The sequence below is a fragment of the Mustela lutreola genome, chromosome 3 (genome assembly GCF_030435805.1).
Source record: "Mustela lutreola isolate mMusLut2 chromosome 3, mMusLut2.pri, whole genome shotgun sequence".
NCBI lineage: Eukaryota > Metazoa > Chordata > Mammalia > Carnivora > Mustelidae > Mustela > Mustela lutreola.
Window position 1 is genome coordinate 33,255,406 of NC_081292.1, and position 1,111,000 is coordinate 34,366,405.

Consider the following 1,111,000-nt stretch of genomic DNA (forward strand, 5'->3'; position numbering starts at 1 on the left):
AGAGAAAGGTCATTGAACTCACAGCTACAGTCGTCTATTTGGTAGGTTTGCCAAATAGCAACTGGTAAGTTACACATAGATTTTGCTCTAAGAAAATTTTGCTCTTAGTCAATGGGTGGTCTTCATCGTAATCATGACAAACCTATTATTACGCAGAACTAAAAAGAGAAATATGCATACAGAATAACATAATTCCAAAAAGTCAGGATGCTAACTTCTGGTTGGCCTAGTCTGACATGCTAGGCTAGGATAGAGATTATATAGTGAGATACCCAGTCCTCTTTGCCATAGTAAAGTTGGTGGAATAAGACCTCACTTTAGAAATGGCCCATCAGGAGCACTTGGGTGGCTCATTCGGTTAGCATCTGCCTTCAGCTCAGGTCGTGATCCCAGCGTCATGGGATCAAGCCCCATGTCGGGCTCCCCATTCAATGGGGAGTCTGCTTTCCCTTCTGTACCTTTGCCCCCACCTGTGTTCCCTCTGTCCCTTTCAAGTAAATAAATAAAATCTTAAAAAAAAAAAAAGAAAGAAAGAAAAATAAATGTCCCATCAATCAGTGCATGATAGAATTCATGGTGATATAGAAAAACTGCTCATGATCATTACCATTATTGCTATTATTGAAATCAAATGCCCAGTATTCACATGACGCTTGTCACATGACACTTTTCTAAGGCAAATTTTATATTTTAAAAACAGTTAGTAGGGAAAATACAAAAATACATATTCAATAAAAATAAACATAAAGGATTATTTTGTTCTATTCCATGGGACATATATCTTATTGAATGTTTTATAGTTGAAAAGACATGAGATAAAGTGCTCCATGAGGTAAGTATATCTAGTATATTGGCCAGAATGTCAATGACCACAGCGGTCATGCCCTAACTGGCTCTAACATTTGAAGACCGTGGGATGCCTACCTCCTGGGTTACCATGATTCCCGATTCTAGACCCAGTCCCATTCTTATGGAGACAGTAAAACTCTCTTGTTAAGTAGCTAATTGAGCCAGCACTGAGACAAACTGAAAGTTGCATGGGTGTCCTCCTTGTTCCCCATGGCTGCCTCCATACCATTTGTCCTCTCCCCTCCACTCCCTGTCCTTGGCACACTGATTCTTATCTCTTCAGACTACCACTGTGATGGCTAATTTGGTAAATATGGTTTATCAGGGATGGTTAATTTTGTTAATTCAGACTATACTACTGTGATATGTCAACTTGGTTAGGCGTGGTATCCAGATATTTGGTCTAACACCAGTCTAGACATTGCTGTGAAGGTATTTTTTAGATAAAATTAACATTTAAAACAGCAGAATTTGAGTAAAGCAGATTTTACTCTTCATAATGTGAGTGGGCCTCATCTAATCAGTTGAAGGCCTTAAGAACAATGATGAAGTTCCCCTAGGATGAGGGAATTCTGCCTCTGGACTGTCTTTGGACTCAAGTCACAATATCAACTCTCCTTGGATCCCTAGCCAGCCAGCCCACCTTGTAGATTGATTCTCAAACATGCCAGTCCCCATAATCACATGAACCATTGCTTAAAATCTCTCTTTCTCTCCCTCTGTGTGAGAGGGGAGAGTGGTGATATGATTTTATATACATATACATATATTTATGTATATATAACAGATACACATGTAACAGAATATTAGAACATATAACAGAATACATATATATAACAGATATACATATAACAGAATATATATCTATATATATCTGGGTTATACATATATATATATATATATATATTCCGTTACTCTGGAGAACCAGGACTAATATGCCCTGCCAGGGGCCTATGATTAGGTCACATGTAATTCTGTTTAAAACCAATCAATTCAGATCCTTATCTCCGCTTATCTCAATAACACATTTACTTCAATAGAAAGCCTCTTCCTCACTCCCTGCCACAAAATAAGTCAAGAGCTCCAGTAGGCTGGAGAATGTGTCCTCCCTCAGCTGAGGACTTTGTTTCCTATTTCACTGAGAAAATAGAAGCAACAAGAAGAGAAGTTCTCAAACTCCTACCCCCACAACCTACCCATCTATCTGCTATGGGCCCACATTCCCCGCTTTCCTTCCAGTGTACTCCGGTGTGAGAGCAACCCCTCCACTTACCCCCTCTTTTGCCTCATCAAGTTTCCCTCATCCCTTTAGGCTCAATGACATCAGCATAGAAGTATGCTGTCACTTTTCCCATCTTAAAAAATGAGTTTTAAAAACCTTTCTAATTCCGCATCCCTTTTACCTCATATCTCGAACATCTCGATTCTCTGTTCCCCCTCACAACAATGTTCCTCAAAAGAGTTTCTGCACTCACGGTCTCCCATTCCTCTCTTTCTATTCTTTTTAGATCCACTCCCTTCTGCTTTTCATCCCTACCATGCCTTTGAATCTAATCCTGTCAGGGTCACCAAAGACCTTCCTGTTACAACTCTAATGGTCAAAGCTCAATCATCATTTTTCCTGACTTACTAGCAGCTTTTGTCAGTTCACTGTTTTCTTCAACTTGAAACTCTTTCTCTTGGTTTTCAGGATACTGACGTCTTCATGGTCTTCTTCCATTGGCTGCTCCTTCTCAATTTCCTGTTGTTGATTCCTCTTCCTTTCCAAAATGAGAAGGACCCCAAGACCCAAAGGCCCTCTCTTCCTTATTTTTCCGACTTCCTTTGTAATTTCATTGAGCCTCGGGACCTGGCCCACTTCACTCTTCCCTCAGACATCCATGTGCCTCACTCTCACCTCTTTTCAGTCTTGGCTGAAATGTTGTCACCTTCTCAGTAGGACTTTCACTGTATAAAGTGGAGCCTTCCTTTCCCTCACTCTTAGATCTGATAATCTGTTGTCTTGAGACCTCAAGAGCTTCCTGGGTAAAATCTGAAATGAGGCCCCTGTACATGGAGGTCAAGGAGAGATCAAAGTGAGAAACATCACTCTTGATAGTGGGTGACATGGGAACTTATATATGAGGCTTGTCTTGGGCAGCAGCAAGACAAAGAAGTTTATATAGAGGCCTTAACTGGGTCCAGTCATATATTCAGGCCAGATGGTCTGAATACAACTTACTCTTTCAAGACTGTGTCCTTGAAAGGGCCACTAGTGTGGCAATAGTAAACAGAATGTATTTTCCAAGGATGAGGAAGGGGAACGGGTGAGGAGCCTCTGAATGCCCAGATCCAGCTCTCTGGTCAACCATCATGTCCTCATGATGACCTGCTCCAACACAGTCTTTATCTCACCTTTTCTTCCTATTTATTATTCTTTATAACATATATCATGATGTCAAATATCACATTAGCTCATCTGTTTTATTTGATGTTCTCTTCCACTAAAATCTGCATTTCATAAGAACAAGAACTGGGGCCTTCTTTGTTTATTGCTTTGTGCCCAGAGCCTAAAACATTTGTCACATCACAGGTGCTCAGTATGCTTGCTGAATGAATGATCTTGTCTAGCTTTGTTAGATAGAGAAACTAAGATTCCTTGTTCGGTTTTCCTACAAATTGAGGTCTTCAAAATCTGTTGCTAGACTTCCCTCATTCTGAACATGCTCCTGCCACCTCCTTAATTGCCTGCCATCTGGATTATACTAAAAATGTACACCTTTTCTGCATGAACAGGCTCTTCTGAACATTTTACTAACAGTGCTCATCTCTGTCCTGAAGTGGGAGAGTCATTGGTCTGTTCAAGGAACATCAACGTGGCCAGTGTAACTGGTTGGAACAAACTGAGCCAGGAAGACGGTAGAAGGTGATGAGGTCAAAGTGGGAACCAAGGAGCGTAGAGGGAAGATAGAGATCAAGTAGTGGCTTGGATAACTTGGAAAGACTTGAGCTTTTTCTCAGAGTGAGTCGAGAAGTCCTCACACATTATTGAGTAGGTGTAACGTGATCTGATGTGTTTTTAAAAATTCACTCCAGCTGCTGGTTGAAAATAAATCACTATCAAAGTTTGCTTAATGTTTCTGTACCTCATTTGCAAAACCAGCAAGCTGCATTAGAGATTCTTTTAGGTGGCTTCAACTTTTAAGAAATCATACAAATATGAGTGAAAAAGGATTTTTTAAAAAATCCTTAGCTTAATTAAATATTTTGTGATTGGTGGCAAATAATTAAATCAGTGGCATAACTTGACACTACTTTTTAAAATAAGTGCTTGGCAACAGTTAATTCATGGTGAACTAGGCTGCTCACCAAAGTGCCCTTCAAATTCTCAGACTCTCCTATTTGCCATGACCTCACAGATATTTTCACATATCCCCACTGAAACTTGGCTTGGAGAGTGCCTAAAAGGAAAAATGGCAGAGATTCATCAGATGCAAGATTTATGGTGAGTCAAATTTGGACAAAACTAATCAAGTCTTGGCATAGGAATGTGAAGTACAAAGATGTGTTGTTTTCCTGATAATACTTTTTAAAAAATGCAAATGCTGCTTGACTAACCAGACCAAACTACCTCAGATATTCAAGATTTTTCTGCATTTGATTGACTCTCAGTTTAAGAAAGGGCCATGTGTATTAGTGAAGGTTCTCCAGAGAAAGTGAATTAATAGGATAGCTGGCTAGGTAGCCCAATATTTATTTAAAGCAATTGTCTCATGATTGTGGGGGCTGAAAATCCAGAATCTGTAGAGCAGGCCTATGGGCTAAAAATTCAGGCAAGAACTGTTATCCAAATTCCACAGGGCAGCAGGATGAAACTCAGGCAGGGTTTCTAAGTTGCAATCTTGAGGAAAATTCCTTTCTCAAGAAATCTCAGTCTTTCTCCTAAAACCTTCAATTGATTGGACAAGGCTCTCCAACTTTACAGAGGAAAATCTGCTCTAGTCCAAGTTTACTGATTTAAATATTAATTACATACAAAACAAATACCCTCGTGGCAACATCTAGGCTTGTGTTTGACCAAATATTTGGCACCATAGCCTACCCAAGTTGACATATAACATTAACTATTACACCATGTTAATCTTTAGTTCAAGGCTCTTTTACATAGTAAGAACTCAGTAAATGCTGAACTAAGTAATACTAATTCTTAGCCAACACAGATTATCCAACTTACTTGAAATTTTGCCTGCTATTCCAATTATATAGTCCTTCACTTCTCTCTTTTTGCTGGAAACAAAAGAAAGAGCCATGATTCAAAGTTCTATTATTAAATTTATACATGAGAACGATCAGTATTATTATTGAGGAAGGAAAGGGCAAATTTTCTTCTATTTCTCCATCCCTATGTTGTTAATAATATCAGTTATATTTGAGAATTGCTAAGGTAAAATCCCTAGACTGGGTTCATCGAATAAACGGGAAAAACAACCTGATAATGCCCAAAAGTGTTCTAAATGAAGTTGAACTTTCAATGTTAGAAGTGATTAAATGTATTTTCATGGGACTTGAAGCCTTCTTCTCCTCACAGCTGGAACCATAGATTTCTACATACCAGAGTTTCTTAGAAAAATATTTTCCTTAAGAGGAACTTAAGGGGGGGTTGGAACACACCATTGGAAACACAACCATTTCATCTCAGAATACACCATTTGCCTACATTGCTTTTGTCAGCTCTTACCCTGTGCCCTGGTACTAGGAATACCTGCAAAATACCCTTCTTGAACATCCAGTCTAACTCAAAGCTGATTATATATTTTTAGCCTAACTGGCACCCTAGTTAGGTATTCTTGTGATATTGGAGCCCTGTTTTGTTCTTGTTAGACTTCCCTTCCTTCCAGGGCAGAGATGGGACACCTGCTTCTGGATAACTAAGGCTGGAGTTGCCCGCTTGGATTTTCCAGTCCCCAACTGCTGGACTCCTGGTTCCAGTTGTGTGCTACACACCTTCCGGAATATTCCTCCTGGCCCAGCCCTTCCAGCTGAGGCTACTTGTCCAGGATAAGACCTTCTCCCAGCTGCCATATGTTTCACATGCCATGCTTTTCCCATGAGATTGGACTTCCTTTTTGGAAACCAGTCCCTCTTTCGTCCCCCACCTCCACCCAAGTGTGAGGTCTAATTCTAGGTCCCCATTGCTCCCAGAAGGCCTGTCCTCCACAAGAATTCACAGAGTATTAGTACCCCGTACAATTGGGCCTGAGTTTTCTCACCTGTAAAATTAGGAGATTGGACTAGAAACGACCCTTTCAGCTCCGACAGTCTTATGATTCTATAAATGCCTTTCCTATTTAATGGTCCTTGACAGCACCTCAGAGAAAATAAAATCACACTAGGTCCTGAGTAGATTATTTTTATTCTGACATTTCTATGCCTAGCTCTCTTTTCTGGTGATAAGTTTCTCATCTTTGAATAATGCTTCTATTTCTCAGAGAGTACTTTTCCTTAAATACTATAGTTATTATTCGTTCACCCAATTTATTCTAGTCAGACCATTCAGGAATGTGATAAAGACTTTCCTTCTGTGTTTCTTACACAACACAAATTGAATCTACATGGAAGACATTGCTAATCTCCTGCTTCTGGTCCCTGGGACCTTGCCATGGAACTTCCTGCCCAGGATCCACACATGCCTCTGGTACTGGGCCTTTGCTGGGGAGAATATGTTTTGGCTGGTCCACTTCTTTCTCTCTTTTGCAAAAGGAATACTTTAACACGATGTGTTTATTAGGAACCTTGTTCCCTAAGGCTTAAGTGTAAATAGAGGATTAAGAGCATAACTAATTTACATGAGATACAAACATATCCATGAAAGCATAACACATTTTAAATGATACACTGAGAAAATGTTAATCTGGCTTCCCACTGCATATCAGAATAGGCAAATCCTGTTGTCATTTACCTTCGCTTTTAGAAACAAAGTTCAGAACAATAAAATTTTTCACTCTCTGAGCTATTCCTTATTCCCAAGCAAAGAACTTGAGCAGAGACTGTTGTAAGAAATGCAGTATCTGTGCCACATGCATAAACTGAACCTCAAAGAATGATTAATGGGATTGTTTCCCTTTCCCTAACAACTGAATTAAATTAAAAGCATGATCAAGCTACTTGGCTGTACAAAAGTCAGTCATTAATATTGCTTTTAAAAAAATTCAACAGGAAACAGCGGATTCAGTGGACATGGACACATGGCCTCTGTAGAGCTGAACTTGTCTGTCCCAAACCACATTTGAAGTTATTCCAATAGCTCTGAGCAAAATAGTGACAGGGTAATTGGCATTAAACAAGATAAAGGATATGTGTTCTTTGGCTATTATGTTAGCAACTAAGTACATTGAAATAGTATCAGCCAAAAATATAATTTCCAAAAAGAACATTACTGATATAATAAATGTTTGTGACCTTTATACCTTCTAAAGGTTTAGTATGGCTCCAGGAGGAAAAATGAGGCATTCTTGCACAGCCATATCTTCTACCTCAGGCAAGGATTGCCTTGTGGTAAGAGGTCACCTGAGATGGGCATTGGGAAAACTTCCCTGGCCCCAAATCTCTCCCCCATCCACTGACACTCCACCCTGAAATGTCTGCTTCAGATGTTTAACATTTTCTCCCATGTACTCCTGGCAGAGAAACCATTTTTGGCTTCAAGATGGGTTCGCTTATGAAGGTGTTTCCTGAGAGTCATTTCTGATGCAAAAGATGAGGGTCAGAAAGCAGGAATCTGAGGTCAGAGGAAGAGAATGTGAGTAAGGCTGGAAAGGAAGAGGGGAAATAATGAGGAAATATTGGGTGAGGAAGAGAAACTCTGTCCCTTCAACACTGGGGCCCAAGCTGGACTTGGAAATTAAGTTGAAATTCAAAATGGATAATACTGTGACATAACGGTCTGAGGCAGGGAAATGCTAAAATACTTGATGAAGTAAGAAAAGAATATATGGGTCACCAAAAATTCATCTTGGATCTAAATTAAAGGCCTGTGGAAGCCTTCGGATATGTATGTTAGACTTTCTTGCAGCCTTTGGATATGTATGTTAGACTTTCTTGCAGCCAATTCTATTCGTTTCTCTTCACATCTTGACCTTTTATTACTTGCTCTCTTTGACATTGGCACTCTTTGTCTTGCCTTTATCCTTTTTTTTTTTTTTTAAGATTTTATGTATTTGACACACAGAGAGAGAGAAAGAGAAAGCACAAGTAGGCAGAGAGGCAGGTGGGAGGGGGGGGGAGAAGCAGGCTCCCTGCTGAGCAGAGAGCCTGATTCGGGACTCCATCCCAGGACCCTGAGATCATGACTTGAGTCCAAGGCAGATGCTTACCCCACTGAGCCACCCGGGCGCTCCCTCCTTTATCCCTAACATATTCTTTGCTTGGTTTCTGTGACATTAGGCTTTTCTGCACCTCCTCCTACCCTCTGGCCATTTGTTTTCCCTCTACTACCTCTATTCCCTGAAATACTGATACTTTTCATATTCTCTACAGGAAAACTCATCCTCTCCAAAAGCAATCCTATCGATGCTGTTAGTTTTCTATCTTGAGCCCATTTTTCTCCTCTGGGATATATGGCATATCCAACTGTGCATTGGACTTCTCTACCCGAATGTGCTGGCCCAAAGTTATACTCCCCTGATTCTTTGTCCTCTTTTCCCCATCTCACTCCCTCTCCCATATTTCCTGTCGCAGGGAAAGATGCTACCATCCAGGTGCTTAAACTTCAAATCTGGGAGTCATAGATGTTCATCTTCCAAACAACTATTGATTGCATTGATTAACTCCTTTCCATTCCTATGGCCAGTAAACACTCACCAGTCCATCTCATTCCTCAATGCTCTAATATCCTCCTGACTTGTCTCCAAATTCCCTCCCCAGCCCATTCCAGGCTCCATCAGAAGGGGAACGTGACTCCTCTGCTCACAATTCTTTCAAGACTCCCCATCTCTTGCATTTTACAGAATAAAACCTACACATACAGGCATGTCATTTAAGACCTCCTATGATATAATTTATGATTATATGTTTATTTCTTGCCTATCCCCAACACACACACACACACACACACACACACACACACACACACAGTTTTATGTGAACAACACCAAACTATTTACATTCCCATATCACACCTTACTTTCCTCTCCCATTTTTACTTGATATTTTTTGTCTGGAACCTTTTTCTGTCACCCCTGGCCTACCTCCTTTTTTACTGTCAATCTGTTGCTAATGCTTCCTTCCTCAAATCAAGTACTTTTCTCTGTGAGGAAAAAATACTTCTCCAACTCTCCCTTGTGGTATATCTTCTGCATGTGTACCTCTCCATGGCAGGTACCATGTTTGTGCCCATGTTTCCAGTCCCAGCACCTGGAAAAATGACTGGCACATATTAGGTGCTCAGTAAATATTTATTTAATAAATATTGTTACTTAATGTAAGTGTTTACTTATATTTATTGATATATATATTGGTAGATATATAAGCGTTACTTATGTTTATTGGTTTATCTGTTTCTCCCCTAGATTATAAGCTCCTTTGTATCTACAATGACTAGCCTGACAGAGTAGAAGCTCCCCCATTAAATAATTGAGCTAGGTAATGTGAACTTCCACATTTCACAATCTTTTGAATATTTTAAGTATTCAGAAATATGAAGTGAATTATTATGAAAATCCCAACAATATTCTAGTTAATTCTTAAAGAATTGATTTTAATTTGCTGAATAATCAATTTCAGCAAATTCATATTAATGCAGAGAACATTGAAAATAGCAAATGATAAATAATAAAAATAACTTACTTTGGAATCCGGAAGTTGCAAAGTGCTCTTTGTACTTACATTTTAAGGATTTTATTTTATTTCTCTAAGTAATCTCAACACTCAGTGTGGAGCTTGAGCTCACAACCTTGGGATCAAGAGTCAAAACTCTATCCACTGAGCCAGCCAGGCACCACTGTACTTGCATTTTAATATGGGAGGGACGGAGGACCCAGACATTCATGATCTCTTTAACAAATCTTGAATTCATACTGTGAAGTTCTCACCATCTGGGTTTCCTTCTCTGCCCTCTCTGATCCTGACTTCATGCTGGGCACTGATTTCATCACTTAGACTAACTCAGCTTAACTTCATAGATAATAGAATTGGAATCCAGGTGTTAGCTTGCAGTTTCCTAAAGAAGAAAGTTTTGAAAAGCCTTCTTTTCTGAGGGTTTCTGCTGAGATGGAGAACAAAGGTCCTGTTTAATAATAAAATAAGTAGTGCCCAATTTACAGATATTACAAGGCTGGTTGAGGCCATTAACTACCCATTTAACCTGTGGTATACCAGAAATATTAAACATTGGCAATAAAATTGTACAAAACTATGGCCTCAACACCAGAATAGTTTTCCAAAACCTTACTGAGTAGTAGCTTGAACATGGGCACACAAGGTGATATGGTCTTCATCCTGCAGAGAGGGTTATTGGCTCTTCCTAGAAGATGAAGAATTAATGGTTCGCTCTATTTGTGTGTGGGCTCCGACACAAGCAGCCTTCTCTGCAGACCACATAGGCACTAATGTCACAGCAATTATTGGTTCTCTGTATTGCCCTGACAGCTTTGCTTCTTCTTTTCCCTGGGAATCTGTTTCATTCTTCAACTCCCTTATTCATTCACTCAATACATATTTACTGAGCATCTACCGGGGGCTGGAACTTCTTCTAGGGGCTAAGGATACAGCAGTGAACAAAACAGACAAAAGTCCCTGTCCCGCTGGACCTTTCTCTTCTTTTCTTTATCCACCTCCTTCAATGAAAAAGGGAGCAACCGAATATGCTAGTTTACTCTTCTGGTTAGCAAATGCACAGCAGTCCCTAGGCCATAGATGGCATGAGCAAATTCAAAGTAGCTCCCCCATCTTCAGAGATGGGTCTGTGTGTCTCAATTCTTAATATGCTTTCCCTGAGTTAATGAGGAGTGCCCCTGAGGCGGCTTGCCAAAACCGGTTTAAAGCCTGGACTAAAGGGAACAGATTAACTGCTCTGATGAGGGTGAAAAACACTGAGAACAGACTTTCTGGAAGACATCATCCACTGAATAGAGAGAAAGGAAGAGATTGGGAAAGAATAAATGGGCATGGCAGGCGGCCTGATTCTCTCTACTCTGCCTGTGTGAGGCCACAAGGAAAAAAAAAAAAAAAGGGGGCAAAATGTCCTAAGGAGCCTGACGCCTACATATCCTCCTAGCCCCAGGAGTACTGCAGGTTAGCGCTGCTGGGACTCTCATCCAGAGACAGCAAAGTCAGCACAGCCTGCTGTGGGACTGTGTCCTCTTTCTCATTCACAGGCCAGCAGAAGCAGCTTCCGTGGAACTAGTTCGCTATCTGCTAATTGCCAGTAATGGCCCGTAAGTCCCACATTGAAAGGGCTAAAAGTATCTTATAAAAATTTGCACAGATGAGAATGTATAAATTGGTGTCTCCCCCTCCATCTGCACTTAAGCAGAGCTAATAATAAACCGGGAAAAAAAAGTTTTGGTGACCGGAGTTAAGTGACCTGGTGACCAGAACCAACGGACATAATGTTCCAAGATGCTTAACTCTTCTTCAGTTACTTAATTCATTTCATTGAGTACGAGAATACGATTTTTATACTGAAATGCTTTTTGACACTATTTCTCTCACGTCCCCTGCTGTGCAAGCGAGGCAGTAGACCACAGGAATCGAAAGGATTAGACTGTTCTTTACCATCACAGCAAGTACATATTCAAAATGCAAACCCACCTGGGTATTTCCAAGGAGAATATTCTTTTCATGATGAAGCTGGAGTAATCTATTCTTTAGTAGAAACGACCTCTGTTTTCATGGCCTGATAACTGAGCAGTTTCATATGATTTGATGTATTCTTCGGTATCAGAAAAATCTGTCATAGATCTTTTCTAAAGATTAGGACAATAAGCAACCTAAGGTTCTCTGATCTTCAAAGGAAACTGTAAATAATGATTACAAGGTCACTGAAAAAAAAAATTAGTACAAGCATAAAAAAGCCAGGCTTATGCTTTATCTAACTGATACTCACTTGAGGTTTTCTAAAATTCAAGGAAATAAAACTTTAAAAAAGTGACTTTTCTTTTTAAAAAGAAATGAAGAGGCTTATATCTAACTTAAACTAAAGGTAGTATCAGCTACTTTCAAGAAATAAAAGGAAGAGAGAGACTAACTCTATAGACTTTATTTTAAATTGTATGATATGAGAAAATAAGCATTTTCTTTTGTTATGTCAGTTATAGTTTTAATATCAGTAGCTGCCATTTCTGAGTACTGACTAAGAGCCAGACATTGTATTAAGTGCTTTACCTAGAATATGGTAGAATGATTAAGAGTGTGTGCTCTGGAGTTAGATGGTCTGAGGTTTTTTTTTTTAAATTTTTTAAAGATTTTATTATTTATTTGTCAGAGAGAGAGGAGCAAGAGTGAGCACAGGCAGACAGAGTGGCAGGCAGAGGCAGGCTCCCTGCCAAGCAAGGAGCCCGATGTGGGACTCGATCCCAGAACCCTGGGATCATAACCTGAGCTGAAGGCAGCTGCTTAACCAACTGAGCCACCCAGGTGTCCCATGATGGTCTGAGTTTAAATGCTGATCACTTACTACCGGTGTGATCTCTGAGAACACTACTGAACTTCTCTGTGACTGTTTACTCATTGGGGAAAAAAAGGATAATACAGTCTCAACATCACAGGATTCCCTGAGGACCAAATGCAGAGCATAAAACGTATATTGTGTGTAAGCCCTCAATATATATGAGCAACTATTATTATCCTGTCTAAGGCATATCATAATTTAATGACACCCCATTTCCCCCCTGATTTTGTAGGTGGGAATAAGAGACATTAAAAGGCTAGGTTACTCGACCAAAGTTAAGTCAGCTCTGTTAAACTCTTAAGACATAAATTTTAGCAACTACAGTCTACTACAAATACACTGGGAGACTGAAAATCCTTTTTGGACTTGGGCAAAATTTAAACAAATAAGTTATATATGTCTGAAATTAAGCAATAAAGAGCCATTGGGTTGCTAACACAATTGCCAAATTCACTTCTGGGGGCGCCTAGAGGTTAAGATTCCATTCCATGTGCATTTCCAGTTCACGACCTCAATCAGTCATAGGTAGAACTTAACACATGGAAGTACATTTGGAAATCTAGCAGTTAAACAGCAACAAAAATGCTCTGAGCATTTATAAGTTCCAGCGTCTGTAGTTAATTCCCCCTTCGCTCTCTTTTTCTTGATAGGGACAACTGTTACATATGCCTACAAGAGATAGATGTTGTTAGTACTAGAAATTCATGCATGCTCTACAGTTGTTTGCAATTAAGAAGTTGGGTTTATGACGGCAAAACTAAATCTGTGTGGAATGGGGCTCTTTAATTCGGAGCCAAGATTACGTCTTTGACTACTTGGTACAATGCTGGGTATGCTGTCAGAGCAAGGAACATAATAAATAATAACCACAATAAATGTGCTTGAGAACTGGTAGAGAAGTTGCCTAGATTGATGGATCTCATTTGCTATCCTATATTACACAACTCCAATGGAAATTACAATTTGCTTGTAAAGATATCTCATTTATTTAACTTCAAGTTGAAAAATTTTTCTTTCCCTTTTAGTTATATGTGTTCATCAAGTTTGTTTTTCTTTTTTAAACATAATATTCCTTTGAGGAGGAGTTAAAAGATTTAGCTTTGCTGGCGACACGCCAAGCAGAAAAACCATGATAATAAATTTTCTTTCCAATAAAAGATGATGCTCAGAGTGGTAGACTTAAATCCCCAGTCTAACCTCACGGTGTTGATGAGATTTTCAAATGCTACTAAATGCAGCAGGGTCTACACCAGGAAGGAAGGAGTTTTTATTGGTGACAAGAGTGAAAATTAAACCATCATATATGGTGTTAACCAAACAAGGGGGAAAAGGAAGATTAAAATCAAAACGAAAGGATTATTTAAAGGTGTGTCTCCATAAAACGAAGAATTGTGGCCCTTTTCAGAATATGACGGGAAAAAGAAACGGTCCATGTACTTCTCCACTCCTGAGGGCATGCCTTGAGTTTGAGAACCATTGGGAAAGCAATTAAGAGGCAACTCAAATAGCTGTTTCATTCAATTTGTCTTAAACTTTTTGTAGTGGTTGACACAGCCCTTTAAGAATCTCCCGAATATAAGGAAACTTCTGCCTATAAAAAGACATGAGCACAACATTTTAGTACAATTTTAGGAGGGTTAAGAGACCCCTTGAAGCCCACCTGTGGATGCAGGGACCCAGGTTAAGAACCATATCTCAGGAGCATGCTGTATGCTCTATGGGATGCAGATCAGAACCCTGGCCAAGCCAAGCCAGCAGTCCAACTGCAAAAGAACTGTTACCAATACTTACCACTTTATACAGTGTTTATAGATTTTTTTTTAAGATTTTATTTATTCAGCATAGAGAGAGATCACAAGTAGGCAGAGAGGCAGGCAGAGAGAGAGGGGGAAGCAGACTCCCCACTGTGCAGAGAGCCTAACACAGTGCTGGATCCCAGGGCCCTGAAATCATGACTTGAGCCCAAGGCAGAGGCTCAACCCACTGAGCCATCCAGGTGCCCTTGTTTATAGATTTGTAAATGCTTTTTTTGTATATGAGTTATTTGACATATTAGCCCAGTAGACATTTAGATGCCTGGTTAGATAGATTAGGTAAGAAAAGGTAATTTTGAATAACTTTCTGCCCTGTGTTGCTTACCAAATGTCTGATATTCTATCAGAATTAGATTCTGTACAAATAAAAATGTTCCTTCTTGAAACATAAATATCTTTGGCTGGTGATTATTGAAGCACGCAGCCTCTAATATCTCAGAATGGGTATTTATTAATTCTTTGCAATGAGAAACAAAATACTTAGGTTTTGAAGCTATTAAGATAGACACCTAGATCAACATTCTCAAAGCTTTATCTGAGAACCCTGGAAAGGTACATGAGATTCTCCCTTTGCCAATTATGTATCTGTGTGAGTCTGAATCTTCCTCATATACTTCAACCAAAACAACATATTGTAACAGATTGGATGCAGAAGCAGATATGAAAATCCAGCTGTCCTCTGTTAAGCCAGACAACAAGGAGATTTACAAAGATGGAAACAATGCCACACTTTTCACCAATTTTTTGTTTTGTTTTGGAAAACAGAGCTAACTTATGATGAATTTTTTAATTTTAAATCAATTCACAAATATTTTAAACTTTTGCTTTAATTTGTAAATGGTAAATATCCCTAGATACGATCTATGTAAACCAAAGCTCTTTGGATTTCTCGCCAAATATTAAGTGTTTTCAAATGGACCCTAAGACCAGTTTGAGAACTTGGCAAGTCCCAGAAGACAGGTTTGGGTGGATGAGCAAGTGTAGGGGTGGGAGGGGTATGAGTGCATCTGTGAAGGGACTGGTGACACTGTATGTTGCATCTTGGGGATATTGCTCCTTGACTGGTACTTCAAAGTGGAGAGGAGAGGTTGCAGTCTAGTCTCTCTTCATGGTGTTTGTGGCCCATCCTAAGCATAGTCATCATGACAACACAATTTCTAGAAAAAGATCTGAAGAAACAAGAAAATAGAGTCTAGAATCCTAAAACTAGGTAAAACAACTGCAGGTTGTTTAATGAGAAAGTGAAGCTGCTCCTTTTTCTCCAATGAGAACGGAAAACATTGTTTTGGAGTTTGGTCGTTCTTTGTTTTTTCTTTATGTCAGCTGATACAAAATTTATTAATTATTGGATATCCTATTGTTTGCTAATAAACTCTCCATCTTTTGAAATACTATTTCCTATAAAAAATTAAAAAATTTAAAAAAGAAAAAAAAGAAAAAGAAATACTATTTCCTGGGGGAAAAATCTTAAAGGGGACAATTCGGTAGGGGATAGAGGCAAAGCCTAAATGTACCTACCAAAAGGTGTATCTTAAAATTTATCATTTACCTGTATTACGCATTAAGCATTGTGCTACAGAGTTTGTGATATAGAGGAAACAGTCTTGAATTTGGAATAAGAAAAATGGTTTCAAACCACTTATTTGCTATATTGTTATGGGTAATTTAACCTGAGTCTCATTTTCTTATTTATAAAATGTGGATAATAATGTTTATCTCACAAGGTTGTTAGGGATTACAAAGAGATAACCTGTCGATGGGACAGCATAGTGCATTGTAGGTCTTCAGTGAATAGCCAGGAGGGTGCACGTAAAACCCAGTAAGGGAGATAAGATGTGTAGACACACACTTTAAAAATAGACGGCGGAAGGTCAGGCGTGCCAGTATCACTACAAAAGTATTTAGAAAGTGCTTCGGAGTGCTAAAGGAAGGAGGCGTTTCACTTGCGGAGATGGGGGAAGGTGCTTAGCGAAATTAGGAAGCGCAGAAAGACGTGCCCCCTCTCCAGCCGCGCCCCCAGGCCGATTTCCCACAGCCCTTCCGCTCCCTGCCCGCCCCCGGCATGTCAAACTGCCTCCCGCGGCTTCTGGAGGAGCACCGCACTCTAGCCTTTCTGGACTCACGCCAGGCACCTTGACCGTGGGTGTCCAGCACCAGAACGGCGGCACGCGTGCACACTGGCCGGGCGGACGGCGGCAGCACTAACTGGCACCTACCCCCCAACCCCCCAGTTCCGTGCCGATTTTAAGCGGAGGCACGCAGGGGTAAAGGAGAGGATGTCCCAAGTTCCTAGACTCCGCTCACTCTCTCTCCCCGCAAGCACAGCCGCCCTCAGCCTCCCAACTAGTCCTCACACCACCCGCAGGGGATAGCAAGGAGGCCTCGGACTGCAGCGGAGCTCCGCTGCGGGCCCCCGCTCCCCCAGCTCTCGGGAACCTCGCAGCCGGCGTTTGCGTGCTCGCTCATCGATTGGCACTGCCTTACTCCTCCGGCTCCAGTCGCGGGGAAACGGGCCCCGAAACTGGGAAAGTCCGGAGGAGCGCGGGGCGGGAACCAAGGCAGGCGGGCCAGGTGATTACCGATCGCATGGATGAGCGCGGGTCCAGGCTGGCGCTCCGTCTGGCGGGTGGCGGCGCCGGCTAGCCTGTGCGGTGCGAGGCCGGAGTCGCGCTTCCGCCGCCCCCCTCGCCTCGCGCCGGTGTGCGCTCAACCAGCCCCTGCCCCCGGGAAGGCCGCCCGGCGCAGGGCTCTCGCGCCGCCCGGGGTGGGAGCTGGCGCGCTGCTGAGGGAGGGCCGGAGGGAGGGAGCGCGGGCGGGCGGGCGGCGGCGGCGGCGGCAGCGGCCCCTCCCCTCCCCCTCCCGCCGCCGCGGAGCGCGCAGGGAGCAGCCGGGGGCTCGGTGGCGGCGGCGTCTGGCCCCAGCTCCTCCTCCTCCTCCATCTCCTCCTCGCTCCCTCCATCTGCCGTGGTTATGGCCAGTCGCTGGAGCACAAAAGAGTCTCCGCGGTGGAGGTCTGCGTTGGTCTTGCTTTTCCTCGCCGGAGTGTACGGTAAGTGTCCGCGTCCCTGCGCCCCGCTGACCGAACAAAGCTGGGGCGACCCTGGGCCCCGAGGCCTCCAGGGCAAGGGGTTCCCCGCGAGAACCGGGGAGAGACTCCGGCCGCCGGCGGGACAAAGACCCGGCGAGGGCTGGATGCCCCGAGGGGTGTCCACAAGGGAAGATGCTTTCGTCCACTCACCATCTCCGGACCCTAGGGGTTGTCTGAGAGGGGTTTGGGCGTCCCGGCCGGAGCGAGTCCCGGTGGAGCGAGGGGGTGGCGGGCGCACTTTCCCGACCTGGGCTGGAGGGCCCCTTGCACAATCCAAACACACAAAGATGTATGACTGTGTGAGAAGGAAGAGGAGGTCGCCCTCGCCGTGGTCGGGACGGTCCTGCCGCCCCCGACCCTGCCGGCGTCGGGAAGTTCTCTCCCCAGAGAAATTCCCACCGTACCCAATCCCCCATCTTCTCCACTCCCTGCAAAAGCAGCCCGCTGCTCTCTTCCCACTCCTGCCCCTCGGAGGCCGAGGCTCCGTGGATCCCGGGCGTGCTGGATCCTGTCCCTTCCCCAGAAGCAGCACGCGGGAGAAGGCCAGAAAATAGTTTCCAGCCCCACCTCAGTCTCTCCCTTAGGGTGTAGATGTCTGCCGTGACTTCGAGTTCATTTGTCATTTCATCCATCATTGGCCGCTAATGTTGTCCCTGTTGCTTCGTACCAGTCTGTGGATTGCGTTGCATGTACTCCTTCGAGGTTCAGAGACGGCTGAAGCCTGTCTGCGAGGACTAAGCTTTCCATTACCACAGGGTCTGTACTAGAGCTAAATGGAATTAATTAGCAAGAGCATTCATTGTTTTGAGACTTGAGTTCCACTTCTGACTTCACCGATCTTAGTTTTTGAGCGAAACACGTTGAAAAGGTGTCTCAGTGAACACAGTTAACCTTTACTTTTTAGAATGGGGTTTTGATATCTTCAGAAGGAAATAATTAGAAGTTACCCTTTTCACTTAGAAAACGTCTAAGTCCTTTGCCACAAACCCTCCATCCACTCATGGTGTGGTGATGGGAATTAAGTCAGCACGTGATTCACCAGCAAGCATTACTTCTTTTGAAAGAATTTATCTGTGGAACTGAATGATGGTAACTTTGAAAACCTGAGAAATTACAGTCAATGTATTTAATGAACATAAATTAACACTTACTGACAACCAAAAAATAGTTTTTCAGTGTGATTCAAAATTGTACTGCTTGCTGCCTGACCTGATTAACATATTATTATTTTTGTTTGTTCAGGGTAGAGAAAGGTTTAGTCCACATTCAGTGTGATCATTGCCAGTGGTATGCTTGTGTGTGATCAGAAAACCCTGTGCATGACTTTTGAGTGTTAGTTGCATCAAGTGGCTGGGATCCCTACTTGCCTGATGACTTGTGGGTTTGGGTCTACACCAGAGATCAATAAGCTATTATGTTGTTTAGTCTAGCCTGAAGGTGGGTATAATTCTGCTCTAGGTTTGGTGTAATGGCCCAGAAGAGAGAAGAAGGCAAGAAGGCATCTTTAATCTAGGGTGATTCGAAGTGTCCTGCTTTGTCCTGTGCTACAGTCAAAATTGAATCTTATGATGTCTGATCAGAATGAATAAGTAAATGAGCTCTTTTAGCTCTTTCATTAAAACCTGTGTCATTAGTGTTTGAACTAGAAGTCTTTTTGCCTCCAGGGATAAGAAGCTGTGAACCCCGTAATTTGTCTTGGTACCTTTTTTTGTACTTGTACACAAAATGACTTTCTGCTAGGTACTTACCAAAGATTTATCTTTTTGGAATTTGTGTTCAGTGAGGAATTGTTAGGAGGCAAAGAATGAAACTTCTCTTCCAGCCCTGGGGGGACTTTGTAATAAAACTAGCAAGTAATTGTGCCAGGGTTGATGTCTGAAGCCACAGCAAGTTTCAAAGTATAAGAAAAAAGGAGGTAGTGAGGCAGGCAGAACATTAAACTATGTGAGCAGAGATAAAAGGTACCCTTCACCCTGCAACCAGAGAAATTCTCTTTATAGCTGCACTTTTGTCCTCTTCTGTCTCTCCAGCCAAATGTGGGTTTATATGAGAGAGGGGAAAAAACCTATAACAATGTAGGAGATGTGCTTCTATAACAGTAGTGGGGTTTCTTTAACTGGAATATGCACTAGTTGTGAGGACTGGTAGATGTGTCCTGACAAATATTCATTACCTTAGACCTTTAGAACAGATACTAGCTATAATTTATGAAACTGTCCCTTATGCACCAAAAAGTGTTATTCTTTTTAAATGGCCTCAAAAATAATTAGAAATCTTCGTTAAACAACTTAGTATTCAAGGGTGCCTGGGTGGGTCAGTCAGTTAGGCTTTAGATTCTCGATTTCAGGTCAGGTTATGATGTCAGGACCAGGGAATCAAGCCCCACATTGGGCTCTGTGCTTAGTACAGAGTTTGCTTGTCCCTCGCCCTCTGCTCCCAGTCCCCACGTTTGGGCTTGCGTGTATGCACTCTCTCTCCCTCAAATAAAACTAAGGAACAACAGCCAAGTGTTCATAGTAACACTTAACATAGACTGAGTGAAAAAATGCAGGTTGGCCAATATTTAGGCACTTCCAATCCTAACTTCACAGAATGACTCTTAATTCATTAATGGCAATATTAAATGGCAACAAGTTCTGTCTTGAATCTTGGAATCTTTCATACATCTTTTTAAAAGATTCTGTTTATTCTGATGTTCATGTTCTTCACATGGCCATTTCAGTGGTCTATGTATGTGACTATTAAATGTGATCATTTTAGTAAAATAGTGTGACTTTCACACTTCCACATTGCTGAATGTCAAAGCTGTATGTGAAATCAAATTGTGATATGAAATATAGTTAATATTTTTTAGAAGTTGTTGTTCAAGAACCAATAATTACCTTTCAAGAGCTGCTGTATCTTAGCTCCTGTGACTTAACTATTGTGCCTAAGAGTTAGTAGAAAGTAGAAGTTGACCTCTGCTTTTGAAAGTTTGAAAGGATAAAAACATTAGTGGGAGGATCTATGAACTCGCTTGGGCATTGTTTTAGGCCTCCTGTAAGAGAAGGTGTTTCTTCCCATCTCACATGGGGGTGTCTGGCTTTTGCAAGTGCATGGAGATTTCCAAAATAGTCTCCTGGTCAACAGAAGGTGTTGGTTGGTTGGCTCATCTCCGAGCCCATAAGTTGGTGATCGTAACAGTTCCAGTTGCTTATCCTTTTCCACTTCCGTTTGTCCTTTTGTCTCCCAGTTCATTGCTTTCTGACTTTCTTTTTTTTTTTTTGGCTGAAACCCACCCTTAAAATACATTTTATGTTACTCCCAGTATACAGAACAAAACAAAGATTATGAAATAATACTCTTACTACCTGTGATGAACTCCAACATTTTATGTTCTATTTATCCCTCCTTCTCACCCTTCCTTTCTTCATTTGCTGGTTAAACTCATTAGTTTTGGACCCACTAATAGATTGCAGTTCTTAGTTTGAAAAACACTGCCCCAGATGAGACCTTCAAATGTAATTTGAAATGTTTGTGGTATTGAAATGTTTGTGGTATATATATATATGTGTGTATATATATGCACACACACACACATATACCACATATATATATGCACACACACACACATATATATATATGTGATCATTTTACAATAGCCTTGGAGAGTTGCAGATGGTTAAGTTTCTGGCCACTTGGTGCCAGAGCATTTGATAGCAGTTAAGAACTCTTCCTGGCATGCACTGACTGGACTGTGATAAAATTCTTCTTTAAACTGGTATTCAGCTAATTATAGTCAAAAGTCTTTGCTATACACAGTACTGTTCTAGAGGTTGTGATAACATAAAATACTCTTTTTATTCTTGCATTTTATATCTAATACTGAAGCCTTTCCCCATGAATTTTATGGAACATTCAGCAGCATTTTATAAATTTCCAGTTTAAGGATAGACTAGAAGTTCCAATTTTAGAAAGGTTGTAGAAATAACTGGAACATGAGAAAAAAATCTAAACCAGATTCCAATTACTTCTAAAAAAGTCAAGCTTGATTACATAAAATATGTTGAATAAAACTGAATTAATTGCTTAACATAAACCCTTCTTTGGGTTTAGAATCTAAATTATATCCATATCCTGATGACACTATGAAGGTACACAGCACATTCTATAAAATTCTAAGCGGTTATCAGGCAGAAAATATTAAATGTCCGCTTTCACAGGGCTAGCTACATTCTAGGAAGAATATGGAGGAGATTTGAATGATGTCTGATAAATGATTTAGAAGGTTCCTAGAAAGTAAAATCTCTGACAAACACATAAAAGTGATGTCAGGCTGAAAAGTGAGCAGCAGTTAAAGAGAATGGAAAGAAAGGACTGACTTTTGTGGTTAGACAATTTAAAGCTTATCAAGAAATTAAGGGAACAGTGAAACCTTTTTGTGTTTCTGATCTGAGGTGTTTTTGTAGTTGAAATTTTTCTTTTTTTTTTTTTTCCTTACCTTTTATCAGTGCTGTTACAGTTTAAAGAATGAAAGGTAAAAGAGGGGGTAAATAGATATAGAGGAGATTTACATAGATTTAAGCAAACAGAAAATGTTTTTATTCTAGAATGAGTTTTAATCTTGTTCTTGCTGCTAGTCTTTATAAGTAAATGATGGTTGTTCTGAATTTGGGAGTTGAAGTTGAGTAATGACCTATAATTTCCAAGGTTACCTTTCCCTCCTGTTTCTTCTGTTTTTCTCCTCACCCTCCCCTACCACCACTGTTTTTGGGGGGAAGAGTGAGTGATAGATATACACTATTTTTTCCCATTTTCTAAAGCACAGGATTAAATTCTGTTACCAATCTATCTGCTCAGTTACATGTCATTATGCTTTCTAGCTATATGTAACAATAGGTGTATATATAGACCTATCTCTATATTTTTAGTTTCAATACTGAATTACCCTAAGGAATTCTCACTGTCTAAGCTATAGAAGGAAGGGAAGAAAACTAACATCTATTAAATTAAGTGCAGATACTGTGCTTGGTCTGTATTCATTGCCAGTTAATCTTTAGTGGGTCCCATTTGGCAATCTTATAAGGTATTTGTCCCTTTTCTATAGAAGAAAAAATCTGAAGCTCAGAAAGGTTGTGACTTATCTAAGATCAAACCACTAGGAAGCAGTAGAACCAGGATTGCAACCTAATCCTGTCTCTTCACTCATTCTGTTCGCAGATGTTCATTGAGCACTTGATTTTATCTGGCACTCTGTAAGGCACAATAACCTGATGAACGTCATAAGGTTGACAGTCTAGTGAGTAAGTTATAATAATAAGAAACCGATAAGGGGCACAGATAGTGAATAACAGACACAGGGTGATTAGAGGAAGACTTCTTTGTAGAGTCATTTGTAAGACCTAAGTGATGGCTAACCATATTATGATTGGGAAAAGAGAGCCTTGCCCTTGGGAACCATGGAAACATGTGAAAGACCCAGAATCAGGAAAGTGTTGATGTGGAAGAGCTGGTGTGTCACAGGTAAATGAATAGACCAGTGCAGCTGGAGCACAGTGGTCATACAGGAGAGTGGCAAGATGAGCCATGTTAGGCGGGAAGGAGCTCAGGGCTTTGGAAACCATGGAAAAGAGTTTGGATTTATTTGAGTGTAACTATACAGGGAATTTAAGTGCTCACAATAGGATTTATGGGTTGAAAACAGTCACTTTTGCCCACTGTGTGGAGGATTGTTGTGAAGTAGACAAGAATAGATATGGGATGATCAGGTTTGGGCTGTGATCCAGGTGAGAGACACGGGAACTTGGACCAAGGTAGTAGTCATAGTGTGGACAGAAGAGTATGGATTGCCTTTTTGATAGAAAAGAAAGGGATGTTTCCTCTCGTCACAACAGGGAAGGGAGAAAATACTGGTGCCAGTGTACTTAGGTCTATTAAGTTTCAGGGTGGGAAGCTGGAGCTTTCCCAAAGTACTACGGCATGGAATCAGGGGAGAGTGATGAGAAGGGAGGAGAGGTAGAGGGTGATTTGCTTCTATAATTCAGTGGAGGACTTTAGACCCTTAGGAATGTAAGTTTCTGTTATTTAAGCTAGAAAAGGGAAAGCCAAGAACACTCAATGCAAGAAGGAATATTGTGTTGAACAGCTGTACAACGCGTGACAAGAATGAGGATTTCGGTTATAAGGGGAGAGACTTAACGAGAGTTCTGTGGAGAACTCGGTTCTAAGGACTGTCATTTTTGTCGGTGAAATAAGTATAGAATGTAACTTTCTACAGTGTTCTAAGAGTATTTCAGGCAAAAGGAACAGGTAGAATAGACGTTAGATGCTTTATATTAAGTAGTCAATTAAAATGCTTTATATCTTAGAAGCGACAAGGGTGTATTGGTAGATTAGAAAGTTTCTGAAAAGTTTAGAAAAAGCAAGTGACCTTTTTACCTTTATTCCCCTGGATTGCATAGTTTATTTACAGAAGATACAACTTTAGAAGGTCCTGAAACCTCAAAATAAATGAAGCTGACAGAAGAGTTATCTAGTTGACTCTTAAATATTTGATAACTGACTGCCCTACTAGTATCAATTTAATGAAGAATTGAAATTGTTTTACACTCACATCCATTCCACTCAATGAGAGTAACTTGATATCTACCTTTAATTCACTTATATTTCCATTTCTAGAGAAATGGGGAATGGTGCTAATCTTTTAATATTGAATTGATTAAATGGAGCACAGTACCATGTTTAGTAGTTGGGATTTACCTTTTATTTTTTTTTTTTTTTTTTTTTTTTTAAAGATTTTATTTATTTATCAGAGAGGGGGGTTGGAGAGAGAGCACAGGCAGACAGAATAGCAGGCAGAGGCAGAGGGAGAAGCAGGCTCCCTGCCAAGCAAGGAGCCCGACGTGGGACTCGATCCCAGGACGCTGGGATCATGACCTGAGCCGAAGGCAGCTGCTTAACCAACTGAGCCACCCAGGCGTCCCGGATTTACCTTTTAAACATAAGTAAGAAAGTAAGCCTTTTCTTATCTGACTTAATTTCATTGATTATTAAAGCATTATTTAGGTTTTAGGTTAGTAAGTTGGGGAAGGTGAATCTTTGTATCCAGTATATTCTAAAATAGAATTCAATTCCTTGAATTAATACCTGTTCTAGTGACACTAGAATCTTTTACCAAGACTAAGAATACAGAACACCTTTACAGAAAAATGCCTTGCTTAAATCCTCAGAATATCTGTGAAGTAAGTGTAGTGGAAGCTGCATTTGAGAAGTGATTTTGCCTAAGGCTCACATCTCTCTACTGCTGTTCTCTTTATATAGAGCCCCATCATTTTTTTGTTGTTGTTGTGTTTTGTTTACATTGTTGTAACAGCTCCCAACTAATCTTCACTCTAGTCTTGTCCAGATTCAGTTACATATATGACAGCAGTCAGAGTGGCTTTTCTAAAGTACAGGTATAAATATGTAATTTTTTCGCTTAAAACCCAACAGTAGTGCCCTGTTCCTAAAACACAGGCATAACTCACTAGGCCCATTATGATCTGACTAGTTTTTCCTTTGTCTCGTTACTTCCCTTTACCACTCCCCTACCCTCTACTATGTGTCTGCTATACTAAACATATTTCTCTTATCTCCTGGCCTTTGCACACACTGTATCTTCTGCCTGGCTTTACCTTCCTTTTTGTATCACTTTCTTTGTTAGGCTAACTGCTGTCTGTCCTTTGGCCTTCCTTTAGTTGTTACCTCCTTTGGGCAGTCTTCCTTAAAAGGTGCCCCCTCAGGAGCATCTCAGACTTCCTTTTTTTTTTTTTTTTTTTTTTTTTTAAGATTTTATTATTTATTTATTTATTTGACAGAAAAAGAGAGAGAGAGAGAGATCACAGGTAGGCAGAGAGACAGGCAGAGAGAGAGGAGGAAGCAGGCTCCCCGCTGAGCAGAGAGCCCGATGCAGGGGCTCCATCCCAAGACCCTGGGATCATGACCCAAACGAACCAAAGGCAGAGGCTTTAATCTACTGAGCCACCCACGTGACTCGCATCTCAGACTTCTTATATACAGTATTGGTATTGGTCTGTTTTACTTCTATTTCCCCATGTAGCAGCACTGTCCAAAATACATAATGTGAGCTTCAAATGGAAGTCATGTACATAGTTTCAAGTTTTCTAGTAGCCATATTTTAAAAAAAAGAGACAAGTGTCATTAATGTAAATTTTTTAACTCACTAGTGTATATCTAAAATACTGTCATTTTGACATGTAATCAATAGAAAATAATTACTGAGATATTCTGCAGTGTTTTTATATTAAGTCTTCAAAATCCAGTATAAACTTTATACCTATAGCCCATCTTAGTTAGACTCACCACATCTCAAATGCTTAATAGCCACTTTGGAAAACAGTATCTGTTAAAAGTTGAATGTAAACATGCCCTGTGATCTAGCGGTTCTACTCCAAGGTATAAACTCAACAGAAGTGGGGACATAATGTGTACCAAAAGACATGTACAAGATTATTCATAGCATCCTTATTTGTTATTGTCCGAGATGAAAAACAGCCCCTCTGTCCATCCCCAGTAGAAATGGATGAATTGATTATGGCGTATTAGCATAAGGGAACACTGCGCAGCTGTAGTCTTCAAACTTTGAGGTCTCAGGTCACCACAATGAAATTTAAAATGACAGTAGGAAAGCCATTATGTGTTACCATAAATAACATACATTAAATAAAAATATGTAAAATGATAACTATATTTTCCCAGACAAAAATTAGTGAGAAGAGTGGCACTACTATGCACTTTTGCAAATTAATGTCTGGTTTCATAGAAGACCACTGATTTCTCATGTCTGTATCTGCAGTGTCTGTTGTGACATGTTCTGCTTGAAGTATAGGAAGAGATCTTGCCTCACGTAAATGGGTTACTGTAAAAGGACAGTATTTTAATAGCCTTTTCAGATAAATGTGAATATTCTTTGATTCTGCACCAGAACTTGACAGGTACTTGTTGTTGTTGTTTTTAAGTTTAGTTGCAACATGGAATCTGAAACCATATCCCAGTGAACTTTATTCTGTTAAACCCTGAAAGGGTCTTGGAGATTCCCAGAAATCAACTGACCACATTTTGAGAATAACTTGCTTATAAAGTAATGAAAAAGAACCAATGACTTGTATCGTGGTAACATGGGTGGATTTCACATGTTGAGCAAAAGAAGTCAGACACAAAATTATAAGGTACTGTATGGTTACAATCCAAGAAGTTAGAATACAAGGTGAGTTGTTACCTATTGGCAAGAAGCAGGGGACGTTGTGATTGAGAGGATTGTTTAGTAGGGTAGCTTCTGGGCTGCTGGTCATGTGCTATTTATTGACATTAGTGGTAATTTACACGGATAAAGTGAGTTTTCTGGTGATGGCTCATTGAACTGTAAACTTTCAATTAGTGCAATTATGTATATGTCTCAATTAAAAGTTAAGTAATAAAATTCTTTAAAAGTAAAACAGTATTCCCTAGTAATATCTATGGAAGATTTTCTGATCATTTATATTCTCTCTTGTGTTCAGCTTTTTGCTTTTGTTTGATTTTTTTTTTCCTTTGGGTTTGATAGTTAAAAACTGTTTTATAACTTTGTACTTTGGAAAATTCCAAACATATCCGAAAGTAGAGAAACTAATGTAATTAACTTGATATACCCAATATCCAGATTCATCAAATTATCATTAAATGTCCAGCCTTGTTTTATTTAGACTTGTACTCACTCCCTAAACACGAATGATTCTGAAGCAAATCCAGACATCTAATTTATTCATATTTTACTGTGTATCTTTAAGATGTAAGGACTTAAAAAACCTCAATACCATTATCGTACTTAGAACATTAATAATTCCTAATTACCATCAAATATCTATCTGTGTACATATGGCCCTGGTTGTCATATAAACATGAATTTTTAGACACTGAATCAGGATCCAGATAAGGTCTATACTCTGCAGTTGTTGATATTTATTAGATCTTTAATTTAATGGTTCCTGAACTCCATTTTTCTTTTTCTTTTTTTTTAAAGTGTGATATTTGCTATAGGTTTCTGTTATTTTTAATCAAATTAGATATTTTCAATTCCTATATTAATAAGTTTTTGAGAATAAGTATTTAATTTTGTCACATAAGTTTTTTCATTTCCAGGGTGATCATAAGGTATTTATGAGAGCAAGAGGTATGCAAGTGAAACCTACCTAGCACAGGGCCAGAAAATACCTAAATATGTGAGTTCCTTTATCCATGAATGGAATAAATTACATTCATGTGATTCCTAATGTTCAGCTATTTTTACATTTATGTAATAAGCCATAGCAAGTTGGTATGATGTATTTTATTTTAATCTGCTGGACTACATTTAGTAATTTTTTTAGACTTTGTGTTTATATTTATGAAATCAATACATTGTCCTAAATTTTTTCCTCCCTCCACTTCTTTTTTTTCTCTCTGCTATAAACTAACCTCCCCTCTCTTCCTGTCTGATTATCAGATCTAATCCCTAATCTGTTAGTACTTTAAGATGTACTTGTAAACTTTTTTGTTTTTGTTGATTTCAGTGGTCAGTGTAAAAGATTTTATTATTTTAGTTCTTATTATTTCACTTTTTAAGATTAGGAGAGTGTTTGTGAACTGTATAACAGGAAAGCAACAGTGAATAGCTTTGTCCTGCTGACAGGAGAAATGTTTCATTCCTAGTGTGGTTAAACTTTATCTCACTTAGCAAGATAATAGAGATGAGCCTATAAGAAGTAAATCCCTTCTTATGAAAGGACCTTAAATAAGCCAATTAGATACCATAGTAGAGATGGATTCACATCTGAAGGATAGGAGGCAAAGCAAAAGTTTTTAATTGGTGAAATTGAATTTCTCAGTTTTTTATTTATTAATTTTGCTTTTGGTGTCATTTCTAAAACTCTTCATCTAATCCCAGGTCATGAAGATTTTCTCTTATTTTTTTCCTAGAAGTTTTATTTTTATTTTATACATTTAGATGTAAGATCCATTTGAGTTTTGTTTTTTGTAAAGTACAAATTTTAAGAAGAAGCTCCATTTTTATGTAGGAAAACCAGTTCCAACAGCATTCGTTTAAAAGACTGTCCTTTTTCTATTGAACTACCTTTGCACTTTTGTCAAAGATTAAGTGTTTATATTTGCATGGGTCTATTTTTTTTAATAACAATTTTACATAATGAAGTCCAACCTTTTTAAGTGTATAATTCAGTTTTTTTATATGTTCACAGAGTTATCCCAAGTATTACCACTATCTAATTCTAGAATATTTTCACCAGAAGAAAACCCTGTGTATTAACAATCACCACCACTTTTCCCTTAACCCTGCACCCCCATTTGGCAACCACTGATTAACTTTATTTACATCACTAACAATTTGCCTATTCTGGACATTTCATGTAAGTGGAATCATACAATATATGATCTTATATGCCTGGCTTCTTTCATCTAGTTTGTTTTCATGATTCAGTCCATGTTCTACCACGAGTCAATACTTCATTCCTTTTTATAGTCAAATAGTATTTCATTGTGTGGACAAACCACATTTTGTTTATCTACTCATCAGTTGACAAAAATTTAGATTGTTTCCACTTTTTATGAATGATGCAGCTATTAATATTTGTGTACATGTTTTACCATGGACATTTTCCAGTTCTCCTGTGTATATGCATAGAGTGGAATTGCTGGGACTTTTGGTAATTCTGCATTTACCTTTCCAAGGAAATGCCATATTGTTTTCCAAATGGATGTACAACTTTACAATCCTACCAGCAATGTGTAAGAGTTCCAGTTTCTCTACATCTTCACCAATGCTTGTTATTGGCCATCTTTTTTTTTTTTTTTTTTTTTAGGATTTTATTTATTTATTTGACAGAGAGCGAGAGATCACAAGTAGGCAGAGAGACAGGCGGGGGGGGGGGGAACAGGCTCCCTGCTGAGCAGAGAGCCCAATGCGGGGCTCGATCCCAGGACCCTGGGACCCTGACCTGAGCTGAAGGCAGAGTCTTTAACCCACTGAGACATGCAGGCACCTCTGGCCATCTTTTTCTTACAGGCATCTCTATAGGTATGAAGTGATATTTTATTGGTATTTTATTGTGACTTTTTTTGGGCATTTTTCTAATGTTGCAGGGCTTTTTGTTGGTTGCCCCCCCCCCCACTATTAGCCGTTTGTGAATGTTTATTCAAATCATTTGCCATTTCTTTTTTTTTTTTCTTTTAAGATTCTATTTATTTATTTGACAGACAGAGATCACAAGTAGGCAGAGAGGCAGGCAGAGAGAGAGGGGAAAGCAGGCTCCCTGCTGAGCAGAGAGCCCCATGCAGGGCTTGATCCCAGGACCCTGGGATCATGACCTGAGCCTAAGGCAGAGGCTTTAACCCACTGAGCCACCCAGGTGCCCCCCTTTGCCATTTCTTAATTGGTTGAATTATCTTTCTATTGTTGAGTTGTAAGACTTCTTTATATATTATGGATATTAACCCCTTATCAGATATATGGAAGGATAACACATGAGAACGTACTATTCTATTTTGTGCATGTTTGAAATTTTACAGAATAAAGCAAAAAAAGGAGGTATTAAAATACTTTGCCAAATTAATTACATTAAAATTTGCATCACCATTCTTAACAATTATTTTGATTTCTTGTTTTCTTTTCCCTCTCCCTTACCATTTTCTTTGTCCCATATTATTTTTCTTTAAGTCTTTAGTTAGTTTGATTTTTTAAATTTTGCTAAAGTACTTTCTTGAGTTGTATTCTCTGTCTTCCCAAGAAACATGTGTTGGTGTGTGTGTGTATTTAGGTGTACACAGCTGGAAATTTTCTTTTTTTTTTGTCTTCATACTGAAATACGGTTTGACAGGGGGAAGAGGGCATTCACGTTCCAGTGTTTTCTGTTCAGAACTCTATCTAGAATTACTTTATCATCTTTTAACTTTAAGTTGCCATTTTGATTCTCATTCCTTTGTTCCTTTGGAAGTATGTAATAATTTCCTTTTGGAGTTTACAGTTTTCACGAGTATGTGTTTAGGTGTGTATCTTCAGTCATTACCACTGTTTGGTATTGGTAGTGATTTTATCTGAACATATCTAGTTGTGTTGGAAAGGTATTTTAAGAATAAGTTGTATATGTTATATATATGTATGCATATGTATGTATGTGTATTTTAACTCCATTATCCTGTAAATTCTCTTTTAGAACTCCTCTTAACTGAATATTACATATCTTGGCCTTATCTTTTTTATTTCTTAGAGTTTTATATCCCTGTGTTTTTGTTCTTGAATTTAAAGATTGTTCAGTTTAATCTTCTAAGTTATAATTGCCTACAATATAATTGTCTATAATTTAGAATGGTTTGTGATTCTTCATATAGTCTTCTAAGTGATAATTGTTGTATAAAATATAAAATATTTGTCTTTACAAATAATTTCCCTTTTTTGTAATCACAATTTTGGGGTTTTTCCGATTAGCTCTGGAACTGACATTTGTCTCTCCTGTGAATTCTCTTACTCTCTACCTGCCCTTTCCCCTACTCACACCCCCACCTCTGAGATTATGATAGGAATTGTGGGTCCTTTTCTCAGAAAATAATCCACAGAACCACATTCACAGAAAATTTTGTATATGATAACCTGTGATTCCAGATCTCCTTAAAGCTCATTCATGACCCCAATAGTGCCGTTCTTGAACCGGCTGCATTGGTAACACCTGGGAACTTCTTAGAAACTCAGTATCTCAGGCCCTGCCCCAGATACTCAGTTAGAATCTCCATTTTAACAAGTTCACATAATCAGTAAGTGGAAGAGCTGGGAATTGAACCCAAATAGTTTGGCTTTATAATCTATGCTCTTAATCATTATGCTCTACTGCTTCTTTGTAGTTTTACTTAACAGACCTCCCTAAACTCAATGTTGCTTATATGCAAACTGATTAATTTATGATACATTTGCTCTTTTAAATTCATTACTGGAGCTCATCTGCTTGCAGTGCTGATAGATGAGCTACACATACCAGATCATTAGTGTTTTCTGAATTAATTTTGGTTTGCTATTAATTGAGATTTCTAAATGGCAAGATGCTGGATTATTGGTTTTATGCTGCCTACCCTCAAAGTTTGCTATGAGCCTATTAAATAACTTCAACAAATACTTTCCACATAAAATGTTCATTTTCTTCCTTCCTCAGTAGATGGATAGAAGAGAGCTTATAGAAATGATGATTGGACAACTAATAAAATTAGAAACAAAAAATTAATTTTAATTTTACAAAGAAATCCCAAATAAATATCACATACTAATTTAATAGTAAGTGAAAATCAACTTCTGTTATGTTCAGTAAAGACAGAAAAATCAACATGTAGTTAGGGTGCAATGAAAAGAGCATTCATACCTGACTGGTAGAAATGGTACTCCTTGGCTGATAATTTTATTGGTATTACTTGACATGGATTTGGGGCATTTTTCCATATCACTTTTCCTCATAAACTGTTCCCATAATGTTGAACCCAAGATTGTCTGCAGTTTTGTCCACACTTATCTATACCTTAATAGTCACGCTTTTATAATATTTATCTTAATTTTTTATTGTTTTCCTTGTGGTTAAGTCATAAAAATAGAATTACTGGGTCAAAGGTTGGAGTATTTTCAAATCTGTTCAAAAATAAAAATAATACCCAATTTAATTGAGTGCTTATCATATGCTAATCATGGCTTTAAATGCTATATGTATATATTATATGCTATATATATTAATGACTACATGTATTTTATTTTTCTGTGTAAATTATGTTTCAAAGTGAGCAAATAACATTTGTTGAGAAAATTTTTGCAGAATTTCAGGTAATGAATGTATAAAGAATATTTAGTCTATAATCATTAGTGTCTGTTGACAAAACTATGAAATTATTAGACAGGCGGTTAAATGGGAACCCTACAATGGAGGAATCAGGTTGCCCTATCTATACGTATTGATTAATCTCAGTCTCGTGAGAAGTAGGGCAAGCAGATAGTGTGTGCCTCCTAATGTGATACCTATAAAGGATACATACAGCAGAAGGTCTGAAGTACTCCAGCCAAAAACACACTGAACCTGTGTCAAATCAGCCGTCTACAGCAAGGGTTGGGAACCGTGGCCTTGGAGCTAAAACCAGCCTGCTGCCTGTTTTTTGTTTTGTCTTGTTTTGTTTTCTCATAATGTTCAAATGCAACCAGTCTGGTGCATTTAAGTATTGTCTGTGGCTGCTTTCATGCTACGGTGTCAGAGTTGAGTAGTTGCAGCAGACACTGTGTGACCCACAAAGCCCAAAATATTTACTATCTGGCCCTTTTACAGAAAAAGTTTGCCAGTCCTTGCGCTAGATGAGCAAAGTTAAGTGACACCAAAAGGAAGTGTCATCGCAGAATAGCAGCCTCTTAAAGGACAACTGATCTAGTTTCTGAATCCAGTCCACTATGGAAAGTAAGGGAGTATCACTCTAGATTAAGAGAGACTTAAACATACCCAATGAAACATTGAGGCTTTGGTTGGATCCTGCTTCAGCTGTAAAAAAAACATTTGTGAGACAATCAGAAAATCTGATTATGGCCTGGCTAGATTAAATGATACAAGAGTTATTAATTTTGTTAAAGGAAAGTATTGAAGTTGGGTGAGAGAGTATCTGTCTGCATCTTTAGAGATGCGTATTGAAGATGCATATAGAGGTGAAATGATACGTGGCATGTATTTTAACATACTCCACACAAACATACAAAAGGAAATGGGTAGCAAACGTAGAAAAGTCAAACTCAAGATTCTGATATCAAGGCTTATATACTTTGCACTGTATCATCATGACATTGTATTCTAGCTCTGGTAGAATTTAGTATTTCCTTCTCTGTTGCTTTTAACCATTACTGACCTATCGTTTTAGAATTCCCTCATCTCTTGGAATCCATGTCAGTGTGTGCACATCCTTGGCCTTCCCCTGTTCCACTGTATTTAAGCATCATTAACAGAGGAGCATCTATCAAGGATGAATCTACATCTTCTGGCCTTAGTGGGAGAAGAGCCCGGTATTCCATACATCATTCTGCTCCTCAGTAGCTCTGAGATTTTATTCCTGTCACTTAAATGCTGAATCTCAACTTCCTGGGCCATAAAATGGGATTGTTTTAAAATTAAAGGATGTATATTAGGAAAGTGCTTTGTACATGATGAAATTATTACCCAAAATATGACCCATTTATATTTTGGAAAATACAGTGGGGAAGTTAAATGCATGATCTTTACAATAGGACAGACCTTGGTTTGTGTACAATTTCATAACTGTATCACCTTAAGTGAGTTATTTATTCTTTCTAAAATTTAGTTTCTTAATTTGTAAACTAGGGGTAATACCTCAAATATTTGTTCTGATGATTAAGTAAATTAAAATTTGTGGAAGTACATAGTATAGCACTAATACATACTAAGTAGATAAATACTTTTTTCTCTTTGTTCACTTGGAGAAACATACCAGTATATCAGAGATAGGTATGTGTATGCTGCATAATATTTTATGGTTATGTAAAAAGGATAATCCTCAACTTCGTTTATGATACTTCTATAGGGAAATGCCGCATTGACAGAATACATGGCAAGGCACTATATTAAGATTCTGTGAAAGAATAAGTTTTGAGATGAGCTTTTGTAAAGTAAAGAACCAGCCATTTGCTCAAAGACAAAAGAATTCTTTAAACACATTCATTAGATTGATGAGCTATAAGCTATTAAGAACTCAGGAGTCACTGATGATCAGAAATGTAAAAGCATCAAAGGCTTTGGTTTGGCGTCTCCCCTAACACCCCCCTCCCCCCCAGCAAGTTACTAAAGCTAATGCAGAGTAGAATCCCTTGCAGTCTGTAGACTGAAGCTGCTCATGAGCTTTGAACAGTCGTTTACCAAATATTTTACATATTGAAGGACAGTGATAAGGAATAGCTCTCTCTAAAGCCCACAATCAGATCTGAAATCTTGCTTCCCCCTTAATAGCTGTCTTCCTATTTATATTCCTCCATCTTCTTTCCTGTTAGCGCCGGAGCAAACTATAACGTGAAACCAGATTATTAATTATACGAGGGTATTTCATGCTTAATTTCAAAATCTGATAATTTTGATTCATTAAACCAACAAACATTTACTGAGGTCTAACTCTGTCAGAATCTGGAAGATAGTTGTTGGGGAATAAGAAGGCAGGGAGAAAGAGTGAAAATGAGAAAAAGAGGGGAGAAGAAAGAGGGGAAGATTTTCTTTGCTATAAAGACACTCAGAATTTGATGTGGAAGATGCCCAGTTAATAACCCAAAACAAGATGATAAGGACTGTGGTGGTAATGTGCTCATAACTCAGTGCTGACACGGTGTACTGTGGGGACATCAGGAGTGACTCTTAACTCACTCCACAATTGATAGAGATCTGTTTCCCAAGCCCAGCTGAAGGAGTTAGGCAAGGAACTGGTGATGGCGCAGTGGACTGTTTCAGGGAGAGAGAACATCATGTTCAGAAATACCACAGTTTCAGAGACTGTACTTTGGCAGTGTGTCAAAACCAGAATATGTATGTATGAAGTAAAAGTAGACAAGGAGTAGTAAAAGTTAAGGGTCAAGAGATCGAGAAGAGCCAGATTCCAGTAGGCCCTGGAGGCTCTTACTACATATAAGGAGTTGAACCAGTTACAGTTTTATAAGCTGAAGATTAATATCAGATATGCCTTTAAAAAGGGTCTCTAGTAGCGCTGTGAAGAATGGATCAGAGAACTACAAGACCAAAAGTAGAAAGTTTGCAAGCTAAGTCACTTATTCATACATTCAGCAAATACACTTGACCCTTGAACAATGAAGAAGTTAGGGTTGCCGACCCCTCCCACACACACAGCCAAAAATCCATATATTGGGGCGCCTGGTGGCTCAGTGGGTTAAAGCCTTTGCCTTCAGCTCAGGTCATGATCCCAGGGTCCTGGGATGGAGTGTATCGGGCTCTCCGCTCAGCAGGGAGTTTGCCTCTCTCTCTCCTCTCTGCCTGCTTGTGATCTCTGCCTGCTTGTGATCTCTGTCTGTCAATAAATAAATAAATAAAAAGCTTTAAAAAAATCCATGTATAACTTTTGACTCCCCCAATATATTAACCACTAATAGCCCATTGTTGACTGGAAGCCTTGCTGATAACATAGTTGATTAACTTATTTTGTACATCATATGTATCATATACGGTATTCTCACAATCAAGTAAGCTATAGAAAAGAAAACTTAGAAAATCACAAGAGAAAATACAGGTACAATACTATACTGTATTTACCCCCTCTCCCCCCACCAATCCATGTATAGATGCACCTGTGCAGTTCAAGGTTTTTGATCTGCAACCACTATTGTCCAAGAGTCAGTTGCACTTATCAAAGTCTGCTGCGGACTAGTCACTCCTCTGTGTTTCTGTCCTTGTGGAGCTTATTATTTGATGCAATAAAATAGGAAAGAAATATCAGTAACACGAAGGAAGGATAGAGCAAGTTAGGGAAGAATCGAACTTAATATATAATGCATGAGCAGAAGAAGGGGATGGCGAAGAAGAAATCTGAAATGGTTTTTATGTGGACAACTGAGAGATGCTGGCGTCATTCACCAAGGTAGAGAGTATAGGCAGAGGAGCAGACTGAGAGTTGATAAAAGGAATTCAGTTTCGGACATGAGTCTGAAATACCTAGGTAATATTAAGGTAATACTTAATTCCTGTTCAATAGGAAGTTAAAAGACAATTTTTAATATGGAAATAATAATAGCAGCTCCTTTATAGGGTGATTTTGAAGATTACATGTACTGAAGCATGGAAATGGCTTAGACCATCATCTGGCAAATTGTACTCCTCCTATTAGTTGTTCTGTCGTTATTTCAGGAGTATGGGCTTTGAGCTAGACAGATCTGCCTAAATCCTGGCAATGCCACCTCGAGCAATTCTCTTAACCTCTTTAATTTTGTTTCTCTGCATGTGAAATGGGGATAGTATCTATTTTATGAGGATCTGCAAGAATTAGTAATCGTGTAAAACACTATTACTAGTGAAAAACACCAACCACTGTGACAGGCATAAGGGGAATGTTGGGGAGGGGATGAGTATCAGGGTAAAAATTTGCAGCTCAAGAGAAGACTCTGATTAGGAGTAGAAATTGAGATTTATCAGCATGGAGAACTTCAACCTTTAAACATATATGCTAAAAAGAAGCAGTTTCTAGAAAGAGAGAAGATAATATGCCAAAAAAGACCTCTGAATGGTTGGCAGGGGAGATGACTTACTGAGAGAACTGGTTGAGTAAGTTGTTTGGAGAATAACGAATAATGATGGACTCATTTAGTTTTTGAGGGAATTGAAGGTAGAGATGGATAAGGCTTTATTAAAAGATTTTGCTCCTTGATGAATTGAAACCATGAATTTTTAGTGACGCTGTCGTTCCTCCTAGTTATGTGATTTTTTTCCCAGCTATCAGAAAACTGGATTCAGAGTTCGTATTCCTGAGGATGAAGTGTTTGATGGGTGGGTCGTTGGTAATCTTTGCTTGAGTTTCAGAGATGTGCTGGAGTAAAAGCTAGATTGAGGAAGGGCTTGAGCAGAGGGTAAGTAGGGAAGCTCCGTTAGTGAGTGTAAATTCTTTCAAAAGGTTTGGCTGAGAAAGGAAAGAGTATGAAAAGAAATGGAGAGGTGCACTAACAAGAAAAAGGTTTTCTTTTATGAATGAGGAGGATCTGAATACATATGTTATCAAGAGAAGACAAAGGAACCAGAAGAGAGGAAAGATCAGAAGGGAAGGGAAAGAGGGGGACTAATGAATGACTCCAGGACCCAGAGTGATTTTAGACACTGTCCTCAACTCCTACTAGGGAGCCTCTGATAAACTTGAGAATTATCTTCCCACTCAATGAAAAACTATTCATAATGTCATGTTCTCTGGTCATTGATATTACCAGAAGTAGAAGCAAAATACTCACTGTCTCATCTTGCATAAATAATAAAGGTAAGTAAAAAACAGCAGTATGGATATTTGATACAAAAAGAAAAGAAAAGAAAAGAAAATATGGAGCTGATGTCAAGAAAAACTTAAATTTATAAAAGATACTATGATTTTAACAATTTAGTAATTTCTTTTAAGCTTTGTCAAAAGTATACTTTAAAAATGTAAATGGTTACTGATTTTTAAATTCTGCTTTCTTTATATTTCTACCTGTACAGGGGTATTTTCCTATAGCCTGACACATTAAAAATCATTTATCTTTATTGTTATTATCTGCAAACACTGTTTCTATGTGTTTGCTTTGCTCTGTTGGTAAATAACATAGTGTTATCCATGAAGTCAGCAAAAATAGGAAAGCTGCAGCCATACATTACTCTTCTCATTACTGAGTCTCATGTATAAGAACATTTTTGAAAGTGACCCATTGCTATAGGGGAGGGTAATGTATATACTTTAGTATTTATATTAAGTGATAGTTCTTGTACCATTTTGTCAATAATATTAAAAAAGGCATCACCTTTATAATTTCTTAATAAAGAAATTAATTTCTTTAATTCTTAATAAAGAATTAATTTCTTTAATAAAGCCTTTATAATGTTACAACATTATAAAGAAAAACTTGAAACTAAGTAGCTATGTAGTTTTATGTAGTGTTAATTTTTGTCAGAAGGTAGTATTCTAGTACTTAATATTCAGTCCACATGAATTAACTTGCAAAAGTAATATATGCTGTAATGAGTCAGACAAAGAAATGTGTCAGCAACAAAAGCTTATCATTTCTGTCTTCCTTTCTGTCTTGGAGATGGGGGTAAGTAGGTAGGGTAACAGTGGTAGCAGTTTATTTTGTATCCTTCCATTCATTTTTCTATACTGTAACTTGGATTCACAAAATAACACCAGAGGTCACAAATTCAAATTCTAACCAAGACCAAGAAAATAATACAAATGAACTAAGAGGGTGGGGTATCAGTGTCAGAATGACAATAGAAAGTCATGGGCACTTGGTCACCTAAGAAAAAATATGTCCTTATTCTAAAACAGATCAGTTCAGTAGGTTTGCATGCACGAATACATTTAGACAGATATTCAAGGGAAGCCAAGATATTTATTGTTTTTGAGTGAAAACTCGATTTTTAATGTTGGAGTTAAGATCTTGATTTGAGCATATCCCTCCCACTTAACTAGCTGAAGAATCTTGCACATTTTACTTAATCTGAGTCAGTTTCCTCATCCATAACGTGGGGGATAACAATATCTATTCTTAGGAAGAAGATTAAAATAATACTTCATGAGTTCAGTGCAGTGGATAATGCCTTGTAAATGTTGACTGTCTGTGAGCAGTAGTTCTCTGACTTTAGGAGTGTGGAAAGGGAATTGACTGCACAGGGTCCCAGGGAGCTTATTTGGGGATGAAATATGTGTCTTGATTGTAGTGGTTGTTGCAGAACTGTGTGCATTTGTTAGAACTCATCAAACCGTATACTTGGAATTAATGAACTTTTTGCATGTAAATTAAACCTCAACAAAGCCAATTTTTTAAAAAAGACTGCCTTTCCCTTCTATCTGTACTTCAGTTATGTCAGCTATTAAAAACAGAGCTGACATCAGAGTTTTCCAGCATGTTTATCTCCAGTATCCCTTTGCAACCCTGGTCACAGGCTCCCATATTGCAGAAGATTTTGCCTGTTGAGAAACAAGAAAGAAAGAACTTCCTTTATTTGTCAGTTTCACTTTTCTGTTGTACTAAGCTTACCATGTACCGGGTTATCTGTTTGGGTACTATGCCTGGTACCTTAAGTAAAGCAGCCACTAGTCACTTTTCAGGAATGTTATAATGTAATCAACAAGCTAATTACCTACTGTTGAGTAATAAGCTATGATATCTAATAAACACAAAAAATTAGAAGCAAAAACAATATATTGGTGTTTCCTTAAATGAGAATACTAGTAGCACCCAGTGTGTGTGCATATGTGTATACACACATCCCAACTTGTTCTGTGAGGCCAGTATTACCTAAATACGAGAGAAAGAAAACTACTAATTTCCCTTACTGTATAAATGCAGAAGTCCTCTACCAAATACTAGCAAACCAAATCCAACAATATGTAAATAGGATTATAAACTATGACCAGATGGGATCCTTCCCAGGAATGTGAGGTTCAACACAGGAAAATCAGTCAGTGTGCTATAGCATATTGATAGAATAAGTGACAAAATCACAGAGAAATCTCAGTAGACACGGGGAAGACATTTGACAATAGCCAACACCATTTCATAATAAAAATGCTGAAGAAACTAGGAATAGGAGGAAGCTTCCTCAGCCTAATAAAGGGCATCTATGAAAAATGCACAGCTGACATCATACTTAATGGTGAAAGACTGAAAGCTCTCTATGATCAGGAGCAAGATAAGGATGTCCACTCTCACTTCTTTAATCAGCATCATATTAGAGGTTCTAGGCAGGGCAGTTAGGCAAGGAAAAAAGGCATCTTAATTGGAAGAGAGGAATTAATCTTAGCTCATGGATTTGACATGCTTGTACATTAAAAAAAAGTTTCAGGGAATTCACAAAAAGTTTATCAGAGCTAATAAACAAGTTCAGCAAGGTTGCAAGATATAAGAAAAATATGTATTACTATATACTAACAATGAAGAGCTGAAAAATCTAGTTAAGAAATTAGTTCCATTAACAATAGAATGAGAAGCTCCTGGCTGGCTCAGTTGGTAGAGCATGCAACTCTTGATCTCAGGATTTGAGTTCGAGCGCCACATTAGGTGTAGAGATTACTTAAAAATCTTTTAAAAGTAGCATGAAAAATAATAAAATATTTGATAGACTTAACAGTGCAAATCTTAAACTCTGAAACTGCAAAATATTGTGGCTGGAAATTAAAGATGTCCTAAAAATGGAAAGACATCCCCATATGTATGTATTTGACATAATATTTGTTGAAGATTGGTATTAATACTCCCCAAGTTGATCTGTAGATTTAACACAGTCCCTATCAAAATCTCAATTCTCTTTGAAGGAATTGACAAGCTGATCCTTAAATTCATATAGAAATTCAATGAATCAGAGTAACAAAAAGAATCTTAATGAAGAACAAATTTAGAGGAATCATGTTTCCTGACTTCAAAACATATTGCAAAGTTTCCAGAGGAAGACAGCATGATACTGGTATAGGAATAGACAGATCCATGAAATAGAATTGAGTGTCCATAAAAGCTTACATCCGTAGTCAGTTGATTTTTGGCAAGAGTGCCAAAATAATTCAGTAGGGAAAGAGTAATCTTTTAAGTTGTAATGAGACAACTGGTTAAGCCATATGCAAAAAAGTGGAATTTGACCCCTTCCTCAACCGCATACAATACTTAACTCCAAATGGACTAAAGGCAAAATATAAGTGCTAAAACTATAAAATTCTTAGAAGAAAACATAGGAGTAAATCTTTGTGACCTTGGATTAGGAAATGGATGCTTAGCCATGACAGCAAAGCACAAGTAATAAAATTAAAAGTGGGTGAATTGGACTGGTTCAAATGAAAAAAAAAACAACACTGTGCTTCAAAGGATGCCATCAAAAAAGGGAAAAGTCAAACTACGGAATGGGAGAAAATATTTGCAAATCATATATCTGATAAGAAGTTAATATCCACACTATGTAAAGAATACTTACAACTCAACAAAAACAAAAGACAAATCCAGTCAACTGTGAAATAGACATTTCTCCAAAGAATATACAAAGCCATCAAACACACGAAAAGAACTTCACCATCATTACTCTGAATTAAGGAAATGCAAATCAAAACCACAGGGATACCATGTCATACCCATAAGGATACCTAAGATAAAAAGGGACTATAACAAGTGTTGGTGAAGTTGTAAAGATATTGGAACTCTTACACATTGCTGATGGGAGTGTACAGCCATTTGCAAAACAATTTGGCATTTCCTCATCAAGGTAAATGTGGTGTTACTAAAAGACCAGGCACTTCCACTCTGTATATACTCAAGAACTGAAAACATATGTCCACACAAAAACTTGTACACAAGTATTTATAGCTGCATTTTTCACAAAAAGTGGAAACAACCCAAATGTTTGTCAGCTGATAAGTAGCTAAGCAATGTGTAGTTTATCCCTACAATGACCATAAAATGGTCATCCCTACTTGACCATAAAATGGAGTGCAGTAGTGATTAATGGAACAATATGAATGAACCATAAAAACATTAAGCTGAGTGAAAGAAGCCAAACTCATAAGATCACATATTGTATGATTCTGTTTATATTAAATGTCCAGAATAAGCAAACCCATAGAGATAGAGCCAGAAACTAGTTGTTGTTAGGGGCTAGAGGAGGACAGAAAGACAAGTAACTGCTAATAGGTATAAGCTGCTTTGTGGGGGTGAGGAGAACAGTCAGTCATGTGATATTGGTAATGGTTGCATAGCTTTTGAACATACTAAAAACCACTTTTAAAAGTTGAATTTTGTGGTGTATGAAGTATATCAATCTCTTATAAGAAGTATAGGTGTATAATTTCTTCTGCTTTTTCTCCTGAGTTCTGAATCCCTTCAAATTTTCTTGACTCTTGTGAACCATAGGAGTCACAGGTAGGAACCTTTGAACTTATATAATCTTTATGGTTCCTTTCTAGTATATTTTGTGAGTTCCTACATCAGTGGTTTAAGCTATTTTAGAATAAAGAAAAATTTTTCCATTTGTATGAACAGTGTCGCTGAGGTTCTCAACAGTAGGATTCATATCTATCTTGCATGTTCTTTAAGGGATTGATTCATTCACTGAATATTAAGAACTTGGGTTTGTTTGGCATTTGTACTTTGACTAATAGTTTATTGTTATTATACCCTTATTTGAAAACCTTTCAAACATAAAACCTTATTAACATAATACTACAGGAATTCTAAACATACAGAAACATTGAACTCACAAATGTCTGTTAAGACTGGTTTGAAAATTTAAAAGTATGTTTTTCTAAAATGTAATGCTATAAATGATTATTACTCTTATTTTAAGGGGTGGGTAGGTTCAGGCCAGTTCATAAAAGATTATTAAATACATAAAGAATGGCTGCAACTAAAATGATTAAAACAATACTTTCAAAATACAACTAATTAAAGAAAGCAGGAAAATATCTCAGTCTTCCAGGAGTTTCTTGATCTTTTTTTCCATGAAACATCTCATTATAGGTATTTGTTAGATACTACAGAGCCTCTCTTGAGAAGAATATACTGAATTTTTCATATACTTTGAAGGTATCTTGGTCTAGTAAACATTTGGGGAAAGTGTGTGTATTAGTTTCCTCGGGCTGCCATAATGAAATACCCCAGACTGGGGGGTAGGGGTGGTGGAGGAGGGTAGAACAACACAAATTTATTTTCTGAAAGTTCTGGAAACTTACAGTCCAAGATCAAGGTGCCATCAGTGTTGGTTTCTGATGAGGTTTTTCTTCCTGGTTTTTGGTGTCTTTTTCATTGTGTCCTCACATGACCTCTTTCCTGCACAGATGGGGAGAGAGATTCTTTATAGCTCTTAAGGAAATTAGTCTTATTAGATTAGGCTCCCCACTTTATGACTTCTTTTAACCATAATTATCAGCCCACATTGGGGTTGGGGTTAATATATGAATTTTGGGTGACACAATTCAGTTTTAAAACAGTGTGCGAGTCTTTACCTTACTTTAACCAGACCAAAAGAAGTGACTATGTTCAGTGTTCTAACTGGAGGAAAAAAAAAAAAAAAAAAAGTGCCTGGCTGGCTCAGTTGGTAAAACATGCAACTCTTGATCTTGGGGTCATGAATTTGTGCCCCACGTTAACAGTAGAGTTTACTTAAAAAAAAAAAAAAAAAGATGAAATTGGACACTATCAGAGCTTAATACCTACAGATTTAAAAGCAATTTAGAAAAATATTACTATGACTTCACAACATGAAAATCTGGAAAGAAAGATAGTCCAGGGAGGTTATTAAGATCTCAAAAATAATTTCTGGTTATTAAAATTCTAAACAATCCCAAAAGGATTGAATGGAGAAGAAATTAAGTGGTTGTTCAATGACTTCAGACTAAGGAAGAACATATTCCTAAGATAGGATATTTAACCAATAATAGATTATAAATATTACTAATGTAGAGAAAATTCAGGATTGAGCAAAAATGCCAAGAAAAATAAAATGATCTTTGAAACACTTATCTGTAGGATAAAGAATTAGCAGAAGGGCATATAGAGATATTGCTTGGGCAGATACTAATACTGGTATGTTCACGTCTCCTCTATCAACATAAGAAGCTCTTCAGACCAAAAGGAGGAGTAGCCATTTTTGAAAAGCTTCTTGAAGGACACAGTTGCAAAGATTATAGGAGTTCATTCAGGCATTCTAAACAACTTTAAGAGTTCTGATTTGGATACTAAAATATTCGCAAGGAATGAGAGAAGGAAAGGAAGGTCAGAAGAGTGGAAACAAAATGCAGCTTTGGTTTTCCAAACCAGGATGGGAGAGGATGAGAATTCCTTAAGTCAGCAGCTACTCATGGTGCCCTGGGGAAGATTATAAATAGAGAATAGAAGATAGGAGAATACAGAAGAATATACAGGAGAGGAAATAAATCTTTAAGTTATATGGATTTGGTAACAAGGTTAGAGGAACTATTTCCTTCTCTGATTGATAAACTAGTAGAAATGTTGGAGACAAATGCTTGTTATCTTCTACGAGGGTCAACAAGTTGTCTTATACCCTTTACGCAATTTAGAAAAATTTGGTCTGGATACTAGAACAATGAATTTAGGCTCTCCTGAAATGTAGCAGTGTTCAGAAAATCTCCAGGAGAAAGCTAGTGCAATAATAGGGCTCCTCTTCATTTGCTTACCTTTTCTCAGAAATCATAGTCTTATACTGCCTATTGTCCAGTGTCTGAATTTTTTCCCACATTTTTTTTCAATTTTTTAAGTTGTTCATAGCAGAATTACTGACCCATTACCAATTACTCTGTCAGGAACAACAGCAGGATTTCTGTGTCAGGGTTTTGAAATATCATATTTTATTGCTACTAAAACTGGTCTCTATCTTCTGACTCTTGTTTGTATTTACAAAGGCTTTTGACTTCTGTATGCTATATTTTATATCCTGCTACTTTACTAACTTTATATTGCCTAAATTATTTTTCTGTTGACTGTTTTCAGTTTTCCAAGTAGATACACAATTATATCATCTACAGGAAGATGTGGTTTTACCTCCTTTTTTCCAATTCTTATGTTTATAATTGGTCTATTTGCATTAGCTAATAGTAGTAACTGCAGTGGATACCCCTGTTTCCTGTTCCTATTTTTAGTAGAAAAGTCTCTAGGGCTTCCCACCTGAATAAGAAGCTTGCTAATTTTACTTTGTATCTTTGTTTCTATTTCATATATTTTTTATTATTTTCTCAATAGATTGTCAACTCTTTGGGACAAGGACTATGCCTATTACTTACGTACTGACCTACCATTCGTTTATTTGAGCAGATGTGAACGAAGTATCTCCTAATATGTATTATGTTCTGTGCTAGTCACTCATCAGCAAAACAAAACAAACCCAAGTTGTGTCCCATCACCACATCACACAACCCCCCAACCCTGCTGCCAGCATTAAGATTTGGTGGGAAATACAGACATTACACAGATAACACAAGTGTGTTAAATTTTAATACTATAGGAGCCTATAACAGAAAGATCTAACCTAGTACAGGGAGATCAGGAGATAACCTCTCTAAATAAATAGTATTAATAAATAGTATTAAATAGTATTAAAGCAAAGTCTAAAGACAAGAAAGATAGCTGACACTTTTGTAAGAGAAATCCAGTGTTTCTGGAAAGAAGAAATAGAGTAGAAAAGTGGATCATAAGAGATGAAGCCTTTGAAGTAGTTAGGAAGAGCCAAGAGTGTGGAGAGTCTGGAAAGCCCTGTTAGGTTTTGGGACTTTTCCCTTCAGTATAGTAGCAAAATAGGAATGATGTTTGCTTTTGTGTGTAGCTATGTATTTATGTTTGATAACTGTTCTCATGACACATAGAAAATGAGATTGCAGGATGCTGAGTACATAAGTTACTTGTAAGTGATGCTCATTAACTTTTAAACCAATGACTTTCCCACTTATAAAATGTAATCGCTGTGGCAGTGGGCTTTAATTCTGAGAGCTAAGTACTATTTCTTTTGTAAACAAGAAATATATTCATTCCGAATTCTTTTTAAAAAGTAAGGAACACAAACTTCTTATTGTCTGTGGATTTGAATTTTCAGTTCATCCAATTACTAGCTTTTTGGAAAAAAATCACTAATTGCCAGAAGTTTTTGTTTTCTTATCTCTAAAATGAACTGTTGTTACAAGGAATAGCTGAGGGAGGGGTAGTAAAGCATTTAGGATTTGAGCGACACATATTTATCAAATCTTAGCTGTATTTATTTAAGAACTTCCGTTCTCAAAAAGAATAAACACACAGAATGTTACCAAGTAATAGGGATGCAGACCATGAACTTGGGCAATCTCTTAATGATGACATCTGATTATTCAGGTGAGTAAACCATGTCTGAGGAGAAGTAGTTTAATTAAGGTTCGTGACTGAATAAATAGTAGAGCTGGGGATGATTCCAGAGTGTCTGGTCCCAGAGCTCAGACTCACTCATGCTAAATAGCCGCTTTTCTAAAACAGTATCTCTTTTGGAAGATTCTTTCTCTCTCATTTGATTGCAGCCAAAACCTGAAAACTATCGTGCATTTTGGAAAGAAAAAATGATAAATGGGGGAGCTTGATCATCTTTGTAATTTGGTTACTGGGACTAAAAAATTTTAAGCCATAATACATTATTTCCTGATTTAGGTGATAATAAAACTTTTTCTTACTTGATCACTGTTTCTTTAGGAGTTCTAATTAATTTGCTGATCCATTAGTGAGCTACTAATGTTATAAAGAAGTAATGTTTTATCAGACTGTGTGTTTTTCCAGTGCATGTTACTCTAAAGGGGACTCCTGCGAGGATATCTAGTATGACCTGCATTTGAACCCTGTCGTTTTAATAAGGAGATGGTGTGTCTGCATCCTCACATGTGGGGTTTTCTTCGGTTGGGAGCCCAAGGAAGGGCATTTGGGAGAATGTAATTTGATTTGGGAGCAGTTTGCTTATAATATCGAAATAATTGTGCTACATAACTGCCATCTTTGTAAAAATACTTTCAAGAGTGGTAGTGTACATAAAGTAACTCACTTCATGTGATACTTATTATAAGAAATGGGATAGTTTGTTTGATGTTAACAGAAATTATCACTGATTTTTTTAACCTCTAAATAGGGTTTGTTTTTTGTTTTTTTTTTTAAGGTAGAATACATGTATGGGAAACTACCAGTATCGTGTTTTATGTTTTTAGGTATTTATCAGTTTTTAAAATACTTAATAATACATTTATGAAATTGTAATATTTGATATTATTTCACACTCTATCAGACTAATGTTTATTTAGAATGGTGGGGGGAAGAATGGTGGGAAATGAACTATCTTTTCTCCAACTATTTTTTTGATCATATTAATAAAATTTATGAAGCAGTCTACACCTGTTGTGCAGAAACCAGGTCTTCCTCTCTAATTCCCATTCCAGAGGTTTTCTTCCACAATTTGTCTATATCCTTAGACTCTTTACATATATAGAGAGTATATCTATCTATATATATATATATATATCTCATGTGCTTATAGAAACATATGCATTTAACTATGCATACATCATTTTAAAGTTAAAATTAGTTCATAGTTCTAATCAGATCATATTTTAATGTTACTCTGAAACATATAACTTACTGTGCAAATCTTTCCAAGCTAATATATATAGAATTAATTCAGTTTATTGGATATTTTACTACAAGGCTATATTAGCTTATTCATTTGCATGCTGATGGAGATTTAGATTAAATTCTGTTTTTCTTTCTATTTTAGAGAATTTTACTAAGCACTACAAAATAGATAGTCTCCATTTTAGAGGGGAAACTAAGACACAGAGAGGTTAGTAAACTTGACCTGAGTTGCATAGCAAGTAAGTGGTAGAGCTGGTATTAGAATCCTGGCAATCCAGTCCAGGGTTCAGTCTTAAATACTACATTATGTTATTCTTTTCCTTCTGCCTATCTTTAGTCTATCTGCTGAATTTAAAAAAAAAAAAAAATCAATGTATGAAATGTATTTAATATTAAAAACTTTCCTGAGGATAATTTAGTATGCTACCTTAAGGATGTTGGGAAAAACCTTGGGGTCACAGACTACACAGCTGTAATTTATGGTTATAATATAGGAGTAGAAGATTCAAGCCAGTGTTACTCAAATGTTAATTGTGCATACAAATCTCTGGGAGTAGGAGAAGCATCTTTTTAAAATGTACATTCTGATTCAGTAATCCGAGACTGCATTTGTAATAAGTTCCTTATGATGCCAGTACTGCCGATCTGCTTGTTGAGTAGCAACTCTTCGGGCAGTTTATACCGCCCTTTGGCAAATCTTGTTAGTTGTTTTATTGAATCAGTTTTTATGTCATTTTATTTATGCTACCAATTATTATAAGTTGTATGTGTTGAAGAAATAGGTGGGAGTTTCTTGTTTCAGTTCTATGTCTGTATAGCATTTAACATTGCTGGGAAAATTAATCATGGCTTCTGTAGTATTAATGCACAATACTTAAATAACAACAATCAGATTCATTTTTGTACTAAATACAGCTAACACACCTATGTCACCATTTCCGCTGTATCATTTATGATGGAGGGATACACATTTTCATTATGAAGGCTATTGCTGTGGTTGAACTGAAAGGCTGTTTGATGGCTATTTTTGTTTTGGTAATAACATATTTTACACAGTTACAAAAATGAATACCTTTTCAGTGCTATGTCACGCACTCTATCAATTGGCGTGATTTGACGTCATGATCATGACCTCCCTCATTTATTCATTCATCAGCTCTTTGAGCACCTGCTCTGTTCTAGGAACTGTGCGTGCAAGGGTGAGCCAAATAAACACAGTCTGCCTTCTTAGGGCCTAGTGCATTGCGGGGGGTGCTGTACAATATTCAAGCAATCGTGGAAGTGTGATGGTTGTAAAAGATAAGTTGTTACCTGCTGTGCTTGCTCTTGTCTCTACTCTTTCAACCATCAAAGAGAATCCCGCCATAGCTCTCTAAGCTTCTCCCACTCAGCTTCCTCCCTTGCCCCACTGCAAGAATTCTTTCTCTGCCAGATGGATTCCTGAGCTGTTGTAGTGCCAAACCTACCTCATAACTGGAGGGAGACTTTACAAGATGAAGGGACACCATTATTATTGGAGTAAATATCCTCGGCACTTTAAATGGGAGTTTGAGGTGATCCTTAGTAACTTATTTCAGTTATTTTCATGTTTCCAGGTGCCCAACTTTGTAGGAAGAGGTATAGGAAATTGGCAGATATGAAAATAGAGTATAATTCTGTCCCTGCTCTTAAGACTATTCGAGTTGTTGATGAGAAGAAGTTGAAAGATTTAGAAGACAGTGCAAGACTTTATTATTTGTTTTAAGTACCAACAGGTAGAATCCTTAAGCAGTAGCCACATTGTGGACTGACTGAACATGCTACTAGTGGAATGTTGTTTTTAAGAAGGATGTGATTCTTGGGGCCCTGGGTGACTTAGTTGGTTAAGCATCTGACTATGATTTAGGCTCAGGGCATGATTTCAGGGTCTTGAGATCAAGCCCCACCTCAGGCCTTCTTCTAAGCGAGGAGCCTGCTTGAGATTCCCACTTCCTCTCTCTTTCCGCCCCACCCCCTTCTCACACACGCATTCCCTCCCTCTAAAAACAAAAAAATAAGAGATTCTCTCTTTTCTAATAGTAGTTCCGAGTTTTCTTCTGAAACAGTTTTTTTTTTATAGTAATTACATCTGTATATTTGATCTTCATGTATATTACACTGCATGGTTGTGATTTCCAAAATGTTATCCCTGATACTACTGTAATTTGGGGCTTCGTTGTATTGTTTTGAAGGTTATTGTAAGAGAATTTAGTTTCGGAATATTACAAAGCAGTTCTGTGTAGTTTTTCTTTTAAAGGTAGAATCTGAAAAACTTTTATAAATTTTATCTTGGAAATTAGTTTATTATTATGTTTAATTTTAGGAAATGGTGCTCTTGCAGAACATTCTGAAAATGTGCATATTTCAGGAGTGTCAACTGGTAAGTCATTTTTTTGTAATGTTTAAATTTCATGCATGACTTATATGGTAAATATTGAAAGCCACCTGGTATCTTACAAAGTGATATTTGGCTATAAAAATTATTACTGCTTTTTGCAGCATGTAATAAGGAATGAAGTAACTGGAACATGGAGAAATTCTCATAAGATAAAATTGATACTTGCATGCCCGTGGATTGATTATACTCTTCCAAACAGACGGCATAATTATTTTTTCATACAAACATTGAGCCAAAAAAAAATTAACTCAAGTTGAATTAGTATTTTCTTTCCTTACGAAGTTATATGAAATGAAATTTATGAAAATGTAATTTTGAATGCTATTTCTAGTATTAGAGCCTTAGAAGTTAAACATTTTGCTTGATTTTTATATTTGAGTACAACTATATATAAAATTGTTGGTCTGGAGTACACAACTTATATGTTATTTATTAAAAAAAAAAACAACCAAACAACATATCTGTACCATGAAATTCAGAAACCTTGTTGAGGTAAATGCATTTTTTCCACTCATCTAAACCTTTATAACTTAATAATTATGTAAAAGCCTGTAACTATTATAATTTTCCTTCTTAACATGCCTTTCACAGCTTTGTTTCCATTTGTGCTCTATCAACCCTAATTACTTAAGGGAGCAAAATCTTTTATTTTTGCATATACTGAAATAGAGTTTCTTACCATTATGTTATTATTTCCCTTTAGTCTTGATAAGTTTTATGTAGGTAAAAAAAAAATTACACTTTGTGTATTTATCAAACTACTGATTGACTTTTTTCATGGCATTTTGTACTTTGGTTATTTTTTCCTCACATGAAGCAAAACAGAGTTTCCTCTTTTTGTTTTATGCCTGATTTTATATTCACAAAGTTAATAGACTTAACAAAACTTCTAAGCGATAGTTTGCACAGCCAAACACATTGACAAGTGTGATTTTCTGAAACTGGAAGCAAGTGCCTTTGTAGCCCACCTAGACCCTTTCACAGTTTGTCTCTCTGTTCTCTTATCTTTTACTTGTGTGATTTTACACATCAAGCAAAAATAAGCTTATTTGAAAGATAACCTTAATTTTCTCCCTTTTCTATTTTGAATACTAATGAAAATTAGGATTATCTTTCCAAGTTGTCACTATGAAATAAGATTGTATGCAAACATTTTAACTTATACAATCAAATGATATTGTCTAATTCAGTGATTTTTTAAAATGTTAGTCTAAGGACCCCTTTTAAGCTTTTAAAATACTGAGGACCATGTTAATCTACTTGGGTTTCCATAACAAAATACATTAGGCTGAGTGGCATACATAACGGATATATTTATTTTCTCATAGTTCAAGAGGCCAGAAGTTCAAGACCAAGGTGTTAGCAGGGCTAGCTTCTGGTGAGCTCTCTCTTCCTAGGTTGCAAATGGACACTGTCTTGCCGTGCCCTTACATGGCCTTCCATCTGTGTGCAGAGAGATTCCTGGTGTCTTGCTCCTATAAGGACCCTAAGTCTTATAGGATTTGATCCTACCCTTAGGACCTCATTTAACTTAATTTTCCTCCTGAAAGGCTCTATTTCCCAATATAATGACATTGGGCTTCAACAAATGAGTTTGAAAGAGGGCCCAATTCAGTCCATAACATGGACTTCAAAGAATTTTTTTATGTAGGTTATAGCTACTGATATTCACTGTATTTGAAATTAAAACTGAGAATTTGTTTTAAAATGCATTATTTGCAAATAACAGTAATGAATCTATTGCATGTTTACATCAATAAAATAATGTTATAAAAATGAATTTTCCAAAACAAAAACATCAATAAGAAGAATGGCATTGTTTTATAATTTTGCAGTCTCAAAGAATGGCTTAAAACAATATAGCTGGATTCTCACATCTGTTTCTGCATTCAGTCTTTGGGTAATATGTTATTCTGTTTGAAATATATGAAAACAATTTAGTCTCACACTTATGTGTAATTGAAAAAAGGAGGAATATTTTAATAGCCTTTGCAGATAATTGTGAGTGTTCTTCTTTACTACCATACCAAAATTCAATAATTTGTACTTCAAAGTTAATTTTGAGTAGAATCTGAAACCATTTTAGTGAACTTTTTGTTCTTTGTTACATAAAATCCCAGTTGGCCTTTCTTGCCCTTGGGATGAATTTTTTTTCTTACCATCCATCATTTTATTTTTTAATGCCTTAATAATTTACAAAATAATGGTGTTCTGAGTTATGCAGATTTATATGGAGCACGAGAGTTATAGCAATTTGGACAGATAACAGTATTTGGAATTTTGCTTCAACTCATCAAGATTAGATTCTACTTCTTAATTTTTATGTTTGCTTGAAATTAGACTAAAAACTACTAAGCTTTGATGTTTGTTGAATGTCAGAATTACCATTATATAGATTCCTGTTTGAAAAAAATTCAGTTTAAAAATTTAGCACTTAGAATATGTAGAGTGTGTTTTTCATATATTAATCCTGTTTATTTTATTTTTTAAAAGGATTTTATTTATTCATTCATTCATTCATTCATTCATTTATCAGAGGGAGAGAGAGTGAGAATGCCCACAAGCAGGCAGAGGCAGAGAGAGAAGCAGGCTCCCCGCTGAGCAAGTAGCCTCATGCGGGACTGGATCCCAGGACCCTGGGATCATGACCCAAGCTGAAGGCGGTGGCGTAACTGACTGAGCCACCGAGGTGTCCCTGTTTATTTTCTTTACTGTTGATTATTCTACTTCTGCATTTCAGACATATATTTAGAAATGTGCATTCATTTGATAGGGTTGCCATAACAAAGGACCATAAACCAGGTGACTTAATAAAGGTTTGTTTTCTCACAAGTCTGGAGGGTAAAATCTGAGATCAGTGTGTTGATAGAGCTGATTTCTTCTGAGATCGCTCTTTGGCTTGCAGGTGGCAGTCTTCTCCCTGTATCTTCACAGGTCTTTGTTATGTGTCTCTGTGTGCTAATCTCTTCTTAAAAGGACACCAGTCCTATTGGATCAGTCAGTATGGTCTACCCGTATGACCTCATTTTAATTTAATTACCTCTTTTATGACTCTGACCCCAAATCCAGTCACATACATCCATACAAAAGGTTAGGACTTTAACATAGGAGTTTTGGGAGTGAACAATTCAGCACATAACAAACTGTATATTTTAATTAAATGTTTATGCATCAATAAAATGCTTAATTTCAGAGGTCAGTGAACCTTATTACGGCTCATTGTTTATCCTGAAAGTTATTCTTATAAAATCTTTCTTCTGTGGAAGGAGAATAGTATGAAATCCAATTATTATGGGTAATATGGAAGGGGAAGAATAATATGAAACCCATTAAAAAATAAGTTGAGGGGCACCTAAGTGGCTCATTGGGTTAAAGCCTTTGCCTTCAGCTCAGGTCATGATCCCAGGGTCTTGGGATCTAGCCCTGCATCAGGCTCTCTGCTCAGCGGGAGCCTGCTTCCTTCTCTTTCTCTGCCTGCTTCTCTGCCTACTTGTGACCTCTGTCTGTCAAATAAATAAATAAAATCATTTATAAAAAAAAAAAAAGGAAGTTGATACAGTCTCAAAATGTGCTTTCAGATATACAGACTCATTGTGGTTTTGCTGTCTATCCATCTGTAGAACATGTAATGCTTCGCACAGTCTAAGCCGTCTGATTTCTGTGCATCCCCACATGAAATGAGAGTGCCTTGGGGGCTGGTCTAAATGAACTAGCTTTTGGAAGAATCTCTAAATGTAGGACTTGCTTTCTCTTGAGACCAGCAAGCAGCAGAAGTGGCTTCTACTCCTCACCTGTTCTCTTTACCTCTGCTGCTGTCTCTGACGGTGCTCAGTGCTCTTGTCCCGTCATTCTGTGCATTTTGGAGATCGTACTGACAATTTTAGAAATAACTCTAACTTGTCTACAGTTAGTGTTTCCAAGTTGTTTATTGTCCACATCAGGCCACTTTCAAATTGAAAGGCTACACTACTTGTAATTATTCTGGCACTACAGACAGAACCAGAACAGTCCTGGACAGTACAGGATATATAGACACACTGTCTGTAATGAATTAAATTCACTTAGCGTGTGTTGAGCACCTGATGTGGACCTTACGCCAAGAAGGGTGGGAGTGAGCAACGAGTAAAATATTCTTGTCTCAAGGAACTTATTTAATGGAGAAAATAGACATGTGCAAACCATACCTCTAATGTTGTCTTCAAGTGGTAAATCCTATGATGAATAATAAGCATATTAAGTAAGATAGATGAATTTATAAAAGGCCTATTTATAGTATCTCTTAAGTAGTAAATGACAGTATTCATTTTTCTTATTTTATCATGAATAACACCAAGTACTGAGTTTTATTTATTCATATGAATTTTGAGAATTCATGTGAACTGTGAGAATTATTTCTGATTTGGTTCTTATGCTTGGGAAAATTTATTTCTCTTTCTAATCTGTTCAATTTTGTCTTCCTCCTCCTCAAATCTCTACTGAGAGAGTTAAGTGTTAATCCTTTTGCTTGTTCTTACACCACAGAGTTTGGCATAAGAAAATGTAAAGTATCAAAGAGTATTTACTAGATGATTTTAAATGAGGGAAAATTATTGGATACAATTTTATTTCCTATATGTTTTTTATTTAGAACTTCCCATTGTCCAGAATTTTATATATATGATTATGATAAAGGAGAAAAGACAAATAGTATTTTTGTAAATCTAATAGTATGTGAAAATTGTGAAATTACATCCTAGAAACTGCCAAGTAATTTAATTGTCTATGTCGTGAGAGTAGGAAGGCAATTTTAACGTTCTTTTTAAAAATGTCTAGATCAAATGTCTCATGTTCTTTAAATGTCTAAACTTTTCAAACATCTAAGTTACAGCTCATCTGCTGCATAGAATGAGACATTTTTTAGGTTAGATTGATTTATAACAAGACCTTTGCATAAATTAAATCTATCTGACTTTTTAAATTTATCTACTTCAAGCTGAATTTTACTCTATCATCTGTGATATTTATTTAAATCAATAATTCTAGAAATAATTTGATTATGCCCTCCCTATTAATTAATTCCAAATCAGGATTTTTATTTGTTTCACAGATTTTATTTATTTATTATACAAGGCTCATTAAACATTTAGAAAACATGGGAAAAGAGCAATAAAATTAAGAAAGCTACCCATTTAACCCTGCATTAGTATAATCCATAATATTTTAATTTGTCCTTTTTCTATGTATACCTTAAAAATAATTGCATATCCATTAAAATTATAACTAATTTTGTCTTCTGCACTCTCTATTTAACATTTTACAGACTACATTTTTTTTCATAACCACTGTTTTAATGCCTGTATAAAGTTTCCATTCAGTATCTATGTTGTAGTGTTCTTAAACATATCAATGGATTGTTCTCAACTGGGTTTTCCCTAGTCTCAGCCATGTTACAAGGGATATATTAATTTATATCTTGTCTTTTATTTCTAAGACTTTTCTCACAAAGATTTCTAGAAGTGGAAATTACTTTATCAAAGATGATAAATAATTTAGAAACCTTTTCCTAGATAGCTTTGAAAAAGGATTGTATCAGTTTACATAGCTATCTGCAATGAGTGAGAACACTTCCTTGGGTATGATCATGTTTTTCTATAATTTAACTTTTCTTTTAGTATGTTTCCATTGAAGTCCAACCTTTCATTTTCCCCAGACTGTTCAGAAATGTAATTGTTTACTTCTCTTTTTTGATTTTTTGATTCATGGCCTAGAGTTGTGACATTACAAAGAATAAAAGAATGAAATTGGCTTTCTTACATATACGTTAGGCAAAACTACCTTGAAATTGAAAGGCTTTTCTCGTTGCTAATAGGAACAGATGTTGGAGCTTGCTGCTTTCTCAAATAGAAAGCTTTTACATATGAGGATTAACATGTTATTCCCAATTCATCCGTGACACAGCTTCAGAATGTTCCTACCTTAAAACATCTGTACCGAGGTTAGCTTATCTTGAGACTACTTTATATTTAACATGGACTTCTTTGTCAGGCAAAGACATATTTCTGGGAGCAGAGAAAGAGAATATCAATTAGGAAAGTTTCTTTCTTAATCCTTGTTTATATTAACTGAATTAGCAGAGTATATAAAATAGACTTCAAGTAGTTTTTAAGTATTATTTGCACTTTGTTTTGTCAGAATTTTTATTCTATGAAAGTCATCATCATGGCAGCTGGGTGGCTCAGTCAGTTAAGCTTCTGACTCTTGGTTTCAGCTCAGGTTGTGATCTCAGGGTCATGATCTCATGGGTGCTGGGATCATGCCCCAGGTGGGACTCCCTGCTCAGCTGGGAGTCTGCTTGAGATTCTCATCCTCTGCCCCTCTGTCCACTCACCCATGCACTTGGTCTGTCGCTCTCTAAAATAAATAATTAAAGAAAGTCATCAGAACACCTGGATGGCTCAGTTAGTTAAGAATCTACCTTCAGCTCAGGCCATGATCCAGGGTCTTGGGATCGAGCCCTATATCGGGCTCCCTGCTCAGTGGAGAGCCTGCTTTTCCTCCTCCTCTGCTGTTCCCTCTAGTTTTGTGTGCTCTCTCTCTCTCTCTCTCTCTCTCTGTGTCAAATAAATAAATCTTTTTTGAAAAGTCGTCATCTTTGTGTTTGTGTATTTGCATTTTACAGTTTGTATTTTAGTACTCAGAGACCTAGCACACTGCTGATCCTATAAGCCTTTAAAGTAAATATTAGTTGTGGCCTTTTTAATTAGGATATATTATTTTCTAAATTGCAATTATTTTGCTTACAATTTAATTAGTAATATTTTGCATTAGTGTGGAGCACTATAGTAAAGTGTCTTTTGTTTTTAGCCACTATTTTAGGCTTAAATACTATAATGTGGTATTTTGAAGTATCCCTGGAAGATCATCCAGTTTGATAATACTTTTATTATCCTAGAATTTTCAGATCTTCTGAAAAGAAATAAATCCTATACTATAATTATTTAATAGCAGTTTACAATTATTTTTTAAATATAGAGAAGTTGCATGAATAAAACAGCAAGTATAAGTGTTCCTTTATACCTTTCCTATGTGATTTTAATATTATTTTCAATTACTCAGTCAAATACTGGACCTCCTACTAAACTTACTAAAAAGAATTTCACCAGTTCTTTTGACTGGTATTAAGTGGTATGTCTTTTACCCGTGTTTTAAATGAAGAAAGGGAAGAAAGTTTATTATATTTTAGGTGATACTGACCCCATTAGGGTGTTTAGGATTTCAGAATATGAAAAAATAGAACATAACGTGAGGCCAAGAAACTGTCCTTCAAATGAAAAAGTGAGTAGAGAATACAAGACGAAGCACATTTTATAAAAAATAATACACATACTTAGGACACTATTAATTTTTAAGGCATTGCCTATATTGGGAGAGTTTATTTATGAGACGCTTAAGCTTCTGGAGTAGAGCGCTCCCTGAAACTTTTAGAAAAGAAAGTAATGCTAGCATCATAATTGACTGTATTGTACTTTTATAAGTAACATTACATAGGATATAATTAAGTATTACTTACAGTGTTTTATTATACAATAATATATTTTATATGAAGCATAGGTCTAGGTTATATAATCATAGTATTTCATGTATTATCAAGTCTGTTGAACAACTGCTTATTTATAGCAAGATTATTATATGGTATAATTTTATATTATTATAAGAAGCAGTAAATAAATTCAGTGTCAGAACAGTAAGTATGAGCACCCGGACCATGGGCAGAACAGGTGGTAATGTGACAGCCACGTGTGAGGCTTAGATGGTGGAGGTGAAACTCACCCACTCGAGTGCGTAGGCCAGATCCAGCGAAGGTATAACACATTGCATTCAGACGTTTGACATTTTCTTTTCTACTCTGTAACTCTGAGGATAATTCTTCCTACTTTGAGAATAATTCTTCCAAGTGTGATAGCATGTTAATTATTTGTGATTTTGCTAAGGCCTGACTTTGGATTGGATGTACTACGCAGCTTTTGTGCAAAAGCCAGTCACTTGGTGGAGGAGCAGAGTGGACTTTGGATTCCAGGGGACTAATAGCTCCGTGTCTGTTAGAGCTCATTTGTCTTAAACTACAGTGCTGGAAATCTAGTATCCAGAACAAAGTAGATGGAATTTGTTATTCTTCTTCTTTTCAAGATTTTACTTACTTGAGAAAGAGCACAAGTGGAGGGAGGTGCAAAGGGAGAGGGAGAAACAGGAAACCTGGTAGGGGGCTTGATCCAGACCCCAGGATCGTGACCTGAGCCGGAGGCAGACCCTTGAGTTCTTCTTTACTCCTCTTTTAAACACTCTCTGGACAGTATGTTTATTTCTGGGTATCACTCTTGACAAGACACTAAGACAAGAGTTCACCTGGAAAAAGATGCAACGTATACTAAAAGAACTATGTCAAAGGTGGTTTTAAAAAATGGCTTAGAAAATCATGAGCGTCAAGACGAATTTACGTTTGCTCAGGTGCTGATTTTTGCTTTGCCTCTTCTATTTTCCCACAAGAATCACAGTTAACTTCAAAATTAACATTTTTTCCCATTCAGGAAATAGAAGTAGTAGCTTGCTTAGCATTTTAGTCTTCTGTAGTGCTTAAAATTGGGAAATAGAGGTACCATTATCAATAGTTTCTATGCCCTTACAGGAAAATAATTGCCATTTCAGGCCCTTAGGAAAAGGTATAAAAAGGTTGAATCTTCCACCATTTACCTTATCTTGTGCTTTGCTGGCAAAATTCAGAATTACTCTTACTACTTAGAAATTTTAGGATAAAGCTGTTTGGATCGTTCTATTAAGGGCACCCTCCTTATCTTAGTCATATTGTGCTATGACTGTTTCGGAAGTGGAAAAACTGTGGGGTTTTCTTTTTTTCTGTTTTTCCTTCTTTTTCTATATTTTGTGCCTCTTTTAACTTTTTAAAAATATATATTCTATTTTACTGCCATGTCACCCTTGATCATTGTTTGTTCTGAACTTTAGTGGCCCTCAAGAAACTAAGGGGTTACCTGCCTTGATTAGAGTCAAAGACCACATGAAATATTTTGGTCCTCAAAAAACATTTTTTAAAACAATAGGAATAAATAGATTGCTGCATTCATTCTTAAGTATCTGTGCTAATGCAAATGAATATTCATTTAATTATAAGCAGCTAGATGTAGGATTTCCTGCTTAAAGTAGAAATATGTGACTTCTAGTAACAGGTTTGAAAATACTGAGAGTCCTGAGTGTGAGTGATAGATTTAATATAAATTTTCCTGCTTGTACTGATCTTACCTTTAAAAAAAAAAAAAAGATTTTATTTATTTGTTTATTGGAGAAAGAGAGCCAAAATGGGAAAGAGAGAGCATGAGAGGGAAGAAGTCAAGGAAGAAGTCCTTGCCGATCTGCATGCCTCACGTGGGACTCGATCCCGGGGGTCCGGGATCATGACCTGAGCCAAAGGCAGTTGCCTAACCCAACTGAGCCACCCAGGAGTTCCTGATCTTACCTTTTAAATAACAATTAAAAACCTTCCCATCTTAGACTAGTAAATATTGCTATTAGAGTGTCAGTAATTGGTTCCATAAAAGGGGAAGTTCAGTTTTCAGACTTTCTGAAAACGTTGGAATGAAATGTGGAGTAAATCTAAGGGATCACCACCCATGTCCAGTCGCCTTCTCCTTCCAATGCTGTCCACCCTCAGCGTGCTGACGGTTCTGGCACTTACACTGTGTGAGAGCTCGGCTCGGACACCAGGTGTTCAAGGAGTCTGGGCAATAAAAGGTCAAAGAAATTAGGACACTGGGACGAGCGACAAACCCAGTCAAGTTGCAAGAAGAGAACTTTCAAACTGAAGTTGTTTCTTCCTAATGGTTGACTTCTTGTTTTCTGTGGAAGTTGCTGGGGCTTAGCTGTGTCGTAGAGGACAGCCTGACAGAGGACCAGTCTTGCTCTTCATTCATCTTTGGATTCTGTTGCTCTCTTGAGACTTGCCCATTGTTCTCAGTGGCCCGTAGACTTCATACTCCACACGCTTGCTTTCTACACTCTGTCTTAACATTAAGAATACTACCATCTTCTGGGGCACCTGTGTGGCTCAGTGGATTAAAGCCTCTGCTCTCGCTCAGGTCATGATACGATCCCAGGGTCCTGGGATCGAGCCCCACATCAGGTTCTCTGCTCAGCAGGGAGCCTGCTTCCCTTCCTCTCTCTCTGCCTGCGTCTCTGCCTACTTGTGATCTCCTTCTGTCAAATAAATAAATAAAATCTTTAAAAAAAACAAAAAAAGAATACTACCATCTTCAGTTAGTCCTCTAGCCTTTCCTGCTTTTCCCCTTCTCTGTTCCTCCTTCCTTTGAAATACCTCCTTCAGCCTTCACTGCCTCCCCTTGTTGCTGCTGTTCTTCCCCGTGCCCCAGATATCTTGCCTATAATTAAGTCCTGTCTGTACATTTTTCTTATTAAAGTTGGGTCCTGAAACACTCTTCCAAAGAAACCAAGAAGCAGATTAGTCCTGTCTTCAGTCACTACATAGATTTGTAGCAAATAAGAATCAGTCTTGACAAGTTTTAAAATCTTTTCTCTTTGTGTTAATACAGGACCAAGAGAACGTTTTTACAAAATAAACTACTTTTATCTTCCCTGAAATTCTGTTGAGGCAGCTCCTGCTGTCTTCCTGATAATTATTCCAAATGTCATAGGGAATTCGCTAGGGCAGTAGTGTGTCTTAGTGACTAGGACTGCAGACCCTGGAGCCTGTTGCCTGGGTTCAAATCCCAGTTGTGACACTTCACTAGCTTTTTTGTGATCTTGGGAAAATTCAGTTCTCTGTGCCTCCATTTTTTTTTTCTTCTCTGTTAAATAGGAATAAGAAGAGAATTAAATAGTACTAAGAATTAAATAATATTAAGAATTAAATACTAAGAATTTAAAGAAAGTACCTGAGAGGTGCCAGGGTGGCTCAGTCAGGTAAGCATCCGACTCTTGATTTCACCTCAGATCATGACCTCAGGGTCATGAAGTTGAGCCCCACATTAGGCTCTGTGCTCCACAAGGAGTGTGCTTGAGATACCCTCTCTCCCTCTGCCCCTTTCCCCTACCCCTCTAAATAAGTAAACATTTAAAAAAGAAAAAAAAAGGAAGTACCTGACACATTATCATTATTAGTGATTATCATTATTACTAATGCATTATCATTAACATTATTAGTAATGAGACCCACAAGCCTGACCACACACTCTTCCCTTTGATTGTGTGCACAGTCCTTCAGCTCATGAACCATAAACCTCTGACTTGCAACAAGTCAGTCTGTGCACCATACTTAACCTTTAAGTTTCAAAGTGCTTCCCTTCTCCTACACTAACTGGACCAGTAGGTGTCGGGTTTTCATGCTAATCATCTGTCTGCATATCCTAATTTTCCATGTCTCAGTGCCTGACATTTCTCCTTCAGGCACAGTCTTTTCCATATATCATGTGATTTCCTCGTCAGCCTTCAGAATCTTCCTTCTCGAATCCTAAGTCCCATTCGGTAGGCACCCTTTGCTGCTGCTTTATCTAAGAGATGGCACTTTTTTTAAGTACCTCTATTTCCATTGGAATTAATTTCTTCTTGCAAGTGTTTTCAGAATTGCTTTTGTATTATCAGCCATAATGGAGTTAATATTTATAAAACACCATACTCTGAAAAACAAGACAGTCAAATGATGGTGACCACCACTGATTATAAAGCTGTCCTTTGCTTATGAACAGACGGAGCATGCTCTTGCTCATGTTAGATAGTGGAACTTAGGTGAAGGAAAAGTTTACAGTTTAGAGGAGCTTCTTAGCTGACCTCTGTGCCTCACCAGTTTCTTTCTTTGCATCACATCACTTCTTTTCATAGTAGCCTACGTTGGCTTGACTGGTTTCTACAGAACTGGGTCATTAAATTTTTCTGATTTGGAATGTGCTCTTTCTTTACTCTGGCTCTGCCTACTTCCGTTTTGTGAAAAAATGCTGTGTTAATAGTCAAGTAAGCCCTCCCTGTTCTATACTTATATAAAGCAGGTTTTTTGTAAGTGTAGCTCTTTGTGTCTGTTTAATAAGACCATATGCCCATATGATGCATTGTTTATAATGACTTTAAAGTATACTGTATCATTCAGGACCATATTGTTTTGTATGTTCTCATAACTATTTATAAATTTCTTGGATTAAATGAATAAGCATATCTCATTCCAAAACTGCAATTTCCATGAGAGCATCAATTCCCTACATGCTCTTTTCATGTGTCTTTCATATGTATTTTATGTACTTCAGTGGTCAGTACAGCATAGTTGATTTTTCTTTGCATTTCAGTTTTGTGGCTTATTAAAACCAAAGGCAAAAGGTACCATGTCACTTTCAGTCTAGGCTACTTATAGTCATAAAGTGTCAGCTCTTGTCAGTTTTGAAAAGAAACCCAGTTCTTCATCTTTAGAACAGGAAATTGTCATTTTGTTTCCTTTTACAGGTAGTTCGGTTCTAATCATAAATTTCCTTGCCTGCTTCTTTTTTTCCTTGGGCTTTAAAACCATGAAATCTCAAATTGAAGGGCAGTTTCTTTAACATTATTTTGAAGTCATTCTCTCCTCTCCTCTGCCATGTGTCCTGTGAAATAGCAGTTGTTTGCACACTTCCTATTTTTTAAATGATTTCTTTAAATTTGATAGTTATAGTCATTAATCTAGCTTAAAACCGTAGCTCTTTGCTTTTCTTTGAGATTAAGAAATAGTATCAGGTTAAACCTGAAGAAGTCTTGAGTATTTCTCAGTTTTGCCATTTTCTGAATTATGCAATGAGATCTTTGTATTCTAAACCTGAAAACTAATATCAAAATCTTATTGAGAGCACCATCAGAGAATCTCTACCTATTCATTCCTCAGTTAATTCTCCCTTTCTTAATTGATAACAAACAGGCTAAGTTAAAAGCTGTATATATTTAGTGTAGCTTTTGAGTATAGCTTAACCACTAGCATTATAATAATTTCAATTTTGCATTCCAGTTGTCCTCTTAGAACCACTATGAATTAAATAGGCTTTTTAAAGCTAATCAGATAACCTAATCACTACATAATTTTATGGAGAAGATGCTGTCCAAGTGGAAAGTTGCTGTCTTTTGAATTGGAACCTCCTTAACTTGGGAGTTTCTGTTTCTAGAGTTACAAGAAATTTATCAAAGGTAGATATAATGGATTATCATCATCCAAAATACTTGAATGCTTCTTTACGTCTAAAGAGCAAATTAGATAGATATGTTTTTTGTAGATATTTCTATTCCGAGAACCAAAAGTTGATACTGGTTGTTAAGAGGTCTATTAAGGAAGCAAAATGAACAAAGACTAAAATATAATCATTTCTGGAAAATCTGACAATCTTCAAAATTAAACACTAAACTAACAGGGCTTATGAGAAAAGTAGTGTTGGTGCACATCACTTACAACTCTGTAGCTTTGTAAGGATAACCCTGACAAAATAGCAATCAAAATGCTAACAACAGTCAGTTATCCCTGACACTTATACCTAGAATCAGTCCAGACTTTGCATCCATATCCTCTGGGCTTCACACTTACTCCTTGAAGACATTTGCTTCTCTAATGGGGAACAATTTAATCAAAAATAAAAATATAATTCAGGACACCTCACTGACCCAGTTGGTAGAGCATGCCACTCTCGATCTCAGGATTATAAATTCAAGCCCCACATTGGGTGTAGAGATTACTTTCAAAGGAAAAAAAAATAATAATATTTTATTTTTTAAGACTTATTTATGTATTTTAGAGAGTTTGTGTTTTGGTGAGCTGGGGTGGGTGGTGGGAGATAAAGGGAGAGAATCTTAAACGAACTCCCCGCTGAGCATGGAGCCCTGTGCGTGGGCTCCCAACCCTGAGATCATGACCCACGCTGATACCAAGAGTCAGACACATAATCAAATGAGCCACCCAGGCACCCCTAAAAATAAAATCTTTAAAAAAAAAAATATGTAGGGCATCTAGGTGGCTCAGTGGATTAAGCCTCTGCCTTCAGCTCAGGTTGTGATCAAGGGTCCTGGGATCGAGCCCTGCATTGAGCTCTCTGCTCAGCGGGGAGCCTGCTTCCCCCTCTCTCTCTGCCTGCCTCTCTGCCTACTTGTGATCTGTCCCTTTCTCCATCAAATAAATAAATAAAACGTGTGTGTATATGTACATACTTATATAGAGATTTATAGATATGATTATGTATAAGCATTAGAGAAGGAATGGGTAGAATAAATGTAGGTAAAAGAATGTCAGGTTTGGTATATCCCAAATTGGGAGTATAGTCAGTCTGGAAGGATGACATTCAGACTAGTAGGATTATAGAAACAGTTTTGTTGCAAAACAAAAAAAGATTCACTTTCTAAAGCACTGTTTTGTGGGTATATATCCCAACCTTATCCTTACCCTACCTTCTGCCCATGTCATCAGATAACCAGTTAATTGGTGGCATAATTTCTCATTCTTTCCTGAGCATGATGGTGCCCAGTACGTATTAAATGAATAGTCACTGCCTCTTTCCACTTAATCTGAACACATCTCACTACAGCATTCCAGGCCTTACTACCAACCAGTCTGACTAGGGATCATGTGCTGTTATTTACTGACACTTTATTATAATCCAAGCAGTGTGCTAAGTCCTTTACCATAATAGTTGTATTTAACCTTAGTAACACTAGGTGGTAGGTATAGTGTTTTAATCCCTATTTACAAGTGAGGGGATCGAGGCTTAAGTATTGTCAAAGTGAATATCTCACCACATATCTTTCATATAAAATATAAAATGAATAACATTAATGTAAATATAACAAACTAAGAAAAATTGAAATTACAGTTGATGGTATGTACTTGAGCTGAAGGGTTATGGTGAGTTAGGAATGGGGAATCATTAGAAGACACTGAAATAATGAAAAAATAGAGGACTCAGAAAAAGTTAATTGGAAGATTGGGGTAGATGTTAGGAGATAAAGCAGGCCTAAGAGGTGAGGAAGGCAGTATCAGTGTTTAATTTGGAAATTTCTCATTTTAGTTGCTCTTAAGGCCTGAGTTACTTACTATGCTTGGAAGTCCTTAAAATTGCCTGTAATTTTTTTTTTTTAAGATTTTATTTATTTATTTGACAGACAGAGATCACAAGTAGAGAGGCAGGCAAAGAGAGAGTAAGGGACGCTGAGCAGAGAGCCTGACACGGGGCTCAATCCCAGGACCCCAGGATCACAACCCAAGCCAAAGTCAGAGGCTTTAACCCACCCAGCCACCCATGCGCCCCAAAATTGCCTGTAATATTAAAGTAAATTTCCCTTTTATTCGAAGAAAGTAAAGTGACTATTCCTTTAACCAACTGATGCCTACGATAATAAGGTTTCAGAATATACGATAAAAAGAAAGATTTGGGAAATACATTGTTCTGATCATGTTGAATTTGAGGTTGGAATGTCCAGTGGGCGTTTGATTATGTAAACTCTTTGGACTAGAGATCTTCAACCCATGAACTGTAGAGCATAGTTGAAATTGTAGGAGGGAATGAGACCTTCCGTGGAGAGCGAGAAGAGCAGAAGGCTTGGGAATGAACTGCAAACACCAGCCTGCCAGAAGCTGGTCAAAGAGGATGATCTAGAGCTAGAGAGCTAACACAGAACAGTCAGGGGTAGGAGGTAAGCCAGAAGAAGTGATGTCAGCAAAGTCAAAGTACAAGAGTATCAAGAAAAAACAAATCCCTCTTAGATACACCAGAGGGATCAAATAGGATGGGAATGAGCATCCCTTTGATTCAGCAGTAAGGTCAGTGATGGTTTTGCCTGCTAGCAAGGCTTTTATGGAGTGAAGAATTGAAAGTCTGGTTTCAGTAGGCCAGAGAGAAAATGAAAAGTAAGAAAACAAGGCAAAATTTATTAGTACATCCTGATAAGCCATCAGAAATGTAGTAGAAATATATCTTGATGATGGGAGATGGGGATGGGCACAATTTAGGGCCAAAACAGACTTTAGAGGTATTCAAGTAGCAACTTCTTATTTTAACACACAAGGAAGCCAAGACCCAAAGAGGTTTCATAGCTTACACTATGACAAAGCCAGTAAATGACAGGTTGAACAGATAGCATCTAGATTTTATGATTCCAAATCTACCTATATATAGATAGATCGATAGATACCTATCTATAGAGGCCAAAGAGTATGGCCTATCTCTTTGAGGATCTAGAGGATCTATCTATCTATAGATAGGTATCTATCGATCTATTGATCTATCGATCTATCTATATATGATAGACCTTAAACCAAATTTTTAACCCAAAGGGACAGAAACTTTTTAATGGTTTCTAATGTTAATCTTACTCTTTTGGCATTTGAATTTACTCTTTCTTAAATAGAGAAAGGAAGAAGTTATGGTTGTTCTACAGTATATTTATCTACATGCCCAATGTGTAACAAGCACATGGAAAAATGTGTTGATAAAAAACCACCGGCTGGTTTGGAAACGAAATGCCAAACTCAGTCACGTCACATGTTGCAAATGTGCAAAGTTAAGTCAAAATATGTGTTCATAACCAATTAAAGGAGCAACATGATACTATCATTTTGTTTTTAAAGTACTTACTGAATTAGAAATGTGAAATACTAAATCTTAAAATATCCATTCTTATTTATGGCTGGTGTATCTTATTCTTGGGCCGTTGTATGAAAATAAAATAATCACAATAGTATTTTTGAGCATCCATATCAGAACATAACATACTTAGCTTTTGGTATAAGAGCACCACCTATGGGTTTCTCAATATTCAGGGGGTAGAAATTTAAAACAAAACCTAATGAAATTCTTCCTGGCTTTTCCCCTGAAGGTACTCTATTCATTTATTTAAAGGCTAACAAATTGTCTGCTTTGCCATAAGTTATTACTTCCTGGTTTTTTGTTTAGTATACTACTCCCAAATGCTTTGGCAAGAGATAATGAAGAAAGGAAAAGTTCTGACAAATGACTTAGGATATCTTTTCTTTATTATCATGATAATTCATTAAATTTAAAAGCAAACCTCTGGCACGTCATTGTCAATAAGCTCACATTTAGATAAATTTAGTCTTTTCTCCAAAGTATCATCAAAATTTTTAAAAAATTGTAAGGGAAATTTTACTCTTAATGAAAGCTAACCAAAAATAATTGGAAGTTTCAACTCTGAGTGGGCAATAAGATGTGTAATAGGCTTTTGATATATTATATCCTTGAAATATTTTGTGTTATGGGTCTGTTCTCTAAAAGTGATTGAAAACAAGATCCTTTTGGGGCTATGTACCCTAATTCTAGGGTAGATGCATTTTAAGCATGAACAGTTTTTCTTCAGTAAAGTATACTTTCAAAACCTAGATTGCACTGTTTCTTCAGGGAATGGGTTATTCTATGGAAATAAGGATTGACTCCTTCAGCAATAAAGCTTGCTTTATTTTGATCATTATAGATAAATCTTTTTAAAATTGCATAATATGCTTCTTAGCATTCTAACCTTAATTGAGTGGATTGTAACCTCTGTTACAAAAAAAAATGCCATTTTTACAAATTGTAGTTATAATTATACTTGTCTATCTGTTAATGGGGTGAACTAATTTTTAAACTAACAGCAGAACTCCAAAAGTATGGAAGTTCCAGCCACATACTACACTTTGCGTGCAAGGATTCCTGTACTCACTCAGTAACTCTTTTAGCTAGGTATGACTACTAAGTATTATGAAAGGAGAGTCTTCTCTCAGCTTCTGGAAGATAGGCAGTATTATACATGTTCTGAGCCGTCATGGTTATTCACTTCAGCACATACTTTTTTTTTGTTCTGAAAATTGCCCACATTACTTCTGGTAACTGTTTTTGGACCCCGAGCAGCTATTTTCCTTACTTCTAATTTGCTGCTTCTAATCTCCTGCTATTTTAAAAATCAAATAATCTAATATGTTGAAATTACATCAAATAAGAGGTTCTAAGGTTTTAAATTTTACTGAAAGCTTACAACATTCATCATGTATTTTTTTGGACTCCAATGACTATCTTCTAAATTGAGGGAGAATGAATTGTCACATTATCTGCTGACCTCTGGATAGGTAAGATGTGAATTATATCACTCTGAGAGTTCAAGATCATGCAAGGAGAATAAACCAGGAAAGTGCTGGTAGGAGTTTAAGCTTGTTACTGTATTTCTTCATGATATTCAGATATCTAATCACATAATGATATTTTAGTCACCTTTTCAAGCCTTTATTTTTAAAATAATTTAGGATTCATTTATCACCCTGTAATAAAATTTAGAAATATTAACAGAATAAATTAAAGAACTGCTATGTAGTACTTTTGAGGTATAGTGCTTTGCGGTCTTGATCCAGTCACCCACTATCTTTGTAACAATCCGGCATCTTGCTATCATGTTTATATGTGCTTTTCGTTTTTTATTTTGCTCAGAAGACTCTTTATATAATAGTTTTTTAATTTAAAGTGTCCAAAAACCAAAGTGGTACTCTTAAACAACAGTAATTCAGTAAACATTGAACTTTATAGTTAGTTTGTAATAAAGTAAATGAATTTAAAAGGTGAGTTTTGAAAAAAGATAGATGAATCAGATGATCAATAGCCATGGCTAAAGCTAATAATCCTGACTTTTAAACTGTTATTCAAAGGCCCAATTTGAAAACTTTCATGCCTCCCCAAAATGTGTACTTAATTAGAATGAAATACTTTGACTAAAAGGGAAGAAAATAAAATATCTTATAAATAATAAAAGATATTTAAGGTTGATGATGGCATATTTTATTGCGTATGATTTGATGTCTGATGTGTGGGCTGTTTGGGTTTGTTTTTTTTTTTTTTTTTTAATAAACACTGATTTACTTAGTGCTTTGTTTTAAAGTATAATAATTAGCTAAGATTGCTTTGGCTTCTTCCAGCTTGTGGAGAGACTCCAGAACAAATTCGAGCACCAAGTGGTATAATCACAAGCCCAGGCTGGCCTTCTGAATATCCTGCCAGAATCAACTGCAGCTGGTTCATACGGGCAAACCCAGGGGAAATCATTACCATAAGGTAATTCTGATAACCCTTCTGAATTACTATATAATACTACAAAATATAAATTCAGTTTCCAAGTATCCATCACTCAGCATGCAGTTATATAAAAGATAATTTTCTAAAAAATGTAATAAACTATAGTTACTAGTACCATATCAAGGGTCGGAATAATGGTCCATCCTTCCGGTACTATAAGGGTATGTGTTCTGAATATTTTTCTGATGGTTGTAATGGATTTCCACTGAGCCATCCATATTCTTGTAGATTACCTTTTAATAAAAGGTGCATATTTGTAAAATGGCTTATTAGGATCAAGAGTGTAATCTTTGGCTGTGGGACAAATAAACAGAACGCACCAATCCACTTGGAAATCTAGCCCATAACCTTAGTCTTATTAGTAGAGTCCTCTGTCTTAACAAGCTAAAACATGATTGTAGTGTTTACCTGTGTATATGTATGTAGATAAGACTTGAAACAAGCTGATAATGTGTCTAGAAAAATCTCTTTTATAACTTCGAAACTCAAGAACTTTTGAAAGGTATGCCTAGGAGAAATAAACAAAAGTTTAAGATTCTAATAAATATAAATAAAGATTAAGATTCATTTTAAAAAGATTTAAAATTGCAGAAAAACAGTATGGGGATAAGATACTAAGGAGAGAAGATTCAGTGGAAGTAGATAACGCTCGCTTAAGGAAATTATATCAAGGCTATTAGGAAAAAAATTTGCCCAAGGGGAGAAAAAGAAAAAATTACTGTGCCTTAATAAATAACTGTGGTTAGAACTGAAACACAAATCAGAAAGTCATGCCTGTCACAAAGGCAGTGTCTGCAACAGCTGAAAGGCATCTTCAACATTGTTTCATTAGTAATATTTTTATAGGTAGTAGGTATGGGATTTTAGATTTAGAAGAGACTTGGCAGATCACAGATTGAAATCCCTTCTTACATTTTTAAAAAGTAAGATTATAAGTTTAGCTTACTTTTGCAGGGGTTTTTGAAATATATTTAATGAATGTACAATGTTATATTAGTTCAAGTGTACAACATAGTGATCAACAATTCTCTACATTATTCAGTACTCACCATGGTAAGGTAGTCACCATCTGGCACCTTACCAGTGTTACTATAATATATTGACTACATTCCCTATGTTGTACTTTTCATCCTGTGACTTATTTATTTTACAACTGGAAGTTTGTACCTCTTAATCCCCTTTGTCTATTTCATCCATCTTCCTTATTTATATCCCTTAACTAATGAGACAACCAGTGTCTCTTGAGGAACACAACTGTGTTCAATCCCCCTTTTTCTGTGGAAGCCATAAAACAGGGGCCATCTGGTTTGTTTTCCTCTGGTCCCTTCTGCCCCAAGCCACATCTTCTGCAACACTGAAGCTGAGCTTGTATAGAAACTGTTCTCTGAGAAGTGTGATTCTCTTGCTTGATGGATTGTTAGTATGTGCCACTAAGATGATCCTTGTGCAGTAGTGCCAGTGTTGGAACCCGGACAAGAGGCCTATTTTCTGTTGCTTATGACTGAGTATAAATATGTTTACAAAATAGCATTTTAACCATAGGGATTCCTTGTATTGGATTTCTTTCAACATAAAACTAGAGTTTTTAGAGATTCTTATCTTTTAACTAAAAATCCAACCCCAAAATTAAATTTGCCGCCTACCAGCTCAGTTCCATAAGACTTGGAAATTCTTGCCATCACGGAGGAGGCGACCTGGAGTACTGCCATTTGGTTCTGAGCATGTGTTGGACCCTTCAGATTTTACAAAGAAACACTAAAACCAAGCACAATACTAAAATGCAGAACAAAATTAGACATAGGCTATACTTCTAAAAGAAAATTTCCTAAATTCCAGAAGAAGTTAATGAATTTGGATTTACACAGCCCAATGAGATCAGAAGGTGATTTTAGTAATTGTCCTAGTTCTTACTGAAATCATTATCATTAAAAATACCAAACTTTAAAAAGATCACACACACACACACACACACAAGGACAGTCAAGTTTTACTTGTGAATATTGGTGTAATCTTAAATTGTTCAAAAGCAATTTGTACCATGATCAAATGCAGCTCATTTGGACAGAAAAGTAAATCTATTAGAAAATTCTAAATTAATTTACTATATTGATAAGTCAAAGAAAGTGTATGATTATCTAGAGTAGACAGATGTTTTAAAGCATTTTGATAGGGGCACCTGGGTGTCTAAATCAGTTAAGCATCTGCCTTTGGCTCAGGTCATGATCCCAAGGTTCTGGGATCGAGTCCCACATCACGCTCTCTGCTCCTTCCCTCTGCCTGCCACTCTGCCTATTTGTGTTCTCTCGCTCTCTCTTTCAAATAAATAAAAATAATTTTAAAAATAAAGCATTTTTGATAAAAAGAAAACATCCATTTCTGAGTTTAGATAAAATTAAAATCCAGATAAAAGAGAGAGACTAAAATTATATGAATGATGTATAAGCAATACTTAGAGCTCTCCTTATAAAACTGGTTAAAAATGGTAACATGAAGACATTTTTACCTTATTCCTCTCCCTTGAAACTTACCAAAATCAACAAAAGCCATCTTAACAAGAGGAGATAGAGGATTGGATTTTAATTCCCTGCTTGAAGCCAAGAATTGGAGTCAGGGTGTTTTGCTCAAGAAAGAAGCCTTAAGGGGGTAGAGGGATGGGGTAACTGGTGATGGACATTAAGGAGGCACATGATGTAATGAGCACTGGGTGTTATATAAGACTGAGGAATCACTGAACTCTCTCTCTGAAACTAATAATAAGCTATATGTTAGCTAAATTTAAATAAAAATTAAATTTTGGGGGGGACGCCTGGATGGCTCAGTTGGTTAATCAGCTGCCTTCGGCTCAGGTCATGATCCCAGCATCTTGGGATCGAGTCCCACATCGGGCTCCTTGCTCGGCAGGGAGCCTGTTTCTCCCTCTGCCTCTGCCTGCCATTCTGTCTGCCTGTGCTCGCTCTCTCTCCCTCTCTCTCTCTCTGACAAATAAATAAAATTTTAAAAAAAAAAGTTTAAAAATTAATTAAAAAAAAATTTTTTTTTTAAAAATGCTGAAACAAACCTGCATTAATCACTGTCCACTGCCTGAACTTGAATGGGACTGAAAGCTTAGAGAGATGGAGGACATACCCTTATACATCAGAATTTAACCAGGGTACCTGCTGACTCCACGACAGGCTCTGTAATGCTCTGAACCACCTCTGGAATGGAGGCCCAGGTGAACGTAGCTACAGCACGTAGGACAACACAGATGAGGGAGAACAGAAAGAGAGTGGATGAAAAGGAGCAAGAGAGAACCAGAAGAGCTTCTACAGAATGAGCCCTATTTCCAGAATGTATGGAAAATATTAATACTAACAAAAAGCCAACAAAACCCAAATACAGATTTACTCCAGATGTGATAAACTTTATTATTTTGTTTTTATTTATTGTAATTCCAGTACAATTAGCACACAGTGTTATATTAGTTTCAGGTGTGTAATACAGTGACTCAGCCATTCTTCACATCACCCACTGCTCATCACAAGTGCACCAGAGTTTTTTTTCCTTAATTTTTTTTTAAATATTTTATTTATTTATTTGAGAGGGAGGGAGGGGCAGAGAGAGAGAGAGAGCATGAGAGAAGAGAGGTCAGAGGAAGAAGCAGACTCCCCACCGAGTAGGGAGGCTGATGTGGGGCTCAGTCCCGGGACTCCAGGATCATGACCTGAGCAGAAAGGCAGTTGCTTAACTGACTGAGCCACCCAGGTGCCCCTTGCTTAATTTTTTTTATGCTGTGAACACTTTAGTAGTAGATCCTTTCCTAGAATGTTTTTAAACTCACAAATCAGAATACATATTATCACAAATGGAGCCAATTATATCAAAGTATCGCTATGAGATATTTTTACCTGTTTGTATTATAGTAATATATGCTTATTAACATATTAGGAAGTGATGGTTCTAATAGCTACTGTAGTTTCAAGGTGATTTTTGACTGTAAATAGTTATTCTAGATATCTATTAAAGCTGAAATGTAATGTGTAATTATCTATGATCTGTGCTAGTGACATGTACTGTAAATACTATCGTGGTTTGTTGTTTATATTCATAAGTGGAATGCAAAATTTCAGTTAGAGATTGGTGAAAGTAAAGTTGTAAATTTTTCCACCAAACTGAGAATTTGAGAGGCAAATAGAAACACAGAATACTCCCACTTGGGCTTTATTAGAACAGAAGTTCGTTTTAGTATTTGAATTACATCGAAAAGATAACTACTGAAAAAATAGAGCAATCTTGAGTATCTGGTAAAGTAAAAGAAACTTGAAGAAAACCAAAAACAAAGCCTGTGAATACAAAAGAACACAGGAAAGGAGGAAAATGAAGAATCTCCCCCAATAGAAGAGTGTTCAATAAAAAACTCATTTAACCTTTAAAAGACAGTCTGATCAGGTTTATTGGTTCGTTGATTGGTATGACCCTCCTATAAAGGGCTTCTAAGAACATACCTAAAATAAACGCAGTTTGGAGACGGATAATAGAAAAAGATTAGCTTTGGATATACTGATAAAGAGAAAGCTAGTGTAGGAAGATTAACATTAGGTGTAATTGAGCTTAAGACACAAAATACTAGTAACAATCCACTAGGGAATGGAATCATGATAAACTTTGTATACCTCATAACATAGCCTAAAATACGTGCAAAACAGAAAAATATGGAGAATTACCAAGTTTGATCCAGTTAGTGGAAGTTAATAAACATATCTTTAATCAGAATTCCTTAGATTAAACAAAAATAGTAAAGACAGAATATTTGATAAACAAAAATTAACAAGCTTGATCTATTAGGAACATGTATTTTACATATGTGTATGTTTATATTTATTTCCGTGAATAGAGAATATACATTTTTTTTCAAAAACATAGGGAACATTTATTAAAAAATTGATTATGTGTTAAACCACAAAGGAATTCTGAATTCCATTTCCCAGACTTTGCATCATTCAGATTGTGTTCCCTGACCACAATGCAGTTATATAAGAAGCCACAATAAAAAACTAGGGGGAAGTAACAACAAAACACATTATGTTTGAAAGCATATTCCTAAATAACTCCTGCACTAATGCTGAAAATCACAGTAGAACTCATAAAATATTTTGAAAATAGCCATAATGAAAGTATTACATATTAAAACTGTTGGAACACATTGATAGAGTACTTAGTGAAAAATCTACAGCTTGAATGCATTGACTTAAAAATAAGCAGAATGGAAAATAAATGAGCTCAGAATTTACATAAGCATATAGAAGGAAACTATAGGGTGAATCTTAAGTAGAAAAAGTAGTAAGAGAAGACCAGAAAATAATTAAACAGAAAGAATAAACAGGGGCGCCTGGGTAGCTCAGTGGGTTAAAGCCACTGCCTTCAGCTCAGGTCATGATCCCAGACTCCTGGGATGGAGCCCCTCATGGGGCTCTCTGCTTGGCGGGGAGCCTGCTTCCCTCTGCCTCTCTGCCTGCTTGTGATCTCTGTCTATCAAAAAAATAAATTTAAAAATCTTAAAAAAAAAAAAAAGAATAAACAATATGATTCAATAAAATAAAAAAACTGGCTTTCTGGAAACCTTGGGAAAATAAATCTCAAGGCAAGACTGAAGAGAAAAGAGAAAAGGTACTAGTAAGAATGAGCAAAAATGCCTATAAATTATAAATATAATAATAGAGACTTCTGAAGTCATAAGGTAATATTAGGGTATTATGAATGGTTTGTGGTAACTCTGTCATATAATTTGATGAATTGGACCATTTTCTAGAAAATGTAAATTACCAAAAATGATTTAAGAATTGATTTCACTAAAGAAATTGAATCAGCATTCAGAAAAAGATGCTAAACCTAAGTAGTTTTCCAGGTGGTTGTTACTAAATGAATAGATAAGGAATTCTTTAACCTGATAAAAGGTATTTGTTAAAACAATTTTTAATCAAATTTAATATTGAAGTTAATTTTAGTACCAAGGGCCAGGAAGACAATGCTTGCTTTCACTGCTTATACTAGAACACCGAGTCTCCATGCAACAGGACAATAAATAGAAAGGAACAATATGAAAAATAGGAAGGAAGAGATGAAACTCTCCTTGTTTGCCACTACTGTGCTTATCTCCATAGAAAATCCAAGCAAATATAAAGCCCACAGATACGGGGGAAAAAAGATTTTAATATAAGAAAATGCCATTTGCAGCTTTGTAATGAATTTTACTATCAAGATAAAATGATTTCTACAGAAATTTAAATTCTCAAAAGTGACTCAAAAGGTTAGGGAAAGCTGATTAAGGCAAAAAACAAAGAAATTGAAAATTTCCACCTTAGAGCTATTCTTTAAACAGGCACAGGGCATGGGTATGTGATCATTGTCTTTGTTATATAAACCTATGAAGTATTAAAAAAAAGAAAACCTGAAAATTAATTTTACTTTTAAATGTATTTTAACAGTCCTAAAGGAAATATTAGCAAACCAAATCCAAGAGTGTATATGTGAATAGGTATTCATTGATCCTTTCTTTTGTTCTGGGCAAGGATCCTGCTTTCCTCAATCTTAAACATTTTAGTGGATAAAAGTGTATTAAGGGATTCCTTAGGCTTAAAACTGACTAGCCCACTCATAAACCATTATCAACTTTGGATAAAAGTTTTTTAAAAACTACTCATAAGTCCTGGAAAATAATCAGAAGCTGACAGAAACCAGAGGGAATTAAGCCCTTGAAAGAAGGGATCCACGGTAGTGAGCTACGTTTTCTTCCTGTTAGCTCCCCAGGCAGAATGGAGTAACTAGAACTCAGTCTTGTGTGCTTGAGGTGGTGGTATCACAGGTTGGAGTTGAGGCTATCAGAGTAGCTGGAAATTGAAAAGGCAAATCCCAGAAAGGAGAGAGCCCCAGTGTAGGAAGCCCTTATATCTACGTATAAATTCTCCTCAGATTTTTTTCTCTTTTCTGAGCTGTGCATGCTTAAGAGACGCTAAGGAACCTGGTAGAAAAAGCTGCTCCAAGATTTCAGCAGCTGTGCACTGCTGCTGAGGCAGAGTTTGGAGTCTGGAGCCTGCTGAGTTTCAGGACCTTGGTAAATACCTTGGGATTTTATTGAAACCATGGAAATGTCATACATTATCAGGAAAGACAACGTCCTAAAATTAAGAATTCACCTAAGACTTAAGGGCAAACCTGAACCAAACCTCCACAAGTGCGTGGTGACCAGACCAGGATGTTCCCTGCATGATAAAATGAAGTAAGTGTAGAAATCTTGACCCATCCCTGAGAACACACAAAAATGAATTCAAGATAAATCCTAGATAGGAACGTAAAAGCTAAAACTCTAAAATACTGGAAGAATGGAAGAAAACATTATTGAGTATCTTGGCTCAGGCAAAGGTATTTTAGAGAGGACACTAAAAATACTAAACATAAAGGGAAAAATAAATTAGGCTTCATCAAAACTAAAATTAAAAACCTCTGTTTTAATGATACCATTAAGAAAATGAAAAGGCCATCCATAGAAACCAGAAGAAAATATTAGCAATATACATATCTAACAAAAAACTTGAGTCCAGAATATAAAATTCATTTTTATAACTTGAGAAAACAACCCAGTTTTTTTTTTTTTAATGGGCTAAATGCTTGAACAGACACTTCACAGAAGATGTAAGAATGGCCAATAAGCACATGAAAAGATGTTAACATTAGTCTTCAGGGAAGTGCACGTAAAACCAGTGAGAGAGGTCAGTTCACACGACTAATGGCTGAGGTTAAAAGGACTGACATCACCACCTACTGGAGAGAATGTGGGGTAGATATCTGTACATATATCTTGCATTATAGACATGCCCCCTAATAGGTACATGTTTATACCACATAGAGAATTTTTAAGTAAATAAGAAAAATTTCTAATAGATGAAGGATGATATAACAAAGCAATTCATAGGAAAAGAAATAGTAAACATAGGAAAAAGTGTTTCAATATCAGTAAATAAGGAAAAGCAAAATAATTGGCAGTTTTTTAAAAAGAATATCCCAGTTTTCCAGAATCATGGAGTATAAGGTTCTTTCATAAAACTCAATGGAAATTAGTTGGTATAAATATTTCTGTCAGTGTCTGTCAGATTTAAAGTGGAATTTTGTCTTTGACCTAGCAATTCTACTTCTAGAAAAATTTGTCTGAGAGAATTATTTGCTCGTGTAGAGATACCTGTATAAGGATTCTTTAAAGCATTGTTCATAATAAAAACTAGAAACAGTCAAATTATCTGTCAATCTTTGTTATAGTTACTCAGACTATTTAAAGAGGAAATATCCTGATGTAAAAATCCTTGGAAAATTAATTTCATTATCACAGTTTAAGACAGAGGCAAGAAAATAAATTCACATATTCCTTTCTTGATGGAGACATGTTATTGGAGAATAGTATTTTAGTTTCTCTTTTTTCATAGCAGTAGCTAAATTTGTATGTGCTTTTGACTTCTTTTGCATGCCCATATTTTGTGAACTACAAGTCAATCTTTGACTTTTACAGAACTTCTGAAAAAAAATATATTCACAAACTTGGAGATTTTTTTCTCTGATAAAGATTGATTGTTCATTTTTACTTTTTTTACTTTCCTCGTGCTATTTGCTCTCCTGAAAATGAAAGCTGTAAACTTTTTACTAAGCAAGCAAATGAACCAGTCTAATCTAAGAAGAAGCTGACTTTCTCTGTGTATACTTCAGTTTATCAGAATACGGAGTGGCATTTCTAGTTCAAATACAGGACAATTAGGATATTCTGAATTAGAAGTGATCCTTCCTAAACACAAACAGAAGAAAAAGAAACAAGGTGCCAACTATTTTACCTGAGGGGTTTTTTTAGCATTATTTTGGAATCGGGTATTACTTATGAAGAAGTATTCTTTGAGAATCTGGTAAAGAGATATAAACATGAGGAACATAGAAACAGTGTTATTGTTTGCTGATGATATGGTTGTATGCCCGCAAAACCCAGGAGAATCAATCAATATGGAGGCTTATAGTAAAGTCCTCAGTAATACTGTATTATTATAAAATTTTTTCCAAAATTGCCCTTATTAATAGCCTTTTCTGACTTTTTATTTCTAGTTTTCAGGATTTTGATATTCAGGGGTCCAGAAGATGCAGTTTGGACTGGTTGACGATAGAAACCTACAAGAACATTGAAAGTTACAGAGCTTGTGGTTCCACAGTTCCACCACCGTATATTTCTTCCCAAGACCACGTCTGGATCAGGTTCCATTCCGATGATAGTATCTCTAGAAAGGGTTTCAGACTGGCATATTTTTCAGGTGTGTTTTTAAAAAAGAACGATAATGAACAGAATTCCGTTTTATTAAGTACTGAGTCACTTTGGGGCCAGTCTTCTAAAACAATATCCATTTAATTGTGACTAAGCCTCAAGGCTATTGACATTGAAGAAGGTTCAGATGCCCTAGAGCACAGTCTTAGAAGAGTGTTTTGTATATTCTAATAAAATGATCAATTTTATAATCTGAGGTCAACTTTCTTTTTAAATATTTAAATGCACTTATTTTAAAAGTAACTTTTTTTCCCTTAAGTGTTTACTGATACTCTGAAAATTACTTCAGAATGTATTTTTGTGTCTGACCATTGTCTTTACAGCTTCACAGGAAAGACATTTCATCTCACTTCTGTGACTTATAGTATCAGAAGTCTTCCTATACTACTCTGAATCTCTGAATCTTTTCTTTCAAAAAGTGTGGCCAGATCATACATATGTGTATAAATCAGAGTATTAGAATTATATATACTTTTTGCTGAAAATCATTTTACATCTTCTAAAATTTGTAATCGTCTTTCACCAAATATGCAGCTTTTTCTCTTTTTTCTTAAAAACCCACTCTTTGTAATACATAACTTCTGAAGCACATTTTCTGTCACCTCTTTACCAATAAGTAAATTGTTAATGGAGAAGTAAGTATTATCTTAAACATTGTTAGTTTTGGGGACCATAAGTACATAATGTTTGATTTTCTTCCCCTACCTCGTTATTGGTGTATGTTTAGGATGGGACACTTCAATAATTAGAATTTTATAGGCATTTCAAGTTTTTTTCTCTTTCCCCTTACTATTTTGATGATAAATTTTTATCTTTATCTGGGATTCATGCAGCATTTATGTAAAACAAGAGAATTATAAAATGGAAGTGTTGTGTTATGATACATGAAACATTACCAACCATATATAAAGTTAATCTTAGGATAATCTTAGCAGAAATTTGGGTCTAAATAATAGGATTGAAAACTAGTATATGCTGTATGATACATAGCAAAATATTGTATACATATAATAACTAGAAAAGAATATGAAAAATGAAAAAATTGATTTGGAAAGGTGATTATTGTGGGTGAATTTTTCTCTATTTCAATATGTCTACCATTCTAATGCTGTTTATACAATAAATTATTTTAAAATTTTAGGCAGTATAGTCTATTGGCTCATGTATCTTAGATTACTAAGTGTTCTACAATAAAATAACTGTCTGTAAAAGCAAAATTGTTCTCCTCCCCTTTGTTTTCCCAAGTTTTTATTTCAATTCCAGTTTAACATGTTAACACAGCATAAAGTTGATTTCAGGAGGAGAATTTAGTGAGTCGTCACTTATATACAACACGGGGTGCTCTTGTCACAGCAAGTGCCCCCTTACTCCCCACCACCCAGTTAAGCCATCCCTCTACCCACCTCCCTCCAGCAACCCCTGGTTTGTGTGCTCTTCACTTGAAGTCAAAACACAGAGGTCTTCATGGAACAAACAATAGGTGTTTAATAAATTGAATTAAGCCAATATTAATTGTTGAGCTGATATTAATTTGCCATTAGAACCTATTTTTTAAAATAAGATTTTTTTTAAACCCCAATCATTGGGACTTAGTTAATGTTTATTATAAAAATACCACTTGCTGTTCGTATCTTTTAAAGAGTGGTTTTTCCCCCTTTCCCTGTCCATCTCCGTCCTCCCCATGCCCTCCCAGGGAAATCCGAAGAACCCAGCTGTGCTTGCGATCAGTTCCGCTGTGGCAACGGCAAGTGTATCCCCGAAACCTGGAAATGCAACAGCATGGACGAGTGCGGAGATGGGTCTGACGAGCAGGTCTGCGCGCGGGAGGCCGACACCCCGACGGCCGCTTCCTTTCAGCCCTGTGCCTACAACCAGTTCCAGTGTCTGTCTCGGTTCACCAAGGTTTACACTTGCCTCCCCGAATCTTTAAAATGCGACGGCAACATTGACTGTCTGGACCTCGGAGACGAGATCGACTGTGACATGCCAACCTGTGGGCAGTGGCTCAAATATTTCTACGGTACTTTCAATTCTCCCAATTATCCAGATTTCTACCCTCCTGGAAGCAACTGCACCTGGTTAATAGACACGGGTGATCATCGTAAAGTCATTTTACGCTTCACCGACTTTAAACTCGATGGGACTGGGTATGGCGATTATGTCAAAATATACGATGGATTAGAGGAGAATCCACACAAGCTTTTGCGAGTCTTAACGGCTTTTGATTCTCATGCACCTCTTACAGTTGTGTCTTCTTCCGGACAGATCAGGGTCCATTTTTGTGCCGACAAAGTGAATGCTGCAAGGGGATTTAATGCCACTTACCAAGTAGATGGCTTCTGTTTGCCTTGGGAAATACCCTGTGGGGGTAACTGGGGGTGTTACACAGAACCGCAGCGCTGTGATGGGTATTGGCATTGCCCAAACGGAAGGGATGAAATAAATTGCACCATGTGCCAAAAGGAAGAATTCCCATGTTCCCGAAACGGTGTCTGTTACCCTCGTTCTGATCGCTGCAACTACCAGAATCATTGCCCAAATGGCTCAGATGAAAAAAACTGCTTTTTTTGCCAGCCAGGAAATTTTCACTGTAAAAACAACCGTTGTGTGTTTGAAAGCTGGGTGTGTGATTCCCAGGATGACTGCGGTGATGGCAGCGATGAGGAGAATTGCCCGGTGATTGTGCCTACCAGAGTCATAACTGCAGCCGTCATAGGGAGCCTTATCTGCGGCCTGTTACTGGTCATTGCGTTGGGATGTACCTGTAAGCTCTATTCTCTGAGAATGTTTGAACGAAGGTCAGTATCGAGACGAAACTGTAGTGGTTGTGCCTGCTACAGTAAACATGGTCCCAGTGTTTGCAACAGAACTTTAATGTGATCAGCAATAGACTTTGGTTTTATACTATTTTTGAAAATAATTATCTTTCATGATTTATGAAATGACTATGAAAAGATTAGGACTCAAGAGGCTAAACACATTTTAAAAACTAGTAAATAGGGCGCCTGGGTGGCTCAGTGGGTTAAGCCGCTGCCTTCCGCTCAGGTCATGATCTCAGGGTCCTGGGATCGAGTCCCGCATCAGGCTCTCTGCTCAGCAGGGAGCCTGCTTCCCTTCCTCTCTCTTTGCCTGCCTCTTTGCCTACTTGTGATCTCTCTCTGTCAAATAAATAAATGAAATCTTTAAAAAAAAAAAAAAACAACTAGTAAATACTTTGAGTTACAAGGAGAGAAAAGCCAATCTGTAATTACCAGTTTCTATTTTCAGATTAATCTGTTTTATAGAAACTTTGCAAGCTGCAGTTCTCAGTTTGAAGGTTTTACCCTGAGTTTTTATACATATGAAATCAGCAATTGCAAACATTTGAGAACCTATTATGTTCAAAGCACTATACAGATGAGTAGAAAAATGGACAAGGCATAATCTCACAGGCACTTTACTGTTAGCAGAAAGTCACTGGCGGGTGGAATAAGATGACAAAAACATAAATGATGTAAGAGCTATAAAACAAAGTGGTAAAAAAGGCGAAAGATACTCAATTTGATGAGAGGATTTGGAAAGGCTTTTATTGAAGAAGCGCCATTTGAAATCTGTAAGTAGAACGTAGATAGGGAGAAGGTATTGTAGTTGAAAAAAATTCGCCTGGGAAAATGCGTAGAAGTCGGGATCCCCAACATTGCTTGAGAAAGTTGCACATAGTTCAGTGTGTCTGGAGCCAAAGCTACATATGAAGGGCTAAAAGGTAAAACTTGGAACACGGGGCCAGTGTCATGTTGTGGGCAACCGTAAGAGCCATGTGTCAGAGTTCTCAGTTAAGTAAGAAATGGTCAAGTATTAAAGGGTGACCTTCAGGGAAGGTTTTCTTCCGTGTAGTACAGGATAGACTGGACGTAGGAGAAGCTGATGGTGGAGAAAGAGGTCCCTTAGGAGGCTATTATGGAGACAGTGACCCTATGTTCCAGGAGAATTACAAATGTAAAAAATATTGTAAATTTGTAAATATTGTAAAATTGTAAAAAAAAAAAAAATTCATGTCCCAGGCAGCTAAGCAAATAGATGCACAGAATCAAAGTAATCATGCTGACTCTTTTCTTTGGACAAGTATAAGTGGTCAGAAGACTTCTTACTACGTTGCAGCATAAGAGCTCAGAGAAGAATCTGAGATCTTGAGTTTAAGAACAAGCTGTGCCAGAAAGTGTATTAGTGACTCCTTTCACTCTTTTCCTCATCTGTAAACTAAATGTATTGAATTTGATAATTACTTTCACCAAAATCCAACGCCCCTTTATGTTCTTAGGGGTTTAAAGATCTAAATACCTTTACCGTTTGTGGGGATTCCTAATTCATTAAAACTTAGTGATTCAGGCTCCTGGTATAAAGCCCCATGAGGATAGACTGTCTTCTTTATCTTTGTATTTTCAGTGTAGAAACTGCATAGTCAATAAATGTTGGTGGACTAAGCTTAAAAAATGGCCAGAATACTAAGGTTCAGATTATCTTCATCGTTGATTAAAAAATTATTAGTTTAACTTGCCTTTTTTTTAACCCTTTTTATCCCCCTGTTTTCTCTCAAAGGTCATTTGAAACACAGTTGTCAAGAGTGGAAGCAGAATTGCTAAGAAGAGAAGCTCCTCCCTCCTATGGACAACTGATCGCTCAGGGTTTAATTCCACCAGTTGAAGATTTTCCTGTTTGTTCACCTAATCAAGTATGTTGCAATTTATGATTTCTGTTTCATAAAATGAATTCTTTATTTGTGTATATAATAAAGGACTTTTGTCTTAATATTTGCAGTAAAATCAAGGATTAAATATATGGAGAACTTGAAATTTTATTTGTTTCATTGTATTTTAACAAATGCTACAAAATCAGTTTTTTATTCTTCTGATTTAGTTATGCAATTCTTTTTTTTTAAGATTTTATTTATTTGACAGAGAGAGAGATCACAAGTAGGCATAGAGGCAGGCAGAGAGAGAGAGAGGAGGAAGCAGGCTCCCTGCCGAGCAGAGAGCCCGATGCGGGACTTGATCCCAGGACCCTGAGATCATGACCTGAGCCGAAGGCAGCGGCTTAACCCACTGAGCCACCCAGGCGCCCTAGTTATGCAATTCTTAAGCATTTTACTGTTTAGGATGATTTGGTGCATTAAAATTCAGAAGTAAAGTTTGGTAAGTTATTTTCTTGAACTAAACATCTAGAAGATTAAGAATGAATATTAAAATCAGGATGCTAGTAATATATTAGTAACATGCTAGATTAACCAGTTAATAAATACAAGTAGTTGCAATTAAGTAACATTTCCACCTGACTTGAGGGAAAACTTCACAGCTAGATCTTATAGTGTTTAAGAATTCATTTCCTTTTCTTTAAATAGTCACTTATTCTTTATTAATGTTTCTAAATTTTTTAAATTTCTATTAGCACTTTGTAAAAAATTTCTTTTTCAGGAATGACTGGGTGGGTGGCCCAGTCCAGTTAAATGTCCGAGTCTTGATCGCAGTTCAGGTCTTGATCTCAGGGTCTTAAGTTTGAGCCCCAGAATGTGCTCCATGCAGAGCTTGGAGCCTATAATCAATCAATCAGTCAGTATAATTGTTTCTTCCTTTCTTTCCTGTCTTTCCCTTCTTTTTCAATGCTTCAGTTATACCAGGGCTCATAAGAGCATAAGAATGGGGTGCCTGGGTGGCTCAGTTGGTGAAGTGTCTGACTCTCAGTTTCAGATCAGGTCATTATCTCAGGGTCATGGAATCAGTCTCCACTTCCAGCTCCTTGCTCAGTGCGGAAGTCCCCTGGTGATTTTCTCCCTCCGTCTCCCACTGTACCCCACCCCCCTGTAGCCAGTTGTGGAGTTAGAGGAAGCACAGTCTACACAAGGCAGGTCTCATCTTTGTAGAAATTACAAGTTCAGGGGTTCCCAAAATGATTTTCAGTTTTGACAATCACTGCATGGACTTAAAACACACAAAAAGCTGTTATACTCACGGTTATGGTTTATTACAGGGAAGGACCTAGATTAAATCAGCCAAAGGAAAAGACACATAGAACAGGGTTCAGGAGGGTACCAAACATGGATCTACCAGTTCTCCTCTCCCCATAAAGACAGTGTTACTCTCTCAACGCAGGGGTATGACGGTTGTGCACAGAATATTGCCACAAGGGAAGCTCACCCAAGACTGGGCCTCCAGAGTTTTTGCTGGGGCTCCATCACATAGGTACGATTAACTGCACAGGTGGCTGATCTGCTGACCCAGCGCACCAACCCTGCCTCACATTGCTGGTGTGGCTTTGAACCTCCCCCTCAGAGCATTCTCTGTATCTGGCTGGCCCAGGACCCTTGGCAAGGACATCCCGTTAGAGATGACATTATAAGGGCTTAGAGATCCTGTCCCAGAAGTAGAGGGCAAAAGTCAGACCTCATCTGGGGTAAGGTTTAATTCTTTACTACATACTACACCATTCTTTAGGTTTATAATTTACCCTTATGAGGGAATTCTTCAACAAAGTTTTAAAATAAAGTACATTTGTGAATAGTAAGCTAGATTTTATTCAGTTTATGAGGTTAAACTTTCAAGTTTAAAACTTTTGGTAACAAATTCTCAAATTTTCTTAAGATTTTAAAAAGAAAAATATTCTCAATTACTATCCCATTCAAAAATAGAAATGCTTTGTTTTTCTTTTTCTTTTTTAAGATTTTATTCATTTACTTGACACAGAGAGAGACAGGGAGAGGGGAACACAAGCAAGGGGAGTGAGAGGGAGCAAGCGATCAGGGAACCCAGTGTGGGGCTTGGTGCGGAGCTTGATCCCAGGACTCTGAGATCATGACCTGAGCGGAAGGCATACGCTTAACGACTGAGCCACCCAGGCACCCCTAGAAATGCTTTCTAAAGAAGGCTTTCTTCTGCATCATAAACTGAAGAAGGATAAAAAATTATTCTTAAAACATTCACGATATCCCCATATAGAATCTGTTAAATTAATTTTAATTAAGCAGACTTGTAAGTAAGTAAACTTCACCTCGCTGTGACAGACTGTAATGTGAAAGTCAGCATTGTTGATCTTGATGGGACATAGTTGCATAGAAGGCCAGCTTGTCTGCAGAGCCTTCTGTTCATTGCTGGGTGTAACAGTGCTCACACAAAAGCCTCAGAACTTGAATACTGAATGGTGAGGACCACATGTATGAAGAAGTTCCTTAGGGATGTGAACCTTTTTTTTTTTTTTAATTTATAATTAGGTACTTCTTAATTTGAGGAAAATCTCAATTTGTTTAGCAAATCTATGTATGCTAATATTCAAACTTCTTACTGACGATTTGTGGTTTACTAAGGCTAGATTATTAAATATTCCTATGAAAGTAGTTTCTTTGCTTTCTCTAAATTATATTCCTGAGTTTATGTTTTACAAGTAAATTTAATAACCATCTTGAAGAGGTGAAGAGCACATGCTGTCATATCTTTCCTTTCCCTCTTTTCTTCTGTGAAAGTAAAGACAAAAGCTATTCATTTTGGCAGAGGGAAATTATATCACCATTGAAATGGGAGCACATCAACTCACCATTCTTACCCGGAAATACTGTGTGTTAAATACCAAATGCCACTAAAACTGTCTGTTCCAAGTTTGAATACTCCTTTTAATAACCACTAGATGGAGCTTAAAAACTGTTTTAAATAAATGTTGCATGTCTTTAAAATAATCCATAAATGTATTCATCTAGGAAAAAGCAAATTTTCAAAGAATAAAGATATAATTTATGCATAATGCTAAGCTGTAGAAAATAAAACTTAATCTTTAAAGACTCAAAAGAGTCCACATGTCTCAAATACCATTGTGTAGTGCTATAAGCAAATTGTGTTTTTTAGTTTATTTCCTGTGCTGTATAAATTAATTCTTTTATTATGATAGTAAAAATCAATCTTCAATGTTCATTCATTCAACAGATCCTTGAGAACCAACTGTGAAATGTCACTTTCATTTATTTTAGAAAGTTTCAGTCTTGTAAATCAAATCTAACTTGTTCTGTGTTTAAAAAAAAAAAGTTGGGGGACGCCTGGGTGGCTCAGTTGGTTAAGCAACTGCCTTCCGCTCAGATCAAAATCGCAGGGTCCTGGGACCTGGCTGCATCGGGCTCCCTGCTCAGCCGGGATCCTGCTTCTCCCTCTCCCCTACTTATGCACTCCTGCTTTCTCTCTGCCAAATAAATAAATAAAATCTTTAAAAAATTTAAAAAAAAAATTTTAAAGTTGTAGAATAGATAAAGGGCCTAGTTTACCTTCCTAGCTAGAGTATCAAATAATTTTGTTTTTCAACTTTGGTACACTTTTAGAATTGGATTACAATGTACAGTTTTAAAATAAAACAGTTGTAATTGGTATTAAACATCACTTTAAAAGTCGCATATATAAAGTGGAGTGTCAAGAAATTCTAAACCAAGTCATCAGTGGTAACAAGTTATAGATTAGATTCTGTAGTAAGATGAACCTGTATAGTTGAGAGAATTTAATTCATCTTTCATAGACCCTAGCAATCAATAATAGCATTTTTAACCATAACACATTCTTACTCAAAGGGTGTTTTTTATTTTCACACTTCATCGTTAGCTATCTTAAGATCTTTTCTCTTTTTTTGTAGGCTTCTGTTTTGGAAAACTTGAGGCTAGCAGTACGATCTCAGCTTGGATTTACTTCAATCAGGCTTCCAATGGCAGGCAGATCCAGCAACATTTGGAATCGTATTTTTAATTTTGCAAGATCACGTCATTCAGGGTCATTGGCTTTGGTCTCAGCAGATGGAGATGAGGTCGTCCCTAGTCAAAGTAACAGCAGAGAACCTGAAAGAAGTCACACTCACAGAAGTCTGTTTTCCGTGGAGTCCGACGACACAGACACAGAAAATGAGAGAAGAGATATGGCCGGAGCATCTGGTGGGGTTGCCGCTCCTTTGCCCCAGAAAGTCCCTCCCACAACAGCAGTCGAAGCAACAGTGGGAGCGAGTGGAAGCTCCTCGACTCAGAGTACCCGAGGCGGTCACACAGAGAACGGAAGGGATGTGACAAGTGTGGAGCCCCCGGGTGTGAGTCCGGCACGTCACCAGCTCACAAGTGCACTCAGTCGTATGACTCAGGGGCTGCGCTGGGTACGTTTTACGTTAGGGAGATCCAGCTCCGTAAATCAGAACCAGAGTCCTTTGAGACAGCTTGACAATGGGGCACATGGCAGAGAAGATGATGATGATGTCGAAATGCTGATCCCAGTTTCTGATGGAGCTTCAGACTTGGATGTGAACGACTGCTCCAGACCTCTTCTCGATCTTGCCTCAGAGCAAGGACAAGGGTTTAGACAGCCGTACAGCGCGACAAACCCTGGAGGAAGGCCAAGTAATCGAGACGGCCCCTGTGAGCGCTGTGGCATCGTCCACACTGCCCAGATCCCGGACACTTGCTTGGAAGCAACGCTGAAACAGGAGACGAGTGATGATGAGGCTTTGTTACTTTGTTAGGTACGAATCGCAGCCAGGGGGGTTGTGTACAAGGGGGGGATTGCTCCGTTCGTTGTTTTGTAACTTTACAATTAAACTGGTTTTAATTTAAAAACAAAAAAAGATGCAGGGTGATTTCTTATTACCATATGTTAGCCTGCATGGTTAAATTAAACAACTTGTAACTCTATGAACTTTAGAGTTTACTATTTTAGCAGCTAAAATTGCATTATGTATTCATATTGTTCAGCAATGTTCTTCCATTTGTTCCTAATTGTTTCTATCCTGGTACTGTAGTCCACAGTAGAAGTATGGCTGCTGAAACTCATCCGACTGTCAGTCTCTCTCTCCTGTGTTAAAACATTTGTTTGTACAAAATAATACCTTCTTTTCATTGAACTCTTTATGCTTTTTGCCAATACATCTTACAACTTAATATACCAGATGTTAAGGTTGTTAATGTACAAAAAAAGGCCCCTTATATTCACCTATGTTTTTATTTGTGTAACACTGGTCCAAATATTAATGGATTTCATCATAATAGGAGCTTGTCAAAGGGAAAAACCCTGTCTAAAAATTTTTCTCTTACATTTAACATTCAGTGATGTGAAATTTAGATAGAGCTAGACAAATTAATGGCAAAAACAAAACTTTTATAGATTTTCTAATGTTGACTTTAATACTCAAATATGGTACAAGCCAAATGGTAAAATCCCATCATTTCTTTTTTCATTTCTATTTAGGGACAGAATTAAACAGATGAAGATATTCTACTATGCATTAAATCTTGAACTTTATAAAATATGTACAAAAATTGTACAAGAGAAGTTCCAACTGGTAATGTCCTTCCCTGGTACAGGGTTATGCTTGTATTGGACCCTAGGGATTTGCACTAAAATCATATCAAGGTCACAGATGAGTTTAGTGCACAAGCACTATCACTTTAAATACTGTCATTTGCTATCACAATGACTATATATTTCCATAGCTTTGGGGGGGGGGGCATTTTTATTACAACTTGAAATTGCTTTGCTGGTTTCATATTTATTTGTTGTATTTAAAGACTACATTATTGTAAGAGTGGTTTTCAATATATTTTATTCATGGGGGGTCATGCTACATGTCGAAAAGCAAATTAAGAAATCATTCGGATCGACCCCCCCTTCTTTTAAGTAGAATGAATTGCAAACCCCGCATATTTTTTTATTGTCAATTCTTGTTTATTTATTCTTTAGCTGTCTGTTTTAGTAGCTTAATGATTGAGTATGGAAAATGTATTTGTGTGTGATTATTGCTATTTATTAAATTTTCAATACTTTGCTGAATGTCATTTTAAAGCATGTTTGAGGTCTTGTGTATCTGTCGTGTTATGCTGTCAGGAAGAACTGACTGAAATGTTTTAATATGTATCAGAAATTAAAATCATTTTTTTTTGTATTGCCTCAAGGTACTTTTTAAATCAGAGTTGCTCTTTATTTTTCTTGCAATATTTGGGTACAGATACAGCTGCAGGCTGTAAGATACGCAGTGTGTCTAGAAGAAAACTCGGAGGGTAGATAGTCTTCCTTAACCACTTTATAGTAAAGTAGCAGGTTGTACCAGCACTCGAGGGTCAAAATTCCTAAGGAACTGAATAAATTGGCCTTTGAGAACACTGTTTCTTAATTAATATTTCTTTAAAGATACAAGAACTCAATCAGGTCTCTTTTTTTATGATTCTCAGATGCATTTCAGACCCCTAGAGAATATTGTCCTGGCCCAATTTACATTACCTAATTAATCTTGTTTAGGACCTGCTAATTAATATACTATATTATATAGGCTTCTTGGTTTTAATTTCTGGCATGTGTCTTAATTTCTTTTTTTAATTAACTAATACATCTTCCTGGTTCAAACAATAAAAAGTAAGTCTCTCCCCTATCCCTGACACCCACCCTTTAGTTCCTTTCCAAAGAGATCAGTACCAACCCAGATTCTGTATACCCGAGATAGATACTGTGTTGCTATATAAATGTATCCATACAGATAAATGCCATATATGGTAATACAAATTGTATCATACTATGCATACTTTTTCTGCACCTTTTTTTAAGGGAAAAATATATCTACTTGAGTTTAAATATTAAAGTTGGCTATTTCTGTTACTTGATTTTTCTCATGTAAATCATGAACTGTCCTGAATTCAAGGCTCCATTTTTTTCCCCAGTTACTTTTATCCTGAAGCTCTTTACTAAACAATGCATTCTTTCCTTACTATTTGAAATGACCCTTTTAGCATATGATAATTTACATATTGCTTGGATATATTTCTGGACTCTTATTCTCTTCAATTGATCTACCTTTTTTTTTTTTTTTTTTAAGATTTTATTCATTTATTTGACAGAGAGAGAGACAGCAAGAGAGGGAACACAAGCAGGGGGAGCGGGAGAGGGAGAAGCAGGCTTCCCGCCAAGCAGGGAGCCTGTTGATGCAGGGCTTGATCCCAGGACCCTGAGATCATGACCTGAGCCAAAGGCAGACAAGACAGATGCTTAACCACTGAGCCACCCAGGTGCCCCTACCCTTCTTTCTTTACATATTAGCCCTACACTGTTTCAATAATTGATGTTTACATATTTCAAATATTCTTGCTTATTTTTCTGTTTCAACTTTAGAATCAACCTACTGAGTTTCACAAAACAAATGCATTAATAATTGGGGGGGACAGTTTTAATTTTATAGATCAACCTAGGAAATTTTAACATCACATTAAAGCTCCTGTCTTAATCATGGTACTTATCTAAAAATGGTGCCCATTCTTTCAAGGCTTTTTTTATTGTTTCCTTCAGACATGTTTCACATCTTACTTTATGGAGCTCTTATATATTCTTAAGAGTTTAATCTTTGGAATCTCATCAGTTTTGATACCAATATTAAGGAAGTCATTTCTGTTTATGAATTTTCTACCTAGTTACCAGACTGCCATTTTCTTATGGTTAGTAATACTATTTAATTCTTTTGTGTTTTCCAGTTACACAATTATCTCCCAGTTTGCATTATCTCTTTACATTTTAATTGCATTGTAATGCAATTCAAGAATCATGTTAAATATAGTACTTCTAGAATCATGTTAAATATAACCATGTTATATTAAGGAGTTAACCATGTTAAGGAGTATCCATTGATCCCTATGGTTTAAAAAAAAAAAAACACGAATGAAGGTTGAATTTTATCACACTCCTTATCACTACAGAGATGATCATATGATTTTTCTCCTTTGATCTCTTAATATGAACTTCATTAATATATTTTGTAATTTTGAACCATTCTTGCATTCCTGAAATAAACTACTTGGCCATGTGTATTATTTTAATATATTGCTAGATTATATTTTATTTCAGATATTTGCAACTGTATTCATCAATGAGATTAGTCTATAGTTTGTGTGCGTGTGCTGTCTTTACAAGGTCTGGTTATTAATTTTATGCTGGAGAATTTACAAACTTTCTTTCTTTTCCTTTGCTCTGGAACAGTTTAAATTGCACTGGAACAAATGTTCCTTAAAATTTCAGTGAAATTATCTGGGTCTGATGGATGTTTGGCAAGTAGCTCTTTGACAGCTTTGTCGGTATCTTTGGTAATTGGTCTGTGTAGTTCTTCTATCTTAGCCGAGATCATAAGTCATCCATTTCACCCAGGTTTTCAAATTTAATTGCCTAGAGTTGAGCAGTTATCTCTCTTTTGTGCATATGGCTCTCCCTTGTGTATTAGGTTTGCTCCTTTGTTTTCTTAATTAAGATAGCTTACATTTGACCTTTTAAAACACTCTTTGTTTCTCTCAGAGTGGTATGTTTTGAATGTCTATATTCTATAATTTTTCTGTTTTCCAATTAACTGACTTTCACTTGAATAAATTTCCTACTTTTTGCTTTTCTTAGTTCATTTGCTGTTTTATTCCCTAACTCTTTGAGTTAGAACTTCATTCATTCTTTCTTCCTAATTATTAACATGAGATTTAAGGTGTAGACTTAATTCTGAGCACGGCTTAAGATGAATCACTTGGATGTATTGGTGTTGGTTTTTATCCTAGGTGTTGTGAAGTTTCAGTATTTATTTCCTCTTTAATCTAAAAGTTGTTTTACAGAGGAAAGTTTGTTCCTTTTTTCTTTGCTTTGCTCTTTTTTTCCCTCAGATAATAGGATTTTTGGTGTGAGCAGTAATCTTGTTTTCTGATTCTTGCATTAATTTTCATTTTTATGGTATCAAGATCAGAAAATGTAATGTGCATTATTTGGGAATATATGGGGAGTTTATTATCCTTTCTCATTTTTTTTAAATGTTCCAGGAACACTTTTTTAAAAAGTACATTCTCTGTTTACAAGATACAGATCTTAGTAGATTTCACTCAGATTTACCATGTTGTTTAGATGTTCTCCACAGTACTTCATCTTGTCTCAGTCTGTCCGAGCTCCAGGATTAGTTTGGACGAGACTAGAAACCAAAGAGGCTGCGTTAGGGTTCCATGGGCCCCAGCCCTGCCTTGGGCACCAGTCCTTATGTTATCAGCCAGGACTGAGAACATAAGCTTAGGATGAAGGGAGATCTTTCTAGAAGCTCTTGAGGTTTTAATCTCTACTGCTGTTTACCACCATCATCCACTGTTAAGCTGGAAAGAAATGGGCAAGACAGGTTAAAAAGAGTACTGTACATTCGGTATACTAGGTATTCGTTGAGTACCTACCACAAACCCAGTGATGTGTACCTGCTTGCTTGTCCCCTCACACCCTTGCTCCTGACCTTCAAGGGAGAAGATGACAGCACCTTCATAGGACCTGTTTTCCTCACCCTGTTGAAAAAGTACTAGAAGCAGGCAGTAGAGAGAAAGGCTGGGTTCTCAGAGTAACTACACCTTCCTTCAGAAATAGCATACAAATTACAAATTGTGGATATTGGCATGGGTTGGATGTTGGTTGATTACATTTTTTTCTAAGGTCCTCGACATTCAAAGTAGAATGAGGCAAAGTAAAATTCACAAGAGTTTTAGAACTGGAAGGAATCTTTAAAAAGGGAATAACTAAAATAAATTAAATAAGAAAAATAAAATGAAAGTAACAGACAGAGCTGACTAATCAAAGTTTTCAACTTCAATGAAATATGTATTTATATCTTATAAACCATCTATGCATACATGGTTTTAACATTATGTGATGTTATAGATTAAAAAAAAAATTTTGACACATACCTGACCTAAATGAGTATATCCCATGTTCACATTATCGAAGACCATTTTTTTTAAATTTTTTAAATTAAAATTCAATTAAGTAACATACAATGTATTACTGGTTTCAGAGGTAGAGGTCAGTGATTGTTCAGTCTTACATAATGATGCTCATTACATCATCGTGAGCCCTCCTTAATGTCCATCACCCAGTTACCCCATCACCCCCCTTCCCCTCCAGCAACCCTGTTTGTTTCCTATGATTGAGTCTCTTACAGTTTGTCTCCCTCTCTGATTTAGTCTTGTTTTATTTTTCCTCTCTTCCCCTACTTTGTTAGCAAAGACCATTTCTAAGTCCTTTACCACCAGCTGCTTTTTCATCATAGGGAAGAATTCTCAAAGCATGTATTCACCCATTTTTTGAGTGCCTACTGTTTGCCAAGTCTTTTATATGTATCTTTGGATCTTTATAGTCCTCTGTGATGTAAACTACATATTACTTCTAGCTACCCAAGGACACAACTAGTAAGGACAAAACTAAGAATGGACCTTACTCAGTCTTATCTGACTCAACAGTCCTCTTGAGAATGAGATGAATCATAAAATGAAGTAATATCAGTAAAGAAAAATACCCATCTTCCAAGTGGAGCCAAAAGACCTGGATTACTTGCAAAGTCACTGACCCTCAGCATCCTTGATTTAAAATAAGGACAATCATAAGATGATTGGGAGAAATAAATTAAGGTAATATTTGTAAAAGCTGTGTAACAAACTTTATGCTTAGAGCAGCCACAAGTTACTCAGTTTGCTCACAAATCAATAACAGGCAGTGCTCAGGGGAACTGGTTCGCCCTGCTCTTGGCATCCATCAGGGCTCCAGGACATCCTCCTGGGGCTCACCTATGATTGACAAGTCTGTGCTGCCTGTGGGCTGGGAGTTCAGCCAGGGCCACCAACCAGGAGGCTTGGATCCTCTCCATGTGGCCTCTCCAAGAGCTGCTTGTGTTTCCTTTCAATATGGAAACTGGGATCCAAGAATGAGTGTTCCGAGCACCTGCAGAAACTCCAAGCCTTCTTACGACCTAGTCCCAGAAGGTCCAGGATGTCACCTCCTGTCAGTCAAACAAATCCCTGAGGCCAATCCAGATCCAACAGAAAGTAATAGACTTCACTCTCAGTAGTGGACATAGCAAAGAGTTTGTGTAATCTTTCTGTATCTACCACAGCACAGTAGCTGAGACATAAGAAACATTAACTTGCCAGGGAATATTTTACGATAAACAGTGTTACAGTCCCAGTAAGAAGCTCATTTGCCAAAAGGACATTGAATCAACTTGGCTCAATATGTCAAGTACATCAGTTGTGCTTATGTTGATTACAAATACCAAGTTAAAACAATCAGTGCAAATTTAAATGGGTACCTAGGCAGATGATAAATGGTAATGAATTGTTTTTCAGCTATATCTAAAATAACTTCTATTTCGACATGATATGTTATCATAACCTATATAATCTGTATTTTTTAATTTATTAGAGGTGACATAGTGGGTAAAAGCCAGAGCGGCTGGATTTTAATCTTGCCCTGTGATCTCTAGCAAGCCCCTCGATCGCTCCGCACCTCAGTTCTCCGTCTGTAAATGGAGGTAGCAAGACTCTTGGTGAATTCAATAAATTAATATATGTAAAGCTCTTGGAGCAGTTCCTGACTCATGGTAAGCACTGTGTGTTTGCTATTCTTTGTTCAACAGAGACACCTCTGAAGCTTCAATTAAGAAATTGCGTGTGAAACGTCGTGAAAGGGTCGTGGTTTCTGAAGACGACGGAAGTGTGCTAACCCCAATGCTTCTGAGCACAGCCACTTCCCCTGGAATCGTGGAAGTGAGTTGCAACCAAGAATAAAAGTCAAAACGAGAGCAAGAAAAGGGAGAAGAAACTACGGCGCCTCTCTAGGGATGAGTTGAAGGGAATTTCCAGATGGAGGAGGCAAAGGACCCTGCTGAGGCAATCGCCTTAGTGACTAAATCTGGAGCTACCGGTTACGAGACGCCTAGAACCTGGCGATTTTCAGACCACTTCGTTCCCTCCTTGTAGCAAACATTGCTGTCTGCGGACCCAACACGGCCCAGCAGAGGAGCCTCATTCTATGGGTGTGGGGAGAGGACAAGAAGTAGCCTCATATCCCTTAGCAACTGAACAAGCCTCGGCTTGGCTCCCTCAACTGCCAGTTACGTGAAACACCTGTAGTAAGCTTCTCAGTTACCCACTGAGTAATCCATTCCGAACTTGGAGACAGGCTCTTTCCCCCCGCCCCAATTTTGTTTGTTTGTTTATTTATTTATTTATTGGACGGAAAGAGAGAGCACAAGCAGAGGGAGACGGAGAGGGAGAAGCAGGCTCCCCACCAGGCAGGGAGCCTAGCACCCTGGGATAATGACCTGAGCTGAAGGCAGACGCCCAACTGACTGAGCCACCCAGGCACCCCCGTCAACTAGTTCTTAAATTGGGAACAATAGCTGTGGGCTGGAGGATTAACTGAGATAACATATACAAACAAGTTAGAACAGGGACGGTTAAATGCGGTGTCAGGCTCGAGAAACATTGCTTCTCAAGAAGCATTGCTCCGGCTGGTGGTCGAGTTATCAATAAACCACTGGCTCCGTTCTCTGCCAAAGTCACCGTTTATGACTAAGATCTCATTTGAACAAAAGGCTTTCAGGATTAATTATTGTGGAAACCAATTGTCCTCTGAAACCTCCAGCAGCAGCTGGAACATCGTAGAACCAAGTCACCCGGTGCTAACTGACAGCACACATGGTGAACTGACATGGAAATAAATATATTTTGAAAAGAATTTACTAAGAGTGATTTCAAGGAAAAGATACTGAGATGTCAACTAGGGCAGACCTTCCCATGTGTGGGACGGAGGCTCAAGCCCGAAGAAGCTTAATATTTTCCTAAAAATGAAAATATTTTTTCACACGGGAGCTTCTTCATTAAGGGCAAATACAGTGAGCGGCAAAAACCTGGGCTTCAAAGTCAGACCCACCACAGCTGGAATCCCGGCTCTGCTGCTGAAGAGTTCTAGAACTGAATAAATTACTTGCATCTCACCAAGGCTTGCTGTCTCCTCTGGAACATGGGATAATCCCTACCATTAAGGGTTATTACCATAAGGATTAAACAAAAGAAAAAGGAAAAAAAGAGATTATGCAGAAGACTTTCCCAGAGCATAAGAAGTTGAAAATAAATTTTAATTGCCAATATTACATTTTCCAAATTAAAACAAACTTTTTTCTTGTTGTTCTCCCCTCCAAGGCGTATTATACACTTTGTGTATTAGTAGAGCTTCCTGAAAGAGCAGATTTCCTACAGCAGCCATTGTCCCATTTTTTGATTACAGGACAACTTATGTCTGTATGTCAATGAAAAGTGGTTCTCTTGGCGCAGACATCTATTTTATTTTACAAAGGCCAAAATAAAGGATTTTCATAGAGCTCCAAACGAAAGATGTGACCACATGCTACGGACTTAGGAACATGTGTTGAGCTCATATAAACACCAGACTTTCAGGGAAGTTATTTCTATCCAGAAACTATGATCATAAGCAACTTGTAAATAATATTCAAAAACTTTTTTCCACTTCACTGCACTTACTACTGTAAGATCATGTCTATTTCTTAGCGGCCGAGCTCTGATTTCAAAGAACACAAAAATTCTTAGCTAGTTTGGCTTTGAGATTTAGTTTTTCAAAGTCTGACTTAAATGCACTTTGTATTAGTTATCGTGCATTGATGAATTAAAACTTTAGAGAAATTTTACTTTATATTTAAGATTTTATTACAGTCACATAGTAAGGATTTCTTACTTGGCACCATGTTTGTTTTATTAAAAATTAAAAAAGGTTTAAAAACAGCCACTTCACAGTCTAGGATGGCTATAATCACACAGACTGGAAATAAGAATGTAGAGCAATCGTAATCCTCATGCCTTATTGGTGGGGATGTAACAACGGTACAGCCACTCTGGAAAGCAGTTTGGCAATAGTTCAAAAGTTAAATATAGAGCTACCATACGACCCTGAAATCCCTCTCCTAGGTACATACCCAAAGAAATGAAAACACACGTCCCCATACAAAACTTGTTTGTCAACGTTTATGGTAGCATTACTCATAATAACAGAAGTGGAAATAACCCAAGTGTACATCATTTGACAAGTGGATAGAAGTGTGATATACCCAGAAAATGAAATAGCACTTGGCAATAAAAAGGAATGAAGTGGAAAAACACTCTAGAGCATAAACAAACTGGAAACCATTATGCTAAATGAAAGAAGTCAGTCACAACAGACCACAAATTATATGACCCTATTTATACAAAATGTTTTGAAATCTGTAGAGACAAAAAAGTAGATTATTGGTTTCCTAGGGCGAGAAACTGGAGGGTTGGAGGAGTTAGGGTTGGTGACTTCTCATGGGTAGAAGTTTTTTTCAGGGTTGATTAAAAATATTCTTAAGATACGTTAGGTGAATGTTGCAAAACATCGTAAGTATATTAAAAACCATTGACTGCAACACTTCAGATGGGTGAGCTTCGTGATATGTAATTTATCTCAATAAAACTGTTAATGATTAAAGAACAAAAACACAAACAATATTCCTTTTCTCCTTTTTCTTTTAGAATCAGGTCTAAGCTCTTCCTGTATAAATAACGTTGCTTATTCCGCAGGATAAAAGTAAGTGTTTTATCAAATTAAAGACAGAAAATACTGTCTTCAGGGCCGCCTGAGTGGCTCAGTGAGTTGAGCCTCTGCCTTCGGCTAAGGTCATGATCTTGGGGTTCTGGGATCTCTCTTTCTCTGTGTCAAGTAAATAAATAAAATCTTAAAAAAGAAAAAGAAAATACTGTCTTCCTCTATCTACCAGTATAATATAGTAGTTGTCAGTTCCATTGGCTTTGAAATCCCATCAACTAACTGTGTTACTCTGCCAATTAAGCTCTTTTAACCATAGTTTTTACATCTGTAAAGTAAAAGGAAGGCTTCCTACTTCCTGGAGTTCCTGTCGAGATGAGAGAACATATATGAAGGCCTGAGCCTATGTCCTATTGGATTCAAATTCAACAATTAATTATTCCATAAATATTTATGGAAGGACTATATTTGCTTGATCGATATGCTCTTGAGGTCATAATGTAAAAACTTGGTTTAGTGTGAAGAATAGGGGCACCTGGGTGGCTCAGTGGGTTAAAGCCTCTGTCTTCGGCTCAGGTCATGGTCCCAGGGTCCTGGGATCGAGCCCCAGTATTGGGCTCGGTCCCAGGGTCCTGGGATCGAGCCCCAGTATTGGGCTCTCTGCTCAGCAGGGAGCCTGCTTCCTCCTCTCTCTCTGCCTGCCTCTCTGCCTACTTGTGATCGCTGTCAAATAAATTTTTTAAAAATCTAAAAAAATAAAAAAAATGTAAAGAATATATTTTGCAAATCTAGAAAGTCATAATTTTATAACCTGAAATTACCCTTGAATATTAACACGCCCACAAAATGATGCATTACTTATATTCAAGGGAACAAAGATTTTATTTTCCTTTCCAACTTTAAAGGAAAGGTTTTATAACCTATATGATATAAACTGAGATACAAGGTCACCAGGAGAGGTGTTATCTGTTACTTAACCCAAGTTGTTGACAAACCAGATGAATAGTTGGCCTTTTCAAGAAGCCATCTAGTGCTTTATTCTGGCATTTACAGTTACTTATTTTGCAGTAGGATTTGTTGATTGTTTTTCTTATCACTTGAACTTCTTTGAAGGCAAATGTGTGAATGGAGAAGGAAATAAGGCTGGCACTCAGTCTGGAGCTCCAAAAAATTCTAAAAGAATTTTAGAATTTTCTAAAAAAATTCTAAAAGAATTTTTTTAAAGATTTTATTTATTTGACAGAGAGAGAGAGATCACAAGTAGGCAGAGAGGCAGGCAGAGAGAGAGGGGGAAGCAGGCTCCCCACTGAGCAGCGAGCCCAATGCGGAGCTCGATCCCAGGACCCTGGGACCATGACCTGAGCAGAGAGCTGGATGTGGGGCTGGGTCCCAGGACCCTTAGATCATGACGTGAGCCGAAGGCAGTGTCTTAAGCCACTGAGCGACCCAGGCGCCCCTCATCAAGAGTCTCTGATGGCTTGTTTCGCTCTCTGCTTTTTTTCTTTTCCCCCTTCCTGTATGTTCATCTGTTTTCTTTCTTAAATTCCACTTATGAGTGAAATCATATGGTATTTCTCTTTCTCTGACTGACTTATTTCACTTAGTCTAATACCCTCTAGCTCCATTCACATCATAGCAAATGGCAAAATTTCATTTTCAGATGGCTGAGTAATATTCCATCGTGTACGTACACCCCGTGAAGATGACTTTCAGAATGAAAGTAGGGGAACTCTTCTGCAGATACTTTGTGGCTCACTTTGTAATCGAGTCAAAAGTCAACAAAATGCAAAGGACAGAAAAGAGATAGTGGTTGCCCAGAGCCATGGCTGGGAGCAGAGATGATTGGCTGTACAGGGACGTAAGGTAACTTTGGCGGATGATGGAAATACTCTGTCTTGATTGTGGTGGTAGCTGCATGAGAAAAGATTGCATGTCTTTGTCAAAATTCATAGTGCTATATGCCCAAACAAGATGAATTTTACTTTCTCTATTTTACAATGTTTTTATTAAAAACTTTTAAAATATAAAATATAATATTCATACCCTATTTTGGTCTGTGCAACAAAAAGTCTAAATAGTATTTTTTAAGTGCTTTTCTCTTGCTTAGAACGGTTAAAAAGCTTAACCAAGAATCCACAGATGGTCGGTGATAAGCCAGAACTCAAAGGCAGATCAGTTGGGCTCCAAAGTGCAAGCCGATTCTTCCTTCCTTCCTTCCTTCCTTCCTTCCTTCCTTCCTTCCTTCCTTCCTCTTTCTTTCTCTCTCTCTCTCTTTCTTTCTTTCTTTCTTTTTTTTTTCTTAGACGCTTTGTAATCCATGGAGCACTTTCATTATTTCCTTAAGTATTATTATATTGTTGGAATAAATTTGGCTAAAAAAGACCAAAATAACTTGGAAACTGGCATATTCTGAGTGAGTTACAGCAGCAGGAGAGTTTCTGGAAGTGCAGGTTAGTGCTGTTGGCTGATGGGCAGAGGAAAGCTCCGAGCAGAGCCCAGTGTTCCTAGGTCACCACTTGAGAAGGCAGTGTCTTTTTGTTCAAGGGAACAACGACAGGCACTAGCAGAGGCTGAATTAAGGGCCCCAAAGATACCCGGTATCTCTCTAGACCATGGAAATTGTGAATGTTGCCTTCTAGGGCAAAAGGGACTTTGCAGATGTGAAGTTGAGGATTTTGAAAAGGGGAGACTATCCTGGGTTACCTCAGTGGGCCCTGACTAGAATCACAGTGTCTTTTAAAAGGAAGGTCAAGGAAGATCTGACACAGAAGAGAAGGCAATTATAATCATGGAGGCAAAGATGGGAGTGATGGGGCCACAGCTAATGAGTATTGCCCCCCCCCCAAAAAAAAAGCTGGAAGAGGCTAGGAAGCAAATTCTCCCCTTGGAGGCCCCAGAAGGAACACCACTGCGCAGTCTGACTCTGGTCCAGTGGAAACTGACTGGGCTCTATGACCAAAAAATGCTAAATCTGTGCTCACTCAAGCTGCCTCCTTTGTGGTGCTTTGTTGCAGCACCTGTAGGAAAACGCAGACGCGCTGCTAGAGCCCGCTTTCCCAGAGCGTGCCTAAAACTGGCAGCTTCGCATCAGAATATTGTGACAAACAAAAAACAAGCCAAAAAAAAGTTTTTTTTTCCTTGAGTTTCTTGGACTCAGACAATAACATGTCTGCAAGTTTTTCCCCAACACAGGTCAATGTGGGTGTGTTGGATATGATGCATGAGACTTGTTAATTTGTTACCAAAAAGTCCACTTTATAATATTACTTATTTATTTATTTATTTTCCCACTCATGACCTTGGTTACATGAGCAAGAGCACAAAATGGCTCTGCCATAGAGTCATCACCGTTGAGGGAACTATGGGCAGCTCTGACGCAGCCCACCACGGGGGCTAGAGGTGTGAAGTCAGTGTCAGGGATGTAGGATTTCACTCCTGGATTCTCGTTTACCCGTTCATGCCATCTGAGGCCCCAGTGCAGCCAGGAGATGAATATAGCTTTGGAACCTGGATTCACATTATGGGTAAATTGCAGGTTCCAGAATGGCGTACTTCCAGAATTTATTGCTGTGTGACTTTGGGCAAACCGTATGACCTCAAAAGGCTCATCTATTAAAGGAACAAACAGCGTTCAGGTCACAGACTTGTTATGGGGGTGAAGTGAAATAAGGCATATCGAGTATTTGGCCCAGTCCCGACCTGATGTGAGTGCCTGATAAATGTTCGTGGCCGAAGCTGGTATCGTTATTCAGGTCAGCTATCTTCTCCTTCTACCCAGGACTGGTGCTTCAAGGAAGAATACCTTGTGGAGCTGTGAAATGACCAGCGCTCGCTCTCTCTCTCTCTCTCTCTCTCTACCTCTCCAGAGTCAGGGGGCCATTCCCACCCACCAAGCAGGTCATTGCTGAGCAGTGAAAAAATGTCATCCTTGCTCATCAGCACCCAGACTCCCAGATCAGCCCCACCCAGCATTGTCCCTAGAGGACTGCAGCTTATGCATTCTGTATGCACCCTTTCCACGCAGAGCCCCTCTGCTTCAGTGGAGGGACCAGAAATAAAATAATCCTGAATCTCAAAGGCAAGTCCCGCTCGGTCTCCAAGTCACACACCTTGACCCGAGAAGGACTGAACTCTAGGGCTCTGCAGGGCCCTCTGCAGGTGAGCTTCTGTCCCTGTTCACAGAATCACAAAACTCTAAAAGCACAGAGGGTGGGTCCTGTTAACCTAGCTCCTTGGTTTTTAGTTGAAGAAACAGAAGCCTGGAGAGTAAGTGACTCAACCAAGATTATCATCATCATCAGTGCCAGGATTAGACTCCTAATTCCAATTCCCTAGTTGGTTTTCTTCTATTTTGACCTGTCTATGCCACCTCCTCACCTCTTCGATCACTGAGCTATCACCTCATTCTCCTGCCAGGGACTTGGATCCCAGGGTGGGACAGGGAACTGGGGACTCCTGCAGACCCTGGCTAGGGCACGCTTTCTGGAAACGCCCAGTCCTGTCCTGTCCTGTCCTTGGTGTTGCTGGCACACCCTCACCATCCCTTCCCTCTGCCTGTGGACAATGGCTTAAGACCCTCTAAAGGCCACGGGGGGCTAGAGCAGGAGCCGGACAGGTTAGAAGAATAGGGAAAGCAAACTCCTGGACCTCAGGCGAGCTGAGGACTTAGATTCCACTAGGCCAAGTGGATTTGTTTCCCCATAAACACAAGGACTCAGTGAAGGAACTCGTGATTTTCTCCTCTACCTTGCTGCCTCTTTAAACCATAAGTCAGGGAGGCTTTCCGTGGTGAAGCATCAATCTTTGAAATCCTTTGAATGTCAGTTCATCCTGTGAGGAGTAATTTGCTCTCAGACACACTTTGTTCTGTGAGTCAGTCAACCTGAGTCTTCCCCAGCAGGAGGAATGCAAAATGGCAGTCTTGCTTCCCACCAGCATCCTGTCTGTCTCCCAAATCCTTGTCCACTGCAGACCTCTGAAGAAGGAGGCAGGTGAACAGGACGAAGCCAAGAAAGGCAGGGCTACTCCGAGGACATGCTCTCTCCAAGGAGAATGCTTGCCCGGGCTCCTCCTGCCCAGTGAGCTGGTGTGGGACACGGATGTCCCACCAGAAAGGGAGCTAACTCTTTCTACAAGCTAACAATGCTTCTCCTTAAGTTTCCCCACTCTCTCTTGTGTTGAGCTCAGTGAATCCCAACGAGCCATATATCCTCCTGCTTCAGTGACATTCTACAAACCTCTTTTCTGACGAAAGTTTGAGTTCATGGCAAGTTTGTTTTGGATTGTGTTGCAAGGCATTTCATGATCTCATGCATCTAAAATAAAGAAACCTTTTGAAATCATTCACCCGGACAATTTCAGAAAGGACATCATAACCGCCCTCACATCGCATCCTATTTTCCTAGCATGGTGTGTTGTTTGAAAGGCTTGTAGGCGTTTCATTACGTTTATAATAATTCCTTCCACCCTTACCCAACACCCTTTTGATAATAATCGTATTACGTTCTTGGATTTCTTGTTCCTGGCTTGATGGCCAAATCCGGAATTTGAAATTACTGAGGCTTTCTAATTTTTAATCATTTCGATATGTGTGTGTAATCTGAGAGCTGAGGAAATTTGGCGATATCTTGCATTTCATGATTGAAAATGACATCCCTGAATTCACATGGGACCGCCTCGTCTCCAGACTCAAAGCTGTCTTCCCAGCCTCTGTCAGCTATTAAAAGTAACAGAAGACCCAAAGTAAACCCGCTTCCACAAACAGGGGAAAGTCTAGACGAGAGGACTTGAGGCATGGGTAGTTTCAGAAGCTTCAAGAATGTGAGAACCCAGCCTCTCTCCATCTCTCCTTCATGTCCTCCATGTTGGCTCTGTTCACTTAAGAGCCATGTGGTTTGCATGGCTCCCAGAAGCCTCTTGTTTATAATCTTTCAGGTTCAAGTCCAGCAAGAAGAAACAAGCTCCCCATCTGTTCCACCTAACAGAAGATCTGCTCTCACTGGGCACAGTCAGTCAGCTTGGGACACGTGCCTATCCCTGAACCCATCACCAGTTCTATCAGACTTCATTTGCCATCACCTCCCCAAGGCTTTCCATACTCTGTTCCTACGACCTAGAATGCCTTTCCTCTTCCCACCCCTCATCTATTTATGTCCGTGTCCTCTCTGCCCTGGTTCAAATATCACTTTGGGAATCTTTGATATCTAATTTTCTTCAAGACAAAGTCCACTTTCCCTTTCCTCTAAACTCTTTATCCTCTCTCAAAGGTAGAATTTTGTTTTATATATTTTGTCATATACTGAAATGTGTCACCGTCGGCTCTTGACTCCTGAGGATAAGAATGTCATTTTTCTTTAACACTTAACCCTCTATCTAACCACCCCTCCACCCCAATGGTCAGTCCTTACAAAGCCAGTATTTGTTAAATAAGTTTGTATTGTATTTCCCATTTTATTAAGGTACATGCACAACCATCACCTTATCTGCTCCTCGAAGAGGATCTGGGGAGGGGAGAAGTATTATCTCAGATTTATGTCTGAGAAAACAGAGGACCCCAGATGGTGAGCGATTTAACTGAAGATCTCCAAGCCAGTCAAAAAAAGAAAAAGGAAAAACCTGAGGAAAAACCCAGATCTTTAGAATTACATTACCTGCTGTTTTCCATGAAGACCTTGCTGGTCTGCATTGCATCATTAAAACCTGGAAAAGAGTTGGTATCAAACCGCTTTAGTTTCAAATAGATTCAATGTTTTCACTCTGAACTTTCACACTGTGTCTGCCGATGACTGATTTGTGGGGTGATTTGCTCCTCATATAAAGAATATTTTTACAAGGAAATCCACATCTGGGGCACCTGGTGGCTCAGTGGGTTAAGCCTCTGCCTTCGGCCCAGATCATGATCCCAGGGTCCTGGGATCGAGCCCCGCGTCGGGCTCTCTGCTCAGCAGAGAGCTTCCTCTCTCTCTACCTGCCTCTCTGCCTACTTGTGATCTCTGTCAAATAAATAAATAAAATCTTAAAAAAACAAAACAACAACAACAAAAAACAAAAACAAGGAAATCCAGATCAAGTGGTTCTTTCTTCCGTGGGTATTATCATTGTTGCTGTAGGGGTTTCTGTGTGTGTGTAAGTGTGTGTGTGTGTGTGTGTGTGTGTGTGTGTGTGTGTGTGTGTGTGTGTGTGTCTTGGGACTGACACGTTCGTCTTCAAGGGAAGGGATAAGGTAGATTTCCTCCCCTACAAAGCGGCTTTTCTTATGAAGGAAAACAGACGTTTACACTCCAAGACTTTGGCTTCTGACGGCTCAGACCCCCAGGCTCCGGGCGCAGCACCCCGAGGCGGGAGCGGTGCGGGCCCGGCCCGTCCCAGCCCGCGGGCGCCAGCCCAGCCCTCCCGGGGTGGAGTCCGCCAGCGCCAGTCTATAAACCCGCGAGGGCGCGGGGGCTCCGCGCTCGTCCGCGCTTCGGAGCCGGAGCCCAGGGTGCCGAGCGTCCTCCGGGACCGTGAGGGAGCACCTACCCCGCAACCCCCCGCCATGGCGGCGCCGTCGCGGCTCCTGATCCGCGGGGGGCGCGTGGTCAACGACGACCTCTCGCAGGTGGCCGACGTGCTGGTGGAGGACGGCGCGGTGCGGGCGATCGGGCGCGACCTGCTGCCCCCCGGGGGCGCGCCCGCCGGCCTGCGGGTCCTCGACGCGGCGGGCAAGCTGGTCCTGCCCGGCGGCATCGACACGCACACGCACATGCAGTTCCCCTTCATGGGCTCGCGGTCCGTGGACGACTTCCACCAGGGCACCAAGGTACCCGCGCCGCCGCGCCCGCCTCTCCGCACACCGCCCCCCCCCCCAACCAACCCCGCTGCCGCCGCGCTCCTGGGGCGCCGCCTGTGCCGCGCGGAGGAGCCGGGGGGTGGGGTGGGGGGGCCTGGAGCGATCCCGGCCGCAGCGACCGACGTCTGGGGACCCGGTCTTGACCTCCCCTCCGCGCGCGCGCCCTTCCAGGCGCCTTCTCGCGGCCATCAGCCCAGCTCAGGCCGCGCCAGACGCCCTTGGCTTCTCCCTTTGGGTCATTGACAAGTTTAAGGCTATCCGGCTTCTCCCCCTCATTGCTGCGCGCTCTGGGCTCCACCGCACTCCCCTCCCCACTGTCACTATTCTGTGGAAGTCCACAAGTCTTTCGTAATACCTGTAGAATCTTTTGGTTTTGTGGGCGCTCCCAGCCATTTTCTCCCCGTGTCCCATCCCCGGCCAAAACCAAAGGAAAAACCCATTCACCCAGTGCTTACTGCCCTGACTTCCAAGTTCACAGCGTGCGCTGGATCGCGGTAAGTCTGGGCAGACTGGAAGCCCACCGTGACCACAATCTTTGCCTCCACCCTCCAGTAGAAAAGACACAGCCGTGACCAGAATTTGGAAGAGAAATCTTCCAGCATGGTCTCGGAGTACTCACACTGGCCCCAAGGCAACCTGGCCCCATCTCTTAACGGGCTTGCCCAGGGGCCATCAAATAGGGATCGGATTCCCGCTGCTTGAGCCCCCCCCCCCCCCCCCCCCCCGCAGCTGGGCTGATGGTGCGGGAGTGTCAGTTACCAAACCCAAGGGGGAGAGGCTTGGGTTTCTCTAGACACAAAGGCCTAGAGGCTCTGGTCTATGAAAAGAACCTTAAACGATTCTCCAGAGCTCCTGAAAACAAGATCTGGAGATGAACCTGACTGCCTTACAGCTCCATAAAGTTAAAGCCCCACTCAGCACTTTGGCTGAAGCCCGAGGCTTGCGTTTTGGAGCTGCAGGGAGGAAAGGGCCTCTTCCCAGAGTGAAAGTACTGCTCTCCTTAAAGCCTTAACACTTGGGTGCGAAACAGATGAGGCTCCTTAGTCGTGCAGGCTTTCACGGCGGTTTGGACCGTAGTGCCTTTGCTTTACTAACTTCTCTCAAATAGTTTTATTCTCTTCACACACACCCCCCTCCACATTTCTCAGTCATCTCTGATTGACAAGTATGTTGAATAGAAGAACCATTTGACCCAGAGAGAGGGGTCTGGGGCGGGCTGCTCACATCAAGATTTGGAAAGCTTACTCCTAGTTACTAATTATTAACCTTTCCCATCAGGGCAGTGGTCAAAGTCTTTTGTAGGATGTATCAACATCTGTTGTGAAAATCGAATATGCGTGTTGCCCTTTTGTTAAAAAGTAAAATTTGCTAAAATTCGGTGAACTTATTTTTTACATTTTAAATAAAATTTTCAGAGATAAAAGCAATACATGATTGTACAAAATTGGAAAAAAATATTATCTGTAATCTCAACACCATGACAGTTGTTTTGGTGTATTGCTTTTATGCTTTCTAATATGCCTTATTTTACCTAATTGAGATTGTATTATGCATGTATGTATGATTGTGTGTGTATGTGTGTATACCTGTGTATAAAATTTTGTGACCTGTTGTTTGCAGTTACAGTAGACACACTTTCTGTTATCAAGGCTCATCCTTAACAAAGTGCTTTGCTGATGGAGGAGCACTCCTATGATGCCTCTATTTGCCAGGTGCAAAGCTGCTCCTTCTGGCTATCAGTTGCCAGGCCACTAGCATCACTTCCCTTCATCATCTCCCTTTTTCTCCTCTGGGTTCTAAAGATGCAGCCAGGAAGCTGGTTTGAATGTTCTAGAGGAAGAATATTTCCTTCGCTTTCTCAAGATTATCTGTGTGTGCCCCCAAGGCCCTGAAAGGTGGTTCTTAGTCTTCTATCTGCTGTTCTTTGGCCATTCAGGGATTCCTAGCATGGAGATTTACAATTCTAGGCAGGTCTTTGAAGCTTCTTATCGTAGTGTAGTCATCAGCATTTGAAAGAACTTAACCACCAGCTGATTCTCTAGGTATTTCCAGACTTAAAGGTTGTGGAACGATTAAAAAACATGTTCTTCAGGAGCTTTTGGTCTTAATTAAACAATATACTCAAAGATGTTAAGGTCAAAGATTTAGGAAAGGCTAAATTCATGTTGAACATTAAACAGTACTCACAAAGACACTGATACAAAAGTCTACTTCAATCCTGGTTGGATCCCAGGAGATAACCTTTCCTGCACCCAGAAACAGAGGAGACTCCGTAAAAGGGAACTGGATGGGTAAGTACAGATAAACATGATCATTAAAGTATTGGCCTGAGTTCTGAAAGGGGACTATTTTGGAGTCACCTTGTCCTCTTTTATAGAATCTTTGCAGTAATCCCCAAGGCAATGTTGGTCGAGTTTCTAGGTCATGGAAATAGAAACAAAGAAGACTTTTGTACATGCTAATGGTGCCGTAGATTACACTTGAAAAGTCACATTTATTTTATCCAGGCTCACCACTGCTAGGCCCTGGGCTAAACTGTTCATCTGCCAACACTCTCAGGGGCCATTATCTCCTTTTGCAGTTGAGGAAACTGAAATGTAAGTCACCTGCCTAAGGTCACACACCAGTAAGTGACCAAGTGGCTCTTCAAATTCCTTACTGCCCACTATTGGTACAGCTCCTACCTGTCAGGCTCTCTTCCTTTCTGAAACCATTGGGAAAACATGTGATGTTTCGATTTGTCTGAGTGGTAGATGCTGGGATGAAAATACTGGGTAAGTTGCAAAATTGAGCAGTCAGTCATCCTTAAGGAATGCAGTAGCCCTTCCCCTTCCTAAAGCTAGAGGCAGTTAAGGTTATCAAAACAAACACACATCTCAGGTGTTAGGTTTGTGAGGCATTTGTACATACATTTATGGCCACATCATCTCTAAGGATACAGAAATGGGTCCCTTACGTAAAGAAAGCTGTAAAGGAAAAATGATATATGATGCTTTCAGGAGATGGGCTCTAAGTGTTGGCTTTCTGCATGCCTCAGGCTGATCATCTGTAACATCTGACATGTAGAAAGGATAGCGTTTGTGATATTCTATTTATTGATCACCAGATTGTGATGTCGTCCAGTTTAAGAAATGAAATACACGGGTCAACCTAAGGTTAACATATTTTGTAAATCTCATTTATGGCAGAGGTTGGGTTAAAGCCTGTAATTGATTTACTTAATTATAGGCAAAAGCTTTCTCTCTGATTTAACTAATAGAAATAATTTCTGCTTTAAGGAAATCATATTTCATCTTGTTGGTCTATACTAGATGTACAGTCGTCTTCCAATAATTCAATATCCCTGAGGAAAAACAATGAGTTTTTTTATTCAAATGGAAATTGCGAATTAGATATAGTTGAAGGAATTATGACTTTGCTTTTGCTACATCCTGTGATAAGAGACTAAAGCTCAGCTAGTTTTCAAATATATATTTATTGATATTCAGAATATGTGCAGCTTGGAGTAGATGGGCTCACATTAAAAATCTGGCAGCATCAGTCTGGCAGAAGGATCTTTTTTTTTTTTAATTGGGAAAACACACAGTATACTTTTTTGTGTATAAGACAAAAAGTCTTCAAAATTATCAAGAAAGGAAATTACACTTTACTCTGGAGCTTTTTGGTAAAGTGCCATCAAGATGATTACTTATAATAAGGCAGTGGAAGGTATGTGATTAAGCATGCATTTGTGGCATATTTATAGAATTTCTTCACCTTGTAGGAGAACTGCACTTGTGAAAACTTGATCGCAAGCCAAATCCCTTTCTCTGTTGCTTGCAGGAGCTCTGAGCTGGGCTTCAGAGGCTCTGTGGGCTGACTGTGTGACCTTGGACAAGTCACTTCTTTTCTCGGGGTTAACATTATCTTGTCTATATAATGACGCATCTGTCAGAAGAACAACTTCAATTAATGTTGGCAGTCATGGAAACATACTATTCATTATCCAGTCCTATAGGAAAATGCTGGAGCATTACAATTGCTCAATATATATTCGTTTCCTTTTTTAAAAAAGGAAAAGCCAGTTGCATGTAAAGAAAATAATATTTAAATCATATATTTTAACATTCTTAAACATTTTAACATTTTGCTTCCTGTATTTTCATGCTTTTCTTTCTGGGGGGCATATAAACATTTTCTGCTAAATTTTGCCTACTCTTCAGAGATAGCCTTGTTCATCACACATTTGTCCAGGACCTTGACTATCATTGGAGAATGGGATTTCCATGGCCCCATTATCCTCGCCGAGGTTGAGTCTCAGAGATTTCTCTCTGGTTTTGGTGTCTCTGTGCATCAGGCTACTATTTCTGCCTGTCTGAGGATATCACAACCTGGTTGTGATATCCCACAAGCACTTTGAACTCAGGATTTTCCAAACGATTCGTTCTTCCTTCCTTCCTTCCTAATGTGCTACTCATTTTTTCATCTGGTTTCACAAACTGTTGATAGCTCCCCTCCCATCTTCTCAGTGGTGGACATTTTGGTGGTTTCCAGGTTTTTTTGGGTTTTTTTTGTTTGTTTGTTTTATTTTGTTTTGTTTGTTTGTATAACAATGTTGGGACAAAAATTATTGCATAGATTCTTGATAATTGACTTAGAAATCACCCCTTAGGGTGAAATGATGGGACCGAAGAGTATTAGATCAGTCTTAAAAGAGTTTAATACATACATGCAGATTCTTCCGTTTGTGCTCCCATGGGCAATACATTATAATCCTCATTTCATTGAATCCTAGCTAATTGTAGCTACTGCCTTAAAAAAAATCAGTGCCAATTTAATTGGAAAAACATAGAATTTCTTAATGTTTTTAAACAAGCATTTCTTTCCTTATTGGTGAAGCTGAGTTTTGAATGTTCTTGTTGTGCTAATAGTTTGCCTGTTCCAGCTCGAAGAGTTTATAATTCTATGATTGCCTTGAGTGGCTCTTTACTGATTACAGAGTTAATCTTTGTACTCATCAGAGGAAGAAAAAAAAAAACCCTCCAAGGTTAATTCGAAACAATTTGATATTAAATAGGGTCCTACTGAGGACGTTGTGTGCTAGGAATTCTCTCACGGAACTTTACAAAATCTGGGGCGTCTTCTTCCAGTTTTCATACTTGAGTTCTCTGTGTTTTTCAGTTCCACTGCTTGTTCCCTCCCTCATTTGCCTGGGCCAGGTGTTTTTAATGTCCAAAAAAGGAGGTGTAGAAATCAAGGTTTTCATGATGCTACTCTTGGGAGGAAAAAAATTTTCCTCTAGCCTCTTGGGTGTGGTTACTAAGGCATGCAAATTAACAGACAAAAGACAGATTAACAAGAGAAAAGACAGGTCTTTAAATTTCACACACCTGTGAGTTCACAGAAAAATGTGACTCAAGGGACAATAAAAATTTGGGGTTTATATGCTACCCTAACAGGGAAAGGAAGGGGGAGAAGGGCACTTATGGGAAAACAAATGGCTTTTAGGAAAGACCCATCAGATCCTAAGAGAATAGGTGGGAGACTTGAGAGTTTGTGACAAGATCTGTTGAGGCACGGTACAGGTTTCTAGTCTCAGGTGTTAAGAGCCAATCTTCCATGGTGGCGAAACTTCCAGAAGGGGATTTATTACAGTTGAATTTTTTGGGGAGGCTTTGCTTTTAGGCAGATAAGGAAGTTCACAAACACACACACACACACACACGTGGCTATTCTTAAATACCTTCAGCTCAAAAAGATTTTTATGCCACAATGGCGTACTCTGGACCTTGTCACTGCCATCTAATATGGAACGGTTCTAAACTAAGTATTGTTCAAGTTGATGGTTGGGTGATATTATTTCAGTCAACAAATATTTCTTGGTAACCTACTAAGTGGCAGACATTGTGATTGGGCTCTTAGAGTTGAAAAACTTGGTGTCAAAACTTGGTTTCAAAACTCAAACAAAACTTTGTTTGGTGGTCTTTGTTCCCAATGGCAGACAGGCTAGAGACACATGGGGCTCTAATTTATGTTGGCTTTAATAATAAAGTATATACAGTAGACTTTTGGACTTGTGGGCTTAATTTAGATGACTGTGAAAACTTAAGGTCTGGCATTTTCCCTTTTGCAAGGTCCCCTGTCCTGATGGCTTGCTGCAACTCAGGCTGTTTCTGAGCACGTTATGTGGGTGATAAGTGAGCAACTACCCAGAGTCTACTGCTCACTTCCACTTTGTGCTTTTCCTATCACATGTCAAGTAACAAACTGAGGGAGGGCTCTTCAAGTCTTCAGTTATGTTTTGTTGCATCCAGTAGAGAAGTTGTTTTCATGGTGGTCATGAGTTCCCAAATTCTAGGGATCTGTTCACATATAAAAACAAAGACATTAAAAGTTGTTTAAAGTAAAACAAACTGCAATCTGGGAAAAAAAAATCATTTGAGACAAATATGGATTCCAATCTGTTCTATTACCAATCCTGGCTAACGCTGATTAGGTAATAGGCTTTGGACAAAACTGAGTACTTGGTTTTCCTATGCTCTTGGAGTATATATTACACATTAACCTTTTCCTAGAAGGAACCAGGAAATTACATGGCCAGGGCTAGCAATATTTTGAAGAAATGACATGTCACATTAACATGCAAGTTACACTGCTTTCTTATTTTCTGTTGGAAAAGTGAAGCATCAGAATCACTCCAGCTTATAGCTATTGGGGGAAATGAATTGATCCCTCCCTTTCTTTCTCCCCATAAGAACAAAAATTCAGTTGAGTAAACTTGAAGATCTTGTTGTCTTTATTAAGTGATTCTGAAACCAGGCGACATCCCTTCTGGCAAGTAGAAAGAAGCTCCAAGGAGTTTACAAAACGGAAGGTTTTTATAAGAAGGAGAGTGGGGCAGGAAAGTCACTAGCAAAAGAGAAGAAAGGATTGTTCCATGAATGGTCAGTTTTCCCGAGGGGGAGGGACATGGGGTCTTATCATGCAGATGATCTCATCTTACTTTGGGGGATGGAGAGGGCCCATGTGACGGATTACCTCATTGGTGCTGACCAGAAAAATTTCTGACTACATTTCTGAGGGAGGTTGAAGCTACAGTTTGATTAGGTATTAAGCCCTGTTTCGATGACTTGGCCTAGCATAAGTGATTCCATCTTGGGACTGTGATTTTTTTTTTTTTTTTTTAACATTCCCTTAAACATTTAAAGAACCTTTATGTACCAGGCACTGTAGTGGGCACAAGACAGACAGAGATGAAACTATATCCATCCAATCAAGATCTCTGAGGAATGGGATAAATTTCCCTAGACGATGCTGGTGTGCAGCCAAGGTTAAGGTCACTGAACTCAGGTAGAAGAGAGACTGGGTAGGGAAGAACAGAAGTAAGCTCCTTCCTATATCTCTAAGTGAGGTAGAAAGGAGCTGAGAGCTCTCCAAGGAGAGGGAGGGATGACGTCACTGGAGTGGGGTGAATGGGTTGGGAGGGAGGTGACGTAAGAGCCATTGGAAGGGCCAGCTGAAGTTTAGCCTTATGGGATGTGTAATAATTGACTCTTCTCCATCCTAAGAGCAAAGGGAAATCAGTGTAAGATTGGCAGTGGCGAGCATGGCCGGGGACAAGGTGACAGTGAAGAAGCTACTGCCTTAGTCCAGTTGGGGGACATAGATGGCACTGGGCAGCAGAGGTGAAGACACAGGAAGGAGAAAGATTCCTGGAATATGTAGAAGGCAGCCCACGGGGGTGGGGGGAGAGCTGGGCTTCCCAGTGGGTTGGATCTGGGGATGTCGAGAAAAGAGAGAAATGTCAAGGGTGACTCCTCAGTCTGGTTTGAAGAGTTGGATGGACGATGGTGTGGCTAATATGTCAGAGTCGAGGTGGAGGAGGGCACAAGGAGACAGGCAAATGCGGAGACCATCTTTTACAAAGCTGAATGTGCTTCCAGAGTTGGAACATAAACTGAGATCATGAAGTTTGTTTCCATAAGTCTTAGCAACTATGAGAAAGCTGAGAATTCAGTCCTGGGGTTCTCCCTAAGGCTCAAATATCCTCTTGGATTTCTTTCTGCTTCACTTGGGTTCACTGATCAGGTCCCATGATTGATTATAAGAAGACCAAGTCACTTGTTTAAGGATGAGCTTAGAAATGAAAACTTGGTGACCCCATCAAAAGGAAGACGATGCTTGAGCTGCTTTCCGTAATGATTTACAACCTAATACATTCTTAAGTAGAATCTTGTGTTATATAATATTGTGACCCTGCTGTTGGTTGGAGTTTATCTCGATTTATGTTCTATCCCATTTGCACCTGATACAGCACTTGCTCTCCTCCTCCCCCCAAAGGAAAGCTTTAGATAAATTGGAAGGTTTTTCAAGGGAGAGCAGCCAAAGTAATTAGGAGCTGAAAGAATTGATTTATGAGCCAAGATTAGATAAGGTAAATACATTTTATTTGGCTATCCGACAAATAAAAGTGGAATGAAGTCAGTCAGCCATAAAAAAACAAAGGAAACAATCCAGGTTCACCCAGAAATATGAGAGAAATTTTCAGCCTTTACTGGTTCTCCCTCCCCTACCTAACTCTCCTCATTCCTCAAATGTTAGGTAAGACCTGAAGATCGTTTGTGAAGTGAACCCCAAAGGGCCCTTCCTTGTGAATCTTCTAGGGCCACATTATTCCAGTAGTGATTGTCAGAGATGGACAACAACCGAGCCGTATGAGACTGTGTTTCGTTTGTGACTTTCCAGTTGACGGTCTGGTGGGATTTGTTTGGTTTTGGAAGGCATTTGATGTCCCGAGTGCCTCATTCACTTTATCAACCTCTGCATTTCTCAGAGGAGTGATTCACCCCTGACCTGGGGCAACTGGCTGGAAATGAGATCCCAGACATGGCAGAGGGGCAGAGGGTTGAGGCCCAGAGTAGGTGAAGGTAAGACTTAGCCCCTCAGAGCTGCACACTCCTCCGTGTCACCTGGGGGTCATTCGACATCTCTGAGCCCCAACATCTTCAGCTGTGAAGTAAAAACCATCCTTACCTCACCAGACTGCAGCAAGGCTTGGTTAAATGATGTAATGGGTAGAGCATGCTTAATTCAGGCCTGGGCACTTACAGGCTCTTCTTTGAAGAGGTCAGTACCTCCTGGGAAGAACACGTCTTCTTGACATTGTCTTTGGGATTACAGATCCGTTGCTCTGGCGTGTGGCTCCCCGGATCCCGTGGGAGGAAGGGGATGTCTTAGGTCTCGAAATAATATCCGGGGATTTGAGATAACTTTGGGGAGTGAATGGACCCTGGGTAACTAAAGGGACCAGGAGAAGAGGGGGAGGAAGGAGGCTCAGAGGAGGCTGGGGTGCAGACCGTGGCCGGCAGCTGGTCCCTGGTGATGAGTAGCTCATGCCCCCCTGGCTGGTTTTCCGTGCATCTGCCCACGCCCTCTCCCATTCAGTAGAGCTTCTGTGTTCCGGTGTTGAGCAGAGCAGAGGGACAAAGGGCATGGAGGAGAAACAGGACAAAAAGAAACAAAGGAGAGGTGAGTGGCAGTTCTCCTGTCCCTTTCCTGCTCCCAGGGAATTAGGGAGGCGGAGCAGGTGTGATAAATCCTGATTTGGGAGCTTGCAAATTGTAGCCCCAGGAATTTCGATCTGCTATCGTTTTGGAAGATGGCCCTTTGACTATGACATCTGCAGTCTGGCGAGAAGACCAGCAGCAGTCCATACCCTCAGGACCCCTCTGGCATCCTCTCCAAGGTGACTGCCCTAACCTTCTCCTGCCCTTGATGGCTCCTTAGTGTCAGGTCTGTGTTTGTCTCTGTGCACAGGCACCACACACGCAGGGTGTTCCACACCACACTCCTGCTGCCTCTCCACGCCAGAGCTGCTGCCTCCTCTGTCCCCTCGTCTGCCACCGTCAGTCATCACAGTTAGAATCTGTTCATAGAGTCCTGCCGCCCAGGCGGATGGTGCAGCCTTCTTCTTGTTGGAACCAGTGCTTTGAATCAGCCCTAGTCTAGGTCTAAGTTCTGCCCTTTCCCACCTTCTGCCAAGCTGCTGGCTTTTCCTCATGGGCCCTTCCTCAAAGTGACTCTGTGCTGTTAGCTGTTCCTCAGAGCACAGGGCTCTGGAACTTGATGACCTGGTTCTGGTCCCGCTTTGGTCAAGTTATGTAAGAGTGCTCTGCTGGATCTCCTCAGCTCCCAAATGGGGCTAATCATATTCCCTACTGCAGATCTGATGATATGAGTCCAAAAGTTAGAGCATCTGGAACATCAGAATTGTTCCCGGCACATAGTAAGTGCTCATTGCATGTTAGATAGCGTTATGCTGTTGGCCACTTCATGTGTGTGTCCATATGCTAATTTCAATCTATACTTAGTCTGGTCTGTTTATTCTTCCCTCCTCTGAATTCCCAATGGTCTTTCCTGGGGACCTCATCTAAGGAGCTTAGCAATTTTTACTTCCCCTTGGCAATTTCTATACCACCGGTTCTTGTAGGAGTATGCTTGCCGTCCGTTACTACAAACTGATTATTTTACTATAATGATTCATTCATATTTCCATCTCCAATTCCAGACTACAGACCTAACTACAGACCTACGTGGAGAGCTTTTGTCTGATTATTTGTGGCCCTTCCTACCCCCTCTCACTCCATGTCGTGGCTTACATGTGGCAGACCTTTTTTTTTTTTTTATTATTGGTAACCGTTTCATGAAGATATAATTCATATATAACACAATTCAGCCATTTAAGCTATATTTTAGTAGTGGTTTTTGGTATATTCCTGGAATTGGACAACCATCACCACAATCAATGTTAGGACATTTTATTCAAAAAGAAAGTAGGTTCGCCATTAGCTATTGTCTCAACTCAACCCTTCCAAGGCCCAAGGCCACCACTGCCCTACTTATGGTCTCTGTGGATTTGCCGCTTCTGGAGGTTTCATACAAGTGGAATCAGCATGTGATCCTCTGTGACTGGCTTCTTGCACTCAGTGTAACATGTTCCAGTTTCATCCACAGCCTGTGCCAATGTTTCCTTCTTATGGCCGAATAAGATTCCGTAGCGTTCCTCTACCGCATTTTGTTATCCAGGCAACAGTTCATGGGCATTTGAGTTGTTTCTACTTTCGGTCTATAATGAATAATGCTGCTTCTGAATATTGGTGTACAGGTTTCTGTGTGGAAATGTTTTTCATTTCTTTGGATTACATGCCTAGGATTGGACTTCCTGGCTCAGGTAACTGAGGTTGGGTAACTCCATGTTTTAACTTTCTGAAAAACTGCTTTCCAAAGTGGTTGTGCCATCTTTTTTCTTTTAATTTCCATCAGCAGTGTATCTGGTTTGCCCACCTCCTGCATGTGGAAGACTTTTAATATGGAAAGAATGGAAAGAATAGTTCTCTCAGCTTGATTTTATAGTTCAGTAGACACTAAAAAAGTACTTTCTTCTAACTCTTTAATTAACAGCACGTGCTATTAGAAAAATGCCCTTCATCCTCAAGGGACGTCTGTGATGTACTGGGTAGACACTTTAAGACAGAAGAAGGCAAGAAGATTAATTTGCATTCAAATAAAAATATAGAGCCTGAGGGTTTGTTTTTTTTTTTCCTAGTATTGTCTTTACTGTAGTGAACCAATAGGGATTTCTTAAGAAACGTAGAAAGGTATTGTTTGCCAGGAATGAGGCAATGTTATCTAAAGGTAGAGACAAAGCATGTGATCTTATATAAAGAAATTTTTGAGAGCAAAAAGAACTGGAGTGGGGCCAAGTGACTTAGAAAAAATAAAAATCCATTGAAGTAAGCAAGAATAGAGCTAGTAAACCAGGTGGGACATGGGATCTCTCCGTGTATCTGGGCAGCTTCGCAGGGAGGGTGATGGGTGTACAGACAGAGGGACCTAGGAGAGGGGCTGGTGGGCTTCTCAGCTGGTAAGCATGGACTCTGAGCTTCCAGGCCTGGAATCAGTCAGCCTCCTTGGTCAGTGACCAGCATGAGCATCCCTCTCTGCTCTGTTTTCCTCACCTACCTTGTTTGACCACAACAATTAAAAGCACATTAATACCTCGTGATTTTAGTTTAAGTAAAATCAATTTCAGTAATTCATCAAGGACACTTAATTAAGAACTTACTTAGCTTACTTTTAAAATTAATTGTAAGTTAACATTTACGATAATATACCAAGGAAAATAAAAGTTGAGCCAGATCACATGGGGCCTTGTAGACCATGTTAAGAAGACTCAACTTCATTCCAAGGGGTGGTACGAAGCATTCAGTGTTAACCTTTGGAGTCAAGTGGTCACGTTTGTGCTTTGGAATGTGCTTCTACTTGCCTTGAGGATTTCATATTGGATGGAGTGGAAGCAAAACTTGAGATACAAAGATCAAGGAGAAGAATGATATGAGGTTGAAGGAAGACCAGAGCCGTGGAGACAAATTACAGGGACCAGTCAGGAGTTAAGGAAAGACAAAGGTCACCAGTTGACTGTGAGGAATGAAGGTGACACCGACACTATGTGAGTCTGTGTGGAGCACGGGGCCACTAGAGAAGCAATTCACTAAGACCGATGAAAAGAGACTTCACAATAATGAATATAATTTTCTAGAGAAGAAGAAGTTTTGTATCTTCCCCGTTTTTTTTTTAAAGATTTTATTTATTTGACAGAGATCACAAGTAGACAGAGAGGCAGGCAGAGAGAGAGGAGGAAGCAGGCTTCCTCCTGAGCAGAGAGCCCAATATGAAGCTCGATCCCAGGACACTGAGATCATGACCTGAGCGGAAGGCAGAGGCTTTAACCCACTGAGCCACCCAGGTGCCCCATGTCCCTTTGGGTCTTCTAAACAGACAGCATCTGTGCAACTTCCTGGACCCCTCAAGCTTTCCCTGGGGCTTGCAAATGCATAGCGATCCAGGAGATAAATGACTCAGCTAGAAAATTGATACTAACCTGTTGAAACCCTCTTTTGATTCCAGGCTGCCCTGGCGGGAGGCACCACCATGATCATTGATTTCGCCATTCCTCAGAAGGGCGCTTCCCTCCTCCAGGCCTTTGAGACCTGGCGGAGCTGGGCTGACCCCAAAGTGTGCTGCGACTACAGCCTTCACGTGGCGGTGACATGGTGGAGTGACCAGGTGAACCACAGCGTGATGGTGGAGGGGGGTGGCTGAGGGAGGGGGCGTCCCTGAGGGGGAGGGGGCGGGGACAACACTTCTTCCTTTTAGTTCCCTAGCCCTTGCTCTGTGCCAGATCAAGAAACTGGTCATGTCAAAACAGAAGAAGTTGGTGATAATCAGTTGCTTCCTGGGTGACTGGAAGTCAGAATTAGAGGGATGGCTTTTCCTTGCATATTCTTTTTGTACCTTTTGAATTTGGATCCTGTGAAGTATTATCAACTTGAAAAACTAAAAAAAAAAAAAAAAAATTAAAGCATATAAAGATGATAGGCTACATCCTTTATACTCATTCACAATAGCCTTTCCTCATAGGTAATCCATGAATTGTAAAATCTTCAGCTGTAATTTTTAAAAGTACTGAACTTCTCAATTTTTAACACCTCCAGGCTCTTTTAAGCAGTATTTTCCCACAGAGTAGAACTTTTATTAGAAATGCTTAATATCTGGAGAAAGAACAAAGAAGGGACAGACCGGGCATGTTTTGAAGGCTAACCCCCAGCTGTGTGCTAACCTGGTGCCTTTCCTGCTCTGTTCTCTAATATGAACATGGGATCGGATGGTTTCATGGCAGAGCTGAGACCAGCCCTCCGTATCTGCTAACCATTTAGGCCGTGGCAGAAAGGACAACAGAATTCAGAAAGAACAGATAATTTTGAGGGATGTTAAAATACATTTATTTCTGCTCATAAAAAACACGCATGTGTACTTTGGAAGAAATTTTTACTTGAATTTCGATCGCCAGCAGGTGTTTCCATGTTGGACTTAATTCAGAAATCCTTTTACCAGAAAGGGTTCACAAGGGTGACTTTATCTGAAGTTACCATGTAACTTGTGTCCGCACTTACCCCCAGAAGTTGGGCTTCAGGCACCAAATTAATGTAAAACAAATAATTAATCTTTAACTGATAGTTTCTCAAACATAATAGCAAGGTTTAGAGTCCACAGCAAAAGTTACTTTTTCTCCCAAAACACCATTCTAAGTAATGCATCTAATCTCTTTTCCGTTTTTAGGGTCTTTTGTTTTTCCTCTTTCTCCCTGTCTTCCTCCTGCTCTCCTCACCTCCCTGCCACTCTTACTTTATAACATAGAGCAAAGTTGAAGATGTTGCCTTTTCCAGTGTTTCTCACACTTCAAAACACAAATGGTTACCTGGTGAAATTGGTAAGACCCGGGTTATGTTCCGTTAATATATCCGTTTGCCAGGGCTGTTGTACAGCCTGAGAGGCTTCAACAACAGAAACCTAGTGTCTCGCCATTCTGGAGACTCAAAGTTTGAGGTCAGGCTGTTGGAAGGGTTGTTTCCTACTGGGGCCTGTGAGGGAGAGTCCCATGCAGGCCTTTGCCTGGCTTCTCGTGGTTGGCAGGTAATCTTGGGTGTTCCGTGATTTGTAGAAGCGCCGCCCCAGCCCCTGCCCTCGTCCTCACCTGGCATTCTCCTGTGTGCCTGTCTGTGTCCAATGTCCCCTTTTTAATGTGTCTTGGATTGGCTCCCCCCCCCCACAACCTCATCGTCACCGATGTGATCTGCGACGCCTCCCTTTCCAAATAAGGTCCCATTTTGAGGCACTAGGGGTTAGGTCTTCAACATATGAATTTTAGAGGGTGCACAAATCAACCCATAGCAGCAGGTCTGGGGCAGGACCTGAGAATCTGCATTTCCATCCAACTCCCAGACGATGCCCATGTTGCTGGTTCAGGTACCACACTTTTAGAGTAGCAAGGCCTCAGCCACAGTACCTACATGTGCTAACAGTGTTTAAGGCTTTTTTTTTTTTTTCTTTTTTGACTATAAAAATAATAGACTCATGGGAGAAAACTTGAAACTATAGAAAAGTTAAAAAAACAAAAAACCACCAAAAAACCCACAACACAGTATATCATGGTGCTTCGGGTGGCCACTCTGCAGCCGGCGTTGTTCTCAAACTTGGCTGTGGACAAGGTCTGCAAAGCCCTTGCTCTCATGGGGCTGAAATTCTAGTGGGGGAAGCCATGAAAAAGTAGATATGTAATATGTCGGGTGATAAAGCACCACAGAGAAAAGTAAGAGGAATAGGAAGGGGGTAAATAGTGACAGAAGTGAGTACTCTGACGGAATAGAATCATCTGCCAGGGTGCCTGGGTGGCTCAGTGGGTTAAGCCTCTGCCTGTGGCTCAGGTCATGGGCTCAGGGTCCTGGGATCAAGCCCTACATCGGGCTCTCTGCTCAGCAGGGAGCCTGCTTCCCCCTCTCTCTGCCTCTCTGCCTACTTGTGATCTCTCTCTGTGTCAAATAAATAAATAAAATCTTAAAAAAAAAGAAAAGAGTCGTCCACTAACATCACTGATTCATTAGAAAAAGATTGCATTGTTTTATTTTGCACCTTTTTTTTTTCAGAGTTTATTTATTTATTTGACAGAGAGATCACAAGTAGGCAGAGAGGCAGGCAGAGAGAGGAGGAAGCAGGCTCCCTGCTGAGCAGAGAGCCCAATGTGGGGCTCGATCCCAGGACCCTGAGATCATGACCTGAGCCAAAGGCGCACCCAGGCGCCCCTTATTTTGCACTTCTTAATCAGCAGAAAGGTTAACATTTTTTTCATGCTTATTCGTCATTTGTGTTTTCTGTTTGAACTGCTGGTAGTATTTTTCACCTGGAACGTTCAAGACTTTTTCTTAGTAAATTGACAGACAACAACTAAGAGTAATCGTCCTATGCCTAGAACATGTGTTGGGTGTGTGTGTGTGTGTGTGTGAACATATAGAAATTAAAACAACTCTCTTTGGTCAAATCTACCAATTTTTTTCTTTGAAGTTTTAAATTTTCATTGAGACTTGAATTGGACCTGTAAAGGTAATGACTTGACCTTGTTTGAGTCTTACCTTGGGCACACCTGAAGGCTCCTGAGGATCCCAACCCCTTCAGAGTCTCTCACCTGCCGCGAGCTTCGGTTGGCTCAGTGGCATCCTTCTCTCCTCCCACATAACGCCCATCCTGAGGCTTTCAGATCTGAGCCCAAAGCCCCACCTCACTTTAGCTTTGAGTCCTCCTCGAGACTTGATTGCTCCTGTGGCTGCCAAGTGACTTTGTTTTCATTTTCTAAAATAATTTCTTCCCATCAGGAGCTAGATGCCAAGAACTCTATGTCCAAGTGAAGAAATGAAGTACTTTGGGGGGAAACTGAACTCTTTAATGATTTAAGATTATCTTACCAACAGCACCAGTTGAATAGAGGTCTAGCCTGCGGGAAGGATCAGGGCTTTAACTGCATTTTTTTTTTTTTTAAGAATTTAACTCTTGTCCTTATTTTACTGAATTCTCTTCTGAATGCAACATTTTGAAGGTTGAAGAGAATACTGACATTGTTATGTAAATTAAAGCATGGCATATTGTGTGTGTGTGTGTGTGTGTGTGTGTGTGTGCACGTGCGCGCGTGTGTCTGTCATTCCCTTCTAGGTGAAAGAAGAAATGAAAATCCTTGCCCAAGACAAAGGTGTGAACTCCTTCAAGATGTTTATGGCCTATAAAGACCTGTACATGGTGAGGGATGAGGAGCTGTATGCTGCCTTCTCGCAGTGCAAGGAAATCGGAGCGATTGCTCAGGTCCATGCAGAAAATGGAGACCTGATTGCTGAGGTGAGCATTTGCCCCCCAGAGCTTTGCCATGAATGAAAGGGCCGTAGCTTGATCTAAAGACAACGGGGCCCCAGTAGGTGAACTCATTCCGTGCCCCTGGGAGAATGGACATATTCAGGTGGTATAGACATTGGAGTGAAGATTTCCCTTTTTCAAATCAGCTATCAGATCTCAAACATGGTTCTCAAACAAATACTTTTCTTTGTGTATCCCAGCACTTTTTTTCTTTTTTTTTTTTTTTTTTAGTAGCTCCGCCTGCTGGTTCAGAATGCCAAAGTGCGGACATGAGTGGGATCTGATGACATAAGCAGTGTGGTGTTAAGGGCTGCTTAAAGCCCCACTCTTTTCAGAAACTGGGTATTAAAATGTGCTCTGGAGGAATCTAGATGGTATTTATTTCTCATAGGAGTTCCATTATTAATGCCCAAAGGATACACTATCTGCAAGATTTAAAGAGCTGTCTCTTACCCTTTATATTAGCTGATTTTTTTCCCCTCTCCCTAGGCTTAGCTCCCATTAAAGTCAGGGGGAGTGAGGCTGGGTGGCCAGAAGGCAATCAGGATCCTGGGAAGCGAGCAAGAGCTGTAAACTCAAGCAGACCAGACTTTAAGTGGACTTCTCCACTTCCTAGCTAGGCGACACCCAGCAGGCCATTTTCCCACTCCAAGTGTTGACTTCCTACTTCTTTTGTAAGGAAGAAATAACATTCCGGAGTAGGAAAATGTCTCTTCTGATATCATTCAGTGGGTGGGACAGAGGACAGTGAAGACTATGATTCAGTAAAAAGCACAGCTGCTTGCATAATGTCATATGAGTCACTTCAACAATATTGGGAATTCAAATATTTGGTTTTATTTTATTTTGTACTGAACCAGTAGTACGAATGTGATCCGAATTAACCTCCTATCTTTTCTAGCTTTTCAATCAAAATCATTTAATTATGAAATATGTGACTGAAAAACTAACATACACCAAGTATTATGTTTATGTGTTAAATTTATGTTTGCCAGGGTGCATGGGTGGCTCGGTGGGTTAAAGCCTCGGCCTTCAGCTCAGGTCATGGTCCCAGGGTCCTGGGATCCAGCCCCACATGGGGCTCGCTGCTCAGCAAGGAGCCTGCTTCTCCCACCTGCCCACTCCCCCCCCACCGCCACCTGCCTCTCTGCCTACTTGTGATCTCTGTCTGTCAAATAAATAAGTAAAATCTTTGAAAAAAATTATGTTTGCCAAATACACACACTGTATATACACACACACACAGACCTCTACACCTAACAGGTCTGAAAGCCTGGCTGTGTATTTAATTCACAGTAAGGTAATAGTACATGTCATTAGTAGACCTTCCTTGCATATATGTGTCTGTTCCCACTGTCTTTTTAGGGAGCAAAGAAGATGCTGGCCTTGGGAATAACAGGGCCCGAAGGCCATGAGCTGTGTCGCCCGGAAGCAGTGGAGGCGGAGGCCACGCTGAGAGCCATCACCATCGCCAGTGCGGTGAACTGCCCTCTCTACATCGTGCACGTGATGAGCAAGTCTGCAGCCAAGGTCATAGCGGACGCAAGGAGAGATGGTAATTCCTGAGCGAGAAGCTCGCCTGTAACTCAGTAGTAGCTAAAGAGGGAAGTAAATCGCCTACAGTCCCTGCTTGGCTTATGAGAAAGTTGCATGGGGGTGAGGTTGGAGGGGAGGGAGTGCCTGGGTGGCTCAGTCGGTTAAGTGTCTGCCTTCTGCTCAGGTCATAATCCCAGGGTCCTAGGAGCTGAGTTGGGCCCTCTGCTCAGCAGGAAGTCTGTTTCTTCCTCTCCCTCTTCCTGCTGCTCCCCCAGATTGTGCTGTCTCTCTTTCTGTCTGTCAAATATATGAATAAAATCTTTAAAAATAAATAAATAAATAAATATCACAAGAAGTTACCTTTATTACAAAAAAAAAACATTGGTGCGCCTGGGTGGCTCAGTGGGTTGAAGCCTCTGCCTTCGGCTCAGGTCATGATCTCGGGGTCCTGGGATCGAGCCCCACATCGGGCTCTCTGCTCAGCGGGGGAGCCTGCTTCCTCCTCTCTCTCTCTGCCTGCCTCTCTGCCTACTTGTGATCTCTCTCTGTCAAATAAATAAATAAAATCTTAAAAAAAAAAAAAACAAGTTGTACTTGCATTTCTGTAGCTTGTCTTCCTTCCTTCTTTCTCATTAGCATCCTTTCTGTTTTCTCGCACATTATGCATGTCTAGTTGTGCCCTCCTTTCTGCTTGTCTCTTAGGCATCTCCACTCTCCTCTTAGTACCTGAATCAGGATGGCGCAGGGTACACAGGGGGTGCTCAACCAATTTCTTTCAAATTGAGTTGATTTGTCCCATAGCTTCTTGGGTATTAGAGCTATTCAAGCAATTATCCAGATAGTATTTTTATGACAATTAGTTTAAGATTTTAAAACCAAAGTCCCCGCCCTCCTCCCACCCATAAAAATATAATAGACCCTCCTAGAATGCGCTAATATCATCGCACTTTTAAAGATCAGGAAATCAGAAATAGTCTTATAAATCACCCTGGCTCCTTGTTTTCTTTTTAAACTGAAACTGATTGAACTTCTAAAATATGGATTATAAAAATGATGAAATTAGATTTGGCATGTCTTTAAGATTAATTTTGTCAAAATCGCTTCTTCTTGCGTGAAGTTTCAAGAAGAATTTTGTGCAAGTCAAATGCATTTTTAAAACATAATCCATCGCTATCTCGTGTTCAGAGTAAACTCAGTTTTATACAGGAGCCAAGAAGGGCTTACTACCAACCATCTCTGGTTACTTCTCCCCTCTCCCTTTCCCCAATAATATAATTTCAGTATAAGAGAGCACGGCGGTTCAAAAAGAAAATACTGCAATTTTAAAGTTGCAGTATTCATTTCAGCCACCAGGTGGCGCTGTTGCAAACACTGTGGAATGGGTTGTATAATTATTTGCTTTGTAAATCATGTCCCGTGTCCTACAGCCTGTCAGTCAGGTCCATAATGTCAGAATATGATTTAAGAAATAGCAAAGTCAGCAGAAATGGGCAGTCTTAACCCACATCAAGCTACTATTTTGACAGTCCTGTCAGGAAACAGTTTGTTGATCTTAAATATTAAATTTTTACTGGGATAGAATTCCATTAGGTACAGAGTAAAAGTCTAGAGAAGGTTTTGGAATAAATCATGGGCAGAAAACTATTAAACATGAGTATGGACATTTTAATTTTATTTTAAATTTTAAATTAAAATTTTTTTCAAGATTTTATTTATTTATTTGACAGAGAGAGATCACAAGTAGGCAGAGAGACAAGCGGGGTGGGGGGGGGGGAAGCAGGCTCCCTGCTGAGCAGAGAGCCTGTTGCGGAGCTGGATCCCAGGATGGTGAGATCATGACCTGAGCCAAAGGCAGAGACTTTTACTCACTGAGCCATGCAGGCGCCCCTTAATTTTATTTTTTGAATATGTAAAGAATTTACATGGTCCAAAAGTCAAAATTATATATTAAGAAAAAAGGTTTCTCAGAAAAGTCTTACTTCCTTCCCTAGCAACTTCTTCCTGTACCCCATTAGTAATTATTTTTATTCACTTATTTCTGACCTATCTTTATAAAGTTTCTCTTTATGAAAAAATACATGCATATTCTTATTTCTCTTTCTTTACTGCTTGAAAGATAAAATAGTGTATCTCATGGTCTGTATTTGGCTTTTCTTTCTACTTGAAAATACATCTTAAAGTCAGTTCATGTTAGTTTCTCCATTGTTTCCTACGGGTGCGGTGGGCCTCTGTATTTGTTCAGCTGGTCCCCTAGTGATGGACACTTGGGCTGTTTCAGTCTCTAGCTCTTATGTACAAAGCCACAGTGATGGCCTTGAACCTGTGCTGTTTTATGTGAAACGTGTATTCGTTTTCGATCACTACTGTAAACATTGCCACAAATTTAGTAGTTTAAGACAACACAAATGTATTCTCTTACAGTTCTGGATGTCAGAGGGTTAACCCACATCTTACTGGGCTAAAACCAAGTTATTGTTCTTTTCCTGGAGGCTCTAGGGGGAGAATCCCTTTCCTTGCCTTTCTGAGCTTCTAGAGACCACCTACATTCTTTGGTTCACATTTCCCTTGCTCTGTCTCCAAAGCTGCAGGGGTGGGTGGAGAAAATTGCATTATTCTGCTCTCCCCTCTCTTCTGCTTTAAGGACCGTTGGGTTACACTGAGCCCTCCCAGTTAATCCAGGATAAAGCCCCTATCTCAAGGTTCTTAATTTAATCACTGTAAAGTCCTTTTTGCCACGTAAGAGCACGTGGCTACAGCTTGTGGGGATGAAGACGTGGCCGTCTTTGGGGCACCGTTATTCTGTCTGCCATGGAAGAGGATCCTCGGGGTAGAATCCTCAAAGTGGGACTGCTGGTTCAAAGGGTAAATGCATACAGACTTTTTGGATATTGCCAAATCCCTTTCCAAAGGGACTGTAAATAGGAAATATTTAAAATGTCAACCCAGATCTTCCAGTCGATTCAGACTTACTGTGGTGACTTGTGAAAATGCTCCAAGGGGCCATGTCAGAGGCCGCAGAGGTCCAGGGTAAATTGGCACAAGAGCTTTCCCACGCCTGGCATGGGAACTCTCACACGTGATAAAGCAGGAACCTAAAGGGAGTAGGAGATGGGTTGGGCATAAACGGTGCCAGACTGTTCCCATGGTGACTGTATCCGCCAACCCAGGGGCAGATCCCTGGAGAGTGTAGAGTGAAAAGAGCTGGGGGACCACATTGACCTTTTTGCTCATTCATTATCTAACATGACTTCTGAACATGAACAAGCAATACACCTCTATTCATCGTTACCATGTTTAAATAAGAAACAGTTCAGCTTTACAGGTTTGTGATGTGCACACGTCCTATCTATAAATCCTTTGCCAGCCCATTCTATCATCAGAGCCTTTGATGACCAGAGTGTGGTCCCTAGAGTGTGGTGTCAGCATCCCGTGACAGCTCGTTAGAAATGCAGAACCTTGGACCCCATCCCAGACCCACTGACTCAGAAGGTGCACTTAAACTAGAACCCCAGGTGATTCATATGAATATTAAAGCTTGAGAATCTCTGCTCAGGGAAGCACAAAAGGGATCCAATTATTAATTCTTTAGTGTAGTAGCCTAGCAATACAATGCTATTAAGTTCGATATTATTGTTGAATTGAGAACCATCTACTCAAAAGAGAGCAGCATCGTCGTTGATGATTATGTAACAACCAACATTATTTGTTGAGTACTTAATGTGTGCCTGGCACATATTTTTATAGGTCTTATATCATTTCCTGTTTTACTATATATAAAGTTTTTAGTGCATTTTAATATATGTTAAATTTTTAAATTGTCATAACAATGCTCAAGTCAAGTTTTACCAGTTTGGGGACTGATGAAATGGAGACTTGGAAAAGTTTGGTTAATTAAGCCCAAGATCACTTACTGCTGGTGCTAAACCTGGAATTCAAGCCCAAATCTGTGTGGTCCCCAAATTCCAATTTTTTCCATTACTCTCCACTCTGTTCAAGAAGAAATTGGTTTACAGAGTTAGGAAATGCAGATATCAAGTTTGTATTTAATTGGCTTTGGTCTTTAGCCTTACATTTTAAATTTTTCTTAAAGCATTATCAACATTTTGTTATTTTTTATTATTCTTGAAAGAGAAACACAGGGTTGGAGTGATGTCACCAAGATGGCGACTTAGGTCTGTCCTGACTTTGCTCCTCCTCACAGGAGCAGCTTAACATCTTCAAGTGTAAGATACCACTGAGAGAATCCCAGAACCCAGGGCTGAGGCTGAGGCACCCCCTGCACCTCAGAGACCAAGACAGACTAGATTAGGAGGGTAAGAGAAGTGACTACACAGTGACCACATTGCCCCTCCCCCAGGCCAGTGCAGCGCCACCAGTAGAGGTCTCCCTTGAGGCTCTGGTTCCTCCTGTGGGAAGAGAGAACCCAGGGGGAGAGCCAGCCTCCCTCAGCATTGTGAGTCACTTTGGGGAGCCTCGGCTCTGATCTGACATCATGAGGAATTCAGGGGAACCCACAGAGCTTAACCACCGGGCCTCTGACTGTGGGGAAGAAGGGAAGGGCGCAACAACCAGCACACAGATCTTGACAGAGAGTTCACACCTGCAGTGCCCAAGTAGTAATCCCAGACAGCAGCTTTGACTCCCTGTGGAACCAAGCTGGGGGCACATTCTGACCAGAGGACTCTGTCGGGGGGCAGGTCGGCCCAGTTCAGGTCCCTAAACCGGGAGTTTTGCTGACCCTCGAGTCTGGTTTGCTCACGCACAGGCAAGGAGCTGAGTCAGGGCCCCACCTGCTGCGGGAGTGCCTTCCGACTCCATCGGTCAGGAAGCATTGGCGATGATTCCAGAAGCTCTGTGGCCCAGCAGTGCTCACGCACAGAGATAGACAGCTAGAGCCAATCACACAGAGCACAGCCAGCAGTAGGCACAGAGGCCTCCATGCTGTGCAGAGGCAGGGGATTTATTCATAGCCAAGGCTGACCGTTACTCCTGGCCCCTGCCAACCCGAGAGCCTGTTTGGGAACCTGAGAAGAGCCCGGAGCCTCACTTCGGTAAGGAACCAAACCAGCCATCCCTCTGCCCCGGTCCCTGTCCTCAGACCTCAAACAATTGCCTCAGTCAAAAATAGACCATAACAGCAGGTCCCACCTGCCCAAAGACATCACCAGCAGACACACTTAGAGACCCAAACTGAGCCAACTGGTGAATGTTTCTGCCAAATTACCCAAACGTGAAGACACAAACCTAAGAAATCAAGGATCGCAAAAACAATCAGGTAAATACGATTCCACCAGAGGAAGCTAATCAAGCTCCAGTAACCGACCTATGCACTGCCCATGGACAGTTCGGAATAATCCCCCGTAAGGGAGTTTAGTGATCGACCAGCAAGAGACAACCACATGAAATTAGGAACAAGAGGCATGAACAAAACGAGAAGTTTGACAAGGAAGTAGTAACCATCAAATAGTAACCAGTCAAAACCCTAGAAGGCTCAGAGTTCAAAAAATACTGTAACTGAACTGAAAAATTCCGTAGAGAGTTTCAAAAGTAGACTCAGCTACACAGAGGAAAGACTCAGTGACTGGAAGGACCCAGTCAGACGACTAAAATGGGGAAAGAATGGGAAGAGTGACAAAAGCCTACAAGAATAATGGAATACAACAACAACAAAGACCAACCAAATATTCACATAGGGAATTCCAGAAGAAGAGAAAGAAAAAGGGACAAAAAGTATATTTAAAGCAAGAACAGCTGAGAGTTCCCCAAACCTTGGGAAAGAAATGGACATCCACATTGTTTCTTGCTGAGTCAATGTTCCTTTTTTTTTTTTTTTTTTTGCATCTTGGTTGCGATCCTGGACTATCTATGCTTATGACTGTCCTTCATAAGCTATTGCGATCCCTCTGCTTTCTCGTCTTTCTAAAATCGAGGCAAACTTCTGGTTAGCTGTGGTCCCTGTTTCCTTCTCAGAGCACGCGTGGGGCTTGCCTATCTCTCCAACATCTTGGTGTGAGCTGAGAAGAAAGAGACGGAAATGTACATTGCATCCCCAACTTTAAATTGAAGCCTGAGCATTCCCTTTGTACCTACCTTGATGTTTTCTTTCAGCACTTGCAATAAAAAACAAAAAGCAGGTTCCAGGAAAAAAAGAATAAACACATCCTGTTGTAAGCCCTTGAAATCAGAATCGCTTTGGACAGTTTGCAAGGAATTTAAATGTCATGCTTATTTCTGGTCTTAGTTCATCTAAATTGAGTAACTAGAACTAGGTTAGCTCTCATCCTTCGTGTGAGAAGCCACTTTTGCAAACATGAAGTATGAGAACCAGAAGGCTGCCCCTAGAATGCTATCCTTTTTTCTTCCAGAAGCAGAATCTGACTCCCTTGCTCCATACCCCTCGTGTAAAGTTGGACAAACCAGCTGTATTGGTGTCATCTATAGAAGTTCCCATCTGCCTGGCCCCAGACCGCGTTCACTTACCAGTCATGCCTTTGTCCAAATAGTATACGTGTTGACATGTGTCATCAGCTTCGGTGACACTTTTTATTTTGGTTTGTGTAGCTTTGGCTATCCATGCCCCTTTTTTCCACATATTGTCCTCTGGAATTATCAATGGCCTCACGTGCGTTTGCAGTCGCTGTGTTTCTGGTACTCTATTTCGAATGATGGGGCCCTCTCTCAGAACCTACTCGATGCTCTACTTGATGTATATCTGTTATAATTTGTTTTCCAGCTATGACTGAAATTATTAATGCTTTTTTTAAGTTTCTAGTTTAACTTGTCTTAACAAAGTTCAACTTGACTTTATATCCGTATTCCTGTCTTTAGGGTATAAATAAGAGTTTCATCTGAACTTATTAATAAAACCCCAAATTTATTGGACACCAAATATATGCCAGGTGCTGTGCTATGGGCATTGGATTTGCAGAAGGGATTATGTTTATTTGCATCCTTCAGTAACTTAGAGTGACCCAAGCTACATTGTGGTTAAAGGTGTTTTTTGTTTGTTTGTTGGATGTGGTTTGGGTTGGGTTGGGTTGTACTTATTATCAAAGCTTTTCTCTTTAGGCTTATCACTATAAAATGTAAACTTGTATTATAGAGAGGTTTTCGATGTCTTCCTTTCCACTTTATAAGAAGCTTTTAAGCTCTGCCCGCCCCCCCCCACCCTCTGCCATGTTCCTCTTATGTTTTAGAAGATGGGCAGAAAGGTCCACGCAGGGACTGCTCTCCCTTTCTCTGGTTGCCATTTCTTGTGGAAGCTGAACAAGAATAAATCGAATCTTATTATCACAGGCGCCATTAGCTGATGCTTAGGAACCAGCGCTTCTCCTAAGAAACACGTGGAGATGAGTCAAGGTGACTCTGAATCTCAGACTTCCTTTTTCTGTACATGAACACCCAAACACTCCCTGGTCCTTAAAATTGAGAAAAAGATGATTTACCTTATGCCCAAGTGCAAAGCAGTTGAAGACCAGCCATTCTAAATCATTTTTTTTTTTTTAAGAGTTGTGTTTAAAAAAAAAAAAAAATGAGCTGTGCAACCATAAGGAAACTAATGTTTCTGGAAGTTACTTGCTGCTATAACAAAGTACCATAGACTGGGCAGTTTAAATGACAGAAATGAATATTCTCATAATATTGGATACTAGAAGACCAAAGTATTGGCAGAGTTGGTTTCTTTTTAAATTATTTTTTATTATTTTTTATTTTTTTTATTTTTTAAGAGTTTATTTATCTCAAGTAGGATGAGAGGCAGGCAGAGAGAGAGGGGGGGAAGCAGGCTCCCCGCTGAGCAGGGAGCCCATTGTGGGGCTCGATTCCAGGACCCTGGGATCATGACCTGAACTGAAGGCAGAGGCTTTAACCCACTGAGCCACCCAGGCACCCCAGTTCCTTTTTAAAAAAAAAAATTATTTATTTATTTGAGAGAGAGAGAGAGCGAGAGCGCACAAGCTGGGGGGGGGGTCAACAGGCAGAGGGAGAGGGAGAAGCAGGCTCCCCACTAAACAGGAAGCCCCATGTGGGGCTCAATCCCAGGACCCCAGGATCATGACCTGAGCCAAAGACAAATGCTTAACTGATCCAGCCACCCAGGTACCCCGAGTTGGTTCTTTCTGAGGACAGTGATGGAAGGATGTATTCTAGATCTCTCTCCTTGCTTTGTAGACGACTGTCTTCCCCCTCTGTCTTCACATTGTCTTCCTTCTGTATGTGTCTGTGTCTAAATTTCCTCTTCTTAGGAGGACTCCACTCATATGGGATTAGGGCTTATCCTAGTGACCTCATTTTAACTTAATTACTTTTACAAAGGACCCTTCCAAATACAGTCACATTTGGAGATACCAGGGGTTAGGACTTTAACATTTGAATTTTGGCAAGGGGCACAGTTCAGCCCATAACTGAACCCAGAATTCCAAGATGCTAGGTACTTTCATATGCAGTAATTTATTTGATCCTCATAAAATTGCCACTCTTTCTTAGAGACACACTGTGACCCCACTTCACAGATTAGACAAACTAAGGCTAAGAGCAATGACTCATCTTACACAAGTCACTAACTGAAAAGTATCACAATCAGGATTTGAACCTGAATCTGAGTGATCTCCATTATGCTGTTTCTCTGGATTTTCTTTGTTAGTTGGAGATTTCCTTTCTTTGTAAATGTAATATTTTTTGAACCAAACAGAGCCCAGGAAGGTTCTGCTCTATCCTTCTAGCTGGGAAAAATTATTTTTATAGATGTGGTTGGCTTTCTGTTGGTAGCCAGTGCTTCCACTCCTGGGTACTTGTGCCAGCTTCTCTGCATTGTTCAACCTTTTGTAACAGATCTTGGGACTTGTTAAGCACTACTCGCAAATTTAGACAAAGTGTGAACACCTGCTCTATCACTTTCATCTCATGAATGGGTTGTCTGGTCAGAGGGGAGTTTAGATTGGCTTGACAGGTTTCATGATTTGGAAATCTTTAGATTTTCTTAATCTTTAGTTTTTCTTAATGGAAAAACTCCTTTAAGTGGGAGATAGCATCATAAGTGCAGAGTGTCTTTTGACTTCAGGCCAAACACTGGAGAGACGCGGAGAGGCCCTGGATGGTCGCACTGGACAGGGTACAGTGCAGACCTTGCTGAGACAGTGGGAGGAGATTAATGACGAAGATGTTCTATCTCCCAAGAGCTGTTGAAACCATCTGGTCTCAAGTGCAATCAGGAGAGTACCCGACTAGGACAGATACAGCTCTTTTCATTACCAACCTACTAAGCAGAGTAAATGAAACCAGTAAGTGAAATTGGAAAATTGCTCAGCCACATCCACAAATGGCTTGTGGTTGACTTAAACATTTCAGAATACATACTCGTTACCAAGAAATGAAGAATGACACTTCACCTAGTAACGTAATGTGTATGTATGATATGATACCGAAATACTAGGGTTCTAATTCTGTGCACTGCTTACTACCTGTGTGACTTGGGCAAATTAGTTCATTCCATTGAGTGTCAGTTCCTTTATCTGTCAAACCAGCATGAGGGTTGCCATGAAGGTCAAATGAGATACGTGACATTCAAACTCTATTTGCCAACTATAGAGTGCTATACATATGTTAGATATTTTTATTATTACTTTATTTCTGAACCAAATCTAATAAAACTCTCAATTATGCTGAATTATCCAGTTTGATTCTCCAATTTATGGTTTACCCAGGACCCAGGACCCTTGTTTAACTTCTCCTTTTTCCTTCTTGAATACTGGGAGTTTTTTTGAAGATGCCTTAGAACTATTGTAAAATAGGGGAAAGAGTAATTGGGAATGTCTACCTTTTATTTAAAAATTTTAAAGTATATTTGTAGATGCTTAATGGGGAAACCATTGGAAATAGCCTCATTCACCTGGGTGGCTTAGTCATTAAGCGTCTGCCTCTGGCTCAGGTCACGATTCCAGCGTCCTGAGATAGAGCCCCACATCAGGCTCCCTGCTCAGTGGGAGGCCTGCTTTTCCCTCTCCTGCTCCCCTTGCTTGTGTTCCCTCTCTTGCCGTGTCTGTCTCTGTCAAATAAGTAAATAAAATCTTTTAAAAAAAAAAAAAAGGAAGAAAGAAAATAGCCCCATTAATGAAGAGCTTGTTGTGTATACCAAAACCATGGCCTATCACATTTTAAAGGGACTAAAACCTTCCGAGGAGATTACATGTCATCTGGTTTCAAAACGGTCCTGGCAGACTCCTGGTAGATGCTGACACTTTTAATTTTTCCCAAGAGCTATTAAAATTGTAGAACTTTGGAACTGTATCCCCATCTCACCTTGATGGCCAAAAGATTGAATAGAGCATGTGATAAGAATCTTTGCTGTATGATGAAGCACTGTGGAAAATCCTGAGTTGGCAGCTTGTAAAGTGGTTACAGATCAAGTCTCTGAGTTTTTCATTGTCTGAGCATCAATCTGTATGTTCTCTGAGGATAGGAAGTTCTCTCCCTACCCGCTAATCAGATATGGGGTCCCTCCTGCTCACTCTACTGCAAACAGTATGTTACCTCTTAGTTCACATTGAAAAAGAATTGTTCCTTGTCCTGCACACAGCATAACGAGAGACTAATGGTATTTCCTCTTTCCTGGGAGAAAGGCAGTAAGAAACAGAAGGGGGATCTGATTCAGTGTGTGTGTGTGTGTGTGCACAAGCGCGTGCACACGTGCACGTGAGAGAGAAAGAGAAGCATGAAAGTGAGAGATCTTAGCAGTGTCTGTGTTCTTGGAGGTAAGTGTTACTGACCATGATACTTGGTTACTTAAGAAGCAGGTTTGTTAGGCTTCAGTAAGCCTTGTTTTGTGGTTTGCAAGAGGAAAATGGCTAGTTTAGGAAAATAAATGATCTATGAGAGGGTACTACATTCCAGTTGAATCTGACGCAGGCAGGTGATGGCCATCCACGGTCAGTATCCGCCGCCGAAGTTAGTTAATGTCAGTTTTCTATCAGGATTTGCGCTGAAATCTGCTGTCTGACCAGCCACAGTGAAGTTCACAGAGTTCTGTGGGCAGGCATCCCTTAATCTGTGTTCACCTGTGTGACTGCTTGGGGACGATCAGCTCAATGCCGGTGCATCTATTATCCCAACAAACACTCATCAGAGATAGGATTCTGATTTTAAATTCAAATTCACTAGGCACTATTAGCTTTTCTAACATTGTGTGCTCTTGATGGCCTAATTTGCATGATTTTTTAAAATATGCATGTCTGGCTACAATTTTATTATCTGAGTGTTCTTTTATTTAACATAAGTTTTTGGAGGAGTTTTGTTTGTTTTTTGGTTGGTTGTTGTTATGGTTGTTTGTCTTTTTGTTTTTGTTTTTGTTTTTATCCTTTAAGGGATATAAAGAGATTCTCAATTGAGTTGTAACAGAGCTATACCATGGTTGAACTCCATATGACCACGTGATAATTGTCACCAGGGTAGTATTTGCATAGAAGTTAAGACTAGAGTCCAAAACGCCTGGATTCAGATCCTACCTCCTCAACACCATCCATGTTAAGTTGGGCGCATGTAATACACCTGTACAGAAGTTATTTATTTTCATCTTTCAATGGGGATAATAATAGCATTTTCCCCGTAGGGTTTTTGAGATAAAGTCATTAGAATGGTACACATACCAGTCAGCATTTGCTAGATTAGGCTGCAATAACAGCTGAATCGGAAATGTCAACAGTCTCCCAACTACTGAGATTTATTTCTCCTTTGGACTCATGTCCATCATGGGTTGGCACTAACTGTGTTCCATATTCTCTTCATTCTGAGACACAACTGAAGAAGCAACCTGTGGTAGTCTAAGGACAGAAGGAAGACTAGCATGTGTTACTTCCTTTCGTATTTAATTGGTCAAAGTAGGCTATGGGGTCAAGCCTTGTGTCGGGGAGTGGGTCTAATCATCTACCACAGCGTGCACTGCACCTGGGCAGAACATAGTAAATGCTCATGAAGCAGTAGTTTTCCTTTTTAAAAAATCCTGTCCATGAAAGGTGACTTGTGGTCTGGGATTCCTATTATCCTTTGCTAGCACAGAGAAGACACATATTTATGTGTTTTTCAGGTGGTTCTCTTGAGAGCAAATGAAGGGACTGAATGCTTCCTTTGACATTTCCAGGGAAAGTGGTCTATGGAGAGCCCATAGCAGCAAGTCTGGGCACAGACGGCACGCATTACTGGCACAGAGAGTGGCACCATGCAGCCCACCATGTTATGGGGCCGCCCCTGCGACCGGACCCCTCAACGCCTCACTTCCTCATGAATCTATTGGCTAAGTAATAATTTAACAAATGATTGTGAAGGGTTCTGCCAAAATAAGGTATCATAAGAGTCTTGGGTTTGAGCGGAGGACATCGTGTCTTATCATTTGATCTTCGTTGACCTCCATGCAGTATTCTGTTCTACTTGACGTGATGGGCTGTGAGGAGTCCCTCACCTGGGACCAAAAAAGCAGTGGCTTAATTATGATATGGTGTCAAAATCTCTCCCAGACACAGAGAAATCAGATAATTTTTATACTAAAATTTTACTCTCTTCTAACTTTTTCCTCGTCTTTTCTATCACCTACTGCCTGGAACCTAGTCTCTTCATAATGCTTAGTTTTTAATCATTCACATATTCTTGAATATTCTTCTATGGTGATATAACCCAAGAAGCAGATGTGCCTGTGTACATCTGATAGGTTATGATCTAGGGCAGAGCCACCGGAGGGGTGAAAGGCAAAATCCTGCCCTCAGAGAGGTTATCCCCATGAAGGTCATCCAAATTATTTTCAGAGATGCTACTTTCTGAGAAGTTATGATTACTTTTCTTGGAGACCCCAACACTCCCTATTCAGATACTAGACCCAAGTTAACAAAGGGTTTTTCACAACAAAAGTTCAAGAGTTCATTTACCTTTTTCTTTCAGCCTACTTCCTCCTTCACATGTCTACATCTCCAATATTGTTCACAATTCAAAGCAGGGCTCTCTGTCTCTGGTGATATGAACATCCTCATCCAGTGTCCCATCTCTGCTCACCTCAATGTTGCCATTTGGCCAGGAGCTGCCTCTGTCCATGTGGGTCACGGAGGTTCATCTTTGTGTAGTGCTCTACTCACAAAGAATTTTCCCTTACGTTATTGCCAGTGATCCTAAAATAATTATCATTGAGTGCACATCATCATCATCATCATCATCATCATCAATTTCTAGATAAGACTGAGCATTTGAAGGGTGTCTGGGTGGCTCAGTCGGTTAAGCGTCTGCCTTCAGCTCAGGTCATGATCCCACAGTCCTGGGATCAAGTTCTGCATTGGACTCCCTGCTCTGCAGGGAGTCTGCTTCTCCCACTGTCTCTGCCTATCTCTCTCTCTCTCTGTCTTTCATGAATAAATAAATAAAATCCTTAAAAAAATAAATAACTGAGCATTGGACAAACTCATAATCACAGAACTAGCATGTGATGGAGTCTAGAACCAGTTTTTCTGACCTGAGCATGATCTGGCTTCACATTTCTTCTAAGAGTATTATTTTCCAAAAGTGCTTCTAAAATAGAGATGGGTGTGGCCGAAATATGTGCTTGAAAAAGTCACTCATTGTCCATTGCAGCTTTCTGACTTTTAGTTGAGAAGGGCATCAGAAGAACAGGAAAGGTTCTGGTAGTTTTCTTCTGATGTCTTTTATCTACTCATCCCACACTCTTGTGTGTTCTTCTTTTTCAGTGGTGATCTAACCACAACAGGAACTGACCACTGCACTTTCAACACTTGCCAGAAAGCTCTGGGGAAGGATGATTTCACGAAGATTCCCAATGGAGTGAACGGTGTTGAGGACCGGATGTCAGTAATATGGGAAAAAGGCGTGGTGAGTTTTATAGGATCCAGTTTGTTTTGTTGAACTCTTTAGCCAAGATCTGGCTCATTTCAGGACCAAAGTGCCACAAACCTTCATAGAAAAGCTTTGTGATTGTTTTTATTAGAGCAGAGACTGGGAACGCAGCACCGTGACCATCGCCACCCCATCTTCCAGGACAATAATAAAAAATCATTTTCATCTCTGCATAATTGAGTTTAGATGATGCGTTGCATCATTATGCAGACATTAGGGGGTAAATTTAGATTGGGTACCAGGAGGATTCCTCTCTAAGTCTATGTTATAGCCCTTCTACTTGATTTCTTGTTTTTGAATCCCAGTTCCTCATGTATCACTGCTGTAAATACTTGGAATGATTGAAAATACATGAAGGATTTTTATTATGTTCGTATCTCCTTCTCATGAAATTTTTGTAGATGTCCCCTTTTAAGGATCTTTGTATATCATATTTTTGGAAACTGCTGTATAAAGTCACATAAATAAAAATCCAAAGTTTAGAAGAAGAAATTTTTTAAATGTCCATGATTTTAAAATGTCTCCTGGAGCATGGAGAAGAATCAGGTAGCTAAATGTTCATATGTTCACCTGTCCATCCACTTGACACGTGTAGTTGTACGGATCAGTGGGGAGGCTTGCCTGGTTATACCTGGGCCGCCATTTTCATGTCATTCTCACCCATTTTTCAGAAGCCTTCCCTTAGATGACATTATCTCACACCTCAGAATCCCCTCCACATACCATTCTTCCTAACTCTAATTATTTACCAGTTATTGTCAATTGGATTCCTAACATGTCTCCTTATTTACATCTTCATGTTGACTACTCTAGTTTGAAGTCTGTCTCGGTTGGATCGTTGCAGTAGTCTCAAAGCTGGTGCCCCTCTGCCAGGCTCTTGCTTGCTTATACTACATTGCCATGTTATCCTCTAGTACCAGTGCTGCCTTCCAAAAACAAAGGACTATTCATGCTATTTTCTTCTTTAAAACCCTTTAACATTTTCCATTACTTATAGGATGACATTTGAATGATCAGTTTACATGTAAAGATCTCCAAAACATCTCCATAGCCCTTTCTTCTACTAATCATCTTTCAGACCTTGGTACCACTACCCTAACTCTAATCATCCCACATGACTCTTCCTCTCTTTCTCTTTGCTTAGATTTTCTTGCTAAAAGTTCAGTCTTTTTCTCTGAACTTGTGCTATTAAAATGAGTATGTTCGTTAAAGTAAATTTCCATAATATAGCAAGTGTGTAAAAGACTTTTAAAAAATTGAATATTTCTTAATAATATACAGAAACTGTATTATTTTATGAAACATGAAGATGGTTGACTCATGGGAATATTACTCTCAGGTTGTGGTTCTTAATCATTTTGTGAGACATGGACACATTGGTAATTAAATAAACCTTATTAAGGATGCTCCTAACCAGATAAATGTACATAGGGATAAGCTCTCAACATTTAAAAAAACAAATCAGGGGCGTCTGGGTGGCTCAGTGCGTTAAAGCCTCTGCCTTCCGCTTAGGTCATGATCCCAGGGTCCTGGAATCGAGCCCCGCATCTCATCAGGCTCTGTGCTCAGTGGGGAGCCTGCTTCCCTTCCTCTCTCTCTGCCTGCCTCTCTGCCTACTTGTGATCTCTGTCAAATAAATAAATAAAATCTTAAAAAACAAAACAAAACAAAATCATATGGTTTTAGAAAGACCACATTAATCCACAGTATGTCCATATTAAAATCCCTTATAATAGACTCCATGATTATTGGTTCAAGTACATTTCAGTAGCACAAAATTTAATCTCTTGAGTTGATTTTTCCCCTTTCTAAAAGTCTTGTCATCTGATTTAAAGGTCTGTCTTATTTTAACTTTATAATATTTTACCTGTTATCTACATGACCATCTCATCATTCTTAGGTCTACAGTAAATAAGCCAGATCATAAATGCAGGAGGGAGTGTTAGTCAACTCTAAACAAAAATTGAAAATACTATTGCCAACATCCAGCTGTTGTCTGTGTGATTCTGGGAAGGATGGAGAAAATTAGTGAAGGGTGGGAGTTAAGCTTAGGTTTGTGAAAAGTTATCTTCAGGCTTGTGTTCACCCATCATCCCCATCATTATGATTATGATAGTTTAAGGCTCACCAGCATCCCCAGAGGCATTTGGCTCCACAGTGTAAGAAATTAGGTGCAGTTCTGTTGGGTTCTAAGAGATACAAGTCTTGCACTTTTATTGATAGGAGATGTTTAAGTACGTGGTCATTAAAACACATGCATTTTCTTTCTTGAACTGTTTTTACAGCATAGTGGTAAAATGGACGAAAACCGGTTTGTGGCAGTTACCAGCACAAATGCAGCGAAGGTCTTCAATCTCTATCCGAGAAAGGGAAGGATAGCTGTGGGATCAGATGCAGACATTGTGATTTGGGACCCAAAAGCCACGAGGTAAGCCTGTGTCCTTGTATTTTTTGGCTTCTCCATGGAAAAAAAAGCACTAACTTGCAAAGAAATTATTTATTGACCTCAATAAGATACTTCTTATTAGGTGATTTATTTACCCTTTGTTTTGAGCTTGTGCACAAGATTAAGTGTGTGTGTGTGTGTGTGTGTGTGTTTGTGTTTAGAGATTTCATCTATTTATTTGAGACACACAGGGAGAGAGAGAGAGAGAATAACGAGTAAGGAGGGAGCAGAGGCAGAAGGAGAAGCAGACCCTCTGCTGAGCAGGGAGCCTGACACAGGCTTGATCCCAGGACCTTGTGATCATGACCTGAGCCAAAGACAGACTCTTAACGGACTGAGCCACCAAGGCGCCCCATGATAAGAGTCCTGATGTACAAATATTCCTTTGTTTTCCTTGGCATAAAGGATGCAAAAGTTGTGTTCCTTCCCATTCCCTGGAGATGCGTGTGTGTGTGTGTATAACCAATATGAATTTACCACTTCAGTGGTAAGCTTGGCAAGCTCCCCAGTTCACATGGAGGAACGGTATAGAGAGCAATGAAGAAAAGAGGAGGCTTAGTTTGAAAAGGGCTGACTTGAAAACTCAAAATAATTATAGCCTTTTTAAAGCTTTCAGATAGAAAAATTCCAGCACAAAGGATGTCACTTTTAGTTAGCCAGATTTTCCGGTTGATTTCATTTTGAGCTTATCATTCCCAGTAGACTCCAGCTTTTTGTTTCCGATTTCCATAATTCTATGTTAATATTGCGGATTTGGCAATTTCCACCAACTCAGGAAAGCATTGAATAGAGAGGCTGAAGCCCTAATTTCTCCTTCTAAGATATTAGCAGAGACAACACCTGCATCCGAATTTGTATCTTCCATAACCTTCACATTTATATTGGAGAAAATCCCACATACTATAATGTTATCTTCGCATGTGTGCGTGCGTGTGTCGAGGGGGATACATGAGGCCTTCTACCTTCACTGAATAGGCATTTATTCAAGGTCTACTAGGTTAATTACTGTACGAAGCAAAAATCTCTAGTTTCTTGGAGGTGCTATTTTTCACAAGGGCCCAACTTTGATTGAAATGCTCCTGGGTTCCTCTGGGGAAGAGAAGATGGAAAAGCACTAGGGCTACCACGGCTCTGAGCTTAAAAATAAGCCCCTGATATTTCTGTAGAAAATGCTTGTCTTTTGTAGTTAAGCACTCCCTGGGCATCCATTGTCCCAACTCGGGCAGCAGTTCACAGGGTGGGCAGTCCCACAGCCATCACAAGCATTAGTGACCGTGTACCAGCCTGTTGCCGGCTTACGGTCTCGCAGCACAGTACACGGTGATATGAACATCTTATTTACGTAAATGTCCTAAGATACCAGCAAGGCAGAGCTCAGGGTCTTTGTTATGATGCTAACAAGGAACTATTGCTTATTTAAGGATTAAATATCTGGTGGTTACATCCTCAGGCCCCTGTCCCTGCAGAAGAAATGAAGACAGATAAAATTAAATTGGGGGCAGCTTCTCCACGAGACTAGAGAAACTGTCCTTGGGAAGACAAAGGGGGAAAAAAATTTGCTTGGATTTGGATTGGTGTGCGGATGAATTGAGCATGCTGTGTTTAGAGAGCTCCTGATATTTTAAAGATCACTCTACTCACGCTATTGTACACCCGGCAGGAGCCCGCCCAGCATCATTTCTGCTGTAATTCTAACGATTTAGTCTGCCCCGAGTACTGGGACAGATAGAGCTTTTGAAATGATTTGTGGCTTAAGGAGATGATGATTCTTAATCGGGAAGCCTCAAAAATTTTGAAAGGGAGAAAATGATCACACAGAAGAAATATTTATGAAAAATGGTGTTTTTGAAGCATTGCATCTGGGAGAGTCCAAATAATGATAATAATTAGCAACCATTTGCATTTGCAGAGTCCTCAGTGGTTTTAAAAAATGCTCTGCTAGGGACACCTGCGTGACTCAGTTGGTTAGGCTGCTGCCTTCGGCTCAAGTCAGGATCCCAGCATCCTGGGATCGAGTCCCACATGGGGCCCCTTGCTCAGCAGGGAGCCTGCTTCTCCCTCTGCCTCTGCCTGGCTCTCTGTCTGCCTGTGCTCGCTCTCTCTCTCTCTCTGACAAATAAAATCTTTTAAAAAAAAAATGCTCTGCTATCTGAAACGTGACTTACGAGGTAAGGCAGATAGGACTCTTCCTTTCGGCAGTGGCAAAACTGTAACACAATGGCGTCTGTGAACAGTGGCTTTGACTTTGCAGACTTCGATGTGTTTCACGAGATTTGGCACCATGCGATCTCCCGACACCAAAGCAGAGCACTTCCTCCTGGATGCGCCTGTTCATGGTCTGTGGTTTTCTTACAGTCAAGTGGGCCAGTCACAGAAAGAGTTTTTGAATTTAATTCTATTCTCTATTATTCCTTTTCAAGGTGAGGGAGAAATAAAAAAGTAGTCAATGGAGTGATCCAACCCCATTCCTAATAGCATCAAGAGCCACGGCAGGCTGTTCCCCGCAGCTCCCCTTTTTAACCCGACACCTGGCATCTGCAGCAGGACCCACCTGAAGAACCTCTTTGGCTATTTCCATTTGTGAGGGTGACCCCAGCTCAGGGGTAAAGCATGGTCTTCCTTACACAACCGGACAAAGAGAAATGACCCACACCTACGGGTGTGAATAATTCACTTACTTTATTTCCACATATATTGTTGCTTGGGGGATATTTATAGGCTGTGATTGTGTCTCTTTGAGTCACGTTTTTAGACAATATAAATTTAGAGCACTTTCACACAAGTTTGACTTGCCGATTTCTGTAACTTTGTCTGGCCCTTCCTTTCCCGTTGTTGCCGAAGAGCGCCTAACGATCCAGAAGAGTTTACTTCTTATTTTTTTTAGATCTGTCTATTACCTGCTTCATGGCCTTTGTTTTTTCATCCAAGAACTAACTAACTGAAGGTCAAACTAAAAAGTTTCTGTGCTCTTAGGTTTTTTTTTTTCTCTCTCTATGTTATCAATTCTCTGGTATTTCTTAAAGGAGACTTGTCCTTCACCTGACGGCAGTCATGGTAGCAGAAAATGAAATATTTGCATTTTCATGTATGTGTCTGTGGGATAAAGATACCCACTGACATTTAATTACCAGCACTATGACTTCCTCGCCTACATCTGCTGATCACATCCACCTAGGCACGAGGCTAAATGAAAACACCACGGCCTGAGCACCTGTGGTGTGGGTTCTGGGTCCCGGCTCCATCCGTGCCAAGCGGGGAACCAAGGCATATCAGTTACTGTCTCTGAGTAGCCCCTCTCTCTTAGGTAAAGTGAGATTATTAATAATGGTTATGCCAACCTCATCAGATTTTTATTAGAATCACAGGCAACAATGTGTGTGAAAATGTGTCTAAAGTAAGAAAGTGTTCCCTGGGTCAAGGTATGCACTGTCCTGGTTACTTCCTGTTTATCTAGCTGGGCTGGGGTCACTCTCTCCTGCCCGTCTCCCTTTCAAGGTGTTCTCAGGTATCTGCCTGAAGTGTCCAGGAGGCCAGGGAACCAGAAGCTTCTATTTGTCTGACCTTCAGATTCTTTTACAAAAAAACTGGAGTCCTCTTTGTTTTTCTTTTCTTTTTTACTGTCCTTTTGAAAAATGGAGAAATATACATCTTTCCTTGGCAGGATATACTGAAAGGATCCAGCCCCCTTTGGGTTGCTTTAAATTTCGTCCTCATCTTGCTTCTTCAACCCTTTAATTTAAGAATTTTCTCTAAGCCACCCTCAAAATGGTTTGCAATCTCATGATTCATCCTTTTCAACGTGAAAATTGCAGAATGTGGGAAACCGGAGAGAAGGGGCAGTTAGAGAGGAAGCTTCAGAGAATAATGAATCTGGAAGGATATTTGAACAAGAAGAAAGTGCATTTATAGGTGCTTCCTATCAAAAGAGAGAATTTTGGGGACACGGTCTGCGGATTCCTTATCTGGGTCGATCATAGCTTCAGCTTTCTCTATTCTTGGCCCGCCTGTTAGGAGAAAGTTGCTCATCTGGGCTGGCTGTTCCTGACCAAAATTTATACTGATGACCTCAACGAGGACCTTTCTGAGGCATGACAATATTTTTAACTTTTTCTAACTGCCCATCCGCCCCCTGGAGCTTCCCCCAACCTTCGCCACCGGCCCGTCGCTGCGGGAGTCTGCCTCTTCCTACCTTGCAGACTGAGCTCTGCTGTCCACTGCTCATCTGCTCCCCAGACCCGACTGTGGTCTTTAGTCACTGCCTTCCTCCCTCGTTAACAGTCTTGACGACAAATCCAGTTTTTAAAATAAATCTTTCCTTTCAGAATACTTTTGGATTTATAGGAAAATTGCAAAGATAGTATAGAGAGTTCCCATATAATCCACAGTCAGTTTCCATGATTATTCCCATGATAGGTTTTTTATAATTAATAAACCAATACTGATATGTTATTATTAACTAGGGTCCATGCTTTAAAGAGATTTCCTTAAGGTTATTTTATTTTACTTTAGAGAAAGGGAGAGAAAGTGCAAGCACCCACAGGGGGAGGCGCGGAGGGGAAGGAGAAGGGGGAGGGGGAGGGAATCTCGAGCCGACCCTGTGCTGAGCATGAACCCAGTCCCAGGGGCTGGGTCTCACGACCCTGAGGTCATGACCTGAGCTGAAACCAAGAGCCGGTGGCTTAACTGACTGAGCCCCCAAGGCGACCCAAGTTTTCCTTAGTTTTTACCTAATATTCTTTTTCCTGATCGGGAGCCATCCAGGACACCACATGGCATTCCGCCGTCATGTCACTCTAGGCTCCAGTGGTTTGTCAGTTTCTCTGACTTTCTCTGTTTGTGATGACCTTGGAAGTTTGGAGGAGTCCTGATCAGGCATGTTGTGGAATGTCTCTCTGTTATGATTCTTCTCGTGTTTTCCTCATGACTAGCTTGGGGTTATGGGTTTGGAGAGGCAGACCAGAGAGGTAGTGCTGTTCTCCTTCCAACCTCTCAAGGAAACATGGTCTCTATCAACAAGACTAAACACGAAGGCGAAAGAAACCAAAGGCCTGGGAGGAAGAAGCTAAGGCCGGAGGAGATTATGTGCGAGAACAGGTTCAGGCCGTGGGAGGAAGCAGGAAGGTGAGGAGGTCATGGGCTGCCTCTCTCCAGGTTTAATTTTATTACAGACAGAGATGATTTTAAACAGAGCTCCTCTAGTGGAAAAGCATCATTTAATCTAACGAATACAATGAACATATCTATAAGTTTTTTTTTTTTTTCCTTGAATGACACTGCATTTTATTTTACCTACCTAGTTTTGATACTAGCTGAAGGCTGGTGATGTAAGGGCTTCCCACCCAACCACACCAACACAGGTGGGCCACAAGGTTCCTTTGAAATTTCCGGAAAGATTTTAGCAAAAACAATCGCCCCACTGACCAGGTAGTATCTCAAAGGAGAGCCGCATGCATCTCTCCCCAGAGCCTGAAGGGGGCACCCACAGCCCACACTGAGACCCAAACAGGCCGTTTGAGGTGCTGGTTATGCAAGGAGCCAGCCTCTGGAGAATGAATGTGTTTGCTAATGATTTTTGGCTTTGTGGTACCTAGATGTTTCCCTCTTTTTCTAAATTCTCATTATTTATTAATGGCATGTAGAAATAAGTCTTCTGGAAACACAATCTGTAATCTTAAAAATGGGCTGCATTCTAGTTACCGAGAGCTACCAGAGCAGAGAAAAGGGATGGAGCATGCCTTTAGAAAAAAAAAAACCAAAAACCCAAAACTAAAAACCTGTGAAAAGCCGGATGATTCCAGAATGAGAAATCTGACATGTGGGATGAATGGTGAGAGAGAATTGGGAGTGGGAGTCTGTAGAGAAGGTTTGGCCATCCTAATGAGAGATCACCTACGACGTTACCAGCCTGCAAAAAGTTCCTGCAAAAATCAGCTGCAGAAGCTCTTCTGTGTCATTGCACAATAAAAACAACCTGCCTTTGGTGCATGCGGAGCCTCCACCTTTTTCACAAGTAAAGAGTCTGCTGCATTCAGCTCGATGGCTCCTCGACCCCATGTGTCTGTTGGTTGTGACAGAGATGCGTGTCCTAATGCTTGGCTCCTTGGGTCAAAGATTCAAATTTAAGGCCACATTCCTTATCTAAATGTTTGGTTCATTTCTGTAAAATATTGTGGTGCTTAGAGTCAAGGGGAAGAAATCAGGCATAGGATTTTTCATGGAGTGTCAAGAGAGAATCTTGTGGCCTCATGTAGTCAAGACGGAGACCCATCAAACTGGCCAACTTGTTAAAAATCGTATTGGAGAGGATGGCACGTAAGTTACTTGCCAGCTCCTGGCAGCGGCCATAACTCACGTTCTGGCAATTTAAGACTATCCTATGAGCTTCAGCTCTTCGGTATTCATTAACTAGCACTTAGTTACCATGGCAACTGTCCCTTTTCAGTATTTATGAGCTACAGGATCTCTCGCAGCATCCCTAGCACGCGAACACACAGCTAACACGTTGTGTGCCACGGAGCATTTATTTTATTTTATTTATTTATTTATTTATTTTTTAAAGAAGAACATTTAATGAAGACTTCTAGCTAGACTGTATTCTGCCAGGCATGCATGTTTTGCTCACAGCTATTTTCATTTATTATTTTTTAACTCCATTATAGCAGGCTTTGACCTTGAATATACCATTCTTAAAGGCATCGTGCCGTCTCCCTACTTAATTTCCTTCGCTTTCTCATCGAAGATAGAGACAAATGAATTTTACTTTATATTCAATGAGGAGTGATGACTTGCTGCCTATCCAAGGGCCCCTCTAGATTTCTGGGAGGGGGGGACTTGCGTGTGCACGAAAGCCAGGGAAGAATGACTACTTCACCCTTGGGTAATGAGGGTTGTGGAGCGCGGGAACAAAGAAGAGGTAAGGGAGAAAGTGTGCTTTGGCCAGGAGTGATGGCTTCTGCTTATAGCTGTTTTATCAGCGACTATTTCATGGAAGCTCCAGGCCTTTTCCCCTGAGGGGGCACACCAGGCATCGTTGGACTAACTGGTACCCTACACTGTTCCGCCACCTCCAAGGAAGCACATGTGCACGCACATATCAGCTCACACTCACGCCCACGCACGTAAACGCAGCAACTGCATTTCTGCTTATCAAAGTCAGCCAGCCTAAAGACTCTGCTTATGATGCTTATTTCTAAGCGGGTTTATAATTCCTCCCCCAGTTCCCAAAGGCACACCGTGGCGGTCCGTATGTGTGGAAGGAGAGAGTGAGAGGCCCAGGCCTCATACCCGGTACGTGGGTGGAAATGACAGTTCACTGTGTTGCCTCACGTCCATTCCTGGAGGCCACAACGGGTGAGGATAGGGTTGTCCCGACTGTGCGTTGTACAACTACAGGGGCACCCTTCCCATGGTGGTGACTATAGGTACAGACAGTAATTATGACTGGTTTTTGGCAGATGATAGCAATGTATCTTTTTATTTTTGAAGATTTTATTTATTTATTTGAGAGTGAGTGAGCAAGAGAGACAGAGAGCACAAGAAGTGGGAGCAGCAGGCAGAGGGAGAGGGAGAAGCAGGCTTCCCGCTGAGCAGGGAGCCCAACGTGGGGACTTGATCCCAGGACCCTGAGATCCTGACCCGAGCCCAGACACACGCTTACCAGACACCCCTGACAGCAAAGGATCTTGAGGAATAAGTGTTTTTTGCTAATCCACTCAAAATCCTGCCCATCACCCTGGTTCCTGGGGTCAGGAAGAGAACCACAGTGTAAAGCAAATGGCTTCAGGGTTTAATTCCTTTCACTAACTAGATGTGAAATGTTACTTAATTTTTCTGAACTTAGGTTTCTTTATTTGTAAAACAGGGATGATGGTAATGATGGCATTTATTTCATAGCATGACCATGAGTATTTAAGATAGTATGATGAAAAAGCCCAAAATAACTGAAGTGCTAGGTACAGAGTTAATGTTAAGCAGTGCGTGGCACACAGTAGATGCTCAGTTAGTAGTAGTAGGTGGTAGTGGCAGTAGGTAGTCAACTTACTGAATAAGTGGGAGCTATTATTAACTATGGCTGTGATTCAGAAGCCCTTGCGGTAATGCCTTAATTCAGACATGACCAAAAGATACTAGAATTCTATTTAATCTAAAAGTTCCATCTCCTTTGTGTCTTGCACACATTCAGTTTTTACCAGGAATGAATAAAATGGGGAAGCTTGGATGGATTCTTTTGGCTGAGATAACTTGATTCAAAGAGGACTCTTACGTGCCCCCACAGCTGACTCTTTGAAAAATTGTTTGCTGTGAAACTGTTCCAACCAACCACCTAGGATTTATTTTCTGGCCTTCAAAAGACGTTTGCTTTTTTTAAAAAGTTTTTGGCTATGCAGGCAGAAAGCTAGTTTTGCTGATTACAGATGGGTAAAATTTTAACCACTATTTATTTCAGCTTGTTTATTTAAGCATGTTCTTATGCAACTGAACCTTTCAAGTGAGCTAGAAAATGATTTCCAGGGACTTCACTACTAATAGTGGCATTTTTTTTTAATTATAAAAGAAAAGCAGCTTAGGAACAGAGTGATCATTTGATCATTGATTATTTGCCTTGGCCAGAGTAAGCACAGTTTATTTTAACCATTAGGGTAAAAAAATAAGCACAAAGGGGAGGTGGTTGTGTAAAAAGCATATAGGATTTCTAACCAAGAACTACTGTATTTTTCTTCCTACTCAACATACATTGTCTATTTTTCTGTCTCGGCATTTGCCTAACTTATTAACAGCTGCATCCCTAGGTTTCAAAACAGTGCTGGTACATCGCATAGAGGAGCTCAATAGTTATTTATTGAATGAATAAACCAGATACTAATAGTCTTGGGCCAGTGAGCCAATGCGTGATTTAAACATTTTGTTTGGGCTTTGTTTACCTTTTCCCTGAACTGGTTTAAGATCGGTTTTACATTACTTCTTTTTGAGTTAAAGAAAAAAAAAAATAGTAATTCTTGGCACTTCTTGCCTTCCTTCTTCCCCAAAGCAGTGGCTGGCAAGGATGTGTTCCAGAGTCAGTGGACAGTAGCATTGACAGAACTGGCCAGGAATGTGGCTTAAGCCAGGTTGGATCCTTCAGTGGGTCAGACAGTTCTGATTTTTGCCCAGACTCACTCTTAATTCTGGCCACTTATCGTAAAAAACACGGGAACCTTGGTTATAGAGGAAACAAGAAAACAAAGCAAAAATGGATCAAAAGAAATTTAATATCCGTACCTGGAAAGAATCCCAGGGTCCTTATGGTCTTAAAGCACAGCAAAGAGCCATGGCTTTTTACAAAGGCCTTTGGGGAAGGCATCAGTAAAACTGCACCCTTGCTGTCAGAAGAAGATCACAGTGGAAGTCTGTTTGAAGGCAGTGAGTGATGTAGGAAGGGCACTCTTTTCTAACGGCCTGATAAAAACACCTAAAAACTTAATTGAAGCTGATCTGCCTTCTCTTTTTAAGAGCACAGGTTCTCAAAGTATGGTCCCTGGGCCGGCAACATCATCATCATTTGGGAATTTATTAGAAGTGCAAATTCTCAGGCAGGGCCCCAGGCCTACTGCCTTGGAAACTCTGTGGGGAGGGCCCAGTGCTCTGAGTAAATTAACAAGGATTCTAGGGGATTCTGGCTCATATCCAAGTTTGAGAACCCCTGGTTCTCATAGAATTGGAGAAGGCTTTGGGATTCATAAAGTCCAATTAACTCTAGGCCGTGCTTGATTACTACCAGTTTTAAGGAAGTTACTACCTAAGCAAACCGTTCAGTCTTGCCTGGGATGGTTGTAATTGTTAGGATGTTTTTTCCTTTTTTGCATTAAAAATGACCCTCTTTCGAGCTCCTAAAATGTTTGCCTCTGGAGCCATGCACAATCTATCTATGTTCTCCTAAGGTCGTTCCTTCATTCACGCATCCATTCAAATATTTGAAGAACGTCATTGGCCCCCGATAAGCTATGCCATCCCCAAATAAGCATTCTGAGATCCTTCAGTAGATCCTTAGGCCCATGACGAGCAGAATCCCAATGTCCTGATCTAGTTCTGTTCACCCCTCTCTTGACATGCGCTTGTCCATGTCCTACAAAGATTTAAGTCTGAGATCTGCACATGATTCTGCCTAGAACACCACTGGAGCAGGAACATGCGAGGCGGGTTAGTTTTATACTAAATGTTTTCCATTTTCTTTATTACATTTTTTAGGATGCATCTTATGTGATTGCCATTTGCAGGTTAAAAACAGTAAAATGGGGACACCTGGGTGGCTCAGGCATTAAGCATCTGCCTTTGGCTCAGGTCATGATCCCAGAGTCCTGAAATCGAGCCCCGCATCAGGCTTCCTGCTCGGTGGGGAGCCTGCTTCTCCCTCTCCCACTCCCCCTGCTTATGTTCCCCTCTCTCGCTGTGTCTCTGTCAAATAAATAAAATCTTAAACAAAACAAAACAAAAAAACAGTGACATGTCACCAGGTGCAAGAGTATCTTACCGCATTTCTTCAGTTGACAATTTAAAAACTGGTTTTGGGCCTTCCTCTCGGATGTTTATGCTGAAAGGGCTAGGATTCTACTCAGTGACCACTTTCTGTATTACACTTTAAGTCCACTTGAGCAGAGAGTAATTTATAATGTCTAACATAATTTATAATGTGTAACATTATAATTTATTATAACGCTCAGTTTTGTAATAATTTTTAAAAGATGCAGTATTTAATATAAATACAAAGTGCAAAAAATAATGCCTTGTGTATTCACCCCCCCAACAACTACCTTAGATCGGGGATTTGATGTTTCCCGTGTGTTTCTATTTGTCCTATATGGGGATGCAGTCCTAGACCGTTATGTATATATACATATATATAATTTTGTGTATCTTTAGCTTTATATGAAGTGTCTTGTACTGCATATATTATTGTGTGACTTTCTCAGTACTATCCTTTTGGGACTTAGCCATTTTGAAATATGCAGGTTCTTTCATTCATGTGCATGGCTATATAATATTCTGTTTTGTGAACATTGCATAACTGATTACACGTTCTTTGCTCAGGAAGTTTAGGACATTTACGGTCTCACTATTTCAGACACTGTGGACATCCTTGTATACATGTGTGAGGGTTTTTCTAGCACATCCATCTGGCCCCTGATTTCTTTGATATCAAATAGTGTCCAATTTAGTCAGTAGAAGCATATAAAATCCTTGATTTTTGAAACTAAATGCAGATCTTCCCGTTTGTCCCCATCACATTTTATCTTGTCCTACCTTTGTTTACTCGGTTATTTAAAAAACCAGATATGGGGCCCTGCCATGACCCAGAGGCCACAGGAAGTAGCTGAAGACAAAGTGAATGAGGCATAATATCACTTTTTACCCAACGTGACAAGGGCAGGGTCCATGGAGAGGCAGTGGCCTTCCTTTTTGCTATAGTCATTGATTCTCGAGTTGAGAGTCTTACATTTCAGTATTAGCTCTCACTGCGGGAGAGATGTCCTCACTCTTACCCTATATCATCGGAGATGAAGGCCCGTGTGTGTGTGTGTGTGTGTGTGTGTGTGTGTGTGTGTATTCTCACAGAGCAATGAGCTGGGAGTGCTGAGTGAGCTGCCCGTCTGCCTGTGAATCCAAGGTCAGAGCTCCCTCACAGTTCTGCAGGGCAGCAGATGGCATGCTCTGTCCTTGGTGACAAGCATGTACTTGGCTGGCATGGGGCATGGGTCCTTGCAAATCTGCCAATGCTCCTGGACGTCACTCCCCAGCACAGTCTGGCTGGCAGTGGGGTCCCCTGGACATGAGATGACCATTGTCTTGTTTGTTTAAGAGACATCATGGGCCTATGAACATCTACTCAGCACCCTCCTGGCCGAGCGGCCTTTGCGCATCGGGGCGAGCAGGGGAGGGAGAGTCAGGAACGTCAGGTTTACTCTGCAGCTGCAGTCGGAATCCTAGGAAACCGCTTGCCTAATTTCCTTTGTCTAACTTGATTTCTTTTTGGCAGGGAGGCAAATGGATCAATATTGTTTTTTATGTCGAGATTCTGTTGCCCGAAGGAAATTTCCCGTCAGTTCAATGTGCCTGCCGTGAGTCCTGTAATTGGGGCTGTGTGCTGTCTGGGCAATGAGGGGCGTCCCCGGATAGGCGCGCGAAGCCAGCCATCTGTGCGGAGCCCGCCCAGAGCGCTCTTCTGGACGGGGTCAGACGGGCTGCCCCTGTCGGGTGGAGCTTGGCATTTGTGCTGGGCCCTTCTGCTCATGTTTCTCTGGCCACAGTCTCGTATGGACAGCTTTATTTTATTTTATTTTATTTTTTAATGTTCTGCAAAGCCATTTCTCCCTACCTTTCTTTGTATCTTTTTCTATATGTGGCGTGTTCTCTCCCTCTCCAAAAGTTCTTCAAGGTCGTTTCTTTACGTTTCTGTTATATTTTCTTCCCATCTTACTTCTCCCCCCCCCACCCACCCCCCAAACTGTGGTTCTGCCCCTTTCTTATCACCCGCAGAAGGAAATGCTCCTACTTTGCTCTCAGTTTCTTTCTCTTATCAGGCATTTAAGGAAAGCTAGGATTGTGGAGACAGAATCATGAGAAGACATTAGCCACATGAAAAAAAAAAAAAATGGAGCATTTATCTGTGTGGAAGGGCTGTTGAGTTCCTCATGTGGCAGGGGGAAGAAAGACAGTACTCATCAGTTGTCTATGAACAAAAATTTATTGCGTGCTCGCTCTGTGTCTAAGAGATGGCACTGCTCAGTGCTGTGGGGGGCATAAGTAAGGGTGTGACATTGGCCACCAAAGAGGCTGCATTCTGGTTGGACAGACAGCATATACACGTGAGAAAGGATAAATAACTCTTGGAAGAGGAAAATAAGAGCAACTCCACAGAGCAGTTCAAGAAGTGGGAAGGGTCCCATGTGCTTCACGCCCCAGCAAATTTGTGGTCTTAATAACTCTCCTTGAGTTGAGGTCATCAAGACCTCACCAAAGCTGGGTTGGGCTTGTGAAAAGGCTTTGAATCAACTGCATCCTCTGGGTGGTTCTGGTCCTGGCCGGATTGTCAAGGGCTTTGCTTGTTAGCTTGAGTAGAGGTTTTCTGAGGCAGCACGTGTCATTGGATGGTTTTGAGTGAGAATTTGGCTTGATTGGAATCTGTGCTTCCTGATTTATATGTGGCACAAGTAGAAACTGTTATTTGTAGGGTGCGTGGTAGTGTAGAGAATTTGGAGACCAAGAGGAGAATGTAACATTATCAGCTGGTCTTGGTTTGGCCAGAACTTTCCCAATTTTAGCACTGGAAGTCCCATATCCCAACAAATCCTTCAACTTAAGCCTACACCAAAATGCTTGTCTGTCATCTGGGAGGGTGTTTTGTGTCACAGGTGATGAGCCTAGGAGCTCTGCCCACACCTAGTCACCATGGGATCTGAGCGTGTCAATCCTGCATCTAGGCTCATAGGTCAGGAAAGCCTTATGACCCAGAACTTTAGGGTAATGATGCGCGGGACTGGTTGGAATCTGAGAGAATGGTCAGGAGGCTGGTGGACTCTGGCTTGAGGGGATGAGACCTCAGACAAGATGATGGCAACAGAAGTTGGGAGGGAGAGGAATTGACTTAAGATATTCTCCCCCCGGGAGTAAAACTCTTCCCCAACGATTCAATGAAAGACTGGAAATTGAATGAAGTAGGCAAGTCAACAACGGCTTCATTAATTTATGACCCAAGCGTGTATTGAGTGCCAGCTGAGTGCTATACCCTGTACTCAACGCTGAGTGAGAAATGACTTCCCCCTAATGTAACTCAGGACCTAACTGGACTAGAAAAAAAAATATTGTATATAACTATCGTATAGAGTAATAGATCAGGGTGTATGGCCCAGGGGTTGAGGGGCATGGGATCTAGAGCAGAACCAGATCACTGGATTCACATCCCAGCTATGCCCAATACTATCTGCATGACCCTGGATGGGTTCCTCACCTCTCTGAGGTCAGTTTCCTACCCGTAAATGTAGGTAGGCTGACAATAATACCAGCGTCTGGGGGTTGTTGGAAGGAGATAATACCTTCAATTTGTTGTGTTGGCATACGGTAAAACTTGAAGAGACATTAATATCATTATTATCATACAGAATTATAAGACAGGAGAGATTTATAAACTAGCAGGCAGGTATCAGAGTAAATGACGTTTGTAATATGGGAATCTAGAGGGACAAATGCTTAGAGGAGTCCACAGTAGTCCCAGAATTCCAGTCTGTCTCGTCAGTCACAGTTTCACTCCTATTTATATTTATAGATATATCCTCTTCTGCACATTTAGGGTGTAACTGGCAGGTCAATGAGGCACCGTTGTCGCTGCAACTTGCACAGGAAGCTCTAGACATCAGGTTGCACAGGACTGTTTGAACATTTTTGAATGTCTGACTTTTCCAGGAAGGGCTCTCCAGATAATGATCTTGTGTTAGCACCACCCCCCCCCATTTTTTTTTTTCTTAAAATTTTATTTATTTGACAGAGAGAGCACACAAACAAGGGGAGCAACAGGCAGACGGAGAGGGAGAAATAGTTTCCCGCTGAGCAGAGAGCCCAATACAGGGCTCGATCCTAGGACCCTGGGATCATGACCTGAGCTGAAGGCAGATACCCAGATGCCCTACGGATTGGGCCACCCAGGTGCCCCTGTGTTAGGCCATTTATCCAGGTTTCATATACTTGGATAATTTTATAGTTTTAATTTTTTTTGTTTTTGCTATTTTATTCCAGATTTGGGATTATTTCCATTGGACAAATTATTGAAATCGGAATTCCTGTATCAAAGTGTGTGCAGGTTTAAGGGCTCTCTGCATACGTGGTTTCCACCCCCAGGGCTCTTCAACAGCTTTGGACACAATCCTTTCTTTTCCCTTTGCTTTTTGTTATTTTTGCAAGTAAAAATTTTTACCTTCAGCTACAATATATTTGAGCACTAGGGAAGTTGAATTCTTTTTCATGTTTATTAGTCATTGGGTTTTTTGTTTTTTTTTTTCCCTATAGAGAAATAATCTGTTCATGCCCTTTGTTCTTTTTGCTTTTGGTAACATATTACTTGTCTCTTTATTTAAATAGTCTGTCGTATTTCTTGCGAACTCCCCGGAGTTCTTTTGCGGAATAAATGCCATCGTCATGTGAAAGTACTTCACGGAAACCGTAAAGCACTCTCTCTTTATTATTGTTATTAAAAAGTTGAACTTGTTCATATATTAGTATCAAGTTCATGACAAACAGGGACTTGCAAATTCAGAAATAGGCATGATGGGAATGTGAGCTTCTTTCAGGAGGGGCTTTCTATCAGTTTTATTCCTTGCTGCAACCCCGGGGCCTAGAACAGTGCGTGGCATGGAATCAGTCAGTCAGCTAGTAATCAACAGATGTATGTTGGTAACGAATGGTAAATTAATTGGTAGGTTGGCAAGCAATAAATGGATGTTAAATCAATGAGTATAAGATAAACACATTGATGGAAAGGGATTTCCTACAACATTCCACCAGGATGACGTCTTCAGTTCACTTTCTTTTTTGCCTCAAGCCAGAAGTGAGTAGACAGCCTGGGGATCGGAGCTTGGAAATAGTGGTCTCACGATTCTGGGCTTAGGAAGCTCGTTTCTTAGAACCCAGCTTTCTATGTGGTAACATTGTAAGCCTAATTAGCAATTCTTACCTCATTTATTGAAGTGATAAACCAGAGACAAGAAGAGTTTAATGACCCAAGTATGGCTTTCAGCATTATGATAAAAGACCCAGGTTGTGGTTTTGTTTTTCCTATGAGAGCATTAGTTCCTAAATACAGCACCTCTGAGTCCCCACATCCCTCATTTATTGTTTTCTGGCACCTGTGAGAATAGACTGTGCACAAAGTCTAAAAGAAAACATGATGGCATTCCTTAAAACTGATTCATTCTTTGGTTGCCTATTTTTGGGGAAAGGTTTTGCACAGAGATTTATGCTGCTGAGTATAATCTCATGTACAGACTTATCTTCTACTACCCCACCACCCAGGGGCCTGGTACCATGTGCTTTTCTACAGTGGTTCCATTGTGTTTTTATCTTTAATTATCCTACCTCACATTGTGTTTTCCTTTCAAAGTGCTTTCGTATTTCTGGAAGAAGAAGCTGTAAGTTTTCATATAAACGCACATTTCATTCAAGACCCGTGTCCTGGATGGATCTCTTCTAGTGGGAGGTGCTCTGTAGTGGTTAAACACTTAGTCCTGAACTCTGATGTTTGCTGTTAGGTGAGTTACTCAGTTTCCTTGAGCCTCAATGTCCTCATTTATAAAATAGGTATTTAAAAGCAACCTGCTTCCATAGAGCTGTCAGGAGGATTACAAAAAATAATGCAGGAAAAGAAGCTAGCATGTGGTTTGGCGTACAAGCGTGCAGTAGATAGAAACTGCCGCTGAATGCTCCTTGCTTGTCGTCATCGTGTTCACACTGGGGACTTGGCCATGGCTCCTAGTCCCTGAGGAGCTGTTAGGAAATGTAAGAAAAGCAAGTGACCACGTCAGAGGCGAATACTTTGGGATAGCAAAAGAGAAGGAAAGAGAGCTCCCCGCCAGAGTTATCCCAGAAGTAAGCCACCGCACATCTATCAATCAGGGCTCAGGTGGGGAAGGAGAACCACCTGGAGATAGATCTAGATACAGACACTTAGAGACACACTTGCACATAGACGCATGTGTATCTAAGCATGTGTGTGTGTATGTGTACACATATGCACATGTCTATACAGATGGATATAGACAGGCAGGCACACACACAATGTATATATAATTTGCCCTCCCACAACGGTAGGAGCTGCACGGTGTCCGCAAGGCTGCGGTCTTTGTGTCTCAGGCTGGAGTCTGAAGTCCAGAGGGTGGGCGGTTGTGAGGGCAAGATGGGGTAAAGCGATAAGGACCAGGCGGATCCGTAGCACAAGCTGGGCCCCGAGGGCAAGGTGGAGTGAAACCGGTGCCTGTCCTTGTTGCCTCTGCCCTGGGCGGTAAGGTGCACCGGCCTGCCTTTGGTCCCAGGATGGAACACACCCCTGCCCCGGAGTCTGATGGGCTAAAGGAGGCGGGGCCGGGGAGGTGGGGTCCGCTCGCACGTGGAGAGGAGCCCGCAGATCACGTGAGCTGCAGGTGCTTTCTGCTTCCTTCCCACCCTCCACCCTTTGAGGCATAGATGCTGTTTCCAGTGTGGGTATCTGCTTCGAGGTCGAGACACCGGGGGTCAGAGGGGTTAGTCATTCGCCCCAAATCACACAGCAGAGCTGGGCTTCAGAGCAGACCTCTTGACTTCTAATCCCTTAAACACGGCAAAGTTACAGGTTCCCAAAGTGCAGGGAGGAAAGGGGCCCCTGCAGCACAGAGGCAAGCAGACTCTCCCTGTGCAGAGGGGTGTCGGGGGTCAGGCCTCCTGGGTTCATAATGGGGCTTCTCCTCAGAAGCACAGTGTGACCTGGGGCGAGTGGCTTATCCTCGGTTTGCTTCAAGTTCCTCCTCTGACCCTGGGAAGGTTAGCAGTTACGGTCAAGTGTGCCACTGGCTGCCCGGCCCCAGCTTCTCAGCATCCTCCTGTCCGTGGGGTGCGGAGATGCCCTTGTAGTGATGACGTCACCCCCGGAGCCGGCCCCTGTGACCCGACAGTGCTCCTAGAAACAGGTGCCTTTTGGGCTGGGTCACATCTGAACTGTATGACCTTAAGGCTAACTGGGGCTCTGGGGCTGTGCTTCCCCCTCGGACAGAGCCTCTGAAGCGCTCTCTTCGCGGAGGGTCCGTGAACTGCCCACGTGCGCCATAGCTGAACCAGGTGGTTAGCCGCCCAGTTCTTGCCCAGATGGAAGGTAGATTGTTTCTATTAAAATCCCAAGGGTTCTGATAAATTTTAATGAGTGAAGAATGTAGTGCTTTCATCCTCTGAGCAGGGGGGTGGGGGTGGTCACTGCTGGCCTGGGGTGTGGTGGGGAGAGGGTGGAGGGGGGGTTCAGCCTGCTTGTGTCTTATTTCTGGCCTCACCCCTTCTCAGTCATGTCACTGCTTTCTCAGTCTCCACTTCCTCATCCGGTCAACAGAAATCATTGTATGGCCTGTTGGGAGGTTAAGTGAGGCCATGCTCACGGAAGTACCTCGAATATGGCAGATGCTGCTTAGTGGGCAGTGAGGAAATCTGGAACTCGCTGGGATGGGCAGCGCGGTCCCTGTGCCCCGCAACCTTTTGGTCATCTTTCTTGCCTTCTTTGCACTCTTTTTATTATTTCTTTATTTTTGTTTTTCTCCTCCTTCTGTCTCTCTCCCTCTCTTGCGTTTCTGGCCTTTTGTTCTTCTCTTTTTGCAGCTGTTCCCATCTCCCCAACCCCCAGCACCCCCCCCCCCAGTCAAGGGTATATGTCTTCCAAATCTCTCAAGGGGCTGGGGTTTTGTTTTGGGGGTTTTGTTGTTGTTGTTGTTGTTGTTTTGTTGTCACGGGAGGCATTTAGAGCAGGAGTCCCCAAACTCCTTCTGTAAAGGAGAAGAGAGTATTTTAGGCTTTATGGGCCTGAAGGTCTCCGTTGCTACTATTCAACTCTGCCATTGTCGTACAAAAGCAGCCATAGAGGGGCGTCTGGGTGGCTCCTATGGGCGTCTGGGTGGCTCAGTGCGTTAAAGCCTCTGCCTTCGGCTCATGTCATGATCCCAGAGTCCTGGGATTGAGCCCTGCATCCTGGAATGGAGCCCCGCATCGGGCAGTCTGTTCAGCGGGAAGCCTGCTTCCCTTCCTCTCTCTCTTGTGATCGCTGTCAAAAGCAGCCATAGAGAATATACAAAGGAACAAGCAAGGCTGTGTTCCAGTAAAACTTTATTTATAAAAACAGGCTGCAGATCTGATTTGACCTGCCAGCTATATAGTTTTCCAACCCATGATTTAAAGTTTTGCAGATTAAGACTCCTCTCACTGAATGCTGACGGACATTCTGGACCTCCAGTTCATGCACGGGCACTGAGGAAGCCTTTGGTACTTCCTTGGCTCTCCGTCCTGTTTGTTCACAGCACAGTCTTTAGGCAGTGAATCAAGAAATGATGGAAAGGATTACTTTGTTATTCACAACTGAATACCATTCAAGTCTAGAACGCTCTAAAAAAATTCCAGGCAGACAGTTGGATCACAGGTGGCTTGATCAGTTCAAAGGTAGGTGAGTGATGAACCTTGAACCCTCAGGATTCAGCAAAACTCCCTAGCCACAGCAGAAAAAGAGGAGCACAGTGCTGGTCGCTGGTCCCTGTTCTTTGCATAGCTATCTACTGATCCTCTCAGAAAGAGCTTGTTGACCCAGCATTGTGATTAAAATGAGCTGCTTTTCATCATTAAAGGGAAGTCTTTGAACTCACAGACCTGAGTTCAAGTTCTGACTGTGCCACAAGCAATCTGTGTCCTAGGCAATTTAAACTCTTTGAACCTCAGTTTTCTCATCCATAAAATAGGGATAATAATAATAATAATACAGCAATATTCCAGGCTTCCTATGAGGGTTGAAGGAGGTAGTGCTGTCCATGCCTTTCACTATCACAGAGTAAAAAGCCATACGTATTTGTTATGATTATGAGAAGAGGTTTCTGATGATTTTGGAATTTCTCAGAGCCCCTCATTGAGATGACTCGGGAACAGAATCTTGCAACATTATGCTTGCCTCATCACCTTCCCAGGAATTCTGGAGGCCAGGCCTCCCTTCCTCAGGTGGAAGAAGAGGAATTCTTTCAGACTCTCGCCGGCGCGCTATGACCCAGCGTCGAGGGCGTCGCCCAGGTTCCCCAGCAGCCCGCCTTCCCAGTGCTTTCTCTCACCTGGCCACAGCCTTTGCCTCTCCCCTCCACTGGCACCCCTCTCAGCTGTCAAGCAGTGATTTTCCAGTGTCAAACTACATTTCATCTGCCAGTATTTATGCTTACTACCTCTTTTTATTCTCCTCAGTAGGGATGGAGGGAAAATAGGTCATCTTCCTTAAAAAAAAAAAAAAAAGAGTAAGTATAGAAGTCCCCCAGACATTCATTTCTGGTGCCCAGCTTTCACTTTTCTATCCCTTTAAAGAACTCAACTGTCTTCCCTTTATATTCCAGGCATTCCTTTCTCTCCCTAAAATATAACATCACAGGTGACCATCCGAAGGACCTGGCCCACTCTCACTTTTCAGGAAAGATACTGTGTGACTCTTAGCCTGTGTGTTTCTGCATAGAGAACCGACATCTTGTTTCTGCTGCAGCTGTGCCCCTACATAGTCTGTCAAACAATGTCATCAGTCAAGGGCAAGGCAACTTCCCAGCATGGGGAAATGTCATTACAACACAAAGTCCACACACCGCCCCAGAAAGTTATTTTTAACTCTGACCAATATGTTAGGCCAACAGCCTCGCCTGGTACAAGCTAATAATCGTACCTCACCTACACACACGCCCCTGTTCAGTATTCCTAAGACATACATCCTAGAATCATGCTAGCTTTTGCTGATTCACATTCAGTTCCTGTTCCTTTAAGACACTAAATTATTTTTAGTTCCCCACTTTCTGAAAATTAGTATAGGAACATGAAATATTTATGTTAAGTAATAACGCAGACATTTACTAATAAGTTATTTTCAGAGAAGCAAATATGTATATATAATGCCTTCTATTTCTCAGGCTTGTGTTAGGCGTGGGAGGTGAAGGAGTGATACTTGCTTCCAAGGTCAAGTCGTTATACTCATTTTCTCTGACCATGATCGACACCACCAATCGTGACCTAATGATATAACTTCAAGGACAAAATAGGAGGGCTATACTTGATCCTTTAAGTCAATGTTGGGGAGCATTTTTATGAACCTGCATTAAATATCTCATCATGCACTGAGCACCAATAGAGTTCCAAGTTATTGTCCAATTTAGATTTAATAACATGGCTGAAGCAATTCCCATTTTCTCTTCTGTGGGAGGCAGGTTGAAAAGTCTGAAGAGAGGGTAGAAGATTGATGGGTGCAGTGAGCAGCAATTTTGCTTAATAATGACAATGTACTTGAAGTAGCACCGCTTAGCATTTCCAGAGATGTGGCTGCTGTGCCCCCCATTTACAGGACTTGTCAGCTCCCAGAAATTGACAGAAGAGGTAGTTTGAAATAGACAGTTGGAACACATGTTTGAAAAGAAGTACCTTCCATCGTGATCACATTGAGAATGACTGGTCAATTTCGGTTTAGGAAATTTGTAATAGCACACTAAATCCCTTGCTGCTAAATAGAAAACAAACTCAGAAACATCAAGAAGCATGGAATCGGCTGCTTCCCATTTGTTTTCTGGTTGATAAAGAATGCTTTCGTGGACTGAATGCTGTCTAGGTGGCTTCCCACGGAGCATTCAAGGGCAGCCTTGTCCAGGGGTTCAGACCCCAGCCTCTGATCTCCCCTGACCTACAGGAACTGTGCTATGTAGGGTGAGTTATAAACCTCTTTGTGTCCCATCTCATCCTCATTTATTGCATGGGAATAAGGACGGCCCCTACTCCACAGAATGATGATTAATATTTTTTCCTATGAGTAGATAAGATATCCTATAACCCCATTCAGAGAGATGAGGTCGAGTTTTAAAGAAGCCACTAACAGACCTGACATGATTTTTAAAAACGTTTTTGGGTTCTCCTGGCAACCCGATTCAGAATCGACCCGTGCCATGGACAAAGTGGCCGAGCTGGAGAAAATAGAACTAAATCCCATAACAAGCCGTTTCTCTGGGGCCGAGAAGACGCACGTGGCTCTCAGAAATCCTCTTGCTACCCACTGGGGTTCTCCCCGAATGCTTGGAGGCGGTGTGGCGGTCTCCTGCAGGCTTCGCTTTGGTGACTTTCTCATCCAGAAGAGAGCACCACTCTTTGATAGAAAGCTATTTGCAAAGGGACAGAATGTTTCTCTGCAGCTGTGATGTGAGTGCTATCAAAGTCATTGACTGACTTGGAAACGAGCTTAATATTATCTTCAGGGTTCCTGCTGCCCTGTCAGCTTGAGCCTTAGAGATTTGTGTAACTGGGACTCAGGAAGACAACCTTGACGCCCTGGCTGCAGGGAGATGAGCCCTTTGATACAGGTTCAAAGCAAGCTTGACAAAGAGCAGCTTTCCCCTGGGGCAGACTGACCACTGAGAACCCCTTCCTGCAGATCTGCTAATGAAGAGGCAGTCCACGAACACCAGCCTCCCTTAGCCCCTGGGAAGGCTTTCATTATTCCTGCCCTTCCTTGTCACCACCCCTCTCCTGCCTCTGCACCCCCTCCCCCAATCAGGCCAACAGCTTTGCCACCCAAGCCATCCAAACCGTCATTTGTCATTAGAGACAAGGGCTCTCTCAAAATGCTAATCTCCTGAGCTAGCTAGCATACTGTTAAATTTGAAAAAGATTCGGTGACAAATCTCGCAGCTCTTGGGTCTGGCTTACAGCTGGAATCAGGGCATCGCCGCCCCACCCCCCACCCCTTTGCATCTGTTCTGCAGACACATTTGATCGAACATAGTTTCTAGGTCCCTTTTGACCTAGAACTTTGCCTCAGAGTTACTATCCATGGGCTCTTCATTAGAGGAATTACTCTCTAAGGGACAAAGTGTTTATCAGTCAGGGTCTTGGGCTCCAAACCAGAGCAACCAGCTTGCTCGCCCTTAAGCAAAAGCTCACCCTGTGGTATGGCCTTGGGGAGCTCACCAATCAAAGGGGCAGCCAGTGCGGCAGGCTTGGGAAGGGCAGAGCCCGGGGTAGCTTGGAGCAGGAGCTGGTTTGCACTCAGGAATACACCTGTCAATCACTCCCCCCACCCAACTCTGCCAAAGATTCACATTGCTGGGGAACAAAAGGCAATTGCTCAGCCCTTGGCTAGGTAAGAAAGGGCACCATGCCTAACTGTCTTACCAAATTCTCTCCAATGGGGGAGAGAAAGGTCTTCAAGAAAAATGGGGGTTGCTGACACCAGAGGAAGGGCGAATGAAAGCCAAGGGACAAAACTCCGGTGCTTGCTGAGCTGCATTTCTCAGAAACTGTGTGTGTGGCTCATCTCAGAACCAAGATGGCACTGCAGGTGTCCATGACCCCTGCTCCCATGTATCTCAGGGGGTTGCTGAACCTTATAGTGATCACGTGTGAGGGTGTTGACTCCATCTTTCTTTTAGTCAGAGTCTATGTACGAGCGTTCTTGCTTTCTTCCAACATGGCCTCTCCGTGTTCAAGGGCACCAGCAGCTCACCAGGGGACGTGGCGTTCACCGGTTCTGCAGGGGGCTGTTATGTGAGTCTGACTTTGTCTTTCATACCTGGGCCTGGGCTGCATCCGAGGGAGCCCCTTTGAGTAACTTAGGAAAACCTGGAGGATGTTTCATTATTTTTCCATGAAGTTCTGAGAAGGATGGGTCCAGTCCTATGTCCTGCTTGAACAGTGGCCTAAGCCAGGGACCGAAGAGACAGTGCTTAACCCTTCCTTCTGCTTAGGACCTGACACTGGTACTGGCACAGGCCTGAGGGGCTGTTGGCCTTAGGCTTCATGCTCAAGAAAGGCCTCAATTTTAGACTTTTGAGATGATCACAAAAGGTTTTTCTAAATGTCCCAGAGACACACTGCAAATATTGAAAGAAAAAGATGTATCAGGTAGGGGGTCTCAGCTGCAACCAAGAGTAGTTAAATAAAAGGGGAACATGTTAAAGGACACTGAGAGGCTCAGAGAATCTCCAGAAGGAGCAGAGGACCAGGCTGAGCGGCTATACATCTGGAACCAATGCCTTCAGCCTAGCACAGGGCAGCGGGGAGACACAGTGCAATCCCTGTGCACAATGACCATGGAGGAGACCAGCTCCCATTCCTGGGCCAGCTGCAGAGGAGGGTAGAAAGCATGGTCTTGGCTCTTGCCTTAACAGAAGGCCTCTGCCTTCACGGCTGCGTGTTCAAAGGAACAACAGGTATCTGTACAAAGGCAATTGTGTGACCTTGAACTTGTGCTCATTCCATTAATGGACCATATACCCCACATGGCACTAGTAATGAATAGATTTGAAATACATTTTATAGCAATTTTAGGAATCTCGTGATGATATTGCATTCTGTGTTTCTTTAAAACAATTACATATCGAAATGTACCACAATTATTTTTCTATCTTCTTATGGCAGGGTTACAAATATACCAGGGTTCTCAAGGGAAAGTTACTCTGACCTCTCAGAGGTTCGTTCATTATCAGACTGTGTGATCCTTGGGCACACACAGAGCTCTCCACAGCTCTATTTCAGCAGCATCAGCGGGGACACGGGTGATAATACTTACCTACGTATTCGTTAGTGTTAATCAAATTGGCATTGCTAACTATCGCTAGGCATTGATGAACAAGCATTTCCTATAACTTATAAGATGCAATGAATAATGGTAATTATAACAATTTCCTTTACTTATTTCTGTATGTCTGTATTAGTAATGAGCTTGTACAGCTCTCCAGAAGTGTTAGGTATGTGACAGAACTCTGGGATTAGATGTTTACCTCTCCTTTAATTTAGTGCTCTATTTCCAAAACACAGTCACGTCCTAGAGGACAGGGGAGGCAGGAAATAAAACATACAGAAGGAAAATCATGCAATTCTCTTTGTTCATTTCCTACATATTTATTAAGCACCTACTGTGTGCCGGGGATGAAACAACATGATCTCAGTCTTAATGTGTGCACCCAGTAGGAAAAGAGGGACTTATCAGGAGATCGTTAGCTGACTTAGCATTCAGATGGTCTAAACCACAGAAGAAAGAGGGCCATCGGGGTCAGCTTCTCAGCGCCAGGATTCTCTTTTTCCCCCAGCTTTATTGAGAGGTCATATAGGAGGCCCCAGGACTCTTGAATGGGGCTTAGGGAAGGTGGATGTGAGCAGTGAGGAGGGATCTGGAGTGAAGAAAACGGCATGCACCAAGATCCAGAAGTGTGAAAGTTCCAAGATCCGGAAGTGGGGAAGCTTCTACAGAACTGGAGGATTGCAGCTTGGGCTAGAAGGCAAGGGTGGGAGGGGCGCCGTGTCTGCACCTCCCCACGGGAAAGTGCACGCCTGTTCTTTTTGCTGCTGCTGATACTGCTGGGAATTTACATTTTGTGCTAATTGGACCTCATTTACATAATGCCTTATTATAAAGAGTCACTTAGATGTTGCCTAATTGTCTTCTCTCTCCTGCAACCCGAAGGCAGGGGAAAAAGTCAAGGTCATGACCTCTATTTGGCTGAGGCAGAGAAATCTGATTTGACATTTTGCTGTCAGAGATCTTTAGCTTTCTTATTTGGGTCTTTTTGCATATCGGTTTATTCCTAGCCCACAACAACTTCGCTGTGTATCCTTCAGTTTATTTTTGTCAGCCCGCATATGTATTTTCCCTGTAGATATAATACACAAATTTATATGTAATGTTTTTCCATGTATTATTATCCAATTTTCATTTTCTTTGCTTCCCCAGCATATTCAGGAATTCTAGTCTTTCACAGATGCCCAATATCCCGTTGAACAGTAACTTAAACAATATCATGGTGATGGTCTTGGTGTATAGAACTTAATTCTTCTGTTAGACCATTTCCCTAAGAGCATCAGTAATTCTTTTTTTTTTTTTTCTTTTTTTTTTTTTATAATTTTTTTATTTTTTATAAACATATATTTTTATCCCCAGGGGTACAGGTCTGTGAATCACCAGGTTTACACACTTCACAGCACTCACCAAATCACATGCCCTCCCCAATGTCCATAATCCCAACCCCTTCTCCCAAACCCCCTCCCCCCGGCAACCCTCAGTTTGTTTTGTGAGATTAAGAGTCACTTATGGTTTGTCTCCCTCCCAATCCCATCTTGTTTCCTTTATTCTTCTTCTACCCACTTAAGCCTCCATGTTGCATCACCACTTCCTCATATCAGGGAGATCATATGATAGTTGTCTTTCTCTGCTTGACTTATTTCGCTAAGCATGATACGCTCTAGTTCCATCCATGTTGTCGCAAATGGCAAGATTTCATTTCTTTTGATGGCTGCATAGTATTCCATTGTGTATATATACCACATCTTCTTGATCCATTCATCTGTTGATGGACATCTAGGTTCTTTCCATAGTTTGGCTATTGTGGACATTGCTGCTATAAACATTCGGGTGCATGTGCCCCTTTGGATCACTACATTTGTATCTTTAGGGTAAATACCCAATAGTGCAATTGCTGGGTCATAGGGCAGTTCTATTTTCAACATTTTGAGGAACCTCCATGCTGTTTTCCAGAGTGGCTGCACCAGCTTGCATTCCCACCAACAGTGTAGGAGGGTTCCCCTTTCTCCGCATCCTCGCCAGCATCTGTCATTTCCTGACTTGTTGATTTTAGCCATTCTGACTGGTGTGAGGTGATATCTCATTGTGGTTTTGATTTGTATTTCCCTGATGCCGAGTGATATGGAGCACTTTTTCATGTGTCTGTTCGCCATCTGGATGTCTTCTTTGCAGAAATGTCTGTTCATGTCCTCTGCCCATTTCTTGATTGGATTATTTGTTCTTTGGGTGTTGAGTTTGCTAAGTTCTTTATAGATTCTGGACACTAGTCCTTTATCTGATATGTCGTTTGCAAATATCTTCTCCCATTCTGTCAGTTGTCTTTTGATTTTGTTAACTGTTTCCTTTGCTGTGCAAAAGCTTTTGATCTTGATGAAATCCCAGTAGTTCATTTTTTCCCTTGCTTCCCTTGCCTTTTGCGTTGTTCCTAGGAAGATGTTGCTGTGGCAGAGGTCGAAGAGGTTGCTGCCCGTGTTCTCCTCAAGGATTTTGATGGATTCCTTTCGTACATTGAGGTCCTTCATCCATTTTGAGTCTATTTTTGTGTGTGGTGTAAGGAAATGGTCCAATTTCATTTTTCTGCATGTGGCTGTCCAATTTTCCCAGCACCATTTATTGAAAAGGCTGTCTTTTTTCCATTGGACATTCTTTCCTGCTTTGTCGAAGATTAGTTGACCATAGATTTGAGGGTCTATTTCTGGGCTCTCTATTCTGTTCCATTGATCTATGTGTCTGTTTTTGTGCCAGTACCATGCTGTCTTGATGATGACAGCTTTGTAATAGAGCTTGAAGTCCGGAATTGTGATGCCACCAACGTTGGCTTTCTTTTTCAATATCCCTTTGGCTATTCGAGGTCTTTTCTGGTTCCATATAAATTTTAGCATTATTTGTTCCATTTCTTTGAAAAAGATGGATGGTACTTTGATAGGAATTGCATTAAATGTGTAGATTGCTTTAGGTAGCATAGACATTTTCACAATATTTATTCTTCCAATCCAGGAGCATGGAACATTTTTCCATTTCTTTGTGTCTTCCTCAATTTCTTTCATGAGTACTTTATAGTTTTCTGAGTATAGATTCTGTGTCTCTTTGGTTAGGTTTATTCCTAGGTATCTTATGGTTTTGGATGCAATTGTAAATGGGATTGACTCCTTAATATCTCTTTCTTCTGTCTTGCTGTTGGTGTAGAGAAATGCAACTGATTTCTGTGCATTGATTTTATATCCTGACACTTTACTGAATTCCTGTATAAGTTCTAGCAGTTTTGGAGTGGAGTCTTTTGGGTTTTCCACATATAGTATCATATCATCTGCGAAGAGTGATAATTTGACTTCTTCTTTGCTGATTTGGATGCCTTTAATTTCCTTTTGTTGTCTGATTGCTGAGGCTAGGACCTCTAGTACGATGTTGAATAGCAGTGGTGATAATGGACATCCCTGCCGTGTTCCTGACCTTAGCGGAAAAGCTTTCAGTTTTTCTCCATTGAGAATGATATTTGCGGTGGGTTTTTCATAGATGGCTTTGATGATATTGAGGTATGTGCCCTCTATCCCTACACTTTGAAGAGTTTTGATCAGGAAGGGATGTTGTACTTTGTCAAATGCTTTTTCAGCATCTATTGAGAGTATCATATGGTTCTTGTTCTTTCTTTTATTGATGTGTTGTATCACATTGACTGATTTGCGAATGTTGAACCAACCTTGCAGCCCTGGAATAAATCCCACTTGGTCGTGGTGAATAATCTTTTTAATGTACTGTTGAATCCTATTGGCTAGTATTTTGTTGAGTATTTTTGCATCTGTGTTCATCAAGGATATCGGTCTATAGCTCTCTTTTTTGGTGGGATCCTTGTCTGGTTTTGGGATCAAGGTGATGCTGGCTTCATAAAATGAGTTTGGAAGTTTTCCTTCCATTTCTATTTTTTGGAACAGTTTCAGGAGAATAGGAATTAGTTCTTCTTTAAATGTTTGGTAGAATTCCCCCGGGAAGCCGTCTGGCCCTGGGCTTTTGTTTGTTTGGAGATTTTTAATGACTGTTTCAATCTCCTTACTGGTTATGGGTCTGTTCAGGCTTTCTATTTCTTCCTGGTTCAGTTGTGGTAGTTTATATGTTTCTAGGAATGCATCCATTTCTTCCAGATTGTCAAATTTATTGCCGTAGAGTTGCTCATAGTATGTTCTTATAATAGTTTGTATTTCTTTGGTGTTAGTTGTGATCTCTCCTCTTTCATTCATGATTTTATTTATTTGGGTCCTTTCTCTTTTCTTTTTGATAAGTCGGGCCAGGGGTTTATCAATTTTATTAATTCTTTCAAAGAACCAGCTCCTAGTTTCGTTGATTTGTTCTATTGTTTTTTTGGTTTCTATTTCATTGATTTCTGCTCTGATCTTTATGATTTCTCTTCTCCTGCTGGGCTTAGGGTTTCTTTCTTGTTCTTTCTCCAGCTCCTTTAGGTGTAGGGTTAGGTTGTGTACCTGAGACCTTTCTTGTTTCTTGAGAAAGGCTTGTACCGCTATATATTTTCCTCTCAGGACTGCCTTTGTTGTGTCCCACAGATTTTGAACCGTTGTATTTTCATTATCATTTGTTTCCATGATTTTTTTCAACTCTTCTTTAATTTCCCGGTTGACCCATTCATTCTTTAGAAGGATACTGTTTAGTCTCCATGTATTTGGGTTCTTTCCAAACTTCCTTTTGTGGTTGAGTTCTAGCTTTAGAGCATTGTGGTCTGAAAATATGCAGGGAATGATCCCAATCTTTTGATACCGGTTGAGTCCTGATTTAGGACCGAGGATGTGATCTATTCTGGAGAATGTTCCATGTGCACTAGAGAAGAATGTGTATTCTGTTGCTTTGGGATGAAATGTTCTGAATATATCTGTGATGTCCATCTGGTCCAGTGTGTCGTTTAAGGCCTTTATTTCCTTGCTGATCTTTTGCTTGGATGACCTGTCCATTTCAGTGAGGGGAGTGTTAAAGTCCCCTACTATTATTGTATTATTGTTGATGTGTTTCTTTGATTTTGTTATTAATTGGTTTATATAGTTGGCTGCTCCCACATTGGGGGCATAGATATTTAAAATTGTTAAATCTTCTTGTTGGACAGACCCTTTGAGTATGATATAGTGTCCTTCCTCATCTCTTATTATAGTCTTTGGCTTAAAATCTAATTGATCTGATATAAGGATTGCCACTCCTGCTTTCTTCTGATGTCCATTAGCATGGTAAATTCTTTTCCACCCCCTCACTTTAAATCTGGAGGTGTCTTCGGGCTTAAAATGTGTTTCTTGGAGGCAACATATAGATGGGTTTTGTTTTTTTATCCATTCTGATACCCTGTGTCTTTTGACAGGGGCATTTAGCCCATTCACATTCAGGGTAAGTATTGAGAGATATGAATTTAGTGCCATTGTATTGCCTGTAAGGTGACTGTTACTGTATATGGTCTCTGTTCCTTTCTGATCTACCACTTGTAGGCTCTCTCTTTGCTTAGAGGACCCCTTTCAATATTTCCTGTAGAGCTGGTTTGGTATTTGCAAATTCTTTCAGTTGTTGTTTGTCCTGGAAGCTTTTAATCTCTCCTTCTATTTTCAATGATAGCCTAGCTGGATATAGTATTCTTGGCTGCATGTTTTTCTCGTTTAGTGCTCTGAAAATATCATGCCAGCTCTTTCTGGCCTGCCAGGTCTCTGTGGATAAGTCAGCTGCCAATCTAATATTTTTACCATTGTATGTTACAGACTTCTTTTCCCGGGCTGCTTTCAGGATTTTCTCTTTGTCATTGAGACTTGTAAATTTTACTATTAGGTGACGGGGTGTGGGCCTATTCTTATTGATTTTGAGGGGCGTTCTCTGAACCTCCTGAATTTTGATGCTCGTTCCCTTTGCCATATTGGGGAAATTCTCCCCAATAATTCTCTCCAGTATACCTTCTGCTCCCCTCTCACTTTCTTCTTCTTCTGGAATCCCAATTATTCTAATGTTGTTTCATCTTATGGTGTCACTTATCTCTCGAATTCTCCCCTCGTGGTCCAGTAGCTGTTTGTCCCTCTTTTGCTCAGCTTCTTTATTCTCTGTCATTTGGTCTTCTATATCACTAATTCTTTCTTCTGCCTCATTTATCCTAGCAGTTAGAGCCTCCATTTTTGATTGCACCTCATTAATAGCTTTTTTGATTTCACCTTGGTTAGATTTTAGTTCTTTTATTTCTCCAGAAAGGGCTTTTATATCTCTCGAGAGGGTTTCTCTAATATCTTCCATGCCTTTTTCGAGCCCGGCTAGAACCTTGAGAATTGTCATTCTGAACTCTAGATCTGACATATTACCGATGTCTGTATTGATTAGGTCCCTAGCCTTCGGTACTGCCTCTTGTTCTTTTTTTTGTGTTGAATTTTTATGTCTTGTCATTTTGTCCAGATAAGAGTAAATGAAGGGGCAAGTAAAATACTAAAAGGGTGGCAACAACCCCAGGAAAATATGCTTTAACCAAATTAGAAGAGATCCAAAATCGTGAGTGGGGAGAAAGGGGATAAAAAGAGGTTCAAAAAGGAAGAAAGAAAAAAAAAAAACAAAAAGAAAAGAAAAAAAAAAGAAAAGAAAAGAAAAGAATTTTTAAAAAAAGAAAACACCTAAGAAAAATGTAAAAAAGAAAAAATATATATGTTAGATAAACTAGTAAAAAATCGTTAAAAAAGAAAAAGGTAACAGTTAAAAAAAAATTTTACCCGAAGGCGAGAAAAAAAAAAATGAAAAAGAAAAAATTAAATTAACTGCAAGACTAAAAAAAATCACAGGAAAAAAGCCATGAGTTCCGTGTTTGGCTTTCTCCTCCTCTGGAATTCTGCTGCTCTCCTTGGTATTGAAACCGCACTCCTTGGTAGGTGAACTTGGTCTCGGCTGGATTTCTTGTTGATCTTCTGGGGGAGGGGCCTGGTGTAGTGATTCTCAAGTGTCTTTGCCCCAGGCGGAATTACACCGCCCTTACCCGGGGCCGGGGTGAGTAATCCGCTCGGGTTTGCTTTCAGGAGCTTTTGTTACCTGAGCGCTTTCCGTAGAGTTCCGGAGGACGGGAATACAAATGGCGGCCTCCTGGTCTCCGGCCCGGAGGAGCCGAGAGCCCAGGGCCCCACTCCTCAGTGCGTCCTCAGAGAACCGCGCCCAGTTACTCCCGTCTGCCTGACCTCCGGCCGCGCTCCGAGCTCACCGAGCCTGCGACCGGTTCAAGGTAACACGGAGCTGCGAGCTTACGGTCAGCTCTGTCTCTGTAGCCGGCTTTCCCGTTCCAATACCCGCAAGCTCTGCGACACTCAGACACCCCCGATCCTTCGGTGACCCTGCGGGACCTGAGGCCACGCTGACCCCGCGTGGGCTTCGCCCCGGTTTAGCCTCTGGAGCGATGTCCCTCAGCGGAACAGACTTTTAAAAGTCCTGATTTTGTGCACGGTGAGCATCAGTAATTCTTAACTTCCCATCAGGAAAAAATAGAATTTTATGATTCAGGGTTTCCCCTTCATTGCCTCTTGTATCTAGTAACCACTTAGGCACGAATTTTTATGCATTTTGCGTTCTCTATCTGATGGCCTTACTGATCTGAGGCCTTACTGATGCATCGGCCCAGTCATATTTATGTCACAGTTTACAAAACGAGCCCAGGGGTTTCTGCTGTCAGTGTAATTGTGATAGGTAGGAAAGCAGCAGCCCAGACTACGGAAGTATCAGAGACTGGGGTGGTCATAGAAAGCCACTTTAATCTGCGGGTCTGAATCTCCTCTATATTTTTCCCTAAGTTTATTTTCTCCAAATTGGTACCTCTTGTCACATCATAACTCATTCTACTCTTTGTAAATACTTACTAGGAGTAAGTATCTACTCCTTTAAATATTTTATTCATGTTCCTACTTTAGTGACATTACTTACTATTTGATCGGTAGGTAGCCTTCCCTCCTCCTTAGTCTTTGGAATTATTGTTGCTGTATTTGTATCTACCTCTGATTCATTTGATCTTTTCAACTTTTCTTTGTTTAGTTTTTGCTTTTTTTTTTTTTTTTTAGATTCATTTATTTATTCGAGGTGGCACAGGGGTCCAGAGGGAGAGAGAGAGAGAGTCTCAAGCAGACTCTTGAGCACGGAGCCTGACGCAGGGCTCCATCTCATGATTCTGAGATCATGACCTGAGCCCAAACCAAGAGTCTGACACTTAACCCACTGTACCACTCAGGTGCCCCTTTACAACTTTTCTTTGTATCATTAAGTTGATTACATGTGTCAGATTTGAGCTGGTGATGACCTGAGGTAGGGGTCTTTGTGGACAGTGGTAAGAAGCGTAGGAAGGTAAGAAGGGAAACACAGAGGCCAATAAGAGGTGTTGGGCTCACTCAGATGACAGATGATGGTGGCGTGGACAATGATGGAGAGCAACAGAAATGGGATTATATTATTATAATTTATATTATATTATTATAATGAATCCCATTCATTATAATAATAATGAATTATATATAATGAATGGGATTCATTATAATAATAATTTTATATTTTTTGAGATAGAACTAACAGTCTTGATGATAACTTGATGGGGACATGGAAAAGTAGAGAGGGGTATCATTTATTGAGTTGGGGAACTCAAGGGAGGAACAAATTCAAGTGGGGGGAGTTATGGGAGGCATTCAAAATCAAGAATTCTGTTTGGACAGAAATCCAATGAGGACTGGAAACCAAGTAGGTAGTTTGGTGGAGGACTTCAAGATCCAGGCCAGCATCGTCTCCTTCATTTCTAGAATGGCAGCGCACAAAATCTCTGCCTCTGTCCCAGCTCCATCCTTCCAAGTCAGGGTGGAGGGAGTTTGGGGGAGCTCTTCCTTTGACTCAGACTCAGCCTTGGGGTTTTTACCAAAACCATTCCTGAGAGAGCTTATAGGAACCACACCAGATTATGCCCATATTATCATCCACTGCTGCCCAATCACTCCCTCCCTGCCCCTTTCCATTAAATGAGATTTAGGGCAAGAAGACATCCAACATTTCCAAGTACCTAGCCTGGAAGTCATCAATTATATTGTGTAAGATTGAAAGCATTGATAAACTGCTGAGAAGGATGATTAATATGCAGATAAACTGCTGAGAAGGATGATTAAGATGCAAATGGGTGACCTAGAGCCTGCTAAGGAATTGTATTCTAAGTATTTTGTTATATTATGATTCTCAAACTTTCAGTTTTGCTGCAGACAAGGGAAAGAAATTCAAGGGACAATTTTCCTTGGTAACAACCAAATTCAATTTGATAACTACCAATTAGGAAATCCCTCTGGGAAAGGAGGGACAGGAATTTGGGATTTGGGCAGAGGTAATGAAGAAGCCTGGCACGCATCTAAAAAAAAAAAGAAAAAAATTCTGTAGAGCTGAGTACCGGGTCAGTGTGCTCATCAGACTCATACATGTTGTAAAAATTAATTTAAAAATCTAAACGTGAAAGGCAATACCTTCCTTTCACCCACTTCATCCTCATTAATCATCATAAGAAGTGATCTATTGGGTTATTTTCTCAGAAAATGTAATTACTTTGTAATGAAATGTTAATGCTATGTTCTATTCTTAAAGTCCCTTGCTCAGATGATAAAGCTTAATATGGCTTAATAGAGTTGCTAAATTTTCTTCTTTAAAGTTGTTCTTTTAATATCTTCTATTTGTCAGATGAGCTGGTTGATGACCTGGGGTGGGGGTCTTCGTTTTTACAAACAGGACTATTTCGGCAAAAACTCACCATCAGGCTGTTAACTTCAACATCTTCGAGGACATGGTTTGCCACGGGGTGCCCCTTGTGACTATTTCCAGAGGCAAAGTGGTATATGAAACTGGAGTTTTCAGTGTCTCGGCAGGAGATGGGAAGTTTATTCCTCGAAAACCATTTGCTGAGTATGTTTACAAACGGATCAAGCAGCGGGACCAGGTGAGTTGTGCAGAAGTGGGCTGTTACCTGCGGCTGGACTGTCACCTGTTCCTGGCTGTTGGGGATGTTGTCACATACGCTAGGTTTAACACATTCTTGGGCTATAAGGATTGATAGGGGAGGTTCCAGAAAAATACCAGTTTTCAAAGAAGGAGTCGTTATTGGATGGATGTGTTTTCCTTTGTAACTGGTGTGTCTGTTGAGGGTTTCCTCATGACCAAGTCAGGTTTCCCCAGGCAAGTTCAGGGTCCCTGGGAACATTTGGCCATTGGGTTAGTCAGTGTCCTCTGGGAAGCAGACATTTATGTTTTCATTAGGGGAAACCCCTGTATGAAAAGATGGGAGGGAGCCCGAAAAGGCTGGGGGAGCCTTCAGATGGCAAGTCAAGTCTCCCCTGGTGAAGGAGAAAGAGAAAGGAGTGGAAGCCTCCTGGTCTGCCGTATAGTCTAAGATAGACTGACCAGGGCCTTGGGGCAGCCCTTGAGCCAAGTCTCCAGTTGGTCAGCTACATGGCATGCTGTCATTGTCTGCGAACAGCTGTGGGAGGTGTGGTCTCTGTGCAGAAAGAGAGGTAGAGCTCAGAGCTTAGCAATGAATGGCTCCTTGAATGTCTGAAGGTTCATTCTAACGGCATGAGAACATTGGTGGAGTTTGGGGTTCAAGTAGATCTAAATATGAACCCTACCTTGCCCTTCCATGTCCTAGCTGTGTGGCCAAGAGCAAGATCTCTCCTCCTTGGGCTCAGCTGGTTCATCTTCTTAACAAACTCTAAGACTCAAATGAGAGTTTTAAATAGACGGGCCATAGTAGGAGTCAGACGTTAGTTTTGTCTTTTTGCTCTCCTCTTTTGATGACTAAATCCATAACAAAGTTCCCCCAAGACTTTGTAATAAATGTTATTATAAAAGAGATACTTGTTCTTAATCTATCTTGATCTTTCACAACTTTATTTACTTTACACTGAATTTTAAAAATTCATCTTACTAATATACTGACTTGTCAGAAAGTTTCAGATTAAAGCCATTTAGATTGCTGGATTTGGGGTGGGCGGAGGCAGCCTGTGCCCTTAAGCCCACATGGGGACAATAGGCCAGGACTGGATGACCGAGACCTTCCACAGCTGCCTTTCTGATTTTTACTCGGCAGGCTTCACTCACTGTGTTCCTCATCGGACCATAGAGGCAATAGAATTTAGAACACTTGGATTTGTTCTAAGGCTTCTCTCTCTACTTTCCATTTTAAAATATACTTCTATTTTTCCAAAGTCCTCTGGCTGTTTTTCAATGCATCCCATTTGGATCTTGTAGTCTGTCTGGTTTTTGCTCTTAACCCTTGTGAGAAATTTTTACTTGTGGATTCTCGGAGTCCGTTATACAAGATTCATCCTGGTGATGAATTGTTGTTTTGAACTCTTCTAAAGCTTTGATTAAGTTGACAAGCTCTCCAGAATGTTTTAAATTCTCAGGGTGCTGTAATTTTATATAGTATATTTCAGCCAAAATGTTTAAGATTACAGTTCATTTTGCTAGGGTTAATTTGTAAATGTTGACACTGACAGGGGACAGGTAGATGGCGACTAGAAGAATCCTATGTGTTTCTGACCATTTATGTGATAGATAACAGCACTACTGACATTTACCGACTGCTAACTGGATGCAAATCAGGGCATGGGAGCTGTCACTGTAACAGCTCTGTGAAGGAGAGAAGTATTATTTTGCCCATTTTAAACATTAGAAAACAAGCTTCGAGAAATTAAGACACTGACGCAGGTCACACAGCTAGTATATAGCAGGGCCAAAACATAAACTCTGGTTATTTGGCTCCAAAAACTGTATACATGAGCAGTAAATGATATTGTAGGTCATAGAGACTGAGTTAAATGAGTTCATGGGAGATCAATGATTCAGCAGTGTGAAAAACAATAGTCTCTCAAAAAAATATTTAATCTGGATTGGAGGTATTGCTAGCAGCAAATTCATGCCTGAAACCACGGGAGTAGTATAAGGGATGAGCTGAAAGAGTGCGTCAGGAGGGAGAATCAACAGAACTGAGTGATAGGTTAAGTGACCCTTGAAGTGGGTTCAAGAAGGCGCCGCTCCTGGCGTCAGTTCCGGTTGCTCACCAGCAGGGGCGCTAGACTAACGGGATGCCTGACAGTCTGTATTTCAATGGCTAACCTTACCGAAGTCTTCCTCTTGTAGAGAAAATGTTTGAGGCAGCAGAGATCCCACCAAATGACTGTCTCCATCAATTCTCCTTTCCAAATGATCATTTTATGTTTTGTTGGCAAAATTCATGTCAACGTCCTTTTCAAGAGTTTACTATCAATTTTGTGAGGTTTTTTGGTTTCTTAGTATTTTCTTATGACATGAGCAGCTTTTAAGGCATCCAGGTGCATTATTGTTTTTCGCAATAACAGTAAGTGATAGTTGTTATCATTACTGTCATGTGTTGTTCTGAGCATTTACTATCTGCCAGACACTGTACCAGGCAGTTCCTATTCATTATTTTACTAAATCTGCATCACAAGCCATATGGTAGATATTATCTTCCTCATTTTACAGACTAAAAAGCCGAGTCTCAGCAAGATTAAATAACTTTCCCTGGGATAAGCTGTAAGTAAACATTAGAGCCAGGATTTGTAATATGGTTTCTGACTCTCACCGTATCATGGGACCTCCATAAAGCAAGAAAGGAAAAGAAAATGATTGTGAAATTCAAAGCTTAGGGAAATTCATTATTTTGCAAACCACTGGTGTGGGAAAAGTATCAAATAAAATGGATAAAATGAGGTTTGGAGGTTGCCTGGAACCATTTCAAACATTTTTTTTTCCTCTCCATTAAGCAAAGATAATTTTAATAGAAGAAAAATACCACACTAAGGTTAAGAAAGGGAGTTGTTAGGCATTCAGATTTTAAACTCACATTAGGTTATTAGAGCTCTTGCTTTGATTTTCACTTAAAACATTCGGGTTATTGTGGGAGTGGGGCTAAGTGTTGGAAGGCAAGCAGAAACAACCCATACCATTTCTCCCATTCACTTGTTATTCAGCCCAGGAAAATTAATCACTTAAGGTTCTGCACTCCCAAAGAACAGGTGGTAAAGACACAACTCCTGCTCCAGAACTCAGCTGATCTGGCTGGAGCGTTGGTGTCTTGAGGACAGCATCTCATACTTTCATGCCCAGTGCTTGGTACATAGTAGGAATTTGACAAACATACTGCAAATGGAAGGAGCAAAGACTATAGTTTCAGAGGTCATCGAAAGAAATTTAAATCAAGTTACCCAGAAGATTGCCCCCTGACTCTGCCCACATAGTGGAGTTGTCTGTGAGCCTGATTCTTGCCCATAATTTTATTACTTAATAAAACTTACCATCATCATACCATGCAGCTATCACTGTTATTAGATATAGTGGGGAATTTCGATGGAAACAGCATTTTTTATCCAATTTGACAGCTTTAGGGAATTGTCATTTTATTTATTTTAACATGTAAGCAGCTGACCCTTAAGGGAAAAAATTTAAATCAGAAGATGAGGCATCAAACTATCTGATAAACATAATAAAATATGTATTTCAATCTTTTATAAAAAGGCACTTAAGGGAGAGTTGTGGGGGAGATGAAGGAAGGGGAAGAAAAAAAAAGTAACAGCAACTTACATATTCAGGAGCATCTTGAAAAAACAAAATCAACTTACACACTGTTCATTCTTTACCCCCCAAAATATAGTTCTTGAGATTCAAATAGATCCTTTTTTTCTAGAATTTTTGTGTTTAGACTTGTAATTCTCACCAGCTCTTTAAGTCGTCTCTTTTTCTCTCTTTTTCAGTATTAAGCAACCCAGTCTATTCTGGGACATCAGGGTCACATTGCATTTTATAGAGAAACAGGAATAGCAGGGCCTGGTTTCAGAGCGTGGCTGCCAAAGCTTTTAAACTTTTAAAGCTTTGCAACAATAAGCATAATTTGCCTTTTAGATAAGACACAATGGGAGGGATGGCTGATCGGGTCCTTGAAATGAGTGTTCTCCACTTCTGAGGTAACCGTTTGTCAATGTCTTTCTCAATGTGGGAGCTCAGAGAAAATAATTTAAGAGAAGCCAGTAACTGCCATGTATCCTGATTTCCTCAGACTGGTGGCTAATGATTCTAAATGGGGAGACCTCTGGGGGAGTCAGCTCCTTGTGGCTCCCGAGAGACACCTGTGTGTGCCTCCTCCCAACTCCTCGTTCTGTGAGGTCACATGAGTAGCTTGAAATCCACTGTGGTGGGAGTATGGACACCCCAGAAATAGGCAAGTGCTACAAACCAGGGCTATTGGGGTGGTGAGTAAAGGGAAGACAGAGATGCTTGGTAACATTGACCAGCACAGCACTGTACATGGGGACCCGGTGTCCCAGCATAGCGCTGTACACGAGGATCCAGTGTCCCGGCATAGCACTGTACACAGGGAACTTGTGCACTAGCATAGCACTGTACACGGGGACCCTGTGTCCCAGCATACCACTGTACACGGGGTCTCTGTGTCCCAGCATACCACTGTACACAGTGGCTCTCTAAGTACTCTCCCTTTGGGCTTTAGCCACTCAGCATTCATGCAGTAAATATTTATTGATAACCAATCATGTGCCTGGCCCAGCTTAATCCTTACCACAACCTTCTGAAGCAAAGAGTGGCTCCCAATCTCATAAATTAAGAAATCGAGGCTTAAGGAGGTCACGTCGTGACTCAGTGGCCGCATCAGAAGTCAGACCCTGATTTTCTGACCTTCAGAGCGAATCTTTTCATCCTCTTCTGCTGCAGCATACCGATCACGACATTTAATCCCCACTCACACACGTGGCCACCTGCCCCCGTGCTCAGGATGTCCCCCCACCAGCCTCCCCTCCTGCACATGGGGTTCTCTTATCCTCGCAGCGGCAAACTCACCCAAAGAACAATCCCTGAAATGAGAGGGCCCAGCTTTGTCACATGGTCCTTGAGAAATAGCTCGGCAGATGTGTTGGAGGTTAAATGGAAACATTTGGTGGATTGCAAACTATTACCGAAATGCGAGGTTTCTCTGTTATGGGTCACCTCCATTGAACCTAGGGCTTACTCATGTGCAGGGTTGGGGTGGGGGGGTGTTCACCGTTCCTGAAGAGCTCGGTTCCGTGTGTGTTGGTTGCCTCTTAGCTCACCAGACAGGCATGGATTTCATTGGCTGCTCGTTTGGACTGTGTAGTGTTGGACCAATGTCCGCTGCTTGGAATCTGGAAGTTCTGTTTTTATTGCTATTTTATTTCTTAGCCTCCAAGGGTGGGTTGGCATCAGAACTTCCTTTTCGGCCCCAGATTCTTCTCTGTCGGTCTTCCTGTTCTCAGAAAAGCTAGCATCCCAGCATTCCACTCTCCGTGTCTCCCAGTTTGTGGCGCTGAAGTTCCAGGTCTGTTGGAGACACTTACTATATCTCCATGTGATGAGGTCAGTTAGCCACTGGAATAAAGGAATCTAGAGAATGGAAGAGATCAGAGCTGGACCTAAAATTTGAGAATTGTGGCGTGTAAATTTGAAATCATAAGTCTAGGGCTACCTAGGAGACTGTAGGCAGAGAAGGAAGGGGGCTTGAGATGGAGCTCGGGGGCTGCCAGCCTCCAGAGGCCAAGGAGCAGAGGAGCCAGGAAAGGAGCCTGAGAAAGCTTCCCGGTGAGGTAGGAAGAAAACCAGGAGAACATGGAGAAGAGAAGGCAAGCCGAGAAGAGACCTGCTCTCTTTGTTCAGCCCAGAGCCCTCTGCTTCTTGGTCGTCCTGCTCTTTGAGAAATGTTCTCTGAGAGTTAGGTATGGGTTTAGCTGGGGCACTTGAGTTGGAGTCCACGTGAAGCACTGTACTCGTTTGGGATCCTAGGGAACGAAGCCTGCTTTACTTCAGCCCCAACCACTTAGGGATAGCCCAAGAGCACCACATACTGGTCTCCCCAGATGCTGGGGCCGTATCAGGACTGGGCACTTCACACTTCAGGGGGAGACTTGTCGTGGTCACTGGAGAGAAGTCACAGGAGTTGTAGGTCAGGCCTATTCAGAAAACAGAGGTGCCCCTCAGCTTCTGCATAACACAGCGACAGCTTGAGAGTTTGCAGAATGAGCACCGTCAGCCTTCCGTTTTATCCCGGTGAACATCTACTGAGGTTCTGAAATACACGTCGAGGGCAATGCCAGGGGTAGGAGGCAGTACAAAGACGAACAAGGTGTGGGTTCAGCATTGAAGAGTTTATGTAATGCACCTCTAAGGATAAGAAGATACTAAAAGGTGAAAAGTGCTAGGAGAGTTGGGACCTGAACTTAAATTGTCTTTGATTCCTGTCCAGTCGTCTATCAAAGGGGAAGGCTGTGGAGCAGCAAAGCCTCCCCAGAGTGTGTGTGAGGGGTGTGTTCCTGAGGCAGGAGTACAGGCAGGAGTGGTTCTGGCGGGAAATAGTGCCCTGCCTCCCCAGAGCCTCAGAGGCAGGTGCAGAGTGGGACCATGGGCAGATCGGACTGGCCGGTCAGGCCAGAGGGACATAGTGGCTCCTGTGCCCAGAGTGGCCAGCCAGGCTCCGAGTGCTGTGACAGCATAGCCAGAAAGTGGGTCCTAGACAGCCAGGTGAGCTGAGACCTGCCCGCAGGTATCAGAGGGCCACCGGCCAGAGGAAGTGCAGCCCTGAGAACAGAGAAATGGTGAACCACCATGAGGGAGTATGAGGGAAACGGAGTCAGCCCAGGCTGGGACAACCCATCCAAAGAGGCGACAAAGCTTGGAAGGGGAGCTTCTTCCCATCATACCCTCGGTAGAAAGCCATCAACTGTGTAGTATTTCTCATGGAAAAACAGAGCAGGTACCCCAGGCCCGAATCTACAGGAAGAGAGGGGCAGGTGAGCAGATGATGACAGAAAACTGGCGAGCAGGTTGGAGGGCTTGTCAGGGAGGGCTAAGGCTTCCTGGACTGAGGATTGTCTAGGCTGAGTTAAAGACGAGGAATCTGAGGTATTTAGGCCCCAGGGAGGGCGGCAATGCCAGCAAGGGCAAGGGCAGAGCCCTGGCAGGAGCTCCAGGGAAGGACACGTGCTACCCCCGAGCCTGCCCCGGGGTGGGGGAGGGATCCTCCAGGGGACTGAGCCTGACTGAGGAGGGCAGCGCCCGGCCTGAGGGCCACGCCCACGTCCCTGCGTCAGCCCCTACCTCCCACAAAGGAGTCTGGGAGCAACGGAAAAAAACAAGAGCTGAAAACCACCAGCAGTGAAGTTTCAAAGGAACTGCTGGATGAAGAGGGAGACAGAGTGGGGCTGAGGAGAGACAAGGCAGCATGGCAGGGGACACAAAGGCCTGCCCATTTATGTCCCTGGAGGTTGATCTGAAACACACCACAGGTGTGGCAGAGTGCCAATGCTGAACGGAAATGAGAAAGGCAAGACCCCTCGGCTTGTAGGCAACACCCGGAAATGAATCTTGGCTGCCTTAGCTGGTTCTGATGATGCCTGTTAATTGTGTTTGGTCCCTGTAACAGCCTCAGACGCGTCCCAGGGTGCATCCGTTCTGTGGTCACCCGAGGCTTAAGTGACAGATAGTACAGTCTGGCTGGAAGAGTAAACCAGGGGAAGAAAAAACACGAAGACTTCCCTGAGAATGTGGTCAGAGAGTGGGGTGTTAAGTGGGTGTAAAGTTTCAGGTGTGGTTGGCTCCAGGTGACCACAGGGTCCAGGGACTGGAAGGCAGAAATAGGAAGCTGGTCCTCCATTTCCCGGTGTGGGTGTTCCTCAAGACAACAAGAGCGTCCAGGGTGAAGAAAAGCACAGAGTCGACAGTGAGCCAAAATGGAAGTCCAGCAAAGCCTCTAACCAGACCCAGAAAGTGGACGGAGACCAGGGCTGCTGAGCGGAGGAGGGCGGGGCGCCTCCCAGCTGCCAAGGGCTCCCCGTGCTCCCGACGCTTTACTTCAAACCTCAGAGCAGAAGGGACAGGCTCTGTGTTGTTCTTTGTTTTGTCCTCTGTGCCTGCAGAGTATCTGGGGCGCTCTGTGTTCAATAAATATTGAATGAAGGAAGGCAGTGCTTTGTATCTAGGAGATGGCTTGCCTTCCCTCCGTTTCCTAGATGAGTGAGTAGATTCGGGGGGTCTGGTAGCTTGCCGGCTTCCTACAGCTAGTGAACCAAAAAGCCAGCGCATCCTATGCCCAAGCCCACGTTGCCAATCACTACGGTGTATTCGTTTTGGTGGTCCAAACAAGACAAACATTATTTGTGTGTGTGTACATATTTATGGCTACACACACATTTATTAAGAGCTTATTCTGTGCTAGGCATTATTCTAAATGATTTACTTATTTGTCACCCTCTCACGATCACCCCATAAAGTAGGTTCTGTGATGACTCCCAGTGTAAATCGAGGCAAAGGAAACACGGTGATAAGTAATGTGCCCAGACAGTCTGGTGTCAGAGACCAGGTCCTTCATCCCTGTATCTTGCTGCCTCTTGACGTGTCCGTGGATTTGTATCCATATTTACAAACAGCATGCTTTCGTTACTGCTGGTGAACTCCGTTGTTTATAAAATCCAGATTGCTCAACTCTGAGCAAGCCCTGAATTCAGTCAAGCCAAATCCAGTCCCAGCAGGGAAGGAGGGGTTGGTTGGGTTCTGCTGCTCAGCCGGCCACCCAAGAGGTGGAGTTAGAGACGTGAGATTGTGTGGACGGCCGATGACACACAGCAGCAGGTGAGAAAATGAGAAAACCCACACACAGATTGCTAGAATCTGAAAAACAGGCTCTGAGTCTTAGGAGAGGTACAACAAAGCAGTCTAGGGACACCGGCGTCTCACTGAAACTAGAAGGAAAGGTAGGAGCAGGTCGGGAGGACTCCAAGGTGGAAGTAGAATGAGACAGTCATGAGGGTGTGACAGAGGCTAATCTGTAAGTTTCAGTGAAAAGAACAATCGCTAGAGAGTGCTCCCTGGGCCTTTGTCAGACAGGGCAAAGAGCGGGCCATAGCATGTCCGAGCTGGCCAAGAATGTCTGGGAAAGGGCGAGTGGTGGGAGGCAAGTGACATGTGAATTTGCAAGGTTCAATTTTGTTCTCACACTTCATCAAGGGAGCTGCATTCCGCTTTGAATTCCCGAAGTCAGTAAACCCTAAGAGAAAAATGAACTGTTCTGTTTCAGACTTGCACACCTACTCCTGTGAAGCGCGAACCCTACAAGGGAGAAGTGGTCACAGTGAAATCTACAGAGACTAAGAAGACTCCTTAGCGGGGATCAGGACACTGCCCTCCCCCGCTGAGCTAGGTGCTGTGGTAAGAGACGGTGATCCAAGAAAGTAGTCCTTCATGACAACGTAGGAAATCAGCCTTTCTGTTTTCATAAGCCTTTGAAGAGTCCAAGGCCAAGGTCAAAGCCTTCAAAGTGACTTAAGTCTCTAGGACAGATTAGCTAAGGGGAGACTGATAAAAGACCTCTTAACGCAAAACACTCAGATGAGCCTCCAGATTGAAGAAGGCCTTGGTCTGGTTAGAGATTTATTCTCTGAGATGTTAGGAAACAGTCAGCAAAGGCTTGAAGTATCAAATATGAGCGAGAGGCAAGTAGGCCAGTAGCATGCCGAGGGACCTGTGACTGAGGAATTTGACGCATCTCAAGACAGAGATTATAATTTTGTGGCCAGAATTTATAAACTGTTCAATTGGGGCTTTATCTGAGAAAATAAATCTTTGTCTTGTAAATGCAACTTATGTTCCAGAACTTAGAATGAAAGAAAAATGAATCAAATGTTGCTTTGGGGGGTATAATTTTTCAGGAAAATTATTTGGTAGGATTTGATGTACTTGATCATACACTTCATTTTTGGAATAATATTGTAGATATGGTCAATTTGAAAAAATATTTCAGTACTTCCTCAGTTTTGTGTATTGACATCCAGATCTTTCTCTTTTTAAGCGTCTATTATCATCTTTCTTATCAATTTCCTCCCTTCCTTCCTTCCTTTTTTTCTTTTTTAATCAGTTATTTTCTGAGCCTGCACTGTAGATGTCTTTTCAGGAGTGGCTGTGCCAACACCACTGAATTTATGAAATGTACATGCTTTGCCAGTTTTACAATGTCACTCAACTCTAAATTCTTAAAATTTAATGATGTTTTCAAATGTTTCAACACATCGCAGTCTGCAAAACACTTACACAAGGGGTCGACATAATGAACAGGGGTAGGTGTTTGTGTTAATTAGGGACATTGCCAAAGGACTACATTTGTTTTTGTTTTTGTTTTTTAAGATTTTATTTATTTATTTGACAGAGAGAAAGAGATCACAAGTAGGCAGAGAGGCAGGCAGAGGGGGAGGGGGACGCAGGCTCCCCACAGAGCAGAGAGCCTGATATGGGGCTCTATCCCAGGACCCCAAGATCATGACCCCAGCAGAAGTCAGAGGCTTAACCCACTGAGCCACCCACGTGCCCCCCAAAGGACTAGTTTTACACACACCCACTTAGTAGTTGCACGTTTTCACATTAGGACAACCGAAGCTTCCCTAAACCCCGTGACTTGAAAAGTGAGGTGCTGTGACTATGTTATGTTCTCTTTATTATGGAATGTTGCCTTTAACCATGCTAGGCAGCCAAAAGTTTCAAGGTTTGTTTTTGTTTGTTTGTTTGTTTGTCATTTCCTTCCTATTGGAGTCCTTTTTCCAATCCAGGAAGGTTGTATTAAAAATTCAGAGGAAGAAAAAAAATAAAAATAAATAAATAACAATTCAGAGGAAGATTAGCAAGAAGGAGACATTCTAATGAATGCTACAACATGCTATTAACAGAATTTATAGGGTCTGGATTAGTGTTTTCTTTGATGATAGCATTTCTTGGGGGTGAGGCTTGAGTTCTGCATCTCTTCGTGAGGGAGAATGTTACACTGAGTTCCTTTTATTCTGTTCAAAGGTGAAATCAGAGAAAAGGATTCTGCTGTCCCATCTCTGTTGAGCGTCGTCAGCCCGTGGAGAAGCAGGCCTTATTTCAACTCCCCAAGATCCTTTTGAAAAAATAATCGCTCCAGGCCTCTTTGATTTCCTTTCAGAAGCAATTGCTGTCTTTCTCACTGTGACTTTGTTGCTGCGTAAGACTGAAGATATAAATGAGTATTATTGTGATGGGAAGTCGAGGTGAAAATCCATTGATGATACTTTAAAATGTCATCCTCGCTTGCGCTGGATCTCTTACTTTGAAATTTTAAAAATCACTTTCTTGTGTAAGGGTTGTTTTAACGGCTACGTTTGTTTAAAAGAGCGAACTCTGTGGTTTTACATCCAATTAGAATTAATAAACACTCAGATCTTCACTTTATATCCCATTTTCTGGGTTATGTGTATCTTCCTCTAACTTGTAGGATTGGGACTCTGGGGAGGTTGGTTTTGATTCAAAATCGTAATTTGGTATGTGACATCTGTTTCAGCAACTTCTGGAAAGCGGGTCCCTGAGCAAACCTCATGTAATTAAACTGGATACTCAACCTTAGATTATGTCTAAGGCAAATTATCCAGTCACCTAGATGAGTGCAGGACTTGGGGGAATTAAAGGGAACTAGCATGGCTGGAAGATGCTACAGTGAAACCTTCCCTCTCCGGGGCTTCCGGGTCTGTCCTGTGATCCTTCTGTGTCCGCAGAGAAGTTGGGCTTCCATGTTTTCCCCTAGGTAACTAGGTCAAGAGGAATTTTTAAAACATGGAGGAAAATCAGGGCAATTATGCTCATATTACAGATGCACTTGCCCCTGGCTTACTCCCTTAGATCAGGAGCGCATCTGCACCTTTGACCAAGGGCGATAGGAGTCCAGTTCGCTCCATTATCACTGGTTCCGAACACACAGAAGAAAGGACAGTGAACTACACCTAAAGAAGACTCACAGGTCTTCTTTTTGTCAGGTAAGAGATACTTTAAAAATTTTATTAGTATTCTCCCCTGGTTGGCTGATAGAAATTCTGCAATCAAATGTCTGAAACCTCTGAAATCATTAAATTTCTTTCTTACAGAAAAGCCAGTTCCCATCATCCTTTCCTATTCAGCTTAAATATCAGCCCTTCTCCGAGGCGTTCCCAGATCCAACATGGAAGGTCATGTTAGGTCGTGTTCCTCTTTACCAGGGCCCGGCCTACGCCCCATCACGGCACCTGTCTTATTGCGCTGTAATCACGGCTTTAGGCGTCTGTCTTCTCCAGGCGACTGAGTGCTCATTCAGAGCGTGACCTGTCTGGGTCACTGTCATTTTCCCAGCATCTAGCAGAGTGCACCTGGAAATTGATGGGCGTTCAATGCATATTTATTAATTTTTAAATAAGGGAGGAAAAGAAGGAGCTCCTGCTAAGTTCCTAAGTTGATAGAGATGAAATGAGTGAGAAGTCTGAACAAAATAGGGACGAAACTGGTGGAGTATGTGAGTGTGAGGGCACTTTAGATGCAGAACGAGGATTCGTCACCTGGTTGATAGATCCATTCTGGAGAAGGAAATAGCTATAGGATTCTGTGTCACCGAAGCCACTTGAGACAAATGTGGGGATCCCTTCCTTGCTTGTGTTAGGCTTGTCATGAATATTTTTGTAGGCACCTCATTCTAAAGAACACTATAAAACTATAGGAGGACAGGATTTAATCTATTAATACGTAATACCATGTTTTTCAGGATTGCCTTCCATATACAAAGTGAGATCCCTTTGATTGCATTTTCAAGGTCTGTGCAAAGAACAAATGGAAGGAGTAGCATTCCTTCATGGTCACCTCCCATTGCTTGCTTCCTGCAGTGGTCCGTATGACGTACTGGAAAGCAAAAAAAAATGTGGGTTCTAACACTTCCGTTTACTAACTGTGAGGTCTTTTAGTAATTTTTAAAATAAAAATTTGAGTATATATATATATATATATATATATCTCATATATCATATATCTATATATCTATCATCCCATGTAAGAAATACAACATCACCAATACAGTTGAGATGCCCTGGATTCCCCTCCACTCCCAGTCCCCTTCCTCCTCCATGGGAACCAGAGTTCTGGCTAAGTCTGGTGTTTTACTCCCATGCACATCTTTTAATACCCTTGCTACACATACACAGATCTCTAAGCATTGTGTTGTATGTAAACACATACAACATCTTACAGAATCTTACAGAAACATCATACAGTGAGTGTGCCTTGGGGTTTGGTTTTTTTGTTTGTTTGTTTGTTTGTTTTTAGTGCATCTGGTTTTGATTCCCGCCTTTTTTGCAGTCAAGGTGTTTGGGAGTTCTTTGTTTTGATCAGTCTAACTCTCATTCCATTTTATTGCCACATCACATTTCACTGCATAAAGCACACCACAATCTGTTGACCCATTTTCCTATTGATAGGCACTTAGGTTGTTTCCGTCGTCTTGTTCTATCACGCGCGATGCTGCTCTAAGCAGCACAGTCTCCTGTGCCGCAGTGAGAACTCCTCCAGGGGACGTGCCTGCCATGCAGGAGAGTGGGGCTGGTGGGTCCTAAAGTGTGCACATTCTCCCCTTAGATTCTGGAAAATTGTTCTCTAAGTGGAAAGTTTTGCTAATGGGCCTCCTGTTCACTGAGCAGTGTTGTTGATCTAAGCCTCGGTGTCTTTTAAAAGATGAGACTGGTGGTAGGATTAACCTAACACACGAGGCTGCTGGGAGCGTTAGGAAGCCCATCCTGTAGGTCTGCACAAGGTAGCTAGGATTACTGTGCGGGGGGGGGGGGGGTGGAATTGCTATAAGGCCACCCAGAGATCGCCCAAGTCTTGCCTCTGCTCTGTGCGTGGGGAAAGAAGCTCCCTGGGCTTGGGGGTGCCGGCCCCTTCCGCGGCCTCAGGAGCGTGGAAGCCTAGACTAGAAGGCAGAGTGAGAGCGGGCACCGGGTGAGAACACAGCCCCAGTCTGCAGAGGGCATGGGAGCTCCCAGCAGGTGCCCGTGAGCGGCGGCTACAGGGCTACAAGCTGAAACACGGGGATGGGTGGAGCCTGGCTCTCGAGCGCCACCTGCAGGTCTAGCGGGTGCGACTGCTCTACTATCTTCTCCCAATGTTTTCTCTCCCTTCACCTGCCCACCAGAAAGGAGAGGCATTCTGTGGGGGAAGGATCGTGGCCTTAAACTCACAACAGCTGGATTTGTTCCATTCTCTCCCTTTCCTTCTTTTTGCATAATATCTGTAGGCAAGTTTAAAAAAAAAAGCAATGAATCTATCATTTATTAAATATCTACTGCTTATAGAACCCTAAAGGAAACCCCTCGGTGTGGGCTGCCACTGTTCCCCAAAGGCACAGTGAGTGGCACACTGAGGTGCTCAGTGAATTTGTCTCAGGAATAAGAGAAGAAAACGATGGTAATGACAAAGGAAGAGGAGAGGAATATTCACGAGCGAAAATTCGCACTCCAGCAAATTATTATTTGTGTTCAGGGGTCAGGACTGCATCTCTAGCCTGTTGGGCAGTTTCTACAAATATAAATGGCCAATTTTGACCTACATTTGCCTATGTTTTATTTCAGCCTGTATGATAACCTAGTATAAAATGCTTACGTTATACATATTGTGCTAAATATTTGCGTCTGCAAATTATTCACTGTAAGCTCCTTGAGGACGGGGGCCATTTCTTAACAGCTCATGCCTCGGAAACACCAGCACGTTGATTTACACAGGGTAGACCTGGACGACGGGCTTGGTGAGTGGAAATTCATGTATCACAGCTAAGGGGATTTAGGGGAAAATGTCTGAATTTGGAAAGGCTTTCTGAAGAACAGGATTTTAAATCCTGCTTTTTGAAGGCACTCATGTCTGTCAGAAAGAGAGAGAGAAAGAGAGAAATACATTATAGAAGGGGAGCAGAAGGGCACCTGGGTGGCTCAGTGGGTTAAGCCTCTGCCTTCAGAGTCCTGGGATCGAGCCCCACATCAGGCTCCCTGCCTAAGTGGAGAGCCTGCTTCTCCCTCTCTCTCTGCCTGCCGCTCTGCCTTCTTGTGCTCTCTCTCAATCTCTCTGTCCAATAAATAAGTAAATCTTAAAAAAAAAAAAAAATGAAAGAGGAGCAGAGTACAACAAATGCACAGGAGAGCCCAGCGGCCAACCATGGAGATCGACCTGGGGCTGGCCCTGGCAGCCCCGTGGGGATCCACAGGGGTTACACGACAAGCTGCTAGAGTAGGGGAGCATCAGCGGGGCTTTTTAAAGACTGCTTTTTGCCTAAAAATAGAATGTAGTCTCCACAGGAATACAGGACCTTTGGCTTTTTCTGTAATGAATCCTATAAATATGCTCAGTAGATTCTTAACATAACACCTTATGAGGTGTCTGGCCCAGTGCTAAGCTCTGTGTAGACACCACCATTTCATGCTCCCTGCAGTCCTGTGAGGTAGATGCTATTATTAGCATCTAGATTGAACAGATGAGACAACAAAGCCTCAGGGAATTTAAGGAATTATCCAAAGGCATTCAGCTGGTCAATGGGTGACCCAGGATGGGAATCCCAGGCTAGTTGACTGCACATGACCATAATAGTGTATTCCTTAGTCAGGATTTTCAAAAGAACCCACTCCTGGATGATGTACAGTTGCCCAAACCTCATTAAAGCCAGAAAACATCATTGCTGCTAACAGTCACTAAAAGTCTACCTATTGTAGGGAGTTGATGGAAATTGGAAGGGGAGGTGAACCATGAGAGACTATGGACTCTGAAATACAATCTGAGGGTTTTGAAGGGGCGGGGGGTGGGAGGTTGGGGGAACAAGGTGGTGGGTATTAGAGAGGGCACGGATTGCATGGAGCACTGGGTGTGGTGCAAAAACAATGAATACTGTTACGCTGAAAAGAAATTTAAAAAAAAAATTACCAAACAGTTCAAAAAATAAAAAACCAAAACCAAACCAAAGCAAAACAAAAAAGTCTACCTATTAAAGCCTGATAGGGGCGCCTGGGTGGCTCAGTGGGTTAAGCCTCTGCCTTTGGCTCAAGTCATGATCTCAGGGTCCTGGGATGGAGCCCTGCATCAGGCTCTTTGCTCAGCGGGGAGTCTGCATTCCCCCCATAATGCCCCCCGCTCCACCTGCTTCTCTGCCTACTTGTGATCTCTATCAAATAAACAAATAAAAACTTAAAAAAAAAAAAGAAAGCCCAATAGACTTCGCAAGCATTAGTTTACACCATCCTCTGGCATCACTCCGAGAAGGGGACTGCGGTTGACGCCATTGTACACATGGTGAAACTGAGGTTATAACCGGTCAGACCCTAGATACGCCACAGGATGACCCGGAAGGGGGTTTCCAAGGTGTATTAAGTCTTCCGGATAAGCAGTTTCTGAACCACACCTAGGACAGGGCTGGGGTAAGGCGTAAGCGGTTAACACTAGAGGGGGCACCAAGTAAATCCCCAGTCAGCGTTGGCTACTGTTATTTCTTTGAACTTAACTGCTTTATTGTTCTCCATCGAGGGAGCATGAAGCCATCTGATGCCATTTGAGGAGCCTACAGTCTCTGAGTCACACTTCATGACCATGGTTGTTCAATACCCAAGTCACACAACTAAAGCTGAAAGATGAAACAAACCCTGGTAAAAAAAAACTCCGCAGTGAGTGATGGACTATAATCTTCCTATTTACTTTCTCGTTGGCTCGCGGACTGAGAAGTGATTACATTATTAGCCGCGAGGGGCAGGGAAGCACTCCTCTTGCCTCAGTAATTTATGAAGCCACTCGAGAAATAAACCTTGCTGTTCTCAAATTTTCTCATGAGCCAACTAAACATAACGTCTTTTGGTCTCATAAAATTTATTATTTGAGGTAATTATTGGGGCATGAGATGTCAACAATGCACAAAATTAATACAATTCTGGAATTCTTCCAAAGTCATAAATGTTTTGAAATTTTATTTTCACAACAACCAAACCTAAACTCTGGATGTTTATGCCTCAAGACGTGTATTAGAGTAGAAAGAGAGAGGGGTACTTGGGTGGCTCAGTTGGTTAAGCAGCTGCCTTTGACCCAGGTCATGATCCCAGGGTCCTGGGACTGAGGCCCCTAAGTGGGGCTCCCCGTTCAGTGGAAAGTCTGCTTCTCCCTCTCCCTATGCCTCTTGCCGTCTCTCTCTCTCTCTCTCTCTCTCTCAATCTCTCTCCAATAAATGAAGAAACAAAATCTTTAAAAATAAATTAAAATTTTTTTAGAAAGAAAAGAGAGAGCGAGCTGTTTCCCGGAAGAACTCTTCATTACATTCAAACACAGATGAGACAAACTTCACTTGGGCAGAAAATGAAAGCAGCATGGAAATTAAAGCCAGAAAGATCTTCTCATCCCACATTAGAGAGATGAGCAAACAGAGCCCCACAGGCGACATTGCCCTGGGGTCCACTCCTGGCTCATGCCCTTGGGCAACTAATATTTACTGAGTATTCATCACGTGCCAGGTATTGGCACCAGAGATAAAATTGTGAGCAAAAGCACATACGGCCCCTGTCCTGAAAAAAAAAAAGAAAAACAGAGATGGATCCAGTAATCATAAACCAGCCTAAGTCTGTCACTGTTCAAATCACGACAAAGCAGAGGTATACCAGGAAATGAGAACCTGAGGGAAAAGAGATGATGATTTGGAGACTGATCAGGGCGGGCTTCCCAGAGAGGGTGACGAAGGACCTGCGGCCTGAAGTAGGTATAACCAGGCAAAGCAGGGCAGGAAGAGTCTTCCTGCAGAGAACAGTGTGTGCGGTTGGGGGTGAGGAGGGCCAGGGCCTGGAAGGAAGAGGAAGGGAACAAAGGCTGGAGTATCTGGTGGGAGAGAGAGAGGGAGAGACAGACAGACAGACACAGAGAGGGAAGCGGGGAGTCGGGATAGCTGATGGTCATCCCACGAGCAACAGGAACCTTTGAAGGGTCTTCAGCAGAAATGCGACCTCAAGAGCTTTGAGGGGCAGACCCGGGCTGAGCTTTGGTCATGTTACAATGGAGATGCCTGTGAGCAAATCAGAGGTCTCTGGTAGAAGTCAGCTCTGCTCAGGACTATTACCAAGGAACTTCTTTCCTGGCATCTATAGCTGGTCAGTCATGCGAGAGGAAGGGCCCCTTCAGGCAATTACGAGATTCCTGGGTTTCAACAGCTCCACAGCGGCCAACGCCAAACTCGCTGTGCTAACGAAATGGGGAGGCCCATTCTCTGAGGTAGAAACCCCAGGATCTGAGCAGTACAGCAGACCCTCTAGATGTGACCCCCTGTAAAAAGACCTCAAATCTCCAATGCCTCAAGATAATCCAGAGTCCTGAGTCCCTGCTGGTGCCTCGGTTCTGTGATCTGGAAGTACACGTTATTAATACTCCTGACATCAAGCAATGAGATGGGGATGAAGTCAGAGCATTTCTTCACATCTTTTCTGAAATGAGGTGGATATAGAGAACCAAATACATTTTTCTGTGTGATATGGTGGGTGTGAAGCCCTGGCATCACTTCCAGCATGCAGAAGGCTCTGGGCCCTTCCCTGGGATGTGACTGCACCCTCCCTCCTATGCTTAACACATCACTCACTCATCTCAGAGGAAAATGATCGCTTTTGCTCTGTGCCAGGCAATGTGCTAGACTCCAGGCATACAAAATCCCCCCTTTATGAAGGAGCTGGGCTTGGTGGGGTGCGGGCATAAAAGAACTCTATTCTTCTGTGGTCTGAATTCAGTCTCTCCTCTCCCTTGGGTGACATTTCGGCAGATGCCGTAGGTCTAATGATTCTGCTTAGATACCAAGCGAACGGGAGTCTCGTTTCAGCATTAGAAAATCATGTCCAGCTGAGTGATCACAAAACTTCAGTCCAGTCTTGGATATCACTGAACTTCTGAAGCTGGGGAATCCATGGAATCTTCTCACCAGCCATGCCTGTTTTCCTCTCTCACCTGTGGCCCCTTCTCCCCACTCACCGGATGCAGTTTCTTGACCATCCCATCATCTATACGGTGGCATCAGGCAAGTCACTGAAACTCTGTGCCACAGTGTCATCAACGCTAAAATGCTGAAAGTATTTTGTCTCCCTCACAGGATCATCGGGGGCTTAATGAAAATATTTCAGTGTCTAATACATGATAAATATGCAGTGAATGTAGAAAGTACTATTATTATTATTAGTGCCTTCTCTTTGTCTATAAGTATGCTTAAGTTTCTCCTACCCTAAAAGAGATTCCTTGACCTTATTTTTGACTCAAATTATTTTGGCTCTTCTTGTCCTTCCTTCCCAGCCCGTATTTACTCCCCTGTCAATTCACTTCTCAGAACCTTGCCTTCTTGGATCCACTCACAACAACAACTGCACTTGTCCCAATGTTCACCAGTCACCAAGTCCCATGACAGCCCACTCACCCTACTAGTCGACACAAATGTTCTCTTGTTGAAACTTACATTTCCTTTGACTTCGACAACATTATAGGGATTAATTCCCTAATTAATTTAAGAAACAAGGAGCCTTAAGGAACTTGGTAAGGCTCCCATTGTTGAACCTCACCAGAAAGGAGCTCAATCATCTTTTATTCAAGTAGGGAAAATGAGGAACGGAGAACGGAGAAGAAATCAACTCCAGGCTTAACAGTGACGGGAAGGGCAAACTGAACGCCAGCCTCTGGGCACGTGGTCCAGAGCTCTACCCTGTGGCTTGAGTTATAGGAGAGAAGGTGCTGACTCTCCTTGCTGCAGAAAGCTTTGGTATTTTTGGTACTTTGGTATTTTGGTATTTTTCGACGATAGCTACCAGACACTGAACTAGGTGCCAGGACTTAACAATGAAGACCCCGAGCCTGAAGAGGAAGCAAATCAGCAGCTCCAGCACAGTGTGGGAAGGGCTGTGGCAGCCGTAGGATGCTTTCAGAGCAAAGGAAGAGGGCGCCAACCAAAGATCCTTCTGCAGCCCCTGTAACCCCTTCTCAATCTTCTCCATCTTCTATCTCTGCCTTTCTTCCTCCATCCTCCTTCTCTGCCGCAAACCTTGCGCCACACCGCAGTTCAATTCAGCCACGCCCAGGAGGAACCAAGAGCCAGATCTTTGGCTTCCCTTGTACCCCTCAAGGCAAGCAGCACCTCATTGGGCAAATTCATCGCTGTTCCCAAGTGTCCAACACAGCATGTGGCACATAGTAGGACAGAAAAGGCTTGTTGAATAAACATCTGTTACCCATAAATCATAATGAAACAATTGGTGTAATTAACAGAATATTTGGAGACTTCTTGAGGATAGAATCAACCCTTCCTTCTCAGAGACTGAGGATCCTTCTAGGTCTCGTTATGTTTGGGGGGTGGGAAGGATGGTATGTGTGTGTGGTGGGGGGAAGAGTGGGGGCAATAAATCTATGGTAAGTGCCTGCTGTGGATACATCATTCCAAGCCCCTAGGCAATTCCTGACTTGTCTGCTCTCTGAGTTTCTAAGGCATGTGGTATACAGTTCTGACAACCCTCAGCCATATATATTCTGGAAGAGTTTGGAGTTCTACTGTCCCATAGCACTGTCCCCATCAAAGTCCTTATCTTGAGAGAACCTCTGAAAGGTTTGAATTCGAGTGAACAAAATCATCAAAATCATCAGTTACACACTCTTGTGACTGCCCCTACCGGATGCGTAACAGGAGTATGTTAATGGTGATTTGTTTGCTTGAACTCACCCTTTCAGAAGATGGCTTAATAGGTATGGGATTTCTTCGGAAGGAGGATAAAAATGTTCTGAAATTAGAAAGCTGTATTGGTTGCACAACCTTATGAGTGTACAAAAAGCCACCAAATTGTGCAACTTTAAAATGGTTACAGTGGTCAATTTTATGTTGTATGTATTTACCACAATATAACACTAAAAAAAGAGCACACATAACCATTTTAAAATAATCGATTTAATATAACTGAGGGATTGGGGAGTTTCGGTGGTTGGAAAGTTGGGAGGAAAGAGAGAGAGCGGAATGAAAGGGCAGGTGTCCTAATGACACTGACATACTTTGAAGAGCTCCCACATCCTCAGCTGTCTCCCCAGAGGTAAAAAACCAAATCTTGCCAATGAGCCAAGATAATGAAATGAGCATAGATCAGGACTCAGCAATAGTCACTGCGCAAACACCATTAAAACCAGAGCTAGTTACGTTAAAATTTTTGTTATGCTAAAATTGTAACGAGCATTTTTCCGGATCAATTCATGTGTTAATTCAAAAAGCTTCTGTGCCTGGGTGGCTCAGTGGGTTAAAGCCTCTGCCTTCAGCTCAGGTCAAGATCTCAGGGTCCTGGAATAGAGCCCCGCAGAGGGCTCTCTGCTCAGCGGGGAGCCTGCTTCCTCCTCTCTGCCTGCCTCTCAGCCTACTTGTGATCTCTGTCTGTCCAATAAATAAATAAAATCTTTAAAAACAAACAAACAAACAAAACCAAAAAGCTTCTGCATCCACGCAAAAGTATGCCCCTTGCTGGCCTTGCTGTCTCTCCGGTGGTCTACACTCCGCCCACTCCCCAGGCTCTAAGTCTGTGGGTGAAAGCTCCATGTGACTTTGCTCAAGGTCATGAGACATGGCCACAGGGTCCCATGAGCTCTGAAAGGGCTCCTGAGATGGGTGTCCAGGGGCCTGTGTTCTCAGCCCTCTTCTGCCCCTTTCTAGCTATGGGCTCGGGGTAGAATCCCCCAGCCTCTCTGAGGTCCCCTAGGCCACACACGAGATAAAATCTAAAATTCTCGAAACCTAGCAGAGGCCCGGTCAGAGCGCCTTTTTAGGAGTAGGTGAAGGCCGCAGGTTGGGGAGTCAGACCACCAGCATTCACCAGCGGGAAGACCATGGATGAGACCCTTCACGGGTCTGAGCCTCAGTTTCCTCCTAGATCATGGAGGCCGCAGCACCGTGGGGAGTCTGCTGTATGGGTCAGCTAGGCCCGGGCACACACCGAGCTGGGAGGGCGGCGGCCATCGGTAAAGGAGAGCGGCTGCAGATGGTCCAGGCAGCGCCGCTTCCCTGAGTCACGCAGGCCCTGCACGGGGGATGCAGAAAAGCCAGGGGGGACCGCGCCGCCTCCCACACCGCGGGGCTCGTGCTGTCCCGGGGGTGGGGGTGGGGTGCGGCCCCCGCGGGGAGCGGCTGGGGGCGCGCGGGCGGGTGGACGCGGCGAAGCTAGCTCCCCGCTGCCCGCTCCCGGCTGCCGGCGCGCCCGAGCTTTCCAGAATCTCCGCGCGCTGGACGGCCGGCTTGGGACTCATTTACTCTCCGACTCCTCTCTGTTCTGTGTTCTGTTCTTAAGTGGTTTACAATACCCCGAGTTGCTTGACACCTTAGGGCCAATCTCGCCGTAAATAATTCTCTTGTCTTGGGAATTCTGGTAACAAGACGGCTTGCTTGCTTTCTGCAGGAACACGCCGCGCTCCCCCACCCCCTCCCACCCCCAATCAATATTGATTTACTGGCTCTGCACAGGTGTGCGGAGAGGCCGAGAGCTTGACAGCACGTTAGGGAGATGTCGAGGCAGCCCCGGGGGGGCTAAAAGCGGGCCTTTTGTGATAAAAGCGTGCCTGGGAGAGGAGTCGGAGCATCCCGCGGCTTCCCGGGAGCCCCACGGAAGCTACGTGCACGCAGTGCTGGCATTTCAAGAGTTCCCGAGAAAAGGGTTTTCATGTTGTAGGTTTTGGGTTGGTTTGGACTTTTTCCCTTTTTTGTACGCAACCAGGGGAAAATGGAGCTTCATGAAGCTTGAGGTGGGATCCTAGAATCTACAGTTACGCCACCAAATCTAAAGGGAAATGGGGAAATGAAGACGCAAGTCGCTGGTTCTGTTTGTTTAGATTCTTTGAAGGACCCCGTTTTAACACAGGAGGAGGCCCCCTTAGGATCACCGTGAGGCACGGTGCGGGCAAAGACTCTGAGGCCCCAAGGGCAGTGCCAGGGCTGGGCGTGCGGCGCACGCTTTCAGCCCTTGTCCTTGTGTGGCCTGGGCAAAGTCTCCGATTTCTAGATCCACGGAATGGGAATGATGACCATGGCTGCACGGCTTATGTTCCCGCGTTGGCAGAAGAACTTCATGAAATGAAGGTTGCGAACAATGGAACTGTATATGCGTGTGATGAGTAAAACAGGATGAGAATTTCAGTGTCCTGCTCAAGAAGCCAGTCACTCTGGAGAGCTGGTTTGGGATCAGAAATGCTTCAGACGGAGAGAGATGGTGAAGGCCGTGGAGATTTACAAATAGACTGGTGAGATCACAGCCATCACAGAAGAGCACTTTTGGGGAGATGCCAAGAAATGGCGAAACCAAACGGGAAGCTTAGCAGCAGCGCCAGAAGGGAAGGTGTTGCTGGAGCCCACTGGAGGAAGCTGGGGGTTTTGTTCTCTGACATGCTGGGGATATGGAGCTGGGGTAACAGCTCATGATGTGAACTTATGATTCCGTGAGTCACTGTACCATTCGCACCGAGGGTCACACGCAAAAGACAGAGCCAGGAATAAGTACGCGGTGCCTGGCTGATGTCTGTTCCGGGATCTGTAGAATAGACACGCAGGGCTGGGAGGTGCGGGAGGTGAAATGAGGTGGACAGGCCAGGCAGGTTGTGAGAAAGCCCAGCCAGAGGCCGTGGGAGGAGGTCAGAATGAGCGACCGCTGTCTGGGCAGAGGAGGCTGACAGCAGGTGTACAGACCTGCCACGGGAATACAGAGGAGGCCAAGCTGACCAGCTGAAGGAACTGGAATTCTAGGCAGGGTGGTCAGGAGGCCACTGGGCAGGATGGAAAGATGGCAGACACCTGGAACAGGACCAGAGCTGCAGGGCTTCGAGAGGCTGGATTTCCAGGAGAGACACAGAGAACTGTGTTTAGGTTTTGCTCCTCCAGAAAGCACTGAGGGACAGCAGGATTCCTGAGAGTTGGGACATCTCCTTTCTTTTGGTAGCCTTGCTGCCTAGCCCAGTGCCTGGCAGACAGAAGGTGCTCAGTCAGTGTTCGTTGGAATGAACCAACCGATGAATGGCAAATGAATAAGGCCAAATTCAAGATACTCAACAAGCTTGGAGTTTCTATTCCGCCTTTTGGTGGCTTTTGACAGCCTTCGGTTTTCTTTCTAATGCCGTATAGCTAATGCCAAGAGGACCCTCGCTGTCTCTCCTGAGAACTCTTGGCCAGCCGGCATGTCTCCAGTCTCCTTCCCTTCTCTTTATAAGTTGTATGCATGCAAGACGGTTGTGGTCCAGTCAGTGGCTTGTTTCCATGGCAACTTGCTTCTTCATTATGCCATGCCCAACCTGTCTGCAGTTACCAGCCATTGCTGTGCCTTATTCATTTCTCAGCCATCTTTATATCTTGTCCTGATCCAGAATGTCTTTCATTAAGGGAACATTGTCTTCTTACAATTAATTTTTTTAATTGTATTTTATTTTATTTCTTTTTTCAGTGTTCCAAAATTCATTTCATAATTAATTTTAAAAACATACTGAAACACATTATGGCATGACTTCTTTTTTCAACTAGAAATATAAAATTTCTCCACAACCTCCTTGCCAAAAGAATAAGTTTCCTTGTCATTGACTCTTCAAAACTGTTTCCTCCACACATAGTGTATGCCAGCCCTGGAAAGAGTCTCCAGGAGAAGGATTTGGCTCCCCAAATAAAGTCTGGCTGTCAAATTTTCACCTACATCTGGGGACTCTACCCACCCCCCCTTGCTGGTCACTGTCCTGATTGTATCGCCAGCAGTCTTACCGTCAGTACTGAGGAATGTGAACACTAACTCCAGAAAATAGAGGAACAAGAGTCGCAGTGTACGTTTAATTTTATTTTACAGTGTCATTTTTATTAGGCCCATCCATTTCTGTTTCTAAGGCTCCTGGTGTGGTTTTCAACACTTAAATGAAAAAGGATCTATCTGACCCATTCTTGGCATCCATCTTGCCCCACTCACAGAGAGTGCCTTGACCACAGTCTCTTTCTCAGCTGTAAACTTGTGAGACTTAGGAAGCACTCAGAAGGCGCCCACTAACACCAGTTCAGGATCACCTTATCTTTTCCTTTTGACGTGCATTTTCACACCCCCTGGCAAAACGGTCTGCCATGCAGTCACCACTTGAAGCCAGCGTGAATAGGCTCGCCCCTGGCCCACCAGCTAGTCCTTTTCCTCACTGGGGCCCCTTTACCACCATTCCTTGCCTTCCCATAAGGTGCCATATTGGTTCCCACATTTGGTATCTTCCACTTACAAGGCTTCTGATGGCTCAACTCAGTGTATTGCAGAGGCCTTCCATCTAGATCCTTTCCACAAAGCTCAGCCAGGCTCTACACAGCGGGCCATTCATTGCTGGTGGCTAAGGTATAATTCCACGTTCCTTAGAACAACATTCCTCTGTGCATTAAAAATCCAGTTTTGATTTCTCCTGCTCTTTCCATGCTTGCATTTAGAGATGAAGAGCACCAGAGAATATACAAAAGTCATCCTAACCATGCAGTTGTGCTGTGACCAATTTGTGAAAAATACTTTCTAAAGAGGTGGTTCTATATAGCGTATGTGGGGTCATTGTGGTAGGGAAGTCTTTCCTGTATTGGGTTGAACGGTGTCACCTTCAAAAATACATTCTGGTTCTTATCCCTAATTCCCCAAATATGACCTTATTTGGAAATACAGTGTCTGATGATAAATCAAATTATAATGAGATCATGCCGGATCATGGTGGGCCCTAGCCCAATGACTGCTGGTCTTCTCCTAAGAGAGAATATGGGTCACAGAAGGAAAGCTGTCAGTGCAAAGACAGGAGAAATCAGAGTTCTGCTGCACTAGCCAAGGAATGCAAATTCTTGCCAGCAGCCAGCCAGAAGGTTGGAGAGACAAGGAAGGATTCTTCCTTCGAGCCTTTATTCAGCTTCTAGCTGTGGGAGCGTAAATTTCTGTTGTTTTAAGGCACTCCATTTGTAATCATTTGTTTTAGCAGCCCTAGAAAAGAATGCATTCACCAGCTAGAAAGCTAGGTAGAGGTGAGAGGTTTGACTCTCTTCAATTTTGTCCCGCCTCCAGTGTTCAGCTCTCTCCCAGGGATCAATGGGAATGTGCCCAGTTTGTTTCTGGGATGAGGCTACCTTCTTTACTTTGAGATGTGAGAAAACAAATACAGAGCTTTCCTCCTCCCCCGACACTGGTAACATTATTACCCACAAGGCATTAGACACTTGTGTTTGAGATACTACCGAAATATTTACAGCTCCTACTGGAGTATGAATGCCTGATATTCCCATGTGAGGCTACTTGTGAACCACCCCTGACCATGCTACACACCACTGGACCCTCCCCTCACGCCCAGCTAATGAATTCAATATGGCTGCCCGAGTGGACTCATTAGCCTACAAGTTCAGAAAGGCAAATTGAAGGCTGGATGTGACAAGTAGTGCAGATTATAAATGGCCATTGTACATTTTCTTCCAAGGAAAACTTCTAATGCTTTTAAATTTTAAAATGCTTTTAAAATTGTTTGTTTGTTTGTTTGTTTTTGTTGGGGACACAGCCCTAGAGCTGGGAGTAATGGAGAGATGGAAACAAATCTCCTGGTTTGGTAGGAAAGCAATGGTAGCAGTAAACACTGGTCAAAAGGGAAATTGAAGAAATGTTGCAGCAATAGAATTGGTTCGATGTTGCCTAGAAGCAGAGTTACAAATAAAGCTGACTCCCAAGCTGAGAAAGTCCGGAAAATGTTTGGGTTACTGACTGTGGTAGGAAATTGGTTTTTTGAGATCAAGAAGGGCAAGAAAGAGGGGATGAAGAGGAGGATGTATCAGACTCACAGGCTCATAGAGCTTGGCAGAGCCCTCAAGGTCATTGACTCCAGGGGCCACATTCTACAGGTGCACAGCTAGGGACCGAAGAGAGGAATCTGTCAACCAAAGTTCTGCAGCTAGTAAAGTGTAGAGCCAAAATCAGAATCCAGGACTCCTCTCCTAGTCCAAATTAGAGATCAGAAACTGGAGATAGTGGGAGGATTTAGACCTATGGATGTAAATTTTGGAGACCCCCCACTTTATAGCTGGTAATACACGAAGGAGAATATATGGAACAGAGGTTACAAACCACAAACTCATGGTTCGACCTTTACCCTATTAAAAAAAAAATTTAAGTTCTTTTCTTTCTAACATTTAAAGATCAAATAAGTTCTGATAAAACTCGGGGTTTCTAGCCACTCCGGGAAAAGTCAGTCGATCTGTGAAAAACTGAGGAAGAGCTCCTTCCTCTCAGACGGGCGGGGCCCAGGCTGGTTTACCCTGCCCACCTGTCTGGCTTCACAGCTGACACTCCCGGTCTGGCCCCTGTGGGCCCTGGAGTTTACAAGCCCTGGGAGCGGGGCAGATCGGCACAAGTCCTGAGCCCGAGGCTCACCGCTTGACTGGAAATGGCAGAGGGTGAAGCGAAGCCAGCAAAGGAACGTGGAGACAAGAATGTCCAGGGAGCCTAGGTCACGGAGGCAAAGGTCTTGTCCAGCAATCCAGAGACGGAGTTTTCATCTATTTTTAGATAAAGTAACAGGATGTGGAAACCAAAAAAAGTGGACACTTCTCTGATCCTGCACAATGGCGATGACTTATGCAAAACATCCTCTTTCCTATTTTTAACTAGATCACAGAAGCTGCGTCAGAGGGCGTGTTGCTGACTAATCCTGTGCGGTGCCTTTCTCTGAATTGCATAAATGCCATCTACATAAGCTGAAAACCATTTGAGAAGGGAGAAAAAAGTCTGTAAAGACTACCGCACACAGGGCATTCTTATAAATAGTGTTCAGAGTGAGATCGGGGTGTTCTGGGCCACTGCTTTCTGGATATTGTCTGGGACTTCATGGTTGAATGAAGCAGACATTAAAAAAAAAAAAATTCATTTCCTTAGGCTGAATTAACTGATCCCATGATTGGTTTGTACTCTATAGTGACAACTCATTTTTAGTAGGTAACATGGAGAATGGTGCTGATTTCTCAGCAAAATTATTTCCTAGTTGGGTGAATACCCCCGCTCCTGGGTCAGGCATGTTGTGGGAGGAAAAGACTCAGGAATGAGAGCCCAAGGTTCTCCAGGGCAAGAACGACATCATGACAATGACAGAGCTTCAGGGTCAGCAGAGACCTGGGTGACGGCAGAAGGCAGCCCTTTCCCATTTTACTGAGATGGAGCTGCTGCAGGTGCTGGGTGGGGGGCAGGGGCTCTTCTCCCCCCTCCCCCCCCCCCAGCTGCTTCCATGCACTCCAGCTGACTGCCAGCTGCCAGGCTGTGGGTCCCTTGTCCTGGGGGCTTTTTTCATAATGGAGGGGAGTCAGAGAGGAATAAAAACCACCCAAAAGCAGCAGCAGCAGCAGCCCCAACCAGCAGCTGGCGGGAGCTGGTATATAAATACCCCAGTCCTTCACCCCTGGGCGGAATAACCCTAGCATGGGCTCTGCGAGCTATTTAACGGAATAAGTAGGCTCTTGGCTTGGGTGGCCAAATACCTCATTAGATTAATGCCGAAATAATGTTGTTTTCAATGCATGTGTGTATGTGTGTGTGTGTGTCTGTGTCTGTGTGGTATGCACGGTTTATATATGTATATATAAAATGTACATACTGTGTGTATAATGCATCTGTGCATAGTCTGTGTCTATAACAAATAAGGTACATATGATGTGTGCGTGCGTGTGTGCGCGCGTGCATGTAAGCTACTTTCTATTTACAGAAGGTGATACTGTTTTTCCATTTGCAATGATATTATAAAGCTTCCCTGTTTTGAATGAACTTATTTAAGGAAGAATGCTGAGTTGATTTAAAGAACATGTAAGTAAATGGCAGAGGACTTCTGCCAATATGCTACAGACTCGTGGTGGTTGGGCCTGAATGACTAAAGCCACCCCTGCGTCTTCTGCTCTGGTCTGCAGATCCCTCCGGTGTCTCCGAAACTGCCCGTGGACAGCAGCAGAGAGAGTGGCTTCCGGCCAGCCGCCTCTGCCTAGAGCAGGGCGCGTGTGTCCACCAGCCAGGGATTTGGTGACCCACAAAGTGAACTAGAGGAAGGGGTCTCTACCCCTTCAAACAGGAGTCCACGAGTTTGAAAAAGTGCAAACAGGGTCGGACCCTCAAGTGATCAAGAAATTGAGGCCAGGAGGGTTTAAAGGATGACTCCCAGCTCCCACACGGAGTTTGCGTTTGAGGACATGGCCCCGTTCACCTGTCCCAGATCCGTGCTCTGCCCCCTGTGCTCGCTCCCTGGGAGGTGGGACTCAGGTAGAGCCTGGAAGGCAGGAGAAAGCAGGGAAGGAAATGAGGGGAAGGAATCCAGGAGAGCCCAGCTCTGAAGGGGAACGCAGGTGACTCTTTCAGGGGGCCAGTCAAAAAGAGGGTTTTTTTTGTGTTTGTTTGTTTGTTTTAAATTTTCAAAAAGAGCTTTTTAATAAAGGAAGAGCTCAGACAGAGGAAGAATGAGAAATGTGGTGGGGGCTGGGACCAGATGGGAGGGAGCTTGAATGCCTGGTGGGGGTGGATATGAACTCCCAGCATGTGCAGATCTGGGTCTCAAAGCTGGGAAAGGACACAGGAAAGCCATGCTTTGGGAGGCAGCACAGTAGAGTAACTGTGTTCAAATCCTGCTTCCAGAACCTTTACTCTTTGCCTCAGTTTCTTCAGCTGTACAGTAGCAGTAGCATCAGGACTTCCCTTATGAGATTTTGGTGAGGATTAATGGGAATAACACACCAAAAACAGTATCTGGCACCTCAGTCATAGTTACGATGTTTTCTATGAAGGACTGAGTTGTGTCAAGAGAGGAAAGCCCCCTGGCCAAAGCTGGCTAGTAGCAGAGACCCAAATTCAAAATCAGTTCTGACTTCCAACTCAACATTCTTCTGCTTTGACTGCATCTTGCTTTTAAATGATGTCTTATTTATTTTCTTGTATTAGCATTCACACTTGTAAGACACAGCGCCCTTATTTCGTGCAAACATACCTCCACAACAGTTTCATTTTGGAAAAACAGTTCTGATCGATTTCTTTCACTCCCTAATTAATATGTCACAGTTAGAGCAAGTGCACTGCTCCCTTTTGAAAAACAAGGCTTTCAATTTTCAGGTCTTCAGCTACTGACATCGTAGTCTGGACTTGAAACCGTGTGAAATTACATATGACATTTAAATTTAATAACTGTTCTGATTGCTTCTTTGTGTCTGTGGAGAGAAGAATATTTATTTTGACCAAATGCTACCTTTTCCTTTTCTCATCAGATAAATCATACTTAGGACCCGAGAGCTTCTGTTGCTCTTTATGATTCACTGGTCAACCATGAAAGAACAAAACAAATGGTGAAATTTCAGACAACAGTGCATTGGTGATTCTTTCCAGGAGACTGTGGTCTCTCAGAGAATCAGAGACAAGGGATGGCAGCTTCTGCAGAGATTCTGTAGCCCAGCTCCTTCCTCTTTACAGATGAGAAAATTCAACTCAGAAAGGTGAAGTGAATTTTGCAAAGTCATCTGGCTAGTGGGTGGTAAGAGGAACTTTGAGCCCATGTGTGTTTTCTGACTTTGAGTCTCCATTGCATCGTGTCCGGCATCAACCTATGCATTTCTTAAAAGTCTTTCTGCATTATCAGGCAGGCAAATCCAGCTTGCCGCTTGGTTTTGTAAATAAAGTTTTATTGAAACACAGTCATACTCACGCATTCATGTTTTGTCTGCCCTTTGCTTTCTCACTTCCCCGGCAGAGGTGAGAAGGTTTGCAGTGAAGACCCTGTGGCTGCAAAGCCTGACATATTTACTATCCGTCACTTCACCAAAAAAGTTTGCTGATTCCTGTTGTATACCAAGCCTGGTTGACACTATTTTTTGTTGTTCCTTTGCTTCTGTTTTAATCTTTTTGCATCAGACCTTACTTTCAAAAGTTGAAAAAAGTAACATTGAGCAGGGAACAATGGGAAAGGAGAAAGAAGACAAACATTTATTTTTCTAATTTGAGGAGACTTTATATGTGTCATTTCATTTAATTCTCAAAAAGATGCTGTCGATTCCTATTTTAAGGAATTGATAAAATTTGGGGGTTGAATCCAGCCTTCCCTGTTCTAAAACCTGTTTTTTCTACTGTATCATGTGACTGTCATTGTTGAGATGACTTTCATTTTTTTAGAAATGTGATCTACACATCACGTAGATCACAATGTGAACTTTGTGAACTATCTAAATTGGGATAGTTTAATTAAAAAATAGTATTGGGTACCTAACTATGTTTGATAGTTAACTACTCTTTACGATTATTTAATGTATGATACCATCATCAGTTCTGTTTTTGTTTGGATAGGGAGTGGGGCTGCAGAAAATAAATACGATTCACGTTTGGACAATTTGCATTTTGCACTATTGAAAAGTCTTGATGGATTAATAGCCTTCTTCAGCAACAGATAGAACAGAAGTTCTACATGTATGTCCACACAACCAATCACGTCGATACCATGTAGACATGTTTTTATTTAATCAGCAACCCATCCTCTCCAAATCTTGCTTCAGTCCTCTAAGCAGCAGTTCCCAGATTGGCCCAATCATATGAACACCTGCTCCATCCCAGGAAGTCCCGCAGAATACAGACTCCTGGGACCCTCCCTCAACTCTCCAGTCCGTGGATCTGAATTTAGGTTTGGGAATCTGTAATTTTATTATTTTTTTTCTTTAACCTCTGGAGGCAATTCTGATGTTCAGCCAGCTTTGAGAACCTCCACTCTGGGTAATGAGTGAATGGACGCCTGTATTTTTGTCACAGTCCTTCCTGGTTCTCCTGTGTGTCTTCTAAGCTCATCCTCTTCCTGAGCCCCACACTGTGGGCAGGAGGCACATTGTTGCTCATCTTTGTTGAATGAGACTTGGGGTGGGGGCACCTTACACAGCACACTGTGTGTTTCCTCAGTATCCAGGAAAGTAGTGCTCATACTTCTGTCCTCGTTGTAGTGAGCTGGCTGGTTATACTTTCCTTTCTGTCATTGCCTTTTTCACTTTTCCTTTGCATTTGCATGAAATTCCTCAAAGGACAAATCCAACTCTGATATCTTCTGTTTTCTGGTTATACAAGGGAAGTTCATAGACACCCAGGATTTAGATATGATAAAAAGCTCGTATCCCCTGTACTCTGTTATCCATCTTTCCTTTCCTGCTTTAAAAAATGTCACTACAACCATGAAAGATTAAAACCAAAGAAAACTTTGAACCCTGAAAGTTTGTTGGTCTCAGCCATCCATTAATTGAAACCTTTAATCCTGGCTGTTGTGGGGTTACATTAGCCTAATAAAATAGACTTTTAAAATATATATATATATATATATATATATATATATATATATATATATACATTCAGCCCATATTCACTTTTTTTTAACCAGTTCCTTTTTCTTCCATAGTATAAGTTAATTAAAATAATTGACCTCAACGGTCTTTTCACTATGAATGACTTTGGATGAGAAAATTAGTTCTTACTTTCATAGAATGAGATATGTTTATTTCTCTTAGGTGAATTAAGACAAAAATACATGGTGTGTGGCGACTTCAATATATCCCATATTATAATTAGGATTGATAAGGTCCTCATCAAGAAAGCAGCAGATTGGGGGTGCCTGGGTGGCTCAGTGGGTTAAGCCTCTGCCTCCAGTTCAGGTCATTATCCCAGGATCCTGGGATCAAGCCCCGCATCGGGCTCTCTGCTCAGCAGGGAGCCTGGTTCCTCCTCTCTCTCTCTCTCTCTCCTTACTTGTGATCTCTGTATGTCAAATAAATAAAATCTTTTAAAAAATTTTATAAAAAAAAAAGAAAGTGGCAGATATCAAATTGAAAGAAGAATAACGATGTTTCACATGCCAAGTCGAACAACAAATTAGATCTGTTACTGTGAAGTTTTTTAGAACTAGTGTATCTCACCGTTGGAGAGACACAACTGACAACAGGTGCGAAACTGACATGGACGTCAGACTGATACTTGAAAGACCGGAACGAATATGGTGCCAAGTGGGGATTCATGAGATGAGAAATAGTGACTTCGACTGCAATAATGCAATATCTTTTATAAGCCATTAAAATTAGAAGTGAAAAAGGAAGCATATTAAATTACTTTGAGCGGTATCTTTCCACTGCCACAAGATCAACAGAGCATGTTTCACAATAGATGTCTCAAGAAATTTAACTATCCGTTCATTTCAATTTAAAGTGGATAAGCTGTAATTAAATAAGCATTTTATATCCCAGTTAGACTGGCCCTAATGAGCAAGTCTAAATCTTGTTTTCAAAGGATCAAATTGCATTTTGTGCCATCCCCTCCTTGCCAGCCTGTCCTTCCGATAGGGACAAGCACTTGAAAGTGAGGACAGACATGCCTAACAGGGACAGCATGACACTCTCCAGGAGACTTGTGAACTGTTCAAAGTCACAGTGCATTAGAAATAATAGAGATTATGCTACTTCAGAAAAGTAATTTTGGTTTCAAGGGAATTAAGACCCTTGACTAATGTCTCCAATGCCCTTCTCATAGAGAACAGGGGTAAACTAGGCATTCATAATAGACCAGGACAGAGAACACAGCCACAGTGTCCTAGAGGCACCCCCTTCCCTGTGCTCTTGACACTTTCCAAAACCTAGTGTATATTGTTATTTATGGTCCAAGCACGTGTCTGTCTTCCTTACTAGACTGAAAGCATCCCAAAGGCAGAGACCAAGGTGAACTCTCTGGGTATGGTTAGTATCTTCTATGTGGCCTGTCCCAAGAGTTTATTCTAGCCGTTGGCGATGCTCTTAGGTAGATAAGTAAGTTAGTTAATTAACAGAATTTAGAAACACAAAAGCATCCAATTCCTTCTAAAAATTTGGCAGTTCATGCTTTGCCTTTATTAATATGGAACAGATCCCTTCTCCATAGGAGGAGTAAAGGCAAAACGAATACAGACATTCACATGTTGGATCCATGTATTAATATATGCATTTGTTTATTTAGGAAACACAATGACGTATGAAATCATGGGACTGCTTTGATTTAAATAAACCAATACTACAAATCCATCTTCATCTTCTCAAATCCTTCTTTGGTTGGAAGTCATGCAAATTCCACCAGCATTTGCCTGAGTACAGACTGCAGAAGTGGCCCTATGCGATGCTCATTGACCTTGCAGGTAAAATTATTCCAGGGTTGAAGAATTTGGGGGTGAAATAAGATTTAAAGAGATTTCTTTGTTACAGGGTTTCTCAAGTGCTGTGCTGACATGCTTTATGAATCTTCCAAGTTAGAAGGCAGATGGTTTGCATTTACTAACTCTGTAACTCTTTTTATGAACAGCTGGGAGACTGGTGTGGTCTGAGGAACACACTTTGGGAAATACTGAATCAGACATTTTTAATGGAGGCTCCTTCTGTTAGGAAGAGTTCACCGTTGAATACCTGAGTTGAAAGACCTTCAATTCTATGAAACTTTTCTGGACTGGTGGTTCTCGATCCTGGCTGCCCATTAAAATCATCTGGGAGGGGTGTGGTGGGTCAGTGGGTTAAAGCCTCTGCCTTTGGCTCAGGTCATGATCCCAGGGTTCTGGGATCGAGCCCTGCATCGGGCTCTCTGCTCAGCAGGGAGCCTGCTTCCCTTCCTCTTTCTGCTTGCCTCTCTGCCTACTTGTAATTTCTGACTGTCAAATAAATAAATAAAATATTTTTAAAATAAATAAATAAATAAAATCACCTGGGAGCTTTAAATAGCAGGTGCCAAGCCCCACCCCCAGCCAGCTGGGTCAGGGCGCCCCTCTGTCGGATGGAGAAAATACCTACTTCACAGAATCCTTGTGGAACCTAAAGGAGATCTTTAATGTAAGAAACGTCTGCTCTGGTGCCTGAAACAAAGTTTGGTCTTTGGAACCATATTTCCTTCTGGGGAGAGTGTAGCATTCCAATGAAGAAATGCAGATGATATTATGTAACTAGAAAATCACTCTTTGGCCACGCATGAGATTCTGCATGGACAGATGCTAACAATTGGCGATGAGAAATGGGATGTTTACGTCACCTAAATATTTCCCCACAATACACTTAGTAATTATAAAGCAAGAAACAGTTACTTTACCATGGAAAACCCTGGCAGTCCCCATCTGAACTAAACGATGGAAGCTAACCCTACCAGTAATGAGACATGTTCACACCCCGTGCCCCCTGGCCCAAGGGGACACCAAGATGACCACATCATCTTGGCTTCTGTAGTATTCTAGCCAAAAGTACGTTATCTGGGGGAATTACACCAGGAAACATCAGGCAAACCCGAGTCAAAGGACATTTTACAAAATGACTAGCCAGTACTTTTCAAAAGCATCAAAGTCGTAAAAGAAAAAGAAAGGCTGAAGAACTGTCCCTGGTTGGAGGAGACTGAAACTAAACATGTCGTGGGAGCCTGGTCTGACTCAGGAACCAGAAAGGGGGTATTAGTGGGACAACTGGCATAAATTCAGTAAACTCTGTACATGAGACATCTTTTCAGGGTTGTTTTCTCGGGTTTCGATAATTATACTATGGTTCTTAGGGATGACAGATGAAGAGTAAGTGGAACTCGGTACTATTTTACAGCTCTTGGGTAAGTCTGAAAAGTTTTCAAAATGAATAGTTAAAATATTAGAAAATTTTAATGATGCTTTATTTCTGTCTCACTCAGGGACTTTGGAGATAATGGAATCAATATTTGGGGAGGTTTTTCTTCCTCTTGGGTATTTGGAGTTTAGGGGAAATTAGGCCCCTATACTGTGTTGTCTCTACTGAGCATCGTAGAAAGCGACCCAAGAAGGTCCTTTTAACAAACACTTCCTGTGGTTTGGATATTTATTGTTCTAAATATCTGATAAGAGGGTTGGATAGAAGTGCTCCAGGAAAGAAGAGGCTTGACCAGAGGTGGTGGTGAAGAGAAATTAGGAGCTGCTAGATAAGGGTTTCAGAAAAAGTCTTTGTTGTTTGAATAAGGACAGGGGGAGAGCAGACAGTGCTGGGGGTAGGGAATTGCTGTGAATGGTATTTCAAAGGGCAGGGAAAGGACAGAAGAGTTTAAAGATATTTTCCTGGCATTAAACGTGTATATTCTCCTTGACATTTGCTTATAAGCCTGCCGTAGTGATTTTGATTTTTTCCTAATTTTTGTTCTTTTTTTTCCCCTTGAATATTACTCTATGCTGAGACTTCTCTACTACACTATGACACAGTCCGGATCCTGTGCCTTGTTTGGAAGACAGATGACAATGCCATTTACCTGGTAGCCCTTTGACCTTATGAAGAAAAGTGGCTTGGCTTTGGCACAAACCCCAGCAGGTGCACAGAGCGCAGTTCTCTGCTGTGGGGCATGGGGCATGGGGACCTTCGGGGGCAGAGCCCAGGAGAACGGACACAGCCGTATGGCCGTGGAGCTCCTCGGAGTCTCTCACGGAGTGCCTTCAACTGCTAGGTCTGTTCGTTTCTTCCTAATCATTTTCAGGACTGGAAACCAGAAGTGAATCTGAAGAAACAAAAAAGATGGATGAACGAGCATTAGAGTCATTTCAAGTGCCTCTGACATAAACTTTTCATCATGCGACAGCTGGCGTCAGGAAAAATGCAGAAAAACACTTCAGAATGAGCAGAAACTGATCCTTGTGGGTTATCTTAGTCTTTCATGGCTTATGAGCTATTTTCCAACTCTGTAAGTTGTCGGGAGCCGAGAACAACAGTGCAAATGATTCTCGTCCATGGACGTGAAAATGACTTTCTCCCCGTGGAGTGCAATTAATCAATCCTCCCACCCACCTTGGGGAAGAAGCCAGTTTTGCATCTAGTAAGCTCATTCATTTTGGTGCTCCTGATGGCTTACATACGTGTGCTTTGAATTGTTCTTTGAGTTGGTCAGACCAGAATTTCTTTCTGTTCTCTCATTAATTAATTAGTTAAACGAAATCTTTGACCAGTATTCATTTTATCTGTAGGAAGTCATGAGGTTACCATATTCATAATATGCATAAGTGTCATATACATAAAATCATCATCATCCCCTATATACACAAACATATATTTTAATGCTAGAGAATGAACACATTCTTGGCAGTTTACTAGTTCCCTCTGTTATGCTGTTATGTTATCCCTGGCGTGATAAATAACTTGAATTGAGATTTGTCCATTAATAATCACCACAGAGGGTCTTCCCACCAGTCTCTCTACCTCATGACTGCATGTGCCCACTTAAAATCAGTGTTTTGAAAAATAGCTTGTAGAATCACCTGGACATCATCAAGAAGCTAAGAGCCTTAGACACGCACATCTGGTAACTTCCCCCCTCCCCCACCCCGCAATGTCCCATCTGTTACTGGGAATGTGAGCCCTAATGTGAAGCGGAAGAGGGCTTTGAAAACCCACTTGCCCTTCAAACTCAAAATCTCCTTCACGACAGGTCATGCCCCCATCTTGGCCTTGCCTTAGTGAAGTAGGGACGCTGTTGACTGCTTCCTCCTCCCACTGCCTGCTTTGATCTTTTCTTCAGTAGCTTCCCATGCAGATAACGGATGCGGGCGGCCTGCACGCTGGGGTAGAAGGAGGCCAACACCAGGATTTTGAGTTGCGTCAAGATGGAAGACAGCAAGCCCAGTACCACTAGAATCACAAGAATGATGCTGAGAGGAATCCAGGTCTTAGACAGAAGGAGCTTTGGTTCAGGGATGCAGGTGGTTTCGAACAGAGATATAGGAAAGGAACAATCATAGATGATGTCTTGAGTTCCTTGCTCCTAGAAGGAAAGAAGAAAATCCTTAAGATTCATGCCATGGGGATGGTGGGGGTAGTCCCTGGGTAGTTTAGCGGGTTAAGCCTCTGCCTTTGGCTCAGGTCATGATCTCAGGGTCCTGGGACTGACCCCCGCATCAGGCTCTCTGCTCAACAGGGAGCCTGCTTCCCCCTCTCTCTCTCTGCCTGCCTCTCTGCCTACTTGTGATCTCCATCTGTCAGATAAATAAATAAAATCTTAAAAAAAAAAAAAGATTCATGCCATGGTTGTCCTTAGTCCTGGTCTTTCTCAATCCTGCCTTGCGATGGACAGTGTTTATCTTACAACGTGAGGGAGCTCTGGCTGGACCGCCATGGTAGCTCCCCCCGAGGGCTAGTATCAGAGTAAAGAGAAGGGCTGAGCCTTATTTGAAACTATCACAGGCTTTTTCCAAAGTGGGTTTGTGGAAATAGAGATTTCCTTGAGAGAAGGGTATCAGATGAGTTTGTGTACTCTGTCCTTTCTTTGCAGAGTCAGGACGCCCCTGAGACTACTGAAGTCTCTGGGAAGAAGACAAAGAAACCCATTTAACATCAGCCAGTGGTTCTCCTGACAAATTTGACCACGTAACCCGGTTTTACAGAACACCTACCCTGTAGGACATGTGGGACTGAGAAAGATGGTTTTAGCTCCCCTGGAGGAGATTTTTGGAACACAGACCAGTCGTATCCTCCATCTTGACCAATACCTTGACGGCAGACCACAACGTCACAAAGATGTAGAAGCATTAAATTATGTTCTAAATCAACCTTCTAGACTTTGGGGGGTGGAGAATTATTCTTAGTGTAAGCATACTAAAAACAGCATTTCCTGAAAGTGGCTTTAAATCTTATCTGGAGAGGTCTCAAACAGGATATTTTCTCATTTTTCCTGGATGTTCAGGTAGAATGTATTCCTTTCTGCTTGAAGGCAAGAGTGCAAACCAGTTGCCCTCAGCAGACCAACACAGAGGGCAAAGATGACATTGAACCACGCAGCCAAACCACCAGCAAGAGAAGTGTGTGCTGATTCAGGACTTTGTTTCTCCTGACCTGAGAAAGTCATTTCATCTCTCGGTGGATTTGTTTTCTAATTTGGTAAAACAGGAATTAATGGACCAGATCCTGCCCATGAATAAACGACTCCCAGTGTAAATGAAGCACCTTGGGATGGAGCATTAACCTTACAGACAGGAGTGCTTAGTAAGTTATTATCACCGCTGCACCCCAGAGCCCTGGGGCCAGGGAGAAGGAAATGACTTCTCCAAAAGAACGCAACCACACCAAGAGAACGGAGTGCATTCTGATCTAGCCCAGTTCCTGTGAACAGTCTGGACACTTCAAATCTGGAAACTTCCAGAAAAAATAAAAATTTTTAAAAGGGAAAAAAGATGTGGGATCTCTCTACAAACGTCAGGTAGCTTCTGTAATTTCCCCAGCGCTGTGCCTAAGCAATGAAAAGCATTGGTGCTGCCTCTCCTTTTCTCTTATTAAAAAGACAGTTCACCTACAATTAAATAGAGAGATTTCAGTCCCCAGAGCGAAGGCCTACACTCTTTTTAATACTATTGAAGAAACGAGCACATCGACTGAGTCAGTGATGAGAAATCCTGCAATAAGAAAGCAGCGGGTGTCCGGTCTGGGAAGGAGTTACTTAGTCTAGGAGTCCAACTGGGGATTGCGCAATTGGGAGTCAGGGCTTCATAAAGATTGAGTCAACATTTTCGTATGGGGTTGGTGGAGGGTAATGTGGAAGAGAAATGAATTCTCTCAAAATGCTGAGCAATATACTCCATGGTACCCTGATGTTTTAAAATGTGTTTACCTCTCTTAAGTAAACAATTTGCCCAGACAGTGCTGAGTATGGACCGAGGACCTGCTCTGGTATCAGACTGTCCTGAGAAGTCGATGCAGACAAATTCTGTGCACAAGTAGGGGCTTGATAAGTAACAGCACTGGCTATTTTCTCTTTCCATGTCCACCCATCCAACTAGCTCACTTTGGGTCATTTCCCTTCTTTCTTCTTTACTGAAAATATTTATGTAAAATCCTATGAGGGTGGGAAAGGAATCCTGGCAAAACCTTGAGGGGATGGTTCTCTCCCCTGCTGGACGTCTCCTTTGCGATCCTGCCACAACGGAGGAACCAGGAGCCTCCAAGGGCATCCTGGGATAAGGGCAGCCCCATGGCGGGTCCCAGGAGGCTAGGCACGGCAGGAGAGAGTCTGAGAGGAGCCCCCATGGCACGCAGTCTCTTAGGCACGTCTGCCCCAGCGCCCACTGCCCCGCTGCTGTCTCTGTGTGAGATCGCGTGGCGGCCTCCCCCACCAGGATGGGAGTCCGCCAGGGTAGCAGCGGAAAGCTTAGACATCTTTGCATCCCCGCTCCCCAGTGATGCGCAAAAATGTGTTTGTCAGGACATTGTCATTGGAAAGCTTCTGGGCGTTTTTTTGTTTGTTTGTTTGTTTTTTTGAAAGGCAGAACTTGCTTTTCTCTCCTTCTGTCTAAAATGGTGAGAATTCACAAAGCAGGCAAGGGTATTGTCTGTGGGAGAAATAAATGTGAGAGAAAGAAACAGGGAAGAGAGGAGAGGAAGAACCCAGCAAGGAAGAAAGACAAAGGAGAATGCATTGGGGGAGGGGTGGGAAGAGGCCCTTTAACCTGCCAGCCCCGCCCTCCCACATCAAGCATGTCTGGAAATCTAGTTTGGATTTCACTTGAAACCCCGATCCCCTAGGCCCCTGCTCCAGATATCTGCGAGCAACAGGGATCTGGGAATTCACTGAATTCTTTAGGGGCAGTAGAGTGCTGGGGGTCATCAACTCTGAGAAACAGCCCAGAACTAGAAGGGGCGGAGCCAGAAGAAGCACGGAGGGAGAGTGTGGACGCTACAGGAGGACCCCAAGCCCAGAGATAGAGAGAGCCATGGAAAACGGGGCTTCCAAGGAAGGCTTGCAGACGCGTTTTCTGCCATTTCCTTCTAAGAGTTCCCCTACCGTAGCTGACAAAAGCAAGCAAGGGGAAATCAGACATGTGGAGACAGCTGTCGGGGTTTTCACCATCCCCGGCTAGCGCACTCCGCCCCAGCACGCGCAACACTCCCATACCCACTCACACACCATGCACACACCCAGACACGCGCACGCACACATCCCACCTAGCTCAGCTTCACAGCCTCTGCGTTTAAAAGAAATCAAGGCAATATCCGACGATATCCACATCCTCTGAAATGCCCACATAATCACACACTTCCCCAGGGAAAAGAGAAAATTGGGATGCGCGAAAACCATGGTCTTCTTGGCTGGGGACACAGCTGCTAAGAGGAGCGAGAACAAAGGAGAGAAAGGCAGATTCTCTGAGACTCAAGGGGCACCGGTTTAGGGAAACACTGTCTTCACTGATCAAGATTATCATCCATCCACCCAGTGACCTCTGGCTCCATTCTTTTGGGTGGAGTTTAGAACAGTGGTTCTCAATCTTGGCCATATAGCCCAATTACTCCGAGAGTTTTTAAAAATCCCCCACCCCAGCCTCAACCGGATCCACTGAAATCTGATTTTGGGGGTGTTCATCTGCTTGCTCAGATCCACAGTAATGACACCATGCAGCCACAGGAGATATACACGGGTTTAGAAAGCCCCTGCTTTTGGGTGTCTGAGCCAAAGTGTCTCAAAGTTATGGACCACCTACTTTGAAGTCATATGCAGTGCTTATTAAAGTTATTCTCTTTTTGAAAACAGATTCTCTGTAAGTTAAAGCCTGAGACTCTGCATCCATCCCAGGAAATACTTAAAACATACTTAAGGTTGAGAACCACTGACCTAAAAAAAAAAAACCAAGGGAGTTGTTTTCATTGTTCTAGAGGCTATTACCGCCTTCTAGCACCAGCAGTAACATTTGGTTACCTAGGAGCCCTTTTTTTTTCAGTGACCATCCTCTGTGACACATCCTTAAATGCTATCTGCACGCTTTGGGAGGCCTCTTGTGTTGTAGAAGGGCTCAAGACTCAAAGAAGGGAAGCTCTCATTCACAAAAGGTGCTCAAAGTCTACTTGCACAGGTCTGACAGAGAGAGGAAGAAGGACCCTTGGTTCATGCCAGGTACTCTCGCTTGAGAACCAACTTCATGTTCCATATCAGAAACACTGATTCCTACATTTCAGGGTTTGCTGACTATAGAAAGCAAAAAATGCACCCCCCCATGATATAAGATTCTAAGGCCCTAAATCTATAAATGTTACTTTATTTGGAAAAAAGGGACTTGGCAGAAGTGACCAAGTCAAGGATCTTGAGCTGGAGAATTTACCCTGATTAGCCTAGTGAGCTCTAATGTAATCCTTTAAGAGAGAAGCAGAGATTTTATATACACGGAGGAGGAGATGAAGCAAAGACAGAAATGAAGGTGGAGAGCTGACCCACCAGCCATGGAAAGCAACAAACCACCAGAAGTTGAGAGCAGCCTCTCGTGGATTCTCCCCCAGAGTCACAAGTGAGTGTGGCGTTGCCAACACTTGATTTCAGCCCAGTGATACTGATTTTGGACTTCTTACTCCCAGAACTATAAGAGAATCCATTTTGGTTGTTTCGAACCACCCATTTTGTGTCCGTTTGTTACAGCGGCCCTGGGAAACTAACACAGTGACCTGACCTGAGATGCTCAGACTGATATCATACTGGAACAGTATGACGTTGAATCAATTTCACCAACAATTATTGGGCGTCAGTAACACCAACATGCCAGGCACTGTGCCGTCATGGGGATCCAAAGGTGAGGAAGACACTGCCCTGCTCTGGGAAGGTCACGGTCCTTCTTAAGACACCCCAGCAAATGGCCAGGACACGCCGCCAGCCTGCGCCTACCTCTCTGTGCTGTTTCAAGTGAACCTCAAGCCTGGGCAAGCTTCGGAAACGGTCGCTCACTGAGAGAATGAGCCGATACAGCAGATAATCGATGGCTGCGAACAGCACCCAGATGTAGAGGTGGATGAGTATGGGGAGGAAAAACAGCCCCAGGTTTCTCCTTTCTTTCGGAGACAACCAGAAAGACGGGATGGTGACGTATTTCTTCCTTTCCTCCTTATTCAGCGGGAGGACGCCGGGCCTCTGTAGATGCCTCTCTCTTTCATCGAAATGAACAAATTGTTTGGTGATGAAGATGTTTTCAAACTTCCAACTGCTGGGGTCCAAAAATCGCTTCATGAAGAGGCCGGTGCCAAAAAGCACCAGGAGAAGCCCTGTAAGGGCAAGCAGCTGCCGACCCAGCAAGGACAATGCCTCCGTCGCCGTCACCATCTGGTACAAGACGCCCAGGGCTTGGCCTTTGGTGTCATTTAACTGTGCCTCCAGGGCTTGAGTGGGACTGAAGAGAGAGACCGCTAGAGTCTGGTTCCAAGAAATAAGGTCATCAAATAGATTCAGGTGAGTGGCAAGGCCATACATCCACCGAATTGCTTCAATATATCTTTGCAAAAGTGGAAAATGTATGGAAAAGCTCTTTGCCCTTAGGTTGCAAGTCATACCATCCAGGAGACCTTTGAAGTTGTGAAAAATATTTTCCACGTGTCCAAAGATTACTATCCCCGTGCCGGCGGCCATCAAGGCGCTCTTGCCTTCCCGCAGGCCACAAGAGAGGAAGAAGAGAAGAATGAAACATCGCGCGTGCTTGGAGCAGCAGAGCAGAGCGCCGGTGATCACCCAGGAGGTGCTGAAGACTGTGAGTGAGGACAGAAGCCAGGAGGAGGCCACAGAGAGAAGCCCCACTGAAATGAAAGCCACAAAACAGCAGACTCCGCAGTGTTGGATAAAGGCCGTCCAGCCAGGGCTTCTGGGAGACACATACATCCCCCAAAGACTTAGGAAGACAGCAGCGCCTGAGTTCCAGACACCCATGCTGCCTGCGTCCCTGGAAATAAAAAAGAACACCAGGGTCAGACGTTGCTTTTGAATGTTTCCTGTCACTGTGTAAAGCACATGGTGGTAGACTGGAGGCCATAACTGTGTAAAGCACATGGTGGTAGACTGGAGGTCATAACTCTTTACCTGTCTGTGGCTCTGCACCCCTTCCAATGGGACTTTACGGCTTCTCCCATCAAGAGGCGAGAGAAAGAGACTAATCCATCAAGAGGTGAGTCTAGTTCTCCAGCCCTTGACTTCAGAATGGCTTTGTGAGATCTTTGGTACGTAGAATGGGGCAGAAGTGGCAGAGTGCCAATCCTGAGTCTGTGATTCACCCTTGCTTCTCTCTCGGAACCCTCCTCCTAACTTCTTATCATATCCCCGTGTGTTAGTCTCCCACTGCTACTGTAGCAAACAGCCACAGGCCTAGAGGCTGATAGAAACACCTACTGATTCTCTTATAGTTCTGGAGATCAGGTCTAAAATGGGTCCAGAGAGCTATGTTCCTTCTGGAGGTTCTAGGGGAGAATCCATTTCGTCACTTTTTGCAGCTTCTGGAAGCTCATGGACTCTTCCTCCATCTCAAAGCCAGCAATGCTGCATGTTTTTCTTTCTCTTGGACCTCTGCTTCCATCCTTATCTCTTCTAGGACTCTGATCCTGGACTGCTATGATCATATTAGGCTCACCCCGATAATCCAGGAGCATCTCCCCATCTCAACCACCTTAATTTAATCCTGAATGTAGAGCCTCTATCATTGTGCAGACTAACATAGTCATGGGTTTTGGGCGTCAGGACATGGGCATCTTGGGGTGGGGGTGGGGGGGTACATTATTCAGCCTATCATACCAGGTTGGGCTGCTGGAGGACAAAGACTACAGGGTCAGTCAGTTCCATCAACCAAGAGCCAGCCGAGTGCCAGGCAGCTGAAGGAGGCCCTCCTGACCAACTTCTAAGCCATTGAATTCCATGTGCTTTATTAAGCCATGATTGTTAACTGATACAAGCAGCAATACTGTATCACGGATCTTCATAATTCCAGCAAAACTTCAGCTGATGGACAGGCTGAAATTTCCATGCATGGAGTTCCGTAAGATCACTTTTTGATAGTCATCTCTTTTCTTGTGCTCTAATTTTGCAGACCAGAAAGCATGCCGAGGGCATCCAAATTTAAACGTGGCTCAGGACTGGGGCCAGCGTGTCTCTGCTGTGTGACGCTGGCTCACCCACCCCCTTCCCACCCACCCCTACCCTCTGAGGGAAGTTCTGCCCCAAGGATCTCGCAAGGAAAATTAGAATATTTTGTCACTGAGTTAATCATCATTTCTCTTTTCCCAGATGTGGCATCATTCAAACATAGGTGCTATGGGGCTGCTGCCACCCAGTCAGCCACACTTATTTAGTTCTGTGATGCCCTCAGAGTCTTGGGTTCATTGGGAACCACACAAAATCAATTCGGGACGTTTCTCTCCTGATTAGCAGGAAAATATCTAATGAGCATTATAACATATTCATGGGATTTAAATAAAGACATGAATCGGATTTTAAACACGGTCACATACACCCTTCGTCATATCAGATTTCCATCAGGAGCTGGATTTCTGGAGTAGCCGGACACGGTTTGAGTCCGTGGATTACACCCAGGGTGGCAGACCTCTCCGGGCATTGGCTCGTAGGCAGGCACTGAGCAGCTCGAGGTGGGGAAGCAAGTCTTTCTGTGTTCGGGATGAACGAGGTGAATGAAGGGCAAAAAGGAGATGCGGAAACAGGCAGGTGAGAAACAAACCTATGGAAGTTTCTCCTGCAATAATACAGAGGGTTTGCAGTTCCTGTCTCATGAAGGGAGATGCTCTGTACGGAAAAGAGATCTGGAGAGAAAGTAACTGTTGAGGAAGGGTCATTAATGACCATGTGGGACCGGCCTTATCAGCGATTCAGAATTCAGCCTAAGAGGATGTTCTCACTCTATCTAGAGGGGAACTGGAGTTACCACTAGAACGGGCACCAGCAGAAGGACCTAATTCTTTTCTCCTGCACGCTTGCCTCCTTTTGGCATCTGGGATTGGTTTAGAGGTTGGCAGTGCTCCTGTGCAGTGACCCCATTCTGCTCCACTCTGATCCCTGGAAATCTCCAAAGGACTTTTGTGCTCCTGAGCTTTCCCCAGCACTGCCACCCTGAGTCGAGCTGTCCCGCGGCTGGGACAGGGGGACAGCAGCCATCAGTGGAGCGGGTGGGCCATGGTCAGGATACCTTGCATCAGAGTGGGTCCCAAGTGCTGCCTCCCTTCTTGGGCGTGGCCCTCTTTGCTTTTTTGGTCACAGCTTTGGATTTGACCCCAAACCATTATTAGACTAGACGATCCACTAAAAGGGACTCACTGCCTCTTCTGCTCGCTTTCCGGAAAGCATCTCCCTCCATCCGAAGGACCCTTTGCCTTTCACACAGAAACTGAGGCTTCAGGGGCTCGCTGAGATCTGTCAGCAGTCCTACAGACAGTTGGTGGTACAGTGGAACTCAGATCTGGTCTTCCTGCCTCCTGGGGCAGCCTCCTGGGGCAGAATCTGGCACCATGGCCCAGATTCCCTGACTCCGGGGTATGTGACCGGAACTCAGCTCGGTGGTCTCTGCTGGAAACATGTTACATTTTCTGCCAGTAACCGCTTAAGAGCTGACCTGTAGATCACAAACTCATTGCTATCTGATCATTTCCCCCCGCTCTCACCCCGCATCAGGATAGTTGGCCCTAGAAAGCTGTGTCTCCGATCAGCAGATTTTTCTTTAAAGTAAATCAGAAATCCCAGCTGTTTTTTCCCCACTAATATCCTTTATGAGGCACCATTTTGCTTGCATCCTAAAAAATTAATAATATGTATTTTGGATTCATATTTCCCTTCTCTTGCCTTCATTCTTGCACAGGGTGTTCTTAATACAGATACTTCTCTGAAAGTAAGAAACAGATTCATGGGCACATTAAAACTGCAACATTGGACAATAAAAACTAATATCAATTAAATAAGATATATGACTGCAATTTTGTCCTGTAAGAGGCACATGTTTTCTTAATGAGCAACAGATCTAATATTATCCTCCTTGTTATTATACTGAAAACAGCACGTCACCAAAAGACACCAAAACTTTCTGCAAGGAGAGCACCGAATGCATTCTCTATTTCATTTATTTATTTTCTTTTTTCCCAGAGGTAGAGTTCAGTGAGTCATCAGTTGCAAATAACACCCAGTGCTCGTTACATCATGTGCCCTCCTTAAAGCCCATCCCCCAATTATCTCTTCCTCCCACCCACTCCCCACCAGCAGCCCTCAGTGTGTTTCCTATAGTTAAGAGTCTCGTATGGCTTTTCTCCCTCTCTGATCTCCTCTTAGTTTATGTTTCCTTCCCTTCCCCTCTGTTCATCTGTTTTGTTTCTTAATTTCCACATATGAGTGAAATCACATGATAATTGTCTTTCTCTGACTTACTTTGCTCAGCGTAATACCCTCTGGTCCATCTGCAAATTTGCAAATGGCAAAAAAAAATTTCGTTCTTTTTGATGGCTGCATAATATTCCATTTTACTATGTGCCACCTCCTCTTTATCCATTCGTCTACCGATGGACATCTGGGCCCTTTCCATAGTTTGGCTGTTGTGGACATTGCTGCTATAAACACTGGGGTGCACGTGCCCCTTCAGATCACTACATTTGTATCATTGTGGTAAATACCAGTAATGCAATTGCTGGGACATAGGGTAGCTCTATTTTCAACCTTTTGAGGTACCTCCATACCATTTTCCAGAGTGTACATTCCAGTTGTACATTCTCTGTTTTACAGTTCAAGCCACAGACCTGGGTTTGGACCACGTGCCCAGAAGCTTGTTTAGTCTGCCCTTACTGTAACTGTTGAACGTGGCCTTGATTTCTTCTCCAATCTGTTTCTCATTTGCCCTACTTGAATGTAAGATCTGCCTGAGTTCCTTCCTGGTGAGGTTTGACAAGGGGAGCTTTAGCGAGCCCATTAGGAAGACCCGGCCAGAACATGCTGCCCATTTCTATTTTTTTTGTTTTTATTTTTGTTTTTGTTTTTGTTTTTTGCCACCACAAAAAAAATGAGAATGTCCCTTCTCTGGAAGTCTTCAGGAAAGGACTGAATGCCCCAGGATGATGGGAGGCATAGTGATGAGAGCTGGATTTGCCGCCTTCCCAGCCCTGATGTTCCCGGGTCTCCTTTAGAGGGCTGCTGAGTTCCTTCCTCTTCTCCCGCAGGGGTGCAGGTGTCCTGCTGAACTTCCATCACAAGACCTCAATTCTTTCCTTTGAGGTAATTCAATGAATGAATCAGAATTTGGACAAGCCGGTAGCTTCTTTCTTTCCCCAAGACTTTGCAAAGCAGATACCCAGATTCCCGAATTTTATTTTTAGAGCCAAAACAAATCTTATAGATCAGAGCTTCTTAAACTTGAGCCTGTGATCACTGGGGAACCTTGTTAAAATGCATATTTTGCTTCTAAGGGTGTAGAATGGCACCTGAGATTCTGCCTTTCTGACAAGTTCCCAGGTGGCCGATGACGCTCAGAGGACGACCAGACACTGGGTAGCAAGCTCACGGGTTCAGCCCTGTCTTATAGCACTTCCTGTGATGATGGAAATGTTCTATATCTGTGCTGTCACGCTAGCCATATGTGGTGATCGAGCACTGGAAATAGAGCCAATGTGACGGAAGAGTTGAATTTTTAATGTTATTTAATTTTAATTAATTTCAATTTAAATAGTCACATGTGGCTGGTGTCGTTGAGTTGAGCAATGCAGCTCGAGAGGACTGACACTAGCCAGTGGTTTCCACAGCTGAGGAAACAAAAATCCAACCAAACAGGGGACTCACGGAGGCTGTCCTGGCTTTAGAGACGGAGCTGGGGGTGAGACCCCAGTTCCCTCCGTTTTACCTGTCACGTCAGCATCTCATCTGTGACTTTTCGTGAACCCTGTTTTAAAATCCTCACCAGTGTTCCTGGATAATAGAGTTAAAATTTCCCACAGACCACATTTACCTTCAGGCAAACACGTAATTAGAAAAGTGGACAAACCAGAGTCTATGCCTCCGAGACTAGCCAACTAATAGCAATGCTAGGTAATAGCTACCCATTTGTTAACCGAGCACCTGGCCACTATTAGCATCTGATGTACATTATTTCTAATCTTCACAGCTCTAGATATTACAGCTTTTCTTATATCTCTATATTTTAGATGAGGGAACTGAAGCTCAGAGAGGTCAAGTAATATGCCCAAGGTCACACAGCTAAGAAGTGGAAAAGCCAGGATTCTAACCCTCATTCCAGTGGCCCTCAGGGTTCAGGATGGGCAGCTTTTTAGACCTTCTTAAAATGATCTTCAAAGAGCAGCTTCTAAATTTGCTTGGAATATGTGCCCAGAATTGCAATCTTGCACGCAAGCTGGAACGTGGCTTTAACGATGCGGGCATACGCTCTCCTTGCACTGCCTTCTGCGTGCGGGGTCTCGCACCTCCACTGCCAGCGGGTGCCCACGGAACCCTCCAGAAGTGACTGTGGAGCTCCTCTCCCTGGGCTGACCCCTGTGCACAGTTGTGGCCTGTTCCATGCTCTCCTTAGAGACCGTTCCAGCCAGCCTGAGGCTCAGACTTACTCTTCCCTTAAACCAGCCCATTTGGCAAAGGCCTCCCTGGTCTGAGGTCTGGGACCCAGGGCCCCGCATTACCAACTCAAAAAGCCCTCTCTCCCAGGGTCAGTGCTGGTGCCCACTCTCTGTTGCGCCAGAAAATCAGGGTGGGGTGGGGAGTACTTGGCATTTTAAACAATATAAGGGTCAGACAAGCACCAGAAAGGATGAAGGAAATCAGGAGGTACAGCTACTTCTCAGGGTTCAGGGTGCAGAGCAGCAGCTGGTGGGTCTCGGGGCTGGAGAGCCCAGATCTCAGAGTTCTAGTGACAGCAGCTCTGTCCCAGCTGATGGTCTTCAAGGCTATATGGAGACCCAGTTTGGCCAAATTTTCTGATTTTTTTTTCCCCAAAGAAGCCAGAAATCTAGATTTTGGGGAGGCGGCATCTCCTGACTTAAAAAACAAACTTGGCTCAAATGGTTTTTAAATACTCTGACTGGCTGGGCTTGGTCCACTGACGGTGCTTTTGCAAACCTTGGTCTTTGGGGAATCCGCATTCTTCCTTCTCTCCTCAGTCCCCTCCCTCCCTTATTCTTCGTCTTTTCCACTCATCAGAATTGCCTTTCCTTCCTTTTCTCCCCTGGGACATTTTAAAATCATCCTGTAGGCCAGTTTCCAGTCTCATGCATAAATGTTGTTCTCTGTGCCTTGGGAATATTTATTTTTGCCCAAAGCTCTTTAACTCTGTTCTCTTCTCTGTGCTCCTGGCTCGAGCCCCTCCCTCTCTTTCTCCATTCCTTCTTCTGGGAGCCCAAGAAAGGCAAACCCCATCCCTTTTCCCTGCAGTTCCTCTTTGTTGGCCTCCATTATCGATAACGTTTATTTTCGGACTCAACATCGCCTCCCCAGGACAGCGTACCTGCTTCTTGCTTTTTTTTTTTTTCTTTTAAAGATTTTATTTATTTATTTGACACACACACACACAGAGATCACAAGTAGGCAGAGAGGCAGGCAGAGAGAGAGGAGGAAGCAGGCTCCCCACCGAGCAGAGAGCCCGATGCGGGACTCGATCCCAGGACCTCGGGATCATGACCTGAGCCGAAAGCAGAGGCCCTAACCCACTGAGCCACCCAGGTGCCGCCCCCCACTTCTTGCTTTTACCCACAGTAATATTCCAAGACTAATTACCACTTTCCTTCCTTTACCCCTAAACTATTGTTTGCACCACAGTCCGGGAAGGGGTGGTGGGGCACGACAGCTGGAGTGCACAGCAGAGAATCACTGAGGAAGCCCCATCTCCCCTCCATGGGTTAAAGTAATTTGGGGGTGGCTGGATGGGAGGGAGCAAGGCGGGAAATGGGGCTAGTGATAAGGAGCCTCTGGTCCTTAGTGAGAGCCACACAGCCTGCTTTCACACAGAGCTGAGCTGTTGCCATGGGAAACAGCAGCCACCGGGCTTTTCCATCAACCCTGCAGAGCACTAGCAGATACCTGCTGTGAGGGGCATACACAGTGGCCTCCGCTGTTTTTCCCGGGAGGGGGTTACATGTCAGAGGCAGCAGCGAAGTCCCCCAGTCCCCACCCCAGAGCCCTACTGGTCCACTGTGTGGGGGAGTCAGGGGGTTCAACGTTTCTGGGCACCATTCTTTGGGCACAGATCCCTTCTCAAAGTGTAACACATTCTTGCTTCACATATAAGGCCCAGGAAGCAGCCAGGACACATGCAGCCACGAAGTCATAACGAGAGCCTCCAAACAAATAGCCTATCCCAGGAACTTTCTAGATTAGGGGATATTGGAAACTCACGTCCCCAGTGCCGCTCCGGGGCTGTCAGACAGAAACCTCAGTGCAAATGCGGGAGAAATCAAGGTGGACTTCCTTGTGGAGGGCCCTAGAGATCAGGATCTCGGGACTGTCTTATGACTCCCCTCTTTCCCGACTTGTGGAACACTCACCTTGTCTGACATCCCAACATTTCCATTAAGTGAGATCAGCTTCTGCCCCTGCTTTCCATGAAGAAGCCAATGGCTTATGCTCTGCAGGCCCAGATGCGGTTTGTGGACACCCCAGGGGGCCTGGGGGGGGTGCAGTAAACCCAGAGAGCGGGTTCTTTCTGTGCTCCCCCAGCCAGCTCTGCTAACCGCCAGCGGGAACCTACCTACCCAGTCCCTCTCTCACCACCTGCAGGACTTGATGGGACTCTCTCATTTGAGAGGAAATTGGGACAGAGGTCAGAGTGGACTGAGAAAAGAGCACCCAGCAGGGAGATGGGAGACCTGTGGTCTAGCCTGCTTCTACCCAGAAGGAGCGTGTGACCTTGGGTGGGTCACGTCACCTCTCAGAACTACGGCTCCCTTGGGCTAGATGAGTTCTAAAGTTCCTGCTTGCTCAGCGGTCTGAAATGAAAGGCACAGGAGAGCCGCAGATCAGAGCTCTACATGCCGGCATTTCCCGGCTCCGTACTTTTAAGAGGAACAAAGGAAGAAGAGGGTTTCTTGGCTTGCCCTTCCTTCCTTTTTCCTTCCTTCCTTCTTTTTTCTTTCCTCTTGCAAACTTCTAGTTTGCCTGGGAACACACTGTTCTCTCCGGAGGCCAAAACAGCTTGAGCAGTCGCAGAGGCCTCCTTTTTTTTTTTTTTTTTTAAGATTTTTTTATGTATTTATTTGACAGAGAGAAATCACAAGTAGATGGAGAGGCAGGCAGAGAGAGAGAGAGGGAAGCAGGCTCCCTGCTGAGCAGAGAGCCCGATGCGGGACTCCATCCCAGGACCCTGAGATCATGACCCAAGCCGAAGGCAGCGGCTTAACCCACTGAGCCACCCAGGCGCCCCGCGGCCTCCTTTTGAGGTGAAATAAATATCCTCATTACTTTTCATCGTTCTTGCCTTGGGAAAGCCAGCAAATGCCTCCCCCCACCCTCTCGTGAAAGCAACCTCCACACACAAGAACAGAATGATTAATGAAAGCTACCAGGTAAACAGAAGAGCATCTCGGGAACAGTTCAGTCTGTCATTGTGCAGGGCACTGTCCGTGAAGCCGGGCAGCCTTCCACGGTGGGCCGGGCCCGCCAGCCCCGCACCTCCCCACCGCCCGGAGGCTCGGCCAACAGACATGGGTTCTTCAAAAGCTGGGAAATGGGCAAGTTAAGCCAAGCTGTTCTGTGAGAAGGAGAGTCATGATCTGAGATGACGTTATTCAGATCCCTCGGACCAGCATCCGCCAAGACTTTTTTTCTAGTGTTTCTGTACACAGATAAGCTGTCTGAGCTGAGAGTATCCTCAGGTCTCAACTGTTTATTCCAACTGACTTTTTTTCCTCCATTAAAAAAAAGCCATTCCAAGAACAAAATATTTGAAAATTTACTTACAGGTTCCTCTCAGGTTCTTCTGTGAGTGCAAAAGTGCGCTTCCCGTGGACTCTGAGTTTTGATATACAACAGGAAAAAAGGAACTAGAAGTGACGAGATGGTCACATCGCCCTGAGTCAGCATCTTTATTTCCCCCACAAAGTGACTAAGTCATAATATTGACAAGGGGAATGATTGACACAAAGGAAATCCGTGTTTCTTTCCAGTGTTTTCCTCAGAATGGATGTTCCAGAAATCAGTACCAGAAAACAACGAAATAAGACATTTTCAATCACAGGAGAGGGAGTTAGGAACATTTGGAGGGTTTCTTCCCTCTGTCCTCTTCTTCCCTCCCTCTTATTGTCCCTACCCTACCCCCAGCAAGGGGACAGCGACAATCTTTACCATCCCCACTGCCATCCACAGTCCCAGAGGCATGAAGGGGCCATCTCTGCACTCATGACCCAAGACAGGTGTCCTTGTCTGTGTAACGTGTCTCAATCTTACCATCTTGGAAATTCAGCTTCCAAGTCAAGAGGATCAGCTTGTACGGTTTGAGGGAGTTAGGGGAGCCTCAAAACCCTCCTACAAAATTGTTCTTCTCCTTTCGATTTAGACCCATAATATAACTGGAGGAGATTTTATCTTAAAATTCGTGGATTCCTGCCAAAACGCAGAAGGGCTGATAAAAAGAAAAATCTAAAATAAACAAGTGGATCGATGAATCACTGCAAACTTCGGTAAAAAAGAAAAAGAAAACTCAGGTCAAACATCATGGCTCCCCTGGGAATAAAAATATATTATATGTTTATAAAAAATTAAAATTAAAAAAAAAAACATCATGGCGAAGATAGCCAAATGTATGATGTCTGGGAGACACAGCTTTGAACAGCACGAACAACAGGTATCCAGCAAATGTTGTAAGCAAATTAATATTACCAAAAAAAAAAAAAAAATCAGTGAGTATCAGTGGAGTAGCTTGGAGGGGAGTGGGTACAGGGGGCAGGGAGCTCAGTCAGGAGGTAGGACCAGTGTATTAGTCAGTGTTCTCCAGAGAAATGAAACCAATAAGGGGAATGTGTGTATGGAGAAATAGGTTTATTTTAAGGAATTGACCCACATAGTTGTGGGGCCTGACAAGACCAAACTGGCAGAGTGAGCCAGCCGCCAAGAGTCCCAAGTAAGAGGTGATTTTGTAACAAGTCCAAAGGTGAATTGCAGGCCAAATTCCCTCTTTCTTGGAGAACCTCAGGCTTTAACCCTCTTAAGGCCTTCAACTGATTGGATGAGGCCCACCTACAGTATAGAGGATAACTACTCAATGCGTACTGATTTAAGAGTTAATATCATCTAAAAAATACCCTCACAGTGCTGTGAAGTGTGTAAACCTGGCGATTCATAGACCTGTACCCCTGGGGATAAAAAACATATGTTTATAAAAAATAAAAAATTAAAAAAGAATACCCTCACATCAACATCCATATTAGTATTTGAACAAATATCTGCACAGTAGCCAAACTTCCCCAGAACATTAACCATCACAACCAGATCTGAGTAATGGAAAGGAAGGACAAAATAGAGGATGGTTTTACTTGCATATTTAGGCTGTGGAGATTGAATGGACAGAACTGGTAGCTGGGGTGGGGGTTGGGGGAAGAAAGGAAAGGAATCAGTGATGATCAAAATTTTCCACCTAAACCACATAGAGCATGGAGGTTCTTAGGGAACGTGGCCAGAAAAATAAGGTCCCAGATAGATGTCCAGATGGAAATATCCATCCTGTGAACAGTCAGGAACTGGGCTTAGGAGAAGACACGAGGGATAAAGATAGAGAGCTGAGAAGTAGCCAGGAGAGTGCTTGGGGCTTCCCATCCAGAGCATTTCTGTTGAACTGAGTTGCAAATTGAAGCTCTTGAGGCCACATGAATTTTCAGAGGGAGACGGTGGAAAGAAACAAGAGCAGCAGTGAAGGGCTGGGTTGATGGGTCTTGGGCTACAGGATGCCGACCTGGGACTCAAAGGGCCAGAGCTTCTGTGGACTCATCAAACTCACCAAACACATGCGGAGAAGGCTTCAGGAGCACGGCTGCCTCCAGGGAGTTCGAGAGGCAAGTCTTAACCTAGGGAAGGGTGGTGGGGGGGAAGGGCAGCTTCTGGACAGAACAAAAATGGCACAGGCAAATAAATGCATGGAGATACATGAAAGAGTTGCAAAAATCCGTAGGTGACTGAGGTAAGGGCTAGAAACAGGCGGTCACAAATGAGGCAGGCAAGCCTACCGGAGATACACAGCCTTGACAGCCCTGGCATCAGGCGGTGACTCCGTCCCGCAGGTAAAGAGCGCCACTGAAGCAAGATGTTTTCATTTGAATAAGAAGGTCCAGACTACAGTGAGGGGGCCTGATGGGGGTAATCCAGAAGCAACTTTGGGGACCCCAAGAAAGGGATGGGTCAGGGAATGGAGAACCAAAGGCAGGCTGGAGATCAGTAAGGTGGGAAGAAGAATGAAGCCCCAGAAATGGCCCTAGACTTTGGTGATGAGGAGGTCACTTCCAGAGCCTGGCTGGTAGAGGGCTGGGGGTGAACCAGAGGTGAGAAGAGAGGCAAACCCATGTTACTTTCTAATAGTGTTGGGGGTAGAAATGGAGAGGGGAGAAGATAATAGTCCAGAAGCAGGGGTTTTATGGGTTTTTTAAAAAATTAATTTATTTTTTAAAAAGGATTTTATTTATTTATTTGGGAGAGAGAGCTGAGCATGAGGTGGGGAGAGAGGCAAAAGGAGAGAGAGAATCTCAAGCAGATTCTGCACTGAGAGTAGAGCCTGACACAGGGCCTGATCTCACCATCTTGGGATCAGGACCTGAGCCAAAATCAAGAGTCAGATGCATAACCAACTGTGCCATCCAGGAGAAGTTTTTGAAGAATAGAGAAAATTTAGCCTATCAACCTTACAAAGGAGAACCAAGCTAGGAGGAGGTGAGATTAGGAGAAAAGAAGGAAAACCACTGAGGATGGGCTCATCCCCTTGGGGAGGGTGGGGGGCCTTCTGTCCAGAGAGTTGGGAGGGGAGATGGGTCGCCAGCTTGTGAAGAGGGCATCTGGGAGCAGCTGCTAGAAGCAGCACCAGGAGGAGGAAAACGAATGCACCCCCAGTCTCCCAGGGGCCAGCAAGGGGAAGCAGTGAGCCCCCCAGCAGCACCCAAGCTTTGGAATGATAGTGGCCAGTTGGGTTCAGACCTCGGAGGCTCCCAAAAGTGGGTGTCACTTAAGGTTAAGGGGCTGGGTTACTGACATTCAGAGGTTGCTGCCAAGGTTTCTTTCCTGGGCTTCCAGGGAACTCAGACCATGGAAAGGAAATCTAGGCTCAGCTGGGAATTTTACCCTGAATCAGCTTCACCGTTCCTTAATGACTTTGAAAGTCTGCAATTCGCAGGGGACTGGAGAATTTGAGAGTCTCTGTACTCCTGAGATAAACAGTTTCAGAACAGCCATGGTGGACCAGGCCCATCCTGACTCCAAGGCCAGAGCCTGGTGACCACGGGCGTGTCTAGGATTCCGCCTGCTGTGGGGGAGGGGGCAGACAAGGAGCAGTTAGTCACTGCTGAAATTCCAGTAAGGGTCAGGAGCATCTAACACTCTTTCTCCTGCCATCGGGAATCTCTGTCCCGGAGGTGATGTTGATGTTGATGAGTCAGGAAACATGAAAAATACGAGGTTCACTTCAGACTTGTGTTTCATCCGGGCCAGGGATCTCTAGAGAACAAGACAGGAGGTGGGTGTTTTGTGAGACTACAAGGTCTGGCATAGACAAGTGTGGTCATTTTGGCCACTTAGTAGCTTTTAGCCCCTTAAAAATGGCTGTAGTCTTTCCTGAGCAACTCTAAGAGGTAGGAAGTTTCATGTGTCAAATGAGAAACGAGAGAATTCTGTCCCATGAGTCCACTTGTGTGGTTTCTGCTCCAAAACTCTTTCCTTTTAATCTCAGAGTGATATCTCCAAGTGTTTCTCTGAGGTCATCCAAGGGATATCCTTTGCAGTTAAAGATCTGGATCATTCCTACTATCTCCATACGGAAGCCTTGCTGTATTTTACACTCAATTCTGCACTGAACCTGCTCCCCCTCCTCCAGCCCAGGTCCCTGATAAATGAGACAACAACTATTTCAATTGTTCAAGGCACTTCTTTTTTTTAACAAACTTTATCTTACAGAGCGTATTAGGTTCACAGAAAAAATTGAACTGAAGAAGGTACAGAGATTTCTCATATACTCGTTGTCCCCACACATGCACTACCTCCCTCCTTATCAACATCTCCCACCAGAGTGGAAAATTTGTTACAACAAATCTACATGGAGCCCTCATAATCACCCAAAATCCCATATTACAAATTGCTCTTGGTGTCATATATTCACTGGGTATGGACACGCATGTAATGACCTGTGCCCACAATTACAGTGGCTATTCAGTCCCACAGAATTGTTCCATTGCCCCCCAAATCCTCATGCTTCTACCTCCTGATCCCTCTTTCTCCCTAACCCTTGACAACCACCAATCTTTTCAAGAACTCCATAGTTTTACTGTTTCCAGAATGTCAGAGTAAGAATCATCTAGTACATAGCTTTCTCAGACTGGTTTCTTTCACTCAACGATAGACACTTGGGTTTCTTCCATCTATTTCAAGGTCAAGCCACTTTATTCAGATATAATAGACATACAACAAACTACACATATTCAAAATGTGTAATGTGATAGACTTCAACATACACGTAGACCCACAATCACCATCACAATCAAGACAGTGAACATATCTGTCACCCCTAGGGTTCCCTGGTACTGCTCTCTGCCCTGTCCCTCAGAAAGCCACCGCTCTGTCACTATGGATTCATTTGTATTTTCTGGAATTTTATAGATGGAACCATACAGCATGTACTCATTCCTTCCTTCTGGTCTGTCTTTTTCATGCAGTGTCACCATTTTGATATTTTCCCACATTGTTACGTGTATCATTCCTCTTGATTGCTGAGTAATGATCCTACATTATGGATGTATTCTCGTTTGTTTCTCCTTGAACATGCTGGTGGTAACTGGGATTGTTTCCACTGTGGGGCTGTTAAAAATAAAACCACTATAAGCATTTGAATATAAGTCTCTGTATTGACACACGATTTCATTCCTTTGCAGAAAATACCTAGGAATGGCTAGATTATATGGTAGGTGTATAGGTGATTCATTTTTAAGAAATGGTCAAAGTTTTCTGAAGTCACTGTGCAATTTTACATTCCGTCCAGCAGAGCGTGAGAGTTCCAGCTGCTCTAGGTGCTTGTCAACATTTGGGATAGTCAGTCTGTTTAATTTAGCCCACTCTAATCACTGTGCAGTGGTATTTCATTCTACCTTTAACTTGCATTTGTCTAGCGACTAGTGATGCAGAACAGTTTTTCATGTATTAATTTGCCATCCCTGTATCTTCTTTGGTGAAGTGCCTGTACTTGTCTCCAATTCATTTTTAATGCAACTGCCACAGTAACAGAATTTCTGTGAAAATATGTATCTTCTTTACAAAATAAGAATACACACTCATTGCGGAAAATCACCCTTAACTTTACCATTGAATGATAATTCTCTGTCCATTTTATCCACTTTGAATAATTTTACACTTTGTAATTTGCATTTTAATTTGATTTTTAGGGTTTTGGTGGTTTTTTTTTGTTTTGTTTTGTTTTGTTTTGTTTTTGTATAGAGAGGCTTTTTAAAAATGCTATCACTCTATCACTCTCTGCCTTTGAAGAAAGAAGTCTACTCTCCTCACTAGTTTTGGGGTGTGTGTGTGTGTGTGTGTGTTTAAATAGTTGTCCTATTTAAATATTTAATCTATCTAATATGCACTTGGTAAATTATAAGCTAGCAGTCTGCCTTCTACTGATGCTGTGACAACTTGCAAACTTGGTAAACTTAGTGACTTAAAAACAACGCGAATGTATTCTCACAGCTCTGAAGGTCAAGAGTCTAAAACGGGTGTAACAGGGTGAAAATAAAGGTGTCAGCAGGGCTGTTGTTCTTTCCGGACGGAGGCTGGAGGCAAGAACCTGTGTCCTTACTTTTTGCAGCTTCTAAAGGCCGCCCCCCACCCGGCCGCCCCTCTGTCACTCCTCCTGTCTTCAACACCTGTCATTAACGCCCCGCCCACCTCTGCTGCCATGCTCACATTTCCGGCTCTGAATTTGACCCTCCTGATTCCCCCCATAACCCTTGTGACTGCATTGGGCCCAGTTGGATAAACCAGGCTAATTTTCCAGCCTCCGAACCCTGAATTTGACCCTACTTGCTTGCCTGTAAAAAAACCCATTCACAGGTTCTGGGGACTAAGATGTGGCCCTCTGTGGAGGTGTGGGTGGTGGAGAGGGGAGGGGGCGTTATTCTGCCCACACCTGGAGCTATCACCGCATTATAGTGGCTCACCAGTTAGCCAGTATTCTTATTAGATTATCCATCCATAATTACTCTACTAACTGGAGATGTCAGCTTCTGCATATAAAAACTTCATGTGGGATGTATATTTATTCCAGAACTTTCTATTCTGTTCCTCCAGTGGGGAGGACAGACTTCCTAACATGCATGGCTGGTCCCCATTGCTACAGGTCCCAGGTCAGACCCCTTCCCATGACTCTTGGAACTTCCGTGCCCGGCTCCTGTCTCTCTTCTCGGCCTCATCACCCACATGCCTGGCAGGCCCACAAGGCTCCATCCAGCGCCCCGGGGAATCTAGGGACATGATGACTTGTTGAATTGCTGGTGACACAACTGTGTAAACGTAGCACTTGTTAAAGGGACACTGAAGTGAAAATATAAGACCTATATGGAGCGCGGCAGAGGACGGCCGCCTCACTCTCCGTGAACAATAACGAGCTGTATTTTGATGCTTCCAAGTTTCAGCCCCACAGATGTTCGTTGGGAGCAAATAACGCACCAAATGCCAAGCCTGTCACTAGCGCTATAGAAGGAACAAGCCACCACCTCTAACTTCGAGGCATTCCTAATCTGATGCAGAATTCTGATGCATACCATGAAAATTTTGGTACAGATAGCTGTTGGGACAGAGGCGCATTGCGGTTCACCCACCAGAGCTGTATCCTTATCTTTCTCGATGTTTCCATTATGTTAGTAGTCCTTGAGAACTGCTATGTCATTCCTTTTATCAAATAGCAGAATCTGTTAAAATTTCAGAGACTGTCTGTACCCACGTTTGACGGCCATGACCATCATACAGCTGTCATTGGTAAAATTGCTATAAATAGCCTGAACTCATGTCAAGAGGTTTCCTGGTATTTGCTTCCTCAGCCACGTGGGCTGCCCGATGGCATTGTGTCCAGCAGCCAGGAGAGGAAATGCTACAGTGCTTTTGCTCGTCTTCACAGACGTCTCCACCATTGACTATCAAGCTGCGCGTTCTCAAGCAAGTCGCTGAACTGCTCTGTGCTTTTGTTTTTTTTGTTTGCAATATAGTGAGGTAAAATCAGATGACCTCTAGAGCCATTTCTAGCTTTAAAAGTCTATTATACCAACTCTCATTGTTGATGGCAGGAATGCTACATGGTGCAGACACTTTGGAAGACAGTTTGGAGGTTCCTCACAATACTAACATTCTCTTACCATAAAGTCCAACAACTGGTACACCAATATCCTTGGTATTTACCCAAAGGAGTTAAAAACTTATGTTCACAGAAACACCTGCATGCAGATGTTACCAGCAGCTTTATTCATAATTGCTAAAACCTGAAAGCAACCAAGATGTCCTCCAGTAGGGGAACGGATCAGTAAAGTGTGGCTCACCTAGATGGTGGGCCATTACTATGAGCTCAAAAAAAAAAAAAAAAGCAATCAAACTATGAAAAGACATGGAGGAGACTTAAAGGCATATTGCTAAGTGAAAGAAACCAATCTGACATTTCCAACAATACAACATTCTGCAAAAGGCAGAACTACGTAAACCGTGAAAAGATCAGTGGTTTCCAGGAATCGAGGGGGAGGAGGAGGCATGACTAAGCAGGTCATGGAGGATTTCCAGCGTAGTGAGACTACTCTGGTGAGACTACATTGGTGGATACAGGCCACATGGACACATTTGTCCAAACCTATAAAAGGTCCAACCCCAAGAGTCTAAAACTGCTTTGAAAAATAAAACCAATTTTTTTAAATTCTATGATCCCATAATCCCCATGACTGAAAAATCATCAAATTTACAGCTCACAGTGACATCCAGAGTGATAGCATTTCCCAATATCTTCTCCCTAAATTCCTAAGATTTATCATCTAGAACCTTAACCTAGTCCTGAGAACATGGGCTGTACACGTGGCGGGATAACCTGGGAAATGCTTCATCCCAGATGCTGGAGGTGATGGAGTCTTCCCTGCAGGCAGCCGGGATCCCAGGGTGTGGAGTGAGCCGGTCCGAGGCGGCACAGAGAGCCCGCCCGGCATCTGGCTGTGATGTCGACCACGCTCTCCACCGCCCGCCCATCTCTGGTTATTCTACTGCAGGGACCGACCTGCTCCGGGACCCTGAAAATTTACTCCAGACCAGACGATCTAGGTTCAAAGTGGAAAGTTCAGTTAGATAAAAGATGGAACTTTTAAAATAAATGCATAAAGCAGTAGAGTACAAAAGAGTTTGCCTCTTGAGATTAATACATAATTTAATCCAGTGTCTTCAGATCATGGAGCTATAAATAGAAGGGACCCGGTTCTTTATACACTCAAGTGGAATGATCTCTAAGAAGTGCTGATCCGAAATGAAGATCAGAAGCAGAATGATATATGCTGTATGCACCGTATGTATAAAAAGAGGTAAAAGAATATATAGACATATTATTTTATCTGTATCATTATTTTTAAAAGGCTATACAACACACTAAGGGTAGGTTTTTACTGCGTTCCTTGGGTATATCTTGAATTTTGAATTGTATGCACTATGGCCTATTCAAAAAGGAAATAACCTAAAATTCCCGAAATAATAAAATACCTACTAAATTATAACTCAGTATATAATTTTATAAATACAGTTCTATTTATAAATATAGTGAATTTAATGAATATGTTTATGTAAATAGATAAGCCAATAATTTTCTATAATATAACTATTGGGAAGCGAATAAGTAAATAATATAAAGCAGTCGGACCTGCATTTTACACCAGTTCCTAGCTGTGTGGTCTTGGCCAAGTCACTTACCCCTTCTGAGCTTGCTTTGCTCTCAGCTCAAGGATCTTTATTATTGTTCTGCAAATGGGGGTGGGTCCAGAGAAGGGGGTAAACTGCCTGCAGGGCTGGCAGGGTGGGTGCCTGGGAAGCAGGTGGCTGGTGTGTGTATCAGCTCTGGGATGGGCCACGGGGTTGGGGGAGGGTAATGAGGAGACAGGTCAAGGACCACAGAACAAGGGCCCTCCTGGGGCAAGTGAAAGACCTTGGGACACGAATCCCTCCCTTTGGGAAAGTTCTGTTCCAAACCCGGAGGCAACTTTGTAACTCTGGCTGGAAAGCCTGAGGCGCCCATCTGCTCTGGGGCTTTCTTGGTCCCTGGCCTCGTCTTGGCCCCTGTTCCTCTTGGCCATCAACAGCATAAACACTTTGAATTTATACAGCCCCAGACGCCTGCCCAGGCCGAGTCCCTCTTGGCTTGCTGGCTCGGGCCGACGACTGAGAAGCCAGAAGGGCTGCCTGGCCCTTATTCCTCCCTGGCAGGCGCCTCCCGCCAGCCCTCGGCGTTCTCCCCACGGCTCTTCATTCTCAAGGTGGAGCCAGGATATGAATCAGTCGTGGCTCAGGAGATAGAGAAATGGCTTCTTCTTCCCCGGCTTCTGGTTGTGGCTAAAACTGAGGCCCCATAAGCCTGAGCCACAGGCACAGGGCAGAGAAGCTAGGCCTCGGGGAGCCCGCCCGGTGCAGCCTGCCTGCTGGCCTCCCTCTTTTCATCTCTCCCTCAGTTTATAAAGGCACATTCTGGAAAGGGAAAGAAAAGATGACTTGTTTTTCATCTAGTCTCTGTAGGTGTCCACTCCCCCCTCCCAACCCCACACAGTTATTCACTTGAAACCACTCAATTATTTTTTTTTTATTTTTTATTTTTTTTGCAGGGGGAAAAATGGAAATGTCTTAATTTAATTGTCCTTTCTCTGTAGGCATCACTGGCTCCCTCCGACAGGCCTGCCTTAGTGCCTTGAAGAGAGCCAGATTTAGAAGAAATATTATTTCAGTTCTCGAGATGGAAAAAGACTTAGCCAGGAGGCACAGACTCTGGAAAATCGCTAATAAATTGTCACTGCCTGCTATTAAAAGGATCGATAAGATAAGGCCCTATACAAAGGCCAAGGCCGGGAGGGAGCTGTGCTTTGAGTCTCAATGCCGGAAGCGGCGCCAGTCGGCTCTGGGGGGTCTCTGGCTGGGGCGGCCGCTTGTCCATCCCCTTCCTTCAGCAGAACCCGAGCCAGCTTCATTCACTGCCCTGGAGTTCAGGAGTTATTGACGGTGGTTATGAATAATTAAATCAAATGGCATCTGGGGGAGTTGAGGTATCAGGGAAATCTCCTGATTTATTGTGTCTGTAGCCCTGAAAATGCACCCACGTGGATCTTCTGGGATACTGTGTGCGATGGTGCCTCCGCCGCCGTCCAGCCCAGCTTGGCTTATCGGTGCGGTTCCTTCTGGCCTTCCCTCCCTTCTGCGGGTGGCCCTGAGGGAGGCCGCAGGACCGGCCAGCCAGATGGTCGTGTGAGAGACCAGGCTCGTCTGTGGGACCAGCCCATCTTCAGCCCGCAGATCCTCCCAAATCCAAGAGGGTGAATCTGTGTCTCCAACAGCCAGACCTTTCAGCCACACGCATCTCTGTCCATCTTCTCCCTTTTCTTCTCTGGTCGTCAGCCCTACCTCTGAGAGGGCTGTGGTGGGATTCCAAGGGAGCCCTGTGAGCTAAAAGTCTCGTTCTTGCCCAGGGTTCCTAATCCTTCGACTCTCGGGAATACCTTGAACAGACCAGACCTTTCCACCAGCAGATGGAAGTGCCCGTGCTCTCAGGGACCAGCACGGGGCGTCAGCGGCCTCGGCAAAGGGCAAGCCCATGAGGCGATGGGATGTGAGCGGGCTGCAAAGTGTAGGGCCGGGGGCGGAGGGCGGCTGGTAGGAAACTGGGCAGGAAACTCCAGGATGGGCGCTTTGGCTGACCATGAGCCACCTTTAGGCAAAATGGCAAAACAGGCCAGTCATGGTGGCAGTTTTGCCATCTCCTCTTTATTTTCTTTCCCAAATGTCCCTCAGTGACTCCCTCTTTTGCTCTTTAGCTCAGAGGAGCCCTGGATTTCGTGGCCATCCTTGTCAGGCCACGGTCTTCCATTTCGCCCAGCCTCCTTCCAGCGGGGCCTCCTGGCCAACCAGTGGCCCCAGAGGCCGGGGCTTACCAGGGAACCCTTCAACGGGTGGCTGGGTGTGCAGGGTCCCTGGCTGTGGGCCCGGCTGCGGGTCCGCCTGCGTTATCACTGGCTCACACGAGGACAGCTGGCCAAGTGACCATTCTCCCTACTGTGGGGGAGCTTCCTGAGAAACGGAGTTATCCCTTGTCCCTGGGGTACACAGCACCCACATTGTGGAGCCCAGATCTGACCCTCAAGCTAGGCTCTGCCCTCGACATCTCACCTACCGTCTTCTGTAGGGGCCCCGGGAAGATGGATCTCTTAGCTCCGGAATGGCAGGGAATGCTATAGGGGCCCACATCCTTGACATCTGCCGAGACTGGCAGGCGAGGACTGCAGGAAAGCCAGGACCCAAGGAGACTGGTTGGGAAGTGACTGCCACCAAGACTCTGGCACCTTTTCAGATCAACACGGGACTGTCTCGTCTGCCAGGAACAGCATTGTTGTACCCTTGACCTAGGGAAATGCAGCCTAAAACAGGTGACATAACCAGAGCCTGAGCAGAGGAAGGACAACGGTGAAGGTTGCGGCCTCTTCCATGGGGGAGTCTGGAGCACAGGAGGTACCAGGAGGGCTTGGATGTCAGGTTGCAGACGTGGAGGTCTGTCTACCCCACAGCCTGAGTCCAGCCCTCAGGACACCCTACTCGTAGGATTCACCGGACACTGCCCCGCTAGTCAGAGGCCAAGTACAGCCCAGAGCCCTAGAACACCCACAGATTCTGGTCGGCGTTTCTACGCTGTGGCGCAGTCACTACCTTGCGCGGCTGGCCGTGTGCCACAAAGCCAGTTAGGAAAACTCACAGGGGTGGCTGTGAGGGACAGCGTGTGTCCTCGTGCCCAGGACCCAAGTGGTGAAAGCAGAGGGTTTATTCACACCAGCCCAGAAGTGGGGCCACTTCCGTATGGGGCACAGACTGTGGTTTGCTCCTGGGGTCCCCTATCTGGGGGAGGGGCTCAGATACGTGAGGTGTTGCATCCAATGAGGGTCTAACTGACAGCTGAGCATTGTAGGAAGAGGCTCGGTCATCCACACTTGGCCTGAAGATGGCAGCCCGTCCTGTGTCTGGAGGGAGCTGGGACTTTCCTTCTCTCAAGCCTTTAAAGTAGGCCAGCTTCCCTTTCTTGGACCGTCTCCAGCCGCTGGTGGTTATAAAACAGCCTCACTGCTGTTTCCCAAGATTTGTTGCTGGAATCATCTGTACCAGTCACCAGTACACACCGTGGAAAGGCACAGAACAGCCCCTGGCAAAAGGGCCATCACCCCCAAGGAGCCTCATAGGGAAGTGTGTCCTTGGGAATCGATCAAGGTGGGTGTGACTCCGGTCAATGCCACATGCTGGTCGAGTGGGCGTGGCCCAGTGACCGAACCTCTCTGAGGATGAGAATCTGAATTCCAGTGATTTCCGTCCTGCCCGTCTGCCCTCCTCAGACAAGTCGTTCCAGGTCAGGTGAGCTGGAGGAAGAGGGATGGAAGAGATGGAAGCAGCACTCATTGGTCTGGCAGCACCCAGTACGTGGGTACCAGGACGTTAGCCTGTGGTAAACGAGGCACTGATGGCCACCAGCTCCCTGCAAGGTGCCACTGAGATGCGGGGCGCCCTCTTCTGGGCACACTGGGAACCGCAACTCCTGTGTCCGCATCCAGGCCTGACCAGGAGCAACTAACGACAGTAATAATTACAGCCACCACTTTCTGATGAGGACTGTGTCCCCTGCCCTCTTTCAGGCAGTTTATATCTATTAACTCCTTTCATGCTAACAATGGCCCTGTACTGCTGGTCCCTAATTTTATAGATGATGAAACTGAGGCACCCAGAAGTTAAAGAAATAACCCAAGATCACAGACTTGCCCCGTTAAGGGGCAGTTCTGAGATCCACACCCAAGGCAATCTGGCTCAGCTCTAGGGAATGCTTTCAAAAAGGCTAACCTGCTGTTGGCAGAGGACAGGTGCAGAATCATGAAGAAGGAGCTTTCAGGGACCCGAGTCTGTTTCATGCACAGAGCACTGGGCTCTGTCGCTTGGCCACCAGTGTAGAAAGAATGTTCCAGAACCCAGGTGGTGGGCAGCAGAGCTATAGTCCTGCCTACCGCTAGGGCCGAGGGAGAGGGGATGCAGCCACGGAGAGCTCATTTCTAGGATGTTGGGTCCCCTGCTGAGGCCTCTCCATCAATACCCGAGCTCTGTCATTATGCTCCAACCCCTGAAACAGAGCAGCACGGGCCCCTGATGAGACTGCAGACCCTGGGGAGAGTAACAGTGGAATTAGAATAACAAATACTGAACACCAACATGGGAGCTCCAGAAACATTAGAACGGAAATTAAGTTGGAGAAGAGACACCACGAATGGACTTTGGGGGCTGGCTTTTTTTTTTTTTTTTTTTTTTTTTTTTGCAGTCCATAGATTGCCTTTCAAAGAGAAAGTTAAATCCTAAACAGAAAGCAAATGTACAAGGGAAGAGGGATTCTGCTTTCTCACCAGTAGCCTGGGTGTCCCAGGCTAGGCCTACCTCAAAGGTTCCCATCAGTCCCGAAGCCCCGTGCCACAGCCGGGCTGCTCCGGGCCATGTTCTGCAGACCCTGGGAGTGGGGGGTGACGAGGAGTATTTCTACACACCTAGCCTTCAGCAAAGGGTCTGTGCACATGGTGCACTCAGGGCGGGGGTGGGAGCAGCCACAACTCCTCGCTGAACCGATTACAGCCGCTAATTGCTGCCTGGGCCGATCTAAGCTCTAACTGGGGCTTTTATGAGCCTGCAGAATTCCCAGGGAGCCCGCTGGGCTGCAGCTTCCCGGCGTCCTCTCGCACAGAGCCAGCAGCCATTGCACTAATCACAATGTCCTCAGCCTGCTGTCCCTTCCCTCCCCAACCCCAGTCCAGTTCCCAGCAATGTGCAGCTTAGTTATTCCTGGGGTGGGGGGTGGGGGGGGTGTTGGTGCACGCCGAGGTTGGACTCTCATAATTATATTAAAAGCTTTTGACAGGATCAACCTTTCTGACTTCTATTTCGGTCTTGTTGAAATTCTACTATGCCACGTAGGGGCTGAAATAAATGTGAGGGGAAGGATCCATCAACCTTTTCTGGAATCAGGGGAGACAGCTGAGTGTGTTGTGTGCCCAGCCAGCACTCGCGTCCAGAGGGAGATTTATGTTCTGTTCTCTTGGCTAATAGGAAAACTGCCCAGACTTGGGAGGGTTGGGGGTGGTAGAGAATCTATGTTATCTCACTTAGAGCTAAATTTACGCCACTCAATTTTATGCCAATATCAAATCATAAGGCCGGAAGGGGCCCCCAGAGGGTATCCAGCTTACTCCCATTCCTATCTTATGGGCTGGCTCTCTCCTTGCACCCCTACCCTGGTCTTGACCTGACCCAAGGTTGGATGAAAAGATAGCACTGGAAAAGTCAAGGTCACTGACCAGGTCCTTCAACTGGCAAGCTGGCCAGCGTACGTCCTGACTACCCTCCATACCCAGTCACTTGCTTCTCTGACCTCAAGGGGTGTTAATAGTGGAAGAGCATAATGGCCGACACAGCAAGATTTCTGCAAAGAAGAGTGGAGTTGGAGGCAAGATGGCCCTTTCTGTGTGATAAAGGTCAAGAAAAGCACCATGAATAACGACCCACCTGTTCTTGCAGAAGATTCTAACAGTAACATGATCAACATCTAGCATTTTCAGTTATACACCATAGGCCAGGCCCTGAGGTATGTATATAGCATGGCGTATCTAATTTCAGCCTTACGACAAAGCTATGCAATAAGCACTGTTAGCCCATTTTGTAGATGAAGAAGTAGAGGCACAGAGAGTTTACATGTCCTATGGAGAGCAAGCTTCGTGACTGGAATTATATTCATAACTGAGATTTTAACATAGACACTCTGAACTCTTAGCGCCCACATTAAATTGCCGATCATACACCCAAATGAGAGAGAGTGTGGGAGCAAGGGCGACGTCAGGCAGAGTGACCAAGTGTTCCCACATTTCTTGGTCTTTCCTGGGAAATGTCTTTCAGGGTCTCCAAGTTTGACTTCTACCATCATCAGCTGTTCTTCCTTCCGTCCTCCTCAGGAAGTTTTCCGCCAGTGTCTGACAGACTTTCTAGGGGTCATGGAGAGGAACCACATCCCCTGAGAACTTTGCTCCCTGAAGTCCATCCATTTTAGTTCATGTTCTCTGCTTACCTATTGATCTGCCCTTCACACATGGTAGCCTGGGGAAATGAAACACCATTTTCTCATGAGTCTGGTCATTCCCAGATGTCATCATCACATCCAAGAGCTCCATTCCTGGTGAGTGCATGAATTACTATCTCAGGCCTTACTCATCAGAAGACGCAGTGGGACCACGATCATGAGACATGTAACTGCTTCATTCTTGGCCTCTGAGAACCCATATCAATCAAGAGGGTGCTGGGCTGCGAGTGACAGAAAATCAGATTTATAGGGGTTTACACCCAAAAGGATGTATTTGTTGCAAAAACCAGGAAGTCTTTGGTTAGGCGGCTGGTCCCATTGGTGCAGGGCTCGGGGATGTCAGGGCCCCTTGCTCTTGGCCTTTCAAACAAAGCTGTAGGATGGTTGGGGCCACTCAAGACACATGGCCTCATTATACCAAGCAGAAGATGGGAAGGGGTGAAGCAAAAACAACATCCCTTTTCATCAGAAAGAGCAAGGACCTTCCTAGAAGCTCCCACTGGACTTCTGGGGACATTCCATTGGCCAGAACTGTGTCATGTGACCATACCAGGGGCGTAAGAAAGGCAACAACTGCCCTTTATAACCGAGGTACCAAGGCTAAGGAAGTGAGTTAATTTCAAGTCAATTAACAAGTAGCATCTGCCAAAGGAACGCTTCCTCCAAGTCTGTCTAGAGCCTAGAGCCGGGATTACCGCTGGGCCCTTGTCACTCACTAGCTACATGACCACAGGAGAATCACTTAATCTAGTGAGACTTTGTTTCCTCCTTTGTAAAATGGAGATCATCGCACCTACTCAATGAAGTTGTTCTGAGAGTTAAACTGCTGCGAACGCGAGCACACCACCAGCCAGGCGCCCGGCACATGCTGTCGCAACTGGACCCCAGTCAAACTGCTAGGGACAGACGGCAGGACTCAGACACAAGCTGGCCTTGCCCATATGTCTTGCCCTGCTCCCGCCTGTCTTTGAGCTCTCCTGCCTGCCAGGTGGGGCACCGCAGGCTTGATGAGCACCTACGGGGACAGCTGGGAAAACACCTGACCTGGTAAGGGAGCTTACTGACTCCGAGCTAGGGCCTCCTGGTCAGACAGGCCTGGGTGTGAATCCTTACAACGGTGGCCTCGGCTTGAATTACTGAGGTTCTCAGAGCCCTCACTCCCTAACATGGGGAGCACATCGGTCCCATACTATTGGTCGTTATGAAAATTAGTGCATTCGCGCTGGTAAACCACAGGGTCCGCCATACAGCAAGAGTCTGAGACAGAGGGTAACTGTTATTACTGGGGATGTGGACTGGACGGCCCTGGTGCCAGGCCACTCTGGGGCACCAATAAATCCCAGTCCCAGCCTTGCTGCACTGGAGACAAGTTTAACAGAAAGAGCCCGCCCAAGTTTAAACCCTGGCCTGTCCAATTTGGCTGTCCTTTACTTCTTTGGGCCCAAATTCATTTCCTTGTACCATCAAGATAGAGTCTTTCCTGCTGGCTCCACAGGAGGACAGGGGGAGAGCACGGGAAAAGCACCAAGCACAGAGCCAGGTGCAGAGGAAAGACTCGGTGCCCAGTACCCTACTGCTGGCACATGGATAGGAGCTGCCAGGCTGTGATGAGCATAGCTGGAGGCACAGACGGGCTTAATATCTCTTCCAAAGGACAGCTTAGAGATTTCTTTGGAATTCTTTGACAGGGTGCCTGCTCTATGAAAGTCGGCAATGCCTTGGCTCCTGGAGCTCAGCCATGGTCACAGGTCAGTTAAGCAGGGAGGAACAGACACGGTCGGTTCCTGTGGGGTCCTCCAGGATCCTCGCTGGCAAGAGAAGTGAGGTTGAGGGCGTCGAGGGTCACTGGTGGGCCCATGAGCTCGGAAGCCTCAGGAATTCCCTCTCTGCGGTGGCCTGGGACCTTGGTCGGGAGGAGAGGCAAGCAAGCCGGATGTCTCAGGAAGTCTGCATGGCTCTCCTACCATACCCGGAGGAACTTTGTTACATGGGTCCAGAATCTCTCGTCATTGCTCCCAGGGATATAAGAAGGGAAATGATGGCAGGGGGACAGAGCTTTCGTCCAGCTAGCCAGAAATAGCTGCTCCATTGCTGAGCTCTGTGAAAGGATTCTGCTGGGAGTTCACAGACTTGCTCGGCTTCCCGCAGAACCAGCCGCAGAGGACCAAGGAGCCCCCCGAGTCAGCGGATGAGATGCACATTTTCTCTGTATCTTCACAGGACACAGAGGTCAGAGCTGATGCCCTTTTATACCACCTCCCAGAAGCATCATTTCTCAATGGCTTTTCTTGTAAAACAGGTCTGGCCTCAGCACTAGTTACAATAGACACTTTTGTCCTTAGGATACTTACCCAAACTGGGAGGACTTATCAAAGACCTTCCACTGTGTTTCCTCGTCTGGTGCTCCCGAGGGTCACTTGGTTTGAAGACCGGAGAAATGAAGAAACTGAGGCACAAAGTGCTATTTTACAGTGTTCTAGAGTCACAGAAAGGAAATTGCAGAAAGAGCTCAAAGTCAGTTCTCAGACTCCACATCTTAGATGATGCTGTTTTGCTTTCCACGTGAACACAGTTTGCGGGTGTGAGTCCCATCACCGATGCCGGTTTCCTCATCGGGGGTGACAGGAGCGCCACATCTAGACTCAGACCTGTGGCCTCACCACTCCTCACTCTGTGTCCTTGGCACTTCCCAGAGTCTGCGGCTCTGCCAGCAGAACGAGGATGGCCCTTCCCATGCAACATTGTTGCCAGCCACATAACAGGTGCTTGGTAAATGGTGTCATTACTGTTACTCTTAATATTCTCTAGTTCAGTCTTATTTAATAGTCATGCTCTAACAACAGAGATGGCCGTCTTTATGTATTTAAACTGCTCTATCTGAGGGGCACCTGTGTGGCACCTGTGTGGCTCAGTGGATTAAGCATCTGCCTTCGACTCAGGCCATGGGTTCAAGTCCTGCATTGGGCTCCCTGCTTCTCCCTCTCCCTCTTCTGCTGTCACTGCTTGTGCTCTCTTGCTTGCTCTCTCTTTGTCAAATAAATAAATAAATAAATAAATAAAATCTTAGAAAAATAAATAAACTGGTCTGTTTGAACATGGGATGCTTACTTAATCTGAATGCAGGCCTGTATAGTTCAGAGACCTCCATAATGGGACGCCAAACCTTTCCTCTTTCCTTGTTGGACGTCTTATTAACTGGACTCCAGTAGGTGGAGGAAGGTGGAAACTACTGGTGTGTGTGTGTGTGTGTGTGTGTATTCATGCAGTCAACACAAACAAATACCCACAAGAAAACCCACAAAAAGCTAGGCAAATTTGATTCCAGCAACTTTTGAGAAAGTGAAGAAGGGGCTGGAAAGCCTACACCCCGTGGCTTTGACTAAATATTTCACTTTGGCCTGGATGTTTTGCCTTCAGTTCTGGTCGATTGTCTGGGCCTCCTGGGTTCTGTAGTCGTGTCCTCTGAAGCGGAAAAGACATCCAATAGCCTCCTCCCCACGGCCCTACTTGGAGAATAAGAGGCAGGTAACCCTTTAAGCAGAAGAGAAGAAGATAAGCAAAAATGGAAAAGTTCCTCTTTAAAGTGAATGATGTCATTACAGCTCCTAGAAAATCAAAACCAGGTATTTGGAAGAATCTTCGTTCCGGCACAGATGGTCCGGCCTGAAGGTCCCAGCCAACCTTTGCAGTAAGAGTTGAGACAACCCCAAAGTAGCAGAGACTTGCCACCAAGGTGAGTAAAAGGTATTTAAAGGGGAAAAGATGCTTTAAACCTGAACATTCATACTCAAATCATTGGGCTCCCTTTGTCTTTCTTTTTTTCTTCTATTAGATTCATTTTCCTAAGATCTAAAGCAGTTTTCTCAAAAGAGAACTTTTGGAAACACTGTAATGGGACAGTGATTTTTTTTTCCCTAAATTGAACCACTTTTTATTATTATTTATTTATTATTATATTTATTTATTATGTTCATCCCTCCTGCCTCCTGCCTCCCAGACAGGTCACTCTGGGACAAGCCTCCTGCCTCCTGGACAGGTCACTCTTGGACAGGCTCAGGGGAGGAGCTCAGCCCCTCGAGGAGCCCTCTTTGGATCAGAATCACTAGCTCCGTCCCTTTCTCATCCTTCCAGGTCAGTGATGGTGGGAGGATCTCAGGGCTGATACCCAAAACCTGCAAGGCAGGGGGAGTGCCCTAAGATGCCTGGGTTTTTGTATCCTGAGTCCCCACTTACAGCCCTATGAGCTGTGTGATCTTGGACAAGGTACTTAACCTCTCTGAGCTTCAGCTTCCTCACCGGTAAAATGGTGCGACCTCATAAAGTCGGAATGAGAATTAGAAGAAATAAGAGAAGCAAAGCAAGCTTCCCATAGTGCCTGCACATGAGATGTACTAGGTGAGTGGAATCTATTATTAATAACCCCTGATGAGGCATAGATTCCAAGGTAATCTCAAAGATCTTCCTACTCCTATCATCCTAGACCCTGAGGTGTGACCAGTCTCTGGTCATTTGTGATTGTGTCTTTCGGGCACAGAAACCAGGCATTGCACACCCCGGAATCGTACAGAGGGGTTCACTGAGGCCCTGAGAGGGCCTTTGCTTAGGACTGGAAGTCAGGTAGCCTCATTCTCAGACACAGACCCTATAGGCACCTTAAGATTTTAAAATTTTGGCAGAGGAAAAGGCACCATCAAGACCCAGATCACATGAAACTGAGTCTGGGTACGTGTGTTGTGCTGAAATGAAGCAGCTTATGACGTGGGTATTCAATTACTGTAATCTGTTCTAAATTTAAGCATGCAAAATGTCAAGTTATCTCACTATTTTGCTTGGGTTAAAAAAAAAAAAAGATTTAGATTTATGGCTGGATGTTAATAAGAACTGCTGCTTCACTTCAAACCCTGGCAGGCCCCTCAAAAGCAGCGATGGACCAAGAAGTCACTTCCTGACCTGAAGGTCAGTGTGTTGGCCTTGGAACGCACATCAGCCACGATGAAAGCCAAGGCTTCTCTCCTGCCCTTTCGGGGCTAGTGGTGGAGGGGGCTGGATCTTGACTACCTAGGCTCCCCATATCTCCTCAAACACCCTCCCCTGAGCCCCTCCCACCAAGTGCCACCCCAAGATTTGGGGGGCTGCATTCTCTTCACCCTTGGCACCTGGCCCAAGTATGCCTCCCCACACCCACAAAGGGCTCCCCTGGACTTGGTGCTGGGGTCCACGGGACAGAGTCTGGCTTTGGGATCCCAGGTCACTTCCAACTGTCCTTGCAGGTCGGGGACTTAAAGGAGTTACCAGGATGGGTTGAATGTGTATCTCCTGGTTTTTGTTTTCTTAGGTAACAGCTTTTCATAACACCCCCTTTCCTTATCAAATCCCTATAAGAAAGCTCTCTAAAGAGACAAATGAAATGAGACCTGGGAGCAATTGTTATTCACATTCTAATCAGGTCTGGTTACCACCACCCCCCTGCCCCGGCTCCAATCTAGAGAAGCAAACTTATTTCCTGTTTTGTAATTTAGAGCAGACATGGCAAAACTCTGGTGTATCTGGTGTATCAGCCAGATTAATACGTGCTGTAGATCCTACACCACCACTTCCCCCCTACCCCCAAGGACTGCACCAAAAGTGCACCCTGACCTAAAGCTGTCCATTGCAATCTTTTCTCTCAGTTTTAATCCTTGGTACACGATGCCCTGAGAATTTTCCTGTTTGCTAGTTTGCATCCAGTCTCCAGAACTCAAGAATATAAGCTGCTCGCTGAAGTCAATCTCAGTCACCTACCCCTGGGCCCGCAAAGCCCGGAATGGTGAGTTAACCAGCCATGGCTCTTGGCAGCCTTAAGTCCTGTTTTGGAGGGAAGGCCAGGAGAGGGGAGGGAAAGCATCGTGGGGCAGGGGGACATCTGGAGAGCGGGGGAGACCTGGGGACGGTGCTCAGGAGCTGGCCAAAGGCAGAGGGGAAGGGCTTTGAGCAGAGGATTCGTGGGATCCCTTTGCCACCACAAAATGCCACACTCAGTGGATTAGCAACGGACCTTTATTTTCTCCCACGTCTGCAGGCTACAAGGCCAAGGTCACATGTCAGCAGGTTTGGTTTCTCGTGAGCCCTCTGTCCTGCGCTTGTGAATGGCTACCTTCCGTCTGTGCCCTCACAAAGTCTTTCCTCGGTGCAGGTCGTTAAGAAGAAACCCACAGCCCCCGAAGGGCATCACTTACGCCAAGTCACCGATCTGCATTTAACACCTCACCCAAATGCGGTTTCCATTTCCCCCAGAAATGTCGTCTCAACCGCTCAGTCAGGAATTTTCCCATCAGCCTCAGCGAAGAATCTTACCGCAGAGGCTCTGTGGTAAGAAGATGAGATAAGCCAAGGAGACACCTTGACCTTTCTCCTAAGCAAAAGTGACCTCGCTGAAACAATCCTTCCTTTCCTTTTGCTTATAACTTCTTGTCCCACCGCCCTTCCTCCACAACCCCTCCATTTTGCACAACTCCTGGGAATTCCCCTCGACTTGCTAGATGGGATGCTGCTGCCCGATTCGTGAATTGATTAACAAAGCCAATTAGATCTTTAAAATCTATTTGGTTGAATTTTTGTTATTCAACAGCGTGCATTCCTGGTGTCTCTCCAAGTGTCCAGATTTCCTTATTTCAGGAGGACATCCGTCATATCTGATTACAGCCCACACTGACAGTTTCATTTTAACTTACTCACTTCTTTTAGGGCCCTATCTCCAAAAACAGGCACATCCTAAAGTACTGGGGCTTTAGGCTTCAGCATATGGACTTGGGGAGGAAACAGTTCAGCCCATAACCAGCTGTGTGGAAGGATGGAAGGAACTACAGACACCATTGGTTTGGGAACTTTGAAAGGATGGAAAATGGAGAGAAAGATGCGGTAGCAGCTGGAACCCAGGGCAGGGTCCAGAGTTTAAAACCATCAGTTTGGGTTGAGATGATGTTGTGGGTTGACTTGCGTTCCGCAACCCTCCTCCAAGAAGATATGTTGAAATTGTAACTTCCAGGACCTCAGAATATGACTTTACTTAGAAATAGAGTCCTTGGGGCGCCTGGGTGGCTCAGTGGGTTAAGCCTCTGCCATTGGCTCCGGTGATGATCTCAGGGTCCTGGGATCAAGCCCCGCATGGGGCTCTCTGCTCAGCAGGGGGCCTGCTTCTTGTCCCCTCTGTCTGCCTCTCTGCCTACTTGTGATCTCTCTCTGTGTCAAATAAATACTTAAAAAAAAAAAATAGAGTCTTTACAGAGGTAATCAAGTTAAAATGAGGTGATTAGAGGGGACCCTAATCCTATCTGACTGGTGTTCTCATAAAAGGGAAATGCAGATACAGAGAGACTCACAGAAAAGGAACGTGAGGAGAACATGGAAGGCTGGAGGGATGGATCTAGGGGCCAAGGAATGCCAAAGACAGCCAGGAAACCGCCAGAAGCTGCAAGGAAGGCTTCCACTACAGTTTTCAGAAGGAACATTCGCTCCTTTCTTGACCTCACTATTTAGATACTATTTTTATCACTTCAATGTTCGTGAGATCCAGAATTTTTTTTTAATTTTGAATGTAGAATTTTTTAAAAATGAACTTCTCTCAGATCTATCTTCTGATCTTCTGGGATCCTCTCTCTCTCTCTCTGTCTCTCTCTCTCTTTCACTCTCTAGTACATCCTTTAGAATTTCCACTCGTGAGAGGTTAGCAGTCAACCTGATCAGTGTTTATTTGAAAATGTCTTTATTTTGCCCTTGTTCTCGAGAAGCCGTCCTGATAAGTATACCCATCTAGGTGGACAGTTATCTTATCTCAGCATTTGAAGCTCTTTTCTTACTGTTTTCTGACTTCATTGCTGCTGCGAAGTCAACTGTCAACACCTTGACAAGGTGTCGCTTGTGGTTATCTCTCCTTGTCACGAAAGATGCCTTTGCCTCTGATACCTGCAGTTTCGCTGTGATGTGTCCAGGTACATTCTCTTGTCTACCTTCTTTTCATTCTGCTGAGAAGTCGTCGCTTTTTTTTCCCTAGCCCAAGGTTCACCTTTACCTTTCCAGCTAATTATCTGCAGTCTGGTTGTCCCTGTTTCTTCTCAAAGTAACTCTCTGATTTCGCGGACTCGATTCCCAGCTCCCGGCAGCCCTCCTCATAGACCCGTAAATGTAGTTAGACTCCCATCGCCCCCTGGGAGAAGGAGACTTCTCATTCTCTCGCTCTGCCGTAGGTCCAGACAATCAAGGCAGCCCTGGATCGGGACGTGGCAGCTGACCCCTGAAATGGGGTCTGGCGAAGAGAAAGCAGCTAACGGGATTAAGTGTTTAGACATCTAATGCCTGGGGATCCAATGGCATCATATCCTTATGTGTGGAGAAAATAATGTCAGCTCGCCTTTGACAGAGCAACGTGGGGAACATTGCTGGTACTGAAATAAACGCTTTGTTTAGCCTCAGCCACCACGGAATACACATTTAGCTCCTCGTTGCTGAGGATGCTAGATCCCTGCGAACAGGAGCCTGTACCGTGGCGACAATGATCCAGGACTTTTATCCCCCATTGATGGCTCCCAAAGCTGAGACCTCGATGATCTTTCCCTCTTGCTACCGGCTTTGAACAGGGAAAGCCCGAGTCTAGAGCACACAGCCAAAGGATGAAATTCTTTTCTTCTTTCTCAACGGTTTTAACCAGAGAATGGTGCCTTATTTTATGAAATCACATAACAAGATGAATTTTGTTCGATGGAGACAAAGACACCAATGGCAGTGAAAACACAAGCTAACATTAGAGAAAAAATTAAAGGTATACATTGTCGACCATTTATATTCGTAAATGTTGTGTTTATGTTGTTTTTAAAATCCTTACTCAGGGTGCCTGGGTGGCTCAGTGGGTTAAAGCCTCTGCCTTCGGCTTAGGTAATGATCCCAGCGTCCTGGGATTGAGCTCCTCATCGAGCTCTCTGCTCAGCAGGGAGCCTGCTTCCTCTCTCTCTGCCGGCCTCTCTGCCTGCTTGTGATTTCTGTCAAATAAATAAATAAAATCTTTAAAAAAAAAAATCCTTACTCTCTTTTAGATTAGCTTTAAAAAATCACCTTTCCTGCTAATCTCCATCTTTTTTCTTTTCTTTTCTTTTCTTTTTAAAAAGATTTTATTTAGTTAGTTATTTAGTTATTTGACAGAGAGAGAGAGCAAAAAAGGGGACACAAGCAGGGGGAGTGGGAGAGGGAGAAGCAGGCTTCTCGCTGAGCAGGGAGCCCAGTGTGGGGCTCTATCCCAGGACCCTGGGATCATGACCTGAGCCAAAGGCAGATGCTTAACTCAACTGAGCCACCCAGGCACCCTACCAATCTCTAATATGAATACTATTCTACTTAGTGACTTTAAAAATAAATACTTCTATCTTAAAAGAAGTTTTTAATTTTATTGCTCAAATCTGTCAGTCTAGGGGCACCTGGGTGGCTCAGTCGGCTAAGCATCTGCCTTCAGCTCAGGTCATGATCCCAGGGTCCTAGGATTGATTCCCAGTCCCTCTGCCACTCCCCTCTGTTTGTGCTCTCACTCTCTCAAATAAATAAATAAAATCTTAAAAAAAAAAATCTGGGGCGCCTGGGTGGCTTAGTGGGTTGGGGCCTCTGCCTTCAGCTTGGGTGGTGATCACGGGGTCCTGGGATCGAGCCCCGTCTCATCGGGCTCTCTGCTTGGCGGGGAGTCTGCTTCCTCCTCTCTCTCTCTCTGCCTGCCTCTCTGCCTACTTGTGTTCTCTGTCTGTCAAATAAATAAATAAATAAATCTTTAAAAAAAAAAAGTCTGTCAATCTTTTACTTTATGTATGCCCTCTGAGTTTTTTTGCTTTAGGTTTTGTCTCATTTTGGAAGTTTTTAATTACAAGATTTCGAAAAGATATTCTAATTATCTAGGTTTTGTTTTTATATCTCAGTCTTTAATGCATTTAAAATTTATTTTTGTATATGGTATGCAATAGGAATCCAACTTAATTATTTTCCCTTTATGATTATGCTTCATTGCTTCTTACTGGCTTATTTGGCTGCCTTGAAAGCCTATGCCTGGAAGTTATCAGCCCACAACGTATTCCTGGGGTCAGCAGTAGGATTCTGTGCTGTTCTAGCTGTGTTTAAGTGCTGGGGTTTATTTCAAGTGGGAAAAGTGCAGGTGAAATCAACTGCCAATGCTTAGTTACAACAAACATGAACGACTTACTGTTTTTCTTCCAGAAGATGCTCGGACTGCCATATTCTACCACCCTAAAATCATTTTCTTTCAATTTCGAAAGTCATTATTACACATGACTTTATACTCTGCACGCAGTGAATATATCTTATGAGATATAGCTTTGTTCTCAAAACGCTTATAGTCTTAGGGGAAAACCAATATTTATACACACATGTGTAATATATGTAATTAATATGTACATATGCATATGCCGATGAGATGCAAAGCAGTATATATGAATGCATCATGAGTTCTTTAACAAGTGCCTGTCTTCCTCCAAGTCCCTAAGAGGATTAAGATGGTGTCATTGTCCTTTTCATTTGCCTGGAACAAAGTAGGGGATTGGTAAATGTTGGCTGGACGAAAGTGAGATGACAGGTAGCACTGGGACTGACAGGAGGGAGAAATCATAGTTGAGAAAGTTCAGAGGATGTTTCCAAGAGACCGCACTGCGCCAGCGCCGAGGATTAGGAGAGACGGAAAACAGCAGGGAAGGATCATCAGGTCATCTGCCCGGAAGTACTGGCTCCCTGGGAACCCATTTTCTCTGTTTTCTCATATTAGTTCAGGTTGTCCAGGACAGAATTGAAAAGCTGCAAACACGATATAGATCTCCCTCAATCATTAGTCTTCAGATGCTCCCAGGGCCCGTAGCTTTTCAAACCAGTGGAAATAAATTCTTTGGGCGCGCTTTCCCTGCTGAGTCTCCTCTCTGCGGGAGCCACCAGCCAAGCGTGAGGCGAGGGCCCAGAAGCCATCTGTCACAGGGCATTAGCTCGGCGAGAGCTCACCGTGGTTACGGGGCAGAAGGTGCAAAATACCCTGGGCAGTCTCCTCGTGGGGGTGTGACTGCCCGGTCCTCCCAGACCCAGCCCAGGTGTCAGTCAACAGACAGCCACAGGTTTGCTGGCCAAGCCCAGGACTGATGCAAATGGCTCTGAAGTGGCTGACCCATCAAGCTAGGGCTGAGAGGGACAAAGAGAGGGTGCCGGAGATGTAAGAGTGGACCCCAGCCTGCATCCTGAGTCAGACCCCCCTGAATTTGCCTGGCACGTTTCTGGGGCCTCGGGGACCTGAGGACCTTGGGAGGAGGAGTGTGTCTGTAGCATTGGTGGCAGGAGCATGGACCCACGCAGAGCAGGCTCCCCTGGGGTTCCTCCCAGCCTGCTGGCAGGCAGTGAGGTGGAAAATCCGAAACCGGGGGGGGGGGGGGGGGGGGGGTTGGGAGAGGCTGCTGGGAGGGGCCTGGAGAGAAGGAGTTTTTCCTCCCGCAGGTTGTGTTCTTGGCCCGACTCGGCCCTGCAGGGAAGGGGTCTCATTTCCAAAATGACCACAGGTGATTTTTGTTTGTTTGTTTTAGGTTAGATTTTGTGAAAAGGCTTTGAGCATTTTTTTTTTTTTTAACAGTCTTCTGTTTTCCTTTCTCTCTAATTGGAAATTTGGGGCCGAATGGAGGGCGTGAACCGGGATATGGCTTCCCACACCCATGCCCACACCTTCCCGTCCTAGGGCAGAGTTCTGCTCCGAGCCGGTTTCCCCTCCCTCAACACGGGTCCTGGAAGCTGGATTTGCCTTCCCAATCTTCCTGGCCCAAGATTTGCCCATATCGCTGGTGTATTAATAAACACCAAGCTTCCATATGAAATACAAGGGGGCCCCACAGCCTAGACCAAGTTCACCAGCCCCTGCTCTGGTCTCTCAAAGCCAGGCCCTCTGCGGCCCCCACTTGTTACTGCTGGCCATCCTTTCTGCCCCGGCGGGGGGTAGGGGAGGTGAGTCTCCACAGCCCTGGTGACCCTGTGCCTCACCCCTCACCAACCCAGGGTTCCCCTATCTCTGTGGCTCTAGCTGGTCGTCTCCAGGCCACGCTAGTCACCACCATCCTCCCAACCACTGTCAGCCCTGTGGTAAATGAGGACGCCATTCCCTTGTAGGATGGTCTGCAGACCTTGGTGACAGAAGGACCATAAAGCATTTACGTTTGGACCACACGAGGCACGCTGGCGGTGGCCACATTCCCGACCTTGACATCCCCTTTTGACCTTTAAGATACTTTTTGGGGGCGCCTGGGTGTTTCAGTGGGTTAAGTCGCTGCCTTCGGCTCAGGTCATGATCTCAGGGTCCTGGGATCGAGTCCCGCATCAGGCTCTCTGCTCAGCAGGGAGCCTGCTTCCTCCTCTCTCTCTGCCTGCCTCTCTGCCTACTTGTGGTCTCTCTCTGTCAAATAAATAAATAAAATCTTTAAAAAAAAAAAGATACTTTTTGGAACGTTTAAATTGATGGAAATCAGAATAATATATTCTGACCTTCTCGTCTCAGAATGTGTGGAACTCTTCCTCCTTGGCACTGTCCCAGAGCCATCCCTCTGTCCCTGGGGCTCAGAGGACTCGGGGAGGGCTCCTCCCCATACCCCGGGCCTCCATGGTCCCTGGTCGGCTTCCCTGAGCACAGGCGTCTCTCGGGATGTCAGGCTTGGGCTTTCCAACCCCAGCAGGACAGGCTTTAATGAGTTGCGAGGCAGGCACTCCCAGCGCACACAGGAACTGGGCTGCCTTTCGAATTCTGGCCTGAAACAAAGCCTGCCTTTCTGCCAGGGTCCCACAACAGGGGGAAAAGAAAAAAACAGTGATTCACTCAGGATTTGCAGATTGCCTCCCCCGTGTGGGGCAGTGTTCTAGCAACTGGGGATCCATCAGCACGCAAAAACGATACTCCTGTCCTCGTGACGCTTAGGTTCCACAGGGTGGGCAGTGGGGACAACGGACAAAGAATATGAAAAGGTAGAAATAAGTTCACACAAATTCATCTTTCAGTCTGCTGAAATTAAAATGTGTGCATTTAGGGGCTCCTGGGTGGCTCAGTCGGTTAAGCATCTTCCTTCAGCTCAGGTCATGATCCCGGGGTCCTGGGATCGAGCCCCGCCTCGGGCTCCTCATTCAGTGGGGAGCCTACTTCTCCCTCTGCCCTCTGCCCTGCTCATTCTCTCTCTTTCTCTCTCAAATAAATAAAATCTTAAGTGTCTGCATTTATTCCCAGTGCAGTTTCATTCAGACCGTAATGGCCGTGGTGACTGCTGTCATCTTCAGAGGCCACAGGCGCTGGTCACAGAGCTCTGTGGGGCTTTGTTCAAGTTTCTTTTTTCAAAATCCACACGACTACAAGAGAGGACCCAGGAAGATGCGCCCTATGCCCACTGGGACGTGTGAGAAGAGTCCCACTGACACAAATGTTTGACTATGTTCTGCAAGCCTGAAACCAGGAAGAATACAAGTGGAAGAGGCACTTTGCCTTAAGCCGGTGAGGGTTGGTTCCAAAACTCTGAAAATAAAGTCTGCACAATATACGAACACTGAGGAACGAAATCATGTCTGTGGATCTGTACCCTACAGCAACCTTTCCCAAGCAATGGATAGAGGGTCTGTGGCAGAGAAGGTTCCTGAAGGAGAAGCAAATGCTTCTAAATGAACAAAACCTGGGCCTTGAGAAGTAAATGCCTTCTAGAATCTTCATTTTTTTTAGATATTCACACAGACAGCAATTTTTTAAAAGATTTTATTTATTTATTAGAGAGAGAGTGTGTGAGAGAACATTGGGGGACGCAATTCTTTTTGGGGGGTGGGGGAGGACAACATTTATTTATTTTCCACATGTTACAGTAAAAGCAGGGGGGAAAAGGTCAGAGGGAGAAGCAGACTCCTCACGTAGCTGGGAGCCCGATGCTGGACTCGATCCTGGGACTCTGGGATTCTGACCTGAGCTGAAGGCATTGGCTTAACCAACTGAGCCACCCAGGCGCCCACACGGACAAGAATTTTTAATTGTCCCTCTAATCTATTCTCTATGAGAACTTTCCATCGGAGCTTCTGTCCGCCATGAAAAACTCCAGCTCCAAATCCTTGCTTAGCCAATATTTCTTGCCCTTCAGGAGTGGGCACATATGTTACCAGGTCCTGAGAAAGCTTTCCTGAGTAGTTGAGCACATACCCTCCCGCCCACACTCTCCACCTACCCGATCACTTCCTTTAAAGGAAGAACTAAATATAATTAATTCAGTTTTATCAGAACTAAATAAACTGGAAACTCTCTTTTTCACTCATTCATTTCTCTGCTTGCTTGTTTATTGTATGTCTGCTTCCACTGGAAGATAAGCTCCATGGGAACAGAAAACTTATCTTGCTCTGTCTCTCCCTGGCTCTTAAAGCAGTGCTTGGCAAGAGGAAATGCCCAATAAAGATCTGCTAAATGAATGAATGAAAACCTGTCAGATTTAGCATAGCAAATCGGCTTTGATTTGGCTGCTACCTCAAACAACCTATTTCCCTTCTTTTTTTCACAGTCCCATGTTTTACCTCCACTTCAGATCACTCCTTCCTTGGTTTGGCCCCACAGCCTCCCTGAAGCAGCTCTTTGGAAGGTCAGCCACGTCTCCTTCAAGGTCAGACCTCATGGTCTTTCCTCAGCCTCAGCTTCTTTGACTTATCTCCAGATCTGGCAGTCATGAACCTTCCTGACTAAACTGAGCCCTTTTCTTTTCTGTATCTTATTATTTTGCTCCCCCAATCTGTGTTCTTCCTACTGCCCTGTAAGTAAGAACATTCCCTGAAATTCTCAGCTTAAAGCTTTGCTCCATCTTCATCATTTGTCACCCAGAGGACGGTCATGGGAGCCAAGGCAGCAGAGCACCAGATGCAATTCTTTTTGGGGGGTGGGGGAGGACAACATTTATTTCTTTTCCACATGTTACAGTAAAAGCAGGTGGAAGAGAATAGTTTTAGCAGTTATCGGGGGGGGGGGAGTACAAATCTGGGATTTGGCCATTAAAAGTTATTGACGACAATGGGAGGGAGAAAAAAAGACAAGCTGTTTCACATTTCAGACGTCCCCTCCCCGCAAAGCCTAATGCTTGTTGAAGATATTTATGAACACCTAGACAGGAGCAGTGTCCCTCCAGCCCAGGTGCCCTTAGGCACAGCACAAGAGACTAAAAACTCAACAGAGGTGGGAAGCTAGACACCTGAGGTTTGCAGGGATGGGCACCCCACCTCTGGCTCAGGGACCGGGGGAGTGGCGTAAACAAAGACCTACCTGGAACAGAATTGGGGAAGAAAAGCAGCAGGTGCCTCCCGCAGGGGTGGGGCCGGAGAGGGATGGCCAGTGGCAGCAGCATGTCCCATCCCTAACCTAACTCTGGAAACTGCGAGGGACCATCTTCAGCCAGCCTTGAGAGGAATGCCAGATGGATGACAGGAGAATCCATAGCGGAGGAAAAGGACAGGGAACATGGCTGGGAGAGGGCAACAGTCCCTTCCTTTCTGGGCCCAGGAAGCCAGCCAGGACACCCGGTCCGAGCAGCGACCTCACAAGGACGGCACAGAGTTTGCGGCTTTGAGATCACCCACCTGCTCCCACCCAGCTAGTCATTCTGCTCGCGGACCAGGCAGGGTCCATCCCGGGGAAGTGGACGGCTCTGCAGCCTGGGGCCCTGACTCGTGTCTTCTGTGTCTCCTCCCCTGGAGGCAGTGCTAGCTCCTGCCCACTTGGCTGATGACCTCTGGCTCTCAGGAGTGGCAACAACCTTCCCCTCCTGGGCTGTGCCTTCCTCCCTCCACGGTCCTTTTGCTGGAGGCGCATGTAGGATCATTCTTTTGTGTTCACTCGGTCTGAGGAATGACTGATCACATGACTTACTTCTGTCAATGAAATGTGAGAAAGAGGGTCATGTGTCCCTTCAGGGAAGCACTTGGTTTGCCTTTCCCAGGCCCTGTCACTGCTGAGAATGTGTTGAGATGGAGCCTTCAAAGCACCTGAGTCGCTGAGTAACTGGGATGGATGTGGAGGATGGGTTACAAACAAGCACCATTGTTTCAAGCCCCTCAGATTTTAGCACCGCTCGTTACAGTAGCTCAGTCTGCTGACTGATACAGCAGCTCAGTCTGACTTGTCCTCCGAATCTGGCTCTACTTCTCCAACTGCCTTCGAGATTTCTATCTGACTTAAAGAAGTGTAAGGCCAACACATCTACACCTGGGCTCATCCTTTAACTCCCCAGCCCTAAAACACCCTTCTCTCTTGGGCTTTCCTGTTATGCTTAGAGGTACCAACAGACTTCTAAAAACATAAACATTATATAACGAGTGACCTCATTTTGTCCCTGCTTTATTGTTCCCCTGAGTGCCTCCTGGTCCAGTCGTGGTCCCTCCATTCCTGGTTTATTCCCCCTCTGGAGTCATCTCATGGCTTCTATTCCCTTCACTTGACAATCAATTATTCTTTCTTAGTCACTGGCCATTCATTAATGTGCTGAAGGTAAATATCTAGATCATATGATTCCTTGGCTCAACAATGTCAGTGTGTCCCCACTGTCTGGGGAATAAACTCTCAATTCTTGATTTGGCATTTGAGACCTTGTTCTTCTTACCTCGACCCCCTTCTCCCAGGACTTCTTCTTCTTCTTCTTCTTCTTCTTCTTCTTTTTTTTTTTAAGATTTTATTTATTTATTTGAGAGAGACATAGAGAATGCACACAAGCAGGGGTAGGGCAGAGGGAGAGGCAGGCTTCCCACTGAGAGGGGAGCCCGATGCAGGACTCGATCCCAGGACACCGAGATCATGACCTGAGCTGAAGGCAGACGCTTAATGACTAAGCCATCTAGGCATCCCTCCCATGACTTCTTTGTACGGATTGTACATGAGCGCTAGGCCATGTAGCTCACTATAAATGGGACACAGCCTGAGTGGTTTACCTCGGGTGCTCTTACAATTAATTCCCTGTCTTTGCGTTTCTTCCCACATATGACAGTCAAAACCCAAGTCGACTTTCAAAAATTCTACTGGGAGGCTACGTTCTTCTCAGAACCTTCTCTTGATCCCTCCGGCCAACGACGGCTCTTCTCTGACCTCTCTTACTCTTGCCTTCCTCTACTTCTTGCTGTCACTCGAATATCGGCAGAAGTCTCTTCTCCCCTACAAGGACAGTAGGGTTTTCTCCCTAAGTCACCATATCCTGAACATCTGTGGCTTCTCCACAGAGTACAGCTCTTAAGTTTTGGTGTTTTTTTTAATAAACTCTTTTTAAGTGAAGCAGCACCAGGGTACCGCCTCAACTCACAGAAAATTTGTGGGACTAAGAGACTGCATTTGGGCAGTTCACATTACGATAAAACAGAGAACAAAGCCTAGGCAGTAATGAGGGTCGTTATTGTTGTTTTTTCAGTATTATAACTAATAAGAAAATGGACCATCACTGGGTTATGAAATTTCATTTTATGTGAATTAGAGATATACCACGGGTGCTAATAATGGCCTAAATATTAGAAACATCATTAGTGTTTCCCATATAGTATCTTGAAGAGACACCGTCAGACTTCAGCTGTATATTTATGGCTATTTGTTCATGGCACAGTCAGTACGGGAAATACTCAAATCTCCATGCCGTCATTTCTTCCAATTAAAAAAAAAATCATTGTTAATGAAATGACTGCTTCATAACCCTCTCCTTGCTCTTGGATATCGGCTTCCACCCTTACCCATCACCCCCTGGGACTGTGGATGACATCATGTTGCAAAGTAATGAGTGACAGGGCCTGGTGACTCTCTACATGAGGGAAGCATAACACAGACAAACAAAGACATGAACTTGCTCTGAGAACTCTCCCTATCAGTGGTCCCCTGACTAACCACACGTGGACACTTGTTAGAAATGCACATTCTTGGGGCACCTGGGTGGCTCAGTGGGTTAAAGCCTCTGCTTTCAGCTCAGGTCATGATCCCAGGGTCCTAGGATCGAGCCCTACATCGGGCTCTCTGCTCAGTGGGGAGCCTGCTTCCTCCTCTCTCTCTGCCTGCCTCACTGCCTACTTGTGATCTCTGTCAAATAAAATAAAATCTTAAAAAAAAAAAAAAGAAATGCACATTTTTAAGTCCTTTCTTAGACCTACTGAATCAAAAACACTAGCAATGGGTCTTAAACACTTACATGTTAACAAGGCCTTCTTGGTGATTGTGATACACACTCAAGTTTGAGAACCACTGTTTTATATCATCTGTTATGACTGAAGCCAAGAGAACTGAGGAATTTTCCAGTATGACCAGAAAATACCTCTGTGCTTTGGGTTGCTACTCTCTTCTTAGTATATTAGGTTTCTTCTTGCAGTGACAGAATGCTCAGATTTGATGAAAGGATTGGTGTCATAGCTTACCAAATATTCTGAACGATAGGTGTGTTACAGTTTCAGCTTGAGTCTTTGATTAAATAAACAGTTTTTTACTGAGACCTTGAGACGCACTCAAGGTAGCTTAAGTTAAGGGGGTGGGGTTAAAGCCCATATTACATAAAAAGATTAAGAGAATCCCTTGGACATCTAAGAAGAGGAGAACAAAAATAAGACAGGACCTTGGGCAGTCTGGAGCTGAAGGATGGTTCTGAATTCAAGATCTAGCAAAACATCCTGGCAGAGCGTTATTTTTATTTTCATTCTTTTGAAGTAGACTCATCAGGTGGAGCCTGACATGGGGTGCAGAGCGAAACGCTGGGCTTCAACTCACACTTTGAGATCAAGGCAGAGCAGATGTCAAGAGTCAGACACTTAACCGACTGAGCCACCAGGCACTCAGCCACCAGATGGGGCTTCAGGGCACTGAGCCACCATAGTGCCCCATAACACTACACCATGACCGCGACGCAGTTACAGCCTTAAATGCCTGCTTTTTAAGATCCTCCTACCCATGGGCCTCCTCTTGCTTCTGATCCTCCATTATTTTGGCTTGCAGGGATAATTCTCATTCTGGGTGTTCTAATGGTGGAAGATGTTGGACTTCTAGATCAGCCAGAGTGGAGACACTTGCCGCCTACTTCACTTTCAGCTGTGACTTCAGAAAGACCATGCCTTGGGAATGAGGGCCGTGCTTGAAGACAAAGTTCAAAACAGAGCAAGACCGGCCCTAACAAAGAATGAAACAAGTCTACCCGTAAACTTAATAGTAGTTTAAATACAAAGAGAATACAAACGGAGGCACATCTATGTAAAATGTAGGCAACTGCTAAAAACCAAATGTGAAGAGGAAAATCTTAAAAGCAGTCGTACTTTTTTATTTTTTAAGATTTTATTTTTTTGTGGGGGCCCGGATGGCTCAGTGGGTTAAAAGCCTCTGCTTTTGGCTCCAGTCATAATCTCAGGGTCCTGGGATCGAGCCCCACATCAGGCTCTTTGCTTGACGGGGAACCTGCTTCCTCCTTTCTCTCTCTCTGCCTCTCTGCCTACTTGTAATTTCTGTCTGTCAAAGAAATAAATAAAATCTTAAAAAAAAAAAAAGATTTTATTTATTTATGTGTCAGAGAGAGAGAGCACAAGCAGGGGGAGCAGCAGCAGAGGGAGAAGCAGGCTCCCTGATGAGCAAGGAGCCTTATGCAGGGCTTGATCCCAGGACCCTGGGATCATGACCTGAGCTGAAGGCAGACCTTAACAACTGAGCCACCCAGGCACCTGCCTTATTGTTTTTTTGAAAGAAGTTACAAAAAGGGGAAAAGCATGAATTATGACTGACTTTTCATCATAAAGAATGGAGGTCAGACAAGAATGAGATGACAACATTAACATTCTGTAACAGAAGGAAAGAAACTGAGCTATCCAGTAAAAGTATACTTCAAAAATTAAGGTGAAATAAAGCTACTTTCAGAATAACAAAAGCTTGTTGACAGCAGACCTGTGTTGTAAGAAATGTTAAGGGAAATCCAACACTAAGTAGAAAGTTGAATCTACGACAGATTGAGAAAACCAGGAATAGGAAATATTATAAAAAAATATGAAAGAATATCTTTTTCCTGCTCTTAATTTGTTTGAAAGACAACTGATTATCTAAAGCAAAACTAAGGGGCACCTGGGTGGCTCAGCGGGTTAAGCCTCTGTCTTCATCTCAGGTCCTGATCTCAGGGTCCTGGGATCGAGCCCCACATAGGGTTCTCTGCTCAGCAGGGAGCCTGTTTCCCCCTCCTCTCTCTGCCTACTTGTGATCTCTACCTCTGTGTCAAGTAAATAAATAAAATTTTAAAAAATATTTTTTAAAAAAGCAAAATTAATACCTTGTGTTGTGGTGTTTCATTGCTTAGACTAATAACAATAGCAAAAAAGATAGGCAAGATAAACAGAATTTTGCTGCTTTAAGGTCCTTATATTTTAAGTGAACTAGTAAAATATTAACTCTCAGTGGACAGTAATAAGTTAAGAATTCATTTGTCATCTACCTAGAAGCAGCCAGAAAAAAAAAAAATCAATGTGGAGCAAACAGAGAGATTAAAATTGAATTAAAAAAAATACATTAATCCAAACAATAGGACAAGAAAAGATAAAAGCAGATAGGATAAGTTGGCAAGAAATATCGAGAGGGTACACTTAAACCCAGCCATATTAACAGTGGGACTAAATATCAAGGAATTAAACTTTCCAAGAAAAGGAAGAAACTATCAGAATAGATTGCAAAGCAAAAGCCAGTCATGAAGGAGACAGGGACTCAATTGCATGAACTCGCATGTGTAGGTGAAGGGTAGAAGCCGGGAGTGCCAGAAGGCTGGTAACAATATTTCAACACAAAGTAAAATTCCAGACGAGGGATCGGTTGTACAAGGATACTGTGTAATAAAAACGATGCGATTCATCGGGAAGACAACAATCATACACGTTATGCCATTCGTAACAGAGGCTCAGTAAACATGAGGGAAAAAAACTGAAAGAGTGAAAGGGGGAAATTGACTCACCTGAAGGCAGTTGCAGATTTCATTACCTCTCGCAGTGACTGATGGAAGATATTGAAGATTCTCGCAATAATATCAACTAACTCCACCTAATTAACATTTACAGAACGCGAACACCACACCCAGCAACTGCAGAAAGAACATTCTTTTAAGTGCACCAGGATTGTTTGCCAAGATAAACAATATCCCGGACAATAAAATATGTCCCCATAGACACCAAACAATCAAAATCTTGCAGAATTTGTTTTCTGGTCCAATTAGAATTAACGAAGACATCAATAACAAGATAACCTAGAAAATGCTCAAATCCTTGGAACTGGACTGTACACTATGGATGCAAATAGCAATTGCAGAGTATGATAAAGTCTTTTACCTGAATGACAGCGAAAATGCTGGTCAATTTTTGAGCGTTGCGGTTACAGCAATGTGGAAAAGGGTATGTATAACTAGAAGGATATTAGAAAAGAAGAAAGGTTTCAAGTCGGTGATCCAAGCTTCTACCTTAGGAAACGAGAAAAATCGAACTTGAAGTAGAAGGTAGGAAATAATGAATCAGTGAAAAAGAGAACAATATAGAATATAGAAATATAACAAAGCCAAAAATTGGCATGTTGACAAGAGTAACAAAACTGATAAACTGTTAGCAAGTCTGATTAAGAAAAAGAGAAAATTATCACTATCAAGAGCAAGGGAGGGACCATTATTTTAAATTCTATGGAAATTTAAAGGAAGGCAAAAAATAGTTCAAATATCTTTATAATGACAAAATTCAGCCACTTACATGAAGTCAACAAATGGTTGGAAATCATAGCCAACGCTGAAAGATACTTTAGCAGCCTTTAATTTATTAACAAATTTCATTTGTAATAAAAAGTTTCCCACAAATAAAATTCCAGACCTAGCTGGTTTCACTGGTGAAGTCTGACAAATATTTAAGAAAGAAATAATACCAGCTTTACACAAATCTATTCAGAAAATAGAGGAGAAACCACTTGCCAACTAGTTTTTTCTCATGGGGCCATTGTAGCCCAGATAACAGGCCTGACAAATATTACAAAGAGAGAACATTAAAGACCAATATCTGAACACAGAAGTAAGAATCCTTAACAAAACATTATTAAATCGAGTCCAGCAATATGTAGAGAAGATAATACCTCATAATCAAGCTGCATTTCTTTCCAGATTTTTAAATGGCTTAACACTAGAAAAATCAATCCACGTAATTCATATAGTATTGGATATGGCTGAAAACCCATATAAGCAGCTCAATAAAGGGAGAAAAGGCTTTGACAAAGTTTAACAGCTCTTTCTCTCAGTGATTTGAGAATATAAGGTAACTTTCTCAGTATGATAGAGAATCTGCAAAAATCCTACAGCTAGCACAATACTTGATGGTCAAATATCGAATCTTTCCCCTCTAAGTGTCGAAGTGTTGGGCAGAACTTCTTAGAAAGCATTCAAGCTATTTCCCCACCTGTCTGGTGGCTATTCCCTCTCCCTCCTTTTTCTCTCCTGAGACTATCGATGTGATGGCAGGAGCTACAGCTGCCATCTTCTAACCAGGAAGGAACCTTAGAAGAACAAGCTACTTTCACTGTAGACTCTCTTACCTATGCTGAACACAGTTCCTAGTTAATACAAGAAATAACTTCAGTTGAGTACTTATTATATACTCAGTTGTATTGGAAGTGATCATTTCTTTTGTCATTTCAACCCCCGCAACTCTTTGAAGTGGCCATTACGTACCTCTGTGGCAGATGAGTAATTGAGCTCAAATAGAGTAAGTCAGCAGTAAACAGAAAATCTCACCTCCTTCAGGCAACCTTCCTAAAGAATATTAACCAATTCTTCCTCTGTGTTCCTGTCTAGCGTATATCGTATCTCACAACAGATTTATTTTAGATATGGAAGCACACACTCTGGTCATATTCAGGGAAGTCGTTTTGGAGTCTGGAATGATGTCTTACTCACCATGACATTACTAGTGCTTGAGCAGAATTTTTTAAAATATATAGATATAAAGCCCATTTAAAAGAGAAATAAAATATAGAGAATGTACTGTCCCGCAGTGTATTCTTCAGGGTTTCCTTTATTAAGAAGACCAACTATACAGGGGAGACTAGAGCAAGTGGCAACCAGCCCTTTAAGCACTGGGATGCTAAGACCTGAATAATTCTTGCCATCTGCCGTCTCTGGCCAAGTGATTTCTGGTGCCTTCACGTTCTAAGACCCCTGAGACCCACCTTGTTTCATAACCTGGGATTGCAAAATGCTGTGTTTGAAAGGCATCTGATAAAATGACTGGAGCTGCAGATAAGAAAAAGTATCTGGGGGTACCTAGGTAGCTCTGTTGGTTAAGCAGCTGCCTTCAGCTCAGATCCTGCATCCAGAGTCTTGGAACTGAGCCCTGCGTCTGGCTCCGGACTCAGAGGAGAGCCTGCTTCTCCCTCTCCCTCCACCCCTGAGCCCATACTTAGGCTCTCTCTCAAGCATGCAAGCACGCGTTCTCTTGCTCTCTATCTCGAATAAATAAATAAAATCTTAAAAAAGAAAAAAGAAAAAGAAAAAGACATCCAGGTGGGTATTCCATATTAAAGGAAGAGAAAGGAAAAATAACGCACATATTGTAGCAGCCTTGAGGTATTCCCACTGCTGCTTACTGTGTTCTAAGAGGAGGACCTTTCCATCTCCCAGCCCCTGTGGTCCTGCTCTCTGTGCGTGTGGTTCATGTCCCTTAAACTTAACTCCAGCCCATTGGAGGGGCTCTCTCTTTTCTGAGTGTCCGCTTAAAAGCCATGACCCTTCTCCTTCACATTCAAGGCACACTTAGCTCTCCAGCAAGACCCTGGATATAAGTCTTATCATTAAAAGAAGCCTCCAAGTGTTTATTTCTGTTCCTATTTTGTCCCTGGGGCTCATTTGCATTCACACAGTCACCTGTGTGACTCACTCCAACCAGATGTGAGAAAACGGACCACATTCTAGACAGTTGGAAAACAGACCAAATCTCATTAAGGACTATGTTGTTCAGGGGCCTTTTCTTTCCCAGTCCCCTCCTTTCCCATGCTCTTCTTTTCCTCTTTAATCCTCCCAACCCCCATTTCCTCTTTGGTATTGTGAAAAATGAGTGATAGTGTTTGAGGCACAGCTTCGAATGAAAAGTCACAGTATTTACACCTAGGAACGGAAATGTGATTTGTTATGACCCTAGAAAAGATAGAAGACAGAAAAGATGTCCCTATTGGTATCCAGAGATTGAGGACCCGTCCACTTGGAAGAGAAATGATTCCTGGATATTTGAAGAGCCTGTCTCTTAGATCATTTTAAGACCTGAGACTAGGGTGCCTGGGTGGCTCAGTGGGTTAAGCCGCTGCCTTCGGCTCAGGTCATGATCTCAGGGTCCTGGGATCGAGTCCCACATCGGGCTCTCTGCTCAGCAGAGAGCCTGCTTCCTCCTCTCTCTCTGCCTGCCTCTCTGCCTACTTGTGATCTCTGTCTGTCAAATAAATAAATAAAATCTAAAAAAAAAAAAAAAAAAAAGACCCGAGACTAGGTTATACCCTATCGCTTTTTCTGAGAAAGGCTGAAGAACTAGAGTTTTGATTTTGTGAGCTTGGGATTATTTCTCTAAGTCTTCAGGCACCAAGTTTGTACCTAGAGACTAGATTATCAACTTCGAGTGCTCAGCACTGGTCAGAACTCAGAATATTCAGGATGAGTCAGCCCGTGTCCTGTTCCCCCTTACCACCAAAACATTGTTTTGTTTTTTGTTTTTTGTTTTATCTGTCAGCACACAAAGTTCTTGGCTATAATAAGTCAAGAATGAACTAGGCAACACATACACTTTCTCACAATTTCCAAAATTTCTCCATCAAGAGCTTGAAATTTGCTAAGAAAGGCTTAGGATGATCGAACACACAATTTCTTGCTGTCATGCTGTTCATTACTCCCAGATAGCGCTTAGGTCATCAGCATCAGGGTTTGGGTATGTTAGTATATCACCAGTCCCCCGTGTAGTCTGTAGGGGTTCTCATTGCCTTTGCTTGGACACCCAGAAAGTCTGTTGTCCTCAGCATCCCACCAGCCAGACTAATGACAAAAGGGGAGCCCAGACTCTGGAGGTGAGAAGCAGAGAATAGCCTGACCGATCTCTTGCCTAGGAAACGATCAGAGAAGATGCATGATAAGGAGCTCAGGGCTGTCTCAGGATTCTGAGGTCACCCTGCTCCCATGTCATGTGATCTCTCAGGACCTGGGGCTTCTGTTGCCATCACTGACTTTCCAGGACAGAGAGCCAGCCCAAGTGCAGTGACCTCTACCAGGGTATTTTTAAGGTCCCATCTTTTGGATGATTGCCCAACCCTGTCTGCTAAGTGCTCCTTTCTGAGGAGGTCCTGAGCTGACTTGCTGAGATTTCTTCCTGGAGTCTTTCTTTTATGGAGCCCTGATGATAGATTGTCTGAACCCACTGGGGGCACGTTCTTCTTCAGGGAAGATCAGACGTGGTCTGCAGGGAGCCCAGCACAGCTACCTTCCAATCCAGTGCGGCCCTGAGTGTCCAGAGAAAATAACATGTCTCCTTAGGAAGACTTGTGCCTTCGATGAGACAGACCAGCAAAGAAAGAGTTGGTTTTTAAGACCTCCTAATCAATTACTTATGCTCTTAATAGTTAACAGTCTCGGTGCTGTGTTCTTTATACGGTATTTTGTTTAATCCCTGTGACAGCCCAACGTACTGGGTAGCTTTACTTGCAGCTGTGGGTAGTGAGACTCAGAATATAAGTGACGTTGTCAAAGGAGAATGTAAGTAACTGGCAGAGTCAGGAACCAGTCCTTAGAGTCCTTAAAGTCTAATTTAAAAGGAAAAAACCCAAACTGGTTTGTGATGTAGAAGTCAGTCGCTTATACTCTTGGGAGTCAGACAGTATGGGCAGACAGCTTCGGTAATGTTTTGACCATTCCTCTGTCAGCCCCTGCAAGAGTGACCCCCACATCCTTTACTGCTGCTTGTGGTGCCTCGACTGGCAGTTCCTGGGAAAGTGAAGGTGTTGGCATCAACAGCAGTCTTGTTGCTGGGGTTCAGTCAGGAAGAGCTCCAGAGGAGCTCCGTCCTGAGCTAGGGGTTGCAGGGAGGGACCAGCGTGGATCGGTTTTGAGGAGGTAGAAGGGCTTTTCAGGAGAGGACATAGAAAGAAGGCAAGGGGGTGTTATAACAGGAGTTAGAATAGAAGAATGGAATGGAATAATGAAAAGTAATCTGGGATAGGCATGGAGGACTGAGCTGAAATGGAGTCCTTGGAAATGGAAGAAATGGTGATTTCCAAGAACAGAGAGAGAACTAGGTTTGGATTTGTAATAATTAAGCTCCCTTCTAAATTTACAGCCAGGGAAAACTTCCATCAGAGCTCTGCTGGAGTTTTTTCTTCCAGTTTGAGGAACTGCCTCCATCTTAGGAGATGGAGAAACCTTCCCACCCGGAGCCACAGGAGAGAAGCTGGTCTCTGGACAGGTTGTTCCCCACCATGTTAGCAAAGGTGTCTCCCCAGCAGAGAAAGCGCCCCCCACCCCAACAAAGCTTAACTGACACAGTGGCGGAAAACCCACTGTCACTCCTGTCACCTTCGCCCAGAAAACGGCAGCGTCTGCGTGGGGTTCTCTAGTAGGACTCTGCTCTCCGTGGAGGGGGGAGGACACTGACTCAGAAATCTCACTCAGTTTGCTCTGAGACTCTGTGAGCTGCTGAGTCACTTAACAGAAAGCACCTCAATCCAGAACACCAATCTGTCTCTACCCCACACAGAATAACCACTTTTTTGAAAAGCAGCAACTTCTACTGGTGTAGTTCGAGATCCTTTGGCACTCTGAAAACACGCTCTACCGAGGGCTGTTTGCTAAAACCAACCAGCTGCTTCTGTCATGGAGAAGTAAGAAAAGATAATTTTGTTGTATTGAAACAACGCGTGTGTTCAGGGAAAAGCGGCAGCAGGCTTGAGATGGGGAGAAGAGAAGTCAGAGAAAGCCATGCATACAACGTCTGTAAAGAAAATGTTTTATTTAAAGTGTTAAATACCATCACCAGAATGAATGTGATTTACATTAGTTGGTGTTCGTTACAGGACTAATCTGCCCTTTTTTTTTTTTTTTTTTCCAACTGGAATTCCCTTTACTTTTAAAACATACTATGTACAGGGCAGCAATGGTCACTGGAGTAGTGCTATTTACACGACTAAACCACAAGTCGAGGTGCAGACATGTGAAAATTAAAAAAAAATACACCCACTTTTTAAATAAATACTGCATAATGACAAGTATGTACAAATATTCCATACAGTCATGTCCTTCTTATTAAAATTAGAAATAATTTTTATAGGAATATGCACAAAAAATTATGTGACTGCATCTTCGTATCAGGAAAATGGTAAACGTTTATTCTAAGGGAAAGTATAGACACTACAGGTCTATTAAATTAATTGCTGCTGGTACATAAGTGTCTAAATTATTTCCATAGAGTTTTATTCGTTCTTTTGACAACTTTACCTGGGGCCATCGTAGATCACACAAGGTCAAGACACAGTCTCGGTGTATTTCATATTGCACCACATAAAGAGAAGGCATTTTTAGTGATACTCATTTTAACTTTTGCACCATATCAAGCATGATGGTTTTTAATGGCCAGCATGGAATTTAAAAAGGAAAAAAAAAAAAAAGAAAAAGAAAGAAAGAAGAAAGCAATTTTTGTGCATGGCCTTAAGTGGTATGTATGTGAATTTCAAAAGTTTCTGCAAGAAATTAAAATCAACCTGTAGGAATGTGTTATCAAAGTGTACGTAAAGAAACAGAAAGTATGGGTGGCTTCATTATATTAATCAGTGACTCTTCCTCTCAAGAGGGGAACTTAAGAGAAACTTGACCTTGCAGCACCACCCAATGGTAATGACTGTCTGTAAAACCAAAGGCAGGGGTTTGACCTTGGGGGACTCGGGGTGTAGACTTTTGGTGATGGCATCAAAGAACTATTAATAGGCAGACTGACTTTCTTTGAGTCACCTAAAAATTGGAGCTTTAAAATTATTTGTTGCATATTTATGTTTACTATATTTCTTTAGAAATATAATTTGTGAAAAATTGTATTTTACTACAGAAAAATGAATTAATAAACAGCCCTGTGTTTCAGGCTCCAAATTTTTAGCAGTGTTTTTCTATTCACATAGTAAATGGAAATTGGCTAAAGAAATTGCTTTAATTAATTAAAAAACAAAACCTAAGACCTTCTAGAAATAATATTTTAACCCCTGTATGAATAATGCTGGTGCTAAAAACAAATTTATTAGACATTACAATGGGCATATGATTTTAGGGTTTTCCTGTAAACTGAACTTTGAAGGTGAAAAGAAAAGTCCCATGCACTGTACAATAAATTGCAAAAGTTCAAATATCTTCTTTATCAAATACATGCTGACTTACTTGAATGTACTCCCAAGTCATGTTGCAAAATCCTTTTCAACATGCTTGAAATAAAGAAAGCTCTTAGTTTTTGGTGTTTTTTTTTTTTTCTCTTGAGAAATTCATAAATTCAGAAGCATCTACAGCTCTGAATCAAACAGGGGGTATAAGGAGTATCAGGTCAAAAACTTGTGATCTTTTAGTATAATGTTCACTCTGGTAGGGAGAAAGAAAATGAAAGATTAAAAGAGAAGAGAGGAAAAGTGAGACAGAAGAGGAAGAAAGATGTGAACAATTTGCACATATTGAACTTTATAAGATTTGTATATTTAACATGGAAATAAATTGAATATAGTATGCTTATTTGTCACATAAAGAGAATTTTAAGTATCTTCTAGAAAGTATTCTCATTTGTAATGTCTGCCAAAACACAGACTATGATTAAAGAATAAACATGGTGTGTCTTTGTGCCACCCTGTTGCATTCTCTTCCCCTTTTAAAACCATGCAATAGTGAAATTTATTTTTAAAAATAATATAAATTGTTGAAAATGGCTGATTTTTATTCTTTTTTTTTTTTTTTTTTTTGCAAGTTGCAGCCCCAAGAAAATAATTTAAGTATTCAGCTAATCTGTGTCCATGCAAAAAAAGTTTCTTTAATTTCATTCAGTACAGTGGAGCCACAGAATTTTGTTTTTCAGAGTCCAACACATCGTGGCCTTAGGGAGTGGCGTGCCTGCTGGAGCTCTGAAGTTGGCCACGGCTTACGCTGGACGGGCTGCTCCTGGTCCCTGTGCAGAGGAGGGCGGATGTCTGTTCCGGACCACTTCTTTGGTCTCCCGCTTTTCACCTGATGCTTCCGAGGACTTCACTCTTTGACTTGTAACATGGCTTCATGACTGTATAGCTCCATTTCTGTGGCATAATAGGGCTTTGGGGTCAGAGAAATGAAGAAAAAGGAACGATAAAAATAGAAAGGTGCCATTGAAAAGGGCTTTTGTTGCATGAAACTGACTGATTCTTTGAGATTAATCCATGGCTTCAGATTGGACCCAAACTCAAGTGTTCTTGAACTCCAAGCCTGATAGTTCTTCATAACTCTGCTCTTTGACCTGAGGACCATCTTTAGGGCACAATGTGTGCAACTTCCTCTGAGAACACAGGATCGCTTTGTATCCCTAGAAACAGGCTCAGAAGACACAACATTAAGCATGCAGTGTTACCAGGGTTTGCGACCTGTGGGTTGTTTTTTATTTTTTATTTATTTATTTATTTTTTTTTGTAACGCTGGTTGCTATGACAACAGTTTTACAGCTGCTATGAACGAGAGTAAGAAGGTCCGGTTGAACTTTCCAGAGAGGATTGGGAAGCTCTTCTTGTCAGAGGGGCCAAAGTTGGATCTACTAGGGAAGAAGGGGGAAAAAGTTTGAACCATCCAATCACCATATTGGATAGCTCCAGTTCATCTAAAAGTATCTGGGCCACTCCCATAAAGGATTTGTGATCCATGCGACCATAATCTCCCCAGACAATGATCTGTTGGCGAAAGAAAAAGGAGAGTGAAGTCAGCATCATTATGCACATGGAAACTTGCAAAATAAAATACATTTGGTCAACATGTATCATCAAACATCAAACTCCACAGTTGTGTTTTAATTGCTGGGATAGTGCTGGGATAAAGGCACATGAGGAAAAGTGTACTAGAGTGTTCACATCCTAAGGAGTCTGGGGAAACTGGAGTTTGTGTCTGATAGGGGCTGGCAAGTCTCTAGCTCACTGGAAAGGAAACCACAGCGTCCACGGCTTAATAACATGGGTCACTGCTTTGCCATTTCCCAAGAATTTCAGCTGAGAGCAATGGAAGGGAATGCGGTAAGACATGTGGGTCTAAGGTCTGAGTCCATTTCCTATATAAGGGAGAAATCATTCAGTAAATACCTGTAAAACCTTCCCCTGGGGACTTTCTTCGAAAGATAATAGCTGTTGGTAAAGGGGTTCCAGTGTTTTTCTCGCCACCTTTGTTTTCTTTTTGGCTATGCAGACTCCATTATCCAAAAGATACACCTTCACATATGGTGCTTGGGAAAGAACACACAGAGGGGAGGATTAAGTGACACGGCGCCGTTACGCAACACCCAACTTGGAGATGACATCTGCAATGGCCTAGTTTTACGCCAAAAGAACCGGCAATCAAAAGTCATCCGTCTTTCCACATAATGTAAAAATCATTAGCTAAATACGAAGTCCCTATCAGCCACTGAAAGAGTTTAGGCAGCTTTAACCCAGAGGCTACTCTGAGTTGATCACTATTTCGCCATCCAATGGTTTTATAGATTTCAACAATGCATTAAATAAGGTGAAATGCTTCCAGCCCCTAACAATGTTCAAGAGAGAAGTCTTCGTCAGTCTTTCATCTGTCAGTACTTAAACCTAAGTAAACATGCTTGAGATGATGTCTTTTCATAAATAAATTATAACATAAATAATATAATCTCTATAATAAATGCTTACATAATATAATTATATAATATAAATAGTAAATATAAATTTTTTCTAAATAACAGTCATTTACTAATCAAAAGGGCTTATTTGTTGATGGTGGCGTGGGTACAAGGCAGGGGGCTTTGATGTAATACGTTCACATAAGCCGGGAAGAGGCAGCTAATTATGAATTGTTTGGCTTGAAATGTACTTGACTCTCCATAAAAGCATTTTCATGCATGTACAAATTACGGTATTCTTTACGGCACAGTGGGCTAACTAGCTCCAAGACCTTTGTAAATACAATTGACTTAACCACCCTGCAAGGTTGTACACATTATCATTTAGAATTTCTGCAAGGACAGGGAAGTTACAAAATTTAAAACTATTCTTCAGTCACTGGAGGTGCCGGGGTGAGAACCGAATTTCAGAATCCTCACTAATTGTTCCACATATCGGATCTCATGTTCTACATCACTGTACAGTGGGCCTGTGTCATTTTCCATGGTTCCGGGCACCTTAGATTATGACATTACAGTAGGACATGTGTGACCTCGTAATATAAAATGCTAATGATGCCTCTCTTTCCTTGCACATTACAGGAAGTAAAAGTTAGTCTAATTAGAATGTCCTAGATACAAAAGCTTATGCTGCTTTGGAAACCTATATCTATCTTTATTCTATTTTTTTTTTTAAATCTATCTTTATTCTAATGCAGAGCTCTAAAAATTCCCAAGGAGAATTTTGAAGACCCAGATAAAGTAAAGAAGAACACAAAATACCAGCTAATAAGAAAAAGAAATTCTTATGTACATGTTTATTTTGCAATGGTTTCTACTACATACACACCTACTTAAATTAGGTTAACTCGAATTATTTAACTTAACTTATCCTTACCAGACCACCCTCACTGCATGCTCACTTGGGATAATCACACAAACTACTACAGGTAACAGACTCCCTGATTAATATCTTTAATGATTCAACAACTAAGTTTTCAGCATCTAATCAAAAACAAAGCCTCTGAATTGAAAAGTGGGCACTGCAAATCATAGAAAAATCCCTTCTGTTCTTACCTGGCAGTGTCTTGGAACCTGGTTTTACAACAAGGCCACGAGCCCGAATGATTTCCACCTCCAACTGTCCCTTTTTGTCCATCATTCCTACCTGAATGTCACCTAAAAGTGCGTGAGGAAGAAACAGACAAGCCTTAGTGTTTAGTGTACAAACGCAGTAAGAAGCAGGCTTGTGCCAAAGACCTTTGTTTTATAGCACTTCCTCATTTCCCATATATTTTCATAAATTTAAATATATTTAAAATTCTACCAATGATCTTTTACTTTAGCAAGCTTATCAATTAACTTGGGGGAAAAATCGGTTCAAATTCTTTTATTGGTACAAATAAAAACGCTTATTCCTGCAGACAATACTATTAAAGATCCCATGAAACAAGAGAATGTAATTTTCAATACTCTAAAGGAGGAACAACGAAATCAGATGACAAAAAATTCTTACCCATTGCAGGTGTAGCCAGAGTCTGGCGCCCCACTAGCTGGGCAGGGCCAAGGCCATCCAGGAAATCGCTGAACTGGCTATCGGAGGCCAGGCGGACACCAGGGAAAATCAGACTAAAAGCAAAATAACACATGGGATTAAACCTTCAACCCATTGACTCTCAGGCAGCTCGGGTTTCCCTCTTGCCCCTACTCAGGGGCAGGAACAGTTACCACCATGTTTTTGTCACTTGTATTAATGGACCCCAATCACTGTGTTCCACCACCCGTGGCTCACCCTTTCTCGTTCTCTAGCAGCCCATGTATGTCACCAGAAGCACCTGTCACGCCAGACTGCAGGCTGCTGTGTACGAGTCTTTCTCCTCCTTGTCTGGAGGGTCTGGCCTGTGATTTCTATCAACAGCGCTGGCTACCTACTGAGCCCTTACTCCACGAATAGGCATTCACGGATTTAATCCTCTTAGCTGCACTGGGAGATAGATTCTATTATCCTGTTTTACAAATGAAGAAACTCTTCTAGATCATTCCCATCAGTACACAAAAACCTGCTGTTACTCTTCCACCCTAAAAAAAAAAACAAAAAACAAACAAAAAAAACAAAACTTCTACCTTAAAAAAAAATCCCTTTCCTAACTCCCCTTCTTACTCTAGCTCCCACCCCATTTCTCTACTCAAAGCTCCTTGAAAGAGTTTACTCTATGGGCTGTCTTCAGTTTCTTTTTTCTTGTTCTCCCTTGAAACTGTATTCAGTTTTTCCTTGCTCTCTTGCTTGCTTGATTTTTCTCCACCCACCAAGGTCACCAAGGGTCCACACGGGTAACCCAACTGTTCATACTCAGCACTTGTCTGATTTAACACATTAGTATCAGCGGACACAATGGAGCCCTCCCTCTCCATTGAAACACTTGGTTCACTGTGGTTCCTAGACCCTCTGGTTCCCTGATTTTCCTCTTTGGCCACTCTACCTCAGTCTCCCTTACTGGTTCTACCATTAACCTTTGAGAGACCAATACTTGGACTTCTTATTTTTCCTGCATGCCCCAGTGTCCTTGGTGATCTGATGCAGTTTCACGGTTTTAAAGGCCATCTATGCTGACATGGCCTAGACTGCCATCTCCGGCTTGGACCACAGACCTGCTATTAGTATTAGATCTGCTTTGCCTACCTGTCTGCTTGGATGTCTAACAGGCAACTGATACTCAATTTGTCCCACACTGACTCCCAACCTCAAAACAAACAAAAAGGCAAAGTCTGTTCCTCTCAAGGGCTTCTCATCTTAAATGGCAACTTCATTCTTTTGACTGTCCAGCCTTGGGTTAGCCTTTCCTCTTTGTTACGGACTGAACCTTGTCCCCCACCGAAGCATATGCTGAAGCCTTAATCCCCAGTATGACCCGAACATGGACATAGGGCCTTTAAAGAGTTAATTATGGTTAAATGAGCTCATAAGGGTGGGGCCCTACTCTAATCTAACCTCATCTGATGGTTTCCTTTCCTTTTTTTTTTTTTTTTAAAAGATTTTATTTATTTATTTGACAGACAGAGATCACAAGTAGGCAGAGAGGCAGGCAGAGAGAGTGGAGGAAGCAGGCTCCCTGCTGAGCAGAGAGGCGGACGAGGGGCTCGATCCCAGGACACTGGGATCATCCACTGAGCCACCCAGTTGCCCCTGATGGTTTCCTTTTAAGAAGAACAAGAGATTTCAGGGGTTTGCTTGCACAGGAGAAACACCATGTGAGCACACACTGAGAGGAGGCCATCTGCAAGCCAAGGAGATACCCCAGGAAAAACCAAGCCGGATAACACCTTGATCTTGGACTTCTGGTCTCCAGAACTATGAGAAACTAAATTTCTGTTGTTTAAGCTACCCAATCTTCGGTATTTTGTTAGGGCAGCCCTAGCAAACGGATACACCCCCTTTCTCTCCTTACTTACATCAGAGGTACCAATAAATCTTATAGGCTCTACTGTAAAAATGCATCTAGAATGTGACCTCGCATTATAATGCTTCCACTGTGGTCCCAGCCTTTATCTTCTGCCTGCAGTCTTACCGAACAGTCCTCTGGATGGTCCCTCTGTGGCCAAATTTACTTTCCACCCCCGCAGCAATCAGAGCGGTCTGTTAAAATTCAAGTCAGGGAACATCAGGACTCTGCTCAAATCTGCCATTGGTTTCTCGTCCCTCTCAGAGGAAAAGCAAAGTCCTCACACTGCTATTACAAAGTCGATGCAAGCTGTCTACTCCTTGCCCCCCATGTTAATGTCTACTCCCGCCCTTCCAGCACAGTCCCGCCTTCCCCACCGCTGATGCCGGCAAACTGCTTCCTCCAACTCTCAGAATGGGTTCGGGCTGGAATGTTCTTCCCTCGAATGTCCACATTCTTCAAATCTTTACCCAGATACATTTTTCTCCCTGTCCCTACATGATAGCCACCCCTGCCCTCTCTCATCTCTATTCCTTTCTTTTTCTCTTTGGCACTCGCACTACCTAATCTACTATATATTTTATGAATTTTCCTTATATCTACGTATTAACAACTTTTCTTATTTATTGTCCATCTTATCTTTTAGACCATAAGTTTGGTGAGGGTAGGGTTTTTTGTTCGTTTGTTTCTATTTTGTTCACTGATATAACTCTAGCCCCTAGAACCGTGTCTGGAATATTGTAAGCACTTAATAAATACTTATTAATTAAAAGTTAAATAATTATCCAAGTTTCTACAGTACCAAAAAACAGAGGAGAACTTAAGCCTATATGATTTTAAAAAGCCAATGGTCTTAACCACTAATGGATTTTGGTCCCCTTGTATGACTTATATACCAACTGAGCACAGTGCCTAGAACGCTGGAAGGCGTGGAAAATATTTGTTAAATGAATACGCATATTCAACCCATTTCTCCCATAAAATATAAACATCTGGGGTGCCAGGGGCCACAGCTGGGACATTTTTGTATCCCTAACAGCATCTACCATAGCATTCTGCAACGAGGAAAGCTTGGTGCACATTCATTTTTTAATCGCTTCTCTATCCCTTTTAAGACTTCCTTGATGAACATCAAATCTGTTTCTTCTCCCAACCTAAATCCCCAAATACATAGTTAATCCAAGCATTTTAACTGGTATCCCACACAATCTTACTGATACATGTATGGAAACCATGTTCCTCTCCCATATTTATATAGTCCTGCTAGACAAACGTTCCTCTTTGCCTCACATCTGGCCACATCTTTGTTGTCTAAACGTCTGATGCTTCCATGCTGACGATTATCCTCCTCTGGCCACCATCTATAGATCTGTGGTTGCTGATTATTGTCAATCTGTCGGTCATGGGGCTACATTATCTCGACAAATGCTCTGAAAATGTCCGGGCTACAGCTGATTCAAGGAAGAGGTACTGCTGACTACATAAAAGAAGGGCTCACTACCTTCCTTTGTGGCATTATGTCTATCTGAACTGTCTGCTACTTCTAGGAATGAAGTATGTGTCAGGTATTCTAGAATTTTTAGGAATCCATCTTAAGAGCCAAGATTAGGGGGCACCTGGGTGGCTCAGTGGGTTGGGCCTCTGCCTTTGGCTCGGGTCATGATCTCAGGGTCTTGGGATCGAGCCCCGCATTGGACTCTCTGCCCGGCAGGGAGCCTGCTTCCTCCTCTCTCTCTCTGCCTACTTGTGATCTCTCTGTATAAAATCTTAAAAAAAAAAAAAAAAAAGGTGCCAAGATTAGAGCAATTAGCATTGTTCACGTGGTACAGCTGGAGAGCTAACTCTTTTCTGGGTGTCTCTATATTACTTGAAACCAGGCAAACTTTTATGTGCATGTATTGTGACAGTCATATTTCAGTGCCTTGCTGTTAAAGCAAAACGCTTTATCCTCAAACCTATTTCCCTTGATAGAAAAAGCCAGCTAGGTCCCTCTTCTCGGGGGTAGGCGAGCCAAAGTTCTCTTCACAGCACATCCACCAGTGGAAATGAAAATGGAGCTCTCAAGATGTGAGTTTGCTTCTGGGAAAGCACAGAGAGAGAGAGAGAGAGAGAGGAAGGAGAGGGTCCCGGTAAAGGCACAGAGGAGACGCGCACCACGGCGGGCCTCACTCACTTTCCTTCCGAGCTGTAGCTGTTCATGCTGCCGTCGGTCGATTCTCGGCTTGCCTGGCGGGTCATCCAGTTCCTCATCTCCACAGCCAGGCCCGTTTCCGTGCTCCTCTGGACAGTGCTCCGTAGCTTTTTACCTCCTGCTTCTGCACAGACGGAAAACAAGAGACATGATAGCTTTTGTCATCACCATCCGCTAACGAAAAATACTCAGCCAGCGTGGGGAAGCTCCTCAGATGGAAAGAACTGCAGAAAGACAAAGTGCTCTTATTCAGGAGACACACCGAAAAGGTATTTCCCACCATGTCTTGTTGTGTGGGATGAAAATATTCTTAAAAAATCTTCAAGAAGCAAAGTACCATTGTTTTTTTTTTTTTTTTTCCCATTTAAAGCAGTGTTTGAGTTGGTTATGAAAGGAACAAAAAGGTTCAAACTAAAGGAAAACAACATAAGCTTTGTTTTCACTGTAATATTTAAATATGCTAATTTATGCCTGTCTTTTTCTTTTTTCCTTTCTTTTGATCATAATGAAATGATTAGGCCTTGACTCTGTTTCCAAAGAACAGGTGATGAGTAACCTCAATTCTAGCCTTAACTCTCACACAAAAACCTGATATTGGAGGGTGATCGATATTAGAAGACAAAGAAAGCCATACAAGGGAGATAACCTGTCTGATATAGTTTTATATCTGTTGGTAACTTTCAGAGAGACTGTCAAAAGGAATGTAAAAACCCAGCAATGCCATGTGAGAAGAGCTTTCTAATTTGGGATCATGAGTAGTCATGTCCTTTCATAGCTTGAATATGAGATTTACTTACAGGAGCCAATGAGAAGACCAGATGGGAAACTGAGTCAGAGACCACAGATGTGACAGAGTGTAAGAAGCAGAAGTGATTTGGACAGGTCAGGAAGGAAGGCGCTTGACAGAGGGAGTGGGATTTTAGCTGGGTTTGAGAAATGGGTACACTGGGACCTGAGAGGCAAGAAGGAAGTGTTTGGGGTCAAGGGAAGGGCCTAGGCAAAGGCACGAAGGCAGGAAAAACCATGTGCTGCTGAGGGATGATGGAAGTAACCAGGTGAAGAGTAATGGTGGGGGAGTGTCAGACAAGAACCTGAGCCCCCAACACAGAGGGCCTTGCGTGTCAGAATGTGGAGCAGAGAGACCACTGAAGCTGGAGGGACAGGGGATGGTCCTATTTAAATTATTATTAAATTAAAATTATTATTAATTATTTAAATTAAGACAGTAACTATTTGTCTTAATTTACTTCTTGTGGGGCCTAAATATGTATCTACATTGACCACGCATACCATTAGCTTTTGGGGTTGTGGTAATCTCTTTTAATGCCTGATACTAATAATTTCATTTTAGATCAATAAACATTTGCTGACATTGACCTTGACTTCTTGAAATTCCTCCAGCAACAATGTATAATATTTGCTCACCCTTTTGAAACACTGCTTTAAATGTCATCTATTGTCTACTTCCAATCTCCACGTCTATCGAAATGCTCTAAAGTTTATATCAAATATAAGCTATGACTGATCTACCACTCAGTTCCATAATAAGAGGCTGATATTTTAGAAAATTGATAGCAGACATGTTGTACTGATATGAACTGTAAGAGAATCTAAAGCATCTGTGATTGATGAGGGAAGGCTCTTCTTTACCAAGAAATATTAGTTATATTTAGTATATAATTAATACACTTAATAAGTGTCAAAGGAATGATAAAAATTTAAAATGACCAATTTGCAACCACCAATGGAATAAATAGTTCAGATAAGGCACATCAATGGATGCTAACAGCATTAGATAAAAGGATATTCACACAAACCCCACCCCCCCAAAACAAAACAAAACAAAACAAAACAAAACCCATTCCACAATTTAGTTTTGTTTGTTAAAGGTAAACACAGACTTTAACTCTGGGAGAGCAGCCAGCTATCACCATCTTAATCAAGTCATCAAACTTAGTAGCACTGATAGTGGGACAATCACAGGTACCTCCTGATAGAAAATACACAGTACCACTGATCAAGTCAGTCCAGACAAAAATATACAAACTGTTTCTAATTAGGTCTTTGGAACCAGCTTCTAGGTTTCTAAAAACCAGAGGACCAAGTAAACGATAAATCTCACCCACATACACACACACAGTAAACAAACACAGAACATGGGGTGTTGTTCAAGAGAATTGGCTTAGTCTCTTTAAAAAGTTAATATCATGAAAACAAACAAATAAACTAGCAAGGTAGGGGAATCGGTCCAGATTTTAAAACATCACAGAGACGTAACCATTAAACTCTATGAGTATACTCTGGCTTCTTTTGGGGGGAGAAAACAAAACAAGAAACCCTAAAAACAAAACACTCTAAAAGCAATTTTAGGACAAAGAAGGAAAATCTGAACATGGACTGGATATTAGGATAAGAAAATTGTTAATTTTCCTACATAGACAGTGGCATGTATTATAAAATATACCCTTCTCACTAGAAATCAATGCTGAAGAACTTAGACCTGAAATGTTATAGTGTCTGCAACTTCCTTTCAAATACTAGAGCAGAAAATACATATAATACAGAAAAAAGAGAAAACATTTTTAGAAAAAGGATGGGGATGAAGAGACGCTTGTACTCAAAAATTTAATATTCATGATTATTTCACAGTGCTCTCCCAGCGGCCACATCCAAAAGTCATACAGTTCTGTTCCGTTGTACACCAGAATCAGGGAAGGTACCAGGCTGCTGTGAGGAGCCTGCCCAACGGCTAGGTCCTGGGCTTTCCACGTGGCTGTACCGCTCTCTTCCCATGAAGAACGCCCATGCGGAAAATCACCTCCAAGTGAGCTGTACCACTGCGGGAGCTGAAAAATGGGGAATGAGGCGATCTCCAGGAGCCATAGGACCTTCAAAGGAAACGAGATTCCTAAAAGTGTCAGGATATAACATCTGACTCCACCATAGCAAGAATAATATGAAAACCTGCTGTTCCAGGGTGATGAGAACAAGCTACCACGTGTCAAAGAGTAACAATACAATGAACGTGTCATCCTTGGGTTTACAGACCCCCCTTTACCTACATTCTGTTCTCCAACTACTCCAACAATCCCTGTTTACAGATACAGTGTCCATGGGCCCTGGCAGCTTATACAGAAAGTGACACAGCTGAAGTTGATACACAGTTCCCTGATCCAAATTCTCCGCTATTTGCTGACTTATTGTCAGAATACAGCCAGTGGGGAGATGGTGCAGCGAGCTCTGTGACTGCACACGGAAGGCCCCGTGAGCAGTGGCCGGTGGCGTGGGAAGGGCAGGGCCCTGGTGTTGGACTGTTTCTCTGTGAAACAGGCTGGGTGACACTGAACCCATTACTTAGTCCCCCGGTGACTCAGTTTTCTCAAAACTGTGAAATGGCAAAGACAGTAATGCCCACCTCATAGGATTTTTGTGAGGATGAGAAAAACACTATATTTCAAGTGATTAAGAGAGTGCCTGATACATAGAGACTCTTCAATTAAGGGTACTGTCCTTACTATTACTATCAGGTAGGGAATCAGAAAACATATTCCAGGCCCATCTCTACCCCTGACCAGCGGACTCTGTGGCCTCTCTGAGTTAGACCCTGAGTCTCTGCTTCCTCGTTTATGAAAAAGTCAGGGAATGGGGGAGGGGGTGGTAACAAACGATCTCTGCTGTCTTTTAGCTACAACGTCTATGACTTTGTGTCATTAGTGTAGGAACAAGATCATGATTAATGGCAGACACAGAGGAGATAAAACTACTCATTGTCATCTGATGCAATCAGAGAATTGTAAGCAACATGCTGCATGTTTATAATAGGTCTTTATGTCTTTTAAATGTACTTTGATCTAATGCACACGCAGGCTTTTTTAAAAAGTAAATGTATTTTTCAGTACTACAAACCCTTTTGCATGACATTCACAATAAAAGTAATTTTGTCTAAATACAATGGATCATGGTGATTCATATTTAATGCTCCAAATGCTTTGTCATGTCACCCACCCTGAACACTAGATTTGGAGAACAGTGGATGTGGGCGTCTACATAAGGTAAGGGTAGTAGGCAGAATTCTAAGATGGCCCCATGGTTATGTTACCTTACATGGCAAAAGGGATTTGACCAATGTAATTAAGGTTACTAATCGGTTGACCTAAAGATAGGGAGATTATCCAAATAGGCCTGATAAAGCCACATGGGCCTTTTTTTTTTTTTAATTTTTTTAAAAGATCTTATTTATTTATTTGACAGAGAGAGAGAGAGATCACAAGTAGGCAGAGAGGCAGGCAGAGAGAGAGGGAGGAGGAAGCAGGATCCCTGCTGAGTAGAGAGCCCGATGTGGGGCTCAATCCCAGGACCCTGAGATTATAACCTGCGCGGAAGGCAGAAGCTTAACCCACTGAGCCACCCAGGCGTCCCTACATGGGCCTATTAAAGCCAGAATGCTTTCTCCAGCTAATTCTAGAAGGGTCACTGAGGGAGATCTGACACCCATGAGCCATTCAGTGTACCTCTGCTGGTTGAAGATGGAGGAACCACGTCGAAAGGACCCGCGAACAGCCTCTGGCCGCTGAGAGACAGCAAGTAACATGGGGGCATCAGCCTACAACTTCAAGGAACTAGAACCTGCCGATGACCTGGAAGCAGTTTTCCCCCAGAGCCTCCAGACAAGAACTCCGCCCTTCCAACACCGGGTTTCCGCCACGTCACACCCTCAGCAGAAAACCTAGCCACACCACACCATTCCAGACATGTGGCTTACAGAACTACAAACTAATAAATGAGTATTTTATGCTGCTAAATTTGTGAAAATCGTTAAGCAGCAATAGATAATCTTTTAGATACATGTTCTTTTAAATAGCAAAATCTACAAAAAAAATCGATGGGGACCATAGGAGTGGCCCAAATGAAATTATTAAGGACTCAATAGCCATGATTAAAAAATACATTATTTTTAAAAAGTTTTACATACATATACTACATACATATCCATAAACATCTAAAATATAGGTGCCTGTGTGAGAATCTACAGATGTTTTAAAATACACAGTAGCGAACTATAGAACTAAGGCTCAGATTATGTTTTGTAGAGAGCTTAAAATCACTCTGGTATTAGGTATTTTAAAACATAATGTATTTGGAGAAGGTGCCTGCAGGTAAAAATCAAGTTCCTGAATTGCCAAACATCACAGGCAGAAAGCAAAACACAGGAGGTGTCCTTGTTATTCTGCTCTGCTTACTCTGATGACTCATTTAACTTGGCACCTTCTGTATTCAAAGAAAACCACTTGATTAAAATAAACAACCATAAACAACCGGTCAGTTTCCTCTCACAATATCTAAAAACCCCTTGAGTGACTTGACAACAACAATCAAAAGGTCCTGGACCTTTTCTGTTATTGGGTTTAGAAACTTTCCTAAATCCCAAGATGAAGCTCCAAATGAAATGCCAAACTTCACAGTATGGTGACTTCTTTCTCAATCTTGTTCCCACAGAACCCATTCTTGCTTGCTCTCACGTGGATGGTCTCATCCCCACTTTGCAGGCAGACTTACTGATGGGTCAGGATTTTCAGGCTGGTGGATTCTGAAAACTATCTTTAATTTGTAGTTTGCGCCCCAGTTTGTGTGCCTTGAATTAATAAGGCACTGAATTTGCATATTATTGAAAATTACCATTTTCCATAGTCAGTATAATTTAGAGAAGCCATGTGCATTACACTGAAAGAATTTAAAAATGCATTAAAATGAGAATTTCTAAAATGACTGATCCATAGAATTTCAGATGCTACCTCAGGGATCCATTGTGCCTTTGTGCTCGATGTATATTCCCTTATTGTAGCAATGAACAAGTTGAGGTCCAGAAGTAGCTAGCTCCCCTTTAGTAGAAGACTTTCAAATGGAACTTTATTTCACCTAACTCCTCTCAATTCTTCAAACTTTCAAGTATAAGAAATGCTTTCAGCCCTTTATCCCACCTCAATGGTGGCCCCTGTGGACATACGTTTTCATCTGTGGATTATGTATCAATAGGGGATATTCCACGAGTTGAATGCTATAATTGCATATAAAAACTTGTGTACTTAGGTTTCCCGGGGCTTCTTACTGTAATAAATACACTTACTAAATACTTATTATAATAAATATAATTCAACCTCCTGAAAGTCTAAACAAAATAGGGACAAGCACCTGATAATTTCTTCTGAGTTAAACCAGGATCTGCATTAACAATTACAATAAAATAGAAATTAACAGAAGTGAGCAGTTGATCTCTAAAAATTGTTTCAGAGCTTAACACAAATCCATTTGTTCCAACAGCTCTGTCAAAACTATTATGAAAGTTACGTAGTTAACAGCTACAATACAGTGAACTATAAGCAGAAGTCACAATCATGACAGACATTGGGTCTGTTTGAATGTAGTCACCTGTCCCCCAACCTCTGAAGTTAGGCTTGCTCCATCAATGAACCCTGCAACTTCCGGGAGAAGCTTCCACAGCGGGAAGTGTGAGTCACCATGTCCCGCCCCTTTTATGTGGAAGCAGTTAGCCACAGGTACCTCCACCAGCCTGGGGCGGAGGACAGCCACAAGCATGACTCTTAATGCACATGCAGAAGGAGTGAGACAAGAATTCTTTGAGTTAAGCCACGAATAATTTAAGTCCTTTGTTATTACAGCATAACCTAACCTATTCTGGCAGATCCACAGACAACTGCTGGAAGACACAGTTCCATTCCCTTGTAACTAAGAGGTTCTAAATTTTTGACACTTTTTCCTTTTTCCAGCATCATTTAAATATTGACCACTTTGAATACAGTTCTGTTCATAAATCTCGGCATTTGTTCCTTTTTCCAGCATCATTTAAATATTGACCACTTTGAATACAGTTCTGTTCATAAAATCTCGGCATTTGATGTCTTATTTTGTAACTGCTTTCCTTGCTTTTCTATTAGTATGCTTAAAGAGATTTTAACCATTGTTCTTAAACCTTAGGCTCATGTTTTAAAAATATTAAAATAACTTTTAATAAGCTTTTAATTTTAGAATAGCTTTAGATTTACAGGAAGATTGTTATGACCGTACGGAAAATTCCAGTGTACTCCACACCCCATTTCCCCTCTTATTAACATCTTACATGGCTATAGTACATTTGTCACAGTTAATGAACAAATAGTGATACATGACTGTCGACTAAAGTCTATGCTTTATTTATTTATTTATTTTTTAATCTGAAATTTTTTTTCTGATCCATGATGTCACATTACATTTTGTCATCAACATATCTCCTTAGACTTCCCTTGGAGACAGATTTTTTAAGTCTCTAATTCCTGACATTCGTTTACATTTATTACTCCTTTTAGTCTACTCTTTGTATGTGAAATTAACATGCTGTATTAAAATTTACCATCGTATAAGTATACCCATTAATGAAAACGCTAATTTGAATTAAAAACAATATATAAGTTGAAAATACTCAAGAGAAAAATAGAAAAATATGTCATGTTATAAATAATACTGAATGTATGAAAATAAATGATCAATACTAAATTAATTTATACTGCATGGTATAAGGTAGAGTTTTTATTTTTTTATTTTTAAAGATTTTATTTGACAGAGCGAGGCACAGCGAGAGAGGGAACACAAGCAGGGGGAGTGGGAGAGAGAGAAGCAGGCTTCCTGCCAAACAGGGAGCCTGATGCTGGGGCTCAATTCCACGACTCTGGAATCATGTACTGAGCTGAAGGCAGACAGTTAACGACTGATACCCAGGCACTCCAGGGACAGAGTTTTAAGCTTATTAAAATAAGTTCAATTATGTTTCAGATAAAATTTAGATTAAAATCACTATTCCCAATGTAATGATTCAGGTAAACATCAGCATTGGATGTTAAAAATCATTTGATGAGAGATTTTTGGGAAAAAGGATATTCACATGGTACTAAAGTATCACCTCAGAGGTTACTTAGTAATTATAAAGGGAAAGATACATCTCCTCCATAGAAGGACACTGGTAGTCACCTCTAAACCAACTGACCAAACTTAGCATCCCTTAGAATGAGAGAACTTGACATTGTCGTTACTGATGGATGTATGAAGTTTACATCACCTGTAATTTAAACTGAAATTAACCACATTTCTAGACCTAATGTCCAGTTTACAGGAAACACAGGAAATAGAGAAAACAATCAGACAAATCCAGATTGTTAGATATCCTATAAGACAACTTTGTCTGGATTTTTTGAAAGTCAGTATCATGAAAAGAAAAGGTGAAAGTACTGTTTTAGATTATGTGTTACCAACCAAGAGTTATGAATGAGCCTTGACTAGATCCTGGATTGAGGAAAAAAATATGTAACAAAATTTTTGCCTTCATAAGAAACAATTTTGGGATAACTAAAAAAATTGAGTACGAAGGAATATTAGATAGGCATTTTTATAAATTTTATGTAGTTTTTTTTTTTATTAGGAGATGCATGCTGCAATTTAACTTACACTCAAATGTTCAGCAAGAATACATACTATGTGTGTGTGTGAGAGAGAGAGAGAATACATGTCTCTCAGGGGAGAGACAGGAAAGATAAAGTCCACTAAAAATTGGTCAATCTGTATAGTGGATGCTCACTGTACTACCTTTTTTTGTATGTTTAAAATAAAAGTTGGGGAAAATTCAATTATTAAATTCAAAACAAAGAAGGGAAAGAAAGAGCTCTTGTGTCTTGACTTACTACCATGTGGAGATAATTTGGATATAAAATCTACCTGCCTCTAGTCTTCATACGAGTGTTGTACAGTGGCTCTTATTACCACTTTCTGTTTGAGGAAACTGCTTGAAGGTGAAACTTGAAACAAAACCCTAGCAATGCCAACACCAGTGCTTATTTCTCAAAGAGGCTGGCTTCCATCTTTAGTATTTGGGACACTATTTTCTGCTTCCAGTGTAATTAGTGACTTGAAACCTCATCTCATGATCTTACTGCATGTCCATAAACTTAAATCATTTTATGAACATATTTAAGATTTTAGATCATTTATGCTTTCTTGTCTTATCATGAATGGGGAAATGTTAATTTTATTACTAAATTCTGACTTCAAGAATGAGATGGCAAAAAAGAAAGAGCCTCTTAACTATAGAGAACAAACTATTGGTAACCAGAGTGGCGGTGGGGGCGGGGGATAGTGATGAGGATGAAAAAGTACACTTATGATGAGCACTGAGTAATGTATAGAATTGTTGAATCATTGTATGGTACACTTGAAACTAATATAACACTGTATGCTAACTATACTGGAATTAAAATGTAAAACTTTAAAAAATTACCATAAAGATGAAAAAATATATGATAAAATTCAAACAAATGTGCCAGAAAGAGCTATTCCTTATTATATACATATGCATTTCTATCTCTCAGTAAGTTATTTTGGATTTAACCACACCAAAAAATGGAGATTTCATCAAATGATGCCATGGCAGTCAAACAGTTTTTTTTTTTTTTTTTTTTTTTTTTTAAATCTTTTTTTTTTTTTTTTAATTTTATTTATTTTATTTGACAGAGAGAGAGATCACAAGTAGGCAGAGAGGCAAGCAGAGACAGAGGGGGAAGCAGGCTCCCTGCTGAGCAGAAAGCCCGATGCGGGGCTCGATCCCAGGACCCTGAGATCATGACCTGAGCCGAAGGCAGCAGCTTAATCCACTGAGCCACCCAGGCGCCCCGGCAGTCAAACAGTTTTAAATACATAGTGAAAAACTATGGATTTGTTAGTGTGTGAGGTTAAAAAAGACCTTGATCCTTTTGTGTCTTGATCCTCGTCTGTAAAACAAAGGGGCTATTACAGGAACAGAAAACTGGAGACCAGTATCTCCTATGAAAACAGCTCAAAATCCTCAACAAAATATTAGCAAATCAAATCCAACAATGTATAAAAAGAGTTATACACCATGATGAAGTGGGATTTATCCCAGCTATGCAATGCTGGTTCAATATTCACAAATTAATGAGTGTGATGCATCACATCAATAAGCTAGAAAATAAAAATCACACGGTCATATCAATATATCCAGAAAAAGCATTTGACAAAATCCAACACCTATTCATGGTAAAAACTCAGTAAACTAGGAATAGAGGATAGCTTTCCCAACTTGATAAAAAAAAAATCTATTAAAAAACTTAAAGCCAACATTACATTTAATAGTGAGAAACTCAAGACTCTCCTACCAAGATTCAATACAAAGCAAATATGTTCCTTCTCATAATTCCTTTCAACAGCTTACTGGAAATTTTAGCTAACGCACTAAACCCAAAAAAGGCAATTAAATTATACAGATTGAGAAGGAAGAAATAAAACTTTTTTGCTCATGGGTGATATGAGTGCTTATGTAGAAAATAAAAAAAAAAAACAAAAACACAAAAACCCCAGGTATAAAAACTCCTGGAAATAATAAATGATTATAGCAAGGTTGTAGGATACAAGGTTAGTATACAAAATTCAATTTTTTCCCTATATACTAGCATCGAACAAATGGAATTTGAAATGAAAAGACAAAACAAAACAAAACCCAGAACAATATCATTTATATTAGCATATAAAAAAATGAAAGAATGTTAGGTATGAGAAAAACTACAAAACTCTGATGAATGAAATCAAATAATTAAATAAATGGAGAGATAGTCCATGTTCATGAATGTGAAACCTTAATATTGTTGAGACAGTAGTTCTCAACCTGATCTACAGACTCAATGCAAATCCAATCAAAATCCCAGCAATTATTTTGTAGATATTGACAAACTGATTCTGAAGTTTATTAGGGAGAGGCAAAAGACCTAGGATAGTCAACACAAAATTGAAGGCAAAGAATAAAGTTGGAGGGCTGTCAGCTATGAACACTTGAAATTTGACACTATCGAATTTCAAGACTTACTTAAAGCTACAGTAATCAAGACAATATCGCACTGGTGAAACAATAGATAAACAGATCAACAAAACAGAACAGAGAGCCCAGAAATAGGCCCAGATAGTGATGAATAGAGACCTGACACTATAATCTATGCGAAATAGTTTTGAAAACTGTAAAATGCCATACAAATCCATCTCTGAATAATGACTGCAGTCATGTGAAATTATCCAAAACTTGCAGCAAGAAACTTGCAGGAATAAATAAGTGGAGCCTTGACATTCAAAAGGGGAGAGAGAAAAGAGACTGCTGACCAAAAAAGCTTAAGGGGTTTCCTTCCCACACAAACCCATGGTTTTCAGATGATACCAAGGTGGATGCCGTTAAGTTGAGAGAAAAGAAGTGGGCAGGGCACAGAAGCTACAAACTAAAAGAACAAAATCTTCAGGCTAAAAAATCTTTGTCACATGAGGTGTTTGGCGGAGTTACTCATACTTGAAACTGACTGGAAATAAATAGACTGTATGACTACTGAATTTTTGAAGGACGAAGCCCACTTAGAAAAGTCTGTTCAGGGAAGCCTGGGTGGCTCAGTGGGTTAAGCCTCTGCCTTCAGCTCAGATCATGATCTCAGGGTCCTGGGATCTCTGCTCAGCAGGGAGCCTACTTCCTCGGCTCTCTCTGCCTCCTTGTGATCTCTGTCTGTCAAATAAATAAACAAAATCTTAAAAAAAAAAAGTCTGTTCAACTCTTAAGGTACCAACGGAATTTCCTAATATGTACTAGAAGAAACAGGCTATTAATACTACATAGTCTCTTCTTCAAAGCAAATCTTTGTGGCCAATGAAGAATAAAGGCAAAGACATATTTACATATTTTCCAAAAAGTATGTTAGAACGAGGTTGCCAGGTGAGTAAACCAAGGAATGTACTCTGTCAATCTTTGCAATTCCTTCCAGGTGAGATTTGAGAATTCTTGTGGATAATAATTGTTTTGTGTTTCCTACTCTCCTTTCTTTTTTTTTTTTTAAACACCATTCTTTTTTTTTTTTTTTTTAAAGATTTTCTTTATGTGAGAGAGAGAGAAAGAGAGCATGAGCTGGGGGGAGGGGCAAAGAGAGAGGGAGGAAGCAGAATCCTCTCTGAGCTGAGATTTCCAGGACCCTGACAGCATGACCTGACTCACTTGACTGACTGAGCCACCCAGTCATCTCCCTATTTTCTCCTTTCTAAATGAGAATTTTAATTTTCTTTATCCTGTTGCTACTTACTATTTAAATTGAATAGTCTATAAACAAACAACTTATCTCTAGGTTTGCTGATAGATACATAGATAGATAGAGGATAGATAGATATTATATATCCCTAGTTTATATGGAGCTGCAAGGTTGGATACAGTTACTTAAAAAATTTGGTCCCTTCCAGCTCTAGAAGCTTCCTTCCACTCCATGATATGAACATAGAAACCAACTGGATATTTGTTCATTTATTCATTCACTACATATTTGCTAAGTTCTTACTTGGTGAAAGGCATTGTGGCAGATAAATATATGTCACGCTTGATCACAGAGTTCCCTATTATATAATTTTACAATTTAGTAGGTGAGGTAAGATAATAAATAATGACAATCTAAGGCAATATATTCAAAGTGCTATATGAGTACCATTAGGTATCTGAAGCCACACTGTCCAATACAAATAGCTTTGTGTGAAGGTTGAAACTGTTCTATAGTTCCGCCCTGTCCAATAAGGTAGTCACCATTCATGTGTAGCTACTGAGCGCTCGGGGGATGGCGGGATGGGGGAGCCTGGTGGTGGGTATTTAGGAGGGCACCTATTGCATGGAGCACTGGGTGTGGTGCATAAACAATGAATCTTTGACACTGAAAAAAAAATGTGGCTAATGTGACTCTGGAAATAATTTTCAATTTAATTTGGTTTCGATCTATTTAAATTTAAATAGCCAAATAACTAGTGCTTCCTGTATTGGAGAGCACAAATCTAGTTCAGAAAAAGGTAAACATATTTTGATATGGGATCATTAAGGGAATAATAACCATGACAATGCAGTTCACACACCTCTCTCCAAAGTAAGTATTACTACAAACATTTCACATAAAAGGAGGAAACTAAAGCTCATTAAGTATCTTGCTTAGTTCTAGGAAAAGATGGAGCTAATATTTCAAAGCCAGGCATATGCCCATTCACCTTTTCCTCTGCCTACAGAAGTTTCTATGGTTTCTGAAAACTTCGTGGATAAGATATGAGTTGAGCTTTGAAGGGTAATTAGATATGATGCATATGCAGTGGTAGAAAAAGAATAGAAAGAAAAGCATGAACAAAAATTTGGAGGCAAAGAGCAAGAAGGTCTAGTTTTATTGAATGACTGGGTTCCCAAAGGGTCTTAGAAGATATGCTGTATAGAAGCACCTGATTGTTAAAGACTCTGAAGGTCAGGCCAAAGGACACTACCTACTGGGAGATGGGAATCTACTGAAGTTTCTGGAGGAAGACCAGTATCAACATTAAGATGATATTTAAGGGAACTGACACAGAGGCAATGGAGGTAGGTTGGAGGGGAGACCCAGCAGGTGGAGAGCAGACTGGGAGACTCTCAGAAGATTCTGAAGGGGAGCAAACGTGGCCCTAAACTATCCAGGTGACAATAAGAATGGGAAGGAAGAAAGCAGTTCCTCGGCTGAGGCTACCAACTGGTGGCACACATTTGGTCAACAGGTTATGTTTCGTTTGGCTCAAATAATGTTTATAATTTTTCATTTAGCTGCCAACATTGTAAAAGTTAAAGATTTGAAGTAAACATTCAGATTTACAGCTTTTCTCTTATGGAAAAAAGAGTAAGTTTGCCAACCCTGGGCTGATATTCAATTGGCATCAACTAACTAGAACAGAGTGTTCGCCATTCCTTTTTGGATGGATAGGATTTCTCAAGCTTTTCAGAGTGCTTGCTTTTCCCATCTGTATGACATCTGGTCTACCTCACTGATGTATGTTACCTGCCTAGCCCCGAGGCACAGGATAGTAAGGGAGCAATTGATCATGAAAATTGCTAAAATAAACAGTCCTTTCATTGTAGTCTCCTTAGGTAAAATCTAATTCTTAAGAAATAGTACTTCAAAACTTACACTGACACTATCATTTTTTGTTTGTTTGTTTGTTTTTGTTTTTGTTTTTTTTTTAAAGATTTTATTTATTTATTCGACAGAGAGAGATTACAAGTAGGCAGAGAAGACACTATCATTTTTATAATAGCTTTTTTCTTCAGTTGTTCAAATAATATTATATACACAGAGCACTAGGTAAGTCCCTCTCCTCATAAGTGTATACTTAAGAACAACAGAGGGTACTTATATTAAACCACAGACCTTGGCAGCAATGAGATGCTGCCATTACCACCTTCTAGTGGGTTTCTTTTGTAAGTCGTAATAATACACAAGGATGTCTCCATAGGGAAACTCATCCCCATTACTAGCTCTGAATTTAGTGAACTTATTGAAGGATGAAAGCAAACTGGGGTTAAACGTTACTTTTGTATTAGAGTTATAAGCTGTTTTAAAGATCCTGTTCGGACACCTACCAGTGAAAAATTCGGACTCTCAGATAACAAGGTAGTATTTAATAAGCACTCCAAATGGAACTGTTCTTTTGTTTATCTTTAATTTCAAAATCGTTTGCTGCACTTATCTGCCTAGAATGTAAACCTAATATTAAAATATTGTGCTATTTTAAAATATGGCATAGACTCATTTATGAAATGATTTATTATATAATTATATACAATCAATTCAAAAAATCACATAAAAATACATAATCAATCATCTAGGAAAAAAAATATCTCCTAAGGAAAGATACAAATTCAGACTAAAACTGTCATTGTGAGGATGTGCAAAAACTATGATCACTGAATTTTAAAAAGTCTAGATCACATGTTAAATTTAAAATTAACATAAATAAAATAAATAACAATAGCAGCCAATTAAAATGGTATCTACTGGGGTGCCTGGGTGGCTCAGTGGGTTAAAGCCTCTGTCTTTGGCTTGGGTCATGATCTCAGGGTCCTGGGATTGATCCCCGCATCGGGCTCTCTGCTCAGCGGGGAGCCTGCTTCCTCCTCTCTTTCTCTGCCTGCTTTCTGTCTACTTGTGATCTCTGTCTGTCAAATAAATAAATAAAATCTTAAAAAAAAATAAAATAAATAAAATGGTATCTACTTCGAAAAGAATGGTAGAACTATATACTATTATTACTAGACATTAAGTGGATACTTTGCTAGCCATGATGTCTGTACTTGGGAGGATTACATTTAAGTGTATGGAGATTTTTTTATTCCAGTGGAACATGGACAAAGTCCCATAATCAAATAGGACTACTTATTAAGAATTAAGTGTATCATTTACCATATACAAAGATTAGACTAAGATAGTACTTTTTATACTCTTCTTATCAGTTGCATGACCTCTTAAAGAGTGGGGGTGAATTAAATAGATCTTTTCTATTAGTCTCTTTAGTTCCTTTTATATTCATTCCTCATAGCTTCACTATTGTATGCAAAAAACCTTTCCCCAATTTTTCTGGTGATTTAAAATTATTCCTGTTTCTTGGATGGTTTTCCTGTAATTTAATTTTCAACCTAGTGCATGTAAAAGAAATTAAATGAATTAATTTATTCAGTTAAATAGCATTAAGTCAATAAGCTCTCTTCTGTAAGATCACCAAGCCATATTTTAACCAAAGAAGGCAGGCCATAAAATCAAGTAAACCAAATTCATCACATCATTATATGTACCTAACTGAACAAGAATCACTAGCCCCGAACCACAGGTCACAACATTAAAATAGCCTCTGAGAAACCAGATCTACCAAGTGTTAGAAAATGTGCCATTTTCTTACATTATAAAACCATAACCACTTACCATTGACTCTATGGGTGGGAAGTTGTGGGGCTGCTTCTCCTATTAAGAATGTTAAGTTTTCCTTGAAATGATGCCTTCTTTGTTAGAATTACCTGTAATGTTTAAAAATTCTACATACAATAATATTCCACATTAGGGAGGCAGACTCACAGAATCAATGCTGACGGCAAGTAATTTATATATCTCGTAGGATTCAATGATAAAATAAGTAGACATAATTCATACACTGTTAAGTAACATGTAAGGGGCTACTATTATTACTTAAAAAAATGCTGGGGTGCCTGGGTGGCTCAGTTGGTTAGGCATCTGCCTTCAGCTCAGGTCATGTTTCTGGGTCCTGGGATCGAGCCCCACGTCGGGCTCTGTGCTGAGCACAGAGTCGGCTTGTCCTTCTCCCTCAGCCCCTGTCCCGCCCGGTTCATGCTTGTTCTCTCTCAAATAAATAAATAAAATCTTAAAAAAAAAAAAAAAAAGCTATTCAGAGATTGGAGAATTGTTATTTGGTATATATCCAGTGACAAAGAAGCACAAACAAAATAACATAACAAAGAACTATAAGCATACAAAAAAGCTGCTATAAAGACCAATCAGGAATCTTATTTTGCTTACAGGAATGTTCCTTTCATCCTCAATGCAGTCAGCCCCACTGAAATTTATAATCCATGGCCAAGTTGCTTAATGTCTCTGAGTCTCAGTGTTCACATGTGTAAAATGTTGAAAATAATAATCCCTTTGGAGAATCATGAAACCAAAAGAATGTGGCATACAGGTGTTCAATAAATGCCAACTACTAATAATATACTGTACATGGCCATCAACTCCACAGCATATTACTAGAAAATGTAATATAATAAGGAAGAAACAATACACAGAGTAGTTAGGATTATAAACTCCAGAGCCAAATTATGGATTTAGATCCCAGTTTAGCAACTTCCTAGCTGTGGGCTCTGAGCAAATTGCTTTCACAGGTGTGCAGGAGGGCCTGACCCCCCAGGTGAGGGACGGGGAGCTGTCACTGAGGCCGAAATCCAAGTTTCACTCTCACTTTCTTAGGACACCCTTCCCTAACTCCTAAATTTTCTTATAATTCTTACTGTACTCAGTACTTCACCTTCCTAACACTGGTCAGTTCTAACTACATAGTTGTTCCTATTAATACGTCTCCATTAGATTGGAAGATCTAAAAGTGTGGGGAGCATATCCAACTATTTCAAGGACTACTGACGCTAACACATCAAATAGCCACACTAAATATGTTTGAATGAACGAATGAATAAAGAAGAATATAGTTTCTCAATAAACTTTTTGGTACTTCTTGTGCGGAATGATGATGTCCAGATGTGCAGAATAAGAACAAATTGCGACTATGGAACTAGAAGGCAGAGGACATTTGAATTAGTTATTGCACTATGTCTGATAAGACCAAAGGGGTGGGGGGAGATGAGCTTTAAAATCAGGCTAATTTAAAATCAGCTGCACAAGAAAAAATAAAAAAATAAAAAATAAAATCAGTTGCACTCGTCAAATTACACGGGTTAGTAGACCCCTTATCTCTTTAGACAAATTGTTCTCAGCCAGTGTGAAAATCATGTTATGATGGATTTACCTTTCTTAATACATTAGAATGGGCCTCACAGTTATGACTATAATAACATATTCCTGAACAAGCTTAAGAGAGTATGTTACCTGCCTGAACTTCATATGTCCCTTGTGGGTGACTCAATAGTGGGGGGAAAAAAAGTAAGGAAGCACTGCTCCAGGCAGTGATTTCTAACTTTTACAACTCTTGCAACTCTGCAGAGTACAGTAGAATACCCGAAAACACCTCAGGGTGTTTTTCAGGGTTGGTAGAAATACTACAAGACAAAGAAAGTCAGGATCTCTTCTCTTGGCTGCATAAGTGACCGCACAGCCCAGTAGAAAGACCGTTCATTTACAGGGAGCACTCCCTCTCTAGTTACCTGTAGAGAACTATATGCTTAATTTTAAAACACTTCCTTATGAGACATTTTGTCTTGGCCAACTCAGTGAGCCATATTGTGGGACAGAAATCTTTTCCAACTTCCCATGTGTAGATATAGGATTTTCCTTTGGGATAGGTCTGTGTAAGCCAAGGTTGAATGACTGTACTTTAAATTTTGAAAATTCTCATGTTTATATAAGCTTTGCCTGTCTTTTAAGGATGGTATTTTATAAATTCAACAATTCTGGTTATAACTTAGGGAGGAATGATGGTAGTTTATCTGAAGCAAACTCAAGACTGAAGACTTGGTGTAAAAATGAAAAACTGAGTGTCTACAATAATTTGTTTTTATTTAAATATAGATTTTTCAGACACAGCTGGGTTTGAGTTCTAGCTTCACCGCTTGCAGGGTATGTGACTGCGACCAAGTATATGCAAATAATAATCTAGTATAGCCCAGAGCTGGTGTGTAGGTTGTGTTGTTCACATGCAACTCTATGGCCTACTATGCCTGCCAAGTTGACCATGGGCAAGTTTCTGAACTTCCCCCTGCCTCAGTTTCCTCTTTGTGAAATACAAATAAAAATACTGCCTCATAACGTTGTTGTCGGCCTAAAAGAGTAAATACAGCTAAGTTCTTTGAACAGTGCCTGGCTCACAATTAACACTGAAAGTTTTAGCTACAATTGTGATCATTCAGTTACCCAATGGGATTTTCTAATTCCTTGACTTGTTTACACTCTCTGAGATTTTAAACATTTAATTACAGAAAACACATGAAATGTAAATGTACAAACAAAACCAGCAAAGCATTAGTATGAAAATTCAAAGTTGTGTTTGTACAGGGCATTATCCTACTACTCAACCTTTAGTGATCTATAGCAAAGTGAGATTGCAAACTGAGATTTCAACAATAAGCTAGAAGAAACCTGGATAGCTCTAACCGGTGAATTCTTTTGAAGACCATGTGCCTGTTCATCCTCCCAACTTCCAGCTCCCTGTGGCCCCACTGGGAAAAAGAGGGGGGAAAGCATCTATCTCTACCTCTTCTCCCAGCAGGTAGTTTCTTCTAAATCAGGGCTCAGGGCAGATATCCTGATAAGAGGTCATAGACTGTCACAGAATAAAAGCAGAATAAACTCTATTACCATACATAGAGTTAACATGATAATAACCTGCTCTGCATTTATGAGTAAAGATGAACTTGGTTTGCAACTAGCATATCAACAAATTAATGAACAGTATTTCAAATGTTGGGATGCCATTCTTTAGCAGCCAATTTTTACTTTGATATACAAAGTACATTTTTTGGTGTGTGGGGGTTAGTTGTTAAATCTTATGAAAAGTTCTCCGTGAGGAAAACCTTTGTTGTGTTATTCAAAACTTTATGAAGGTCTTGAAACCACTTGGTGAGAAGTTTAAAACAATGAGTTATCTTCCTCGCTTTTTCTCTTTAGCTTAATTATTATAATGGGATCTCCTAACACCGGAGATAGACAACCAATGGTCAGGTTGACAGCACTGTGCCCTGTGACCAGTGTCCAGTGTCCAGAGTACAGACCCACCCGCCTTCAGCATGGTCAGCCTCTGACCTGTCCATTTCATCACCCCTTCTCCTCATCTGGATCTTGAATTTACCCAAGCGGGGATTTCTGTTTCAAACTTTCGCTGCTGCCTCCCCCTTTAATTTTTGAATACTTCTGTCCCCGAGGCCAAATGTTAATACTGAAGACTGCGGGAGTGAACCAAAACATAGTGGGGTGCCCCCCAGACGGCTGCTGCCTTGCCTCCCACCAGACCACATCCTTATTCCACTTTCAAGCACCCGATCATGAACTTCATCAGGAAAGCGGCTTCCCAAGCCGGCGCTGGTGGAGCTCTCGGGATAACCAATAAACGACTTGGCAGCTCGGCCAGCGCGCCTGGGGGTCTCTCGCCCCAGCGCAGTGCCCGAGAGCGGAGCGGAGCAGGGGCACAGCTACGGGCAGCGCTCCCTCCCCTGCCATCCCTCCACCCACCGAGACGCGAGAGGCGAACAGGCAGAAACGGCAACTACAGACGGCCTCACCTCCTTCTTCCTCCTCCAAGGAGTTCATGCAGGGAAAGTAGCCGGCCAGCGCCTCGAAGGAGGCGGAGAGGCTGCTCCGGCTCTGGGAGCGCTGCATGGAGCGCCCCGCGGCGCCGGCGCCCCCCAAGCCCTGCCGGCCCATCTTGGACGAAGACCCACTCTTCCCGCGGTACAAGATACGAGGCGTCTTGGCGGCTGGGGCGCGGCGACCGCAGCGCTACGAGGGCCGGGACGGTGCGGCGGGACCCTGCGGGGTCTGGCCCCGGCCTCGCCGACCCCGTCCGGACCGGCCCGGACGCGGCTGTCCCGGCTGCCGGGTGCCTCCACTTTGTTGGGGAGGGGTCGGGAGGAGGGGGTCGCGACGGTGACGGGCGGAGACGCGGCTGCCCGCGGCGAAAAGTCCGAGGTCTCGCCGGGAGGGAGCTGAGGATCCCGGAGGCAGTGGCTGCCGGAGTCTCGCCGCCCTCCCCTCGCCGGGAGATGCTGCTGATGCTGTGGTCCCCGCCAATCAGCAGTCGCAGGAGGGAGGTGGTGGCGGTGGGCTGGCGGCTTCGGAGCGCGCGCTGCAGCTTCTGGGCACCTGCGACCCAGAGCAGCCCCTGCTAGCTCCTTCGCTCCACACCCCGCGCGCGTGCTTAGGGCCGGACAGTGTTAATTACAAGCACTACGTCAGGCATCGCAGGGGGTAACGCATCGGGCAAATTTTTGGTTAGTCACTTTCCCTTTCCTCAGTTTCACTTAAACCATTTGGTAACGCTCCTCAAGCATAGGCAGGAAATACTGAAATTTTCTCCAAATCCCAACACAAGCCTCCCCAATTTTTAATAGATTCCACGGAAGCCTAGAATTAAAGCTTTGTCTTTTACCGTCTGTCTTAAAAAAAAAAAAGAAGAAGAAAAAGAAAAGGAAAAGAAAAAAGAATAATCAGGAAAAAAGGTTATAAAGAAACCAAGAACCGAAAAAGCACCGACATTAAGAAAGTACTTTCTCTTGCTTATCAACTCTGCTTTAATTTCAGGAATGTTTAATGCTTTCTTTCTCTAAATTAAATAATCTGTTACTTAATGCTACTAAGGATGACAATAAACACTGGAAGGCTCTAAACATCTAAATAAAAGATAGCTTCCTCTTAAGTTGGACACAGTACAAATACAAGAAACAAAACAGTTTATAAGTAACATAACATGTCGCATTCTGGAAACTGCAAATCCCTATTCCAGGATATGAAACAACCATAATTCCATTTTATTATTTTTATTTTTTTTAGATTTTATTTATTTATTTGACAGAGAGAAATCACAAGAGTTGGAGAGGCAGGCAGAGAGAGAGAGAGGGAAGCAGGCTCCCCGCTGAGCAGAGAGCCCGATGCGGGACTCGATCCCAGGACCCTGAGATCATGACCTGAGCCGAAGGCAGCGGCTTAACCCACTGAGCCACCCACGCGCCCCCATAATTCCATTTTAATAGGAGCTGGAAGACTGCCCCACTTTTTGTGGCTTACACAAGCCACTCAACCTCTCACTCTCTTTATCTAGGGGGGTGGGAAGGTAGAGTACAATGATTCCAGTCCTAACCATGTCACAGCTTGATTCTTGGGTACATGTAAGGGAGCTCTATTCCTTCATACAATACATGTTTCCTCAGTAGTATATCTGTACAAGTTCTTTGCTTGACCTGCTGGTAGATTCAAACACTTGTTCAGTTAATCTTACTTGAACTCCTCATATATGCTACATACTTTTGCAAACACAGGATACAATAATGATCAGAGCAGGTAAAAAAATCCCTACTCTCATGGAGCTTACATGCTAGCAGTGTGACAGACACAATAAATGTTAGGATAAATGCAAATGGGAGAATATTAAGAGGGATGGGCCAGGCTGCAATTAAAAAAAAAAAAAAAAAAAAGTCTGTTGGAGTGGGCCTCACTGCCCAGGTGACATTTCAGACATTTCAGAGGTTGAGGAAGTTAGCCATTCCAGTATGTGAGGAGGAGAGTGAGTTAGAGGCAAAGAGAACCTCCAGCAGGAAGGTTCGCCGCCATGTGTCCTGGGCCCGGAGAAGGGGCCGGCACGGCTGGGCCGCAGCGGGATGAGTGAGAGGGAAGGTAAGAAGGTTAGGAGAGAGAAGAGGCAGAGGAAGAAACAGATTACCAGGGCCTTCTAGGTATGTTAATGATTCTGGCCATTGGTCACTGAAATTTAGAAGGTATTAAAAATGCATTCAGGCAAATAATCCTTTCAAATCTTTCTGGAAATTGGGAAACTTTTAGTTTCCCAATTTCCAGTCTCACATAACAACTTTTGGTTGCTTGGATGTAGGATTATTCAGGTTTCTTGCTTCAGTTTTTCCGATAGGCTGTAGTCCTTTCTCATTATTATTCCTACAGCTCCTTCTTAGTTCAATTTCCTGTTCTTTATTCACTTTCCTAAAATATCAGCATTTCAATAGAACATTGATAAGGCCAGGATCCCCAAGAGCAATTTTTCATCCTGTATTGCTTTTTGTTCAGAGAACAGATACCTTTTAAGTGAAATTTTCACCATAAGAATAAAGGCAATCATAAAATTTTGCAAACTGAAAACACTACTGAAAGTCATCTAATATATTTTTTTAAACTATGGGTCACAAATTTCTAGTGGGTCCTGAAAATCAGTTATTAAATTTTGATCAACATTCTAAAAACTAAAATGAAATAAATTATTAGAGGCTAGCCCCTGTACTTACTGCATCGATTGTAGTATTATTTTAGGAATATGTCTGTGTGCATGTGTATGTGCGTGTGTGTAGTATTATTTTAGGAATATGTCTGTGTGCATGTGTATGTGCGTGTGTGTGTGTGTACACACACGCAGGTGTGTATTGTACTGTGGTCAAGAGGGTAGTATCAAGGAAGAAGGGACTGAGTGGAGAAATCCTAGGAAAGTAAGTTGGCCAGGAGTGGAAACTTTTGTATTGGCATCCAAGGACATCAGAAGGATAGCTGAAAGTCCCTTTGGAAGGGAATAGCTGGGTTTTTTTACTGGTGATCACAGGGGGATAGGGAATAGAAAACCTGAAATGGTGGTAATGACCGAGATGCTTGGGCCCTGCCTTCTCTGTGTTAATGACCCGGCTTTCTTCACCATGAAGAAGTTAGTCTAGAATCGTCCAGATGCTTCTATTTCTATAGGAGAATCATTTCTCTCTTGTGATTTTAGAACATGGTTGTCCTGGGAAGCCTTCTGATACTTTTCCTTATAGTTTGAATCTTAGAGATATAGATAAGTGATGGAAGAATGGCATAAGGAGAAGTAGGGGCACTGAAGAGGAAACAAGAAAATCACCTTATTTCAAGGCAGAAAGCTGTAAGGAAAAAGCAGAATGCTGGCACATGGGCATTCAAAAGACAAGGCACAAAGGTAGCAAGAGACCTCCAGTCTTGAATGATAGCTTGTGGCATACAATGAACTTATTGAGAACATTATAATTCTACTTCTTCTTGTCCTATGTGCAATTGCTTGCCTATGTATTAAAAAAAGTTACATAAATAATATTTCTGGTTTATATATTTTCAGCAAGTTGATTATTTCTTATTCCATTCTGATAGAAGTACTACTACCCCCAAAGTAATTGAAAAATGCACATAAAAAAGCAAGCCACTGATAAAAGATGACACACGTCATTCCTCCATACCAAATTCTACATATTCAAATAGCTTAGGATGGGATTTCAAATGATGGGTCATTAGGTAGTTTCATTGTATAAAACTAAGCGTAACTCCAGAATCATCATAATCCAGAATCTGAATTATTTGTAACTTTCTTATTCATCCAAAGATAATCAGGGGAAAACGTGAGTCACAAATATACACAATAAATTACCTTCTGAAAGCACAATGTGGTCTTGAAAATATTCTACCACTAAATATGAAAATTATCTTTTTGAAGAAAAGTTATATAAATACAGCTTGCATAGACTATTATAGCATTCTATTTGTTGAATATGAAACGTATCACACTGGTCATGCCCCTTAATTCTTATGTCAACCCTAAGAATGCCATCATTAGCTCTTCTTTATGGATGACCTAGTAAAGACTCAATAATGTTAAATCATTTGCCTAATTAGAAAGTGGCAGAACAAGACTCCCTTCAGAGGCTCAGATTTCAGGTTCAATGCCCTGTATACTACATCATGGGTGTCTCATACCATGTATACTTACACAAAAGCAGACAATTGATAGAATATAAATTGTACAGTAAATTATTTGATACATGAGAAAGTAAATATTGAAAACATCCTTAAAACCCTAATGTTTATTCTAATTGTATACCAATTTTAAACTTATATTTGCACCTTTTTTTTAAAATCATATCATAGCCATCAATTATAATGGGTCTAGAATACAGGTGACTTTTGTTTCTGTTTTTTTAAACAGTTTCTAAAAAAAAGAAAAATCACCAAAATTTTAAAGTATGTTACATTAGTTTGTTCCTGAAATAGAGACTTGGTCACTTAAGTAGATATATAAAACGGTTATTATGTGACATAGTTATATGGTGTCTAGACCATAGATGAGTTCAGTCAGGAACACAGCTGTGCCTTTTAGCAGCCTTGCCCTTCCCTACACTAGAGATGATGTAGGTGAGGATGATGAGAATGTAAATTATCTGACAAAGGGAAGGGAGGAAAAGGAAGGAATCCCTAAGAGAAGCAGTGGAGAAGACAAGTAGCAAGGTCCAGTGGTGGATATGCTAAAAAGAAATAGAAAAAGTTCTCCTCTGGCTACTCTGTCACCATATAATGTTTTCCAGACACTATCCAGACACACTAACCAACCAAAAATGGCTGGTTGCTAGAAGAAACAGGAATTGCTCAGAATAGGTCATAGACTCATGCTGTAGACTGAACTAACCTCCTGATACACATTTGCTTTCGATGACGTGGAAATTCACTTCTCTCTCGGTCTTTACAATTGATGTCAATTACTCTTGCTACCGTGAACCAATCCTCCTTACAGCAGTGAGTCTATGCTAAATAAAAATATTCATGGATATATTTTGTTTTTTCCTGATTCAAAACCAACTCTCAGAATCCGAAAATATATACTTTTTTTTGCTGTCACAAAAAAACTTTGCATTTAAGTCATGAGAGATCAAATCCATGTAGTCAACATTTTCTACTGACTTCACATTGCTAAAAGTATTTAATAGTCTTGGGCAATTAGCCTTGACTTGCATATGAAATCTCAAGTATACAGCCTTTTCTCCCATCTGCAGCTTCATGTCAATATAGTACAAATAAGTTGTAAGCTTTTGTGATTTTCAGTTTTCCAACATAATTTTGGTGTCTACTCAGCAGATTTACAAAGTGAATAGCAGATGGTGCACTTGAGCAGATGGTCAACCTGAAACTTTCACAAAAGTTTAATGAAGTCAAAGGATGTTTAGAGTACGAGAAGATAAAAAAGAAATATTAAATGATCAGCATTTTCATTATTCTGTAATGAGATTTAGGATAGTATTTGCCTTCATCTTATGACAGAAAATGTCTATGAAAGTAGGCAAATTAATTTCTTCAACTCTAAAGATCGAAGTTATGAGTCATAAAAGCAGAATAGCTAGATGATATAGGGTAAGAACAAATATTTATATTCTAATATAACTTATGGCCCTTTACATATAGTAATAATGATGATAATAGTGTTATGTTTCTTCATAAGCATTACCTCCTTTAACGCTCATAAACGCTCTATAAAGAAGCCCATCTCATTATTCTCATTTCATAGACAAGAGAAGCAATGTACACTAATTCAATAAATATGAGTTAAATGCCTACTACATGCCAGACACTATTCTAGCTATAGGCGATATAGCAGTGAACAAAAATGGACAATGAGCTTCTCATGCAGCTGGCATTGTAGTGGAATAACGTAACATTATATCCCACTTACAATACGGCAGGCCTTTTTCTCAACAACGTTATAGAACCAGTACATCAACCCACTTAGTAAACACGATTTTATGAAAGATACAAGATTATTAATATCTTCATTTTATAAGTGAGAAAACTGAAAAAAAAAAATGAGAAAACTGAGAGATGCTGAGAGTAAATTTCTTGCCCAAGGTCACACAGGGTATTAAGAAATGAAACCAGAATTAAAGCCCATGAGGTTTGATGCACACTCATGAGTTCTACGGTGTCACAAAGTAGCAAATCTAGGATTTGAACCTAGGTCTTATGACTCCATAATCCACACTATTTAAAAAAAAAATTATTTATTTTAAAGAGGGAGAGGAATAAGTAGGGTGAGGGGCAGAGGGAGAGAATTTCAAGCAGACTACTTGCTGAGCATGGAGTCCCATGAAGGGCTTGATCTCAGGGCTTGACCTCAACAAGTTTTGGTAAATGTCACTCTTTGTAGTCTACCTATCAGTCATGAGATCACATGAGATCACAACCTGAGCCAAGAGTCCACATTCAACCAACTGTGCCACCCAGGTGCCCCTATAATTTGCACTATTAACAGCTAAGTAACATGGGTTGAGAGGATCTTCTTATATCTCTATCCGACAATGGTGCTGCCAATAAGAACTGTTTTTCCACTCATAACAAAGAAATTTTAGCATGGTAATTCTGTCTCATTATATGACATATTTACGCAAATTTTCATTTAGCTATCACCAGGAATCCAAACTCTTCCTAAATGTCCTCAACAATTTTAGGAGTCAGTGTACTGGGATGACTTCAGATAGAACTCAGCCTCAGAGAAAACAGGAAATAGACTCTCATAAGAATCGTGACTTACTGGTGTTTGGCCACCCCTCAAAGCATACTTCCCAAAATAAAATGGAGTCAATCATAAGCTAAGCATTTTGGATAGATAATATCAAAATTTAGAAAAAGAATGCTCATGCCTTCCATACACTTTCTATAGACCTTCTATACAAGTTCTAAAACAGTCATGAGAAATGCCATTTTCAAAGAAAAACTAAAATATTCGTATCACAAGGAAACACTTTATCTCCCTGATAAGGCCACGCATGATCCAATGATAAGTTAAAGACTGATAGGTAGACTACAAAGAGTGACATTTACCAAAACTTGTTGAGGGCCAGGAAAAAGAGAGGCACATGAACTATCATTACGTTTCAATCACTCAGACAGCTTCTTTCTAATGTGTGATGGCCTTCACGCTTCCCTTCATTTCCTCATTCATTCAGATATTTACTAGGCGCCATATGTAAGACTCTTTTCTAGGACCTTTGGGTAAGAATTATACCAAACATGCGTTTGCCTCATAAGATGCTCAGAGTCTGGTCATAGGGGACAGAGAGGATAACAGAGTCAAGAAGGGTAAGTAAATGCAATGCAGTGGAATACAGAGTATATTTATGATGGGTTCTAGGCACTCTGGTGCCATACAACAGGGACATTTTGAAGGCTGTTTGGTAGGCAGAAAATGGGGTGAACAGCATTGAAGACAGAAGTCTCTCTACCCTGACCACAATAGCTACTATACACGCCTCTTTTGGATCTTTGAAAATGGGTAAGAGTTAGGGTCTCTCTTTGTCTAGTCCTTTATGGTGGTGGTAGTGGCAAGGATGGTTTCCATGTTTGAAAAACTCCCTGATCTCGTATTCTGTCCTACAATTTCGCCCCATGCTCTGGCTTTGTGAGAAATTTACACCAAGTCTTTATAGTACTGTTAGAAAAGATTTTCAAACAGTTGGGAGAAGAGAGAAGTATTTCTTCTACTCTAACTCCCTTGGAATTCTAGATGAACATTACCCGGCAATGTCTCGTATCATTATGAAATTAAAAGCACTGTAAGGTTCTGTGAGTATTAACATTTGCATAAATATACAGCACGATCAAAAAATGTTATGTAAGTTTTAGGTACCAATGCTCCAAACTATGCAGTGTTTATTAAAAGTATGTGCATTTAAGCTGTCTTATTCATTCATCACTAATTTATTTATTCACTATTCTTTTACTAATTATTCATTTCCTCCTTACTCACATCAGTGTGATGCGAGTAATACAACCTACGCCTGGAAAACAGAGGTATTTCCTTAATCACAAGCAAATCCGGTTCCTACTTGTTCCTCTTGATTCTGTTTCTTCACTGGCTAAGCTTCATGTATTCACTTCAACACACATGGCAGTAAAGACTTCTCCAATTAGCATTTAGTTTAACTGTCATATATTGGTTAGATATACGGGGTCTACATTTTTGTATGGCTTGATACTATGCTGACAGAAAAATGGAGAATTTAACAGTTTTCACAGATGTTTTGACCTAGCCATCCAGTTGACCCATTCATTGTAGTCACCTTAATTATTTTTCATCATATATGAAGGCAGAAGATTTGCAATGAAGTCATTTATTTGTAAAAAACCAAAGGCAGTAGAAAAGAATGAAGGTTCTGTCCAAGCACTAAAGATTGCATATTCAATAGCATATTGGGGAGGGAAAAAAAAAAGCCTATGGAAAACCATCAGATTCTACAGATCCAGGTCAAACATCACCTAGATTAGGTATAAGTGAACTGCTGCCTGAAGGTAGGTCTCTGCGCAGCTCAGTACATTTGGTAAACAGTCCAGACCGTGTGCCACGCAGCGAACTTAGAAACCCAACTAGGCAAGTGATCATCAGCGGACTCCCATCTCAGACACTCTGTGTCAGAGGTTTCTGGAAGTAACACTTTGTCTCTCTTGTTGATTTGAAACTTCATAATAGGAAATAACAATCCAGATTAAAGTGTTTCCTTCCTAAAATTCAATTCAAGCTGATTCCACCTCCCATGCATCTGTATAGTCCCACGATCAAGTGAAAAGCTCAGGTCTAACAAGACAGGACTATTCCCCAGGGAAAACAGTCTCGGTAAGAGGGAAATTTGTAGTGTCATACAGAAACTCTCATTAAAAACAAGTACTTATAAACAGAAGCAAATCTATGTGTTCTAGTTAAGGGAATATTCTAGAATGCTTTTCCTAGAACACTGCGATATAACTTGGATCCTTCTGCTTGGCAACTCCAGCCATTCGACCCCTTAATAGAGCAATGTTTCAAATCCCAACTTCCTTTCCCATACTTGACAATAAATTGGGAAAAGGTATTTGGGGAGGAGCCACAAGTCTTGATGCATGATTTACAGTCTAAAAAACATCTAAATATATATATTTAAAATTTGGCGACACCATTCAAAAAGCTTTTCCAAAAATATTTATAGTCTAGCCACTACTTATCAGCATTTGGACATAGAAAAACTGTGGTATAGAATATCTGAGCTCTCCATCTCTCTTTGTTGCTCTGATTCTGGGCTCACCTGGGGTCCATCAAACCAAGTTTCCTCTGCTTCCTTGCCTTGTGGATGATCGTTTGACCTGAATGACCAGAGGGAAGAGCTCCCCAAAACTGAAGTTCCCCTTGTCTCCACACATTCCATCACTTTTAATACAACTTTTCATCTTAACAGAGAAAGATTGTATATTTTTCCACAATGGAATTTATTAAGAAAAATGTAAAACATTGGAAACGAAATAATCCAATAAGAATCAACATGTATTTCTTAATATAATGACCACAATGACTATAAGACAAAATTCTTCCAATTATGTAGGCTTTCTATAATATTCTCTGTACATGCCAATTTTAAGAAATTTATGCCAATGATGCAGTTATTAGCAGCATGTCAACAATAGTGTAACATAGGGATTAAAATCTTTTCTAGCACCTGCACTAGGCATTTCTCATAGTTTAATTTTTCTCACGTTTTAGATACTGGATCTGTCTAATGCATAATAATTGCTTTATATAGTAACTGTCTCCTAAGTACTTTTGAAAAACCTATATATTCATCTCTAAAACATCTCTAAAACATGAAATCCATTAATTTAGGCCCCATTTTATATGTGCTAACATATAAAGAAGATAAAAGGTTACACATCATTAGTAGGAGATCTGGTGAAATTGAGATATCCTGTGGGTTTAAGACCTTTTTGTGGGTGTTATATACAACTAATGAATCACTGAACACTATGTCAGAAAGTAATGATGTACTATATGCTGGCTAACTGAACATTATAATAAAAAAAAACCCACCTTTTTTGCATTTCTGTATATTGAATAATTACATGCAAAAATATCTGTGAAGGGCCAATGAATATAAACCCGTGAAAAGGTAATCTATTAAAAGTGTTTAACAGGGGCGCCTGGGTGGCTCAGTGGGTTGGGCCACTGCCTTCGGCTCAGGTCATGATCTCAGGGTCCTGGGATCGAGTCCCGCATCGGGCTCTCTGCTCAGCGGGGAGCCTGCTTCCTCCTCTCTCTCTGCCTGTCTCTATGCCTACTTGTAATCTCTCTCTGTCAAATAAATAAATAAAATATTTTTAAAAAAGTGTTTAACAAAGAGAACGGATTGTTAGCTTATTAGAATATTCCATTCAACCATTGTTTATTAAACAATTTAAGTAAATAATAATTGAATGCCATCATGTCCATGTACAAGGCTAAGCAGAAGTAGTATATCATGGGGCACCTAGGTGGTTCAGTGGGTTGGGTGTCTGCTTTCAGCATGGGTCATGATCCCAGGGTCCTGGGATCGAACCCCGCATTAGACTCCCTGCTTCTTGCTTCTTCCTCTCCCTCTGCTGCTACTCCTATTTGTGCTCTCTCTCTCTCTCTTTCAAATACTAAATAAATCTTTTTTTTAAAAAGGGGAAAAAAAGTATTATATAGTATCATTTATTAAGTAACTGACCATTAGTTAAATCTGTTACTTTCATTCAATTATTATTTGAACTGATAAATGTAGAAAAGCTAAGGAAACAATCAAGTAATGCTACGTAATTAAAAATAAAGATATAATAATAGACCAGAATGTATCCGACACATGTGTATGAAGCTCAAACGCATTTAAGATATCAGCACCAAAGCAAACCAAGAGAGCTAAGTATTCCTACTTTGACCATAATAATGCCACACTTTCAGATCGTGGGACATTAATTTTAAAAATTTTAAGACCATCTCACATTCTAACACATAATTTTGTAAAGGTCCAGTATTCAAGAGGAAAATAGAACCAACAGGGAAAATCAGGAGATAAATAACTTTGGTTATCACACACACACAAACAGTACATCGCACAGTACAGTAAGGGAGTAAAGGCACCAAGAGTGTGGAAGGGGACAGGGGACCGTTAGGGTGCTCCTCGCAAGACCGTGGTATTTGAACAAAGCCTTGCGGATAGTTCTCTTCTCCTTCTGAGCCTATTGCTTTCCTCTTCCTTTATTAAAATACCACTTTCCTCCTACAGATTTATTTAGTAACTATAATACAGTAACTGTAATGTATACTAACTATAACTATAACCATAACAGGTTCTGGATACTCTAAGGTCCAGGAGAGACTATGTCCATGACTAGCTCACAATCTAGTGGGAGCAGAACCATGAAACAGACATCCCTAGATGCTGAGTGTTATAACCAACGTGTGGATACAAATCAGAATTGTAAGCTGGCTGTTTTTGAACCCTAAGAAAACACGGCCTCATTCTCCCAGGATTCTGGCTCTTCCTCATAGTTCTTTATTGTCCAAATGTGGAGTCTAAAAGGATAGTTATCCTAATTCTCTTGAAAAGACTTCTACAAATGTTCAGATATTTGAATCTTTCTAACCATGCCGTTTTGTTTCTGTAATAGTTTTACGGTCTGTTTTTAAGAAAGCATCTTGTCCTCTATACTAAATCTGAAAACTATTATTTTTCTTTTCAGTTTCACTTAAATGTTCTGTGCTTAGCTTGTCTTATCAAGTTCATGGAATTTCAGGTCCATTTAAATATCTTTTAATCAGACAGCATTTTTTCCTCATTTTTTCTTTCTATCATATCTGTTTATATGGAGAAAGATACATTATTTCCTGATATTCCAGTCCCAAATATGATCCTCCTAGGTCCTGGTTTTCCCTCTGGAATTATATTTACCTCTTTCCATTCAAACTTCAGAGGTTTTCCTTGCCTGTGGTACCCAGTTTCTGTTAGTTTCTCCAAGAGATCACTAAGTGCCTTTCTCCATGGTGGTCTTCCTTATTACAAAACACTGATATCCACCACAGAAACTGTTCTTTATTTTTAAATAGACCTTTTTTCCTCCTTACTTCTCGTATTTCAGCTTAAACATAACTATATAAAGGTCAGTCAATTCCTACTACACATATTTTCTGAAGTTTCATGAAATACATGGTCTCTCTGGCCAGGAATTCTTCATAGCAGTATCATAATTCGTATTATTTAATTTGCTCAACAAGGCTTTCAAACTTACACCTGCCTCCCTGAAGAACCTGTGACTCATTTATGCAGTGAGCTGCTATTACTGGTGAGAACACATCATATCACTATGTGGAAAACAGTGGGGGTGGACGTCGAACCTCACCATCATGATACTGGAAGTCAAACACTGTCATCATTACTTAGTATTTAACAATCTAATAATAGTATTTGATTACATCTACATAGCCATTAGGAATACATTAGATTGGATTTTATAATTTAAAAATTTATTTTTAATTTCATCTCGCTGGTCCCCTCCAATCAAACCTGTTCGGTCCCCTCTGCTAGCTGTGGAGCTGGACAAAGTGCTTGGTTATCCATGAGGGAAAGACGGGCTGGGTCCAGTGGAAATGGCCAGGCAGGCTCAGCCCTGCTTCGTCTTCAGACAGGAGAAACTACAGAACATTAAGCCCCATCTCCTCTTTTGGGGCCTTGGCAGACATTTCAAGTCTTGTATGTCCAAAAGGAAGTCTGTTTTTAATTCTGAGGCTATCATTAACTAGATATCTTTGGAACAGATGTGTGATTTCAGGCAAGTTCCTTAATCTCTCTGTTTCTTGATTTCTTTCCTAAAAAGCCGTCAGATAGCTTCCCTCTACTGTCTACACAGAGTCACTGAGCTCCTTCCAGCTTTGCCAGTTTGTAGTTTGAAGCTTTCTGCCTGGTTCCCAACCGCTCTGAGACAGTTCCCGCTCTGCATCCCCTCCATGGAAAGGGACAGGGACACATGTAACAGCAGGAAGCCAGGTCTCCTTATTTCTTGGAGCATCCTTCAAACAACCTGGTTGGATGCTTGCTTATCCTTAAGGAGACACGAAGACACGGGGGCTAATGGTGTTAACTCTGGAATTAGGCTGGAGTATATACCTCCCAGCCCTTCTACTTCACAGCTGTAGGACCTTGGGCAACTGCTTAAATTCTCTACGCCTCAGATTTCTTATCTGGAAATGGGAGGGAAAGGGCAGTAATGGCCTCATGGGATGTTGTGGGAATGATCTCCTTTAATAGTGAATAAAAAGCTCACAATTTCTAAATCATCAGCTCCCTATCCTCCTTTCTCCAATTAAAATACTACTGTCCAAGTAAGTATTGCTAATCTCTGGCCAGTGTGAGGACAGAGACAGACTGGTGAAGTGGACTTGTCTTTTAGAGATATTTTTATTTTCAAACACTATCCTTAAATTAATTGGTGGAATTTGGGGGAGTCTTAAAATGATTTTTAAAAATTTGTAGGTACATTTATGGAGGCTTTATAATTTGGGACTGGAAAATTTTCACACACACACACACACACACACACACACACACACACACACACGCCTTTCCTGAGATTCTTCTCTGGGCTCAGTTCTTCTGACTTCAAGCTTTGGTATAGCTGTCTTTTCCCAAAAACTGAACACAGATTTGTTAAAATGGCCAAGTACCTTTTTTTTTTTTTTTTTTTCCAAAATTGGGTGCTCTAGAAGCAAACATTGAGGGGTTGAAGACAATTTTTCAGTCAGTATGTTAGAGAACTATTTACATCTTAATATATTAAAATTTAATTAATACTCCCCAGAGAAATTTAACATCAGTCTTTGTGCAACACTCCTCTGATACAGATGAAGAACTCTATACACAAATATTAGACTCTATAATATTTATATAACACTATCATGTTAAACAAGACAAGTCCTTGATTAAATAAAACAAAGCTTAACAAAGCAGCCATCTCAAGGTGATTAATTCCAGTTTTAGGATAAAAGTTTATCACCTAGTTATATTACTTCATGACTATAATGTGAATATTATGAAGATTACTAAAATGTAATAGGTATTTACAAAAGTTCAGAATTTTCCCATAATGTTGCATGTATAGGCAAATTTACGATATAAGATACTGTATACTATATTTATGTATTTTTTGTTTTATTTAAATTCAAGTTCATTTATAGTGTATTACTAATGTGGGGGTCGAATTTAGACATTCAGCAGTTGCATATAACACCCAGTGCTCCTTATGTCAGGTGCTCTCTTTAATGCCCATCACCCAACTATGTGAGAGGCTGCCCAAAGGTTTTATTTTATTCAAGTGGCCAGATGGACCACAGACAAATTTATGTCTCCAAATTATTTCACTGTTTTACATAGAATTTTCTTGTGGGTTGAATGGGGGGCAGTTGATATCCCTCTATATCAACTACTTCTGCCATATTGACTATGGAACATAGTCAAGGAGAGAGAATGTCTAGCTTCCAGAACTGTAAGACAATAACGTCTGTTGTTTAAGCCCCTTCATTCTGTAGCATTTTATTATGGTAGCCCTAGCAAAGTCGTATACTATACTTTGAGATAAATTAAGTCTCCTATAATCTTCATCATTTACAGTGCTTTCACAAGCTGTTAACTGTCTTTTTTTCTACAAGTTTAAGTAATTTACTTAGGATTACTTACATCTATTCTAAATTTTTTAATATCTTGTTACAATTTTGCTGTTCCAACAGACCATATCTCTTTGTATAATAAAAATCAAAACTATAAAGTGAATCAAACTATAAAGTGAATCTCCATGAATCAAATGGTATTTTCTAATTACTTCTATTGTTTTAAAAACTGGTGTTTCTACACCAATGGTGGATAGGATATGTCCAGTTTAAACAAAGGTAAAATTTTTATACAGTCTCTTTTTTAAAAAAAATATTTTATTTATTTATTTGACAGACAGAGATCACAATTAGGCAAAGAGGCAGGCAGAGAGAGAGGAAAGCGAGCAGGCTCCCCACTGAGCAGAGAGCTTGATGCAGGGCTCAATCCCAGGATCCTGGGATCATGACCCGAGCCGAAGGCAGAGGCTTTAACCCACTGAGCCACCCAGGCGCTCCTTTATATAGCCTCTTAAAAGCACACTTGTCACTACCGTTTTATGCAGTAAGATGTCACTTTTCTTAAGGGCAGAAACTGTATTTTATTTATGATATTTCAATTCACAGGGTCTACCTGTCACAATAACCAGGGCTTAGCTCACTGATTTTCTTCTAAGGACACTAATTTATCTAAATAAATTCTAATAAAGGAGTTGTTCATTACCAATAGCCACACTCTAGTTCTTATTTCGTTCATCCTTTTAAATATTTCAAAATTAAAATTGATAATACCAGCTTATGTGCTGAATGTAAATGATTCATCTGATGACTATTACTGTGAATTGTGGCTTTTAAAATTGATTTTTCTTCCTTCACATCCTAAATCTTTACTTACAAATCACATTTTTTTGATATTTAAAAAACGCTACAAAATGCAAGGATAAGTTATCCAATTCACTAAAGTAAATGGATGCCATGAACACATCTTTTATGCCTCTACTTATTAGAAAGCAAATCAAAGTTGAACATATATTTCTCACTTTTATCATTTGAGGTGTTCAGTAATTTTTAAAGCACTGAATACATTAAAAATTGTGTCATTTTCTAGCTACTTAATTAAATATAGTAGAAATGTAAAATCTTGCATTTCTAAATGTCCCATCCAATGTCACCCATTTAAACCTGTGATATTGAATTCTTTGTATTTTTCAATTGTTCATTTGCTTTCATGACCATCTTTTCCCCCAGACATTGTGACATATGTTGAATTGAAGTGACATATATTAAATTGATGTAAGTTAAAGTTTATTTTGAGACCCTTTTGAGAATTTTTGATAGCTCTGGAAGAATATGGAAACCCTAAGAGTTGTTACTACGTTTGTGTTGGGAGACATTCATCTACATAGCAACTTAAAATTCCCATAAATCTATTCATGCCTTCTTTCTATTTTTTATTAGATCATTTGTTTGTTTTGGTGGTGATTTGTGCAAGTTCTTTATATATTTTGGATATTAAGCCCTTATTGAATATATCACTTGTAAATATCCTCCCAAAGACATACAGATGACCAACGGACACATGAAAAGGTGCTCAACCTCACTCATCACCACGGAAATGGAAATCATAACCACAATGAGATACCACCTCACACCTGTAAGAATGGCTAAAACAAAAAGCACAAGAAATAACAGATGTTGTTGAGGATATGGAGAAAAAGGAGCCCTTGTACACAGCTGGTGGGAATGCAAGCTCATGTAGCCATTATGAAAAACAGTACGGAGTTTCCTCAAAATATTAAAAGGAGAATTCTCACATGATCCATTAATTCTCCTACTGGATATTTACCCAAAGAAAATAAAAACACTAATTCAAAAAGATATATGCATCCTTATGTTTACTGCAGCATTATTTACAAAAGCCAAGATATGCAAGCAACCCAACTGACCATCCATACATGAATGGATATATAGATAGATAGATAATGAGATATTACCTAGCCATAAAAAACTAATGAAATCTTGCCATTTGCAACAATATGGATCGGTCTTTAGAGTACACTGTGAAATAAGTGAAATAAGTCAGTTAAGAGAAAGACAGATACCATATGATTTCACTCATAGGTGGAATTTAAGAAACAAAACAAATGGCCATAGGAAAAAGAGACCAAAAACCCAGACTCTTAAATCCAGAGAACAAACTGATGGTTATCAGAGAGGAAGTGGGTGGGAGGTGGGTGAAATAGGTAAAAGGGATAAAAGTATACTTATTGTGATGAGCACTGAGTAATGTACAGAGTTGTCAAATCATTATTCTGTACACCTGAAACTAATCTAGCACTATATGTTAATTTTACCTGAAATAAAAAATGAAACAACAAAAAATTCCCATAAATCTAAGTAGATATTTATGATCTGAACCTATGTCATATATAAAGGAAAAAAACAAAGCTAAAATATCTCATTACGTTCTAGAAATTATTTCAGAAATCGACTTTTTGCATTAGAATTACAACTTTGTTTCATTACGCATTGATAAAGTTTTTAGATAAAAATAACTACTGAGGGGTGCCTGGGTGGCTCAGTGGGTTAAAGCCTCTGCTTTCCACTCAGGTCATGATCCCAGGGTTCTGGGATCAAGCCCCACAATGGACTCTCTGCTCAGCAAGAAGCCTGCTTCCTCCTCTCTCTCTGACTGCCTCTCTGCCTATTTGTGATCTCGGTCTGTCAAATAAATAAATAAAAATCTTAAAAAAAACACAAACAACTACTGATGCTGGTGCCAATTCAGATTTACAAATATGTATGGTACATACTTCTTTTTTTCAAGCTTTCTTGACCTTATGTCTGGATTCTTTCACAATGTGCTCATAGGCATTTCTGCCTCCAGTTCCTCCCCCTTTCAGTCCATCCTGGACATTTTTGCCAGATTCATTTTCCTAGAATAAATTATTTTTTACCAAGTCTTTTTCTAAGGAAAACAACAAACTCTCAGTGGTTGATAAGACAAAATACAATCCACCAATCTTGGAATTCAGAGCTTCCAACCCAAAGACATTCCCAATATTATTCCCGCTTTTCAAAAACATCCAGCTTTAATCAAGCTTTGCTACCCTGTTCTCTGTTACTCAGCACACCTCTTTGCTTCTCATTTTTTATTTCCTTTTGTTTGAGTCCATTAGGAGGGTGTGGAATGCATCTTCTTGTCCAAAGTCTTTTGTCTGATGTGCCAGAGCTAACTCCTACCCTGAATATTCCTTTATCCTGTGGCTGGAAGGTATTGATATCCCATACCCTCAGCCTGAAGCCTCAGAATCATGATATACTAGTCAGACTATCAATATTGCCATTTCTATGTGATCTCTTGTCATTTCTTCCTACATTCTTTGACCTGGTAGGACCCACATTCATCACACCCCTATAGCACATTTTAAACTGCAAGTTAGGATGTCTTAACAAAAGGGCCCAGTTCTATAGCATCTTCAGAACTACCCCGTTCAAGTTTCCATCCTTCCAGCCCTAGGTTTGTGAATTCAAGGACCCAGTAGCCTTGCATATACAGAGCCTGTTAAAGTCTCTGTGCTGGTCACAGAATGCTCTCCCAGATCTTTGCTCACTGATATGCTGCCCAGCCTCCAAGGTTCAGCTTCAATTCCACCAACTTCCTGAATCCACTATCATCATGCCTTCCTCTTTCTGAAATACCTTTATCTCCTTCATGCTTTGGGCACTTGTGATTATTACACATTATTATTGAACTTTTCTTTTTCGGTTGCCTACTGTACATCTTTACTTGAAAGTTCCAGATGTATCAAATCCTCAATGCCTTATTCTTTGCCAAACTTGCTCCAAATTCTATACTCCCTCTCCAATGCCTTCATTCACTCAGCCCCCCAAGGTAGCAAACTGTGAGTCATCTTTAACTTCTCTCTTTTTTTTATTCTCATTCATATCCAGTTAATCATCAAGCCCTAATTCCTACCTTCTTAAATATCTACCAGACAGATTCTACTTCATCTCTAGTTCAGGACCTCATCATCTCTCATTTCCATCATTTAAAACATTCCTGATTTGTTGCTATTTTCAGCCCAAGTGCTTTCCAACCTATCCTTCATGAAACCAGATGATCATTTAGAAAGCAAGTCAGTCCGTGTCACTGCTTAAAAAACTTTTCAGTAGCTTCCCTTCCCTTGGCATAAAGGGCATGCCTGCTGTCCATCTCTATCTCTTGCTTCTTCCTGTCTCTTGCTCCAAGCTCCAGCAACACCGGATTTTGTGAGCTGCCCTGCGTATTTCAGGCTACTTCTTACCACCCACGTTTGTGAAAGTGGGGTACCTGGAACGCCTTCTTCTTGGTCTCTTCACCTACACATTTTCTACATACAGGGAACAACTTCTAATCTTAGGTTGGAGTGGATGCTCCTTCTTTAAGATTCCATGGTATCTGGAGTCTGTCTCTCCTAGATAGTATTAAAAACTGTGTTCACTGTGTTGTAATTACGTTCATTCACTGATCTTTAACTATTCATCAACCATCTATGATAGGGCCAAAGACTTTTTGTGCCATGTACTGAATGTTCAATAAATGAGTTTTGCTAATTAATGTGTGAAAATGCCCAACTGAACTTTAAGAGAAACACTATTCTGTTTTATTTCATTGAATTTAATTTCATTCACCCTCATGTCTCCACCTTAAGTCTAGTACAGTATTATCTATGCAGTAATAGCTCCAAAACATTCATTTTATTTCTACAGTCTTGACATAAGGATGTTTTTGAGAAAAAAATGAACATTGATTATAAATCACCTTGAAGATTTTGTTAAGTTGTATAATCATATAGTGTAAATAATGCCCAATATTTGTAAACTCTGAAATCTTATCAGCTCATTAATTTTGGTAAACTATTTGCAAAAGCTTGCTCCAGAAAATGAATTTTGGAGTCAGGATGTCTGAAGGTTAAAGAAGAATCATACACAGTAAAGATTCTAATATAAAAGTGGAATACAGGAGCCTTCTGACAGCTTGAAAAAAAGAGAAAACTCTCATAAGATTGATATTTGATACAAGAATTCATTCTAAGCAGGCTAGAAAATAACACAGCCATTGTGAAATCTTAAAAATCTTCACAGGGTGTAAGTACTATGTCAACACCGCTTAATAGGTTAGAGTCTTGCTTTGGGGTATTCTGGATTCTTCTAGATGTTATCCCCAGCACATTCATAATGGGAAAAAACCCTTCCACATGACAGGGAGAGTTTTGTAATCTTTCAAACTGAAGAAGGAAATAATGTCAGAAACTTCTGAAAACCAAAACAATAAAGATAGAAACCTCAACAAAAAAACAAGTAAGGGTTAGGACCAGTCAGTTCACATAAGAGCAAGCAAAAAGATTGATGGGTATAAAAAGATTTTCAAACTCATTACTTATTAGAGAAACAAATTAATAGAACAATGAGCAATCACTCATTGCTAATCATCACTCACGCTAATCATCACTCATATTGATACTAGCAGATTAAAGATCAGGAGGCCATGCTAACTGTCAACATGGATATGGGGATTTAGAGACGCTTACATGCTTTGGTGGGAAAGTAGGCTAGAGTAGGCAATCTGGTGAGGCAGCTGGCAGAAAGAAGCTGGCCAGACTGATTAGAGGCACACCGAACAACTCGACAAACCTAGTTCTGGGTAAATATAGATAGACATTAGAAATTCTCACCCAGGCTCCTAAGGAGAGATACAGGAGGACAATCATGTCAGCGTTATTTGGGGTGGCAGGAGCTGGAAGAGGTCTAGATGTCCAGCATCAGAAGAACAGAGAGGACAAAGGTGGTGAAGGCCTAACATGTAGAACTAAGCAGCAGGTAGAAACACACAACTGAATGCACACATATATGGTCTGAAAATGACAATGCTCAATGAGAAAAGGAAAAGGAGAATGGAAATTAAAATGCATATGTAAATTACATATATACATATATACATATATACATATAAAACAACAAACTGCACATTTTAGAAGAGCATTTATATGTACACACTGAAGGTACACATTAAACATGGTAAAATAACCATTCTAACAGATGGAGGAGGAAAATGATAAAACGGGATTAAAGAAGAGAGGGAAAGCTGACGAGAGGGTGTGAGGAAGGGAGGTGGGGGAGAGAGAGAGACAGAGGAGAGGAGATCTTTTCTCTTCGTGGACCCGTGTGACTCCCTTCACCCTGTTTCTCTAAGTGCTTCCTTGCACCGCCCCCTTTCAACCACTCCACAGTGTGATTACACACTCAGTGTCTCTCCAGCTCGGTCATAATCCACATGATGGTGGGTCCCATGTTTTGGTCTTATTCACTGCTGTATCCTCAGTACCCGGTACCGTGCTTGCACACACTAGGTATTCAAGGAATATTTATCGAAGGAATGAATAAATGCACATTTTCATATAGGGCTGACTCATAAAAGAGAGGAAAACCAAAAACTGAATTTAAGATCTTTGAAAAAGTTTTCACATGGCTCTTTCCAGTGTTGAGTTCTAGGTTTCGTCACAAGAGACGTTAAGTTCTTATATTTCATTCAGGTGAAGCAGATAGAGCAGAAATTTTATTTTTCACGATACTCCTATGTGGCACGAGCTGGACCACTTTTGTCTCAGAGAATACATTGAAAACAGAGACATGAATGAAGATGTTTATCTTCAGATTTTTTTATAACAGAAAGACAAAGAAGTACTACTGTTCAAAAGGGCAAGAAATATTTCTCTCTTTCAAAATATAAAGTCTGCATATTAGAATTTTCCTTATGCCTCTTGTATTGGAACTTCTTAGAAATTCTATCAGGACTTTTCCTTCAGCTTGTAATGTAAGATCACAAAACCATTTGGAATGGGACTTTACCTATCATTTTCCTAAAGCGTGCACTTGCGCAGTATTTCCCTTAGCACTAAACAACGTCCTGCCTGAGAGGTATTCCGCTGCACAGAAGGCGGAACAAGTGCCCCTGTCCTCACAGGGCAGAGACCACCATTCCTGGATTTCCCGCCAGAATCCATGATGGCCATTGACTCCTGCCTGCAAGTGCGAGAACTCTAACCAACCAAGTAACTTACCAAAGAAGGAATCTTTAACTTCATCATAGCTTCTCTCTGACAGTAAAACTACACATTTTTTTTGGTTGTTGTTCACACGTATTAGGGTGAGCATTTTCACTAGAACATTTAATTCTTCTGGGAATGAACATTTTCCTGGGATAGCTTCTCTTCTTGAGAAACGAATGTATTTTCTAGGACATAAGCTAATTTCCTAAAGGGGGACTTTGCCAGAGGGCTATGCCTATCAGCTCTAAACCAACAAATCCTCATTGCACCATTTGGCTGCTGATTATTTACAGATTAGAAACAGTGGAAGATTACAAGGTTAAAGATTGGGCAATGCTAGATTATTTACAGATTATTTATTGACAGTTTCTTTGAAACTGCTAAATAATTTCTTGTGGCTCTTACGTCATGTGTTATTTTCAATAGACTTCCTTCTAAACCTCTTTATCTTTTGGTCTTAAACTCAGCTGGTTTCCCAAAAAGCACAGATCTCACTGTAGTACTCATGGTGCCTCACTTCACTAAATCTGGTCTGACAAAACAAGGTCCCCAAGACCCACATACACTAAATAGGCGAATTAGAAGAAGTTTAATTTCACCACAAAAATACTTATTAGGTCGAGTATGGTGATTCATAAAAGTGGGAATTTACAAACAGCTGTATTTTTTTTTTTTTTGCAAAGTCTATTCATTTCACAGTCAGAAGCTATGGCAAAATCTTTTAAAAAATAAGAGTTGAAATGACAGGCTTACTTTTCCCTCTCTTGAGAAGTCCACCATAAATCTCATAGAAATAGAGACTACATTTCAATTTATAGGTTAAATTATTTTTTAGAGCAAATAATGAAAATTAGATCCTGCTAAAAGAACTTCACTCACCTCCCCAAAAAAGCAGAGCATTTTAGGTAATAAACTCTTTGTGTCCTTCAGTACTACTTCTTCTTTTTTTTTAAATTTAAGATCTTATTTATTTATTTGACAGAGAGAGAGAGAGATTGCAAGTAGGCAGAGAGAGAGGGGAAGCAGGCTCCCCGCTGAGCAGAGAGCCCGATGCCCATGCAGGGCTCAATCCCAGGACCTTGAGATTATGACCAGAGCCAAAGTTTATAACCCACTGAACCACCCAGGCACCCCCTTCAGTACTTCTTAAGAAATGCCTACATATCTTTGCTTATTCCTACGTGTGACCACCTTTCCCATCTCTTTCCCACCCCAGAAAAGAAAGAGTTTAAAACAAACTCACAAAAAGAAAAGAGGAAGATTAAATCTAACATTCCTCAAATGTTTAAGGAAGCAACAGGCCTTCATATTAGTTGCAGCCCACTACAACTCAAAACCCGACTACGGCAACTGCATCTTTATTTTTGATGGTTTGATACAATCTGTGAAATGACTGGGCTGTTAAGGAGTTACCCAAAGGAGTCCACATGCTCTGATCTACCAAAATAGATGCACACTCTCAGATCTACAAGAAAGGGGGTGATAGTCCATTCTGCACCGAAGCAGTCCCGTATGCTCAGGACCCCACTCCACCCCACTCAATCAAGTGGGGAGCACTCCATGCTCCCCACTTGATTCCAGAGGAATCAAGGTATTTGGAAACTTGAACAGGAAAGACAAAAAGGGCAAAGACTAAAAAGGAAAACTGCCAGGCAGGACATCAAAACTTTCTTTAAAAATAGGAAAATCTATATATGAAGAGTTACATGAGCCCAAAGAGGACAACTAACCGATGGACGAAGTGGCAGTGAGCCAGACAGGAATCATAATCAAAGCTCTTGGAAAGATGGAGTATCTTTATCCTTAAGAAGTGAATTCCCTGTCCCTAGAGGTGTCTAGCATAGGTCAAATACCCTGAAAGATGATATGAGAAGATTCAAGAAACAAATGGGTAGCTGCATTAGATGGTCCCTTTCAGTTCTGGTATTCTGTGATCCCTGGAGCAAAGCCATTAATGAGTTTTTTTCTTTGTCTTCAGAGTTTTTTATTAAAATTGGCTTGTTTCATAATTCAATAATTAATAAAATATATAACTACCTCAAGTTTTAATTCTGTGGCCATTATTCAGCACTTTGGGGAAAATACGCAAAATCTAAATGTGTATATATATATATATATATATATATATATATATATACTTGAAGTACATACACATTTGGAATGTATATTTAAAATATATATTTGGAATACATTCAGAATATATATATATATATATGTGTGTGTGTATACACACACACACACACATATGTATTTCTTGGTTTCCATGTTGACATCTAGCCAGAACTTTCCAGAGTTTATGCTAGGATCGTCTGGTGTTCTGGTGATTTCATTCTTCTGGGCCTCTAGAGAAATAATGGACCCAGTCCAATGGCAAGAGGTAAAAGGAAGTACCTAAGGCAGTGCAGTCTTGTGTCATCTCCTGGTCAGGAAGACAGATGAGTGACCTGATGACCAAACCTTAACGATTTATCCATCGTCAGAGACCTAAGCATTTGGTGCTGGAATGTTTTTCTAATGTCAAAAGCTTTAAACAGTATCAAGAGAGAGAAGATGCTTGTTTCCAGGGCCTTCTTTCCATTTTCTCTTTGAAAACTAACTTGAGGCTTCTCTTTCTTTGATTCTCCTAGAAACAGCTATTCTATAGGATAACTTACAAAGAAGTCTGTGGTTAACTGTTCTTAAAATAAGTAATCATTAAAAATCCAATTCACAGTTTATGTTTTAAAAGACAAAAAACACAATTTAATTTACAAAAAGCAAAGTGAATGAAGAATGAGGAATCTGTCGGCATGGGCAAACCAGTGGAGGGTACTTATGAAAGGTCAGTGTTTGTAATTCACAAGAGCACTCGTGCACTAGGTAAGCCTAGTCCCTTCAACTGCTGTTTTTTTCTTTAAGAATGTAACATAATGTATATTTATTTATTGGAGAGAGAGAGAGAGAGCACCCAAGTAGGGAGACAGAGAAGGACAAGCAGACTCCGTGCGAGTGCAGAGCCCAAAGCGGGGCTCAATCTCTTGACTTCAAGATCATGACCTGAGCTGAAATCAAGAGTCGGAGGCTTAACTGACTGAGTCACACAGCTGCCCCAAGAATGTATAATTTTAAAACATGATATACTTATTGTAGAAAACTAGTAGGAAAATATTAAAAAATCTAATAAAAAAAAACCCTCATAGTTTCATACCTAAATGAAGGAACCTATATTTTGGTATATTTACTATCTGTAATTAAGTTATAATGAAAATTGAATCTTACTCTGTAATTTTGTGCCCTTTTTAAAAAAAAAACGTACATATTGTGAGCCTTTTCCCCATGTACATATAGTAAACTCTCATTTGTATACCACAACCCTCCAGTGCCTACGAAAAATGTTAATCATTTCACACCTCTCAGATCGGGCACACATTCTACCTGCCTTGCCTCGTAGATTTTGAGTATTTCATGCATAGTGAATTATAAATCTTACTTATATGACTACCTAGGATTTCTATCATGTCTGGCATGTAATGGACACTAGATATGTCTATTATTTACTCTTTGTGAATTGAATACATAGCAATTAAAATTAACCTACTGATTAAAAGAAAAATCTTGAAATGGATCCTGGGAATCTTGAAGAATTTTTAGCTCAAGATATCTCTAGATAAAAACCTAGATAGATCGCCTCTATACTTAGATGATTTTATACATACATAGACATACACACTCTACCTAAATAAACAACTCAAAGTCCTACTTCTTTAATGAAATCTTTCTTCATCCATGGGGGTACCCAAGCTGAGTGCTCCTTTCTATAATTTCCATTACCAACCAGGAACTATTCTATTGAACAGATATGTTAAGTTCCATCAATTCCCATCCTATAGACACTCTCATTTTTTTATGACTCCTAGATCTCCTATTTCCTATCTGTAGCTCGACCCAAACCCCTAAACTTTAGACTGGTGTGTCAGCTGCCTCCTACCTATCTCCACAGGCATTTCACAAGTCATCATTCCCAAGATGGAAATGGCATTTCTCTCCTCACCTACGTTCCCTATTTTGATAAATGCTTCCACTCTGGAATAAATTGTATCTTCATACAAATTCACATGTTGAAGCATTAAGCCCCCAAGGTGATAATATTTGGGGATAGGGCCTTCAGGAGGTCACTAGGTTTTCACGAGTGGGGACCTCATGATGGGATTTGTGCCTTCTAAGAGGAAATACTAGAAATATTGCTTCATCTCTTTACCCCCTTCACCACCTGAGGCATTAAAGGACATACTGAGAAGGCATTATCTGAAAACCAGGAAAAGAGCTCTTAGGAGAGAACCAAATTGACTGGCACCTTGATCTCAGACTCCCCGGTCTCCAGAACTGTGAGAAATAAATTACAATTGTTTAAGCCACCTACACTGTGGAATTTTGATTCAGCAGCCCAAGTAAACTAAGGCAACCACTAAATACATCATATAAGTCTCGAATATGGAAAACTTTCTAGATTCTTCCTCACATTCACTCATCACACCTAAGATGCACAGTCTAGTTAAAACAGTTGTACCAATTTAGATTTCCTGGTTTTGATAGTATACGATATTTATAAACTATATTACCATCACTGGGAGAAGTTGGATGAAGGAAACATGAGACATTCTGTATTACTTTTGCAGGTTCCTGTGAGTCTGTAATTATTTCACAATTAAAAGTTTTTTTAAAAACCTGCTCTGTATCATTTCAACCTCTAGTAAGAAGAATTTCAGACAAAGAATTATCTGTGATGTTAGAAGGTATTTGCTGTTAAGAGATGCATTTTGTATTCAAACCTGATAACTTTTATAAAAATGAAAATGACCCTCTATTAGAGAGTCTGACTGGTCTACTTCTACAGAATCTCGTGATTTCTAAATAATAAATTCTATACCTAAAGCACAATTACATTTTACTTCCTTAATTACTCATAAAATAGTTTTATCTAATTCAATAAAGATTCAGGAATAAAAGAAAAACTTTAGCCAAATAAAATGGACATGATGTCCCCAAATAAAACTTTAAGAACTATACAATGTATTGCTTTTGATAAGGAAGGCAAGAGATCAAGTTTTCAAGTAGGTACATATCTAAATGAAAAGAGTAACATTTCTTTGCTAGATCTGAACACAGTGATAGAATAAAAGACTCCAGCTTTGAAATATTTCAGTTGCACCTACAGATTCATTTTCTAAGGTTATTTTAACTCGGCATTGATATTTCACTAGCAGCAGGAAACAATTTGCCTGACACATCATTATGTTCCCTGAGACTTACTCATAAACACACTATAGATTATCATCATTATTTTGTTCACATTATAAGCACTGAATAGAAATTCTCACGGTGAAGAGGACCTAATCCCAAACAACAAATCAAAGGACTAAGTGCCTACACTGAATTCTTCTGGAATTTACAAGAACAACATATTTTCCACTATTTCTTTTCATCCTTTGCTTTTCCCCAGACCTCCTTGTGGAAATAGCTTTTTTCCCTCTATTTTCCTTCACATATTTTCCTTTGAAATAATGTCCTTTCCTGCACTTTGTGGACACCAGCAGATTGCTGGAATCACGCTGGGGGTGTGACCTTTTCTGGCTACGAGGGATTTTTTTGGATCCTGATTTGGTCCCAGACTAGATAAAAGGCAAAAGAGATGGAGTAGCAAATATTCTTTAATGTAGATAAGGGAAACAATCCGGCCTTATGTGGAGAACATTTCTGCGCTACAATTTAGCAGCCCACAAGTAGATGAGGCTTAAAAGAACAAAAGGAGGTCAGTGGGGGAAGGCATTAACACAGAAGGCCACATGACTTGAATATTAACATGAAGGGCCAAGGAGAACCCTTAAATTTCCAAAAATGAAGGAACACGGGCTATCAACCCTATGGATAAAGAGAATCACTAATTTCTCCCAATTTTTTCTTTATCCCTACTCTCCACCCTGGCAATGTAAGAAGTCAGACCCTGGTGAGTAAAGAATGGTAGAAAAAATGATAACTAAGGAGATATTTATTGAGGAAAGAATGCAATTGAACTTTGAGCTGTTGATTATACATACCATTTGAAGTTTCAATGACGAATTTCTCTAATTTCTATTTGTATCTCCAAAGCTGAAGGCTCTCTTTAAGTGTAATGTTCACTACTTGCCTCAGTGTCTTTGTCAGGATTTGGGGCTACAGGTAATACTGATCCAGGTAAACCCAGAAAAGATGAATGGCCTTTGGCCCTTTGGCAATAACATGGAGACATGGGGAATGGCTCTTCATTCTAATCAGGAAATAAATGAAGACTTAAAATAACAGCTTTGAAGGCTACAGAGATCAAGGATACTTAAAAATTTATACATAACCCGCTATTACCAGCAAGGAAAACCATAAAAGTTTAATGAGTTATTTTTGTTTACTATGAAATGTAACTAATTACTGGCTTAAGCAAGATTTTATGCTTTATTCTCAGGGGTTATTGAGTTGAAATTAGGTTCCTGGTGTGAAATGTAAATGTAACTGGAGATATTTAAACACATTTTCATTTATTCATATGCATAAAAATATATAATGAAGGCAATTATGCTTCACACAAACCAGGGTTAACACTGAAAATATTTTACAATCCACCAGTCAGAACAGATGCTAGCTAGTACTACTAGTATACCCCAAATAATAGAAGTAAAACAAAAAACTATTCCATAGATCACGACGTTGCTGGGTTTTTTCCTTTTTTCCTTTAAAGTTTTACTAGAATCTGACTTTTTACCATGAGGTGTATGTATGTACATATATACCAAAAGGTTGCCTAAACATAGTACTTTTTAAAAGGGGTAGATGAGTCTCAATTGACTTGTTCTTCCTTATTTCCATGAATCAATCTCTTATTTCCTGGGATTTCTAGGAAGTACATCATGTTATCTTAATTATTTTACTCAATCTTTTAGAAATAACCAAAGTATAATAAAAAGTCATTTAATAGCAACTGTTCATAACCACTAAATATTTCATTTATCTGTTTGAAAACAGTTCCATACCCAGATATTGAAAGAGAAATCATAGAGACTGAGGAATTTAGCCAGAGAGAGCTTTTGTCCAGATACTATCAGAGTATTTACATCAACCAAGAAATATCTTTCACACAATGCAATAAATATACTGTTTTCGATATAATGAAGTAGGTAAAAGAATTATAATAAATGGCACTTTCTCTCTAGTCGTTTTTAATGGAGCTGGGTGACTAGTAACTCAAATTACACAAAAAGTAATTAATGTGAGGTTGAATGTAGATGTTTTAAGCATAATAGTTTATGGAGAATATAAAGTCTTTGAACTTGAGAAGCATATAACAACGCAGTATGAGCAATCTAAGGTGAATGTAGACATGATGTCCTTGAGAGAACACAGGGCACCAGGAACTCTGTGCCTAAGCTTCATGTCATAGTATTGTACACTGTCTCTTGTGTAGAGATGAGCTGTTTAAAAAAAAAAAAAACTACATCATATAGCTTTTCTACATAATTGAGGTAGGATACAAGTTATGACATAGATAGCACATGACTTCCTTTTTTTTTTTTTTTAGAAATTTCCCAAATTTTCATAATCTTTATAGATCATGTCCATACCAAAAAAAAAAAAAAAAGAAAAAGAAAAGGTACTTCAGTGCCAATTAAAGAAACCGTTTTCTCCTTGTAGATTTCCATCATGTAAGACTGTATTGAATGTTATAGGAAGTTTTACCAAAAGTATATTGATTTCACAATTTTTAACGCTAGTCTAGACTTTTCAAAATATCTATTCTTTTATATCTGTATCTGCTTACTGTTTTCCCCAATAGTCCTCTAATGGTAAAAATACATATAATTAATGAGACTATCAAATATAGACCACAAATTTAATTCTATTATACCTCAAAAGTTAGTTGTGGTAAAAATTATGGATCTCACAAGCAAAATCATACTCTTTTATATTCTCATGAGCTGTTCAGAATTCAATTTGGTTAAAGGAATAATGCAGCATTTTCTAACAATATCAGTTCCATATTCTTTGATAACTAATCTTTTTTTTCCTTAAATAAAGTCAGAGGTTATTTGCAAAATAATGTTCATTTTTTCATGGTATCTGGAACTTCTGCCTTCTGGTGTGAATGATATTTCAGAATTTTCTAACTTGAATGTCAATCTTATTAATCTTAAAAATCTGTAAAATAGCTCAACCTTCGGTTTTATTTTTTCTCATTTTTTTTGTTTTATTTATATGAATGGTTTTACAAAATATGAGTTTATAAAAGAAGAATAAATGGAAAATGGTGAAATAAAGCAGAAAAAAAGAATGAAAAATAATAAAATGTAAATGAGTAGACATATACAACTTGAAGTCCAACTAAATTGTTCCAGTTGAATTTCAAACTTAAGTTTGAATTGCTTGGCAGCCAAAATCATAACTGGTACAGAATTAAATAATTAGACAAAAAAAATGTATCAACTCTTCCACGAAAACAATCATTTTGATAATTTAATTCTTTGGGAAGGTAGTATGTGAAAGCGTTTATCTTGTTTAGTTGTACTTCATCAGACAGAACAGAAAGTAGAACAGCAAAACAGCTTTCAATATAGGGTAAAAATTGTAGTTACTTCTATCTTTTCATGGATTCTTTGCTAAGGAGTCATTTATTTCATTTTTTCTGAGGCTTAAGGAAAAATGGACTTCCAGCTGCATCTTTAGAACAGCTGCAACCATTCTATGACTTGCAAGTAAAAACTCATCATTATTTGTAAATAATTTACAAAGTACCTTCACATACATTTGATATTTTGAACCCTAGAGTAGCCCATTGAAATGGATGTTACCTTCATGTAGAGAAAACGACACCAAGGCTCAAGACGTTGTCGATCTGCAGAGTGGCAGGGACTGAAGCTATGCTGTCCCCATGGCAAACACAAGCCACAACGTGCTGAGCACTTAATATGTGGCCATGAATCGAAATGCACTACAAATATAAAATGCACACCAGCATTCAAAACTGAATATAAAGTATGTCATTAATAATTTTTATTGTTTAAATGGAAACAATATTTTGAATAGAGCAGATTAAATAAAATATATTACTACAACTAATTTCACCTATTTCTTTTTACTGTCTAAATAGGGTTGCTGGAGAATTTAAATTTATAGATGTGGCTTACATTTCTTTTGGCTAGTCTTGTCTAAACTAAATCTCAGAGCCCTATTTGACTCTTTCCCAATATTGTTTACCCCTCATATGTGTATTAATAATTTTATTTTTTACATCAGCGGTCCTTTTTGTAAAATGTTCTCAACTGCTGTCTTTGGTAGCCGCAGCCTTCATTTTCTGTGGCATAAATCTTCCTCTGTGTCCTTTGAGTTAACCCGAAGGTTCTAGATAAACAACATCTGGGACATTTGAAAATAACCACAGCATACTATGTTTTACCATCACAATGTGTTCGAAATCTCCAAGCCCCATTTATGCCACAGGTTAGATTAAACCAACTTGTCTTGGGCTAGATCACTGCACCTTTATCCCACCTGACTCCTTTTCTCCATCACTGCATCTTCCTTCTTCCTACCACAACTCTTAACTCACCAGCGACCCAGTTCTACAGTGTGTCTTCATGATTCAGTGACCGAATGGAGCAGGGATACATAACATGGCTAAGAAGGCCACATCAGTCCTTTGTCACCCATTTAATGAGAAATGCAACTAGAGAGATGCAACCAAATAGAGAAAATTTTTTTGTCTATTTCTTCTAACCCTGTTTTCTTAAAAACAGATGCTGCCATTTAAGTGTGAGGATGTTTAGCTGTTTTCTAAAGTAGTCCAAGGAATACTGATTTCGAGATACGCTTCACAGACAAAGGGTTATCACTGGGTCAAAGTGAACTGGAGGGAAGTTACACATTCTGTTTTTTGTTTGAAAAGTCACAAAGCACATAAACATAACAAAGAACTTTGTGAAGCCCTGCAATTACCAAAAAACCCCACACAGTCAAGGATATTTTCTTGACACTGTATGGTGTCAGAGGGAAACTACACTTGGGATGAGAGCAGCGTAACAGAGAGATGCTGACTCACGACATCGTGCACCTGTAACTAATGTAACATTGTGTGTCAACTCTACTCCGACATTAAAACAAAAAACTGTTTAGCCCACATTTTCTTTACTTATCTGACTATGAAATCCTGTTTTTCTGCTTAACATCTGTTGACATCCAAAGGTCTATTGCTCTGTGGGATGCACTTTGGGAAATGCTCCTTTTGGTGAAACAATTTCCTATCTTCATGGTGTCTGATATTGTCCATTTTTAACCAGGGACACTTGTACAGAAGCAAAGTGGGAATGCCAGAGTCCTAGAAGCTCTTACTAATATTGCTTCTGATTATTTTTGCCCTTGTTCCTGTCACTCTGTTAATTCATTCTTAAAATGTACTTTTGCATGCTTTTGAAAATATTGATAGCTAGAGATAGATCTTCGATTGGCAACGGCCCCAATGTCATATTGATACATTAAATAGTGCAGGGACCTTAAAAAGCACTGACTCATAGATGAAAGTTTATGCTTCAAAGAACTACAGAGGAAACAGTACGAATGAAAACTTAATTTTGCTTTCTTATTTGACAACATGACTTATATACGACTTGGAGTTAGCAAGTAGAAAAATATTGCTTCTTCTCCCTCCGTTTTTGAAAAAGCAGAGTTTGTGGTGAGCCATTTTCTAGAACAGCAAGGAACAAATGTAATAACATTTCTGAACATATCTCAAGCCACTGCTCCAATTAATCTGTGATAAATCTCAACGGATGCGCCTTGAAAGTACACATAGAAGGAGAGCGTAAAGCACTATTTTCAGAAGATCTAGGGAGGTATCTAGAAAAACTAAAGGGAAAACTAGTGTAATTAATGAGAAAAAAATTAGTACCAATCAGAGTTTAATAAGGTGGACTGACAGAATATTTAAAACACAATTTAAATTAATAATTTTAGTAAATAAGTACCAAAAATAACCACTTAGAAAATGTAATTCAAAAAAAGATGGTACTTACTATAGTAATATAGGTTCCAAAATACCTAGGAATAAAATTAACAAATGATGTCTAGAAGATATAGGATGAAAATTACAAAACATAACTGAAGCACAGAAAAGAAGGCCTAAATGGGGGGACCTACTAGGAATCTGAATAGGAAGAGTCAATATTATAAAGAAGCCAATTCTCCCCAAATTAGTCCACAGTTTGATGCAATTTTAACTTTAGATTTTACCAAGAAAAAAGAATTCTAGAAGAAAACACAGACAATAATCCCTCTGACATCAGCTGTAGCGACATTTTCCTAGATATGTCTCCTAAGGCAAGGGAAACAAAATCCGTTATAAACTACTGGTACTCCATCAAAATAAAAAACTTCTGCACAGCAGAGGAAACCATCAATAAAACAAAAAAGGCAACCAACTAAATGGGAGAAGATGTTTGCAAATGATATATCCAATAAGGGGTCAATATCCAAAATACATAAGGAATTTATACAACTCAACAGCAACAAAACCCAAATAATCCAATTAAAAATGGGTAGAGAACCTGAATAAACACTTTTCCAAAGGAGACATACAGATGGCCAACAGACACACAAAAAGATGTTCAACATCACCCATCTTCAGGGAAATGAAAATCAAAACTATAATGAGTTATCATCTCACATCTGTCGAATGGCTATTATAGAAAAGACAAGAATTGACAAATGTGGATGAGGATGTGGAGAAGGAAGAAAAAAAGGAAGCCTCACGCACTATTGGTGGGATTGAGAATGAGTACAGCCACCATGAAAACCAGTATGGAGTTTCCTCAAAAAATTAAAAATAGATCTCCTGTATAATCCAGTAGTTCCACTACTGGATATTTGCCCAAAGAAAATAAAAACACTAATTTGAAAAGATATACGTTACCCTGTGTTTACTGTAATATTATTTACAATAGTCAAGATATGGAAGCAAAGCTCAGTGTCCATTGACAGATGAGTGGATAAAAAATGATGTGGTATGTATATGCAATAGAATATTATTCAGCCATAAAAAAAGAATGAGATCTTCTCATTTGCAACAACATGAATGGGCCTAGAGGGTATTATGCTAAGTGAAACAGGCAGACAAAGAAAGGCAAATACCATATGACTTCAATTATATATGGAATCTAAAAAACAAAATGAACAAAAAGCAGAAACAGACTTATCAATACAAAGAACAAACTGGTGGTTGCCAGAGAGGATAACAGTTGGGGGGAGGGGCAAATGAATAATGGGGAACGGGAGGTACAGGCTTTCAGTTATGGAATAAGTAAGCCACAGGATGAAAGGTACAGCCTAGAGAATTTAGTCCATGGTATTGTAATAGCACTGAATGAGGACAGAGGGTAGTTAGACTTGTGGTGAGCATAGTGTGACATAGCAATGTTGAGTCACTACGTTGTACTCCTGAAACTCATGTAACATTGTGTGTCAACCATACTTCAAAAAAAGAAATGAGACTTTAGCTGATAACATCTTGAAGATGAATAATGAGTTCCAAGTAGAAATGAATTATGGAGGGGCACCTGGGTGGCTCAGTGGGTTAAAGACTCTGCCTTCGGCTCAGGTCATGATCTCAGGGTGCTGGGATCGAGCCTCACACTGGGCTCTCTGCTTAGCAGGGAGCCTGCTTCCTCCTCTCTCTCTCTCTCTGGCTGCCTCTCTGCCTACTTGTGATCTCTGTCTTCAAATAAATAAATAAAATCTTTTAAAAAAAAAGGCACATGGAGACACTAGTACCACTTGCTGCAGTCTGTTACTACCTTATGTCTGTCATTAGAACTCCTACCTATGGCTTCGATATCTTCCTTTAAGCCTAGAACCAAGAAAGTGAGGCCCCAAAAGAAGTGCATTATGGAGACATTATTACTAAATGCCACTTTGCCTTGGTCTGTTACTACTTTATATCTACGCGCACAATGTGTGATTCTCCCTTCTTGGCCTGTGTGGTCAATTTGAAGAGACTGCCTTCAAGCGCGTGCATTTATTTTACTTTTATAATCACTTGTTTTAGGAAAATTTCCAGTAGCATTTCCTCTGGACTGACATATAAAAGCTAGAAATTATTAAGCATATGTTTGTGAGATTTTACTAAGCAAGGAGTCCACTTCGTTCTGAAAAAAGTAAAAATGTTATATATGAGGTATATAACATTTCTATCCTCATGTATTCTCTATGAAAACAGCTACTATATAGAATATAGCTATAAATTCAAAAAGAAAATTTCTGGGGCTCCTGGCTGGGTCAGTTAGTGAAGCATGCAACTCTTGATCTCAGGGTTTATAAATTTAAGCCTCATATTGGGTTTAGATTACTTAAAAATAAAATCTTTAAAAAATAAATGAGCGCCGGTCCCCCCCGCCGGGTCCGCCCCCGGGCCGCGGTTCCGCGCGGCGCCTCGCCTCGGCCGGCGCCTAGCAGCCGACTTAGAACTGGTGCGGACCAGGGGAATCCGACTGTTTAATTAAAAAATAAATGAAAAAATAAATAAATAAAAAGAAACTTCCTAGTACAAAGGCAGCACAATCACATTAATTAAGCAATGAATTAAACTGTACCTTTGTTCATTATTAATATTACTATGAGACTTCAAGAAAGTCACCTTATATTTCTTGCTTTGATTTCACATTCATGAAATGATCTTATACCTGTCTTATTCTTTTAATGAGACAAGTAATTCAAGTTTTCAAAAATGTTACCTCCTTTAAATGCCAATGATAGTATATTATTAACCAAATGTAAATTATAGTATATTATTAATCATGATTATAGTAAATTATATTTAAATACATTATAGTCGAGTCACTTAATAGAACTGTTCCACGCATATGTGTATATTGGCCTTCCATAGTTCAGTATAGTTTCACTTTTTGAATTCATCACATTTCTAACATATGTCAAACATGCTGCTTTTAGTAAGCAAATATTTTAAAGGTTGCTAATGATAAAATGAGAGCAATGCATAACCATGTACTATCTGTCCTCTTCAGGTATAAATTGAAAGGTATACATAACCTCCACATAGTACAGAAATACTGAGAAAGCTTGGGGGGAAGTAATATGATGGTCATTCAATTATTTCTATTTAATCTTTTTCTTTAAAAAGAAAACAATTATATAATGTCTGTCTGTTTTCTTTTTTATTATGGAAAGGCTTGTCTCTCTAGAGCTATGGAGATACTGTTTCCATGAAAACAGGGTCTATAATTTCACGACAAGGAAGAGAGAATAAGTAAAACAATAGCTTCAAGCACCAGGATTAAAGCCTAAGAGAAGAACCCTGCCCACTATGATCTAAAGCCAGACTGGGCCTAATGACAGAGAAAGAAACTGGCAAGAACGATGATGGTGCTGGTGGTAGTACTGGTGGTGATAGGTGGTCAAGGTTATATTACAATCAGGGAAGTTTTCTCCATTGTTCTTGATTCAGTGTGCTACTACACCTGGAGAAGAAACATTTAGGGAATCTACCCATAACTTTAGTTTTCTGGATGGTTTAGAACGGAAGCCAGGAAAAGAAGCCAGAGTTGGAGAGCTGAAAGTAAGAGTCAAGGCCACGAATCACTACCAGCCAAGAAGCCAAAAATAAGGGCATACATGTTGCCAGGGGCCAATTCAAGATAGCATAGATGTAGGCAAGTTAGACTAGCAGATATGAACCAATGGGGCCAAGAACTCTCAAGATTCGTATAATTCCTGCCTCAGATGGAACTGTAGCTTGAACAGTAACAGACAAAGAGCAACACAAAGAGACACAGAGAGAGAATCAATTTGCTGTCCTGAGAAGCTGGGCTGGTTTTGGAACATAGCTCCAGATTTTATGCCTCTTCTGGAATAAAGAGGAGTGCGCAGCTTGGCTTGGTTCCTTTGCTCTTTGGGGGAAAGAAGAGAACAGCCACCAGTGACTGCCCACCTTTAGAAGTCACGCCACAGACCTCTAGAGATTACTGAGACTGCTCAGTATGCTTCCAATGCTGGTATTCCTTCAAGCATTCCAGTAAGAATTCTCCTTGCTATGAGTGCTTTATATGATGACTGATGGTGCACTTTTCTCTTCTGGTTCTTTCTCCTAGTATTTCTGCTCTTCAAAACCATCTTTCATGGAAAACAGGTTTCTCTGTATTTTTTTTGGGGGGGGGGAATCAATTTCCAATAATGTGAAGACAGAAGTCTCTGTGTTTGTTCTATAACTTAAAAAGTTACGTCATTATGTTAAAACAATGATATCTTAACCAACAACGCATCTTTTAGCTTAACAAAAATGGCAGCCCTCCAGAAGTGCCCTTGGGTATGGAAAGGAGATTAAAGAGTTCCCTTATGGGAATGATACTGGAGAGAGAAGAAGACCCTCTGCCTCTCCCAACGTTGCTCTGTACTTACCGATCCCTAAAATCCCACCTTGACAGCTTCACCCCTGAGGTCTAAAACTTTCCAGTTCCGAAGATACAAATACTTGTTGAGGGTTTACGCATTTCCAACGATTCTTTATCTTACTAGGAATGAGTTAAATAATTATTTCCTAAGAACAGAAAAGGGAGAAAGAGCCTGAAAATACTCCCAGAGGATCAGCAATAGAACGGAAGGGAGCACAAAGGGGAGGCGACTGGAGGCGATTCCCCAGCTTCGCAACTCTGAGTAGGACTTGCTCAAAGCATTTGTCTTCTCTCCTTCTTCTTCCCCCATCACCCTTCTTTCTATTATTTCCTTCAGTTTCCCTATGAAATAAATGAAGAGTAGGGATCACATCCCTTCTTCAAAGAGCAAATATGGGGATTGCGCAGTTAATAAAATGGTTGGCCCTCTGGGAAATGTCCATTACTCTCTTGTTGCAACTCCTGTCTATTTCACTTGGCTGAAGGAAAAAAAGCACTTTCTCCTCAATGATTATGACAGTAAATAAAAAGATATCAAGAAAATATATATCATTTTAGCCATGTGTGACTTTCTAAGCCCAGAAACTCTTAACTTGCCATTTAACCTTCCTCCCCACAAAAGGATTTCAAGGAAACCTATTATCCACTAATCCAAGAGCCTGGGCTTAGAACATGTTGCACACCTGAAACTAATATAACACTGGATGGTAACTATACTGCAATTAAAATTAAAAACGTTTTTTAAAAAAAGGAATATTTTAGCCATAGCTAAAAAGTTTAGAAAAAAGGAATGGTGTTATATTAGTTTCAGGTGTACAACATATTCTTTTGATGTCACCCGATGTTTCTAGACCATGAGACTCCAAGTCCTAGAATTAGATTCAGTTTAAAAAATCAGAAAAGCTACAGTAGTAAAGATCTTAAGAAAGCAATAGTTTGTACTTTTTTCTTTTGTTTCATAACATTATAGAAACTCTTGTGACTAAACCACAATAAAAAAAACTCAAATATTACTTTACTAATATAACCTGCTATTCATTAAAATAAACAGAAGCATTCAACATTAACTTAAAATTATCCACAAAGAACAGCACTGTCCAAAATGTACATATCTAGAAGAAGCATGGCCTAACCAGTGGGACCATGTCATTTTTCTCAAAGACTGCTAAAATCTCAAAGACAAACCAAAACCCCGGCTACAGGGTAAGGAACAGGTCTTCCAACAGCATTGTAGATAAAGTGGACAAATGATCATGAACATTGACTGCAAATAATTTTTCTTTTAATGTATAAATATTAAGTTTGTTACACTTGTTTTACAAACTTAAATGGTTATGTCATATTAATCAAAAATAAAACAAGAAAACCAAAAGTGACAGCAAGCATTGTTCAGGCAACCCAAAGCAGAGGTGGTCAACAGGACAGCTGTCATTTTATACAGAGCACAATCAACGTGCTTGGTAGCCAACAGATGGACACTGATAAAATTTCAAGGCTATTTTGATAGAAAATCCCAGTCTCTCACAACAGTGGAGCAAAACTTCCTGACTAGCTAATCTTGATGGGATCCGCTTAGCTAGATTTGAGAGCTCCTTTTGGAGTTTAGAAAGAACGGAAAATTAAGCATGAGGTAAAAGGCGGGCTGGACTAAGTGACATTTAATCTTTTGATATCTAGAAATTATCCTATAAAACATTTGGGTTCCTATTTTTACACTTACTCATTTCCTCTCTCATATATTCAATCACTTCTCTCCTTTACGTCCAAACAAAAAGATTTTTCTTATCTTGGAGGGTAAAATCATGTTTGGATCCCCACCTGAATCAAGCTTGAGTAGGGCTTGGCAAAGTTTGTGTGTAAAGGGCCAGATGGTGAATATATTAGGCTTTGTGGGTCATAAGGTTTTCTCTGGCAACCTCTCAGCTGAGCCACTATAGCATGAAAGTAACCACAGACAAAACATAAACAAATGAATTTGGGTGTGTTCCAATAAAATTTTATCAAATAAAAAATATATTTATCAAAAAAAAAAAAAAAAATAGCAGCCCGCTGCATTTTGTCTGTGGTCTATGGTTTTCCAGTCCCTAAACTAGAGTTTTTTTCCCTTTGCTTCCCTGGTTGGTACCTCCAACTTCTACCAATTATGTCCTCCTGAAGCCCTGATGATCTTGTCTTCTTCACATCTTAAAAGCTAGTATTTAATAAGAATTAAATTAGGCAATGCACTGAAAATGATTAGTAGATAATGCACTAAAGATAACACATATAAACCACTTGTCATAGTACCTGGCACATAGGAAGTACTAACACATATTTGTGTTCATCAAAGTAACCCTGTGCTTCTCATTGCTCCTCTCCCTATCTCTGTAAATAACAAAACACTTATCCACTTAGTTGCTCAAGCCAGGCTTTCAGAAATTCACTTTGATTCGTCTCTCCCCTTCCCCTCCTACCAACCATCTAGTCCAATCAGATTCACCCTCATTTATCCCTCCCCATTACTAACTGGTGGTCCAGACCACTACTTCTCCCTTTTGAAAGATCACCACAAAGCTCTGCAGATTCTTCCTGCCTCTAATCTTTCTCCTTTTGGCACCACTGTCAATAATCTTAGGATAAAATCCAATTTCCTAGACATAACTTTTGAGATGCCATGATTTGTCCTCAGGCCAACTCTCTAGCTTTACATCTCAAGTCTATCTGTTCTTCTCTATGCTTCAGGCACAAGGACATAGCTCAGTTTCTTCTACATGCCATACTCCCCCCAAATATACTTACAGATTGTATTGTCTGACTCTTCCAAATATGAAAAGGGTCCCAAATTGCTTAGAAACAAGTTTTGGAAACCAATTCTTTACTCAAATTGGATCTTTGATCTTTCTTTGACTCATACTTTGTTTTCTTGAACTCATCCTATAGTACTAAAGTTTCCTATGCTTGACATGGATGCCTCTTTGAGTTCACTGAAATACTACTAAGTCTTCAAATTGTGATTCAAATTGAATCACAAATCTCCCACGAAACCATTCCAAAATCCCATTCCCACCAGAAGGAACTTTCAGAAATCTTGCAGCACTGTGTACTTCTGATATGTTATCTAACATATCTGCTCTAATAGATCATCAGCTTTTGAGACTGGGTCTATGATTTGCATAATTTTTCAATAGTCCATAAGTCCATAGTGCCTGCCCAACACATTTTCTTTATTGGAAGCACAGTTAACCATACTGAGTGAGTATCTTAAATTTATAATTTTTTAAAAATTGTTCAGTGCTAGTCTGATAGTCTATTTAAATTTTTAAGCAATATTTAAGTACAATGGAATTTTAACTGATCGTATTATCGTATTATATTAAAATGTTTTATTGGAAATAGACCGAGACTCAATGGGTACTATTTTAAGAACAAAAAGCAAATCGCACCAAAAACACATGAAGAATGAGCAACCAAAAGACCAAGAAGATAAGGCAGATTAAAACTAACTGGCCTTACCTAGTTCTCTCTTTTTTAAAAAAGATTTATTTATTTATTTTAAAGAGTGAGAGCTCAAGCAGGGGAGAGGCAAAAGGAGAGGGAGAGAGACAATTCTCAAGCCAACTCCCCCTCTGATAGCAGGACTCGACACCAGGACCCTGAGTTCATGACCTGATCAGAAATCAAGAGTCAGCCATTTAACTAACAGAGCCTCCTAGGCTCTCCTTACCTAGTTTTCTTATTCAAAATGAAGGAAAGACAGATAAGATTTTACTGATACACATAATATTCCATGTTTTAAAAGGTCAGCAAAAAATAGGTATCTTTATATGACATCCTTATATTTTTTCCAGTATAAATTTCTACACATTAAGATAAATGTAAAATAAATACACATCCAAGGAATACTATATATGATTGAAAGGATTAAAAAGAGGAATAATTCAATATGCAAAATCTGTAAGGAAATTTTATTGAAGCTGAGATTGTACAACTCAGAAAAGAGGATTCATATCTAAATATATGAAAGATTATTTGAATATACAAAGAATGTGAACCACTTGGTCTTCAACACTATAAAATATAAATCAAAAAAGATCTGACTGTAAGTAGTATTAAATTCTAGAACACAACTCAAAAGAGGACCCTGTATATTTTTAGAACTGTCCATAGTGCTGTATGATTTGGAAAACAGAATTATTATACTTCCTTGAGGAAGCAAAAAATTTTAGTCTTCCATTTTGGTTAGAAATAAGAAATAGACTTTCAATCATAGAGTAGTATGTATTTAGTTATACAGTATGCCATGTTTCTTATTGTTAATTTCATCTACCATTTTGTTTGCGAAACACAGGTATTTTCATTTGTGTAAAACTATTTTTTAAAGATTTATTTATTTATTTGGGGGGGCGTGCAAAAGCTGAGGGAGGAGTAAAGGGAAAGGAAAAGAATCTCCAGCAGACTTCTCGCAGAGAGTGGAACCTACTGAAAGGCTCCATCTCACGACCCTGAGATCATGACCTGAGCTGCAGGAGTCAAATGCTTAACCCACTGAGCCACCCAGGAGCCCCTAAAACTATTCTTATTGTCCTAATCTGGGGGAGAAAACTTGCCAACTAAGCCAAATGAACATAGATTCTTAAGTAGTCTGTTTTTTTTTTTTAAAGATTTTATTTATTTATTTGACAGAGAGAAATCACAAGTAGACGGAGAGGCAGGAAGAGAGAGAGAGAGAGGGAAGCAGGCTCCCCGCTGAGCAGAGAGCCCGAGGCGGGACTCGATCCCAGGAGCCTGAGATCATGACCTGAGCCGAAGGCAGCGGCTTAACCCACTGAGCCACCCAGGCGCCCCCCCCCTTTTTTTTTTTAAGAAATCTATTTCAACCAAGTCAGAACTCGACCCAACTGTCATTTCCATTAAGAAAATTTCACAACTGACTGGTGAGATGAAGAAAAACTCAGTCTGGCTGAGAGCAAGTCAGAAACCTTTGGTCATCCATCTTCCCTTTGACATAGATATCTCTAATTCCAGTATAAAATGACTGCTGGCAGAAGGAGGAAGAAAACAAAAGGGGACAAGCAATTGAGGTATTTCAAATATCAATGGGACTGGAAGGCATGTGAGAAGAGGTTGGAGGCTGGTGGCCACTGACTTCCCACCTCTGGCCACATCCAAGGAATACCATATATGATTGAAAGGATTAAAAAGAGGAATAAGTCAGTTTGCAAAATCTTTCCTTTGGAAAGAAGGTTTTGGTTGGAAGGTGTTACAGAAATGTCTGTTATGAGCACAGCCTCCTGGGGTTCTCTGTGGTTTTCTACGATTATTTCTTTGTCTTTCCACCTTTCTCTGCATTTCATGCTGCCTTACCATCAACCTCCTCCTCAGAATAGGTCCCCACCTCATCTCAGACTTCTCAGCTCTTGTCCCACTCTGATTTTCCTAAGCGATTATGAAGCTTCCAGTAAAAAGCAATGAATCCTCAGATATCCGGAGAAAAGCAAAATCAAAGAAATTACATTTTTCTGTGAATGCAAAACTTTTTTGCCTAAGAGCATACCAGATCTGTTTTTCCACTATTTCAACATCAAGCACACTTCTAAATTATACTAGAATCTATTGTTTCTGTCCCCCATGGCATTTATAGTATATAAATTCAGAACCTATATACATGGTTTTTAAATCTCTTTTCCAAAGGCCATTTGGCTTTCAATTGTTTTTAACAGAAAACACAAACACACATACACTGACCCCCTTTGGGAGATTTGTGGCCCATACTCACAAAATGCAGAGATTGCCGAACAAACCGAACACAAAGACAGAAGGGCAGTGTGACATTTTCTACTAATAACGTGCAACATTTTATGCCATTCGACCACCATTTGTTGAAACTCTATGGTGTGGGAAATATTTGGTAAGAGCTGGAATGGGCAGAAAGATGAAGCAGACTAGTTTAGTTATCTACTGTGATATACTTTCACGCCACTTGGTACTTTTCCATCAAGGCCAGCTTTGGAATTTTGACTAATTATTATTTTATGTTTTTTTTTAAGGTCTGTCTCTACCACTGGAGCATAAATATCCTCCAAAGAGGATCCTATTTACTACACGCCATGGAGTAGAAATTCAATAAATATTTACTGAATAAAAATATAATAGTAACATGTTCTAACTAGTGGGTAAGAGTGTCAATTTTGAAAAAAATCTTTTAATAAAAAGGATTTTTCCATCTAGAGCAGCATCGGAGAAGAAAGATGGATTCTGCCTCACTGTTTTTTCATTCCACAAAGTCTGCAATACAAAATAGCTTTCAAAGCCCAAGGGGACAATGAGCCAACACGTCTACGTTTTTTTTTTTTTTTCTAAGTTGGAAAAATGAGCTGATGTTACTCCTAGTAGAATCTTACACTGTTTACCTAGGGCTCTATTAAATTTCCGACAAATACCTGCAACTGCCTCTGTAAATTTTCCTAGTAGGTAAAAGGAATGGGACTTGCTTGAAAAAAAAAAAAAACCCTACTAGCCCCATACATTTGCAGAATGTATGTTTCTACTCTCACGCTCAAAAATCTTAAAACATTTACTTTTAATGAAACTAAAAGACTTCTTTTCCTTAGTATGTACTTCTCAGCTTACCATTAAACTCTTAATGGTTTCGTTATTTAGATTTACTAAGCCTTTACTGATTACTAGACTGTACAATGCCTTTGGCTAGTCATATCTTAAAATTATGTCCAATTAAATTAAGTAAAACCTATGGTAAATTAAAAGGAGTTCCCTGAGAATTTTTATTTTGAAGGGAAAGTTTTTTTCCCCCTAATGATATGAAAAGGACTAATTTATAAAGACGTACTTTTAGCAATAGTGATGTCACATAGAGAGTACCATCTTTGGAGTGGATTCATCTACTATGAAACTTCTGAGTCTCAGTTTTCTGATATGTAAAATGGGAATGATGATGCAAATATCTAAGGTTGTGAAAATTAAAATGAACAAATTCATGCTACTGTTAATGATGTCTTTAGTAATGGTAAATTATTTTCTGAATTTTATATTTTAAAAAGTTTATATTCTTATAACTGATATGCATTCTGGTCTGATAGTGTAAACTGTGAAGATTAACATTTATGTCTATTTTACTTTACTCCCAGGAAGTATATAATAGGATGGATGTCCATGATAATTTTTATAAAACATATCTACAATATTTCCTGAATCTCCCCATCCTTTCCATCTCCTTCTACGATTATCATTTGTGGTAGGCATAATGGTCCCCCCCAAAGATGTCCATACACTATTTTCTGGTATCTCAAAATATGTTATGTTACATGGCAAAAGGTACATTTGCAGATGTAAGGTTAGGTTAAGGTACCTTGTGAATGTAAGATGTAAAGTTAAGGACCTTAAAACAGGGATATTTATTCTGGATCATCTGAGTGGGCCCAACATAATGATATGAGCTGTTAAAAGCAGAGACCTTTCTCTAGCTGGAGAGGGGAGGAAACACAGCAAAATGTTTACTTGGAGAGATGAGAAACACAAGAAATATTCACATGCTACTGTTTGCTGGAGGATGACAGGGGTCATGTGTCAAAGAAGGGACTTCAGTCCTACGAAGGTCAAGTATTGAAACCTGAATGAACTTGGAAATGGAGTCTTCCCTTCAGCCTTTAGATAAATGCCCAGCCTTGATGACACTTTGGTTTTGGTCTTGTGAGAAACAGAGAAGAAAAACTAGCCAAGATCACCCAAATTTCTGACAGAATGGTAAAGCTGCACGAAGTTGTTAAGTTTGTTGTAACTTGTTATGGCAGCAATAGAACATAATACATCACTGATCAGCCCCTCATCCTCTCTGTTCTAAACTGTCTTACTGAATTTGTCTCCTACTATTGATCTCTAGACTTACTTACTGACAACACCTTTCTAGCTCTGATTGTCATGACCATTTCCAAATCCTGCAGTAGCGTCCTACTGCCAATTCTATGTCTCTGACTCTCTCGCCTGACATTAAGTTACTTATCTGGCCCCAACCTCCATTGCCAGTCTCACCTCCCACTACGGAGGTGATCTTGCTCTGCTCCTACGTAAACAACATTTCCGTATCTCTGGGTCTACTATCACCCATGTCTGAAACGTCCATTCCTGTCATCATCATCCTCACAGTTTAAACATTATCCATAATTTAAGGCTTAGATCAACTCTTCCCTTTGCATCAGGGTTGGAAGTGGTCATTTCCATGGCTACACTAACAGCAATATAATAATATTAACATCTAAACTGATGTTAGTAATGATATTAACAGTAGTCGCTGCCATTTATAAAGAACTTACATCTACTGGGCACTGTTTAAGTTCTTTCATGGTGCTCATGAAATAGGAAGACAGAGTCCATTATTTTCACAGCCAAGGAAAGGGAGGTTTAGAGACATTAGATATCTTGTGCATATAGCAGAGGTGGGATTAGAACTCTAAAACTCTCATATCTGTTTTCTCCACTCTGCTGCACTTCCTTATAGGATATTTTTTGTTTCTCTTGCTTGTTTTTATCATGTTCCACCTTGTTTTATATTTCCTCCAGCCTAAAACTCCTTTCTTCTAATAGATATATGTATTTTACAGATTTTATTTATTTATTTGACAGAGAGAGAGAGATCACAAGTTGGCAGAGAGGCAGGCAGAGAGAGAGAAGAGGGGGAAGCAGGCTCCCCGCTGAGCAGAGAGCTCGATGCGGGACTGGATCCCAGGACCCTGAGATCATGACCTGAGCCGAAGGCAGAGGCTTAACCCATTGAGCCACCCAGGTGCCTCTTCTAATAGATATTAAGATCCTCCAGTATAAGACCTAGGAGAGTAAGGACTATGTTTTGTCAAGTTTTGCCTTTGATAGCACCTACCAGAATGCCTTCCTTGCAAACAGTGTAGTTGATAAAAAAAAAATGTGTACTTTGTGAGATGAATAAATGTAGGGTGATGATTAAAATACCATAAGAATTCATTAGTAAATTTTTAATAATTTGATTATGAGTGTAATCTCTAGTTTTAGTAAAGGATACTGCAAGATAATTTGCTTTTGTAGATGTAAATGGATAGTTCCTTAACAATCGCTTTCAAGTGTTCTATTTCTTCTTTCTATAAATAATAAAAACAAAACACTAGAATATGAGATGTTAAGAAATATTTGACATATATTTATGTGATCATTTATTTAAAACCTCACTGTGCCAGTTTAACATACTGAGGAACACATTTTTTTTTTAAGATTTTATTTATTTATTTGACACAGAGAGAGAGAGAGATTGCAAGAAAGCAGAGCAGCAGGTGGTGGGGGTGGTTAGCAGGCTCCCTGCTGAGCAGAGAGCCCAATGGGGGGCTTGATCCCAGGATCCTGAGATCATGACCTGAGCCAAAGGCAGTGGCTTAACCCACTGAGCCACCGAGGCACCCCTGAGGAACACATTTTTAAGTTACCTTGTCTATAACAAAGATGAGTTGTACATTCATTCATTGTAGCAAATCCTGAGTACTTAGCAGACATCAACTATAACTATATGTACCACAGATATGAAAATGAATGAGCTATAGTTCCTCCCCTCAAGGAATTTATAGGCCTAATGGGATTCAGAAAAATACAAATATGCAATAATAACAATACATACAGAGGTAACCCTTAAAAATTTGAAAAAGAGGCTGATATGTTTCTATTATAAAAAGTATTTTTCAACTCAACAACAACAACAACACAAAATAGCCCAGTTAGGAAATGGATTTCAAAAGACTTGAATAGACATTTCTCCAAAGAAGATATACAATGCCCTATGCAAGATGAAAAGCTTTCTGTAGATGGATGTGACGGTAGTTACTGTCACTGCACTGTCCAATTGGAAATGGTTGAGGAAGGGGTGCCTGAGTGGCTTTGTTCGTTAAGCAACTGCCTTTGACTCAGGTCATGATCCTGGAGTCCCAGGATCGAGTCCCACATCAGGCTCCCTGCTTGTTGGGGAGTCTGCTTCTCCCTCTGACCCTCCCCCCGTTCATGCTCTCTCTCTCTCTCTTTCTCTCTCAAATAAATAAATAAAATCTTAAAAAAAAGAAAGAAAATGGTTAAGATAGTAAATTTTATGTTTTGTACATTTTATCACAATTACAGAAATAAAAATAAAAGTCTTCTTTTTAGAACAAACTATAAAATTCAATCCAAATCTAAGAAATGTTAAATTAATTTCCATTACCAGTAAAGCTATTGTTCTTAGCTACTTGCTGATCCCAGTTTGCTATAGAAATGGTTTACTACAATTCATAATATGTGGTGACTAATATAACATAATTTTAAAAATCCATAATATGTTTATAATAGTTTTCACTTACGCAAAATATTTGTCTACCTTATCTGTTATATTTAAACCACTTGAACTTAGTACAAATAGTGGCATGACTATCAATACTTTTAATTAATTGTGGCTGATAGTATTGTAACTGCTAAAACATTATTTCGAAAGTGAGAAACAGACCTGCACGTAGGGTTCAATGCATATTCTTTGTGAGAATCCTTAACATGCTATATCCTGTAGCGTTGATTTGAGATTTCTTTAAAATTTATTTATGTGCTTGTATGCCGTTGTCTACAACTCCGTCACAAAACTGATGCTGGAAAACAGAGGCTGGGGAGTACGGGCTAGGAAGTGCTCAGGAGAAAGGAGAAGCGAGTTTGGTGGGCATACCAATACTTTGGAAAATTATAATGTACATCACTTCAGACATTCTTACTGAGAATATAAAGTCTTACTTTATCATTAGGAATAATGATTTGCATTAATAATGATTTGCACTCTAACTACTTTGTCAGTGGCTGATGAAAAGCTAAAATAGGAAAAGAAGTTTCAGGTCTACCTTGTTTGTCCTCATTGCAATATTAGAATTACACTCAATCCACAGTTTTACTGCAGTGATCTTTTCAAGCCACTTGGCCACTTTCTAGTGGTTCACTAAACTAATGGCTCCAGAAAAGCACACGGCATTGACCATCTGACAACCAGACCAACCAAGAACACAAGGGGGTAAATATGTCCTAAATATTAACAATGCTTAATTTCTTCTACATCTTTTAGGTTAAAAAATAAAAATAAGTTCTATCAGTTTCTTTTCTTTTTCCCAGGGAACTTAATCATGCATCCCAAAAAGTACATGAGCTTCTCATTGAAGAGTACTACATCTGAAACTATACCAGACATGGAGAAAGACACATAACATATGAAAAAACAGGCTAGCCAGAAAACAGAGAAATAAATAAATGATGGTAGTTACTAAGTGTTATCATTAGAGTCAATATAAAGTCCTGTGTCAGCTTAGAAATCACAAGATGAAAAGAAGATGAAAATCACTCATAGGTTCCTGAGTGACCACAGGTCATAACAACTGATCTCCACTTTAAGCTCTGAATCCAACATCTTCAACCTGCTCAGTCATTCCCACAAGGATCCCGTCTGTCATCAGAAGAGCAAAACTCTTTTTTTACTTCATTTCCCCCAAGCTACAGTCCTATTTCTTTTTTTTTTTTCCTAAGATTTTTATGTGTTTATTAGACAGAGAGAGCAGGAGAGCACAAGTCGGGGGAGACGCAGAGGGAGAGGGAGAAAGCAGGCTCCCTGTGAGCAGGGAGTTCGATGCAGGACTCAATCCCCTGACCCCGAGACCATGACCTGAGCTGAAAGCAGATGCTTAACCAACTGAGCCACCCAAACACCCTGCTATAGTCCTATTTCTATATTTCCTTTTTAATCAAAACCCTGGAAAGAGGGGCACCTGGGTAGCTCAGTGGGTTAAAGCCTCTGCCTTCGGCTCAGGTCGTGATCCCAGCATCCTGGGATCGAGCCCTGCATCGGGCTCTCTGCTCAGCGGGGAGCCTGCTTTCTCCTCTCTCTCTGCCTGCCTCTCTGTCTACTTGTGATCTCTGTCAAATAAATAAATAAAATCCTTAAAAAAAAAAAATCCTGGAAAGAGCTGTTTCCATCTATCCTGTCCAACTCCATAGTCACTAGTCACATGCACCTATTTACATTGATGCTAATTAAATCAAAATTGCAAAAAAAAAAAAAAAAAGGAAAATCAGTTCCTCCATCATAGTAGCACATTTCAAATGCTCAGTAGCTATGTGAGGCTATTGCTACCATACCATATTGGGTAGCACAGGTACAGAAAATTGCCCACATTGCCAAGAATTCTACTGGACAGTGCTGGTCTAGACCACACTAGAGTAAGAGTGAAGTCTCCCAAATCCATAGCGCCTGGATCCAAATCGCAACGTGTACCCTCACTACTTGAGTAAACTTGGGACAGTTAATTCCCCACTGCTCACTTTGGTTTTCTCATCTGTAAAATGAGGATAGTAGTAATTATTTCCTGCTTCAAGCACATTATTGTGAGGTTTAAATGATTTACATGTGAAGCGCTGTATCTAATTCCTTTGCCTGCACACAAAAGTGTTCAATAAGTATTATTCTTATTTTTATTCTTGATATTCTTCTCACTGACTCTACCTTACCTCCCATTTCCCTCCTGCACCAATAAGGTCTTGTCCACCACTGCAAGGTTTGTCAAGGTTTACCAAACTCCCCATCTTGCCAAGTCCATGGTCAGTTCTCTGTCTTCCATCTTACTTGACCTTCCATCTTACTTGTCAGAAGCACCTGACACACTGATAATCTTTCTTAAAATATTTCCTTCATCTGGTGACCAAGATCCCATATTCTTTCCTTCTCTTCTCATTCTCTCTCTCTCTTTTTAATGGCTGCTCTTCCTTGAGCCTTCTTTGATGAATTGTCTTCTGATTTTCCAATGTTGGAGTATCCCTGAGCTCACCCTTTAGTTTTCTTCTTGACTAAAGTTACCTTAAGTAATCGTATCTTGTGCTGTGGCTTTAAATACTACCTGTGATCACTCCCACATTACATGCTTAGTCTTGACCTACTAGGCTCTGGGACTCATACTAACCGGACTCATACTAACTGGACTCCAACTGACCATGTAACAACTTGCTTACATGTCTAGACAGGCATCTCAAAGTCAACATGTCTAAACTAGAGTTCTTGATGCCCCTGTGAGGCTGAATTGACTATTGATAGCTTAAACCTACAAAATGATTTTAACTTTTCAAAGCATATTATTATGCATTTTAAAATATTATCTTTAAAAAAATCCTTGTTAGATTTGTCAGATGAACATTCTATGGCTCAGATACGTCAGGTAGGTTTTTAAAGAGGTTATAGTAGATTATCTCATATAACTCAAAGTTAGCAATGGAATCCAAGTGTCCTTGTTATTTCCATGTGTTTTCTGCTGAGTAATAATGTCTAGCAAGTCACATCTAATCTTTAGAAATGGTGACATTAAAGGTGAGTTTCCAATTAACAGGCAAAGCAGCCCACCAAGTAGCATGGCAGAAGACAGCTATGACTTAGCAGCATATGTACTGGACAACATACCTTCAAATAAATGGTTTCTCTTTTGACAGTTATTGTTTACATATGATTGTGATGATATCATATGCAATAATTTCACTATCTTTTAGAAAGATCCCATTTTGCTGAGTATTCTACTCTTTAGAAGGCAAGTAAGCAGTCTTGTCTGAAAACCCATTCTGGTTACAGTGGTATTTATTTTTACGATGATAAATACCATCTTTCTCCATGTGTTCGGCACATAGTAGGTGCTCAATATTTATCCCAAAACCCTGAACCAGTGGAAACAATTATTTAGTTTAACACCATGTATTCTTTAACTTATATAAAGTTATGAATATCTGTTTTAGGTTAGGTTCTGTATTTTTTTTCACTTATAGGCTTTATTTTTAGAACAGTTTTCAGGTTATAGGTATCTATAAGTTTTAAGGGAAAAAAATGCAATGAAGTTCTAACTGCTAGAGATATATAAAAAAGACTTCAATTTCAAAAGGCCACCATCTATCATGTAATGTAACTAATTATGTATAAATATTAGCAATTTTAAAAATCATTGAAATATATTCTCTATGTCCATAAATTAAATTTTTATTTGTACATTAAAATGAAAAATAACATTTTAAAACACCAAGTGAAAAATACCTGTCAATAGCCACATTGAACATAGTGACTTACAACCACAATATAAGGAAAACCATCAAATAACTATTTCAATATGATATTATTATATAAGGCTCAGATTCCAGAATGCTATTATAGTTATATAAAATCAAGAGTAGCCGGGTCCAGGAACTTAATGTATCCTTAAATTCTTTTGGATTGCAGATTTTTGTCCTGATTTCTGTGTATAAGAACCCTAGTAATTCAAACACAAATGAGATTTTATCCATTTGCCTATAATTTATTTGCTGTAAGAGAAACACCATATTACATGCTTTTGTTTGTTTGTTAAGTAGAAGATATGTTATTATTTCCAAGATACCAGGGATTTAATGTTTAATTATCAACAACCATTTGAAAAGCCATTGCTTTGACTCACAAATTTCTTAATTGCTAGCTGTGGCTTTTCTGAGCAGGAGTAGGAGCGCTGTATCTAATTTATTTTTGCAGATGTGATTTAGAAACTGAATTTTAAAGTAGCAAAGCTCTGAATATCTTCACTATCAGCAGAAAATTCCTCCATCCCTGCTGCTGGAGAATATTGCTGCCTTGAAGTTTTCCCAGGGAAATAAGTACTGCAGTAAGAAAATTGATACTACTGGTAAATGCTCCTTACAACCTGAAAAAAAGTTAGGTCATCAGCAATAAAAGATCTATATGATTCACACAAAAGATGAGGTGTCATCTTCATCACGGTAACTTGCTGAGAATGAAAATTGATTTGGCTGGTTCCCTCTTGAGGAACCTAAGAAAAGCAAGTATTTCACAGAGCAGATCATCTTTGCAAAGGGCCAGCCGCTGGTAATCCAGCTCCCACAGCTCAACTCCTCCCTGAGGAGGAAAGACATTTTGTGCCTCTCAAGAACAGGGGCCAGGGTTCGCTTCAAAGAAGGCTCATTCGTCACTGAAAAACAAAGTTACTGCTTTATTTTCAGGAAGGTTAACAGGTTTCAAAGGCCCCCTATCTCTCTGGAACGTGTCATCTTCCACTAATGACTGCAAGATAACGAGCAGGAGAAAAGAATATGTACTTTAATGACAACTCACATACGAAGTCAAAAGTAACAAAAATGCCTACCCGTTTGGCTGAGCTGAGAAGCACTGCGACTTTTCCGGGAGAGGCCAACAATAGCTACCATTTTGGCCCCAATGCTAGAGCGCCGCTTTTTGCCGCCGGTGCCCAACGCCCCCACCGCCGTGTCCGACTGGCTGCCGTCCGTCTTCTCCAGCGAGCACATGTCTCCACTGATGCTGGTGCTTTTGGTCATGTTCTTGCCGGAGATGCCCATTTGTCTGCTTTGCATTTTGGATGTAAAGACACTGTAGGCCGATGGATCGTTAAAAGGGACGGCAAGAGTGAAAAGGAAAAGACAGAAAATGTATTTTAGATGAAACGTCTGGAGTCTAACGAAATGATATCATTTATGGGATCTATTTTTAGGGTTTAACCATTTGCAAGTACCACGGTCTTGAATGGGCTTTACGATTCAGGGTCAAGCTCACGCAACTATGGAAACTAATAATCATGATTTCATTTCCGCTGTCACAGAAGGCACCGGTTTGCGTGGCCACAGAGGGAAAAATAAATGTTCACAAAAAATCAGAGGGCTTATTTAAGATAATATACTGTCCAGCAAGGGCAAGTATGCTGCAGAGAAAGCTGTACAGCAAAGGAAAACGTTTCCAAAAGCGTTCTCCTCCAGTCTGCTTTCCTATGGCCTTCAAAAAGAAATTACACGAGTGGTAAAATTCTTCGAAAAAATAACGAAAATAACAGCGTCCACTGCTAAGAGTGGCCCTTCAACATAAGTTCTTCTCTGTCTCCTAAGCTTTAAGAGTTATCTAATAATGGTTAAATTTTCTAACAGAGATTGATGTTTTCATTAGTTTTGAATTAAAAATAAGTTATTTCACCTCACAGAATTTCATATTTATTGCTTTCTATTCTCCAAAAATAAAGAAAAGGAAGATTTCCCTCTTGCATTCATTTGAAAGAAGGAAACCGCATTATCAGATCTCTAGGCAATGTGGTCAGAAAGCAATCAATGTCTCAATGAAGCATGTGAGCTGATTAACGATTACTGATTACTGGTGACGATTACTGATTAGCTGATTACTCCCATTGGCTGTGTTAGCACTGATTACTGATTACTCCATTGGCGGTAGTCAGTAGACTAACACTGCCAATGGGAGTAACTAAAGACAGGACCCTTGATTTTTCTGTGATCATTGGAGTGTGGCGGGAAATAGTAGAGGTTGAAGAATCTCGAAGCAGGCTATCCAGCTGGCCCCCCAAACCTGAGAGAACGTGAAGGAAGTGGTCTGTGTTGCAGGAATGGGAAGACTTAATCGCATATCATTCTGACTCAGGATTAGAGTAATGACTTCTGCTTTAATTTGGTTTTGATAGTATGAGTGAATAACATAATTATAGCAGCAGAAGAAAAGAAAAAAATCAAGAAACATTAGAAATATATTTTTTTCATAAAGATTTTATGTATTTATTTGAGAGAGAGAGAGAGAGAGAGAGAGCCTGGGCAGGAAGGAGGTGAGGCAGAGGCAGAAGCAGACTTCCCGCTCAGCAGGGAGCCCTAATGTGAGGCTCCATCTCAGGACCCTGAGATCAGGACGAAAGCGTCTGCAGACACTTAACTGACTGAGCCGCACAGGAGCCCTAGAAATATCTTTAGATGTCATTTAAAGAATGGGAATTAGAAAACGGATCTATTGAGATAAGCTCTTATTTCTAATTTAATTTCTTGGTCTCCCTAAAAAAAAAAAAAATTGTTTTTACTTCATCTTAGAGTAAAACCTCCTAAAAGGCCAGGACCACATGTTAATTTTATGTTTATTTTCTTCAAGTATTTCAGAGGGGAAAGTCCTAGTGTAACACTGTTTTAAAAATATAGTAAACTAGGGGCACCTGGGTGGCTCAGTCAGTTAAACCTTCTACTCAGGTCACTATCTCAGGGTCCTGGAATCAAGCCCTGCATTGGGCTCCCTGCTCAATGGGAAGCCAGCTTCTCTGCCCTCCCCCTTCTGCTCCCCCAACTTGTGCTTTCACAAACTCTCTTTCTCTGTCAAATAAATTAAAAAGGAAATCTTTAAAAAAATACAGTAAACTGTACTATTTTACTGCTCACATTAGTTTAAGAAGAAATGAGGCATAAATTAGCCAAAAGAGAGAACAGTGTATATGTTTCTATAATACCCCAAATTAATCATTTTCAAGCTTGTTTGATTTTGCTATTCTTTAATAAACAACAATAGAATAAAAGAGAAAGAGTTTGGGAAGCGAAAAGATACGGGCTGGACTCCCAGTTTTGCTGTTACTTAACAGACTTCCTTGAAAGAGTTAATTGCTCTACTCTGAGCCTCAGATTCCTCATTTGTAACATAAGAATACTCTATTTTCCCTTCTTCTTTTAAAGAATAGGGATAATATCTCTAAAGTAAAAATTTAATAAATTGAAATCACAATACTTTTATTAAGTAATATGGGCAACAGATAGAATAAGGCTACAGCCCTTCATCATATAAATACCTAACAACACCAGTAGAAATGATATTTATAGTTATAAATTTATAAACTTTCGAAATTAAAATGTCTATAATCTCTTTAGGATAGCCACCATTAACACAATGGATAGCAGACATCACGGAGAGTCGGGAAATCTGGGTTTGATCTTTGGCTAACTCATTCGGGAGAGTTAAGCCTTTTCTGATAATTAATTTTCTCAGTAAATGAGAAGATGTTAAGTAAAGCACTAAACAGAATGCCAGCCACATAAAATCTCCAAGAATTAGTCTCCCCTACCTTCTCCTCATTATCACCACCATCACCACCACTGCTGCCATTTCCATTCAGCAGTCATTAAACATCTTAAACTGGAGTTTCTGCAAGGTCCCCTCTAACTATGATATGCTTTGCTGCCCTGTGATATTTCTTATCCCATGGATTCTGGGCAAATAAACACGGAAATGCAACATACAATTTTCACTGTATGTTTTCATCAGAAAAGCCTAGAAAAGCTAAAGTTTAGCTGAAACTAAGGTTTTTCAAAAGAATAATGTGCTCCATATAACACGTCAGAAAACCCCAGTACTCCTGTCATGGAGGCATCTTTCCCTCAAATAAATACTTTTCGAAAACAGCCTCTTGCGGCATCTGGGTGGCTCAATGGGCTAAAGCCTCTGCCTTCAGCTCAGGTCATGATCCCAAGGTGCTGGGATGGAGCCCTGCAATGGGCTCTCTGCTCAGCAGGGAGCCTGCTTCCCTTCTTCTCTCTCTCTGCCTGCCTCTCTGCCTACATGTGATCTCTATCAAATAAATAAATAAAAACTTAAAAAAAATAAAATAAAACAACCTCTTAAGTCATTCCCACCCAAGGAAGTGAAAGACATACTCACAAAATATTATTTAATGTACCTTGTGATTTTTGCATCTTAATTTTCATGGTTGGCTATTAAAGCCATAAAGAACTCACCCCAAATTAAGCAGGATACAATAAAATACTAACTATAACTGATAAATCAGTTTTTAGATAAATTTAATGACATTTTGGTTTCACAGAAGTATATTCTCTTCAGCCTAACAACTTGGATAATGCATTATCTGCATTAAAAGTTTTGGGGCACCTGGGTGGCTCAGTGGGTTAAGCCTCTGCCTTCAGCCCAGGTCATGATCCCAGGGTCCTGGGATAGAGCCCCTCATCAGGTTCTCTGCTCAGTGGGGAGCTGCTTCTCCCTCGCTCTCTGCCTCTCTGCCTACTTGTCTGTCTGTCAAATAAATTAAAAAAAAAAAAAAAGTTTTGTAAGATGGATCGACTCTTCATCTTCTAGAACCGTCGAGATCACTAGGGATGAGTTTTGAATAGCTACCCTCCAGTGCTGTGTTTTGACAAGAGGGAGACTGAGGCTAGAGTATTGCTACAGGTTTCCTTGACTTTTCCTGCTCGTCATCACTTAAAACTATAAGCAAACAATGCTGTAAGCAAACAAGCTATTAACCAAAATTTTTAAAGCTTTATGACTCTGGATTCATGAAATACTTTGCAGTAAAATAAATCTGTAAACATGGGTGATCATTTGGAATGCTCAAGGTGATTAAGAAAACACAGATCCATTACACTATCAATTGCAAAAGAGAGTGTTTCTAAGGGTCTGGTAAATTTCCAGTGCAGCTGTGGGGGGGGTGGTCTCAGTGATGGACTTCTGAAGGGTGATCTGGCAATATGTATCAAAAGCCTTTAAAAAAGCCCAAAGGAGCTTTTAACCTCTCTATTCTACTTTTAGGTATATCCTAAAGGAAAATTTAGCAACGTGTACAAATTTAGCAATAGCATTTACCGCAGAATTGATTATAATAACAATACACTCATACACACAAGAGAAAACCTCATAAATGTCCAATAGTTGAGGGTGTTTAAATCAGTTATGTTCATCAATAAAGTAGACTATACCTTTGAAAATGATATTATAAATAAGTATTTATTGACATAAAAATGTCCTTGACATGGGGGGGGGCAGAAGCAGATATTTGCAGCCTAATTTTGGCTGGCTCTCATACCAGATATGGATTTACCTTATTGATAGGGGACACACATAAATTCAAACCCTGGAGGCTATCCGTTCTTTAATCCATCTGTCTATCTATCCATAGCTATCTATCACCTATTCTTGCTCAACTAGGTAGTTGGAGAAACCTGGATTTGTGAAATGATATACCATTTCCCTGCACAAGGGGCATATAAATAGAATATGAAAAAATAAAAGTATATGTTCAGAATGTTTCTGTTCTTATGGGGAAAAAGTATAAATGTACACAGCAAAAGATCTAGAAGGACAGTGTACTAAAAATAGCTTTAATTTTCTCTGATTGGTAATTATAGTTTTAAAAGTGTTCTTTTTTTCAATTTCCCCCCAGCATACACGGCACTAAGAAAAAAAAATGTAAAACAAATGAAAAGAGCAATCAAGGACCAACATACCTTTTTCTTTTAGATAGTTCAAGTTATTCAATCCACATAGTTCATTCTGAGGGCTAAAGGTATAGCATGGCTTTCAAGCTAATCCCAAGAGATTACCATACAATAATACTGGATATTGACATAGGATGCTCAGTTCTAGAAAGAGATACAGCCATTTCTACATATCTGAATATCATTTTCATCTTTTCTAATTTTTGACTTCAGAAAAACAATGAAAAACTTTATACATTTAGTACTCTCACAGTAATACATGTGAAATTGCCCATGCAAGTGATCTATTTTAGGACATAATTATAAATGTTGAAATTGTATCTTGAAAGATTTTTTTTAAAAGGGAAATTTAGTATTGTCAATCATTGGGAGAAAGATAATGAACGGCAAGTGAAATATTTGTAGATATTCCTCAAAGACTTAAATAGCCTATCAGGGGTTATGGCAGTATGTGATTAAATTAAATGAAGATTATAGGCCAAGGGGCCAAAAGTGTTAATTCATAGTTTGAATGAATAGAGCTAAGTGGTTTGGGTTAAAGTAATAAATAGCAAACATAGGACAAAGGCAAAGTCTGTGTGTATGAGAATATGGGCACAACAGTAACATTGTAAATAAAAAATACAGTCTTGCCGAAACAAATACTTCACCATACTGAGAACCAGGAAGGTGGTTAGGAGGGACTTAGCCAAAGTGTTAGAGACTGGGGTGATTTCAGAACCTTGTGGTCTTAACTGCAGCTCAGCCCAACAGCTGTTACAGTAGAGTGTGCAGTTCAGAAACAGAACAGATACTTCTGGATAGGAAGTAGGCAGAGAGAATTCCAGGGGTGGAAGTATTTATAACATCTGGGGCTAGGAAGTGGTGCTAGAGAGGGCCTGCAGGGCTCAAAAGGAAGGAGACAGTAGTAATAATGGTAGACTGGGAAAAAGGCACCCAGTGAGACTGGCCAAGCTCTCCTTGAAGGGTTTGATTCCTTTTCCTTCCCATTGTTGTGTTTCTGGAGGCAGGTGACAATGGCTAACCATGTACCTATCACAGTGAAAACTCATACTTGATTGCACCAGTTGTCAGTCATTGGGCAGATGCCTGAATCACAGTGTCTTTTCTTAAATTCTGGCATGTTCTTGGGTGTGGGAAAGAGGGGTAACAAACTCTGCTCCTGTCTTAATTCCTCTTTATTAAAATTTTTCTCTGTATTAAATACTATGGCTTTCCTAAAATGTGGAACTTAAAATTATTAATACCCTAATTTATGATTTAATAAGTTTTATTTCACTTACTCAAGTGACCATCTGCAATTTTAGGCTTGGAAAGTAGTAATCATGTATTCAACAAATGTTTATTTAACATCAATCACCACAAGGATATATATAAACTATATGCCATAGTTTCTTTTCATTAATTTACTGGCAAATATCAGCATGAGAAATGCAAATATAGCTACATAATGACAGGGTCTTGTTCTATAACTGAAATTCCAGTGACCAACTCTAACATCAAGAAACCTTAATTAAGTTAACAATTCAAACAAAATCTCTCTCTGAGGAGCATGTAAAAACTGAGTTTCCTATACTAATTCTTTCATTTCTGGAAATGACACAAATTTAAAATTTAGTATTTTTAGTATTACTGAAGTTGATTTATAAATGCATTCAACTAATATACCATAATTTATTAGTATAGTATCTGAATGTATTGGAGGGGATATGTGTGTTTGTCTACTCCACAAAATTGATATCCAGAGTTAGGGAGGGATAACGACCTAATTAATGAAGTATTTTTAGCCAAAAATATCTGCCTTGATGAGAGCCATTAGTCACAGAGCTGTGTTTATGGTCCAGATCTTGGGTCTCAGGGAAGGAAGAGGTCTCAAGGCCTCAGTGTCGACAGAGCAGATCGTCGCTTAGTTATAATAGTTTAAGGAGTCCCAGGAAGTCCTGTAAGCTCCCCAATTCCCCTGCCAACTTCTTGTTCATGCCCAAAGTTCTGCTTGATTAGATTTCTTTATTAAAAAAAAAAAAGATTTTATTTATTTATTTGACAGAGAGAGATAGTGATTGCAGGTACACAAGCAGGGGCAGGGGGAGAGGGAGAAGCAGCCTCCCGCTGAGCAGGGAGCCCAATGTGGGGCTTGATCCCAGGACCCTGGGATCATGACCTGAGCCAAAGGCAGACGCTTAATGACTGAGCCACCCAGGCGCCCCTAAAGATTTCTTAAAAACAAAACAAAACAAAACAAAATATTCTTTAAGGAAAAAAAAAAGATTTCTTAGTTTGAGGCTTGATCCTTTTTCATATGCCACTACCACTAGGATTTTGATCATTCATTTAAAAGATATTTATTTTATACCCACTACGTGGCAGTTCTTGGAGTCAAAAGTACAGCAGAGAAGGAGAGAATGTCCCTGTTTTCATGGAGCTTTCATTCAGATCATCATAGGGAAAGGCAATAAACAAGTTAATAAAGGCCAATTTCAGATGGTGATATGTGATCTGAAGAAAATAAGGTAGAATAAAATGATTATGGGGACTGGAAAGTTTGGAGGAAGGGCAACATTAGCATGGTCAAGGAATGCCTCTCTGAAGAGGAGACAACTGAGCTGAGTCCTGAATGATGAAGTCAGTCATGCTAAGGAAGGGCACCAAGAGGGGAGCAAGTGCAAATATCCTGAGGCCAAAACAAGCTGGTTGTTAGAGGGAACTTATGAAACCAGTGTTAATTGAATGAGGTGAAGGTGGGGATACTGACAGAAGATGAGGTCAAGAGAGAAGAGGACCTGGAATTGTTGGGATCAATGTACGTCCTGTCCTACCGACCCTTATTGAACTGTCTGTTCAGGTATTAGATCAGAGTGACCCTAAGTCTGTGCGGACATACACTGCACAGGTGGTGGCGCCAAGAAACCTGGGCTCCAGACCAATATTTTGTCTCTAAATATACCATTAAAGGCCATTTTGAAGAGAACATGACTGTCTTCTATAAATAGTGACAAATTTATGAAGGCTTAGATCATCAAAGGTATCAGATCAGGAATATTCATTTACTAACTGAAAATTCCTAAATTTACTTAAACTCTAAAGTCTACCTATATATTAATCCTTCACAGTTCCTTAATTTTATAAGTTCTCCATCAAATATAAGTTCACCACCACCACTTTGAGAATGAAGAAACTTACTTTAAGAAAAAAATTTAAATGTAATACTTTACAAATCTAAGTCTATGTTTCTCTCTGTCACACAGTGATCCTGGTTTCTAATAATTTATTTTGCCCATCCTTATATGATCATTTTTCAATATCTTTTATTAAGTTAGCTGTGTTCTGTCTTCCTTAAAAAATTAAACACAAAAACTACACTTAGAGTACATATATTTCCATCATGCCACTTGCTTTCACTATTGATTAAGAAAACAATTTGTAAAGAAACTTTATACAAGAATTAAGATTTTAAAATGTTTTCGTTATAACATGTATCTTATAAAACCTACTCCTTTTCTCTGACTTCAGCTTCTTCTTTATAATGGTCCTCAGTGCCAAGAGCCAATTTATATTTTGTTTCTTTTTCTCCTTAAATTTTTAGGCTTGCACACATTTCTGGATTCAGCTAATTTACATACAGTGCACGTTCTTGCCACTAACTAATTGATTCCATTAGCAAATATTTACTGTGTTACACCCACTTGGTGTTAGGTCCTAAAGGAGCAAGTTGGGGCTGGAAGAGTGTCTGAGCTCCATCTTCATGCTCCGTGGGGCCCGAACTGATGGGAAGAGAACTTTTTACTCTGTACACAACAGGAGAATTTTCTCTTGCTCAAAACAAGTGTCTTTCAAACAATCTAACCAGGGGAACACCTTTTTCCAATTAGTGCCAAGGCTCCATTTAGCCTACAGTACAGTTGGCATGGCAGTGAATAAAAACAATGAATGAGATACAGTCATTATTTAAGAAGCATATAGTTTAAAATGCAAGTAAGATGAGAAATGCTTATGCAAATTAGTTTTTTAAAATGTTATAAGTATTAGAGAAAATCTTGCAGTACTATGAGATTTCATTAGAGGGAAAGAGACCATTAAAATTCAGAGTTCTGGGGTGCCTGGGTGGCTCAGTGGGTTAAGCCTCTGCCTTCAGCTCAGATTATGATCCCAGGGTCCTGGGATCGAGTCTTGCATCGGGCTCTCTGCTAGGCAGGGAGCCTGCTTCCTGCTCTCTCTCTCTCTCTCTCTCTGCCTGCCTCTCTGCCTACTTCTGATCTGTCAAATAAATTAAAAAAAAAAAAATTAAAAAAAAATCAGAGTTCTGGAAAGTTTCATGAACCTGGGTCTTGAATACTGGGTAAAAGCGATTACATGTAGAGAGAAAGAAAAATACTAAAGAGAAGAGAATATTATGCATTAAATGCAGAAAGAACATGCCATGTTTTGGGGATGAGTAGTGCAGTTTGGCTGAAGTAGAAGATGTTATAGGCTAAGAGTAGCAGAAGTTAAGTTCCGAAAAGCAGATCAGACTCACGTTGTTATATGGATTCCTGTAAAAAGAGTCATTGAAGCTGATGGTGCTAGAGAGTAACACACAAATGATAAATAAGGAAGATTACGTAACCTAGTGGGGGGGTCATTAGGCTGTTTACAATATTCTGTTCTCCTCCTTACAGGTAGGGGCAAGGTAGGGTTATCTTGCCTTACTCCATGGAGGCTAGAAGTGATCTTTTGACTTGTTTTGACAAGTGAAATGTTAGTGGAAATGAGTCATGTTGCTTCTGGGAGGATGCATTTAATTGATGGTGATGAACTCCAACTTGTCTTTCCCTCTATCAGACCCTGAGTGACTACAATGGGAAGAAGCAATTTGTCTTGGTTAATGTCACTAGGAATCAGGGTTGTTTATCACAACAGCATAATCTCACCTTTGTTAGTTTTTGACTAACAAAGAGGATGGAATAAAGGAGACTGGCTACAGGAAAATCAGTTAAGAGTTTATAGGAATAATCTGGGGGAAGGATAGAAAAACCCAGGCTCCTATATTGCTCTAACTAATAAAAAGCAAAGACTAATGACAAAGTTATTTGGAAAGAACCATCTGTATAGCTTAGTATCTGTATCTGGGAATAAGATATAATAAGAACTCAAATTAGTAAGCATTTACCATACGCCAATGGGTACTCTAAGTGCTTTATATAAATTCACTCACAACTTTTTTGTTAGAGGAAACTAACACCCTTAAAGAGCTTAATGTTTGCCTGGGTAGTGATGGTTTAGGAAGGGATCACCACAGAACCAATGGAATTTTCGGATGGAGAGGTTCAATGGGAGGAAGCCACACACTTAGGACAAGGGCCCAAGGGAAAAGTCAGGGCTAAAAAGATGGAGTAAATAAATATTAGTTGAACAGGAGAGGAGAGAAGTTAGGAGGTAGCCCACATAGGGAAGCCAAATGTATAAGACAGGAATGACAATGTTTGAGAAGATACTCTGCAGAATACTTATAAAGGTTTGGAAGAAAAGGAGTGACAGAGAAATAGAGATACATTCTCAGAAATAAGAAAAACAGAATAGGGTTAAATCCCACAGAAGACAAGAGAAGGATGAGTTCACAAATGTTGAGGTGGTCAAGTGATGCAAAGAATTCATTAGTAGGAACGTTAAGAAAGCTCTAGATTTGGAATTTCGAGGACACACAACTGGCCTTTAAGAAAGCAGCTACTGAAAGAGAGATCAAATTCAGTTTCCAAGAAGTTGACAAAGGAACTTGATGGAATGGAGAGGAAGCTGTTAAGGAGGAGACTAAGTTGGACAGATTTGCAATTGAAGAGAAAGAAAGAAATGGTAAACTCACGGGAGTATCCAAATAGCACAGTTCCGAAAACAAGGATTACTAGTATATTACTTTTTTTTAAAGGCAAAATCAGAAGAACTTGAGGAGAGAGAAAGATTAAAAAGTCAAAAATTGATACAAAATATTTCTTCAAAATGGAGAAATATAGGAGTTTAAGAACTCAAGTGAAAAAGTTTGATTTAGCACGTTGAATTTCTTTGTTTTTTTGCTCAGGGGCCTCCTTTTCCTAACCCAGTCCGTGAGGAGGCTAGAGATCATTAATAGACTTTAAACTCCATATTTTTATGACTTTAATACCTCTGTTAATCTGGTTTTAAAAATTAATTCCTTTCAAATTTTCATGGTTCCTTTACTCTTTCTTTTTAATTCAGCTATTGTTCCTCCCAATTATCCTTAGTATATGATTTTTAAGCAATAACATCTTCTTCTTCATAGGTGTTCGGGATAAACTCCACAATTCTAACCCAGCAATTCATTGTGTATATCATCCCCTTAAATTGTTCTATTGTTTCTTCTCTACTTTTCAGCTAACACAATTACTTCTATATGTAAATATTTCAGGCAGGGATAGACTTCCCCCTATTTCATTTTCATTTCAGCTTCTTTTGATTTTTATAGATTTTTCCCCATCTATAAAAAGGTCCATGACAAATATCAGAAGGTATCCTCACTGGCCTATAACTCCAAGCATCAATTTACATTTTTCACCATCTTATCAGTATCAAAGGAACAATAGTAGTTAAGGTTTTGTGAAAATTAAAAAAATGGGCTGAGGGCTTTGATTTATTCTTGCTAATTGTCCAGCTCTATAAGTGCACTAACTTTAAAGAGTATTTAACAAATGATGACTATTCCACACTCGTGAAATGATTATACTACATAAAAACTCACATGATGTTTCTAAAATTAATATTGAAAGCTAAGCCATAATATGAAAATATTCTTGGACTATAACTTACCCACATCAAATCATACATTATGAAAATATTCCTGGACATTAGTTTTAACCCATATAAAATGACTAGACATTGTACTTCAAAATGTATACAAATGTATGAATGGCTATATATTAAGAATATTAATTCCCCAGACTATAAAGTACAAAACATATTAGTCCCATATTTTGAAAAATATTGGATACTTTAATTGTTTGAAAACTTGATTACAAACCAAATCCAAATTTTAACTATTTCTCTACTTTGTATAATCACGTTGCATGCATCATTTCAGAGAGTGAGAACATGCTTTAAACTTACATATCTTGATGAAATCTAATTACTCATTATCTATATAACTTCCATAGCTAATCAAATCAATCTTTCAAATTCACAGAAGATTCTACCAGAATTTCTGGAGTCCTATGGGATTAAAAAAACCCCAAACCCATTCTAGAATATTTTTCCAAGACGCCAAATACATATGCCCATACATTATTCTTTCATATTTGGGAACAGTGATGCTCTTATTCAAGTTGTGTATGTTTTCCTTATATTTGGTCGACAATGACCTTGAAAAGACAAGTAGTTTCTTGCCCTTTTACCTTTCTTAGTAACAGTTAGAGTCAGATAAAATGATTTGTAGGGCACCACTATTCCATGTTCCTGGAACTGGCAGCTTTCTGTCACATTATTTTTCTTAATGAGCTCTGAATTATTGCTTTTTTATCATTATTAGCCATTTTTTATCATCTATCTTCTTTACAGCAGGGCTCAGGAGCCTGGGCCACAGGATTTGGAAATGTCAGGGAAGAGAAGAACTTTGGCACATTATGCTCTCTGAGACAGTTTTGTTAACAGTTATCTGGTCCCTTGCTCCCATAGGAGAAAATTAGGGCTCTAGGCTTAGGAAAAAAAGACCAAGAAGGAGTCTTTCCTTCAAAAGTACCCACTAACAGGCCACAGTGACGGATATTTAAAAATATCTAAACAACAAAGCTCCAAGTGAGAATTTTTTTATAGTTCTTAATTTAATTTTAGTGGGGATTAAAAATCATCTAAAGATTATATGTGTGATATATGTGCATATATACATATGTATGTGTACTGTTTACTTTTTTTATTTTCAGTGTATTATGATGTTTTAACCTTTAAAAATCTTCCTGGATGGGAAGAAATTGCCCTTTCTGGAGCTAGCCAATTGTTAGAGACAGGGAAGGGATCAGCCCAGGGCATGTCTTTGATATGCAAATTAGAAAATTCGGAGCCACACCTCCTCTGTTTGACTTATTCACACCAAACGCCTACTTTCCCTGCCCTACATCATTCCAGGACCTGGTACCAGGCAGTAGAAGACCCCTCCAAAAACCCAAAGTCCAGCTGGAAGGAATGACTTAAATCTGCTTGTCTTAAACTGTTTACTCTGCCTGATCCTGGCTTTCTAACTCCCCCAAAAGGATCTGGCCTTAACTCCTCCCTTATTCCAGCCCCTTCTGCCTTCTGAACCTACAATGCTGCTTTCCCATGTGGTCCTGCAAGGCGTGGCACGCCTCCTTGGTTCCTAGGACCTGTTACCGTTGACTTCATGTTCCTGAGCTCCTCCAGTGTCTCCTCTTGGGGCCACTCCTGACTGACCTTGGCACGGAACACTGGAGACTATGAATGTATATACGGATAAAATGACCATACTTCCTGTCAAAGACCATGGTCTTTTGCCTTAGTCAATAAGTTTAGAAAAACAAGGTAATAAATTAGAAGAGTTAGGAAACAAAATTCCCAGGTAGCTTTAATGTGTAAATTATTTTGTGCAGTAAAAAGCACTGTATCTAGGTTAAGACTTAAACTTGCATATTTTAAGTTCACTTTAGACATTTCATGTGGAAAACATACTTATGTGACAGGTGACCCCTTACTACTTTTTGTTAAACTATACTTTTCTTGCCTAATTAGATGAATACTGGTAATTTCTCTTTGACTAAATCCAGTGTTAATAAGACACACTATATTAAAATTCCTTTATTCACCACTAAAGAGCATTTTGTTACTTTTTCATGTAAAGGCATGTGGATATCTGATTTAACTTAGAATATTGCTTAGCTTGTATTTGTGCCTGTAGACAATGTTACTCAAGTATAAGTTTGTTTTATATGTCGCTCAGAAATCACCATGAACAGAAAGATTGTCATCTACTTTAATGATTAAAATGACAGAAATATTTTGACTAGATGTGCTTGGTCATACATACTGAATCTTCTTTGGAACTTTTTAAAGAAAGGCTTTCAGCTGATTAGAAATCTAAACTTATTTTTTTCCTTCCTGAATTCTGAGTCAATCAGTCCCTCAAGGATTGGGAGTTTCTGCTCTGGAATCATGTCTCTGAGCAGGCACAGCGCTAGTCTTTGAAGGTTAGGAAATTCACTGGAATTGGAGTTAACATAGGAAAGGAAGTTAGTAAGCTATTTTTTAGTCTAGTATACAGTGTTTGAAGTTTTCCTACTATTATTATAAATCTGAAAGATATAAAGAATAACATGATAAAACTATTTGGTATACAAAACAAACAAACAAACAAAAATCAGAACACGGCCAGATTTTTCTGGAGCCAAAGTGATTTAGTCAAGTCAACAAAATCTGGCAATTTGTTAAGAAGTGAGACCTAAACTTAGCTTCTGAGGCAGTCACACATGGTTTCCTCTCCTGTTTCTATCAATTAATAGTTCATGAGCTTAAGCATATTTTTTTAACCTGTTCTGAGCTTTTAGGTTTCTCATGATTTTATTATATACCTTTCTACTTGAATGGAAGCTAACTGCATGGGGCACACTACCTCTTCTGTTCACTGCTCTATCCCAGGTTTTAAAATAATGCCTGTTGCCTGGTAAATATTCAGTAAATATTTATTGAATAAATGAATTAATTCATCTAATAAAAATGATAATATTCTCACAAGTTTGTGATGAGGTTAATGAAATAAAATACAGCATTTAGCACAACGTCTAGAATATGGTTAAGATACGTTAGCTCTAAATTTTATATGTTTACAATTAAATAGGGACATCGAGGCTTTAATAAGCACAGAAACTTAAACTTGCTAGATTTATTTGAAGAAGCAGCTAAGTTCTGTGGTCTCATAGAAACGGTCCCTCAGAATTCATGAAGGTAAACAATGCCCATACCTTCAGTCATTTCCAATTTAAAAGACTGTGTTTCAATGAAAATATTTATAAGATGACCTTGATATACAGATATTAAATTAATAATGCATTTACAAGTAAATTCAATTTAACAGTCATTTACTGAGTAACTATCATGTGTCATATACTGTGGTTGGTAGTGAATGAAAAATGATACACCTTGTGCACTCAATGAAATGGTACACACAATCTATGTGAATAAATGTACTCTTCTATTTGGTTCGTAAATAATGATTACAATGGGAAATTCTCTTTATTCTACTTACAGATTATCCTCCTGAAAACACTCTGAAACTCCAAAACTCAGACTTTACCTTTTTTGCCTGGAAAGAATGCCAATTTAAGTGCTATTTTATTGTTTTTAGCTAACTGTTATTAAGATTGGATAAAAATGCTCAGTGAGCATGTCAGTGAAACATGTCAGTGAAACATAGTGAAAGACAAGGAAGAGGTCATCAAAAAGGGGTCACCACTTAACTGGTGGCAGAAGAGTTCCCAAGAAACATTATTTTCTCAAGTTTGTTTTGAAAACTAACAGCCAAAACTTAAGTCAAGGATATTATTCTTTCTGTTATAGAAACTAATATAGTGGCATTTTCAAATGAATTTTTTGACGTCAAAGGCTAGAAAATAATGAATAATAATGAAAATAAATATCTATTCATCATAATGGAATAAGGAAGATAAAGAGAATTTAAGCAAATTGTAAATGTCATGTCTCAAACATTTCACTCTTTTACATTTATAAGCTACTTTTGCTTTCATGGATATTTCTCAAAGTTGTTTTTGTTAATGAATATAACCTGCCACTTAAACTCATGTTTGAATGAGTAAATAATGAACTGCATGTACAAAAAGATAAATACAAGGTATTCCTCACCTTGACATTTCTTACAGAATTCAATTACAAGCATAAAATAAGCATATATTGTTATTATATCTTATATTGTACTGAATACCTGTTTTATAGTAGAATTCTGATTTAAAATACTGAAACCAAGAATGTTAATTAACATTAAATGGAGACCCTAAATTTTTAATTTAAATATGTAAATTGCTTATTAAATTTGTATTTATTAAATGTTTATTAAATTCTACATGATTAAATTCTTACATTCAGAAGTTCTTATGTTCCAAAAATGGAAATTATAAATCCTCAGAAATTTCTTAATGAGTACGTTTTAGATTATTACACAATGGAGCCATCAAACTGCCCAAGATTTACCATGAGTCATTTAAAGTCAGATTTATATAAATAAACACAATTATAACATTTTTTCAAGTAGTCACCTATAAAAGTTCAATACAAAAAAACTATGGCTCTAAAAGAAGGATTACCAATCAAACTGTTGTACTATACAAAGACCAGGCTGTGTACTAACTTGACTGCTAGTCTATTTCCTTTAAAAACAACAACAACTAACTACTACTACTATCTTTCCGTTCTTCTTTCCAGCAAATACATATCTTTTCTAACCAAGATTTCTTAAACTATGCCTCTCTCTCGAGAAATCACAGAGCAAAACTTTGAGTATTTTATTTTGTTGAATTATACTTCATGAAGGTTTCACATCTGCACTGTCCAGTGCTACAGACACTAGCAACATGTGGCTAATGAACACATGGAATGAGCTTCATCCAAACTGAGACGTGTTGCAAGTGTAATACACACACTGGTTTAGAAGTCTTAGTATACATACCCCTCCCCAAAATAAAATATACCATTCATTTTTTATACAGATTAAAATTTGAAATGAGACAATCTGACTATATTTGATTAAATAAAAGATATTATTAAATTAATTTTACCTGTTTCCTTTATTTTAATGTACCTACTAAAATTATTAAACTTAGCTATGTGGCTCATATTATATTTATTAGATAATGCTGTTGATAAATGGTTTAAAATGGCATAAATTCCAGCAGGAATATTTGATATAAAATGTATTCTCCTATGTAAGTGATGCTTTCCCTTTGACATTAATTATGGAATTAGTGTCATGAGAATAAAATGGACTAAAACAAAAAATTTTATAAAGGCAACCAAATGATATCACTGACAAAACATTAAGCTTAATGCAAAATATTAAGACTATACTGCAATTAATATTCAAAATAAAACATAAAGAAAGTACATTGAAAGGAAAAACAGAAAGCAGAAGAATATTTAGCAAAAAAAAAAAATTATAAAGACAAGGCAGACATAGGCTCTAAAACAAATACTCCATTTTTCCATTTTAATACTTATTTGGACATTTGTACTTCATTTCTGTTAAAGGCAATGATTCCTAATCTTAGAATATCTATAAGTTGCATATCTAGTAAGAAAAATAATTATCTCGTGGGAAGCCAGGTGACTTTAATCAAGAGCCTCATATTCAGGATGTAGCTGTACTACTCATGCTATAACTGAGTAAACAACAGAGCTTGTGCCTCAGTTGCCCTCTTATATAAAAGGAGGATAATAACATCTCAGTCTTATTCAGAACGTTGCTGCAAGCCTTTCTGTCTCCCTTCTTTCTAGCTCATTTAATCAGGCATTCTTACTTTTCAGTATTATGAGAACTCTGATTTTCTCAATTTTTCTCCAACTATCTTTTCATATCTAAGGCTCGCTCCATAGCCCAACATTTCAATCACTCTTTTGCAAGTACCTTCACCTTTTTTTAGTATCCCTCCTCATACAGCATCCAGCTAGCAGAATCACAGCACCCCCCCCCTTTTAAAGATTTACTTATTTATTTGAAAGAAAGAGAGAAAAGGAAGAGAACACATGAGTGGGGCAGGGCAGAGGGAGAGAATCTTCAAGCAGATTCCCCGCTGAGCTTGGATCCCGACACAGGACCCCATCTCAAGACCCATGAAATCATGACCTTAGCTGACACTAAGTTGGACACTTAACCAACTGAGCCACCTAGGTGCTCCTTGGCAGAACCTTTTGATGAATCCCTACCATGAGCTTCTTCTGTGCCTATATCTCAACATTTGAGGATTGTTGAAAACAGAAATTCAATAGGACACATTGGGTCCACTATAATTCACCGTCGTGAGCCTCAACAGTTAGGCTACGCATGTGCTCCCCTCTCTCCCCACATTAACCACCGGATCCCTTCTTCATGGTACTCAAACCTTCTACCTTTTGCTATTTTCCCTATATTTCATAGAAAAAATGGAAGATATCAGAAGCAGTTAATTCTCTTACCTTAAAAGTAGTATATATGTGCTAATATTTATACCCATAGGTATATACACATACATAAATATCCCAATCATCTCTAAATTTAAGTTAGCTGAGTAGCTTCTTTTCCAAACTCCATAATGGTTTATCCTATTGCCTACTTGTAATAAGCAATCAGATGTCACACAGGATGTTACAAATTCACAAACTGAAATTAACCTTTTTTTCCTCAAATATATTCCTCTCTCAGCCTTTCCTGTTTCAGTAAAGAGTGTAACTACTTAGCAAGTTGCCTACGTTGGAGACCCAAGAGACTCCCTTGATCTCTCTCCCTTTCCTTCAGCTCCACACCTAATCTGTCACTAAGTCTTATAGATCTTACCTCTAAGATATACTCAGACCTTCCGTTTCTTGCTGTCCTGACTTCTACTGCTCAAGTCCATGCCACTCTCGTGCACTTTCCCACAATAGCATCCTAGCTGTTCACACTCCATTTTCTACACAAGCAGTCAGAGCGATTTTTTTTTTCTAAAAACATATATTAGGTTAGTCACTCATATGCTAAAATTCTTCATTGTTTTCTCATCATTTTGGGGAAAAATCCAAAACCCATAAAATAGAAGCTGTCAGAAGAAATTCTCTTATCTTCCAGCAGAGAGTCTATAAACCTAATTGCTTTTCTACACTACTATTTCTGCCCTCACAACAACAACAAGTTTTCTCCTCGAAAACACCAATTCCTCCAAGTAGCAGTGGAACCCCCCCCCCCCCCACTTCTTCTCCGAGGTCCTACAAGACTGTGTGTGATTGACCTTCTCTTTCCCCTCATCTCCTTTTTCTTTATACTTTACAGCCACAGAAGCCTGTTTTAAATTTCTGACAAATGCCAAGAACCTCTCCACCTCAGGACTTTCTCATATATTATACTCCACTTGAAAGATTCCTCCAAATAATTTATGACATAGAAATAGTATAAGTACACAAAAAGAATATGAAGCGCAGAAAGGTTATGAGGTTTGCCCAGGTTCTCATTGCTAGGAAGCCATAAGGCTGGAATTTGACCTCAGCAGTCGGATTTTCCAACCCATGTTCTTAACCACCATACTTGGCCAATACTTCAAGAAGGTGAAAGCAAATTCCACTAAGCTTAGAGAATAGGTGGCCAAACTTCAGCCTGCATCAGAGTAATCTGGAGGGCTTATTAAAACAGATTACTCTCAGGGGCGCCTGGATGGCTCAGTGGGTTAAGCTTCTGCCTTCATGTCAGGTCATGATCTTGGGGTCCTGGGATCGAGCCCCGCATTGGGCTCTCTGCTCAGCATGGAGCCTGTTTCCCACCCCCCTGCCTGCCTCTCTGCCTACTTGTGATCTCTCTCTGTCAGATAAATAAAATCCTAAAAACAAAAACCAAAAAACAGATTACTCTCTTTTCCACTCAAACTGGAGCAGTGCCTGAAAATTTGCATCTCTAACAAGTTCCCAGGAGATGCTGATGCTACCGAACCAGCAACCATATTTTGAGACTCACTGGCTAGGATTTATACAGCACAACTCTATCTTATGTGAAAAGTCAGCAAGCCTTCATTTGCTGTTCTGTAAACACCACTCAGGTCACTCTTTTTGTTTTGCTCAGTCAAAAGACTTACATTTACTATACACTTAGAAGTAGCCCCAATCAGAGGTTGACTTTATTTCTACTTACCCAAGCAACATTTTTGCTTTAATGTTCTCCTATAGTAGTAGGGTAGAAATTCAAGTATTCCACTCATAAAAAGATAGTTCTATGTTTTAAAATTATTAGCAAAATTAGGTTAATAAGTAAGGACATAGGCTTCTGAAACCGGAGTTCTGACTTCAGGACCATATAGCATCTGTCTTGAGACAAATAACTTGATCTTTCTGGTCTCAGTTCTTCGACTATAAACTTAAGGGGATGAATATTATAGAAGGTAATAAAATTCAATTATGGAAGACAGAAATTCTAAAATGACCCAAAGAGAAAGTTGCAGAGCAGAGGTTTTTATTAAGGCCAATAAGCTTAGAGTAATGTAGAATGCGATTATTCTATCTAAGAAAATAATAAATATATTAAAATGCATTTAGCTTCATTCTAATTATATTAATTTAAGAAACAGAAAAGGAGGGGCGCCTGGGTGGCTCAGTGGTTTAAGCCTCTGCCTTCGGCTTGGGTCATGATCTCAGGGTCCTGGGATCGAGCCCCACATCGGGCTCTCTGCTCAGCGGGGAGCCTGCTTCCCCCTCTCTCTCTCTCTGCCTGCCTCTCTGCCTACTTGTGATCTCTCTCTGTCTATCAAATAAATAAATAAACTCTTAAAAAAAAAAGAAACAGAAAAGGAAAATGAATAATTTTCAAAACTATTTGAATGTATTTATGAATTGGTCACCCAAATAGAAAATGTTTAAGAATTTAGAAAACTATTAGCTATGAGCCTGGAGCCTTTCCCCTCCAATCATTCATGATAGTAACATTAATACTAATACTAATACTAATACTAATACTAATAGCTACTGTTTATCTAATACTTACTTCACACTGGACTTTATGCAAAAGACTTCACATGTTTTCTCTCTAAATCCATACAACCCTATGAAATGAGTGTAATTATCTCTTATTTCACAGATGAGAAAACTGGGTCTTATAGTTATGTTTTACAAAAAAAAAAATTTCTGAAAAAATTTCTTTTTCTTAAAAAATTTTATTTATTTATTTGACAGAGAGATCACAAGTAGACAGAGAGGCAGGTAGAGGAAGAGGGGGAAACAGGCTCCCCGCTGAGCAGAGAGCCCAATGTGGGGCTCGATCCCAGGACCCTGAGATCATGACCTGAGCCAAAGGCAGAGGCTTAACCCGCTGAGCCACCCAGGCACCCCTGAAAAAAATTTCCTTACTGGTGCCTCTGTTTATTGAACAAGACAAAAATCGTTGCATGGCTTACATAGGAGTCATGGTCTGACCCATGCCTAACATTTCATCTGTTTCTTTCTCCCTTAGCTTTCAAATTTTACGCTCTAGAAATAATATCATTTTCTGAAATACCTACATCCTTTCAGCTTTCTGCACCTTGACATCTGCTTTTTCCTCTCAAGCCACCACATTTCTTTTAAATCACTGCCAGAACAAGAACTCTTCCGTGAAAACTTCCCCAATCTCTTACCCACCAGCTTGGGTAACTTCGACGTGCTCTCCCTAGGTCAACTGTATACACGGTAAGACTCTGCAATAACATATTCCACACTAACGTGAAATTAGATAGAACATGATTGTTAGTTTGTCCCATCTTCCGCCTAGCACCTGCTAGCAAATGGATGGGCTCAAATTCTCTCCTGTGGGGGGTTGGTGGTGGTACACTCGAGGACGGCCAGGCTCAGGAGCCCATGTGGAGAAACAGGGTAGTTCTCCCGATCCTCTGCCATGGGCTGGAAAAACCACCACAGACACTTGGACTCTGCCACTATTCGAAAAGTCTCTGTCAGCCACAGAATTCAGAATCCTTCATTTTTGGTGTTTTCACTAAACAACTGTGGCCAGGGGGCGCCAAAATGTAACTGGAATCTGGGCATTTGGGCTCAGGTGGCACGACTGCTGGCTGTCCCAGGTTTACCCAGGTCATCCAGTGAGCCTAACGACATGGCAACATTCCACTAGACACCACAAATTTTTGGATTGAATCTATAGTGTTTGCTCAGGGTTTTATTAGATCTCCATTACAGAAATTCTATTACAATCACGTGCTCTCTTCTCAAGGAACTTGGAGAGCTCATTTTGTCGTTTTGTCAGGGTCCTTCAGCAGCCTAGCGCCTCAGATTTGGCACTAAATAGCTCTAAAGAAATAGTTTACTGAATAAGTGAATTCAGTAAATTCATTATATGGATGAATGCTTCCAGTAACACAGGGATAATCCAATAGTAACGTGTAAGCTGCATCTAGTAAGTTTCATAAGTCATTTTGATACTGAATAAATATTTGCTGATGATAAAACAGCAGTTCCCTGCGGCGCCTGGGTGGCTCAGTGGGTTAAAGCCTCTGCCTTCAGCTCAGGTCATGGTCTCAGGGTCCTGGGATCGAGCCCTGCATTGGGCTCTCTGCTCTGCAGGGAGCCTGCTTCCCCCTCTCCCTCTGCTTGCCTCTCTGCCTACTTGTGATCTCTCTCTCTCTGTCAAATAAATAAATAAAATCTTAAAAAAAAAAAAAGCAGTTCCTAATACCTGTTTTGGAACTCTATAGATGCCAATCAAGTCACAAATATTTATTTGTATACCTACTGTGTACAAGACATTGGAGTCAATGCTACGCCAACTCTAAAGAAACAGAAGACAAGGTATTTGTTCTAAAACCACTTGTAACTCAGTTCTGCTAAATGAAACATAGAGACAAAACAGAACCTGAGGCAACAGCTGCTTAAGTGTCAAGTAAACACTGAAGACATCAACTAGTTAAGAATTTCAGAAAATAAATTCAGGAATGCCACTAGTCTCCTCCGTCCATTGGTACACATTGCAATAGGTCTCCATCCCTTGTGGCTACAAGGCGGCCTATTGTGGCACTCATATCTGCTTCTGTGCTCGCACAGAAAGCATCGCATGGATTTGCAGCAGCTTCCTTCTTCCTTCCACTTAAGCTAACCCTTGCACCTTCCAGGGCCCACATGGGATATTTAGGTTCTATCTTCAATCATGCACAGATAGTTAAAGCCTATAGGGAGATGTCAACTCATAACATTTTTCTTTTTCAGATTTTATTTATTTACTTGACAGAGAGAGATCACAAGTAGGCAGAGACACAGGCAGAGACAAAGAGAGGAGGAAGCAGGCTCCCTGCTGAGCACAGAGCCCAATGCTGGGATCATGACCTGAGCTGAGGGCGGAGGCTTTAACCCACTGAGCTACCCAGGCGCCCTCAACTAATATCTTAATTGATTTGTTATAAAATCTCATTATGTCTCAGTTCTGTCCCTATATAAAAAAACATCTAGTCCAGAATATATCACTTTGCTGTTCGGTTGCTTTTAAAGTAGGGATGTAAGGCACAATTTAAGAAAGAACTTAGATTTTATTCCAGCATGGAGTTGGGAATTCTGAGGTGGGAAACGTTCGGGAATTGCTAAATCAGTTTCCATTTTTTCTCATGTAACCCAAGATTCTGTAGACAATAAATATTTTTTTCTCTTGTAAATTGAAGACATTTAGCCACTCCAAGAAAGGTGAAACTATATTTTTAAAATTTAGTCTAGCGTATCAAAGAAATAAAAATTTTAATGAAATAGAGCACAGCTGACTAACGGTATTTCTTATTCTGTTACGTAAGAGATTATTTTTATATATTTTTAAAATTTTATTTATTTCTTTATTTTGACAGAGAGAGATCACAAGTAGGCAGAGAGTCAGGCAGAGAGAGAAGGGGAAGCACGCTCCCCGCTGAGCAGAGAGCCCGATGTGGGGCCCAATTCCAGGACCCTGAGACCATGACCTGAGCTGAAGGCAGAGGCTTTAACCCACGGAGCCACCCAGGCACCCCTATTTTTATATCTTAATTTTTCAAAGATTAGAAGATAAAATGACTGATTATTTGAGTATCTAAAACGTACTTTTTAAAAGATTTATTTATTTTAGAGAGAGAGAGTGAGATAGAGAGGGAGTGAGAAAGCATGGGGAGGGGCAGAAGGAGAGGGAGGGAGAGAGACTCTCAAGCAGACTCTCCACTGAACACAGAGCCTAACAGGGGTCTCCATTCTACAATCCCAGTATCATGACCTGAGCTGAAGCTAAGGGTTAGACGCTCAACTGACTGAACCACCCAGGTGCCCTTAAATTGTAGTCTTTTAATAACATTTTGAAAAATCATTGGTCTTGGAGACACCCTTGGAAATTGTTTGATACTCAAATATCCAACCAAACAGCCTAGAGGAACTTTTAAATACCCTCCACGAAATTGGACTAACGTATTCTTGACCATATTAGTACGACCCTGCTGATCAGATAGTAACTGGGGGAGAACACAAATTTAGGGCTAGATCATTCCTACTCCATAAACTGGCACATCTGGGGATCTCCCCAGGTATGACCAGTAAGAATCCTTTCATTAAACTTAAAAGAACCTCCCTTTTTCACCTGTTGGAAATAAGGTGACTCAATAGCTCTTACATTTGTTAGAGAAAAATATTTATTTGTCACTTATGGAATCTTGGGCTAGATGGGTTAAGACATGATCTCCTGTAGCAAAATGCCTGAGGGTTACTCCAGACTAGATTCAAATTCCCTTCCCCGTTTCCCAAGACACCAACCAATGAGAGAAAGTCCTGCAAATGAGAAACATGGACCTGGTCAGTATCAGTTGACTGCGGTTGACTTACCAACACCCCCTTCATTCCTGGCAATTTTAAGTTAGTGGTGCATGACTTTGTAAGTGTTGGTGTTTCACATATACATTTTGCCTTTAAAGCTGTAGTTAGTATTTCTTTTTCATTGTGTTTATTTTAGCAAATATTTACCAGTACATGTCACTGTTACACATACTTGGCTAGTTTTAATTTTATTTAATCCTCAAACAATCCAATGAGGAAACTATTATTATCATTGCAATTCTGTAGATGAGAACACTGGGCACAGAGAGGCAAAGTAACTTTCCCAAAAGCAAACACACACATAAGCTAGTAAGTGGGAGAGCCAGGATTCAAACCCTGGAACTCTGGTTTCAGAGTCTGTACTCTTCAGCATAATACTATATGCGACACACATTATTCTTTCATTTATTTATTACCCATCCATTCTTTCTAACACCTAGTAAGCATTTACTGTATATACCAGCTCTGGGCTGAACACTGGCATTAGGCAGAGACAAGTAAGAGACTCAGAAAATGTTTGTTGAATTAATTGCTTTACTTCAACTTTATTCTACTTTAATGAATACTTAGGTTACTTTTTTTTTTTTTAATTTATTTATTTATTTTAGAGGGCAGGGAGGGGCAGAGGGAAAGGATCTTAAGCAGACTCCTTGCTCCTGCAGGCCTGCATGAGGCTCAATCTCATAAACCCTGAGATCATGAACTGAGCTGAAATCAAGAGTTTGATGCTTAACCAACTGAGCCACCTAGGCACTCCCCGCCTTAGGTTATTTCTGAAGTAACTCTATATTAAAATAAGTACAACCTAAAAGGCAATATTTTAGGATAGCCAAAAGTAGACACATTTATAGAAAAAATTAACTTGAAATAAGGGAATGTTCTAGAGAGCTAACATTTAACAAAATTAAATACATGTGGTATTATAAATTTTTCTACTTTTTGACAGCCACTAAAATACTTTTTTTTTTCTTGATGACCAAGATAAGAACTGTAAATATCCCTTGCTATTCTGAGTTTTAGATAATTTGTATCTCAGGGCTGAATGGACACTAGCTTGAGAGTGGCCATAATGAAAACTGGCTTGAAAACTTACACTTCCTCTTTGATCCAATATTTCTGGAGACAAATGTAGATTAGGTTTTCATATCTTGAAACTTATTGAGAAAATCAAAGACCAAAGCAGCATTATTGAAGGATATTTATCTTTAAAAAATAATTTTGGGGGTGCCTGGGTGACTCAGTGGGTTAAAGCCTCTACCTTCGGCTCAGGTCATGATCTCAGAGTCCTCTGTCTACTTGCGATCTCTGACTGTCAAATAAATAAAATCTTTTTAAAAAAATTAAAAGAAAATAATTTTCATGTATTTATTGCCAGGGCCTGGCAATTAATAAGCACTCATATATGAATGAAGTAATTCAATCATCAAACATTATTTGATTCATTCTTTATAATAGTTTTGAACTTTTCCCTTACTTGTCCTTTTTTGCTACTTCTTTAGTGTAGCACATCATTAAAACCAAACAAAAATAACTTCATTTTTCAGATTAATTGGAATAGTTAGTAACACTCTGAGGAAATATGTCAAATGCTGGAATATGGTCGAACTGGGAATGTGAATTAGAGCCTCAGAACTTGACTGGTATCACCCAAAACTGTTCCCAACACACTTACTTCCTTACATGAGGCAAATACAGAATCATTGGTTATTTAATATGTGTAACTCTCTATTCAATATATGTAACTTTGAAATACTCAATGATGGAATATATCATTATGGTAGCAGTTATTATATTGTATTGTAATTATTTAAACGTCCATGTCCTCCTCCATCTTTGACTTCCTCAAGATAAGAACTATTTTCAGACCTCTCACTCAGTATCTTTCTAGAAATTACCACAATGGATAATTGCGACTGGAAAAATGCTTAGAGGCAAGAACAGAGGTAGAGAGGAGGGAGAGGACAGGAAGTGGGAAGAAAGAAGGAAAGTAGGAAGCTAATTAGCTCATCGCCTATCAAACACTGCTAAGGAAAGGCCACTTAGTTAATCTACAGGTTCATTTCTTTCTATATTTCAGTGGTGACTAGGGAAGAAGTCTGAATCTTTTACATACCCATATATGGTGCTATTTCCACCACAGTGCAATTGAATTAATTATGTCTTGACATTGAAAAATGAGACTTTTGCAGTTCTTTTCCTTTTTTCCCAGCTTTTATATTTTAGTTTTATATTACTGTTGCTGTCTGTTGGAAGACTGATATCCCAACATTTTTCCTAGAAAACTTGTTTAAAAAGTCTTACTAATCACTGCTTGATTATATGCTGTATGCTATAAAATGAGCCAAACAGTGAATATGAATCGCCTAGAACTTTTTAAGCTAATGAATTATTTATTTAATCTAAGGCAACACATAGTTCTCAGTGAGAAGAATTACTGCTTTTGGGTAATGGATAGAAAATGGCTAACACATTGTCTTTACATGTGTTACTCATGAAGACTGCAGTCCAGAAATACCTCAAGGTTATCCCAAGGAGGAAGAAAACACAGATGAAAAGATTACTAGATGCTCTTTCAAGAAATTGTCAATAACTGATTAAGGAATTAAGTAGCTCATTCAAATAACAATATAAATGTGCTTTATATGGTTGGGTAAAAAACAAGAAATATTAAGCATTCATTTTTCAAAGTTATAAATTATGATCTAGTTCATGTTCTTTGGAGTTTAGATTAAATGTTAAGAGTTTACATTACTTAAATGTTAAAATGAGAATTTAAACCTGAATTGCATAGAGACAAGAGACTTGAAGACCCTCTCACTCTCTTTATGAATGATAAAACTGAAGAATGATAATACTCGCCCCAGGTCTCAGAGTATTAATAGCCAAATGGAATTAAAATATATCCAACCAAGTGCTAGTTCTACCATAACATATGGAAATATGCTAGCAAAATCTTTGGACATTAACTCCGCTTGTCATATTGTGTTCTACTTTTCTCTAAAAATACAAGAGCTTTATTATGCTTTAAGTAAAAATAGAGTTCCGAAATAATCTTTTCTTATACATAAAGACTAAATCTTAATCAAAATTTCCATCCCTATATGCATTTGCTTTTGCTGTTCAAGCAACAAATAAGAGTATGACTTGGGCAGGCTCCAGGACGCTGATTGTTCAGTCTCCACTGGCTTTATTTTGAGGAAGACTGCAGCAATAGGACAGGCAAGAATAATAGTTAAATGGTCTCTTTCAGCTCCAACCTGGGAACGTTGATCCTTAGGCACCAATCAGATGGAAAATGACTGACAGAACAGCATCCTGGGGCGCCTGGATAGCTCAGCTGCTTAAGCAACTGCCTTCAGCTCAGGTCATTATCTGCAGTCCAGGGATCAAGTCCCAAGATCAAGTCCCAGAACCCAGTTTCACATCAGGCCCCTTGCTCAGCAGGGAGTCTGCTTCTCCCTCTGACCCTCCCCATACATCTCATGCTCTCTCTCCCTCTATCAAATAAATAAAATCTTAAAAAAAAAAAAAAAAAGAACAGCATGCTTTATCTTTATTGCAAATTTTGTTTCAGAGAGAATATTGAGAAGTCAAATTTAGAATTAAACAAAAGTGAGTAACACATCATAATCTTTTTAACTTAAAAATAATTCTTTGTATTAATATGTAGACAAATTTATTTTCTCTGATGAAGGAGTTAACATTGGGACATCTTAAACTTATTTGCAAAGTTTATTCTTCAAAGTTATGAGCAAAGTGTATTTTGCCAATCATTTTCCTTTAACTGCCGTATGTATATATGGGCATTTCTAAAGTACTATAATCGCATATGAAGTTCTGCTCTATACAATAATTAAAAAGAATATGTATTATGAACACCGTGAAACCTCAACCTAAAAATTTATAATAATCAACTTGAAAGACTGAATCTCTTTATTACATTTTCTTCCCTATGAATTCTCATAAATGTCTTTTAAATTCTTCCTTTATCTCACGCTACATAAGAAATTCCAGAATTTTTGTATTTCTTATTATTGTAATAAACAGGTAAAATGGGGTTTAAAAAGGACACGCCTCTATCATTGAGATGACTTTCTTAGTTACTATAAGTATTTTTACTTCTTTCTTTTTTTTAAAAAAGATTTAATTTATTTATTGGGCAGAGAGAGACACAGCAAGAGAGAGAACACAAGCAGGGGGAGTGGGAGAAGGAGAAGCAGGCTTCCGGCTGAGCAGGGAGCCCGATGGGGGGCCCCATCCCAGGACCCCGCAATCATGACCTGAGCTGAAGGCAGACGCTCAAGGCCGCTCAATGCCTGAGCCACCCAGGTGCTCCTTTTTACTTCTTTCTAGTAATTTATTTCCTCTGCTGAAATTTTCAGTAGCCAGTGCCAATGGAAGTTCAGAGCATACTGTCCATTTGTATTTATTGTGTCCTTAATATGATTCTAAACAATATTTGTAACCATATCATAAATGCTCTGGTAAGGAATCAAGTTAGCAGCTTAAGAATTTCCTTAAATTACACATTTAAATATATAAATGTATACAGATATTCAGCAGCCCAAGGAAAATCAGAAATTTGATAAGCCTCTGCAGATATCTCAGAAACTTAGCCCAAGAAAGAAGATCTCCCAAATACTTATCTTGAGATATTGGGTTTTGCAGTTTTGTTGATTAAAGCAGAAGACAATATTCCACATAACCTAATCAGCACAAAATGTAAAATTATTTTGCTCATAAATACAATCTCTAGAAATTCTATATCCTCTCCTGGATCCTTAAATCCATCACAGCACTTTTTTTTTTTTTTCCTGTTAAAGGCTTTATAGTATTCTTTACAACAATCCATATAACATCCTATTCTTTTTTTTTTTTTTTTTTAAAGATTTTATTTATTTGACAGACAGAAATCACAAGTAGACAGAGAGGCAGGCAGAGAGAGAGGAGGAAGCAGGCTCCCCGCTGAGCAGAGAGCCTGATGCGGGACTCGATCCCAGGACGCTGGGATCATGACCTGAGCCGAAGGCAGCGGCTCAACCCACTGAGCCACCCAGGCGCCCTAACATCCTATTCTTATGAATGTTTCTGCCATCTATCCACCGATCAATTTATTTACGTCTATCTCCCTGCCTATCTAGTTAATCATTAAGAATACTTTAGAAATGCAATATTCTGATTAATCTGTTTGTACTTACTAAAGAATGTTCTAAAACATATGAATAGTTTTCTGGCTTAGAATGATATGAAGAATATGACATTCATTTTTTTAATCCTTTGGAACTTTTAGTAACTCAGGGTCATTATTCTGAAGAATAATTCCTATTTCAGATGCAAACCAGTACCACCCCTGCCCCCAAGTGAATCTGGTCCACTGATATACTTTCTTTAGCCAGAAGAATTGCTTACAAAGTTAACACAAGGATTAGGGACTTGGGTCTCCAGAAACACCCCATCTGGCAATATTGCCTGCCGTCCAGTCTGGCATGGACTAGCTGGCGCCGAGCAGCACTTGCCCCATTGAAAAGGAACACGTGCTCTCCAGTGGGCCACAGCTCACATACTACTTGGTCCTCAAACCTGATTTTAATCATTTATATTACCTGCTTAGTCTCTGTAAGACTTTGAATTTGAGATCCCCAGACTAGTATTAGAACACCATTACTGTGGGAGTTATACACATTAAACTAAATGAATCTGGAGAAAATTCTGTCAAAGTTGCCTTTAAAAGAATCTCAGGGATCTTAGTGTAGGCCGTTTCTATGATCACTTTCCTATTTCTCATAAAGCATGGGAGTAAAATATAGTTAATAACAAATCCAGTTAATATCTAATTGGTCAACACCAGATATACTGAGCAATTGTGTCTATATTATCAGGAGGAACGATAAAAATTTTTGTTCTAATAAAATTAAAAATCCTAGCCTCCTTACTGAACCATATAAAAGATCATTAAGGCATTTTTTGCATGTGATTTTCATTATAACTATGCAAATATTGAAACCAGAACTATTTAATGGCTCAGTAGAGACATCAAGGGTGATACTGTCAATCTAGCACTGAAGAAACTTAGTTCTTGACTTAATGAACAGAATACCTTCTTGAGCAGACAACTTTTTTTTTAAGTAAAAAGAAATGAGGGCAGCTGTTATTCCTATGCAATTTAGGTTGCTAAAAGCTTAAGAATTAAAACACCATTATTAACATTAAATTTTAAGGTTTATAATAAATTGAATGCAAATTTAAATATATTTATAGTCTTAGCTTCAGAGCACTGCTATTACCTTTTGTCATGCAGAATAATTATTTTAAACTATTATGTAGCAATATTCTGAGACCACGCATCTAGTTATTTTCAATTCAAAAAGAAATACTGACTCACAGGTGTTCTCAAAGTTATTAGAGTTTGAAATTTGCAATCCTTCAATAGAAACTTAAAAAGCTATTGGGGCTTAAATATTTTTCTTACAATTTATGTAAATGAGAATTTTAAATGATAAAAAAGAGGAAAGTTTGAACAATAAAAGCACAGTAAGAATATTGAGTTTTTAGTCTATCATTCTTCACAGCAACTCTGTTGATGATTAGGGCGTGGATAGCTAATCCATCAATTCAGAAAAATGGAACGCTAAGATTTTTCAAAATAAATGATGTGGTCTTAGAGTCTTAACTTTGGCTCACAGAAATATTAGCTATTAACACTTATGAGCAAATTTCTAAGGGGCTTAAATACTACTAGTGACTACAGTTGATTTTATACAACAGATTAATAAAAATGCTTACTTATAGCACCACTTATCTATTTCTTAAAGAAAATATATTAATCCTTTCAATACTTTTCTGTTCTTCAACTTTCATCTTCTCTTTCTCTCTTTTATTCTGGTATTTCATTGTTATACACATAATGTTTTTAAATTGTGCTAAAGAGGTAAAATTTTGCTCTTTTGAAGCTATTTGCATCCTTTCAACACAAGACGCATGCTATATTGATTTACTATCAAATTGCAGAATAACTTCAAATGGGTAAAACAGTTCGTACACAACAAGTGAAATGCAAATATTAATGTAGTAGAGATCGGTGAAACACGACAAACCTTTAATTTGGATCAATATTATTTAAAGATAAAGTTCTTCTTAGGTATGTGTTGTTTTATCTTAAAGGCACATAATAATTATAAAATTAATAAACATTAATTAAAGTAATTAAAATAAAAAAATTTAAAAATACATTTTACACCCCTTCCCACTTGGGTGGGGCCCCCCACACAGTGGGTCCAACATAACTTGGTTTAATTCTGAGATGATAGTCCCTGATACAACTCTCCCTTCCAATTTGATTTTCATGTTTTGTGAAATATATCACAAAGGACTATGTAAGACATATGTTCAATTATAGGATAATTAGAAAGTGAATAACTTTATAAACACTCTCCAAGTTAAGACAGTGAACTTTTTTTTTTTTTTTTTTTAAGTTATAGGCAGGTAGGGTTTGGCTCCATTTAAAAAAGTGAAATAGTTACAAATGTCCAAAAATATAGTGGACTGCCTCATAAGGTAGCGAGGTCTGAATTCTTTTTTAAGATTTAACAATCAACTATCAGTGATATTGTATAGGGTTACTGATTAACACATCTAGATATACTGGAACAGAATTCTCATGTTAAGGTCAGAGAATTGATATTTTTAAAACACTCCCCTAAAAGTTTGTTTATGAGCTTGGTTTGGGAACCACTGATAATAGGAGTCTAACTTTAGTTCAGATCACAGTTCTAATAACGATCTGTGGCTTTCTGTATATAATAGTTAAACTATAAGAGAGAAGCACTACAACTACTGGTATTTACCCAAAGAATACAAAAATACTGATTCAAAGGAATACATGTACCCTGATGTGTATAAGGGAATATTACTCAGCCATAAAAAAGAATGACATCTTGACATTTGCAATGACATGGATGGAGCCGGAGAGTATTTTGCTAAGTGAAATAAGTCAGTCAGAGAAAGACAAATACCATATGATTTCACTCATATGTGAAATTTAAGAAACAAATTAGATGAACATGGCGGGGCGGAAATTAAAAAGAGAAAGGCAAACCATAAAGGTGCTTCTTAGCTCTAGAGAACAAACTGATGGTTACAGGAGGGAGGGTGGGTGAAATAGGTGATGGGGATTAAGGAACGCATTTGTTGTGATGAGCAACGGGGGTTGTATGTAAGTGATGAATCACTAAATCCTATACCTGAAACTAATATTATATTCTATGTTAACTAACTGGAATTTAAATAAAATCTCGGAAGAAAAAAAAGAGAGAAGCACTACATTAAGATTTTAAGAATGAATCATTAACAAGGAAAATTGTAATCAAGAAGAGGTAATATGGTGATTAAATATTTCATAACAGTTCAAGAATTCGTGGGAAGAGGCACTCAATTTAATCTAATTACTTGGTATTTAAAAACCTTTAATTTTTAAAATTATCGCTCTCATTCATGATCTAAGTTCAATTGTTTTCGTGAACAACCACATTTTTAAAAATTACTGAAATAGGCATTCAATTTATCCATTTATTATTCAACAAATATGTGTTGAGGACCTGCACTAAGCTAGGAAGTGTTCTAGGCAGTGTCAAGACAGATGAAGACTCTGTTCCCGTGAAGTCAAGATTTTAGTATTCCCTAAACATCATTATTCTGAGAGAAGTATGCCTAAATCACAGATTCTATTTTTTATAGTGGTAACCACTTATACGAATTGAACCTAAATTCTAAGCTTATTTCATTAGAGCAGCATTAGAATCCTAAACCAGGAGAATTCTCACCTCAAAATGGAAATAATAAAACCTGCTCTCAATCTCTCAAGCCTCCTGTTAATATCTCATGATAGACACATATACATATGCACACAGAGCTAAATGTAACATACATATGATGTATGGATATACCATATTATATATTAAGATGTACATATATTTGTATGTGTTATATATAAAACTAGTTTTTAACCGGTAAAGTCCTCTGTAAATATATTAACATTATTTATTTATTTATTTATTTATTTGTTGTTAAAATATCTTATTTATTTACTTATTTGAGAGAAAAAGAGAGAGAGAGATATCAGGGGGGAGGAGCAAAGGGAGAGGGACAAGCACACTCTGTGTTCAGCATGCAGGGCTCGATCCCATGACCCTGATGAGATCATGACCTGAGCTGAAATCAAGAGTCAGATGCTTGACTGAGTGAACCACCTAGGCTCCCCTTACCATTATTATTTACTAAAAGAATGATAACAATAAAGTGGTGAAGCCTTTGAAAATATAATTAGACAATGAAGTAGCTAATGTTGAATTCAAAAATGAGTCTATAAATATCTCTTATAATATTCACTCATTTTTATGTTGATAGGCCTTGATGAATATTTTATATATCCTTCAACATAATAGAATTTTCATGTTTGTCCTATATAATATGTATAATTAATTCTTTTAATGAAGAGGGTGTATTCTAATGATAGTAGAAATAGTAAAGTTTAATGATGTGTTAAAATACTAGCTGTGGGAGTCATGGACTACATTAAATAACAATGGAAAACCAACTCTGGAAGTCTAGAAAATCAGACATAAGAAGGCTTCAAGTTCAGAACAGGATAGAGGACTTCTTAAAGAGGGAAATTGGGAAAGCGAGAGTTCCCTTAGGCATGTACTAGAGTGTGGCGCCCACATGCACGCACATACATATGTACACACGTGCATCTGTGACATCAGTGAAGATCCAGAACTATCATCTCCTTTGATCTCAGTAACTAAAAGTCCAAGCAAATAGAAAAGGTAGAAATGGGCTACCCATCAACCCCATCTCTACAAGGAGACTCAACGGCTTTGTTTGAAGTGATTTCGTAAGCAGGAGACAGGATGAATTAAAATTGAAAATATATGTGAATAGTCAGCAAATATTATAAATGTTCGTGATATTTGTTGAATTATGTAAGCTATTTTTATGCATCCTTTTGTCAGTGTCATTATTTGGAAGATAAATCTTATCTCATATTCTTTGGATACCACTTTTCCGGTTTGTCAGATTTGTGAATTTGTAGTTGATTTTACAATTCTTCTCCTAGCCCCACCTGTCTGCTTCTTTAGGGACAAAATCAATCCCTATAAATAGGTTTTCTCAGCTCCAAGAAGCTCTTCTGGGAAACCCCAAATTTTGCACCATAATTCTGTGCTCAAGCTCAGCAAGAATAAAAATGTGTATTTAACTGAGGGAATGCGAGGCAAAGTTAGGGATGAAAAATAAATGTATGTTGTTGAGTTTAAAGCATATTTCTCAGAATAAAATGTGAATGTATTATACTAAAATAATCTATCATAAAGTTTAGGAAATACTTGTTTAAACATAACTTTATTACAGAACTCTCCGAATGCTAATGTAGACTATGAATCTTAAAAAGGACTGTAGGTATACTGGTTTCCCATATGTGTTGACCTTAAAACCATTTATTTTAAAGCATTAGTTAGTTCATGGGGTTAATTTTCCAGAAATATACTTGGAAAGCACCAATTTAAAAGATTTGATTTTATATTTCTAAATGTTTTTTTTTTAAAGATTTTATTTATTTATCAGAGAGAGAGGGGGGGAGAGAGAGAGCACAGGCAGACAGAATGGCAGGCAGAGGCAGAGGGAGAAGCAGGCTCCCTGCTGAGCAAGGAGCCTGATGTGGGACTCGATCCCAGGACGCTGGGATCATGACCTGAGCCGAAGGCAGCTGCTTAACCCACTGAGCCACCCAGGCATCCCATATATTTCTAAATGTTTATACTTTTTAAAATCTTTCCTTACTGACTGAGTTTTAGCTACAGATCCTTTCAGATTTACATGGTGGGAAGATTAAAAACAACAAACAAACAAACAAAAATACATAGGAGAACCCAGACGTCCCAAGTACCAAACAGTGTGTAATGTTTTAATTATAGTATTTTTTTAGATTTTAAAAGCCTTGTGTTTAGTTTGCATCAGAGCTAAGAACAATTGTTTAATAAAGGTTTTCAAATATGTTCTTAAGCTATTAATTCAGACTTTTTAAATGATGAGACGCTTATAAGAAATAATGGATTTTCTTCTGATGATCCTAGCTTATATAATGTTGAAAGAGTCAGCCGTGTCTGCTTCAGTTTAAACAATTTAATATTGGGCAATTTAGATAACGCTTTTATAACCTCCATTTTCCATACACTTTTATTTCAAAGTTAGTAGGAAGCTTGAAATGAGATAAGTGGGTTGTTAAAATGACGTACAAAGGGGAAGTATTATCAATTCACATGTTAGAATTACTTTTTATACTTTTACTTATTGTAATTACTTCTTGTAATCATTTAGTTACTTCTAATTACTCTATCTCCCCTCTACACTTTATACTCTTTGAGGGAAGGGACTAGGTCATGTCAACTGGTATGTCCCCCATATGTCCCTTCCATGTGGAAGATGCTCAAAAATGTTTGCTGAATAAATGAAGGCGATTTATGGAATAAAACCACTTCAACTCCAAGACTGTTAAAGGTCAACCATATCAAACTATGAAACAAACCTAATAAGACATTTTTTAGAAACTCTACCATATTACTTTGTGAAATTATCTTATCATGAAATCCCTTTGGTACTTTGGAAATTGCTTTCTCTTGTACAAAATGTAAGATTGACTTGTCTTATTCTGAATTATCTGTCAAAGTGTTACAGGAAAGTTTCTATGAAATACACAGTCAAAAAGGCCAAAAAACAGAGAATTTTATATTTATTTTTCCTCTCCTTTCTTTTCCTTTTTTTTCAATTAAAGATTTTACTTGTTATTTGAGAGAGAGAGTGAGAGAGAATGAGACCCTGAATAGGGGTGGGGAGAAGTAGAGGGAGAGGGAGAAGCAGACTCCCCACTGAGCAGGGAGCCCAATACAGGGCTCAATTCCAGGACCCTGATATGATGACCTGTGAAAGGCAGAGGTTTAATCGACTGAACCACACAGGCACTTCCTTTTTTTTCTTTAGTCATCTCTACTATTTATCAAATGTTCATCATGTGCCAGGAATGCCAGGAATGGTGTTAAAGGCTTTAAGGATATAATTATATTGAATTTTCATGACAACTCTGTGAAAAAGTTATTTTTATTGTCCCTGTTACATAGATGAAAAAAGTGGTTATTTGCTTACACTTATATTGTTAGGTATTGACAGAACCAGGATTCAATCCAGTTCTGTCAAGTTTTAATTATCATGATACATTATCTCTCATGTATATTTTTGGAGGACTTATGTGTTATTTATTATAATACTAAAATAAATTTTGGGATGACGGTAAGTGATATTATCCTTATTATGAGTTAGTGTAACATGGCATCGAGTTCTCATTCACAACTTTGCAAAGCAAGCCAGCTAAGTCCTCTGTGAGTCTCTACAGATGACAGGTAAACCATGCAAAGAAGTAATTCATAATCTATGATAAACAGAAATAGTAAAGTAAGTTGGTTAATTCACAGATTGTTCTGAGAATATGCAGTTCTTCTTCAGACAAGTTCAACATGAAGTCCTATCACTTATTCAAAATACCTTGTTAGAAAGTCTCAGAAGACTAATTTATGAGTTTCCTTATTTTTGCAGTCTTAATGATAATCACTATTTTTTTTTAAAGATTTATTTATTTATTTGACAGACAGAGATTACAAGTAGGCAGAGAGGCAGGCAGAGAGAGAGGGGGAAGCAGGCTCCCTGCTGAGCAGTGAGCCCGATTCGGGGCTTGATCCCAGGACCCTGAGATCATGACCTGAGCCAAAGGCAGAGGCTTTAACCCACTGAGCCACCAAGGATCCCCGATAATCACTATTTTATGTGTAAAAATCCTACATGAGGTCTGACAAGTCTGACAATCCTTGTAGGGATTCTTATAGTCTTTTTTTTTTTTTTTTAAAGATTTTATTTATTTATTTGACACAGAGATCATGAGTAGGCAGAGAGGCAGATGGGGGGATGGGAGGCAGGCTCCCCGCTGAGCAGAGAGCCCAATGTGGGGCTTGATCCCAGGACCCCAGGATCACAACCCAAGCCAAAGGCAGAGGCTTTAACCCACTGAGCCACCCAGGTGCTCCAACATATATATTCTTCTATGACATATATATTCTTATATGTCAAGTCTGACATATAAGAAAAAAATCACAAAAGTGTTCCCTAAGATAGTTTTTAAAGATTAGACAAATGAATGCCAGTCTAATGCACCAAAAGAACAGTGTAAAATGAATTCTAAAATCCTATCAAAAAGTATAAAGATGATGGAATTAGAAGCTGGTGCAGCCACTCTGGAAAACAGTATGGAAACCCCTCAAAAAGTTGAAATAAAGCTATCCTATGACCCAGCAATAGTACTACTGGGTATTTACCCTAAAGATATAAATGTAGTGATCTGAAGGGGCACGTGCACCCAATATTTATAGCAGCAGTGTCCACAATAGTTAAACTATGTAAAGAGCATAGATGTCCATCAACAGATAAATGGATAAAGAATATATGGTGTGTGTGTGTATATATATACACACACACATACACACATACATACATACATACATACATACATACACAAGGGAATACTATGCAACCATCAAAAGAATTGAAATCTTGCCATTTGCAACGAAATGGATGGAACTAGAGGGTATTGTGCTAAGCAAAATAAATCAATCAGAGACAGACAATTATCTTATGACCTCTCTGTTAAGAGGAATTTGAGAGGCAGGGCAGAGGGTCATAGTGGGTAAGGAGGGAAAAAATGAAACAAGATGGGATAGGAGGGAAACAAACCATAAGAGACTCAATCTCTGGAAACAAACTGAGGGCTGCTAGGGGGTTGGGGAAGATAGGGTGGCTGGGTGATGGACATTGGGGAGGGTGGGTATGTGCTATGGTGAAAGCTGTGACTTGTGTAAGACTGATGATTCACAGACCGTACCCTGAAGCAAATAATACATTATATGTTAATAAAATAAAATAAAAAAGTATAAGATGAGAGAGAGAACTAGTCTCATATATTAAATCAGTAAACCAACAGATCAACCAACTGAAACTTTCCTAAATGCAATACAAATGACCTCTTGGCCTATTTAAAAACTTTCATCTAAGAAGCCTGAGATGAGTGTATTGAATATTGCACGATGTCGGAAGCCAGAAGCACTATGTTCGAAGCTTTTCACACCTCTAAATTTTCACTGCTTTTTTGCGATCTTACTTATTCATATATTTACATACCAACTTTTACCAGTGCCTACTTTGTATGATATACTGGAGATCCTGGGAGATAAGAGAATAAAAAATAAAAATGATAGATAACCTTCAGAGGGTTAACTAATGGTCAACCATGGTTGATGAAATGGATATATAATTAACTATATTCAGAGGAGAAAAATGAGGGCCACAAGAGAAACTGTTATTGTAAAAGAATATTAGATACATTGTGAAGAAAGAGAAGAGATGGTATTTCTTAGATGAATTTATATTTGAGTTGGGTATTAAAGGATGGGTAGGTACTTTACTCATAAACAGAAATGAAGAAACCACAAATGGTCAGAAGAATCGATGTGAGCATATATACAAGAGTATAAAAGCAAGAGCCTGCAAGGAGAGAGATCAGTAAGTGTGAAAGACTGAAGTAGAATAAAGCTAAAATATAAAGACTAAACTGTGTCATTAAGGTTCTAAAGTCTCAGGACAGGTATTTGTGGATTTTTTTTCCGATGGCTTTTGCTTCCTTAATATTAGATCCCATTTTTCTACATGGAGAATCAGAAGTTGAAAATGAAGCCATACTATATAGTACCACATTACACTGATGTACTCCCATATAATCCCAATATTCATGCATGAAAATTCTTTGACTCTGAATTTGATCTTATTTTATTATTTCTATAAAAATCAAACTTTTTACATGAAGTTTGTTCATCCTGAGGGATACCTGTAGTTCTGTGAGGAGTCACTAGCTCCAAATATTGCATTTAGTTTAAACTATAGCTGTAGATTAATTGTCCTTATTGGCTTGTAAAAACAAATATGAAATATGATGGAAACTACTATAGTAGTTTTTTATGCTATTATTTTGTATATATATATTTGTATATATATATGTTTGTATATATATTTGTATATATTTTGAAAGTCAATCCAATTTAACTGTTTCTCTACTTTCATACTAAATTTATCTTACTCTCTAACATGCAGCTAGTGGGGAAAATGTTAGAAATAAATGTAAAAAAAGAGCAATTAATTTTATCTTTATAGGAAACAAGTCTATAGAAACACTATTTACTTACAGCTTAACAATGGTAGTAATACCAGAAAACAAAAGTTCAGTATATAGATGAAGGCTAATGGACATTTTAAATGTATATAACCCTCAATTGCTATTCTAACTATAGTGAAATTGATCCATCAGTAAAAATGAATCTGTATAGCCATCTCTGGATAGGATTTTCAAGTGGTAACAAGATAGAATAACCAGTCACCAGAGAAATACAAATTAGCAGAATTGCTAATAATGATTATATTACAAAGTCCATTAAATTTTATAAGTCTCTTAAAATTTATGTAGGATGTGGGAATAAATTTTAATTAACACTGATCTCCAATTTCATATAAAAAATACAGATGTGGTATTGAAGTATAAATACCAAGACTCAGCTGAAAAGAATACCCTGAAAATGTAGTGACACTAACAGCAGAGGAAAGGCCAGGTGGCACTATTACAAACCTATATTGTCACTTATTCCAAACCTTTCTCATTATGATCAACAAAATGATGTATATCTTGTCTTAACTAAAACCTGGTGCTTCTTTGAACACATTGCTTCTCCTGAAGTCCTCCCCAGTGACAAGTACTTATCCTTCTTCATAGGCTGCAATATTTCTAACTACTGGCGCCTTTTTTTTTGGACTAGTTCTCTTCTGTTTTTACTTAAAAGTTTAAATTATTTATTATAACTATTATTATTATTTTTGCAGCTTCCGACTTCTGGCTATGCCAACATATACTTCTCCTTTTTTTTTTTTTCCCTTTCCTCTTATCATCTGGTGACTTCATGGCCATTGACTTATTCACTGAAGTCTTTAGGAGCTGGCTTTGTCTTATTTTCAATTCTTGATTTTACTGTAATCTGATGAGACTTACATATTCATTAAGAAGACCTAACCAACTGCTTCATAACTCCAAAATGTGCATATCTCCAACTACCCTCATATTTATTCTTTTCATCCATTCTATTGTACTTGCTCCAATGGTTAGGTCTTCAAATTTGCTGATAGTGAAATAGCCCCACCTCACAATCTTGAGTTTCAATGTCATACTGTGACATTGAAACCTCTCACCCTTCCAACTCCCTAAATATGCTTTTGGACAACGTGATATAGTTTTCCAATTTTTGAATTTTTTCTACATTCTCCTAGTCTATCAGTTCCTGTCTGGATGTCTCTTCCTTCTTCTCTAGCATTGATATTTACATAAGCATCCTTAATTTCTTTCTACTGTTATTTTCCTAACAGCCTCTCCCATGGAAATTCCCATCCTCCACAAATGCTACAATCTGACTTCTGTAACTATGCTTGGATTGGCTCAGTGCTGCTAGAAAAGATCACACTACTGTCCCATGCAGGTGTCTCTTGGAATTGTCCCTCCATTGGATCTCCTGAACTATTCATCAGCCCTTTAATTTGTTCTTGGTCGGCTACTTTTCTGATTCTCTTCAGCAATTATTCCAAATCTTCGAATCAAGTCTCTAATTCAATTTCCAAACTCTTATATTCTGTCTCTTATGTGTTTGAGAAAATTAAGGCCATTAGGTAGTGACAACTTCCCAACTCCCAGTCTCATCCATTTTAGGAGAATCTATGCAAAACTTTCTTTTAAAATTCTATGAGTATTTCTCCTAAACAATTGATGTATCTGCTTCACAGGAAACAAAACGTTGTCGCTTATTGTATGTTCTCTTTACCTACCTTATAAAGAAAAGTTCATAGTCAAAACCTATTCATTCCATTCAATTTCTTGAACTACAGGATATGAAAATTATGTTACATATAATGATTGACATTTTCAGTTTTGCTTCTTTTTTAAGAATTTCTTTTTCTACGTCTATTTTACTATAATTTTGAGTTCTGTAACTTTTTGTTAAAATTCCTCCAAATTATATATGCTGCTAAGTCTTAACATAGTTTTCATATTTTATTGTGCAGACTTTTAGAATTTGACCCCATTGCTCTCTTCTTCTTGAAATGCCTTTTCCTCTGAGCTTTTGTGATTGTATACTCCTTTAATTTTCTATGCATCTCTCTGGTCACCTCCGTTTTTTTCTGTGAGCTTTCTGTATGCCTCTTTTATGTTGGTATTTTCCAGGATCCCATCCTAACCAACCCCACCCCTGGCCTTTTTTTTTTTTTTTTTAACACTGTTTTGTTGGTGCATTTTAATTTCATGGCTTCAAGAAGCATCAGTATATTAATGACTTCCAAATCTGTATTTCCAGTCCAGATCTTTTTCTTAATCATCTGCCGGATCTAGCCATTCCTGTTCTGTCCAACTTCTTGTCCATCCTGGAGACACACTAAGCTCAATACATAAAATTAAGGGGCCCTTTGGTGGTTCAGTTGATTAAGCATCTGCCTTCAGCTCTGCTCATTCTAAAATGAATGCATCTGAAAATGAAGGCATATGAAAAAAACATCCTCAAAAATGCTTTAACAGCTAATGCAGAGTAATTCTATATAGCTGTTTCTTTTAAGAACTTTCTATGAGTCCCTTCTCTTTAACATTGTGGTGATGGTTTTAGCCAGGTCAATTAGACAAGAAAAGGAAATAAAAGGCATTCAGATTGGAAGGAATGTTATTCACCGATGATCTCTTATATAGGATATCCTAAGGAATTAACAAAAAGACCTTTTAAACTAATAAATGAAACACAATAAGGCTATAGGAAACAAGATCAACATATTCATATAAATCGTATTTCTATATAGTAGCAAAGAACAGCACTGAAAGGAAATTAATAAAATAGTTCCATTTATAATAGCACCCAAAAACACTTAGAATAAATGTAACAAAAGAGGGGTAAGATGTGTACACTGAAAACAATAAAATATCATTGAAAGAAAGTTAAGAAAATAAATGGAACAGCTCATGTTCATAGATTAGAATACAATATTTTAAAAATGATAACAGTTCTGAAATTGATCTAATTAAACAAATCCCTGTCAAAATCCTGGCTATTCCCAGCCTCCTCCCCCCCCCCCAAAAAAACTGACAAGCTGACCATAAAATCCATTAGGAAATATAAGCAACCCCAAAGAAAGGATAGATTGCATCATAACCAGCTGGGCTATTTGTTGTAAAAACACAAATTCCTGGGCTCACCCCAAAATTGCCAAATCAAAGTTCTAAGAGTGTTGTTTACATATTTTTTCTAAAGTTCCCTTTTCATGCACAATCATAAAACAGGAGAAATTACTCATTCTTGTACGATTTCAGTAGTACTAACTAGAAGATAGCCTAATGAGAAAGAAAAAGCAGAAGAGAACACAGCAATACAAGAGTGGTAAAGCATAGTCAATCAGTATGCCCGATGGGAGGAGTTTGCCCTGAAACAGACTTCCAGAAGACTGAAAGACTCAGTTTGATCTACGGAGTACTGATATTAGTCACCTCAAGTTTGGAAACATCTGCAAAATGATAGAAATTTATGTTGAGCTGTTTGTTCTGCTAGTGGTTAATTGCAGAACCAGTGATTTCTTGAGCTCACGATAATAAAGACAAATCATCAGTGTACTAGAAGATGCTTATTTTCCTGTTGGCTACATACTATGGGAAGGAGTATGAATTACCCCTTCCTCCAACTGGCTAGCAAAAAAGCCCAGACAAAGTCAGCAGGTAGATGTGACAGAACCAGGGTGAGAGGCCAGATATTTCATATGTCTCATCCACAATTACTTTTATGAGACATGCTATTTCTCCTTTAAAAGTCTGCGACATGGGCATAAATATGCTGTATGCATCAAATTACATTATATAATCATGAAGTGTTCCACTCCGGTCTATAACTCTGATCTACATGTTAGTAGCAATAAATATTTCATTAACAATTATTCTGCTTGCCATTCTAAAGATTATAAGAACTTTTATCTATACAATTTAGATGGTGGAAGTTTCTTAAGATGTTTTTCATGAATTTTTAAATAGATGCCAAACTTCTCCTCTTAAAAAATGTCCCTACCTCAAGAATACTCTCTTGAAAAAGATATTCTAATTCTCTAGCATTTAGAGACATGCCTGAGAACTAAAAATTTATAGAGAACAAATTTCTTGAATTTTTTCTTTTGTCTTATAGTCCTAGAACAAAACCTAGAGAAAAAGAGGAGTCTACCAATATTGTTAGTTTTGATAATATTACATTTTTCAGTATTTGTTTTTTCTATCTTCTTTCATTGCAGATTTATTTAAGATCCCCTCCTCTCTGTGTCCAATTCCTTCCTCAAATGTGCTTGTGAATTTGTTTAGTATATTGATAACATTTTTTGGGTATGAAGCTATCCTTAAATGTCCACTCACACGAGGCTAAGACACTGCTTCACTCTCAGGCTTAGATAATTAGAAATGCTTAATTTCATTTCTACCCCCAGTTTTTATTACAGTGCTTGAGAAATTTTCTAAATAAGTATTGGCTGAATAAATGATTTCTCCTTACCTTTGAACTCTGAACATTTTTTTTTTCTGAGCCAGCTTACCATATGTACACAGTATATAATTGGCAAATGTAAATAGATATAAAATTTAGAACATGCACACATATATGCAGACTAAAAAAAATATTTTAAATGATTAATATAATTTTGGATTTTCTAGGTTACAAAAAAACCCATTAATGATATAGGGACATTAACCTGACATATTCATGTATGTAAATGTAAATATCTAAATATGAATATATTACTTATTAATTTTGAAAAAATATTATATTCAAAAATTTAATGAACCATTTTTTGAATTTACATTTTCCTACTCATTTTTTACTTGTATGTTCAGAAGACTTACTCTAATGTGACTACTACCCCAAAACAGCATAATTCTGTATCATGCAATGAAATTCAATTACTGTAATGAAAACAGCAACTATAATGGATTTGATACATTGGAGTCACTGTATTAGTTTTACGTTCCAGCATTGCTAGAAGTAAAAAAATTTTTTCCTTTATAAAACTTGGATTACTAGTAAAAGGAATACACTGTCAATGGTGTATTATAAAATAAGATTATTTCCAATAATTTTGTATAAGCGCATAAGCTGTTTTCAGTATTTAAACAATCTATGATTGTGTTCATTAACTACCAAAACAAAATATTACTGGGCATACTCAGACACATTTCCTCTAATAAAGACTGTTCATTTCATTCTAATGGAAGCAATTTCAAGATCTTATGTTGCAGTAATTAGTGACACCAAAAGTTTCCTACCAAGTAATTGCAGTTGATACCTCCCGTCATCTGATAGAATCTATATTCCCGAGAGACCTCTACCTGGCCCCCTTTAGAGTTTCAGAAGGATTATATAGTTACTTAAGCAGACTACAGTGCCTTGATTACTCAGATTGCTAGGAATATACCATATTTCTTTTTCCCTTGCAAAATAATATACTCTTTCCCTAAAGGAAATGATGAAGAAAGTAATAAATTAAAAACTGAGAACTTAAAGTTATAATCTTCTCCAAACCTTTGCCCACCAAGCCAGGTCTGTTAGACTTTTGGCTCCATGCAAACACCAATGGGCTCGGGTGTTCTCTATACAGTATACAGAAAGACAACAGTAGAGACCTGGAATTTGCTCTGCTTTTGAAAGAAAGGAAGCTCTTCCAAGGAAACCCCAAAAAGCTTTTTTCTGTGAATTAATGATGAAATTACTCTATGCCAACAAATCAGAAAAATGGTCTTTATTGCAGAATCACTGTAATTACTGAAAGTTAGATAAGTGATGAAGATAGATTTGCAATTACTAGTTTAGACTCAAATCACATAACATGCCAAAACCTGAGATGCCTTTTAGGTTTACTATCTGTTATACAGAAACTTTCACAGATCACAGATATAGTAATATACCAATCTGAGACTAAAAGTGATATGTCATAGTCTAAACCACTGAATTGTATACTGACGGGGTAAACATCTGCCCCAATTATCTTTCTCATTAGTTATGAATAAGTACACACTGAGATTGGGGTTAGATATAATAAAGCAAAGTCTGGCTTATACTAGGGTATGCTTATCAAGCCAGCTATGTACTAACACAAAATCAAATTCTGGATTGACTAGAAATCCAAATTCCTCCCAAATGGACATGATGGGTAATTCTGTCTCTGAGAAATATAAAGAAACCTCATCTCCTCAGGCGGAAAGATGAAGTCTACTGCACACTTGGGCCGATGTGCCTTTCAGTATAGAGCTATAAAGAAAGAAGCTTCATGCTTACTTGGTGCCTGTGTTATGAAAATGAAAACATAGTTATTTTTATACTTTGCTGTTTATGTTTTTACCGTTTCTTTCCCATTCTAAGTTCCTTCTCTGGCAGTTTCTCTAGGTGACTGAATTTTTCAAGGGAACTAACCTGACGGGTTTGCATTCTAACGAACCCTGGGGCATCTATCCTTTTCTGAGTAACAGAGTACTACTGCCCCTGATTCGCAATCTTCCTCAGTACTCAAAACTGGGCGAGAACCCACCAAAAACTAAGAGACAGAATAAATAAAGCTTACTGCCAACAAATCAGAAAAATGGTCTTTATTGCAGAATCACTGTAATTACTGAAAGTTAGATAAGTGATGAAGATAGATTTGCAATTATTCATACACAGACTGAATAAAGCTTACTTTTTGCTAGCTATTTTGCCACTCATTTTAAGAGTAAATCTCCAGTGTATAATATTTTTTATGAAGTAGGTTAAATTTTCTCAGGCTCTTCAGAAGCTCATTTTAAAAATTTTGACTCTACAAATGGAGAAGTTAGGCAGCAATTAACACTAAGGGGACTGAGAAAAATTTACATTGGATTCAGTGAGTCATAATGAAAATCAAACAAATCAGGCCCTCAGAGCTAGTGGACATAAATTAAAGACTGTTTCATAAGTCAATCAGGTTGATGGTACTTTGCCAATATATGAACTAGTTGTATTAGAAGCTAAATAGAAAAAAAATACAAGAAAATAAACCAAATGTAAATGGCAAAATAGTTTTTAGGATTAAGAAAAAGGACTACATGACTAATGGGAAATGTCTACACAAATGAGCAAATTTTACCTGTCATCATCTTGTGAAAATCGTCCTTGCAAATCCTCTTTATTCCACTGTTCTTTTTCTTTCCCTTGCTCAGGTATATCTTGTGCTTTTTCCTCGTCTCCTGATTCTCTGTTTTTCTCCTGATCACATGTTTTTGTGATCTCTGTCCCTTTCTCATTCTCATTAAGTTTTTCTTCCTTTACCTCTTCCTTCTCATGAACTATCTCTTCGTGCTTATCCCCTTCTTGCCCTCCCTCTTCTATTCCCTTTGGCCTTTTGAAAGCAACACAGATCGAAGGCATGCAAATAAACACAAACAAGAAAGAAAAAGTCAAGAAAAAAATGCACATGAAATTAAACAGAAATGTAATGAAAACTCCTAAAACAAAAATTCTATCTCTTAAATGTTGACTACTTTTTTCCCCAGTGTATAGCAGAAGAAGCACCATACAAGCAATAATTGGCATTGTTTTCAGATCACATTTTCCTGTCACAAAGTTGCATGGAAAAAACTTATAGTCTCCATTACATATGTTTTCTGATGTAATGGGAAGTAAAAAAAAAAAAAAAAGTTTAGGTGCCCATAAAATCTACAAGTCAGATGATGAGTGAAAATTATACTAACATATATTACATTTATACATTTTTTTGAAAAGCTGAGGACTTTTTTCATGCATTTCTAAAAGTTTTGGGAGAATGGACGAGCATTAATATTTTTATGTATTCTCAATCACTGAAGTGTATTACGCTAGGGAAAAAAAACCCCTTCAAACTATTATTTTTCATATTTCTTGGAACATTAACAAATTCAAGTCTTCACTTAGCCATCACTTTAATTTCAGATAAGACAGAATAATAACAGAATTACTTTTTAAAGTAGCAAACATGAAAAAATAACCCATGATAGGATTTCAAGTAGTCTAGTAAGAAAATTTTGTTCTATGGAACTTTTCTGTGCAAGTAGTTTGAATACAGATGAAAGTATAATAAAAAATGATATGTTCAGAACTTCTTATTGTCTTAACAACACGTATTAACTATTTCAAAATCCAGGATTTTAGGTTTATCCAAAGAAAAATCAAAGACCTCCTAAAATATGTTTAGAAGAATTTCCTGCAAAAGTCCCTTTACTCACCTGATTTTCTTGTTTCCTCTTGGCCGTTCTGATTGGACAGACATGTAGCTCGTGCTGCTGAAACGAGAAGCACTACTAGTCCTTGAAACCGCAGATATATCACTTACATCACTGTCCGAAGATTTAGTGGAAATATTATCTGCCCCTCTATGAGGATCCCATCCTGATCGATACTGTTAACACAGATTGACAAACATGCAGAGGTTGTCAGTATTACCACACAAAACAATCATTAGCTTCTCCTATTTCAGCACTTTAATTGTCCACAGAGGATACTGCAAAACCCCACTCAGTGGCATATAAAACAAAAGTGAATGGCAATTATCCTAAAAGAAAAATTCAATTTATATGAAACCCTTGTTTTTAGCAAAGGCAATTAGAACATTTTCACCACACCCCAGTGAAGGCCATTACAACAGTTTCACAATAGCAATGGCCCCAGGGAAGAACATTCAGGTAAAATCTGGGAAATGAACATAATATAAGGCAGTAGAATTGTTTGATTTCTGTATAGGATTTGAGAAAAAAAAAGTACGATAAGGTTGCCATTTTAACTTATAAAGACCATTTTAGTAGCCATCAATGCTCTCCTGTAATCCATTATGCTTCACTGAAAACCTAGAGATAATATAAAATCTAATTATTAAAACACTAACTCTTTTAAAGAAAAGTCAAGAAAAAAGAGAGTTTAATTTTTGCATGGTTCCTGGAATTTTGATGAATCCTAGAAATACTAGAAAAAGTCATTATTATTTAAAATAGTTCAAATTTCCTGGAATTGAAGTAATCAAATAGTTATCTGGCACAGCCAGCCTGCAGGATGTTCTGGGTGGTCAAATATTCTGATAAATTGCAAACCATCATGAATGTTTTAAGCTCATGACACGTGGGATGTAAAAATGAAGAGATTTTGGAGTCTGGAAAACCTGGAGTAAGAAAAACTCCTCCTAGCTGGGTAAACTTTAGCAAATTATTTGACCTGTTTATAAAATAATAGGGATAATAATATCTTCCTTGCAGGGTTGTTTTGAAAATTAGAAATAATACGTATCTGCTATCTAATACTATACATAAATAATTATGATTGTATCATTACTACCTGATGGCTACTTGTGGGCTAAGAGAATATCTGCTAATAGATATTTCTTTATTTATATGCATTTTGAACATAATGTTGAAGCATTCTTATTTGGTCGATTTTGCAATGATGATTTTTCTAATCACACATACTACCAAATTTCACAAAGCCCTAGAAAGATGATTATCTTATACAAACAACTTACTGTGACTTGAAGAATCTTTACCTAATAAACCATCCTGTAAGAATAACAATTCACTGCAAATATTAGGTAGATATAAACATTCTGGCTAAGATAATTTGAATAGCATTAGAGTACAGTGTAAACATTAAATCAGATTAAAATATCTGTCCCCTCCTCCCCAGTATCTTTCAGTGTCTAGTTATATATTTTTGAGTTAATGACTGATTCTTTTCTTCAAATATAAAATAAAGGGTTTTTTTTTAAGGCTTCATAAATGTTGATAATCAAATCCTTAATCTAGAAATATACATTCAAATTAGGTGAGGAATTGGTCTTTCTTACTTCATTTTAACTTTCCACTTTGTTGGATAAATCCAATCATCAAAAAGAATACATTTAAGTTCTACAAAAACTGCTGCCTTTTTTAAAGGAAATACCTAAATTAATAGACCCTTCATGTTGATTTTAAAGGTAAATTATTTATTTACCGTGAATTTATTGACAGCATTTAGTTCGTGATATTCTTTTTCAAACTGAAGTCACTTTGAAATATTAAAAACAACTTAAAGTGACTTATGTCTTCAGCCATTGTGTAGAACAACATTTCAATGGGTGGATCCAACATTATCTAACTCAGCCAGGATATGAAAAATGTCCTTAAAGCAAATGAAAAACCCTAAGTTTTAACTGTAAGAGGTAGTAAGAAATAATAATGTAACCAGAGTACATGCTTTGGGGAGAGATGAATTGTTGGTCAGAATCCTTGCTACATAAAATTATTAGGTTTGTAATCTCAGGCCAATTGTTTCCTTACGTCCCAGTTTTCTATCTGTTAAAACATGGATAACAACCGTACCCATCTCCTAGGTTTGCTGCAAGGATTAAATAAGATAATGTACGCAACAAAGCACTTAGCACAACATCGACATATAACAAGTGTTTAATAAATGACAAATGACAATGACAATGACGATGATGATGATCCCATAGTAGTTGAACACTGGTTTAGTATCAATTCCAGGTAGATCTTTACCAAAAAAAAATACTAGGTAGAAATACCCCAAAATAAATACATTATTTTAAGACTGTTCTAAGCTACAAGAAAAAGAAAACAATTTTTACATATCTCCAAGAGATTCATTTCAGAAAATGTGTTTATAAAGCAAACTTAATAATATTAAACCAAACTTTTCCACTGACTCCTTCTCTGTCCTCAGGTCTCACTCTCCCCATTTGACCAGGTTCCTCCACATCCTGTTATTTTATGGAGAACTACTGACTATTTATTTTACTATTTTTACTATTTTACTATTTATTTTATGGAGAACTACTGACTGCCAGCCACAGAGTGAGAAGTAGCTTTATCTCATCAGGAAATATAGGATCCTTCTTAGCTGACACAGAATATGCCACATTTTTAATATCTGTCTCTGGTACTTTATTTCAATATCCAAAGCCAGCTGGTTATCTGTATATCCCGTGTTACCCTGATTGGTTCTTGTTTGATTGCTATGCCTTCATTTCTGGGTCCTAAATCTTACTTGACTTTTATATTTCACTAGTTAGGATTCTGACTTTATCTTTGTCTTTTTGCATTGTTGTGACTTTTAATCCTATTGCTGTGACTCATAGTATATACAGGCCAATTTAAGGCTTAAGATTTTTTTTAAACACACAAAATGTACATTGCACATATCTTTGGCTAAGACTTCTTAGATAATTGAGTTTGCGGAGCTAAAATTTTGGTTTTGCAAAATTTAGGGAAAGATAAGATTCCACATATATAGTTTTATAGAATTCAAGACATACTATCTCTTGTTAAAGGATGTGTGTGTGTGTGTGTGTGTGTGTGTGTGTGTGTGTGTAAGTTTGTTCATGTTTATTTGTCAAACCCTCTACTAGCATATAAGCTCCTAAAGGCCAGGACAATATCTTCCTTAATTTTGTAACTCTCTTAGCACCTAAGAGTCAAAGATTTAATTTGATTTCACTTAAACTCTGAGGCTTAGTATTTTTGTACCAGTAAGATAAGGATAAATCACACTGTAAGGATTCTTGCAAGGAGTAAGAGACATGATACATTTAAAATACCCAGTAGTGTGCTTAGTTCACAGCAACTGCTCATTTCTAGTGCCTAAAGCAGAAAGTCATTAAATAAAAAGACACTGAGTGGAAAAGTTTATATAAAGAAAGACTACAAATAAGCTAACAGCTCAAGTTTGATGATGATTCTAGTGCCTTCTCAAGGTTTGTATTAAGAACATTTCTCTGTCTCCTCCTAAGTAACTAAGTATGTTTACCTTTAGGGTATAGCTTGGGTTTCCATTACAACTTTACACATGATACACAGAATGAGAAATATAGAAAGTGAGAAATAATAGAAAAACATCTTTTTATAAATGGAACTTCAAAAGAACATATTTTGAATATACTTAGAATATAACATCTTCATATACACAACTGCAAAAAAAACCCCAAAATCAAAGTAATGAATGACCTAATATTAGAGTTTACTTTTAAAACAATTCATTTTTAAAGAATTTCTTAAATGTATTTTTTTTCTTTTCCTAAATTATGGTAAACAAAAGTTTCTAGTTTAACAGTGAGATAGCAGCCACTAAATTATTATGGTACGAAGGTAGTTATGAATGCAAATAAGCTCATTTATTTAAAAATGGTTGATGCTGTCTTGGCACCATAAGTAAAAAACATTTTCAACAATTAGCATGTATTAGTTTACAGCTGACAGATCAACAATGGATGATATCCTCACCATTCTCTTTAATGGAACAAAAACAAAGAAGATTTATTGCATAGGATTATATGATCTCAGCTGAAAATTGGGCCCTGATTGGAGATCATTAAAATCTTGGAAGAGAGTAAGGAAGCCTTTCCCGACAGCATTTTGATGTTTTGTACATTACTATTAAGTAGATCATGAACTAGAAAAATTTACAGGAAATTATTATTCTTCAGGATGTTCCAGACTCTAAAGAGTTCTTAAGTGGCCTAGAAAAGTTAATGTTGTCTCTGTTCATCTGACAATAGTGGAAAGTAACAGCATATCATCAAGGCTCTATTAAAAGGAGAGTTATTATTAAAATTTTGGAACAATATTCCTGAGAAAAAAGTAAATTCAAATTTCTAAAATAAGATTTTCATTTCTCTAGCATACTCATTTGAAGCTCTCAGATTAGGCAATTTCCCTGCTTGATTTCTCTACCAGCATTTCAGCAACTCAGGTTGTTTGAGTTTTGTACATGAACTTCCAAAACAAGACATGGGAATGGGATTATGAGTTCCCTTGAACATTGCTATCTTTGACATTAAATTTCACCAGAAAACTGCAATTTGGCAATCTAGGTCAAAACTTGGTTATTGCAAAGTACCAGGCAGGGGAAAAGTCCAAGTTTGAAGAAAAATAAGTTTTATGTGACTGAGAAATACTTGCAGGAATATTCATGTCACATTCAGAGAGAAAACACAATGAATAGATCATAAGATTGGGAAAAACATAGGGCAAACATAATGATGGTAAAGGAGAAGCTGAAGTTCTGGACAGGGCTCTGGACATCAGTCGAGGGGTGTGGAGGACATAGGGCAGAGAAGGGGGACTCTTGTCACTGTGGTCAATGAAGATCGCTCTCATTTTTGCTAACCTATTTTTACAGTATTTCAGATCATAATTTGAAGAGTCCTGTTGTCTTTTGATAGTACCACAAGTGCAGACTCTCCCTTTGAGGAGCTACTTTCCGATGACTTCCCCTCTGTCCTAGCCAAGGTTCTTATCAGGGCTTGATAGGAATGTTGCACTGTGTGAAAATTTGTTAGAGATCATTTTGTTTAGGTAGGATCCTAAAGAGGTTATTGTGTGATAAGGTCTCTACCTGAGAGGGAGAAGAGAGTGAGAAAAGCTACAGAAAACTGAGGGCTAATTTAGGATTTAGTCTTAAAAACAATATTCTGCAAATGAAATCCCTACTAGAAAACTCTTTCTTAATTACCTCAAGAAGAGTTAGTCACTGCCCAGAGTCTTCCTAAACTACTTTATTCATGCCTTTCTTACAATTTTACCATGTATCTCTTTCTCACATCCATCCATCTATCTATCTATCTATCTATCTATCTATCTATCTATCTATCCTGCCTAGATTATAAATTCCCTGAGAATAATGTCTGTCTTATTTATTTTAGTATGTATTCCCATTATCTAGACCCTTGTCTGGTAGGTAATAGGAACTCAGTAAATGTTTAATGAGTTGAAACGCAGGGAATGGTTGTTTTATCTGGACTTTATATGGTAGTATTATCTCTAGGATGAAGCATTAAGTCAGAGGATAAAATACTGTGCAGATAGCCGAATAGTTTAGTCATGTAATTCTTTTATTCCCCATGGTGGGTATAGGCAGTAGTGTGATGATATGTTTAACAAATAGTGCCCAAGGGGAAAAAGTTCTGATTTACAGAGTTTGCTAATTTCTGAGGAATAAATACTCCCCTCATGGCTGATTTCAAGTTACCAGATGGTCACCCAATGCAGACATGGTATATACTACCAAGCACAGGGTTTAGAAATATGTGCACTGCTTGTAGGATTCACTGAGATTCATCAGGAGACAATGAGTGAAGGACAATAAGATGCCAGATCTGTAAGTTATTCAACCAGGGAAACCTTGTGAAAGATAGAATATCAAGAACAGCGTAAGGGCAAAAAACAACAACAACAACAACAACAAAAAACTGTTAATAATAGAAATGGTAGCCATTACCCTATTGGCCAAGACTTACTAAAGAGCCAACTGTCTTTTGGTTTGAGGGAAACTTGTAAGATTAAAAATTTTTCCTGGAGAATTTGTAAGGGAGAAATCATTGCTAGTAATCAATTCTGACTCTCACAAAGGCTTGGCTCTGTGGAACCTCCATGTCTATGAGCAATCAGCAGCTCTCATCATCTGTTACTTATTTTCACCAAAGTCTCACAATTTTTAGAAAGGGAAATGCCAGTTCTGTGATGAAATTCCAGATCTGCTGATCTCAGGTCGCGACAGAACTCATTCTTTTGCTCTTAGCAAATGCTCTTAACCACTTTCTCCTCAGAATCCAGAACTCTTCACCCATTCTAGTCTATTGTTTACTGAAACTGTTCTCAAAAACAAACAGAAAACACCAAGAATATCCTAATTTACCAGCCGGTAGTGTCTTCAGTTCTTTCTTGATGTTGATGTTCCATCTAATATTGAAGTCCTCTCTCCTTCTGAAACGTTTCCATGAATAGCTTCTCAGATAATGTCACCCGTGGTTTCTCCTCTGGCTCTCTCACTGTCCCTTCTTAAACTCTTCTGCCAGTTTCACCTTCTCTGACCTGATTTTAAATTATATTTTCCCCAAATTTCAATCAATAGTCCACTTTTCTTTTCACTACGCATATCCCTCCCCCCCACCCCGGGATGATCTGATCCTTCATTTGTCCATTTCCACTGCTATGTAATGACAAATAAATCCTTATCATCTGCTCTCACCAACCCCCAACATCAAACTTGGATTACCAGGTGTTCACAGGGCATGTACCACATGTGGTTTTTCAGGTATATCACATTCAACATGGCCAAAACCAAATTTATTCTCTTTCACCCCAAACCAGCTATTCTTATGACTCGTATATTCCCTGAATTATTTAATAGGCTCAGTATTGAACTAAAACATAGAAAATTTGTGTTACCTTTGACTTTCTCCTTCTTCAATATTCTCCACTCTAATTAGTCAAGAAATATTACTTACTCATTTAATGGTAACAAATATCTAGGTATTTGGCTACAAGGGGTGTAGGAATAGGTCTTTGGTCTTTCCTGTTGGTAATTCAAGCCTACGACTCCTATTCCTTGGTCACAGGTGCGGCTGAATGCCTACCCTATTCTTTCTCCTTTTTTGTTCTTTACTCAAAGACTTTAGAATCCGGAGTTATTTTAGGAGTCTAACAATGACAACAAACAAGAACAAAACAAAATGACTTCATTTTCCATTTTTCATTTTCCATTTTCCATTTAGCCAGGGTGATCAACTGACCTGAGTGTGATCTCTGTGACGTAACAGGAACCGGGGAGGTGGGGGTTGGTGAGAGCAATTACTCCCAGCTGACTCAGCTGGGATGGCCATTTGCCTCCCCTCTTTGTTTTTCTTTCTAACTGGCATTAAAACATGGGCCTACGGGTGCAGTCATCATTCTGTGACAATAAGCATGAGTGTCCTACTCTAAGAACAGGGAGCAGGAAGAGAAGCTCTAAGAATAGGAAGCTTGGTTCCTTAAACAGCAGGAGCAGCCCTGAGCTGCTCTTTGGATTTCTTATTTGTGGGGAAAAAAAATGTTTTTATTCAGATAATTTTGCTAGGTTTTTTTTTTTCTTTTAATACCATGAACATGTGAATACAAACCTGAATGATATACCACTTATCCTAATCTGGGTCAGAAAAAATTTTTTCTGACTTCATGGTATAAAGGCACATTCTTTAACTAACAATATTGATAACCTCTATAATGCGGTCATCTAATTTTGATGGTGAGGGGCCATGTATCATAGTGACCCTGGGCTACAGAGTTAAAATACATGGATGTGTACTGCTTTCCCTCCTACTGGAGCAGTGCAAACTGGCGCAAGCCTCTTAACTTCTCTGAGCCTGAGGTGAGCTTTAAATGAGGTCGCAGGTCTTGACACATAGTAAGTATTTATAATAACAATTAGGCATAGTCTGTGATGAAATGAAAGAAGCTCCAGACTGGGTTACTCAGATTTCATCAGCATTCAGCTATCATCTCAAACATTTTCTCTTGGCTAAAAAAAAACTTGGAAAGAGCTATGAAAACTTTATAAGTAAGTTCCTAATTCCATATCTCACTAAAATAAAAAGGCATTGTTCTTGGACACCTATTTACTTAGGAGTAGGATAACACCAAACTTGACTTGGAAATCCATGTTTTTTATTCTCAAACCTATTAATCTGGGTTTTACTTTTCATAACTATGCTTATACTTGGCATCAAAGAAAGTTAAACCAATTCATGACTGTAACATTAATAATTATTAAAATGTGGATGTTCCAACAAACATCCAAATATTTTATATATTGTTTTCTTTTCACAATGCCTAAGACAGCTATTATTTTCTAAATTTATAGATAATATGTGTTAACACTTAGCTATCTCTTGATTTAGATGTATTCACATAAGGTAATTTCTTTTTCTTTTCCAAAAGCCTTAATGAGTCTTACATTTATTTTTATGGTGTTATTATTCAGTAATATCTCAAACAAATGTCATTTGAAATTTCTGCCTCAATGAAGAAGTATTCTCAAAGTCTGTTCTTCCCAGACCATTAAATATATTAATGGCAATATCTCATTGTGATACACACATTTCATTTATAGCCAAGCTGACAGAGGAGAGAACAGAATGCCTGCTGCCAGTGCAAAGCAACACACCAAAACTTCTCCAAAAGACAGGAGAGTCAGTGTTAAAGCACAGGTACCATTATTGTGACCAAATGCTTCTCCAAACCCTCAGAGAGGAAACCTGAAAGATCTAGCTAGAATTCAGTAATATCACAAAGAAGCTCTCCTTGGCCACAGGAACCCCTTATACTTGACCCCTTGTGAACATCTTTAAATATTCCATGGTTTATTACATGACTTTTGTATTTTTGAGGGGATATTTATAACTTGTATTAGGACATGGGGTAGGGACAATACAGATACTAAGAGGCAAGCTAGCATTTTAAAAGCTGCAGCAGAAATAAAATATGAGAACACAGCATCAGGACTGAGGTCCTAGGAATGTGAAGCTGGCAGAAACACAATAGCATTTAATGGACTCGGGATATGGAGAGGGCTCCTTTTCAAATCTTAGTACCTTAGGAAGCACTAGAGTAACTCAAAGTACTTGGATTTAAGAGAATTGGGGCTAAATCACAGTCCAAATAACCACGAAGTATTATAAACTTGAAAGGGTCTGAGAATTGCCACAATCCATTAAATTCAGGAATAGGGCAGAGGTAACTACGTTCTGTTGAAAATCTGGAAGTGGCCCACTGCTCTCATTCGTCATGTGACAAGACAGAGCAGCATCAGTTGGGTGTGCATTAAGACCATTTTGGATGGAGGCAACCGTCAAAACGCGGCAAGGCATTACATTTACTTCTTGTTTAGACTATAGCAGTAGCCTCTGAATAGGACGTCTTGTCTTTAATCTCCCTTTCAAAGTTTACCACTAGAATTAATGTGTGTTCATAGTGGCGACTTCTTCAAAGATCTTCAAAGCCCATGGTTATAATGAAGAACATTCTGGATTTTAAACCAAGTGATTCAAAGCCCTGTGTTATCTGGCCCAAGCCAACTTTTCTATTCCTATATCCTAATATGTAACCTGATCTGTTGTGTATTTCCATTCTCAAGAACGACTTGCTGTTCCTTAAATATACGGCTTTTGCTCTCATGCTTCTGCAACTCTGCTTAAGCTCCTCCTCTGCATGATATGTTCTTCCCCTCATGTATTATTCTATGACATGGTTCCAGATTTCTCCAAGCCAAATGAATATTTCTCTTAGGTTTCCTTTGCATGGTTCAGTTTTATTACATCAGTTAACACAGCCTATTTTGTAAGAGTAGCACTGATGTACCTGTTGTGTCCCTGATTAACTTATGAACTCCTAGACTGGAAGGAATTTTGCCTGCCTGCCTGTCTCCCTTCTTCCATCCCTCCTTCCTTCTTCTGCTTTCAAACTCTCTTTCCTTATCCCCTCTTTTTCTCCCTTCCTTCCTGCATTCACTTAGTCTTTCATTTTATTGCTCCTCATTTGATTGCTCCCCTGGAAATTTTTTGGTCTTTTAATGTTGCAACCAGAAACCAGAATTACAGCTGATCAACTTCAGAGACACACCAGGCATGCAGTTCTGAGTTGCAGAAAAGAAAAAGCTACTAATTGTCCCCTGAGATTATGTTCAGACACACAGAAGAGGACTCATTTATAACCATCCTTGGTTTAAGAAAAAAGTCCAGGATGTGATATGGTGAGTGCCGTGAAATGTGTAAGCCTCACGATTCACAGACCTGTACCCTTGGAGCAAATAATACTTTATATATTAATAAAAATAATTAATAAAAAAAAGAAAAGTCCAGGAAAGTTATTTGGTGCTGAAACTTACTTATTGTTATTCACTCATCACTGAGTCATTAAAAAGAAATCACAGTATTTTAAAGCTGAAAGTGATCTCAGAGAGAATAGAGTCTAGCTTCTTAATTTTATAGATGAGAAACTTAAGAAACAGAGAAGTGAATTGACTAAGCTTGTATGATTCATTAATATTGAAGTCTTTCAATTTCTTTTCATTAAAAAAGTGTTTCATTAAAAAATAATTTCATGTTTAATGGGAGATTAGGCAAGCATATGTAAAACCTAAGTCATTTCTTTTTAAAAATTCATATTTTTAAGTATACTTCAGAATAAAGATTTTCTTCCTTTTCTGAATTTTAAAACTCTACCTAAAACAACCTGCATAATCAGAATACAAAAACTACAACTGGATGTATCTTAAACAAATAAAGCTTGAAAGTAATTAAAAAAAACAGTATCTTGCAAACTAACTTGAATAAAAATATAAAGATGTTTTATGTCCCATTGAAATAACTCTTTTATATTCCATTTAAAATTCAGGTCAGCTTTTTTGGAGGGGGTTTGGGGGTAGACAGAAAATGGTAATGGGTTTAAGAAGTAACATATTCTTACATGATTCTACCTTGAAGACTAAGCTTTGCTATAAATATGCCTGGTCATGAAAAGGGCCAATCAGAAAAATCACAGCCATTTTCTTTGTTAGTTAGGAAGTTATATTGAACTAGTGTATTTTGGTTCATCCATGACAATGAAGTTCAAATGTAAGGTTTTTCTTTTATTACTCCGTGTCACATACATAATAGATAATAAAAATAAATGTTATTATTGGGCATATCCATGAGCCAAGTCAAGTTCTAGACCCTCTAAAACAACATTTCTACCTCTCGAAGTTATCAACAGCCAAAAGTTCCACTTCTTATAGGTTATATTATTTCCAGACTAGAGTATTACTTGGCAATCTTCAAAACCGATGAAATAGAAATATTCAAAGTTCCATATTTAGGAAAACAGAAAATTTATTTTGCTAATAATATCTGTAATTCTTCCAATTGAGGAAAAATGACAACAACAATTTTTATGCTCATGAACAAGCTGTTACCTAATAAAATTGTAAACATGTTCAAATTCTAATTGGCCAAATTAGATTGAAAGTACAGGTACAGACAGCTCCATGCTGCTTTACTTGACTGACTGCCTAATGGACTAAAGGTTTTGAATTATGTGTCAATTCTAACCTAGTTATCAATTATTTCATGTGAAGTAATAGGCTAAAATATTATACCTATAAATTTATTCATTAAATCATAATTAATATGCCATCAATTAATGTTAACGTACATAGATTCAATCCTTTTTAAGAATATATCTAATAGAGAGCCTGGCCCTGATCAGAGATTGCTGAATCACTTAGATGAAGAAAAGGAAATATTGAAAATCTACTTCAAACTTCATTTAAATAGTAGGCCATGAGATTAAATGATTTGCTTAATTAATGATGAGGTTGCCCAAAACCCAACTGTTAATGCATAGTGGGTTTTTCTTTTCCCAGTGCAGCCTTCGAAGTACCATGTATTTGTATAATACTTAATAGATTACCAGGTTCCCTCAAAGCTGGGTTGTGAAGAACTAACAACTGGGCAGTTTTTCCAAAGTCTTATCACATAAATGGTAGAATAAAAGTTAAAGCCCAAATCTTCTAATTTTTTCTCATTATCCTTTCTACTGTGAGTAACTTTTAGACACAAACCAATAATCACATGCCTGTTACAAAATTTGCTTGTGACTCTCACGCAATAATTTAGCCATACCCCATCCTGGGGTTAATATCCTGTCCATACCTTGGTACAAAATACTTGACATTCACCTCCTCTAAAGCCTTTTCCAAACATATACCATTCCTGACACTCTAGCTTCTTCTCATATGGATGCCCATAATCTAGAAAAATATCCCATTGAGTGCTTATTATAGCGAAAGCAAAGGCTTCTGACCCATATCATTCATCTCCTGTCCTCCTTATAAGGTATACTAGTTGTCAGCAAGCCAGCAACTCTGGAGGCCTGATGAAAGCAAAGGTGAATGAATGAGTTTATTTTGGGGGGGGGGGGGAGGTAAAAGAGAAATGTTTTTCCTTTGTATTCTTAGGCAGTATACTAAAAGAAATTATGATCTTGGCAATGGCACCTGTCATTCATAGACTGACCTGTTTAGCAGCAAGTTGTTGAATACAAATTACTTAAAATTCTTTTGTCAGTTTTTAGCAACATTAGAATTACTAAAAAGGGAGAAATTACAGTTTCTTCTGTAATTTTATCGTGTTCTATAATATATAAATTGCTCTCAGTAATCTCAAATGATTTCTTCATAATTAAAAAATATTCTCTTCATATTTCTTGGCCTGACATGTGGTTAGATAGTATTAGGTAGCAATTCACAAATATATGTAAAGAAAACAGACCCATAGATTGAATGTCAGAATAAAATTATGACTAAGAAAACCATATTGAATTTTAAATGTGGTTTTATCACTAAGAAAAATAATTTAAAAAATGAACTTGTTGTCACAAAAACAAAATATCTCATCTCCGAGGATGTGATACTGTAGTTGATGAAATAGAAAAAAAATGATGAAAATTTTAAAAAATCATAAAGCTTGAAACAAAATAGCTATATTTAGTTACTTGTCTTAAAATTTCTATTTGTATTATAATCAAGTATGATTTTATAAGGCAGCAAAGTTATTTTAAAAGGCCGCTGATTATTTTGATTATTGAACCATTTGATTATTTGAACCGTTAAATACTATTTAATGGTTCAACTGTATATCCCCCAAATTCATATATTGTAGTCCTAATTCCTAGTAACTCAGAATACGACTGTATTTGTGGGCTTTTAAAGAAATAAGGTAAAATGAGCTCATATGGCCAGGCTCTAATCCAATATATAGGGGGATGACCATGTAAACACATAGCAAGAAAGTAGCCATCTGCAGCCAAGGAAAGGGGTCTCAAAATAATTTCATTTTGGACCTCAGGCCTCCAGAACTTTGAGAAAGTTAATTTCTTTTTTATTTTTTTTAAGTTACCTAGTCTGTGGCATTTGTTATGACAATCCTACACAACTAATACAAGATGTTAAGGAAAAAAGGAACCTCAAGTTAGAAACTTTTGAATTCAAAGATTAACCACACATAAAAATATCACATTTCTAAAATTATTTACCATTAAGTTTTAACTGTAGATCTTTTACATAAAGTGAGTTATATTTGTATCTATGGGATAAGCAAGAAATGAATAGTTGTTGTTTCTATCAGCTAAAATTTGGAAAAGAGAAATTCTATTTTGGCTCAGAGTTCTAGGGTGTGTGCATGTGTGTGTACATGTGTACAGATAATTTTATGTGCAAAATTATTTATCTCTCTCTCTCTCTTTAAACTAAAACTGAATTACAACCAACTTACTAGGGAGTAGAAATTGTAAGAAAAATAATTTTGGGTAGATAAAGATTTGACTAAACTAGTAAAAATAATACAACCTTAATCAATTTTTAGACTTTTAACATTATCATTAATTTTTATATTTTTCCTCCTTTTCCACCCACATATTTTTAGGATTACCTTAAAGATATGCTTATCTCTATCTGGTATATTACCAAAGGCAACAAATACAGACCTGAACGCCCAAGAACTTTGCTAAGAACAAGTAATCTGTTGGAAATGATTCTTCTTTTTCTTCTTCCCCATCATTACCAATATCATATCACAGCTAACATGTATGTATTTCTTACTATATTCCAAACTCTGTTTAAGAGTTCTACGTGTATATAAATAGAATTAATCTTGAAAACAGTCCTATGAGTTAGGTACTATTATTAGCACATCTTCTGGAACAAGAAACCTAGGCACAAGGATGTTAACGAAGTTGCCCAAGGTAATACAAATAATGACAGGTAGGATTGGAGTCCAGGCAATTTGGTTTTGGAGTTCAAACTTTTAATACACTCCGCAGCCTATATGTAATCATAATCGCTAAAAAATAAAAATAAAATTAAAATTAAAATTAAATTTAAAAAATAAAAATAAATAAAATAAAAATAAAAAATAATTGAAAAGTGACTAACAAAACTGGCTTTATCTCTCCATTACAGCAATCAAGACTTCACACATTGTGCTGTGATCATGGCTGCTATTATAGTTCTAGGCAATGCACCCCATTAGCATGAAGGTATACTTCCAATAACCCCTTCTCCCTCGATGATGCATTGATCATCCCTTTACTTATTTCAAAGGTAAAGGAAGAAATATATATAGAAATTGTTCAGTTACTTTTAAATTCTAGTTTGGTGGACATTTAATATAATATAAGTGAGAAATCTATCCCCACAGACATGAATAAGAAACTCACAGACATGAATAAGAAATAGAAGAGGGAAAAATAGGACATGAAGTCTTTTACAATATGATTTTATCTGGTTCCTTTTTCATTTCAATCTCCAACTTTCTTTTCATTAGGTTTATATATTTATATATATATATAATTTGTCAATTTTGTAGGTGAGGTGGAAATTTTTTTTGTTCAAGCCTTGGTAAGATTACCACTAATATCTCTTGTATTTGTAGCGCCATATTAAATGGTTGCTCTTACTTACTAGCTTAATAATCTATATTTTTAAATCTTGTTTTATTTCTCTCTGTAAATATACTTGGAAAAGGAAAAACCAGAGAGTGATTGTAAAAAAGTACATAGCAGGTGACTACTAAGAGGCTTGGAGGCTTGGAGGCTAGTCTGGACTGGGCAAGCAGCCAGACAGTCCAGAAGGGTGTGGTCTGGTTTGGGGCCAGGAAGCAAACTACAGTGCGGGTACTTGGACAAAATGTATTCTCAAGAGGTGGAGGAGAGGGAGAGCAGCACCCAGGACTCAGCACACTTTCTCAGAGACTTGGTGACTAAGTTTGGCAGTTAAGAATGCTTCTAGGTACGTTGGCTAATCGAATTTAAATTTAAAAAAAAAAAAAAAAAGAATGCTTCTGGGTAAAGTAACTTGTCCGTTTTTCTTCCTAGGCTTGCATATTAGCCACTTTCAGTCAATTCCTTAAGTTTCTCTTGGGATTTCGCTACACACCTTGAAGCTAGGTCTAACCAGAAGGTTAGAGAGGGTTAGAGAAATAGTGTGCTTCAATGAAGAAATCTAAGTGCAGCCACTGGCATTCTTGATATGGCCTCTTCATCAGGAGGTGGTAAGATTTCCTAACCAAGCTTGGGATGGAAACCACAGGTAAGTAATCTTAATTCTGATTTTTACAAATGAAATCATTCTGTTCCATATTTGGCCAGACGAAGCCTTGCAGGAATTTTCTAAACATCCGAATCCTCCCTCTGTTCAAGAAACAATAAACTGCTTCTTCCAAGAAAGGACGCTTTATTACGCCTGTTGGGACATTTTAACTTATTCCTGGAGGGCTTTGCAGGGTAGAGACTGAGTTACTGAGATCACGCCTATTAGAATTCTCCTGCTCTATTTATTAGATGATTCCATCTGACTAACACTGGCACGATGGGGTCTGTTTCATGTGAATACCGGGTTCTCCTGGGAGCTTGAGAAGGGATTCTGCAGCCGCATTTCCTCCAGTAGGCACAAAGCCGAGCTCAACTGTTCTGTTGCTGGACTGTGTTATATGCTGCCAGCAAATCAACCTGTCTGCTCAGGCCAACAAAATTTGAGCATTTTATTTCAATCACTGCTATAAAATTAAAACAGATCCTTCATTTCTTCACTTCTGCTAAACGCATGTATTTTCATAGTAATTTGTACAAGGCCACTTATCCATGGTTTAAATTTTACTTTTTATAAATTTCATCTTTCAGTGTTCAGATCCTTATACATCACCGCTATTAAGGAGCATTTCCTGTTAAATGCCCATGCACTTTCCAAAGGCCAGCCCCATTTAACATCAGCCTTGGTAACATAATTTCTTAATTTCAGGAATTTAGTTTGTAATTTCCCATCACCCACTATGTTCCAGTCTCTCATTTTTAATTTCCATATCCCTTGAAGATTCATAAATTCTTTCCCCTTAAGTCTTATTTTTCCTTTTAAATCTCTGATGCTTGAATTCTCTGAGAACCTAGAAACCATTCCATGATATTTGAGTTACCCTGAAATCCTTCTCATTAGCTCCCTGATCGCTTTACTATTTCTTTTCAACCTTGTCATTTTAATTTCTGGTATCTATGACTACATCAGCCCTCATTATTCCAAAAATAAAAACCAATCTTATGGGCACCGCGTATTCAACATTTAATCTCTAACGGCTAAGCCATTCGTATACATCATCTCGTTTTACCCTACCACCACCCTAGGGAGCAGGTCTCAAAGCCCAGTGTAATAGATAAAGAAACTGAAAATAAAGGGTCAACCTACCCAAAGTCACCCAGGGGGGTGTTGCCTGACTCCCGGCTGGGTGTCCATTTACTACACTACCCGACATTGATGGACTAGTCACACTGTGAAGCCACTGGAGTCTTCAAGCGCTCCTGTTCACAAACAGCAAACTTATAAACAGCCAATAGGCAGCAACTCCGAACCTGCCCCAGCCTGTCTCCCTCTCCTGGTTCCCCTTTTGGCCTATGTCTTGGAAATCAATTTAAAACACCATAGGCTGGCCTTGACAGTGTATCCTCAGTGTGGAGAAGAGAATAAGCTCTAATAAAGGGAACAGCTTAGTTAACAGTGGGGACCTAGTTGTCAAAAATACTTTAAGTGTGAAATTGTTTTCATTGATATTGTTTGCAATTCCATCAGTGTGAGTTTTAGTTGTATTTACAGATTTAAAAAACTGAAATTATTTCTGTGTGTTTATGTTATTCATATTATAATTTAAATTACTTGAGTTAGTTTGTTTTCCTCTTTGAAATTGGTGAATGGATCCCTAGAGGATAAAAAGCCTGGGAACAAAGTGACAAGAAGTGGGATCAACTGTGCACAATGAATGGAGAAAGACCCTTTTACTCATTTTTACTACACTGTCCTCTGCTCCCTGAACACTAAGTCAGTCTACTGGATTAAGGGTTAAATGCATTAATAGTCTTTTGGTTCACATTTGAAAAGTTCTGGGCACTTACAGGCTTTCCTACTTAATTCTAGGGAGATAAATAAGAAAACAAAATTATGATATTTATATATAACAGTTATAATAAGAGTAAATTATTTTTGTGGGAACACAAAATTACTTAATTTAAAAAACAGCATTATTTCTACAGAGATAAAAGCTTTGATTTCCAAGTAAATGCTGTAACAATTAACTGTATAGCATTCTTTATGGAAATATTATGGACTACCCTTTTAAAAATATATCTTCCAGGATCATTATAAAATAATAAACATGGCTAAGTAAAAAAAAAAAATTATTTATTTAAATAAACATTATCAAATTCTCCATATTAATTTTCAGGTATAGTTACACATCAACATTCAATTACTGCTAATTCTTTTAATTAGCAAAGCAGGGTAGTTGTTCTTTGCCGAATTATATTTTGCACTGTTAAATTTAATAGACAAATCACTTTTCCTCTGAACCAATGAAGAGCAGAAAATATTGATTTTATAGGAAAAATCAATGTTGCTCCTTAAATTTCTGTTGAGAATAGAATAGATGAGTTAAGCTGGGATAAGGAGAGGCATGGGGGTATACCAGCTACATAGTTAAATACTTCTTTGAGGGAAAACCCCTTAAGAAATCATCCATTGGTTAAATAGGAATCATGTCTGCACATGTTTTTTTATGGCTCTTCTTTGATACAAATTTTCTATCTTCAAATTTCCTAGTATACTTAAAATATTCTTAGAGAGTAACCTGGTAGTTACTGTTTCTACAGATGCTTTCAAAGTCAGTTACTAAGGAGAGTTTTAAAAACTTAGTAAGAATTGTTTACAACTATCGGTACGGAAAGCTTGAAAAATTCAGGGATATAATGCCATTTAAAATGTGGCTTGTGGGGACGCCTGGGTGGCTCAGTTGGTTGGACGACTGCCTTCGGCTCAGGTCATGATCCTGGAGTCCCGGGATCGAGTCCCGCATCGGATTCCCAGCTCCATGGGGAGTCTGCTTCTCTCTCTGACCTTCTCCTCATTCATGCTCTCTCTCACTGTCTCTCTCTCAAGTAAATAAATAAAATGTGGCTTGTGTAATTAAAAAAAACCCACTTCCCTAACACTAAATTAGATTCCACCAAAGCTTCTTAATAGCCTTTCTGAAATTTCAGGGAGATAGCTTGGAAGTAGAGTAGAGGCTCCGTATGTTTGAGGTTTGGGATTTGGTCTTAGTTATTTTAAAATTGAGAATCAGATCATCTATGAATGATAATTTCCAGGACTCAGTGGCCATGTGAACTTGGGCAGATTACTTAACTTTTCTATATCTTAGTTCTCTCATCTGTAAATGATTTTGGTTAAGAATTAGACCTAATGTATTAAAGCACATGACTCAAGAGCAAGCCTTAAATTAATACTTGTTTTTAAAATATAGAAGAATGAGAATATAAGCTATATTTATATTGAATTATTTATGGATAATTAAAAGGACAGATGTCAAAAATTTTAATCTAAGAAATTATTAGTATGAAAATGAATAATAACTAAATCTATATATACTCTTGACTGAAAAAGTATCTTCTGTAATTTTCTTTTTGATCCAGGACAGAGAAGATCTAGTTAGGGATGATGGGGACATAGATGACCCAGCAGAGATAGTTCCACATCAGTAAATAATTTGTGGGGTAATGAAATAGAGTTGTATTTTGGACCCTTTCAAGAAGTTGTACCTTAATGGCTTAAGTATATTTTTAGTTAAGCTGAATGCATAACCTCAGTAACAGAAAACATAATGGTGTTTGATACTCAAGTGATAGGATGTTAATAAATTATGAGCACCTTGTGAAGGTGTCAGATCATCTGACCTCAAAGTCTCCATTTTTTAATGATGTCATTCATTATGGCTTCCAGCTAAGACCCTAATAAAAGAAGTCAATTTTGCAAGCAGCTCACCTTAGAGCAGTAGTTCTCAAACTTTGGTGTACATCAGAATCCCCTGGCAGGTTTGCTAAAATAGAGGGACTCTACCCCCAGAGTTTTTATTAAGTATGTGGACCAGAGAATTGCACTTCCAGAATTTCTCAGGTGATGATGTCACTGGTCTGGGACTATACCTAGAAAACCACTTCCTTACAGAATACCAATGAAATTATATTGCTTAGTATAATTAGTCCTTTGCCAAGATTTAAATCTTCTCCAGCCCAAAATAATTGGCATCAAAGTTATAAAACTTTGAAGATTCAAGAATTAATTTATTTATGAATTGGAATGGAATCAAAACTTGTTTTTTGTTTTTTTTAAATAATCTGGAGCCATGCCTCTTGTATTCCATTGGTCCATTCTCCTAGAGCAAATTTCTGTCAGGTATCTATAACAAGAATCATTGGTATTGCATCTAAGGGACTCGTTTTTATCGTATAAACAATGGGAATTAAACAACCGATACAGTTTCCCCTTCTGCCTTTGCTGCTTTTTAGGAAGCTCACAGTTAAAACACTCACTTCACAAGCCGCAAGTATACAGGGTCTCATATTATGCATTTTGTTCCCACCCTTTACTTGTACTGTTATGTTGTTTTGCCTTGACTGCATTTTCCCTTCATACTCATCTCTTCATTGACTACTATTGAGAGTATTATATGTACTTTAAAAAATCATCTACATTCTTTCCTAAAATATAGCAGGAGATTAAAAAAAATTGATGTTGTTAGTTGAAGACATGTTTCTAGAAGTTTTAAGATCCTCTTTTGTTAGGACGATATGCTTTGGCCTTTGCATTAGACATAGTGAAGGAATGAGCGATTCGAGTATAAGTGATGTCACAAAAGGTCAGGTGTATTTAGCCCTAAGAAGAAATACCAACAAAGTACCTGGGAAAAGACATAGGTATCATTTCAGACATGAAGCTCAAAAGATTGGTAGGTATCTGAAATACTGTATCATTATAAAACTATTTTCTATGAAATTCACTGAGCCTATTTGAAATTATTCATATTTTTATTTTAGAAAACAATATAGTTTAGGGCCTGCTAAGTAAAGGCAGGGCTTTATTTGTCTTGAATTTACCTTTCTCTGGCTTTAGGCCTGTGTCATTTCCAGGACATCAGAACTCTGTGATGAACAATCCTACATTGACCATGTCAGTATTTGCGTAATTTTGGGAAGAGATTGGTGATTTGGAAGGTGACGTTGATGTGAGAATCTGTATCTCCTTTAGGTGATCCAGTGGGGAAATGAAAACGTCTGATACTGACCACATATGCTTACCTAATGTAGTTAGTTATGCTTTACTTAGTAAGTTTGACTTCACCAAATAATGGAGTATAATGGACAAAAACTAAAGGTTAAGTGGGTAAAGTTAAAATAGACCTAAGTGTAAAAAACTGACACTACTTTTCTCTAATATACAGAAATCTATAGACCACAAATATTACACGATTGCAATGATCACATTACTAAGTCACAGAACACATAGTAACTAAATGTTATGAGTAAATTTTGCTATTTTCATTCTTATTAAATCTTAAATAGGTACATTAGAGCAAAGTCTTTTCATAACTTTGCCCGTGAATAATATCATGAACCTAAAAACGTTTTGAAAATATAAAAACAAAACGAAGTGCAGGAATCTTCCCTGGTAGACCTCAAACCTCAACTTGTTCCCAAAAAGTAGCTCCAAAAGATGCTCACTAAAAAATACCTCTTGAACTTACATCTCATATGAATATATATTTTGTTCTAGTAACTCATTATTAAACCAGAATCAATTGAAATATTATAAAATTGAAAAAAAAAAAAAACTATGTACAGAAAAACCACAGCCATTCTTCCTAAACATTTTGAGGGTGTTAGACCCTTGTAGGTTCTACAAAATAAAACATTCTAAAAGATTTGTTCTTCAGATCATTTATGAGTTTCATATATTTAATTTCCTATATTATATAATGATGTTTTTAGTAAGACAACTTAAAGTTGGAATATAAAACACATTATAAATTTTAGCATTTGGTATCATGGGGCCATTACATTATATGTTTGTGTCTAACTAATCTGCGTTCAGAAGTTGAAGAGAATCTAACGGTTTCATATGATTAATTGTTTATATTACAACTTTTAAAAAGAAAAATGTCTTGCCTTTGAATGGTAATCTTGCTCCAGTCTGGGATCTGATCCGGCTACCTGTTTGTATTTGTTAATTTTCATTTGGCGATTTCTCTCCTCTATATCCATAGCACCTATCGAGTAGAAAAAAACCCATAAAATTAATGTTCAGTTCTTATTTCTGAGCCCTACTTACAGGATGTATAATAGAATAATAGAAGAAATGCTAGGCTGATATGGTATTTTCATTCAAGGTAGTATATACAAATTAAAATGCCATATTGTTTCTTAGATTTATTTAAAGTATGCAATTTGGTGAATAAAAGCATGATTACTAAATATGTACAAAAATTTAATCTGAATAAAATGTAAATGAATTTTAACAGAACAACAAATCTTAACCAGATAGAAAACACTTTCTGGTACATGTATGCCCAGGAGAATATAGTTGACAGCACATAAACTTGACAATAGTAATACTATAAATAAAAACTTTGGCTTGTGATTCAACAGGATTTGATTATTTACTGAAAAATAGCTGTAAGTCTAATTGGTTTCAACTACAATTTTACAATTGTGTTTAGAAACTATTCTCATAAAATTAGCCCATGTGTTAGAGCAGGTTTCCCAAGCTTACAATTGGATCTTTTGAACTTGAATTTTCTAGAAATAGCATCAAGAAAGAGGCACTGGGAATAATACTGCTGAGAATATACCATGCCAGTAAAGGCGCAGAGTATAACTGAGATCATTTCAGGAAAAAAAATATGCAAGGAGGTGAGAAAGTGAGATGGTAAACCCATTACAAAATGAGACTAATAATTCTCTATAACGGGTTCTACTTCCAAAACATCAATTATAGATGTGAAGAGGACCTTTAAAAACTTTGGTTAGAATAAGAACTAAATTCAGTTAGCAAATCTTGGCAAATGTGAAAAGTGTTTTTAAGGTTATATTTATAACTTTTATTAAGGAGATTTTATAGGAAAATTGCATTTCTCATAAGTATGCATAATGAGATTATGTTCACAAAATCCCAATTGTATACTACAAATCTATAAACTGGGAAAAATAATCATAGCTTATTGGGCTCAGTGGGTATCAACAACAATAAGTCATCATGTAAATTCATAACCACTGAGTGTGGGGAGGAATGTAAACATATACATATATAGCTCTTGCTTAACTGAAAACTGAAGTAAAGATCTTTAGACAAAAGTATGCCTATTCAAAAATAAGTATTTTAATACTTATCCTGAAAAAAATCTCATTGTATATCAGATAATTCTTGTTGGTAACAAATTTTAAGTAAAAACTGATTAATTTAAAATAAGAATTAAAAAAAGAAAAAATTCAAAAAGGAATAAGAAAATCCTAAATAAAAGAATGTGTAGTCTATATTACATGACCTCTAAGTATAACAGTAAATTTAAGTCAATTATTCAATAAAGTGAGGCAATTTGTTTCTTTTAAGAGTCTCGTTTTAATAGTGATTTTATTAAATATGTGCCAAATTATAGAATAGGGATATGTCATATTGACATAAATTGGTTGATACATATAATTGAGTGAGTGATATGAATATAGAATACAGTAAAGTATAAATGTCTATCAGCCTATTTAAATACAATTTTGAAATTATTTGTACCTTAAGAGCTATTCTCAGGTAAATATGTTTATTTTCTCCAAGGGCAGGGAAACAAAAAAGCCATCCCCATGTCCAAAAAATTATGTGAACTTAAAGAATATTACCTAAATTGAGTGTTTGGGAAGTTCTCTGAAAAAATTTCATTTTGATATCATGGTAGCAAGATAGTATATTAACATAAATAGCACCAACAGACAAAGAAGCTTGAACACATTTTATATATTCATATTTAAATATATATACATACACATAGATATATACACATACATACATATATATGCATTTTCTAATAATTAGACTATTTGCTGGACATCAGCCTCCTATGAAGCTACATCAAATTCTTTTTAATTACCATTGTGATATATACTGGCAGAAGCTGACAAACTTGTTTTGTAAAGGGCCCATAGTAAGTATCTTAGGCTTTGCGGACTGTATGTTTTCTATCACAACTCTGCCACTATAACACGAAAGCAGGTATAGACAATACATGTACAAATGAATGTCACTGTTCTATTAAAACCTTATTTACAAAACAGGCAGCAGGCCTGATGTGGTCTGTGGTCCATGGTTTGATAATCCCTGCTTTAAAGCATAATGGTTTTTTTGTTTGTGTTTAAAAAAAAAAAAGCACAACACATTGATTTAATTTAATATTGCTTCACAAAGAAGCCTTTCTCCTTAGTAATGGTCTAAAGATTTTATAGAATCCGGTTTATGGAACATCATTTATATTTAACACATCACAGGGGGACTAAGAAGAATATTAATTTGTATTTGCTGTAAGTAAACAAAGATGTAAATAAAGTGATAAAATTATTTAAATATGTTATCAACTAAATTCCAATCTCAAACACATCTCTCATCTCCAGACTCAATTACCATCTACAGACAGACCTTAGATTAGAAGATTCTTTGTTAAGAGCCTTAACTAATGAAATCTCGAGTGACCACCTTACTGGGTCTACAGTCAACAAACTTGGGTAAATATGCATTTAACTTACAACTTTAAATTCTCCTAGGTGGCTAATCCTTAGGACAAACAGTAACCAGACATTCCTCTCTCCAAACTGTTTGGCTCTTATGAAGTCTTCCATTTCTCTTCTACATTTTTATCAACATATTCTCATAAAGAAAACACTTCACAATGATATCCTTAGAGAGAAAAGTATCCTACTGATAAAGAGACTCATCATAGGAAATATAAAACTGTCACCTGTTGAAACTCCCCAAACATTTGATAACAATATGGATAAAGTATAGCTTTAACAAATCTAATTGACTTTCATAAAATATACAGAGATATAATAATTGGAATCTGAGCATAGAACAAAACAAATCTGAGACATTTTTCTGATGGAGGTTAAAGAAGAATATTACTGTATATACCATAGAAACGTATCTTTAAAATTTAAGTATATTTTGCCAAACCATTGAGGAAAGGAAAAAATTACTTTTAGTAACTGTCTTATTGAATCCTAGCTTACAAACATTTCTTCCAAGAAAATATGAACAAAGTGGAAAAGGAACAAAACAAAAGAAGACTACAGACAGTAATGATGACAGTGAAAAAATTAACATATTCCAAATGATCAAAGCTAAAAGGGCCAAATTCACATAATCTTTAAGTGTATGTAGGTATGTACCAAATAAAGTGCAATAAAGAAAAAGGTAAACCAGTGTATACAATCTCTACTTGCCTACTTCAAGGTGATGATTACACAGGAGAAAGCATTGTTATTTATGTCTATTTTCTAGTTTCAGTAAGAAAGACTATAAAGATAACCTATCAATGTCTTTCACTGGTCAGAGGACTAGGAATAGAAATTGTTAAAATGACTACATAAGATGTAATGAGAGAAATAAGAATAAATAAAAATGTAATTGAGATAAAAGAGAAACATGGTATTTTGTTAGGTTATTTTCAAAGGCCAAGCAATTCAAAAAGAAAATACTGTCCTTGACTTTCATTGAATATGTTAACTGTCTTTCAATATCTGTTAACTGTGAAAAAAGTTTGTTTTTCAGACTGAGTCATTGACAGCTTTTTTGACAGAAAAATTGATGGTCATTTATATGAATGTTTTCCAAAGTACCTGATGTACAATGATAAAAAGTAAATTGTTTAAAAATATAACATATTTGGTACTGTGTATCAAAAGGGTTTACAATGGTCATACCTTTGAACCTGAAATTTCACTTCCTAGAATTGTTCCTAAAGAAATCAATGTGCAAGATGTACATGCAAGTAGATTTATTGCTACATTGTTTGAAAACTGTAAAGGCCTAGGAAAATAAACTCTAAATGTCCAACAATAAGCGTTAGTAACCGCACCTGTGGCATATCTACAGAATACTATGATGTATCCATGAAAAAGAAACCATATGATGTGCACGTACATTCACATACATAAATATAAAATAAAGACATTGCAATTTGTAATTATAACAGATTAAATGATATAGTACTATAGTTTATAATTGATAATTTAAAAAACTATATGTATTCATAAAAATCTGTATACATATTAGCTATACAAAAGACAAAGGGAGGGAAAAAATTAAGATTTATATACCAGAATGTTATTGCTGGTTATTGAAATTAAGTGCTATTATTTTCTTATGTGGGTTAATAAATAGCTTATAAAATGCCCAGAAAGGCATTATATAGAAGAAAAATATTACTTTAAGAACACAAAACATAATGTTTTTGTGAAAAAAAAAAAAAAAGACAAATCATTCTGTTTGAAAACCTGTACTTCTGCCATGAGTCGGTAATGGTGCTTTGGAAATAAATGTTAAATGATTTTTAAAATGCAAGTATATAACCATTCATTTCTTAATTTATCTAAGGGATATAGATTTTTTTTTCCATTGCTTAATTTATCTTAGGGATATATATTTATTTGTTAAATAAAAGCATTTGGGTGTGTTTATTGAAAATGCTGTATAATGAGAAATATTTCCAAACATAATAAAGTGCAGATCTTTTCAATTTTTATGAATATTAAAACAAAAAGTGACCTGGAATGTTTTAAAATTTTCCTTATGATAAATTTTTCAAATGTGGGACTTAAGAAACTATGCAGCAAAATTTTTCAAAGTTACTTTAAAATTATTTCTTCCTCATCACTTCCTCATCACTTCTTCCTAATCACTTCATAATCACTTAATAAATTTTGATCTTTTTATACTAAAATTTTATTATGTACTAGAAGCTCATAAGAAGTACACTTTTGTTAGCTAAATTATTTGCCTAAATGCATATAGTGCAGAGACTAACAAATAGAGGAACAAGTTAAATTTAAAAAATATAGAGATAAATATTGAGATAAAAATAATAAATTATATATCAGATTATTTTCCCTTCAGTACTGGGACAAATGGGAGCATTTTCTTTTAAAGTGTAAACAAATGTAATCTTTTTCTTTAAGTTTTTAATTTAAATTCCAGTATAGCTAACTTACAGTTTAATATCAGTTTCAGGTGCACAATATAGTGACTCAATGCTTCCTTACAACATCCAGTGCTCATCACAAGTGCACTCCTTAATCCCCATCACCTATTTCCTCCACCACCCTGCCCACCCCCCTCTGGTCATCATCATTTTGTTCTTATAGTTAAGTCTATTTCTTGGTTGGCTTCTCTTCTTTTCCCTATACTCTTAATCTTAACTGTGTAACTAAGATATACACATTTCAAGGAGTGCTTATTTCAAAATCAATCAATTTTGAGGATGTTTCTATTCTGGTTACTAGGAGCTAACACTGGGAATGAAAGAAAATATAATATGACTTGGTTTATAATGTGTTTGCTTATAAAATGATCTTTCCTTTGGTTCTAGGAATGCAGGGAGACTGAATTCCACATGTGCCTAAGTGAAAAAACATGGAAATTTACTGAAACACAAAGAAACTTACAAAACTACTATACTACCTTGAAGCCCATAGGCTTGTAAATTATGTTCTAAGCCTTGACAACCTATTGTAGATATTTAGGTTACCTGTTGCTGTGTATATCTATCTACTATTTCTCTGCTAACTCTCTGCCACATTCATTAAATAATCCTTCAAAGGAGATGTTATAGTAAACTGCTCAGACTCCTCTCCCTATAGTCAAAAGAAACTGATATTTAAACTACTTTAAGATGTTATTAGGAGTGACCTAATGATTTAAGGAAACAGAGTATACCTGTTTTTGACATCTAAGTTCAGTAAACAGAATTACTGAGATTTTATTATTCAGAAGACTTGGATTTTAGTACCATTTTAGCCTTCAACACTTACAATCAGGATACATTTAGCCTATAGGGGAAAATCTGGGCTTTGTGTATGGAGAGTATAGTGCAGATAACCATTACAGAGTAGATGTGACTTTGCAACTGTCCAGATTTAGGGTAATGGGGCTATTTCTGATACAAAGGAGTGAACAAAATCTTAAAAACAGCACTGGTTTAAAAGATGAGACAAGACTTGGGTTGAAGTCTTAATTTTACAAGCCTTAAAACTATATGCACCTCATTTACCTTTCTGGCCATAAAATGCACCATTTGTAAAATTAATAGTTTGGGACTATTAACTGACTGGTTATTTTTGAGGCCAAATAATGTTTAAGTGTTTGTTCTTTTATATTATTCTATCTATTTCATTAATATAAATAGTGTAAAGTGGTTTAGAAACCCCTACTCTCTTTGCCCTGGTATTACATTCATTAAAATTTACTTTACTCTGTGTGTGTGTATGTGTTTGTGTGTGTGTGTACAGAAATGAGATGAAGAGAGGGAAGGAGAAAGACAAGGAAAAGGAGAAGGGAGGAAAGAGAGAGAGAGAGAGAGAGAGATCTTAAGAGTGAGCCTGGGAGTGGCACAGAGATAGACAAAAACTATATTGAAAAGTTCACTATCAGAGAATTTGCCCAGCAAAAAGAATCGTAAGAATGATCTAATATAGGATACTAGGGAGATCTTTTAGATTAGCTCAAGTGTAATTGTTCTACTGCATATGTTTTTCCCCACCCTGTATACAGTGAGGTGTTTGAAAGAAAATATTAGTAACTTTCTAATAACTTAGTTATTTTTAACTTGTTAGTCACAATTCCTATCTCTTTGAAAAAAAATTTATCTTACAGGATAATTAATTTTCAAGTAAAAGTCCCTCAGACAAGGAAACAATGGTTATTTATTAAAAATGCTTTTACGAGAAAGTACAATAACTACTGATAAAAGATGGAAACACGAGTCAGAATCATTGAGTTAATACACCATTCCCCAAATGTGTTAAGCACTTTGGAATCTCCCACCTTTTTCCTGATGGACAAAATCTACCTGGAAGAAGAGATGATCCACGGAGTGGTACATATCATCACCCTGTATATATGACTTGTCCCATCCTATTATGGTTGTGTGTGACATACTATGAAAGACCACTGTGTCCCACACCTGGGGCTAATGAACATAGCCATGAGCTGTATGTATTTCAACTACATCCACTATTTTACAAATCACAGATTGCATGGAAGGTTTGATAGGAGCATCGTGAAGAAATATAAATGTGACTTTACATTATGGTAATTTAGAAATAGCAATTTAAGTATGCTGAGAATGCTAACTTAAATCATAAAAAGATAAAAATGTCTGCCATACACAAACTATAATGAGGCCTATTCTAGGAAAAAAACCATATATTTTTTCTTATGAATACTGGAAACTCAGTATATTCCTTGTGCTATAATTAAAAACTTATCTAAATTTGCCCACATTACATTAAAAATTGAGATCTCTGCATTCCAACTTGTATTTAGCCTTAATATCAATACTTTTAAATTCTTTTTTAAAAATAGTCATGGTAGGATTCCAATTACGTGGTGAAATTTTGGATTTTCTATTAGTTAGATTTTTTGCTCATGAAATTGTGTTTAGGCTATCGCCTTTTTCCTATATAAAGAACTCTAACCATCTCACAAAGATTGTATAGAAAAGAAATGATAATGATGATTATTACCAAAATGCTGGACCTAAGGTATGGAATTAATAAAAATGTAAACCGAAACAATATAAATCCTCCCAAAATCAATTTTTGTGGTATTTGCTATTGTTCACACTGATTACTTATTTACTTTTCATTTCTTTAGGTTTCCTTTCAGCATTTCTAAAACTCCTCTGAGAGCTTGTTTAGGACAAAGGGCTAGTATCCAAGATATATAAAGAACTTATAAAACTCAATACCCCAAAACCAAATAATTCAACTTAAAAATGGAAAGAAGACATGAATAGATATTTCTCCAAAGAAGACACACAGATGGCCAACAGACACATGAAAAGATGCTCAATATCACCCATCATCAGGGAAATGCAAATCAACGCCACAATGAGATATTGCTTCACACCCATCAGAATGGCTTACATAAAAAATGCAAGAAACAAGCATTGGCAAGGATGTGGAGAAAAAAGAATCCCTCGTGCACTGTTGGTGGTTATGCATACTGCTGTAGACCCTCTGGAAAACAGGATGGAGATTCCTCAAAAAGTTAAAAATAGAACTACCCTATGATCCAGCACAAGCACAACTATGTATTTACCCTAAGAATACAAAAATACTAATTCAAAGAGATACATGCACACTGAATTTAAAGCAGCATTATCTATAATAGTGAAGTTATGGAAATAGCCCAGCATCTATCTGATGGATGGATAAAGAATATATAGATATACATACATACATATATACATACATATATACATACATATGTATACATACATACATACATATGCATATATACATGTATATATATACATATACATACATATATATGTATATGTGTGTGTATATATATATAATGGACTATTACTCAGCCATAAAAAAGAATATAATCTTGCTTTTGCAATGACATGGGTGGAGCTAGAGAGTACTATGCTGAGCAAAATAAGGCAGAGAAAGACAAATACCACACGATTTCACTCATTTGTGGAATTTAAGAAGCAAAACGAACAAGCAAAGGGGCAAAAGAGAGAAGGGAAAACAAGAAACAGGCTCTTAACTGCAGAGCACAAATGGATGGTTACCAGAAGGGAGAAAGGGGGAGGTGGCGAATTAGGTGATGGGGATTAAGGAGTACCCTTACGATAAGCACTGGGTGTTGTATGGGAATGCTGAATCACTGTATTACACATTGGAAACTAATATCACACTATTAACTAACTGGAATTTAAACAAAAGCTTAACAAGTTATATTAAACATGGCATTAAAATAAATATTTTTGAAGGCAACAAAGATATCTTTTTTTTAAGATTTTATTTTATTTATTTATTTGTAAGACAGAGAGCACAAGCGGGGGGTAAGAGGGGGAGGGAAAAACAGACCCTCACTGAGCAGGGAGTACAACGCAGGGCTCAATCCCAGGTCCCTGAGATCATGACCTGAGCTGAGCCACTGAACCACCCAAGCGCCACTTAAAGATATTTTTTACCTTCTAATTTAGGCCAACAAAAAGGCCGATCAGGCCAACGAAGAGGCAGATAAGGGGGGACAAGTCATTCAAAGTAGAATTCTATTACAGAGATTCTTTAAAGGATCCAAACACATGTGATCATGTCCCCCAAACCACAACGAAAGTGTGAAAGAATGAACCTAGCTTTGTTCCTCCTCCAAGAATAGCAAAATCATAATGGGGTCATTAATAAATGGAGAGAGGAAGGAAATAAATATGGCCAAATTTCTAAGAGTAAAATAAATGTCAGTTGTTAGATATATTTCACTTCATATTTTCAATGATGGTATGCATATAAAATCTCACATTTCCTTTTTTTTTTTTTTTAGATTTTATTTATTTGACAGAGATCACAAGTAGGCAGAGAGGCAGGCAGAGAGAGAGAGAGGAAGGGAAGCAGGCTCCCCGCTGAGCGGAGAGCCCGACTCGGGGGCTTGATCCCAAGACCCTAAGATCATGACCTGAGCTGAAGGCAGAGGCTTTAATCCACTGAGCCACCCAGGCGCCCCTCTCACATTTCCTTTAAAGATAATAACCTGTAGGTAAGCAATACCAAGTCAAGTAAGATGATAAAATTGTGCTTGGGAAATTAAATTGAGTAGAGAAAAAGAAAATTTTTTATATTGAAATTTTAAAAATTACTAAAATAAATTAAATTATAATTGTTAATTGCAAATGTGACATAAGCCTCCAAAAAAAAAAAGATTATACATTTGAGGTATCAATTGGGATAAAATAAGTGAAGCTTATGTAGTATTAGTGCGATTAAAAGGGAAAAAAGTACATTGTAATTTTTGTTATATAATTTAATCCATGTTGTCATATAATTTTATCCATGTTAGCTAAATAAATACTTTCCATTAGATTAGGATTACCTAAATTGAGTGTAATTATGTACAGTGAGAAAAGGAACTATTTAAATATAGGGATTTTAAATAATTCTCATGCTTGGATATCAAGCTGATTATCTTTTTCCATAAGTGCTCATGATGACTGTTAGCAGTCAAGGGGAATTAGAAAAACCATCCAGAGAGACTAATATCCTACAGTTTAATACCCCCTCAGAATTCAAAGGAATGCATCCTAAATGTTTCCTGAATTGGGACATCTCCTGAAATGCTTCTATTCAACACTGAGAAGAAAGAGGAATGAAAATTAGATAGGATCACTGTCAGAGACAGATGATGATGCAGTGGAGACACCAGGAGAGATCAGCCCAAGCTAGAGACCAGGCTGAACGTTGTTCAACCATCCAAACGCTCACATGGGAATACTAATTACATGGACGATTCTAAATAAAACTGCAAACTAGAATGCGCTGCTCTCTGTTGACATTAAAAAATCCCCTTTTCTGAATTCCTCTCTTCCTTTTCTCCTTTTTCTAGACATCTGGCCTTGTTCTCTAGTGGTGGTCAATGCACATGCCCCAGCTTCTTGGCTTCAACCTGTCCTTTACCTTGTCACAGGTAAAGACTCCATTTCCTGAGGTTAAGGTCATGGATTTTGTCACTAAGCCCCATTGCTTTAGGTTAAATCCCAGCTCCAAATGGCTGGAACAAGTTATTAACTGATCTTTACCTTAATTTTTCAATCTGTAAAACTAGAAATAAAAATTATACTTATAATGGGTCCTAAAGTTAACTAAAGTTAAAAATAATTTATATCACAGTGACTTAATTATCCAAAATGTTGCCTGCTGAAGGCTCTAGGCTCTGACCTTCAGCTCCTACCTCTTCTGGAAGCTTAAGATTCACATCTCTAGTTGTCTGCTAGCCATCCCCAAATGATACCTAAAACTCAGTTGGTCCAAAACAATTTAACATTATTTCTCATACCTGTTCTTCTTTTTTTAGTTATTATTAATGAATATCTAGAATATCCAGAGTCTAGATCTTTGTTAATGTCTTGCCTCTTCTTGCATATGTCAACCCTAAATACTCTCCTTGATCTTTCTTGGTTTCTTGACAACTGATTCCGACTCAGACATTTAGGCCTTTCTTTGTTGGCTAGTTCAACCCATGTAGTTATCACTTCTCTCCGTGCTACAAGGTTATTGGCTAACTCCGGCCATTACCACGCCCACTGAAACCTATCTGGGGATGGGACTTGGCTTAATTGCTTGGGATGTGTTAGGTCAAATAAAATGTTCTGCTCGCTTCTATTTAATGCTATTTGGGTACTATATTTAAAAATTCATTTAAATTTTATGTATTTTCAGTTATTTTTGAAGTCAAATTTATGAAGGCATACTTACATAAATTAAAATTCACACTATTTAAGTGCAGAGTTCTATGACATTGAACAAATGTATATAATCATGCAACCTTGCCACAGTCAAGGTACAGAGTATTTCTGTCACTGTAAAAAGTTCCCTTGTGCCACTTTGTGGTCAATAATTTTCCTGCCAGCCCAGGCAACCATTGATCAGATTTCTGTCTAGCTGTTAATTTTTTTTCAATAATGTTTAATTTTACTTGATCAAGGCATAGAAAATAAGATATAGCAAAGCTTTTAAGAATATATGGTTAAGGGGTGCCTGGGTGGCTCAGTGGGTTAAAGCCTCTGCCTTCGGCTCAGGTCATGATCCCAGGGTCCTGGGTTCCAGCCCTGTATTGTGCTCTCTGCTCAGCAGGGAGCCTACTTCCCTTCCTCTCTCTCTGGCTGGCTCTCTGCCTACCTGTGATCTCTGTTTGTCAAATAAATAAATAAAATCTTTAAAAAAAAGAATATATGGTTAAAATCTTGTATTCTAGAACTTAATACTAATGTTCCTAAAAATTAAGATCTTAAGAATAATACTTTGTACATGCTGGGAATTGTGTTAAGAGCTTTGCATATTATGATCACGTCATTTAATCAGTACAACTGTATGTAAGAGGACTATTTCACAATTTTACTTATTAGAAATTTTTTATAGGGTCATATAACTAGTGGATGGCTGAGACTGGTCTGTTTTCCAAAATTAATGATCTGAAATACTTAGTCATGAAAGCACTCTCTCTTCTCTTCTCTTCTCTTTCTCTCTCTCTCTTTTACACACACATACATACTACGCAACTCTTAGTTCTTTTTTTTGCCCCAACATTCCTTCCTTCTAACATTTCTCCCTTTTCCTTTTCTAACTGCATCATCTTTGCTTGGGGTTTTGGGTTTTTTTTTGTTTTTTTTTTTTCATACTAACTTATTTCCGAATGACCCAACCTTAAACTATAATATAGTCGTTTTCAATGTTTAATCTTCTTTTTAGAGATTCCTTCTGATTCTCATTCCTCTACTCTGAAATAGCCTATCAACTTCCTTCACATTCTTCATGACCTTAGAATCTGTAACTAGGATCTCCCCATCAGTTAGGTCACATGATTAATGAATCTAATCACTTTTACTTACTATCATTTTGCCTTCCATTAAACTTTGCCTTTCTTACTAGCAGTTCCCTTCCTCCCTCATCCCTACTCTCACATCCTACACCCCATCCCCTGAAGCCTTCATACAGGCTAATAAAAAGAAACTATCATCTGTCAAATAACATCCCTCTCTTCAGTTGAATTGTAATCTAATTTAAATTCCCTTAGCAATTATCTTCAATGTAGCATTATTCATACCAATTTACCCTCTTTCATGTGAAACTGATTTATTCAGACCAACCCTTTTATATTATAATGCTTTCAGTATAGATATAAAAGTATAGAGCTTTAAGTGAGCAAAGAGAAAGTGATCTGAAAACAATCATAACTTATTTTAACTGTGTGCTAATGAATACTTAGTAAGTATTGTGTACAAGTTAATACTAAGTAACTTGATTACTAATTTACTGCATATAATCCTTTCCTTTCAACTCAAATGATTTAAAAAATATTTTAATCATCACTTTACCATCCAGAGCTATACTTTATTCCTTCATCTCCCTGAAAATCTTCAATATTTAAAACTCTTTCATCCATCACTGACACTTAAATATCTTCTCAGAAAAGGAAGATCTATAGCAAAAATTATTCTCCTCTTCTGAACTTCAAATGTCCTGACTTTATCTGCTATATATGCTATATATTGATCTTAATTACTTATATAACTCCTGGCTCCTTTGCATAGTCCATTTCTTCTTACCCTTCTGGTTTAATTCAAATTATCACCTCTTTAGGAAGACTTCCTGGATTGCTCCATCTAAAATAATGCTTTCTCACCCCAGTCACACTAAGTACATAGGGTTTTAAATAATAGTACTTATAACAATCTAAACTTATCTTGTGTAGTGGTTATTTGGTCTCCCAAGAATATAATTTCCATGACCGGAGAGACCTGTTATGTTCCCAGTGCCTAGAATAAGAACTAGCATATGAAAATGTTTAGTAGATATCTGTTAAACAAATGAATTTTTCAGATGTGAAATACCTTTATGCCACTAGAATAAGAATTTCAGGCATAAACTCTCATTTTTATAAGCCAATTATGTTATATGATAGTTTAATATGCCATTTTGATACTTAGAGAAGGATTTGAGTCTAACATAGTCAAGTTTACATATTATTGGACTATTTTATAGACATTTTAATAGTCTTTACTTTGGATTATTATTCCTATTTTATTTTTATTCTCATTTTAAATAAAGACTCAATTTTATTACTCATTGTTTATATTATGTATCTGTCTGACAATGAAATTTTTGGCATAATTGGTTTCAGTAGTAATAATTAATGGGAGCTACCATTTTTTACTTTCTAGTATGGAAAGAACCCTGTGACAGGTTCCTTGCAGATAATATTACTTTCAAATTTTTTTCAAATTATTAAAAATATAGAAAAAAGTATTTATAATTTCTATGGCAATAAAATTATTCAATTAAATGGTTGCATATGTATCATAATTTATTTAGCCACTCCGCCATTAGTAAACATTCACAGTAACATCCTTTTCATTGCTACAAATAATGCCTTAATAAGACTTTGGTACATACAGTTTTATCTGAACTCTATTTCCACTAGGTCAAAAGTCTGTGAATATTTTTAAGAGCTCTTGGTTTATATTGAAAAATTACTCTTTAGGGGACACCTGGGTGGCTCAGTTGGTTAAGCAGCTGCCTTCGGCTCAGATCATGATCCCAGCGTCCTGGGATCGAGTCCCACATCGGGTTCCTTGCTCCGCAGGGAGCCTGCTTCTCCCTCTGACTCTGCCTGCCACTCTGTCTGCCTGTGCTCTCCCTCTCTCTCTCTCTCTCTGACAAAAAAAAAAAAAAAAAAAATTACTCTTTAGGAAGATTATACTAAATTATGTCACCACTCTTATAACACACTCTCACCAACATTAAAGCATTGTTTTTTAAACAGACGAAACACAGTATTTTCTTTTCTAAAAAGCCATCTATTTGATTATGAGGAATGAATTTTTTAAAATATATTTACTATCCACTAAATTTCTTGCTTAGTGAAATCTCTACATGTCTTTTGCCCATTTTTCTATTAGAGTTTTAGAGACTACATAATTTATTTGTCCCAGTGATTCAGATGTTAAGGCTTTTAATAATCTGAGGTGCTGCAAATACATTTCACAGTTTGTTGCCTTTTAATTGGCTTATGCTGATTTTGAGATTCTGAAGTTTATACCTGTCACACTGCAGGCAAGACTCCAAATTTCATTACTTAGGAATGTATTTGTTTTATTCTTAGAAAGTCCTGCTCTTTTAAGAGAAAAGCTCTTTCATTAAAACATAATTAACCCTTTAATCCCCCATCCCCCTTTTTTTTTTTTTAAAGATTTTATTTATTTATTTGACAGAGAGAGATTACATGTAGGGAGAGAGGCAGGCAGAGAGAGAGGAGGAAGCAGGCTCCCTGATGAGCAGAGAGCCCGATGTGGGACTCAATCCCAGGACTCTGGGATCATGACCTGAGCCGAAGGCAGCGGTTTAACCCACTGAGCCACCCAGGCGCCCCCCCCATCCCCTTTTTAAAAGATTTTATTCACTTATTTGACAGAGAGAAAGACAGCAAGAGCAGGAACACAAGCAAGGGGAGTAGGAGAGGGAGAAGCAGATTCCCCAATGAGCAGGGAGCAGGATGCGGGGCTCAATCCCAGAGCCCTGGGATCATGACCTCAGCCTAAGGCAATGGCTTTAACCCACTGAGCCACCCAGGAGCCCCTAATTAACCCTTTAATCTAACTGTACCCAAAGTCACATCCCCACTGGGTGACAGAAACTGGATTAGAATTCAGACCAATCACATTCCAATGTTCTTGCTTTCTACCCAACTCTGTCGCCCCAGAAATGACAAAGCTCTGCAGTCTGGCTGCAGCTCTGCGGACGCCGGGTTGGGACCACAGCCACGTCCTAAACCGGAAGTCACAAGCTAGCGAAGGTATTTGTCATGCATATGACAAAAATTACTAATTCTGTATCATAGAATGAAGGACCACACAACAAAATGCCTGCGCTTCAATACACCTTACTCAAAATAACTTGGTTTTTAACATACTTTATAAAATTTAAAAAAAAAAAATAGTTTCACTTACATTGTGCTTACTAAGCACCAGGCACTGCTTTTAGGTGATTTACAGGTTATATATGAATGTATTTAATCCATACAATAGCCTTTTGCTGTACTATTATTATCCCTGGTTTTGAGAGGAGGAATCTGAGGCATGTACCAAGAGCAACTTTGTCTGATCAGCGGGCAAATACATGGTGGGGCTGGTCAGGTGGTCTAGTTCCAGAGTCTGTGCTCCAATACTGCTGTGCAAGCTAACATTTCTGATGGGAACAAATATTTTCCTCAATAAATGAAATTTTCAGGACAGAGAGCTAAGGTGGACAATAGGCCAAGGCAAAATAGAAGATTATAGTGTTCAGATTGCACAAATAATACCTTGAGAAGTAACATCTTAAATTCAGGATGTATCTTCCAAGGCAAACAGAATTTTCTATCCATAAAAAAGTTAAAAAAACAATGCATTCCAAACCCCAATTTAAAAGCAAGATATCTGAAACCCAAAGATCTGAAATTATGTGTCTGGGATCACACAGCTCTGTAGCATGACTAAAGCGAAAACTAGGTCTCTTGACTCCTAGTCTTACAGTTTATTCTATTAATCTTTTATTAATATTAATTAATATTCTCATAACCTATTGAGTCATCTTTCTCATTTCCCTCACACCACCCACAAGGAAGAAATACTCAAGACTATTTTTATTCCACGTGTGGTTATTGCTATTATTTCAAGTTCCAAGAACTTTCTAAACTCTCCTTTTATATTTGCATATTTATAGGCTTTAGAGAATTAGTCTTAAGTATTATGCTTTATTAATAGGATGTAATTATGTTTTTATATATATTTGCATATACTCATATTTTATGTGATACCTTTAGTTAAAATATCACAACACGGGGCACCTGGGTGGCTCAGTGGGTTAATGCAGGGATTGAGCCCTGCATCAGGCTGTCTGCTCAGTGGGGAGCCTGCTTCCCCCTCGTCACTCTGCAGGCTGCTCTGCCTACTTGCGATCTCTTTCCATCAAATAAATAAGATCTTTTTTAAAAAAATCCCAATACTACTTAATAAAACATTAAACGCAAACTTACATATAATATTCCAAGCTGCTCTGTCTCTTCTAATGTCCAAGGTAGCCAGCACAGTAACGAACACTGAGTTGACCTGACATTCTTCCTTAGAAACTGACTGATTTATATTTTCCAGTAGAATTTCAGTATACTACAGAGTTATGGTTTTCATGACTGAGCAAATCTTGAGTATCTATCTATATCTTAGACTTTTGTCAATAATAGAGCCCATGAAATATAGGTAGGATGGAATCAATGCACAGAAAATACCTAAAAATGGGTAGAACCTGTGTGTAATGATAAGACTGATAATAAATCAATAATTGAAAGATTTGGAAGAATTTCAGTAACAGCTTATATGCATGTTTACATGTGTACATATTCATAGGTATAGCAAATTTCCCCGACAATGAATGTTACTTCTCTTTACCATTTAGAATATAACACGAGTAGAACGAGAGGTCACGTGAAAACACCTACATTCAGAACATGGCACATATGCCAAACAAATGTGATAAAAACTAAAGTGCAGGTTTGGAATAACGTATCTCAAGGGCAACATTCATAAAAATCACAGAAAAAAAAAAACAAAAAAGTAACTGTTTTCATGTTAAAAACATGAAAAACATAAGTGAGTTTTTTTCTAAATGAAGAGCTAATTAATTTTGAAAAAAATTGCCTTAGCTAATAGGAAGTGAAGTAATAATTTTATTAAGAATGATGAAGGTTAACTGAAATTATTGTGGAAATCATTTCATAATTTATACAAATTAAAATCACAGTGTTATACTAATATTAATATAATGTTTGTCTTTTTAAGTCATCTCTATGCCCAACGTGGGGCTTGAACTCACGACCCCAAGATCAAGAGTCACATGCTCTACCGACAGAGCCAGCCAGGTGCCAACCCTCAAACTGAAACAATATTATATGCCAATTATGTCTCAGAAATGTTGGAAAATTTTTTAAAAGAATTAATAAGTTTTAAAAAATTAGAAAAGAATAACTTCAATGCAAAGTGTTAGCTATTCCCAGTTGTATTTTTATCAAGAAGTGTTTAAAGTCTATTCAATTTGAATTGCTAAGCTTTGCAAATTAACATTAGTGCCTGGCAGACCAATGGACCAGTCTGAAATAGAAATTTTTAAATATATTTTCCAAAACTCTTGATGTAGCAGAGAACCAACTATAACAAAGTAACAACTAGTTAACATCATAATGTAATAATTGGTATTATAATATAGTAATTTACCTAAGGAATTAGTAAGAAATACGGCTGACAAAACATCTTTTGTTTTTGAGAAATCTTCTTAGGAGTAAAATATATATTACATAAGCACTAAGATTGCTAGATGCTCTAGACCAGGTCTAGAAGTAATTCTGAAAATTTATGTAGTTAAAACTTGAATTCAAAAACGTGAGCAGATGTTATCTCATGGAACATACCAAACTGTATTTTTAAAATCCTTTCTGCATCATTAGCTTTCTGTCAAATGGTCTCTAAGATCTGTTTAACAATTATCTAAAAAAAAAAAAATACATTTGTCATATGAAATTTCTTAAGAGTAAGAAGAAAAGTGTAAACCCTCATAAAACTCACTACTCATTTAGAAGAAACTCAGTTATTATTTGCAAGGGGTAAAATTAGTGTTTTGGTTTTTTTTCTGCTTTAAAATGTGTGATCAAATGCCATTCCTTCATTTAGGGTGTAGAACTATGTTGCAATGACTATACTTGGAACTATTAACAGAAACGAAGGTCCTTTGTGGTGTAAAATGTAAAATATACACGTCAACTTAATTGTCAGTAAAATGATTAGCTTTAAGAAGTTATTTTCCCATCACAATTTGGCTCCAAGTATGAAGAGGTCGTGTTTGATACAGAGAAATAACCAACTTACATATTCATTAGAGATATGATGATAGTTTAAAAAAGATATGATTTTATTGGTCAGTCTCCAGTCAGTTTCTGAAAAGCTTTAACTTCATCTAACTTTTATCAAACAGTTGGAAATCCATTCTGAATTGCTTGTCACAAAATTTGCTGTTTTCTAAAATTACCTCCTTTTTCCTGAAGCTCTTCTTACTACCTACTCTATCATTCTCTCCTTACTCCTTTGGAATGGAATGCATTAGTTTTCATTTATCTCTAGGCTTTGGAGAGTTTGTAGAATCCTAAACTCAGTGCTAGGTAATAAGATCAAATTCCCGCTGAGCGTTGGGCGTCTACAACTAGAACTGAGAAAGCTCATTCTAGCTTCCTCCCGCCGGAAGGAAAGTGAAGTGTTGTTGATCCATAGCTACAACTACAGCTTTAGAGTATCCACTAAGAAAGACTTCAAATTATGTTTAGGTAAAAATGAAAAGTAATTTGGGACCTGATATTTGAACACAAAAAAATCACTTTTCTCCGTATTTTAACCATTCCACGTATGTCCTAGACAGCACTGACTTTTCTTAAGAAAAGTTGCTTCTCCTCTCCCGAATTTTCAACCCCCTCGACTAAGTACTTTCCTTTTATGCCCATCATGGAGATTCCTTTGTTCAATCAGTTGGAATTCCCCGCCCCCCCCCCCCCAAAGCTAAACTTACATTCTTTATTTTTCTCTCCTACCACATTCAATACTTGATTCTTTCCTTATCCTAGCATCTGTTCTTTTCTAACATTTTCTGATCTGGAGCCTCAGCTGCACGTGCCCTGAGCTTCCTTCTCTAATTCTTCCCACATTCCTTCCCATGTCTTCATCTTTTCTACTATGAATTCTGAAGCCCCATTGCTTTTACTGAAATCTGATGCATTATCAACCTCATTTTGGAGCGTTCATCTCACCTGTTACCCTGAATGGAAAGTTGACCCTTCCACAAGAACACTACCTCTGCCAGAAGCATTTTGAGGAGAAACTGCTTGAAATCCTATACTCTAAGTAATATGGAATCCCAGAAGTGGCATCAGCATTCTTCTAGATCTGCACTGCTGCTTCCACATGCTTACTTAGCTAATTTCATATAAAATCGACTCACTTGATGTTTATACCATTGTACTTCCTTGCTGCTATCCTCTTCCTGGGCAATTTCCTTCACCCATTTCCCATCAAACTTAGGCCATCAGTGACTTCAATGCCTATATAAAAATGCTACATCAAAATTTGTTACTTTCCTTCCTTTTCGAAACTGTCACCCACGTTCCACTTTAGACTTTCACTCCCAGAACAAAACCCTGTAGCTTTATACCACTCGGGATTGTCTAACATCTGAAAACTCCAAGCATCATTAAATCAGTCTCTGAAAATAACCTTCTCCATTTGCCTCCATTAGCCTTGAATATTTCCACAAATTCCAGTTCTTTTATTGAACCCCTTCTCTTCCAGTTCATGGAAAACTTTGCATCTGAACACAATTTAACAAGACCGCATGATCTCACATGATGAGCGACTTCCCTAATCTATCTTGTACATCACTTTATTTTTTCTCTCAAGATTTTATTTATTTATTAGGAAGAGAGAGCGCGCGCACAAGCAGGGTGAAGGGCAGAGGGAGAACATGTGGAACTCAATGCCTGGGACACCAGGATCACAACCTGAGTGGAAGGCAGATGCTAAACCAACTGAGCCACCCAGGCACTCTAGGAGATCACTTTCAATATCTGACTTGCCAGCCCCCATCCAACATCTTCATCCTCTTTTTCTCTCTATGGTAACTGCTCACAAACTTCCAACAATTTATCTGAAGTGTGCTAATGAGTCAATCACACATTAGAGAACCAAAGCTGTCACAAATTTAAGTTCCTCACTTACGCTATCCTCTTTCTATTTATCTTTGGTGAGCTTTCTTGTATTCCCCATGGTAGCTACTCTTCAATTTGTAATTTCCCCCAAGCCATTCATTCATTCACCTAGTCCACATTCATCTTCATTTCCCCCCCTTTTAGATCTGTTTTTCCTTCTCTTCCATCTGGCTCCCATTCTCCACAACTTCACTGACACTAATTAGGCAAAGATTGTTATTGGTTAGTTTTGTCACTTAACAATATTTGTTCTTCTCTTGAATTTTTCTGATGAGTATACCCTTCTGGAAACACTTCCCTTTCTTGAATTCTGTTCTTTTCTGGATATCCTACGGTCCTTCAGTATTTCTTTTCATCATGGTTTTCTGGCTCTTGTTCTTTTATCCACTCCTTAAATGTAAATAAATATTGGTAATCCCAGAAATGTGATTTTTGGTTCTCTTCTTAATCTTCATATGCTTCTGACAATTCCATTCATTCTAATGGAATCAGTTAAGGGATGATACTCTATTCTATGTCTCCAGCCCAGACTTCTCTGAGTTTCCACAGCCATACCTTCAATCACTTCTATTAGATAGCTGTATCTTAATATTTCAAAAGAATGTCAAACTCAACCCACCCTCAAACTGAATTCTTTTATTTTTTTCCCCAAAACTTGTTCATTCCTTATCCTGACAAAATAGGCCACCATCTATCCAAACATTTCCGTCACCTGAAATTATCTTATTCCCTCCTTTTCTTGCATCAACATTTCCGTTACCTGAAATTATCTTATTCCCTCCTTTACTTGCATCAACAATATCTAATCAGTAACTAAGTCCTACAGACTCTACATCTTTTTTTTTTTTTTTAAGATTTTATTTATTTATTTGACAGAGAGAGATCACAAGTAGGCAGAGAGGCAGGCAGAGAGAGAGGAAGGGAAGCAGGCTCCCTGCTGAGCAGAGAGCCCGACGTGGGACTCGATCCCAGGACCCTGAGATCATGACCTGAGCCGAAGGCAGAGGCTTTAACCCACTGAGCCACCCAGGCGCCCCAGACTCTACATCTTTATATAACTTCTCATGTATCAATATCATATGCTACTGATACATTATGTCAGCCCATTATTATCTCTCTACTGATCTGTGCAACAGCCTCATAAATGATTTTTCTGCTTTTACTGCTCTAGCCCATTTTTTACATAGCTTTCCACAGTAATATTTCTAGGAAAAATATCTGATCTTGTTCTTTTCTTGCTTTATATGTTTCAATATCCCACATGATCTTCAGAAACACTCCCCTGCCTATTTTTGCCTAAACTTGTTTGAAGTCATTTTCCCCATATTGTTTCCTCTGCCTGAAATGTACTCTACCCAGGAGGGCAACATCTTTCTACTTTTTAATGTTCAATTCATATGTTATCTCTCCTACGAAGTCTTTCTTGAACTAATATCCATACTTTTCAGGTGGAAATGATCATACCATCCTTTATGATTCCACTGCATTCTATATACACAGATTTCTCATAGCACTGGCAATACTACTGCATTTACTTCTCAGACTCCCACTAGAAAAAGCCTGCAAAGATGGGGAGCTATTGTGTGTCCTGTTATTTCCAGCACCTAGAACAGTATCACATCACATGTGCTTAATAAATGAGTGTTGAATGAATGTTCAAGTTTCAGTTCAAGTGTTATTTCTTCCATGAAGCCTCTTCTGGCCATCTAGCTGAAACAGATTTTATTTGACTTTATATCTTTGTAGACCATATTGCTAGAATCATTCATATTGGCACATAGACACAGCATATTACCCACATATTTTAACTCCTCAGTGATAGTGAGAGCTTGTTTAGGACATGTATTAGATCTTTAATGTTCTCCAAATGTCTAGCACATTGCAGAACTCATGATAAAAATAAAGTACTTTTAGAATTATGTAAAATGAAGTTGAAAACAAAGTTGAAGTCTAAAATAATTTGAAGAATGAGTATGATTCATTTGTTAACTTAATCTCACTGACAAAATACTATATATCTTTATGTATATATGTATAAACATATATACATATACATATATTTGGATCTGGATTCAGTTACCCATTATGGAAAAATACACACACACACACACACACACACACATGCACACACATATACATATTACATTAAAAATTAATCATTTTATTTTTATCAATCTAATTGGAGTAGTTGCTGTTAAAAGTTGAATATACCACTACCTAAAATAAAAAGGCCTGCAAGATTTAACATTTTGTTATATTAGAGGAAAATGAAAAATTATGAAATGAAGAAAATGTAAAAAATTTCTAAAATAAGTTAGATACATGAAAAAATAACAAAGAAAAGCAGTAGTAGAGACAGACCTGCATGTCTTCTCCTTGTGGAGTCCACTTCTTCTGTGGCCACATCGTGTAATGGACAGACATAGACAAAGGAGATGGGTGTGAGAGGATGTACTCGAAAGGTAAAAAGTGACACTGAAGGAAAGGGCCCCAAATCATTTTGAGAAAAATCCTGTACACAGTTGTAGGGAAGATATAATAAAATACATACCACATTAAAAAAAAATTTTAAAAAGAATACAGAAGAACTGATGGAGAATTGGGTAAACTATTATGGATTAGCAGAAGCAGAAAAATAAAGTTAGTGTAGAAATAAAGAAGATTCAAAGTTTACAATTATTTATGGACCGCCAATCCTGAACACTGATGCTGAAGAAAGATACCATTAGTGAAAACAATGTTCCTTATATGACCATATTGTTCAAGACATTCCAGAGTCCCTGAAAGTCTGTAAAAATGCTTTTAGAATTTTTAATTATTATTTAAAGAAAAGAATTTAATTGAATAAACTTTTGAAAAGAACATTAAAAATAGTTCCAACACATTTCTATGCCTTTCAAGTTTCTGAAATTGATGAGTGCACACATGGGCCAATACCCAAATTACTTCACTACAGCAAAATATTACCATAAAATATTATATTATAAAATATGGAGAGTAATAACTGTAAGACTCGCTATAAAAAGGGTAGCTGGAAGATATGGCTTATTTAAATATTAAAAATCCAATGAATCTTAAATCTAGACAAATCTTATTTCTTCATATTCCCTTATAATACCTATTTATTCAGAAAATTCCTACAGACACCACATAACACATCACGGACATCTCTATTTAAATTTGCCCCTCAAAATCCAACATCTACTATAATAGGTAGAGGACACATTTTGGAAACACTTCATTCTCCTCTGCTAGTGAAGTTAGAAGACATTCTATACAGTGATTGAAAGCAGGAAATATCTGCTAAACTCAGCAATCTAGGAAAAAAATTCTTTCAAAGGTATTAGTGAGTTAGTATGACTGACACAGATAAACACTGTAATACAAAACCAAAATCTCCTATTTAATCATATAATTAGTTTTGAGTCAGGTACCATATAATTCTTAAATCAAAACACCAAATTCACTTCCGCAATGGTTATATCATAGTTTTTTGAGAGATATATGGAAAAACATATTATATCAAAATATACTTGAAATATTGATATACTGAGATTATAACTCTTAAAAGGATTCTTTCTTATAACAAATTTGTTTCTTTTCTTGAATAGTGAGAAAATGAAAAGTTTCCACCAGGAAAAGATGGCTAAGGTGACTAAAACTTGTTTTCTTAGAAAAAAGAGAAATCCTAGTATGAATTGTAGAGAACTGAAAAGGAATGACACATTTTGAAATTTAACAATGTCATTTTGATTATTGCTTGAGCACATCTCTGATCTATTCAAAATTGGACACTACATTCATCATAATTATTGTATTACAAACCAGACTGTGTTGGTAGGATTGGCCACTATTGAAAAAGCATTATCCTCCTGAAATGTACTCCATACATTAATATGATATATGACATATTTTGTTTTCCATCCCCCCCGTCTACCCACTTCTCAAAGAAGACAGAAAAATCAGAGATACATTAATAACGCAGTTTAATTCTGAATTGTATTTTATCTCATATTATTTCTCATGTGCAAAATTTTTCTACATATATATTTACAACCCTACTAAAATAATTTCCTTGCATATTAAAATGAAATTGATAAGAATTGGATAAAATGATGGCTTAGGTATATTCCTTCTCTAAGAAAAAAATTTATTATCATTACTATTATTTTTTGCAGAAAATGTAAACACAAAATAAATAAATGACGCTCTTTCTCTACTTAGCATTTTTCTGTATCTTGAATTATTTTATAATGGCATTGAGGCAATGTTCTTCATGTTATATAGATTCAAAACATTCAAAAGTCTTCTCCACTCATTCATTCATTAATCACAGAGAATAACTGAGGCATACAAAGTTCAAGTGACTTACCCAAGGTCACACAACAAGTTCAGTGGCAGAACCAGTAATAGAACAGAGGACTCCTGATTACCAGGTCAACTTTCTTTCTACTAGATCGTATATGACCCAATAAAAACACGTGAAATAAAAATTCAAGCAAAGAAAAAAACAAAAAAAATCTTCTCATGGTGGCACCTGATCTGGACAATTTATTACATAGTATAGAGTTTGAATTTCTTTTTTTAAAGGTAACTGCTTCAACTATGCAAGGAATTCACTAAAGTTTTTACTCTTGTGAGAAATATAGTAACACTTAGCACTAATAAGTTAATTTTTAATAAAATAACACAAATTTATATTACATAAAAGGACTAAAATAAAAGATCCGACAAGGATCTCACTACTAACTGAAAGTACCCATTAAATCCTCTTTCCACCCTTATATGAATATGATCCATTAATAAATGGGTCATAACCATTCTTATGTAAAAATCACTTAATTTTAACTGGCAGATAGAATATTCATTTAAACAATAAAATCTCAACAATTTAAAGTTATACCAAATATATTTTAAAAAATCTTTTGGCTTTCTTGTCTTCCTTGTTGTTAGAATTTGTATTATACATTATTTGCATTATAACAGCCTCATTTTCAAAGAAAAACTTATAGTCAGCATCATTTGAGTCGCCAGATCTTACTTAAATGGGAATAAACTGTAAGGACTTATTTCACATATACCATTGCAATGAATTACAGACTTCTGTAAATCTTGAAGAAGCTAAAAGTAACAGCCTCCACAATTCCTCTCTATTTTTCCTTTGATCATTACTATCCCACAAACATTCTACTTTTCAGTGCTGTTTTAATGGCCATTCTAATGAGAACTCTTTCTAATACTTCCTTTAACCAATAACCAGTTAAATAGTAAGAAGTTAAATATAGTAAAAGTATACCCTTGCTTTGGTATCTGTTATAATTATGGCTGAATTGTAGTTTTAGTTTTTTTTTTTTTTTAAGATTTTATTTATTTATTTGACAGAGATTACAAGTAGGCAGGCAAAAGGGTAGGGGGAAAGCAGGCTCCCTGCTGAGCAGAGAGCCTGATGCTGGGCTCCATCCCAGGACGCTGAGATCATGACCTGAGACGAAGACAGAGGCTTTAACCCACTGAGCCACCTAGGCACCCTGTAGTTTTAGTTTTATATTTAAAAAATATAAAGACTCTGCAGAGAAGATATACAGTATTTTTTTTGTTGTTCATTCCATCATAGGAGCCAAGAAAGGAGACATAAAATATTTTCATATATTATATCGAAAAAGACATTTATAAGGTATGATGAATACTTCATAAACCCCATAATATCATTTCATCATTTATGGCAAATTATTTTGGGGAAGTATTTTTAAGTTTAGGTGCATCAAGCAAAGTAATACAACATCTTTGTGTCTTCCTACCTATGTACCTACCAACTAAAGCTGCTATATTTTGGTCCTTAAAATTAGAAAAAGAACTACTGAAGATAAACAGATATATAAAATAAAACAAAGCTAAGTTTGTAATAATGTATATGATGCCAAATTTTATGCAAAATTTTGAGCAAACCAAAAATTTTCTCTTCCTAATATAATGTATTAACTATTATTAAATTTTGACTTAATACACCTCAAGTTCAAAAAGAAAGAATAATCTTCAATCAAATTAATTTTAAAAGGCATGTACATGGGCCCGTTTATCTATAAAACACAGTTTTTACCAAGTGTGTATGATATCTATTTGAAACTTGTTTACGGCTAATGTTCTTTCTCATTTATCACCATTTACAACAGACATAATGTTGGTCCTATTAGATGATTTTGTACTTAAGTAAACACAGGTCCTTCAGGAGCAAGAATTCTGTTTAAAAAGATTCCTGACTCCCAACCCAAAAAAATCCTGACAATGAAACAAAAGCCTTAATACTTTAAAAGCATACTAGAACTTTCATATAATTAAAAACTAATCATATTATGAGGGTTTTTGAAAGATCATAGTCTTAGTATGTCCCTTTGGAGCAGGAGAGATACTTTTCAGAATGAAGACTAAATAAGCAATTACTTTGTAGGAGTGTCTCAATAGTACAAAAATCAGGATGGATCTAGAATATAAAAATAAAATGTTTACCAAATTTACAGATTTTGCACTAAAACTCTCCAATGTGAAAAAATCTTGAAGAATTAGTTCCTCAACCAAGTGTCCGAGTTTCTTTTTTAAACTAATTATTACTTGCTGTAATCTTGTCATTAACCATAAAATAATTGAATGTTTACAATAACTTCTACCTATTAAAACAAGCAAGATCCAATCTTTTAAAATATTTTGTTATTTTTAAAAGCTCACTAATAAAAATGTTTTTCTTTTAAATATCTTCTTTCCTAGCTGTACTGTTCTTCACTGATTTTGTCCTTGAGGTCTGACACATAATACAATTTTAAATACAGAAGAAAAATATACTCAGAGAATGTATTGAGGGAGTTTAAAATAATTGACTTTCAAAATACATCACACTATTTATCATAAAAACAACAGTCATTGAATTACAGCTTGGCCTTATAAGCTTATCTGTATATTCAGAGGAAACTGAATCAACTTTAAATAAGCAACTAAACTCGTAAATCATGAAATTTCTCTTTATTGATAGGAAAACACAGTTATTAACAAAGAATGCTATATTTACATCTGAAGGTATCAATAGTATTTAATTCTGAAATTCCATCAATTGATTTGTCTTGCATAAAATATTTACTTTGTTTTATATCTTTTTTTAATAAAAAATAAAATTCATTTATTCTACAACAATCTGGAAATTACCAGAGTCTAATACTGACTAAGAACATAACCTTGATTCTCTTTTCTAGATTAGATGAATTAGATTAGCATTTAACTATAAGACTAATTTAGATTATCAGTTTAGATGGAAACACATTGTTTCTACGTTTAAGAAATGTCAAAGTACTCAAAAATAAAAGGAAGCAAAACTCCACAACACCAAAATAGTAAAAAAAAAAAAAAAAAAAAGCTAAGTATTAAACTCACTAACAAAATACATCTTTCAGTATTTACTTTTTCTTAAGATAATTTTGCAAAGCATAAATCCAAAAGTAGAAGAAAAAAAATCCCTACCTTCACCACAGTTACAGGTCCACAAAGAATACAATATGATAAAGTCCATGTTGGAAAAAATTAAAGGTTAATACATTAAGTAAATTATATAATGCTAATACTAAGGGCTTATGCATCAAGATGCTAGAGTATGTAGTAAAACAGAACTTGTTACCTGAATAGTTTCGATTTCCAAAATAATACATAATCATACAGTAACCCAGCAAATTGTTTCACTGCCCTTTCCCAGAAAGGCATAGACTTATTTTCCAGACAAGAAACAGCAAAGTAAGTAGTACCATCATGGTTTCAGGATAATTACAAGAAGGGTAGCTAAGTTATTATACACTTAAAAAATAATGAACCAAGGTAGATAATCCTTTTTGGAAAAGTATCAATTAATTATCAAACACATCAGAAATCATTTAAAATTATATCTCAAAGTCCATTCTGAACTATTTAAGTCCAAGATCTTTATTTGGAGAAATTGTATCAGTTCCAAAACATTCATTCAGCCTAACTAAAATTAGCATTCTCACCAGAGTTTTTTGTGGGATGAGTTTAAGTAAAATTTGAGATAAAATATTTAATATAAAATATGCTCTTTTTTTCAGATACATTTCAATTACTGTAAGAACAGATAGACTCACAGAGTGAAAATATAAAGCTCAACAGATTAAAGTTTTTCAATGTTTAATAGCAATGCATTATTATAGGCCATAGTATTCTAGTCTAGAATCAGATTGCTCATTAAAAATTAAACAATGGGTTTTTCCATACTCAAATAATCTTGACTTCTGTCAAGATTGTTTTATTAACTTTATGGTCTAAACAAAATCTAATTCACATCTAGCTGAGGAAGACGTTAGTGATTTACACTAAACACTATATGTAAACCCTGAAGTTTAAAATCATTTGTACAATACTTCTATTTTTGCTCATATCTAAGATACTAATCTGATAAGCACCATTATATTTCCCAGGAATCTTCATCTATCCCATCAATTAAGTGAGAGATACTGAAAATAAATCACCTTTCTTGCTGATAACTCCCTCAGGACAGTCAGATTTTGAAATATCAAGACTTTTCTTTAAAAGAAGCAGAAACTAGTCCATAATATTTAAAGTTCATCCAAATATTCATTAACACATTTTCTAGCCTTTTTAGTGCCATTTAGTCCTCTGGTTCTATATTCTTATGTTTAAAATAAAAATTTGAAATGACTTTTAAGTTATTAGCATACATCCTAAAAATGGTAAAATTCCCAGCTATTATTTTTGCACAGATTCTGATAAAACAGCAACAAAAAAGCAGTATACACTATTGATACACATAGCTGACTCTGCATCTCAGATTTGGGTTCAAGTCCTTATGAATTTTTCTAACACCACAAGTTTACTATAACAGTCTTCTGATGAAGAATCTTTGACAATTAATGGAAAGTGTGATCTTATATTTTAGTGAATGAAAATAATGTATTAAACATGGATTACAATCAATAGATTATTAGTATCATAGACATATTTAAATATGAAAGAGAGAATGACTCCAAACATGTCTTCAGTAAAGCCCATGCTCAAAACATAGGTAATTAGCCCCACTCACCTGATACCCCATTATTTGCCTCCCATTTTATGACTTCAAAGTTTCAATTGTTAAAAATAATCCCTACATATCCCACCTTTCTTTAAGAAACAAACAATGATATTTAGGAATACTAACATTTAACAAGTGTTTGCTGCCTTAACATACCGCATACTTACTCACGACATTTAGGGTGGGAATTTCCAGGGCCAGTTTGAATTTCCTAGTATATAGGAAAATGCACAATTGCCAAAATAGAAAAATCTATAACCATTTTAAGCCATGACGTTAAGGCACTCTAATTACATTAATTTTCCTCTCTTACACATGATGTTTATATTCAGTTAGAGGACTCAAGGTATAAAAATATATATATTCTATCTATGAGAATATACAAATTAATAATATTTAGGAGATTTTAAAAATTTTGTTTGTGAGGTTTAAGATTTTTTTTAACCAAACTTTGCATTGACTTTAATATTCAATGTAATTTATTTATATAGATCTATATGGCTATAGGCCTATTTATGTAATCAGATATCATGGCAAATAAGACAAACAATAGTTTAATGACTAAAGATAACTGATATCACACAATATTGCAAGGAAATATTTTTACAGTAATAATTTTTGTTATATAAATCATAACATAAATCATTAATTTTATACTGTTTACCTTTAAATCCCATTAAATATATTAAGATAATTATTATTTTCAAAACAAACTGTGATGCATAACTGAAAATTGAAAAAAAGGCAAGATATTTCTCTGACAACTTATATATTTAAATTCCCAATATAAATTCCTGCTTATTTTATTAAATTTCCAGAATGTGTTTAACTAAAAGAGAATTCACAGATTAAGCCACTTGGGCTATAGCATTTTTTCTTCCTCTCCAGACTTATGTAACATAATTATTTTTCTCAAAGCAACCTACTCTTCTCCTTAAAACACTATCACAATTGATAACTTAGTCATTAGTATAATCACTTTTAATTTATATATTTTTGCCAGAATGTAAGCTTTATGAGGACATTGCAGCATTAGTGTTGTTTACCCAGATAACTCAGTACCAATCACAATTTCTGGCATACAACGGATAGCAGTGAATACTCATTAATGAGTCAGTTTAAAATTAATTTAATTTAATTTATACTGATACATTTTAAAGTATAAAAGTTTCAGAGATGTAAGATGAACTGAGTCACCATATAAAAATACATTAACACTGTTACTATAGACACAGTCATTTTAATGATAATATCACTATCAGAAAGGCCATCCTAAAATTTGGAAAGAAATTTTCAACAGACTCTCATCCAATCATGGATTAAGGCTAGGACTGATTATTCAATTTATTGATTACTTCTGCCCTTTGCTCCTCTTCCTTTTACTCTTGGTTCAAATTTTTGTCTTCTACTAAGTTAATAATACCTCTCCAAAGAAGAAAAGAAAGAAGAAAATAAAATCACTTCATTTCATTTCAATTCATTTGTAAAAATAATGGACTATAGAGACTACTGAATTCACACAATATGCTATCACTCTTTGTGGTTGTTCGCAGTATCTTAGCTGCAAAAGTTGTAAAATAAGTCATTTCCAATATCTGGTATAGTGCTTTGACAGTATTATTGACTTCTGTATAGTACTTTTTAAGAAAGCAAGTAATACCTCCCCATTAAGGTACTTTAATTATATGTATTTATATTTAATTATATATTATATTTAATTATATATTGTGATCCTTTTCCAAGACGGTACTTTAATTTGCGCCAAAACAACCAAATATATAAATGACCATTTGTACTTAAATTAGTCAATTTTTCTCCTAGAAAAGTAATCTTGATAACAAAAAAAACCTTTTTTCCAAAATATGTAGAATTTGTTTTCTACACATATCTTGAAATAAAGTGTTCACCACTCTAAGTTAAATAGGGTCTACACACTATAAAGTTCACACCAAAATGAGAAAGATGAGGTACAAGCACACACATAATTAAAAAGCATGAAATGCAATGCTTAGAGTCTCATGCTTTCAGTGGTTTTCCAAACCCTGACAAACCTGGCTCAGATTGGTGTTTCTTTTTCGGCAATGGTTTGTCATCACTTATTGTACCATTCACCTTTTTCTGCTGGTCTTCCCATGTAACTTCTAGTATAAACCAAAAAACAATCATCAGAACTTATCAGAAGTAGAGACAATGTGTACAACGAGAACCTAAAGATACTTCAGAATCTAATTAGTTTTTAGATTTTTCCCCTTATGTTTTCCCACAGATTTTTATTAATAGGTAGTCAATATTTTAAATATAGGAATGTGATATTTGAATTTTCTTATAAGTTTCAAAATCCAGAGCACTAAAATTTGTTCCAGTCATCTCCAAAATTTATTTTCGATAAAATAAGTGGGGCCAAGGTATGAAGAAAATATAATTAAAATGGCTTGATAAATAAAGGTTTTTTTTAGTTGATATTTAATAATATTAATTTATTTTAGAAATAAACATTTTGCTAAACATTATGTTATTATGGTACAATAAAATGTTTATGTGGAATTAAAATACAGAGACTTCCATAAATACCAAGAGAAAATCTACAAATACATTTTAATATATGGTTAGACAAAGTGACTAATTTTTTGCTACCACATTTAGTACTTTCATTAAATGGCAGAAAAATTTATGTGCGGTGGGGTTATTTCAATGAAAACTATTAAGTTTGGTTTCACTGAATATGAGTTATCTGGCTTATCTAAAATTATCCAGAATTATTTGTAGTACTGTAAATTATGTTTGAATCCAACAAATATAATTCAGCACCTACTATAATTTGGGCATGATTAGGCACTGGGAATTTAACCACAAACAAAACAGACAAAAGTCCATGTTCTCATAAAGTTTATATTCTAGTGGGAGAAATTAGATTAAACAGGATAAACAAATAAAATGTTTTGTCACTTAGATATTGGTAAGTGCTAAGAAGACAAACATGAAGTAGGTAAGAAAGAAATAAAATGTCCAGAGGGTGACAGATGTTTGAATAGGTTAGTCATAGAGTGCCTCACAAAGAAGACAAGTTTAAGTACAGAACTTGGAAAAGTAGGGGAGTTAGCCATATGGTTATTTGGGGAGAAGGCATTACAACCAGAAGAACAACACATGCAAATGTCCTGAGGTAAGAGCATGTCTGACATATTCTAGAAAAGCACGGTGAACTCTGACTGGAGTAGGGTGGATGAAGGGGAAAGTACTAGAAGATGAGGTTAAAGAGGTAATGAAATGGGAAGTAGGGGAGTATAGATCATGTAGGGCCTTAAAAGTCGTGTATCAAAAGATTTGCTGATCACAATGTAATCTCATAGCAGCATTCATAAATACTTAAGTATACACTTGGCTGTTTTTTATCCACATATTTCTACAACTATATTATAAGTAGCTGGTTACTGTCAATGTACATTTTAATCCCCATGAAGTTTTCACTATGTCATACAATAACTAAGAGTTTTGTTAGTTATTTATTAATAGTTGGTTATTTTGTTAGTTAAGATGGTGACTTATCCACCTTTGGACATTAAATGATGAAATATTAACATTTTATAATATTAACCTAAGCAAAACATAGCTAGGGAAGTTGAAATCACTGTCAAAATGGAAAATACGCTATTCTGCAACATCAAATATAGGGGATTTGGGATACATTATTGTTTTTGATTTTTGGTTACTTACTATTTTTGTTTTTATTTACTTACACTGTTAGAATCAACTGCATTAATTGTAAGGGTTTTCCAGTTCCTAAACCTAAAATAAATGTTATTAATAATAAGATGCTTTTTTTCCTGGCCCAACATAAATCAGCTTTTGTGAAGAAACAGACTCCTTGATTTGGGAGTATGAAAGTTACATTTAGATGTATAGTTAACACCCTGATTTTCTAATTGGGTGTTAATAAATAATCTGCTAAAGATGCAATATAGGACTCTGGAATGGTAAACAATCTAGATAAAGATACTATATTTCAATCAACTGCTAGTGGGAAGAACAGTCTTAAAACCTTTAGAGAATATATAGACTTTCTAATAAATTCCCAAACTCTAGGTTAAGCCCTCTTTAGTTATAGGAAAAAACAAACTGTCTGTACCTTTAACCAAATTAATCTGATATCAAACACCAACAGACTAATTGCTCTGTTTGGGGAAAATAATAAGCTCATTAAAACAAAGTATTTCTTGATTTTTGAAAAATCTGCACTTTTGGTCATCCACCAATATAATATGAAAGATTCAACAGGATTACAGAGTTATTCCTAAAATGTGCTAAAATCCTATACATTTGTCATCTTAAGGAGTTGTTTCATCACTTGACAGTTTCTGATGTTACAAAATAGAAGACATGCTATTCTGAAGTGAGACTGAGTATGCAGAAGTCGAAATGGCTTGTTTTGAAAATGGTATAGCCTATTTGTAAATTGGCAGAAAGCCCCTTAACACATAACATGTTTAATTTTTAAACACTTTCTTTAAGTTGACAAACATTTTAGTTGAAGAGAAGTTGTTTATAGTTATTTGTCTTGCGTTGACAGACTGACATTAGCAAGTATTTGTTGAAAATTATTATATGCCAGTAACAAAAGTACTCCATAACTATCAATTTATAAATGACAGTCAATATAACAATGAAAGAAGACCTAGACCAAGGCTATCAATGGTTGATTAAAAAATGTCACAGATAGGTTATTCGACTGAGCCAGGAATGCTGGCTTCTGGAACATTTCTGCTATTAACTATGTGTACAACCTTAGCCAAGGTTCAGAGCCTCTCTGGCCTCTTATATGTTATATTTGAAGTGAGAAATTTAGTCTTGAAAATTTGAAAGGTTATTTCCATCTCTAAAATTACCGAGTTGCTCTTGCTTCTTATTATTCTAGACTAGTCAGATTTTGTAGAAGAATACCTATACCAGAGATAATGAAATTAGGACACTGAGAGTATAGATTATTTTCTAAAAGTTCTAAATGTAATTATTTAAACCCTCTGTTAAAATTCAAATGTCTACTTTAAAAGTGAATTATAGTTATAAAAAGAACAGAACTATTGACTCATTACTTCATTTATCACCCAAAAACCCATGCTGAGAGCTACCTATATCTAGTTAGCCCTCTTGGAATTATGGGCCATAGTATTAAAATGAAACTAGCAAACTAGTTTTGTATCAGGAAACTATTCAAATTGTTGGAAAACTGTTTTAGACATACTAAACAAAAATAGCAAAAATACCACTGATGGAACACCTTAAAGAGAGTCTTTTCTGTTAAAGGACTATTGTGATAATTAAAAAAAAAAAAAAAGAAAATGGTCTCCTTAATGTTAAATAATAATGAACTTAAAATTGAAATTCTAAGTATAAAGTGCTAGCATGATTCTGTACAATATACTACCCAAGATTAAAAAGTGAAAATCAAAGACGTATAATGTAATTAATCCGTAAGTATTACTTTGAAAGAATATATGTCCAAGGGTGCAGACCAGGAATCCATTCAAGTACACACAAAAAGTTTGTTCTAGAGGGATAATTTTCTCTCTTTTTTAAAAATAACACTCTAATTGAGTATTTTAAAGTTGAATTCAGTAAATTTTCAGTTGTGAATTTAATTTGTAGATTGGAAAGCTTAAAGATTGATTTAATAAATATTAGATAATATGAAGAAGGATTTTACACATGAAGACTTAACCATGAAGTGAGCATTTAGGTGACATTTAAGAAACCCAAGTCTTCAAAATAACTATTTCAACGACTTTCCATCACTCCAGGTAGCCAATCCTATAAATGTGACAATTTAAAGAGCATAAATTCTTATGTTAATAAGACTATATTTGTATAAAATATGCTTCGATTGCCTCCACACAGAGCATCATATTTAATCCTATAAGTCAAGCAGAGAGAGTCAATTATCATATGGTTTCACTTACTTGTGGAGCATAACAAATATCATGGAGGACATGGGGAATTGGAGAGGAGAAGGGAGTTGGGGGAAATTGGAAGTGGAGGTGAACCATGAGAGACTATGACTCTGAAAAACAATCTAAGGGGAATGAAGTGGTGGGGGGGGTGGGAGGTTGGGGTACCAGGTGGTGGGTATTATAGAGGGCACGGATTGCATGGAGCACTGGGTGTGGTGCAAAAATAATGAATACTGTTATGCTGAAAATAAATAAATTTAATTATAAAAAAAAATAAATGCAACCACTGGGGAAAAAAAAACAACACATAAAGGTGGTTGGTTTCTCCAGGTAAGAAAACAAAGAGCTGGTTATTAAGAGTAACTGACTAGTTCTCTAGTTTACAAACAATCTCACATTCATTACCTCATTTGATTCTCAAAGTAGCATATTGGGCATAAAAGAAAGATGGTAAGATTTCTTTTTCTCAGATGAACTTAGGTTAAGGGCCTAGTGTTGGTACATAATAAAGACAGGCCCTGAGCCAAGGCCCAAAACCTGTGCTCTTACTCTAGTCTCCTATCGCTCTCCTAAGATCACATCATTTTCAACAACAAATAGAAGATGGCTTTAGAATTATATTCAGGAAATCAGTGATGGTATGGCTTGAATAATGATTGAAGTATGCAGAAAGGTCTGAAGTAGAAGGAGTTTTTCACTAAATCTGATTAGCCAGTTGAGGCTTTGGAAATACAGAAGAAATAAAATGAGCAAAGGGGGAGAGAAAAGTAAAATAAGGAGAAATGGGCTCCGAGAAAGAAAGATTAGGAGAAGAAATTTTAAAATATTTGTGTATAAGTACTTAACTTCTACAACTGATTCATTCAGGCTTGTGGATTTGAACGAGGAAGGAAATTTTTAAAATGCATTTCTTCTTCTTCTCCTCGCTCTAGTTCAAACCCTCATAGTGGACTATTGAAAGACCTGAAATGGTCTTATGTCCTCTATCTTGTTTCTTTCAAACCATCTTCCTCACTGTCACCGAATTACTATTCCATAATACAGATGTGACTGAAGGCATATCCTGCTAAAAACTGTATGATAAATTCCTCGCTATTCTATGGTATCCCTGAATTTCTCTCATATGATTTTTGGTCAAATCGTCATTCATCTAAGTTGGCAAAGAATGCCATATTTAGGAAATATAAAATCCATTATTATCTAGATACAAATCAAACTTGGCAATTAAGACATGGGTATCTTACCTTCCTTGCCCTAGAAGCACTCACAGGAATACAGAGAGGCAGAAACACAAAGCCTGTCCACACCGTAAATGCTATCCAACCTCTAGAATGCTTACAGACACAAGTATTCATTACAGATTGTCAAAATTCCTTTACTATTTTGGGTTCCTTTGTAACCTGTTTTTTTCCCCCTCTTCTTTCTCCTTTCTTTCCTCTCTTCTTAGTCCGCAAGGTTAACTATGTTTGAAATAATGTAGGCAACTCTACATTGAGGCTCAAAGGGACAAAACATTTTTCCTTCTGTACATTTAGGAATATGATTTTTTAAAAGATTTTTTTATTTATTCATTTGACAGACAGAGGTCATAAGTAGGCAGAGAGGAAGGCAGAGAAAGAGAGAGAGGGAAGCAGGCTCCCTGCTGAGCAGAGAGCCGGATGCAGGGCTTGATCCCAGGACCCTGGGATCATGACCTGAGCCGAAGGCAGAGGCTTTAACCCACTGAGCCACCCAGGTGCCCCGGAACATGATTTTTTGATAGGTAGCATGGTAGCATTTATTTCGTCTATCATCCTGACAGTGAATGACTCACCAACAGTCAATTAGAGGTTGCATCTGCTAAGTTTCCAAAACCAAACAAAATAAACAAATAACAGTAACAACATAGATAATAAATCAGAAACAAAACCATGAGACATTAGATTTCATTAGCTACATCTCCAAAAACACTTAGTTTCTGTTAAAAAAAAAAAATTCTTATAGGATACTTGATTGTACAGAAGAGGAAACTAAGGTGCAGAGAAATTAAGAACTTTACCAGATGTCATATGCCTAGGAATAGAAATGAGCTTAGGAGCCAAGTATTGACTTCCAATGGAGTTCTCTAAACACTATAAAACTTGAAAAGTACTAATAATTTAAATAGTTTTGTTAGAGAAGAGTATTCTAAATATTTGTATATTGATTTTTATAAATGGATTAAAACCCTTAAAAATGCATTAGCATATTATATAATAACTAATGCTGCAACCTAATCTGATTTATTCCCCTGGTATTGCTTCTTATGCAAGCTATATGGTCAAGAACAGCATCTAGATGAATAATTTCCTAAAAGCTACTAAACCATATATATTGAAAAAATAGTTCAGGTTTACTTTTATAATCAGGTGTGCTTTTACTTTAAATTGAAAGTTTTCTATTCTGGAGAATGTTCCATGTGCATTAGAGAAGAATGTGTATTCTGTTGCTTTGGGATGAAATATTCTGAATATATCTGTGATGTCCATCTGGTCCAGTGTGTCGTTTAAGGCCTTTATTTCCTTGCTGATCTTTTGCTTGGATGACCTGTCCATTTCAGTGAGGGGATAGATCACATCCTCGGTTCTAAATCAGGACTCAACCGGTATCAAAAGATTGGGATCATTCCCTGCATATTTTCAGACCACAATGCTCTAAAGCTAGAACTCAACCACAAAAGGAAGTTTGGAAAGAACCCAAATACATGGAGACTAAACAGTATCCTTCTAAAGAATGAATGGGTCAACCGGGAAATTAAAGAAGAATTGAAAAAAATCATGGAAACAAATGATAATGAAAATACAACGGTTCAAAATCTGTGGGACACAACAAAGGCAGTCCTGAGAGGAAAATATATAGCGGTACAAGCCTTTCTCAAGAAACAAGAAAGGTCTAAGGTACACAACCTAACCCTACACCTAAAGGAGCTGGAGAAAGAACAAGAAAGAAACCCTAAGCCCAGCAGGAGAAGAGAAATCATAAAGATCAGAGCAGAAATCAATGAAATAGAAACCAAAAAAACAATAGCACAAATCAACGAAACTAGGAGCTGGTTCTTTGAAAGAATTAATAAAATTGATAAACCCCTGGCCCGACTTATCACAAAGAAAAGAGAAAGGACCCAAATAAATAAAATCATGAATGAAAGAGGAGAGATCACAACTAACACCAAAGAAATACAAACTATTATAAGAACATACTATGAGCAACTCTACGGCAATAAATTTGACAATCTGGAAGAAATGGATGCATTCCTAGAAACATATAAACTACCACAACTGAGCCAGGAAGAAATAGAAAGCCTGAACAGACCCATAACCAGAAAGGAGATTGAAACAGTCATTAAAAATCTCCAAACAAACAAAAGCCCAGGGCCAGACGGCTTCCCGGGGGAATTCTACCAAACATTTAAAGAAGAACTAATTCCTATTCTCCTGAAACTGTTCCAAAAAATAGAAATGGAAGGAAAACTTCCAAACTCATTTTATGAGGCCAGCATCACCTTGATCCCAAAACCAGACAAGGATCCCACCAAAAAAGAGAGCTATAGACCGATATCCTTGATGAACACAGATGCGAAAATACTCAACAAAATACTAGCCAATAGGATTCAACAGTACATTAAAAAGATTATTCACCACGACCAAGTGGGATTTATTCCAGGGCTGCAAGGTTGGTTCAACATCCGCAAATCAGTCAATGTGATACAACACATCAATAAAAGAAAGAACAAGAACCATATGATACTCTCAATAGATGCTGAAAAAGCATTTGACAAAGTACAACATCCCTTCCTGATCAAAACTCTTCAAAGTGTAGGGATAGAGGGCACATACCTCAATATCATCAAAGCCATCTATGAAAAACCCACCGCAAATATCATTCTCAATGGAGAAAGACTGAAAGCTTTTCCGCTAAGGTCAGGAACACGGCAGGGATGTCCATTATCACCACTGCTATTCAACATCGTACTAGAGGTCCTAGCCTCAGCAATCAGACAACAAAAGGAAATTAAAGGCATCCAAATCGGCAAAGAAGAAGTCAAATTATCACTCTTCGCAGATGATATGATACTATATGTGGAAAACCCAAAAGACTCCACTCCAAAACTGCTAGAACTTATACAGGAATTCGGTAAAGTGTCAGGATATAAAATCAATGCACAGAAATCAGTTGCATTTCTCTACACCAACAGCAAGACAGAAGAAAGAGATATTAAGGAGTCAATCCCATTTACAATTGCATCCAAAACCATAAGATACCTAGGAATAAACCTAACCAAAGAGACACAGAATCTATACTCAGAAAACTATAAAGTACTCATGAAAGAAATTGAGGAAGACACAAAGAAATGGAAAAATGTGCCATGCTCCTGGATTGGAAGAATAAATATTGTGAAAATGTCTATGCTACCTAAAGCAATCTACACATTTAATGCAATTCCTATCAAAGTACCATCCATCTTTTTCAAAGAAATGGAACAAATAATGCTAAAATTTATATGGAACCAGAAAAGACCTCGAATAGCCAAAGGGATATTGAAAAAGAAAGCCAACGTTGGTGGCATCACAATTCCGGACTTCAGGCTCTATTACAAAGCTGTCATCATCAAGACAGCATGGTACTGGCACAAAAACAGACACATAGATCAATGGAACAGAATAGAGAGCCCAGAAATAGACCCTCAAATCTATGGTCAACTAATCTTCGACAAAGCAGGAAAGAATGTCCAATGGAAAAAAGACAGCCTTTTCAATAAATGGTGCTGGGAAAATTGGACAGCCACATGCAGAAAAATGAAATTGGACCATTCCCTTACACCACACACAAAAATAGACTCAAAATGGATGAAGGACCTCAATGTACGAAAGGAATCCATCAAAATCCTTGAGGAGAACACGGGCAGCAACCTCTTCGACCTCTGCCGCAGCAACATCTTCCTAGGAACAACGCAAAAGGCAAGGGAAAAAATGAACTATTGGGATTTCATCAAGATCAAAAGCTTTTGCACAGCAAAGGAAACAGTTAACAAAATCAAAAGACAACTGACAGAATGGGAGAAGATATTTGCAAACGACATATCAGATAAAGGACTAGTGTCCAGAATCTATAAAGAACTTAGCAAACTTAACACCCAAAGAACAAATAATCCAATCAAGAAATGGGCAGAGGACATGAACAGACATTTCTGCAAAGAAGACATCCAGATGGCGAACAGACACATGAAAAAGTGCTCCATATCACTCGGCATCAAGGAAATACAAATCAAAACCACAATGAGATATCACCTCACACCAGTCAGAATGGCTAAAATCAACAAGTCAGGAAATGACAGATGCTGGCGAGGATGCGGAGAAAGGGGAACCCTCCTCCACTGTTGGTGGGAATGCAAGCTGGTGCAGCCACTCTGGAAAACAGCATGGAGGTTCCTCAAAATGTTGAAAATAGAACTGCCCTATGACCCAGCAATTGCACTATTGGGTATTTACCCTAAAGATACAAATGTAGTGATCCAAAGGGGTACATGCACCCGAATGTTTATAGCAGCAATGTCCACAATAGCCAAACTATGGAAAGAACCTAGATGTGCATCAACAGATGAATGGATCAAGAAGATGTGGTATATATACACAATGGAATACTATGCAGCCATCAAAAGAAATGAAATCTTGCCATTTGCAACAACATGGATGGAACTAGAGCGTATCATGCTTAGCGAAATAAGTCAAGCAGAGAAAGACAACTATCATATGATCTCCCTGATATGAGGAAGTGGTGATACAACATGGAGGCTTAAGTGGGTAGAAGAAGAATAAATGAAACAAGATGGGATTGGGAGGGAGACAAACCATAAGTGACTCTTAATCTCACAAAACAAACTGAGGGTTGCTGGGGGGAGGGGGTTTGGGAGAAGGGGGTGGGATTATGGACATTGGGGAGGGTATGTGATTTGGTGAGTGCTGTGAAGTGTGTAAACCTGGTGATTCACAGACCTGTACCCCTGGGGATAAAAATATATGTTTATAAAAATAAAAAATTTAAAAAAAAAATAAATAAATTGAAAGTTTTCACAGTTTGTGCTGAAAATACAAAATTGGAGCAAGATATTATGAAGAAATTTTACTAATCACCGCTAACATTTATATGGTACTTACTATTGAAAAGTATTATTCTGTACAATTTAAATATATCAAATTAGTTAAGAAAGTAAGTTTAGAGCATATCTAGATAGCAAGTAACACTATTTAGAGCAGACTAGTAGACTAGAGTTTGTTCAAGGCAGAATTCATCATTATCACTCTTCCAAGGGCCCTAGTGTTCTACTGCATTTTTCAGCATCCATCTCCCACACCTGACTTTCTCCACTCACAGGCTCTATCTTGCTTCCTATGAAGATCTGTATGTACATATGCACCCCAACGTTTATAGCAGCAATGTCCACAATAGCCAAACTATGGAAAGAGCCTTGATGTCCACTGACAGATGAAGGGATCAAGATGTGGTACATACACACACACACACACACACACACACACACACATCTACAGGAATATTATGCAGCCATCAAGACAATGAAATCTTGCCACTTGCCATGACATGGATGGAACTAGAAGGTATTATACTAAGCAAAATAAGTCAATCAGAGAAAGACAATTATCATATGATCTCACTGATATGAGTAATTTGAGAAACCAGACAGAGGGTTATAGGGGAAGGGAGGGAAAAATGAAACAAGACAAAACCAGGAAGGGAGACAAACCATAAGGGACTCTTAATCTCAGGAAGCAAACTGAGGATTGCCAGAGTGGAGGAGGTTAGGGAAGATGGCTGAGTGATGGACACTGGGTAGGGTGTGCTATGGTAGGTGCTGTGAATTGTGTAAGACTGATGAATCACAGACCTGCACCCCTGAAACAAGTAATACATTATATGTTAATAAAAAATAAAATAAAATTTTAAAAAGATCTGTATGTAATAATAGCTCAGGTCAGTCTCTTCAGAAATATTTATATTTCAGTGTTCTGGAAAGCCTAAAAGCTTCATATTATTAAAATAATTAAGCAGTGGCAGAATATGAACTAGGACAAGCAGTGGAATATCGTAGGCTGAAAACCTACCCAGAACCCCTCACAACTTACTTACTTATTTCACAATCTCAAGCACTTTCTATAAGTGACATGCTACAAAATAATTTTACCAGCTCTGTTTTGTTATTCTCATTTTATTCTCATTGTTTTATCTTGGGATATCCCCAAAGCAGGGAACACATCTGATCTGTCAGTGTATCCTCAATAACCACCCAGTACAATTAGCTGAAAAAATTGCAGACATTGGTTGAACTGAACTAAGCCATTAGCTAATAGTTAAAATAAAATAAATGGCTGAAACCCATGCAAGAAGATCACCATTTATCTGAAGAGGCAGGATACAAAAATGCATACTCTGGAAGTCAAGACTAGAGATCTGCTACTATGTAGATTGAAGAAAGCTGATTATCTCGTAGATTTCTATTCCTTTGTCAATGAAGAAAAGCAGCTTTATTAAAAGACTTATAAGGCTTCTTCTAAATCTAAAAGTATTGATTCTAAATCTAGGAGTGAAACCACAGAATACCAAGAGATATACTGGTAAACTACAGGGAGATGATTGGGGCCAGATGGCTCTAGAAAGCAAATCAAGAATCCAGACTCAGAAAACAAAACTCATGTTCATACCAAGTTTCCCATGTGTCCTGCATGCATTGTAGACCCATGATCTCTCCCCTCAGTTCCAGATTTTTATTTTTTTTTCCTTTACAGCCAAACTCTTTCAAAGGCATCTGTTATATTCACTGTCCCCCTTCTTTCCTCTTCTTTTAAATCCATGCTCCTCAGCCTTCATACGACTCCAACAAAACTGCCCTTAATGAAGGATAACTTGACAACGGCATACTTGCTAAATCGAGCGATGGTTTCACACTCAGTAGCTCTCTCTCGCCCACTGCAAGTACTTTCTTCACCTGTACTCAAAGGCACTGCGCTCCATGGTTTCCCTCATAGTTCTCAGTCTCCTGCTGCTTCATCTTGTCGGCTTCCAAGTATGAGATAGTTCAGCGCAGGGTCCCTCAACCTCTTCCCTGGTTCTCTCAGTAATCTCAGGCAGACTTATGGTATTCAACCTCTCTCTCTGAGGGTAACTCCCTAACAGTCCAAATCTCCACCTTGAAATCCAGACCACATTTTAAGTTGCCTATTTGACATCTTATCTTAGATATCCAGGAGGATCTCTAGCTTATATCCCAGACGGAGCCCCTGAAATGTTCCCACCAAACAATTCTTCTCAAGTTTTTTCTTCAGTTAGTAGAAACTCCCTATTCTCCCAGTTACACAGGCCCAAAGCTTGGATGTTATTGAATCTCTCTCTTTCATCCTATCAGGTAATTCTGTTGGCTCCATCCTTAATATCTATCCAGAATCCAACTACTCCTGTCACTATGATCTAAGCCACTGTCACCTCTTTCCTGGGCTATTGCAAAAGCCTTCCTGTTTCTTATCTCAATTCTTTCAGGTTAGCCTTAACATGGCAATTAAACTTCGTTTATTTTATGAAACAAGATGGGATTGGGAGGGAGACAACCATAAGAGACTCTTAATCTTGTAGAACAAACTGAGGGTTGCTGGGGAGGCGGGGGGGTCAGGAAAGGGTGGTGGGGTTATGGACATTGGTGGGGGGGGTGTGTACTGTAGTGAGTGCTGTGAAGTGTATAAACCTGGCGATTCACAGACATGTACCTCTGGGGCTAAAAATTCATTTTATGTTTATAAAAAATTTTAAAAATTTAAAAAATAAAAAATAATGTAAAAAAAAACACTTCATTTATTTTAAAAAGAAATGGTATTATGTCATTGGAATCAAACCTTCCCATTTCATTCAGCAAAAACAAAATCCTAACATTGACTGGATGATACGAGTCACCTGCCGCAGCTTGTCCTGACTCAACTTAGTACGATTCACCCTGCTTGCTTGGTCTCACTCAAGTTGACCTCTTCCTGGCTCTTCCAACAAGTCAAGTTGGCTCTCATCACAGAGCTTTCCTTCTTGCTATTCCCTCTGCCAGGAACACTCTTCTTTCCAGGCATTCAAGTCGTAATTCTGTCACTTTCTTGAGGTATCTGCTCAAATATTACCTTGATGGGAATACTTCTCAGAATGCATTATCAAGCATTATTTACCCTACTTTTTTTGAACACGATCCCATTATTCTGATGGAATTTTCGTTTTCATACTTATCAGTATATGATATGATTTGCTATATTCTTTTATTATTTGCTTGCTCCAATAAATGTAAGGATTATGCAGGCATGGAGCTTTGTTTGACAGGTACACACTAGCATATTTCCAGCATCCAGAACAGAGACTAGAAGAGAGTAAGTACCCAAAAATGATCTGTAGAATGAATGAATAAGTAAATGAAAGCAATTATTGGGGCGCCTGGGTGGCTAAGTGGGTTAAGCCTCTGCCTTTGGCTCGGGTTATAATCTCAGGGTCCTGGGATCAAGCCCCGCATCGAGCTCTCTGCTCAGTGGGGACCCTGCTTCCCCCTTCGCCCACCTTCCTCTCTGCCTACTTGTGATCTCTCTCTGTCAAATAAATAAAATCTTTTAAAAAAAAATGAAAGCAATTATAAATAGCTAGAAACTCACCAATTATGCTTAAGTCTTAATTTACATTGCTATTCTAGCTCGTTAAAGGTACGAAGAGCCAATGTATGTAAAGGGATTGGCTTAGGTACATTGTCATTTGAGAACTCTGAAGCCCATTCCACCTACCAAAGAGTCTAACCTTAATAAAGGGTTAATGGAGACACTCGGGCTGACTGATCACATATTTCACTAACTGAAAGGCAGCATACACTATTCCTATTCCAGAATGACATGTGGGCACGTCACAGAAGATGCAGCATAAAGCTATCTCTATCTTTATTATTTTCTCCCTTTGCATTTTAAATCAGAAGAGAGGATGGTGATAAATCTATCACTCAATTCAATGTTTGGCCATTTCTAATACAAGGCTACAGCCAGAATTCATAGTTACCTCTATTTATTTATTTATTCCTCTGAATACATAAGTAAAGAAGGAATATAGTAACATCCCTCTAACTTATGGAATCTTCTCTAATCCACAAATATGCTTTAGCTAATTTAAAAACAACCTCTCACCTTAATCGTACTCATGAACTGTACTGTGAAATTCAACACAAACAGTAAATGTGTCTCTCCTAAAAGAAAATTGTGGAAGCAAAAATTAGATGCCTAGACCTTAAATAGAGGTGGGCCATCTATGTAACCTATGTAGGATTAATCTATATAATAATAGTGATGCTTTGCAGTAATGAGGATCTTTATGTACATGAAAAAAATATACTAATAATGAGTGGGAGTAACTCAACAATCATTGTCAGTAGAACCTTTACATGCAAGATCAAAGGAATAACAAGACTGGGGAAGAGTTTAGAGGTGAAAGGCTTAACAGTGTTCATGGTCAACTAGAGCTCAGGAAGCCCAAAACACCTGCTCAGAGTACTTCCTCTGCTGTAGTATTTACCTTGGTGTCCTCCTATGAAGTCCTTATTCTTTTGATACATTTAAACTTACTCAAATAAAAAAATGGCATGAAATGTTCTTAAAATTTGTTGCATTCTAACAATTGACTGAACATTTAAGAAGAGATGTCTACTTTTCTGATCACTGATATAAATTTCAGTACATATAAACATATCCTTTTGTAGGTACTAAGCAGAAATCATGGAGGCTAAAATGTAGATAAAAATGACAACTATGTAAATGCACACTGAAAGCTTATGTAAATTTTCATTGTTTTATGGAGAATGTTAATATTTTATAATACTTGATTTCATTTTATTTATTTAGTTACATTATTTTCACCTTTTTAACCTATAATATCCTAGCATATTTCAAGAATTTTATGCTGGCAGGGGTGTTAATTAATACTCCATAGTAAGAAAAATTATAAAATTATTTTAGTGCTAATTAAATATCACACAGAACCCTGTAGGCGTTATTTATAACAGATGAAGACAGGGAAGTATATAATCAAGACTAAAAGACATTTTAACTAAAGCGACTGAAGCAAAAAGTAGTCATTTTTTAATTTGGCCCCATAACAAAGGCAAATTGTTATAATACAGAGAAATTTTAGAACATTGTTTTTTTATTATAACCATCTTAAAATGCTGACATTCTAAGCTAATTCTGATTATCAATTATTATAAAACATATACAGTCCCTGTTGTTTTTGACAGAACTTAGTTGTGCTGGGTTATAGAATTAAGTCACCAATAATTATAAGAAAACTAAATCTAAGTATTGAAGTTGATCATCTTTTTTACTCATTCAGGCAATATATTAATTCATGTGTATAAAACTGAAAAATGTACAAATATTGTAGGTGTTTATTTAATATTATTAAACTAAATTAAGTTCATATCATTTTCTAATTTAAAAGTCTGCTTAAAATATTTTTTAAATCACTCAGTTGTAAAACAATTTCTGGATTGAAAAATATCTATGTTGTGTTTTTCATGAGGTAACTTGGCCAACACTTTCTACCTCAGAATATTAACATGACCAAGAAAACCAAACTTCCTGACTTAAATGACACACATTTCAATAGAATAGGATTGTACTAGGATATTTATATCTATTTAATTTAAGAAAGTATATTCACACACATCACAAACATCAAAAATGAGTGTCTAATATATAGAAAGGCACTATTAACTTCACATTAGACTTGCCTTTTTTCCCATTATTAGGTGGGCTTGGTGTTTCTCCCTCATTGTCTTTTAACATTGAAAACAGACAATAGTGGTTAATAATTGAGGTCACTAACAATCCAAATAAAAACCAAGCACACCACAAAAGATGCAATCACACAATAGGGAAAGAAATTCATGCATTAAACATGACTTCTCACACTAATGAACACAAGAGTAAAATATATCCTTCCCATCCTCTGAGAAAAGTAATAAAAACAAAAAATAAAATGAAGAATAGTCATTTTATAGTAAGTCAGAAAGATTATAGTATGGTTTTATACTAATTTGACAATTGATATATTCACTAATGAAGTTAATTTTGAGGATAGGAGACAAACTGCGTCAACAAATAGGCTTTATCTTAAGGAAGTGAAAAATAAATAAATATATTAATTACCACTGAAGCCCCCAAACTTATAATTTCCTAAAAAATGACTTTCCTCTGGAAGCCAATTCATGAACAGTGTGAAAGCATCTCACCACTCATATGGACTAAAATGAGACATATAGGAATGGGCAAATAGGAAAACATTAATTGCACAGCTAAATTAAAATTAAATTCATTTTTTATGCTATTCTCTAAACATGTGATTCCTATAGCATTGCAGGAAAATGGAAGATGCATGACATTCTAGTAGTTAGAATACTAGATATTCAGAACAGAGATAGTTACACATTTCTAGAAATGTGCAGCTAAACTTGCCTTTATCTTCAAGGTCAGACACATTCTGATGATTATTCTTATCTTTATGATATTAAAAATAGTTACTGATAATCAGGAACTGCAACTTAAGAGGTCTTGCGTCTTATACTGTAAATACTGAGACAATGCATCCGGGAAAATACATGTTATGCACAATATCCATAAGGACATTGCTTCACACAGTGGAAAAGGAGAGAATGTAAGGCACAGGAAGTACACTCCACTGTTCATGAAAGAAAAGTGATGATTTAAACATGACAAAATTAGGACCACAGTCATTCTTCATTGTTCAGTCTTGTTCAGTCTTCACTGTAAACTGACATCTTAGAAAAGAGTAGGATTCAATTCTGCATTTCAAATAAAAATAGTGAAAATCTGATAAGAGAATTTAATAAAATAAAAAATTTTGATAAAAAAGTATTAATACATTGACTGATTATGTAATATTTGAAGTTTTAAAATCCTTTCAGGAACATGCTGACAAGGAAAGTGGCAAAAATTATGACATGTAAATATAATAAGGACTTAAAAAAAAAAAAAAACCAACACCAGAATGGAGGCCCTCCCTCAGAAGATGGAATGTTTAGTAAGAAATTATGATTGTCAATAAATATTAGAACACTATTGAGCTGGGATGAAGAACAGGAATATATGGCTAATTGTTCTTATTTTAGGAAAAGAATTTATGAAGAAAATTGTGATAGTCTCTAAAAGTTTTAATAGAATTTATATTCTACTCTACTTTACTTGTAATTTACCTCTACAAAACCAAATTCTTTAGGGAAGAAGCTAGGACTGCGATGTATTACTCAGTGTAATCCAGAGTAGGAACTCAGTTTTTAATAAATAAATGAATTGAATACAGAGTTGGGGTAAAGGATAGGCATGAATTTGATCAGAGGCATTGTCTATAATTTTAGTTTGATTTAAATACTAAAGAACATGTTCAGATGGATAACTTAAACATTCTGGTAAGTTATCTTGATTAGATAGCTTATGTAATATTTCTCCATTAATAAAATTAGGCAATGTATTTAAAAGTCAGTACTGAAAACGTTCTTTATTGTGCATTTATAAATTTGGAGCCCAACATCTGATATGAAATGGGAAAGTCATACTTCTAAAAAATTCAGTTATTTATTTTAGACACACAGTCTGACAGACCTGCCTTGACCTCTTCACCCTGCTTTTCTCCCCACTGCTCCTCCACATGCCCAGTCTCTTCATTAACTTCTGTATTTGCACAAGTGAAGAAAAAAACAAGACCAGATATGTATATTTGTTACTTTTGGTGACCCAAAATTTCGAACTATTCATGATACAATGAGTGATTATAGGGAGACTAAAAGATTATTTTTAATGAATTTCTGACAAGTTATGGAAGCAAATAAATAGTCTATTAATAAGTTATCATACTATCTTCTTTTATGATGGCTCTGATTTGTAAAAGAGAAATTGTAGCCTCTAAAATATTTACGGTATATGATAGCTGTGTAAAGTAGGCAAAATACTTTGTCTATAAGCTTGATACATTCTTAGAAAAATAACGTTACATATCTTTTCTTCTACAGAACCAAAAAAAAATTATAAACTCTCTTTTATTTTCACAAAATGACAGTACCTCAAAGTTAAGAGAAAATTTTTAAAAATATTAATGCTTTAACTGTTGTTTAGTACATTGTACTCTTCTTATATTGTTCTTATTTTTTCTGGTTCTCAAAGAGACGATAACCAATACTGTACCATCATGAAAACCAACATAGCCAAGGTTTTAAATTCACTTAATTAACAGGCTAAAATATAACCAAAATTAAAAAGAATTTAAGTAGGAATTGTTCATTTTTTAGCTGTTGAACAGGATGAGAAAAATAATCACGTCATTACTTTGATTTTGAAATAATGCCATTAAATTACAAGTTCTGACAACGTTTCAAGAGATAATCCAAATATAATTTGATGTAGACCACCAACTGACAGCCAATTTTGGATTATGCATCTTTAACTTCAGTTGGAATTCGAAAACTTCTAAAAGAGGTATTTTTGTCCCCAATTAAAGCAAAGAAAATTACACAATTATGTATCTGCTCAAGTCTTCATATCAACATTCACAAAAACACTGCTGAAATCATTCATACTTTCAAGCAAAACAAAATTTAAAAAAATCCTTTTATCTCATATTGGAAATGATAAGGGCGGTTTTAGCTCTCCTTCCTTTTACTTATAAAAAAAAATCACAGTGAAAGGAGACATTAAAAGAAAACTTTTTTTAAAAAAATATATTCTATAGGGCATATAGAATGTTAGTTGACAAGCCCATTAAAAAATTCCTCAACCCCGACTTTCAGCTTTAGCTCTATGCTGACTTTCTGGTAGGTTTATTACTACAAAGAACAGAACTCACATCTCAACAGACTATTGTTATAAAAGATATTAAAACTGAATTTTTAAAAAATTATGACATAAAACTATTTCTGACATCACATGCCAACAAATGAAGTCAAAACTCTGTCTTTAAAAGTCCTGGGAAGACAAAGAATATTTCATACACATCACACAACTTTCTTTCGGTAAAGTACTTTTAAAATTATGTAACCCATTCTAATGCAAATAATTAAGAACTACAAAAATTCTGCTGTAATCTTGCCAGACAGCATAAGAAACCATTAGTCATAATAGCACAGAGTTGTTTAAAATCATGGTACATATTATAGAGAAAACCTCAATACCGAAGTCCATAAATCATTCAGTAACTAACAAGAACACAGCTGTTCCAAGTTATATAAGACAATAAAATAATGCTGCTCAAATGTGCTGCACTTAAAATTTTGTTACAAATAGCTTATAGAAATTTTAATAGAAAACGCAATTTAATATAAACATCTATAGAATGACGAGATTCTTTTAGGAATACATTGTACACTATTTGAAGTAGCTTTTCAGTTTTTAAACAATGTTTCATGCATTCATTCAACAAACATTTATTGGGGGCCTGTAATGGACCAGGCATTATTCTATGTGCTGGAAATTCATAAATAAATAAAACGGTTAACAATTCTTTAAACTTACTAGGTTAAATTTAGAATTCTTTCATTGGCAGAGGAATTTTTATGATTTAGTAAATGTATGACACTCCACATATCATGATTCAATATTTTCTCTTGAGTCATAACGTAGTGTTGATAGTAAAACTGTACATTTTTAACTTTGGTATACTGTAAGCGGTCTTGGTACAACATGAAAAGTGATGCAGGAAATACAAACCACAATCGCTATCTAATTCAACAACTTTCTTTTCTAGAAAGTCAAATTTAATGACTGAGAGATCATCATAAATACGAAATGAAATATATGAGGATAAGTATCACTAGACTGGGTGTACATCTTTGGTGATATAAACACAGACTGCAATTGATGTCTTTGGTTAAAGTCTTGCACAACATACAGATTTCTGCTTGAAAGGCACATTAAAATTTTTAAAAAACAGAACATTCTATCTTGGCATTTAAAGGAAGTTCCACTCTGCATTCTTTAGGAAACAAATCAAAGAAATTTAACTCCTTGGTGTAATTTCTAAGTAAAACCAAAGCTGAATACTTTACCAAAAATGATAAAAGAAAATCATTTTACTCTCCATAAAAGTCTATACCATGGAGGGACATCAATTGCAGTTGGGTTTATTTTTGCTTGCATAGCCCCCCAAAAAGGCTGTCAGCACAAAACAAACCCTCCTTTATGTACAGACCTTCATAAGGTTCTATCTCCTTGACTCCATTGTCTAGGAAAAACAAAATAAAAACAAAACAAAAAAAGGGAACCAAAGCACAGGGGTTAAAAACAACAGAAATTTCCAAAGGCATAAAATGTATGTATCATCTATTAAAGAAAAGTTAAATGGTGATTTAAGTATATATACATAAATATATATATATATATTTTTTTTTGGCAAAGCACATCCATTTACTAAATAAAGGGACCATTTAAAAAAATGAGGTTAAAAATTATTATATTCTATCATCCATGCTTTTAGAGGTCCTTTATCTAAGGATTTATAGATGTTTGGGGAGTATGCTCATCTGTGTATAAATAAATAGTGCTTCTTATGCAAAAATTTGAAAGTATTAAAAATATCAGTACAACATGCATCTTTCTTTGTATATTCATGATTACCTTTTCTCTGGTACTCCAGTTTTGAGAAGGATCACCATTGTTGTGCATCAGCTAACCAGTCCTTTGCAGTGTGTGAAAATTGATTTGGCTAGTTACTAATAAACTTTATGTAACTATCAACAATTACATACACTTAGTTGTAGCAAAGAAATAGCATCCCACTGCTTATCTAAGAACATTAAGTTTACTTTTAAAAATGCATTTATTCAAATTTTGAAAATGTGCAAAAGCAATAACAGGAGGTCATTTCCCCTCCAAATATTACAAATTTTAACTGCAAAATATATAATAATTATCAATATATTTATAACTATAACTACTAGCAAATGCGGCTAAGGCATTCAATTAACAAAAGAAGAACACTAACACAGAAGTAGTAAAAAAAATATCTTGATTCACCTTAGCTTCCGTGTGTATTTCCTACATGACATAATTAGAAATAAAACTTACTTCTCTCCAATGTTCCCTTTGGCGGAAGTTGTGGAAGTTGTCGGCCCCTTCGTCCTGCCACTGGAGTACTTGACGGGCTGGTTTGGACAGACCCAGTACGAGGATGAGACCTACAAGATACACCATCGATGCTCATTTTCAGTAGGATGAATGAAGTCGTTTGAATACATTTGGTTCATATGATAGTGTGCAAATGCAATTTTAAAACAGGTATAGCTGCTGATTAAAAGGTTAGGAAAGTAGGACAAAATATGGATATTTGAATGATTGTCGAAAGATGTTTCTACTTTTGTGTCATATGCATACACACACACAGATACATGCACATAAAATCCTACAGTAACGTCCATGGAATTGTTCATGTAAATTAGTATTCTATCCATACGAAAACAACAGGAGAGCTCTGCAGCTCAAAAAATGAGAGGTAATGTTTTACATTTCTTTCTACCAGATTTCAAATTCTCAACACTAACCTCCCTCCCTTGATGCAAGGAGATTTTTACTCAGGCTTATATTAGATATCCCTTTATTAGAAAATATCTCATGATACCAAAACTAAAACCCTGAACAATTCAGAATTCAACTAAAGATACTGGTTGACATGTGATCTTAGTATTGATAGAAAGAAACAAAAAGCTAGTTTTAGTTATTGTCATTACGATGATTATTCCAAAATTGATGTCTAATGGACACAAACAATTTCTCATTCTGTAGGAGAAGAACATGAGAGTTATGAGGTGCATTATGGGGGGATTTACCCAGGACTCCTGATCAATGAGAAATCACACAACAAATGTGGTCAGGACAGTTAAAAACAAATTACAATGGTAGCCACACACTATTATATCCGCTGAATATAAATAGTGTGCTTACACTGAAAAGGTTAGTATCGATCGTTACTAGTGATCAGCCAAGGATGAGAGAAGAGACCATTTAGCTGCTGGGAAAATAAATAGGTGTGCTGGTGGGGCAAAGGGGAGGTTAGTCTGATTGATTTATCTTTCACCTCGATAAGGCAGGTGAAGGAGGGGCAGATCTTCCAGTCATTAATGAAGGCATCGACCTCATGAGGTTTGTGTCAGGACGCTCAGTGGATCGGGAGCGGGTGGTGGTCCGCTCTAGGAGAGGCCGTTGTTCTGTTGATCTGGATCTGTGATATGGCTGTCTATCTGCTGCTTCACAATCCCTGAAACGTTAGTCAGAAAGCAGCTCAGTTGATCTTTAGTGCCCTTCTGCTATTTGGTTATGATGCATCAAATCGATTTTGAAAAAGGTCATTGTTTAAAATCATCGAATTTGTAAAAACATATTCTGAGCGGTTCTCACTACACTTCTTCAGCATTTCTAAGGAAACCACAATCTGCTTTTGGCAGCAAGTCCCAACGAAGAGAATAGGAGTTGCTCAGTTATTGTCAGTGACAAACGAAACTGCCGGCTTTCCAGAATGAATTCCCTACGTGGAACCGGTGACATATGTGGAGTAGTCTATTTCGAGGAATGCAATGGTTTTTCCTAACGTTCCCAAAAGAGTGAAGGAAACCCTATAAGCATTAATTCTAAAGACCCGAAGGCCATAAAAAGGCCTTTTGCACAAACACAATATATTGATGCACCCAAACATTCCAACAAAAGAATCAAAACGTTGTAAGAAAACACTGCAACCTTGCAGGCTGTAGCCATATTTCAACACACCGTCCACAAGAACAAGCACAGACAACTAACTGGTTAATCTGCCAATCTCCGCCACCTATCTCAGGGCACTTCAGCAACGCCAACAGCGCTCAGCAAAGTATTTCTCGGTTGAAATAGTAATGCTTCTGAAACAATGTGATCTTGACCACAAACAAGACCAATATCAAAACCTAATCCTTGTTGAAAGACATATACTTAAATTTCGGGAACCCATCATTATTGACTTTTATATCCCTGGACCCTAGCATGCTTTGAACACCTAACACGTGATTGGTTAATGTTTTCTAACACGAGCCCCACTACCTGTGAGACATCCCTAAGAACACTCATTTGGCTCGAGAACTCTAAGGTTAACACTTAGGCCATATTATACTTCAGATTAAAATGTGACCTACCATCTAGTTTTAACTACAGTAATGGAAATGCTTACATATTATGGACTGTAAAAACAAACATTAGTCTCTCCCAAGACTAATGTAAACAACTTTCATTTTACCTACAACTTCTCCCAATCTTATTTTTGATAATGAAAAACGTGGTCCATTAAAGAAAAATAAGAAAAGAAAGGGCACAATTTCCTACATGTAACTAATTGTATAGCACATACTTTTAGACCAGCAGGAATGAGATTAGATGACTTTAGGAGGTGAATGCTGGGTTTATTCTACAATATATCTTGTGATTCTCTTACACTTTAAATTCACAAGGGAATACATAAATCAAACCATTTAAAAAAATATTTTAAAATGCATGTGCCATGATATGATTCATTTCCTAAGATTAATTTAGTATTTTTAATTTTTTTATTGTGTTATGTTAGTCACCATACAGTACAACATTAGTGTTTGATGTATTGTTCCATGAATCATTGTTTGCATAAAACACCCAGTGTTCCATGTGATCTATGTTTTTATGTAAGTATATCCAGGATATGTCAAAAAAGCTGACATATAAAAAGTGTAAATACATACACAATATTCAATTACTTTCAAAGAGAGAAAAAAGGCAACCTGATGTATAAAAATTCATAATTCTATTTTTTTTGTTTCTGAAAAACTATTTGAGAGAGAACACTTTTCTTTAAAAATAAATGTGCTAAATATTACTTTAAATGTTTTTGCATAGTTTCATCACAGTCTATAAGCAGAAGCAAAGGAACACATATATATCTTAGATTCCTTAAAACCCATTTTTTTGGGGGACGCCTGGGTGGCTCAGTTGGTTGGACGACTGCCTTTGGCTCAGGTCATGATCCCGGAATCCCAGGATTGAGTCCCGCATCAGGCACCCAGCTCCATGGGGAGTCTGCTTCTCCCTCTGACTTTCTCCTCACTCATGTTATTTCTCACTGTCTCTCTCTCAAATAAATAAATTTTAAAAAAAACAACAACCATTTTTTTGGTAAATACCGATCTTTACCTTATTTTCAGATTTCCTATTATCTTAAGGTAATAATAAACTTTTCTTACTATATGACATGTACTGACAAAATTTTGTGGAATGTCTATGACTATCGCAGCAGAAAATCAGGCTAATGTTTCCTGTATTTATGCAAAATTTGATCTCTTCTGATTCCATCAAGCAATTTTCCAAGTGAAAACTAATATAATAGGATATACGCTTTTACTTCTTTGACACTATCTTTTAAATAATTGAAATACATGATTGTGACTGAAATCCAGAGAATTATTTCAAATTTGTTGCTATGTCTTTAAAGGATACTGTTATTTATAAAGCCAACAAGTCACACTTTAGGAAATATCCTTAGAAAAATTTCTCTTTGGTGGAAAAGTTGTTTGAAGACTATGTCGATGTTTTAAATTTTGCTTGTATTTCTTTTCTCCATTTTCATAAGTAATATGAATTATATGATTTCCACAGTGTGAAAGGAAAACTGGTTAATAAGTGAAACACAGACATACACAAAAACCCAAAGTAGAAGGTAGCAATTTCCTAAAATGTCTACCATAGTTAAGGGGAATGAAAAGCTACCATATTTTAAACTTAGATCACACAACAGAAGACCAACACAGGCTCCCGCTCCCACAATCGGGTAAGGATAAGCCTTATAAGGAAGAACCAAGACAATTACTAAGAAAATTGAAAGCAACAATGCCTAGGTCTTACCTATAATACCCGGTCTCAATGCAGGTTCTTTAAGGGAATGAGATATAAAACTTGACAACTTCCGCCTAAATTCTTAGTGAATTTTAGTTTTAAGAGAAGAACTTAAAAATATTTAATTTTGAATGGTAACCACTAAGAACTATGGATGGTAGCACAGGAACTATGCATTTACAAGGCATAAATATTTTAGTACCTAATTTGGGGTCTATATTTCACTTACAGTGAATATACAGAAATATAGCTTTCTCTGTAACTGCACTTAATTTACTTGATTTTAATTTATGCATTTTAAAACATTCTTCTAAAAAGGATGGCCATAAGTTTTACAAGATAGCCAAAGGTCAAGGCATATAAAAAAAGGTTAGGAGCCATCCACCTACAAAATTAAATCTTTCTTATTAGGTGAATAATCTTGCTGTCTTTTAAAAAGTGATATAATATCTAGTAATATAACAAATTTTTATAATAAATAAAAAGTGATATAATATCTAGTAAGCTTTCTCTGTAACTGCACTTAATTTACTTGATTTTACTTTATGCATTTTAAAACATTCTTCTAAAAAGGATGGCCATAAGTTTTACAAGATAGCCAAAGGTCAAGGCATATAAAAAAGGTTAGGAACCATCCACCTACAAAATTAAATCTTTCTTATTAGGTGAATAATCTTGCTGTCTTTTAAAAAGTGATATAATATCTAGTAATTTACTGTCTTTCATAGTTTGATTTTTTAATAGTTTATATTTTGTAACATGTGTAAAATAGTTCAGATTTTTGCATGTATCATTTACCTGGATAAATACTGACTACTGCTCTGTACTATTTAGGGGCTCCTATTCCAAGGTTTGGAGAGGATCCTGTTTAATAGCCCATCCACAAACAGAGATAATTCATCCTGACTGATAACACTGTAACAAGGAACAGGATTGTAACAACTCAGCTTTATAAGCCAATAGTAGCATAGGCAGATTCCTAAGGATTCCTAAGGGAAAAATAATTTTATAATCATCTAGTGCAGCTGTCCATTTGAGTCATTTTCCCTTTCACTATAGTTGCTCTTGCAAAAGATTTTTTTAAGTTTCTAAGCATCTGGCACAGTTCTCTACTTATTTCACCACCTTTGCTATTTTCTTTTCCTATTCTCACTTATAGCACAAGGCAGAGATGTAATGGAACAGGGAAGAACAGGACACAGGGCCTTCTCTTCTATAACCACTTACATTAGACCATCTCAATGATTCAACTTCATAACAACAAAAGCTCAATGTAGAGCATCTCTGTATCTCTGCAGGTATGATAAAAGAACACTAGGAAAATTCAAAAAAAAAAAAAAAAAAAAAAAAAAAAGGAAAGGAAAGGAAAAAACAACCACCAGCACAATGCAAAATTTCAAAGTACTATGCAGATATCAGGGAAAGTTCTCCTAGAATGTGACTCAGAACTTACAGTCTGTGATTAATTAGGCTCATTTCATATTTAGATTATAAAGATGCCATAAGTAAATATAATAGGTTTTCTTAAAAAAAAAAAAAACTTTTAAAAAATGAAGCTATTTCAGAACTATTTTTTTCCTTTTGATAAAGAAATTATTTCTCTAATGCTGAAATCTTAAATTAAAAAATTTTTTTCAATGTATCTCTGAAGGACAACAAGTACTCTCTGGTTTGGAGCAAGAAATATCTTCCTTGTGTCCATACTGTATAATACAGTAAGCTGATTACCAGCAGAAGCAGTATGCTTTTGGTAAAATATATGGAATGTCTAGAGATTTTCTGAGAATTAACTGCATAACTGAAGAAATATATACAGGATAATATTTTAAAATTAGATATTTTAGAGCAACTAATAAAATATAGATACATATTTATATAACATAACAAATAATTTAAATTGCATGACTCAACTCTATAATTTTCATGTTCACCATAAACTGTACTGCACAAGTTTAACTTTTCAAAAACTCTAGTTTATATTTAGTATTGCTTCCAAATAAATAGATACTATGTATAAATAAGAACATTTTTGTTATTTTGGTGGAAATAGATTAATTTATCCTTAGTCCTGAGAGCATCTCTCTACAGAAATTTCTCCTCATTTAAATGTAAATTCTGTATGTTAGTTAAAAGTAGTGACTTTATTCAAAAAAATAGCAGTGTCTAGTGTCAGCCACATTAACAATCTAAGATGTGAAAACAATAGTAATACATATAGTGAGGTGAGAAAGCAAGACACTTCTAAGGTAGGAATATTATTGTTACCCATAAGCCTATCTTATCACCAAAAGGAGATGTAAACTGTTCTCATTTCTAGAGAAGTAGTTTCTTAGAAATAGTCATTACAGGAGATAGCAAGAAGAAAATATACTATCTTAATTTCCTGAAGAAAATTAGGAACAAATGCAATACTGAAAAATAAAATATACTTTATTATTAAATATGCACACATAAAAACATAAAAGATGTAAATGTCTAGAGGATATTTTGAGTATTCTATTAAATATTTATAATATTCCTTATTATTTTTTATTTCAAAAAATAACAGAAAACCACAAATAAGTAGGATTATTTACTCAGCAGCAATTAACATACAGCAAATTAATATATCTTCAAAATATATTTTTTAAAAATCCAGAGATAATTATCATTTATAAACCATAAAATTCTTACTTTAATAAATAGATCATTTTCATTCTCAGTGAATGTTGAAGTTTAATAACATTTGTCAACTGTAAGAAATTAATGTTGTTCCACCAAGGTATGGGACCCCTATGCTTTCCCTTCCTGGGTCCTCAAATTTTCCATAAAATAACACATTTTAAAGATGTATGTCTAAAGGACCAAATTATGCATTGTTACTGTAGTATATGTATAAATGTGATGAGGCTTGGTCCTCGCACTAGAATGCTATGTTCAACAGTTTAACTGATCAACTTTGAAAAATTCACGAACCTTCCTTTATTCTGGTAGCGTTACATGGAGAGAGAAATGGGTAGAGTGTGATTACCTCATACACGTGGCTGCCAGATGCCCTTAGCTGCCACTTCATGTTACTCCCAATCATATAGTCAAAGGTGTTATAGTCAGAGGATTAATTCCCCCCAACACACACACACTCACACACACACAGAGACTAACAAAGCAAGAGGTATGCAGCTTTTCAAATGTAAATACCACCTCAGTCACAATGAATGACGATGTCTAATAGTCAATAAAAAAAAGACCGAAAATACCAAAAACAAGAAAAATGGGGCCCACGGTCAAGAGACAAACTCAAGAGATGACACAGATGTTGGAATGATTAGACAGGAAATTTCAAATAAGGTAACTGATATCTTAAAGTCTACATCAGAAAAGACGAACAACATGCATGGAAAGATGGAGTGGTTTTGGCAGATGATGGAAACCATCAAAAAGAGTCCAGTGGGAGACACATGGTAGAGAAGGGACACTGTGTGCTCTGGGTCCCAGGCCAGGGTGGATTGTGGGTGTGACGGAGGAGACTAGGGAGCAGCACTTGGGGGATGCAATGAAGAACGGTTTAAATCCTGGGCATGGGTTCCTAAGGACTCAATCTGGGCTGCTGTGAGATCCTGTCAGATGAGCATGCTGGGTAATACTTGTTCTAGCCCAGCAAGCAGCTGGGCTGGCCTCCGACCCCACTGCTACTCCTGTGGTATGCCTAGAATCAGATAACAGGAATATCATTCTCCAGAAACATGATGGTATCACAGTGGCTGTCCACAATAAGGCTTCTTGATGACTTATATCAAGTTCTCCAGCAGCCAGTCATCTAGGGACTTAATTCTACCTATGTTAATTATCTTATAAAGCTATTGAAGTTCCAGAAGTGAGGCTATTTGTTGCAAGTGCAGTAAGTACTTTTCTATTCATTTTAGAGTAAGTTCTTTTTACACTCTATGGAGCGACCTATCAAAATATTAGTAAGGTGGAGTCATATTTTGAAACAGCAGGTCCAGGTCATTTTGTATACAGAGTTTTGTTATGCTCAATAAATCACACTGGAGGAAGGAAAGAAGTCAGATGGAAATACTAGAAATACAGAAAGTAAAGTATGGCAAAATACTAATTAGAAAATTTTCCTGGATTCGGTTTATAGGGGTTGTAAGTGCCTAGTTAAGATGTTTAGATAGGGGGGCGCCTGGGTGGCTCAGTGGGTTAAAGCCTCTGCCTTCGGCTCAGGTCATGATCCCAGGGTCCTGGGATCAAGCCCCACATCAGGCTCTCTGCTCAGCAGGAAGCCTGCTTCCTCCTCTTCTCTCTGCCTGCCTCTCTGACTACTTGTGATCTCTGTCTGCCAAATAAATAAATAAAATCTTAAAAAAAAAAAAAGAAGTTTAGATAGGATTTAATTTTCAGTGAGAGTGACTTAAAGCTTCTGAACAAAGGGAATATATATATATATGTGTGTGTGTGTGTGTGTGTGTGTGTGTGATTTTATTTATTTATTTGACATAGAGAGACAGTGAGAGAGGGAATACAAACAGGGGGGTAGTGAAAGAGAAGCAGGCTTCCCGCTGAGCAGATAGCCCAATGTGGGGCTCGATCCCAGGACTCTGGGATCATGATCTAGGCTGAAGGCAGAGGCTTAATGACTGAGCCACCCAGGGATCCCAGAAAAGTAATTTTTAAATAATGAATTAAGAAGCTGAATTAAGCAGTAGTGTATGAAATGAATTAGGGTAGGAACTTGTAGTAACAGGGGTGAAAATAGGGACGAAAGTATGGATGACAAAGTTTATAAAATCATGATGTACAAAATATGCAAATGCAGTATAGAGAATATACACAATATATGAAACTATACAAACAGAATGTTAGGGTTAGAAGGAATCACAGAAGTCATATAATCCAATCTTTGTCATTTTAGAAATAAGCAAACTAAGGGTCACAGAAACTTGGGACACATCACACAAGTAGATGTTTTCTCAGCTGGAATTCGAATCAAGCTTTCTCCAATGTAAAGCCAGTTCACGTCACTGAACTATAAATTCTTTGATAGCAGGGACTTTTTTTTTCCCCTCCTCTCAAACATGTTTGACATCATCATGTGAATTAAATGTAGAAATAAACAAACCAAAGAAAAAAACTTAAAATTCTCAGCCCCCAAAATGAAATGATGGCCTATTGGCAGAAATAAAAGGATTCTAGGGAGGAATGACAATAACTTCACATTTGAACTTGAATTTGTGAGGGGTGGAAAAATATTCTGTACTGACATCCATCAGATAGGGAGATCTGGCCTTCAAAGGAGAGAGCTGCACTAGAAATATGGTTTGAGGAGTCATTTCAGTATTGGTTGTTGAGTCATTATTTCAATACTATTTACTGAATTCATATTATAGGCCAGGAAACACACCAGCTATTGGAAGTGTTGGTTAAAACCACAGAGATGATAAGATATGGATCAACACAGTCAAAAATTTGAGGACATGAAGAAATAGAAAAGAAGAGGAGACAGAGAACAATCAAAAGGTAAAATGAGAATCAGGATAGTAATGCATTAGAGAAGCTAAAAAAAAACCTGATTAATAATGGCAGGTGCAAAGAGGCAACACAGATAAATATGTACAAAAGCCTTGGCAAATAATAACCATGGAGAAAATAACTTAAAATTAAGAGCTGGAGGCAGAGGTCAAACTGTAGAGGGTTGAAGCTTAGGAGCTGATGAAGGAGTGTTGGAAACATTCGTAAAAATACATACTCAAGAAACATGACTTAAAAAAGAGAGAATTGTTCTCAAAGTAGATTGAAGGTGTGGCAGAATAGAAGGAAGATATTATTTAGACTTAATCAGTAATTCAAGAAGAAGCAAAATCATGAAAATAGGAGAGACTGAAATGCAAGAGAAAAAAGAAATAGTGCAGAAAAATTCCAAAGGCATTAAGAGAGGTTATAGTCAGAAGCCCAAATAGAAGATGAGTTGTGATGAAAAAGAACATACTTGTAAGAGAGAAGACTGGTAACAACGCAAAGTTAAGACTAAAAGGAAGGTAGCTCAGGAGTACAAGTTACTGGGGTTTGATCACGTTTATTAAGCGCTCTCAGTGCTACTTGCCAGATAAGGCATCTGTAAGCAAACAGGAATCTCCTTCTCCCTGTGACTCCGCTAACTTTGTCAGAATCCTTTCTCTAACTGGGGGGATGTGGGGGGGGGGTTGTCTTAGTTATGGCCCCAAATACCCTGAGGTAAGACCATTCACTGCCTCTCTTCATCATTACTCTAGATCCAGCTCAGACCCTTCCCAGAACCTTACTCAGTTCTAGCACCAAAGTAAGTCCCAGTTCTGGTACCAAAACAACTTATGATAAATCTAGGATATTTGAGGTCAATCACTTCTACTCAAGCATCTTATCCCTGTCATTCTTAGTTTTCAAGTACAGGGCAAGCTCACTTGCCTCTGATGTCACTTCTCTAAATTCTTCATCTTCTGTACTTTCTTCTATAAAGTTTTAATCTCCCCTGTTTCTGTGAGCTATATTTGCAAAAATCCTTTTCCATCATTAGCAAACTTCCTGTGTCATCAAGGAATGATTTTGTTTGCAGAATGGTTTCTGTGTTTCCCTACCTTAAATAATATTTAGCTCAACTTTGCACACTCTGCTTCCAGGAAAGCTCACGTCAGCAGAAGCTGCTTATCCCTTCATACTTTATTGTCCTCAGACCCAGAAGTTGGCTTCCTAGAGACACTCTGGCCATTACTTTCCTACCACAATATAAATGTCCCTATTCTATGAAGCATTCAACTTAGCTCGAACATCCATTAAAAGTTCAGGTTGCTAGTATCTATCCAACTTGGGATCATTATCCCTTAGTCATTGATAATTTGGGGGAATTGGTTGTCAGCCATCTTCTTTTTTCGTAATTCCTATGGTTATATTAGGAGATTTTAGTGCAAGTGCAGAAAACTCTTCAATAATCTTGAAACATCTTCAAAACTTCAATGATCCTCACATTTTTCCTGAATTACTCCCAACCCCCAAATTATTGTGGATCTTAGAATCCAGTGGAACTATTTAAATTCAGAAACACTAAACTCCAATATCTCAAATTCTGATTTTAATAATTAGTGCTGTCAGGTATCTCATAGTCTCACTCTCACTTTACTCGATCCTCATTTGATACTTTTTGTTTCTTGGTGTCCCCAATTCCTAACAGTATTATCACTCCCTTTGCCTGCCTTCCTTTTCCATCCTAGACTCCTATTGTTGATCATTGACCCACTCCCATATCAATACTCAGATTCCCTTCTAACCCAATCTTTCAAACATTCATCAGAACCCCAAAATTGGTTCAGTGCCATAATCGGATTTCTCTACATCTAGACAACTGGGTATAGTTGAAGCAAAACATAAATTCATTCAGGTTGACAAAGTCATGTTTTCCAACTTCTACTGTACTGGTATCACCAATAATCTTTTTACTTTTCCCACCAATAATCTTGTCACTTTTTAACCAATGACCATTTTAAACTTCCTCATTTCCAATCAATCATGTTCAACCTTGGGCCTTCCCACTCAAGAATTTGTCTCAAAAACAATCACCAAAAAACAAACAAAAAGAAAAAAAAAATCACCATAATCTTGATGTATAACAACAACAAAATTGAGGCTATCAAACCTAATTATCTTCAATTTAACAACCTTTTTCTAAAAACTTACTTAGTTTCAACTCTGTTATCTATTTTCTTCCTGTCTCAGAAGAAACAAGAGCTGCTTTCTGTTTATAAACTCCATCTACGTGTTTAAACCCATCTCCTGCCCTAAGACCTTTCTAACAGTCATCCTGTCCTTTTTCTGTATTTTCAATCTAACTTTTCCTAAAGGATCTGTTCGTCCAGCCTCAAAACTCATGATGTATTTCATATTCTAAAAAAAAGAAGTCTACTTTGATATCACTTCCACTATCCAGTATTTCTCCTCCACATTCTGAAAAAAAGCATTCTGTTTTTTTAGCCCCTGGGCAGGCTTCAGGCCACGGTAAGCTGCTTTTTTCCATCACCCCCTTTTGAAATCATTGTAGATGACGTCACCAATGACTTCTCACTTGCCAAATTTAATGGGCACTTTTCAGTTATTATTTTTCCTGTTGCAATAATTCTTCCTGCTTTAACCTCTATTCTGATAGCTCTATTCTTCTCACTTTTCCTCCCCTATGTTTCCTCCTTTATCTATCATTTAAATATTTATGTTTCTCAGAGTAGAGACAAAGTCCTTGGCCTTCATGTCACAGGTTGTTTCTCCAATTGATTTCAATTTTCTTTTTGTAGCTACTTACTGTTATCAGTGAATTTACTCTCAAATTACTTTATATAGCTCAAACTTCCTTAAGATTTAAAATTATTGATTTTGGGGGCACCTGGGTGGCTCAGTGGGTTAAGCCTCCACCTTCAGCTCAGGTCATTTTCTCAGGGTCTTGGGATTGAGTCCCGCATCGGGCTCTCTGCTCAGCAGGGAGCCTGCTTCCTCCTCTCTCTCTGCTTGCCTCTCTGCCTACTTGTGGTCTCTCTCTTTCAAATAAATAAGATCTTTAAAAAAAATAAAATAAAGAAAATAAAATTATTGATTTTATTCCTTGCTGGAGGTTTCTCCTTAACTCTCTCAGTAATTCCAGAAATGAACTTGTCTCTCACATAAACTAATTTCTCTCTGAACATCACCCCCCCCCCCACCTCTGTTAAGGTGCCACATGCATCCAGTTACCCAAACTATGAGACTCATTGTGTTTCTTGACTCTTTGCTCCCCATCAACATCCAAATGCTATTATTTACCATGTATTATTGATTTCAATTGATTAAATCTCTGGTCTTCTTTCTATCTCTCCATCCATTACCTTACTTAGTTCAGGGCCTCAAAGAGTTTTCTGCTGACCAAGACCAAGGCAGCAAATCTCTTTATGCATGCTTTCCTTTCCCACACACTTTTCTCTCAAATCAACCATCCATAAAGTCTCTAGAGTAATTAGCTAGAATGAATAAATATATTATAATCATGTCCTAATTAAAACTCTTTGAAGTACCTCTATCACTTAGTCTTAGATTCAAATTCCTTAACAGAACATACAAGATTATCCATAACTGGAACCAACTCTTACCATCCCAGATTCATTTCTTGTTATTCCCTTATGCCTTGTGGATAACGCTCCAATTGCCCTAAAACATGGTACTTACTACTTTAGTAACTTTGCTCACAGATTTCTTTAGAATTCCACTGACATCCTATCTTAGCTCTATATAAATCTAAATAATTCCAATTCCTCTTTTAAGATATAGCCTAGTTATCTTTATGACATCTTTACATGAAAGTCCACCATCGTGCTGATTTCTCAGTATGCTGTGGATAGCTTTAAGTTGAGATAAATACTAGAGGGAAAAAAGTAAGGTATGAGGGTAAATTTTTAAAGATAAAATGTATATTTCAGAAAATAAAGGCTATATCTTAATAAATGGATATTAATAAAAGGTAACATGGTATCTATTCTAAATACGTTTGCTTAAATGTTGACTATGTCTAAAAATACACAGTGACTCAGATTTGTACTGGTTAGCATAACCTGGTCAGAAGAAATGAGTTTTGATTTCTAATATTTGTTGATATTTGTCTCCTGAAATAATATAAAAAGTTTAGCAACCATTATTTAAGCCTCTATTCACCTGTTCCAAAGAGATAGCACTCACAATTTTTCATTTTACAATGTTCACATAGAGATACTGGTGCTTCTGATTCTTCACGGACTGGGAATGCCGTGTTTAATTTACTCCATTCGTTCCATTCAGAAAATTGCAGATTTCATATAGTGTAGTGTAGCTGCACTATGGTCTACTTGGAGCTACTAATGTATATTTATCCCCAGAAGGGGAATTTCCCGACCATGACATAAATGTCACCTTGAAATCTGGGCTGGGAAACTGGACACTTAGAGAGTTGGAACCACTTTCTTTTCTTTATTTATTTTTCTTTCTTCTTTTTCTCCCTCTTTCCTCTTTTCCCTCCCTCCTTCCTTCCTTTTTTTCTTTCACAACTCGATGAAGAGGTAACTCTTCCTTTAAGTGTTCAGCTGAGTTGGGAAGAGTTTGGAAAATTTAGTTCAGAACAATTCTGCAAGAGAAAGAGATTGATTCAGATTTGAACTCTGTCAAAGAGGTCAAAGAAGAACAGTATAGCAAGGGAATTGGGGATATTTCTAAGAATGGACTCGACCTCTTGATACGTAAGGAAGCCAAGTGGAGACTAGCAGGGAAAGGAAAAGGGGACAAAAACGTGGAGTTCTCTTTTGAGATACAAGAGCTAGGGAGGTAAAAGTAACTCGATGAAAAAATAATATGTATTTATTTTATATTTATTTATAGAAAAATAATTTATATAAATACTTATATATCTATATCATGTGTAGTTCTGGTCCAAGAGTGAAGTGTTCAATTTAAGATTTTAGAGGTGTAATAATTTCAAATAATGATAAGATCCAGATATGGCCATGGCAGTGACGGACCAAAGTAGAATTGGGGAATAAAGTTTACTACCTCCACTTTGAGACAGCCAGGGAAGAGAGTGACTGCTGAATAGGTCATCCATGTGAACACTAACATTACTCTTGTTGATCGCAGGAATGATTAGAAGTTAGACTAAAGCCAGGTGCTAAAATCTTCAGTGAATAAAATAGTATAAACAAGAGGTCACCAGATGATCTCAACATGGAAGGGCTGTGCTCAGTTGCATGACATACAAAGGTACAGGGATTAAAGACAAGACACCTAGAACATTATGGTAATAAACATAGGAGAATGGATACCTGATTATACCCTCAATAATCTTAGAATCTCATAGTGGATTGAGATGAGGGTCAGAAAGACTAAGTACCTCAGAAAGGTACCAGAGTGAAAACAAATGACAAAGTCACTTTTAAAAAAAGCAAAGGAAGGAGACGTTAAACTGAAAATGAGTATTATGTTAACTACTTCTGTGAAAGAGGCATACGGATTCGATTTTAGTATATGTGCTGCCGAAGCGAGCACGAGGCATACAGATTCAATAGGCAAAGATTCTACAGATAGATAGAGTAAGTAAAATCATGTATTCTGGCTTTCAGTTTGGGTAGTAGACTCAAGGGTGCCATTTTATCATTATGCTTTGAAATGTGCCCACATTCTTCTTGGTTTATCAAACTGATAATGACAAAAGATAGCATTTTTAAAGGCTAAAGAATTTTATTCTTACAAAATCCACCCAGTTTGTCTGGGAGTAGGTACACAGTAGTCTCACACACACTAGAATCAGGCAATTGATGGTAAATCTTACGGTAAGACACTTGATTACTTGCCTTCTAAAACTGATTTTCTTAACTGAGTCTTACTTTAAAATAAACTTTAATGATAGTGTATTTCCTGACCACAAAATAAATCATAGCATAAAAGGCAATTCAGAGATATAATCTTGCAAAATAGGCCAGCTAGGCTAGGGTTCAGAATTTGAATAAGTACATGAAATTGATAATCAACCGAGAGCTAATTAAGAACCGATTCTAGCATGTTGGCTCATTGAAAAAATAAATATGAAGCAATCTACTTATTGTAACTAAGATGAGTAGAATATAAAAAAAAACTAATGTGGTGCAAGATTTTAACTTACATTTAAATGAAGATACACCAGCGTAATTAGAATTAAGCCTATAATCAGTAATGTCTCATTCATGTGGCCCACTTTAAGAAAGGTCGTGGTCAATTATAGGGACAGTTACAGAACTACTTCCTTACATTTTTGTAAGATAATTGTATAACTGCTGCAAACCCAAAATAGAATGTAATATATAGCAAAAGTAAAAATTAAAAAAGAATTATTTAGTATCAAAACAAAATAACAGAAGAGAGATTGAGAAGATGCAAAAGACAATAAAATACAGCAATAATCACTACCTGTAATAAACTGGAAGGCACTAAATTTCAATTATATTTACTTAAAGACATCACAAAACTTACATCGTCAGCAATCTATTGTTGGTATTATCTCTTATGTTTCCTTCTACGTTATCTACACGAATTTGATCCTTAGGAATTTACCCATTAGTTTCAATTATTTTTTAAACTCTTTTATTAATAACTCTTAATGAATTAAATGAATAGCACAAAAGTGGTCACACATAACCCAGATCACTCTGAAACAACTGAGTACAGCATTTAATTCTTTATCTATACTCCCCGAACCCTCTACCACATTATCCCTGCCATTCTCTTCTCTGCCTGCAGGGCCTCAGAGTATCACAGAACTGACTCAGATCCCTAAAGCTACATAAAGCCTGGAGAAACCAAAAGCTTTTAGAGAAATTGTTTCCTTTCTCTTTCTAGTTCATCCTTCCTTCAGTTAAATGCCAAGTAACTGACATGTTCCTTCAATATAAGGAGAATGGTGTTAAAGTAGAAATGGACAAAGATTTTCCCACAGACTCAATGTTCTCCATGGATCATCTATGACCAATTGGAGTAGATCGCATCCACCTTCGACAAGGTAAACTATAAACTGATCAGTTCAACCTAAGCACTTCCAGGACTGACTCCTCAACAGTAGGGGGGAGGGGGAGGTGGGGAAGCAGATTGTCAAGATATGTAAAAACCAGTGATGTCTAGATACATAATTATGAAGGTGGTCAGTCAAATGCAATTCATTTATTAAAATACTTTTATTCTATCCTTCTAGGTAATCAAGGGTTAACTGTAAAGCCTGGTGAACTAAATTTTTAGAGTCAACAGAGATTATACTAGCTCATTAAAGGGAAGCTAAGTTTTTGACATCTTATTACAATTAAAGTCTTTACATATGCTTTATTTTCTATTATTTATATAGTAAGGATAATATTTTTGTATTTCATGAATAATCGTATATGTCTATATCAAAAGCAGAAATAGAAGTGAATTATATCATATCATTAGACAGGCACATGCAATTCTACAAACAGACTTAATTGTAAGAAAAATATACCTGCCATCCCTGTGATGATGTTCAATGTTCTGACTGTATCTGGAGCGAGGTAGAGTAAGAAAATGACTGCAAGCATGGCAGAAACAAGAATATAAATGAGACTCAGGAAAGAAATGAAAAGGTATAGTTTAATTTTAAAAAGTGAAATTCAAAAAGATAAGCAGATAGTAAGCAAAGCAAATGAAAATCGTTACTAGAAAGCTTGCTCTTTCCTCCCAATGTCCATTGTAATATGGCAGGGCTAAAGGTTAACATAGTCCAAGTATTCCAAAATAAACCCAAGAAAAACATAGCAAATCAAGATTTAAACAAATCATATTTCAAAATAAAATCTTATCGGTTATCACTCAAACATCTCTAGCACCATCTATAAAATGTTACACAAAACAGCGTTGCTTTCCCTTTTGAGGAGGAAAGATGGAAAGAGAAAAATAATAAAATAACAAGAAAGTTTAAAAAGAAAATAATTAAAGAGGTAGTTTCTGATACAGACAGGAGATTTTACAAGATAATTATTTCTTCTTTGATCATGAATAAGTAAAAATTATTAAAGGGCTTAAAATTCCATTTAGTAAGGAATAAACTGTCTTGAATTGGTTATTACTTTTATTTATTAGGTTCATTGGATGCTATCCATTTTTCCATCCACTATGTTTAGTACATGATTATTACCTACTGTGGCCTGGGCTGCACTTCATGCCTCATGACTATCACGAACCATCGAAGTAGCACGCTGACCTTTTCACCCACCTCTAGTGGCTCCTCGTCTTCCCACAGCACTAACTGAAACTTTTCTGTTTCCTTCAAACCTTTCATGCCAACACACTTAATTTTGGCAGATGATCATGACGTCTCAGTTTTAAAAAAAGGAAACCAATTTGGAATTCTCTCGACTGTCATATTTCTACCACTAAATCCAGAGTACCTATACTTATATCTTCACTTGTCATTTTCTGTTGCGCCAAAGGAAGAAACTCCTCTACTTGTAATCCTAATTTTCCACATGACCTTCCTTCCTTCCTTATTATCTCATCATGTCTTCCATTCCGGAACGGCACTTAATCCTAAAAATAAACCCTTCACTAACCTCGCCTTCCTCTCAAGCCCTTGCCTGTCTCTGACTTTCCTTTCATCGTACAACATCTTAGCCATACCTACAATTCTCGCCACCACGTCCTCACTTCTCATTTAAGCTTGAAGTTCGCTGTATATAATGTGACTTTCAGCCTCTGCCATTTTCTGGAAGCTAGCCTGTAAATGCTACCTGTGAAATCCTGAAAAATCCTTTAACTTCTTGATCTTCATCATATTACCCTTCTCTATGGAGCTACACATTGATTTTCAACCTCTGTTTCTTGACACTCTCTCTTCTCTTGGTTTTTGAAACATGATTCTCTCAAGCCATTAATAATAGTATTTACGTAACGCTTGATGAGGTGAGGAGTACTCCATTAAAGCTTTGTCTACTTTATCTCATTTATTTCTCATAACAACTCTTTGAGGTAGGTTCTAGTGTTGTCATGGACAGAAAAACTGAGGCTGTGAGGGTCATGTAGGGAGTAGCTGAACTGGGTTTCAAACTCAGGGCTTCCTTAATCCAAAATCCAGGCTCTTAACATTGACACATACAGCCTGGTTCCCCACCCATCTAACTGCTTCTTGACCCATTTCATTTGCTGGAGTCTCTTTCTCTTTATTCCTTTAAAGGCAGTGGTTTCCCAGGATGGGTTCTTTAAAGAATATTCCAACACATTCTTTCTGGATTATATCATTTCCTTTATAGTGTGAACTCTCACTTTCTTAAGCTTTCATTTTTCCTTTGGGTTTCACAGCACATTTCCAGCTGCTTCCTGGGCTTTCCACATGGCTGCCTGACTGTCGTGTAGACACTTCAGAAAAAACACATGTTAATTTTGAGGTTTGAGCAAGACACTCGCCTATTTGAACGCCTGGTACTGCATTTGAGAAATGAGGGGGCTGGAGCAAGTAGTTTCCAACTTTCTTTTTGATCAGAAGACCACTGCTTTTGGGGAACAAATTTTTATGTAAAGCCAATCATCAGAAAGCCAATAAAACTAGAATGACTCTGGCTAAAGAGGCAGTAAGAAGACGAGTCCCTATCTATCTGGCGTCATTCCTGACCCACCACAGCAGTCTCTCAGGTTCCTCTTCAGAATCAAGGACCCATGATCTCTCTGATCTCTAAAAGACCCTCTAGTTTCAAATATAATTCTTTAACCTTCCTTTGAAAGTTTATATAATGCTATAGTGATTCCTCTTTGTGTAATCCCAGTTTTAACGAAAGATTGAAATATTTACGTAACGAGCCAAGTTTTACAAGTCTCATAATTTAATTCCTCCACTTTCCTTATTTTCCACCTTTAATTGATTTATACCCCTTGCTAGTTGTTGCTTAAATAACTCAGGTTTATCTCTTTTTTCCTTTTCTCCTGCTACTACCTTCAATCAGATTTACCATGTCTACTGAAATAACCTATTGTCCCCCCTCCTTCTGATCCCTTTCCTGATCCAGTCCACTCTCCACACTGTCTACAAGCAAGACAATTACAAATTATGCTGTTGATCATGCAGGTACTTTGCTTAAAACCCTTAATGGGTTTCACAGATCAAAAACAAGTATGTATTCCTTAAAACGGCATACAAATTAAGTTCTAAACTACTTCAATCTTCATATCCAATTACTTCCCATACTACAACTTTCTTTGTGGGTATGCCAGACCACCTAAGATTCTATAAATATATCTCATACTTTCCTGACTCTGAGACTGTTCATGCTTATCACTCTGCCAAGAACGCCCTTATCTTCCTTTTGTCTCCACTTTATTGCCTTTGAAAATTCTTCTCAACCTCTAAAGTCTCACTTCCCTCTGAAGCTTTTTTTCAACTACTCAAGCAAGTAAATTTCTCTCCAATCTATTCCAATAATATTATGCTTGGGCCTGACAGGCTTCCATGCTTTATAATTAGTTGGTATTTTATATGATTAGTTGGTATCTATGAGTTGGTATAATTAGTTGGATCATCTGTTTGTTTAGGCCAGGATAATATCTATTTTAAATGTCTATTTTAAATCTTCATGCTGACACTCTCAGTAAATACATTTTGGATTGAACTAAAAAATAAAAACAGAATTACACTATTTTCCTGGTGAGCCTACCCTCCAAAGAGAGCAATGGTTCACATAATCAAAGAAACTTCTAGAAATGTAAACAGAACATTATAAACCTATGTAGTATTAAAATAAAAACTAAAACAGTATTCGAAAAAGACATTCCTGGCATTACAAAGAGTAGGAGTAATACCCAACAATTGTGATGTTAGGATTTATTGCACAGACAAAATAGATCTCTGAAAATTACTTGAGCAATAAAAATATGTAAACTTCAAAACCTATTAAAAGTTCCAAATTCACAGAACATATATATCATCATCAATTTCTATTATTCACCTTGAGGTGTCTTACAGCTAATTTTGTCTCTATAAAGCCAAAGAAAACATTAAGCAAGGATCAACTTTATCAAACATCAGTTTGTTTTATTTCCCTTTTTATGACAAGTTAATTTGGCCCAAGGGGTGCTCACATTTAATGTTATTTCTGGGTATGTCTGTGAGGGGCTGTGGTGTGCTATTAGCATTTGAATCAGTGCACTCAATAGATTGCCCTCCTCAATCTGCGTGAGCACCATAGAATCTGGTGAGAGGCTCAACAAAACACAGGTAGGAAAAAGAATGAATTCCTCCCTTTTTCCTGCCTCACTTTAGAGCTGGACATCTCTTAAATCTCTGGCCCTCCAACTGGGGGAATTTATGACACTGGCCACCTTGGTTCTCAAGCCTTCAGACTTGGACTGAATTATACCATCATTTCATGGGCTCCAGCTTGCACAGAGCAGGTAGTTGGCCCTTTTTACCTCAATAATTATGTGAGTCAAATCCTTACTGTCTATAGTCATGTTATACCTCTTAATCCAATCTGGTCATGATCCCCCTTGAGATTCTGTTGAAAACTATAAAAATACATCGAAGAAAATATAACATAAAATTAACCATTGTTTTGGTAGTAAAATCCACCTAAGAGCCAGAGATGCACCTAAGGTCCTCTGCCACATCCATTTGGTACAACTTAAAAACATTTTATTTACTCTTCTCAATTAAATCATTCTTGCTTTTCTTCAAAAATTAATGGAATTATAAAACCTAAGCAAACCATACTGTCATGAATACACTTCATGACTTAAAAAATTGGGTTAAAAATTATAATTTATCCAAACTCTTTGAAAATTTAAAAAAATTGAGCAGAGAAGTAATTCATTATAAAAGAAAAACTGAAAAAATTACTAAATTTTAAAAAGTGAAAAAAAGTTACAGTTTCAAAAATAATAATGACAAATTTCACTATTCAAATAATTGAACTGGATTACTGATCTAATTTCTAGATACACTTTGATTCTTATTAAGAAATGTAATCTTTAAAGATAGAACAAAATTGTATTTATAATGAATTATCCTTCCATTATATCAGATGAGCCTGAATGTCCCCTTTCAGAAACCACCAAACAAAAGAGACTGCTAAAGGAAGAAATATAATAATTCATCCTTAAATAACCTATAGTTTTTGTAAACAAAGTTTCCAACAATCTCCGCTTACTGCAAAACTTTATGCTCTGTGTCTTTAGTATTGTTAATGTTTTGCTACTTTATAGTTCCTAAAATATACTCAGTATGATTTAACTATGTTAAAACATACTCCTGAAATATAATAAAATGTATTATTTTTGTAAAGTGAATTTTCTTTTTTGCATTTACTTTCTCTGTATTTTCAAACTTTCAGAGATATGTTCCCCTTATAGTTGATAACTAAAAGGACCAAGAAGACTAAATTGTTATGGGTAATTTTGACACTTTCTCATAGCTGGTTGGCTGATAAAAGTAAGAAATAGGCATAAGTGTGTGAGGTATCCTAGAGATTCATATAATATGACATTTTTCTTTTTAGAATATAAATGTATTAATTGAATGCACAAAAGAAAAAAGCTTATGAAGTAACGTATCTTAGGCCAGTGTTAATTGTATTTTTTTATTATACTAATGGTATACTGCATAGAATTAAATGTACCCAATATATGTTGGCATCCAGGATGGACATAAAAATGACTACCGCATGGTATCTCTGATATGTTACAGAAATATTATCTTATTCTTATTCTAATTCTTATTCTATTCTTCTTATTCTAATAGCATTCTTATTCTAATTCTAATTCTTCTTATTCTTATTCTAATAGTAAATTCTTAATCTTATTCTAATTCTTATTCTAATAGTAAATTAACTCATGTAAACAAATAAGGTCTTGAAATGGTTTCTAATACCAAAGCCACATAGGTTGCCCCAGAAAAACTATGTTCCTAGTTGTAGTTACCAGGATTTACCAGAGACACAATAATCCAAAAAGTTTGGGGGATGGACGGAAGATGAATGATGTCTGTTATAATTCATCATTTTAGCTAATAACCCTGCATCCAAGTTTCTGAATCACTTGTAAAAAATCTATTTTCTTTTAAAAATAGAATAGGATTTTGGGGCGCCTGGGTGGCTCAGTTGGTTAAACAACTGGCTTGTCTCAGGTCATGATTCCAGAGTTCTGGGATCATGCTTCTGCTTCTCCCTTTGAATCTCTCCCCTCTCACATTCTCTGTCACTTTCGCTCAAATAAATAAATAAAATCTTAAAAAAAAACACACAGAATAGGATTTTGACTATGATAATAGAGTGAGATGTGCAGAGATATATCCAATCAAGTATATATATATATATATATATATATATATATATATATATATCCCCCCTCCCCCCCCCAAAAGAGAGAGAAAGCACATAAGCAAAGGGAGGCCAGAGGAAGAGGGAGAAGCAAGCTTCCCACTGAGCAGGGAACCCAATGCAGGGCTGGATCCTAGGACCCTGGGACCATGACCTGAGCCAAAGGCCTCTGCTTAACTGAGTTGCCCAGGCATCTAATATATAATTCTTTTTAACGTACCTATAAGAAAAGGATATGAACACTATTATCTCCTTCTTATACCACTTAAGTTTAGCTAGGCACTACAAACTGATGCGAAATAGCATCATTTCTCACCAGTGCAGCCAATGTGAAAGCCATTATCTTCATGCACTACCTTCCAGTATGTCCCAAGTCCTTCTTCCTTCACACTGGGTCTTTCTGATATATGTGTGTTCTGCCTCTGTACCTATGTCTTAGTCTTGCCTAAATAAGCTTTTTTTTCAAGGTCAAACTCATGTTCTATACTCTCTACAAAGCTTTTTAAAAAATACCTATATTAACTGATTTCTCATTTCTGTTTAGTTAATAAGTACATTAAGATGTGCTTGTTACTTGCAAGCCACAAGATCCTTTAAAATGTTAAGGATAAGGCACATTTTCTGAATATGTATTATGCAACTTGAGGTGCTATGTTATTTCATTACACAACAACCCTATAAAGTTGGTACTAACATTCTAATTTTATAGATAAGGAAATCGAGTGTCAAAGACGTTAATTTTCCCAAAGAAACACGGCCAGCAAGTATATTCAATAAAATACTTTTCTGGTCCAATGCACCATTTATTGTTGACAAGAAAAGTTAATGCACCACTCAAAATGCCTAAATTTTACTTACTGACTCCAAGGAAATTCTCATTAAGGCTTTTTAATCAAAGGATTGACTATATAAAACACTATTCATGAAAATTCACTGTAAGAGTTCTATTCTTACCTCCTAAAGAGTGCATTAAAATTACAGTTGTCTTCACATGCATTTGAGTATTGAAAATCTTTTAGAATATTTAGAATATAAAGAATAAAACACAAATTAAAGAATGAATTGTTTAATAATGTGATAGACTACCTAACATGGATACTATTGTACTTTTTGACTTTTGATCCCTCATGGTAATAAGTAATGTTTACACAGATAACTCATAAATAACATTAGAAATAGTTTTATAGTTCTAGTTAAAAGAAATTCTATTTTAGTTATTTAAAAAAAAATTTAAGACAGCTCATAATTAGGAGTAATTATGATTTGGTAATCTACAGCACTCTAAAAAAGTGATGAAACCCCAGAGGTCAAATTCCTCCAAAACTTCTGAATTACTTGAACATTTTTGTCAAACGAAAAGAATCATAAAGTTGTACAGTAAATAAGAAAAAATATAATGACATGTCAGTTATGACTACGTTAGTTATATATCAAAGAATTAAAAGCAAGTCTTTTATCATTAATGCTATAGCCAATGTCTTAAAATACTGATAAATTATTATGTGTTTGACATGATGGTGAGTATTTTTGTTGGTGAATATAATTCTAGAAGTTAATTTTATTATATTCCTTACTGCAAAATTTAGACCATATTATTTTCAGAGAAAATATTAAGTCCATTTTTAATCTAAAGACAAACTTTGTGAAAACTTGAAAGATTTAAAGTCATTTCAGACTTTTTTCTTTTATCACTGCTTTAACAAACTTTCAAAAAACAAGGACTTTATGAATTACTATGTAAATAATTTCCAGAGATGATCAAAATTTATTAATTTTCTATAATGTAATAAAAGTATTCATTCAACCACCCTAATATGACTTCTTCCAACTCCTGATCATGCCCATACGGTTCATCTTCCTTTCACTAGTATCTACTTGATATAAATTGATTTATATAGATACCACACCTATAATTACCATTAAAGACACAGGTCACTGTGAAAAGGTTAAGCAAATAAAAAATAAAATACCATATTAACTTTCATTTAACAATTAATAAATATATTAATTTAATAACTTCCTATTTCTTCTTAGATCTCAGACACAAAAGCTAATAATACTTGTTTGACACTATTGAAGATTACGATAGATGTTCCCTATCTTTTCCTTTGGAAAAGTATACTTAACACAATGAAATTACAAGCCCAAATTGAGTATAATCCTAGATTTAGGTGAGAACAAATAAATTTATAAATATTGACAGTGATAAGTATTGGGAACTTCTCAAGTCAGTTGATTTAGGATGTTCTAATTAAAATTGCTTTAGGTCCCATACAAAGAGACTTCTGCATTCCCTTGTTATTTTATAATATTCTCTGAACAGGAAACTAAGCTTTCTTTGCTAATCCTTATTTCAAGCCTATTTGACAGTGTGGGGGAAATACCATAGCATTTTTTATTTTATATAGAACCAAACCATGAATTCAAGGGTTAACCAATTTGTTTAACCTAAAAACAAATTAGCAGTAATTAATGTGATTAATGCACTGAAATATATGTTCTTTCCAAGTATGTCATATTTAATGGAGAAAATTTAGAGAATTCCTCCAAATACAACAATCAACAAGCATAATTCTTTAAGATACTTAAAAGGTTTACTGAAAAGGCATGAGGAAAAACCTCTTCATGAATCAGTTTTTGTGTCTGTTTCCTAAACAAACCAGACTTGTGTCAATACTTTTATATACAAAATGTCACACTGGCTTCCCTGATGAATGCAAAAGACTAAATCTCTTGTCTCATCAAGTATGTTTACATGTAGTGATTGGTTATGATAACATGAAAATAATAAAATGTCTATTTTCCTTATAATTATCCTTATAACCTCATGTGCAAACTCACTAGCTTAACTGGTTTGATGTAACAAAGGACCAAAACTACAAGAGCAAGATGATTTTTTTTTTAAAGTAAAGAAAAGGTTTTTCTTGCTTGTCTTATTTTTTTATATGATAGTCCTGAGAACACATGTAAGCATTGTTAAAGAAATGGGGTTAGAAGCTAAGATAACAAATATCCAAGTTCCAGATAAAAATATTTTATGGTTATACCTTCCTCCTGAAGGCAGTGATTATAGTAAGATCTAATAGTATTTAATCCTATTTACCTGTCTCTCTCTGGAGAATAATGGTCATCCATGACACGATGTCTATCCATTCGGCTAATTGTATTATAATGTCCAGCAGCAGAGCGCGTCCCTCGAAGTCCCTGTTCCACATTCCGACTGAAACAGCAAAACCCATTAAATGTATTAATAGACCATAACCATACAATACACTAAAAAATGAGGTTTATTAATAAAGTAGAAAAAGACAGAAATCACTCTAATGTCAAGTTCAAGTTTTCTGTTTTAACTAATTGCACCTCGGGCTAATGGGATACATTTCAACTGGAGGCTGACAGTGAAGTTAGGAGACTGCTGCTATAACAGAGATAAACATAAACATGGTAGCAATGAGGATACAGATAAGGATTATGAAAATTATTAATGGATGTTGCCCAGGTTTCCAACAATGATTTTTTGATGCAATGCAGGAGGAGGAATAAATTTGTGTGCAGAAAATGAGCTCAGCATGTTGCGTACAGATAATATTGGTGTGACTTGTTTTAGGAAAATGATTATGATCTGTTTTTTAAAAATCTAAATTGAAGTCTTTATAAATGATCAATGAGTTTTTTTAAACTACCATTCTTGTCCTGGACTGTCAACTCACACACTTCTTTTTCATGATAGAATAAGCCTCTTACATAGCTTTTGATATTGTTTTCTGTTAGGCACAGATAAATCTATTCTAAAACTTTGCCTATTTTTTTAGATGTGTTCAAATAGTCTTTCCCTGGTAAAAGTCAAGCATCTTTTTTTTTTTTTTTTTTTTTTTTTTTAGTTTTTAAATTTAAATTCAATTAGCCTAGGTATAGTACATCATTGGTTTTTGATATAATGTTCAATGTCCTTTTTAAAAATAAGAAATGACTGGAGCAAAAGGCAGAGGCTTTAACCCACTGAGACTGGGGCGTCTGGGTAGCTCAGTGGGTTAAAGCTTCTGACTTCGGCTCAAGTCATGATCCCAGGGTCCTGGGATTGAGCCCTACATTGGGCTCTCTGCACAGCAGGGCGCCTGCTCCCCCGCCCCCCTGCCTGCCTCTCTGCCTACTTGTGATCTCTGTCAAATAAATAAATAAATAAAATTTAAACAGATTTTCTAAGACATTCTTCCCCCAACCTGTGTTTTTTCCTTAATTCTTCGCACGATTGCTCCTCACTTTAAAACCCTACCCGAAGTTTATTTCCCCCTATTCCTTAAAGCATCAATAACTATCATTCAATAGTGTAGTTAGTTGGCTCTAACTAGATATGCTAAGTATTGATAAGCAACTGAAAAGCTGGGTCTTCTTTATAATTTTGAACTCTCACATTGAAGAATACGTACATCAATCAAAGTTACAAAGTAGCCCATACTTCATATTACTCTCAATATTTAGGTTGTTGAAGAACATATTTGTTTTTACCTTTAGAAATTATTGATGATTCTTTGTGATAGGTAGGTTTTTAATGTCATCCTACAAATAAAATGTATATGGTTTCTTACCTTTGTGGAGGAGGGACACTGGGTGACCATGATCTAGTCCTTCCTATAACATCTACTCGGTGAGGAGACCCTGATGGTGAACAATGGTTTGATGACATTACTTGTTCTGGCACTGATAATGTAGAGCTTTGAAGATCTCGACCATTGTGTCGATAATCTAAAGGAGCAAAGATTAAGAGTACAATTAGCTACCCACTAAGTCCTTTTGCATTTTGTACATTAGTGAAATAACTAAATGTTAGTGAAGTTGAAAGCCTCTGAATATATTCAATGTAAAGCATAAGGAATAAAACAGAATACCATCATATTTTGTAAACATTGAAATTAAAAATAAATGACAAATTTTTAGATAGCTACTATGTTCAAGGCACTGTACTAGTTAGGCTAAAACCTGTGTATACAGTTAGTTATCTTTACTAAAAGAGGCAAGTTTATTCCAAAAACATTTTCATCCCTTCAATAAACTAAAAGAGCTTTTAATTACTTTACAACAATTATAAATATTCAAAATTATTAACTTCACAAAAATTCCTAAAAGTCTATGGTTATTTCTCTAAGAGAGAAACAATATTAGAAAGTATCCCGAATACCATCTGAAGTACCAATGTACACTGTTTTTCTTGTAGTGATCAACAGGGCTGAGATACAATAGATGCCTGAGACTAAAAACACGACAGTTTGGAGGAGGAAAACATCTCAATGATTTGACACACTTAGAAAAATGTATTAGAAGTGACAGAACTCAAAGGAATGTTAGAAAGCAATAGATTTTTTTTTTTAAAGAAGGCAATAGATATTTGACCGATGGAGAGAATAGTAGAAAGAACTCAAAGTTGGTAGAAAAACCACAATTCAGTGTGGGGCAGCAGTAGGGAAATAAACAGTAAAAGTAAGTTTGGCCCAAATTGTATATGTCTAAAACATCATAAGGCTTGTGATGGAAAAAAGCTGAACATTTCTGGGCAGGAAGTGATATTATCCCCATTACCATTATCTTCATCCTGATCACCATGGCTGCTATTGACTTGTACTATGCGCCAGGAACTCTGCAAGGGACTGTACAAAGTGGGGTGCTACAACACTTGCTTCAGAAATAAGTCAGAAAAAGTACTGGCTCATATGTGATTTTTTTGCAACACGTTCCCATTTTGCAGTATTATCTGAAATTACGTTCCCAAGGAATACAGCAAGAAAAAGACCTGGGTGCACATGAATGATTGAAGGAGTGGTCTCAAGAGAAAGGAATTAGCAGAACAGGGCATGGGAAGACACTAAGTAGAATGTGAGGTCAGCTTGATTCCACTGGAGGCTCTGGAATGTCAACTGTACCAGTGCTCTGACTTTCGAGCAAGGGTTCTGGACTTTTGTACTTCAATGTTAGCCAGTCATGACTGAAGATGCCCAGTGGGAAGGGAGTAGGATTATTTTCCATTTGTCTAAGGCCAATTCTCTGGAAAATGGGGCTGCTGTTAGTTGTGAGCCGCCAACATTCATGGAGATGGGTAAACCAGCTGAACTAAAGAGGATATGGCTAGAGCACCAACAGTGTCCACCCCGTCTACCAACAATAGCAGCTGAAAGCAAAGTACATTAATGCAGCTGGATGCAGAAAGCTAGAGAAATACAGAATTACATATGATGCTCATCCCTCCCATGTTCTTCCTTTTGGCTCACTTTTGTAAAAAAAAACAAAACAAAACAAAAAAACCCTCCATCTTAGAAGTATTGCTTGCTTGGGTTCTTCCTGGTTTTATGAATATTTCCTTTGACACCATAACTTTGCAGACTTATCCTCCTTTCCATCTAGACACACTCCTTCCACCAAGATACCTTCACCTTATTTTTAAATTCCACAGTTAACACTTTTTATTGCTTAAAAGTTAACATGACTTTTAAAATTGTGCTTGTACTTTCATTTTTAGTGTTTTAATTACAAAGTTACATGACTTTTGAATGATCTGATCTAACCTGTTTTCCCAGATGCCCTGTTGTTTTTAGTACATGACTTTGCAGAGCACAAGGTTTTTTTCAGGAATCTATAAATGATGTGAAAGAACCAACTCTGTAATTCTGCAAAGATTATCCCCATTTTGGAGCATCTGGGTGGTTCAGTCTGTTAAGCATCTGCCTTCTGCTCAGATCATGATCCCAGGGTCCTGGGACTGAGTCCCACATCAGGCTCCCTGCTCAGTAAGGACCCTGCTTCTCCCTCTGCCTGCTACTCCCCCTGCTTGTGTTCTCTCTCTCTCTCTCTCTCTCTGACAAATAACTAAAATCTTAAAAAAATATATTATCCCCATTTTATATTTCAGGAAACTGAAATTTATATTAGGAAATTTAATGAGAAATTTAAATTAAGTGTCAAGTATAGGGCCTGGAATTTAAAGCAAATTCTATCTCCCTCCTGATGCTCTCACTGTGCTCTAAGACTACACTGATCTTTCATGATCAAAATAATAATTAAGGAAGATGAAGCTGACAGCAGGATACAATTCGACCTAAAGGTTAGAGAGATTGCAGCAAGATTGATTGCTCCTACAAAACATAGAACAGATTGTCCAACAGAACTCTCTAGAATGATTAAAAATGTTCTCTATCAGCACTGTCCAATATGGTAGCCACTAGACACACATGATGACTGAGCCCCTGAAATCTGGCTTGTGTTAAGGATGAACTGAATTTTTAAGGTATTTATTTTAAATCAATTTAAATATAAATAACCACAGATAGCAGGTGGTACAATGTTGGAGTATGATAACTGGTAGTGGGCACAGACTACATGGGGAAAAAATCAATACGATCATTCATTCAACAAGTATTTATGACTATATGAGCATGTTATTCTATGAGCTACAGTGAGCAAAACAAAAAGCTTTGCCCTTGCGGACCTTAAATTCCAGGTGGAATGATGGAAACAACAAAAATCCCAATAAAAAATTATATGATATGTTCCAAGGCGACTAAGTGTTAAACGGGAACACAATACAGAGAAAAGGGAAACCAGAATGTCAGAATAGGGAAGCATTTTGCAATTTCATGTAAGGGGGTCAGGCAAAGATAGGACTCACTGAGAAGCTGGCATTTCGGAAAGACTTGAAGGAAGTCAGATGCTTTGCTCTATGGATAGAGAGAGAGGAGGGTTGCAAGACAAGTACGAAGACCCCAAGATAGGAGTCAGTCTGACATGTTCCTAACAGCAGGGAGAAGAGGGTGCTAGGAATGGAGCAATGGAAGAGATCAGAGACACATGGAGGAAGGAGGAAAATCACGTGGAGCCTTGTGTTGCCTTGTCAAGATGTTTGGCACTTGATCTGAGTGATTTTTAGCTCATTAGAGGATTTTGAGCAGAAACTAAATATGACCTATCTTCTTTAAACAGGATCACTTCAGTTGCCATGCTGAGAATAGACTGAAAGAAGAAAGGCAGTATGTCAGGCAAGAGATGAACCAGGATGACAGCTACGGAGACATGGAAAATAATCAGAATCTGGGCATATTCTGAAGGTAGAGGCACTGGGACAATTTTGACCAAGATCTGATGTTGGACATAAGAGAAAGAGAAGGACAAGAACAAATTTAAAATTTTAATCCAGTGAAAGAATGGAGTTGTCATTAAATAACTTCAGGTTTGGTGGAAAAGATCAGGAGTTCAGTTTTAGACATGTTTAGCTGAAGATATCTGCTACATTTCCAAGCACAGATGTCTAGTGGGCAGTAGGAAATAAAAAAATTAGATACAAATAAGTGGTTTTGACTGGACATGTGTTAAGTTTAGCGTACAGATGCTATTTGAAGGATGGGACTTTGAGATGTGATCACTAGAGTAGTCAATGTAGACAGCAAATCTCCAACAATGGAGTCTGGGGACGTTCTAATATGAACCAACAACAATTTGTAATCAGATACAAGAGCAAGAAAAGGGAAGAAATAAATGACTCAACATTTGATTAGCCCACCAGGAAGTTAAAAGTATACTACAAATTGGTGCCTGGGTGGCTCAGTTAGTTAAGCATCTGCCTTCAGCTCAGGTCATGATCCCAGGGTCCTGGGAAGCAGCCCTGCATCGAGCTCCCTGCTGAGTGGGAAGCCTGCTTTTCTCTCTCTTTCTGCCCCTCCTCCTGCTTGTATGGGCGCAGGGGCATAAGCTCTCTCTGTCAAATGTTAAATGTCAGATCTTTGGGGTAAAAAAAACGTGTACTATACAGAGAGAAATTTAGAAAGTTTACCAATTTGGAAAGGAGGAGATAATAGTATTCTCAGCCTCATAGGCAAATAGTTATACATTCAGAAAAGAATCTTGGAAAAGGCATTAGGACTGTCAATAAAGTTTTGAGTAGCATTTATAAAAAAAGCATTGCTGAAATCCAAGGTAAGGGAATATATATAGAAAAAAGAGATATGACTATGGAATTTAAAGGAGACTACTGAGAAAAGGAGGAAGAGTTACTACAAGAAGAAAATTCAAATAATGCAGTCTCATGAAAACTAAAAAGAAACAGAGTTTTAAGAAAATATTCATTATTAATAATATAAAGAGCTACTCAGTAGTGATAAAAAATGAGTATTGGGGTTAGGTAATTAACTTAGGAAATTAGAATATTATATGTGACATTTAAGAGCTAATTATTAAAACATCACTCTACCTTCCCAATGGAAAATAAATTATTTACATGTGTTTGTATATTGCTTCATGTCCGAGTAGAAAATAATATTAACATTCTAAGTGGCTACAAACTTATATCTTTATATATATATATGTGTGTGTGTGTGTGTATATATATATATATATACATATATATATATATATATATATATATTCCATTTATTTGCATTGTGGGGTGAGTCAACTGGTTCAAAGAAGAGTTAGTTACAACCATTCTCCTTTCCCTACTCAGTATATCACTGAGGCACAAAAATCCAAGCCAGCAGTTGTTTCCCTGAGAACCCTAAATTTCAATATCAATCAAAGTTTCTATTTACTTTGAAGAATAATATTAGCAATGCAAATATAAAAAATCACCTCTGACTTGAATTAGTCAGAATAAACAAAGTAAGGAAGCACATGGGAAATATTACCTCTGGCGTAGTTAATTTTCAAGACATCTGCCTTGCAAACTTGGAAAAATTAAGTAAAGCAGCTGAAACTGTTCATTATTGAGAAAAGGCTGATAGTTCAGGTTAAAAGGGTTTTGAATGGTTGTAACAGATACTTTGAATTTGACAGACACGTAATGTGCATTTGGAAATGAATCCTTTCATATGGAGAACAAAGTACTAACAGATTTGCTGGTGTCTAGACTTAGACTAGTTGTTTAAAATGCTAGTTAACATGGGGGTAAGAAGGTAGTGTGTGTATGAATGTATGCAATTCACATTCAAAATGCCTCAGGAACAATTTCATAAAGAATGTAGGTTTGGTTCAGCTGACGGTCAAATTACTTGATAAACTATTGATTGAAGTATTTAGTCTCTATAGATACTACTATTAATGATGGAGTTTAAAACAAAAAGGACATTAAAAAAAGTTTTATCAGAATTAACGTTTAAGTCTTAGTTATCGTGTTACTTATGTAAATGTAATTTACTACAGTTATGAGCCCACAAAAAGATAACATCTCAGAAATCACAATCATGGGAGATAGGGAGAGGGTGGTGGGGTTATGGAAACTGGGCAGGGTATGTGCTATGGTGAGTGTTGTGAAGTGTGTAAACCTGGCGATTCACAGACCTGTGCACCTGGGGCTAATTGTTTATAAAAAAGTTATATATATATATATATAAAAAAAAAAAACCCATACATTTCCCTTGTTCCCCAACAAATGTGAACTCTTCTAAAGTAGAGAGACGGTTTACACAACGAGCTCAATAAACATTGGTTAAAAAAAAAAAAAAAAAAGAAACCACAATCATAATCCTGATTTTCATGTTGATAAAAAGAATATGGAAAAAAAAAAAGAAAATACAGTGATGCTTCAAATTTCTAACAGTAACAGATTTCAAGGATTTGAAATCATCTTCTTATTTTTTTTCATCATCAGGTAAATCTTCAACCATAAATCAGGCAATATTTTAAAACTACAATACCATAACTTGAAAATAAAGCTGCAACTGATATATAATCAACATGACAACAATGAAAAAATTTCAGAAAGCACAAATATTTGACATATTTGGGTATGTTGGTGATGTCAAAAAGATTTTTTTTTAACGCTATTATGCAGTATAAAGAAGTTCCAATTATATAATAACTTCAAATTTATTTAGTAGTTTAAAAATAAAAAGCTTGGAAGGATTCACTTAACTGACAAATTTCAGTAAGAATATTCAGTTTAACAATTGATACAAGAGTTCTAGCAACTGGAGTTATTCAAGGGGTTAAATTGCCATGAGGTTGTTTCTTAGTGAGGGGGGTGTGGATAAAGAGGCAAGTTCTTGCTTATTTTACTTATTATTTAATCTGTTTATTGGTAGATAGTGATGAATAACCCTTCCTTTTTATTACTATAAAATAATTCTGAAATTCTTACCTGATACTATACCAATTCCATCATCACAGTCATAGTCAGAAACTTCACTATCACTTATTCTTTTTGACCCTATGAAGCAAACAATAGCAATAATTAAAGTTGCTGATTAATAAGGAAAAAGAAACCTCCTCACCAACCTGAAAACAAATGAAAGAATTTTGAATGAAACACTTGAGGATAAAAACTAGAGAAGGAAATTCATTATGCGCTCACACTTACTTTCATACATATTTTATAATGTGAAGATAGCATTCTTAAAATAGATTCTTAAAATGTGTAAAATAAATTTCCTAAATGCCCTAAAGCTTGAAATAATATCAAATACTGAATAAAAAAAAATAATACTCAATGATATATGTATGTGATTTGATGCTGATTGATAAAATCCACTGAACAAAAAGTTAAGTTTAAAATAGCTAGGTTAAGTCAGTCCCAGATGCTTTTATACAAGGGCACTGAAGTCTATATAAATTTCAAAGCAAACAATATGTTATTTCAAGAACATTCATGTGCCTTTTCTAATATGCATGACTAATAAATTAAATGTGCTCAATTCTTCATTTTTCACACTCATGGAAAAGAAGTATAATTTAAGACATCTTAAACAATATTCTTTTAGTGTTAGCTTAGCTGTTCCTCCATTGCTTTGAAAAGAAAATGAGAAATAAACCATCCATAAACTTATTAATATATCTAAATTGTGTACTGATTACACACAGTCACATTTTCTAAGATAGAGCCTAAAACAGAGCAGTAATAATTCACATAATTAAAGATCTCTATTACAAAATTTTAAAATGTTAATCATGCTATGGCAAAAATAGCACTGAATTGATGGCTAAAGGACATTGTCTTCACACTTAATTATGAAATATATCACATATATAAGTAAGCATGCTATTTGTTTTTTAATATATTTTTTTCTCCCATATGTGTCTCAAAAATAGGCACATCTTACACAACGGAATCCCTTATTACAGTATTTTTTCCTTCTTTACAATCAGAAAATGCCTAATAAATGAAAACAGTGTTATTTCAAGAAATGACTACGTTTGTCTACTTAGACCATCCATTATTCATTAAATAGACCAAATTCAGTTATCACACAGTAAATGCTTTCCTGTAATGTATATAAAACACTGAGAGCTTACGTTTTATAAGGTGTCTAAAGTAGCAATAATTAAACGTTCTAGAAATGTCCTCCAATATTTCCAACTTCTTCTTAGAAATACTCTGTACATTTTGTTTGTTTGTTTGTTTGTTTTTACCCCTGCGCTCTTGAGAAAGGGAAGAGTCTGTTGCCAGGAACTTTTATTTTCTTCCTTTTAATGGTTACATAAATGACATGGATCTGTTTTGTTCATATGGTCTCACTGAATGGGTTCGCTGCTATTTTCCTTCCAAAGCCTTATATCTTAAAACTTTAAACTCAATCGAATCATAGGCTCTTACAGCCCCAACCAATAGGAAACCACAATTACCACACAATAGCCCAAAAGACTGAGCACGAAAGGATTTACAGAATTAGTGTATACATTATAAATGGATTTGGGGAAAAAAGGGGATACCACAGATGAAGCTATTGAGGAGAGGCATAATAAGCTATTCAGCTTATAACAAGATTTCACCTTGTAAATGTAAATGCTCAAAGATGGGGTAATGATAGCTTAATGTGCCAGATATACTACAGCATAAAGATTACAAGCTTTTGGTATTGGTCAAGAATCAGATCTGCCTCTGGTGCAAGATAAGAATGACACCAGCAAAAAATGAAGTTCATTTTTTTTTTTAAGATTTTATTTATTTGACAGAGAGAAATCACAAGTAGACGGAGAGGCAGGCAGAGAGAGAGAGGGAAACGGGCTCCCCGCTGAGCAGAGAGCCCGATGCGGGACTCGATCCCAGGACCCTGAGATCATGACCTGAGCCAAAGGCAGTGGCTTAACCCACTGAGCTACCCAGGCGCCCCAAAATGAAGTTCATTTTATTAGCCTTTGTGAGTGGCCTTGCGTGGGTTTGTGCATAGAGTTGAGGGATAGTTGCATATATGTGACTTGCAATTGTTGCTTCCTTCCAAATCTCATTATGTTCCTGATGGAAGTCAATCTATTTTGCTAGTAATTCTAGAGGTTAAATATACTGCAATTATGTTATCTCTACTTGAATCTTGTCATTTAACATTCTGATGAATTCAAGTACTTAAGTTTAATGTCATAGAATGTATCAATCTTTTTTAGAAGTAGTGTTTTCAGTGTCTTGTTTAAGAAATTGTGCCTAAGCTTATGAATGGACAGACATTCTCATATTTTTTTCTAAAATTTAAAAAATCCTGTTTTTAACATTTACATCCTGGCCTATTTTGAAGTGAGTTTATGTATGGTATGAGATAAGGATGCAACTTTGCTTTTTCCACACGTATAACACATATTTCGGCATTATTTAATAATTCCACCTTCCCCCAATGATCTGTGATGTCACCTTGGTTATAAATAAATGTATCCTATTTGCTAGGATCTACTTGGTTCTCTATTTTTTCCCCCTTTTATCCAAAAACCAATAACTCACTCTCTTTGTTATTATATTGTTATATATCAAAAAGCAAATCCATCATAACGCGAACATTTTCTCTTCCATATAAAATTTTAGGTTCAGGTTATTAAATTGCACAAAACATCCTATTGGAATTTTGATATGAACTGCAATGAGTCAATACATCAATTTAGGGAACCTTGGTGTGTATTACAGCATTGTTTTTATTTTATTTATTTATTTATTTATTTATTTTATTTATTTGACAGAAAGATCTCAAGTACATGGAGAGGCAGGCAGAGAGAGAGAGAGAGAGAGAGAGAGAGAGAGAGGAGGAAGCAGGCTTCTCGCTGAGCAGAGAGCCCAATGCAGGGCTTGATCCCAGGACCCTGGGACCATGACCTGAGCCAAAGGCAGAGGTTTTTCCCTACATTCCTTTTTACATCCCAATTTTAAGTGGGATTTTTCTAGTATTTTACCATTAAAAATGATACCTGCTGGCGTTACATTTTATCTGGTTGAGGAAGATCTCTTAAATTCAGTGATATTTCATTAAAGATTTTTACACTTTTATTGACAAGTGATTCTGACCTTTAAAATTTTCCTTTCACTAACCTTTTGATTTAGGATCAAGGCTATACCAGCACAGTAAAAACTTGAGAATTAGTCTGTTTTTATTCTCTGGTTAAATTTGTGTAGGACTGTAAAAAAAAAAATCTGTTGTTTGAAATTTTGATGGAGCTCATCTATAAAACTACCCTGATCTGGTGTTTCTTTCATGGGAATATTTTAAATTACTAATATTTATTTTCAGTAGCTATAGAATGACCTATTGATTTAAGGTTTAATAAGTTATATTTTTCACAGGAACTCGTTCACTTTGTTCAAGTTTTCAGTGTTTGTTACAATGTTCATCATTTTATCATATTATCTATTTATTTTCTGATGTAACTTTATATATTTTCATTTGAATCCTGTACTATCTTTTTATCCTGCTGATAAATTTCACTACAGGTTTATTTTGCCATTCATTTCAAAGGATTAACTTTTAGGCTCCATAATCTTATCAGCTAGAAATTTGTTTCTTTATTGATTTCTGCTCTTATAGTTATGATCTCTTTCGTTCTACTTTAAATTTATTTCTTTTTCCTAAACTTTCAAATTAGATGAAAATGTCAAAATTTCCAGCCTTCTATCTTGTACTAACATAAGCATTTGTCCTCTGAGAACTTCTCTGAATTACTCAAATATTTATATGCAGTATATTATTTAAAGTTCAGGTCTAAGTATTTTCTTCTTGGGTCTATAAGATACTTACTATACATCATTAAATCGAAGACACCATTGTCTGAATAATGCATGATAATTGCAAAGAGAATAAATCTTGGAAGAAAATGTTCATTAGAGTAAAAGTGCCTATTTTTAGAAATTTTGAAATATATGGGTATGATTTTTTTAATTGTCATAGTAACACAGGTGTTGAAGGAAATACCCTATATTTGTCAAGTCTTCAAAACTTTGAAATTTGTGAGAAAATGAATTATTAAATAATATATTAAGAATTCTTGCAAGTCTTTCATGAATATAACAGGAATATACATTCATTAACTACTAGATACAGAGTTCTTTTTGTTTTTGGACATGAGATTAAACTTGTTAATTGTGTGGTTTAATTCTTTTGTATCTTTCCTGAATTTTTGTTTGCTTGATCAATGATTGAGAGAAAATTATAAATTTTCTTCAACAGTGGTTTGTTTGTTAATTTTTCTTTCTCGTTTACTTTGTGTATATTGGAGTATTTCATTTATACATGCATTTTTTAAATGATTTCAGTAGATGTAGGAGAATAATTTGAAAATGCTAACCCCTATTCATGGTAAAATATCTCAGTTAACTAGTCAGAAGGTAATTTCCTCAAACCAATAAAGCGCATCTATAAAAAAAAAAAAAAGCCTATAGCTCACATCAGACTTACTTATAAATGCATAAGGTTGTCCCCCTAATACAAAGAATAAGCTAAGGATGCCCACTCCAACCCTTTCAGTTCAACGCTGCACTTGCATTACAGTAAAACACAGCAAGGAAAATAAATGAATGGCATAGAGATTGGAAAGCAAGTAGTAACATGATCATGTAAATCAAAACTCCTACAGAAGCTTTAAAAAACTAATTAAGACTAATAATTTAGCAAAGATTGCAGAATACATACATAGTCAACATATAAAAATGAACTATATTTTTTAGAGAACAGCAATGAACAACTAGAAATAAATTTCAAAGCCACTATCACTTACAAGGGCACATAAATATCTAGGAATACATGTTAACAAAAAATGTGCAAAACATGTACACCTCCAAACCACGGAATACTCACTGCTGTATTAGTTTCCAAGGGCTGCTGAAACAAAGTACCAAACACTGGGTGGCTTCAAACAACAGAAATTTATTGTCTCACAGTTCTGGAGGTTAGAAGTCCAAAATCAGGGGGTCAGCGACGCCATGCTCTCTCTGAAGGCTCCAGGAAAGAATCCTTCCTTGTCTCTTCTTCTAGCTTCTGGTGTTGGCTAGAAGTCCCTGGAGTTCTTTCACTTGTAGATAGGGCCCTCCAGTCCCACGGCTATCTTCTCCCTGAACGTCTTCATTTGGTCTCCCTCTGTTCATGTCTATCTGTACCCAAATTTCCGCTTCATATAAGGACAGCAGTCATATTGGGTTAGGTCTCCTAGTGACCTCAAAAGTGAAAACTTGATAACTTCTGCATTAACTCTATTTACAAATAAGGTCACATCCTTAGGTACTGGGGATTAGGATATATGCCTATGGCAGGACACAATTAAACCACTAACAACTGCTAACAATTTAAAGAAAACTAAACATAAATGGAGAGACTTTTCTACAAGCCAAATGTTATTAAAATAACATTGTCAGGATGCTGAGAGAAAATTAAAGTAATTCTAGAATTTTATATATAGCTAAACTTCATCAGGAATAAAGAATTAAAGACATACTCAGAAAACACAGCTTCTTTCCAGATCTTCATTGAAAGCACTACTAAAATATGTGTACTTTAAAAATAGAGAAATTCATCCCAGAAAAAAAAGGACGAAATGAGAAGAAAAAATGAGCGAAGCAAAGAAAGTGGTAAAAATTCGGGTAAATCTAAATAAATTTTGAATGAACAAAATGACATTATAATAAATTACTAGTTGGGAGGCAGAGTAAAATTCTGGCAATAATATGTTAAATAGTAGGGGTGATCGTACAAATCAGATTTTACAATATTTATGCAGTTTGGAAAAAAGGTAGAGATGTTAATTAATGTTGCTTTGTTAAGTGTGCAAGGTTGTGATATCAATAGCAACTACTAAAAGAATGGGGATAAAAATTAAAAAATCAGAAAAGACACAATAATGATACTATATTATTATGTTAGAAAAAAGGAGGAAAAACCCATACATTTTTTAAATGTAAACACAGACTATCTGTGCCAACACACAGAAATTGGTAACCGCAGTTGATTCAAGTAAGGAGATCTAGATGTTTGAGAAACAGTGGAGGGAGTTTTTTGTTTTTGTTTTTGTTTTTTTACTTTTAAATTTATACCATATGAATGTATTACCTAAAAATTTGTAGCAACATTTTACATGATTCATTTGTAGATGAAGAGAATGTATATTCTCTTCATTGGGGGAATGTTCTATTTATTACAGTACATCAGTTCTGTAGTTCACATTTGTGAGAGATTGTTACGATAATTGTGGTTTTTCAATTTCTCTTTCCAATTCTTCCAATTCTGTTTTTTAAAATAAGTAGGATATAACCAAGTCTGGGATTTTAGATACCCCTCTAGCTCTTGCTAGATCTCTTTCTTTAGATTTCCCCAGTCCTGTGCCAAGGACATCTGAGATCCATGACAAAGGATCTACAGAACTTCTTCTGCGGGTCACCCATAAAAATTACAGAATGAGGGGATGTTTTGCAAGCATTTTCCTTCCCCGCCCTTTCTTATGACCTACAGTAACTTTAAAACACCTAGTGATTGAAGTGGCAAAAGGTCTTCTCACAAGGTCCTCTGTTGCCTCCGGCACGTGACTTTTTCCAGATTTTTCGACCATTCTCTTACAAACCTTCTTATAAGAACTCCCAGCTTCTCCTGAATTTTGCAGTTTAAACTTTATAACAAATATTTATTTCACATCTCTAACAGTTCTTTAGCTCCCTGACTGAAACTTAACCTTTTCTGCCCTTAATCCACCCAAAGTTTCTATACATGGTGCAGGATAGCGATCTAATTTCATCTATGTTCTTTTTTTAATGGATAGTATTTTTCCAGCTCAATTTATTAAATCACTTACTTTTCCTCTCTGGATCTGACATATTACCTCAGATCCTTATAAAATACTGTCTCATGTAAGAAAGTCTGCTTCTGGGCTCTCAATCGTATTCCACTGATTGATTTACTCTCATGCTAGTGGCATACTACGTCAACCACAGCAAATGTTGAGACTGAGAAAGTTCCTCCTCCCTGCTCTCACAAGAATCCTTCTAGCTACTTTTGGCCATTTAGTTGTCTATAGACTTAGAATTTACTCATCAGTTTCCATGAAGATATCTGATAGGATTAGAACTGAATTAAATATATATGTCAAATAGAGGAAATTAATAATGATGTCTTCTTATCAATGGTTATGGGAATATATCCATTTATTTATGTATTTTTTAACGTTTCTTAATAGAACTTTATAAATATTTTCCTATAGTTTTTTTATATAACTTTTGTTAGATTTATTCCTATGTATCTGATATTCTGTTACGATTGTAAAGTATGTCTGTTTGTACTGGTGTGTAGCAATGCAACCGAACTTTATAGATTATTCTTATATCCAGACATCTTGGTAAACCATAATTTGTATATTCTTTTCAGAGTTGAGGAAAACAATTACATTATTTATACACAATGACAGTTTTATTTCTCCCTTTGATTCCTTATTATTTCTAAATTCTTCTTTTCTTATTGCACTAGAATCTCCATTACAATCACATTCTTTTTTTTTTTAATTTTTATTTTTTATAAACATATATTTTTATCCCCAGGGGTACAGGTCTGTGAATCACCAGGTTTACACACTTCACAGCACTCACCAAAGCATATACCCTCCCCAATGTCCATAATCCCACCCCCTTCTCCCAAACCCCCTCCCCCCAGCAACCCTCAGTTTGTTTTGTGAGATTAAGAGTCACTTATGGTTTGTCTCCCTCCCAATCCCATCTTGTTTCATTTATTCTTCTCCTACCCACTTAAGCCCCCATGTTGCATCACCACTTCCTCATATCAGGGAGATCATATGATAGTTGTCTTTCTCCGCTTGACTTATTTTGCTAAGCATGATACGCTCTAGTTCCATCCGTGTTGTCGCAAATGGCAAGATTTCATTTCTTTTGATGGCTGCATAGTATTCCATTGTGTATATATACCACATCTTCTTGATCCATTCATCTGTTGATGGACATCTAGGTTCTTTCCATAGTTTGGCTATTGTGGACATTGCTGCTATAAACATTCGGGTGCACGTGCCCCTTTGGATCACTACGTTTGTATCTTTAGGGTAAATACGCAATAGTGCAATTGCTGGGTCATAGGGCAATTCTATTTTCAACATTTTGAGGAACCTCCATGCTGTTTTCCAGAGTGGCTGCACCAGCTTGCATTCCCACCAACAGTGTAGGAGGGTTACCCTTTCTCCGCATCCTCGCCAGCATCCAATCACATTCTTGCCCAAGTTTTTTTAATGAATAATTCTATCATTGGCCATTTGAGATTATATTTCCTATAACTTTTTAGTAGACATTGTATCAGACTGAAGAAGTTTCTAATTCATAATTTGCTAACAGATATTATGAATTTCTGTTGAATGTTATAAAATTTTTAATTCATTACAAAGAAATAAACATATTTTTTCTCCATTGATCTGTAAATGTCTAAAATTACATTTATAGAATTTTATAAAACTACTGGATTTGATTTGCTGTTTTATGTAGCTTTTCCAGTCATTTATATTTAAGAGTAAAACAGGGCTATAAATTTCCTTTTTGGAATGGATTTGTAGATTTTGGGTATAAAAGTTTTGTTTTCCGGGGCTCTTGGGTGGCTCAGAGGGTTAAAGCCTCTGCCTTCGGCTTGGGTCATGGTCCCAGGGTCCTGGGGTAGAGCCCCGCAGCGGGCTCTCCGCTCAGTGGGGAGCCTGCCTCCTCCTCTCTCTCTGCCTGCCTCTCTGCCTACTTGTGATCTCTGTCTGTCAAATAAATAAATAAATGTTTTTAAAAAATAAAATAAAATAAAAGTTTTGTTCTCCTTGTAAATATTCTTACTTTGTGTACATTATGCAAGAGTTTTATTAAGTTGAAATAATATGTTAAGGTTAAATATGAACTACTTGAAAGTATGTCTGAGTCTAGGGTTTTCTCTGTAAATCAAAGATTTATTTCAACTTTTAACATATTAATATTTGTAGTTGCAGGAATTCAGTTAGTTATTTTCTTCTGTTAGTTCCATTTAATTCACTAATTTGCATTTCTTAAAATTGTATATGAATGGAATAATACTAGTATTCTTTTGTCTCTCTTCTTCCACTCAGTATAATTATTCTGAGATTTGTCCATGTTGTCAATATATATCAATAGTTCATTCTTTTTTGCTAAATAATACTCTCTATTATGGCTGTACCACAGTTTATCTATTACCCAGGTAAAGGACATCTGGGTTATCTGATTATTACAAATGAAGTTACAGCGAACAATCATATATAAGTTGTTGTATGGGCATATATTTGCATTCTTCTTTGGTAAAGACCTAGTAGTGGAATGACTGAATTATATGGTAGGGGTATATTTAACTTCTTAGGAAAACTGCCGAAGTGTTTTCCAAAGAGGCTATTACATTTTACATTCCCACTAAAAATATATGAAAATTTTAGTAAATTCCCATCCTCCCTGATACTTTTTTTTCATAATTTTTTTCATTTTAACCATTTTAATAAGGGTCTAATGGCATCTCATTTACATTTACCTAAAGATTAATGTTGAATATCTTTTCATTTGTCTATTTTTTTTACCTCTAAATGTTTGTAGTGGTCTTTCAAATCTTACATCCATTTTTTTTATTGTTGTGTTCTCTTATTCATGAGTTTTAACATACACAACTAACGAATCATTGAACACTGTATCAAAAACTAATGATGTAGGGGCGCCTGGGTGGCTCAGTGGGTTAAAGCCTCTGCCTTCAGCTCGGGTCATGGTCCCAGGGTCCTGGGATCGAGCCCCATATCGGGCTCTCTGCTCAGCAGGGAGCCTGCTTCCTCCTCTAGCTCTTTCTCTGCCTACCTGTGATCTCTCTCTGTCACACAAATAAATAAAAAAATCTTAAAAAAAAAAAAACTTCTTAGGATATTAATTTCTTTAAAAAAAAAACAACTAATGATGTACTATATAGCTAACTAAACATAATAAAAAAGAGAAAATAAATATATATTTCATCTCTGCAAAACAGCCAGTTCTCTTTCTCTATATATTTTGCATACAAATCTTTTATTACATATGTGATTTGTAAGTATTTCTTCTGGCCTATGGCTTGGTTTTTCATTATCTTAACAGTATCCTTTAAAGAAAAAAAAAAAGATTTTCTTTTGAGAGAGTCCAATTTAGTCAATGTGTTATTTAATGGCACATGATATTCATGCCCTAAGAAATTTTTGCCTAACCAAAGGTGATAAAGTTTTTTTCTTAGGAGTTTTATAATTTTATAAATTTATACTTTATAAAAGTTTTATAATTTATAATTATAAATATTTATAATAAAATAATTTATAATTTTAAAATTATAATTTTTAAAAAGTTTTATAGTTTTATAATTTTCTCTTGGGAATTTTATAATTACACACTGATTCATTTTGAGTTAACTTTTGTATGTGGCATAAATAGAAGTCTCTCTCTCTCTCTCTCTCTCTTTTGCATATGGATATCTATAGGCTCTCAAAGCATTTGTTAAAAAGACTATCCTTACACCACTGAATTGTCTTTTCAGCTTTGTTGAAAATCAGCTATCCATACATGTGTGGGTTTGTATCTGCATTCTATATACTGTTCTTTTAGTGTGTTTGCCTATTTTTAAACATATCTTTTCACTTATTTGAGAGAGAGAAAGAGAGAGTGAGAGAGAATGGGATGAACAGAAGAACGAATTTCAAGCAGACTCCACCCTGAGCACGAAGCCTTAACATGGGGCTGGATCTCAAGACACTGAGATCATGACCTGAGCCGAAACCAAGGGTCAGATGCTTAACTGACTGCACAACCCAGGCACTCGTTTGTTTGTCTGTTTTTATCACAATGTCTCAATTACTACAGCTTTATAGTAAGTTCTGAAATCAACTATTGGAAGGCTTCCCACTTTGATCTTTCATCAAAGTTGTTTTTAGCAATTCTGGGTACTAAATACTTTAAGTTCTAGAAGACAGTTTGTCAATTAACTGAATTGAATCTGTAGATCAAGTTGGAGTAAAATTAACATAATATTGATTGTTCTGACCCACAAATGCAGTATTTCTCTTCATTAATTTGTCTTTTAAAATTCATTTTTACAGTGTTCTATAATTTTTAGTTTACACATCCTTTATATTTATCAAATTTACCCCTAAGTATTTCACATTTTGACACATTTTAATGGCATTATATTACAAAATTTCAATTTCCAATTGTTCATTGCAGTTACACATAAATACAATTGTATCCAACAATCTCATAAACTTACTTCTTAATTTTAATAGCTTTTGTGTAGATTCCATCTGACTTTTTATATAGATGAAAATATCCCCAGCCAGAAAACTATTAATCTAATCTCTGCTCTAGAGATTTGCCTTTCCTGTACGTTATATTATTGGAATCATACAACATGTGGCCTTTCATATCTGGCACCTTTTATTTAGCACAATTTTTATGTTAAACCATGTGGTGGCATGTATTAATTCTCTGCTATGTATAGCAATCCACTGTATAGACAGCACATTTTATTTATCTATTTACCAACTGATGGATATTTGAACTATTTCCACTTTTTGCCATTATAAATAGTGCTGGTATAAACATTCATGTACAAGTCTTTGAGTGGACATTCATTTTCATCTCACTTGGGTGTACATGAGTCACTGTGTCATATAGTAAATTTATTTTAACAAACCACCAAACTGTTTTCCAAAGGGCTACACTATTTCACATTTTCATCAGCAAATGTATGAGGATTCCATTTTCTCAAAATCCTTACCAAAGATTGTTATTATTTGCCTCTTTTATTGCACTCATTTTAGTAAATGTAGAGTGGTATCTCATTATTATAACTTGCACTTCACTAATAACTAATGATACTGAGAATATTTTCATTCTCTTATTTGTGAACCATATATCTTCAATGAAATGACTATTCAAATATTTTGCCTTTTGATTGCATTATTTTTCTTCTCATTATTGACTTTTAAGATTTCTTAATGTATTCTGGATGCAAGTTCCTTTTTCAAATACATGCTTTGCAAATATTTTGTCCAGGTCTATGGTTTGTCTTTTACCTTCTTAATAGTGTCTTTAAATGACAAACATTTTAAATTTTTCTGAAGTCCAATTTATCACTTCAGTCTTTTATTGATAATGCTTTTGCATTTCTCTTGAAACTTCTGCCTAACCCAAGGTAATGATGATTTTCTCCTATATTTTCTTCTAAGATTTTGATAATTTTAGCTCTTACAGTTAAGTTTATGATCCATTTTAAGTTAGGTTTTGTGGCTGGTGTGAGATAGAGTCTAAGTTAATCTTTTTCCATGTGAATATTCAATTATTCAAGTATTAATAGCCAAGAAACAATTTTCCCCAACTGAACTGTCATTGCACCTGTGTTGTAAATCCACTAACCAGAAATATAAGGGTTTATTTTTGAGTTCTGACTTAGGTTCCATTATACCAGTACCCCAATGTTGTGATTACCATAGGTTTGTATCAAGTTTAAAATCAGAAAGTCTTCTAAATTTGTTCCATTTTGGCTATTCTGGATCTTGTGTGCTTCTAGATAAATTTTAAGATCATTTTATTAATTACAGCAAACAATATTGTTTAGATTTTGTTAGGGATTGTACTGAATCTGTAGACAAATTTGGAGGAGGACTGCCATCTTAATAATATTGAGTCTTCCAACCCATTAATTTGGAATATCTCTTCATTTACTTAGAAGTCACTTTAATTTTCTTCAGCAATATTTTCTGATTTATTTAGTATTCAAGTTTATACTTATTTTATGAAATTTATTCATAAGTATTTTTAAAATTTTAATACTTTTGAAATGTTAGTGACTAGTATGTAACATATCATTGATTTTGCATATTTATTTACCTTGAAACCTAGCCAACATTGTTTATTAGTTCTAGTAGTTTTTGTTGAGTTTTTAGAATTTTCTACATGTAGAAGAATCATGTCTGTGAATAAAGATAGTTTTACTTCTTTCTTTCCTTTTTGAATGACTTTTATTTATTTTCCTTGCCCGACTGCCCTAACTAGAATCTCTAGTGCACCACTGAATAAAAATAGTAAGAGCAAATATACTTGCGTAGTACCCAGGTAAGCAGAAAGAATTCAGTCTTCTATAATTAAAAATGATGTTGGCAGTAGGTTTTTTAACCTCTTCATCAGGTTGAGAAGTTCCCTTCTATTCCTACTTCGTTGATAGTTTTTGTTGTAAAGGGGTGTTGGTTATTGACATAGCTTATCTCCATCTCATTACATGATCACGTGATTTTATCTTTTTATCTATTACTATGTTGAACTACAATTAATTGATTTTAATTATTAAACAAACACTGCATTAGAGATAAGTCCCTCTTGGTTACAGTGAATAATCATCTTTACATATTGTTAAATTTGATTTACTAATATTTTGTTCAGGATTTCTGTATTTGTCTGCCTTTGGTATTGGAATAATAATGGTCTCATAGAATGAATTTGAGGGTATTTCCTTCTCTTTTTTTCCCTCAAAGAATGTAAGAAAATTGGTATTTCCTTTTACATATTTGATAGAATTCACCAGTGAAGCTACAAGGTCTAAGCTTTTGTTTTTACTAATTCAGCTTCTTTACGTCATCATAGGTTTACTCAGATTTCTTCTTTTTTCTGGATCAATTTCTGTAATTTGTGGCTTTCTAGAAATTTGTTCACTTCTACTATGTTGTTTAATTTCATGGCATAAAGCTGTTCATTGCATTCCCAAGGGATTCTCCAAAGTATTTCCAAAGTAATCCTTTTAATTTTTTAAATTGGTAGTGATTTCCAAAGCATGACTGGTTTTAGTAATCTGTGTCTTTTTTCTTGGTCAGACTAGTTGTTTATAAAATTTGTCAAGATTTTCAAAGCACTGTAGTTGGATCTTGTTTTTTTTTTTTCTTTTTAAATCCAGTCTGACAATCTCTCTTCAAATTTTTCTCCATGTAACTTGAAGCTAGCTCTATTATTATGTGCTTAAATGTTTAAGATTGATATGTTCTCTTGATCAACTTACCCTTTTAGTATTACAAAATGACCTTCTGAGTCCTTGGTAATACTCTTTGCTCTAAAGTCTTACTTATCTCATATTTATATAAGCACTTCATATTTCTTTAAATTCACATTAGTAGGATATATCTTCTCCATCCTTTGAAATTAAAACTCTGTGTTTTTATATTTAAAGTGGGTTTGTTATAGGCAATATATAGCTGGCTTTGGCTTTTAAAAAATCCAATTTGGTGATCTCTGATTTTAAATTGCAGTATTTAGACTATTTACATTTAATGTGATTGATTTGGTTAGTTTACATCTACAACTTGCTGTTTATTTTCTATTTGTCCCATCTTTTTTCTTTTTGTTCTTTTGTCCTTTTTTCCATTTTCCTCACGTTCTGTATTCTTTTGGATGAAATGGATACTTTCATGGCTCCATTTTATTTTTTCTATTGGCTTATTAGTTAGTTATAACCCTTTGTTTTGTGGTTTGGGGCTTAGAGCACACATATTTAATTGATTCAATCTACTTTCAAGTGATATCACACTTCTCATACAGTATGGTATAAAAATGTTATAATCATACACTTCTATTTTCCTCTCCTAATCTTCATGTTGCTGTTGTCATATATTTTACTTTTACATATGTTGCAAACCTTATACTACATTGCTATTTGTTTTAGCAGCCAATTATATTTAAAGGTATTTAAACAAAAACAATAAACCTTACATATTTACCTCTCTAATAATCATTTCTCATGTTCCCTATTCCTTTATATACACCTATATTCTATATTTCCATCTGGTATCATATACCTGAGGGATTTCCTTTAGTATTTGTTGTAGTGCATCTCTTCTGGTGATGAGTTCTTTCAGTAGTTGTATGTTTGAAAAAAAAAATCATTATTTCACCTTCATTTTTAAAAGAAAAACAAATGGGTACGGAGGTCGAGATTGATCTCTTTTTCTCTGAGTACTTGCACTGTTTCCAATGAAAAATCTGCAGTCTTCTTTATTTTATTTCTCAGTTATGTATCAAGTCTGCTGTCTCCAGATGCTGTATGGTTTTTTAATATTGGTTTTAAAAAATTTAATTATGCAGTACCTTCATATATTCTTATTCATATTTCTTGTGTTTAGAATTCATTGAGCCTCCTGGACATGTGGGTTTATAGTTTTCATCAAATTTGGACAATTTTCAGCCATTATTTCTTCAAATATTTGCCTCTCCTCTCCTGCATGACTTAAATTACTTGTGTATTAGGCAGTTTCAAGTTGTCCATTGCTCACAATGTTATTTTATAGTTCTCTTTTTTATTTGTGCTTTGTTTTGGATAGTCTTTATTGCTGTTTTCCCGAGTTTACTAATTTTTCTCTGCAACGTTTATTGTTGTTAATCTCATTCAGTATATTTTTATTTTAGACATTGCAGTTTTCATTTACAGATGTTTCATTTGGATCCATTTACATCTTTCATGTCTTTACTTAACATTTGGAACATAAGGAGTATATTTCTATAACTGTTTAATATCCTTGTTTACTAATTAGAACATCTGTACCAGTTCTTGTTTAGTTTTGATTCATTTAAATCCTTTTTATGTTGTTTGGTTTTTGTTTTTCTTTTTCTCTTTTGCATGGCTGGTAATATTTTATTAGAGGCCAGCTATTGTGAATTTTCCATTGTTATATGTTAGATATTTCTGTACTTCTATAAGTATTCTTGAGTTTTTGCTACATGCAGTTGTGTTACTTAGAGACATTTTGATCCTTTTAGTTCCTGCTTTTAAGATTTTTTTTTTTTTTTTTAAGGTGATACAGTGTCTGTCTAGGGCCAAATATTCTTCACTAATGAGGCCAGGACTTCTGCACTCAACTCAATGTCCTTTGAAATCTGATTTTATCCAGTCTCATGGGGGGAAAAAACAGACATTATTCTCAGGCATTATTACTTCTATTCTTTTTTGGGGTGGTCCTTTCTTGAGGCTTGGGTAGATTCTTCTATTCATTAACTGATCAGTACTCAGCTTAACGCTTGAGAGGGACTCTCTGAAGTTCTTTGTAGTTCTCTCTGTTAATAGTTCTCTCCTCTTCAGTAGTCTTTTCTGTAAACTCTAGATACCGTTGTCTCCCCAAACTCTTAGTTCCATCACCTTAGTTGAGGGAGTCCATAGGCTCCATCTGCCTTCTCTTGCCCTATGCTCTGTGCAGGATATTCTTTTAAATTGGCATGCTAAGGCAATTTTAGGATTCAGCTCATTTGTCTTCCTACTCTTAATAATCACTGTACTTAGTTGCCTGATATCCAATGTTATTAAATCAATTGACTTATATATTTGTCCATTTTTGTTGTCTGATGTAGGAAGTCCAGTCCCTTCTATTCCATCCTGGTTGTAAGTGGTAGCCTTCCTCAGTAGATTTGAAACTTTAGTGTGCCATTCCTGAAGCTTTTTATAATTATTTCCTAATCCTATTCAAGAAGATAATTTTTAAAAATATAAAAGTTCATTAGACTAAACATATATAAAATATTTTCATATTAAAAGTATTAAAATTAAATTAAGTCCCAATGACCAGTTATAAAATTTCACATTAGTTTAACATATCTTGACCTACTCTTTGCATGTGTGAATTTAAAATCATAATACATTAGAGTAACAAAAGTAAATCTATTCAGCTTTCCTTAGAAAATATGACAGAATAGCTAAAATGATGGAAACTGCAGCAAACATCATAGTTTTCAATTTATTTTAATTCAACATACTTAGTATTTTTAATACTAACCCTCCATAAAGTAGAAACATTAAAAACTGTATTCATATAAATTCAAATTTTGTGAAACAATGCACACAGTAACACAGAATATATGCACCCATATTTCATTGATCTCATAGTACCATACTAAAAGACAAAATATTAGACATACTGAAATCATAAATCACTAGATTTCAACAAATGGTTTTTAATACCAAAATAATAAAGGTATAAACATGGAAATACTGGAAAAGTACTACAGGCAGAAAAAAGAAGCTGCCAACATTTTGTTCAGGAATTTAACATATGCACAATAACCAGACAAAGCACAAAACAACAAAACCAATTAAACTGTGCATATGAACACATGCATTAAACACTGTGCATGCTAAAATTTACCTGAATTATATGAACATAAGGCTTTATCTGGAAAAAAAATGTTAAAATAATGTCAAAAATACATTTAAAAATCATTATATGTAATAGGGATATTGAAATCTAATCTCCACTTTATAGTACAGACTGTATTTTAATATTTTTGTTATAAAATAAAAAGGGCATACTAATTTGGGATAAGATAAGATAAGATAGAAAGACACATCATATCTGAATTAGTAAAAAATCCAAGTTATGTTAGCAGAAATTCTGATTAAATGAAATTGTTACAGGCTAAGAGAAGGTACATAAAATAAAAAATTAATAATAGACCTGCCCTGCATATTAATGGTAATCAATTTTATCTAATAACACATGGTTATATAACAAACCATGAAATGTAAGAGGTATTGGTTCCACACAGAAATTTAGCATGCAGTAAACAACTAATGAGCAGTAAACAACTAATGAGCTTAAATTGAAGGAATCTTAGAAAAACACTGATTTCGGAGTCCTTGATTTTGAAAAAGTATATTTTAAAATCGATTTCTTTTAGAGGAAGAAGAATTTGAAAATTTTCAGGGAACAAGTTATTTTGATATTCTCACTTGATAAAAATGAATATATATAGAGAGAAATTGTCACAAATAAGTTAACAGAATACAAATTATTTATATTTTTTCTATATAAATATTTATAAAGTTTTAAAAGGTAGGAAAATATTAATAAGTTGTTTTACATTGAAAGACAAGTAAATTATCATGTGAATAGCATTAGAAATTTAAGGGAATGTATGAACTATCATGCTATAAGAATACCAGAGAAATGTAAATATGCCCTAATATCTGGAAAAATGTAAATATTTATCCTGACACATCTAAATCATTAGCCCAAAGATAGTAAGTAACAGGGAAATAAAATAACAGATACAAAGGCTATCACAGAAACTTAGTTTCTAATGTTCATATAAAAGATTTAAAATTTGAATGAAATTATTCTGAGCTTTATTTAACAAACCGAGAAGTAGGATATTTGACAATATTTTACATGATTGATTTGTCTGATTAGTAATCTATACAGTGGTGGAATTAAATAAAGTATTTTGGGGAAAAATTACTATTCTAACCACTGTGTAGGAATTTCTGAGGTTAGAGTATAACTAGGAATTAGAAAAAAAATTGTAGAGTTGACTAATTTTATAAATATTGTAACATTATCTGGACATATGTTCATAAACACAAGAAAAACTGCATCAACTAGCTTAAACTAGAACATAAAAAAACAACAACATAAACTTTCAGGTTTGACCAACACTAACCCCATCACTTCACTTATCAGGTTACCAAGTTACATTCCACCACTTTCATTTAAAAGAGATTTCATACATTTACCATATATTTTTAAAGCCCACTATTACTTTTTTCTGAGTTTCCTTCCATTGTTTTCATATACAGCTTGTTTAAATACTTACTAGGTGTTATATGCAACTGAATAATTGAACATTACATCAAAAACTAATGATGTACTATATCCTGGCTAGTTGAATATAATTATAAAAAATTTTTAAAAAACACTTGAATAAAATAAATTATTATTAAAAATAAATAAAAATAAAAATAAATTGATTATTTTCCAATGTAAAATAAAATACTCATGTATATTTTTCTAGCCTTTTAACATTTTTGCTTATTATACTTATATATATCATCAAATCTAAAATTAATTTTGACATACTATATAAGGAAGTGGCATGCTGGTAAATATTTAACAACTATCAATCTGGAAAAGAAAAACCTTGATTTGTAATATTTGTAAATTTCCACTATGTAAACACTCCCAGATAGCCAATTCAAGCTACCAATGTCAATGACTATGAAGAGAAGAAATGTGCACAACTGGCTCTAGTTCCAGCATACCATCAGAAAAAGAATTATTAACCATACTAAAATTAAAATATAATAGTAGAAGAAATCCTAGGTAAAGTCACAAACATAAACTGAAAATGAGACGACTGAAGATGCTTTAAGATATCAAAAACTATTATATCGCAAAGGAAAGGAAAACTCTGAGAGTAATCATAATGAAGAATCTCAACATCCAAAAAATAAAGACAATGAAAATAACAAAAGAAAAGTTATAACAATCTTTCTAAACAAGAAAAAAGCAGAATAAAAGTAATATAAAGAAAAAGAATTTGTATAATCAATAGAGCACACATGTATATAACTGATAGTACAAAACTGTCTTATGAAGAGGTGATCACAAGGCATGCAGCAAAAAGTTATAGGAAAAGTGTAAACAGAAATGTGTTACACAGTTAATAAATAAAATTATCATGTTAGAAATCGAAGTAAATGTCTACATTGAAATCGTATTTTACATACTGAAACAACAATTTTACCAGTTTTATAATTCTTTATAGGTATCTTTGTATCATGTTAAAACTTTTTATTAAAATATTCATGATGATGATATTCATGCTCATATTGATTTACACACATATGCAAATTAATGCTAATATAACATATCCAAACCCTAGAATTTAAATGGATAAATAGTAAAGGAAATATTTCAGTTGTGGTCTTCTTACTTTACGTCACTCTACTGTTGAGGTGTTTTGGGTTTTTTTTAAAGATTTTATTTTTAAGTAATCTCTACACCCAATGTGGGGCTCAAACTTACAACTTTTAAAAATTACAATTTCTATTCATTATTAAAAATTCACAATTTATAAGAAATTTTTAAATTGGAAAAAGGTATAAATATTTCAAGCTAGTCAAGCTTACATTTTAATTCCAGGGCTTTTAATAATAAATATTAAAAATATGTCCCAGATATACATATCTATATTTACTATCTATAACACACATATTTAACATAACCTTCCTATAGCATATATATAATATTTTTTAAACAATGTATATATTTTGGCACAAACTGTGATGCTGAAAAATGTTGAAAGAGATTTTTATGAGGAGAGATAAGGAATTATTTACTCATTGTGACCTTTATCAATTGGAAATCACTATGGTCATTGCTTAATTAGACCTTATGATCTAGATGCAAGCAAATTCATTTCTTTCTTAATTTTTTCCAATTCAGTTCACTGCTTTCCCAAATTTATCTCTAATATAAATATCATTTAACTTTCTTCAATTTCAAAATACATGAGGTTTCATTTATAAGCAAGGTAGGTATTTGTTTATATGGTATAATGAAAGGAAAGTCCTCCCCTTAAAACATTTTCCCCCCAGGTTACAACACATCAAGAAGAGGGAATACATCATGTTAAGACATTATTATACTTCTTCTTTTAGTCTTCTATCCTCAAATTATATTTAAAAATGGTAAATCTCATAATCCATAGCCTGGCACTCAATGCTTTCTACATATAAGTCTTAAACTATCTAGATTTTATGTCTTTATCATAGCATATTTAATTTACTTTTTCTCACCTCTATTTCCTGAAATCTTACTTATTCTTTTAAGCCCTAGCTAAAATGCTCATCACAGTTAGCAATATTCTCTAATACCTCCACATAAGGTTACAATTTTAGTTTTACAACTTTCCTGTCTATATATAATAAAAAATTATACAAGTTCCAAAATTACGGCATGATCATGTACTGAGATATAAATTATGCTTTATTATTCTTACATTTTTATATTTTAAAGAGGTGGCAAGTTTTTTGTGTGTTTCTTTTTTTTTTTTTTAAGATTTTATTTATTTATTTGACAGAGAGAGATTACAAGTACTCAGAGAGAGAGAGGAGGAAGCAGGCTCCCTGCTGAGCAGAGAGCCCGATGCAGGACTCGATCCCCGGATCCTGAGATCACGACCTGAGCCGAAGGCAGCGGCTTAACCCACTGAGCCACCCAGGTGCCCTGTGTTCCTTTTAACTAGGGAAATTAATGTTTCCAGTTGAAAAGAAAAGTGACATATAGCACTTTACTTTCCATACTCTAGGCTTATTAATGAGATTTTGCTAGAGGAGAGAAATAAGAAAGGAGTGTAGAGGGGGGGCAGAGAAAGGAGGAAAGCACTGCTGAAGGCCAATATTCCTCAGAATTAGTAAGGGACAATGGTTAAAGAGCTTTGTGAATAATAGGGAGCCAGGCTCTAGGAACTCTCTGCAGTCCAGTGATATTTTAGGATTCTGGGATGGTAGCTCCATGACCAAGCTGGATGCTAAGGCCCAAAGAACCAACATTAGTAAAAATTTCTGTGCATAGACGTAGATTCAAATAGGACAAATCAATGAAGCTCTAGAAGGATTAAAAATTAATGGGTCTTTTCTTAGCCTTTTTTTTTTAATTTCCAAATTTTCTTTAAAAAATGTATTATTCATAACCAGAAGGTCTTTTTATTTCGAATTTTTTTCAATAAAACTCCTATTGTTATTTTGCTTATTTACTTTCCACTGGAAAAAAATAAAATAAAAATAAATTTAAATTGGGCTTTAAAGAAAAAAAAAAAAATTAATGGGTCTTTTCTGAATATTTCCCTTTTTTAGGGCTTCCTATAACCTCCATAAGAGATGCGAGTAGGTAAGGAGAAGGAAAATTGATATTTGACTGGAAACACAGATACCTAAGTAAAATTAAATATAGCTTTTGAAAAAATGTGTATTTTACATGCAAGTTTGTGAATAAGAGTTTTTTTGATATATAAACATCATGTATCTTTGGATCAATCACAAACACCATAACAAGTAACTAAATATTTGTGGATATAAATAAAATAATGTGAATTTCAAAAGAAAGCAAGAAAATAAAAAATAAACACTATTGTGTAAAATATTAAGCACAATTTGTAAGAAATTACATTAAATATAAATGTATTAATTACTCCAATAAAAAATAAGTCTTGTCTTTCTCTGCTTGACTTATTTCGCTAAGCATGATACGCTCTAGTTCCATCCATGTTGGGATAAAAATATATGTTTATAAAAAATAAAAAAATAAAAAAAATAAGTCTTGTCATAACAGATTTAAGAAGATGAACTTTACATTGTTTTCAAAAGATAAACCTTAAATATAAGGACACAAATAAGTGGAAAGCAAAAGGATTGAAAAAAATACACCACACAAAAAAATGTTAACCAAAGAAAAGCAGATATAGCATTACTAACACCAAGCAAAGAAGGCCTTAAGGAAAAAGCATGCCTAGATATAAAAAGACATATTATGTAATGATAAAATTATCAGTCTATTAGAAAAAGTATAACAATTTAGTTAGTATACACCCAATAACATAACTTCAAAATCCATTAAGCAAATCGTGACAAAATTAAAAGGAGAAAGTTCACAATCATACATAGAATGTTAAGAACTCTCAATAACCAGTGGAATAGTTAGATTGAAAAAAAAAAAAAAAAAAAAAGCAAACCAAGATTTGAACAAAACTGATAAACCTGAATAACTTGTAGAACATGTACAGAACTGTGACAAAATAAACATTCTTCTCAAGAACATTTGCCAAAATTGTTACACAAATCACCATAAAGAGAATTAGTAATTTTAAAGATTCCAAATGATGCAAAGGTTATATACTCTGATATGCCAGACAAAAATGAAAGAAAGAAAGAAAGAAACAAACAAACAAACAAACAAACCCTAGGGTTTGGAGAGTTAATAATACATGCCTAAATGACTGATAGGTAAATGAAAGCACCACAATAAATATTACATAAGTATTTTCTGAAGAAATGAGGAGAAACAAGCTATATCTAAGGAAAGTAAAAGAGAGATATAATAAGAACAGAAATTAGTGGAAAAGAAAAACAAATACAACCTAGAAAGTAAATAAAACAGGTTTTTTTGTGTGAAAGACTACTATAAGTCTGACCAAGAAAAACAAGAAAAGAAAAAGGAGGACATCACTACACATCCAATGGACATTAACTGGATAACAAGACATTATTATGAGTAATTTCATGTAAATAATTTTTTAATAGAAGAAATGTAAAGATTCCAAGACGAATGCAACTTAATAAAGCTGGTACAAGTCACAAATTTTGATTAGTTCTAAATTTAGCAGAGAAACTGAAATTGTAATTTAAAGCCTATACACTAAGAAATTACCAACCTTAATGACTTAAATGGTGAATATGCCTAAAAATTTAAAGAATTAATACCAATAATGCAGAAATTCTCTCAAATAGAAAATAATGGTATACTTTCACTTTTTATGAAACCAGCACAACACTGAAATCCAAACTTGAAGAGTAAATAAGACATCAAACAGAAAAAGAATAATATTTCCTAGTACTTTTTTGAAGCCAGCATAGCATTGATAACAAAAGCTAATAAAAAACAATCTTTCCTTCTCATGAATATAGATGCAAGAATTCTAAATATAGTATCAGTAAATTGAAACCTGGGATAGATAAATTGATAACGCATCATAAGATACCTGAATTCATCACAGGAGTGGCTAGATTAACATTTGAAAATCAATGCAATATACCATATTTGTAGAATAAAAGAGAAATATTATATGCATATCTCCATATATCTAGAAAAAATTGATACATTCAATATGCATTCAGGATTTAAAACTTTCGTCAAACTAGGAATAAAACAGAACTTCCTGAATCTCAGTGTAGTGTAAAAATTTAACACTAATTTAACAAAAAAATCAACTATAATTGATAAATATTTAAAGTTTTTCCTAAGAATTGGGGAACAAAACATGGATGGCAACTTCTACTCAACAATACCACTTTGCTCAGCATTTTATGATAAGACCTTGCCAAAGCATTGAGTAAGAAAAAGGAAAGCAAGGTATAACAATTTGAAAGAAAGAGGAGAAATTGTCATTATTAACAAGTAGCATAATATTGTACATCAAAACTCAAAATAATGTATGAAAATGTTATTAGAATTCAATGAATAATGAATAATAATAACTTTTATTTCTTAATATCAACATCCACTTAAGTCAAATCCCTAGTTACTGATATAGTAAAGATATAAAATCTTTTCATTGAAATCTATTAAAATATTATTTAGAGATACAACAGATTCATAAAGTGGAATCTCCTCACTCCCTGGAGAGATTTCAGTTCTCCCCAAAATGATGAATGTAATTTGAATCAAAATTCCTGAAGGGTATTTATGAAAAATGATCATTTGATACTCAATTTGTTGATTAAGAGCAAAAAAATAAGAATATTAATAATGACCTTAAAGAAGAACAAAGCTGGGTTAGTTACACTTCCAGATATCACAATTTAGAGCTACAGCCATTAAGATACTTTGATATTGACACAAGAATAGAAAAGTTGCCTAATTGAAAGAAATAGACTCAAAAAGTTAACCAAAGGCATGCGGCTTTTTAAATAAATATACGGACCAAGTTGACATCCAAAGGGTTAAGAATGAATTTTGATCCCTACCTCACACAATATACAAAACTCAATTCCAAATGAGTTGTAGATTCAACAAGCAGAATAAAGCACTATTCTAGAAGAAAACATATAAACTTGATATTAAAGAAGACAAAGATATTTTCATACAGATCACACCAACACACTAACACCAAAGAAAAAATTGGAAAACTAAAAATTTCTGTTGATTAAAAGATCTCATTTAAGAGTGGAAAGGCAAGTTAGAAAGTAAAATACATTTGCAATATATTTATGCTATAAAGAATTCAAACTTATAATTTCCAAAAAAAAAAAAACCTCATAAAGCAATAAGAAAAGAAAGAACCCAAATGAAAAATGGGCTAAAAATTTGAGTAGGCTCTTCATAAAAGAGGATATCTAAATGGTCTATTAACCTATGAAAAGGTCATTAGAGAAATGCAAATTATAGCCACAGTGAGGTAACACTGAACATCCACGTGAATGGTAGTGAAAGTAAAAATACCAAAAACAAGTAATGATGTGGAGAAACTTAAACCCTCAACACTACTGTAGGAAGTACAAATTGGTGTGGTTTTTTACTGTAGGAAGTAAAATGGGTATAGTTTGAGAGACTGTTTAATAATATCTACTGCATTTGAATATGAGCATAGCCTATTACCCATTGATTCTACTACCAGGTATATTCAGAGCAAAAATGAACACATATGATTACAAAAGGGCATGTATGAGAAATTTCATAGCAGCACTAGTAGGAATGGCCCAAATCTGAAAGCAAATTACTAGTCAACTGCAGAATGCATAAATTCTTGGATATTTAGAGAAAGGAATGGTGTATAGCAATGAAAATAAGTTAACTGCAATTATTTGCAACAATAGTGATAAACCTCACAAACACCTTGGTAAGAAAAAAAAGCCAGATGTGAAAGAATAAAATATTTGTAATTCCAATTCTATAAAATTCCTATGTATGTGTGAGTATTCCATTTACATTAAGTTAGAAATAAGCAAAACTCTTTTGTGGTATTTGACCTTGGCAGGAAGAATACTTACTAGAAGAGAGCAAGAGGGAGGCTGGTAATGTTCTATGTCTTGATGTGGGTGCTACTTACATGGTTTCTGGTACTTTGTGAAAATTCACTTGGGGGCATATTTATGATTTATACATATTTCTGTATAGATGCTATATTTCAGTAAAAAGTTTACTAAAAATGTAGAATTCTGCTTCTGGGAATGACAGAGTAACTTATATTAGACTAACTCTCCTGCCAGTCATAATTACAAATGGACAAATATTTTAACAAAAACTGTTTAAAGACACCAGACAACAAACAGATGCAGACAGAAATTGGTACATGGCCCTTGAAATAAGAAAAGTGCATACTGAAACAGCTTTTCTCCTAAGGGCCTTCCCAGTTTGGTGCTCTGCAGAGGTGTTATAGCTCAAGAAAAAAAGTTTCATTCTTACATGGCTGAAGAGCCAAAGGTCAGAATTCAGAGTTTTCAGAGCAGGTAGAATTATAAGGAAAATCCTGAAAAAGAGGGAGCCAGAAAAAGCGAGGCACAAAATTTACATACAACAGCCCCCTAAATCCTTCCCTAAATTGTAAACTGCAGAGGGAAAAACAAGAAGAAAGCCACAGCTGGGAAGCTAAAAGAGATGCAACTTCTTGATGCACAGGGACACAGAATCTGGAGTTTAAAGTCCAGTGGTATCATGGGATTTTGGCCAATATCTTGGATTTTGCCTGGGAAGTTCACACATTAGGAATGAAAACCACAAACCAGACTAAAGACTATGCTTTAGAACTAAGGAAGAACCAAAATAGAATTGCCTTAACATATCCTTCATATGTTTTAGGTGATCCTTCAATAATTTCACTGTCTACCAAAATAAAAGCCAACATTTTTCCAAATCCAGAGCCTCTAAAAGGTAAGGAACACAATGTCCAGTATACAATAAAAAATTATTATATATGTAAAACACATAGAATGTGATCCAGAATCAAAGGAAAAAGTATAAGTAGACCCACAGAAGACTAAGATATTGCAGTTAGCAGATTTAAAAATAAATATTATAAATGTATGTGAGAATTCCCAGGATTACACACACACACACACACACACACACATACATTACATATAAATACAATATAGATATTGAATATACATGTATGTACATTACATATACACATGTACACCTATGTACACATGTATGTATATATGTAATGCTATGGATTTTCCATACATTTACATATGTGTATATATATGATCCTGTAAATTGTTAATATATTTATACACATAGACATCATATATGTATATAATATTATACACACGGGGATATAATAAAAATAGGAAGTCCTAAGAAAACCAAATGTAAATTTTAAAATGAAAAATACATTTTTGCTAAAACAATTAGTAGTATGAATTTCAGAGAAATTGGACACTGTAGAAGAAAATACCAGTAACTTAAAGACACAGTAAGTAAAAATAATCAAAACTGAGAAAAAGAGAAAAAGAAATTAAAAAAATAAACAGAACTCAATAACCTGTAGAACAATGTTAAAAGATCTTTAAACATGTAACTGCAGTCCAAGAAAGAGAGAAATAAGAGAATGGCATAGAAAATTAGAACATTGGCCAAAACACATCTCAAATGGTTGAAATCTTGAGAAACTTACATGAGGAAATCACATCTCTTTTACCTAACACCTCTCAAAACCATCATTTTGGTTTTGTCCCAATGATTTATTTCCATTCACTTTTCTAAAGATTTGTGGTTATGAGACTGTATAAAAATAGTAGATGTGAAGTTATCTATTTCAAAAAGTGAAAGGGTAATAATGTTACATTTTGCTAAATAAAGAATTAACATCTGAAATGTCAAAGAGATAAATCTGATTAAAATGGGACTAGGAAAAGAATAAAGGATCAAAAAAGAAAACTCTTTTTCATCTGTATAGTTCAAATTGTGATAAGAATGGTTAATAAGATACCAAGTAACAAATTTGTAAATGACTTTTGTCATGTTAAAAAGGAAAATACTTCACTTGAGACACTATGCAACTTTAACTGAATGAGAGTAAAGAATATATAAAAATAAAAACTTATACATCAAAATATACCTTCAAAAATAATCTATGTGTCAAGAGAGTAATGAAGAGTTTCTCACCAATGAATCAAAATAAAATTATGTGAATATGTGAGATATTTTACCATCTGTAAAAGCAATCTCACTTCTCTATTGAAAAATTTTAGTTATTTGAACATATGGCTCCAATCTTGCTCACACCTTTTTAAGAATGCTTAATCAATCACTCTTTGAAATATGCACATTTGGTAATGTCTAAATAACATCTGGGATAACAGTGGGTAAAAGTAGCCTGAAGTTAAAAATTATAGAAAATATTACTTTCATATTAAAATTTTAATTTCTCATCATCTAATTTCTTTCAGACATGAGCAATGAGCATGTGGCCCTTTCTACAGATGTTTTAATACATAGAACCCTCTTACTTTGTCACATACAGAAATACTGGTGTAAGAAAAAGCCATCCATTTCAAATACCTTCACTAATTCCTTTACTAGGGAAACCATTCAAACGTTATAATCAAAGTTGCCTGTACTTCCATCTCAAAAAAAATTTAAAAAATATTTAAGTTAGCTACAAGATATATGCCATTACTATTAGAGTGCTTTTAAAAATATTTCCTTACATGTTTAAAATTATAAATCATTAATGTCCATGGAAATGAAATACTTTTTTGAATCATTTGAATCTATAAATTTGAATTTGAATTTGAATCTACAAATAGATTAAAATAGGAAATCATGAGCAGGGAAAACAGAATTCCAACAATACCGATAAATATCCATATATGTTCAATATATATTTATACGTGTGTGTGTATATCTGAGGCTATGATATATACATATATATGTGTATATATATATATATAGGCTATATATGTAGGCTATGATATATATCATAGCCTCAGCTCACAGCCTCAGAGATTGAATTACCAACATATTCTATTATGTGGATGTAGAGAAGAAATGAGGGATTATTATATATTTTTGACGATATCTATTCATACATACGTTTCATCAAATACATTAATGATCATGATCTTTGACCAAATAAGACATAAATGCAATATTTACTCTTTCCATGAAAAAAAAAAAAACAAACCTTAAGGAGGTCATTCTTATGAATGAATTTTTAAAATAATTAATGTTTACTTATATGTACCTTAACTTGAACTTGACATTGATGAGCAATATATCCTCAGCCAATAGTAATGTCTTTAACCTTCTATTTCTAAGTGTTAAAATCTTCATTTCCTTTATGTATATGTACACGTTTTTATTTATCTTCAGTGTTACACATTGTTAATAAATTATGATTACATTCTAGATGCAAAACACCAATTTTTACCATATGTTCAAATACTGAAAATTTATTTTATCAGAGGTTAGTTGGTAGGTAGTGACAAGACTGAATGGTGCAATATGAAACCATATTACCCACGAGTGAATTTAATACTATTAATGATTAAGTAGCAGAGGAGCTATTTGGGGAATGATTAAATATTAAAAGCTATAAACTTAACTAAATCAAATTAATTGCATGAAAATCTATGATACATGTAGCTAACTAGAAAGAATCCATCCTCATTGTTCTTCCACTATTTTTAATTCACTGGGGAGGAAAAAAAGTAATGAAAATTGTTGGTAGATCTAAGAGTTTAGATATTAAGAGTCTTTAATAGCAACTGGGGTAAGTATTAGTAGCGACCTATAAACAAACTATAAGAATTAGTACGAAATGGTTTGTATTAGTAAACTTCGTGTAGTAACCCATGATCCTACCCTGTGATTTAGAGATAATGTACTTGGGTGGATTACAGGGACCCAAAAGAATACAAACCAAAATGACGCCACATAAAATTCACAGTAGTGTAATTATTACAACAAGAGATGTTATAAAGGCAATTGCAAATAACTGTGGGTAAATGTTTACTCTGTGGAGAAGCTGAAAAAAGTGAGTGCTGTAAAATTAGTGCTTAAATAATGAGAGACTGTAACCACAGGAAATAAAATTCATAAGTAAATAAGTCATCAAAGACATTATTTTAAAAAGGAGTGAAGGTAATTCTCTAGGCTTTCTTATGACTAAATATCCCATAAGACCTATCCTTTATTCTAATTCTCTATTCATCAAATAGCCTTCTGATATATAATTTAGTCCTCTATTCAGCAGGGAAAATGTGATCCACGTAGACCAGAGTCATTTGTTATGTTGCCAAATACATTTCTTCTGATTGATAAATGACATGCCTTTTGTGCTTATAAATGTACACTTCTAAAATTTGGTTAATGTCAACCAGTTCTCCATTACTGCACAAAAAAATGTTGCTAAGCCTGGAAAATGCTGACTCCATGAAGATAAAATTATCCCATGAATACTACACAAAAAGTGAGTAGACACCTCCCCCTTTTAATAATAGACTCATCAAGAAAACAAATTAGATCTGTAGGAACAACAAACAAAATAATGCCACTTTTCAGTCTAGAAAACATTTCCACATTTCTTTTAAGATTCTCCGAATTGATCAAATTCTATTTGATATTTTGGACTTTGTAAAATCCTCGGTAAAATGCAAACACTGACAATAATAATAACAACAATAATCACATCAGTTTATATTCCCGAGAATATTTAACTTTTATAAACAAGGACAGTGAATTAGAGAAAGAACCTACCTGAAGTCATATGCTTCTTAAGTGAGAGAATCAAACTTTAAACCCATGTTTGTTTGACTAATGCTCATGGTCATGGTTTCAACCACTATACTATACTTGTCCTCCTATATATTTATAAAATAGTTAGCATAATGAAGATGAAAATCATAATTTCAGACATGTATAGCTACACGACCAAATTTTACTATAGTTGCTATCTCATTTCTATGTAAGTTTCCAATAGCCAAAATAAAAACATAACTGTGGGGTCATACCATGACAAATGAATGCTGTAAGTATAACCTCATTTTAGTGTATCAATTTAAAACCATCAGTAGCTATGAAAACACTAATAGATGCCTGTTAATACCCATAATGGGATCTTCAAATTCTATGTCATATATATATCATTTAAGGTAATTCATAATGGTCTGATAAATCTCACTGAAAACTTACTTTGCAACCTTCTTGTTGGGCTCTCTCCATGGAGCTGTCGTCGTGGCATATATGGAGAAGGGTGGGGAAGTGGTAATGAAGAAACATCATGGGTCTGAAGTTTGTACCAATGTGGCTCATCATCTAATAATGCTGTTTCTAATTCAATTAAAATCTACAAAGCCAAGAGACAAAAGAACATTGTATATCTGCAATATAGAAACTCTCTTAAATGGTCTCATAACTTTTATAATAATGATAATTATAATAATAATGCTGTTGGTCAAAAACAATGTTATGTTACAAAATTGTCCATATATTTTGACAATAACTAAATAAAAGTTAAATATGCATAACTTCTTACTGACTTAATAGTTTTAAATATCTGAATTTTTTATAGACCTCTAACCACCTGCCTACTGTTAAATTTGCCATTACATAAAGACAGTACAAAAAAGGAAAAAAAATACAGGCCAAGATCTCTGATAAACACAGATGTAAAAATTCTCAACAAAGTATTAGCAAACCAAATCCAAAAGTACACTAAAAAAAATCATTCACCACAATCAAATGGGATTTATTCCTGGGATACAGGGTGGTTCAATATACACCAATCATTGTGATATATCATAGCAATAAGAGAAAGGATAAAAACCATATGATCATTTCAGTAGATGCAGAAAACCTTTTGAAAAAGTACATTCATGACAAAAACCCTAAACAAAGTAGGTTTAGAGGGAACATACCTTAACATAATAAAGGCCATATAGGAAAAACCCACAGCTAACATCATATTCAAAGGTGAAAAACTAAAAACATTTCCCCTAAAACAAAAAAAAGGTGAAGATGTCCACTCTCACCACTATTATGCAACATAGTACCAGAAGTCCCAGCCACAACACTCAGTCAAAAAAAAGAAATAAAAGGCATCAAAATTGGTAAGGAAGAAGCAAAATTTTCACTATTTGCAGAGGTCATGACATTATATACAGGAAACCCTAAAGACACCACCAAAAAAACTAATAGAATGGATAAATGAATTTAGCAAGGTCACAGGATAGAAAATCAAAAATCTGTTACATTTCTATACACTAATTATAAAGTAGTAGAAAGAGAAATTAAGAAAACAATCCTATTTACAATGGCACAAAGAATTTTTAAAAAAAGGAAAAACAAAAAACCTAGGAGTAAACTTAACCAAGGAGATGAAAGACCTGTACTCTGAAACTATAAAACACATGAAAGAAATTGAAGATGAGACAGACAAATGGGAAGATATTCCACGCTGTGCATTGGAAATTATTAAAACATCCATATTACCCAAAGCAATCTTCAGATTTAAGGCAGCCCTATCAAAATACCAACATTTTTCACAGAACTAATCATCCTAAAATTTATATGGAACCACAGAAGACTCCAATAGCCAAAGCAATCTTGAAAAAGAAAAACAAAACTGGAGGTATCAGAATCCCAGATTTCAAGATATAGTAATCAAAACAGAACAGTGCTGGCACAAAAATAGATATAGAAATGAACGGAACAGAATGGAAAATCCAGAAATCAACCCACAATTATGTAGTCAATTAATCGTCAACAAAGGAAGCAAGACTATGTAACAGGAAAAATACAGTCTCTTCAACAAATGATGTTGGAAAAACTGGACATCTACATGCAAAGAATTTAACTGGACCACTTTTTTACACAAACTCAAAATGGATTAAAGACTTAAATGAGACCTGAAACCACAAAAATCCTAGAGAAGAGCACAGGCAGTAATTTCTCTGACATGGGCCATAGCAACATTTTTCTAAATAAGTCTCTTAAGGCAAGAGAAACAAAAGCAAAAATAAACTATTGGGACTACATTAAAAGAGAAAGCTTTTCACAACAAAGGAAACTTTCAACAAAACTGTTAACAAGGTAACCCACTGGGTGGGAGAAGATATTTGCAAATGATATACTTTCAATATCACTTAATTGATTGATTAATTAATTGGGTGAATGATTAACTTAATTAATCCTTTTAATTAATTAGGGGGATCTTTATCAATCCCTTAATTAATTAAAGGGATTAATATTGAAGATATATAAAGAATTTCTGTAATTCCACACCAAAACAATCAAAAAATCCATTTTAAAAACTGGGCAGATGCTACAGTGAGTGCCATGGAGTATGTAAACCTGGGACTAATATTACATTGTATGTTTATAAAAAAATAAAAATAAGTAAATAAATAAAAACTGGTCAGAAGATAAGAGCAGACATTTTTCCAAAGAAGGCACCCAGCTAACGGACACAAAACAAGATCACTAACATCATTAATCATCAGGGAAATGCAAATTTGTCATTAAAGAAATAATGCTTATTACTATAAGTCTGTAATAACTAACATTTGTATATTATTTGGTAATTGAAAAATACTTTATTTACATTTATTAATTTAACCTTTACAAAAACCTTTAAGTGGGGAGACAAAACCAAATTAAAAGCATCTACTAGACATTAAGAACGATGTCATAAGTTATCTTAATTCTCAGAAAAAAAAACCTGCTAGATTGGTCTTATTCAACTTTTACAGATAAGGTACCAAAGCTAACAAAGGCAAAAAAAAAAAAAAAAAAAAAAAAAAACTGGTCTAAGCTCATACTAGCTGTTAAGTGAGAAAGGTGTGATATGAATCAAAGTCTGTCTTATTTAAAACTCTGTGTTCAATGTATCATGTCACTAAGAATTCAAAACAGGAAAGAAAGTGAAGAATGGATTTTTAATAGGAACCGTATCCTCATACGGATTTTATAATATGAATATTTAATAAATTTACAAAGGAAACCAGTCCACAGGAATAATGACTCTTTTATTCTTTTAGGCTCCTGTGCAAAGATGACACCGTTTGTGATTTTGTATATGAGAACTGCTATGTGATGATAACTCACTCTTCAGCTCTGGTTCCTAAACAGAACCATATTAGCTGCCACAAATGCAATACATTTGTGAAACACAAACCAAACTTTCAGCATTCAACACTGAGATTTCTACAGTAGGAATAAACACCTAAAAATTGTCCCAGATTATTTAGAAACCATTTTTTAAAAGGCATCAATGTTTTGTCTTAGAGCAATAAATTCATTCCATGAAAGAAATGGTTTACTTTTTCAGATATTCAAATATATGATTTTACTGATAATCACATGAAAAAAAGTATTTAAGAGGACATGAATAGTCTCAGTTTTAAAATAATTCCAGATACCTCTCCTAAGAATTCACTTTCTTCCTCTCGAACTCGAGCTTGATCCCAGAGCGTAATCTCTAGCATTCGCTCCCTAAACTCTCTTCGGTGGACCGGGGAATAAATGAATGTTTGGTTCCATTTGGGTTCCAATGTTTTCTTTACTGTTTTTGTTCTTCTCTTGTTTTTATCACTATAAAAAAAAAAAGAATATAAAAACTTACATGAACCTTTAAGTTTTTCCCTAAAAAGTATTCATTTAAAATTTCTCAGGGAGTGAAGTCTTAGCACAAATATATTTATCATACATTATAAATATTATATCACTTAAACTCCTACTAGAATTTATAAGTATATAATTTAATATAAAGTACATAACTTACATTATAATTTATAAGTATATAATTACATCACTTTATAGAGGCAATATTTCAATAAATCTGAAATCCTTCCATGATAATTAAAAACTTCACCTTTCACAAAATCTAAATAAAACCAGACTGAAAAACAGTAATTCTACATATTTTTAAACATATTGCCTTATTGGAATCCTTCAAAATGGCAATGAACCAATAACATTACATACAATACTCACTTAAACTACAGAAGTGTAATTACACAAAAGTCCAATAAATTGTGACATTCACAACTTTTTATCCATATAGTTCAGCTGAGCAATTATAATTACATTTTATCAAGTTACTTTCTTGCATAAAGAAATACATACTTGCCCATCTGACAGTTACCAGATCTTTAAAAGCACTGTAAAATTATTTTTTTCTTTTTTTGTGGAGGAGAAGGGGTAGAGGGAGAGAGAGAACCCTAAGCAGGCTCCATGACCCACAGGGATCCACACAGGGCTCCATCTCAGGACCCGAAGATCATGACTTGAGCTGAAATCAAGACTCAGCTGCTTAACTGAGCTACACATGTGCCCCTGTAAAATTATTTCTGTGTGGGGTAGCCACTCTAACATTGGATGGAAAAGCAAGCCTGCCATCCCTAATGGATGGGACTTCCAGCTCACAGGCTTCCATATTTTTTTTAACTGCATATCTCTATCAAGTGAATGCTTTTGACAAAGCATCCCATTACATGCATATAAAGTCACAAAATATATACATGTATTACTGTACTGTTTTACTAATATATTGTGTCAATTTGTGATTATACAAAGTTAGAAATTTAAAATAATTAGGTAATTATTTTTAGGTAATTATCAATTACCTAAAATTATATTAATTAGAAAAAGAATCAGGTAATGAAAATACTTAGGTAAAAATTCAGAAAATCCAAATATTTCTTCCTGAACTCCAACGGACTGTCTCAGACATCCCCTGGGTGCATTCCTTTTGGAGATCTCTACTCTAGCTTATTAGAGAGGATCAATGGTGGGATAGGAATAAAGAAAATCATCTAGGAAGAAAACATTAAGCTATCTAGAGAGCTTATCTGAACTGAGTAGACAATAAGGTCTGAGCAGAACTATATTAACTGCTCAGCACAATACAATTCTAAGACTGTTAGAATACAGGAAGCAGGGAGAACTGAGAAAGGATAGAGCGTCTCTGCAACTTCTTCTTGAGCAGGGCTTAATGCTCAATACAGATTGGATTTAACCAATCAAAAGCACATATATTTCAACAGCTCATATATTTAATGTGTCAAAAAGCCATTTTAAAACAGTGTATCTTTATTAATTTCTATTGTCTTGTTAGGAAAGTAACTTTGCAAACCCATGTAGGAAATTTTAACTCTCTTCCGTGTTATGGAAAAGTTTTATAAATAAAAATAACTAAATAATAGAAAAAATAACAAGGGCTATGATTTATTCCTCCTGTCATCACCTCTCTTCATCTAAAAATTTCACAAATATTTATAAAGCACCTACGTATATTCCATGCTTTAAAAAATTAGGAGACCCTGTGAAGAGAGAAAGTTCCCTCCTTTAAAACCAGGAAGAAAGCATTTAGTGGGAGACTTGCTGTATAATTCAACAGTGGTTTATACTGCAATCTGAAAGGGAATGGAAAAATAAACCTTGATTTCCTCTTAAGGAGTGAAAAAAGTTCTCAGCTAAAGAGGACTATTTCAGAAGGGATTTCTATACTGGGTAGGAGGGAGAGTAGATAATCACTGAAATTCCTCACACACCCACCATGTACAATTAACATTTAATAAGGTAATTTAATATGTAATGTGTATTGAAGCACTAGTCCATGCAAAGAAACATGAAAAATTATCTTCAGCAAGCAAAAAAAAAAAAAAAAAAAAAAGCAAATGAGTTTGTTTTTTTTTTTTTCCTAGAAGTATAACAAAAGTCTTCAAAATAAGATCAGGTTAAAAAGAGGGGAGCAATTTAGTAGGTGCAGCATACAACTCTTGATCTTGAGGTTATGAGTTCGAGCCCCACATTGGGTATAGAGATTACTTAAAAATAAAATCTTTAAAACAAAGAGACAAAATAAGATCAGGTTGTGTAAGTCAAACACTGAAAAATTGCTAAGAGTTATTTTTTTTGTTGTTTTTTTTTAATTTTTTATTTTTTATAAACATATATTTTTATCCCCAGGGGTACAGGTCTGTGAATCACCAGGTTTACACACTTCCCAATTTCCCTAGTTTTTGATACAGTGTTCCAAGATTCATTGCTTACATACAACACCAGTGCTCCATGCAATATGTGCCCACCTCAGTACCCATCACTTTTTAAAGATACAAACCCTGGGGCACCTGAGTGGCTCAGTCAGTTAAGCATCTGCCTTCAACTCTGGTCATGCTCAGCTGGGGAGTCTGCTTCTCCCTCTTCCTCTGCTTCTGTGCTCTCTCATTTACTCTCTCTCTCTCTCAAATAAATAAAGATAAAACCCCAACACAACTTTATCAATTAATAAGTAAGCAATAAACTTGCTCAAATATTCCTCAAATTCTTGATAGGTAACAAGGAGACAGCTGAGAAAGTATTTGAGAATGAAATATTTAAATGTTTCCCACATTCTTTGGTGTTGAGAATAGATTTTTTAAAAAATGCCTTTAAATATTAAAGGAGTAGTGAGGGGGACCTTCCTTTCCATTTTAGATCTATCTGCTGAGAAAGGGGAAAGGGTATATAAAATAAAATAAAACTAAACAAAAATAATCAATAATAAATTCTAAAACTTGAAAGATTTTTATCATCTTCAAAAGTGGTTTTCTTCAAAGGCTGAGGAAGTAGAAACTGAAGTTCTGCGTGCACACAAGAACACTGATGGGAAGGCAGCGTTTCCTGCAGGTTGTGACGGCGGCATTCTGAGAATGCCTGAAACCATGCGTGCTCTGGGAAGCCAAGTGACATGGCCTCCAGGATGGCAGGGTAATGTGCCCGTGAAATCCAGATCCAACTAAAGCTTAAGCTAGTTAAAAGCCCCAGTTTTGAATATCCTCTTCTTCCTTTGCAGTTCAAAGTATACCCCTATCCGAAAGACAACCTAAGTTGTGAGAAAACAGCTTTCTCCAAGGAAACCTCGTAAGATAAAATTATACGGCAAACAGTCTCTAATCGTTTTAGATGTGTGGGCACCTTGACATGTTCTCTGAGGAATTTTCTTCACAAATTTCACTTCAAAAGTATCAAAATGTAAGGCCTTTGTTAATTGTCTACTTCCTTTCGTTTATCCTTTTCTTTGAGAGATTGTTTTTCAGATGATACTTAGGCACTCAAATCTGATGACTTTCACTTGAACTAAGTACATGGGGGCCCAGAATTGTGTAAACATGTTGAAGATTAGCCCTGTGCCAGGCCACTTGCAGCCTGAGAAAAAACGACCAGACCTTGAGAACACTCTGTCCTGGAAACGAGCGACGCAAGAAGAGCTGGGGGAAAGGTCATCGGCGCCATTAATTCTTCCTCTTCTCATGATGTCTATCCAATAGTCTCTCTTATTTTTTTATGTTCCGGAGATTAAAAGTGATTAGATAATTTTTGAAAAGCTATTTCTCCAATCTTAATGTCTCTGTTTAAATTAGGACAGAACATTTATTCTTCTACCCACTTAAGCCTCCATGTTGCATCACCACTTCCTCATATCAGGGAGATCATATGATAGTTGTCTTTCTCTGCTTGACTTATTTCGCTAAGCATGATACGCTCTAGTTCCATCCATGTTGTTGCAAATGGCAAGATTTCATTTCTTTTGATGGCTGCATAGTATTCCATTGTGTATATATACCACATCTTCTTGATCCATTCATCTGTTGATGGACATCTAGGTTCTTTCCATAGTTTGGCTATTGTGGACATTGCTGCTATAAACATTCGGGTGCATGTGTCCCTTTGGATCACAAAACAAACTGAGGGTTGCCGGGGGGAGGGGGTTTGGGAGAAGGGGGTGGGATTATGGACATTGGGGAGGGTATGTGATTTGGTGTGTGCTGTGAAGTGTGTAAACCTGGTGATTCACAGACCTGTACCCCTGGGGATAAAAATATATGTTTATAAAAAATAAAAATTTAAAAAAAAAAAAATTAGGACAGAACAATATCATTTATCCTAATTAACATGGACACAAACCAAACCAATGATGCTTGAAGAAGCTGATTCTAGGCGCGGTGGTAAAGGTTCTGGATGATATGGGGTGGGCAGATATAAAGCACTCATTAATTTTATGGAATATAAAGAAATGATATCTTAGTATGAGGAGGTAGGCGTTGTAAGGGAGTATGAGTACATTCTGGTATCCTTTCCAGCTTTTTGCTACTGTAGATTGTGTTAAAAATGTACCTGATTTTAAAAACTGTAACTTTTAATGATTTTGATAAATGAAAATATACATCATTTAAGAATCCATACAATGGGGGCGCCTGGGTGGCTCAGTGGGTTAAGGCCTCTGCCTTCGGCTCAGGTCATGATCCCAGGGTCTTGGGATCAAGCCCCGCATCAGGCTCTCTGCTTAGCGGGGAGCCTGCTTCCTCCTCTCTCTCTGCCTGCCTCTCTGCCTACTTGTGATCTCTGTCTTGTCAAATAAATAAATAAATAATCTTTAAAAAAAAAAAAAAAGAATCCATACAATGGGGACACCTGAGTGTGCTCAGGTCATGATCCCAGCGTCCTGGGATCGAGTCCCACATTGGCCTCCTTGCTCAGCAGGAAGCCTGCTTCTCCCTCTGCCTCTGCCTGCCACTCTGTCTGCCTGTGCTCACTCTCTCTGAAAAAAAAAAAAAAAAATCCATACAATGTAAAATAAATATTCAATAAAATCATCTTTGACATTTGATATGCATTTTAAAACAATCTTGCACTCACGGTCACCATTTTGAAGACTAATAAGAATCATAATAAAATATGAATCATGTGAATCATTTGAATCATTATGCTTATGTTAAACTTCATAAATAGCTGACTAGTGTGATATATAAAAATAAATAAGACCGAACTGAAACACCTACTGTTATTAACATTTCTTATTTATTTTCAAGAACATTTACTTCTGTTTCACACCCTTACCTTCTGTCTGGAAGAAAGTAAATTTTGACATAAGGATTCCTTGGCCTCCCATCTTCCCTGGAAGGGAGATCCTTTGCTCCCAGAATCGTAACTATTAATTGATGACCAACCTTGTCAAACCATAGTTTTATCTGAAAAGCAAAAATATTCATTTATCAGCTCAAACTTTTTTTTACCATAACATAATGCTTATATTTCCAATCTTTGCCCCACTCTCTTACATTAATGTGAGCACAGAATGTAAGTTCTACTTAGTAAGTTGCAGAGACTTAAAATAAAAGGATATGCTATAATAACTTCAATGAGTAGAGGAAATAATTTAGATATTTTGGGTTGATTAATAAATCACTTGAGCTTTTTGTTATCCTAATTTGACTGCTTATTAACATGCACATAATAATTACACTGCCATAACTAAGAACTTTATGTACAATGACTGCTATGTCTATCTTTATGCAAGAATCACTATGGTTCATTTTAGTTCCCCTACAATAATGAGCTCAGTATAACTGCCCAAATTAATTGAATAGATACCTTATTTATATGGCATTCATAGGGAATTTTTAAGCAAATGTTTTAAAAGATAAAACATTTCATTTAAAAAGACATCTCAAAGATTATAAGCAAGGTGAAATTACTAGTAGCTTTAATCAATAGACTCCTTAAGTTTGAATTTAAAACCATAATAAATTCATCTTTATAGATTTTTTCTTACACAGACATAAAGTCCCTTTTCATTAGTGAGGAAGATGTATCACAGCCTTAGAATAATAGGATATATTTTATCATTCAAGATGAGAAAATGTGAGTGATTTCCCTAAGACATAATTAGGGATTAGAACTTCATATCCAGTTGCTAAATTCATTTGATTTAACAATTACCACCTCCCACACACATACCTCACACTCCCACACCTAGCTAGCTGTTTCTACCATGTCAGGATTTAAAACCATGGCTCTACCCCACATTTTGGTTCAGAACTCAGCACATCTTTGACCACTATCTTGATATCAAAACCAAAACCTGAAATCTGGGAATAAAATTATGGTTGAGATAGAGTTTGGTGGTTTATATGCTTTTTAATAGTTCAATTTTTATTTTAATCTGGATGTACAATATTTGCAGCAGTTTAAAAAATATAAATATACATTTCATGTCAGTCTTGCCCTCTTCCTCTGAAATGGCCAGTCGGGTCTGGGCCAGGCTCTGACATATATGAATAAATACATATCATACATACATACACATATAGATCAAATCATATAAAATAAATGTATATATATATGCATGTATACATGATAGACTGGTAGTGTAGTTCCATTTCTAGCATGGTTTTGTTCTGTCCCTCACTTCAGATTTTAGAGAATGAGAGGCTGAGCAAGACTTTTGACTCAGAAGAGGAAGACTGATTGCCCAGAAGAGTATATAAAATTATTTATCCTGATTTTCAGTCAAATGGAATTAGCCCTCTTAGTAATAGTAAGAAGTATTTAATTTTTAAAAATTATAATTATTACTCTTCACGCTGTACTAAGTCCTTATGTGGAAGGCAGGTATTTTCTAGCTGTTGTGCAACAAAGTTTTCCTAATAGAGCTGCCAGGTATAGTCTCTAGACAAGTTTTTCTTCAAGTGTGGCTCCCTCACCTCCTTATATCAGCGTTATCTGGCTTATTTGTTAAAAAGTTCCAAATTCCTGTGGCCCACCTGTCACCTACTGAATCAGAACGGGGCCCAGGAACTCATGTTTTAATCAATCCTCCTGGTGATTCTCTTAGGCATTCAAGTTTGAGAACCACTGCCTTAAACTAGGAGATCAACAAACTGGGTAAGGGGGGGAGGGGTTAACATGCAAATAGAAAAAAAGTTCAAGTATTTCCTTGTGTAACAATATGAGAACATAAATACAGATGAGGATAAGTGGGAAAAAAAGACTATTTTTCTGGCAAAAGACATAAGGGGGAAACAACAACAAAAGAAAGAAATACAAGAATCTCGTATATGAGATGAAACAGATGTTGTCACATAGCCTCATGGTTCCTCTAAAAGGTGTTACCAAAACCACATTAATTTCTGATAGTCTCTATTTTCTAAAGAAAAAAAAAAACAGCTTATAGCTTTATTTTCCCATGATATTAAAAATCCTTCTCTGAGGATCATGACATAAATATTAGGCACTTCAAAGAGAAAAAGATTCTGAAAGGCTAAAGAACAATTTTCTGATGAACTATACGCTGAGAAACTCAGAAACAATAATAATCATTATTAGACTAAGTTCATAATTATTAGAGAAAATCATTGATTTCTGCCCACTTTTACAAGGGGTGAGGCTAAACACTTGTCCTCTCCATAGGCTATCTTTTTGCTCCTCTCAAATGGTTAGAAACATTTCAGATACCTAACTTCAAAATGTTTGATAAGTAGTATTCTTTTTAGATTTTCTTATGCCACGGAAAATGAAAAATATCATTTGTCAATAATACTCATTTTTCATGCAAACATATTAGGCATATGGCTTTCATATTTTCATAATTATACCTTATAATTTATTAAATCATACTTTCCAAATACATAAATGTTAAAATAATATAGGTTAAAAAAAAACAGGCACTTTTTAGTTTTACGGATTTTTCATCAAAATTACAACTTTTAATAAACTGTCTTAAATTAGGCATTTGATCAATAGCCCTAATTTTTATTTTATATTACAGGATTTGCATTGAAGTTTTTAATAGATATCCAGTTCACCTTATCAAAACAGAATTTTCTTATTTGCTAGATTATTTTATCAAAGTCCTAAATTTCTTATCTGTGCTTTTCAAATGAATGGTTAAAATATATGTTGATTTCCCCAAAATGGAACAAATGTATCTCCACAGTCCTAGATATGACATACTTCTTATCTTAGTTCAATTTCATTAATAGAAATCATGGCTTCATTTTAATTGTCTTAATATAACAATCATTCCAGCTTAACCATGTACCCATTCTTAAATTCCCTAAGGAGAACTGAAGAGCACAAGTAAATATTTAACTCTAAATAACATTAAGTAAACAATTGTAATTTTTAAAATTAGTATTATTCAAAACTAACAACAACAAAAAAAAACATGCAGCAAAGCAAGGAAAGCATACTACTACTTTAAAAAAAACTATATTGTCATTACTTTACCATATAGGGGTTTCCTAATGAAAAGAGGCAAACAACTTGTACCAAGTATTACGGTAAAATTAAATGACATTTCAATTACAAAATGTAAGCAACATAAACCCAACTTATTTTATTTAGATTGTTATTTTGTTCTTTCAAAGTAATACACTTTCCAAAGTTGAACCTTATATATAATATGCATAAAATTCATATTTTAGATAAGGTACAAATTTATTTGCCAATCTCCTCAAGGAGTTGTTGCTTGGAAAATGCAAGAGAATGTAGATGTTAAGTGATATAATGAATGATTTAAAGAGACAGCAACCTTAGTGTAATAAAGGATAATATCAACAGTATAAAATCAGCTGTTTTGTCAATGTTACATATACATACATATAAGTCTGAAACCTATGAGTTTAGTACTTGGTTCAGTAATATAAAATCACTAACAAAGATTGTCTCTTTAAATTTTTATTGTATTTTAATCCCCATGCAGAATTTTACAAGCTGGCTTATAAAATGATTTGAAAGTCAATAATATGGTTTGGAGCAACATACCAAAAAAAGTTTCCTACTACGCATTTTCCAAAAACATACAAATAAGGGTTAAAACACAACTTTAGTTTCTATCAGGCAGACAAGGCCTTTACCTGAACCCTAGGAACAAAAGGCGTTGTTCTTCTACTAAGGCTTTGGCTCTGGTAAGCAAAATTAAAGAAAAAAGCAATAAAACAAAACCAAAAAGGACAACACACTGGAACTAAAAGACCAAAAGTAAAATAAACACAGAAAACTATCCCTTAAATATACTTTTTACATAACAACATATATCTAAGTTAAGTACTTCAACGAAATGAATAAGTTAATCTTGCCAAAATGCTAAAACATATAAAAACCATATAAAATCTTAGAATTTTTCAATGTAATCAACATAATAGGAAGTAAGACTGAATGTAAAATAACACTCTGGGGCTCATATACTCTGAAAGAATGAGTATAAACATAATCCAAGAGTCAAGAAATTTCAAGTTTCACCCTTAAACACACTACCACAGAAAAAAATCATAGTCCAAGAAGATGTTTCATGAAAATGCATCATAGGATTATAGTGAAAAGTAATCTGTAGAAGTAACTGCATGACTTCTCCAAAATACGTTTAACAAAAGTTTAAAAAATATTAGACAAGTTGGCTTTAGCATTTCTTTAAAAAAAAAAAAAAAGTAGATAAAAGTGTGCAGAAGACACTGGATTAATTAGTTGATTCACATCTTAAGAATTTACACCAAATTCAAGGATTTAAACACCATTTTAAACATTTATTAGGTATCACTCAAGATAACACTGTTTGTTGCTAATCACACTTATTAATGATAATACCTCACTTCTTTTTATTTATGTACTTCATATTTTTCCAAGCTTTTACTGATACTTTATTGCAAGTTCATTGCTTCCAACAACATTAGGAGGTAGTTGCTATTATGCTAATTTGAGACGAGGAAACAGAGACACAGAAAAAGGCTGCAGACAGTTGCCTATACTCAAACAAAAAGAGAGTTTAAAGGTAGAAAATAAAGCTGGGTTCTAAAAAATCAAAAACAGAAAAGGAGAGAGGAGAGAAGGGAAGGTAAGAGGAGAGAAGAGACAAGAAGAGAAGAGAAGGGAAAAAAAGGAATGAGAAAAAAGAAGAGAAAAGAAAGGAAAAGAAAAGCAAAGCCCAGTCTATTTAAATTTAAATCAGTCTATTTCAAATGCCCAGAATAAAGTCAAGTTTTCTTTCTCTTCTGGCTTATTCTGTTTTCACTTGAAAAGAGTTTCCAAATAACACTACAATAATCAGAATTTTGTGTCTTTATTAAGGCAGGTCAATGGTTAAATCTGTAACAAAAATCAGATGCACATGTCTGGGTTCGGGGATGGATTTCAAGGCATTTAATTGTTTTCTTTCACCAAGATTCCATCCCTTTCTTCATACTTCTCATGGATATCTCTCTTGTCTAATTCAAAGAGTTATAAATAGAGGCCTCAGACCTTTCCACTGTTATAAGGAAACAGATAATAGGCAGTCGGAGGACGGTTGCCTAATTCAACTATCATCAGATAGAGACTGTTAAGACATAAATCTAAAACCCAATCTCCTTAAAAGACCTTAAAAGCAGACCTTAAAAGCAGGTATCAATCATATAAGTCATCTTTCTCTCTCTCCAAAAACCAAGGCTGTCTCAAATCTAAGCCATCTTCCTTTTCATGTGGAGACATTTCCAAAGGAAGAAAGAAATCTTTAGAAATGGAGTATGTTACTGATACCTTTCAGCATAATCCTACGTGGTTACTTCTCTAGCAAATGGACCAGGGATGTATGAAATGCATAGAGATTGACAAGGCAAGCTGAACAAAGGGACTAACAAAACACTCTATTTGGAAATAGATTTTATTTTCCTTGTTCTCTCACCTGTTCTGCCTGTTTTAGACCCAAAGTAGCAAGGTAATAGAAGGGTTTTGAAGTAAATATTACTTCACAAACTAAAAAAAAAATTAATTTGAGACAAACAGCATTTTGGAATAAATTAGTCCTTGAAGGCAAACATTTGACATCTTCTAAAATGGTCTCAAATGAGCAACTCACAGATTTCTGAAGTCGGTAGTCTACAATCTACGGTAATTTAAAACTAATCTTCACCTCTAAATTTATACATTGAACTTGACTATAAAAGCATATTTTTCTCTTGCTAGTTTTTTAAATGGAGATGAAATGCAAACAATACCCTAAAAGTAACCATTTTAAAGGGTACAATTCAATGGCATTTAGTACATTCACAGCACTGTGCAACCACTACCTCCCTCTAGTTTCAAAACCTCGTATTATCCCAGAATATACTGTACCTATGAAGTAATCAATCCCCACTCCCTTATCACTCCAACTCTTGGCAAGGACTAAGCAGCTTTCTGCCTCTATGGATTCTGGATATTTCCTACAAGAATGGTGAAATATTATATATGGCATTACAATTTGTAACTAAAAACATTAACGTATTTTAAACTGGAAATATCTGTTGAAACCTATAACAACTCAGTTACAGGAGTCACAGAAGAAGTGAATTTATACATAATTTGCTTTGCATTTTTAATATCACTCTACCATACTGCACTACCATCTTTAGGGCATTCCTTTTAGGCAATGCTTCTGGAATAAAAAGGTTGTGATGACGAGGCATAATAAACAAAAGCGCAAAGGAAAACACTTTCATTTACAGAGGTTTAAAAAGGCTATAGAATTTCTAAAGAGGTATGAAGAATACATACCTATTCTTCAGTTATCTATTCCACTTAAATGGGCATACAAAATGGATATGTACAATATTTGCAAATAATCACTAAAAATAGAGTCAGAAAAATATTAAAACAAGGTAATGTAGGGAAACATTATAGCTGCAAATCAACCACAGACCTACGAGTTAAATAAAATATGACTGTCAAAAAGAATCAATGTGTTCCTATAGAAAGAATTTTGAGCCATTCCTCATTTTTAAAAAGAGTTGATGGCTGTCTTTTACCTCAACGTTCTACCAAAAACTAGACAAAGATTCCAGATTAATTTAAAAATATTGAATTAACTACAAAAGCAATCCTCTACAGAAGGGAACTGTTGAACTGTGTTAGAACACGAGTTTTAAAACGAATCAAAATTAGGGAGTGTTGACACTGAGAAGGCTAACCTATAGTCCAGGAGTCATAAACCTGAGCTCATACCGAGTTTCTCACCAAATGTATTAATGACACTTTTACAGTTATGCCCTAGGATAATAACAAGCAGCAGCAGAATTCAAGCATAGAGAGGAATTAACCTGCATAAATTTTTAAAAATCATCAGTAACCTTGAAGTGAACGTTTAAACAACAATTTAAATTCTATGTATATTTCTATTTGAGAAAATATCAGTCCATGAACTGACAAATATATTAGGAGGTCAGCTCACATACCATACAAATTATCTTTGTTCTCTGCAATTAGCAACATCATAAACTTCTGAGTTATGAGCTCAGGTAAAATCTCACCAAAATAAAAATTTATAAAGGTAAAATAAGTAGGAGATAGGAACTGTAATGTTACCTTGGGGATTCCTAGGAATTTTCCCAAAAAGTGACATATGTGGATGTATTTCCTAAACTCTATATCATTAGAGCAAAAACTGTCTCCAGTTCATAGGCATAGGATTAAATATATTAGAAATAATATATCTTGTGGTTTTTTGCATGCAAAGAATAAACATAAAATTAAGTTTCATGAGGATAAAATCCATATCTATCTTATCACTGTTATATTCCCAGCAACTAATATTATGGCTGACCTAGGGTCAGAACTTAACATATATTTCTTGAAGAGATGAGTGAAGATTCATGTTTATAGCAATATAAATTAAGAACAAACAAGATGTCCCATAATAGCAAATTAAGTTAAAATGATATAATATGTAATAATATATAATAGCTCTTAAAATAATTTTAAGAAAAATATTTACAGAAAAAATTTTCAAGAAAAAATGTACAATATGTGACTAAGTGAAAAAGCAGGTCTCAAAATACTATGAACAGATTTATCACTTTTGTTTAAAAAATCGTATGTATGTGAAAAGTTACATTTGAGTGGTGGGATTATAGGTGATTTTGATTTTTTAGTTATTTATCTATACTCTCTAGATTTACCACAACAAATATGTATTATACTTATTAATGTTATCTTACTGGAACATATCCTTTCTAAGTCATAAGAAAGTGATAAGATGTACACATTTTACAATTACATGGACTTTAAACTAACACCATTTATAAATGGAAATCCTATGACTTTAAATCATTAATTATACCCTTAGAAGTAAAACTTCATGTCTATATTCCCCCAAATATTTAAGTCTTACCTTTCTAGTATATTCATTTTGAAACATAATAAAAAATAGCTGAATTTGAAATTTGTCTAAATGCCTTTGCTATGCTCCTCCATCTTCTCCCCTCCTCCCCAGTCCAATTTCTATAGGGCTTTGGGATTTCAAAGACAGTAACAAAATGGTACTTACTTACTATGAAAGTCTAACTTCCACTTCCACTCCCTCCTCCACCAAATGAAGCCAATACACACACATACACGCACACATGCACACATGCACATACACATTTATGTACTGGCATCATCCAGCCATCCTAAGTATTATTTAAAGATGGACTATTTGAAAGGAGCCATAATAATTTAATAAATAATCTTAATATTATCACTTTCTAAAGTGCTGGAAGAAAATACATATACATTTATAAATGACAACATCTATGCTGTCAATACATGTAAAAGAGTAAGTAGAAAGATGCTACTTATAAAGAAAATGAAAAAAGACCACTGTCTTCAAGTGAAAAAGTTCAATCTGTTTATGAGAGAAAGGAAAAAAAAATAATAAAGAGAAGAAATTCATTTTAGTAAGACATTTACAAGCTCCTAATAGTATCTCAGCTTCTTTCTTGCATAATCTTTCTGTTATTGTCACTTTTGTGATCAAAATAGCTCCAGAATAGATATGTCTAATAACTATTTCAAGAATTTTAATGTTAACTCTGCTTATACTTCCTATGGCTTTTAATTAATAAAAATTCTTCAGTAAAAATCATACACCTCCTCTACCCCCAAAAAATAAAAGGAGAAATTACATAGCTGATTTTTAAAAAAAAGCTTTTCCTATTGTTCTTAAAATAACAGCCCAAGAATAGTTTAGTTTTCAATTATAACATTTTTATCCAAAATTCAATGTCTGGATTTTGAGAATCTAAATAGTTCTTAATACATATAAAATTGCAAGTTTAGTAACTCATCAGCATTATGTCTCTAAAATGCAACTGGATGAATTTAGATATTTTAATATTTTAAATAGTTTAAAAAGAGAATGACAATTGAAGAAATTGATAAAAAGTGAGGACTCAAATTTGCAAAGCTCTTCTAATACAGGCAGAATATGCCTAACTGAATTTTTAGTTTTTATACAAAATGTTCAAGATTAGGGGTTACTTACTATGAAATCACCAGTATACCCAGTTATTATATATTTCCCCATTTATTCAGTTTTGGCTTGTGACCAAAGCTTTTCAAGTATAATACCTCAGCAATATTCATACCCCAATTATTTACTATGAAATTCATACCAAATTTCCTTGAACTTGAAAAGCAGGGAATGTATAAAATTTACTTTCACCTTAAATATACATCTTTGTACAGTACAGCAATCTGATTTCTCTCAAAAGTCTAGGACAAATTATAGTCATTTTAATATATTGAGCAAAAATCATGACCTTGAATTTTGGAATAAAATTACTAAAGTAAAGGTTTTAGATATCCCCACAAATTCTCTCATTAAATTCCAGAAAATCTAATATAATCTAATAAGAAAACTCTATGCTAAATAATTAAAGTTAAATTTCAAGAAATCAAAACTACTGATAATGTGAAAACTGATGGTTAAAAGCACAATTAAATTCTAAAAAGGAGTTGGTTTACAAAAAGTTATTGTCACATAGTAATAACAGTACTTGGTATTCCAAAAAGAGAAATTAATGTAGTGATTACATACTGAAAGTTGTCCAGATAAGTATTGTGGAACATCCCTCAACATGCCTGGACTCATGGGAGAGGTAACGGAAATAGAAGGGCGATCCATTTTTTGAGATTCAAAAGAGCTAGAACCTGAAACGGTAATTATACATAAAGAACAATAATGATTATTCTTCCTTAGTATTTAATAATCTTTACCATAGTGCTTTTAAATTATTTATTTATTTTTAAGACTTTATTTTATGTCTTTTAGAGTCACTTATCATTGTGAAATAAAAGCAAAAAATCTACTTTAATAGTATATTCTTAATTATTATACGATCCGATCACTTCTCATCAACTCCATTGCTACCACCAATGGCCTAAGTCACCAAATAAAATACTAAATATCAAAATAGTTTTCTCACTACTCTCTCTGCTTTCATCCTTGACTCCATTTGAACTATTTTCCAACACAGTAGCCATATTTTAAAACATAAATCTCTCCTCAAAACCAACCTGTGTAGTTCTGATTTCCCACAGAATAAAAGCCCAAAAGGAAGTAGACTTTACAGTGGTTCACAAACTCTATGCAATCTGGCTGCCATGTCTCCCCATCCTTCATCCTTCCCACTGCTCACTCCAGTGCAGCAATACTTGCCTCCTTGCTTTCCTCCGGCACATCCTAGGATTCCCTGCCTGAGACACTGCACCACTTGGTCCCTGTCCCTGGAAACCTCTTCCCCCACATAGCCACTCTTCCAAATCTTTGCTCCAATCACTTCCTTTTCAATATGGTCTCCCCTGATCAACAGACTTCAAATGGCAACCCATCTCCTCTCTTCTTTTAGAACACCCCTTACTTTATTCTCAATCAATCAAGAAACTTAGTTCACCGGGAAAAAGCCATTTGTTTAACATCTGAAATTGCACTCAAACACAAGTAATAAAAAGCACTTACATATTTAACATTACATAAACTTATTTGTCTATTGTTCCATTACTACTCTGATGCCAAATCTAAACTACTATCCTGTTTTCTAAAAAGAGAAATTAGGATATGACTCACTAGATTGTCCCAAGCATTCCCCCCACTTACTGAGGGGTAGTTTACAAAGTAGTAAATTTTAAAATTAGAAGAAATTAAGGAAGGAGGGAGTGAAACTTGTAGGAAAGATGGGTATGTTCATTATTTTTGTTGTGATGATGGTTTCATTTGTACATCAAAACTTACCTCATTGTGTACTTCAGTGCTATTTATTATAGTGTACCTTAATAAAGCCATCTAAAAATATATAGTAGTTAAGAGGGCGTGATTAAAAAAAACTATCTTAAAATATTATAGAATTTTGTACTTTATCCCATAATAATATGAAATAATACTAAATTTTTCATTTATACAATAACTATGTATTTGATAACAAGATTATTCTATTTCTTATTTCATATTAATAGACAAAATACTTCATTTGACCCCTGGAAAATGACAATATTAGTATTTTCTTCTAGAATGAATGAGACTTACTGGACTCCAGTTGTGCATGTGTGCTATCAGGGATTCTAGGGATATCTCTGAAATGACAGAACAAGAAAGCAAGAAATTGTTTCCACAATTAATGCAACTGCTATTTTTATGATCATCAATCAGTCTAAAATGAACAAAACTGTGTATGATAGTAGTGTTACATAAGTAAGAGAAAACAAGCTGTAGTACTTTATTGCTAATCAAAGTGTTCTGAACTAACCTCAACTACTTCGAAAGGAATAAACAGTCATATGATTTATAGAAGACTTACAAAAATATATTTCATTTTCTATGTGTTTTACTACATGACTGCCCATTCTAATAAATTTTTGAATTTAAGATAGGTTTTACGATATATTTGAATCCTATTCTCTTCTTTAATCAACAATATTGAGTTATAAATAAAGTATCACCACAAGAAAAATTTAAAGATTCAGATTGTGGATGAAATTTTTTAAATGTATTAACTCCATTGAGGAAAAAATGCAAACAGGTTTTTCTTTGGGACTTACAAATGGTAACTGAATTTATGCCAAAAGTATGGACATTTTTGTTGGAGATTTTCCAGGACTGACAGATTTTAATAGTAAAGGTCATTCAGGAAAAATATATAAAAGAATATTTATGAATTTGAGATATTAAGCAAAAATATGATTATAGGATCATTACTTTGAAAGGAACACTTCAATAAAACTAAGTTACCAATGTAAGTCATTTTCTCCAGCATAAAAAGAGATCAAAATATTCTAGCTGAAGTAGTCTCGGCCTGCTACTTCTCCACCATCTTGACTCCTCCCCCTCCCTGTGTTTTGTTTTGTTTTGTTTTGTTTATAAAAAATAAAAAATTATATTAAAAAAAAAAAAACAAAAAAAAAAAGAAAAAAAAAAAAGAGATCAAAATAATATAGTCTGATCATTTCCTAAATGAATGACAACAGGGCATTGGTATTCTTCAAAAAAAAAAAAAAGAATTTTTATAGCTTCCACCCTCAAATACTCTTACCCCAAACTTGCACTTAATAATTTGCTGTCATTGTATATATATTTCCTATAGCTTTTACTTAGTTATAGGTATATCTCTTACATTGGCTTAGAATATAAGCTTCTATAAGGGAAACACTGCTGTGATATTTAATGAGAAATTATCAGCATACAGTACAAAAGACTGTATTTATTGCCAACTTTTGGAAATTGCTATTTGAATCTAGAGGTAAAATATTACAAACGCCACGGAGTACTTTGGTATTTGCTTATTTTTTGTCTGTTTCCTTAAACATATCATGTTGTTCCTTAAACTGTTCCCTCTGTTTAGGAACAGTGTATCCTTGGGACCTCTCTTTCCTATGTTGAAATCTCCATTTTGAAAAAAATATGTAAAATTCATTGACCCTTATTTTCACAATGTAGAGGACTACAGTTCGTGAACTTTCTTTTAGAAGTAATTGTTACTATAGTCTCCTCCTACTATGCCGTTAGCCCCCTATTAAGCTAATAGACAATTAAAAAAAATAAACATCTAAATATTTCTTCTTCTATAATAACTGTATATTCTGGCATGATCAGATAAAGAAATGGCATGATTTTTGGTGAGCTGTTTTAGCAAAAAAGGAGAAAAGAAGCACTGCCCTCAAAACAATAGTTTTTATAGAACAATCAGATTTTTAGATTGCATACTACAAATGTGCAAGAGTAGTCAACTTATAAGGTATGTTCATAAAATACACAAGCCGACTCACCCAATAGGTCTTGAAACAACAAGCTCCACTTGTGGTTCAGGTTTGGATTCCAGAATGATGTTATACACTTCTTCAAATGTGGCTCCTTGCAAAAACCTTCCATTCCATTCTAATACTTCATCACCTAGAGTGTATTCCAGTAATGATAATCTTAGAAAGAAAACTAATCCCATAAAATGCCTTTGAAACCAAAGCACCCTTAAACTGCAATGAACTTCAAAGAATAAAGTCACTGTCATGAAGTATGACATACTGAGAACAGCTCCATTGGCATAACATTTGATGATAAGGATGATTAGTATTTTTACCCAAAAGGACAAAGGTCTGAGGGATAAAACTACATAAAAGTTATCTCTGTGGTTTCTAAATAGGAGTCTGATTCTAGAAATTATTAAAATCTGTTAACTCTTTGAAAATTTTATGACTATATTCTAGGTTTGTCAATATCTATGCAACACACAGCAGGGTGGCCGGGACAGGGGTGGCGGGGAAAGAAAGAAAAGCAGCAGACTCCCTGCTGAGTGAGCGGGGAGCTGGATGCTGTGCAGGGCTCAATCCCAGGACCCTGGGACCATGACCTGAGCCGAAGACAGACATTTAACCAACTGAGCCGCCCAGGCACCCTACAGTTTCTTATACAAAAGGCTTAATACTTATCATCTTATCATATTCCCTTCAAGGCACTCAAGGATCTCTCCAATAGTATCCATTACCAAAGAGATAAGGAATCACACGTTGTAGAAAATATGTATTTATCTATAATGTTTGTTTCCTAAACTGTTGGAATTTTTTAAAAAATGAAGCCTTATGGGAAGCAAAATAGATTAATACTAGATACACAATAAGAATATCTATCAGCCAAAAGCATCAGTAAATATAAAAAGCTTTTTATCTAATGTGACTCAAGAAATAATAGTTACATTTTCCATTAAGAATAGAGATTTTTTATTTAAGTTAAAAATGAGTTCCTGATTTTTGGTCAAATCATTTCTAAGTGAGGATGACTTTTTCATAACTACTTCAGTTTAACAGTTTAAATATAAATAATCAAAGATAGAAACCTACCTGGTCTAAGATGTCCTACAGTATCAGCTAAACTTCCTTTTTTTACTTTGGTAATAAAAGCACAAAGCCGACCTGATTCAGTCATCTTTCCTCCTACAACCTTTTAAAAGAGAAAAGTGTTAAAACAGGCATATTGTTCAAAGAAACATAGTTGAAGATTCAAGTAAAAAATAACTAGATAATTTGTAGCTTTTAAAACTATAATATTCTAAAAATAATTTTTAATAATATGGTGTTATTAGAAACTGACTACATGTTCCATGAGTGGACTTTTTTTCACATATTCTAAAATTTTCACAATTATTTGTTTAAAAAAAAAATCACATACCTTAGAAAGAACTTAATAAACTGTAATTTCTCTCAGAATTGTTTTTATCATTTCCAAAAACATGCTCTTACAGTATTATATAATTATATTAACGTTTCTAGTTGTAGATTTCAAATATCTTAATCACATAAATATTTGTTACTTTGACTATGGTAAGCCATCACAATTCCATTATTTAGTAATCTTTCAGGCTCATTGATTAATGTAAGTGATAATGATGGATTTTCCCTAAGAAAACTACAAAATGTACTTAATCTCATTATAACTTATGTAAACTTCAGGCCATTTGCATTCCAATTTTTCTATTTTTATGTTTCTATTAATGCATATCTTTAAGAAAAAGGAAAAATAATTATTAGCAATAATGCTGTGGAGTCATATGGGTACCTGTAAGACTGGCCTCTTACAAAACTAATGCTTGTGATCAACTACCATTCAAGCAATGTATCAATTTTATAGCATGTTAAGCAAATAATAGTAATTAACTTCATTAAGTTTTTTTTTCTCTAAATTGAGTGAATGTTATCTGAATTTTAAAAAATCACTGGCTTTTTCTATGTTATTTATTCCTAAGTTGCAGTAAAATACCCTCAGTTGTAATCCAGTTCTTATTAACTAATTAGTCCTATGTTTGATTCTGAAAATTAAATGTGCAGATACTATGGAATATTTTAAAACTTTCTTGGCTTGATAAACTTTAATAATAATAACTAATGATACTTGATACTACCATTATTATTAAAATCTTACAGTGTGCTAGCTACTCTGCCAAATGCTTGTATATTGCTGTATTTAAGTTTATTATAATAATTCAGTAAGCATTATTATCTCCATTTTATAGATGAGGAATCTGAGGCTAACAGAAGTTCAGTTGCCCTATGTCATGTTGCTAGTAATGACTTACCAGGGATTCAAACCAAGACTTCCTGCCCTCTCCTTTTTACTGCTTTAACACTCTGTTGGACAGATCTGGATTTAAATCTCACCTCCATCATCATCTCTGTGACCACGGGCAAGTTATGACACTTCTCTAAACCTATTTCTCATCTGTTGCATTAAATAATCTGATAGAAGTAAAGGGCTCAGATCAGGGCCATCTGTGGGGCAGCCACCCAATAAATGTTAGTTGGCCGATTCCACATACCCCCAAAGTTTTCTAACATCTCACTATATTCTATAGGACAACTTCCATGGCCATTGCTTAACTCTAAAAACCATTTACTCTTTTTTCACTTCAGTTGTTAATTCACCGTACAGACGAACAATAATAACAACAAACCAACAACAACAATAAAAAAATAAAAAATAAAAAAGAGTTCTATTTGATCTACTTACCAAATAACTACCTGGTATTTTACAGTCAAATATAAATTAATATTTATAGTAAATCTCCTAACATAAGTATTTTTGAGTTTCCAGACTTTAAACAGTATTCTCTTTCTCCTACACACGAATACACACAACGCCCACATTTTCCTACACTTAAACAAAAATTACATTCTGATTGTTAAAAAACAAAATTCAACCGACTAAATTCGAAGATCTAATTGGCTTTATTAAGTGATTCATGAATTGAACAGCATCTCATCTAGTACGCCGAAGACAGGTCTGCTGAGCTCAGCAAAAGAAAGGTTTTCAAAGGCAGAGAAAGGGCATTAAAATACACACACACACACACGTGTATATAAATATATAAATGAGAAAAGAATTTATTAGCAAGGAATGCACTGTTAAGGCAAGACTGCCCTCCAAAAGGGAGACTATCAATAAATTTCCTAGTATTGCCCAGGAAATTCCCATGTTGACTGGATAGAGGTTACACTAATGGGGAGCTAAAACTGTGGTAAGTTAGGGATATGGGGCCTTAACCTAAGTGATGCTATTTGAGGCCTGTGGTTTTCCTTTAAACACTGTGTCCTAAATATATACATTCCCAAGTTTGCATATTTAGTAATTGATTAAAGCCATTGTTTTAATAGTGTATAAACACAGATACAGCCTTAAAGGACAAACTGTATAAATAAAATAAGTTTGAGAGCTGTATTCAGGATTCAAACATATCATTTGGGTTTATTTTCAAAATCATATATTTAAGTATTATTGTGGAATAAGTAATACTTGGAAATGAAAAGGTTTGGGGTAATGAGTGCAAATACTTGGGAATTCTTGGAAACAGGGGGAAAAAAAACACCAAGCTGGCATAAATTGGAAAGAGTTGTTAAATTTTTGCTTTTCTCATAAATCAGTAAGGAGTGGAGAGCCAGAATCTCGTATTTCATCACATACCTTCAAGCCAAGCATTGCTCCTGAATCTCGAGGCACACTTCCATCTTTTAGACGCTTATTCAACAAAATGCGACCAATTAAACGATCTCCATCTTTAGATGGCTGCCACGTCACAGGGTGCTGACATATTACATCAACAAACAAAAAAATTAATTTTCTTTTATGATAAATGACCCCTTGTTGTACAATATATCTAAACTCCAGATTTCCAAAGTCTTATGATTACACAAACCAGTTTGCATTTAACACACTGATCAAAAGGGCTTACTACATTATGCAGACGCTCAATTTTATAATCTCAAGATTTTTTGAAATCCAATTATTGCAAATTCTTACAGTGCCCTGACACATTACTGCAGTTATATTGTTTTATGAAATCTGAGAAATCTTGAAAATATATGCAAACTACCTATACACTGAAGATTAATTAAAAATTCACATAACAGAAAAGATAGATTGAAATTCTAAGAGGTTAGATTCATTTAAAATGATATTTTAATATTCAAACACTACTGGAGATTTTGAAAGACTTAATTACAGTAAAAGTTAAAAGCTAAAATTATAGAAACACATCAAATTTGAACCTATGATGGGGCTTCTTTGAAATAGGTTTCTAGATTAAAATTATAAAAATACACAAGCCCCAGTAACTTTTCAGTTGAATCTGCATGAGAGAAAGAGACCTAATTCGAAGGTGAGGCTAGTTTATATTTCTCACTTTTTGTAGGTTCACTGGTTCTTTTGGGTCTTTAATCTATTTAGTAAATTAAGTTTATTAGATAATTCATGGTATATCCACTGTTAAATAAGCTTGAAAATATTAGGAGTTTATCTCTTTCTCAGGGCAGAGCCAACCCCTTTAAAAATTATGACACCATCCATTATAAACTGTATGTCAAATAACAAAGTAAATGATTTGTGTAATCACAGTTTCATAGTCATCAAAAAGTAACATGCACATCTTCATGCAAAATTTGGCAAGCAAAAGACAAGTTTCAATTTATATGGTAAAAAGATTTCAAAAGTCTCACTATTCTAAAAGCAAAAATAATAAATACCAAAGCAGATGGCAATGGTTCTAGTACTAATTAATACTACATTAAAATGCTATGACAATAAAACAAAAGAGCAAAATGACAGTGAAAGGGAAAAAAGAAAAACAACTTTTTCTGTGCAAACAGACCCAATTATCTCCCTTTTGCCTGGGATTGAAACTATTAATAATTTAATTTTCATCCCAAGGAAAATATATGCAAGCAATCAAATAAGCCAATCCAAAAATTCTTTATATTTGTGGTTTATAAAAACATCACAAAGTTCTCTCATGCGACCATAGACAAAGCATTCCTTTGTTCCTAATTTTTTATTTCATTTACTTATTTTTTGGTATGCCGTCCAACAACAAAAACAGCAAAGCAAGCAAGAAGTATTTTGGTTTGTTTGTTTGTTTTGGTTTTGTTTTTCTTTTCTGCACCTTAAGAAATGCTACATTGACCCTTGAAATGCCCTGTCCTTTTATTATGTTCTGTTTGAATGAGTGACAGAGAGCAAACGAAGACCAAATGAGCAGGTTAAAAGGCAGGCTCCACAATGTCAGTACCTTATCACTATGGCTATGCTCCTCGTTAAGGGTTGTGCTACTACAGGTATCTACCCCAGAGTCCTTAATCTGAGGCTCAGACCATTCCAAGTCCTCTTCCAAAGAGTGGCCACCAAAGTACATCATTTTCTTTTGTCTCTCAGACCTGGTGTTAGAGTCCGACAAAACTGCCTGCTCACTAGTTTTTCTTTTTCCCTTTTGACTGTCCCCTACAGGTGTGGGATAAAAATAAAACAAAAATAATAATAATAAAAAAAAGATACAAAAAAAGAAAACATGCAAAGGTGTAAATAAAAAAGGAAAAGTGAAATGAAAAACGAAAATTAAATAGTAAGGCTCCACATGTCTCACCAAAGACATTGGGGAAGCCTCACTGCTATGCCAAGACGTATGGTCCAACCAGTTGTAATCCATGTCTCCTGTGAGAGTCAGACAGACAAAGAGTGCAGTAAAGGAGACAGCGAAAGAAAGGACAGACAAAGACATTATAAACATTTTAAACTATGTGATCCTGTCTGGTTTCAAGAACTTTGTCTGCAGCACTCACTATATATACCAAGAGAAAGCTAAGATTCCAAATGAGCCAAATTTATAGAATGTAGAATATAAAGTTTATGTACTCTAGATGGATCCTACATATCAAAAGTTCTGCAAGAAGAGAAAAGGCTAATAATAAACAGGAATAGAAATGAAAAAATTATATATTTTGAAAAAGAAAAAGACTATCCACTGTGTCTGTTATTCATGCTATTTTTTTTCCATGCTGGCCTACAGACATGAGTTTGTTCTCCAAAGGTTAAGAAACATTAAAAACAAAAAACAAAAAAACAAGTAATTAAATGTTGTTTCTGGATGTAGTATGATATTCTTTATTCTGGATGTAGTATGAAACGCCCCCCCCAAAAAACAGGGTGGTTTAAAAAAGAAGAATTGGTTACACAAAAGATTAATTTTGTATGAAAATGAAAAAGACAGTGTCACTGAATTTCTACTAGTAAAAATAATATCAACTTTACTTAAATATCATGAATTACTTAAAATTACTTTGAAATTATTTTTCAAATTTTTTGCAGAAATTTCAATCTCATAAAAGGTATGTCTTTATAGTAATTTTGTCAGATAATGTATATAATTGGCAACTAAGAAGGAATATCCATTTCCCAGATTTATGTGCTCCTTATTTGCCTTACATTTAAAACAAATTCTTTTTATTTTATATGTGTACATATGCATCTTTTTAAGCTCCAGTCATATTTTATTTTTCTTAAAACTATTTACTAAATACCTTCCATTTGCTATGTATTGTGCTAAGCTCTAGCATAAGGACTAAAACAGTGAGACACAGAACAGAGTGAAGATAAACACAATAAATAAATCATGAATGTCATACAGGAGAGTACACTATGAGAGAATATAATAAGTGCAAAGGGCAGAACTCTCAAACCACCATGAAACAGTATAATAAGAGCTAATGCAGATTTTGGAGTCAGCAATGACCTTAAAGAAGTGATCTTTAAAATAAGAAATGAAATATGTGGCCTAAAGCAAGAAGATAGGCAGACAGAAAGTGGAGGAAAGAACATCCCAGGAAGTAGTGAAAACAGAGTATTCTAGAACAACCAATGGAACACCAGTGTGTCTGAACCAAAACAAATCCTAAATGAGGCGAGGCAGCACAAACCAGCTTAGAGAGGACTATTTATGCTATATTGAAGATCGTGGATTTCATTCACTGAAGGATTTTAAGCAAGATGTTGACATGAACTGATTTACATTTTAAAAAGATGAATCTAAGTACTAACTCAAATTGGGTTGGAAGACACCAAGTTAATAGGCATTTGCAATAATCCATGGGACAGGTAATTATGGCTGGAACAAAGGTGACAGCAACAAATAAGGTAAGAAAAAAGGGAACTGAGAGATGTTTTGGAGGTAGAAATAAGAGAATTAAGAAAGACTGAAGGGGGTACCTTAACTGGCTTAGCCAGTAGAACATGTGACTCTTGATCTCAATGTCATGAATTTAAGCCCCATGTTGGGTGTAGATATTACTTTTAAAAAAAAAAAAAAAAAAAAAAAAAAAACTAAGAAAGACTGAAAGAGTCAAGGATAAATCCCAAGTTTCTGGCATTAACAACTGGATGGAAGGAAAAACTACTTATAAGATGGAAAAAGCTGGAGGAAGAGCACTTTTTATTAGAAAGGGGTAGGAAGGAAATACTCTATTTATAGAATTTAATATGTCATTGACTATAAAATTCACATCTATTAAAATGATAGAAATATGCATCTTAGAATTTGTTAAGTATGGTGATTGATTTTGGATGTCTTTTTCAAAATATTTATAAGTTATTCAAGTAGGCATATAAAAAATCAATTTGTTAAGCTGTAGCAAAGAAAAAGTCCGAGCTGCAGACATAAACTGGAATTACTAGCACACAAATTGGACTAAGTGGATCATTTAGAAACAGAAGATAAAGTAAGATACGAAGAGAAGCCCGACTGCATTCTAACATTTAGAGTTTGGATTGAGAAAAGGAGAGGCTGACGAGCAGGCCAGAAAGAAAAGGAGGAGGGAGGGAGATGGATTTCTCCAAGCCAAACAGAAGAGTTTCCTTGGCAAGAGGAGAAAGTAACTATGGTGAATGATTTCCGTATAATAGGTAAGATAAGGAACTGAAAAGTTTGCATTTGAACATTTGCAACATGAAGCTCAGAGGATGTTAGAGAAAACACTTTGGATAGAATAATGAAAATTAAAATCTGTTCAAGTAACTGAAGAATCAAAGGGAGACAAGGAAGTAGAAAAATTGTGTGTAGACAAATGGTTCCCATGCTGAATGGCATAAGCCACCTCACCCCGGGACTTGTTAGAAGTGCCAGATTGTCAGGCACCAGCCGAGACTTAAGTAATCAGAAATTCTGTGGATAAGGCCTAGCAATCTGTTTTTTAACAACCCACCAGGTGATTATAATCTCAATAATGTTTGAAAACCACTGGAGATAATACTGTTAAGAAGTTTATTTGTGAAGAATGATGAAGTTGGGCTATCTAATATACACAGAATTCACTTGGTAGGGAAAAATATTCTTTAATCTATAAAATAGAGAAGTGCTTCCTCATCTTTCTCATGGCACAAATTGACAATTATAAATTTATGGCTACCCAAAAAGTTAAGAGTATTTATATCTCAGAAAACCCTTTGAAAATATAACATTGCTCCATACAGAAGCACTGATTAATCTCCAAATGAATTAAATAAAGTGTAGAAACCCTAAATGAAAATTCTTGGCTGGTTTATGTGAAGGTGTGAGAACGCAGCTCACAATCTCTCTTTCTCCCAATGCCTACAACCAACCAAAAAAGGCAGAAATGAAGTTCTTTCCTGAGTAAATAAAAGACAAGCTGATTAACCATTTGAAGCCAAATCAAAATATTTGACTGACCAAAAAAAAAAAAAAAATAGTGTTGTAGGTAGCCAGTAAACATTTGTTGAATTATTAAAAAATAGAATTACTTAAGAATTAGATACAGTAATCAATGTAAATCATACACAAAATAGTCCTCAACCACTAGGACTGTTAGTATTAATATTCTTATTTGGTATAGCTTCAAAGGGCAGAACTAAGATAATAAAATATTCTTCCCTTAGTCACATTTCAAAAATGTATCCTTACGCTTTCCAGTTCCAGAACAAGAAAAAGAAGACATAGAAAGAACCTAATGGAAATTTTAAAATTGAAAAATAACTGAAATTTAAAAAGCAAATGGATGAGCTCAACTGTAGGATGCAGAAAACAGAGGAACAACTCAATGAACTTGAAAACAGAAGAGAATACAAATCACCCAATCTGAAAAACAAAGTAGACTCATAAAATAAAATAAAATAATAAAATAAAATAAAAATAAATAAAATAAGTGAGGCCTCAGGAGCTTGAAGAATTATAACAAAAGATCTAAAATTCATGTCATTGTAGTCCCAGAAGGAGAGGAAAGAAAAGCTAAGGTTGAAAAAGTATTTAAAGAAATAGTGACTAAAAAGTTCACAAATTTTTAAAACATGTAAGCTGAGCCTACTGATTCAAAAAATTACATTAACTCCCAAACATGAAACACTCAAAGAAATCTGTGCCAAGACACACTGTAATCAAACTAAAAACTAAACGCAAACTGTCTTAAAAGCAGCAAGAGAAAAACAACACCTTACCTAAAGAGGGAAAACAATTCGAATGACAGTGGATTTCTGATCAGAAACCTTGGAGGCCAGAAGAAAATGGAACAATATTTTTAATTGCTGAAATAAAAGAATGTCAACCCTGAATTCTAAACATGATAAATTATGTCTCAAAAATGAATGAGAAATAAAGATATTCTCAGACAAAAGAAAACTAAGAGAATTTGTCACCAACGGACCTACCCTAAAAGAATGACTAAAGAAAAGTTCTGGAAACAAAAATAAGCAAAAGAAAAAGAGGAAACCTGGAAATATTGAGAAGGAATAAAGAACATGGTAAGCATAAATATGGGTAAATACAACAGACTTTCCTTTTCCTCTTGGGCTTTCTAAATTATGTTTAGTGTCTGAAACAAAAAGTATACATTGTCTGATGTGCTTTTTGATATGTATAGAAGAAATATTCAAGAAAATTTCATTAGAAACAGGGAAAGGCAAAGGAACTTAAGGTATGCAAGGTTTCTCCACTTCACTCTAGTAAAATGTAAACACCAGTAGGATGTGATGTGCATATGTAATATATTACCCAGAGCAACCATTTAAAAAATATATCTTTGCAAGGAAATAAACTCAAAAAATATTACAGATGAATCAAAATGCAACTCTTAAAAAATGTTCAAATAACCCACTGGAAGGCAGGAAAAAGAAAACAGAGAAATAAAAATCAGAGGAAACAGAATACAGAGAAAGAAAATGGCAAACAACAACAACAAAAAAATGCAGACTAAAATCCCTCACGAACACAGAAATACTTAACAAAATATTAGCAAATAGAATTCAGCAATAATTAAAAAGTATTATACACTCTGATCAAATGGGGTTTATTGCTGGAATGCCAGACTGATTGAATATTGAAAATCAATGCAACCTTTCATATTCACAAATTAAAAGAGAAAAATCAGATGATCCTAATCCTTGATGCAGAAAAAAAAAATCTTGATAAAAAATAAAAACCTCTCAAAAAACAAGGAATATAAAACTTGCTCAAATAAATTATCAACCAAAAACCTATAGCTAGGATCATACTTAGAGGTAAAATGCTAAATTCTCTACATGAAGAGAAACAACCAAAATATCTTTCAATAGGCAAATGACCAAACAAACTGTGGTATATCCATACCATTGAATACTACTCAGTAATAAAAAAGAAAAAACTATTTATACATACAACATAGATGGACCTCAAGGGCAATATGCAGAATGGGAAAAAAAGGTCACAAAATTTTACATACCATATGATTTCATTCATACAATATTCTCTAAATGATAAAATTATAGAGATGAAAAATAAATTAGTGGTTAGCAGAGGTTAGGGATGAGCAGGGGGAGGAAAAAACGTTACTACAAAGAAGTAACATAACAAAGATCATTGTGATGGTATAGCAGTTCTGTATCTTTATAAAGAAGGGGTTTATAAATCCATATATGTGATGTCATAAAACTATATAAACTATATAAATTGATGTCAGTTTCCTGGTTTTGATATTATGCTATAATTATACAAGATGTAATCATTGAAGGACATCAGGCAAAGGGCACACAGAATCTCTGTGTACTATCTTTGCAACTTCTTACAATTCAAAGAAAAGTCTAGAGTACCACTTGTCAGCATGACTTAGAGAAAATCAATGCTTCAGTTAGGAAGTTACACAAAAAGCACACTAAATTTTAGGTAACTCTGATAGTCAATGATTCTATTACTATAAGCTAACCATACATAAATATGAAACCTGATTAAAAATAGTAATCAAAGACCCACATCTTAGGCTAAGATTTTTTCTTTCACTTACCTCTACTGTAAAACACAAACTAATCCAACAGTGCGGGGTGTGTGTGTGTGTTCTGTGTTGAATACATGGAGAAAAAGGGTCAAATATTCTATTTATTACATTTTTTTCTAAATCACTGAGTAAATGCAAGAGTTTATTAACTGTTTATGTCATTGTTTTCACTACTTTAGATTAACACAGGTTTTACAATTAAATCACATATTATATAAAAGTATTCTTAATATCCTCATTTTTAAATTTAACCAAACTGTAAGGTCACAGCATGTGGTGACAAAGAATTTTGTAGCTAGAGCCATAAAACCTATGTTAAAGTATCTGTTTCATTCTTTATTAATTTTAGGACTTGGGCAAGTCAAGTAATACATTAGGCCCCATTTCCTCATCCATATAAAAAGAGGTTAATTGTGATATCTCACAGATTGTTGAGAGGTTTAAATATGATAATGGTAATGAAAGTTCTCTGCAAATTGTAGAGTCATCCCCATTTGACAGTATCATCATCATTTTCAAAATGAAATAATTAAACATTCTAAAATAGATAGGGAAAATTCATTTATAATCTTTTATTTTTCCTCTCATTTCTCTTCCTGATATTTTGCCCTCCTCTTCAACTCGTCAAACTATAAAAGTTGGCATTTCCCAACCTGAAACACTGATTCTGCAAAATGTTAATAGGTCAAGTAATATAAAGGTTTTCTAGTCAAGTTTGGGAAACTCTAGATTTAATGTAATTAAATAGATTTCTGGAGTGGAGTCCTTCTCACATAGTAATGACAATATGTTTCTTTATAAGAATTATATAACTTAGTTTCTACAAACCTAATTGCAATACTAACCCTTCTAATGGAGCAAGTGTTTCAGGAAACTATTTTGAGACATAACGCCAAAACCTTCCTGGAGGGTCATTTTTCTTCATAAAGTAATGGTTAAAACTGATAATAAGGTATAAGTATTTCCCCCCATAAATAAAATGTTCAGTATTAAAGGAGACTCAAAATTTAAAAAAAAAAAAAGTTACATAGAGTGAATATTCTTCTCTAAGGCGATGGTTTTCCAACTATGTAGTTGGAAACTATGGAGTTGCTTCAGAAACAACTGTTAGGGTGTGCGTGGAAAACTGATTCTAAGGTGGTGCCCCATTATCCCCACCTTGTGGTGGTCACGCTTTTGCTCCTAATTAAGGTGGAAAAATGACAAGGTGATGGTACGTCACTCCCATGATAACATTAGCAAGACTGCAGAGCTAGTCAATTTGCTCTAGAGATTTTCTTTGGTAGTTTGATGAAGTAAGCAGCCATGAGGAGGAGCCCAAGTGCCAAGGAACAGCAGGCTGTGTTCAGGAACTGTGGGTACCATCTAGGAATTTTGGTGGTATCCAGTCACAAGAGACGGTTGACAATTTCACTGAATGTGGAATCAGATTCTTCCTCAGTTGAGCCTCCAGATAAGAACACAGCCCAGCCAATACCCTTATTGTAGCTTTGAGACTCTAGGCAGAGTGGACAGCTAGGCCATGCTGAAACTCCCGAATAACAGAAATTATAAGATAGCAAATACGTGTTGTTTTAAACTACTAGGTTTATGGTAATTTGTTCCTCATACACTGCCAGACTCCAAAGCAGCAAATTTTAAAGATATGGACCAAAACATAAAAATCAGTAGACCTAAAGGGCCAGATAGATTCTTTAGACCAAGTTTCAACCTCCGAACCAAAGCCAAGCTACTCAAAATACATTAGCACTTTAAGGAGAAAGATAAACACTATTCATAATTAGCATGGTTTTTTTTTTTTTTTTTTTTTTTTTTTAAATCTTGCTCCTTGGGGCGCCTGGGTAGCTCAGTGGGTTAAGCCGCTGCCTTCAGCTCAGGTCATGATCTCAGGATCCTGGGATCAAGTCCCGCACGGGGCTCTCTGCTCAGCGGGGAGCCTGCTTCCCTTTCTCTCTCTCTGCCTGCCTCTCTGCTTACTTATGATCTCTCTCTGTCAAATGAATAAATAAAATCTTTAAAAAAAAAATAAATTAAAAATAAATAAATAAATAAAGCTTGCTCCTTTAGTGCTATTACTATATTCCTCTTTAATAACATGTGATTTTAGTCAATTTTAGTAAATCATGTGTTATTAAAGAAGAATATATTGATAACACAATGATGGTATATGTTATATCCACTAGAATTCATTTCAATTATTGTACAGTATTAAACTGTTCTTAGGTTCTGTGGGTACAAATAGGACCTCATGAAACTCACATTCTAAAAAGATAGATAGATAAAATATATAACACAGCATAACATAGTGTAACATAACTTAATATAATATACATCATTGTATTCTATTTCATTTCATCTAAGTTGCTATCAATTATAATATATACCATTATTTCATGTATCACTAAAAAAATGCTACCATTAAACAATAAGTAATGGTAAGAATTATCTCTAGTCCCAAGATAGTATAATGTGGGAAAATTTGCTTCTTTGAATCAAAATTGTGGCATTTCATGAAAAAATTATGGATTATTCAGAAAAAGAAGAGATTAATACTTAGGAAATGTTTATAGGTGATATTTAAACTGTACCTTGAGAGAGATAGTAAATTTTTACTTACTGGAGGCTTTTTCTTTCTTAATGGAAAACAACATGTACAGTCTTGGCAAAGAAAGGAGACTATATCAAACTATTGCTGCCAATATGAATATATATAATATCTTGGGAAATGTTAAGTAGTAGAATATTAGCAAATAATCTTTCCCTCAACCTGTAATTGGGTATGATTTCATGATCCACACCAGCAGTACTCAGCCACTATGTTATAACACAGTTGTAAATTGTCACAAGTAATGCTACTACTGATAAAGTTATGTAGTTTACAAATTACTTAATTTTTTTAACAAAAGTAAATTTCAAAATAGAATTAATTCAAATTTTCATCTATGCTAATGTCAATCTCAATTTCTTTAATGAAAAAGAAAGGACAGGAGTACAGCTACACAAGAAATTAGAAATTATCTGTATCACTAGGAAAGGAATATGACCTGAGTATAAATTATGTTTCATACTGGAAACAACGTTTGGGAATTGTTGATCTTTATTATCAACTCGCATAACTAATTTTATCAGATGTAAGATAACATCAATTGTTTTATGTATTAAGAGAACAATCAAATGCTTGGTTTAAAAGGACAGCATGGTTTCCTTCTGACATCATCTCAGAACATGTACATTGAAAGCTGTGAATCCATAAGAAGTCTACTTCCTCAAGGCTGCCATGCTGTCGAGTGATCACATAGAGAGAGAGAGAAATACCTGAAAAGACTCAGTTGTTCCAGCCTCACCAACCCCCACGCTCACTGAGCTCCCAGACCAAGAATGAACAGAGACAAGCAGTCCATGCTAAGCCTTATTCAAATTCCTACCCAACAGATACCATGAACATAGTAAATGCTGTAACACGGAGGACATTAGAAGAAGGACAGGAAAAGTGAGTTGGGGTGAATCGGAGGGAGAAACAAAGCATGAGAGACTGTGGACTCTGAGAAACAAACAGAGGGTTTTGGAGGGGTGGGGGTGAGGTATTAAGGAGCATGGAGCACTGGGTGTGGTGCATAAACAGTGGATCTTAGAACTGAAAAAATTAAATAAAATTATGATGTTCAAAAAATGGTTGTTTCGTGCTGCTAAGTTTTGGTGTTATTTGTAGTAACTGGAATACACACTCTACATGATTATCTTAACCCTCACAATAACTATTTAAACTAGATAACAGGGTTATATTTTGCAGGTGAGAAAAGTAAATTTCAAGTAATTTGCCCAAGATCACATTATTAGGATATAATAGAGCCAGGATTAAAAATCCATGTAGTTTGTCTCGAAAATTCCTATTCTTAAATCCTGTGCTAAAAATAAATTCTATGGAATTATTATCCTAGAGATTTTATCTTATTTAGTAACTTGAAGGTCACATAATCCAAATCAGCCTCTAATTATGCACGATATTAAAAATAACTCTTGATTAAGTAATTACTTTGCAATGGATTTCAAACAATTTTAAGGAGCTATCTAAAAGTGGCTAAAAATAAAATTAATCCAACACCAGTAAGCAAGAATAAAAACTATTTAAAAATCCATTATTTGAATTTTAGTAAGTATTCCTCTTGTCATTTGAATATTTGGGATATATTAATTTAATCTGAACTGAGATGACCTCAATCTCTCACAATCAGGAAAGTAAGGTCCATAAGAATCTGCTTTCTATAACTCTGTGTGAAATTTATTTATTTATTGTTTCCACGTTATTGTTGTTTTTAATATTTTATTTATTTACTTGAGAAAGAGCAAGAGTGAGAGAGAATGCACAGAAGGAGGAGAAGCAGACCCCCCGCTGATCAGTGAGCCCCACCCAGGGCTCAGGCTTGATCCCAGGACCCTGAGATCATGACCTGAGCTGAAGGCAGATGCTTAACTGATTAAGCCCCTTCATGTTGTTCTTATAAATAGTTCTAATTTTATGTTTTTTACTTACTAATTCTTCCATTTGTTTTGGTATTATGTAGTGTACTCTGAGGTTTATAACCAAAGCAAAAGAATCTTTTTAAGCTAAGATATAACAGAGAAATCATACAATGTTGGAGCAAAAAGAAATCATAAAAACATTGTTGCATTCATTCACTCATTCATTGTTCCATATAGTCACTGATTTACTAAAAAAATATCTGTTGAGAGCCTACCAGGTGCCAAGTCTCAGGCAAATTTCTGGGATACCACAGGAAAGAACACAGACAAGGTATCTACCTTCAAGGAGGTTACATAGAGACTAGTAGGAAAGCAAAACAAAACAATTAAGAAGCTCATTCTCTATACTTAAAAACAACAACAACAACAACAACTGTTGTAGCCTCTGACATACAGAGTGGTACATGGAACATACACATTAACTGAATAAAATGATGAATTAAAATAACAAGTCTAGTCATTTCTACACTTCTTTACCCAACAGAGACTTCTTCCTAACAAAACATCCAAATATAGGCTGGTGAAGAACAGAGTTTGGTTGAAACAAAATGGAAGCTCAGATGTTCATCTATATCCTCATAACCTCTTCAGCAGTTCTTAAAACATTAGCACAGAGAGCTGGTGGTTCACTGAGAGTAGTTTTAAAAATACTGAATTAGTCTACTTTCCTCATTCTAGGGGGGAAACTAAAACGCAGAAAATTAAATAACCTTCCAAAAATTACAATGGGGTCACTGGCAGAGCCTATAATGGCACCTGTGTCTTCAATCCATTGCTCTTTCTAATACAGCACACTATCTCTTTATAAAAAAAGAATAATTTGGGGTGCCTGGGTGGCTTAGTGGGTTAAGCCTCTGCCTTTGGCTCGGGTCATGATCTCAGGGTCCTGGGATCGAGCCCCGCATCAGGCTCTCTGCTCAACAGGGAGCCTGCTCCCCCCAACCCCCGCTCTGCCTCTCTGCCTACTTGTGGTCTCTGTCTGTCAAATAAATAAATGAAATCTTTTAAAAAAATAAAATAAGTTAAAAAAGGATAATTAACAAACCTATCAAGCACACCAGCTCCTCAATGGCTTATAAAGTTTTCTTTTCTTTCTTTTTTCATTCCAAACATCATGTATTTAACTCCCCCAAACATAGCCAAATGAATACAATTCAGATAGTACTTATCCATTTCTTGGTAATAGAAAATACAGTTTAAACATAAATTTTGAGTTAAAATTGAAGTATAGTATTAACCATTAAGCAAATGCCCTCTTTACTGACAGTGTTTCAAAAAATATTGATAAATTGTTGGTGCTATCTATATAGAAAACTATCAGAACTTGAAGTACTGAATATTTAAGCTTAGTTGGAATAATTGTTTCAGAATTCTTCACAACAGAAAATGTCTGGGAAAATGTATGTCAAATATAAATTATTTTATCTACTTATTTGTCAGAGAGAGAGCGAGAGAGCACGTGCACAAGCAGGAGGAGCAGCAGGCAGAGGGAGATGCAGGCTTCCCAGTGAGCAAGAAGCCCAATGAGGGGCTCAATCCCAGGACCTGGGGTCATGACCTGAGCCAAAGGCAGGTTCTTAACCGACTGAGCCACCTGGGTGTCCCTGGAAAGTTTTTACAAAGAATCAGGCTGACAGGTAAAATGATTGACAATATTACTAAATCAGAAAAGCAAATTTCATAAGAGTCCTTTTGATATGGCATTATTTATGTTAAAATATTTACTTTAACTCACTTAACCTTTATAAAAACCATGTGGAATAGATGCTATTATTATGACATGTATTTACAGATGTGGCAAATGACGTTAAGAAACAACAATAAGCTAAAAAATAATAAAACAAAACAAAACAGCTCAAGGAATTGGGATTTTAATCCAGGCAATCTAGTACCAGAGTACAACCTTCCTAATACAGTCACTCATTGTTTTAGAAGAGGAGTGATATCACTGACTTAACGAAGAATAAAAAGAAAGTATATATAGAGAAATTTTTGAAATGAGTTTTTGTAAGTTGCATATATCTGCAACTTACAAAAACTCATTTCAAAAATTTCTCAAACTAATTTATAAATTTCTTAATGACACATGTGTAGGGGCACCTGGGTGGCTCAATTGGTTACATGTCAGACTCAATTTCAGGCCCACATCAGGCTCAATGCTGGGTGTGGAGCCTGCTTGGGATTCTCTCTCTCGCCCTCTGCCCCTCCCCCATTCCCACCCCTGATTCATGCACTCTCTGGCTCTCTTTCCTAAAAAAAGAAGGGAGGAAGGAAAGAAGAAAGAAAGGAAAGAAGGAAGGGAGGCAGGGAGGGAGGAAGGAAGGGAGGAGGGAGGAGAGGGAAGGAAGAAGGAAAAAGGAAGGGAAGTAAAAAAGAAAGGAAGGGAAAGCAAAGGAAGGGAATGGAATGGAATGGAATGGAATGGAATGGAATGGAATGGAATGGAATGGTGAGATGTCCTTTTTGTCATTGTATATGCCCTCCTCCTCTCAGTGCCAAGCAGTGCTCTGGAAAATAATAAGTACTCCAAAGTTGTTCCTACAAAAGCTGCTCCTACTGACATAATGCTTATATTCTACTGTGTGGAAGGACCACCGATCTCCACGCCATGTATTATTTGGGAAAATTCTATTTAAAACTTAAAAACCCAGTACACATAGCACCTCCTCTGTAGAATCCTCCCTGATAAATCAAGGTAGAATTATCTCTTCCTTTTCTGAATTACATCTATGTCTTATATTTAACTATTTTCATGTCCATCATACTGCATCGCTCATTTGTGTAAATGCTTCTCTCTCAAGGATCATGCTATATTCATCTTACATATAGCAATTAGCACAGCAACATTGTAATAAGCATGAAGCAAAATTTGTTCTTTCCTAAATTAAATTGTACTAAATAGAATTTAAAAGTTGGGTTTGAGAAAATATTGATATCACAATGTTTGTTTCACTGAGGGTTTAGCAGAAATCCATTAAACTAGATTTTTTTTTTTTTTTAAAGTAAGATCTACATCCAATATGGGCCTTGAACTCATGATCCTGAGATCAAGAGTTGCATGTTCTACCAACTGAGCCTGCCAGGTGCCCCTAAACAGGATTCTTATATCTGAAATAGTTATTTCTCTTTAATGACTTCCTACATAGGATTTCTCTTTAATGACTTCCTACATAGGATTAATTCTAATTTTTTTTCCTCTATTAATCTTTACATGGCATTTACAAGTGAATATTAATCAGTTGATTTGAGTCTATATTCTTCCAAATATTTTTAAAATCATATTTATAAAATTTTTAACAACTGGAAGCCATTAAAAATAGAATAAAATTCAATAATTTTATTTAAAAATATTAAGTAGGATTTCCTAATATGTTTTCATAATATTAATGAATTGTAATGTGCCCTGCCAACTATAATTCATAGAACTAAATAGCTTGTTGTACTTTTTTCTGAACAGATAATAAGGTTTTTCAATAGCTAAGGCAATCATGGCTATTACTAACAAATAACATGTAAATTCAAACATAATGTCTTTTTATATGATATACTTTATATATTCTTTGCATTATATTACTTCCAATTAGCTACTTAATATAATTAAAATAATGTGAAGTAATGAATGTGATGTGAAATGTCTTGCATCTTAGCAAAATTCACATTTAAATTTAAAATTTAAGTATAATCTTAATTTCATAGGAAGTCTACCAAAAGGGGATTGTCAGGGGCAGGAGAGGGGAATAGGCATTATATAACATATTTTCCCTTTTGTCTATAGCAGTCAAGGTAGCCTAATACTGAAAAAGTACCTGTACTAGACCTTCTAATTTTCTAACAATAGAAGTTTAATTAATAGAACCTAATCCTTAAAGTGTGGTTTAATAAAATAGGCTTATCTTTTAAATGGGAGCTGGATTAAAAGAAAGCAATATAGGGGCGCCTGGGTGGCTCAGTGGGCTGGCTAAAGCCTCTGCCTTCAGATCAGGTCATGATCCCAGAGTCCTGGGATCGAGCCCCACATCAGGCTCTCTCTCAGCAGGGAGTATGCCTCCCTCCCTCTCTCTCTGCCTACTTACAATCTCTGTCTGTCAAATAAATAAATAAATAATCTTAAAAAAAAAAAAAAGAAAGCGATATGCAAGTTATTAGCATCCCTGAAATATAGTAAATATTGACAGAAGACACCACACAAAAATGTTAAGTGCATGAAGTAGGGATCGACAACAGAGAAGCTGAAGGAGAAGAGAGAAGGAGAAAGGAGGGAAGACAGCAGGAGGCAGAGAGACACAGAGAAAGAGAACAGAGAGAAAGAGAAAGATAGTATGGGAGAGGCATTTGAAAACTATCATTACTGAGTCAATTCAGAAACAGGATGAGAAAAGAATAAAGTTTAATGACAAGAATTTTTTCAAAATATAACTAAGTATAATTGGGTTACAGAAATAATCCCAGATGACTCAAAATAAATTAAGCGAAGCCTGGTCTGCATTTAGTGGGTGTATTTGTTCACTATTTCATTTGGATAATTCTGTCAAAGTGAATGTCAACCTTTTCAATTATGAGATAAAAATAAAATTGTTCAGAACATCCTATCTGTGTTTGAATATACTTGCCTAACCTATAACTCAAAATCTATGTTGTCTTGTTTGAAAGATGTTATTTTAACAGTTTTTCACCACAGACAAATGCAATCCAATGTGGCAGTTTGGTAATAACAGCACTACAAATCCACTCATTTGAGGTTTGGTTTGGTTTTTTTAAAAATTTGAGTTTTAAATACGTAGGCAGAGAAGGGAAAATTTTCATTTGGCACACCAAAAAAAAAAATTTATTATTTTAAATATTATGTAAAATATGCAAATATTATGCAAACTAATATTTGAATCTGGAATCTTAATTCACTTGGGCTGTTTACCTTTTGGAGATGGAAAGCTTTATTTTGAAAATTTAATTTGTGCAAATGGTCATTTCATAATATAATGAAATCTCTCTTTGATGTAAAATAGCATCGTATATGACAGAAAATAAAGATAAATCAACTAGGAGAATGCTTGTTATACTTTGATATCAACATTTAAAAAATGTTTTATACCTATTGGCTATAGTAATCATTAAACAGCCTGTCTGAAGTTTTCTCAAGGAATAAAATATTGTTCTATTTGGTTCCATATAAATGTTAGTCTTAGAATTTCCTGAAAAGACTGCCACAGTGTTCAACGCTCACTACCAACTTGTGAAACATCCTGGAAAGTTATATGATCTGGGTAAGCCATATAGACCAAAAGAAGATAATAAATGAATGACTAGTTAAATTTTATCTAATTTAAAGCAAATATGAGAGAAGATGAAGCATGAACCATAAAAATTCAACACCCTGGAAATTTGATGGAGTTTTAAGAAAAATGTTATAGAGAAATGAATGTTGTTATAAAGTAAATACAGCTTTTTTTTTTAACATGTTTTAGGGATTAATAAGCATGACCTATCAAATATATAAGATTATATTTATGATATTTTTTGTACTCTGAGAGTGTATGTGGGTGATCACTAATAATGAAATGCAATAAGACATCCAACAAATGAAATTTCTAGTTTATCCTTATTTCTTTTTAGTTCTATATGCACATGTCATTTTAACATAGCACATGTAACTTTTAATTAAGCTTCTTAAAAAGTTTACATTATACCCTGGACAATTTTCCTTGTTACCATAGTCTCCATAGGTTATCAAAACTTCAAATAGACATTAGTGATATGGTAACTAATGTTTATTTTCTGGTTTTCTTGGAGAAAAACAGGCCCTGTTTTGTAACATTTGTCTATTTTTATGATGCAAATACTTCCACTTCAGCCAACTTTGAGCTACCAACATGATGTCATTGAATATGGATTGGGAAGAGATGCACTCAACTGGTTCTCATAAGCTGGCACAAGCAAGCTCCATCACACTATTTTTGGACATATGAATTGTCTCCACTTTTGCACTATTATAATCCTTACAATGAATATCTCTGGCAGGCATAAATGGTTATTTACCCACCAGTCATTTCTTATCTCCTTAGAATTGTGAACTCTAAACCAATCTTGCTAATTCTAACTCTATTGTCAGTGATTAGTTGGGAACTGGCATGGGTAGCATCTACAGCACAAACACATATCCCAGAAAAACACATATATATGAAGAAGTCTACAGAGGAGACTTCTAGAAAATTTTCCCTCCGTTTCAAAAGGGCATATGAGTAAGAGAGGCTTAAAATAGTTGTATCCCTCTTGTAAAAATAAGGAGATAACTTTGACAAAAAAAAAAAAAAAATCTTACTGGATGCTGCTATATACCATCTATAATTGCACTTGGTGCTCAAGCTGCCCCAAGTGCTACATGCTCACTGCTTATAGTTGAGCCCTTCACCCTAGAAATAGACTCTGGCCAAGACTTGCCTTGGCCCCCAGGAAGCAGCCATATCCAGTCTTCCTGACCCCTTCCTTAATTAGATCATCTCTGAAGATCTACCCCAGCTTCAGACTCCTGTGGGTTTACTTGAAGCACCTGTCCAAAATTTAACTTCTCCTCCAGTCTTTCTGGCCCTATTTCCTCACGGGTGTTGTTTCCAAGTTATCCAGTTGTTAGAGTAGTAACTGCCACAGTCTCCAAACAGACAGACTTGGTATTTGGAAGAAGCAATGTTCCTTGGCTTGTGGGGTTAAAACTATCAAGTGGGAAAGGTCATGTGGAAGCTTCTGATAATGCCCTCCCCAACCAGCAAATATTAAATCAAAAACTAAGGATGCAAACACAATAGTTCACATTATATCTCCTTTTAATTCACCAGGGTGGTGCCTCAAAAACAAGCATCAGCACATCCTGGAACATGACAATGGAGTACTATAAACTCAGCCAGGTAGCCCCAGTCGAAATTGCTATGCCAATGTGGTATCCTTTCTAGAAACAACTAATACGGACTCATATATAAGAAATGAAACCACTGACCTGGTAAATGTGATTTCCTCCCTCCATCCCTATCAAGAAAGACTGGAAACATTCACATATGCTTGGGATGCACAAGAATTGCCTCGTCTTCCCCAGGGTACTATTAATTCTACTGCCCTCTATCATAATACAGCCCCCAAAGAACAAGACCATAAGGACACTCCAGACAACATCACATTGGTTCACTCTATCAGTGAGAATGGAGACCTTGTTTTGACACATCTTCTCCAGAGGGTGGCAGATAATCCTACACAGATTCAGGAGCCCATAGTATCAGAGAAATATTTAGGGACCCAATGATCATGGGCATGGCAGACCATCCCTCTAAAGCAAAAGAAAAAGTATTATATCTTGTACCTACCATCAATGAGGAAAAAGCACAATGCCTGGATTCTGAAGGCAACATATTCCACACTAGGGAATACTGCTTTGATTCATTTACCAAGAATTATAGAAGACTACTGGCTTTAAATGGAACACAGAGCAAAAACCGCTCTAGATTAAGTTCAGGTTATAGAGCAAGCAGCCCCAACACTTGTGCCATATGATGCAACAGAAGATGTACTATTAGAAACACAAACCATAAGTGACTCTTAATCTCACAAAACAAACTAAGGGTTGCTGGGGGGAGGGGGTTTGGGAGAAGGGGGATGGGGTTATGGACAGTGGGGAGGGTATGTGCTATGGTGAGTGCTGTGAAGTGTGTAAACCTGGCGATTCACAGAGCTGTACCCCTGGGGAAAAATATATTATATGTTTATAAAAAATTTTTAAAAATTAAAAAAAAAAAAGAAGCTTCAATTGCGGGAAAAGACGCCATGTGAAAATTATAGCAAGCCTCAATAGGGGAATCAGGATGTACATTTTGCAGATCAAGACCATGCAGTCTGCAGTGGAGAATTATACACTACTTGAAAAACTGCCCCTGGTATGCTCCCGGCATTGGTAGGGACAAAGATCTAATCAAGTGACCAAACAGCCAGAAGTGCCCAACATAATCTAGGGTCTGTTAGGCTTAACAAATCAAAAGGTTAGACATGTCAAACAACAATCCATTGTAAGACACATGTGATACATCCAGTTTGAGCACAAGTAGGGCCAGGGGATACAAATGAAGTGCATGCATTGGTGGCCCAGACCTAAACACCAACTACTATTATCATATCAGCATCCCCTTCTCAACTCCTACATATGGCCATCTAAGAGGCCATTATGACTGTGGAAAAAGGAGACAAAAGTCATGCCTGGTTCCATAGATAGGTCAGCTCAATAGTAGACTACAGCTGTCCCACACTCAGGGATGGTCTTGAAGACATCAGTGAGGAAAACTTTATTAGACAGGACTTTAAATGGTGTATCTGGTCATCCACTTTGCATAGAAAGAAAAGTGCCATGGGTAAAAATATATATGGACACAGTCTTAGGCTAATGATTTGGCTAATTGGTCAGAAGCCTAGAAAGAAAAAAATGGAAAGATTGAGGAAAATAATGTCTAGAGAAGAGGCTTGTGAATAACTTATGGGAATTTAAAAAAAAAAAAAAAAAAAAAGAACACACTACATATCACACATTAAAGCCCTTATGGTAGCTAGACTCCAAGGACGGTCCCTCAGTGAACTGTGTCTCATAGAATTCATGTCCTTTTATAGACCCCTTTCATTTTATGTAACTTATTTATTGGAACTTGTTTATAACCAAAACTATGATGGGGATGATGCTATATGACTCCAAAGCTAGGTCAAAATAAATAGTATTTTGTAAGTGTATCTCTGTGAGAGCCTTGGGCCACCATATAAAAAGTCCTACTAACTTCCTTAGGAACTGCTTTTGGTTCAGAATCCCAACTGAGCAATCTTCCAACCATGCCTGCCAAGATGTAAGCAAAGGCTTCTTCAACCCTCCAGAACAGCCCATCCTACCAATTAAAACTCACCACTAAAATTCAACAAAACTACCCAACTGAACCCTGCCTGAATTCCACCCTCACAAAATCATGACAAAGGAGGAGCCTCTGGATTAGTCATGAAGCATCAACTAGTTCTCGTCATAAAACCAAGTACACGCCTGAACAACATTATCAAAAACAACAACTGCATGGCTATGGAAATCAAAGACACATTAAAAAAAAAAATAGAGAAAAACTCCTAGAGGTCAGATAATGACAGCAGAAATCTGTTACCTTCTTACCTGGGATTGCTCCCATAATGCTCTTCTGGTATAGTACATACAAAAGAAGGGGTCTATAGGAAGGATCAATAGTTTTAGCAGAGTGGGGCTGTCTGGGAAAAACAACAACTCTCAACCAGACCTTTCTTACTTGAGTTGGGGTTGGGGAGAAATTCCATGTCTCTGTCAGCTCGAAGAGACAAAGTCAATAGGAAACAGAAAATCAGCAGTTTTGCTACCCAAAGACTGTAGTCCCATATAGTAAATGGCAGACCAACCAGAAATGTTACAGAGAGACATCAGAATGAGAGACCCAAAGGAAAAAGCCAGTCACTTTTCAGACTGACTAGGAGACGATACCATGTTCGGAGGAGATGGCAAAGAGCTGGGGTAGGAAGTAAAACCTAAGAGTGACTTGAGACCCTGCTGAATTTTGTTTTTGTTTGTTTGTTTTGATATTAGTCTGGGTTTGTCTTTATGAATACGTACAGAGTCGCAGTCATTTCTTCACGTTTAAATTTTTTTTTAGTAGCTTTAGCTTTACAGAAAAATTGAGCTCAAAGCAGAGTTCCCACATATCCCCTCACTCTCATCCCCCAACTTCCCCCATTATTTACATCTTGCAATAGTGTGATATATTTGTAACAACTGGTGAGCTGACACTGTCACATCATTATTAGCCAATTCTATAGCTTATAATAGGATTTGCTCTTTGTGTTGCATATTCTATGGATTTTGATAAATGTGTAATGACCCGTATCTACCATTGCAGTATCCCACATAATAATTTTAAAGCCCTAAAAAAAATCTCCTGTGCTTCACCAATTCATCCCTTCCTTCCTCCTTCTGCTCATATTCCTAGCGACTACTCATCTATTTACTGTCCCCATAGTTTTGCCTTTTCCGGGACATTATACAGTGGGAGTCATACAGCACGCAGAAGAATTGGCTGAACTTTGAGTGCGCCCCACATTATGCACAGATTGACTGGCAGAGGGTAGAAACCTTACAAAGTCAAAACACTTAAACATGATGTCTGCCCAAATCTTTGGTGAACAATTAGGCCACGTTGACACAGGAATGACTTACAAGAAGGTGGATACACACACACACACAAACACAAACACATTTTAGTAAAACAAACTGAGCAGAGAGATCAGTGGACATATATTACTATGGAGACATTTAAAAAGAAAAAAGAAAAGAAAGACAAGACAATCCTCAGGAAAATGGGTAAGAAATCAGAGCTATTAGAGTACCTCATCAAAGTTTCCAATTTTCAACCCAAAATTATAAGGCATGCAAAGAAAGAGGAAAACATAACCCCAAACCAGGAAAAAAAAAAAAAAAGGCAAAAAACCTAACTCTGAGTGAATCCAGATGTTGGATTTAACAAAAAGATTTTAAAGAAGCTATTAAAAATGTATTTTTTTAAAAAAACATGTCAAAAAATCACAGGAAAATATGATGGCAATGACTCAATAATTAAGGACTCTCAAGAGAGAAATAAAACTGTAAAACAAAAGAAATGACAATTCTAGAGCTGAAAAATACAACAGCCAAAATGAATATTCGCTACACAGACTCAATAGCTGATTTGAGGTGGCAGATGAAGCAATCGGTGTACTCTACCAGAGAGCAAGATAAATTATCCACTCTGAAAAAAAAAAAAAAAAAAAAAAAAAGCCAGAGGGAAAAAATACTGAAAAAAAAAAAAAAAAAGAAAAGAACCTCAGAGATGTGTAGGAAAATATTAAGCATACAGACATACACGTAATGGGATTTTTACACAGGGTCGGGGCTGAGGGAAGAAGCAGAAAAACTAGTTGGAAAAAATAATGACTGAAAACTTCCCAAATTTAAGGAAAAACATTATAAATCCACAAAGCTTCATGATCCCAAGAGACCCAACCCTAGACACAACAGTCAAACTGCTGAAATCCAAAGGCAAAGAGACTATATTGAAAAGAGCAAGACACAAGACCCTTTATCTCTAGAAAAGAATGGAATGACATATACGAAGTGTTGAAAGAGGGTGGAAAATCTGTCAATCAAAAATTCTATATCTGGGGCACCTGGGTGGCTCAGTGGGTGAAGCCTCTGCTTTCGGCTCAGGTTGTGATCTCAGGGTCCTGGGATCCAGCCCCACATAGAGCTCTCTGCTCAGCGGGGACCCTGCTTCCTCCTCTCTCTCTGCCTGCTGCTCTTCCTATTTGTGATCTCTCTCTGTCAAATAAATAAATAAAATCTTCAAAAAAAATTCTGTATCTAAAGAAATTATCCTTCAAAAATAAAGGTGAAATAAAAAACATTTCCCAGCTTAAAAAAAAGCAAAATAAAAACTGAGATGTACGCCTTTTGTGCCATACAGGGTCAAAGTACCTAGCTTAGTAGCCAGAACTGGCTCCCTACATTTGCAGAATCAAATGAATAAAAAGGTAACATTTATTGTCACTTAGAACATCATTTCTTTGGGAAAATGCATCTAAAGTTCAAAATTTGAAGAGTTGCCCCCTCCTGCCATCTAAGAATAGGATAGGAGACGCAAATGCTAGGTTAATTAAATCCTAGGTACCTTCAGTTGCAAAGCACAGGTTAGTAGCTCCATGGGAAACAAAGGTTTTTCTTAAAAAATTTCCAACACGTAAAGAGCAGGGTGTGCGGAAATAAAGTGGCTTACAGAATCATCCGTAAGAATAAAATTAAACCTCAATCTGCTGACACACACACACCCACACTTCTGAATATGCATACTGTTTTGTAAAATATAGTCATATCTAAAATGCATTTGGTTTGAAGAGACTGGAAAGTATTTCATTCATCTCCATTTATTCTGTTTTTTTTAATTAATTTTTTTTATAAGTAGATGTACTTTATTTCAGTTTTACTAGGTAGAATTTATTATGGATCAAAAAGCAAATGGGATTACAATTTACCTTCATATGTTTATTTGTAAATAAATGAATATTAAATAGGATATAGTAAACTTCTTTTAGTGAGTCAAACTATTTTCAGCAATATTCTAACAATAGACCTATCAATTTTAAGGAAGTAATTGCTTTTACTTGAGTTGAAGAGACTTACTGCAGTTTTACAGTAATAACAGTGAAATTGCAAATAGCTCAAATAACCACTAATCCGGTTCCTGCCTCTATAGATGGTAATCCTTTTTCTGTCATAAGTTGTGTTTTTTTCCACATTTTTTTCTATTTTTTTAAAATTTTTTATTTTTTATAAACATATATTTTTATCCCCAGGGGTACAGGTCTGTGAATCACCAGGTTTACACACTTCACAGCACTCACCAAAGCAGATACCCACCCCCCTCTCCCAACCCCCCTCCCCCCCAGCAACCCTCAGTTTGTTTTGTGAGATTAAGAGTCACTTATGCTTTGTCTCCCTCCCGATCCCATCTTGTTTCATTTATTCTTCTCCTACCCACTTAAGCCCCCATGTTGCATCACCACTTCCTCATATCAGGGAGATCATATGATAGTTGTCTTTCTCCGCTTGACTTATTTCGCTAAGCATGATACGCTCTAGTTCCATCCATGTTGTCGCAAATGGCAAGATTTCGTTTCTTTTGATGGCTGCATAGTGTTCCATTGTGTATATATACCACATCTTCTTTATCCATTCATCTGTTGACGGACATCTAGGTTCTTTCCATAGTTTGGCTATTGTGGACATTGCTGCTATAAACATTTGGGTGCACGTGCCCTTTGGGATCACTACATTTGTATCTTTAGGGTAAATACCCAGTAGTGCAATTGCTGGGTCATAGGGCAGTACTACATCTCCATTTATTCTTAACCCAGAATCTTACATCTTTTGTTCTCTTTCAGGTAATTTCTTATTTTGTTGTCTTTCCTCTTACATATGGTCTAAATTGTTCTTTTTCTAACTTGTTCTTTTTATTTTAATCATCCATTCAAGTTTGTGATTTTCATAGATCCTATTATTTTATTCAACAGTCCATTCAAAAAATGAATTATGATTATATATTTCAAGACTTGGACAAAGTATCAGGAACATTGCAGATGCCTGCAAAGTTAAATCTTTACCTATATCTCATTAGGTCCTCTTTTTAAAGAATTAACATCAATCTTGTACTGTAGGAGTTCATAGTTGAACTTTCCTATGTCAACTCCAGAAAGAGTTCTCAACCAAGCTAAGCCCTACAAAAAGAGGCGGATAAACAGTTCCAGGGAGAATGAGGTTATATATGGCAATAATTTGAGCTCCCCTTCTGCTTTGAAGCATACCCCCAAATATTTCCTGAAAAACCTCTTCTCATGGATACATCCTAGAAAGGCAAATAGATAACTTCTAGCATGAGCTAACAAAAACAAAAGCCCAACCCCTGCATAATTTTCTTAGATGAGTCAGCTAGCATAAATGTAGTCAGAACAACTTACTGTTGTTCCACCAAAAAAGCAATTCTAGGGTCATAAAAATACTTGCATATTTCATATTATAATACTATTTTGGCATTTAATATATTTTAGTTGAATGAAATAAAGAATAAATGAATGAGTGGATGAATGAATGAATTTACCAAATACTGCTTGAAATACTGAATTAGTCTAAGACCCAACTTTCCTGCTATTTCAATGCTTTTTTAAGTCAGATATAATTGGTTTGCACAGCATTTGTAAAACCATTAGGTACTTGCTCTGTTATACTTCTTATCAATTAATTACAAAATGCTTTTCACAAGGATTTATATTTTTCTATCGAATAAATTTCATTATCAGTTTTTAAGCTGTACAAAATATCAATATCTAAGCATTATATATTCAATTCTAATCCAACTTAACAGGGACTTCTATATTCCAAATTAACTTGAATAAGTAGTCTATAATTTAATTTTGCTTTTAATTTTTCATTCAACTAGCTAACCACCCTCTCAAATATTCCACAAACTGAAATCTGTAAGATTATTTTCTTGTTATGTTGGGTACTATATCTTCCATTAAAAATAATCCTTTTTCTTTAGGCAAATGCTTAACATAGCGTTTAATCTATAATTAACAAGGAAATATTTTGCAGAGAAAAGAATCACCATCTTAAAACATTCATGTGCTACAATTTACCAGGAAACAAAAAATTCTTTATTCTCATTTGTCAACTGACCTTCTGGTTACACACTTTACAAATTAACTTTGAGTTCATTTAACTTCTTAATATGTTTATATTTATGTTATATAATTTCAAGTCTGGGATCAGCTTCATAATATGTATTTGTAACTTGATTTCTCATGTGATAACAAGTATCTTATTTAGAAAAGAACTTGATGAAGTAATTTTATAATGTTGCCTAATATAGCAAGTGATTAATTATATGCATGTCGCTTCGATACAGTTGAGTTCTTTTTATCCCATTGTGAAGGCCTAAGACTCATATTACAATTGGAATAATTACTTAGCATAAAATTATTTTATCAACAGATGAAGTGACTATATAAGAAAGTAACCAATCTCTAACTTTTAAAAATTTTACTTGTGTAAGTCTTAGTAGTAAAATAGATAACTGAAAAATTTTTAAATATTCCCATTTTTACAACTTATTCTAAATGCTTTTTAGACCATTTGGCTCAGAATTTCTTACATGTGTAACTGGTCTCAAATACCATAAATCAACATTTTCTTCAAATTTCTAATGATATTGGCTATCACTTTAGTCTCCTATTTTCCTTATAAACATATACAGTAAATCAACTACTTAAAAATTAAAAAAAAAAACTTCAGATTACAAAAGGGGACAAATTTCACTACTGATACTGACACCCAAACTCAGGCATATATAAAGCTGTCATCTTTAGCATTTGTTCTTAATACTTTAAGACTCGTGCTTCTATCTGGAGATTTGCAGTCTATCGCCTCTTTTTCCTGTTCTGGATCTGTTCTCTCCAAATTGCTCCACCTTCACATCCCCACTCACTCGTTCCCAAAAATAAGTTAAAGGATGTGCTACTTTTGGGGCGCCTGGGTGGCTCAGTGGGTTAAAACTTCTGCCTTCCGTTCAGGTCATGATCCCAGGGTCCTGGGATCAAGCCCTACATCGGGGCTCTCTGCTCAGCGGGGGGCCTGCTTCCTCCTCTCTCTCTGCCTGCCTCTCTGCCTACTTGTAATCTCCGTCTGTCAAATAAAGAAATAAAATCTTAAAAAAAAAAAAAAAGATGACTTTAAAAAAAAAAGGATGTGCTACTTTCAAGAGTCTAATAATCGAATCAAACGTCTCACATTTTATAACTTAGGACACTGCGATGCACATGGATGCTCACATTTCCCAGCCCAGTCCCTTAAGATTTTACAGAAAAACCAGACATCTGCAACAACCAAGTAAAATGAGTCAGGTTAGAAACCAGAAGACAGGAGGGGCGCCTGGGTGGCTCAGTGGGTTAAGCCGCTGCCTTCGGCTCAGGTCATGATCTCAGGGTCCTGGGATCGAGTCCCGCATCGGGCTCTCTGCTCAGCAGGGAGCCTGCTTCCCCCCCCCTCTCTCTCTGCCTGCCTCTATGCCTACTTGTGATCTCTCTCTGTCAAATAAATAAATAAAATCTTTAAAAAAAAAAAAAAAAAAAAGAAACCAGAAGACAGGAGAGACTAAACCTCTTCACAGTGATCTCACTGCTTAAAAACAACGACAACAACAACACAGAATCCTTTGTGAGTTCAGCAAATGATTGACAATATGATTATGTCATTAAAGTGAAAAACGAGTTGCATTATAATACAAAATTAAAATACACCAAATAAGAAAAAGCTTCATGTTTATACTGTATCAGTTAGCCACTGCACATCATCTTTAGACCTTCCTCTAGTTCTAGAAAGAGATGGTGGCGGGGGTGTGGTGGCAAGGCGGAAACACAAGCATCAGGTCAATCACGAAATTATAACATAAGGGAATAGAGCTTTAAAACATTTTTGGCCACGATCAATAATAAGAAGTATATATATTTTACATTGTGTGTAGAGAAGAACCATTTTGTAGATCAATTACCCTTAGTCTGTACACTCCACTCTGATATTTTCTACCCTATCCTATTCCAGTCTCCCTCTCTTTTTTTTTTTTTTTCCCTTTTTAAATGCTGGCCATGACTCTGATTTGATTCTAAAAATGAGGCAAGAAGAAAAGTAAGTGAAGAGGCTAAGGATAGAAGGTAGAGGTGGCTATGGGGAACTTTGTCCCACAGGAGATATTTGACAATATCTGGAGACATTTTAGGTTCTCATAACTGGGGGTGGGCATGCCACTAGCATCTAGTGGGTAAAGGCCACAGATGCTGCTAAGCACCTTATAATGCACAAAACAGTCTTGCAGAACAATTATTCAGCCCTGAATGTCAATAGTTCTGAAACTGAGAAATGTGTTCCAGACTATTTAATAAGGAGATCATAGATAAGACTGGAAGGTCAATAGTTCTTTTTAAACCTCATGAAAAAATATATTTTAAACTTTGAGAGACAAGTCTAACAATGAGATGCAGGGATACCATGACACTGACAATCTAAGACATATCTCTTTCTATAATCTAAAGACAAAAAAAAGGAAAAAGCTCAGTTTGCAATTTTCTAACCCAACACAAAATATGAAGAAGTGATCAATACAGCACTGTAAAAAGAAAACTATATCATGGCGAAGAGATAAGTGTTATAAAACGTAGGAATCACATAAAATTAGTGGAGAGAACCAATGCCTCTCCTTCTGAAGTCCTATAGTACCTATAATACAAACACAACAGGCTTATATTGCTAGTTATTTTAGACTTTCAGTTTCTTAAGGGTAGAAACTGTGTCTTATTTAAGACGGATTTTTTTTGAGATTTGTATCTCAAAATTATATCTCAACAAGTTAAAAAGTATATTCTTCTTAGCCTGAATAAAAGCCTACTTCGGTATGTGGCAGAACGTAGAAGAGATGGAACCAACATAGATGCCCACAATCCATGTAACCAGGACTAGATGTTCAATCAAAACTCTGGAAGGCTGTCTCAAAGAAGTCTTAACCATGGTTGGCTACCATAAAACATTAAATCAGTAATCTAAAAATGTTCTTACTATCTACTATTTGACAAATTACCAGACAACGAACATACTATTATATTTATACATAAGGAAATAGACCTAGAGTGGTGAAATAGGTAGAAGAAGATGCTATCGTTAATGAATTTCACAGCCAGGATCTGAGCTCCTCTTTGACTCTAAAACCCAAGCTCTTTCCATAAAACCCTGTTAGTGTTTCACAACAATGGTCTACCACTCACAGATTGTCACTATCAGCCTAAGCCCATCTGCCGAATAACTGATCTCTTCTCCTTTGGTTTGTGGCATTTTCCATGTCCTTATCATTCATTTGTTTTAACATGCCATTTTGGTAGAAGGATTATTTTCAGCAGAAGGCACCTGAGAAGAAGCAAATACAAGAAGACTGCCTGCCCTCCCCACTCTTTGACTAAAAGCAGGATATAGATTGTAAAGGTGTCCCTCCCCACTGCCCTCTATCAGGAAGGACAGAAGTTAATTGCTCTAATTAGCACGCAAGAGATGGCTTTGGAGAAGTCTACGAGAAGTCTACGTAACAGACTTTACCACCTTCCATTAATTCCCTCATATACTCACCTTCTCATGATTTGCTACCCTAGAAACTCACAATTCTTTTTCTTTGTCTTGTCATCTCTCTAGAAATCTACTGTTCTTCTACAAAGAGACTTTATAAGCACAAATTCTAACCACCCCCCGTAGGTTTCAGGTAGCCAAAAGCTCCCACATATATGCACAATGCATAGGATAATAAATTGGTTTTCCTCTTGTTACTCTGTCTTGTGTCTGTCCCCCGCCCCAATGACCCTAAGAGGCATAGAGGGGCAAAAAAGAGTGAAGTTTTTTCTCTGTACACCTTCCACATTAACTTGTAGAAATAAAATATAGGCACCGATTGGGATTATAACTAGAATGGCCTTAACCCCAAAATGTTGTTTGGAAAGAACATGCACCTTTACAATATTTAGCCTTCCCAATCAGGAACATGATGAATATCTACTCACGCAGTGACTACCTTGCTTTCTGTTACTCAGTAAGCTTTATAGCTTTTTTCTTGTAGGCCCCCTTCTTTCTTATTAGGTATTTTTAAATCACATTTTCCGTTTTTAGCTCAGAATGGGAACTGCTTTTCATTCACTTCTCTAACTATTTTTGGTACAGCACAAAATGATTCCATATTAATTTCCTATCTATCTGTCTTCTTGAATTCCTTTATTGATTCCTGTTGATTCTTATGAAGAAGTCAGTTATTCATCAAATGGTGTCAGAAAATTGTGTGTGTGGCGAGCAGGGGATTCATGTTAGATCCTCACATATCTGGTATATTTTGGTAAATACCAAAATAAATCACAGAAAGATTAAAAAGTTAAAGGCTAAAAGTAATAAAAACACATGAGAAAATACACAGCTGAATATTTAACTGCCTTGGGGATGAATAAAGAGTTTCTATGGATAAAAGAAATGGGAAAAAAACAATCACCAAAGATGCAAAGACACCTCTATTAAATTCAGTTTTTCCAAGTGACCCCAGAAAATTAGTAGATAAACATCAATATGGGAAATACATTTGAAACAGATGACCATTAAATGGGTAAAAATCCTAACCGTATAAAAAGTTCTTAAAATCATTAAGAGAAAAACGAATTAATCCCCAATAGGAACATGGGCAAAAGAAATAACAGGAATGAACTGGTAATTCATAGAGATATCAAACACCAATAAAATACAAAACATTCAACTGCACGATCAAATTCAAATTCAAATGACAAAGAGAAAGCCTTTCTGTGGCCTATTCAATTGCAAAGATTTAGTGCTTTGAGACTGAAAATTTAACTTCTGACAAGAGTATAGAGTGTTATAACCTTCTGGGAAGCAAGTTGGTATTCTGAACCAAGAGCTTATAAGAATCAGAGCATGAATATGTATTTGTGAAATACTCAGGGATCAGGCAAAAATTCTTATGTAAAGATAACCGTTAGAACATTATTTGTGCTCATAATTGGAAGCAACTGGAATACCCCCCAGAGAGAGGAATAGTTTGTGGTAAACCCATATGATAGACTATTAGGGCAGCCATTTTAAAAACGTATTTCTGAGGAACATCTAATGGCTTGGGAAAAAGTAAATGATATGATATCAATTAAAAAAAATCAGAATATAAATTATATATAGCATGATACCAATTTTCAATATGTGAAATACACATGCATAGGAAAAAGGGAAGAAAATACAACAAAATGTTAACAATGGTTATATTTCAGAGAAAAGGTTATGGATAGTTTGTATTTCATTCTTAACACTTTGAAGAATTTTTCAGATATTCTAAAGTAAACACATTGCTATTTGTAAAAAGAAACACATACAAAATGTTACTTTACAACTATAGCTAATAGGTATTTTTTAACACACCATGAAGTGATGTAGGAAAACTTTCATAAACAAAGTGAAAAAGGTTTTTTAAAAAAATCAGTAGACTTCTCCGCCACATGAACAACAGAAGATATTTACTTTTTAAAACTTGAAACTTTCTTCACATAACTGGCACCATTAAGAAACTTTTAAAATAAAGGTAGTTATATCTAACTATTAAATGTTTATCACAAATACAACCTAAAAAGAAAACCCCCAGGGAATTAACTACAGGGAAAGTACGATTAGTACTTACCTTTCTCACTTACACTCTCACTTTCAATCTCAACGTCATCACAACTCGTGTATTCAGGTGTGGAAGCTAATTCCTCTTCTGAACTGCTCAATGAAACCTGGCGCATTTTACCTCCTTTCTTTGATTTATGAGGCTTTGGTGGTGGAGGTCTCACTGACTCTGACTGGTCGGAACTGAGAGAATCATTCCTTAACATTGTTTCCATTTTTTCCCGTTTTGTTTTCCTCACAGCAGAGCTGGGGTCTAAGTGGTGTTGTTTCCTCAGTGAGTCAGTACGTCTCAGGTCTGGTCTATCAATGGGTATTGGACTCCTCCGGGGGGTGGGAGGACTATGGTTTGTGGTCCTTTGTGGATAAGCACTTGGTCCCTGAGCCTCTCGAGTTCTTTCCATTGAGTAAGATCGCTGATTTTCCATGGCAGCTCTACGTTCAGATATAGATCTTTGCCTTGATGGCCGTTCCATCCTCAGCATAGAAATCCTAGAATCTTCCAGTTCAGCATTTGCCAAAGAAACATCACTATGCCTTCTCTCATGCCTTGCTCTGGACACTTCCGCATGAATACGCATTTGTTCTTCATAGGGCTGTGGCTTTACTGGATAACGGGCCAAATTCGGGTCACTTCGATAGCGTGCCTGGTATTCCTCCTCTCTCCGTTGCCTTTCATATTCATCTCTGCTCTCCACGTCCTCATCATCTACAATGTATTCTTTGGAATGCCTATGACTTCTCCTGCTGGAGTCCCTGTAATTTATATGGTCAGACTCTTCGTAAAACTGAGGTTCACGCTGAGACCTCCTATCAGCATAATCTGATGGAGACCTAGGCATGGCGTTATCTGAAGTAGCATACTGCGAATATTCTTCTCTTTCTTCTCTTTGGTCGTATCTTCTATTCTGATCTCGGGATACGGATGGACTTCGTGTCCTAAGTAAGCAAAGGAAAAGAATGAAGAGAAGAGCGATGTCTAAACAACGCAACGTTTCACTCATTCATTCATTCACTGGTGAGTTGATGAATTAAATTCAAATAGTTATTTTGCTTAAAAAAAACTCCTCTTAAATTCATGCCATAGCCAAAGTCTTACTGGTACTCACTCTATTCAGTTCAAATAAGAAATTTAAAAGGTATTTTTGATATGGTTCTTTAATGCCTGACATACTACATACAGAATATACTTACACCCTGAAATAAGATAGTCAGCATCATACTCTGCTGCAGCAAAATGGGCTTAGACTCTAATTTCTTTGCTTGGCTCAATACACTTCAACAATCTCCCAACTGCTATTCTGAAGCTTTGAAAAATTCCACCTGACTCTCTCTCTATTCCTGACACCTTGATATGAAGTCACTTGAAAACATACTGAAGGAAAACATACTGAAGCCAAACTGATTTGGTTCAAGAGCTGAATATTTTTCTGACTAAAATTAAATGCTGGCTCTTTTTCCTTTTTTAAGATTTTATTTATTTATTTGAGAGAGGGGGACAGAGACAGGAAGAGTGAGCAGGGGGAGGGGCAGAGGAAGAGAAACAAGCAGGCTCTGCGGTGAGCAAGGAGCCCAATGCAGGGCACCCCTAAATGCTGGCTCATAAATCATTTTTCACAGGGGTCTATGGATGGCTCAGTCAGTTAAGCATCTGATGCTTGATTTCGGCTCAGGTCATGATCTTGGGGTTGTGGGATCAAGCCCCAGCATCTGGCTCAGTGCTAGGTCCAGTCTGCTTATCCTTCTCCTTCTGTTCCTCTCCCCGCTCTCATAGTCTCTCTCTCTCTCTCTCTCTCTCTCTCTCTCTAATAAATAAATGAATAAAATCTTTTTAAAAAATCATTTTTCATCCATCAGCTACCTAGATCACTCCCAATATTGGTTCATCTAAATCTCCACCTAATCATTATGTCTCCAACCCTTCTTTACTGCTCTAACTTGAGATAAGCAATTTAAATAAATAACAACAATAATGACTTATTCATCGCCCATTCAAAAAAAGTCTTTGAAGAAGTCCAAAGGGACTGCTATTTTTATTCTAACTTCATTGAGATTAAGGCCAGCTCAATAACACTTCTCTTCTTTGTCTTTACATCTGACCCCTCAAACTTCCTTATAGTTTCAGAGGAAGAGGCCATATATTGAGTTCTTGAGCTGCCCCCTAACACTGGTACAACATAGCAGACCTTGTAATCATACATATTACTCTTTGTCAACAAAACATTCACACTGTCTTCTTCTCTGGTATGAACCCAGATAGTCAAGCACTAGCCATGAAATGCAGTGAGACCAGAGTCCTAAAGATGAAAGAAATTCAGAATATCCGTTACAGGGATTTTTGCCAGGACAATACAAAGAGGAGATAATAAAAAGTGAGGTCAGTTGAAGTTAAAGATGACCGACTTTAGATAGCTCAGTTGTGAATTTCTTAGATGTTATTATCATTATGGGGAGGGGGGTAAAAGCAAGAATAGAGAAAGGCTATACGTGGAATGAGCCAACCCAGCAACAGTAGCATTCCCCTCTAAAGTCTTCCATGTCACCGAATCTCTTTCTCCCATATCTGAAACACAGCCTGCGCATGCATCAATCAAGATTTATTAATAAAAACAAAAGTCACTCTAGGTTTTCCAGGGAGTAAGGGTTTTAACACAGTGATCAAGAGCTACGCAACTGCACCAGCCATGAAGTCCAGAGAAACTGATGTTACCATTCTCAGCCTGAAGAACCAAACACAAGGGCTCTCTAGATGTTCTTTAGGGAGCGGCTGTGAAGCTCAAGAGTCTATGGGAATCTGCCACCAGTTATCTCTGCTGCCCATAGCATTAGGTGGTCCATTAAGTAGGAGGAGCTCACCAGGAGCCACTGAGATGTTTACACCCATGCGCCTGCCAACAGCGGTGGCTAGACAATAAGGGTTTCTACGACTCTTCCGCCTTCCAGTGTCACACAAGTGCCCAGCCAGGGGACATCCTAGCCTCAAGCCCTAAAGAGATAGTAATACAGAAAATGAAGGGGGGTGCCTGGGTGGATCAGTGGGTTAAAGCCTCTGCCTTCGGCTCAGGTCATGATCCCAGCCTCCTGGGATCGAGCCCCGCATCGGGCTCTCTGCTCTGCAGAGAGCCTGCTTCCTCCTCTCTCTGCCTGCCTCCCTGCCTGCTTGTGATCTCTTTCTCTCTCTCTCTCTCTCTCTCTCTCTGTCAAATAAATAAATAAACAAATCTTAAGAAAGAAAGAAAGAAAGAAAGAAAGAAAGAAAGAAAGAAAGAAAGAAAAAAGAAAATGAAGGAACTAGTCCATTTTATGATTAGGTAAATGGATGTCATTTCTGTTTTTACACTTATATCCTACATCTGCTTAAAAAACATATAGAACTTAAAAACAACTCTTTTCAGTTACAATTGTCACATAAAGCCACATACTCCTATATTTTAAAATATACAATTAAAACAGAGTGCTCAAAATAAATTTTATAGTATTGACCTACATAATATCTTTTAGGGGTATCTGTTATGCATAATTCATTTTACTTTTTTGTCATTTTTTAATATGTGTGACTAAAGGAAAAAATGCTTCAGCATGGTGGCGATTATCATAAAGGAAGAGCAGAATCAAGGGACCTGGGTTTCTTAGTCCCACCTTGGGTATTAGCCATTTATTTGAACCTAGATGGCCAGTTAACCTTTGAGAGTCTATATTTTAGAATGAGAAACATAGATTATATACATTAACTCATATATTATTTTAACAAATGTGTATTGGGCAAGAACCGAATGCTACATACTATAATCTAGATTAGGAATAATGAAATGCGGGGCATCTGAGTGGTTCAGTTGGTTAAGCTATGATCTTATATTACTGACACCATACCTTCATTAAGTTAATATGCCTAAATGAAAGCTTTAAGGATAGCAAAAAAATAATAGTTCTGGCAAGATATAAATAACTGACTGGTGCCAATTTTCAACATAGTCACACCTCATTAACTGGCTACTTATATTTACTCGCTATATTTTTAAAAACGAAATAAATGAGAATTTCTCTAGGGAACTCTAAAAAATAGACATTTACATCAGTTCTTTTTTTAAGCTTTTTTTAAAAAGATGTACTTATTTATTTATCAGAGAGAGAGAGAGATTGAGTGCAAGCATGAGCTGGAGGAAGAGGCAGAAAGAGTGGGGAAGCTGACTCCCCTCCCCCAGCAGGGAGTCCAACGTGGGGCTCAATCCCAGGACCCTGGGACCATGACCTGATCTGCAGCAGACACTTAATGGACTGAGCCACTCAGGTTTCCTCTATCAGTTCTTCTAAACTGACCATCTAACCTCTATTAGATGCAGAGTTCATGTTAGGAATTCAAATACATTTTTGAGATGTTACTTTTTTCCAATCTAAGTTAACAAATGTATTTGTCTCTAAAAATATAGGTTATTCATTAACCAAATTTAAATTCTGGAAATTGAATCTTCTAAGAGCAAGATTCTAGGGCTTCTCAGATTTATATGGTACATAAGAAAACTATTTGTTAAACTTCATTTCTTTTTTTAAAACTCTTCTTTTTTTATCTGAGTATGGTTGACTACATTCCCTACGCTGTGCTTTTTATTCCTATGACTTCGTCATTCTGTAACCAGAAATCTGTATCTCCCACCCGCCTTCACCCATCTTGACCATCCTCTCATTGTTTAAGTAAATTGTAATTACCCTAATTGTTATTGCAAGAAAGTAAAAAAATTCAGAAAAAAGTAAGGCGGAAATTGGATCTTTTGAAGACAGTTCAACGTAACGATGGCCTTCCTCCTCACTGTACCTCTTCCCCAGGTAATCATATCCGTTTCTATCCAGGAATGTCAACAACACTCTCAGACCTTAAGGTTCAAGAGGAACAGCATCCTGAATCTGTTTAAGCATCATATAGGAGGTGCTTGAAAAACATCTGTTGAATTAAAGAACTGATTAATTCTCCCTTAGGTTATCTCTACTTTTCACGATATGTTCTATTCTTCTATACTCAAACCCACTGATGTGCTAAAATAGTCAGTCATTCTTCTCTTTCCCCTTACGTTCCCTTAGCAGTAATAACACCCACCGTGGGTAAAAGGAAGGACTTGCTTTTAGTAATAGTGGACATTACATGTTAATTGGACTTTCGTTGTTGGGCTTCAAAATCCAACGATTGCTTATAAAATGATTTCTTTGGCAAATATATTTAGAGTGTCAATCACTTTACAACTAAACATTTAGAACAAAATCTCTTTGAAAATTAAGAATTTCTAGTAATATATTTGACATCACACTTGTCATCATGGGACAGAGGTAGGGGCAAGAAAAGAAACACTTCCATTCCTGAGGAATTAATGTAAATTTTTGAAAGTAGGTTATAAATAAAGTGAATATGGTGAGCCTCTAAAATATAGGAAATATATTTTATTTCACTGATTTAAAAAAAAGAATATTTATCATAGAATTCAGTTCCAAAAGAAAGTCTATTATTAATTAGCATTTAGCAAGTCATCTAAGTACTTTTTAAAAATCATACCTTAGAAAAACTGAATTCGGTATTAAATCCAGCAATCACGTTGTTCTACAGATTATGAAATTTGCCTGAAGCCTGTGAATCATACTGTAGATGCTGATTTGTACTGGATTTAAGTAAAAATAGAACAGTTCTCATGATTTCTGAAATTGGGATAACTATTGTCACTGTTACTTAACATGGAATAAAGTTTTTAAAAATACATTTTAAGGTAGTACATTAAAGCTATGCTAGGAGCAAGGCAAGATTTTATTCTATGACCATTCTTATCAAACAACGAAGAATCCGCTCTCAATTACTCCAAAATATTAAAATATTCTGTCCAATAATTTTGCCAGCTAGATCATGAATTATTTAATATATACTCTCCTTAAAATTAAAACCCCTATGTTTTTGGACACTATATTTTTTTCAGGACCTGGAGAAAACCCATGAAAATTCAAGTACTGTATCTCTAAGCTCTACCTTTCCTACTGCCCTCTCTAAGCAAGTCTTGGCATTTTTTATTATTATTAGGTGGAAAACATTTAATTGGTAAAGAACTGAATGCTATATTGTACAATCCTCGAAGAAATCATAAAGCATTTAATAGTATTTTACCCTTAAGTTATAATTCAGAAGAATGGGGCATTTCACCTAAGATGTTATATTTCACTTACTCCTTCAAAGACACTGAGAAAATAAGAGGCAGAGTCCAAAATTATGTCTTTCTTTAGAATAAAATGTATTGGGGATGTTAGTTCCTTACTTTTTACTCCTATGCATCAGTCATTCCCTATCCCTGATAAAACAATATCAGCCTATATTTGTATTCACTTTATATTCATCTCATACCTGTTCACCTTACCTTTTCTTATGGAAATCTAGGTTGTTACAATTATTTTCTCTTTTCCCATATTAGAGGGGTCTTACCCAGAACCAGTTTATAGAAAATCACATTCAGAAATATTGTGAATGTATCTTAATTTGTAGCATTTCTGTTCATTGCTTATCATTTTTTAGTCATATGGACTAGTCAATCTATTCCTAAATATTCTACCTTTACTTCACACCTAACATTCCGTTTTAAATGGTATTCTGATTGACATAATAGTTTGAGCAAAAAACTCTACCCATTAGTCTCTTTAAAGCTCCATGTCTAAAAATCAGACTGACTGACTGATAGAAAAACTCCAAATAAAAAGACTGTTTTCCAATTGAAATCATTTTCAACAGTTTCCCAAAGGTAGGCTCAATTTATGTGCTATATAAGAATTCATCGTGTTTTCACCATAGTTTCCATTTTAATATTTACAACTTTTATCATGCTATGTGTTTTGTGTTATTATACCACCGACAATACTGACTATATATACTACAAAATAATCATCAAGTCTCTGAAAACATAATCTAGTATAAAACATTTAAAAACACTTATTAGGACACTGAAAGGTTACAGGGAAATTTCAAGCTTTCATATTTATGTACTTTTAACTCTTAAGACCTATATAATTTTTAAGAATCATGATATTGAAAGTAAAGAATTTGAAGATTACTAATTTCTGCAAATTCAAATTTTATGCAATTCAATTAAGTACTACCTATAAGAAAAGCCCATAATCGTAATCTTTATTAGTAGATATCATTAAATGACTGTCACTTATAAATAATAGAAGTGATATTTGAAGAATCAATTATCCAAAAAGAACCTCCATCTTTTTAAAAGCTTTTTAAAGCATGGTTATTGCTTAATAAATTAAAATGATACTTCATTAACTCAATGACACAATCCTAACCATATAGATTAAAAATAACATCATAATCAAATTCTGAAATATGAAGCAATTAAGACATATTAAATACAGGATTTAGCAGAAATACAGGAGCCTGTAAAACATGAAAAAATAGATCCCATGCATAGAATTCCTACAAAAAGCTTCTAATAAATCAAACCCTTTATATTCACCAAAAAAGACCAATCTTTTTTTTTACATATCACAATATCTAACACATTTTTATAGTTTTACCTTTTGCTCAACCAATGCACATCTGTCGAGCATGAAGCATCATGTTGACAAAAATACATCAACACTGTGCCAGGCAGTGCTTTCATTTAATCCTTCTAGCTCTAGCAAAATCATAGGATCCATCCTTAATCAGTTGATTTGAAATTCTCTACTTGCTTACGATCATTTTATTTCAAAACTGAATTATTAAAAATTACATGTAAAACAACACTCGTTCATGGGTGGAGTCCTAAAATCCTGTAGTGATGGGCCTGTTAAGAAAAAGGTTATTCTTTAATGCCGTTGCTTCGTGGCTGGATATAGCTCCAGGTCAAGTAAGAATGTACCCTGTAAGGAGGATTATGGTACTTAGCTGATTAGTGCCTCACAACACTGAATACCAAATGCATCCTACATCCATGGCATTTCCGGGCACTATACTTAAAACGGACAGACTGAGAAATTTGTCAACTACGTTCTCCTACATGAATTACAGTATTACTAAAACAGCAGAATTCCCTGTGTTTGCCATTGATGTCCATTGCGCTGCTTTCACTATAAAATGTACAGTGACAATAAACATTGTTGATAGTGTAGCAGATCTATTCTATAATTTTTTTCAATTATTCAGTAAGTGTCTTAATCTTCACTAAAAAGAGAATGCTTCCCCAGAGGTGCAATGGGACAGGAAATACCAGTTTCCATAGAAATGTAATAAAAAATAGTGTGTTCTAGGGGCGCCTGGGTGGCTCAGTCATAAAGCATCTATCTGCCTTTGGCTCAGGTCATGATCCCAGCATCCTGGGATCGAGCCCCGCATCAGATTTCCTGCTCCACGGGAAGCCTGCTTCTTTCTCTTCCCCCTTCCCCTGCTTATATTTCCTCTCTCACTGTCTCTCTCTCTCTCTCTCTCTGTCAAATAAATAAATAAAATCTTTTAAAAAAAATAGTGTGTTCTATGAACTAAGAAATTCATTAGACACTGAATTTCAATCAAGTTTTGTTCACTTCCTCACTTGATCTCTCAATGCCTCTATTCAGTCACTCAAAAAAAAAATAGTAAAGAATAAGAATAAGAATAGTAATAAATAAAAAATAGAATAAAAAAATAAGAAATAGTAAAGACAGTAAAATTTAAGAGCACTCATTTTCATAGGAATGCTAACCAAGGACAAAATTCAACCAGTTAGACTCCATAGTTAATATCAAACTGAAAAATAAACAAACAAACAAAAACCAAAAGATTTGCCAAAATATACTTTGGTTAGTCCAGAAAATTTCAGACACGGGATTACAGTTGATATTATCATAGCTAAGCTTCCTCTTTATATCCCCTTCCATTCACTTTTCCCACTTCCATGACTTTTCCTGGCAGCATTGTCCCAAATTAGCGCACACCCCACGGCCAGTCCTCTGCCCCACCATTAACCTTGTTTACTGCTCCTCTTACTTGCCCACCTCAGACCTTCATTCATGTCATTCCTAACATGTTTAGTCTTTATCGATCTTTTTAGGTCTCCAGTTCCCTCCTCCCTACCCTTTGAGAGGTATATTTTGCTTTTAGGACTTTTTTCCCCCATTTTTAATACCTTACTTCTGTATTTTTAAAAAATTTTTGGTAAGTACTTCCCATGCATTCAAATTTATGAGAACCCAATGTGGGATTTAAAAGGTTATCATGAAAATATAATTTCAGTATCCATTGACTTCAGAAGTACAAAGTAAAGATTCTATAAATCAGATACCAGTTTAATTTTTTATTTTATTCATGACAATATTTTCAACTTATAGTTTAAGGATGAAGATATTCAAATCTCTAGAAAATGGTGTACAAATGATGCTCCCTTATAATAACCCATTGTGCCATTCTCCTCTTGCCACTATCCCTCCCAAAACAACAACAACAAAAAAACAAAAACAAACAAAAAAACCCTAAACATGTCAAAACAAACAAAACAAAACAAACAAAACCTACAAAGACTAGGAACCATTCTATACCAGAAGACAATTTCAAACTAGTGATTTTATTCCCCTTTTTTAAGGTGCTGAGTTTATGACAGCCTTAGAAACAACCTTATGATATTCATTGAAAAAAACAACAACAACCATACAAAGAAGTAAAATGAGCAAGAAATAGAAGAAAAAAGTACAGATATATTTAGCTAACAGCTCTCTCCCATAATCATCAGTGAAAGCCCTCAGAGTCATTTTATCCCATTCTCCCCCGAAACATTTTACTGAACTGCAATTATTGGTTTAATACACCTATTGCAGTCTCTCCTTTTTCTGCTTGTTCCAAAAAGACAACTTGGGGATTTTTGGATTGGGGCTTACAACAATAGTTACTCAGAGAAGAGAAATCTCTTCCTACAAAAGGACACGAACACATCTAGAAATAAATGTCAGATTAAAAAATAGATGCTGCTTATGTGCAAACCAAACGCGCATGTAATTAATTTTCATCCTAAGTATTTCCTTATAGGGAAAAAGAATCACACAGTGTTTTAAAATACAGTTAATAGAGACAAGCAGGTTTAAGGAGAAGCAGCGCCTTCCGTCACAGTTCATGGTAATTCTTTCCTCCCAACGGCTTGACCCATTGATGAGGAAATTCTATAGGATCTACCTTCAGAATAGATCCAGAACCCAAACACTTCTCCCCATCTCACTGCCTCCCCTGGCCCATGCCTGAAGAAGTTACCACCATTTCTCATGGGAATCGCTGTAAAAACTTCCTAACTGGTTTCTCTGCGTCTACTCTCCCCCCTTCCTTTCAGCGTCAACACAGCAGAAAGAAAGTCAGTCAGATATGCTTGAAACCCATCAGTAATTCCCCATTTTGGCTGACAAGGCCTAAGGGATCTGCACCCATCACTTCCTACCGGTCCCTGCCGGCTCACTCAGATCCAGCCACCATGGCTTCCCTGAATTTTCTCACTTTGGAACCATCATTCTGGCAGCTCCCTCGACCTGGAATGTGGCTCCTCCATGGATCACCACACACCCCCTGGTCTTTGTCAGTAGAGACCTTCTTTATTTGTCCCTCATATCTCACTTTCTCAAGGAGGCCTCCCCTAACCACTCTATTTCATACCTCAATTTGTCTCCAGCCTCTGCACCTCCAATCCCAATCCCCTAAGCCCACTTAATTTCTTAAAATCTTTTTCATAACACGTATTGCCTTATAATTATGGTATAAGTTTTATTTGTCATGTTTACTATCTCCTATTATGTACATTTCACAGGTTAGAGGGGGGATCACTGCTCTAGGTTACTCAATCACCAAATACCTGGCACCTAGTATATACTCAATAAACTTTTACTGAATAAACAAATAAAGCTACAGAAGCAAGGTACTTTTACACTATGATAAAAATAAATATCACTGGGGTGCCTGGGTGGTTCAGTGGGTTAAGCCTCTGCATTCGGCTCAGGTCATGATCCCAGGGTCCTGGGATCAAGCCCCGCATTGGGCTCTCTGCTCAGCAGGGAGCCTGCTTCCCCTTCTCTCTCTGCCAGCTGCTCTGCCTACTTGTGATCTCTTTCTTTTTCTGTCAAACAAATAAATAAAATCTTTAAAAAATATATATCATTTGACTTATTTGACCAAACTACTTACGATAGAAATGTAAAAGGGTTATCCAAAACCCACACTCTTTGTTTCCCTTTTTTGTATTTTACCTTAAAAAATAAACTCATAAATTACCCAAAATACCACCTCCAAGGGAACAAGTAAAAGATGTGCCTTTGATGGGTGAATTTTAAGAACATCCACCTCTTCACTCTCCCAACTACTGAATTCTTTCTGTGCAATTCTGTTGGTCTGTAAGAGCAATCTGAGAATTTAAGTGACATTTTCAGAAATGCAGAGAAAACTACAGGGATAGGCAGATAGGGAGAGGTGAGGAGTCAACCAACAGGCCGCTTCCTGAGAGCAGAACAGAAAGAATCCTTAAAACCCAGAGCTACCATTCTGTCAAGTAGCCTTCCACCAACCCACATGAGAAAACCACTCACTCGAATTATTTTAGAGTGACAGGTACAAAGGAAGCCTTGCCAAACAAGATTTTTCTCGGAAGAGAACTGATGATAACCAACTCAATACTACAGTACTGTCTAGAGCAACCACCATGACAAAATAAAAACAAAGACAAAAACACAAAACACATTTTATGTAAATGTGGGAGCCGTCATTATACCAATATTTGAGGTTACAGAAGATTTCCGGTTCAATTCCTGGGTGTTCGTGTGCCAATAAGTAGACACACACAGCTTGTTATCTTGACACAAGGCTAAAGAAACAGGCACAAATTATTTGTGCATGATCTTCATCTTCAGATCTGACAGGTAAACCAAGGAAAGAAACCTGATTTATCTTCCCGTTAACAGAATGTTCTTTCTCAGAGAAAACAGCACCTAACTCCTGCACGCTGGGATGATCTGTTGGGAGTTCCTTGGCCCTCTACAGCAATATTGCATAGCTCCAAATGATGCATCGGTCAGCCCCACTGTTTACATAGGCAGTGTATTCTCTGGAAGATAGGTACTCTTAATTTCTTAACACTTTAAGACTTTAAGTGAAATACTATGAAATAGAATCTTTAGTAGATTGTCTTCAAAAGTGGCTGAAAGTACTAAACAATTATATCTCAGAGTATCACTGTTTTCACTCCATTCCCAGTCTGAGATAGTTTGCCCCAAACCTGTCCATCAATACCATAAACATATTAAAACAGAATGGAAATTTTAAGGAAGGGGGCCTGAGGACTTGAAGAAGGTAACATGGCTCCTCATAGAGCATTCTATAATACATCCTCTTTTTTAATAATTCTTTCCGTGAAGTAGTTCTCCCTTCAGTAAATCTTTTAGTCTCTTATCAGCTTATCTCCACACTCCTCTACAAATGTCCCACACTCCTCTACCAATTTCCCCTGCCAGTGTTGTGTTAGAGCTAGTCACTCCACACCACCTCCCGCAAAAAAGTTTGATGCTTACTGGAGTTCAACCCCAAATCACGTGAGGCGGAACGTGATGGGAGCTGAGCTTTGTGAAAGAAGTCTGGTAGGTTTTAACAAGCGCCTCTGTGTGGTTTCATAATATTTAAAACACGATGTTCTCTTTTAGATACCAAACTGGAAAAGGGATATTATTTAAGAGGCATGTCGGAAACCATGAGGATGATGAGTCATCAGATCAGACGCTGGAGTTAGGACTTTCTTTTCAATGTGGACATGTTTTTAAATATAAATGCCTCCAGATAAATTACGCATTTTGCCACTTTTATGGCAAAGTTACTTTAGCAATTTTAAAGTAACGGATGGAAAGTAATACCACATAGTGAGATTATTTCTTTAAACTTTAATTTATGCCTCACCTCTAAAAATACGTTAGGTAAAAAGTGAAAAATGGGAGAATTGGGGGGGTTACTAAAAACTCTTCTCCGTGAAGAAAATAGGACATGTATTCTGGAAACAACTATAAGGAATATCTGTTGCTGGCCGTCTGTCGCTGATTTTCTTCTTTCTTGGGAGGGAAGGAATGTTTCCTCACTCTCAGCTTTGTGGTTTGGATCGAAATGGCCTCACTTGACCAAGGGGTGCACCCAGATTAGCAGGCATCGACCCTGCATGTACCATCCCCATTCATGACCAGCACAATACCCTGAGCGGGTCCAATCATAGTGACTTACAAAGATTTGTCAGACAGTACTGAGACAGACTCCTATTTTATGACTGAGGCTTCCTGTAACTCTCAGAGCTACTGAAATCAACGTAGGCTCACAAGTTGGGGGAAATATTCCTAAAATGAAGTCATAAAGACTGAGTGACACCTAGTAACAATTAAAAATAGAAAGAAATTAGGTCTTGAGTCACGTGAATTGAGATTCAAGATCAATCCCAAAGGCAGTAACATTTACCTCTGGAGTTTTTAATCAGGTAAACCAAGAAATCCCCTTCATTTCTTTAAGCCAGGCTCAGCTGAATTTTCTATTATTTGCAACTGAAATCTTCTTGCTGACATAGAATCCATGGTACACACTCTAAAGCCTTTACGTTACTTTCTCATCAGCTGTCATGATGCCTATGAACTCTATTTCTATGGAAACAGGTTTTTTTCTTTTGGGAAAAGTAAACACACTGGGACCTTCTGGTTTCTTGCAGTCACATAATTTCTTTAAAGTGTTTCCCATTTTTTACGTTTCTATTTAAATTCCAGTTATTTAACAAACAGTGCAATATTAGTTGTAGGTGTATGATACAATGATTCAATAATTCCATACATCACCCAGCAGGTGCTCATACAGCAAGTGCACTCCTTAATCCCCAACCCCCCAACCCCTCCCCTCTAGTAACCATCAGTTTGTTCTCTAGAGTTAAGAGTCTGTTTCTTGGTTTGCCTCTTTCTCTCTCTCTCTTTTTTTTTTTTTTCATCTTTGCTCATTTGCTTTGTTTCTTAAATTCTACATATGAGTGAAATCATACAGTATTTTCTTTCTCTGACTTACTTTTCTTAGCATAATACTATCTAGCTCCATCCATGTTGTTGCAAGTGGCAAGATTTCATTCTTTTCTTTTTTAAGATTTTATTTATTTATTTGACAGACAGAGATCACAAGTAGGCAGAGAGACAGGCAGAGGGAGGGAAGAAGCAGGCTCCCTGCTGAGCAGAGAGCCCGATGTGGGGCTTGATCCCAGTACCCTGGGATCATGACCTGAGCCGATGGCAGAGGCTTTAACCCACTGAGCCACCCAGGTACCCCCACGATTTCATTCTTTTAGTGGTTAATATTCCACTGTGTGCGTGCGTATGCGTGCGTGTGTGTATATCACATTTTCTCTATCCACTCATCAGCCAGTGGATACTTGGGCTGTTTCCAAAATTTGGCTATTGTAGATAATGTTGCTATAAACATCAGGATGCACATATCCCTTTGAATTAGTATTTTTGTATTCTTTGGGTAAATACCTAGTAATGCGATTGTTGGATTGTAAGGTAATTGTATTTTTAACTTTCTGAAGAATCTCCATATTGTTTCCCAGAGTGACTGCACCAGTTTGCATTCCCACCAACCTTCTCATTTTCCACTAAAAATAGTCATTTAATGAAACCAAACTCTTTTCTGAGATCAAAAATCAAGAGTGCATCCTTAATGTTAAATTTCGTATGATAATTATGATATTAGACTTGTTCTATTTAAGGCGACAGAGTGATCCAAACAAATCACACTCAAACATGTGTCAAGCAACAGCAACCAGCTGCTTTTTTTAATTCACATTAAGCTATCCCCCACCCCCAGCTTCTAAGCTAATTCACACATAAGAGGTAAACAGAGTATGAAATATTACTTCTATTACTGGTAAAATTGAGTTTGCAGAATTGCCTACCTCTAGGTACAAGCACATTTTCTAATACCAAGCCCCACAATCATACACAAACACCTATTTGGGCACAGACAACACTGGGGTAAGACTATTTTATAGCGTATCCCTATAAAACTTAAGGCAGAAACAGAAGAGACCTGTGCTATCCCTTACGCAGCTTGTTCCCAAGAGAAAGAGAAATGAGAAAGTGCTACTGATTCTTACTTCCTTTACCCCAAGGCAGAGTGGAACAGGGAGTCAAAGGGAGCCAGGAACATTCTAGTGCAGCTCTCTCCAACGGAAGCAAATGTGGGAGGGAGAAAGAAGGGTACCCGACCTACCAGTTAAGTCCAGAACTGCGTTAAGTTAAAGCCATTCTGTGGAACACAGGACTTCATGACTTAGCGTTCAAAATACACTTTGCTCAAACTGTAAACTGAGGCGGTAGCACTAAGAAAGGATCGGTTTATAGAGTTCCTAGCTAGGGTTGAACCAGGACCAAAGGCAAAACAGACTGGGGCAGACACAGCTGGTGGCCTGCCGAATATATCGAAATCTCTTTTCTTTCTTACAAATAGAATCCTAATTTTATTTAGATCCACAGTGTACCTAGTCCAAAATATTTATATGCCAGGCTCTTTTGTGGGTAGGCGTGGTCATGTGACGGAGTTCAGGTCAGTAACAGTCAGAAGTTGACTAGATATAGGCTCTACGAAGCTATTTATTCCTAATGAAAAGAGATGGAGTCAGCTGGCATTCACCTTTCATGCTTTGCCCTTCCTCCTTTTTGACCGGAATGTGGTCCCTGTTCCTTGAACTCAACAGCTCTCTTTTAACTGTGAGTTTGAGAGCTCCACACTGTGGGTCGCAATGCAGGACAAAACAAACAACAAAAAGCAGAGGTCTCTGCTGATTTCCTCAAGCAGTTGTGCCATCCTTGAGCTAGCTATCTCCAGATTTGCTTTTATCTTAAGAAAACATAAAACTCCTTCTTTATTTAAGCATGTGGCTATGCTTTATAGGCTATATATACAGCTAAACCCACTGCTACCTGAGGCCAGAGAAAGACTCGCCTCTAGTGAGAATTCTAAGACATCTGGGGCCGTTAGTAACCTGGCTGCTATTTCAGTAGAAACTGAACAGTAAGAAAGGTCTAGAAAAAGAAAATATGTGCAGGTTTACTAATAAATATAAGCCAAGGGGAGAGTGACTTCAAATGAAAGAGGCAGAATAGTATAGTACAGATCCTAATTTGCTATCCAGTGGTGACCGCCACCAGCCTATTGTAAACGGTGCCTGCCAACTCTGTTTAGTGATGTCACATTGGTACCTTAAAATCAGCCATGTTGGGACATGGTCATTTACATCATGAAAATTAATAAATGTTATAAGTCAAGTTTCCCTCCCCCCACCTTTGGAGAGGTGATTGTGCACACCACAGCTGATCCCCTAGTGCTCAACTAAACAAGAACCTAGAAAAAAGTGCAACAATTAGCCAACAGCTATCATTACTTATCCAACGTCTGCAATTCGTAAGGGCAAAGAATTCCTAACACAGAGCCTGACATTTAGCAGTATCTTAGTCATTGTTTGAGAAATGGAGGGAGTGGGGGACAGTAAAAGAATTCCTCAGTCACTGATACCTATAGAGTTAATTTTACTTTTCAAAAGAATTTAAAACAGGAAAATGAACTCCTGAGGTTTTAATTTAATAATATCTGAAAATCTCTGTAATTCGTTGAACATGGCATTCCACCCCCAGTTTAAGACTCTTTTGTTTGAGTTGCAAGTTATGACAGTATTTAAGAGCATTTATGAAACCAGAACATGTTAGAACTTCAAAAAAAACCTTGGTAAGTACGATCTTCAACGATCCAATGATCAGAACCCTGACAGTAGGCAGGGAAAGGGCTGTCATACTGCGTTTCAAGTTCCCCAGTGGGTTATGTGGAGAAAACTGAAAGTACTTACCACTAGATGGCACTAGATTATATAATCGAATCTTGATCTCGAGATACCCACAATAAAAAACTATTCTCATTTTTTCATTATTCTAGATTTTTATATCATGTAAAATCCCTTTTATACCATCTTATTCATTGGAATTCATTTTGTCAAAACTCTTTGCCAAAGTACTTGAAGTGGCCCAAGAAATAAAACGCAGAAAACAGTTGAGTAGAAAAGAAAGTCAGAATCAAACTCAGAAGTGGCAGGGGAGGACAGAAATCAAAGCTGGATGAAGATTTAAAAGGCTCATGTGCCATGTGAAGCATTTTGAGCTTTCATTCTGTAGACAAAGAAAAGGTCATTGGATGGTTTGTGTTAGAAAGTTAACTCATAATCTGGTTAAAACAAAGGACAGGAGCAATTCTAGTGGTAGGAAGAGCAACTGGATTATTCCAACAATTCTGGTGAGAAATTATGAGGTCTTTGACTAAGGCAGTGGGAAGGAATGAAACGAAATATACTTAGGAGATTAAATCTGTGAAACTTTGAGATTAGAATAGGAGGGTAAGGAAAAAGGAAGAAAAAAATTGACTGAATTTTATTTCTTGAGTAACTAAATGAATAGATTTAGAATAGAAAGGAAAAGGTTTGTAAGAAAATGTGTTTTATTGTCCAATGAATAAATGTATTTCATAAATGACACTGAACAATAAGAATCTATGCATGTTCCTCTATCACTGAACAAGAGATGTTCTGGCTACATGATCATTTTTGTCTACTTGGTGGGTTATATTTCTATACTGCGTATGAGTGCTTGAATACACTCGTCCATAAATTAATGAGTGTGATGAAGAGTATTATAAATTATTATTATTGTTATTGTGATACTTCAGCTCAACCAAGCACCATGTACCAGGTAGTGCTCTCGGCATGTTACGTGTATCCATACATTCACCTTACAAAATAATCCTGTGAAAGCGGTATTACCATCATCCCCATTTTTCCGATGATTGACTGTGAAGTTATTTATCTCGCCTCAAATCACACAGCTAGTAATGGCAGAGGAGGAATTTAAAACTAGTAAGAGAAAAACTGCCCGTACAGCTCTCAGCTTGTGGCTGGCTTAGTTGCTATCAGTTAGGCTATGGGATGTCCCTGGTACATGTAAACAATTCCACAGAAGGTCACACTGAAAACACTCTCCGTGGCTATTACAGAACGAGGCCTTACAACACTATGCCATCATCTTGTCTGAGCAGGTGTAAAAGCAAAGACACTGGGCAACCAAAATGACCAACCATTCCCTTTCCCTGGCTACAAAAGTAACTATTGCTTCCCTCAGGTAATAACTCTAGCACTGTTCTATTCCTCCCACCTCCTAGATAAAAGTGAGCCTACTCAAACTGCCCCTACTTTTTAATAGCATCCAAATTCAACACGGATCCCCATTTTCTTTTTCTTTTTTTTTTTTAAGATTTTACTTATTTATTTGACAGACAGAGATCACGAGGAGGCAGAGAGGCAGGCAGAGAGAGAGGAAGGGAAGCAGGCTCCCTGCTGAGCAGAGAGCCCGATGTGGTACTCGATCCCAGGACCCTGGGATCATGACCTGAGCTGAAGGCAGAGGCTTTAACCCACTGAGGCACCCAGGCACCCTCCATTTTCTTAATCTTCCCCCAAACTACCCTCTGTAGTTCTGTAACAATCTTCCCTTAACCTCTTCTCACTAAGATACCCTACAATTTCACAAGGTGTGAGGCCTCTCTTGCTGTAGCAAATAATAATACCCAACTTTTTTTGACTAGAGATGTGCTCCTGGTTGTCTTTGACTGGAGGACATCAACACTGCCTCTTCAGGCTCCAAGACTTCTGCCTTAAACACTATGCTATGAGAAAACAAAAAACAAAACGCTTCATAAACACTCCTCAAACAATGAAAAGTACATGATATTAGGGAAACTGTCAACCTTAAAAACAACTGAACAGCTAAGAAAACTAACAAAAAAGAAAAAACTAAAAAAATAATGGATTAGGCTTAAAAAAATAAGTGCGCTTGCTGCTAAATGCTTAACCTATTGCCTAATTATAATGGCAACACATGAGATACTATATGTTAAATTAATTTTTTTAATGTCTTATTTCACAATTGGATGATACTATATTCATAGCTGCTTATTAAGAATGAAAATTCAGTCATTACATTAACAAAAAAAAAATAGGCAAAGTTGGTTTTAAACCTAGCTCTTGATTGGGGCGCCTGGGTGGCTCAGTGGGTTAAACCTAGCTCTGTGATTAGTTGTGTGATCTCAGTTTCGTGATCTGTTAGTGGGAATAAGAAATATAATAAAAATGAAATGAGATAATATATGTTCAGTGTTTAATACCATGCCTTGAACACAATAAGTGCTCAATGGTGAAAGGCATTATTTTGGGGTATTATTGCTTACTGGCAATGCAGAGAGTACAGAATATAAAAAGCAAATTTTATTTCCTTTACTTGAACTTGAAATTTTGTCCAACATATTTCCCCACAACATTGTTTTTAGCCCTAGTTTGCCTCTTAGTCCACCCTCTCCCCAAGCCCCCAAATTCCTAACAACGACAATGGCCATTAACATTTACTGAATACTTACTTTTTGCTCAGTACTATGTATGGTGACTTATTATACTACCTCATTTACTCCGAACAAACAACTCTATGAAGAAAGTTTGATTAAAATTCTCTTTGTATAAATAAGGAAAGTGGAACTTAGAGAGTTTAAGTAAAAGAAAACAATTAAAGAAAGACCTAGCCACAGGAATCAGACAAGAAAAGGAAATAAAAGGCATCCAAATTGGTAAGGAAAAAATTAGACCGTCATGACATGGTACTTTACAAAACCCTAAAGGCTCCACCAAAAAGCTATCAGATCCAAAGGGGCACGTGCACCCGAATGTTTATAGCAGCAATGTCCACAATAGCCAAACTATGGAAAGAACCTAGATGTCCATCAACAGATGAATGGATCAAGAAGATGTGGTATATATACACAATGGAATACTATGCAGCCATCAAAAGAAATGAAATCTTGCCATTTGCGACAACATGGATGGAACTAGAGCGTATCATGCTTAGCGAAATAAGTCAAGCAGAGGAAGACAACTATCATATGATCTCCCTGATATGAGGAAGTGGTGATGCAACATGGGGGCTTAAGTGGGTAGGAGAAGAATCAATGAAACAAGATGGGATTGGGAGGGAGACAAACCATAAGTGACTCTTAATCTCACAAAACAAACTGAGGGTTGCTGGGGGGAGGGGGTTTGGGAGAAGGGGGTGGGATTACGGACATTGGGGAGGGTATGTGCTTTGGTGAGTGCTGTGAAGTGTGTAAACATGGTGATTCACAGACCTGTACCCCTGGGGATTAAAAATATATGTTTATAAAAAATAAAAAATTAAAAAAAAAAAGCTATCAGAAATAAAAAAATGAATTCATTAACATTGCCAGATACAAAGTCAACACACAGAAATTGGTTGCATTTCTATATGCTAACAAAGAAGCAGGAAGAGAAATTAAGAAAACAATTCCACTTATAGCTGTGCCAAAAAGAATTAAATACCCAAGAAAACAATTAGGGAGGGACGGAACCATTCTGATCGTGAGCCCAGTTTGTTTTACTACAGAACCCATATTCTTACAATAGTCTATCCCTTTAAGTGTTCAGTTTCCTGAGCTGTCTCAGCTTGCCAGAGAATAAACATGAAAATACTATGTTTCTCTGCTCAGTGCATCCAACTATGTTCTGTTGAATCTACCTTTCCAATTCCGTAACAACGTCTGAATAACTCAACTATAGCTACCTTGAAGGACATTGCTACAGTCCTATGATACCAAATTTTTCTCCCCTTCTGGGCATCCAGAAGACCATACTTCTCATCCCCTTTCTAAATGGAAGAGGCCAAATGATAGATACTGTCCAGTAAACTATGAGGAAAAGTGTATCATTTGTGAGCTGAAGTTTAAAAAAAAAAAAAAAATGTTCAATTCTCCCATCTCCCTTCGTCTGTCCACATGTACCAGATAGTGCAGCTGCAAAGTCATAGAGCTGGTACAGCTAAACAGCATGGGAGATGATTACTGTGAAAAACCACCTTTACCCACAGCACCACAATATACCACATTATAGAAGAGCAAGTAAACTTTTTTTTATACGAATCCCTGGGATTTTAGAGTTGCTTGTTAATGCTACACAACCTTGCCAATCCTGAATAATACACTTAGACATTCCTTTCCACCCCACGCATGGAAATACAGGCTGTTCTCTGCCCACACAACCCCTACTCCCACTTTCTTCCAATTATCTTCTCCTCTGTTGAAATAGACACGGGATGGATAGATTCATAACTCTACTACCTAGGAAGTTAGCTAACCAGGGAGTAGAATGTTATTATCCCCTTCCTGTTAGAACCTCTAATCACTTCAAATAATTCAGAGATTCCCTTCACTTAGTTTTTGGTAGATGGGGATAATATATTCCTCCCCACAGTGTGGAAAGGAGAAAAGAAGCCACGGCACACTGCACGAGACCCAGGTTCATTATTGAGGTTGCTCTCTTTCCCCTACCCTCTTTCCAGTCCTCTCTCCTATTATGAAAAGTAAAGATTCCACTGGGGTTGATGGCTGAAGGCAGCTACCAGTTCATCTACTTTTAGAAAATCTTGGGAGAAGTACTGGGTCTCAATTACTGTCAAACTTTTGTTTAAGGATGGGGTAATTTTTGCTTTTTTTTTTTTTTTTTTGGCCTGTATTAGACTTCAGTCGATAATTCCAAAGCAATATATAATTCTAACATATAATTCAATATATAATTATGACATATAATTCCAAAGCAATATATAATTCTAACAAAGCAATATAGAATATAATTCTTATTGCAAGTACTTAATATCCCAGGTTATCTCAAGCTATGATTTGTAGTACTTTTCTAAGTTATTCAATACAGAGAATTTCTTCAAACCACGATTATCTATTTCAACTGTATATTAAAAAGAACCACTCGGGTTGAACCCATTCACACATGTGTATGAATGACAAAAATACTTACAGATGGCTCTTATTTTTCTTCTCTCTAAAATGCATGATTCAAAGTAGATAATGAGGATCCCCTCAAGTTCTACCCTACTATAATCCTATAATATTGCATATTATATTGTTGTAAATGATGGCTCTCTAATGTTATATATATATACATATATGTGTGTGTGTGTATATATATATACATATTTTTTTTTCCACAGAATTTTTACCATACTACCCAGCTAGGAGAGATATATCATGGTAACTTTAAGTAACTAGGTTCTGAATTAAGGTAAGTCCAGTTACCTCTAAGCTGAGGTTTTCCTTAACTTAGTCCTGCTAATTTTATATGACAATCCAATGTTTTTCTGCATACTAACATTAAAGCAACTTGGAAAGTTCACCTTTTTACTTTAAAATTTAAAAGATAAGGGGCATTTTCCTTTATGATTGAATAAAGGTAAAAAGGATCCAATGACCACTACCAAAATTTTTTATAATACATAACACAGTCTAAGAAAATTTGGTTAAATAATGTTAACTAATAATTGGTAAACCTAATAATATCAGGAGCAATTTTCATTCGTTCAATGGTTTCTGCACTTTCTACTATGGGGCTGGAATTTAGCAATTTTATAAACTAATATTCTTCTGGCTGTCATGAAATAATAGGGTTTTGAACTTTTTGGTCTTCTAGTAACCAAATATAATTATACCAATGTGAAAAGCTATTAAACTATTTGGGTTTTTCTAAGGTACTCTTCCAGAATTTAAGTTGGCATTAATAATATTTCATATAAGAATATATACATATAAAAATAATGGACAAATGTTACCTATTTTCCTTATATAAATATATACTAAAAGGATTTTTTTTTTAAGATTTTATTTATTTATTTGACAGAGAGAAATCACAAGTAGATGGAGAGGCAGGTAGAGAGAGAGAGAGGGAAGCAGGCCCCCTGCTGAGCAGAGAGCCCGATGCGGGACTCGATCCCAGGACCCTGAGATCATGACCTGAGCTGAAGGCAGCGGCTTAACCCACTGAGCCACCCAGGCGCCCCCCTAAAAGGATTTTAATAGAACTAATGACTGAATACAATATATGACTTTCTGACCCTTCAAAAGTAATTTTTTAAAAATTAGATTTAAGCTCTCCTAATAAATCCTTGTCGCTTTTCCTTTTTTGTTTTCATGTATTGGATAGATTTCCTGAAACTTGAATGAAATATTAGAAGTTGGTAGATTTTTGTGACTGTAATTTTTTTTATACACACTATCAACAAGCATTGAAAATTTTTAGTTCTAATTTTTCTAATGAAATAGCATTATGTAGGTCTAGCTTAATGTAGTGATACTTTAGTTGGCAAACTTATAAAGTTACTTTCTTAATACTATTTTTTAATGTATAAAATAATTTCCTTCAAAAAACTAGTACAGTCTAATATAAGTAAAAAATTATTAGAGGCAAAATAAACCCTTATACTAAAAATTAAAATCAGAAAGTATATGTTAATAAAAAGTTATTAGAAGCAGTACCAAATACTTTATCTATTTTGTTTCACTCTTTTTTTTAATAAAGATTTTATTTATTTATTTGACAGAAAGAGATCACAAGTAGGCAGAGAAAGAGAGAAGGAAGCAGGCTTCCTGCCAAGAAAAGAGCCCGATGCGGGCCTCGATCCCAGGACCCTGAGATGATGACCTGAGCCAAAGGCAGAGGCTTGATCCACTGAGCCACCCAGGTGCCCTCACTCAGTTTTTATTCCTTTATACATATCTTAATTCCCTACTGCCACAGCGCATTGTGATAGACATGGGTGGAAATTAAAAACATTAATAAAGTAGTATTTATTATATCTTTTAAATGTTTTCTGAGAGCATACTAAGAAGGTTAGACAAACCTAGCCAGGACAATGTCTCATGCCTGTTTTAGCAATAACATGCAAACGTTTTTGTAGCTCATCTCTAAAAGCTAATCTAATAATCAGTTAAGACTGTTTTTGGCTAAAAGTCCCAGAAAAATCCATCAAAGAGCATTTTTGACAGGAGAAGTATTTATCTGTTGTCCACAACAAGGTGTTAGTCCAGGACTGGAACAGCACTAAATGATGCCAACGAGGTAATAGACTCTGTGTAATGTATTGTTCCACAATCCTGGACTTTGGCTACTGCAGCTCAGGCATTCCTTGCATGTTCCAAGAAGGAAAAAGGGAGAAGCCAGAAAGCTGCACCAGTAGACCATTTTCTCTTTCTCCAGAACTGAGTCCCGAGGCTGCCTGAAGCTACAAAGAAAAGATAAGCTTTTCATTTTGCAGCTTCTGTAGAAAAAAGGATCTACAGTAGAGATCTTAGTAAGATTGCAGAAAGTAGCTACATAAGTCTGTGATCTGTTATTTTGTTTTCCCAATTTGTGTAATTCTAAACATAATAAGGTGAACAGAGTATCGTAATAGTAATTTTAGGGTAAGATCTAAAATAGTAAACATTCAGACATTTAGGTGGGAAATTGATGACCAATAACTGTGAGATGAAAATAAAAGGCCAAAATGCAGACTCTTATATAAATACACATCTTCAAATAAACCTATATACCCCAGAGCAAAACTTAAGATTCATAGCTCAAAGAAACCAGTAAGTGAAGATTTTTAAAATAAATATTATATTAAATATTGAGTTGAAGGTTGAGAAACAATTATAATACACATGAACAAAAAGTTGCTTAAGAATAATGACAAGTAAGAAAAGAAGTGATCATGGTTATACACAAACGATTTTAAAAAGGCATTTCAACAAATTGGAAGTGTCCTATCCTATCCATTTCAAAATAAGAATATATTTCGATGAAAGATTCTGAGACACTAGCTATGTTCTTGGAGTCTTCAATAAATGCTACATATATCCAATGCTTGCACTCATATATTAATAAGTAACTCATTACCTGATTTCTTTACCTATCAAGTTTGGTAACAGAATCAATAGTCACGAATTCCCCTGAGTAAAATTGTATACCACACAGCAGTATAAAGTACTCTGTTAGCTATTATCTAACTTCTCTGAAGACAGTCTTCAGATTTGGAGGGAAAAAACGTAAAGATTAATGTAATGACACTGAATGTCTCTATGTATTATATGAGTATCAAAAAGGGAAAAAAACCTAGCTTGAACTTCCTTGGAAAGCTTTATAAAGAGACCAGATTTAGAGATTAATCTCCAAAATATATAATTAACATACACAACTCAACACCACAGAAAACAAACCATCCTATCTAAAAATGGGCAGAAGAAACACGTAGACATTTTTCAAAAGAAGTCCTACAGATGGGCAACACAAATATGAAAAGATGCTCAACATCACTAATCAACCAGAAAATGCAAATCAAAAACCACAACGAGATATCACCTTACACTGGTCAGAATGACTAAAATAAAAAGAGACACAAAAAAAACAAGTATTGGCAAGGATGTGGAGAAAAAGGATCCCTCACCCACTGCTGGTGGGAATGTAAACAGAATGGGGGTTCCTCAAAAAAGTTAAAAATACAAATACCATATGATCCATTAATTCCACTACTGGGTATTTACCCAAAGAATACAAAAATACTAATTTGAAAAGAATTATGTTTACTGAAGCATTACTTCCAATAGCCAAGGTATGGAAGCAACCTAAGTGTCTGTCAGTGGACAAATGGATAAGGAAGATGTGGTATGTACTTACAATGGAGTATTACAGAGCCATAAAAAAAGACAATATGGATGGACTAGAGGGTATTATGCTAAGCAAAGTAAGTCAGACTTAGAAAAATAAGTACCATAAGATGTCACTCATATGTTGAACTTTTTAAAAACAAATAAACAAACAAAAAGCAAAATCAGACCTATAAAAACAGGGAATAAACTGATGGTTGCCAGAGAGAAGGGGGATGGAGGAATAGGCAAAATGGGTGAAAAGTGGGAACTACAGGCTTCCAGTTATGGAATGAATAAATCATAGGAATAAAAGGTACAGCATATGGAATATAGTCATGATATTGTAATAGTGTCACATATGGTGACAGATGGTACATATGTTTATGGTTAAGTGTCACATAATACATAAATTTGTGGAATCATGTCACACCTGAAATGAATGTAATTTTGTGTCAACTATTTTCAAATATATATATTTTAAAAGAGAGGCCTAATTTATCCATACTATGTCACCAACTTAAAAATGGTAAATCAAATAATTAATGGAAATATTTAATTGCTATTTATTATAGCTAGCATTAGATAGACACCATGTTTGTCATTAAGTAGAATCAGTGTTTTGGTTATTTAAAAATGAATGCTTTCAGATATATCCCAATAAGCTGTAAAAGGTCTTCACATTTCTTGTGTCCTCTTTTACAACTCTTATCACTTCTTTTCAAATCGCCATGTGCACTTGTCCTAACAAATTAATCAGTTACAACTGAAAATTATTATTGTGAAATAGACATGACAACTTCTTCTGAATAAAAAATATTTTGGAATCTCCTTCCAATGCAGTTACATATAAAATATAGTTTTGCACTTATTATGTGTCGTGTTAGTAAATTAAAACTTGTATGTCAGAATATTTTGTGAACTACAAAATTAAAATATTACTAATATAACACTACCTACGGTCTTTCAAAATTCAAATGAATATTTTTGTGCATATTTCCTTTTTTTCTTTTTCATGTGTATTTCATCCATTGATAACCCAAGTGCTAAAATTATTCCCCAGTCCCTATGTGAGACCACTGCTACTCTTTCATGCTATCTTCTTTAACCAGTTGCTTTTTGCCCAGTTCTATTAATGCTGACTGGGCTCATACCAACCAGCTACTATGCAGTAAGGAACACACACAATCCAATCTTGCTGGAAGTTGCAACCACTGTCCTATTGTCAAAGACACCTCTTCAGTCTCAAAAATAACATTTTGGAGGAAAAAAAGTCATTAGCATTCTTTCTTGGAGTAAGGGGATCTAGGAACCATAGTATCCTTTCTGGGAGTAAGGGGATATAGGATACAGAAACCACAGTGGAAGACTGCCTTAAATACCCTCAGTAACAGTCTGCCTGAATATCACCTTGTAGCACCTATGCAGGAAAGATAGGGAGTACATGCCTCTGATGTTTTCTTGGCTCTTTGTGGTGCTGAATCATGAAATAATAACATTTTCATGTTTTATTTGTCCTTACAGTATTAGATACAGAAAAATGAAATGCTATATTATAAAGTCCCATTTTGGACATCACTGTAAATAATTTCTTTGGCTTTATTTAAGAGCAAATATATGTCATTCTATGAATCTTCAGCTTCTGGGTTGCATGATTATGCATGTACATACACACAAGCACCATATACACACAGGCATATATACGTACATACACACAACTGACCTGTGGCTAGCAATGAAATAATATTGAAATCAATCTATATTCTGAACATGAAGAAAATATACTCAACTGTTAGTCACATATCTGAAAGTTCATTGTTCTATCTTTGTAGAATATAATTTTTTTATTTAAATTATTTTTCTTAAATTAATTATCCCACTCTTTTTTCAAGGACTCATCCCCATAACATTATCAGATTTTTTTCTTAATTTATAGGTCATTATAAATATTTTTGGATTGTCAAAATCATAGGGCAACTTTACAGATAACTAGTGAAATATACAACAAATAGCCTATAATTCTTATTTCAAATATATTACAAACCTCAATAGAAAATTCACAACCATTTTAAAACCAATTTCCTTGGCTCTAAAAAATATCAGTAGGAAAACTTACCTATAACTGCTGACTATGACTATGCACTTCTTATTTCCTTTTTAATCTACCATATTACTTCATAAAGAAGGAAACTTTAAATGAGTATTAAGAGGTATTAAGAATGCATTTGGACACTTTTCCCTTTATGCCTAAATGCAAAAACTCCCATCAGGCATGACAGTGAACAATTTATAATGTAAAGCTATAAAGTATAATGAGAGTTTAGAAATTGATTTTCCAAAATTCTGATACAGTGAATAAATAACTAGAATGTTCTTTAACATTTATCTAAAAGTTACCAAAATCTTGCCCCTAAAGACATCACAGATTTAATATAGAAAAATATATCATTAATACACTTTATACTTAAGAATCAGCTGCCTTATCTAGCAGTAGCTCCTAGATAAGAAAAAATATAGGATTCTAAATATACTTTCAGATAAGAAGATTATGTGCAACAGGGCAGATCCAGTACATTTCAATCATTCACATTAAAAATATATGACTTACCTACTAAACTCCAAGCCTACTTCCTTAGCTCTGCTCCCTTAGAGTTGTTAACAGAAAATATACATGGAAGGTAAATTAGGAAGTCATAATCATGCAGAAAGAATAGAGGGTTACAAAAGATAAAAAGATCATAATAGGGTGCTTCTGATTCCTTCACCCGCAACCAAAAACCAGAGCATTTGGTCTTTGGCATTCATTGGAAAACTAAAGAGGCACCCGGGAGATACACTGGAAGATGATCTTTCCTCCAAGATAGTGTACTTAGCAGCCACTGTAACAGGACTCCAAATGGCACAAGCACCAAAGGAAATCTACTGAGCTGTTGATGTCCTACGGACCCCAAGTGCAATAGGAGGAGAATTTTGTTGACAATTCATTATCAGTATCAAGTATATATTATAATCATTACAATCATTATATGATTATAATATAATTATAATTTTACTATATATAATTATATAATCATAATAATTATTAAGTATCAAGTATATATTATATTTTAATATTATATACCCATTTCATCAAAATGTTTTCTTAAAATGTGATAGCATTTTATTCTTTTGCTCTACAAATCGAAGTTATAGATGCTAATCTTGAAAACTTTTCCAGTTTTGTAGTATGTAGTCAAATGTATGTATTGAATAAATACATTTAAATAGTGAACACATCATCAGTACGGTTATCTTCAAGTATAAAGAAAAGTTTCTGGAACAGTGAGTGAAAAAAAAAAAATGTTAATTCCCTGTTAGATAAAATACTGGCAAATTTCCCAATATTAAACTATGGCTATCTTTGCAGTATGTAACCCATTTAATTACTTGTCTTTTTCTACATTCATCCTCTTTAGTAAAGTTAGATGTAAACACATATTGAGATCATTTTTCTTTTCAACATTTTTTCTCACTAACTACTTTATGAAATATATAAAAAATTTCTCTTTCTTTAGACAAAACAGCTAATCTTCTTTAAAGACTTTATTTATTTGAGAGAGAGTGTGCACACGTGTGTGAGTGGGATAAGGAGCAAAGAAGGAGAGAGGGGGAGAAGCAGACTCTACATAGTGAACTGCCCTCCTCAACTAACATAAGTCACCTTCCCTGGAAAGGAGCACTGCCATTCCCTCTCCAGGCATGACCCAGAGCCCATGACCTATTGATATGGGACACCAAAGTCTGCCACTCTTGCCTCAAAGGACAAACCCTACCTTGTGATTTATACTTGAGATCCGAGACTCCAAACACACACCTTCCCATACATACATACAACCAGGATCAACGCATGGCTAGACCTTACCTGAGACCAATTCTTCTTCAGCTCTCTCCCCTTCCCTATCCTGCTTCCATAACCCCCTTAAAGGTTTTTACCGAAGAACAGTGCTTCAATAAATCACATACCCAGAAATCCTTGTCTCAAGCTCTGCGTCTAAAAAAACTAGACCTAAAATAATACCAGGAGTGAGCCGAAGAGACAGACCCAAAGAGATTTTGAAGTTGGATAACTCATTGGCCAAAGAGAAATTAATAATTTGTTATTGGTTTAAGTGGAATATTGATGGTCCCTGACATGCAGCGGTAATGCAGTTGTTAAAATTTTCACCTGTAGTAAAATAGGATAGATTATAAGTAGAAAGGATACATTGGATCATGTAACATTTCCGTCATTTGAGAAGTATAGGAGAAACAGTAATTGTAAGGATTGGAACTGGAAGGTTGTTGCTATATGCCAGATATGCATTGAAAATTAAAAAATGACAAGCTCAGGGTAGTCAGCTATCAATATAAAACAAAGTGTGAGTCAAAGAGCCTCTCTGTTCTCATTTAAATGACCTCTGCTCATAAAGCCGGAAGGAAGACAAAGCTAAAGACTAATAAAAATAATTAAGTTACAGAATTTAATTATAAATGTAAAAAGAATATCACAAAAGGCTAAATTCTCAGCCTAGGCAAATCTATGTCACAGTGAGGCCTTGACAGAGTAGCAATAAGAACATGAGCCTTGAGATGGGGCCATCCAGGTGGATCACATGAGGTTCTCAAGACTCAGTTCCCCCTGAATCTCCTAGGCCTATGGAAGTAAACTACTCCCACCTCCCCTTATTGGAAGATGGAGGACCCCTTGATTGAAGATTATGCCAAAGGCTCAAATGAACCAGGTGACTAAGAAGATTATACTGGCCTCCCTAGGGACTGGCCTCCAGCTCTCCTCTTGGCAAACTGATCTACAAGGTCAAATCTTAACATAACCCAACTGAGAAAGTCCTAGACTTTGCTAAGAATTAAAAGAGATTATACACCAAAACAGAACCTGGTTAATGCATACCAATAGGAACTGGGAGAGTAGGACTGGCAGTAAATCCTAAAAGTGTTGGGTCAAAGAGGGCAAAATGTAAAGCTGGATAAGAGATTTAGATAAGACAGGATTTTAACACTCTGGCAAGGTCCACAGCAGATGGTATTAATATGCAATCACATAGTTCCCAAAAGCTTAAAAAGTGATGGTTTCTATTAAATCAAGTAGAAACACCAGTATTATCCTGGAAAATTGTCAAGGGAAAAATCAAAAGATTTAATGAAGTATATATCCGAGAACAGTTTTGCTGTATGACACTGGAAAACACACTAGCTGATTAGATTCCTCAGGAGAACATAAGGGGCATTCCAATTACCACGTTGGTACAAATATGCTGGCAAAAGGAACATGAGCACATGTAAGAAACTACTGATGACTGTCCTCTGTAGGCCCAGGCTAAAGGGAGAAGATGCTATTAGAATTCGGGGCTAGTATTCTAGTGTCAGTGGGGATGGTACAAAAGGAGAATATCCAGACTTTTGGATGGATAGATACAGAATCCAAATGGACACTGACATCCAGAAACCTAAAGCACCATCATCACCTTCATACATACTCCCAATAAGAGGAGGAGCTTGGAAAGGCATATAATAAATGGAGTCCCAGCCTATGCCTATCTCAAAGTGGACCCATCCAGGTCCACTGATTCCAATTATTTCCCTGATTTCCAAATACGCAGTCAGAATGCAGTTGACAGGGCGCCTGGGTGGCTCAGTGGGTTAAGCCACTGCCTTCGGCTCAGGTCATGATCTCAGGGTCCTGAGATCGAGTCCCGCATCGGGCTCTCTGCTCAGCAGGGAGCCTGCTTCCCTCTCTCTCTCTCTCTGCCTGCCCCTCTGCCTACTTGTGATCTCTCTCTGTCAAATAAATAAATAAAATCTTAAAAAAAAAAAAAAAAAAAAAAGAATGCAGTTGGCAGAACTGTAACATTTTTTTTAACCTGGAGAGTACCTGCCACCACAATACCAGTGCACAGATAGTAAATGAAAAACGACTGGCCTTCTCAGGAAAATGATTAGTGCCACCCGCAAAGACTTAAATGATGCCTCTCTGGTGGTCCCTATAACATCTCCACTGAATTCACCAGTCTGGCCTTTGCAAATCCAAATGGACCATGGAAGATGACCACATAAGCATAACCAAGTAGCAGCCCCAGCTGCAAATACTGGGCCAAATGCAGTATCTTTACTAGAGATGATAATGATGCTCTTAAGTATGTGATGTGTTGTTATTCATTTGGTGAAAGTATCTTTTCAACATCGGAAAGGAGGATTCGAGGCAATTCACATTCGTGTAGGTCAAACAGCTGTATATATTCACAGACTTGCTCCAAGGATATGTTAGTTCTCCTGCTTTATGACATAATATAGTTGGAAGGAACCCTGCTATCTAAATGTTCCACAGAACATCACTTTGGTCCACTACGTTGATAATAGCATGTTAACAGGACCAGAACAGCAAGCTGAAAGGCACATGCACTCCAGAAGGGGAATGAGAAATAAAGTTTATATTTTTAAGATTCAGTGGTATGGAACATGCCACAACATCTCCAACCTAAAGGAATGTTGATTGTACTTTGTACCTCCAAATACTAAGAGAACAGCCTATTTGTTAGGATCCTAAATTTGTTAGGATTCTTTGGGTTTTGAAGGCAACATATTCTGTACTTGAGAATACTCCTCTGATCTACTTTGGTGGAGAAGACAATGGCCAATTATTTTGCGTAGGGCCCAGAAAGAAAGAAAAGAAGAAAAGGAAAACAAAAGAAAGAGGGAAGGAAAGAGAGAAGGAGGGAAGGGAAGGGAATGGAATGGAATGGAATGGAATGGAATGGAATGGAATGGAATGGAATGAATAAATCAATCTGCAATGGATCCTAGCTGTTTTACAACCCCATATTATCCATGGTACTAGGGAGAATGGTAATAGACAAAGAAGCCATGTGGAGTCTCTGGAAAGCCCCAACAGGAGAACTGAAATACAAACCCATAGGATTCTGAAACAAAGCCATGCCAACACTAACTACTAAACACTAACTACTAAAATCTGCTTCTTTCATGGTTGAGATGGTACATCTGACCTTGGGACATCAAGCCACCATGCATCCAGAAGAGTCCATCATGAGAACACCAAATCAGAAGGTCAGATAGGTTCAGCAGCATTCCATAATAAAATGAAAACAGTTCATCTGGGATTGGGTTGAATGGGTCCAGAGGCAACAAATAAGCTTGTCCAAATAGATGGCACAGTCTATCAAGTCACTTAACACCATTCCATCAATGCTTCCTCTGAAGTTCATATCCAAGAAAGAAAAAGGCTGAGCTTAGATCATGAATGGGCCAGCTCAGTATGTAAGTACAAGCTAAAAATGGACTGCTGCTAGACCTCAGCCCCATTCAAAGGTTAGCCCTGAAAAGCAGTGATGAGGAGAAATCTTCTCAATAGACCGGGTTTCAGAGAGTACACCTGATTATCTATTTTGTGTGCAGAGAAAAAACTATATATGGGTTCTTGGATAACGGTGAATAGCTTAGATGACTAATCAGGGACCAGAAAAAAAGCAAGACTGGAAGATCTGGGACAAGGAGTTCCAATAAAGACACAAGTGGGCGGACCTACTGGAGTGGGCTGACGGTGTGTGGACCTCGGTATTGCACAGTATGTGTACCACAGAACATCTGCCTCGAAAGAGGCTCTAAATAACCAAGTGACCAATGAATTGGCCATGAGATGTCAGGCAGCCTCTGTCCTCACCAACCCTACCCAACCAACCCCATAAGTGAAATAAAGCTATGGTGGCAGATACATAAGCTATTCATGTCCCCAACAGCATATTCTACTTTCACCCTGACTAATAAAGCTACTGCTCCTGCTGAGTGTCTGACCTCTCCATCTTTCAAAAAGACCACGAAAAGTTTGCTAATAAGGTAACTACATCCGACACCTTCTACCCTATTAGGGTAGTAATTCACTCAAATGGGGTTCAGGTGTTCAGATATGGGTTTGCCTTTCCTGCCCAAAGTGCCTCAGCAAGGTACCACTTTACATGTACTGAGTGCTTGCTTTACCTACACGGAAAACCACAGAATGTACTTCTGACCTATGTACTTAGACCTCCTCTGGAGCCCTCCTTTGGAAGGCTAAGGCAGTAAGGACACCAGTCAATCATGGGATCCATTGATCCTAACACATACTATGACATCCAGACTCTTTCAGCCCCCAGCTTAGGTGGACAGCTTGCAAAGAAGGGACACTATCATTTTGGAAATAGGATACTCCTTCAGTTACTGGCTCTCATATGTTGCTGTGCTAGAGAGATAGAATACACAGGCCAGGAACCAAGGGATGGCCCACTAACCATGAGTGCCAGTTATCAACTTGGGAAATTCGTATCATACTGATGCTTCAGGCTCTATGGGTCGAGATCCTGATTCCCAAAACAGGGAATGCTGCATTAGGAACATATAAGCAAAGTGACAGCTACTGCCTCGTCACTTTGTGTTTCTTGTGCCAGAAAAGAATAATCATACTGGCAGGAGCAACTGACCCTGATCATTGAAAGGAGGTAAGATGGCTGCTACAAATGGGTAAGGAGCCCGTGTTTGACATTCAGGCTATCCACTGAAGTGTCTCTTGTTATTTGCAAGTCATGCTGCCACTATCAGGGGAATCCATCATAAGGACATGGTGCTAAGGTGCACCTGCAGTGATGAGGGTCAGGGTTTATCTAGTAGATGAGTCACTTAGACCAATAAGAGGGTGGGGGCTGGGGTGGGGAGTGGGGGAGAAGAAGTTGATAAGTATCAATTACAGCCACAGGGTTACTGCAGTAGTCATGGACTAGCACTCCTTAAGTAAATTTTTAGAGAAATTGTGAACACAGAATTCTGGAGGACCTTTGCCTGAATGGAGTAAACGTATGTGGCAGAGGTAAATGGCTCCCAATGGTGCAAGGGATAGACTAGAGTACACATTATTGGCAGCCCCTTTCCCAGGCCAGGGCACCCACTTTCCAGCTACTGTGAGTGTTGACTGCTAGGTGTTCACAGGTACCCCCATTAGTTAAAGAAATGCTCTCAAAGGATGACTGACATCTCACCCAGGAGGTTACAAGGGATATCTCTTAATAATCCCAGGATAACTCTTACACAATGAGGTAGCAGTGTATGGATAGAAGCAAAAACTCCCAAGGAATGACTCATACTCAAGAGACCCACCGCCATGGTTAGACTTAACCTGAGACCACATCCTTGACTAGCGCTTCCATGTCCTGCTTCACTCATTCCCTGTTAATTTTTTTTTTTTTCCTTGAAAAGCACTTACTCAATAAAATACACATACCTGAATTCCTGTCAGGTTCTGGACTTCAGGCTCTGTTTCTAGGCGACTTGTACTAAGATACTCTTCTCTTTTTAATTCTTATCATAAATTCTAATGAGCCAGACTTTTCAATCGCAAGGCAGCAAGAAGAAAGTAGATATATACATTAAATTTAATTAGGTGTCAAGATCTGACTTCTGGTCCTCAGCCCCTAGACTCCACATAAACTTAAAAAGGAAATGAGAGTCAGTCATCTTCCATCTTCTCACTTTTCAATGAGGGCAGAACCAAGGTGAGACCAAAATCCTACTTTAAGAATGGTTCTTTTGGACGCATGGTCTCCTTGCAGTCAGTTGACCTGTCACAGAGACCTTGGAGACCTACTGCCTCTTTCACTACCTTCCCCCTTGGTGGACTCTAAATTAGCACTTGGCAAATTATAGTTAATAAACATTAGTTGACAAAATAAAAAGTACTTGATAGCTGCCTTTGTTTAAAATAGATGCTTTTTAACCAGTCACAGGAAGAAAATTATGGTACTCAGTGTCCTAGAAAAAGACTCAGCAAAATTTCATACCTACATCAAAGTTCCAGATTTAAATTGGTTCTAGATTAAAATCAGAGGATAAAGCTAGGTTTTGTCTAAGATTGCACAATTCTCAGTAAAGGTGGAAAAAAAAAAAAAAAAAACAGAAAAGAAATCTGCACAAAAGAGGTTGTGGGGGGAAAAAAAGCCAGGTAACATTTCAAATGGTGTAGGTGACAGCAAATCAGGAAAAAGAGGAAAAGAAGCAAAGCAGTAAATGTTAAATTGAGAAAAAGCATCAAAAACATACCAAACTCTGATGTGAAGTGAAAATAACATTTATGTCACTTGATTTAATCAAATCCTTCTACTACTCTTGCTATAATGGAAACATATTTGGGGCCCAGTGTCTCAAGCCCATCAAAGGCAGGAAAATGACTATCAGACATCCTTGCAGAGGCTATGAACTCCTTTCAGACTATGAATCTGCTTGTTCTTTCTTGTATTTTGTTTTATTCTGCACACTGTATATTCAAATCCACATATCTAACTCCTCTTTCACTTAATTAACCATTATGTTTCCTTCTGACCAGCCTTATGTCACTAATGCCACTAATATCAGCATGCTAGCATATGACTGCCTGCCAGAGTAGAAATGTCTGATTTAGGAATAGAGTCTTAATCCAATCTAACTGGTAACCTTATAAAAGGAAATTTGGACATATGGAAAGATATCAGGGATGTGCATACACACACACACACACACACAGGAAAGACTACGAGGTCACAGCAAGAAAGCAGGCACCTACAATCCAAGCAAAGAGGCTTCTAAAGAAACCAAACCTGCTGATACCTTGATCTTGAACTTCTAGTCTCCAGAACTCTGAGAGAAAAAATGTCTGCTCTTTAAGCTACCTAATCTGTGGTACTTTGTTATGGCAGCCCTGGTTAATTAATATAGATGGGTAAATGTCTTTATACATATTTTAACAACTTACATAACAACCTATGAAATTAAACATATGACAATCTGAAAGTAACCAATGCCATTTACGAACAGCAATTTCCTATGTTCATTGTGGAAATGTAATTAGTTTAACCTTTTAGGAAAGCAATTTAGCAATGATGGGAGTCTTAGAACAGTTGATACCCTTTGACCTGAGATTGGACTTCAAAGAATCTTTCAGAGTAAAATCTTGAATAGAAGATGTAATTAATAAAAGTAATTTTTATTATTTACTTAGTGTTCATTACTTGACAGGCCATGTTCTAAATACTTTATATATCTTTTACCACATTTAATTTTCATAAAATTCATTGTCACATTATTTTTCAGTTATGTTTCATTAAAAACCCAAGGCATTTGCTATTAATATTTTGGTATATTTTCTTCAATTCTTTTTTTTTATTTTTTTTTTCCTATTTGTTGAACAGAACAAAAGCTAGCTCTGTGTTCTTTTTTCAATTGACCATAGGTGAAGGAAGTCAAAAAGCATTATTCTATCATCAATAGAATATGTAAATAGAATGGAAGTCAATAGAAAACTAGGATCTTGCTTTATGTGCAAAATTTTATGAACTCAAATAAAATGAGATTAACCTCTATTTCTTTGAATACACGACTCTTGTACATTTTTTGGTTCTGTTTTTGTTTATTTTTCACTTCAATTATAGCTTCACTAGAAGTAATGTCAGTATAGGATAAGTACAAGACATAAAGCCATTTCTTCATGCCAATCTTCAAATGTCTACAGATGTATAATCAAGTGTAACCACAAATAGGACTCAAACAAATTTGGTAAAAGCAGTTTGAAGATTTTAAACAGATGCTAAGAGACTTCGGAGACATCCGAACCATCTGTAAGATCTGATGGAAGAAGACGTCTAGCTGATTGGGTTAACAAGGCTCACCTGCATTTCTGCAGCTAGAGGCAATGAGAGAGAGCACCATCGGGCTGTGGGAATGGAAAATCTTACTCTGATTCACTTGCTTGCATCTTGCTGCCGATAATGAAGATTTACATGGAGAACGAAAATGGTCAAGTCTAGTGTTTTCACCGTTTAACAATAAACATTCAAATAAAAGAGATAAGTCATAAACTACCACCTATGAGACGGGGAAAAAAGTAAGGAAACATTCTTCAGAGCTGGTTTAAAAAGAGGGCAACAACTTCAGATGTGGAAACAAATTTTAGAGACCTGGCATGTATTGTTTCTGGAGATAAAAATCAAGAAGCCATTCATTCCTGATAGAGTTGTGTGTAGAAAGGGGGAAATTGTGGTAACTAATTAATTGAGAATAAACAAATAATTCTCAAGCAACAGCATCAAGGAACTAAATGAGCCCAAATAACATAATTTAGTATCATTCGAGACAACGTAGTTTTTCTTAGCAATCCGGAGATTTTATCCACGAAAATCCCAGACCCTGTGTTCTTTAAGGCCTGCTGAACACATGCTAGTCCTGCCTATTTCAAAGACCTTCCTTTACTGATATAGAGGAGTCATACCTTCTTTGGTAAAAAGGAAGAAAGAAAAGAAAGAGAGAAGGAGGGAAGAGGGAAGGAGGAGTGGGTGGGTGGGAGGAAGAGAGGAAGGGGTTAATTAAGGTAGAGAGGGGGAAAAAGAGGGAAGAAGGAAGGAAGGCAAGTGGAAAGGCCAAAGACAGGGATGGAGGGAGAGAGGAAAGGCTGGAAACAAATTTGTGGTAGGGGCAGTCTCATGTAAAATCTATTTATTCTAAGATTGTTTTTGACGAATTAACAAGTGCACCTCCCAGTGACGGCTATGGTTAAAATTGTCCAACTTTTTTATTAAGGTTTTGCTTTTGAGTCACTTCAGTCCCAATTATGAATCACTGAATTATCTTTACCTAAAAAAACCAGTTGGAAACATTTTGGCATTATCTCCTCAAGTTGAACATATGAATGAAATATATCCAAGAGAAACTCCCACATACAACAAGAGATATATCTGAGAATATTCACAGAAGCATTTTCACAATAGAGAAAATTTAGAAACAATCCAAATGCCCATTGGCAGGATAGGGTATTAAAAAACCGGGATGGATGGGGCACCTGGGTGGTTCAGTGGGCTAAAGCCTCTGCCTTTGGCTCAGGTCATGATCCCAGCATCCTGGGATGGAGCTCCGCATTGGGCTCTCTCTGCTCAGCAGGAAGCCTGCTTCCCCTTCTCTCCCTGCCTGCCTCTCTGCCTACCTGTGATCTCTGTCTATCAAATAAATAAATAAAATCTTTTTTTAAAAGGAGGGGGGCGCCTGGGTGGCTCAGTGGGTTAAGCCTCTGCCTTTAGCTCAGGGTCCAGGGATCGAGCCCTGCATCAGGCTCTCTGCTCGGCAGGAAGCCTGCTTCTCCCTCTATCTCTGCCTGTTTCTCTGCCTACTTGTGATCTCTCTCTTTCTGTCAAATAAAACAAACAAACAAACAAACAAAACACCGTGATGAAGTTACTCTGTGGAATATCGTATGGCAATCGAAATTAATGAACTACCGCACCCATAACACTATGATGTAATGCAGAAGAAAGAGTAAAAAAAGACCTTTTCATAAAGATAAAACTGACGCTTTAGGGGGAATACGTACATGTAAGAAACCTGTATTTAAAAGGAAGGCAAAGCAATGATGACTGTAGGGTTCAGTATAAAGTTGCCACTAGAAGAGCCAAGGGAACGAGATGAAGTTAAAAAAATGATTAGATATAAATTTATGTTAAGGTTCCAGCTCTTGTCTGGGGGATGGTGGGTTCATAGGTGCTTATTAAATTATTATAAAATAATTAAGAGTTTCCTGAGTAGTTAGTATAAGGTCTTCCTTCTTGCCATAAAAAACAAGAACACTGGGCAGAACTGATGAAACAATCACCTTAAGGCATTGGATATGACACAAGGTTGAGACTCTTAAGAAAGGAAAATCATATAAAGTACACTCCATACAAGCTTTTCTGCCTGGAAGCAATTTCACAACAACTTCACGATGAGGAAATGGAGCCCAGGCAGACCAAAGCATAGGGATTTACTAAGCCTAAGAAGCAGCCTGGTGTTAAAAACAGAGATCAGAATCAAGCTTGCTAATGCAGTGGGAACTGGTGACACAGATTCCTAGAGAGAAGGGAGCTAAGAGAATAAACCTCAGAAACAGGCACAGAGGTTTTACTCAGGTTCCTATACAAATCCTAGAATGTACATATGCAGGCTTTCTGGAGTCTGGTAGACTGTACTGGCTGAGGGCTGAGAGATGAGAAATTCCAGAAGTCACACAATATAATGAAACTCTCTGATAAAGCAGGCTTGGAAAGATATTTGTGAAAATCTCAAGGCATTCCATTAAGACCCTAGAAAGATCACACATTAAGAATAAGAAACCATACTTTAGGAGTAAGGTCTGTGCCCCCAAAAGTAAAGAGTACTATCCAAACAAAGCCTAAAACCAAACTTTGGTAAGATCAAGGTGATGCTCCTTAATTTAACTGCCTGTTTTGTTTTTTATTTTTTAAAGCACTTAGATAAAAACACGAACAAATACATTATATATGTAACTGGAGTCATAGAGGGAAAGGGGAAACCAATGGGACAGATAAAAGACTAAAGAGATAATGACTAACAAATTTTTAAATTGATGATTGGTATCAACCTATCAAGCAGCTCAGTGATCCACAATGAGAATAAATATAAAGAAAAATACTTCAACTGCTGAAAATAAAAGACAAAGAGCTATATTAAAAGCAACCATGAAGGGGGGTGGGGGGAACAATACCTAACAGAGAAAAGTAATAAGAATTAGAGCTGACTTCTCTCCATAAACAGTGGAGGCCAGATGATGACTGAATGAGTTAAGGACTAGAGAAAAAAAACAAAGTTCACCTAAATCTATATCTCATCTGAAATTAAGCTCCCTTCCAAAAACTGAAGGAAAAAATACAGATTTTTTTAACCTACAAAGGCTGGAATTTATCACCATTAGACCCATAAACCATGAAATACTAATAGAATTTGTTTGGGTAGAAGTGATATAATGCCAAAAAGAGGTCCATATCTGGAGAGAGAAATGAAGATAATCAAAAACAGTAAATGTGTAGGTAATTGTAAAAGTTTCTTTTTTTTAAATAAAAAAAAATCATTTAATGCAAAATTAATAATAATGGATGGTGAGGCTTAAAAAATTTTTATACAATAAAATACATAACAACAATAGCACAAAGGGCAACTGAAAAAAATTACAATAGCTAGAGTAATATCACCAAGATGGCGACACTGGTTGTTCCTGACTTCGCCCCCAACCCCACTCACAGTAAGAACAACTAGAACTATTCAAGAATAAGACAAGTGAGGGGCACCTGGGTGGCTCAGTGGGTTAAAGCCTCTGCCTTCAGCTCAGGTTATGATCCCAGAGTTCTGCGATGGAGCCCCACATCGGGCTCTCTGCTCAGCAGGGAGCCTGCTTCCCTTCCTCTCTCTCTCTCTGCCTGCCTCTCTGCCTACTTGTGATCTCTGTGTCTCAAATAAATAAATAAAATCTTTAAAAAAAAAAAAAAAAGAATAAGACAAGTGAGAGAATCCCAGAATACAGGGCTGAGTCTGAAGCACCTCCTGCACCACAGAGACCAAGACAAATTGCCTTAGAAGGGTAAGAGAAGTGCCTACACATTGACCGCATTGCCCCTCCCCCAGGCCAGTGCAGCATCATGCAGAGAGATCTCCCCTGAACCAGCGGTTCCTCCTGTGGGAAAAGAGAACCCATGGGGTACAACCAGCACCTCCATCACTGTGGGCCTCTTTACAAGAGCCGCTACTCTGATTTTGCAGCAAGAGGATTACTGGGGAATCTGGTGGCACATCCACCGAGAATCGGACTTTGGCTGAGATGGGGGCAGCGTCCTTGAAACAACCAGCACAAATCTTGAAACAACAACCCACAGATCTTGGCTGAGAGTTCATACCTGCAGTGCCCAAACAGTCATCCCAACCAGCGGCTTTGTTCATCTGCAGAACCAAGTCAGGGGTACACTCTGACCAGGGAACTTGTTGGGGTGCAAATCTGCCTGATTCAGATGTTCAGACGACGAGTTTGCTGGCCTTAGAGCCTGGTTGCCCGTGCCCAGGCAGGGAGCTGAATAACAGCCCCACCCACTGTGGAGTGTTTTCCAGGCCCATCTGATCAGAAGGGCTGGCGACAACTCTTGGAAGCTGGGCAGCCCCAGCAACACTTGAGCCAAGAGGCAGAGAGCAGAGCTGATCACCTTCATAGCAAAGGCAATACCACGTGTGTTGTGTTCCCATGCTGTGCTCAGGTAGGGAGATTAATTCATAGCCAAAGCAGAGGGTAGCTCCTGGCCCCTCCCAACTGGAGAACCAATTTGGGAAACTGAAAGTGGCCTGAAGCAGCATCTCCCACACCCTTAGGCATGGGAGCTGCAACATAGCCCCACCTGCTGTAGAAAGTATATTTCAGCCCCATCTGACCCGAAGTGCTAAGGACGAGTCTTGGAAGCTATGTGACCTAGCAGCACTCAATCCAAGAGGCAGGCAGGCAGAGTCAATAGTTTGCAGAGCAAATCTAGTGGCCCTGTTTGGTCAGGGAAGGAGGGGTGCAGGTCAGTCTGAATTAAGACAATAAACTAAGAGCTTTCCCAGCTTTAGAGCTGCTTCTCCCACTGTGCCCAGGCATGGAATCTAATTTGTAGCCCCACTCATCACTGTATCCACCCTTCAGCCTGTCCAATATGTTCAGCCTGAGCATAACCAGAACACATGGAAAGCTGAGCAGCCCATTCAACAGCCCTGCGTAGGCTGGCACTGGAACAGAAAGCCAAGTCTGAGGCCTCTACTTTCTGCAGAGCAAAACCGGTGGCCTTACCTGACCAGAGAATTCAGTGCATACTCTGGGCTGATGTGGGTCTCTAAACAACAAGCTACCACAGGTCCTGGATCCTTCCAGGCCAAGGAAGCTAATTAATAGCTGCATCTTGGGGCACCTGGCTAGCTCAGTCCATAGAACATGTGCAACTCTTGATCTAGGGGTCATGAGTTTGAGTGCCACACTGGGTGTAGAAATTATCTTTTTTTAAATGTTAAATAGCCCCATGTAGTACTGAATGAGGTACCTACTCCTGACCATCTAGAAACTCTGACCAGAGAATTCAGGCAACCACAGAGTCCGTCCTATAGCCTCACTTGGATAAGGAACCAAGCCAGCAGCCCTATCTAACTGTTCTTAGCCAGCAGCACACACAACCCCATTCCAGTCCTCAGAACTCAAACAGTTGCCTCAAACAAAAACAGGCCATAATAGCAGGCACCACAAGCCCCAGGACAGTACCAACAGACAGACCCAGAAACCCAAAATCAGCTGACTGGTAAAGAACTGTCTCTGCCAAAGCAACCCTGTAAACCTTGTAAGAGGAGTCCAACTACTCAAATGTGCAGATGCCAACATAAGGAATCAAGGATCATGAAAAATCAGGTAACTTTGACATCACTAGAGGAGAGTAACAAGTTCCAATAACAAACCCTTATGAAAGAAAAATCTAGAAACTATCAAAGAAGTCCAAATAATCCTCTTTAAAAAGTTTAATGAACCACAAGAAAACACAGACAACTACAAAAAAAATAGTAGTAATAGGAAAACAATGCATGAACACAAAGAAAATTTAATAAGGATGTAGGAACCATGAAAAACAAAAAGAAAACCAGAGAAATAACTGAGCTGAAAAATGCAATAACTGAACTGAAGAAGTCAATAGAGAATTTTAAAAGTAGTCAGTCATGCAAAAGAAAGAATTAGTGACCAGGAGGATAGGACATTGGCAAATACTCAGAGAAGCAAAAGGAGAAAAAGAATGAAAAAGAATGAAGAATCTGTGTGGAATATAGGACACAAGGAAAAGAAACAACATTCGCATCATAGGAATTCCAAAAGGAGAACAGAAAGGGAAAAGAACAGAAAATATATTAAAAGCAATAATGGCTGAGAGCTTCCTGAACCTGAAGAAAGGAATACAAGAGACCTGTAGAAGCTGACAGCAGCCCCCAGCTGACAGCCAACAAAAAAAAAGGGACCTCAGTCCACAACTACGAAGAACTGGGTTCTGCCAACAATCTTAATACACTTGGATGTAGATTCTTCCCATGACCTTCCAGAAAAAGAGCCCATCTAACTGACACTGTGATCCAGCTTTGTGAAATCCTGACAGAGAATTCAGATGACTCTGCCTAGAATTCCAACCTACAGAACTGCAAGATAAAACTGGTATGATTTTAACCCACTACTAAGCTTGTGGTGACAGAAAACTAATACATGATGCACTCACTTTAAGTGTTCTATAAAGTAGTAAGTCTTTTATTTTTTTATTTTTTTTAAATTTAGCAAGTAGTCTCCATGCCCAGTGCAGAGCCCAACGCAAGGCTTGAATACAGGACTCTGAAATCAAGAACTGAGCTGAGATCAAGAGTCAGATACTCAGCCAACTGAGGAACCCAGGAGCCCCATGAATCTTTTTGACATAGGCCAACATAAACAAAAGTGACTTTAAAAAGACAATTAAAAGATTAATCCTCATGCATGGGGTACTTGGTTGGCTCAGTTGGTACAGCATGCAACTCTTGATCTCAGAGTCATGAGTTTCAGCCCCATGTTGGGTGTAGAGATCGCTTAAAAAAATAATAAAATTGAAAAAGATGAATGCTCATGCAGGTGAAGAATTCCACATAATCTTTGGACTGTATCTATTTGTGGCACCATTTTTCGCTGAAACTGCTCATCTATGTATTCGTTGCAACACCAATGGTAAACACTAGAATGCACATTTCTTTAGCTCTGTGGACTTCATGGGAAACATGGTAATAGTCTTTGAAGCACATACTGCTCTTAAGTGTATTTTCATTACCAGATTATATTTTGTGCATACAGTTTTTTAACAAGCTGTTCCATTTCTAGAGAAAAGGTAGTGTATCCTATGTTATGTACACAGCATTTTGTTTCAAAATCAAAACATAACTCCACAGGACCCAGAGAAGTCTTGATAAAAAATTCATCACAAAAAATAGATGTGACACAGGAAAATTTTATTAATTTAGAAGATGGGCCATTATTACAAGTAATTATCATCAAATTTTCTGCACACACACTTTAGTCCTTATACTGTGATGGACACCAGTTGAGGAAATGACAACTACTTCCATCTTTAGTCTACTCATTCCCATCAAAAGCATCATCAAATTTCCCTTAAAAACTCCATGTGGAAAAAAAAAATCGATGTGGAGATTATCTTTGAAATAGATGCCCACCTAACTAAAACAGGAAGAAAAATTATGATGGCTTTTGTCTCTTCATCATATCCAAACAGACATTTACTTCTACTGATAGACCAGGAATATCAAAAGTCTGTTTTCTGTGAAGAAAGTCTGTGCACATGTTGGTCATATTTTACCATTAGCAAAAGTCATTAAAATAAGGATAAAATAGAATAGCACAAACAGAGTAATTAAAAGTTACGTATTCTCTATATATTCTGATGATACAATATGAATTTAATTAGAACATGAGGTTCCCAAATTAGCCACTGGACAACTGGCTGCCCAATGATAATGGAAAAATACAACATATTACTAACAATGAAGCTGGGATTACAAAAGAAACTACAAATACAATTTCTGACAGCATATTGTTTAATAAATACAATTTAAAATGTTGTAGAATTGACTCTTCTTTGGATAATGGCCAAGGAATTCCAATCAAACTAACCTTCCCAAAGATAGTAAATTCTGGGTAAAATATGAACAAATGACTATTTGAAGGCCCTAGAAAGTAACAAAAAGAAGACAGACACTGGGGTGTAATTGACATTTGAAGAAAGGAATGACTTAGCTATGCTTCCCATTTAAAAACTTGGACTTAACCAAATCCACTCAGTGCTTGCAGGCTAAATCTATGTTAGAAAATTCAGGATCTTACTAACCTGAAAAACCAGAAGAAAGAGTTTGAGCAAATACAGAAGGTGGACAGTAAGGGGAAAATGACAAAAAGAAAGCTACAGGAAGGAAAAAGAAGTTTCTGTGACTAATAAACACTGCCAAATCTCATGCATGCACAGAAAAGACTTCAAGCAGCTCAGCTAAAATTAAAATAATTAAACTAAAATTTCAGCTGCTATACCTCAAGGAAAACAAAGACTGTAGCTCAAGTTCAGCCAAGTTAAATTCCTGCCTTAAAAATAATCAGCACTCTTCAAAACAGATTTCAGGAAGTCTCTATACAGTATTGATAAATAGGTCCAAGATAAAATTTAAGATTACTTGGTATATTAAGAAATAGGAAAATATGACCCATGCTTAAGAGAAAAAAGAATCAATGGAGACTGATCAAGAGATAACTTGGACGTCAAAATTAGGCAGAAAAGAATTTCAAAGCTAGATATGATAATTATGTTAAAGGAAGTGAAGGTAATAATGTTCATAACAAGAGAAAAGACAGGAAATCTCAACAGAGAAATAATCATAAATAACCTTCTGAGCAACACATAAGAGGACAGTTTCTTGACTTAGAAAGTGGCAAAAGTTTTTAGACAGTACACAAAAAGCAAAAACCCTGAGAGAAAAAAAAATTAATAAGTTATAGTTCATCAAAATTCAGACTTCTCCTCACCTAAAGCATTACTAAGAAAATGAACAAGCAATAAATAAATAAATAAATAAATAACAGGGAAACCATAGAAGAAAATATCCATGGAGCATATATTTGAGAAGTGACTGATATCCAGGTAGATTACAAAAAACTTTTACAGCTCATTAAAAAAACAAAACCTAATTTTTTTAAAAAAATTGAACAGACAATTCACAAAGGAGGATACACGACTCGCCAATGAACATATGAACACCTGTATCAGGAAAATACAAAATCATATCATAAGGAATTGCTATCTTAAACTCACCAGAATGACAAAAATTTAAAATACACATCATCAAAGGTTGGACACTGTGTGGAACCACCAAAACTCTCAAACATATTTGGTGGAATTTAAAATGAACAACCCCTTTTTTAAATGGTCTGCATTCTAAAACTAAACATACATCTACCCTGTGACCCAAGACCTCTTCTTCTAGGTACCCATATAAAGGAATAAAAATACATATCCACAAAAAGAAGACTTAATTGAGAGTAGGAATATTCATAAATGAAATACTACTCAGCAATCAAAAAGGAAAAACTACTCAGGCATGCAACAACGTGGATAAATATTTTTAAGTTACACTGATTAAAAGTCTTTTATAAAATAATGCATTCCATATGACTTCAATTATATAAAGTTCTAGAATAGACATAGCTACTCTATACTGAGAGAGAAAACAGCAGGGCAGTATTTGGTTCTGGAGTTGGGGGAAGCTGGTATTGATGAGAAAGAAGCATGAGGGATATGCTAAGTGTTGGTAATCAGAGGTTAATAAATATATAGTCCTCTTAACTCAAGAACTCACAGTATAGTGATTTTACCAATACCACACAGCCAGTAAGTAGCAGACCTGAGATATGAACACAAGTTCCATGTTTAACACTACACAACATAAAGCTAAAACAGTATTGGAAAAATATTATAGAAAAGTCAGGCACAGATCAATTCTTGACTAAAGATGGCAGCTTTCCTTGCCATTTTTTCATTACCTCTATCTGTGATGTTTCAAAGGTCACACCATGAGATGGGAAGTTTCAAGAGATTGAAACAACAGGTCCTGGGTTGTTTCAGGTTGTTACAGGTCCTGCCTGTAAAAAGGCGGCTGAAAATTGTTTCTAGAACCTAATATGGATTCCTTGTCCCACTTTCTAAATTAGAGCTGCTGCTCTTTTACCTGCTTTACCTACTGAGTTACATTCTCAAGGAAGTATTCTCTGGTAAAAACAAAAGACAAACAAACAAAATAGCATAGTTTGAAAAACATTAGGTGAAAGGAAGCCATGTTTAATGGTTTTTCCCATTTTGCCCAAATAGAAGTGCCCACACACATTTTTGAGATATTTAAAACTTCTCAAATTTGGAAGCTTCACTCAATCAAAATATGGATCAGTTCTGGGAATTCTTTTTAATGTACACACGAAGCTTCATGTGTAACTGATAAGTGAATATGAAAACGGTAGCTCATAGCATGTATGAAATGAATTCATTTTAGTAACTGGTGAATAGTGCCAGCATTAACCAGAAAGTTCAATAATTATCTTGAGTTTTCTAAGATCCTTCATGATCACATAAAGCTAAAAAATAAAAAAGTACAGTTAACATTGATATATCAGTCATCAACAAAAACAGTAGTTTTATAAAAATGTTTCCAAAAAGAAAATATTTAAAGGCTGTATATCAGTGTCAGAATCTGTACCAATAACTGTGGTATACTGCTAAAGTCCACAGTAAATATTCTAGCAAAAATATATATGATACCCATTCATGGACCAAAAGTCATTTTGATTTGAAATAAATAAAAAGAGACCATTGTTAAGATTGGCTTTTATATCTATAATATATAATTATTAGTCTTATAATACTTAGTATGTATATTTAACAAGGTTAAAGAAATAGTGCGTGTGTGTGTTTGTGTACACACGTGCATGGTGTCTCAGACTACTGGAGGCTTTACACTTCAAAATAAAGACGGTTCATACAAAAATGTTCCGATAATGAAAATTCAATTGTGCGAATATCATACCAACTCCAAACAATGCATACTGTGCAGACGGCACTCTCCCAGCTATGAAAAGTAAGCATGCTGTTCTTTTCATGTCGAACTAGTCATTAATGTGCCATGATGAAAAACAGAGGTTTACGCCAAAAATCCTGAACACAAACTGATGGCTTCATTATAAACCAAAGCAATAGTAAATGCTATGTAAGGAACTAAATACTTGCCACCAAAAATACTACAAACTGAAGAATTAAACATTCATTTGCAAAATCAAATTTTATTTAATTAATATTAATGTTTTAGATCTGTGAGAATTCGTGAGTGGAAAAGAGGCCATTTGCCCTAGGTCATTTCAAACCTTCCATTTCATCTCTACGGAGTGGCCCTATAATTTATCAACAAATAGCAATGCTTTTGAGAAGTACTAACAATAATTAGTGGAAGATGGCAAGCATAAAATGGGGTTACTCCAGGCAAACCAGATCATATGGTCACCTTATTAGGAACTGAAAATACCAACAAATCCAAATATCTTTTGGTCTATTAAGTTCTTCGTAATCTTAATTGAAATACGGACGTCTGCCTATCTCATTAGATGTATATGGAAGGGAGAGAAAGACTGTCTTCAGCATCTCTTCTGACTAAATTCCAGGCTTATTATGCCCCTGTGTGGCCAGCCAGCACAGCAAATTCACTGCTACCCATTTACTTACAAAGAAAAAAATCACATCTGGGGGAAAAAAAACCCAGAGATTTCTTCACCATACAAGAGAGATTACTAAAAATCAGGAAAATGGAAAAACATGAAAAAAATTAAGTACATTCTTCTACAAGTTTTATCACAAAAGATAGTCATCCTTATCATGTATTTGAATACTGCTCAAAGCAATTGATTATTCAATGCAGTGAGCTGTTAAAAACCTATCTTCCAGCATCCCAATATTCACGTTTGCTTCCAAAGACAAGATCACAAAATTCAGGCTTCGTAATGAATTTAGGACTTGAGGATTTTTTTATTGGCAACAAAAGCAATTATCTTTGTATCTGATTAAATATTTAATTTGGAAAAGTGAGTTTATGGTAAGAAAACCTGATAACAAGAATTTAAATTAAAGTGGCATCTCTAGGGGCACCTGGGTGACACGGTGGCTTAAGCCTCTGCCTTCAGCTCAGGTCATGATCCCAGGGTCCTGGGATGGAGCCCTGCATTGGGCTCTCTGCTCAGCAGGGGCCCTGCTTCCTCCTCTCTCTGCCTCTGCATGTCACTCTGCCTACTTGTGATCTCTCTCTGTCAAATAAATAAATAAAATCTTAAAAAAAAAAAAGTGGCATCTCATCAAAACCTGTCAAGTGGATTTATGTAGGATGCATACACTGATTTTTTTTTTTTCCTTGCCTTACCTTCAATGGTTTCATTTTAGCTGCAAAAGCACAGAGGATATCTTGCCCCCACCCTTACCACTGAAATGGTACTCAAGAACCACAATGATGACAAAATAAGCTAAGAACTTTCAGTATGAAATATAAGAGAAATATTCTAATGATTTTTATTCCTAAGTATATTTCAATTATTCATTTGATATTAAAATACTTTAACAATCTATAGTCATATACAGGTTAGTAATTTACTATCCATAAAATATTCCTGGTGTATTCAAAATCTTGGCTCTTTGACAAGTTGAAGCTGCCAATGGTTTTGGAGTAACTATTATGGGAGATTTCCATCTTTTAAGCTTTCATTGCTTATATGTCATAGAAGTAAACTGCCCTACCATCGGAAAACTGATGAAAGTTGGGTTGCAGATTTCAGGATATGATTAGTTATCTAGGGAAAGTCTCAAGAATATTATTTGAAAGTTCCCTCAATGATACATCGTCTACAATCAATGCATAGTACTAGTCTGGTAATTTCTCCTAGAAAGCAATTCAGAATAAAATATAATCTAACTGTCCATATCTATGATGTTCTTTTTTTCTATCAGTTTAAAGATCATACTTTATGTCACAACACAAATACTGAATGTTTCATCTGAACTAGTCCAAACAATCAAATGATTACTAAACATGTTATAACAACCAAAACGGCTATTTCCAGAGAGATAGTTACATAATTGATGCTCAAATCTCAAGATCATTAACGTCCAGTCCACAAGGTTGAAAGGCTCACTTATTCAGAAAGATTTTTAAAGTTGTAAGACCACATCTTCTGATGACATACTAGGATCATTATTTTTCTAAGACTTTTCCCTCAAGAATGATCTTTTTTAGTCTACATCTTACTTTCTAATTCAATGCTAACTGAAATGTTGATGTAGGGGCATTTGTATTTCTTTAAAGAATCCAAGCAGAGAAAGAGTTCTAAAGGACCACTTATGTCGCATCTGAACACAAAGTAACTAAAACGTTAAAATATGTGGGGGCTTTGAGAGTTATATAAACTTATTTTCACTCTTCCTACTTCTAAAATAATTATTTGTATAGCTGGTTTTGACTGATTTTAAAAGTAAATCGATCAGTTGATTATTTATGAAAATCAATAGATTTGCACATGAAGAAACATCATGTTTTTTGAAGACTAAGAAGTTAAGAACATATAAAGCAGGCATATTTTCCCCCTAAACCAGTATAAGTTTTTTATTGATTAAGTGGCAGTTTCATATAATCTTAGATTTTAAAAAAATCAAAGCAAGTTAAATGAGACTGGTCTTACAGAAGCATCAGAAACTTCGCATTTTTAACATTTAATTGCAGCAACATAAAATGCTAGATTTTTAATAATGAGAGCAATGGAATCATTAAGCATGCAACAATAAAAGAAACTTGGAGCTAAAACAAAAGCATAGTGGTGGGGATCCACAATCCCGTCAAAATATAGATATTTTCATATTTTAAAACTAAAATTTCCTTTAAAACTTATTTCATGCCATACTGTTCACACACAATTTCTAATGTGAATATGCACCCAGACCTAATATTTTTAAACACATAAATTCTTAGCACTGGAAAAAAAAAAAAAAAAGAGAGAGAGGAACTGAGCAAAGAGAAGATTTATAAAGGATGAGTACAAATCCTAAAACTCTGGTAGTTTCAGGTCATGGAAATTTTAAGAAAGCCATACTGCCTCTTCTATTTAAATAAAACATGCAATACAGATTATTTCTACCATAAATTACAGACACTCAAGCCTCAAGTGATATATTACTAAATTTAAAAACCTAATATCTTAAAAAATAGAAAGCCTATTACAGAATATCACAGCATTTCATACACCGTTATATACTTTATCTAAAAGCTAAACAAAAAATTAGCCAACTGAATAGAACTGTACTGAGGAAAGAAGTGAAATTTTATTAAAAAAACAAGATGTTATTCCATATTCAGTAAAAGGGTCATAGATATATTTATCATCAATAAACATTTTAAATGCCAGCACATTTTAAAAGCTTCTTCTTCATTTGCTAAAGTAAGACACATACTGTGTAATAGGGTTTTTTAAAAATCTCTAAATAAGCTGCCTCACATTGTTCAGAGGAGAGCAGCAAAACCATTCAATATTCTATGCACTATTAGCTCTCCCTCAATTTCCAGAAGGTTTTAGTGCATTATTATCATGTTCAAAGAATTTCTTTCTTAGGCTTTCTCCACGTATATTTAGTTAAAATGGGATCTTTTCCATAGGAGGTATATAACATTAGAAATTCTCACAACGCAAACAACTGGATAATAAAATTGCATTTTAAAAGCCTTCTTTAATAGGCTCTCTCTTTTAGTGTAAGCCGGAGAAACCGTCTAAAACATATGTTCCTAATTTAACAATCTTCACCACACACACACACACACACACACACACACACACACAAAATGATGAGGTTGAAAAAGCAATAGGAATTTACAACAAAGCATCCTTTCAAACTAGCCAGCCAAATACAAAGCATTATTAGCAGTTTGATAATATAGCTTGTTTAAAAGTGATTATTGATCTACCCTGCATAGAGAAATGTCTCAGACCCAGGAAACATCTTCCGCATGTTTTACAAGGAGCATGCATGACTGCTAATTCACATTTTCCAACAAATCACATATGATTATATATCCCCGTCCCTATATATGCATTGTAATCACTGCCATGATCACAATGAGAAAAATATATATATCAGGCATTTTAAGTTAATCATCTTATTTATTAGAAAATGAAATCATGAAGCAGCCTGTATTATGTTTCAGAGGTCAAACTAGTTAAATTTAAGATGCTTTCGGCACCTGGAAGTAAGCTTATTTTCCTTCCTGAAATCAATTAAGAAGAATACTGTATAAAATTTTGTATGTATGATAAAAAGACAACACCCTCATAATACTAACATTTCAACACAGAACCATTTTTATAGACATATAAGATTATTATTCTGGAAATATCAATGCCAAAAGAAATATACTGGAGCTTTACTCACCTTGCATTGTTCAGCGTTTGTCCAAAAAGCTCATTTTGTAAAATATTTGGTGGAGATGAGAAAACCCCATGAAAATGAGATAAAACAGAATTGCAAACCTGGCGCAATGTCTCAAATTGCATTTTCTTTCTTTTTTTCCCCCCTTCTCTTATTTTTCCTTACCACCTGTCTTTAAAGTCATCTATTTGCAGACACCATCAAATAAAAACATGCCAATCAAGTTCCATATTTCTCCTGCGCTCTGTAGAAACTGTGCTTCAATGAGCAGAGGTGGACAGTTAATTGTACAGTCATTATTCTTCTAATTCAGTCGTGGAAGATTCAGTACCCGTACAGCTTTCGGCTTTCTCCTGACTGTAGCAAGAATTCTAAACAGCAGTAAGCTTTTTGGGCATTCCCAGCTGAAGTGTGAAGCTGAGCTGCTTTCATGTACTCTACTCATATTTCTCTAAGCCTATTAAAAACACGCGATGACTAGATGCTGTCGTCAGGAGTTTCAGCACATCTGGCTGCCAGCAATAAAATCTCAGAAGTAATAAAAACGGGGACAAGGTATCTTCTCAATGTTACTACTGGGGAAGAGGAAGAGGAATTATGCATTTCCCAACCCTTTCGTCTTTCCCTGAAAAACGAGTAACCCCAGCAACAGAGTATGTCGGTCTCTTCACTGTGAAGGCTGCTGCATAGGACAGAGAACACTCTAAAAATAAGTGGTATAGCCTTCTTTTGATATCACGGAGCTATAAAAATACGACAGACAATAGAGCTTTCATTGCCTGCATTTATAATGCTGTGCTTCCAAAGAGACATCTGGAAAACTTCCCCGTCTTAATTTCTTAGTTAATTTTAAAATGTCTTCATTTTATTCTTAAAGTAAAGTGAGTGATGTTCAATCCAGTCCCTTTCTAAGGGGCCAACGTAGTGACTACATGATTATTTGTGCGAAGAACTGTGTGGATAGGGAAAAAAAATTATACTCTCTCAATTAAAATTTACTTAAGCAGCACACATTGAATATGAACTTCCCCACAATTTTAAAACACACACACACACACACACACACACACACACAACTAAGCCCAGAAAGACTTTATGGACTATTATTAACTTATTTCAGTAAGTGGCGGTCATATAGCATTTTTCAGAAAAGAATACTTCCTGAGGGCTCCAATTGTCTTAAAGTGCCCCAGATCACCATCCATTCTCAAAAGAATAATTCTGATTGAGATAAAATCTGAGGTTATCCTATTTCCAGGTGCATCCATCTTTCCACAAAAGATGCTCTGACAGTCATGTGTAAACCAAAGTTTAAAAATCAACTCCATCACAGAGACAATTAATACATTTATTAATTTTGAACTGCTCCTAAACCACATTTCTATAACAGATATATCCCTTTTAGCCCTTTTTTATCTCAACTTTTAGCTTTAACCTGTTCTAGTCCCTTCCACACACATGCCACTATCAATAACTAGGCACTTAGATACACTAAGAAGTTTTTTTAAAAACTGGTGAGTTCTTTGTTGACATGAACAAACACGTCCCAAACAAGCAACACATAATAAAGATGTAACGATATAAATTTTTTAATGATACAAAACAAACATGCAATCATATGCCTTTAAAATAACTAATTCATTGCTTTTAGAAACTGAGATGTTCCATTATGGATTTGTCCTCAACCAACAGGGCTTGTTACTTATTGTTTTATATTTTTATGGGTGCCTATTAATCTATTGATGAAACATAATAATCACAATGTATTTTTTGTTCTATTTTTGTACTTCTATATTTTAATTGTTCAATTAGATCTTTAATTTTTTAAAGATTTATTTATTTGAGAGAGAAAGTATGAGTGAGAGCATGAGCAGGGGGGATGGTCAGAGGAAGAGGGAGATGCAGGTTTCCCGCTGAGCCGGGATCCCCAAGTGGGGCTCGATCCCAGGACCCTGTGATCATGACCTGAGCCAAAGGCAGACGCTTAACCGACTGAGTCACCCTGGAGTTCCAGGACTTCTAAATTTATTTTTTTTAATATTCAGATAATGTGACCAGGTTGTAATTCTACTATTGTTTTATAGATGAAAAGAAACAGAGGCTTTAAAGGATTAAAGATCACACAGCTTAGAAAAATAGAGTATTTGAAAAAGGTCTTTGCTTTGGACTTCATGTCACATGCTCCTTCCCTATCATTCTACCACCTATGTATGTACACAGATGGGCACACGCACACACACACACACACACACACACACACACACCTATTTGTGAATAGATCAGTCTCTACACACGAATAGGAAAACTACCTGCCAGTGACCTAATGGAGAATATTTCAGTTAAAGCAAGCATCTCGGGGTGCCTGGGTGGCTCAGTGGGTTAAGGCCTCTGTCTTTGGCTCAGGTCATGATCCCAGCTTCCCAGAATTGAGCCCCACATGGGGCTCTCTTCTCAGCGGGGAGCCTGCTTCCCCCTCTCTCTCTGCCTACTTGTGATCTCTCTCTGTCAAATAAATAAATAAAATCTTTTAAAAAAAGAAAAAAGCAAGCATCTCAATTATTTTAACTCATAAGTAACTTTAAATAGGTTTCTTTCCATTAATTCAAAGAGAAGCAACTGATGTGCTTCAAAATTTTAAGCCTCTGATCATGTTGATTTTTTACATCTATAAAAGGTCAACTTCTGTAAGTGAAAAAACATAGTTTTAAAATTCTTAATTTCCAAGCTTATACTATCTGTGATGAATATGTAATTTCTACGCTTGTACTATCTGTGATGCATATATGTATGTATGTATATTTTTCCCCTTGGTGGGTAGATTCAATTTTTATAAATAATCAAAAGCCCTTTTGAAGTAAGTCTGTTAAATAAGAAAGTGATTACATTGCAAAACACTCTTTGTTGCTTTAAAAAAAAAAAAGTTTCCTTTGTTTCAAAAGAGGATCTGAAGGCAAGGGCATAGGGAGAGTTTCAAAATATGGTCTCAGCAATGAAAGCATTACTGGAATGAACAGTTACATGACTTCTTTGAAAAACTAAAGAATATAGCAACTACCTTCCTCAGAGTCTTCTTTTTCAGCTCACACCTACTGGTCAGCTTTCTCTTAGCTCCCTCAACATTCTAAAAGTGATTTCTTCCACTTCCCCACCCTTACCAATTTTTCATCTGCTCCCATCAACCCTAAGGACTCACATGTCACCTTCTCAAGACTTTCTCTGACCTGGATTAGGTCCCCTATCATGCACTCTTGTCATACCCTGTATTTTTTCTTCATGTATTCGATAAAAGTGTCACTATATATTTACTTGAAAAAAAAATGTTTAATGTCTTTCACCTCCAGTCGCATGAGATTAAGGCTCACATTTGTTTTATTCCAGCATAGTGCCTAGTAAAGAGTAAGTGCTCAATAAATATTTGTTGAATGAGCAGTTGCCTATATTTTATTGAAAAGGTAACTTTTAGTCACATCCCATAAGTGGGGTAGGAAACTGCTCAGAGCTCAATTTGATTCTTTGTTTCTGTGTTTATTTTAGCCGACCACATCATATTATAAAATTCATAAATACAAGAGCAACCAATATTTGCAATCAAAAACATTGTGTAACTTGTTGGAATATCCTGAATATTTTAAGAATGTTTATAGCTAATATTTGTTTTACATTTTCTATACACTTTAGGCCACATGTAACATAAATATTGGAGGCATCTAGGAGGAGAGAAAGAACATGGCACTGGAGTTTAATGGACTGGTTTAAGCATTAACTCCAAGCCTAACCTTAGGACATTGGCTTTATATATCTGGGCTATGGTTTCTTCAAGCTACGTCATTTGCCTCATAGGGTTATTATTGTATTTCAACATGTAATGTATATAAATATATTTCATAAACTCTAAAGTACACAGTCATTGGAAGTAACCTCACTATGCTACCAAAGGGACCAACTTACTGGAACCTTTAACCAAATTAAAGGAACCAAATTACTGGAAAAGATTCTAACAATTATGTTCAGATATCATTTATTTATCATATTTATTCATGCGTTTCTTGGTGCAGTTATTCACCAATTTCTTTGTGCAAGGCTCTATCTCTCTGTTAGAAACTGATGGATACAATGCTTACATTTACCTCTTTCTGGGAAAATTAGATAATTAGCTCTATATTTACACTGAGTCCAGCAGAGAGGCATGATGTAGAAACTTGGCTGTACTATTAAAATCTTTAGCACCTCACTGGTGCTAATAATTAGAGTTCTCCCAAAAGAAGAGGTGTTAAGAAACTTCTAGCAGCAAAGGCAATTTTATTAAAGAAGATATCTAAAAGGTTCGCCAACATCTGAAAGAAGGTAATCTAAGTTATCAAAAGAATTCAAAGGAAAATAATAACAATGTGGTATTGGCCTTTAAATTGGCAAAGTATTGGCCAGAGGGTCAGAGAATGGGCACACTTTCATACTACATTACTGGTAGAAATATACACAGGTAGAGCCATTCTAAGAAATACTTAGTAATATGTACCAAAAACTTTAAAAGTGTTCAAAATCGGGAAGAATAAACACAAAAATGTTAATATTGATTATATCTGAGAACATCACAAATTTTTTTCTTCATTGTATGTCTTTATCAGTTAGCCACAAGAAACGCCCAAAGTTTAATCCCTCTACAAATGGACAAATCTACAACTGCAATGAAATCATAACCATACATATTAAGTATGATGTTAGCTCGTGAAATTTTTCTTAGCAATGCTCAAATAAAGCAAATACAAGATTATTAGTTTTCAAACAATTAGCTATATCCATTAGCAAAGGTATTCTCTTCTTTATCAGTAAGTTCCTAAAATTCTGTAATAACTCAAATTGTTAAATAGTATTATGAAACATCTAAATGAGAGGAGGAGAAAAAAACAGCACTAACATGTTTTCATCATCCTCAAAAATACTGAAGTATAAGATCTTAAAAATTAAAATTACTTAAGAGTCTTGGTTTACAAATGCCTGATGGTTGTGAACTAAATGTCTTAAGAAATTTAACACAAACTCAAAATTAAATGAAGGAATCAAAACTGAGAACTTACTCCCTTCTAAATGAATAACAATACAAGACTCTTAATAAAGCTCAATCACTCATGACATATTTCAATTTCATAATTTTAACAATGTCTGGGCTTATTTTGAATTTTTAAGAGTACAAAAATGTGTCTATTAAAATCCTCCACACATGTAAGCATTTAAATATAACTAATCAATTACTAAAATGATATGATATATAATATATACAATCCAGAACAAAAATCCCTGAAATGTTTTCAAGGAAGTTTTCATTTTCTCAAAAAACACATCTGTAGTTCTCTCTATATAATTGGAACAACTGCATTATCTCTTCTGTTGCATTATTCTTGTTCCATTGACTATTTGAAGCATCTGACTGATTAAAAATCTAAGGCTATATATAAGAAAGATGGTCCAGAGGACAAGTGTCTTCATATGTTTTGCAAATTAATGTCATGCATCATAAATATTTCCCTGAGGCAAGACCATAGAACCATTCATCCTCAGGGATAACAAATAAGCAAATAAAAGGCAGATGATGAAATTTTTGAACAAAAGTAGAAAGAAAAAGGCACTCAAATGTTTGGTAGAATTCCCCTCGGAAGCCATCTGGCCCCAGACTTTTGTTTTTTGGGAGGTTTTTGATTACTGCTTCAATTTCATTACTGGTTATTGGTCTATCCAGGTTGTCTATTTCTTCCTCTTTCAGTCACAGTAGTTTGTAAGTTTCCAGCAAGGCATCCATTTCTTCCAGGTCACTTACTTTGTTGGCAAACAGGTGCTGGTAATAATTTCTAATAATTGTTTCTATTTCCCTTTGTTTTAGTCGTGACCTCTCCCCTTTCATTCATGATTTTCTATTAATTTGGGCCCTTTCTCTTTTCTTTTGGATAATTTTGGCCAGTGGTTTATTGATCTTATTAATTCTTTCAAAGAACCAGCTTCTAGTTTGATTGATCTGTTCTACTGTTTTTCTGGTTTCTATTTCATTGATCTCTGCTCTAATCTTTATTATTTCTCTTCTCCTTCCTGATTTAGGTTTTATTTCCTGTTCTTTCTCCAGCTCCTTTAGATGCAGGGTTAGCTTGTATATGTGGGATTTTTTGAAAGAGGCTTGGATGGCTATGTATTTTCCCCTTAGGATTGCCTTTGCAGTATCCCATAGGTTTTGGATCGATGAGGAAAAGGCATTCAGTAAAGGTAAATTGGCCTGTACTTCAACTAAGGGTGGACAGTATATGGTATATCCAGGGATGAAAGAGAGAAAGAATGGCCCAGACTTAAATAAACACACTACAGGTCTAGAGATTTCAGTAAAATTAGAAAAGAGTGGAGTTCAAAATACCAACAGCAGTTTTCATAATAAATTTTTTTTTAAGATTTTATTTATTTATTTGACAGAGAGAGAGATCACAAGTAGGCAGAGAGGCAGGCAGAGAGAGAGGGGAAGCAGGCTCCCCACTGAGCAGAGAGCCCAATGTGGGGCTCGATCCCAAGACCCTGAGATCATGAACTGAGCCGAAGGCAGAGGTTTAACCCACTGAGTCACCAGGTGCCCCGTAAGTTTTTAAAATGTGTTGATACTGTTTTTTTCTGAAATACGAAGAAGTTCTGTAGTATTTCCTGGGGGTTGAACTCTATATTATCTGTCCCTAAGTTTTGGCCATTGCTAAAGAATAGACTCCTAGCAGTTCCTATCATCTAATACGTAAAGGAAAAGGGGGACATGGTGAAAGCATCCATAAATGTAAGAGCCCCACCGTCATTATCATTTCTCTGACTCCTCTTTCTAGGCCAGAAATATGAGGGTTAATTCTACTATGCTTGGCTCAAGCTGCATTATTATGAGAGGTATTATAGAGTTGCTTCAAGAGTCCAGTGCCAAGTAGCTCTTACTAGAGTAGTTCCCACACTTCCTAGCTGGCAGTAATAAAAATTTCTTTTTCATTGGACACAAGAGTCAGACCTAGATTTAAGTTCCAGAATGAAAATATCCAGAGTGATTTTATCTAATCTGACACCAAGAGACTCTACCTGTTAGAAGAAAGAGAACTAAGATCTCTGAAAACACAATTTGGTTAAGTCCCTCCAGTATATATCTCCTTGATAACTGTCAAGAGAATCACTGGAAGCAACACAACAATTTCAGGGAGTTATATCAGTAGAAGAGCCAACTCAATCTCCAATAGCTACATTCACCAGGAAACACAGTATAAGAAATGTTTATAGCTTTGGGACTCCAAGCATCGCACCTAAGCTTGCAAACTGAATGCCCACTGTTATTATGTGAGAATTAGAAATAATAGTCATTGGCATAATTATAAATTTGTTTTAGGTAATTTGGGACCAAATGCAACACTATGAAATAATACTGGTCTCTAAGAGTTCCCATCCACAATTCCTTTCTTTCATGTAATTTCCTTCTACTCATTACATTATGAGCAAATGGAAACATCATAAATACAGCAAGATATTATCTCACTACATATGGATGCAGGGAAAATCAATTAAGAAACTAAAGCATTAGTCAAAGTAAGATATTAGTTGGCTTGGATTAAAATGATTAAAGTATGATGCAAAGAAAGACTAAAAGGTAGATGTTGAATCAACAGGACATAATTATTGATTTGCCACAGGGATGGGAGATAGTGTATGAAGGTCAAGAGTAGAGTCAAAAATGACTCTCAGATTTCTCTCTTAAGTAACCAAGCAGATAGCTTTAAAATTTGCTGAGATAGAAAATGCTAAAGGAGGAGCAGACTGAGGGAGAAGGATAAGGAAGATGATGAGTTGTTGAATTTAAGAAGCACGCAAGATAGCTAAAAAAGCAAATAAGTAAGCAATGGGACATGTCACTCTAGAGTTTAAAAGAGCGTTCTCATCTAACGATATAAATTCAGGAAGCATCAGCATGTTAGTAATTATTTCAATCAAGTAAGTAAATGAGATTACACAAAGAGAAAGTTCAAAATGAAAAGAGGAAAAAAGAAGTTTAAGACAGAACACAGGGGAACTTAGTTCCACATTAAGCCATCAAGTAAAGAAGCAAGCAAAGGAGAAAGAGAAGGAACAAGCACAAAAGTAGGAGGCAAATCAGGAGAGTATGGTGGCCTAGACGCCAATAAAAAGCAGTTTTAAGAAGAATAGTATCATCAAGTCTCTGTTACATAATTGTCGTCTGGAATTTGAATAATTACCATTTGTGACCCTGAGCTTCAAACTAATTCTGAAAAGAGCTCTTTTGGCCTGAAATCACTCATTCCATAGGACCAGACCCTTTCCTCCCTTGGTGAAAGATATGCAAACAAAATTTTTAGTCTTGGTTCAAGCAAAGCAGACAACTTTATGTAAATAAACTCATGCAGACCTACTATCTTGAGCCACTGTTTCCAACTTAAAAACACAACTAGATATGCCTGGCTCTTAAAAATGAACCAAATCAAGATTAATCAGAGAACCCAGCTACTTCTGAGTGAAGGTGATTAAGCACCAAATTTGAAAGTAGAAAGGAAAAGAAACTATAAACCAAACAAGACTCATTCTATCAATTTTCCATCTAGTTTTCCCTTTTCCTTACAAGTATCTTCTTAAAATAGCTGGTTTATGTATTATTGAATCTAGTTTAAAAGGCTCTTGGTTCTAATGATATTTGTCATGATGAAGAAAAACATTTATTTTACATGTGAATCAAGTCAACAGTGATCTTATTACTATGTTATTTCCTATCTTAAAAGATCCTCGCTCGATCCCACATTCCTTTCTAGGGACTGCTCCATTTTTACAATCCTCTTCACAACAAAATCTCTTCTAGGAGTTGTCTATAGTTACCATGTCTACATCCTCATTGCACATCCTCCTTTCTTTTTTTTTTTTTTTATAATTTTTTTATTTTTTATAAACATATATTTTTATCCCCAGGGGTACAGGTCTGTGAATCACCAGGTTTACACACTTCACAGCACTCACCAAATCACATGCCCTCCCCAATGTCCATAATCCCAACCCCTTCTCCCAAACCCCCTCCCCCCGGCAACCCTCAGTTTGTTTTGTGAGATTAAGAGTCACTTATGGTTTGTCTCCCTCCCAATCCCATCTTTTTGCAACAACATGGATGGAACTAGAGCGTATCATGCTTAGCGAAATAAGTCAAGCAGCGAAAGACAACTATCATATGATCTCCCTGATATGAGGAAGTGGTGATGCAACATGGAGGCTTAAGTGGGTAGAAGAAGAATAAATGAAGCACATCCTCCTTTCAATTCCAACTCTGATACTCCACCAAGATAGTTCTCACCAATGACTTCCATGTTGCCAAATTCAAATGTAATTCTGTTCTTTTCTCTTTTTTTGAAGTTTTTTTTTTTAATTCCACTAAGTTAACATACAGTATTATATTACAATCACCTCTGTTCTTTTCTTAATATGGACTTTAACTTGACTTCCTTCCATAGCATTTGATACTGATACTATGCTATCCATGGCCCTTTAACCATTTTAAAGTTCCTCTGTTCTTGAAACACATTCTCCTGATTTTCTTCATGCTCCGTGGCAATTTTTTTCTCAGTGTCTTTTGCTAGCTCTTACTCTTCTCTTCGACCTCTAAATGTTAGGAACATCCAAGGCTCTATTGTGACTATGTTATGGACCTCTTCTGTTCATTTTTTTTTTTTTTTTAAGTAAACTCTACCCTAGCATGGGGCTTGAACACATGACTTCAAGTTCAAGAGTTGCCTGCTCTACCAACTGAGCTAGGCTGGCCTCAACATCTTCTGTTGTTTAATCTACACACTCTCCCTAGGTGTCTTAGATCCATAGTCTTAAATAACTTGTATGTGTTGTACCTTTGTCCTTAACTTCCCCTAGAACTCTAAACTGATATAACTGTCTATGAACTTGATTGACATCTCCAAATGGAAATCAAAAGGTCATCTCAAATATATGACCAAACAAAATTTCTGATTTCCTCATCCAAATCTGTTCTTCCTCAGTTTTTCCTTTCTTGGAACAACACTATGATTTATCTAGGAATTATCCCTGATAACTTTTTCTTTCATACTCGACTACCCACTTCAGTCAGTAGGTTCTGTCAATTCTACCTTTAAAATGGAACACGAGTCCATGAAAATTTCCATCTTTCCACTACAATACAAAGTTAAGCTACCAGCATCTCTCCTGGACTACTTCAGTAGGCTCCCAATTTCTCTGTGCATCAATACTTGTTCTCTACAACCATTCTCCACACATCAGAATGACCATACAAAAACATTAATAATGTTATGTCCCTTCCATGTTTAATCCTTACAATGACATCTTATCACATTTAAAACAAAATCTAAACTCCCTCATTTTACAGAAAGTGACCTACATTTTTGTTGTTGTGTTCAAGTGGTTGGTGACAAAGTTAGAATGAACATCCACATCTCCTTACAAGTCCAGTGCTCCTCACACAGTATTACCATGTCTCTGTCAGTCAGCAACTTCTCGTGAATGTTCTCATTTAAAATGTAAGCTAATTTTGCCGTTTATAAGTGTCCCCAGAATGCAAAAAAGAAAAGATGATGTGAAAACACAAATAAAAAGATCAATGTAGGCTTGGACATAAACATAATTCCAAAATCTCCTAGTTTTTGAGGTAGTAAAACACAAAGATCCACCAAAACACTGGATCAAAATATATTCAGGTAGGAAAGGGAATATACCAATGAAAAAAATCAAATTTTCATAATCCTCTTCCACTCACATGACTCTAATTCTTCTTAAGCAAAGTTGACTATAGGAAAGTGGTTTTCTACCACTTTTTCAGTGTTTCTAAATCATACCTCAAAATTTTCAATCATGTCAAATAATTTACATAAGCAAATTTCAGATACATATCACAGAATATATATATCTGAAAAGGGCAAAACAATTTTATCCCACAAGTTCGAGTATATGGGTTCTGAAGTCTTGCAGCCATGAAAAATACAAACTTCTTCTGAGAAAGGTAAATAAGATTTGTCAATTCTGCTCTATCAACACCCATCAATTCTCATGCAGAGAAAAGGAAGACTAAAATAGTTAAAGCGATTGGATAAACAGAAAACTCAGTAAGAATTTGAAGATATTACTGAGGAAAAGTAAATTGAAAACTAACATCTAAGAAATAGACAAAAAAAAATGTTCAGGTGAAAATACGTAAAAAGAAAGAACTGAAAAGAAAAAAATTGAAGGGGGTTGTATTAGTAGAGAAAGGGAGGTCACCCTTAAGTTTAATTTTCCAGCTCAAGCACTGTGTAATTATGTAAGCACAGTAAGAACTGTTCCACCAATAACCTTCAAACTAACCTTGAAAGACCTTTCCAGACGAAGAAAACTTTGTTTTCTCAAAACTTCCAACTAGCATCTTTTGGGTGTATTATCACAGAAATAAAAACAGTTGGTTATAAGTAACAACAATTTTTATTCTCTACACTATTTATTTTTGCTGCACTATTTCTTTGAAAAAACTACAGTAGCCACAGATTACCAAAGAAGAAATCCATATGATCTGTATTAATGTTCCTAAAAACAAACTGTGTCCCAAATCTTGGGACAATAGCGATTTATCATGTACTGAGCTATCTGGAAATGCATGAGACTAATTCTTTCTTCAGGATTCCTAAGGATAAAAGAGACCACACAATTCCTCAAGAAATTAAAAATAGAGATTCCCTATGACCCTGCAATTGCACTACTGGGTATTTACCCCAAAGATACAGATGTCGTGAAAAGAAGGGCCATCTGTACCCCTATGTTTATAGCAGCAATGGCCACAGTCGCCAAACTGTGGAAAGAACCAAGATGCCCTTCAATGGACAAATGGATAAGGAAGATGTGGTCCATATACACTATAGAGTATTATGCCTCCATCGGAAAGGACGAATACCCAACATTTGTAGCAACATGGACGGGACTGGAAGAGATTATGCTGAGTGAAATAAGTCAAGCAGAGAGAGTCAATTATCATATGGCTTCACTTATTTGTGGAGCATAACAAATAGCATGGAGGACAAGGGGTGTTAGAGAGGAGAAGGGAGTTCGGGGAAATTGGAAGGGGAGGTGAATCATGAGAGACTATGGACTCTGTAAAACAATCTGAGAGGTTTGAAGCGGCAGGGGGGTAGGAGGTTGGGGGAACCAGGTGGTGGGTATTAGAGAGGGCATGGATTGCATGGAGCATTGGGTGTGGTGCAAAAACAATGAATACTGCTATGCTGAAAATAAATTAATTAATTAATTTTTTGAAAAAGGGACCACACAATATTAAAACAAAAACACTTACAAAAAATACACACTAGTACCATAATTAAGTAACTGCACTCATATATATACACAGGCAAAAATGGACATACACAATTAAAAATAGATAATTTCTATAAATTTCTTATAAGTTAAAAAAAATATTTTACAAACTCCTCCTGAGTTTTAAACTAAATCTCTCAGTGGCTACAACACTTTTGTGGGTAGAGGCTACAGTCAAAACTGCCAGGATCATTTCTGGAAAATTCCTGTCCCAATTCACTACGTATTAAACATATCCCTACCTAATCCTCCTAGAAACTAAAGTGAACAAAGATCTTTTGCATGTGTTTATCAAGAAGGGCAGAGAAAATAAACCACACGGATAAACTCAAGGGCAAAACCAGAAGTCAAGTGAAAAACAGGGAAAGAAACTAGTTTCGTATACTTTAGTTATCTTATACAATTATGTGTATAAACAATTAAATACTCTATTGGCAATGGAGTAAGAGATTAGTAAAAAAGTTATTCTCTAATTTAGCAACTCTCAAAAGTACAGTCTAATGACCAGGGGGATCCCCAAGATCCTTTCAGAGGATCTGCAGGGTCAGACTTATAGTCCTGATAATACTATTATTTCCTTTTGGACTCTCTTTTCTCATGGGTGTTAGGGTAGAGTCTTCCAGAGGCTAAATTACATACGGTATCTTAAGATACTAAACACAGAAGGAGATAAAAGAATCCAGCTGTCTTCTACTAAATCTGACATTAAAGAGATTTGCAAAAATGTAAAATAATAATGCCAATTTCCTTACTAAGTTTTTCTTTTCTTTTTGAAATATGTTGTGTTAATTCTCTGTTATAGCTGCAAAACACATCCTCACAATCATGGTGGCTTAAAAAAACATACATTTATTATCTTGCAGTTTCTGTAGATCAGGAACTCGAGTGTGGTTTTAAAGGGTACAATCAAGGAGTTGGCTGGACCATGTTTCCTTTGGAGCTCAGGGTCCTTTCCAAGCTCATGTGATTGTTGGCAAAATTTAGTTCCTTGTAACTCTAAGACTGAAGCCCCCTTTTCCTGCTCCCAGAGACTCTCCCATAGAGAGAGTCATTATCATTGTGGAATGACTACAATGATAATGACTACAATGATAATGACTACCATTATTCATGTTATTAAGTATTGATAAACTTGGATGCCTCAATCCTTAAACAATTAAAGAGATCAAATAGGAAAATATATCTTTTAACTTTATTTAAAGCTTCGATTCCAATTCTCTATTTTTGTTTTTTAACTCTGGTGAGATAATGCTTGTATGAGCCCTAGAAAGATTTTTCTTACATCTTAAACTTCAATATTCAGCATGACAAATCTGGCTCCTTAGTATCACTTGTCTTCCCCCTATGATCTTCCAAAGGCTCCCACCCAATTGTTTAATCCCAGCTGTTAGAGAGAGGAGCCTGCTTCCTCCTCTCTCTCTGCCTGCCTCTCTGCCTACTTGTGATCTCTCTCTGTCAAATAAATAAATAAACAAGAAATCCCAATTGTTTAATCTCTTACCGCATCAGCTACGAGATGAAAATATACAGTAAAAAAAAAAAAAAAAAAAAAAAAAAGGAAGCAGTTATTTACCTCAAACCAGTGTCATTTATTACTACTTTATTTACTCGAGCAGAAGATCTAAAACACTTCTACACTCACCAATCCTTGCCTGCCTTAGTATGGCCGTCCAATTTTGTGACCTTTATTCATTACATCCTTGACAAACAGAAATGTTTCACTTGGGGGCATCTGGGTGGCTCAGTCATTAAGCCTCTGACTTTGGCTCAGGTCATGATCCCAGGGTCCTAGGATCAAGCCCCCCATGGGGCTCTCTGCTCAGTGGGAAGCCTGCTTCTCCCTTTCCCACTCCCCCTGCACTGTCTGTCTGTCTCTCTCTGTCAAATAAATAAATAAAATCTTAAAAAAAAAAAAAGAGGAGCACCTGAGTGGCTCAGCAGTTTAAGACTCTGCCTTCAGCTAGGGTTGTGGTCTCAGGGTCCTGGGAGAAAGCCCTGCATCGGGCTCTCTGCTCAGCAGGGAGCCTGCTTCCCTCTCTCTCTCTGCCTGCCTCTCTACCTATTTGTGATCTCTCTATGTCAAATAAATAAATAAATACAATCTTTAGAAGAAATAAAGGAAGAAAGAAAGAAAGAAATGCTTCATTTGGTGTATATCAGGAGAACCAAAGCGTATGGGGAGTGGTGGGTGAGATGCCCTAGAAGTCACTATATAACATTAATATTGCCGTAAAAGCCCAACTACAAATATTCCCCTAGTTCACTGTGCAGACTCATACATACACTTCTGTCAATATATCAGTAACCAAACAGTAAAAAACAGTGGAATATTATATAAGCATATATGTTAATATTAGTTAAAAACTTGTGATAATTTATGAAATTTTGTATTTTTATGCATGAGCGACTTGAGTAATCCAAGACACACATTAGTGTTGGAATGAATTAAAGTCACAAAAATGGTCATTTTGATGTTAGCCAATAATTTCCTCAGCAACAGCTTAAAAAAGAGTGCTGCTGGCTAACACATTACTCCATCCTAATGCCTTTCTAGCTTTCCTTTCCTTCTAATTTTACTACTAAAGCATTTTCTTGTTATACTCATCAGTACCAAAACAAAACTATTTAAGTGAATATATGGCAACAAAAGAAGCTTGTTAAAAATGAATTTAGGGGCACCTGGGTGGCTCAGTGGGTTAAAGCTTCTGCCTTCAGCTCAGGTCATGATCCCAAGGTCCTGGGATCGAGCCCCGTATCGGGCTCTCTGCTTGGCAGGGAGCCTGCTTCCTCCTCTCTCTCTGCCTGCCTCTCTGCCTACTTGTGATCTCTCTCTGTCAAATAAATAAACAAAATCTTTTTTAAAAAGATATTAAAAAATGAATTTATAGGATGCTTGGGTGGCTTAGTTGGTTGGATGTCGGCCTCTTGGTTTCAGCTCAGGTCATGATCTCATGGGTTGTGGGATCGAGCAACCCCCTCCCCACCCCAAGTTCAGTTCCATGCTTGGCAGGAAATCTGCTTGAGATTCTGTCCCTCTGTCCCTACCCCTGCTAGCGTGTGCACTTTCTCTCTCAAACAAATAAATCTTTCTTAAAAAATGAATTTATAGATACTTTTTTTTTCAAGAAATAGTAAGCAACAAGGAGAGTCTAAGTCAATTAAATGTCACTGATTAGGAGAAAGGATATTGGCTTATAATATTTCAAGTATGACTAAAAAGCAACTAGTTCTAAAGTGACCAGCATAGTCAAGTGATACTCGAATGAAGTGGGTAACAGCTTCCCAAGACTTTGAACAAGAAGGACAAAACAAGTGGGCAAGAGGCCAAACATCTGTAAGTCAAGGGGAAATAACTATCACTGAATGTCTGAGTGAAGAGCAAAAAGTTACCAAATCCAGCCAGAGATGCAGAGGCGTGAATGGTCACTGAAATTATCCCAAAGACACTAACAGATTAAAATGAGTTGAGGGGTGCCTGGGTGGCTCAGTGGGTTAAGCCTCTGCCTTCAGTTCAGGTCACGGTCTCCGGGTCCTGCGAGGCCCGCATCGAACTCTCTGCTCAACAGGGAGCCTGCTCTCCTTCCCCACACCCCGTGCCTGCCTCTCTGCCTGCTTTTGATCTCGGTCTGTCAAATAAATAAATAAGATTTTTTTTTTAAAAATTGAGTTGAAATTGGAATAAGATATAGTTCTAAGATGTAGATCAGTATGGAACATGGAAAAGTTTAAGTTGGAAAGAAGTATTCTAATAATATGTTTTATTCTGTCTTCAGCATTTTTAAGAGGAAGACAGAATGATTTTCAAATTCTTAGTGAGACATCCTCAGAATGAGTACAGCTACCATGGCTTATAAAACTAAATTAGATTTCTTTTTTATCCATATGCTCAAGAATAGATAAGTAACCTGAATAGTTCTATATCTACTGATAAAATTGAATTCACAATTTTAAAAAAAACCTAGCCACACAAAATCTCCAGGCACCTGGCATCAGAGGCAAATTCTACCAAACATTTAAAGAAGAAATTACAATGCTTGTACACAAACTCTTGCAGAAACCTAAAGACAAATCACTTCCTAACCCAGCTTACGGGACCAACATTCTCCAGATATCAAAAACTATGATATTACAAGGACACACCAATACCCTTCATGAATATAGATTTAAAATTCTCTAACAAAATATTAGTAAATCAAATCCAGCAATAAATAAATAGAATAATATCATCATGAACAAAAGGGGTATCCCAGGAATGCAAGACTGATCAACACTTGAGAACAGTACAATTTATTATATAAACAGACTATAAAAGAAAAATCATATTATCATCCCAAGAGAGGCAGAAAAAAGCAATTAAAAAATTCCATAGCCAATCATGATTTTAGAAAGAATTCTCAGAAAACTAATACTGGAAGAGATTTTTCTTCAATTTCCTAAAGGATATCTATGTAAATCCCACAGCTAACTTCACATTTGATTGTAAAATATTCAAAGCATTCACCCTAAGGTTGGGAAGTAGGTAACAATGTCAATGTCACCACTTAGAGCGGAGGCACTGTTCTGTAAAATAGTACTGAAAAAATGGAAATAAACTGCTTACAAACTGAAAAGTAAGAAATAAGGCTGTCTTTTTTACACATGACACAATATCACCTATGTAAAAAATCTCAAAGAATGTTTAAAAAAAATAGTGTGGTACTGTCACAGGATAAATAAGCCAACAGGATAGAACAGAGAACTCAAAAATGGCCCAACTACATTCAGAAATATGTTACAAACAAGTGATACCAAAACCCAGTAGTGGGCAAATGAATTATTTGATAGCTGCTGCTGGGAACCCTGGCTTACTATATGCAAAGAATAAACTTGAACTTGTATTTTGCTTTAACAACATTAAATACAGATTGATTAAAGACATATATGAGACAGGTAGAACTTAAAAGCTAATAGTAGAAAACACAAAAGAATATTTATAGGGTCTCTGAGTGAGGTCTGACTTCTTAATCTTGACTAAAAGATCACAAACTATAAAGTAAAAAAAAAAAATCAATGAATTTTACTACATCAAAATAAGAAAGTCTGTTCAACAAAGATGCTGTATATGAAAATTTTTTTCAAATGGGCAAGTAATATAAATAACCAATTTCACAGCAATGGCAGCTCAAATTGGTAACAAGTATATGAAAGCATTCTTGGCTTCAATGTAACCAGGAAATTTCAAATTAAAACAAAAATACCCCTTAATATCTACCAGACTGGTAAAATACAAATTTCTGCATACTATTAACTATTAGTAATGATATAGGATATCACAAACCTTCAAGAACTGCAGGTAGGGGTATGAACAGAGCCATTCTTGAAAACAGAACTAGTGAAATAAAGTATACATACCCTATGTTATAGTAATTCCACATCTAGATATATACACACAACAGAGGAAGACTTGCACAGGTCCATAAGGACACATGTTCCAAGGATGTTCACTGACTCACTGTTTGCAGGAATGAGGAGTTTTCACATAACTTAGATTCTCCATTGCTAGTGAATTGTCAAATAAGATAGATATGTAATAAAAATATGCCACTACTGCTGCCATTACAAATTTAGTGGTTTAACAAACTAAAATCAAGGCACTAGCTGAACCACTAATTTAGTGGTTCAACAAACTAAAATCAAGGCACTAGCTGAATTCCTTTTGGAGGCTCTAGGAGAGAAACTTTCTTTTCCTCGTTCACATTGTTGACGGAATTCAGTCCCTTGAAGTTGTAGGACCAAAGTCACCATTTCCTTGCTGTGTGTAAACTGAGAGTGGTTCCCAATTTCTAGATGCTGCTGAATTGACTCATGGTCCCCTTCCTCCCTCTTCAAAGTCAACAATGGCCAGTCAAGTCTGTCATCCCTCATTTTTAAATCTCTCCCTTTCCTTCTTCCATCTCAACTCTTTGACCCAGTCAAGAAAGGTTCTCCACTTGGAAGGACACAAGTGATTAGACTGGACTTACCAAGATAATCCAGGATAATTTTCCCATCTCAAAATCTATAACTTTCATCACATCTTTGAAGTCCCTTTGGCCATGTAGGTTAACATACTCACAAGTTGCAGGGATCGGGATATGGACATCTTTGAAAACCATTTTCTGTCCACCACAGAATATAATGCAGCAGTATGGACCAAATGACTAATATTCCTACATAAATAAATCCTTTCAAGTGGAAGATCTAAAGCACCACATCATTTATGTAATTTAAAACACATACATATACAATGCAAGATTTTTTTTTTTAATTCAAAGATACACATTTAGGTGGGGGAAAAAAAGAACACAACAGAAGAAGAGCCCTACAGAGATCACTGAAGTGCCATAAACTGATAAATATGATTAACTAAACTTGCTACATCTGAGAGCCAAAACAAATTCCAGAGTGACAGAAGAAACACTGATGATCTAGGAACATCTATATACACAGCTTGCTTTCTTATTATTTTTCTACCATACTATATCTTCTGTCTTTAAAATTATTTCATTAAAATCCCATTAAAGTTTTAACAAACCTACAAAACCTTATCCAGATTGCCCTATTTGATTACATCATCTAAATTTGTTCATTTGAGGGGCATCTGGGTTGTCCAGTCAGTTAAACATCTGACTCTTGGCTCAGGTCATGATCTCAGGGTGGTGAGATTAAGAACCATGCTGGGCTGTGCACTCAGCAGGGGTCTACTTGGATATTCTCTTCCTCTGCCCCTTCTCCCACTTGTGCTCGCTCTCTCTCTCAGATAAATCAATAAAATCTTAAAATAAATACATAGATAAATATTTTTGGTCATTTAAGCCTCTAATTCTATTTACCTCTAAATTATATTCTGTTACATTCATTTTTATCAATTTGAACTAGTTACATTTCTATAGCTACATCAATACTCCTAACTTACTAGATTATAAATTCTTATGGCAGAGAGCATTGTTTACTGTTTTTGTATTTCTCCACATCAACTAGTGTTATAAACAAAGTATATACTCAGTAAATATTGTAGGCTAAGTACCTAAAGTAATCCTTGCTGCAGTATAGTTCTATGGGGAGCTTTCTAGAAGTCTAGTCAAGTACTATGTGGCATTTCCATTAGATACCTCATAGAACTCCTCCAAGAAGAACAGAGAGATCATGTGATTTATTGTCCGTACCAGAACACTTTTGAAAGTAAAATATAATTCCTGCTGGAAAAAAAAAAATTAAGGGAAGCCTTCATGTAAGGAGGGACACTTAGGCTGGGGGTTGAAGAAAGAAGTTAAGATTTAGGCAGAAATGCCAAGGTACACCCTTCCTTAAGGATCTTAGCACTGACTATTTCTGGGCCTGGAGTGTTCTCTCTCCAGATAGCCACATGACTTACTTCTTTACCTCCTTCAGGTCTTAACTGGATATGAAGGTGTTCCATAACCTCTGGTTTAAAATTGTTAACCATCCCTCTTTCCCCACAAAAATCCCTTTCTCTCTTTCCCTGTGTTATATTCCTCTGCCGCATTCTGGGCTAGAGCCCCTAGGCTCTACTTCAAGTGAATGGCGCCCCCTGGAGGTCTGCTCTGCACCGCCTATAAGGTCAAAAGCAACTTCTATCACCATCCCGTTTACTAGTTACTTCTTATTTGTCTTCCCCAACTAAAAAGCAACCCCCATGATGGATTGTGTATATTTTGTTCACTGCTATACCCTCAGCACCTAGAAATCTGTCTGGCACACAATCAACAATAAATATTTGCTAAACCGCATGTGCATCGCTAGAATGGAATTCTAGATAAGAGGAACAACATGAGCAAATACGTTAAATTTTAAGAACGGAAGATATTTTTAAATTCATTAATAATCTGCTTTAGCTATATGATAGATTGCATGGGGGTGAGGGATGAAAGATGAGGTTTAAAAATACAGCTAATATAAAATCTTTTAAAACAAATAAATAAAAAGGAGGGGGGATGCCTGGGGGGCTCAGTCAGTTAAGTGTCTGCCTTTGGCTTAGGTCATGATCCCAGGATCCTGGAATCGAGCCCCGCATCAGTCTCGTTGCTCAGCACAGTGCCTGCTTCTCCCTCAGCCTGCTGCTCCCCTGCTTGTGCAATCTCTCTCTTTCTCTCTCTCTCTCTCTCTCCCTGATAAATAAATAAATAAAATCTTTTTTAAAAAATTAAAAACACAAATAATAGTGAGCCTTGAAAAGTAGAATAATAGGATTTTGAGTCAAAAAATGTATGTTTCAATTGAAACTGGTCTCTAATTTTGGAATCTTGAGAAATCATTTCAGTATTTTAAAAAAGGTGTCTTAGGGGCACCTGGGTGTCTCAGTGGATTAAGCCTCTGCCTTTGGCTCAGGTCATGATCTAAGGGTCCTGGGATTGAGCCCCACATCAAACTCCCTGCTCAGCGGGGAGCCTACATCCCCCCTCTCTCTCTGCCTACTTATGAACTCTGTCAATTAAATAAATAAAATCTTAAAAAAAAAATAAAGGTATCTTAAACCACACCTTATATCTTTGTGGGAATTAAAAGTAAATGCCTTACATTTTTCTCACAGAGCCTAGAATGTAGTAGGTAATCAATGAATGTTCATTTCCCTTAGAAAACTAAGGATTTGAAATTTAAGTACAAAATGCGAAGGCATCAAAAGGCAGGAAATGAATGACTTCATCATATCTGTTCTAAAAGAAAAATCCTCATTCTGGAAACAAAGAAAAATGGAAAAAAAGCAAACAAACAGAGAGGCAGAAAGCCAGAAACAAAGCAAGACACAGTTAATGCTTAAGCAGGGCACTGATGCTATCCATACTGGAATGGAAGGGTTGAATTCAAGAAATACAATTTGCGGGGGGCACCTGGGTGGCTCAGTGGGTTAAAGCCTCTGCCTTTGGCTCAAGTCATGATCCCAGAGTTCTGGGATCGAGCCCCACATCAGGCTCTTTGCTCGGCAGGGAACCTGCTTCCCCCTCTCTCTCTGCCTGTCTCTCTGCCTATTTGTGATCTCTGTCTGTCAAATAAATAAATAAAATGTTTTTAAAAAGAAACACAATTTTTAAAAAAAAAATGAAATTGACCAAAAACTTAAATATTCACTATATATGAAGATCAAAAAGAAGAGGTTTAGGAAAGAATATGTTAAGTTTCTTAACTTGGGCAGCAGGCTGACTGAAGCTACAATCCTAAGAGCTCGGTAATGACAACAAAGTTGCTCCTTTAGGAAGAAGCAGACACTGAGATTCAGAACATTTTGATTTTGAAATATTTGTGAAACAAAAAGCAAGACCATACACCCTTCAATTGTAAATACAAGTCTGGTACATGGAGATCTCAGAACTAGAGATAAACATTTGGCAGCAAATAGAATATTCACATAAGAGAGGCAATGGAACAGAAGAAGTTCTCTTCCTCACAATCTCCAAGGCCAGTTTAAACCATTTCCTAGTCCACAACCAGCTCTGCAACTAGCTCAGAAGACCAAGCACAGAACCAAATCGGTTTGCTTTAGGAACGCACCTCCGCCATCTGGTGGCAAAAATGATAAATACAGGCTTAGCCTTGATCATTCAGAAGCTGAAATCTCTTGTCATTTATCAACACCATTTTCAGCAATATATTACAGGGAAAGAATCTTTCATATTTCATTTCTAACACAAATGCTAATTCTCCTCTCACTTTTTACTCTGACTGCTAATACAGTCAAACTACGTAACTGGAAGAAACATTACTGGTAAAAATATAACATCCATACTCTCCAGGACCGTCCCACTTCTTCAGAATTCACTCACTGCATAGTCCAATATACACCACAAGGCAGTTAAGTCACTATGAAATTTAATGTATTACTAAAGCTCATGTTCCCAAGTTTCTTGCTTTCAACAACTAATAGTCTGAGTTGCTTACATAGCAGAAATGGGTTTTTTGAAATGAGATACATGCTTTGAACAGACTGATCAATATAATAGTACAGAACATCTATAAATATACCCTAAAGTATAATAATTCAATATGTGATAAAATCGGCATCTCAAATCAGTGGGATGAAAAGACTCACCACTCAATAAGTAACCGTGGGACTAAGGGGTAACCATATATAAAAGAATAAGGTTGGGGGGCACCTGGGTGGCTCAGGGGGTTAAGCCTCTGCCTTCAGCTCAGGTCATGATCTCAGGGTCCTGGGATAGAGTCCCGCATCGGGCTCTCTGCACAGTGGGGAGCCTGCTTCTCCCTCTCCCTGTCTGCTTGTGATCTCTCTCTGTCAAATAAAGAAAAATCCTTAAAAATGGAAAAAAAAAAAGTAAGGTTGGATCTGTACTTCACACTATAGTCTAGTAAATTTCAGATGGATCACTGTTTCATAATGTAAAAGTAATAAAATAATAGTATAAGAAGAATCATGGAAATATTTTTACTCTGAAGAGAGGGCCACAACAAAGGATCAGACTACATATTTCTCTGCTGAAGATATATAAATAGCCAACAAGCACAACAGAAGATGATCAATATCATTATTCATGAGGGAATTGTGAATCACAACCACAATAAGATAAAATTTACACTCACGGGGATGACTGTAATAGAAAAGACAGGAAAGCTGAAAACATACATCCACACAAAAACTTGCATAACAGCATTATTCATAGTAGACCAAATGTGCAAGCAACTCAAATGTCTATCAACAGATGAAGGGATAAGCAAAATGTAGTATATTTATACAATGAAATAATATTCAGCCATAAAAATGAATTAATTACTGATTCATGTACAACATGCATGAACCCTGAAAACATTATTCTAAGTCAAAGAAGGGAGACACAAAAGGCCACTTACTGTATGGTTCCATTTTTATGAAATGTCCAGAATAGGCAAATCCACAGAGATATAAAGTAGTTTGGTAGTTGCCAGGGAGATGAGGGCAGGGGAGAATGGGGAATGACTGCTAATGGGTAGTTTCTTCTGGGGATGACACAAATTGTCTTGGAATTAGTGGTGATGATTGCACAAATTCATAAATACACTAAAATCCACGGAGTTATGTAATTTAAAAGGATGAATTTTACTACAAGTGAATTGTATCTCCACGAAAAAAAAAGGAAATGGGGTCATAAAAGAAAAAAAAATCCTAACACTGTAAAAGACCTGTTTATGTTTATGCATTGGAAAAAGAACAATATAAGCAAAGCCAAAAGATAATAACAAACTCAGAAAAACATGGGCAATCTGAAGTGAGCAGAAATCTATAGGAATCCCCTACAATTCCTACCACCTGCTGTATATACCTGGTGTTACCGTTGCCTTTTGAGTGTAGATGGGATCTGTGAGTATGATAGGACTATCATTCCCACACGTTATATGACAAAAGTGAGGTGCTTTTGTGGATAGGAGTAGGATCTATACACAGTTGACCGTAAGCTAATAGGAAAAAAAAAATTAAGAGAGGTGGGCCTGATTAAGGAGCAAGTTAACACTTTAAAAGAGTTAATAGAAGTCAGAGACAGAAGTCAAAGTTTCAAAGCAGCATAGTTATTCTCCTGTTGGTTCTGAAGACAAAAACTGTCACGCTGGGGGAAGTGACACTTGGCAAGGAACACTGGATGGTCTCTAAGACCTGAGGACCTCAGTCATAAAGTTTCAAGGCACTGAGATTTGCCAATAATCCGTGAGCTTGGAAAAGGACCCGGAGCATCAGATGCTACCACAGCCACAGGCAACACCTTGATTTCAGCCTCATGAGACTCGGAGCCAAGGATCCAGCTAACTTGTACCTGACCCTGACTCACGAAAACTGTGAGATAATAAGCTGATATTGTTCTAAGACATCAGGTTTGTGATAATTTTTCATTCGGCACCAGAAAGCTAATACACAATGCATTGCACAAAGAATTATCTTCCAAAAAATATAGAGATGCTAAAAACCCTTTTAGATAAAGAGAAACATGGAAAAAGAGGCAACAGAGTTCAAAAAGAAAAAAGAAACACAAACAGGCTTAAACATATGCAGAAATGCTCGACTAGACTCACATGATATAAAAGATAGAAAGATTGAAAGTTCTAGAACAGTGTGCTGGCTAAAGAACTAGAAAGCAGGAACACTAATAATTGTTGACAGCAGTATAGATTGGTACATCCTCTGTAGCAAGCAATTTGGCAATGCTATAAAAAAATTGAAACTGCACATGCACCTTGACCAAGTGATTTCCACTTCTGGGAATTTTAGTTTATCTTCTAGATTTATTCTAATACAAAATTATAATATAGACATATATGTATATACATATATATGAGATTATTTATTACAATAGTGCTTGCAATGGCAAAAAAAAATTGGCAATAATCTAAGTGTCCAACATGGGGACTGAATAATTTTTTTTTTTTTAAGTAAGCTCTATGGCCAACGTATGGCTTGAACTCATGACTCTGAGATTAAGAGTTACACGCTCTACCCACTGAGCCACCCAGGTGCCCCAGGGCTGAATAATTTTGACACATCCATTCAAAGGAATGATAATGCACACTCATCACATACTGGCTAAAAAAAAAGATCTACAGAGGCGCCTGGGTAGCTCAGTCAGTTAAGCATCTGCCTTCTGCTCAGGTCATGGTCCCAGGGTCCTGGGATCAAGCCCCACATTAGGCTCCTTGATCAGCAGGGAGCCTGCTTCTCCCCTGCCTGCTGTTCCCCCCCATGCTTGCGCTTGCTCTCTGTCTCACTCACTCTGTGTCAAAAAAAATAAATAAAAATCTTAAAAAAAAAAAGAGATCTCCAATATATGCTGTTAAGTGAAAAAAGATAAAAATATATGCACACATATGTATGTATCATTTTAAAGGAATAAACATATACAAAATATATATATATCCCCATGCGTACAGAGAATATGTATAAAAATATATATAAACAAAAATAGTAACAGTGGTTACTGAGGAAAAAGAAACTGAGTGTCTAGGTTATGGAACAGAAATACAGACTAGGGAGATCCCACAGAGAAGTATACCTTGAACATAAGAAAATCCTTCTCCATGAGCTCAGAGGTCTTACAATTTAGTCTAGAAAACAAGAATTCAAAAAGAAAATGTATATCAAAAAATCAGGGTAATCATGAACCAGATCTTAAACTGTATTTTAAATCAGCATGGCAGTTTTTCAAGTGCTATCAAAGCCATCTCTATCACAATAATAAGAAGTCATTTTGAACAAAGAATTTCTAACACCTGCTGCTAAAGAAAAAAAATAATTTAATCTAATTTTACTAAACATATAAACTTCTCATATTTCATTTTTTTACTTCTAACCTATGAAGAACGGTAAACTTTTTCAAGATATCAAAGCTATGGCAAGATTTAATATCAGAAGACAGGATAACTCCAAATTTTATGGCATAAGTGAGTTCAGAAGTTGTTACTCTTGCCTTGCACCCAGTTTGAGGCACATAACATAAAAATCTATTTGTATCCTTTTCAGGCAGGGTAATCTTTTCATGGTCCACAGGCAAGATATTTTGATATTTAGTGTCAGATCAAAATGCCTATAGCCCATTCTAAAATACTTTTATATGTGTACTATTATGTACATAATCAAATGGTAAGACATTTTAAAAGCTTTCAAATGGCAGAGTTTATAATTATGTTCTATCTATGTCAACCCCAATTAACATAAATCTCAGTTCAACTATGTGTTATCTTGGACCTTAACCATATTTTCATAGCAAAGTTTCATTTCTTGACTACTGAATCTCTCTCTATAGCTTTATGTGAACTTATCATATGAATCCCCAAAGCATTATGTAAAACACATATGCCAGTAATGTACTAATTTCCAATATGAAGTCTAATACGACAGCCCTTTCATTCAATTATTTAACAAATTTCTATGCACGGTCATTTTTTCCACCATGCAGAACAGTCGAGCAGTGAAAACCTTTTTGGAGAGCATAAGAGTAACACAAAAAGGCTAAGAAACAGAGACAAGACCTTGAGATAGAGTTCACAGTATTTGAGTCCATTCTTTTACTGGGGTTCTGTCAGACATTGCGAAACACTTATGACTCATTTCCCTTTATCTTAAGCTCTTTTATTACTCTATTCATTCAGTATTTCAACAACTATTCACTTAGTACTAATATATGTCAATTACTGCAAAGTGCCAGAAATACATTGATGAAGAAGATACACTTGACTCTTGCATCGGAAATTTCTTTAATTTGTTCAATTCCTCCCTTACTTTTATAGAGAAAAGTTATGTCTTTTAAATGCTTTTTAGAATTTCAGCATTTATTGGTTCAGTGAAGTTCTTTTAATGGAGTTTGCTTGCAGGGTGTACACACACACACACACACACACGCAACTTGGAATTGAAAACAACTAAAATGAGTTTTAAAGAAAAGTCACCAAAAGAAAAAGTCATGCTTGACAGAATGGCATGTAAAATACACCTTCCGTATCTGTAAGGATGATTTTGTCATCTTTAGATCTAAAATAACGGACTTCTAAAATAGATGTTCCTTCTTTGCGGGATATTCTTTTCTTTTTTTAATGTATGTTTTCAGTGACTACAGGCCCCCTAGTGGAAGGCAAATGAAACAAAAGTTTGTGCGAATTACACATTCATCCATAAAAATGCATTTTCTTTTTTTAGCACCTTGCTGATGAAATACCACAAAGTTTTTAAAAACTATAAAATAATAAAATATATAAATAGTTGTATGTTTATACTATACAATAAATGACAATACCACTGCAGGAAAAAACACTCAGGCTACCTTCTATACACTACGACAAAACTGTTCAGTGTCTATTTCCCGCACGTGCTTCTGTACATACACTTCAACTCTAATTTCTAAAGTCTCCCACATACCTTTCTTCCTGCATCTCACATGCTAAAGAATGAGCCATGACAAAAGTGTCCTCGAGACCAAAGAGCAAGTGGAACAGTCATGTCAAGTACTTCCCCCACCCCCACCAGTGACCTTTAGATCACACTTTGTTTTGTCAGTGAGCGCCTCACCTGCTCTTAAAAGAGAAACATTTGCTATCCTGTGTCTGCAAAGTTGGGGGAAAGATGGATTCTTGGTGGTTGCATTTCAGATGAGAACTGTGTTCACAGGATAGGCATCCCACACAATGAAATCATGTCAGGAGCTGTAAGTACAAAGTGGAGACCTACCAAACTTACCCCAACTTATTTTAGTGCAACTGTTAATGAAACACTTCATATAAAATAAATGCAGGATAAATGCCAACCTTTGCAGGCTGCCAGGAGAGAACAGGTGCAAACTGGGACCATCCTAAGCAAACTGGCACACATTGCGATTCCTTTTATAGGTCACTTAAAGGAAGGAAACTGGAGAATGGTTCAAGTTTAATTCAGTTGAAAATAGAACTAAAAATTCTTTTTCATCTAAATATTGACACTAAAACTGTTAAAGTTATTTATTCCAAGAGAAGAGACTTTTACACTGTCAAACCAATTATAATATGTTAAACATTCTTTTTTTAAAAAAGACATAGCTTGCCTTTCAGAGCTCATATCATATTCTTAAAAATAGGTCTCAAGTGCTGGCTATATTGGAAAATGTCATTATACGTCTTCAAGTGTATGGTTTGATCATTCTGCCAATAAAAGACAAAGATGCTACAGAAATGACATCAGTCATGTTCAACACATTAGTATGATAATTTTCAATCATTCATCATCTGTTCCAAGTATTTATTGAATGTGCATAATTCAGTGGAAGTGGCACCAAACACACAGCCATCTTTGCTGCCTTTTTGTTTCGTCTGATATTCTAAAAAACTATAAAAAGAAATATCTAGGAATAAAGGTTATAAAGCTACTACTTGCTTCCTTCCAAGTTACTAAGATTCCTCTTTCTCCCAAGGCAACCATCAGAGCTTTATCTTTTCTAGTTCCTTAGCTCTTTATAATTAATCTTTCTTACTCTCTTAACCATACTTTAATTCCCTTTTTTTTTTTAAGGATTTTATTTATTTATTTATTTATTTATTTATTTGACAGAGAGAGAGAGCACAAGCAGGGGGAGCAGCAGGCCAAGGGAAAGGGAGAAGCAGCCCCAACCACCCCCCCCCCCCCACTAAGCAGGGAGCCTGATGCAGGGCTTGTCCAAGGACCCTGGGACCATGACCTAAGCTAGAGGCAGATGCCCAACTGACTGACCCACCCAGGCACAACCTTTGAGTCCCTTTTTAAAATTATTTTCCTTGGGGAACCTAGGTGACTCAGTCCACTAAGCGTCTACCTTTAGTTCGGGTCATGATCCCAGGGTCCTGGGATGGAGCCCTCCCTCAGGCTCCCTGCTCAGCGGGGAGTCTGCTTCTCTCTCCCTCAGGTGCTCTCCTGCTTTGCTATCTCTCTATCTCTCTCTCTCTCTCTCTCTCCCCCACCATCAAAAAATAAAATCTTTTTTAAAAATAAAATTATTTCCCTTTGTATCTTTTTATCTTCTTTCATTTCCATGTTACTTTTCCCTCAGGTAATGAGCTGGAATAAGATCTCAGGTAATGAGCTGGAATAAGATTCATAAGAACTATGGCACCATTTCAGAAAACAGCTCACAGACATAGGCACACAGTCCCTAAATCATATGTAATCCACACTTGATAAATTCTAAATACAAATGATTTGGTTCTAGGTCCACTTCTAGCATTCTATAAATATAGGCATCTCTGAATACATTGAAAGGAACCATTGTCGAACGGTTGATTATGAAGAAAAATTTATTATTTTTAATCCAATTTCATAATAAATCTTAAATACTTAGTACCAGGGGCACCTGGGTGGCTCAGTGGGTTAAAGCCTCTGCCTTCAGCTCAGGTCATGATCTCAGGGTCCTGGGATCGAGCCCCACATCAGGCTCTCTGCTCCGCGGGGAGCCTGCTTCCTTCTCTCTCTCTGCCTGCCTCTCTGCCTACTTGTGATCTCTGTCTGTCAAATAAATAAATAAAATCTTTAAAAAAAAAAATACTTAGTACCAATAAAATTTCAATGAAAACAGGATGCCTGGGTGACTCAGTCACCCAGTTAAGCATTTGCCTTCAGCTCGGGTCATGATCCCAGGGTCCTTAGATCAAGTCCCACATCGGGTTCCTTGCTCAGGTGGGAAGCCTGCTTCTCCCTCTGTCTGTCACCCCCGCTGCTCATGCATGCTCTCTCTGACAAATAAATGGTTAAGACCTTAAAAAAATTTTTTTCAATGAAATCAGCAATTTAAAAATGTCACAAACATAACAGTATATCTTAAAAGTTCTCTTCACAAGAAGAAAATATATTGTGTGAGGTGAAGGATGTTAATGAAACTGATTTTGATACTCACTTTACAATACCCACATACATAAAACCATTATATTGTACACAAACTAATCCCATGTTACATGTCAATTATATCTCAATAAAACTGGAAAAAATTTTAAAGATAAAAAATTTTAATATGGCAATTATGCACATAATTCTCTTTTAATTTGGTTATTGGAAAATAATTTACATTCAGTTAAAAGTACACAAATCTTTTTGTTGTTCTTCATTTTTTTCTAATTTTTATTTAAATTTTTATTCATTTGCATATAGTATGAGATTGGTTTCAGGTAAAAAGTACACAAATCTTAAGTGCTACACTTCAATAGCTATTGACGAATATACAGAACTCATAACCCACATCTCTGTCAAGAACACAACATCTCTCTCACTCCCGAAAGTTCCCACAAGGAAAGCGCTGATGTAATTTCTTCCACTACACATTTGTTTTGTCTCTTCTTAAACTTCATATAAATGGAGCTATAGAATATGTTACTCTTTTATGTCTGGCTTCTTTTACTCGGCACAATAGTTTTGAGACTTATCCATGTTTCAGTGCATGTAAATAGTTCCCTCATTTTATTTGAATATACCACAATTTGTTTATTCATTCTCCTGAATGATGGACATATGGGAAGTTTCCATTTCCAAACTACTAAGAATAAAGCTGCTATAAACATTATTACAGAAGTATTTTTATAGACATACAATTTCATTTTTTCTTAGGTTAATACCCAGAAGTTGACTTACTGAGTCACAGGCTAAGTGTATATTTAGTTGTTGTTTTTTAAGACTTATTTATTTACTGGGCGGGGTGGGGGGCGAGTAGAGAGGAGAAGAGAGAAAATCTCAAGCAGACTCCCTCCTGAGCACAAAGTCCAACGCAGGGCTCAGTCTCATGACCCTGAGATCATGACCTGAGCCAAAACCAAGAATCAGAGGCTAAACCGACTGAGCCACCCCCATGTGTATTTAGTTTTATAAGAAACTGTCAGATTTTTCCAAAACACCCATACCATTTCCCATGTTTTACACTCTCACTAGAAAGAAATAGGGGTCCAATTTGCTCTAAGTCCTCACAAATATTATGTGATATCAGCTTTTTGTTGTTCTAAACTGTAGCCTTCCTAGTGAGTGAATCACACTATCTCACTGCAGTCTTGATTTCCATCTCACAAATGACTAAAAACACTAGACATTTTTTTTTCTGTTTATTAACCATTCACATATTTTCTTTTGTGAAGAGTTTATTCCAATTTTTTAAATTTGGGGCTATTTTTATCATTTAAATGTAAATGTTCATTATATTCCTTTTTAAGCTACATGTATTGCAAATATTTTGTCTTCAAATTTCTTGAAATACAAATTGATTACACATTTTACTAACAATGTCTTCTGATGAGCAGAAGTTCTTATTTTGATGAAGCCTGACTTGTCATTTTTTTCCATGATTAGTGTTTTCTAGATCTCTAAGAAAACACTGCCTGCCCTAAAGTCGTGAAGATATTCTCCTCTAGTTCCTCCCAAAAGCTATATAGTTTTAGCCTAAACAAACATCACAATAATTTTCCCCGATATTTTCTCTAGGAGTTTTATACTTCTAGGTTTACATTTAGATTATGATCCATTTTCACTTATGGTTATATGGTAAAAAAGTAAACTTCAAACTCCTTTTTTTTTTTTAGTGGGTATTCAGTTGTTCCAGTACCATTTGCTTAAAAAGACTATCCTTTCTTTACCAATTTGCCTTTGCATGTCAAAATTAGTTGTCAAATAGGCACTGGGGAGGGTATGCGCTATGGTGAGTGCGATGAGATGTGTAAGCCTGATGATTCACAGACCTGTACCCCTGAAGGAAATAATACATCATATATTAATAAAAACAATTAGTTGTCAATGTATGTGTGGGTCTATGTATGGGCTCTCCATTCCATTTCACTGATCTATGTGTGTTTATTTAAGTCAACCCTGCACTATTTTAATTTCTGTAGGTTTATCATGTCTTTAAATCACTGAGTGTTAGGCTTCTATCTTCATTCTTTTTAAAAGCTGTTTTGGCTATTCCAAACACTTCTATATAAATTTTAGAATCTATTTGTATATATAGATTCAACTAGCGAGAAATGACATCTTAACAATATTTAGTCTTTTAATCTATGAACACAGTATATCTCATCATTTATTCAAAACATTTACTTCTTTCATCAGCATTTCATTGTTTTCAGCATACAGATCCCATGCATATTTCGTCAGATTTATATCTAAGTACTTCAGTCAGTTGGTGTTAGTGAAAATGTATTTCATGGGGCACCTGGGTGGCTCAGTGGGTTAAAGCCTTTGCCTCTGGCTCAGGTCATGATCTCAGGGTCCTAGGATCAAGCCCTGCAACGGGTTCTCTGCTTGGTGAGGAGCCTGCTTTCTCCTCTCTCTCTGCCTACTTGTGATCTCTCTCTCTCTCTCTCTGTCAAATTAAAAAAAAAAAAAAAAAAAGAAAGAAAGAAAATGTAGTTCATATTTTTAAGCTCTTATAAATCATAATATTTTAAATTTCATTTTCAAGTTGTTCTTTGTTGGTATTTAAAAATAAAAACGGTTATCTGATATATTCTGCCACCTTGCTAAACTCACTTATTAGTTCTGATAGCATTCTTACAGACAACTCTGATTCTTCTTATAAAGGCAGTCATGTACTCTGTAAACCAAAATATTTCTTTCTTTTCAATCTGGATGGCGTTTATTTACTTATTTTAGTCTTATTTCACTGACTAAAAACTCTACTACAGTGTTGATTAGACATATAAAAATGGGCCTCCTTGTTTTGTTTTTGATTTCAGAGGAAAGTATTGATTTTTCACAAATAGATGTGGTATCAGCTGCAGAATCACCATAAATACATTTGCTTGGGTTAAGAAAGTTCTTTTCTAGTCCTAGTTTGCTGGAAGTTTTTATTAAAAATGGATGTTAATCTCACAAAACAAACTGAGGGTTGTTGGGGGGAGGGGGTTTGGGAGAAGGGGGTGGTATTATGGACATTGGGGAGGGTATGTGTTTTGGTGAGTGCTGTGAAGTGTGTAAACCTGGTGATTCACAGACCTGTACCCCTGGGGATAAAAATATATGTTTATAAAAAATAAAAAATTATATTTAAAAAAAAAATGGATGTTGAAGTTTGTCAAATGATTTTTCTGTATCCATTAAAATAATACAGTTTCTATTTTGTTAAAATGATGAATTACCATGATCCTCAAATGTTAAACTATACTCCTGAGATAAACCCCAAGTGGTCATGATGTATTAGCCTTCTAAGATTTTGATGGATTCAATTTGCTAAATTTTGTTCTGAAATTTTGCATTTCTATTTATGAGGGATGTTCATCTGTAGTTTGGTTTTGGTTTTGGTATCAATTTAATGTTAGCTAAGAGGAGTAGAGAAATATGCCCTCCTCTTTAATTTTTAATTTTTAATTTTTTTATGTAGAAATGGCATGATTTCCTGAAAAGAGTGTTAGAATTCACCAGTGATGCCATCAGGTACATAGTTTTATTTGTGAAAAGGGTTTTGTTTTTTTTTTTTTCTTAAGACTTTATTTATTTATTTATTTGAGAGAGAGAGAGCGAGCACAAGTAGGCAGAGCAGCAGGCAGAGGGAAAGGGAGAAGCAGACTCCCCACTGAGCAGGGAGCCCGATGTGGAACTCAATCCCAGGACCCTGGGATCATCACCTGAGCCAAAGGCAGCTGCTTAACTGACAGCCACCCAGGTGACCCTGTGGGAAGATATTTAACCACAAATACAATTTCTTTTTTTTTTTTTTTTAAAGATTTTATTTATTTATTTGACAGAGAGAAATCACAAGTAGGCAGAGAGGCAGGCAGAGAGAGAGAGGAGGAAGCAGGCTCCCCGCTGAGCAGAGAGCCCGATGCGGGACTCGATCCCAGGACCCTGAGATCATGACCTGAGCCGAAGGCAGCGGCTTAACCCACTGAGCCACCCAGGCGCCCCACAAATACAATTTCTTTAGTACATAAGGTTATTTAAGCTACCCATTTCTTGGGTGAGCTTTGGTGATTTGTGTCTTTCAAGGAATGTGTTCAGTTCACCTAATATGTCTATTTTGTAGGAAGAACAAAGTTTTTCAAAGTATTTCCTTTTTGGCATGTTAATAACACTGAAATACATGGTGATGTCATCTCTCTTGTTCATGATACAGGTAATTTCTATCTTCTCTTTATTCTCCCAATTAGTCTGTCTAGAGGTTTAGGGACTGTATTGATTTTCTCAAAGAATCAGCTTTTGGCTTTATTGTTTCTATTTTCTTTTTCACTGATATCTGCTCTCATTTTTATTGTTTTCTTTATTCTGCTTACTTGGGTTTAATTTACTTTTCTAAGTTTCTTAAGGTAGATGCTGAAATCAAAGCTTTGAGATCTTTCCTATTTTCTAATATAGGTGCCTACTGCTATAAATTCTGTCCTGAGTACTGCTTTAGGGGCTGGCTACAAATTTTGTGCTGTGTTTTCATTTTAATTCAGTTAAAAATGTTTTCTATGCTCTCTTTTGAAATCTTCTTCAATTGTTAGGTTATTTAAAAGTACATTATTTAGCTCCCAAATATTGGGAGACTTTTTCATAGCTCTTTCTATTACTGATTTCTAATTTATTTCCACTGTGATCAGCGAACAGATTTTTTATTACTTGGATTCCTTTCAATTTAATGAGGCTTGTTTCATGGCTAGAATATCTATCTTGGTAACAGTTCTATGAATCCCTAATAAGACTGAATATTCTGCCATTGTTTTAGTGGACTGTTCTATAAACATCAGCTAGGCCAGCTTGTTTGATACTATTGTCAAGATTACTCTATCTTTGCTGATTTTCTGCCTATTTGGTCTATTAGTTTTTAAGACAAGAGTATTGAAATCTCCAACGACAACTGTGGATTTGCCCAATCTCTCCTTACAGTTTTATCATATATTTTGAAGGTCTGCTAATAGCTCTCGTGATTAAATGACCTTTTTCATTATGAAACAACATTCTTCATTCCTGGTAATATTGTTTACTCTGATATCTACTTTGGTCTTAGTATAACCAGTCCAGCTTTCTTTCTGGCTATATAAGTAGTTTTAGCATGGTGTAACTTTTCCATTCATTTACTTTTCACTATATTTGTCTTTATATTTAAAATGGGTTTAACTGATGGTTACCAGTGGGGGAGAGGGTGCAGTTAAATAGGTGATGGGGATTAAGGAGGGCACTTGTGATGAGCACTGGGTATTGTACGTAAGTGATCAATCACAAAATTCTACACCTGAAACTAATATTATACTGTATGTTAAATAACTGGGATTTAAATATAAATTTGGAGAAAGAGAAAACATTCGACCACTATTTCTTCCAATTTTTCTTAGCGCCCTTCACGCTCTCCTCTCCTTCAAGGACCACCCAATTACACATATACCAAATGCTTGATACAATCCCAGGACTAATGATGTTCTTTTGCTTTTTAAACTATGTATTCATTTTTATCCTGTATTTCATTTTGCATTATTTCTGTTTGTCTTCAATTCAGTAACCCTTTCTTCCTCAGGACCTAATCTTCCATTATCCCTATCAAGTATATTTTTCATTTCAGATATTATAATTCTCCCCTTTACAGGCTTAACCTGGGTTTTATTTTTCTATATTACTTATCTCTACTCTTTTAAATTGTATGGGATACAATTATAATAACAATATTAAAGTTCTTGCCTGCTAATTCTAATATCTCTATCACTTCTGGATTGATGTCCAGTGTCTGGTTAGTTTCCCATTACGGATTGTGTTTCCCTGCCATTTTGTACTTGGTTATCTTTGACTGGATATCAAACACCTTGAATTTTGTCTTGTGGGGTACTGGATATTTTTGTATTCCTATAAACATTCCTGAACTTCTGGGAGGCAGTAAAATTACTTGCAAACAGCCTGAAAGGCCAGGTCTTGCTTTTATGATTGGCTATTCTGTCCCACAGCAGTGCTCATGTTAGCATTAATTATCCCCCACTGTTGAGATAAAACTTTCTGAACTACTCTACCCAATATTCTAGGAATCTTGAGGTTTTCTAGTCTGGCTGCTGGGAATAAACACTATTCTTGGTCCTATGTGAATGCAGGACAGTGTTCTCTAATCATTTGGATGATCCTCTCTGGCCTAAAATAGTTTCTTCACACATGTGCCAATCGTTAGTCCACTGAATACACAAAAAGAACCCTCTTCAGATCTCCAGGGTATCTTTCTGCTCCTCTCTTTCCTCTCTGGTACTCTGTCTAGCAAACTATGGCTGCCTTGGTCTCCCCAAGCCCTCAGAACTGTCTCCTCAACACAGGAAGACATCTGGGCTCTGCCTGTACTCTTCTCCCTGTGCAACAGCCTATAAACTCTCTCAAAACAGCATGCTAGGACAATCATGGGGTTCACTTTATTTTCCATCTCTCAGGTATTACTCTCTCCTTTATTGCCTGATGTCCAATTTCTAAAAATACAGTTCCAAATATATTGTCTATTTATTCAGGTATCTCAGACTGAAGGGTAAATCAAAAATCCTATTGTTCTATTTATACTGGAAGCAAAAATCTTATATTTTAACTATTACTTTTACTTTAAAATAATCAAATGATGCACAGCAAAGAAAAATTGATGAAACTAAAAGGCAACTCACAGAGTGGGAGAAGATGTCTGCAAGTGACATACTGATAAAGGGTTGGTATCCAAAATATGTGAAGAACTTATAAAACCCCATACCCCAAAAAATGAATACTCCAATTAAAAAATAGGCAGAAAACATGAATGGATATTTTTCCAAAGGAAACATATAAATGGTCAACAGACATGAAGCAATGCTCAGCATCACTTATCATCAGGGAAACACAGATCGAAACTATAATGAGATATCACCTCACACCAATCAGAATGTCTAAAGTCAACAACACAAGAAACAATAGGTGTTGGCAATGAAATGGAGAAAGGGGAACCCTCTTATACTGTTGGTAGGAATGCCAACTGGTGCACCCACTCTGGAAAACAGTATGGAGGTTCCTGAAAAAGCCAAAAATAGAACTATCCTATGATGCAGCAAAGAACAAAAGAACAAAGAACAAAAAAAAAAATGTTCTTCAAAGAGATACATGTACCCCAATGTTTATAGCAGCATTATCTACAATGGCCAAATTATGGAAAGAGCTCAAGTGTCCATCAACTGAAGAATGCATAAGGAAGATACAGTACACACACACACACACACACACACACACACACACACACACAGTGGAATATTACTCAGCCATAAAAGGAATGAAATCTTACCATCTGCAACAACGTGGTTGGAGCTAGAGAGTATTATGCTAAGAGAAGTAAGTTAGAGAAAGACAACTATATAATTTCGCTCATATGGGAATTTAAGAAACAAAACAAATGAGCAAAGGGGAAATGAGAGAGAGACAAAGAGAGAGAGGCAAACCAATAAACAGACTCTTAACTACAGAGAACAAACTGATGCTGACCAGAGGGGCGGTGGGTGAGGGGATGAGTAAATAAGCGATGGGGACTAAGGAGGGCGCTGGCTGTGACGAGCACCAGGTGTTGGAGGGGATCACTATATTGTACACCTGAAACTAATAATATGCTGTATGTTAACTAGCTGAAATTTGAATCAAACTTTTAAATTAATTATCTAACCAAGCATCACGAAAGTATTTGGTAGGTTATAAGTATCCTACAATAAGGAAATTATGGTGATTACCAAACTACTAAATTTTCCTTATACTTAATTTGCCCTTAAACTTTACATTTTGATCCAAGATAATCACCTTACATTTTTATTAGTCTCTTATCATCACTTACAGCTGGTAGCATATTCACCATCTAACAGAATGTACTGAAATGTAATTGAGTCATGATATTTTTTGTTTTCCACTCTCAATCAAAATTCCAGAAAAAAAAATGATAATAAGGTGTCTCAGTACTTCCATTAAGTGTCATTATTTAAGAAGTAAAATGTAGAAAAAGATACTTAAGAATCTGGGATGCCTATGAAATATTATTTGTTTGTAGTTATGTTTCTTAAAATGCTTCATAGTCCACTAGAAGCAGTTAACTCTGTTACTTTTTCCTATTATTAATTTTTGTTTTATAATAGAATAAATAAGTAGGGAAAATAGAGAAATATTACATGGTAATATATAAAGATTAAATATTACATGATACTATAATTACAAGATCAGAGTGAAAATGTCCTTATTGGAGATTTAATCTAATATGTCAGATACATTTAGTTTTATGTATGAATCATGGTAAAATTATTTGAGGCATATAGTAACAGATAATATTTAACTGAAATTTGATAAATGTCCATTGAATAAATAGATTATAACAATGAGTTATTACAATATGGAAGATAACCCTCTATTAATTTAACATAAGACTACCAGTTATAAGAAAGAAAAAAGTAATGGAAGGGAATAGTTTAAGTTTATAGCATGGGAGAGACCTTAAAATACAACAAAGCAAAGAATTTTACAACTGGAAGTCTTTTTGAGATCCTGCAGACTGCCTATTTATTTCAGAGATAAGAAAATGAGACACAAAAGATATACATCTACAAATGACAACAGTAAAGAGATGACTAAGAACTATGCCTTCTGATTTCTAGTTTTCATGCCTTCCACCAAACAAATTAGCACTAACACTTCTTACTTTTAAACCTCTCCCAATGTCCTAGGAAGTGCTAAATAAATGCTAAAATTATATGTAAAAGAAAAAAATTAACTATTTCCTAAATTTTAACTATCCATTTTCCACTATGAATATTATAAAGCACCCAACTTTTAAATAATTTCAGTGTATAAAATGTCAACTAAATGTTGTAAGACAAATTTATTTCAGTTTATATTTAATTTTATTTTCTTAACAAAAACTTAGTTTTTATTTTTTTAGAAGATTTTATTTATTTGACACCAAGTGAGAGCACAAGCAGGGGAGCAGCGGAGGGAGAGGCCAGCTCCCCGCTGAGCAGGGAGTCCAATGTGGGGCTGGATCCCAGGACTGTGGGATCATGACCTGAGCTGAAGGCAGATGCTTAACAGACTGAGCCACCCAGGCATTCTGGAAATTTAGTTTTTTAATGATTATTTTAACCACCCTCCTCTAGATCCTACCTTAGATTCCTTACCACAGCGGTTCCCAATCCTCCTCCAACCCAAGGCCTCTTTGTAAAACAAATATTCTGTAACATCCCCTTGACCACTCTGAAAATGAACCCAGGTATATATCTATATATGTATATAGATATATACATATATATATATGATATTCCCTACTGTATAATAATGAGGAAATAAGTAATTTATAAAAAATAAATTTATTTATTTTTTATTTTTAAATTTTATTTTCAAAATTTATTTTTAAATTAAATTAAATTTTAAATTTTAAATTTTATTTTTAAATTGGTTTTATAAATTTATAAATAAATAAATAAATTTATAAAAAATAAAACATATTTAAATAAGTAAATGCTCAGCCACGCTGTCATAATAAAGGAGGTAGGAGCTTGAAGCTCCATGGATGTAGTCAATCCACCACCAGGTAGCTGGTTTCCACCTCTGTCCTCCATCCAACAAGTATGTCGGAACCATATATTCAAATGAACCATTACGTTGCTTCTAGGAACCTTCCGTATTCGCTGAGTGGTGTGCCTCCTAGTGGTAGAGCTACAGAGGACAACTGCCACTGAGCTACTGAACGCCACTGGTGTTTCTCTCCCTGAGATCCTCTCAGATCCCCTACTGCCTCACTACTAACCTGCACTAGAAGTAATGGCATCCCTCAGAAGCTTGTGAAAATACAGATTATCCAGTCCTACCTCAGAACTACTAAATTCAAATCTATATTTTAATGAAATCCCCATATTATATGTATGTAAATGAAAGGCTGAGAAGCCACTGGGCCTCCCTGAGGGACATAACAAAGGGTAAGCAAAGTGCACATGATTTTTTTTTTTTTAATGGTGATTTCAAAACCTATTCTGAAATAAAAAGCATATTTGAAAACTTCTAACAATATTTTGCATCTAAATCGACAAAAAAAAATTTGCCATTTTCACAAATAAACTAAGTAAGTAAATATTCATGAACTCAAAGCCAGGATCTAGGGCCAATTGATAGTCATTCACTCAATGAACACGAAGGGTTCATGTGTAAAGAAAGCACTGTGCTAAAACCTAACAGGGGAGAAAGAAGTCATAAAACAGATCAAAGTTACTGTAATTAAAGATGAAAACTCCTCAAAAGAAGACAATGTAACTACTTTTGTATCTGTCAAACACAATTCTAAGATCTATAGAGTTTTAAATTAATTGAACTGAAGCTTCTCTTTTTGAGGCTACCAGTGCCTGAATGATACTGACAAAACAAATTACTAATAATACTTTAAACTGAAATTATATTCCTTATCAGTAGCGGCATTTCACTGTCCAGCTCAAACTGCTAGAAGAATCATTCTTTTTTTTTTTTTTAAAGAATTATTTATTTGTCATAGAGAGAGAAACGAGAGCAAGCACAGGCAGACAGAATGGCAGGCAGAGGCAGAGGGAGAAGCAGGCTCCCTGCCAAGCAAGGAGCCCGATGTGGGACTCGATCCCAGGACGCTGGGATCATGACCTGAGCCGAAGGCAGCCGCTTAACCAACTGAGCCACCCAGGAGTCCCAAGAAGAATCATTCTGGTAAGAAAAGAGAGAGATGTGGAGAGAAAAAGAGAGAGAGAGAGATGGGGACCCAGAGAAAAAAGGAAGGGAAGAGAGCCTGGGAGAGGGGAAAGCAGGACAAAAAAAAACAGGCCTAAAACCGATGTCCATCCACAGATGACTGGATAAAGAAGATGTGGTAGAGCTACAATAAAACAGGCTTAACCGAAATGATTTAAACAGTAACAAAAGGAAATGGGCAAAGAAAGCAGACATACCAACAGAACAAGAGAGCTAACTACTCTCTCGGGTAGGAATTAGCTAACATTTCTTGAACAGTCAGAGAGTAAATATTTTAGGCTGTTGAGAACCATATAGTCCCTTATAAAGTACTCAGCCCTGGAGCTGGAGCTGAAAAGAGCCAAAGACACTAAGTAAATGAATAGGTATGGCCGTGTTCCAGGAAATCTTCATTTACCAAAAAAAAAAAAAAAAATGTGGCAAGCCAGATTTGGCCCAGGGACATAGTCTGCTGATGCCATGGTCTAGGGGAGAGAATCCAGTAGGTTCTTAAATGCACACATAGCAAACTGTTATAGAATCTATATTTAAAAATAATAAAACAAATGCTCTTTTTTGCTTATGGTAAGGAAAACTGAATTATTTTTGAAGAGAAAGTATTTTTCAAATAATAGCTTTTACAACTTATAACTAATCCCATTTTCTAGGCATAACTACTAAATCTAATGTTAAATTCTAACTTCTTCCCTGACTAGAGTAATTCCTGTACACAAAAGGAGCTACTTGTTTGACTTATATGAGATTGGGAGAAGAAGGATGTACTTACCGGATGCTTTGAGTCATTAAGATACACAATTATTAGTAATGGTACCAAAGCCACCAGGCAAAAGAGAAGAAGGGGGAGGGAGGAGTACTATATCTTGCTTCCTCACAATGGATCAGATTCTATTGTTCATCCAGGCTAATACTTTGTCAACAGAAGAAGAGTTGAAAGATAATATTGAAAGAGATATATTTGTTCTCATCACCGCCTTCTTCAAAGATTAGAGAGATGATTCCAGCTTTCTCACAAAGATGAATTAATCATTCATAAACTTGTTGGATTTATTTTTCACATCTACAACTTCCTGATGAAATACATCCCACAACTTCATAATCTATTACGTGATCCAGTATTTCAGGTATTTCCTTGTATTCTTCCTAAACCATCTTTCTAAACTCCAAAGAAAACTATCTCATACATCTATCTAGTTTTTGCAGAATGCATCTGTGTCCCCATTATCCATTTTACTTAGTCATTCATTCTTTCATTGAAAATCCTACCTCCGCTGGTAATCATCTATTTTTTCATCCAAATTCAGATACCACAACTATTGTCGGTGCCATTTTACAGGCTTTGTTGATTTCTTAAGTCCTTGTGTAGCAGACACTGCCACTGTCCCAACTCACACGGCATCATCATTTCACCAGTCCCTACACAGCACTGTCTTCTTACCATATTGTAATACTCTGCCTGAGTGCTTCCTCTGGCCATAAGAACATGCTTGGCCAGTGAGTTCCAAAACGAGTTAACACCCTCTAGAACAACCCTAAACCAGTAACAAAGGAGAGATAGGGATAAATACCCAAATCTCCTTGCCCATCAGATAGGATAAGGCCGAGGCCATTGTACCCTGACTCCCAGGTGTCTAAGTAAAACTGAGACACGTTGGCTATAAGAAATAACCTGTTCTTGAATGTGCCTAGGATTGCGCTTTTTCTCTTAACTAGACCATTGCTTGCTCCCCTACAGGTCATGCCTGAAATTGCCTTCCAAATATTTTGTCTGCTTACCGTGGACCTCAATTGAAGATGGTCCTCTAAAATTAAAATTTTGGGGTTCCTGAGATTTTACACTGAGACATGTTTATAGTATTTCAGCTGTGAAACCACCATTATTTTGCCCAAAGACAGAATTACATTGTTTCACTTTTGCTAGTTTTCAAAAGAACTAGCAAAGTTCTCATAAAACACAGCAATTCATCGGGATGACATTTGAGGCACTATATAAAGTGACTTCCAATTATCTTACCTGTGACAAATGAGTGCTCAGAACCCACCATCCTATGAGTATAATTTTAGATTTGATTTTCCACAAATGCATGACTTTGTACTTATTCACATAGAAATTTATTGCCCACTTCTGGGTGACAGAAATAGCATAAACCAGATTTTTTTTAAAAAATTTGCAATTCAAATAGGAATATGGTATAGAAAAATAATCTTCCCATGAAAATGTTTCATTCTCCCCTTCCACAGGTAGGAAATATAGGACCATAAATTCTATTTATAAAAGTCCAACATTTTGAACATGAAGAAGCCCATAGAATTGATCCCAAGTAGTAATAACAGAGTTAGCCCACGAACACAGCAAATTCATGAAATCCTTTCGTCTGGATCCACCTGCCTGGAAAACTACCTCATCCTTCAGCCCGAGGTGGACATCAGTAACATTCCCCATTCCCTTACCCCCAACTCTAGCTAGTTCCTTCGATGCAACCTCTCTAAAATGTCTTACAACCACCTCTTCTTCCTTCCCACTGCTCTTACCCCAGTCTGTCTTTCCTATGCCAACAGCCTTCTATATAAATCCTCTGTTTGATTTCTTTATCCCGGAAAATCAGAATAAACCTAAGATTGTTCAAACTTCTAGAAGCTCAAGTCCTGAACATCACTTTCCGATTTATATAAAACACACGGACATTCACATTACATTTAGACAACTCGTTGCCTCAACATTTCATGTATTTTTTATTTCTGTTTGGAATGAAGGTTATAAAAAGAATGTTTACCTAAAGATTAAACAAAATGTTTACCTGTCTGAAGCTATGTCACTGGTAATTTGGTGCTTCACTCCTGACCCATTTTTAATAGAATCCTGTCTTGTGAGCCCATGAGAGCGACTTTTCTCCACTGCAGGTACAGATAAGTCACCTGAGGGTCCTTGGAACTGGGCCTGCTCATGCACTTTTGCTTTCTTCTCCTGAGGTGCCTCCTCATTCCGCAGTCCTCGGAGAACCTTCTGATCGGGTTGCTGTGATGTGTTAGATCCACTATTATAAAACCATGCTCCTGATTTAGTGAGGATTTCTTGTTGTTTTCGGCACAAATTACATACCCACATAACCTGCACACGAATACACAGGGAAGAAAAATTAGTGGTTCCAAAAGTTAAACACAAGTCAAAAGAGAAGACAGTTCAAACCAACAACAAAAAATCAAATGGTTATCTTTCCTGAAATTAAAATATAATCCAGATTAACTGCTACCATTAATTATATCACATATCTTTTCATTTTGTCAGCACAATTACAATGAAACAGGCAATGTTAACTGACAGCAGAAATACCAAACGAGAGTCCCAAATTACTGGTTGTTTACGTGTATTCTTTAATTGCTTTTTATTTAAATTAGGGGCATGGTGTAATATAGGGAAAATGGATTTTGAGGCTAGACAGACTTGGGTTTAAATACTAACTCCAATATAGAAACTGTAACCTTGAACAAGGTCCTGAACCTTCATATCTATTAAGGTTTCCTTAGTGATAAAATAAGGAAATAGGGATGATAATACTTTTTTCTATATTGTTTTGAGAATTAAAGATTGGAAATAATTTATATAAAATGTCTAACACAATGCTTATTAGATATTAGACTTCTAGTAGATTACCTACTAATATTATATTAAAATTCTATCACCAAATAATTATATTATAAGCTTCTTGAAGGGGTATTTATTCCTTTTAAGTAGCTCTTAATGGCTAAAATAAAGCTAGGAACAGTTTTGATCCTCAACATAAGCCTATTAGTTGCTCATAATTTATAGAAGGATACTTGTTGTTATTTTTTTACATTTTGTAATTTAAAAAATTTACCTCTTTAACCATTTTTAAGTGCACAGTTCAAAAGTATATTCACAGAACAGTGAAACACATCTTCAAAACTTGTTCATGTTGCAGAGCTCAAAATCTGTACTCATTAAACAGTAAATCCCCTTTCTCCCTCCCCACCGCCTCGAAACAACCGTCCTACCCTTGATTTTTTAGTACGTTTTTCAGACTCCAGGAATCTAAGAATATCTTAACTACTATCTTTGTGACCAGAAAACCTTCACTTTCTTTTAAGAGATCTTTTTCAATGTATCAGGAAAAATAAAATTATCTATTCATGAAATAAAAGGTGAGTTCATGGGGCGCCTGGGTCGCTCAGTGGATTAAGCCACTGCCTTCGGCTCAGGTCATGATCTCAGGGTCCTGGGATCGAGCTCCGCATCGGGCTCTCTGCTCAGCGGGAGCCTGCTTCCCCCTCTCTCTCTGCCTGCCTCTCAGCCTACTTGTGATCTCTCTCTCTCTGTGTCAAATAAATAAATAAATAAAAATCTTTAAAAAAAAAAAAAGGTGAGTTCATGTTTCAAGTGAGGGTTTTCTGACGTTTATGTCAAATACTGAAAGAGCTCTCAATATTGCCAACACTTCCTCATAGTTTAAATAAGTTATAACAATAATAAATAGATAACTACAGTAAAAGGAAGATTTATTAGGGTATTTTCAACTGATGCAAAGATTTTTTTATAAAATGCCATTTAAAATGTTTGCTTTATTGTCCTCATTCTCATTCATATTGTTTGTATAATTCATATCATACAACGTTGTTTAATATTATATTACTTTGTTATCTTTTTGAACCGTATACACATTTCTTCCCTACCCCACTAAATTCAAAGCTCACTGGGGAAGGATTTACAAAGTCTATTTGCATAAAGAAATGCAATCAGTCACAGGATAGTAAGACCTTCTAAATGCTTACTAACTTGAATTCTTTTGAAATCCTTTCTGGGGAAAGATGATAAGATACTGGATATTATTACATTAAGATTTATGTTTCACTGATTTCCAAAAGAATTACTCAGCAATAATGTCAACATATGTGCCTTATATTACCTTTATAAGTAAATAAGAAAGCATTTTTGATATGAAAATACCAAAATCTCACCAAAACACACACACACACACACACACACACACAAATATACCTCAGGGTACAAATTTCTTTTGGTTTGTATACTCTGAAATAGCTAGCTCTCTCAAAAATGAAGTTTCAACCAAAATCTTTAGCCTTTTGATGCCATCTTGTGACAAATGTTGGTATTGCAGCTCTCTCTTAAATGTGAAAAGTAAACTAAGTATAGAACCACAAAATAATGTTAAAATAAATTTGAATTTCAACTTTTCTGTCTTCTTTTAAGCAGATTGCTATTCATATTATAATGATAAGATAAGCTATATGATTTCACCATGTGACTTCACCTAGAATACATCAGAGTACTGAGAATAATACCCTTTGTGCCTGGTAACTAACGATAAAACGGAAGTGAGTTTGTGAGACAGACAAGTATCCAGTCACAGTCATCTGCAGACACAACCTATTGCTGTTTCATTATTTGTCACAAGATAAGTAAGTTCCTATCCCTGGGACAATGGATCCCTACCACCTGGCAACTTGTCTGAAGTGCAAATTCTCAGGTCCCATTCCAGAACTACTGAATCAGAAATTCTGGGGCATGACCCAAAAATCTGAGATTTTTTTGGCCACATCCTATAGGTGATTCTGATGCCAGATAAACTTAGAGAACCCCTGGCTGAAGCAGAGATTCCCAACTGGATATGAGGGATGAGTTACATGTGTGTTCCTCAGTGAGTGCAGAAGGCCACACGTAGCCTCACCGATTTACCTCAGCATGAACTATTCATCATACAAACGGTAATAGTAACATTTCTGTGTAACCCAAAATGAGAACAAGACTTGGAAGAACTCATCTGTTCCTCATCTGTTAACACCCAGGGATATTAATATGAGTTAAATGAGTATAAGGCTTGAAGGATGCTGTTCGATTCCTATTAAAGACTCTCCCCGTATTAATTCTCTCCCCATACTCTCTGGGATACCCACAATGGCGGCTACTTTTCTGACTAGATGTTCTGTTCCATCCTCAACTTCTGGTTCTTAGTATCCTCATATCCTAACACCCAATTCTCTCTCCTTTTCTTCTTGTACTACCTCCTCCGTTCATGGATTCCTAGTTTGTTAATCTTTAAACCTCAGTTAACAAATCCACTCACTTGAAGTAGTAAAGAGATTGACGCTTTTACTCAAAGTCCTCCAAACACAGAGCAACTTAACCTCTCAACTGAGGGTGCTGAACTCCATCTTACACACACATGTACATGAGTCCGTAGGAGATGACTTTTAACTGCTTAGGAAATTATTAATGTCTACCAGAGGTAAGGTGTGTGTCCATGAAATGAAATTAAACTGATTTGGGAACAAAATCACAGGGCTTCTGTTAATGAAACCCTTTAACCAATTAAGTTAATCAGCAAGTATACCATACGATGAAAGCGGTTTTAGTAAAAGCCGAGCAGAGAAAGACAATTATCATATGGGTTCACTTCTTTGTGGAATGTAAGAAATAGCATGGAGGACGTTAGGGGAAGGAAGGGAAAAATGAAGGGGGAGAAATCGGAGTGGAAGATGAACCATGGAAGACTAAGGACTCCGGGAAACCAACTGAGGGTTTTAGAGGGGAGAGGGGTAGGGGAATGGGTGAGCCTGGTGATGGGTATTAAGGAGGGCACGATCCCATGCAGCACTGGATGCTATACGCAAACAATGAATCATGAAACCCTACATCAAAAACGAATGATGTGGGACACCTGGGTGGCTCAGTTGGTTAAGCAACTGCCTTCGGCTCAGGTCATGATCCCAGCGTCCTCGGATCGAGTCCCACATCGGGCTCCTTGCTCTGCAGGGAGCCTGCTTCTCCCTCTGACTCTGCCTGCCTCTCTGCCTGTGCTCGCTCTTGCTCTCTCTCTCTCTCTGACAAAAAAATAAATAAAATCTTTAAAAAAAAAAAAAAAAACGAATGATGTACTGTATGGGGACTAAGATAGCACAATTAAAAAAAAAAAAATCTTAGTAACATATATGCCTGTGAACACCCATGGTTAGGGCCTATTAGTTTTGCTGATCTTCATGAATATCAAAAACACCGAGGCCCTGAGAATACAAAGACATACAGGATTAAAAATTCTAAGGTATTATTACCTCCATTTCTAAATATGCCGTATTTTCCAAAGTCATATAACAGTATTGAGACAGAATACTCTCTAATGACCCAAATTTGCCACTTCTTATCATACGTTTCATTCTACAAACATCCTTGGTGGGTTTGAAAGGGAGAGGAAAGAAAACTAAGGAAAATAGAAATATCTCTTTAAAATTATATAAATAATAAATGCAACAGCTACGCTAAACAGCCAAAGAAAAGAAAAACAAAATTGTGTCCAGTGCATACAGTAATTTCAAAGAATTTAAAGTTCTGCAAAACTAATTTTCATCTCAATAGGGATAATAAATAGAGTAATTCAGAGAAGCAAAGGATCGCTGGTTAGACCATAGACCAAGCTCGTAAGATGCAGCTAATGCCGTACACATAAAAGAATTTACGGGATTCCACTTCTAATCATTGCCAGCCTGCTTATAAATGCATGTATTAGAGAATATAATTAGAGAATATAAATTGATCAGCTTAATCTGTCTTATGACTAGAAAACTGAAAGATCCTGGCTAACTATTAAATTAATTTCCTTTTTCCTCTAGGATGCTGCATTTCTCAACCTCCCATGGCCATGAGACGGCCATGGCCATGCGACTATGTCCTGGCTATTTGATTGTAAGTGCAATGATGTGTGCCATTCCCCCAACCATTAAAAAACTCTCATACATGCAGTGTATAGGTGGCTCAGTCAGTTAAGTGTCTGCCTTTGGCTCAGGTCATGATCTAAGGGTCCTGGGATCGAGCGCTGCACTGGGCTCCCCAGTCAGTGAGGAGACTGCTTCTCCCTCTCCCTCTGCCTGCTGCTCTGCCTACTTGTGCCCTCTCTCTGTCAAATAAAAAAAAAAAAAAAAAAAAAAAAAAAAAAAAAAAAAAAAACCTCTCATATACTACTGTCATGCCCTTCACTCCAGACCTAGAAGATAACAAAAAAAAAAAAACAAAAAAAAAAACCCTGAATGAGCTCTTGGAAGAGAACCGTCTGCTGATCAGCCATACCAATGTGGACTTGACATAAATAAGAAACAAACTTCAATAACACTGAGCTACCGACACGTTTTGAGTTTATCCTTCACAGCTGATAGAATTCCCTTAGCAAATTGAGACTCCTTTTAAACTGTCTGTTCTTGAATGCGTATCACCAGCACAATCTTCATATGTGAAGAACAATGCATTCCTAAACTTGAGCATGAAAGCTCTTCAGAGGAGTTCCGGAGCCAGCTTTCACCAAGTCGTAAGAACGGGAGGTGCACATTTCTTCCCAACTCCACATTCAACAGAGTAATATGGCTTAGCTTGAAATCAGCCCTGGAGGCATATTTAGACAACAGAAATTGGAAAATGTCACAAATCAGGGCTTTTTCTTACAGAAAACTAGTTGTTAATCCAACCAGTAGTATTAAAAGATTAATACTGCATTCAGTATTAGTAAGTAAACTTGGATGAAGCTGCAATTTATCATAAAAATTAATTCAGACCATAAAATTCCAATGTATTTATAGATGGGCAAACAGCTATTAACACTAATTCATTAATTATTTACTCATTCATACAATATTCACTAAATGCCTCTTATATGCCAGGCACGATGCTAAGCGCTGGTAAATACAGTTCAAGAGACCTAGGCTTTACTGGGGATTTTAAAGTATCATGGGAGAGACAAGAAGCAAAACAAATAATTGCACAAATACTGTTTCTATTACAATTATGATACATTCTACAAAATTAATGCATTCACACCATAGATCCCTTGATAATTACTTCTCCCCTGGCCCAGGCTGTGTTTGAAAAAACAACAAGGATTCAGAAAAGATCTTCAAAAGACCTGGAAATCTGGGAAGGCTCAATCATAGCATCTCCCGAAGTGTTCCTGTCACCAGAGCCATGGTGTCTCTGTGTCTCAAAAGGCAGAATTCGGTGGAATTTGTGACTACTAACCGACAAGGCCCTCCCCCCGCACTTTCACAGTAGACTGGCAAATTAGAAGTACTGACCCATATTCTAGAGGTCTCAAGTTTTAAAAAATTTGTTCCTTAAGCCATTAAGAGATCTCTGTAAATCTCTGTATCAGGCTTCTGGATCACAAAATAAAAATCAGAAATTTTGCTTCATCTAATACCCCAAGACAAACAGCAAAACTTTCCCAAATTCTGCATGAACTACAAGCATGGCCTCTCTAGCTAGCAAGAAAATTCTATGATGTCTTCTGTAAGTCTCCCAGCCCCTGCAGAGGCACGAAGAAGCTTTAACTTGGAAAATCTCCAAATCTTAGTTGTTGCAAATTCTTCTCTGTTACCAATTGTTGCAGCTTGGAAAAAAGTAATTGCAAAGAAACACAACTTCTTTCTTTATTTTTGATCTGATTTTCCTCAACAGCATACTAGCCAAATTTTGTTTAAAAAAAAAAAAAAAAAACACACAACTCATGTAATTTTAGTCTGTTCAATAGCTCCTTTGGATAAATTCTCTGTTTCTGATATTTCTGCCCCTTTCCCTGCTGTTTTCCAAGAATGTGTCTACGTGTTCTATAGGGCTTCTGCTGCTGAAATCTGCAGCTCATCTAATCCAGAGTCTGGCTCTTCTCAGTTTTCATAGGATTGTGCTCCACTATCAACGCGATCTCACCTCGGCTCCCAAGGCACTGCTGAATCCGCCTAGACCCCGAATGAGCCTCTCCTGAGCCACAGCTCAAGCTATCGGTTCAGAAGCCTCTCCTGCAACATCATCTCATGCTTCGTCTCTCATCCCTCAGGATGGAGGGGGTGTCGTGTCAGGGACATGCATCTACCTTCATGTTTTCTGTTCCACCCTGGCACTAAGGATAGTTCTGGAAGGCTAAAGCTGGCCTTTTCTTGGCCATAATGCCCTGCTGAATGCATCTGAAGTGGCCATGCCCCCCAGGGGGGTGCTAGAGCATCCTGAAAGGTGATCTCTTCAAGAACCTCAAATATCAAGGGTAAAATCTGCCTTTCAATGTAACCAATAGGCATCCTCCTCCTGGTCAAAGCCTAGAGAAAAGAGATTAGACCATACCTCTGGTTACCTACTGACCTTACCTCTGTCTTCTTTCACCGTCTCTAGGATGTGCAAGGATAGAAGGGGCCAGCTTTTCCTCGACCTCCCTTTTCTGTATACCTAACTGTCCCCAACTACCTTTAGGCTTGAAGTCATGAGCTTCAGGTTTCCTGTTTTGTAGTTTCTCTTAACCCACCATTGCCTTAAATGAGGCAGGGGGGGGGGGGGGGGGCGCGGCGCTGGCTTAGTGATCACAGAATCCAAACTAGGAGGCACTTCAAATAGAATATACCTATTATACCGTGATTTGAGCATTGTCAGCTATGTTCAGAAATTGATAATTGCCTAAGTACAAAGTATAGACCAGATCCATATGTAGACAGAGGAGTCTGATTGCTCTGGGCAGGAGTTGTGGGATAGAAGGCTGGAGGAGAGAGAAAAGGAACTGAGTCCAGGCAAAGTGGTCCCCAGAGAATGTGACAGTAGCCTATACTACCCAGAGATGATGTTACTTAAAGAAAAGATGTTAAAAGTGCCAGGTTTTACAGCAAAATTAACTGAAGTCAGTAAAAAAAAAAAAAAAAAAAAAAAAAAAAGGCACAAAACATCATGGGTAGGAAGGCCTGGGGCGAACTTCAGAAACTAAAGAAAAGAGCCAGTTTGGGAGAGTCAAAAGGAACAATCTGTGTAATTACTGGGGTAGGGGTGTTGGGGGGAGGGCACCACTAGGACGTGCAGATGAGCTTTAACACCCTTTACATAGCATGTTAGTAGTAAGCTAATTCCTTTGGAAAAAAAAAAAAAACAGAGCAATGTAAGTCTTAGGGGACTCATTCCCTTTTTGAGGGTTCTCCAAAAAGAGTTATTGAATGAAGCTGAAACTGGTTTCAACCAATTAAATTAAAGAACTGAGATGGTTAGATCATATGAGAATTCAGTTGCATGATCTTACAGTAAGTAACCAATTAAGTTAGAAAACTGAGACAATCAGATAATTGAGTAGCAATTTCAACAAAGTTATAATGCCCATAAGTATGATGGGTCCTTCTCACATTTTGGCAACTTGAGATGCCAAATATTAACTAAAAGACAGGAAATGATAATGAAAATGAAAGACAAGACAATTAAGTTGAAAATACAATGATTTATTATATTACCATGCAATCAATATTACTTAAATTTCAGATATCTGCCCTATTTAATCCAAACAAAAATGTCCAATTGAGGGAAAAAAAAAAAACCACAATTTAACTCACACTTTAAAACCTCAGAGAAATTAAAGAATTAAAGATTATGCCACTCTGCCTAAACTTATACCTTGACTCCTCTTTCCACTTTCTCTAAACTCTATTTTTATCTCTAATATTAAAGTCATTTGTTTTATGCCATGATATAATTCTTAATTTTTAACAGCTTTCTGCTAAAACAGACGTAACTGTTATAGTAAAATTTTTGTTTCTGCACCCAGAATTTTAGCTTATCAATTTACACAGCAACAAATTAAATTAAGATAAAACAGAAGAAAGATGAGACTCTTAGAAAAAGAAACCAGACCTGTGGTTACTAGTGACAGACTGGATGGAGGAAGATTGCCAAAAGGTACAAATTTCCAGTTATAGGATAAGTACTAGGAATGTCTTATACAACAGGAGGACTATAGTCAACACCACTATATGATATATAGGAAAGTTACTAAAAGAGTAGATCCTAAGAGTTCTCAACACAAGAATTTTTTTCTTTTCTTTTTATCGTGATCTATATGAGATAAGTATCTATTTTATCTCTATGAGATGATGGAAGTTATAAAATGTTTTTAAAAGATCAATTCTATTGTATTGAAAGGTTTACTTTTGAATAGTGAAATCATAAGATGAAGTAAAGAGAAAAACCACCATCTGGAAGAGGTTTTAATGCAATGGACACAGCTAACAAAAGGTATGCTTTCAGAATATATGGAGAGTTTCCATACTCAATAAGAGAGAGACAAACATCACAGTAGAATAATAGGTCAAGGAATGAACACTCAATTCCATAGAGAAACCAAATTAAACAATGAAGAAATGAAAAGGTACTAAGGGGCTCCTGGGTGGCCCAGCCGCTTGAGCACCCAACTCTTGATCGTGATCTCAGGGTGGTGAGATCTGAGTTAAGCATTGCAGCCAGCTTGAGATTCTCTCTCTCTCCCTATCTGTCTGCCCATCCCCCCATTAATAAATTAAAATAAAAACTAATAAAAAGGTGCCTAACCTCATCAGTCAGAAAATGCAAAGGTAAAACAATGAGTTACTATTTCACTTCCATGAGTTTGGCAACATTTAAAAGTCTGACAATACCAAACCTTGGAGAGGAAGTAGAGGAACCAATATTCAGGAACATTCCTCCCAGGGCTATAAATCACTTCGACCAGTTTGGGAAGTCATTCTGCAGTATCAGGTGAAATCATGCGCTCTACAAGCCAGAGATCTTACTTCTACCCCAGAGAAGTTCCCAAGCATGCACAAGAAGCCTTGAACAGGTTTGTGCATGGAGCACCGTTAAAGAAATTTAGATAATCTAAATCAACATGACAATGGGTAAAGTGTAGCATATTCATGCAGAAGAATTCTATTCAGCAGTTCAAAATGAATGAACTGGGTTTTGATGAATCTGAATGTTGAGATATGTTGAAATGCAGAGTTAAATAAAACAAACATCAGAGAAATAAATATGATATAGCATTAAAAACCTTGCAAAATAATACTATCTATGGATTAGCAGTCTGTATGTATAAAGTATTCAAGATTATTGCCCTAGCTCTAAAAAAAAGGGAAAAATATAAAACAAGTATGGCAAAATACTAAGATGTGTATGAGGTTGGTTTTGTTCTCTAACCTCAACATTTCTGAAATGTTTTACAATAAAAAAGAAGGAAAAGAAAAACACAGGCGGGAATATGTAAACACAGTTGGGAATATGTAATAAGGATGTCAGACTAGAAACCAATTAAGGTTAACTGGACTAGGGAAAATATTCACTGATACTTACAATCACACTGAAAGTAAAGATGTATTTAACATAAGTATATTAGCTGAGAACCAATCACTGAATTTTCATACACATGTTTTTAAAAATACAATATAGTTTATTTTCAGGGGGTTTTATACGGAGGGGTGTGAGTAAAGGAGTCAATTTTATCAAAAGTAACATAATTTGTAATGTTGTTTTATTTTTCTTTTCATCAAAGCATGTGATTTATTTTATAAACTGTGTTCTAGGGAAGTGATTGTCAAAATAGTCATTAAAAAGATTTTAATTGCATATTATTATCAGAATAGGGTAAGTGTTATTTTCATAATAAATATTTATTTGACTTTCAAATCTCATTTTAATTCACAACTGCATTTTAAGTTTAAATTTCTCTAAGTAATTTTTTTTAGGACAACTCTTAGAACAGTAGATAAATCCAGCAAGATTAAGGAAAGTGAATGTTTCTGCAATTATTAAGTTTTCCCACTAGTCTGTGCTACAGCACTTTGTTCAAGGGGAACCCACTGGCTTCTTTGTATATTAGTACTTCGTTGTTAACCCACCTTTACCCTAAAAATAAATTAAATTTCAGTTAAAAATACAGTAACTTAAACAAAATTTAAAAGTGCGTTCAAAGAGTACATTATAAAATGTGATATTAATTAGAATAATTATTTTTCACTGCATAATGACTGACTCAAAGATTTGAATAAATACAACTATCAGTTGTCGGTTTTCTTTTCCATCATTTAGAAGAGCTTAAAAGTTATGATGTTGAAATTGTAGAATTATAAAATCATTTCATAAATTTAAAGTAAAATTATGACTTAAAAGTAGGGGAAAGAGAGGGCGCCTGGGTGGCTCAGTGAGCAGAAGCCTCTGCCTTCGGCTCAGGTCATGATCCCGGAGTTCTGGGATCGAGTCCCACATTGGGCTCTATGCTTGGTAGGGAGCCTGCTTCCTCCTCTCTCTGCCTCTCTGCCTACTTGTGATCTCTGTCTGTCAAGTAAACAAATAAAATCTTTAAAAATAATAATAATAATAGGGGAAAGGGGCAAGGTTAATTTTTCTTAAACAGAAAGCACATTCACCAGGAGGGTTTTATTTAAAATGGAAAACAGAATGTGACAATTTCTGAAGAGGAATGTTAGAAAAGGAAGGAAACCAGAACACATATATGAAGGCTATCAGATAGTAAAGATGATGATACTTCATCCAAATTGAAAAAAATTAGGAGTATAAAACTAGAAGCAATCCTAACATAATACCAACAAGATATGGTGATATGGAAATCACTGAAACACGGGGGGGGGGGGGGGGGGGCAGGTTTTTTTTTTTTTAAGATTTTATTTATTTATTTGACAGAGAGAGATCACAAGTAGGCAGAGAGAGAGAGAGAGGAGGAAGTAGGCTCCCCGCTGAGCAGAGAGCCCGATGCAGGACTTGATCCCAGGACCCCGAGATCATGACCCGAGCCGAAGGCAGTGGCTCAACCCACTGAGCCACCCAGGCATCCAGGGGGGGGGGGGGGGTTAGATTTTTAAGGAAGAGTTAGTAACTCAGAGAAAAAAATCTCAAGTATAAAGCTTCATTTACCTGTTTCTCAGATTCTTACTAGTAATTCTTTAAAACTTTAAAGGGACAAAATTGTTTGGGATCTTCCACAGTTTCCTGTAAGTAAAATATAAGAAGTCATAGACTACTATATGCACTTCCTTTAAATTGTACTTCTTGCTCCTGTAATTGCTAAAAAGCAACAACATCACTGATCACATACAGTCCTGTGACCTTCTACAAAACAGGGTTCAGTAAAAGGCAACTCTAACCTGACCTATCCAAGGGAGATTTACTATTCTAAGAATTTACAATTCTAGTATGTTCATACTCACAACACCATCTCAACATAAAATGAGAAGCACAGGCTCTATCTAAGCTTCAGTGCATTTGTATTTTGATTCGTCTCAAATTTAACACCCTCAAACTGAATTCCAGACCTTCACCCTAAAAACTGTTCCACCCAGTCTTACTCATAGCAATTAATGGGGACTCTGAATCCTTCCAGTTGGCCACAAGCCAAAAATCTTGGACTCCTCTTTTTCTCCCATATCCCACATATATTCCACCAGAGAATCTTCCTGATTCTACTCTAAGCTCTGCTCTACAGAGACAACATCTCACCTTCTCCACCATAACAACCCTGTCTACCATCACCTGCTTAAATTATTGCAATAATGTCGTAATGGGTCTCCCAGGTTCCATCCTTTTCTCAATTTTCCCATTAATCTATCTCAACAAAACAGTCAAATAAACCCTTTACAGTATTTTAAAATGTAACTCCCATCATGTCCCATTTTTGGTCAGACGTTTTAATACTCCCCATTTTGCTCAGAATAAATGCCAAAGTCTTCACAATGATCCAAAAGGTCCTTTGCGATCTCTCTAACGTTGTCTCTCACCTACTTGCTCTACTCCAGCCATACACTTACTGGCTATTTTCCAACATGTCAAGCTTGCCCGTACGATAGAACTTTTTTGTATTCACTGTTAACCTCACTCTGGACTGTTTTTCCCTACATACCTGCAATGCCAGTAACTCCCTCATCTCCTTCAAGTCGTTGCTCAACCATCCCTCTTAAGTGTGTCGCTCTTAATCCAAATTAAATTTCCAGCACCACCCAAAAGTATCTAGATTTTAATGTTTTCCAATGCATTTACACCTTCTTAATAATACTCATTTATGGGGCACCTGGGTGATTCAGTTGTTAAGCATTTGCCTTCTGCTCAGGTCATGATATCGGGGGTCCTGGGATGGAGCCCCACACTGGGCTCCCTGCTCTGCAGGAAGCCTGCTTCTCCCTCTCCCACCCCCTGTGCTTGTGTTCCCTCTCTCACTGTGTCTCTCTCTGTCAAATAAATAAATAAAATCTTTTTAAAATAATAATAATACTTATTTATCTTTAATACTTGTGTGCATCTCTTAATTAGAATATATTCTTCAGGAAAGTTAAAGATGTTTGTCTCTTTTTATTTATTGCTCTAACCCACATGCCTAGAAAACACCAAGATAAGTTCAAGGAATGAGTGAATTAATATATTAACAATAAGTACATAATAGTTATATATTTCTCTCTTTCAAGTATTTGCTTGGCAAATTTCTACAATACAAATACATAGGCTTTCATAAAACTGTCTTTAAGAAAAATAAAATAAAATAATGTTTAAGAACCTTCTGGATTCCAAATGTTTATCACTCTTGACTGTAGTGATGGTTTCACAGGTGTATGCATTTGCTTAAGCCCATCAAATCATTTACATTAAAGATATGCACTTTTTTGTATAAAAATTACACCTCGATAAAGCTGTTAAAATAAACTAAAAACAAAATTGTAGATACTGCCTCCAATAAAGACTTGGATAAACTGACAGCAGCAAAATGATAAGACTAAGTCAGTGCTTCTCAAATTACAATTTGCATTTGAGTCATCAAGGGACCTTGTTAAAATGCAGATTTTGAGTCCTGGGTCTCAGCAAAGGCTCAGGGCAAAGACAATGTCTTCCAGCTGATAAGCAATACAGTCAGAATTCAAGCTCCAGTCTATACGGAGCAAGAGATGCTAGATTTTTCACATTAAGTCCCTTTTAAATTTTATGTCGCCAATAATTCTGGTACCCAGTGTCAAATCTCTTTTACTTCCATCTGATTCTAGGCAGAGCTGTTGTAGGTAGTGGTGGCAGTAACTGAACCCAAAGCAACTTCATATCTACTGGGATGTATGTAATTTTTTTAAAGGAAAATAACAAATATTGGCCAAGACTATGGGTTTTTGTAACCCTTGTACATTGATGGTGAAGAACAGAAAATGGAGCAGGCCCTGTGGAAAATAGTTTGGCAGTTCTTCAAAAACTTACACAGAATTATCACATCACCCCAGCAATTCCAGTACTAGGTAATACCCAAGATAATTGAAAATGTATGTTCACAGAACAACTCGCAAATGTATGTTCCTAAAAGCATTATCCATAATAGCCAAAAAGTGCAAACAATCCAGTGCCCTTCCCTTGTTGAGCAAATAAACAACATGTGGTATATCCATACAAGGAAATATTATTCAGCGATAAAGAGAAATGAAGTACTAATTCTTGCTACAACACAGATGAAACTTTATAGCATTATGCCAAGTGAAAGAAGCCAGACACAAAAGGCAACATACTATATTAATCTATTTATATAAATTTTCCAAAATAGGCAAATCCATTGACAAGCAAAGTAGCCTGGCAGTTGTCTGGGTGTGAAGGGAGACAAGAGTGACTGCTAATAGCTACAGGGTTTCTTTTCAGGATGATGGAAATGTTCTGGAATTCGATATTGATGATAATTGCACAACACTGTGAATACACTAAAAACCGCTAACTTGTGTATATTGAAATAGTGGATTTGATATTATGTGAATTCGACTGCAATTTAATATTGTTTTAAAATATTTCTATAAAAAAATCCCAGTCCCAGATGGTCTTTTTTTTTTTTTTTTTATCTTTTTTTGGGTTTCTCCACAATCAGATCATGACCCAAAGATCTGAATGCAAATTTGTCTGTTTATTTGAAAGATGATCCCAAAAAGTACAGTAAAGAGAGGGAAAGTGAAATATGTAAAGGAGATAAGCCAATAAAGAGTCAAAGAGTAGGTTATTTCTGAAGGCAAATGAAGCTGGGTCTTGATAGAACCCTCAGACTCATCACACTAAGAGGTAAGGAAGTGGGGGTATTTATCTAATAGTTCATTGGCACTTCTGTCCCTCTTCCTCAGGTAAAGCCTACTTCATTGGCCATAAAATGTCCTTAAGCACAGAGATGCAGGAAGCTATTGGTACGCTCAAGAACCATTTGCAGGTGTCATCTGGAATGGGCTGTAGTCTATGCATAGGGTACCTGTAGCAATTGCTATAATTCTGCTGGTGGAATTCTACCAAAGCTTTAAGGGACTTTTATTAACTCAAATCTATAAATCTATCTATAAATCTATCTCATAAATTAAATTTAAAGAAGGAAAAAAAGTCATGTATCTCCTTTTATGAGCCAAATATAATTTTGACATAAGATAAGCATAGGCCAATTCTACTCAAGTATATGTAAAGAGAGCCAAAACATAAGCTAAAACTTAAATAGTGAAATCCAAAACAACTAGAAAATATGTCCGATCACAATCAACCACCAGTTAACCCCAGGAATGTAAGGATGGTACATCAGAAAATTTCCTTAAACAATGTAATAACAGGCTAAGGGAGAAAAATCATATGATTATCTCAATCAATGATGAAAAGCATATGATAAGATTCTACACCATTTTATGATTTAAAGTAACAGAATATTAGAACTACAAGTTTGTTTCTTTAACTTGGTAATAGAAGTAGGAATAAAAGGGCATTTCCTTATGTTGGTAAATATTACTTTTCAAATATTACTTTTCAGCAAAAATTAAACTTAATGGAAAAACCATAGATTTGTCTGACCAAATAAAACTGTTTTCTCAAATACTTCCTTAGAGAATAAAGTACTATATATTTGCAAGATAAAGTAAATAGAAGAATCTTATATATCAATAAAACTCTAAGACAAATAATTCAGAAATAGAGATGCTGAATGTTTAAAGAAGACAGAAATGAGACTTTAGTTCAGTTATACTGTTAATCATTTTGATAGTTACATAAATTTTAAATAAGTAAAATGTAGGGGCTTTTCATGCCAATAATCTAGTTACCAATTTTTAGAGATTATTTTCAAATCAGACACTAGTATTACACCTCAATGTAACAGAAACTACAGATGAACAAATTCACCCAGCAGTCTTATTCTGCATGTAACTGTGATTTTCTTTTCTTTTTTTTTTTTTTAAATTTTATTTATTTATTTGACAGACAGAGATCACAAGTAGGCAGAGAGAGAGAGAGAGAGAGAGAGAGAGAGAAGCAGGCTTCCTGCGGAGCAGAGAGCCCGATGCAGGGCTCGATCCCAGGACCCTGAGATCATGACCCGAGCCGAAGGCAGCAGCCCAAACCACTGAGCCACCCAGGCGCCCCTAACTGTGATTTTCTTAACTTAGTTTCTCTATACATCTGTAGGTAGTCATTCATAATTGGCAGATGACTTGAGAACTTCCTGTTATATACACATGATACACACAACACTCTGTAGATCATTGATATAAGCAGAGCTGTGTCACCAAGCAACACCAATACTTGCTTATTAAGTGTGTTGAGTTTTCTTACGTACTCAGTGAACATTAGGAATGCTACATTTAAATACCAATAACTAAGCATGGTACTGGCTGAAGAAAGTTTGAAAAATTAAGCAAGAACCCAATTGTGATTGCAGTAGTATTGAAAAATATCAGAGTGCCTGGGTGTCAGGTGAGCCTCCAACTCTTGATCACAGTTCAGGTCTTGATCTCAGGGTAGTGAGTTCAAGCCCCGTGTTGAGCTCCATGCTGGACATGGAGCTTACTTAAAAAAAAGAGAGAGAAAAAAAGAAAGTTAAAAAAATACTGAAAAATCATTTGAAGCTAAGAAGAAGTCAAGATTATCACTTTTAACTGGCATTGTTCTTTTTTTTTTTTTTAAGATTTTATGTATCTATTTACTTGAGAGAGAGAGAGCACAAGTGGGGCAAAGGGCAGAGGGAGAGGGATAAGAGACTGAAGCAGATCATACCTTATAAAGCCCATTCATTATATGCTATCCAATAATAAACTAATGCCATTTAATACCTTGCAATATGTTAAAAGTTAAGTTAAAAATTAAGAAGGAAGGTATGAGAATAGATAAGAAAATGATCTTAGATATATAGTTCCCAGTTATATCTAACCTGAGAACTCTGCATTGTTCCGGAGACCCTGAGAGACTCTGCTCTTAAGACATTATCATCAAACAACAGTGTGAACCCATCTCTCTTGCAGCATTTATTTATTTACAAAACATTCAAACCCTAAAGAAATCTATTAATGTTACATGAAGAAAACTGAAGATATTAGCAGCATATAAGCAGTAATCAAGACTGGCTTTGGAAAACATTTACAAATTAACATTGCTCACTGGTAAAGACAGGAAATCCTTCATGAGAAAAAAGATGATTCTTCTGCTCCACCAATGAGTAGCAAAAAGATATTAACTGGTGAGTCCCTAAATATAATTTTATAAAGTTTTCTAGGTACCACTATATTTAGTAGAGTTCATCAAATTGCCGGAAGCAACGTTTAGCAGCTTGTGGAGAGAGAAGATACTACTTGCAAACGGAGTAATCTAGAGATACTTTCTATCATTCCCAGGTATACCAAAAAACAACATAACTGATAAAATATAAACTGATAAAATTACAGTATGCAGAGACTTTACAGGAATCAACTGGTGAAGAGATTTCAAAACTATGAATACCCATATACAGGTTGTTTTGGACTTAGTTGGCAACATATTTAAGGATCTTTAATTCATTAGGAAAGCCATAATCATACACAATCACTACATACAAAAGATTAAAAAAGAGAAAAGTGCTCTTTCCCACTAATCATTCAGTCTATAGGCATTAACTAAGCACCTAGGAATAATATCTAGCCAGGATATGAAAGTATAGAATAATAGCCATTGTCTACTCTTCTCAGTCAGCTATATCGTCTGACTGGTTGGCATCCACGGTCTGCTGGTTGTTAAATAATCTGAGTATCAACCATGTAAGTATTTCCTATCTCTTGGGAATTATGTTAAATACTTATGATAAAGACATTAATGAAATATAATCTCTATCCTCAAGAAACCAAAAGGCAAAACATATAACTCAACAAATTATCACAGTACATTTTAGACAGTAATAGAAGATATATATAGAAGATACTGAGCAAGTATATAGAGTATATATACTCTCTCTATATAGAGTATACATAGAGACAGAGAGAGTATATACAGCAAATATATAGAAGATACTGAGCAAGTACTGATAAAAGCTAGGGTTAATGAAGAAAAATATCTAAGCTGGATTTGGAAGAATCTGTATAAATGGACAAAATAGAGACGAGGACTCTAGACAGAGGAAACAATGAGTAAACAGGCACAGAAACATTAAAGAGAATTGAGTCTCCTTAATAAAACATGTAATTCCAAAGGTGATGAATTTTAAATTATGAAAACAAAAGTGGAAGGAGGTGAAGTAGAGAATTAGGTAAAACCCCAACAAAGAGAAAATGGTGGAGTAGGAAGCACAGGAATCTGTTTGCCATCTAGACAACAGCTGCACTGGCCGAATCTGGCTAATACACCTACTTTGAAACTTTGGAGTTTATTGAAAAGATTACAACTTCCAGGAGAAAATCTGTGGTAAACTGTAGTCACTTTCAGTCAACTTCAGTTTTCAGCACAGTGTCAGCTACTCACCCTCCATCTCTTCCTCTTTGGCGAGCATCACACATGTGTTCCTAAAACAGTTTCACACAACTTGCGGAGGCAAGGGTGGGCAAAAAGGGAAATGCAAATCAAAACTACAAAGCAGTATCACCTCACAACTGTCAGAATGGCTAAAATCAACAACAAAACAAACAAGTGTTGGCAAGGATGTGGAGAAAAAGGAACCTTCATGCACTGTTTGTGGGAATGAAAACTGGTGCAGCCGCTCTGGAAAACAGTACGTAGATTCCTCAAAAATTTAAAAATAGAACTACCCTAGGATTCAACGATTTCATTACTAGGTATTTACCCAAAGAATACAAAAACACTAATTCAAAGATATGCATGCACCTCTATGTTTATAGCAGCATTATTTACAACAGCCAAATTATGGAAGTGGCCCAAGTGTCTATCAATAGATGAATGGACAAAGAATATGTGGTGTATATATGTATATATACATATATACACACAAACAATGGAATATTATTCATCCATAAAAAAAGAATGAAATCTTGCCATTTGCAATGACATATATGGAGCTAGAAAGTATTATGCTAAATGAAATACGTCAGCCAGAGAAAGACAAATATTATATGATCTCACTCATTTGTAGAATTTAAGAAGCAGGTAAGTAAAGGGGAAAAAAGAGAGACTAACCAAGAGACAGACCATTAACTACCGAGAACAAACTGATGGTGACCAGAGGGGAGGTGGGGGGGAATAAGTGAAATAGGTGATGGGGATTAAGGAGTGCACTTGTGAGGAGCACCAGGTGATGTATGGAAATGCTGAATCACTGAAACCTAAAACTAATATAACACTGTATGTTAACTAACTGGAATTAAAATAAAAAGCTTAAAAAAGGATCCTATCCTCCAAATATTATGCACCTGTACTCTGATCGTGGATTACTATGTCTGGTCCAAGAGGTATAGACAAAAAGCAGGCGGCCATTACCCCTACTGCTGCAAACACCTGCCTCTCTGGGTGAAGTTACCTCCAGGTAATTTAAAGAGCTGGTGCCCTTTTTCTCCCTTCCTATTGCTTCATTTTTCTCTTTTTCCTCTCTTGGCAGCCAGATATTGAAGACTATAACATTCAAAAGCAAACAATGGTCAGGAAAAATTACAAAATTACTATACATTCCCAGAGAAAGGTGCTGGCTAAGGAAAGACCTGAGAATACCTTAAGTTTATACCTCGGGCTAATCTTTGGCACGGAGACAGCCAATAACAATCAAAAAATAAAAACAATAACCAAAAAAAAAAAAAAGGCAATAAACCCTAAAGAAAAGGGAAACTCTGATTTCCAGAGATACATCATTAGATTCAAATGTTCAATCTCCAACAACAACAACAACACAATCATGAGGCATAAAGAAAAACAGAAAATATTATTCATCCAAAGGAAAAAAAATAGAAACTGTCCATAAAAAGACCTGGTGGAGGATCTAACAGATAAAGGCTTTAAAACAACAATCTTAAAGGGGCGCCTGGGTGGCTCAGTGGGTTAAGCTGCTGCCTTCGGCTCAGGTCATGATCTCAGGGTCCTGGGATCGAGCCCCACATCGGGCTCTCTGCTCGGCAAGGAGCCTGCTTCCTCCTCTCTCTCTGCCTGCCTCTCTGCCTGCTTGTCATCTCTGTCTGTCAAATAAATAAATAAATAAACAATCTTAAAGATGATCAAAGAACTAAAGGAAGGTATAAAGAAAGTCAAGAAAATGATGTGTGAACAAAATGGAAATGTCTATAAAGAAGAAGGAAAAAAAAAAAAAGATCTACATAGAAACCAAAAAGAAATCCTGGAGCTGAAAAGTACAACATCTGATATGAGAAACTCACTAGAGGGAGGAGTCAAAGGGAGATTTGAACAGGGAGAGGAACAAATCAACAAATGGGAAGCTAGGGCAATGGAAATATTGAGTCTGAGGAACAGAAATCAAAAAGAATGAAGAAAAATGAAAAGAACCTGAGGGACATTTAGACACCATCAAAGTGACAAATATATGTATTCTGGATGCCCCGGAAGGAGAAATGAGCAAGAATATTTGAAGAAATAATGGCTGAAAACTTCCCAAATTTGAAGAAAGACATGAATGTAAACATCCAAGAAACTCAACACATTCCAAGTATGATGAACTCAAAGAGACCCACAGCGAGACACATTATAACCAAACCTTCTAAAGCCATAGAAAAAGAAATAATCTTGAAAGGAGCAGCAGACAGGTGGCTTGTCACATACACAGTATCTTCAGTAAGTATCTTCAATAAGATTACTAGAAATTTTCTCATTACAAACTTCAGAAACCAGAAGGCAGTGGGCAGATAAATTCAATGTGCTAAAGGAAAACTGTCAAACAAGAATCCTTTATCCAGAAAAACTGTCAAAAGTGAGAGTGAAACCAATCATTCCCAGATAAACAGAAGGGGGAGTTTGTTACCCCCTTCAAGACATGCTAAAGGGAATCCTGCAGAGTAAAATGGACACTAGACTGTAACTCAAAGTCAAATGAAGAAATAAAGATCGCAATGAAGGTAATTACATGAGAAATTATAAAAGCACATATTATTGTAACAACCTGTGACTCCACTTTTTATTTCCTACATGATTTAAGACATTAATATCTATTTTGTTAATTATTACTCTAAAAGCTAGCATTATCACAACTTCAGGTTGTAATTCCAAATGTTTTCTACATAATTTAAGAGACTACTGCATTTAAAAGAATTGTTAGTTTATATATTTGGGCACATAATACATGAACAGGCAATTCTGTGACATCAACAACGGAAAGGGGCAAAAATGGAGCTGTAATGAGCAGAGATTTTGTATGTCACTGAAGTTAAGCTGGTGAAAATTCAAAATCAGAGTTTTATAACTTTATAACACTAAATGTAATCCCTGTGATAACCACAAAGAAAACAGTTTATACAGGAAAAGGGTATGAAAAAGTGAACGTTTCAGTACAAAAAAAATCAACAAAATACAAAAGACAGTAGTGCAGGAAATGAAGGATAAAGAAGCTATAAGGCATATGGAAAACAAACATCAAAATTAAAGAAGTCCTTCTTAATCGAGAATTACTTTGTAAACGGGTTAAACTCTTCAAAGACAGCTATGTGAAGAATGGATACAATTACATGATCCAACGATATGCTCCATAAGACTCGTTTTAGATCCAAAATCACAAGTAGATTGAAAGTGAAAGGATGGGAAAAGATATTCCATGCAAACAGTAACCAAAAGAGAGCCAGGACAGCAATCCTAACACCACCCCGAATAGACTTTAAATCAGAAAAATTTACAAGAGACAAAGAAGGACATAATATATTAATAAAATCTTCAATAGCAAGACGATAAAACAATTATAGACCATTACATTTCTAATAACGGACCAGCAAAATACATGAAGCAAAAACTGACAGAACTGAAAGGAGAAATAGTTCTACGCCAGTGGTTAGAGACTTCAATACCACACTTTCGAAAACAGACAGAACAAACAGATGAGTAAGGAAATCAAAGACTTGAACACAATAAACCAAGGAGAGTTAAGAGACATATACACAATGCTCCACCCAACAACAATAGCAGACATATTCTCCTCAACTGCACATGGAATATTTTCTAGGGCAGACCACACTGTAGGTCACAAATTAAGTCTCAATAAATTTAAAAAGATAGACAATATGCAAAGTTAGTCTTCCAACCACAAAGGTAGGAAGCTAAAAATCAATAATGAAGAAAAACTGGAAAATTCACACATTTGTGGAAATTAAACAATATTCTCTTATTAAGCAATTGATGGATCAGAGAAGTCACAAGGGAAATTAGAGAATACACAGAGGCAAATGAAAAGAGAAAACTAAATATGTATTTCTTAGTACAAATAACAGTATCACAACCTCACTCATTAGGGAAATGCCAATCAAAACTACTATGAGAAACCACCTCATACCCTTAAGCGTAGCTACTATCAAAAAAACAATAAACAAACAACAAAAACAAAACAAAACAAAACAAGAGAAAAAAACAGAAAATAGCAAGTACTGGTAAGGATGTAGAGAAACTGGAACCCTTGTACACTGTTGGAAGGAATGCAAAAGAGTATAGTCCCTGTGGAAAACAGAATGGCAATTCCTCAAAAAACTAAAAATAGAATTATCATATGATCCAGCAATTCGTCTTCTAGGTATAATCCCAAAAGATTTGAAAGCAGGGCCTTAAGATTGTTTGTAGCAGCAGCATTCATAATAGCTAAACATGGAAGCAACACAATTGTCCATCAACCAGTAAATAAGCACAACACACACACACAGGGGAATATTATTCAGCCTTAGAAAGTGAGGAAATACTGTCATTTGTCACAACAGGAATGAACCATGAAGACATTATGCTAAATGAAATAAGCCAGGCACAAAAAGACAAATACTGTATAATTCCACTTATATGAGTTACTTAAGAGTAGTCAAAATCATAGAGATAGAAAGTAGAAAGGTCATTGCCAGGAGCTGGGGAAGGGAGAATAGAGCAGTTAATGGGTACAGTTTCAATTTTTTTTTAAGATTTTTTTTAAGATTTTATTTATTTATTTGACAGAGAGAGATCACAAGTAGGCAGAGAGACACGCAGAGAGAGAGAGAGAGAGGGAAGCAGGCTCCCTGCTGAGCAGAGAGTCCGATGTGGGACTCGATCCCAGGACCCTGAGATCATGACCTGAGCTCGAAGGCAGTGGCTTAACCCACTGAGCCACCCAGGCGACCCCAGAGTTTCAATTTTTTTTTTTTTTAATATTTTTTTTTTTTTTTAAAGATTCTATTTATTTATTTGACAGAGAGAGATCACAAGCAGGCAGAGAGGCAGGCAGAGAGAGAGAGGAGGAAACAGGCTCCCCGCTGAGCAGAGAGCCCGATGCGGGACTCGATCCCAGGACCCCGAGATCATGACCTGAGCCGAAGGCAGCGGCCCAACCCACTGAGCCACCCAGGCGCCCCAGAGTTTCAATTTTACAAGATAAAAGGAGTTCCAGAGATAGATGATGGTGGTGGTTGCAGAGCATTATGAATGTTTTTTAACACCACTAACCTATGCGCTTAAAAAGTGTCACGATCGTAAATCTTATGTCGGTGTATTTTACCACAATAAAAAAATTTTAAGAACACAACACAAAAAAAATCCCAATGATGATTATATGCCATGATAACTAATTTTCAATAGTAGTGATTAGGTTCTGCTTTACCCTACGCTATCCTAAATATACTTAACCAAGTCAATGGTTCTTGGATGTTCATACACTCTGTCTGGCTGTATTATGGGTTATTTGTAGTGTACTTCTAATGAACATGATCTTACCATTAGTTGGACATTTCCCTGCTTTTTGAACATCACAATAAATTCTAATACTAGGCTATTAGGGTTAACACAACCCTCATTTGGTATCACCTACAACTACATGAGCCTACCCTCAATTCCAAAAAGCACACTGTGCTGGTATTTTTAAAAGGCACACAAAAATACCCCAGCAAATTCTCTCATGATGAATACCTAAAAAGAAATTCTGGACAAAAAGTTAGGCCATCAACCAATGCACATCCTGCTAGCACACACCAGTCCCTGAAACCACTACCTTATCACCTGAAAGCCCAGGTCAGTTACTCTGTGGACAGCAAGAGCTAATGTAGAGCTATTCTTAGAGATCCAACCTGGTCAGCTCCCAGGCCAGCTATACTCTGGTGGGCTCTGGTGGGCATGGATCCAGAATTTGTTGTAATGAAGCACTGAATCTGAATTCCCATCATAGGTTATATTTTCCTTTATTTACTAGGAGGGCTCCAGACCAGAGCATACCTTTCTCCCCCAGGCTCATTTTAATCTAGTTCCACCATCCAATATGATAAGAATGACTCTCAAGAGTGGAACAGACCACAAGATACATGATTATGGCACTTAAAGAGCTAGTCTGCGATGAAAAGAAAGAGACCCTGAGTGAGTACTGTGTTAGATTTAAGGTACTATATTAGGAAACAATCAACAAAACTAAAAGACAATCTACTGAATGGGAGAATATATTTGCAAATGACATATCCAATAAAGAGTTAGTACCCAAATCTATAAAAAACTGATACAACTCAATACACAAAAAACCAAATAATCCAATTCAAAAGTGGGCAGAAGACATGACTAGACATTTCTCCAACATCCAGATGGCCAAGAGACACGTGAAAATATGCTCAACGTCACTCATCATCAGGGAACCACAAATCAAAACTACAATACTACAATGCAATATCACCTCACAACTGTCAGAATGGCTGAAGTCAACGACACAAGAAACAACAGGTGTTGGCAAGGATGCAGAGAAAAAGGAATCCTCATGTACTGTTGGTGGGAATGCAAACTAGTACAGCCACTGTGGAAAACAGCATGGAGATTCCTCAAAAAAATAAAAACAGAATTACCATATGATCCAATAATCTCACTACTGGGTTTTTACCCAAAGAATACAAAAACACTAATTCAAAAAGATACATGCGCCCCTGTGTTTATAGCAGAATTATTTACAATAGCCAAATTATGGAAGCAGTGTCCGTCAAGAGATGAATGGATAAAGAAGTTGTGGTACGTATACACAGTGGACTATTACTCAGCTATAAAAAATAATGAAATCTAGCTACTTGCCACAATATGGATGGATTAGAGGGTATGATGCTAAGAGAAGTAAGTCAGAGAAAGACAAATACCATACAATTTCACTCATATGTGGAATTTAAGAAACCAAACGGAAAAAATGGGACAAACAAACAAACAAAACTCTTAAATATAGAGAACAAATTGATGGTTCCTAGAGGGATGTCGCACAGGACTTGGTATATGGTAGTATATTGGGTGAAACAGGTGAAGGGGATTAAGAGTACACTTACCATGATGAGCACTAAGTAATACGTACAATTGTTGAATCACGGCATTGTACACCTGAAATTAATCTAACACTGTACGTTAATGACAGTGGAATTAAAATTTAATAGTAAACAAATCAATAAATTTTAGAAGAGGAAGTACTATATTTTGTTCCTGGATATGACTGGTCCCTGAGACACAGATTTTAGAAATCCCTCAGAATGCACACTGAAGAATGGGAAGTGCTGACACAGAGATGCCTGTCACAGTCTACTGAACTAACTGAACTGTTCACTTTTCTCTTCTAAGCTCTCTTAATACTAAATGACAGGACCAAATATTGAAAACTTGCATTAACAGAGAAAGAATCACCTGACCAGACGCAGCCATTTTTACACAAGCTCATGCCTGACACTTTTTTTTTTTAATTTTAAATCATAGTGAAACTTAAATCAAAGTGAATGAAATTTAAATCTTTCCACTCTACTTTTAGTTTCACGATGCTATTATCTCTTAAAAATAATAAACTAATTGTCTCATTTTATGTCTTCATTATTTTATCTGCTCATCTGGGGCTGAGGACAGGGGGAAACTAGTGATCTTGGGAAACTATTTCATTCGAGCACTTAATTATTCTTATACTCACAAATCGTTTTGAAATCTGCTATCATATACCAAGTCCTGTGTGACTTACTAGAGATACAGTGATAAAGAAGACAACCCACAGTTCTTTGCTGTGGGGCTTATGATCCAGTGGGGGAGATGGATAATAAATGACCAAATATGCAAGCAGGAAAACTATACCTGTGTGCTTGGGAGACAATGAAGGGCAGGAGGATAGAGAGTAAGTTACAGCCTCCAGAGAGCAGTCAGAGAAGGCTTCCCTGAAGTGACGACAGGTGAAATGACAGCAAAATGCGGATGAGCTCTGCACAGGAAAAGCTGCTGAAATGCATGCCAGGCAGAGGAGAGCAGCATCTGTCAGTGCCTCCAGGGACAGAAATGCCTGCGAAGATAGCAATGATGGGGAGGATGGTATGGGAATGACGCTAAAGAGATAGTCAGAAGCCAGAAAGTGTGTCATCTTCCCTGTACGTCCTCGTAAGAAGTGGTGGGAGAAAGCTCTTAAGGGATACGCACAGAAATTACATAATCCGATTCCGTTTTGGAAAAGATCACCCAAAGAGATGTACGGAGACTGGGTTGGAGAAAGGAAGCAGAGAGATCAATTGGGAGATTATTATAGGAATTCAAGTGAGATATAGAAGCCATGAGGATTGACTGATAAAACTGTTGAGAAGGAAGGGGGAAGAATGAAGAATTATACGTTTTTGGCTCAAGGAACAGGGCATCCAATAATGTTCTCTTTTGAGGGGTACATATTAAGTCTGAGATACCTATTATATATTCCAAGGAGAGATGTCATGGAGAAAATTAGATATATGACTCTAGAGTACAGGTCAGGACTAGAATATGCATTTGGAAAACATTAGTTGGTACAGACTAAATATGTCTCCCCCCCCCCCCAAATTTAGGTTGAATCCTAACCTCCAAGGTGATGATATTAGGAGATGGAGACTTTTGTGGTAATTAAATCATAAGGATGAGGTCCCTGCAAACAGGATTAATTCCCTTATAAAAGGGATCCCTCACTCCTTCAACCATGTGAGGACGCAGCAAAAAGATACTCTGAAACAGAAAGTGAATCCTCACCAGACACTCAATCTGCCAGTGCCTTGATCTTGGACTTGCCAGCCTCTGGAACTGTTAGAAATAAATTTCTATTGTCTATAAGCCACCTAGTCTGTGGTATTTTGTTATAGCAGCCCAGATGGTCTAAGACATTAGTAAGCTGTGCAGATGGTACTTAAAGCCATTGGGATTTCCCATATTCTACTTTCTAATCCTTAGAATTTGGTTCACATTCAGTTGATCTTTAGATGAAATGGAGGCCAGTTCTGAGGAATACAAGCCTAATAATTCATAATACGCTCCTGCTCAGAAAGGCCTATAGGTTTCTGTTCTAGCTAAATAGTGTCCCTAGTATAAAAAATAAATATATAAAACTTTCATAGGAATCATTTTTAGTGATAAAACTTGATTTGAGAACACTAATATTATGCTTCATGAATACCCTAGATTTCCCCAAAATATACCACAATGTTTTTCCATATAAAAGCCCATTCTCAGATTAAAATCAATCGAGAACCCAAATTGAGTGAAACCTGGAATAACTCTAAAGAGAATAGGTTTGCCAGAGTCAGTCTAGCCAAGTCCTAATTGCTCACAATAGGTGAAAATTAGTCGATCATAAGGTCTAAAAAACAAAAATCAAAGCTACAATCTCTTCAATGCCAGACTACAGTTTCATGTTTACTCACATTGTTAAAGGACTTCGGTAAGTCATTTCTTATAAATGACTAGACTTGAAACAAGCATAATTTCAAACCTAGTGAAGTGGTCAGGTCTACTCTTGTTAGTGACAAAATGGAACAAGCTATTTCCTGTTGGACCATTCTCTTCTTTACGACATGGCTCTATAAGGAACAGCTTTGATGTAAACACACACACACACACACACACACACACACATATAAAATCCATTGTTTTTTAGACATTAAAATATAAAATTAGGGATGCCTGGGTGGCTCAGTTGGTTAAGCCTATGCCTTCGGCTCAGGTCATGATTCTAGCGTCCTGGGATCGAGTCCCACATCGGGCTCCTTGTTGGGCAGGGAGCCTGCTTCTCCCTCTGCCTCTGCCTGCCATTCTGTCTGCCTGTGCTCGCTCTCTCTCTCTCTCTCTCAGACAAATAAATAAATAAAATCTTTAAATACATATATATAATTAAAAATAAAATATAAATATAAAAATAAATATAAAATATAAAAATAAATATAAAATATTATAAAATATATAATTAAATTTCATTTCATTTCATTAAAATGAAAATTAGTCTAGATAACAATGTATAAACGATAGCAAGTTTAAATGAAAAGCTCATTACACAGGGAAGGAAAAGCTGAGAGACCACAAAGGAAAATGAGAGTTACAAACCAGAGTAGTATGCTCAAAGACCGACGCCGTGTAGTTTAAGACTTTAACACCTACGCAGGAACCACACAAAGACCAAAAACTAAAGCCCAGTGTCTACACAGGTTAAGGAGCTGAATCATACGATCTACGTTGAGGCACAATGCAGGCTACTGAGAACTCTGTGCTTTCAGTGAAGGGGTAAGCTAGAAAAATTTTGCATACTGACAGGGAAAGCACGATAAGTGCCTCTCTGCTTACACGCTCGACTAACAAAGATGTTCCCCCTGATAATTCAAAACATTGTCCTGCACTTCACACAGGTTTACTATTTGCAACATGGTCCAGGAACCCACAAACCCATTTAGTCCAAGTTCTCAATCCCGCAAACATATGCTTCAAGAATATGGATGAAATGGGGACATTTTCAGACAAAACATAAGCTGACGTCTGGGATCTCCAGCAGACCTGCTAAAAGAAGTGTTACAGATTTGGGCTGAAAGAAAAGGTATGTTTCTATAAGAGGGAATAAAGAACACCAGAAAGAATAAATGCTAGTAAAAGTCTGTTGTTTAAATTTATTTATATATACATATACAGACATATACAAAATTATTTTTAAAAACTATTGACTACTTACTGCTATTTTTAATAGCAATGTAATGTGGGTATTTAGTATATACAGATAAGGTACAGAGAGCAGGAGGGTGGTCATTAAAAGTAACCTGGGGCACCTGGGTGACTCAGTTCGTTCAGTGACTGCCTTCGGCTCAGGTCATGATCCCAAGATCCTGGGATCCAGTCCCACATCGGGCCTCCCTGCTCAGCGTGGAGGTTGCTCTCTCAGAGAGAGAGTTGCCCCTCTCCCTGCTTGTACTGTCTCTCTCTCTCTCTCCCTCTATCAAATAAATAAATAAAATCTTTTTTAAAAAATTTAAAATAAAAGAAAGTAACCTGATGTAAGACTCTCAAAATATTCACAAAGTAAAAGAATATTTTCAAAGTGGACTGTGATATGCTAAAGACATATACCATAATCTCTTGAGCAATCCATTAAAAATGTCAGAAAGAGACACAACTGAAAAGTCAATAGAGGTAAGGAAATAAACAATGAAAAAAAAAAATCACTTGATATTCCCCAAAGGAGACAAGAGAGAAGAAACAGAGGAACAAAGAAAAGGGAGGACAAAGAGAGAAAAAAAAAAAAAGCAATAGACTTGAATATATCAATAATTACATTAAATGTTAATACACTCATTAAAAGCAGAGATTACCAGACAGGATACAAAAAGCCAGACCCAACTAGATGTTGTTTATAAGAAATTCATCTCAAACATAAGACCTGTTGAGTACTTTTTTACTTATTTTATCACTTAACGGAGGGAGGGGTGCTGAAGTCCCACAGCTCTGTGGATTTGTCTACTTTTCTCTTTAAAACTGCAGATAAGGACAAAGACAGGTTCAAAGTAAAAAGGATGGGAAAAGATTTACCAGGAAAACACTAAGCATAAGAAAGCTGGTGTGGCTTTATTAATATCAGGAAAAGTGGACATCAAAATTGAGTGCTACCAAACATAAAGAGAAGCACTACATGATAATAAAAGATCAACTCATCAAAAAACATGATATTCACCTTCACAATCTTGAATGTGCCTTAATAATAAAGTTCTCAAACAGATGACACAAAATTTAAAGTATGAAAGAGAAAAGTAAATAAATCCACAGTGAAGACGCTTTAACCCCTCTTCCCTCATTAACTTATTTCACAAAATACCAGCAAGAATTTAAGTTTTGAACCATGCCGTTAACCAATTTGATCTAACTGATATGTATGGAACAATATATTGAACAACATCAGAAAGAACAATCCCCAGTCACATGGATCATTCTCTAAGCAGAACCACAGAACCAAAGGAATAACAAATTCCAAAGGAATAACATCTCAGACAATATGTTCTCTAACTGCAATGGCATTAGATTGGGAATCAACAAGGTAGCTTAAAAAATTCAAATATTTGGAAATAAAGCAACATGTTTTCAAACAACCTATAAATCCAATTTAAAATATCAAAAGGGAAATGTTTAAAATAGTTTAAATCATTAAAATAGTTTAAACTAATGATAAGCACACCTATCAAAATTGATGTGATACAGCTAAAGGAGATATTAAAGAGAAATTTACAATTTTAATGGCTTGCATTAGAAAGGAGGAACAGTATAAAATTAATGAGGTATGCTTCCATTTTAAGATACTAGCAAAGAAAACAAAGTAAACTCAAGTAAACAGGAGAAGGAAATAATGAAGATAGAAAAAAACCCAACCGAACGAAAAGTAAACAAAGCAAAACAAATAAACAAAAAGAAAAGAAACCAAAAATTGATTTACCCCTAGCAAGACTTGTGGAGACAGAGAGAAACAGAGGGTGAGAGAGAAAACACAAGTTCTCAATATCAAGCATGAAGGAGGGGACATCTCTATAGATTATATCACCATTAATGGTTAATAAGTAGATACGATGAACAGCTTTATGGCAACAAATTCAAAAACTTAGATAAAATAAGTAAAGTCCCTCAAAAATAAAACTTAACGAAATACACAATAAGAGGGTGCCTGGGTGGCTCAGAGGGTTAAGCCTATGCCTTCGGCTCAGGTCATGATCTCAAGGTCCTGGAATCAAGTTCCACATTGGGCTCTCCCCTCAGCGGAGAGCCTGCTTCCCCCTCTGCCTCTGCCTATTTGTGACTTCTCTCTCCATGTGTCACGTAAATAAATAGAATCTTAAAAAAAAAAAAAAAAAGAAAGAAAGAAATACACAATAAGAAATAATTGAATGGTTGTATTTCTCTTTAAAAAATCAAACACAAAATTTTTGACCTTCCCTCAGAGAACTCCAGACTCCATTAGCCTCAAAGGTAAATTCTATCAATGTTTAAAGAAGAAATAAAATGAACTTCCGAAATAGAGAAGGAATAAAATCATTCATTTTATGAGGTCAACATAACCTTGAAACCAAAACTAGAAAAGAACACAGATGAACAGAAAAGTATAGAACATTATCCTTCATGAACATCGATGGAGAAGTCCTCAACAAAACACTAGCAAATCAAATCCAAAATTACATGCATATATTTTTAAGAATATTATATCATAACCCAGTGAGTTTTATCCCAAGGATGCATGATCGCTTATGAAAATCCAAGATTTTGATTTACCACATAACAGATTCAAGGAGAAAAATCATGTGATGATATCAGTAACATGTCTCAGTGACTAGCCTTAGAATTGAACCTGGCCAGAAGGTAGCAGAAGACAAGAAAGACAGTTGGATGATTTACAGCCATTAAAGAACAAAAAATAGGAAATTGGTAGGTCAAGAAAGCTCTGATAAAACTGAGTTAAATCTGCAACAGAAATAGAAAATCTGCTTGCACAGGAGTCTTGGGGGTAGGAGGAAGAACTTGAAAGCAATCATACAATTATAAAGTAAATTTTAAAATACAAAAATATGACAAGTTATTTTAGTTATTTAAGTGAATAAATTTTTATTTTACATTCTTCTGAAGGTTCTGGCTAATGCAATTAAACAAGAGAAATCATATAGGAGGATATAGATTATATTATTTTCATATGGTTTTATATTGTTAAAACTCAAAAGAAACAAATGACAAACTCTGAGAAGCAATATAATTCAGAAAGGTGACTATGTACAATAACATACAAAAATCAATATATTCCTATATAAAAATAAGTGAAAAAAGTAATAAAACATTTCATCTATAACTTTAAAATAAAATTATTGAGAAGTACACAAAATTAATATAAATACTACTGAGGGATATAAATCAAAAACCATATTCTAATTTTGAATATAATGACTTCATATCATATAGATGACAATTCTTCCCAAATTTATTTGTGATTAAATAAGATTATGGTTTATTTAGGACTAAACAAATTGATTCTAACATACAGAAGGAAAAACAAACAAGCAAGTATAGCCAGGAGAAAACCTTGTAACCTTGGAGCAGAAAAGAATACCTTATAATAAAAAAAGCATTAACCAATAAAGAAAAAGCTAATAAACTGGAGTTCCTCAAAATTAAATTTTTCCGTTCTCCAAAATATACAATTAAAAACTGAAAAAGCAAGCCATGGAGAGGGAGAAAATATTCTTAATACATATATCAGATACTTGTATCTAGAGTATAGAGAAAATTCTTGCAAATCAATAATGAAAAGACAATAGGCAAAAGATGTAAGAAGACATTTCACGAAAGAAGTAATAGGAATGGCCAATAAACACTAATGATGCTCAACATCATTAGACATTCAGGAAATAAAAATAAAAACCGAAACACTTTGTGCTCACACCAAATGCTATAAGGTTGTGGAGTAACTAAAACTTTCATATATTGTTCATGGAAGTGTAAAATCGTACATGAACTTTGGAAAACTATTTGTAATAGGAGTTCAATGTATATCTCACTTTTCACAACTCTGCTCTTCAGTATTTATCAAAGAGAAATAAAATTATATGCCCACGAAAGACCTGGAATAATATTTATAGCATCTCTGTATTTTGTATTAAAGGGAATCTAGGAAGTAGTCCTTTGGATTTTCAGTAACACCTCGTTAGTTACAAATATTCATCATTTTTACTCATTAGATTAAAACCAAATGTGTCAATTCAAATGGGATTCTCCTATCCCCCCTTCCTTCTTGGGTTCCATCCTCCCTATGTTTCCTGACACAGTATCAGAGAAATAAACAGCTCTTTCAGATATATGACAGAACCTGTCTTTATCTTTAAAAATATAAATCCCACCTCTATGTTTTTATATACTTTAAGTTTTAGAAACACTTGAAACAACATTTGGAAAATAAATGCATTGTCTTAAAACACAGTATGGCCAAAAGTGATAATATATAAGCTATCCTTCTTTATCTTCTAAGACATATATCACTTTGCAGTGAACTTTCTATACAAGCTGTTTCTAAATGATCATGTGAAAAACACGCAAAGTTATCATATAATTCTGTAAAAGGGAATGAAACTTTGGAGTTTATTTTCCTTTTCTAGCCCTTTGTCCTCTGGCTCTGTATTTTAAAACATGCTGAAACTTCCAGTGTCTGGTAAAACATCTTGCTTCAATATGAAAACATAATAATAAAAGTACTTTTGATGATTTTAGGACCTAAACACAATACAGAGCTTTCCTCTTGAGAGCAGGACGAAGAGAAGGAAATACAAGCAGCTTCTAAATATGAAAAGATGCTCAACATCATTCACCATAAGATAAGTGCAAGGTAAAATTACAGTCAACTTGGTAAAGATAAAAAAGATGGATATATCGTGTAATCAAGAATGTGAGAACCAGCACCCTCACATACGTAGTGGAAATATAAATTCATGCAAGCTTTAGAGAGGGCAATTTGGCATACTGAGCAAAATTTCAAATGTTTTGCAGTTCCATCTCAAGGAATTTATTCTACAGCAATATTTGCATATATGCAATGCGACATATGTTAAAAATGGGTTTATAATAGCAAGAGATCATATATAATCTGATTAAATAAACTGTGGCATATCCATACATGTAATAATGGATTCATTAAGATAAATGTGATAGGGGATGCCTGGGTGGCTCAGTTGGTTAAGCAGCTGCCTTCGGCTCAGGTCATGATCCCAGCGTCCTGGGATCAAGTTCCACATTGGGCTCCTTGCTCGGCAGGGAGCCTGCTTCTCCCTCTGCCTCTGCCTGCCATTCTGTCTGCCTGTGCTGGCTCACTCTCTCTCTCTCTCTCTCTCTCTGATAAATAAATAAAATCTTTAAAAAAAAAAAAAAGATAAATGTGATAATTCCATATGTATCAATATGGGAAAATATCCAAGCTATATAAGTAAGAGATTAAAATTAAAAGTGCAGAATATTTGTGTAAAAACTGTATGCCTCCCCCCCAAAAAATAAAAAAATAAAAACTGTATGGCCATCAATATATCTCACAGTATATAAAAGAAAATGCTAACTGGCTACCTGTAGAGACAAGAATGGAGATACTGGGAAACTAGGAGACTCAGGGATGGGAAAGAAACTTAGTTTAGCTATCAATGTTTTTTGTATCTTTTGAATTTTGTACCATGCCCCTCGGTTACTTATTCCAATACATAATAACGTTCTTTAAAATAAGTTAAACAACGGTTGGCCGGTTAGCTCAGTTGGTTAGAGCATGGTGCTGATAAAATAAGTTAAACATTGTATATAGTGTAATATGGCGGTGAGGAAGAGCTATATTGTAGAGAGACATCGGAATTGGAGGACTGGATAGGACCAGAGGAAGACGTAAAGGAACTGAAAAGGGCCTTTTGTGTGGGAGGAGCCCTGAGAACAAAGACGGCTGTCGAGGAAGAGGAAAATGGGGGGATCATGAATATAATTCCTAAATGTTTCCTACCGGGGCTAAGGACTCACAAGCAGCTCCATATAAAAAAGAACTGGTCCAGTTTTCACTGCTTTTGTCCTAGTCAGACAAATTAATCCAGGGCCTTCAGAGACCTAAGGAAGCCCAACAGAGGAAGAACATATCCAGGACAGTTAGATCATTACTGGACCCAATGACTATCACAGGGCCATCACCAAACCAATTATCATATACTGTTCTATTTCATGTTAAAATATAATATGTTAAAATATATAAAAGTATAAAAGTATAAAGTATATAAAATATAATATGTTAAAATATAATAGATTCTCTTATTTTTTTTAATATGATAATGGGTTTTATTTCCCTTTGCACTCAGGAAGGAGGGTCCTCAGAGTCCTGGGGAAAGAATCAATAATCAAAGGTAGGGTAGGCACTGTTCTTGTATACTTATTTATTGCCCCCATATTTTTTTCTCTCCTTTTTTTTTTTTTTTTTTTTTTTTTTGGTTTATATCTAAATTCCAGTTAGGTAACATACAGTGTAATATTACCTTCAGATGTACTTTCAGGTGTATAAGATAGTGATTCAACGCTTACATACAATTCCCTACAATTCACTGCCATTAAGTGCTCTCCTTAATCCCTATCATCTATTTAACCCATATTCCCTCCTCCCTTCCCTCTGGAAACTGGCAGTTTTTTCTCAAGAATTAAGAGTCTCTTTCTTGGTTTGCCTCTCTTTTTTTCCTCTCCCTTTGCTCATCTGTATTGTTTTCAAACGTGAATAAAATCATTATGGTATTTGTCTTTCTCGATTGAATTATTTCACTTAGCATAATACTATCTAGTTCTACCCATGCCATTGCCCTGAATAGCCAAAGGAACCTCAAAAAAGAAAAACTAAGATGGAGCCATCATAATTCCAGACTTAAGTTATATTATATTAAGTTATATTAAATTACATTATAAAGCTGTACTGATCAAAACAGTATGGTACTGGCACAAAAATAAACACATAGATCAATGGAACAGAACTGAAAAACAGAAATGAACCCACAACTATATGGTCAATTTATCTTTGACAAAGCAGGAAAGACTATGCAATGGGGGAAAAAAAATAGTCTTCAACAATTGATGTTGGGAAAACTGAACAGCAACATGCAAAGAGATGAAACTGGACTACTTTCTTACCATCAAACACACAAATAAATTTAAAATGGACCTAAATGTGAGACATGAAACCATAAAAATCCTAAAGGAGAACACAGGCAGTACCAGCTTTGACATCGTCTATAGCAACTTCTTTCTAGAAATGAAATGTTTCCCTTCCCAGAGGCAAGGGAAACAAAAGCAAAAATAAAATTGTTGGGACTTCATCAAAATAAAAAGTTTCGCACAGCAAAGTAAAACAATCAACAAAACTAAAAGGCAGCCTACAGAATGGGAGAAGACATTTGCCAATGACATATCTGATCAAGGGTTAGTATCTAAAATCTACAAAGAATTTATCAAACTCAACACCCCAAAAATGAATAATCTAGTTAAGAAATGGGCAGAAGACATGAATAGACATTTTTCCAAAGAAGACACACAGATAGCCAGCAGACACAGGAAAAGATGTTGAACATCATTGATAATCAAGGAAATACAGATCAAAACCAAATGAGGTATCACCTCACACCTGCCAGAATGACTAAAATCAACGGCACAAGAAACAGATGTTGATGAGGATGTGGAAGAAAGGGGAACCGTCTTACACTGTTGGTGGGAATGCAAAGTAGTGTAACCACGGTGGAAAATGGTATAGAGATTCCTCAGAAAGTTAAAAACAGAACTACCCTATGACCCAACAATCACACTACTAGGTATTTACTCAAAGAATAAAAAAAAAAAAAAAAAAAAAGAATTCAAAGGCGTACATGCAGCCTGACCCTTACAGCAGCAGCATCTACAATAGCCAAATTATGGAAACAGCCCAAGTGTCCATCAATAGATGAATGGATAAAGATGTGGTATCTATATTTAATGGACTATTACTTAGCCATAAAAAATATTTTTTAAAAAAAGAATCTTACCTGCATTTTAGAGATGAGGAAAGTAAGGCTTATAGTAGTGATGTAACTGCCCCAAATAATATAGTTAGTAACGTGACAGAGGCTGGCTTTAAACTTGGGCATTCTGCAAGTAGAATTTTTGTTCTTAACCATTTTGTGTTGCATCCCACCTCAGACCCTATTAGGACTCCCACCACTCAATGTTAATAGAAGCTGTCATGAGAATGAAATGATACACAATGAAAAGTTTATCACAACGCTCTTTATACACAACGATTGTTCAATAAAGTTAGTGAACACCCCTTTCTTGGTATCCTAAAAGCTCTTCAAACTCCGTACCGCTGTAACTACAATCACTGCCATCCCTTCTTGCCCCAAATATGCCCTCTATCTTCCACAAGCTGGCTTCAGCACAAATATCTTCATTCAATGCAAAAATCTAGTTGCAATCCTATACTACTCTTTTTCATCCTCTCTATTCAACCACTGAACTTCTCATTTTTAACTCTCAACTCTCACGTCACTTAACTCTCAACTCTGATCCCATAGTAGAGCCAATGACACTCTCTCCTATTTCAGGAGCTCATAAGCTCTCATCTATGGCACTTGGTGTAATTACGGGAGCCTCACAGAGGATCAAGAAACAGGGCTCCTTTCAGTTGTAGATTCAACAGAATGGAAGACCTGATTGGAATGATTGGATCAAAGCAAAAGTTAGCTACAGGTGGAGAAGTAGCAAAATACATAATCAAAATGTACGACCTGTCTCTGCTCCCAAAAAGTTAGCTATGCTGCAACTGTAACTATACCTCGTGATCTCTCTAACTTCTTTTGATCTCTATCAAAGCCAAACTAAGAGTCATTTTAAATAAGTTCTTATTAGTAACATGACCTTCCCAAACCTCCAACATGTTATAGTTACCAGTATTTTCACTTGTCCCATATATTCTTTATAATTTCCCTGTAGGATATTTTATCCTACAGATATGGCATTTCACAGAATTTCCACAATGTGAGTTTTAATCCCTTTTTATAAGAGACCTAAATGAGATTCCCAAAGTTCATTTGCCCACTTAACCAAAACTAGGCAACTGATCAGGTGAATGATTTTTAATATTATAAATTTTTCACTGAATTTTGAATATATAATATATCCAAGTAAATATTCAGCAGTCCCTATATTTTTTATTGATGTGACTTTTATCCCTATCTTTTAAATTATGCACAATATTTTCCCAGCTCTACAATTTCCCCTAATCAAAACTCTTCTTGCCTTTTTTTCAGTTGAAGTATAATTAGCATACAATGTTATATTAGTTACAGCTGTACAATATATTGATTTGACAATTCTATACATTATTCAGTGCTTACCACTGTAAGTGTAGTCACCATCTGTCACTATACAATGTAATTACAATATTATTATTTCCCCTATGTCGTACTTTTCATCTCTGTGACTTACTTATTTTGTAACTGGAAGCCTGTATCTCTTAATCCCCTTTACCACCCATTCCCTTCAGCTCTCCCTGTTTTCTAAATGCATTTTTCCATATTTCTGTTGTAAGGTATGTCATCTAAATAATACTGTTCAAAATACTTCTATTTTGCTAACAAAAACTTTGGAGGCTTGAATAGTATTCTTACTGAAAAAGTACAAATTCTGGTCTTTGTCAGACTTATAAGAGGCAGCATAGTGGTAGCATTTTAACTTATGATTCTATTATAAAAGTTGGCCCTAGGGACGCCTGGGTGGCTCAGTTGGTTGGGCAGCTGCCTTCAGCTCAGGTCATGATCCCAGCGTCCTGGGATCGAGTCCCACATCGGGATCCTTGCTCTACAGGGAGCCTGCTTCTCCCTCTGACTCTGCCTTCCACTCTGTCTGCCTGTGCTCGCTCTCTCTCTGACAAATAAATAAATAAAATCTTTAAAAAAAAAAAAAGTTGGCCCTAACAGAGCTCTTCTATTAAATTTCTAGAACAATTTCATTAATATCATATACATGTTATTTTATTATCAAATAGAAATGCAGAAGCAAATAAGTTAATTTATTACTGTTAAGACAGTATCTATTGAAATGCAGCTCTGTACAGCTATTGCCCAGATGAAATGGAACAAATATACTATAAACATACTTTCTTGTTGAACTCCAACTCCAAATGAGAACTACAATCAGCAGCTAGATGAAAATGTAGGTATGATAGCCTCAATAACAAGCTTAAATCAGAAAAAGCATCAAATTTCAGGGAAAACCAAGCACTTTGTTCTGAATATCACAGCTACAGCTGCAACCCAACAGATAACTTTTCTGCTTCTGAAATGTGAGAGACACTACACATCACATGTCATCCTTCCACACCTTTCATTTCAGTAACAATAACCACAAGTAACACTGGCATCCTAAGAGAAGTCATCACTGTCATAAAAAAAGAAAGAGGATCCTCATTAAAGTGGTCTTTATATAAATAATAATATTATCACTAGACAGTGAAATGAGCATCACTTTGTTCCCAAAGCTATAATTTCATTTTACTCTCACTAGACATGAATAGGTCAATGTTTATTACAAGATAAACAGAGATATGTTCTAACCTATGGCAAATAATTTACCATAGAGCTTTAGTTTCCTTATTTGTTCCACACAATTTTCAAAGAAACACCCAAATTATATTTTAAAAAATAATTCAATCCCTTTTTCTTTGATTCCATGTGAAATAGGATAAATTCATATTTAAGAAAATATTCTCTCTAAAACCAACATATTCACATTAATTTGCTATTTGTAACCTGAGATAATTCATATATAATATATAAGCAGACATGTTAAGTGACCCTAAGTCTTCAAACACTTACAGAGGCAAAAGCAAATAGATGAGTATCTAGACAGTGATCAACACATATTTCTTTCTTCCAGTTCCATATTTCTGAAGAACACTCTGGATGTTTATAGGGTTTCCCTGCTGCACAATACATCTCTACTAAGGTTTCCATTAGGAATGCTTTTGTCTATAAGTAACAGAAAATCTGACTTCTAGTGACAAGAATTAATTGAGGTTGGGTACTTCTCTCACATTGAAGAAAGCTGTCCAATACTATTAAACCAGGAGCTCAGAAAAGGTCATGCACCTCATGATTCCAATACTCTTGGCTTTTCCCTCATCTTCACGAGGGCTGGTAAAGCCCAAGATAACACTTCTGCATTAAAAGGTAATGCCACTTAAAAAAAAAAAAAAAAAAGGTAGTGCCAGCTACATCTTTCATTCTTTATCATGACTTTCTAGAAGCTCTCATAAATTTTCTTACACCTCATTTCCTAGAACTGTGTCACAGCCACAGAACTGTGTCCCAGTTGCAGATAAATCTAGAAATTTTTATATTTTTCAGGTCCTCCCATTGGGGACTGCAAGAGATAAAGAAGTCAGGCTAGCCATTGAACAGGTTCTAGAACAGTCTGCTTTTCAACTAGCCAACAGTCCACATGTGTGTGTACATATATACATACACACATGTTTATATGTATACATATATATGAATGCATTAAAATGTATGTATATGTGTACACACACAAACACACACACGTATACACATTACTCATAATCCATTTCGCTCCCTCCCAAAAGGAGACAGTCCCAAAGTCTCATCTACTTACAAAATCTGGCTCTGAATCCAGGATCTCTGAGGTAGAGCAAATCTTTCCACCAAGGTCAAGTGTACCTCATTGTAAAACACTGACTACACACTGAAAGACAAGTTACCTGTTCCCAATACACTCAACACACGATGATGGAGAAAGAACAGAGGGACCGCAACAGAAACTCTCGTCCAAAACAGGAAGAATCAGAAAGATACAGTGGTCAACTGTATAGCACCCAGCAATCCCTCCATAGACATACCTTCATTTCTTTGGTCACCCTATCTGGTAGCTCCTGGTTCAACTGTCTCCCTTGACTGTGGTCATTCATGTCCCCTTGTTCTGCCCTTTAGGAGGGTGTCCCTTGTCCATTATTCTCCTGGGCTGCATAAGAGACTGGCCCTGGCGAGTGTAGCTTTCCTGCATTCTGAGTGTAGCTTTCCTGCATCCATGACTAGTTTACACATCACACGGCTACTGTGAGGTCAGGGTAGTGCCTTAAAGGCTGACTAGTCACGGGACGTTTGCTACCCACGCTTGGGGTTTCTTTAGCCACTAGCTATATATGGCTATTTAAATTTAATTAAAATTAAATAAAATTTCCGTTACAGTTCTTCAGCCACACTCATCACATTTCACAGTTTCAATAGCTACCTGCGACAAGAACCTTCTGCATTGATGTTAAAGATACAAAACACTGTCATCATTGGTGAAAGTTCTATTAAACAGGGCTACATAAAAGAGTGTCATTAAAAAGTCCTGTTGAATTTTATTTGCAATGTTCCAAACCCACATAAAATTCACATACTTTTATCTGTTAGCCTCTCTATGGTTTAAAATACAAACTGTTATATTATGAAATCTTGTCAGTACATGAACATCATTTAGGTAGCTAAGTTATCACTGAAAGTCTCATTTCTGGGATAGGTGTCAGAATTCATTATGAAAACTACAGATAACAAACTATTATGTAGCCTGTGTTAACTCTGCACATAAAAGTAGCACGAGAGATTCTAAAGGTTTTGAATTGCCTGACTTACACTAATAAAGTTGGCTGGTGGAAAGCTGGTGGGTTCTCTAGGGAACCTGCCCTGAATTGAGGATGATGTACAGTCTGGGGCAGGTTCTACAATAATTGCCTATATATCCTCAAAACTGCCTTAAATATTTAGTAGAATTCCTATAGCTTTTTTTTTTTTTTAAAAAAAAAAAAAAAGAAGAAGAAGAAGAAGAAGGAAATCACAGTATCTTTTCTTCTGCTCAGAGATTTCATTCTAAACCCGTATCCGTATTTGCCAACACTCGTATTCTCCCAACCAAGTAACTGAAAACTGAACAGAATAAAAATGCTCCAACCAACAAAAAAGAAGGTACTGTTGGAAGATATCAGCTAAAGGATCTCTCTTTGGGTTTTATGCCAATTTGAATTTGGAAAGCTTGAAAAGACCTCAAGTTTTAGTATGACTCATCAAAAGAATCAGAATAGGAAGATTTTATCTATGTTTGCAGGAAGTCACCAGTCTCCAGAGCACATCCAAACCCAAATCAGACTTCTGCAGACATTAGCAGGTTATTCAAATCCGGCCTGTGGCCAAATTCTATATACCTGAGTATTTTAAAATTATAATTATATCTAATATGCAACATGAGGATATAAGATAGCTAATTTTGCTAATCTCTAAAACATTTTATAAATAAAAATAAAAATATATCAAATGCTCAGATCAACTATAAACATACGCTTCGGAAAATCCATGTTCAATGTTATTGAGACTCATTATTACAAAGATTACATCTTTATATTAACTCAGAAACTTGAAAACTGACCAATACAAGGAGTTGAGAAAACCATAAGATGAAAGAAGTTCTTATCACAATGAAGAATGCTAGAATATTTCCTTTAAAAAAAATATGAAACCAAAGAGGCAAGCTTTTTTAAGAGTCAAATAAAGTAATCAAATTTTCATCTATAATATAATGTGTTTATCAGTAAAATCAGATAGCATGCTTAAAATATATCAACATATAGCAATTACCATGCACTACAGCTCTAACAAAACACTTAGAAGTATATAAATTAAATATAGCTAACAAATTAAAATTAGCAATAATAACAGCAAGAAAAAAATAATATTAGACAGAAAAAAAAGACTCTAACCACTTTGTCCTCCTGGTGTGAAATCCACGAAAGCAAGTTAGAAAGGACAGAAAAGACAAAACAAAAAAAATAATAATTAATTCCATTCCTAAAATAAGTAAGAGTTTTTAAGAGTTTGTTAGTGAAATAAAAATTCTGAAAAAGTCTGTTACATTTTGACTGAAATATAAACATTTTAAAAGGAAAATTTTTTCCACACATTTCAAGCAAGAGTATGCCATATACTAGAATATATAAAGATATATAAACAATAGTTTCTATAAAAGAAATTAAATATACAAACATCAGAAAAATGAAAATGTTCTTTCCATAAATAAAATCCCAATTAAATACTCAATTAATCCAAAGAGAGAAACTGAACAATGTTAAAGAAAATAGCTTTTTAAGTAGAGACAATAAAACACAGCATCACTGTTTATCTTTAATTTCATCGTATACTGTCAAAAGTAGATAAAATTTTATGTGAATTATGCATATTGCTTCTAAAAGTTATTTCTGTCCCATTAATTTAGAAGCCTTCTAACCTTTATAACTAAAAATAAAAAATTAGAAAAAAATTAAAGATAAGACCCTATAAATTAATAAAATGGCAAGATGCATGATTTGGTCAAGGGAACACATTTAGATATTGTTAAAAACTGTTGCATTTCTCATTACTTAAATATAATAACAACTGTAAAAGTGGTAACATAATAATAATGATCTGATATAAGAACATATAGATTAAAAATTAAAATCATGAGTTTTGAAGTATCACTGCTTCTCTGATGTTATGGTTAGCCGTTTATAATACTTGTGACTAAGAGGAAGGACTAAGAGAGATCTATCTTAAAATTCCACCTTTTTTTTAAGTAACATTTCTACCTGTATACCTTGTGTAATTTTCTTAAACTCTCTAAGCCTTTATCTGCAAAATAGGGAATCAATATTTACTTTATAGGATTTTCTGAAATAAAATAACATGGAAAGCTCTCAATACAGTGCCTGGCATGGAGTTCTATACTATTCTAACCTATTGAAACATAGGATATTGCCTAGAAGGGACAGAATTGCATTCTTTACATTATACTGTGCTCTTGATTGCTTCATTTGTTACAAATGTAAAGGTCATATAAAAAACTATTGTGTACCATCCAGGACATCTATTGCTAATCATTTAGTCCAACAAAAATCACTTATGAAGCACTCAGTTTATTTGTATCGTGCACTAAACTAGATTTCTGGGACATAAAAACTAAGTAAGACAGTTTCTGCCATCAAAGAACTAAATGTAGTAAGAGAAGGAAAACCATGCAGAATGGAGAGGCCTCTGAAAGCAGGAAAACAACAAAGCACTATAGAAACAGGAATGATGGAGGAGATAACAAGACTTTATGAAAAAGGATTAAGAGAAAGTTTCTGAGATGTAAGCAGGCCTTTAAAGAATAAAGAAGAGAAAGTCAAGCAAGACCAGTAAGGAAGAATATTTCATGCAAAGAACATGAAGTATGCAAAAAGCACAAAAGCACAAACAAGACTGGTATATTTGGAATACAAGTATGAGGGAATGACTCGATTATAACTGATATGTTTGAACTGAAGTCTCCATGAATAACTAAAAGCATCACCCTTTAACGAAAATTAATTCACACTGCAGAAACTTAAAAAAATGAAACAAAATGAAGTTATAACTAACAAATTTGCCAAGTTAATTCCTCTGAACAGGTAAATTAAATTTCAGCTATAACATATACATGAAAAACTTAGCTATAAAACATTATGAAATACTATTGCCATCATATCTTTATTATGTCAACAGGAATAAAAAATAAACAAAAACACTTACCATATGATTTATAAATAAGGCAAAATATCATTACCTACTACTGATTGAGTCTTCAACTGTGTGACAAAGTGCACACTAATTGGAAGGAAACAAATCTGGAAGCTGAGAGGACAATTAAGCAGATACCAAAATATGGGGGTTCTGGGTGGACCAGTTAACCATCTACCTTCAGCTCAGGTCATGATCCCAGGGTCCTAGCATCGAGGCCCAGGTCCAGCTCCCTGCTTGGCAGGGAGTCTGCTTCCCCATCTCCTGCCCCTCCTCCCACTCATGCACTCTCTCACTCTCTCAAATAAATAAATAAAATCTTTAAAAAAAAAAAAAGATATTGAAATTTTGGGGTAAGAAACAAACGTGAGAGCAGTGTGAACTATCGTATTATCAAGAGAAATGGAGAGAAGTAGACTGATTTACGAGACACTGAGAAGTAAGGCTGTTAATACTTGAATGAAGAAGTAGAGGAGGACTCCAAGTCTGGCTTGGACAACTGGAAAGAACCATTCCTTGATAGAAGAAACACATGAGAAACACACTTGGAAAATAATGAATTCAGGTACAGACAAGGTGAATTTGAGGTGCCAATTATTACATGCAAACAGAGATTTTTCAGTAGGAACTATATACGTGGATCTGGAGCTCCAAAGACTAATCTAGCTAGTGAAATCATATCTGTAAATCAGCAACATGTACCCAGTATTTGAAGCTATAGGAGTCCATAAAATCCCCCCCAGGAAATTGTTAGAAGAAAAGGAAGAATGACCCCTAATCAAAATGGTCTTTCTCTTTGTACTAGCAAGCCTTCCAAGAAAAGAAATTCAAAACAGATTTTACTTTCTTTTCTTTTCTTTTTTTTTTTTAGAGATTTTATTTATTTATTTGACAAACAGAGATCACAAGTAGGCAGAGAGGCTGGCAAAGAGGGAGAGAGGAGGAAGCAGGCTCCCCGCTGAGCAGAGAGCCTGATATGGGGCTCGATCCTAGGACCCTGAGATCACGACCCGAGTTGAAGGCAGAGACTTTAACCCACTGAGCCACCAAAGCACCCCCAGATTTTACTTTCTAATCAAATTTTAGTAATACAATTAAATCAGAAGTTTCACTGTCACTTTATTTGTCAGAAGTAAAATAAGGCTCATCAGTAAACTGGAATTGAGTTGCATGAAAATCAAAGGGAATGTATAAATATAAAATATTGTCAAGGATCTCAGGGCAAAGAGTGATGGAAATATAAAAAATTATATTCTGAAATATAAAATATAAATATATGAAACATAAGAAATAACTTGCTGTGGAGAAATATTTTTATTTGAAGCATATGGATAATTTGAATTTTAAAATGTTCTTTAGGGACACCCGGGTGGCTCAATTGGCTAAGCGTCCAACTCTTGATTTCAGCTCAGGTCATGATCTCAGGGGCGTGAAATCAAGTCCCATGTCGTGCTCCATGCTAAATGTGGAGCCTGGTTAAGATTCTCTCTCTCCCTCTCCCTCAGCCCCGAGCTCCCTTCTCTTTCTTCCTCTTCTTAAATAAATAAATAAATAATGTGTTCTTTTAAAGTGAATTTAATTGACCAATAAATTATTTCGGATCATATTTACTAGACTTGAAAACTCTAATAACTTAAGAGTATGTCTAAAAGCTATTTATTTAAAGTTTAATAGTACAAACATATATTTATTTAAAACTTCTTTTAAAAAGCTATCAAAAATGTATTTTATTTCCAAATAATTTTTACTCACCATTTATCCCCATAATCAACTTTCCCTATGGCCTCCTTACTATCTGATCACCTCTGCTAATAACCAATTTACATTGCCTCTCCTGAAGATCAACTGAAGTGTTAATCTACCTTCCATTATCATCTGTCAGTGATTATTCTTTTTTTTTTTTTCTTTTTTAATTTGACAGACAGAGATCACAAGTAGGCAGAGAGGCAGACCAAAAGAGAGGGGGGGGGAAGAAGGATCACTGCTGAGCAGAGAGCCTGATGCAGGGCTCGATCCCAGAACCCCGGCATCATGACCTGAGCCAAAGGCAGAGGCTTTAACCCACTGAGCCACCCAGGTGCCTCTGTCAGTGACTATTCTTTATATAACTTTCCATTATTAGTTCCCCAGTCACCTGCCAATCAAATGTCAGTTTCCCTTAGATTCCTCCTCTAGATATTCAATCACAGGGTGCCTGGGTGGCTCAGTCGGTTAAGCATCGGGGTCTTGATTTCAGCTCACGTCATGATCTCAGGGCTGAGTCCTACACTGGGCTCTGCATTCCCAGCACAGAGTCTGCTTGAGATTCTTTCCCCCTTCTTTTCCCTCCCTCTCTGCTCCTCCCCCTGCTCACATGCTCTCTCTCACTCACTCTCTCACCCTCAAATAAATCAATAAAATCTCTAGTCAGTCTTTCTCCTACTGCTTTGTTCTCTGTATTGCCCAAAAGATAGATCCCTCCCTCTACATCAATGCGATATACTTTCCATAGTTAAACTACCATTACATCTCTCTCTTCTTGCCTACCTTTTATAACCAATCCTAAACCACCTCTCACACCAATACAATATTACTCCATTTTCTCTGGAAAGTCTAATCCCTTCTTCCAAGAACAGCAACAATTACATAGTGCTTATGCAGTTTATCTTTTTTACTCATTTGTTTGCAAGTTTGCTCTGCCATCTTGAAAAAAACATTGTCACGGTGCTGAACGGCAGCAAGGAGCTGGATCAAAAGACAATGCCTCTTCCAGAATAAGATGATAAATTAACAGTAAATGAGGGGACCAAGAGAAATAGAGTCACTTAATAGTAAAATATAAAGAGTACTAGATTAGAAGTGTTCAGCATCCACGGCAGCACAAAATTGACATGAGTTACCCAAAGAAAGCATCATGGGGAGATGATGCTTAAATCCAGGAAAAAAGAGTAAATGTTCATCAGATGGATAAGAGTTCAGGGTAGGAGCAGGATCTAGGGGAAAGCAGAGCTGTAATTCAGATTAAAGTGGCAGGGTAAGCAAAAGCTTAAGAGATAAATACAAATAGTGTAGCTTGGCTGGGGCTTACAGAATGGAGTGAAGCACATGCCTTGAGTTAGGCAGGGTACAAATCAGAGGACACTTTACGCCATTAGAAACTCCAGGAGTCATGATGACTTCATGAGTCATCAAAAAATGAGTCGTCATTAAATAGGTTTTAAGCAGAAGGTAAAATAATCAGATTTGCATTTTACAAATATCGCAATAGCAATATGTGAAGTATGTGTACGAGGAATCGAGACAAGAGCAGAGAGATCCATGAGGAAACTGACATTAGTCCAGGTGAAAGAAAAGCCCAAATAAGACCACAGTTAGTAGTTCATAAAGGTAATGAGGAAATGACCATCTCCAAACATTGTGAGTAGAGATGGGTAATAGAGAGACCTAAAAGTATTCCTGGTTTTTTGGTTTAGGTGACAAAGTAGATAGTGGTGCCGTTCAAAATTTGAAAGTTACAGAAGGAATAGATCTAGGGGTTGTTCCAGTGATATAAAATACACAGCCTGTTCTGACAAGTAAGATTTAGTGCTATTCTAATATATTCATTGAAAGGGAATTAAAAAGACAGAGATACTTCAAAAGAAGAATCTTATATCCTTTCATTTTTTCCAATTGGGTCACATTTGATTTATTTAGATATACAAAAAAAAAAAAAAGCATATATTTGCATATACAACTTGAAGAGTTTAAACATATGAATACATCCATGAAACCATCACCACAGTGAAGTTAACAGACATATCTGTCACCTCGAAATGTTCCTTTGTGACCCCTGATGTTTTTTCTTTTTATGGATCAGGATTATTTTTTACTTGAAATTAAAAAAAAAAAAAAAAAAAAAAAACATTGTTTCAGGTAAGAGCTCATTTATTCTTTTGCTTATGTTTTTTTTTTTTTTTAAAGATTTTATTTATTTATTTGACAGACAGAGATCATAAGTAGGCAGAGAGGCAGGCAAAGAGTGAGAGAGAGGAGGAAGCAGGCTCCCCGCGGAGCAGAGAGCCCGATGTGGGGCTCGATCCCAGGACCCTGGGATCATGACCTGAGCCGAAGGCAGAGGCTTTATCCCACTGAGCCACCCAGGCGCCCCTCTTTTGCTTATGTTTGAAGCTAAATATTTTCTTGGGATTGTTTGAAAAAGAATTGGGTGAGATTTACTGTGTATTCTACCTAAAAAATAGAGGAATTCATAACTATTTCTAACGCTCCTCTCACATATTGTCTGTATTCCCTTCCCTTTGTGCTCTCCTACCTAGTGTCTTTTTAACTATGCTATGTTGCAGTTTTGGTGATATCCTGAATTTCTTTATCTATTAAACTACCATATAGTCCACTTTTATGATTAGAATTCATTGCAGATGCTATTATTAATCTTCCCCATACAAGCTAAGTAAAATCTATTGACCCTGGTGCTCATCTTATCCACTGACAAGGAGCTTACTTCATTTATTGATGAAGATATTAGGTACTGAGCAGGATTCTTTCTTTCTCTCCAGGTGGTTAGGAGCAAGTAGACAGCAGTAGATAGCAGGCTTTCAAATGCACATTAACCAAGTATTTGTTAACAATATGCCATTCATCAAGAATACCTATGCACCTGTTATATATCAGTAATCTAAATATATTTTTTCTTTTCTCCAAAATAAACACCTAAAAACCATGTACCTCTCACACATTTTTAGGATAACATTTACATTTGAAGTTTAAATAGTTAGAAGGATGCATTTTCAGATACGTTGTATATTGTAGGTATGTTTCAATTACATTTTTATCAAATCCTGGAGCTGCAGATTTACCTCATTCATTATATGGAAAATGCTTACTACATATCCTATTTGGAAAACCAGGCCACGTTGAGAAACCATTAGACAAATATGTGTTTTTTGGGTTTTTTTTCCTCAAAGAGTCCAACTTCATTTTTAAATTCAAATAAATGTGGCATTATGGACCACTACGATCATCTCACATCAAAGTTCTAATTCTAAAAAAGAGACATAAGGAACCAGAGTCCCACCAGAAGTCCGCTTGCCTTATAGAAATAAATGCTTCTCCTTTCTATTTTTCTTACAAAATCTCTAACTGCTTTGCCCTCAAGGAACTCTCCCTCAAGACAAGACATTGTAGAATTGTCACTTTGTTTCATGCCCCAGAAATTCTTACATCCTGAGGCAATCCATTATATAAAGACTAGATTCACATTAGGTAGGGTTAAGGAGCAGGCGTTTGATTTGAAGAGCATAAGAGCAATTATAAAGAAGTGAGTTAGAAAGAAAATTCCACAAAACAGAAATGTTCTCAGGTAGATCCATTTTAAGAAAAAAATGAAAGATACATATGGAAATTTTTGTCCTTTAAGTTATTCACACTCATCTACTCTCCAGAAAGCCTTCCTTCCACAGCAAGTGTACACTACCTCACTCTCAAGCCTACTGCCATATACCTCAGAATATAAAATGCCTATGGAATCATCCAGAGATTCCTGAAGAGAAACAATCCTAACCTGTAACTACAACAGATTTTGTAAGCTTCCTAGCTCTTCTAGAATTTTTACCAACACTGAATCGTGCTCTACAAGTGATGGAAGTGGGGGCGGAGCCAGGTAAATAACTATAAAAGATGCCCTGTGGAGAAGGAAATGAGCTCATGTAAACTTCGCTGAAAATGTCTTTCCTTATGCTCCATTTGCAACATGATTTTGCCTCCTCCCATGACGGTGATATGAATGAGTTAGTATAAAATGTCCTAAGGCTCTGTAAGTTAGACTGTTTCTCACAGTTCCTATATTATGCTGTACCATTAGGGAGGCTGACATCAATGAGGGAAAATAATTCTTCCTTTTAAATTCAACAACCATTTCAAATAATATTCTCACACCTTCTATATCATTGAGCCTAAAGGCTTAAAATTGAGGATCCACCTGATGCAGTCATTGGCTTAAGGGTAGTCCTATGAATTATAAAATTCTAATAATTAGAATTATATAGAATTATAATACTTCTAATAATTAGAATTATATAGAGTTTTAATAATTCTAATAATTGGAATTATAACTAGCTGCTACCCAGCTCTCAAATTCCTATGAACACAGTTTACTAAAACTGTGATGCCCTCAACACTGTCATGTTCCATAAATGTGGGGTGGGATAAAAACCAAAGCTTAACGCACAGTGTACTAGATACAGTATCGTAGGAGAATTGATGGAGTTTCTCAGTTCCTTCCTAAAAATTATTTAAGCAGTAAATATATTTGGCTATGTGAATATACTTTCTGGTACTTCAAGCATTACATGAGTTATCTATTTTAAAATTTTAATTTTTAAATTAAATTTTTTAATTTTAAATTTTACAATTATAAAATGTCGAACCCAAAAAAGACCTTAGAAATCACAAACTGATGTTTTCGTTTTACAGCTTTTGAAACCGAAGCATTAAGACATGAAGTGACATGTCAAACCAAAGTCATACAACAGCAGGACAGAAACAAAACTAGATTCTTCATCTCAATTTATGCCAGCCTCTTCCTGGAGAATGTTAAGTGTTTCCTGATATACTGGTATGTAGTATTTCTATGACATTTAAAAGAAAATTCATATCTGATATGCTTGCCTTGGGCATTTGGGAACTGATTGTATATTGCACCAGCACACTAGCTAAAGACTTGCCCATAATCATAGTGACCTGAAATTTTTTTTAATTTTATTTATTTATTTTAAGTAATCTCTACACCCAGTTGGGGGCTCGAATTCACAAACCCAAGATCAAGAGTTGCATGCTCTTCCAACTGAGCCACGCAGATGCCCTGTGAGTTGAAATTTCTCAAAAAGAAAGAACTACCTGAAGGACTGCAGAAATACCCTAATCATTAGTTTATCTCTCAGTGCACAATTAAAAAATTAATTGTTAAAATCATTCATATAAATGATACTTAATGATACGGTTATACAGTAAAAACGTCTATATTATTTCACTCTTAACCATATGACATAATGAACAACATATGTCAATATATTTTAAGGGACTTATTTAATGATCATTTGCTTTTACAATCATTCTAAAAGTTATGATTCATTCTGCTTCAAATCTGATAATTTATAGTAAAGAAAAAATCCCATCTATTATATTTGTAAATTAATATAATTCTGAAAAATGTGTATTACTTACTTTCTCAAAATGAGATATCTTTTAAGCAAATAATAATATATTTTTCCCACCAAAAAGCAAAAGAAAGAAAAAATTAATGTTGCCATCCTTCGAAGCTTAAAATAATCCTCATTGTAAATTACCTTTCATGTCTGCCCTATTAGAATCCCCAATCTATGATTATAAAATAATTTCTTCCTTATGAAGTCATTATTTTTAAATCTGAACTAAATATAAAGCTTTAATTTACAGGGGGTGTCATCTTAAGAGGAAATAAATAAAAGCAATATTTCATAAAAACATATTATATTGGTATTTCCATATGTCCTGCACTACATTTATTCTTGCTGAATCATGAATCATGTGCCTCAAAAAAGTTAATTAATTGTTAAGGATGGCTCCACATGAAAGAGCCTCAAAATTAAAACAAAAGACTCTTTTATCTTATTCTCATAGAAGATTACTAAAATAATTTTAAAATGCTTTATAATTAAATTTTAAGCTACAAAATACTTGTATTCTCATTATTCTACTTCATAAAAATAGTCTGAACAAATTTTACTGAGCTTAATCCTTTGGGGCTATGATAAATCAAAAAGTATATTCAGCATCTATTGAGATTAAAAGCCTCTTCTATTACATAAGGCAACCAAGCATACATACAATGATCCAATTTAAAAAGAGAAATTAAAAATACTTTTTTCACTTAGAATATAGACAACCTTTATACATATCATACAAAGGAATGCTTCCTCAAGTAGATTATGAATAAAAATGTAGAAAAACTAATAAAGAAATCCAAAGTTATGCTCTTTGAGCTAAAATCTAGATTATTTTTTCTTATGTTTCATTCCCCTAATACTTCCCTCAGATATAAGAAAAAATACAAGAAAAATGGGAAATACTACTTCCGGCTCCTTCTTTCTTCCACAAACCATCCACCAGGCTAATCCACAACATACAGAGTTCTATAGTTGACTACAATAAAACAGACTTTCAACGGGATTTCCAATTTTTCACTGTATTTAATTTACTAACTAAAACTTTGCTCAGCATAAAAAAAAAAAAAAAAAACACTTTGCTCAGCATAAAGTGACTATACCTTAGAAGCCGGAAAATATATAATCAAGCCTATAATCTGATTCATTAGAGACTTCTACTTGTGGCCTAAATGGAGTAGCAAGAACAAGATTTCTCCACTTGCCTAGCAATCAAACATAATGTGGGAAAACATATAAAGAAGTGGTTTTCAAGACACTGGGCATCAGGCAAAAAAACCCACAGAGATAGCTAAAATATGGGAAACAAATAGGATAAGCTCTCTAACTGCCCCCAGCTTATAGTTTGAGAGACTTTCCAGGCAGCAGTTCGCTTGGCAAACATCCTCAAGTGAAGAGAACAAACTGAAAACAAACACTGTGAGGAGGCCAGCACAACTGCATTTCACAGGCCAGCTTACCACAGAAGAAAAAACTGTAGAAGGAGAACCCCATAGATCTGCAGGGATTCCCTTCAAGTATTCAGCTGGTAATGATGAGTGAGCATGCATGTGAAAAAAGACATACGAAGGGTTAGAGAAAACAGTGATGTTTCTACCACCAAAACTGGAAGAACTGTTAATTCACGTTGAATAAACACATACAAAATTGTACTCAGAAGAGAGTCAGGAAAACACATATCATAATGAGAATAATCAATCAAAACCAACCAAAAACTGAGACAGAGATGTTGAAATTAGCAGAAAAGAACATCAAAACAGTTATTACAGAGCATTTGTTCTGTATGTACAAAAACTTATGTAGCTCATGGAAGATAGTTTTAAAAAGTCCAAAATTGAAATTTAGACATAAAAACAATGTCTGAGATGAAAAAAAAAAAAAGCAGATATGATATTGCAAAAAAAAAAAAAAGAGTAAACTCAAAAGCACAACAATAAAATATACTTAAAATGAAAAGCAAGAGAAAAATAAAATGTGGTTTAATGAAAAGAACATAAGTAATCTGTAAAACAACTTCAAGCGGCCTAATTAATGTATGAGTAATGAGAGTTCCTGAAGGAAAAGAAAGAAAAAAGAAAGCCCAATAAAAATATTTGGTATGTGGTGTGGTGAGCACTGTGTATTGTGTAAGACTGATGAATTACAGATGTGTACTCCTGAAACAAATAATACATTGTACATTAAAAAAAATGTTTTTTGAAAAAATAATGGCCAAAATTTTCCAAAACCCTACATAAACTATAAACTCACAAATCAAAAAAGCTCAAAAAAGCTACAAACACAAGAAAGATGAAGAAAAAAAAAAAAAACAAAGAAACATTATAATTAAGTTTCATGTAACCAGTGATAAAAAGAATTATCTTAAAAGCCATTAGACAGGGCACCTGGGTGGCTCAGTGTGTTAAGCCTCTGCCTTTGGCTCAGGTCATGATCCCAGGGTACTGGGATCAAGCCCCGCATCAGGCGCTCTGCTCGGCAGGAAGGCTGCTTCCCCCACCCCTTCTGCCTGCCTCTCTGCCTACTTGTGATTTCTGCCTGTCAAATAAATAAATAAAATCTTTAAAAAAAAAAAAAAAAAGAGGAAGAAGCAATTAGATAGGGGAGCCTGGGTGGTGCATTTGGTTGAGCATTTAACTCTTGGTTTCAGCTTAGGTCATGATCTCAGGATGGTGAGATGGAGCCCCACAGATGGCTCTATGCTCAATGTGGAGTCTGCTTGACTCCTCTGCCCCTCTTCCCCACCCCCACCCCATGCTCAGTAATAAATAAATAAATCTTTAGGGAAAAAAAGCAATCAGAAAAAAGAACATTGATATACAGAAAAACAAAGATGAGAATGGTATCACACGTCTAATTGGAAACAGTGAAACAAAATTTTAAAATACTTAAAGAAAACAACCCTCAGTCTAGAATTCTATACCTAGAAAAACGTTTAAAAAAAAAAAAAGCAAAATTTTCAGCAGAAAAGTTTATTCCTCATCAGCAGACTCACACTACAATAAATATTAAAGGAACAACTTCAGGCAGGTAAAATATGATACCATACAGAAATATAGTACTATGAGAAGAAAGTAATAATATTAGAAATGATAAAGACAACAGTAAATAGACAATATTTCCTCTATTATTTAAAACTCTTTAAAAGATAAATTTTCTAAACAAAAATGAATAACTGTGTAATGTCAGGTTATAAAATAAGTAAAAGTAAAATATATCATGCTTTATGTTAATAAAGTCCAAAAGAGTAGAAATGGAAATACAGTGTTGGAAGGTTCTTATACTATATTATACACAAAATGATATAATATCAGTGAAGACTGATAATGAAATTTAAAGATTTATACTCCTAAATTTATACTACTATCCTGAAGCAATTAATAAAATAACAAAATGAAGAAAAAACAAAGCTATAAAACACAGTCACAAAGCTAACAAGGCAATGAAGGTGATAACCTGGATCATAAAAAGTGCTTGACTAATTCAAAGGAGACTAAAACAAAAAGAGAACAAAAACAAAAATCAGATAATACAAGTAGAAAAAAGGAAAATGATATAACCAAACAAATCATATAAGAAATCATATTAAATATAAATTATCTAAGGCCCCAATTAAAATGTAGAGATTTTCAGGTTGAATAAGAAAGCAAGGCCCAATTATACGCTGTCTATAAAGAAAATACTTTAAATAGGAAGACAAAAATTAATCTACAGTAAAAGAGAAAAATGTAAACCAAAGTTGGAGTGGCTTTATTAAGATTAGACAAAGTGGATTTCAGAGCGAAGACTATTACCAGGAAAAAAGGAAGCCATATAATGATTTTAAAGAGGTCAATTAATTAATAGAAACGTAATAATCTTAAATGTTTATGCATTTGAAAACAGAACTTAATAAAATACATAAAACAAAACCAAAAATACATAGAACTGCAAAAGGAAGGAGACTAATTCAAGTATAGTTGTATATTTCAATATCCTTCTCTTAATAATTGAGAAAATAAATAAGCAGAACATCAAAAAGGATATACTAGACGTGAACAACTGCATCAACCAACTTGACTTAGAGTACATTTAAAAACACTCCACCAGGGGCACCTGAGTGGCTCAGTGGGTTAAAGCCTCTGTCTTCAGCTCAGGTCATGATCTTAGGGTCCTGTGATCAAGCCCCGCATTGGGCTCTCTGCTTAGCAGGGAGCCTGCTTCTCCCTCTCTTTCTCTGCCTGCCTCTCTGCCTACTTGTGATCTCTCTCTCTCTCTCTGTGTCAAATAAATAAATAAAATCTTAAAAAAAAAAAATCCACCAAAAAATTAAAGAACATATGAATACATATCCTTTTCAAGTATACATATTTACCAAAATAAACCATATACTGATCATAAAATAATTATGAATACATTTCAAAGGATTCAAAGGATTCAAAGTATGTTTAGGACCACAATAGAACTAAATTAAAAATCATTACCATAAAGATCTCTGGAAACTCCCTAATATGTGGAAAATAAATAACATACTTCTAAATTATTCATGTATCAAAGAAGAAAAGGAAAACTTGTATTTTTAACTGAATGAAAATGAAAGACAACATATCAGAATTTGGGGGATGTCACCAAAGAAGTACTTAGGGGAAACTGACAGCATGTAATGGCAATATTAGAAAAGGAGAGACATTTCAAAGCAAAGACCTCAGTTCCCACCTTAAGAAACCAGAAAAAGAGAAAATTAAAGCCCAAATCAGCAGAATTAAAGAAATAATAAAGATCAAAGATGAAATCAACAATTGAGAAAACCAATGATACAAAAAACTAGTTACTTGAGAAGATCATTAAAATTAATAGATTTCTAGCCAAATTCAGCAGGAAAAAGAGAGAAGATGTAAATTACCAATATCAGAGATGAAAAAGGTAGCATCACTATAGAATCTACAGATACTAAAGAATAATAATGGAATACTGTGAGCAGGTTTATGCCAATAAATATTACAACTTATGAGGATCTGAAGAAATTCCTTGAAAAACGCCAAAGCTCATTCAAGAAAGAATAAATGACTTGAATAATTCTATACCTATTAAAAGAAATTGAAACTGTACTTTAAAACCTTTCCAAAAATTAAACATCATGCCCAGATGGCTTTCCTGGTAAAATCTATAAAACATTAAAGGATAAATACCAATCCTACAGAAACTTTCCTAAAACACTGAAGAGAGGGAAATACTTCCCAACTCATTTTATCAGTACAGCATTACTGTGATACCAAAAATCAAAGAAACATATTATAAGAGGAAAACTACAGACACTAACATTCATGAAGCAAAAACTATAAATGAAACTTTAACAAATCAAACTCATTATTAGATAAAAGGGTTAAACTATCATAAGCAAATGGGATTTGTCCCAGGAATATAGTTGGTTTAGCATTTCAAAATCAACCAATGAAGTTCATTACTACATTAACAAGGAAGGAAAAACATGATTAGTTTCAATAGATGGATGGAAAGTGTTTGATAATTTCCAGCATATATTCCTGATATAAAAATAAACAAATAAACCAAAAACATCTCTCAGCAAATTAGGAATAGATAGCATCTGTGAAAAACTAACAGCTAATATAATACTTAGTAGAGAAGGACTGAATGCTTTCACCCTAAGATCAAGAACAAAACAGGGATGTATGCTCTCATCACTTCTATTCAGAACTGTGCTGGAGTTTCTAGCCAATGGAAGTAGTCAGGAAAAGAAAACTAATCCGGTAAACCAGGGGTAAAGACTAAGGGGATAAAATGGAAAATCATTAATTCTGGGAAAAACAAAACAGTAAGAAACAGGAAACAGTGAGAAAATGTGGAGAAATGAAATCACACAGGAGAACAAATCCCCATAATTATGTTTTAGTAATGTATGTACAAACATCAGCTTCTTATTTTAAAACTGCCTAAGTAAAGAATGGAGGGATAAAATACTAGAGAGGAAATAAATGCAAATTCTAAAGAATTTATTGAGAAAGACATTATAATACTGTTTTTGCTGATTTCAGCAAAGCCTTCCTTGAGCAGCATTAACATATTCCCTAAAGTGGATGGATAAACTACAAAAATCTAGTAGAAAACAACACCTTAACATTTCTTCTTTAAATTCCATAGTCTAATGTTTATTTCATTGATGTTAAAACAAAAATAAAGGGTAATAGAACTTCAAAAGCTGTAAAATTATAAAACACAGACTCTCTAAGGTGGGAAGAGCCTCTTTTGAAAGGAAAGAAAACAGGGGTCAAAGGATGTGTAGGTCTAGAAAATTATAAAATTATGTATAGGTAATGGAAAAAGCAGTGTCACTGCTCTAACATTAATCAGTTGTGGACTTTAAGAAGGACCTTTAGTCTCCCTAAATATGTTTTCTGCATCTGTAAAATAAAAGAGTTAGACCAACTGATCTCTAATTTATCTTCATCACCTTTGAAAGTTTAAGATCCTATGATTCTAAACAAAATCATTAGCTAAAGGACATAAACAATGAGATAAATCCTTCAACTGAAAAGAAAAATGAAACATTTCTTTTATCTAAAATAAAGACACTAGAGGTTTTTTGGTTCATTGGTTAACCTGAATATAAATTTCAACTGTCTGCTTTATTTTATTCACAATTAGCTTAACTGTATTATAAGCTTAGCTATAATAGAATCATGTATAATTTTCATTCTGTACCTTGTTTGAGCGTAATGACACTCGACCTCCACAACGAGCACAGAACTTTGTTTGGCAATATGAACAGTTATGGCCACATCCATCAGCAAATTTTGTTTTGTGGCAAATACCACAGGTTGGGGCATCACCCTTCTGCTCTTGCTGCTGTTGTGATTCTTCTCCCATCTTCTTCACCTGCTCCTTGTACATTTCAAACTGCTGATGAAGTTTTCTGCAGAGAAAGCAGATAAGAAAAATCTGGTTGCCTGATGGTCTCAAAAACAGTAATTATGACAATCTATCTACAATTTTGTATCCAAAAATTTCATTAAATGAGGATAAAGAATAAAAATTTAATTTTCTGATTATTGAATAACATCCTACAGGGCACATCACAAGAGTGCTGTAACTAGTTCTGCCCTCTGACATACATGGTAATTTAAGAGCCAATTAATACATGCGAATAAAGACAGCTCTTTAAGTTATAATTGTAAAATTTTTATCTCCCACTTGTAATATATTTTCAATCATATGTCCTAAAATATTTAAAGTATTATTTTTCAAAGGTTTAGCTTCAGAATTGGACTGAGCTGATTTGACTTACACAGTATAGCCAAAACCTATGAACTTCAAATCTTTGAGACAACTCTCAATTGGAGTGCTCTTAAGAATCCAAACAGAGGGGAAAACACTGGATGAGTGCTCTCACTAATTGTTTAAATCTGTTCAACAGTCTGGATATTAGCTGGCTTTAAAAACATTGTGAAAGATTAGAAGCTTAGCAAATAAGGCTGTGCAAACAAAGGCCAGTTTCTATCTTAAAAACAAAACCCCCAAAATGAGGAAAAAGATGCCTAGAAAAAGGTTTTATTTACTCTTTAAAAATAAATCGTGATAAAAATTTTCACTTCCATTATCTTCATAAAGGAAAATTTTAAATGTTTTAAATTAACTCTGCTTAAGATTTTCAAAGCTGTAAATGATGTCACTCCCAACCTAAAAATGACAAAAGGCTAAATAATCTATAAAATCGTAACTTTTCTTGAGCCCATCAGAGAGTTGAAGATATAAGGCAAAAAATCTGAACTCCAAAGAGCAGCAAGCCCCTCCAAGGAGAAACGAAATACACTGTTTCATCATTTGCAGAGCTGAAGAGGAGAAAGAGGGGACACCCTACAAGCAGGGAAGAGGAAATTAATTAAAATTTTAACAAATTGTAAAAGGCCAAGTGTGGGCTAACATACAGTTTGGAATAGCTAGAGGCCCAGACTCAAGGAAAACCCACATTCACCCACAAGCACTTTTCTGCAGGCCTCTACTGGTCACTTATGAAGAAGATTGGGAGCAAGGCATAAGAACAACCAACTCTTCAGGGGTACACATGTGTAGGTGTAAAAGAGTTAACTAGTGGCTGCTGAAGTACAGGCCCAATTCCCCAGACCATCTTTCCTAAAAATGTCAAAGCTATAAGCCACAGGGAGAAGGAAATTCTGTCATCCCCAGAGCAAAGGCATCTACTGCAGCTAAGGAAAAGGTTAAAGGGAAAAAACCTCTGCCCATGAGAGAGGAACAGGAAACCATCTTCAGCAACAACCTTTGCTCAAATCAAAGGTCTTTCATATCTAGGGAAGAGATGGAAATTCCTGTCCCAAACCTATCAGAGATACAAGGCAGATTTACTTATATGGGAAGAAGGGCCCAAGAACTCTGAGCAAACCTCATCCATAAGGCCCAGATCAACAGGTCCTATCAATGAAGGGCAGGAAAACTTAACAAAACACCCTTGCCCCTGACACAAACCTAGAATCAAGAAATAAGCATCAATCATTTACTCCAGGGAGCAGAGTGGAGGGGCAGCAAAAGCATACGGAGAGATGCCTCTATGCAGTAAGTAGATGGAAATAAGTAGATGGAAATGGCTGAAGGGGTAGCAAAACACTGAAAAAAACTTCTGATACTCCTGCATTCTTCATAAATACAATGCAGCAGTAGCCTACTGGAGGAATTGGGAGGAATTTGAAGACTGTGATGCACTAAAGATAATGATGGCAACACCAAAATCCAAACCTATCTGAACTTCCAACCTGATGATGACTTAATTTCCAACACTAACAGTCTGACAGAAAAGGCATGCCTTTAAGGCATAAATATAATTCAAAACCCCGAGACTCAGAGGAAACCCATCGCCAAGAGATAAAGTAATTAATGTAATTAGATTCAGAGATGACAAGATTGATGGACTTACTGAAGTCATCAGGCAGACTTGAAAATGACTATAATTATTAAGGTAAAAGATTCACAGAAAAAGGGGGACAACAAACATGAACAGATGGGGTACTGAGGCAGAAAGATACAAAGTATAAGAGTCATATGAAAATGCTGGAAATAGAAAACATGTCATCAGAGATGAAGATTTTCTTTTATGGGCTAAGGGATACACTTGAAAAAACTAAGGAAAAAATTAGTACACTTGAAATAAGTCAATAAAAAAATATCCAAACAAACAAAAAAGAGTTGGAGAAGGGAAGAAAAAAAACAAACAGAGCATCCAAGAGCTAAATTGATCTAACACGTGAAATTGGTGTCCCAAAAGAAGGAGCAAACAGAACAGAGGAAATATTTGAAGGAATAATGGCCATGAACTTTCCAAAATTAATGAAAGTTACCAAATCACAGACACATGAACCTCAAAGAAGCCTTTGTAGAACAAACACCAAATCCACACACACCTAGACTCATCATAGTCAAACTGCTAAAACCCAAAGAAAACTATGAAAGCAGCCAGAGAAAATGATATATTATATGTACAGAAACAATGATAAAAATTACAGAAGATCATCTTTCAGAAACCATGGAAGCTAGACGACTTTGGAGTAAAATCTCTATGAGGACTGACAGAATAAAACTGTCAACCCAAGATCCCATGGGCAATGAAATTATGTTTCAAAAAATAAAGGGAAGGGGCGCCTGGGTGGCTCAGTGGGTTAAAGCCTCTGCCTTCGGCTCAGGTCATGATTTCAGGGTCCTGGGATCAAACCCTGCATTGGGCTCTCTGCTCGGCAGGGAGCCTGCTTCCCTTCCTTTCTCTCTGCCTGCCTCTCTGCTTGTGATCCCTGTCAAATAAATAAATAAAATCTTTTTTTTTTTTAAGATTTTTTATTTATATATTTGACAGAGAGAGACCACAAGTAGGCAGAGAGGCAGGGAGAGAGAGAGAGAGGAGGAAGCAGGCTCCCTGCTGAGCAGAGAGCCCGATGCGGGACTCGATCCCAGGACCCTGAGATCATGACCTGAGCCGAAGGCAGCGGCTTAACCCACTGAGCCACCCAGGCGCCCAATAAATAAAGTATTTTAAAAAAAAGGAAAAGGAAAATAAAGACTTCTCAGGCAAAGAAATGTTGAAAGAATTTATTGTTAGAAGACATTAACCATAGGAATTTAAAGTAAGTTCTTAGGCAGAAGGAGCATGATATTCCTTCAAAGTATCATATAGAAAACTGAACACATAAAAATAAACACTTATACTAAAAGGAAAAAAGTCTCAAATACATTTCCAAAAAAAGAGAAAATTAAAACCAAAGAAAGCATTTTAAAAAAAAGTTTTTTAAACTATAGAAGAAATCCATGAAACCAAATGCTGCTTCTTTAAACAAAACAAACAAAAAAAAAAAATCAATAAAATCAATAAACCTTCATACAAAATAGTTAGGGGGGGGAAGAAGATAAAAATTACCTAGAGCAAGAACGATAGAGGGAACATCACTACAGACTCCACAGTTACTCAGAATTAAATGCAACAGATTACAAGAGAAAACTGTGAACAATTCTCTGCTCATAAATTCTGTAGCTTACATAAGAAATAGACTATAATAAAATAGACTATTTCCTTGAAAGACTGAAACTGGCACACCTCACTCAAGAAGAAACAGAAAGACGGACAAGTCCCATACGTGTTAAAGAAAGTTAATTCCTAGTTTAAAACCTAAAAAAACAAAAAAAAAAAAAACAAAAAAACTTCTCATGCTCACTGGTTTTATCGATGATTTCCACCAAACATTTAAGGAAGAAATAACACAATTTTACATAATCTCTTCCAGAAAATAGAAAACAAGGGGCCACTTCCTTACTAATTTCCTAAGGCCAGCATTACTGTGATACCAAAACCATATAAAAATATAATGGGGGGGGTGCCTGGGTGGCTCAGTGGGTTAAAGCCTCCGCCTTCGGCTCAGGTCATGATCTCAGGGTCCTAGGATCGAGCCCCACGTCAGGCTCTCTGCTCAGCGGGAAGCCTGCTTCCCACTCTCTCTCTGCTTGTCTCTCTGCCTACTCGTGATCTCTGTCAAATAAATAAAAATATATACATATATAATGGAAAATTATAGCCAATATTCCTCATGGAAAGATGAAAAATCCTCACACAACATTATCAAGCCAAATCCAGAAATATATTAAGAATAATACATCACAAAGAGGTGTACCAGGTTTGTCCTGGGAATGCAAGGTTGATTCCACATTTTAAATTCAAGCAATATGAATCACCATATTAACAGACTAATGGGGAAAAAATAGTATAATTATGTCAAAATATACTGAGAAAGCACTTGACTCAGCAAACTAGGAATACATAGAAACTTTCTGAATGCAATAAGGGTTACAACAGCCTACACCTCAATTGGCCTACAGCTAATATCATACTGTATTGTGAAAGATTTAATGGTTTCCCTCTAAAGTCAAGAAAAAGGCAAAGAGTTCTCTCTCACTACCCATAATCAACATTGAACTGGAAATCCTAGCTAGTTCATTAAAACAATAGAAAACAGAGATTAGAAAGGAGGAGAAGAAAAGTTGTGTATAGATGGCATAATTATCTATATATGAAATCCTAAAGAAACTACAAAAAAACCTACTATAATAAACGTGCTTTAGCAAGGTCACAAGATACAAACTAAGCATTGCATAATTGGAAATCAAAATTTTAAAAAGTAGTCTGCAATGGCATCAAAAAACAGAAGAAAGAAAACACTCAGGTATAATTTAAACAAAAGATATACAGGTTTTTAAAATACTATAAAATATTGATTACTTATAAAATGATTGACATGAAAACTATAAAATACTGATTAAAAGAATCAAAGGAGATCTAAGTAACAGAAGAAATATACTGTATTTATCAATGAGGAAACATTATACTGTTAAGATACCAATTCTTTCCAAATTGATCTCTCATTCAATGTTATCTCAATCAAAAACTTAGCATGATTTTTTTGAAGAAATTGATAAGCTAACTCTAAAATTTATGTGGAAAAGCAAAATTCCTACAATAGGCAAATATTTTGAAAAAGAAGTTGCAGGACGCATGCCACCTGATTTTAAGACTTATTATAAAATCTACAGAAGTAATCAAGTCAAACACAGTGTTAACAAAGGATAAACACATACACAATGGAACAGAATAGAGTCCAAAATAGCCCAAGACTTAAATGGTCATTAATTTTTTTAAAGGTGTCAAGAAAATTTAATGGAAAAAGAAAAATCTTTTAAAGTTGAAAATAGAGCTACCACACTACCCAGCAATCATGCTACTGGGTATTTACCCTAAAGATACAAATACAGTGATCCAAAGTGGCACATGCACCTCAATGTTTATAGCAGCAATGTCCATAATAGCCAAATGATGGAAAGAACCTAGATGTTCATCAACAAATGAATGGATAAAGATGTGGTATATATATACAATGGAATACTACGCAGTCACCAAAAAACCCAAACTCTTGTCACTTGCAATGATGTGGGTGGAACAGAGGGTATTATGTTAAGTGAAATAAGTCAATCAGAGAAAGACAATTATGATATGATCTCTCTGATATGAGGAATTTAAGAGGCAGGGTGGGGGTTTGTGGTGGGAAGGGAGGGAAAAATGAAATAAAATGGGACTAGGGAGGTAGACAAACCATAAGAGACTCTTAATCTCAGGAAACAGAGAGCTACAGGGGGGGCAGGGGGCATAGGGGGCACCCATGGCTGGGTGATGGAGTGATGGATATTGGGGAGGGTATGTGCTATGGTGAGTGCTGTGAATTGTGTAAGACTGATGATTCACAGACCTGTACCCCTGAAACAAATAATACATTATATGTTAATAAAAAAGGAAAAAAGAAAAAAAGAATAATCTTTTAAGCAATGAGAAATTCATGCGCAAAAAAAGTAATTGGAAATCCATGTGTTACAAAAATAAACCTGAATTCATACTTTACACCTTATTCAAAAATTAACTCAATGTATTATATAACTGCAATCAACAGATTACAGAACTAAATCTAATGACCAAAACCTTAAAACTCCTAGAAAAAAACCCTGCAGGAAATCATGACCTTGGGTTAAACAAAGACTTCTTAGATAGGCTAGGCAAGGATTTCTTCAATAGGATATAAAAGGTATGATCCAGAAGGCAGCCATTGGCAACATGCTAAATGAATAAGCACGGCTGTGTTCCAGCAAAATGTTATTTATAAACACAAAATTTTAATTTCATGTAATTTTTACAGTCACAAAATGTTATCATTAATTTTTTTTATGATTTTAAAATGTAAAAATCATTCTTAACTCACCACTTAAAAAAAACAGCCAGTAGGCCATATATGGTCTATGGGCCAGCTTGCCCACTTCTATACAATATGAGTTCATTTATATGACAGTCTAGAAAAGGCAAAGTTATGAGGACCGACCAATGGTTGCTAGGGACTGTGGCAGAGCAAGGGAATGAAATACAAATATACACAAGGAACTTTGGGGGGTAAAGGAAATGTTCTATGTCTTGTTTATGGGAGTAAATACATAACTGTATGTTTTTTCAGAATTCACTTAAGTAGATCCCTCAAAGGGGTGAATTTTACTGTAAATAAATTACATCTCAAAAACCTTGATTTTAAAGAAAGCTAGTTTCAAAGTGCTAACCTAAAGTCAGTAGTTAGATTAAAAATAGAACTCTATGAGTGAGTCCATTATATCAACTTAATTATAAACACATACTTCCCTCTTCACACCTAATAACAGTACACTTAAACAGCTATGCCAGTTTAACTTTTTCTGTAACTTCAGATAATACACTCAACTGTTTTTTCCCTGATTATCTTCCACCAAGAGGGAAGCTCTGCTAACACAAAACAAGCACCACTAACCATAAAATGTGTACCAGAGCAGGCATGAGTTTAAGCAGACCACTGAATGAGCCCTGCACCATGTAGAAGAATTCTCTTTCCATGTGTGAGATATATTGTACATTTCTATTGAACACCTGCTGATACACTTATGATGTTTGACATTCCTCTCAGGAAATGGCTGAACCTAGCGTGGAAAAGGAATATGAGAACCCACAAAGTTTCTATTTCAGTTCTAAAGGCATGGGAATACGAGGCGAATTACCAAGGCACACTGAAACAAAAAAGCAGTCTGCTTAAGTGAACTGTGCTAAAACAGAATGTCTCAGTGGAGAAGTGGAAGCCACATTTCACCCATGAGGAGAAGGCCCATCCTCTTAGTCACAAAGTTAGGAATCATGCATCCCGAAGAACTATTTAAAGAACTATTTGAAACCCTCTTCCAGAGAACTATAGAAATCCCAGAGACTAGAGCAGTAAGGCTACAGGATGCAAGCCAACAGTCCCAGCTGTGGGGAGAAAAGAGATGAAGGAGATGCAATCCAGGGAGGACTTGATGACAAGTTTGAGCTAACAAGAGAAGATTTAGAGAGATGTGGGGTCTGCATCCTTCCAGTCCTATAAAGTGAAAAACTACTATACGCACAAGGGGTGCTGTACAGGGGCACCCAAGTGGCTCAGTTGGTTAAGCATCTGACTCTTAGATTCAGCTCAGGTCCTGATCTCATGGTCCTAGATAGAGGCCCACATAGGGCTCTATGTTCCATGTGATGTCTGCTGCAGATTCTCCTTCTCCGTCCTGCTCTCTCTCAAATGAACAAATAAAATCTTGAAAAAAAAAAAAAAAAGTAGCAGTAGTAATGGTGTACAGGCAGATTAAGGAGCTAAACAGGAGATTCAGATTCCTTGCTGAGAAGAGCATCTCTCTCCCTTCCCATTTATAAATTTTTAAAAAATTCTATATCTGCTTCCTTACCCCATTCTTCAACCAACCTAATCTAGTTTCCAGTCTACTTACTAATTCTCACAAAGTTCATCAATAGTCTCCCTGTTCCTAAAATTAGTGAGCAAAATGTTTACTCTGTATCTTACTGAGTTCTAACGATATTTGGAATTATGTTCGACTATGTTCACTACCCGTTGGCTTTCACAATGCTCTCCTTGTTTCCCTGTATCTGCGGCCTTTCATTTTCTTTCTCCTTTGAAGGTCAAGACTCGGGCCCTCTTCTCTTTTCATTCTATGGTGTCTTTTAAGGCAGTCTTATCCCCTCTCCAAGGCCTCAATTGCCACTTATCTATAAATTACTTATAAATGTAAATGTCCAGCTCAGACTTCTCCTCTGAGCTTTAAAATTCAATTGCCTACTCAACATCTCTATTTAGAGATCTCAATGCCACCTCAAATGCAATATGTATAAAACTGAAACCATCATTGTCCTACGCAAACCAGATTCCCTCCGAAGTGTTCCCTATTTCAGTAAGTGGTGCTACCATTCAATTATATGACCTGAAATCTAGAATTGTTCTAGAACTCTCCCTCTCCCTCAAATGCATAATTTATCTATCACCAAGTCCTTTCAGTTTTACTTCCTTCCACTTGTCTCTATAATATCCCCTGTGAACACCATAGGCCTTGTTACCATCCATGCCCACCTGATCTCCTAGGGAGGCTCCTTACTTCCACACTTCTCTCCCTCAATCTGTTGTGTACACTACAGGAAAACTTAGCTTTCCTAAAAGACACTGTTTAAAATACTCTACTGGCTTCTCATTGCTCTTAAATAAAAAGAAAACACTTCTTATGAAGACTTACAAAGCCCTCAATGTTCTAGCATACATTCCCTCTTCAACCTCATGTTTTATACAGATTCTTTACCCTCATTCTGTTAATGCCATTCTGGCCTTCTTTCATCCTTTAGATTCAACATTGTGCATCTCATTACTGGTCTTTGCACTTTATACATGCTCTTGTTTCCACCTGAAATGGATTGCAATGCACGCACTCCCTCCTTTTCTTTCTTTCTTTCTTTCACTTCTTTTAAACCTTAGGTATCCAGGGGCACCTGGGTGGCTCAGTGGGTTAAGCCTCTGCCGTCAGCTCAGGTCATGATCTCAGGGTCCTGGGATCGAGCCCTGCATCGGGCTCTCTGCTCAGCAGTGAGCATGCTTCCTCCTCTCTCTCTGTCTGCCTCTCTGCCAACTTGTGATCTCTCTCTATCTCTCTCTGTGTCAAATAAATAAATAAAATCTTAAAAAAAAAATAAAAAATAAACCTTGGGTATCCAGAACAGAATTGATCATAAGCTTGGTAGTACATATCCATATCTGGCTCCTATTTTAATTAATTCTTTTTCCCTTCCCCAGTGTGATTTCTCTTCCATCGGGTAACCAGTCTTATCAACTTACATAAATGGCATTGTGCCATTTACTTGTTTTTGCTTCTTTTATTTGCCATTCAACTTTACTTTTTTATATTTAAATCTAAATAAACTATAGCTAATGCATAGGGTGTTTATGGTGTATCAGGGAAATAGGTACTATTATTATTATTATTATTATTCCTATTTTCATTCCCATTCTTTAAAGAAACTGTCTTGCTCATGGTCTTATAGGTGGTAAGTCCTTAAAGCCAGATTCAAATTCAGAGTTGCTTCAGAATCCATGCTTTTAACCACTACAGGTTTTGCATCTAGTTCATGCATTTTAATGGATATATAATGTTCTGTTTACATAAATCACATTTTACTCAATGTATTTTTTTAAAGTTGGCCCTTTATCATTTATTATTATACATATTTCTGTAATGATATATTTATAAACCCACATACAGGCAAACCTCATTTTATTGTGCTTCACTTTATTGCACTTTGCAGACACTGGCTATTTTACAAGTTGAAGGTTTGTGGCAACCCTCCACTGAGCAAGTCTATCAGCCACCTCAACAGCATTTGCTCACTTCTATGTTTCAGTGCCATTTTGGCAGTTCCCACGATATTTCTAACTTTCTCATTATTATTATACTATGGTGACTGGTAATCAGTAATGAGATAGTATTCTTTAGCAATAAAATATTATTTTTTAAGATTTGTTTATTTATGTGAGAGACAGAATAAGATAGCACAAGCAGGCGGAATGACAGGCAAGCAGAGGGAGAGGGAGATTCAGACTCCCAACCCAGCAGGGAGTGTGATGTGGGGCTTGATCAGAACCTGTGCTGAAGACAGAAACTTAACCGACTGAGCCGTCCAGGCACGCCTAGCAATAAAGTATGTTTAATTAAGACAGATACATTTTTTTAGACAGAATGCTGCTGCACACTATAGACTACAGTAGGCACGCATGTAACTTTTATATGCACTTGGAAACCAAAAACTTCATTCGACTCACTATATTTCCACTTTCACTTTATTGCAATGGTCTAGAACTGAATCCACAATATCTCTGAAGTAAGCCTGTATGGTTTTCTCTGGGGTGTATACGCAGGAATAGAGTATACATCGTCAAGTTCACTAAATATTTCGGAACTGCTTTCCCAAGTGGCTTAACCCAGTTAGCATCCCCACAAGAAGGGTATGAAGGTTTCAGTGTCTTCTTGTTTGTGCCAATGTGTGATATTACTTAACTTATAAAATTTTTGCAGCTTTAATAGATATGAACTGATGTGATTTTGTAGGTTGTTTGGGTTTTTTTTTCCAGTTCATGTCTGTCTGACTTCTATGACGGTCAGCCCCTCCTATGAACTATCTATTCACTCCATTCTTTACCAATACTCTGTTGGATTTCCTGTATTTTCCTTGCTGATTTGCAGTAGTATCCTATATAGACTATATGTTAATCATTTCTAAGTTAAACAAAACAAATATCCTGGTCTGACAATTGATTGTTAATTGTGTACATGGTATCCTTTGTTAAACAGAAATCTTTAATCTTGATGTAGTCAAACATACCAATTTCTTTCTTCATGGTTTGTGGTTTCAGTGGCTAGCTATAAAAAAATTCTTACTTATCCCTAAGTCAGTCACAAAAAAATTCTACAGTTTCTCCTAAAGCTTTATAATTTTACCTCTCAAATTTAGGCTTTTAATCGATCTGAAGTTTATTTTTATATGTGATGTGATACAAGAATTTAATTTCAATCTTCTCCATATAGAGATCGCATTTTCCCAGCACCATTAAATAGTCCATCCTTTCTTCTACTTATTCGTGATGGCAATCTATCAGATACTAAGTTCCCATGTGTGCATAGGTCTATTTACAGATTCTGTTTTTTATTTCATTGGTTTTGTGTTTGTTCCTACTCCAGAACAACACTGTCAGAACCAAATTCCAAAGAGAATAAAAGGTCTAAAAGGTCTTAAATGTGTAAGTTTGAATATATAATTTTCCAGCAATATAAATCAGAGGTCAGCAAACTTTTTTTTTAAGAGCCAGACAGATATTTCTTGCAGGTCATAGGGCCTCAACTACTCAACTCTGTGACAACTACTCAACTCTGCCCTTGTGATATGGAAGTGGTCATAGATAATACAACAAAAAGTAAGTTTAACTGTGTTCCAATAAAACTTTATTTATAGAAACAGGCAGGTGAGCAGGCAGAATTTGACCTATAGGCCACATTTTATAGAACCTGAATACAGACAAAGGAGTCAAAGATATACTTTATTTTAAAACTTTTATTACAAATGAATATTTAAAAGACATATTCAATAAGATATCAATTTAGAAATACTGCGCTTTTTTCCATCTTCTTATTTTATAAAGCTATTTTATACAAAATTTTTTAAAGATTTTATTTTTAAGGGATCTCTACAACTAATGTGGGACTTGAACTTATAACCCTGAGATCAAGAATCACATACTATACTGAGAGAGATGGCCATGTGCCCCTATTTTACCCAAATTTTCATGTGTATTTTCTGAATCAATGTCTCCATCATCACTAAAGCAACTCAGTGAACTAACTCAGTGTTTTCCAAAGCAAATTTTCTTCACTTTCTGAGTTATTTGAAAAGTTGAACTTTTCAATCCCCCAGTTCCTAGAAATGCTGCTATTTCCAGTAATTTTATACCCAGCCAAATGTTTTTGTTGGATATACTATTTTCTCACTCAACTCATATGTATGTTTTCACGATCTTCACAAGCTAACCATTTACATTACCCTTTTTTAAAAGTAATCTTTTTTTTTTTTTAAAGATTTTATTTATTTATTTGACAGACAGAGATCACAAGTAGGCAGAGAGGCAGGCAGAGAGAGAGAGAAAGGGAAGCAGGCTCCCTGGGGAGCAGAGAGCCCGATGCGGGGCTCGATCCCAGGACGCTGAGATCATGACCTGAGCCGAAGGCAGCGGCTTAACCCACTGAGCCACCCAGGCGCCCCTAAAAGTAATCTTTTTTTTTTAAGATTTATTTATTTGAAAGAGAGAGAGAAAGCATGTGGGGAGGGACATCAGGAGAAGGAGAATCTTAAGCAGACTTCACACTGAGCACAGAGTCCAATGTGGGGCTTGATCTCATGATCCTGAGATCAGGACCTGAGCCAAAACCAAGAGCTAGACACTTAACCAACTGAGTGACCCAGGGGCTCCTGAAGTAATCTTGAAAAGGTTTGTTTACCACAACTTACAACACTAGCCATCGTGAGTTCATAGCCCCAGGAATTTCCAGACTGATGCTGAATTTCTTTATCTCCCCTTTCATAGGTTCCGGTCAGGTAATCTCTAAGGTATAGTTATGTTTGTTTGAGGTCTTTTCAGGGTAATGTGTCTTTGCCAAGAAGTACTTTTGTAATTCAAACTAAAAAAAAATCCTGGGCTTTTCATGTTGTAGCAACTCAAAATAAAGCAATTTCCTATTACTAGAAGGATAATCTCAGGAAAAAAAAAAAAAATAAAGGAACACCACATATTCCCAAATATATATTACTTGGGTTTTGTAACTCATTTTGATATCTGCAAAATGAATCCTCCTCTTTGTTTTTCTTTTTGAAAATTCTTTTCCTGGGATACCTGGGTGGCTCAGTCGGTTCAGCAGCTGCCTTTAGCTAAGGCCATGACCCCAGAACCCTGGGATCTAGTCCCATGTCAGGCTCCTTCCTCAGTAGGGAGCCTGCTTCTCCCTCTGCCTGTTTCTGCCTTCTGCTCCTTCTGCTTGTGCTCTCCTCTCTTTCTGAAAATAAATAAAATCTTTAAAATAAAATTGTTTTTCTATTTATAAATGTATTTCTTCCAACTAAGTGTTTTAATCCTTTTATTCCATTCTCTTAAAAATCTTGGTAGAATTTCTACTAAAACTGCATTACATTTATAGATTAGTTTTAGGAAACCTGACATCTTTACAATGTTCTGTCTTCCCTCCTACTAACACAAGGAGTGCCATTTATTGCCAGTCTTCAAGAAATAGTAGCCACTTTACAAATGAATTATTTTAACTAAAGTTTTTTCACGTTAACTAATAATACACGCCCCAAGGAGCCTATACACAGACCTATGTTTCAATTAATTGGCTCTCTAATTATATTTTGCTTGCATTATATCCTATGCATTTAAAAACATTATTTTGAGATAGAGCCTATAGGATTCACCATCTTGTCAAAGCATCCATACAACAACTAGATCAAGGATCTCTGAGAGGGGTGCCTGGGTGGCTCAGTGGGTTAATCCTCTGCCTTCGGCTCGGGTCATGATCTCAGGGTCCTGGGATTGAGCCCCACATCGGGCTCTCTGCTCGGCAGGGGGCCTGCTTCCTCCTCTCTGCCTCCTCTCTGCCTTTGTCTCTGCCTACTTGTGATCTCTGTCAAATAAATAAATAAAATCTTTAAATTTAAAAAAAAAAAAAAGATCTCTGAGATACTCTCATGTTTTAAATGTTGTTTCATAAGAAAAGTAAAAGCAAGTTCCCCAATAATTTCATGAAGCCAATGTAACCATGATGCTTTGTACTCGTCACTTCCATAACTCCTCACTATTCTCACCTCACTTCGACACCACTTAATTGGAAAGATATCCCTTAGCATCTCTGATTATGTCAAATCCCTCCATTAAATATTCCAAGTGCTACACTATATTGTATTTCCACATCCCTCCTTTTATTTATATATAATATTTTTGATTAATGTCTCTCTAAATTGAAAATATAATTCATGAGAATTGTTTTTTCTGTTTCTTATGTCCATTTTATCCCACTGATAGGCATGATGAATGCCCCATAGCCAAGTTATTAATAAATATTTACCAAATGTTTGAATTAATAGTGAATAAACAAACGTGTACTATGTGTGCACTGTTTCACAAGTGATGGAGCAAAAATATAATATAAAGTTGAATATGAACCAATTCTGTCATCAGTAAGATACACACAAACGAACAGGTACAGGACAGGAGTGAACATAAATAAACTATGTAATACAAAGCAAAATGATACATACACTAAATAAACATGTAAGAAAAATAGTGCTGGACCACAAGGAAAAGAGCCATTAATTGTGACTGGTGTTGGCATGACTTTTTAGACGACTTCTAAGACTTCACAGAAGTTTTAATTTTTATATATCCTGCACATCCTGGACTTGAAGGATATGCAAAATTGTGATCAGCAGAAAATGGAGAATGATTCAACCTGAAATATGCAAAGCACGAAAACAGATGGAGAATTCAGGAAGTTGAAAGTATTGTCTTGGCATAAACTATGTATGAGAAAAGAAGAGGAAGAAAGATAGAATAGAAGCTGGTGAGGCAGCTTGGATGAGAATATCCTGACTTCCTTACTAAGAATAATTTCCCATACTATTTAATATCTAACTTAGTGTGCCACATCACAAGTTATAGAAATCAGTAAGAGAATGCTGAGAAATATTGTAAAACTAACTCAAATAAATCAGATATTTGGCTCACTCCCTGTAGGCTAAAAATACTTCTCCAAAACAATTTGTAACTATTACACACACACACACACACACACACACCCCACACTGAAACACTCTTTATATTAAAATACATGAGGTTTGTTAAATAATATTAATTTACATATAAATAATATTAATTTACATAAAGCTTGTTAAATAATATTAACTTTTATCTTTATTATATATCTTTAGTATGTATGAATAACTATGCTTCTGTTTCATGATGCCACTATAACCAATAATCCAAAAGGCAGTGAAATTCAGAAGGTCCATTTCTTAAACAACAACAACAACAAAAAAAAACTTATATAATCACCAGATAGGGAATCTTTGGATTGAAATGATTATTTCATTCACAAGATAAAATCATCTTGATGTTAGAAACTGAGATTTAGGGGCGCCTAGGTGGCTGAGTGGGTTAAAGCCTCTGCCTTTGGCTCAGGTCATGATCCCAGAATCCTGGGATAGAGCACCTGTGCCAGGCTCTCTGCTCAGCACCTCTCTCTCTCTCTCTGCCTGCCTCTTTGCCTGTCAAATAAATAAATAAATAATCTTTAAAAAAAAAAAAAAAGAAAGAAAGAAAGAAAGAAAGAAACATTTAAAATAAGTAGAAGTATGCTCATAGCTTATTATTGACAATAGGAAATGGTTCATCTTGAATATGCAGATATCCCTTTCTATCCCTTTCTGGTGTCGAGAAGAAAATAGATTTCCCTGTTAATCTGAAATTTGTTTCTTAAAGAAAAGTATTTAACAAATTCAATTCTGAGGGAAAACAAAAACGATAAATAGAAGAAACATTTTAAGACCATTATAGGTATCTGACCTTCAAGTTCTTTCTGCTTAACCAAAGTAAATTACTTCTTTGGAAAAGGCATTAGAAAGTAAAACACTTTTTTTAAGATACAGTTCCTGGGTAAATACTATTTGCTCATCATTGAAAAAGAAAACTCTGATCACATTGTTTACGTTTTTTGCAATTTGTGCTGTTTATCATACTCAGTCTCAGATTGATGTAGATAACTGTAAACCTTGAACTATGGCATGATCTAGTAGCATAATGCTATTTCCCTTGCTGGCAACCAAGATATCTGAATACTACTCTAACATTTACACTAGAACAACAATGTTCTCCTACAGCTCTCCAAACACATCAAGCTCTTTCACACTGTTGCAGGGGCTGTTCCATCCACTAGACTATAATTTACCTTCTTTTTTTTTTTTTTTTTTTTTTTTTTACTTAGTACACTCCTTTTCAGCATTCAAGACCCAGTTCAGATTCCAGCAACCCTGTCTTCCCCACCACCTGGCAGAATCAAACACTCGCTCTTAGGTTACACTTCTAAACAATATATTATATTGTAATTATTCTTATGCATATTATCTGTCTAGGACCATTCATCTTTTGCCCAACACTAAGTCCATGACACATCCTAGGTTATTATTTTTGTCTTATTTAAAATTGAGTTGAGGTATTTTATTTTTTTAAAGATTGTATTTATTTATTTGAGAGAGAGACAGAGAATGAGAGATGAGAGAGAGGTCATGAGAGAGAGAGCATGAGAGGAGAGAGGCCATCAGGAGAAACAGACCCCTGCCAAGCAGGGAGCCTGATGTGGGACTCGATCCCAGGACTCCAGGATTATGACCTGACCCAAAGGCAGTCCACTTAACCAACTGAGCCACCCAGGCACCCTGAGTTGAGATATTTTAAATAAGCAAGAAAAATTCAGTATTTCAAGGAAGTCTATGGCAGGAAAAAATAAAGATTTTTCTTTAATCATGGTCTAAGTCCTGATTCCACTTCCTATTAGCTGTATGAGACTGCTGGAAAATTACTTAGCTTAGTCTTCATCTGACAGGTGGGATTTTAATGTAGATTTCAGAGTTACTATGAGATAACATACGAAGAAAACCTAGCTCAAATCTTCTCCATTCTCTCTTCCCCTTTATGTGTTATGTCTGGACTTGAACTTGGTTGGCTCCTTTCTTTATGGAAGAAGCACCTGTTCCCCATGTTCTACATTACCTACAGTACAATTTTTTAATATTGTCTCAGTGTCTATCTTTTTTATCTTTGGAGGAAGTAAAACTATGTATTGGATTAATCAAATATGAAACTATATTTCTGTATCATCACTCTTCTTAACTATGATTATTATTCTAAGGCTTAAATTGAAATGATATTTATAAAGCTTTTCTTTAACAGTCCAAATCTGTGACATACTAACCTTGACATAGGGCTTGGTTATTAACAAAACTGAAGCATTAAAATAAATATCATTTTAGGGCACCTGGGTGGCTCAGTGGTTAAGCAACTGCCTTCGGCTCAGGTCATGATCCTGGAGTCCCAGGATCAAGTCCCACATCAGCCCCTCTGCTCATCAGGGAGCCGGCTTCTCCCTCTGCCCCTCACCCCTTTCATGCTCGCTCGCTCTCTCTCTCTTTCAAATAAATAAAATCTTTTTTAAAATAAATAAATAAATAAATATCATTTTAACACTGATTGTTATCAGAGAATGAATCTGACATAGTGCTTTCTACAAGTTCATGGTATGCAGTTTTGGAACAATATCATTAAGTGTAGTCACGCACCTTTCCAAACTGCAGAGTGCAACCTAACACTAGGCACAAATCAATTTAGCTGGCCAAGACTCACAATTTTTTAATAAAATAGATCAGAGCATTAGAAAGAGTGCAAGTAAGCATTTCATGCAAATCTTGTTTCTATTTTATATTAATATTTGTATGTAGTATGTATATATTGGGTTATAGTATAAAATAGACTTCTTCAATAGATGGAAGCTTAAAAAAAGAAATATGAAAACTACTGTATTACTAATTAGCTAAGAGAAAGAATTTATGTCCTTTTATGATAAAAGAATAAATATATGCCACATAGCTGGCCATCCCAGACCCTTGGCAGATGTTTCTTCTGAACTTCTACAAAGCTCCCTAAGTGATTATTATAACACTAATGTTTGTTACAAAGTGCAAATCAGTTCATATCATCTTATGTACAGTTCCTCTGCCTGGAATGCCTTTTCACCCTTTCTTGGCCAGATGCAAAACCACCAAAACATCAAACAGTAGGACATACTCAAGAAACAGCACCAAATAAATCAACGGGAAACTAGAGAGTAATGACGCTGACATAATGACTACCTTCATTACTTGAAAATATTTTAAAATAGCTTTAGTTCTTCATTTTCACAAATAACTAGAAAATTCTCCTCCAGAGTAACAGGGGGAAAAAAATGGCATCAGAATATATATATAGCAGCACTAGTCACAATAACCAAAAAGTAGAAAAATCCCAAATGTTTATCAGTAGTAAAACAGATTTAAAAAATTATAGTATATTCAAATACTAGAGCACCGTAAGGCCAGGAGAATGAATGAAATACAATGACATGCAATCATTTAGGTGAATCTCACAAATATGTTGAACAAAATAACACAGATCCAATAGAATAATACCACATGATTCCATTTGTGTAAAATCTAAATATAAAATATATATATATAAAAAAAAAAAAAATATATATATATATATATATATATAATATCTATGGTGGTGCGCCTGGGTGGCTTAGTGAGTTAAGTATCTGCCTTCGGCTCAGGTCATGATCTCAGAGTCCTGGGATCGATCCCCACGTCAGGCTCTGTGCTCAGCAAGGAGCCTGCTTCCCCTTCTCTCTCTCAGCCTGCCTCTCTACCTACTTGTGATCTCTGTCTGTCAAAAAAATAAAGTCTTAAAAAAAAAAAGTCTATGGTACCAGATAAAAGGATAATGTTACCCTTTGGGGTGGGAAGTAATCTTCCCTAGAGGGGAGTATGAGAAAGAGATACTGGAGGGCTGGTAATGTTCTGCTTCTTGCACTCAGTAATGGTTTCAAAATATGTTCTGGCAATTCAATGAGTTGCCGATTTTCCATTTGTGCACTTTTCACTACCTATGTTATGTTTTATTTTTATTTTTTTTTTAAAAAGACTTTATTTATTTATTTGCCAGAGACAGAGGGAGAGAGAGCGCGAGCACAGGCAGACAAAGAGGCAGGCAGAGGCAGAGGGAGAAGCAGGCTCCCTGCCGAGCAAGGAGCCCGATGTAGGACTCGATCCCAGGACCCTGGGATCATGACCCGAGCCGAAGGCAGCTGCTTAACAAACTGAGCCACCCAGGCGTCCCTATGTTATGTTTTAATAAAAACTTTATTTGGCAATAAGCACTTTGCTACTTTTATCAATTTTTCTAAATGCATTTTCTGAATAAGCATATCTATCATTCATAATTCTTATTTATTTACCTCTTTCTTGAGCCACAGGGAATTTAAGGTGGTTCAAAGGTACATGACTGATGCAGTCAATTTTAGACTAGACTAAAGAACATCTATGTCAGACCTGGAAACTCACCATTGCAGGAACTGCCTCACTACCTGACAACTGTTTGTCAAGTGCTTTGACCAGTCAAGCACCAATAAGAAGCATACAGCTTACGTGAAAACATCTTCACCCATATCATTCTCAATCTTCAGAAAAAGCAGATAGACCAAGAAGGCTTTTTGTTTGCGTGTTTGTTTGTTTGTTTGTTTCTTTTGTCTTTTTGAGAAAGAACAGCATGCACATGCTGATGGGAGCAGCAGGGGGTAGGACAGGGGGAAAAGGAGAGAAGGAATCCTAAGCGGGCTCTATGCCCAGTGCAGAACATGAAGCAAACTCGATCTCACAGCCCTAAGATCATGACCTGAGCCAGAATCAAAAGTCAGATTCTTAACTGGCTGAGCCACCCTGTTGCCCCCATTAAACTTTTTACTTTTTTAAAAAAATTTTTAGAAGATTTTATTTATTTGAGAGAGAGTGAGCAAGAGAGAGAAAGAGCATGAGCAGAGGGGAGGGGCAGAAGGAGAGGGAGAAGGAGACTCCCCACTGAGCTGGGAGCCCAATGTGGGACCCAATCCCAGGACCCAGGGATCATGACCTGAGCCAAAAGCTGACACTTAACCAGCTGAGCTACCCAGGCACCCCCCCACACACAGCAGAATTTTGAAAGGAAAATCAAATTAACTATATATTCAAGGAACTTCTAATTTCCATTGTTATTTGTTTCAAAAAAAGAAAAATCAACCTTTTTTGAGATCCATCATCTCTCCCTTATGACTTAATAACAGGCTGCCCATGCGTTTAGAAATTTCACCTCTGACCCTAGACTCAGTTCTATTTCAAGTTAACATGATTAAGTACAGCAAAAGAATCAAGTGATACGCTCATCAACAGGTATAAGCAATCTCTAAAACTTTCTTCTAAGACGCTCTCTATGACCTGAAACTGAGAAATTCAGTCTTCTGGAGGAGACAGGAGAGAAAAAGTACCCCGGAGTCTTAAGGAAGACTGTAACAAGTCATGTTGACAATTAGCACTTCAGTTAAAGCCTCAAAAATGTTGATCCGTGGATTCATGTTTTACACCTAAAAAGACATAAATAATTTTGCCTGGACTGTTGGAAATCTGTTCCATCAGGGGATCTTAAGTAGGAGGCCCATAATATTCCTCCAGAAGCAAATGATCTTAGGATTGAAACAGCTGATGAGTGACTCTTAGATCAGGCAGATGACTAACCAATATCGACAGCTTCCATCTAAGAAAAGAAGAATGATTTTCTGGTATCTCTACTTCTCCTTTCTAAAAATTATTTTGTTTACTCTTTATCTTAGTTATTATTATGTTTTGGTATCTAATGATCAACTAATGGTTTCTCATATACTTTCATGTATTTTGTGAAAATCTCCTTATAATCCCACTAATAATATGTAATAGATGTTCTTGGAAACACCACATGCAGTAAATATCCCTCCTTCTAGAGCATTTCTATACTGGAATTTTCTTCACGTTATTAACCCTAACCTTCAGTCGTACAAATATTCAACCTTGCGGGGCACCTGGGTGGCTCAGTGGGTTAAAGCCTCTGCCTTCACCTTGGGTCCTGATCCCAGAGTCCTGGAATCGAGCCCCACATCGGGCTCTCTGCTCAGCAGGGAGCCTGCTTCCCTTCCTCTCTCTCTCTCTCTCTGCCTGTCTCTCTGCCTATTTGTAATCTCTGTCAAATAAATAAATAAAATCTTCAAAAAAAAAAAAAAAAAGAAAGAAAGAAAGAAAGAAATTCAACCTTGCTCCCAAGTCATTACAGCAGTTTCAACAGAATCAACAACACCAGGAGCAGGGCCTAAAATTGTCATTATCTTTCCTTTAGTAGCAAATCTTTATCTTTGGGCATCCTGAAATTTCCATCTCATTGCAATAAATGAAAATCAAATGTAAACTAACTGCAGCAGATGTACTATTGCTCATTATATAGAGTCACCTATCTTCATGATCACATGGAAAGACTTTCTAGACTTCCTCGTAATTAGTTAAGAGCCTTCTGACAGGTTTGGGGAATGAGCTGTGAGCAAAAGTGACCGACCTCTATTAGTTTACTAAATTCTCCTTTCTCCATCTGTTCTCTTCCTCTGATGCAGAAATCTGGTAGCTATGTGTTCCAGGTGGCTTACCAACAAGAAAGAAACCCTGAACTGCCACTTAGAAGAGAAGCATTCTATCATCCTATAGATAAGTCTCAATGTTTTTAGTGTCCCTAGGCTCTGATCTTCACAATCACCTTTCAGCAAGATGGGAAGGCTAGAGGGGACTGCAATTGGGTATATCCCTTCTCTCCTGTTGGCTAGGTAAAGTAATATCCCTTGAGAACAAAAAGTTCTGAGCATATTTCAAAACGATTAGTTTTACCCTCCTCTGCTGAAGGTACAAGAGAATTGTTCACTGACCTTCACCTTGAGAACCTGGTGAGGTTCCTCACAAAACTGGGGAGGTCGAGAAGGTTGTTCCCCTAAGGCTGGGCTCCTAGGAATTTTTAACTCTTAAGTCAGTGCACTCAGCCCTCAGTCTGAGTTCCATTAGTCATAGTTTAAGTTTTCCTACCAGATCCTACCTAGCTCCAAGAGTTTCTGTTCCCAGACAGCAGTTGTCCTCTTTCCTCGCCTCTCCCTCCAACTGTCAGAGGAATGATTTGCTCTGTGATTTCAATTATGTGATAAATCTTAGAAGAGCTGTTGATTTTCAGTTTGTTCAGCCTTTTCTTGTTGCGAGGATAAGAGTAACAACTTCCAAACTCTCTCCATGTCAAAGAGGAAACCAGAAAATCACCACAATATTTTTTTCATTGTTCATCAGCATGTCTTTTTCACACGTGAATGTGAAATATTTGTGAGAGCAGGAACCACAGTCCTTTTATCTCTGGATTCCTAGTACCCTGCACGGTGTTAGAATTCTTCAGGGCTCAATCACGCACCTTCTTATCTGCTCTTCTCCATACACTCTCTAAGTTATCTTATCTATTCATCCAGATTTAACACCAAAAGTTATAACTCTAGCCAATCCCTATCTCTCCTTCAAAGTTTGGCTATTTATAACATCTGAAGCATAAAAAATCTGTAACTTTTATTTTAGTTGCTAGTCTTAACCTATTCATCCTTTCCCCATCTTGATCAGAGTTAATGGCATCACCGCCTAATTAGTTCTTCCTATCAGAAATCTGGCAGTCATCTTTGGCTCTTTTCTCTTCCTTAATAACTTTTTCCAAATCTACTACACTAAAAATAATCCTGTCATTTCAACCTCCAAATATATCCCCCAATCCACTCCTCTCCATCTTCACTCTAATCAATTTGGTCCAAGTCATCATCATTTCTAGCAAAGTCTTTCATAAAAGCCTCCTCATTGCTCGATCCACTTCTGTTCTCATTCACTCTACTCATAGAGCAGCCAGACTGATATTCACATTTAAATTAACTCAAGTCAATCCCATGTTTAAAAGTTTCCAATTATCATCCTCTTTTACTGAGACTCACACTTATCATTCTCTATAAAACACTACCCTATCTGAGTCCTACTTCTGGAATCTCATCTCCCACCATACTCCCATCTTAAACACTATATTATAGACACATTGGTCTTCCTTGTCTCTCAAACCCTTCGCTACTTAAAAACTTCAACACATCATGTTCCCTATGCTTAAAAAAACACTCTTTCTCTTAGCATTTTTTTCCATTAAAAGACCTCACAATCAAAGAGGATTACTATATTAAATGGCCATTTGATTCTAATGATTAAAATTTTAGATTTTCCTAGTTTTTCAAAAGTGTAATTTTTATTATGTCCCAACATGAATAAAACTGTTATTACATGAAGATTCAAAACAAACTAATCCAATTAACTGGTTTAATTCATCTGTATTTTAAAACTTTCTAACTTACCTTTGTTATTATGCTAGGTATTGGGAATGCAAAGTTAAGTTAACAGTTGCATTCCAAAGAATTTAACGGTTTTTTTCCCAGTATGCCCATTCTTAATTATCCAGGTACTTGTTTTACACTTTACATATAACCTATAGTATAGTGTCTTTAGAGAAACTTTCCCTCATTTTGATGCTGAGGCAAAAAATAGTAGAAGGAAGGAAGGAAGGAAGGAGAGAGAGAGAGAAAGAAAAGAAAAAAAAAGAAAACAAAAATTATTTAATTTATATATTAAGGAATTTTTGCAAAGGCTGAGTGAGCTGACAACTGACACAAATGGCTCAACTGATCTTCTATGCCTTAAAATTTATAGAAAGTCAAAATTGGACACACTGTTCTACTTATATCTACAGTTTCACATGAATCACCAATATCAAAATTAGTAAATATTCCATTATATTAAACAACTATGAAATAAATAAACCCCGAAAATACAGATTCAAGAAACCTACATTATTATAGCCTTGAATAACCACAAAATGGGATTTGTGTAAATTCATTAGAATGAAATTACTATTCAGGAAATATTAGACTTTTAATGCTATCTGATAGAATACTTAGTTATTCTACTATGAAAATATATATGGAGTATGAGAGACATAAGTCCTATTTTTTATATATTAAATGAATACCTAGAATTCAGTAAGCGGAGGAAGTTATCCCCTTCAAAAGGTAGTCAAGAGAGAAAAAAATGAGATGACTCAGAAAGAAGTCTTAGAACACAGATGAATTAAAGAAAGGATTCATAAGTATCCTGGGTTTTAGATCAGAAAGACAGAAGGAAAACACCTAGAAAATTATATACCATAAATCCTCAGCATAACAGGAATGTGAGATGAAAAATCTAACTATTGAGAGACTCTATTAATTCTCTATTTTTTTAGTGGCTTCATGTCCAGTGTGGAGCCCAATGTGGGACTTGAACTCACAACCCTGAGATCAAGACCTGAGCTAAAATCAAGAGTTAGACACTCAACCGACTGAGCCACCCAGGTGTCCCTGATTCTGAATTTTTTAAATTGCATAAATCACAGATCAACAAGAAGAATGAGTTGCCTAAGATAGTTTAAAGGAAATAGCACCCATTAAATAAGAATTAATTTTTAAAACATCCAAAAGTACTAGTCTTTTCTCCTACCATCTTCCTATCCAAAAATCCAAGCAAAGTGAATTGTATTTATTATTGAAGTAAAGCTATTTCTTTTCAAGTTTGCCTTGATCTTTGTTTATGTCAATCAAAAGTCACTTTATTTCAGGGGCGCCTGGGTGGCTCAGTGGGTTAAAGCCTCTACCTTCCGCTCAGGTCATGATCTCAGGGTCCTGGGATCAAGCCCCACGTTGGGCTTTCTGCTCAGCGGGGAGCCTGCTTCTCTTCCTCTCTCTCTCTGCCTGCCTCTCTACCTACTTGTGATCTCTGCCAAATAAATAAAATCTTTTTCTAAAAAAAAGTCACTTTATTTCAATAATTAGACATTTTTAAGTGTCTAACTTTTTAAAGCTAATAACCAAATATCTATTTTATTTAATGGCCACTATAATCTACTAAATAATGTAACTTAATCTTTATTACTTTCTGAAACTTACAAATAAGATACATAACTAAAGTCATTTAACACAGAGGCAAATTTGCATCTAATTATATATTGATAGTAATTTTACTATTCTATGACATTTCAGTGCCTTAGAGAAAATAAGCAAAATAATGACAAGGTATGCCATTTTAACACAATTTTTTATTAGAAAAGAGTTTACTAAATTCATTTCTATTTCTTGAAGCACATTCTTAAACCATAAGAATTCTTATGCCATAAAAGGATACAACATGTAAAATCAGTTGTGAACAAGAAAGGTTTGCCGAGTTCCTCTTACAGATCAGGCATTCTACTAGATGCCAAAGATAAAATAGTAGATAGGACAAAAATGGTCTTGACTTCACCTAGATTAAATACTTCAACAGTTGCCATTTTAATACTACATAGACAGTAGAACCCCACCCCCCATGCCTCATCCTCAGTTTCACTTTCAGTGCTTTCAGTGACCTGGGATCCACTGGGGCCTGGAAGAAGATGATCCTCCTGCCGTAACAGGTCAATGGTCAATGGTAGCCTTACACTATGTCCTAGGACCTGTGTCATTCTCCTCACTTTATCTCATCATGTAGGCACTTAATCATCTCCCATCATCACAAGAAGAGTGAATATTGTACGTGATATCTTGAGAGAGAGAACCCAAAGTAATATAACTTTTATTAGAGCATATTATAATTGTTCCACTTTATTTTTTTTTTTTAAAGATTTTATTTATTTATTTGACAGAGAGAGATCACAAGTAGGCAGAGACACAGGCAGAGAGAGAGAGAGGAGGAAGCAGGCTCCCTGCTGAGCAGAGAGCCCGATGCGGGACTCGATCCCAGGACCCTGAGATCATGACCCGAGCCGAAGGCAGCGGCTTAACCCACTGAGCCACCCAGGCGCCCCAATTGTTCCACTTTATTATTAGTTATTATTGTTTATCTCTTACTGTACCTAATGCATAAATCAAACTTCATCATATGTACATATCATATGTATCATATGTATGTATGTACAGAAAAAAAAAAACAGTAAAAATAGGGATTATGTGCCATCTGCCGTTTCAGGCACCCACTGGGGGTCTTGGAACATATCTGCAGATAGGGGTAAAGGGGACTACTCTAAACTATTAGAAACAGTATACCACAACTTAATCTTAGGTAGGTTGAAACTAAAGCGCTGACAAAATTTAAAATAAAATGCACACAAGATAATATAAAATGAATGAGCAGATAACCCTCAGCCATCACAAGACAAAAAGACATTTATGCCCTAGTTTGCATTAAAAGCAAACATGAAAGTTTCTCTGTTTCATCTTGGGGCTCGCTCCTAAGGTAGTCATTCTCATCCTCTCCTAGAGTTCATGTCACTTCTCAATCTGTCCATCCCTACAAGCAAACCATCTTCTCCACAACCAGAGCTCCCACTTAAAAAAAGCATAGAGGCTGAGCAGTAAGAGCATGTTAGAGTAGATGACAGTTATCATGGACAGATTAGAATTTTAATATATAAAATCTTTCTCACATTCTCAAAGTTACTTACACTTCAAAATATAAATAATATTACTGGCACGGAGTTAAAAAGAGATGGGTGAACAATTTTTTAAAGACTATTTTCTATTTTACTAACAACTGAAATAAATGGAATTGACTCTTTTTTAATGTTTCAGGCCACTGTGAGAATAAATTGCTATGTTTCCCAAATTATGTTGATAACTTAATGAAATGTTCAGTGAAAGCAGGACTCAGTGGTCAAATATGTTTAGTAAACATTGAATGTCCTAACCCCTTCAGAGCACTTTTAGACCCTCAGAAGTATTACAATAAAGAAAACTGCTTGACCTTTTTTTAAAAGAACCTTTCTAAAACTATTTGATCAAAGGCTGAATTAGGGGGGGGGGGTAATATTTCTTAATGTCCTCTGAATTATTTTTTAAAGAAACACACTTTAGAATATATTACATAAATGGAGAAAGACGTTTTACTGGATAAATATAATTTACATTATCCATACTAAAACTGAGGGGAGAACTACTTCTTTTCACTTTTACTACCCTATAAATTATCCTGTTTTCTTTTTAGAGTTCCATGATAATTAAAGATGAAAGTATCAAACTCATAACCTAACAATTTTAGTTTCTGAGGAATAATATTCCAAGGGCCGCATTTTAATACATACTCTTCAGTATGTTATGCTATCAGAGATAATATTTAGTCTATACAGATCAGCTTACTTACGTCTGGGGCTCCTTTTCATTTTGTTGTTTTTGCTGGGGCTGAAGAACGTTATTTACCAGTTCAGTGATCCCACTAAAGGGAAACCACCTGTTTAAATAAGCAAATAATGTAACTGAATAACAATGTAGGTCAAATGTTTTCTTAACCATAATAATAAAGAGACACAGGCACAAAAGCTACAGCCAATGGAAATGTGAGCTCCAATTACCACCAGGCAGTCAGAATGTAGGGAAATTAAGATTGAACACTTAACCAGTCCCCAAGCAGGCAGCAAAAAACTACATCCAGTCAACATGTGGATGAAGTAAGAAGCTGCAGGCAGCTCTCTTACAAGCCAGAGAGTCAGAAAGCAGAAGACACACTAGCTGCAGCCTATCCAGTATTAGTGTAAGCTAATACCATCCAAGGTGCAGAAAGCAGAATATGGCAAAGGTACAGAAATCAAGCCTACTGCACTCTTAATACATTTACTTACTGTGTCGGTTGTGGTTTGTGCTCTTCTTTGACCCTAAAAAGATAAGTTTGCACAACTGAGTGCACTGTACTAAGAAAAAAATTTCTCTCTACAATTTGTGGCCATGTAAAAATTAAAAATGAGGTTTGTTACATAGAAAAGGTTAGTGCCTTGCTACTTGGAATTATACATTTAAATTAAGTGGACACACAAAAAAAGATGTTGAATCACTTGTTCTGAATAAAGGACTGATATTAATACTCTACTATTGTTTTAATGATTCCATGATTTAGTCCTCGAGTTCTCTGCATATTTTTATTAATATTGATATTGAAGCTTTTAAAATACTTAAAGTGCTATATTAAACACAGTTACATTTGTTTTACTGAAGATAAATCGATTTCCTCTTTATTTTTTTAAATTCTTCCTTAATATAAAATGAAGGCATAAATATTTTAAATAAAAATGTATAGTTTTATAAATGTATTTTAAAAGCCTTACAAATGAATTTATTTATTGCTTAAAGGAGCAGATAAAAGAACTGTGGAGGGGTTATGTATCCAATCTACCTAAAAATAACTACTAAAATAACTATGTATATTAAATTTTAAACATTTATAAGCTAAAGTAAATTATTCATATAAGATAACAGACTAAAAATGCATTTAAACTACAATCAACTCAGTGCTTCACTGAAATAGCACTAGATATTTACAAGGTAGAGAAAGCCCACACCCAAGGGTACTGGATTCCTCTGAAATTTGTCTTCCCACATTCTACCTAGGACCAGTCCTGAGAGGTAAATTTATGACTCAGTGATCAGTTCATTAGCTTTTACTTTCCCAAAGAAAGGCTAAGAATTGGTAACTAAAAATGTCACTGAAGTCTAGGATTTTCATAAGGAAATTATATTAACACTGTGCATTAGATTCTTTTTAGATCAAATTGATTTTTTCTTTTCCAGTGTGTTCCTATTTATAATGATATAAACAATAAATGAAAAGGTATACCCTTACAATATTCTTGTGTCCCAACAGATAAATATAATTGATAATTGTGTATCTCTGTATTAACCCAAAAATGAATATCCTGTGTTCCCCGCATAAACTTCAAAAAAGTGTAATAGTATTATCCCAGAGCTAAACCCATATCACTTAATAATTAAATATAGTCATATAATGGATTCATAATAAGATTATATTTAGCACCAAATATCCTATAAGCAAACAAACACAAAAACCTTAGAGTGACACTGGATTCTATCCTGAAAACCTGTTGTATTTCCTAGAGAGTAAGATTAAAAACTGCTTTAAAATTTCAAAACAAAATAGGCCCCAAACAGATAATGGCAAAGAAAGATTACCGTACCAGCTCATCAAAATGGAGAACAATGCAAGATCACCCTTTACCAAGTGACATGTATGTTAAAAACAATAAATATTTAAACTAATAAATGAATATTGAAATAAATATGCAAATGAGGGAAAATATTGTTAAAGAATTCTTGGGTGATCTCTGCAAGAAATCATGTTGCTTTTTAAATTAATGACAAAAGTTTTGATCTTAAACAAATTGATATTAATCTACCAATCAGTTCCTAATTTCAAAATTTTACTTGAAAAATTAACAGACATAAAAATGTTAACTACCAATTCTAGGAAGTATTTCTGGGCATTGTAAGATACGTGAAATATACAAACATTTGCATCAGCTTCCCAAATAAAATATGTATCATAATAAGGCAGTTAAAATATTTATCCCATCAGGTGGCCAACAGACACATGAAAAGATGTTCATCATCACTTACTCTTAGGGAAATTCAAACCAAACTATAATAAATTATCACCTCACACCTGTCAGAACGGTATAATCAACAACACAAGAAACAACAGGTGCTGGTGAGGATGTGGAGAAAAAGGAATGCTCATGCACTGTTGGTGGGAATATAAACTGGTATAGCCAGAAAACAGTACGGAAGTTCCCCAAAAACTTAAAAAAGAGAACTACCCTATGATCCAGTGGTCACACTACTGGGCATTTACCCAAAGAATACAAAAACACTAAATTCAAAGGGACACATGCTCCTTGATGTTTACAGCAATATGGTCTACAATAGCCAAATTAAGGAAGCAGCCCAAGTGTCCATCGATAGACAAATGGATAAAGAATGTGTGGCATATATATATAGTGGAATATTATTCAGCCATTAAAAAGAATGACCTCTTGTCATTTGCAATGACATGCATGGAGCTGCAGAGTATAATGTTATGCAAATCAATCAGAGAAAGACAAAACCATATGATTTCACTCATATGTGGAACTTAAGAAACAAAACAAACAAGCAAAAGAGAAAGAAAGAGGAAAAAAAAAGCAAGAAACAGGCTCTTAACTACAGACAACAAACTGATGGTTACCAAAGGGGAAGCTGATGGGGGAACAGGTTTAAACTGGTAATGGGGATTAACAAGTGCACTTGTTGGGGCACCTGGGTGGCTCAGTGAGATAAGCATCTTCCTCCAGCTCAGGTTATAATCCCGGGGTCCTGGAATGGAGCCCCCACATCGTGATCCCTGCTCAGCAGGGATCCTGCTTCCCCCCAACCCCATTCATGCTCTTTCTTGCTATCTGTCTTGATAAATAAATAAATCAAGAGTGCACTTCTTGTGATGTATGGAATTGCTGAATCACTATATTTCACACCTGAAACTGAAAAAACACTATGTTAAAAGAATTTATCCTGTCTTTAAATACAATCAAGAATATAAAATCATTCTCCTTTTTCCCCAATATTGTAAACAAAATAAAACCTCAAAATGTCTGGACATAATTAAAATTCATGATGAGTTCATTTACAAACAGGTAATATGAAAAAGTAATCATATCATATTTTTTATAATACACTAACATTATTAACAATGAACACCTACATTCCTGCATTCCAAAAAGTGTATGAGGGACTTCCACTTGCCAATCCGATACATAAAACGCTTAGAAATCATCAATTCCATCTTTATAACAAGCAAAAAGCTGAACAAACTGAAAACCAACAACTCTTCTTAGAGCCATCAAAGAGTTTAGGTAACTAGACAAACTGGTGCTCTGAAAATGAAAGAAATAGACAAATAGATGTAGACCATCACATTTTAGCAAGAGCTCAAGGGGCTGAAGCCCACACCTGAAGCGGTAGAAATACTTTTAACTAAAACTGACCAATTACTCAAGACTCAGTGTGGACTGGTTGAGAGTTTAAAATTACAAGTGCCAGTCTTAGATGTGCCACCACATTTCTATAAACTTTAGTAGGAGCCCTACCCGTTGCTCACTGTAAAAACTGAAGAAAAATCTCCTACATCCAAACAAAAGATGAGGAAAGTAACAATTACAAAATATTCCCAGAGCTGTCTACTCTCCTCAACAATCCTAAACTCAAGGGAAAATATTTTATCAAAGCCTAAATAATTGGTTCTACCAAAACCAAACAAGCCTGAAGAAGAAAATTATCTCTTTTAGCCTTTGAGGTGGAAATAAAAACCCAAAACACAAACTACACCCCCTCTAGCCTTCAACATGGGGAAAGAGAAATACCCAACTCAGGCTCACCAAAAGACAAACTACTGAATGCTCCTCCCATAACACCTTCCCACCAAATCAATAGAGCTCCTGAATAATGACAAGATTACAACTAAAAGAACTACAAACTTCAGACACTATTTAGCTGAAAGTCTCAGGGAAACAGAAAGGGAAAGGAAGGAAGGACAATACAAATAAAGACAATAGGGAAGATTTTGGGAAGATGATGGAGTAAAAGGCAATAGAAATCTGTCCCCCTACCTGGACAACAATGGCAAAATTTGTCCAATATAACTATTCTGGATTTTTGGAGTCTAATGAAGGCCTTCAACTTCGGGAGAAGACCTGAACTATATACTACAATTAATTTTGGTCAACTTGGGCTCTTAGCATAATATAAGGGACCCATTCCCCACCTGCCAGACCCACAGCGCATTGCTGTGCACCTGCTCCTGGAGCAATCTGCACACAGCTTGCAGGGGTCAGGATAGGTAAAAAGGACTCTGGCCTCCAAATATCAGTGATCTGTGCTCAGATCGCAGACTATTGCTTCTCATCTCAGAGGTGCAGACAAATAAGTGGGTGGCTGTTGCTGCAACTCCTCACACTGTTGAAGTCTTTCCCCTCTGGCTAAGGTGATTTCCAGGATGTTTAAATGGCCAGCTCAACTCCCCCTCCCCCACTCCGTTCTTCAATTTTTCTCCCTTTGGGAGCCAAACATTCAAAAGCAACTGCATGTATGGGAGAAAGTAAAGTCACTGTACATGCCCAGAGAAAGGTCCAGGCTTAACAAAGACCTGAAAAGACCTTAAATTTATACCACAGGATAAATGCTCAGCACAGAGACAGCCTATAATTAAATACACACACACACACAAAACAAAAACAAGAAAACCCAGTGAAGGGGGAAAAAATCTGATTTCCAGACCTACCATATTAGATTCAAATGTCCAATTTTCAACTTTAATCCTAACACATACAAATAGGAAAGTATTATGCATTCAAAGGAAAAAAGGATGAATAGACACTGTCCTTGAAAAAAGACCTGACAGCAGATCTACAAAACAAAGACTTTAAAACAACCATCTTAAAGAAGCTTAAAGAATTAAAGGAAGATGTGGGAAAGTCAAGAAAATCTATGAACCAAACAGGAATATCAATAAAGAGATAGAAAAACGTAAAAAATAAATAAATAAATAAATAAATAAGGATTTCTGGAGATGAAAGTACAATAACTGACATAAGAAACTCACTAGAGAGACTCAAATTACAGACCAATACCCAAATACTACCTAAAGCAATGTACAGATTCAATGCAATCCCTATCAAAATCCCAATGTTTTTGGCAGAAATACAAAAACCCATCCTAAATTCACATGGAATCAGAAGACACCCTAAAAGCTAAAATAATTTGAAGGGAAAAAAAAAAAAACCACCCAAGAACGAAGCTGGATGACTCACATATACTAATTTCAAAACTTACTACTAATCAGTGTAGCACTGACATAAAGACAGAAACAGACCAGTGAAATGTATAGAGAGCCCAGAAATAAACCCTCATGTATATAGCCAAATGGTTTTAGACAAGGGTGCCAAGACTATTCCATAGCGAAAGGACAGTCTTTTCAACAAATGAGACTGGGAAAACTGGATATCCACATGCAAAGAATGAAGCTGGTCCCTTACCTAACTTATACAAGAATTAAATCAAAATCAAAGACCTAAATGTAAGATCTAAAACTATAAAATTCTTAGATGACAAATATAAGAGCAAAAGCTGCACAACACTGAATTTGTCAATGATTTTTTGGGTATGACACCAAAGGCACAGGAAACAAAAGAAAAAATAGACAAACTGAACCTCACAAAAATTTTTAAATTTTGTGAATCAACAGAGTAAAACTGCAACCCACACAATGGAAGAAAATGTTTAAAAAGTATATCTAATCTCAAGGGACTAATATCTGGAATATAGAGAACTCCTAAAATTTAACACACACACAAAAAGGAACCCTGTTTAAAAATAGACAAAGGACTTGAGCAGACATTTTTCCAAGGAAGATACACAAATGGCCAATAAGCACAGGAAAAGATGTTCAATCTCACTGGTCATTAGGAAAATGCAAATCTAAACTATTGTGAGATATTCTGACACCTATTAGGATATAAAATAACAAGATAACAGGTGTTGGTAAGGATAAGGAGAAACTGGAACCTTTGTGCATTGTTGGTGGGAATGCAAAATAGTAGAGTCACTGTGGAAAACAGTACGGTGTTTCCTTAAAAAATTAAAAATTATTATATGATCCAACAATTCCACTTCTGGGTATATACTAGAAAGAAATGATAGAGGGTCTCAAAGAGATTTGTACACCCCTGTTCATATTAGCATTATTCACAATAGCTATAATGTACACACACCCCAAGGGTCTATCAATGGATAAATGGATAAGCCACACACACACACACACACACACACACACACCCCAAATGAATGTTATGTAAACTTAAAATGTTAGGAAATTCTGACACATATTAGAAAATGGATGAACCTTAAGGACATTATGCTAAGTGAAATAAACCCATCACAAAAGACAAATACTGTATTATTCTACTTACATGAGGTACTTAGAATAGTTGGAATCATAGAGCAGAAAGTAGAATGGTGGTTACCAGATGCTGATGAGAAGGGGAAAATGGGGAGTTCTTGCTTAATGGGTCTACAGCCGTAGTTTGACAACATGAAAAAACATTCTTGAAATGTACAGTTGTGATGGTAATATATTATAAATATATTTAATATCACTGAACTGTGCACCTAAAAGTGGTTAAGATGATACATTTTATGTCTGTGTTTTACCAAAATTAGAAATACTGGTTAAAAATATAAGGACAATAAAATAAATTTTAACCTCTGATACCATAGATATATCAAACAATAAACAGAGCCTGACTCATAACCAAGTAAATATAAAACCTAACACTAAAAGACAATCTACCTACGTTTCTTTTACACAATAAACTTTGTTTAGCTTTCAACAAAGAATACAAGGCATTTTTTGAAGGCAAGAAAAAACACAGGCTGAAGCAACAAAGCAGCATCAAAACCAGACTCAGAATGACAGAGATTTTAGACTTATCCAACTGGGAAGAATAACTATAATATGTTTAGAGCTTTAATGGAAAAAGTGCACAACTTTTTGTTGTGTGGGTTGTGTGAGCAGAGAGGTGGAATGCTTAAGAAAGAATGAAAAGAAAATGCTATAAATCAGTAACAGAAATGAAGACCTTCGTCTTTGATGGACTCGTCAATACACCTCACTCAGCTGGGAACAATCTCAGTGAGCTTGAAGATATGTCAATAAAAACATTCAAAACTGAAAGGCAAAGAGGGAAAAGAGTAAAAGATGAAACAGAATGTCCAAGAACTGTGGGACAATTACAAAAGGTATAACATATGTGTAATGGGAATACCAGTAGAAGAAAGAAAGAAAGAAACACAAGAAATATTTGAAATGGTAATAATGGAGAATTTTCCAAAACTAATGACAAGACACCAAAACCACAGATCCAGTAAACACAAGGAATACCAAGCAGGATGAATCTTTTTAAAATGTACACCTAGGGGCACCTGGGTGGTGCAGTGAGTTAAGCAACTAACTCTTGGTTTCTGCTCAGGTTGTGATCTCGGGATCCTGAGATGGAGCTCAGAGTGGGGCTCCCTGCCCAGCAGGTAGTCTGCTTCCCTTCTCCCTCTCCTTCTGCCTCTCCCCCTACTTTCTCTCTAATGAATAAACAAATCTTTTTAAAAGATGTACACTATGCAAATACTATTTTGAAAAAAAAAACTGCAAAAAAAAAAAAAAGAGTATTTTGAAAGAAGTCAGAAGAAATACAAATACCTTGCCTACAGAGAAACAAATACAGGAATATCGGAATTTTTTTCAGCAACCATGCAACCAAAAAGAAAGTGGGGTGAAATATTTGGTGTTGAAAGGAAAAAAGAACAACTTCAAATTCTGTATCCAGTGACATTGTTCTTCAAAAATAAGAGCAAATTAAATACTTTCTCAGACAAGCAAAAATTAAGGGAAAATTTGTCATCAATGTACCTGGCTTCCAAGGAATGTTAAGAGGGAAGAAATGATACAGGTTGAAAATCCACACCTACATAGAAATAGGAAGAGAATTAGAGAAGGAATAAATGAGGGTAAAATAAAACCTTTTATTTTTCTTATTTTTAATTGATCTAACATAATTTTGTTTACAGTAATAATGGTAACATTGTGTTTGGTGATTATAGTTTATGGACAAGTGAAATAAATGACAGCAATTTTTATGGTACAGGAGGGAAGAATGGGGAATACTCTGTCATATAGTACTTGTACTACCCCAGGGGTAGTATAGTGTTATTGGAAAATAGTTGTAAGCGTACACTAAAAATTCTTCAGCAAACCACTAAAAAATATGCTTAGAGAAGAGAAAGCATGGAACCAAATCATATAAAATGTTGACTTTACACAAGAGACAGAAGAGAAATAGTAGAAAACAAAGAAGAAGCAGAGGAAAAAGAAGAAGAGGGGGAGGTATTATGAATATGAAAATATGAAGAGGAAGGGGAGGAAGTAAAGGAGGAAGAAGGAGAAATAAAAGAACACAGGCAATGAATGGGATAGTTATAAATATAGTAACTATTAATCCAGTTATATCAATAATCGCTTAAATGTGAATGATCTACATACACCAATTAAAAGGTAGACACTGTCAAAGTAGACTAAAAAAAAAGGCCAATGTATTGTCTATAAGAAACCCACTTTAAATATAAAGACACTGGTAGATTAAAAGCAAAGGAATGGAGAAAGATACACCATGCTAACATTCATAAAAAGAAAGCTGAAGTATCTATATTAATTTCAAACAAAGTCAACTTCAGAACAAGAGAATTAACAGGGATAAAGAGGGGCATTCCATAATGACAAAGGGATGAATTCTCCAAGAAAACATAACAGTCCTTACTGTGTTTGTGCCTAGCAAAAGAGTGTCAAAATATGAGAGACAAAAATTGACAGACCTGCCACAAGAAACAGACAAATCCACTGTTAGGGTTAAACACTTCACACTTCGATTAGTAACTGACAGATCCAGCAGGCAGAAAATCAGTAAGGACATAGCTGAGTGAACAGCATCATCAATAAAATATATCTAATTGGCATTCTCTAATACATCATCCAATAATACCAGAATACACATTACTCTCAAGTTCAAATGGAACATTTACCAAGAAGATCACATTCTGGGCCCTAACATGCTCTTTAACAAATTTAAGAGAATACAAATCAAACAAAGTTCCTCTGAGTTCACAACGAAATTAAAACTAGAAACAAATAACAAAACTGTCGTGGAAAACCCAAAAATACCTGGAGATTAAATAATATACTTCTAAGTAACACCTGGATCAAAAAAGAAGTCTCGAGAAAATTTTGAAGTAGTTTGAACTAAATGAAAGTGAAAAACAACCTATCAAAAGTTGCAAGATGCTGCCTCTCTGCCTACTTGTGATCTCTGTCTGTCAAATAAATACATAAAAAACCTTAAAAAAAAAAAGTTCCAAGATGCTGCTAAATCAGTACTTAGATGAAACTTTCAACACTGGATGCCAAAAAAAGATCTAAAATCCATAAACTAAGATTCCATCTTAGGAAACTAGAAAAAGAAGAGTGAATCAAATCTTAAGTAAAACAAAGAAAAGAAATAATAAAAACAAGAGCATAAATCAATGAAATTTGAAATAGAAAATCAATAGTCAAAACCAACAAAACCAAAAAATGTTCTTTAATAAAGACTAATTAAATGACAAACCAAGCTAAAGCTAAGCTAGTCAAGAAAAAAGAGAGAAGTCACAAATTACTAATATCAGAAATAAAAGATGGTCCATCACTACTGATGCCATGACATTAAAAAAGATAATAAATATTAATAATAACTCTATGCTCAGAAATTTAATAACTTTGATGAAATGAACCATTTGCTTGAAAGATACTCTCTATGACAACTCACAACCTTGCAAAATAGAAATCACCAAGGTCCAAAATGTTCCATTTGTGAACTTTACCAAACATTTAAATAGGAAATTACACCAATCCTCTACAATCTCTTTCCAGAAAAGGAGGCTGAGAGAACACTTTCTTTTTTGTGTGTTTTAATTTTTATTTTTTTTTAATTTTTTATTTTTTATAAACATATATTTTTATCCCCAGGGGTACAGGTCTGTGAATCACCAGGTTTACACACTTCACAGCACTCACCAAAGCACATACCCTCCCCAATGTCCATAATCCCACCCCCCTTCTCCCAAACCCCCTCCCCCCCGCAACCCTCAGTTTGTTTTGTGAGATTAAGAGTCACTTATGGTTTGTCTCCCTCCCAATCCCATCTTGTTTCATTGATTCTTCTCCTACCCACTTAAGCCCCCATGTTGCATCACCACTTCCTCATATCAGGGAGATCATATGATAGTTGTCTTTCTCTGCTTGACTTATTTCACTAAGCATGATACGCTCTAGTTCCATCCATGTTGTCGCAAATGGCAAGATTTCATTTCTTTTGATGGCTGCATAGTATTCCATTGTGTATATATACCACATCTTCTATAGACCCTCAACTCTACAGTCAACTAATCTTCGACAAAGCAGGAAAGAATGTCCAATGGAAAAAAGACAACCTCTTCAATAAATGGTGCTGGGAAAATTGGACAGCCACATGCAGAAAAATGAAATTGGACCATTTCCTTACACCACATACAAAAATAGACTCAAAATGGATGAAGGACCTCAATGTGAGAAAGGAATCCATCAAAATCCTTGAGGAGAACACAGACAGCAACCTCTTCGACCTCAGCCGCAGCAACATCTTCCTAGGAACAACGCCAAAGGCAAGGGAAGCAAGGGCAAAAATGAACTATTGGGATTTCATCAAGATCAAAAGCTTTTGCACAGCAAAGGAAACAGTTAACAAAATCAAAAGACAACTGACAGAATGGGAGAAGATATTTGCAAACAACATATCAGATAAAGGACTAGTGTCCAGAATCTATAAAGAACTTAGCAAACTCAACACCCAAAGACCAAATAATCCAATCAAGAAATGGGCAGAGGACATGAACAGACATTTCTGCAAAGAAGACATCCAGATGGCCAACAGACACATGAAAAAGTGCTCCATATCACTCGGCATCAGGGAAATACAAATCAAAACCACAATGAGATATCACCTCACACCAGTCAGAATGGCTAAAATAAACAAGTCAGGAAATGACAGATGCTGGCGAGGATGCGGAGAAAGGGGAACCCTCCTACACTGTTGGTGGGAATGCAAGCTGGTGCAGCCACTCTGGAAAACAGCATGGAGGTTCCTCAAAATGTTGAAAATAGAACTGCCCTATGACCCAGCAATTGCACTATTGGGTATTTACCCTAAAGATACAAACGTAGTGATCCAAAGGGGCACATGCACCCGAATGTTTATAGCAGCAATGTCCACAATAGCCAAACTATGGAAAGAACCTAGATGTCCATCAACAGATGAATGGATCAAGAGAGAACACTTTCTAACTCAGTCTCTTAGAACAGCATCACCATAATTCAAAAAACAAAGACATTAAAAGAAATGAAAATTACAGACTGTTATCTTTCATGAACACAAATGCAAATATATTCAACAATGTATTAGCATGGTTAGATTGAATCCAACATTGTATAAAACAATTGTACCCCATGACCAGGTTGGATTTATCTCAGATATAGTGGTTCAATACTCAAAAATCATTTAGTGGAGTCCATCACATCAACAAATTAAAGAAGAAAAATTATCTATTATATTTGACAAAATCCAACAATCATTCATAATAAGAACTCTTGACACACTATGAATTGAGCATATTTCTTCAATTTGATAAACATAAAAAGCTACAGATAACATCATACTTAATGATGAAAAACTAGAAGTTTTCCCCTTAAGATGAAGGAGGAATCGGCTACAGAGAGATCAAACAAAGGAATTTTGGGAATGTTGGAACTGTTCTAAATGATATGGTGTTGCTGTATACATGACTATATGTATTTATAAAAACCCACAGAACTATACGTCACAAAGAGTAAACCTTAATATATACAATTTCTTAAATAATCAACCACAAGGGCAGGGAATCCTAGGATGAAATGCAGAATGTGATAAATGAATTCAGCTCTGTTTGGAAAATGGATAATAAACCTCAATGACTCAGAAAAATTTGCTGCTCAAAGTAACAATGGGAAAGGATATCTTAAGTGGATACTTACAACGCTAAAGACAAAAAAGAACTATACAAGGTACTCTAATTAGTAAATCTGTTTGCACACTGCACAGGTTAGCAATTCTGAAACTACTGTGGATGTTGACAGGAAGTGAAAAATAACTAAATAAACTGAAATAATGAGAACCAGGATTCTCACTGTCAGAAAAAGAAATTACAAATAAACAGAGAAGAGGCTAAAATGAATGAACCTTGACTACAGTGCTGGATTTAGAGTCAAAGATAGTCAAAGATATTAGTGTGAAGTTATGCATATTTACATATTATAGATAGATCGATAATGATAGAGAGAAAGAAAGCCTGTAGAATAGAATTAATAAATTAGAGCTATTGTGCTCAACTAGAGTAATCAAAAGTGGAGCTATAAATACAAGCATTTAGTTTCATTCTCTTTCCAGAACTTCCCCCAATGACATGGTTTCCTTATTTGTTTGTTAGAATGGGTTAGGATTCAAGGCTAGTAAAATTTATGGAATTGGAAGCAGAGAGACAAGTGGTAATTATCTTCAGGCAACAGTCCTGAAAAGCTGAATCTTAAGGCAATGAAGAGAAGAGGCAAATTAACATCATAGAATCCCCAAAGGCTCCAGAATTGGCAGAACCAGGTATCTCTAGAAATAGAGTGTTAAAGTGAGACTAAAAACAAGTTGAAAGGATCTTCACAAACAATAGGACCCAGATTCGCTCATTCACTCCATGCCTCTCCCCAGCCTCCACAGAAGCTTAACAAGCATCTTCTCTGAAGAAGGTAACATGGAATGACTAACCTAGGGGAGACCAGGCAGATACCCAACAGGGGTAATACACTAAACACAGAAATTAAATGAAGTCTTACATAATGAATATTAAGACTCTAGCTTTTTCCCCAACATGGTCCCCGGCTCACTAGCTGCCAGACTATGCCCTCTAGCTCAAAGTCTGGAAGATTTTGCTCTGGGTAATCTAACTCACTCAAGAGAAAAGAACTGTGCTCCCCAACGATCTAGCCCAGCTATATCACAGACTATGTTACTGTTAGGGAACCAATTCTAAAGAAAGAGGAGGCTGAGGATATTATGAAAAGATTAAAATTAAACCAAGCCACCAAACATTTATAGAAACCAATATCTAAAGAAAGAGGAGGCTGAGGATATTGCGAAAAGATTAAAATTAAACCAAGCCACCAAACACTTATAATAGCAGAACTACAAAAATGGGGAGAAAAGGCAAAGAAAACAGATTACATAGTGAAAGATTTCTACTCTTTATTGTAAATGTAAAATGAAATAGTAAGTCAGACCAGAGGACAAACACCTTCTCAGGGCATCTACCTCCACCTTTGGTTCTTAAAGCTATTACTACCATCTGCCCCGATTTATTCAGGATCCCCTCTTAATCTGACTTCAATCACTCTGGTTCTCTTTTAGTTCCTCAAAAGGGCCATGCACCTTTCTGCCACAAGGTCTATGTAAATATCTGGACATATTGGGGGGAAATATGAACATTTTCATTAACAACCAGATAATTTCCTATTTAGAGCCGTTTATTTTAACATTTGCATACATCTATAATGGACTAATTTTTTTGGCATTTTACTCACAGCAAATAGATCGGTGTTTTAGAAACCCACGGCTCTTAAATTCTAGCTGTCACTACCTTTGCCTGTGGGAAAGAGCCACTCACAAATATTTGGAATACTTATGAATAATGGAAGAGAACACTGATCAAACTGTAAAGTCAATAAAGTGGTTATCAATGAATGCTGAAATCCTTTCTATATTAGAGTTAGTCCACAAATGTTACATAATCCATCTGGATTACATATGTGGCAACTTTTCAATGTCAAATTATTTTCCCCCTAACACCAAAGATGTCCCTTCAATACCAGATGATATTTGCTCAAAGAGAATACAAGCTTAATTTTTTTCTAAGTTATACATAGATAGATAGATATCCAAAAAGGAAAGTAAATTCAAGACCAAGTGATTTTTTTTTTAAAGATTTTTATTTATTTATTTGACAGAGAGAAATCACAAGTAGGCAGAGAGGCAGGCAGAGAGAGAGAGAGGAGGAAGCAGGCTCCCTGCTGAGCAGAGAGCCCGATGCGGGACTCGATCCCAGGACCCTGAGATCATGACCTGAGCCGAAGGCAGCGGCTTAACCACTGAGCCACCCAGGCGCCCGAGACCAAGTGGTTTTTAAATCTCCTTTTATATTAACATGAGCAACTAAATACTTGAGTGCATCATTTAAAAACTGTCATCTTTTCTTCATATATCTTTTCTCAAATTTCTTTCACTAGTTACTCAACCTTACTCAGTTTGGAGTAAAGATATTTTTCCTAACCATTTTCTGAGGGAAAATCAATTAACAAACTTTTTTTTTTAAGATTTTATTTATTTATTTGACAGAGATCACAAGTAGGCAGAGGGAGAGGAGGAAGCAGGCTCCCCACTGAGTAGAGAGCCCAATGCGGGGCTTGATCCAGGACCCTGGGATCACGACCTGAGCTGAAGGCAGAGGCTTTAACCCACTGAGCCACCCAGGCGCCCCCAATTAACAAACTTTTAAAGTAACTCAACTGAAATTCCAGAGCATTAGTTTTGTATAAAATAGCTAGTGAAAGGAAAATGGGCTCAGGAGAATTTAGACAGACCTAGATCCTATTTCTTATCTATGTTACCTAGTATTTTTATAATCATGAGCAACTTATTTAATTCAGCCTCCGTTTGTAATTAGCAAAATTGCGTTAATGCTGGATAAAAAACATTTTAAAAGATTGAATAGTGCACATACACAGTAAGTGGAAGTACCCTTTTCAAAACTGAACTTCCTTTCAAAATTAAATTCAAAATATTTAATTATCCAACTTTAAAATATTTATATTTCATTTCTGTGAATATATTCTCCTAAGGAGGGGATAATAATATGTGAATAGGAAAAGTCTGGAAAAGAAATTTTCATGCCAAATTTTTTGTAACTTTTGTATAATATTTGAAAATAATTGAATAAAATTTAAATAAAAATACTAAACTACTATAACCAAAAATATTAACCAAATTCCATACATAATGTCCTGATAATTTCATGTAAGTGAGTCCCCTGAAACAGGGATTATATCTTATTCATCTAGGGGACCCAAGAATTTTGAACAATGCTGGGCACCTAGTAAACATTCAAAAAACATCAGGAAGAATGGGTGGGTAGTTGAGACCTCTATCTAGTTTGGTTATATTTATGCAGTTGCAAAAATAAGACCAAAAATGTCTCTCTACTACCTAAACTATATGATAGAATACAACCACTTAAGGAACTGTGCTATCAGAAAAGCCAACAGTAATTGATCTATATAGAGAGAGAGGGGGGCAATCTAAAAATGCTGGTGATTTGCCATAGCATCAAACACTTAAAAAAAAAAAAAAATTATCATTGTGCTGTGTAAAGTTAGTCTACTCTGAAGCAATCTTGGTATACTACCCCAACAGTGTAAAGTTAGAATTCCTTCAGGGTGATGCCAGGTTCCATTAGAAATTTATTTGCAACCTGCTTGGGCACAGAAGCCATTGTCTCCACAAACCTTGGTGTAGTTGAACTGACAGTTAATGTGTTGTGACCTGGAGTTCACCATTAAAAGCAAGCAAAAAATTAATTAATTAATTAATTAATTAAAAACTATGGGTGCCTGGGTGGCTCAGTGGGTTAAGCCGCTGCCTTCGGCTCAGGTCATGATCTCAGAGTCCTGGGATCGAGTCCCGCATCGGGCTCTCTGCTCAGCGGAGAGCCTGCTTCCCTCTCTCTCTCTCTGCCTGCCTCTCCATCTACTTGTGATTTCTCTCTGTCAAATAAATAAATAAAATCTTTTAAAAAAAAACTATCACTTATTTCTAGAGCTTTATAGAGAAAAACACATCCTCAAAAATCTAAGAAGTATTCACAAAAAATAGGGTCATTACTTTTTACAATTGAGAAACCAAGTAAATTGTGAAAAATGAAAAACTATTTTTCCATAGTTGATCATAAGAATTAATAATTCAGCATAAACAAAACAAGTCAGTCCACATTAGAAATGTATCTGTATCTGATTAAGTGAATACACACAATGACACAAATAGACACATTTTGAAATTTCTCAGCATCAACACTGGTAAATCACATAGTGTTGGGTCCAGAAGAGGTGTTAAGACATTATCTGGGAGACTAGCTCTAACGTTTTTTATTTCAAATGTAGAGATTTTTTTAAAGATGTGCACAAAATACATCAAAATATCAATACTATTTTTATAAGAGTGGCAAGATTGTGGGTGATTTTATGCTTCCCGCCTCTGTCTTTTCAAATTTTCCCTAACGTAATTATACATTTTCATAACTAAGTGTATATGATATTTTCAAGATATCATCTGGTTTAACAAAGAAGAAACATCCGGTGTACCCTATGCTTATAAGGGTTTAAAAATTAAACAATCTTACACATTTTGAAAGTCCCCCGGAAGAGATTTACAGTTAACACCACCTGTTCAGCAAGGGGACTTTTGCTCAACAAGTTTTTCTGCCCTCATCACAATGACAGAGTTGCTCAAGGAATCGTATGTATAAATTTGCTGATGATTTGAAATGTTATGGCAGTTCTCGGTAGGGGTCGTTAGAAGAGAAATGGGGATGTGATTTTGTACAGATCTTGGGTGAGGAGATGTATTTATTCTTTTTTCTTTTCTCTGCCATCCACTGGAGCACTGTCCACGGGGCAGTTAGCCAAACAGCCAGGTGAACCGCTTTAGTTGCTCAAGCATTTGCCCATGTCTAAAATACTTTATATCCTTTGATGATAAAATTACTCCAAACATAAAGAAAGGAAGTAGCAGCAATAAATCATGCTGGCACAGCCCAGGTTATTTATTCTGAACAGGATGGCTGACAAAGGAACCTGCTGTCACAACATATGAGAGCACTTAAAATAATGAGATTTTTCAGAAAAAAAAAATGAAAAAGAATCAAAACACTAAATCTCTCATGCTGTCCATAAGACACTCTGACAGAAAATGAAGATCTTAAAAAAAAAAAAAAAAAATGAAGATCTTAAGGGGATTTAATATGACATATTGGAGGTTAAGAAAGAAACAACATGATCTCCCAATTTAATTTTGTCACATTTTATATGGAAGAGTATGGGCTTTGGAGTCAAGCAGACGGGTCCACGGGAACCAATGCTCACTTACTACTTGGCAAGTTACTTAACCATTTTATAAGTCATTTGTAAAAATGGACACTATAATAGCTACCTCATAAAGTGATAGTTCAGATTACATAAGGTAATGGGAAAATGCATGGCACATGTTTACTATCTACATTTTTCTATATGTTTGCAATATTATGCAACACATCATTCAATGAGTGGCACACAATGGGCTCCCAATAAATGTTGACTCATTTCCTTGTTCGAGGCAGGAAAACTAAACCAGATTTTAAGTTAAAAAAAAAAAAAAAAAAGGAAGGGACTAGAGGCTACCAAGTTCAGAACTCTACCTCTAGGCAGACTTATCACATTAAATAAACATCATCAGATGACTTTCCGCACAAGGGTGTAAGAGGAACTTTTCTCAATGCCTAAGAGAAAAGAATCATAAAGAAGAAAATAATGATCAATAAAATACAAAATAGACAAAGTTGGTACTAAATGTAAAAAGGAACCCACTTCTAAGGATCACTGAAGTTTTAGCCACAGTAATTAAAACAAACAAACAAAACATACAGAATAGTATCACAAATCAACAGCGGTGAAAAAAAATGCGTGTTTTGGTCGATGATAGCACAAAAATTAACTCACTGTAAGGGAAAAAATAAAATTACAGTTGAGCCTGAAACAACATGGGCTTAAGGGTGGTCAGCCCGACAACAGTCAAAAATCAGTGTGCAACTTGTGACTCCCCAGAAACTTAACCAATAGCCTACTGTTGACTAGAAGCCTTAGCAATAACATACAGTCAGTTAACACACCTTTTGTATGTTATTATATACTATATTCTTACAGCGAGCTAGAGAAATGAAATTATTATTTGGAAAATACATTTACAGTACTATCCCGTATTTATGGGGAAAAATCTGCATATAAGTGGACCCCCACAGTTCAAACCTGTGTTGTTCAAACATCAGCTGCACTTAGGTATATTCTGGTGATCTGTCTTTTTATAGATCAGATTTCTAGAACTTGAGAGAGGGGAGCCTGGGTGGCTCAGTCAGTTAAGTGTCTGCCTTCGGCTCAGGTCATGGTTCCAGGGTCCTGAGATCGAGAACCGTGTGGAGCTCCCTGCTCAGCAGGTGAGTCCACTTCTTCCTTTCCCTCCTCCCTTCATGCTCTCTCTAGTTCACTCACTCTCTCTCTCTCAAATAAATAAAATCTTTATTACTAAATAAATAAATAAAACTTGAGAGGAAAAAAGGGTTCCCATAATCACCATGATTTAAGAATGCAAATCAAGTCAGAAACACTGGGTTTACACCCTGATTTCACACTACCTATGATACCATGGACAACGCCCTCCTCTCTCTTGAACCAGAGTCCTCATTTATAAAAATGGGAATTAAAATAATATTTACTTCCCAAAGTTGACCTTTTAATGAAATACAGACAGAAAAGTCTTGGTTCACATCTTAAGTACTCAATAATCGGTAGTAGCAGTGGTACTTGTTTTTAAAGAAAAAAAAAAAAAAAGGAAGAGAGGGAAAAGGAGTTTTAATATGCCTTTGAGAACATTCTTGTGTTTCAGCTGTCCTTCCCTAAGTCTGAACAAAACACAAAAAGCAAAAAAACAAAAACAAACAAAAAATTATTATCTCAATGAATTCAATTTCTCTAAGATTTCAATAAGGGAGCCCCTCAGTGGTGCAGTAGGTCAAGCAACCGACTCCTCATTTTGGCTCAGGTCAGGATCTCAGGGTCAAGATCAAGCCCCATGTTGGGCTCCATGCTCAGTGCACAGTCTGCTGAAGTTTCTCTCTCCCTCTCCCTCTACTCCTCCCTGTGCTCACTCTCACTCTTTCTCACTCTAAGATAAATAAATAAATCTTTAAAAAAAAAAAAAGGATTTCAATAGGAAGATGAGTAAGGACTTCAATATCTACATATCTTTCAGGGCAATCCTCTTAGCCTAATCACTTCCAACATAGCGTTAAGACCAGAAGAGCTGCAACAGAGCTTCAAATGCCCAGATGCTGCTGAATTACACTTTAGAATCCCAGTTTTCACAGTGGCTTCACCAGATGAAGTGTTAAGTCGGGCACCTCTGGGTAATGTTCTGGGACTCATGCAAAGGTTGTGATAGAATTCAAAGTATTCATAAGAGACTCAATCTCACAAAACAAACAGGGTTGCTGGGGGGGAAGGGGGGTAGGGAGAGGGTGATAGGGTTACAGACACTGGGGAGGTTATGTGATATGGTCAGTGCTGGGAAATGTGTAAGCCTGACGATACACAGACCTGTACCCCTGGGGCAAATAATACACTATACATTAATAAAAATAATTAATAAAAAATAAATTTAAAAATAAATTTTAAAAAAAGAATTCAAGGTATTCTACTAAATTTGATGTAGCTCACACCAAGTCTTTCAAGGTTTTTTATATATGCTTCTAAAGTTGATCACAACCATGTGGCATGATCTCTTTTGACCTTTTTTTTTTTTTTTTTTTTTTTTTTTTTGGTAGGCTCCAGGCATGGAGGTCTTTACAGGGCTCAAACTCACCACCCTGAGATCAAGACCCGGACACCCTGAGATGAGTGTTGATTACCTAACCGACTGAGCCACCCAGGTACCCCTGGAATGATCTCTTTGAATTAGTATCATCTGAAAGTAAATTTCTATGCAATGACATTCAAATGTTTTTTGACTTGATCCACAATAATACATTTTACATAGAGTATATATTTACATATATTTATATAAATGCACACAATAAAATTTCATCAAACAATACTTACAAAGGACAATGCACAATAATATCCTCTTCTCCATTTACATCTTTACTCTTAATTGCTCGTTAAAATTCCACTTAATTGATTTCAAAACCCAGTTTGAAATACTCTTCTAAGAGTAACTACAGATAGATTAAACCTTATAACCTCAGGACAAATCTCTATCTTCTGAGTTCCCCATGACGTTAAGAATATTCCTCAAGTTTCAGAGAGCAGGTTAAGACTTAAAAATAGCCAAGTCACATGACGTGCCTTTATAATCACCCACAATGCATGCAGATGTGACAGGTTGCTGGGTCACCCTAGAGGTTTCAAATCATTGTAATTCTGGGTGCATAAGTCAGAAGAGGGAGGTTTATTAGGGCCAGAAGGTAACTACAACCATTGAGCAGAGGAAAGGAAATGAACTTGAGAGAGGCAGGAGGTGCGGGACCTTCTGGGCGGACACAGGAAGCAGAGAATGGAAGATAAACACAGCCAGAGCCAGGAAAACAAGTAGAACCTGAAGCAGGAGGCTAAATGAAGTCAGAGCCAGAAGGGAAAGCAGAAACAGGCATATAAGAGGAAATAAGGCCAACACAAAATAATGTGCTATGCCAGAAAGGAAAAAAGGCTGATGGCAGTTGGCTACATCATGCATGAGAGCAGAAAGGCATGTGCTCTTACGTGTGTTCTCTCAGGCTATCAGAGAACTAGAATTTTATATGCAGCTAAAACTCTGTCGTTAAAAAAATGTGGTCTTTGTTTCTTATGCTCTATTAATTAGCACTTCTTTCCTACCAATACTGTTGACCTGATTTTATTTAAAATGCTTGACTGAGTAAATAAACATATGTTCCTTATCTATTTGATCATTCTCCACTGCCAAAATTTAGAATCAATTTTAATTTCTGCTACATTGTTTTATAATTCTTTGCAGATCCAAATGGTTCTTAATTTCTTTAATATTTCCTGTACACAACCCTGCTACAGAAATACATTAAGATTAATACTACAAGGAGCTAACTTTTATTTATCATTTTCATATTCTGTATTAATAAAAAATTATTTCCAAGAGATTTCAATAAATTAGTGATGTAATTACTATAAATTTATTAATATTTGGCAATGTGTAAGCTGTATCTTTGAAAAATGGATACAATAAAGACAGTAGCAAAATGAAAAAAAATGATTGCATAGGGTTTTTTAAATTTATTAGAAAATAATAAGAATCAGTAACTACATAACAAATTAAATGAAATTCAAATTGAGGTCATATTTAAATTTATCAAAATAAGTCAGACATTTACATTTATAAGCAGAACTAATTCACTACCTAGTAACTTACCAAAACCTACTCAATCCAGTTCATGATTAGGCAAATACACCACAATACAAAAATTTTTAAAGGCCTACATGGTATTATTAGCTGTCACATAAACTGGTGAATATCTAAATGAAATAGCAAATTTACTCACAGTCAAATTTCAGTAATAAACAAGTTAACAAAACTAAAAATATAAATTTAGATAAGTATTTTATAAAATAAAATTTATATGGTACTAATATCTTCAACAATTTTGATATTTAGAAACTGTCCCTAGTCAACTGACTTGTTATTTTAGTAGGACATTACAATAACTTTTACCAAAAAGGGGTTTTTTTCCCAAAAATTTTTTGTAAAAGAAAAAAATTAGTTCAAAGATAAATTGCAGAAATATCAATTTAGAAAAACCTAGAAGAGATGCAAATGCCCTACAATCCAAAATATACAAGCATGTTCACTGCAACATGGTATTGTAACAGAGAAATACTGAAAGTAACCTGTAGTAGCAGATAGGTGACCAAAACAACAACCTCTCATTATCTTTGGTCAGGCTTTATTATTGAGATATAATTAACATATAACATTGTGAACTTTTAAGGTGTACAACATGTTGATTTGACACATTTATATATTACCATATGATTACTACCTTAGTGTAGTAATTTTTTGAAAATATTTTATTTTCTTTTATTTATTTGACACACAGAGAGAGATCACAAGTAGGCAGAAGTAGGCAGAGAGGCAGGCAGAGAGCGAGAGAAAAACGGGCTCCCTGCTGAGCAGGAACGTGATGTGGGGCTCCATCCCAGGACCCTGGGATCATGACCTGAGCCAAAGACAGAGGCTTAACCCACTGTGCCACCCAGGGGCCCCTTGAAAATACTTTTTTTGAAAAATATGTTCTTTTTTGAAAATACTTAACATCCAATCTCTCGGTAACTTAAGCCTATATAATACAAATATTGCTGACCATAATCACTACACTGTGCATTAGATCTCCAGAACTTACTCTTCTATTTGCAAGTTTTTACTCTACCATTTCCCCAATTTCACCACCCCCTGGTCCAAGTAACCACCATGGTACTCTGTGTTTCTAAGAGTTCAGCCTTTTTAGATTCCACATATAAATGATATCATACAGCAGTTGTCTTTCTAGGTCTGACTTATCTCACTTAGCATTATGACCTAAAGGTTCATCATGTAGTCACAGAAGGCAGGATTTCCTTCTTTCTCATGACTGAATAATACTCCATTGTGTGTATACACACACACACAGACACACACACACTACAACTTCTTTATTCGCTCATCCATAAATGGGCACTTAGATTATTTCCATATCCTGGCTATTGTAAATAAGGCTGCAATAAAATTGGGAGCAGTGCAGGTTATCTCTTCACTATCCTGTTTTCTTATCCTTTGGATGTATATATCCATACGCTGAATCATGATAATTCTTCTTTTGGTCTATTGGGAAACCTCCATACTGTTTCCATAATAGCTGAACTAAGCTCCATTCCAACCAACAGTACACAAGAGTTCCCTTTTCTGCATATCCACAACCATCACCACGTGTTATCTCTTATCTTCTTAGGCAGACGGGGGGCTTAAAACAACACACTTTTATTCTCTTACAGGGCTAGATGTCAAAAGCTCTAAATAAATTGCACTGGGCTGAAATCAAGGTGTCATCAGGGGTGTCCTCTCTCTGCAGATTCTAAGGGAAAATCCATTCCCTTTCCTTTTCTAGCTCCTAGAGCTGTAGTCCTTCCATTCCTTGGTTCATGGTCCCTAACTCCATCTTCAAAGCAAGCAGCACAGCACTTGGCTTCACCCATCACATTTTCTTCAACAGTACAGTCTCCCTCTGTCTTCCGCTGCTAATAATATTTGTATCACTGGGTCCATCTGATCAATCCAGGATACTTTTTCCATCTCAAGATTCTTAACTTAATCTCATCTGCAAAGTCCTTTTTGCCATAGAAGGTAATGCATTCACATACTCAGAGTCCAGAGATTAAAACATGGACATATTAGAGGACTACATAAGGCAAGAGAGAGCTCTCTTCTTTTCGAAGACAGCCACTCTAACAGGTAGGAGGTAATATCCGCTAGGGTTTTGATTTGCATCTCTCTGGTGATTAGCGATATTGGGCACCTTTTCATAGACATGTTGGTCATTTGTAGGTCTTCTTAATTCCTCTCTCCATTTTTTAATCAGACTGTTTGCACTCTTGTTATTGAGTTATATGAGTTCCTTATACACTTTGAACACTTACACCTTATCTAATATATCTGCAAGCATTTTCTCCCATTCTGAAGGTTGCTTTTTCATTTTCATTGTTTCTTTTGCTGTGCAGAATCTTCTTACTTTGATGTAGTCCCAACTTGTTTATTTTTAATTTTATTGCTTGTGGTTTGGTATCATATCCAAAACATCATCACAAAGATAAATGTCAAGGAGCTTACCATCTATGTTTTCTTCACCTTTTATGGTTTCAGGTCTTATGTTCAAATCTTCAATACATTTTGAGTTGCTTTTGTGCATAGTATAAGACAGGAGACCAAATTCATTATTTCACATAATAAATGTAGTCTTCCCAACACTATTTATTGAACTGACTATGCTTCCCTTCCCAACAGACTCTTGGCTCCTCTCTTGTAAATTAATTGACCATATACACATGGGCTTATTTTGAGGCTCTCTATTCTGTTTAATTGATCTGTGTGTTTGTTTTTATGCCAATACCATACTGTTTTGATTACTCCTTTTGTAACATAATTTGAAATCAGAAAGTATGATCATTTGGAGCGCTGTTCTTTCTCAAGATTGTTTAGGCTATTTTTATGGTTCCATACATATTTTAGGACTATGTTCTATTTCTGTGAAAAACGCCATTGGAATTTTGATAGAGATTACACTGAATCTATAAGTGCATTTGGATAGTATAGACATTTATTTTTTTTGGTCTTTTTTTAATCGAAAAGCTAACAGACTGGCTAGTTACATTTCCCCCCCAAACCACAAATTTAGTAGTAACTGAGTCTCTAGCCAACATATTCAAAGCTGATAATTAAAAATGCAAAAACAAGTCCTTAGATCCAATTAAGGGAGCCCTGCTACATACAGGCTAATCAATACCAGTGGTACTCCTTGACTCCAGGAAGCTGGAAGACACCCTAATAATCCCACTCAAAACATTTACCTCAAGTAGCCTTTTTCTAGTTTCCAACTCATGAATAAAGATAATACATTGTTAATTCTATTTCAGAAAACTTTTTCAACTTGTTTTATTTACAATGCCAGTTTAATGTCTAGTTAACTTTAGTTTAATCACTTTTAAAAGGTCATTAAACTAAAGTAACTAGACAATAAACTAGGCAGAAATCGCTTTACAAAGAGAGGGAAAGCCCAAAATGCCACCTTCTACAAAGAATTCACAGTTCAGGTTTATTTAGTGCAAAGAAAAAAAACTTTTGATCGTCCTAGAAGAAACTCAGCCATAAGTTTGGAATCTGTTCTCAAACTACACATGCAAGGAGGACAATATTCTGCTTAAACAACTGATTCGCTGCTGCCATTTGTCTACTGTTTGTCCAATATTAACAATTATAAACAGAGCAGTGCAACTAGTATTTGGAACAATCCTTACAGTGTTACAGTGTCAGGCATAACATTTCACTTCTCTTCACACCACTGGTTCTCTTTGCGTATCTGGGCTTCCTCTTCTTCAGTAAAGTCATTTTTGATATTGAAGGTCTTGGGGATCTCCTCAGGAGTTTTCCCCTTGATCATACTGGCAACAGTCTTGCGTGTAACATCAAGCAAACCTTTGATGTCTAAGTAGTTCACAGCCAGAGTAAGTTCAAACAGTGTTCCTTGGTCAACTTTCAGGAATTCTTGGTCCCAAACAGGGATCTCATCTGTCCACTTTTCTTTGTTCTCATCATCCTCAGGAAGAGGGGGGTCATCCTTGTGGTGGTTGCACCACTGAATGACCTTTTTTAATATTGCTGCATTAACATTTGGTAGAGGAACTGGATCATCATCTCCTTCATCGTCCATTCCCAAATCTTCCAACATGGTCTTGATAGTCATAGACTGTTGGGCGATTTCAACATCAACTTCAAATATCTCTCCATCGGAACTCTGCAACTTAATTAAAGACAACTTAATTAAAGGCTCGGTCTCAGGCCGACTGCCGGTCGGAAGCTGACAAAAAACACAGCGGCCTCCGGGACGTGGGGAGAAGAGCGGAGAACAAGGCCACTACCTGGATAGTATAGACATTTTAAGAAAATAAACTCTTTTAATCCATGAGCACAAAATAGCTTTCCATTTATTTGTGTCTCCTTCGATGTTTTAATTAATGTGTTAGTTTACAGTGTACAGATCTCTCACCTCCTTGGTCAAATTCATGCCTAGGTATTTTATTCTTTTTGATGCAGTTGTAAATAGAATTATTTTCTTAATTCCTCTTTCTGATAGTTTATTAGGATATAGAAACATAAGAGTTTTTTATACGTTGATTTTGTATCCACAACTTTACTGAATTAATCAGTTCTAACAGTTTTTTTCATGGATCTTTTCTATTTATAATGTGATGTCATTTTTAAGGAAAGACAGTTTTACTCCTTCCCTTCTGATTTGGATGACTTTTAATTCTTTTCCTTAGCCTAACTACCCCGCCTAGGATTTCCAGTACTTTGTTAAATAAACATACAGAGTTGGCATCCTTGTCTTCTTCCTGATCTTAGGTGAAAAGCTGAAAGCCACCACTGAGGATATAACATTAGCTGTGGGCTTGTCATATATGATTTTTATTCTGGGGAAGCATGTTTCCTGTATACCCAGTTTGTTGAGTTTGTATCATGAATGGATATTAAATTTCATCAAATGTCTTTCCTGTATCTACTGATAAGATCATGATTTTTATCCTTTCTTTTGTCAATGGGGTGAATTACATTTGTTGAAGATACAGAATCATCCCTGCATGCCTTGAAGACATCCCACTTTCTCATGCTGTATGATCCTTTTAATGCACCGTTGAATTCAGTGTAGTGATATTTTGTTGAGAATTTTTGCATCTGTGTTCATCAGGAGTATCAGCCAATAATTTTTTTTCCTCGTAGTATGTCCTTCTGGTTTTGATATCTGGATAAGGGTGGCCTCACAGAAAGTTGGAAGTACTCCCTCCTCTTCAATTTTTGGAAGAAGTTAAGGATTGTGTTTTTTTTTTTAAAGGATTGGTATTATTTCTTTAAAACTTCAGTAGAATTCATCAGTTTTGAACTTTTGTTTGTTGGGGGTTTATTATTGATTCAATCTCCTATCTATTCAGATTTTTATTTCTTGATGATTCAATCTTGGTAGTTTGCATATTTCTAGGAATTTATCCATTACTTCTAGGTTATCAACTTCTTAGCTTATGCTTGTTCATAGTAGTCTCTAATGATCCTCTACATGGTACCACTTGAAATACCTTCTTTTCATTTTCAATTTTACTATGAGTCCTTTTTACATTTTTTAGGGTGTCTAGCTAAAGTTTTGTCTATTTTTTTCCAAGTTTTTCTTTAAATTCCACTTAGTTACCATACAGTATAATATTAGTTTTAGGTGTAGAATTTAGTGACTCATCACTTACGTACAACACCCAGTGCTCATCACAAGTGCTCTCTTTAATCCCCTTCACCTACTTCACCCCTCCCTCCACCCCCCTCCCATCCAGCAACCCTTAGTTTTCTCTCTGTAGTTGAGTCTGTTTTCTGATTTGTCTGTCTTTTTTTTCCTCCTATGTTCACCAGTTTTGTTTCTTAAATTCCACATATGAGTGAAATTGTAAGATATTTATCTTTCTCTAACTTACTTATTTCACTCTCTCTAGCTCCATCCACATCATAGTAAATGGGAAGATTTCATTTTTTATACCTGAGTAATAGTCCATACATATATACATACATACCACTTCTTTATCCATTCCTCACTTGATGGACATTTGGACTCTTTCCATAATTTGGCTATTGTTGATAATGCTGCTATAAACATCAGGGTACATGTGTCCCTTCCAATAAGTATTTTTGTATCCTCTGAGTAAATACATAGTAGTACAATTGCCAGATCATGGGGTAGTTCTATTTTTAACTTTCTGAGGAATCTCCATACTGTTTTTCACAGTGGCTGTACCAGTTTGCATTCCCATCACCAGTGGAAGAGGGTTCCCCTTTCCACCACATCCTCAACAACAGTTGGTTTGTTTCTTCCACCGTGGTTGTTTCCTCCATCATTAATTTTAACCATTCTGACTGGTGTAATGTATATCTCATTGTAGTTTTTACTTGTATTTCCCTCATGTTACGTGCTATTGAACATCTTTTTATATGTCTATTGGCCATCTGTTTGTCTTCTTTGGAAAAATGTCTATTCATGTCTTCTGCCCTTTTCTTAACTAGATTATTTGGTTTTGGGGTGTTGAGTTTGATAAGTTCTTTATAGATCTTGGATACTAACCCTTCACTAGATATGTCATTTGCAAATATCTTCTCCCATTCCAAAGACTGCCTTTTAGTTTCCTTGATTATTTCCTTCACTGTGCAGAAGATTTTTGTCTTGATGAAGTCCCAATAGTTTATTCTTGCTTTTGTTTCCCTTCTCTCAGGAGACATATCAAGTAAGAAGTTGCTACAGCTGATATCAAAGAGGTTGCTACCTATGTTCTCCTCTAGGATTTTAATGGCTTCCTGTCTCACATTTTGATCTTTCATCCATTTTGAGTTTAGTTTTGTGTATGGCTAAAAACGTGGTCCAATTTCATTCTTTTGCATGTTGCTGTCCAGTTTTCCCAACACCATTTGTTGAAGAGACTGTCTTTTTTCCATTGGATATTCTTCCATACTCTGTCAAAGATCAGTTGACCATACTGTTCTGGGTTCATTTCTGGGTTTTTTTAATTCTGTTCCATTGACCTAGGCATCTATTTTTTTGCCAGTACCACACTGTCTTGATCACTACAGCTTTAGAATATAACTTGAAGTCTGGAATTCTAATGCCTCTAGTTTCATTTTTCTTTTTCAAGGTTGCTTTGACTATTCAGGATCTTTTGTGTTTCCAAACAAACTTTCGGATTGTTCTACCTCTGTGAAAAATGCTGGTGGTATTTTGATAGGGTTGCATTAAGTGTGTAGATTGCTTTGGGTAATATAGACATTTTAACAATATTTGTGCTCCCGATCCATGAGCATGGAATGTCTTTCCATTTCTTTGTGTCCCCTTCAGTTTCTCTCACCAGTGTTCTATAGTTTTAAAGAGTACAGATCTTTTACTCCTTTGGTTAGGTTTATTCCTAGGTATCTTATGGTTTTGGGTGCAATAAATGGGATTAACTCCTTGATTTCTCTTCCTGCAGCTTCATTACTGGTGTATAGAAATGCAAGATTTCTGTACATGGATTTTGTTTCCTGAGACTGTACTGAATTGGTATCACTTCTAGAAATTTTTTGGTGGAGCCCTTTGGGTTTTGTACAAAAACTATCATGTCATCTGCAAATAGTGAAAGTTTGACTTCTTTCTTATAGATCTGGATGCCTTTTCTTTTTGCTGTCTGATTGCTGAGGCTAGAACGTTCAGTACTATGTTAAATAACAGTGCCCTGCCTTATTTCTGACCACAGAGGAAAATCTCTCAGTTTTTCCCCATTCAGGATTATATTAGCTGTGGGTCTTTTGTATATCAGCTTTATGATGTTGAGATATGCTCCCTCTATCCCTACTTTGTTGAAAGTTTTTTGTCAAGAATGGATGCTGGGGCGCCTGGGTGGCTCAGTGGGTTAAGCCTCTGCCTTTGGCTCAGGTCATGATCTCAGGGTCCTGGCATCGAGCCCCCTCATTGGGCTCTCTGCTCAGTGGCAAGCCTGCCTCTCCCTCTCTCTGCCTGCTGCTCTGCTTACTTGTGATCTTTCTCTGTGTCAAATTAAGAAAAAAAAAAAAAAAACTTTAAAAAAAAAGCATGGACGCTCTATTTTGTCAGATGCTTTTTCTGCATTTATTCAGAGGATCATATAGTTCTATCTTTTCTTTTATTAATGTGGTATATCAAGTTGATTGATTTGCAAATACTGAACCACCCTTGCAGTCCAGGAATAAATCCCACCTGATCGTGGTGAATGGTTCATTTAATGTATGCTCGATTCTATTTGCTAGTATTTTGTTGAGAATTTTTGCATGCATGTTCATCAGGGATACTGGCTTATAGTTCACTTTTTTAGTGGAGTCTTTCATTTTAGAATCAGGGTAATGCTAGCCTCATAGAATGAGTTTGGAAGTTTTCCTTCCATTTCTATTTCTTGGAATAATTTGAGAAGAATAGGTATTAACCCTTCTTTGAATGCTTAGTAGAATTCACCCACGAAGCCATCTGGCTCTGGACTTCCATGTGTTGGGAGAACAATCTCTTTTCTGGTTTTTGGTCTGTTCCAGTTTTCTATTTCCTCCTATTTCAGTTTTGGTAGTTTATATGTTTCTAGGATTTTATCCATTTCTTCCAGATTGTCCAATTTGGTGGTATATAATTTTTCATTATATTCTCTTATGATTATTTGTATATGTGTGGTGTTGGTTGTTACTTATCTTTTCCCCTTTGTGATTTTATTTACTTGGGTCCTTTGTCTCTTCTTTTTGATAAATCTGTCTAGGGGGATTATCAATTTTATTGACTTTTTTCAAAGAATCAGCTCCTGATTTCACTGATCTGCTCTAATTTTTTTTTTTTAGTTTCTATATCATTTATTTCTTTTTTTTTAAAGATTTTATTTATTTATTTGACAGATAGAGATCACAAGTAGGCAGAAAGAGAGGAGGAAGTAGGCTCCCCGCTGAGCAGAGAGCCCAATGCGGGACCCCGGACCCCAGAATCATGACCTGAGCCAAAGGCAGAGGCTTTAACCCACTGAGCCACATAGGCACCCCTCCATATCATTTATTTTTGCTCTAATCTTTATTTCCCTTTTGCTGGTTTTAGGCTTTGTTTGTTGTTCTTTTTCTAGCTCCTTTAAATTTAACATTAGGTTGGTTATTTGAGACTTTTCTTGCTTCCTGAGTAGGCCTGTATTGCTATATATTCACCTCTTATGGCTGTTTTTGCTGTATCCCAAACGTTCGGGAGCATTAAGTTTTCATTTTCATTTGTTTCCACGTATTTTTTTAATTTCTTCTTTAATAAAATGAAATATTCATTCATTGACTCATTCATTCTTCAGTAGAATGTTCTTTAATCTCCATGAATTTGTGGTCTTTCCAAACTTTTTCTTGTGGTTGACTTCAAGTTTCATAGCACTATAGTCAAAGAAGATGTATTGGTATGATCTTAGTCTTTTTGTACTTGTTAAGACCTGGTCTGTGACCTAATATGTGACCTATTCTGAAGAATGCCCCATGTGCACTTGACAAGAATGTGTATTCCACTGCTTTAGGATGAAGTGTTCTGAATATATGTTAAGTCCATGTGTTCCAGTGTGTCATTCAAAGTTATTGCTTCCTTGTTGGTTTTCTGCTTAGATAATCTGTCCACTAATATAAGTGGAGTGTTATAGTCCCCTACTATTATTGTATTATTATCAATGAATTCACTTATGTTTGTTATTAATTGTTTTATATATTTGGGTGCTCCCAAGTTGGGGGCATAAATATTTACAGTTGTTTGATCTCCTTGATGGATAGATCCCTTCAATATGATACTGTGCCTTTCTTCATTTCTTGTTAGAGTCTCTGGTTTAAAATCCAGTTTGTCTGATAGGAGTATTGCTACTTGGGCTTTCTTTTGATGTCCATTAGCATGATAAATGGTTCTCCATCCCCTCACTTTCTATCTACAGGTGTCTTTAGGTCTAAAATGAGTCACTTGGGGCACCTGGGTGGCTCAGTCGGTTAAGCGTCTGCCTTTGATTCAAGACTCCCTGCTCAGTGGGGAGTCTGCTTCTCCCTCTGCCCCCACCCCCATCTATGCTTGCGTGCTCTCTCTCTCTCTCTCTCTAAAATAAATAAAGTCTTTAAAAAATAAAGTAAAATAATAAAATTAGTATCTTGTAGGCAGTATATAGACGGTTTTTTTTTAATCCATTCTGACATCCTTATCTTTTGATTATAACATTTAGTCCATTTACATTCAGTTATTATTGACAGATATGTATTTAGTGACATTTTGTTACTTGTTTTGTCATTACTGGAGATTTTCTCTGTTCCTGTCTAGTCTTTACTCCTTTGGGTCTTTCTTTCCCTTTCAAAGAGTCCCCTCTAATATTTCTTGCAGGCTAGTTTAGTGGTCAGGAACCCTTTAGTTTTTGTTTGTCTGGAAAACTCCTTATCTTTCCTTCCATTCTGAATGACAGTCTTGCTAAACAGGGTACTTTTACCATTCAGGAAATTGAATACATCATGCCACTCTCTTCTGGCCTGCCAACTTTCTGTGGAGAGATCTGCAACTAGTCTTATAGGTCTTCCCTTGTAACTTGGGTGCTTCTTGTCTTGTTGCTTTTAGGATTTTTTTTTTTTTTTTTTTTTTTTTTTTTTTTTTTTTTACAAATTTAACTACAATATGTCTTGATGTTGACCTGTTTTGTTTTTGGAGTTCTCTATGCCTCCCGAATTTGGAAGTCTGTTTCCTTTCCCAGATCAGGAAAGTTTTCAGCTACTATTTCTTCCAATAAAACTTCTGCCCCCTTTTCTCTCTTCTTCTTCTTCTGGGACTCCTATGATACAAATGTTATTACATTTGATAGAGGCACTGAGTTTCCCAACACTACTTTCATTATCTAAAAATGTTCTTTTTCTCTTTTGTCAGCTTCATTATTTTTCCATGAGTCTATTGTCTATATCACTTATTCATTCCTCTGCTTCTTCCGTCCTTGTGGTCATTACATCCAGTTGGTTTTGAATCTCTGTTGGTGCATTTTTCATTTTGACCTGATTGTTTTTTAGCTCTTTTATCTCTGCAGTAAGAGTCTCTCTTTGTCTACCACTTTTGTCTCAAGCCTAGCTAGTAGTACCCTTATGATTGTTGCTTTAAATTATGGATCAGGCACATGTGACATATCTGTTTTGATTAGATCCCTGGCCATGGCCTTTTCTGGTTCTTTCTTTGGGATGAATCCTCTGCCTTGGCATTTTGTCTAGGTCTCTGTCTTCTTCTACATGTTATGCTTCCTGCTTCTGAGAGTAATGGCTTTATGAAGAAGAGATCATATAATGTCCAGGGCCTAGTGCTTCAGGAAGTGTCTCTGGTGTGTGCTGTGAGCATCTGTTGCTGTGTTTGAGCTGCTCTAGACCTCAGGCCAGTCATCTGCAGAGTTTCTCCATGCTTGTATAGGTAGTATTTGGACTGTGGCCAGAGTGTGGCAAGTTTTAGCTAGGTGTGCTCTGATCTGCTTGTTAAATGAGACTGGATGCTTCTTCCACTAGAACTAAAGACTTGCATAACTCTATGGGCAGTAGAGTAGGCTGGTCCTCTGGGAAAGGATCTCACTACACTGAGACAATGCAGTTTTGACCCAGAAAGGCAGTCAAGCCAGAAAAGAGAGGTATGGGATTTGCAGCAAGCAAGCTAAACAGCTAGTGTCCTCACTGTTAGCTGCCCTCAGCAGGTGCTTCCGAACCTATGCTGAGGGGTGAGCAAAGAAGATGGCACCCCTGGGTTCTTTTGTCCCCAGAGAGGCAATGCCACCTCTCACACATGTGCTCCAAAAAGGATGGACATTCTCGCCTCATGCCCCTTAGGTGATCCTCAGATCATTCAGTCTGCCCCAAGGTTGTTTGCCTGCCTCCTCTCCAGGAGTAGGGTACCACCTTCAGGACTCTATGCCAGCCAAACCTGGGGACCTCTAAAACTCTAGTCTTCGAGCCCCATAGGTTGCAAAAAATTCAGCCCCTCTTGTTCTCCCAGCCAACTGCTTTGGGAAAGTGATCTGCTTGTGTCTGTCTCTGTACACTCCACTCCTTCTCATCCTCCTTCATGACCAGGCCTCCCTCCTCTCCACAGCACCCGAAATCTGCTACTTCCCCAAACCTTTTCTCCACAGTTCCTGCCTTCCTCAGAGAGGACTCCTCTCTCTCTCTAGTTGTGTAGCTTCTTCTATCAGTCCTCAGGTCAATTTCTTGAGTATTCAGAATGATTTCATATTTACCTAGCCACGTTCCAGGGACAAGGTAGCCTAGGGTCCTCCTACTATGCTGCCATCTTTGTCTCTTTACTCTATTTTTTTTTTAATATTTTATTTGTTTATTTGACAGCTAGAGAGAGAGCACAAGTAAGCAGAATGGCAGGGAGAGGGGCAGAGAGAGAAGCAGGCTCTCTGCTGAGAGCCCGATGTGGGGCTCGATCCCAGGACCCTGGAACCATGACCCGAGCCGAAGGCAGCCGCTTAACCAACTGAGCCACCCGGGTGCCCCTCTTTACTCTATTTTTTAAAAGGCTCTTAGTTTTATGGAACTTTCCTATTACATTTTTAGTCTCTATTTCATTTTTTTTCTGCTTTGATCTATGTTAATTTCTTCCTTCTACTAACTTTGGGCTTTGTTTGCTCTTCTTTTCTGGTTCCTTGAGGTGTTAAGTAAAGTTTTTTATTTGAGCTCTGTTTTTTCTTAATGAAAGCATTTGTCAGTATGGACTTCCTCTTAGAAATGCTTTGGTTGCATCCCATAAGTTGTGGTATGCTGTATTTCCATTTACTCATTTGATTTCCCTTTTGATTTTCTTTTATCCCTTTGTTATTCAGTAGCATATTGTTTAATCTCCACATTTTGCTACTCTTCCAGTTTTCTTCTTGTAAATAATTTCCAGTTCATTATCATTGTAGTTAGAAAAGATGCTTGAGGGGCACCTTAGGTGGCTCACTCAGTTAAGCATCCAACTCTTGATTCTGGCTCAGGTCATGATCTCAGGGTCGTGGGATCAAGCCACGCTGAGCAAGGAGTCTGCTTGGGATTTGGGGATTCTCTCTCTCTCTGTCTCTCTCTGCCCCTCTCCCCTGCTCATGGACTCACTCTTGTACTCTCTCAAAAAACAGAAAAAAAAAATGCTGGATATGATTTCAATTTTCTTAAATTTACTGTCTTGTTTTACAGTCTAAATTTTGATCTATCCTGGAAAATGTTTCATGTGCCCTTGAGAAGAATGTGTATTCTGCTGCTGTTGGAGGCAATGTTCTATAAATGTCCTTTAGGTCCATCTGATCTAACATGTAGTTTAAATCCAATATTCCCCTTATTAATTTTGTCTGGATGATCTATCCATTATTAAAAGTGTGGTACTGGGACGCCTGGGTGGCTCAGTTGGTTAAGCAGCTGCCTTCGGCTCAGGTCATGATCCCAGCGTCCTGGGATCGAGTCCCACATCGGGCTCCTTGTTCCGCAGGGAGCCTGCTTCTCCCTCTGACTCTGCCTTCCACTCTGTCTGCCTGTGCTCGCTCTCATTCTCTCTCTCACAAATAAATAAATAAAATCTTTAAAAAAAACATAAAAAAATAAAAGTGTGGTACTGAAGTCCCCTACTTTTACTATATTACTACAATTATTCCTTCAGGTCTATTAATATTTGCTTTCTACATTTAGGTGCTCCTTTTTGCAACTTTAAGATTCTGTTTTACCCTTTCTTTCCCAAACCACAATAGAGAATATAAAATATAACCAACTTCCCTCATTATACTTGATTTCTGAAATTTAGCCAATTCTATTTCTTTTATTTTTTAAACCTATTTTTTGAAGATTTTATTTACTTCTTTATTTATTTGAGAGAGAGCATAAGCAGAGGGGAGGGCAGAGAGAGAAAGAGAAACAGACTCCCCATGGAGCAGGGAGCCCGATGTGGGACTCAATCCCAGGACCTTGGGATCATGACCTGAGCCGAAGGCAGATGCTTAACCAATTAAGCCACCCAGGTGCCCTGAAATTTAGTCAGTTCTAAATCTGATATTTCCATTACATAATTTCCCTAATCTATCCCCTCTTGCTATGCTGTACACACACACAGAGACACACACACAAACTTATATTTCACCAGAACTGTTAAACATGCCTGTTAATCAAGAAAACTATACTTATAGTAGATGCTGCAGGACAAAGGCATGGAATCCCCCAATAATGCCAAAAGTATTGCCTACTAACAGCTTAAAATGGAATATCTCGGAAACTTCCCTCAGCTGAAGGTAGCTGCCTCATCCAAATTTATGAGCCTCCCAAGGGCAGTCCACATCCAGTCACTCATGGACAAGAACAAACAAAACCCCAGCTCCTTTGTCTCAAGTCAGGGGAACCCACCTCCAAAACTCCCCCTGGGATTGCATAAAGCCTTTTTTGCAAATATATCACAGTACTACTTCTCCCTTCCTAGTTCTGCTTTTTTCACTTCCACCCCGGTATTACCAAAAGCACTCTCCAATAAACTTCCTGCAGACCTATTTTCACCTCGAAATCTATTTCCTGGGAACCCAACCTAAGATAGACTTTCCCTAGTTATTCTGCCACTATGTCATCAAAATTGGCTTTCCTATTTGAATCATATCTATTCTATGCTCTCTTCCTCAAAACCATTTTCAAAGAATTTTACTTCACTACCCTATGTAACTCACTTCCCTTGCCTCCTCCTCAGTAAGCATTTAACTTTATAAAATTGACTGGAAAAGAACTGGTAATTCCCCTAATTCAAAGACTTAGGATTTGAAGTAATAGTTACTCAGGGTTTCTTTCCTGGAACATAATACACTTACAGAAATGTGCACAAGCAAAAGGAGAAAAGGCAATGCAGGGCTAAAAACCAAGACAGACTGTGGAAGCTGAAAAGGGCATGGAAGGGGATTTTTCTCTCGAGTCTCCAAAAGGAAGCAGCCTGCCAACACCTTGCTTTTAGCTCAATCAGACCCATTTTGGCCTTTGACCTCAAGAACGATAAAAGAGTAAGTCTGTGGTCCTTTAAGCCATTAAGTTTGTGGTAATTTGTTAGAGCAGCAATGGGAAACTAAACAGGAACATTCCAAATAATGGTGCTATGGACATTTTTTACTTTTCTTTTGGTGTGTACATGTACTCATTTATGCCGGGTCTATGTCTAGAAATGGACTTGCTGGGGCATGAGCATCACATATTCAGATTTAGTAGCTATTGCCGGTTTTCAAAAGTGGTTGAGTTATTTTAAACTCCCAAAAAGAGTGTATCTTAAGTGCAGTTATTCTATATCCTTGCAATACTTGGTATTGTCTTTTTGGGGGGGTTCAATCTTGTGGGTACACAGTAGAGTTTTATTGTGATTTAATCAGTATTCCTATTATGATGAATGATACTGACCACTTTTCACATGTTTATTGGCCATTTATTAACCTCTTTTATCCAGTAATTTCACAAGGGTCTTACCCATTTTTTAATTGAATGGTTTGTTGTTTTATTGATTTGTGTGCACTGGTAACATATTCTGGATGAGTCACTTACATTAGAGGACCTTTTGGGATTAAAAAAGGAACATTCTGGTGGCTCTACTGAGGATATTTCCTTATAAGAAAAAGAATAGCTAGGGGCGCCTTGGTGGCTCAGTGGGTTAAAGCCTCTGCCTTCAGCTCGGGTCATGATCTAAGGGTCCTAGGATGGAGCCCCACATCGGGCTCTCTGCTCAGTGGGGAGCCTGCTTCCTCCTCTCTCTCTCCCTGCCTCTCTGCCTGATTGTGATCTCTCTCTGTCAAATACATAAATAAAATCTTTTTAAAAAAATAAATAAATAAGTAAATAAAATTAAAAAAGAAAAAGATAAAGGATAGCTACAATACAGACATCGTGATTTGTTATATCATAAGCATTCATTGTACTATTGCCAAAAGTCTAGATTAAAAGATACCTCAGAGCAGGGGCTAAAAGTATCTCCTAATCTCTGTATCTTCTGCAGATCCTAAGCACTAATTACACATTCAGTATATACCACATATACATTCAAATGAAAGAGTCCCCTAAGGTAAATAGAATTTATTTAGCTTCCAAAGCAGGAACTTTCTGGTAACCAGCCAGTCACAGTTACTAAAGCTCAAGCAACTGTACATCAGGCAAGTACCAGGGAGTCCTAGAAACCAAGCAGGATGAAGCATATTTTTATAGGGTCATGAAAGACACCTTAGAAAGAGAGAATGAAATTATACCGAACGTAAACACCGCAGACAGAATTACTTTACCAGAACAGTTACGCATCATGGCAGTAAAGTGAAGAAATACATAGGAAAATGAAGCTCTAGAAACAGGAACAAGTCAACCATAGCAAACTAGAGTAAGGAGTTCAGGATGAAGCTATAAACAATTTGAGGGTGAGAGATACCTGTTTTTACATGACAAAGTCTTAGTGGAAAGTACAGGAAGGAAGACTGGTGTAGGGAAGTATGTATGGTCTGAAGATTCACTGCTGGAAAAAGAACAGCAATAGCACTCCACACCAGAATTCTAAAAATTATAATTTTTAGAAATACCTTCAATTTAAATTTTTTTTAATTTAATAAACTAGGGAAGCATAGGTCAAATGTCATATCTAATTTTTCTTTGAAAAGCATCCAGTAAGTGCTATCTCTCAGGTAGCTCCAAATAGATTGCAAGTAAGTAGTTCACCTCATAAAACAATGAAGCCTATATGTATTAGCCAGATGGAACTCTTTTTGTTGAGGAAAAAAAATAACCCAAACAATTTGCTTACTGGAGTCAACGGCCAATTGAGAAAATTATGGGAAAAATGCAAAAACCTGAAACAGCTAAACATAATATTGACATACCAGTTGAAAATAATACAAATATCTAAAACCCAATCTGATTAAAGGCAGAAGTCAAATTCTGTCTTAATCACTAAGAATATTCTATTCATTTGCTTTTAACAAGCTTGGTCTTATCTAGACTGAATTTCAGTATATATTTTTTTTAAAAACTAAATGATATTTTGAAAAGTAGCTTTTATCATTATTTTATCTGCTTTATTTTCCTTTTCTCCATCTAAGATTTTTTTTAATTACCATAAATCAAATTTCTTTTAAAATAAGATGGTTTTAAAACGATCCAAAATGGACTGTTATCAAAAGTTTTTAAAAGTTCGCTAGTCTAAGATTTTCATAATTTAACCACTCAAACAATGTCCTATTAGCAAATGGTATCACCTGAGTAAAGGAAACACATGGAAGGAGTCTATAATCCAAACTGATGATAGTATTGGCCTCTGACGGTTGCAACCAAGCTTTCAATGTTTAATATGGAAGTCTCTGTTACTAAGCAGCACGGTCAATAAAATATTTGTTTAGTAGACATATGTGTTTTTTTATACGCTCAAGATCACTTTCTGTGGGGACTCACCCTCCCCCATGGTATGGGGTTCTAATAAGGTTGCCAATGGGGCCAAGTAGATAGCTCAGGTCTGAGTAAATAGGGACCATTATCTTTCTGCGCAGAGTAACTGGTGTGAGATTGGGCATGTGACCGAAGCAAAGATAATTAGAGTTCCTTCCTAGATTGACCATAAGCGGACAGAAAAGCACAGTGGTAAGCACACACCGTCTGCCTAGGCTTTAATTCTTGGCTCTATCACTAACTAGCTGAATGATTAAGCCAGTTAATTAATTGTCTGTCTCTTAATTTCCTCATCTGTAAAATGTAGCTGCTAATAATACCTCTGTCATAGAATCATTATGAAAATTTAGTACAGTAAAACACATAAAGCACTTAGCATAGTAACTGGCATATAAAAAAGCTTTAAATAAATTTAAGGTTAACTATTAGTACCATTATTACTACTATTCCTCCTGCTGTTGCTTCTGTTATTGGTCTTATAAATATATAACAGTGCTAAATTTAGACAGTGTGGCCTAAATATGCAAGCAACCTGTCTTTGTCACTTGCAGAGCAAATAGAAAAAAAAGTTTTGAAGCCAACAAATAAAAGGAAGCAGAACAAAGAGAACAGAGAACAGAGTTCCAAAGACATTCCTTGAGCCCCCAGATCTAATCATCTCCGGGGCTTCCTAGTTACTTGGGCCAGTATTTTTTTTTCCCTCATGCTTTTGAGTTTTTTCTTACTTAAAGAAAAAAAATTATGGACTAATAAAACATCTTATGTCTAAAAATCACAAAACAAACAAAAATGTGTATAAATACACACACACACACACACACACACACACACACACACACACAAGGAAAGCACCTTTAGGGACACTTTGGTGGCTCAGTTGGTTAAGCATCTGTCTTTGCCTCAGGTCATGATCTCAAGGTCCTGAGATCACGCCCCACATTGGGCTCCTTGCTCACAGGGAGCCTATTTCTCCCTCTGCCTGCCACTCCCCCTGCTTGTTCTCGTGCTCTTGCTCTCTCTCTCTGACAAATACATTTTAAAAATCTTAAAATAAAAAAAAAAAAAAAGAGAGAAAGCAGCTTCACTCTTTATTCTATATACTCAGATGATAAAGAGCTGAATACAACTCTACTGGGTGGTAATATCTGTTGCCTTAGAATCTTGGCCAAGTCTTCAAATTAATATCCATTTCCTTAATGTCCTGTTATAGTATTTTCAGGAAATCTCAAGCAGACTGGTATGGGTAAGGTGGGAAAAGGGGAAATATGCAGTTGAGGTTGGAAAGGTAAATTGATTAGCTTATCATGGACTTTATATGTTATATTAAGGAATATAAAATTTATTCTGGTTTTTTTCTAAGGAGATAAGTGACACACACTTATTCATTCAATAAGTATTTACTGAGTACCTACTAGGTACCAGACACATTAGAATATAATAAACACATGCAAGTGGAATTTATAAGATAATAATCCAGGTCTACACTCTTTAAAGATAGCATTGATGACAGATAAGAATGGATGAGAATAGATATAGATAGATTAAAAACAGGAAAAATTAGAAGTAGACCAACTGGTCACTAGGGTCAAAAATGATTCCAAAATATCTACTTTTAAGTTACTGATATTAGAAAAACAGTAAAAAGCAATCGCTTTTGTTAATGAATACTATGAGCTTGATTGAAAATTTTTCATCTTCTTTCTAGAAGGTCAGCTCCATGAAAGTTTTAGTCACTACTTAAACCCAACGTCTAGAATAGTGCCTGGCCCTTAGCAGATACTCAGTAAGTGTTATTTTTAATAAGATAGCTTTAAGATTTATAGGAAAAACATTCACTCAATAATGGATTTGTTGATAAATCCACTTATTACGTGTCAGGTACTCTGCTAACAATAAATAAAACACAATTCTTTGTCCTTAAGGAACTCATAGTCTGTTGGAGTATTCTTAACCTTCTCCATCACCAAACACATTGGAATTCTCCTGCCAAAATTCTTCCTCAAAAAAGTGTTTACAGAGAATTGATGGAGAAGGGAAAAGTTATTCATTAAAACATTTGATATTAATGTGAATTTAGTGAGCTCATTTAAAGAACTTAAAAACTGTCATTTTATAGGGATAAATAAGTAATAAAGAATTGGAAATAAGACTCATAATTTTTTAAGTCTTGAACTCTCTATTTTAATTAGTCTTTTTCCCCAAAAAACTCCATTCTTAAGGTATTATACATAAATAACATAATATAAATATATAATATAAATATTATAAATAAATAAGGTATTATAAATAAGATGAGGGAATGAGTATCACTGAAAGAAAAATAAACCTTACTTTGCTGTCAGATACCGAATCTGCAGTTTTACCTATCCCTAGGTAATAAACCATTTAGAAACTTTAGTAATTCAAAGTATTGTTAGAAATACTGAGGACATGGGGCGCCTGGGTGGCTCAGTGGGTTAAGCTGCTGCCTTCGGCTCAGGTGATCTCAGGGTCCTGGGATCGAGCCCCACATCAGGCTCTCTGCTCGGTGGGGAGCCTGCTTCCTCCTCTCTCTCTGCCTGCCTCTCTGCCTACTTGTGATCTCTCTGTCAAATAAATAAATAAAATCTTAAAAAAAAAAAAAAAAAAAAAGAAAGAAAAATACTGAGGACAAACCTTTTCACTAAACTTGGCACACAAGTATGTTACAGTGTCAGGACTGAAAGCCAATCTAATAATTTAGATGAGAGGTCTGGAAATAAACTCTGGAACTCTGTAAGTCTAAAATAGTATGAAAGTGCATTGTACAGTGATGGTATGAGGACATATCTACAACCACATAAAGAAGGATTACCTTATTCAGTCCAGAAGGGTCTGTGAAAACTTCCCAGAGAAGATGGTAGTTGAGAAGTCCTGAGTAGATTACAACTATTTGCAAGAAAGACGCCAAATATTTAAAAGGAAAAAATCTTTGTATTTCTGAACAGTAGCAATGAACATTCCAAAAATGAAATTAAGGAGACAATCGCATTTTAAAATAGCATCAAAAGAGAGTTGAATGAAAGTTCCAGCTAGCTGAATGAGGGGTGGTTTTGCAGTACAGCACCCTAGGATATTGGCTTAGTGACTACAATGTAAGGGCACATCAGTAGCCTCTTCAGGGCTGGTTATGTAGATTATATATGGCATATGAACGTTATGGGTTAGTACCCTTAAGGACCTCTGGGCTTGATTTAACTGATTTGAAAGGCTGTATGGGTGTCTCAGAGCAAAGGAGGGCTTAAAGTTCTGGGGGCTGTTCATACATCCAAATGGTAATTAAAATAAGAACAAATGAGTTGGATAAATTAAAGAATGTCAACAAGGAACTAGGAACTCTGATCTCTGGAGACCCAAGTTCTCAGGAATTATAAATGAAGAGACCTCCTTGTAAAGAAGTCCAGATGTCCAAGAAGAAATAATGTAATATGCTGATGCTTCCTACCTAAAAGTGAGGTGGAAAAGAGTCAGCCTAGTCTTCTCTACCCTTGGATTTTAACAACTTCCCATTCTACCTCCCCAGATTGTTTCAAGAGCCACTCGATGACCCAAGTAAAATATAAAGAGCTATTCATATAATTACCTTCCTTTTTTAAAAAAATAATAATAATAGCATCAAAAGGAATAAAATATTTAGTACAAATTTAACAAAAGAAGTGTAAGACCTGTATAGTAAAAACTATAAATCATTGTTTAAGGGAATTAAGAAGAGCTAAATAAATGAGAAGACATCCCATGTCCATGGATCAGAAGTCGTAATATTGCTAAGATGGCAATACTCACTAAATTGATCTACCAGTTCAAAGCAATCATTATCAAAATCCATGCTGGCTTTTTTGCATATATTGACAAGCTGATCCTACAAGTCAAAAAGAAATTCAAAGGACCCAGAGTAACCAAAACAATGTTGAAAATGTTCTTCACTTCCTGATTTCAAAAGTTACTACAAATCTACAATAATTAAAACAATATCATACCAGCATAAGAAGAGGCATAGAGATCAACAGACTAGAATTGAAATTCCAAAAATAAACCCTTGTATCAATGATGAGCTGATTTTCAACAAAAGTGTGAAGAAAATTTAATAGGAAATAAATGGTGCTGGGGAAACTGTATATCCACATGTAAGAGAATAAAATTAGACAGATAGACACCTACCTCACATAATATAAAATTAACATGAAAGGCCTAAATGTCAAGTTAAAACAATAAAACTCTTAGAAAAAAAGAGAAGTAATTTTTCATAATCTTGGGTTAGGCAACGTTTCACAGACTCTAACGCACCAGTACCAAAAGTAAAAAAGATAAATTGGACTGTGTCAAAATTTAAAAACTTTTGGCAGTGACTGGCTGGCTCAGTTAGTGGAGCATGGAACTCTTGATCTCAGGGCTGTTAGTTCAAGACACATGTTGGGTACAGAGATTAAAATTAAAAATCCTTAAAAAATTTTTTGAACTTTTGTACATCAATGGACATGATCAAGAAAGTGAAAAAACTATGGAATAAAAGAAAATATTTGTAAATCACATTTACAATAAGGAACTTGTATGAAAGATATACAAGCCTTAAACTCAATAGTAAAAAGACAACTCAGTTTAAAACTGGGCAAAAGATCTGAATACACCTATCTTCAAGGAGATAAAAGCATGGCGAATGAGCACATAAAAAAATGCTCAACATCAGTAGTCAATCAGGGAAATGCAGATCACATACACAATGAGGGACAATGAACTTCTGTACACGTACATAGTTTTAGGCCATAGGTCTGTCAAGTCTCAAATGAAAGCCCAAACAGGACCTAGCCAGAGTCTGTAGCATAAAGCAAGAATATGGCTAAAAATTTATAGATAGAACTATGCCACCTAACGGTTTCTTTCTCATTTTCTTGCTCTATTACAAAAAAAAAAAAAAAAAAAGTTGGCTATGCCTAATCCCTAAAAAAATGTGAACAGCAACAACAGGATAGTTGGAATATCCCCACAGTCTTCAAAATGCCTAAAGGAGAAAAAATTCATTCAAAGATATTGGATTTGATGTGTTTACTACAAATAAACATGTGAAATGAGAGTTGAAAGGAGAGATGAACTTTTTAGTCCATGTGTACAAAAGCTCTGGTTCTTCCTCTATGAAGAAGGAGGGCCAATAATATGCAACAGACTTAGACATTACAATGCAACAGACTGTGATGTGAAGCCATTAAAAATAGGCCAGGGAAAAACACTTGCCTATATAAAGATCTTGAGTAACCCAATGAAGTAGGTGCTAACTCATTTTTAGTGTTGTCAAATAGCTAATATTTATGAAGTCAAGATATATTAGCAGCATACCTTTTTTTTGTTTTGTTGTTGTTGTATTGTGGTTGCTGCTGGTGTGAATAAGGAAATCTTTTTTTGGTTTTTTGAAGGGAAATGGTTCTTAGCAGGTCAGCATTGGTAATTTATGTATCTCTTGATTTCCATTATAGTCATAATATATAATCTTAATCATTACAAAAGCAATAAATCAGATGGCAAGACATAGTAATTGGGCTATGTACCAAATATTTAAGTAGCTATCTCTAAGTGAAAGGAGTATTTCTTCTATATGCCTAAATGTTCTAAATTGATACAATGAGTATGGGTTTCTTACTGTAAAAATACATAATCATCTGGAATTCCTATTATTTTTATCTGTCCAGATGAAAGTATCTAAAATAAAAAGTGTATGAAAAACGCTCTTCACAAAGCCTATACTAGACTGTTATTCTTAAATATGACAACTGAGATAATCCCTTAAGACGTATATATTTCAGATTCTTGATCACAGAGAAGAAAAAACGGCAGGAAGCTGTACTCTGTTAAATTAAGCCAGATAGTATAAAAAGCTCATGACCAATAATTTGGAACAGCTGCAACTGAGTCACTGCGCTAAATTTTAAAACCAACCTAACTTTGCCCAACAATTCCAAAACACATTTAAGAATTTAAAGATACAGACAGTAATTTTGGCTCTTGGTTTGTTTTCATAGGTCTTTGGTTTGCATTTCTGTTGTTTATTTGTTTGTTTGCGAGCAACACAAGTCAAGCTCCTAACCAACCCCTACTTGATGTAAAGAGCACATCTATATTTATTTATGAAAAATTAAAAGAACATAAGTAGGGTATCTGGGGTTTCCTTTTCAGTAAGGAATTTGACAAAATGAATGAGTCTTGAAACAAACTTAATTTCCAAATTAAAAACATCTTAAATTTCATGATTGTCCCCAGATGTTGAGATCTACAGCCTCATTACTTAATATGCAAAATACCTGAATTATTATATGAGCTGCCTTTCCAACTCTCTTGATTCAAAGAGTAAACATAATGTTCGACCTATGTATTCAGCAACATTCAATAATTTACTTAAATATTACCTTTTCTGAAGATTTTTAAATAAAGGTCACATGTTTTCCGTTTCTAGTATTTAGTGGATAAAGACAGAAAAATCTAAATTTGTCTTTTTATCCCTTAATAGAACAATAATTCTAAAACAAAATCTATGTTGGAAGATAATTCTCCATGGCCTCTCATTTTCACATGTCTTGTAAGCAGAGGCACTGACTTCTTATTCTTCTATACAGTCTTCTCAAGAATGCTTGTGCAGAAAACACCTGGAAGTTAAGATCTGCCTCCAAAGCCAAGAAAGGCAGATCTGCTCAGCCTTGGAAGATAAAGATAATGTCTCCGTCCAGAGCAGAGGGTAGGCATCCTTACTGCATGTTATAAAAGATATGGGATCCCTAGGCTTAGAGATCCTCTCCTATAACTTGCACGTATATTCTGACCCACTGTGTGGCAATAGGATAAAAAGAATGGGCACAAATGATACTCTGACTATTGAAGTAAGGAACAACCATCTTTCATCTCTGACCCAAAGTCTCCTATCTTCTACCAGCGTCCATGACTTATAACTTGCAGACTACTTATAAACAGGATAAAATCTCAAATCTTTCATAGTTCTCAATAATCTAACGTATCACTAAAATTCAGTAAGTGCCTACTGATTATTGTCTAAGTACTTAGCACTATGCTAAGATACCTTTTGAACTGTTCTAAGTTTTCACTTCCAAAAGCCAAAGTTTCTCAATTCTGTTGCATCTTCTTCAGGATTCAATGCCATCTGCTCTGAGGATTATACCCATAGCATTTGTATATATCGTGATTACAGTTATAATCACTGTTCACTTCTCTGTCTCCATTATTAGACTATAGTATTGAGTCTCTACTATGCAGCCAAGTGCTTTATAAGAATTTAAATGTATTATCTTATTTAAACTTCACACACACACACACACACACACATCCTTTAAGGTTAAGTATTATGAACTAATTGTATAGATAAGGAAACTGACTTAGATAGATTAAGACAAAGACCATGTCTTATATTCCTCGGTGCCTGGCAAAAATGTTGTCACATAGTGGAAACTGAAGTTTGATGAACAGATCAATGAATTAATTAATCAATTGTTCAGTTTTTGGGTTTTTTTAGCCAATTGACCACATTTTAGGTTTTCCTTGGTAGACCTCTTATTATCTTTCCTAAACTTTACAATTCAAAAACGGACCTTACTCAGGGTATGATCAGTGCCTATCTTGAGATTATCTGACAATTTCTATATACTGTATTAATTCTTACTAATTCTTTCTTATTACTTTTTCTTAGGTCCCTGGAGACTTTTGAAGCTTCCTCTACTATAAAGCACATCTACAAAAATATATAAACCTTAAATATTTTTCTTCTGTAAAATCTCTCTTCAGTCTCATATCCACAGAAGTGCCCTTGTGTGTTTTACTAAGGCAAAGTCAAGAGAGCTTCCTCCTAGAGCTTAACAACCAAAATAGAGATCAGGATATTTTCTGCAGTTCCAGTCCCAGAAAAGAACTCTAAATCAAACACAACTGGGCTTCCCAACAAAACACCATATGATGAAGCTGAAGTCAGAGGTGTCCCAAACTGCTATTTTATTATTGGCCTTTTCTCCTTCTGCTATAATATCTACTTTGTCAGGGCACCTGGGTGGCTCAGTGGGTTAAAGCCTCTGCCTTCGGCTCAGGTCATGATCCCAGGGTCCTGGGATCGGCTCTCTGCTCAGCGGGGAGCCTGCTTCCCCCTCTCTCTCTGCCTGTCTCTCTGCCTACTTATGATCTCTGTCTGTCAAATAAATAAATAAAATCTTTAAAAAGAAATATCTACTTTGTCAACAGTATTTTAAGAGTCATGTACTGGCAGACAGACTAGGCTCTTAATCTACTACTTACAACTTTGAATTACTTTACCTCTGAGTTTCACCTATAAAATAAGCATGATGGTACCCTCTCCCAGATGTTTTGCTGTAAATTTAACAAAATGATACATGTGAAACACCTAGCCAGGGTCTGCTACTCTACACATTTTAGTTCTTTCCTGAACTTTGCTCCTTAGACCTTTCCACATTCTCTCCTTCACTGGCTTCCGGTTTTCAGAAGACCGTTCTACTCATCTTGTCCCATTTAGCTACCTGAAGCCTAACTCTCGCTAAACCTATCATTAATCAAAATGCGCCAAATTGTTGCCTCACTCTTTGGCAGGAACTGCAAGTGTAGAAAACCAGATGGCCAAGATTCACCAACACTGGCTCCTGGAGCATTGCCAAAGGCTACTGCTGAATGCTGGCAAAGCTCTGCGGGGTGGGGCTCAGAGCAGTCCTTTTAGCTGTGATACTTCAATGATAGGGTTAAACCTGATAATACTAAAATCCTGGAGAAATATTTGAGCCTGGTATGCTACTAATGGAATAATCCTATTTATGAACTTGGTTCTTGAAAGTTTCTAATATTAGAGTCAAAAGTTTAGAATATGGGTGTAGATAAGGCTTTTTAGGAGTGTAGCTAGCTTATTGCTAGACTGTATTGAAGTAATTAAGGTTGAACAGCTGGTGAGCCACACTGGAAAGAAGGAAGTATTTACACCACCCCTCCACACCTAGTCTACTCCAACTAGCCTGATCTCTAGAAAAGTCTGTGTTCTCATAACACTAGGATAAAATTTCACTGGGAGAAAGGAGCTCTGGCATTCAGAACTAAAGACGAAGATAATTGTTGTAGTTTTGTCCCCAGTTTGGAGTTGCTTCTGGCTGGTCCACGCTTTGCAAAAGATGCAAAAAAAGAAAAGGAAAAAAAAAGTATGTGATAAGGCTGAGCCCAACCATGCATAATTACATTCTTAAGTTGTAAATAACAACTTATGTTCAGTTTCCTCCAAAAAATCCTTTAGCCAGAAGGAGGTAGTAGTAAACTGGATATTTCAATCTAGAGAGAAGCAAATTCCTCTTGATTACACAAGGAATCAAATCAATACAATCTAAACCAGACAATACAAAATACAGATTTCAGATCAGTATCTACTGGTATTTACTTGCCTAAATCAAAGCAAACCTTTTCTGTAAAAAGCCATATGGTAAATATTTTAAGTTTTGTGGGTCTGAGATAGGGAAACTAATAGACTGCATAAACATCTGCCTTTGCTCCTTTTCCTGCTTCTCTTCTTGCTAGGACCAGCAGCCCCACACCACTTTACACACACCTTGTAATGCAAACAGCATACCTCCTCCTCATAAGCAACTGGAGTTAATGATTTCTCTAGAGTAGATAATATCTAAGGAAGGAACAGGTGAGAATAACTGGTTGAAGCCATCATATGAGTATTCCAGACCATGGGAGCTAGACATCTTGACGCCAAGGTTCCCCGGACTCCAGGAAATAACACCTGGGCTCTCCTCTTTGTTCTAACCATTTCCTGGATGCCTGAGAGGAAACTGTATACCACACCATCGTCCTCAATAAAAAAAACTCCAGACTCTGAACAGAGACAAAATTCATGCTCCTTTCCTTTCCCAGTTTCCCAGATGCTCTGTCTGTATATGTTCTCTCTATATATTCAATAAATTCTGCTTTCACTTCCTATTGGCTCACAGGAAGTGATTTTTTATCCAATGCAAAGCCAAGATCATCTTTGACTGGACCTGTGTGACCCCCTCTGGGTCCCTGGACCTGGCCTGCCAGCATCAAGTCAAAAGGCAAAATTAAGAATAATATGTACTACTAATATAAGAAAGAAAACACATTTCCACAGATTTCTTACTGACAAACTTCAAATAATTGAGTATAACAAGATAGGTCCATTAATGAAAATATAATGGAATTCTTGTGGGGTAGTATAACATTTTTACTGAGTTGGGATTCAAAGTCCTCCAAATCATTCAAATTAATTGCAAATGTTCTTCTGTTAATGCTGATCTGTAATGTGATTTTATGAATTTCAACTAAGAAATGTCTTTTCATACAGTTAAGTATCAAGTACTGATATTGACCATATGCATCTCTTAGAGGACACTTCTAGAATTGACTTAGATTCTTCTCCTGGTTTTTCTTTTAGCATGTCATTACATAGCTGATTAAGGTTGAGTGGTAGTTCTACAACAGCCAGATTAAATGAATTTTTAAATATATAATTTTTTTTGCATTTGTGCCCAAGTCTGAAAAATGCTACTGGAACCATAGTTTGAGTTGGGAAAATATATTCACTGAAAATTGTGGAGGATTAGAAAGCTTACTACTTGTTTTAACTTTTGACAGCATTAGAAGCATATAAAGCAGCTGAAATTATTTGTGATAAAGATTAGTGGTCATTGAAGTTAAAATGACTTTACCATAGTACAAGTTTCACAGATAAGCATACTTCTGCCTCGTAATTATAAGTTGAACTCAAACTATCAATGCAAAAACAAATTTCCAAAGCCATTCATTGTTCAATAACAGTGGTTATGGGTATTTTTCTCATGCAGAGACAGTTTAAATATTGGCCCTGAGTTTAAAAACCCACGTAAAATTTTACTTCTAAGCCATCAAACTTATTGTAACAGAGCAAGTCATGATATTGTTTCTAGGGACGCCTGGGTGGCTCAGTTGGTTGGGCGGCTGCCTTCGGCTCAGGTCATGATCCCAGCGTCCTGGGATCGAGTCCCACATCGGGCTCCTTGCTCCGCGGGGAGCCTGCTTCTCCCTCTGCCTCTGCCTTCCGCTCTGTCTGCCTGTGCTCGCTCTCACTCTCTCTCTCTCTGACAAATAAATAAATAAAAAAATCTTTAAAAAAAAAAAAAATGATATTGTTTCTATTTCTGACCAAAAAAAAAAAAAAAAAAAAAAAACACAAAGAACTGATGGTTAAATTCCCAGAGAGAATGGTTTACTTATGACAATACCAATTCAGTAATCCATGATGATTCAAATATTGCCTACAAAGTACCTACTCACAACACAATGAATAACCATAAGCTTTAAATATTTTATATTTTCACAAGGTTTGTAAATGTATCCAACTTAGTCTTTTTCTACTCCATACATATTTTTGTCATCATCAATTTTAATACATCTTAGCAGGCTCCACTTCAAGTCGTACTGACTTTTTTCAAATTCTTCAAAATATTCTTGCCTCTTGCTATTGCACACTAATTTCATAGAGCCTTATTGTTCAGTCATTCCAACTCAGTACCAACTCCTCAAATAAACAAAAGCAGATCATTACCAAGAACATCTGCAAACTAAGCGAGAACCAAGGAAAACCACTCAAACTCATTAGCCTTGTTTTTTTTTTTTTTTAAAGATTAATATATTTATTTATTTGACATAGAGAGAGGGAGAGAGAGAGATCACAAGTAGGCAAAGAAGCAGGTAGAATGGGAGGGGTAAGCAGGCCTCTGCTGAGCAGAGAGCTCGATGCAGGGCTCCATCCCAGGACCCTGAGATCATGACCTGAGCCGAAGGCAGAAGCTTAACCCACTGAGCCACCCAGGAGCCCCTAGCCTTCTTTTTAAATTGATCATAAGGTGTTTTTCCTAATGTCCGCAATTCTTTGAGAAACTTCTCATTGAAAAGCTAATAGTCTTGGGGCGCCTGGTTGCCTCAGTGGGTTAAAGCCTCTGCCTTCGGCTCAGGTCATGATCCTAGGGTCCTGGGATCGAGCCCTGCATTGGGCTCTCTGCTCTGCGGGGAGCCTGCTTCCCCCTCTCTCTCTGCCTGCCTCTCTGCCTACTTGTGATCTCTGTCAAATAAATAAATAAATAAATCTTAAAGAAAAGCTAATAGTCTTAAACAAGTTTATTTTCTCTGGACACATTTTTTCATCTGCTACAGTCAAATGTGATTTAATTAACTCGTCATGGTGAGTGGACTGGCTAACAGATGAGCATTTGGCAACTTTCTTTGAAACCTCATTTTCATTTTTTCACTTTTGTTAAGAAATTCTGCTACAATGAAATGTCCACTTAAAATCTCTAATTTACCCCAATGGGAATATTGTGATGGGTGCTTAGTATGGTGACATCAGCAACAAATATTGTATTCTTTTAGCACAACTACACTGTCAAACAAAATAAACACAAATAATAAACACACAATGCTTTGTTATCTCATTTGATAATGAAATAATCCACATTCCACTGTGTTTTAAAAGGATACTTGAAGTCTACTTTCCTCTTCTTGTTTTGACTTGATGGGTGTGCACTGGTAAGTAAAAAATAAAATAGAACTAAATATCATAGTACAGCAGTATGCATGGCACCCAAAATGTGTTAAGTTTTAATTGCATCATGGCAATTTGTAGTGGATCAAGCAGTAGTGCAAAGTGAAAGAGAGTGCCACATGCGGTCTGTGTCCCAACTACTCGACTCTGCCATGGTCAATTAACTAAAGGAAAGCCAGATTGCCTCTCTACTGGTAAATGTGAACCTTAAGTGGTAAATAATGTAGCTGATCCATCCAAACAGCAAGTAGCACCTTGAACAGGTCTTCCATTAGCTTCTGTAAACTAGCTATTAAGACCTACTCCAATTTCTTATCCAGAAACTAGACATTTCACATTTCCGAGCACTATCCAATATCCTTATAATAGTATTTTCTCTTAAGTGAACCAGGGTCCAGTTTTGTTGGTCCAGTTTTCGTTTTTTGAAACTAAAATACCCTAACTGATATATCTCACTTTCAAAGGTTTTTGGCCCATTTTTATAATCTCATTTTTCTTTCAACCAGAAAAAAATGAAAAAAGGATCTTGATATTACTTAGAAAAGTTGCTAACATGTTCCTTTTCTTTATTACAATTAAAGAATAAATATTTTATAACTTCTCTCTATGATTATTCTTTTTTTTTTTTTTAAGATTTATTTATTTATTTGACAGAGATAGAGAGCACAAGTAGGCCAAGCAGCAGGCAGAGGGAGAGGAAGAAGTAGGCTCTCTACTGAGCAGGGAGCCCGATGCGGGGCTCGATCCCAGGCCCCTGCGATCATGACCTAAGCATGAAGGTAGATGCTTAACTGACTGAGCCACCCAGCTGCCCCACTGTGCTTGTTCTTTATTGGCTCTCAATTCCATCCTGGCCCTTCCACGGTCTCCCTTTCTTTCAGGGGGCTAGAAGCCTAGATAGACTACATTTCTCATACTCTCTTGACAGCTGGTTTCTAATTGAGTTCTGCTACTGGGACATACTGGAGAAAATTCAATGGTAGGGAAAGATAAACCATTTTATTTTTCCTTCTCTTTCTAGTTCCTGCAGAGGCAGCAACAATACTCCAGGAAGCTCAGCAAGTTTAATCACGGGCTCTGGTTCCAGGAGTGGGAGCAGCGCCAGCACAAGCACGAGCAACAGCAATGACTAGAGGCTCCAGCATCCTCCATGGTGAGTCCAGCATCATCAACAAGATTTATAGCCTTTCTACCACATTAGAAGTGCAGGTTCCTGGGCTCCAGGGGTAGCAGTGGCACTCCAACTATCCTAGTATCATAGTACTTAATGGACTCTGCTTAACACCATTTTCAGTTTTCCTCTCCTAGCCCTAGGAGGGGTCGTGGCTTCCTCCAGGTGTCCATCCTTGGTAAACTTATCATCCACTTTTTGCTTTTCCAGACCTACCAATACTTTTGGTAATTAATTCCCTATATTAAGTTGCCTTTGTATGAAATATTTAGAGTGGCTTTTGTTCTCCTAATTACACAACTTTCAGTGCCATGGTCTTATTTTTTCTATTTCCCCCCTGTGTTTTTTATCCACTCTTTCTCTTTTTCATTCATCCACTCCATGTCTCTATCTTCTCTCTTCCTTTTCTTTTGTCTTTCTTCCTGACCTATTTCTTAAGTATACCAACAATATCTATGTCATTATTTATTAAAATGATGCTCAGGGCAAAAGCAGTTGGAACACTTTCAATTTAACTAATCAGCAGTTCAAGTGCAAAAACAACAATTTCCTCAGAAATGTTTATTAAAATCTAATTTTTATTATAATTACAACTGTCAATACCTAGAAAATATTTCATGTGCCATTTGAGTGGCAACATCATCTTAGCCCAAAATACTCAAGGCAAGTAATAATTTTAATTCAAATGGAAATTAGAATTCATAGCTTTAGATGATATTTCATATTTCATTTTAAATGTATCATTATCCCATAATAAACAAGAAAATCTTGTACATGTTTTAGAAGACAGCAGAAAAGAATGTTGAGATATTCTAACTCATTTGAAAAGTTGTAAAAACATCTGCAAGTTGTGCCTGTGTCTATTCACTTGGGATCACAAACCAAACTCTGCATTTGTTTAGAACTGAACTCTCGTTTGAAACAGAAACTTGTAACCTCCCCTGCCCCACTCTAAACACCCCCCACACTTCCCCCACATCATAACACTCAACCCATCTCCTCAAATTGCCATTATATTTAGAATAAAGCCAAATTCTCTGCCATGTCATATAAGTCCCTCTCTAGTCTAGTTCCTACCTACTGATCCATCTTAAACTTACCTACTTCCTTATTCAACACAGACATAAGAAAAATAACCAATTGGTACAGAACAACTCATTCCTAACTCAACATACATACATACACACATGCACGCACACATACACAAAAGTATGTATGCATGCACAAAGTCCCTTTCAGTCCTTGGGCAAGATCCTCCTATATGACCTATGTTCCATGCATACTTTCTTGTCCCTTGCCTTCCCTCTTCTTCCAGAAAAGTGGCTGGAATCAAAGTCGATCACATCTTCCTTCAGCAAATAATAAGTGGAAAGTGAGGTGATGCTCAATCCAAAACTGAAGTTGGAGCCTGCACAATTTGGCAAAGTATACATTAACATAGAACAGACACTGGAGATTCAAGATATCTGTTCTTTCACCTCCACAGTGAAGAGTAAACTATTTCTCATGCTCTTCCCCCATCTCTTTCTCTCTGTCACTCACACACACACACACCACATCCTCCTTTCTGACTACACCAACATGATTAATTCAGATTTACCTTAAAGATCGACTTTTAAAGTATTTCTAATATAGGGATTTCCAGGGAAGATGGCAGAGTAGGAAGATCTTGGGCTCACCTCATTCCACAGATACACCTAGATAACCCACATCACTGTAAGTAACCCAGAAAACAACCTGAAGACTAGTAAAACAGACTCCTTCATAGCTAAAGGTAGAGAAAAGGACATAAGAAAAGGAGTATAGGAGAGGCAGAGACACAGTCAGGAGTCAAATGGACCTGTGGAACTATCTGCAGGTGGGAGGGTTACTGTGGGCAAAGAGAGGAGAAAGGAGCAGACCCCACCCACACCAGGCACCCTAACTAAGGGGGATCTGCACTGGGAAGATAAATCCTTATAACATTTAGCTTTGAAAACCAGAGGGGCCTAATTTTGCAAGTTCTTACAATCAGTGGGTCTTAACACTTGAAACTTTAAAAATCAGCAGGCTCAGCTCTGGAGATAACCACACACATCAGCCCAACTGCAGCCCCAGAAATGAGCTGGGAGCAGACATCTGGTCTAAATGCAGGTCACAGCCACCAATTAAAGCTTTCAAGGGACAACACAGGTAAAGTGTCTTGTAGTTCAGTGCTACCATAGCTCTGGCAAATGCCTGGTCTGATTCACTTCATTCAAGTCCAAGGTGGCCCCAGACTGCCCCACTAACAACACGGGAACCAAACCCTGCCTACAACAGGCAAAGATAACCATTGTAGAAAACTGGACTGAAGGCAAACATGGCTCAACCACAACAGTAGGGTGCATGCAACACATAGGAAACACACCTGAAATGCCAGGTTCTAGTGAACAGGGTACATTCACCACAGAGTACTACATGGTCAGTTCATGGTCACTATTTTCAAGAACAGGAGACCCAGTTGATTTTTTAACACAGAGGAACAGTCACAAACAGTTTGACCAAACGGGGAGACAGAGGAATATATCCTAAATCAAAGAGCAGGACAAAAATCACAGCAAAAGGGCTAAATGAAATGGAAATAAGTAATATGCCTGATAGAAAATTTAAAATAATGGTTACAAATATACTCATTAGACTTAGAGAGAAGGACCTCAGTGAGACCAAAACAAAAAGAGAGAAAACATAAAAAACAAACAATCAGAGATGAAAAACTCAATAATTGAAATTTAAAATACCCTAGAGGGAATAAATAGTAGACTAGTGGAAAAAGAAGAATGGATCAGTGACTTGGAGGACAGAATAACAGAAAAGCTGAGTAGAAAGGAGAAAAAAGAATAAAAAATGAAAATAGATTAAGGGCATTCAGCAACAGCATTAAGCATAATCACATTCACATTGTAGAGATACCAGAAGGGGAAGAGAGAGAAGAGGGGACAGAAAATATATTTGAAGAAATAGTAGCTGAAAATGTCTCAAATTTGGAGAAGGAAAGAGCAATCTAGATCCAGGAGGCACAGAAAGTCCCCAGCAAAATCAACCCAAGAAGGTCCACACCAAGATACTAAAATGGCAAAAAGCAGTGACAAATCGAATTTTAAAAGCAGCAAGAGAAAAGAAAATAGCTATAAGAAAGGGAAACCCAATAAGGCTTTCAGCTCATTTTTTAGCAGAAACTTTGCAGGCCAGAAGAAAATGGCATGGTATATTTAAAGGGCTGAGAGAAAAAAAAATCCACCAAGAACACTCTATCTAGCAAGGCTATCATTCAGAATAGGAGATATAGAGTTTCCCAGACAAACAAAAGTTTAAGGGATTCATGACCATTAAACCAGCCCTACAAGAAATGTTAAAGAAATGTTAAATGTTGAGTAGAGAGGAAAGACCATAAGCAAGAGTAAAAAAAGTAGCACAAAGCAATAAAATTAAGTATATCTATTAAAAAATCAATAAAAGGATTCACAAAATAAAAAGATGTAAAGTATGATACCATATACCTAAAACAAGGCGGGGGGGGTGGTTAAAACTTTAGTGCTTTTAGATGGGCTCAAACTAAGCAACCATCAAATTAATATAGACTATTAAATGCATAAGATGTCATATATAAACCTAATGGGGTAACCATAAATCAAAAACTGATAGCAGATAGGCAAAAAATAAAGAGAAAGGAATCCAAATATATCACTAAAGAAAGCCAGCCAGCCATGAGAGAAGAGAGTAAGAGAAGAAAGGAACAGAGGAGAACAATAAAAACAGCCACAAAACAAGTAACAAAATAGTGAAGTACATACCTATCAATAATTAGTTTGAATGTAAGTGGACTAAATGCTCCAAACAAAAGACACAGCATAATGGAATGGGTACCAAAAAAAAAAAAAAAAAAAAAAAAAAAAAAAAGCAAGACCCATCTATATGCTGCCTACAACAGACTCATGTCAGAGCTACAGACCTACAGATTGAAAGTGAGGGACGGAGAAACATTTATCATGCAAATGGATTTCAAAATAAAGCCAGAGTAGCAATACATACATTGGACAAGCTGAATTTTAAAACGAAGACTGTAAGAAAAAGACAAAGAAGGGCACTATATAATCTTACAGAGGACAATCCAACAAGAAGATATAATGATTGTAAATATTTCTGCACCCAGCACCAAATACATTAATGAGCTAATAACAAACATAAAGGAAGTAATCGATAGTAATACAATAATAGTAGGGGACTTGAACACTCCACTTATCTCAATGGATAGATCATCCAAACAGAAAATCAACAAGGAAACAGTGGCTTTGAATGACACATAGGACCAAATGGGTCTAACATATATATTCAGAATATTCCACCCTAAAACAGCAGAATACACATTCTTTTCAAGTGTATACAAAATACTTGCCAGAACAGATTACATGTTAGGCCATAAAACAAGTCTCAACAAATTCAAAAAGAGTGAAGTCATACCATGCATCTTTTTCAACAACAATTCTATGAAACCCAAAAATCAACTACAACAAAAAAATATGGAAAGACCACAAATACATGGAGGTTCATTAACATACAACTAAATAATGAATGGGTCAACCAAGAAACCAAAGAGGAAATCAAAAAATACATGGCGACAAGTGAAAATGAAACACAATGCTTCAAAATCTTTGCAATGATGCAAAAGCTGTTCTAAGAGGAAAGTTTATAGCAATATAGGCCTTCCTCAAGAAGCAAGAAAAACTGGGGTGCCTGGGTGGCTCAGTGGGTTAATGCCTCTGCCTTCAGCTCAGGTCATGATCCCAGGGTTCTGGGATCCAGCCCCGCATCAGACTCTCTGCTCAGCAGGGAGCCTGCTTCCCTTACTCTCTCTCTGCCTGCCTCTCAGCCTACTTGTGATCTCTGTCTGTCAAATGAATAAATCAAATCTTTTTTTAAAAAGGGGGGGGGGGGCACCTGGGTGGCTCAATGGGTTAAAGCCTCTGGCCTTCGGCTCGGGTCATGATCCCAGGGTCCTGGGATTGAGCCCCTCATCGGGCTCTCTGCTCCTTGGGGAGCCTGCTTCCTCCTCTCTCTCTGCCTGCCTCTCTGACTACTTGTGATTCTGTCTGTCTAATAAATAAATAAAATCTTTGAAAAAAAAAAAAGAAGCAGCAAGAAAAACCTCAAATATATGACCTAACCTTACACCTACAGGAGCTTGAAAAAGAACAAACAAAACCCCAAACCAGCAGAATGAAGAAAATAATAAAGCTTAAATCAGAAATAAGTGAAACAGAAACAAACAACAACAACAAATACTAATACTAATAATAATAATGAACAGATCAACAAAACCAGGGGTTGGTTCTTTGAGAAGAGCAGCAAAAATGATAAAACTCTAGTCAAACTCATCAAAAAAACAAAAAAGGGGGGGCTCAAATAAACAAAATCAGAAATGAAAGAGAAAGAAAAGCTGACACCACAGAAATACAAAGGATAATAAGAGATTATGAAAAATGATATGCCAACAAATTGGACAACCTAGAAGAACTAAATAAATTCCTAGAAATATATAGCCTCCAAAACTGAATCAGGAAGAAATAGAAAATTTGAATAGACTGATTACCAGCAAAGAAATCAAATTTAAAAAAATCCTAACACACAAAATCCAGGACCACATGGTTTCACAGGTGAATTCTACCAAACATTTAAAGAAGAGTTAAGGGGCGCATGGGTGGCTCAGTGGGTTAAGACGCTGCCTTCGGCTCAGGTCATGAGCTCAGGGTCCTGGGATCCAGTCCCGCATCGGGCTCTCTGCTCAGCGGGGAGCCTGCTTCCCTCTCTCTCTCTCTCTCTGCCAGCCTCTCTGCCTACCTGTGATCTCTCTCTGTCAAATAAATAAATAAAATCTTTTAAAAAAAAAAAAAGAGTTAATATTTATTCTTCTCAAACTATTACAGAAAATAGAAGAGAAAAGAAAGTTACCAAATTCATTCTATGAAACCAGGTATCTATTACCCTGATAGGAAAAACAGACGAAAACACTACAACATAAAAGAGAGAACTATAGGCAAATATCTCTGACGAACATAGATACAAAAAACCTCAACAAAATCTTCAACAAACCAAATCCAACAATACATTAAAAAAATCATTCACCACAGTCCAGTGGGATTTATTCCTAGATGCAAGGGTCATTCCTTATTTGCAAATCAATCAACATGATATATTACATCAAAAAAATGATAAAAATCGTATGATCATTTCAAAAGATGCAGAAGCATTTGACAAAGCACACATCCATTCATGATAAAAATCCTCAACAAAGCAGGTTTAAAAGGAACATACCTCAAGATAATAAAGGCCATATATTTAAAACTAGCTAACATCATACTCAATGGTAAAAAACAGAGAGTCTTTCCCCTAAAATTGGGATTAAGACAAGGATGTCCACTCTGCACTTTTATTCAACATAGCACTAGAAGCCTTAGCCACAACAATCAGACAACAAAAAGAAATAAAAGGCATCCAAACTAGTAAGGAAGAAGTAAAATACTCACTATTTGCAGATGCCATTATATATAGAAAACCCTAAAGGCTTCAGCAAAAACTACTAAAACAGATTAATGAATTCAGTAAAGTCACAGGATACAAAATAAATATACAAAAAGTATCAAAAAGAGGAATTTAGAAAACCATCCCAGTTACAATTACAGCAAAACTAATAAAATATCTAGGAAGAAACTTAACAAAGGAAGTAAAAGACCTATACTCTGAAAACTATAAAACATCGATGAAATAAATTAGAATTGAAATGGAAAGATAATCCATGCTCACAGATTAGGAAATCTAATATTGTTAATATGTCCCTATTACCCAAAAAATCAACTACAAGAAAAATGAATGACAAGTGAAAATGAAACACAATGCTTCAAAATCTTTGTGATGATGCAAAAGCTGTTCTAAGAGGAAAGTTTATAGCAATATAGGCCTTCCTCAAGAAGCAAGAAATTTAATGGAATCCCTATCAAAACGCCAACAGGATTTTTCAGAGAACTAGAATACATAATACAAAATTTGTATGGGACTATAAAATATCCTGTCAGTCAAAGCAATCTTGAGAAAGAACAAAACTGGAGTATCACAATCTCAGACTTCGGGATATACTACAAAGCTGTAGTTATCAAAATAGTATGGTACTGGCACAAAACAGACATATAGATCACAGAATGGAATACAGAGCCCAGAATGATATTGTCAATTCTCCCACAAAGGAGGCAAGAATATGCAAGGGACAAAAGACAGTCTCTTCAACAAATGATACTGGGAAAACTGGACACCTACATGCAAAAGAACGATACTGGACCACATTCTTACACCATACACAAAAATAAACTCAAAATGGATAAAGACCTAAATGTGAGACCTGAAACAACAAAAATCCTAACAGAGAGCACAGACAGTAATCTTTCTGACATCAGCCACAGCAACATTTTTCTAGATACATCTCCTAAGACAAGGGAAACAAAAGCAAAAATGGACTGCTGGTACTTCATCAAAATAAAAGCTCCTGCACAACAAAGGAAACAATGAACAAAACTGAAAAACAACTATTGAATGGGAGAAGATACTTGCAAGTGGCATATCCAATAAAGAGTGGGTATCCAAAATATATAAAGAACTAATATGACTTAACACCAAAAACCAAATAATCCAATTAAAAAATGGGCAGAAGACAGACATTTCTCCAAAGAAGACACAGAAATGGCCAACAGACACATGAAAAGATATTCAATATCACTAATCATCATCATGCAAATCAAAAGCACATGACATATCACCTCACTCTTGTTAGAGTGGCCAAAATCAGCAAGATAAGAAACAAGTGTTGGCAAAGATGTGGAGAAAAAGGAACCCTTATGCAGTGGGAATGCAAACTGGCGCAGCCGCTGTAGAAAACTGCATGGATGTTCCTCAAGAATGTAAATACCATATGATCAATTAATTCCATTACTGGATATTTGCCCAAAGAATACAAAAACACTAATTTGGAAAGATATATGCACCTCTATGCTTACTGCAGCTTTATTTACAATATGGGGGCAATCCAAATGTCCATAAATAAACGAATAGATAAAGAAGTTGTGAGGGGCACCTGGGTGGCTCAGTGGGCTAAAGCCTCTGCCTTTGGCTCAGGTCATGATCTCAGGTCCTGGAATCGAGCCCTGCATCAGGCTCTCTACTCGGCAGGGAGCCTGCTTTCTCCTCCCTGACTGCCTCTCTGCCTGCTTGTGATCTCTCTGTCAAATAAATGGAATCTTAAAAAAAAAAAAAAAAAAAAAAGAAAGAAAGAAAAGAAAAGAAGAAGAAGTTGAAGTTGTTGTATATATACACAATGGACTATTATCAGCCATATAAAGAATGAAATTTACCCATTTTCAGCAACATGAATAGACCTAGAGGGTATAATGCTAAGTGAAATAAATCAAAGAAAGACAAATACCATACAATTTCACTAATATGTGGAATTTGAGATACAAAACAAAGGAACAGAGAAAAAACAGACAAACAAAAAAAACAGATTCTTAGATAACAGACTGATGGTTACCTGGGAGGAAGGGGGTAAAGGGATGGATGATATAGGTAAAGGGGACAAAGAGTATACTTATTGTAACCACAAGTATTGGCGAGGATATGGGGAAAACCTTCATGCACTGTTGGTGGGAATGTAAACTGGTATAGCTATGTGGAAAACAGTGTGGAGTTTCCTCAAAAAAACCAAAAATTTGAAATACCATGTAATCCAATAAGTCCACTACTGGGTATTTACCCAGGGAAAACAAACACTAATTTGAAAAGATACATGCACTCCTATGTTTATTGCAGCATCATTTGCAATAGCCAAGACACGGAAGCAATCTAAGTGTCCATCAGTAAACAAATGGTTAAGGAAAATGTGGCATACATATACAATGGGATATTACAAAGCCATAAAAAAGGGTAAGATTAGCCATTTTAGACAGCATGGATGGACTTAGAGGGTATTATGTTAAGTGAAATAAGTCAGACTGAGAAAGACAAATACTAAATGATTCTATTCATAAATAATATGAATAAAAATAAAAAATAAAATTAAAAAACAAACAAAAAAGCAGAACCAGCACCATAAATACAGAGAATAAACTGATGGTTACCAGAAGATAGCAACTGCAAGACTGCACAAAATGGATGAAGGGGAAAGGGAAATACGGACTTCCAGTTATGGAAGTCCATAGAAATACCAACTGGACTTCCAGTTATGGGAATAAAGAGCAGAGCATAAGGAACACAGTCCATGATATTAGAATAGCAATGTAATGGGACAGATGGGAGTTATATTTGTGGTGAACATAGTATAATGTAGAAATTTATCAAATCATTAGGTTGAATATCTGAAACTAATACAACATTCTGTGTCAACTGTACTAATTTTTTTTAAAAAAGTACACTTATCTTGACCACTGAGCGAGTATAGAGTTGCTGAATCTCTATTGTTATATACCTGACACTAATATAACATTGGATGTTAATTATGCTGGAATTAAAATTGAAATAATAAATAAATAATTTCTGATACAAGCATACCTCTTTTTTAATATTTTTATTTATTTTCAGCATAACAGTATTCATTATTTTTTCACCACACCCAGTGCTCCATGCAATCCGTGCCCTCTATAATACCCACCACCTGGTACCCCACCCCCCGCCCCTTCAAAACCCTCAGATTGTTTTTCAGAGTCCACAGTCTCTCTTGGTTCACCTCCCCTTCCAATTTCCCCCAACTCCCTTCTCCTCTCTAACTCCCCATGTCCTCCATGCTATTTGTTATGCTCCACAAATAAGTGAAACTATATGATAATTGACTCTCTCTGCTTGACTTATTTCACTCAGCATAATCTCTTCCAGTCCCGCCCATGTTGCTACAAAAGTTGGGTATTCGTCCTTTCTGATGGAGGCATAATACTCCATAGTGTATATGGACCACATCTTCCTTATCCATTCGTCCATTGAAGGGCATCTTGGTTCTTTCCACAGTTTGGTGACCGTGGCCATTGCTGCTATAAACATTGGGGTACAGATGGCCCTTCTTTTCACTACATCTGTATCTTTGGGGTAAATACCCAGGAGTGCAATTGCAGGGTCATAGGGAAGTTCTATTTTTAATTTCTTGAGAAATCTCCACACTGTTCTCCAAAGAGGCTGCACCAACTTGCATTCCCACCAACAGTGTAAGAGGGTTCCCCTTTCTCCACATCCTCTCCAACACATGTTGTTTCCTGTCTTGCATACCTCTTTTTTTATGGTAGTTCTGTTTTTAATTTTTTGAGGAATGTCCAAACTATTCTCCATAGTGGCTGCACCAATTTACATTCCCACCAACAGTGTACAAGGGTTCTTTTTTCTTCATATCCTCACCATCACTTATTTCTTTTTGATTTTAGCCATTCTGACAAGGGTGAGGTCATATCTCATTGTGGTTTTGATCGGCACTTCCCCAGAGATGAGGGATGTAGAACCTCTCTTGATGTGCCGTTACCCAGCTATATGCCTTCTTTACAATAATGTTCACTCGGATTTTCAGGCGTATCTCTTTTTTTTATTGTACTTCACTTTAGTGCACTTCACAGAGATACTGCTTTTTTTTTTTTTTTTAACAAATGGAAGGTTTGTGACCACATGAACAAGCCCTTCTATCGGAGCCATTTCTCCAATAACATTTGCTTACTTCATGTCTCTGTCACATGTTAGTAAGTCACAATATTTAAAACTTTCTAATTATTACTGTATTTGTTATAATGATCTGTAATCAGTGAGCTTTAATGTTACTAATGTAATTGTTTTGAGGTACCACACCCATATAAGAAAGTGACCTTAATAAATGTGGTCTACATTCTGACTGCTCCACCGACCAATCGTTCTCCTGTCTCTCTCCCTCTTCTCAGACCTCCCTATTCCCTGAGACACAGTAATATTTAAATTAGCCTAATTAATAACCCTACAATGGCTTTTACTGTGCAAATGAAAGGAAAACTACACATCTCTCACTTTAAATTAAATGCTAGAAATGATTAAGCTTAGTGAAAAGAAGACATGTCAAAAAAGTTGAGATTGGCCAAAAACCAGGCCTCTTGTGCCAGTTAGCCAAATTGTGAATGCAAGAGAAAAGTTCTTGAAGGAAATTAAAAGTGTTACTCCAGTGAACACAAAAATGGTAATGAAACAGCTTTATTGCTGATGTGGAAAAAAAGTTTTCATGGTCCTGATAGAAGATGAAACCAGCTACAACATTCCCTTAAGCCAAAGCCTAACCCAGAGCAAGGCCCTCACTCTCCTTAATTTTATGAAGGCAGAGAGTGGTGAGGAAGCTACAAAAGAAAAGTCTGAAGATAGCAGAAGCTAGTTCATGAGGTCTAAGTAAAGAAACCGCTCCATAACAACAAAGGGCAAACTGAAGGGCATGTGCTGATACAGAAGCTAGAAGTTATGGAGAAGGGGGCACCTGGGTGGCTTAGTGGGTTAAGCCTCTGCCTTCAGCTCAGGTCATGGTCTCAGGATCCTGGGATTGAGCCCCGCATTGGGCTCTCTGCTCAGCAGGAAGCCTGCTTCCCTCTCTCTGCCTGCCTCTCTGCCCACTTGTGATCTCTGTCAAATAAATAAATAAAATATTTTTTAAAAAAGTTATCTGGAAGATCTAGCTAAATAGTTAATGAAGGGGGTGACACTAAACAACATTTTTGTGGAGGAAAAAGCCTTATATTGAAACAAGATGCCACCTAGGACTTTCAAAGCTAGAGAGGAGAAGTCAATGCTTGGCTTCAAAGCTTCAAAAGGCAAGACGACTGACTGGTTAGGGTCTAAAGCAACTGGTGACTTTTTGAAGTCAAAGCTCATTTACCACTCAGAAAATCCTAGGGCCCTTCAAAATCATGCTTAATCTACTCTGCCAATGCTATAAAAATGGAACAGGAAAAACTGGATGAGAGCACATCTGTTGACCATATTCTTTACTACACATTTTAAGCCCACTCTTGGGACCTACTGCTCAATAAAAAAGATTCTTTCAAAATAGTACTGTTCATTGAGAAGGTACTGGGTCACCCACGAGCTCCGAAGTAAATGTACAAGATTAACGTCATTTTCATACCTGCTACCACAACATCCATTCTGCAGCCCATGGATCAAGGAATAATTTAACTTTCAAGTCTTAATAAGAAATACAATTTAGGGGTGCTTGGGTGGTACAGTCGGTTGAGTATCCAAATCTTGTTTTTCTTGACTCAGGTTGGATCTTAGGGTCATGATATCAAGCCCGGTGGCAGGCTCCACACTCAGCATGGAGTCTGCCTGAAATTCTGTCTCTCCCTCTGCCCTTCCCCCCTCCCTCCCCACCCCACTCCTGTGTGCACGCTCTCGCTCTCACTCCCTCTCACTCTCTCTCTCTCTGAAATAAATAAATAAATCATTTTTTTAAAAAAAGAAATACATTTTATAAGGCTATAGCTGCCATGAATAGGGATTCCTCTGATGGAGCTAGACAAAGTAAATGAAAAACCCTCCGTAAAGGATTCACCATTCCAGATGCCATTAAAAACATTTAGGATTCATGGGAAGAGGTCAAAATATCAACATGAACAGGAGTCTGGAAGAAGCTGATTGCAGCTCTCATGGATGACTTTGAAGGGTTGAAGACGTCACTGGAGGAAGCAACTGCAGATGTGGTGGAAATAGCAAGAGAACTAGAATTAGAAGTGGAGCCTGAAGAGGGGACTGAATTGCTGCAATCTCGTGATAGACTTGAATGGATGAGGAGTCGTTTCTTATGAATGAGCATAGAAACTGGTTTCTTGACAAGGATTCTACTCCTAGGGAATATGTGAAGATTGCTAAAATGACAGCAAAAGATTTAGAATATTACATAAACTGAGTTGATAGGGGCAACTGGGTGGCTCAGTCATTAGGTGTCTGCCTTTGGTTCAGGTCATGATCCCAGGGTTCTGGGATTGAGCCCCACATCAGGCTCCCTCTGCTTCTCCTTCTCCCACTCCACCTGCTTATTTTCCCTCTCTCTCTGTGTCTCTGTGAAATACATACATAAAATCTTTTAATAAATAATCTTAGCTGATAAAGCAATGGCAGGTTTGAGAGAATCGACTCTATTTTTGAAAGAAATAGGACTATGGGTAAAATGCTACCAAAAAGCATCACATGCTACAGAGAAATTGTTTGTGAAAGGAAGAGTCAATCAACATGGCAAACTTCACTGTTGACTTATTTTAAGAAACTGCCACAGCCACCCCTACCTTCATTCAGCATCCAACACCCTGATCAGTCAGCAGCCATCAACACAGAAGCAAAAAGATTACAACTCACTGAAAGCTTAGATGATGGTTAACATTTTTTAATAATATTTTTTCAATTAAGACATGCACATAGTTTTTTGTAGATATAATGCTATCACGCACTTAAGAGACCACAGCGTGGTATAAGTATAACTTTTATGTGCACTGGGAAATCAAAGAATTCATTGGACTCACATTACTGTAATATTCATTTTACTGCAGGGTCTGGAATGGAACCCATAGAATCTCTGAGATATGCTTGTACTATTCTAAATTTCTGTGACATTGTACCCCTTCATACCTTTTATCAGTACCTTGAAGCTCTTTAAGGTGTCCTTAATCCCTTCATTAATTCATTACTGGGCACTTACTACATGTCAGGCACTTTGATAACCTCAAAAAGGAATAGAATGAAACTTCACACACAATTCCTGCTCTCAATCTCCACATAAAAATAACTTATGAACACCTGGCTTACCCTATAAATATCTGTTAGTTATAACTTTATTATTAGCCAATTAGAAAATCTGAGGTTATTTTTTTATTATCTGTCATTTTGGAAAATACAAATTATTGATTATTCTTTTCCTAATATGCTAGTGATTAGGGAGAGAAGATTAAAGAGGAGGAGAGCAGTAGCTGCCCAAAGTCATTTGCAAATGGGGAGAAAAGGCATCGAATGGGAAAACTAGGAAGGATACGAGATAAATTCCACCAAGTTCACTATTTTACTGTGGCCCAACCTTCTTTTTTTTTTTTTTAAAGATTTTTTTTTTTTAATTTATTTATTTGACAGACAGATCACAAGTAGGCAGAGAGGCAGGCAAAGAGAGAGAGAGGAGAAAGCAGAGAGCCTGATGTGGGGCTCAATCCCAGGACCCTGGGATCATGACCCAAGCCGAAGGCAGAGGCTTTAACCCACTGAGCCACCCAGGTGCCCCTGGCCCAACCTTCTTTATCATTCAAACTTGGGCGGATAAATAGAAACTGCATTGTCATTAGGAATATTGTCTTTGGGACACAAGAACCATATTTCTGTTTCACAAGACTAATGACTTTTTTTGTGTATGTTACTGAGTGTATTGCAATGGTACTATGTCTTCAGAGGGTCTGTTAATCAGGGTTATCACTCTACTCCATATAAACCTAAGAAAAATATTGGTGAAATTTAATTATAATGTCAACCTGGTGTTCCTCAACCTTTCTCTTAAGTAGATGCAGTAAAATTCTCGTCTACATTTTAATATTATTCAGGTCCAAGTGAAATTAGCATCTGAAGGAATCCCCTATCAACCAACTGAAAGCAACTGAATAACAACTTGTGAAAAAAACCTATGCAACAGAATGGAGAAAAAATATTTGACCAAATGATATTGGTGATTTTTTTTTTCTGTAGGAAGGAACTATGTACATTTAGAAAAGTACCTGGATAAGCTACTTCAGAGTGGAAGGGGAACTCTAAGGGAACACATTGAAAGGGAAAAAACAAAAAACAAAAAAACCCACAGCTAACCTGATATGTATAAAAATTAACAGAAATTGGAGAGTGAATTAGAAATAAAAGAGAAAAGAAAGGGCAAGCTAAAAGAAGGTAGGGCTAACAACATGGCCCTAGTTGGAACCCACTGGGCAGAAATGCTCAGGGACTTTTCAAGAATGGGAAAATCTAATTCAGTTTTGACTTACCACTGTATGTAAACCTCATCATCATTATCCCTCAATCCCCAAAGAAATGCTATGAACACAGCTGCCTAATGATATGAGTAAAATTTTAGAATCCAGGAAATAGGGCTGTGGCCCACATTAGGCTTAATGCCAGAGCAGAGATAAAGGCAAAACATAAAGCAAAAATCAATACTGGAATGTTGAACTCTTTGTTGTACTTGCAATGAAAAGTTCTGCAAGTATTAAAAATTAGAATGCAGGAGAACCTATTTAATTGATTATGCCTGGACTGTGACAGGTGAACATAGATGGCTGAGAAAATATATTCATGTAAAAACACCCATGATATTCTACTAAGTAAAAAACAGTTATGATGAAGTACTAAGCAGAATATAAAATCACACATATACTATAATTACATATACATAAAACATGATGCATAGAGATAAAAAACTAAGGGAATATGTAACAGACAGTTGTGTAGGGAGAGAAGAGTATATAGAATTTTATCTTTTTAAAAAAATGTCTACTATTGTTATTAAGTTTAAGTAAAATTTGAGATAAAAATAGTCTTTGAGTTTTCTATTTCTATATAATGTAATCAGCCCTTTATGTGAAAGTATTTGAAAGATGGTGATTTCAATATCTAAGATGATCAAAAGAGAATAAATATAAATTTAAGAGTACTATTATTTGAAAAAGGTATGACAGGCCTTGAAATAGACACATGTCAAATTAGATGGTAAGTCCATACCAGAGCTCAGATTTTTTGCAGAATTTATAAAACAAAACGATGTTTAAATACTACTGGTTTTTAATATATTATGGGGGGAAAAAAGGCCTTTTAAAATTCTGATTAACTAAACATCCAGGCTCAAGAGGGCAACTTGCTATTACCAAAAATCTCAAAAATCCTTTAGTGAAGAAAATGTCCAAGGACAAATACCCAGATGAATTTCACCTGTGTTCTCACTTCCTCTCACTCTAGTTTCATCTAATCTCAAGACTGACCTTCATATAAGCAAATGAATCCAACTTCGGATAGGGATGACAGCACAAGACTAGGAGCAGAAAAAGTAACACAAAGGCAAAATTTTATTTTTCCTATCATCGTTGATTGCCGATCCTCTGCATGCTAGGGACATTAAATTTGCATCTCACCACAACCCTAGGAACCAGGTATTATTGTTCTCAGTTTATAGGTGAAGCCACAGAGTCCCACAGATTAAGTGACTTGCTCAAGGTCACACAACTAGCAAGTTAGGCTATGACCCAAAGTTGATTCATGCCAAAGCCTTTCCTTTACAGGAAAAGCAACACTGCTTACACAGCTGCACCACCTTGACCCCTTGAAACCAGCTAAGTAAACACCAGATCAGGAGGAAAATAAGCAGAAAAGGTCATATTTGCAGTCATAAAGATCCAGCAACTTATACAAAGCTGTCTGTCTTAACTGGTTTTTAAAGACTCTAGAAATTCCCCTAAATTCTAACCAGATAAAAACAGGAGTTCCTAAGAGGGAAATTTTTACTAGAATTGCTATCTGACACCGTTACAGAAGCCAGACTGAAGCTACATCATGTTTCTGAGTCTAGTACCTTTTAAAGAGAGGTAGAAGACAAGTAGCAAAGCCATAAAACCAGTCCTGAGATGGCAGTGCTGAACCTAGGCCAGCAATGACGAGTTCCACGGTGAGGATGAAGCAGTGTTTATGTGAAGAGTGTAGAAACAGGCCCAGGAAAGAGAACCAGTACAGAGCTGACTCTGCACTGGAAGGCTATCGCAGATTATTCATGAATCATAGCAATGAATGAGAACTCTGAAGGAAAGGCCAGGACAAAGCTGAGAAATGTAAACTGGAAAGGGTTGGAAAGAAGAGTGTTTGAAAACATTGGAAATACTGAAACATATGGTAAAACGAGAGACAGTTTGAGCTATGGCATGGTTATATAAATTCCTGCTGCAAAATCTGGTGGCAGATTGGAAGCATGTGTTCCAAAACAATTCCATAAGATTTCCTATTAAAGTTGAAGAAAACGAGTAGGAAGGGGATTTTGTCCTTACTGGCATCGGAGACTCTTCAAAGGGTGGTTTTAATGTAACTTTTTATTATATATATTTTTAAATATTTTATTTATTCATTTGACAGACAGAGATCACAAGTAGGCAGAGAGGCCGGCAGAGAGAGGAGGAAGCAGGCTCCCTGCTGAGCAGAGAGCCCGACTCGGGGCTCGATCCTAGGACCCTAGGATCATGACCTGAGCCGAAGGCAGAGGCTTTAACCCACTGAGCCACCCAGGCGCCCCACTTTTTATTATATTTTTAGTTATTTATTTGAGGGAGAGAGAGAAAGAGAGAGAAAGCACACAGAGGCGGAGGGAAAACCAGGCTCCCCGCTGAGCAGGGAACCAATAATGCACGGCTCCATCCCAGGACTCTGAGATGATGACCTGAGCCAAAGGTAGACATTTACCCAACTGAGCCACCCAGGCACCCTAATATAACTTTTTAAATGAAAATACCACTGATTTGGTCCTAATCTCAAATAATTCAGGATAAATAGTATAGATAGATAGATAGATAGATGATATAGATATAGATATAGATATAGTATATTAACTCACTGAATTATTTATCCCATATATATTTCCCATATATAAGGGAAAATCTATTACTGCTGGGGAAAAAAGTATCTATGACAGCAAAAGGTGGAAGATGAAGCTTGAAAGATGGGTTGGGGAGAGACTGTGAAAGACCTTGCATGCAAAAGAAGGCACTAGAATTGTATCTGAGGCAACAGAAAGCCTAACGAGGTCTTTAAACTAGGGATTAAATAACTCAAATTTGATTTTTTTTTTAAGATTTTATTTATTTATTTGTCAGAGAAAGTGAGCACAGGCAGACAGAGTGGCAGGCAGAGGCAGAGAGAGAAGCAGGCTCCCTGCTGAGCAAGGACCCCCCAATGTGGGACCCTATCCCAGGAGCCTGGGATCACAACCTGAGCCAAAGGCAGTGACTTAACCAACTGAGCCACCCAGGCATCCCTCAAATTTGATTTTTTAGAACGAACTCTGCAGCAATACAGAAAACAAATCCAGGATAAAGACATGAGATTCCAAAACACAAGATAGTGGCAGTAGCAGTAGAAATATCACACTAGTTAGACTTTCTGACACTAAATGAACAGACTTTATTGATACAACAGGCCCAATCAGGCTTTTATTTCAACACCTTCCACTACATTCAAACATACCAAGGAGATAAATTCCAGTTTCTTCACATGGCTTATAAGAATAGGTGGTTATAATACTTAACAGCTGATACAGTCATATGAAATTAACATACAAATTGATATATAAATTAATGTTAAAAATAGATTTTTTTTCCAAATAAACTATAGATGTGGACATACAGATCTCTTCTTATTGTGCAATGAGTTGAAGCACAAATTATTCATATAGTCATTTTAATGACATACAGATCTCTTCTTATTGTGCAATGAGTTGAAGCACAAATTATTCATATAGTCATTTTAATAACTTCCAAATTACTTACTGAGTTTTAGAAAGTGTTGACTTAATCTTTCTAAGGAGGTCATGATTTGATATTTACAATCATAACAAGCTTTTCCCAACATCTTCCCTTTTTTTTTTTTTTTGAGATTTTTATTTATTTACTTGAGAGAGCATAAAAAGGAGGAGCAATAGAGGGAAAGGGAGAAGCAGGCTCCCCATTGAGCAGGGAGCCTGACGTGGGGCTCAATCCCAGAACCCTGGGATCATGGAGCCGAAGGCAGACCCTTGATCCTTACCGGGCTAAGCCACCCAGGCGCCCCTTCCCAGCATCTTCCTATTAAAATGATAGTCAGTTCCTCGTGCCCAGCAGCACTTTGTTGCAGCAGTAAAGGGCTGGGCATGCTGTCTGCTTGTCATTGCCACGTAAGCATATGAATGCTAGTCTTTCCCACAGGGCATGAAACCCCTGTGCCTCAGGACACCCCCCCCAAAAATGGTGCCAAAAAAACTACCTAGGCAGCAGTCTGTTCCATTGCATCCAACACCAACAGGACACTCTGGCGTATCAGGCAAGCACTGATGCTCCCCCCGCCAATACACGGCTTCCCAGGGCCATATTAATCCACACCAGCCAGGTTACTAGGGCCCATAATCCACCCCCACCGATTGCACTAGCCAACATCATTTAATAACATATTCTCTCAATAAAATTCACTGATCTGTATGAAAGCGATTCAATATTTTAGTAACCAGTATCTCTGTACTGGTGAATACAGTTGAGTAATACCAGTCCTGCAGACAACTGACTCCAACAATTAGTTTCCAGCACCCCATCCCTTCTTCCCGTCTTCCACACACCTAGCAATATAGGAATACTGGCCATTCCCCAAAGACACTGTGTTCTTTCACAGCCCATGCTCTGCCCAGTTCTGCACACTGAATTATAATTGTCCTGCAAAGCTGGGAAATGTTCTCTTTGGTTATAAAACCTTTCCCCCTAAATCTCCACATTCATATAGTTGCCCCTTTCTCTTGTTCAGCTCAACAACAGATAAATACCTATTTTAAAGCATTTATCATGTATTTTATTATTTATTTACATGATTCTTACCCACCAGATTAGGAGCAACTCAAAGGTAGAGACTATGTCCCACTCCTCTCCATTTCCTAAATGAGTACAGTGGCTCATGTACGGCAGACACTCAAAGCACATGTATTTAAAAGAAGAATGAATAAATACCTGAGGCAAAAAAAAAAAAAATTACTTTTTTCTATACTCTATGCTATAACTGGAAAATTTTTACATGCAAACAAACATGTATAAGAGAATACTTATTTTTCCTAAATTCTTCTAGAGAGTTCAGAGTAGATACGGCTGTGTAAAGCTCACACCATGTAGCCCTTCTCCCTGGTCTTCCCACTGTATTATCTCAAGTAGTCTAATTATTACTATTTTTTTATGATTTTTATTTATTCATTTGACAGAGAGAGACACAGCAAGAAAGAGAACACAAGCAGGGGGAGTGGGAGAAAGAGAAGCAGACTTCCTGCTGAGCAGAGAGCCCAATGCGGGGCTCGATCCCATGACCCTGGGATCATGACCTGAGCCGAAAGCAGATGCTTACATGACGGAGTCACCCAGGGGCCCCTAATGATTACTCTTGCCACAATGGGGTTATTATCAGGGAAGTTCTTTGTTTTATATAGATATGTAAAATATTTATTTTTGTTTAATTTTCCCATTTTTCTAGCATTTAAGTCTGTATGATTGCTGTTGTTATCCTCATCAGCATCACATCTCACATTAGATTGTCCCTGTTAGAATGTAAATTATTTTGTCAAATTTCTTGTTTGTTTTTCTTTCTTTCCTTCTTTTTTTCTGTTCTTTCTTACTGGCTTTTTTCTTTTTTAAGTGGTATATAACATCGTATTAGTTTTAGGTGTCTGACATAATAATTCAGTATCTGTATACACTATAAAATGATACCATCCGTCAACATACAATTGACCCCCTGCACACTTCCCCCTCTGATAGCCACCAGTCTATTCTCTGTAGCGTTGATTTCATATGGGTTCAGTTTTATTTTATTTATTTTTTGCTTATTAGATTCCATATATAAGTAAAAGCATATGGTCCTTGTCTTTCCTTGTTTGACCTACTTCACTTAGCATAATACCCTCAAGATCCATTCATTTGTCTCATAATTCTTCTCCACAAAATGTCTTACTGAATGAAAAGTTTATCACTAAGCCATGGGCCAAAGAAACAATGTCAGTCCCTTACCACAAAGGAAAAGATTTTAACTTTTTTAAGCATCTGCAAATGCAGGAGCAGCTGGCTGGCTCAGCTAGCAATGCATGAGGCTCTTGATCTTGGGGTCATGAGTTCGAGCCCCATGTTGGGTATAGAGATTACTTAAATAAACTTTTTTTTTAAGATTTTTTTTAAGGGGTGCCTGGGTGGCAAAGTCATTAAGCCTCTGTTCCAACAGGAAGCCTGCTTCTCCCTCTCCCACTCCCCGTGCTTGTGTTCCCTCTCTCACTGTGTCTCTGTCAATGAATAAATAAAATCTTTAAAAAAAAAAAAAAAAACAAATTTTATTTTTAAGTAATCTCCACACCCAGTGTGGGGCTCAAACTCACAATGTGGAAGTCAAGAGATACACTGGGTGACTCAGTCAATTAAGCGTCTGCCTTTGCATTAGGCTCTCTGCTCAATGGAGGTGGGGGAGATCTGCTTGTCCCTCTTCCTCCACCCCTCCCCCCACATGTGCAGTCTCTCTCTCTCTCCCCTCCTTCTCTCAAATCAATAAGATCTTTAAAAAAAAAAAAAAGTATTTTAAAGATTTTATTTATTTATTTGACAGAGAGATGGAGAGCACAAGTAGGCAGAGCAGCAGGCAGAGGGAGAGTGAGAAGTAGGCTCTCCGCTGAACAGGGAGCCCGATGTGGAACTCGATCCCAGAACCCCGGGATCATGACCTGAGCTGAAGACAGCTGTTTAACTGACTGAGCCACCCAGGCATCCCCACTGTATTTTAAATCAACAAACCAAAAAGGAGACAGAGAATGAGTGGCACTTTCAACAATATTATTAGTAAGTATACTATGAGCATGTGAGGGGATATAGAAACAACTCTAGTCAAGAAAATTACTAAAGTTTTCATTGTAGATTAGTGAATCTATAGTTAGTAATCTAGTTAATAACTGACATTATAGTACCTGAAAAGAAATGACAAAAAAAGTATATTATTTGTCATGCAAAAATAGTATGAGATTTTGAAACAAAATATTATAGAAGTACTGTATAATTTTATGATAAGAAAGTATAAAGTTTCTATAACCAGAGTTTATTCTGGAAAAAATTGAAATTCAAGTAACATGGTCTCATTCCAGAGAAGCTCTTGAATGCCAAGTCTTGCCTCTAGATGAAGATTCCACATTAAATAATGTTTTCAAAATGAAGAATCTAGTCAATCCCAAGCTGTTTTTGGCTTTATACAGAAAAATGAGTTCAGAATACTACTCTCTGCTATTCCATACCTCAGTGCATTGTCCATTCAAAAGGAAAGCTTTCACTTCAGAGTTCCTGGGTTAAAAATAAGCATTGACATTGTGAGTGATTACTTTATAGATTTGTTGAAGGCTGGTAATTGGCTTCCCAAAAAAATGGCTCATTTAAGTCACGGTTTCAAACACCTGGATGAACTCAATCAAAAGTTTCCACGAAACGTGCAACATATTAATGAGTATGACAAAGTTTATAGATTCAAAGCAATAATTCAGCTTCATAAAAATTAAGTTAAAATGATTCACCAGTGACAGTCAATGTTTTCATCTGAGTCCTAATTAAGGTTAGAAGAGTACTGTATATACTTGAAGAAGAATATTAACATTATTATTAAATAATTGATATTTTTTAAACTTCATTTGGATTTGCAATCCATTCACATTATGGGAAGAAATTTCAACATTACCTTTGGCAATGAAAGAAAAGGAAGAGCAAGCAGTTAAATGTTACTGCTATTAAAATAAAATTTAAAGAGAGTGAATTTTTAAGATCAGTATCTTAAAAGGAATTTCCATCAACCAAAGAAAAAGAAATAAGTTCTTTCTTGCAACTTGCTACAGACTACTTGTATATATTCTTTTCAATGGTGAGCAACAAGAACTTGAAGAGATTTTCATTATAGTTTGATGAGGAATTATGTATATATGTTTCAAAAATAAGTATACAAACGTGATAAAAAGTATGTTCATAGAAGCCAGAGAGTTTCTCATTTTAGATGTTGAAGGATACTATTCAGAAGTTTTTATAATTCAATATTTATTATCTTCCATAATATCCTGCATTTTATTTTGCTTATAATTATATAATAGAAAATGTGAATTTTTTTCCTCTAAGTTTTCATTTAAATTCCAGTTAGTTAACATATAGTATAATATTAGTTGCAAGAGTACAATTTAGTGACTCAACTCTTACATACAACACCCAGTGCTCATCACAAGTGCCCTCCTTAGTGCCCATCACCTATTTAACCCACCCCCTCCCTCTGGTAACCATTAGTTTATACTTAAGAGTCTATTTCTTGGTGTTCATCTCTTTTCCGCCTATGTTCCTTGTTTTGTTCCTTAAATTCCACATATGAGTCAAATCATATGGTATTTGTCTTTCTGTGACTTTTTTTTTTTTTTTTAGATTTTGATTGATTTATTTGTTTAACAGAGAGAGAGAAAAAACAAGCAGGGGAGAAGCGGAGGGAGAGTGAGAAGTAGGTTCCCCAATGAGCAGGAGCCCAACATGGGACTCGATCCCAGGACCAACCCCCAGATCATGACCTGAGCAGAAGCCAGATGTTTAACAGACTGAGCCACCCAGGTGCCCCAGGGAAAGACTTATTTCATTTAGCATAATAATCTCTGGCTCAAGGTTTCATTCTTTTTATGGCTGAGTAATATTCCATTACACACACACACACACACACACACACACACCCCAAATCTTCTTTTTCCATTCATCAGTCAATGGACACTTGGGATCTTTCCATAATTTGGCTGTTGTTCATAATACTGCTATAAACATCAGGGTGCATGTATCCTTCCCAATCAGTATTTTCTTATCCTTTGGGTAAATGCCTAGTAGGGCAATTGGTGGATCATAGGGTACTTCTATTTTTAAATTTTTGAAGAACCTCCATACTGGTTTCCATAGTGGCCACACCAGTTCGCATTCCCACCAACACAGGAGTAAGAAGGTTCCCCTTTCTCCACATCCTCATCAACACCTGTTGTTCGTTGTATCATTAATTTTAACCATTCTGACTGGTGTAAAGTGATAACTCGTAGTTTTGACTTGTATTTTCCTCATGTTCCATGACGTTGAGCATCTTTTCATGTGTCTATTGGCCATCTGTTTGTCTTCTTTGACAAAATATCTATTCATGTCTTCTGTCCTTCTCTTAACTGGATTATTTGGTTTTGGGGTGTTGAGTTTGGTAAGTTCTTTATAGATTTTGGATACTAACCCTTTACCAGATATGTCATTTGCAAATATCTTCTCCCATTCCAAAGACTGCCTTTTAGTTTCCTTGATTGTTTCCTTAGCTGTGCAGAAGCTTTTTGTCTTGATGAAATCCCAATAGTTTATTCTTGCTTTTGTTTCCCTTCTCTCAGGAGACCTGTCTAGTAAGAAGTTGCTACAGCTGATCCCAAAGAGGTTGCTACCTATGTACTCCTCTAGGATTTCAATGGCTTCCTGTCTCACATATAGATCTTTCATCCATTTTGAATTTAGCTTTGTGTATGGATAAGAAAGTGGTCCGGTTTCATTCTTTTGCATGTTGCTGTCCAGTTTTCTCAACACCATTTGTTGAAGAGACTGTCTTTTTTTCCACTGGATATTCTTTCCTGCTTTGCCAAAAGTTAGTTGACCATACAGTTGTGGGTTCATCTCTGGATTTTCTATTTTGTTCCATTGACCTATGTATCTGTTTTTATCCCAGTACTGTACTGTCTGGATGATAACAGCTTTGTAATATAACTTAAAGTCCAGAATTGCGATGCCTCCAAAGGTTGCTTTGGTTATTTGGGATCTTTTGTGCTTCCATGAAAATTTTTGGATGTTGGACTAGTTCTGTGAAAAATGCTGGTAGTATTTTGATAGGGACTGATTGCATAAAGTGTGTAGTTTGCTCTGGGTAATATAGATATTTTAACCATATTTCTTCACCTAATCCATGAGCATAGAATGTCTTTCCGTTTCTTTATGTCCTCTTCAATTTCTTTCATCAGTGTTCCCTAGTTTTCAGAGTACAGATCTCTTATTCCTTTGATCAGGTTTATTCCTAGGTATCTTATAGTTTTTTGGTACAATTATAAAAATGGGACTGATTCCTTGATTTCTCTATCTGCTGCTTATTATTGGTGTAGAGAAATGCAAGAGATTTCTGTGCGTTGATTATTATATCCTGCAACTTTACTGAATTCGTAAATTCTAGAAAATTTTTTGGTGGAGTCATTTGGGTTTTCTATATAGTGTATCATGTCATCTGCAAATAGTGCAAGTTTCACTTCTTCCTTGCAGATCTGGATGCTTTTTCTTTCTTTTTGTTGTCTGATTGCTGAGGTTAGAATATCTAGTACTATGTTAAATAACAGTGGTGAGAGTGGACATGCCTGCCTTATTCCTGACCATAGAGGAAAAGTTCTCAGTTTTTCCCCACTGAGGATGATACTAGCTGTGGGTTTTTCATACACACCCTTTATTAAGCTGTAGTATGATCTTTCTATCCCTACTTCGTTGAGGGTTTTTACCATGAATGGATATTCTACTTTGTCAAGTGCTTTTTCTGCATCTACTGAAAGGATCCTATGGTTCTTATCCTTTGTTTTATTAACATGGTGAGAAAATGTCATTTATTTTTTTCACAAAATCCCATATAGATGCCCCCAAATCTTTTACAGTTTACCCCAAAATAACATACATGTCTATTATTGTTTTCTACATGTAGCATGACAGGAAAGAGGTGAGAAAGCACTAAGTAAAGGGATATAACCAGTCAGCTAAAATATATGGTAGAAGGGGAAAAAACAAGACTACAAATAGTAACCAGGAGACCAATCACAACAGGTCTTATTTGCCATGCTAAGAACTATATACTCTCACCAGCCTTTACCAACCAGTGATCTGAAAGAGAATTATGCTATGGAGTTCTAAAGCATCCATTGTATATAACAAATTAATTTATTTCTAATGCATCCAGTATGGTAATAGCTATGTAGCCATCCCTGGGAGAAGTAAGAAAACAACTTTCATCATTTTGTGTGTACCATCCTTCAGAGGAAGGACTCCATCAAAGGCTGAGAGCAGGTAGCAATGGGGAGACACAGATACTTTAAGCAAAAGAGTGATGATCAGATTTTTCACGTGTAAAGCTTCTCTGGCAACAGTCCGACTTAAATCATTTTTAATAAAAATTCAAATGATCTGAGATCAGTAAAGACCCTAATACTGATCTATTTAAATAAGTCTACAGCAGCAAAATCCAATTTTCAATTCTTTCCTGTAAATATTATTTTAGGGGGGTGGGAGGTTGGGGGAACCAGTGGTGGGTATTAGAGAGGGCACGGATTGCATGGAGCACTGGGTGTGGTGCAAAAACAATGAATACTGTTACGCTGAAAAGAAATAAAAATAAATAAATATCATTTAAAATGTCTGATTATAATGCTAACATCGATGGCCATTGTGACTGTAGTAATTAGCATGTTATAGCAATTCATAACTTAAAGGCACTTTCATTTACATAGTGTCACTTTAACTCTATGATAAAAATAACAAAAACTTTTTTCTACATGGTGGCATTTCACATGGCATGTAACATCATGTCAGCATAAGTTGATGTAAAATTTTTAATGCAAAATTTAAAAATAAAGCCTGTACCTAACCTTCAAAAAAATATACTTCGTGCTGCTTAAATTGTTTCACACAAATGACTAAGTTCACGCCTTGGTTTGAGGTTCTTGACCCAGAAGTTAAGAGCACTATCAACTTTTATTTTGGTGCTGATTTTCACTAAAATTTATTAAAACTACAAAGCAAATAAAACTTCAGAGGAAGAACTGTAAGTAATTATCTAGGGAGTGCCAATTTTCTATTTCATTTTCTCTTTGACAATCTTGTCAATCTTGTAGTAATTCTATTTTTCAACAAACATTCCTGATTTTCCTTCCATACACCGTAGGACTGTACTTCTCTACCCTGATTGTCCCATAACTGTCCCATTGCAAAATTAGGCAACTTGCTTGGGCCAGTGAAATGTGAGCACAACTTTTTTATATTTCTGAGAGGAAACTTGAAGAGACAGCTTGCAGTTCACCACCGTCGCTCTTTTCCTTTGCTCTCTATGTTCCAGACACCTTCTCCCTCAGCCTGTCCCAGAACAAAGATGACAGAGACCCAATGTCCTGGAGAAAACATATAGTGTGAGAAGCAAATAAACCTATATTGTTTTAAACTACTGATATTTAGGGAGAGCATACCTTATACATTTGTAAATTTACTATCTCTCAGACCTAAATCCACCCTTCTTTGTCCTGTTTTGATTCTGGACCTGGACTCTAATCATTTGTCCTTCACCAAGTGACACAGTGTCAAGCTTCGTCGGCAGGGGGAGCTAGAGCAATATTAAAGGAAGCAGGGGCTTCTCTTCCTGTTTCTGAATGCTTCCTTGTTATTTTCTGTGTTCCAATCGGGTTCCAACCAACCAGGAGCTTGGTTGCCAGGAGCCTCCAGGACACCAGTGGCACTCACCCTCCTAACATGTTTCCCTAGCACCCCAGTGGGCATCTCTCCATCACTTTTGGTAGTATTCCAGCAGGTACCCTAATAAGTGGCTTCCCAGCAAGTTCCCTGAAAACCAACCAGCTTCTCTGCAACCCCTACTAACACCCTCACAGATTATTTCCAGCTTGCCTGCCCCAGCTTGTGGTAGCTCCATGGGCCATAGCCACACCCTCTAACAAGTGCTGAATCTAGCTTTAGCCTGGGGCAGTAGGGAGGGATCGCTTCCAAATTTATTCCTTCCTTGGGTACTCAGCCTCAGCACTGAAAGAGGTGCCTGCTCCCTAAACTACAGATTAATAATCCCTTATATTAAAGTTTTCCTATTCAAGTTACTATTGTAGTTTCTGTCTCCTGATTGGACTCTGACATCGAGTCTATCCTAACATATACAACTATATACTGAGACATGGATTTATGTTAGTAATTTTGAAGGAATACCTTGGATCGTGTTTTTTTTCTGTATTTCATAGCTATATTAACGTTTTCTTACATAAGTTAAACCAAGTTATAATATAAACTGAGTTATAGTTTAAACACTGACATAAAGTTTGTTATAATATACACTATATCTTTTCATTCATTCAGACGTCTTAGCTAATCATTATAAAAATAATACATGAAGGCACACTCATCACAGAGTAAGATAAGGTTCTTTGACCAAACATGCAAGGGAAACCATAATCTTGTCAAAAGATTTAAGTCCAAATCTTTATTTACTTATACTGCAAATAAAATTTATGCTGAATCTTAAAAATGACAATCAGATAATGAAAATCCTGCATTTGGAAACATTTCAATAACTCTTCAGTACTTAGTCATATGGCAAAATTACTCCTCCCTCTATAAACATAAATCTAAGTACCAACTAAAATGACTACTTAGGAAGAGTATAAACATGCTTCTTTATGTATGGAGCTCAGAAAAATTCACACTGCTTGCCCCCAATCCTCCTACCCCACCTCCAGATAGACAAAATTTTCATTCAGGAAACTGTTAAATAAATAAAAAATGAAGAGCAGATTGTGAGTGATTTGAGGGAATAAGGGCTTATAAACCCATAGAAAAGTGCATTGTAAAATATTATTTCAGAGATATCATCCTGGCATTTGTGTCCCTGAACACAAATATTTAAAAAAAAAAAAAAGGAGTAGTACAAAGTTGATATTATAAAAAACATTTATCTGAACTTGTATCAAGCAGCACTCACTAGGAAAATGTAAGAAGAATGAGGACCTCCCAAAGATGTTCACACTTGAATTGCAGGAACATGTAAATGTGTACCCTTACATAGCAAAAGAGGTTTTACAAACGTGGTTAAGATGGGAAGATCATTCTGGAATATATTCTGGGCCCAACCTAATCACGTGAGTACTTAAAAGAGAAAAATCTTCCCCCCCTGTAGGCAGAGATGCAATGTCAGAAGAAGGGCTAGAGATAACATCAAGAGAAAGATCCAACAGCCCACTCCTGGTTCCAAGACGTAGGAGGCTATGTGCAAGCACACAAGAGGACTCTAGGACATTAGAACAGCATCCGGCTGACAGCCATCAAAGAAACAGGAATCTAACTCTGTCCGATAACCTCAAGGAACTGAATTCTTTCAACAAGCCAAATGAGCAAGGAAAACATCCTCCCCTCTAGCTTCCAGGAAGAAAGGCAGCCAGTTCCTTTCATTTTAGTGCAGTGAGACCCAGACCAGACTTCTGACCTACAGAACTGTGAGATAATAAATGTGTGTTGTTTTTAAGCCTCTGATTTTGTTAGTAGTAGAAAACTAATAGAAGGAATGCTATTTAAACCTTGGAAGATCTAGGTCTTCCTTTATTAAAGAAAGTAGCAATGTCCTTTCAGGTATTAAGAAATTGAGTGTTCATAAAAGCATTTACTGATAATAAACTGGACTGATACCCTCTATAGTTATCAATGCTTTCCTCTTCTAGCTATTTACTTATTTAACAAACATCTGTATTTACTATGTGCTAGCAACTCTTCTGAAGGCTTTACAAATGTAAACTCAATTAAACCTCATAATAGCTTCTGAAGTAGGTATTATATTTTGCCCTCACTGGTTTCATGTATTGTTAAAAACACATGCTTGATTGTTGGTTTAATTAATACCATGCACCATAACCAATAGCTCTCATGTTCAAGAGAGGTATCAATGAAACTACTTGCAAATATGACCACTTAATCCCAAAGGTAATCACATCTTAAGGTATCAACAGCTATCCACTGTTAGGCAGTGCCAGACTTAATTATTCATTCAAAAAACATTTATATCCATTCACAATGGACCACCCACTGCAAAAACAGAAAAGAGTTTTAAAGTAAGTCAATAGCTATAAAATAATACCGTGTAGCTCTTAAAAGCACAAATTCTAGAATATGACTGTTTAGGTTAAAATCCTGACTCCCTAGAAAACTTTGAGCATACAATTTGAGTCTGCATTTTTTTTTAATCTGTAAAAATGAGAAAATAGTATTGATCTCATTAAGATTTTTGTAGAGGCTGAAATCAGATAATGCATATCAAGTATAGCATCCCAATAGCACAGTAAGCATCCAGTCCATGTTGGCTACTGAGTATTAATGTTGTTAACAGTTACAACAGAGGCATGCAATAAGGGTTATGAGAGCACAGAGTCATCTAACCTGGTTTTCAGCTGGCTTCAAACCTGAGATGAATCTGAATTAGAAGTAGGAGGACTTAGGGGGCCCTGGCTGATTCAGTCAGGGGAACATGTGACTCTTGATCTCAGGGTTGTGAGTTCAAGCCCCACATTGGGTATAGAGATTACTTAAAAATAAAATCTTAAAAAGAAAAAAAGAACTATTAGGACTTAGCCAGAGAAAACTGGGTAGGGTTTTCTAGGCAAAGAGACCAGTGTATGCTAACCTATAGATGGAAGATTAAAAATAGGAACTAACTTTAACTCAGTACAACCAAAACAGGTGGAGTGCTCCCCATGAAAGACAACCAGGATATAAAGACTGACAAAACATCACAAAAGGACCTCTGTGACACACCTAGACATCTAGGCTCTATAGTAAATGCAGTGGGAGGCAATGATGAATAGTGAGGACTTTAAAATAGATTTGTGTATTAGACTGTTGTACTATTATGCAAGTTGAGTTAGAAGTGGTGAGCCTGAAAGAGGAGACACCTATTTGGAAACATATAATAAAGGCATGAAATAGTGAAGCAATAATGAAGATGGAGAGGAGACAGATCACAAAGATCTTTGGGAGATAATAATGACAGGATTTGGTAACTGATTATATTTGAGAGCTGAGGGAGAAGAAAGAAGAACAAAATTAGAATGATCCCCACACACGCACCAAGTTTTATTAACAAATGCTTATTGGCTAACAACTATATGCCTGGTACTGCCCTGGGCATAAAAAGATGATTAGACTTGCCCCAGGACTTCAAAGAAACCAGTGATACTAACAAGAAAGTAGACATTGGTAACTACTGTTGCATATCAGAAACATTATTTTAAAAAGTTATATACAAAATGCTGTAACAATTGAGAGAAGAGACAGCTAACACATATATCAAAGAACTGTATCTCTTCCTGGCAATGGAGGCGGACACAAAACTGCTCACCAGGTACAGAGTAAGGGCATGTGCATAACCAAAGAATTAAAGAACATGACATACAGAGGGATTCGTTAAAAGATTACTGTGGATATATTGAAGAAAGTAGATTGTGAATACCTCAAGTCATGGTCCATTCACATTCACAATCCCAATAAACTTTTACTGAACCACAGCAAAGCAAACAGATGGCATATCCAAACTGAGTAACTAGTGTTTAATAAAGAGACTATTTTACAAAGGTGTGGGCATGGCTTAAGGAAACCAACAAGCAGTACAGGTGGGCTAGAACCAGAAGAAAGTAGCTATACTAAGAGGGCCAGCAGATAGAACTGTTGTTTTCAGTAGACAGACAACCAACTGTAAAGGCCTACTCCAAAGGAAGACTGGGAAAAATATTATGACCTCACTGTCCCCCCTTCCCTCCAAACCACAAATATCTCATGACAGAGAAGCCAACTGAAAGTCAGGGACAAGAGAGCCCATTGGTGCAATCCATAGAGGTCAGCCTCCACTGTATACAGCAAAGTGAGGGAAAAGTAGAAGAGCAGGAGTAGATCAAGAGGGTTAAAAGGAAAAATATGTAACATGCAGTAATAAAAGTTCAACGACATTCAACTGTATCTCTTTCTGGTCTTACAAAATTCACTTACAATTTCTATAAAGCTTCCTAACCTTTAGTTTGGAAATGGAACTGAACCATTAGGCTTCACCCTGCAAAAGTTCTAACACAAGACTTCAATTTATTCTAAAATGGATCCTAGGATTGCACATTTTTTTTGTCTCATCATGAAGTCTGTGTCTACCTCTGCTTCCAGAGCAAGTGTCTCTTTTATGATTCAGTAGATGTACCTTCTTGCAAACTCAAGAACAAATCCCCAGTTGGGGTACAGCCCAGTAGTCACCAAGCAGATAGAACAATCCTTTCCTGGTAAATTCTGTATTCAAGAATCCTATGGCTAAGTTAAGACTTAAGTTAACTTAGACTAATCATTAAAGACAAATCAACCTGTGGTAATAAAGTTCATTACCATGGAAGTACTTCTGGAGTTGACTAGTGCAGGTGGGAACTTTAAAACTTTACCAAAGTTCTTTGTTGTTGTTGTTGTTGTTGTTTTTAATTCAATTAGCCAACTTACAGTACATCATTAGTTTCAGGTGTAGTGTTCAATAATTTATCAATTTCATGTAACACCCAGTGCTCATCACATCACGTGCCCTCCTTAATGCCCATCACCCAGTTACCCGATCCCCCCACCCGGTTCCCCTCCAGCAACCCTCAGTTTGTTTACCAGAGTTAAGAGTCTCTCATGGTGGGGCGCCTGGGTGGCTCAGTCGGTTAAGCAGCTGCCTTCGGCTCAGGTCATGATCCAGCGTCCTGGGATCGAGTCCCACATTGGGCTCCTTGCTTGGCAGGGAGCCTGATTCTCCCTCTGCCTCAGCCTGCCACTCTGCCTATGCTCGCTCTCTCTCCCTCTCTCTCTCTGACAAATAAATAAACTCTTAAAAAAAAAATCTCTCATGGTTTTTCTTCCTCTCTGATGACTTCCCATTCTGTTTTCCCTCCCCTCCCCTACAGTCCTCTGCCCTGTTTCTTATGTTCCACATATGAGTGAAACCATATAATTGTCTTTCTCTGATTCACTTACTTCACTTAGCATCATACCCTCCAGTTCCATCCATGTTAGTACTCATCCTTTCTGATGTAAAACTTTCCCAGAATTAAATAATCCTTTCTGAGTAAAAACATCCTTTCTAAGTAAAATTTTCCCAGAATTAAATAAATAACAGATAATAAGGAAATTGACATTACTTAAGATAGCCACAGTAATAGATACACTCCTAAAAATCAGTGCCTTAACACAGAAATGTATCTCTTATTCATATAAAGTCTAGCGGGGGAGGGGGGGACACGAGAGGGAGTGCCAGGGAAGGCAAGGTTAAATCATTAGCCAGAACTTAATCACAAGAACCCATTTAGAAACAAGGAAAGCTGGAAAAGGTAGCCCAGGCCGGGGCAGCAACAACTCTGTGAAAGAGGAATGTAAATCTTTGATGAAAGCCTAGCTATCTCCACTACAAAATTCATTTTTTTTACAGGAAAAAAAAAAATTTGTGTGTGAATAAAAGCATTAACTCTTTCAGCTTTAAGTCAAAAGGGATTCTGTGTGATGTGATTATGATGAAACAGATTGTTCATGTATGTGCCTGAGAAGCAAACCCTTTACCAAAACTACCATTATGGTTATTCTGTTATCTAGCTATACAGTTTAGTATAAACTTTTTTCCCCAGTTTTAGCATCCCAGAATCTGAGTTGCAGGATGCAGGAAACTGCTAAGTTATTTTTCCCTAACAGCTGAACATAAACTTAGGAGGGGAAAAAAAAAAAAAAAAAAAAACTGCCTAAGTGCATAGAGAGTTCCATCTTCTTCCTGTGTCTAAAGGAGCTTTTAACCAGCATCTCTGTGTAGCAGGAGCAGAACCTACCAAATTCTGAGTGTTACATAAGAATGTTAAATATTTATAATCTATAAACTGTATAAAAGTTCTTAACTCTAAATGCCACCACCATATGATATGGAAAACACAAATTACAGCTTTTTAACATGTATATATAACATAGATACAATACATGTTCATAATACATAAACTGTAGAAAAGTTGTCCATTCTTAGCCTAATTTATACTATCTAGTTGCCTATGGTTTGGGTGGGTAACAACAGTTCTAGAAAGAGGCAGGTGAAATAATATTGTATCAATTCTGGATCTAGCTGTGTTCTTAACTTTTCCCTTTCTATAATCCTATTTCTAATACTATTTCTGAAACTGCCCATCACAAAATCCAACAAAACTTATCTCTCTTTCATAACACAACACTGACTGAAATCTGCAGTAATTCACTAATACAAAAAAGAACAGAATGTTCACCAACTACAATGTCATCTCCACAGCTAATATCTTTCCTACACTTTCCTGAACTACACTTACATTTCCAAAATTCCCTAGGAGGTCACGTAGGAATATATACAAAAAAGGAAATTCGTAGGGTGCCCAGGTGGCTCATTCGGTTAAGCACTGGCCCTCAGCTCAGGTCATGATCCCAGGGTCCTGGAATTTAGTCCCACATAGGGCTCCTTGCTCAGTAGGGAGTCTGGTTCTCCTCCCTCTGCTGCTCTCCCTGCTTGAGAGCGTTCTCTCTTTCTCTCTCTGTCTCGTGCTCTCTGTCAAATAAAGTTTTTAAAAATCTTAAAAAAAAAAAAAAATTTTTGAGCTCACCGAGCCTAAAGATACAAACGTAGTGATCCAAAGGGGCACGTGCACCCGAATGTTTATAGCAGCAATGTCCACAATAGCCAAACTATGGAAAGAACCTAGATGTCCATCAACAGATGAATGGATCAAGAAGATGTGGTATATATACACAATGGAATACTATGCAGCCATCAAAAGAAATGAAATCTTGCCATTTGCGACAACATGGATGGAACTAGAGCGTATCATGCTTAGCGAAATAAGTCAAGCGGAGAAAGACAACTATCATATGATCTCCCTGATATGAGGAAGTGGTGATGCAACATGGGGGCTTAAGTGGGTAGGAGAAGAATCAATGAAACAAGATGGGATTGGGAGGGAGACAAACCATAAGTGACTCTTAATCTTACAAAACAAACTGAGGGTTGCTGGGAGGAGGGGGGTTGGGAGAAGGGGGGTGGGGTTATGAACATTGGGGAGGGTATGTGCTTTGGTGAGTGCTGATTCACAGACCTGTACCCCTGGGGATAAAAATACATGTTTATAAAAAATAAAAAATTAAAATAAATAAATAAATAAATAAATAAATGCAGAGGGTAAGCTTAAAAAAAAAATTGTCCTAGTTAAATCTACTATACAAAACAAAAATTGTGTAATAGTTTAAAACACCCAGGTGTGCCTGGGTGGCTCAGTGGGTTAAGGCTCTGCCTTCAGCTCAGGTCATGATCTTAAGGTCCTAGGATAGAGCCCCACATTGGGCTCTTTGTACAGCAGGGAGCCTGCTTCCCTCTCTCTCTCTGCCAGCCTCTCTGCCTACTTACGATTTCTCTCTCTGTGTCAAATAAATAAATGAAATCTTTAAAAAAAAAAAAAAAAACACCCAAAGTGAAATTCACTGAGATGAAGTTGTCACTGGGAGCAAGGAATGTTCAATAAAAGGAAAACAGACCTGCAGTTCTGAAAAAACTATACAACGGTAATATATTCAGTACAAAAACAAAAAAGTTTTTGAAGCTAAAATATTAAGTAGGCTTCCTCACAATTATGAATGGATTTAAATAGTCCTGATCTTCTTCTTCTCCCTTTTTCTTCGCCTTCTCTTCTTTCCCCCTTTTGCCCTTCCTATTACTACTCTATTATTTCCATCCTACCCCACTGTATCGCAAGTTGTAGTCACTTCTATAAACATCCACATTATAAACTGTTTAGAGTAAGTAAAACAATAAAAGAAGCCTCCCCCACGGGCTCTCTCAAGAGAACTCAGATTCTGAGACTAGACCCATGCAGAGAGTTGGCCATCAGATGAACAAAGATACATATTACGTATAGCGGTCAGTTGAGCGCACCAGGCATCCTAAGAGCTTACTTGACCCTTTACACACCGTTGGCAAATTCCAGTAATTTGGCTCCCAAATATTTCTAAAGGTCTCCTGCCTCTTCACCTCCACCGGGACTGCCTTCTTTCGTTTCTCCCTCATGTATCATCTGGATTACTAGAAGAGTCTCCTAACTACTGCTCTTGTCTCTAGCATTACACATTCTCATCAATCCCTCAGACTGAATGGTGTTTTTTTCCAACAAAAGTCTAATTATACTGTGTCGCTACTTAAAATCCCTCCATGACTCCCTACTGCCTTCAGGATTAAATCTGAACCAAAAGAAAAATATATAAAGTCTTTGAAGCTCTCACCACTGCCATCTCTCAAGTCTCCTCTACTGACTCACCTCTAATAAACCCTATGTTCCAGACCTTCTAAACCACTTCAAGTCAGTTTCTTGACCATGTCCTGCCTCTCTATTACAAAGCTAAACCCTGGGGTAGGAAAACTTGGGAGTTTTAGTATTTTTGCTTAGAATATCTTTCTCTGCCCAACTAACATCTACTCATCCTTTAAGCCTCAGCCTAGATGTCATCCCCTCCAAAACCGGATCAAGTGCTCGTCTTCTAAAAATATATCCATGGTTCATTGTGCACGGTGGTCTCCTAGCACTCATCATGCAATATTGTAACTGTGGTTTATCATGTTCCTTATAGTGAGTCCCTAAAGGGTTTGCTGATAATGGTACAAAGTGTTTTAACACCCAGAGATAGATATCTGTATTTCATCAGATGACTAGTGAATACAACAGTATCTCTATTCTCTAGAATCTTTAATGTCTAGTAGGAGTAAAATTTCTAAAGAATTTAAAAGGATAAAATGTCTGACACCCTCAAACAATACCAAAGAGACAACATTCTCACTTGATTAGTCTGACATATTTTTTACTATGGTCATGACATACAAAAAACACCCTGTATTTTTTCATGACACTTTACATTTCAATGTGTTCATATGATTATAGTTGGCCTCCAACTGTCTGTCTCTGGGGAGAATTGTTTCTATCCAAAATATTTTGTACTTCACTTACCATTCAGCTCTATTAAGCACATTAGAAATTGTCAAACACTTTGAAAGTAATGTAATAATTCTTAAAGCCAAATATCCCTTATATGAAAAAATAATTAAAATTTCAAAATGACATATCACAATTTCTTCTGGTTTCTAGTTAAAACAGATATGTGCTTAGTCTAAAAAAAAGATGATTTGCAATCATACACGAACACTGTAAGTTTGCTTCTAGCAATATAAGCAACATTGGACATATGTTTAAAATTATAGTTGATTTCAAAAATAAGGGCACCACAACCTGAGCAAATTTTTTTCTTTTAGATCATTGAATTTCACCTTGAAAGCAAGCAGTACCTAAATGAACACAGTATCTCATTCCCCATGTTTCATTCATTCACCCAACTAATACCTTTGAGTACTACTATGCATAAAGCATTGTGTTGGGTCAGAAGACGAGGCTGAAATGGCAGGACAGAAGGACAGAAGGGTTGCTCCCCTGAAGTTTATAATCTAGCAGAGTAGACAGACCATAAGCAAATAAGGAAATTGTAAATTTTAATAAGCATAACTGGAGAAATGTTAAAGATGTTGTGAAAAAGAAGAAAGAAGGTACTTATGAATATGTGGGCAAGAAGGAGTTCTCTAAGGACACAAACTTGAAGCCAAGGTCAGGGGCACCCAGGTGGCTGAGACGCTGAGCATTTGCCTTCGGCTCAGGTCATGATCCCAGGATCCTGGGATACAGCCCTGCTGGGCAGGAAGCCTGCTTCTCCCTCTCCCACTCCCTCTGCTTATGTTCCCTCTCTCGCTGTCTCTCTCTCTCTATGTCAAATAAATAAAACTTTAAAAAAAAAAAAGGAAAAAAAGAAGCTAAGGTCAGAAAGATGAGAATGAGGCAAGTCATACAAAGATTGCATGCATCTGAGAAGCAACGCAAAGGAGGGGCGCACTCTGAACTGTAATAATTCTTCAGAATCCATTAACATGATGAGAGTCTCTGAATCTCTGATATAATATGAATAAGACAAATAAATACATATTAGTAGAGTAAAAAAATTGATCCCAGACAAATCTAAGAACAATGTGCACAAACTAGTTCCCTCACATTCACCCAAGACAATCAGTATCTTCCTGAAAACCAATAATTTCCTGTATTATTTTTACTACTACTCCTTTTTTTTTTTCAGACTCTCTAAGAATGGTTTTTGCTGAGGAAACTGTTTCCAATCCATCACCTCCCCTCTCCACCCTGACCTTCTAGATAAATAATGAAGTCACTTTAGAATCTTTAGGTATTCTTTTAATGTCCCAGTAGACAAGGAAGAGAATGTCTCAGTTAAAAAATAAAAAAAAGAAAGAAAGAAAGAAAAGAAAAGCTAAGATTTCACACAGGAATGCTATAATAATATTAAGGTCTAGAAACTGATGTCATGTCTAGAATCAGTTAATAACAACTATTTGTTGCATGCCTACTTATGCCAGGGCATTTACTCTATATTGATCACAGCAATCCTTCAAGGTAGGCATTATTATTCAGAGAATAGAGAGGAGGAAACATGGGCTCAGAGTACTTAACAACATAAGTAAGACCTTACTGTTATTAATTGGTAAAATAAGGTTTCGAGTCAAAATCCATCTGGTCCCTCACTCTTGCCTCCGTTGCCTCTCTCTTTGTCAGACAGTGTGATTGGTTCTTTATCAATATATATTGTTAACAAGAAGATATTATTTAATTGTCCTAGTTACTTTAAAATATAGAAGATATATAAAGATGTACTTTATATTATTATGTATTATCTCATAAAATGCCAATCAATGTTTTAGAATGCATTTTAAATTCTTCGGAACTATTGGTTTTCAATTTTTGACAATGGCCATGGCTATTTAGGTGTACAATAATGATTTTTATTTAAAAGTCTTCATAATCAAATCACATCTATTATTTGACATGCTTTCTTCTTAAAAATTCATTTAACAACAAAAAATTCATTTAGCTGTGAGAAGACAATATGGTAGGTTTTTAAATATTAGAATGAGGAGATCATTCTAACTATATCACAAACCCCAAAGCCATAAAACAAAAAGTAATAAATTCAAACACATTTTTTAAAAATCCTGACCAATAAAAAAAGTCATAAAGCAAATGACAATAAAAAGAGCTTCTACAATCACTAAAAATGACCAACAGAAAAAACAAGACTTTAAACAAATGTAAAAGGCTCTCAGCCTCACGGATAATAAGAAAATTTCAATTAAATCTACAACGGCATATTTCTCACCAAACTATATTTTGGCAAAGATTATCACACTGAATTGGAAAGGATGTAAGAGTCTCCCTAGTTTATGTCACTTGTACATACTTACTCTGTGAAAGTAAATTTGGCAATATTTATTAAAATTTAAAATACACTGACCTTTTGACCCAACAATGCATTTCTAGGAATTTATTCCAAAGATATATTCACATACATAGGAAATTATATATGTACAAAGATATTTATCACAGTGCTGTTTCTAATGGCAAAATAATTAGAATCAGCCTAAATATCCAAAAATATGGCTCTAGTTAAAGAAATTAAAGAGTATTTACAAAATGAGATCTTATGCAGCATTAAAATGAATGAGAAAACTATATATTAAAAGGTGTGGAACTGATCTCCTAAAAAGTAAACTGCAATACACATTTGTGTTTTTTATATGTACACACAAACATCCATATACCTGTGTGCACGCACAGACATATGTGTGATGTACACACATATCTACTCCTACATATAGAATATTTCTAGAATGGTATACAAAAAACTGACAAGAGTCATTGCCTCTGGCTTAGGGAAAAGCAAGCTAAGAAATTTTGTACTATGGGTAAATATTACCCATTAAATAAAGAAGCTTATAAATTGACTTTGAAAAATGCTCTTAAAATTAAATTACTTAAAAAATCTAGAACTGCTCATCTCTGTTTTAAATGTAAGCTAAATTGTCACTCTGATCTATCATGAAACTTCTACTCTTGACTTCCTTTTTTTGGGGAATAAATTATCCCTTTGACATTAACAGAAAAGCCAAACTAATGATAAAAAAATAATTTATACATCAAGAAACATAATTTCTAATTTGTTATTTTAAAAAACCCTCAACTGAAAGACTAAGATATGCACATAGTAGAAACTCAATAAACACTTACTAAATGAATGCTTTCCTATTGATTTCGGTGGTTTTGTTTTTCTCATACATTTTTTTCACAATACCACATCCAAAAAAAAAAAAAAAAAAAAACCTCACTGAAAAATATAAACTTAATAAATTATGCTTTTCTTTCAAAGAAATTATTCTTCATTTCCCAATAAAATTAATAATCTGCCTCATTAACATTACCACAAGTCATATCAACATTACCTATTAGGTACCTAATATGTGCAGGTGTTAAAGATGCTGCAAAACAGACTCCAAAGAAGAGTACTTTTTTTTTCTTTGAAAGACAAGGCTTAAAAATATTAATAAGTAAAAGAACACTATAGATTTTACCAGTAGATTGAGTTATCAAAACTAAAACTATAAAAGAATTTTCATGTAAAGATAAATAAAAGTAATTACTGATCTATTGAGGGATCCACTGAGATATAAAAATGCTTCCAAAATTTTAGTATCTCAATCCCATGTAAAATGAAATTACTTGATGGTGACAGATTTCTTGAGTATGTGGATGTTCAACAAGGCTTTGAAGAAATTGCTAATAATCAAGTATAAATGGTTCTTACTTAATCTCTTCCCAAAGAGAAAGATTACTATAGTAATGGTCTCAATAGTGGTCTCAATCTCCTTTGATTGCTCACCTCTCATTAAAATCTACAATCTATCTCAGGCATGAGCTTCTTAATATACATATATTTACTCATAAATTATATGCATCTTAACATCATAAATCTATATGTTAAATATCAGTAAAACTTATTTTCTTTTTCAAATCTATTTTTCAAATAAAACTTTTCTTTTTCAAATTTCAAATAGAAATATGTTTTAATACTCTCTTCCTCTACTCCAACGTATCATCTCGTGATGTATACTTTAGGATGTATGCCCCACTCTGTATGAATACTTAGTATGAAAATATCTTCATCCAATGGTTTCAAATTTTCACACATCAAACTTATCTTTTAATATAGTTATTACAAACTTATCTTTTAACATAGTTGTTACAGACATGAACTAGAGTTTCAGTTTCTCTCTGCCCATGACCTTCTCTCAGAATAGATGTTAACATGCAATTAAATGGACATCACTAAAGAAAAACAAAGGATAATGTTATCTTGAACAGATGAATGGCCCCTAAAACTTAATGAAAAATAGTAATTATTGATGAACACTAGTGTCACTTTTTCTTACATATAGTATTTATAACTTAATATCCAATACTGATATTATTTAATAAATCATAAAATTCTTCAAAACAGTCTTTATTATAATCCTATCATAAAGTCTTCTTTTCCTCATTTTCCTTGCCTAGTCTTACTTTATTACAAAAGCCAAAAACATTTTTAAACAACATCTAAAATTAGATGCTTTATGCTTTAATCTCCAAAAAACTTCTTGCTCAAATGAATATAAAAATAATTCTGAAACCAGGTAGGCCATTTTGAGGTATGACTCTTTCTAAGACTGTTAGGTAGAAATGCAAATAGATATTTAAAATAAATATGAACAGATTTTTCAGCAATGTAATTTCATAGACTGTATGTGTGTTTAGAGAATGTTTCTACCTAAACTGTGCAATTATGAATAGATGAACATTATATGTATTTGCATAGTATGTAGGTTTACATAGAAAAGTAATCTATGTAATGTAATGTACCTACTTGAAAAACCCTTTCACAACATTTTCCTAACGTAACATACTGGTCACTCTGAGTAATTCTTAATTTAGTATTCAAAAGTTCATTTACATTTCTATATATCAGAACAATAGTGAAGTAGCCACCAAATACTATGATATAGCATACTACAAAGAAATAAAAACACATTGTACATTTAAATATATGGGTCAAAGAAATAAAACCTATGTTTTATTTGACATCATTTTGGAACCACTAATTTTATTGCAATTATAGTAAAAATATAGATTCATATATCTAAATATCAAACTCTAAGTTTTCAAAAGCTTGCTGTTGTCAGTACATATATTTAAAGCAAAGTGACCAGATGCTCAAAAAGCTTTTAAAAATAATGCTTTATTCCTCCATTAGTTAAAATAAACTACTTAAATCTCTTAACGGTTTTTCATTTCCCAAGCCTACTAATCAATCATATTCCCAAACAAGTCTCCAAACCCAGAAATTAGCTTTGAAGAAGTAATTCTTCTTTATTCCAGTTAATATGTCAGGAACATTTGCTATCTTGGTGCTTCAATATTTTTTGAGAAATTTTCTTTTTCTCAGACATTTAATACATTCGTTACCACAATTATATTATTTTTCATTAAAATATAAAAACATATATGTGTAGACAGAAAGTTGTTTCTTTGTAAGTATTAAAGAATACTGAATTCAACAACCTGTTTTTAAAGTTTACATGATTAGAGGTCAGTGTATTAGTTCCTTCACAGAGGAACTCTACTCTTTCAACTGTATGTTTCTGTGGAGAATATGGGAAACTTGATAACACACAGAAAAAGCATCCCACCTTTAGCACATAAACTGTACAAGTTAATCTCTTAGTGAATAAATAATTCATTTCACTAAAAAGAAAAAAAAAAGTTGAGTTGGAAAAACACAAAAAGGTTACGCATCTCCTGCATAATCTCTTTCATACAGTAACTGAGAAACCAAATACCCATAAAACATTTAAAAGCAAACCTGTAGAAACAAATCTCTTTGCTAGCCTGACAAGAAAAGGAGTCTCAAAGCTGTGTATGCGTCTGGACAGTTCCCTGGTGCTGAAGTTCCACAGAGCTAAACCGATGCCTGGGTGCTGCTTTTACTATCCCACCCTCGCCAAAATCCCGGATGCCTACACTACGAACACTAGTAGTAAAACTTCACAAGGTAGGAAGCATCCCAAACTGCTGGGGTGGAAGGAACGGGAGCCTCTCCAGAGTCTCTTCGGGATTAAACAGATTTACTAGTTGCAAACAGGAAGAGCAGCGGAGTGCAGGGTGTTAGAACCCGCCGAGGGGGAGGGGCTGGAAGATGGCGGCGGCCGCACACCCACCCGAGACATGCCAGAGCTTAGGCCCCTCGCCTGCACCGCCGCCCTCCTGCCCGCAGCGACCGTGGGCCGCTCTGCTCGTCTCCGCGTCGGAGGCAGAGCCGCCCTGCGGAAACGCGGGACGAGGCGCCACCGCTACGCCTGCATCCCCAGCGGCGCGCCTTCGCCCGGGTCCCGGCCAGGGAGCACCTGTGCACGGCCATATTGGATTCATTGCCCCAGTCACTGCCTCCGCGCGGGGGCGGCTGGAAAGGAGAGGGGACGCGCGGAGCCTGGGTTCAGCTTCAGCCCCGTGGGGGCCCTGGAGCCAAACTGGCCCGCGGGGGAAGCCGGAAGGACGCCCGGGAAAATCACAACGTCCCGGGGCTCTGCACCCTCATCTCAGCCGGCCTCGGCGCCCTCTCTCCCCGGCACACACCCCCGCGCTCTGACACCCAGAAAGCAGCCCCGGCTGCCGGCGCCGGCCGCAGCCCTCGTGGCCCAGGCGCAGCGGGCTGGAGGGAGGGCGGCGATCCGGGGCGCGCAGGCGGCCGCAGGGCAGCGGCCGTGGGGGCGGAGGGTAAGGAGGGAGGCGGGAAGATGGAGCCGGGTCCTTACTTGAGCACCGACTGCTCCTTCTCCTCTTCTTTCTTCTGCCGATCCATGACGGCCAGGATGATTTTCCTCTCCTCCTCCGTGAGGTGGCTGAGGTCGGGCATCTCGGGCTGCAGGGGCGGCTGAGAGGCCGCCGGGGTGGGAGCCGGGCGGCCCCGCGGCCCGACCGGAGCCGACATGTTTGGTGGAGCTTAACCACCCTAGGGAAGCAGGGAGGCAACTCCACTGGCGGCGGCGGCGGCACCCGCGCGGGCGGCTGGGGCAGCCTCCGGCGCCGGGACAAATACATACAAATCAATGGCCTTCAATCCGAGGCGACAGCCCCCCCTCCCCCAAGAAAGAAAGAAAGGGGCGGGGGGAGGGGGAGGGCGAGCGCGGGGGGGGAGTGAGGGCTGAGGAGTGCGCTCCGGGAAATGTTTCTTCTTCCCGGGGGCGAAGGGCTGGCAAGTGAGCGGTTTGGCAGAAAGGAGCGGGAGGCCGGGCTGGGACGCGGTGTGCGCGGAGCGGCGGGGGAGGGTGGTGGAGTAAGGTGGCGGGGACGACTAAGGGTGGGGTGACTGGAGGGAGCGGGCGGGAGGGCGGCGCGCCGGCCCGGGCGGGAGTGTGTCTGGTGGGGGCGGGGCGCGCGCCGCCGCGGAGGGGAGAGGGGTGAGCTGCGAACTAGCCCCCCTGGGGGAGTCCCGAGAACTCGCTCCGAGCGCCGGGAGACCGCGTCCTGCCAACCGGAGGGGCGCCGGGGCGGGAGCGGAGAGGGTGGTGAGGACACAGGGGCTAATTTCCCAGAGAAGCAGCTCAGCCGTCCCGCCGACTGACGCGTCTCTGGGCTTCAGGCGCCGCGGAGGGAGGACTCCTCCAGAAACGCCCGGGAAAGGGCCGCGGGGCCGAGCACGGCCGCCGGAGAGCGCTCCGGGCTAGAGCGAGGAAGCGAAAGCGAGGAAGGGATGACAGGGGCTAGCGGCGGAGATTCCCGGGGCCGGGGCCCATCGGCTGCCAACGCCCGGATCCAAGCGCGCTCCGACGCGTAGCGGGGACGGGCGCTGCTGCTTCCTCATCACGCGCCTGCCCGCGGACCCTCGGCCGCCGCCGCCCCTTGGGTCCCTGGAGTCGGCGCCGAGGGCCGGCTCTCTACGCCGCCGCTGCTGCCGCCGCCGCTCGGTGCCGCCGCCCGCGCCTCCTCCGCCCCTCCGCCTCCCGGGCTCCTCCCGCCGGGACCGCGTCACCTCCCGGCCGCCCAAGCCAACGCTTGGCAAGCACTCCTCCCGAGCGCGACCTGTGGGCTGGGGGCGGGCGGGGAGCGGGGAGCGAGTTTTCAAGGGAGGGGTGGAGAACTCGAGCCTGTGCGGTGACCCCCGAGGAGTCGAGAGTCGGGGCGAGGAGTGAGCCTTGGTAGATGGGGGCGCACTGTGGGTCAGGTCGGAGGTAAAGAAGTGGAAACCTGGGGCCCGGGGAGCAGTGTCAGGTCCGGAGATGGGGTGGGACTGGGAAGTGGGGGCACCTATGGTTTGGGAAAGGAGGGAACTGTGCGGAAGAAGGGGGAGATGCCTCTGTGTCGGGCTTGGAGGTGAAAGCGTGCGTGGAGGGGCTCCCGAGGTATCGTGAGTGGGGTCCTGGAAGGAGGGAGAGTGTAGGGTTGGGGAGGTCCCCTCCGGTGCCGGGGTTGAGGGGACCCGCTGGGGTTCCTTGAGGGGAGGGAGAGGGAGCTATGAGCGAGTAGGGAGTGCAGGTGATGTCGAGGTCCTGGAAGCCGGTGCAGGAGGTGGGGAGGAGAGGATGTGGAAGTTCTGGAAAACTGAGGGCTTTCGGCCAAGGGTGCGTGGAGAGGCACGGAGGTGCGATTGGGGGAGTTAGGGTTTGTCTGGGAGAGGTGTGAGGATAAAGAGGACCCGGGAAGCTGCGAGGGTGCTGGGATAATCGGGAGGGTGATTGAGCTTGGGCCAAGAGCTTGGGTCTATTTGGCCCTTCCTGGGGGGCCTAGTCTAGAGAGAAAAGACAGAGAAGCGAGGGGATCGGGTTAGCGTCTGCGTCTGTTTTTAGAGACACAGAGATGGATTCAGTGAAAGATAAGAAAACCAGCTGGGGGAGAATGGCAGTGGCTGGAAGGCCCTGGGCGAAGTCTTGACAACCCTCTGGGTGGGGGCACGGCTGGGAGCGGGCTGGGAGGGATGGAGGAAAGGCCCGAGTGGCCCTGACTGGAGGCGCAGCACTAGTGACCATCCCCTTCTGGGCGCTCTCCACAAGAGATTCGGGGAGTGTGTGTGTGCATGTGGATATGTGATGTGCACAACCCGACCTCACCTTCCACACTTGCAGTGTTTAGTACCAGGCTAGATTATGGTCGGATGAGTAGTGTAAAGCCTTTGGGGGTTGTATTATATTTACCTTCTTGGTGTGTAGTAAGCACTCTCCCTCCTGCCTCTGTTCCCCAGATACCGTATCTCCCAATTTAAGAGAGCTGGGGACAGACAAAGCAGCCCTAGAAGTCTCTTGTGACTTCTAAGCTTAAATGTCTGTGTTTCTTTCTCCCATGCCTTATAATTGGGAAGAGGGAAGAAGGAAAAGTTGACTTAAGTACTTTTTTTTTTTAACTCATCTGCTTCAAACCAAACTAGCATGCTCCAAATAATTCCGTTTTCATATTTTTAGAGTTAAGAAAACTAGAAGGGATCATATGTATCCCAATTTATTAAATGTTGTTTTAGTTGAAAGAGAATTTGTGTAAGTCTCTAAGCCAACCCTATGGGACACTGAGGTCTTGAAAATCAGCCACCTAGTAAATGGCAGCACTACAACTAGAACCTAGATATTTTTACTCCAGTGTGAAACCATGGCAGTTTTCAACCCTGGCTGCACATTACAATTATCTGGGTCACTTCAAAAATACCACCTGGGTCCAACCCTAGATCAAATGACTCAATCTCTGGAGTTAGGACCCTGGCCTGCTCATGGGTATATTTTGAACACTCCCTCAGTGACTGATGTACAGCAAACGTTCAGAATTACACCATGAGCATTGCAAAATAGAAAATGGGAGGAACTGGGGAGGGAAAAACAAGAAGAACACTTGTTTTAGTCATTTTAGCTATTTTGAGTACAGAAAGGCGAACTTAAAAGCGGTTGTCCAAATTAAACAGTTTTGGTGTTTCCTTTACAGTAGATCCCTGTCCTAGGCCCTGCACTATTTTCTACTGGTAACAGCAGCGTGCCGGTGGCTGTGTTTCCCTGCACCCTCAATGCCTCTCACCTGCCTGGAGACATACCTACAGGTGAAATCCAATGCACATGAGATGGTATCACAGGGACAGCTGACATCTTACAGGATTGAAGCAGAAGTGAGTGATCTTACTGTGTTTCATTTTTACATTTCTTTACTACAACACGTGATTTTCCTATTAAAGGAAATCCTCAGAAGTATCTTAAAATCATCTTCTCCCTTGATTCATACATCTTTTCAAAACAAAAATGTGTCAGACTCTATATCATACAGATAAAATATATTCACATAGAATTTTAAATAGGCTACTTTTTAAAGTAATAGGCCCAATTTAGTGTAAGATTGCTATGCTCAGAACTAGAAGTACCTTCAAAAGATTTCTATCTTTTGATCTATAGTCTGGATCTTAGAGGCGTTTTGTTTGTTCTGGTATAGTATTTACTTAAAATGTTTCCATATCTTACTATATCCTGTATGGCATATGTTTTGCTTGGGCATATATTCCCTCAAATATATGAATTTGAGGTAGTTCAAACTGATCGTTCCTCTTAACTTTAGAAGTAATTGACCAGGGGCACCTGGGTGGCTCAGTGGGTTAAGCCGATGCCTTCGGCTCAGGTCATGATCTTGGGGTCCTGGGATTGAGTCCCGCATCGGGCTCCCTGCTCAGCAGGGAGCCTGCTTCCCTCTTTCTCTCTCTCTCTCTCTGCCTGCCTCTCCATCTACTTGTGATCTCTCTCTGTCAAATAAATAAATAAAATCTTAAAAAAAAAAAAAAAGAAGTAATTGACCATCTTCATCATTGAATTCTCAAGGTCCTCTTGATAGGCACACTAAGTCCAAAATGTTAAGTCCTTTTTCAATTCCTATAGGAATACAGGTTTGTGAAGACTGTAAGTCTGTGGACTCTAATACTTACATGTGAGTAAGAGCTACCTGTAATCTACTAGATAAGTCATAGGAGGCATATCTAAACTAAAACCATAAACTACCTTCTTTTTTTATTTTCCAAGATTTTATTTATTTTTTTGACAGAGATCACAAGTACAAAGAGAGAGATGGGGAAACAGGCTCCTTGCCAAGCAAAGAGCCCAATGCAGGGCTCTCGATCCCAGGACCCTGCGATCATGACCTGAGCTGAACACAGAGGCTTTAACCCACTGAGCCACCCAGGCGCCCCTAAAATCAAAAACTAATCACATCACTAGAATTTACTGAGGACTTAGTACTCTGCTAACATTATCTGGCTCCCTGAAATGCTTGAAACCACTGCAGCTTTCCTACTGTCCATGAATATACTTAGATGGTTGGCATATCAATAGTTTCTCCCAACAGATCTCCCTGCTTGTATCCTTGTGGCTCTACAGTCTTTTCTCAACACAGCATAAAAAGCAAGCTTCCTAAAACATTAATCAGATTGTATCATTCCATGGGTCAAAATCTTGTGGTGGCTCTCCATTTTCAGTAAGTCAAAGTTAAATTCTTTTTTTTTTTTTTGAAGATTTTATTTATTTATTTGACAAACAGAGGGAGATCACAAGTAGGCAGAGAGAGAGGAGGAAGCAGGCTCCCTGCTGAGCAGCGAGCCTGACGTGGGACTTGATCGCAGGACCCTGAGATCTTGACCTGAGCAGAAGGCAGAAGCTTAACCCACTGAGCCACCCAGGCACCCAAAGTTAAATTCTTTTTTTTTTTTTAAGATTTTTTTTAAAGATTTTATTTATTTATTTGACAGAGATCACAAGTGGGCAGAGAGGCAGGCAGAGAGGGGTGGGGAAGCAGGCTCCCTGCAGAGCAGAGAGCCCTATGCCGGGCTAGATCCCGGGACCCTGGGAATCATGACCTGAGCCGAAGGCAGAGGCTTTAACCCACTGAGCCACCCGGGTGCCCCCAAAGTTAAATTCTTTAATTGGCATACAAGTCCCACATAATGCCTCTCAGCTCATCCATTACTTTCTTTCAGGCTTTCCTCTAGCTGTTCCCTCTGCCTAGAACATTTTTCACTGAAATATCCACTTGGCGACTTCCTCTGCTCCTTCAAACTTTTGCTCCTTTCTTCATCCTATTTAATATTCCAGCCTGCCCCACTGCTCCCTGGTTGCCCCCTCTCCATTACTGTTTCCTACTTTTCTTCTTTCCATAGCACTAGCCATTCTCTAACAACTTTCACTCCACGTTCACTAATCTTCCAACTTATTATGTGTATCAATAGTTATCAACTTCCCTCTACTGGAACATAAGCACATGTACAGAGCAGGATTTTTCCTCATGTAGCCCAAGCACCTAGGCAGTACACAGCACACGGTAGGTGTTCCAAAAGACACCTGCTGAATGAATTTCTGGAGAGAATTTGTCATCCTTATTGGTTTAAGTTGGGCAGGAGAAAGAGGAAAAAGCATTCTCAAAAGAGGGAAACACAGGTACAGAGAAATAAGATCTAAACTTTGTCAAGGTTTCCTTTATGGTTCATCTCCTACCTACCTCTGGGCTTTTCTCCAATCCAACCTACCAACATATTCCCCTCTTCAGCCATGACAAACTTCGTGCACTTTACTGAATGTGTAGTTTCTTATTTCTGTGACTTTCCACTCCCTCTCCCATAACCTTCCTCTCCATCAGTTATCTTCTTTGACTTCATATATTCATCCCTCCCTTTCTCCTCTTTCCAACTTTTTAGCCCTGCCTCTCTTAGCACTGCACAGACCTTGCTCACAAATAGCACTTGTCACATGACATTGTAAGCATTTACCCCCTTCTCTGTAGCCTCTACTACACCATGAATTCTTTAAGAGCAAGGAATATTCCTTTCACTCCCATTTCCCCATGGCCTGCCAAACTGTCTTATATATTAAAGGGGCTCAGTAAATACATGCTGCACAATTACATGAGTGGTCACAAAGTTATGAGAAAAATCACTGTTACTGCAGTATCCAGGGAAAGAGGCAGAGAACCATAGCAAGAGATAAAGCTGGAGAAATAAGTTGTAGGAAGATTATGCTACAACCTTATATGCTGTGATGAAGAATCTGAACTTGTTCTATAGTCCTTGGACAGGATGTGGAGGGTTTTTTTAATGCACAGGACTAACATGATCAGCTTTAATTTTCAGGAGCATATCCTGACTTCAGTTCCTCATCTATATCCAAAACAGCTGCTAATCAAATTACAGAAAGGACACAGATGTGCAGTGGACTTGGGGTCGCAGTCACAGAATTTTTACCTCCTGTCTCCAGAATTCATTTTTCTGGCCGTTTTGCTCAGTAGATTATAACAGCATGATAATGAGGCCAAGGTCATGGTTTAAATCCCTGGGTGAGTCAGTCAGTACAGTGGCCACAGGTGACTGTTAATCTTGCCAGTTGTCAAATGACAACATGTTATTTCTTGACCAGGAACTGAGTGGAAGAATATGATTGGTTCACCAAAAGTTAATCAGCATTATTGGAAAAGCAACACAGAGTACTTAGCTGTGGTTATAGGACCATACTGTCTTTTTAAATTAAATAATGGTATTATATTAGGGATAACAAAAGAGCACAGCATCAAAGAAAGAATACATTGTTTATTCCTAGAAAAGAAGCTTGAGATTAGTACAGTTTAATTATTGGGATTTGAGGTCAAGAAGTAATGAAAAATTTAGTGGATGTTGGTGTAGATAAGCTTTATTAATTACTTTTTGTGTATTTAGCCATGTAGGAAGTTATTTCTTAATTATTATGTCATAAAACCCACAGAATCATTTACATTAAAAGGATCTGGGAAAATCATATACTAATACTCCTTCATTTATAGCATTATAAAGTTATTTCTATTTTTATTCCCTCCTAGCACATCTTTAAAGTGAAATAGGACAATATTAGAGGTTGGGACATAGAGGCATAACTGATGTTACTATTTTCATAATTATACCTTCATCTTAGTTACAACTCTAACCACTTACAATAGTAAAAAAACAAGTGAATTTTATGAGATCAGAAATAAAATAAAAATCCCCAATGGACAAATGGTTCTAGGCCTTAAATAGCAATTAAATAGCAACAGCTGCTAACATCATAAAAGATAATCAGCCAGGCATTATGTGCTTCCTGATGTAAGAACACAGAACACATCAAAACCTGTGAAGTTGTCTTACAAAAAAAAAGAAACAAAAAAAACCCACCTGAATTTGAACATCATCTGGATTCACCTATCAGTTACAGCAAACATTGAGAACAAAGGAACATATTAAACTGCACCATGTAATATGTGGAATGAAATTCAGCTTTTTCAGCAAATACAAGGAAAAAATAAAGAGCCAGAGGGAGGATCTATACTTAAAATGAAACTCAAAAGACCTCATCCAAGTACAGGAATTCATGAACCTCATTTGCACCTTGATTTTTTAAAAAAAGACTGGAAAAACTTTTGAGAGAACTGGAAATTTGTGTAGCAACAAAGTATTTGATAATAGCAGGTAATTTTTTAGGTTAATAATGATACTGTGATGATATTAAAAAATAAGACTCCCTAGTGATACATACTAGGATACCTATGGATGAAATCCCCAGATGTGATATCTGAGATTTGCTCAGATATGGATGGGGGTGTGAATGGAGCAAAACTGGCCATGGAAGACAGTACAAAATCCTGCATAATAAAAGTTTTTAGCAAAAGAATAAGAGTCTCTAGTTTCCACTCTGGCTGACTTTCATTAAACTAGAAAATCAACAAACTCAGATAACCTTTGATCAATTCGTTATTGGATACATACCATGGTAGCTGCTTTCACATTTTACCACCTTCTCCCGCCATCCTATGAAGAATTAGTATCACTTCATTTCACAGGTTAGAAAACGACCTGAGAGGTTAACTGATTTGGGTAAAGGAAGAGATTGAATTCCAAGGCATATTTTCAAATCGAGTTCTTCCAGCCCCCCCGTCCACTAAGAACACCACTATACACAATTGCTTAATATTGTTATATGCATATATTGTTTCCTTGACTAAAATACAAGTACACTTTTACTGCAATGCTTAACATATAATAGGCATCATAAAATAGTTACATGTAACAAACTGTCATACTTAAAATGGCAATAAAAAAAATTGTAACAAAAACTAATGTTTAGTTAAGGAGACTGTATGTTCCAGTTTGCCTAACACTATCCCAGCATGCCCAGGACAGCCCTTGTGTAATCTGGTTGATCAGATGTTAATTATTAATTACAACTCCTTTCACTCTCAAAAGTACCCTAGTTTGTCCATCAGATTTTGTGGTTGTGCTGTATTTGGTGCAATATGAATTGGGCTCATGTGTATAATATGTAATGGGTATAGAAAATCCGTTTCAATTCAAACAGTGTGTTCCACAATAAAGGTCTATCTCATAACCATCATGTAATTACCATACTGCATGCTAGACATTTAATAAATTTGATTGAAATAGAGTTAATGAATTCTCCATTAGAAAACCATAAAACCCCTCTGATTAGATTATATTCTCCCCCAGGACAAGATTTTGACTCCATCTGGAATCCAGAAATAGGAATACCAAGAATACTGAGACCATCTTCAAATGAAGATTCATGGCAAAAATGGATCAAACAGCCTAGGATTTGTAAGACAAGCATAACAATGGATATAGAAGTCATCCACATACGCTAAAATATAGTGCAAGAAGATAAAGCCATAACAATCTTCCCCACTGGAAGAAAAGATAATAGTTGTTTATTTGAAAACATGTAAGAAATGATTGTGGAAGTCTTGGCCAAAATCTAATCACATAGGAATAGCCTGCAATCTAAAATTTCCCAAAAAATTGTGGCTTTCAGAGACACAAGGTGGGTTTATCTTCTGCAACATGAACTGGCTGCTCTATACTTGAAATGCCTCCCTCTGCCCATGAAGATCACTTTAGCCTTATCTAGATTGTGCCTGATCCAAATGCTTTCGTCCATGTCCTTTACTCTCCAGACACTGTGAAATTCAAGAAACTGCATCCTAGATCTGATGAAAGGAGAGGCAAAGCTTACTATCAGCTGTGCACTGATGGTACTGCATCCCTAATTACTTTACTATCTTTCTGATTAGCGTCATATAACACTAAACTGAAAGGGAGATAGAAGAGAGTCCTGTCATTTCCCACAAGGAAAAGGTGAAGAAAAGAAAGCAGAAGAGATCAAGACTAATCCAAGTTTACTAGAGTCTTTATCTTAGTCAATGATAATTTAGTTCACCCAAATGTCAGAGAGAGAGTAATACATTTATCACTTATTGGCTGGGTATTTTATAGGGTGCCTCATATATACAGAGAAAATCTCACCATGCCAATTATTTTGGGAAAGTTACTCAACTTTGGGGGGCTTTGGTTTTCCTCTTATAAAATAAAATTGTTCTACCAAGTGATCAGTATGATTCTTTCTACCTTTCAAATGTAATGATTCTATAAAATACTACCATTATCTAGGACTTCTGAAACATAACAAACAGTAAGCATGTACCGGGAACTACTGAGGAAAACATAGCTGTGTAAGAAATAATGTCTACCTCAAAAACTTCACAAGTCTGGCATGAGGCACAAACACTTATAATCCACTGTGATACATGCTATAAGAGAGGTATCTATCTAATTCTGTGGGAGTAAAAAGAGAGGATATACCTACCTTTTATGAGAAACCATGGGAAATTTTCACATTTTCTTTTTTAGATTTTATTCATTTATTTACTTTCTTATGAGAGCAAAAGCATGGGTGGAGAAGGGGCAGAGGGAGAGGGAGAAGCAGACTCCCCACTAAGCAGGGAGCCTGATGTGGGGCTTGATCCCGGGACCCTGGGATCATGACCTGAACTGAAGGCAGAGGCTTAACCGACTGAGCCACTCAGGCGCCCCAAAACCATAACAAATTTTCAAATGGGTTTTGAGAAAAAGGTTATTTAGGCAGAAGAACAAAGATGAATATATGGAATTGCAAATTAGTTTGTATGACCTGGAGTGTGGGTCTTAAGAGATTGGGAAGGGGCGGTTGCTGCAAATGAGGCTGGAAGCAGAAGCTCTGAGATAGGGTAAGGAGTTGGGACTTCATCCTGCAACAATGCTTCCCAAACTTGAAAGTGCATAAAAATCACCTTTGTGGATTTAATTAAAATACAGATTCAGAGTCACTTAGTTTTGGGTCAAGCCTGAGAGTCTGCATCTAGTGTTCTGGTCCATGGACCACATTTTGACTATGAAGTGTATTCTGAAGTAGGAAAGTGATATGGTAAGATTGTTTTTAGGAAAAGTTACTCTGTGAACAGGTAGGGAGTGAAATGGACAGAAGCTAGATTGGTGGTAAAGAGAAAAATGAGGAAGCTATTGAAATAATGAAGGTCACATAGAACCTGAACCGTGGTAATGGAGACGGAAAAGAGGGGGTTGTCTTTAAAATACTTTTTACGGAGTGCCTGGGTGGCTCAGTGGGTTAAAGCCTCTGCCTTCGGCTCAGATCATGATCCCAGGGTCCTGGGATTGAGCCCCGCATCAGGCTCTCTGCTTAGCAGGGAGCCTGCTTCCTCCTCTCTCTCCATCTCTTTGCCTGCCTCTCTGCCTACTTGTGATCTCTGTCTATCAAATAAATAAATTCTTTAAAAAAATAAAATAAAATACTTTTTTACATGTAGGACATACTCTTTTTATAAGAATGAGACTTGATGACCAATCAGCTGTGACAGGTGAGGGAGAGAGAGGAGTCCAACAAGAATCCAGTAGTCTCACTTAATTTGATTTAATCCACTGAGCCACGCAGGCACCCCTGGTCACTTAATTTGATTTAAAAGTATTAAGTCAGGGTTGAACTACATCCCCAAAATAAGAAGAGACCATAAAAACACACTGGTTTTGGTTATAGCCATCTTTGGCCATTGTTCTATTTAACTTATGAGTCTCAGATTGATCTAGAACTATGTTGTCCAACATGGTAGCCACTAGCCATAACCATACTAGCCAAACATGGCTATTTAAATTTAAATCAGTTTATTATTATATTAATTAAAATCAAATAACATTAGAAATTCAGTTCTACACTTCAAGTGTATATATGTGGCTAGTGGCTACATTTTGCAGAGTATATACCAGTATATATACTATATATATATAGTATATATACCAGTATAAAACATTTTCATCTTAGAAGAAATTTCTATTCCACAGCATAATAAAGGATCAGTTCAGCATCTGTACTGTAGGGAATCTACATAAAAAGCATCCCAATGTCCTTGGATTTTTTTCAATTTCTTTTAAAATATATCATTTTGTAAAATATTTTTAATATTTTTTTTTTTACCCAACAGTCAAGGAATTAAGAAATGGTAACCTTTGAAAACCACACTGAAGGTGTAGAAATCTTGGCAGGCTCAACAACATCATTTTCCTTTGAGAAACAACACCAGGGTTTGGAAATCCCAGAAGATGTCTCAAGATCATAACACCCTGGAGAAAATGAGCTCATTTGTAAGTGAGTGCATGAGAATGGTAACAGACACATTCCCCATATGTAAGCAATGGATAAATAAGGCTTCATTGTAAGGCCTCGTGCAATTGCCACGAGTAGTTTCAAGATTTACTGATTGATTTGAGAGAGGGAGAGTGAGAACATGAGCAGGGAGAAGGGCAAAGAGGGAGGGAGAGAAAGAATCTCAAGCAGATTCTGCTGAATGTGGAACCCTGAGATCATGACCGGACCCAAGACCAAGAGTCAGACACTTAACTGACTGAGCCACCCAGGCATCCCTGCCATGAGTAGTTTAATCAAGAGGAAAAACAGAGTACAAAGGTTTAAAGACAGAATCTGTTCCAGGGCTTTTCCCCATAGCAACAGACAACATCAATAAAGAAAGAATGCTTTACTTCAGGATGCTTTCAGCGATATATAAAGGAAAATTCAACAAAAACTAACAAACAGTAAGGACATTGCTTTCTCATTTAACTAGAAAATTCAGAAGTAGATAAGGTTTCAGAATTGGTTGAACCTGCAGTCTAGTTATGTTTGATCAGGGATTCCCTTTGCATTCTTGATATGTACTCCATGATATTCACTATAATAATGATTCCTTTCCGGGGAGCCTGGGTGGTTCAGTGGGTTAAGCCGCTGCCTTCGGCTCAGGTCATGATCTCAGAGTCCTGGGATCGAGTCCCGCATCGGGCTCTCTGCTCAGCGGAGAGCCTGCTTCCCTCTCTCTCTCTGCCTGCCTCTCCATCTACTTGTGATTTCTCTCTGTCAAATAAATAAATAAAATCTTTTAAAAAAAAATAATGATTCCTTTTTTTTTTGTTGTTAAGATTTTATTTGTTTATTTGACAGACAAAGATCGCAAGTAGACAGAGAGGCAGCCAGAGAGAGAGAGAGTGACGGAAGCAGGCCCCCTGCCAAGCAGAAAGCCTGATGTGGGACTCAATCCCAGGACCCTGAGATCATGACCTGAGCCGAAGGCAGCAGCTTAACCTACTGAGCCACCCAAGCGCCCAATAATGATTCCTTTCACTGACATCATCTGGCTGACAAAAACAGGGCCCTTCCACATATGAGCTAATCTGCTCCTATATCCACTCAACATAAGTTCTAAACTATGCACAGATTAGAGCACTTCTCATTCATCCCTGTAGCCCGGGCAGGCCACGCTCTGATGACTTAAGTCCAACTAAACTGAACCCATCACTGCAGCAAGAGAATTGGATGACCTGAGACTTGGCTCGCGCAAACCACACGGTTGCCACATAATGAGGGAAGAGTGAAATAGGTCTGAGAGAAATAACTTACTATGTCAGCAGAAAAGGAATGTGCATTGTTCTTTAGTTTTCATTTATATCAACTTGGTTTTTTTTAAGTCTTTACATTGCAAGTGATTTTTTTTCATGGTAAGAAAATACACTGAAAGGTGAAAGTGAGCAAATGATGTTGTTTCAGATTTACAGATGAAAATCACATTAGAGAGAGCATAAGAAAATGGTGCCATGGGGGCACCTGGGTGGCTCAGTGGGTTAAGCCTCTGCCTTCCGCTCAGGTCATGATCTCAGGATCCTGGGATCAAGTCCTACGTCAGGCTCTCTGCTTGGCGGGGAGCCTGCTTCCCCCTCTATCTCTGCCTGCCTTTCTGCCTACTTGTGATCTCTCGCTCTCTCTCTGTCTAATAAATAAATAAAATCTTTTTTTTTTTTTAATGGTACCATGAAGACAGTGAAGTTTACTTTCTTAGTGCAGCCACAAAAAGTGGGGCAAGTAGACTCAAAAAGAACATTGATGTTAAAAGGTTGATCTTGGAACACTGAAAAAAATAAAATTAAGATGTTTTTTAAAAAAAGTTGATGGGGATATAGCAGATTTTACCCTAAAACTATAGATGATAATCTTTGATAAAATGGAAACCAGTACCAAAAGTGAAAAAGAAGGACTCTGGCCATCCTACTCTTAAAATATATACACACAGGAGTTAATTACCTTATAAAGAGTGTTTCTAATACACAAATGTGTATGGAGTTAAGGAAGATAAGATAAGGTACAACCTTAAGCATGTTTTTGCTTATCTTCTCTCCACCACTGATTGGAGGATTTTTATCCAAATCCAGCAGAAGCATTACAAAAGTTTTTTCAAAGTAACTGAAATTTTATTCCTGTAAAGTTTTTTTAAGTAACTGAAATGACCCCAAGTGATGCAGGAGATTTAAAAAAAAAAAAAAATAATAATAATAATAATAATGTCCTCACTTTGTTTTACTCTTACTTTTTTTTTTTTTAAGATTTTATTTATTTATTTGCCAGAGCAAGTGAGAGAGAGAGGGAGAGAGAGCACAAGCAGCAGAAGCAGCAGGTAGAAGGAAAAGCAAGCTCCCCACTGAGCAGGGAGCCTTATGTGGGGCTCGATCCCAGGGATCTTACTTTATTTTAAAGTAGGATCTTACTTTAATGAGAAAACTGTGGTTTTAATGACTACCTCAATGAAATTAATATCTAAAATTGTATCCCCGGGGCCATCTGGCTGGCTCAGTTGGAAGAGCATGCGATTCTTGATCTCTGTGTTGTGAGTTCGAACCCCATGTTAGGTGTAGAAATTACTTTAAAAAAAAATTAAATTAAATTGTATCTCTGGGCTCCTGGGTGGCTCAGTCAGTTAAGCATCTGCCTTCGGCTCAGGTCATGATCCCAGGAGCCCCTGCATTGGGCTCTCTGCTCAGCTGGAAGCCTGCTTCTCCCTCTCCCTCTGCCTGCCTCTCTACCTACTTGTGCGTGCTCTCGCTCTCTCTCTCTCTCTGTGTCAAATACAATCTTTAAAAAATAAATAAAAATTAATAAAATTGTCTCTCCAATTTCAGCCCTTCATACTCATCTGTCTGTATAGCATTCATACTTGAGGGTTCCACCACTAAACATGCCTAAAACAGAATTTATCCACTACCCCCTTCCTCAACAAAAAAATAAATTTCCTTTTCTGACTTCCACATTTCTATCACTGGAGTCATCACTTCCCCCCAGATCTTCTGGAGCACAAATGTCAGAAATATCTGTAATGATTCCTTGTGTTTTGCTTAGATCTATTCAGCCCCTACAGGCTATTATTTCTTTATAATATCTCAGAGATTGCCCTTAAATTCTTCTCACCACCACCACTCTAACTTAGGTTATTATCACATCACACTCAAATAATTACCATATGCCAGGTATGTTGTAGGAGAAAAATCACTGGACTTTGAGTCCGTAAACCACTAATTAGTTCTGTCATTTTAGGTGTCACAATCTCTGAACCCCAAGTTCCTCTATAAAATGAGTAGAACTGGACAAGATAATCACTGTGTTCTCTTCAGTTCTAAAACTTCCTGCCAGAACTATACTCCCTTGCTTCAGTCCCTTCTACTTTTCCCTCTAAACCTTTCCACACACCACGAGCAGATTAGCCTTTTAAAAGCATCACTTTTGGGGTGCCTGGGTGGCTCAGTTGGTTAAGCAGCTGCTTTTGGTTCAAATCTTGATCCTGGGGTCCTGAGATTGAGTCCCACGGGGGGCGCCCTGCTCAGTGAGGAGCCTGCTTCTCTCTCTGCCTCTGCCATTCCCCCTGCTTGTGTGCTCTCACTCTCTCTGTCAAATAAATTAATTAATTCTTTATAAAAAAAAAAAAAGCACCACTTTTATTATTCCATGAAGAAGGCAATAGTTAAGGGTATCAGCCCTAATGTCAGAATGCAAGCATTCTAATCTCAGCTCTGCCAATTACCAACCACATTACTAAGCATGTTCCTTACCTGTCAAACAGGAAAAGAGATAGCACTTCATTAAAGACATCAATAATTAAATGAGGTAATACATGTATAAAGCCTGGCACACTGTAAGTGCTGAATAAATGTTATTCTGACATTTCCTGATCAAAACTCTTTAATTGAGACCCTGTCTACAAAACAAGTCCAAAATCCACAGCCTGAGTTATAAACTTTTCCACGTCTGCCTCCAAACCACTTTTGCCTTACACTTGCCCTGACAATTACATTCTATAAACCCTCCTCCCCAAACATATTAGTCTATTCTCCATCTTCAAGGGGATCCTGACTTACTTGCATCTCTTCAGTATCACTTATGCCCAGAACACACCAGCCTCTTTACTTATCTGAAATGTAGCCATCTAAATCAGATGGTGTATAAACAATGAATCTTGGAACCCTGAAAAAATAAAATTAAATAATAAATAAATAAATAAATAAATAAATAAAATGCTCTTTTTCAGAAAGAAAGAAAAAGAAGAAGAAGAAGGCTTGCAGCTCCATGAAACAAAAGACCAACTTAGCCTGGGTTAAATAATAAGGAAATATATTGGTCTAGTGGTCAGGCAGGTTTCAGACTGGCTTGATCCAGTGGCTCTACCTCTGTTTCTTTGCAGTTGTCTTGCCAGCGCCTTCCTCCACGTATTTCCTTGGCCCTCCAGCTGACTGACATCTGGAAAACCAGCTATCATGGTTCTGGGCTTCACCTTGTTGTTGGAGGAAGAGAGAAATTCTTCCCAGCATTCCAGATGAGATGCCTGAAACTCACTCACCGTGACGGGGTCATATCCTCTCTCCCCATCCCCTCCCCATCGCCCCAACTGAACAATGATGTGACCAGGGGAAATGGAGTATGTTACTGCTGGGTTAAACCAACCACAAATCCTCCTGAAGCTTGTCATGGGATAACCTTCCTTCAGAGTACCTAGGCTTAGATTGAGGATATTATCCAAGTTGAAGTCTAGAAGCTGTTAGTAATGGGAAAGTGGTAATCAATATTAGTTATGGAGCCAAGAATATCCATTCCACCATCCCTCAAGTCCAATTAAAGACCATCTCTTTGACAATGTCAGTTTCTACAAATACTGCCTGGCTTGCCCTATACTGTGCCTTTTATGCATATATCTCTTGCCTCCTTAAGTAGATTGTAAGTTCCTTGAAGTCAGGGTCATTATATTTCTCTTCAGTACTGTGCTGCAAACAGCACTCGATGAAGGATAAAGTAGTTTTATTGTGGATTCGGTGCTATATATTTGGAAAATGGAATGAGGTGGCTGAAAAAAGCAGCATGGGTGAAAAAGAGTATTACAGCTCTTAGAATTGCCCTTTGGTAAGAGAAACAAGTTAAACTATGGATCTCTGGTTAAAAACAAACAAACAAAACAATAAACAACAACAACAACAACAACAACAACAAAACCCATCCTCAATTTCACTCCCTAAGACAGGATCCCACAGAATCCCATCTCTGCATTCAGAATGAGTTTGAAGCAAACATTAATTTTTTTTAAGATTTATTTATTTATTTTAGAGAGAGAGAGACCTCGAAGGAGTGAGCAGGGGAGGGGTGGGGAGGGGTGGGGGAGGAGCAGGGGGAAAGGAAGAGAAAGGCTTAAACAGACTCAGTGCTGAGCAGGGAGGCTGACCTAGGGCTTCATCTCACAGCCCTGAGATCATGACCTGAGCCAAAACCAACTGTACCACCAAGGCGCCCCCCCTAACATGATTTTATAATAAATAACTGTGTTTCGTGATTGTATTTCTGCCTCCACCAATGGCTTTCTCAGCCTTGACAATCTCATTTGAAGTTTCTTATTTCCTTTGAATCTTCCAATGTGTTCTCCCTCAAGTGGCATCTGGGAAACAATTTTCATTTATTTCATAACTGCTCTTTTGATCTCTTTATTACTCCCCTGACTATTAGAACCTGAGATGCTCTTGCAAAGAGGACTTATTGACAGTTTTCATCCTTTGCAAATGGAAGTGATGACAGACCCAGTACTTTGTATAAAAATATTTTGCTATTTCTATACAAAATATTTTATTAAAGGAAACTACACATTATGTGTTTTATGGAAATGTTATGACTTGAAATTTGGGTATCTAATATGTCTCTAAGAATAAAGGTTTCATAATGTAACTGTGGCTCGTAGATTTGCAGCTGGTTGGCATTTTAATTTTGAGTTCAAATATGACCGATTTGAAATATTAAGGAAAATTCTCCTTGAATCATTGCACTTCAAAAGAAGAAAGCAAATCCAGCTGTCTAATTATGATGCAATCTTTTATTTATACACTGAGATCATTAGCATTCACCTAATGCTTTTTTCTCCCCATTAAATGCACTCACTAATAATGCTAAATGAAGGGAAGACTCTGTGAAGTTCAACTCACCAGAGCAACACAACAAAGTATAGAGGGAAGAATTTTTAAGGAATAAACTCATTTCTAAAAAACAGATTCAATAAATAATAAGTATGCAAATAAAATCAGTTTCTCATTCTCAAACCTTAAAAAAATTTACCCCTAGGTTATGTTTCTAATAATTGTTCTGTCTTTTCCACTGGCCTATGAACTTCTGAAGGCATGTGAAATGCTTTCTTCTTACTATTATTCACCTACCCTCTAGCATAATGCCCATTATTTATTGAATTTATATATACTGAGTATTTATTGAATTTAATTTAAAACCAGTAAGTCTGCTAATGAGCCAACAATTGATAGGCAATATTTTGACTCTAAAATCTTGACAGTAGAAAGAAAAACATGTAAGCATAGCAGTATGATTTCGTTTGTTTAAAATGAGGAATTTGGGGCGCCTGGGTGGCTCAGTGGGTTAAGCCGCTGCCTTCGGCTCAGGTCATGATCTCGGGGTCCTGGGATCGAGTCCCGCATCGGGCTCTCTGCTCAGCAGGGAGCCTGCTTCCTCCTCTCTCTCTCTGCCTGCCTCTCTGCCTACTTGTGATTTCTCTCTGTCAAATAAATAAATAAAATCTTTAAAAAAAAAAATAAAATAAAAAAAATAAAATGAGGAATTTTTTTTCCTTTTGGTTTTAGCTTTTATTAACATTAAGTATTAAAAATTTTTAATAATATATCTGGTTAGATGAATTGATGAAACATTACTTCACATTTCTAAATTCAGATTCACCTTCATTATAGTTTTAATTTTTTTATAAAGATTTTATTTATTTATTTGACAGACAGATCACAAGTAGGCAGAGAGGCAGGTGCAGAGAGAGAAGGAAGCAGGCTCCCTGCTGAGGAGAGATCCCAATGGGCTCGATCCCAGGATCCTGAGATCATGACCTGAGCAGAAGGCAGAGGCCCAACCCACTGAGCCACCCAAGTGCCCCTTAATTTTTTTTCTAAAGATTTTATTTATTTACTTGACAGACAGAGATCACAAGTAGGCAGAGAGGTAGGCAGAGAGAGAGAGAGGGAAGCAGACTCCCCACTGAGCAGAGAGCCCGATACTGAGCTCAATCCCAGGACTCTGGGATCAGGACCTGAGCCGAAGGCAGAGGCTTTAACCCACTGAGCCACCCAGGCGCCCCTAGTTTTAATTTAATCGTCCTTTTTTTTTTTTTCTAGGAAAAAAAAATTACTAAAGTCTTTTCTAACAGAGCATAGGTCATAATTTTTTCCTCCAGGATTGCTCATATTTTTTCCTTCTTCATTCCCTATGTGTTTCTATGAGATGACTACTCTGTTGTTACTGTGTATGTGTTATAGTGACACGATTAAGGTCATTTTGTGAGGATGAGGGTGAGGATGATGATGATGGTAACCTTTTAGATCACTTCCTCACAGATGCTCTAGAAGTTAGCACAATCTGTTATCCTCAGCCAGAAAGGTTTGGGTAGCTCACTGTGTAAATTGTAATAAGTCCAATAACTGGCTATGGATAGATAAGGTATATACCTCAGGTTAGAAACCTGAACTGTGGGGCACCTGGGTGGCTGAGTTGGTTAAGCATCTGCCTTGGGCTCAGGTCATATTCCCAGGGTCTGGGGATCCACCCCCAGATTGGGTTCCCTGCTCAGTGGGGAGCCTGCTTCTCCCTCTGCCTGCTGCTCCCCCTGCTTATGTGCCCTCTCTCTCTCTCTGACAAATACATAGATAAAATCTTAAAAAAAAAAAAAGAAAGAAAGAAAGAAAGAAAAACCTGAACTGCTTTAGAGGACAGACCTCAGTTAGTCTTAGACATTTAAACCAGGCTCCTAAACCTTGGTCTAAGAATGAGTCAGTATGTTAGGAAAACAGTTCTTTTGTGAAGGTAAATGCGATGCCCTATCATACAGAGGCAAAAAGATGAAAGGGAAGGAAACCAGGCTGCAAAGTAAATCTAATCCCTTAAGGTTGCTATATGGTTGTAATTATTTCATAATCAAAACCTACATCTTTTATACTTGTTTTTGTTTTGCTATGTTCTTTAATTTTCTCCTTTCTCTTACTATTTGGTGAAGGTTTAAAAATGACCACCTGTTGCTTCTGTCTTAAGGAGAAGCAAAGAAGAATATGTTGTTCACATTTGGCCAGTGTTTGGTACTCAGCATAATTCAAAGTAGGATAGCACCAATCTTCCCAAAGGGAGATGAAAACGGAGGTGAAAGAATTAAGGTCATTTACTTGGCTTCTCCTTCTAGAGATTTTTCCTTCCAGTATTTTCACTGACAACTGTGGAAGATCCTGTGTTTTAGCCATTTTTAAGAAGAGGGCATTTCATGTCACATAGCATATATTATCTTTACAAGGTTTATGAGATCCTTCTTAAGCATATCAACTCATGTTGTTTCCCTAAGAGAAGGAGATAGCAAAAATAGGAAAATCTCAGCAAAAACAAGACTGAAGATGTGGGGATATCTTTGACTATTACTCATTAATTTAATTATAGATCTTCATGGTACCCGATGATTACTTTCTACTCTACATGTTGCTAGGTTGGGCTGGTACAAAGATAACTCCCTAATGACTTCAAGTATTCAGATAATTGGGAACAGGAGATTTAATGGAGTTGAAATAATACTGAGAAATAAGAAAAAAGAAGATAAAAAGATTAGAGGGAAGCTTAGTGGACTTAAAAATAACAGATAAATAGCACTGAAATCTAGAGGAATTGGGGGTTGGGTCTTCAGAAATATAACAGAGAAAAGAAATGGCAGAAGAAATGGTTGAGGAAAACTTCCCAATGTATATGGAATGTTCTTGAATTTGAAGGGAAGAGATGATATCCAGGAGGTCCATAAAGAGTGGAGAAAAATGGTTCTCATTAGCTTTCATCAACCAATTAACAGTGTTGCCTAGAGCATTTTTATCGGTTCTTCTAGGCTTGTAGGCTAGAGAAAATGAGAGCTACTTTTGACTCTTTCCCATAGCGTATCCCTAAATCAGCACCATTACTAAATCCTTCTATTTTGATCATTTCCTCTACTTTCACCTTTCTTCTTCTCCACTGCCATTGTCCCAGTGCAGTTCACCCAGTGCAGTCTATCTCATCTATGGATCTCAGATTAATAGTTCTAATAATTGTTTTCATCACATCACTACTCATCCTCTCAAGAATCTACATTGCCCAGGCACCTGGGTGGTGTAGTCAGTTTCACACCCAACTCTTGGTGTCAGCTCAGGTCAAGAGTCATGATCTTGGGGTCTCCTTTGTGAGATGAGCCCACGAGGGGCTATTTGCTCAGTGCAGAGTCTACTTAAGACTCTCTCTTCCTCTGTTCCTCACCCCCTCAAATAAATAAATAATTATTTAAGAAAATCTACACTGCCTAGAGCATCAAGGTCAAACTTCTCACTGTGAGAAAAAGCTTCTCGTTTTGGAGAAATGAGAGGCCTCCACAATGCAACTCCACCTTACTTAAATAAAATTTATTTCCTAACACGCACTCTTGTTTTAGACAGGGACATCTATCTGGGCACTCCCTACAATGCCAAGCACATTCTTGCTTCAGTGCCTGTGCAAGAGCCAGGAGATTGCTGAAATGACCTTGCTACTTCCTTCTCCTCTAAATTGTCGCATTACCGACGATCAGTTCAAGTCCCACTGCCTGACTGAGGCCTTTTCCAGTACTCCAGCTCCTACAACATGGATACCCCCATTTCTGAAGTCCTTCTGTCCTTAGATTCAGTGCAGAGAAGGAATTTTTTTTAATGCCTTACTAGGAAGACTGTAAGCTACTTGAGGACATGGACCATGTTTTTCACTCCTTTTTTCCTCTAATAGTGTTTAAAACGAGCTGAGCCTTTGTTTATTCTTAGTAGTTTGACTCAGAAAAAGTAAAACTTAAATTTGAAGATCATTTAAAAGTTTATAAGGGGGGGTGCCTGGGTAGCTCAGTTGGTTAAGCGATGGCCTTCAGCTCAGGTCATGATCTTGGGTCCTAGGATCGAGTCCTGCTTCAGGCTCCCTGCTCAGTGGAGAGTCTGCTTCTCCCTCTTCCACTCTCCCTGCTTGTGCTCCCTCTCTCTTTTTGTCAAATAGATAAATAAAATCTTTTTTTAAAAAATTTAGAAAGTATTTGTGTGGTGTAAGTTTTTGCAACTTATATTAATTTTTTAAAAATAAACTATACTCAGCAAGAAAAAAAGAATTTTTTCAAAAAAGTTCTCCTCTTTTTCTCAGCAGCTAACCAGGTTGACATTTAGTAGTACTAAAACCAAAATTGAACAAGTTAGCCTTCAAGTTTACAGACTGTATCTGTGGTAACACTAGAAGGTGAGCCAGGGTATTATTTTGGAATATTTGCTCTAAAAGAACACTTAATTATACCTCAGGGTGTTAATGGTTAACGGAAATGAGGATAAAGAAGTGTTCACATTAGTGTTGGAGTGTACATAATAATCAGTTGTATAGTTAAAAAAAATTTAGCACCAGGAATAAATAAATAAATAAACAAAATAATTATATACATAATCTCTAAAAATGTGGGAAAAATAAAAGGCCAGCCACTCTATAGCAGTTACCATTATTAAGTTTCCTCCAAAATCATGCATGAATTTGCTATGTATACACAATTAATTAAGGCAAATGGGATAATATAATACTCTTCTGCCAATTTGCATTTGCATTTTAAAATATATCTGGGAACCCTTTCCATAGGAGTATTGCAGCTTTACATCATAATGTTTTACTTAGTTTTCCATTTATATCAGAGCACCATAGTTTACTTAACCAAGCCCCTACTAAAAGGGAATAAAGTTACTCCCAGTTTTCTTGCAATTACAAGCAATGTTACAATGAACATCTTTTTTATACATTCTTGTGGATTCATGCAAACATATCCTAAAAGAGAAATCTCTAGGTCAAGTAGTAGATGTATGTTACATTTTTTAATGATTGCTAAATTCTGTCTTCTAACAAAGCTCACACAAACTCACACTCCCAGCAACTATGCAAGAATGATTCTGGTTTCCCTATCCCTTACCAGCACTGGATGTTACAACTATTTTAAATCCTTGCCAGTCTAATAGGTGAAAAATAGTATCTTCTTACTATTCTAATATTAATTTCTTTAATTATTAAGGGCAAATTTTTATTGGCCATTTATGGAGAGTTACTGTAGAATGTCTGTTCTTCTCCTTTTTTATCTGTTTCTCACTAATTTATACAAATTCTTTGTATATGTGGGGAACCTGAAAGCCTCAGTCAGTTAAGCAATCAACTCTTGGTTTTGGCTGAGGTCATGACTTCAGGGTCATGGGACCAAGCCCCGTGTGGGGCTCCATGCTTAGTGAGGAGTCTGCTTGACACTCTCACCTTCTCCCTCTCTCTCTGCCCCTCCTCATATTCTCTTTCTCTAAAATATATAAATCTTTCAAAAAAATTATTTGTATACAATAGAAATGTCTTTTGTCTGTCACATATGTTGAGAATACATTTTCCATTTTTCCTTTTAAATATTTTTATGGCATATTTTTTCATATAAATGTTTCAATTATTTTTAAAGATTTATTTATTTTAGAGAGAGAGCATGTGTGTGCACTTAAGTGGGGGAAGGGGCAGGGGGAGAGAGAGAGAGAGAGAGAGAGTTAGTCCTCAAGCAGACCCCTCTATCAAGCATAGAGCCCATCTTGGGCCCAGTCCCAGGACCCTGAGATCATGACATGAACCGAAATCAAGAACCAGATGCTTAATGCACTGGGCTACCCAGGTGCCCCTAACTGTTTCAATTTTTTATGTTGTCAACTTTATCATCATTCTTTTGTTTTATATACTCTGCACTTTGTACCATATGAAAGGTCTCATCTCTAAAAGTACTTTTGAAAATTTATTCATTTTCTCATTGACATTTTCATGGTTTCCTTTCTTTCTTTCTTATTTTATTTTATTTTTTTTTTTTGACTAGGTATTTTATCCCTGAATTGGGAGAGGATCATTGTAAGAAATGAAGAACAGATACAGATTTTTTTCTAAATAACCAGTTGCCCAAAAATGGTTTATTGAAAAATCCATCTTTTCTTGGTGTATTTAAGGCACACACACACACACTTTGTTATTAGCTATTTTACTATAGTCAAGCACCAGGTAAGGTATGATTAACAGACTTGATCAGAAAGAAACAACAGCCCTTTTGTAAATTCAGTTTACTACCAACATAGGCAGCATAAGGAAGAGTATCCAAAGTGCCAACTCCTTGTGGCCACTTGGACATGGCACTACTAGAACATAAGAGGACTGATGAACACCACACAAATGATGGGACACCCTGCTGCTGAGAAGCCAATGTCATGCTACAGCTAAATAGATTTATAGGCTGTAGCTACACCCTAAGTAGGGAATGGGGGCAAGTCAGAAAGCCCTGTATCTCATCAGAAACTGTTTTATGACACCCTCCCTCGTAGATCATAGGGGAAAGTGGAAAGGGGGACCATGTAGCAACAACTTATAAGCCTCTGGGAAAATCATAAGCATTCTGCCTAATCAGCTGTTGTTCAGACTTGCTTAATAAGGCCTGTGCAGATACATACAAGGTCCTCAAGTGCCAGCATGAAGCTGTGCCTCTACAACTGTCCCAGTCTGTTCTAGCTGCTGTCATGTGAAACTTGAAACCTCAATATATCAGATTAATGAAACCATAATAGCTCGAATTTGCTATTTGTTGAATAAGAGTATTACCTGGCCTAAGCAAAGCGAGGGAGTGAAAGTGAAATGAATTATACTTGAAAAGTCAAATACTGGGGCACCTGGTGGCTCAGTCAGTCGAGTGTCTGCCTTCGGCTCAGGTCATGATCATGGAGTCCTGAGGTTGAGCCCTGCATTGGGCTCCCTGCTCAGCAGGGAGTCTGCTTCTCCCTCTCCCTCTGCCGCACTCCTACTCCTTTGTGGGCACGTGTGGGCTCTCTCACTCTCTCAAATAGATAAAATCTTCAAAAAAAAGAAAAAAGAAAAATCAAGTATTTCCTCTAAAACTTTTCTTTAAAGAAAGATTGTAAATAGAAATCTTAAAACCAAGGTGCCTGGGTGGCTCAATCAATTAAGCGTCTGCCTTTGACTTAGGTCATGATTCCAGCATAGGGTTGGAGCTCCCTGTCAGGCTCCCTGCTCAGGGGGAAGCCTGCTTCTCCCTTTCCCTTTGCCCTCCCCCTGCTTGTGCTCTCACACTCTCTCTCTTTCAAATGAATAAATAAAATCTTTTAAAAAATAAATAACAGACCAATGTATTATTATAAATATAGCTGAGAGCTTAATGAAAAAATTTCAAATGACTACACTAATTGTTACTAGTAAATTTCTTCCTTAAACAATTATTTTCTCAGATATTAATTCATTTTACAATAAACTTTTTAATTAAAATGTTACTGTACTCAAAATATTAGCATACTCTAAATAGCCATATTAATTAGAAATATGAATTTGTTGATTCCTTATGAATCTTAAATATACTGAAATTTTTTTAATGTTATATTTGCATACAAAAAGATTCAGGTGTCCTATGTTTCCAAATTGTTATATTTGTCAAAGATCACATTAAAAATAAGCATTTATCCTAAGAATAAATTTAACCAAAGAGATGAAAGACTTGTACTCTGAAAACTTTAAAACACTGTTGAAATAAATTAAAGATGACACAAATGGAAAGATATTCCATGCTCATGAATTGGGAAAATAAATATTGTTAAAATATCCATACTACCCAAAGCAATTTACAGATTTAAAGCAATACCTATCAAAATACCAATAGCATTTTTCACAGAACTAGAACAAACAATCCTAAAATTCATATAAAACAAAAAAGACCCCAATAGTCAAAGCAATCTTGAGAAAGAAGAACAATGATGAAAGAAGAACAATCCCAGATTTCAAGATATAATACAAAGCTGTAGTAATCAAACAGTGTGGTACTGGCACAGAAACAGACACATAGATCAAAAGAACAGAATAAAGAGCCCAGAAATAAATCCAGAATTACATGGTCAATTAATCTATGAGAAAAGAGGCAAGAATATGCAATGAGGAAAGGAAGTCTCTTCAACAAATAGAGTTGGTAAAATTGGACAGCTACATGAAAAAAATGAAACTGGGCCACTTTTTTACACCACACACAAAAATAAACTCAAAATGGATTAAAGACCTAAATGTGAAACCTGAAACCATAAAAGTCCTAGAAGGAAACAGAAGAAGCAGTTTCTTTGACACTGGCCATAGCAACATTTTTCTAGATATGTCTCCTGAAGCAAGGGAAACTAAAGCAAAAATAAACTACTGGTACTACATCTAAATATAAAGTTTCTGCACAGCAAGGGGCAAAAATCAACTAAACTAAAAGACAACTACCGAATGAGAGAAGATATTGCAAACGGTATATCCAACAAAGGGTTAGTATCCAAAACATATAAAGAACTTATAACCAAATCAACAAGAAAAAACTCCCAAATAATCCAATTAAAAAATGGGCAGAAGTCATGAACAGGTATCTCTTCAAAGAAAATATACAGATGGCCAACAAACACATGTAAACCTGCTCAACATCACTAATAATTAGGGAAACACAAATTAAAACATCAATGAGGAGTGCCTGGCTTACTGATTTAGAGAAGTATGACTCTTGATCTTAGGGTCACAAGTTTGGATCCCATGTGGGGTGTAGAGATTGATTAAATAAATAAAATTTAAAAAAAACACAGTGAGATATCACCTCACACCTGCCAGAATGGCTAAAATAAGAAACACAGGAAAAAACAGGTGTTGGTGAAGATGTGGGAGAAAAAAGAACCCTCATGCAGTGTTGGTGGGAATGCAAACTGATACAGTCACTGTGGAAGACAGTACGGAGGGTCTTCTAAAAATTAAAAATGGAAATAACATATGTAATTTCATTACCCAGTAAATTCATTAGTAATTTCATTACAGATTTACTCAAAGAATATAAAAACACTAATTTGAACAGATATATGCACCTCTATACTTACTGCAGCATTATTTATAATAGCCAAGATATGGAAGCAACCCAAGTCTCAAGTGTCCATCAATACATTAATGGATAAAGAAGAAGTGATGTGATACATATTCAATATATTGATATATATCAATAAATATGGGAATATAAATAATGGAATGTTACTCAGTCATAAAAAAGAATGAGATCTTGCCCTTTGCAACAACATGGATGGACCTAGAGGATATAATGCTAAGTGAAATAAGTCAGAGAAAGAAAATGCCATATCATTCCATTCATTTGTAGAATTTTTAAAAACCTCTCTTTTTTTAAAAGATCTTATTTATTTAGTTTGTGAGAATGGGCACACAATTGGCAGTAGGGGCAGAGGGAGAGAGAATCCCAAGCAAACTGCACACTGAGCACAGAGCTCCACACAAGATTCAATCTCACAACCCTGAGATCATGACCCAAACCGAAATCAAGAGTCAGACATTTAACCGACTGAGCCACCCAGGTGCCCCATGAATTTAATAAACAAAGCAAATGAACATCCTAAGGAAAAACAAACAAACAAAAAGAAAACCCAGACTTAAACACAGAGAACAAACTGGTTGTTAACAGAGGGGAGGGTGTGAGGGGATAGGTAATATAAAGGGGATTAAAAATATACTTACTGTTATGAGCACTGAATAATGTATAGAATTATGGAATCATTATATCATACACCTGAGATTAGTATAACATTTTGTTAATTATACTACAATTAAAAATTCGTATATATTTAAACAACAAAAAACAAGCATTTTTTAGAAAACAAATTAATGTTGTAAAACTTATTTGGCCCTGTTATTCAAAAATGAAATTCCTTAAAACATACTAAAACAGCTTTTTTTTTCATCAGAGAATATTTCTAAGTGAACGAGGGGGGTTTTTAAATATTAGCCTGCTTGATGCCAATTCAACATATGAGCATCTAGATTGACAGAAAAATCAGGGCTTAATTATTTGCTTTGTAAAAGACACCCCATTCATAGGAAATTCAGATTCAAGTAATATATTTCAAATTCTTACTATATGACAATTTCTCTGCCTGGTATGCTTTCAGACACAATATCTCATGTTTTTCTCATGAGCTTCTCTGAAACTCAACCTTTCGCATCTCTTTTAACAACTGCCTACCCACAGTGAAGTGTGAAGAAGTGGCAAGAGATTTAGCAGAGTAGATTAGACCGAAACATGAAGTGCGTGCTGGGAATGAACTTGGGGGTGGGGTGGGCACGCAAGGAGGATATTAAAGAGAATGAAGCACCAGTAACCCTAAAACCATCGAAAGGCTTTGCCCTGAAGGCCTAAGATAAAGCAAATGACAGAGGTGATGTCTGGGGCTGAAAGAAGGATTGGTTGAAAAATCTGGGCAGAAAATGATTAAACTCCCAACATTTCTTTCTCAACCTTATAAAATCTTGTGACTCCACATTCACCTACACCATACTCTACCCAAATGTGTACCCAAACACTTTTGTCAAGATACCATAGATACATAGGCACTCCAAAGAGGCTCTAGACTAAGTTCCCAGGCTTGGGGGTAAGGAAGGAAGGACGATAAAGGGCTAAAATCAGAAATTAAGAGAATGTAATGGACCCTCTCTCCTGCCCTGGTTCCAGGACATAGGCACCAATACCTTTTGTAGCTGATTGAAATATGTCCTCCAAAAATTCATGGCCACCCAGAACCTTAGAATGGGACCTTATTTGGAAATAGGACCCTTGCAGATGTAATTACGTTAAGAAGACATGATACTGGATTAGGGTGGACTCTAATTATCTACATCCAATGATCAGTGTCCTTAGGAGAGGGCACACAGACACACACAGAGAGGAAGTCATGTGCAGATGGAGGCAGAGACTAGAGTGATGTTGCCACAGGTCAAGAACACCAACAATTGCCGGGAGCCATTGAAGCAATCAAGGGTTGCTGGGGTCACCAAATACAATGGCTAATTCTTGAGCTGTCTGTTACAACACCTTAGCTTCTCTCCTACTAATTCAGTACTATTTTGCTTTTGAATTGCTTGATAAAAATAAAAATTTATTTTAAAAGCCAAATGAGTCAAGGAATAGAATATAGATATTGTATCTCAAAATACCAGGCAAGTAGGATTTATAAACAAAGGAGATTTAGGGGATTTATAAGTCTCACATATTCCTCTTCCTTGATGCATATACAGCTTATTCTTTGTTTGGAAAGGGCACAGAAAAATTTAATGTCTCTTGCTAAAGTAGACCATAATCATGGTTTGCTAATCCAAAGGCTGAGCCTGAAAGACCCCCCCCCCCCCGTCGTTAACTAATTAACTGCTCTTTTGTTGTGTAAGAGTGAAAGACCCCCCCCCTGTCGTTAACTAATTAACTGCTCTTTTGTTGTGTAAGAGTACCCCTCCTCCCCTTGCAGTGAAAAGACCCTTCCCCCAGGGTTGAATTCAATGTAACTGCTCTTTTGCCTTTCTGTAACCGCTTGGCTTTTAGGGCATGACACTTGTCTCCTGTTTGAACAAGATACCTTCTCCTAATAGCCGAGGCATGGTCACATAGGCAAGGGGACTGCATGGTCACGTAGGTCACGTAGACAGGGGGCTGCATAGTCAGGTAGGCAGGATGTCTTTCTGCTGAGTAATAAGGTCAAACTTCCCCTCTTTGTTTCCCCTTCCCGCCTCTCTCTTCGCGCGAGGGGGTCTTCCAAAGCCAATCCGCTAACACCAAGTATGCCTTTTTTCAAATGTTCAAATTGTCAGCCAATCGGCCCCGTCCCATCCGGGACTTGTTTGTACCTGTCTATAAAAATCCTGCACCACCCCAGCCAGGTGTGCTCAGCTAGCAGGAGCTGCTGACCACCCGCAGGTGCGCGCTGACCACCCGCAGGCGCCTGCGTAACAATAAAGAACCTCTTGCTGTTTGCATCCTGTGGCAGTGTTGGATTCTTGGGTAAGGGGATCCGTGGGTCTTTCAAGCCAAAGGCAGAACGCTTAACTGACTGAGCCACCCAGGCGGCCCTTGGTGAACATTTTACAAGTTAATATATACAAAGTTCTCAGAATAGGACTGGTCTAGAATGTGGACTGTGAAGCTAGACTTGGTTTACATCCCAGCTCCACCACCATGATGAGCTACATGGCCTCATGAGCTACTGGGACTCCTCAGTACATGAGGGTTGAATGCCTTATACCTGTAAAACCCTTAAAAGTCTCCAGCAAATAATAAGCTTCTTCCCATTCTCTCTTTTCCTGGGACTCCAGATACATGTGTTAAACCTAGTGACTGTGTCCTGTTTGTCTTTTACTCTCTTTTCTGTGTTTTCCATCCATTTTGTTCTGAAGTTTGAGTATTTTCTTCTAATCTTGGTCCAGTTTGTCATATCAAAAATAACTATGTGCATGTACTTTATTGTTCTAAATGGAGAATTTTGTGCACTCAGAAAATAAAAGTATGTGAAACATACTCTGTGCATAGCGTATACTTAACAAATGTTAGCTGTGGCAATGAACTCCTATACAACGTTAGAGCAAACCAAAACCCGGGGAGAGCAGATCACTTTTCAAGGTTGCACAGCTAGCAGCTGAGGTAGCCAGGATTTAAGCTCAGAGTCCATAGCCTTAATTACTTTAATTACCACGCCACGCTGCTATAGCCGGAAAAGAACTACCTTGTTCTTGAGAGCGGATACTGCCTTTGTTATCTAGCATATGTGTATGTGTGTGCGTGTATTTTAAGGGCTTTGTCAAACTGGGGTTCATTTCAACCTAATTCACCTTACCCATACCATCCTCGATTTTGCTCAAAATACCTCCCTCCCAAACCGAAAGCCTATTTCTCATCTGTTATTCTGTAGATGCAATCAGTGGGAGCTCCCACCCAGAAGAGATGATCAGTGAAACAGCTCTCAAGCAAGCAGCCTGTGATTCCAGAATTAACCTCATGCTGCTGCCATCCTGAGCCCTTGGGCTGAGATGTGGCTCTAGTGGAGGAAATGAATGAATCACCATTTGTTGGTTTTGTTTTTCTTTAATTAGTCTTTAGCTATTTGGAGCAGCATCATTTTAAATAATTAAGGGAATCCAAAGGGGGAAAAAATAAAGAAATAGTGATTATTTTCTTTGCTGATAAAGCCAGAATGTATCAATATTGACTAGCTGAGAAAGAAGAAGGAAAAGCTTTCGGATGATTCTCTAGAAACAGTTCTGCTTAACGAAAAGGCATAGATAGCAGGAAATCAGATCAAAAATGGAATGATAGACTATAAAGAAAGTTAATTATTTTGTTCAATCATCTACTTCCCATCAAACACAGACATATATAATCTTTTTTTACAGAAAGTTCAATGATTTCATTGGTCTCCAACCATCAGCTCTTTCTTTACAGTTTATTTTCTCCTAAAACATCCTATTCTATCAGCTTTGATGATCACATCTGCAGATAACACCTGAATTTTCCATGCACCCACCTCAGCTCATACTTAAAACTGGCCAGGATTTGAAGGGTGCTAGAAAGATCTCATACCCCTAAATAACCCTTTTTCTACCTTGGGACAAAGATATATCATAGTAATCCCTGAGAAAATCTTTTTCTTTTTTTTTTTATTTTTTTATTATTTTTTTTTATTTTTTAAAAGATTTTATTTATTTATTTGACACAGATCACAAGTAGGCAGAGAGGCAGGCAGAGAGAGAGAGAGGGGAGAAAGCAGGCTCCCTGCTGAGCAGAGAGCCCGATGCGGGACTCGATCCCAGGACCCTGAGATCATGACCTGAGCCGAACGCAGCGGCTTAACCCACTGAGTCACCCAGGCGCCCTGAGAAAATCTTTTTAAAAGCCCATGACTGGTAAGTTTCCCCATCACCACTTACCATGTGGACCATGGTCTCTTCCTTGTCTAATTTACTTATGTGTTTGTTTCTGGCTTCTTCTCCTTTCTGGGTCTTGTTATCTCAGTCCAGTTAGTCACTTAGGTTTCAACAAGGCTTTGTTCTGAAGTGAGGAAATTGCAGGATACAAATTATTCCGAGTGTAAGGAAGAGAGTCTGGCTTCTTAAAACAGCTTGATGATTTTTAACTCACAAACCCAATTTTAACATACTGTTACTCAAAATTCACTGGAAGGTCAGGTGGTCATTAAGCTCAGTTCTAGCTACCAGGCACTGTCTTTGGTCCCAGCTAAACACTGCTTCCAATCTGCAACCTTCCAATAACTGCTTGAGCAGTTGACTTTGGATTCCATTCTAACTCTCTTCAACAAATTTCTCATCTAAAGATCCCTTTGTTCTATTCAGAGGAAGTGATTTAAGCTGCTGTTTCCTGTTTCCAAACCTTTTCTGGATACTTATGTCTATAAGGCTAATGTACTTCTCCCACTGGACTCTACTAGCATCCTTCCAACCTCCTATCCCTAACCATTTTTCTGGAATTTTCCCCGAGTGTCTCTTTACGTAACTTCTATATTTCATTTTATCCATCTTCTTCTTTCAATGATGCCTCCATTACTTCCAGAGACTTCACTCTCCCTCTTGAGACAACATAAAAACCATGTACATTTCAATAATTCTTACCTCCATAAGGACAGGAGTACTATACTCTTAAATCCATACATTCATTAGGGAAAGGTTATCTTATTTATTTGTTTTTTTTTTTTTTTTTTCAGTAATCTCTCCACCCAATGTGGGCTCAAACTTACAACCCCAAGATCAAGAGTCACACACTCCATTAACTGAGCCAGCCAGGTGCCCGGGTTCCCTTTATTAAATCACAACTTTCAAGCGATGAAAACCAGTTAGTAAAGATCACTTTACATCTGGGCACCTGACTGAGACAAGAAGGCCCTGTCCCAGGTCATAGACTAGGGCCTGTATGCAGAGATGCTGAAACATTGCATGGAACAGGACAGTAATTCATTAAGGTTCCAAACGAGAGCTCCAAAATTTGGGGGTGAGGTTAAGGAAAGGTTAGCTTCTGATATTAAAACTGATGAAAAGTAAATAAGACTGCATCTGCTTGCAGTTGTTTATAAACATGCAAAATAAAGTCATTTTCTCTTAGTCAAGTTAAGAAAGTCACTAGGTTTCTGAAAAACAAAAGCAAAAGCAAAAGTGTAGCCTTGTCAGTGATATTACCAAATGCCTCAGATTTTTGTTGTGCTGTCACAACAGAAGGAGGATTGGAAGTCTGCCTTAGACTTCAGGAGAGGAAGGCAGGAGAGCCCACTGATGTTAGGTTTATCCCACTTCCCCAGATGGAAGGGCACTTTGGCTTCAGAGGGCCAATGTCAATTACTTAGTTAAAATATACCTAGAATAGAGCAGGGGCAAGCTACACTTAATTTTATAAAAATAGCCAGTAATTACATCTAACTATTTCTGTTTTCATTATTTTCACCAAGCGTTGTAGTAGGCAGAAAGATCTAGGAAGAGGAGTGGAGGGGAATGTCATGGGTGAGGAAAATAATGTACATTTAGTGCCAGATAGGAAAATACATTGCTAAATGGAAGTTTCAAGACAAACACAGCTCAGGGGTGGGTGAAGAGAAAGGAAGAGTAGGAGAAAGGCAAGGCTGACTGACTGACAAGAGGAAGTGAGGATGAGGCATAATCACAAGGAAATGCATTTACAGATAAATGCTGAATCTGAATGCTTGAATGAAGAGGAAAATTGGGAGAAACGTCCATGGAGAGCTTGCCATAGTAAGCATTTTTTTTTTTTCCAAATGAACTTGATACTTTGTAATGCCAAGCAATTGAGGGGTAAGCATTTATAACCAGTCAAAGTAGGAGATAGAGAATAGAATGTGATTCGATTTAAGTCAGCACTCAGGACATACTGCAGAAAAGCTGCTAAAACCTTGTCCCTTAATATAAGACAAATAAATTGTGTTTCCCAAATTTTGCTCTTTGGTTACTTACCTTTATCATCTTTGCTATATTCTCGTATCGCCTATGCTCTTTGATGTAATTCTTTAAAACAGCTCATGGAGTTCTTCAAAACAGTTAATGAACAATATTTTTCCTACTTTAGTTTCACCCAAGCAGCAGTATCTAGAGCACCATGAGTTTGATAAGTGACTTTGATATTTTTCTAACACACATGAACATAAATGCATAACCTTAAAAATAAAAGCTCCCCATCTGGTAACAGCTGAAATCAGCCTCGGCACTACTGGTGATACTCAGATCTATTGTGCGAAACCCTAAGATAGGCATTGCTTGTCCACAGTAATGTTGTGGTTTAGTGTGTGAGAAGGGAAATGTTAAACGCTCTTCCTTTTTTTTTCAGGCTCCCTCTTGCTTAAGAAAGTGTTAAATGCACTTACTTTTTTTTCAGGCTCCTTCTTGCTTTTTAATAGCAAGAGGAAATAAAACACCATTAACTCCCTCCCACTTGGGATGGCTTAGAGGTTAATTTTTAAGTTATTAAACTCTTGAATTACTCAAAGTGTAATTCGGCGTTGGCCTCTGGGCTTGAGCTTAATGGAAGAGCAGGATCTCCCCAGTGTGGAAGGATCTGTAGGTAGAGATCTGTAGATAGAGTGATGTTCCTGGATACTCTGAATTTGCTTTTGTCCAGGCTATGACCTACCAAAGAGAAAAGCTGAGCATGGGAATTAGTGGTGCACCTCTTGAAAGACAGAACCTCTCTGGGGAAGATCAACTAATATTTATATGTAAGCACCCTCTGGCTGTGAGTGGAGAGGGGCAGGTGAAGATCCGTACCAGCTGGTACCATCCCGTGCACTTTTACTGTATTTCTACCAAAATGCAGCACCAAAGATTTATTCTCCCAGTGGATTTACCACTAAGACAGAGAAGCTGAAGCAAACAGCCAATGTTGGTCTCTGGGCAGATATTATCTCTCTAAATCCTGAAACTGGCATCCTAACTGATAAAGCAACCTCTTATGAGTTGTTAGATTGAAATGAATTCCTCCTAAACTTGAATGATTTCTTAATAAGAAAGAATTTCTCAACCTGCAAAGGTAAAACATCCATGGAGACTAACCAAGAAAAACATTCATATCTGGGATGTAGGCTGGTCAGAAGGATGTCCTACTGTTTTTGAAACCTTAGTAGGTATAATAGGTACAAACTTAATCTCTGGTCCAGTCTTTCAAAGACTGGCCCTGCTTTGGGTTACCATTATGAGGGCCTCCTACTACTCATTTCAAAGCTATAAATTTCTAACCTCTTATTGGTGGAGGCTCTGTCTTGATATTCTGTGAAAAGTATTAACTAATGGATCTGCTTGAGAAATGAAATTAATTTATGTGGTAGCTAAAATATTTTGAAACACAGCTAAGATTGGTTTGTGCTGTAAACCTTCATTTGGTAAGAAGCTTGGCATCGTGTCACAGAACCATCTGCCTGTCTTCCAAGGGCTATGTTGACCTTCTTATTAAATTGTCTTTTTCTCACTTAGCTCATCAGTTAACAATCTCTGTTAATTAGATGCTAAGAGGACAATGTGACGTCTAGGTAGCAGAATCCAGGACCATCTTCTAATTATATAGTACTGAAAACAAAAGCCTTCAGCATTAGATAAGCTCTACTCTGGAGCAGGTTAGTACATAAACTTTATTTCTTTTTACTTTTGTTTTCAGCAGTCACGCTGTGCTAACTTCACAAAAGCATTTGATGCTATAAAACTCTTAGAAGAAACACAGTGTGGTAAATCTCCATGACCTCGGGTTTGGCAATGGATTCTTAGATATGACACCAAAAACACAAGCAGCGAAAGGAAAAATGAACTGGACTTCATCAAAATTAAAAACTTTTGTTCATCAAAGGACATTATTTAAAAACTGAAAAGACAGCCCACATAACTGAAGAGAATATTGCAAATCACATATCCAAGAGGGCACCTTTACCCAGAATATATAAAGAACTCTTACAACTCAACAACAAAGACAAACAACGCAATTTAAAAATGGACAAAGAATTTGAAAAAACATTTCTCTAAAGAAGATATGCAGATGGCCAACAAGCACATGAAAAGATGTTCGACATCATTAATCACCAGGGAAAGGCAAGTCAAAACCACAATGAGATGCCACTTTCTACCCACTAAGATGGCCATAATAAAAAAACAAAAGGGAAACAAGGGTTGGTGAGGATGGAAACAAACTGGAAAGTCTGCATATGGCTGGTGGGTATGTAAAATGGTGCAGCTGCTGTGGAAAACAATGTGGTTCTTCCTCAAAATGCTAAGCACAAAATTACCATGTGACCCAGCAATTTCACTCCAAGGTTCGTAGCCAACAGAATTTTAAAAAGGTACTCAAACGGGACGCCTGGGTGGCTCAGTTGGTTGGACGACTGCCTTCGGCTCAGGTCATGATCCTGGAGTCCTGGGATCGAGTCCCGCATCAGGCTCCCAGCTCCATGGGGAGTCTGCTTCTCTCTCTGACCTTCTCCTCGCTCATGCTCTCTCTCACTGTCTCTCTCTCAAATAAATAAATAAAATATTTATTAAAAAAATTTAAAAAAAAAATAAAAAGGTACTCAAACAAATACTTGTACATACATTTCTATAGCAGCATTAGTCCCAATACCCCAAAGATAGAAACAACCCAAATGTTCATCAATAAATAAATGGATAAGCAAAATGTGGTAGATCAATACAATGGAATATTACTCAGTCATAAAAAGAAAGTTCTGATACATGCTATGATGTGGATGGGCCTCAAAAACATGATGCTACCTGAAAGAAGTCAGACACAAAAGGTCACATATTGTACGATCCCATTTATATGAATTATCCCAAACAGGTAAATCCATAAAAATGAAAAGCAGATTGGTGGTTGTCCCAGGCTGGAGGGAGACAAAGGTGAGTGCCTGCTTAACGGGTATGGGATTTTTTTGGGGGGGTGATAAAAATGTTTGGAAGTTGACAGAGATGGTGACTGCCCAACATTGGGAATGCACTAAATGGCATTGAATTGAATACTTTAAACTGGCTGATTTTATGATATGTGAATTTAACCTCAATTTTTAACAAAAAGCAGTTGATGATTGTTATTGAATGATGTGACATGCAAATTTGGAGCCAGAGTCAACAGAACGCAACACTGCTATTTATACTCATGGTATCTGATGATATACAGAGCTCACTGAACTGCAATAATTTTCCAAAGAATCATAAAAGGCTATCTTTTCAAGGGAATGCTTTTTATGAATGTGTATGTTCAAAGTTTAGCTGCTATGTTAAATAGCAGTGTAAATTATTTAGCTTTCTTCCCCATAACTTATGGAGAATTGGTTCAGAACAAGTGACATTCACCTGAACGTGACTGGCTATCTGTAGTGAGTGGGAGATCATGGGGAACTTGACCGTGTCGAATGATGACGTGGAGAGATACTCAGCATTGCAGTTGGCAGCTTAGAAACCACAGAATTACATCTGTCACTCTGGGGAGTACTAATCAGAACCAGGGGGAGTCAAGAGGAGAGGTGCTTCAGAAGAACTGTACATCTTTCCACTAAAAACAGATGAATCTGCCAAGAGAGCATGACTGATTCCCAGAGATACAAAATTGGGGCAGAAAAACTAAGAATGCTTACAGAGAAGACATGTTTTCTACTTTATGGAAGTCAGTTTCATTTCATTAACTTACACAGAAAAGGACTTGATTTGAGCTATCTGCACCTCTGGTGCAAAGAGATTAACTTCAAATTTTCTCCTTCCTGGTCTGTGACTGACCGCATTTACCAAACTGGTTAAAAGCTACCATTTTAAGGATGATTCTTGAACTGAGTTACACATTGTCATCATGTGCTAAAGTTAGCATAACACCAAACTATGCCCTCTGGAAAGGTCCAGCTTACTTACCTAATTGAAAACAGCCTATAATGATTAGTACAGATGAAGGGATCTCAGTTAAGACAGACAAGAGATAAAATGGAAAGTATTAACAACCTTAAGGGTAGGGGTGGTTCTCAGACTGAAATTCAAACCAAACTTTGTTCAGTTAGAGTCTTTTCTTGGTTGTAAGTATTCAGAAAATCAAACTAACAGTGGCTTGAGTCAGTAAGGATTTATTTGTCTCATTACAATTAAAAGACAGAAGACAGGAGACTGTATCTCCTTTCTGAATGATGTCGTCAAAGACCCTGGCCCTTTCCATCTTCAGTTCCATCACCTTTAGCCTCATACCTCAGACTCACGGTTACAATATGGCCACCACAGATGTCATTGTCACATTTAAGGCATAAAGAAGTTGGGAAAGGGGAGGAAGAAAGGGTAGCGCCAGCCACATCTGTCCCTTTAGTAAGAAAGAAAAGCTTTTCTGGAAATTTCACGGTAGACTTCTGTTTATGCCCTATTGGCCAGGACAGATTCACGTGGTCACTCCCGGCCATAGGGAGGTAGAAAGAGAGTATTTCTTTCTAAAAAGCTAGATTTTCTAGCCTCTCTGGTGGAAAACTGGGAATGGAGAAGAGGGAGGGGAATGTGTTTTAGACTAGTAAAATGTCACTGTTTGCCATGCTTTTCCTTGTACAAACGTAAAAGACATTCTTAGGTAAAGAAATAAAATAACCGATTTTCTGCATAATAAAGAAGAACCTAAACAATGTATAACTCCTATTTCAACTTTCTTCATGTACAAAGCATGTAGTTGCTTAAGTTTTCACTTCATCTCAGAAAAAAAAGAAAAAGGATGTTCTACCTTAAATGATGTGTGGCCTTCAGGCACTAAAAGATCTTCATGGCATGTTGACTCATTTGGTTTTACTACATCTAAGAGAAGGACATTGAGGGTAGGGGATGAGAGAAAGATGGAAAACACGCTATATGACCATTGCCTCTCCAGATTTAGAACTTTAAAGATTCCTGGTTTGAAGTTCAGGATATTTGACAAAGTACTTTTTCTCTACTATTCCTCCGTCTTTTAAATGCCCAGTTAAACACATATCCTACACACACACAAAATGATATAAATAGTTGCCACCAGCATAAAGTAAGGAAACAATTACCTAAATGTTGGCATGAGCGAAGGAAGGTCGTGGCTGAATCCCCAGTGCCCAGGAAAAGAGGGAAATTATTGTTTTCCTAGGGAATACCAATCTCTTTTAAGTTACCAGATTTGAAAATTGAATTTATGCAGCAGTATTTCAGGGAACAGTGCTCAGATTTATGATGACATAAAATTCATTCAATTTTAGAGGGGAAAAAAAAAATCCAGCCTCTTCTTTATTATCCACAGAACCTATTTTACCCAACCAGGCAAAATAAGCTGAACCTTGACAAATTTTCTTCCTGCAGCAAATGCTTGCATCGACTGGCAGATTTTCCTGGCTGTGGATTTGTAATTACTTTCTGAATTTTGAAGAACAGATTAAATGACTACATAAGGATCTAAATGTTATCATCCACAAATCTTTCTGCTAACTGATTACTATGAGTTATTATTAAATGAGTTTTCTACCTTTCATAAGCATCTCCTGTACTGGTCCATCCTTTGCAATACTACATATTGCCTCTGACAAATAATTCAAAAATAAAATATGAGCTTCAAAGAAAATAAAGTTAACTATATGACAGAATGATTTCAAGGAAGATTTTTAAAATATCTTGGAAGAACTTTAAACATACATTTTCCAAGGCAAAAAGATAGCAGCCTTTAAGGGTTGTACATGAATGTTAAAATAAATTTTATCAAAAGAATGAAAGTCCTTATAAGCTGTGATGTTTATAGGTTTAGCATTTTAACTTTAATAACTTGGGTTGCAACTGTGATAGAAATAATCTGTAAATATCATGTAGAGGCAAAATGCATTCTCTTCTCCCAGGCTGACATGGACTTCTAATCTGCCAGCCAAAGGTCATAGTTTGACTTCTCTATGGCAAGCTTATTTTTTTTTTTTTTCATTTATTGCAGCATCTGAAGAAAGCACACACTGTGCACAGCTGGGTAATGCAGTTGTCCTAGACTTTAATAAATTTGCTTTTCCAAGCTATTTGCAGATTTCTATCGTATCCACAATCTTAGACATTAAGGTTGAGAGATACACAGAGACTTCATGAAGTTCTACTTTATATTAATCCCCCTTGGCAAACTCCTATAGTACAATGTTTTATATTTAGAAAGTACATTCTAATCACTTCTGTTTATCTTCTCAATATCCGTAAGGATGGAATAAGTTCTGGACAGGGGAAGTGTTAGCTAATATTGAAGACAGAAGAGTCTGCTGGGCTTTCACAGAGATTTGATAACAGTGAGCAGAAGTTGAGAAGACAGAAGATCATGTTGTTGAAAATACCTTAATAAAGTCGGACAGACAAGGAGGCAGAAATGAGAACCTAATGCTGGAACCCTGAGAAAGAGAAACACCTACTAGACCTACTGGCTTCTAAGCTTGGAGAGTAACAATAGTTCATAATTGGTGAATCTAGTGTGCTGGGCACTGGGATAAGCATTTTACATCATTTACTGTCACTCAAATCTCACAACAGTCCTGTGAGAACTATATCACCACCATTTTCAGATAAGGAGAGAAGGTGTGTGGAAATTGCTCAACAGAAGGTAGGTCCCTTCTGGGGTGCCTGGCTGGTTCAGTGGGTAGAGCATGCCTGAGTTCAAGTCCTACATTGGGTATAGGGCTGACTTAAAAAAAAAAAAAATTAGGTCCCTTCTCTGCTATTCTCCATTATGATGGTGCCTAACAAATGACGACCATTCATTTGGTCATCCTTGATTTCGTTTTACAAGTATTTAATGCACATCTCCTTAGTGCTGAGATAAAGTGCTAATTATTGAGAATACCAGAATATGGAAGACAGACCCAAGCCCTACTTTCACAGGGGTAACTTTGTTAGTCAAATGTAGCACACAGTCCATGTTCAAGAAATGATAATAGCTAATACTTACATAACGTATGTTATACACCTGGTCTAAGTGTTTGACATATATTAAAATTCCCCCAGCAACTCTATAATGTAAGTATTACCACCACTTCACAGATGAAGAAACTGTAATTTACCGAGAGTTACGTTCCTTATAATTAACAAAGTCAGGATTTGAACCCAAGTGGTCTAACTTGAGGGACCACAGTCTTAACTGATCTTCCATTCTTTCTCTCTAAAATTGTTTATTGGAATAGTTTGATTAGAACCCTCTCTCGTTGACTTCTAAGGCTGTAGGATGTTAAATGAAGGCTATACTTTTCTAAAAGAGTTCAAAATGAGAAAAGGAAGACAGAAATAACATCTACCCCTGAGAGTATAGGAAAAAGGGGAACTTGTGGAGGGTATAATAAAGCAGAGAGGTCAGGATAAGAACACACCCAAGGATAAAACAAACAGGGTCCAGGACTTCCTAGGGCTCATGGTTTGGCAGAGCAGTCCTCTGGGATTACATCATAAGGGACCAACCTGACCTATGGGGACAGGAAATAGTTCTCTGAGGAAATGATGTTTGAGGTGACCTAAAGAATTTGGGACAAGTACCCCAAGGGTAGAGGGAACAATCTGTAGAAGTCATGGGGCAGAAAAAAGCACAGCATAACCAAAGAACTGAGAGAAATCCACTTGGCTGAACATAGAGATGAAAGAGGAGTATGGCATCAGAAAGAAATGTGATGTTGATCAAGAGAGCAGACCATGGGCACCTGGGTGGCTCAGTGGGTTAAAGCCTCTGCCTTCAGCTCAGGCCATGGTCCCAAGGTCCTGGGATTGAGGCCCGCATAGGGCTCTCTGCTCAGCGGGGAGCCCGTTCTTCTTCTCTCTCTCACTGCCTCTCTGCCTCCTTGTGGATCTCTCTCTCTGTCAAATAAATAAATAAAATCTTTAAAAAAAAAAAAAAAGAGAGAGAGAGAGCAGACCATGGAGAACCTTGTAAGCCACATTGAGGCTCTGGACTTTATTCTAATGCCAAGAGTAAGCTATTGATGACAGAGGAGAGTCATTGTGGTGAATTTACTTTTTTAAATGATTACTTTGCCGAAGAGTAGAGAACAAATTAAAAAGGGAGACATTTATGTAACAAGACCCATTAGTGGAGGAGCTAATATGATCAAATAGTAGGAGGTCCCTAGGCTTGCCTCACCCTGGAATACAGCTAATTACATATCAAATCATTCTGAATACCCAAGAAACCAATCTGAGGTCTAACCGAACAAAAGGCACAACAAGAAGAAAAGAAGCAGCCACATCTTAAAAGGTAGAAGTCCAAGAGACGTGAGTAGGGGAGAAGAGGAATGTGGGTGCTGCAAAGGGGAGGGAGTCCTGGTCACAGAACAAAGGTGAGGGGAGGCGTGCACAGGGGTTCCCACAAGGAAAACACTTCCCCAAAATCAATGACTGGAAAAACGAGAGAGGCTGATTGTTTTGAGTCTCTACAACCAGCATGGCTCAAAGGCTGGAGTTGTAGAGGTCCACAGCGTGGCTGGAGTGGAGCCCAGGAGGCACTGCCATGCTCCTGTGGAAGAGGGCAGATAGCCCTATAGTGGATGGCAGGACCTAAGGATCCCCTAGGACGCACTGGGAGAGACGGTTCCCCCTTCTTGGAGTGCATCTGGGAAAGGTGGCCTTGCCTCTCCAGGGACAGAAGAGCCAGTGGACACCATTACCATCCTCACCCCTCAACATAGGCACAGAGACTCCTGCTGAGAGTGGATAACCTGGACCCTGGCTCTTTGCTGAGCTTTATTCCAAATTCCATACCCGTGTGCTTTGGAGCCACTGCCCTTCTGGTACAAACCAGTACCAATCCCAGTGCCATGAGCCCCTCCCCCAGAGGACCAGCACAGATCCATGCCATGCCACCGTCCCTAAAGTTTGCAGTTTTAAAACTCAGCCACCTGCCTGGGATAGAACACAGATGCACTGTACTGCAGACAGACAGATGGTCTGGACACAGGGTGAAGGCAAGAATCTGAGGGATGCCTGGGACACATGAGGGAAGGCTGTTTGTTCTTCTAGGAGGGCTTCTGGAAAGCAATGAGCATGATGTAGCCTCTCCAACGATGAGGGTGGGGGCTGGTGCCATTTCTCCCCCAGGCTCTCAGTATATTAACTTCAGTGAGCAGCAGGCACCAACAGTGGTGGCCTAAAGTGCTTACACCGAGCCCCGCATACCTGCACTCTGTAGATGCTGCTCTTCTAGAGCAAGCATGCCTGAGAACCAGAGCAGGGCCCAACCCTCCACACCCACCCAAGATCAGCACAAATCCTTCGCATCATGTCCATTGACCATAGAGTTCTGCAAAGTTTTAGCTCTAGGAAATAGCATCAGGTCTCTTTTCGACAGCAGACCAGAGCACACCTAGAGAAAACTCACCACACTCTGGCCAAGGTCCAAACACTCCCCACTACGGTCTGGAAGAAACTCTGCCGATGACTGACCTGAGGGATAGAGCAGCCAAAAGACAGCAAGCAGCAGAGTGCAAACAGCACGCACACACCAGAGACACTTCCTGAAGCAGAAGGCCCTGGACACTCTCTGACTTCTTTATAAAGCCATTACTCTCAGGAGTAGGAAATACAACAGGTGTTCCTATCACACAGAAGACAGAGACCTAGACAAAATGCCAAGATGGGGGAATTCATCTCAGAAGAAAGAACAAGAAAAGGTCGTGGCCAGGGATTTAATCAAAACAGATGTAACTAATATGCCTGCTCCAGAATATAAAGCAATAATCATAAAGATACTAGTTGGGCTTCAGAAAAGCATGAAAAACACCAGGGAGTCCCTTGCTGCAGAGACAAAAGAGCTAAAAACTAGCCAGGACAAAATAAAAAATGTGACCAAGATGTGAAACTGACTGGATGTAATGACCACAAGGATGGAAAAAGCAGAGGAACAAAATGTGGTACAGAAGATAGAATCATGGAAAGGGGTGCCTGGGGCGCTCAGTCAGTTAAGGGTCTGCCTTCAGCTAGATCATGATCCCAGGGTCCTGGGATTGAGCCCCATTTCAGCAGGGAGCCTGCTTCTCTCTGCCTCTCTCCCTCCCTCTTTCTCTGTTTCTCTCTGACAAATAAATAAATAAAATCTTAAAAAAAAAAAAAAGGCAGGGAGCCTGCCTCTCCCTGTCCCTCTGCCTGCTGCTCCCCCTGCTTGTGTTCTCTCTCTCTCTGTGTCAAATAAATAAATAAAATCTAAAAAGAAGAAGAAGGAGGAGAAGAAGAAAGAGAAGAATGGAAAATTATGAAGCTGAACAAAAGAGAGGAAAATTTGGGATCGCAAAAGTAGACTTAGGGAACTCAGTGCCCGCATAAATCATAATAATGTCTGTATCATAACAGAAGAAGGAAATAATAAAGATTAGAGCAGAAATAAATGATAAGGAAACAAACAAACAACAACAACAAAAACCCAGGAGAACGGATGAAAGAAAGCAGGAGTGACTTCTTTGGAAAAATTAATAAAATTGATAACCCCCCTAGCTAGATTTATCAAAAAGAAAGGAAAAAGGACCCAAATAAATAAAATCATGAATGAGAGGGGAGAGATCACAACCAACACCGCAGAAATACAAACAATTTCAAGAGAATATTTTTAAAAAGATTTTATTTAGTCATTTCAGAGAGAGAAAAAGAGAGAGAGCACAAACAGGGGGTAGGGGCAGAAAGAGAGGGAGAAGCTAATATAATCCTGAATGGGGAAAAACCTGAGCAAACTCCTCTTGAGCCAGGAGCCCAGCAAGGGGCTGGATCCCAGGACCTAGGGATTATGACCTGAGCTGAAGGCAGACACTTAACTGACTGAGCCACTCAGGCATTCCAATTATAAGAGAATATTTTGAAAAATTATGACAATGAATTGGGCAAGCTGGAAGAAATGGATGAATTCCTAGAAACATATAAACTACCAAAACTGAAACAAGAAGAAATAGAAAACTTGAACAGATTACTAACCAGCAAAGAAATTGAATCAGTAACAAAAATCTCCCAAAAAACAAAAGTCCAGGGACAGATGACTTCCCAGGGGAATTCTACCAAACATTTAAAGAAAAGGAGCACCTGGGTGGCTCAGTTGGTTAAGCCTGTACCTTCAGCTCAGGTCATGATTTCCAGGGTCCAGGGATAGAGTCCCACCTAGAGCTCCTTGCTCAGCAGGGAGTCTGTTTCTCCCTCTCCCTTTGCCCTTCCCCTACCTCAACCTTATCCACCCCCACACAGTCATGCTTTCTCTCTTTCTTTTTCAAATAAATAAATGAAATCTTTAAAAAAAAAAAAAAAGTTAGTACATACTCTTCTCAAACTGTTCCAAAAAACAGAAATAGAAGGAAAACATCCAAACTCATTCTACAAGGCCAGCAATACCTTGATTCCAAAACCAAAGACCCCACTTAAAAGAATTATAGACCAGTACTCCTGAGGAACAGGGATGTAAAAATTCTCAACAAGATTCTAGCAAATTGAATTCAACAGTCCATTAAAAGAATTATTCTCCATGATCAAATGGGAATTATTCCTGGTTGGCAAGGTGGTTCAACATTTGCAAGTCAATCGACGTATATACCACATTAATAAAACAAATTATAAGAACCATATGATTCTTTCAATAGATGCAGAAAAAGCATCTGACAAAGTATAGCATCCATTCTTGAAAAAAACCCTCAACAAAGTAGGGATAGAGTGAAACTCAACATCATAAAGCCCATATACAAAAGGCCCACAGCTAATATAATCCTGAATGGGGAAAAACCTGAGAGCTTTTCCTCTATGGTCAGGAACAAGACAGGGATGTCCACTCTCACCATTGTTATTTAACACAGCACTAGAAGTCCTAGCCTCAGCAGTCAGACAGCACAAAGAAATACAAGGCATCCAAACTGGCAAGAATGAAATCAAACTTTCACTATTCACAGATGACAGGTTACTCTATGTAGAAACCCAAATGACTCCACTGAAAAATTGCCAAAAATGATACATAATTTCAGTAAAGTCACAGGATCAACATGCAGAAATCTGTTGCATTTCTACACAACAATAATGAAGCGCCAGACAGAGAAATCAAGGAATCAGTCCCATTTACAATTGCACCAAAAACCACAAGATAGGAATGCCTGGGTGGCTCAGTGGGTTAAAGCCTCTGCCTTTGGCTTGGGTCATGATCTCAGGGTCCTGGGATCAAGCCCCACATCGGGCTCTCTGCTCAGCAGGGAGCCTACTTCCTCCTCTGTCTCTCTCTGTCTGCCTCTCTTGCCTACTTGTGATCTTTGTCTAATAAATAAATAAAATCTTTTTAAAAAATTAAAAACTGTAAGATATCTAGGAATAAACCTAACCAAAGAGGTAACAGATCAGTACTCTGAAAACTATGGAACAATGATGAAAGAAATTGAAGAGGACACAAAAAAATGGAAAGAGAATCCATGCTCATGGATTGGAAGAAGAAATATGGTTAAAATGTCTATATTACCCAAAGCAAACTATAAATTTGATGCAATCCCTATCAAAATACTACCATTGGGGCACCTGGGTGGCTCAGTGGGTTAAAGCCTCTGCCTTCAGCTCAGGTCATGATCCAGGGTCCTGGGATCGAGCCCCACGTTGGGCTCTCTGCTCTGCAGGGAGCCTGCTTCCTCCTCTTTCTCTCTCTGTCTGCCTCTCTGCCTACTTGTGACCTCTGTCTGTCAAATTAAAAAAAAAAAAAAATACCATCATCATTTTTCACAGACCTAGAAAAAACAATCCAAAAGTTTGTATGGAACCAGAAAAGACCCTGAATAGCCAAAGCAATCTTTGGAGGTATCACAATTCTGGATTTCAAGTTGTATTACAAAGTTGTAGTGATCAAGACAGTGTGGTACTGGCACAAAAATGACACATAGATCAATGAAATATAATAGAAAACTCAGAAATGAAACCGTAACTCCATGGTCAACTAATCTTTGACAAAGCAGGAAAGAATATCCAATGGAAAGAAGAGTCTCTTCAACAAATGGTGTTGGGAAAACTGGACGGTAACATTCAGAAGAATGAAATTGGATCACTTTCTTACACCATACACAAAAATAAATTCCAAATGGATTAAAGACCTAAAAAGCAGAAAGCCATCAAAATCCTAGAGGAGAACATAGGCAGCAACCTCTTCAAAGTTGCTGTAGTAACTTCTTACTAGATATGTCTCCTTAGGCAAGGGAAACAAAGGCAAAAATGAAGTAGTGGGACTTCATCAAGGCAAAAAACTTCTGGGTGCCTGGGTGGCTCAGTGAGTTAAAACCTCTGCCTTCAGCTCAGGTCATGATCTCAGGGTCCTGGGATCGAGCCCCACATTGGGCTCTCTGCTCAGCAAGAAGCCTGCTTCCTCCTCTCTCTGCCTGCCTCTCTGCCTACTTGTGATCTCTGTCAAATAAATAAATAAAATCTTTAAAAAAAAAAGATTAAAAAACTTCTGCACGGTGAAGGAAACAATCAAAGAAACTAAAAGGCAACCTTCAGAATGGGAGAAGATTTATTTGCAAATGACATATCTGGTAAAGAGTTAGTATCCAAGATCTATAAAGAACTTATCAAACTTAACATCCCAAAACCAAATAATCCAGCTAAGAAATGGGCAGAAGACATGAATAGACATTTTCCCAAAAAAGACATACAGATGGGTTAACAGAAGATGCTCAGTATCACTCATCATCAGAGAAATACAAATCAAAACTATAATGAGGTATCACTCACACCTGTCAAAATGGCTAAAATTAACGATACAGGAAACAACAGTTGTTGATGAGCATGTGGAGAAGGGGAACCCTCTTCCACTGATGGTAGGTATGCAAACTGGTGCAGCCACTGTGGAAAACAGTATGGAGGTTCCTCATTGAGTTAAAAAGAGAGCTACCCTATGATATGTACTAGTACGTATTTACTGAAAGGATACAAAAATACTGATTGGAAGGGACACATGCACCCTGATGTTTATAGCAACATTATGAACAATAGCCAAATTATGGAAAGATCCCAAATGTCTATGAATGGAATCTTGCCATTTGCAACAACTTGGATGGAGCCAGCATGTATTTTGCTCATTGAAATAGAGAAAGACAAATAACACATGATTTCACTTTTATGTGGAATTTAAGAAATGAAACAAAGGAACAAAGAGGGGGAAAAAGAGAAAGGCAAACCATAAAACAGACTCAACCATAGAGAACAGACTGAGGGTTTCTGGAGGGGGACGTGAGTGGGGGGTTGGGTTGAATGGGTGATGGGTTTTGAGGAGGGCACTTGTGTTGAGCACTGGGTATTATCTGTAAATGATGAATCACTGAATTCAACTCCTGAAACTAATATTACACGATATGTTAACTAACTGAAATTTAAATAAAAACTTGAAAAAGAAAAAGAGGCCATTGCCATGGTCTGAGTGAGGTTTGATGGTGGGCTAGATAAGGGTGTCGGCAGTGGGCATGAAGAGGAGAAGGAAGATTCAAAGCTAATTAGGAAGTATGTAGGACTTGATGACTGATGGAAAGACAGAACAGAGCCAAGGACATCCAGAAGCAGAAGTCTAGTACCTGGGTAATTATCAAATGAACTAATGGAGCAATGCTAGCGTGTTGCCGGGCAGGCAGAAGGAGCTGAGGGGTGGGATATAGGACGATTATATGGACAGCTGGAAGGGAAGGAGGCATTGATGCAGAAGATGACAGTAGCAGAAGTGTCAGTGTGGGTGTGGGCAGTCTTCAAGCTGGGGAGGGTGGCTTCCCCCACTCCCCAAAAATGTTTTTGGCATTTTCAAAAACAATTCTTTTTTTTTTTTTTCTTTTTAACTAATTTGGTTTAGCTATTTGGTGCAGATTAACTGCTAAGAGAAAAATTTGAACAAACATTTCATTTTTTAAAAAAGATTTTTATTCATTTATTTGACAGAGATCACAAGCAGGCAGAGAGGCAGGTAGAGAGGAGGGGGGAACCAGGCTCCCCGCCAAGCAGAGAGCCGGATGCAGAGCTTGATCCCAGGACCCTGAGATCATGACCTGAGCCGAAGTCAGAGACTTAACCCACTCAGCCACCCAGGTGCCCCTGAACAAACATTTTAAAATGGAGAGCAGTTACTAGTCAGTTCATGTATTAAATATTTTCTTTATTAACTCAAATCAACTTTGGGCAGAAATCTCTTGTACTGAAGTAAGTCATCACTCCCGACATTAGTTCTCTTCCACAGGAACGGTAGTCCCTAACCTACCTGAAATGCCTTACAAAAGCTTATTTGTGAGACCATTATATCACTCTTTTTTTTTTTTTTTTAAGATTTTATTTACTTGAGAGAGAGAGCATGAGTAGGAGGAGGGGGAGAGGGAGAAGGAGACTCTCTGCTGGGCAGGAAGCCCAACACGGGAGCTCAGGGCTCTATCCCAGGACCCCGAGTTCATGACCTGAGCCCAAGGCAGACACTTCAGTAACTGAGCCACCCGGCGCCCTGACCATTCTACGACTCTTGCAATATAATTTCTAATATAAAAAGTTACAAACTGTGGCTAAGTTCCCAAACTAGCTCATAAGAATTTATTTTAAGCCTTAATATGGTTAGACTAAGACTCTATATAAATCATGTTGAAGAGATTCACCACATTTATTTAACAAACTCAATCAAGTATCTGTGATTCCACAGACTCTGTTTATAAGCTGAGAAGTCAACAATTAAACAACATGAAGTCCCTTGCAGTCCGGTTGGAAATAAAAGGCTGAGGATCAAAAGTAGTGACAAGAAGATTTTCTTTCCTCTTCTACCTTGACCCCTGTCTCATTTCTCTACCCCAAGAGTGGAATGCAGAAACTGCAAGGAATGTAGAAGAGCAAAGTTTACTAAAGTAAAAATGTGATAAGCTTCCTTCTCTCCTTCCCAGATGCTGAGCACAGTTTTCCCTTCCTTCCATGGTGTTCCTTCTCCTTATGGAATCCCCCTTCTGTGAAAAACTGGAGCCAACCTATCAGTAGCAGGAATGTGAAGTGAGGCAGGGATTGAGAGACGAGGGAACAAAATGATCTTGAGAGGAGCAAGATGGGGTTACAAGGAAGAGAGAGAGAGGAAAACATGCAGTTCCACCAGGAGGAAAAAATGTCATCATCAAAACCAGTTGCACTTCACATGTAAGATACCCAGATCAACAGATGGTACAGGGTTTACTCTTCTTAGTAGGGTTTCCACTGTTTTTTTTTTTTTCTTTTAAAGAAAAATGATTCTCAGAAAGGCAAGACTGACTTAAGCTAGTAAATTAGACTCTTTTCTAATACAAACACCAAAAGGTAATTTCCTAATGAATTAGTTGGCCAAGAGCTATACACTTGTTCTTGAAAACAGACAGAAACTGACTATTGCTAACTTCAGCAGAAAAGGAATTTGTTGGAAAGGTAGAGGATAGATCACAGATTGGAGATGAAGGCTGGAGTCCAAAGCTAGAAATTTGATAGGAGCCAGAGGAAGTTACGGAACTGGAAGCAGGCCTAAGTCCGACTGCAGGAATGGTCTGTTTGGGGTGTCTTGAGGGACACCACTATCACTGCTGCCCCCTCCTGCTGCTGGATGTATCTGTGTGTGTCCATTCAGAACTGTCTCTACGTGACAGTTTCACTTACCCCAGGTTCAAAGCACTGGGCAGCAGCATCTAATTGCACTGCCCGTAAGGGAATATAGAGAGGGACTGTCTGGCTCTATCACTTCCAAGAATCACACAGAACAGACTCCATCAAAGTAGACACTGGGCAACCACAGAAAGGACAAATGCCCACTACATTCTGCTTATGATAATTTACTGAAGTGTTATTTTAATGAAGGGGTAGAATTTCAGCCAAGAATTTCAGACATATTTGTAAGGGTAGGAAAGAAACTGCTTGAGGAACCTCCACAAGTTGATTCAAGGAACAGACCCCATCAGGCCTATCCTTGACTTTGATTTTAAGATCTTTAAGCAAGCATCTTTGTCAAGATTGCTATTTGGCCAAGGGGTGGCATTTTCTCACTAGAAACCCTCAGGCCCTGCGAAAGTGTGTGTAGAACCACCTTAATATACCCGTTTTTTGTATGACATGACTGAGTCTCAAAGAGGATGTTTGGCCTATAGTCATCCACTATCAGTGTAACTGGTTATTATGTAATACAAACAGATTTGGAGTAATTAATTTCTTCTACCTTATTTACTACAATTGAAGCAAAATATGATTAGTAAAATTATTTTAAAATATGTATTTCTCTTAGGGAATAGTTCACATTTTTTTCCCTCATAAAATGAATGATAGTGATTGGAAAATCCCTGATGGATGAATAGGAAATTTCGTTACAAGAGAAATCGAGTTCTGTTATTAAATTAATTATAAATTGGAATGCATAATGCTATTCAGAACTTCACATCTCACCTGGAAAGAATCTAATTAATAAGATTGCTTTTTATAAATTAATTTTCTGGCCTATTTCCTTATAAAATTGAAACTAGACCCAAATATATTTGTTCTAGCTGAGCTTGAAATTTTTGTATTTGGGATTCTATGTACTGTTATAACACATTTTAAGTTCAAATGAATTTTAAATTAAAATTACAAATATTGAGGAGCATATAATACCATCATACCGAACTCAATATTTGGGCTTATATTCCCAATCAATTCTTTTTTTTTTTTTTTTAAGATTTTATTTATTTATTTGACAGACAGATCACAAGTAGGCAGAGAGGCAGGCAGAGAGAGAGAGAGGAGGAAGCAGGCTCCCTGCTGAGGGGAGAGCCCGATGTGGGACTTGATCCCAGGACCCTGAGATCATGACCTGACCTGAAGGCAGAGGCTTTAACTCACTGAGCCACCCAGGTACCCCATATTCCCAATCAATTCTAATTGCTTAAGGGAACTTTCTCACAAATCTAATGTTGTGATGTTTTGATTAAGGAATCTTTGGGGAAATAAGTTTCTCCATGAGGAAGTTAAGGTGTTAAAGCCCATCAAAAGCTTCATATAGCATGCAAAGCAAGGCTTCCTGAGTGCGTTAGCAGGACAACAACACCTCCGTACATAGCCTCTATTTTATCCCAGCTAAGGTGATGATGAAATTCCCTTGGAGGTAATTATGAAGTCTGCAAAGTTTGTGTTCTTCTCAGGTGCGAGGCATGCTGGAACCTCAGCGGCAGGAGAGAAGCCCAGGCTTGGCCAAATTCGGGCTGCAGTTGCTGGTCATGGCTGTGGCTTTGTGAGCTTGGCAGAACTCTGGGGCTCCTCAGTGGTTGGCCAGGGCATGGAGGAAGGGTTTCTGAGTGCTCAAGTTTAGGAGACAAGGCACTTATCTCCCTCCATTAGGCCAGTAAGCAGGGCATGGGCTAACTGGATCCAACGATGGTGAAACCATTGGTAGGAGCTAGTTAGGGTTCCACAGCACAGCTCACCGCAGGGATTCAGGGTGGAGCCACATGGAGAAAAGAGGGCAACTGGGATCCACACCCAGATCCAGGGAGACCCCGAGGGTATAGGGACAGTAATGGAATTCCAAGCTCCCCCTTATACCTGCCACCTCAGGAGGAACAGAGGAAAGACTGAGCTTGCTCCCACATATTTGGGGGTGATCATCAGGAGACAGAGGATTGAGCAGCTAGGAAAACAGAGGCAGTCAAAGTGAGTTAAGGCTGAAATCAGCCTCTTCTTTCTGTGCCCTTTTAACAACTCCGAGTGACCTATCCCCCACTTTGGACCCCCAAGTCCCTATTTCCTTCCATTTCTTGCCCACATCAAAATACTGATAGGATGTTCCTCTTCCTTTTGACCATTAACTGAAATGTACTAAACATTTTAGTGGCTTAGTCCGCCAGCTCATTTTGACAACTCCCACCTCCAGCTCACGCTATGCAAGAGGTCAAGGGCAGACCTGTAAAACAGGGCCTCCAAGGGACTCTGATGCAAAGGGCTCTGCCCACAAGTAGCTGATCCCAACTAAGGGGTTCTCATCTCTGGGAAACTGAAATTGAAAGACAGACAGGTAAGTAGCCAAATGATGGGGCACTGGAACTGAAAAGTCCTATGTAGTCAGGCTGGGGCAGCTGTTTGGGTTCAGAAAGAGCTGAAATTACAGAAGAATAGAAATTACGAGCAAGAGAAAGAGGCCAATGGGCACAGAACACACAGAGCAGGTGCAGAAGGAGGTTCATTTCCTTGTGGCTCTCCAATGCCCAGCTCCAGAGCCCTGAAAGTCTGGCTCAGTTGTGGTTCTCGGGTTCTTGTCCCTGGGTTTCCATGAGATTTTTCCCCCACAGAATTCTTGAGCTGCCTTGAGGAAAATATTGTTCCTTGCAACAAAATGCTCCCTAATCTACAACAAAGCTATAGTGTGTTTAAATCAATGTATTAACTCAACCAATCATTAGATATTAATCTCTGTTTAGTTGCAGTAAAGAGATATTTTACTTAGTGGAAGCAGGAGAGAGGAAGTCACAAAATCATTCAGCCCCATTTTTAAAGCTGGCCCTAAAAGTATATCTAATTTCCTCGTTTGGTTGGGTTAATGATGGGGGTAGAGATCAGAAGAGATGCCTTCCCTTTTTGTTGCTGTCAGTCTTCTCTCCATCCCTCATGTAAACATGGGCACATGTGTGTGCACTTGCTGGAAGCTTCTTTTCTGTCACTATTAGCTGATCTTTTTTTTTTTTTTTTTTTTTTAAAGATTTATTTATTTATTTATTTGACAGAGAGAAATCACAAGTAGGCAGAGAGGCAGGCAGAGAGAGAGAGAGGAGGAAGCAGGCTCCCTGCTGAGCAGAGAGCCCGACGCGGGACTCGATCCCAGGACCCTGAGATCATGACCTGAGCCGAAGGCAGCGGCCTAACCACTGAGCCACCCAGGCGCCCCCACTATTAGCTGATCTTGTCATGGGCCTGTCCACCAGGATCTGCGGCATACCCGTTCTGCCTTGATGCCTTCAATTCTCACACCAACCGCATCTTTACCTAACAGTCACTCTTTCTGCCCATGTCCTAGATCCCTAAATACGCTTTTTGTGTTCTCTGATCCATTCATCTTTAGTATCTATTAAGACTTCCATCCCATAACTTCCTTATCTCTCTAGAGAATATGGGCCCACACCTTATATATTATTGGACCTAGGGTCATCAATTTTGATAACGTAGCATTGTGGCAAAAGATTCTTTCATTAATAGTGACATATCTGAATGAGGGATCACAGATCTATTTTGAAAATAGCCCTGCTATATTTCTACTTGCCCATGCAATATACCAGAACTAGCTGGCAATGGATAAACATCATTCACTTGTGGAGGGCTTCTTCCTTTCCCAGTAGGAAGCTAAGGTTTTCCTCATAGGTGCTGCTATGGTATCCTGCTGAGGCATCACAATGGACTACAATGACTTGTTTTCAATTACTTGTCTATCTCCTTTGAGACTGAGCTCCTTTCAGAATCTTTAATGGACAGAATGCCAAGTCCAGAGACTAAATATGGATTATAATAGGTCCTATAAAGGTTCTATTGTAATAGAACCTTTTGGTTCTTAAGAGAATTAAAAGTAAATTAGTTTAAGTGCATGCAAAGCATTTGCAGTACTACGAGTGTTCCATAATCACTGGCAGTTATTGTTACTAATACTTTAAGATTTTATTTACTTGACAGAGAGAGACACAGTGAGAGAAGGAATACAAGCGGGGGAGGGGGAGAGGGAGAAGCAGGCTTCCTGCAGAGCAGGACCTGAGCTGAAGACAGACACTTTAATGACTAAGCCTCCCAGACGCTCCTAACACTATTATTAATAATAAAATTTGCCTCCTTATAACCAGGTTTCTGTCTGGGTATCTTTGTGTGTGATATGCCATTCAGAAATAGGTAGTGCAGAAGGAAATGAAATTTGACAGTTGGAGCAATATAATGGGTTCATTTTTGGACATAACCTTCACTGCCTGTGAAGAGACCCAGGCATAAAGCTGACTTAAGAAACACACCCATAGCTGGGACTAAAATGTCAACTAAATGAAAGAACATTTCATTCATTCATTCAGTGAAAGAGTTCTTGTCCTTAATCCTAGCTATTTAATAACTTTGAAAGAATGGATCAAAGCAAACTTATGCTTACTTTAAAATGTAGACACCGAGGTACCTGGGCAGCTCCGTGGGTTAAAGCCCAGCTTCATGACCTTCAGGTCATGATCCCAGGGTCCTTGGATCCAGCCAGGCTCTCTGCTCAGCAGGGAGCCTGCTCCCCGCCCCTTCTCTGCCTGCCTCTCTGCCTACTTGGATCTCTGTCTGTCAAATAAATAAAATCTTAAAAAAAAAATAAAAATGTAGATACCATGGGTACCTGGGTGGCTCAGTCCTATAAGTTTCCAACTCTTGGTTTCAGCTCAGCTCATGGTCTCAGGGTTGAATCGAGCCTCATGTCAGGCTGTGCACACTCAAGGTGGAGTCTGAGATTCTCTCCCCATCTCCCTCTGCCCCTCCCACTCGTGCTCATTCTCTCTCTCCCAAATAAATAAATCTTTGAAAAAAATAAAGCCTAAAAAAAATAAAATAAAATAAAATAAAATGTATGCACCATTAGCACTATTACATGTCATTATACTAAAAAACTAGAAAATACTGATCCACTCTATGTTTTAAAACCTCCTTCACCAAATAATCAGATGCTTATTTATTACCTTCCATTATGGGGCTTTAAGGGCCTATATAAATCACTGTTCAATGGGTTGCAATCAGTGTTCACTGAGTTGTAATCAGTTTTGGATTCACTGCTCAAACATCCAAACTGACCATGAATGTTCTCTAAAGACTTAAGATGCCTGATTTCCCAAGTATCCCTTAAAGACACAGTCCTTAAGTCTCTCTAGTACTGAGATGTCACACCAACTTTTAAAACTCTACATAATCTATTCTGCAACTGTGAAAATGTAGAAGAAGGTGGTGGAGGAGATGGAGGGGGAAGGAAGGAAGGATAGACGTACGGACAGGAAGACAGATCTATGTCCATATCACTAAATGGGTAGCAAGTAGGGGGAAATCTTAACTGCTCCTTCCCTTCCTTTTCTCTTAAAAATTTTTTTTCATTTTTATTTTAATTCCAGTATAATTAACATACAGTGTTACATTAGTGCACTTTATTTTTTTTTAAGGATTGTGTTTTTAAGTAATCTCTACACCCAATGGGGGGCTCAAACTTTAACCTGAAATAAAGAGTCACAAGCTCTACCAACTTAGCCAGGCAGGCAATCCCCTCTCTTTTTTCTTAAAATAAGATGATGAGTGAGAATCATTAAAAAAATTTTTTTTGATTGGATAATAATCTGCTTTCTCTGGTTCCATCAAAGATAAGTTCTATAGCAGTGATCAAGTGGCAAGACTTAATAACAACCCATTTATTTTTAAAGATTTTACTTACTTATTTAACACAGAGAGAGATCACAAATAGGCAGAGAGGGAAGGGGGGAAGCAGGCTCCCTGAGAGCCTGATGCAGGGCTCGATCCCAAGACTCTGAGATCATGACCTGAGCCGAAGGCAGAGGCTTAACCCACTGAGCCACCCAGGTGCCCAATAACAACGCATTTAAAGGGACTTTTCTTTGCTGAAGGTGACTCTCAATCTTTTGTATTCACTAGCATTCCTCTGTCTCCTTAAGAAACCTCTCCAATCACCTCCATCCTTACTTCCTTCCTTTCCTATCAGGGTTTCACCCTAACGACCTCACTTCTTAAAACAGATCTGTGCATTTTATTCCAAAAGATTTTAACTGGTAAAGTTAAATTCGAAAATGGTCAAAATCATGCTCCCATTAATAGAAAGCTTGAATTACAGGAAATTGCTTTCACCAGTCAAGTTCTGTTGAGTGCAATTCACTGAGACATCACTATGGAAACCACAGGGTGTAGCAGGAGGTAGTACCAGTGACTCAGCAGGCGTCACTTCCAAGTCAGTAGTACCCAGTGCCCTGACCAGATGCCAGGCAAACCCCATACTACGTCTGTTTCATTTTCTAAGTGGTATATACATTGACACTGGGATAAGGCGCAAATCAGACTTCGGATCTGGAGCAGGAAAAATAGCAAGAGAAAAATCAGACTCAAATGATGAAAGAGAAAGAATAAATAAATAAATAAATATACTTCCAGTCTACTCAACTTTGTAAATCAGTGAATGTTGGCCTCGGTGACTGGAATTGATTATTACTCAGGGGAGGCTGTAAGGAAGGATGTTCCTTCCTGCCAGGCTCATTCTTATTGCCTGGAAGTGTAAGATATTGCTAGATAATGAAACAGATTTCTTACCTGTTTTTTTTTTTCTTAATGAATTAACAACTGCTTAAAATTTGCAGTTTTGAATTTTGATTTAAAAAAAAAAGAAGGATCCCTCCTGTTATTTCTGTAGTGGCTTGGCTAAATTTGACCAAAGCAAGGATCTCAACAATGACACTATTGATATTTTGTACCAGATAATTCTTTGCTGTGGTGGTGTTGTCTTATGCATTGCAGGGTATTTAGCAGCATCCCTCTCTGGCTTCTATCTACTAGATGCTAGCAACAACTGTTTCCCCAGCAGGTATAACAATTAAAAAATGTCTCAGACATTGTCAAATGTCCCCAAAGGTACAAAACTGGTCCCAGTTGAGAACCACAGGTCTAAAAGTAAAAAGCCCTGCTCTAAGGTAACTGAGAGCTATAAAGCCAGACTCTTCTTAAACATTTTTAAGAAAAACAAAAAGGTTTTTTTTTTCCTTTAAAGATTTTACTTATTTATTTGTCAGAGAGAGAGAAAGAGCGAGTGACCACAAGCAGGGAGAGCAGCAGGCAGAGGAGAAGCAGGCTCCCCGCTGAGCTGGGAGCCCAATGTGGGACTCGATCTCAGGACCCTGTGATCATGACCTGAGCCGAAGGCAGCCACTTAGCTGACTGAACCACCCAGGCGTCCTTAAGAAGAAGTTTTTTATTAAACTCCTAAACTTCAGTGACAGAGGATTAAGACTCATTTCAGAAGTGATTCCCATTCCTGGGGCACTTGGATGGCTCAGTCAGTTAAGGATGGAACCCGGCAGGCTCCTGCTAAGTGGAGAGCTTGCTTCTCCCTCTCCCTCTGCCCCTCCTCCCTGCTTGTGCTCTCTCTCTCTCTCAAATAAATAAATAAATAAATAAGTGCCAAATGTTTGGGTTTTTAAAAAACATCATTTTATACTGCTTTTTTATAAAGCCTATATGACATGATATTACTAAAAGCTCCACCAAAAAACTATTAGAATAAATAAATTCAGTAAAGTTACCAGAAACAAAATCAACATAAAAAATCTGTTATGTTTCTATACATTAATAATAAACTATTAGAAAGAGAAATCAGAAAACAATCTCATTTACAATTACATCAAAAAGAATAAAATACCTAGGAATAAGCTTAACCATAGTGACGAAAGACTGAAAACTTTAAGACCTTGATGAGAGAAACTGAAGATGACACAAAAGAATGGAAAGCTACATTGTGCTCATGGACTGGAAGAAGCAATATTGTTAAAATGTCCATACTTCTCAGGGCAATCTACAGATTCAATGCAATCTCCATTAAACTCCCAATGGCATTTTTCACAGAACTAGAACAAATAATTCTCATATTTGTATGGAATCACAAAATCCCTAACTTGTCAATGTAATCCCAAGAAGGATGAAGCTAGAGGCATACTTCCTGATTTCTTTCTTTCTTTCTTTTTTAAGATTTTTATTTATTTATTTGACAGACAGATCGCAAGTAGGCAGAGAGGCAGGCAGAGTGAGAGGGGGGAAGCAGGCTTGCCACTGAGCAGAGTGCCCTATGTGGGGCTCGATCCCAGGATGCTGGGATCATGACCTGAGCTGAAGGCAGAGGCTTTAACCCACTGAGCCACCCAGGTGCCCCATACATCCTGATTTCAAACCATATTCCAGAGCTATAATAATTAAAGCACAGTATAGTGTTGGCATAAAAAAAGATGCATAGATCAATGGAACAGAACAGAGAACTTAAAATTAAACCCACGCATATATAGTCAAGCACTGATGGCAAAGGAGCCAAGAATACACAGTGGAGACAGAACCACCTCTTCAATAAGCGGTGTTGGGAAAACTGGACAGCCACATGCAAGAGAATGAAAATAAACCACTATCTTAAATCATGCACAATAATTAACTCAAAATACAAAAATGATTTGAATGTAAGAGCTGAAACCATAAAACTTGTAGAAGAAAACAGGCAGTAAGCTCATTGACATTGATCCTGGTGATGACTTTCTGTATCTGACACCAAAAGCAAAAACAAATAAGTAGGACTATATCACCCTACTGCACTGCAAAGGTAACCATCAATAAAACAAAAAGGCAACTTACTGGGTGAGATAAAATATTTGTGAATTATATATCTGAAAAGGGGTTAATATCCAAAATATATAAAGAACTCCTACAACTCAATAGCAAAAAACAATCCAATTAAAAAATGGGCAGCGGCATCTGGGTGGCTCAGCTAGGTAAGCAGCCAACTTGATCACAACTTGATCACTTCAGCTCAGGTTGTGATCTCGGGGTCCTGGGATCACCCTGTGTGTCAGGCTCCAGGCTCAGTGAGGAGTCTGCTTCAGGATTCTCTCTCCCCGGCTGCCCCTCCTCCTGCACTCTCTTTTTCAAATAAATAAACTTTAAAAACAAACGGGCAGAGAATCTGAATATGTATTTTTCCAAAGAAGACAAAGATAGATAACAGATACATGAAAAGACACTCATATTACTAATCATTAGGGAAATGTGAATGAAGGCCACAAAGAGAGAATCACTGGCTATAATTAGAAGGAACGAACAAACACAAGTGTTGGCAAGGATGTGGAGAAAAGGGGAACCCTCGTACACCTTTGGTGGGTATGTAAATTGGTATGCCCATTATGGAAAACCATATGGAGGTTCCACAAAAAATTAAAAATAGAATTACCATATCATCCAGCAATCCCACTTCTGGATATATATTTCAAGGCATTGAAATCAGGACCTCAAAGAGACATCGGCGCTCTCATGTTCACTGCAGCATTATTCACAATAGCCAAGACATGGAAGCAACTTTATTATCCATCAACAGATGAAAGAATAAAAAACCACATACACATACACAGTGTAATATTATTCAGCCATAAAAAAAGAAGGAAATCTTGCCATCTGCAACAAAATGGACGGACCTTGAGGGCATGTTGTGTGCCAGTCTCAGCCTATCAATAACCAATGTTGTGGCTGAACCATCCCTTGTGGTTCTTATTATAATTGCAAGATGCCCTTAGCAATAACCATCAGGAAACTTTGAAAGAAACAAGATTAATTACTTATAGTACCTGGAAATTACATGGCACATCTGTGGCTACACAGGGAGGTTGCGGGTAGAGAGAAAAAGAGAGGGCATCCATGGCCCTAGGGTTCTGATTTTATTAGGGTTGAGGATGAGGGCCTAGGGTTCAGGCTCACTTTTTATTGAATTGTTTAAAGCAGAATAGAGGGAATTTAAAGTGCAGAAAGAGAAAAAACAAAAACAAATAAAAACCCCAAACCAGAAAACCAAGTGGCCCAAGTGGTCACTTATCCAGACCAACCAAGATCTCTAAAATAAAGGAGATTGGTGGGGGTTGGGGAGGCAGTGGGTTGTGGCTGACTCTTTAATTGGGGCTGGCAAGTGTTTACTTAAGACAGCCATCTTTGAAGTAGAGGCCTCTTCGAAATTAGACCTTAAGTCATGCATTTGCATTACAAAAAGAAAAGCCAAAGGGCTTATGCAACAGGGGAATTATACTAAGTGAAATAAATCATACAGAGAGATAAATATCTTATGATCTCACTTATATGGCGAATCTGAAACAAGAACAAACAAAAACCAACTCATAGATACAAAGATTGTTGGTTGCCAGAGGCAGGCTGGGTGGAAGGGCAGGTGAGTGAAAGGGTGAAGGTGGCCAAAAGTTCAGTTATAAAATAAGTTATCCCAGGGATGTAATGTACAGTATGGTTACTCTAATTAATAATATTGCACTGTTCATTTTAAAGCTGCTAAAAGAGTGGATCTTAAAACCTCTCATTACAAGAACTATAATCACGTATGGTGATCATTTCACAGTATGCACAAATATTGAATTGTATGTGGTAGATCTGAAAGTAATGTTACATGTAGATTACATCTCCAAAAAAAGGTTTATCCTATACATTCATTACATCAAAGTCTTTGAATTGAGAACTCAGTTGCCGTGAGTGGTAAGAAGTTCCCATCACTCCCCTCTGCACTCCCTCCAGTAAACATGAAAAAGGAGGAGGACAAATACCTAAACTTTCAAAAGTGGTCAGATAGTTGATGGAGGGTCAAGAACCCTGAAATAGTGTTTTTCCATCACTGAAAACCCTTGTCCATTTCCTTCAACAAGCAGAAAAGCAGAAAAATCCGTGGCTTTCCTTTGTGTTTTATAAAATTGAAGAAAAAAAATAAAGAGAGATCAAGCAGAGGGGGAAAACGGGGGCTTTGTTTCTTTTTTTCAAAATATCTATCTATCTATCTATCTATTTATTTTAGAGTGTGTGTGTGCAAGCAGAGGGAGGAGCAGAGGGAGAGGGAGAATCTCAAACAGACTCCGTGCAGAGCCCAAGGAGGTGCTCGATACCAGGACCCTGACAATCAGGGACCTGAGTCAAAACCAAGAGTTGGAAGCCTAACTAACTGAGCCACCCGGGTGGCCCTGGGTTTCTTAACTGCATGATTTGACACATGCTCTCTCATTCCCCATCCTTAAATCCTGGTTGGGTCCTGCTTCAGTCATAGTGATTACTCTTCAACAAAACAATCTAAAAGGTATTTTGTAATATTTATTTGGCTTAACTTTAAATATTTGACTGTATTTTTCTGTATGGGTGTATTTTCATGATTTGACTCAATAATTTCAATTAGTTAATTCAAACTGAGGTGTGGTATGAAGGACAAAAATAGCTTGCATATTTTCATAAAGGTTAATTGAAGCAGTTACACTGTAGAGTTCAATGGCTTGAATTTAATCAACTTTTTATTTTATCAAATAATTTTTTTATGTTAGCATATCAAAAATCAATTTTTAAATTTAATTTTAAATAGAATAAATCTATTTATTCATGCATGTGAAAATATACTTTTTAGTATTTCAGGATAAAATGTATTTTATTTTTTTAATATTTTATTTATTTGTTTGACAGAGAGAGAGAGAGAGAGACATCACAAGTAGGCAGAGAAGCAGTTAGAGAGAGGGGGAAGCAGGCTCCCTGCTGGGCAGAGAGCCTGATATGGGGCTCCACCCCAGTACTCTGAGATCATGACCTGAGCTGAAAGCAGAGGCTTAAACCACTGGGCCACCCAGGTGTCCATCAGGACAAAATATATTTTAAAAAGGCACTCTCCTTAAATATAGACATTCTGCATTCGCAGGCTTATGGAGGACAAAGGAATTAGGAGAAAAGTGTTAAGTCATGAAAATATACAACTAAAATCATCAGTAAATATTCCACCAGGATTTCAAGTCTGGTTTTACTTTATGTCAACAAACATTTCATGAGCACCCACTACGTGCCAATTCCATGACAGTTAATATCACTTAAGACCAATATTTAAATAGCACTTTGCAAATTAATTACACTTTCACTTACATTAAGTTCAAGATAAGTAAAAAATTACTGTGTACTTGCTGAATGATCTTTATGTAGAAATATCAACAGATACTAATTCATAAGGACAATGGGCATGGAAGCAGGTAGCTGTGGCAGCCATGGAAATGTGCCCCTCAGATCTCCTTCCAGAGAGCTGGGGGGGGAGCTGAGACTACTAAGAACCCTAGACCCACTACCAGGCGCCAGCCCAAGGCTACACTTCCCTCAGCTGTTTCCAGCCAAAGACCGAACACAGTAGGGGTCTTAGTTCTGGCCCATCCCTGAGGGGTTAAGGAACTCTCTAATAGGCAACTTGGGCTCAAGGACTCACCATTGGCTTGGCTAAAGCTTTCTTAGAACTAACTGCACAGCCGCCTGAGGATCTCCTGTCACAGGTGTCAAGCCCACAGTCCCGACAGAAGCCTCTCCCTGCGTACTTCTGCTCTCTGCCTTTTTATTTTTTTTATTTTTATTTTTGGGCTCCCTGCCCTTTCACCTTCACAGACACTTCCTTCCAATAAATCTCTTGTTTGCCTAATCCTGTCTTGGCATCTGTTCCTTTTAGAAACAGGGGTAGAGCAAGAAAAGAAGAGGTAAGGTGGAGTGCGGAGACAGCCCCACTCCCTGCCTGGCTGAGAAAAACGGCTCCAGTCTGAGTGGCTGAGCCGCTGAAGGTTTCAGTGCGGTGACCTAGGAAAATGTCCTGATGAGAGGAACTACCCTTGCAGGTGTGATGATTCAGGCATGTGAAGGAGACGAGGGCACAATGTCTCCATGGACAGCATAGTGGCTGGGTATTAAGTTGTACTGGTGCCGGGCAGAGGAATAATGAGAAACTGAGGGCCAACGACTAAAGGCTAACTGAGAATCAGAGACCAGACTCCGCTAGCTTACAAAGTGGCCTTTCCCTCCTGTAGAAAAGGTGCCGACAAAGCCAAGCAGCAGACACGGGATCTGATCAGAAGAGTCGCAAACCTCTGTAGACACTTAAATGCTCAGCCAGTGTAGTCTGTTTTGCTAATGACAGGGCTCTGGTAGAGAAAACCGAGAACTCTGAAATATGAGGTGGGAGAACTCCAAGGATATTGATGATGTGGGCACTGCAAATCTCCCTGAACTACTAGAGCTTGGAGAGGTGGGCCCCCCCTTCCTAGTAAGAGCTAGCATTTCTCCTGCATGGGAAGACACCACACAGGCTGCTTCTCGGCAACGCAACAGGTCTGTCTACACTCTGTCTACACTCCCTGTCTACACTCTGGACTGGTGGGCCGATAACTAGAGTTCAATTCCAGCATTTCCTCTTTAGGGATACGTTGAGCCTGACAAGAAGAGAAATAGATTACACACCAAAAGAGCTACAAGAATTGGTGTATTATGGCAGGAGTCAAGGGAGTACCGCTGGGATTGAATTTCAAGGTGGGAGGGGCGTAACACCGAAAAAGGAAGAATCATGTCTTTTGTATGGGATTTGACACCCTGGCAAGGACCCCAGGGAAAGGGGGACACTCACTGTTAGGATGGCTCCTAGAAGCCTGGAGAAAGTGATGGCCAATGTTGAGCCAAGTGGAAACACCTCGCTGCCCTGGCAGCCTGTAGAGGAAGAAAGAGAGCTGAGGGAAGTTGGCATGATGGGCAGATATATTATGTAAGGCAGAGACCACCAGCTTACGTGCATGGGAAAGCCTAGGACACACACCATTCACCAAGGGTCAATAGGAATGTGCTGGTGAGAGGGGCACCACCATCATCAAAAAGTTCAGTGCTAGTTCTCTACAGCCAAGAACCGATGGTAGGAAAAGTAGTCTGAAAGCCCTTGTTCCCAAACACATATCAGTAAAAGAGGTCAAGGGGTGGTGTTTAACCATTAGAAGCCAGGAAGTGGTCATGACCAGCAAAGTTGAGGGGCAACCAAATAGCCTTCATCTGCAGGGAGTTTGGGAAATCATTAAAGCATGTCCTTGAGGCAATTATTGGATATGCAATAATGATACTCTGACATCTACAGGCAGAAAAAAGCAAGAATGGAGGAGGCCGAGTGTAATCACAGTAAAAAGGCACAGTCTCTTGCTCAGTTACCAGACTTGAGTTGGAACTGCTAATTGAAGAGGTCGTTGGGACCTTAGCAGGAGGGACCTTGCAAAACCACAAGTATATGATACAATGGTTTCTCAAAAGGACCTATGGACATTTACTTATTGTAACTGTGCACGGGGAAAAGAGGAATACCCAAACATTGCAAGGATTATTGGACCCAAGGTCTGAGTTGACATTTTATTCCCAAGACCTGAGGAGTCATTATGACCCTGTTAGAATGACAACTTATGGGGATCTTATAGCTGGAGAGCTAAAGTCTAACGTATAATAGGTCGACTGAGTCCATGGAACTAACCAGTTGTCACTTCCTCAATTCCAAAGTGTGTAATTGGAAATGATATAGTTGGAGTAACTACATTGGGTCACTGACCCATGAAATAAGAGCTGTGATAGGAAAAGCCTCTTAAATCCCACCTATTCCCCCCAAATCAATAAATCAGAATCAATACTGCATTAGGTAGGAAAGGGGAAATGAGTGCCACCATTAAGGACCTGAAACACATTGGGAGTGGGTGGGCAAGAAAGGAGCAGGTACGGTCTCTTTCATATCTCTGCTGAATCTGCCGGTCTGACCTCTGCACAAACCAGATGGATTGGTGGAGAACGACTGTAACATACGTCAAGGCAAGTAGTCATAGTAGCGCTGATCCCCATTGCTGAGCTGGACACAGTACTGTTGCTGGAGCAGATATGCTGGTAAGCCTCAGGTACACAGTACGCAGCTACTGATTTAGCAAATGTGTTTTCTATTCCGGCTAGAAAAGAGGATCAGAAAGTTCATGCTCACATGGAATGAACAGTATTCACTTAATTTTGCCCTTGGGCTATGAACTCTCCTGTACCCTCTCACAGTCCAGAGATCCGAGGCTGACTGGACATCCCAGAGCATTTGTACATTACACTGATGACTTCCTGCTGACTGGACAGGACAAGCAAGAGATGGCTGACACACAAGAAGTCCTGGTAAGATACACAGGGTCAAAAGGGTGAGAAATTAATCCTATTGAGGTCCAGCAATTCGCCATGTTAGTGACTTTTTAGGGGTCCAGCAATCAGGGGGCATACCACAAGATCTCTTCCAAAGGGTAACTGCTGTGTTGGAAGGAAGTATTGTGGCTGGTAGACCCATTTGAGCTTTGTAGGTAACACATTTCATACCTAAGAATACTTACTGCTTTGGCTCATCTGCTACGAGTCTTGAGCGGAGCCCAGATCAGGAAATAGTTCTCTATCAGGTCTAGGCCACAGTACAAGTAGCCCTGATGCGTGGGTCACAAGACCCAGTAGACCTTATAGTGAAGGAAGCATGGTGGAAATGGTGGAAAAAGATGCAGTGTAAAGTTTATAGTAAACCCCAGTGGGAGAATCATGACTCTGGGATTCCACAGTAAGGCCATGCTACCTGTAGTGCAAAATCAGACCTTTTGAGAAGTGACTTCTGGAACGTGAATGAGCTCTGGCAGACGCAGAATGTTTGGCGATGAGCACCAAATAACCGTATGTCCACAACTGCCCATTTTGAGCTGAATTTAGAATCACCAAGATATAAAGCTGTATGAACTCAGCAGCAGTCTATCAGAAGACAGAAATGGTACATCTGAGATAGAGCCCAAGCAGGATCAGAGGGCAAAACAAACTATATGAGTAGGTAGCACAGATTTCCACATCACCCACCACAATTGCCATCAATGTCTTACCTCCATTTGCATCAACAGCCTTGGGGGGGGTACAGCAGCTGAAGGAAGTGACAAGGCCCAAGCTTCATTTACTGAGGGGTTCGCTTGGCTCAGTATGTGGGCACACGGCACAAATGAACCATGGCTGCCTTAAAAACACATAAAGGATGGCCTTGAAAGACAGTGGTGAGGAAAAATCATCCTAATGGGTAGATCTATGAGCAATATACCAGGTTATCATTTTATATAGAAGCAGCCTTAGATGAGATTCCTGGGCAATGGTTGATGGCAGGTCAGGATGTGGAAGGAAAGGCTAGAAGATCTGACAAGGAAGTCTGGAGTAGATGTATGAATGGATATGAGGGAGTCAAGATTAAGTATTTCATACAGCATGCTAATGTTCACCAAAAAATCGACCATGGAAGAGGCACTGAACCACCAAGTAGACAGAATAACTACTAGTCGACATTAGCCAACCTGGAAAAGGCACACGGGGCACATGGATAGAATGGCTTGTGGCAGAGATAGAGGCTACGAATGAGCTCAACAAAATGAAGTCCCACTTACCAAAGTGGATCTAGCTATTGTGTCTCTGACTGTCCTGTTAATGACAGAGACCAATGTTGTGTTGATATGGCACTATTTATTCCCTGAGGAGAACAAACAACCACTTGGTGCCAACACGACTATATGATCCCTTTGATCCTAGAAGGGCCAGCAATTCATTTTCACAGACATACCAATGCCAATATCCCCAGATAGCAGTCACAAAATCTCAGCCAGCACCACTTTCTGGACATTAACAGAATGCCTAATTCACAGGCATGAATCCCACTCCACAGTTATTCATCTAGGGAACCTACTTCAAAACAAAGGAGTAAGAGACTGCACCCAACCAAAGGACCCCACTGATCACAGCACATACACAGAAATACACAATCTCCTAGATTACTGGAATGGCCTAATGACATAATGTAAGCACCAGCTCAGATACAATATGGTAAAAGGATGGGGTACCATCCTTTCAAATGATTAAATCCACTAAATCACAAACCTTTGTGTCCAAGGACCTAGAGGGAAAAGCAATGGCTCCACCATTCTTAGTGACCCACTACTTCCCATTACTAAAACTCTGCGCTCTGCAGGGTTGGAAGATTTGGTAGCCAAAAGGGGTGTATATACTCTTGCTAAGGAACACTGCAGAAGTCCTACTGACTCTCACCAAGGTACTTTGAACTTATGTCCAGGGACCAAAAGCATAGAAGAGTGGCCAGCCTCCTGGCAGAAGTACAGACTTTGACCAGAGGCAGTTAGGGGGGAGATGGGAAAAATACGTGCAGAACACAGGCAATCCCTTTGGTGTCTGCTGATATTCCCTTGCTCCACTGCAACTGTAAATGGGTATGTATGGAACCCCTATGTGGGGAGGTTATGATTACCAAAGGTTCAGTCCCCTCAGGAATGAAGGTTTGGGTCATACTATTAGGTAAACCACCAAAACTTGCTAAGCTGATAGCTGAAGATAAGGAAAATTATAAAAAGATGACAGAAGACAGAGAAGATGAGTACTAGTTGTGGCCCTTCAGAGAGAGGGGTTACTGACCATTCAAATTCCCTCTTCTAAAAGAGATGCATGGAAATCATGGAGGAGTTGTTCCCCAAACCTGTAAGAAGTGGATCTGCACGGCACAAGGGGTGCAGCTATAAAGTCCTAGCTGAAGGGTCCCAGCTGCCACTACTGTATTACTATAAGGTCATGCTTCCCCACGGCTGCTCCCTGCCACCGACTGGGCACATGAGGGTAGTAGTGCTGGCTCATTCTTGAATACGGGACTCGTCAGATAAGCAACTTTGGTACCAGGACACCCCATCAGTCTGGCCCAACCTTTCTTAAAACGACACTGCATCCTGAGGCTCCTCGTAGTCCTCCTTTCTTCCTGCTCTCCTGTCACAGGTGTCAAGCCTATGGTCCAGAGAGAAGGCTCTCCCTGCGTACTCCTGCTCCCGCCTCTTAGTCTTTTACAGATAGTTCCTGCCAACAAATCTCTTGCGCATCTAATCCCATTTAGGTATCTGCTTCTTGTAGGACTCAAATTTCACCAAAGCTCATGTTTTTGGATCAGTTTTTGCATACATACATCTTTGAAACCACACCCAAACTAACAGCAGTATAGTGCAAAAAACAACTTGGTTCACCTTGCAAATCAAATAAGTAAGGCCTTTAACAGATCACATGAATTAAAAGGTAGATGGTTGACCTCTTCTCCGTCTTAAGAAAAATATGGTGAAATACCCAAGAAAGCATAAATAATACAACAATCATACAGCTTAAGAAAGGAACATCAGTAAGAGTGGAAGTCTCCTGTCTATCCCACCTTATCTTCCTCCAACTCTCCAGATTTTGATCATTCCTGTGCATTTCTTTATATTTTTACTACAAATATATGCATTCTTAACATATATATTTGTGTGTTTTTACAAATCTCTTCTTTCAGTTTTTTATTTAAGTAGTTTCCACAACCAGTGTGGAACTCAATGCCGGGCTTGAACTGATGACCCCGAGTTCAAGACCTGAGCTGCAATCAAGAGTTGGATGCTTAACCAACTAAGCCACCAAGGTACCCCTAAAAATCTCTTCTTTAGTTAAAATTTCCTAAAATTTGGGTTATATATACTCATAATAAAGTTTACTAAACCACAATTTAAAAAAAACCAACACAGAAGTATTTACGATTTACTGAGAATGAAGAGAAATTAGCAGAAAGGGATCAAAGTTACAACACTGAGAAAAAGATGTTTTATTATCTTAACTTGACCATAAATTATAATGATTATTTATAAAAGTTATATAAATGCAACCTGATTATCTTTAAAGTCTCAAAGAGCCAAATACAAATAAAGCACAGAAAATTAAATGAATTAAAAAAAGTTTTAACATAATTCTTCCACACATTATATGTAATCACTGGAAGAATCATTGCAATAATTACCCAAAGTAATACTAAAGGTAACAAAAGAGATGTTTGGTCATAAATGTAAATTCAAATGTAAAGTATATCTACAATAATAGATCAAAGTGTATCTGTAATTTCTAGCAGTAATAAACATGTTAGTTGGCAATACTGTATTCTTCAATGAAATAAGTAAGCAGATCAAAGATAAAATGTTGGATAGTCTTATCAACCAGGCCATCTTTCAGGACAGTTTTTCAGGGGTACTGTTTTTCAGTTCTACACATGTAACTGAGCTGTTTGTCATTATTCTAGAACCAGTATTTTATTTATACAGTCTGCACATCAAAATATAACAAATAATTATACATCAGGATTGGTAGGAATACCAAGTATTATTTCACAACTGCCACTACGTGTTTCTTCTTCTCTGACACAATTGCCACAGATCCAGGCTTGCTATGTTTGAGACGATTCACCTCCCTAGAAATAAACAAAATACACAAAACATAAGCAAGTTTATGAGAAATCACCTTAACCAAAGAAACCTTTCTTAGAAAAACCAGGGTTTTCTTTCACCAGAAAACTCCTTACTGATAAAGAAAAATGTTTTCAGAAGGAGACTGGGTAAAAAGTAGCTAGAAGTCAAGTTGGTTAATTTAATTGTTTCTTCTCTCATCACATAATAGTGTCCTATTCCAAAGAGAAGAACATTCTACTGGGAAAATGGCAGTGAGCTCTGCTTCAGATTCAAAATTCTATGAGTAAAACTTTTTCTAACATGTTTCAAGAAATGGATGCTATGAGTTCTTTGCATTCTTTAACTTGGAAAATATACAATACCTCTTAATTCCAGCTTCATTAGAAAGAATTTTTTAAAACATTATTTACAATACTTTTTTTAGAATGAGCAAAAATGTTTCCTTATTTTGATGGAATTCATTTCTACTGGTTGACCTTTAAACATAATCTCATAAAATAGGTAATGGAAATTCTCAGATAATCACTGTTTCCCCTTCAAGGAAGATTTCAAAAACATCTCTACTGTGCAACAGCACATAAATTACTCCCTTGAAAAGAATGTTTCTGTTTATTTCCGGTGATCTGAGAGGGGAAGTTAGAGAAGGGTACTGAGAGAGAATCAAATGCCCCAAATCATACTTTCGTCGGCGAGCTTCCTTCATGATCCGCTGTTCCTGGATCTGGCTGTAGATAGATTTTGGTAGATGTCGGTGACGAGCAATGCGTTTTATATGAGGATGATGTTGAAATTTCTCCTTCAACTTCTGGTTATAATCTTTGGCTGCTTTTTCTCGTGATGTAAGCTGGAAAAATGCATTTTGATACTTCAGTGAATGGTTTGTTCTTTTCTTCAAATAACAAAGCTAGGAAGCGCAGTTTCTTCCAAAAACTAAACTTCTAGGATATGCGACCAAAAATGCCAAAATAATTCTACCTTTAGCAAGGTTACGTGTATCTTATCTCTGCAAACGCTGGGCTGTATGCCTCTAATGTAGATAGATGCCACCACTTAAAATATCAGTCCTGAGGGAGTAGGGCTATGTGGACTACTGAGTCAGACCTCTGGGCATAAACAGCATAGAAAAAGCACCTAAATTAAGTCCTTGACAGTTTTTCCATAAAAATAACTACTGAAACAGAAAACAAAAAGTGTTCGGGCGCCGGGTGGCTCAGTGGGTTAAGCCGCTGCCTTCGGCTCAGGTCATGATCTCAGGGTCCTGGGATCGAGGCCCGCATCGGGCTCTCTGCTCAGCAGGGAGCCTGCTTCCCTCTCTCTCTCTCTCTCTCTGTCTGCCTCTCTGTCTATTTGTGATCTCTCTCTGTCAAATAAATAAATAAAATCTTTAAAAAAAAAAAAAAAAGAAAACAAAAAGTGTTCAATTCTGTGATGTCTCGTTTAACAAATGTTAAGGATAGGATTTAGAGGAACATATAATGATGAACTGAAACCTACGCATAGTGTGATATTTACCAATCATTAAGCCTAAAATAAAATTGCCTTTAATTACTGTTTATCTTATCTTGATTTTCCTTACTGGGGTTATGTAGAAAATAACTTACACTTAACCTTTTCTCTTTAAACTTAGTATTTGTTGTTGATAAAAACACTCATGTTTGATATGAAATGTTTCATAGCAGAAACATGAGACATTCAGAAAACATCAAAAACAAAAGAAAAACCAACCATAACCTCCAATCCAGAGGTAGCCAGCCAATGATAATATGTGTTCTATCTTCACTGAATCTTCTTTACAGTCTGAAGATTTCTATATATTTTTTTAAGTTAGTGTTTCACTGTTTTTGAAATTAAAAGACCTCTCAGGCACTTGAACCCTTTATGTGCCTGATTACTATTCCTTTAACAGAGGAAGCAAGCATTCTCAGTTCTAACTTTTTAGTCTTTAGACCTTCTCTCCTTGTCTCAAGAAAAACACAGAGAATCAAGAAGACTCAAATATTATCAAATATTTTAATTAACAAAGGCCTCTGAAGGTGCCTCTGATATAAAAAAGTAAACCTCAATACAGCCTTGTCTATTTTGCTGCTAACTTATTTTTTATCACAACTATGCCAGTTTGATCAAAATACTTAAGAGTATTTCTGGGATGCCTGGGTGGTTCAGTGGATTAAAGCCTCTGCCTTCAGCTCAGGTCATGATCCCAGGGTCCTGGGATTGAGCCCCATATGGGGCTCTCTGCTCAGTGGTGAGCCTGCTTCTCCCCTCTCACTCTGCCTGCCTGCCTCTCTGCATAATTGCGATCTCTCTCTGTCAAATAAATAAATAAAATCTTTAAAAAAAAAAAAAAACCCAAAAAACAAAATACTTAAGAATATTTCAAATAAATTCTTTACAATATAATATTACCCACTAAATTAGAAACTAGTTTTATGACAATGAAATAAAAAGGGTTCTCTTACCACACCCAATTTTTCAGAAGCATTAGCTTTCCACAGACGAATGTTCATTTCATCAGATCCACACATAATATATTTGCTGTCAGAAGTCCATTTTACACAGATAACATGTTGCATTCTCTTTGTGTGATAGACTTCCCTACAAAAGAGGAATTTAGTAAAAATTAGGATTTTAAAAATTTAATTAATTTTATTACTATTTTTTAAAGATTTTATTTATTTGACAGAGAGACACAGAGAGAGAGCACAAGCAGGCAGTGCGGCAGGCAGAGGAAGAGGGAAAAGCAGGCTCTCTGCTGAGCAGAGAGCCCAATATGGGGCTCGATCCCAGGACCCTGGGATCATGATCTGAGCTAATGGCAGCCACTTAACCAACTGAGCCACCCATGCACCCCTAAAATTAGGATTTTGATACAGCTTTTCTTTAACCATTGCCCATCAAGTATCAGGATAGCATTTCTGAGTCTTTAAGAGAGTATAAAAGGGAAATTCAAATTAATGCTAACGTACTTTCATTGAACCAGACTAACAAGGTTCTATGCTATGCCCTGGGGAGTTAAAACAAAACAAAACAAAACTCCTGCCCTCAGAGGAATTAGAATCCAATAAGAAAAATAAATATAAACAAACTAAACAAAACCAGATGCCCAGGAAAGTTCACAAAATTACTGAAGGCATATTTATAACACAAACAAAATATGGTGAAGCTAGAGTAATTTTTTATTTTATTTTTTATTTTTTATTTTTTTAAAAAGATTTTATTTATTTATTTGTCAGAGAGAGAGCGAGCGAGAGCGAGCATAGGCAGACAGAGTGGCAGGCAGAGTCAGAGGGAGAAGCAGGCTCCCCGCAGAGCAAGGAGCCAGATGTGGGACTCGATCCCAGGACGCTGGGATCATGACCTGAGCCGAAGGCAGCTGCTTAACCAACTGAGCCACCCAGGCGTCCCTAGAGTAATTTTTTAGCAAAAAGAAACTGTCTCCTCCCTCCAAATCAATTCAGATCAATAATCATATTTTTTTTTTTCATTTTACTGGAAAATAAAATAAATGTAATAGCTTTCAAAGAGCACATCCTGGTATGTTGATCCTAATGTATGATTTTTGTTTTGGTCGAATTGTTTAAAAAACTTACTTAATTAAAGTGAGAGTTGATGATTTACATGTGTGAACGGAAAGGGTGGGCTATAGAAGTGTCTGATGAGTTAAGAATCATTTAATAAATGGAGATGTAAAATATCGTACCTATTTGGAAAGGCTGTGAAACACGCTAAGTGAATTCACAGAAGATTCTATATTGGGAAAGTGTTAAAAAGAGCATTAAAAGACAAGTAAAAGGCAAGGTCAGGAAAAATAGAGACTTTTGGAGAAATGAGTTTTCCGTATCTGGGTTAGACAATTCAAAACAGAGACTTGACAGAAAGGAACCAAAGTTGGCCATTTTGCACAGTAGAAGAAAACCCACACATCCTGACCAGATCAGAAAGAATTCGGATTTATAAAAATTATCTGAGATACACTCACAAAACTAGTCTTTTACAATGTTTCTAACGGATATGTTTTGAGCTCAAGTGAACATGTAGAGAAACCCAAAGAAAGTTATTTCTAAAAGGGGAAAGATGGTTAGAAAGAACATCCTATTATAATAAAAACTAGATGAGACAGACTGCATTTCTTTCCCCTCTCAATGCTCTGCTTTTACAAGATTCACTTCTCATAATCTCTACCTACTTAAGTGGCCCTTCTTTTCTTTAGCACTATAATGTGTGTATGTATGTATGTATGTAAAAAGATTTTATTTATTTATCTGTCAAAGAGAGAGAAAAAGAGAGTGAGCATAAGCAGGGGAAACAGCAGGGAAAGGCAGGTCCCTCACCAAGCAAGCAGCGTGATGGGGAACTCGATCCTAGGACCCTGGGACCTAGGCTGAAGGCAGACCTAACCAACTTAGCCACTCAGGCATCCCATGATGAATTTAAAGGACAGGAAATTTGGGATGCCTGGATGGCTCTGTTGGTCAAGTGTCTGCCTTTGGCTCAGGTCATGATATCAGGTTCCCTGGATAGAACCAGGTCCCTGCTCAGTGGGGAGCCTGCTTTTCCCTCTCCCTCTGCAGCTCCCCGTGCTTGTGCTTGATCACACTCTCTCCCTCAAATAAATAAATAAATAAAATCTTTAAAAAAAATAAATGATAGGAAAATTCAATCAGGCTTTAACCATTAAAAATAATCTGTTGATATATGAAACCAGTCAAATCCAATGGTTCCTTAACCAAAACAGATCCTCCTTAATTGTAAAGTATGTGAAATTCTTAACTTCTAGATACCTTTATGAAGATTTTAAAAAGCTCACTGAAAGTCATGCTATTAGGAGATACATTTTAAAAACTTAAATTCTTTACTATACAGTCAAAGTACTCCATGTGAATGCAAGTAATTTACTTGTTTGCTTAGTAAATATTGAATGAAATCCCAATAAGCCTAATTTCATTTTTTTAAGCTCTCAAATTAGTAACTTCATTGTTTTTCTTTATTATGTTCAGTTAGCCACCATACAGTACATATCCTTAGTTTTGATGTGGTGTTCAACGATTCATTAGTTGCATGTAACACCCAGTCCTCCTTAATACCCATCACCTGGCTACCCCATCCCCCCACACCCCTCCCCTCTGAAACCCTCAGTTTGTTTCCGGGAGTCCATAGTCTCTAATGGTTTGTCTCCCTCTCTGATTCCCCCCATAATCAGTTTTCCCTCATTTCCCCTATGGTCCTCTATGCTACTTTTTATGTTCCACATACGAGTGAAACCATGTGATAATTACCTTATCACAGTACTACTCTGTTTAACTTATTTCACTTAGCATAATCCCCTCCAGGTCCATCCATGTCGATACAAATGGTGGGTATCCATCCTTTCTGATGTCTGAGTAATATTCCATTGTATATATGTACCACACCTTCTTTATCCATTCCTCTGTTGAAGGGCATCCCAGCTCCTTCCACAGTTTGGCTATTGTGGACATTGCTGCTATGAACATTGGGGTGCATGTACCCCTTCTTCTCACTACATCTGTATCTTTGGGGTAAATAGCTAGTAGTGCAATTGCCGGGTCGTAGGGTAGCTCTATTTTTAACTTTTTGAGGAAACTTCATACTATTTTCTAATTTCAAATACTGACTTTACTTCAAAAGTACATGTTACCATTTTAAGGTCTTTCAGAGAAAAACAGTTTAAAAATAAAGATTATTCAAAGCACTGGCTGTCCTATCTGATGTTTGTAATAAACATTACATAAACATTACATAAAAAGCAGACCACAGAACAAACCAGAACTACCTGTTCAGCAGATGAAGGCAAAGATTAGAGGAAATACCACTTGTATCTAAACCCAACAAGTACTATATATCACCACAGTGATTACAAAATCTCTAAATGACATCAGAAGACAACTCCCTGGAAATGGGGCTTAAGAACTCCTTACTTCATACAACTTTGGAAATTACTTGAGCTTTTTAGATAGACCCGTGTTTGGATGCCCACAATAGCTTTGGAATAATTCAGTTTGAACTCAGCTGCGGGTCCTTGAGATGATAGGTGTCCAAACATTCTCAATTCTCTCTTTCTTAGTTCTTTTCCCATTCTTTCTGTCTGCTTATGCATCCTATTAGAAAAGTGCTGTCCTGAATAGGAGAAGATATTTGCAAACGACATATCAGATAAAGGGCTAGTATTCAAAATCTATAAAGAGCTTAGCAAACTCAACACCCAAAGAATAAATAATCCAATCAAGAAATGGGCAGAGGACATGAACAGACATTTCTGCAAAGAAGACATCAAATGGCCAAAAGACTCATGAAAAAGTGCTCCACATCACCTGGCATCAGAGAAATACAAATCAAAACCACAATGAGATACCACCTCACACCAGTCAGAATGGCTAAAATTAACAAGTCAGGAAATGACAGATACTGCCGAGGATGCGGAGAAAGGGGAACACTTCTACGCTGTTGGTGGGAATGCAAGCTGGTGCAACCACTCTGGAAAACAGCATGGAGGTTCCTCAAAAAGTTGAAAATAGAGCTACCCTATGACCCAGCAATTGCACTACTGGGTATTTACCCTAAAGATACAAACGCAGTGATCTGAAGGGGCACGTGCACCCAAATGTTTATAGCAGCAATGTCCACAATAGCCAAACTATGGAAAGAACCTAGATGTCCATCAACAGATGAATGGATAAAGAAGATGTGGTATATATACACAATGGAATACTATGCAGCCAACAAAAGAAATGAAATCTTGCCATTTGCGATGACATGGAAGGAATTAGAGGGTACTACGCTTAGCGAAGTAAGTCAATTGGAGAAAGACAACTATCATATGATCTCCCTGATATGAGGAAGTGGAGATGCAACATGGGGGGTTTGGGGTGTAGGAAAAGAATAAATGAAACAAGATGGGATTGGGAGGGAGACAAATAATAAGAGACTCTTAATTTCACAAAACAAACTGAGGGTTGCTGGGGGGAGGGAGGCCAGGAGAAGGGGCATGGGGTTATGGACATCGGGGAGGGTATGTGCTATGGTGAGTGCTGTGAAGTGTGTAAAACTGGCGATTCACAGACCTGTACCCCTGGGGATAAAAATACATTATATGTTTATAAAAAAATAAAAAATTTAATTAAAAAAAAAAAAAAGAAAGAGAAAAGTGCTGTCCTACTATGGCAGCTGTGATGCAAAGAAAATAACGGAGGGTCACATTCCCCAAATTCTTAGTATCTTCCAGGGATGTGAGAAGAATGCAAACCAGCAGCCCTGCTGCGGGCCTGACTGAATAATCCCAACAAACCATTCATGACAGTTTGGAGAATATCCAGTAAGTTGTAAAGGAGGCAACAGCCATATGAAACCCAACACTGGGAGTTCTACATGCAGAAAATGGAATGAAGATCAACGTCATCAGAATATTCCAGTCATTATGCTTTTGATTCAAGAAACTTTTTAATGAGATACATAACAATGATGATAATGGCATGCTGATAATCAGTAATACAAGAAAGGTTAGGAATCAGTATGGCTCCCTCTAATCACAGGGTAGGAAGACGCAACTACCATAAATAAAAATACCAAAAAGTTAAAAAAAAGCAGGTTGGCTGGGATGAAAAAAGGTATGGATGAGTTGTCTGACTTTGAGGAGTCACTGAAAGACTTTTTTATTTCTGATATGAGGCTGGGATGAGGGTGAAGAAACTGAGGTGTAGACACAGGGATGACACCTGCACAACCCTGACAACAATGAGGAACTCCTTGAAATTCTGCACCTAAGGCCCCTGACTTAGATGTACCTGAATTCTAGAACAGAACGCCCCCGAGTCAGAAAAAGGACACAATACGAACTTTGAAAATGAACACCACTCAAAAGACTCAAAAAGGTTCAGTACTATAGAAGCTAAGCTAGTTTTCAGTACAAGTAGTGACCAAAATTCTCATCACTGCACTAAAATGGTGAGATTTCTCCAGCCTGCTGTAATTACAACACCAAATTTATGTTGTCTAGAGTCATTTTTCCCTTAAGGGAAGGAAGGGTCCCAGAACAACTCTCTACTACCATCATCAAGAGCCAGTCCTCATTAGTGTAGTGCTGAGTATCCCCTGCCTGCCTACTATCAGCAATCTTTATGAAGCTGGGTATACTGCTTTACCAGCTCCACACTGTGGTCCTCTGGCACAGATCATCACCTCCCACTCTCATTATATGTTTTCTGTTCCTTCCTCTCCCAGATTCCACTCACTCCTCTCCTTTCCTTTCCTACCTCTAATCACTGTTACCTTTCACCAAGTCCATCTTTTCCCCAATGAGCTTTTTTTCTTTTTTTTTTTTTTTTTTAAAGATTTTATTTGACAGACAGAAATCACAAGCAGGCAGAGAGGTAGGCACAGAGAGAGCGGGATGCAGGCTCCCTTTCGAGCGGAGAGCCTGATGCGGGGCTCGATCGCAGGACCTTGGGATCATGACCTGAGCCGAAAGCAGAGGCTTTAACCCACTGAGCCACCCAGGCACCCCCCCATTGAGCTTTAATTCCGCCACATAAGAGTAGGACACTCAATCAAGTGTATGTATTTATGCATATGAATGCACTGTGTATATATATTTATATGGTATTTTAGAAAGAATATTCATTTATTCTTTTTAAATTTTAATGTCAATACTATTACTATATTTAAATGGAGGTAGTCATATCTTCAAGTGTAAACACCACTATAATACTTTAATTATCTTTTAAAAAAATTTATTTTAAGTAATCTCTATACTCAACATTGGGCTTGAACTCATGACCCAATGGGCTGAGCCAGCCAGGTATACTAAAAATCATTTTTTATGGGAAAATTTCCCCCAACTTACTTGGTTTTGCTCTGAATATGCTTCTAGGGACAATATAAAGTATTACTAAGGAACAACAAGAGTATGCATAAAAGTGCTCTATAAACCAAAGCACACTATACAAGCAGCAATTATCTTACACAAGAGTTAGGTTTTATAGTCAGCTCATAAAGCAAAAAACCAAGTGCAGTCAAAACTATCCTTAAAACCTTAAAATGCCATAATTCGCTATTAACTAACCCAATACAGCACTATATAATAGAGATGTATAAATATACATTACATTCAGTAATACATAATATGTAGTAAGGGCCAAGCTCTACAAAGTAACATCTATCTTCACACCAGAATTACACTGGATGTGCTTACAGAATAAGAGACAAATGGAGGACAGGACAGCTGAGTATCCTATCTCCCACTTGTTGGCCATTCCAGGGCATATAACTACTAGTGGAATGGAGGGAGAATGGTCCTCACAAGTTAAACTGGTTTTTTATTTTCTCTTTCTTATTTTTGCTTTGAATGTATAAGAGCTGAGTTTGAATAAGAAAAAAAAAATAAGGTAAAGTATTGTTATCAATTGCTCTTAAACTATATGAGGGAAAACTTTTCTACATTCTTAACATTTTTAAAATTTTTTAAATAATTTTTTAAAGTTTCTATTTTGGAGCAATGAAAATATTATCATGATGAGAATATATCATTATATATTTGTTCAAACCCAAAGAATGCAGAACACAAAGAGTGAACCCTAAAGATAAATTATGGATTTAAGGTGATGAAGATGTGTCAATGCACATTTATTCTTATTCCTAACAAACGTACTATTCTGGTGAATGATGTTGATAATGGGTGGAGGGGTAGCAGCTCTCCATGCATTGGGGCAGAGGCCATACAACAAATCTCTGGGAGTGCCTGGGTGGCTCAGTTGGTTAAGCATGTGCCTTCGGCTCAGGTTAAGATCCCAGGGTAGGATCAGGTTCCATACCAGGCTCCGTGCTCAGTGGCGAGCCTGCTTCTCCCTCTACCCTCTGCCACTTCCCCTGCTTGTACTCTCATGCTCTCTCTCAAATGAATAAATAAAATCTCAAAAAAACAAAATGTTACCTTCCTCTCAATTTAGTAGTAACCTAAAAATGCTCTAAAAAATTAAGTCTTGGGGCGCCTGGGTAGCTCACTGGGTTAAAGCCTCTGCCTTTGGCTCAGGTCATGATCCCAGGGGCCTGGGATAGAGCCCCGCATCGGGCTTTCTGCTCAGCAGGGAGCCTGCCTCCTCCTCTCTCTCTCTCTGCCTGCCTCTCTGTCTACTTGTGGTCTCTGTCAAATAAATAAATAAAATCTTAAAAAAAAAAATTAAGTCTTAAAAAAGAGTGTACTATAAACACTTAAAAACAACTCTGAAATAAAGGCAAACACTAAGATTTCTAATTATATAAAGGTAGTTTCCTACTCAGAGAAAGAAACTGCCCAGTAGGCTCACGTTTTGCCCATAGATGACACCGTGGAATTTGGTATCCTAAGTATGTGAGTCCCCCATATACACATAACCAAACCACCTTTCAAAAAAGGTAAATGATGATCAAGATAAGAAAAAATAGTTTACTGGTAGTCACATACCTGCTTCTACTTTTGTCCACAGGAAAGATACGAATAGATTTATCAAAACTGGCGGACACAAACTCTTTCCCAGTGGGAGAATAATCCACATCAAGCACTGCAGACACGTGATCCATATGTACCATTACAGGAGTGTCCAGCGCACGCATATCAAATGTATACAAGCTGTAAAAGAATGTTTGATTACTCCATATAAATTCTTATAAAGAAACAATGCAGTACTAAGAGACAAAAAGGAAATTAAGACCATTGGCTAAATAATGCACACCTAAATATATAGCTTTTTTACACAGCAGCTAAGGGATAGGGAAAAATATTACCAGTTTTTATTATTCCTAAAGATTACATTTACACACTTTAATCCTCATAAACATAAATCTCATTGCAGAAAATGTAATGCTTTCAAAAAAGTACAGAGTACAAAACTTACCTTTAATTCCACCACCCAGAGGAACAACAGGTAGTGCATATAAATGAGTATCATTATAATCCAATAACTATTTACAAAAACGGGCAGTAGACAGGATTTGGCCCATCGGTCGTAGTTTACTGTCTCTGGTCTACTGAGAATATTTTTCTAAGACACTCTTCTCCAGTTTGGAAGATACATTTATTTTAGAGACAGAAGTGACAATTTTCTATCTTATATTTGAAGGAATACTATCTAGGAAAACGTATTTCATTAGCAAAATTTATTCAGTTGAGCCACTTCACATAGAACCAAATAAGTTTTCTGGGTTTTGTTTTGTTTTGTTTTTGACAGACAGAGATCACAGGTAGGCAGAGAGGCAGGCAGAGAGAGAGAGAGAGAGGAGGAAGCAGGCTCCCCATGAGCAGAGAGCCCAATGCAGGGCTTGATCCCAGGACCCTGCGATCATGACCTGAGCCGAAGGCAGAGGCTTAACCTACTGAGCAACCCAGGTGCCCCTAGAACCAAATAAGTTTTAAAAAGAAGAAAACTTACTTGTAATCTTCATTTGCTGCAGTAAAAACGAAAGCTTCCATAGGGTTCCAACAAATTGTATTTGTTCTCATATCTAAGATGACCTGAGAAAGGAAGAAGACAGTAACCCATCACCGTGAAATCACCGTGTTTAACTGATTTAAACACATATTTAGTAAACACCTATTATGTGCACAGTACTCAGGTTGGTGCAAGAGGAAAAGAAATCAATCACTAATTGTTTCCGGAGCACACAGGCTAAACAGTAAAGACTGAAAAATACAAAAACGCTTAATAAATGGTCCCTCAACCTTGAATAACTTATCGTTTAGTCAGAAAAATGAGATATATGTAAGAGAAGTTAAAATATAATAAAAACAGTAAATGATTAAGTATCAAATTGGGGGCAAAATTAATGGTGATTTTAGGGTTAAAGAAGAAAGATTTTAAAAAGACAAGCATGATTTGAGCCGATCTGGGACGGACCAGCCTATCTGTGTTTCTCAGCCAAGAACACTACTGGCATTTCGAGTAGGATAATCTTTTGCTATGAACATCCACTGTAAATGTTTAGCCTCTCAGGCACATGTCCACTAAAGGCCAGTCTCTAAAATGCCCCTCTCACATTTCTAAAAATATACCCCTGGTTGAAAACTAATAAGAGTAGGAGAGAAAGGACAGAAAAAATAATGATAGCCTACTATATAGAATAAAGAAATGAAAGAAAACAGGACCTCTGCCTCCACCAAGGTGACCTGCATGTGACAAACCTTATTTAAATGTTATCTCACTAACTGAAACGAATAGATCAATGGAATGCAAACTGGGACCAGATATGGAGGGCCTTGAAAGCCAGGCTATAGTTCTTTTCTTCAACCAAAAGTAATGGAGCACCATTAAAAACAGAAAATGTAAAGGCAGATGGGCCAGAAACTACTATCTATTAAACTAGATTTCATCTTAGTATTCTGCTAATAAAAGATAAAATATCACGTTTTATTCTCACCAATGTGCTGGAAAATAATTATTAATATCATCATTTTATAGGAGAAACACAGATCAAGTTACCTGCTTAAGGCCTAACACCAAAGTTTATGCAAAATCTGCCCACTAGACCACGTGAATGAGTGAAAGAATTAAAGTGGTACTTTGGAAAGATCATCATTTTTATGCAGTTCAAATCTCAATGAATATACTTTACTTCTAATATTTCTGAATTTATTACATGTAGTAAAAATAGTTTAGGAACAACAAAAGTATTAAAAGCATTTCTTTCACATGTGGACTATCACAACAGACCTATGACACATGAATGATGTCTAGGTCCTTCTGCATTCTTGAGTTTGAGCACTTGACTTCAACTTTATACCCTTTTACTTATAATGGCACTCCTCTCTTTACTGACAATATGTCTGTCCCTCTGTAGAGTCAGCTTAAGGTTGTTTCAGGTTTGGTATCTAAGTCCTGGAATGACTGCCTTAAAACTGCTGGGGAAATGAGTCACCTTGAACAAGACAGTGCTTATCTAAACACAACCTAGTCAACTAGTATCCATCAGCATGTAATTAAACAAATAAAGCTTGTTAGGTGAATCCATTACAAAACATTCTGGAACAGAATCCTGTATGTGTCATATGAAAACCATGGGGTGTGAAGTAATGGGATGCAATACTTAGAACTCTGAGCTCAGTAAGTACCAATTTCAGTGCCTAAAATTTACTGACATTATAGAAGATACAAAGTTGACTAGGATACAGAACTTAGTAAAAACTTAAGGGTCCCTAAAAAGCAACAAGATGAGAGAATGCCATTATAATTACTGTGGCTTCTAAGAACAAGCCTATGAAAAAATTTAATTCTGAAAAAAAAAAAATTGTTTCACATTTTTTGGTCACTCATCTCATCAAGGAATGCATTAACAATTGTACAAAGCAGAAAACAAACTGAAACTCACCTTTTTCAGAGGAGTAGCTTGCCTCATATCATATAGTACTATATTCCTGTCAGAAGCACAACTTCCCAAGAGAAATGTCTAAAAATAACAATCAGCAGTTAAAGGCCAGGCTTGGCAGCAAACCCTGTCCATTCAACGAAGAAATGATTCAATTACCCTTAATATTTAAGATACAAAGTTGTAATATCGAAGTCCATTTTTAAGATAGAACAATGAATCACTCATAACTTCAGCAACCTAAGTTATTTTCATTGCCAAGTGTGTATTTTACATGCCAGTGATGGGAGTGTTCAGATAATTCGGTGTTCTTTTTATAACAGAACAGATTTTATTTATCCATTCTTTTTTAAAAATTATTTATTTATTTGAGAGACAGAGTGAGAGAACACAAGCAGGACCAGGGGCAAATGGAGAAGCAGACTCCCCACTGAACAGGGAGCCAGACATAGGACTCAATCCCAGGATACCGGCATCACGACCTGAGCCAAAGGTAGACACTCAACTGCTGAGCTACCCCGGGGCCCCTATTTATCCATTCTTCAATTTAAACCTATTTCCTAGTTTTCAGTAGAATCACTAACACTTCAACAAACATTTTCATAAACTCAACTCTTCTTTTAAGAGTTGATAAAATTTCAGTAGTGAATTACTGAGTCAAAAGAATGAACAAGTTTATGGCTTTTGATATTTAGGACTAACTGTTTTCCAAGGAGCTGTATCAATATACACTGCAGTGTGGAAATACATCAATTTTACTGCAACCAGGAAGCATTACGTAGTGGCATTTAAAAGTTCATGTCTGTACAGCAATATTTCCTAATCATATAAACTACTGCTTTTTAATAGTTAAACATTTCCTCACGTTCACTAACTCTGTATAAACTAAACCTGTTCTTTGTCCAACTGTTTAATTGCTGCATATATAAACTAATCTTCAAAGTTATCAAGAGATTATCATGTTAGATGGAATAAGAGAATATCCTGATAGGTAAGTTTTACACTCTCAGAGACTCAAAGTTAGTAAAAGTGAAAAAAGGTCAAGTAGCAGGGTATAAAATTGTTTGTATCAAGTATTGAAACATGAGATGCTGCAGTTCGATGTGAATTTCGCCTTGTGGTGCTACTGAGAGGTCAAACGGTCAGAAGGCACCCTTCCTGCCCCCCAGCATATCCTACCTGCAAGTCCTTAGTTTACTTATAAGTTAGTTATAATGTTCAAGAGGCTGATATAACCCTTGGCTTTACATGAGGACAAGCCCCCTACCGAGGAGCAGGGCCTGAGTCCCACCAGGCCTCCTCACTCATGGTTTCTGACACCCATAACTCCTGGCTTCTGCCTATCACTACCTACTGCAGGTGCAGGAAGAAGAGTTATCTACTACATAGCCCTAGGGCCAGCTAACTCCTACTGTATGTGTGTACACAGTTCAAATAAAACATCAAAAAGCTAATGCTACAATCATGATCTCTTCGCTAGTCCTTTCGCAAACCTTCCTTTTTGGAGCGCCTGGGTGATTCAGTTAAGTGTCTGCCTTTGGCTCAGGTCATGATCCCAGGTCCTGGGATTTAACCAGCCAGGCCCCCCTGCTCAGTGGGAAATAAGCTTCTCCCTCTCTTTCCCTCTACCCCCATCGCCCACTGTTCCTTCTCTCGCTGCCAAATAATAAATAAAATCTTTAGAAAAAAACAAGAACAAAAAAAAAAACCCCAAACCTTCCTTTTTTAATCACTTCCTCTGAGACTTTCCCCTAATTAGTGACTCCTCTAAATCTTTCTTGGTTTCTCATTATGCCACCTCAAAGTCTGACTAGGTTCCATTTCTAAAAATAAAGATTTTAATCTGAGCAAAAAATTCTACCTAGAGTGAAGGCCGACTTTTACACTTTAAAATGTGGCAATGCTCAGCATAAAACTTCTGGCTTTACCAAAATTGTAGGCTTCAATATTTTAACAGAAAATTAATTATTAATGATTAGAGGAAACAAATACACTCCATTTGTTCACAGCAACATGCCCTTCCCATTAAGTTTAATATAGGATAAGAGACATGCACACCATTTGCTTTTACCACTCAAGTTCATGAGGGTAATAAATAAGAAAAAATAAAAACCCACACAGCTGAACAAATACAGTTCTTACACAGGCAAGTCTGAAAAACATGGTCACTAGGTCATCACTAATAACAATTATGATTTTTGGAATTAACTATCAGCTCTTCTGACATAGGTGTTCACCAAAATAGAGAAGCAAAATACTGCTTACCCCTCAGAGGAGGAGGAATCAATATCTCTCTGCTCTGTTTATTTTTTTTTAATAGTAATAACATCATCCTAAATTTGGGTAGCCTCTTTAAAAAATATTCACATAAAATTTAATCACGGTTTATCCTCATGACAACCATATAAAGTACACTGGAAAATATATTTAATCTCATTTTAAAAATAAAGAAGCAAATATAGAAAAAAAGTGTGACTTGTATAAGGTCACTGACAAGGTACCCTGGCAGAAAATACAGTTCCAGTTTAGCTCCACACCAAGTAGGACACAAAATGTTCCTACAAATTGCTAGTGTTTGTAGCCTGCTTCTGCCAAAGGTCACCTTGGCCTGGCTCTGTAAAGCTGGCTTGCACCCCACCCCCCACCATGCCGTATCTCACTTCTACAACCAAAAAGGTGATGTAGGATGGAGTGAGGAAGATACAGAACAGATAGAAACACTAGACCAAGGTCAGCAATCTTTTTCTGTAAAGGACCAAAAAGTAAATACTTTAGACTTTGTTGGCCATTCTGCTCTCACAGCACAATATATAAATAACAGGGTATGGTTATGTTCTAGTAAAAATGTGATCTATAAAAACAGGCAGTGGACTCACAAACCAGTTTTCCAAATCCTGCTCTTGACCATAGCCCCTCCAGAAGTGTTCAGGTAGGATATGCTGGGGGGCAGGAAGGGTGCCCTCTGACTCTCTGACCTCTCAGCAGCACCACAAGGCCAAACTCACATAAAACTGCAATATCTCATGTTCCAATACTTCATATAAACAATTTTATACCCTGCTACTTTGACTTAACTTTTTCCCTTTTATCCCTTGGGTCTCTGAGAGTACAAAACTTTCGTATCAGGATAATCTCTGATACCACCTGACATGATAATCTCATAACTTTGAAGATTAGTTCATACATGCAGTAATTTCCTTTTCTTTCTCCAGGAAAAGGTATTTCTACTGAGCCTTTTGGACAATGAGTTCATCTATTGTTATGTATTCAGAAATAGCTCAGGGAAAGGTCTTAAGTTCAAGGGCTAGTTAAGCATTTAGGGCAGCCTCCTTTCCTAAATTCAGACCTCTATAAACAATAAGTAGAGTTAAATCACCAACTCTTCCCTCAGACCTCAAAGGATGTAGGATCACCATATCAGACATCTGACCAAAGAAAAATTTAACTATCACCATGCAGCATAGTACTAATTGTGCATATTATTATTATAAATTATTAGTGCCCTTGTCACTTACAAATAATTAATTCTCAATGCCTCTTCTTACCTCAAAGAGTTAAGAAATTAACATTTTCCCTAATATACAGTGATGTAATCTATGGAACATGAGCACCAAAGGCATGAGTAAACTATCATTTTACTGACATTTTACTTATGTGAAGGCACGGTACACCATTTGCTTAAATTCTACTCCTATGAGCACATGCACACAACCTTCCTCTAAAGATATATTACACTGATATATGGGACTAAACTGTGGGCAAACATGTTGAGATCTGACCAAAGGTAACAGAACTCAGATATAATCTGGAAAACTAACCAAATGCCGGAAGCCCATTAAAATTTAAACACAATTCTTATAGCATACAAAGTTTCCTAAACAGAGTTGAAATTATTAAATAAAGAAACAGCAAGCAGAACTATTTCAAAAAGCAACATTACCTCAATTGGGTTAAATTTAACACTACTTATGCTGTCGAATCCCCAGGTCATTGAACAGATAGGACTTGTTCTTTGTTCATCCCAAATGTCTACTTGCTGTCCACATGTGGCAAAAACAGCTTCTTTCCAGTGATGATCAATTCCTGTATACACTGTCTTTAAGAGCAAAGATGTTGTTATAGATGGGTCTTTTTATCATTAATATTTCAAATCTATATATTTTAAATATATTTACCCACACTTTCATCTTTTTTAAGAAAATCCCTGTTTAGAAAGAAATTCAGTAGAGCATATGACTCTATCTCAGGGTTGGGAGTTCAAGCCCCACATTGGGCATGGAACCCACTTAAAATAAAAATTGAAAAAAACCTGGCAAGGGTGGATGCTAACATTGTTAAAATCAATAAAATCTTATAAATTTTGAATTATCCACTTAAAAGATGAGATTGATCTATTCAGGGCAGATTAAAATCTGTCTTTATACTATGTGGTAAAAAATGTTTGCAAAGCAAATTAAAGGGAAATATTTAGCCAACACTTTACGCTTTTAAGAACTCTTACCAGCATCTGCAGGCTTCCAATTATTTTCTATTCATGAAAGCAAATCTGACAAACTTTACAGTAAGAATTAATCCCCATTACCACAGATACAGGGGTAAGATGAAATATTTCAAAAACATTTGGAACTCCTAAGAGAAGGCATTTTCAAGAATGAAACCAATTTTGTTTCAGAATTAATGCCTAATTTTTTTACCAGTTGCAAATTATTTCCATCTAATACTCATGTCCCACCTCCATGTGCCTTTAAAAAATTTAAAATTTCTTGAAATCTGAAAAGCAGAACTTAAATATATACCAGCAATAATACTAAAATGACAAGCCGATTTTACAAATGTATATATTTAAAGATTAAATCTAACTTTAGAAGTTCCCTTAATATCAAAATGTAAGCATTATGAAACATGGGCAGGCCATATGATCTGAATTACACTTAAGCTATAACTAAACCATATCATTTGATTTACAGAATAATATTCTAAGAAATGTAAATGAGATTTATACAAAAAATATATTATAATACCTCTTCATTGCCTAAGGGGTTCTTCCAAGTAAGAAATTCTGAGCTTTGTGTAAGATCTATGATAATATAAATCAGAGAGAAGCCGAAGCATTATTTTTCTTAGATTTCTTCCCATGGACTTGCCATAGGAAATGTTTCATTGCATCTTCCAGGTAAACACAGAAACTGAACCCAATACAGTGAACACCAAAGACCCATTCAAATTCTTTAGCTGCAAAGGATCTTAACTGTATTAAATATTGCTTAAAATAGGTCAATTATTGCAGCCTAAAGTCTCATTTACATCTTTTATTTTTTAATTAAATTTCTGAAATAATTTTAAGAGAAGAATTTTAATAGACAAAGTATAGGTCAATTTATTTCTGTACCTTTCCTAATATTGTATGTAATGGTTCTTCCTCTTCTCCGTAACCCGGTCCATCCATTTTCCATTGCTTCACAGTTTTGTCATCACCAACCTTGAAACATTAATGATTCAGGTAATAATGAACTACTCTTATTAACTGTAAACTTGATAACATATATGTCAAATTATAAATACCTCGTGTTTAAAAAAATACATGTCCCAAATCCTTCCAGTACTGTATTTGTTGATGCATTTTACGTCCCACATGTTACAGTAAAGATTTGTGACAAATACACAGTGTAGATAAAATTCAAAATAAGACAGGGGCGCCTGGGTGGCTCAGTGGGTTAAGCCTCTGCTTTCGACTAAGGTCATGATCCCAGGGTCCTGGGATCGAGCCCCGCACCTGGCTCTCTGCTTGGCTGGGAGCCTGCTTCCCTTCCTCTCTCTGCCTGTCCCTCTGCCTACTTGTGATCTCTGTCAAATAAATAAAATAAAAAAAAAAATAAAAATAAAAAAATAAAATAAAAATAAGACAATGTAAGTAGAGCACAAGGAGAGTAGAAACAAAGTTAGGTCATAAATATGGCAAAAAACTGCATACTGTGATAAGAATGGCATTTCAAATAAGGAAGAAAAGTGGATTATAATAAAATGGTATTACAGTATCAGGTTAGTCATTTAAAAAGTTTGAAGTAATCTGACACCTGATATTAATATAAAATTCCATATAATTTTAAAGGTAAAAAATTAAATACAAAACATAAAAATAGTAGACAGAAGTCATTCTTATAATCTCGCCATGGGTAAAGCCCTTCTTTGCATGACAGAAGACTCCAAAACTATTAAGTCAGTGGTTTTCAAACTGTGAAATGCAGACCTCTGAAGGATCCTGAGAATTTTTCAGGGATCCATGAGGTCAAAACGATTTCCATAATGTTTTAAAGACATCATTTGTCTTTTACCTGAACGGACAGTTGTGCAGACAGTGAAAAAGCCATGGCCCAAATGAAGGCAAGGTAACAAACAATGGTAATTTAGACTTGTGCATGTAGCAGATTCATTCAAGGTATTATGGGAAATAAGCTACAAAACAGAATGCACAATATAACTTAGTTTAGGGTTAAAAACACAAAATAATCACATACAGGGTGTGAACAACTCTCTATATACACCAAACTACTAGTTTTTAACTGAAAACTAGTATGAATGTAAAAACCTAGAAAGTTTTATGTATAGAAAGATTATGTATAATATGAATGTAAAAACGTAGAAAGTTTTTACATTCATATTATACATAATCTATATCTACTTTCTAAATAAAAATATTAACAAAAATATATATTTATCTAGGACAGAAGTATGAATTTAGTTTTTCTTATAGCAAATTCAAAGAGGGAAATCCTTCCTGCAAAACAATCCATAGAGCCCATGATATTAGAACAGGTAAGTGATTAGGGAAGAAGTTTTGGTACTAAGGTCAGACAGGAATTTCTTTTGTTGAGGAGTTGAGGATGCAGTTTAGGTACAGAGGTCTTTGCTAATCTGGCTTGACCCACTGGAATTTTAGCATTTATGGAAGACAGGATAAAACTGTCATTGAGAACATCTACCCCAAAGACTGCTGCTTTAGATCAAGCTTCTACTATCTGCAAACTCAAAACTGAATTCCTTTGTAATTGACTATGCTACTCTATACAGCCTGTTGAGTATAAGCCTCAGCAGATCATCAATCCTGAGAAAGGTTTAACATTTTGTAGAAATGAGGAGCCAAGCAATATATGCCTGGCCGGCATATCTTATCTCAAGGCTGAGTAAGCTGAAGAAAGACCTGTTGGTGCCACAAATTGAGATACAGTAAATATTATTAAATTTAGCTAATAAAGATTTATCTTTTGCAACATTGTGTACTGAACATTTTTTGAAACATGAAGTCCTAAAATTCGGCCAACAAGTAGTTTTCACATGTCTTATCTGAAGAAAGGAAGTGAATAGTGAATACGAAATATTTTTCTGACTTTTTTCATTTTAAGCATTTAAAAAAAAAAAAAAGCCAGTATCCTCTGCCTGGGATATTAAACTAATCAATATACCCCAAAGAATAACCAGCTGGAAGTGTAGTTATAGTCAGTCTGCTCCAACTTCCCACCCAATTCCTTCTACAATATACTGTATACAGGGTGATGAAGTTTGTTTAAACCCCTTTACTGGGGCACCTGTGTGGCTCAGTGGGTTAAGCCTTTGCCTTCAGCTCAGGTCATGATCTCAGGGTCCTGGGATCAAGCCCCAAAACTGGCTCTCTGCTCAGCAGGAAACTTGCTTCCCCCCCCCCCCCGCCACCGCCTGCCTCTCTGACTACTTGTGATCTCTGTCTGTCAAATAAATAAATAAACTCTTTAAAGAAAATAAAAGACCATCTCTATGACAACGTCAGTTTCTACAGCATATGAAGATGCCGTACTCCTAAAAAGTGTGAGCTAGGGGAGCCTGGGTGGCTCAGTGGGTTAAGCCTCTGCCTTCAGCTCAGATCATGATCCTGGGGTCCTCGGACTGAGCCCCGCATTGGGCTCTCTCCTTGGCAGGAAGCCTGCTTCCTCTCTCTCTCTCTCTCTGCCTGCCTTTCTGCCTACTTGTGATCTCTGTCAAATAAATAAACAAAATCTTAAAAAAACAAAACAAAACAAAATAAAAAAAACCTTTACTGAAAAATACCTGAATTCCCTGCCTATTAGCCAACTAGCCTATTTTGGTTTTCGACAGTAAGTTGGTCCCTACACCGAAACAAAATATTTTAACATTAACTATTCCTAAGGCTGCTATATAGAAAAGTCCATTTCTTCTTTCACACAACAATCTTTCAAATATATATTTTTAAAAATCTTTCAAATATTTAAAGGTTCCCCAGAAATCATCTCCTCCCTTTGCTATTCCTTTCCCATCTACCTTGGCACAGAGCATGTTACTCAAGATTTACACAGTTGATTAGTGCGTCTGTATACACGAGCTGCTATATATACAGGTCAAAACATATGAAAGGACAGATACCAAACCGCCAACAGTGGTAAAACTGAAAGATTAAAATCACAGGACCTTTAACTTTCTATTTTTTACAGGTCTATATTCCTAAAATATTTCTTTCAGTCTTCATCCTCGTCATCTTTGTAGTCGTTCACACAACCCATGATCCTTTCCCCCTGCCACATTAAGCTCATTTACAGGCTCTTCTAGCTCTCTGGCTACTCCCAAAAGTTTTCCTGCCTCCTAGGAGCAGGCATTCTCCAAGGCTATTTCCCTGACATTTCTGTATTTCTACATTTTCCCTGTCACTTTCCCCCAGTGATGCCATACCACGGCTTCAATCTTTATTTCTGTACTGATGATACCAAGTTTAGTTCTGACTTTCTTCAGAACTTCAATTCCAGAGCTACATCTGTAAGAGCCTCACAGACTCTTCACTCACCTAGCCCACTGCAGTCCAGTTCATCATACCATGCCCTTCCCATTCCCTCTCTCCTCTAAAGCTTCTGACACTCCTGACTTCCTCACTCCTGGAAGGAAAAGGAATCTTGCTGAAGAACCCTCAGTTGCCAAGCCTGTCATACCTCCAAAATGTTTCTAAACCTAACAACTACTTTCCACATGGTTTTCCCTCCTAGCACAGATTCATTATTGCTTATTAAAACAGCCTCCAAACTGATCATTTACTGTTGTCAAATTCATTACCTCAAAGCACAGCTTAGATTCATTCCTGTTACTAAACTTGCAATGAACTTGAGCAGATATTTGCACACCAATGTTTTTATCAGCATTATTCATAAAAGCAGGAAGATGGAGACAATCCAAATGTCCACTGATGGATGAACAGATAAACAAAACATATGTACGTACAACAGAGTATGATTCAACTATAAAAAGGAAGTAATTCTGGGGCGCCTCGGTGGCTCAGTGGGTTAAAGCCTCTGCCTTCCGCTCAGGTCATGATCCCAGGGTCCTGGGATCGAGCCCCGCATCGGGCTCTCTGCTCAGCAGGGAGCCTGCTTCCTCCTCTCTCTCTCTCTCTGCCTGCCTCTCTGCCTACCTGTGATCTCTGTCTGTCAAATAAATAAATAAATAAATCTTAAAAAAAAAAAAAAAAGGAAGTTAATTCTGATACCTGCTACAACATGGGTGAAGCCTGAAGACATTATGCTAAGTGAAATAAGGCAGACACAAAAGGGAAAATATTATTTAATTCTACTTGTGTGAGGCACCTAGAATAGTCAACTACATAGAAAAAGAAAGTGGAACAGTGGTTGCAAAGGGCTGGAGCAGGGGGAATGAGGAGTTATTATTTAAGGGACATGAGCTTGATTGGGAAGATGAAAAAGTGGTGACAGTTACAAAATAATGTGAATGTACTTAATGCCACTGAAATGGACACTTAAAAATGATTAGAATGGTAAACTGTACTTTCTGTATACCTTACCACACACATAAATACTTCCAAAATGTACTATCTAACAAAGTACAAATTATTCATCTCCAACACTGAAAATCTTCCAGAGTAAACCACCTTTCCAGCCTTGTCTTGCATTAATCCTACTACTCAGTGTTCTACAGAATATTAATTCGAATATACGTTAAGTGTTACTTTAAAAAAATCAAGAAGTATGAAGAAGGCTGAAGTATATAAAGAAAACCAGGACTTTTCAAGGCTTTAAGAAGTTGTATTGGGTTGTGAAACTCCAAAAGACTCTTGGAAGAAATAAATGTATTGAGAAAACATTAGCTCAGTCTTATACATGTTGAGAAGAGTTAATTACTTAATTGCATTATACTTACAGTAAAAAAAGAAGTCCCACAAAAGCGAGTACATATTCCTCGTACAAAACCTTCATGGGCTTGTATTGTACGGATACATTTCCGTTTAGTCAAGTTCCAAATTCTAACCTATGATAAAGCATACCAGGAAATTTTAGTGAACTATAAACATAAAATGTTCAAGCACAGGAGTATTATTTTCCAAGAAAAATAAATTCACACTGAAAAGCCTGTGACTCACTCTACCAGACTGCTAAAAACAAAATCCTCTAGTTTAAAATACTGCAGTGCATATGGACAGTATATCAACAAGCAGAAAACTCAATCTGTTATGTACTCTGTTGATTCCAGTTTAAAGTGTTTCAAAGCTTTCTTTTCTTGCCAGAGTGGAAATAAGTGTTGAATCATTAATAACATCCTCTGTTGGGGGGGGGGGCAAAACTCACAAATACCTTTACTACTGTAAACATGCTTGAGACTTCAGCTCAATTGAGCCTTCAGCTGTTACATTTCTAATTTCTGAGGCTTAGATAAGAAACTATGTAGTTCATAATTCAAACAGAATTCATTCTTGAGAATTAATAAAAAATAGGACACAGAAAAATGAAATCAAAGCAATTAAAATCTGCAGTAACACAAAACTAGAAAACATTTATAACATAACTATTTTTAGTTTAAAATAGGAATGTTTAGAGTGACACTTGCCTCTCCATCACATGCCCCAGAAAGGACAGTAGCCAGGCTCTTTGGATGCTTTGCCATGCAATTGACTCCATCTCGGTGACCATCCAGAGAAGCAAGGAATGGTTTTGCAAATACCCGTTCCAGTTTGGTAGCATTTAAAGCTCTTACATATTCTCGCGGGACCTCAAAAGGATGTAAGGTAGGATCATAGTTTCTTGGAACTGAAATAAAAAAAAAGACTTCTCTTAATAAAATAATTCACTTTTGGGGCGCCTGGGTGGCTCAGTGGGTTAAGCCACTGCCTTCGGCTCAGGTCATGATCTCAGGGTCCTGGGATCAAGTCCCGCATCGGGCTCTCTGCTCAGCAGGGAGCCTGCTTTCCTCTCTCTCTCTCTCTCTGGCTGACTCTCTGTCTACTTGTGATTTCTCTCTGTCAAATTAATAAATAAAATCTTTAAAAAAATAAAAATAAAATAAAATAATTCACTTTTAATATTTCCTATGGTCTTCCTCAGCTAATTATTCAATTTGTTACTCAATAAGCCTTTGTTAGGAACACTGTTCTATGCCTAGCACTGTGAAAAATTCAAAAGTTGATGCCCTTTAACTCAGAAACCTTTCCAAAGGTTTCCAAAACTACCGGAAAATCATGGAATGCATACATCTTGCAAAATAATTAGACCCTACATATAACCTCAGCTTTTACTTTTATATGTCCTACTACATTCTTTAACTGGGTTGCAAAGCTTTGATGGGCAGGGCTTTCACCACATTTTTCACTTTACTACTTATGCCTAGCACAGTGCCTGGTACAAAACAAATCTCTGACAAATGTTTACACAACCGAACTCTAAGCTCCTTTTGAGGCAGGTAACAGTATTAATCACCAGTGCTAACCATTATATTGATATACATGTTCTGATTATGATTATAGTAACTTTTTATTGAGCATTTCACACATTCGTTTACTTACTTAAAAAAGTTTACCATGTCCCAGGCACTGTTCCAAATACTGTATATTAATTCATTTAATCTCCACAGCACTCCATGGGGTAAATTCTATTACTATTTCCCATTTTATAGCTGGGAAATTGAGGCATGGAAAAGTAACTTGCCTATGAAGTGAGGCCAGGATTCAAACGAAAGCAGTCTGGTTTCAGAATCCATGTTCTTAACTATTATCCTATGCTGCCAAACAGACTGTCTCAGTTTACAGTTGTGTTCTAAGCACACATGTCTAAAAAACCCTTAATGTTGAAAAGTAAATGCATCTTCTTATCCCACATCTTCAACTTGCTGTCTTTGTTTTTCTCTAACTCCCTATTACTGCTACTATATCCAACATCCGATCAAAAGGAATTAACACCTAAACAAGAATGAAAGAATAAGAAAAGGTAACAAATGGGGCGCCTGGGTGACTTTGTTGGTTAAGCAGCTGACTACTGATTTCAGCTCACGTCATGATCTTGGGGTCCTGTGATTGAGCCCCGCGTTGGGCTCTGCGCTCTCCCAGAGGAGTCTGCTTGAGATGCTCTCTCAAATAAATAAATAAATAAATCTTAAAAAAAAATAAAAAGGTAACAAATGTCTTCCTTGATTTATGTTTTACGGAGCTCCTAAACTTCTCCACTTTTTCCATTTTGCTATTAAAACTTCCATCTAAACGTCTGCCTTCGGCTCAGGTCATGATCCCAGGGTCCTGGGACTGAGCCCTGAGTCAAGCTCCCTGCTCAGCAGGGAGTCTGCTTCTCCTTCTCCCTCTGCCCCTGCTCCCTTGCTCGCCCTCAAATAAATAAAATCTTTAATAAGAAAACTTCGATCAGAAACTATAAAGAAATAGGAAGATATTATAGAAAAAAATACACTCGGTAACATCAGATGGCTAATAACCTCCTGACATGGAGAGTCTATGACCAGCCAGTCAGTCACTCATTCATTTCTTCAGACATTCATAAAGCAAACACTATGTGCCAGGTGTTGTCTAGATGCAAATATGATTCTTCCCTTTTATGCAAGCTCAGTCTGATGGAAAAGACTGATAACCAAAATAATCATGAGACAATGTGATACACACTCTGATGTTAGTATAAAAACGTGATCGAAGCACTGAAGAAGGATGCTTCAAACGGGCTGGGGGCGGGCAACCACAGGGAATAAGTAGGGAAAGATTATTGTTCAGAAGAAGGAGCTAAATTGAGTATGGGTATGTGCCACAGGCCTTCTCAAAGAGAAATATCCAAAATGTACTCAGAAATCCAAGGGTAAATATAAGCTACTTGCAAGGAAAATAGTGACTAGTGAAACTAGAGAGGAAGATGGGACCAGAGGTTCAAGAAGCAAGGATGATGTCAAGACCAGATTACGTAACATAATTTGCATTTTAAAAACATGACTATCTTGTTACTGTAAACATCTTGTGAACAGAACCCACATATTTACCTCTCAGAATTTATTCATATATAATGAATAACCTCTACTTACTCAATCAAAATACCGAAGTATCATCCGAGCTTCATCCTCTATGGCTTATCCCCCTCACTCAAACTCCAAAGACATGGCTCTTCTCTTACACTTTATTTTTATTCCTGCCTTAAAGCCTTTGTTATTCTCTTCAGACATGGTTAATCCCTCGTCATTTAGATATCATGATCAATAAGTGATAAGTAGTCAGGATGCTACTGGGGGAACAGACCAAGAAGACCAATAAATAATTAGTCTTACTAATTTCACTTTGGCCATTTCCCCATCAGGCCTCTCCACAAAAGTTTAGAAAACTGATGGCTTTACGTTTCACCTTTGTCTCTTCCCACTTTTAGAAGTACGTAACTTTAAGTAAAGTGGCCAAAAGTTAGAGGGGTTTAAAGAAGCCTTTCAAACCCTGAATTCACTTGCTTGGCTTTCAAGTTCCACTTCTCTACAACTGGAATCTGAGAAAAGTCAGAGCAGCAGCTGGAAAGGGGGAGGCGGAAGCATTCTCACTTACCACTAGAAAAAGTTCTTCAAAAACGGCCTTGAAGAGAAGTTACCGGCTACCCCGTCCCGCAATACCCTTATCTGCACAAAGTTTGGCTCGGCATAAGGGAACCGGGAAAGGACGAGCCTGGAGCGCCAGCCAGTGTTCCCCCAGATTTGCTCCGTGGAAGCCGAAGGCGGACTCAAGGCTGGCGGACTCAAGGCTGGCGGACTCCCTAATAACTTGTCTCACCTCTTTGTAAGTCCAGTTTGGTTTCGCGGACATAGTTGTCCGGGTTCCGGCTCAACATCTTCACCTTCATTTTGGCTGCTAGTTGCCCCTGAACCCCCCAAGCCTTTCCTCCGCGTTCGGATTACCACCGCCTCCTCAGACACATGCTACTTCCGCTTCTTCAATACTACTTCCTGTCATGTGACGTCCACGGTGTGGAAGCCGGCTGCCTCAGCAGGACCCTGCGGCGCTCCGTAGTTTTGCCGGCAGAGATTGGCCCGAGGTGGTTCTTCAATAGTGCTCCTGTGTCCGCCACCCTCTGCCCGAAACGGCAGCAGGTGGGGGCGGGACGGGGCGGGGGCGGGGCCTTGACGGAGGCCGGCGCCCCGCCTCCTTCGCGCTCTCCGCAGGCGTGACGTGCTACCTTTCCGCTCTCACGCGGGCTCTGCGCTGGGGTCTCTCCGCTTAGTTACCGCGTCCTAGCGCCGGTCCCGGAAGTGGGCTGCCCACCCCGCCACCCCACCCCCCCGCGGTTTCTGTTCTTAGGCGGCGACGGTCGCCACGGTGGCGGCCACTGCATCTCCTACCACCTCCGCGGCCCTGGGCGCGGTATCAGCGGACCCTGGGACTATGACGGGCCAGGGACAGTCAGCGTCAGGGTCGTCGGTGTGGAGCACGATATTCCGCCACGTCCGGTACGAGAACCTGGTGGCGGGCGTGAGCGGCGGGGTCCTGTCCAACCTCGCACTGCACCCGCTCGATCTCGTGAAGATCCGCTTCGCTGGTAAGAGCCCGCTCTGACCCTGGGCTCCTTCTCCTTGCTGGTACCCCGAACTGGGTGATAAAGACTCAAAAGTAGGCCTTGCTCTCCCCAGCCCCTTGCGTCCTCCCAGGCGAGCGTTGAACCAAGTGCTGCTTATACTGCCTCACCTGGAACTAGATTTGAGGAAGGGGAGCCTGAGAAAGGATCTGGCTCCCCTCGTCCCCGTTCCTCAAGTCTAAGGGATGGACAACAGGGATAGAAAATTCTGAGAAAAATTCAGATTGGCGTAGGATGGGGGACTCACCTTCGTATTTGTAAATTGAGAAAGGGATTGGCACATTTTAGGGTTCAGCCCTCGCATGCGCTAATCATTCACCCTTGGAGGTACTTTGAAATCTCAACGGTAGCCACGTGTTTGGCGGTGGACCTGAGAAAAAGTGCTTGGGGTGGGGCTAATTCTCAACGGGTGGCTGGGAATGGGTTTAGGATAGGATTCTCTTGAAGACTTGGTTTTTGGTGCTTATAGTGTGGTACAAAATCCCATGAAGGAATAGATAGCTAGAATCCAAGTGCCCTTTTTTTTTTTTAAATTTAGGTTTATTAAGTGCAGTGAGGTAAGTGAAATTTACAAAGTACCGTGGAAGTTAAACTCAACAGTGAATTCTAGAAAAGATCGTTCCGAAGAAGGTCTTGATAACTTTACTGGGAAACTATTTTCTGGCATTTGGTTTTCTTACTACTACAAGTTCTGCCTTGAGAATTAGATCTGCAGAAGTGGTTCATCTTCAAGAATCAGACTGATTCTATCCACCTTAAATATATTGTTCCCTTAATAGTTGTAGATTGCTGTACAGGATACAGAGGCACCTAAACACAGTTCCCATCCTCGAGGGAGTTTCGTTCTAACTGTAGCCTTGAGAGTTAGTCACATAAAAGATAATTCTAAGACAACATAAAGCCAAGGGCAAAATCCAAATATCAAAATATGAGTAGAGACAGACTATCAGGAAAATTTTAGATTGCTGATGGTCATATGTATCTGTATCTGTAAGGTTCCGTTAGATCTTGAGGTTGCACACAGAAGGCCTCATATTTTGATAGCTGGAAAGGAGACAAGAAGCCATTCTATGGAGGAAAACCAGTAAAAATAATGGTGTATACTCCCTAGAAGAAAACCCAGAAAGGCATATAATTTCCATGGAGTTTGTAACACATGCACAGATAAAAATTGTGATGACAAATAACATTGAGCATCTACTAAGAGCAAGGCAATGAGCTAAGAGTTTTACATGTATTATCTATCTCATTTACTACCCTGAACAACCCTGTGAATTTATTATCTCTACTATACCAATGAGAATAATAGAAGTTGACTTGCTCAAATCTCAAGTTTATAATGGCATGGATGTAGGATTTGAACCCAGGCAGTCTAATTCTAGAACCCTTGGACTCTTAACCACTCACCATTCTACCTCTAGGAATCCCTAGTATACAGTGACTTGAACATGAAGAAAAGAATTTTGGATTCGGCTGCAGGTACAGGCCTGTATGACTTGGTGTCTCCCATGTTTTGTCTAGGAGAAGAGGTGACAGTTGAGATGATCATTGAGGAATAGTGGTGGCTTGTGGTGAGTTTAAGCAGGGCTGTGAAGCAGATTGTGCCTGAAGAAAGGGAATTCTTGGTACCTGAGAAGATGGTAATCTTGATGAAATGGGGAGAGTTTTCGGAGACCAGTGTGTGGCCAAGGTCATAGGTAAGATGATTGAGACTGGATGGAGGATAAAATTAAAGATGGAGGAATCAAAGCAGGAGTTTGTAATGATAAAGTGTGGCAGTGAAATGTGGTAGAAAAGGGGGAAAATCTAGGAAGATGAATAACAAATCAAAATATTGATTGGCCAGCAGCACTAATGCTGTAGTTCTTATGCTTTCATAAAACTTGGGTCCTGATAATGAAATTGTAATTACCTAGTGACAATGGATATTAGTCTTGAATGCCCCCATTGAACTGAACCTGGAATATTTCAGTGAGTTCAGGTGCAAATTCAAAATGTTGTGTCCAGTGTGGTAGAAAGATTAGAAATCGCTTGTAAGAAATGACTGGAAAAACTAGTTTGGCTTCAGGTGGGTGGAGGGCAGGGACAGATGACTTAAGATATTTGAAGAACCGCCATGGGTGAAAGGAATTTATCTTTATTATGGGTTGATCCAAAGACCAGGTAGAGGTTGCGTGGAAATGATAGGTAAGCAGATTGTGACTGTTCCATGTGGGGGTGCTCAGAGATGAAACTGGTGATATCTGGAAGTGGTTCAGGGCTAGAAGACAGAAGATAGAAGAGACCCCTGTGTTGAGTGGAAAAGTTGGTCGGATGAGGTGATTGATGAAGACCCTTCTAACTTTAAGGTATAATTTTAAATAATCCAAGAATGTTGAGAGAGAGGGGTGTGTGGCTGGCTCAGTTGGAGGAGCGAGCAACTCTTGATCTTGGGGTCATAAGTTCAAGCCCCATGTGGGGAGTAGAGATTACTTAATAAAATTTTTAAAAAGACTAATGAGAGAGAGAGTGTGTGTGTGTGTGTGTGTACACCTCAACGAAAAATGACGTATAATGGTAATTTTCTAAAATAACTTGAAAGCCCAATAATCCATAAGTTAATTGAGGGTTGAAAGTGTAGAATCAAGTAACAAGAGTAGCACACAGTCCAGTTTTGTATATATAGTGTAGTATTGCCAGCCCCTGTAGCTTAAATAAACTAATACTTCCTGAATGCTTTCTGTGTGCCATACATGGTTTTAAGGGCTGTATATGTATTCATTCATTTAGCCCTTTGTATTTTTCATAGTTAGGTTCTATTATTTCTCCCATTTTATGTATGTGTTAGTGCAACCACAGAGTAATCAAGTAAGTGACTCAGAGTCACACAATTAAGTGTTGGAGTGGAAGAGGGCTGCAAAGGAAATTTAGTGGCCAGAGAAGACAGAAAAAAATCAGGAGAGTGTCATGTAAAATTAGGCCAAAGAAGAGGGTTTAGGAGGTAGACAGTCTTGAGTGCTGCTAAATAGCTGATGAGAAAGAGAGGATTCCCCAGATTCACTTCAGGCTCTCTAGAGCTCTTGCAGTAATGGGTGGAGGCCCAGATCACACCACAGTGGACTGGGGCAGCGCGGGGATACAGTTCACACCATCGGCCTGCTTTCTAGCCTGATTTCCTACTAGCCCTTCTCTCCATCAGCTGTACACCTTATACCGAATCCCTGATGTTGTCCCAGACAGTGCCAGGCACTGTGATACCTGCACATATCCACAGCAGCTCTTGGACTTGTCTAGAGGCAAATCTTTCTCTCCTTTCCCCAAAGACAAGTTTCTAGTCAATCTCAAGGCTCTACGCTAGCATCGTCTCACATTCACTGTCACTTTACACATCTCCCCAGTTATTTCTATACAGAACATCTTTTTGTTTCTTCTGTAATCCTATAACACTTCATTCACCATAGTGCTCCTAACTGGGCAACGTGATTATTGCTGTTCGGCCTTGAAGATTATGTCTTCCTCGGGGTAAGAGTTTGTATCCTACTTCTGTTTAGATTCCCCCTTGGCTGGCAATAACAATGAGTCAGTAGTTTTTAAATTTTTGTATAAAGTGACAGGTGTACAAATCACTGTTTTTCAGATTTAAAGATTTGATCCTAACTATATAGTGGAGAGCAGATTATAGCATCAGGAAGTATAGGGTATAGAATGTTGTTGCCTGTTACTGAGATACCTAATACTCTACTTCTGTAATTAAGTGACTTGTCAAAATAATAAAGAAATCATTGGCTCATCCCCATGAAAAGCAAAGATGGTGTTTTGTGGTTTTGTTTTTCACCTCAAGAGAGAAACTGTGTTGTGAACTTATTACTGAAAGGAAAATGGAAAGGTATGGGAAGAAATTTATCAGGAGAATAAGAGACTTAAAATTCAAGGAAAGCATCAGAAAGATTATGAAATACACAGCAGAATATTTCTTGAGAGCCAGTCCCTCTGTTACTTGCTTTTAAACTTGATATCTTTATAAACTTCACGACAACCTGTGAGGTGGGTCATATTTATCCCCATTTTATAAATGAGGATGCTGAAGCTCAGAAAGATTAAGGTCACATAGCTAATAAGAGAAATTAGAGATCAAACCCAGGTCTTTTGACAAAGCCTCATGTACTTTAATCTCATTTCATGGTGTAACATTGTCAGGTTAATGATGAAAGAAATTAACTTTTCTCCCTTTCCCTGGCAATGGTAAACAGTGATTCTTTGCCAGACTCCATTATGTGGTGGTGTAGTGGCAAAGGGGACAATGAACTGAGCATGCTTTAATGGTGCCAGAGGACTGTCATTTGTATAAACTTTCTAGAGGGCAGTTTCAGTTTGTACTCATAACCTTCGACCCATATTAATTCCCATTCTGATAGTTAATTCTAAGGAAGTAGGGATTTGCATGTTGTACAGAATATTCTCTAGAAACCTTTTAATAATAGCCAAAAAAAAAATGAGAACAACTTACATGAATGATTGTACAAATGATGGAATATCTATGGGAGGAGAAATCATCACATGATTTTTTTTTAAAAGATTTTATTTATTTGAGGGAGAGTGAGAGAGAGCAGAGAGAAGGTCAGAGGGAAAAGCAGACTTCCCAGAGCTGAGAGCCATATGCAGGACTCCATCCTAGGAATCCAGGAACATGACCTGAGCCGAAGGCAGTGGCTTAACCAACTGAGCCACCCAGGCGCCCCATCCATCACATGATTTTTAAAAAACTTTTGGAAGTCTTTTTTTTTTTTTTTTTTTTAAGATTTTATTTATTTGAGAGGGAGAGAGAGAGCACAAGCAGGGGCAGCCGGCAGGGAGAGGGAGAAGCAGGCTCCCTGCTGAGCAGAGAGCCTGATGTAGAGCTTGATCCCAGAACCCTGGAATCATGACCTGAGCCACTCAGGTGCCCTTGGAAGTCCATTTAATTACAAATAACAAAGAGGAATTCTCACAGTATACACTTGAGTGAAGAAAAAAGCAGTATAAAAAACTATATTTAGTAAAATTCCAATTTTAAAAAACCTAGATAAGGGGCGCCTGAGTGGCTCAGTGGGTTAAGCCGCTGCCTTTGGCTCAGGTCATGATTACAGGGTCCTGGGATCGAGCCCCACATCGGGCTCTCTGCTCAGCCAGGAGCCTGCTTCCTTCTCTCTCTCTCTGCCTGCCTCTCTGCCTGCTTGTGATCTCTCTCTGTCAAATAAATAAATAATCTTTAAAAAAAAAAAAGAAAGAAAAAAACCTAGATAAATTTAACATTCTTTCATTCCATTTCCCCATAGGAAACAGAAGGCACATTCAAAGTAACATTCAAAAGGGGATGCCTAGGTGGCTCAGTTGGTTGGACGATTGCCTTCGGCTCTGGTCATGATCCCAGAGTCCCAGGATCGAGTTACGCATAGGGCTCCCAGCTCCACGGGGAGTCTGCTTCTCTCTCTGACCTTCTCCTCGCTCATGTCTCTCTCTCAAGTAAATAAATAAAATCTTTAAAAAAAAAAAAAAAGAACACTCAAAGGACTGTTTACAAAGATACAAGATTATAGCAAAACCACAACGAATACTGCAGAATTCTGGAGCTAGAAACAGTTTGGGCTGTTGCCACCTTAAGGGCCAGATATCAAGGCGAGAAGGTCCTTGAGAGAGGGCCATCTTGAGCAGAGCTGTGACTGTCAGTAGAGAAATGCAGCCTGCCTGAGGTTATTCCATAGGAAGGGAAGTGAAAGAGTAAATATCTTCCTCCACTCTCTTCCATCCCTCTGATCTCTTGTCAGGCATCCCCACTGGCCCAACTCAACTGGAAACTAGAAGACAAGGTCAGGCTGCCAGGCAGAACGTGCTAGAGAGGGATGAACCATGCATCTGGAAAAGAAGCAATATTCATGTTATAATAATTGAGCAAATCTATCTTGAGAGCCTACAGTGTAGAAAGCACTAAGATAGGAGTAGAAATATGGCAGCAAAATAGTAGTAGTCTCTGCCCTCACATCATCTTCCTACTGGGAAGCCAGAATAATTGAGCAATAATGATTGCAGTGAAGAGTGTTTTTATTATGGTAGGGAAAGTATATTATGCCATGGGTGCAAAGAAACTTGAGCTCATCTAGGGGATAGGAAAGGATCACCAAGGGAAATTATTAAACAGACTTTTTTTTTTTTTTTTTTTAAAGATTTTATTTATTTATCAGAGAGAAAGGGGGGCAGAGAGCAAGCACAGGCAGACAGAATGGCAGGCAGAGGCAGAGGGAGAAGCAGGCTCCCTGCCGAGCAAGAAGCCCGATGTGGGACTCGATCCCAGGACGCCGGGATCATGACCTGAGCCGAAGGCAGCTGCTTAACCAACTGAGCCACCCAGGCGTCCCTATTAAACAGACTTTAAAGAGGAATCGAAGTTAGCTGTGTAAAGGAGTTAGGTGACTGAGAAGACAGTGTTCGTGAATAGTCTGTGTAAAAGCTTCAAGGTTCAGAGACTATGTAAGAACTGAAAGTTGTTGAACATTCTAGCAATTTGCATCAGATTTTGTTTTGTTTTGTTTTGTTTTTAGATTTTATTTATTTATTTGACAGGCAGAGATCACAAGTAGGCAGAGAAGCAGGCAGAGAGAGAGGAGGAAGCAGGCTCCCTGCTGACCAGAGAGCCTGATATGGGGCTCGACCCCAGGGCCCTGAGATCATAACCTGAGCCGAAGCCAGAGGCTTAACCCACTGAGCCACCCAGGCGCCCTGCATCAGATGTTTTGAAGAGAAAATAATACAGAATAAATAGTTCCAAAAAATAAAGAGAATATTTTTCTTTATCTAAAAACTGTTTTCTTCTGAATTTATCTCCTTACTGTAACAATGTGACGTCTAGGTCTATATGTGACTCAGAACTAGAACTTTGCTCTCACCTAATTTTGTGCCTTTACTGCAGTGAGTGATGGATTGGAACTGAGACCAAAATATAAAGGAATTGTGCATTGCTTGACTACCATTTGGAAACTTGATGGACTACGAGGCCTCTACCAAGGAGTAACCCCAAACGTGTGGGGTGCAGGTCTATCCTGGGGACTCTACTTTTTCTTGTGAGTAGATCTGGGAGATTTTACAATATTAAATAAAAGAAGTTTGTTTTTTCAGTGATTTTTTACGTTTCTGTCAATGAAACAAGGTGAGTCATCAGTTTCTCTCAATAGGAAGGGTCAGAAAGAGCAAAAGGCTTATTTCCTTCTCTGTCAGCTATTATCAGAGGCATTTGGTCTGGAAGAAAAGTTCTTAATAGGAAGAAGGTGGAGGATGAGTGGGAGAAAAGCTCTTACAGAAGCCACTTCTGTGAGGTGAATTCAGGAAGATGCCTTACCGAAGTCCTTCTGATCCGTAAGGAAGTTGGAAAGCCGAAGAGGACAGGTCTTGGGGCCCTCATAAGAACGCATGCCACAGGAGCTCCCTCTGGGGAACAGAAAGTAAAAGCCAGTGCGTGGCTATAAGATGTGGAGGCACATCCCCTCTTGCCTCTCATTTGACCGGCTCCATCATCTTCCTACCTTGTTCCTTTCCTTCCTACTTCGCCTGTCAGGTATCGTCACCATGTGAAAGAGCTGCGATTCCATGACCAGTGAAGAAGCCACAGAAAACACCTGGGCCAGGCACACTCGGGTTACCGACTGTGCAAGAGCATGGGAACAAAGCGGGGCAGTGGAGGAGCACATGCTGCCCTGATACTTGAAACTGAATCCAGGAACGGGGAGGCTTGTCTTTGTTTTACTAGATGACAGACAGTTTTAGAACATCAGTACCCGGTCTATTTGCCTTTTTCTCTTTTGTGTTGCATATTTTAGTTTATCTCCCATAATTTTATGGCAGTCTCCAAACCTCAATCTTTTGGGGGGTGGGTGGGGAGAGGAAGAGGGAGAATCTTAAGCAGGCTCCCCACCCAGTGCAGAGCCTGGTGTACAACTTGATCTTGTGTCCCTGAGATCATGACCTCAGCCAAAATCAAGTCAGACGCTTAAATGACTGAGCCACCCTGGCTCCCCCCCCAACCACAATCTTAAAATATTTTTTAAGTGAATGCAGAACAAATTCAACCTTAATATTGTTTAAAAATGTATTTTTTCTCTGTTTTAGTTCTAAGACATAGTTAGATGGGTGAAACTGTAGGTATGAAATTTATTATGAATTTTGAGTTGTGTACATTCTCTAAATAGAGTTTCTAAGGACATGGCTTATGAATGTAAGGTTTAGGTGATGAGAATTTCTTATAAAAGTATACTTGTTTTGTGTTAGAATAGAAATGGTAAAGTTTGGATTTACATAGCTGAGCTCCTCTTCCAAGTGGAAAAATGGAAATTGGAGTTAGAATAGACTTATCTGACTCCTCTGCTGAGAAACATTGAGCGGCTCTCGATTTTCTGCCAAATAAAGCCCAGATGTCAGTCTGCCACTCAAGTGTGGCTCCATTTCCCTGTCTTCCCCCACCGCCCTTATTATAACCTTTGTTCATGCTCATCAGTTTTCCCATTGAAGCTGCACCTGTCTCCACACCCCACCAGTGCCACCTACCAAGCCTTCTGTGATCTCAGCCATAGTTTCTCAATCTCTTATGACACCATTTGTGAGGTCTTTGTTAGGTTACTTGTGTGCTGCTTGTGGTCCTTGTTAACCACAAGGAAGGACCCACCCAGTGTTTCATCTAGCAGAATTGCCAACCACAGTACCTGAAGGCTATGTGTTCAGCACTTTTTTGTTAGGGGCCTGCTTTTGTCCTTTTGTCTTCTGTGCCCCACAGCTGTGCCACTGCTACAGCTCCTCCCCTCAGTTTTCTCGTTGATGAGTATGTGATTAAAATATTTTGCCTGTGTAGTGGTAGCCATATTCATTTTGGGGGAGAGATGATAAACTCTTGGAATAAATCATTTCCAGCAAATCCATTCTTGAAACTTTCTTTTTTGCCGTGTGCATTGACTTTTACTTATGGGGTATTGCTGTTAAGTTACATTTTAAACAGACCTGACTGTTTTAGGATACCAATTCAGATATTTATCAAACTGCTTATGTTTAATTCTTTTAGTTACAATGCCATCAAATCATATAAGACAGAAGGAAGAGTGGAACGTTTAGAGGCAACAGAATACCTCGTCTCAGCCGCGGAAGCTGGTAAGACAGAGTGGGAAATGTAAAATAGCAGCTTCCAACTTGATTTTCATTTTTGTTTTTTATTTGCTTTCTCCCCCCATTGAACAATAGAGTTGAGTATGCTTTTGTAACCAGTTATCACATGGAATTTCTTAGAAAGCAGCTACTCTTACTGGCTACTCTGGACAGATTTCAAGAATTTTAGTTATCACAAAGAAGTAAAATTTAGAAATGTATGAATTCTTGATAGTTTGAGATGATTTGGTATGGTGTTTTCTTCAAATAAAGTATAATTTAGTTTTCATATTAGTTTAGCAGCCTTGTTAATTGCCTCATGTTTGTGTAATATTCCAAAGAGAAAAGCATAAATCTTTATTATAACTCTTACTTTTATACTTTACTGATAGCTCTTGTCTTAAAAAGCCTACTCATTTTTTAATACCTAGCAGCTAGCACAGACCGGAATCACAGTGGGACTTAATAAATGTTTGTTGAATAAAGGACTACTTAGGAGACTCAGCAAATGAGAAACTTAACCAGATGAAATGTTTTATATACAAAATTGTCACTTTCTATAATGAATGTAAAGTATTATGTAGTTCTTTAAGTTTGGAGATGCGTTGTCTACTTTGAATGAATTTGAGGAGGATTGTGGTAAAGTTGGGGTAGATATATATATATATGTACATGTGGAAAATATTGAGGCCTTGGATTCCGGATCCTTTTCCCCTAATCTTTAACCCCTCTGGGCTATACTATGTCCTCTTAAATATTTATACCTCCTTACTAGCATCTGCTTCCTAGGACCCCCATCTGTCCCTACACAAGCCATACTGTTCAGGAGCCAGGACGTCTTTGCTCAAAGGGAAGGTGTTTCCCATTTCCATCTCCCTTTTAATTTACCTCCCACTAACCGAGTAAAGAAATTTTTTTTGGCCGCCAAAAACTATGGCTACCCTTTAACCCTCAGACTTCTTCAGCGAACAATACCTCTTACTGTTGCGGGTACAACCCCTGGGCAACCCCATTGTTTATGTTAATGAACTGTTCTTTGAAGTGACAACCTGTATGCTGAGTAATCTTATTTAAATTTGGTTTTAGGAGCCATGACCCTCTGCATTACAAACCCGTTATGGGTAACAAAAACTCGCCTTATGTTACAGTACAATGGTGTTGTTAACTCCTCACAGCGACAATATAAAGGAATGTTTGATACGCTTCTGAAAATATATAAGTATGAAGGTGTGCGTGGATTATATAAGGTAAAGAATTATCAATATGTTTTGAAAAACTGACCATTGTAACTTCCCCTGACTCTCTTGTCAGAGTTCTGAATGACCTGTAGTCAGTCCTAAAAAGAAGCCCGACTGAGGCAAGAAGCAATTTAATGAAAACCAAAGTCCTAGTGTATAATATGGAAATTATGCTTTTATCTGTTTATCCTCATTACTGTAATGATGCTGGCGGATTTGAGAAGGCCTGTGTAAAATTTTGTATAGTAACCATTTCTCTGAGTCACACATTGGGGTCAACCACTCCTTACTCCTGTCCCTAGAAACTATGTCCTTTGGGAACTGGCTTAGTTTTTGTTTTTTATTGTTTTTTTTTTTTTTTTTTGTTTTTTGTTTTTTTTAATCGTTCCCATTTAGGGATTTATTCCTGGGCTGTTTGGAACATCACATGGTGCCCTTCAGTTCATGGCATATGAGTTGTTGAAGTTGAAGTACAACCAGCATATCAACAGGTTACCAGAGGCCCAGCTGGTAAGATGGTTCTTCAAAAAACAAACACAAAAACAATGGATCTCATTTACATTTATGGGCATTTAATAGAAGGAGATTTTGTCCACATTTACTCTGGTAATACTGCTATGATGATGACTGCCACTAATTTAATGTACAATTAAATATAGGCCAATGACACATATGTTAAAAATAGAACCCCTTATTTGTACAGTGCTTATGTTAAGAGGGGAAACCATGTTTTTCATTTACAGTTCATTTAAAGATTTTCCTGCATAATGTTTACTTCTGTATTTTTAAGGGACTCCTGCCTAAAGAAAAATTAATGTCTTGTGTTGTCATTTTAGAGCACAATAGAGTATATATCTGTTGCCGCACTCTCCAAGATATTTGCTGTAGCAGCCACATACCCATACCAGGTCGTGAGAGCCCGTCTTCAGGATCAGCACATGTTTTACAAGGGCGTGCTGGACGTGATCACAAAGACGTGGAGGTGAGAGCACACGGCGTATCAGAACGGCTCTCAGGAGGGGCCCTGCATGCCTCAAACTGACCAGTTGCTGTTGGTTGGATAGCAAAGGCCAGTGTGCTGTGCTGAAAACATAGCCAGTGGTTCCTGCTTTTCCATTTCCCATAGACTACCTATAGAACCACAGGCTTAATCTCTGAGCCTTGATTCCTTCATTTGTAAAATTAGAAAATCTAGGCGGACAGTGTTGTTCTAAAAATCAAATGAGATTGGGGCTCCCAGGTGGGTTGGTTGGTATAGTGTCCGACTCTTGATTTTGGCTTAGGTGATGATCTCAGGGTCATGAGATTGAGCCCTGTCTCAGGTGCTGCACTAGGTGTGGAGCCTACTCACAATTCTCTCTCTTCCTCTCTCTCCTCCCCATCCCCTGCCCCTGCTTGCAAAAAATTCTGTGCTTCAGCAAATTGATATACTCAAATTTAGGTGTCCTAAGATAGTTGAATGGCATTGAATATAGGAAGTCATAAAAACCCTAGTTTAATATAATTAAACTGCTGCTTGCACAGTAACTTGCAAACACTTGTCTCCATGTATAGAAGAGATGCTCACTCTTCAGCCTGTGGATAAACTGTTACAGATAGACATCCCCATATTTTTCTGTAATTCTGGGAGGATTCTAGAGCAGAATATTTTTGATGTTTACATTGAGTTCAGTGTATATTTATTGAGAATGCAAGTGACATGTTCCAAGGCCATATTCCCATTCCGGGCATTAAGGAAATAAAGTTTTATTTTTGTATGTGCTAGATTTACTGTCGCCTGGCATTTATATAAGCTGTAAGATTTTTGATGCCTCCTTTAGTTAATCAGTTAATGCTCCTGCATGCTTGTACCTTTAGAGACATTTGAAAGATGGTTGTCATTACAGCACTTTTCAGTTTTGGGGTGCCTCTCCCCTCTCTTCTGAGTCAGTCACAGAAGGAATGGAAGCCCCTACAAATGGCTCGTAGACTGCATTACTTCAGCATGTTAAGAACATGTACTTGAATCACACGGAGGCTTGAATGCTGGTTCCATGCCCTATGCTAATGAAACTTTTGTATCTTCAGGCTAGCTATGTAGGAAATTAAGCATGTATCTATTTTTTCCCTTTAAAGGAAAGAAGGCGTTGGTGGATTTTACAAAGGAATTGCCCCCAATTTGATTAGAGTGACTCCAGCCTGCTGTATTACTTTTGTGGTATATGAGAATGTCTCACATTTTCTACTTGACCTTAGAGAAAATAAAAAGTAAGCTAGAAGAAGATAATTTCAGTACATCTGCTTAAGGGAGCAACTGTTCCTTTGTGTTTGAGATGTAAACCTCGGAAGAAGACTGCACAGCAACGTGGGTCACATGGAAATCAGTCTGTAGTCATTAGAAGTCAAAGAACTGCTAAGACTTTGCAATGTTTTTCCGCTTTTTGCCTTCCCCATTTGTATGGGATTTGGCTACCTCGTCCAGAAATGGCTCCCATCGACACAATAGTAAAACTGACATCAAGCGGAGAGTTTCACAAATTTCTGTATTTCACTGTTCATGTAGAAGCTGATTATAGCATTTGCTAAATGGATTAGATGAATGTGCTTCTTTTTCTGAACTCATTTGCCTGGATTGCCTGGATTGGCTTTAAAATCAGTCTCTGTGCAATAGCAAGAAAATGGCCTATGAAAAGAATTATTATGACTGTTTCAAGGGTAAATTGAACTTGAAGGATTTTGCTGGGGAAAGTACTGCTTAAATCCAGACCATTTTTGAATTGGGAAATTTTGGTGAGGAAAAAAAAAACACTGTTAAGTGTATTTTCGTTTTAATTCCATTGGAATGTGCTAACTAGGAAAATTTGAGAAGTTATATACTTCTCTTCATTTGAGAAATGTCTGATATTTGTTGTCATTAATTTTTTTTCTCCAGGGGCTCTGTAATTGTGGATCCAGTTACATTTTTTGACATAGGTACTTAGTGTCTCGTAAAGTTAAAAAATCTGAATTAGGATTCAGCTGGGTTAGCATATTTGGCTATAAATCAGTGATTTATTCTCATACAGACACGAGAATGATTGGAATATGTTTTTGAGAAACTGTGTGGAAGTGAGAAACTAACTTCCTACTTCAGCTCTCTAACATATGGGTTCGGATCCCAAATAAATGATTAATCTTCATTGGTTGTTCATATTCAGGTTTAAATACAAATTACATTGATGGCCATTATTGATTTTACTTTTATGAGCCATTGCAAATACCTATAAAAGCCTGCCCCCAAAGGATGCCAGAATAATATTTTTATTTATCATAAACCTTTATGAATGCCGTTGCACTTCCATCTGTTTGTTGTAAATAAAACTGGTTTTCAAAGCCATATTTAAATGGGTCTTTGAAAACGGGTCTATTTTTTATATTTTGAAAATGACATTGTTTTAAAAATACAGAATAGTACGTATCTAATTGTATTTACTCTAACCTCTTGTAACATGCACAGGATACTTTATAAATTAAATGTGATGTATTTTTTCATACTTCTGGATTTACTATAATTCATATGAAATCCCGATATGGGTCTCTACATAGAAGACCAGTTATAGTTGCTGTTTGGAGTTTTGGAGGTAGTGCCATTCTTTGAATGCCTCCTGTGTACCCCCATATTACTAAAACATAATTCCTGTCTTCTAAGAGCATACAAACTTACAGAAAAAATAAATAAGGATTAAGTAACTAACAGTTCTAGGCTAACAGACAAAAAGATTTCTACAAAGCTCTGTAAGAGTTCTGAGAAAAGAGAACTCATTCTTCTCATTCAACAACGAGTTGTTACTGAGTTCTTGCTCTATGCCAGCAGTGGAGATAGAACAGGAAATAAGCCAGACAATATTCCTGCCCTCAGGGGATTTTCATTTTAGTGGGAGTGTCAGAGAACATAAATTATGCCTAATACAATCTCAGATAGATTAAATGCTATAAATAGAACTAGAGCAGAGTTGGAAATTGGGCTGCTATCTTAGGATGCTTAGGGTCAGGAAAGACCTCTTTGAAGAGAGAATATTTGAAACATTTTGAAAGAAAGGAGGAAGCAAGCTACAACAAGATAAGGAATTCTAGGATGGATAGACACATTCTAGGCAGAGAGAAAATAAAACACAAAGGCCCTGAGGCAGGAATTAATTTACCCGGAGGGAATGAGTTAAGGATAGGGTGACCAGGGAGGAGGAGGCTGGAGAAACGGCCCTTATAGTATGGAAGGAAAGAGTGCAGGATTGGCTTCAGATTTTAGCCTTCCCATTTGCTGGTTGGCCTCAGGCCAATCAAGTTTTCTCATTTGTAAAATGTGTCTTAGATTTGTTCCTTTGCGGATGAGGGTGATATGAAGATGCTTGGGCAAGTGATCATTGAGGGAATGCTCTTAGGATCACAGGTAATGGAGTGAAGAAAATAGGGGAAGAAGTAGTTTCAGAAGTTCACCTTCAGCCTGACCCTACGGGACACTGCAGTATGAATTGGACCACAGAGATTATTATCCTGCCCTGAGGTGAGAGGCTGTGCTACTGTGTTCTCACAGCAGGCAGTTATTCACTACCTGTCACGGTGGGAGGAGTGGAGGCTAGGTCCCTCTCTGAGGGAGCAGCCCTCCAAATAAGGTGGGGATGACAGCTGTTAGCAGCTGGGAATATGGGTGCACCGGCCCTGTAAAAAGGTCATTAACACAGCATCTGCAAATGAGGATGTTAAAAGTAGGTAGCTCAAAGGATTATTGATCAGATTAAATGGATCAACCCGTGTCAAGTGCTTAGCATTTTAGAAACATTAGCATGGACCAGCTCTTACAGGCCATGGTCAGAAGTTTAGATTGGGGGAGAGATTATTCTAGCAATGGTATGAGGAAACAGGAGACAAGAAACAGGGTTACTAGTTAGGGAAGCTTTCACAGACACCTAGTGAAGAGCTTGAAGAGTTGGAGATAGTTTATAGCTTGGTGGGAACTAGAGCAGGGTTCGTGGAAGAGAAAACTTGAAGTTTGGCCTTGGTGGTAGAGATTTCAAAGGGAACCACAAAAAAAAAAAAAAAAGCACAGGTGACATGTCTTGAGCAGTGGGTTGTCAATGCGGTAAAAAAAAAAAAGGAAGAAATAGAACAGAAAGCTGAAAGACCAGGACCAGGACCACATGTCTGGTCTCTTTTACTCATCAAATAAAACCCAAACACATGTAGTAAGACTCAGAGTTCTGAGAGTTCTGAGTCTTACTACATGTGTTTCAGTTTTATTTGATGAGTAAAAGAGAAGTGAGAGTCATTAACAGAAGAGAGAGACACGGTTACATCGTAAGGGTGACGGAAGACAACCAATCAGATAAGAGGAGCAAACTCAAAGGGAAGGGGTTATCAACCATGTAAATATTTCAGTAAGGTGAAGATGAATGTCACTGATAACTTTAAGCAGATTCAAATTATAGAGGCTGAAGACAGATTGCAAGCAGTTAAGCAGGTGGGGCAAAGAGCAAGTATTCATTTCACTCAAGGCTCTTCTTCCTTGGATTTCAGCAGATGAAGGAAAGGTAGAAAAAATTGCTTGAATAAAAAATAGCTTGAAAAAATTTCTGGGAGTCTAGGAGGGGGTGCGAGCCAGAAGGTTGAGGCCAAAACAAAACTTGGAGCTCAGCATCAGAGAATGAATGCATGGTAGAATGGGAACCAAGACGATGTTGGCTTTCATGCCTTGTGAAAAGGAGGTTGTTATGTTTGCAGTGTGTGCTGTTGTAGCATGGCCGTTTTAGAAAGTCATGTTATTTAAAGCCATACTAGAAAAGGGTTATCAACTGAAAAGTGTGTTTGAGTTCAGGAGTCATCAGAGCAAGGTCTGTCTGTAGAATGGACACCTTACTGAACATAGAATCCTCCAGGCAGAGTGTTGTTACGTTAATAGCAAGGCCTCTTTAGTGTTTATAAAATTGCAGAAATAAAATACCATGAAACGATATAACTATTTCTTTTCTGAAAATACATTCTTTAACATCAGAAAGTATGTGAAGTTTTGGGTTACTTTGGCTGAGGTCTTAAATGTCTTTCCAAATGAGTAAATAAGAAATAGACCCTGCAAATATCTCTAGTCAATACCCTGTTACTGGCTGCTTGGCATCTGTTTACCTTCTGAGACTAGTAGCCGGAATTTCTTTTCAGAACCTCTCTCCCTTCATTCACACCTTTGTGGTTTAGATGGAACTGGCCTCACTTGCGTGGGGTGGGTGTGGGGGGGGGAGGGGATTGATGCTGATTAGCAGAGCCAATCTAAATGGGCCATCTCTGTTCACAATGAATGTTTGGAATTGAAACAGTTGCCTAAGCTGGCCCAGTTGGGGTGACTCTTAAATAAATAAAATCTTTAAAAAAAAAAAAAAAAAAAAAAAAAAAAAAAAAAAAAAAGACTTTTTTATCTGTGTGTCCTGACATAGATTCTCTCCTTGCTGTTTCACCAGTTAGGATTTGTACCCTAATTCACAAAGCCCCTCAAAGGCAATTCAGGATTATGAATTGGAGAGGGGGAGTTTGGAGTCAAGATGAAATCAAAACCAAGGAAATGACAAGAAAAAAATGGAAAGAAACGGGGCCCTAAATCATGTCATATGAGATTCTCGATCAATTCTGACCCCCAGCTGCATGTACCTCTATAGTTTTCAACTGAGTGAACCAATAGCTTTATTAAGCCACTCTCAGTTGGGTCTTTCTATTACTCCCTGGGACTGTGATACAGACCCTAAAGTCTCTATGTCATTTTCCCGTCAACTGTGATGATGCTGACCCCTTCGTTTCTATGGAAATTGATGTTTCTTTTAGGAAAAAGGAGCACTTAGTGACCCTTCCATAGGTTGTATAGGTTTTTGAAATGTTCTTCCCTTAATTGAAAAAAACAAGCTATTTAATATTTATCAAGAATTAAAGAGGTTATTTAACTCACCATGAAAAGCAGGAAAGAGGAAGACTGACCAGCAGACAGAAAAATAACTAAAATCTGCTATTGGAGAAGGTCCAACTGTACAAGTGTTGGATGATTTGAAGTTGTCTCTAATGCATTTTCTGACATCAAATATTACAAAATTGTGGGTTTATATTAGATTTCAGTATATATCGTGATGTCAGGCATGTTCTACTCAAAGCTAGGAAGTGATAAAAACAGTTTACACACAACATGTCGAAAAGCAACAAGAAGTTTTTGTTAAGTGATTCACATTAACCTCTTTCTCGCCCAGGCTTAAAATGTTTTCATAATTAGAGGGTGCCCAGGTGGCTCCGTCGGGTGAGCATCTGACTCTTGATTACAGCTCAGGTCATGATCTCAGGGTCCTGCAGCTGAGCCAGCAGCAGGCTCCTGGCCCAGCGAGGAGTCTGTCTCCCTCTGCCCCTCCCCCTACTTGCGAGCACTCTCTCAAATAAATAAATCCTTAAAAAAAAAAACTAATTCATAAATTGACAAGGTAAGTGAAGCATGATAGGATATTATCATCCTTAGCAGTAGTAAGGCTGAAATTAGAGAAATGAGACTTGTATCTGTGTAAAAGAAGTTTTGCTTATATCAGGCCTCGGAGTCATTCGCACCTATGCTTCCAGCCCCAGAGAGCACTGGACCAAGACTCTTAGAGCCTGTCCTTGTAAAACACAGCAAGAAGGGGGCATCTGGGTGGCTCAGTCGATTGGATGCCTGCTTCTGCTCAGGTCATGCTCCCTGCTTGGAGTCTACTTCTCCCTCTCCCTCTGCTCCTTCTCTCTCTCACATAAATCGTAAAAAAAAAAAAAAAAAAAAAAAAAAACATAACAGCAAGGGGTTATGGGGCTGAACTCATGCTGTGAGCAGCTTGTTCCCAAAGAAGAGAGAAAACACTACTCATGGTCACTTCCTTGTCCCCATCTCCGATCAACTAATTACCTTCTTATCAATCTAAACCCAATCTGGAGGCAGAACACACAGCAAGTTTCACCAAGAGAAGTTGAAGGAATTGCTAAGGAATTGCTAAAATATTACGGGAACTCTTTAACAGTGCCCTAAAGGTGAAAAAGAGGAGACAAGGAAGGACAAGCTTGGAAGAGGGCCCCCCTTTGCAATTCAGACCTCTTGAAGTAGGTACCATCGCAGACCACCAGATGATGACAAAGTCTGCTGGGTTTACTGAGCCAGAGCTGGTTTAGCATTATATGATAAACAGGAAAAGATCCCTTAGGACACAAGCCAAGCCTTGTTGAGCAGGTTGCCTAGGAAGTTGGGACATTTTTGCAGGTGCAAAACCAGGGCAGATGTCCACGTTGGAAAGGCTTCAGAAACAACTCTAGGGCACAGGCAAGCCGAGACTTGTGGGTGGGCATGCTGGAGAGTCAGGGGCGCCGCCACAGCAGAAGTCAGGAGTATGGGATGTCCTCAACTGCAGGGGCTGGGGCCATAAGTCCTAGTTAAAGGACTGTGCATTCTGGGTGTGCAAAGAGCAGAGTACCATCAGACAGACACACACACACCACTGAGAGGAGCAAGAAAAAGCACCTTTCAGCACACTGAAACCTAGGAAGACAAGCTTCTTTCTTCTGCAGTGCCCCTCCAGTATTCTCTTAATAGGATCCTACTAGAGGCGTCTTAAAGAGACCCGCTCATTATCACAGTGTAGGTACTGAAGAATGAGTTTAGAGCTCAGACGTAATAAATTGGTGAGTAGCTTGACCCTTTGGAGTCCTTAGTTTCATTTGCAACCTTCTACACACATTCCAATTCCTGCACAAGGACGAAGCAACTGACTCTATTTTAGCCCTAGCATGATGCAGCTCTCCCGAAAGTGCCTGCCCCCCCCCCCCCCCCGCATGAGAAAATACAAAGCCCAACGATCACTGAATCCATTGCTGGCTATATTAATTACTCCCCAAATTCAGTCATGGCCCCAGTGAATATTTTGTTAACTAAAGACTACATTGTAAAGTTGACCTCCACCAACTTTTATGCAAGATAAAAATGGGAAGGAGAGAAAGGAAGAAAAGCATTAGCAAGCAGACATATACCAAAGAGAAAATATCCAAAGCTACCACAGTACTGGCTTCTGTCCTTGTTCACAAGGTCATAGTTGATAGCTATAGCTTCCACCTTTAACTACCATTCCACATGTTCCTTGCCCACAGACAGAACCCACAGCTCTGTCTTCTTTACCTGGTGAAGTAGGTCCAAATCCTCCTTTCTGAAAGTTCTGGATGCCCAGTCACTCTGCTTTTTCGGGTTTTCCATTCATCTTTGACACTGAAGTACTAAAAAGAACTTCAGAAAATCTTCTGGGTTCCAAGCGTAGTCCTTCTTGCTTTCACCATAGTAGCAACTAATTTCCCTTGGTAATTAGGATCCACCAGTAAAGCCGATAGATTAACTCCTGTTTTTCACCTGTTGGTTCAGTGGTATAAAGAGTGCAAAATGGCCAGGTGGCAGGCTGTGGTAGATAGGCTTCTAGTGTGGATTCCATGAACCCCGCCCCTGATGTAAACAACCTATTTCTAGTGGAGCATTGTTAGGACCTGTCAATAGAGTTGGGTATCAATTCTATGATTATATTATATGGCAGAAGGAATTCTGCAGATGTAATTAGGATCCCTAAACAGTTGGCTATAATCCAAAAGGAGATGAACTTGGGGAACCCCAATCAACCCAGTCAGGCAAGCCCTATAAGCAGCAGAGTTCTCTTGCTGGTCTGGAAGAAAAAGAGCCATGTCATAAGAGGAGGTGCCACATAGATAGCACCTGGGAGCGACCTCTAAGAGGTAAAAGCAGTTCTCAGCTGATAGCAAGAAAACAAGGTTTTTAACAACCCAGCTGCAAGGAACTGGATTCTTCAAACACGTGAGTTGAGAAGAGAATCCTGAGTGTCAGATGAGATAACTAAGCCAATACCTTGATTTCAGCCCGGTGACTCCATAAGCAGAAGACTCAACTAACCTGTACCTAGACCCTTGGCCCACAGAAACCATGAGATAAATAAATTTATGTTGTCTAAATCTACTAAATTAGTTATGCAGTCAACAGAAAGCTAGTACAGAAAACTAGGTCTCCTCTTCCAATTCAGTGGAACTATTTTTGTCTCCCCTGGTGGAAGCATTCCCTTCTTGGATACCAAGATCTCCAAACCCGCAGTTCAAAGTTGCCAGGACAGAAAGCAAAAAGTCTACAAAAAAAAGCAAAATGGTATAATAGTGAGAGAAGCCACTCTCACTTCCACTGCTTATATTCTGGTCACAGGAGAGATGACAGCTTATGATTTCTGATCCAAGCACACACTGCATCCTATAAGGCAAAACCCTATTCTAGGATGCTGTCTACCGACTGGTACCATAATGAGTCCTTGGTAAGCCATTTCACCTTTCCTTTAGACTTAGCCACTCTCAAATGACGGGGTAAGTAGTAAGACCAGTTAATTCCATGGGGGTGAGCCCCATTGCTACACTTCTGTGTTGTAAAATGAGGTTTCGGGATCTGAAGCAGTGCCGAGTAGAATGCCATGACAGTGGGGTCCATGCATAAGAGTGCTGGCAGAAGTATTATTGGCACGGGGAGGAGGGGCAATCTATATCCAGAATATATGTCTATTTCTATGAGAATGAATCTTTGTCCCTCCGTGGTAGAAGAGGTCCCCTAGATGTTTGGCTTGTCCTCTCAGGGAATGGTGCCAGTGTTACATGTTCAGTAACACTAACCCAGCCAGCCTTTTAAGGGAAACTCCATATTGTTGAAGAGCCTCCATCCTTGCCGCCAGGGCCTCTTTGCTCATGGCTCCATTGAACTAGCTCTGGAGTGGCTGGAGAAAGGAGCTGACATCAACAGTGTGATATTTTGTCCATCTCACTATTAAAAGCCTGATCTGCAGTGGATGTTCTTTGGTAGGCATTCACGTGGGAGCCAGGTATCTTCACAGTCTGTGCTGATTTAAAGAGGTCTGAACTAATGTTCTCGTCCCCAGCCAACATGTCCTTAATCCCAGTCCCATTTCTCAAAATTTTTACCCATCTTTGTTAACTTCTCTTTTCAACATTATTTCATCCATCCTCCTTCTCACCCAGCTTTCCTTTCCAGATTATTCTGAAGCAAATCCCAGACATCATATCACTTTACCTTAAATATTGCAGTACCTCTAAAAGATAAACATTATTCAAAAATAACCACATATGGGGTGCCTGCTTGGCTCGGTGGAGCATATGACTCTTGATCCCGGGTTTGTGAATCCAAATCCCATGTTGGGTGTAGAGATTACTTAAAAATAAAATTTCCTTTAAAAATATTTTATTTATTTGAAAGAGCAAATGAGAAAGAGAGAGACAGCATGAGTGGGGTAGGGGGACAGAGGGAGAGGGTGAAGCAGGCTCCCCGCTGAGCAGGGAGCCCTATGTGGGGTTTGATTTTAGGACCCCAGGATTATGACCTGAGTCAAAAACAGAGGCTTAACCCACTGAGCCACCCAGGTGCCCCTTAAAAATAAATTCTTAAAAAAAAAAAACAAAAAAAACGGGGCACCTAGGTGTCTCAGTGGGTTAAGCCTCTGCCTTCGGCTCAGGTCATGATCTCAGGGTCCTGGGATCAAGCCCCGCATCAGGCTCTCTGCTCAATGGGGAGTCTGCTTCCCCCTCACTCTCTACCTGCCTCTCTGCCTACTTGTGATCTCTGTCAAATAAGTAAATAAAATATTTTTTAAAAGTCCAAAAAATAACAATACCATTATTGTATCTAAAAAGTAATTATTTGATATCATATATCCAGTTAATGTCCAAATGTCCTCAACTATCTCACATCCATATAAAGTTCAAATATTGAGATGGCTTGACACAATAGTAAATCTCTTGTCATCCATGTTTTTTCATTCTCTTGTTTTGCAATTTATTTTTGTTGTTGTTGAAGAAACCAAGGTGTCTTTCAAGTCTCCACAGTCTAGATTTGCTGATTATGATTCTGTCGTGTCAATTAACAGGTTCTTCTATCCCCTATATTTCCTAAAGTTTAAGAGTTATATCTGGAAGCTCTATAAAATCCAAGTTTGCTTGTTCCTTGGCAAAACTACTTCTTGGGTGGTGTTAACATCCTTTCATTAAGAGGTACTTAGTCTCTTCCCTCCCTTTTTGGAAAGTAATCAGTCATTGACAGTCATTGCTAGATCCCTTAATTTGTGATGGGTTGAAAATTTGATATTCCAATTCCATCACTCCTCATTTGTTATCTATACCAATACACACTACAAAGTACACACACACTTCCATAAGGAGAAATTTCCCTTCATCCAAAATATAGTCACCCAGAAATATGGTTCATGTTGAGAAAGCAGAATAAATGCTTGTATTTTTTTCTATTTACCAATCTTGAGAGTAACAGGGGGGTTTGCTGGCATCCTCCAAGTTGACCGATGAATTTTATGTTAATGTCATTATGAACTCCTATATTAAAACATATTTGATGTGTTACAAACCATTGCAGTTATTATCTTTATTGATGCTTACATTGTACCGTCCTTGCCAGAGGGAACCAATTCAAGTTGGCTCTTGGATCCTTTTCGGTTATCTTTCATAGCTGCCTTGTTTTCCAAGTATGCCAACACGTTCCAGACTCACACTGGAGCTGAAATCACATCTTCCTATCCCGGAGCTGAAATCACATCTTTCTTCAAGGAGGCTTAGTTCCTTTTAGAAGGAAATGGAATGTGGAGATCGTTACTCAATGGGTCATCATTTCTAAGCCTTTTCTAGGTCATTGTTTGCAGGCCAGAAACTAGGAGACATTGTTGTTATTGTTTTATAGTCTTATTTAAGTTAAAGTACTTCAGAAGTTCATATGGATACTCCCAGTTCAAGTCCAGGATTCACTTAACTTTTGTCAGTCTGACACCTGCCCTTCCTTCCTCATGAATTCTTTCTGATCACCTTGGTCAGACGTAACAAAACATCCCTTGAATTGTACCACCCCTCCAACAACTTGTATGTCAATCTACATATTGATCTTCGATTTATTGTTATTTTTGTATATATCTTATCCTCCCTACCAAATCCTAAACAATTTAAGGACAGAATTCCTCTTTTTATTCTTTGTTAAAAATAACACCTTTTTATTCTTTGTTAAAGATAAAATTCCTAAAGTGCTAATGTATTTCTTGACATGTAAATACCCCTTTTTTCTTGATATTCTTCAAAATATGGAACAGTACTATACATGCACTAAAATTGTATATATGATCGTTAAATGACCCCAACTTTTCAGAAAGAAAGTACTAAGAATGCTAATTTTAGTGGCAGTTAGGTTAACATATTGAAGTTGTTTGAAATAAGTTTTATTTCACAGATATAAAATAGTTCTCAACATTTACAACTTGTACAAAGACTGATATGGTAGCCTTCCTGTTTCAAAAAACGCTATCCTAAGAGAACAGGAAAAGTTAAAGACCACAATGACATTCCAGATTACAGGTTCAGGGAATGGGGACTATGAAGAAGGTATTCTAATCAACTACAAAATCCTGAAACCATTTCTGATGGAAGGAAAATGAATAATACTGGATTTTCCAAACAGTGTGAGATTACACTTTGGTCTGAGACACGTTTATCTTCGTTTCTTCTTCAGACGTATACATAAAAATGATATAAAAATGCCACTAAAATGAACCCTTTAAAGTTTTAATTAAAAAAGAGGTAGGGAATGAAAATCAGAGGATTTATTTGGGCAGTTCTTCAATAATGATGCGAGATACTGAATTCCATCCGGTGGAGGCGTCCCCTTTCGGGTAATCTGAACAGGTCCCGACCCAGATGGCAACATCCACTAGTCCAGCTCCGATTCCTTCACAGAGCCCTTCCACTGCAGAACAGAGAGGAAAGTTACACCCTTCTTTAGAACAAAAAGCAAAAATCTTCATCTAAATGTTATTACCTTAGCAAGGTAGCTAACAAATCTATTGAACGCACAGTGAATTAAAAATTCTAACACTTAATAAGGACTTCATGAAGATAAGTTCTCTCCTTCTTACCACGTAAGTATTTTTTAAAAAATGTATACCTATCCATCCGATGATATAAGCTGAACAGGCAGTTTTCTCACAGGTTTTAGCCATAAAACCAGAATCTGTTTAGTTACCAGAAGTTACTGTTCAAGTGACTAGAAACAAAAAATAAAGGCAGTTTCTTTAACTGCCTTAAATGGAAGAAGCCCACACTTTTGAAAGCCATGACTTTTGGGGGCCCCTGGATGGCTCAGTGAGTTAAGCCTCTGCCTTTGGTTTGGGTCGATCCCAGGGTCCTGGGATCAAGCCCCGCATTGGGCTCTCTGCTCAGCAGGGAGCCTGCTTCCCCCTCTCTCTCTGCCTGCCTCTCTGGCTGCTTATGATCTCTCTCTGTCGAATAAATAAATCTTTTTTTTTTTTAAATAAATCTTAAAAAAAAAAGCCATGAAATTTTATTTGATATGCAGTTCTTTTTGATATGTAAGCCTTTTCCAACACTTACCTATACACTTGTAAATACAAAATATAAAATACAAAATACAAAAGAAGGACTTTGTAACATTAAAAGAAATTCTAGCATAATCATTATACCAGCCCTTCAGTCTAGAAATCCCATTTTACGTGGAATTTCCTCACAGTGAACAAACCAAACACCCTGCTTTTCTTCAGTGTTCTTATGCTTTATTAATATACAACTTTTCTCAGGGTCTCTGGTCCATATTCTAATGTACAACTTGCATTTCATCTTACTGCGGTCCTTCTATATTTAAAAAAAAAAAATCCCTCAATGGTCATTTTAAGAAACAAAAAGATACGTGTCTGTGTAAGGAGGAAAAGGAACCCAAGGTTGCCAGATTGTTTCAGAAAATGAGTTCTGATGGAGAAGTAGTGAGGGATGCTATCATGTAACCAGTCAGGTTTCCCATTTGGTAGGTTAGTACATTCCAACTGAGCCTCAGGGATGTAGGTCTGAAGCGATCTTCTTCCTTGAGCTCACACGTCAATGAATCTAAGGTAAATCCCTCAGAATCCAGGGATTTGACTGTGGTTCGGGGCCCTTTCAAAGCTGGGAGAACAAAGCAGTATGATCACAGTCCCACTTAATCTAGGGCCACACTGGGTGAAAATGTCCAGAAATACTCATGTTCTCCTAAGTTCGGCACACCCATGGCCTAGAAACTTGTTCACCACACGTACAGGACGTAAAACAAATTTGAGTCTACCTCTAGTCTCACATGAGGAGGGTCAATTGGTCACTTCATGGTTTTGAACCTGTGAAATAATGTTTTTTGAATGAATGAGCATATTTACTGGGATAAGGTAGTATTGCAACTTAATAAGCACCCGAAATATGTTGGATTAGGGGGTTCTAGACCTGTTCCCTTTCTAGCCCCAGGTAACAAGGTGACATTTAAATGTTTTTCAAACTCCCATGGGCATATCCAAGGCTTTAAGTCATCCTTGATGTACTAAGTGTAGAGTATCTCCTTTCTCTCAGGAAAGAGTATCTGTGCGCAAGGGAAAGTGATTTCATGGAGGTATCCTTCTACCATCTTAATACAAAAACTGTTATAAATACCAAATTACTTCTGACATTCCACCCAAGTGATCACACCAAATAATTTCCACACTGTGGTTAGGAGCTGCTATGTTAAATAATTTATAAAACATATGGATGTATAGGTCACAGTTCCTGAGCCTAAAGGCTTAAATTATAGCAAGATATTAACACAAACACCTTAAAGGTAATACAATAGAAAGCTAGTTGCTTATCTCAACTACACATATCCTGTACCTACTATGTAGTATATAATGTAATAAATATTATGTCTATGTATATAATATATATATATATACTATGTACATATACTAAACATATATCAGTTCCTAATCAAATTCTGATTTTCTATCTAGGTTTTTCTTATTGCAGGGACTGCTGCTCAGATGGAAAACATATCCTTTCCAGCACAAGTATCTAAGGACTTGGTGATGAAACTTTTTAACTTGATCAAAGAGAGGGCTGGGGAGACAAGAGAGCAGGCAAGGAGCTGGTTTCTGCTTGCCAGAACACTGATTGTACTGTCCTACCTAACACACTTTATTTCCCTGGACCTTTTCTATGTGCCAAGAGAGGGGGTTCAAATATCTTCTTTATATCTCAAGGAGAGTGTGGGGATTTGAGGAAGAATGCAGAAGGGATGGCCATGATTTCTTAGGAATAAATGTGCTATGTTAATTTTGGGGTTCAGTATCTGACTTGGGTCCCCAAAGCATGCTGAAATAGAACTGCTTCTGATTAATAGGGAGGGACCTCTTTTCTTCCCTCTGTCATTGCTACGTACAAGGTTAGTGAGACATCCCTGCAAGACATGAGGGGAATGAAGCCAGTGATATATACATCTTGTGATTCTCCCAACGTGGACCATCACAGTGTGCTATCCCACTGCAACTCAAGAAACCAAAATGGCTGGCAGCCAAATACAGTGGTGTTTCTGAGTGATGACATTAACAGAAGCCCCTCCCCCCTCTATTTCTTGGTATCTTCCAAACTTTCTTTAATGAACCTTAAAATCAAATAGAACAAACTAATAATGTTTTTTTTCTTATAGCTTAATGACCACTGGTTTAAATGATTGTCTTAAACTCTTTCTCTTACATTAGGCAGAAACAAAGAATGCACTATAGAAATGTTCTCTTTTACAAATTCAGCAGACAATATCTATCCTTTTAAAGGACGAGGCAGAGAAATGATCACCTTACCAAGTGGACCTCAAGCCGGGTTGAGCATTAGAAATTCCAGTACCTTGGCTGCATCTAGCCCCATGAAATCAGATTCCTTAGAAGGGCGGGTGGGGATTTAAGTGCCCTAGTTGAACCTCATGTGTAGCCAGAGTTGGAAACCACTGCTCTGTGGCATTATGGGCTGTTCTACCATTTCATCTAATTCAGTGATTTTCAACTTCGGGGTTTTTTAAAAAAATACAGTCTTAGACCCAGAGATTCTGACACAGTTGGTCAGAGACGGGACGTAGGCATCTGTGTATTTTTTTTAAAGATCTGTTTCAGGGAATTCTGAAATGCAACCGGGATGAAGAGTTAGGTGCTGAAAACTTGCTATCGGTCTCTTTATCACAGGCTGGTGAGCTAACATGATAGCGGGTTCCAAACCAGTCTTCCGTCTCTAAAGACGTCAGGCACACCCTGCAGTCACTATTCTACGTACCAGAAGAAGTACGATGAATATTAATTGTTGAATTGAGTTCAGGGCTTCCTTGGTCCAAATAAATGATGGCTTCGATGGGAAGAGGTCCAGAACATTCAGCTCCATTGAACGTGAAATACCAACGCTGACAGCACGCACTTCTGCATTTTAACCGAAGGGAGCCACTGAACAAAACTCTTAGAGCGCTGTTTGAGCGCATTTTTGTAAATGTACACTCCTATCATAAACACAGAAATAGGGTGTAATTAGCATTTCCAATTTCCATTTACAAGATGCTTTCAAGTTGTAGTGTGACCATTACTCCACTTTTCCTTTTCCTCAAACTACATTTTAAAAAGCTTAACTTTTACAGAAGGAGAGAGAGAAGAGACTCTGATGTTAGGAACTCTAAGAAAATTAAATCATGGCATTCTTAGAATTCTTCACGCCACTGAAGGTATCTTTTAGTTTTACTCAAAACAGCTGGTCTTCAGTATTTTAAGCCAAACTGGTCTATATATCTACTTTTCTTTTTCCACTCCAAAACTATTTCCTGGGTCCTATTACGTGCTGGACTTTACAGTTACCACAGTAAATGAAACAGAATCTGCCTTCATGATCCTTACATTCTAGACTATATATTTATTCTTGACTGGTCTCTTTTCGACCAATAGCAAAAAGTATCAGAGATAAAGCATAGGTGGAGGTTTTAGTCTTTACCTATAATGACATAATTAGAAGACCCCGGGTTTTTTTGCTCTAATGGCTCTTTGCAAAATTCATCTCTCTACTGGCTCAAGGTCTACTATCTTTTACCTTCGGAAAGCACTGAAACTCATTCTGACCGCTCCTAAAAGAAACTTAAAAACATATTAATAATTCAGAGTCATTTTAGAGAGAACTCAGCAACTTCTGATGAACTATAAATAAGTAACCAGTCTGTCAATGTCAGGTGTTAAAGAAGCAGGTAACATTTTGACACATTTTAACAAAATGCTTTTTAATTAGTCACATCGGAAAACAAAGCCTGCAGTAATACTAGTACACAAAAAAATCAAATCAGGGCGGTCTCACGCAATTTCATAGATAATCAAGCAGACCGTAAAAAGCTGAGATGAGCAGCTCAGAGTTTTGTGAAAGTAAAATCTCTTCTACTTGCATTTGCCTGGTGGTAGGAGTGGTTAATATCAAGGAATAACGTAATGCTGAATAATAATAATAATAATAATAATATATACATGGAACCATCTACAACTGGTCCAACAAAAGAAGAAAGAGGCTTAGGAAGAGCCCCAGCTTCTTCAGTTCTGTGCCATCCCAGTCCCCTTGCCTTGCTTTCGAAGCAAACACTCATTAAAGTGACTGAATCATTAATCAAAATGTTGCAGAAAAATTCTAAATGCTCACTGTAGGACATGTCTGGACCATTCCACTTTTCTTAAGCTTAGCAATTTTAAGCCACATGGGCTACCCAGAATGACAAATACCAACAGACTTTCCACTTGGAGGTAATTCCTATCACATGGTTAGTTTCTTGGAAATTTCTTCCCACCCTTATGCCTGGGACCACAGCCGAATTTCTTACACTAATTCAAAGTTAATTTCACTTTTAAACAAGACTGGAAAGTTCCTTACTGCCCAATACAGATACTTATGCTCTCCCTTTTTGTTTGCATTTTTTAAAAAGGAGCAAGTTATTTTAGATATTATTAGGGTTAAAATAACATGGTGATTTATCTTAGAAATACCTTTATAAAATTAACTCTGAAATGTTATCTTTTTTATTCATTAATTCTAACTTAGCTACAGGGTCCCTACTCCTTAATTTTGTGAAAAGTCTTTCAGCAAAAATAAAATCTTCAATTCATACTCAACTGAGAAAACTCAAAGGCTTTTCTTCAACTTTAAAATAATTCAGACTTTACTTACCGCAATTTTCCCAAGATCTATGCCATAATTGAGTGAACTCCATGAACACTGTTTGTAGTTCGGTGTCCAGGACTCCTCAAAGCTTTCCCTCAAGCATTCGCCTTTTTCTCCTTTGAATCCATCCCGACCTGGGATCCCAGGGGTACCAGGGATGCCATTGGCCCCAGGGTTTCCATCTCGCCCAGGCACCCCTGCTGGTCCTTGTAAGCACATTCCATTATACTACAACAGACAAAAGAAAAGGGGAAAACCCCTCACCGCTCAAGATTCAAAGACTTGATGATTAGAACTGCATTTTTTAAAAAAGATTTATTTTATTTATTTTAGCGGGGGGGGGGGGGGGGGAGACAGCAGGGGGAAGGGCAGAGAGAGAGGGAGACAAGCAGACTCCCTGCTGATCATGGAGCCTAACACTCCACTCAGGCTCAACTGGGGACTACACTGGGGGTCAGTGGGGAGGGGGCTCAATCCCAGGACCCTGAGATCATGACAGGAGCTGAAACCAAGAGTTGGTCGCTTAACCAAGTGAGCCACCCCTGGACCCCAGACTTGCATTTATTTGGAGCCCTTGGAGTCAAGAAGCTCTTCATACCACTTGCTTATGTTCTAGATGAGTTTATACAGAGAATTGATTTTAAAGTTATTTCTAAAATACTGAGATTTCTTTCTATTGCACAGACTGCTCACACACACACACACACAGAAATCAAAGACAAAATGTTTTCATTTGCCTGCTTTTTTCCTACTGCTTATTAAAAGCATACATAATTCTTAAATTGCTGTATACCAGGGTGAACATAATTAGATATACTGCTTTTTTCTTCTAACCCTGTATGTTGTAAAGGACTGTAGAGTATCATAATGATACTTCTGAACATTTTATGCAAACATCGCACTATTTGGAGATGCTTAGGTTATTTCTATTTTTTCTATCATTAGTATTATTGTAATGAAAATTTTCACCCATATAGCGATGTCTTTTGAATTATTTCTCTAAGACATAGTCCTAGGGATATATTTATCAAAAAAATCTTAGCTAAGAATTCTCTTACACCAGCAATGTCTTTGAATTGGATTGCACATCTCTTGCTTCTATTTTTATGTGAAGGAAGTGTCATTAGACTAAAACTTCTGGCCTCCAACCTCACTTCTCCTTAGGAGCTAACGGCCTGGTCACAGAAAACCACTGGCCTTCAACAGGGGGCAATAATCTGTCAAACCTCTTAAGTGCCCGGATTCTCTCTGGTCTTGGTGGGCAGGCAGCAAGAGTATCAAGTAGAAGTTAAGAGCATAGATACTCTGGACTTTAATGTTTTAGTTATATGAGATAAGGCAACTTGCTCAACATTTCAGTGCCTGTTCCCTTACCTGTAAAAGAGGGAAAATGATGAAGATTCTTATGTGGTAGGATTCATGTGAGATTTAAGTGAGGTCTTCTATGAAACTGCTTGGAGCAGCGTGGGGCACACAGTGAACATTGCCCATGTCGGCCATGATGATTCTTACTATTCTCCCAAGACCATGTGAGGCCATGACCCTGGGCAAGTGTGTCTACTCCCTTGGGTGGAACTTAACCAGCGTCTAGACCCAGGAAAGACAGCATTAGGAAACCTGTCGGCCAGCACACACACAGAAGCCACGCACACCAATACAGTGGAGTAATTAGTAAAGGTAACATTTTATCTCTAATTCCCTTGTCTATTCTGGAATGGGTCCAACCCCAAATGCAATCGACTTAAAAGTTTTTACTTTAACATTCCCCTATTGGTGTAACTTGTACTATCATTCTGTATAATGATACTGTCTAATGAGAACAAAAAAAAAAAATCCAAGATTCCTTATATATGAAAATTACTTCTGGACTTAGACATGGTCATATTATAAAATCCAGTGATGCTGGTGCCTGGGAAGGATGCTCATATATATAAGGTTTCCCAATCAATTTCTTGTTACATCACCAATTTCATTTGTGTTTTGATAAACGATTTTTGTCATGACTTTGGCCATTACCATTTTCCTGGTGTAAAAAAGACGCTATTTATTTATTTATTGCCAAAGAAATAGTAAGAAAAGTATTTAACAAAATGCAAATGTATTTAACAAAATTTGAAGACAAATTAAAGTATAAAATATGCTAAAGCAGTTTGGTTTATTCTAGTTTACTTTTCATTTTAGTCATCTCACTCGATTTCACTAGCAGATACATGTTCAGACATAGCTTTCAAGTGGGAAGGGAGAAACAACAAAACGTCTGATTTTTTTTTTCATTATTATTCCCCCTGAGACAAGGTGATACACAAAGTTTTATTTTTCTGTATATCACTAGTTCTCAATCACAGATGATTTTGTCCCCCAGGGTGTACTTAGCAAATATCTGGGGGCATTTTTGGTTGTCACAACTTGGGAGGGAAGGGTATTACTGGCATCTAATGTGGATAGGGACCACAGGTGCTGCTAAACCTCATACAATGTGCAGGACAGTCTCCACAACAAAGAATTATCTAGCCCCAAATGTCAGTAGTGGCAAGGTTGAGAGTGTTTATTCAGGTTTTTATCTAAAAATTGCATTTCAATGACCACATAATTTTACAGAATTTGGTTCCACGCATATTACATCTGTCTTCTTTCACTTTAAAAATGCTAACCTTGGGGCGCCTGGGTGGCTCAGTGGGTTAAGCCTCTGCCTTTGGCTCAGGTCACAATCTCCGGGTCCTGGGATAGGGTCCTGTGATGGAGCCCCGCATCAGGCTCTCTGCTCAGCAGGAAGCCTGCTTCTCCCTTTCTCTCTGCCTATGTGTGATCTCACTCTCTCTTTTAAATAAATTAATAAAATATTTTAAAAATTAAAATTAAAATGCTAACTTAGCACAGGCTTAGTACTAGGTGGGTGTTCTACGAATGTCTGTAGACTGAACCCCTGTTTCTTTCACTGGCCACCAGGGGGCAGAGCGTGCTGGAAGCTTGAAAGGAACGCTTTGAAAGCTCCTGTACAAAGACGTTGCTTTATAGCATCTGTTGAAACCTTCTCAACGACCACATGAACATTTTTTTTTTCTCTCCAGCAAAACCAAATCCAATCTACAGGATGCACCTGAGCTTGGCTGTACAATAAGCTTTTCCAAGCTGGGCGAGAGTTGTGGGTAACCACAGGTACTGCAAATCCGTGGAGGAAAAGAAAAAATTGCTAGCTTTATGGAGAAAAGGGGTATTTTGTGTATCATAATTATGAATCCATAAAATGCAAACTGCACATGAACCCCAGCCATTTGGTACAGTTTTAGACAATTTGGACACTTAAAATAGAACTGTAGCCCTGAACACATTGTCTGCTTTGTGGGGCAAAATTACATAGCACATCACCAAAATGTGCAGTGTGCAATGGCAGGAATTTTTTTCCAGAGTTTTTGAATCTGGCATAGAACTAGCTGCCAGGGAGTTTGGTTTATTAGCTCAGTTTCTAATGGCAGCTTAACAAACTCGAAACTTTTTTTTTTTTTTTTTAATCAAAACAATGTCCCCCTCCCCTTAGGTCCTGCAATGCTTGTAAGTGATATTTGTCTGCAACTAAGATTGGCCTAAGGACTGACGTTTATTATGGGCCAAGGAATATGGTAGCTGTGAAAGGACAGCTCTTGACACAGAACAGAGGACTGCTCTGCCCTCCACTGGGTTTGTTGATTTTGGAGGGAAGGAGCTTTAAGCAAACAGACCTTCCCATAGATTAGCCCTCAGAAAGCACTTGGGGTATTCATCTGCTCTTCTGTGAACTGTCTTCTCCCTTAGCTCCACTGTGATCCTCCTGCTGGGTGGCCACAGGCTGAGGACCCAGGGTGTCTGGAAGGATGGACTGTCCATCTGTCTATAAACAGAACAGTGAAATGGGTCCTGGGAGGGTTAGTGCAGGGTCTTTTCATTTTCCCCTTCTGGCCTTGATCCCTGTGAACCATTCCTGTCCTGGGCTGTGGTCGTCCAACAAAGTAAATTGCAGTCCACACTTCCTAGGAAGATGACCCAACATGACTCACAGGGTTCAAGTTACAAAGAGTTGGACGGATGCTCTGTGAGGGTTGTTATTCTCTCCTGCAGGCAGACGTGGCCACCAGCCCCAACAGAGGACACATCTCAGGGCTCTGGCCCAGGCCCACCCAGGAGATCAGCTCCAGGGTCTCCTAGACAGCTCCCAGGCCCACCTTCTAACCTACTGGAGCTCCTCATTCTCCTCTCATTGCCGCCCTAACCCCCTCCGTCTTCCCAGGGTGTTGGGGGCGGGGAGGAGGGACGACGGCTCTCAGAAGCCAGAAATTATTGGGCCACTCCCTGTCTTCTGGGGCGTCCCACCCGACCCACGTCGCATCTCCGCTCCACCATTTGGTGCTCCACGTCCCCACCGCTCGCCTCGCCCGGGTCCTGCCTTACACGTGGACTCAGACAAAGCGGGACAGCCGGGCGCACGCACCACCACGGGCGCAGCCGTACAGACCACCCCCCAACCCCGCCAGCCCGACCGCGTCCTCCCGGCGTGGCCCGCGGCTCTGTTCCCGCCGCCGGACTCACCAGGTCCACCACCTCCCTCTGCCGCAGCAGCGCCTTTTGCTTCCCTTTCGGGAGCTCGGAGGCGCTCGACGGCGCCCGCAGCTGCAGCAGCAAAAGCAGCAGGAGCCCGAGGAACCGCTGCGCGGAGGCGGCGGCGGGGCCGTGGGGGCGCATGGCGCGCGGCGGCCCCGGGGCGCGCGGAGCAGGAGCAGGAGCAGGAGGAGGCGCGGAGCTCGGACGTGACCAGAGTCTGGCCCCGCCGCGCTCCGAGGCCGCCGCGGGCTGCATCAATGCCCCTTTCACCCGCGGGCCTCCCTCCCTCTCTCCCTCCCGCCCCTCTGGACGCCGGAGTTTCCATCCAGTAATAGGCGGGAACCCCCACCCCGAGCCCGACACTGGGCGGGCGGACAGCCGGGCCCGCCCCCTCCGGCGCCGCCGCCGGGACCCTTGCGGAGAAGCCGCGTGCGGAGTCAGGGGGAGGGGCGGGGTGGCGGCGGTGGGAGGCCGCAGGTGGAGGCTTCCCGGCGGGAGTGGAGCTAGCACCACCTAAATGTACTCCGAGAGGCACGTGCCTTTGCTGGGGTCCAGGAACCGCCTCCAGGCAAGCTATTTTTTCCGAGATGGCATTTGGGGGCGCAGCAGGGGTAAGGGAGGAAACCATAGGTATCATAGGATTCTCCCAGGGGCCCGTGACCCAAATGATAAGAATCGATGTTCCTTAAACCAAAGAGCAGACTCGCCAATACATAGAACAAACTGGTGGTTGCCGAAGGGGAGGTGGGGGGTGGGTGGGTGAAATAGATAAAGGGGATTAGGAGATACAAACTTCCGGGTATGAAAAAAATCAAGGAGGTGGAAAGGACAGCATATAATACCGTGGATACGATTGTAATAACTTTGTATGGTGACGGATGGTGATTACACTTACTGTGAGCACTGAGTAACGTACATAGTTGTCGAAACCATATGTTGTGCACCAGAAACTAATATAACATTTTATGTTAATTATACTTCAATAAATATTTTTTTAAGAAACATTAAAAATTTTAGTAGGGAAGGAAAAAAATGAAACAAGATGGGATGGGGAGGGGAGATAAACCATAAGAGACTCTTAATCTCATAAAACAAACTGAGGGGTGCAGGGGACGGAGAGGGGGGTGGGGTTATGGACTTTGGGGAAGGCATGTGCTATGGTGAGTGCTGTGAAGGGTGTAAATCTGGAGATTCACAGACCTGTACCCCTGGGGCTAATAATACAGTCTATGTTAATAAAAAATTAAAAATTAAAAAAAATACATTCAAAATTTTAAAGAACTGATGTTTCCTAAGCACTAACACTCACTAAGCACCAGGAACCTCACAAAGTTTTTTTTTTTTTTTTTTTTTTGACAGACAGATTACAAGAGGCAGGCAGAGAGAGGAAGGGAAGCAGGCTCCCCGCTGAGCAGAGAGCCTGATGCGGGCTCCATTCCAGGACCCTGAATCATGACCTGAGCCAAAGGCGGAGGCTTTAAGCCACTGATTCACCCAGGCGCCCCCCACACAAAGTATTTTATACATCCTCTCTGTCTTCTGGGCAATCCTATGGGGTTTAATACCTCCTCTATTTGCCCCGTTCACAGATGAGGAAACTGAGGTTCAGAGAGGTTAAGCAACACCAAGGTTCTCTTTAGAGACCCATCCAGTTTCCTGGAAGTTATAGTAGACCCAACTGATGGATATTAGAGAAGAGGAACAGTCTGGCAGGGGAGCATACCAGAGCATTTGGAGGAATGCCCCCTCCCCGGTTACTACCTAACTATAAGTAAATTTCATCCCTGTTTGTCAGAAGCAGCAAAAATCCAGTGGGCTCTAAAGCCAGGACGGGCCACCTAATTTGCAGGGCTCAGTGCAAAATGAAAATGCAGGGCCCTTTGTTAAAAAAAATTTAAGAATTTCAGGATAGTATTAACAGAACTATACACCAAGCATGATTCTTTTAAGCACAGCTACACAGGTCACTCACCCATGAAACAGCCCTGTGTAAAGCAGAACAAGGTCCCAGCCTGTGCCTTTATGTGCCAAAGCACTGCGGTGGCAGCGATCTACAGGCTGGAGAGGAGGGGAGGGCAACCCCCAGAGAGTATCCAAGCACAACTCCGGAGGCTGTTACCCCCAGGGACTTTGAATGGTCCTTCTCCGTGTAAATTTGGGGTCCAGATCGGAGTTTCAGCAAACAGCTAATCCTGTATGAACATCCATACCTTTTTTTCCCCCCATTTCTTTAGCCTTAGAAACAAACAAACAAACAAACAAAAAACCACAACTTTTTAAGCTGGTGTATAGTTGACACACAATGTTGCATTAATTTCAGGTGTACAACAGTATGATTCAAGGACTCTACGCGTTATGCTGTGCTCGCTGCAAATGCAGCTACCATCTGACTCCCTAACATCAATACATTTTAAAACTACACATTTACGGGGCGCCTGGGTGGCTCAGTGGGTTAAGCCTCTGCCTTCGGCTCAGGTCATGATCCCAGGGTCCTGGGATCAAGTCCCACATCCAGCTCTCTGCTCAGTGGGGAGCCTGCTCCTCCTCTCTCTCTGCCTGCCTTTCTGCCTACTTGTGATCTCTGTCTGTCAAATAAATAAATAAAATCTTAAAAAAAAAAACTACACATTCATATAACTGATCAAATTACACTGTAAGATATATTAACTGGATATCATTATCTATATTTCAAAGGTAATCTATAATAATGTATAAGTGCCTTACTCATACCCTGTCTCTCGGGTCCTAAAATGACCACAGATCTAGTCCCACTGTGGGTATGATGAACTTCTCTGTCCCTGTGCTTACTTCTATATACCTTTGTGTGTTTGCAAAGTCATTTTTTCCCACCACCTCTAGAATTTACTATTTCAGTCCTGTTGAGTTTTCTTGTTCTAAAACTTAAGTCCATTCTAACATTATAGATTTTAGTTCCAGTTAGAGATTATGGACTAGTTTAGTGTCTCAGATGTTATTTCCAGAGTGACGTTTCCCAAAGATTTCCAAATGTTCTGTATATTTTTTGTTCAGATATTTTACTTCTTCTATTGGACTATTCATGTACTTCTTATCTGTCATAAAAACTACTTTAAGGTTGACATCTTTAAAACATTTGGTCTTCCCATTAGGGACATAATATATCTCCCCAGTTTTCCAAGCCCTCTTTTATGCATCAATAAAATTTTAGGATTTTCTTGATATATTTCTTATTGTGGCTATGATGTATTTTGCTGTGATTGCCAATGGAATCTGTGCACACGACCCACAGACTGTATCATTTTTCTATTACTGTGTAACAAATTGCCACAAACTTAGTGATGTAACACAACACAAATTTATTACCTGCCAGTTTTGTGGGTCAGGAGTCCAGTTCAGATTAGTGTTACATGAAGGTGAACTCAAGGAGTCAGCCAGGCGAGTCCTCATCAAGAAGCCTGACTAGGGAAAGATGCACTTCTAGTCCTCCTTACATTGTTGACAGAATTCATTTCCTTGTGGTTTATAGGACTAAGGTCCCTCCTTTTTGGCTGCTTGCTGTCTGGGGACCATTCACAGCTACCAGAGGCCACTCTCTTGTGGCCCTTTCCATAGGTCCTCCCAGTAAACCTTTGACTCTGTGGCGGGAAGGGTGTAGTACCTTCTAAGTTTAAGTCAGGCCCATCCAGGGTAAGTCAATGTCAACTGATTAGGGAAACTAATTACACCTGCAAAATCCCTTCTGTTATATAATATAACATTAACATGGCGGTAACATCCAACAGCTTCACAGTTTTGCTCATACTCAAGGGGAAGGGATTATTCACCACAGGGCAGAAATCTTAGGGAGCTGTCTTAGAAATCTGTCTACCCCATGCATCAATGGGCTTTAGCTCGGAGCTTTTGATTGTCATCACTTGTTTCCTTATAGTGTAAAAAGGGATGTTTTATAATGTAAAAAGTTCTGGCAGATGGCAGGAAGATCAAGATGGTCAATAAAAATATTGTAATCACACTAGTAGTAGGAGTCAGTCCACGGAAATCTGCATTTCCCTTGCAGGAAAGCAAGCACGGGGAGTCCTCCACTTTTAAATTGTTAGGCGTTCGCCTGTCTCTCAGTTGTCCTTGTTTGCCAAGTGCTTCTCCCACGCATCACTTGATAATGGACATTTCCAAGTATCACATAATCATAGCTCGCCCGTCAAAATTCCCTTTCGGCAGCATCTCTATCTTCATAAACAGGATTTGAGCCGTTATTTGATGCCTCGTCTTTGCTAGACCCTCTGCCCAGCGTGGAGCCCAACACAGGGCTTGAACCCACAATCTCAAGATCAAGACCTGAGCTGAGATCGTGAGTCAGACGTTTAACCGTCTGAGCTACCCAGGCGCCCCCATTCTTATTATTTTCTAAAGAAAAAAGAACAAAGGGAAAAGAAAGATAGCGATATAAATAATAACTCATAAAGTGAGTATGGTTGAAATAAAATAGAAATAAATGGGCTGAAATTACCATTTTTTAAAGATTCAAAGGGACACTTACCAGAATTAAGGTAGAAGAGCCTATGTATCGGTCAAGGTCTAGTCAGACTAACATAAACCATGCTGGCAAGTTCAACCGGAGGAGATTTATCAGCTGCTACCAGGAGAAGCTAGAGGCTAAAGCTGTAACTGTCCTCTGTGTAGGGACTTACTAAGTGCTTTTCCCTGGTACTTAAGGAGCGCCCTCTCTATATTAGCTATTACTATTTTTATTATAAGAGTTGGGGATTCCATATAAAATTAAAGGAAGCCGTGGTTCAGTAAAGGACGCTTAACGCATCATTGAGAATCCAGTGAGGACACAGAAACCACTGGGAGTATGCAAAGAGAATTTAGATGTAGGAATGAAGGTAGGAAATTGACTGCGAAGTCTTAAAGGTTAACAGAGGACAGTGAAGCGTCCCACAATTGGCCATGGCCATAAACTGTTCCACTCTTAAGCTGGAGAGACCTAAGATGCCCAGTCAAAGCTGGAATCTTGTTGGGTTTATCCATTGGAAGCTGGAAGGGTAAAAGGGATGTGAGGGAAGGAAGATGAGTAATACCATGGCTATTCCCTTGTTCCCCCCTCCAATCTCTGATTGGTCCAACCCAGCTAGAGGGCCCCAGATACAGGAGTCTGGGAAACATCCCGAGATACACAGCAGAGCTGAGGAAGCTTGAAGAATGATGTGGGGGCAACGGGCACCTATCAGTTCTGAAGGGGGTCCTGAAGTCCTCCCTCCACTGGCTCATGCCTACATGTGTACACACAGGCAGCTCTCATATCCAACATTGTGGTGGCTTTGTCACAATCCGAAATACGTAGATTACCAGACTGTTTGGAATGGTATGAAACCATTAATCTACCCACATCCGGCACTGATAAACAGTAAGTAACTAGCACCCTTCCCAGCACATGAGTGATTCGGATTTTTATAGTTCTATGAGAAGAAAAGTTGATGGAAAGTCATAGAACCCAAATCATTGGTAAAAGATAAGGGTAAGTCCCTTGCCTGTGATTATGGTAAGTACATTCTTCACTTATCCTTTCTCATTCATGCACATTTTTACAATGGGAAGCTGGCGTGCTTTGCCATGCCTGAGGGCAAGCTCTGGTGGTCTATGTGAGACCCGCAAAGAGTTATATTTCATTTATTTTGAATCATAGCATGCGATATGCTTTCAACGTGGGTAGTCTTTCATTTCCTGTAGAATTTTCTTCCTTTTCTTAAGTTACTCGGAGCTGTGCACTTTCTGCCCCTTTTCATTGTGCCCTGTGTACCAATGCTTTGAAATCAGCATCCTCTGAACAGACTCTGCATTGTAAGAATTCCTTAGAAAGTGGCTCACCGTGGAGATCTGTGTTTGAGAATGGTCAAGATTAAAGACGTCTCTGGGCGGTTCAGATGACTCTTCGCAGCCCGTGTGTCTCTTTCGAGCCACAAAGAGCCGCCTGTTTTCTGAAAAAAGAAAGCCAAAGTAAGCAGGATATTTGGAATTTCATCTTAAAACATTTAGGTTTATAAAATGCGTCCAGGTCTCCAGCTTCCCGGCACACTTCTCCAATCCCATCAGCTAGACCATGGTTTCTGGTTATTGCTTTGTTGCTATAAAGTCAGGTCACTGGAGTGGAAATCAAAACAAGCCAAAATATTAATCCCCTCCGTCATCTAGCAGAGTTTTTAGCAAATAACAAAGCAAGCTGAGTGCCGTTTGACTTCCTTCCGAAGTGCCCCGTGGAGAGAGCTAGACTGGGACAACATGGGAATTAATAGGTGGCAGGAGGGAGAAAATCAAGAGGTTTGGTTATAAAACAAAGAAATGACCAACTGTCCAAAAGAAAAACAAGAGTGAGTGGAATAATTCACTATTTGTTATGGCAAGGAATTACCAGTTGCACCATTTGCTAACCACCCCATGTAGAAAATTGCAAATAATTTTAATTAAGTTAAAGTTGGTTTAGGCAAATTCCCTTCCCATGTTCCTTACCATGATTTGAAAATAACCCCTTGACAATGTTATTAGATACTTTGACATTGTTATCAGAACCATCAGCCTTACAAAATTATCAGCATTATCACAAACCTCCTGTTACCCCTTTTCCTTTAACTTGTGGCTAAATGAATGATTCCTATTTTTATGAACTATTGGCCTCCTCATTTATTTATGGATTCTGTAGAAAGTATGCTTTGCTATTTAGAGAGGTCCCAAAGCTGGGAGAAGTAGTCAAGCTCCTTGCACCAAAGCCAGATAGGAAAGATCTGTTTGGCATTAATTTCTGAGGAAAAGATCAGGGTGGTTATGTCTCAGGGGCAGGGGACAAGAGGGAAAATTGAATTAGTCATTTGTTAAATAAAAATCAGGGGTGCCTGGGTGGCTCAGTGGGTTAAAGCCTCTGCCTTCGGCTCAGGTCATGATCCCAGGGTCCTGGGATCGAGCCCCACATCGGGCTCTCTGCTCCACAGGGAGCCTGCTTCCTCCTCTCTCTCTGTCTGCCTCTCTGCCTACCTGTGATCTCTGTCTGTTAAATAAATAAAATCTTTAAAAAAAAAAATCAAACAATACAGAAGAAAGTCACTTGAATGACTTGGATGAATGAAAATCCTCACTTATCCATTAAGCAGATACAAACATCCACTGAGAGGTGCCTGGGTGGCTCGGTTGTTAAGTATCTGCCTTCAGCTCAGGTCATGATTCCAGGGTCCTGGGATTGAGCGAGCCCTGCATCGGGCTCCCTGCTCGGTAGGAAGCCTGCATCCCCCTCTCTCCCTCCCCCTGTTTGTGTTCCATCTCTCGCTGTCAAATAAATAAATAAAATCTTTAAAAAAGATAAAAATAAAATAAACATACACTGATCCCAACCATATGCAGATTTTCCTTTTAGATCTTAAATTCACCAGTTAAATGTGGCACCATGTAGCTGTACATGTTCCCACACCAAGGGTGATAAGACATACCCTACAGCTTGATCCCCTCATGGTTCTGTTGTGCAATCTCATCAGCTACCTGGAATCCTTGCCATGGGCCCTCATTTTTTTGTTACTGAGGTTATATTAACATATAGCACTAAATCAAAGTCAGATATGAACTTATATATATTGCAAAATCATCACCACAGTGAATCTAGTTAATATGCATCGTCACACATAGTTACAAATTTTTTTCTTGTGATCACAACTTTGAAGGTCTACTCTCTGAGAAGCTTTCAAATATGCAATACAGTATTATAACTATCTCATCATGCTGTGCATTACATCCCTAGGACTCACTGATTTTATAGCTGGAAGTTGGTACCTTTTGACCCTGTTGCCCCAATTTTTTTTTTTAAGATTTTATTTATTTATTTGACAGAGATCACAAGTAGGCAGAGAGGCAGGCAGAGAGAGAGGAAGGGAAGCAGACTCCCCGCTGAGCAGAGAGCCCGATGAGGGACTCAATCCCAGGACCCTGGGATCATGACCTGAGCTGAAGGCAGAGGCTTTAACCCACTGAGCCACCCAGGCGCCCTGGTGTTCCCCCAATTTTTAAGGTGATTGCTCCCTTGGGCATGAAAGGAAATTTGTACCTATCCCGACTTTCATTTAGGTAGAATTCTTCTAAGAGCCAGGTCATATCCTCAGCCTCTGCTTACTACATCCCCAGGAACTTCCGTTACTTGGTTATCATTAGTGTCTGGTGACATGTCAAGGTATGGCCGGTATATTGCATTCTGGGACTATCTCCCAGTCACCACGCCTTCCCAGTCCATATTCATGCACACAGACAAAGGCAAAGTCGTGCATTTCCGCTTTGAGGATAATTATATATTGCTCCATATTTCACTACTAAAACCCAAGGTAATCTTAGTGATATCATAACCACGATAAGAAATAAAAGCACTGACAGACATACACTGTCCTGTGTGGTTAAGAACACTGTTAGAGTGTGATGCTTAAGGCCACGCAATATGTTTGTTTTAAAGATTTATTTATTTGAGAGAGAGAAAACACATGTGAGTGGATAGAAGGGCAGAGGGAGAGAGAGAAAGAGAATGTCAAGCAGACTCCGCGCTGACCATGGAGCCTGACGCGGGGGCTCCATCTCACGCCCCTGAGATCGTGACCTGAGCCAAAATCAAGAGTCAGATGCTTAACCGACGGAGCCAACCAGGGATCCCAGGCAACATGTTCGGAGAGGAACGGGGGCAAATACAGCACAGGTATGTTTCTTGGCAGGTGAGCATGCTTGGGAGGGAGCTCAGAAATCCTCTCAGAGATGGAAAAGTTGGAAAGTTGGAGCAGGATGGCAGACAAGGGCTGTGACGAAAGGGGGCGGGGAGCCTTGTTCCACTGTGCTCAGAACGATGGTATCAACTTCTCTTCGGCATTCTGGGACATGTCTGGGTGGAAAAGATCATTGAGGATGATGTTTGCTTCATCATAACAGACCAGCTGGCCTGGCAGTAAGCAGGTGGGAGCCGGGGTGCTCTTGGAATGGGCAGCGGTACCTCCCCGAGGCATCTCCTTGAAAGGAGTCTGCATGGCAGTGGGTTGATTCCAGAAGATGATGATTATTACGTTCCAGAAATAGGCTATAAACTGGCAATATCTAAATCCCCGAAACTGAGCTTAATAGGTAGTGAGTGTCTCTCAGGGACTGAAATTAGATACCTACTCTCTCCAAAGAGCCTGGAGGCAGAGCCAGCGGAGGCTGTCGGGGGCAGACCCCAAGCTTTATAAGGCGGAGCTCCACATCATTTCCTTCTCAACGTTATCTCGGGACTTTGAATTTCCAAGAGACTCCACCCAGCCCTGCCACACCGGGCAACTGTGCAAATTCCTTCCTTCCCTTTGGGTTGACTCTGCCACTTGAGTTAGCTCCAATATTCCTGGAAGTCATTCATTCCCTCATTTAACATTCATGGGGCACCTACCGTGAGTCAGGATCTAGTGCCAGACACTGGAAATAAAAACGAGAGAGGCACAGTTTCTGTCCTCAAGGAGCTCTGAGTCTGATGAGAAAAGCAGATTTCTAAAAACGAATTTCTAAACATACGAATGCAGAACAGGATGGTGAATGCCATGGTAGGGGTGAGTACAGGTTGCCTGAGATGGGGTCAGGGAAGAGGAAGAGGCACTGCCATGGAAGGCTTCCTGGAGGAGGTGATGTCTGGACAGCCTGCCCATAACCCTGAGAGCAGCCCGAGCATAGACGCTGTGATTACACACAAGTATATTTTTCTCAGAAAAGAAAAGATGATGCCCACTGGCCCAGGTGAGAGGTGACAGGGCGCCAAACTTGCATACTGATAGTGATTGATCAGTCCTAGGGGGTGGTGTGAGAGAGTGACAAGCCCACGGCGAACTCCTCCCTTGCCAGGATTTCTAGCTTGGGTGACAGTTCACAGACTGGGATGCCGCCAAGTGGAATGTCAGTGCAGCCAAAGAAACAGTGTTCAGGGAGCACAGAGGAAAGACCATGCAAGCGCACAGCCAGAAGGAGGCCATCTGCAAGCCAAGGAGAGAAGCCTCCAGAGAAATGCAGCCTGTTGACACCATGATCTCAGGCTTCTGTCCTTCAGGGGGGTAGGAAAATAAATGACTGTTGTATAAGCCCCTCGGCCTCTGATATCTTGTTATGGTAACCCTTGCCAACCAAGACAGGTCCATAACCCAGAGCCAGAGCCACTACCTCTCAACACTCGCATTCAGAAGCCTTGGGCATGTGCTTCCACTCTGGGGAAACAGTGGCAGCGAGATGTGTTAGAGCAGCGGCTCGCAGGCTTCGGTAATCATGAGCATCGCCTGGAGCCCCACCTCCACACCTTCTGAGTCTGCAAGGTCTGGGGAGGGCTCCGAGACTCTGCATTTCTAACAAGCTCAGCGGTGGTTGGGGTGGTGGTGGCATGCATTAAAAATTAAAATAGAGGGGCGTCTGGGTGGCTCAGTCCTTAGCGTCTGCCTTCCGCTCACGTCATAATCCCCAGGTCCTGGAATCAGGCTTCTCCCTCTTCCAGTTCCCCTGCTTGTGTTCCCTCTCTAGCTATGTCTCTCTCTGTCAAATAAATACATAAAATCTTTAAAAAAAAAAATGGAACTAGAAAGCTAAAAAATACTTTCAAAAATTCATTTTAAAATAGCAATAATAGTTATGTCAGAATAAATAGCCTTTTAATGAAAAATAGCTGTATTTTCTAAAACAAAAAGTTAACAAGGGGAACGGCATTATTCTGAATGTTTTGCAACTCCCCCTGCAGCCGGATTCCCCTCTGTACGTCTGCATTTGATATGTGGCCATATCCCACATCACGTGGTCTCTGGAAAACTCCACTGTGCACACGTGACAGAATGAGAGTGGAAAAGACAAATAACATCTTATTATTATGAACATAGTTTCGATGTCCCGTTTTCCCTGAAAATGTCTCAAGCGCCCCCCAGGGTCTCTGGACCCCGCTTTGAGAAGAGATGATTTGTGGGATGGGCAGAAGAGAGCCCCTAAAGAGGTCAGAGAAATAGGAGCAAATCCAAGAGAGGGTCAGCAGCGGGAGCAGAACCGTGGTGTGCACTGTGATGGGAGCCCGGCCAGCTGGGCCGGAGCCGGTCCTGCTCTGACCACACGCACACTCCTGAGCACATGTGTGCCCGTGCCGTGGGGAAATTAAAATCACGGCAGAGCGCTGACATCCCTGGTATAAGATTAGCAGTTTCATCCCGTTCAAGCACATGTTGGGCTTCCAGATTCTCTGAGTTTAGGTTCTGCTCTTCAGCTCACGACCCTGGCACTGTATCCTTGTCTGACTCTTTGTGGACCTCCTGGGCTTTGGCGTTTGCTGATTTTCTTGGAACCCTGGAGCTGTTCTTCTTCCTATCTCCTTACCGTAGGCCTTTGTCCACAGTGTGCATTTCCTTCTCCCCAACCTCTCCACCAAGCTGAGCCTTCAGAGCTGCTTAGTCGGAAAACCAGCCCTTAGTTCTTCTGGGCCATTTATTTCCTTACATTTACACTCTATTTTTTTAAGAACAGGACTTTCTTGTAATATGCCTTTGAAACTCACCTATAATCTTATTTTATTTCTTTATTTATTTTCCTGAAACTCACCTATAATTTTAAAGCCACCCCTTCCCAGTTCAAGAACAGGTAGACTTTAGATTTCAAGACATAGGCTGGGCAATACATATTCATGAAATGAATAAAGGAATAAATATATATTAGCATTCTTCCAGAGGCAGAAACATGAAATGACCCTGTGATGTGTCCCTTTTCAAGGGTGAGAAAATTCTTTCCAGAGTCCTTCTGGCACATTCCCTTCCTGTCTTACTGGCCAGGATTGTTGCACATGCCTGTTGCCTAAAACAAATCACTTGGCAAGAGACATTCGCCTCACGGGGCTAGAAAAAGACTATGCCTTCCCCGAAAGACGTGGCTGCTTGGAGGACCGTGAACAACATTTGGGTTCTATTAGCAGGGAAGAAGGGCAAGTGGCCCGCGCAGTGACTCACTATCGGGGAGACAACGGAGAGTATCTGCCAGCGCATGGTCTTCCTCATAGAGATAATCTTACTATTTCCTCACTCCTGTCACCAACAGGGAAGCCCTTGCTTTGTTTATGCAACCTACTGCTAGCTCTGGGTACCTTTTGGAAATAGGAGACCTCCGGGCAACAGGCTTAGGATAAAGCGTCAGGGAAAGTAAGCCTCCAAGTCCAAAGGACATGTCACCCAGTTCCATTTATGGATATTAACGACTCTCTTCTTGCACCGTAGTTTTTCTAGTATGCAAAGGCTAATCAGAGAACTCAGGTCTGTGGAATGTTCCTGAAAGGAACCATTTTTCATGAGTGTTTTAGGCAAAGACCTGGGAGCTTCCACAAATTTCTGACTCACTCAGTGTTTTGCCTATAATGTTTGCTTACTGCTTCCCCAGGGATCTAATCTCCATGGAATGTGCTTCCCCCTGCCCCCCATTCCCCGCCTCCTGGGGTGAGTATTCCTGGGGCCCCACTTACTGAAGAATCTTGTGTAAGCCTGGGAACTCTCACTGAGAAGCCAGTTTTTCAGGTCGGTCATTTTACCACAGGCCTTTTGTTATCTCTTGATTAATTCCTCAAATGAAATTGAGGCTCTCTCATAATGCCTGCATTATTTCCTAGACTCATTACAGTCTTTGGGTTCCTGAAGGATCGGTCCATTGACAGAAACTGAGTTGTCAGGCATTTGTTTTCAAATTGCTGCTAATGATCGCCACCATATCCCTGTTAGGATGCTTGTTGCTACACTTGAGCTCATTGGTTGGTTTCCACACTGGTCGGTATTTCCATGGGTGTGGTCTTTCTATGCTAAAGAAAACAGTATGAATCCTTGTGATAAATTTCTTCCTTTACAGAGTTCTCCAGTAAATTGATTTATTTAAAATAAGTGTATGGGTGTGCCTAGGTGGCTCAGTGGGTTACAGCCTCTGCCTTTGGCTCAGGTCATGATCCCAAGGTCCTGGGATAGAGCCCCACATCGGGTCTCTGCTCAGTGGGGAGCCTGCTTCCCACTCTCTTTCTGCCTGCCTCTCTGCCTACTTGTGATTTCTGTCAAATAAATAAATAAAATCTTTAAAAAAATTCCCTATGCTTAAAAAAAAAAATAAGTGTACGGTGATTGTTCCATTCTCTCTTCTATTCTGCCTCCTGTTCTGCAGTGCACCAGTAGAAATAAAATGTATATGTGGCTTATAAGTTTACAGATTAATGGTTCTCAGTAATTGATTGTCCAATTGACTGTCTCCTTTTGTAAAATAACTTTTAAATATATGTATTTAGAAAATTTGAATTTTAATTAGATGAAAGAGTTTCATCTTTTGAAACTTCCTTTCATAGGAGGGGATACCACCCATTTAGCCATTAATTTGTTTTCATTGCCATATTTCTGGTTTCCCCGAAGGTTTGCAAGGTGGCAAGAAATTTGACATTTCTTTGTATCTTCCGCAATACCTAAAACAATGTGCTGCACACACAACATAACGATGTTAAGTAATGCATATTGCATTGAACTGAGATACTAGGCTTGCCTTCCTATGAGTTTCAGAGAACAGATGGATAGAATCTGGTTGGGAAAAGGATCAATCCCTTTTAAAATCTGTCAACAAAATGAAGTTAAAAATTTGGCTTGACAGTTAGAAAACAAACAATCTGACTTAAAAAATGGGCCAGAGACCAGAAGATACACAGATAACAAATAAGCAAATGAAAAGGTGCTCCACATCTTTTGTCATTAAGGAATTATAAATTAAAACAACACGAAATGCCGAGGCTTACCTATTATTACCTAATCCAGAATACTGACAACACCAAATGCTGATTAGGATGTGGAGCAACAGGAACTCTCAGTCATTGTTGGTGGGAATGCCAATGCCATAGCTACTTGGGAAGAAAGTTGACGATTTCTTACAAAATTAAACATACTCGGGTGCCTGGGTGGCTCAGTTGGTTGAGCAACTGCCTTTGGCTCAGGTCATGATCCCGGACCTCCAGGATTGAGTCAGGCATCGGTCTTCCAGCTCTGTGGGGAGTCTGCTTCTCCCTCTGACCTTCTCCTCTCTCATGCTCTCTCTCACTCATTCTCTGTCAAATAAATAGATAAAATCTTAAAAAAAAAAAAAAACCAAACTAAACATACTCTTACTATTTGACTCTGCTATTACACTTTTTAGTATTTGCATGAGTTGAAATGAGTTGAAAATTTATGTCTACACAAAAACCTCTTTATTGCAGCTTTACTTATAATTGACAAAACTTAGAACTAACCAACATGTCCTTTAGTTGGTGGATGGATAAAAAAAACTGGGTTACCGGGCGCCTGGGTGGCTCAGTGGGTTAAAGCCTCTGCTTTCAGCTCAGGTCATGATCCCGGGGTCCTGGGATCGAGTCCTGCATCGGGCTCTCTGTTTCGGCAGGGAGCCTGCTTCCTCCTCTCTTTCTCTCTGCCGGCATCTCTCCTACTTGTGATCTCTGTCTGTCAAATAAACAAATAAAATCTTAAAAAAAAAAAAAAACTGGGCTACATCAAGACGATGGGATATTATTCATTGGTAAAAAGAAATGAGCTATCAACCTATGGAAAGACACAGAAGGAAATTAAATGCATGTTAGTAAGTGAAAGAAGCCAGTTGAAAAGGTCACATATCATAGTATGATTCCAACTACATGACATTCTAGAAAAGGCAAAACTATGAAGACAGTAAAAAGATTATTGGTTGCAAGGAGCTGTGGGGGAGGGATGAATTAGCAAAACGCAGAGAGTTTTCAGGGCAGTGAAACTATTCTGTATGAAACTATAATGGTGGATACATGTCATTACACATTTGTTAACCCACAGAATGTGCAACAGCAAGAGTAAATTACAGTATAAAGTATAGACTTTGGGTGATAATGAAGGGTCCATGTAGATCATCAACTGTAACCAGTGTATCACCCCAGTGAGTGATGGTGATCTTGGGGGAGATTATGCATGTGTAGGATAGGAGGTACATGGAAAAGCTCTGTACCTTCCATTTGGTTTTGCTGGGAACTTAAAACTGCTCCCAAAATAAAGTCTGTTTAAAATAATGAGTATGATTGGGTGGAACAATACAGTGTTGATGAAGGTCCCCATTAAGTCATGGCTCTGCATCATTGTTTGAACAAAGTCTTCCTAGAACTGCCATCATTGCCATTATAAAACTCGCTTTGACTATGGCAAATATACAAAGCAAATCTGCAGGTGACATTTCTTGAAGTACAAAAGAGTACAGGAACTCAGGGCATAACCAAAAACTTTAAACCTTTTGCTCTAGAGGCTCAGTATGTATTTCATTTTCCTTTACCAGAATTCGGGCTGGGAAAAGCTTTCAGCTTATCATTACACTGTGCTGCCATCATTCCTCTATGTTTATAGCAGAATTTTCAAGGATTTCATACTGAAGGCTGAAGTCCCTGTAGGCATAAATCACGTTTTTCCAGCCAGATGGTTACTGCTGTGTTCCCTGCTAACTCTTGACCAATAGTGAGTCCCAGATGTGCTCACTCCACATGCATCCTCCAATGTCCTTCTACTTTGCTACTCATTTTGCAGAATAAAGAAGCTCAAATTTAGTCTTGTTTGGGTGGAATAATGCAACTCTAGTTGAGGTCATCGAAGGGTCTGAGATACACATTCCTATAATATTTCAGTAAATGTTTATTGAGCATCTTTTATGTGACAGACACAGTACTGACAGCTATGTGTCACCTGCAAGGAGTGGACCATTGTATCAGTTAAGATGCTTTCAGCAGCAAGTAACAGAAAATTCAACTTATTGGGGCTTAAATAAGGACATTCATTTAACATGAAGTTCACAGGGAAGGCTGCTCCACAGTTGGTTAATTCTTTGACCCAAGCATATCATCAAGGATTCAGATGTTTTCAACTTTTACGTTCTGCCACTCTTAGGATTTGGGTTTTCTCCCCATGTCATCATCCCCATTGGGGTGACAATTTGTCCAGGTGTCCCTGCTAAATGCAGCAATGTCTAGAAGAGAAGAGGACCAGCTCTTGAGGTATCTCCTGGTTGAGAGGAAGAGCCTCTCTCCCAGTAGCCCCCACCCTTGTACATCTCATTGGCCAGAAGGGGGTCACCTACCCAACCCTAAAATACTTCTCAACCAGGAGAAGGAGATGACCATAATAGCAAATTAAGCAAATGAAGAAGAAACTCCATGTAGAAGGAGGTGGCTCAGACTCTAGTAGTAGGATTCTCCTGGGGGCTCCTGAGGATTCCCTAAGAAGGCAAGGAAGTGCTGATTTCCCTCACCTTATTACTCGTTACCAGGACTCCTGTTGCTCTTCTTGGACTTTGCATCAGAAGCAAGAATTCAAGTTATACTATGGGCAGCTGCAAAGATATTTTCCCCCTTCTGCCTGACAGAGTCTTGGAAAACAGAAGGCAGAGGGAGATGGGGAGGTTCCCCTCCTGTCTGAGCCCATCCGGGTGCGTTATTAGCAAACTCTTGGCTTTGAAGTTAGGAGTCAAGTCCAGTATATCTAATTCAATTCCAATTTTCTGTTGGAGTTATGGTAATCCTAGACCTCAGCTCATCCAGAACTATGAGCTAAACATTTAATTCCTCAATATATTTAACTCATGTGGTTATGAGTCATTGTTAATACGTTCAACAGATATGCTGGTTTCCAAGCTGCATATCCAAAGTCAGGGTTTTAATTGTTTTTCTTGGTGATTTGCTCATGTCTGCATACCAGCAGTCAGGCTTGGCTGACCAAAGCCATCTTGAAATATTTAACTTAGAATTCAGTACGGGAATAAACATGTTAAATATTTCCAAGGTCTCTATCCAGAGACACAGATCCTCCATCAAAGTTAAGATCCAAACCAAGTTACAGTAGGAGGTAAAAACAACTATGTATTTTATAGATGAGTACCATCGATGGGATAAATGAAATTTTAAATGTCATGTAAACATTTTTTTTGCATGTAAGAATAAGTTTATTGTGTCTTTTTCAAAATTGGGGGGGGGTTAAAGGAAATATTTATCTGGTGAGCAATAATTTTGGAAAATTCTAGAATATTGATAATAACAAAATTCATAAAGCTGCTTATCTGCATATTGATGTATATCTTGAACTGCAATATGTCTTCATTTAGCTGCAGTATGAAAGAAAACAAGTAATAGATGTTTGCAAAACAGGCTGTTATTTTTCTCACCACTTTGAGCATGCCCCATGGCACCCAATTTTGGAGGTGGGTGGCAGCATATACTCATTTTGAAATAAAACAATACAGAAGTGTATAAATCTGAAAGTGAAAGGTTTCCTTGTTATTAACCCTCACCATGATCTCACTCCTTGAAAAGAGCTATTGTACATAGCTTAGTACATTTCTAGTTTTTTTTTTTTTTAAGATTTTATTTATTTGTCAGAGAGAGAGAGAGGGAGAACACAAGCAGGCAGAGCGGCAGGCAGAGGCAGAGAGAGAAGCAGGCTCCCCGCTGAGCAAGGAGCCCGATGTGGGACTCGATTCCAGGGTGCTGGGATCATGATCTGAGCCAAAGGCAGCGGCTTAACCAACTGAGCCACCCAGGCATCCCATGTTTCTAGTTATTAAACATATATATGAGATAGTGTTTGAATATAAGTTAAATGGGATTATTGTATACATATGTGACATTGTGACATAAGAAGAAATATGTATTTGATATTTGCTCCCATTTCTGGCACAGGGTTTCCAAAACCCTTGGAGTTTCTGAAGTGATAAGGGTGTTAAATGTGTCTTAATATTCATAACATTCATAAATGTGTCTTTCAACTTCACCTGAGTTTATGTTAATGAACTTTTGGACTTTTAGAAAATACCTAAGGATGGATACTGGTTGCTGGGGAACCAACCACGTGTTGGCCCTTTCAGTCGTGCCCTGTGACCTCCAAGGAGAGGAGAGGTACTGAGGGGGAATCAGTCACCAATGGCCAATGATTTAATCAATCATTGTAACAAAGCCTCCATAAAAAACCCCCAAAATGGGGTATGGAGAGCTTCCAGGCTGGTGAACTCGGGGAGGTGCTGTGGGGTTGCCCAGAGACCATGGAAACTTAATCCCCATTTACCCAAACCTTGCCCTATGGACCTCTTCATCTGACTGTTCATCTGTATCCTTTATACTACCCTTTCCCATAAACTAGTAAACATAAGGAAAGGTTTCTCTGACTTCTGTGAGCAGCTCTAGCAAATGAATTGAACCTGTGGAGGGAGTTGTGGGACCCTCCAACTGTAGCAATGGGTCAAAAGCAGTGGGGACAGCCTGGACTTGCATCTGAAGTTGGGGGCAGTCTTAGGACTGAACCCTTACAGTGGGATCTCCAGGAGACAGTGTCAGAACTGAGTTAAGTTCTGGATGATGTTGAAAAAAACGCACACAGGAAGACATCCTACTATAACCTGCTTTTTTCTCTAACGATACTTCCTGGACATCTCTCCCTGTGACCATCTATAGTTCCTCCTTTTCCTTTATAACATTTCATAGCATTCGAATGAGTGGAATACGTTATATAACAAGTTGCATACTCAGAGATACTTAAGTTTCAGGGTTTTTTTTTTTTTTTTTAAGATTTATGTATTTGAGAGAGAGAGAGAGAAGGGGGAAGGGCACAGGGAGACGGGGAGAGAGAGAATCTCAAGCAGACTCCCCTACTGAGTGCAGAGTCAGACACGGGTCTGGATCTCACAACCCTGAGATCATGACCGGAGTCGAAACCAAAAGTTGGAACTAACGGACTGTGTCACCCAGGAGCCCAAGTGTCAGTTTCAAATGATGCTTCAATTAATATCACCAAATAATATTCTAGCATAATGCTAATCGCTATCTGAATTTATCTCGTTTGTCTATTTACTTACTTGCTCATTGTCTGACACCCCCTGGAGTATAAGCTCTGTGAATACAGGGGCTGGTCTCTTGTTCCCGATTATATCTTTAGCAACTGGGACAGTACCTGACAGATAGTATTAGTTGTTGTTATTACTGGGCGCACATAGGTATTTCTAGGTCTTTTCAATGATCCAAGGGCAACCTGGGGTGAGGTGGCTACTTCAGGCCCTCTCCCTACCTAGTCCTTGGCTTGGCCGGTTAACAATTCCTTTCTGTCTAAGTAGTGCCTTTGAGCAGATTCTACTTCTCTAAAACCTTGAAATAGTCACAGTTTGAAAATTAGGAACCAGTTCAGATCTCAGGAATTCCAGCCCCACCGTGGCTCCTTTCCTCTTGGCGACTTACCTAACTATATGTGGTAGGTGGGGAACCAGGACACATTTCCGTCACTCACATCCCTTGACACTTTTGCTCTTGGTAAAATCCAGTGGCTCATTTACCATCCATCTGATTTCTTCTTTGGTGAGGTATCTGTTAAGGTCTTTTGCCCATTTTTTAGTTTGGGTTATCTGTTTTCTTATTGTTGAATTTCAAGAGCTCTTTTTATATTTTGGAAAGCAGTCCTTTCTCAGAGGCATCTTTGCAATGATTTTCTCCCTGTCTATGGCTTGTTTTCTAATACACTTGACATTGTCCTTCACAGAACAGAAGTTTGTAATTTTCTCTTATTTTTTTTTTAAGATTTCATTTATTTATTTGAGAGATAGTGAAAAAGAGAAAAATCACAAGTAGGGGGGGAGGGGTAGAGAGAGAAAGAGTTTTCCTGCTTAGCAAGGAACCTGATGTGAGACTTGATTCCAGGACCCCAGGATCATGAACTGAGCTAAAGGCAAACACTCAACTGACTGAACCACCCACGCTTCCCAGAAGTTTGTAATTTTAATGAAATCTAGCTTATCAATTGTTTCTTACATGGATCGTGCCTTTGGTATTGTATCTAAAAAGTCATCATCAAGCCCAAGTTGTGTTTTATATTTAAGTGTATGATCCATTTTGACTTAATTTTTTTGAAGGGTTTAAGGTCTTGTGTAGACTCATTTTTTTTTTTTGCATGTAAATGTCCAGTTGTTCCAGCATCATTTGTTGCTGTATGAGAGTTTTCCAGTCTTTACTTTTACCCAACTAACTGCGATTAGCCACAGAGCGCTGAGAAGGAAGCACCACCTGTCCTTTCCACTTGAGTTATTAATAGATTTACCAAAAATCTCTATGGTTTGTCTGAGTGGTTCCTTGTTTAGTTTTACCTCCTCTGATTTTTCAGACTGTAGGCTAGTTTTTGTGTTTGAGGGTCCTGAATGAATGATACCTACATCTGAAAATGCTCAGGAAGCTGACCCGAGTCAGGCCCGTGAAGATAACAATCCCGCTTTTGTTAATGTTGAGCCTGCTGCTGGAGAACGTGACTTGTGAGCCAGACGGGCTTTCCTCTGCTCCTTGCCTCCTAACCCTCCCGAGTTTAGACCTTAGAACACGCCACCTAAGGGAAAACAGCTTACACCCACTACCCTCCCAAACACACATGTTGAATACTTTACCCTCCCAAAAACACATATCTTGAATACTTACTGATTTTAAAACTTAGAATGCTAAACGCACCCTTCAGTTTGTTTTATTAAAAGGCCTTTATCACCAGGAAATGGCCTTGTTTCCAAATCCAAAGCACTTTGAAATAGGAATCTCAGTAAAATATAAAAATAGATTTAAGGTGGTATTGCTCTTGCTCTTTTTTTTTTTTTTTTTTTAAAGATTTTATTTTATTTATTTGCCAGAGACACAGAGAGCGAGCGAGCACAAGCAGGGGAAACATGGCAGGCAGAGGGAGAAGCAGACTCCCCACTGAGCAGGGAGCCCCATGCGGGACTCCATCCCAAGACTCTGGAACCATGACCTGAGACGAAGGCAGACACTTAACTGACTGAGCCACCCAGGCGCCCCGTGGACCTGCACCCTTTATAGGAGACACATGATTTTAACTGGTATACCTGGCCTGCAGCCGGAAGTACAAACAGTTGGTTTTAACATCCCCATCCCAGGGAAATGACAAGGAGGGACCGCAGCATGTGCCCCTGCTCACAGGAAGAACACGACCCAATATGGACACTGGCCTCTCGTTCTGCAGACACCGTAAAACCGAAGTATACAAACGAAATACCTACCGGGAGTCTCTGAGTTCAGGATCTACCGCGTGTAAATAATCTTGCCAAGATATAACTCACGTGTTCTCCTTGGCCACGTTCTAGAGGTGAGCGGTACATCCGGCAGCGAGAGAGGGATCCCTCGGAAAGCTCCAGTAGTCTCTAGAACACAGCAGGGCCTCATCCTTGGCTGATGTACGTGGCATTTTATCCCCTTGATTAAAAATAACAAATCTCTGGCTCAGGTATCAGGTGGGGAGGAACGTTATTTTCGCTCTTGGCGAACTCCGAAAGAGGCAAAGTTGCCTCACCTGCTCTGGAGGGAAGGGACCAGGGCATTTTCTGCAAGCCAGAGCTCAGCTTGGAGCGGTCCAGGCAGCCGGCAGGGACGGCCGAGAAACCTACGACCATCACAGTTCTGCCGAGGTTTGGAACCACCCAGCCAGCTGGGAGCTGCTGATCAAAACGGGGTGGTCCCCGAGAACACCTCCCTGGGGCTACTAGAACAGCCAGTTATAAACGACCAACATCCCTCTCGCTCGCCCGGTCGGAGCTCCGGAGCCCCGGCCGACAGCACTGCTCGCAGGGGGAGGCGATGGCGCTGGGCAGGGAAGGGGGAGGTCTCTAGAGAGGACCGAGGTCTTCCTTCTGCCGAAAGCTGCCAACACCTTTGCCTTAGCCTCTCCCTGACCTTCAGCCCTCAGACTGCTGCCTTGACTTTTGAAGTTGGTGAGTATGAATTATCCGCTCCTGGGGACACTTAGACGGTGGTGGTCTGTTTGTGTTGGGGGGGGATGGGGAGAGTGGCTGGAAAGAATTTGCCATCGTGGGTTTTCTGAGGACTTCAGCCTTCCCTTGTGTTCCCCTATATCTCATCCTGAGGGGTTGGTCCTCTGGCCTCCTGGGTCTCCCAGTGCTGGGATTGAGTAAGCTGGTCTAAGATTTATTCATGGGGATAGGAGTAGATCTTGGGTAGGGACACAAGAAGTTCTCAAAACACCTGTGGGAGGGCGCCTGGGTGGCTCAGTGAGTTAAAGCCTCTGCCTTTGGCTCAGGTCATGATCCCAGGGTCTCTGGGATCGAGCCCCACATCTGGCTCTCTGCTCTGCTCAGTGGGGGAGCCTGCTTCCTCCTCTCTCTCTGCCTGCCTCTCTGCTACTTGTGATCTCTCTTTCTGTCAAAGAAATAAATAAAATCTTTAAAAACAAAAAACAAAAACACCTGTGGGATTGCCAACAGAAGAAAAACTGGCTTCAGGGACAGAGAAGCACAGCATGGAGGAAGCAAAGGAAGTTTGAACTAGAGGAACTGGGGGCCTTCAGGGTCTCAGTGGGGTCTGCTGCCCCTCCCTGCCCTGCATGCTAGCAGCTCACAGCAGGGAGGCCTTGGCTGCCCGCAGACCCCACCCCCCACCCGACGCAACATGGGCTGGACCCACTGTGGCAGCATTAGCTAGATCTGGGCTCAGTAAATGTTCTTTAAAAAAAATAATAATAATTTGTAATTACACTACCTGATACATGAGCAGATTCTCTTTATAAAAATTTAAACGTTAGGGACCAGGTTCAAGCCATGCATTTACATCTGTGTGTCTGTCTAACATACCCAGGGTCATTGCGTGTGGTGAGGGGTTGCTTGCTGGCACGGTATCATCACACACTTAGACACATGTATATGTAATGAGAGAAAACACAGAATCGTTCTGTGGGGAAAGGTTTACATAGACGGTATTACTCTGTAAATATAGTTTTGAGACTTGCTTTTTGGTGCCTAACAATGCCTTGGAATGCTTCCACGTCCGCGCATTAGGATTTCAGTCCTCCGAACTGCGAAGTTTTTAGGTGTTCTTCCCTCTCCCACATGTGCATTCATTCTCCTCTGGCTTGGTGGGTAGAGAGGACAGGATTTTATATTGTTTAGATACAAATATTTTATATTGCCTCAATCTCTCCCGAGTGTCCAGAGTGGCCAGACCTTGCCCTGCCCCTGGGGTCCGCGAGGCTGCCTGCGCCTGGTTTTGGAGGTGTCATTCACCCCCCTTTCCTGGTCTTTGCTTCATCAAGAAAGCGCTGGAACCTCTCCGTGTCTGCACGGCAGGCCTGGAAAGCCCTGGCCGGAGTCTACGGACAGGGGACAAAGAGGCAGTTGATGACTGTCAGTCGAGGAAACACAGTCCCCCTGTTTTGTTTCCCTGTACTTTTTACTTGCCCGCAGCCTGCCAACCAGGTCAGCTCTAGAAACACAGCGTGCCATTCTCCTCCCTTGGAGCCCGCACGGAGAGTGGTGGCAGCAAGTGCCAGCCAGGGTTTTGCCGGTGGTCAACTTTGTTTACCAGCTCTGGAGGTGTCTGTTTTATGAAGGTTTGCATGGGGCCTCTGGACTGGCCATTCGAAAGGATGAAAACCGCTTGGGAGCTTATACTTGTGAATTTTTTCAGATAAAGTTTAAAATCTCTGTATTCAGCCTTATATACTTTCTGATCGTGAAACTAATTAGATCCTAGAAGGGGCCCCCAAGAAAATAAACCCACAAACTTGCCAGTTTTATTGTAGTTAGCACTTTGGAAAACAAGACGGAGAAAATACTAAGATTTTTTTTTTTCTTTGGGGGTTAGGAAAAAAATCTTTGCTGATTTGGGGGGCCTCTTCTCTCCATATATTTAAAATGTAATAATATGTACATTTATAAACCTATGAATTAAGCATCAAGTTTAAAGACTCTTTGTACTTGAGTATGTCAAAACCCAGTATACATGCCAAATAAGTAGGAAATATTTGTAATAATGTAAATAAAGGTGAACTAGGGCATGAGCTTGGAGAAAATGGCTTATTTGAAAACTTTCTTTAAGATAGTTCTGTTGAAACTTAACGAGATTCTCTCTCTCTCCCCCCTCTCGTTTTGTGATGGATATCCTTAGAAGTCTTTTCTAGTTTTCTCCTTTTTCCTTCTAGGGATGGAAAATAAAAGCCTTGAATTTGGCTAGTAAAATTAATTCATCTTAGCAGCACTTTTTTCATGTATTTTCATTTCTAACTAGTGTTTACCACTTTTGGTCCTTCCTTCTTTTCCTCTTCCCTACTCTTTCCGTATGGCTCCCTTTGTCTTCCCCTCCCCGAGCAGTGTTCACGACAGACTTTCTGAGGCTGCTCTCCCCTACCGTTCAGCTCTGAGTGCCAAGGCCCTCCGAGAAGCTTGGATTAGGCCTTTGATCCTTTCTTGTCTGCTCTCTCTGTTGATGCAAAGGAGTTCATGAAAGTTTGGTTCTTCCCCACGTCCAAATCACAGTGGCCACTGTTAAAAACTTCCAGCGTCTGGAATTTTCAGTCTTTGGTGCTGGGGGTGGTGAGATATTAAAGATGATGCTTTCCGTTCAGAAGAGTTATAGCAAGGCTTCTTGTGATTATTAAAAATTATATCTTTCCTTTCTTGAGAGTACCAGTGCCTGCCCTGGCAATATTAAAACTTTCCAGCAGTCATAACTGGAAGAGCCCACCAGTGGCATATTTCTGAGAAATCAGGAAACACTAAAGTGGTGATTTTGATGCTGGGTGGTAATTACAAGCTGTTTTTGGTCTAGTTTTTCTAGGAAAGTCTAGGAAAGATTCCTTCACTACCATAAATAGCCTAGCAGATGGATTCTAATGGATGTGCTGTCTTTTGGAAAGATGGTATTCTGTAAAATTCTGTTGAGGATTTGTGGCTGATTTTCAAGGTGAAATGCTGCCTGATCATTTCTTCTCTCTGTGGAGTTGAGCGGCACATTGTTCATGCCAATGTTATTATTGTAAATGTATGTATGGAATTTAGGGCCACTTTTCTGGTCAAAAAATGCTCTGTAATTCTTATAAAAATAAATGTCACCACTCCTGGAACAGTAGGCTCTTTTTGCGTCATAGACTCTGGGCTCATGAGAAAGAGAAACTGCTGTTTTCTTTTGAATTAAATGATAGTCTTGAAGTTGGCTATTAGAAATAGAATATTTTTAAAAATTTAGGCTTACTGATTACAAAGGCTATGTTCCTGGTTGAGGAATCACTTAGAATACAGGTAGGTATGGATGGACATTTTTATCTTAAGTAAATTGCTAACAAATCAAATCAGGATATTAAATGATACACCATGACCACTTGGGTTACTCAAAGAATGAAAGAATGGCATTGTATTAGAAAATGTAACTTACTACATTAGATTTGTAGATTGCAACATTGCTGGCCAATCATTGTGTAATAGGCACAGGCACAGAGCTAGACTGCATTTCCCAGCCTGCCCTGCAATTAGGTGTGATTCTGTGTCTGGCTTCTGATAAATGGAATGTAGCTGGGAATGATGTGTGCACTTCCCACTCTGACCCATGACATTTTTCTGTACATTTACTCTCTCTTCCTCCATCTGCTGGCTGGGTACAGAGAATCCTGCAGAGAATTGCAGCTCTAAGGGACAGCTGTGGATGGCTGCATCAGAAGGTGGAAGTGGTGAGTCCTTGAAGAATCAGTTGGAACCTCAAGAACATTTGCTCCTCTTCCTTCAGCTGCTAAGATTTGAGGACTGTTTGTTACAGCACTTAGCCTACCTCGACTAATACGGCAAACAGGCATTCAGTAAAATTTAGCACCTACTGCTAATTTGAAAAAAATCGTCAAAATGGAATTCATTACTAACTTGTTAAAAAAGATCTATCTTCTACCAAATACCAGTGTTCTTAATGATGAAATGCTAGAGACATTCTTATTAAAATAAATAAGACCAGGATGCCTTCCGCTACCACTATTAACAATGAGAGGTTCCCAATTTGAGCAAATAGATGAGAAATAAAATGACCATTACTTGAGATGAAAAGGTCATCTACATTGAAAATTCAGGAAAAATCAACTACAAAATTATTAGAGTGACTAGGAGACTTTCATAAAGTCACCCATTACAAGATAAATATTAAAAATCCATGTTTTCTACATGATATTTAAAAAGCAACTTATGTTATCTGGAAATATGCCTAAAAGAATCATGAAACAGGAAGATACTATTTAAAATAACAGGAATAGGGATGCCTGGCTAGCTCAGTGGGTTAAGCCACTGCCTTCGGCTCAGGTCATGATCCCAGGGTCCTGAGATAGAGTCCCACATCAGGCTCCTTGCTTGGCAGGGAACCTGCTTCTCTTGCTGCCTCTGCCTGCCTCTCTGCCTACTTGTGATCTCTGTCAAATAAATAAAATCTTAAATAACAGGAATAAAAATGCTCTGTGAAATTAAAAATATGAGAGCCCAAATGAAAATTCAGTAGAAATTTAGAAGATAAGTTTCAGAAATTTTCTTAGAGAACCAAAATTCAAGGAGATGGATAAACAGAGAGGAAAGGTGAGAAAATTAGAAGATCCACCTAGGATGTCCAGAATAGGATTAAAAGGGATTCCAATAGAAAAGGAAGCAAAAGGAAGGAAATTCTCTTTCTCTCTCTCTCTCTCACACACACACACAAAGGACATTTCACTGCATTGAATGTCTAAAATTAAGGCCCATATTTTATTCAGATTTGCTTAGTTTTTATCTACTGTACTTCTTTTCTAGGAAAGCACATTACATTTGGTCACCATGTTTCCCCAGGCATCTCTTGGCTGGGACAGTTTCTGACTTTACTTTTGGTGATCATGATAGCTTTGAGTACTGGTCAGGTATTTAGTAAAATGTCTGTTGAGATTTCTCTGCTTTCTTCACAACTAGACTGAGGTTATAGATTTGGGGGAGGAAGATCGCCAAGGTCAAGGGCCATTCTCATCAGGTCATAGGAAGCGCACCTACTCTCGTCATGCCCTATACTGATGCTGACTCTGCCACCTGCCTCAGGTGGGTTTTGTCCAGTTTCTCTAGCATGGAAGTTCATACTACACTGGCAGGGACAGTGTGCCCCACTGTCCCATTCCCTACCATGTTCTTTGGAAGGAAGCCGCTAACTATGGGCTGGCCAGACTTGAGTGAGGAGTTCTACTGCACCTCAAGGGTGAAATATTTACATCAGTCAGTTCAGGAACTACTTTGGAGCGTGACTGCTGGATCGCATGGGAAGACCAAGTCCGGCTGCGTTGAGAAACTGCCTGTTTTTGAGAGTGTCTATACCGTTTTGCGTTCCCATTAGCTGTGGATGAGAGTTCCTATTGCTCAGCATCCTTACCAGAAATTGATATTGTCAGTTTTTTTTTGGCTTGTAACCATTCTGATAGGTGTAGTGGTGTCTCATTTTTCCTTTTGTGATATTTTTAAGTTACATGAGTTTAAGAAATCCGTGCCTCATCCCCGAGGAGTACCTCTGGCTCTTTTCCCCGTCAGATGTTAGTGCTGATTCTTACTCATACACTGTTTTTGCATGCTTGTCTCTGTTTGACTATATGATGAACATCATATTTGAAAAAGTATTTGTAGAGTACAGAGAATAGCGTTTTCTTCCTCCAGACAAGATTTCCATTTGCTTCTACCTATGACTAATCCAGAACTACCTTATTCTAATTCCAGAGTAAGAGATTTTTCTAGACCATGCAGATAACTTGAAGCAGGGCTGCTGTCCCTACACTTCACACTTCCTTCCTTCAAAAGGATACATCCTTTCGAGGTCACAACTCTAAGTGGAGTGTGGTGTGTGGACACTCCTTCCCTTGAACCCAGCCCTTGGACGCTGGCAATAACTGTTCAACCACTCAGCCACCTTTTCCACCCATTCCATTAAATGCTCCCTTGGCTAAAGAAGCCCCAGTTGTGGGGGCTGGCAGGGTGAATTTCTTTCTTCTCCAAGGTCTTAGCCTGGCAATTCCTCACTATCCTATTTGTTTTTTAAAATGTTTTAATTTAGTATTGTTTTATTTACCACTGCTTTACCTCATCCTTCAGGTCTCCCACTGGCTTTAAAAAGTATGATAAATACGGCTGTATCACGTATACTCTGGGAAAAACGGTAACAAATGAAAAATTTGAGTCCCAACTTCTCCTTTTCCAGTTTAAAGCTTTTGGCTAATTAGTAATGGAGCCCCTGATCTGAAAAGTTCTACCACTTCCTGGGTCAGGACCACTAAAAATAAACACAATACTCCACAATCTCTTATACAGAGAAAACTTTATTACTGGAAAGATCATATAATTTGTATGCAAAGTTAAAAAATGTGGAAAAGTTAATATTTACATTTTCCATACATTACGTGATAATCTTTTTATGCTTAATAGAATGCTAAATAGAGGAAAAAACCAAAAGCATCAGAAAATGTTGTTCAAGGTAGAACACTTAATTGGAAATAAAATTAAGAAAATTCTTCAATATTTTAAAGTATGTTTATCAGGACTACATTTTTTCCCCCATTTGATTGACACTAATAGTGCTAACACATTTTTTTTTTTAAGCACACTTTTAAATGTTTAGCAAAATCCTATTTCGGTACAGGAATGAATTCTACATAATGTCTGATGAAGATACTGTACAAGCTTTAGTATTCTAAACGTTAAAAAAGTTAAAAGTACAAGCAACTAAAAAAAAAAAGTACAAGCAAGTATAAATGGTCATAAAAATACAATCTTGAGTGGTCATAAAACTTTTTTTTTTTAAAAAGGAAATCAATTGCACTTGGCTTAATTTCTAAAAGAGTAATAACATTTCACCTAATCCTTCAGGACATATCATTTAAAAATTTAGAAGGATCAGAGAGCAGCATAATACAATCAACAGTGGACATTAAGCACCTCATTTTAGTGACATAATAGATGTATGAAATTTCTAAAACAATAAGACTATAAAATTCACACAGGGAAGATGATAAAGTGGAATAAGTGGGTTTTTAAAGGTGAATTCCCATTATAAAACCTTCTGGTGTGTCAAATATTTTTCATACTATAAAAGTATTATTTTTCAATTTTCTTAGAAACTCAGTGTAAAAGCTACCAAAGTAGTGCTAAAATATCAGAATAACATGACAAAAATATTTGAGTAGCTTTTCCAGGATTCCTAAAAAAAAAACAAAGTTCAAATACATAGAAACTTATTTTCAAATGTATAAAAAAAAAGACACAAAGTTTTAAATACTTTAGCAAAGTAATATCTTGATTTTAGACCATAAAAGTGAAAGAGCATATAGTACATTTTAAAATACTTTTAACAAGAGTAGAATCTTCATAAATAGAAAAGGAAGATTCCTCTCACTCCCTCCTCCCACACAACTTAAAAAAATATTATTAACCTGCACATTTCTGTTTCCTGGGTATACTGTCATCACCAACTTCTGTGCGAAATGAATCCTATTATACTCGGAATCTACCGTTTCCAGTGTAACAAGCGACGGTGTAGCTCTCAGTGCAAAAGAACGGGACAGTGATGTCGCTAAGACGGCACACTGTCCCCGCCAGTGTAGTATGAACTCCCTTCTCTGCAATGGGCAGGCAACCCCGCCCCTCACGTATCCGAGTGACTGCCACGGCCCTGCTCTTTCCTGCCCCCGGAAGCCGAGTGAACGAGCAGGGATGCAGAGCCTCTTGGGCTGCCCGGCTCCGAGGAACCTGGGGCCTGTGAGCTGCTGTTCTGCACTGGGCCAGGCTCGGGGACGTCACTTTTTGGAGAGAGCCTAGGTAAAAAGACGAAAGGTGACATATTACAGACCAAAGCGCAGATGTGATGCCAAATGTCCTTACAGCTGCCATCCACTTTTCATGAGTTTTTTGCATAATTAACTAAAACTCTTTATGTGTACCCTGACACCTCAAAGTGCATATACTTTCTTTTCAAATACAGTTCTTGCTAACTTCAGAAATTGCATTAAGCACCACCCATGCGTGGGCTGAGCACACTGTAGCATCAGGAATACAGTTAATAAGACAGAATTCCGGCCCTTGCTTTAGCAAATATTTTATTCATTTCCCACCAAGGATGAGACATTTTAATTCCAACACAATGATGAATCAGACCTCAGCTCTGAGGTTTTACAAATTGAGGGTTTACAAATCTAGTGGAGGTTTTTTTTTAAATTAAAATTTTTTTATTAACATATAATGTATTATTAGCCCCAGGGCTACAGGTCTGTGAATCGCCAGGTTTACACACTTCATCGCACTCAACATAGCACATATCCTCCCCAATGTCCATAACCCCACCACCCCCTCCCTACCCACCTCCCCCCAGCAACCCTCAGTTTGTTCTGTGAGATTAAGAGTCTCTTATGGTTTGTCTCCCTCCCGATCCCATTTTAAAGGCACATATCTAATTAGAAACAGCAAAAGCTGTTACGGGAACACAAAGAAGTGCATCTGATTTAGTTTGGGAGGAGGGTGGCGAGACAACCTTGAGACCTAAAAGTACTTAGCTATTGGCATTCTGGTTAATTCGATATTTACCTGTGTCTGGATCACCTATGACCATTTGGAAAAATTCATTAAAGATAATGTCAATATCCTTTCATGTTCAGAAAGTAAAAAACATAATCATCTTCATATAAAATGACAAATACCTTTTAGTACTATGATACAGTAGCAATTACAACTCAATAGCCTGTATCTCAAAAGGCTCCTAAACATTTACCAAATATACACGCAACACTTAACAACAGCCACGGAAAAGAACATCACACTCCTATGCAAACAACATTCATGAAGGCTCTTTTCCAAGCTAAGAACTGAACTACCAAATAGCATATTTACAGGCTGGACCCAAACTTCTTATACCCAAACTTCCTTGGATTAAATATATGGACACACGTCATCTCCTAGCACATTTTCTTTCCAGATGTGCTATGCTTTAATAAAAAATGCATAATGCAATATTCAAAGCAGTCCCGATTTAACAGAACAAAATCGGAGCTCACCTTCCTTCACTCCTCGTACTTTCTGAAACGCTGATCTTATCTGTCCCGTTGCCTGCCCGGCCCTTCCTGTCGGCCTGTTCCCCACAGAGTTTGGAGGTGGATGCTGCTGGGGAGGCCGGCTCCCCACAGTCGTGTTCTCTGGATCCGGGGGTGCTCGCTCCGTCTGCTCTCACCTCTCTCACTGATGTTTCTGGGGAGGTTGGTATTTCTGTCAAAGTTTCTTGTCCTAAGTAATCATGGTTAGTGATAGCCACTGAGGAAGTGCCGTGATTGGCGGTAGCGCCTGTGCTGGTTCCCATGGATTTGGAAATGACCTTCAGCTTATGCGAACTGGGCTTGTAGTGCTTCTTTTTGTGTTTGACTTTAGAATTGTGCTTTAAGAAGAACTCACATGACTCCTGTAGAACTCTTCGACTTTCACTGATTGGACTGTAAGAGAAACCAAGGAGCGGGCTTACTAGGTAAATGTTAAGTGCTATCGAGAAGCCAAAAAGCAGGGGGACAAAAAAGAAAGAAAGAAAAAGAAGCCAAAAAGCATAAATCTTATACTAAAATCTTTAGTTGATCAGGTTAAAAGTTCTAAATGACTTATAGTTATGAAATCTGGGATTACAGATACTATGAGCTATAAGTAGATTGCCATGACGTGAAATCTTTTTTGCATACACTGTTAGCTGCCTTTGTCGGCACAAGTAGATTGGTAAAAAATTAGAGAGGCTAAACCTAAGGAGGAAACTGACAAGGAAACTCAAAGCAGCATACCGTAGGGGATAAGCTATTTATCACATGTAAATACATCAATATAAAAGTAAACCAAAAAATAAAGGATGTAGAATGGTTGTTGTTAAATTTAATTGTTTGCTAACATTAAAGTTAGCAAATTATACTGAACTGTGATGTATATAAATATGGAGTAGATATGTAATAATTGCAAAAAATTAAAGTCCAGTTAAATGCAATTCTTCAGTCAGGCTCCCTGCTCAGTGGGGAACCTGCGTCTCCCTCTGCTTGTGTGCTCTCTCCCTCTCTCTGTCAAATAAATAAGTAAAATCTTAAAAAAAATGCAATTCTTCAGACTTTAAAAACTTAGAAAAGATCCATAGTTCTGAACTTTTACCACAAAAAAGTTTATTAATCAAACCAATGGGGAATAGTTTAAAAACCTATGCTACATTGTTGGCTGTATAGAGCATATAATGTATATAATTAACCAAAATGAACTATTTACTTGTAAATCTACTATATTGTTATAAAATACTACATAAGCTTAAAATTTTACCATCTTAGGGCAAATAAGTTGCCCTAAGCCATTTTAATCCAGCACTATGTGTGATAAAACTTAAAGGTAGTAAACGATCATATAATATATTTGAGTCATAGTCTATAATTTTCCTTACATATATTTGATCCCATTTAATCTTTTATCATTGATAAAATTTAAAATGCTGCATCTGAACTAATGAATCCAGTGATAGCAGTAATAATATTAAATATAAGCTGTGTAAAGAAAATGCACACTTAACAAATCTTTCTTTCATATTTCAATAGAATAGTATAGGTCAGAGTCTATTTTAATGAATGCCAAACAGAATAAAGTATATTTCTCCAGGAAAAAGATTTCCAAATTTGATATAACAGTTGGCATAATGAAACTCTGGCACAATAATGACTTGAATAGTTCCTTGGTATTTGTTCTATTTAATTTAAAACAACATCAGATAATTCAGTAGCTTCTTACTCTCTCTTACGATTTCGTTTAAAAAACCCAGCCCATTCCGTGCATGTCTTTTTGCTTCCAACCCAGAAGACAGCAGAGATGCCAACAATCAATGTCATCAGGTATTTTATCATAAATAAAGCCAATTCTGGTCGAGTTTCTGTTTTTGCCTACAAAAAAACAGTGAATAATAAAAATTTCAGTGATACATTTTAAGTGGAAAGAAGTCTATACCATCAATGTAAAACTTGAACAGAAAGTATAAATTTTCAGTCTGTTGTATTATAAAATGTTTGACATAGTGCACTATAATGAACAGTGCTGCTTTAATATTCTTTACTAAAGTTCCGAATGAAGAACTTATCTGCATATCAAAATATATAGCTAGAAAAGGAAAACACTTAAATATATTTAGGAAGAATATCCTAAATCTTGACTTGATTTCCCAGCATCTTTTCCCTATAAGTATTGCAGCCTCTTATAATTGCCAAAATATCTGGCTTTGAGTATTCATCTATTTGCCTTCTACTAAAATCTACCAAAAAATTGCATTTAAATTCAGTGGAACAACATAGTATTTTAGAGTCCTTATGCATTGTTGTTTATGTTTTAAAAAATTTGGTTGGTCAGGGTGAAAGAAGTATCAATTCCATATAGTAAAATAAGTTCTGTTTTTATAAGCATAGATGAAACAAAAACATTATAAGATGACACGATCAAATTAAATAAACCCAAATAAGGTTTCCCTGCACTAAGTGAAGAATTAAAAACAACTCCCACTTCAGCAGAAGTTGACAGACCTCTTCTTGTTTCTGTTCCTCATTATTATTTATTTGCCTTTGCAACCGAATTTAATTTTTATTAAAAGAATAGCTAAAGGAGGCACTTTAACTATCGTAACCAAAGTCTAAACTTGAGGCAAGAACTCAAGGCCTGACCTCAGCTTCAGCTAATGCCCAATCTTTCCATCTACTGGATTTTCTTATGGAAAATCTAATGTCATGTTCATGACTATTTCAAGTGTATGTCCAGGGAATGTCCACTGTGTTAAAGTTAAATAATGAACTAATACAGGGGTCCCTGGGTGGCTCAGTTGGTTAAGCATTTGCCTTCAGCTCAGGTGATGATCTCAGGGTTCTGGGATTGAGCCCCGTGTTGAGTTCTCTGCTCAATCTGCTTCTCCCTGTCCATCTCCCCATCCCCACAGGCTCAGGTAATCTCTCTCTCTCTCTCAAATAAATAAAATCTTTAAAAAGGATAGCAAACTAATACAAATGCTCTTTACCTGGTAAGGGCACGGGATGTGGTACTGACGACAGTGGTCGGAGACCCAAGTTATCTCCCAGGTGACCCTGTTCACTTGCTCATAGACGTAACACCCCAGAAGTATCACGAGGGGCACAAGATACAGGCCACTAAAGACTCCAATTCGAATCATAAATTTCTTTAGTTTCTCCTGGTTCCGGCCATCATGTTGTATAACTTGCCGAACGTGATTTAAGGAAATAATGCCAGCTAGAAGAAGAGACAGCCCGACAAACACACAAAGGCACAGAGGCAGGAGCACGAAGTAGCGAGACGCATCCAGGTCATAAAGGCCAACGAAGCAAACACCACTAATGTTGTCTCCTTCGACTTTGTTCATAGCAAGAAGCATAACAGTCAGAAAACCCGGTATCCCCCACGCCACGGCATGAAACCACACCGCTTTTTGTTCAATGGCTTCACAACTCCATTTTCGTCCTGCCGCTAGGAACCACGTAATGGTAAGAATCACCCACCACACCGTGCCGGCCATTGTGAAAAAATACAAAAACATAAACAGAACCGTGCAAGCCTTATTCTGAGAGCCCAGAACTACCGTGTCCCCGAGCTCTAGCTTCTCATCTGCCTTGTTGCAGGCTGTGCGGTCGCCTAACAAGAATCCGATGAAGTACATCAGGGACACGATGCTGTAGCAGACAGAGTAATATATAATTGGTCTTTCTGGGTATCTGAATCTTTTAACATCGATTAAGAAAGTAAGGAATGTGAACAGAGTTGCACAGAGACAAAATATTGAAACTATCCCGATAAAACTTTTTGCAAACTCTAGCTCATCACTTTTAAAATACATGTTAGGGCATGGAGGTGCGCACTGGTCAATTCCAAGAAACTTATAGCCTTGTCCCCCAGAAGTCTTCAGATGCCTGGGACACCAAAATCCAATGTCTCTTTGAACTTCCTCTATTTTCTTCTGAGGACCAAGATACTGTGTGTGTGGATCAAAAGTTACAGGAACGGTATCATCACAGTACTGCAATCTGTAGAGATTATAAAAATCAAAGGCAATATTTTTACTGATTCACTGTTTTAATGCTATGCTTTCCAGCTATAAAGTACTACATTATGCATTCATAATTGATGGGAAGACATACAACCTGGATAGATTAAAGGTTAGAGCTTTGAAATTAACTGAACACTAGTAGTTGTTAGCGAGGCCCCAATACGCTAACATATATTTAATACAAGGCAAGTGAATATGAACATTTCCTTACTCAGAAAATGATCAATGAATAATTTTTATTTTGTAAATTTTTAAAGTAAACTTTATACCCTAGGTGGGGCTTGAACTCAGGATCATGCTCCACTGCCTGAGCCAGCCAGGTGCCCCAATTAATAATTTTTAAATAATTTCTGCTTCCAAGAATAAATATTTAAGAAAGAATTTATCCTAAAAAAAAAAAAAGAAAAGAAAAGAAAAAGAATTTTTCTTAATTAGTAGTCTCCAGACAAAAAAGTGTTGGCTTGTCTGTTTACAGCATTAGAAAAGTCTTGGGGAAGTTCACTTGTATTCTAATGCCCACAAGCAAAGTAGCTCAACCATATGACAAGGTTTTGACAGTTAAAATTGGCTGAAATGACACCCTTCCCCTCCCTGGATTGAGTTCAGGTGATCTCTACATTCTTAAAGGCAAGAAGATCACCAAGAAGTAGACTAGGGACCAGCTTAATTAATCACTATCCTGTTTCAGTTTGGCTGGCTCTTTTTAATTTAATTGAGTTGACATACAATATTATATGAGTTTTAGGTGCACAACATAGTGATTTGACATTTATATACATTGAGAAAAGGTCACCATAGTAAATCTAATCACCATCTGTCACAAAATTAATACAATGTTATTGGCTACATTGCCCATGCTGTACATTATATTCCAACGACACATTTATTTTGTAACTGGAAGTCTCTACTCCTTGTCTCCCTTGTTTACGGTAGACTGGAGTGATATACACAGATACATTTTCTATTTTGTGAAAAAGTTTATTGCTCAGTTGAGTTTCTACATACCAGTGTTAATTTGGAGGATCTATATGGTATAAAAATTAGCGGGAGTTTGGGGCGCCTGGGTGGCTCAGCGGGTTAAAGCCTCTGCCTTTGGCTCAGGTCATGATCCCAGGGTCCTAGGATCGAGCCCCACATTGGACTCTCTGCTCAGCAGGCAGCCTGCTTCCTTCTCTCTCTGCCTGCCTCTCTGCCTACTTGTGATCTCTGTCTGTCAAATAAATAAATAAAATCTTTAAAAAAAAAAATTAGCGGGAGTTTTGGGGCACTTGGGTGGCTCAGTTGGTTAAATGTTTGATTTGGGCTCAGGTCATGATCTTGGGGTCCTGGGACTGAGACCCACGTTGGGCTCTCTGCTCATGGGGTAGTCTGCTTGGCCCTCTCCCTCTTCCTCTATCCCTCCCACTTGTACTCTCTCTCTCTCAAATAAAATCTTTAAAAAAGTAAAAATAAATTAGTGGGAGTTTCTAAGAAGAAAACTACTTATTTATTTATTTATTTATAAGATTTTATTTTTAAGTAATCTCTACACATCCAATGTGGGACCTGAACAGTAGAGATCAGTTGGGACCCCTTTCTGGTCCTATTCTCCTTTCTCTCTCCCCAGAAATACTCATTACCACAAATTCAGTTTTTATTCTCCTTCTGCATTTGAAAAAATTTTTACTCTGTGATTTTTTCTAACCATAATGTTATATAATATTGTTTTACAGGTTTTGAATTTTATATAAATGACATCATACTATATCTTATCCTGTAGCATCCTTTTTTTTACTTAACACTATAATTTTTAGATTTATCCATGTGTACAGATGTGGATCAACTACATTAATTTTATCTACTGTATCACAGTACTCTAGTGTATAAGTACATCACAATTTACTATTCATTCTTCTACAATGGAGTTTCACATTTCCCCTTTTTTAAAAAAAATTTAGGAATAATGTGGCAATCGGTATTCTCATGTGTGATTCCTTATTTATGTAAAAGCTCCTATAGAAGGGTATTGCCTAGAATGTAAGTATGGGTATCCTCAACTTTATTATATGTTATCAGTTGTTCCTGGAAACAATTATCCACCGCAAGTATTTGACTTTCACAAACCTTCTATAATCTAGTCTACAGATAAAGACACAAAAAGATAGATACAGGGGCGCCTGGGTGGCTCAGTGGGTTAAGCTGCTGCCTTCGGCTCAGGTCATGATCTCAGGGTCCTGGGATTGAGTCCCGCATCGGGCTCTCTGCTCAGCAGGGAGCCTGCTTCCTTCTCTCTCTCTCTGCCTGCCTCTCAGTGTACTTGTAATTTCTCTCTGTCAAATAAATAAATAAAATCTTAAAAAAAAAAAAAAAAAAAAGATAGATACAGCATCTTCCCAGCTTTATCATGTGAAGTCTCATTATATCAGTAGACTGTTTCAAATTACAATCCCCCAATGTCTAGCGAATAGGAGACAAAAGTAATGAGTCAAGGTCAATGTACAAATGGGCAGTGAATTGAAAATAAGTTCATTTCCCCTCAGTTTGGGTCAAAGGCACCCTTACATCTTCTCAGAGAACTTTGTACTTCTCCTTTGTTGTCTCTAGCATGGTTATAATTTTACATTTATTATTATAATTATTTTATTACTATCTGTTCCTCCTACCCCACAGTAAATTCCCACTGGAAATCTGTTTTTGTTCACCAAAGTGCCCAAAACACTACACCACAGTGGCTGGCAAATGTTAAGTGTGCAATAAACATTTGTTGAATTAAATAATGAGAGCCGGTCACAAACATTCTGGAAAACTAAAACCAACATTAAAAGATCACTGGTAGCTTTCAGTTGAAAACATAATTTACCTGTCACATTCAAGTTCCTCAGGCCATCGCATACCAAAAGTATCAATTAAGTTTTTGCAATCAGAATATACTTTCTCACAAAAGTTACGACAAGGTGGAACCACATTAATTTGTTCCGTGCAAGCTGGTACAAAAGCTTTGCAAAGGAAAGTTTCGATGTTTGGTGAGCATTCCAAATTTGCCAGAGGAAGAAAAGGCTATTAAGAAAAACAGCAAGATAAGGTTAGAAAACATTTTAATAACAAATGAATGGAATTTATTCACTATTTAAAGTATATACCTTCTCACTTATACTCTAAAAGAATATCTCATTGTCAATACAGTCAAAATTTTTTTCACTTTTATTAATTTATTATTTTTATTTTTTTTTATTTATTTTTTTTTTTTAAAGATTTATTTATTTATTTATTTGACAGAGAGAAATCACAAGTAGATGGAGAGGCAGGCAGAGAGAGAGAGAGAGGGAAGCAGGCTCCCCGCTGAGCAGAGAGCCCGATGCGGGACTCGATCCCAGGGCCCTGAGATCATGACCTGAGCCGAAGGCAGCGGCCCAACCCACTGAGCCACCCAGGCGCCCCTAATTTATTATTTTTAAACTAATCTCTATGCCCAACATGGAGTTTGAACTCATGACCCTGAGATCAAGAGTAATTTTCTCTATTGTCTGAGCCATCCAGGTGCCCCTCAATACAATGAAATTTTAAGGAGATAATTTCAGTTAGTCTGTTAGACTTATGGACCCTTCATATGTAATAGAATATTATTATTTTATTAAATTATACATTTTTAAAGAAGACATGCTAAATCAAATCAAAAGCATGAGTTGACTGCTAGGTAAAATAACTTATGCAAATTTTAAATTTATAAGTACATAAAGGAATACCCTAACATTGTACTGAGTATTCTAGAGAATGAAGGAATGTCTGAGGCAGAGGAACAGCATGAAAAAGGCATGAGGATCACTAAACCCTTATCCATGCAGGGCAAGCTTAGTGTGGCTTGAATATAAGGTCAAAGAGGTGGTGTTAAGGGCAGAGTAGAGAGAGCTGAGATTGGTGAGGTATGCTAGGCTTGATCCTGGAGAACAGGAATGGCATGCTAAGTTGTCTGGATTTTGGAAATCAAGGAATGAATACTACTGGAGAGTTTTAAAAGCAGGAAGTATCTCTAGAGTCTGACAGCTGAGCTGGAATGTTAGTCCCCCACTTCCTGGCTGTGTAACTTTGTCTAGTTAACTTTTCTTTGCCACAGTTTCTTCAACTGTAAAACGGCAATGATAATACTACCTGTTGCATAAAACTGTTATGAGTATGGAGTTAATAAATGTAAAGCTCTTCAAACAGAGTCTGGCATGTAGTAGGCACTCAATAAACATTGTGATGATTATACTTCAGAAAAGGCACATGGGTTCTGGATAAACCTGGCACATTAACCACATATGTTTACCCCCTTTCCTCTTATAATAAAAAAAAAAAAAAAGCTACTAACCAATTAGAAGTGAACAGAAGAGACTACATTAGCATACATGACTTTTCCAATGATAAAAACAACAAAAAAGAAAGCCCCAGCCTTCCCAAGATGGAGAGCCATTAGAGGAGTGGAAAGTGACTTAATGGGACATGAGGTGTACTTTGAAGCAGGAGTGGAGGAATTGAGATGACAATGAGCTCATGTGCTCTAAATAATCCAAGAGTCTCAGTTTGTTGAGGTACTAAGTAGCACAAAAGTCTATCCTCACCCCTACTCCAGTCCAGATGACTACTGCATTCTACCAGCCTTGTTTCTGGAAGAAACGGAGCTGGAAATGTTCTGCACTTGGGGCATCAAGCACAGGGCAGAGATAATGCACAAACTGAAAAGCGGGGGGCTATAACAGTCAACCTACAGAAATATGAAGCCCTCATCTTCCTGTTCTTCTTCTGTTCAGGCATATACCTACCATCCCCATTCTTTGAAAAAACTCAACAGTCTTGAAGAGCTCTACACACTGACAGTGAAAAAGAGAGTTGACCTTGAGCTAACCCTACTATGAAGCCCACCAATAACAAGCCCCATTCTTGCACACAGAGCTTTTTAGTGCCCCACACAAATAAAAATGGGCAGCCGAGGATCATCAGATGTCTGAAGAAAGCCTCGCACATCAAAGAGAGAAAAAATGTTTCATAAGAAGGGCAGGATCCACTGTGTGAAATGTTATTAAGAATTTAGTAGGATGAGAGACCAAAACAAGCAAGCAGATAATTGAATATTTGGAGGAAACAGATTATGCAGGGAACAAAAGAAAATGAATCACAGAACAAATAAAAACCTTAATATCTTAAATTGCATTCATTTAAAAGGAATAGGTGCTATAGAAAATTGAAATAGTAAGATGGCTCAAATTAAAAAAACAACAACAACAAAAACACTCTATAGAAGGATTAGAAGATAAAGCTGAGGGAAGAGATGGACAGTTAGAGAGAAAATCCTCCCAATTAGAGGATCAGTCCAAGTGTCCAACACATGACTAAAGGAGTTCCAGAAATTAGAGGGAAAATGGGGTATGGATGATAATCAAATAAAGAATATAAGAACATTTTTCAGAACAGAAATGTACTAGTTTACTAACTGAAAACCTGGTATCACACTGCAATCTTATTACTAAAACATTTCTGGGCTTAACCTTTAGTCAATTTTCCTTTCTTTTCTAAGATTTATTTATTTATTTGAGAGAGTGTGAGGAGAGGGAAAGGCAGAGGGAGAGAGGGAGTCTGAAGCAGACTCCGTGCTGAGCATGGAGCCAAATGTGGGGCTCAATCTCATGGCTCTGGGATCATGACCTGAGCTGAAATCAAGAGTTGGACGCTTAACCAACTGTGCCACCCAGGTGCCTCCAGTCAATTTTATTTCACAGAGATCTCTCTCATATTCTCCTCTCTTCCAACCCCCCAATTCCAAACCCTATGCTACAGTGATTATCCCATCAGACAAACTTGTTCTATTATCTCCCACCATAAACAAAACAAAACAAAACAATAATATCTTTCCTTGACTTTACATCCCAATCCCCATCCAGCCATTATTCCATTTTTCTGTTCCCCTTTAGAGAAAAACTCCTCAAAACAGTTGTCTTTACTTTCTTGAATTCTGCTCTTCCCACTCCCTCTTGAGCCTTCCTTCAATCGTCCTCATACTTCAGTGAAACAGCTTGTCAGAGCCACCAATAAACTCCACATTGTCAAATCCAGTAAGTCAGTTCTAAGTCCTCATCCTACTAAATTCTTAATAACATTTTACACAGTGGATCCTGCCCTCCTCATGAAACTTTTTTTTTTTTTCAATTGGCTTATAGAATATGAATTCTCCTGGATTTCTACCTATCTCATTGCTGTTCTTTTTTTGATTCTCTTCTACTTCCCAATTCTACATACTGGAGTACTCGGGAGTTCCATCCTCAGATTTCTACCTTATCTATACTCACTCCCAGGAGAAACTCATCCAGAACCATGGAATTAAATACCAACTGTACACGAAGATTCCTAAAGTCATCTCCAGCCCCATCTATCCTGTGAACCCTCTATTTGATGACCACCTGCCTTTGGAGAATTCCAATAAGCTGTCAACATGCATCTCAAACCCAGTATGTTCAAAACACAACTCAATCCCACAGCATCCTATCTCCCAAAGAATCCCTCCGTCTTCCCCATCTCAGGTAGTGCCACCATTCACCAAGTTGCTCTGACCAAGAATCCAAAGACTCATCTTTTACTCCTCTCTGTCTCTCACCCCATATCTGATCCAGCAGCAAATCCTATTGGTTCCCCTGTAAGATTGATTTCAAATCTGACCATTTCTCACTATTACTAAGTTACTATGCCTAAGCCACTAAATCTTTCACCTAGACTACTGAAATAGCTTCCTAATGGTCTCACTACTTAACACTCTCGAAAATCTGACAGTCCATTTCCATTCAGTCCACCTTCCAACCAATGTGATTCTTTAAAATGTAAGCTTGTCCTTTTTAAAAAGACTCCATTAGAATAAATTCTAGAGTTCTTATCAAGTCCTATGAGGCCGCAGATTTCCTGGCCCCTGGCCACTTTCCAACCACCCTTTCCCTCATTTCCTACCATGCTTTCTCTTATTCACTCCAATGCCACTAAATTGGCATTTTGCTTCTCATAATTCCATGTGTATTTCTGCTTCAGAATCTTTGTATTTGCTGTTCCCTTTACCTAGAACACTCTTCTTCCACACAGTCACATGGCTTGTGTCCTCATTCATTTGGGTCTCTGCATAACTGTCACTTCAGAGAAGCATTCCCTGCCCACCCTATGTAAAAAAAATGTCTTTCCATTCTCTGTTCCATTGTTCTGATTTGTGTTTCTTTGTAGTCCTTACCACTATGTATCTAGTCCAGAAAGCAATCAGGGCAAATATACAAGGACAGATAGCTGAAGGAAGAATGAATGCCTCAAGGGAATGGCACTGGGGGACTGGAACTGACAGATTATATGGTATTTTAAGCATCTGGAAAAATTGCTGTTAGATGTCTAAAAGTCTAGGACATCAAGAAAAAAAGCTATAGGTACATAAAAAACAAGCAAATAAGAGAAAATGTAGTTATTGTGTTAACCAAGAGGGAAGGTATTAAAGAAATACATTCAATCAAAGCAAACTACTCGACTCAGTAATGTACAATATTTAATGTTCCTAGTAATGCTAGCACTGGAGATTGATTGATTTAACCAAGAATTATATTAGAACACTGGGAAGAGAAGAAAAAATGGTAGAGTAAGACAAATCAATAATCAACTACCATATAGAATAAACAGAGACTGCCAGAAGTTCTAAAAGGACGAATCAATAAGCAACAGACTAAGCATATTAGAACATGGCCTGTGTATCGGAAGAGCCCTGAAGGAGTTCAAAGTGTCTGTCTTTGGGGAGGACGATGGGGCTGGGGATAGAGAAGAGTGGGCAGGAACTGCCGTTTTTTCGTTAAAAGCCTTTAATAGTGAGGGTTTTCTTCCAGCTTTATTTAGGTATAATTGATATATAATAAATTGAACATGTATAAAGTGTAAACTTTGATGGGTTTTGAAACCATTACCAGAATCAACAAAATAAATATATCCATTACCACAAAAGTATTCTCTTGCCTCTTTGTAATCCCTCCCTCCTATCTCCCCTCTCACTCCCGACCACAAGCCAAAAAACCTCCCCTGGCAATCACTGATATGCTTTCTGTCATTACAGAGTGGTATTTTCTAGGTTTTACATAAATGAAATCATACAGCATATATTCTTTTTTGTCTGGCTTCTTTCACTTGGCATCATTATTTTGAAATTCATCCATGTTGTTCCATGCCTCAGCAGTTCCTTCTTTTCAATTGCTAAGTAGTATTCCATCGTGTGATTAAACCATAATTTGTTTATCAGTTCACCTGTTGATGGGCGGTTTGAAGTGCCCATAGGACATGTGAGTGTGGATATCTACTAGCAGACAGTTAAATAAATAGGGCTCTGCAAGTGACAGACTTTAGGTAAAGGACATGGATTTGGAAGCCATCATTATAAAAATGGTAACTGAAATATCTGAATCAAATTTCCCAATGAGAATATATAGAGTAAGAGAAGATGAAAATTCTGATTCAAGAGGAATGCACTGAACTTCATATTATCATCCTCTTCTTCTCCAAATGCCATTGAAATGGGAAAAAAGTTCTAAGGATAAAAAAGAAAATCTATAGCTCTACAAAAAATTAGGAAAACTCTTATCAATGAACTATAAACACTGAGGCATTTCTGAAAGATAAAAAGGAATTGAGGGGCACCTGGGTGACTCAGTGGGTTAAAGCCTCTGCTTTCAGCTCAGGTCATGGTGTCAGGGTCCTGGGGTGGAGCCCTGCATCAGGCTCTCTGCTCAGTGGGGAGCTGCTTCCTCCTCTCTCTCTGCCTGCCTCTCTGCCTACTTTTGATCTGTCTATTAAATAAATAAATAAAATCTTAAAAAAAAAAAAAAGGAATTGAGGTGGAGCATCTGGTAAGATGGCGGAAAGCTCACCTTGGTCCACAGATGCAACTAGGTAATGTTCATATCAGTGTAAAAAAAAAACACAGAACAACCCAAAGACTGGTGAAACCAACTCCACAACTAAAGGTAGAGAAGAGGCCACACTGAAGAGGTTAGGAAGGATGGAGATGTGGTCAGAGCCAAATGAACCCTGGCAGTCCTTGGAAAGGAGGGAGCCATGGATGTGGAGAGGGGAGAGAAAGACAATCACACGGGAGGCTGAATGGGGAAGATTAAGTGCCATAACATTTGGCTTTGAAAACTAGAGGGGCTGAATTTTGTGAGTTCTCACAATAATCAGTGGAACTTAAAGTCTCAGATTTTAAAAATCAGCAGGATGATTTCTGGAACAGTCAGCTGATTCCCCACCCTTAAAGACAGCACTACAAATAATCCGTGGGGATACAGCATAGGCATAGTAGCCTGAGGCATACAGGGGGTTTATTTACTAATTTCAGAGTGTGTCCCTAAAGGATAGAGAACCCTGGGAGACTCACCCAGGAACAAAGGAGCTGGCAGGCACCATTTTCCTCTCCCAACCATAGCACAAACACATGGCCACCTTTCAGAACTAGCCCAGAACTGACACTTACTACCTAACTTCTTCATACCACCACCTGCCCTCTTAGGGGATCTGCCCCATCTAGCCAAGCTTGCTTCAGTCCCAGCACTGAGGGTCTCCTCCCAGAACACTGGCATACCTTGCCAACACCAAGGCTCCCAACTCCTGGGCTTTGTGAAGCCTCAATCCTCCAGTGGTGGTTGGTCCCACTGAAGACCAGCATGCCTTGCAAAAACTGCAGGCCCAGACCAGCGGCTGTACCAGCTACACCCTGCACTGGCAGCACAAACCTTGTGGACACTGTGGGCCCTGCCCCTTCCAGCAGCTGTTGGTTGGTGGCTATTCAAGCTGGAGCCAATAGCCAGGTAGTGTGCAAGCAGCTATGATGGGCCAGCTCCGCTCCAAAGGGACTCCTGCCCTTGGGTGAGGGAAGGCTAACCACACACCCAATCGGACAATCCCAGCAGTGGGCTGCAGGCAGTCAGCTTGGTCAGATTGCAGGCCCACCAACCAATAACAGTTTCTCAGGGGACAACACAGGGAAAGCACCCTTCAGTTTGGTGCTATAACATTTCAGGCAAATGCCTGGTCTGACTAAACTCAAGCCCAAGGTGGCCCCAGACTAACAACACGGGGACCAAGCACTGCCCACAACAGGCAAAGAAAGCCATTGCAGAAGACTGGACTAAAGGCAAAAGTGGCCAACACACAGCAGTAGGGTGTGTGTGATACACATAGGCGACACCCCTGAAGCACCAGATTCTGGGGAACAAGGCACACTGCACTGCAAGGCACTACAGGACCTTTTATTCATAAGGCCATTACTTTCAAGAGCAGAAATGTAGCTGACTTCCGTAACACTTAGACACACAGAGTTAGCCAAAATGAGGAGATAGAGGATTATGTACCAAATAAAAGAGGAGGAGAAAACCACAAGAGACCTAAGTACAACAGAGATAAGTAATGTGTCTGATAGAAAAATTAAAGTAATGACCATAAAGATACTCACTGGACTTGAGTAAAGAGTGGAAGACATTAGTGAGACTCTTAAAAAAAAAAAAGATAAAAAGAGCCAATGAAAGATGAAGAACACAATAAATGAAATTAAAAATACACTAGAGGGAGAGTTGCCTGAGTGACTCAGTCAGTTACCAACTCTTGATTTCAGCTGAGGTTTCCAGCTCAGGGCCATGAGTTCAAGTCACTCACTGGGCTTCTGGCTGGGCATGGAGCCTGATTAAAAATACAGTAGATAGAATAGATAGCAAACTAAAGGAAGCAAAAAGATGAATTAGTGACCCGGAGGACAGAGTAATGGAAAGTAATCAAGAGAAAAAAAAATTATGCAAAATGATAACAGACAGGAAACTTAGCAAATTCATCAAGCATAACATTCTCAGAGGAAGAAGAAAAGGGAAAGTTTATTTGAATAAATAATAGTTGAAAACTTCCCTGCAGAAGGAAATAACTGACCATATCCAGGAGGCACAGAAATCCCCCAACAAGATCAACCCTAGGAAGCCAAACCAACACACACAGTAATCAAATTGGAAAAAACAGTAATAAAGAGAAAAATTTTTAAAGCATCAAGAAAAAGAAGACAGTTACATACAAAGGGAAGACCCACGGGCACCTGGGTGGCTCAGCTGGTTAAGCGACTGCCTTTGGCTCAGGTCATCATCCCAGAGTCCCAGGATCGAGTCCCGTGTTGGGCTCGTAGCTCCATGGGGAGTCTGCTTCTCCCTCTGACCTTCTCCCCTTCTCATCCTTTCTCTCACTCGCTCTCTCTCAAATAAAGAAAATCTTTTAAAACAAAACAAAATAAAACAAAAAAGAAAGTAAAGACCCATAAGGCTATCAGCAGACTTTTCAGCAGAAACTTTGCAGGCAGAAGAAAGTAGCATGATATATTTCAAATTGCTGGCAGGAAAAAAAAAATCTGCAGCCAAGAATAATCTATCCATCAAGGTTATCATCCAGAATAGAAGAAGAGATAAAGAGTTTTCCAGACAACAAAAGTTAAGGGAGTTCATGACTACTACAACAACCCAACAATGAACGGTAAAGGGACCCTTCTGAATGGAAAGGAAAGACCATAAGTAAGAATAAGAGAAAGTAGGGAACACAAAAGCAGTAAAATTTAAGCATATCTATAAAAATCGGTCAAGGGACTCACAAATGAAAAGACTATAAAGTATTACTCCATATATGTAAAACGCAGCAGGAGAGAGAGTAAAGAAGGTGCAGACTTAGGTGACCATCAACTTAATACAGACTGATATATACAGAAGATGCTATATACAAACCTGATGGTAACCACAACCAAAAAACAGCAATAGACATACAAAAAATAAAGAAAAGTAATCCAAGTATATCACTAAAGAAAGCCAGTAAACCATGAGAGGAGAGCAAAGGAAGAAAGGAACAGAGAAGAACTATAAAAATAACCACAGAACAAGTAACAAAATCACAATAAATACATAACTATCATTAGTTACTTTGAATGTAGATGGACTAAACACTCCAATCAAAAGACATAGGGTGATGGAATGGATAAACAACCAAGACCCATCTATATGCTACCTAGAAGAGACTCATTTCTGACCTAAAGACACAGGCAGATTGAAACTGAAGGCATGGAAGAGCATATATCATGCAAATAGATGTGAAAAGAAAGCTGTGGCATAACATATTCGACAAAATAGACTTTATTATTTATTTATTTATTTAACAGATTTTATTTATTTGACAGAAGTCACAAGTAGGCAGAGAGGCAGGCAGAGAGAGAGGGGGAAGCAGGCACTCTGTTGAGCAGAGAACAGGATGTAGGGCTCGATCCCAGGACCCTGGGATCATGACCTGAGCGGAAGGCAGAGGCTTTAACCCATTGAGCCACCCAGGCGCCTGACAAAATAGACTTTAAAACAAAGACCGTAACAAGAGATAAAGAAGGGCACTATATTGTCATAAAGGGGGCAATCCAACAAGAAGATACAACAATTGCAATACTGTTACAATATTACAATATACTATGTTACCCAACATGGGAACAATCAAATACATAAAACACTTAATAACAAACATAAAAGAATACCGATAGTAATACAATAACAGTAGCAGACTTTAATATGCTACTTACATCAATGGACAGATCACCCAAACAGAAAATCGACAAGGAAACAGTGACTTTGAATGACACAGATATAATCAGAACATTCCTTCCTAAGACAGCAGAATATATATTCAAGGGCAAATGAAACATTCTCCAGAACAGATCACATATTAGGCCACAAAACAAGTCTCGACCAATTCAAAACGATCAAAGTCATACTAAGCTTCTTTTCTGACCACAATGCTATGAAACTAGAAATCAACCACAGGAAAAAATCTGGAAAGAACATATACACATTGAGGTTAAATAACATCCTACTAAACAATAAGTGGATCAACCAAGAAATCAAAGAAGAAATAAAAAATTACATGGACAGAAATGAAAATGAAAACACAATGGTCCAAAATCTTTAAGATGCAGCAAAAGTGGTTCTAAGAGGGAAGCAATACAGGCCTACCTCAAGAAGCAAGAAAAATCTCAAATAAACATCCTAACCTTACACCTAAAGGAACTAGAAAAAGAACAATAAATAAAACCCAAAACCAACAGAGAAAGAAAATAATAAAAATTAGAGCAGAAAGAGATGACATAGAAATAGAACAGCTCAATGAAACCAGGAGCTGGTTCTTTGAAAAGATCAATGGAAAACAAACAAACAGAAAAGTGTGAGGGAGAGAGGACTCAAATAACCAAATCAGAAATGAAAGAGAAGAAATAACAATCGACACCATAGAAATATAAAGGATTGTACGAGAATACGAAAAATTATATGTTAACAAATTGTACAACCTAGAAGAAATGGATAAATTTCTAGAAACACATAATCTCCCAATATTACATCAGGAAGAAACAGAAACTTTTCTAACTTTTCTAAAAGAATAGAACACAAAGGAAAACTTCCAAATTCATTCTATGAGGCCAACATCTCTGATATTAAAGACAGCACCAAAAAAAAAAAAAAAAGAAAGAAAGAAAGAAAGAAAAGAAAAAAGAACTAAAGACTAATATTTTTGATGAACATAGACACAAAAATTCTCAACAAAATATTAGTGAATTGAATCCAACAATACATTAAAAAGATCATTCACCAATCAAGTAGGATCTATACCTAGATGCAAGGGTGGTTCAATATTTACAAATCAACCAACATGATGTATCACATCAATAAGAGAAATTATAAAAATCATATGATCATTTCAATAGATGGAGAAAAAGCATTTGACAAAATACAACATCCATTCATGATACAAACCTTCAACAAAGTAGGTTTAGAGGGAACATACATCAACACAATAAAGATCTTATATCAAAAACTCACAGCTAATATCATTCTCAATGGGGAAAAACAGAGAACTTTTCCCCTAAGGTCACGAACAAGTCAAGGATGTTCACTCTCAGCACTTTTATTAAACATAGTACCAGAAATCCTAGCCACAGTACTCAGACAACAAAAAGAAATTCAACCTGGTAAGGAAGAAGTAAAGTTTTCACTATTTGTAGATGATATGACATTATGTATAAGAAACCCTAAAGGCTCAACCAAAAAACTACTAGAACTGATAAATGAATTTAGCAAGGTCTCATGACATAAAATCAGTATAGAGAAATTCATTGAGCTTCCATACAATAATAATGAAGCAGTAGAAAGAGAAATTAAGAAAATAATCCCATTTGTAATTTCACCAAAAATAATAAAATATCTAGGAATAAACTTAGCTAAAGAGATGAAAGACCTGTACTCTGAAAACTGAAAAACACTGATGAAAGAAATTGAAAGGGTGCTGGGTGGTTCAGTGGGTTAAAGCCTCTGCCTTCGGCTCAGGTCATGATCCCGGGGGCTGAGATCAAGCCCCACATCAGGCTCTCTGCTCAGCAGGGAGCTGCTTCCTCCTCTCTCTCTCTGCCTGCCTCTCAATCTACTTGTGATCTCTGTCAAATAAATAAACAAAATCTTAAAAAAAAAAGAACAAAAAAATAATAATTCTATTTGTAAGAATTTATTTAAAAAAAAAAGAAATTGAAGATGACAGAGACAAATGGAAAGATATTCCATGTTTGTGGACTGGAAGAACAAATACTGTTAAAATGTCTATACTACCTAAAGCAATCTACACATTCAATGCAATCACTATCAAACAATACTTTTCACATTCTTAAAACAAACAATTCTAAAATTTGTATGGAACCACAAAAGACCTTCAATAGCCAAAGCAATCTTGAAAAACAGAAACAAAACTGAAGGTATCAGAATTCCAGACTTCAAGATATATTACAAAGCTGTAGTAATTAATCAAAGCTGTATGGTACTACATGCATACAAGTTTAAAATTGTAAAAAAAAAAAACAAAAAAAAACACAACAAAACAGTATGGTACTGGCACAAAAAAAATAGACACACAGATCAATGGAACAGAAAAGGAAGTCCAGAAATAAACCCATAATTATATGCTCAACTAATCTTTACCAAGGAGGCAAGAATACACAATGGGGAAAAGACAGTCTCTTCAACAAATGGTGTTAGCAAAACTGGCCAGCTACATGCAAAAGAATGAAATTGAACAACTTTTTTATACCAGACACAAAAATAAAGTCAAAATGGATGATAAAACTAAATGTGAGAATTGAAACCATAAAAATCCTAGCAGAGAGCACAGGCAGTAATTTCTCTGACATCAGCCATAACAGCATCTTTCTGGATAGGTCTCCCAAGGCAAAAGAAATAAAATCAAAGATAAACTATCTTTGTAGATAGACTATATCAAAATAAAATGCTTTCTACACAGTAAAGGAAATAATCAACAAAACTAAAAGATAACCTATTGAGTGGGAGAATGTATTTACAAATGATGTATCCAATAAAGGGTTAATATCCAAAATATATAAAGAACAGATACAACTCAACACCAAAAAACCAAATAATCCAAGTAAGAAATGGGCAGAAGACATGAACAGACATTTCTCCAAAGAAGACACACAGCTGGCCAACAGACACATGAAAAGATGCTCAACATCACTCATCATCAGGGAAATGCAAATCAAAACCACAATGAGATGTCAATTTATACCTGCCAGAATGGCTAAAATAAAAAACTCAGGAAAGAACAAGTGCTGGTGATGATGTGGAGAAAATGGAACCCTATTACACTGCTGGTGGGAATGCAAACTGGTTCAGTCAGGGTGGAAGACATTGTGGCGGTTCCTAAAAAAAAACCATGAATTTGAAGGGATATAGGCACCCCTCTGTTTACTGCAACATTATTTACAATAGCCAAATTATGGAAACAGCCTAAGAATCCATCGATAGATGAATGGATAAAGAAGACATAGTAGACATATAATAGAATATTATTCAGCCATAAAAAAAAAATAAACGAAATCTGGCCATTTGCAACAACATGGATGGAGCTAGAGAGTATTATGCTAAACGAAATAAGCCAGTCAATGAAAGACAAATACCTCTGATTTCACTCATATGTGGAATTTAAGAAACAAAGGAACGAAGGAAAGAAAAAACAACCCCTCCCCCCAAAAAACAGACTCTTAACTATAGAGAACAAACAGATGTTTATTAGAAGGGAGGTGGGCTGGGGCTGAGTGAAAAGGATGATGAGGATTAAAGAGTACACTGATCTTGATGAACACTGAGTAATGTACTACATTGCGCAATCACTGTATTGTACACCTGAGACCAATACAGCAGTATAGGATAACTACACTGGAACTGAGACTTTTTTTTTTTAAAGATTTTATTTATATATTTATTTGAAAGAGAGAGAGATCACAAGTAGGCAGAAAGGCAGGCAGAGAGAGAGAGGAGGAAGCAGGCTCCCCACTGAGCAAAAAGCCTGATGCGGGGCTCGATCCCAGGACCCTGGGATCATGACCTGAGCCAAAGGTAGGGGCTTTAACCCACAGAGCCACCCAAGCACCCCTGGAACTGAGATTTTAAAAAAACAAAATAAAAATGTGACACAGTACCAAGCAACTGAGGGAATAAAAGTAATGAAAGAAAAAAGAATGAGGTCAGATTCTGGATAAATAACAACAGATCTACTTTAAAATGCATTGCTGAGCACTGTATATACCTAATAAAAAAGCATAAAACATTAAAAAAGCAATGAAACTGCAAGGAGAAATGGAGAATTCCATGACCTTAATAAGAATTTTCAATGCATATTTCCTGCCAAATGAAAGGGCAAACGCAGAAAAAATTAATAAGTAAATATGAGATGTGATTACAACACTACAATTAACAAGTCTGATTTAAAGAGCACATATGGAACCCACACCCAACAATTACAGAGCAAGAGCCGTAAAGAACGTTGGAGCCGTGGAGAGTTCACCCCGTGCTGATGCGGCAAAGTGACCGGGCAAAGACAGGCCCTCCAACGGGTGGCAGACCGTGTTGCCCATATACAGACGATGCTGAGACCGATGCTTTGCTGCCTCACAGGAGCTTGTTAAAGAACAAACAGCAGAGTCCTTCTCTCAGTTTTCTCTACCCCAAGAGGGAGAATGCCCAGACGGTGCGATTATCCCTTCAGGAGCTGAAGTGGAAGGAGGAGAATCATGGACAACGAGTAACATTTCTTTCCTTACTTACTGTCCAATCAAGCCTCGTTCCTAACATTTTTGAGTGTCTGTTAATCAGACCCTAGAATGAAAATACACTGTGTGTGATTCTAACTCAGGAGTCATTCTGTAATAGCTAGGGTAAGTTGATGGTCAGCATTTAAGATCTGTTTACTGTCCAGTTTAAGGGCAGGCAAAATGAAAGTGACACACGTCCTTTTGCTATGCTAAAATAATTTCCTTACAGGGCCAATAAGGCAAGTCCCTGTTGGGCCCATGGTCAAAGGAGTGAGACTGATACAAAGCGAAGGTCAAGCAAAGCTTTATTTCGCGCCAAGCATCGAGAATCAAACTGACCAGCCAGGGCCGTCTCTTGCAAAGAGGCGACCCCTCCCCAGTCTCACAGACTAACTTTTCTAGAGCAAAGGCCATGTGGTTGAGCCTGGCCACACACAGGTGGCCAATTGAATTACAATTCACCCTATAGTCGTTATTTGAACTAGCCTATCACTCTGGTTAGAATTGGCGCCCAAAAGGCAGGGCCCACATTCTTGGGTGGTTAGGGAGGTATTTTCTGACTGGATGTCTCCACATGGCTTGACTCATCCTTGTATTCTGGGCTCTGTTACCTCCCCCTGACCTGACACGTCCTGGTATATGGGCTCTATTATCAGGGGCTGGTCAGTCATATTTCACTGGTTTCCCAGACTTGTTTCTAAGTAAGTTTCTCGGGGGGTGGGGGGGGCTGTCAATCTAAGTTTACTGCATAAATAACAAGATGGCTAGCTCTGACTAAGGCCCTTATAGTCTCATCTTTTGTTTAATAATTCTAGAACACCAGTACTGGTTAATCCAATAATGTTGAGGTTCATGCAATGAGCAGCCAATAAATCAGATGTTGAACCTTCAATACCTTCACAGGCCAGGCAGGTAAATTCAGAGGGTAGAAGATAGGGGGCAGCTGCCATTCAACCCCCAGCTGACTATTTGAAAATGGGGGCACAGGCCTGTCAGATTTATCAATTTTTCAGATGAAAACAGAATCTAGATTTTTATATAAAATCTCCAAATTTTTGGTACTTTAATATAAACATTTAAAATACTGTACAGGAAAAATAAAACATGTCTTCGGGTCACATCCAGTGTGAACTGCTTTCACCTTCTGCAACTAATAGACATGAAGAATTTTAGACTTGGAAAGGACTTGAGTGGACTTTTAAGTCTATTATTTTCTAAATGTGTGTGTATGTGTGTGTATGTGTGTGTATTTTGCCAAGATTTTTCTTTATATAAGAGATTACAAAGAAGCCTGCTATATTAAATAAATAAAAGCACAGATGCTCTGGCTGAAAAGGAAGCCCTCCCTCTGAGAGCCCTCTCACTGCTCCCCTTCCCTGCCAGTGACCTCAAAGGACTGCCAGAGATCACAGCCTGAAAACCACTGACCTAATCCAGACCTCAGGTTAAAAGTGAGAAACAAGAATCCAACTGCTGATTGAAGTCATTACTGAAATCCCCAAATCTAACCTGAATTAGAATGTCAGTGCCCTTCCTCCTAATGCTCCTTTTACCAACACTATAGCTACTGATAATAGGTCAGAGTTGTACTTGCCATAAACCAAGCACTGCGGTTTCCCATATGCCAATTCTCATACAACAGTAGTCCCGTGCAAGAGATATTCTTAGCTCCACCTTGCAGATGAGGAAACCGAGGCTCTCTACGAGCAACTTTCATCAAGTGTCCTAAGTAGTAAGAGGCAACCAGGATGTGAACCTGGGTCCATATGACTCCAGAGTATGTCCTCTTTAACTCTGACACTACGCTACCACAAGATGGGCAAGAAAGTCAATAAGATGAAGGGGAAAACAGATATGGTGAGGCCCCTGGGTGGCTCAGTGAGGCGCCTGGTGGCTGGTGAGGCGCCTGGTGGCTGGTGAGGCGCCTGGGTGGCTCAGTGGGTAAAGCCTCTGCTCAGCTCAGGTCATGGTGCTAGGGTCCTGGGATCGAGCCCTACATCGGGCTCTCTGCTCAGCAGGGAGCCTGCTTCCTCCTCTCTCTCTCTGCCTTCCTCTGACTACTTATGATCTCTGTCTGTTAAATAAATAAATAAAATCTTAATTAAAAAAAGAGTGACAAATTGGCATCCCTCAATTCTTGGTTCAAGGAGTGGAATGAAATACAAGGATTAAAAGGATTTAAGGTTTAAGAAGTTGAAAATCAAATACACAGTTTGACACTGCAGGTTGTCAAATTATACTTTGGCTAAATTTGCTTCCCTTTCACATAAGATATGGAGGGATATTGTGATCTGGAAGCAGTGGGACCCCTAGATCTGAAGTGGGGATACAAGACAAGGTTCAGAGGACTCACACAGAGCTCTCTCAACCTGAAGACCTCAAAGCAGACCTTCACCCTTTGTTGGGGCAGGTGCTCCTCATCTGAAAGATTTGCTTTGTAAGAAGAAAATAAATAGCTTTATACCACATCCCAACCACTCTACAAGTCTCAACCTGTAAGTAGAGTTCTACCCCAGCATGCCGTGGGATGGTCAAGTCAAAATCACATCTGGAAAAGGGGAGTATACATTACTTGTAAGACACTGTTCACTTATATCGGTTTCTGAGTATGCTGAATTAAGGAGGAAGGAACAGAATTTTAGACAAGGCTAAGATACACTGATATGGGTGTATTCATTCTAGATTCAATGTGCTAGTTTCAGAAATTGGGCTTTGGAGGTCAGAGGATAAATGGGCTCATGATAGGGCTTGGTGGGACCCTAAACCCAGCCCACTGTAATTTCTAAGCCCATGCCTGCATACTTCAAACAGCTGTATTTAGCCACAGTACAATCACCATACGGGCTTCCAGGATAAATATTATTATGGTAGAAGGGGCCAAGTGAAACCATGAGAAATCTTCCTCTACCAAGGTAGAAAATCAAGAGCGATATTACTGGGGGCAGGGGAGGGAGCACTTTCAGAGACTAATAACACCACTGAAAACATATTTAGGGGTATAATTCTTAGAACCTGTCCACTTTAACTCTCCAGCACAATGGAATATGTCATTAATATGTTGTCTCAAGCAACCCCAATCAAATGGCTAAGATGCTCTCCCAGATGCCATCTCTAGTGGAACAAATCGATGGCAGCTTTGGCCCCTTACATGCAGGCCAGTGCTAATCTGGCCAGTGCTTTTTGCTTCCAAAAGCCGTCTACTTTCACCTAGGAAGGACGGCAACACAACTTTCCCAACTTGCCTTCGAGCAGTGGTTCTCAGAGTGGACCCTGAGCAAGCAGCAGCAGCAGCGTCCTGAGGGAACTTGAGAGCAGTGCAAATTCTCCATCCCACTGTAGCCTACGGGTTCAGGAGTTCTCTGGTGGGAGCAGTGATCTGTGTTCTAACAGGCCCTTTGGATGGTTCTCATGCACACCAAGGTATGAGAAGCACCGCTTTAAAGTAATATCAGATTTTCAGCTCTGTGACTCGATGTCATCATCAGAGACCCTACCCATATCCTGCTTCATACAACATCACTCTGGCCCACTGTATTTAGGACAGAAAGCTGCTAAGGGCATAGATATATTCCAATGAGGAGATGAACCCTAACTAAATAAAAGGACCTTCCACCTTGGTTTGCTAATAGTTCCTGATAGTGTCAAGACTAGACACAACTAAGGGACATCTACACAGAACCACCTAAAGCCACCTCTCATGAACTGGGTATTACCTAACTCCCCCTTATGACGTCAGGCCTACCCAATAGCATTCCATCTTCAAGTGGCCTGAGCAGATATTAAGACGGAAAAGCAGCGTGAGTAAACTGCTACACTCTCGGAATGCCGGCTTCTGCCATATTACCATCTTTTTCCTTAAAACACACATGCTATGACTTGACAATGGAAGGAATCATAATGTAAGCCTGGAATCAGTGATACTGTAGGATCCTGCAGAGAAAGTCTGGATTAGAATTCCACTAGAGCATGATCAGAAGAAGAGAGATACTTTGATTTTTTAAAAATATGTAAAGCTACCCCTAAGCAGAGTGGTCCTGTGCCAGTATCTTAGCTGTGCCCTGACTCCCTTAGTATTAAACTAAAAGACAGAGGATATATAAGCATTTGTCACTTTACTGAAACATGGATCGCACATGGAAGTAAGGGAGCAAGCCACTTTCTCCTGTACAAGACCGAGTGCCGTGACACATCTGATTCTCCACTCAGGATATGTGCTTTCTACTCACGGGGATATACTCAGTAATTCTCAAGAAGTGCTAAGAGCTTTATTCCTTACTTTAAAAAAGCACCAAAACAAAATCAACTTCTAGTGATGGTAATGAAAACTGAGGGAGAGCGAAGAAGTCTAAAAAATGAGAAGAAAAAAAGTGATAGGTCTTAGCTAGAAAGAGAGTCACTTGAGATCTAAAGTGGTCCTTATTTATTTTTTTAAAAAGATTTTATTTATTTGAGAGAGAGAGAGAGAGAGTGACAGCACGTGCATGAGAGAGAACACAAGTGGCGGAGAGGGAGAAGCAGGCTGCCCACGGTGCAGGAAGCCTGATGCGGGGCTCGATCCCGGGACTCCAGGATCATGACTTGAGCCGAAGGCAGATTTTTAACGGACTGAGCCACCCAGGCACACGTAAAGGGGGTTCTTATATGTTTATTCCTCAGAGAGTAAATACTATTAATGTGTCTACAGAGATCACAAATAAATTCTATGAGTGTTACAGACAACTATACAAGAAAGTGATGGAAAATTTGTCACTTATTTTCATGAGTGAGACCAGTATCAGGCAAGTGAGTTTCTTTAAATAATACAAAGCAGGGCCTGGAATATAAGAGAAGAAAAAGCAGGAATTTGCATTATTTCCACGATGGAATACTTGTTATTTTTTTTTTTAAGTGTTCTTAGCAGGAAGCATTATTAATTTTAAGTTATTTCTTCAATAAACTGTTTACTTTGGAAATATGGCAAATATATGCAATAACTGGTTGACACTACAAAAGAATTCATTCAGGGAAGAGTCAACTCTTTAATTTAAAACTTGTGAATTGGAAAAATTCTAATTCCAGGGAAACTACACATTCAGGTACACATTCGGTAAATATTAATGAAAGTCTACACGACAAATACACAAACCAGAGCCATAAGCCTTCGCTACCTACATGTCGCATTCTCAAGGAAAGGAAATAACACAACAGTCTTCTCACGGTCTGGAAGAACCATGACACTTCATGGACAGACAGGCTCTCCTGAAGGCATAACTAGTCACGTCCCAGACTGTGGAATACCAAGGGATAGCCCTATAGGGACCTGGTGCCCATCAGCAGAGCCTCCCCGGAGACATGCTGTTCTCTGCTCACATACGCATCTAACCCTGATTCTGAAGATGACGATACAGTCACGGTACTTTCTTACTACTGATGTGGGAAACAAAGGTAAAAGAAAAATTAAATTTCCTTAGTACTTACAGCCGGATGACAGTCCGGAAACAGGCAGAGCGACATTCCTCTAGGAACTCCACTGCCTCAATATTAACACTTTGCTAAGGGCAAAAGGCAGTCTTAACTTGACCCCCAGGATCCTGTAAGTCTACTGTAACATATAAAAATTTCTTTGGAAACTTCCTTCTCTCTCTACACTCCCCCCAACAAGATACATTTTGGCAATCATCCTCCAAAGTGTATGACCCGCTTATATATATCTGAAGAGTCTCCTGACTGGGTTTTTACTAAAGGGTAATATATGACTTTTTCCTAACAACAGCTAGCCCCCTCAGGATGCTGGAAACCCTGTTTCCAAAATACCTGGGAGGCTTAGGCTCTCCCTAAACCCCTCCCAACTTGGAAGTATAAAATGGGCTACTCCTCGCGACCCCGGGGAGGGGGGGCAGCTCTTTCTGCCCACGGATCCTGTCCCCATGCTTTAATAAAACAATCTTCTTCCATCAAAAACGTCTCCAGAATTCTTTTTTGGCCCTTGGCTCTGAACCCTAACAACTGTCCTGCATCACTACTGTTACACAGTATCACAAAGGAAGGTAAGTTTATGAGTTGTACATTTAAAACACAAAGGTAGCCACCATACACACTCTGACTTGGAACACATTTCAGTATCTGTTTCATTTTGAATGACTCAACAACTTACTTTCGGAATAGTTACAGCTATTTTCAGAAAGTCTTTCCTGAAAAACAAGAATTAGTGACACTAAACATTTTCTTTCCTTCCATATGGGGATATAAGGCTAGAGAATAAGGACGAAATGAAGGGGTCCACTAGACTCCTTTAAAAGCAGGAAAGTGAAAACGTTTAAAAAAATCACTGTTTTGCAGAAATGGTTTTTTTCCTTAGAAGTTTGTTTATACAGTCTTGCTCCATTCCTGTATTTTTAATTGGATAGAGAGAAGTTTCAGTGGTGCGTATTAACAGGTGGAAAGAAAAGGGGGTTTTTTGGCTTACTTCCCTTTAGACTATTTGAAAGTACAATGACCGCATGCTGTTCCAAACACAATACATGACTTTGCTTTTGCCTAGACCTCAACGAAGGCAATTAAAAAAGAAAAATAGAATATTCCTGTTTCCATTTTCCCTAGATCAATCTCAGCTCCTTCTGGATGAAATCAGTCTCTCAAGGGACATCAGCCTCACAATTTGGGAAACAATGCTCTAGATACGAAACGAAAAGGAACACAATGGAAAACCAGCAGCCATTTGTTTTTCTACTTGGGAGAGTTGGGCTGTACAACATCCTTTTCATTACCAAGCCAAGTTACTATTCAGAATTGTAAATTAACTCTTTGAAATACAAATGACTTCAGCTTTAGACATTAAAAGACAAAACTGAAATCCCTCATTTCAAGCAATCTCTGAAACAAAACCGAAGAATAAGAATATCCCAGTCAGTGGTCTGTGATAAATTTGGCCTAAGAAAAATTTATGTGGAAAGATAAAGCTCAAGTAACATATTAACAAGAATGAACGATCATGTTTACTTAATACATACTCTGTGTGTAATATCCTTAGGAACACTTTCAAATACCTTAAACCAGGTCCCACAAACTAGCCTGTGGGCCAAAAAATGGTGCACTGCCTGTTTCTGTAAATACAGTTTTATTGAAAACCCATCTACACTCATTTGTTTACAAACTGTTTATGGCTGTTTTGCTACAGGTGCAGAGTTGAATAGCTGTGACAGAGCCTGTATGGTTTGCAAAGCCAAAAATTCTTATTATTTGGTCCTTTACAGAAAGTTTGCATTCCTTGCTCTAAACCAGTGGGTCTCAAATATTAATGTTCGTGAGAAACTCTTAGACAGCTTGTTAAAACACAGCCTCCTGAGCCCTGACTTCACAGATCATGCTTCAGTAGGTTGGAATGGGGTCCATGAACATATATTTCTAACAAGCCCACAAGCTGCTGGTCTATGAACTGAACCCTGAGAACCACTGCTCTAACCCATCTCCTGTAATCACAGAGAAGCTTTGACAACAGGTGCTATGAATTCTATGGCTATAAAACAGGATAGCCCTCAGACAAAATGAAAACTAAGGTGTAAAAGCTGACTGGGATAGATCCATTGATGTATGGAATTCTTGGTAGTTGAGAAAGCACAACGAGTTGCTTGCAATAATCAGATGATGATTCTTCAGCCCATTATTCTAACGTTAATTTATAGTGAACACTGTGAACTCAGTAGGGACCAGCAGGAACCGAAGACATTGGGGTTGGAAGTATAAAACCTCATCTTTTCTTTTGAGACGTTATAAAACGTTTTTTGTGGTTTGTGTGTGTGTGTGTATGTGTGTGTGTGTGTGTTTTAGTAACAGCCAGGCTCTACACAGTTATGATTTAGTATTTGACCAGACTATAGCACAATGTTTGTAAAGAAACTAAGACATGTGGTTTATAATACAAAACACCAATCAAAAGACGAATTCTTGGGATGCCTGGGTGGCTCAGTGGGTTGGGCTGCTGCCTTCGGCTCAGGTCATGATCCCAGGGTCCTGGGATCAAATCCCACATTGGGCTCCTTGCTCAGTGAGGAGTCTGCTTCTCTCTCTGCCTCTGCCTGCTTGTGCTCTCTCTCTCTGACAAATAAATAAAATACAATCTTTAAAAAAGAAAAAAAAAAGATGAATTCTTTCACTCCATATAAATATTAATGGTTAAAGAGAAAAATATTCTTTTTAAGATTTATTTGAGAAAGAGCATGCACACGCAAGAGAGCGTGCACTTGTGAGCAGGGGGAGCGGCAGAGAGAGGGAGAGACAAGAAGACTCCCTGCAGAGCAGGAAGCCCTGTGTGGGGCTAGATTTCAGGACCCTGAGATCATGACCTGAGTTGAAACCAAGAGTCGGATGCTTAACCAACTGAGCCACCCAGAGGCCCCCAAAATAAGATTCTTTAAATTCCAAGAAACAAGTATCATGTTAACATGGGAAAGAACACCGAGGATGTCAGCTAATACGCTTCATCAGACCCAGGCTCAGGTAGAACCCAGGTGGGTGATTTGAGAACCACCTAAAAGTATCAGAGTTTCTTTCACTTGAACACTGAAGATGACAGAGGTGGAAAGTGACGATTTGGCGGTAAAATTCTCTTTGCTGATTTATTAGAACAGGAAACACCACTGGTTTCTTTATTCAGCTTTTACTAGGCATCTACCATGCTCTGAGGCACTGGACTAGGCATTGGGAAAAGGTGAATAAACACCATCCTCTCTCTCCACACACTCGCAATCTAATGAGAGCTACATGCATAACTGCGATACTGCGTAATAAATATAAGAACCGTTATATATTTAGGCACTATCCGAGTATAGAAAGTGAGACTACATATGCCTGGGAGAAAGGTGAAAGAAGGCTTCCCTGAGCACAGAGACCTGCATAAACCCAGTAGGTGAAGGACAGGTACTGAGTCTAGGACACAATGGATACAATGTGTAAAAGGCACAGAAGTGAGAGAGAGCAATGTGGAGCAAAGTGTGCAACGTCTGAAGGGACAAGATGGGAAGGAAGCTGGCCAGGAAGGCAGGGTCCCCTATGAAGAACACACTAGAGTCAGGTCCATTCTTCTGGCTCTAGGGAAATGGTGAAGAATGTTATTACTCCCAGAGTGGACCATGAGGATTTGTTTTCATAAAATCACTTTGACACAACCAGAGAGGAGCAACTGGTGAAAACTGTGAGAAGACTTAGTATTCAAGGCACAGATGAGAAGAAGAAAGACAGGTAGGTCTGAAGAGAGGTTAAAAAAAAAAAAAACACCAAAATTCCCAGTTTAACTTTTATAGAAATGAAATTTGCAAAACAGCAGCAAAGACTGAAATTAACCCATCATATTCTGAGTCTTGGGAAATATCTTCTTTTTTATTGATTAAGATCAAAGGCTAAAAACAAACAGACAAACAAACAAAACCACTTAAAGATGACATTATGGTCCGTGTGGACAGAGAAGAGTTTGTTGGAACCTTGTGCTCAGACTTGGACAAATCGTAACTTCTCTGAGCTTCGGTTCCTACATGATGGAGGGCTCACGGGGTTCTTAACCAGGGCTATAAAGAGAGGTATATTTCAATACAATTGGTTTCCTTTGTCATGCACCTCATCTTAATTCAATTTTAAAACATTCTCTTATTCTAGATGGGGTCAGTGGCACAAAAGAGATTAGGAAGCTCTACATGTTATTTAGTGTCACAACTCTTAAATTATAGGATTTGGGGCATTCGTTATAGGAACTAAAAGAGAACATCACTGGCTAAGGACAAGTAAAGACGGGGCAACAGTAAAAGCACAATATCATGGCCAAAAAAAAAAAAAAGAATACCCAAGGATTTACAGTCTGACAAAGGTGGATATTATTTAGCCTTTCCGTTTCCCTTTCTTCTTTTGCAGACTAATATTATATTAAACAACTGCTTGATGACTTCCTTCTCTTATACCCTTAAACTTACTGAAGTATGACTGCTAGAAAAAACTTAACAGTAAAGTCTATGAAAAAGCTTAGCATATGGGGAAGATTATATAATGAGGTTGCTAACATTAGCAATCAAATAAAGGTGGTGAGAACAAAAATGCCTTCTTGATAATGTCCAGACACGAAACCCCTTGGGAAAGAAAAGCAGCTAGATAAATAAAAAAAACAACCTTTTTCTCTTAATCAGAAACAACTGTTTTAAAAAGACACGTGAAAAAAAAAGACACATGGAACAAAAAGTAGTTTGTATCATCTTGAAATTACAGGATTTAATAGCAGGGATGCATCTCTCCGCTCTCTCTACAATGGTACTCTAGGATAATGAACTCCAAATGATGTGACTTTATAAGGCCAGTGTTACCATTCAAATGTATGTAGCTATTATGCAGAAAGGAAATCGGATTTAAGAATAAAAATATTTTTTAAGAACTTTATAAGACATGAGTTATAAAACTATCAGAGAAAACATGAATGATGCAATTATTCCTTGAAGGCACTCCTATTACATACTTTATTTTGATCAGATTAAGCTATCAAAATGGTCCTGATTAATGAATTAAAGTATCACTGCACCATTTGCTCAGTGTTCAAAATGAGCAAATGGTGCAGTATTTAAAAGCTCTGCTATTTTAGACCAGTATCTACGAATGAGGTAGTGAAAAACTATTCAACTAAACAACAGTGAATGCATAAATCTAATCTCTTTTTAAATTAGTGTCTATATTAAAGTTGTAGGAGTTTCATCTCTTAGTAACGTTCTGAGGGGGAAAAGCCTTTACCATCCCTGGACGCTTCTTCTGGAGAAAGACTAGAAAAATATTTGTCTTCTTCCCTTCTTGAGACTTACCAATCTAAGAGATCTGTACGGGAGGGCAGGTTCCCTGTCTCTACAGGGAACTCTTTCTTCCCACACATCCCGGCAATCTGCATATCTCCAAACCGGAGGCTGGTAACTGAGGTACCTAAGGCAATCTTTAGTGTCACTCTGCTCCTCCCTAGACCTGTGGTTTCTTTTAACAGGTATCTTACAAAAAGTACTTAAGTGCCACGCTTTAAAAAAAAAAAGCCACTTTTTAGCCAAACAATTCAGCCCTCACATCTTCCACTAATTGATTTATTTCAGAAAAACTGGGCCAGGTGAACATTTACAACTACTTATGAAAATACACGGGTGTAGTTCAAGCACAATATAGGATATATGTTCAATGAAATAGGAAAAATTCATAATTCACACTTCCAGAGGAACTACCATACATAATTGATTAAAGGAAGCAAAACATTTGCCAGGTGCACGATATTTCAAAATCATCACTTACACCTCATATAAAATAAACCCTCCATTGAACAAATGCACTAACAAGGGCCACAAAACTACACAAAACAGAAGTTAGTAGGGGAAATTAATTTTCCAAAGGATGTATTCAAAATATGAAGTTGTTCACAACTTAATGGAATCCCTTACTGTGCTTCTTAAAAAAAAAAAAAAAAAAAAGAAGTCACATTTATAGTTTATTCCAGAGCAGAACATCAACTACTTCTCTATAAATGTATGAAGAAATACTCACCTCCATTTTCACAGCAGCTGTACTCTGGTCATAATGCCTCATCAAATTAGGGAAAAATGTCATGTTGTAGGCCATTTTCATACATCTGGGGACAGTAATTGGTTCACAGGTGAAAAGACTGTGCCCTCTTATGAAGGGTGGAAAAACACATATCCACAAAAATGCCAACATTTCCATTTTCTTCAGATTCCTGGTTTTACCACATGGCTGGGATTAATCGCTCTTTTCATCCTTAGATGGTCATCCAGAAAGAAAATGTTCAAATTGCTCTTTCATTATTTTGCCATTTTGAAGGAAGCTCTTTTCCTGAAATGAGTTCTGGGTCAATTACTGTAAAAACAACCAAGAGAGGGCATGTGCGACATCTGTCATACACTCAAAGGCGGACATCAAAGTGCAGAGGTTGAGTTTTTCACCCTGGGTAACTAACGCTGGAAAAACGACGGAAAATTCCGTCCTTTCGAGATACTCTTCACCTGCTCTGGCACAGCATACAGAATCGGCCGAGGAAGCCTCATCTCTAGGGAACCCATGATAGAACCTTTGGGCGGGGGGCAAAGGATGAGTGAGGTGGAGGGAAAAAAAGTCACGCTGGGGTTGATAATACGTTAAAAAGTATTAACAGAATCGTGAACGCTAAGGGCCCCTGTTGGGGATCTGATTACGCACAAGAAAACTGAGTCCCAGGGAAATTTCGTTCAGACCTAATGAGTTCCTAAAGCCTTGGAGGACTCCCTAGGGCCGGTCTGTGGGGCCGTCTCCGGGAGATGGGCTTTCCCGGTTTTCAAAAGGCCAACTGGGGGGAGACGTCTAGGATTCCTCCCGGAGGAGTGAAATCAGTTCTCACGGGCTGGGGCGAGGAGTGGCCGCACCGCGAGGGCAGAGGAACAAAGCTGGACCGGGAGGGTGACGGACGTCCGCGGGAGGAAAGGCCGTGGGCCCCGAGTCGCGACCAGCCGCACCCCCCACCCCAGCACCCCCGCCCCCGCCCGGTGCCCGGCTTCCAGCGCCCCGCGCGGGCCCTCGCCCCACAGCCCCGCACCTGCCCGGGGCCTGAAGCCGCGCAGCAGCGAGCCTCCCGGGCCGGCTGGGCGGCGCGAGGACCCGGCAGCGTCCCCCGGGAGCTCGCCCCGACTTCTGCGGCAACTCCGGCCTGCGCGGCCTGTCCCGCCGCCGCCGCCCGCCCCGCACCTGTGGCTCCCCGCCCGCCGCGCGCCCCCGAGGCCCGCCCCGCAGCGCCCGCCCGGCAGCGCCCGCCCGCCCAGCCGGCCCGAGGGGCCTCACCTCCCTCCGCTCCTCGCCGGGTCGAGCGTCCGGCCGCTGCGAGCTGAGACGGCGGCTCCGCGAAGCGTCCGGAACTCCAGCTGCCTCCGGAGCGGCCCGGGGAGCGAGGGCCGGGCGATCCCGCGAGACTGCGCCGCCAGGTCGGGCGGGCAGGTCTGGGCTCGCGGCGGCGGCGGCGGCGGCGGACCTGGCCCTCCGCCCGGTCCCGCCTGCGCTGCGGCCCGGGCGGCGCCCCGGGGACCGGGGTCGGGCTGCGGGTCCCGCTGTGCGGCCGCGGGGTGGGTCCCCTCCACCTTGCGGTGGTTCTGGTACCCGCAGCACACGGCTGTGCCGCGCGTCTCGCTCTCCCGGTGCAGCGGGCTTCCGCCTACAGGGCTTTCTTGAAGCTTCTGGGTGCCTCCCCTCAACAAAAACTTCCTTTAAGAGGACCCACTGCATTTCGGATCTCAGGACACACAAGGATTCTTAAAAGGGGGCAGATTTGCTCTGTAAAGGCAATTCTCCAAGTGTCCTTAGTGGGAAAGTGGCGGGGTCCCTTTTGTTAGTTTTGGGGGTCCGGCCACTAACTTGAGGCGCAGGTGGCAATGGGATTCCAGCCTGGCAGGTCCCACAGTTTTAGGGACGCAAAACCCTGATAGAAATAGAACTACTTTAGAAGTCAGCCTAGGGGCTAGAATCAACCATGCCACACATCATCTCGTGGGCTTCACTGATTATTCATCCCTCCTTTCTTCCTAAGACGCAACGACCACGGATCTTTTCCCTCTCTCCATAGTATTGTCTTTTCTAGAATGTCATATAGTTGGAATTGTATAATATGTATAATATGATTGGCCTCTTTCACCTAGTCATAGTCTTCAATGTCTTCTCATGGCTTGACAGCTCATTTTTTATTAGTGCTGAATAAAATCCCTTTGGCTGTACCATGCATTCACCCTCACAAGGTAGTCTTGCTTGATGCCAAGCTTTGGCGATGGTGAGTAAAAGTGCTAAACACCCGTGTGCAGTTTTTTGTGCCATGTTAAGTTTTCAACTCTTTGGGGCAAATACCAAGGAGCCCAACTGCGGGATCACAGGGTAAGAGCATGTTTAGTTTTATAAGAAATGGCCAAACTGTCTTCCAAAGTGGCCGTAACATTTTGCATCACCACTAGCGAAGTCTGACAGTTCCTGTTGCTCCACAGCAACAGAATTTGGTGTTGTCCGTGGTCCAGAGTTTGGCTATTCTAATAGGAGCAGTTCAACTGTTGGTTGAACTTGCACTTCTCTGATGATACGTGATGCAAATATCTTTTCAGCACTATTTACCGTCTGTGTATCTTCTTTGATGAGGTTTCTGTGAGGTCCTTGGTCTATTTTTAAAATTGGGTTGGTTGTTTTCTTCTGGTTAGGTTTTAAGAGTCCTTTGTGTATTTTGGAGAACAATCCTTTATCAGATATATCCTTTGCAAATATTTTCTCCTTGTCTGTGGCTTATCTTCCGGTTCTCTTGGCATCGTCTTTCACAGAGCAGAAGTGTTGAATTTCAACGATGTCCAGCTCACGGGCTATTGCTCTCGTGGATCGTGCCTTTGGAGTTGTACAGTAAAAGTCATCACTGAACCCAAGGACTTCCGGACTTTCCCCTATGTTCTCCTGTGTTTTACAGTTAGGTCTATGATCCATTTTGAGTTGATTTCTTTGAAGATGTTGTGTAAGATCTGTGGCCAGATTCATTGTTTCGCATGCGACTGTCCAGTCATTCCAGCACTTTTGGTTGAAAAGATGCTCTTCGCTCCATGTATTGTCTCTGCTCCTTTGTCAAGGATGGGTTGCTCCATGTATATGGGCATATTCCTGGACTCTCTATCCTGTTCATAATGAACAAAGCTAGACCAGGAGGGTGACAGAATGTCTGGGGGAGGAAGACTGTGGGCCCTGAATCACAAGTCACTGCACCGTCCCACACCCACGCCCTGCCCAGGCTTCCAGCACTGGACAGGGTGACTTGTCCCACACCCCAGCACCTGTCCCCATGCTGGGGATGTCTATTGATACCATTTTTGCAACAGCATTTGCTCACTTCATGTCTCTGTGCCGTAGTTTGGTAATTCTCAAATTATTTCAAGATTTTTTTGTTACTATTATATCTGTAATGGTGATCTGTGATCAGTGATTATGACTCACCGAAAGCTCAGACCATGGTTAGCATTTTTTAATTAATAGTGCATTGTTTCTTTAGCCATAATGCTATTGCACACTTACAAGACCACAGCATAGTGTAAACATAACTTCTATTTGCACCAGGAAACCAAAACATTCATCTGACTTGCTTTATTGCAGTGGTCTGGAACCCGACCAGAGTATCTCTAAGATACGCACGTATCTGCTTACATCACCCATCTGTTTTTGCATGTTGTCTACTTTTTCCTTTAGAGCCCTTAGCATATTAATCGTAATTATTTTAAATTCCTGGTCTGATAATTCCAACATTTATGGGCATCTGGGTCCGGTTCTGGGGCTTGCTTTGTTTCTTCAGATTGTCCTTTTGCATTGTAGGTATGCCCTGTAACTTTTTGTTGAAAGCCAGATATGATGTACTAGGAAAAAGAACTGCAGTAAGTGAGGCTTTTAGTGATGCAGTATTAAAGTGGGGGTAGGGGTCACCTAGTGGCTCAGTGGGTTAAGAAGCATCTGCCTTCACCTCAGGTCATGAACCCAGGGTGCTGGGTTTGAGTCCTGCATTGGGGAGCCTGCTTCTCCCTCTCCCTCTGCTGCTACCCCTGCTTATGCATTCTCTCACTCTCTCTCCTGCTGTCAAATAAATAAATAAAATCTTTAAAAAAAAATAAAGGGGTGGAGTGGGGAAGCATTGTATAGATCTATGATTAGGTCTCTGTCTTTTAGGGAGCCTGTGACCTTTACAAGTGCTTTTCAACTTATACTTCTCTCAGGTGGGACAATATCACCAGAGTGAGCTGAGTAGGGCTGGGTGTTTTTCTTCCCCCAAGTTAGACAGGCTCCAATAAAATCTGAATATATTAGGCTTTGGCAAAATAATTTCCCTGGAAGTCAAGCCTTATTAAGAAGAATAGAATGGTCAGGCATATTTCAATATGGTTTCTTTCCTCTTTCCCCTGCCAGAAACATGAAGAGATATTTCTCCACTAGTCACTGTCAGAACCTGGTGGAGCTTCAGGAAGTAAAATTCACAAGTGTGGGGGTTCCCTGAAGACTGTGTCCCAGTGGTTGTTTTTTTTTTTTTTTTTAAGATTTTATTTATTTATTTGACAGACAGAGATCACAAGTAGGCAGGGAGGCAGGCAGAGAGAGAGAGGGGGAAGCAGGCTCCCCGCTGAGCAGAGAGCCCAATGTGGGGCTCGATCCCAGGACCCTGGGATCATGACCTGAGCCGAAGGCAGAGGCTTTAACCCACTGAGCCACCTAAGCACCCCCCACTGTGGGATTTTAAACTCCCAGACTTGTCCACACTGAGTTTCCCGCAAATCATCCATTATAGTTTGGGTTTTCCTGTCCCCTCCTGGTTCCCCCTAGAAGGTTTCTGCTCTGGTAAGTTGTGAATCTCTGTATCTTACTGTCTCTCCAATTTGGGGAGCAGCATTTGGCTTTATGATCTCAATTCACTGAAAGATCTAAGAAGAGTTATTTATTTTCAGTTTATTCAGCTTTTAACTTATTTGGATGGAGAGATGGCTTCTCAGTTATTTACATGTCAGACCAGAAACTCCAATTCTTCATCTTCTAAAATAAGTATTGCTTTAAGAAATTGATCAACGTGTCAGTTGCTATTGCCTTTGCAGAATTAAAATTAAGTTCAAACATTCCAAGAGCTATAACAACTCAGGAAAGTTACGTAATTTAGCGTCGTTGTTAATAGAACACTGATTTTATGAAAATTGTCGTTATAGCAAAACTAAGTGATTTTGCTAAATTGAAAATAAAGTTTATAGAGTAAACATATCATTTGTAAATTGTGCTAAGTTTTTATTTTGTTACTTATCCAAACATTTCCAGCCTATCACCAGGCTAAGCAGATGCACACAATAATAATTACATTTCTTAAACCTGGTAATTTGCCGACACTCATTAAAATATAGATTTATACATTAAAATTTTTAAAAATTTTATGACAAAGTTAGGGAAGCAGAACATGTTTTATTGAACATTATTAAGCTTGATTTATGGCTTTTAAGTATGCAGACATATAATATGGTATCCTCCTCTGTACCCTGGCCTTGACCCTGCACAGGTCGTGTGGGTAGACCTCCTGGTAATCACTGACCTGATGCCCAGGCCTTAGGAGTGGAGGGAGCAAACAGCAGCTGGGGGACCCCAGCTGGAGGAGGCTGGGTGAGTGAGAGCAAAAAAGGTAACAGAGGGAGAGAGGAGCCCCCAAACTCTTGTTTGCCTAACCTCTGAAAGCTCTGCCCAAGACTGCAGTCCCTCCAAGTGACAGTTGTACATGTAATGGCTTATTGACTTAATTTGGGGGAATCTATGAACACAAAGTGGAGGATAGCCTTTATTTAAAAACTTTCCCTTGAAGTGCATGGCCTAGTCACTCCCTGCTCTAAAAGCTAATTGCTGCAGCATCTCTAACATGGCCACTAACCTTTTGCTGTGGTTGAATCCATTAGCATTGGCCAGAAATAATACACCTTCTAATGACTACCTCCAGTATTACTGGGAAATAAAAATTTCAGTAGCAACATGACAATGCAGGAAAGAGACACATGTTTTAATCACAGTTTGACGTGAGAGATCGTGTCTTTGGAGCTCTGGTATTGTCATTTTCAAATAAAAAGATTCATAATGCTAAAGAGAAACAGCTTCAGCCCTATCAGCACTTATAGTTATACTGAGTTTACTGTGATTGGTTTTGGTTTTAGTGGTTTCAATATCTACCATCCGGTCACCTTTAATATTTAAGATCTTATCTTTTTTTTCCCTAGCAAAGCAGAGGTATAAAGTCAAATATTAGAAATGGTTATTTTCCTCTAAAGCTTATAGCATTTAGGAAAGGGCTTTGGCCTCAGATTTAGTGATACAGATAATAGCTAAATGCATTTCCTTTGATATGTAAAACCAACTTCACCCCTAATTGTGCATCATGGACTGGTAATGACTATATGTATTTTTTTTTATTGTCTTAAAAAAAATGGGAGAAGTATGTGTCATAGGGTGACAAATGAAGCAAAATAAAAATTAAATTCTAGAGAAAGTGGAATTAAAGAAAGACTACTATTTTTGCAGCTCCACAGAAGAATTGTGTAGAGAAGGTGGGCTTTAGGGAGCAAGGTGAATGCAAAACTATAAAGAGATCTGATGTACCAAATATGGCCTAGAGGTTGGGAGACTCCATAGATCTTGGGTGTTTTCATTTGAAGGCAGAGGCAGAGACTGGCCCTGACGTTAATGAAACTTAAGCATGAGGGACCTTTCCACAGCTCTAATTCTATATTTGAAATCTTGTGGGTTTTTTTTTTTTTTTTAAGAGTCCCCAAGTTCTGTTCACTTCAAGAACCTCACTATCGGAATGCATTCCTCCTGAAAGGAGGAAAATACTATAGTGGAGACCAGGGAAACAGAATAACTCAGGTAGATTTTGAGGCTGTTAATTACAATGAGGAGAGTTGATTTCCACAAGCAGGGGAGAACGGTGGAAGGGGAAGCTGCTGACCTTTGTTCTCATTAATAATAAACTTTGTAGAATTAGTTAACTTTTGTTTAACTTTAACAAAACTTGAAACATTTATGTATGTACGTGTGGAGGCATGGAGGTGTGTATTTGAGGGAAAACAGAGCTGGGCAGTATGTATACCCAAGTTCCTTACTGGTCTCTTACCTCTTACTTGAAGATGTTCCAGACATCTTCAAGCCAGGATAAGTCCTCCCAGTCTTTGGTCCTTGGCCCCTGCAGGCAAAGAGCCGGGGTGGGGGTGGGTGGGGGGTGGGGGTGGAGTGGGAAGTGGGGAGCCCCTGGGAAGAGGAAATGCTTTTCCCACAGTGCTTCCTACTCCATTAATGATAAGGAATTTCTTTCCCTCCAAGAGTTTAGTTCTTCTCCCATGGGCTGGATCTTTTCTCACACTGCTGTATCCGAAAGTGGAATCCACACTTCGGGTGGATTCAGCCTCCAAATGAAGTTGTTAATGGACAAATAAAGCCACAGTTATAATATTGTATGCCCGAAACTCAATGTCGTATGCCAACTTTAGCACAAATTTGGGTCAATCTTGGTCTCTTTGTAAATACTATTTTGGATGATCACTCAAATTTTTTTTTTTAAGATTTTATTTATTTACTTGAGAGAGAGCATGCACACACAGAGCAAGAGAGAGAAGCAGACCCCTGCCGTGCAGGGAGCCCAGTGCGAAGCTCATTCTGAGGACCCTGGGATCATGACCTGAGCTAAAGGCAGACGCTTGACTGACTGAGCCATCCAGGTGCGCCAGACAGTCACTTTTGTTTTAATCTTAAGACACATATTTTACTCAAATGACTCTACTTTGTCTCAAATTGAATGGATTATAACCTTAAGGGTAGTATTTTATTAAAAAGAGAGAAAGATCATTTAAACAGGAACTTCATGGGGAGCCTGGGTGGCCCAGTGGGTTAAAGCCTCTGCCTTCAGCTCAGGTCATGGTCCCAGGGTCCTGGGATCAAGCCCCGCATCGGGCTCTCTGCTTAGCAGGGAGCCTGCTTCCTCCTCTCTCTCTCTGCCTGCCTCTCCACCTACTTGTGATTTCTGTCTGTCAAATAAATAAATAAAATCTTTAAAAAAAAAAAAACAGGAACTTCATGAATAGAATATTTTCATTTTAGTAAAAACTCTGGATAAAATAAATCTTACATTTTAATTTGATTAACAAATCCATTATAGCAAAAATGACACTAAGAGAATAATAGAGGTGGTTCAACTAGAGACTGTTGCTCTCGGCCCCCAAGAACGACTCGGAGACTCACGTATTGGCGAACCTTCTTCTTCTTTTTTTTTTTTTTTTTTTAAAGATTTTATTTATTTATTTGAAGGACAGAGATCACAAGTAGGCAGAGATGCAGGCAGAAAGAGAGAGAGATAGGGAAGCAGGCTTCCTGCGGAGCAGGGAGCCCGATGCGGGGCTCGATCCCAGGACCCTGAGATCATGACCCGAGCCGAAGGCAGCAGCCCAAACCACTGAGCCACCCAGGCGCCCCCGAACCTTCTTCTTTAATCGCTTTTTTCTTTCTCTCCCTCTACCCTCGGCGCATGCGTTTTTATACAGGCCGTGTTAACCAATCAAAATGCAGTGCTCATGCACCTCCCGCGAGAGTGGACCTAAATGAACAGCCAATCATATTCAGTCCCTTACAGCTCTTAGAGTAGGCCTCCTGTACTGGCTCCCGACAAGAGACACCTAGAGACAACTAGAGACACCTGAGATTATAAAAGCTGTTCTCAGGGCTTATTATATAGTTATAAGACAAATATGAAAGTTATAGAATGTTTTCCTAAATAAATTTCAATTGGTTAAAAACAAAGACACATTTGGCAGGTCTACACTTAAGCTGGGAGAGACCAGCATTTGGGGTGGGAGGAGGGTTGTCAGAGATGGAGAGGAGAGACCAAAAGATATATATTTCCAAGGAGGTACAAGAAACTATTAACATTATGTCCCTTGTGACTGGTTGGATTGAGTGTAAATCAGAGACTGATGTACAAAGAGGACTTTACTGAGTATACATTTCTTTTGTAAAAAAAAAAAAAAATTTTTTTTTTTTTCTGAAGAAAAATTTCACAGTGTAGTACATATTCAACAGCAAAGGATAAAAATGAAACTAAAACACAATGGCCTGGGTGGTTCAGTTGGTTATGCAACTGCTTTTGGCTGGGGTCATGATCCCAGAGTCACAGGATCGATTCCCTCATGGGGCTCCTAGCTCCACAGGGAGTCTGCTTCTCCCTCTGACCTTCTCTGCTCTCATGCTCTCTTTCACTTTCTCTCTCTCTCTCAAATAAATAAATAAGTAAATATTAAACACACACTGGTAAAAACAACAGTTTACCACCATCCACCTAGTAGAAAGGCCAAAATCCACAACACTTGTTACCAAAGTTGGGTTCTTAGGGTGGACAAGGATAGACATAAGTCTGGACTCCAAAATCAAAGGCAAAGGCAAGGCTTTGTTAGGGCCACAGTTCAAGAGAAAGGGAGACAGCACTAACAAACACTAGTTAGGCTGAGTCCTATCAACTTGAGGAGAGATCCTGCCTGTGCAGAGAAAGTTGCAGCTCAGGTTCCCACCAGTGAGCAAAATACTAGTATGAGCAACAGGAAAAATACCTCATCCTGATTGGCTGGAAGGGCCTCAGCCCCATTGGTCAAGATTGGCAGGCAACTCAACCAGCTTACTGATGGGTTGTGGAGCCTGGGTCCTCTTGTTTTAAGTCTCCGTTGTATAGGGGACTGTACCCTGGTTCTGCTCTGTAAGAGAAGTGATTTAAGAATAACAGCCAACAGACAGTACCCCAGGTGCACGTTGTTTTTCACTTGGGTCTTGTTCCCGTGGTCCCTAGCTGTCTCACATTGACAACATGAGACTCTAGCAAGGACATGGAATAATGGGGACACTGATTCCTTGCTGGTGGCAATGCAAAATGGTACAGTTACAAAACTAAACATACTCTTATGATACTATCATATAATCCAGTGATCATACTCCTTGGTATCTACCCAAATGAACTGAAACCCTGTGTCCATGAAGAAACTTGCACACTGATGTTTACAGCAACTTTATTCATAATTGTTAAGACCTGGAAGCAACCAAGGTATCCTTCAGTTGGTGTTATGGACTGAATGTTTATACTGCCAAATCAGTATGTTGAAGTCCTAACTACCAATATGATAGAGGTGAGGGTCTTTGGAAGGTAGTTGGGTTTTGATGAGGTCTGAGGGTTGAGTCCCAATAATGGGATGAGTATCCTTATAAGAGAAAGAGACACCAGAGCTTACTTTTTCTATCATGTGAGGACATAGCCAGAAGGTGGGCACCAGCAAGCCAAGAAGCAAGCCATCACCAAGTACAAAGAACCAGATCTGCTGACACCTTGGTTTTAGACTTCTCAGCCTCCAGAACTGTGAGGGATAAATGTTAGTCGCTTAAGTCACTCAATCTACGGTATTTTGTCATAGCACCATAAGCTGAGACAATGGGTGAATGAATAAATAAACTATGGTACATCCAGACAATGAAATACTTATCATTCATCACTAAATAGAAATTAACTATCAAGACATAAAAAGACATGAGGAAACCTTAAAAGAATATTACTAATTAAAGAAACCCACTTGAAAAAGCTAAGTATTATAGGATGAGTCCAATTATATGATAATTAGGAAAAGGCAAAACTATGGAGATTGTAAAAAAGATCAGTGGTTGCCAGGAATTTAAGGGAAAGTGGGATGAACAGGCACAGCACAGAGGATTTTAAGAGCAGTGAAACCATTCTGTATGAAACTATAACAGTGGACACAAGCCATTTTACATCTGTCAAAATCCATGGAATATACAACACCAAGATTGAGCCCTACCATAAAGTATGGACTCTGGGTGGGGCACCTGGGTGGCTCAGTAAGTTAGGCATCTGCCTTTGGCTCAGGTCATGATCTCAGAGCCCTGGGATTGAGCCTTGTATAGGGCTCCTGCTCAATGGGAGGCTGCTTCTCCCTCTCCCACTGCCCCTCCCCCCGCTCATGCTGGCTCGCTCTCTCTCTCTCTCTCAAATAAATTAATAAAATCTTTAAAAAAAAAAAAGTTGGACTCTGGTTGATAATGTTGTGCCAATACAGGTTCATCAGTTATAACAAATGCAGCACTCTGGTGGGGATGTTGACAGTGGAGGAGACTGTGCACTTGTGAGAACCAAGGGTATATGGGAGCTCTCTGTACTTCCCACTCAATCTTGCTGTGACCCTAAAACTCTTCTGAAATATAAAGTTCATTATAAAAGAAAAAGAAAGTGTTCCATGAAAACCTCCCCCAGCAAGACTGGCATCTTGGGTTTGAGAGCCTGCTGGTTCATTTCAAGGGTTGGGAGAAGTGAGGGGTTCCTATCACGGCCTTAAAAAGCTACAGGCAAGAAGGAGGTGAGATTAGAGGAATGCTCTAAAATAATTAGACAAATGGATGAAATAAAAGGAAGGTCTATAAGCAGATAGCCAAGTATTTATACTACTCTGCCTCAAAGCAGCAGTCAAGTCCCTAACAGTAGGAATGGAAGTGAAGTGTCATAGAGGATTCCCACTGTCCCATGTCAAGTCAAGAATGATTACGTCCTACTGTGTATATCTGGGGGATGCAGAGGTAGGGTGTGTTGTACCAGGGCCCCAAAAAGTTTCAAGAAAAAAATGCTAGTAGGGAAATGAGTGACACTTACTGCCTGCTCTAAGGGAGAAATTAAATAAGGTAGAGGAAATTTCTAGAAAAGTGTGTATGTCTTGGTCATGTTTTATCCAGGTTGGCACCTGTTATTCTCATTTAAGAAATCTTATAGCAGAGAGCTATATTACCAGACTGCAGCAAACGTTGGAATGGAGACATTCTTTGGCTTTTTTCCTGCTGGACTAGTTTAACTATGATTGAAGTGTTGGCAGTCCTTTGTATTCAACAAGAAAAATAGTCATTTGAGACATTTTGTAACTATCATGAGCGGCAGAGAAACTATATCAGGGAGGAAAAAACTGGGCACATCTTGAACATTAGGCATGATTACTAGATCTGCTTTTATCATTTTATTTAGCATTTGATTCCCTGCTGAAGCCTTTTGTATAAGCCAATCTCATACATTTTTCTAAACCTAATTTATGCACATTTCTATTTCTGGGTATGATGGAAACTCTCACAACGGAAAATTGATTCTCTTTCAGAAAAGGAGTGTTTTTTTTTTCTAATTGCTCCCATACTCTTGGTAATGAGCTTTTTTCAACATTTCTCTCGATCACCATTCTAAGCTTCAAATATAACAGTAAAATTCCTTAGAAACAGGAAGTTAAAAAAAATTACTTTGAGGTGGGAGAAGGCTGGAAAATGAATGAGGGGTGACATCTGGCGCTCTGTAGAGAGCCTAATGAAAGGCACTGGGGGGCTACTGACAGCCATCAGGTTTTGTGAAGGTAGGTATAGTCCCTGCCGACAATCTTCCCCTTTATGTTGGATAGCACGAGGCAGCATAGGATGGCTGATGGAAAGGGCTGTAGCTTTAGCCTCCCTGGGTTAGAATCCTGTGCTAGACCTTCACTAACTCTGTACCCTGGGTAAATGTCTTCAGTTCTCTGTAATGGCTTCTGTATCTGTCAAATCAGTTCAATGATAAGAATGTATTTCTCATTGGCTGCTGTGAGACTTAAGAATTAATTTACATTAAGCACTACAGCTATTACCTGGCAAGTAGTGAGATGTCTAACTGATGTTGGCTACTAAGTCCACTGAAGACCATTCCGGCAGGCCTTCTGGAATATAGGCAGTTGACGGTGACACGACCTATTCTGATCAGGACATCAGGCACTCCCTATCTCTTTCCATCTCAGGAGGTGTTTCTGAGAATTACACAGCAAACATTTACTCTTGCCCATGAATTTACAGGTTTAACTGGGTGGGTCTTCTGGTCTCAGCTAACCTGCTTCAGGCATCTGTGGTCTGCTACGGGTGGGCGAGGTGGTTATGCTTCCAGAGGTTGGCTGGCTATTGGCTGTGCCATTTCTCCGGCAGGTCTGTCAAGCTTGTGTTTGTTCATAGGCTTCTCAGAGTTTCTAGACGGAGAGCAAAACTTTGCAAGGCCTTTCGAGACCTGGACTCAGAACTGGCAGAATATCGCCTCTGTTGCATTTTCTTTGGTAATGTGAAGCACAGATTCAAGGGATGGGGGCATGCCATCTCTCAATGGAGGGCCTTCAACATCATCTTGCAAAGGGGATGGGTAAAGGGAAGAGAGTTTTGCCACTTTCGTAGACAGTCTTCTGCACTACCCAATTTAATAATTTCTTCTACAGCATTTCTAGCAGGTGATCTCATGAGACCCCTTGAAAGTTGGGGAGATCACTGTTTACAAGGCAGTTCTATGTTGGAAGTTTCTTGATTATTATGCCTCTATAAAGACACTGACTCCCACAGAATCTTTGACTCATAGGATTAAGGTCATCCAGGCAACAAACACGTTGAAGCCAGATTCCTATCAGGAAGCCACAGGAAGTCTGCAGTTTCCACGGATTTGTCCCAGTTCTACCTTTTGGAGCAAAACAAAGCATTGTGTATTTGTTACTCATGTGTGTTTAAGAGATTCTTACCAAGGCCTACTTGGGCATTACATAACAGGTACATATTCCACTGCAGTCCTCATTCATTCATTATTTTTTTTTTAAGATTTTATTTATTTATTTGACAGACAGAGATCACAAGTAGGCAGAGAGGAAAGCAGAGAGAGAGGAGGAAGCAGGCTCCCTGCTGAGCAGAGAGCCCGACTCGGGGCTCGATCCCAGGACCCTGGGATCATGACCTGAGCCGAAGGCAGAGGCTTTAACCCACTGAGCCACCCAGGCGCCCCTCATTATTTTCCTCATTCATTTATTCATGCATTCAATATCTATTAAATAGGTTCATGGCCAGACGCTCATCTTACACTGAGTAAGAGCATGACGTTTCAAATCACTTAGGTTTACCCATCAGTCCCATTTTACCACCTGCCACTCTGTGACTTGGGAAGTTATTTAGTTTCTCCAATTCTGAGTTTTCTCATCTGAGAAATGGGTATGTAATTATCCCCACCCCACAGGGTAGTTGTGATCATTCAAACTAAATAACAAATACAAAGGGCCTGGCCTTTAGTAGGCACTCAGTTCTTGGTAGCTATCACCATTATTATTACTCTTAAGGGGTGATCGCCACCCTGGATGCTTTCTGGGATCTCACCGTCTCCTGGGGTCTCTGAGTGCTCCCCGTATCTTGGCAACAAGTTATATTTTACACAGACAACATAGCAGAGCATAGCAGCTCAAATAAATGGCCTTTGCAGTCAGACATACCTGGGTTTGAATCCTGGCTCAGCCAGTCACTAGTCTGTGACTTATACTCTGAAAGCTTTAGTTTATGAATCTGAGAAATTAGAATAATAATCACTCATAGATTTGATAGGAGGCTGATGTGAGAGAACGTCCATAAAACCCTTAGCGTGATGCCTGACATTTGGTAAGTCCCTCCACTGCCCGCTTCCACCTAATGGGAGCTATGAATTTAATTCGATGCATTTTCATGATGTGTAGCCTGGTGTCCTGGAAAGAATCAGAAGAAAATTTGAATCACGTTACTCCAGCTCTCGGAGACTTCCCCTCAATGTGCAAGGAAGGGGATGGATCCCGAGGGCCCAGGACAGCTTACAGCTCCTGTAACTCACGGTGCCCTTCCTCCTAGCTCTATCATTCCTTTTTTTTTTTTTTTTAAAGATTTTATTTATTTATTTGACAGACAGAGATCACAAGTAGGCAGAGAGCCAGGCAGAGAGAGAGGAGGAAGCAGGCTCCCCGCCAAGCAGAGAGCCCCTTATGGGGCTTGATCCCAGGACCCTGAGATCATGACCCGAGCCAAAGGCAGTGGCTTAACCCACTGAGCCACCCAGCCACCCCTCTCTCATTCCTTTGATCAGAAACAGAATGATGGAGGAGTGGCAGGGTGACCAGACAGTGTGAGAAAGTGGAAGTTCAAAGCCCTTCAAGATTAAGGAATCTCTCACAGTGAGAGTCTCCTCTCTGCTTCCCAAGAATATCCCAGGCCACCCTCTCACGAACATTCAGGCACCATGGTCTGGAAGACCAAAGTCAGGAAGAAATTGCTCTCTTTTGTCCAGGCTTTTGGCCAGGCGTCTAATAAAGTGCGAGATAGAATGCAGGGTGTCACAGCAGCTCAAACTGAGGGGACAGGCAACTAGACAGAGACTGTTCTGGAAAGCAGAAATACCACTGTCAAATGTCACAGATAAATGGTTAATGAGCTTCACTGTTTTTCTTACATTTCCCTTTCCATGTCCTTGAAAGTGTAGGAAAACAACTGTTTGCTTCTTCCTCTGCATCTTCTCATGTGCTTTTTTTGGGTGATTTACTTCCAGTGACAATGTCATATACATAACAGGTATGGAAATAACCCCAAATTGAAAGACCGCAATAACCAACAACCAGAGACTAACTTCCCGTCACCGGCTTAACTCTTATTCAGAAGTTAGAAAGGAAGATTGTAGCAAATTGTTTATTCCCATGTTCTAGTGGCTTATGCAAAGGCTAAGCAGGCACGTAAAAAAAAGATTGATCTAGGTCTTGGCATATTATGTCCCTAAGGTTAAGACTCCCAGACATGAGGACTGGATCTAACACAAGAGAGAGAAGTTTGCAGAACACCGGTGGGTCTTGTGATTTTTTTCCCCTTAATGTCAAGAGCTCCCGCTCGTGTTAAAAGCATATCCAAAAGAAATATTCAGAGCAATCCACGACTTTGGCCGGCTTAAGTGAGAGGTCTGATGTGCCTGTACTCAGGTCATCACATTATACTAACAGCAACCTATCCAGGCTCATAGCTGCCTGCTGGCTAAACCTGTTAGTGTTGGCTTAGGTTCCCTTTGGGACTTAACATTCCTTTTATGTTTACCCTTTCCTCAAAAGGCTCCCTTATAAGTTATCTAAGAAATGTACCATATTTAACAACGTAGTTGAGCAATGAAAAAAGTAATACATATTTTTTATCCTCGTGATAGAAGTTTCCACTCCCATGGTGCCTCATTGGCACTGTTTCTGACTTGGACCAACGTGCTCCTTCGACAGCACTGCCAGGACACTCTTGTCTGGTGAAACTCCTGTCCATTTCAATTGGAATACTGTTCTCTAAGCACCTGACAATACATAGGCATATCTATGTTATTTGTGTAAAAAATAAGTTATCCAGATGTTAGTCAACTCTCTTAAACCATGGAAAAAGAAGACACTGGGAGACAGTGCTAGTTTGGGCACAAAATAATAGATTTTGTAATAAATCAAGCCTCACCAGGTATCAGAGCTATTATAAAACATTTGTGAACATTTATAAATCTTTCTTATCTTTAAGAATATAATAAGGAGGGGTGCCTGGGTGGCTCACTCGATTAAGTATCCAACACTTGGTATCTGCTCAGTCAGGATCTCAGCGTCATGGGATCAAGCCCTGCAGCCAGCTCCACGCTCAGCTCCGAGTCTGCTTGTCCCCACCCCCCCCCCATGCTCTCTCTCTCTCTTTCTCTCAAATAAATAAATAATATTTTTTAAATAAAAGAATATAATAAGGAAAAGTTAGTCAGACATAAACTTACTATGCAGTGTGTTATGGGTAAAACCTCGAGGTCTGTCATAGCGATGTCAGAAAAAATCACCCCGGGAATAAAAAATAATTAGGAAGAAAACGTATATCACTATGGCAGACCCATCAACCATTATTTTTACATAATTGCAAACTTCTGTAGCATATGATCCTTAGTCTGTTTTCCATAATAGTATGGCTCTAACAGTATGATAATTTAGTCAGTCAAGTAAAAACTAAAATAAAACAAACAGTCCACACTGTTAGAAGACAGAAAGACCAAAATCACTAGACAAAGAGAAAAAGAATAACGCAGAAGGAAAGTGTCAGCAAACACATCCATGGAATTACAGCTCTAAGAAGTGTTGGGAGCGGGGCGCCTGGGTGGCTCAGTGGGTTAAGCCTCTGCCTTCTGCTCAGGTCATGATCCCAGGGTCCTGGGGTTGAGCCCCACATCGGGCTCTCTGCTCAGCAGGGAGTCTGCTTCTCCCTCTCTCTCTCTGCCTGTTGCTCTGCCTACTTGTGATCTCTGTCAAATAAATAAATAAAATCTTAAAAAAAAAAAAGTGTTGGGAGCCATCTTGCCCTCACCCCCCGCCCATGATAAAGTTTTGGAAATATTTTAGGTGATGATTATAATGAACATTTATTGGGTACTGACCATGCATCAGACATTTGTGGAAGGGTTGCATCACTTTGCTTGGTTCTGCCAGGAACTAGGAGGCAGGCACTATTATTATTGGCATCCTACGGAGGCTTCTGGAGAGTGAGTCACTTGCCCAAGGTTAGTATCAAGGAAGTGAAAGAGCCAGGGAGGGAAGCCACACCGCTCTGGCTTTGACTTTCTGCCCATCATTTGCCTGTTGCTCTCAGCTGCAGTCCAGCCCTTCCGTGATCCGCTGTGCATCACAGGGGGCAAAATCTGCGCTGTCCAATGCAGAAACCACTAGCTGCACAAGGTGCCTCAAATTAATTTAAAATTAAGTAAAGTTTAAGATTCAGTTCCTTGGGGCGCCTAGGTGGTGCAGTCGGTTAAACCTCTGGCTCTTGGTTTTGGCTCAGGTCGTGATCTCGGGGTCATGAGATCGATGCCCACGTCAGCCTCCGCGCTCAGTGCAGAAGAATCTGCTTAAGTCTCTTTCTCTCTCTCTCTATTCCTCTACTCCTCCCCTCCTCTCTCTCTTAAATAAATAAATAAAATCTTTAAAACATAGAATGAACTGAGCTCACTGTTCATGGAGACCACCTGACACCTGTTCCTGTGATTGGAGGAAGGTTTTTTTGTTTTGTTTTGTTTTGTTTTGTTTTATTCCTACCCCTATTTGCCTGATAGTTTCACTTTCTCAAGTTTGATTTTTCTTCTGTAATTCTTCCTTCCCTCCTCCTCCCCTGAAAAGTGGGAGATTTCAATACTTTGTGGAAAAGACCACTGCCTCCTGGATCAGAGAGACCCCTTCCTCGGTTTCCCCCCATGGAGGTCTTTCCTCACCCCAGGGCCTCACATTTAGCTGTTTATGGGTCTGTCCTCTCCCCCAGTAAACGCAGGACACTAACCACTCGCAAGCAAGGGCAGTTACACATCCATGCATCCCTAATTCTTATCCCAAGGCCTGGCAGACCCAAAGAGCTCAAAACAGAGTGCTGGAATGAACGTTAAAGCTTATGAAACATCAAAAATATTTCAGCATCAAAATACTTTACATAGACTATTTTAATACAAGAAATGCATGCCAGAGACTTTACCTATATTAACATTAATACATGAAGAATATATGTACTTAAAATACCAGGTGCTGCGCTGTTTATCATTTGGTTCATCTTAATCTCATCAATTTTTCAGGAACTTCCCACACCAGCAGATGGCACCCATAAATATTGTCATGGGACTGAGCTGGAAACTGGTTGATATTTTTCGACTTGTCCTTCTAAAAAAAAAAGCAAGATGAATACAACTTACTTGGTTCAAATGATAATAATAGCTGGTCTTTAGCATTTTCCAGTTAACAAAGTGCTTTTCTACCCTTGTCTCAATTCTGTCTCAAATTCTGCCAGTGTGCTGAGAAAATTTTATTATGAACTTTAGATTTTTGTTCACATCTCATGTAGTCACAGTAATAGGATAACTTAGGCCACTCAATGACTATATTATTAGTTTGTATTTATGACCCACCAATCTTTCAAAGACCAAAATTGTCTATGGAGAATTTAGGCATGATCCTACACATGAGAACTGAACAGTCACTCAGACACTAATAATTTAGTGACCTATTCTTCTGGCTCATTAAACAGTAATCACTCCTCTCCCTTATGTGGTGTGCTGCGAATGCAAAGCGGCCGCGTAGCCACAGCGTCCTCTGATGCTTGGCGCAGCGCTGCAATGTGGGTGAAGAGACAAGCTTTCCTCCAGTCCTTTCCATTCTTCATGACCCCTCTTGGGCCCCGCTGCTGCCCTTCCCAGCTTCACTGGCTTGGGCTTCATATGTCATAAATCTTAGCAAAACTCCAGCGACACATGAATGGTGATCAATATTGGTTTTACTCAGAGAATTACAAGGAAATACTTTATGTAAAACTCATCTCTAAGGGCACAGAGTTATCTGATACTAGGGTCCCAGATGGGAATGTCTACCTTTCCTCTCCCCTCCCAAGCAGACGGAGTCATGTTTCCTCCCCACAGCTTCTAGAAACCACGACTATACTTTCTATCTCTATGGATGTGCCTATTCTGAACAGTTTCTATAAATGGGATCATTCAGTGTGTGTGTTTTGTGGCTAACATTCTCTTAGCACAGTATTTTCAGGATCCATTCATGTCTGATAGGTCTGGCTGGTGTATAGTATTGTTCAATTCTATTTCCTTACTGATTGTTGGCCTGGTTGTAATCTTAGTAAAAGTGGGGTGAAGAATGATTCTACCCTTTTGTTCTACCCTGTAACTTGAAGAATGGAATATAAACTGCCTTCCCAAAAATGGATGAAAAAACTATAATAGGTTCATTACACATGTAACAGGAAAGCAAAAAAAAAAAAAAAAAGGTGTAAAAATGTAAAACTGCAACATATAATGATTTTATATCTTTTAATTAACCCAGTGGGTAAAGAGTTTCCATTGGGATAAGAAGCCAAATTTTGAGAGAGGCAAAAAAAAAAAAATTATATTGATTCTTTGTCCTGTTAGAACCTTACAGAATAGTAATCAAGTTTACACAAAGTGTCTTGCGAAGTGTCTTCCACAAGTCAGAAAAGTACCTTTAAAATGAGTAAAGGATGACTGTATAAGGCGTCTACAAAGGCATATGAGAATCAGGCTAATGCAATGTGCTCTACTTCCAAGATCTAACACACAGCACGTGGACTGGAGTTACCAATATTGTATTATATACTTGAAATTTGCTCAAAGAGTAGATCTTAAACGTTCTCACTACACACACACACACACACAAATGGATGAAGGTGTTAACAAACCTTATTAAGGTAATCACTTTGCAATACACACGTGTATCAGATCCCCATACTGCACACCTCAAATTTACACAACATTGTGCATCAATTATATCTCAATAAAGCTGGAATATAAAACAGAGAGAAGAGTGCGGTACTTTCAATGCCACTGTGGTTGTCAATGCCACTGCTGTGAGTGTGTGCAGTGATGGGCTATCAGTGCACGCAGACCCACTCGCCAAGTCTTGGCAGGAGTGCTGTTTTATCAGAAGAAGGAAGCGTTAAGTTCAATCTCTAGCCCTGAGTCCTTACACATGCATCACCCAATTTGAAGGATTTAATTGTCATGTTTGAGTTAACATTAAAGACTGTCCACATTGAGATGGGGAGCATAGAAGAAAGGGGGGGCCCTCTTGCACTGCTGGTGGGAATGCAAACTGGTGCAGCCACTCTGGAAAACAGTATGGAGGGTCCTCAAAAAGTTAAAAAGAGAGCTACCCTATGATCCAAGAATCATGCTCCTAGGTATTTACCCAAAGGATACAAAAATACAGATCGGAAGGAGTACATGCACCCCAATGGTTATAGCAACATTCTTAGCAATAGCCAGACGATGGAAAGAGTCTAAATGTCCATCGACTGATGAATGGATAAAGAGGATGTGGTATATATATCAATGGAATATTACTCAGCCATCAAAAGGATGAAATCTTGCCATTTGCAATGACATGCTAAGTGAAATAAGTCAGAGAGAGAGAAGTATCAAATGATTTCACTCATATGAGGAATTTAGGAAACAAAACAGATGAGCATATGGGAGCGGGGGAAAGGGAGAAACAAACCCTAAGAGACTCCTAATGATAGAAAACAAACTGAGGGTCGATTGAGGGAGGTGGGGGGAATGGGCTGGAGGGGTGGTGGGTATTAAGGACAGCACTTGCGATGAGCACTGGGCATTGTATGTACCTGATAAACCACTGAATTCTACAACTGAAACCAATTTTGCATTGTATGTTGACTAAAATTTAAATAAAATTTAAATAAAGATTTTGAAAAAATAAAAAGGACTTTCCACATTGAAATTTCGTAATTTACTTTGCCCCCACCATGCTTGACTCAGCAAATTAGTGGCCTTGTAGTTGAGAGTATGCTTGTCATCTCTTTTCCTTTTGCCTTACATAATGAATGAATTTTTTTTCATAATGAATGAATTTTTTTTAAGGCTTAAATAAAAAAATCTAAAGGAATGACTTTTATCTCCTGGGAGATTTTTGAGAATTTGGGGACTCCTTCCTTCTAGACTGGGCTTGCTCTTAGCATGGCTGGACCTGGGTCTCTGGAAATCTTCCCTGGGCTCCGGTGATTTTACTGTGTCTAGTTGTGTTCAGACTTGTGATCTTCTACAGTAAGACCGTGTGCTGGGTGAGGCTGGTTAGAAATACGGTCACCGTGACCTTCAGGTCTGTTCCTTTCCATCTGTTAGACAAACAGAGTTTGCTTTTCTTGTACACAGAGTTAGAGCAAGCGTATTGTTCTGAATGAGAGGAGGGATGATGTCATTTCTTTGCTGACTGTAGTAATTGTTCAGGAGCAGAGTGAGTGATACGGTTTTCTATAGCTGTGTTTGTAAGTGTTTTGCTCGTAAATGGTCGAGGTGTGCGTGGACATCTTTGTCCTGACAGGCTTTGGCGCTCATGGGAAGTCTCTGCACTTCCTTCTCCCCTGCTCCCTGAAATGTGCACAAACTCCCCTCCCCTTTTCCTTACCGCTTCTCAAACTGTGTTCCACGGTCCCATGATTTATCAGTCAGGATTCAGTTGCAGGTAACAGAACATTCTTTTGCTGGTTTTAGCAGGAAGGGATTCAATATAAAAAGTTAGGTGCTTATAGAACTTCGAGAGGGGCTGGAGGGACAGGTTCTAGGCTAAACCCCTGGGGGGATGGGCTCCAGTTCAGGGGAGAGACTTAAGATCTTGGTCAAAGTTTTTGCCACAAGCGTGTCATTGACTAAATATATAGATCAACATCATTACTTTATTATGTTAAGACTGGGGAAAGACTGGGACCCCTGGGTGGTTCAGCCCGTTGAGCATCTGCCTTAGGCTCAGGTCAGGATCCTGGGGTCATCCTGGGGTCGTGGGGCTGAGCCCTGCTTCTGGCTACTTGCCCAGCGGGGAGCCTGTTTCTCCTGTTGCCTGCTGCTCCCCTTGCTTGTTCTCTCTCTCTCTGATAAATAAATGAATAAAATCTATATATAAAAAAAGAAAGACTGGGAAAAATCTGACCTGTTTCTTGGGCCCATACAACACGGTCCTCCGATCTGCAGCATCAAATCGCCTAAGAGCTTCTTTTTTTTATTTTTTTATTTTTTTGACAGACAGAGATCACAAGTAGGCAGAGAGGAAGGCAGAGAGAGAGAGAGAAGCAGGCTTCCTGCGGAGCAGAGAGCCCAATGCGGGGCTCGATCCTAGGACCCTGAGATCATGACCCGAGCCGAAGGCAGCAGCCCAAACCACTGCGCTACCCAGGCGCCCCCGCCTAAGAGCTTCTTAACAAATGCAAAATCTCAGGCTTCCACTTCCACCCCAGCTGAACTTGACTCTCTGAGGGCCGAGCTTGGGAATCCCAGCTAAGCAAGCCCTCCAGGTGAGTCTGACTCAGTAAGGGTGACCAAGGGTCCTGGTTTGCTGAGAACAGTTGCTCCCTGGAGACATGGGACTGCTATGCCATTGCTAAGACTGGAAAAGTCCTGGCAGGAACAGGACCAAGTGGTCACCTCAGATGCAGCAAAAGTTTGGGAAATACATGTTCGGTGTAGACGCTTGTCAGTGGGGAGTGAAGAAGGGGTTTGTGACTCAGAGACATGAGGTATAATATTATCGCGGCAAAGCGACAGTGAAATTCTGCTCACTCAAAATAACTTTAGTCAAAAGAGCAAAATGTTCATTTCTCACTACTTTTCACATATCACTGAAGAAAGAAGGTGCCAAAATTCCGAGCTGAATGACTCGAGAGTGAGATATGACAAACAGAGAAAGCATGTGTGGCTGAGGAATGTCCACAGGCCATACACTCACTGGTACAGAATTTTTTTTCTAGAACTGAATTGAATTTTAATCTCAAGCCCCCACCCTGTCTGGTAGCATAGCTCCATCCCAGCCATTTTAGAGAAAATCCAGTCAAATCAGGGCTTTTTCATTCAGATTTGTTGTTGTTGTTTTTTTTCTCTCAATTCAGGATTTTCACCACCCTCCCCACCCCATTCCCTGGATTATGGCTAAATTCTGGGAGCTCTCACAGAGCCACAGAGCTGGAGGACCGCGAGGTGTATGTCCCTGCTGGAATCTATGGAGACGTGTGTCACCCCCACCCCAGAAATTTCTAGAACATCTGGGTTTTCCATCTGGTCTCTGGTAACAGGTCCAAGAAGGTCACCCTGCCTCACTCTTATCTCCATCTCAAAGTGTCTTGAGGCCTGCTGACCTTTGTCAGCTACGTTTGAGCTCCTCATGGTGGAGTGGGAAGGGCTTGCGGACATTGATTTTGGATGTTCTCCCAGACTAGCCTAGGTCATAGGCTATCTATTACAGTTGTCTCAGGCTCTCCCTTTCTACACATATCAGGCCACCATTTCTGTTACCAACGATTCACCACATAAGCCTGGGACAATCCATGAGGCTTTGTCACCCACTGAATTTTCACCTGGCAGCAAGGCACAAAACCTCTGCTCTTCCATCCCCCAATCTATCTGGGTTTTCTCTAGAGGATTCAGTTATGAATCTTCGGGCATAGGAACCAGCTTGGGACCCACAACATCATTTTTCTCCTCACTTCCTTTCTGTTCCTCCTCTCATCACCCATTCCAAAGGATGGTTATCTCAACCTGAGTGAGAACATTTGCTATTGCAGGATCAAGGACTACTCTCAATTGGTATTTATTTATTTAAAGATTTTATTTATTTATTTGACAGAAAGAGATCACAGTAGGAGAGAGGAAGGGAAGAGATCACAGAGAGAGGAAGGGAAGCAGGCCCCCTGCTGAGCAGAGAGCCCGATGTGGGACTCGATCCCAGGACCCTGAGATCATGACCTGAGCCGAAGGCAGCGGCTTAACCCACTGAGCCACCCAGGCGCCCCTCAATTGGTATTTATGGTATCAACTTTATACCTTGACTTCTTCAGGGTTGTAGCAGAAACTGTTATTTGTGACCTATATCTACTCTCTCTTTCTCCTTTAGTAACAGAGTGCTGATTTTCTTTGTAGTGCATATGTTCTACAAAAGATTACATTTTCTTGGGTCCTTTGCAGCTAAGCATAGCCATGTGACTAAGTTCTGGCAAATGAAATGCAACATGAGTGTTCTGTGGGATTTCTGTGATGCCTGTTTAAGTGATCTGACTCTGTAGGAAGGAATTTTTTTTCCTTTCCCTAGTTCATATCACCGTGGATGTGGATATAATAGTTGGAGCTCTAGCATCTATTTTGTACCAAGAGGTAATGGTAAGCCTGTAAACCAGTACTAGGAGGCAACTAAAATACAGATGGAATCTGAGTATCTGGTGACAATGTCAGATCTACATGACCAGGCTTTTTTTTTTTTTTTTTTTTTTTAACAAGAAAGAGAAATAAACTTCTATATTTAAGCCTTCGCACTTTCTGTCTTATGCTGTCTAACTCTAATAAGGTTAACAAGGGCGTTCCTGAAAACCCTTTTTTTCTCAAGCCCTTTTCTCTGCCATGAGTTTACAAGATCTATGTTGAAACACAAAAGCTAAAATTGAACTCTGTTTCTTTGAGTTCATATTGCAACAGTCCTTTTCTGAGAACCATGGGGAGGACATCTTCTTGCTGCCCAAAAGAACAGAAAGAAAGAAGCAAATATTAATATTTTAAAATGTTGTATCTTCACACATGAAATTTACCCAAGTATCTCACCATGCCTTGGAATTTAGTGCTTTAAAAATTGAAGAGAAGGTATACAGAGAAATGAGAACTTGTCAGTGCATTTAATGATGTCTGAAAGGAGCTCTACAGGAGTTTGTTTGAAAACAGTGGCTGCAAACAATACAGTCCAAACTCTCCCGGCCCCTACTAAATGCCTGAGTGTTCTCCCCTGGACAGTTTAGGAGACAACATCTGTATCACGTTTCTTTGTATCGCCTACTGAATTTCCCTATGTGCCCTTAGTTAACATTTGCTTAGGTCTAGGGCTTGCCCAGTTGCTCTTTTAAATGAGTGGTAGAAGTAATCAACTTCATGAATGACTTACTGCTCCTCTGTGTTGACAATTATAGCAAATTCTATTCCTTGTTCAGGAAGTAATGGTTAGTTAACCATGGTTAACTAAATTGAGTTTCCTCAAATAGATATGTATCATAGTGCACGTCTGCCTTTCTTTTCTTTTTTTTTTTTTTTAAAGATTTTATCTATTTATTTGTCAGAGAGATAGAGAGAGTACAGGTAGGCAGAGTAGCAGGCAGAAGCAGAGGGAGGAGCAGGCTCTCCATGGAGCAAGGAGCCCAATGTGGGACTCGATCCCAAGACCCTGGTATCATGACCTGAGCCGAAGGCAACCGCTTAACTGACTGAGCCACCCAGGCATCCCTGCCTTTCTTGATTTTATTTTCCTGCAAGGTTGTGAATGGAAGCACAATCTGCACCCCCCCACCGCCACCAAATATACCATGGTTTTAAACTAAAGTCACTTGAGAAACTGCTGGAACAAGAAGGACACTCTGACCATCCTTCGTCACCCCAAAAGCATGTGAAGGTATCTTCCCTACACCAGGATGACAGAAGGCATCCATAGGGCCAGAGATAGGTTGTATAATGAATAAATAAATAAATAAAATAGGTTGTATAAATAAACCTTGCTGCTTCATTAATTTACCACCCAAGCCCAAACCCCATTGTTTTGTCAATTCTTCATGAATGTGTGGTTTCTTTGTCTAAAAGGTATACAAGTTGCCTGCTTTGTTCACTTTTTTGAGCCTCATATCTGTGAGGCCCCCATACACAGGAAATTAAATGTTTTTCTCCTATTAATTTCCCACATCAGCTTAATTATTAGACCAGCCAAAGGGCCTAGAAGGGAAGAAGGAAAAAGCTTCCCTCCCCTACAGTTGTGATTAATCTCATTACCTAATTTGGGGGTATGGATGTTGGGTTAGCTCAGCCATCTAGAGAAGTGGAATTCGTTCTAATAAAAGTTCAATTTATATTAGAATATAGTCAAATAAAAGGTATCCATGTTTCATCTCTAGGAATATATGCCCCCTATGAAGATTTACTTCCCTCCTTTTATTAGATATTCATAAAACAGAATTTCAATTATGTAGTAAAATGTTAATTTTATAGTATCAATGTAAATGAATTAACTTGATTCCTTGATCAGGCATTACAGAGGTGACCATGTTGAGAAGGAGGCCATGTGACATATTTTTTCAAGACAGTCTCGGTTTGTGTTTGCTTATACTCCACCCTGTTTCCCAAAGCATTTCATGTCACAAGAACACACATAGTAATACCAATAAAATTCAAACGCAGAATCGGGACCAAGGAAAATAAAGAGGAAAATCAAGATCAGATAAAAGAAAACATAAATACGTAAAACCCCAGGAACCTGAGCCAGCAATTGTTTCCCATTTGTCTCCGAGCTTCCGGAAAGCCAAAGCAAAAGAGAAGACACAGTAAGTCACATAATTCTCATTATTAGAAGAAAGGAAGCAGACAATTTCCTCAGGAGGCGCTTATTTTGTCGTGGCACCAAATTCTCACAGAAATTGTTTGCGATTACATAGGTTGCCCTGAGTTGTGTAGAGGAAAAATTCCCCAGGAATATTCATTCACAAAGTAACAAATTGTTTGTGACTCACTTTCTTTTACTTTACACCAAAGCTAAGGAAGTAACTCTTAAAATTCAGTGAACAGCCTCCCAAATCGGTGTTCCGGGGAACAACGTTCCAAAGGAAACTCATAGGATTGTCACTTAAAAAAAAAAAAAGTGTGTTCCAGAGGCAAGTAAGTTTGGGAAACTCTGGGTTAACCAGTCTGGCAGGTTTCTTGGTTGCAGAATTTTCCAGAAACTTTGATATATGGTGCATTGAGGTTCTTAAAAACAAGAACAAAAACGGGACCTTGGGATGAAGTGTTTCTTATTTTACCAGAGAAGCTTTTCTTCTGAAGCTCACCTAGGAATAATGCCTGAATTCTGTGACACGTAGTTTGGAAAGGATGAGCCACGATCACCTAATGGAAATGCGACAATGAGAGGGCAGCGCAGCGACTTCTGTGGCCGGTACCGTGTGCGTTAGTCTTGGGTAGATCTGGGTGCCAATCCCGCCTCTAGCACCTACCAGTTGCAGGACTTTGAAAAGTTACCCAAATTCACTGAGCCTTAGTTTCCTCATTCATGACATGAACTGCATTAATTAAACATGTATTTGGCCCAAGGAACAGAAAATTTGTCAGTTACTTCACAGCTTATTTTTCTGATCTCATAATTAGTCTGTATTTTGGAAACCTGACAGAAATCGAAGAGGAAAGGAATCTACATATAGATGAAGGGAATAGTAGGCAGTAAGTGAGAACAAGGCAAAGTTACCTCAAATTGGGTACTTATAACATCCCCCTCATCAGCTGGGGTGGCCTGGGGAGACATGGCCGGCGGGAGTCCCAACTGAGAGGCCTGGCCAGAGCATCCTTCCCCTCAGATGAGACTTCCAGCTCACCATCTGGATAAGGGGCATATTCACAGGGCAAATAACAGGGTTTGAAATTAAACATTCGTTTGCCTACGTGCAATTTAGGGCGAGCTGCATTTTCATACGATCCTGTTTCTCTATTTTCAAGGAGCCTGGGCTATGTCTGCCTCCCCTCCCGGATTCCATTCCACAGAGCCTGCAGCAGGAGGGGGATGTGGGACAAGATTTGTAGCTCTTGGCGTCCAGAACAGCAGGGCCAGTTCTGACCTGGAGGCCAGATGATATATTTTAAACAATTAGGTTCCCAGGGTTATTCACAGGGCAGGAGTCTCACAAACAACATGCTTTAGACTGCCTGTGTGCACGCGGGCCCAGGGGGTCTGTTATGAGAGACAAATCACAAAAGCATGTGTCTCCACTGAACAGCATCCTACATATTAGGAAAAATGCGTTGGCAATTAGAGGGAAAAGAAGAAAACATCCCAAAAGTAACTCGGACCTAAGTTTCATTACAGGTAATGAAATCCAGCTACCGTGGTGATGAAGCAGAGGAGGGCGGGGCTGCCCAGGATAATGGTGGAAACTGACCAGCATCACCCCGGACACAGACCGTGAGTTCCAACTACGTAATCCGCACCCCGCCAACCACCACCGCTTTTAATCTCGATAGCTCACTTGGAGTGGTTTTGTCTAGCACCAGTACCTCGCCCTCACGGCCGATCTCTGATGTAGACTTGCACTATTATCATTCTCCTTCCAAGGATGCGGGACCTGAGCCTTAGCACCTAGCTGCACAGCTAATAACTGGGGAGCTGAGACTGGAGAGACGTCAGTCCTCCTGAGCCCAAGCACTTAGACGACCCTGTGGGACATAAAATATATACTATACATATTTCGTATGTAAACTATATATGTGCATAACTTTTATAAGAAAATGTTTTCTTTTCTTTCAAGAAAAATATGAATTGGAGATTTATTTCTTATGAGTTGAACATTGCTCTGCTGATTGGACAGAACCATCCAGGTTCCCTTGCAGGTACATGATTTTTTGTTTGTTTGTTTTCATCATAGTACCTAATATCCATATCCTATAAGAAGGGGGCGGGAGAACCATGCAACATCGAGTCATTCCCTGATCTAGGCAGGCTCAGTCTTGGGCACCAAGAGGTAAAAGATCTGTTTCCCCCCTCAGCTCAGCTGACTTCCAAGGATAAGGTCATTCAAAATAGTTGGCTGGGCTGTGTTCCGCGTTACCCGATTTATAACTAAATAAAGTTATCTTGTTCGACTAGGTATTTTTAAGTACTGTTTTGTTCTTTAATGTTGTGAACTTCCTACTGATAGCCACCATTGGTGAACAAGCAAATAAAAAAAGTTAATGGAACAGAAAATCCAAGTAATTCTTGACATCTAAAAACACCTCAGAAAAGCTTGTTAAATGTTTAAAATATAAATTCTGAAAAAAAAATTCTGTAGTATGGTACTGCAAGATTTCATTGAAAGCAGCAGCAACAACAACAGAATATTCTGAGAGCTGTGATCTGCAAATATTATATGATTGTCCATCACAGAGTAAAACGAGATTTGACCTCAACCTCCCTTTATCTACCTTGATCAACACCAATGTGCACTTACTTCCATTCTTGACAGGTCAAGGGGGTTTGTCCCCTTTTCTGTAAAGGATTATCACTTGCATCTGTTACAAATGATTACATATTAAAAGGAGAAAGAGCACAGATATTTATAAGATATTCATTCGGTGCCAGGCAATTTCATATTTGATGTATGTTAGTTATCTTATTTAATCTTTAATACAAACCCATTAAGCTTTACTTCATCTTCCGACAAAGGATAAAACTGAGGGTTAAAATCATTACAAAATCCACCTTAAGTCACACAACCAGCAAATGCAGATCTAGCGTTTGAACCAAAGTCTGTCCAACTCCACAGTCCATGTCCTTTCTCCTCTGTGAGCAGTTCTCAACCCCGGCTGCAGACCAGAGTCACCTGGGAAGCATTTTAAAATATATTAACATCTCAGGGCCACTCCCACCCAAATTATTACAGATCCAAATCTTATGTACGACTAGTGTGTGGCACATTCCTTAAGACAAAAACTTCCTTGATATACCAAAAGAGCTTGACTTTCAATACAATCACGGCTGTTAGAAATGTAATTAGCATTGTTTTCTCCAACTTGAATCCAGAAGAAGAAACTGAGCAGAAAGTCTCAAGCCATTTTCTCCAGGTTACCTCCGTGGTAAATGGAGAACTTGCCAGGAGAATGAAAATTTTCCGCCTTCCGTGTCATTGCTGGAGCCCTGAGCTTCTGCAGACCGTTGCCCAGCACGGTCCAGCAAATCGGTTCTGAAGGACCAGGGAACAATGCATCTTGAAAGTGGAGCAAGTGAGATACTGCTTTCCAGTGAACAGTAGAAAATATCTCCAGTGCTGTGTTTCAGCACCGTATTTCTGAAAGACTTCGTAAAAGCTACAGAAATTATAATCCAAGCTTGTAACTGGAATTTACCAAGAAGGAAGGAAGAGCTGACATGTTCTACCAACTTTCCATTTGCAGAGTTGAAGGTTGGTTGCAAAAACCCATCATGCTGTGCATGAGCCCTCAGTGACAGGAAGGCATGACATTTCTCACTTGTGATCTTTCTCTCTCAGGATCTTCCAGAGGTGTTGGGACATAGAAGTCAAATATCCCTGGCATGTCTACAGTATGGAGACACCGGGCAAGGAGTGCTTAGGAAAGGAATTATGATGGGGAAGAGGGAAGAGAGATGAGAAGACTCTGGCCAAAAGAATGGAGAACATTGGGGCACCTGGGTGGCTTAGTGGGTTAAAGCCTCTGCCTTCAGCTCAGGTCATGATCCTGGGGACCTGGGATGGAGCCTTGCATCGGGCTCTCTGCTTAGTGGGAAGCCTGCTTCCCTTCCTTTCTCTCTGTCTGCCTCTCTGCCTACTTGTGATTTCTGTCAAATAAAAAATAAATAAAATCTTAAAAAAAAAAAAAGAGGAGGAAAAAAAGACAACATTCTGGAAGCATCCTGGTTTCTCTGATTGCCTTTTAGTCTGCAGGTGCCAAGAGGAGACAAAAATTATGGCAAGCATACTTTTACTGGAACTTATTTGAATTTGTTAATTCATTCATTTGAGAGAGAAGTGGGGCAGAGGGAGAGGGAGAAAGAATCTCAAACAGATTCTGCGTGGAGCACGGAGCCTGCTGTGGGGCTCCACTGCGACCCTCAGACCATGACCTGAGCTGAAATCAAGAGAGTTGGACGCTTAACTGACGGCACCAACTGGGTCCCCTCTTTCATGAAATTTAGAGGCCTTTCAGTAAAGACAGGAAAAATGTAAAGTCTGCTCTATACCTCCTTGCTTTCTGGATACAAATGTGAAAGGATTTTCACATTGTATAATTTATTTCTATCTTATGGTTTAAAAAAAAGAATCTGTTTCAGGAGTTGTTACATTATATGTCCAGAAAGCGATCTTCATCATCTGTCCACAAAGTCTTGATAATGTTTAGCTTCTCGTTCTCGTCCTAAATCCTGCAAAATCACGGCTTTGTGCTCCTCTCAAGGGGACTCTGCACAGCCTCACCCTGTGCTCTCCGTAGCCCAGGAACAGGCTTTGACTCCTTCCTGAAGGCCCTGAGCACTGCTTTCAGAGGCTGGACTTCCTAGAGGTACTCTGTGCTCAGGTCCCAAAGGGACTGCTCTTTCCTGAGTTGTCACCTGGCATGTCTTACCTTTCCCAGGAGAACAGTTCCTCTAGGTCTTATGGTCTCCAGGCCAAGCATCCCCGGTTGCTTTGATGTCTAGTTCTTCTGGGCAAGAGGCAAATTGTCACAGCTCCCAATAAGTAGATCTGGTCCCTACAACAGGAGCCTACGCAGAGTCTAGGCCACTCATGGGCCTTCAGGTGAAATCAGGGAGTCCTGGGCTTAAAAGCTGGCTGAGAACTTCTAACAGTACTTCCCATCACTAATTCTCCTTCCCATGAAATATGTGGTGTTGGAGACTGAGAAAGGGTTTGGGAGATTGTTAGCAAATAAAGCCTGACAGTGTCAGTAAAATTCTGCAATTAAGAAAGTATTTTCTAAAAAAGAATTTTATCATTTTCAAGTAACATAGTGTGGAACTTAGACTTACGAATTTTCCAGCAAAGACTCTGCTTAACTTAGTTGATATGAGAATGAAACTGATTGCATAGAAACTGATTGGGTCTACTAGCACAAGTAAATAACACTGCTTATAGGTGAGGGTAGGATTTCATGGGTGGTGGGACTGTCAGGCATTCTGCGTGTACTTTATTTAATGGTTTGTCCTGCTTTCTTTTCTTTTTTAAAAAAATTTTATTTATTTATTAACTTAGTTGATATGAGAATGAAACTGATTGGGTCTACTAGCACAAGTAAATAACACTGTTAGAAGTGTTATAATAATATCCCCCAAGATCTTTGACAATGAGATAATGTCTACGCATTGCATAGTGCTTAGTAGGCATTTGGAAGTAAAATTTCTTTGCTCTCTTTGCTAAGCTGCCATGGCTGGGTGTATATATCTAAATGTTGGGATTTTACAAAGACTAAAATAGAATCTTTAAAGGAGTTTCATTAGAGTCAGCAATAATAAAGTCTCTATACTCAGGTGTATTTATCTTCTGATTTCCTATTATGTGTTTATCGCATTATATTTTGGTGGCCTGATTAGGCTATGAGATCATGAGGAGGTGGATCTCTGTTTAAAATTCTTTCTATACCCATAGGGCTTAAAAGCACCGAGAAAATGCTTGATAAATGACAAATGAATTCATGGCTTCCCAAGTAAGCACTTAGGTCATGGACTTCGCTAATGCCTACATCCCACGAGTGCTTTCAGGCTAATAAACATTTGCTGAGCATATAGAATGCTCAGCACTGGATCTTCCACGAGCTAAATCCCTTACCATAAAGTGAAGTATTCTTATTCCTTTATAGACAAGCATAAGAACATCTATGATATGGATAGATTGTTGCCAGAAGCTCTAGAGAGAGCCCTGGGGCATTCCGGGTTTTGAAAAAAGAGATTGCTTTTGGTTAAGGGGGTTAAGAAATTTTCATTGAAGAATGAGTTATCACTGGCCCTGAACCCTGGAAGATGAGAAGGGTTCCCACCGCAGTGGGGAGAGGATGCTTTGGAGGACACTTGTGCCAAAGGCAGAGTGACGGGCTTTCAGAAGGCTGCAAGGAGTCTGATTAGAAGCACAAAATACGCAGGTTGGTTAGAGCTGCAAAGACAGGAGGGCTTTGAAAGATTGAGAAATTGGTTCTTAAGTCAGGCAATGAGAGCTACTGAAAATTTAGAGCAGGGAAGTCTCTGATTTATGGTAGCCCTCCTTGTCCCTGGAGGATATGTCCCAAAACTCCCAACAGATGCCTGACACCACAGAAAGTAGTGAACCCCGTATACACTATGGTTTTTCCTATACCGTATATACCTATGAAAAAGTCTAATCTACAAACTAGGCACAGTAAGAGATTAACAACAACAGTAATCAAACAGAAACAATTATAACAACATACTGTAATTAAAGTGATCTGAATGTGGTCTTCCTCTCTCAAAATCTTACTACTGTATTCACCCTTCTTCCTACGATGATGCCAGATGATCAAAGGCCTACGGGATGAGACAAAGTGACATGAATGACACATGACTCGGGCACGGGGGGCAGAGCATTGGGCTACTACTGGCCTTCTGAGAACAGGTCAAAGGATTATCAGCTTTATTGGGCTTCTCGGGAAGTGGAGGAAAGTGAAACCACCGCAGATAAGGGAGGAGTTCTGTAATCCACGTTTAGTGAGTGTCCTTGTTCTACAGATTAGGCAAATGAGGCTCAGACAGATTAAAATACTTGGCCGGATTTGAACGTGGCTGGGATGGAAATTGACTTGATATTCCCACCACACCGCAGCCATTCCCTGGGAAGATTTCATCGTGCAGCAGTGTAGGCTGGCCTGGAGCCAGGGAGGCAGAGGGGAGATGAGCGGAAAAGACTGATGTTTCCTTTACAGACGACCAGCAAATCGCCGCCACACATAATGTGACCCTCAAGCATAACATGGTCTCCCACTTTCTGCAAAGGCTTTTCTTATCCGAATGCAGACACTGGCTAAAGGTGGCAGATGGAGCCAGAGCTTGAAGTGAAGCTTGAACATTCAGGAAGCCAGTCTTCGTGAGTCTAGATCTTGAAGGCCACGAACAATTCCAGAAAGGAAGTATGGTCAGCAGTGCAGAGTCTGGATTTCAGGCAGACAGGAGGGCAGAGAGGTAAGGAGAAGTCTGCAGAAACCCGGGAGGTGTGGTGGCCTGGGGGCGAGGGTGGAGGTCGGGAGGCAGGCGGGAAGACAGGTGTCAGGATTCCAAGACAGAGCGGAGGGGAGAGTCAAAGGGGACTCCAGAGTTTCTGTTTCGAGCAGACTGGTGGAGAGAGAGCCCTGGACTGTGAGAGTAAGGTAGGCGGAGGAGGACACAATTACAGAGCTAAGAAGTGACTTTAGGAAGGGAGAGATAAAGGCAAAGGGTGGGAGAGGAAAGGATGTGACCAAAATACAAACAGAGGAGTCAGGCGGGGTTGCGGGAGTTGGGGAAGAGCCCGGGCTCTGGGGAAGGTCATTCTCTCCTGTGCTTCCTCTGCCAGCTTCCGTTTCAACGTTGAATGTGGGGGTTAATCACTTGGTACCATTCAGAAGGATTCTCTTTCCTGCTCTGATCATTCCAGAAGGAGCAGGAAAACATGGTAATCACCACTCATTATTTCTTCTCAAAAAAAGCGAAAACTCCTCCAGAATGTACATAATATTTCATTGACATAGAATAAAAATCGAACAGAATGCAAACAATCTTCCTTCGAGGACAAGAGTCAACAGAGTCATTGACTATAATCAGTCCAGTCTCAACTGCTGTGGCCAAAGGAGAAAATGGCCAGAAGATCACTGGTCTGGGAAGAGTAGGAAGATCAAGCTGTCCTGGGTTGCCAGGACTGCCATGGTTTCAGCACTGAAGAGTGTCCCTTCCCAGAGCCCTTCAGTGTCGCCCTAGCCAGAAATTAGACTTGGATCCTAATCCTGATTGTTTTGCTGACAGGCTGTAAAAACCTGGCACACAGCTTTTCGGAGCAGAGTTTTCTGATCCACAAAATGAGAGGAAGGGCTCTTCTTTGCACATCTCTCCCCTGGCCCAGGTGAGTTCATTCAGTCCCATGAATTTAAACATTGTGTATTGCGGATGTGATATTGTGATATTATAATATGAAATACATATTTGGTCTTCATTCCCTTTCCTGGCTCAGAGATCCTAAAACCTTTGGAATTTCCTAAGTGATAGAAGCCATAAAGGTGTCTTTTGTTAAGTTAGTGAGGTGACTTTTGGAATGTCCTTAGTGATGTGGGAAACAAAAGCCGAAGAAAAATTATTAAATTTCCTTATTAATAGCCCACTGACAAGGAAACAGGCAGAGTGACCTTCCTCTGGTCCCTCAGCTGCCTCCAGGTTGACACTTTGCTAAAGGCAAAAGACAATCTTTGCCCAACCCTCTAGGCTCCTGGGAGTCTACTTTAAACATACAGAAATTCCTTTGGAAGCTCCCTTTTTTCCCTGTGCCAATCCTACCCCCCTAAGATACATGTTAGGAATCATCCTCTAAGTGAAGGACTCACTGATATCCATCCAAAGGGTCTCATGACTGAAGGTTTACTAAACCAGTGATATAGTGAGTAAAATGTTTCGCTGAGTTCTGTAAGCTACTCTAGCAAATGAATGGAACCCAGGGACTGGGTCATGGAAACCTCTGGTCTATAGCACAGGTGACAACCTTGACTTTTGATTGGTATCTGAAGTGGGGGTGGGGGGAGTAGTTCTGAATTAATTATCTTTTTTTTTTTTTTTTAGACTGCAGACAGAGACCCATGTTTATTTGGGATCCAAGGTCCTAACCCCAGCTGCCCTCCAATAAATGGCAGCCAAGTTCCCATGCCAAGCCATGCTCTGGATGATGACCCCAGATCAGGGTTGGGGTCAAAAGGACAGGAGTCTGGGGTCTGGGCCCAAGGCCACAGCAGGAGGAGCGCGCCAACAGACGGAATGGCGAGGGCCAGCTCCCCCAACATCCCAGCTCCCTGCCCCAGGCCAGGAGCAGATCAGCGCTGAGTCTCTTCAGGTCTCCCTAAATTAATTAATTAATCTGAATTCTTCAGGGAGATAATGTTAGAATTGAATTGAATTGTGGAACACCCACATGGTGTTGAAGTCTTGCTTAGTGGTGTGAGAAAAATCCCCACATATTGGATCAAATGGCTCCAGAATTTGTACTTCTAGAACTGACCGTCTCCTCTCACCCTCAAGTTACAGACTTGAATGTCTAACCACTACTCCACATCTTCCCTGTGTAATAGCCCACAGACACCACAAGGGCCAACAGAACTTTGGATTTTCTTTCCCAAACCTGTTCTCTTTGTTTCTCTTCCTTAGTAAATGACACCACCAACCAACCAATTGCTTGAACCCGAAACCAGGAATCATCTTGGATTTCCTCACTTGTCCTCTGTCTCGATTCTAAGCCAAAAAGCAAGTTCTGTGGCTCAACCTATCAAACGCATCACAAATCTATCTACGTCTCCAAACAGTGGCCAGAGGACCTTGAAAAAGGAAAGCCCAACTCTTTGCTACAGCTCTCGAGGCACTCCGGATCCCGCCCCTGCCTTGCTATCCTGTCCGACCCCCGCCCCTTGGCCCAGCCACACTGGCCTTTCCTGGTCCCCGGCTGCACTCAGAGCCCTTGCCCTTGCTCGGGACTCTGCCTGGACTCCTCTCTGCCCAGAAAGCAGCTTTGTGCCCCTGGCTCCTTCCAGTCATTCAGGTCTTGGCTCAACTGTCCCCTCTGCAGGGGCCAGCTCTGACCACCCATCCTGAGCCAGGGCAGATGCCATGGCAAGGGCAGGGGGTCGGGGAGCATGCCTAGAGGGGAGAGTCAGAACTGGGCCTGAGCCGTATGGACTCCTGGGGAAGGACAGCCTGGGGTGGGGGATGGGCTTCGACAGACTGGGACTCTCCAGAGTGGCTCCCGGGAGCCAGGACAGAGCTCGAACAACAGCCTCAGGGCCCCCAGCCCAGGAGGCGCAGTTGGAAGGGTCCAGTAAGGGATTTTATGAGAACACAGGCAACGTCCAGAAAACAAAACGAAACGAAACAAAAACACCAAAGAAGTAAAAAGAAAGAGCTTTAAGTATTAGAAGACCTTGAGAGCTGGAAGCAAACCTATTTTTTTTTTTTTAAGATTTATTTTTGTATCTATTTGAGACAGACAAACTCCAAGCAGGCTTGGAGCCTGATGGGGGCTCAATCAGGGTCATGAGCCAAAACGAAGAGTCAGGTGCTTAACCAACTATACCATCCAGATGCCCCTGAAAGCAAACTTCAAACCATGAAACAACTCTCGACTTCCCTTCCCCTCATCCTTTGGCAAACTCTGGAACAGGAGAGGAGAGAATATGTAAACAAATAAGGGACAGGAGCTGACCCAGACGTCTGCCCCATGGCCAGTCAGCCACTTTGTCCAGGCCTTTCCTGCAGCCACCAGCCCAGCGCGGGAGAAAGCTTACCTTTGAGCGAAGACTGAGACTGACATCACCGTCGATAACTTCCTTGGGACTTGCCATTCTGATTTCTGAATTAAGATCATGTTTGGGGCTCCCAGTGACGACCTGGGTTTCTGATATCTAAGAGAGCCCAGAAAAGTCTCAAGGCTGCTGTAGGTGCCCAGGGAAAGCCTTCCCCTTTAGGATACATTTTTAAGAGCCAGAGACAAAAATAAAGCCATACTGGGATCCTAACCCATGAGCTGTTCTGCCTTAGAGCAAGCAGCCTAGCGTGGAGCCAAGCAGGGTTCGGTCTGAGTTCCAGGCCTTTGGCCCAAGGCTGTAACAGTGGGATCAAAGCTGAAGCAATAAATATAGGGTTACCAGAGTCTTCTTCGTCCAGAGGCTTTTCTGCTAATTTCACAGATTAGCCTTGATTTTACTCAAGATTAGATGAATCGTCACTATTCTTTGTTCTGGAAGGATCTTTTCTTTCAAGGAATTTAATTTTCCATGACCGCGTAAGTGATCTGTTTGAATATACATATTTACTTGGGCCTTTCCTGGGTCAGACAGCCAGGAAGGAAGCTGAGAGGTCTTACACAGACGAGGAGAATCAGACGAGCCTACCGGGGTCTACAGGGAACGTCGCCAGCTTTGTAACCCAGGTTGGAGCTAAGCATTCTCCCTTCCCAGAGAACAGCATCTCATCTTTGATGCCAGGTTCCCGACATTTTATTGGTGCAAAACAAATATGTGAAAATCCCCAATCCACTTCCAGACAGCTCCTCACTAGGGACTCCTTTACATCTGAAATCATGTCTCAATTGCTAGTTACAAGATTAACTCCCGAGAACTTGCCAAGGCAGCTCAGGTGTCTTTAAAGGGAAACACCAAAGCCCTACAGCCTAGGAAGCGAGTTTTCTGCATTCCTCGGAGTTGGTGCTTCTGCCCAGAGCCAAGCACACGTTCCAAAGGAAGATTTCTTGAAGGAGGCTGTTCTCCTCATCCCATGGTGCCCAAGGTACATTTTGTATGGAATAATGACCAAAGAATTCACTGAAAATTTAAGTAAAGAGACATTTATGTGGGGAATTAGAACTGCATTCTGCGAAGCACAGCTTCATGTAGAAACCTGACTCCTGGTAAGAGGAAGACAAAGAGTGGGCAGAGTCAGAAAGACGGAGGTCATGTGTGCGGTTCTCATTTAGATCCTCTGTGCAAAACAGGGGGATTGAAATTATGGTGCGGAATTGGTTGGGTTAATATGCAAATGAGGGAATGAAACTTGTGAGATCACGTGGGCTCTTTTCAAAGTGAGGAATGCGAATGAGTCAGGTGTCATGGGGAGGAGGGAGTTAGGTCCTTGCTCTCAGCTGGCGAAAGGTTCTTCGATTCTCTGGTGAGGACGTACATAAATTCTTCCTCCCTTATGGCCTCCCCACCTGATTGCAAAGAGAATTTTCTCGGCTTGCTAGCCCCATTTTGAAACCTCCTTTATAAGAAGTGCTTCTCTTGAAGAAAGGTACATTTGTGGTGAGTTCGAGGATACAATGTGTTCAAGTAAGGACCCAGCTCTGATACATTTATCCTTGAGCTGAGTTTCATATGCCAGGCCTTGCCCGGGAATTTCAGGGATGTAGCACAGTTCAACAATAATTAATAATTTTGTGTTTATCTTCATATGCTGGGCATCGTGCTAAGTGCTTTACAGACATATCCTTACTAAGTCCCCCTGCTACTGTGGGATACCAATTAGCCTCATTTTATAAATGCGCAAACCAGAGCATCAAGAAGTTAAATGACTTGCCCCAGGACACAAAGCTCTAGTAAGTGGTGAACCTGGGATTCAGATCCAGGAATTCGGATTTAAGATCCTGTCACAGAGTTTTGGAGACACTAATTCTGTCTGTGATCAGCTAAGTTCTCAGTCCTGGCTGCGCAGGAGAACCCTCTAGGAAATTCTGAAACCTCTTCCTGTGCAGATTTGCACCCCAAATTAAACCAGAGCATGGGACCCAGGCATAAATTGTTTTGAAAGCTCCCCAGGTTGACTCCACTGTGCAGCCACATTGCCAACCATCCGTGCCAAGTGATCCTAATTCTTCCCACCAGCTACTTTTTTTTTTTTTAAACTAGGAAAAAAATCTATTTCATCTTGTTCCTTTCCACAAGCAGCGACAGAGAGGGCATCCGCGGTCCCTTGCTACCATCTGCTTACGACCTTTCTCCTCGAGGACCCAGCTGTCTCAGGCCATAACTGTCTTACGCTGGATCAAAGAACAAGGCGTGATCTATAATACTCAGGTTTGCAATACATTTTAAAAAGATCCCCCAAATACATTGGTGTTCCCTTCAAAGGAATTTTAATACTATAGCACAATTCAAGAGATGGCCACTGCCTTTGTTGCTGTTAAGAAAAAAAAAAAGTTGAAACAAGGGTGAGATTTCACAGATCTGTATGTAGGGCGCAATCATTGATCCGGCGCTAGCACTGCCGGGTGCGAAGCGCTGAGACCCGGATGCTATAAATGGGGCTGTGAAGTCACTTGCCGTCCACCGTGACAGGAAGGAAATTGACATTCACGGTGCAATGGACATTGCACGGGTTTTCACAGAGCGGTGCATGCCAGCTCCTGCGTGCTAGCTGTGGCATCCAGCCTTCCCGTCTTGGTTTCTTCATCTGTGAAGGGGGCTGACCAGGCTCGCCTGCAGGACTGCTTGTGTGCCAGGCAGCCAGCTCTGCACCTGGCGCTGGGCCGTAATTATTATTAGGTGACAGACTGCATTGGTTGTCTCCTCACAACAGACCCTCAGAAAGCTGCTGTTATTTCCGCGGAAGGGCAGTGAGCCTCTGAGAGGCCCCACAGTTTGCCCCCCCGGGCATGCAGTTGTAAAATGACAGGTCAGGATTTGTCTCCTGCGCCTGAGGTCCGTGATCTCTGTTTTTCCTGCCCGTCTGGCTGCCAGCCCTTGTTTCACAGGCCATCCCGTGGCTGATGGATCCATCAGAGGGACAGCGTCTCAATGGATAGTGAAATAAAAGGCCAACAAAAATTTGGGGCTCTCTCCCTGGCACGTGGCCATGTTATGGAAAAGGATCAGAAAGGGCAATATTATTTACCCCTTTTGCTTTTCAAGTGGAGTCCCACCTAGAGAGGCCTAGCTAAGAAATGAAAACTCCAAAGCTCGGGCTGGCAATAGGTCCCCAGGCCTAACTCTCTGCTGGGTTCAAAAATCTGGGTGATCTGTTGTCTGATTATGTCAGCATCTTCGAAGAGGCCCCATGTTCCCAAGAGAATTAAGTATACATTCCTTCCAATGCTGGTTTCTACGGTCTTCCATGGGGGGTGCCTTGGAGGGAACAATCCGAAGTAGTTTAAGGAGACTTTTATATCGTGCTGAAATAGCTGAGGAGCTCACAGCAAGAAAAATGGGGGAAGAGAGCCCGGCTGGTGAGCCATTCGCAACAGAATGTCTCTTGCCCTGTCATACCCTGTCTTACCAAGAACCATGCTGAACAAACCAAAATTTTAGGAATCGCCCTAATTCTTCTCTTCCTGTCGCTTCCTACAGCCATTCCATCAGGAAATCTTGATGTGTCTATTTCCAAAATAGAAATTCCTATTCACGTACCCCATTCCTTGCCACTAACATTTCTCCCCAGGGCTACTGTGGGAGTCTCCTAAATGGTCTGCTTGCAGTCCTGCCTCCTTCCAGTGCATTCTTCTGTTAACGTTCTTTTATTTATTAAAGATTTACTTACTTGAGAGAGAGAGAAAACATGTGCGCATGGGGGGAGGGAGAGACTTCAAGCAGACTTGCTGCTGAGCACACACCCCGCTCTGACTCTGTTCTCTATCCAACAACCCAGAGATCATGACCTGAGCCGAAACCAAGAGTTTGATGCCCAACCGAATGAGCTACCCAGGTGCCCCTCCTTTATCACAAAGTTACATTATTGTGATGATTGATTTCTTTTCGTCTGTTTCCTTCACTAGAATGCCAGCTCCCTGAGGGCAGGGGGCGAGCTCTGTTTTATTCCTCACTGTATCCCAACTTCTGACACATTGAAGCTTCTTGATTAATATATATGATCACTTGAACAATACACAAGTGAATACATAACTTTAACTATTAAGTCATGTTTGGGTTTTTCTTTTAAGATATTAGTTATTTATTTGACAGAGAGTGAGCACAAGCAGGGGGAAATACAGAGGGAGAGGGAGAAGCAGGCTTCCCACTTAGTGTGGATCCCTATGTGGGGCTCGATCCCAGGGTCCTGGGATCATGACCTGAGCTAAAGGTAGACACTTAACCGACTGAACCACCCAGGTGTCCCTTAAGTCACATTTGTAATTTGTTTACCCAGAAAATTCTTATGAGATTGGCTTCCCAGACTGGTGGGTGGGATGGGGAAAAAGGATCTTCTATATTTTGATGACTCCTGAAAAGAACCTGAAAACAGCATGTTGGGAACACAATTTAGAGCAGGAGTTACAAACGCCAGTGTCTCGGGGCTCAGGCAGGTGACACCAATCTTGTGTAAGCCACAATGAGTGATGGAGCCATGACAATCTAGAGACCTCATAACGTCAGCTAATGTAGTCTTATCTGTTCAGCCAACTGTGGCTGAATGACAGTAGCATCCAGGGGTGTAAGATCTCCCAAGTTTTCAAAAGAAGATGAAGTTTGTATATCAACTAGAATTGTAATGACTTGAAACAGTAGCTTAAATGAAGTAGAAGTATATTTCTTTCTCACAGAAAGAGGTCTGGGGTGTGCAATCCTAGACTCATGGAGGCTCAGTGGAATGAGGGACCTAAATTTCTAATTGATTGCTTAGCTCAGCATGGCTTCCATTCTCAGGGTCACCTCATGACCCAGTAGATGGCTGTGGCTCCAGCCATTACCTCCTCATTCCAGGATGCAGGAAGGAAAAGGAGAAAAGAAAGAGCCTAACTATTCTTTTTTTTTTTTTTTTTAGAGTAACAAAAAATATTTTACTAAAACATAAGATTTACAGAAGTTTCCAGACAAGCCATACAAAATGTCACAAGCTTTTTCTTGAAGGAAGGATTCTACACTTGACAGCAAAGTCACAATGTTATTAGTGAGGGCTGTGATGTTTGTTTAATGTTCCCATTTTGGTTCAAACA

The 1,111,000-nt window shown here is 38.3% G+C and overlaps 9 protein-coding genes and 2 long non-coding RNA genes across 65 annotated transcripts; 4 read left to right on the forward strand and 7 right to left on the reverse strand.

Annotated features, from left to right (window-relative positions):
* Positions 1–17,141: 17,141 nt before the first annotated feature.
* LRP12 (LDL receptor related protein 12) lies at positions 17,142–89,041 on the forward strand. Of its 2 annotated transcripts, XM_059165806.1 has the most exons (8): positions 17,142–17,359; positions 49,615–49,671; positions 68,636–68,771; positions 77,907–78,109; positions 79,814–80,918; positions 82,696–82,828; positions 86,752–87,618; positions 88,341–89,041. In XM_059165806.1, the coding sequence occupies exons 1-7, from the start codon at positions 17,281–17,283 to the stop codon at positions 87,616–87,618; spliced, it is 2,580 nt and encodes an 859-aa protein (XP_059021789.1). In that variant the 5' UTR covers positions 17,142–17,280; the 3' UTR covers positions 88,341–89,041. The 2 variants fall into 2 exon arrangements, with proteins under 2 accessions (XP_059021789.1, XP_059021790.1); XM_059165807.1 differs by lacking the exon at positions 49,615–49,671 and having other exon boundaries at positions 86,752–89,041.
* Positions 35,221–57,587, reverse strand: LOC131826510 (uncharacterized). 2 transcript variants are annotated; one of them, XR_009351629.1, is made up of 3 exons: positions 57,499–57,587; positions 42,857–42,953; positions 35,221–35,471 (listed from the first exon to the last, which is right to left on the reverse strand). It is a non-coding gene; the product is annotated as an uncharacterized LOC131826510 (long non-coding RNA). The 2 variants fall into 2 exon arrangements; XR_009351630.1 differs by lacking the exon at positions 35,221–35,471 and adding an exon at positions 38,529–39,115.
* Positions 89,042–104,899: 15,858 nt separating the features above from the next.
* Positions 104,900–185,550, forward strand: DPYS (dihydropyrimidinase). Of its 3 annotated transcripts, XM_059165808.1 has the most exons (10): positions 104,909–105,282; positions 118,258–118,416; positions 121,891–122,070; positions 123,451–123,640; positions 135,752–135,908; positions 137,337–137,478; positions 139,788–139,930; positions 174,000–174,207; positions 183,382–183,512; positions 185,142–185,550. In XM_059165808.1, exons 1-9 carry the CDS (start codon positions 105,019–105,021, stop codon positions 183,466–183,468), a joined length of 1,530 nt encoding a protein of 509 aa, XP_059021791.1. In that variant the 5' UTR covers positions 104,909–105,018; the 3' UTR covers positions 183,469–183,512; positions 185,142–185,550. The 3 variants fall into 3 exon arrangements, with proteins under 3 accessions (XP_059021794.1, XP_059021792.1, XP_059021791.1); XM_059165809.1 differs by lacking the exon at positions 183,382–183,512 and having other exon boundaries at positions 104,903–105,282; XM_059165811.1 differs by lacking the exons at positions 174,000–174,207; positions 183,382–183,512 and having other exon boundaries at positions 104,900–105,282.
* A 24,433-nt stretch (positions 185,551–209,983) lies between these two features.
* DCSTAMP (dendrocyte expressed seven transmembrane protein) lies at positions 209,984–226,857 on the reverse strand. Its single transcript, XM_059165812.1, has 4 exons — positions 226,820–226,857; positions 216,791–217,832; positions 211,610–211,918; positions 209,984–210,661 (listed from the first exon to the last, which is right to left on the reverse strand). The coding sequence occupies exons 2-4, from the start codon at positions 217,817–217,819 to the stop codon at positions 210,587–210,589; spliced, it is 1,413 nt and encodes a 470-aa protein (XP_059021795.1). The 5' UTR covers positions 217,820–217,832; positions 226,820–226,857; the 3' UTR covers positions 209,984–210,586.
* Positions 226,858–269,450: 42,593 nt separating this feature from the next.
* On the reverse strand, positions 269,451–873,447 carry RIMS2 (regulating synaptic membrane exocytosis 2). Of its 50 annotated transcripts, none has more exons than XM_059165814.1 (33): positions 872,946–873,446; positions 777,259–777,291; positions 776,784–776,870; positions 749,588–749,798; positions 733,901–733,912; positions 690,965–691,275; positions 595,197–596,122; positions 564,798–565,006; positions 563,198–563,317; positions 560,584–560,683; positions 559,519–559,642; positions 557,783–557,829; positions 556,298–556,410; positions 550,347–550,394; positions 546,547–546,677; positions 541,086–541,257; positions 537,859–538,012; positions 507,068–507,136; positions 500,541–500,697; positions 499,058–499,174; positions 490,119–490,184; positions 474,321–474,500; positions 473,315–473,424; positions 472,440–472,472; positions 443,496–443,525; positions 420,704–420,804; positions 399,062–399,234; positions 351,192–351,433; positions 278,958–279,099; positions 274,861–274,973; positions 274,422–274,523; positions 272,803–272,942; positions 269,451–272,400 (listed from the first exon to the last, which is right to left on the reverse strand). In XM_059165814.1, the coding sequence occupies exons 1-33, from the start codon at positions 873,119–873,121 to the stop codon at positions 272,182–272,184; spliced, it is 4,968 nt and encodes a 1,655-aa protein (XP_059021797.1). In that variant the 5' UTR covers positions 873,122–873,446; the 3' UTR covers positions 269,451–272,181. The 50 variants fall into 50 exon arrangements, with proteins under 50 accessions (XP_059021797.1, XP_059021796.1, XP_059021808.1 ...); XM_059165813.1 differs by having other exon boundaries at positions 443,496–443,528; XM_059165825.1 differs by lacking the exon at positions 564,798–565,006 and adding an exon at positions 565,149–565,216 and having other exon boundaries at positions 443,496–443,528; positions 872,946–873,444.
* On the reverse strand, positions 801,737–802,828 carry LOC131827695 (S-phase kinase-associated protein 1-like). The gene is made up of 2 exons (XM_059168661.1): positions 802,811–802,828; positions 801,737–802,678 (listed from the first exon to the last, which is right to left on the reverse strand). The coding sequence occupies exons 1-2, from the start codon at positions 802,826–802,828 to the stop codon at positions 802,088–802,090; spliced, it is 609 nt and encodes a 202-aa protein (XP_059024644.1). The 3' UTR covers positions 801,737–802,087.
* A 68,490-nt stretch (positions 873,448–941,937) lies between the features above and the next one.
* Positions 941,938–970,207, reverse strand: DCAF13 (DDB1 and CUL4 associated factor 13). The gene is made up of 11 exons (XM_059165867.1): positions 969,999–970,207; positions 966,815–967,014; positions 966,131–966,238; positions 961,332–961,421; positions 959,883–960,038; positions 955,946–956,023; positions 954,013–954,095; positions 953,049–953,213; positions 945,055–945,190; positions 943,276–943,439; positions 941,938–942,597 (listed from the first exon to the last, which is right to left on the reverse strand). Exons 1-11 carry the CDS (start codon positions 970,066–970,068, stop codon positions 942,510–942,512), a joined length of 1,338 nt encoding a protein of 445 aa, XP_059021850.1. The 5' UTR covers positions 970,069–970,207; the 3' UTR covers positions 941,938–942,509.
* Positions 970,208–970,226: 19 nt separating this feature from the next.
* Positions 970,227–987,180, forward strand: SLC25A32 (solute carrier family 25 member 32). Its single transcript, XM_059165869.1, has 7 exons — positions 970,227–970,761; positions 977,720–977,870; positions 979,856–979,941; positions 981,022–981,182; positions 981,570–981,683; positions 982,010–982,155; positions 983,289–987,180. The coding sequence occupies exons 1-7, from the start codon at positions 970,608–970,610 to the stop codon at positions 983,422–983,424; spliced, it is 948 nt and encodes a 315-aa protein (XP_059021852.1). The 5' UTR covers positions 970,227–970,607; the 3' UTR covers positions 983,425–987,180.
* A 7,281-nt stretch (positions 987,181–994,461) lies between these two features.
* On the reverse strand, positions 994,462–1,005,149 carry CTHRC1 (collagen triple helix repeat containing 1). Its single transcript, XM_059165870.1, has 4 exons — positions 1,004,829–1,005,149; positions 1,000,275–1,000,496; positions 998,367–998,583; positions 994,462–995,001 (listed from the first exon to the last, which is right to left on the reverse strand). The coding sequence occupies exons 1-4, from the start codon at positions 1,005,093–1,005,095 to the stop codon at positions 994,859–994,861; spliced, it is 849 nt and encodes a 282-aa protein (XP_059021853.1). The 5' UTR covers positions 1,005,096–1,005,149; the 3' UTR covers positions 994,462–994,858.
* A 27,818-nt stretch (positions 1,005,150–1,032,967) lies between these two features.
* On the reverse strand, positions 1,032,968–1,069,860 carry FZD6 (frizzled class receptor 6). 2 transcript variants are annotated; one of them, XM_059165871.1, is made up of 7 exons: positions 1,069,721–1,069,860; positions 1,068,437–1,068,766; positions 1,042,592–1,042,788; positions 1,038,712–1,039,729; positions 1,037,448–1,037,596; positions 1,035,710–1,036,138; positions 1,032,968–1,034,476 (listed from the first exon to the last, which is right to left on the reverse strand). In XM_059165871.1, the coding sequence occupies exons 2-7, from the start codon at positions 1,068,611–1,068,613 to the stop codon at positions 1,034,308–1,034,310; spliced, it is 2,139 nt and encodes a 712-aa protein (XP_059021854.1). In that variant the 5' UTR covers positions 1,068,614–1,068,766; positions 1,069,721–1,069,860; the 3' UTR covers positions 1,032,968–1,034,307. The 2 variants fall into 2 exon arrangements, with proteins under 2 accessions (XP_059021854.1, XP_059021855.1); XM_059165872.1 differs by having other exon boundaries at positions 1,068,437–1,068,742; positions 1,069,721–1,069,856.
* A 32,192-nt stretch (positions 1,069,861–1,102,052) lies between these two features.
* Positions 1,102,053–1,109,938, forward strand: LOC131826519 (uncharacterized). Its single transcript, XR_009351631.1, has 3 exons — positions 1,102,053–1,102,536; positions 1,103,353–1,103,449; positions 1,104,736–1,109,938. It is a non-coding gene; the product is annotated as an uncharacterized LOC131826519 (long non-coding RNA).
* The last annotated feature ends 1,062 nt before the right edge of the window (positions 1,109,939–1,111,000 follow it).

What these genes read in the sequence shown, in the direction of transcription:
- LRP12 (XM_059165806.1), top strand. Translation starts at nt 17,281, where the DNA reads ATGGCCAGTCGCTGGAGCACAAAAGAGTCTCCGCGGTGGAGGTCTGCG. An exon ending in GGGGAAATCATTACCATAAG is followed by an intron (nt 68,772 to 77,906) that starts GTAATTCTGATA and finishes TTTTATTTCTAG; the next exon opens with TTTTCAGGATTTTGATATTC. An exon ending in CTGTTTGTTCACCTAATCAA is followed by an intron (nt 82,829 to 86,751) that starts GTATGTTGCAAT and finishes CTTTTTTTGTAG; the next exon opens with GCTTCTGTTTTGGAAAACTT.
- DPYS (XM_059165808.1), top strand. Translation starts at nt 105,019, where the DNA reads ATGGCGGCGCCGTCGCGGCTCCTGATCCGCGGGGGGCGCGTGGTCAAC. An exon ending in ATGGAGACCTGATTGCTGAG is followed by an intron (nt 122,071 to 123,450) that starts GTGAGCATTTGC and finishes CTGTCTTTTTAG; the next exon opens with GGAGCAAAGAAGATGCTGGC. An exon ending in CTCATGAATCTATTGGCTAA is followed by an intron (nt 135,909 to 137,336) that starts GTAATAATTTAA and finishes CTTCTTTTTCAG; the next exon opens with TGGTGATCTAACCACAACAG.
- DCSTAMP (XM_059165812.1), bottom strand. Translation starts at nt 217,819, where the DNA reads ATGGGTGTCTGGAACTCAGGCGCTGCTGTCTTCCTAAGTCTTTGGGGG. An exon ending in ACTTGAAACAGCACAGAGAG is followed by an intron (nt 211,919 to 216,790) that starts GTAGGCGCAGGC and finishes CTTTCCTTCTAG; the next exon opens with GAGCAAGGAACTCAAGACAT. An exon ending in AGCGTCCCTACTTCACTAAG is followed by an intron (nt 210,662 to 211,609) that starts GCAAGGCCAAGA and finishes TTGTTTCTTCAG; the next exon opens with ATTCACTTCTGGTTTCCAGT.
- RIMS2 (XM_059165813.1), bottom strand. Translation starts at nt 873,121, where the DNA reads ATGTCGGCTCCGGTCGGGCCGCGGGGCCGCCCGGCTCCCACCCCGGCG. An exon ending in AAGGAGCAGTCGGTGCTCAA is followed by an intron (nt 777,292 to 872,945) that starts GTAAGGACCCGG and finishes TTATCTTTTTAG; the next exon opens with GGTCAAAGAAGAGCACAAAC. An exon ending in CCTTCACCTGCCTTATCGAG is followed by an intron (nt 473,425 to 474,320) that starts GTGAAAGATAAA and finishes TGTATCTTGTAG; the next exon opens with GTCTCATCCTCGTACTGGGT.
- DCAF13 (XM_059165867.1), bottom strand. Translation starts at nt 970,068, where the DNA reads ATGAAGGTGAAGATGTTGAGCCGGAACCCGGACAACTATGTCCGCGAA. An exon ending in CTGGGGCATGTGATGGAGAG is followed by an intron (nt 966,239 to 966,814) that starts GCAAGTGTCACT and finishes GCTTTATCATAG; the next exon opens with GTTAGAATTTGGAACTTGAC. An exon ending in TACATACAATATTAGGAAAG is followed by an intron (nt 960,039 to 961,331) that starts GTACAGAAATAA and finishes TTGCTCTTAAAG; the next exon opens with ACAGTGTATACAGGAATTGA.
- SLC25A32 (XM_059165869.1), top strand. Translation starts at nt 970,608, where the DNA reads ATGACGGGCCAGGGACAGTCAGCGTCAGGGTCGTCGGTGTGGAGCACG. An exon ending in CGTGAAGATCCGCTTCGCTG is followed by an intron (nt 970,762 to 977,719) that starts GTAAGAGCCCGC and finishes CCTTTACTGCAG; the next exon opens with TGAGTGATGGATTGGAACTG. An exon ending in GTGATCACAAAGACGTGGAG is followed by an intron (nt 982,156 to 983,288) that starts GTGAGAGCACAC and finishes TTCCCTTTAAAG; the next exon opens with GAAAGAAGGCGTTGGTGGAT.
- CTHRC1 (XM_059165870.1), bottom strand. Translation starts at nt 1,005,095, where the DNA reads ATGCAGCCCGCGGCGGCCTCGGAGCGCGGCGGGGCCAGACTCTGGTCA. An exon ending in AGAGGGAGGTGGTGGACCTG is followed by an intron (nt 1,000,497 to 1,004,828) that starts GTGAGTCCGGCG and finishes TGTCTGTTGTAG; the next exon opens with TATAATGGAATGTGCTTACA. An exon ending in TATTCATCGTACTTCTTCTG is followed by an intron (nt 995,002 to 998,366) that starts GTACGTAGAATA and finishes TCTGTTCTGCAG; the next exon opens with TGGAAGGGCTCTGTGAAGGA.
- FZD6 (XM_059165871.1), bottom strand. Translation starts at nt 1,068,613, where the DNA reads ATGGAAATGTTGGCATTTTTGTGGATATGTGTTTTTCCACCCTTCATA. An exon ending in GAGGAACTTGAATGTGACAG is followed by an intron (nt 1,039,730 to 1,042,591) that starts GTAAATTATGTT and finishes TAATCTCTACAG; the next exon opens with ATTGCAGTACTGTGATGATA. An exon ending in AGTACGAGGAGTGAAGGAAG is followed by an intron (nt 1,034,477 to 1,035,709) that starts GTGAGCTCCGAT and finishes CTTTTTACCTAG; the next exon opens with GCTCTCTCCAAAAAGTGACG.